At 40.9% G+C, this 1,121,140-nt stretch overlaps 34 protein-coding genes, 2 long non-coding RNA genes and 2 other non-coding genes across 74 annotated transcripts; 18 read left to right on the top strand and 20 right to left on the bottom strand.

Annotated features, from left to right (window-relative positions):
• Nucleotides 1–14,087: 14,087 nt before the first annotated feature.
• Nucleotides 14,088–23,189, bottom strand: LOC117756038. Its single transcript, XR_004612724.1, has 3 exons — nt 23,179–23,189; nt 20,658–20,663; nt 14,088–14,235 (listed from the first exon to the last, which is right to left on the bottom strand). It is a non-coding gene; the product is annotated as an uncharacterized LOC117756038 (long non-coding RNA).
• A 54,629-nt stretch (nt 23,190–77,818) lies between these two features.
• Nucleotides 77,819–78,736, bottom strand: LOC117756574. Its single transcript, XR_004612819.1, has 2 exons — nt 78,262–78,736; nt 77,819–77,871 (listed from the first exon to the last, which is right to left on the bottom strand). It is a non-coding gene; the product is annotated as an uncharacterized LOC117756574 (long non-coding RNA).
• Nucleotides 78,737–127,376: 48,640 nt separating this feature from the next.
• pcare1 (photoreceptor cilium actin regulator 1) lies at nt 127,377–132,653 on the bottom strand. The gene is made up of 2 exons (XM_034576506.1): nt 128,790–132,653; nt 127,377–128,073 (listed from the first exon to the last, which is right to left on the bottom strand). The coding sequence occupies exons 1-2, from the start codon at nt 132,158–132,160 to the stop codon at nt 127,950–127,952; spliced, it is 3,495 nt and encodes a 1,164-aa protein (XP_034432397.1). The 5' UTR covers nt 132,161–132,653; the 3' UTR covers nt 127,377–127,949.
• A 2,431-nt stretch (nt 132,654–135,084) lies between these two features.
• On the top strand, nt 135,085–140,980 carry spdya (speedy/RINGO cell cycle regulator family member A). Of its 2 annotated transcripts, XM_034576509.1 has the most exons (8): nt 135,085–135,293; nt 136,114–136,411; nt 136,502–136,560; nt 136,653–136,738; nt 136,841–137,012; nt 137,230–137,587; nt 140,406–140,520; nt 140,666–140,980. In XM_034576509.1, the coding sequence occupies exons 2-7, from the start codon at nt 136,162–136,164 to the stop codon at nt 140,465–140,467; spliced, it is 987 nt and encodes a 328-aa protein (XP_034432400.1). In that variant the 5' UTR covers nt 135,085–135,293; nt 136,114–136,161; the 3' UTR covers nt 140,468–140,520; nt 140,666–140,980. The 2 variants fall into 2 exon arrangements, with proteins under 2 accessions (XP_034432400.1, XP_034432399.1); XM_034576508.1 differs by lacking the exon at nt 135,085–135,293 and having other exon boundaries at nt 137,230–137,591.
• Nucleotides 140,797–144,856, bottom strand: trmt61b (tRNA methyltransferase 61B). The gene is made up of 8 exons (XM_034576507.1): nt 144,674–144,856; nt 143,739–144,572; nt 143,517–143,619; nt 142,768–142,958; nt 142,569–142,660; nt 141,407–141,615; nt 141,227–141,310; nt 140,797–141,132 (listed from the first exon to the last, which is right to left on the bottom strand). The coding sequence occupies exons 2-8, from the start codon at nt 144,501–144,503 to the stop codon at nt 141,098–141,100; spliced, it is 1,479 nt and encodes a 492-aa protein (XP_034432398.1). The 5' UTR covers nt 144,504–144,572; nt 144,674–144,856; the 3' UTR covers nt 140,797–141,097.
• A 1,777-nt stretch (nt 144,857–146,633) lies between these two features.
• wdr43 (WD repeat domain 43) lies at nt 146,634–165,001 on the top strand. The gene is made up of 18 exons (XM_034576443.1): nt 146,634–146,980; nt 147,808–147,942; nt 150,243–150,364; nt 154,191–154,311; nt 154,535–154,653; nt 154,776–154,878; nt 155,143–155,207; nt 155,674–155,833; nt 156,890–156,976; nt 157,123–157,248; nt 157,538–157,687; nt 158,008–158,094; nt 158,222–158,253; nt 159,659–159,722; nt 160,783–160,896; nt 162,247–162,316; nt 163,622–163,680; nt 163,960–165,001. Exons 1-18 carry the CDS (start codon nt 146,774–146,776, stop codon nt 164,107–164,109), a joined length of 1,971 nt encoding a protein of 656 aa, XP_034432334.1. The 5' UTR covers nt 146,634–146,773; the 3' UTR covers nt 164,110–165,001.
• A 33,523-nt stretch (nt 165,002–198,524) lies between these two features.
• Nucleotides 198,525–198,598, bottom strand: trnai-aau. Its single transcript has one exon. It is a non-coding gene; the product is annotated as a tRNA-Ile (tRNA).
• Nucleotides 198,599–261,068: 62,470 nt separating this feature from the next.
• Nucleotides 261,069–610,223, top strand: alk (ALK receptor tyrosine kinase). Its single transcript, XM_034576116.1, is given in 30 exon segments — nt 261,069–262,696; nt 412,563–412,673; nt 422,494–422,594; nt 422,596–422,659; nt 475,236–475,440; nt 530,323–530,456; nt 552,216–552,347; nt 558,257–558,391; nt 559,165–559,268; nt 561,701–561,873; nt 564,575–564,669; nt 571,865–571,969; nt 578,857–579,022; nt 580,420–580,567; nt 584,469–584,579; nt 585,422–585,557; nt 586,594–586,761; nt 587,988–588,086; nt 591,248–591,403; nt 592,468–592,581; nt 595,170–595,356; nt 596,011–596,101; nt 596,395–596,459; nt 596,541–596,670; nt 598,257–598,354; nt 601,906–601,998; nt 606,002–606,103; nt 606,384–606,518; nt 607,473–607,563; nt 608,438–610,223. Coding segments are annotated over 30 exon segments (5,373 nt in total). The 5' UTR covers nt 261,069–261,915; the 3' UTR covers nt 609,581–610,223.
• Nucleotides 393,678–393,749, bottom strand: trnag-ucc. The gene has a single exon. It is a non-coding gene; the product is annotated as a tRNA-Gly (tRNA).
• Nucleotides 610,224–632,516: 22,293 nt separating the features above from the next.
• Nucleotides 632,517–665,797, bottom strand: LOC117756106 (CAP-Gly domain-containing linker protein 4-like). 2 transcript variants are annotated; one of them, XR_004612734.1, is made up of 16 exons: nt 665,706–665,797; nt 660,936–661,082; nt 660,209–660,348; nt 659,628–659,721; nt 659,227–659,388; nt 655,253–655,371; nt 650,923–651,171; nt 647,319–647,454; nt 646,968–647,099; nt 641,343–641,531; nt 640,821–640,955; nt 638,712–638,835; nt 635,076–635,140; nt 634,891–634,969; nt 633,337–634,566; nt 632,517–633,296 (listed from the first exon to the last, which is right to left on the bottom strand). XR_004612734.1 is itself a non-coding variant. In XM_034576444.1 (15 exons), the coding sequence occupies exons 2-15, from the start codon at nt 661,060–661,062 to the stop codon at nt 634,194–634,196; spliced, it is 2,124 nt and encodes a 707-aa protein (XP_034432335.1). In that variant the 5' UTR covers nt 661,063–661,082; nt 665,706–665,797; the 3' UTR covers nt 632,517–634,193. The 2 variants fall into 2 exon arrangements, 1 of the variants encoding a protein (XP_034432335.1); XM_034576444.1 differs by having other exon boundaries at nt 632,517–634,566.
• Nucleotides 665,798–668,020: 2,223 nt separating this feature from the next.
• c22h2orf50 (chromosome 22 C2orf50 homolog) lies at nt 668,021–669,823 on the top strand. Its single transcript, XM_034575955.1, has 3 exons — nt 668,021–668,386; nt 668,821–668,860; nt 669,554–669,823. Exons 1-3 carry the CDS (start codon nt 668,160–668,162, stop codon nt 669,749–669,751), a joined length of 465 nt encoding a protein of 154 aa, XP_034431846.1. The 5' UTR covers nt 668,021–668,159; the 3' UTR covers nt 669,752–669,823.
• Nucleotides 669,824–672,370: 2,547 nt separating this feature from the next.
• On the top strand, nt 672,371–681,216 carry slc66a3 (solute carrier family 66 member 3). 2 transcript variants are annotated; one of them, XM_034575952.1, is made up of 7 exons: nt 672,371–672,622; nt 674,517–674,599; nt 675,685–675,754; nt 675,875–675,932; nt 676,456–676,576; nt 677,690–677,731; nt 679,211–681,216. In XM_034575952.1, exons 1-7 carry the CDS (start codon nt 672,477–672,479, stop codon nt 679,309–679,311), a joined length of 621 nt encoding a protein of 206 aa, XP_034431843.1. In that variant the 5' UTR covers nt 672,371–672,476; the 3' UTR covers nt 679,312–681,216. The 2 variants fall into 2 exon arrangements, with proteins under 2 accessions (XP_034431843.1, XP_034431844.1); XM_034575953.1 differs by lacking the exons at nt 677,690–677,731; nt 679,211–681,216 and having other exon boundaries at nt 672,390–672,622; nt 675,875–676,146; nt 676,456–676,572.
• Nucleotides 679,747–716,934, bottom strand: rock2a (rho-associated, coiled-coil containing protein kinase 2a). 4 transcript variants are annotated; one of them, XM_034575950.1, is made up of 33 exons: nt 715,960–716,840; nt 701,981–702,062; nt 701,765–701,865; nt 700,802–700,939; nt 700,269–700,529; nt 699,295–699,439; nt 699,051–699,189; nt 698,784–698,875; nt 698,414–698,573; nt 698,231–698,285; nt 696,945–697,033; nt 696,808–696,856; nt 696,246–696,381; nt 695,546–695,637; nt 694,844–695,090; nt 692,857–692,963; nt 691,752–691,911; nt 690,339–690,499; nt 689,954–690,138; nt 689,778–689,847; nt 688,652–688,755; nt 688,306–688,492; nt 688,054–688,147; nt 687,870–687,964; nt 687,227–687,418; nt 686,929–687,097; nt 685,804–685,874; nt 685,623–685,711; nt 685,412–685,490; nt 685,008–685,275; nt 684,245–684,458; nt 682,604–682,622; nt 682,002–682,506 (listed from the first exon to the last, which is right to left on the bottom strand). In XM_034575950.1, exons 1-33 carry the CDS (start codon nt 716,056–716,058, stop codon nt 682,498–682,500), a joined length of 4,158 nt encoding a protein of 1,385 aa, XP_034431841.1. In that variant the 5' UTR covers nt 716,059–716,840; the 3' UTR covers nt 682,002–682,497. The 4 variants fall into 4 exon arrangements, with proteins under 4 accessions (XP_034431842.1, XP_034431841.1, XP_034431839.1 ...); XM_034575951.1 differs by lacking the exons at nt 682,002–682,506; nt 682,604–682,622 and adding an exon at nt 679,747–681,395 and having other exon boundaries at nt 715,960–716,934; XM_034575948.1 differs by lacking the exon at nt 682,604–682,622 and having other exon boundaries at nt 682,002–682,491; nt 715,960–716,873.
• Nucleotides 716,935–725,233: 8,299 nt separating this feature from the next.
• Nucleotides 725,234–766,258, bottom strand: sobpa (sine oculis binding protein homolog (Drosophila) a). 4 transcript variants are annotated; one of them, XM_034576371.1, is made up of 8 exons: nt 765,812–766,258; nt 753,513–753,633; nt 752,182–752,388; nt 748,518–748,669; nt 746,059–746,082; nt 735,152–735,247; nt 727,549–729,589; nt 725,234–726,175 (listed from the first exon to the last, which is right to left on the bottom strand). In XM_034576371.1, exons 1-7 carry the CDS (start codon nt 765,905–765,907, stop codon nt 727,550–727,552), a joined length of 2,736 nt encoding a protein of 911 aa, XP_034432262.1. In that variant the 5' UTR covers nt 765,908–766,258; the 3' UTR covers nt 725,234–726,175; nt 727,549. The 4 variants fall into 4 exon arrangements, with proteins under 4 accessions (XP_034432262.1, XP_034432264.1, XP_034432263.1 ...); XM_034576373.1 differs by lacking the exon at nt 735,152–735,247; XM_034576372.1 differs by lacking the exon at nt 746,059–746,082.
• Nucleotides 766,259–770,669: 4,411 nt separating this feature from the next.
• On the top strand, nt 770,670–800,894 carry pdss2 (prenyl (decaprenyl) diphosphate synthase, subunit 2). The gene is made up of 8 exons (XM_034576937.1): nt 770,670–771,165; nt 778,378–778,512; nt 784,762–784,960; nt 793,152–793,226; nt 795,294–795,467; nt 797,340–797,471; nt 798,563–798,598; nt 800,519–800,894. Exons 1-8 carry the CDS (start codon nt 770,918–770,920, stop codon nt 800,672–800,674), a joined length of 1,155 nt encoding a protein of 384 aa, XP_034432828.1. The 5' UTR covers nt 770,670–770,917; the 3' UTR covers nt 800,675–800,894.
• An 8,063-nt stretch (nt 800,895–808,957) lies between these two features.
• On the top strand, nt 808,958–814,975 carry bend3 (BEN domain containing 3). 2 transcript variants are annotated; one of them, XM_034576365.1, is made up of 4 exons: nt 808,958–809,151; nt 810,474–810,528; nt 810,803–810,981; nt 811,092–814,975. In XM_034576365.1, the coding sequence occupies exons 2-4, from the start codon at nt 810,477–810,479 to the stop codon at nt 813,318–813,320; spliced, it is 2,460 nt and encodes an 819-aa protein (XP_034432256.1). In that variant the 5' UTR covers nt 808,958–809,151; nt 810,474–810,476; the 3' UTR covers nt 813,321–814,975. The 2 variants fall into 2 exon arrangements, with proteins under 2 accessions (XP_034432256.1, XP_034432257.1); XM_034576366.1 differs by lacking the exon at nt 808,958–809,151 and adding an exon at nt 809,268–809,410.
• Nucleotides 814,976–816,319: 1,344 nt separating this feature from the next.
• On the bottom strand, nt 816,320–818,338 carry mtres1 (mitochondrial transcription rescue factor 1). Of its 2 annotated transcripts, none has more exons than XM_034576367.1 (4): nt 818,262–818,338; nt 817,051–817,501; nt 816,824–816,896; nt 816,320–816,740 (listed from the first exon to the last, which is right to left on the bottom strand). In XM_034576367.1, exons 2-4 carry the CDS (start codon nt 817,479–817,481, stop codon nt 816,558–816,560), a joined length of 687 nt encoding a protein of 228 aa, XP_034432258.1. In that variant the 5' UTR covers nt 817,482–817,501; nt 818,262–818,338; the 3' UTR covers nt 816,320–816,557. The 2 variants fall into 2 exon arrangements, with proteins under 2 accessions (XP_034432258.1, XP_034432259.1); XM_034576368.1 differs by having other exon boundaries at nt 818,266–818,298.
• A 10,942-nt stretch (nt 818,339–829,280) lies between these two features.
• LOC117756457 (transmembrane protein 151B-like) lies at nt 829,281–834,109 on the bottom strand. Its single transcript, XM_034576984.1, has 2 exons — nt 833,483–834,109; nt 829,281–833,039 (listed from the first exon to the last, which is right to left on the bottom strand). The coding sequence occupies exons 1-2, from the start codon at nt 833,558–833,560 to the stop codon at nt 831,630–831,632; spliced, it is 1,488 nt and encodes a 495-aa protein (XP_034432875.1). The 5' UTR covers nt 833,561–834,109; the 3' UTR covers nt 829,281–831,629.
• A 1,766-nt stretch (nt 834,110–835,875) lies between these two features.
• On the bottom strand, nt 835,876–836,979 carry grxcr1b (glutaredoxin and cysteine rich domain containing 1 b). The gene is made up of 2 exons (XM_034576313.1): nt 836,417–836,979; nt 835,876–836,235 (listed from the first exon to the last, which is right to left on the bottom strand). The coding sequence occupies exons 1-2, from the start codon at nt 836,870–836,872 to the stop codon at nt 836,191–836,193; spliced, it is 501 nt and encodes a 166-aa protein (XP_034432204.1). The 5' UTR covers nt 836,873–836,979; the 3' UTR covers nt 835,876–836,190.
• Nucleotides 836,980–838,342: 1,363 nt separating this feature from the next.
• utp25 (UTP25 small subunit processor component) lies at nt 838,343–846,116 on the top strand. The gene is made up of 12 exons (XM_034576791.1): nt 838,343–838,520; nt 839,153–839,192; nt 839,333–839,516; nt 839,603–839,839; nt 840,104–840,192; nt 840,291–840,701; nt 840,863–841,079; nt 841,168–841,370; nt 842,180–842,362; nt 842,599–842,708; nt 843,111–843,356; nt 844,444–846,116. Exons 1-12 carry the CDS (start codon nt 838,420–838,422, stop codon nt 844,697–844,699), a joined length of 2,277 nt encoding a protein of 758 aa, XP_034432682.1. The 5' UTR covers nt 838,343–838,419; the 3' UTR covers nt 844,700–846,116.
• A 130-nt stretch (nt 846,117–846,246) lies between these two features.
• Nucleotides 846,247–855,115, top strand: zmp:0000001267 (b(0,+)-type amino acid transporter 1). 3 transcript variants are annotated; one of them, XM_034576793.1, is made up of 6 exons: nt 846,247–847,052; nt 853,845–853,978; nt 854,199–854,328; nt 854,411–854,535; nt 854,630–854,717; nt 854,853–855,115. In XM_034576793.1, the coding sequence occupies exons 1-6, from the start codon at nt 846,354–846,356 to the stop codon at nt 855,081–855,083; spliced, it is 1,407 nt and encodes a 468-aa protein (XP_034432684.1). In that variant the 5' UTR covers nt 846,247–846,353; the 3' UTR covers nt 855,084–855,115. The 3 variants fall into 3 exon arrangements, with proteins under 3 accessions (XP_034432684.1, XP_034432685.1, XP_034432683.1); XM_034576794.1 differs by lacking the exon at nt 846,247–847,052 and adding an exon at nt 849,131–849,861; XM_034576792.1 differs by lacking the exon at nt 846,247–847,052 and adding an exon at nt 850,319–851,101.
• An 810-nt stretch (nt 855,116–855,925) lies between these two features.
• adprs (ADP-ribosylserine hydrolase) lies at nt 855,926–861,569 on the bottom strand. The gene is made up of 7 exons (XM_034577556.1): nt 861,281–861,569; nt 859,420–859,792; nt 858,188–858,284; nt 857,857–858,064; nt 856,977–857,164; nt 856,754–856,854; nt 855,926–856,585 (listed from the first exon to the last, which is right to left on the bottom strand). The coding sequence occupies exons 2-7, from the start codon at nt 859,607–859,609 to the stop codon at nt 856,194–856,196; spliced, it is 1,176 nt and encodes a 391-aa protein (XP_034433447.1). The 5' UTR covers nt 859,610–859,792; nt 861,281–861,569; the 3' UTR covers nt 855,926–856,193.
• LOC117756776 (zinc finger MYM-type protein 4-like) lies at nt 861,339–886,679 on the top strand. Of its 2 annotated transcripts, none has more exons than XM_034577547.1 (30): nt 861,339–861,455; nt 863,287–863,328; nt 863,424–864,042; nt 865,516–865,568; nt 865,663–865,812; nt 866,049–866,112; nt 866,725–866,921; nt 867,152–867,276; nt 868,872–869,094; nt 869,222–869,434; nt 869,664–869,814; nt 870,238–870,353; nt 870,442–870,804; nt 870,951–871,101; nt 871,555–871,730; nt 871,881–872,058; nt 872,355–872,468; nt 872,730–872,770; nt 873,972–874,110; nt 879,914–880,059; nt 880,184–880,301; nt 880,430–880,681; nt 880,862–880,938; nt 881,328–881,454; nt 882,316–882,467; nt 882,594–882,708; nt 883,072–883,329; nt 883,426–883,537; nt 883,637–883,705; nt 884,724–886,679. In XM_034577547.1, exons 1-30 carry the CDS (start codon nt 861,417–861,419, stop codon nt 884,869–884,871), a joined length of 4,728 nt encoding a protein of 1,575 aa, XP_034433438.1. In that variant the 5' UTR covers nt 861,339–861,416; the 3' UTR covers nt 884,872–886,679. The 2 variants fall into 2 exon arrangements, with proteins under 2 accessions (XP_034433438.1, XP_034433439.1); XM_034577548.1 differs by having other exon boundaries at nt 880,184–880,303; nt 880,429–880,681; nt 882,594–882,705.
• On the bottom strand, nt 879,411–892,288 carry LOC117756778 (tubulin beta-4B chain). Of its 2 annotated transcripts, XM_034577554.1 has the most exons (7): nt 892,132–892,288; nt 891,841–891,949; nt 891,171–891,281; nt 890,672–890,916; nt 890,243–890,565; nt 889,813–890,157; nt 889,122–889,695 (listed from the first exon to the last, which is right to left on the bottom strand). In XM_034577554.1, exons 1-7 carry the CDS (start codon nt 892,186–892,188, stop codon nt 889,548–889,550), a joined length of 1,338 nt encoding a protein of 445 aa, XP_034433445.1. In that variant the 5' UTR covers nt 892,189–892,288; the 3' UTR covers nt 889,122–889,547. The 2 variants fall into 2 exon arrangements, with proteins under 2 accessions (XP_034433446.1, XP_034433445.1); XM_034577555.1 differs by lacking the exons at nt 889,122–889,695; nt 889,813–890,157; nt 890,243–890,565 and adding an exon at nt 879,411–879,422 and having other exon boundaries at nt 890,619–890,916.
• A 2,071-nt stretch (nt 892,289–894,359) lies between these two features.
• Nucleotides 894,360–905,700, top strand: nrde2 (NRDE-2, necessary for RNA interference, domain containing). 4 transcript variants are annotated; one of them, XM_034577552.1, is made up of 20 exons: nt 894,372–894,450; nt 895,786–895,867; nt 896,182–896,385; nt 896,493–896,633; nt 897,396–897,664; nt 897,789–898,015; nt 898,666–898,890; nt 899,525–899,714; nt 900,047–900,180; nt 900,331–900,451; nt 900,571–900,743; nt 900,880–901,051; nt 901,169–901,389; nt 901,502–902,000; nt 903,633–904,003; nt 904,176–904,315; nt 904,523–904,667; nt 905,166–905,237; nt 905,402–905,527; nt 905,570–905,699. In XM_034577552.1, exons 1-19 carry the CDS (start codon nt 894,390–894,392, stop codon nt 905,525–905,527), a joined length of 3,573 nt encoding a protein of 1,190 aa, XP_034433443.1. In that variant the 5' UTR covers nt 894,372–894,389; the 3' UTR covers nt 905,570–905,699. The 4 variants fall into 4 exon arrangements, with proteins under 4 accessions (XP_034433440.1, XP_034433443.1, XP_034433444.1 ...); XM_034577553.1 differs by having other exon boundaries at nt 905,564–905,699; XM_034577550.1 differs by having other exon boundaries at nt 905,402–905,565; nt 905,602–905,699.
• A 3,392-nt stretch (nt 905,701–909,092) lies between these two features.
• On the top strand, nt 909,093–917,221 carry calm1a (calmodulin 1a). Its single transcript, XM_034576055.1, has 6 exons — nt 909,093–909,357; nt 914,950–914,980; nt 915,136–915,279; nt 915,382–915,488; nt 915,681–915,816; nt 916,038–917,221. The coding sequence occupies exons 1-6, from the start codon at nt 909,355–909,357 to the stop codon at nt 916,064–916,066; spliced, it is 450 nt and encodes a 149-aa protein (XP_034431946.1). The 5' UTR covers nt 909,093–909,354; the 3' UTR covers nt 916,067–917,221.
• Nucleotides 917,222–922,813: 5,592 nt separating this feature from the next.
• On the bottom strand, nt 922,814–944,046 carry ttc7b (tetratricopeptide repeat domain 7B). 2 transcript variants are annotated; one of them, XM_034576106.1, is made up of 21 exons: nt 943,764–944,046; nt 941,824–941,978; nt 940,806–940,881; nt 939,982–940,074; nt 939,181–939,344; nt 937,763–937,884; nt 936,797–936,875; nt 936,431–936,606; nt 935,614–935,677; nt 935,344–935,481; nt 934,448–934,636; nt 934,110–934,227; nt 933,877–933,934; nt 933,302–933,374; nt 932,962–933,122; nt 932,727–932,843; nt 931,998–932,095; nt 926,420–926,560; nt 924,869–925,071; nt 923,537–923,610; nt 922,814–923,276 (listed from the first exon to the last, which is right to left on the bottom strand). In XM_034576106.1, exons 1-21 carry the CDS (start codon nt 943,882–943,884, stop codon nt 923,129–923,131), a joined length of 2,568 nt encoding a protein of 855 aa, XP_034431997.1. In that variant the 5' UTR covers nt 943,885–944,046; the 3' UTR covers nt 922,814–923,128. The 2 variants fall into 2 exon arrangements, with proteins under 2 accessions (XP_034431997.1, XP_034431998.1); XM_034576107.1 differs by lacking the exons at nt 922,814–923,276; nt 923,537–923,610; nt 924,869–925,071; nt 926,420–926,560 and adding exons at nt 927,437–929,065; nt 931,182–931,472.
• Nucleotides 944,047–946,509: 2,463 nt separating this feature from the next.
• On the top strand, nt 946,510–949,703 carry fam177a1 (family with sequence similarity 177 member A1). Of its 2 annotated transcripts, none has more exons than XM_034576108.1 (5): nt 946,510–946,642; nt 947,738–947,917; nt 948,414–948,480; nt 948,731–948,828; nt 949,019–949,703. In XM_034576108.1, the coding sequence occupies exons 1-5, from the start codon at nt 946,574–946,576 to the stop codon at nt 949,232–949,234; spliced, it is 630 nt and encodes a 209-aa protein (XP_034431999.1). In that variant the 5' UTR covers nt 946,510–946,573; the 3' UTR covers nt 949,235–949,703. The 2 variants fall into 2 exon arrangements, with proteins under 2 accessions (XP_034431999.1, XP_034432000.1); XM_034576109.1 differs by having other exon boundaries at nt 946,541–946,650.
• A 1,711-nt stretch (nt 949,704–951,414) lies between these two features.
• Nucleotides 951,415–957,587, bottom strand: ppp2r3c (protein phosphatase 2, regulatory subunit B'', gamma). Of its 4 annotated transcripts, XM_034575624.1 has the most exons (15): nt 957,386–957,586; nt 957,107–957,231; nt 956,689–956,793; nt 956,168–956,280; nt 955,183–955,280; nt 955,001–955,071; nt 954,723–954,855; nt 954,353–954,408; nt 953,682–953,757; nt 953,171–953,307; nt 952,487–952,624; nt 952,267–952,326; nt 951,679–951,876; nt 951,565–951,599; nt 951,449–951,489 (listed from the first exon to the last, which is right to left on the bottom strand). In XM_034575624.1, exons 1-13 carry the CDS (start codon nt 957,450–957,452, stop codon nt 951,682–951,684), a joined length of 1,374 nt encoding a protein of 457 aa, XP_034431515.1. In that variant the 5' UTR covers nt 957,453–957,586; the 3' UTR covers nt 951,449–951,489; nt 951,565–951,599; nt 951,679–951,681. The 4 variants fall into 4 exon arrangements, with proteins under 4 accessions (XP_034431514.1, XP_034431515.1, XP_034431516.1 ...); XM_034575623.1 differs by having other exon boundaries at nt 951,415–951,599; XM_034575625.1 differs by lacking the exons at nt 951,449–951,489; nt 951,565–951,599; nt 951,679–951,876 and having other exon boundaries at nt 952,286–952,386; nt 952,460–952,624; nt 957,386–957,587.
• Nucleotides 957,588–957,974: 387 nt separating this feature from the next.
• prorp (protein only RNase P catalytic subunit) lies at nt 957,975–969,159 on the top strand. Of its 2 annotated transcripts, XM_034575618.1 has the most exons (10): nt 957,975–958,734; nt 959,411–959,552; nt 959,776–960,010; nt 960,104–960,399; nt 960,930–960,977; nt 961,090–961,222; nt 967,237–967,347; nt 968,176–968,324; nt 968,559–968,757; nt 968,939–969,159. In XM_034575618.1, exons 1-10 carry the CDS (start codon nt 958,350–958,352, stop codon nt 969,065–969,067), a joined length of 1,827 nt encoding a protein of 608 aa, XP_034431509.1. In that variant the 5' UTR covers nt 957,975–958,349; the 3' UTR covers nt 969,068–969,159. The 2 variants fall into 2 exon arrangements, with proteins under 2 accessions (XP_034431509.1, XP_034431511.1); XM_034575620.1 differs by lacking the exon at nt 957,975–958,734 and having other exon boundaries at nt 959,526–959,627; nt 959,740–960,010.
• A 1,551-nt stretch (nt 969,160–970,710) lies between these two features.
• psma6a (proteasome 20S subunit alpha 6a) lies at nt 970,711–976,518 on the top strand. Its single transcript, XM_034575622.1, has 7 exons — nt 970,711–970,888; nt 971,797–971,891; nt 972,390–972,471; nt 972,946–973,101; nt 973,580–973,758; nt 974,523–974,617; nt 975,096–976,518. The coding sequence occupies exons 1-7, from the start codon at nt 970,813–970,815 to the stop codon at nt 975,151–975,153; spliced, it is 741 nt and encodes a 246-aa protein (XP_034431513.1). The 5' UTR covers nt 970,711–970,812; the 3' UTR covers nt 975,154–976,518.
• Nucleotides 976,519–977,457: 939 nt separating this feature from the next.
• nfkbiab (nuclear factor of kappa light polypeptide gene enhancer in B-cells inhibitor, alpha b) lies at nt 977,458–981,856 on the bottom strand. The gene is made up of 6 exons (XM_034575621.1): nt 981,352–981,856; nt 979,742–979,847; nt 979,374–979,584; nt 978,485–978,573; nt 978,110–978,370; nt 977,458–978,008 (listed from the first exon to the last, which is right to left on the bottom strand). Exons 1-6 carry the CDS (start codon nt 981,606–981,608, stop codon nt 977,973–977,975), a joined length of 960 nt encoding a protein of 319 aa, XP_034431512.1. The 5' UTR covers nt 981,609–981,856; the 3' UTR covers nt 977,458–977,972.
• An 11,122-nt stretch (nt 981,857–992,978) lies between these two features.
• On the top strand, nt 992,979–996,371 carry LOC117756346 (insulinoma-associated protein 2). Its single transcript, XM_034576787.1, has one exon. It carries the CDS (start codon nt 993,055–993,057, stop codon nt 995,011–995,013), a length of 1,959 nt encoding a protein of 652 aa, XP_034432678.1. The 5' UTR covers nt 992,979–993,054; the 3' UTR covers nt 995,014–996,371.
• ralgapa1 (Ral GTPase activating protein catalytic subunit alpha 1) lies at nt 996,371–1,074,038 on the bottom strand. 9 transcript variants are annotated; one of them, XM_034576773.1, is made up of 47 exons: nt 1,073,632–1,074,038; nt 1,070,167–1,070,277; nt 1,069,373–1,069,422; nt 1,067,994–1,068,051; nt 1,067,515–1,067,558; nt 1,066,704–1,066,881; nt 1,066,386–1,066,501; nt 1,065,878–1,066,016; nt 1,065,562–1,065,770; nt 1,064,949–1,065,272; nt 1,064,394–1,064,573; nt 1,063,463–1,063,534; nt 1,063,177–1,063,325; nt 1,062,943–1,063,066; nt 1,062,107–1,062,253; nt 1,060,902–1,060,992; nt 1,059,969–1,060,133; nt 1,058,241–1,058,384; nt 1,054,443–1,056,308; nt 1,051,246–1,051,370; nt 1,050,923–1,051,157; nt 1,050,244–1,050,429; nt 1,048,440–1,048,610; nt 1,048,142–1,048,335; nt 1,047,962–1,048,060; nt 1,047,574–1,047,729; nt 1,046,311–1,046,439; nt 1,046,005–1,046,130; nt 1,045,062–1,045,120; nt 1,044,196–1,044,304; nt 1,042,340–1,042,450; nt 1,042,053–1,042,121; nt 1,041,813–1,041,950; nt 1,039,032–1,039,215; nt 1,038,021–1,038,139; nt 1,037,389–1,037,508; nt 1,035,878–1,036,064; nt 1,035,437–1,035,844; nt 1,035,142–1,035,257; nt 1,033,786–1,033,910; nt 1,030,891–1,030,962; nt 1,030,301–1,030,424; nt 1,029,659–1,029,814; nt 1,026,602–1,026,760; nt 1,023,554–1,023,681; nt 1,007,200–1,007,324; nt 996,371–1,000,055 (listed from the first exon to the last, which is right to left on the bottom strand). In XM_034576773.1, the coding sequence occupies exons 1-47, from the start codon at nt 1,073,735–1,073,737 to the stop codon at nt 999,910–999,912; spliced, it is 8,349 nt and encodes a 2,782-aa protein (XP_034432664.1). In that variant the 5' UTR covers nt 1,073,738–1,074,038; the 3' UTR covers nt 996,371–999,909. The 9 variants fall into 9 exon arrangements, with proteins under 9 accessions (XP_034432664.1, XP_034432662.1, XP_034432663.1 ...); XM_034576775.1 differs by adding an exon at nt 1,004,079–1,004,110 and having other exon boundaries at nt 999,920–1,000,055; nt 1,035,437–1,036,064; XM_034576771.1 differs by having other exon boundaries at nt 1,035,437–1,036,064.
• Nucleotides 1,074,039–1,074,367: 329 nt separating this feature from the next.
• On the top strand, nt 1,074,368–1,080,195 carry brms1la (BRMS1 like transcriptional repressor a). Its single transcript, XM_034576790.1, has 9 exons — nt 1,074,368–1,074,537; nt 1,075,431–1,075,588; nt 1,076,294–1,076,384; nt 1,076,479–1,076,606; nt 1,076,688–1,076,767; nt 1,077,396–1,077,492; nt 1,077,650–1,077,739; nt 1,077,899–1,077,963; nt 1,078,169–1,080,195. The coding sequence occupies exons 2-9, from the start codon at nt 1,075,450–1,075,452 to the stop codon at nt 1,078,265–1,078,267; spliced, it is 789 nt and encodes a 262-aa protein (XP_034432681.1). The 5' UTR covers nt 1,074,368–1,074,537; nt 1,075,431–1,075,449; the 3' UTR covers nt 1,078,268–1,080,195.
• Nucleotides 1,080,196–1,082,495: 2,300 nt separating this feature from the next.
• ctage5 (CTAGE family, member 5) lies at nt 1,082,496–1,103,101 on the bottom strand. Of its 4 annotated transcripts, XM_034576782.1 has the most exons (28): nt 1,102,852–1,103,101; nt 1,102,465–1,102,598; nt 1,101,307–1,101,393; nt 1,100,813–1,101,107; nt 1,096,078–1,096,320; nt 1,095,694–1,095,791; nt 1,092,165–1,092,296; nt 1,091,467–1,091,488; nt 1,091,238–1,091,326; nt 1,090,905–1,090,976; nt 1,090,154–1,090,264; nt 1,089,995–1,090,066; nt 1,089,765–1,089,869; nt 1,089,468–1,089,590; nt 1,088,735–1,088,914; nt 1,088,461–1,088,551; nt 1,088,177–1,088,244; nt 1,088,010–1,088,080; nt 1,087,823–1,087,924; nt 1,087,601–1,087,697; nt 1,087,048–1,087,115; nt 1,086,799–1,086,884; nt 1,086,600–1,086,713; nt 1,085,862–1,086,029; nt 1,084,709–1,084,834; nt 1,084,485–1,084,537; nt 1,083,841–1,084,018; nt 1,082,496–1,083,757 (listed from the first exon to the last, which is right to left on the bottom strand). In XM_034576782.1, the coding sequence occupies exons 1-28, from the start codon at nt 1,102,970–1,102,972 to the stop codon at nt 1,083,543–1,083,545; spliced, it is 3,321 nt and encodes a 1,106-aa protein (XP_034432673.1). In that variant the 5' UTR covers nt 1,102,973–1,103,101; the 3' UTR covers nt 1,082,496–1,083,542. The 4 variants fall into 4 exon arrangements, with proteins under 4 accessions (XP_034432673.1, XP_034432674.1, XP_034432672.1 ...); XM_034576783.1 differs by lacking the exon at nt 1,096,078–1,096,320 and having other exon boundaries at nt 1,102,852–1,103,096; XM_034576781.1 differs by lacking the exons at nt 1,100,813–1,101,107; nt 1,101,307–1,101,393; nt 1,102,465–1,102,598; nt 1,102,852–1,103,101 and adding an exon at nt 1,096,454–1,098,292.
• A 303-nt stretch (nt 1,103,102–1,103,404) lies between these two features.
• On the top strand, nt 1,103,405–1,107,447 carry gemin2 (gem (nuclear organelle) associated protein 2). Its single transcript, XM_034576789.1, has 10 exons — nt 1,103,405–1,103,711; nt 1,104,236–1,104,320; nt 1,104,770–1,104,859; nt 1,105,091–1,105,150; nt 1,105,368–1,105,478; nt 1,105,766–1,105,810; nt 1,105,924–1,105,992; nt 1,106,183–1,106,293; nt 1,106,602–1,106,660; nt 1,107,052–1,107,447. Exons 1-10 carry the CDS (start codon nt 1,103,590–1,103,592, stop codon nt 1,107,089–1,107,091), a joined length of 792 nt encoding a protein of 263 aa, XP_034432680.1. The 5' UTR covers nt 1,103,405–1,103,589; the 3' UTR covers nt 1,107,092–1,107,447.
• Nucleotides 1,107,448–1,110,355: 2,908 nt separating this feature from the next.
• pnn (pinin, desmosome associated protein) lies at nt 1,110,356–1,117,470 on the bottom strand. Of its 2 annotated transcripts, XM_034576786.1 has the most exons (10): nt 1,117,314–1,117,470; nt 1,116,777–1,116,857; nt 1,115,987–1,116,058; nt 1,114,465–1,114,540; nt 1,113,716–1,113,810; nt 1,113,458–1,113,533; nt 1,112,827–1,112,982; nt 1,112,394–1,112,532; nt 1,112,088–1,112,284; nt 1,110,356–1,111,922 (listed from the first exon to the last, which is right to left on the bottom strand). In XM_034576786.1, exons 1-10 carry the CDS (start codon nt 1,117,424–1,117,426, stop codon nt 1,111,038–1,111,040), a joined length of 1,890 nt encoding a protein of 629 aa, XP_034432677.1. In that variant the 5' UTR covers nt 1,117,427–1,117,470; the 3' UTR covers nt 1,110,356–1,111,037. The 2 variants fall into 2 exon arrangements, with proteins under 2 accessions (XP_034432677.1, XP_034432676.1); XM_034576785.1 differs by having other exon boundaries at nt 1,110,356–1,112,284.
• Between the last annotated feature and the right edge of the window lie 3,670 nt (nt 1,117,471–1,121,140).

Here is a 1,121,140-nt window from a genome sequence, read left to right as displayed (position 1 = left end):
AAATACGCAAAAGTGTTGAAGCTGGTGAGAGTTGAAGTTGGTGCCTCTCTGTCTGGCTCATCTGAGTTAGATATGAAAGTCGCTAAGCGTAGACACTACAATGTACTGTCGGTTGGCCCTTTATCTACAACCTGACCTTTGGTACTGCTTAGAGAGAGAAGGGAGTGTGTGGAATTAGACAGGCACTATTCTCCTGGACAGATATGATGTGTAATATACAATATACATAACATATAGTGGCATATACAGTAATGTTGGAGGATGGTCAAAAATTCCATAGTCATGAAGAAACATGACCTGCTTAAATTAGTTACTCTATTTCTTCCTTTTTTCCACCTCACACATGTTCCGCCTTTGGCCTCGTTTTAGCTGGGCGCTCACATCTAGGAAGAGTAGATGGAACTAAAACAGTTTTTCAAACTGTGGACTGACAGGCTGTATAAACTTTTTCACATCACTTTGCAACCCTAAGCAAATCAGCATCTCTTAGTCATACGTCTTCTGAGATCCATTTGTCTGTGAGGCATCTTTCGCATCAGCAAATGCTCGTTGTAAACTGCAAACTCAGAATGTTTGAGTTGTTTTGTGAGTCAAAGTAGCTCCTACCCACAAATGTATTCAGAGCTCAGCTCATCCACCGCAGGTTTGCTAACTCCTGACTCCAGGTTCACCGAAGTTGCTAGAATTTAAAATCAGTACCTAAAAGTCAGCAACGTTGGAAAACTAACTGAGCTTGACCCGAATCTGACAGGCATTGTTTTTTGTATCAGAACCCAAACAGAGCCTGATGCATTTAATGTAACCGATACCGTGTCCCTCACACGCAAGGTTATTGCTAATTTTCCACCATTACAGACGTGCAGTGGAAAAATACAGTGCAGCCAAGTGACCAACTCGAACTGAACCCAAATACAGTGGAAACCGGATATAGTGATAAACTGTTTATATGGATCAAAAACCTTGGGACAGAATATTTCCTTTACAATCACTATATCCAATTCTGGTGTCTATCATTCGCGCTGTGCACTGCCAAACTCCTATTAACGCACTGCCATCTCCTCTTGCTCTCCATACATTGTCTGAGGTTAAAGATTCTGTTGTTTTGAGTTTACAGATGTGTGAGATGAAACTGTCTGTGTGTGTGTGTGTGTGTGTGTGTGTGTGTGTGTTTGGGAGAGGAAGAGAGCGAGCAGAGCTGAATTAATGAATGACTGTGCGCTGCTACTCATTTTACAAAGGTATGGATCATTTATGTGTTGATCAGTGTTGGCGTCATTTCAAACAAATGAACTGTACCTGTGTATCTGTGTAACCTGAACATTCTGGAGATGTCTGTGTTGCTGTGAACGGGTCAGAGCAGAGAATCTCCTGCTGTTTTGTTCACGTGTGAAAGGCAAACTCTGGTGAAAACTCCCGATCCAATGGTGTGGACATCCTGCGGAGTTCATGTCTATTTTGCTCCTGCTCCTCTCAGACCTTATTGTTTTGTGTACTCTGAGAACTGTAGCAAAACAAATTTGGCAGAGCACTCACCCTTTTTAGGTTCTGTGAAGCACTTTTTTTTCTTCCACAGAAGCTTTTGCACAGTAGCAGCCGTGCAGTGCATCTATTCATCATCTAAATGCCTGATCAAGGCCTGCATGCAGCAGTCTATTCTGTCTTTTTAGAGAGGCAAAACTGATGATATTGGAGGGCATGACAAAAAAAAGTTTGCTCAGGAGTAAATGACTCTCATATCCCCCATAAGAGTGTGTGTCCATCACAGAGAGCTTTGTGAAAGCAAACCTTATCTATTCTCTGCTTCTGCAGCTCATCCCCACTTTCATGGGGATTCTTGAGTCCCAGAGTCACATATTATTAACCTCATTATTAGTAATGCCTGAGGGAAAGGCTGACTAAATGTGTGGGCTTTTGTTTATTTCTCGCACAAAGTTGTCCGGGCAGAGATAAGTTCCACGGCAGGATTGGAGGAGTGAAATTTGATCCTGCCACAGTTTATTCTGTCTCGTCTGGAGAGCTGGTATCCTCCTCTCACTCAGTCTTAATAAGTATCTCATCTGCTGTCACTCTTCCTCTCTCACTAATGAGCAATTAGGTGATAGCTGCTGGATAGTGTAATAATGTGAATGCAATGAAATGCTCCTCTGGATGTCTACAAAATGCAATCACATCACCGCATTATTACATCAACTGTCATTTGGGGTATTTTTTCATGGAGCTGTCGCATATTTTCAGCTTGGAATATCCAGATGAACACATGTCTGGCATTAAGAATGTGTGACATTGACTATACTGACTATAATGTGGGGAAAATGTGTGTGAGTTATGCAAAGATTAACCCCCTTGTCTTTTGGATTTGTGAATAGGCACCTGTTTGCTTATGACGACATGAGGTCCAGTATATGTTCTGATCCAGAGAGTGGAAACCTGACTCGAGCCGATGCGACAGTTCGGGCCATGTTCGGAGCAAAAATGTTCGGTTTGGGTTGGGTTCTTTGGCTCTGTCGGGTAAGGACAGAAAATTGTTGCCACATTCTGATTTGTTCTGCTGAAGAATTCATTAAAAACAGCCTTTTGTAAATAGTCTGCATTTATACAGTGCATCTATGTGCAGCCCTTTTCTATTTCCCTAGGACAATTCGACATGGGGAAGACTGGGATTGAACCGCCGACCTTTTGGTTAGAGCTCCAGCCACCCAGAACTCAAGTATTATGAGGGTGACAAAAAACGTAAATAGCAATCTCACAGATTTCAGTCTTGGTGGACTTGGTGACACCATAGTTACTGGGGATAACACCAAATGTGGTTTAATACTACGTGTCACAGAATTCAGCAAAACAAAGAAGTCAGTCAATCATTTTCTTTTTACAATCATTCTGATCTAATTTAATAAAACACATGACATGAGTCTGCAGGACACAGTGAGTTGATTACCTCACTGAGACGGAGGTGTGCAACACATGTTATATAATGATGGACCACAGGACAGCTCCTTAAAAGTGAAGCCATAGCATCCTGATCGCCCCCTGGTGGCTGAAGGCAGTGCAGGGCCCTTTGCAGATGGGACCTGGACCAAACTAAAAAGTCAAAGTGTTCATTTTTTCTGGTAAGTTTGTTTTTACTTAGTTATTTGGTGCTATGAAGACAGTTTGAAACGCCGTGATTAACAGCTGAGACTGATTCTCAATTGGTCGAGCATGTGTATAATTAAGACCTTGATACCGTAGCTCCATTCCCCCATTGCTACTGTGCAGACTTCAAATGACGTCTTTGGTGCAAGATGGCAGCGTTCTTCTCTGGGATATTTTGGCTTCATTTTTGGATAGTGGGAGCAAGTGGAAACACATCGTCCTACTTTATCTTCAGTCTGTGGTGCAGAGCTGACGTCTTCTGCTCTTCATCTTACAACTAAGTGGCTGTTTCCATCACTCACTGCTACATTTCAAACAGACCTGCCATCGTCTTGTTTTGAAGACACATTTTTGACAAAGTCCAACAACAATACGCACAAAACTCTTACAAGCACATTGCATTTCTTATACTCCTTCATAAAAGTCAATTACTATTTCACCTGTTAGATGCTTTAAATGTGAAGCTGCAGCAGAGGGAAATATTTGTTTTTCATTAGCAGCAACCTATTGCAGTACCCATCAGCTATAATTGGCTATTGTCGGAAAGCATAGATATCATAAAATGTGTTTTAAAAGGTAAACTTTAAATCTCCATAACAAAGCAACTCTAGCAATACTCACTTGATATCTCCAACTATATTTAAACTATTTGCAGGGACATTTTTAAAGATTTTTTTATCTTTTTATCCCGTTTGTTTTGCCCCTCAATGATTGATATCTTGTTCAATTTTGTAAAATCTCCGCCTCGTGACTTTTCAGAATCCGAGCTCCCCTAAACTTTCCACACTGGGTATACATTCAGTTTTCAAATCAATAGTCATTGTGAGCCTTGTGTTGCATCAACAGCTCTCCACCTCAAGTAATTCATTTTTCACAACCTCCCGCTTCTCATCTCTTCTCTTGAAAGTGCGTCCAAGTTGAAGGACTCCTGCAATGTTTTGATTTGGACCCTTTGTTCTCATACGGGACAAGAGATTTAGCCCTTAAATCCCCTCTGTCTGCTGTCGATAACCGAGCATGTCAGTTACTCACAAAACTTCACAAAACTGAAACATCTCCTGTCAAATGGACTTATCAGCATACACATGCTGCAATAAGTTAAAAGCCTGGCTGTGCACAAGGTTTTAAACTTTATCTTTTCCGTGTCGCAGTCATGCACATGCCAACACAACCTCTAACCTGATACATCATTCACTTGACAGCTGATCACAGCAGTCTGACTTAAAGGGTTGATTGAAGAATGTAGCCGAGAGAGGGAGCTTATGTTTCTGGGCCCAAAAATATAAGAAGTAACCACCATAGAAGGGTCCAGAAAGTTCTAGAAACTCATATTAGGTCATTTGGACATCCCCTAACTTCCCCAATGTAATGTTACACCATAAAAAAAATTGTCAATTTGATCAATCCTAAGAAAAGGATTGGAGGAGACTCGCATGAGAATCTCACCCCATGAAAGATGATGTTTTTGCACGGCCTTATTTTTCTGATAGAACCTAATAAACTCTATTGCAACGTACTTCGGACGACTCCAGGGGCTTTTCTTTCAGTACTTTTTCGAACCTCTGAAACAGCCGTACTTGGACACGGTGTTGGAGGAGGACTTCCACTGGCCCAGCCCTGCACCTGTGACCCAACAAGACTCTTGGCCGACTCCCTTGCTTTGTTCCTGTCTGAGTCGTGCCTGTATTTACCTGTCCCTCTCTGTGCTCAGGATCCAGTTGCCTGCCTGCTCGCTCCTCCAACTCACCTTGTGCCACTCCGCCTTCACGCCAGCCAACCACACACAAGCCACGTAACCCCACGCCATCTCCCTGCATTCAGCTAAGCCATCCCCAGTCAAATGCCTGCTCCTGCTTACCACCATTCACCTGTTTCAATAAAAGCCTTTATTTATTCACCACACCAGTGTCCTTGTCTGTGTTCTAGGTTCGACCCTAAAATGAGCCAAAACAAGTTTGACAGTTTCTAAAGTATAATGCCAGCAGTTTTAATCAACCCTATTATATTAACTACGGATCAGGTGACAATATACATAATGGCTCTCTCACAGTGATGAACCCACAGAGAATTGTCTCCCAGTTTAGCCCATTGTCTTTTTTAATGAATCTAGAAAGACGTAACTAAACAATGAAGTGTTCAAAGAAAGTCCAATCATTTGCACAGTTCCCTGTGTGACCAGGGAAGACTATCCATCACATTAGCAGGGGATTATACTAACAGCTTATTACTGACTTTCAGCGGTGTGATGTAGAGGTGAACACTTCTCGCTAGAGCAGCCGATGACAGGGACACATCGCCTGCCAAACATGGAGAATAAATATTATCCGAGGCTTTAAAAAGGTAATGTTATGTACTGATTCATGTCGGCGCTGTACCTCAACCGACAAGCACAGTATAATGTCGCTCGGTGTGACGTCCGGAGCGCGGCATGATGTATCCCAGCAGCTCACCTCAGCTCACCTCTTCCTAGAACACTGTGTAAATGTCGCTCAGTAAATGGAGCAGAGGAAGTGTGTGTTTGTGTTTGTGTCTGTGTGGGTAACCTTGAACCGCTCCCGTCTGCGGTCCCCGTCCCCGACGCAACGCCATCCACCTCCGTGTCATCCAGCTGCTCGGGATGATGAATGGGACTAAATTATTACATCCGACTGTAGCAGGTATATGTGGTAAAAGTGTTTGCAAATCTCATGCATAAAAATTGCCTCAGTAATTGAGGGTAGATTTCCTTTTTCAAAAACAAGCATTATGAATAATTTATGTCACACTTTCAGCTGTAAACGGTGCAGGAAATAAGCTGCATCCACAACTCCTATTAACAGAAATGGTATTTTTCTCAGAACTATCTGCCAGGTGAGCACTTATCTTCTGGTTATATCTATTTTGTTTGCCTTTACTAATGGTTCACATATTTCACCAGAGAGGAGACTGAATTTGAACCAGTGCGCTTGATGTACTCAGGTGAGATGAGGCACATTTATACTGAGCTAGAATCTGATATGACATGGAGTCAGTCCACATGCAGGCCTCCGCTGCAGATTCGCTTCTGGTGCGGGCTCTGATCTAAAGTCAGCATAAAGCCAGGACAGGAAATAAACTCAGATAATACAAAATAAAATCATGTTGCGGAAGCAATTGTTGAATTGTAACATGGAAACTACTATTTCCCTAAAGTGTAACTTCACACCAAAATCTTGGCTGAAGGGCCACTCCCTGAAAGCCCTAATCGCAAACACACACACACGCACAACATATCAATCAGCTTGCTAAAGCTTATCCAGGTTGTCAAGCTATGAGCGACGGCTCCAATAGCAGCACACACACTTTATTACAGAGATGCCGTATCATCTCTGGACATTCCCATAGGTCAAGACCATGGTCGTCCCGAACTGTTTGAACCACTGGCACAAGCGTCGGGTGCTGTGGTTCTGGTTCTGAGCCATTCACTGGAGCACGTGGCTGTGTCAGCCAGCAGGTCAAACAGTGCGTGTGTGTGTTGTGGCATCACGAGAGGACGTGTGGTAGAGGGGCTACCATGCCACAAGATGGCTGCCGGGAAAACTACATCTCCCAGAATGCACTACTCAGACAGGTGCCAATGCCTCAGCCCTCTGATTAAAGCTGGAGCTCAGGTGTGGGAGAGGGAGAGAACAAAGGAGTGGACACACACCAAGCAGGCGGCATCGTACGTGGCACAAACTTAGCTCGGCGTCTGGGGAACTTTGATTTGGCAACTACAGTTAGTAGGATACAAGTGAGGAGCAACTTTATGGAGGATATGCTTTGCCTTTGAAGAACACTTGTGTTTTGCTTCCTGAAAGACTTTGTGTTGGTGAATAAACCGGATTCTTCGTTTTGAAAGCACTTTTGCCTGCTCTGTCCTGTTGTGACGCATTGCCCTACATCCTGCTTATTGGTAAAACCTCTCATGATGCCACAGTGTGTTTGTGGCAGAGACAGCCGAGGGGCAGAAGCGGATGCTGGACATCTCTGAATGCTGCGTGATGGTTTAGGGGTTTCGCTTCAGCATAGATTTGAAAATGAGGCAACTTTCCAGATTCGCACTCACAAGCTGTTGCAGGTGGTGGGGAGCGGTCCACCTTTGATTAGAGGGTGTTAACCTTTTCAAACGTATATAAATGTCACGACGTAGACACATCCCGAACGGTTGACTCTACGTGAGCATTGGCTCTGAAAGGTCAAAGACGGTTTGAAACACTAGGTATACTATATATATATAGTTATATATTGTTATCACTATATATATATATAGCCTGATTTGTCTTCATAGCACATAAAGTGGGTATCTATGTCAGTGTAGGAGAATGTAATGATTCAATTATTCTTTAAGGTCCAGTATCTCCCCACTTTTGCTTTTTGATTTATCTGTCAAAACAGGATCTAGGCTTCGTCCATGTATCCTAGCAACATCAATAAAACAACATCAAGCTTGCTGATTGAACAATTTGAGCGAAAGGCGCAGTTCCTATCTTCCTCAGTACACGCAAACACACTTCTCATGGAGTTTCCCTTTGAAGAATCATATACTTTGACATATTACTGCAATCAGCTGAAATGAATGTGAAGCTTGTCAGGCAAAATAAATGGGAGAAAAAAATCCATACACACATAAAACACAGTAATTAGTGACATTTGACAAAGAAAAGACGAAAGGCAGACTTTGCAACGGTACTTTTTCTATATTCCCATTTTTGTGGGGTTTGGTTACTTTTAAATCAACTATCACAATATAGTAAGTTGTACACTAATTTTGCTTCGATTGTAATGCAATATTAATAATTGATAGCTAATACTCTTTTCAAATTATACAAATTTATAGTCATTCAAAGTAAAAGCTTGAACATATCAGAGATCCATTGTTCAGGCGAGCAGCAATAAGGGAAAACAATGGAGAAACAACCAATAACTAATTATCCATTTGTACATGAAGGAACAGGAGTACTAAGGCAACAGTACACTTTGTCTCAGTGTGGCAAAGAAATCAAGACATAAGGATATTAACACACATAATGCAGCTCCATATGGCTGTTGTTTAGTGCTGTTGTCCGCCTCATTAACCTGCAGCAGTTAGCTACAGCAGGCATTTATACCGTACATATGTGTTGGCAATTAGTGCTTTGATGTTTTCCTCTTCCAACTCACATGGTGAATCTGGCTGTATTTCAACTTTACAGGGTGAGTGGATGTACAGCTGCATTTACGGGGAGTATTTTTGGAAACGCACATCAGAGACATCACCCCCACCTCTCTCTCTCAGCTGAGGAGGTCTCGGTGATGCAGTAATAAATGTATCAGTGGGGCGTACATGAGCAATCAATCGCAAAATAGAGCACTGAGCAAAAGAAAAATGGTGCGATTATTTTTGTTCCACAACAATCACGGGGCGAGTTTCTAAAAATTGTCTCCTGCAATAACGGTGGAATTTTGCATATCAACTTAAAAAAAAAAAAGGGAGAAATAAAGTATGTAACTGGCCAGGGAGTGTGTATCTAGTATCAATCCACCAGCAGCAGTCAGATAAACCAGGCTCTGGGAGAGTGAGAGAGTCTCCCAGACAGATATGCAGCTCAGTTCAGAGTAAAGCTGCCTGTGCGTCCCGTGTCCTGGAAGCTATACCCTCTGGCCGTGTCTCAAATCCCTCTGGACGACCTGTGGAACCTGCTGACAAACACACAGGCTCAGTCAGACAATCAGCACAGAACTTGGAAGGGAGAAAGTGGGAATAAACAGCAGGGACTCGCTGTGGAAAGCTCGCTGCTTATCAGTTAGGTCCCTTGTGACGTCAAGGGATTTTAAAGAAATTAAATGCTTATTCCTTTCTTTTTCTACACCTGCCAACTGGAGCTTAGGGTCATCTGAGGCTGGAGTGGATTCAAACAGGACAGAGCAAGCAAATTATCGTAAAAAACAGTTCTTTGCTTAGGTTGATACATGTGTTAAGTAGTCTTAACAAACCTACTGATAATTGGATGGAATAAACTGATGTGAAAAAGGTGCTTGCAGTAGCATTCTTAGATGTTGTATATTGAATATGTATTGTGATGGAAATTCATCTTGAGATTTGAAATAATGAAATTCTCAGACTGGAGTTGCCTTTGAGTCTTTATAATAGTAAACTCTGCAGAGGTTACACAACAAGCACGGGTGCTCAAAATGGAACTGGCCGCAAGTTCACAAAAGCCAGAACTTATACAAAGAGGCGTTTCATAAAACATAATATGAAAGACATGAGATCATCTGTGTCTGTCCGTCCGCTGTAGCAGTTGGAAGAAAAACATCACCAAATAAGGGCATGCACCCTGTTGATCAAGGTCATAGCAGTGAGACACCACCAAGTAAGGGTTCCATCCTGTCAGGTAGACAGTATCACAGCAGTGAGACACCTGGTCAGGGGGATTTCCAATACCTTAGACACTGGTCAGTTGAATTTTCCACTACACTTCCCCCTTTGATCATCAATAAAAATATGATCACAAACAAAAAACAATCAAGAAACATCATAATCAACATCATAATCATAGAAGAATATCGACGAGTCTTCAACCCTGGCACTTTGCGCACATACAGGGTCACATCCACCATGGAGAGGTTCTAGAACATACGATGCATGGTGGGGAGGTGCAATAGGTAGCCGCTGCTGTTTTTGTGGAAAGAAAAAAAAGTTATTTTCCTGTGATTGAGCAAGCATTTGAAATGAAAAATGGAAGGAAATCAGGTCAAACAACATCATCATCTCATTAACCATTATCAAAAGTTAACATACTGTATTGATTGGCAAAAGTAACTCATATTAAAATGTAATAAAACGTTAAATGTCAACATACAGTATATTTAAGGTTGAAAATATGCAGTAAAAACTTTTTTAATTCTTGCTAGGAAGTAAAAATTTATTAAGTATGTACAAACTTCATAAAGTAACTCACATCAACCTTAAAAATTCACAGAGCTTCAAATTAAAGCATCATAAAATATGAAGTTGAAAGGATAATTGCAGTAGCTGTTTTTGTCTAGTGAAATCATTAAGAAACACATAAGCAAGCTGGGGGGAGAAAATAACATAAAAAACCTAAAATTGAGTATCGTCATCAGAATCAGTGTCCAGGCAGGGAGGGATGGGGAATAAGTTACGGATCAAGGGGACCTGAATCACTTCTCTTGTGTCTAGTCAAATTTGCATGTGCTGGATGGTTCTGAGAGGACACTGTAGGAAAAGACAGTTCGTTAGATCATCAGAGACTTTTACAGGAGTGCATCTAGACAGAATAATGTGCAAAACAATAATAGAGGAGATCATGAGTAACACGTATAGTGAGCCTCTCAGGCCACACAACCCTGGATGTCGAAATGGATGCCATGGCCTGTCCATGGTCTCAGTTGTCAGGCAGATTTCTTCTGTGTTGTGGCAGAACGCTCGTGTGGTTAATCATACAACACTCTCGGTGCTTCTCAACCTGTGGAAGTATCAGTGTGTGTGCTTTGAGTTGAAGGCGTCAGCTGGTCAGATGGAGCTGGTACTCATTTGCAGTGGCTGGCGTGGATCCAGGTGGCTCTTTCAGCAACTTTCACTGCTGTGTGGGTTGTGAGCAGTACCTGGTAGGGCCCTTGCCACCTGTTTCCTGATGTCTGAAAGAGAAGAAGTCAGAGCAATAGGACAACATATCATGATCACACAAGTCTGTGGATGGAAGCGGAGAAGACGGAGGATCCACACCAATGTGGGGTTCGTTTTCTCATCCTCATGTACATCAGCACCAGAGGCAGGACTTTTGTCGATGCAAGACCTGTGCCTTCACAGCACTTTGCAAGTTTAGTTTTGAGTGTGCCGTTCTCTCGTTCCACAGTTCCACCACTGGCTGGATGATATGCACAGTGTGTTCGCACATCCATAGTTAGATGAGAACCGAGTTGTTTGACAGCTTCGTTTACGAAGTGTCTGCCGTTGTCACTGGAAATTCTGCTAGGAATTCCCCATCGTGGAATAATGTCTCTTAACAATGCAAAATGGCAGACAGAAGATCTGTGATGAGACCGTGGTGTGCTATCTTTTTACCAGAAGATGTGAGGAAGTTTCTGTGTTGCCAAAGGGCGCCAAAATCATGAGTTACACCGAACGCATATCTGGAGTCAGTGTAGACTGTGAGTGTTTTACCAGTAGCCAATTTGCATGCTTCCGTGAGTGCGATGAGCTCTGCTGCCTGTGCTGAGAGGTGATGAGGAAGAGAACTCGAGAGGAGAACTTCGTTATCTGAACAAACAGAAAAACCAACACAGTTAGTACCAGAGACAGGGTCACGTGAGGCGGACCCATCGACATACAGAATCAAGTCAGAGTTAGAAAGGGGTTCGTCAGAGAGGTCAGGTCGTGGGGAACACTGGACTTGAAGTTCAGCCACACAGTTGTGTTCTTCCCCGTCATCCGGAAGCAGAAGAAGCGTGGCTGGGTTCAAAGTTGAACTGCGTTTCACTGTGATGTTGGGCATGTCAAGAAGAACAGTGTGATACCTCAACCAGCGAGCAGCAGAGAGATGTGAGGTCTTCTGTTCTGTAAGAATGAGAGACACAGCATGAGGAACAAGGAGTGTCAAGTCAGAGTAACCTACTATGTCTCGTGAGGCAAGGACAGCTTTTTCACAGGCGGCCACTGCACGCAAACAACGTGGAAGGCCAGCTGCCACCGGATCAAGTTTGGCGGAGAAGTAGGCGACAGGGCGATATTTGTCACCATGAGACTGAAGGAGGACAGAAGTCATGCAGCGGTCTCTCTCATCCACAGCCTGAACAAAAGGTTTGTCAGGGTTAGGGAGAGCAAGAGTGGGAGTTTGCTGCAGCGTTTTCTTCAGTGTGACAAATGCCTCGTCTGCCTCGTGAGTCCAAACGACACGTTCGTGAGGAGTGAGTGATTTGCCATGGTACAGAGCACCTAAGGGGGCTTCAAGAAGAGCAAAGTCAGGAATGAACGTTCTACAGAAAGAACATGTGCCGATGAATGACATGAGTTGTTTCTTCGTCAAGGGTTTAGGCATGTTAACAATAGCTTCTACTCTCTTATCAGACAGGGATTTGCCATCTTTGGTGACGACATGACCCAGAAATGTGACAGTTTGTTGTACAAACTGTAGTTTGCTGAGGCTGACTTTATGGCCCTCATGAACCAGATGTCTCAGCAAAGTGATCGTATCTGTTTCACATTGCTCCTGTGTGGGACTGGCAACTAGTAGATCATCAACATACTGCAAGAGAACTGAACCCGGAGTGAGGATGAGGGGTTCAAGACTGTTCCTGAGAGCCTGATTGTATAATGATGGAGATTCACAGTAGCCTTGACATAGGCGTGTGAACGTGTAGGCCTTGTTTTCAAAATTAAAAGCTAACCAGTACTGGCTGTCCCTGTGGACAGGAACACAAAAAAAAAAGCATTGGATAAGTCTACAACCGAAAACCACACTGCATTAGACGGAATTTGGGAAAGCAGCGTGTATGGGTCAGGAACAATATGCTATCGAGCAATTACAGCATCATTCACAGCCTTCAGATCCTGCACAAACCGCCACTCAGTAGGTTGACCTTTGTCTCTGATCTTCTTAACTGGGAACAGTGGAGTGCAGACCGGTGAATCAGGGCAGGGGACAATTACACCAGCCTGCAAAAAGGATTCAAAAACAGGACGTATCCCCTCCACTGCATTCTGTCTGAGTGGATATTGTTGTTTACATGGCCTATAATCAGATTTTGGAGTGATTTTGACTGGATCACAGTTTCTGATGAGGCCCACATCCTATTTGTCCTTTGCCCACAGTGTTTAAGGCAGATCTGAAAGTAAAGGAGAAACATCAGAGGGGCTGGACAACATTGCATAAGAATGAAGGTGATTTTCAGTCACAACAAATGAGCGTGTGGCTGGAGAACAGAAGGTTGGAGACATTTTTAGATCAAATGCACTCAGACTTGGTGAATACATTACGTCAGGCGTCGTTGTGGGTTGCCAATCAACGGCAGCCTGGCATGATCTGACAAATGGGCCTAAGTCTTGCCACTTGTCATCATGAGACTTGGAGAGCGAGATGTGAGGGCTGGAATTCGAGACGCGAAACAGTGCCATCTGTTGGTCAGTGAGTGAGACGGAAGCTGCACTTCTGGAAACAGACCAAAAAATATTGGACACTTTCAGAGAATCATCAGGAAAAGGCAAAAACAGAGATTCATAAACGTGATCTGCTGTGTCTGTCACATGTGAAGTGCAGTGTAATGAATCAATGTGCATAAAATCTGAAAAAGGAGTGGCGAGAGAGTGAGACGTGGCGAGCAGATCAGTGGAGGCATTTTTAGGAAGTTGCCACTGATATACAAACAGCTGCTCATGTGTGGTCTGTGACATTGTGAAGGGGGGTGAAGAAGAATTGTGCGTAACCGTCACTCCATCAGGGGAGGATACTAAATTGAGGCCCAACACCATCATCAAATCTCTTTCTAATAGATTAATTGGGCAACAGGGAGACAACAGAAAATCATGTTCAAACCTTATGGGATGTTTGTCAAACTGAGCGGCACATTTTAGAGGTTTTGTGAAATTTTCTTTTACAGTGGCACCGCTGGCACCTTGAGAGAATATAAAGCGACCACTCATTTCAGGAGATGTGGGCAAATCTGACATCCTAACCACAGAATAACCTGCACCAGAGTCGACCATGAAATTAAGTTTCTGACCGTTAACACACAGTTCGAGTTGAGGCATTTTCTTAAAAGCATCACTTTTGTACTTAACATAAGAACCACAAAGTTGTGTTTGCTCTGGTGTGTGTTTGTGTGCGGTTAGTTTAGCAAGCGATTTCTTCATTGCTGGAGCTTTTGTGTGTATGTGCGGTTAGAATTGCAAGCGATTTCTTCATTGCTTTGGCATGTATGTATCTGTGTTTCACTTCCCTTTCTCTGATCCTCGGCGGGTATATTGGTCGTCTCCCCCCCGTCTGCCCCTCCTTACTTTCTGTAGTTCAGTCGGCAGTGAAAGTTCTTGTCTCCCCGTCCTCTCGCCGTTGGGGGCAGTTCTTTGCCCAGTGTCCTTTTTGTCTGCAGATTAAACACTCATCTCTGGCAAGTGGGGGTCGTCGAGAGAAACCTCTCCCACAGCCACGTCCGCGACCGCGCCCCTCTCTTCTTGGTTCAGTGAAGTTGGCTCTGCTATCAGCGTTATCTTGTCTGCGTGGCCTTGACAGGGCAGACACAGCCTGCATCATGGTTAGCTGTGCTTTCTGGAGTTGTTGATTCTTTTTCTGCTGAGTTTTGTCTTTGGTTTCTTTGTGTTGACGTTCAGCATGTTCAGAATGACATCTGACCTCTGTCAAGCGAGCATCCTCAAGCCCGATGCAGGTGTGGCCTACGTCTGCCCGTAGTGGGGGGAGCAGACCATTCAGGAAGGCCTGTTTCAGATGTGTTTCATAAGCCCCTGGCTCGTTGCCAAGGGTGTCAGGTATGGGGATGCCTCTGTGTTGATTAAACAGGACGGTCAGACGTGTGAGGAAATCTCCCACGGTTTCGCCTGGTTGTTGTTTGCACCCCGTTATTTTGGACATGTCAATTTTATTGGGGAAGGCGGTCCTCAGGGCGTTGAGGAGTGTGTTGAGAGCGTTGACGTATGCTGCATTAACCGCATCATCCCAGTCTGGTGAAGTCAGACGGAGGTCTCCCCCACAGTGCGGACATATCTTTGCAAAGTCAGTGGGGCCTAAAGATGAGGAAGAGGTGGCGTCATCATTCAGTCCTCCCGCTGCCCCGTCTCCATAGACTGGGAGAGTGGTGGGTGGAGTCTGAGATGGGCCTGATCGTTGATTGGTGGAGTCTGGTCTCTGCACATCATCATGGAGGAGGGTTTTGTCGTAGGTGAGGAGGAAGGCAGGCGTTGAGGTGAGGACTGCCACACCCTGTAATGGAGAATACAGAGATCTATATGATTTCTTTTCAACTTTCTCAGTTTCCTTCTTATCAACCTTAGCCATCTGTTTAAATGTTTGTTTTCTGTCCCTACACTCTGCCTCTTTTTTCCCACATTTCAAGACACTTTCTTATTATCTTCTGTCTTTCCACATTGCGACCTTGATTTATTTATTTTTTCTCTTTTTTTTTTTTTTTTTTTTGTTGCTTTTTAATTCTTCCTCTTTCTCGAGGAGTTTCTCTCTTAAAAGTTTAATTTTTTTCGACAATAAATGACCCGTTATGAGGAAAAGCAAAGTCTCTGGACCATATTGGAAGAAAAATGTCACACTTTCCCGTCCTCACTCTTGCAACCATAAAGCCCACCATTTGGACTTTCTGGGTTCTGAAGTCCCTGACTTCCCCTGTTACCCATCCTTATCAATTAAGTGTATGAAATCGTGCACATCTACAATTTCCCTTGAACACTCAATTTAAGACGTGGACGTCTCCACGAATCCTTGTTTCTTTCTCCGGCAAAACAGGAAAAAAGCCTTCAACAAGGATGATTGCCACAAGGACGAGTCAGATTAACATCATTAATCCACAATAATCCAGAGAGAATGACTAATACACCCATTCCAAATAAAACCCTTTAAATGTATTATTTCTTATGTTTGATTTTGTATTTGAGAAATCATCTAAACAGTCATGAAAATCAGAATGTCAACATCTCACCAGATATAAGATGACCAAAGAGAGGTCTTTGGATCCCTGTGAAGAAGGTCCGGAACCCAAGTTATTTCGGCCCTCTCTTCTCTTAACTGTTGGAGGTAGAGGCAGAAGATTTTCTCTCCTGGGTGATCAGCCACCGAAGACTTCTCGGGTCCAGACGATCTTTCAAGGGATCCTGTTCGTGACGCCAAGTTTGTGATGGAAATTCATCTTGAGATTTGAAATAATGAAATTCTCAGACTGGAGTTGCCTTTGAGTCTTTATAATAGTAAACTCTGCAGAGGTTACACAACAAGCACGGGTGCTCAAAATGGAACTGGCCGCAAGTTCACAAAAGCCAGAACTTATACAAAGAGGCGTTTCATAAAACATAATATGAAAGACATGAGATCATCTGTGTCTGTCCGTCCGCTGTAGCAGTTGGAAGAAAAATATCACCAAATAAGGGCATGCACCCTGTTGATCAAGGTCATAGCAGTGAGACACCACCAAGTAAGGGTTCCATCCTGTCAGGTAGACAGTATCACAGCAGTGAGACACCTAGTCAGGGGGATTTCCAATACCTTAGACACTGGTCAGTTGAATTTTCCACTACAGTATATTGCTAATAAACTGTTATAAAGGGAAAAAGTTGAATTGATGTGTGGTTTTAACAATCTTGGATGAGCAGTAATAGTAAGTTACTAATAATAATAATTCTCAAATGCACTTTACATAAGTTGAAAATAGCAAATACAAGCAAATAACGAGATAAATATAAAATCAACATCATAATCATAATCACAGATATATGATTGATAATAGTGGTTATTCGTTGGTGAGTGCAGTTAGTGTGGTCGAGTTTTAGCAAACTGTTTCATTAAGTTTGAATAGTTTTAGCTCTGCAGAGTGATGATACCTAAATAAACACATGAACTGCCACGTCTGGTGACCTGAAAACCCTTGAATGAGGAGCTCAAGTTCGCAAAAGATAGAAAAAGAAATAGTTCAAACATAGAACCAACCTGAATGTAGCAGAGGGAGACACAAGAATATAAATATCAGACGATTCGGGACTATTCTCATTTGATTGCATTTTCAAAGGTCACTTTATACAGATGTTCACTATCTGTCATATTAGCAGCTTCTGTAAGGTTTAGGTTAGGGAATAATTATGGTGTGAACTTTATTTAATGATTAATTAGGCTTATAATCAAAGTCAAATAAAAGTCATTGTCCATGTATGGTGACACTATGGTTGATGCTAAGAACACTACATTACTGACCCATTTAACATATCAAGATCTCACAAGTTCACGTTTTTTAGTTTGATTGGATGGAAATCAATGTAATCTGACCAAAATCCACGTATATATATGATATTGATTTAACAAGGGTCCCAAGTGATAACATGAGTTATGATTCTGCAACATGTGGGGGAAAAGGGCAGAACAAGTATTATGATGTTCAAGGTGAAGTGTTCTAGGTGGCCCAAGTATGTCAAAAGGTCTTCTCTCCGGTGATGAGGTGTCTCTTTAGATTGATATATTTACAAATGTTATTTGTATTTTTGGTCTGTAGAGTATAGTTGATAGTTGACATGTATAAAAGTTGTTGCTGCACAATTATTATTACTGACGTTTAGTAGTAGAATTAGCTGAACGGAAACGGGTTATTTCATTGAATATTATCAGTCTGACAACAGCGAGATCGCGTTAGCAGGAAACATATTTTTTACCGTTTACAGAATGAAACAGCTGAGAGATTCACAGAGGTAAAAGGAAGAGGAGGAGGGAGAGGTGGAGGTGGGAGAGGCAGGGGCAGAGGAGCTATGAGGGACAGACGAGGGAGAACTCCTGGAGCAGCCACTGCAAGGGAGGAGGAGGAGGAGGAGGAAATACTCCAAAGAAACCGAACTGAAGCTACGCAGGTCTGTATTTTTAGAAAGTGATTTTGTATATTCCCACAAGGTCTGTGGGAAATCAACAAGACCAATTTAACAAAAACTGTTTTTTTTTAAATTTATACCGCAGCTCTGTTTACATCTTACCGAGTAATGTTACTGTAACTTTAGCTGTGCAGTGCATGTCAGTTATTGACTGTAAAATGTCAGAGACACCACTGAATGATTTCTAGTGATAGTATGTTACAGGAATATGTTGACATGTAAACCTGTTATTGTTCTCAATATGTGCGATGAAAACGTTAGAGGCGACAACTATTCACTGACATTACAATTTAGCCAAAAATAATATGACAAATACAGCAAATAATGAACCCTTATCTGTGCTACTCCTTCTTTTATGCCTTCAGAGACTTATTTAGGAAATGACCCTATAGGAGGCAGCGGGGGTTACTCTTTGATGCCTTGACAATGCTTCAGCACAGGCATGGTGACCCACCTTTGGCCATAGGGGTACTTGTGGTAACTGTAGGGACATGCCTACGGACAGGGAGAAGAAATACTGTGGCCAGGATCATGAAAACTGTGTGAGTCGACTACCACACCTCTCCCAGTACTGCCTAGATGAAAGTTTTTTTATCAATTCACAGGCATTACCTGGGAGGATGTTACGGTACTAGGCTATATTAGAGAACCCTGGGGATGACAACAGGGAATATCTTCATGCTGCCTATCGCCACTTTATCTATTAGAAAAATGGCTCTTTAGGTCAGGAGAACCGTTTTGTCGTCCCCAGCTGGTGTGATTGTAGAGTCAGAGACGAGTACCCTGATCCACGAGGACACAACACAGGTTTCCGTCCTGGCCTCTGAGTTTTCTTTCAGGCCCTCTGGAATCTTCATATTCAGTAAATACAACATTCTCCCACCTGCATAAGCATCATCAAAGCATCAAACATACAGTATGTGGATATGATTATTATTTCTCGTTTTTATTGTCCTACTTCAATTTGAAATCTGTTCTAATTTCCTATTTTTTTGTAAATTAATACTGTGCATTTTTTATATAATTTATATATGATTAACTTAGTTTTTTCACTAAATGTTTCAATTGAGTCTACACAACGATATATAGAACTATATTGTTAATGATTTCTATTTGTTGAATTGAGTTTATACTAGAATGTCAAGTGCAATAGATTCCTCCTCACCCGCTCCATGGAGCAGTGGTCCTGTTGAAAACAGTGGCACAAATTATTCATATGTTGTGCACAGGAAGGAGCAGATTTGATTGTCGGTTAATTATTAATAATCATCAAATGTGATTATTAATATTAATGATAGTACTAATCAAACTTAATGATGGGGCACCACCCTGGTATCAGGGACCAATAATCAAACTGTAAATCAGTCTCAATTTAGCAAGTTCACTTAACAATATCAACATGCATTAATATTTATAAAATGAAGAGTGAAGGGTTGAATCCGAGCACTGACTGTCACAATCCAGCTGTATTCACACACACATGCACAAATAATCACAAATCACTGGCTCTGTAATTACAAATATAATTTATCAAAAAAAGGAATAAATAACACTGAGCTCAACAAATACCTCCTGTACTAAGGACACTACCAACACAAGCAACTATACTAATGGCAACACACATGTAGTACCTATGGTGAGAGAGAGAGAGGAGGGGGAATATAGATGGCGCACCAGGTCAAGCTGGTAATGTAGTATCGCCAAATTCAATATGGTGGCTGAACCGCTTGATTTGAAAAAAGGGAGGTAGAGAACAAAAGACTACAATGTGACCTAGCACGTGGCTCTAGTCGCAGAATGGCGATGGGGGAACGAAGTGGTATGGTCACACAGTCTGGTGTTGTCCCCAGAATGTATATAGATGTGATTGTGTGTGTAGGTGCGTCTGAGAGGAGATCTAAATCACCACAAAAGATCATATTTTATTTTACCACACGCTACAAGGCGAGCGAACTGAGGTTCGTCCAGGTGGGTACTGATCTTCCAACATGTTAAATACCCGCTATTGCTCTAATGGTGGCGAGTCGAACAGTGTGCCGGACTCTACAACATGGCACAACAACACGGTAATACACAGCAACAACAGAGGACACAGCAGTCAGGCACAATACTGTATTCAAACAAAATGAACTAATTAGTAGTCCCATCTGGTCTTCGTCTGTGCGTTATCAGTGCGGTCCGTGGCTGAACGCAGGCAGGGGGCCAGTGTATTGTCCTTGAACGGCAGAAATGAGCTGGTTTCCTCAGTGGCAGCGGTGGGGAAACAGTGAAGTTGACAAAATGAGGGAACTCTGTCCATTCTCCTTGAAGAAATCTTTCGTCCTTCAGCAGGCAAAACAGCTGACTGTGCACAGCTGACTGTGGATGCATTAGTTGTCTGTTAACTCGACCAGCGAGTGAAAGTCGTGTGGCCTAGTTCTTTAAAAAATGAAAGGGTAAGGAAAAACAAAAGGAAAGGTAAAAACAGAACTGAAAGTAAAACTGGTTGCTCCCTTTGGCCACCGGGTCACACGGAACGACTTGGAGAGGTCCTTGTAGTTACAGCAGCACACGGGAAAAAGCACAGAGCTGCGGAGCAGGTCATCTTTTATCACCTGCGTGGTGTCACAGGCAGCAGCCCTTGGGGGTCATGGGGAGTCTGTTGGCTCTCAGCGGCCAGAGAGAGAGGCCAGAGTTCAAATTCAAACAGAGGTTCAGACCTCCGTGGGCAACAAAGGAATTTTGGCGCAATTTAACCAACTGCTGCTGAAACGCTGGCTCAGGCTTCTGGGGTTACATGTAGGCCCCACTATTGTTCTCGTTACCTGGCTTTAGATCCCAACACGTATATTTCACAATTTTATTCAGATTTGTTAAAGCAATGACATCTCGCTCAGAGTATGTATCACAGGGTCTGTAGAGCAGAAGAAAGGCAAGACAATTAACCTGAACCTCTCCTGACCTGGGACTGCAGCAATTCTGATAATGATGGTGCAGGAATGGGGGGGGTACCAGGCCGAGCCTTGTGGGGTCAACTGGACGAAGGCTTCTTCTACGAGACATCCAAACTCCACTTCAAATTCTGCGATTAGGAATTCTGGTCTGTAGCTCCTGGATGTAGGCATAAGATTTGTGTGTTTTCAGGGCATAGACGCTGTAACTTCTGGCATTCTCTAGCCTTCTGAAGCTGAAATGACAGTTTTTAACCATTCACTATATGATATACTTCAACTATTTTGTGAATGTGAATTACAACTTGCATCTCTTTGCCCTCTGCAGTTTTCATGGTTGGTAAAGCAATCAGCACTCTTGACTCAAACCAGGGGACTGAAATCGTAGCGCTTGCTTGCGTACATCAGACGGCATACAGGTCTGCAGTTGATCTCATTGAGACATAAATCTACCAAAAATTGACAATACCCTTTAAAGAGCCTTAGACAACTAACACATTGCCTCTTTAAACGCTTTTGTAGATGAGGATCACTGCATCACTTTGACACAGGACAACTTCCTACATCGGTTTCTTTTACCACAGCCTGAACTGAAGAAGCCTTTTAGTTGAGAGATGAGTGAAACGTCTTTAAGAACAGCAAGCAAGTCCAGTAGTCTATGTACACATGTACAGCTCCTGAGGATACCATGACCTGGACGACTGAGAACCTTCACAGATACATGGCCTTTATCTTTTCCTCATCTTGAACACATGTTTTGTGCCTCAACGAAATCAAACCGTTACAAACAGTGATGACGGATCCATAAACAGCCTGGATTCATCATGTTTTGTGGAGGGATCAGACTAACCAGTGTCTTCATGGAGAATTAGCAGTGTAGAACTTGGTTTAGTGGGTGTACTTATGGTGTCTTTTTGCTCTACAAAGCAACTTTTTCCTTCCACCACTTTTCAGCGATGCGTGAAACAGCGAGGTCCCTCATAACTGAGTCGACTTCTCTCTGCGCTGAACAGAGCGGGTCACAGTCTGCGTTTGCAGGCTTTAGTGAAAGTTCAGCATCTCCTGACAGAACTGGGACAAACAGAGAGGGAGGTATTACTTTGGTGTACTGTAAGCAAAACAGGGAAGCTATATTATTGCCAAAGTGAGTGTGCACTATTCACAGACACCCCACTAAGAAAAATGACAAAGCTCCTGGATGGATTAGCTCAGATCTACACCCTAAATGATGCTACTGAGCTCTGCCAGCTAAGTCGTTAATCAAAAGGTCAATCCAGACATTCATCTGAGGGCTGTTTAAGAACATCAATGGTAAATTAGCATATATTTGTGGTTGTCTAGGAAAACAATCGATTCTTCAATAAAGCAGCCGGAGTGTGGCAAATAGGACAAACTAATGACCAACTAGTATTAAAGTCACGAAGCAGTGATGGGCTCAGTCTGTCTGTGTGTGTTCACTTAATTAACCTGTAAGTAAACATCACTGTGGGATTGGTGGGATTTGCAACATGGAGAATAATCCACAGAATATTGATCATCATTTATTCAAACAAATCTGGATTAATTTTATCTCTGTAATATTTACTGGGCTAATTCCTGATATAAATCATAAAAAAAAGCTAACTGACTGCTCGCTAATCCCACCTCCCCAACAATAGCACGTTCGAGATGGACTTGGTCTGACTGAGGCTGACTTGATCTGCCTACGTGATCTTCCGGCAGCTGCAAGGGTGGAGTTAACAAAAGGCAGCCGTCAAGTCACACTTTCTTGTAGTGTCGGTAGTGCCAATCTCGCAGCGTTTGCTTTTTTCGTTGCAGATGAAACAGATGCTTTGGAATTCCCCTGTGATTTTGCACAAAGAATAGAATGAACAACAGAGATGACTGAGATTGTTCTTTTAAAGACGCAGAGATAACTTTATTTTGCCTTTATTAATCGACACACAGAAATACAAAATTAGGAACGCATGAAGTCACATAACAGAAACACATATACACTGCCAGTGGTTATACTTCACAAAATAAAAACATAAGACACAACATAAGCAGTCAGTGAAGCCATTAGCCAATCAGAGCAGAGTTGTGTCTTCACAGAGGCGGCGCCAAGGTGCTGTAGCTGGAGGCGCACATCTGCACGGCCTGACTTTGCCGCTTTGGATAATGTCAGACACAATCTCCAACCAGGATGCATTGTGTTAGGACCAGCATGCATCACATTAAGGCCCAATCCCATTTCACCCCTTGGCCCCACCCCTACCCCTTGTTTTCGAGGGTTATCATGCCCCTTGAAACAGAGTGGAAATCTTCCCCTACGAAATTGGGACAGCACTTCAAGAGGCCGTAACATCATCAGTAGAGTAGTCGTTGATGTAAACAGACGAGACCAAAGTTTTGCCAGGAATGTCAAAATTGATTACAATGTCATGGTAATAACATTGTTGAGTTCTTAAATAAACCAATGCTATTGCTAGCAGTTACTAAAGTGACAAACCAACAATATCCTAATAACATCTATGCAGGTGAATCAATGACATTTGAAATTGAAAAGCTTACATGTTCTGCATTATTTCACGTTTGAATCAAAAGCACACAGCTTCCGTTTGCTAGCAGTGGTGTGTAGGCCACTATGCCAGGATGCTTTGTTATTAGAGGAGCAGTTAAGTTCAGTAACATCGCTGCTATACGCTAGTTAAATCAAATGCATTGTGTATCTTCAAAGGGGGGGTGTGACATGAAATTATGTGAAAATACGGGATTCTCATGCAATAACAATGTAACGTTAGTTAATCATGCTAGTTATTTTTTATAAGGTTGTTGTTAAAAAAAATGACCACAATACATTGAAACAATATTAAACTAAGATATTATAAATCCTTATCATAATTTTTAAATCCTTATTAATGGAGAAAATACTACATTTGTGGGTGTCTCTCCCAGCTTGCCAGTGATTCGCAAGGCATTCTGGGAAATTCTCATAGCCCTCGATTTGAAGTGTGGGTTTGAAACGGCTCTAACACTTGGCCCTCCCCCTCCATCCCAGCAAGGATCGGGACACACTACGCCGACATGGGAATAAGCAAAACGGAGGGGAAGAGCTAAGGGGTAGGGAGAAGGGGTTAATTAGGATAGGGCCTAAGCGTGAGAGCATTTTATCAAGTAATATTTATAACAATTCATCAGAATTAGTGGGCAATAGTTTTACTATTTAAAAAAAGGCAGTTAAAAGTTAAATTAGGAAAGTCTGTGTCTTAAGAGGGGACTTGAGAAATGACCTGATTTCCTCACACAGATTGTTCCAGAGCCTCTGGGCTGCCACAATAAATCCTCTGTCCCGTTTAGTTTTCAGACAGATCTCTGAGTCAGATAACAGGATGATCCTCTTTTATCATCATTTTCCTCTAATTCTAACTTAAGCCTCATTTTAGATCAAGTTTGCTTTAGAAATGAAGGAAATGAACACTTCTCTCTTCTAGGTAGAGGAAATGTCCAACTTTGTAAAAGCTTTATGTACAGAAATAGCATAAACAACAGATACATATGGGTATTCACAATGAATTGAAGGGACCATTGACTCTAAGATGGATGACATGACGATCACCCCCTAGTGGCTGGCTGCAGTAGAGGACATAAACCTTGACTCCTCCATGTTAGTGCTTGGAATACGCACTAAAGTAAAGAGGAGAAAGCACACGTTAAATATCTTTTTTCCGAAGATGGTTTCTGTGATTTTAGGCAGTTATTATCACACTGATGTTTGACCAAGTAGTTTGACTTTTCTAGTAATTTTGGCTTCAATTAGTTATTTGATGCTGTAAAAACTGGGTGAAACGTCATGATAGCTTAGACTGACTCATGATTGGTCGAGCTTGTTTGTCAACAGGACCTCAACACTCCAGCAGCACAGAGACGCAAGATGGCGGCACTCGTTCCTCGAGTATTTTGCAGCATTTATGTACATCAGAAGGAAGTGGAGACACATAAATCACCTTCACACACAGTCTATGGATTTACAGCCAATGAGAAGGAGTGAGTGGGGTTGGAGGTGGGGGCTGGTTCCCCACTGGTACTTTTCAGCCAGAGACTTTCCAAACAACCCATGGAGCAGCTGTTACTTTAATCAGCCACCTCCAGCTGATCAAATCTGCCAGCCACAGTTTTACCTGTGTCTGAACTCAAGGAGCCACTGTTTCAGAGGTTTGTGTTATATCGGCCAGAATGAATGCACAGAAACCTTGAGCAGGATTTGAGTGAGATGAACTATTGTTTGTGAATGTGCGGTAAACAAGGTTCAATGTTTATTGAGTTCCATCGACTGCACCACTCGCTGTTGAATTGGTAGAGGCACAGTGCATGAAACAAAAGCAGAGGGAAACCTTCCCTCCCGCATGTCACGGCTTCTCTGTTTGTGATCCCACAGCGCTGAACCCTCAGATCAAGCAGCGTGAGTGTTTTTTCCATCCTCTAAGGCGCTCCCCCACCGCTGCTCTCTATGAAATAAGAATAAATTGAACTGCAGGCTAAAGCCCTCTCTAAGCCGTGGCTAGTAATGGTGCAGTAGTGGTGGCGGGGGGTGGATATTGCTTTTTCCATACGCTCAAAACTCCCGGGTGTATTACTTAACTTGTTATGGAAAGGTCAGGTCCCGCAGGAGCTGCGGATGCAAGGACAGCAAAGATTGAAGGTTTTCAATGAATGTCAGCAAGATAATGCTTACCAGTGCAGATGTAGGAAAGATCCTGTGGTGCGAGATGGAGACGGTTTAATTGCATATTCCACATCTGACTGGAAAATAACTACATTTTCCCTTCAGCCTCAGGTTCTGTTTTATAAGGACAAATACATCTGAGAACTTTGAAAATCTGCATCACAGCAGGTAGCTGAGATTTGGTTGAGGATAACGAGTCGATAGCATAACCACTGATCACACTGTTTCTCTACCTGTGGTTCCTGCTGCAGTGTGAAATTCTAATGACTATGTTTCTACACTCAAACACCTCCCAACACCAAATTCATATTAGGGGTGAGCGGGGGAATGACAAAAGTTACTTGGACCCACATGAAGCAACTGTCCTGGTTTTATTTTATCACCTATTTATCTTAGACATATCTTAAAAATTGAACTTTTACAGCTGTATTATTTCATGCTTATTCCATTAAAGCAAATGTTGACCAGGTTTTATTCCACACTGAAAACGGCACAAAGATATACGTTTTAAATCAGTTGAATCCAGCCTGTTTAGAGATAAACACTGGTTGATCATATAGTTCAGTGCTGTGTCTCAAAACACACACAGCAATCTCACCTTGTCGTCCATTTAGTGGCTAATCTGGAAGAATTTGGTCACATCACATGATCTTAATCAGCAGATTAAATCAGTTAATTGTCGCTGAAAGTTTTCTTTTCAAATGTTTGCTCTCTAAGCACTTTTTGGGCCATATCGTGGGAAATGGCAGAAATCGATTATTTTTTTAAATCTATATTTCTTGCAACTGCTTTTCCTGTATTTTGAGAATGTGCTTTTAAACTCATCTTAATACAAGTTTTTATATTTTTGGTGTCTTGCTAAAATCATTAGGCGTTTTTCCAATTTTCATCATAATAAATAAAAGCAATAAATAACCCCTGTAAACAAGGGAAGAGACAAACTATATGACCTGCCATATAGTAATGATGACAGGACCAAAACTAACTGGATCAAATTTAAACCTTGGTTCAGACTTTCAGGTGTGAAAACACCCTACGAAAAGTATATTTAATTTGAATGGAGACAATTACCACGACACGCAAAAAACATATTGCTTGGTCCTTGAATGCATCACTAAAGTCCACATTCTGTTTCCACCTGAACTGCTTGGTTGATTGTTTTTCAGCGTGAGACGTCTCACTTTTATTAAGTCACGCAGAGACAAGTGAGCTCCATGAATTTCAGCCGAGCGCTGCAGATCAATCACTGCGGGCCGGGGGAGGGGGGAACCCTCTCCCACCCCCCTTTCCCCCTCTATCATCCAATTTCACATCAGCCCACCTTCCTGATCTCACCTGACTCTTATTTCACACCTTGCGGGCAGTTGAAGCTCTTTTTTCCTCCTGATCTGCAGGGATGAGAGAAGTCCCTTTTTTTCCTTTATCAGATCCTTAAGACTCTTGGTGGATTGGATCCGTGGTGCAGCTGCCACATCACTGGAGTTATGGTATCAGGGGCTGACCTCTCTGAAGCAGCCACTCTGACTGTGAGATACTGTCACAGTGGAGAGACAATGAGCTCAGCCGGACATCTGGAGTTGTGTAACAACCACCTGTACGCTGAGCTTGTATCTCACTGAGATGATGAGAGTGTCTCCAGCTTTAACGAGTAATGAGAATCCCATCCCATAGCCATTTTCTTCTGGCTATGTCAACTTTATGTCGCCACCCCAATCAGTGCATGTTGTTTCATTCGTTACATCAAGGAAATCATTTGAATGTCTAATGGTGATCCTGAACAAGAAGCCATGGTTGTGCCGTAAATTGAGTGGGACAATTTCCTCACACTTCCATTTCTTCCTGTTGTGCGAAATAAATCTTGGTTTTTTTGGTGGTATTTTGCAATTTAACAACAGTGACTGCTGTATGGTCTACACTGCTGCAGATATTTATTTGAACAGATAGTTTCCCCTTCGTTTAAAAAAAATCTTGTTTTGTAAAATATTGACGGGCCAGGCCAGCAGGTGGCGATAAAGTCTACAACAGCGATCCTTCAAATAGCATAGAAGAATGCTGTCTTTGGGTCTAAGTAATTTTGCTAAAGGCAGATGCATGTGACTGCAGGTGATGTGGTGCAGTGATGCTAAATTTAGATGCAAACTAAATTAGACCTTATAAGATGATGAAGTGCTAACCAAACATAGAGAAACAGGTATATAGCCACCACTGTTGTTGTTGTTTTGTTGTTTCTCATTACACAAAGCATGAATTAAGCTGTGACGCCATAGTTTCCCAAAGGTTCTGTCTTAAATGTACACACGGAAGCACAGAAACTAAAGTTTTTAAATATCTGCACTTTGGAAGGGTTTTCTAAAAAAGCTGAGGCCCAACCTTATTCTGAAAAAAAAAAATCCATTATATGAATTGTAAATTGCTAATAGAATATTCTATACATTTTCTTTTTCACCTGTTAAACAGCAAAGTCAACATTATGTCCAGCTACATTTTACACTTTATTTACAGAAAAAGCTAAATGATGTGAAAACTCCAATAGGACGTTACAATGCGATTAACACATATACATGTCAAGTCAGATTCATATAGGATTTAATTATATAAATAGTTAAAAACAACTGGATTTGAGCCAAAGTGCTTTACAAACATGTGGAAGGAAAAGGTTTGGAAAGAGAAAGCTAAAGAAAAGTGCAATAAACAACACACAAGACAGAAATAAATTAGACAAAAAACAGACTCAAGAATCAAGCAGAATCAAGATAAAAAAAAAGGTAGGTTTTTAAATTTGATGTAAAATTATCGATAACGCAAAAACTAGTATGAACATTATGCTTACATACAATGACACAGGTCAAAATTCCTCACATCTTAATTTTGCTATTGCTTATTTTGAGAATTAAGGTTCAGGTAATCTGAAAATAGTGTTTACATGCATATTTTCTTAATCAGGTTAATATTAGAATGTTGTTGTCCATGTAAATGTTTCTAGTGAACAAACTGCTGATAGGTTCCCTTGTTTGTAGTTTTTTACAGTTCAATCTGATTTTCTTTTGGATTTTGTTTCCATACTTTCACCCCCTAACCCTTTTTTATTTATTTATACCAAGGCAGTGCTGAACACCATGGTTCACAGTAAATATATAGAAAATGTGTGGGAAATAGTCAGCGAGCTGCTGACTTTGAACCAGAGCAGACTTTTTCTTAACTTTAGAATGAACTATGAGTACGTTTAATGTTTGTTTTTTGTTTTTTTTAAATAGCTTCTGTTTATTGAGGAATATAAGTCTGAGCCTCATTTTCTCCACATACTGACTGTGTCTATGTGGAAAGGAATCAGGGAGGTGACTATACACATTTTATATTTGTCAGAGCTCCGAGTTTGATTTCCAGAGAAATGCGTGTGACGTAGATCTGCATGTGGCTGACGGCTACAGTGGTGAGAACTCTTTCCATCACGTGCTGAAAATCCGTGAGATCACCTGTCAATCAAAGCGATAGCCTCACTCGTCATTTTAAATGTGGTAAACAAACGTGTTTCTCTCTCTCTCTCTCGGCTGTGTGAATCCTGACTGTAGCCTGACTCTTTAATGCAGGGGGGAGGCTGGGGCGATGGACCGAGGTGCATTCTGTGCGATTTGGAAGAAAATGTGCCTCTGAATTTTTCATGTGCAGGGTCATTCTAGGATCACTGGCAAATATATAGTTGTCCCGCTGATGTGGTGGAGGGAGGTTCACCAGAGAACGCTCACGAGTGTTGCTTTGTGATGACGCTGATATTAACAGATTCATTATCTGAATCCCATTGTAACATCCTATTAGAATTTCACAGCATTAGGAGTGTTTGAATTTATGCAGCTCTGTGCAGCGCTGAATTAACAGAATGTTTGCTGGTGAGAAATTTTGTCAGACTTTTTCCTGTACTGCAAAACGTCACGTGACCTTTAAACTTTGTGGGAGCGAGTTGGCTGCAGTCAGACGACACACCTCGGCTCTGATTGGCTGAAGGCTAAGATGTTAAAAGCCAAACTCTCTTTTTGTACCTAAATATGTCCTATATAGTAACATTATCTAACTCTTACCTTATTTAATAAAAACAATTCTATCTCTGTTCATTAACAACCAGCTTTGCTCCTGGTAAAAACTACATTTACCAAAATTCTTATGGACTGAACTTTAACACTTTAAGTCTCAACTGTGCAATATTCCCTGTGCTATATTCATCTGTTTGTGCAATATCAACCGTTCATCTGCAATCCATTCACTGTAAATATCCTCACACTGCTTATATTTCTTCCTGTCTTTACACTGTATATACTAGTTTAATTACATTCATATGTTTCTTAAGTTCTATTTATTTTTTATATTCCTTACACTTAACTACTGCATGTTACTTATTACTTGCTGGTGTCTTTTTGACTCTTGCTGCAGTAATTCTGCAAATGTCCCCATTGTGGGACTAATGCATTACTTCTTACTTTATCTTATCTTATTTCCCTCTAAAGAGGATTTAATGAATTTCATTCCCTGACACTCAGGCTATGTATTTACACATGGTCACTATACAATTTAAATGTTTTATGCTGAAAGAAAGTTCTCAGTCAACTTCGTTGTTCATTGATCTATGTGCAAAGCAAACCCCACGAGTTGATCTCGTCTCGCTGACGCTACGAGAAGTAGAAAGTGTCCGACTTGACGGCTGTGTTTTTACCTCCACCCCTGCAGCTGCCGGCAGGTCACGTTTGTAGATCACATTGTCACGTCAGGTGCAGATGGACAGGCGACCTATTATTGGACATCTGTGCGACAGATACCATCTGCTTGATGACACATGACCTGTGTTCAAGTGTAAACAAGTGTCAGGATGCAATGTTTATGTGATTAGTCATTATGAGGCTATGCTATGTTAACAGGAATATGAATTGAATGTGCTGTTAGCGACTCATGTAAACATCGTACTCAAAACAATGTTCAGAACAGGGTTAATACATGTAAACATAGTCAATGACATAATCAGCCTTTTCAAGAAACAGTCATACAAACATCTTTTCTTGAGTGGCTTGTACAACTGATTAGTGGAACATGCCACTGTAGGTACAGCATATATGGGCCTGCACAATTCACGAGTGGTACAGCATATACACAATTTATGAGTGAGGCAGCTGTGGCTCAGGAGGTACAGAAGTGTGTCCTCTAACTAGAGTGTCAGTGCTTCCATCCCCAGTTCCTCCAGTCCGCATACTGATACTGAACCACAAATTGCCCCTGATGGATGTGCTGGCAGTGTATAAAAGCGAAAGAGAAAATGGCTGCGTATGGAAGCACTGTATGAATGTGAGTGTGAATGGGTGAATGTGGCTTGTACTGTGGGGCACTTTGAACAGTTGATGAAAAGTCTGCATTGATTTAGGGCAAAGGACATTTAGACAGGAGCTGGAATTCAAATTTGGATTTTAAACACGAAGCAAAAATAAAGTTAAACGAAATATACAACTACGACTTAATGCAGCGTTAATATTCTGTTCATCATATCACCATCATCATGACCTTGCCAACTTACTGACAAGTTTTTTTTGTATTTTCTATACTTTGTGATTTTTAATGACATATTTCAGCGCAGCAGCTTAACAGTTGAGGGAGGATCGTTCCACTCCGACAGCTGCCTCAGAGTCTTTTTGCAGCCATTTGTCCAGTATTATCCTCAGCTGCACTGACAACATCACCTGCTGAGGGCTGTAATAATCTATCATCTTATCTCATTGCATCATATAAGGCTGTTTCAGGGGAGTGGAATATAATCTAATGATAAAATCTGATAGGAGTCGTGGCTCCTCTTGAACTGGTGACATCCATCAGGCCGAAACAAGCATTTTATGACAAGATGGTGTCTGAAACATTGATGTGAGAAAACCTCACGGAAAAGAGTTCAGAGTATAAAAAAATGTTCTTGCAGGATGCTCACTGCCATATACGTCTGGTGGCCAGTTAGTTGGCGTTAGTGTTTCACTCCCCCCTATATGATACATGGATATGATGGGAGTGATGAGCAAATACTTGTAACCCCCCCCCCCCCCCCCCCCCCCCCCCCGTCAGAGCCTACAGGTGGATGCTGGGGTGGTGGAGGGGCTGAAGCAACTGGTAGCAATACTGACGTTTCACAGTGGCTTCAGCATTCTGCTAACTGCCACAGTGGCTATTATTGATCAGGCTCACTACTCAGCCGTCCGTCGCCATTTATTCCAAATTACACGCCACTTCCTGTTTGCCAGAGAAAGCAAATAAAAAAACTTTAATTTCATGTTGACGCATTGCTACGATAGGTAAGACAGAAATAAGATATATGTGAACATGTCATTTTTTCATGATGATCACTCAGAGTACAGTTTTACCATTCACCTAATCATACATTGCACGTTCATACAGTGCGTCGGTAGGCAGACCTTTCTCAGGGGCAATGTGGGGTGGAGTATCATGCCCGAGGACTCTTTGGCGCATGGAATCGGGGAGACAGGAATGGAACCCTGTGTGGTTAGTGGCCAACCGACTGCCCCTCCTGAGCCACAGCCGCCCACAGCAGACAGATACAGGGGTGCGGTGCATGCTATCACATTGTTTTTAGAATGCTGACTCTCTCTCTCCCCCCCCCCCCTCTGGTTCGTGGCAGCCCGCCTCCTTTCTGCTTCTCCCTGGGTCTTGACTGAAAGCAGCAGCGTGCCCCCCCCCCCATCCAGCACCTGCATCTCATTGATGTCTGCGAAATCCAAAAGCATCAAAGACCCCCTCCCTCTATCACTCTGTTGGCTCCTTCCTCTCTCTCAGTCTCTCTGTTCATATCCCCGACCGTGCCTCAATCTCAGCCCCCACCACCCCCAGCCCGCCCCTCCCCCCAAGACTCATAGTCAGGGACAGATAATCAATATCCGAGGCGCGGATATTGGTCGAAGTCTTATTGACTCCATAAAGAGACGTCGGGGAGATTCTGTCACTGCCTGTTCCGTCCCCTGGCATTAGAACTCGCTCCTTCCTCCTCCACGACCACTGGAATGCCAAGTAACAGTGGATGGAGACAGCAGTGCCACTTTCCTCCTGCGAGAGAGACAAGGTTCAACGCCATGTGACGAGAATACAAACAACGCAGCGAGCCCATCGCAGGCCAGGGAAACTCTCCTGTGGATTTTGGATGCGTGTCTGCAGGATATTTAGATGCTCTCATGTGATAAGCTGCTTGGGTGGATTGAAGGGGACATAATTGCAGCTTCTCCTGCTCTGTAGCAGAAAAGGAGGATGAAATGTCTGCAGGTGTTGATGGTGCGGCTGATCAATACCAGTGACACAGCAGATTAAAGCTGCTGAGGTTTCTGTCTTGCATCTGGAGGTGTCAGATGTGCCAGGTTTGAGTTTCAGAATGTCCAGTGGAGTTTTGTTTCAGTTCTTTCCGGCAGGAGACAAGTCACTAAAGGTTCAAATCCATCTTCTTTTTTTGAAGACGTGATATGTCGTAGGTGCATACCGTTTTTTTCATTTTGATCTTCCTCTATGAGCCGCAGTGCTACAGTGGGTGACATGTGTCTCCATTACCATTAACACACAGACTGTACTTTGAATGATTCAATCCCACATGCATCATCCTGCTATCAGAAATACAACACAACATGTCAGTTGATCTGTGGAAAGTATCCATGTCATGAGCTGCCCTTATTAAAGTTCTCTTTAAAATCTAAAAATGTTAAACTCATAATTACCTGTTTTATTTTTGAAATCACTCACCGTGTGTGTTTACTGGTTGTTTTGATTCCTGTCCAGTTTTCCCACTTTGCAGCCCCACCCGCATGTGTTTCACCTGCATCCAGTTATCCTCTGTGTATTTCTCCTCTACGTCGGACTGTGATCCTCTTTGTCAGTTTGTCTGTTACCGTGTTCTCATCTTTGACAGTCTCCTGTCCCCCACCCAGAGCTACTGTGAGCCTGTTTACTCATATTAAATATCTTTACTGCAACAACCTGCCTTTTGTGGTGCAAGTTTCCATTTAGGTTCAATAATCATCAAACTAACACGCCCGTCCTTATAAACAGGGCATATTATGTATTTTCTGTGACTGCACGGGCTGTTCTGACCCAATCCTTCCCCTATTCTCTCCCCACTTCATGTTTGCACCGTCCTCTCAATGAAGGCAAAAGGCCCCAAAAATATGTAAATAAACAAAGGTCTGCAAGGCCAAAGTCTGCAGTAAAGGGAACTCCTCTGCCCCACAAAAAAAAACACTGTCTCTGAAAGCCTCGTCAGTTGTCCATCCGATGATTGGGATGACCCAACAAATACACAAGGTTGTTTCAGACTTTTTGGCCCCACCGAATCTTGCAAATAGTTTCACAAAGTGTGATTTTTTTTTTGCGAGCAAATGTTTGTCATTATTAAATCAATATAGACCTACTATAAGATCACAAATTGTAAATCCAATATAGAGTGCTTCATCAATCAAACTTTAATTTTCTTTGCTGCTACCTATTCATTTCAGCCCGACAGCTCGTACCTGATATTTATGCAGACAGAATGCTGTTCTCCTGTGAGATCTTGTGCTGAACTATAATTGTAATGAAACAGGCAGCATGAGGAAATTATGCCTCTAAAAATGAGACAGTTTCAAGTCAAGGCCTGATTCTCTCTGCAACACATGAATTCACAAGAGGTGGGTTACTTCATCCCTGTCACACTAATGCCTGACAGGAATGGTGATATTGAATAATTATAAATTATAATCAGCGACAAAATCCTTTTAGGGACCAATTCCACTGATTAAAAAAAAATACAGCGTCTGCCATATAGATACGTTTAACGACTGGTAAATAAATGGTTATGGAACACTTAGTAAAATATGAGCAATTACAGCACTTATCAAGGTTCAGGAATGATCACAGTTGTGGTTGGTAAAAAGTTGATGGGACGTGAGGTCTGAAGAGTAGACGGCTGGCTGCATCGTGAACATTATTGTTCACATACTCGCTTAGATACTATTAGAGGACTCCAGTAGAGGGCACACAACCAAAGATCTCCGACTAACGATGGTAGAGCGCTCCGCTCTGTAAGCTTTGACTCTGACCGATCTTTCTCTGCCACTTCCAGATTTGTGTTTCGGTAAACATAAACAAAGATGGCGACACTCACGTCAACATTTGGCTAATGTTAAGTTCAAGACAGAAAAAGCGATTACACACTGTACAAATGTGCGTTATTATGGATCTGGTTACACAAAACTCTCCGCCACTTCTGTCGCTAATGACGTGCACACTGTCAAGGACTCGCCACTGCCCCCGACCTTTATATGGGTACTGCATCTTGCATGTGTCGCATTCATTTTTGAGGACGTACACAACCTACGCACCAAACAGGCGTAAGCTATAGGAAGCATCCAACTTGCGTACGCGTCATAAACAGCAAGTATATGCTGACCCTTACATGTCCATCCACCACCGTGTGATAATGACGGCATTTTTCTTTTTCTTTGAACTATCCCTTTAATGTTGTGGCTGCTCTGTTTTGCTCTCCCCTCAGCACAGTACCTTCTCCCTGTATAGACACTTGATATATATCGTGCGGTGCAGAATAGTCCAATACAGACACCATTCCTTTGGATTCTGGGCCTCTTATGTAGGAAGACACTCTCTTTTTACTGCTGCTCGTCAGCAGAAAGAGCCCTGTGCAGACAGACAAGAGCATTCCCAGCAGCCTACACATTCCTCCTATAGTGAAACATGTAGGATAATCCCATTAACAGGAGGCCACGGCTGATAGCTGTCATAATAAGGGGGAATGGACCAGGTGACAAAGCTTTGAGGATAAGAGAGGATCAAGTTAATTTGCTATAAGCACAAGATGCGATGGATGTATGGAAGTCTTTGAAGGATGCTCACAGGAAAGACAGAACATGCTTCGTTAGCAGGACGTGTAGGTGTGTGTGCGCTCACAGGAGTGGTGCATGTGTGGTGTCGGCTGCATATGATGTCTTCATCTTGGGTACTAATGAAGGCCCGTACTGTCAGGGAAACAGCTGGTGGAACTCGGCGTGGTGACGCGCACCTCGGGAGATGAGTTTTGACTACATCTATTAATCATCAATCAACTTTATTTTCCTGTGCTTCTATCTCTTAATTTCAGCCAGGGAGCTCATGCATTTTATTTATGCAGACAGAAAGCAGATCTCCTGTGAGAACTTGTGCTTTGGTATAGATGTGCACGTGCATGTGCACGTGCATGTGGCACGTTGTGTTATTAGATCTGTGTCACAAGGCTCTTCAGCACTGGCAAATTAAAGCCGTATAGACTGAAAATAAGTAGCAGGTAGAAGTTTTGAGCATTTTTATATTCATACTCTTTGTCACATTATTGGAATGACCTTGTTTCAGCTCGCCTGCCTCCACAGAATCAATATACCTTTTTCACATTTCAGTGTGCGAGGACTAGTGAGAATTAGCTTATTGCATTTGAAAAAATATGACTCTATATTGCTGGAAACCTATGAGGCTCTCCAGTCCAGTTATGAGCTTCCATAAACCCTGATTGCATTAGATTTTTACCCCTGTTGGGAAGCAGGAGAATAAACTATATGTCGGGCAATATATACAACAATATACAGCATATTGTAATGCTTTGAATTTATTGTATGAACTGTAGGATTTATGAGAAAATCCTTATTTATTTGCCAGAAATGCAAGGCGTGACAGTGATCCATAAAGTAATAACTTTTTATTAATGCCTGTAACAGAATTCCATTAATGCAAAAATTGTGTCTGGCTCATAGTGAAATAAAATCAGCCCAATATCAGAAGTTTTAGTCAAACTTCACCATGTTTTCAGCACCGAGACTTTTCTGAGCCCGGAACAGATCTATCAACAACTCGCTCTTGCCGGAATAGATCAGTAGTTAATCATTTCGCCCCGGGAGAAATAGACTCGGAAGGGACAAAACACAATCCTCCTACCATCACATTCTATTAAACAGGGCAAGATGATGTCGCATTATCTCAAGATTACAGAGAAAATGTTCCTGTCAAAAATGCATTCGTATGAGGTGTTTATACGAGCATCAGACACCAGGAATTTTGTCATTTACAGTTTGTTGTGAACTAAACAGACACCACTCTGCTGCTTTAGTTTTCTTTTACCTTACCTCAGTCACGAGAGGCTGAAATCCTACTCCTAAAGAAAATGTCTGCTTGTGATAGGATCAGTTACTTTACCGTGTGCACACTGCCAGCTGCTCCAGAGGCCTAAAGCCGTTTTAAGAATGAACTCTGGAGAATGTCCGCACAATGGGATCCGGACTTTGTCCTAAGTTTGCCTTTCGCATGTGAAGAACGCAGCAGGAGATTCTCCCATCAGATGCCTTTACAACACAGAAATATAAGGAGTTTTCAGGTGAGGGGTGACACAGCATGCAGGAAGTAATATCTCAATTCCACTGCAGGGATCACCTGTATTGGTTTACAGCACATCAACACCAGCATTGGCCCTTATCACCAAAAGCTCTCGAATCTTGTCGTCTTTCCTAGTTGACATCTTCGTCAGAGTCTTCAACATGAATGGCTCTTCTTTTTCATATTTGTATATTTGGGATATTTGTATTCTTTTTGTGTTTTTCAGTTTCGGTCATGTGTTAGAAAAGTCATCGACCTGCACACTTGCTCACGGTACAGCCACCGGACACAGACGATTGTGTTCTCACATAGGCCTCCTCTGGATCTTTTCGGTTCACTGCATGTCTGAAAACAGCTTCACAGAAGCACAATCACCTTCAAGAAAGACATCTGTAGACATGGATCAGCTGAAGAACAACTCCTGTCTCCTGTCCAGCTTCATTGAAACAGCTGTAACTCTCCTGCTCAACTACCAGTCACACGGTTACCTGGACCGTGGTGGTATTTACAGGCTGCAAGAAGAGGAATCATCAGGCAGCCTTCACCAACTCCCGTCAGAGGAAGCACCGCTGTGTCCAACTGATTGGTCAATGAATGGAGCCACCAAGCTTTGCTCTACTTTTGGCCCAAAGTGTAGGAGTGTTTCATCTGTTGGTGCTTATGTCCACTGCAATGTCAACACCATCCCAGGTTCCTTTTCTGGTGCAAGGGGCCTCTTCCATCCTGCCACCACTGATCCCTCAATAAAACACCTCAACAGGCTCCTTTTCAACCCAGCGGCCTTGGCAAACGTGTCCTAACCTGCCTGTGGACAAAATACTTGGACCATCTTCCACCACCACCACCACAATCTCCCTTTATGCCTCATACCTCAGCACTAATTCAATTCAATTGTATTTTTATTGCACCAACAAACATTATCTCAAGGCACTTTCACAGTAAGGTCAGGACCAACTGATCGAATGTCATAGGCCAACAGTCTGAAATCCTCCATGCAGCTTACATCTGCCCTAAAGAACAATGGGAAGGGCTTCGTGATATCAATAAAACAAATTTTTATTAGCATAGCCGATATTCATAAATCACAATTTGCCTCATAGGGCTTAACAAGGTGTTACATCCTCTTTCCTGAAAACTATCCCAAAAAAAACTTAGCAAGGAAAAAATACATGAAAACCTCAGGGAGAGTCTCGTGATGGATCCCTCTCCCTGGACGGACAGAAGTACAACAGATGTTGCATGTAACAGAGCACAACAACAAAATAACAATATTTACAACACTGGTGAGAAAAGACAGTGTCTAACATAAATGGAGAGGTGTGTAAATCTTTAAAGTATTTATACAAAAGAATGTCTGACAGAGATAGAAATGACAATTGTAGTGATAGAGATATTGTCAGTAATGGAAGAATATGTGAGAAGGGATATTCTATATGAGGTAATCAAGTTTTAATCATAATCCATAATCCGCTGCCACCATGATCTATGATCTACGATCCACGATAATGACAACACCCGAGCCTAAAACCTGAATCTGCAACGATAAAGCCCAAGGACTCCCAGGAAAAAGTCAAGTCAGTGACATGTACTGAAGAGACCTTAATGTGATGAATACAGAGGAGGAAAGAGAAGCTCCATGTGTCATACGCCCCCAGCCAATCCAGGCCCATGGCAGCAGCATACCTGGTACAGTCCCAACCAATGAGCGGCACCATGGCCGTTTCTCCTGATTACTGTTGCTGCACACTTTGCTGAAGAGAGAACACAGAGCAGAACAGATGAGCCTGGTCTTTAATGACTATTATGACCTTTTCTAGAAGCATAGTCATCTGTACAGACCTAATGTGCATCATCCAAACCCGGAGAAGCTGCTCTCTGCAAACATTGACTACAACAAACATTCAGCTGCTCCACCAGTAAGTCAGGCCCATCTCACACCCAGATATTATCATTATTATAGGAAAGTATCTTGTTCAGTATACTTTCATTACCGTTAAACTCACTGTATTTCGACTTCTCCCTCACCCTCCAAATTTAATCTGCTTGATGTGACATGACTGTCAAATAAATCATTCAAAAACCAGACTGTTAGCGTTTCACCAAGTCAGACACCTCTCCCCTCTCAATGAAGCCACAATGACAGCCCACTCTCACTTTCATCAACCCAGGTAAATTATTTCTGTCGGCCTGTTTTCATCTTGTGAATTATATGACTTAGGTAATAAATGGCACCGCTCTGGTCCTATGCCTACACTTATAGAGAACTAAGCCTTAAAGCCCTGGGATTGGTTTTATTGGTGAATCTCAGTAATCACAAAATTCTCATTCTCAGAGATTCGTTGAACCTTCAAACCTCCCTTACCCATGGGTCTATAAATTCACTTCCAACATTGTGTAAAAAGGCTCAACCCATGTTAGAGAACATACACTAGATTTTCATTTTCAGGTCTCTACATCTCTGACCCTGTGACAGAAGATTATCACCTTTCTGACTGCACAACAATCAATTTTGATCTGGATTTGCCGCACGCTTCCCCTGTCCGCCCTGCTTTTCCTCCCGCATTACAAATTCCCCCACAGCTACTGGGTTTGCAGCTGCTTATAGACTCACAGGCTCTGATCGTTACCAGTATCAAGGCTGATCCTCTTATCAGCAGGACTGTTTTCAGCCACCCTGCTTTGTGCTGCACCATTCACCATGGCTTAATAACAGTCATATCAGAGAAATGAAGAGAGCATGTAGAAGGACAGAAAAGAGGTGGATAAATTGCAGGTCTCACATCAAATCCTGAAGGATCTCTTGGGTGAAATAACAGTTAGCTGTCAGAAATGCCAGAATACAATACTTCTTTGAACATATTGGGGGGGGGGGAAATCACAATTCTAGGTTTCCTCTTAGTCTGTTAAACTCTTGTCACCTCCTTCACTTCCACCTCACACTTGGCAGCGTCTGTCTCCAAATGTCAGGATTTCCTGAATTTCTTTAAGTGCTTGACATCAAAACTTGAATTATTCCACCCCATACTACAGTACTTTAACCATCTCCTCTGAGAACTAAATTCCCTGAACAGCATCACTCTTTCTGAGCGACTTTATGTTATCCTGTCTATGAAAACTTTCATCTGTTTCTCGATATTCTTCCAACCAAAGTTTTTAAATAAGTTAAGTGGTACCATTGGCCCCAGCATTCTTTCAATCATCAATATGTCCCTAGAAACCATGCGGTTGAGTAGTTGTTTAAAAAACAAAAACAAACAGTGCCTCGTCCTTCTCCTCCTTCAGTACTTAATAATTACACACCAGTCTCCAAGCTCCTATTTCTCGCTAAACCAAATGTTGTTCCATCTGGCTCAAAATGGCATTTTTGAAAAATATCAGTCTGGTTTCAGAGCCACTCACAGAACTGAACCCGCATTACCGACGATAACAAACCTTCTTCTAGCTTCACGCTCAGGTAACTACTCCATCCTCCTGCAACTAGATCCAACTCCTTCCTCAGACACAATATCCTCGAATCATTCAATTTTCATTCACATTTCCAACAAAGGGGTCAGTGCCTCTGGTTCTGCCTTAAAGCAACACTAGGTGGATTTTGTTCCTTAAAATCTGATTAAAAAGGAATTTAATAGTGCCCAAACTTATTATAGGCAGAATTTTATGTTTTTATGTGAACACATTTCGATTGAGGTGTAGCTAAAGTCTGACTATCGCTGAGAGTAAATTTTGCATTGAGTCACTTTAAACTGAAGTTGCAATGTTTCTATCCTCTTCCTCAGCCTCAATGTCATGTGGTGTCCGCCATTGTTCAATACTTGGTCCGATCTATCAATTTGCATCCGCTGGGCCACATTATTCAAAAACACAACGTGACTTTTCACTGCTTTGTGAATGATACACAGATCTACGTCCCCCTAGAGCCTAATAACTAAAACTAACTCTGTGACCTCAGTGACCTTGGATGGCAGCAAACTCTCTTTAGCCCATTGAGAACAAACTACATAAACAAAATTATTCCTCCTCATCTTGGCTCATTCACCCTCTCTGTTAAATCATATGCAAAAAAAATCTTGGAGTCACATTCAATTCAGTATTGAAGTTTGATAAACTATTCAGGAGCTCAAATTAATATTCATGCATCTGTGCATCATCTGCAACCTGAGATCAGTTCTCTCCACTTCTGACCTTGAGAAAGTTATTCCTGCTTTCATATCCTGCTCCCACCTCCGTTATTGTAACTGTTGTTTATCTCGTCAGCAACTGTTACAAAAAATGCAGCAGCAAGACTTTGAACAAGCACAAAAGAGAGGGAGCACATTATTCCAATTCCTGCTTCCCCAAACCAGCTGCCTGTTAGAAACAGAGCTCATTTTAAAATCCTTTGTGTGCAGGGTATTAAACGGTCTCTCCCCTTCTTACGTTACAGAACTCCTCTTCCTATATCACTCCATCTCAGACCAGAGATCATCTGATCAAATCTTGAGCAAGTGATAAAATATGTAATCGGTGTTTACACGTGTACATAAAATCTAGTGGGTCATAAAGAGCAAGTAGGTTTACAGTTTTTTTTTTTCAATAATTTTTTTTAAAGAAATGTGTTCAGAAGTCATCAAGACATGTTGAGACTAAGTTCTCTCTCAACCTTGGAAATTGTTTCACGAGAAATGTCTAATTGAAGAGCCACTTGTTTTTCTTCTGGAGATTTCAGCCTGATTTCAGCACGGTCTTTGCACATGGAGTTTGCTCATTAATCAACAGAATAGAATAGAAAGCCTTTTATTGTCACTGCATTGTACAAAATACAGCAAGATTACGAGTGCTTCTCCTGATTGGTGCATGAATAAACAAAGAACAAAAGAATAAAAAAGTATGGTATTTTACACAATGTATCATAGACAAAACAATACAATACAAAACAATAGACACAAAACACAAATAGATCACAGTTTATATTGTAAATTGTAAATACACTGAACATAATTTAAAGGGCCTATATTGTGTAAGATTTATTTTCTGGGCTTTTACTATCCGTAATGACTTGAAGGGTGTCAGTAGGGACCCTCAAAGTATGAAAACAGTCACTCCGCAGACTTTTTCACTCAGTCCATTCTAGAAATATGTTATCGAAACATCTCGTTTCGTACTTCCTCTCCGTATGATGTCATTCGGGATCGCACTCGTCACTCAGCCCCACCCAGCCGGTACCAGTCCAGCCTCCGAACCCACCACCCCCGCTCCCCACCACCACCCCTCCACACCAAACTCGACACTAAGCAGACATGTTGCTGAGCTAGCAGCTTCTTAGCTACCACAGGCTAACCACAACAAACAACACTGAAGAAACAATGCAGCGTGGAGTGATGCAAGGAAGAGAATGTGTCCGTACACATTCCTCCTAAGAACGTTACTGTTCGAGACCAGCGGCTACGCTTTATTTCTTCTGATGTGCCGTGTAGCTGTGCTCAGTACAGAGTAACGCAGATGTTACTTCGTACTGAAACTCCGTATTGAAACTCTGTTGTGAAACTCCGTACCGTAACTCGGGACGTTACTCCTTCATTGGCCGACTTTCCTGTTAAAACTTGAACAAACATGAGGACGGTGTAACTTACCGTTCAGAAACAACCTGTTGTAACCTACTGTAAATATGTGGCTGTTCTTCTATAGCTGTATCCAAACATAACGTGTCTTTCAGCTGTGTTTACCAGAGTGAATGCGCCAGAATGAGACCGGTGATAGGCCTGGTCGCGTTTCACTCAAAGAGCAGTCAGCCAATCAGAGGAGGGGCTCAAGAGTCAGTCGAAAACAGCCTGTTCTGTCTGTAGCTCCAGAGAGAGGCAGAAGAGAGGACATGGAAATACACATTGCAGCACTTCCGACCAGTTTCGACTTTAACCCACTGATATATCATCTTAGGGGTACCAATACCTCAAATTAAATCCCAGAAAGGTGTAAAATATGGGCCCTTTAAAATGTAAATGTCATATATAAATGCCAAACAAATCAACTGTCCAAATAGAAAAACATTGATAGGTATAAATATATATGCCATATTTTATGTTAACTTAAAATACACAAACTTAACATGACAACTATGTTATGTTACATTGTATTTGATTCATCACATGTTAGTTACAGTTTCACAGTAGGAGACAAATACATCCATACACTACAAAAAGGTCCCAATACCTGCTTAAAACTACATTGAATTCAAAGAATTGACTTATGAATAATTTACAAGTTATTCATGTACTGCCTATGAATGCTAAGCAGAAGGGGTTGAAGTGTGACCCATATTCTCATCAATATTTGGAAGAGAATGATAATGGAAATATAATTTTATAAAAGGGTCACATTTTCATTATTGCATACTGACTGGAGGTGAACTGATTCCAGGGATCCTGCATATTTATAGCAATTTCTTCTTTATGTGATTTTTTATTTTTTTCAACATAAGTCATCGAAAGAGCTTCCATTGGTTGTTTCCAGGAGAACACAAACTTCAATTTGTCAAGTGTTGGACCGTTCAGTGTCGCACAGGCTGAGCCAGAGTGGAGCGGCCTCATCAGACCTGCTTTAATAAATCTTCTGTGACTGCTCCCGAGTCACTGGCCAAGGCCAAAGTCTCCGCAGTCTTTCACAGACGGAGGATAATCTGAGCGACCACCAGGCCGGAGTGCTGACTCAAACCCTGTGGCCAGGACGCTGCAGTCAAGCACAAAGCTGTGACCTTCCCTTCAGACACGTGTCGGAGTGAAGAGACGATTCAACAATGTGGAGGAGAATCAAGTTGGACAAGGCCATAACTTTGTCTGCTGTCGTCAAGGAACACACGGACAGAATTACAGTTTATTTCAAGGTTTGTGAAAGACTTTCTGTGTAAACGTGTTTTTGTTTCATTTTTATACTCTACCTTTCTTTATGTGAAAATCCACAGTCACTGTACACTCTTGCTATACAATATATTTTCACTATGTGCACTCTCAGGGGACCAACCCTTCACCTATGTGGCTCCCCAGGGATGAGGCACATCAGATTGTTTACAAATTCACACATCTGTCTGCAGATGTGAGCATATTACTGCAGTTAGCTTTATTTTGCTCTATTTGATCCAATTCAAGAAGTTTTCTGCTCCTATGTTAATGTGATATTGATTCTCTGTTGTAGTTTGTTCGATGTGACATGGGTAGGCGTGGCTCAGGAGGGAGAGTGGGCCATCCACCAACCAGGGTATGGTGGTTCGGTCCCTGACTCCTCCAATGCGCCTGCCAAAGTGTCCTTGGGCAAGATTCAGAACCCTGAATTACCCCTGATGGCTGTATGTGAATAGTGCAGTAAACTCTGAAATGAGTGTGTGAATGGGTGACTGTATCTTTTAGGCTGAAGCACTTGGAGTGGTTGATAAAACTAGAAAGCACTATTTCCCATTAACATAACTTTGGCTATGGAATAGTTAAATATGAATGGGCTGAACTAGATGGCATTTGGAGAAGTGGAAGTAGTGTTTTTATAGGACCATGTGAAAGGTCAAATACTGTCAATGTGTCGTGTGCTCAGGGTTGTCAGGTCTGTGTCACAAAAACGCACAAGGGACGTCATTAGAAGTCTCTGAAAAGCCTTGTAGACTTCTCTTAAAGTCCAACAGCATTGCCATCACTGCCAAATGCATTGTAACACTATAAATGTTTAGTGTTGCAGCAATAAAGGCAGTTTTCCCTGAGCAGCTCTTCCAGCTCGGTCCTAAAATGGCCTTGTGTAAAGACATACAGTGTATTATCATAAATAAACTATAGCTCTATACTGTGGTTCTCAACGTTTTTGTAGTGTCAGGAATCAGATTTAGTTACTACACAACTGTCTATACCGCAGAGAGGTGGATGCAGGAGAACTTTATAGCGTGTGTGTGTGTGTGTGTGTGTGTGTGTGTGTGTGTATAAATATTTGTATGAATTTGTTATAGGGAAGCCTGCTAGCTTACCTAGAGTGCATACCATGAGGCTGAGTCCTCACCACAGTGGCCAAGGTTTGGAAGTGGCTTGGGGCCATTTCCTGCTTGTCATCTCCCCTCTCTCTCCTGCCTTACCTGTCTCCCCTCAATATAGCAGAAATGCAAAAACATCATAAATAAATATGGATTTTTAGTTGCAGATATTATTTGTGGAATTTGAATAAAAATAGGTCTGCACAACCTGTGAACAAAACAATTCAACCTGCTGCAACATACAAATGTGCCCAATCTCACCACAGACCGTGTCAACCCTGTGTGCTTTTGTTTAGTTATTACATTTTACTGATGACTCTTGAGTTTTTGTGATCAATATAATATTGCATTACACATCAAGCTAGTCTTCATATTAACTGTTAGGCTAAATGTTGGCATTTCTTGGAAAGTGGTCATTTGTCAAACCTCGGTAAAGCCAAAATTCTAACAGTGTTCACAAAAGTCCTCATCAAAGACTAATGATAAAGTAATGTTTGTCCAGTAGGACTCAAACATTCCTCTTTATGTGTGACTTTCTTACAGACTGAACATTAATTCACTTAGCATCTTTGTAGTTGGCACCTGACACAACACAACATGACTGGAAAGGCTGCAGGAGCTTATTACAACATCCACTATCAGGTTGCTCGAGGAGCCATCCACGGACATCTATGCACCAGACCATAAAAGAAACAAATCCCGAACTGCAGAACGCTGCTGCCAGTTGCTCTGGATCAGAAGGAGAGACCCTGACTGCATGGGCCCCAAGATGTTAGGGATACACACATCCAGGTCTGACCAGCCTGTGGTTGGCCTGCCATAGCAGAGGGTGTCTTGTGAATAGAAGGCTGAAATACCCAATGCGATTATAGGGAGCCAATTGATGTCATGTCCCACATCCATGGTGGTCGCAAACATCTCCTGACATCTGGTGGTGTTTGGAAACTTATCATGAAACTAGTGTGGAAGACCCACACACGTACAAGGGACACTCACTATCTTGTCCTATGTTATAAGACGATTCTAGCCTCCACCACTCTGGTCCAAACAGAACATTTTGCATGAATTTCAGTCAAAGTGTGTCGGGTCACAACTGGTTTCCAGATGCCGTATCCCCCTTCTTGATTTTAGAGGATTTTAAGAGAAGTGATGCACTTTAATCATGGGGACTTCTGCTAGGATGCAAATGTGGTGATTAATTTGGATCAGATGAGCTCATTTTATTTTGTCTGCATTGCTCATCTCACCAACAATCATCTCCACGAAACTCTTCGGAGAGGTTGTGTTTTTTGCTTGAGCCTGCATTCTCCGACAAAGCCAAGCAAAGGTCAACTAAATCCTGCGGAGCCTTCTCATTGTCTAAGACCCGCCCTCCGACAGGGCCAGCAGCCCTCCCCAGGCTCCATTATTTCCCCCCTCTGATATAATGGATCAAGCCACTCCTGTAGAGGGAACAGATGTTCAGAGCTCAGCGTGACCCAAGGCCCATCTACCCACGGCTACTTTTCTTTTCTTCTTTTGAAATTATGCCTTAAGGGGAACAGTCCAAAGTGGCTTTCCAGCTGCAGGTATTGGCCGGACCCTCAGCATTAGCTCCCAACTCTATGAAAGAGAAGGACGTGGCACAGGCTGTGGGGCCAGTGTGACACACAGACAACTTTAGCTTAGCTGTGAGGCTTGAGTTGATTAAATCCCTGAGATGGCTGGGAAAAAAAGGAAAATACACTGAAATTGGACGAACATTTACTGAAAGTATGTGTTAATATATATATATATAATGTTATTATTAAGCACTCAGACGCTGCCTCATCATATATTGTTAATATAATGGCACTCAGAAGGGCACATACCTCCACCAAGGAGTAACGAAACAACATTTAAATTCACTAGATCTGGATTTTTATTTTTAAATCTGCACCAAATAGTACACACTCAAAAATATCAGTCCCCAAACATACTTGATTTTATCATCAAGACCCATGAAATATTCTTTGAGAAATCAATGAAATTGTTGAAAAACCTCCAATTATACAACGTTAAAAAAAGTGGGGGAATAAAATCCTGGATCTACACCAAATTTATTGGGATCTTCTGTGGGTCATGCCCCACCCTCCTCAAAACTTCGAGGGCATCGGTTGAGTAGTTTGTGTCTAATCCCTCAAACAAACAACAAACAAATGCAGTTGAAAATAAAACTTCCATGGTGGATTTAAATAGCATAACACTTATTAAAGAGCATTGAGCAAGATACACATTGGTGGTCTTTTTTGGGTGTTAGAATTAAGGAACTTAGAATTGAAGGTGTGTTGTAAAGTTCTTAAAGCAAGACAGGCCTGTATGATATGCCAGTTACATTGTTTTCTTGGTTGCATCAATTTGAAAGTTGGACCAAAGCATTTCATGTAATTCAAATACAACTAGGGCTACGTAAGCCTGTTGCGGTTAGTGGAGAGAGCGATCAATGACCAAGCGCACGTCTCCGCGTTGCATGCGTTTTGCGCACTGCGGCAAGGAGTAACGCTTCACTTCCTGCGTCCGTCACGCGATGGATAGAGCAGAGTAGATTTACAAAGTACTTCCTGTTTCATGGCGAATCAGTAGGTGGCGCTATGACACTGAGGAAATATTGACACATAGGGCTGTTCAGGCTTGGTCTCTGATCATGAGACAGAAGTTTGGCGGTGATAGGACAATGCACAGTGGAGTTATGACAACATATGATCCTTAGCTGCACCTCAATGTTTACACGGTTTGAGGAAATGTCACAATTCTGACCATGATCCAATGACTTGACTGAGGTCTTTTGAGCTGTTTATTGTAAAGCAGCCAGGAGCAGTTCATCAAAGTATAAAACATGTCACTTCCCCTAACCCTAACCCCTTTTGTTTGTCTGGTCATGATACACCTGGGCTACCATTTTTGTGAAGATCGGTGAAAGCTAACTGAGGGGCTTTTCCTTAGATGGCGCTGTTGAGCCATTTTTCCACGCCCATTTCAAATTACTCCAGAATACAATTACTTTTTGGGGTTTTGAATTCCCAGCAAACTTTGGTAACAATTTGAGCATGTCTAGGCCCTGAAAAAGCCCCAAAAGGGAAATACAAATACTTCGAAATACAATAGGGCCTCCCACCGGAGGTGCTCGGGCCCTAATAGTAAAAATCCTTTCTTTCTCAGTGCTTCAATAGGTAGATCTTGCCTTTCACCAAGACCAAGGTCAGGGATCTTGAGTTTAAAAAGGTTGGTTCCCACTGATTTTGGGGATCTGATCAAAACCTGATGGAGATTTGTCTATAACAAAACGATTACTGAAATCATAATAACTCATGAAAGAAGAAGAATAGCATTATGTTTTTGAAGCCCAACCTAGTAATCACAACAGCAGAGCTCACACACAAGTCAAATGTTGCCAATTGTATTTCTGGATAAATTGTGAGGCACCAAACAAAGAGATGTTATTCGTCCAGGAGAAAGAAAGTAATGCAATAAGTAACTGCAGGGCCAGAGCTTCAGGACAGCCAGAATTGGAAAATGCAATTCTTCCAGGGCAAACATTTCCTTCCGCACAGCAATGCTCACAATGTAAGGGTGTGGCCGGGAACTGGTTTGCTATGAAATCTTGCAGTGTTGTAAAGTGTCATTTCTTAATTTTCCAATCTCTCCTCAGTTCCACATCACTGCTATGGGAAATGTAATTAGCTCTTTTTCATCTGCCAGACTCAGTCCCTTTCAGGAGATCATTAACAGTCCAATCTCATCCCTCGCTGCTGCCCGTCCTATTCTGGGCTGTTTACCTAATCTCATACAACAATACAGCACAAGGGAACAGAGAGGGCTTTACATTTACAATTACTTTTCTAACTTGCTTCATTACTGTGCTGAAAAAAGTATTAGAAATAATGTGACAGAACTGGAATGACCCTTGTTCATACGGTACTGGATTCTTCATAATGTTGAATTAAAAGTTTTAATTAAATGCACTTTAATGGACTGACATAGATCATGCTGCTGTAAATGAACACTGCTAAACATGTTTTATTACAATGTTCACATAACCCACACACAGTGATATGTTAAATATTGTCTCATGAGAACAAATTCACGCTTTCTATTTAAAAACTTACTCTATTCTTTATGATTGCTATCATAAATCCTTATGTTACAAGAGTGTTAACAGTGCTGTAGAAATCAAAAGAAAATGTCAATACCCATAAATACTTTTTACAAGGAGGTGACAACGCCTAGAATCCTAAATATGACATATATTAATACAGTTTCATTAATATTATAATCCTTCCATACTGGTGCAATAACTATAAAGCCCAATGAAAGACGATATAATGTGACTTTGTTGGTAATTGTTTTTTAATCACGACAACACAACTGAAAAAAAATAATAGCCAGAATTCAGTCACCTTGATAGTATCTAAACATGTATCTGATTCCACAAGGCAGGCAGGAACTAGACAGATGTGGTCAGGTCAACAAACCGCCAGTTCAGTTAGACAGAGATCAAAAGTCAGATAAATGGTGGTAAATTCAAAGCAGGTGGGAATAAGGAAATAGTAGACCCTGAGATGACCAGGTGAAAATTAAACTCTGGCTCAGGCCTGTGTATTCAAGACCTATTACTGTGATGGGAAGTAGATGCACAACTGCAACATCTGGCACATAGGTGCAGAAAATCAGGTTTAAAATGCAGAGACATGAGTAAAAAGGTCAAGCAGCTAAATTGAAAGTAGATGAAGACGGAAGTGATAAACTAGATGTCACACTGATAAATAACCTCTCAGCAAGAGATGGTATGCCCTGGGGTTCCTCAGGGCTCAAATTAAGATCCAATGTTTTTCCTTTTAAAGCAAAAACATGATACATGTTTGTTTTCTTATGTTGAATGGGAAACACATCCAAATGCATAACCTGCAAGAAGAATTAATTAATCAATAAGACAGCAGTGGTATTAAATCATATAATTATCATTACTGTACGGTACTTATAAGGTTTTAAAGATGTGAAACTGACATATCTTTCATTTAAAATGTCATCTAACGTTTTAAAACAGAAGCCTAATTAAATGATTAAAGCAATGTGATAGCAGCATTACAGTTAGACAGATAATTAGTAAAGAAGAGTAACAGGTACAGCAGTTTGAGGTGAACAAATGATAATGTTTGGAGAGGGACTGTGAGTTATACATCCTGCAGTGTTTAGCAGCAGTTTGGAAAACATGACAATCTGTAGACTGTGATATTGCAAATATTGACATTTTAAATGACAATAACCGAAATTCAAGCCGACAGAATTTTCCCAGCCAAATTAAAAGTACATATTCTCCAACGTATTTCTCATTCAGACATTGCATGTCAGGACAGCGGTGAGTGATGAAGGCTACCAGTGATACAATGACCCGGATCATGTCAGCCTATCAGCTCACTGTCGCCTCCAATTAGTTCCCATCACTGCGTTGGACTCCCTGTCTGCTCCTCTGCTCACACACTGTGGGACCCTATCCTCATGTTACTTTATTTATTAGTTTGTGGACACAGGCAGGAGCAGCTGGTACGTTGTCCTCTCTCCAGTAGGAAAAAAGGGTGTGTAGTGAGTGGCAGGACGGCGGAAAACACGCTTTCTGTTAAATGTCAGCACACCTACAGTCAATCAATAATTGGTCCGTTTGATAATTGTATCAGGAATGAAAATTTAATTAGGGAATTAAGAGATATGTGCGTCCGTCGAACTCTTGAAAGCTAATTAACCGCTGGTGTCTGAACCTTCCAATCAGTAAAATAATCCACTAGCATATGGTCTATTATGGGCTAGATTAATTGGTTCACTGTCCTGGGGCATGAAAGCTCCTGGTGAAACACACACATGCACAGGCACACACACACACACACACCCACACAACCACACACACAGCCTACAGTAATTGGAATCAAGGTTTTCAATTTCAACCCTACTCAAGCAGTCAGAGGAGAAATGACTCGTGCTCTCCTGTCACTTATAATTTGGTTTGCGTTTGTTTGATTCATATGCTCCTCACAGCTCCCTATGTACACTGACCTACTGTATATGGACAAGTTAAAGGAGAAACCAACATATTGTGTTTTCTCATCTAAGTGCAACACATGTTGCACTTAGATGTTTGGCTGACCAGACCACTTGCATATATAGTACTACAGTAGTATGATACCCATGTATTTTATCAATTTTTTTAAAGAATAATCCCAGCTTTCCTCATACTAAGGCTTAAATTTTATCCAAAGTTTTGTGTAAAGTGATATTAGATTTTAGTAATTCTTTATGTATATATATATATATATATATATATGTATATAAAATTTTCATCACACAGACCAAAAACAAACATCACACACTTACAGACATACAGTACAGACCAAACATACAAAAGTATAAAAGACAACAACCACGTTTTTAGTAATTCTTCACATCTTTTGTGAAAATACACCTTTACTCATAAACTAGATACTAGATATATTTCAAATACTAGATAAATGTCAAAAGTTAAATTTTGTAAAAACACTTTAAATAGAGGTGTCGTCTGTCACTCTACATTCTCCAAATTACTTTTACGTACAATGAAATGAGCATTACTACAATGACTTCATGGTTACTCATCCTAACAGCTGCAGCAACTTCGGCAGTAGGCAAATTGTCACCTTCTGTCTGATGTCTGCCTTGTGAAAACAGAATGCTTCCAACAGACCAATTTCTTTTACTCTACGAGGGTAGCAACAGATAAATTGAAAGATCCAGAAATAGTGATTTAGATGCACAGATGTGTCTTTAGTCCCCAGCGATGAACTGCATTGAGACACCGGGTTGCTGCACAGTTTTCACTTTAATTTGTCTGTATGTACAATTATCATAATAACCATCACACATGTTTTAAATTTATTACATAAAAATATCAGTGACATTAAATTGACAGATAGTCATGGTACCCAAACAGTGTGTCGTAATGACGCAGCACCACATGTTCACAAATCTATCACTATGTGTCCCTTTAAATTCTTAATAAATACAAGCCAGTCATTTGGTTGCTTGGAAACATAATTAGTCCAATCAGAACCAATTAGCAATGTGAACAAGAAGCCACTACAGTATCACAAGTTTGGGAGTCAAACTGATAAACTGATTATACAGTATTTGATCAAATTATAGTTGTTTTCATTCACATATACACAAGGAAAAATGTATTTCAGAACTAGTACCAGTAATTCATGCAGTTAGGATTGTCAATGTATTATTGTTTGATCAATTATACAAAATGTTACTGGGATAATGTCTTGTAATGTGGTGTATATTTTATGATATAGTATTTGTAAATCTATTTAGTTCCAAATTAAATATTTTCTCTGGATATTTACTGCCATGAAGTTTGGAACAGCCATTCATGTTTCCAACAGGATGAGCTCTGATAACTTTATTAATCTTATATAATAATTCTTAATCTACAGCCATCAAAAAGTCAAAATTTGAATTTATCAGCCCCATAGTGGTTTCTGACTGTAAGTCCTGTGGTTGCTTTTATTTTTTAACTGTGGCTGCTTAACTTCTCGACATAGAAAGACATTTTGGAGGAAGTTGCTGTCTCATTATAGGTTAAACTACAAAAGTAACACACACAAACCTAGTTAGTGTTATTGTGTCTCATACTTGGTGGGAGGCAGAAAAAGATAAAGATTCTTTAATTTATTCAAGCACCTGGTTTCTCCATCAGAGTGAGCAACATTTATATCATATAGAAATTATGTTAACCTTAAAGACAAATTTATCACCGTGCAATATGGAAGCAAATTCAGATGCAGTGAATGGCTGGATACGTGTATATTAGAATAAATACATGAATAGCCACTTATTCTTTCAGCGTGGCCCAGATAAGGGGGTTATTAGTTTTTCCCCTCATCCTACGACACATCTGTCTCAATCAGCTAGCAAACTATGCTCCAATGAACTGCGTGGCAGAAATATATATGTGCAAACTTTCACAAAGCAAGTTAGAAAACAGTGCGAGAGGAAGACATCACTGAGCGTGTGTACAGTGATTAACATGCCTGGGTCGGAGGTAGAGAACAGATTGATGCTGCACTCACCACTGTTCATTAGAAGTTTCTGAACCTTCTGCTATTCGTTCTTATTTGGAATAAAACGGAATGGCATCAATCATTTTCAGACTGTGGAATTTGACCTGTGTTGTGTGATTACTCTTCCTACTACGTGTCTCAATTGCTTGCTTGATCAGTTGGAAAACCTTTTAGCTCGGCCACTAAAGGATTTATGGAGAGGATTTACATTTGTCTACGTTAAAGGAGCTGAAAAGTGTACCATGACAGCACGGCGGACCATGGCATATTTCCCCATTCATCACAGCTAATTCAATCCAAATCAAGTCGCTAGAGAAAATAACTCCTTTAGGTAGAAGTGAAGGGAGAAATGTGCCAATTGTGAGACATCACAAATAAATGCTTCCGACCTCGAAATCAGGCGTCTATTGTCCTGCACAGCCACTCAGACTGGCTACTGATGACTTGTGGTGACTGTGTATACGTACGTATGTCTCATTCAACCAGAGCCTGACTCAGGGGAGCTAATTAAAGAGCAATCAGGTGAAGTCTTGTGATTTATAATTGTCTCCCAGGGGTCTAAGGGCCATGAACTAAAAGAGGAGAGAGGAAATTATGAGGATTTTTATACTTTGTAGGGGTGGAGAGAGAAAGGTTGACTTTAAAGCAAATACTGTGAGGAACATTGGCAGTTTGTAGGAAAAAAAGCCTGAATATATGGATGTATGAGTTTGATAGTGATATTGAAGCAACAGAATGGAGGATTTGCTCACAACTACACTCAGACTCCCCCTACAGGTTGAAGGCATAATTCACTGTTGTGGTTTAAAATTCTCTATGCACTATGGTACACACATTTGTTTACAAGCAGACGGAAAAGGAACCAGCAACTTCAGAAGCAGATGCCTGCATGTTGTAGGCTGCTATAAATACATTAAATATGCTTGCCTTTGTGTAAAGGTAAAAAAAAAAAAAATTGTAAAATTGCAATACGTTACATCACAGCAACTTTAGGTTGCACTTGTTTAAAAAAAGCAAAAAACTATAGTTGGTACAAAATAGGAATCCTCAGCTCTGGCAGCACAACAAATGAAAACGGTTTGCACTAAACTATGTCAGCATATATAGCAAAGATTTTAAATTGGATATGCATTATTTAAATAACACATTTTCATCTACAACAAAATGTTTAATGTCAATAGTTTTTACCGTCGCTAATTCAACTCAGGGCAACTAGATATGGTTAAAGGATTATTTTGGGAAATATGATCTTTTGTGTGTATGAGATATGTAGATTAAATATTAAGCATGAGCCAGCAGCCAGTTATAGTTTATGTGCTTATGTGATCTGTGTTACGATATAGCAAAAGGCTGGACTCAAACGCAGACACCTCAGTTTTTAGTAAAAAAAAACTAACGAAATTGCTCCTTGCTGAGGAGTGAAGATTAGAGAGCTGGCAGGCAGGTGAGCAGGCTGCAGCAAGTGGATGTGAACTGGAGAGCAGACGAGGGAAACCACAGGTTACAGCGAAAACAAATTCTCCAACTGAGCCAGAGAGCAAAACTGTACCACTAAGTGGACAAAACAATCCAGCGAAGAGTGACGGCAAGGTCTGGGGGTTTGAGTGCTGGCGTTGATGAGGTAGATGAGATGCAGGAGAGTCCACTTGAGTGCAGCTCAGCGGAGAGAGAGAGAGAGAGAGAGAGAGAGAGAGAGAGAGAGAGAGAAGCCATGTCCACCAAAAACATACAAACACAAGGGAGGTAAAAAAACAAAGGAAAAAACACTAAGATCATGACGGACCATGACATTCTGTCTCTGTCTGAAAAGAAAATACCAACAACTGTAAATCTCACAAAGGAAACACATTTTATCTCATGTGTTCAATCTGCACAAGCTGACTGGATCGTACAGAATGACATCAGAGCATTTCTCCTGAGGGAACATTGGCCCAGGATGTTTGACTCAGTATTTTGGAATTCATGTCAAACAGGAACCCATTAACACTGTAGCTTTCTGAAAGTGTTGCTGAGTTGTTTCTTGTATAGCCTAAACTATTCTGCCTAGGAGCTTAAAGTTTTAAGTGCTTGAATTTGGCATTTAAGTTTGGGTTTCCGTAGGTGGGAATCTTTCTCTCTTTAATTCCATGCTGGCCTCTTACCCAGCTCTCGGCTTGGAGTAAAATGCAGAGCAGAGAGGAGGATTTTTTTTGGACAATATGGTGAGAGAAGTTTAACAATGTTTTGCCTCAGTGAGTGTGATTTCAGTGAACGCACTGTCTGTCCTCAGAAGTAAAGTGCCTTGACTAACTTATTGTTGGGGAGATTCTGACTCACTGCCATTTGTATTTGGCTGTGAAAAAAGGAAATGTGCACTGTGCTGCTTATAAGTGTTGAGAGCAGAGTCGACTACGGTTGAAAATCCATGTGACACAATGTAAGTGGAACTAGTTCAGGCCTCAATCATCCTGTCTTTCTCATTTTTTAAGCTGGCAAACATTGGGAGGCCTCCATTGTATGGCAACCATTTTTTCCTGCTGCGTTAAGTACAGCTAATATTAATAGTTCACATTGAATTCAATTTCAAACACTTTACATCAACATGTCAAGAGTAGGACCTGAATCAATCAGCAACACTACAAATCACCTGTTTACATGGTTTTTAGCTGGTTATGGGGGGGGGGTAGCTATTCTGAGTGGCAGAGTGGCTACCTCTGAGTGAAAAGGATTATGTGAGTTGAGTTAAGTTCAGAGTGGGCTTTAAATCAAACCCTCCAGCAGTGATTGAATCACTCAACAGTCGGCATGATGCAGTAAGGAAATGTGGAGAGAGAGATAAAGAGCTGTAGAGGACTGTTGCCTTCACCCACACTGTTCAGTTTAGGTTTCAAATCCAAACACACACCTCTGTCCTGGGTTATGTTGTCAAATACCTGAAAGAGAAACACGAAAGATAGTTTTATACTTCCAAAGAAATTAAACTGACATTTTGCTGTAAGTGTCTGGCTGGCAAGTCAAAATTATACAGCCTATAACACTGGTTTCAGTTGGCAGAGTGTAGCATTAGTTTGTCTTTTATATGCCTTTGATTTTATTTCTAGTATATTGCCGCTTTAAACAACCCATGAAAAGTGAATGGTAGCATGTGTGTGTTTGTATTTGTTGCCTTGTATGCATAATAGCAGGCCGGTGTAATTTGATGAAACCTCTTCTCACTCGTAAAAAATGAATGTAAGCACTACAGAATATTATCGGGAGGGCATTCATTATTAGCTCTGCAATAATCTGGGCTTTGAGTAGTGAGCAGTTGCTCAGCTGTTCTTTTTTCCCCAGCCGATGCCTCTCAGCCATGAACCCTCTACACACGTCCCTTATCTCCACCTGCTCTTGTGGACCCAATGCCGCTGTCAATGATGTGGTCTCATTTGTTTTCCTCTATCAGATATTGTTCACCGAGGAGCCAAAGGCGATGCTGATGGTCTGGTCTGTCTATGTCTTCGTCTCTTCTCGAGCTTTAAGCAGTGACAATGGTAGCATTAGCATAATGCATTTGTACACTGCAGCAGTGATGGTTTTTTTCCTTATCACCTGTTACGGCAGAGAGAGAATCTTTGAGTTATTTCCTTTCAGTGCAGTATTCCAGCTTAGCAGCTCACACTTTGACCCCAACACATCTGTCAGAGGAAAGATGTATCATTACAAACACAAGAGGGATTCAGTGGTGGATCAAGGATTTTTGTTAATTGGGGGCATAACAGGGTCACAATTTACACAGAAGGGCCAATTATATATATATATAACATCTGTGGACAATTCCTGATTCGATAAAATACACATTCCTTGATTACTTTTAGCTATAGCTTTGAGCAAAGCCACACATTATTGAATATTGTTATTCCCCGGGCCCGACCTAGGGGAAACCTGAGCACAAAATAAAAATGGCGTCTCCCTTTCCCCACTCCCAAGAATGTCAAGTGCCACGACAATTGTACAGCCAAAACAACAACCAAAACAATCTGTAACCTATCCCAACTAACTTACCTAGAAGAAATACGCAAAGACAATACAGGTGATCTTTCCTGCCTGAACTCGAGGAAGAAGATGTTTACAAAAGAAATGGCTGCTCACCCCTACAGATATCAGGTCTGATTACTAGAACTATTTACACTATTTACAATTATTTAAAGAAGCAGAACAGGACAGTTAGATTCATTAAAAAAGGTTCAAACTAAATCCACCAAAGTCCTTCCGCAACAATAAAGCAGGGTTGAGTTGGAAGTTCGGTGAGAAGAGAAGCAAGAAACAGAAAGATGCCATTGATAGGTGTCATTTTTAAAGACTACTGACAGGACTGGGGCATTTCGGGGGCCCATCAGATTTCAGCTTGGGCCAGTGCCCCCTTTGCCCTGCCCCTTGATCCGCCCCTGTGTGTAAGCATTAAACAGGCTTCAGATTCTACACCACCTTTCTGTTGCTCCTTTGAGGCTTTACTGCAGCACATATACACAGACAGTAATAGAAATCTGCCATAGAAATTTGCAGTAATGTTTGGCATAACAAGAGCTCGATTTCACAAAGAAGCAGATGAAAGCAGGCTGCTGAAATTCCAGCCAGTGACTGTCGACATTTTTTTCTGTCGTGACAGTTGTCTCTAGCAAATTTGATCACGAGTTGGCTAAAAAAGCTTGTCCAGCTGGCTTTTCAAGGTTTCCAGATGACGCATTTTAAAAACCATTTCCAATGGTTCCCTGCAAATGGATTTTAATGATGCACTTGATGGCCACATATGCACATGATATTGTGTTGACAGCCTGGAAGTGAAAGTTGCAATCCTCAGCAGTCGATTGTCAGTTTGGAAGACACTGGAACTCAGACAGTAGAGTTATTTTGTCTGCAGTATGAGCTAGTTATTATTATAAGCAGAACAAAAATTGTTAGATTTTCATATTGTCAAGTTATTTATTTTCGCTCAAACATATCTGTCTGTTTGGCAGCTTAGATGTCGAACAGCACATTTTCAAAATGTAGCATTGGCCTGAGTCACTGAGTTGTAACCTTTCCCAAATCCAATAGGGAGCATGAAAGACCTGCTCACCTATAACCTTAAGTCAAATTGCTTCAGGACTGTCTTCCACACAGCGGGGACATAGTGTGTGAACGTGCGAGACATAAACAGGGACATATAACCTGCGACCCCAGAAAATAACCTAGTTGGCTTTGGACCACTCTAGGTATTAAGCTAGTTACCTGGACATGCCAATGATTACACCATAGACTGTTTCTCCTGCTTTAATTTGTTACATAATGCTTTAAAAACAGGGTGAAATGTTTTGATTGACAGCTGTGACTGGCAGCACTCCTATCCAGGATATTTTGGCTTAATCTTGATAGTGGGAGGAAGTGGAGGTGCACCGTCCACCTTTATAAACAGTGTAAGGATTATACAAATTCCAGAGCAGATAAATAGATACATGTGAAATCCATTCCATACACTCCAAACATAGCACCCTCCACACTTTAGTGTTCAGATATTAAATACTAAATCTCCATGACATGCTTTGGTATAAGGAGGGATCTGTAGCATGACAGCTTGTTGGGGAAGGGGTTGAGCAGACAAATGTATAACTCTATAATAACATAAAATGTGATATAATACTGTAATATGATTCAATGTGGTGTGGCAATATAATATTATTATAGTACCATACAAATCAATACACAATATAATACAGTACAAAGAAATGAATGACATTATTTGTTATGCATGTGAGCGTGTCTCCGCAGTCTGATTATTCTTTATTAGTCCCACTATAGGGACATTTGCAGTGTGGCAGCAGCGAAGGGGAAAGTGAAAATGTACACATCAGTAAAAATAATATACAAGTAAAAATACGATGTAAACACAAGGAACTATAAAAAAATGTGAATAATATATACAATGTAAACAGAATATATACAGTGTTAGAGGACTGCACATGTAGGATATTGAAATTGCAGCCACAGAGTATTGCACAATTAAATCAAGTCGAACCTGAGCGAGATGCATCAGGTGCACGTGCCGCGAGCAGAGCTGTGATACCTCTCCTTTCAGCTCTTTGACAGGACGACAGACTGCAGTGGCAGCTTGAGCTAAAGATGAACCCACGCCGCTCCCTATCACTACCTTCCAAAGAGCGACGCCACTGGGGAGGCTGCTCAGCTCGCCTCACCCTCACCACATATGCCGCCCCCCCCCCCCCCCCTCTCCCCTCCCCTCCTGCTCCGATCCTCCCAGCACAAGCAGAGCCCTCCATCACCAGCCCAGCAAGACCTTTTCCCTTCACGCTTTATGATTTCATAAATGACCCCGCCAAGGGTTCGGTGTGTTTAGCAAACAATTTTTTTTTACTGGTGTGACCCCGCCCTAGAGCAATACAAGGCGGCACTGTCTGTGATATGCTGTTCTATATGATACCAGTATATAGCACTGATATCTGATGATTTCAGGCTGATACAAACCGTGATGTGGCAAAATACATACACAATACAACATGTAATACTACTGAACACGATAAGCACTGATTCATTATTATTGATTTCTGATATACTGAGGGCCAGACTAATTTAAATAGCATGGCCCCACTGCAGCATGAGAGCCTGGCCACACCTCTGTACTTTTCGTTGTTGCGAACAGATAAGAGCTGCCACATCGGCCGCGGCTCAGCCACGCTGCTCTTCTAGAGATTCGAGGTCTCGCCGATTTCTTCCACATTCTGCACAGTTCACAGCAGAATATATATATATAGTTAAAATGAATATTTGTTACAATACAGTAAAGAAATAAAGATCACCCTCTTTAAAATACTTTTTGATTCACAAGTCCAGATATTTGTCGTGATCAAATCTCGTTGCCTTTCCAGTTGACATCATAAATTGGCATCTTCTACATATATGGCATCTCTTCTTCTTTTTTTGAGTTCATCACATGTTATGACCAGTATCAACACGCTCACTCACTCACTGTTAATTTTTCCACATATTTTACTCGAGATCTGCACCAACTTTCTCACTCTACAGATGTCTGGTTTGTTTTTGTGGGTATCTGCATTGTTTCTTGAGAAATTCATATAAATGAAATTTAACAGGTTTCAACAGGCATTACAACAGATGTAAAACTCTATGATTAAATAATGTGTTTGACAATACAATGAAGACATGAGACAAAGATTTCAGTGTTCTCCCAATATCCACCGGTCCTGGTCTGCAAGTCGCCTACTGACAGGAAGCATTTCTAACTGCAACGCCGGCACCACTGCAGCAGCAACCCTCCTCTGTCATAGTTAGAGCTGATGTGCAATAAAGTGGATTAAATATACTGGGTCATTTGTCTTTATATAGGCCTAGTGCCTGTTCTGGTACTTGTGATCTGACTGAAACAAATTTGACTTCACTCCTGTTGTCCTCATGTAAGTTGTGTGGCAGAAGTTAATGTCATTTCATAAATTCATAAAGGCTATAACAGTGTTTTTCTGAAGGGATGTTTCACTGTTCCACATGAAAGAACAGACTTTGTAGCAAACCTGGCAACTCACTAAAAACGGCATACATTTAATGGAATAAAGTACGGGTACATGCAGATGGTATATTGAAACTATATTCTGTACAAAGAAAGATTCGAAAAATATATGAATTAATGATCACAGTCAGAGATGTGTCAGAGTAAAGTCCAAACATATGTACAGTGTACCTGAATAGCAAAGAGAGAGGGAACAGGAACAAATACATTTTCCTCCCTGACCATCTGGACCCCAAAATGAAAAAGAAAGAAACAAAACCAGATTTGTGTCACATTTTAATCAAATGCATGTCATCTCTTTGAGGCAGTCTGAAGTAACTTATTTCAGACATGAAATCTGGAAGAGCAGAGGGAGATCGTTCTGGTCAGGTGCATTCACAACAGGAAAATGTCTGCAACATTCAGGCGAGAACATGAAGCATAATTTCCACTGCAGAAAACACATGTTTTCATTATCCGTCATCGGTCGGTATCACCGAAAGCTCTCGAATCTCATTGTCTTTCCAAGTTGACATCATAATTTATATCTTCTACATGTATGGCACCTCTTTTTCCTCTAGAGATATTTGTATTATTTGTTAGCTAGCTTTGAAAATGGTTGCTTGTTTAAGTATATTGTGAAACTCCAAAAAGCTTGAAAATAAAAATTATTAACAATCATATTTTTTTTGTTAGTAACTGGCTAGTTTATAAAAAAAAATCATAACAATAATAGGACCGGGCTTTTCTGGGACCACTTAGATTTCAGCTGGGACCAGTGCCCTAATGGATCCGTCCCAGCAGTCCCTCTGAAAAATGTCCAGAGTTCAGTGCACGTTTGAAAGCAGGTTTAGATTATTCTTGAACTACACTTGATTCACCTCTATTCATACTATGAATGGAGAACGGTACCTGATTTAACCAAACCTGACTTCATTTATTTTAAAGAAGTTGTCCCTGAGTGTTGATATCCTTTTTTTGGATCCAGTCCCTTAAAGCTTCAAGCACAAAGGATCAAGCAGCTCAGAGTGGAAGGTTATTAGCAAAATGTCTAAACCTAATAGGCATGAAGATGTAATCATTACAATGGCTCTTCATGTATGTGAAGCTATTACTATAACCACAGGCCACTGACTATTAACCTGTCTCCTTTGATTAAAAGCAGCTTTGCTAGAGATACACAGACATGGAGGAGAAGAAGAGGAAGAGAGCCGAGGATGAATGGTTGGGGGCAGGACAAGCATTAGAGAATTGTGGAATATGCCACTCAGAGTTATTGTATCTACTCTATTCTGGCTCTCTGAAAATAATTTAAGACAAGATTTAACACTGGTGCTTGTAAAGCTGTTGTGATGTTTCACTGCTCCAATTGTGCTAACAGAGCAGATGGAAAATTCAGAGTGTTAAATCTAATGAAATAAAAACCTTACGTTTATCACTGGTCTCAGCAATTCTCCGTTGGCCACGCCAGTAAACTTTTGACTTTTAATCTAAATGTCATGGGGCTAAATGAAAGCTGGATTTATCAGCGTATTTGAAAGTTGCAATCAGAGGTTTTACTGAAAGGTGCCTTTTCTTATCCTGAACACAAAATGCACAGAATCTGTATCGGTAACAACCCTTTCACCTTTTGAAGAGGCCCGAACTCTGTGCCTTTCATTGAGGGAATGCAGGAGATTCTTAAAACAGTAGAACAGAGATGTGTGCTCGTACTTCGGGTTTCTTAGCCTTCATTTTCCATCACTATTGTCCCATCCATCCTGGAAAGAGACAGTGACTATGACTACTGATACAGGGGGATTAGAGTCTCCAATTACCTCAGCTACATGGACTGTCGGAGGAATCTGGAGTAACCAGAGGACGCGGGAAATTTGACGTCAGGTTCTAGATGTGCTGACCAGTGTGCACTCAATCTCTACCCCTATATCGCTCACTGTACTGACTGCTTGCCAGTGCCCGCTCTGAGCCTGCTTTAATGGAATAGGATGTTTGGTCTGTGGAAATGCTGGTTGCAGCTTTCCTTCAGAAACTGTAAAAGTGACCCGCAGTAAATCAGCCACCGCTGCTGCACACAGAGCTGTTAACCTGTTTATTTAAAGATTGGTGAAGCTCCAAACTGGAGAATCAGTCAGACCCGCTGTGAACGCGCTGTTGTCACTAACAAAAACGTCACTGTGCTGCCACAGAGCGCTGGTCGCCACTACATTCAAAATTTATAGATATTGAATGAAGTCTCAGAAATGCACCAAATTCAACACTGCCCTTCCTTGGGTCCTTAAACATACACATTTCAAGTGTGAAGCAAGTAAGAGGAACAGTTCTCGAGATTCCCCATACAGAATTTACAACAAAAAAGGAATGACAAATGTGCACATGCTTCAACACATTATCTTTGACCATATGGTCAAACAAAAAAGCAGGACAACAGGGAGGATCCACACACTAGAAGAGCAAGAAGCTTGAAGCAGAGCTAGAGGCTTTAAGTGATCAATCTACATATAACACAAAGGTGAGTAATGTACAGAAACCTCCTATACATCATATTACCGCCCTCCATCACTCCTTCAGTACTATAAATTCCTTCTGCGCCTTTCACCTGTACAATCCTCCTGTGTTTTTGTAATCGTAATCCATCCTTTAATATTATAAAAACAATATGATGTCTGTCTTTACCTGTCAATACAGGTGATGAATGTGTCACGCAGCACAAATATTCTTGCCCACTGCCGCAGAAGCCCGGATTCAATCCCCGGCAAAGATTTGTCTGGTGCACGGGCATAGCTCAAGCATCACTGGAACCCACTTCTAGCCCACTACTGTGTAATCTCATTCAATTCAATTCACACTGAGGATGACAGATTCATTGTCCAAGCTGACGTCTTTCTTAGGAATCAAAAATGCTTGTCACTCTCAAGTCCCAGGCAGTGATGCCTCTGTTGCAAAGCTTGTGCGTAAGTCGTGCACAAGCCGCCCACCGCCACACACTCCCACACCCAACCTGTTACTGAGATACTTCTCTAGCACGGGTGCATTCAAATGGAACATACGTCTCCCTTGCTATCTATGAGTTCAAAAGCAGCACCTCTTGCAAGAGCAAGTTCACACCCATCTCTGCAGAAATCCGTGTTCAATTGCCAACACACCTTTGCTGCACAGGCTACACATCGGCTCTACTTAAAGGCTGTGTAAAGCAAAGTCAGTCGTTCCTTGGTTCCTGAATTTTTCAGTTTTCCGTTTTTCCTGAGTCTGAGAAGGGGACTGCACGTCGTTAATTTCCTTGGTCCACATGCGTGACGAAGTGTGGTTCTCATTAGCAAACCCCCCTCCCCAAACTGTATAACAGCTAGAGCACAGTAGGATCAATGGTTCTGTCGCCGAGAGCTCCTTTCGTGAGGGGTGCCGAAATGAAAACCAAGCTTTGCTCCGCCGATCGAAGGTGGCAGAGCTTGATAACACATTGATCGAAAATATATGTTTAATTGCTTTACACGGTCTTTAAAGATGTCTGAGTCTACATCCATACCACTATGCTTTCATTGCAAACAGTGTTTTCAACCCTAAACAATCTTTCTCCACACAAGCGTTTTGGATCTGTATAAGTTTTAAGCAGCAAAGTTTTGAAGCAGTAATAGCGAAAAGTAAAATGTAGAATTACAATAGCTGTTGGCAAAGACTACAGGGTCGGGAACAGTTGCGATTGATTATCCATGTTGCAAATATCTCAATTTTAGTGGCTTGAGTACTGTGGACGTCAGGTCAAACAAAAATCTAACAGTATGGATGTGGCCTGCAGAATGGGTCACACCAGACATTTAACAGTCACACCCACTGTGGAAGAGTCTTTTGATAGCTTAATGCACAGGTGTTGTAGACATGCTACAGGGACAACACTCCTACACCTCATCCAGGGTTCTCTTGCAGGATTTTGCATTGTTTGAGAAAACGTGAGCTACAAACCAAACAACCTTTTGGCCAAACTTTGACTAATTGTACTGATGTGAGTGGGGCTCTTTTGGACTGACCATGTTTAACAGGGATGTTTTCTTGTTGGTGGTGGAATTTACAGACTGCTGAGCTGCGTACATGAGAATGCAGCACAGGCTCGGCTGTGTCTGCATCTGTGTTGGTCTGTAAGTAAAATATTAAAATGTCATTATTAAGTTTCAGAGTCTACTTTTTAATCTATGGTTTTATTTCCTTCAAAACATCCTCTCTCTTCCAGCATTTTATTACTTTATCTTTATCTTTTCCTCATCTCTTTTAATATATTTCTCATCTCTTTTGGTATTTTATCTTCATCTTTGTTTACCTGCCTTTGGTGCTTCCTCATTGCAAATGTATGAGATTTATGATAGTGTTTCCTCAGTTCCTGTTATTATTGTTTGGCTTTGTGCTATGCAGGGATGAGGGAGGGGGGTATTGTTTTTATTGCTTTCATTCTGTAAAACAGTTTGTGTTACATTGTTTGTATGAAAAGTGCGATACAAATTCAGATTGATAAGGATAGATAATAGAAAGGCTAGAAAATGGCTACGATGCCTCAATTCCATGCCTTTTTTTTTGATTAATTCCGTTGTCTGATGAGGCTTGTTTTAAATGTTAGAGCTTCAAAGTCTCAATTTCATCCTCTGGTACTCAGGGGTTGGCATTTTGGATGATCATTTTATCTAGTAGTTCTGCTCGCTGAATCGGAAAACAGTTGGGGTCATCTATAAATGAAACAGGTCAGCGTCAGTTTCAGAAAACCCAGAGGCCACGGTGTCACGGAAATATGACACACTAAAGAGCAGACTAAACTGCCGTTAATTTGAAATCCATCTGTGGCCTCAGATGCATTAATTTAGAGTGCAACTCCTGCCTTCACGGCCACAGTTAAAAAGATGTGATGGAAAAGACTCAGGGAGACGGTTTTAGTCCCTCTAACAGAAAACCCTCTTTGACAATATCCTCTCATTTCTACTCCTTTGTACCTCCATTGGATCTGACAGGAACATTTGCCAGTAAACATCATTGAAGTGATGCAGAGAAGTAAGGCCCTAAAAAAAGTTCAAGGGTAACTTCAAAGGAATGTCTCTCACTGATCAAACATGACATTACTGCAATTTTTTTGCGCTTGTCACAATTTCCTTCTGAATCTGTTTTGTTGCTCTCGTGCCACTTTTGCTTTACAGGTGATTGGGCAGTGAGACTTTCTTTTTATCTGGGTTGTACTACTACTACTACTACTACTACTACTACTACTACTGAATACTGTGGTAAGATATAAATAAATAAAAAGATGAAATGTGCTGCTTTTAACTCCTAATTATTGGGTCTTGCAGACGAAAAAAAAGAGGCAAATCTAGTTATCTGAGGAAGACTAATGGAGAATGTCAACACACTTAATGTTTTTTTGAGATGCAACCATGATAACAAATGATTCTCTCAAGCCTGTGAGGGGCTGTAAAAATGCTGACCTGAGACCAGCCCTACTGCATGAAAGATGTAATCACCTGATATGCCGAGCAATATCTCTTGATTTACTGAAGTATTGATTTTGTTATTCAATTTGAAAATGGGGTCTTGGTCACATATTGGGCGGCTGATGAGAGATAAATGTTATAAAAACAGACATAACAGCAGAAGCCAAGATTTACTCAGTGCATCAATGTTGTCCATCCATCCATTATTTATACTGCTTATCCATTGAGGGTCGCTGGGGGAGCTGGAGCCAATCCCAGCAGAGGCGGTCACACCACGGACAAGTCGCTAGCATATTGCAGGGCCAACATATAGAGACATTCACACTCACACCTACAGTCTATAGGTTACATCCATACAACTATATTCTTGTATGGATACTGCGTTTTCAAATTAAAACAATCTCTGTCCAAATAAGTGTTTTAGCTATGCATCAGTTTTAATCCCTGTCCAAACTAACACGCCTGAAAAACGTGTATCACGTGACCAGTCCTCTACACATAGCGTGCGCGACCCCGCTGGACAATGGAATGGCCGAAGATTGCTCAAATGATAGCTCCTCTACTACCTCTACAACTGCTTACGTGCCTACACATGTAAGCAGTTGTAACATTGTAAAATGCATAATTTAACTGCACAACAGCTGTTAGCAAAGTAAACAGAGTCACCAATGCTTATACATGAGTATTCATGTTGTGTTCTACACTGGTAGCGGAGGCTTGTTTTCTTCAGGAAGAAGGTCCAAGCCAAAGCTTTGTCGTGACCGAAAAGACCCAATCAGCAAGTGGTTGTCCACGTCATTGCTTCCAAATGACTCCGCTACTGCCAGTCTGTACTAAAACACAGCCCCAGAGTTCTCAAACTGAAATAGGACCCATGGCGTTTCCTTACTTTTAAATTTGAGTGGCTCTAAGACTCCGGAGTAGTGTGGACGCCATGTGCATCCTTAGCAGAGTTGATGCGTTTTCAAAAACAAAAACCTAGTAATGTTGATGTAGCCTTAGAGTCTCCAATCAACCCAAACCTTAGTCTGCATGGCTTTGGAAGGAAGTCGGAGTAGCCAGAGCAAACCTACGCAAACACAGGGAAAACATGCAATCTCCACACAGTGAGACCCCTTCTTGCTGTGAGGCGACAGTGCTGCATCACTGTAAAGCAAATGTGAGGTAGGAGCGGGTGAGGCATGGAGGCGCAGCACATTCATCCTGCTTATTTCTCTGCAGTACCCAGATCAGGTCATGGCATCCCCGCAAAAATAAATAATAGATTTATAGAGTGGCTCATCAGACACACCAATGTAATGTTCTTCAAGTCCCACTTCAAAGAAGTCACTTAGGATTATTTACTTCAATGTACTGATGAATAATTGATGGAAAGGCATAACACAGTCTCCTCTGTCTGTCCTAAGTGTCCAGAGTGGAATAAAATAATATTTATGCTTGTTTATTCTGCATCTAAATCATGTAGACAGTGTCATATTTTTTTCATATTACTTTTTTCCAGTGCTGTTCCTGGCAGCGGGCAAATTCACTCTGTATTCACTGCAAATACAGCAGCAAACAAACACTACACTTAAAATAATTTTGATTGTGATTTACTCAGACCATTAAAATGTTCCATTAGTGTACTTCAAGCAAAAAGGAGCTTACACAGAGTAATGACTATATAAAGTAGCGAGGGCCTGTACTAACTGAAAAATAGATACACTTTCTGTGAATACAAAGCCTTTTCCATGCATATGGCGACCTAGCAGGAAATGTTTTGCTCAATAAACAATAAACTACCTGGCATTTTGTTATAATAAAGTGCACATTATTGGCTTTTACACTGGAAGCAATCATGTTGGATCTGCTCTAGGCTTCAGAGGTCCACACTGGACAATTATGACTCCCCAGGGGATGAGTCCAAGTCATCGACTGATGTTTTAAAAACTATTGCGATAAAGGCTTTGGTAATGGGCAGAGCTGAAGCTTTTTAAATTCTGTCAACTGTCTGCCTGGATCTCAGAAGAGAGATAAGGACTAGTAGTCGATATTGGAAAGGTTGCTGTGGTCAGCAAAGTTAACAACGTCTGCCTGAGTTTCTTGGCTAAAGCCCCTTTTCATGGATGGTCTGACGGCAGTTTGTCAGCCAATTAGTCGTGATGTTGCTAAATGATGCTTAATTTCACTGTGCGTAAACATGAGTGATTGTATTCAAGGTGCTGTGAAGATCAGTCTTCTTAAATTGAGATTCCATTTACGAGGGAATTGCATTTACGTCAACCTGACTTGTTAATTGGGACATCTGGGTATTTGTTATCAGCTCCTAGGCTTGTTGCATACACCTTCAGTGTTTGATCATTGGACTCTATGCCATGACTGTATATAATTATGGATGAGGCGTTTGGCTTGGCTAGGAAGCCATCATATTATTCATCTTCAGTTTATGCTGTGGAAACTATAGATACAGAAGGTACTGTTCCCCAAAGAATACCTAATGGACATGAAGTTACACAGCCCTCCTCTTGTCACTCAGCTCTGCCTTACTAATCACACTCAGAAACATTTAGGACAGCTGCTCTCATTCTGTTCCATGTGGTAATTACACACCTTACATACTTTGATTTGAGTTCTCCAGGTTGAGTATTAGTAGAATACTGACTTACTTGTACGACAAGGTTTGCTAACTGTCGGCTAGCAATTCTCTTAGCTATATTTTTCCAGTAAACAGTGATTTTACAACCTAATGCAGCAAGTGTTTCAACCAAATTTTACAAATAACATTGATGAAAGAAATTACGTATGAATGTAAACATATTTATATTGGGGTAGAACGGTGGGACAGTGGTTATCACTCACAGCAAGAATGTTTTGGGTTTGAACCTGACAGCCATCCAGCCTTTCTTTGACAACTTTATGGAGTTGAGTGTGAATGGTTGTTTGTCTTTAAATGTCATTCCTGTGATACGCTAGCAACCTGTCCTGGGATTGGCTCCAGCCCCCATGAGCCTGAAGGGGTAAATGAGATGGATGGATGGATAATTATTTGGTTCATTAAGATACACAGTTGAGACAGCAACTTCTCCAGTTGGTGCCATCGAAGTAGATGATGACTTTGATAAAAGAGTGCCAGTAAAAAATAAAGAAAAAACATGGGAAACATGATGGAAATATGTGTTAATTAGGGTAGTTTACAGTCATTGTTTTCCGTCTGCTGCATTTTTGTCTATTCAGTGGAGCAGCATCTTCAGCACTTGGCCACACATTAGTCTATTTTTAGGAAATAAAGGTTTAAGCTACAAAGTAAATCATTCACTTTAAAATAACAACATTGTCTAAATTCTGTGAGCATCTCCACAGAATAATAACTTTATTTGTATAGCACTTATCTCAACGAGGTTACAAAGTGCTTCACACAAAAAAAATCCATAGCAAAATGAGGAATAAATTATAATAAAACCTATTTAGTTCAGTTCAATTTTAATAGCCGGATCATAACATAAAAAGGTCAAGACAAATGTATTATATTATTTATTAAATTTATAGATAGACCCAACAGTTCCTACAAAGAGGGATTGTATTATAACCACAAACCTTTATTTTCTTTTGCCGGTCCTTCTGCTTTAAGCTCAGAAATCCATTTTACTTTTCAATCATCAGGTTTGTGCGTCTGGTCTCTCAGTGAACTTGGTTATTGGTATTGGACATAACCCATTTCCTGACTGTGCATCCTTCCCAGGTGAGATACCTGGTTGAAAGCTTTCTAATTTTACCGGCAGTCTCCCTTGATATCATCTCTAATTCAATTCATCTCTCTATCCTCAAACTATATATATATTGATTTTTAAGGATTTCTGACTACAAAAGTCAATTTACAAACTTTAAGGTGGCCTTTAAGGACCATAAAGCTCCACTCTGACATGAGAGGAGTCTTATAAAAATAGGCTCATATGGTATTGTCGGGGAGCGAGAGTCTGACCGATGCTGGAGCTTGATTAGGGGTTTAGTCTGGAGATTTCAATCAATAGAGAAGAACGCTGAGGTCAAGCCCAATTAAATGCCTGGGCCCAGTATATCAGAGCTGATTGCATCGACAGCACAGCTCCACACTCGACAAAGAGAGCAGTGATCAATAGACCACCTCATAAATGGACAGGCTTAAGATTGTAGATTTGTTCGGCAGAAGTAAGACTAAGACTGATTTTTTAAAATTAGCTTTGAGTTGGAGTTCTCAGTGTGGGACTGTGATTTACGGCTGTAGCCTAAAAGTAGATCAGGGGCAATATACAAAGAAATGTGAATCCCATGTTGGTTTAAGCATATGATTTGGACTGTGGCATTTGTAAATACGTCATAAATGGTTAATATTTCTTCATAGATGTGTGCCATTTACTTATAATACCATTTTAATGTATGAGCATTAATGTAACACCTGCATTTACAGGCTAATGTTTTTCAAGTGTCACAATTAATGTACCATTGATTACCCTTCAATGAAATGGGGTAGATGTTGTCATTTCGACAACAGACTTTTTTAATTTAGCCATGTGTATAACTGCAATTTCATGCACTGCTGCTTTGTCCTCTATGGCCCTCTGTTCCGAGCTGATGGATCTTACCCTACTGCAACGTTTTGGCTTTTCTGAAATGCTTTGACAAGATATTCTGGCAAATGGGAGCGATGTTGACATAATGAGCAACAATATGTCGCTGAAATATAGGGTCCTCAATGTAGCCTCATCTAAATGCCTTGCTGTGCAATGTATGAATCGCATGCAGCTAATTACGTACCTGAAATAAACTGTTTGCCAATTCAACCAGTCTAATTGGTTTTGAGTCAGTTGAAAGTGGTTCTTTGAAACCCTTGTAAATATGTCATTTGTTTGTATGCAATCTGTTGTCGAGCGTGTGTAATTATAATCATGTAAAGATATGTATTAGAAGCATCAGTTTACAAATTCATCTCACTATGTGTAAATTAGACATTAATACACAAGCAGCCAGTGCGTCTCTCTTAAGGTTATAATGTTGTATTGTAGACCCTGAATTAGACATTAAGTTGTTTTGCATAATGACATTAATACCATGCTAAGAATGTTACGGTGCGATTGGTGTTGATTTAGTAAGCAGACAGTATAACAGACGCATACCTATTAAACCAGTGTTTGTATACCGTCCTAAATCATCTGCAGGTCTTCAAATTTTTTACAATGCACTGAGTTCACGTCCTTAAAAAGGCATTTTAAGAAGTCTTTAATTTAATTATCAGAAGTCATACATTTTATGTCTCGCCTGCTGTTGCCAGTTTGTCAGGTATTGTTCTACACCTTATTGTGACAGAGCAGGAGGTCGTTCAGTCCTTGTTGTGGCATTTCAGTCACAGCAGTGACAGTCGCTGTAGCCACAGTGAGGGAAGGTCCTCTTCTCAGAATTAATTATTTGGATTATTCTTCCACTTAATGCCACATTTGGATCCAGGTTGCATTAATTTATAAAATGATGTTATTATTGTGGATTAGGTGTTTAAACTAGTTAGTATATCAAATGTCCATTAAAAATGTTACCATCAGAACCGGGCATTATGACAAAAAACATAGCCGAATGTGATAATGGCCAATCAGCATTCTAAATAAATTGGGTTTATCAGATGGGTGGTTGTGAGGAAAATTGAAGGACAGACAGAAAGACCACTTGATTGACTAAGTAGGGTTTCTTTGTATATATTAAAAGTTAACATCAATTATATGATAATTTTATATTCATAATCTGTGACCCGATTAAACACACATGCTACATACAATCACTCACATCAAATTGGTTATGGCGTCTTTGTCCTTTTGTTTTTGTGATCGAGTTGTGTTGTTGGAAACACCTGAGCTCCTACAGCTGTCACTGTGTTTCCATAGTGACGTGGTGCAGTATCTATGCTATGCCACATGGCTAATATAGCAGCTAGCTAATTTAGCTAAATGTTACAGCTAATTGTAGCTAATTGTATTGTTGTGCCTTATGCTAGCTAACTTCCACAATTTCGCAACATTTTAAAAAACCTGTTGGCCAAAGTATATGAGAGATTTATTGTATCAGTAACATATAAGTATCAGAGGCCATGGATTATCTGATCTGAACAGATTTTATACAACATAAAATGCCTTCCCTAATATAGTCTGTGAATAAACTTGCAATGACCGTATTGTTATGTTCATTAGAAGAATCAAGGGACATGTCACTCAAACATGTTTGTGGGAAACTGAGAGTAAATATGAGCAGTGTTGAGTCCTGATTATTACTTTCAGCTAAACTAAATAACACTGGTTTAAAAAGCCTGTTCTCTCAATTGTCTGGTGAAAAGGGATCAGGCAACTACTCTTGTGCATTGAGACGTTTCGTCGTCAGATTTATATTTAGAATAATCATTTAAGTGTGTTCCACTCTTTCTTGCTTCAATCACTGCTGCGGTACAGTATAATGCTTAGAACATAGCGTGGCCCTTTCAGTGGGACTCTTTAATCAGCACTGGATGATAGGACTGGGAGGGAAGATATGAAGAGATCCAGCGTCTGCTCTGTAATCCCAGGCTCTAATCCCAAAATATGTTTTCATAACTTTGTGGGTGAATGTGATGGAATATATAAGAGAAACAGCTTGTTTGTGATCAAAAGTAACCTAACAAGCATGCTTATTGTAATACATTAGCTAAATTTTGTTTAGTGAGGCGGTCGCTGTAATTTTTTTCTACATTCATTTCCAAAACTATCTCACTAATAGCAAATTACAATTGATTTTCTTTCTTGCCCTATTGTTTCATAACCTTTCACTATCCTGCAAGTCTGTGCCCTTTGTCAAATGAAAGCAACGGGTCAATAAATCCAACCTTTGCCACTACAGGCTTTCTGTCCTGTCTTCTATTCATACTCTCACCTAAAGGAGTGCACTTCCTTACTCTCTTATTTTTTCCATCCCTATTTGTCTTAACGATCAGACCGTCTTTTATAATTTTGTCAACGAGAACTGCTGTAGTGCAAAGACACAATATGCCCTGATTAGATTCGAGTTGATTCCTTGACCAGTTTATTTTTTCTTCTTGAATTTCACTCGCTGACAACACTGTCATCATCAGCATTATCACAAGGAAAAGAGGTGTTTTCTACTGTTATCATTATTTTAGGTGACCCTGTTACAGCACGAAGCAGCACCACTTGTGATGGAAACAGCACGTTTACTAGCACAGTCAACTGGAGAGGTTGTCACCGCTTGGACTTGAAAATTCACTGATTATCTTTTGTGTTTGAGTCCACAAAACACTTTTGGAGTCTCAGGGTTAAACATTGTTGCAGCCAAATCCGATACAATCTCAGTAACTGGTGACTCCTTCTTCAAACGCGATAAAACAATAGAAAAAAACACAACATGCCTCAATACTGCTCCATGTTTTAAGCTGTGGCTTCCTGTTTTATTGTGCATCACGCACACAAAAGACACAAGACGTGAAATTCATCGCAGGTATGTGCAGAAAATAAGAATTGACCATTAACCGATATTTACAAGGCCATTTTATCGGGGCTCGAAGCTCTAATATTATTTTAAATAAAACAAATAGTCCATTAAGCTATTTATTAAGTCAACAGAAATATCTTTAATGTAATGCATTTAATGTAAAAAAGTTTCAAGTCAAATTTGAATGATGGGGCTTACGGACACTAGGATGACACCAGAGGAACATTATGGAAGCATTTTATTTTTACGTTTGAAGAAGTGGTCACCACTTACTTCAATCCTATTGGATTTGACTGCAACGCTGTTTACCCCTGAACTTCCAAAAGTGTTTTGTGGACTGAAACACTTCACCCACCCCTCCATCATCATAGTGGTGAGTAGATAATGAGTGAATTTGAAACAATATTTATCATTCATGTAATTCATTTTTATGAATGACATTAGGTTTCGTAACATGAAAAAGGAAAGTATAGGCAGGTGATGCTCGAAGCTTCTGTCAGTATCTGACTAAGTGTTGTGACATGGCTATTTCCTGGAAGCAACACACACCAGCATAAACTCAATTTGTATCAAACTCAGAAATGTACGAGTTCAAATAATTTGTTTGTTCCTTTGCTGGCGAGCACAAGCAAAAATAACCCCACTTCCAAACAAGAAAGCGGCAAAAATGAACAAAACATCATCGGATTATCAGGCAGATCTCATACACTTATGTATATTTAGTCACAATTGCCTGTCGGGCAAATTTGTCACATCTCACATTTACCGGAAGCTTTTACGATCATTGTCTGCCATGTACAGCTGCAAAACATCTCAAAGGAGGTCATCAGTTTCCAGCTTTTCATAATAGATAAAAGAAGAACAAGGTCGTCAGAATGAATTGTGGGAATTACAGTCCATTTGTGCATCTTTTCATTTAAATTACAGGCTTTTTCTGTGCAACCGTATTGGGTTTTGTTTAAGTATCCATACGATTCTGATGCCCACAAGTCATTTATTACACTTTTGACCAGCTCAATTAGTTTAGAAAAATGTGGTGCTTTTACTCGAGGGCGTAATGACCACTGTGGGCAGACGGGGTTCACCGTATTATGTCAAGTCGCTCCGAGGGCTGGCATATTTGCAGATACTCATTAGTTCTGACATTTCATTCGGCGCAGTATTCTTTTGATGAATTTGACTGAACACTATGTGATAAAGACCTATGCTGCCAAGTGTTAGTTCAGGTTCGTGTCACAGTTTCATCTCTGAAACACCTGTTTTCTCGAGTCTCAACGTATTACTTATCTCATTGTGTTTGTACGTTAAGTACATTTCTTGTCTGTTTTCAGGGTTTTGCTGACTTGCCCCAATGGGAGTCTTGAGAGATGTTTTTCAGTCGGTGTCTGGAGGTACGTTTTCTCCTGGCATTTTTCTTCTTTAGGGAGACATTTATTTGACATTGCGGGTGTCACCGCACTGTTTTCCGTTATACTGGCAATAAGAGAGGAATATGTGTGTTTGTATGTGTGCACACATTTTTCTTAAGACAAAGGGAGGGAGAGGGGAAGAAGAAGAAGCACCACTCTTCCACCTCATCTCTCTCCCCCCTCCCACACACACACATTTTCTCTCCTCCCACGCCATCCGTTCCATTACAATGATAATAGGATTTGGAGGGCTGCATTATTGCTGCTGTCTGAGCCGGGCCTTGTGATATCCCTGTCCGCACCACTCCTCCTGACTTGCGTGTTAGTCTCCTGATTCATACTCCATTCACAGAGGCCTCCATTAAAGACTGAGGGGAGTTGTTTGGTTCAGGGTCGTTATAGCCGTCTGCTGTATGGACTGCTGAGTTTTATTCTTGGCAGACTGCACACGCAAAAAACTGGTCTTGGCTACAGGGGACTCTTTTTAACACTGTTTAATAGCTACGTAGCTGAAGCCCCCAGCAAGTCTTATTGTTCAGATGGAGGTCATGTTTATGACCATTTATATGGGCAGATTTGAGAAGTCCTAATTGTTTGTGCACAGTTCTGCCTTCGGAGTCTTGCACTCATCACCCATCAGCCAAAAAGTGGAGCAGAATTGCCAAAGACAGAACTGAAGCCAAATCCTCGCTGAAGTCAATGTACAGTATGGAAGCAAGTGATAACATAATAACAGCAGAGAGCAGCCTTAGCTCAGCGTTAAACGACACACAGAGGCTACAGTCCTGCTTGCAGCTTTGAGCCAAGTGCTGATGTCAGCATTCTATGTGCATGGTCATAATGATACTAACATGCAGATGTATAATTACAGTGATGTAAAGGTTAGCTTATTGGGCGTGCATGCCAACAATTGCTAACAATACACACACAAGTGTAGCATTTTGTCGATAGTTGGTCGTAAACCTAAGTAGTGGATGAATTAACATGTAAACCTAATGGTGGCAGTAGATGTAAAGTGATGATATCACCAGAGTTACTCTCATTCATTCAGAACCCAAAGTTCATCATCATTAATTTCTGGAAAATGTAACCACTAACATGTTCTTATGTTGGCACATGAGGAAAAGCAATAGGATCACTAAAGTCAGTGCTTCATCCCTTTGGGAACATTCAATTAAATTAATTGTTATTTGTATAGAGCCAAATCATAATATACATTATCTCAAGGCACTTTACATAGAAGGACCTTAAACATTTTAAGGAAACCCAACATTTCCCAAAATTAGCAAACACTTTGGGGAATGTGGTGAAAAAAACTCCCTCAGTAACTGAAAGAAACCTCGAACCACACTCAATGTGGGCGGCCATCTGCCTTGACCGGTTGGGGTGAGCAGGGGAAAATGGGGAGGAGAGGAGAGATTGGTGGAAAAGGGGGAGGAGGAGAGATGGATGCTAAAGAGGGGAGAGAAGAGACAGAGATAGGGGAGGGGGAGAGAGAGGGGGAGAGAGAGGAGAGAGAGACCAGGAACAGCATCAGGTTTCAGCTCCGACTTGTTATAATACAAACAATAAGAGTTAAAAGATGGTATTAATGATAGCAGCAACAATTCATAATAATAATAATAATAGTAAAAAACACAAAGTCAGTGAGATGTAATCAAATAAATAAATGAATGTGGGGGCAGAGAGACAGAAAGAAGGGGAGAAGTGCACAGTGCATGATGGGAGTTCCACCAGCAGTCTAGACCTATAGCAGCATAATGTTCAGGACTAAATATGGTAATATATATATATATGTATATATACCAATTCAGCCCTAATTAAAGGCTTTATCAAAAAGGAAGGTTTTAAGTTTAACCTTAAATGTAGAGATGGTGTCTGCCCCCGGAACCCAGAGTGGGAGCTGGTTCCACAGGAGAGGAGCCCGGTAGCTGAAGGCTCTACCTCCCATTCTGCTCTTACAGATTCTTGGAACAACAAGAGAGCCATGTGTTTTAGGAGCGAAGTGATCTATCGGGACAATACAGCCTCAACCTTGACACACAGATGTCACAGTGAACCCCCCCCCCCCCCGCCCAACACCAGGCTGGGAAGGCTTTAAACATAAACTTCCACTATGGCAGGGATTGAGGCAGCAAAGCCCCACAAACAGTTCAGAGGTAAGTCACCTCCGCACACAGCAAATATCTTTGCTCCTCAGGCCCTGTGTGATGGCATTTGGCAGCTGGTAGCTCTACACACCAGGCTAATTCCTTTCCGTGCCATTGCTAAGTCAGGCCTCGAGTTGTGTGCGTCAATCAGAGAAAACACCACATGCAAAGGTCACAAGTGATATTTTTATCAAAATTAACTTCATATTGAGATATTTGGGCATTCATATCATCCTCGCAGTGTTTCTTTCTCCTGCTCCTTGGTGTATTTATGGTAGTTGTCACTGTACTGTACTCCACAGTGTGTCAGGTCTAATATATTGCAGCAGCATTGTACATCTTCTCTCCCGAAAATGTCTCCTCCGTCTCATGCTTTACTGAGCAGGCCACAGCAGAACAGCCCAGCTACAAGCATTTTGCATAGCAGGTATGAAAGTGACATGGAAGTGCGACTTGTCACTTTGGATTTTGCAAAAGCTTGTGACACCTTTTGGAGCTTCTCTAGTCCAGTGGTTCTCAACCTTTTTTCAGTGATGTACCCCCTTTTGAAAAAAAAAATTCAGCCGAGTACCCCCTAACCAGCGCAAAGCATTTTTGGTTGAAAGAAAGATGTAATACACAGTGCTGTGCCATTAGTGTCTGATTTATTAAACTTTGTAACTAGACACTTTCAAATTTAAAACTCCATCAATGTCCATAACATTGCTCATTTGTAGTGGTCTCTCTTGAACTATTTGGAAATAAAAAGATAACTGAAGACTTATTAAAAAAGAAATAATTATCTCCATTATAAATAAAGATTTGTGCACATAAAAATAATCATCAACTTAAAGTGACCTCTTTTGGGATCATAATAAAGATATGTTCTCAAACTGAACTCATGAACTTAATTATAGATAAACACTTCTTCACAAAACATAAATCATTAACTTAATTTTAAATAAAAGATTAGCTCAAAATAAAAAATAAAAATATTTATCATCTTAAAATATCTTCTTTAAGGATCGAAAAGAATACTGATCTTAAATTTACAAACTGTCAACACTGAAGATTACATTGTTGCATTGAACTGAGTGAGTGCTTTTGCCTTTACATTTTAGTGAGAAACTTGTGCTTGTGCTTCACTGAGGATCTTTGTCAGTCTTGGTGGCAGGGAAGCAACTGCTGTGATCAAGCTCTTCTCCAGGCACAGTCTGTTTCTTTGCTTTGTTTTGATCACAGTCATTGCAGAGAAGGAGGCCTCACATAAATATGTGGAGGCAAAGGGTAGTAGCTGCTCCAAAGCTTTCTGTCCCAGGTGAGGGTGCTCCTGCTTCACACACACCCAAAACTGTGTGAGTGTGGATGTGGCCAACTTCATCTGGAGGCCACGGTCAGACGACACTTCCAGGAGCTTTTCCTGATAAGTGACAGGTAGCTTGTTTCCGTTTGCTTCGGGGAGGCTTTACGCATCGTGTCTTGAGATGACCTGAATTCAGAAAGTTTCCTCTTAAAAAAACTCAGGTGGCTTACCAACATGACTTTCATGTTTTGTCTGGAGATGCCGCTGAACATGTGCTGGCTTCATGCCACTGTTGGCTAATCTCTCCCCACAGAAAAAAGTGTAAATAACCCAATCTATGTTATTGTTAATATTGTTGAAGTGTCTTTCTGTGATTTTATTGTGAAATATTTGCTCGCTTTAAGGTCAGACATTTTCATTTCCGTTTTTGTATTGCATGCTTTTATTTTTGAAAGTGTTCCGGTAGAGACGCGGACTTCCTGTTATGAATCTGTGACTTCACAACGGAAAGGTTTGATGTTTTAGTGACCCTCCGAAGAGGCACGAGCTCTTACGGTGTTGTTTAGGGAAGGCTCAAATAAACCTGAAAACATCAGTTGAAGTCTCGACCATCTTTCGGGGGATATGCTACACAAGGCCTTGGGTGGGTGGCAACTCGTGGACGTAAATCCCATTAAAACATATTCTTGTGAATACTGACGGAATTTTGCCGGCTCTGGTTTCGCCTTCTCTGGCACTTGTCCCTCCGTGTTTTCAGCGGCATCGCTGCTACGCTTCAACCGCGACTCCATTGTTTGAGTTCTCAAGGCGGCAGTGATGACAGGTGATGACATGTGGCGTGTGCCAGGTTGGGTCAAACCATCCTGGTATGGGGGAGACACGGGTTTTTTAGGATAATGAAATTGAATAGCCTACTGAATATAAAATTCAGTTCATGAACTTACACTTATATTTTATTGAATATTTATTAAATAACTATTTTTAAAGGATCTTTGAATGGATGCTAATTTTAAATATATTTTTTAAAAATCTCACGTACCCCCTGGAGTGCCTTCACGTACCCCCAGGGGTACGCGTACCCCCATTTGAGAACCACTGCTCTAGTCTATGCCAACAAGCATCTAGCCATCAAACAGTAAAAAAGTAGAAGTTCCACTTGCCTTCACCTACTAATTGAGGGAATGTCCTTTTAGGAATGGCATTGGCGAGGATCCATAAATTGACAGCAACCCTTTTGACCTTGACGTTGTACCTCTCGTTCTCACAACTTAGTCCTGACCCAGGACCATTTCTAACTACTCTGCAAAGGTAAACAGATTTACACAGCAGCTTTTTATATAATAGTATATAATAGAGTATAATAGAGTATTGCTTGAATGAAAGTTGTCACTTTTCATTCATCCTTCTGCTGTCATAAGACCTCCCTGCTCACACAGGCATGTGGGGATTGGATATTATTGGTAGCTTTGGTTTCTAGCTTGTGCAGATGTGTACTCGAGGCGAACACTACAGCTCATTGGTCACATGAGGTGGTCTGGGGTTCAAATCAATCCCTGTAGCCTCCTAGTTGTATCAGTACACAGTCCGAACCAGCAGGCTGTTGAGGTCCCTCAGCTGCTTCATGCACTTACTGCAGAAACTAAAATGTTCGGCCTATTTCAATAAACTGAGAAAAATCTATAAACTTGACCTAAAAATGAATTTTCACTCAACATGTTCAATACGTTCCTGCTAAGTGCAGTAGTAGGTGCTTTTGTACCATTTAGCAGTGCCTGCACTATTCATGCATGTTCCATGTTATATGATTGATTTGCGTGTTGTGGTAAAAAAGCCAATGTTAAAAGCAAAGCATGGTGTGTTGGGCAAATCAATTGACGAGGTAAGAACAGTATTGAATAAAATATACGAGCCACCTATTTCATTTTGGTAACTCGAGGACAAAATAGTTCTTGACTTTTTAATCTGCATATTGTGCATTTAGAAAGTTATGTCTGTCTTTGGCCCTGGCATTTAAATATTTAAAGCTTCATAATCCAAAGTTGTCTGAGTCAATGGATAAATATCCGTAGAGGTAGAGGGCCTAAAGACAGAAAAGAAGGAAATTACTATATAGCTGATATTGTGGCAATGTTACCGACCTCTGAATCACAAAAGAGCTGAATGCATGAATTTCTACTTCTACCACCTCCTTGGCCAAATGAATTATTCCTCTACACACAATCTGTTACCAACACTATGTATACATGTTTTAAACTCATTTGAGTTTAAAACATGACATTAAATAATGACATTAAATAATAATAAAATCGGCGACATAATACAATCACTATAAAACATGTATGAAATTTAAAATGCAGTGGAAATTAAAACACCAAGAAAATCAAATACAATATCAAAGTTTTAAATCATGGAATCGACAAAAGTGCGTTTACAAGAAGACACTGATTTAGGAAGTCTGAGCTCCTCAGGCAGGTCGTTCCAGAGTCGAGGAGCCCTGACAGCAAACACACGTTCACCCCTTGTCCTGATCCTTGACTCAGGACCGACCAGCAGGTTCCTGCCTGAGGACCTCAGGCTGCGCACAGGCTCGTGAGTGGTTAATAATTGTAAAACGTAGTTGGGGGCCAGGCCATGAAGTGCCTTAAAAGTAAATAAATCAATAAAATCTTAAAATCAATCCTAAAACAGAGAGGCAACCACTGTAGGGAAGCTCAAATAGGAGTGATATGCTCTGTTCTCCTTGATTTAGTTAAAAGCCTAGCAGCAGCGTTCTGTACAATTTTGAGGCAATTGAGTGTTTTTTTGCAAAAGACATGTTAAAACACCATTACAATAATCAAACCGTGAAGAAAAAAAAGCATGTAGAGTATGATTTCAGTGTCTTTAAAACTCAAGATTAATCTGATGCTGGATATATTCCTGAGATGGTAAAAACATGTCTGAACAGGTTTGTTTACATGGCTCTCAGAGTGTAGGCTGGGATCAAATATGACACCAAGGTTTTTTGGCGACAGACCTGACCTTGTTGGAAAGAGGAACCAGAGACGACTGCATTTGGGAATGCAAGTGATCTGGGCCAATAATGAGAATTTCAGATTTGTTCAATTGAAGGAAATAATTTGACATCCAGTCTTTAATATCTGTTTGAAATTGCTGAATGTGCACTGACACGTTGTAAAATGTCAGTTGTGTCATATAGAAACGGCCAAAGGATTAACACAGGCCAAGCAAACAGCCCATTCCAAACAGGCAGGCTCAGAACTGGCACTGCACTTGTAATAATAAATAAAATAATAAATTCTCATTATTACATTTTAATCTGTTGGACCTTGATGTCAGCAGGTTTAGCATGATGGCAAAGTCAGCGGAACTTTAGCGGCTAAACAGCTTCACATTTTGACTGTCAACTGTCAAATTAACTTATAAAGGGGGACAGGTGTCCAATATTAGTACAGACACGTCCCCCCCCCCCCCCCCCCCCCATGTATAAATATGGTCAAATTGTCCCCCCCAATAAGCTGAATTGTAAACTGGCCGATGAATAATAATAATAAAATTGTTATAATAAGGAACGGTGTAGTGCAGCTCATATACCGTATACTACTCATGTTCACTGTGGTGAGTTCAGAGTAAAGAGAGAGAGAGAGGGAAAGGGTGAGGATGGTGTCAGGGCAGGGAGAGCAGGTGACATGAAGGTGAGTGAGAAAAGGTTCATGTTGATGATTATAACCAAATGAGGACATCATACCAGTCTAATCCAAATGTACAGAATTGGCCAACATGTATTTGTATCTCACTATTTTTTGTAGTCAGTAGTTTGCTAATAACAGACAATACACAGTTATATCTTCCAGTGAAGCCCAACAACCCTCCAAATCACTTAAATTCCCAAAGACAGTCGTCTCTGGTTCCTCTTTCCAACAAGGTCAGGTCTGTCGCCAAAAAACCTTGGTGTCATATTTGATCCCAGCCTACACTCTGAGAGCCATGTTAACAAACCTGTTCAGACATGTTTTTACCATCTCAGGAATATATCCAGGATCAGATCGATGTTGAGTTTTAATGACACTGAAATCATACTGTACATGCTTTTACAACGTGTCAGTGCACATTCAACAATTTCTACCAATTTCACAAACTGGGAGTGCCGACAAAAATATCACACTGCTTGATGTGGAGCTTATTATACTGTTTATTTGATTCCTAACTCTTTTAACGCACAATTTATTATTATCTGGATTATTAATCCGCTGTTTGTTAGACAAATATGAAATTAGAAAATAGAAAAAAAAAAATAATAATAACTTGTGAATTCAGATCCGATACAGTCCTGTCCAGTAGCCATGCTATACCCGCCCCCTGTTTCTGCGAGCTTCGTTTTGAAAGGTCAGTGAAGATGAGACGATCCCTCGCCTCGTTGCCGGTGCAGCAGCTGCATGTGAGAGATGTGTTTAACTGAAACTCCAGTCTGCAGCCTCGCCTTCTCCACCCGACCAATACCCCATCCACAACAAGCCGGCAGATGTGCTTCTCCAGTGCAACCTCTGGCTCATTAAGCTGGCTTTATTGATGGACTTGAGGAGTCCACTCTGGGCTCTCCTCGGCCTAATTAGCCAAGTCTCCCTAAGGATGAGATAATTGTAACTACCAGCTTTTTTCCCCACTTCTAGATTGAAAATGGCTTTGATGAGGCAACTTGTTGTCCTTAAAGGAAATAATGATCTCATTGGCCTTTCGTTGTGCACACGAGTGCTGCTTATCATCTCTGGTCTCCACTCGCTGCTTCTGCCGTGATGCTCATTGTGTTTCTGCTGTTTAGTAAAGGTCAGGGGAGTTGTTTCAGAATAAATAATTGTGTCGAATGGCACTTTGCCTCTAGCACAGGAGGCAATCACCTGGACCACATCAGAGGAAATTACAGTGTATACATTAGCATGCTGTCCATTGTATGTATGTATATATATATATATAGCAGTGGTCTCTTACTGAGAGGCAGCCTAATTTTCCCTGAGACAGGGTTTTCTCTGGTCTTGTAAGATCCTACTACTCCTTCAGCAGATTGTACCTGCAGCCACGACCCAATGTAACAAAGCACTTGTATCTGATGCAGCATTTTGATAATTGATTGAACGTTTTTCAAAGGTGAAAGTTTGGACTTACATTCTCCTCAGTCCACAGTTATACCTGGTAGTGAGTTCCCTGGCTTGGCACAGCATGAGAATGAGGGACTCCTTCATCACTATAGCAACCTGTAGACTGTAATTCACACCGCTTGTATTGATGATACCTTCACCAATGATTCCCAGGACAGCAAAATGTGTTACGGCAGAGAGTTCAGCGAGAATTGGTTTCCTTACTGTGTAATTCTTTTCTATGCCCTTGTGTATCTGTATTTTTGCAGTGTGACCATCATGTTTTCTTATATGGAGTAGTTCCTCATTCCGTGAATGTTTCAAGAGATTAAACAACAATCCTCCACCTAATAGTTTAGTTTGAATGCAGTAATTCTACATTTTCTGTGATCACTCCAGGTCTGGGCCTCTCGAACTATCGCCTCGCTCGTGACCACATGGTTCATTAGTATTAATCTCAAAGTCAAGCCTTGATAATCTATTTGGAATCATTAATGATACAGGAGGGAGCACAACTCAGGGCAGAGGAAAGTTGTTGAAATTACATTTCCTCTGTGCTTCCCTGACATATTTCCCCTGCACTGAAATTGCTTCTAATTTGATCAAAACCTCAACACAGGACCTGCTGAGGTCAAAGCATCTAATTACAGACTTTTCTTTTAGAAATTCTGCCTGAACAGTGCAGCTCAGTTTAGATCACATAAGAGCAGTGTGGTACTTTGGTTGTAAAAAAAGATTTTAGATAAATATGCACATTTGGTTGGTTCTTGGATGTGATTTATTAAATGGTGCATTAATATATTTTCACATATTACCACTACATATGAAATTGTTTAATACCACCTCATTTGTTTCCAGATTAACCCCTGACCAGATCCCCAACTGTCGCCAAAATGCAAGATGAATGAATAATATCCACAAAAGTGGCTTGATATTTATATCCAAAGTAATGCATATCTTTAAAAGTATGTGTATTATAGTGTGAGGGATTACAATTTGAATTTTTGAGTGTTAGTGAGTCCACTAATACACTGTCACTTTCCACTGTTTGGGGTTGGGACTGCTCACTGCCTCACCTGGAGTTTGATGGTGTTGAAATCGTTTCAGTTCACACGGTTCTGGAGTATGTCAGCTTGTGTAGGGGCTGGAGACGTGAACCCTTCTTCCAACCATAAGAAGACTGTGTTCTATTTTGTTATTCAAACGCTGAAACATGACTTTTTTATTAGTATTGTTACTACTGGGCCCCAGTTCAGGACTTTCCATTTATCTGTTTGGCTCTTTTGTTGGACTCTTTGTTTATAGTTTTTGTTGTTGTTTTGCCTGTTTGCTTTTTTCTCTATTTGTGTCTCTGTATTTTGCCTCTTTTAGTTGAGTTACCTCTTACCATCCGTCATGTTTGTTTCATTTCCTAAAATCACTCACTAATCACTATGGACTCTGTCATTTTGTAGTGCTGTCTGAATGTTTTGTGGCATTTTGTATACTATATAGTGGACTCATTGTTTCCCACAAGGCATTGTGAAGAGTAGTTTACAACCAAGGGTCATTAATTGAGCAAACACCATCGCGCATTGCACTCGAGAGACGAGAGAAGAGAGGAGAGAGGGCAGCAGGAATAGCCTGACCTGTCGTACAAATGTAAATAAGAGCAGAGCAGCACAAACTGAGGAAAACAAGATTATTCCTACATTTAAACATGATCATTCAACATTCCTTTTACCTTAAAGTATTAATACTAAGTGTAAAATAAAAGTTTCACATTTATTGCGAGATTTTCCACTTGCCGACGTTGATGTTGTAGGATATAATCCGGCCACAGTGATGTAAATAGTCCCTCGACACAGAAGTCACTATAGAGTGAAGTATGGGTTAGTGAATAAGTGTGTGATTTCGGACACAGCCATATTGTGTCTTTTTGATCATCACTTCACTCCCTTCTCTTTGTCTGTCTTCCCTCCTTCATCTGTTACATACCCCAACCTATTATCTGTCATCTGTTTAACTTCTTAATTTATATCCTTTAAATTCAGTTACTACTACTTATGTTCTTGGCCATTTATAACAATCAGTATCGTGCCGATCACTGAAAATTGTATTGGATCAATAATGTCTGCTAAAATACAACCGATTAAATTCTTTTCAGTCTTTTCTTTACTGTATTTTGTCCTCCGTGTTGCAGCACTGCTCTCCTTTGCGATCCTCACTTCAGGTCCGCCGTGCCAGAATTGCTGGTATATGGACAAGTTATTTGTGCATCCTGTCAAAAGTGATTTTGAATTCTAACATCCAGGTTGTCAGAATACTCAGATTCACTAAGCTGCAACAACAACTCTGTCGTATTCGCAAAGCTCAGTGTACAAAACACTCAGCTAACAGCTTTTTTATTTGTAACCAATGGTGTCCATAAATTCCGGTGTACGACAGGTCAAAATAAAACTGGCTTTGCGTGCTAAAACTGCAGCTGATGCTTGTGCTCAGCCAAAGATAACTTTTAAGGGAAGCATCTCTGTATCTAAACCTGTAACACCACTTTTCAGTTTTGAGTGTTTCTGTAGTTCCACTCCTTCAAAGTCACAGGCCCACGTCTTCTCTACAGCAGATCACGTTAGTTTCCGGAATCAGTCAAGAGTCAGGTCCTTAAACTTCCCCTCATATTGGTGATTAACCATGATGGACTTGTTTTGAATGGAGACCTTTGGTGTTTGGAGCAACATGCTTGCAATACTTACGTTCTGCCAAAATGCGTCATCTGCAGATGTTATTTCAGTCTTCTAGTTAGTCAGAGATTTTAAACATTACATGTCCTCTGCTCCTATGTCAACATTAGTATCAGATCCCAGTCAGTATCGGTGAAATGTCAATTCAATATTTAAAGGACTGTTGGACATCCATTTCAGTCAATTACAATGTTTAATCGTTATATTAGCTTTTACAAATTTGGGGCAATATTTGTGTTCTTAGCAGGTTCCGCGAATTTTATCCCCACTAAACTTGCAATTGGCAATCGTCTCTCTTACAATATTCACACATTAGCTTCGTTACTCTTCTAGTGTTGCTGTGGATAATTGGCTGAAGTATGAGCTGCTGTCAAACTGTCTTCTCCATCACTCCTGTCACTTTTCTGCATAATTTACACAGCTCTAATCCATCACACTTGGTGACACAAGTTTGGGTAAACAAAACTAATGAAGCTGTGGTTTCTTCCCAGACTCTGGTACCTGTGCATCCATGCATTTCTGCAGCCCCCCCCCCCTGTGAAACACCTGCAGGTGCTTCACCACAGTTCAGTTCAACTAGCCTTAGGTACTGTATTTATTTTACCTTTGTTTCAACAAAGCAATACCAACAGTGCACTGACTGGGGACACTGGGCGAAAGAAGAGTGACAGCTTCAAATGTGACCGAGTGCACATTTGTCAAGCTCATGTGAGAAAGAAAAAATGAGGTAGGGAATGGGAGAGACAGATTTCTCCTCCCGTGCTTTCTCCGAGACCGTCCTCAGTTATCGACTCGACAGACGGCATGTGGCAGCTGCTGGAAAAGGTAGCTGAGTAAATTGGGGGACTGAGCCTGTGGTTTTTCTCCAGGGACTTCTTTAGGTTATAAACCCCCGGGGCAGAGGAAGTGTTAGTCAGAGTGTGTGTGTGTGTGTGTGTGTGTGTGGCTAGGGGATGTAGAGAGTACAACTATAGTCTGTGTCATAGGCTATGGGAACAACTTTCAGAGTAAAGACCAGCTTGTCCAATTGGGGACAAAAGTAGGAACAATAGGACTGTGTCTTCCTTTGGAAATGCAACAGAGAACAAGGGTATGGATAGGTTAAGGGTACAAGATTAGGATTAGCAAGTGGTGGTTTTTGTAAAGGCTCATGTATGCTCAACATATGAAAGGGATGTGATCGTACTCTGTGTTCATTTCATCCGTATTTGTGCACATCAGTGTAGCCAATAGTTAAAATGAGACGACTGTAGGACGTGAGGAAGAAATTTCAATAATGACCATTTTTTGAGGAGAGATGACGAGTAGGTAGATTGGACAACAGCTGTTTACAATGTGGCCGCTTTTTCCTCTTTCTTTGGTAAATTATCACAACCCCATCCACCACCACTATGTCCTCTTGTGGATGTATTGCTTAGTAACCATGCCTACATAAGGGACACATGGAACAATGTGGACAGTGATGGTTAAATCATTTTGTAACAATGACTCTGCGTTACCGTGAGTTCCTCGTCATGAACACAAGGGGAATCAGGTAGGTGTCTTTCAATGTCTTTCTTTATTGCTCCACACACGTCAACAAACATAAACTTAAATCACACATCAAGCAACTAGCTTGGTTACTCTGAGTTTATAAGTCCGGGAGTGATCTCCTGGTTCCCGGGCCCCCCCCCTCCGCGCCCCAGCGCGCTACTGCTAATAAAGAGAGTTGAACTGGAACACCTGTGTACAATCAGACTCTCTCCCTGGCACCGGTCCCAGAACCCCATCCCCACTCCCTCCCTCCTGCAGCCGACGCTGACCACGCCCCACTACCACACATTTGAACATTCGGACATGTCTCTTTTCGTACGTAAAGGCAGCACAAAGGAGCTGGAAGTCTGCAGGAAATGATGCGAGTCCCCTAAATCTGTGTGTTTGTGTGTGAATGTGTGTGTGGAGTCTGAGGTAGATGGAATAATGATAACTTCCATTTGCATGCCATGATGCCACAATAAATTCGTCCCAAAGGACACACGTAGGCAATAAAGACCTCATCCATATACATGTTATACAAACACACACAAATCCACACTTACAGCACACAGACTCAGGCTATGAGCCAGTGTTTTAAGAAACTGTATCCCCCCCAGGGCCGAGAGCAGCGTTTTGATATATCTTTCCTCTACTTCACCCAGCTGGGAGAAGAGCAGATCCATCTGAGGCAAGGGGTTAAACACCTTCACATCCCCTCACACATCATCACATGTCACCGGCAAACCCTCGGCCCGACTCAGCAGTCTATCAGCTCACTAATAGTTGGTGTAACACGGGTACATCCCCCCGCTGGCGGTCCATCAAGCTCCCTCCTGTCCTTCCCTCCCCAGCCCTCACCCAAAGGGCCTGCTGCATCGCAAGGGAATCTGAGAATGTACATAATTCAGTGGTAGTGGGTTTTCTTAATCTTGTCATGGTGGTGATTCAGCCTTAAAGCATTGTAGTCTCCCCAATGCTTTCATTAAAGCTTTAGGTCATAAAAATGCTTCATTGGAAAACAAGATAACCTTGGGTGAAAACATCACATTCTATACACATGTATCCCTTACCTCAATACATTTTGCTTGATATCAGTTTTCAGCTCCACAGCCAAAATGTATTGGATTTAGACTGTGGGTGTAAGCCATAGACTGTGTAAAGATGGACAACAAGTCTCCACTTCCTCCCATTGCACAAAAATGAAGCCAAATTATCCTGGATAGAGTTGCCACCATCTCACACTTTTGCTGTCATTTGGCCAGAGTCTGCGCACTAGCAGTTGGGAGGTGGAGCGACGGTATTGAGGTGGGGTTTTTAACATATACTGTAGCCAAACAGCGGGGACCAATCAGGACAATGTGGCTTTACTTCCGGGGAGGTTTCATGTCCTCCATCTTTATATACGGCCTATTCTATTTGCCTGCAATTGGCCACATGTGTCAGGTATCAATCGACACCCCTTCCGCTTCTGGCCTCTTATCAAAATTCCCTTCAACATGGGAAACAACATCTTCTAAGTTGTAATCTACATGGATAAAATGACTTTGAGGAAGATTTGGATCATGCAACAACAAACTGTCTTAATATTTTTTTCCTTATATAATTGAAATATCACAGTGCTTGTCTTCCCATGAGCAAATGTTCCACCAGAACAAGTTCACCCTTTTGCAGGGACACTGTCACTGCATCCTCAGCTTAGCGCCGCCCAAGAAAACTGTGATTGGTTTTAAAGAAACACAAACAAGCCCGAGTGTTTTATTCCCCCCTGCAGCAGAATGATAATGGCTGCAGCCAGACCATTCTCAAGCACTGACTCAGGGCTGTAGAAATTGGATCAGAGTATGTCTGACCACAATGTATTGTCAGAAAGATTTAAGCAATCAAACTCATAAAAGTTGTCAAATTCAGTGGTATACTTCAATTTTGTAGTGTAAAGTTGGATTTGGCTTGTATTTATCTTAAGCTTTTACGTCTTCTGGCAAAAAAAAGAACCTGAGCTCTTTTGACTTTGTGTTAATATATGACACATATATTCTCTTTGCAGACAAATGACAGATCTAGAGAGTGTAAGTGGGTTTTCTGACCAGGGGGGAAAAGGGGGTTAATTGAAAGGTGAGTTGGACGGTGGAAGAAAAGCTGAATTCAATGCTATCAAAGTGGTGCCCACAAATATTCTAAGCCTTTACTCATGACGTTTTTGCATGTATGATACACTATCTATCAATCAATCAATCAATCAATCAATAAAACTTTATTTGTATAGCCCATATTCACAAATCTAAATTTGTCTCATAGGGCTTTAACAAAGTGTGACATCTTCTGCCCTTAACCCTCAACAAGAGTAAGGAAAAACTACCAAAAAAACCTCTTCACAGGGGAAAAAGAACGTAGAAGCCTCAGAGAGAGCCACATGTGAGGGATCCTTCTCCCAGGACGGACAGAAGTGCAATAGATGCCACATGTAATGGAGAACATCAGACACACTACACTACTGACACACAAAGCCACCATACAAATTGTTGCCTTTTTCTGCCTTTGAGATTATACCACTTTTGTATCCTAAAACAATCATTTTCCCTAAAGTACAAGGGTAGAAATCTGAATAAATAGCTTTTTGTCCTACTTTAACTTTCAGCATGATTTATAGGAGTTAGTTTGTGAGGCTTAATTAATACAAGCCCAGATTTGTATTAGCGCTGAAGACATTATCCTAATGCATCATGTTATTTTATTACTTAATCTACACTGTCAGAAGGAAAAGTCAAGAAAAGAGAAAACCGCAAAACAAGCAATCAAAAATAAATAAGAACATTGTTTGTTGCGGACAAAACTCAATTGGTGTCTTATCTGTGTGAAAACACAGCTCTTATAAAAATAAACTCAATAATGAATGTGGGGGTCTCAGGGGGACGTGCAGGGGATAGATGGCCCCGGTCCCTCCGCACTGGGCCTGCGTTAATCTCCCCTGACAGAATCTGTCTGAGTGGGAGAATGTGTCTTGGAGTAACTGTCTGAATTAGTGGTGTTACTTCTTGGTCCTCTCTACAGCTGTTTACCTTCCACTCTCCAGCTATCTGCAGTGCCCTCACTAATAACCCTTCCCGACTGTCTACCTTCATGACATCACCGCAGGGCATAACATTTAGTCTCCCTCGCCTCTTTCTCTCATCCCTTAACACCTTTCCTTCTGTCCTCACCTGCCCTGGGAGTCTGTCGCCTTGTGAACTCAACTTACGGAGCTGAAAACAGTTGAGAGAGAGAGAGGGGCAGAGGTCCGGGCTCGCCGGCTGGTAGAGGATGGAATACAATCCACAAGTTCTAAATTTACACTGGGTTATATTAGTTTTAGGGTTTTCGTAGCCAAAACACTGCAAATCAATCAATGATTGTGTTCTACTTTGGAAAGTTCCACATTTTATTAATTTGTCTTCCAACACATCTACAAAGAAAGTAAGAAAAGAGCAGAAACATGGTGGAATGTGCAGAGATGTTATAAGAGAGAGAGAAACCTCCAGACAATGACTTATATGCCATGTCATGAACCTGTCCATCCTTGTGTGAATTCTTTTCATTGGACTTCCTGTTTTCCTACTGGTCTATCCTCATCTACAAATTAATTTTGTTTTTAGATTTTTTAATTATCTCCTGCTCCTTGCCTGTTTGTTTGATTTGGACTGATTTCTGTGTTATATACTATGGACTTTTTACTGGACTCTGATCTGTTGCCTGCTTCTTGTGGATTTGTTTATTTAATTGGACTGACCTTTCTTATGGACATTTGCCTGCATCACTTTCAAGTAACTTTGTACATCTGCATCAGGGTCCTATCTGTGTATCGTCTCTGTATGTATCGTCTATGTCATTTGCTGCCCCTCCGTTCAATAAGCCCAATCATTTGCCTCATAACAGACAACAGGAGACATGTCAAACGAGGCGCGTGACCCAGATATAACATGTGGAAAACTGTAGATGGACTCCAAGTTTGCTAACCCCTGCAGTTTGCTCTAGTTATTCACATACTGTGTTCACCTACTGTGAATGAGTGATATGTTCAATACGTTGAAAAATACGAACTTTGTATCCTAACATCAACTTAGGGTAAAGAAAAAATTGTAAAAGCGGACAATTCCACCACACACATTGGCAGATCTGAAGAAGTGTTAATGTCAAAATGACAATACACTTACAATTACAATTACAGATCTTATTACACGTTTTCTGATCTGATTACTCACACACAGTTTCTGAATACACATCTGCAGATTCCTGTACCCATTTACAAATCTCAGCGCGCATTTGCTGATTCTTTACACGTTTACAAATCAAATTTACAAAACAAATGATTACAAACACACAGATTGGGATACAGTTACAACACACACAAATAATATTGCCGCAATAAAGGCCCCATAAAAAAGATAATTGCAAAGGGTTCACATATTTTTTCTTCTTTTTACTTTATACCAATGTTGTGTTTACAATGTACTTTGCAACCCCTACGTGACAGAAATAAAAAAAATTATATTTCCTTAAATCAGCAGCTGCATACTCAGCCCACTCCCCCAGACCATTGCTGTTGGTCTGCGCATCCTTCAGACTCCCATCATCAACTACATCATCACGTCAACCACTGTGAAGGAATCTGAAGGAATCAATGTCCAATCGGTTTACAGCCATGTCTATACCTCCACATTATGTCACTTTTTTCCTTTCTCTTTAAAACAAGCTCCCTCCAATCAGTTCTGTCACATCGGGTTTGGCTCCAAACTGCTCCACTGTGTTTTATTCTGTGCTGTCACTGTCTGTCTTGGGTGCCAGAAATCACTGCGGAGCCAATAGTGGAGGTGTCACAGGTCTAATGCGGTAAAATATCTGTGAGATGAAACTGTTGCATGGAATCCTGCTGCAATGTCTCCTCATGTGTTTCACCAAAAGCTTCTCCAGTCTGAAACCCCCTGCTTGTTTTTGTTCAATTCAATCCTGCATCCACAACATTTATCACCATCTGGTCATTCCCCTCTTTCATGGCAACAATGCTCAACGCTGCTTCCTCTCCATGATGTGACTCAGGCCCCCGTACAGGACTTCTAGTGCAGCCAAAATCTAATCATCAGACATTTCACCCTGCGCCTCAAGCTTTAGCCATCTTCAATCTGAAGTGCAGCTTCCTCCTGAAACACTCATCTACAGCTCGCCGAGACCTTTGCAAGACACCTTCCCTTCTTCCCCCAGAGATTATCTTATCTCACTCTGCTCTTCAGAGCCCCTCCTGTGATGGCCTGTGGATGCTCAGTTCTAAACCCTGATGTACACGACTGTTGAACCCGCTGAGTTTTATTAGAAGTTTGTGTAAGTTGCCACTGTTGTAACACAACTTTCACACAGAAAGTGTGACTTGGATCAGTTGCACTATGCCTGTGAATCATTACAAGTAAGGCCCTGTTCAGACCTGGTATTAACATCTGTCCTGAGAGATGCACAGCTCTAAGTTCATCTGCTCACACGTGGGGTTACAATGTGTCCTGAATGTGTCTCCTGAGACCACTTGTGATTGATCTCACTTTTCTGCTCTATATGCAATAAATATGTTGTGATTTCTGATCGCAAAGACCAAATGTCGTTTTCGCCCAGTCTGAGTGTACAGATGTGTCCGTTGTCATGTGCGTCTGTGTTGGTGCAAGCTATGGGTGAAGAGAAAGTTGAGTCAAGAGGGGTTGAGTGAATCAATGCTCTGCTATCAAGTAAGATTTTACCCATTTGAAAAAAATCTCAATTATTATGTGGCGGTCAGTGTTGATATAGCGGCGGTGGCTGAAGACAAATCAACGTATTGACACTGAGAAGACTAAAAATACTTTTAATTCACTGTGAAACTGTAGCGGCTCCCAATGACGTCTGAGACCCTGTTCAGACCTAGTTTTAACATTCGTCTTGAGTGATCTGATCACAAGTGAGCGCTAAGTACATGTCTGAACCCAAATGCTTCCTGAGAGCTGATCACAAAAACCACATCCTAGAGGTGGTAAGCCCAGCTGTGAGATACCTGTTGAAAACACACATTTTACCAACCAAAGCGTCTCACGACGGAAGCACCAACCCGCAAATGGGATGTGGCGGATCCATTTACCAGTCTGCACGGCAGCTAGCAGCTCAGTCTGACCGGGAAGGCAAACTCATCTACTGGCAATGTGAAAGGAGTCTGTCATCTTTTCAAAGGGTTTTTACGGTCTTAAAAAAAGCAGCACATTCGGTCAATTTGGTGTTTAAAAGTGTATTTGTTTCTTCCCCGTGACATAATGGCTCACCAAGGGTGGATTGATCTTTCCTCTTCAGTCAGAACAGTAGTGTCGGCGCCCCTTTCCCATCGTAGGTTAAGAATTATTTTCTTTCACGGGTACTTGACATCAGTCTGACTGAGTCACCTCTGCTCACCTCTGCTCACTCTCCTCCTGCTCTCCTCCTGCTCTCCTCCTGCTCTCCTTGTTGCTCTTATTTCTTCCCCTGCTACTTTTCACTTGTACAGAATTTCACAGAAAATGTTAAGGTCACTCTGACTTTGAGTTTTGCAGTTCTTTGCAGTTTTGTGTGTGTGTGTGTGTGTGTGTGTGTGTGTGTGTGTGTGTGTGTGTGTGTGTGTGTGTGTGTGTAATGGCTTCCTGTTGTAGTTGTCACACAGAGGATGATTGAACATTGAGGACACTGGTGGAGCAGTTGCTGTTACGGCTCATTTTCCCTCAGGAAGTACAAGGTTTAAATCTCATTCAGATTTGCAATATTAATAATCACATATGTGTTGTGGAGTAATTGGCTCACCTGATAGATGGAGCCAGTTAACAAGTATAACTGGGGGGTCAGAGGGTTTATAGTCACAATACCAGCTGCAGTGGAAGGGCAGAATTGTCGCTAAAATTGGATGGAGCAGCAAGACCTACATGTTTGTCAAGTGTGAAATTATTCTTTCTGTGGTACAGTGATTAGCTCTGTTGCCTCACAGCAAGATGGTTCTTGGTTTGAATCCCAGAGGGCCTTTATGTGGAAATCCCATGTTCTCCCCATTCTTTGCTCTGGCTTCCTCCCACTACAGTACCTGTCCAGGGTTTACCACACATCTCACCCACTGTCAGCTGGGATTGGCTCCAGCCCCATTAAAGGATAAGCGGTACAGATAACAAATGGACAGATGTTCCTATTCCAAGTTGCGTTGAGTTTTTTTTTAATATTCTTAAATATATTGTTTGAGTTAAACAACAATCAAGTGTTTTAAAACTAAATGGTAGCTTAAAAGTGGGTAATGCCACTTACAATTGTAACCACTGAGGTTTCTAGGTTCCACAAAGTCATCCAAAGAGTGTCAGAAAATGATCAGTCAATGATCATAGAGTAGTAGAAAGCCATCCACTCCACACTGCTCATGGTTTACAGTGGCAGCTCTACAAATAGGCAAAAAGGTTGGTGACGCTTCCCGGTCAGCTCGCTGTTATTGGTTATTGAGGGTTTCTGTTGGGGCAGATTATTTTGGAAAACCCTCATACTTCAGGATTATTTGGGCAGATAATCTGCACCGACTGGCCTCTAAACGGGAATGCCCCTGCGATTGTCGGATGAAGTGAATCAGGTCTAAAATCGGCCTGATTATCACCTAGTGTGCAGCAGCCCTGAGTTACTTGTAGAATAAAAAGGTTGGATTTTTTTAGTATTAATCATTGCTTTATAATTTATTACTGTTCCATCTAAGACAAGAGTTTTGAAACAATGTTTTGCCTAAAATGACTTTTCCTCATTTCACCACCTCAACATGTGGAAATCCTTCATGAATAAATGGCCTCAAAAAAGAAGATATTAGTAAAACACAGAATTAATGTACGATACAAGTGAGTCTTATCCGTGGCCTCTCAGATAATACTGGAAGCTAAGGTCATTCCTTCAACTTCTCCTATAAATAATCCTTACCTGCCTGTTTATTTCATTGCATGTTTTCGCCCAAGGTAAATCCCTCTCACTGCACTGAGGATGAATACAAAAAGCTAAAGGTTGCCTAAATTGTTGTCTGCTAAGTGATAAATAGCAGCCATCAATATTTCACTCTGGCTGACCAAACGCGCCCAGCAGACTTCATAAAGGCTGCATACATACTCTTTTATGTGGCTGCTACAAAGCTGGGGGCTTGTGTCAACACAGCAATAAGCTGAACTCCCTGCTGAGATGGCAGAGATCCCAGCGCTCTGCATTTACAGGCATCAGTGTTTTTAAGTTGTAAAATTCAGCTGACGTGCTGATGCTCTGTGTTACTGAGCAGCAAAGAGTGAAAAGGAGAATTTAAATAAGGACCTTCTGAAAAATCATTGAGAAACCCTCAAGTTTCTGTGTTTTTCAGGGGAGGAAGGAGATGATGTGAAGTCCAGCTGACTTCCACCATGTGCTGATGGATTTTGACATCCGTTGATGGCAGAAACTACAGAGAGAATGATGCAAGAGGGCTTTGTTATTACCTGCTCAGCTACGAGGGTTTAAAGTGGCATTTTGGGCCGCTAAAGTGACTTTCCACTATATGTGCTTGGAGGATACTATGAATTATTTTGTGGTTTATGACCTGTTATCAGAGTCCAAGGAAATTTTTATGGGCCACATTGCGCTGAGGAAAAGCAACAAAGTGAGGCAGATGCACAGCTTGGCCTGGAAGCAGCTCAGCGACAGCCAGATGGCACAGAGCTTTATAGCGTGGACTGTTGTGGGTTCTGCAGCTCAGTGTCAGTGACACTGGGAGGCTTGGGAAGTGAATCCGACTCAACAGAAACAGTCGACGCCAGCAGAGTGACTTCCGTTAAGTGGTGTTTATATGCAAATGTGTTGCATGATCCAGCTGAAAGTTTACCGACAATATTTTGCAATCAGTTATTTTATTTATTTCCCCACATTACGGTAGCGGAAATCTTGTTGGACAAGATATGTGCATTCTGCTAACAGCAAAGCCGTTTTCAGACACGAACTCAGGAGAATATCAAATTTGCCTTTCACAGATTCTCTTCCCACACGAATTCCCAACAAAGTCTCTGGAGCGTCCAGTCGAGGGGTGATGCAGCAAGCAGAGGCATTCCGCTGTGGAGATCCCATGTTTTTGTTTCTAGCACATTAACAGTCTTCATCTGTGTCTCATCCTGAGTGTGTTAGAAAATGCATCAATATACCCACTCGCTTTGGCCAATTTGTACATTCTACAGAGTTTTTACGAGGGATCTGGCTGGAGAAACTCCGTAGAGAGTGCAGAGACTCTCACTCGGACACTTCCGTCACACATGCAGCTTCTCCAGGGAATATCCGGAGTTCAGTGCATGTCTGACAGCAGCTTTTGTCTCTGTATGTTGGGCCTGTGATATTCTAGCGTATGGGATGTACCCAACCTTTTGCCCGATGTCAGCTGGGATTGGCTTCAATCCCCCCCAACCACCACGACCCTGAAAGGACAAGAGGCATCGATGATGGATGGATGCATAGATGCATATGGATTTTTGTGTTTTAAGTCTTTCTTCTGATACCAAATACAATCAGACTATTGTTTTAATAATTAGATATTGAATAAAGAACTCCTACATTATAATTAAAGCAATTTGATTATATTTACCAGCTGGGTAGTGCTGCATAAGAAACAGTAGCCTACTCTACTTTAGTGTTTTTTGTGAATAGTGTCCACTGTATATTTAACTAAGATGTTTCATTTGCTATTTTGGTTTATTTTACGAGTATTATTATGAGTATTGTAATTATTTTGGAAAGCAGCTCTGCTCACTGATGCCCATTTAATGTGACTTTAACTGAGACTAATTTACTAAAACTGCTGGCTGCTATTTATTTGCTCACTTGAACACAATCTGTTCGGAAAAGTCCTGAGCTCTGGTTTGCACTAATTGACACAGATCATTTTATTAGCATGCATTTATCAGGAGAACAGAATCAGTTGCTCGTAATGAGTGAGCATGATACCCAGGTTCTACAAACCTGAACGTACTCACTCTATGAGCTGGACTGGTCCAAGTGTTCACTGGTGGCAAACACCAGAGCCTGCCCAGAACGTGATGCAGCCGTTAGCAGAATTAGATTATTGACTATTGTCAATGCTTGATCGTTCACCTGACGCCTACAGTACATTTTAAGCACTGATTATGAATGTTATTAGCTGCTGCTTTGTTGCTAAAACAGTGTCAGCAGTAGTCATATTAGCTAAGCATGCCAATAATATAATATTGCATTTTGGTATGATTTAAAAATGACTTTATACAGTTTAGGTGCTTTTGGGGGTCCTCTCGTGGTCTCATTGTGCCCAACCAGGCATTTAGTTCTGTTAAGTGAAGGGCCAGGTAAATATACACCAAGTGCACACATGTACCATAAAAGGACATAAAGTCTGGGTCCAGACAATTAAGCCAATAAAGAAGTGCTTGAAACCTGTACTGTCTCAAATGACCATGCAGCAGAAAGCAACTCCACTCAATGAGTAAATGACCGTACTTCACATTCGATTCATAACATCAGTAAACAGAAGTTTTTGGTCTCAATCCCTGGTCTCAAATCATCCTCAAAACAGCATGGGGTTCATTTTGTAAATTATGGTCCTACTTGGTGTAAAATAGACAAATAGCATTACAGCATAGTATGCATCGAAGAATGGACAATGTGTGATTGACAGCTACTACCATCCAATAGGTGCACGTCGCAGGTGCAGGTGGGCGTGGTGTGTCCACCAGCTCACAGTCAGGGTCCACCCACCACTCCCCCCAAATATGTTTTCATCTGGTTTCAAAAAACCAAGATAGCACTGGACAAAAAATGCCAAATTCAAGGCTTCACAATGTCTGTTCACAAACCAACGGGTGACATCAGTGAATCAGTGTCTCTGTTAATGAAAACCACTGGTGCAGTTATGGTTGTTGTGGATTTTATGTATTAGCGACAAAACGTAGCACATGTAACAGCCCACGTTCACATCAAAAATAATGAATTTGAGCCCCCTTGTAGTCCCAGATGGTATCTGTACAAAATCTCTGGAGTGTTATCCACTCATCCAAACTCCACATTATCTATCCAATCATTTACTTGCAGACAGGTTCTGTGTCGAACATTATTTGAGGATACAAAACAACAACAAACAAAACCAACAAGCAACATTTTGAAAATCTGTGAAGTGGGAGTCTTCTCCTCCCACAGAACAGCATACAGACAAAGTGAGTAGGATGAGTCAGGAGCTTCACAGCACTTAAAGCTTTTTCAGATAAAACAACTGTTTTTCAACCTTCTTTTGCACCAAGATCTGATTTGTTTTTTTCTTTGCAGGAGCAAGTCTTTCTGTGTGGCAGAGCAGCGAGTGTGAGGAGGGAGCTGTGTTTTGATGGCACGGGAATACAAGAGGGTGGTGCGACATCAATCAATGTTTCCGTCGTCCTTTCCTGAAATACCTCGGAAAAAGGTAAAATGACTTTTAGAAACTAGAAGAGAGACAAAGTAGGTCCGTCTCTCTGGCTCATTATGTATTTGTGTTCAGGTCAGGACCTGAGCCACTGGCAAAGGAAAGTAGGATAAAAGTATAGGTTTTGTTATTACTAAAAATAGTCCAAGATAATAAGTGGTAGGTGAGTCATAGAGGTCCCTGCCTGTTCTTGAAAGCTGTATCCAATTCAAACACTTTCTTAAGGTTTTGCCAAGACATTAGGTTTCATTTGAAGCAAATTGCCTCCAACGACGACATTAATTTTCTATCCACTTTTTATGACAACTCATTCAACGACTTGCAAGATTAGCCCCTAATAAATAGAGCTGTCAGGATTATCTGTAATTTTTGGAGGGTAAAACAAGCAAACACAAATATACAAATATATATATATATATATGTTGCAAGCTCTCACAACGTGCCCAGTTAAAACTCTGCCACCGGCTTCTGAGATTTGTGACTCATTCTTGTTACGATATTTGCCTCTGTGTTCTGAAATGGCCGACAGTTTTAGCACCTCTAAGATGTGTCCCAAAGTCTACTCCTTGGACTTTCTGGTCTCATCGCCTGGCACCAGTGTCTCTATAAAGACCATTTTGTCACCAGCACTCAATGAATCCTGCAGAGGTTGGCCCGAGAGGATCCACTTGTTGTAGCCTTTGTTGCCTTTTGTCGTGATGGATGGACGTTTTTGTCTGCTGCGTTCGAAGGAGCCTTCCAGATGATCAGACTAGTCACGCCGTTGTGATTCAATCAGCCTTCCCCTGAATTGGGAAACAGCTATAGTATTGGTTGTATTGCATCCTCCTAGCTGTGTAAGCATGCTAATATTTGCTTCTTTTGGCTGGGGGGAATTGTTGATAAGTGACAGGACGGTAATAGCTGACAAAATGTCAAAGTAATTCAGATTAATCCTCTGAGAACCTTGAATATTTGTGCAAATATAGTGATTATCTTCAGCACCATGAATGTTGGTACCAACACTGACAATCAATCTGATCATCGTCGAGACTCTAAGAAGACAAAAAAAAAAGTTAAGTGGTGCTGCTGAAAAGTCAAGGAATCGCCATTAACCAGTTTCTTCTGGAGACTGAGTGTCCACTATTTCCTGGCAATCCATCCAACAGTTATTGGGATAGAATGGACAAAACTGTCTGACTGTCATTCCTAGAGTCACACCACAGAGGGCAAAACCCAAGAAAATTCATGCATATGCTGTCAGAAGAGAAACACTTTTATTACCCTCCAAATTGTCTTTTTCATTCTCCACTTTTCTCTGGGTTTTGAAAAGGTTTCAAAACCGCAGGAGATCAGAGAATGTTCACAAATTACATAGAATCTGTGCTATGACTTCAACTTTCATGAAAATGAAAATAGTCAAAGAGCAAGGTTACATGTTTCATACGTAACAACAAAGCTCGAACGTCCTGCGGCAAAGCGAATTTCTCTGCTACTGTCAGATGAGCTGTGTCTGTGTACATGTTATTTAGTGGTGCTTCGCAGCCTTTTTCTTACAATCCTCCACTCAAGACCTCACATGACAGGCTGAATACGCCCACGAGTGGTGAGCAATGATTCACCCTCTTAAGTATGTTTCATTTAATTAATTATCACAGACCTGGAGGCTTCAAATGATTCAGTGGAAAAAGCAAAATATTACATTTTTGATAATTTATCTTAGCAGAAATATGATCTGCCTTAAGTCTTCCATTGCTAATTGCGACACTGTCAGAGGTCTTAACCCCCAGCGTTTACACCACTGAGTTAGATTCTACCAGCTTTCTTCAGAGGTCCACGCTGAGTGACGGGCCTCAAGATCCAGGTGCCAATTAAGTTTCCACTTGGCTGAAAGTCAGTTCTCACCCTCTGACTGTGATTTTCTGTGTGATGGTAGAAGAGAAGCGTCCTCTATTTTACGTACACACACACACACACACACACACACACACACACACACACACACCCTTCCATCAGACACTTAGTTGATGTAAAGTCAATACACCCATCATTCATGTCTGCCATGGTCATTGTGTCTTTAACATTCACCCCAATCTCTCACTTACTCTCTCTGTCTCTCTCTCTCACACACACACACACACACACACACACACACACACACACACACACACACACACACACAGACACACACACTCTTCTTCGTAGCGAGAACACTCATTGGCATAATGCATTCTCGAGCTCCTTACTCTAACTAACCCCCAAACAGCCCTTTGAAAGAGGATCAGCCAAAATGTCTTTACTTTCCTAAATTCCTCACTCCCTAAGCTCTTGGCTCAAACTGGTCCTCAAAGATTCCTTTCCAATTACACCAACACATATATTTGGTTTAACTGCTTTTACAATTAGCATTAGACAAGACTTTAATGTTACTGCATATAACTTCAAACTTAATTTGCCTACATGTAGTCCACTGAATTCTGAGTGATGAAATATAAAATGATTAGTCCTCCATAATGTGTGCTGTTTACTGTTCTAACCTTTAATGTTTAGTGGTCATCAGTATATAGACACAGATTAACATTGTGTATATAACTAAATTGGCATTCTGTGTGTCCTCCTAATAGTAATACAAACTGACACTCAACATGTCAGTGACCCTGGCGCTCAGGGACAGAATGAACGATCCCACGTGCGTATAACCCCACTTTGCATGATGTTACAGTAATTCAAACAATATCTGAGATCACTTTTTGTTGTTGACTCATGGGAAGTGAGTCCAAGTGGTAAAACACTGCAACGTCACCCACAGGTTTGTGAACGGCTGTTTTGAAGTTTGGCATTTTTTCTGGCACCATCTTTTTTTTTTTTTTTTTTAAACCTGAGGTAACTTTATTTGAGGAGCAGGGGTGGAGCCTGATTGAGAGCTTGAAGACAGTTCACGCCCACCTACACCTGCGACCTGCATCCATTAAAAAGTACTAGCTGTCAATCACATGATATCCAAGCCCCAATTCAAACTGTGCTTTATCATTTGATTTAGTCTAAATGGGATCATAATTTACAAAATGAACATCATTCTGTCTTGAAGATCATAAACTCCTTTTGAAAATGGTTACTGACGTTATAAATCAAGTAAGAAGTAGAACCCTTTTTTCGTTGACTTCGATAGAAAATGACTTTTTTCAGACACTTCCACGTTGTCTTCACTTTCGTCTATGCAGAGTTACTCAGTGTTATTTATTGGTTCTGAGGCTTTGGTGACCCTTGACCCCAAAGAGGGCAGACAGGTTAGTGATATGGTTTCATCGGAGTAAATCTGCCCTTTAACATTTTTTTTTTATTACATAATTATTATTACTTAGTTATGAAGATGTTGCGAGATCATAGTCAGTCTCCGATTACACTGGTTAGCTGTGCCACTGTTCCGTTATGAGTTGTAATGTTTTATTTGATACTGATAAAGAGAAACTAGCTTCAAATAACCAATTTCATTGGAGGTATATTGTGTAGTCATCTTTTGTCCATATAGATACATATCGGTGATTATTTTCTGTTGTTGACATTTGCACCATTTAATCCACTCTGTTTACCAATGTGCTGACTAACAATCCCAAAAATAGGCTAGTTTACGTCACTCGGCGCTTTCCAATATCTAGCTGCCCACTGCTCCGTGTGGTCACTGCCCTTTCGTGTTTTGTGTTCCGTGTGCTGTGTCCACCTACGGATGGGTTAAAGGCAGAGGTTGAATTTCCCAATTGCATGTAGCATGATTGTGTGAGCATGATTGATGCGAGACGAATAAAGGAAATCTAATCTCAAACGTACTCGGATTAATTTTGCTTCCCTCACAATTTACCTTTGGTTTATTTGTTTTATTATTTTGCTCCGTCAACAATATCTGCACATGGCAACTAGCTTTGTGTTATGGGAAGAGAAGAACAAAATATTCTGGCTATATAGTTCAAGTTTGAGTAATGTTAGTAAAACCATCGTACTTGGAATAGCTTTGGGTATAATTGGAGTAAGGCAACCAAAAAAGTTTAGCTCAAGCTGTGAAAAATACGAGAAGAGAGCATGAAGTTCAGGTCAGTATTGTGGGTATCGCATGTGGATTTAAATGCTCTGATGAATTTAACCTTTATTCAAACACAAGCACTTCTCCCATGAGCCTCACTGATGGTGCTAGACATGGGAACTTGTCATGCAGTTGTGAAGTTGCCCCTACTTGTCAGACGGGTAAAAACAATTGGGCTCCTGTTCTGCGTCCTGTTCATTAGTCTGCTGCCGGCCGCGGCTGCGTAGATGCAGAAGGAACAGACACCGTCTTGACAGCTGAGACTGCTCTGACAGCCGCGTGGAGAAAAAGTCGACTGTAGCTCCACTATCATATCTGCATCCTCATCATCTAGTGCACTGCATACAAACTCACTGCTGCTGGTGGTAGTTGACTCTACTGCGCGAGTTTGTCAGCGAAGAGAAGCCACCGCTCGTCTTACTCCTCGGGCTATAGTATGTACCAGTGTGTGTGTGTGTGTGTGGGAATAGATGTCTCTCTATACTGAGCTGCAGGAGAGAAAACACTTTAGTAGGAGAGATGTTTACTGCAGATACTCACAGCTGATGGACAGAAAAAAAAACTTTTTGAAATGAGAACATGATAATTAGAGTTAATAAGTGTTTATCTTAAACACAGATCCTCTTCTAAATTACTTTGTGTTATCCATAATTATTAAGAGGTTAGGGTACAATGAGCTTTTGGACACACCGACGACATTTACGTGGACAGCAATATTTCAACTATGGACATTATTCTGAATAAGACATTATTCCCATTAGGATCTTTGCAAGAGTTGCTAGTAAAATATACCATTCATATTCCCGTTCACATGCAAGCAGTTGTCAATCTCAGAGCCCACCGCCTATCAGCTGACAATGGATTAGCCTCTGGGGGCAACAGCCAATATTTTGGGGCCTCCGGTGTAGACAGTGGATGTTTAGGCCCAGACTCCATCCTTCTTTCGCTGTACACTGTTTACAGTCTAAACTAGATTATTTTATCCCACAAGACGAATGTTTCTTCACAGAAAAACAAACTGATACTTTTAAGTGTGTTTTAGTTCCAGATGACATTTTGACTAATCTCTATTAAACAGTTATCCACATATGAATGCAGATGAATTAAAAAGCTGTTGGCCGATGTGTTTCTCCTCTTTTGCTCTCCACGCTGACTGTTTACCTGCTCAAACGTGATTGGTCAAACTAGAAACCCAAAACGTGTCCACTCTGCTGATATTCCCCCCGCTTTGGTAACTTCTGAGGAATCTTGTTTGTGTTCTTGTCGGCCTTGAAGAACCAGTGTTTTCAGACTCTTCCTCCCACCTTTACAGGAGATCTCACATGCAGAATATCAGACTAAACAGTTAGTAACTGCCACGTATCAATGTCGCAGAATGCTGCAAAAACTCCAATAGGACGTTGTAGATTCAGACGGATATATGTTAAAATGATGCAACTAATATCACAATACTTCAGTTGTCTAAATTTCATTTTTGCTTATTCAGAGTATGACTTTACTCAGGCTAATGTAATCAGAAAATGCTGTTGACATGACAGTGTCTAATTTAGACTGTTGAAATATTGGTGTCCATGTAAACAGTCATTGATAACAATAAAATATCGCATTTGTAAAAGGAGGTTGTAATATTGTATGTTTTTTACGTATGGTCATGTATGAGGAGAGCAGAAACATGATGAAGTCAGAAATGTTTGGATTATAAAGCCTGGTGTAAGAAACAAAGGGTTATGAAGTGTGTTAAACCAGTCAGCTCCAGGCTGGAAGGGAAACGTTTAAAAATAAGTATTACACTGGATTTAATGTTTTTAGACTGATGGTTTGCTTATAAGAAAATGTCTGATGCAAAATGAATTTATTAAAAACCTGAAAGATGAACTGTGTGTTAAACCTTTATCCAAACTAATTGTCAAACCATACTGACCTTCACTTCAAAGGGTTGGACAGAAATGTGTGAATAGCAAAACAAGCATCTTAACAAAACAAGAAATAATCCAGTTAACTTCTTTTTCTTTTCTTTTCTTCTTTAAAAGTGTTGTTGGAAAAGTTTTGTTTGGACCAAAATGTCACAGCAATTTTTTTTGTATTGTGATATTTAACAAACGATGGTCTGGGTGCTCATGGGAATAAAAAGTATGACGTGAATCACACAGTGTCCTGTTTGAAGAAGGCTCTGTTCCAAGACTGCTCATTTAGTTCTGTAGTTTAAAATGTCAGGAATCTGAATGAAGTCTTCTTACTTCTAGAACCGAAGCTGCAGGTTTTGGTTTCACTTTTGCTCTCTATTGGCTCAAGATGAACCTCACTTCTAGGTTTAAGTTAAAAGATTGTTACTAATTTGAAGTCCAGCTTCAGTTTCAGATTGATTGTGTTGTGCACATTACGTGTCCATCCTAAAAGTCGCTTTCAAGACACCATTATTCAGAAAAAGAAAAAAAAGAAACCAGATACGCAGCAGCAGTAACAAAAGTAGATAAATAAACCATCCTTGTGTTTTTTCCAGGATTTAGAAGCAACGGCAGCAATTTATCAGCATTCAAATTAAACAACCATTCTATTCTGTCATCATCAGGTGCACAGGAATATTTCTGGATTTTGAACAGACATTTCATACAGATTATTCTTAACTCTCTATAATATATGATAAGGGAAATACAGAAGAATATTACACAACCTGTTGTCCTCAGGATGTCCTCAGGCCAGAGGATTGATTCCTGTTCTCAGCTTTGCAACTAAAGATCTTTGAGTCATATTTGCTGTAGCATAAGATTCAGGTGCTTGATTTATCTTCAACATTTTTATTCAAATGTAGCAAGTAACTACATTCCGTCCATTTGACATGCTCACAGGGAAACTAAATGTGTTTCTCTGAGCATCACAGAGCAGACATACAAGTGCGTTGAGCCCTATGACATCACTTTCTCTCATTTTAAAGCAAACTGTCTTTAAATGGTCATGATTTCTATCTTTTTGCATTAAAATTGCAGATTGTCAGTCATCAGAAATGTTTGTGAGAAATATCTGATATTTGTCTCAACCTGCTGATATCCCTCCCCCCCCCCCCCCCCCCCCCCCCTCTCATCTGTGTGAGGACCCCACCTCTGCGTTTGGCAGCAGTCGTCTGTCTGACATGGTGCTGTCACATGGGGAGTCATTTTGGCAGCTCCTGCCCTCAGAGCTTGCCAGTCCTTTTCGCAGCCACTGGCACACAGTGCCAAAATGAAGCATGTTATCTGTAACTAATACAGTCCCATCTCTGCAGTGGGATTATCTGAGCTCTGAGTGGGCTCTCTGCTGCCCTGCGTCCACTGTGTGAAGTGTTGCTGAGCGACTTGGAAGGTCTGTCGTGATCGGCATGAATCTGAAGCCAGAGAGCAGCTGTAAACCTGTTTGATACTTCCATCAACAGATTAAGGCATGGCATCGCGAGTCAGTAAGCTCCTTGGTGAAAAACCAGGAGATGTGTAACCACCTGCGCTCTCAGCTGAAGATCCCAGTGAAAATTCAGTTTTGCTTTAGAATTATCTAAATATTATCATAATCTAATGAGAAAAAGTTGTAATATGTGGGCAATAAAGGCTCTCAATTCCTAATTCAAAAAATGTAATTTGTGATTTATTGTGGAAAATATTATGAGAATTTTAAGTTGTAATTCAACAGTTCAAGTTTAATTAGAAAAATCATAATATTACAAGGCAAAAATCTTTGAGTAAATAACCACCTCTGCGAGGGTTCCACTCTCTGGATCCAAAATCTTGAACCAATGTCATTGTTTCTTGAGAAAGTACAAAACTATATTGAAAATCATGCAGATGTTAAAAAGGTTATATACAGTCGACCACTGCCAAACATTTCCTCCTCCACAAAAGACACAACCTCCTCCAAGTGGGTGAAAGGATGATCTTCTGGTATTCCCCTTCTAATATTACTCATATCCTAAAATGATGTATATTTATTCTTGAGATCTCAAATCTTTTTCTTCAACATGGCCCTAATACTCCTTGTAAAAAATTGTGATCTGTGCCATATACTCATCTAGACTCAAATATAGGTAGAATGAAGTGTTGGTCACATTTTGTCCTCGTTTACCCTTTGGTTTCATGCAGAATTCTCCAAGGGCTCACTCGTGCATTTATTCATCTTTTCAAATCAGAACTGAAACGTTCTCTTGTCCACGCAGCACTACTCTCTAAGTCGACTCCATCAACAGAAGTAATATCTCCACAGACAGAAAACAAACTGCGAACACTCGTATCTTGCGGGCATGCGGTTGACAAAACTCCAGATCAGTGGGTGTCAATTTATTTACAAAACACATCTAAGTTAAAGCTCGGAGTCAAACGGAGGTTCAAAACTTATGGTTTGTTTGTGTGTGTGTGTTTTACAGAGCGGTGCCCCGGGGAAGGCTACGCCATCCTCTGTTACTCGTGTTTGTGTGGCTGCTGTTTACCAGAGCTGAGGACACACAAGTGAAAACTCACATTTAGTCTTAAAACACAGACATTTTCTCATTCTATTTTAACCACGTATGTGTTAATTAAACACATGGGTAGGCCCAAGTTTATATCAAAATGCAACAAGAAGCCCTTTTGGCAAGTTTGTTCTCTATTTGTTGTTTTCAAGACAGAGGTCTGATATCTAGTAACTCATAGAGCCCGTACTCCAGACAGAGAGATGTCAAAGTTAGTGGCTGTTTTCTCTAAAAGTGAATTATCACTTTACTTGCTTACTTGCTTACTTGCTGTACAATAAAACAAGTTTTATGGCTGAAGTGTGCTGCCATCATACAAATGTTACTTTCAGTAGCGTTTTTGTGTCACAGCAGATCTGATGACGTTCAAGATAAAAAATTCATTTCGAAACGAAAATCCTGTTATCGCATGTTAAAAATGTTTGTGTTCAAGAAAGTAAATTGTACAAATATATAGATTTATATTTACATGTTTTATTGTGCTAATGCTAATTCAGGCTTTAATTACGTGATTCGTTCAATATTCTGCACTGATGTGCAAACATAGAAGTAGAAACACCTTTGATCTCTAATAAACCTGCTCAATTTGCACGTTTTCTGAGCATATTTAATTTTCTTGTCAGTTCCAGAATTGCGGTGTTGCACTTTGTTCAATATGTTATAGGAAACATTTCCCGAACATATCTATACTTTTGTATTCATGTACATATGCATGTACATTTTTTGTACTGAACTATTTTGTTGTCTTTGATCTTGTTCACCTGACGACAAGCCACGTTTTCTACCTGGAATTATGAACAACTGAATAACTGAATGCATGACAAATACAATCTTCATGGTGTTGTCTCAATAGAATCCCTACAAAGGTGTGCTTGTTATTGTATTTGTAACTGTGTAATTTCACAAAGCAAGTAAAACTAAGTCAAGACAACAGATTGTCCTTTAATATGAGGGAATATACGTATGTGTGCATGAATCTGGACCCTGTCATTCTGGTGCTATCTCTGAGAGTCTTTTTTTCTCATATCTTGTGCCCTTATTTTGTACGAGCAAAGAGAAAAAGAGAGAGAAAAATAGGATTTCAGTGTTCATGGTCATTATAAAAATACCTTACGCTTCAATGTTGGCACATTTCCAGGTGATTGCCAATTAGGATGTGTCTTCGAAACTTAAAATGTTGAGTCAGAATACCTGGCTAAATGCTCAATAAAAACAGAACATCTGTTCATTCTCCATGTCATTAGCACTATTTTTTTTTTTTTTAAACAAACAATATTACTATAGGTGTATTAAAAAAAAAAAAAGTTTGGACCTGTTTGAAAAGTTTGGAAGCTGGGAACTTCAGTGGAGACAACACAAAGGCTTCATAAGCCAAACCCGACAGAGAAACCAAAACAGAAGCACTCATTCATTTTCAGTTTTTAACTACACATTAGGATAATTCTAAAATTGTTACTAAACAGATCATCAGTTAGAGTGAGCGTGTTCCAGGAGTTTAGAGGTGAAGGGGAAGAGGACGAACAGAGTTTTATTCTTTGCTCCTCTGAAAGGCTGACGGCAAAACACCAGAGCAGAGAGAAGTATTAATGAGCGTGAACAGTGGGAGACCTACTGTTGAAAGGGAGCTCCATAATGAGCTTGGCATTGAGAGTGTAGAATAGCCAGCGTGTTGGTTTAGTGGAGAGTGCTAATTTGCTGAAGGTATCTTGAGATGCTATCTTGGGAGGCTGTCTCGATCTGAGCAATTACAGGTGGATCACAGGACACAGGAAGTGCGTGTAAAATAAGGAGCCACAACTCTGAGTGTGTGAAATGTTACCGGACTACCACAGTGCTGTTAAACCAGAAAAACCATGGATACACCTTAGTTTAATAAGGGCTACATACAGTAATACTATGCGAAGGATGCCAGCCATGCTAACTAACTGCTCGTCACCATACAAGCCCTCTGAGGCTACATTCATACTACTACGTTATAGTATGTAAAAAGGTGTGGTTGTGTGTTTAGGGGTTGCCTTCACGGGAGTGCATCTCGATTTTTGAGTCGTGATGTGTGTTCTGGAACAAGCTATGGCATTTTCAAGATGCCACAGTGTCGTGTCCCTTGCTGTAATTGTGAATGTGAGATGGTGGAATAGATTAAATATGACGCAAAACAACGTTTGCAGCCCAGCAGCTATAACTGTGTGAAGACCGAAATTAAGTCGGTTTAATGAGTCGAGTCAGGTGCTCCTGCTGGGCTGAAAAAAAGACGTGATGGTTAATAAATTCACAGCTTCTGCCATTCAACACAAGGGAGGGGAGAGGTGTGGCCAATGAAGCATTTGTTTTGATGCAAGATGTTGGTGCTAGTGTGACATCTAGTGGCAGTGAATATCACACATACATAACCTTCTTAAAGACAAATGACTATTATTCTTTTTATGATAATTATTCTAACAATTATAATCGATTATAAACAGGTCACTTCCCCATTCTTTCACTTGATCTAATTCACTTATATTCGACACTTACTTCTACGGTATTACTTTACTTTGACAGAAAGCACCACAGGCTGGCCTCTTGTTTAGCCTTCTAAGAATAAAAGAGCATATCCTCATTCCTCGATATCTCTCAAATAGCTGTTTTACTACCATATTTCCATTATGCTGTAGATCCCCAGGGGGTCAGTTGCATATGTAGAATCAAAAAATGGCTACTCTATGTGTCACACTGCGGAGAAATGGAAGCACCAGTGCTACAAATTACAGAAGTTCAATTCTAAGTTTTTTCAACGACAGTGGATGTATCTGAAGTTAACAGTTGGAGATATTGTCACTAGCCCTGGGTTAATCGACACTAACACTGGTGTTAGCTTTCATCAAACAAATCTGATTCAGACAACTGAAAATAAAAGAGTACATGATTTAAACTACTCTGTTAAATGTGAAAGGGGCCACTCAGAGACAAACCCACCGAGAAATGTCACCCAAGTGAGCTTTTAAGTGTTGTTTGGGTATTTACTGTTTCATATACTCTCACTGCTCTCATTAATCCTGGTACCAGCCACATCAGGGAGACGTTTTCAGCTAAAAAGCTCTGAAGAAGTCACTTGGTACCCATGGCAGAGCACTTGTGCAGCCATATACCAAGATACTTTTCTCAGAAGCTGGTGGAGAACAAAATAGAGCTAAATGGTGAGTGAATATTGAGCGTAACAAACAGTACATTAACCAAAGGGGTAACTACTCCACTCCGAATGAATGTCAAAGTTACTTTGTGTCTGCTGGACGTGTGAACAGGCCACTGTTTGTTAACTGCATGTTTACAGTCGAAACTGCTGCCCCACAAGTCCAGAAATTCAGTGATTATAAGAACAACACTTTTTGCCATGACACATCTGGCAGCTGTTCAGCCAAAATAAAAGCTCTGACCGGCTCACTTGTTTGCTTCCCGGCACCAGCACATCAGAAAAATGTAATGTTTTTCTCAGGAGATGGTGGAGAATAAAAAAGAGCTATAAGGTGAATGACTATTCAGCTTAACATAAAGTACATTCACCAGGTGGCTAGAGACTCGTCTCCAGTTTAATGCTTAAGTTACTGTGTGTCTGCTGAATTTGTAATCCGGTCACATCAGTGTTTTACAGTCTGCCCCTAAAGTCCAGCAGTGATCATAAGAATACAACGTCTAATATTTTAATGTGATGACATGAGTAAGGTGTTGTTAACAAATACAGGAAACAATGGCCACTTGTGACATGTATGTTAGGTGCTATACAAATAAAGTTTATTATTATTATAAACAGACTCACAACGACCATCAGGATTTGTAGGACAATGTCACACAACCTGAAAGCCATGGGTGCCTTGCAGTTATCCTCATTAATACCACACAGAGCGGACACATGACAGTAAATTGCTCTATACTTCCCAACAGCTTTGCATTAATGAAATTCCCAGAGGGTAGAGGAGAGCCGTGCAGCTAAAGCTTGGATATATACATCACAATCCAAGCTCCAAAGACTGCTGCTTTCACACCAGCAACCTTTTGTTTCTGCCAAATTGCCTGTTTTCTCTGTTATTTCTCTTACTTACTCATCAGGTATTCAGTCGTGATTCAGACATGATTCAAATGCAAACTGATTTATGTGGAGAGATTGCACAGGGCAGAGGGAAGAGAAGTCACACATGCTGGAACATTGTTTTAATAGTGACACCACAGGTGAGAGGAAACAGATGTAACGCAAACGGTCGACAGCTACTGCATGGTTGAAGAGATGAGCTGGAGGTGGAGGAGGAGGAGGAGAAGGAGGAGGAGGAGGAGGAGAGGGAGGACATGCTGGTGATCCAGCTCCACATGAGTCATTTTGTTACTGGGTTCAGTCAAGGACTTTGAAGGCCAGCGCCTGTGCTGTTAATCTTGTTTTGCAAGCATTAAGAATTTTAGAATTATGGCAATTTCGTCACACAAAGACTTTCCCCCAGTTCCAGCGGCTCCCCTGGAACTGCACACTGTCTTGGAATGAAAATTCTTCGACCAGAGAACATTCAAACTCCCCATTCAAACTCATCCTAGTGAAGTTCTTGTAGCAGCAGTACCTTTAGGACTTCCTGAAACTCCTTGAATTACACAGCTTTAAATATAAACTTAGTGTCTGAATAAAATCAAATTTTATTTCAGCTTTTACACAGTTTCCGCAAACTTTAACCGGTGTAAGACTTTTTAAGATCACATTTGAATGAAGTAAAATCCCATGAATTGAAGAGTAAACGAATTTACATGCATTGAACATGAACATTGAACATGAACATAACGTAAAAATCGTAAAAAAGTACGATATCTAACAATGGTGTACTCGTCCATGTGTACACTTGTACTCATCCATATTAGATGATTGTAACATCCACATAAACTATTTTAATTTATCACTTTTAGATGTGGCAGAGGCGGATCCACAGGCAGGGCCAGGGGGCACTGACCCCAGCTGAAATCAGTTGGCCCCCCCTTAAATTGTTAAATCGAAGTGACAATTTTCGAAATATATTTAATGATGTGTGACTTTGCTCAAAGCTATAGAGCTAACAGCAGACAAGGAATGACTGAAATGTGTACATTCCTAAATCAGGAATTGCACATAGATGTTGGACATATAATTGGCCCCTCCATGTAAATTATGGCCCCTTTATGACCCCTGATTTAAATAAATCTTTGATCCACCACTGAGAAGTAGCCATTTCTTAAAAGAGAGATCCACGTTAGCTCACACGCCACTAGCTCAGTGTGCTTGCATCTATTCGGACTGTACAGTTTATACTGTATTGGTGGTTATTGGTTTCATGTTGGTTTCTTAAACACAATGTTTAAAAGCAGGACTGAAGTTTTTGCAACTTTACATTTGACTGTAATTCTAAAAGGGCTATTTTTTGAGTCGATAAGACTTTAGACAAGATATAGAAACTCTGTTTTAGAGTTTGTTTCTGTATCGCTGCGAAGATTAATATTAATGCATAACTTGTTTGGTGAAAACTGCCAGGCAGATTCTTTTCTGTTGCCACTAGGGATGGCAATGTTGTTCTGGGTGTTGGCTGAAATATCTTTTTGATGGATTGCCATTAGATTTGTTTTCGCGAGCTCTCTCTTCTGGATAAATTCTAACAACTTTTGGAAAACCTTCATTTTTACCCAGCCACCAGCAACGGGTGAAACATGTTGCCCGTCCAGTTCACTGTTACAAAATGACATAACCATCAATGTCAGCTGCACTTTGTGTTTCTTCATAACGTCCTACAAAAAGGTTAAGTTTTCACCCCCATCTGTTTGTTTGTCAGCGGGATTTCGAAGTTGTAAAGAAACAGCTACTGATGTAGCGAGGGCACATTGTCAGTCGGGTGTTTCGTGTCTCTCGAACATCAGACACTCAGACAAGCCTCAACTTGTGCCCTTGCTGCCCTCTCCCAGGGATCCGCTCTCGTAATCCAGAGCCACCTGGAGGCCTTCTCTGCAGCCTCCGTGTTGTAATGGATGGCAAAAACTACTGAACGGATTTACATGGAACTTCCACGGTGGGACATGGGTCAAGACAATTTAATGTGCGTCCCTAAATTTTGGCATCGACCTGGACAAAGAATACGATCCTGGAACTTTTTTTCCACTTTTATTAGAAACATTTTCACAAATTCATTAGAGAATAATACGTTGATCTTAATTAATACAATTTTTAGGGGACTGATATCTACGACTTATATTTTAAGGGCACTGTTGGGCCTTTATGCACTCCACTGAATGCCATTCAAAAATGTTAAAAAACAGTAAATATACTTGCTCTACATTAGCATATTAGCTTTGCACTGCTAACATGCAGATGTTAATGTTATTTCCTTTGTGATGTGTGGATTTTGGTACCATGATGTACAGTATTGGCACTTTAATGTCTATGTTGATATCCCCTCAATGCCGATGGCCCCACGGACAGTTATGCATTTGGGAGGTTGCTTCTCTTCATTTCTCAACCACTGAAGTTGATAATGAATATTTTATCAATGCAGTCTCTCTGTCAATCAGCCGGTACCATGGGACACAACCACTTAGGGGCTTGAAGACACTGTTTCCCCCAAAATATCCACAAAAAGTTGTGTCCTCTTTTATCCTGATAATTCTAGTTTCTGCCATATTTTCTGACAGAAAAAGGGATGAGAATTCAAATTTTAGTTGACTTCAATAAAAAAAAGTTGAACAAATTCATTGGCAAGTCAAACAAAAACTGATTTGATAATACTGCTTTGTAAACCTATGGGCCATAGTTGGTCCTCACCACTCTAGCACCTATTATCTCCCCCTGCACCTCCAGCGACCCTTGCACGGCCCTCCACCAGTAGTGGCGTTATCCCGGCAGATAAGGTCCCCTGTCAGTCACGTCGACCCCTGGGACATCATGACATTTGGTGAGTAGAGCGACGTCACAGCTGCTTACCTGACCTTCAAAGGCTCCTGCAACACTGTGATGGAGGAGCCGCGGAGTTACTCTCAGCTGCGCTCGTGGACGAGGCGATCTCTTCATAACAAGAATTCGATTTGTTCTTTTGAACTCACAGGTGTAATGACGTTGTACGTGCAAGTTTCTTTTTATTACCCCCTGCTGACTGTCTTGCACATTTTCACCAACACAAAAAATATGCGACAGATGGATGGGTGACGATATTATATATATAAAGATTGACTGTTTAATGGGAACATCTTATGTCACACCTGCACACACTTCGCTCTGGTTTTGTACGTCCTCATAAAGGGCAGTGTGGTATATGCTGTAAAACATGAGTAAGCAGAAGAAACGGCAAATGAGACTTTCCTGGTTAAAAATCAGCAGCACTAAATTAAGGGCAAGGTACCATGCCGAGAATCCTTTTGCTAACACTGCCACCCGGTGCACGGGAAATCTGTTGCACCCATTTTCCAAGGTAATGCCAGTTTTCAGTACCACAGTGAGAAAAAAAAGATAATGCAGCTCCTACATAATGACACACTTAAATGAGTTCGGTATGTGAGTAAGTACAGATATTATCCAAAGCAAGAAAATGCAAGTATACGTTGTTTCTTTCACTGCATTTATCTGATCACACCCACTCTTAGTTTGCCGGTATTTTCAGTCTTCACAGACCATGAATGCTAATGGCATTATTGAGATGCAGAGCATGCCGGCACTGTGCTGGGACCCCAGCCTTCATGCAGTGAGTTAGTGCAAAGTCCAGAGATGTATGCGCACGCTCTGAACTAATAGCTTAGCCTATACAATATAAACACACTATTTGTCTCCGCTGGTGCCGGGGCATCTTTAAGCTGGGAGATCTATTCCTCATATGCTGATTTCTTTCTCCCCGCCGCTCTGAATAATAACGCTGACCTGCTCGCCCTTCCCTCCTCCCTTTCTCTGCTCTTTCTTTTCATTATTGCCCATTATCATACAGGAAACTGATTGAACCGGTTCCTGTTAATCATCCTATCATCAATTTCACAATTAAGCAGCCTAAAAATTCTCATTCTCAAAAGTCTCATGTCATGGCAGATTTTTCTGCTATCTAAATGCAAATGACCCATGAAATTCAACTGAGGCTCCGTGTATGGTGAATTCTTGTTGGGAACATTGTGCCAACAAACCTGAACATCAACTATTAAAAACTAGGTCACATATCCAGTGTAAAGAAGCTTTCCAGGGGTTATATTGTTATTTATTCGCAGCATCCGCGCATAACTGTAATAAAAATGTTCAGCCCCAATCTTATCAACATAGTGTTTGTGTGCGTCTGTGTATGTACAGCCTAGCTGCTGAATATGCACTCTTGCCTTTTGCCTTTTGAAAACCCTATGATTTGCAGGGTCATCCGAGTGCACTTACACTACATTAACAGCGCATAGCAACAGAAAAATGTCCTTTCCTAACCTCTTTTCTCCACGACCTCGACGGAACACGTCACGTAGACTCAGGGAAAAAAGCTGTGAAGGAAAATTCATGAGGACTTGGGACAAGACAACAAGCGAATCCGGCTGCGCTCGGGCCGGGTGTTTCTTCTTCTCTCAACTTTATTTATTATACATGCAAGATAAGAACGGTGACAAACTCAATGCTGTGGGGCTACAGTTCAAGTAAGGGTTCCATCAATTACTCACAGTAGCTGACAACACGAGAGATATTGTTAAAAACACAAACAGGACTGAAATGTGGAATTAATAAGAATAACATGAAAGGAAAGTACAAGTGGAGAGAATTGAGTGGTTATTGTAATAATTAAATAAAAATAAAAAATTCAGCAGGGGGCCAAAGTCAATTATCTTCAACCATGAATATATAGTTTCCTGGTATATGTGCTTTCGACCTTTTTCATTGAGTGTGTGTGTGTGTGTGTGTGTGTGTGTGTGTGTGTGTGTGTGTGTGTGTGTGTGTGTGTGTGTGTGTGTTTATTTGTGCGTGTGTGTGTTTTTCAGTAACTGATATATGTATTTTGTTATGATGATTGATATTGATCTATTGATATATTGCTAACTAAAAATTGGGCAGATTTGAAAGGGTCAGTCTACATTGATGATTTGGATTTTAGCCAATCACGCGTTCATGTCTGGAAATGGCCACAGATACTTGTGGGTCCTCTCAGTTAGGAACCTTATGATTATTCAAAATAACATTCACATTAATGTTGTTTGTAACTGATGCGCTTGGAGAAGAACCTTCACTGTGCAGTTCTATCTGCTGCTAATTACGCAATCTCAAAGCCTAGCTGTATGGGTGATTGTGCTTTTCCTTCCCTGTAGCTGTTCAGCCCAGGTAGAGGAAACAGCAGCGGATGGTCGATTGTGGAAACTCTAGCCTGCAAAAGAGAAAGAGCTCTGCTGATGGAGGAGGCACAGAAAGCGATAGATGTAAAACGAGATTGAACCTTGAATGAGCATTCCCTGGATGGAGAGAGCTCCGAGGCTTGAGAGGGTTCAAAATCAACATTCACTTGGATTTTTTCTACAAGATCAATACATAACAAATCTTACTTATCAATGCAGCTGGGTGTTTTACTCTGCCTTTAGCCATAAAAAATGGAAATCGATCTCATCTTTGCGACAACGGTACCAATAGTAATACCATTCGAAAACACTTTATAAGAAAAGTTGAACAGGTATGTAGAGACAAATGTCTCGATCGCCACCTGGTGGCTGGCTGTAGGATAGGTCATACATTCTGCCTTGTCTACGTTAATGGATGCCAAACGAGCCAAACGAGTATGTTCAAGTGTTTATTTTACCAGTAAGTTTGGTTTTAATTAGTTATTTGATGCCATCATGATTGAAAGCTTAAACTGACTCACGATTGGTCGGGCACGTACATTGATGGGTCCTCGATACAGCGGCTCCATCCTCCATTCGCTACTGTGCAGACTCTTGGCAGACTACTGGCAGCATTTATCCAGGGTATATTTTGGCTTCATTTCGGGATAGTGGAAGGAAATGGAGGTGCGTCGTCCATCTTTATATAAAGTCAATGGAAGGTTGAATTTATAGATAAAAAACAAATTTGATAACGAAATTTGTTATATATAAGAGCATTCTCAGTCTCCCTGTGAGACAACTCCCCCTTCATTGAAAAAAAACAAAACTCCACCCACTATTTTGTTTCTTTCGCTTTCCCTCGACCCCTAACAATTTATCTACAGTCCCTAACAACAACATGCCTGTCTCCAATACCTGACACTAGCAGGAAAATAAACAAATGTAAAGTCATTTACATAAATATGAACACGTTGAGAAACCAGTTCGATCGCTCCCAAGGAAGTGAGTAAAAAATTACCATCACGAGACAAGAGAGTGTGAGCCACAGTGTAAGGAGATGAAAAGAGTGTAAGCGCCTGAGGGTGCCCGGATAACAAAACAAGAAACAGCTGATCTGACTAGATGAAAGAGAGTGGTATATGCAAGCAGTACAAAGATGCTGCTGGTAAATACATTAGTGAAAGATCCATTAGTATAAAATCTGGACACTAACATACTTTATACAGTATGCATTGTGATTTTCTACAGCCTCCTTTATTGTCCGCTTTTTTTTAGAGGACATAATAGTAGCAATATTTTAACTGCGCTTCTTCTATGTTCCGCTCCATTCACTGTGAATGGAAAAAACCTCCCTGTTACCTCGGGCCAAATATTGCTGCCTCACTTGAGCTACTGTTTCTGCACCGATGAAATAAACACTGTCAATATTATTTATCCTGCATGATTAATATACATTGGGTTGTATTCATAACTGGTTACTCTTATGTCTCACGTCGCTGCACTCTTTATCAAACCACTTCTCTGCATAAGAACAGTTTTTGCTCATGTTTATTTATGAGGGTCTTCTAACTACCCTCATTTCTCAGAGTCAAACAGGTTCTGCAGGCCGGCTTCAGGTGCACGGTTCAACAGTGAGTTTCTGCTTTCACTCTGGATAGAGTATGTGCCACATCTTTACGGAATAGCTTACAATAGAAAGTCAATGCTCTCTGGTGCCCCTGGTTAGTTTAAGAGATGCCATTAAGAGCATAAAAGAGGGCTCCTGTTCCTCATTGTGTTCTTCAGGAGGTTAATTGGGGAAACATCCAGTGTGGGCAACTTTGCACTATGTGTGTGTTACAGTCACAATCCTAAAACTTCTTTGCGATGACTGGATTCTTGTTTTTCATCATTTAAACCTCTCACAAGAAACCTGAAGCTGCTTTCAGACATGCACTGAACTCTGCTGTCCCTCCTGGTTTCTCCGAAGGAGGTACATGTGTTAACGCATTTGTCCGAACGAGATGCTCCACAGTTTGAGTGGACTTTCTCCACCTGGCCACCTGGTATAATGTCCCGAGAAATCCAGGAGAAGTCGGCGTGTGAACACAGCCGGCGGATCCCTGCTGGATTCAGCTCCACAACTGAGCATGGAAATAACCACGTAATATAGTATGTTTTGTAACGATGTAGTAATAACCAGTTCCTGAAATCTTGAGAAATAGTAATATGCTAATAAATAAACAACTGTCTGCATTTACAATCTGATTTTGGAGACATGACAACCATCATGCCATCGTGATTTAATCACTTCTCCCATGAGACAACAAATGTTTTAATGTTTTCTCAGATTTGTCAGTGACTCAGGCAGATGAGATGTTTCAGCCATGTCCTCTCGCCCGAAATTTCTGCATGCTTGTCACGTCCAACCCTCCCATTAGGCCGTGTTTTCTGCAGCTCTGCATCTGCATCAGAGCTCACCTTCAGGCTAGGGCCATTTGACACAAACAGTTATCAGATAGTATTATCCAGGAGCTGCCATGTCCGGACCAACACTGAGCACACACAGGGCCTGATAAGAGGCATCCATGGCAGCTGGTGGGTCATGTTTTTTCTCGGCCCCACTGGAACACAGAGTTCTGTATCTGCCAGCAAGCCAGAGGAGTGGGTCTGTGTACATGGGAGGAAAAAAGAGATAATGTGGACTTGTGTGTTTGCTTTGGTCTTACTCTGTGTGTAATGAATGGAGTCTGGGCCAGCTCAAGATGAGGAGAGTTTAAGATAACGATAGTTCAGTTTACTCCCGTGGCAGAGATCTCCTGCAATGACAGCTGGCGCCATCTTGGAGGAGACACTGGAGCATATGGTTGCAGATTAGATTTTCATTTTTTAAATCCTACATTATATCCGCATTACAAATAAAAAGACAAATCAGAAACCAATTCTGTGGGTGAATATTCGGGTAAATTGTCTGGAAATTTTAATTTGTCTCCTTGATGAAGCAAAGCTCTTCACTTTCTGGCCTTATAATGGATCTGCTAATATGATCTAAGAGAGAACATGGAACCACACTGCTTGATACTGTATCTTTTAAGGCGCTTTCACATCTATCTTGTTTTGTCCGAATCTTTGGATTTTTCAGTTTGGTCCAAGCCAAAATAAGAGGTGTTAAAGATGCCTCGGACCACAAAAGATAGGCCGACCTAAATCAAACAAACCATTTGTAGACTGAAAACACTTTGGATAGTTTGGACTTGCGGACCAATCACAGGAAGTTGAGTCAGCATTGTCAGTGTCTCGCAGGATTGCTTTTAGTCTTTGCCTTCAATGATATAATGTTTGAAATACAAGGACGTTCATTTCACACATTCATACTCGTGCTGAGTTCTGCACCTGATGTTGGGGATGCTGATACTAAAACCATAATCATAGTATAATTATACAGTTGCAACAAAAGTAACTGAATTCATTCATTTTCTCCATTCGGACTGAAAGATTACTATCTGCTGAATTGACTACACTCACCCATGAAGGTGATGACAACCTAGTTGTCAGTCCGCTCGTTAAATATCTGCATGAAACCAAAACTAACCAGATCAAATGTTAACAAAGTACCAAAGACATGAACCTTGGTCCAGACTTCTAGGGGAGAATACACTCGGTGTATTTTTTATTTAATTAATTCAGTTTTTTAATATTGTTTTTTGGGGGGATTTTATATTGATTTATGTAGATTTGATTAATAGCTGCATATATTATTGTCACAATCAGCTCCTTTCAGTGACTTTCAGCCTGGGCTCAGGTTGTGTTTACTGTTTTATTTTGAAAACACGTCCTTTGCATTTGAGACCTTTCCTTGTGTTTGCTTGACCATTTACATTCACGGATCATCCTCCAGTGTAGTAGCTGGAGGACGTGTGATCCCCCTGGCAGCTTGTCTACTCTACATTACCTCCAATTTGAGAAAGATAAGAATCAATATTCATCTATAAGTCAGTATTTATGTGATTTTTTTATGTGTCCAGTTACTGTCTGCGTGTCTACTGTGTTGTTTGGGTGCATTCATAGGTGAACTGATGCGACGGCGTCAGATCCAGACAACAGAGTGCAATTGCTGGAGCCCTGACATCCATTTCAGAGCTTGGAGAGCAAAGCAAATGTTGATTTCACCTCCTGACAGGCTGCGCAAACACGCAATAACAATGTGGAGTCGACAATTATGAGGGGAACTCACTCAGTAAACATCACGTTAGCTCCATCTCATTAACAGGGAAACAAACCAAAAATAATGAACAACATTACTACATCATTTAACTCGCCATTTACCTCCGATGAAAAAACGTGGCGCATTCCACGTTTTGATTAAGAAGTGTTTGAATATGATGGGAACGGCACTGGGCTGAACTTTGCATACACCAGCCCCAGCGGCCTGGTTTTTTTCCTCAACTGGGAGAAGCTGCCCACGCGTTTGTTTTTCAGATCGATAAAAACCCAAGGTGCCTGTGAGTGTTTTTTACGTCAACTACCTGTCAACACCCCCACAAAGCCACACATTTTTAAGTTGCTCATTTTAGCCTTTCAGTTGTGCTGAATATGGTGATAAATTCTAAATACAAATTTAATAAAAACATCATATTGGCATGTCTATCTTTTTTATCCTGGGTTTTTCTAATTAGCCTTCATTGCATGTGTCTCCGAATTAACATATTCATAACTATGACATTGAGACGTCAAGCAAAGTTTTGTCTTTTGAATATTCCATTCTTTGCTAATGTTACTACTTTGGCATTTTCCACACACTGTGTTGGTCTGAGTGCTTCTCTCCTTCAATTGTTATAATGCTCAACCCAGTACACAGTGATGCCACGCTGAGGTCAGAGATGTCCACTGATTGCTGCGTTCAGGACGAGCACTGGTTCTGTTTAGCTGGAATGTGGAGAACATGACCAATATTACATTTCCCAGGAGGGGACAGAAGTTGTTGTTTCCAAACTGTGACGCTCTCACAGCATGTTTGGTCCCCTCTTCTGAAGCTGTTGACAAGCACTGTACCCTGAAAAATATCAATCACGCTGTGCTGGTCCATTTCAAAGCAACAACACTTAACCCTAACCCCCCTGTAACATTCCAACGATAAATTATATGACTAACACAAACTACCTCTGTCATTGATATATTGATGATATCTGTCATTGGGACTTGACAAAGTCAAGGAATACTTTCAAGAACAGACTACTTGCAACAGCTCTTACTTGAAGGAATTGTTATGGTGCAAACCCAAGGCCTATTTTTTAATGCAATAAGATTGCATACAAAGTCAATGCAATGACACAAAGAGAGGCAGACATTTTCAAGTCACACAGGCAACGCGATAGACACGAAATTTGCGGCATTGCACCCTCTCGAGTTGAAAAATTTGTGTGACACGATGTTGTGAAAGCCAATCAGTCCTGACACTGACCCGAGCTAACGGTTCATCAAACCGACCTCTGATCCGCCACAGATGGTGCTTGAAACAGCAGTCATCAGACGCAGCTCGTGGAGAAGACGGTGTGTGAACCTGTGGATGGTCTTGTGGACCCACACACGATGGCAGATGATAATTGATGGGCAAAAATTATCCTGTGGCCAAACTTGCTCGAGTAACGTGAGGCAAAATTTCCCTTTGCTTTGGGTGTGAACGCAGCATAAGAATGATCTTGACAGCAACAAGTTAATTTCCCTTGCCAATTTTAAGTTGGAACAACTTGACAAAATTAAGTAAATACAATTAAGTGAGGAGTACAACTTAATAAAGTAAACATACCTTAAGACTAACCTACTTACATGTTTACATTAAGTAAGATTAATTCATCAAATTGTACCAGTTGCCACTTGTGGCCCCAGGGACTGCTGTTTGGCTAAAGCCTTGTATTGTCTTATGCATTGCTCAAAAATTACACTCATATTGATTAGCCTTTTCAATATGTGTAATGAAATTAAGCCACAACTTTAGGATTACTGTTCAACTGGTTTGAGCTCATATAGTAACAAATCTTGTTAGTAATGTATTATCATCAAACTTCATTCTTTTCCAAGACAAATCTCCAGCAGTGAAAATCTACCCCAGCTTCACTCTTGTTCAGCTTGTATTTCACTTATTGAATTGTACACCTGCGATCCACCCCAACCTCCTCCAGGTGACATGAATAAATGTAGCACTTCATTTATTTAAAAATTACCTCGCCTCCAAGCAAAATCCAGCCAGAGATTAAGTTTCCTACAAAATAGATTCGCTGTTGTAGTTTAGGCCGAAATGCAATTTCCAGGGCACAGGGTTGTAAAATGGGACCTGATTAAGAACCTGATTGTAAGGCCCAAAGTCTAAAAGACACAGAACACCAAATCTGGGACCAGGCAGAACTCCTTCATGGTTCAAATGAATACACTTCCCATAGAAGCCGTGGCTCTAGAGACGGCAGCGTTGGCTGTCAGATCGGTCGACCTCAGTCAGTCAGTCACCTGTCAGACAGATGCCAGAGAGTCAGGTGGATGGAAGGTAGAAAGAAAAACAGGCCATTCATTAATGAAAATAAATCAGTTTACAGTCTTTGCTTTGCCTGTCATAGGAATAAGATTTGGTTTAAGTTCAGTTCAGTGGCTTTAATATGTCGTCATACATGTACCCATGGCAACACTGAAACCAGTGCCCCCATTCATAAAAAATCCCAGTTTTATCCCTGTTCACAACCCAATAATCTATCCATGTAAACTGGACCAGAGATCACTGGCAGACCAGACTTACATAATCATAAGTAAATGATATAAAGAATGGTTCCAATTCATATTTAATGTTCATGTTAAGCTTATGGAATGTTTAACTACGTTTTTTCTCAGTATCTGCAAATATGTCATATTGACCGCGAATGGAATATTTTAATCTCATAATCTAACGATAACAAAGTGAGATCACATTTGCATTCCACCTGCGTCTGAGCATCCTAACCAGATTTCATGTGGCCACAGAGGGATGATAGAGGTGGATTGTGGGGCGAGACACTCCTCTGGTGGAGAACAGACGTCATTGCAAGCCTGACTGCATGCAGCCTGCTCTTGTTACTAAATGAGTTAACCCGAGGATGGATAATTAATAATCCACAGCCAGATTATTGAAACTCATTTACTGTGGTTGGCTTGATTTATTTCAGGGGAAGAAAACAATTTTCACACTTATGTTCATTTATTATTTAGAGGACAATATATAAAGTAGTAAAAAAAAGTATCTATTATTAATATTCATAAGGATTTTATTGTTGTGTCCCCTCTGCTGTAGTGACCAATCTGTTCTGTTTTTCAAATCGTTTTATTGTGTATTAAATGTTATTATAATTTATATAAATAATACAATAATTATTATAGATATACTCATAGTTTAGTGAGAGTGTTTTAGCCCTTAGATTAATAGGTCGGTTACAATTTTTTATAGATTCGTATGATCTTTATGGAAGAAAACAAGAAAATTATTCAGAAAGGTAAAACTGTCATTAAATGACTTAACATGAAATCCAGTAAAATCATGAGGAAAAGAAAATTGAAGAATGTACATTATGGTCCAGTGCCCCAGGTACAGTATATCTTGATAAATAAATGTTTACTTTTGGCATGAAACACAGTGTATTTGACTCATATACATATTTAAACACAGAGGGTGTTCGTATGTTAAATCACGGAGGGACCTTAAAGAACATTCACTGTATTTTCCAATGAGTTAAAGTGGAGTACATCCTCTACTGTAAGGAGAACAGTTCTACTGACAGTTGTGTGTGTCATACTCAAGTGAGAACACATTTGAGAGCTTTAGTTCCCATGATGGAAACAGTCAATCATCTTTGACCTCAATTATATACAACGGTGACTCTAAAAATTAATATTCATATTCTTTGTTTTCAAATAAAAGTATTTGCATTGGTGCAGAAATCTTGACCCCTGATATTTGAGTTATTAAACAAAATATTTTGTATTTGTTAGTATTAGAAATCTATAACTGGTAGTTCAGTCCGACAACTCACGTTCAAACATTTATTGCAGCAGTAGAACAGGTTTAGTGTTTGGCGTCTAGGCTCCAACTTAATCACTCCCCCATGTGATTACACAGGAATGATGGGAGTGATGAGCCAATACTTGTAACCCCCCCGTCGGAGCCTACAGGTGGATGCTGGGGTGGTGGAGGGGCTGAGGTAACTGGTAGCCATACTGAAGCAGCAGTGCGAGCAAAGGTGATGATGGGAAATTTCTCTCTGGTTAAATAGACCACCTGATAAGGTGGTTGTGTATTATAGATGGTTGTGGAGAGTGAGGTATGTCACATGATGTATGTCACATGATTGGAGCAACGCAGCTCGAGTTGACTGCCTGAATTAGCTCGCCGGCGTCGCTCCATTTGTGGCACATTTGAATTGAATATATATATACAGCACAGTAGGCCACAAGTAAACACATAATGTTACAGCAATATTCAGCGAGAAACCTTCGGCCCTGGTGGTAAACAAGTATTAGCTTATCATGAATTCTTTCAGTCCCTTTGATCCTCACATCAAAGAGTTACCTAGTCATGTTTAGTTTTTGGTGCCAACTTCATTCTATTGATGCATCATTTCATTACTGACTTAAATTGTTTGAAGGAGGCTGATGTTTTATTCAATAAAGGAAAAACACAATCTTTAGTGCAGCTTCATTTCAATGCATGACAGGAAATAACAGGAAATAATTCCACTGTCAGGTTCTTCACAAGGCAAGGTGCACATTATTGTAATCCACTTTCAATTATGTGGTAATAAGCAATGTGTAAAGTGTTGTGAAATGAGTGTCTGCGTTGGGACTGCAGGTTTAAAAGTGTTGATGATATTGTTGATGTGGCAAATCTGTCTCTAGAGAACTCAAGAACTCTGATCTCGACTCCCCTTGACATTTTATAACAACCTATTTTCAGCTCTACAGAGTCATTCATGCCTCAACCACGCACTTGATATTTGAGATGATGATGTTGTCTGTGCAATAAAGGTCTGCACCACAATTACCACTGCCCACTGTAGACTTTTACATCACAGTTATTGCTTTTAGTGCATGCTATTAGATGACACACATACTCGCCTTTTCTCCCTAACAGTGGTGGTGATTTCAATGGCTGCTGTTAAAGGGCACTGCCTTTTGTTTCTTCATGGATTTGTTCTGTTCTGCTCAAGGGCCTTGGCCACAATAAGCTTTCGCTGAACACAGTTGTTATTCGTTGAATTTGCAAATTGGACCAAAGAAACAGGAGTAAATGTTAAGATAAGTTTGAACCCAAAGTTGGCATATATTGCAACATGAGGAATCACATGTAAAAATTTGTTTGTCTGGACAGTACAGCACCACTTTTATTTTTGTTTTCTGTGATATTAGGTCTTTATGTGCATGTGGCTCCATTTGTTTGGGCTCTTGGCGAAAGCATAATTTCCCCAGCACTTAGCTTGTGTGAGTTCTTAGCCTTTTGGATTCCAACAAGTTTTGTTCAAATTTTGATAGAGATCTATAAAACCATCTGTTTCTTATTAGCAAATTAATGTCAGTGGAATTGAACAGAGACATGAGCATATTTCTGATTCTGGACATTTTTAGAATCCAGCAGCTCTGTGATTAATTTCAATATGGATTAAATTGGTAATTGTTTTAGTAGTAGATTTCTCTGACCAGTAGTCGCACTTCAAAATGGCTCAGTTTCCTTGAGATAAGGAAGTGCAGCCAATCGTGACTTTATAGAAGCTGGTACCATAAAATGTTAGATTACTTTTTAATAAAAAGTGGTTTCAATGATTAATTAGATATTAATATTGTTTTTATTTCCTACAGATTGGTTGAAATTACTCCCTTATATTTAGCTTTCATGTTATATGTTGTCTGGTGATTCAATCTATAACACGGCATCATATTTTATACGTTCTTCATGTGTTTAGTTGTTGCTCTTAACTGTAATGGAGTAAAGTTATAAAGCAGCATGAAATGAAAATATTCAAGTACCTCAAATTTTTACTTAAAGGTTCAGCGTGTAGAATTTAGTGGTGACGTTTCATGTTGCAGCTGAACACCCCTCACCTCACCCTCCCCTTGCAAACATGAAAGAGAACCTGTGGTCACCTTCAGTTGTCATAAAAACTCAGAAGGTGTTTAGTTTGTCCAGTTTGGGCTACTGTAAAAAACATGGCGGCCTCTGTAGAGAGGACCTGCTCCCGATGTAAATATTAAGTATTTAAATATAAAGGGCCCATCCTAGGGTAACGAAACAAACATTTTTACAATTTAGATGAAACACAATAATGAAAACATCACTAGGATTATTTTATATTTCATTTCTGCTAATAGATCCTTTTACCTAAATCTTACACACTGAACCTTTTAGTACTAAAGTAAATATACTTTTTACCATTTCACGACTGTGTAAGATAGTAGTTCCAACCACATAGAGTTTGGCTCAATTGCTATTAACAAAACACACAAATTGGTCATGTGAACTAATTGTTAGTGTCTTTTATTAATAAACAAATAGCAAAAAGTAAACGTGAAAAACAGAAAAATAAGAATTGGTTACTTTTACTTTTCTTTAAATTAATGGCAGACAGATATTGTTTTAGATTGCAGCAAATGACAATAGAGAAAATGGCATCTCATTGAAAATAAATAAAAACAATATATTAAAAATCACATGGTATTACATTATTGACAATGACATTATTGCATGAACCATTCACTTCCAAAAAATCCACGAGACAAATCTTGGAAATGGTTTCTGCAAAGGCTGTGTATGTATGAGATGTATTTTACTGGTTTTCCTGAGGCTGGAACCTTTTGACCACTGTGCCACCAAGACTCTAAATAGTATCTGCATTTTGATGATGTAAACACTGATCTGAATGAACTGAAAGCATGAGTGAATGTATTTCTGAAATACATGCTATGCAAAAATAGAATCAAAAGCATATATATGTACCGATACAGTGAAGTTTAAATTAATAAATAAATAACATTGAAACACAATTTAATTATATGTGAAGTGGAGGTGTGCGACCACAACAAGTGGATAGAATTATCTCTCGGTCTATTCTCAGTGGAGTAAACACCATCACCATCACCTTAAATCCTTTGTAAAGCCTGCTAATCCATAATCCCACTGGCCCTTCATTGGCCTCCTTTAGTCTCTGTGAAAGGCCTGACCAACAACACACAGATCCGGGTGTGATGCAGAGCGTGGTGTAGCTCCGAGGTCTGATTGGCTGCCCCATAAGTCAGCGTACCTGATTGGTTCATCGTCCAGCCTATAAGAATGAATACAGAATGTTGTCAACAGCAATTAAGGAAGTAAACCAGGTGGAGTTGTGCCATATATAATCATGAGTGGTACATCACTGTGATTAGCAACGTGAATTCACTCAGTTACTTTATAAAACGGCCACATCAGTGCAAAATCCTGTAAAACTTTCATTCAATGTTGTACTTTATACTGGGAAAAATACTACATTAATGTTGCATTCAAAATTAATGCAGCCTTAAATACAGCAGTGACAAGATAAAGTAGTGGAGTAGTGGCATTCACTACAACTTGAAAACAGGTCATCTTGAATTCCAGCTTGGCCTATGGCAAAAAAAATCATTGATAGATGATGTACTAAAGTAATGTAAAAAGTATTGTCAAATCAGTTAAACTCTTTGAATAAGTTTATTTGGCAACTGCATTTGCTTATTTCACACAGTCATGTCAAAGTTTAATACTTATTAACTTATTGTATTGGGTTCGTACAGTATTTTCGTACTTCTTCCTGAAAACCCCAACATTAATGAGTGAGTAATTGAAAGCTGGACTAAAGTGATTCGCCATTTTTCCTCACAATTAGTACAATATTGTGCATAATAGAGAAAAATCAACAAGAATAGTTTCCACTCGATCTATAATTTTTCAGAAACTTTGTATAAAACTAAGGGACATGGACAAGGATGCTATATTGAAGGATTAATATGAAAACAAAACACTCACCCCTGTGTGCATATTGCTGGCTCACTCCCACAAGTCTCAGCCACAGAGACACCTGGTGATCTTGGTGGTAAACTTAGACTTGGCCTTTGGTCTGAATGACTACGTCTGATGAATGGTCGAGGTCCTTGAACACATACAGGAAACCTTCCACGATTTCCCGAAGGACGTGAGACAAAAGACACCCCGGTAGAGATCCATGCTTGAGGGGGTCGGGGAATGGAGGCTTCAAACAGGGATGGGGACACAGGGCAGAAGACTGAACGAGCATTACTGATCATCCGAGCACTAGATGAGTCTTCACTGCTGTTCTCTCTTGACCATCTTTTTAATTTTGGTGAGGCAGGTGGAGATGGTGCTTTGAAAGGGTACGAGGAGGTTGAGTTTGAGTTTAAGATGTTCTTCCTTGTAACAGGTGGGCTGGGGAGCCTCCTCTGAACTGCTGGCGATGTGGAGAGTTCCCTATTAACTGGGGGGCTAGTTGAAGTTGGTGGAGTAGGTTGCCTTTTACAGTTATGGGGACTAGGAAACCTTCGATATAAGCTGTTTGGCGTAGAAGGTGTGGATGGTAACATTCGACTCCTAGACTTAGTTGGGGTGGAAGGTGGTTGGCTATTGACTACTGAAGAGGGAGGCAATGTGGACACTGTAGTGTTGGGTCCAGGCACGGATAGGTTGCCAGCATCTTGAAAGTCTACTAATCCTTCTTGACTGGAAGGTGGATTGTTTTCTAGATAACTTGTTGATGATCTCTCTATCTGAGAGTTTGAAGAGTGTCTTAGGGGTATAATCTTTCTTGCTTGATGGTGAAAAGCATCATTTTCTTTTCCTGGGTCTGCCTCCAGTTGGGCAACTTGTTTGCTAAAGTTTGATGGAGTAGACGTGTCCTGTTGGTCTGCTCTAGCATGAGAAACAACCTTTGAAGCTTGTGGCAAGCCTCCTTTGCTTGGCAGCACTGTCACTGACTGAACTGAGGCCCTTAATTTTTGTGATACAACAGTCCTTTTTAACAGAGGCGACTTGCCAACTTTTGTTGCCCCATCATCTGCTTTACCAGTTGTAAGATTCTTGGCACCCTCAAAGGAATTGTCCATTAATACTTCCAGTGGAGGCGGGGGAAGACTATCCAGATCTAAATCATCAGTTTTCTCAGATGAGATGTATTCATGCCTACATCTAGCTAACCCAGCACTTAGCACGGCTTCCATATTTCCTAAACCAGGTAACACAGGAACACCACACTTTCGTACTCCTACGAGAGGCCCTAGAACTTTAGGACTATCAAGTTCCTCTATTCCTTGAGTAAAGGTATCAATCAGTTTTTTGACTGAATTCCTGCCTCTGTGAAGTCCTGATGATGGCCGTGGTGATGAAGGAGGGCTAGGGGGTGGGGTGGCTTTTATGGGACCCTTGTGTAGTTTTTTGTTCTTTTGTATATTGTCTTCCACAACACTGGTTCCTGACGTTTTTTTATTGTTGCTCCTTATTAAGTCCACTTTGCCTTTAAGTGGTTGGGTATTGCTGTTCTTTTCTAAGGATTGCAGTTTGCGATTTATTGCTGGCGACTGTGCTGGTGAGCTTCCTTGATTTTGCTTAGATGGAGCTGTCCTTGCGTTTACTCCTGTTTTGCTTTTACTCATCCTCTGCAACCTCTGGTTTAAATCCTTCTGAGTCCTTTCTAGTTCGAGCAGAGTAGGATCTTCACCTTTGCTCCGTAGGGATTCTGCTGACCGGGAACGTTGCTGTCTAGGCACTGTGGTCTTTTTTACTAATGCCTTCCGAACAGGTGCTGCTGATTGAGGCCTCCTTGGAGATCGTTCCTCCTCATCTGTCCAATGGCGTCTACTGGTTTTGGGACTGCCTGCTACCTTTGATTTGGCACCAGCATTCTGTGATGGGACAAACTGTATCCTACCACTTATAGCATTTTTCATTTTGAGAGTCATTTCTACATTTTGAGGATTCTCTATGCGCTTTGGGAGTAGGCGACGGGGGTGCTGTTCTGGTTCTACCGGTGAAGAATTTGATCGCGTTCTAAACCTTACATGAACTACTCCCATGCCTTTCTCCACTTCCTCGTCATCATCATTTTCATCTTCCTCCCCATCATCTAAAGAGACTGATCCTAGTAATGAATCTCTTCGGTCATTAGCCATTATGGTGCATGTAGAATCGAGTGAGTTGAGTGAGGTGAGGGAAACACTTGGACTTATTTGACTTAGACACTTTTGCCTTGACACTCCTTGTGTAATGTTAATGTAGGTGTGTCCGATAAGACTAACAGGTGTAGTTCTATTTGTTCCAGTGGACTCACAACTCTCTCGTCTATGGCGTCGATCAGATCCAGCAAGCGATTCACTCTCAGCCCCAATGCCACTGTCCTCACTCAGCAGAGCAGAGTCCTCTGGCCCAGGCTTGCGCAGAGAGGCCATTTCAATACGAGATAAGAGTTGCATTAGCCTAGTCTCTACTGTACGTTTGACTTTCAGTTTCTCCTCTAAAAGCTCTGAAACTGAGGCAAAGTACTCCACTGCCTCCTCCAAAGCAGAATCCCCGATTCCACCAACAGTCTGGCTCACATTTCGCATTCTCTGTGTGGTGTACTGAAGCAGCTGCTGCAACAAATCCGGTGGGGGCTCACTATTAGCAGAGCCAGACTTCAGAGGTGGAGAAGATGAAAGATTTTTCATTTGACTTGTCCAAGCAAGATGTTGTCCATTTTCTTTTAAAACTTTTTCTCCCTCATCTGCTACCTCTTCCAGGCCCTGAATTATTTCCTCGTAGCGTAGGGCCATAAAAGCAACCATAGGCTGCACAGAAACCTGAGTTTGGGTTGCTTGTTCCAAAAGTCCAAGCAGAACATCATACTTGTTTATACTTGGATTTAAAAAGGCATAAGCAGCTTGGTGAGCTTTTACCAGAGGTTCTGGGAAGTCCACTTTATTCTCTGCAGGTAGCTTGTCTTTGTCTTTCTTTTTAAGAACTTTCCCACCCCTGTTTTTCTTTGGTTTTCTGCCAGTCTTTTTCTCGATTACATCCTGCGTGTCATTGTTTTTCTCTTTTCTGTGGGACACAGTGTTGTTGTCCATTCCTTGACTCCCCAGTTTATCCATGTTTACTGCCTCTGGTGCAAAGTCAGTAACAGATCTCTTTTTTTGTGGTGTCATATGTGCCTCCTTCTGAAATACCTGGGTCTGTCCAGTTGTCTTCCACTCCTTTGTATCCACATCTGTAGGTATAGCTGAATTTCGAAGATTTCCGTCTTCAAGCAGGGACTGTCTGGGGCTTTCTTGAGGTGCAGCCAGCAGCATTCTGCTCCTCCTCAGGGAACCCAGAGTCCCAAAATTGTTACCTTTGGATGGTGAGCAGCCCATTTTAAAAGTTTTTTAATAGAAGCAGATTTGTACGTCCTCTTGGAGACTCCAGCACTGCACAGCCGACAGTGTGGTAAATGATGGAAAGAATAGTCACAGTCCTTAGCCACCTGCTGTATCTGTCAGTTTCAGGTGACTGAGGTTGTTGAATCTGACAAGAGCCCTTTCCAGGAGAAAGCTGACAAAACAAAATGTTGATAAATCCATTTTACAAATCCCTTCCAGCAGTCGTAGATAGGCAAAATATATTCCCATATAAGTGGTTATGTTTATAAAAACAAATCCTTGTTGCGTGCTCTGAACCATCCCTCTGTATCTTGCAAAGAACAAGCAGCTGAGAGGATTAGTGGGGCTTTCAGTGAACTCCTCAGTGTGCACACATGTCATGTTAAAGCATACAGAACTCACCTACTTGTAAGTCTGTAAGCTCATTTGTGTAATGAGGGCTGGCCTGAGGTGGCTTTTTATAGCCGACAAAACAATATCCTCCCATGTAGAACTTGTATCAACCCCATGATAATAAATGTGAAAGTCTATCAATTGTGCTACAAAACATGCATTTATAGTTGTGTTCTATCATCATCTTTATGATATGGAAACAACATTATGTAACTATAAATTTGTTAATGGACACAGGTGGTTACATTGGCCATATTACCCAAAATGCCTAAATTGCTGTCATTCAGTTATATTTGGAGATTACGTGATTGTCTTTTCAATTCTAAATATAGCATCAGATCATTGGAGCAGTGAGGCTTTTAAAATAACACAAACTACTGCCTCTGGGTGTGCGGACAACAACTGAAATAGAAAACGAAAAAAGACGATAGTAATCTTTGTTGTTGGGACTTTCTTTTTAATTCTCTAAAGAAAATGACAAAAGATGAAATCAAATGACCAGGATCAAATCAAACTGTATTGGGATTGACTTATTTACATTTTATATATTAATTTGTGACACTGTCACATCACTAGCCTACATCCAGGGCCATCTCTCTAATTTTGTGCTTCAGACAAAATTTCTGCTGGCATCCTGAGGGGGCTGACTTTTTTTTTTCATTCTAAACTTTTACAACATTTACAATAATTTAACAGTATGTATTTCAAATATTACTTGAATCACCATCTGCTCTGTGTCCTGCTATCAACACAATATGTCACTTGTACATGCACAATATTCCTTATTATGTATTATCTTAGGTATGACGTAGAATAGAACCTGATTATTCATACCAGGTTTTTCATTTGTGTACTGGGGAGCAGGTGTTACTTTCGACTTTCTACAACTTTGCATACACATTTTAGGCTTCCACCAAGAGAAGGGAGGTTGTGTGAATCTTTTGTAGCAGGAGGGTCAGGACAGGCTTCATAGAGACTCATTAACCTCAGCATTAATAAAATGTCATAGTCACAGCAACACTGTAGAGGTTTGTTCAGCCTCTAAATATCAAGGAAACCAATGCAAAACAATCCTTCTTCGTTCGCTGATGCTGGTGAGCAACTGAAACTGAAACTAACCCCTGTTTTCAGACATTTTGTGGCTCAGCAGTTCACTCCCTCTCAGAGGTTTCAGGGTTTTAATGCACAGTGGGTACATTTAAACAGTTGTCATTCCAGGAGCAAACATCTGGTTGAGAGACTACCTAAGACAAGGTAGGAAGCCATCAGTGACCTTACTTTTAGGGTAGCCTATAATTGTTTATCATTATGCGCTTTCTTTTATAAACCTCCCAAGTCATCGAGTGCATGACTTCAATTGTTAAGTATCTTGATAACTTATATGTACATTAAATGTGGTGTCAGAAAGTGGAAAAGCAGCAGGTCAGTGTGTCCCAGCAGTGTGTTCTTCTACAGCAGGGGTCAATCCAAATTCAGTCAACAACTGCAAGAATATTGCAATAATAGTTTAACTATATTTATTGTGAGTGTTCACATTGAATGAGTATTCTCATAAAGAATAAATGTCTAATGCCAAGTAAAAAATAAAAAATACATGACAAAAAGACTTTTAAATAAATGTTCTTTAATGTATTTTATACGTGTAAATTAAGCTTACCTTTTGGTTTTCACTCACAATCTCAACAAACTGTTAATTGCTAATATCTCTGTAGCCTGCTCTCAGTATCAGGTGTAAAGTGCAGTGTGAGCTGTAGTTTTTCAACAATGTCGCACAATGGAAGTCAGTGATAGACTTTTAAAAGTAGATCAGAGGCAATTAAAAAACCTCCCTTTTCATTTAGGCCCCTCCAGCTAGTGGTGCCCCTAGATGGCCTATTTTAAACTAAGTTTTGATTGTATTCTCATAGATTATGACCTTTCGCATCAAATTATTACTTTATTCTCATAATATTATTACTTTTTCCCCAATAAATTACAACTCTTCTCCAATAATTATATTATCACTCTATTCTCGACACGAGAATAAAATTATATTACAAGAAAAAAGTTAGCATTAAATATTAATTTTAAAATAATGAAGTCATCATATTATGAGAAAAAACTCATAATTTTTAACTCATTTTAGAGGGGGTATATTCATATTCTAACTGTACTCTTGTAATATACGACTTTATTTTCAAATCCCCTTTAAGTGGCTCTGATACTTTGTCTATAATACTCTCTATATAATACTGTCTATAATACTCTTTATACAATACTGTCTATAATACTCAATATTCAATCCTCCGTATATAACACTATCCATATAATACTCTACATATAAACTCTGTCTATAATACTCTATAGTAGATGAACCATTAAACTGTTAACACAGAGAGAAACTCAATGCACGAGAGGGGCGCAAGAAGCGTGCGCGTCCCCGCGTGCAGGTGTGCGAATGGCGCGCGAATGGCGCGGATCCAGGAGCGCGTCCTCGAGGCAGCGTCTCCTCCTGTGGTCTGAGGTGCGAGTCCGAGTCCGTGGAGCTCATCGGTCCGTGGAGGTGATGGATGGTTTCTTTACTCTCGTTAACACATGTGAACGATGGTGTTTCTGCTCGCTGTTGTCCCGGACATGTTTTCCTCAGCTTCTTCTAACAGTGTCTGCTGTTAGTTAACTCTCCAGTCACTCAGGTTTAGTTGCTGGTTTCTTTCTCTGCTTCGTTCCACTGGAGTTTGAAACGAGCCCCGCGGAGGTGAGGACGTGTTTGAGGTCTGTCTCGAAGTAAACCTTCGCTTCTCCCGCAGCTAATGTCCTCACTTTACTTTATATTACACTTAACTTCCTGGTTGAGTATTGAGTCCTAGATCGCACACAGCGTTCGCACTGCGATGAGGTAAAGTCCGAGTTAGCGTCTTCGAGCTGGGCAGCAGCTAGCTGTTTAGCCTGCTAGCTTAGTGTCTGCTCGTCATGGTGAGCTCAGGCTAAACAGACTGAAGTCGAACGACAGAACAGCTCGTATCTCCACCAAGGTCCCACAGTCCCCCTGAATCCAAACAAGCTGCTCCACATCTCACACGATCAGAGATGTCAGTCCACTCAGTGTGTCCTCATCAAGATCCATGAATTACTCCCTGGGGAAACTGCCATAATCCAACATCTATGAAAACCTGTATGTTTTTTTTCCTATATCTTTATTCTAGTGCGTGGTCTTTCAGTTTCACCTCGGGATTGTGTAATGCTTTCACTCAAATATAACCTGCTTGTGCTCCAGCTTCAGCAATTTCATTTGTCATCACCGTCACCTTCACGTCCCCCAAGATGCAATGGGTCCATTTCCTGACCCATACTGTATCCCTCCACCAAGTTTCCTGGAAATCAGTTGTTTTTGTGTTGTCTTGCTTAAAAACTAACGAGCACACAAACAGACGGGGACGAAAACATAACCTTGATGGACGTAACTGTACTTTGTGTTATGCTACACAACTAATATGAGGGACCTGTGGGGTTTTTCATCTAAGCCCTTCATGTTGTTTGCTCATTTGTCATCGACCTCTCCTCTCATCCCCTCTCAGAACAGACCTCACCCCTCCTCTTCCTCCGCTGCTCTACACTGCAGTGCAATGAAGCACACACACAGGTGTTGCCAGACCCCTCCCTCAGTAACCGTCCGGGTCAAACCCAACAGCGCTCACACTCTCCAAATCAGGAGAGGTCTTCGGTTGAAAAGAGCCAACGGCCAAGACGCCCAGGGCCCCTCCGGGAAGAGCACGCCGAGCCGGCTGCAGGATGGGACGCGTAAGGCCAGAGTCAACTTGGCTCCAGCTATTGTCGTCCAGCGTCAGGAAATGGCGTCATACTTCAGACTTTTTGGTAAATAGTGATTAGATAAATGACATCTTTAAAGTCCAAGTGATTAATCGTACTTTAAAAAGCTGATTTTAAAAATGAATCTGTTTACAGACGATGACCTCATTCAAGACTTCCTGTGGACGGACTGCTGCCGCAAACTGACAGACAAGGCAGGAGCAGTTATTTGGCTTCAAATTCTTTCCGAAGCTATACGTTGCTCACTGTGTACTGACTCCCAATCTGTCTCTCTCCAATTCATCAGTACCTTCTAGCCATGACCTTTGTGTACTTCAAAAGGGCCCGCTTCACTATTGCCGAGTACACCAGGAAGAACTTTTTCATCGCACTGTAAGTTTTGGAGGATAAGCAAACGCTTTGCGCCGCTTATTTTGACCCCTCATGGCTGATTTGCTGGCAGGAATGAAACCAGCTCATTTGCTCCATCTCTAGGTATCTTGCCAACACCATGGAGGAGGACGAGGAAGAGGGCAAGTACGAGATTTTTCCATGGGCGCTGGGCAAGAGCTGGAGGATGCAGTTTCCCCGCTTCCTCAAGCAGCGAGACAAGCTGTGGGTTCGCATCGAGTACAGAGCGGCTGTCAGCAGGCGCTGCTGCGAAGAGGTGCACACAAGTGAAATTGCCCGAGGAGACTGATAAATGGTGTTTCCCGGTGAATTCTTTTTAAGGGTCTTGTTTTTGCTGGACAGGGCAATATTTATTTCTTTGGGTTAATGCCAGATATTTGATCTATGTTGTGTTTTTTGCAGGGGTATTTTTGTTTCTGAATTCATATATTTCTTTGTCTGCGTCTCTCTCTCTCTCTCTCTTACCTTGTTAGGTGATGGCCATTGTGCCCGCTCACTTTGTGTGGCAGCGGGAGCGATCAGAGCACCACAGCGGAGCCCAGCGACAGTACAGTGACAGAGTCAACATCAGTATCCCCCGTGGACCCTTCGCCTCCCCAGTCACCTGTGTCCTCTGTCACCACAGCACCAGGTTAGACCAGGACCTGGGCTCCTCCCATCCCAACGGAGGATCTCCTGCACAGAGCCCCGACGCCACCTATCCAGACCCGTTCACGGCCTTGCTGACTTTGGAGACCACCCCGCTCAGGGCTGCAGCCTCTGGCAGGAAGGCGGCAGAGACTAAAAGCCACGTCCAGCCTTCCTCCTGCTGCTGTGCTGAGGGGGTTCCTAGTAGGTATCACTAATCCAGATGTGCTTCTCCTCCAACCTCTAAAATCAGGACATAGTCGCACACTGACGAAGCCCTGATTGTGACCTCAGTACTATGTAGGTTATTCCATTATTCAGTCACATAGCAAACCCTATATCCTGGAAAAGCTAGGAAGAGCAGGCTATGTAACTGATACATCCTACCATGATTAGTCAAACAATTTTAATTCAATAAAAGTATTTATACAGTATTTGTACATTATGTATGAGATATTGAAATAGGCATATACATAATACGATAAATAAATTACCAACATTAAACCTTTTAAGGTAAAAGGCCTAAGATTATTTTCTTTTCCTGTTACTTGGCAGAGGCTGACCCAGTCTGAAACATCGTATTCAAATATTGTTTTTTCACCAGGCAAACAGATATATTTCATACAGTTCGATAAAAGTTGGATCTCTGGGATCACAAAAATACCTTTTAAAGATAGAGCCCACTGCTGGTCAATGGGACAAAAATACCATTTAGATTCAGGAAGCTCTTTGGAAGTACCTTAAAGTGGAAATAATGATTAAAAAGTATCTCCCCCCAGCTCAAACTGTGGAAAGTTAAAAGGCTCCAGAACCTGCAGGAGCCATAAACTACACCTTTCTCTTACGTTTTAATGGAGCAGCTGAATGTTGTTTGCCACACACTTTCACAGAGTAGACGAGGTTGAATAACTAAAGCAAAATAATAAAATGACAGAATGACACTCAGAGTTGATGATGCACATCTTCATGAAATCGTCACCACTGGCTTTCAGGTTTTAATATGAGTTTAAGGGAGCATCTGTCTCCAGCAGCCTTATTATCAATCAGGCTTTACTGTCTGAAACTTACTTGCCCCCAGTAACTTTAGACTATTAACTGCACATTAAGCTTTGTTTTTTTCACAACATGCAATTCCAACCATTACACAGTTTTTGTTCTTTAAACTTGTAGCTGCTGCTAAAGAGACATTTCTATGGAAATCATTTTTTTTTTTTATTTGGAAATGGAGCCCTGGACGAGAACGAGTGGAAACATTTCCACCTCCTATTTCAGGGAGTCTGTGTGTGTCGATGTGATTCAGGTGGATTACACCTGTGACGAATTTCACAGAGCAGGATTAGGAATTCAAACTGAAAAGATTGTGCTATATCCCGGCGAGACAGACTTCCAATTCGCAGAGCATCAGTGTTATGTTTGGGGATAGGATTTATTCCAGCATATTAATGACCCCCTATAATTCGGATTTGGAGCATTTTCCATGTTTCTTTTCAAAGGTATCTTGTTACCAGTGTCTGCTTAGGGAGACTCCTCACTGGAATACATTTGTGTGCCCAGTATAAACCCTGAAATGGAGTCTCTTTGCCAGGCTGCTGCTGCTGCTGCTCTCTTCTTCTGGTAATATTTGGACATTTAACAATTTCTTTTAGTGTTTTTTTAGACTGGCACCATACATTTACTAAGGACCACCTGTACACCCGCCTATTCATGCAATTATCCAGTCAGACAATCATATGGCAACAGTGTAGTGCATGAAATCATACAGATACAGTTCAGGAGTTTAGTTAATGTCCACATTTAACATCAGAATGGACCCAAACTGCCTCGTGTCAATAGTTCAGACTGGTGGTGGTTGGGTAATGGTGTGCGATGTGGATGTGGCCCCTTTAATACCAATCAATCATGGTGTAAATGCCGTGGTTCATCTGAGTGTTGCTGCTGATCATGTGCATCCCTTTATGGCCAGTTTACCATCTTCTAATGGCTAATTCCACCATGATAATCCATCATGTCTGAAACTGGTTTCATCACCATGTCAATGGGCTCAGCAGCACCCAACACAAAGTGGCATCAGGCACCAAGCAGATTTTGCTAGTTCTTTGCTAGTTTTAGATGAACGCACTTCAACACAGTGTGTGTCGTTCTTAAACTGAGGTGTGGTCAGGTGCATAGTTATCTTGAGGGAGTGCAAAGCGATTGCATCATTAGCCTGATCTGAAGTCAGTGGTGCAGTGTTTCACTGTTATTTTAAGGGCACCTTATTGTGATGATAAAATGCACCTACATAGACCGATGCACAATGCATTTACACACACTCAACACACTGATGTCACACACACACTGATGGTTCTGCTCGTGTGCTTTCACTTTGCACATGAACAGATCTGTTTACTCTGCAGAGAAGTGTGTGTCTGTCTTACTACCTTTCTAATCCACCATTATTATATCAGTTAGCCAAGGTGCAAGCATGTTTGGGGCTCTGATTTGGTTTATTGCCCTTTTCACCCTAAACACACCCATGGGTAACTTAACTTACACCCTAAATGTGTTTACACCATGCACTTAAGACCAAAGGCTTGACAGCATGGATACTTGACCCAAGCAAGACATGTCCCAACGGGCTGAGCTGGGTTCGGAACAAAACTTTGAAATTATATTTGGGTTCGGGTCTGTCATTTTGGCTGCCCTGTTTGTTTACACTGCACACGTCTGTAATCAGGATAACGGGCAATAACCAGTCAGGGACGATGTGTTACAGAGGCGTTGGTATTAAATAAAATGGATCCCTCTAGGTTCAGTGAAATTCAGTATTGTCACCAGATGTGAATCCAGTGACTCAAACACATTTAGGGTGTCGCTGAACAGGAGATTTGTAGCATAAATGTGAAGCTGACAACTGCAGCAGTGACGTGATAGTCATGTCAACATGGAGCTGAATCTCAAACGACTTGTTGAGTCCATGCCACAAAGAACTGAGGCTGCGTGGTGTTCCTAACTACATGCGTCTGTCTTCCCTCTCCGTCAGGGGATGAGTCTTCCTGTGGATCTACTCTCGACACCTCTATGAACTGGATCAGTGAGGAGTAGAGCGTCGCCCCCGCCGCAGTTTTACTACGTCCCTCTTTATACCAACAAAGAAGTTGGGTGAATTATCTTCACTCCTCTTTAAGACTTAAGTAAAGGCCTGAATCACAAGTGTAACTTACCAGTTTGTGCTGAGTTCATCACAACTGCTCAGTACAAAGTTGACAGTTCAAGTAATAATAAGAGCCAGTGTAATTCCAGTCGTCATATTCTGCATAACTTGCAGTCAGATTAATGTAATACGCCAAAGAGTATTATTGTAAAGGTTTGTTTAACCTGCACTGAGTTTCTGCTATTTATTTATATTTATATACATATATATTTATTTGTTATTTATTTACCAAAGCACTTTTTTGGACAACCAGATGGAGGGGGGCTTTTGAATGAATTTAAGTTTCGCCACACAATGTCGCTCACTGTACTGGAATTCTGTTGGGTGTGTGTTTGTGATGTTTGTGTTTCGCTTAAATGATACAACACTGTCTGTTGAGTTTTCAATAAAAGGTTGAACTGGAATGAGTCTTTTTGAGATTTGTTACTAACACATACACTGATGTCGCAACATTTGTTTTATTTTACAGATTATTTACAGTAGGGATAGAATATTAAATCATTCTCATCCAGGACTCCCAGCTACTGACCACACTTCCTCAGTTTCACCAGGAACGCTGAAAATAGAAAAGTAGACAATGACCATTTATGTGTGTCATCATCATTTATAACTCTTTACATTGGGACTGTGGAAGTGTAATAACATCTGACCTGTGTGGCTTAATTGTACAGGGTGAGGTCTGGCGATGTAAGGAACACTCCCGAAGGCTGGACGTCCACCTGTGGTCAACTCTTCTGTAACATCAGTTAAATGTCCAATTTAGGAAATGTTAAAAAACATCAGGGTCCACATCAAACAACTACACGTCTGCTGTGTTTTCTTAAAGTCACCTTTGTCAGTTTCATCTGTCGTCTCCTCGTCCTCCTCCTCACTGGGCTCTTCATCCAGGGGAGGAGGTTTCCTGGTGCAGAACTGGCCGTTTTTCTGCAGGGCCGGGGCCACCAGCCAGTGTCGCACTGGAACCTCCATGATGTGTTCACACAGCAAAGGGAGGTGCATACAGCGGAGGCCCTCCAGCAGGTCAATAACCTGTGTTATACTGGGTTATAGGTGGAGAGTCAGGAAACAGGTAAATGTTCTTCTGTTCCTGCAGATGTGAGACAATTAGCAACAAAAATGAACAACTATAATGTGTTGATTTGGCTTTAATTTTAAACAGGAAGCAAAGAAATGTATATTAATAATAAAACACACTTACACCTGTGCTACTAGACACTTGTAGAAAGTTATACTGTTTAAATCTGTTTCAAACTAAACTATGTTTATATCTGTACGGACTGAATATGTATTAAGATTATATGGGAATGGTTTGAAGAGGACATTCAACTTAAATTGAAAAGTGGGAGACTCCTTTGGTTATTTCTTTTAAAAAGAAATCAATGCGATCACTCTTATGAACCTGGGCCTAGATTCCACATTCTTTAAAAGAGCAAAGCACAGAGGACATATAATATTGGATCAATAGAATCGCATAATGTGACGTCCATGTACTTTACTTTCTTGTTCATGTTTCTACTCTGACAGCTACAGTTCAAATCTACCTATAAAATAAGGTGGATTTTTACTGTTCATTTTCCAAAAGTAGAGCAGATAAAATTAGCTTCACAATGTACATTAGGATTTTTTTGTTTGCCTTTTTAAAAGTCTGTACTTTCACATGTCATGGAGTATGATGAGTGTGGCACTGCTACTTTTAACCCAATCATATTAAAACTTCTTCAATCACTGGTAACTAGAGAAAATAATATAAACAACAGTTAACCATAAAAACACACTGAAGAATCACTCTGTACACAAGTACATGATGTGTGGTATCAATCTACTCTGCTAACTCACAGGAGGAAAGATATTAAGTGTATTTCTTAAGATATTAAACGGTTTCTTAAAGGAACTTTGTATAAACTACATCGCGCAAGACGTGACTGCCTCGTGCCTTCCACCTTTTTTAGGCTCTATTCTTAGACCTGAAGAAAGACATGATGAGATACACACTTGGCGAGGTAGATGGCACATACAGCTCCAGGGTACAGATGTGGAATCACAGTGGGTAAAACCAGGTGAGGGTTCATCAGGTCCAGAGCCACCTGCAACAGACATAATCCATCAGCTGAGTGAGCCGGTGTCATTTAATGTAAATCCCACAGTTCATGCAATGCTCTATAGTTGATTACAATACTGTAAACATTCTGACCCCATGGAATGCCTGACCAGCGAGCAGCGAGGAGGCCGTGCAGAGGTCAGCGGTGTGAAACCGGACGTTGTCGGGCCACTCCTCCCCCCGACGCAGGCTCCATGACGTCCTCCAGCGTTTGTAGTTTGTTACGGCTCTCTTATGGTGGTCCTCCCTGACCTCCACACTCAGCACGCTGCCCTTAGACCCAACTGGGGAAAACGGGAGCAAACTGTGATCAAATCCATTCTGCACACTCCACACAGACATAGAATATGCTCCACATCCAGCAGCTTGACTGACAGAACTATGATAACCTTTTACTGGATGTTAGTCAGCAGGAAACCAGAACTAGAGATAATGGGACATTTCACCTCAACCACTTGCCTTCATCACATATACTAAGTGATAAATTGTAATAAAAAAAAACCTGCTTTTGAATAGAGCACGAAAATGATTTTAATAGTTTGTACTGAGGATTCTTTCTTCAATACAGGCACCTTGAAAAGCCTGAGAATAAGAACAATATTTTGACATTTATCGTGATAATCACCGATATAATATCAGTACACTATTTTTGGCCGCATCTCCCAGCCCTAACGTTACTTGTTTTTTAAAAATAATTCCTTTAATCCAACACAAGTTTCTCTTTCAGGAAACAGCAAAAACATCCTGGAAACATGAAACTTTCACTGTCATGCGTCAACCTCTTAAGGCGCTTCCACTTTAATGGTGGACAGACAAAAACAGATGGTTTAGCGAACACAGACCTGCTCTGGACAGAAACAGAGACATGGCCCCGGATCCAGAGCCTGACTCCAGCACACTGTCTCCCTCTGTGACGTCCATCATCAGCAGCATGGTGGATGCGTCCTGGTGGAAACAAGAAAGTTCAAATATTCCAGTGTCTTTGAGAGGAGCATTTTATTCGTGCAAACCCTGAAAACACAGAGAAAATGGGACGTGCATTTTGAGAAAGACGACAAAAATACCTTTGGGTAGGCGATGGCAGGCCCCCTCCTCATATACAGCACATAATCCTCCAGGCTGGCACGCCGAATGAGGAAGGGAACGCCCAGGCTCGACTTCAGGAACAGACCCGCAGGCTGCCCGACCATGTCATCGTGCGGGATAAACCCCCAGCTGCTGTGCAGGCGAGTCCCAGTCTGAAGAGTGAACATCTTCCTGAACTCCACCCACCCTTTCTTGTAATACTCAGCGACGAGCAGCTCCCCAGACACAAGCATCTTCTCCCCTGGGAGAGAGGCTGGCGTGCACCTCTCTGAAGGGTTTGGTTCTGCAGCGGCACCAGATGCATGATGGTCATCTGATCCATCCTCTCTAGGTGCCGTCTCAGGATGTCCACTCTGCTCTTGTGGGCGGTGTGTGAGTGACGCCGGTGTGTTGGGGTTGTCCTCAGCTCCCTCCTGGTTCTGCTCTCTGAGCTGCGTCACCTCCGGGCTCAGAGCATCCTGAGGCAGCAGGCTGCTGATCCTCTCCAGAGGGGACAGGGGTCTCCTCCTGCCCAGCAGCGCTTGTCTGGGTGTCGGCTTGGTGCTCGGGCCTGAAGGGTCTGAGTCCTCGCTCCCCTTATCGTTATGTTTCACAGAACCAGTTAAAAAAGTTCTAATCCCACTTCTACTTTTAGTGAGTTTAACCAGTGAGTCCCTGTGTGTGACAAGTCTCTGACTGCCTGTGCAAACTCTCACCAGTCTGTGCACAAACAGAAATCCAGCACTGGGCATGTGTAGAGTCATAACTCCGGATTATAACAGAATGTATAACAGTAAAGGAAATGTCCTGAGATCCCGTTCAGAGAAATAAACCTAGAAAGCAGCTGTCGTTATAATAATCGAGATATATTCCACATTAATAATGATTCTGATTCTGATTCTGATAAACAGCTCCACTAAATACAAGAGCTTACCATGAAGAAAGTTCACCGACTCCTCTCACAGTGTGGTCGTGCACCTCTCATGGGTCTGCAGCTCAGCTGAACCCGGCAGCTTGCACAGACCACAGACTGTGTGGTACAGGCAGAAGGTCACCATGCTGGAAAACACACGCGATCCACGTCATCACTGAGCGACAGCTGTAGTGCATTGAGTCTACCAGCAGAGGGAGGTATTACAACTATGTTATACACAATGGATTAAATAGATTATATCGCCTGTATAAAATATCAATATATATATGTGTTTGCATGCAGAATATATCAATATAATTCTATATAGGCTATGTAATAATAATAATAATTTTCACAGCACGTTTTAAACCAGCAACAGGAAAAACAACTTTAAACTAAAATTAAATTAAATATCAAAATTTAAATTTATATATATAATGTTGAAACATTGTATATATATATATATATAATGTTGAAAAATTGTATATATATATATATATATATATATAATGTTGAAAAATTGTATTTGTCTACAGGTGTTTGGTTGACTCTTTTAAGATGTTATTTTTGAGGTATAAAACAACCTCAAATATCTCAATGAAAACATTTCTTCCGCTAGAAGAAATTTGACTTACTCCATAATTTGCATTTTACAATAATCATTCAGCTTCTGGTGTGTAAAATAAAAATATAAAGTTATTTTGACACCCAACGAGACTTAGCCAAGCCAAGTCTCAAAGGCAGAGAACAAAGTGAAATAGCAGGGTCACATCATCAGGGATGATATACATGATGATAATGTGTCAGTGCTGTAAACTGTATACACAAGCCAACATGCTGTCGCACAAGTTTTCTATGTGTACCTATGATGTTGAAATAGCCCTTTTTAGACCTACTGAACTCCCCTTTACACAGCACACTTTAGTCGTGCTAAACTAAAAAACCTTCAGGTGGCACATGATGTCATGATGCATTCATTTATTTTGCCCAACCTTCCAACATGGCCAAGTGCAAGCCACATGTCCCCACCGTACACGCTCTGCTGAGGAATGTTAGGCATCATTTTATGGTTACATTAACTGACTCTAAAAATGTGATTATAAGGGTCTTAACTGAGACAACACTGAATGACACACATACTCTTTGGAAGCACTGGAATGAGAGTCTGTATGTGTTTAATCCCTAAGTAGGCAACTTGTTAAGTGTGATGTTGGTAATTGTGTGCTATACTTTAAAATGTATTTATTTTATTTTATTTTTGTACTCATAGCACTGGACCAAAGTATGTGTTTAATCCCTGTGCACAGATAAAGAGTTACGATTGTACTCAATATTTTATTTTTACACTGATATGGACCTAAGAGTCTGAAATGAAGCATGACTAACTAACTGACTGACTAACCCACTCACTGACTAACTAACTAATCAACTAACTAAGTCACGACCTAACTCACTCACTAACTAACTATCCCACTCACTAATTAACTAACTAATGCACCCACTCATTAACTCAATAACCAGCTCACTAACTAACGAATTCACCCACTAATTAACTAACTAACTCACTCACTCACTCACTCACCCACCCACTCACTAACAAACAAACTAATTCCCCCACTTACTAACACATCCCCTCACTCACCCACCCACTCAGTAACCAACAAACTAACTCACTCACTCACTAACTTAACCCATATAAAACAGGTTTGAAGCTATGGTTTGAAGTTGTTGTTGCTGCTGCGTTCACTTGCTGTCAAAAGTCGAGTGTACATTCAATGTGCACCTTTACAATCCATTGAGAAGTGATTTAGATGTAAATACGCTGGAGTCGTGACGCCTATTCAAAGAATTAATGAATGATTGAGTCCTGTCTGTGGTTATTGTGTAATGTCTCATATTACTTTTGTACATATCGTTTTCACCCGTTTTTAAGTGTAATATTTACCCATATTTACCGCCAGATCCGGTTGTTACGAGGGACAATGAAGCGGCTCGTTGTGCTGCAGCAGCCAATGGGAGCGGGCCTGCGCTGACGCGCTGATGCGCTAGTGCGCATGTGCACACGGAGCCGCACGTGGTTCGGTGTAAACGCGACACGCAGACGCACGCAGCGCTTCAGAAATGGCGGCCGACGCTGGCATTTCTCCGCTGCAGCTACCTTGTGCTTTTTCGCCCAAATCGCGGCAGTATCTAGCTCTGTGTGCCCAAGATGGCAGACTGCGCATCTGGAGCACGGACAGTAAAACGCTCCACCAAGAATACGTGCCTTCAGCCCACCTGAGTGCCACTTGTACCTGCATAGCCTGGGGACCATGCCGGACAGCCAAGGTATGTGAGGCGGAGGGCTGCCCCGCTGTTAGCATCAGGGGCTAGTGAGGCCTCTGGATCTGTGTGAGCGGTTTCTGGTTAAAACGTTCGCATGTTGAAGCCACAAAGATGTCGCTGTTTTTAGAGAACGTGCACACGAGGTCTGAACCCCCGTGCTGTGTGTCGGTACGGGCGCATCCATGTGTCTGACACACTCGGAGATAGCGGCGGAGCCACGTTAGCCGCTAGCTAGCTCAAACCAGCTGCGCAGGACGCACATGTTGCTCCCACATGGTAAACCGAGAAATCACGGACAACGTCCCACCTTTAGTTTTCTGGATGATCTAACTGTACTGACTGTTTAGTACAATCGCGTTAATCGGAAAATGTGTTTCCTATTGTCTCAAGGCCGTAAGTACTAAGAATAAAGAAGTTCTTTAAGTTAGCATTAGCTCGCTAGGGGTTCAGCAGCGTGTGCCTCCATGACACCCGAGGAAAGAAAGGCTCAGAAAGTTTCACCTCGGTTTATCTCCTGTCAGATTGTAAACATCAGTCAGGGGGTTTAGCTTGTAAGTCAAATGAAAATATAACCTTGCGTGTAGTACTGTTTGCGATCTGTTAATCTTTTATATTAATAGTCCGCACGATTATCTAATCATTTGACTCTGACTTTGATTCAAAGACAGTTTTTGCCTTTATCTGCTGCCAATGTGTTTGATTAGAATTCAAACCAGTTCCTCTTAATATGATCAGAATTGTAATTAAGCCTCCAATTGTACAAACCTGTGAATACAGATGTCATAATTATTCATTTTAAGAGGGTGTCATCACTATGTGTCTTGTTTCAGGAGGGCCCAACGAGGAAGAAGAGGAAATCGGAGGCTGGGCATGTGGAGGAGAAGGCAGACTTGTTGGCGATGGGCACAGCAGCCGGTACAGTGCTTATCTACAGTGCAACGAAGGGAGCACTGCACTGTACCCTGGTGAGTTACACTGATTTGTGTGATATCTTATACCATGTCCCACAGAGGTGAAATAAAAGGAAGATAATACACGGCAAAGTAATTTTTTTCTGAGTGTAATGTGTTCATAGTTATCAGAGAACCTGTAAATTACAAATGTATTTGTATGTTGGACAAAGAATCCTGAAGCTGAAATTCATCCACACTATTTTCACTGAGCTGAAGATACAACATGCATCCTAACTTTAAGTAGCTTAAAACATTTGACTGTTGTAGAAACTGCCATACATGATCATTTTTGAGGCTGTAGTTACTGTTCGGGCTGTAACTAATATTAATTGGGGTTTCCAGCGGGTGAGGATTCAATATTGGGGGCTGCAAAGATGTTAACTGCAGTTTCCTGGTGATCTCCCAAACGTTTCTAGTTTTCTCAACTTTTAGAAGTCATGCACGGATAAGGTTTTTCAAACGTGTGACTTTTTTTGACATGTTGCCACTGATGTCACTGTCCCACTGTCAATTATGGTAATATTAGGTGACAGCTGGCTCGTTTTAGCTTATACACCAGCCTGTATTTTTTATTGAACTTTATTTAATAGATATTACTGAATCATCCACACATCTAACCCATCTTCAAAACAAATGGACCAGGAAATTGAAACTGGTAAAAAAAAATATACTGAATAAAGCAGTTTCACGTTATAAATCATTTTCTTTGATGCTGTTCGATGGACACGGGGCATCAAGAGGAGCTGCCGGCAGTTAGCGGAGCTGCTCAGCTTATTCTCGTTGCTTTGCCTGATTTTTGGTTCTGATTCCTTTAGTTTTCTATACTCGGAAAGTTTTTATTTTGATCCAAATTATCCACAGAGGTCTCCTCCGCTTCAAAACAAACAGACCAGGTAATTAAAAGTCAAAAAATGATGATAAAAGCACTTTCAGGTTTTGGAAAAGTCAGGAAGGGCTGCGAGATGAGCTGTTGGTTTGTTTCTTTATGATCCAGACGTACGTTGACTAAAATCCTTTATCCGAGTAAAAGTTGTCAGACAGTGACGTGACTTGAAACTGTTGCAAAGTAGTCTGATGGAGACATTTGAATGTTCAGCCGACAGCACGGGCATATCAAAAAACTGATGGTAGGTCTGGGCGATAATACGATTAAGATAATTATCTCAATATAACTTTTCCTCAATAGAAATATAAGACATGGTCAATACAACATCGATAGAACTCATCCATCCATGAGAATATTGCGGCTCCGAACCAATCATGTGGCTGGATTAGAGATACATCCACATCAGCTTAGGTTGACACACACAGCACAGTGTGTAGGACTAGCAGACGCACACGTGTTAATGTTTGGGCTACTGCATAGAGGTGAACGACTCTGTATCGATGCAGAGACAGAATATTATCGATTTATGTTTTCCGCTACGTTCATTCAGGACAGGCGCACATTAAAGGTCCACTCGTCATTTCTCAGAGTCTCTGTTGGAGTCTGCTTCCTCCTCGCTGACCTGTGCTCACTTTACACTACAACAATAAACACTGTACAGTACTGGTGTTTACTTTGTGCTTTGTTTTATTCGCTCTAGAGTTAATGAGACACGTGTTTAAACCTACTGCCCAACACGAGACATAACGTGACGCAAACAGACAGGACATCAGGGTAAACGATCCAGAGTCCTGATCCGAACACCGATAACTAAGTACACGTGATTATCAGTTTGTGTGTGACGAGGGACAGAGACGTGCACACACACACACTTCTGCAGACAGAAGACGTTCCTCCCGCAGATTATGACGCAACACTGTTTTAACTTCACGTTGCAGAAGAAGCGACGCCCCGAACATAAATATGAATTCAGCCATTTTTTTAAAGATAATTTGTACGTCTTGACTGATTAGAAAACATCAGAGGAGCAGAGTTACTTGTTGAACTGCACAGAGTAATGCGCCTCAGTGCAGTGGCGCTGATTTGATTTATATCGCATTATCTATTGATGTCGACTATGAAAAAAATGATAGGGATATATTTTTTCCCGTACTGCCCAGCCCTATCTGAAAGTATTAAAAGTAGGTAAACACTGTAATATAATAAATTCAAAAGTCAGCAGCAGGACAAACTACAGCCTCTAAAATGTCCATAAATTGCCGTCAACACCTCAGACACGCAGTAACTTACATTAACAAATTTCCTGGGCCAAACCGTGGACTGTCCTGCAATAACTAGGTGATACATTACCAATACTTGAAGCCTTTACTGTTGAATAATGGGACAATTTGTTTTACCACTGCTAACTCTGATCTGTCTCTGCCAGGATGGAGGCCATAGTGGAGGGGTGAATTGTGTCCATTGGCACCCTGAAGACAACTTATTATACAGCGGCTCAGATGATTCAAACATTATCGAGTGGGATCTGCAGACGGGCAAGATGCGAAGGTCAGTATCAACCTGATTGTTTTTTTTAATCGGCATGGAAGAGAATAGGGGTGTCTCCTGATTATATCTGGATTGTTTTTAATAACTGACCAAATAACACATCAATCTTGAGTCACATTGTTTTGCTTAAAATCTAAATGGGGAATGTTGTTTCATTTGTTTTCATAGTTTTAAAGAGTAACATCTGGTCTCTAGAGAGAGCTTAGACTGTACTATAGAGCCAGAGGACATTACAAGAAAAAGAATCATCAGTTTTTTTTGTGTAAAGTCTTCAGTCCAGTCTGCCACAGACTGTGAAGACATTTTGTATGGCATTCTTCAAGTGAATACTGTTTCCAGAAACAGGCATCATCTCTCACAACATTTCATTGTCTCCAGCAGCATCTCAACAGCATCTTAGGAATTGCCAAAGACATGAGGCTTGATAGTTTACAGATTAACCATACATTTTATTACAAATAGCTATAAATGCATAAAAAAAGCAAATGAAACCAAATCTATGGAACTTGAATTAAATATTAACATTTTCTTGCATAAAAGTTTCCATGTCTGCAAAAATAGACATTGAAACCTATGTCTGTGAAAGGCTCATATCTACAGACTTTTATTAGCCAACCGATAAATCAGTCATGCTCTAGATAACAGCCAAGCTTCGTTTTAGTTTTCATAGAATTACCTATCAGTTGGTAACTTTCAGTTTTTTACCACTCTACAAATCCTTTTGTTAGTTGAGCTCAATAGACTGTTTGGTGGCTGCAGTGAATGTTTGCTCTCCCACCTGATTTTGGCTGAGCCGTTTGCTTTAAGTTTTCCACTCAATTTCAGCTTAGCAAATGTACGTGTTAGAAACTGCCGGCTGTTTTGTATGCGTTTCTGCTGCCCTGCAGTTCACTCATTCATAACACAGCTGTAGGTTGAACGTTGTGAAAATAAACCTGTTCGACATCAATGAATATCAGACATTCTGAAGTCATTGATAATTTGTCTCGTGAAAAGTGTGAGCTCATCAAGTTCAACAAACGTGTCCTTTCTGAAAAGAGAAATCTCAAGCTGCCTTTTCTCACCAGTAAAAAATAACGTTCTCTTCAACTATTGGAAATTTCAGTTCTTTTGTCGGGGGCCATCAAGATTTTAGATGATCACAAGATATTTGATTCACATTTCAGCTGCTATTTTCCTACAGATATACATGTTAAACAACTTTTAAACATGTATATGTACCTTTTCATGTCAGACTGTTAGGTTTACAAAGGTGAAGGGTCACATATTCTTAAAGTGACTAAGTGTTCTCTTCTCCCTTAAGTCTTTAGGAGGTGAAATGTTGATCTGTGTTCAGTAGGGTATGGTATTGTTAAAATTTGTATCGATTACGATTCTTCTTATTGATTCCCCATTTCGATTCCAAAATGGTAATAAAGAGGTCAAATGTTTAGAAAACAAATATCTTTATTGGACTGGACCGATGCACGGTAGCTGTGCTTCATGTTACACCGGGGCAGCAGCAGTAACACCTTGTGGTAGAAAGGCAACATTACAAAAGAAAACCCACGCAACTCATCTCAGAGCCTTATCAGACATGCTCAGTGTCTTTAATCCAACTTTGTAAATTAGTGGTAACTGAGATAAAAGGCAATGTTGAAACTTTTTGCCTTAAATACTGGTGTTTAAATTAACCAAACAACACATAGTCGTATTTGTGGATAATTATTAGAAGAAAATGTTGTCATTGTCCCTGTAAACAATGTTTTATCAATAATTGTCAACTTAAAGATCTGTTAAGAATATTAATCTCTCATATATTCTATAACAGAGTGGAAATCAGTAGCAGTTGAACCATTTGTGGATAATAACGTTTTGAGCTGCTTTTTGTACATCTTATTTATAGGAAACCTACTGACCTAATTCATACAAGTCATGTTAGTCAGCTTTCCCTTGAATGCCAGCGAGAACTGTGCGTCACTGCCGTCGCGCAAGGTGCTAGCGAGGTGCTACTAGCGCGAGCTGAATATCACACGCTTGGGCTCGGAGACTGAAGGACATTAAACGCTGTACAGTCTTTCAGAACGACGCCGTGGTGCCTTAAATGTTTGCTGAGCTTCCCACGTGCATTGCACTTTGCCTTGTCATCGTTGTCTTTTTTTAAAGTGAAACCACACTTCTGACCATTTATCGTGGCTTATCTTAGCCTCGTTAGCCATATGCTAGGTTGAGTCTAAACAAATGGACAGGCTGTTGCGTAGTGCGTACATGGTAAAGTAGGCAGGTCCTGGCAGATACATACGGCGTCCATGCAGTTTAGGAACCGATAAGCACAACTGAAATTCTTATTTTTTTACGATCACCCGGTACTTTTGGATTCGGTTCTAATTTGGAACAGAGTTTCAGGTCCCAACCCTAGTGTTCAGGTCCAGTGAGTGACTTGACTTGTGACTTAATGCATAAGGAAGCTCCTCCTGATTAGTTTCCATGCATTTCTTAGTAAAGAGGCAGACAAAATGATTGTGTGGACTTATGGAGAATCTCCGGACCCAATTCTCTGGAGTTGCTCTAGAGGAAATGTCTGAAAACGGCTTAGGTCAGTTTCAGGGTTTGCACATCTCTGAGAACAGCATGTCCCAAGAATAAAGTCCCACAAGTCATTGATTGAGTTCACTTATTCTTTCACTCTGAAATATGTAGTTTAATCAGAAAAAAGCAATACCTCCACTAGAGGGCAGCGCAGAGTTGAATTTCTGATGACGACAAACATGGTAACAGTGGAGGAGATTTTGATAATGAACCTCTTCAAGAAAAGTGTCTATTTGTCCCTTTGCCCTGGAAAATGTAGATAGAAAAAACCATCAAATTTCCGCCATTGTTGAAATTTCTTCCCCGTGTCCTTTGATCATCTCACTTGAACTATTGGCTACACTGCCCCCCACTATTATTATTATGATTATTAGATGGAACTGCTGTTTTGTCTCTCTGTATTGGTAAGCTGTCTGAAGTTGTGCACAAATACAGACGAAATGAATGCAGATTACAAACTGAAGGATCCGTCTGTTTCGGCCTTTATTCACAAGTATGAATAGCTTCCAGTAAATAATAACATCTTGCATCTTTATATAGCGCCTTTCATGTGACCCAAGGACGTGTTACATATGTCCCTGAGGATAATTGGTACTCTATAGTTTTGTTCTCATTGCTGCAAATTTTCTGCTGCTTTCAGGTGTGCTATGTGTTGTAAGAATGGTTATCTCAAAAGTAGTTAGAAGTCTCAGCTTTTTGTAATAATGGTCTTATGTAAGTAGACAGCTCTAACACTGGTCTTAGCACTTAAAACAATGTGCAAGGTGTGAACAGCACCAACAAGCCATATCATAAAAAGCTGTACCATCATGCATTAAGTATCGCTCTACTTCATCATGTAGACTACTCCTCTGGTGGCTGATACAGTATCTGCACAGCCAGTTGGTACAGTCATGACCTCTCATGCCACCATAAATCCTCACTTGATGCTCTGTAAAGCCCATTCCTTGTCCACAAAATGCTTTTGGGGAGCGCTGAGTGCCCTGTATATCTCCTGCTGCTGTCAGGTGGAGTGCAACAGTAAACTGCTGAATGTAGCTGTAAAATCTCAGGTAAAAATACAGTGATGGGAAACACAATAGAGGAAGTGCAATTTAGAGGTTGGCGGTAATGGAGAATAAAGCAGGCTCCTGGTCGTGTAGAATGTGAAATATAAAGGTTTATAGTCTCAGTTTTTGTTTGATCTTTTATTTTTCATTTATATAAAATGGATAAACATCTGTACCAACTACTGTCCGTCTCTTCATTGTTGACACAGCAAGTGGAAGGCAGACCGCGCAGCAGTGACCAGTCTGTGTGTGAGCCACGATGGGAAGCTGCTGCTTTCAGCTGGACAGACGATCAAGATGTGGGACCTGGACACCAAGGAGGTTTACAGGGTTAGTGAAGTTGCTTTAACATTTACTTTTGTTCATTTACATCAATTTCAGCTTCTGTTTTCATACAAATAGGAATGATGGACGCTGCTAAGGCAAAGTTTCCAATGCAGTTTTGTGTAACTACAGAGAGCTGATGAGCAATATAAACCAAGTGGGGCTCTGACCCTTTTTAAAGCAGGATTGACTCACCTGTCCATCTGTCTCTATTCTTGTTTCTGTGCAGAAATTCACAGGCCACTCCACAGCTGTGACGACCCTGCGCTTTGCCACCACACGACCCCCCGACAGCAATGGCCTCTATTTTCTGTCTGGTGCTGCACACGATCGGCTGCTCAGTGTATGGTGAGTACTCATCTGGAGTTGATGATGAGGCAAAGCCTTGACCACAGGCGTTATTGTTTGGCCACTTTCAGTTGATGACACTTAGATTATTGTTGAAATAATACGTGGTTCTCGCACTGCAGGCAAGTACGAGAAGACGGAAAGGACAAGAACTCAGTGGTGTCCTTCACGCTGACGGACGAGCCACAGCACATCGATCTTGTCACATCTAACAGCAAGGAAGAGGTCAGAGGGGAGACATCTCTAACTGTGGATATTAGGAGTGTAACTTTGCCTGTAGTTGTACTGACATGTTAAGCCATGCGAATCGACTTACTGCAGTCTGTCTTGGCATGTGCAAATGTTTTTGCACCGTGTGTGTAGTGTAGTGATATTTTGTTAAAAATTAAAGACGTGTTAAACTGTAAAAAACTAAAATTCTCATGGTCTGTTTTAATCACCTGTGGACTATGTGCAGATGTTAATGTGTGTGGTGTTTTGTTTGCACAGGCGGTGAGGCTGGCGGTGGTGTGCAAGGATGGACAGTTGCATCTCTTTGAGCACTTTTTAAATGGGTAAGTCCACAAAACACTGAATGCTGCCTGTGGAAGGTAACAAGACAAAAGCAATTGCATTCTGTCCTGTTGGAGAGTGTCTGTTTACTCTTTACGTTTAGATTTTTGTTCTCTCGTGTGTGTCTGTACCTAAAACCTCTGAAAGCCTCCAGCTATACCTCATCTCCTGAACAGCACAGTTTACAGATACACAGCTCCTCCATCGAGTCTTAAAGTCATTTTCATATTTGTTCACACTCGATGCTGGTGTGTTTGCTCCGTAATGGCTGCTAGGGGACATTGCACCACCAGCAAATGACACTCAATCTGATGAGAAATATTCCCTCCACCACCAAAGCAGTGATTCTAAATTGTGTTTTGCTTCATGTGAAATTCTCTTGTTGCATATTCATTTACAACAAGGACATTTTAATCAGCATTGTACACTTCCTGTGGTCATGGCTCATATCAACATCTGTCCCCACAGACCCTGCAAGAAGCCCTTGTCACCCATATGTACGGTGCAGATGTCAGACACAAAGGACTCACCGGTGCCCATCCCCCTGCTGGCAGCAGCCCTCGGAGCTGATAGCCGGACTGTGCTGCTGGCCTATGGCAACCACCTACAGCCTGTGATGGAGAGAGCAGTGAGTACACAGGAGGCTGTGAAAGTACACATGTGCAGTCTGTTTATGCAGTCACCCACCTGTGTTTACACATGTCAGTGAAATGATAACTTCAAGTTAAAGTTTAAAGTTTTACTTGTCATATGCAAGGTAACACAGGCTCAACAGTACAATGAAAAGTGTTGGCTGAGAAGAACAGATAAGCTCAGCAATGCAATTAGAGCAATGATTCAATTTAGATAAGATAAAAAAGAGCTCCATATAAAAGTCAAATGATATACTATAATCATAGGAGGATGCAAGTGTAAAACCAAAGTGACAAGTATATACTGTAGGAATCTGTATGTTTAAGAAGTTTTTGCAGAGATGAGTAAGCAAAATGGGCAAGTAGTAGACATGTAGAGGTAATGAATTGAACAGGGTCCTTAGAGGCCTGTTGATTAAGTCTTGTGATGTGTGCAGTCCTGCTCCTGTACCGTCTGCCACACCTGCTGGTATCTTAAAACAAATATTTGAATCATCATGTTATAACTAATGTAAATGTATTTGTTTTTTGAGAACCTAGTAACTTTAACTTGTCTCATACCTTATATGTTGCTTATAAGCCTTCGCTATGTTAGATTATGACTGTTTGCCGCCTTTTATGCAAGGCAACAGACAATCTCGTCTGATCAACAATTAGCCTCTGGGGTCAATGACCAGTATTTTGGAGCTCCTGGTGTAGACAGCTGATATCCAGTTCTTTTATCACATATAGTGATACTTTTTGTAGGTGTTTTTGGTTCAGGTGACATTTTTTGTTGATTTCTGTAAAAGGGTCAATGTGTTTCACCTCTTTTGATCTTCACATGGATGGTTTACCTGCGGGCTACCAAAGCCGGCTCAAACTAGAACCAGCATTTTAGGTGTTGGATTATGTTTTGACATTCTTTAGTACCTACCCTGAAAAAAAAGACTTGTCCACTTTGCTGATTATCTCCACCTTTAGTAACTTCAGAGGACTCATGTTGTCAGCCTTGAAGTATCTGTGTTGTTCAGACTCTGGATTTACCTCTTTCCACTTTTCCACCTTTACAGGAGATTAACACATCAGAGAGACATGTGTGTTTGACCCGGGATGTTCTGACCACCCTGTCCCTTTCCATGGAAAGCATCGTTTCCAAGGTAACCAGGTGGTTTCTTATATACTGTAGAAGTCAAGACTAACATCGTCTCAGCTTGTTCTTCAGACATTATATGATGATCCATGATCACTTCTGAAAAATTCAAACTGTACCTTAAGTTAAAATAGGAAATGTTGTCCCTTTCAGGTTAAAACCCCGATTGTCAATGCCAAGAGCAAAGTGTTGGTCCCAGGGCTTCCTGGTCACCAAGCCCCAGTAAAGGGAACCACACAGGGATCAGAGAAGAGGAAAAAGGACTCGGACACCAAAGAGGTAAGACCAGTGTCAATGATGAAAGCACCAGTCTGTAGCTCATGGCATCTTTCTCTTTCATTCTTTGACTCCAAAACACTTTTTTGGTAATCTCCTGCTGCATTGTTCATATTTGAAAGGCCAACTCTAGAGAAAGTCTTTCTTCAGAGTTCTTGTCTTAACACAACCGATGTCGTCACTGTACAAATTCCATTAAAAACTTTAAAATATTGAACCGTAGAACCTGAGTAAAATTGATAAATCTAGCACTTAAATTGAGCTAATTCCTGTTGACTTTTCTTTCTTTTAGATGTCAATAGCAGAGCGACTTGGTGAAATCGATCTGTCTACAGTCTCCACTGAGAAGGGAGCTCCTAAAGGGACGGCCTCTCTACTGACGGACAATTTTGCAGTGCTGCTGGTGCAGGGCCTGGAGAGCAACGACGCCAACATCCTAAATGTGAGTTCTCCTCTCACAGCCCAGCATCTGAAATAAAACATTCAGTCTAGTTTGGTTTTTCATCTAAGTTTGTTTTGCCAGAAGACTCGGCTCATAATCTATTCAAAGAGTTACAAGCTAAATGTTTGATTTTTGTTATTAAAATTTAAACTCAACCCCCAACAAATTTTTCAGAGGAAGTCTAAATGTTAAGGCGCAAACTTTTCTACAGTCAAACAAGTTGGCATGAAACATCCTGAATATTCATGTGTACTAGGTGTAAACCTCTGCAGTAAATTAGTCACATCTTAATAACTTTTTTCTCTTTTGGTCCTGTGCAGAAAGTATTCCAAACTCGCAAAGACATGGTAATAAAGAAAACGGTTGCTCGGTTACCCCTCCCTGCTGTTTTACCATTGGTGGAAGAGGTGAGTGTTTGTCTCTGAGACATCAGTCTGCTCAGGTCTTTTGTCACACCATTAGGATTTCTAAGTAAAGTTGTGCTGCCTCTTGTTATTGTGGTTTAATTCAGCCTTTTTATTTCCTTCTCTATAGATCACAAAGAGGCTCCAGGGGCATCCATTTATGTAAGTGAAAACTTAACAATCAGCTTTATAATTGGTCTACGCTCAGCGTTTCTTAACATTAAAGACTGCAGACAATACAGATAATGATGTTTGTTCTGCTCTTACTTTCCACCTGATTTTCATTTAGGTTGTCTATAGCTAAAATGGTTTAAGTGATCAAATCATTTGATTTTTATTCAACAAAAACTAGAAACGTTTTAGTCGAGTTCTTGTTGACATGTTTGTCTCAATTTCACCATTAAATCTGTAATTTTATTTTTCTGCTACTTTACACTTGTAGCCATATTTGTGTGCAATTTCCATGGTTACAGGTGTCTTTCGCAAGGTGTCAATATCACTCTGCTCTATATAATTGATCGACTGATGTGGCTTTCATGAAAAAACCATGGGAGATGTAGATGGACCACTGAGACCACGGACCACTATGTCTTGTAACAGTCGATATGGTGCCTGTGTGTCTTGATGGTGTGTCAAAGCTGATTTGTTTGATTCAGTTTGTGGTGGTAGCATGGGATCACCTAAACACAGACTAGAGAGGCTACGGTCTTGCACTAATGGGGCTGGCTGTCTCCGTGGACAGTTAAAACTTTATGGACAATAGCACGAGAGCACACAACTGCTGCAGACAGCTCTACAAGGAATCTCATGAGAAGTGAAACTTTTATTTGGTTCATTATGAAACTGGCAGGACAAATTTGAGGGTTATTCATTACCAGGTTGAGTTTTATTTGAAGAGTGTCATTCAAGCTGCTTTCAGAAATGCACTGACCTCCGCAGATACTCTGTATTTTTTTATTGGGGGGGGGGGGCGCATGTGTGAGCGCAAATGTCTGAGTGAGAGGCTCCGCAGTTTTTGCGGACTGTCTCTGACTGCCCTCCCAGTATAAAGTCAGTAGAAATTCATGAGAATTCGATGTGTGAACCCAGCAACGTGTGGGGTGGTTCACAACTTTTCTAACTCGCGACAGAAATAGAAAAATACACCAGTGAAAAAGTGGTGTCATACACGTTGGGGCTGCACAACGGCTTAAACTGTCATAAATAGTATGTGCCATGCATTCACGCTCTGCATGCCGGTATCAGTTAGAGCCCTTCTGCCCTAGGTAATAAATTAAAGATATCTCCTGAATTATGCGGAGGATTTGCTGCTGGTGTGAGTGCCTCTGTGCAGATCACCTCCTGCTGTGTTGTCCATATGTAGAGGCTAAATTCTGGGTAAACTCAGTAGCCAATTCTCCGGATTTTACCCGCTGGTCATGTCTGAATACAGGTTAAGTAATTTAGCCGTTTTCCATGACTGAATTATTACCATTGTTGCTGTATAAAAACAGAGTGCCTTGTGAGTAAATGCAATCAAGAAGCAAGTTTCCCTCTTGACAGCATATGCATTTTTTCCCTCCAACAGGGCGGCTCTAATGGTACGGTGGCTCAAGGCTGTAATCATGCACCACACATCATACCTGGCATCGGTAAGTCTGTTTCTTTGTGCCTGTACTGTTCATGAAGCCACCAGGCTCCAGTTGGTTGCTGTTGACTTGTGATCTACTGAAGCTTTCTTCTCTTTTATGGTGCAAATTCAAAATGGAAGTGATTGAGATGAGAACACACATTATACAGTAATACACATTACCTTATTCAAATGGTCGACACATCTCCATTTCTTTCCACTAATCAGAAATGAAGCCAAAATATCTGTTTCTAACGCTGCCATCTTGTGCATTTGGAGCCACGATAACTCCACCAATAGACCCTTGATGAATCACAAGTCGGTTTCAGTTGTCAATCATGACGTCTCACCCTGATTTTATTCATCAATCAGTGTGGTAACCACTACCTAAAATGAAAATTTGAGAAATATATTTTAACCTTTTTTGCTCGGTCCACGTCCCATCCACTAACATAAGGAGGTAGAATTTATAAACAATATTGGAGCAGCGACGGACACGCTTTGGCTTCACTTTTGGCAGTTATGGTGTCCATCTTTATGTACAGTGTGTGATCCAAACTTTTTATGTTGTGATTCGCCCAAAGCATTACGCAAAGCTATTTAAATAAAACACAGGCACACACCCTGTGCATCTTATTTACATCTACAGTCGTTGCCTCCACCACACAGCAGAGATAAAAGGACTTTGACGGTCTGTACGATGGTGTGACTGCAACCAAGATATCTCCATAACCAGTATTTACTAAACACGTTAATGATATTCATTTGAGGATAACCCTGTGACCTGTAGCATAGCACCATCAGCCAACTAACATTTTGATGATTTCAAATGACATATCCCCTGACCTGTGAAGAGGTAAATACAGACCGAACATTTACAGTTATCGGTCTTAACAAGACAAACCCTTTTAGTGGCCGCGGCATTTACCCTTAACCCTCGCATCAAGTGGTGACTTGAATGTGTTTACTATATGAAAGCAGTGGTGAGCTGGAGAAATGAGTCCTTGACCAAGGTCTCATCGATTGCGTTCTTGTTTGTGTTTCCTGCTTCTGAAATGTTTTTACTTTTCTGTAATCCACAGCTGCCAGACCTGGTTACCCAGCTGGGAGTGCTCTATCACATGATCGAGAGCAGAGTGAAGATGTTCCACAAGCTAACGAAGCTGCACGGGAAACTGTATCTCGTCATGACGCAGGTGAGTGTCGTCATCTCCAGAAATCTTGAAGAGTTAAAAAAACAGATGGACTCTGCTGTGTTTGAGGCAGGAGTTGGATGTTAGGAATCACACTCTGCCCCGGATACGCCTGGTGTCCATGCTACTCTAGAGCACTGTTGTGCAGTTAAATTCAGCTTTTTACAATTATACAACTGCTTACATGTGTAGAAGCCATTATCCACTTGTATACTTGTTTTTGACTCGCTCTTTCTGCAACTAACAGCCAAATGCTTTCTTCATACACTGGCATGCGCATTCCCAGTGTACGAGAATGCTCATGTAAGGTGCGTTAGTATGGGCAGGGAGTAAAACTGATGCTAAGCCTAAACCTAATTGTTTTAGTTTGAAAACGCTGTAGTATGGATGTAGCCTTGGATGCCCTTTACTGATGAGGGTGTAGAGTCAGTCACCTGTTGCCTGGTCATCTCATTGTGACTGTGATGGTACGGAGAATCAATACGCGTCTTTGAAAGCTCTTTGTAAGCTTGGATATATTTCTAAAGTTGCATTTAAACTCCCTCCTCTAGACCACATCCTCATGCGCACATCCCTCCCACATGGACTATCAGTTCAAAAAAAATGCCACGTAGACATTTGTGACCTTGTGGAGAAAGCGCTGGAGCGATCTGCTCATGAAAGTGAACAGCGCTTCTTTCTCCCACGTTTCTGCTATGTTCCTCACATGAGCGTCACAATAAATTCCGATGACGATGCATTTTACAAGAAGGATTGGGTCTCAGAAATGGAAAGTTTATGCTCCTGACCTTGATGAGGGGGTAGTGAGTGGGCACTCTGCTTGTGAACACACTGCTTCACTTGAAGGGTCAGATCACTGTGTTTGTGTGCGACATTAACATTATTATTTCAGTCTCATATTTAAATAGTCCTATTGCAATAATTTCAAACGGCTGTAAAACACCACAGAGCATCATGTGATGGATTTTTGCTCCAATGAAGTCAGTGTTTGAGGAACGTCTGTTTGGGATGTTTTTGCTCCACGGGTGCTCTTACAAACCTAATCCAATAACGTTGTCATGTAAACATGCAGCCACTAAGTGGATCAGGTGTGAAGTGAGGACACTGAGGGGGGGGGGGGTCCCCTGTGGGTCTTGACAGGGCTGATGAAATATGAACTACATGGAGGTCCCTGCTCTGTTTTGCCAACTGTTCCAATAGTACAAGATTCAGTGTATGTTAAGAAAATTTAAGATAATATGCTCTTGTAAAACTAATCATGGCTTCATATGTCTTTAATATGTGGGAAAAATAATAATGTGCACAAATCCAAATCATTGGAACACTAATGCCTGTCTCCCTTTTGACCACTAGGTGGCGACAAATGACAGCAGTAAGACAGTTACAGATGTTGACCGCACAGCTAAGCTGGTGTATGAAGAGGGTAAGTGCTGTACTTATAGAGTCTTCTTTTGTGTTCTGTGCCACTGAATAAAATTCAAATGTAAGTAAACATGGTGTGGTGTATATGTCAGTGTTCGCTTCCTGACTGGTCTCCTTGTTCCTTAAATCCTTCCTCCTTGGTGACGTCACAGTTCCCAAAGCCCTTCAAATCGCATGTGTAGTATATTAACCTGGATGTGTCTGCGATGAGTCAGTGTGGTGAGCGGCAGCTGACGGGAGTAGAAATATTATCTTGTTTTAACCCTGTAACCGCTCAGTTGCACGTTTCAGAAGCATGGCGGCCAGCAGTGATGCCCTAAACATGCTGTCGTGCAACAGGTCACTCTGTTGCTCTGCTGGAACGTATCGTTTCTCTTTTTTTTCAAACTCACTTAGTTTCATGTCGGTTCACCCTCACTCGTGCAGGACTTTCGATGATAACCACGTTGAATCAGCAGTTTTTTTATTTTTTTTTATGAAGGCAATGTTGCCCATCACTCAGCCATTCTTGGCGATGCACTGCACGCAAACATGACTCCTGTTGCCTGGCAACCTGTCGGGCAGTGTTCAGATCCTCCCTCTTTGAGCAGGAACAACAAGGCCCGATTCTGTTTATTCTCATTTCTCATTACCACACTGTAGAAACCGCTTTATTGAGCCACATAGAAAATTGGCTTTCATGAAATAATTAAGCGGCGTCTTGAGTTGCAGCACCTCTGTCAGTGGTCCAGGATGTGAAGGCAAACAAAACGCTGTTAAAGGGGAGCTGATGAGCAGGAGGTTGTTGCAGTCCTGTGCGGATGCTGCTGCGCTCGGGGCTTATTATGGCTCCAACATTGGAATCCGACAGAAAGCCTCAGACTTGTCGCACTAGTTAGTGAGTCCTAGTTTGTTCAGGTTGTGTTGACAGGGTTAGAATCATTTCCCTGTTCTGCAGCATCTTAACTTATTTACTGTGGATCTGTATCAGTTTCTACTGGTCAGTGTGTCTGCAGCAGATGGCGACCAGCTGAACTAATGGTGCAGATATTCTTAGCAAATCATATTGACATTTCTCCTGCTGCAACACACTAAGTATTGTTGTCATAACCAAATAACCCTGCTCTGGCATTGAGATGCAAATACCTGCAATCCCTCCGCAGGAAATTTATAAACAAGTGAAAGCACCTCTTTCTCTATGTTGCTTCATTTTCTCTCTCTCTCTGTCTTTGTGTGTGTGTGGTGGGATTGTGCAGGTATTTATGTAATCTAAACAGTTTTGCAGCTTCAGCTGATGGATTTGTTTTTCTTTACTTGCCCCTCACAGAATCATCAGATGAAGATGAGGCCTCTGGTGATGAGGGTCTTCCTGATGACGACTCTGATGTAAGTATGATACAGTCAGAAAAAGGTTGTGTATCGTTTGGGTTTTTGTCCCTCATACCTGGGGAGGGGGGGATCACAATGTTGGGTCAACGTGGTGATGGCTTACAGTAATTTTTGATGGAAGATGGCTTCATCTATTAGCCCCACCCTAACAATACAAAAATGGAGAGAATTGTCACCCAAGTGTCCAGGTCAGCAACAATAGTACTAGAAGAGGAAGAACTGGCTCACCTAGTATTGTTACTACTGAGATGCTCATTTTTTGCTTCCTTGTGTCAGAACTGGGAGGAGGAGGAGGCAAAGGAGGAGACGATGGAAGAAGACAAGGAAGAACAAGCAGCAGATGAGGAAGATGAGAATCCGGACAGCAGAACAGAATCCAAAGCTAACGGAGAGGAAGACATGGAGAACGAGAGCGAAGAAGAATGAACACCAATCACAAAAAATGGACCTGAAAGAGTTATATAAACTTTCATTTTATTTTCCTGCTTTTGATTTTATTATCAGAAAAGAGTCTGGTTTTACAAAATCATGGGGCCCCTTGTTGAAACGCGGGCAGGTCAGTGACGTCCTGCTCCCGGTCTGTCTTTCTCCCCATCTGATGAACAGATGCTACATTTCAGGGAGGAGAGCCAAACTGATGCATGTTCTCCTCCTGCTCTGTCAGATCAAGTCTGTATACCAACTCTGCAGCCTGAGTTTTTTTGGTGGCGTTCCAGTTTGTCTTCACTGCAGGCTGCATTCCAAATGCAATGTTATATAATAAATAGTATTAGAACATTGTATATCCCCGCATAGTGGTAGACGAGACAGCGCTCTGTCTCTAATTGGTTTATTCTAACCCGTCTCTGTGAGTGATCTAGAACGCTGCTAGTTGTTGAGCTCAGGTGTGGAGTCGGTATGCAGGACCACCGGATCTTTGTTGGACAGAAAACTGCTTGAACCGGAGGTGGGTTCACCAGCCGAGACCATATAACATGTCCCCCCATAATGTAAATCTTATGTACAGTGAAGTGTTTGTATGAGCTCTTCCCTCTACAGTTATCCCCCAGAAATCCTTGGGATTAAATGGACTCATGTAAAGTCTCCTGGATGCTGTATTTTTCTTTTCTTTTGAAATTGTTTCCAGATTTTTTTGCTTGTTTTAATTGTTCTTTTTGTGCGTTTAGTTTCGGTGCATGTCCTCATGTCCACCACCTTTAACCCATAGTCGCAAGGGAGCGACTGAGAAGAAAATGTGAACTTTTCCAAAAATAGGTGAATAAATGGGTTTACAAAATGGCTTAATGTGTGTGGTCAGGGGTGAGACGTGCTGCTTTTTCAGAATGTGCCTCATTTAGGCACAGAAATAATCTTTAAATGAAATCATTTGTATTGTCATGGATGTTTGTAATTGTTCCCATGCAGCCGAAGAAAAACTAAAGGTGGGAGGGGTTCTGGTCAGGTAGGCAAAGTGGATGAAATGTTAGTTCCTATCGAGATGTTAATACACTTGTACACAGTGACATTTATTGATGACTAAATAACAGAACATTCAAGTAACCCAATAAAGGCTGGGTTCAAAATCGCACTGAAAATCAAAAGGGAAATTTTGATATCACAGGCTGATCAAACTTGTGTGAATTTCATCACTCATAATGTTCGGCAGAGCGTATGGCCGCCACAGGTCTGTATGTTTGGGCGTCACGTTCCTCATGAGACGGAAGATGGTGTCCTGGGGGGGGGGGGACCCTCCCCAGACCTGGTTCAGGGCATCAGTGAGCTCGTGGGCCGCCTGTGAGGCTACGTTTTGGTGTTGGATGCACAGATACATCATGTTCCAGACACTCGGACTGGCCACATAAGGCTGGGCATAAGGCTTGACCTGCACCAGGAGGGGTCCAGCAGTTCTAGTGACTAGGAAACAGCAAATCTTGCTGCTGGCTGAGGTCCCGCCTCATGCCACCAGTAGTGAGAAGGGTCAGTCAGGAAAGATGAGGACCACCAACCAATCTCTTTGGGCGTCTTGCTTTTGCCTCTTCTGTCAATTGGTTAACAATCACTTATATTTCCTAAAGCTCCTATAGTCACAGTATATTGAGATGTAGCACATCTTCCCAAAAATCTATTGAGAAACCGTACTAATGACCAGAGAACAGCCAAATGTCTGGTAAAGTGCAGTTACATCAAAATGTAGAAATAGCTGTGACTCCGAAAGGCAAGCAGGTCATCTAATCAGAAGGTTGGTGGTTCAATACCCTGCTCATCTAGTCTGCATGTTGAAGTGTCCTTGGGCAGGACACTGAACCTAGTTGAACACTGAATAGGACGTGATGCAGAAGCACTGTACGAGTGTGTGAATGTATTGTAAAGCACGTTGATTGGTCGTTAGGACTTGAAAGAGTGCCAAATAAATACAGTCCATTTACCAAAGAGAAAGCAGTTCTGCTCAAGGGCTTTGAGTCATCGCCCGCTCTGGGTGCAAATTACAGGATAAATGGTCTGGCAAAATCTCTTTGATGGTTGACGGCCTTCATATTGTCTCAGAACGCATTGTCATCACTCGACCCTCTGACTTCATTTGAGTTCATCCACGTTCACAAAGTCTCGATACTAAATACTAAAAAATATAATTAAAATACTGAAAACAGTAAATATGCTTCAAGTAGATACAAACTGGGCACTCCTGAAAGCAGCCACTTACTGCTCATGCTTTTCAAATGTGAAGCAAAAAATATAGTTTGAAATCACCACTCCCACTGGAGAGAAAATCCAGGAGGAAATCTTTGAAAGTGTGAATTGGAGAAGAAAAATCAATCACAAATGTCTCATTGAAGGTGCTCGAATGTACATATTTTCACTAATGTTGCTCCTCAGCTCTGCAACTTTGTAGAAGTCTGTCGCTCAGCGTACACCACACATTGTGCTGTGCCACATCAGTCTGCATCACTGTTCCACAGCACAAGTGAGCAGTGTTCAAACAATCGAGCCCCTCTCTCTCTTTAAATGGGAGCTTCTGTAAAGCTGCCGGCTCGTATAAAAGGTCTTGAGTGTTGAATCAGTAATTAGTGTGGATGATTTCCTGGTCTTTTATTTTTCATCTTTCAGGATATTTAACTTAAGATTGTCAGTTTCCAGCTACCACATATGTTTACATACTGTAATAGGTCAAACAGCTACCACAATAGCTTTTAAATACGAGTTCATTTAATTTGCTTGATTTTCATCCTTGCCCAGGAGGTTTCGTTTCCTCCTGTTCGATTACACAACTAACTTCCTGAGAGATTATCATGAAACCTTGTTCGGATTAGGGAGGAACTCATTCAATTTTGGTGCGGATCACGTTCTTTAATATTGTGTTTTTCTGCATATTCAGTGTTTTCTCAGAGTAATTCATGGATCGTGTGTTTGTGTGAGAGAGAGCGCAATGTGGTGCAGCCTGATTGGATTTAAGGAGACACTTTCTACTGAGTGATTTTCTTTCTGAAAATGTGTTTGTTTTCCATGTTTTGTTGCTTGTTTTGTAGCAGGGTGCATGCTTCTTGAAGAATTGTTCTATTGTTTGGAAATGTGTTGCTTTTCTAATTGCGGCAATACTAAGCCCGAGTCTAGGCACAGGGAGGTACTAGACCGTTATCATCATCACACCTTCATCACCAAGTAGAACACCAATAAACTGAAAAAGACAAACATAAAAAAATCTTTATACATAGACTTCATGATAGACACTAGTTCTAATTATTAGTGTTTTAATGCTGACCGCAATCGCACAGTATTTCAAATTTTTTGGGGATTATATGATGGGTGTCTGTGGGAGGCTTCAAGAGCAGGGACAGGACATGGTGACGTGTCCAAAATCACCCACTCATTCACAAACCCCTTCTTTACTATATACTGTAGTGACGTCTATATAGAAGACTATATAATGAGCTCATCGGCAGAAGGAAAAAAAGCTTTCGGACATGGCTCTCGCATTTTCTCTGCGCTGTTAATTACGTCATTATCGCAGGATTAATTGTTTATTTTACACTTAGCTTTTAACCTAAAAGTTTTAGTACTAATTGAATGACCATGTTTATATGTAGAAATAAACTCATTTGACTTTTACATTATTATGACAGGTTGAGCTGTTCCTGCTGCCCTCTGTCCTCTCCTCTCTCCCTTTCCTGATGCATTGTGGGAAACAATGAGTCCGCTGTACAGGGTATAAATATTTCACTTAACATTCGGACACTACTACAAAATGTTGAGCTCACCACAAAGTGATTAGTGATTGATTTTGGATTCAGCCGCTCCTATCTCGGCCTCCACATTTGACCACCATCCATTCTCAGCTTGACTCACAGCAAAGCAGCTCAGCATTCACATCGCATCTTCAGCAGGAAATGCACATTCTAGTTAACCTTGATGTGTGTGTGTGTGAGAGTTGGGTCCTTTAATTTGAGGGAATTGGGCTCAGAGAGTCCTTGAATTCGATCTTTAGAAACCCTTTTTTCCTATCATTTTTATAACCCTCCTTTGGGGGGCCATACTAAATGATTGAACATACAGTATATATCACACTAACCTCTAATGTGATGGCTCGACCTGCTGCTGTTTGGTGAGGCGTCCGCTGTCAGATGATGACGATGATCATCCTTCCACCTGGTTTCAGCCAAAACAACTTGTTCCAACAAATCCTCCCCTTTTTGGTAGTTTCGTGAACGGCTTGTGAAGACAGTAATTCCTCCCTCATTTCAAACTCAGCAGTGATCCCATGTACAGAAACAGCTAGTGCTATCTGTTGTCTCATCGCAGCCCCGAGAGAAAAACTAGACACCGACATTCTGAAGCCCAGTGACAGAAGGATGAAATAAGGCCTTTTAAAATAAACAGAGTAAAAGTAGAAACTTTGAAAAATAAAAATACAGCATTAATCCTGATATGATAATAAATACTGTGATTTATGTCCAGACAGTGTAATAAAGAGCAATTTCAATGTTCAGAATGTGCAAACTGTGAGTTGTGCAAATGAGCTTATCGTGGCAGAATCCAGTGGAGTGTGAAAGTAGCAGCTTTGATTGTTCATCACTCGCTCTTCATTGCCCTGATAGCTTGTGGCAGAAGCAAAAAAAAAAGATGTCTCTCAAACTGGTGGTGCGGGCGGAGCGTGCTGCTGCAGTGTTTACCCACGAGGAGGAGTAGGGCACGAGCTGGGGAGTTTCATGCCCTCGTCAGGCAGGGTGGAGAGGAAATGTGAGGGGAGCGCTGCACTAATGGTCTTTGTGGTGTCACAGAGAGTCATTTGCACCAGATTGTAGTCAGTGGCAATCCGGTCACACTGATGCTTCCTGTAATAAAGCGCTCTCTGTTGTGCAGCGGTAGAGGCTGACCAGACAGAGTTCCCAGTCCAAAGCCCTTGTGCCTCCCCAGAGAGAGAGGTCTTTGCTGAGCCTTTTGGAGGATGCAGCCGGAGTTGAGGGGACCCGGAGGTTTGGGTTGGGTACCGAACTCTGTACTTTTAATGGTACAGAGCAATTACGTTGGTACAACCAAGCATCGATTCACATTTATTCAACCAGTGAGAGAGGGAGTAGAATCTGTGGAAAGTCTACGCAAGTGGCCTAAGCATTTATACTCGTGCACTTCAGCGTAGCAAGTGATGTTACATTTCTTTCGAAGGTGGTCATCAGCCTACGGTGTCGAGCTGAAAGCATGGAGCTCAAGTGTGGTCGCACTTTTAAAAAGTTGACAAAGACGACACTGTCTGCAGCATTTGTATTTCGAAATGCAAAGCTGGCTGTGACAACACATCTTACCTGATCAGACACATGGTCAAACATAAAAGCTGAGCAGCGTACCTTTGCCGCGTTAGCTGCGCGCCTGCAGCCAGCATTGAAGACGTCGAACCCTCAATAGACGACAAAACTTAATGTGAAGCATCAACGGCTTAATTAAATCACCAGCTCATTAAATGACCAGTTGGAGAAGTTGGAGAAAGCGCTCTTGTTCACTGTTGGTTAACATTTTCTCTCTCTCGGTTTACTTGCGGATCCTAAACAATTTCCCGGTGCATTCCACCACCTACTGTTTGTTCAGCATGTGTTTCCCTCTTGCCCCGTGAAATTACATTTTCTAGTATAACAGAGAGCTGAGTACTGACAAAAAGTACCAGTGGTCATCAAAAATTAATTGTTGGTACCGGAACTGGAGAAGGTGTTGGATACCCAGGAACCTGGTGGCGTCAGGTCAAGTGAGCTGGAATGTGCAGCAGGAAGTGAGAGCCTTTGTTCTCTTAGACGTTGACATTGATGTCCTTTGTCCTATCGATGCTGAGAGAAAGGTTGTCGGCCTGGCCCCATGTGGCGAGGTCAGCCACCGCTCTCCTGTATGATGACACATCGCCGTACCTGATGAGAATGCGATCGCGGTTGTGTTGCCCCCGAACGTCCCCGCACGCCATCATGTAGGTATTCAGGCTGTGTGCAGCAAGGGGACTGAGGCGGCAGCTCTGCGGGGAGGAGGCGCTGATGAGGTCAGTGAGGATGATGTTCAGCTGCTGATCCTCAATGTCTGGGGGCCTGTCGGAGAGGAAGTCAAACACCAGGCCACAGATGTAGCTGCAAGGGCGGATGGCACAGTGCTGGAAGCTGAGCTGTGTCCTGGCATAGGTGTCCCAGGACCATGTGGAGGTCAGGGTTAGGGCATCATCGACAGAGCCAGGCCTGAGCGGGGAGGGAGAAACTGATGTGGTCCAATGTTAGTTTTTCCTGGCACTTCATTACAACTGATGTTAAAGCTATATATAGGACCGCAGTCACTGAGGCAGCTGGCAGTGTTTCTGGCACAGTGGATGCTGGGTGGGTTCACACTAATGTGCCCTATTACAGAGGGTCCTTAGTAATCAGATATTTGATTTTCCGTTAAAAATCTGCTGAGAATTGAACTTAATTATATCCTAGAACTCGTTTTTTTTTTTTAATGGACTAATTTTATGTTCAGATTGGATGAGGACACTCGGCTGTCCAGGCCTTAATAACATTAACTGCTGCATTCCACTGTACTGTGCATTTTGTGTGGAGCCATCATTAGTGTTTCTATACTTCCACCAGTGCTTTTCCTGCTTTCACAAGTCAAAACGTCTGCTTTGAAAAAACAACTGCTCCACAAAGAGGAAACACAAGGATGTAGTTTGAAGATTTATGTTTAAAAATGTTACTCATTGTTAAACTAATGTATATTAGGACATTAAATTAATCAAAAGTGAGGAGTTTCAAGGTGACTCGAAGAAAGACAAATATGAATAAGTGTTAAAACGTGTACCTAGAAATCAGGTTTATTTCTCTTTTTTTTTTCTTAACTCCTAAATTTTACCGAAGTGTCGTAAGCTGTCAGTGATCATATAAACAATATCAGACATTAATTTGGAAAATGGAGGGGATTTATGACGTCTGAATCAGAGGGGAGGAGGACACGCTCCACTTTGTGATTTAGGCTGACAGGACAGGTGGGAGGCTCTGAATGTCCTGCAAAGTGCCTCTTTTGTCTTGGTCCTTTTCTACAGCGGAGGACAAGTATCCATCCTGCCTTCACCCGCTGTTCTTCTTTTGTTCCTCTCCCAGGGAGCCTGGGCTGCATACCAACCACCTCATGTCAGGCGGGCACTTGTCAAACAGAGAATATGGGGAAGTGCAGTCATGTGTCGCCTTGGATATAGGTTGGTATCTTCCTTTTAGTGGAGCAGCACTTGATTTAGCAGGAATCCACATTATATTATTTATATAAGGAATTTTAAGTGTAACTTTACCCCAGGATTTTGGCTTAATTGTCTTTCATTGGAAATTCCAAAAAAATGCCTTTAGAGCGCAGCATGGAGCTAAGACACGCCTAACTTTCCTGAAGGTCAAGACTACGGTCGTCCCAAGCAGTTTACTTCCGGTGCTGAGACAGCCGGCGGCTAAACCGCGTCTGGGAAGCGTGGTGGTCCAGAGCCATTCCAAACACCGGCACAGGTTCTGGACCGCCACGCTCCTCAGATGCATACTACAAACTGTGTGTGTGAGTGAGACTCCTGAGGGGCTTGAGAGGATGGGGGACGTCTCTGAACGGTGGACAATTTAATGGATTAAGGGGTTTAGTTTCAGCATAGATTTGAAAATGAGGGCAGCTTTCCAGATTCCCACTAATGAAGGGTCCCTGGTGGAAGGATCCCGTCCACCTTTGGTTAAAAACCACAGCCATGACACACGACACACACAAACACACACACTTTTCAGAGTCTCACTTTCATATCAGCAAAATCCTGTTGTGAGACGCTGTACGTGGATCAGTGTATTTAAAATGCTCGTCTGGTCACAGCAGCAGGTTTTTAGGCAGCATCAAGTCATTTTCAGCAAAATGTTGTTTCATAAAAGAGAACTGTGGAAGTCTGACCCAAGTTGCCATGGTAACCCATCCCTCCAGACTGGACTGCTCCTGGTCTGACTCGACTTCAGGATCAGTGTCACCTCAGGCTGAACCTGTGCTTACGATCACATCCTCCCTGTGGGTTCCTCTGTACCGTGGGCACGAATCACCGGTTCACTGCAGGTCAAACTGATGCGCTTCCTGTGAACTGGGAAATTATTTCCACTCAACATAAACAGCATGTGCTGCATTTACAATGAAACAAATTATCAATTTCAAGTCGTGGCTGTAACTTCAGTCTAAGAAGTGTATTGATTAGTGTCACCAAGAACAAACAAAACAAATCAAAATATTCATACTTAAACATTATTGAGCGAGCCAAGTATTAAAATCCAATTGACTTCCTAGGAAAAAAAAAAAATTACTATAATAACAATAATAATAATAATATATCAACGATGGAGAAGAGGCCCGACACATATGTCCATGATGTTGACTATGTCAACGACAGATTAGAACAACAAAACATTACCCATCCCTGGCCTCCTCTAAATTAAGATACTTAATTCAAAACATTGTACACATTTCCTCCTGTACAAGTATCTGCATGGTAAATATCTTGTGCATTAACTTTCAGCAGGTAAAACTTGTGACTTGGCTTGTTTTTGTTTGTCTCTAAATGTTTATTTTGGACTGGTAGCATCGGTTTTATCTGTTCTTACGCCCTGAGTCTGGTTTGCTCTGACAGCCTCACTTCACTGAGCCTTTATGAAACAACTTTCCCTGGTCAGCAACAACAGGTTTTCACTGGCTTTGTTTAAACCTGCAGCGCCACACTTTTGGATCAAACTGCAGTAACTTCACTTCGATGGAAACAACCACGCCACTTGTCTGTTGCCCGATTTCCAGGCCTAAATGTCACATTTGCTTTGTCCTTGGATTTGCCCTCCGGGTCTGAGATGACGGAGCGCTGCCCAAAGCGCTCATTAAAGCCCCGAAGGGAGACGTCCTCCTGTCATGCTATCGACACCACTTCCTGCTCCATGGCTGTGGAAGAGAGACGATGTTAGCTCATTAACAGCTCGTGCCTGAACCTCAATCAGACGTGTTCAGCCGAGGGAAGAGAAAACTGTGTCGTTTTCCAAATGATTGGTGGTGACTGGTTACCCGGAGACACCAGTATTGATGGTTAACCGTTCATGAACTGTTATATAAAATGTCAGTGTTCCACTAAAGCTATAATTGTGTGAATGAACATCAGAGTTTTTGCACATTGAATAATGCATTTATGAGTGTGCATGAATAATGAATGTCATGCATAATTCAATGCTCAGCTATGATAGTTCAAACTTTTTAACATTGCAACATTTTGTACTTTTAAATCCCGAAAAAACCACAGAGTTTGTCCTGGCACTCTCTCCCTGCCATGGCAGACAGGTGGATGGAGAAGAGCTACTGAAGCTCACTGGAAAAATAAAACCTGAAACTTTGAGAAGCAAAGTGTGATGTGACCTGGGGACCTGGCTGGACACGGTGCTGGTGTTATGCAGGAGGTCGGTGTAATCAAAGAGGGAGAGGATCAGTCTGTGGTGCATGAGGATGAGTTACATACACCAGCCTCATAACAAGGCAACAGCTGAGGGGCTGGTCGTACACTGCAGCTCACACACTGCATGCAGATACGGAGGGAAAGTCTGAGACCTCTGAATAACCCTGAGGAACAGGAAAGAAATATGAAATATAAAATGAAATATGTGCTGTGAACTGGCTTTTAAACATATATTGTTGTTGTACTTTAAAAGTAAAACATTGCTGTTGTAAAACAAGAGAAACTAGAGGGTCGGTCTAAGTGTACTGTATACTTCAGCCAAGGCTAATACCCTATCTAGCCATGTTAAAGGTTCAGTGTGTAGGATTTAGCGACATCTTGTGGTGAAGTTGCATGTTGCAGATGATTACCCCTCACCCAGTTTGGGCTACTCTAACAAACATGGCGGCCTCTGTAGAGAGGACCCAATGTAAATATAAAGTATTTAGATATAAAGGGCCCATTCTAGGATAATGAAAACAAAAAAATTGTACAATTTAGATGAAACACACCAGTGAAATCCTGAATATGATTATTTTATATTCAGTTTCTGCCAATAGATCCCTTTCACCTACATCTTACACACTGAACCTTTAAAGCAGAGTTTACATAGACGGTTGCGACCTGACATATTTGTCCTGCCACTGTTTCATAATGAACTCAAAACATTTTCTACACTTCTCATGAATACATAAGAGATCTCTAACTTGGTGTTATAGCTGTGTGCAGCACTACTTGTCGTTTGCTCGTGCAGCGCAGTTCTCTCTCTCTCATGCGGTAACTTGTCTTTCACTACTTAGTCTGTGTACCTGTCACTCGGAATCTGTTGCACGTGAGAGCGTTCGTGCTCATGCACCCCGCCACTGCCATAGATTGAATTAATTCTGGAAAAGCTGTTGTAGAGAATAAAAAATATCCCTGCATCTTCCCACTTTTTTTATTTAGTTTACTTCTCTAACCCATACAGCATCTTTCCACCAAGTTGTGTCGTAATCCATCGAGTCGTTTTATTGTTATCCAACTAACTAACAAAACGAAAAGATAACCTCCAGGGCGGAGCTAATTATCCCCAAGCCCCAACCAGATGCCTGGTTAATGACTTTATCTGCTGAGCAACTTTCATACAGGGAATGAAGCTCTACGTGATTCAATTAGTTAATTCTCCCATGAGGGGGAAATTCACTCAGCGTAACATCACTGTACGTTCACATTCCCCCCGACAAACCACGTCCCAAGAGATTAGTGAAAATATTTTCATTGTTGAGTTATTTTTCACACACACACACACACACACACACACACACACACACACACACACACACACACACACACACACAGGAGTGAAAACAGGTATTAGTTACACCGGCGCACAGTATAGTAATTTAAATAAAATGTCAAATATACAAACCTGAGGAAATAACAACCCTAGATTTGTCCACTTGAGAGCTTGTAGCTCAGCTATGTTCAGCTGCTAATGGCAGGAAGAAGGTAAAGAGGACTCAGTTGAGAAGCTGCTTTAACAAGCTGCAGCTACAACCAATTCACACTTTGCATGAATTTGACACGGTTTGTCCCGACTGCAGCAACAAAGCTTTCATGAGTTCTGTACTGCTGTGAGTCCTGCCTCTGAATGGCTTCTTCTCCATAGCAACCAGGCTCATTCATGTTGTTGTAATCAGTCCCAATTCAGCACGCCATGAATATATCACAGAAACAAATTGTTGTTATTAAAGCATTATTCAGCCTCCCATGTTATTATGTTAAATATTAAAGATAATGAAATAAAATACTAGAACAGTGAGAAGGTTCTGGTTCTGGTGCAGCCGGGGCCTTTCCTAACCCCCCCCCCCCCCCCCCCCCCCCCCCCCCCCCCCGTCAACTGTCACCAGGAGGACCTGTGTGGCAGCACATTACATATTTGAGATAAACCAACTAGAATAGTAATTAGTGGAGCGCCAACCTCTGCCTGTAGGGCCACTACAGTCCCCATATAAAAACACATTTAAATTCACTAGAACTGGACTTTCATTTAGATCAGCACCAAATCCCAGCACACACAATCTTAGAAGTCTCTGTCTGTCTCTATGTGGAACGGGCATTTCAGAACTGGTCCATGTTCCGCTTCACGCTTGGCTTGTGTATTGTTAAGAGCACGAGGAGGTGCAGTGTTGATTATGATGGGATATTGACATGTGATACGTTCAATATTAAAAAGAGGTGACCACCAGCGGCGGCGGCTCGGACTCATCAGTGTAAGTGAGGTTGTTGATCTCAACAACATGTAAAGGTCTGCACGTTGGCTGCCCCTCCCTCCTCTTTGTATTTGTGAATGTGTGAATGTGTGTGTGTGTGTGTTTGTGTGTGTGTGTGTGAGTGATTGATTGACATGGCAGGTTTTAGGCAGGGGCGTGGTTTTCAATCTGCATGACTCTGCAGCTTAGTCCCACTAATCACCCGCTGCAGTATAAGAACCCAGGTCTTCCTTCCACTCGTCGGCAGATAATGCAGTTTAATACCCAGTAGTATTGCCCAGTACAGGCTCCAGTATTTTCTTCTTTTTTTGCTTTTTGCCTCTTGTTCATATCCTGTGTTTTTGCCTGCGTCAGGTATCTAGCTGCCAGCCTGTTAGTTATCCTGCCTGTCCGTCCTGCCAGTATCCTGTCTGCCTGTCTGCCTGTCTCCTGTCTGATCGTTCGCCCTGCCGATCTGTCCATCGGTGGACCTGCCCTGCCTGAGAACTACAGCTACTCGTTCTCTGCCAGTCACGGGCTGATCCTTCAGCGAGAGGTCACCAAACATCACCTTGTCACTCGGGAATCTGTTTTGCACATGAGAGGGACGTTTATCCTTGTGCACCCATACAACTGTCATAGATTGAATGACTTCCGTGGGAAACAGAGAAAGCCAAACAAAAACTTGGATCCGCCCCCTAATCTGCATCCACACTCAAATGAAGTGGATTCTTCCTGACCCGTACTACTTCATTCTGCTAGGTTTCTTGGTAATCTGTCCAGTAGTTGCAGTTTCCAGTGCGTAAGTATGTATAAAAACAAACCAAACAACCAAAAAAGAAGGACAGGATGAAAACGGAGGTAATGGGACCAGTGTTGGGTCATTATCTGGTTCAAGTCATTGTCTTTCATTCAGTTGTTTTCAGATTTGTAGTCTGTATTGTCAGACATATTCTCTCCATATATACAAGTCAAGGGTCCAAAGCCAATTTAATGATGCTTTATATCCTCAATGTCACCCCCACACTTTATAAATACATTATTTTGTGACAGCGGGCAATGCAGTTATTTTGATGAAATCTATACAGTTGGAATCGGTTGTGTTATCCCTGCAGCTGTGAACATCAGAGTCTCACTGTGCAGGTAAACTGCAGCCCTGCAGGCAGTGGGAAAGGTGAACACAGTAAAACCAGTGCTAATAAGAGAAAATAGATCCTGTTATTGGAAAACATTCATCCTGATCAATAATAAAGAGCAGGAAAGCATAGATCCATACGATCCTCAGCGAGCACCGCCGGCTACAGCTTTTGATTTTCTCACCTCCCGCCGTGCGCGCTACAGAGGCGTGGAGACGTTTTAACTCGCCTGCCGGCTTCACGCAACATTATCTTCATGCTTCCACTTCCTGTGTAAATGTATGTAACAAGGTGATCTGCCGGTCCCACAATACCACGGCACATCTGTCAGAAAAGGCGCCGCACAGGGGTCCCCTGTGAATATCTATAAGCCCCCGCAAGCTTTGTCCCATTTCAGCTGAGCAAACCACAGGAGATGAAGGGGGCAGAGGGCACCGCTAGATGTGCTTCAACTGCCAATAGGAAATGTCAGCCCCCTCTCGCAGACGAAGAATAACAAATAGCCCCTTGAGTGTCTTGACAAGCGTTGGTGGCTGCAGCAAACTTCCCTCACCCCCCCGTCCGCAGAGAATTACGCATGACAAGAGAAATAACCCCCCCCCCCCCCCCCCCCCGCTGCCTGGGAAATGTATCTCATCTGCTGCTTGAAGACATTTTGACGGGAGTATCGTACATATTTCATCACTTGTCTCAGGTAATGCTCGTCAGTACCGTCATCAAGAGTCGTAAACAGGAAGGGTTTGATATTATTTACCTTCGGTGTGAAAGCTGAACCCGGGATTATTATTAATGTCGAAGCGCATCAGCAGAAAGAAGAATCATTTCTTCTCATTTAATTCCACATTTCACATTGTCGTCAGAAATCCCGTCCCTTTTTTTGGGAAACTGTTCAAAAACCGGGCTCAATTTATTTGATTTTTCTACAGCTGCTTGAATGATGCCAACAGTCATTTCCTGCAACTGCACTATCAGAAGCTTTCAGACACACACACACACACACACAGACAGACACACACATACACACACAGCGGGTTGGTCCGTTTGACACTTTAAAGTTGGAGCATCTTGGTGACACAGAAGTGACATTGATTTTACAGGACAGCCAACTCTGCGACCGCTCTCCTGCTCTCCGTGTTTGTCAGCGCCCCGTCTGCCTGGAAGCTGCCAAAGAGAATATCTGATCATTTTCATTTAGAAACACAGCATTCAAAATGGAACCTGACGGCCATTGATCACTGCTAAAGTAGATGTACCCCAGCACCTAAATTTGACCTCTTCACTTATATATACCATCTATCATCCTGTGAGAAGAGACGGGTCGTATTGTGTATGTGTTCTTTTATTGAAACTTCTTATTGATATACAATATATGTCCCTCACACTGCGTCCTGGGCTCAGACGTATCAGTTCGTCCAATTTATTTCATCCAGGTTTTAGCTCAGTGTCAGACTGCACACAGTGTCTGTTCATCGGATGTGGTGGTCTGACATACAAACTGTTTCATTTAGCTCAAAGCACTTAACATAGGTGTAGACTTTTATGTGTGGTTATTATATCTACCTACTAATTCCAGAAACATCTGTCTGTAAGTACAACGCATCTACTTGTCGACTCTTTATCGACTCTTAATTTTAAACTGCATTTTCAGTTAAAAAAACTAAGGGGCGGGGCTTTACTGTCAGTCTGGGGACTGAGGTGAACATGTCTTCTTCTACGTCCTTGAATAAACGACATCAGTGCTCATCATCTGGCCCGTCAAATAATTTTGATGGTTGGATTACTTTTATTTCACCATGTCGGACTGACATAGACCAGACGGATTCATACCTGAGGACTTGTGGTTGATCCACAGGTTGCATGGGGTCGTAAGAATGTACATTTCTGATTATAATGGATCAATTTAGGTGCCTGAAATAGGCCAATTGGACCAGTCATCAGGAGACAATTTGTCTCTATTTGGGTGAAACTAAATTCCAAATGCTGCAGCACATTGCAAAGAGAATCTTGTGCATTCCTGCAACGACCGCTGTGAGCGCTCATTCTGCACCGCAGGGTGCAGCATTGAGGGGAGGCGCAGTCGCCTAAATCCTGGCACAGTGGATGCTATTATATTTTTGGAATGCTCATACGGGTGCGGGTCCCTAAATTGCAGAAAGTTATTCTTTCAGGAAGGTGAGTCAAGCATAAGTGTGAATTAGAATGAAATCAGAGCCGATCCGTGTATCTCTAACATGGAAGTAATTGCAATTCTCTTTTAGTATTATTTGTGATTTATGTCTCCATGGAATTGAAAGAGTTTTTGCATTGCATTACATTAAACAATAAACAATTTGGTTTTAAATGTGAACAATTTCCCTGGAACTCAGCAGAGTAAATCAAGGGAAATGCTGTTTTATAAGGAATTTGAGATCTGTGGAACATTATGTGACAGTCACACCGCAAATACCTAAGGCCACTGTCTGCAAATAAAAACCAGCTGCCACGACGCAGAAGGTCAAGTAACACAGTGACCAGAATGAAAAGATTCTGTGCAGGAGCTGCTCGAGGAGCAACGTGTCACTCTTTTGATGTGTGTGTGTGTGTGTGTGTGCATGGTCATCACTTAGAGACAAGGACAATGGTTTTCAGTGTGTGCTGATGTGATTCTGAGCATCAGTGTCTTACAGTAATGCTGATGGCGACCACTTTTCCCAACCACTGAAGCCACTAAAGCGTCGGTTACACGCTAAGCAGGAGGGCGCTGGATGGAATGTAAACCTCTGCGATGTCCTCAGCTGACCAGACCACAGGCGACATTGTGCTGAGTCAGGGTCAGGGAAGATACAGTTTGGCCTGGTGGTGGCGCTGAAGGAGACGTCACAGGGACCAGAATCAAGTTTCTTCTTCACGGCACTGCGACTGTGCACACACAATATTTTAGTCATTTCAAATGGGAGATAACTATTTATGAATATTATAGTAGCCTACTGTGTGTATCTGTGTGTGTGTGTGTGGTCAAGGAATTACTTTTAAAGGTGTAGTACGATGTTAGATTTATTAAAAAAGAAAATAAATTATAGCTACTTTCCATTTTATTTCTAATTAGTCATTCATTTAAAAACAATCTTCAACTTGTTACAAAAACATGATACATTTTTTTCAAAATGTTTAGTTGAGAATTATTTTTAATTGGGCTGACTTCTTTTATTCATCCATGGTGAAATGCGATTATCGCTCCATGAGATCATTTGGCAGCCAACAGTGGACTCCCACAGTTTCAAACAGTACTTTTTTTGGGGAATAAAAAAACAAATGATTCTCTGATAAGTGTAAACTGAGCCCACAAGTATAGTCAAAAAATTAAATACTTATAGCATGTTGTATCCCCGATGGCTGCTATCTGGGTCACATAATGATTTAAATGTATTGGTGACAAACCACTCCACAGTCTCTTAGTCAGTGGCTCTCAGATTGGTCTCCAACCTCCTCTGTACGAGTCTTCCAGTGTCCCCAGTCTTCACCTGGCTGGCCAAGTCCTTTCTGGCCATTGACAAACTTGACTGCACCATGAGAGCAGCATTTTGTGGAGCCAGCTCCACGTTCTCCCCCTCTGACTCCTGAAGTCCTCAGTGGAGGGCACAGTCGGGGCACAGTGGGCAGTACAGTTAGACGAGGTGGGCAGTTGTGTGTTTGTTTTAACATGTCAGTGCCAGCTGCATCTAAATTCCCACATGGAGGTATGAAAATCAGGTTTACCTCATAAATGGGCACGGTGGAGCTTTGGTCTGGACTCTTTTTGACAGAAGCTGCTTGTCATATCTGAGGATGACGAGCTGTGAGTGGGGGGCCATGGTCATCAGGGAGTGTGTGTGTGTGTGTGTGTGTGTGTGTGTGTGTGTGTGTGTGTGTGTGTGTGTGTGTGTGTGTGTGTGTGTGTGTGTTTAACCGAGTGTGTGTGTGTGTGGCTAAATCTCCAGATGGAGGTGTAAACCTGTGCTAGCCACCTTTTGGGGAAAATAACAGATTTCAGAGCCATCACTTTGTCAGACTAATGGAAAAATAATTGTGAGTGTTAAATGAGCAGACAATGCTGAAGTGACTCAACATCTGCACTAATGATTTAAAAAAAAACTTTTTCTTGTTGTTGTTGTGTAGTAACAGATTAGTTCCACGCTGAAATAAACCCCTTCCCCTCCCCCAGAGCCCAGACTCAGTATTTCATTTTCATATTCCAAAGTCATAATGTCACATCTTTGTCTCGCCCCTGTTCCAGTAGCTTCTCTAATTCAATGTGAGCTCTTACTCAGAGTGGAATTTCCCTGCAAGCTACAGGTGCTTGGAGCAGCTCAAAACAAAGAATGTATCATACTTTTTCCTCTTTGGATGCTCCAAGCACGTGTATCATAACACCTCAGATAGACAAGCATCAACATTTAAGCAGTGGCCTGACTGGGTTTCCTCAAACGATGGCTCACTTGACCACAGACACTACGATTGTGGTTCTTCTTCCGTTGTTTGGCTTTTGGTAGTTAAGTTGTATCTTTAGCATTTGTGTTTTCTGTTAATGCGCCTGTGTGAGACAGCTCAGCCAATGTTGGGCTATTAGTGATTTTAGTTTGGTAAAACATTAACAACTTTATACACAGCCAAAGTCATAATGTCACATTCTCGCCTCTGCTCCAGAAGCTTCTCTAATTCAATGTGATCTCTCATTCAGTGCTTCTTTCATCAGTTTCTGGAGTTTCATTTTCATATTCTTTGATGAAGAATCAGCCTCCTCCTTGAGGCCTTCGTGGTTTTAAGAAAGTTTCATAATGATTACCTTGCATGACAAGAATAGTGAATAGATTCATATCATTTTTCAAAATGCTTCCATCCGCATCTACACATGTGAAGGAGGCCAAAGAACTCACTGTAGAAAAACACTGTGTTCCAAAACTGCATTTAAGTTACTAGTGTTGGTAAAAATATCAGTGGGTTTCAGAGATTTTCTTACATCTGAAGTAAAACTTTTAAGTTCATTGCGGCAGTCTAAGGCTACATCCACATCGTCATGTGAAAATGTATCAACTCTGGCGTCCACACTACTCTGCAGATTTAGAGCCGCTAAAACGGAGAGTAGTGTTTTTAGTTTGAAAACTCCGGTGCTACATTTTTGTCTAGACGAGCAGAAACTGAGATGTTAGGAAATGATGTCGCAGACACTCACAACCACTTGCTGTTTGGGTCGTTGCGGTTAGGACAGTGGTTCTCAAACTTTTTCTGTCATGCCCCACTTTGGAGCTAGGATATTTTTCATGCCCCACCCGCTCCCCTGCCCCAACAAAATTATGACAAAATGGGCCAAGTTTAACATGTGTATTTACCTAAAATACACATGAACATTAAATTCACATTACTTTCAGGAATTTCTGATGTGCAAATAAAAAACCTTTTTCAAACAACTTTTTGTGACATTTGCCACTTTTTTCAAAGAACAGTGCAATAACTTTGCTTAAATCCAACTTAATTGAAGTACTTTTGGTGACATTTATCACTACATTCCTCCATCAGTCTGTACTTTTTCAAAAATAGAGAAAAAATAAATTAAATTATAATCACTTTGTTACAACGATGATAAAGCTCAACCAAAAAGAACACATGCATGTGACTGGGGTGTAATGTTTCTAAGTGTCTTCTTAATTTGTTGGGTCTCTGTCAGCTGCCAGAGTTTTCAGACCTAAAAGACACACTGGTCTCTCCTCGTGTCCTCCTTCATTCACTGGGAACCCAAGAGCAAGATCGGCTTCATCGTACTTTCCTTTCAACTTGGTTTGTGAACACTGTGTCTTGTTTGTCACTGACCGGCTGCTTCACGTGAACGAGCTCTGACCTCACTGTGTGTGTCTGAGCGAGTGAGTGGGGGCGGGGGGCGGAGCCCCGGGGCCTGTGTGTGTGTGTGTGTGTGTGTGTGCGCTGTCTGGGGGCACACACACACACACACACACACACACACACACACACACACATTCGCCCGCTCCTGGTATTTCATGCTGGCCTGATACGATGATGATTTAACAAATAAACGTGAACGTGAGTTCACTGTTCGCGAAAAATATGCGCGACATGCACAACACTGTACAGGAGCCGCTGCAGAGCCGCGGGTTGCGACCCCTGGTTCCGGCGAAAGAAGGATTTGTTTACTGTTCCACCGTTAGAGAGATGCGGACGTTAAGCATTAGTTCCGCCTCACATTTCCCCCTCCCGGTCGCGCGCCCCACCTGTTATGCCTCTGCGCCACACAGTTTGAGAATCACTGGGTTAGGACAAAGCCTTCGTTGATTTGTCGGGCTCCGATCACATCACACCTTCTCAGAAGAAAACCACTTGAAATATCCTCAACTAATAGTGTAAAATACAACATGGATAATTAATTAAAAGTGTTGCTGACCTTGTTTTATTGTTTTATTATACAACCGCTTACATGCGTAGGAGACAAGTTGCCTTGGTCTTTCTGCAATTAACAACCGAATGCTTCCTGTCTACACCAGCATTTTCAGGCGTGTTAGTATGGACGGAGATTAAAATCGATTCAGAGCCAAAACGCTCATATGGACAAGATCCAACTTTTAATCAAACAAAAACGCAGCTTATATGTAGTTTCATGAACTTGGGGAAGTAAACATATGGAAGGTGGTTCAGCAGAAGGTTATGTCCAAATTAAGTCATATTACTTAATATAAGGACTAATTAGCTCTACACCACAATGCTAGAATAATGCTGATTCTTTATCTGCTCTTCGTCTGCAGGGAGTAGACAGTTAGGTTGCTGACTTTATTACCTGACATGTGCTGCTTTAAACGTTTAAAGTCTTAAAGCGTGATATCATGTACAGTATGTGGCCATCAAGTGCATATTTAACCTTTAAAATGTTCTTGTTTTGAAATGAGTCACCTCGAAGCATTCAAGTCAGTGTTTTACTGTTCTGGCACTCACAGTAGTTTAATGATGTAGCTTCAGTGTAGCTGCAGCAGTCACAGTTTCCTTGACGAGCTTGACGAGCCTAGCAACAGTAACTCAGAGGGATGGGGCTTCGGCTGGAACCCAACAAGCGAATATCATAGAGGAAGAAAAAGAAAATGAATAGAACTCTCAGTGACAGCAGCTTGTCAGTGAGCAGCCAGCTCTGTGTCAAATGCATGAGTACAAACCACACCTTAACAAGAACTTAGTCAGATCATTTATTAAAGAATAAAGATGCAGATGGGGGGGGGGGGCGGGCTGGTAGAAAAACTCTGTGATCCTCCGAGATCTGGCATCTTACAATCGGGTCTGCTTGAAGTTCTCGTCCCCGTTCCCACAGGAGAGAGGAGACATCAGGGAAGGAGTTGAGTGACGAGGCGAGGGTGGAGCGAGTGTAAATAAATCACACAGAGAGACTTATTGAATTGCATTAGTGAATATACATGTTTGTAGATGTAGATTATTTACATGGTACCAGTGTGGTTCTTCTGCTGAACTCGCGTTATGAAAATACCATTTGAAGCTGTCATCTGAGTTCTCTCACAGACAGACAGGGCGGGCAGATGTTGTCTTCCGGGGAAACAGGAATCTGGTATTTCTCAGAGGCAGAGCTGTCGGGAGTCAGAAATTGGTTCAGGTGAAAGCTCAGTGGGCAGGGAAACCAGTTTTCAAGTCGGCCACAGGATGATGAATTGATAAGTGTCTGGTTCACTGAAACAAAAAACAAAAAAAAGATTTGTGATTTTATTACGCATTGCTTTCATTCATCCGGAGCGTTCCACAGTCTTGGTCAGTGGCTTTTTGGTCCACAGCCCTGTCAGGTGATACTCCTTCACTACCTGGCTCTGACTTTAAACTAATTTCTATAAACAGATTCTTCATGGGAATATGTAGAATCCGTAGATGAGGGACAAGATTCTGGGGCGGGTCTTTTTATATTTTCCGCATTCATATTCAGATAGCTGTTAAGATTATAGCCAAAATATTGTAGGGACCTAAAACACGTACAAAAAGTATCACTGTTCGACTCTTCTGACTCGGATTGTAAATAGTGGACTGCAAACGGAACACAGAGTAAACAGGGAATGGCTACTGGACGTATGGGACTGCAGTGTTCGCCTGATAGCTAGCTCTATTTTTCAGCGGCTGTCCTTTTTGCAGAAAGATCTCACATCTCGTGATGGTTAAGTTGACATTTTGGTCGGCATTTATAGGACATCTCTTTTTTCAGAAGTTGTATTCTTTTAGTTCATTCGCCCTTTGTGTGTGCTGCCTGTTAGAAACGTCATTGACTCGCTCTCTGTACATTTTCCTGCTGTATTCTCACATTTTCCAGTCAAGAAAGGTTCCGGAAAACGTCAGGAGCAACTGATTTTGACAGTTGCATTCTCACATTCAGCACCTTGGAAAATTGACCAGTCATCAGTGCACATCTGACAGAAACACAACATACACATACTGTAACCAGGCCTAAAATGAACCATGCAAACATACAAACTTAACTGATTATTTGAAATAGGTATAATGTACCTTTATTCTGGCTGGTTGCTTATGAAGAAGACCAATGCCTGAAATTGCACAACATCGTTGCAATAATATTTACAGAGGAAGACAACTGAGAAGTTAGATTCATATGAAATAAAGGGCTTGGTGTGTCGCCCCTTTTTCAGAAAAAAAAGTCATATGCAATTATTCACATCACATCTAAACTTTATTAGATCTTCAATATTCATTTTCAAACACAATCTATCATCCCTAAATGAAGGATATGTGCAGTAAAGTTGCTTATTTTACCAGCTGCCATTTGAGCATGAACATTATTATCAGACACCTGTAGCGGTAAGTAGCATTTAGTATTTTTCAAGGTATTTCACTCTCTACCAATTTACGTGATGGACCAACTGACAGAATGACAGAGCCATCTCTATTGTGACACGGCACAACAACATCGACCAAGGTTATTGGATCCACATGATAGAATAAGAGAGAAAATGTTTGTCTCGTTGGTTGGATGACTCAGTCGAACACGAGTTTGTCTAATTGGATAACAGAGGAAAACAGGAAGAAGAAAAAGAGCTTGAGGCATGAGTGACAAATGAAAAAAGAGAATGTAAATGTAATCACCTTCCGATTAACTTTAGGCTCCATTAACTTAACATGGCTACATTCTCTGTTTCTGTAATGAGACAGATGCATGTTTTATATACAGGAGAGAAAGAATAAGGTTTCCCAGCCAGTGTCTGCTTTGTACTTGTTGAGTGTTCGGGCCTCAATTAGCGTAGCAACAATTTTCTTTTTGACATTGGAAACAATCCATCCAAAAAGAAAATGGCAAAATAATTTCCCACTGTTGGAAACAGATTGGAAACGCAGAACTTTTAGAAAATGGCAATAGCCCGACTGGAAATAAAGCCTCAACACTGTTTTACCACTTTAAAAAATCGTTTGGGATGCTGGGTTGACTTTAAAGCAACAGCAGCGCATCTTCACACTTTAACACCAATGTGTAATTTTAGCCCAAACTTCCTTTCCCTCCGATGGTCATGTTCACACCTCAACACTCGTCACTCGTCTTGATGAGCTGTCTGCTGTGGAATGGCATTGTGCCCGAGGCTGAGAGATAACCAGGAACCATAAAGTCCAAACAGAGAGGACGCAGATGGTGAACACAGCCAATGTGCAATAAAAAAAAAACGATATTTGCAGTGTTTTGGTTGGATGTCATTTTCCGCATTGTTTAGTCTCTCCCTTCTTTTTGGTTCCACCCGTTTTTTATAAATACTTAATGTTACGACGATCTTATACAACCCAACAAGTCCAGGTCAAATGGTTAACAGCCGAAAACGTGATAACTATGAACACACATAAGTACATACTTAAAATTCATATCCAACTTTTGTCTATCACCCCGATTCATACTGATTCATGCATAACGACTAAGACTGTTTGGCTCTTCCTTGCTTCCTCTTACAGTTTGACTCAACCATTGACATTTTCCCCCCATACTGCCAAACACGTCTGGAAATGGATGTGTTCACTCAGCAGTGGGTGATACTTTAAGACCTTTAATAAAAAAGGAAGGTTTGTTTGTGTAAAACCAAAAATAAGAATGGTCCTGAACTTAAACTTCGTATGAGTCAAAACATCTTGAAGGACTCTCAATTTGACAGAATAGAGAAGATGCTCCACTGCTGACTGCAATGTCAAATGTTATAAAATATGATGTCTAAATAATGCGCTCTCCAAAGATCAGTGACACCCTCCACAGGAGACGTATCAGGCGGGAATCACATCACTCCACAGTTTCATACACTGCTTTGCTGTGACTGTAATCCCTTGGTCTCTCACTCACTGCTTCCTAGTAAACACTCTGTAGATAGATAGTAGTAGCTTCGAAACTGAGAGTCACAGAGGTGTAAATTGTATATCTACAAAGTGCAATGGATTGTGGGATTGTAGTAATTTTGCACCATTGTTGAGGGCCTACATTTACACATTTAGATTGGATGGCCTAAAATAGTGGCAGGTAAATAAAGTGCACTACATACTAATTACATACATCATGCAAACAGGCATTAGTGATGTGTAGGTCAAGGATTATTAAAGGAGACATATTTTTGCCTTGTGTGTTACATAAATATTTTTTTGAGAATGTAAAAGTAATGCAAAGCTAAAAAGCCCAAAGTCCTTGGTAACATGCACTGGAAGAAGTTGACCAATCTCAACAGAGTGGACCAGCTGACCAATGAAAGCAGGGGGTGGGACTAAAAGGAGAAGCTGCAGCTATGGACAGGTTGAGCAAAGTGATGCGTTTCCTGAACATTAGAGCATTTAAACCTTTTCAAGTAATAACACAAATTAGAATGATGAACCTGAATATTAGCATAATATATCTCCTTCAAGAGCCACACACACCCGGCCAGTCAATGCGCACCATGTGACCCAAACACATATGAATCAGTCGAGTATGGAGGAGCACAAGTGCAAGAAAATAGCAATAAAGAAGTTGATTACTTAATCTTTAAACCTTTTTAAACCGCATTTAAAAATAGATGACCATTATGTATTTATGGATTCATTACTTTATTTCAAATGTATGTATACACAATTTTATGTTGTTTTTGTAAACCCATTTTTAATTTGAACTATGTATTAAATGAATTTGTATTTCACTGGTAAATCCCTTTATAATGCCTGTTTTATTAGGAGGGGGGGGGGGGGGTGTTTGCTGCAGAACTACATCTATGTGTGATATTACTTTGCTGGCACTTCACTGATTTAATCAACAACAGCAAAATAAACAATGGAAACAACACAATAATGCTTAGAATATACTTAAGCATATTCAATCACTCCAGATGCATTTCAAATTGCATAAAAATTCAAATCTGAATGGGGTTGAAGCGGTAAATTAGTCTGCTTTGATTTGTAATATAATATGATTGATTGTGACTAAATCTGTTGTCCACAGCTGAAGCTCCTCCTTCGGGTCATCACTTCCCTGCAGCCATATGACGGCAGCAGGACACATATTGTGTGTTAGTCTGCAGCCCCGGGCCTACACTTCTTGTGCATCGTCAATCCTCTTTCCAACTTTGTCTGCAGTTTCTCAGCTGTGCTTTATTCTCGAAATGCCCCCACACTGCCGACACTGTTGCATAACAGTCTGTGATCTGATGTGACAACATGAGAGGGTAGAATCAAGGCTGGAAAAAAAAAAATGATTGATGCGATCATGTAAATAGCTTCATCAAAGAACTTTTTCATTATTTATTTGCCTATTTAATTAATAGAAACATGTCGTGTTTTCATTGTTCTGCTCTTTAACACCCAGACAACCAAACAAGAATAAACACTGGTGTTGTTTTCCGGCTGGAGACGGCGAGAAAAGAATTAAGTTTGATGCTGAAATCTTATGCCTCAACTCTTCTGCTTGACTGGTAAGCAAACAACTGCTTGATGCTTATGGTGGCTATGTCCCAACGCACCAACATTTTACACTGAGTTGTTGTGTTTTCTTTATTGTCTATCTACTAATTCCAGAAATCTCTTGTTTGTCTCTCTTTATGTGGAACGCATATAAGAACCATTCGTCTTATCGGCTTCACACTTGGCTTGTGTATTATGAAGGGCCTAAAGAAGTGCAGTGTCGAATTTGAAAGCTTGTACTTTAAAAGGTTGTGAACTTTATATGAAAGATATAACTGGTTAAGTAAATCATTCAAACTTGCACATAAACCACATATGTGAACAGTAATAAAGCAAATACAGTTTCATTTTATGATGAAATCGCTCAAAAAAACCAAATCCAGTTGATCATGGAGGCACGACGGCCTCAGTGCAGATAAACCAGGTAGGATGAACACAAAGTTATCTAACTTCACTCTGCACCACAGCGTTTATAAAAAAAGCTCTGCACACAACATCTGGCTCAAAAACAATGAAAAGTGACAGTTTATTGTGGAACTTTGAGGAGGACTCACTTATGACAAGGACTAATTCTGTAGCAGCAGCAGCAGCATTACCACAGATGAAGCAAATAGTCAGGTTTAGAATGGACACTGCACTATTATTTATTAATACACAAAACCCTGAATATTACATTTAGCCACTTAATCATACAAGCATCTTTTCAGGCTTACGGAATCAAATATTCTTTTTCATTGTTCCCCAAATGTTCCTTTCACTACGGCCCAGAACATGTGTTCAAATCAAATGCAATTAGAACAGGAGTAGCTTTCAAAATAAATCCCAGTCGTCAAAGTTAGACTCCAGCTTTGGTGCCTGTCTTTCATATCACATTAAAAGTAATGCGGCACGGTGACGCGACGGCATAACTGCTGATTAGAACGGTGTCTCTCCAGACAAGCGCGGCAGGAAGCGCACGCTGGCAGTTTTCAGTCCGTCGCGTGGGATTGCAGGAATGAACTACTTGCTGCGGATGAAAATTGAGGTAAATCAATTTTCCATTTTCTTGTAGGACTTCGCTTCTATCTGGTGTCAAGCTAATGACAGTGTGAGCCGCTGGGACAGGAGTCATTCATCAGAGGCATTTATAAGCAAATGCCGAGTCGGCTCCTCGCTCACTGCTCATTAGTTTAAACAAAATTACCTCAGAGGGGAGCTGCTTGCCGCTATCATGCTCCGCTTGTTCGGGGAAGAGAAGAATGAATGAATGAATTGCATGAAAACGGCCGCCTCCTGGTTTGACGTAATGATTTTTTTATCAATAATTATCCCAATGCTAACAGAAGTCAACATTCAGGAGCGATATTTAAGTAGGGGTCAGGGTGTAATAGTTACCCAAGGCAGTGTGTGTGTGCATGTCACTCTTTTCAATGCATACATAAAATCATCTGCACACTTGATAGTGGCAAGTGAATGGTTTGGTGGAATATGATAAATTGTGAATAATGCAATAATGTATATTATTCATATTTCAGCCTTATTATTATCTTCACAGTCACTAGATTTCAGCCCAGCAGGTAAAATGTCAGGGTGTATCCTACCTCTCTTCCAATGTCAGCTGGGATGGGACTCTCCCATGACATCAAAGAACGATAAGACATGATGGATGGATGGACATTGGATATTTTGACTTGACATGTTTGACAGAGACATTTCCACTGACAGACTGTTAATGAGCACTGAAGCTTCCTAACTAAGACATAGGGTTGAGCCGAATACTCGGATGAAACGAGTATCCGGTACGGGTATTGTACTTCTACGAGCACGAGGACCATCCGAGTAAAATGTGTCAATATCAGTACTCGTGCTGAATGAAAATCCTCATTGGACAGCTGTGTCCACATCCTATCTTGATAGGCCAGCCACACACAGAGCTCTTCCACTACACAGAGCCTAAGGAAGTTCACTGCTGCTGTGCAAGCAGCGCCACACAACACAGTCTTGCCATCGTCACAGCCACTCTGTCCACAGGGATAATAATGTGTAACATCGTTATCTATGATCATATATTCTCAGCGTCCACTGGCTGAGCCGCGGTGGGAAAAGGCCGCCTGGACGCAGACGGAGCGAGCGCTCTTCTCCACCAGCCGAGTGAGTGAGCGCTCCTCTCTCTCACTCACTCACGCACACACCAACACCACATAATTTACATTGTGTTTTACTTTGTGTAGAAATACAAAATACAGAACCCCCCCCCAAAAAAAAAAAACTACGACAAGAAGTGAAAAACGCGCTGTGATCAGTCACACACACAAACATCACACTGTTTTAAAAAGTAAAAAAATAATAATAATCAATAAAAATGTTGAGTATGTTTATGAAAACCTGCATTTGACTTAAGACTTCTTAATACTGCATGTGTTGTGTTCATTGATTCACTGAAGTTTATAAAAAAAACTTGCTCTGAATAGTTCTCTTACTATTGTGATCAAAAACATTGATCTGAAGCTCAATTCTAAGGCTGTTCTGTAAATAGTTTTCTAATAAACTATAAATATAGCAACTTCTGAACAACCCATATCCATGTCAGGCTTAAAATACAAACTTCCGGTTTAAGTCCCGCCCACTTCCGGGTTCAGTCCGAGTACGGATACGAATAATTTAGTTAGCTGAACAGATACAGATAATGATTTACTCGCTCATCCCTACTAAGACATCTGCATCTCTGAATTCCGATGTCTAGTTATAACAATTTTAGATAAAAAATGGTGGGCCATAGACTGTATACAAAGTGTCTCCACTTCCTCCCACTATTCACTAATGAAGCTAAAATATCCCGGTTACCACTGCCACCATCTTGAGCATTTGGAGCCGGGGTCAGTTAGTGCAGTAGTAGGAAGGAGCTTTGTCCGCACGGTAACATTGATACACCGGGAGGGTTCTGTGTACTTTGCCTTATCCCAGAATGCAAAGCAAACCAGGCTACAGGAGTGTTTAGCTCATTCCCACCACAAACAAACTGTTCACATCCACTCAAAGGAACTGCACCATGGGAAAACTCACCATGCAGAGTCTGTAGTAACTCCATTTAAAAGTGCCTGAGAGGTTTTTTTTCTTGAAGACCTGACAAAAGACAGCCACAGTCCGTTCATACATAAACAGTCTGATTACAGCAATGTTTTTAAGATTGTAAAATACAAACCTTGGTATTGACTGGATCCATCTCAGTTGTGTCCTCAAACCCCGATAGTGCACACACCTCTCAAGCAACACAACCCCAGGTTATAAGTGTTTGTTTTATAGATTTTCAGTAAGGCTTCAACTGAGGCTTATTTCCATAATCAATGAATCTGATAATTATGTGCGTGTATAACTGCTCAATCGTTTTGCATATAAAATGACATACATTAGATTTAGAAGTGCAGAGCCCCTTCTTAGAGCTCAAGCTGATATCGTCGTATTCTTTTTTTATTCAAGCAACAGTCCAAAACCCCCAAATAGTTTGTATAATGTTGTATAAGACAAAGAAAAGCTACAACTCCTCTTTGTGAAGCTGGATAATGTTAGACTCAAATTAATTATGAAAATAATAATTCTCAATCTGAATTAACACTCATCACATAAAGGACATTAAACTGTTTTCTCCTCATGATGAGTAAACTGATTTCTTTTGTCTAAAAGTGGTGGATTCGCCCTTTAAAGCAAGGGTGGAGGGTCAAGCTTTTAAAAAGAAGAGCGAGTATAGTTTCCATAAAGACGAGTCTCCATCATATTAAACATCAGGTCCAGGATAAAAGGTCACAGTCTGGCTGAGGTAACTTAAAGCTGAGCCATCAAATCATTTAATGAGAGGCTAATGTATATGAGATCTGTGTGTGATGGAGTATATGAGGACAGTCTGAGAGCAGGAAGAGGACTGTCAGGGACATGTTGGAAATACATCATGTTTCTACATAATGGCATCGCCTCCTGGGTCAAAACGAGGTCATATCTGACTGACAGTGAACAGCATGGTACTGCCATGTTCAATTTAGGTTCAGGCCTCTCTGTGCAGCACTTAACAAGCGAGGCTATTAAATAAAAGCCCCATTGAACAATGGTAGAAGCTCTCATTTAAACAAACAAGTAGATGGGTTTAGGCCAGGGGTGTCCAAACTTTTTTTCCTGAGGGCCACATACAGAAAAATATATGAAGGACTGGGCCACCCACTAGACGTGAGGTATACTGCCTCACTTCTCATGCACTAATATTGGCAAAATCAATCAAATGCAGGTAAATTACATTTGATAATTGAACATGTTTGAAGAAAAAAAAGCCTCCATCAAAGCTCTCCATTAGTAGATTTTCATTTTATTTTTTACAAAAAGGTTGGTAGGTCATTCTCTCAGTGACAGCCTCAGATTGGTTCTTAGGGTGCTGATCCCCCTTCATTGTCCTGTATGAAGGGAGAGACAAGAAGAGAAATAGGGGGTGTGGGTATTTCAAGCTTATTACACAAATAAATGATTGGGCTTGTTAACACATCAACTAACGTTTGTTAAAAAATGGTCATCAACTTTAATTGACTGAATTTATTAAGTAATTGGGCTTATTAACAAATGAAAACTGTGTGTATATTTTTAACTCACCTGTAATGGGAAGAATGTTGCGCTCAGTGGGAGCAGTGATGCTGATTCTTCAGAGAATCAGCATCACTGAATTTCGATCAGTTCTAATTGCAGACTCTCCTCCACTTCTTCTGCATCCATTGAAAACGGAGCCGCAAACAGTGTGATTTCCTTCTCAATGACAGACAAATCTTGGAAGCGCTGACTGAATTCTGTCATGAGAGATGTGATCACAGACACATATTCTCCCATTTTTGCAGAGAGCTTGGCATTTGGAAATGCGCATTTGATTTCGGTCAGCGTGGGGAAGTGCGCTACATTGAAGTTGCGCAGTTGTGACTCGAAGAGACGGAGCTTCGCACGGATATACTTCAGAACTGGCTATTGTTGCATTTTCTTGAGCTTTGTTAGCACGGAAAAACTGTTGCTGCGTTAGCAGGTTAGCTGCCATTTGCTTTACCTTCTCTTTCCGCTCGGCGCCAGTGTAGGACGTGAAGGTCTGATGTTTCGTTTCATAATGCCGTCGTACATTGTACTCTTTCATCACGGCAACACTCTCATTGCAAATCAAACAAACACACTTCCCCTTGGTTTCTATGAAAAAATATTCATTTTTCCACCGAGTCTGAAATTGTCTGCACTCGCTTGCAATCTTGCGTCTCTTCGGTTCCGGCATTTCTGGTGACCCTGAGCAAATGTTTTCTTCGATTGCTTGCTTTGTGGAGACGCTGCCTTGTTCAAGACACTAGCGCCACCTAGTGTTTAAACTAGGAAGTGCAATACAGTGGGCCATAGTCCATTATATTTTTAGACTTTGATACGGGCCAATTAAAAATGGATGGCGGGCCGCAGTTGGCCCGCGGGCCGTAGTTTGGACACCCCTGGTTTAGGCAGTGGGAGTCAGGGGGTAAATTATACACATATATTCATCAAGGTTTTGTAGCTACTTTATTGTCTTTAGACCAGACTCCAGAACCAAGCCTGTAAACTAAATCTGACAAGGACCCGTGTAGAGCAGCAGGAGCGGGAGTAATCCTCTCACTGCTCATCCCTCCTTGAACTGCCGGGAACCTTCTGGATCACAACAACAGCAAGTACAACACGAAGGAGCTGATATGGAGATCAGCTCCCAGGGAGGTTAAACAGTGGGTAACCACATAACTCTCCGCAGCTGTGGGTGGGTAGTTTGAAAAGGAAAATTCATCTCGAAGTAGAACAAAGCACATATACACATATTTTTGTCTAGGTTTTGTCGGTCAGGACAGTGTGATACAGTCGTGACTGGGAGACAGACTGTTAGCTTCATTTAGTGATCATTGATTAGTAATCACGAAACTTGAATGGCTTCAAACGAGGCTGGTTCTCCTTCAAATGTTCCTCAGGACAAACAACATTTCTAAATACTTACCAAAACGAAAGATGACCGATCATAAACTCCCATAGAAATCAGGGTTTACAACCTATTGGCCAAATTATGCCTCATCATTAATGTGATCTGGCCAGGGGCCCACTTGTCAGAGAGTCCAGTTCCATTAATGCAACAACCGAGTCATGTCATACTCACCATTCTGCTTCTATGGGGTTTGTCTCTACAGCATACGTACTGGTTTCATCCATGAATTCTCTACATTTAGCTGTTGCCAATTTAACTCCACAATTCCTGTTCAGGTTGTTTCACCTTGAAAGCTTCCCTGCTTCTCTAAAGCTTTTGATTTGAAAATGTTCCAGGGTGTTTTGAGTTTCCCACAGGAAGGTGACTAGAGGCAGATTCAAAGACGCTGTCAAAGTCAATGATACAAGACTTGAAAAAACAACATCTGCAATGGTAGAACTGGGGAAAACTCAACTCAACTTGAGATATCCTGATGTTGGTGCTTTTGACCCTGTTCAGACCTGGAATTAACATTCGTCCTGACAGGTCCAATCAAAACAGTAAGTACAGATGTGAATGCATCTCAATACATCTTAAGAAACGATCACTCACTACATTTGGAGGTGGGACGCATGTGGCCACATTCTTTCCCATGTGCAAACGCAAATGCTTCCTGGACCAAACGTGAAGCGCTGCCTACTCAGCTGATGACCTATTTTAATGCCTCCCACTGTCCATTTGTTGATTTATATGTGGTCACAATAACGACTGATGCTTTTCTTAAATTGGTCAAATCTTTCTTCATAGCAGCTCATTTATTCACTCAGCCCCTCTTGACTCCTCCAATTCTCTCTCTCTTGCTTGTGGCGACACCGACACACACCGACACACACAAACACACACAAACACACGGAAATGTCTGTAAACTCTGATAGGATAAAACCAACATCATTTGGTCTTTGCATACAGAAGTGGCGTACTTGTTTATTTCATATAGAGCAAGGAAGCACAGGAGACACATTCCTGTTAATACCAGGTCTGAACAGGGCCTGTGTCTCGTTGAAGGTAACCTAACAGTACTTCCAAAAAGTAGAAGAGAGTGTAAATAAATAGTTTGAAGTTAGTTTGAGTCCTGCCACCCCTAGGGCCAACGCCAATATCATTTGAACCAACTTTTATTTGATATATTCAGTTTGTGCGAGTGTGTTCTGTTTTGATCTCCTGTTACGGTGATACTGGGGGCTTTAAAATGGTGTACACAGACAGAGCTTCGAGGCTTTTTGATTTCAAAGGTTTGTAAGGTTGACTGAGGATCCAACTGGATGCCTGTTTCAATGAGGTGAATTCTACCAAAAGCATGAAGCACACTCCACTTTCACAGCCTTCAATGGGAAAACTTTAACCACTGTGATAGGTGATTGTATTTTCTGTTTTGGCTTTTTGCTCTGGCATACAGGCCACCTTGCTCCCCTTTGTAATGTTGTGCACAACGCAAACAGGTGATCTTGAATATGGATGATGAAGTCAAATCATCCCAAACTAAACTGCCTCCCTCCCCATCTGACAAATCAGTCAGCGACAGGTGCAGTCACCACCACCGTTTCCCCCAAAGCAGAATGAGCCAGTGTATGTGCACAAACTGAACACTGAATTGGTTTTTGTGCAGCTTCACTGACCTTGAGGTTCCAAAATTTAGTATGAAATGATAATAAATCCATTTTTAGCAGTTGGTCGGGTCCATTTTTAAGGCGTTGGCAGTGGAAACTGTTGCAGCTGCTTCTTGAAAATGACTCCCTAGTATTGACATGCAAGTGCTTCTCAATTATTGAGGCTCTTCACATGTTTTTTCTCTGTACAAATTAGAAATTATGCACAGCAATTAAAGCATTAAAATAATTTTAAAAACAGAAGCACCCCGATCATTTATTTATTGCTGTTCCACTCTTGGGGAGACACATGCAGGATTCATTCATTCTTTGGAGGAGCTCCCTGAATGGGATACAGTATATGAAAGGCTGTGTATCTCACCACAGTCACTAAACCAGAAGTGCTCACTGTATTCAAGTGTGACGGCCCAAGAGCTATGGTGCTGTGCACTGTGTGTGTGTGTGTGTGTGTCTTGTCTTGCAGGTCCTTGATTGGCTGGAGCAGCATTACCATTAAGTTAACTGGAAGCACCTGGCCAGTGTTCCCAGTTGCTTGGGCCCGCCTACCCATACGCCAGTGGGCCGGTGCCAGTGCCTGAGCCCTGCACGCTGCACCCAGCCTGTGTGCTGCTTCTCTTTTGTGTTGGATTATTTTTTGTTCACACACAACATGCACGACACCATGACCATTTCAACCACACACCTGCACGCTCACTAATGATTCCCCAATACCACATCCTTAATTGATTTATGACAGTTTCTTTTTATAAATTTCAGTTTGTTTTTCAGATTTTCGAATACATCTCCCTCCTTTGTTGTGGCCCATGAGCCGGTCGAACAAATTGGGGGCTCATCAGACGTACCGAGATCTTTGGTTTGTTTTCACCTTTTCTCTTCTCTGAGTGAGTAAAATCTTTCTTACGTTGTATTCAGTGAATTTGCTTTACTTGAGCGCTTTGTGCAGAGCACTTGTCAGTCCAGTTTAATTGGCCGTGCGTTGGGATTCCCACCTGTCATTGATGATCACAATAATGGTTCCGTATTGCATCAAACAGTGACAAAGAGCGAGTCAGGGTGCAGCAGAGTCACGTTAGCTCATTTAGTCCCAGAAAGTATTCCACAGGTCCTATTTTCTGCTGAGCACATTCAGAAGTATCTGTCTGAGTGAATAAATTCTCTCCCTGATGAAGATCAACAAATCATCCCACAAGTCCAGGCAGGCAAACAAAGGCCTTCTCTTCGCAGTGAAAGTGGCCTCAGAGCTGGACCTAACTGCGAGGATTGATGAAGTCGTATAACAGGGAAGACAGAAGCTGTCCGGAGGGAAGCGGCTCTCCACACGACTGTGGCTAAATACCATGCAGCCAGCTGTGCATCATGCAGAAGCCTCCCAGACAGGCCATGTGTCATTCCTACATTGAGCCAGATCAGTGTGTTGTCATTTAGTAAGTTAATTAATCAGTCAGACACTGCCTCCACACGTCACATGGATTAGATGAATTTAAGCTTGCGAAGCAGGGTGTCCTGCTATTCTTATGACAAAATGGCTGAAAGAGTCATTTTACTCCACAGTAGATTATTCAGTTTGACTGATGATCCCTGTCTGATATATACAGGTACAATATAAAACCACATTTTGGAGCTTTGCCATTATTTTTCATCAGCTGTTATAACATTGCACTGGTTGAATATTAACTTAAATCTGGAGAGACAATGACCTTTACATTAGATTACATATCATTTAGTTGTTGCATTTATCCAAAGCAATTGACAATTAAAGCCCTCAAAAAGCCAATTCATTTGCCTGGAAAAAAAAAAATTATAATAATAATCCTTACAATTTCAATAGGGCCTCCCACTGTTTGGTGCTCGGGCCCTAATAAGTGAATTCAACAGAGTTTCTGTAGGATTCCATCATATTAGGAACAGCACTTAACAGTATAACCGTTACATACAGTTTAATTCTAATGTCCTCAATGACCTCAGTTCATGGTCTTTAATCAAAACCATTGGCCAGTACGGGGATCGAACCCGCGACCTTGGCGTTATTAGCACCACGCTCTAACCAGCTGAGCTAACCGGCCTTATTGACACAGGCTGCTGGGGCTGTTCATTCGGTTGGGATCACTTTCACATATTCATTAATTCACTTACTCTTCATTTTAACCTGGGAGCACAGTGAGGTAGAGACCTCATTTACAATAAAGCAGACTATATTAAAAAAACTAAAACGTTCCAAGTCACCAAGACAACACAAAAAAGTAAAATTTGCCAAATATGAAAAGTACAAACCTAAGGAATAGATGCAATACATCAAATTTAATTCAAACCAAATGAATCGATTAAAACAAATGAATCAACTAAAACAAGAATAGCTGGAGGTTAAAATAAGGAAAAAACTGAAACCGTGATAAAAATGTGTTGAGCTTTAGATTGTTGTGTATGTTATTCCATGTTGCAGGTGGACGATGAGAACAACTGTATTTGCCGAGCTCAGTAAACCTCACTGAACAGGGAAAATGTGTGTGTACCACAACAACAAGAAGAGCAGCCAATGGTGAAGCAGGAATCCATAAAACGTGACATATGTATACAGTGGACAGCTGGGTAATATCTGATATAATAATGAATAATAACTGTTCTGTTTAAGTTCAGATTCAGTGGCCAAAGTGATGTTGAGATGTGCCTGTGTCATCTGTATCCTAAACTTCACTCGTTTTGAGTTCAGTTTTTAATCCATGACATTTGTTACTACTGCAGCAAACTCTTAATTAAGTCCTTCCTAAATTGATGTCTATGTTGTTGTTGATTAACTTACTAAAAAAGCAGAGCAACATTGATAGTCAGTTGCAGTTGTGTTTTTGGTCACTTTACAATTGTAAGTGCAAGATTGTTCACTTTTAGCTCTGTTTTTGGTCTCCACCATCTCCTCGGTCTCTCTGGCTCTTTAGCTGCTAAACGGTGCTGCTGTTTGGTCATGGGCAGGCGGTACACAGTGATTTAATCAAAGGGTTTTTGCTGAAAACAGTCTTCAACTGTCTCCTGTCAGTCTGGGTGTTAACGGACCTCAAGCCATGAAGGCCCATTGTGTGAGGTCAGGGTTGGAGGAGGGTGGAGGAGTTTTGAAGGGGAGGTTATTAAAGGATGGGTGTAGCCAGACAAGTCTCTTTGTTTTAGACCATGCGGCCACCGGGAGCTTGTTTGATTTCATTGTGCCGATTGTTGTGAGAATTTATTTTCTATCCTTATTATGTCTATCTCACCTTTTTCTTGATTTTTACTGGTTCCTCCCAGCCCATTACATTTGGTGGTGATATATGAGAGAAATGTGTGTTCCTGATGAAGAATTCAGATGCTTTTGGTGATTTAGTGGCTCCATAATTTATGTAAGTAACTTCATGTTTATGTAAATGAGATGAGTTTATTATCCAGACAAATCATCCATCCAATAAAACTTCATCCATCCATTCATCCTTCTCTTCCGTCCATCAACCTAAATGGCTCTTGGATCAATGTGTTTAAATTTGCACACTACCTGAAGATCTCTGTCCCAGAGCTGAAGTTTATTCAGTTAATTCAGGAAGTTTACAAATTGATAGTCTTTTTCACTGGAGGTTGGGAGTGTATGCGTGGGCCGTAAAAACCAAAGCAATGATTTACAACATGCTGAAAAGCTCCACATCTCTGTGGGTTTGTCTCCACCACAAAGAGTTTGTTTCTCTCCACTGTTGCCAAGTACTAGCTCTCGGTTGGTCCTGTTGCATTTATCTCTAAATTGTGAGGTATTGACCTTGTTTTGTTTAGCGTTCAACTTGGTTTAGAGAGAACAGTGTAATCACAACCGTTTAAAAATGGCAAACCTTTGAAAATCAGATCTGAGCTGCAATAATTATCCTTTAAATACCACACTGTGGGTGTCACAATTACATGTGTAACTATTGTTATTCCATGACCTGTGATGAACATAATTAACTGTTTCATGCTTTAACAATTTTCAATAGAGATTTTAAGTATTATTTACGACCTATTCGTTAGTAGGTGACAGTTGCTGGAGTAAAAGGATAATTACTTTGCTTGGTTTAATATGAATGAAAAATGCAATTGCACTGTGATGTCATGACTTAGGTACATACATACACAAGTGTCATAAAGGACTAGAATAGATAACCCAACTATTTGTGGAACATCTACGCACATAATGCAAAAGTTTACTAGAGCCTAATGAAGCCCCTGGGTCATGAGTTATGCACAGTAGAAATAAACTGTGATGAATCATTGATCTCCTGATGGTCCTTGTTGGAAATTCTAATGTTTCCCTTGTAGTCTGCCACTGTGGTTGAGAGGAAGCCCATTTTCTTCAGTCAAGCTCCCATGTGGCTGAGAATAATGTCACAAAGCTTGTAGCACTGGTAGAGCAAAGCTCCCAGGAGCTCTGTGACCTACATAGCAAAACGGCTAATTTGGATCTTATAACTGTGTTGGAGGGTGGTCACAACAATCAAGTACATATGAGTATACAGGATGGTTACATACTGCACTGGTGTATGTTTGTGTGAAAAAAACACATCTAACAATTGCTGTTTGGAATCAGGATCAAAGGAAATGAAATGTCAAAGATGTTATTTTGGCAGCTGTCCCCCTTCTGGAAGCTTTTGCCAAAATGGACATAAGCCCTCCACTTTTCCACATTTCATCCGGTTCATTCCACTCTGTTGACATTTTATTTACATTTAACACCATGGCATCATCAGATATAATGTTCATAGGGGGGTGTGGGTGGATTTGAGAGTTTATTGACATGCATGAACTAAACTACTTGACATCCCATGTGGGAAGTATTGCAGGCTTATTAGTGAAATCTATGTTTTTACAGTGGTTTTTACCTGTTGAAATTCTACTCACCCGAGAGTGTAAATACAGTAAAACGTTAGGAATTGATGAAGCAGATAAGACGTGCAATAGTTTCCATTAGCATACTCAAGATATACATCATTATCTGTGTATATCTCGGGTAATAAATTATGAATGGAGCCGTCCCCCTCAATATCACTGCAAACATAACTACATGATTTTAAATAGTATAATAATATGCATTAAAGGTCCTTGTGCTAATTAGAGATGGAAAATAAACTGTTTTGAAGTATTGAACGATTCCACCCCCGGTCAGATGCATTACAGTCGGGTTGTACACAGAAGTATTTGTAATACATTTAGACTCTTAATTATGTGTTTTATGTTCTTGTAAAGTTCTCAAAGCAAAATAAGAGATGAGACCATGATATGTATTAAATGACTACATTAACGCACCAAAGAGTTTTGTATGGCTGCGTCTACCTATACTTGACATCGACTGGTTGGTCGATGGGCGTACGTCAGTGGGAGAAAATGAATAACCCAGATCATTTCAATGACACTGTAATATCGTCATGGCATTACCAGTAGCATCATCAAGTTCAGGCCAAGTACGCAACACTAGTTTGAATGTGCCAAATGAACCTCCCTGTCATTCAACGTTATATTGTTGGAGCCCCGGGGCCTGTGTGTGTGTGTGCGCTGTCTGGGGGCGCGCACACACACACACACACACACACACACACACACACACATTCGCCCGCTCCTGGTATTTCATGCTGGCATCTATACGATGATGATTTAACAAATAAACATGAACGTGAGTTCACTGTTCGCGAAAAATATGCGCGACATACACAACACTGTACAGGAGCCGCTGCAGAGCTGCGGGTTGCGACCCCTGGCTACGGCGAAAGAACGATTTGTTTACTGTTCCACCGTTAGAGAGATGCGGACGTCAAAACATTAGTTCCGCCTCACATTTCTCCCTCCCGGTCGCGCGCCACACAGTTTGAGAATCACTGCCATAAATCATTATACATAATGTTGAATCCCAAAAGATGTGTTTCCTTATATACAGTACGCTATGTGTGCAGCACAAGTTCCTGTCATTATGGTTTACGCATGAACACACTCAACTGATCATGTATGTGGTCCTTTATTATTAAATTAGCTTGGTGTGTTGGTGTTTCAGAGACAATGACAGTTGCAGTTTGACCACAAGGTTCTCTGTTTGGGAAATGCATAAACCTTTTGAGGGTTTTCATGAATATAGAAACATTTTAAAGGATCTACTCTTGAGTTTCAGTGCACATGTTTTCTATGTCCTCCATGAATTCATTCAGGATTGATATGAATGAATTCAAATGATTTATATACAGCCCCCTGAGTCTTTAAATTAAGTATATGGGTATACAATACATAGTGTCATCTATAAATATAATCTCCCCTACATCTTTTGCTCCGATGCAGCAATATGCAGTCACTCGTCCTGCCAAACAATATGCTTACACCATTTACAGGCCTCTTTCTATGTCCTTTGGCAAAGTTAATCTTTTAATTTGACCCTGTTTTATGAGCAGTGGGTCTTGGACACCCCCTTGTAGAGATTGACTTCATGCAATGTTGTTCATACTGTCTGATCAGTCACTGAATTACAGCTTATCTTTTTATCCATTCAAATGCACTAATACATTGGTTTTTCAATGCACGAATGTGTACATAATGAACTTTTTTCTCTACCGTAATACAACGGAGGCGAATAATTCATTTGTGCTGTTCAAACCAATTTAAAAAAGTTATTTAAAAAAAACATTTCAGGAACGGTATTGGCTAATAAAACGCAACTACCTACCAGACTAGTATACGTCTAAATGACGTGTGAATCAACTGTGCACATGTTTATGTATAGTGTGTTTATATGGGCCATTATCTTTTATTGATTTCACTTGTTATATCAATCTATATGGAGTTAATTAGATAGTTATTTAAAACGTTCAGCGAGTAGTAAGGATTTTAAGCTTTGAGACAATCGAAAGGATTATGCAAAATGCATAAATTCTGACGGCAGCTCAATACCAGGAACAATCCCTTTATATTCGAGTAATCACACTGATTATATGAATGCATAAAGCTTAAGGTAAACCACAGTGATTAAATAAGAGTGCAACTTGTTTTCCCACTGAACCTCTTACTTTTATTTATGTGTTAATTCAAAGCACAAGTTTAGCCACAGCCTGCTTCACTCGCTGGCAGTTTGTGTCGCTCGCATGAAAAGAGGTGCAGCGACAACAAAAAGGTTTCTCTGCCGACTAAAGCTAATCTTTCTGAAAAGCTGTGATTGCATGGCTCGAACACCAAGATGACTCCCTCTCATGGGAAATTTCAAAGATTCTCAGTGATGACTTGCCGAAAAGCAAAAACCGACCTAAACTCCAACAGCAGGCGTTTTGATCACATTTAATTCAAATGTCTTGAGTTCACCCCACACATGTACGTTCTGTCCAAGCATACTTCAACATGACTGAAAAACACTTCTTTAAAGGCAGATGGTCTTGAAAACAGAGGCCACGTGATGAAGACTTCACTCTGGTCTTCACACAAAGTTAGCTCCACGAAATGCACTCGATGCGCCTCTTCCTCCGTCTCCCGCACCATGACTCAGTTTTTATGTCCCTTATCTTGTTGTCTGAGGCACTCTCCTTGCCTTTAAATCAATTTCCTCCATAGGGATTAATAAAGTTGTATTGAATTGAACGGAATTGAACATGAGCTGAAGCAGATATGAAGATGCAAAGGCAGTGTGGCATCTCTTTTCACGTATTGAAATGAAATATAATGTGCTTATCCTAAATGCCTCTGACGGGATTAACCGCGTCGATTTAAGGTTTTTCCCCAAGGAGTTCAGCGCGAAACCACCCTGCCACACACACACACACACACACACACACACACACACACACACACACACACATATTCTCACACACCCCACGACTGTGGTGTAATTGCCTCGGTCGGGGCGGTGAAAGCTGAGGAGCACACAGCAGTAACTCACTGATTCACAAGTGTTATTTATGCACAACTGAGTCTGCTGCTAGCTCTCGGCAACAACGCTACTGTCTCTGTCAGCACTGTCTGTTGCTCCGAATGAAAATGTAATAACATGCTCTGAGCTGCTGTTGTTTTGCCAGACGACTAACACTATTTGGGACGAGGACGAATACCTGAGGTGGTGCTGTTACTGCTGCTGGTAAATATGTCTGTACCACGGTTTCCTATTGATAGCGTCAGCGGGGGGTTGTATCATGGCAAGAGGAGGATAATAGTTAAAAATAAAGACGTAATTCCCTTATGTAACAACATATAATAATCATATGGATAACCGGGCTCATATGCAAATTTCTCATTAAGCCCACTCACAGTAATGATACTGGCAGTGAAAGTCATAACCAGCCAACAGCATCATCACAGAGACAACATGCAGTGACACCGACAGTGACAGCCCTCATGGTGTAATTACAGCGATTGGACTCCCCCTTCCACAAACACCCCAAACAATACATCTGGAGCTAAATTTCCAGCCATACTCTTCTACAGAACAGGCATGTTTTTCCAGAGCAGCTGGTCTCTGTAGGTTGTATCCCCAAAGGGTCACAACTGACCCAACCACAACGTGCGGAGCTGCTGTAATAGACAGGCGCCCCGGCCTACATCAATGCGCTCGCCAGGCTGAGATTGAATCTCTCTCCACCCACTGTTTCTGTCCCGAGCTGACATTCTGAACGAGCGCTCGGGCTACAGCCATGTCTCGATCACAGAGATGTGGTACATATCTGTGTGACATGGCTAAACCGCTGTATTCCCGGCCAACGTGTTTCCTCCGGTGGCAAGGAATGGCGTTTTGTCACCGTTCATGCAAATTTCATCAACTGTAAAAAAAGGTATTATTCTCGGTTATGGAAATGGTTTTCCAAGGAAACAGTTGTTTTCACAATAGAGTATCAACGCCCCCCACACTACATTCTGTAGTGCAGCTCTAGAACTTGTCCTTAACATGAAAACTCATCTTTTATTCATTACCTACAGCAGCACCACCTTAGCTGTGATCCCAATTTACATTTTAAATGACAATCCTTACAAAAACGAATTATGCTACAGTAGAAGAGTGGGCAATCCCTTTGGTGCTGCACATAAAAAAAGCAAACATAGGGGAATTTCTCTCTTCTCATAAAGAGGAGAGAGTCACATTTTACACCTTAGGTCACACTGAGCCTAGTTAACAGATGAAATGTACAGAAACAAGTGCTTTAATCCAAATCATACTGTTTTCTTATCGCCATTTAAAATAATTTAAATGAGTACTTGTGATGATCAAAATGATATCGTGAGACATTAGCAGTTTTCAATGAGAGTTGTTAAAATAACCCGTAAACCTCAAGCTGGTGAGTGGCCTTTGTGGACAGCTGAATGGATCAAAATGGGAGAATCTGTCCTGTCGGATGTGTTACATAAAAAAACCACATGTTTGGATACTAGGCTAGTTATGTTAGTTATCACTGGGATGAGTCATTATGATCATGAACATTGACGTGAACTTTGTTTGACCTAGTGACGGCTGCATTTCTTCAAGGTGAAGACCCACAGGACAATGTGAAATACAGTTGACCATATATTTATCCTGTCATTGTTTTGTGTGTCCTAACACTCATACCTTCGGACACAATGGTGACATCTTTGCAGTCTTGTGTGGATCGGCACATTCTATTCTATTCAATTCCACTCTATTTATATTTGTATAGGAAACCAAAACATTCATTAAAACAAGGTACTTTACAGCATTGCGAGAGATAGAAACCAAGCAGTTCTTACAATGAGCAGGCACTTGACCACTCTGGAGAGGAAAGACTCCATTTTACACCACAGACAGAACCAGACTGGAGGTTGCCTCACTGTTGCCTCGACCAGTTGATGTTTGACAGCTGAACCTTAAGTTTCTCAGTGTGCCCTTTGAGTGCTTAGACTGGTCAGTGTGAGCTGCACTAAAGCCAAAACATGAGTTGCGCTGTTCGCAGTGTTTTTTTTCTTCGTGTTTTGACTCTTATTACACAGGGATTCACTGGTATTCTCAGTGAGGTAAAATTCATACCAAATAAAGAGCAATACAAATGAGTCATACCCACGTGTGTGTGTGTGATAATTCTAGCAGAAGATTTTCTTGGGGAAAAAGCACTCTAAAGTTTTGGGGTGGTTGAGAGACAACCAGGGGCAATGAACTTATCCGATACTTGAATGTGCCTTAATTGATTTTTGGGCCACTTTGAGAGCAGCCCAGCAGGCTGAAACACACTTAGCAGGCAGTTGCCTATTCGCAGATCCAGAGAGAGTATTCACTTTTATTTGCAATTTGGTTTGTGTCCACCTGACAAAAGTATGTTCAATATTCATTCTCCACCAAGCTCTGTTTTGTTTTCAACCAAGGTTGATCTGATGTCCATAGTCACTATCTATTTTGCTGTTTGGTGCAGGGAAGCACAGGTTCCTGCAACTGTGAATTAAATGAACCATGCTTTTCACCTTAAATGTAGCGGATTGGAGAAATGAATAGTTTGAAATATTGCCTGGTGTGGGAAGTTTAACATCTCAGGTCCTTTTTTCTTCTGTTGTTTGCCAATCAGTGTAATACAAAGATACGAATTGCTACCTACTGTGTCATTGCAGGAGCTGGAACAGGAAATAAGTATGATACATAACAGAAAAACATAATGAAACACTATGTAGAGAACCTTGGCATAGGTTTAAAGTGCACTGCAATCTGTTCAACTGCTTCAACTGTTTGTTAAAGTAAAAGCGAGGGTTTAATCACTGTCTACCCTGTTAAAGCAGGAGAGTGAACTAAAATCTACACTGGTCTGTTGCTATTGCCTTCAAGTAATAATAATAGTAATAATAATAATAATAATAATAATATAATAATAATAATAATACCTTTATTTGTATAGCACTTATCTAATCAAGGTTACAAAGTGCTTCACAGAAAAATCCATGGCAAAAAGATTAATGAATTAAAATAAAACGTATTCAATTCAGTTCAAGGCCAAATCAAAACAAACCTTTAAATTTGTATAGAAACTCCTCCGTTCGCACAAGAAAACAGAAAAAACTCCCTCATGAGCTGGAAGAAACCTCTAGCCAGACTCAGTGTGGGCGGTCATCTGCCTTGACCGGTTGGGATGAGCAGAGAAAAATGGGGAAGAGGGGAGAGGTGGGTGGCAAAGAGGGGAGAGAAGAGAGAGAGATAGGGGGGGAGACCAGGAACAGTCATCAGGCGTCATCAGTTGTTTCAGCCTTTTAATCGCACTAACGTTAAAAGCCGAACCTGAGGGTACGCTGGGGCTGGAGCTAAATCTGACTGGCTACTGGCTTGTATGGCAGTGCTATGAAAGCCATGTGCTCAGTAAATCAGACGTCATTACCTCTATTCCTTTTTTTAAACTAAACTCAATACCTACTCTCATAGGCAGCAGAGTACAAAATCTGTCCTATTTAAGAAACTACATAAAATGTGATTGCAATGAAAGTAAGGAATAAGGAATAAAGGAGTTAAACCACACAGTATTACCAGAATTACAAATCGCGTGTTAAAAATGCTTCCCTGTAAAAAATATGTTTTGAGTGGTGATTTAAAGATAGGTAGTGACTTGGCGAGCCTAATCTCGTCAGGCAGGAAGGACATGCTGGCCGATCTCAGGTTGTGACAGGGATTGTAGGGAGTCAAGAGCTGCAAAAGTTATTAAAATAATCTTAAAATCAATCCTGAATTTAACTGGCAACCAGTGATGGGGTTGCAAGGATTGGCGTGATATGAGACCTACTGCTTGTTTTAGTTAAAGGGGACATAGCATGCAAATTCCACTTTGTTAGTGCTTCTACAGGTTAATGTGGGTATCTGGCATGTCTACCAACCCAAAAACTCTGGGGAAAAAACACTTGCGCGTTTTGTTATAGTTCCTCTAAGTCAGAAACGTCATGCTTGAGCGACTCGATTGCGCTTCCTGGGTTTTGTGTCGTAACAAGGAACTGGAAGTCTCCCTACATGGTCTTGGCCCACCCCCCACCTCATCCCCCCCGTCCCCCCACACTCGTTACTTCCGGGTTTACACCGGAGGCTGCGAGGCAGCGCAGCGCCGTTCCCAAGCACGCAGCCGGGCTGTTCACACGGGACGAGCATTTCTCCGCTGGTCAGCCCGCGATTCACTCACATGTGCATTTGTCTGGATCGTTGGGACTGGGAGGCTGCAGCAGCTGCTCGGGAGCGCCCGCTCGCTCTCCCGTGCGTGAGCTGGAATTTGTGTCAGCGCCACATAGCCAGCAGTGTGGAGGACTTCCGCAGTGTTCAGCGCTACTGTAACCCCCGAACCCCGACATTCAACGGGTACAACAACAAGCGGAGAAAGCAGAATCGCGGGCTGACCTTATATATACAGTCTATGGGGCTGACCAGCGGAGAAATGCTCGTCCCGTGTGAACAGCCAGGCGGCTGCGCGCTTGAGAACGGCGCTGCGCTGCCTCGCAGCGGTCTTCCACACTGCCAGCTGTGTGGAAGACTTCCGCAGTGTTCAGCTCTACTGTACGCCGGGTTACAGTAGTTACGCCGGGGTACAGTAGTTACGCCGGGGTACACCGGACGCGGAAGCGCCGCTGCGAGGCAGCACAGCGCCGTTCTCCAGCGCGCAGCCGCCTGGCTGTTCACACGGGACGAGCATTTCTCCGCTGGTCAGCCCCATAGACTGTGTATATATAAGGTCAGCCCGCGATTCTGCTTTCTCCGCTTGTTGTTGTACCCGTTGAATGTCGGGGTTCGGGGGTAAATGATGGTCTTCATAGCCCCCCCCACCCCTCTCTTTCTCTCTCTGTCTGTCTGCTTGTGTGCTTGTAGTGGATGGGCAGAGGGGGACATTTAATTATGTGATTGGGAAAATTAAAACTCCAGGACAACAGAAGGGGAATACAAAGTATGGGATGCATATTTGATTATTTATATCATATAAAAAATGTAATTTATATCGTTTAAAATCATGGGGGGAGAGGGGGGAGGGGGGAGCTGGCTCATTAGCATTTAAAGGAACAGGCACTCAAAACAGGTCACTCTGTGGAGGGCTGTTTTATACAGGGTAAAAAGGGTGCTGTTTTATATGATCCTTGTGGTATTTTGACCAAAGTATGTTACAGACATTTCATTAAGACCCCAAGGAACCATATCAACTTGTGGTAAAATGGGCGTGCTATGTCCCCTTTAAAATACGAGCAAATACGAGCATTTTGAACGAGCTGCAAACGAGTTACTAAGGTTTGACTAAGGCTTGTGTAAAGGGCGTTGCAGTAGTCCAGACGGGAAAAGACAAAGGCATGGATTATCTTTTCTGTGTCGGGGAGCGACAGAACTGATTTTAATTTTGGAAATATTTCGTAAATGGAAGTAGAAGGATTTGATGATTTCATTAATGTGTGTTTTAAAATTCAGATGGGAATCGAATGTGACACCTAGATTTGTAGCTGTTGTTTTAATATTGGTTGCCAGGGGACCGAGAAATGATAAGAGTTTGCCTGCTAGCTGATTGGGACAGAAGATATCTTTTCTGTTTTGTTTGAGTTTGACTGAAGGAAGTTGAGGGACATCTATTCCTTAATGGCAGTTAGGCACTCTATTAGGACACTCACGCGGCTGACGTTGTCCGGTTTAAAAGAGAGGTAATTTTGGTGTCATCGGCATAGGAATGATAGGATAAAGAGATGTGAAGAGACGGTATCTGCTTTCAATAACATACTGAACTGATAATATCCTGAAATTATCCAGAGGAGGTTTACATGAAAAGATAAATGTCAGCTGCTGCGGACATTCTGCAGATTTTCTCCTGCAGCCCCCTAGCAGAAAGTCCAGACAATGTCCAAGTGAGACCATGTGAGAAAACAGCAGATGAGTCACTGCAGGTGAGTCGGCGCGTTTCTGACATGCGGTGGATGCAAGACGGAGAAAGAAAAGATACACACATCTCAGGATAAAAAAGAGGAGCCATACACGTAAAAGACAGTTACGATGATGTCAACTTGGAAAGACGATGAGATTCAAGAGTTTTTGGTGATACGGGCCAATGTATATGACTATAGAGAGCTGCCCTACTGCAAACTGTAACTGGTACATCTTAGTACTCTGTGCTGTTGTTGACAATGAAGGAATAGGCATTTCTTTCTGGTTTGTGGTTGTCAGCCATTACGTTTGTAAATCTCCTAAAGCCACTACCACTCTACTGTCAGATCATAGTGACAGTTTTAGCAAATATTCCAAAATTGTCATTCTAAATGTAGCCTGCTGCACATTTAATGATAGTACGTGTATTTGTTTGTGAATTTCTGGATAATGGTCTGTGGGACGCTACCACACATGCTGCTGCAGTAGAGGTGCTCAGGACTATTGCACACCGACAGAGCCTCAGGATGAGTTCCTCCATCCACATCTTCTCCATCTCATTGAGAAAAGCCAACTGAAGCTCTCAGAGTTCCCAAGGATAAGTGAGAACAGACAAAATGCTTTTCTTGAAGACTGAAATGAGCTCCAACATGCAGGTCAATGACATGACACCATAAACTTGATCTCATTTCATTGTGTGATCACATGGTTATGTCATAAATATTGGTAGGAATGAGAGTGATATGGTAACTGTAGGTGCTCAGTTGGTTAAGTATGAGGCAATCTAATAAGATAACAAGACCTCTTTACTCTGTAGTTAGTTATATGCAGAATGTATAACATATGAACATGTGGAGATGCTCTGACTAACACAATCGCTAGGCTAAGTGGGTGTTGTGTTGGCTTTAGCGAACATGAGAGGAAATCAATCTTCTCATCCGACTATTAGCAAGATATAAAGTCAATCTATTCCTGTAAACTTAACATAACTTTTGTCGGCCACTTTGGTTCAGCAGAAACAAGCTAGTGACATATGACTTGCTTATTTATACATCCAGCAGTAACGGTACTCAGTTTCTTTCTGAGACTGGAAAAGTGACCTGCAGTAACTGATCCGAGGCATGTAAAGACCAGACAGGGGACTCGGTGTGCAGGACCCTGAAGCTGCAGAAAGAGCTGTTCACCTGTTTATTCAAACAGAATCCAGTGCTGGAGAATCAGTTGTCGTGGCATATTACTTACATTGATGATTCCCAGTCACCACTACTACAGAGCGCTGATTGCCTGTTTAATCAAAGTTTATTAACTTAGCTGTGAAGCCAATTAGATTAACAGCTATTGAGATGTGTGAGCCACAGACAGACATAGATTTCAGGAATTATTTGACAGATTTCTCATGGTTGCTTTACTGAAATCTGAAAAACTGAATTTTTGTTGTGTCAAACATAGGATAAGAATAAAGTTTTAACATTTTAAATAATGTCCTGCATCTGGTATGTATTTGCATTGTATGCCACCTCCTCAAACAAGGAAAGGAGATTGAGAATATGAAAAAACTACCGCAAATGTATGGTTTCCCAGTAATATGTATTATTAGGAAAAGATCAATACTGTGGCTGTAACAGTGACTACAATGCGTATCTGTTGACCGTACTTCATTATCTTTTATCAGCCTGAGTAGAAACCCATGTTTTGGTCCTTTTTTCCCTGCACTTACGACAAAGAAGAACCAGACTGCCCAAAGCGACAAGAAGGCATTAAGACTTTCATTATGCAATTGATTGATGACAGGAAGCAGCATTTGTAGTATAAACTTCAGAACTAATGAGGAGAGTTGTGCAGATTTGTCGGCTTTGAAGTGAGGAGCTGAAACCCAAGTGGTCGGCTTTCACACCCACTGGCTGATTTAAGCGCATTATCTGCCATGATTGGTCCAACTTAGCTCCCCCATTTCTGCCTTTAGTGAGAGAGTGGCAGCTGAAAGCATACGCTGGATTAAAGAGCGGTGTCAGAACAAACGGCACCGCGGAGACACCGACTGGATGGAGGACTAATGCATAACATGCTGCTCTCCTCACGCACTGCTTGATGGACTCGTCTCTAGTCAAGGACGGCCCAGTTTGGACTGACAGTGCGTCAGATCCTGCCATGAGTGACAGGCCGGTGCTACGCGTAACAGAAGATCTCATTTCAAGCATTTCTTTGGTCAAAGCATGACAATTCCAGCTGATTATCATGGAGGCTTTGGATATAAAATTGGCCCTTGTCTTTCTTTTTCTCATACTTTCTTTATGCAAATGTGGTTTCATAGATTGACTCAACTTTTTTTTCTCAAATTTGAGTCATCGCCATGTTAATATCCTGTCATGATTGCCTCGAGTGTCGTGAAACAACACTGTAGCGGTGTTTGGAAAATAATTAAGGAAATGATGAACATGGCGTCGTAATCTTCGGTTAGATCAGTCACATCTCTCGTGGTTATGTGGAGACAGGAAGCATAAGAGAAATAAATGACGGTTAGAGCAACACAGAGGATGCAATTACAGAAACTAAAACGGCGAAGTATTTCCACGGGCTTAACTGTGCAGAAGATAATTAGATTGGTGCAGAACATCACAGGCTCCAACGCAACTGAGGAGGTTACTCTGTATTTCCACTGTTCCGGTGAGCACAGGCCTCAGTTATACTCCATTGCAGATGTGAACAGGGACAGCTACAGATGCTACAGACGTAGTCATTTGCATTATGACTGTTTGGAGAATGCATTCCATACATGCACAGTAGATCAGCATCTATAGATTCCAATGCGAAGGATCGGCTTCGTCTGCTCTAACACGCTCTTTGTATTCTTTTTAAGATGACACAACAAATTGGTGGGTACACATTTGAACAGAGGGGGCTTGAAGTTTACAATTTATTTTTTTGATAGCAAGGAGCACATGTCTTCCAAAGTTGAAAAGTTCAGGAGCTCAAAAAGAACATGAGTACAGCAGCTTTTGTAAGCAGGTCGTCTGGCTTGCTCTGGGCTCCTTGTGGGAGCGTGTTGCACTGCTTGCACAACTGCTCTCCTGCTCAGTTGTGGCAGTGAAGAGAGCTCTCCAACCTTCCCTGTACCCTTAAAAAACGTTGGAACATTTGCTCCCTTGTAGAGTTGAATTTTGAGACTTTGGAAGTGGGAACATCGTAACCTCTCATGAGCCGTTTCCAGACATGACCGGTGGAGACTTTCATTTCACACGTGAACAACACAGTGGGAGGTTCTCTGCTCAGACACGTTCACAACGCCAACAAATCCTCTGCATTATTCAGGTGAGGGGTGGAGCAGCAGGTAGAGACAGGAAGTGACGTAATCATTCCGCTGTGGAGATCACGTGATTTTGTTTACATCGACACCAGCGGCGGATCTTATCACCACAAACTATCTTGACATTTCCGTCGGTGGCTCCACTTTTTCGTCCGGAGATATTTGTTTCCCTTTTGATTTATTTGTCTGTCGCGTGTTAGAAGCATCATCAATATACATAGCTGGACTGACTGGAATAGAGTGTGGAACAACGGTTATACATGTTGGTGATTAAACCCAACAGCAAATCAAAGGTCATGGTCATTATTCCGAGTGGCCAATCACAAGAGCAGAGACGTTAGCCACTTTCTCTGTGTCTAAAGTCTCTGAAGTCAACTTGATGCTCTCTTTGAGGATGGTAGATAAAGTTCTCTTCACTTGGATCACACATTTGTGTGCGGTTTGTATGTGTGCATGTTTTGAGACCAATTAAATGCCATGTACGTAATTGCAGAGAGCCCAGGTGCCGGTTAAGTCAACAATATGAGAAGAGTTTTAATAGCTCACTTGGTAACGCGTGGTTAAGTGAGTCATCCTGTGACTCACCAAAGCATGGCACAGTGGAGCTCAAATTCTTAAATGTTGTTTTAATTTTTCCCAAAGTGAACTAATGGGTTGGATCAAACGCACAATGTTACAGACACGAACAGGGGTAAGCTGGCAAGAATAGTTGGCATTGAAACAAAATGGAAGGCCCACATGAATCAAAGGACAAGAGATAAAACTGTAACTATCCTTTTTAACAGTAATCATCCTTTCCTTTCTAAGTTTGAGACTCTGAACTCTGGCAGGAACTATATTGAGCCTTTTCACAGCCAAATTTATTTTTAAGTCTCTGTCTTTGCAAGTACAACTTAAGTTTTAAACCAAAAAATGACCCACAAGTCTTGCCCCACAGTATTTTTCATTATGTTTTATGCTTTGTTTTGGGGATTTGTATATTCTGCTTGTGCACTGTAGTACAGTTTATACTTAAGTATCTTTTATGCAAAATATTGCTCTGTATGGCATGTTTTATGGTTTTTTATCTTATTTATGTTTTAGTAATCAAAAGTCAATTCCATTCCACATAAAAAATATATAACATCATATTGTTTTGAATGGGGTCTGATTTCTCGCCCAGTACCTGCAAATATTTTATACTGCGAGACTGCATATCGCAAACTGAATAGACGTACAGAAACATGTGGTACGACACTGGGGACACAGGTTTAATACCTGAAACCTTTGGGCTGTGTTGCAGATGCCACGTCTCTGCTTTTTTGAAGACAGAAGCAACTAGAATGGCATTCAGTTGAGCACATACCTCCGCCAAGGCCAAACAGTCCTTCACACCTGTCTAGCTCTTACAATTGAAAAATTTGAGATAGTAGTTTCCAAATCTGCTGCAACATCTAGAAACTCATAGATTCCGACTCAACTGATATGTCTAATTTTTTAACATCAGCATCCAGATGTCATCATTGTCTGACAAATTGACAAAAAATGTGAAAAAGAGGATAATTGTGTAAGATTTAGGTGAAAGGGATCTATTGGCAGAAATTGTATTTAAATTAATATAAGTGATGTTTTCGCTAGTGTGTGATCATCTAAATCGTACGAACTGTTGTTGTTTTTTGACCCTCGAATGGGCCCTTTTATATTTAAATACTTTATATTTACATCGGTAGAGGGTCCTATCTACCGAGACCGCCATGTTTTTTACAGTAATCCAAACTGGACAAAGTAAACACCTTTTGAGTTTTAACAACAACTGAAGGCTACCACAGGTTCTCTTTCATGTTTGGAAGAGGAGGGTGAGGTGAGGGGTATTCAGCTGCAACATGCAACTTTACCACTAGATGTCACTAAATTCTACACACTGAACCTTTAAACCTCCACTTCAGTCAAAGCTGTGTGTGTGTCACCCATGGTCATCTACCTCAGTATTTCCAGTGCAGGTGTATAATGGTTGACATGTGTTTGTTTACAACGTGACTCACCTGCCGGATGAACAGTCTCACAATGAACAATGAACCTTTGAAGGAAGTACACTTCAAACTCCTGGGCCCACTCCTGTGGCTCAGTCCACAAGGTTGGTGTTTCGATCACTAGCTCATCAAGTCCATATTCCAAAATGTCCTTGGGCAAGGCACTGAACCCCAAATTACCCCAGATGGCTGTGCAATGTTGTGTGATAGAAAAAGCTCTGCATATATCACTGCTTTCAGACATGCACTGAATGTTGCATAATTTCTGAAAAGGGCTGCATGTGAGAACCAGTTTAGTTGCTGCGGACATTCTCATGAGTTCCTCCTGCCAGCCACATTGTAAAAACTCTGGATAATGTGAGCCCATGTGAGAATACAGTAAGAGATTATCTGGAAGATCCATAATTTATACTTTACTCCATCTTTACTGCATCTAAATTGTGTCTGATCTTCTCTTGCCCATGCCCCATCCCTCTAACAAGTTTGGTTCAGTACTTTTTGTGTAATCTTGCTGACAAAGAAGCAAACAGTTAGACATGGGAAAAACAACCCTCTTGGCAGAGTTAATGATATTGGATCTTCACTGAAAATAAACTGCGCTTCCAGTCAATATTAAAATGAATAGACGTCTCTTGAGGCTACACTTCAATACAACCCTGCTATAACACTTCCCTCTGCAATCGACACTAACTGTGACATAAAAAAAAATCTCTTTCTGTCGATATTAGTTTTGAGCATGACATCTGCCTTCGTTTTGTATGACAGTCCCACACGTTGATGCATTTCATGGCTGCGCTTATTGAACAAAATTGGTACCAGTGAAGAAACTAACCTTCTTATACTTCTATCTTAGTGAGGACACTCATTGGCATAATGCACTCCCTAGCACCTTACCCTGACCTTAACCATCACAACTAAATGCCTAACCCTGACCCTTCTTAACCCAAAACCTAACCTAAACCCAATTTAAGCCAGTCTTAACCCTATAAAACAGCCCTCTGTCCTCCGTATGGTCTATGCTCAAAATTGTCCTCACAAAGATATAGGTACAAGTACAAACACACACACGCTCTGAACACTCTGGGAAACTGTTGGATGTTTGATGTGCAATTGCGGAGAAAATGAAAACCCCAAGAAGCCTCTCATCAAACATTTACATTTCCAAAAGAGGATTAGCGATGGTGAGATTCCTGTGACGCTGATAGTCGTCTCATTGACACTGTAACAGGGCAACTTTAAGGGGACACACCAATTCCGTGTGCTCTTTGTCATCACAGGATTACAGCTTGAAGGAGCGTCTCTCCACACGATCGGGGCGCCACCCGATCGTGTGGTCTGATATTAGCATCTAACACGGTGACGAAGCTCGAAGAGAAAAGGATGTACTGGATGAAAATTGGTGCTGCGGCAGTGATGATTCAGCCCACAGGAACGGGGCCAACACTGTCAATAATAGAAAAGAGTATTGAATGCATGAAGGTCGGCATGCTCACCTCTGTGGAAAATGTTAGAACTGACCTTCAAAAAACATGCACACTGACACTGTGGGCACAATGAAAAAGATATACACCATTTGCATATAAATTACAGTGGGAAAGATGACACAGCTGTACGGCGTAATGTGATCGTCTATCTAATGCTTGATTCATCTGGAAATGTCTCTGATCTGGTGCCATGCCTGTTATTTACTAGACTCTGCAAATGTGTCTTGATCAACTCCACACGCCTGAGTATTATTTCTATTTTAACACCTCTCTGTCTCTCGCTTCCTAATTGTGGAATAATAGAGGTATTTGGGTCATGCTGTCAATAGAATAGCATCCCTCTGTCATGTAAGGACGTCCTGGGGAACAGTATTAGTATAAGTAAAGAGAGAGAGAGATCTTTATTGATCTGTCCATTGAGAGGAGTGCTCAGTGTGATGAATGAAGAAACATTACCTGAGTGACAGCTGCTTTGTGGAGGCATGATGCAACCATTCAGCTTTTTTTCCAAATTTAAACTAAACCATGTCATAAAAGAAAATCCCAGCAGTAACTGCTCGGTAAATCACCGAACACAAAGATGTATCCATCATCGTTCAAGCATTTATTTCAGCAGACAGCCAGAAGCGGTGTGGAAAACACAAAGTAGCATCTTCTGCCACGAAAGAGAGGGACGTGCATCGCAAGTCTCCAGGCCACTAGGGCATTCACGACTGCTGCAGTTTAGTAGTTGTCAGCAATTTTCAAAAAGTAGTCCATTAATTGCCATTTTTCCAACCCTATGTCTGTGTTTGAGAGAGAGAGAGAGAGAGAGAGAGAGAGAGAGAGAGAGACCGACCTGTTAACTGGGTCCACCCTGCCATTAGTGGTGTTTATTTCTATCCTGTCTTGTGCAAATTACTTTCTTTTCTTTTCTTTTCTTTTTTTGATCCAGTTTTATTTTATGAACTTTCTTTATAGCATACAGTTATAATGTTATATATGCCAGTAAGAAATAAATAAATGTGGAAATTCTTGAAATGAGTGGCTACAGTGCTCACAATCACAAAAACTAAACAAAAACCAAACAAGACAAAACCAACAAAACAAGAAAGAGATAAAGTAAAATAAAATAAAAATGTAAAACATCCCACGCCCTCACAGTCCAGGCCTCAGCTCTTCAAAAAAAATGTTCATGAGTACACAATATCTAAAAAGCTTTTCTTTTCTTTTCTCTTTTGTCCCCAAGGACACATGCAAAGGGTCTCTTCAAAAGCACTATATAAATTCAAGCTATTATTATTATAGCTATTAGTCAAGTTATTCTTCTTCTGTTACTTTAGCACCCACACTGCATTAGTAGGCCCACAGTATACTTGCTGTTTAACCATGTGCACGCATTGGCAACCGGCTGCATCGAGAGTGTTGTTGTTCACATACTTGCTTAGGTACTACACGTGTTACTGGAGGATTCCAGAGGGCACACCACACAACAGAGGACTAAGGAGTTCTCCGCTCTATAGTTTTTGAGTCAGAAAGATTTTCTGCAACCTCCAGGTTTGCATGCGATAAACAAAACCAAGGATGGCGACACTGGAGGAGACCAACATTTGGCTAATGTAAAGGGAACAGAGTTGCAGCCAAATCCAATACAATTGAAGTAACTTAAATGTCCTCTGATATCCTTCTCTGGAGTCGCGTTTGCACACACACACACTGCACACACTGCACACAAGCTCTCACCCAAGGGTGTGCGTGGGATGCGTGGTAGCATCGCTGGTTCCGGTGGCGGACATTTAGGCTCAAAACATGGTGAAAATTATTCTGTTTCAAGTCAAATTTGAACGTGTGGGCTTACGGACACTTGGATGCCACCACAGGAGCAGTATGGAGGCCTTTTATGATCTTTTCTGTAAAAGGGGTCCCCAGTTACTTCAATTGTATTGGATTTGGCGGCAACGCTGTTTGCCCCTCAAACTCCAAAAGGGTTTTGTGGACTGGAACACTTCACCCACCACTGACTCAGTATTGTTGGGTCAACTATCCCTTTAAGATCAAGACACTACACATAGTTAACAGCGAGAATATTGTGGGGCTTAAAGTCGCGCCTGCCTTTTCAAATGCTTGTCAACAACACCTGAGCCCCCTGCTGCATACATGCTGTAGATGCATTGCCACTGCTGTATCACTACACCATGCTTAAACCATAGATGAACGACTAGTCTTCAATGGTGCACAGTGTTGACAAGTGGTTTTGTTGTCTGTCAAACCCCTACTGGCCGTGTCTGTTAGTGTCATCGGGGACGTTCACTGGAACCCCCCCCCTCTAAACATATACCACCTGGGCCAAAGCAGGAGAGGAACCTGAATGAAGAATACACGGCTCCAGGCCCATTCAAGAAATGTGTTGTGAGCTGATGAGGTACAATGGTTTCCATTTGAAGTCGGAAAACACAGCAAAGTGTGTTATCTTAAGCCTCTCTGGTCCTTTTCTCCAAAGCACCATGAGCTGCAGTCATCTTAAGTGAAAGAACTGTGCCAGTAAAATTCTGCTTTATTTGTCTCTCCATTGTCCTTGAAGTCGAATCATTCCAACTGTGTTTTACTGCAGGTTTGCCTTCCCTCCCGTGAGCCTCCAGCTCCTATTCTCTTTTTCTTCCAGAAGCACACTAATCCAGCTCACAGGGACAAACTGCTGCCTCTAGTCAAACTTTGTTCACATCACAACCCCCGAGCTTTATTAGTGATTATCTCTCTGATGTGACAACGCTTTTATCATCTGGGATAAGTTTTAATAATGCAAAGGGCCGCTGCACAGAAATGCTTGAAAGGGAAAAGGGCAGAGCTGGAGTGAGAATCCCGTAGGTTCAGCACACCTTGTGCAGCTATTGTAGTCTACACAAAGAGTTGGAGTTAATAAATCTTTTTGCCAAAGGACGATAGGCGGTGTTCGCATATTTTATCAGCACTCATGGCTTGTGTGAAGTGTGCCACAACCCAAAGTAGTTCACTCTGGGTCTAGATTCTAGTTTGCCACATGCGGATGTGCTGCCCCGTTTCTGTTACATTACTTTAAATCCATCAGCGCTGAGAGATTACGAGAGAGCTTTTTTTTCCCCAATTCATTTTAACAGGGTTGAGGCTTCCACCACATGCTGAAATGTAGAGCACTGGTTAACGGAGTGCTTTTTTTACTGCATTAATCAGGACTCTCTCATTATCTGATGTCTAAACTGTCTCTACATCTGAAGGCCTCATTTGGCTTAATAAGAAATGATGCCCGAGTAAATTTCTGGTTTATCTTTCAAGAGCACGGTTCAGGAGCAGTGCATGGATCTACATTCTTATGTAGTGACATGTCATCATTTTAACTAGGTATTAATACAGAGACATAAATGCATTTAAAAACCTAACAGGCATAGCATTGGATCAGCATACATTTATATAATTTATGGGAATGTTAAAGTATATATTATTGATAGGTTTAGCGTTTCAGTCCGTCTGAACTGTACTGTACATTCTTCATACAGAACCTGTATGAAGAATGTCAGACAACAATTAGAGGCATTTATTTGAGCTTCTCTTTGCGCTGCAGACACAGTTCTGACTGAATTTACATCCTTGCATCTTCATGACTCAATCCGAACCAATTTATCGGTTATTCACTCACATATCGGTAACTGCGTTTTCAGAAATGAAAACTTTTATTTTATAGAATTAACAAAGCAGAGAAAATAATGCATATATGTTTATATTCTATGTTGAAAAAAAGCGTTTGTTTTCTTCATTCAAGTTCAGTATGTTTGGTTGTGTTTGTGTTTCCTTTTATTCATAGTTATTTACAATAAGGTTTATGGTTAAACTGTAAAATATCAAACCTCAATTGAATTTGTTAGTCATAAGGGTTTGGTAATCATTGCCAATATTTTTTAGAGCTATATCAGCTAATATATTGGTATCAGAAATGTTTAACTCCCTCATCAGTTTTGGCACAGCCCCCTAAAAATCTATATCAGGAGGGCTCTACCTCTCACCTATCATAACTTCAAAATATACACAATAAACTGTCTCAAAATTATAGTGAGTGATCAGTCATTTGAAGCCAGGACAAAATGTGACTGTGTGAATGTTTGATCAATATTTCAAAACCAATCCATTCAAATATTTTTTGAGCAGATTTCTCCTGAAAGCATCAAGGTGGTGCGAAAGACAAAGTCAGTAGAGCCCAGCGCTGAAATCCTCAAATGTTTGCCCAATATTTGAGAGTAGAATTAATATATGAAACAGTAATAAACTGTTTTATCTCTGTTTTGTCTGTCACACTCCTCATCCCCTCTGCTCCCTTCTCTTGTTCTCTTCTGCTTCCTCCTGTCTCGCTCATAAAAAAGGATGAAATCAGAATTTTCTTTACCAAATTATAAATGAATCATTTGGTTGAAGACTATAATATCTATCATGTATTTGTATTTGTACATGTGAAGAAACAGTTTTGTTCAATGTAGCACCCCCCCCCCAGGTCCCTTTGGCCTGGGGCCCTCAAAGTCCCTTGAAACGCTCCTGATAACAGATTACACAACCATTAATGCACAATTCCACACACAACACAGCAACGCACCTGGATGCCAGATACGGGCAGATATTTACACAGCTGTACATCAATCCGCATTGTTTTGCTATTTATGCCTCACTGCAGTGCAATCAGTGCATTCATTCTGATAACATCTGTCTTGCATAGCATTATTTAACCAGTCTCTCTCTTCCATCACCCACTGGAATCAGTCTTATTTATGATTAATTACACGCAGTTGCTTTAACCATATTTAAAAGGTGCTTGAGTTTGTTCTCAAGTCCTGATGATAGACCGGCAGACTGCAGAGACGCAGGCTCCAAAGGATGTCAAAAAACGCAAGATGGCGACACTGTGATATTTTAGTTTCATGATTGTGCAACAGGAGTCAGTGGACACATGGCATCCATCTTTATATACAGTCTGTGGTCCTGACTCTTGTGCTGCTTCACTAACAGGAGATCACTTTTCCTCCATCTCCCCTTTCTTCACCGGGAATGACAGATACATAGATCTGAGGCTAACATTTGGAGCTAGAGCCTCCAATTCCCACTGCCAACAACTCCGATGCTGCCGTCCCTTGGTTGAGAGCATGATGATCATGTGAGGTAATGATTGGTATGTAATGTTATACCATTTCCTCCTAATGATGGCTGAACTAAAGAATGAATCCATGCAATGACTCATTTCTGCCACCCTCCCCCCAGAGACCTTGTCAACGGCAGCTTGTGGCTGCTGTAGTTCAACCTGAACTGCAGTCATTCGTATGGTGAGAACAAGCAGCAGATTTCATGACGTCCTGACCCCCGCTCTTCTCAACGTGTCAGAATCTTTACCTGTCCCTGCAGTTTACGAGTCGAGAAAAATAATGGAAACACGAGCCACACTTGAGAGTATTATGGAAGTATTGTAGTGATGCACTTAGCAAGAGCAAGGGGAACAATGTGTGGAGTCGTGGTGCAGGAAATGTGTCATTAATTAATATTTTTATTAACTTCTTGGTTCTTTCTATGGGAGATGACTAATGTTTCTCCAGTCCTCTTCCTGTTGGAGGTGTAGCTGTGAGACATTCAAGTTAGAGCTCAAGTACTTCGTGGAAACAGAAAGAAGTCAGCATGAACTACAATGCAAAACATCAAATGACACAAAGCAAAGTTTAAAATACCTTCAAAAGGCTTTGTTTCTTTTACGTACAGAGCACAACAAAGACACAAATGTCCCTGACTTATAATTTTCATGCAGGACAGATGGGACGTTTGGTCAGTGCCAGCCTCTGTGTCAGGACAACACACACACATGTCAAACGTGAAGTAGGAGGCAGCACCCACATTCACAGGCGTGTAGGAGCTGCAGCGCCTCGAGTCCAGAAGAGACAGTCGCACATCTGTGCAACTCACAACTCTCGCTGACACAGATAGCAGATGTTGGATTAGTGTGATCTCACAGCAAACGACATTCTCCCAACTGCACATTTCTATATCAGTGCTGTATATGGTATATATATATATATCTTATCCTGTGCGCACAAGTTATTATCTTGTGGGAGGGTTAGGGTTAGGGTTATAAGATATAGTATCTCGTGGGAACAAGACAATTATCTTGTGCACACACGATGAATAAGTTCTACACACAGAGTTAACATCTGCGTAGTAAAGACATGACTGGCGGATGCTTTGAAGACAACACTAAGTTATGTTTAAAGATTTTAACAGTTTTATCATTTCTCGAGTATTATGGTTGAAACATAGTCCTTCTGTCAGCTGAGTCCTTCAGTATGCACAGCAAGTGATTCCTGACAATCCTGTGTCTCTGTGCAAGAGCAACAAGAATTTCATTGTGTGACATTCCCTGGTGAAAATAAAACTTGATTAGCCCCTGAAGTCCCAAAAGATGATATTTTTTTTTATCTTGTGTGCACAAGGTAAATATCTTGCTCCCACAAGATAAAAAATGATAATCTTATGGGGCTTCGGGGGCTCCGTAGTGCTGTCTGGGTCTGGGAAAAGAGACCAAAATGTCCCCAAGCTGGATGGTTGCTGATTTGAAGACTGTAATAGAGTTTGCATCCCTGATGGTGAGGGCAAGATGTGGACGTGAGTAAGAACAGGCTCTGCTACTGGAGGATTTCTTTCTGAGACTCAGGAAATCGATGTAACAATGATCTCAGTACATAAGGAGAAACGAATGAAGGGCAACGTCGGATAAACAATGTTCATCACATCGTCTATTCAGCTGAAGCATCACTGTTATTGAATCAACATAAGCATTAAGATTAGTTCAGACCTGGTATTAACATCTGTCTCAGGTGATCTGATCACAAGTGGATCTTAATACCAGATCTAAACAGGTTCTATGTAACTTTTTCTTGACTATAAAGTTTCCCTTAATTTCGTATGATTCTAAGTCGGTTTAAGGCTGCACTTATCCATATGTTTGTGTAAGCAATGGATCACAAGTACAATGTGTAGTGTCAATGAGGTCAGTCATAGTGACGAGTCCACAGAGTCCAACTAGTGTCTTTCAACAGTGTTATAGAGACGTTTTATGTTCAACCTAAAAGTAGCATTATAAGCAAAATATTCACTGACAGTATCTGTGTTTTTCATTTAGTATTTTAATGCCATATTTTTACTTTATTAGGTGGTAATACGAGACAAATTGTGATTTGTTACACAACTATAATTTGATGGATGATGTATTGATAATGCAGAAAATGCTGCACTCTTAGCACAAATGCAAACAGTCATAATTAGTATATTGTCTATCATGCCTGTGATAACATCTATTTTAAGATTGCTAACATCACCCGGCATTAGCCACTGCAAGTTCTTTGAAAAGAGCAAGATTGTGTTTTATTTCTTATGATTTGAAACTTTTTAATTGCCGACAGCATTGCTATTTCAGTTTTTTCCGAAGTTACCATGGTTTTGAAAGCTTCATATAAAGATGTGTCTTCTTTCTGCTGTTTTTGGCCCATTAGAATTTGCTGTTGAGAGACCTTGCATTATTCCATTCAAAGCGGATGAAATCAAATTTGGATTGGAGCAAACTGTTTCTATGGAGACACCCCTGACCCTCCGACACACTCCCACAGACAAAACGAGCCTTGTGTCCTGTATCATACCTACTGCATCATGGTAAAAAAAATACTCAGTAGATTTCATAACCTTGGATCAATATCCACAGTTATCACCTCAAGTGGTCGCTCCTCATGCTATTTGCTTCTCTGGAGATCACTTCATGTTTCACCAGAGGAAGAGCTCTTCAAAGGGCTGATTCATGTGCGTTGGTTCCAGTTATTATTTCAGTGCTCCACTTCTCATCCATTCATGCTATGGCACATTAAGCAACAGGTTGGATAAAGCCTCTCAGGAGCCATCAGCAGAGGCGGCTTTAATGACTGAAATGACTAAAAATCTGTCAAGTGATTTAAGGCAATAATAAACTGTAACTGAACACTGGTTATATTATTTATTTAGTGTACTACACAAAGGCCAAAGAAACACTATTAAACATTATAATATATAAAAATATACATCTTTGTTTCCTATATTGCAACTCTAATTAACCAGCAGCTATTTGCAGATGACGAGACAATGGGTCCCTGGGCAGAGGCTTGTAAAATGTGTCCCATATCTGCTCCTGCACATTGGAGTAATACACTCAGACTAAAAGACAACAACATTTTTGTGTCTCTTTGTGGTGATTTTGTGAGTCTTTGTGGACGTGATCTGTCTCTTAGTGGTCATTTTACTTCTCATTTTGGTCATCTATTGTCTCTTTGTGGTGATTTTGTGAGTCTTTTTGGACGTGATCTGTCTCTTTGTGGTCATTTTATGTTGTTTTGTGGTTGTTTGATTGAATTCCCAATCAAAGAAATGTTTTAAGTCAATTTAGCGCCCCTGATCCAGGGACCTTTGGGCCTGTATTTTATCAACTAGTTCAGTAATTGCTCTGCAGTTTCAATATCAAAGCAGTTAACACAATTAATATTCTGTTTACATTGTATATAATATTCCTATTTTTCACATTTCCTTGTGTTAGTATTGCATGTTTACTTATTATACTTTGTAACTGTTTCCCTTTTTTTACTTGCAATGTTGTTGCTGTTACATGTTAAAGTTCCTGTTAGAGGGACTAATACAGGATTCTCTTATCTTATTTTATTTTCTATTAATCCCTCCACCACACTAATAAGTCAGCTCATTGTCACCTTCCTTCTGACGGAGGAGCACATAGTGTGTCCAAACAGGTTCTGTGCCCCACCCGGCTACAAATAGCAACTCTTGTGGCCAGGCTATATTATTATTATATTAAGCCCCAATATGTATGCAAGGATGCTAAGACAGAGCTGTTAATGCATAGACACAGATTTAAGCATCACAACATGAGATGTGGCATGAACCAGAGGTATTAGTAAGACTCTAGTGTCAAAAGGCTAAATAAATATTTCACTTGGCACTTGACTCTAATTGTGCTCTGACTGATATCTTGTTGCCATGCCAACCGCGGTTTCATTTTGTGTAGAGCATGAACTGTCGTCATTTTGAAGGTAATTCATACTCTTGGGGAGTTCAGGCTAAATGAATAACCCCGCTTTTTATTGCGCCCCCTGGCAATTATTTGTTCCAGCTTAACAAAGACGGCATGTAACTTGTTGAAGAATAATGACTACAAGAGTCATTATCACTGTGATTATACTGTATATCCTCCTACGGTCTTGATATTACTCACAAATATGAACTTTTTTAATAGTTCAAATAACCTGCTGTCAGGAGGGGTTTGATGCCGTCACTGAGAAGTTTAACGACATGCTCTTCATTAATATCTCCATGGAGAGATCATGCAGTGGATGGAAGATGCTGTGCATACTGTGAATCTTTGACCGTTACTGGAACCACATGTTGTACCATGCTGTTATCAATGTTCTGCGCGACATATACTTAAGGGGATAGAGGTGAGGTCCTGCCAATACATGTGTTTGACCAATCCTGAGGACATTCTACCATGTTTCTATAACATCAGAGTTGAACTGCTGCTTCTTCACAACCAAAAAGGCACATTCAATGTGGTTCGGGCTTTAGGATGCCTCCTGAGCACCGTCTGTTTCGGCACACTTCACCGGGAAGGGACCCCGGGTTGACCCAGAACTTACTTGAGGGACTACATATCCCAACCGGCCTGGAAACGTCTTGGTGTCCCCCTGGAAGAGCTGGAAAGCGTGGCTGGGGAGAGAGACCTGTGGAATACCCTGTTGACCAGCTAAGTGGAAGAAGATGGATGCATGGACGGATAATTATTATTAATTTATTAATTATTAATGAATTTTTCGGATTAATTATATTATTCACTTTTTGGGATCTGTCCTTTTTATATGGTCTATGGTTCTTATATAGAATGATAGGTCACTTTAGCACATGTAACCACTCAACTCCCCGAAGTAACAGGCACCGTCTGCAATTTACAGTTCACTGCTCATTTCCAATATAAAGCTGCTATCATGTATTTTTGAATTAACAAATGATCAATAGCTCACTAATGTGAACGGAGCCACTCATCATGATAGAGATAGCAAATTATCACCTACTTCATAAGTCGCCCTCAGCTCTATTTGGTGTTTTAGTGTCTTTCAGTCGCTTCCGTTTTATCACCTGCAGATGTACTGTTTGGTTTCAGTCTCCCCACTCACCTCAGCATCATTTCCAGATGCTGCAGCCAGTCAGTGGACTCATGTAAGGGAGATAACCACAGGTGCATTGGAAAGAGTCACTTCAGTTTTGAGAAAAGGAGATCCAGCACACTGCTCATACTCAGCATCGATATTTTGATGAAGAGAGAGACTGGAATCAATAAATTGTGATGCTGAGCAAGAGCATTGTGCAGGATCTTTCTTACTCAGGAATGTTTTCAGTGGAAAAGCTCTTAGAACTCAGTGGACACTTAAAATGACAAATTCTAATGCTGTAGAGCATTTAACATTTAAATTTAACATTTTACATTTTCAGGAGTTGGTGGAGACTAAAAGGAGAGTGAGGGTTGGACTTACATTCTGTAAATAATGGATTCTAATAAACTGTTTAACAAGTTTGTGATGTAGGAATTTGAAAAGCTAATAATAAGTACCATTATCTATACATTTAGGTTATGAATTTTAATGTGAGAGTGTGATGTGAGAAAGTCAAAATACAAATCCATCATATACGGCAGAAGAGTACATCTTCTTGTTTCCTGTAGGGAAGATGGTATCAGCAATACAGCATCCGGATTTATACACTGATGTTTTGTGCTTCTCGTTCCTGTTGTTTTGTTGGTTTCTCCTGTGTGTTTGTTTTCAGCTGTCCATTCCAACAGAGGTAAATGGAATTTCATTTGTGCCGCTCTCAGTGCTGAAAAATGACGTCTGAAGATGTCAGCAATGTGTCTTCCAAGAAAACAATGTCCTTTTACAGTTTTCACTGGGTCTACTTTCTCTGGGAAAGAAATACTTCCCATGAAGACTGGTGACAGCTTGTTTTGTGGAGTAATGGGGCCACTGTTTCTGGTAAGACACATTGCTGCTAAATCTTTTAAATGTAATTTTTCTGTGCCACAAGTAAAATTATTTTTGGCAGCTGATATCAGAGAGATTAATTCCTCAAAACCCTGTACAAATAAAACGGTGACATGTTTGGTAAATGTTTGTTGTGATGTTCACTTTTTCAATTTCATTGTGCTTATGCTTCATTAAGTGTTCAAGCAGCCAAGGACAAATAGCTTGAAAAGCCATCCCCCCCCAGCTTTATACCAGTGTGATAACACCACATTTTACTTCATGAAGATGGACTTACATTTACATGAACTAAATATTGCTAAATTGTTTAATCTATAGTAATGCGTCTTATCGTATTTGTTGAGCATTTATATTTTGTTTTTAGAACTTGAATCTGCAAAGTAACCACTGATAATAATAAATCATAAAACTTTATTGATACACCACTTTTCAAAAACAAGTTTACAAAGTGCTTCACAAACCTTACCCTGGGAACCAAAAGCAACAGTTGATCTGCAGATCATGATAAACCGATGAATGGAGTTTACGTATATGCATATCCTGGATATCTTTAAAAAATCATTATTATTATTATAGTTATTAGAGTTTTTACACATTTCTTACACATTCAAAGTGAATACTTCACTCACAGTAAGGAAAACACAAGTTCTGCTTTGCACTTCTTGCACAACACTGCACACTGTTTCTTATATTAGACACTTCATTCAAAAATGAAGTCTCTTGAAATCGTTGAGAAAACGCTTTCAAACATTTCAAAATGAGAAGCCCTATCTGAAATTGTGTTGTGCCCTTTGTCGTTGTATTGTTGAGTCTAAAGTTGTTGCCGGGTCATATAAAAAAATATGTAGACGGAACACACCTGAGTAAAGAGAAGCGGAGCTGGAGTGGCGCACTGTGCTCTGAGCACCTGAAGGCAGCACGTGCCGGGGGCGGAAGTAATCCAAACTCTGCAGACAGACCACAGAGTGTAAACAAACAATAAACAGTGACAGACACACGCAGCTCACCACCGAGGACGTGAGAAGGGAATACATGTCTCGTCTTGCACTGAGGAGCTGCCGGTGAGATCCCAGTGTCCTGTGAACAGGTCAGTGAGACAGGTCAGTGAGACAGGTCAGTGAGACACGAGGGTCAGACACATGAGGGGAGTTGACAGGTTTGTTTCAATTCAATCACACGTTGGACTGTTGCCTGTTCACTTTGGTCATGATCTGTGTCAAACAGTAAAGTGTAAGTAAAAGCAAATGACTGTTAAAGTCTGCAAAACTATAACTCAATACTACTTTGAATGAATAGCAATATAAAATGCTTGGGAACTTTAATATCACGTATCTTCATGAAATACGACTGATATTAAATAGCATGTAATATTTATGATGTGCATATGTATATATTGACATATACGAGGGCATATACATAAATATTTATTCTGTATTTCTGCAATTTTATTGGTGATTCCATGTTTTTCATGTTCTGCCTCATATTTGAAGGTTTCTTGAAAACAAACAAAAACAAACTGACAAACTGAACTGCTGAATCTGTTCATTTAAAAAAATTAAAAAGGCAAATGAAAAGCATCTCATCACTGAGTGAAATCCAGGAGATTTATCGATCCCTTTTCAAGCAGGGAAATTACACTAAAAACGTTGGAAGCTTGACACTTGTGTTGCGGCTCTTTTAATCGTGCTGTCACTTTTGGATTTGTGTGTTTTCAGTTCACATGCTTGTGTGAGACGCCTTTCGCCACCAAAAGCCGATGATTAGTCACGACATTTATCTAAGTGATCTACTTCTATTTCTACACCACTTTCTCATTAGGACACATTGAATAAATCAACTGATAAAAAAACGAGCCATCATTATAGATTTACTAATTATAACATAAAACGAACAATAAAAGGTTATAGAAATAAAGATGTTTATTTCATATTACTGTGTCGCATTTAGGCCCTGAAATCTTCCAACATCTGGAACAGTGTGTTGCTGAACCTTTTCTTTTTTATTACTGCACTTTGTCCCCCCCCCCCCCCTCACTCTTCAAAACACTTTTCTATTTTTCATTAGCAGTCGTCACATCTTCCTCTTTCTCGCTCTGACTTGAAAACAGTTTTCTTTTTCACGTATCACAGTCTCTGTTGGTTTCCATGAGGATCAGGGGGAAGCGTGTTGTTGTTTCACCGTCATCCAACAAGTGAATCACACATATAAACTGTTAAACTGCATTTCAATCAATATAGCAAATGAAATATTCTGAAATAAAAAAGTGTATCAGTTTTATGGATTGTAAAGGCCCATCTAGGAACAGGCATTGCAAACTAACACACGAGATAAATGCTGTAGTATCTTGCAGTGGTTTCTTCTTGTACTACATATTATAATAAACATTAAATAAATGAATACATCTTTGAAGTTGACTCCTAGCATCTGTTTAGGAGAATATTAAATGAAACCTATCAAAAGGTCCTGTATACGTCAAGAGATAGAGAGGGGGCGAGAGGGGATGCACACAATTGACATGTTATTGATTTTTGTATAATGTTGATTCATGGCAAAATAAAATAAAACTTTTTTAAAAAGCAGCCTCATGACGAATTAAAAGGAAAAAAAAACATTTTCTATCCGAAAACACATTTGTGAGAAGCTGTGGTTTTTAAAGCCCTTCATTTCTCTGCAGGTTTTCATTTCTCGCTTCCGTCAAACAGGTGAAAACCTCTGAACTGACTCAGATGAACTGTGTCCACATTCTTAATCGCAGGGCATATATGAAGCAGAGGGGTTTTATATATTACATGTGTAGCTGTTGGGAGCCCCAGGCGGTTGCCCACCTTGCCTAAAGTTGAAGTTGTCCCGTGGGACCAGCTGACCCTCTGGATTCACAGCGTTAAACCAAATAAAACATAATAAAGTCAGGGTATGGCCGTATTGGATTTGATAGACTCGTTTTTTATGAAAGATTTTTTTCCTTGAGAAGCTCTGTACTGGTCCACTTTGCTGTGATTTATAGCTGCACACTCCATCCCAAGGCCCACCCTGTCTGCTTGTTATGAAAACAGGGAAAGTACAGTCCCTGTGGTCCTGTACGCTTCTCCGCTCGTGGCAGTCTCCAAGTGTGAGGTTCAACTCGTGTGGACTGGGAAACAAAATGATGAGACGGTTAACTATGAATTAATGTCTGTTTCACATCTCCCATGATCTGAGGTGCCGCGCTCTCATCTCTCACACCCACTCCTTTGCTTCTTTTTCTGTCTCTCTTGGTAACAACTTGCACTATATAGGCTCACCTTGCTGGTTGCCAGGCAGCTAATGAATTTTTCATAAGCAGGGTATGGTACTACAGAGGAGTGGTGAAATCCTGACAGTGGTGCTCGTGTGGGTGGGCATATCAGTCCGCGGAGATGGAAGGTATCGATTAATGGAAGTAGGAAGTGCAAACAATTACAGCTCGGGCAGCTGCAGTCCGGGCAGAGCTGAACTCCGAACACCTCGACTCGAGGAACAGTGAAGGATCGGGGTTTCCGGCTGCAATCCCAGCTTTCAGCCTGTGTGATATTACATTGTTGCCCCAGGTTGTTAGCCCCTCTCCACTCAATGAATACGTCTCGACTATGCTGCTGCAGCTCACATCTAATTGAAAGACATGCATAATGGAAGCTAGTGTTCAGGCATGTAATGCATAAACAGCAGCGAAGTCTGCAGACAGGCTTACCTGAGGCACTACACCGTACTCCTCTCTTCTTAAGACTCGACAAGGAAGACAACAAATTGACGTTTTCTGCATCACAGCAATTCCTGGATTATGGCTGTGTTCAATTAGGAAATGTTTTTTCTAACACAAACCTTTGCTTTGCTTGCTCTTACATCAGTCTGCGGTGTTAGAGGATATATTGTACGTACAGGGGCCTTGGCAGTCAGGCTGCTTTCCCCCCCACCTTTTCCTCTCGATAAGCAGAGAAGGTTGTATAGAAACCAGGGTTAAAGTGTGGAATTGAAAACCTTCAGACGCTCTGTTCAGCTGCTCCAATATCTCTTTCCTGCTTCTTATAGATGTTGTAAAGGGGGAAAGGGGACGAGCTGAGGTGGAGCAACAAACGGTGTAACGCTCAATCTAGCACTGCGTTACGGAGGGGTTGAAACGTATATGCAGGATTGGCTGTTACAACTGGAATGACTTGATCTTTTTGTGGTTTGAATGTAGAAGACGAGAACATTGTGTGACGGTAGTTGAATTGACATCCATGATATCACCATACCGACATCCTACTCGGACACAGCAGCAAAATCGAAAAAAAGTTTGCACACAATCTACTGTATCTTACACCCCCACTGGCCTCATCGAAGTAAACAACATAACCTACCATACGCTCTAAAATGGTCCAACCAATGACCTGGTCTGACCTCGAAGTCTCTTGGATGTTTCACTGCTGAAACTCAGTTAATGATCGTTTCCCAGCTAAAAAGTTACTAGTAAGACAAGACAGGTGTTCAGACCTGCTGGGTCTAACAGTCGCTAACACTTCTGTAAAACTTAGGCTGCGTTTGCTCCATTGTCCACTGAGGCCTGGCTTGGTTTTTTATAGATGTAAAGATGTTATGAATGATAGCAGCAACAATTTATATAATTATAATGATAAGAATGGTTGTTATCTGAATCCTGCAGCGAGCGAGAGAGAGAGAGAGAGACGACTGACTGACTGACTGTCAAAAGTCAAAACATTAAGTAATCTCAAGTCCTTGTTGGTCCCAGTCATCATTGTTCTCTGAAGGCAAGTTGCTATGGCAACAACACAGTATTAACCCAAACAGTTAAATATACAAGCTTCTCTTTTTTTAAAGTTATTTTTTCACAAGCAATTGTTGGAACAAATTTAATTAACAAATCAAACTGTTAATAAGTATTTGGACTTAAATTTTTAAACAAAAATAAAATCAATATATCCCATGAATACAGAGAAAGTGCCTAATGAAAGTGACCAGCCATTGGAAGGGCTTCTGAATTATTTTTATTTGTTAATTAATTGATTTATTTTTTTAAATACTTCCTTCGGCTGGCTACTTAGAATGGTAAATTACTGGCTCAACTTGAGTCTATGTGTTTATTCAGTATATATCTTCTAAGATTTTAAGAACACAATGTAATGTCTTGTCTCAACTCGTTCAGTTATAAAAAAGTTGGGCCAACAATACAAAATGTTTCGTCTCAATATTAATCAAGTTGTGGATTTTTACAGTGCAGGTACTCATGTCAGCCCTGCTATAGGTCAGCAACCTTACCATGGTGTAACCTGCCTCTTGCCTAATGTCCCAATGTCAGCTGCGATTGGCCCCAGCTCCCCTGTGACCCTCGAAGAATGAGCGGTTCAGATGATGGGTGGATAGATGTCCACTGAGGTGCAGCAGTGGGTTAACTCCAGGCTAAGACAGCAGCTAACAATCCTCGGTGGAACATTAAACTCTTGAAGCAAACGTGACCAATGGCGTTTCGCCTTCACTGTTCCTGTCCTCTTGTAAGTGCCGCATCTCAAGCTCCAATGAGACAGAGCTGTGATTGAGTTCATTTCTGTGTATACATTTTGTAACATCATTAACCCAGAAAAGTTCATGTCATTATAGATAAAAGTAAAAAAAAAAAAATCACCATTAATGAATGATTGAATAAATGAGTGAATAAATGCTGAAATATGGTCATCATAGAAACTGATGAGGTGAAACCAGCAGATCCAACATAACAGAGCGACACTCACTCAACATATGAGTCCAACTCTCTTTTATTTCTCTTCATGGTCTTTAACCAACTAAATTCTCCACTTTGTTCACCTGCGAATCCCTAACTGTGGTTTTTAGATCTTTTTCACTGAAACCAGTTGCTTTCTGTGGCCGAACATGATGCCAGGACAGTGCAGTTGTCAGTCGGACCATTAAACAAAGACAGAAACCCACTATACACAGTGAAGCGTGGGGAGGCTGTCGTTTGAATCATCATTATTAAAAAAAAAACCAGCAACCAGGAACTTTGTAAAGTCAAGTTAGAAGATGGAGCAAGAAATTTTGAACTAGAATTGTGAAATAACTTCAACCTAAAAGAAAAAAACCTACCTACAGCTATAAAGTTGTGGAAATAAAACTCCGACAACACTCTCAACCGCGACCATAAGGCAGTGAGCGAACTCCAGCAGCTGTGGCGCGGCTACAGAAGGAACAGAACGGAGCTAAATATCTGTCATCTAGCTTCTCTCGCGATAACCATCTGACGCAAATGCTAATCGGCGCTCTGCCTGTCACACAGGACAGAGCAGCTGTTGTTTTAGGGAGCGAGCACAGGACAGCAATGTTGATGAAGCTGCGTATTCTCAGGCCTCCCGCCACAGACACTACTACCCGTCTCACACTGAGACACTTGTGGGGATAATCAGCTGTTTTACAACAGACAACAGGCAGGTTAATTATTGCACAGCAGACCCAGATGGGACGCGTTAGTGGAAAACCCTGCACGGCTCCGCAGCAGATTCACAGCATCTCGCCACAGATTCTACAAGTACCTGGATCTCTAGTGGAGGGGTGAACACCAGTTCCACATGTGGTGAGATTGATGATGACGGTGGGGGTGTAATGGATGAGTGATTTTCATCCTGTGTTCTCAGCACTTTGTGGACTCAAGTGGGGAAATCAAATTCAGGAGACTGACCACACAAATTTGGGAATCCAAACTTTTTCCTCTGTGTTTTAGCCTCTTGTCCACATTCAAACACCACTTAAAGTCACTAAAACAGAGATGCAAAAATGCTAAATTAGAAAGAAGAAACAAAATGAATAATGATCAATAATGTGAGTGTTGGTGTCCATGTAGAGTCTGTGTGTACAAGTTAAATGGCGCATTTGGGAAACACTGACAGAACAGTAATTTGTTCATGCCTCCTGCTGCTTTATGTCATGAGCATACACCAGAAACAACAATGGCAGAGTTATACTGGTTTCTCTATGTTTAGTTAGCACAGTGAGGTGTAATTACAAGTTTGCAGCTAAATTTAGCTGTAGCGCATGACATTACCCACACTCACCAATATGTTTGTCTCTGGTTTTTGCCAGATCGCTGATGGAGACTTTTTCGCCACCCACTGGCCCGGCATGCATTGTTTGGGCGTTTGTGTTATTATACATTTTCATTCCATATTTAAATATCATTTTTTTTTATATAAGATCGCACACCATGGTGTTACCGAGAAAATACAAAATCCCAGGATTTTTAACATGTTTGTGCATGTGCATTTTTTTTTGTTCTGTTGAGTAAATCTATGCAAAGACAGCAAAGATTGTATATCAGCTTTTTGGTTTATTGTAAATAAACAAACAAGGGTTAAATCTTTGTAAACAAAAAATATGAAGACTGTTTTACAAGTAGCTTAATGTATGCAGATATGCAGACCTCCAGCTCAACAGGTGAAGCATCGAGAGCAAGAGATTGTCCTAATGTTACAACAAAATGTCCATAATAACAAAGCTCCAGGTACTAAAATGAAATTGCTTCGTGCAGTGGATATTTCCCTCCCTGGCTCTGCAGCAGTAATAACCTGGGATCAGCACTATAAAGGTGGTCAGACATAAAACTGATGATATACTGGGAAACAGAATAATATTTTTCTGTGTGGCTCGGCACTCACTTCAGAGTGTACTTTTGAGAAGTTTTATCAAAAACATTACAGACGTCTCCAACAAAAATATACAAAAAAGAAACCCCCAGAAAAAAAAGAAATGTAATTTCATGATTACCTGTCTGCAGTCCTGTTTTTACAATCCTGTATCATTCATGAAGAGAAAATGTCTAAAAAGCAACTACGCCTGCGTCCAATGTTGAAGAACCCAATTTTATTCGGTAGTGGGTCGTTTCACTCCAATCGGTTTTACCCGTGGCTTTGCCCGTCTCTGCTATAACTGCTGGGGCAAACAGTGTATGATGAAGAAAAAACACACAACTAGCTAGTTAGCCAGTTTCCCTGTTTGGTCCCTCCACTGTTTGCATCGGTCACTTGTAATAGATCTCTATTAGTTATTGCATTTTGCTGCGTAACAGGAATAAAACTTTGATACATCAATTCATCTGTCAACAACTCCCATAACCCCACGCCCAAAGTTACACATTCTACGTATATGTGTTTTATTTTGTTATTTTTATTGTGAAAAGATGACGTACAGTGGATTTCCGCATTAACCCAATGCAATGAAATGCCAACCCATTCACACTCCTCTTCTCAGCCTGCAAACATTTTTGCTCCAATATTTATATGATGATAAACTGTTAAATGATAAAAAAATAGCTCATTTGAAACCCTGACACCAAGAATTCAGAGTAAATAAAGAAAAGTAACCTAAAAGGTGTGAAAAAAATAGAAAGAAAAACAAGCTTTATTCTGGAGCAGCCTCTTCAGGGAACCGTAGCGCTTCGCTTTCTCGAGTGTCTCACCTTTTAAAAGATTTAGAGCGAGTCACAGGGAGAAAGTTAATGTTGCTCAGGCAGAGTGGACTGCTGTGATGGAGGTGAACGGCAGGAGTGGCTGTGTGAGTGACGCCGAGACTGAGATTTCATGGATCAAATCAAAAATCCCCCCACAAGTACAAGCACTCCATCATCATCTCTCGGCAGCTGAAAGCTGATGTTCCTGAGAGTTGAGAGTGTAAACTTTGGGTAAAAACCTGTTTTCGGGGGGGGGGGGGAGATTGGAAAGGATTCTGTTGCAGCCGCGGATTTTTCTACAGTGTATTTTTCTACTCATATCCTGCGAGAGTCGGACAGCCAGAACCTTTCAACACAGATTCCGGCAATAGAGAGAATGACATCAAAATCGGGTTTGTTCAATAAATTGGATCAAACAACGTTTCTGTTTTCTGTTGCATCTTCAAACCGCAAGAGGCAGGCCTTCAATGCCTCCGTGTAGATTCCATGTGTGTCAACCCTGTGCATGGAAACCCTCTTATCATCTGTGTACAAAGGCAGCTTCTGACGGGATGCTGCCTGTGTTGTACTTCTCGAGGTCTCCTCTGTTTTCCTTTCACCCCCAGCGGAGCACACCGTTTGTCTAACGGCTGTCGTCCTCTCTGCCAGGAAGCTCGCGTTGGGTGGAGTGATGCCGCGGGCTTGTTTACAGTCGCCCCGTGGGGGGGGAACACGACGTGAAATAAGAGGCGGCTGTGCTGTTAGACGGGGCTAAGGAAGGATCAGGCTCGAATTTGACTGCGCGGTGGTTTTAAGACCCTTAAATCCCGGGGGAGTTGTGCCGAGTCAGCGCCGCTGCCTTGTAAAGTCTGCAGGTCTTGCTCTCCCTATGCAAAATTGGCTTGTAGGAACACGGAGCTGTAATGCAACCCCTGGAGAAGAATAAGTGTGAACTCCTGAGGGGACGGCGATAGGTTTACAGCCAAGTGAGTTACTGTATCTAGTGAAAATGGCCCCGTCTGCTATTTGACTTTATCGTGCATTAATGACATTGACGCTTTCGACCTCCGTTGGCGTCCGACAGCATGAAAGGGCCTCCTTTCTGTCCAGCCATAAAACCTCTCTAGCCCTGGAGAGCTGCCACTGAGAGGGAGTCAGAGGACAGCGAGAAGGAGAAAGGGTCAAATCGAGTCTAGACACTCACTATTCCTCCATTGTCTCCCTGGAAACTGGACCTCCCACGGTGGACAAACTGTACAAACACAAGACATTTATGAAGACCACAAAGCTGTCCCGCTATCACCCTGCACATGAAGCATTTACAGCAGGCTACAAAAGAGATGGAGAGAGATTCGAACAGCAGCATGTTGTTATACTGTTTGTTTTTTTAAATCCATGTAAAAGCTGTTCACTGATGTAATATTGTGCAAAGATGTCAAAGCCTTTGTGTGGAGGTTTTTTAAAAGGAAGCGTGGTCCTGCATCTTAACAATAAATACAATCTCCTCGACAAAACAAGTATAATTGTTTCACTGCATGCATCGGGGACATGTCAGGAAATCGTATCAAATTAAATAAATATATTGCAGCAATTACACAGTCTACAAAACAGCTGAGGGTACATATGGAGCAGCTATGGAAAAAATGTGTTGCTTTCACATAAAAATATCCAATATGATTTTGAATGATTAGAACCATATTGTGTTTTTGTTGATATTTTGATGATATTTCACACTTAATAGTCTTAACTGTCTCATCTCCATAGTCTGCTAAGGTAACACAAGGACATCTCAATATTTTATATGCATGACAACCACTTTCAGGTGTAGGAAAATAAATAATATGTGGATTCATTAATGTGCTGTGTGCAGAAAGGCATTCAGGATGTGCAGCCTCTTTAATCAAAACAAAGATGGCAACAATGACAACTCCAATGACAGAAACATTGCTCTCTTTAATATTTGAGCCATTTACATTTGCTGGGCTTCTAGTTCCTTGCATACATGTTGCCACATTAGCCTGATCTTTGTGAACAGAATCATGGATTCTCAGAGGACAGCTGGGAAGTGCATGTGTTGCATCTGGATTTCCATTTATTGAAAGAACTCTTGAGAGGTCAAGAGAAAAGGTTCTCATTTCTTTTTAAATCTCTATATTTATCCTCACAGTATGCTCTCCTCAATGTGATGATAATAGTGTGGCTGTTGAAGTTGAAATGCAAAGTTCCAATCAGCCTATGAACTCCTCAATGAAAAGCAGTTAAACTAATGAGTGGATGGGTTTGTTTTAACCCTCAGAATGAAGAGCAGAGATGTTGGACACCGTGAAGGATTTCATGGTGCATGGAGTAATATTCTCACCGGTGTGTGTGTGCAGCAAAACAACAGCGTCGACAATATTGTGCTGCTTTGCAACTTTTAATGTTGTTGATACACCACCCTTTTCGCTGCTTTATTCAACTGAGGTTATTTGATTAATGTAACTTAATATCGCGATAGAAAGTCTATGGATAATGCAGTGGTGTCCATAAACTTTATTAGGTTGTATGCACAAGCATGGAGTTTATTGGATACTTTTGGTGCGGTTATTGGCTGAGGAAAGTGTTGTTAAAATGTTTTTTAAATTAATTGCATAATAAGCAACAAATACAATTTTTACCTCTTCATTTCCTCTTTACTAATGTTAACTCAGTTCATATTTATACCGACTGACATTCTGTAACATGTCATTTTACTTCTGAGTAAATCCTCTTTTAAGGAACAGTACTTCTACTTGAGTACACATTTCTAGTACTGTTTCCACCCCTGGACCATATACTGATGTGTGTGTGTGTGTGTGTGTGTGTGTGTGTGTGTGTGTGTGTGTGTGTGTGTGTGTGTGTGTGTGTGTGTGTGTGTGTGTGTGTGTGCGCGCGCGCGTGCGAGGAGTGTGCTCGCGCGAGATGCTGTGGCGCATACCTCAAGGAGGGAATTAGAGAGCAGTGTGTGAGAGCAAGCAGATAAAGGATTATGAGCACTAAGCAGGAGACTTAAGTTTCCAACTTGGCCTCAAAGCAAATTCTTCTACACCAACTACTAACACTAAGATCCCGATGTTGAAGTGGGATGTGCATGAAACATTGGCAGAGAAAGAGGTGATGCAAAATATAAGCATTACAACAACCTGACCCATTGTAGAGCGTTGGCAATGATAATCGGCGTCGAGCCCATTTGGGGCACCTCACGACGTCCCAACAAAAACTACAAATGTCACAAATAATTTTTGACCTCTCTCAACATCCCTCTTAACAACACTTTCTGTGATGTTGACCAACAGGAGCACAGATCATTCTACTGGGATACATGACAAAGCAAAAGACGATCAATGTTCTTGGCTCTTCTCTGTTCAACAGAGGAAAGGTTCATGCAGATATTGGTCATATTGGAGACACTGGTCATCCAGTCTCAGATATTATGTGTCATCATTCATGTTCAGACAAGTCAGACCCTCGCACCTCCTTCCAGTGGCATCACACTAGTCATGAAAGACAGTGAGCTAGGATTTGTTAGGTACTGATGTGTAATATCTCAGATGTGTGAGTGGTGCGTCGTGGAACGTCTTGCCATGTTATAAGGTTGGAGCAGCCACAATGCCTGTGTGAGCCAATGTCTATCTGTCAAATATGTCACAAATATGTGCAACACTTTTTGAAACTGTGTCAAAGTAAAAGCACTCTAGCGTTTCTGACTCAATCCATTAATTTGTTTCAACAAGGTTTGTATTGTTATTGCAGGACCGGAAGATGCATGGCTTCTAGTGATATGCAGATTGCAGTTATACTCGCAGGTTCTGTGGTTGTTCCGCAGGTCGGGTGGGTAGGGTCGTAAAAATGAACATTTCTGATTAATCGTTGATGGGTTTGGGTGGGTTCGATGGGCGAATTGGCCAAGTCATCAGAGGAAAGGTGCTTTCATTAAGGGAGAAACAAGGCCGCTCATTCCCTCTGCTGCAGCACCTTGCCCTAACCCTAACCCTAACCCCTAACCCAAGAGAAACTGATACATTAATGGAGTGACGCCTGCGAGCTAGTTCAGGCAGCCAACTCGAGCTGCGCTGCTCCAATCATGTGCCAGACATCATGTGACATACCTCACTCTCCACAACCATCTATAATACACACCCACCTTATCAGGTGGTCTATTTAAGCAGAGAGAAATTTCCCATCATCCCCTTTGCTCGCACTGCTGCTGCAGTATTGCTACCAGTTGCTTCAGCCCCTCCACCACCCCAGCATCCACCTGTAGGCTCCGACGGGGGGGTTACAAGTATTTGCTCATCACTCCCATCATTCCTGTGTAATCACATGGGGGGAGTGATTAAGTTGGAACCTAGACGCCAAACACTAAACCTGTTCTACTGCTGCAATATACGTTTGAACGTGAGTTGTCTGACTGAAGTGCAATGAGCGCTACGCTTCATTGAGGCAAGGTGGAGTCGCCTAAAACCGAGCACAGTAGATATATATTATAGCTTTGGAATGTTCATGCAGGTGTGGGTTTCAAAATTGGTGGAAATAATAAAGTTGAGTACATAGGCCTACTTTTTTTCGAGGAAATACGGTATTCATACCAGAAACCTCACGTAGCAGCTCCACAACAGACGCACGTGAGAAGGAGCAGATCAACGACGCAGCTGTCAACGGAATGCACACACACCTAATGTGAGTCTACAGCCATGCTAGCAGCACTGTGAGACTGTAGTCTACTTAGGCACAGTGCTACATTAAGCTAAATGCTAATGAAGCATTCGCTCACATACACCCTTTACGTCCATCTGCCCTCACTGAGCCCACGAGACACGCTACACTTTTTAAGGAAGAGGTGAAAATATTTATTAGCGAGCCATTCATAATTCACCAAAATTTGAAGTGCAGCCAAGGACACAGCCGAAGTCACTATTAGAGATTTAAGGCCCCAATAAATTTACAACACATGGCAGGAGGCACGCAACAGCCACCGCCCAGTCTTCTCCACTTTTATGTGTATGATTCATTCAGGGCCAATTATACGGCGAACAACGCGGCACCGCTGCAGACCACAGTCGAGCGCCACTCGCACTGGCAACTTTACACGTTTGCTATTTATCATGAATGACACGGGCGAGATGTCTGCCAACTTCTCTGCTGTCAATTTGCAGAGTAGCATGTAAATATAATTAAATGATGACATAATCACATTATGTAAGAGCCTCTAATGGAGTCTGCAACCTCTTTCAGTTCTCCACATGAACATTGTTGTGTCAGTCGGCGTCAGAAGATGTGGACCACAGCTGAACAGCAGAATTAATGGGGGGAGAGAGGAACAATAAATGCAACACCACAGGCGATGACCCTCCCTGACTTGGTCCGAGGGAGTGTTGAAAGAAATTTATAAAACTGAACGTATGAATGAGCTAATTTCCCATGCCAGGCTAGACAAAGCGAGGATGACGGTGGCGGAGAGAAACGCGCGTCAGAGGCAGAACCATGAGTGGAAGGAAGATGGGGTGCTGAGAAGGGGGGAACACAAGTAAACAGGATTATGAAACAGCCCCTCAGGCAAATGAAGCTCATTGAGAGGTATATCACTGCACACAAAGATGAGTCAGTGCCCTGTGGGTGAGAAACTTGTCCCGCAACTGCAGAAGAACAAGACACAAAAGCTTCTGACTTACTTTTACAAGTTTCTTTTGCTTTTCAGGAATAAACTCCAGCTTCTCATGACACAATTTGCTCATTCAGTGTATCTTTAAAACAGGCCTCCATTATAAATGAAGCCCAGCCTGGTGAAACACCGAGCCAAGTGCCCACCACAAGCTTTAATCATCGCTCCGCCGTTCTTAATAGAGTGATTATTAGCGTGGGGATTAATCGGCTCATTGAAATCTCATGCCGGCCCCCTTGTGATTTACTTCTGTAGGCGACACACAAGTGCACGGAGTGGAGGAGACAGAGCCCGGGGTGGTGGGGGGGAGTAGTCTCCCCCCCCCCACCCCCGTTCGCTCCCCTCCTGATGTGAGAGCGTCTGCTTCACAGAAGCTAACAAGGAGCTCAGGACACTTTAACCAGAACGCTTCATCAGGGTGACTGCGCGAGGCTAGGTGAGGACGAGGAGCGGCAGGGAAAAAAGGAATCGGAGGAGCAAGGGGAAGGAGAGGAGGGCAATTAGCAACCCAGCTAGGAGGCTTCTGAGTCAAAGCTCACAAACAACCCAGAGGATCCGTGGTGCGACATAGTCCCATGCTCTTCTGCTCACAGAAATTCCTGCTGTCGTGTTTGTGCAATAGTTTTGCCGAGGCGCGTAGTGTGGCAGTTTTATGAGGCAATTTTAGTGCGGCTGTGTGTGTGTGGATGGGAGGGAGGGAGGGAGGGGAGGGTTGTGGCCGGTGTAAGATAAATACACCATGTAAGCACAATGCCCTTGAATGTGGCCTTGGACCTCTGTTGCATTTCATCCCCTCCTGCTTCACCAACGATGAGAGATCAAATAACGGCAAAACTAATCACAGAAGTGGCTGTGGTCCACACTTGGTTCTCTCCTCACACAGGAGGGAGATGCAGTGCTATCACAGTCTCTGCTTCGAAATGGCTACAACGGATTTTGGTCGAATGAATTTTGAGAGTGCCTGAACTGAACTGAACAGAAATACTACAATCTGTACAACTGGAGAGCGGACACAGTATTGGTTTTCATTTTTAACAAAATATTTTTTCTGTAATTTGTCTTTTTATATTTACGGCTTAGACCATTGTGTGTTTGTTGATTACAACCATAGACTGTATATAAAGATGAATGATGTGTTTTCCCTCCCCCTGTACAAACATGAAGCTAAAATATCACGCATACAGACGCTGCTATCCTGCCTTTTTTATATTTTAAAGATATTTTTTGTTGGCATTCTGCTGTAATTGAACTAGGGGGTTCCCCGTATCCTAAGCTTTTCTTTTATCTCTTTTTATTAGGAAAAACTTTGATATTCCACATTTCACTCATTCTTTATACATTGTCCTTTTTCTTGCTTTAAGTTTATACATGAACATGAATTAAGTAAAAATGCTGAATAAAAAATGAATAAATATAACAAATTATCTCCATATCCATCCATGCACTTCTATTGATATACATACGTATTTACATACATACAGGAAAATAGACTGAATAATAATAATAATCCAAGTGGATAATCGAGATGTTACCTTGGAAACAATTTATAAAAACAGGACCCACAACATTTTAACATCTTTAGTTTTGAAACAAGGGGCTCTGTGGTCTGTTCTCTCCTTCATTAAGGTCTGATCTAATTGGTGGCATATATTTGATCCAGTTTTCCCAAGCTCCATCAAACTGATCCAGTTCCAGTCCGGAAGCTTTTGATGTAATTTGCACAATAGTCCTCATGGCATTAAGGTCCCGCCGATAGACTCACTCGACCAATCGTGAGTCAGTATTAGCTGTCAATCGTGACATTTCATCCTGTTTATATAGCATGAAGAAACTACTTACCACCAAGCTTATCAGAAACAGTGACACGTGAACATACCTAAGTGAGAAGAAATACCTAAATAAACATCTTTGGGATAAAATGATTTAACTTGCTCACTGACTTCTTGGTCCAGGATTGGTCCATGTCCCGTCCACTAACGTGGAGTTGGCAGATTTATGAACTAGACTTCAACCAGCCACCAGGGGGCGATCCAGATGATTTGGCCTCACTTTTTAGGAGCTGTTATGTTGTACATTCTTTACAGTCCATGATAACATAGACATAAGACATTTATTTTGAATGGAGAGAGTACCAGTATAACTGCAGTATTTTACAGTGTTGCATTATGGGTTATAAGTAGCATTAATATGTGCCTAGGCTTAGTGTTCTTATGTCCATCTATAGGGAATCTCTCAGTGTTAATAACCCTCTAAAGTGTTTGGTTGGTCCAGTTTATCCTGCAGGAGAGTTCGACCGCTGATGTAACATCAATAACTACATGACAAGTGAAAACAAGTGTCTCCCGATGGTTTTACTGCAGAATTCAACCAAGGAGAAAATCTGTGAAACAGACAAAAACTTTCTGTCTGTCACAGATGATGAGCTCAGAAATACTGGTTTATATTTGTGAAGGATGAGAACTGTTTGCAGAATGAGCTACAAGGACCAAGTTTGGGTCACAGTATGTGGACGTGTAATGAGAGATAATTAATGCAGTGTACAACGGTTGTACAACGGTTAGTTAGTTAACATGGATTTCTCCTGCCGAGCGTGCTGTGTGTGTCCTGGGACTTGGCTCACCGGCCTTTCACAGCCAAGTTTTTGCACATTAAAATTCTACAGCAATGCAAAAGTAGCACGCAGCAGTACAGTATGTAATCAACCCTTATAATATCATTATGTCATTATTATTGACGAATGTATACATATGTTGCGAATGTTGTAGTTGGTTGAGTTCATTTGAATTCCCTCCGTAGGCTATACAGTTGGGTACTTTCATCAATTTAAATGTATCTTATGTTAGACCCTGATTATATGTTTTGTGTATTAAATTGAATCCCAAAAAGTAAAAAATAATTATACCTTAAAGCAACACAAGGTTGTTTTTATACCTTAAAATGACATCTTGAAATTTTTGATGGTACACAAACTTGTCTGTCATCACCACAGCGCCCCCTGGAGGCCTAGGAGTGCACTCTGTGACTCTGGTGTCCCGTGCTGGAACGTTATGACCTGCTGTACAGCATGCGTCACACACCAGAGCCAAAGGTAGCAGCTATTAGAGACAACTAGCTCCTCACGTTCAGCAGAGCCTCCGAAAAAAAACAAAGAGGACATTGTCGCAGGAAATGAAGAAGGGGAAAAGTGATGGAGTAAGAAACAGAACAAGAGTGAATATCGGGGCATAAATGACTCACTGGGGAGAGCTAAAAGTTGCCAAATACGCAAGACAGATGCCGATGTTCTTGTTATTGGACTAATTAGTCATAGGTTTAGCTTCTTCGCTTTGTCTTGTGCTGTTCTGCTTCATGTTGGTTTGTGTAAGTGAAGTTGTTTAACATCAGAAGCAGGTAAACCCATTTCGATAGAGGTTTAGCGGCAAGTTAGCCAAATCATTCTTTGTGATTTGATAAATATCATGCTCAGACATCATTAACTGTGACGTCTGAGAACAGGTAGGCTACCTGTTGGCTGTGTTAGCTTGTTGTCTTGTATGCTACTGTCCTACTCTGAGTCGAGTTCAGTGAATGTGTAAGTGACTACTGCCAGAGCCCAAAAAGTCGACATGGTTCTTTGGCTTCTGATGTTGCTGGTTTCTTCCTCCGTCCGCTTGTCAACAAATGGACGTGTGTACATCTGTGTTCACGGGAAGGCTAAGGCCGCAACTCATATTTACGTCAGTGAATTACGCATCCCACCTGTAGGGGGAGTAGTCTGGCATTGAGGGGCTTTAATGAAGTGGAGTAGAAATACAATCTAGAAAAAAAAAAAGAACTGCAGGACTACCTCAGAAGTACTTTGGTACTTTGTTACTTTCCACCACTCCAGCTGTATTTGCAGATATAATCCTAATCAGAACAATGTTAACCTCGTGGGTTAATATACAGGAAGTAATCTATACAAGTCCATTTGACTTTATGTTGTTAAACTGATCAATACACAGGATACTTTATGGCGAAAAAAGATGAATGAATGGAAGGATTGACTAATGGATCAATACTACACAAATTTCTATAGGAAAACCTTGACCAACTACAGCTTTTATTACTCCTGCCCCAGTTATTTCAGAGCAGAGGTTTATGTGTTAAGATGTTTTAACTGCTGCTGGGCTGTTCCATTGTGACCACAGGCCCTCCAGCCTTAATAATAAAGCACACTGTCTGCCTAATTCATCACGGATACAATGCAGACTGTATCAGCAGCAAAAGCCTCCTTGCTGTTTTCGAGAACAGCCTTAATATGTTACCTCAAACACAGTGGGTACTTCTGTGGTTTCACATTATTCATTCAGAAAAATGAATCACCAGACAACAGGGTGCCAGAAAACATTGGAGCATAGGCATATTGAGATTTGTCTAAAAAGACAGAAAGAAAAATTACCATTTAGAAAAATAACTGATGGATATGTATATACAGTATATGCATACGGATGTGTATTTACATACGTATATTTATATGACAGACTGTAAAGATAGAGGACATGATAGCTCCACTAAAGAGAAGCCAAAGTGTCTTGATCGCCACCTGGTGACTGGCTGCAGTATGTGTCATAAATCATTGTCAAAATACACATCACACTTTTTTTCCCCTCAAAGATGGTCTCAATCACTTTAGGTAGTTCTGATTCCACTGAGACTGAGTGGTGCTTGTTATTGGTCAATTGCAATTTAATTGGCGGGACCTCAATGTCGCGACTCAATCCCCCGATCGCTGCTGTTCAGACTCTGGCTCCAAATTATGTTATTGGCACAAGATGGCAGCATTTGTATCCAGAATGTTTTGGCTCCATATTTTGGGATAGTGGGAAAATATGGAATCATGTCATCCATCTTTATATACAGTCTAGTATATAACCATCCACTGTATAGGCCCAGTAGCGCAGCTTTTATGTCATAACGAGGGTTTTGTAATGAGTTTCCTGCAAATAAATAATTGTTTGTCCTTGTTTTGCAGAATCAACCCCGGCCAGAACAACAGTGTTTGTCAGTGCATTCCAACCACAGATTAAACTACTTGGTTTATAGCTCTGAGATCAGCTGTTTCAGTCAAGAATGAACTTTGTAAACTGAACTCTTCAGACAATGAGGACAAGTATCTCTTAAACGTTCAAAAACGGATTAAAGGCCACATGGTGGAAGTACACACAAGCTGCGCGGGTGCAATCCCGACCATTCACCCTTAAGTAAATAGGCAAACAGTTGCTTATTTGCACATTTTGCAGTTAGGGAGCAACATTAGCATTCATGTGAAGTCAAGTTTGTCTTCGACTGATGAATGTTAGCAGTTTTTTTAAATGTTGCCCCTAAAGTTCTAAAAAGTGTTATATTTACCTCCACCAACCAAGTTAAGTTTCAATCCATTTTTGGCATGTTCCAGGATTTTAGTTTTTTTCACTTTCTTAAACATTCTCAGGGTGTAATGCATGGATCTTTGTAAAAAGAAATCAGGCATATTGAGGGGACCAATATCTATGAGTGTGTACAATTTGTAGTAGATCCAAATATAAATCTGGATCTTATAGATTTAAATATATTAATATTCATGGGGGGTAGGATTTATCAGTTTAGCTGAGATAACATAGATTCAGTAGGGAATCAACAGTTTATTTATATATATATATACATATATATATATATTAGAATAGTTTTAGAAGTAAGTCCTAACAAACAGGAGAGATCTGCTGTTATATTTAAGGGAACTATTGGGCCTTAGCAGAGGTGTGCACTCTACTGAGTGTCATTCTAGTTTTGTATTTCTTTTTTTTATTGCATTCACAAGTTATTTGTTCACATAAGATACTTAATTGCAGCACACAAAATTATCACCTTTCCATATTTTTTGCCTCCACCGACAAAATCTATTTCTGCTAAATGCTGCACTGTGTCCACCAGCTACTCACTAACAGATGCCTGCTGCGTGAGAAAGAACCAAGACGATATAGTTAAGAGCTGGAAAGTCGGGTGATAATAATACTAAATGGGTTCATCACTAAAGGCAAACCCTCTAACATTACACATACATTTGATCCATGGTTAGCATTAAAATATTGATTATAGCCCTTTGAAAGTGCAGAGCCTGGAGGTAAAGGAAGAGAAAGTTAATTTATGTGCACATTTTAATACATCCTGCTCTCATTTAGCTTAACCTAAGACTCAAACAGCATTAGTCTTTAGTGAGTCACTGGTGGCTCACTGCGGCTCACTTGGATTCAATATAGCTTTATTTTGATCTTGGTCTTAGATATGTAGTTTTCAGATATTTAAACATTGTGTTATCTTACAGCCCAAAACCTTTTTGTGAGCCTAACAGTGAGCGTCCACTTTTAGAACAGCTCTGGTTCTTGAAGTAAATTCCATTTTATGTATCTTTTGACGTTTTAAGACGTTTGAAAACTCATAAAAACAGTTTTAAGTCTGGATCCAGGCCGACTGTCTATGAGATGAATCGTGACCATAAAACATCGGAAAATAGGAAAACGGACAAAATGTACAGAACTAGAACTACGTATTCCATAGACCATTGTGAATGATCCAACGGCTTTCAGCGCTTCTTCCTAAATGCAAGCGTGTGTTGCCTTTACTCATTTCCTCATCTTTAAACAAACTGCAGAAAGTTAGAAAGCGAACTCATGGTCCTCTATGGTAAAGGTAATGTAACGCTGAACGATCCGATCGTAGCTGACATGATGAATTTATTACACCTAAGGATACAATATAATGAATGAATGAATGGGATTTTCAATTGTGGAACTCTATATAAACATAACAATCCAGAGGACTTCATGCATGTTTCCATTGTTTCCCTCTTTAAATGTCGACCTCTACAAACCTGAAGGAGTCAAAATCTAAGATATGATAAATGAAGAGCATAAACTGGTGATTTGTGCGCTCAAATTGTTAAATGAGAGGAACTTTTTTCCCCCCTGCACTACACCTCCAGAGCTTAAGGGCTCATAAAAATTTAAACATCTTCATTTCCACGGCAAACCCAATCTGCTGATGAAGATCATGTGATGTGACCGTAGGAACTAAAGGGAGCAATAAGGGGACAGGGAAATGAGATTGTTTTTAACAACGTGGTTAAGGTCATGATTAAATAAAATGACCTTCCTCCTGAGAGGCTTTTGCAGCACTATAATCAAGACGTCGCTGTACTCCTGCTCTTTTACATCTCCAAAGAAAATACCCACAATGTAACTGAGTCCTTATGATTTTAAAAGGCTGTGAATCTGAACAGAATGTTGACTGTAAGCAGCTTAAGGCAGCATCAGCTGAATTGTTACCCTCTTTGTTCATTGTTTCATTGCAGACGACCGAATCTCTGCTTCAATAAGGTATTCGGGAAGTATGGTAATGTCTCGCATATGTGGGATTTGCAGCGCATTAGCACAAAGTTTCATGGGATTTCTTTTTTTTTTGCAAGGGCGCACACACACACACACGCACACACACACGCACACACACACGCATTCATAAGTGAAAGGACTGACAAGTAATGCTAAATGCCAGCCAGGTGGTCAGCTTCAGGCAAAGCTGAGGAAAAGGTTTTCCCTGTCAGAACAATCCCTCGTCCAGACTTCAGGCAGCAGCACATTTAAATGGCTTTCAATTAGACTTCCTGCAGCTGTGCCTTCCTGCCTGCCTGCCACTGTTTATTCTCACATGATAATCTATGGAGCACTCGCTCACAACATGCCAATTGTTTTGCAGCCCTGATATTCACTTAGTCTACACATATCTGAGCAGGCAGTTTCATATTAAGACGCCGCGCAGACTCCTGGTGAGGAATAAAAGCGGGAAAATGAGCGATGGCTCCGACATTAGTCTGTGAAAATGGGGCATGAATGTCTTTATGAGATTTGCCTAAACGCCTCCAAATATATGCAAGGGAACGTAATATTGTTAAAATTGTGTGCTCATCTGGGCACGACCCCTAAATGTGGGTCAGATTTTGAACACTGAGCTAAATTTATTCTGCAGAGAGCAGGTTTAGGATGCGTATCCAAGAGCGCAGGTATAGCAAATAGGAAGGTTTGGGAAACAAGGGAGGCAGAGGGAATCACATGAGCCAAGACTAATACACAAACCTAAAAGAAATTGAAACATTGCAACACAAGGTCGGTTGATTTGAGGGCCACATCTGCTTTTACTAGTGGCAATTTGAAGAAAACAAGTTACTGAAACAAAGGCAATTTCTTTTATGCCGGCTCTGGAGGGCCAACACGCGCTGTAGCCCCCTACACCGGCCCGTCTGTCTCCTTTGTCTGCAGGAGAGTTCCTCTAACTGCATTTGGACAGTTGCTGCTTATTAGCCACATATTCCTGCATCTACATTTTTGCAGTTGTTTCTTGCGAGGAGGAGTAATGAGAACTCCCAGTTATGCATACTAAACAAAGCTGCCTGTAGACGAACAGGACGCATCACACACACACACACAGCGGCAGCTACACGTCCTGTTATCAGAAAATGGGAGAGACGGAAAGAGAGGAGGAAATAAACTGATGCCTCTCCCAAGAAGAGAAAGAGGAGTGTGCGTTGAAGATACACAGCAGAGTAGCGTTCCTGCAGTCTATTTTTGGCTCTCGCTTCCCCCCCGCGCTCCGCCCCAAATGCTACCCTGCTCTGAGATTTTCATTTTTTAACTGGAGTCATTGATATAAGGTTTGCTCTTTGCAAGGACTCAATAAATGTGCAGATGTTGTCTTGAGCTCACTTCCTCTTGTCGTCCTCCTCACTGTAACCATCCTCAACACTGTCCCTCCCACTGCTCCCCTGACACTGGATAATTCACTATTAATTCACCTCTAACCTCTCCCCCCCCTGTGATGTATGTCACAGAGTCAAATGCCAGGCGCACCTCATGCTCCCTTCAGCTCATACATCATTATCAACCTGACGTCCCGCAGCGCAGCGCAGGATCGTATTGACAAGTGGCCGGTGAAAAATCACCCGTGGGCCCCGATGGCGTCCTCTCCTCTCCCCTCCCCGCTCCATCCTTTTCCTGAGAGGCCTGATATGTGAAGAAGACTGAATCGCCGCTCCCCCTCCAACCATCCAAGCAGCCATGCATCTACCCAGCCGCACATGTGCCCAATCTCCTATTCCAGGGTGGGAATTCATCAGACGTGGCGCTGAAGTCGATCCGCCAATGGCCCATTAGGCTCCGGCAGGTCGATGGTTAACTAATTGAGGAGAGGTCCAACAGTGAATTCTTCCCCCCTTTCGCACGTTCCATAGCTGCAGCTGCATGATCAGTCAGAGATCCTATAGAGTCTGCCGCTGCTACCTGGATTGACCTGCATGACTGATGCATTGAATGAATAAGATATTTGATGTTATGAATCAAGAGGATCTGTCTCTTTTTCCGGCGTATTTGTTTATGCAAGGATAAGAGCGAGGGGAAGAAAACACTTGGTGGCTGCTGGTGGCTCAGAGGATCTCAGGTGAGCTGCAGGTGTGCACGGCCTCAGATCAGCGGTGTGTTCACAGCCGGGTGATGAATGATCCTTGAACTAAACGCATTCCCGTGCACAAAGGCAGGACTGTACTCATTGATAATGGCATATTATAAGAAAACGCCGGCGAGCCTGTGAAAAATGTGTTTTTATAGATGGAGGGATAAGCCTCAACATGAAGAAAGCTGCATGCGGAATCTTTAAGCATATTAAACCGTAGAGATCTAATCCCATGCCTGATGATAAGCACCCCAAGGTATTGTTTGTGCATGTGTGTGTGTGTGTGTGTGTGCTTGTGTGTGTCCTTTTGTCAGAACGTGCCTGAGCTGCTTCCCATTTGGACCTACATCCTTTTCATTATTTTTGGAGGCCTCTGGTTGTAAAAATTCATTTTCTGGGAAAGATGAATTTCTTTGGAAGTGGTCAGCTTGTCAATTTCAGCTTTTTTTTTTCTTTTTCCGATAAAACCCAAAAGTATAGCGGAACGAACATATGCAATGAATTCATTATGAGGTGCCCAGCCAACAGGATAAAGCGATAAGGCAAGCACAAACGTATTCGAGCTTCTTAGACTCGCTCTGAGCCTTAAGGGGGGGAGATGGTTTTTGTAAAGAAATGGGTTATGGAGCTCAAATGATAAAAAGCTCAAACGTATCATTTTCCAATCTATTTAGTCAAAATAATCAAGTCATTTGCGATGAAGAAGATTAATGAAATTGTGTTGCAGTAGAAGTACAGTATACTGCACCAAATGTTTGATTAAAAATGTCTGATGTTAAAATGAAATTATCCTTCCTCAGAAGAGTAATGCATTTATTTAAATGCATATCTGAGCATGGTTCACTCCCCACTCTACAAAATAAGGGTTCCAGAATTTAAATATTGGAATTCAATCAAGCTGCAGGACTTGTAATTGACTAAAAATGAAAGAACTTGTTTCAACAAGGGCTCAATTACTGAACTTTCTGTCCTTGGATTGGCTGAAGTCCTGAGAACAATGAATCCTAAACTCCCCATAATGAAACTTCGTAGACAGACTTATTAGACCATTAGATACTATGATAATCAGTCGTCTGAATTCACCCTGCATCAGCCTCACAAAGTTTCTAACAGAAACCAAAGTTCTGAATTTCATTTAAATGTCTCATATTTTATTAATTTCCATTTTAGTTTATGATATAGTTCGATGACAATTTCTCTAAATTTAATTTCCCGACATGAAAGTACTCTTGAACGGACTAAACTAAAATAAAATACAAGTTCTTTTGGCCAGCAACCTGACTGCTTTGGTTCAGTGTTGTGTACAACCAGCACATGGTGGCAACCTATAATCAACGTCATCAGTCAACCAATGGGCCAATCATCGCTATTCAGTGTCAGAAAATAAAAAAAGATTCAAGTGTAACTTCACCCCTGGAAATTCAAAAAATGCCTTCAGAACAAAGTGCTGAGAGGTGAAGCTGAGACAGGCTTACCACCCCCCCCACCCCCCCCACCCCCCCCACCCCACCCGCCACCCGAACCCACACACTCAGTTCTCAAGCTACGTTATCTAGGTTGTCTGAGCTATGAGCAACAACATCAGTAGCAGCACACACGACAGAAGCAGCGAATGAAGTAGAGGCTACTTGTCTCCGGAGTCCCTGGCGTTAAGACCACGGCCATTCTGAGCCGTTTGAACCATCAGCACAGGCGGCCAGCGCTGAGGCAGCCTGGGCCAAACCACTTCTGAGGAGCGCGGTGTTCCAGAGTCATTGAGGTTGATAGCTGGCTTTGAACAGCCACCTGTGTCAGTGGTTCGAATGGCGTGTGTGTGTGTGTGTGTGTCTGAGGACATGGAGGGACAGGAGAGGATGGGCGATGTCTCTGAATGGAGACAAACTGGTGGTTTAGTTCCACCGTAGACTTGGAAATAGTGCCTATTTCTGAATTCCCACTCACGAGCCGTCGTTAGTGATGGGTGCCACCCACCTTCGTCTAAAGCGTGAACTTTTTATTATATTTAAATGTCAATGACGCGGGGACGTCCCAAACAGTTGACTCTTAGTAAGCATTGGCCCTGAAAATGTTCAAACCATAAATGTAGATTCTTTTATTGATATGGTAATAAAAGTGATATTAAAATCATTGAAAACATTGTTTGTATTCCATCATGGAAAAGTCGTATAAATTAGTATATGAAAAAAACACATTTAAGTGTGCAGAATTAATACAACATTAGTTCATATACATTCAAGATTAACAGACTAATGACATTTATGTGTAAGTGAATCTAAAATTGGGGGCGTACGAGGACATGGACAACCAGGCCTTGCATTCATTTAGCTATTACAAGAAATGTTAATATTACTGTTATCAGGTCCATGCATGATCAATTCAATAATACAGAAGTAAAAGATAAAAAACAACAACTCTGTAAAGATGTCCACATCCAGAACTCAAAGTGAAAACATGACTCGACAAAGCTCCTCCACAGACACTGAAGACACGATACAACTGTTTGAACTTGTAGTGAACACAACTCCCACAGACTAGTGCAAATAAATGTGTCTTTAAATGCATGCCTTCATTCATGCTATTCAAGTTTGACCGGATTTACATCTTATAAGCTGTAATTAGAAATAACCAGGGGACAAGCAGGTGTACGTTGCCATATGTCCGGATGCAGACAGAGGCAGAGTCTGTCTTATGTCTGGTTTAGATGGAAGACGGTGTTTGGCAAACACGATGCACTGTCGGGGAACAGAGAGAATTTTCAAACAGCCGAGGCGGCGAGGAGCAGAATTTGTCCGGTCAAAGGAGTCAATGTGAAAACAGGACTTTGTAAACCTGCAGCCTTTTTATTATTTGTACGGATTAACCATTTATAACACTTATAACACTAATAATTCAGTTACCTTGCTGAGGGAAGGCTGACAACAGAACGCAGCCTTTACAAAGACTAATGTGTGTCATTACTGTAAGTGTGGCCACTTTTCACTTCTTTGTCTGAATTGAATTGTCTGTAATGCAGGGAATTGTTGAACATCTAATCTGACATTTGGCAGGTGGAAGTTTTCCCACCGACAGGGTGACGAGGCCGGACTGAGTCTCGTCCATTACTCCAATTATCACTGTCGTTCCAAAATGTTCTAGATTGTTTTTTCAGTTTTTCGTGTTTGTCAGGTAATTCACACAGAGTTATGCTTCTGGGACATGGGAAGAACTTCTATGAATCAGCATGGCTGGTGACACGCTAACTGCCTGCCTAGAGTCAGGCTCAACCCTTGCACTGCTTTGATTAATGTGAGTGTTGGTCATGCAGAGGGCTCAGTGGGCCGCAGCTAAAACGCTGACATTTTTCAAGTCCACTACCCGGGGAATTGCCACTTATCAAAAGTTCACCCCCCACTGCAAACACTGTAAGAGATGACCGCTCCAAACTCTTATTACACCTGTCAAGAGGAAACTCTCCAAATCTCCAACGCTCTCCGTGCAAAAGCTCCTTTATTTTCCCTCCTATTTTCTTCAAAAGCCTTATTTCTTTTCCTCAACTCGGCAGGTCCGGGGCTTGATTTATGGAACTAAGAGAAAAATGTGGTGTGAATGCTAAAGGGAGCGGGACTGTCACCTCCGCGTTGCAAAATGTATGGCCGTGGCTGAGCGAGACTCGGCAGCTCTTTCCTCAATCATCGCAGACGAGCGCTGTGCATTCGCGGCAAGCCAAAACAGACAGAAGATAAAAATGGCCACAGAGCTGTGAGAGAGGAGAGACTTGGACTGACAACTCTGGAGGAGTGGTTTGGAATTTTGTTTTTTTCATTTAATATCGGCGATAGACTGCAGAGCGTTGATGGCACATGGTGAGAGTGGATGGACCAGGCCATGAAGCACGATGATGCCTGGCTGAAAGGGGTCACTAGTTACAGGCATACTCCGTGTCTGATTTATGAGGTTTACCGCGCACCATGAGAAGTAGCGCTTGAGGGGGGAAGGGTCTTTGTAAGAACCTATCTGTCTGTAATTTATCACACTACCACTCCCCCCTCGCAAACCTTTTTTTCTCCGCACGCAGACCAGTGAGCTGGATACCAAACAGGGTTAAGATTAAATGGACACTACAGCTGGTCAGTGTTCTCAATGCAACAGCTGTGGTGGGGTTGATGGGTGTCCAGGCTTTGGTTCACTTTACACCAAAATGACGGAAAAGGGGGAATAAGTGATCGATCAGAAAGTAATTAAGTCGGTTGTCTGGTGGCCATGCCTCTGATCAGGATTACAGCCAGAGCTGTTTACACGGGGCAGTTCAACTCAGCCCACACATACTTCCTCCATCTCTCCCTCTTTAACCTGCAGTGCTGCACATTAATTCATCCGGATCACAATTACGACACATGAATATCATTTCATCGGAATCAATTTTGCGTGGAAAATGGAAATCAAGCTCTGACGCTCGACTTTGGGTTTTTGCTATTGCCTTGTTAGACAATAGTTAATGTGGCTCTGCACCCAAAATGATCAAACGATAACATTCAGCCACACACCAGCTGAAAAGCTCCTCTCCCTCACCTTGACTCACGCCTTTATACCTGGCGGAGTCTCTGGTATCGATGTACGACATCATGCATAGAAATGGAGCAGCCGTTTCAACATTAACATCGAACCAGCGGCTCGGGCCCCTGCGAGCACAGCCTTGCAGATTAGATATTAAATGGAGTTCAGTGTGTCTGTGTCACCGTTTCTCCCGAACGTGTTCCTCACCGGCGCCGCTCGGTCCCACCTACACCTTTTTATGATTCCTCACCTTCTCGGGAAAATGAATAAAACTAATTGTCCAGAGTAATGTGTTCAGAGTTTGGATAGAATACATGATGAATACCGACAAAAGGTTGTTCCATGATGTGATCCTGGTTTTGTTTTGTGTGTTGATCCAACACAGGTCAGAACAGTGGATGCAAACTTACTGAAGTCATGTATCATGATAATTTTTCATAGGCTTCACTTATGTTATTGCGCAACAGACATAAATAGAAGAAAACACTTCATTCAATTAATTCATTCTTTCATCCCTCGCTTACACATTCAATGACTGACAATGAGCAGGCTGGAGAAAAATCTTGGAACATAAATGAACAATAAAAAGAGATGCTCTGTCAATTACAACTACTACAACAGCCAGTATTTACAGCAACATGAGGAAAAAGAGCAATCAAGAACCAAACATAACATCAAGTCATTATGTTCATTATGCATTTACTTATATAAATCCACCCTAATCCACCCTGTGGAGAGATAAACAGTTTTACTTCAGACTTTGAAATACACATCTGCTCTGTGCATATGATGCTTTAAATGAAATTTCCATCTATGGTCCTCATCCTGTGATCAAAGAATGAACAACTTTTGGAAATACTCAAATTTGTCGGTATATACCTGTAACTAAATAGTCCTGACTTAATAATCAGTCTGTTGCTTTGCCTTGAATCCACTGTATTTACAATTCTCACTGCTCCTCTCTATAGTACATATATATAGCTTTATGTTACTAGTGTATATGTTGCCCCACATATGGCAGCAGGAAATGAACAGGGCAGAGTTCTCATTGGCTTGTGATGTAACACAGACTTAATTTCATACAGAAATATTGTCATGATCTGCTCCTTCCCTGGATGTATGCATGGGCCTTGTTGGAATAATTTGTTTTATTTTGAAAAAATTACATTCTTTCTGTGCCTGCCGTTGTTTTACTTCCTCCTCCAGTGTGTTTCCTGATTAACTGCTCCGCCCTAATGTGTTTCACCTTTGTCTCGTCAACTCCTTCGCCTCCCTGTTGCCTTGAGCTCTCTCTCAGTTCTCTCGTGTTACCTGAGTCTGATGAGTTTGGATTACTTACTTTGCATCTTGTTTTGACTGCCTGTCTTCCACCTGGAAGACTTATAAACCTGCATTTGGGTCCTAAAATCGTTCAAATTAAACAAATACTCCCAGACACTCTGTTGTTACACGTGCAAAATGAAAGGACGATGTCAGTTCTGTCATCTAACATTAAATGAGAAATTCTAATTTCAGACGATAAAATAAGACCATATAACATTTCGATCTCTAGACAATGGAACTTTTCTTCTTTTATTTTAAAATAACAAAGAACAGAAACTGAGTTCTGTTCAAGTTTAAATAGCCTTTACTTTATTTTCATCACAAACCATCTTAATCATTTTCATTCCTTTCTACTAAAGCTTTTAATTCGTCTCCTGAACCAAAAAAAAGTGTCATCTGCAAATAACACATCTGCAAAATCTATGACACACATGTCATGTGTTATTTTCAATTTCATTCACATCTCCAAAGAAATTATACTTCAATATCTTACCAGCCCCATTCCATCTATTAGCCCATCATCATGCTTTTAATAGAAATTTCATGGTTAGAGACACATTGACTAACTAAATTAATGCATCACGTCAAGTTTTTTTTTAACCCTTGTTTTTGTCATTTAAGAAATTGCAGAGTAGTGAAAATACAGGTTTATAAAAGAAATTCCAGTATTGATTTCATTTTTTATTTCTCTTCTTTCATAATTGCCTATTTATTGTTTTAAATCTTTTACAGCGTTTAATTTGAAAATTATTTTTCAAGTTTGTTTTTCTTTTTGTAAGCCCCTCTGTTATCCAAGACTTTTTATAACTACATGCAATGTTGGACAGTGATAAATGGCTGTTTACTGCTTCATTAATTCTGACCCTTACATGTCTGTTTCAGATCCCCCCCACCTTATTTTTTTTGACACAATTAATTGTGACTAAGCAAAAGTGGTGTCGTATATTATTAACTACAGCCTTTTTCTACAGTGTTCTGCATGACATTTATACAATTATTGTTGATTAATGTTGCACAAATCATGGTTATTCTACTGGGTTTGGTGATGAAGCAGGAGAGGGCGAACATGGAGAAAACAAGGTTTCAGCTCTGTTGAACACAAATACACTTGTGTGTGGATGTATACACATAACCCCATCCCAATAAAACCAATACCACCTTGTACAATCACTGCAATAAAGTGCAGGCTAACGAAGAACCAAAGCCTCTGTCAAGGACAATTCCATTATTGGGAAGTAATCATGCAGGCAATGATCAATCATTAATAAATATATGAATAATTCATTTACTACCAATGCATCTCAATTAACCCCTAACACACTGAATCGGTTGTTTCTCAATCAGGAAAGAAAGAAAGTAGTAATCGGTAATACATTTGTAACAAAACAGCAATTAATGGTTCTTTATTAGTGAGAAAGAATGGTGCAGAGCTACAACTATTGAATTGAGTCCTTAATGTTAATAATTAATCACAAGATCGCATCAAGTGTATATCCCTGCGATATAAAAGGTAGAGGGGCACCGCTGCAGTGCAGAGCAGTCAGCTGTGGCACGCTCCCCTGTTGATGGGAATGAACGCAGCAGGCATGTAATAATAGACATTTTCATACAAATGCAGAAACTATAACCAGTTCATGAGCCCTAATGCATTGGCTGCACACTCCTCAGCTCTGTTTGCTCTTTACTGGGAGGAATCCTTCGACGAACAGGTGGTGTCACGTCAGTGTTTCCACATTTCAAAGAGAAGCATCAGTTTTGTGTTTAGGAGAAAATGGTGGAAGAGGGAGCTGGTCTGAATGACCATCACAGCTGAACAGATCCTTCTTTTCTTTCTCTATTCGTCACAAATCCCATTGTATTTTCAGTTATTAATTTACACACACACACACACACACACACACACACACACACACACACACACCTCCAAATACAGCTCATTGGGGACCCCAAATGATTTCTTAAAAATTGGTTCTGTTTTCATCATTTCCATAACTTCATTCCTTTCCTGCCACTACTGTGGAAATCACTGAACAAGTACGCAGCATTACAAAAGAATAAAGACTCAGCAAATGTGGATTTTAAAACTCTTTCTCAATGAGAAGCCGTTCACCTTCAGCTGAACACAGAAGAAAAGCGTTTTACCGACACTTTCTCCGAGCAGGGCTCATGAATTTGATCATGCAGATGACTACCTATACACTACTGTGGTTATTAATCGTTTTAGACGTTCGTACAAAGGGACTGAGTGTCTGATCCTATTAGGAATAGCAAAAGGTGAAGGGGACACGTAGGTCTGCACTGATCAAACCTTTCCTCAACTCTGTGTATCTTACTATGGGAAAGTATGTCTAAATTTTTTCTTCTGCATTTCGGTTTATTAGCAAATTAAATGATTTACAAACAGTGTGAACCTCACAACATTTGGATTCCTTTTTATCGATGTTTGGCCTCAGGTCTGACAAACTGCCCCTCACTCTCCATCTGGTGAGACATTTGACACTGGGAAAAGTAGGTTATAGGTCAAACACATTCTTAAGATGTTTTGTTCTTTTGAATCTAATGACACGTTTCCGAAATACATGTCCTTTGTATTTCGGTTTGTTATCAAATTTGTGGTAATGGTTTTATCCACGTGGGGAAAAAAAAACATTCATTCAGCACACAAACTAATCAAGCATATTAACTAAACTTCAAAATAAAAGTTCACTTATTTACTCTGTAAGTTCCCTAAACTGCCTCAGTTTCAAGACTGTAGAATCTGATTTTTTTCTTCTTCTTCTTCTAAGAAAAATTACTTTAACTTTAGAGTACACAGACTTATCAAGATTCTGTGATTCCTTAACTCTGTGAAGTTCACACATGGCCCCAATCCTCCTCCTCTGTAGATAAGGCTCTAATGAGACACTGTAAAAAAAATCCACAGCAATTAGAGCATTAATGGATTTGTCAGTGAAACGAGGATTGTGAATTATACCACATGTGTATGTGTTGACGCCATCTAGCGGGTGTCTCAACTTCGTTTTGGCTCAGAGAGAGAGAGAGAGAGAGAGAGAGAGAGAGAGAGGTGGTTGCAGTATATATTAAGATTTGGAGGGGGGGGGGGGCATATTTTATGGCATATTTTCCAACCCTGACCCCTTGATTCCCAGTCTCAATAATAATGTAGTGCCGACTGTGGGACACATGAACTGACATGCTTCCTGGTATTATACACTGGCCTCTGCACATAAGGTGTAATACAACCAAATGGGCTCCAACCCAAACGGCCTCCCTCTGAAACTATTTGTTTTGCGCACAACCGGGAGAGTGCGACTAATCCAATCCAATTTCCGGACACACAAAGGCTCGGTGATTCATTGAAAGAAAAACAAAGAATGAATCAGTGTGGAGCTGTGCTGTTCTGTCCTCCTGGCAGCTCTAATCCCAATTCAGACACACGCACCGTTACGGCTGCGCTGAGGGCGCAATAGACGCGTCCACGCCAGCGGATGCTCCCGCTCTGGCTCGTTCTCAGGGGAGTCGTGTTTGCAAGAAAACGGCTCACGTTGACGTCAGATCGGTGAGTGACTTTACCGACAGGAGCTGCACCGGAGCTCACCGAGTCAGCACCGGAATCCACAGCAGACAATCAAGCCGAGAGGCGGCTGCCGGATGTGATTGTATTTTAAACTTTAATGGAGACTCGGCGTCTCCAAACTCGTTGTGGATTCAGTATTTGGCTGTGAGGAAGAGCGAGAGAGAGGGAGAAAGAGAAAGAGCGAGAGAGAGGGAACGACGCGGCATCTCGCCGCTGACAGAGAGACCACTTGTGCCGCCGTCACAACTGTGCCAAGAGACTGGGAGTCTTTGAAAAGCGACCGGAGCGCAGCCGAGCGGCATACCAAGCAGCGTCCCGGGGAGCGACGCGCCGGGCTGCGATACAACGCATCGTCTTCAAGGTGCCGTGCGTGAGTGTGCGTGTCCACCTGGGTGCGCGGCGAACAGAACGCAGCAATGGCACTTTTCCCGTGTGGAGACGAAGGGAGGAAGGCAACAGTCACCAGCAAACAAATGTAAGAAGAAAAAAGAAGATTCCCTTCGTCTTGCCACGGGTGCGCACTGGCGAAGAGGCGCAGGACCCGCAGCATCATCGATTTCGCACTTTGTGATTTTTGCACTTAACGTGTGTGACGCGGTGAACGGCTGGATTGAGAGAGGGGCTTCACCTGAACGCAAAGACTGACATTTGTTTTAACCATGAACGCCAGGATCTTGTTTTTGCTTGTTTGTTCTGCGGCATTTTTCGCTGGGCTGCAGTGCGCCTCGCCAAGGACCACAGCGGGGACGGATCCCACCACCGCCGGCTTCAGCAACATCAGCAGCGGCAGCAGCAGCGGCGGTGGTGGTGGTGGTGGTAACAGTGGGGAAACCGGGGGCAAAAGAGACTTGAACCAGACCATAAACTCCAGAATCAAAAGGAGAACCCTCTCTGTGGATTTTGCGGTCCCCTCTCTGTTGCGCAATTACCTTGCGGAGTTCATAAAGAGACCGCTGAACGGTGACTGCCAGACTTTTAGAGGATGTTACACAGTGCGCGCAAACTTGAAAATGCACTGCATACCTCTGCAGAAAACCGTATCCACTTTTGTGGAGCCCAGTTCTGCTGCTGCGGATTCAGCACCGAGGAACGTGTCTGCTGATGGACAGCTCCCCTTCTTCTACGAGCGGCCGCTGTCCAAAGTTCTGAAACTGGGCCTGACGAAAGACAGCAGGAATTCCAACCTCGTGGTGGTGGAGATCGGAGAGGATATAGTCAAGACGGGATGTGGGGGGCTGTCTGTGTACGAGGAGGCCCCGGAGTTCACCCTGGAAATGGACCTCACATCTGTTCTGGAGGGGTGGCTGGGCGCGGAGGGGGGCCGGCTCAGGGTCCGCCTCATGCCCGAGAAAAAGGCGCAGGTGCCCGGGATCGAGGATCGGTACACGGCGGCCATACGCGCTGCAGACCCCCGCCTCTTCTTACAGATATCTTCTCAGGGTGAGTTCCCCCCCCCCCCATGCCTTCCCATGGTGTTCCCGCACCCACACACACCCACCCACCCCCCCCCACCCACACACACACACACACACACACACACACAGAGCCTTGTCTTCATGACTTCAGGGGGCATTACATTGATTTCCTGGAGACACCATTAATGTGACTATGCAAACAGATTCCCGTCCCCACAACATGAGTAATACCTGGACCACACACACAGATATATATATTATCATTTCTAAAAGATTCTATTGCATTCTCTTAACCATCTCCACAAAGGGCTTGACTCCAACCCTGTCCCCTAATCTGAACCTCAAAAAGTCATTTGGACCAGCCATATGTCCTCATAACTATGGTTTTAAACCTTAATTTGTCCCCACTACCATACAAAACACACGAGCACACACGTGCATGCCTCAGCAGGCCTAATTCATGTTGTTCAGTCACGGTTGTGATTTAAGTTCTGCTGTGATTAATTTTTGATGTTGGATCCAGTGTGTGTGTAAAAATGCAGTGGTGGTTTTCATGGTGGCAATGAGCGAGTAAAGGAATTTAATGACCTGATGGGAAAATGACGACTGAGGGTTGTGTGTGTGTGTGTGTGTGTGCGTGCGCGTGCGCGTGCGTGTGCGTGTATGTGTGCATGTGCGTGTGTGAGAGGGAGAGAGAGGGAGAGAGAGGGACTCCTTGCATTTAGTTGCTGTGTCTGACTCTCCAGACTCATGTTTCATTATTGATGGCCACCACAGCACTGCTGAGAGACAAATGCATGTTGATTTAATTACCAAACTTTCATTATTTTCCAGTTGGGATCCACACTGAGTATATGCAACATCTTTAGAGGCTGCCATCGTTATCAGTTCTGAGATGGTAATTATTATTTCATTAGCAGGGGAAGAGAGGTGCAGTCGCCTGATAATAACATGCCTGCACATTGCATAAGACCCCAATGCAAAGCTATTTAAGTTAGAAACGGCCCCAGCAGGGCATACTGGGTTCCCCCTTAACGATACCTTCTCAATCCCCTGAGCCACCCACCGCTTGAAGGAAGGTTGGAGATGTAAGAGAACAGGTTTTTATTTTGATTAGGCACAAATTAAGCCGTTATCTCCAAGAAAGCTTTAGCACTCAATACTCGAGGGCCCTTCCCTCGTTCTTTTGAGCATCGGCACAATCAGTGTAATTGCTTAATCACTTTGATGAGGGAGGCTGGCCCAGAAAAAATCCAACGGAACCTATCGGACAAAGGCAGAGCGGAGGCTGGCTCGGCTGGGAGCTGATAGAGTAAGGAGGACGCCCCCCCCCCATCCACCACCATCCGCGACGACCACAAACCCCCTTCACCTGCAGGCATGTCTGCACCTAGGAACACATGCAGACATGCAAATGCACACATAGAAATGAACAGAATGTAGAAACGGCATGTTAGGTAACAAACTATTACATGTCGTGTTAGTTACTGCGCTGTGCATTGCATTGTGAATATGGCTGGATTTTCAAATGCAACATAATAACTTGCTGTGATGTTGTAATGGCAGTGTTGTTAACCCTTTGAGCTGTATATGCAATGATACACACACGGCGAACATGCTTTATACATATCAAACTGTGCTAGGGAAGCATCTGGGTGCAGCAGCACTGCCGCTCCAAGCAGGCAGTCCAACAACACAGCTGCTGGTGGGTTCAGGTGGGAAGCCAGCAGGGGATGTTTTCATGTTTTTGCAGTGAGGACATCATCTCCGGTGAGTGCCACTTTGTCGTTCCAGCCTCTGACTCATCAAACTGGTCCTGTGGATCGGTGTGGAATAGGAGGAATGTATGCGCTTTCTGTTATTAATCTGAGATTTTCCCAAGAGTCAGCCAATTCCTGACAATGACATGTGTTTGTGATCACGTGACAAAGCAGTTGCATCAGAGTGACCGAGGGGGGATGTGTGATGTTCTCAGAGGGAGAGGAGAGGCTGGTACAATGGATCAGCCAAAAAATGGGACTTTGACACAAGAGATTTCTCCTCGCACCAACATGACAGTGACGATCATCTCTGAACCTAAACTAAAACATATTAACACCCACTAACGTCTGGCTTTTGTCTGCAATGGGAAAGGATACAATCGGGATTCGACAAAGGTTTTTATTGGCTCTGAACCTGCTAATTTGGCAAGACAGCGAGGTGAGAGAGCACCTGGTTTGTCGGTGCATTTATGAAGTTGAACATGACGCTCTGGGGGGAAAAAACAAGCAAGATACTCTACCGGCAACGGGAGTCAATCGCCTTTAGTGTGTTTACCCAGGTTTACCTAACCATGATGACACAGTGGATTTCAACCCAGACCCTGATCTTTCCCATACCAAGCTATGCACGAAAAAAAAAGAGACAAAAAATACCGACACACAGACACACTCCTGTCTAGTTTCCAGTTTCCCCCTTTAATCTGCTTTGATTGAAAATGTCCACTGCAGCTCTCAACAGCCTTCAAATCCACACAGCTGGTGTCCTTGTGTCTGTGTACAGTAAGCCGACCTGAATGGTGGCTGGAACTTGTATGATCAGGACAGTTTTCAATGTTTGTATCGGTAATATTGTGTTGATTCTGTCCTGCTGTTAACGGCGGCAGATCAAAACGTGTGTTGTTGTTGTACAGGGCAGCAAACAGCGTATTTTGCTGCTTAATTGAAGGAACTTGTTTGTACCTGTCGTCCTCTGTAAACTGTCCTCGGTTCAGCAGGAAATTAGTTTGTGTTCTGACATGCACTGCATATCCATGGAGAATATTGTGTTGTGTAGTCATTCTGGTGAAGTGGTTACAGGCCAACTCATCACACAATGAGTTTGGGCCAAGAAGCCAAAGTCTGCTGCCGCAAAAGAAGAATGACTGATCCATTATCTACCTACTAATTCATCAAACGTCTATCTGTTTGTCTGTCTGTCTGCCTGACTGTTAATTCGCTGATTTCTATTCCACCCTGTCGGACTGAGACAGACACACGGCACAGGCACTGATCTCAGTCATGGCAACAACATTCAAAGGATCACTTCCATTTGGCAATTGTTTGAAAAAAGCCTTTAATTTGAAAAGTTGTGAACTTGTCCTGAGATTGTGTCGATTACTTAACAAACCTCTGAAATTTAAAAGTTAATAATTCAAATTACACACATTTGAACAGTAATTAAGCAAATTCGTTTTTTTTATTTTTTTTTATGAAAAACATTGACTATAAAATCTCACTGCAGATAAACCAGGTAGGATTAACACACAGTTTTCTCACTCTGCACCACAGACTGTTTATCAAAAGCTCGGCACACAACGTCCAGCACACAAACAATAAATAGTGACAGTGTATTGTAGAACAGTTTGAGGAGGACTCACTAATGATAAAGAATAATTGTGACGTAGCTCCAGAGCATTAACACAGGACAAGAGAACAGAACATTCCGAACAGGCAGGTTTACAAAGGACACAATTTAAAAAGAAACAAAGGTATAATTTCATCTCATCCATTAATGCAGACAAATGCCACTGTTAGTGCAAAGACAGCAGCTCCTCATTTAAATGAATAGGCTGCTGTCAGTTGTTTATTGCATCCATGATCATTTCTCTTATTTCACTTCTCCTCCATCCTTCATCCTCACATAACCCAGAAATTGATCAAGTCTTTAATCATTGAGGAAAGCTCAGAGGAGCAGAGTGACTTCCTGTGGGAAGCTTCAGCGTGGAGATATAGAAGCATTCACTCGCTCCAAATGTGGTACGATAATGAGCCGTATTGAAAACACATCACCTCAGCGATTCTCTTTTTTGTCAAGAACAGTGGGAAAAGGACAAATAACAGCATCAATAGAACAAAGCTCAAAACAAAGAAAGCAGCAGTTCCTATAGAGTCTGATTTGACAAAAGCAGCTTTGTCTCCAACTGCATGAATTACCAGCATCTGCCATGAATCTAATCCCAACTCCTGTGCATGGCAGGGTTTATGTTTATGAATGAAAATGTCAATGTGACCTACATGATTTTAGAACAAGACAAGCTGTTGAAACAAAACAAGCCTTTTCCTCCTTCTTTTTAATGCAGGAAGTATTTTATTATGAAAAACATTAATGGGGATTGGCCAACCACATCTGGTATTAAGACAAATAATCGGATAACAATAAAAACCACATTGTAATTGGCATCAATAAAAGACTGATATCACTGGTTTTGTGGTTAAGCTCATGAGGCTGCGCCTCCAGATCATGAAATTCCTGTGATCTTTAAGCACTAGGTTGTTTTTGTATGTATGTATGTATTATATGTATTTTATGCTAATGACGAACTATCATATGGCTAATCATGAAAAAGTTATGATCACAAAACAAGTTGTTTGTATTCCCATACATATACAAATTTGCTGTTATGTTCACATCTGTTGTGTTAAAGGCCAAAAATGCCTGCTGTACTTTCCCATGAAAACAGTGAGAGGGTTATATACAGTATATGTGCAGCATACAACTTCAACAGAGATGGATAACTTAAATGGTGTGTGTGTGTGTGTGTGTGTGTGTGTGTGTGTGTGTGTGTGTGTGTGTGTGTGTGTGTGTGTGTGTGTGTGTGTGTGTGTGTGTTTGTGTGTGTGTGTGGAGGGTCGGTTAGTGGGGATCATCTTTGCTGTGTTCCACTCTACAACTATATTAAAGTCAATATGCTTTCTTTGCCTGAAAGATAATTCTAATATTATTGCACAATATTTTTTTACTATTATTATAGGATTGTATTGCAGTTTAATGTTTTGTTGTAATTTTTTGTAATTTTGAATGGTTTGGCAACATGTACGATGTGTTTCCCAGCCAAATTTGACCCAAAACATCACAGGAAACTTTTATTTATAGACATTTTAAATAAAAAAATTTAAACAAGCACAATAAATAAATAAAATGTGTCTATATGTATTTTAGAATCCATTGGTTGAGCATGTACGCCTTGATTTGATCAGGAATAAACTTATAGGTGTGTTTCAAACATCTAATCTTGAAAATGGGTCAAATTTGACAGACACAGACGACAGGATGAGTAAATGAATGCGTCAGTGTCACTGAATGATTGTGTGTCAGTATTTTGTTAACCGGTGATGGATTGGTGACTTGTCCTGAGTGTACTGACTCATGCCCAATGTAAGTTGAGATTCAAAACCTAATTATACTTTATTGTATTTCAGTTTGATCATAATTTATTTGTTGTTCAAATTAATGATGCCAAGCAAGCTGTAATTGACATTGAAATAAACAGTCAATTGCTTTGAATATTAATTGCTTTGATTCAAATGGCTCTGTGTTTGACCTTGAAAGTAGTCACTGTGTTCAGGGGCTGCATCCTCCAGAGGCTGCATTTTAAAACCGATTGCATCACAGTGGCAAAACTAGACTGTTGAGAAGGCTCCTTCAAATGCAGCCAACAAAGGTGTCCTCCCGTGCGCCTCCTTTGTGGGCCGGGTAGACTCTATCCTTAGAAGGAGCCCCCCCCCCCCCTGAATTGGAACTCAACGAGCAATGACCCTAAAGGTTATATTTGGCCCTCTGAGCTGTGTTACCTCTTCGTGACAGACTAGACTACCTTGGCCGAAACCACACATGCACATTAAAATACACAGACATCAGACGACCCCAAAAGCCACAACACAACTACAAAAGTCACATCCATTGTGTTAAGGTGTGACTTGACCGCAGAAAGAAATCAGCTCATTTCATGGTCAACATCCGTTGTGGCTTTTGTAGTTGGGTTGTCAGTTTTGTATTCTTGGTATAGCGTTTGCATTTATATTTTCCATTAATGTGCTTGTGTGGGACCCCTTGCCCACCATATTTAGTGACTCGCCAAGTGACAAGACAGGCTGACCACGCTGGGGCTAGCTGGTTAGCATGTTAACTGCAGTAGAAGCCAAATTAAGTAAATTAAAAACAAGTTAATATTGGTGTGCTACCTACTGCGGGAGACAGCTCGTGGGAAATAAAGGGAGGGGAAGTTTGTGCTACTGCTGTTTGTGTAGCAATAGTGAAAACATGCATATAGCTCCTTTAACGCGAGGCCTAGCTCTTTAGCTGCAGAAAGAGTTTGCTCAGTTGACATTGGCTCAGCTCGCTGTTAAACTTTGGATTCATGATAACTGGTGGACGCACAGGGTCATTTACATTACTTTGTATTTGGCTCTGCATGCATTTGCCATATTATATTTTTATACAGAAGATATGGAAGAATAAAATCACTAATATAACGTTGATTACCTCTACGTAGTCCGACCAGAGCTCCAGCGTCTTTCACTTTGGAACGAATAAGCAGGCACAGAAAATGGACAGCTACAACAGAGAACTGTCAGCTGGTGTTATATGGAGGTGCACGCCGTTCCTTTTTTCAAATTGAATTTAGTTTCACTTTATTCTATTTTACGGTTCAGCCTTTAATATAGTGACAGTTGTCCTGAGTTGTCCTCCACACAGGTGGACTCCACAGCCGCCCTCTAGATTACTGTGCGACTGTTTGCAGAGTCACAGATTATCATGGGCAATTATTACATTATGAGATTCTACAAGGCCAAACTGTGTTTACACATTGTTGATGCACAGTCACAGACACACACACACACACACACCTGGACACACATATCTGTCCATTCTTTTCCCTTCTTGTAACCGCTTATAACACAAACTCCGACCTGCCAAGGCTCCCCTGTGTGTTGTCTCGCTCTGTCGGTTAATTTTACAACCCTGATTGGCCAGTTTCTGGCATTTATCTGTGTAATGTGCATGCAACACTTGTTGTTTTCAGCCTCCGGTAAGATGCCGGCTATTAGCATGAAATAAATACCCGCCATGGCACCGGGAATAATTTGACGATCAGGCGAACGTGCCTACGGGAGTCAAGGCATTAAACGCTGCATAGTACATTTATACTTACTCGCCCTATGGGCCCTATGGGGGAGATCATTAATGAGAAATGTTTCTATGAGCTACAGTATAGGAAAAGGGGAAAACAGCGCTGGGCAGGTGTGATAAAGACTTGACCTCTACTTTATTAACCTCTGTTATGTTCACCAAGCAGGGCCATAAATAGGCTGCAAGAGAATCATTAAATGATTTCAGCATTAGAAGCAGGAGGAAGTGGGGGACCCCTGCTTCATTAACCTGCACATACCTGCCACTGAGCTCTTTAAGATGTTCGTGTTCCTTCAGCACGCCATTAGCAAAGAGTGCATTCATAAAACTGCCTGGCATGGTGATTGAGGCCCCCGCAGTAAGAGAGTGCCACCATCATGCTTGAGAGGAGCGGCTGTGTACGCTAGGGCTTTTCTCCCCATGTTTGCCCCCTCAGCGCTGCCTCAAAAGCAAACACACACTGTCGTGAGTTTCGGTTGAGCGTCCCCAGCCCGCTGCTCCTTTGAGAGGCTTAAAACAGAATCTTAGTGTGTCTGCGTATGTGTGTGTGTGTGCGTGCGTGCGTGTCTTAACCGTCAGGCAAATATAGCGATTTCTTCTGAAACATAAAGAGAGTGAAAAGCAAATTTATAAAGATAGATTACACGCTTGGCACCTTGTTTACCCTGTGTTGCTCGTGGCCCTTTCGGAAGAGGTTACTTGTTGAAAGATGAATACATTTGAATTTTCCTCATCCTAAATGCATTTCTCTTGTCTCCTGACAAAGTGGTACACATATCAGCTTCAAGAGCAGTCATGGTAGTTTGACTGAGGGTGTGAGGGTACGCCACAGCAGAACATCTAGATGTTTGATTTCAGCTCATATCATATCTACCTTGTGGCTTTTTGACTGAGATGTTGCTTCTGCACTTACTGTATATATGTTCTGTTACTGATATGTTGTGTACTTATATGTCTACTTAAATGTTCACACCGGGGATCGGAGAGAAACAGCATTTCAATTCAATTCCAATTTATTTGTATAGCGCCAAATCATAATATGCATTATCTCAAGGCACTTTACATTTAAGGTCAAGACCTTACATTTTTTTTGTAGAGAAACCCAACAGTTCCCACAATGAGCAAGCACTTTGGGGACTGTGGCGAGAAAAAACTCCCTCAAAAACTGGAAGAAGCCTCTAGCTGAACCATACTCAATGTGGGGGCGGCCATCTGCACCGGTTGGGGTGAGCAGGGAAAAATGGGGAGGAGAGGAGAGATGGGTGGGAAAGAGAGGAGAGAAGTAAGAGAGAGATAGGGGGGGAGGGGGAGGAGAGGGAGGAGAGGGAGACCAGGGACACTTGTGCAGCATCAGATATCAGCTCTGAGTAGTTATAATGAAAACAATAACAGTGTAAAGATGCTATTGATTAATAATGATAGCAGCAACAGTTCATATACTGTATAAATTAAGTAATAATATGAATTATTGTTAATAATAATAATAATAATAATAATAATAATAATAATAATAATAGTTGTTATCTTGCAGCTCTGGAGTCGTATAGATAGCTGCAAAGAGAGAGAGTAAGAGAGAGGGAGAGACTATAGGAGGAAAAGAAAAGGAAAGAGGATGAGGCGTGTGGTTGTACAGGATCCTGCCCGACTTGTTTACACTGAATGCAACTTGGGCCCAAACTGTGAAAATCTCTAATGTCAATGCGTGGTTGGAACTAAAGAGTTTGTTATCCTTGTTAAATAATCTGTAGATTCATATTTCTACTAATGAAAATTAAAACAACAGTTCCCTGTTTTTGTCTGCACGAGTACTGCAAACATGGCAAGTAACATCTTCTAATAAGATCAAGTAATCCACTTTATTAATCTTTAGGGCTTTTAAATGTCAGTTAAGACTTTGGTTTGGTCTTCTTGTATTTTGGCACACCAACCCTTCTTTTTCAAATGGCCATATCCACCTCAGAATACCCATAATCCCTTGGAGTTTGAGCGTGTCTGCCTTGTATTTAGAAGGAAGAGTTCAGGCATTATTTGTGATGAAGATGGAGTGGCACCCCCATAGGCGGATTTCTCCAGAGAGTCACCCCCCTCAATATCAGTACAAACATAAGCAATGATTATCTTATATAGTAATACAATATACACTGAACGCTAATTATAGAGGCAAACTAAAGCATTCCTAAACTCTGACAGATTGTAACCCCCCTCCCACCCCTCCCGCCTCACAGTGGTTTGGTCAATGGCTCATCGCCCCCCCCTCCTCTCTCTCAGAGCGATGCAATCTCTCAGTCTCTCAAGTCTCAGCCCTGAGACAAAGGATGTGTCAGACACGTTGCTGTAATTCTATCACTCGATAGAAAAAAAACTAATTTACATTTAACCAGACTTCATCTTGTTTGTTTGACCACAGTTGAATGTTGAATCTAACTCCGGCCACCTTGGTACGTGCAGCTGCATCTTCTGATGCACACGAGAGGCAGGAAATCTATCTACAATTATAACGTTCATAACTCAGTGAATTCTCATCCGATTTTCAAGCCGTTTGCTTTGTCAGATGTGTGTTAATGTTACAGAATGTTTGGTTACATTGAACTGGTTGAATTGCCTACCCAAAACAATTAGGTGTTATTAAGTGCATTGAACTGAATTGAATACCTTGGCCATGGATTTTGTGAAGCACTCTGTAACCTTGTTTAGATAAGTGCTATAAAATTAAAGTTATTGTTATTTTTCTTTTTTCTTACTGCATGTAAAATGGCTGCCATGCTGCATTTTCTGTATCATTTGGGAAATAAATGAATTCTCAAATCGTTGAAAAAAGAACAAATTACAACAAACACTGTTATATTCAGCGTCTATAAGCTTCATAATGTTGTGGACGTTTACACAGTGACAGCAAAATATTAGAGATCAGGTTCTTCAGGAAAACCGAATCTAATATTATTCCCTTTAGATGGGATTTTGATGGGTGTTGCTTCTCTACTGCTACTGTAAATAAGTTCAAGGACCCCAGTGATACCAAATGCATGAGTATGGAAAACACCTTATTTCTATTATAGGACACAGACCGTTTCGGGTCATTGAGAGTGGTGGAAGGGTCAGATCCAGGGAGACAGCCAGGTGACAGGAGACATTTCTCTATTTATCCCTCCCCCAATAGTAAGATCCCCCCTGGGTGCCTCTCTCACAGGAGCTGAACTGGAGGAATAAAGCGCTCTTAAACACATTTGGTGGGAACATAGTTCGATGACACCGTGCACCTGCTGACCTTTAATTTAGTTTGTCCAGGTGGAAGGACGCAAAGCTGCTGGGGAAGTGACATTATATTACAAGTGAGTGCATGGACTCGTGTCAATCAATGAGGCTCCTGACATTTAAAGCTTGTATCAATCAGCCACTAATGGGAAAATCAATAGGAAGCCAGAATGACATGTCACTTTATTACTTATGCATTTCTATGATCAATTCAGTCAAGCTGTTGGTGGCGTGTTGTGACACCCCGGAAGACCCGTTAGGCCCCGCTCAGCTAATCGATACAGCGAGTTATCCCGAGCGTGGTCAAGTGCACGTGTTAGCTGCTCAGTGGACTTGATTTCATGACAGAGCAGTTGAGAAAAGGGCACCTGAGGGCGAAAAGCAGAATCTGTGATTGTCTAGCAGTAGTGTCAGAATTCTGGATTCATTGATTTTCTCATATTTACAAATGTGAATCGCAAAAATACACAAACACAGCATCTGCAATATAAACACCTCAGAGCGTTTTTTCTTTTCATTTTCAGAGCTAAAAAATCAGAATGCCTGACAGTGAAATAACAGGATTACCGCCCTGGAGTCACCACAGACACTTTTCCATGCTGTATTCACATGTTAAACCTCCATGAAATATTGCAAATGCAGCACGTTCTATTCCAATGGCCTCGAGTGAAGAAAACAGCTCCTCTCTGTGGCACCGTGCATGGCTGAAAATTAGGGCTTTTTAATGAGATGCCCCCTGAACCTGCAGAAAGAGCACATATGACAGTGGAATTCAACAGGACTGCCGTCGGCGTAATGAGACAGCTGATGCTTCACTTGTAGGAAGTGAAGAAACCATTTATTTGGCAGCCGGAGCTGGTGAGATGTTCGGCCTGTGCACTGGCCCTGACGTTACTTGGCTCCACCTCAAGAGCTCGGGGAGTGCAACTGTTGCCCAAAAAGACAAGCTGTTAGCATTCTGTAGCTGGCCACGCTTGAAATATGAAAACGTGTCGCTAGCCAAAGTGGAGATTACATGTAAACACACTGACAATGTAAACAGCAGTCAGTGTCTTTTTACGATATTAATCACCCTCAGTCTAGTTAATGCTCGTGTCACTGTTTTGTAAATTAGCCAGACTCAAGGTGACTTTGGCTGTGATTTTCATTTTCCATTCTTATTCAACGCTGTCTTTTTTTTTTCTTCTTCTCCTCCTCCCCCCTGATGTTTTAGTTATTTATGCCACTTGCTTGTTCTTTTTTTAAAAAGTGCGAGCTGCCGGTTTGATTAATGGCGATGCTTATAAGAGGCCTCGGCGCAGGAGTCGAGCTCGGAGCTAGGTGTGGAGAAGAATGCATACTGTACACTGAACTGTACGGAACGTGAAGTTCACACTTCCTCCCTGAGATGCTCCACTTTCATAATAAGAGAGGTAAATAATGTGCATATTTGACCGGTCATACGTTTCTGGAGGTTACACAGAGAATTGTTGCCAATTTGAATGCGATGATGCCATCATTGCCTCATTTCTTTCCCTTTGTTCTGTCTATGTAGGTTATAAGATAAGGAGGGATGAAGATTGAAGTTCCTCTCGATATTACTGCCCCATCCCTCAGTGATTTATATTCTCCTCCCACGTTCAGTTTCATACATCAATGACCACACACAGTCATAACCCTGTATGGCGAATAAAGAAATTAGACACACTCAATATCATGGAGAACAAATGATTGCTTCAAATGTCGCTAACATTTCATAAATGTGTTGCATTTTAGAGCTTAAAAACGAAATTACAAAGTTAAAAAAGTTAAAAAGTCTCTAGCTGTGCCTAAAGTTTAGGGACCAACTAAGACCCCCTTTTCCGTGGGCTGCGTAGACCACAGAGGCCAGAATGAGACAGTCTGGTCTACAGAGGATTTCTTTGATCAGCGTCACCAGCTTGCTTAGCCTTTACTGCTGTCGCCTAGTAACAGGGCTGCAGTTCAACTCAACGAGAAAGTTTAATGACCCTTAATCTCAAGAGGGATCCAGCCCCACATAAGCAAATTGCTTGTCTAGTGGCCAGTCTGGCGTCTTCCCCTCCCAACAAAGTCCGGTAAAGCAAGCGCAGAGGCCCACATTTCCTACACGGGCTGAAAGTTGTTTACCAATCACAACAGAGTGGACCGGCTGGCCAATCAGATCAGGCTGGGCTTTATCAGGGGGGGGCCTTAAAGAGACAGGAGTGTTTAGACAGAGGCTGAAAAGAGGAGCTGCAGTAATGGACAATATGAGAAAAGTGACTGTTTTCTAAACGATATGTAAATCAAATTTTATTAATAGCACAAATAAAAATGATGACCCAGAATATGAGCATGATATGTCTCCTTTAAAAGCTGGTTGCTGTCTTCGCTGCGGAATAAGAATAGAAGGGATAGAGTTACTTCAGGGCAGTATCATAATATTTGCAGGGCATGGGTAAGAACTGGGTGTTTGGGGAGCTCCTTGTCAGGCTCGGGAAACGACCATAATGTACATGATGTTCATTAAGTGTGTCTGCTGCTAAGTCAAAATGCAGTCAAGTTCATAGTTCCTACAATGGGAGACCAGCGTGTTCTGCTCATTGTAACCCAGACAAATAGCACTGTGGGTAATGTATATCAATGTTAAACTTATATTATTGCAGTTAAGTCAAAATTTCTGTCTGTGGGTATTCGTGGAGCAAATTTATTGGCTATATTGACCTGTGTATCACTTTGTGCTGGGTAGGTGGCATACAGTGGGTTTATGAGAGCTTCCTGCTGAAAACAGCTGCTGCAGTCTAAAACAAGCTTGATAAGAGCAGAGTTTGATGGCCAGAAAATGAAAACAATGATCTAAAACTACACTGCAAGGGTCGGCAGAGCTGATGGGAATCTGCAGATGTGGGTAATCACTTTTTTTCTGCATCTGCCACAGAAAATGACCCCTTTCACAAATTAATGGAGAGTTTCCAGCATCTCATTTCACTTTTTACAGTTTTTGGACAGCTGGCAGGATAGCAGCACAAAAATCTAAGGGAATGAGGAGGAAGCGGGAAGCATTTTGGGGGCAGCGCAACGCACCCGTAGTCTTTCCAGGCCAGCGAAGCACTACCACTAAGCTTTTCTCTGTTGTCAAGACTGTCCTTGGTTTTTCACACATCTTAAGCCAAACTTACATTTGAGCTGAATCAAACCAGTGCCTGTGACGCTAACCGCTGAGCATTAAGAATCAGGGGGGAACATGAAGAGAAGAAAAGCTCCCATCATTCACCTGGAGTTAAAAAGCCATTAACAGACGTGGCACAGGAACTCATACACACAAAGCCTGGCAGCCTTAGAGGAGCAGCCTGAGTGCTCTCAGGCCACATCCCCAGCTCCCTTTATGATCTGTAATGGGATTGTTGAGGAGCTCCAGCAGCATCCTCATCACAGGACAAAACCCCCTTAATGAGACATGATTCGCCATGAAAGGGCAAAGAAGAGCAGTTTCTCACTGAACCCGCTTATCCCTTGAAACCTGCCCAACCCCACATCCTCACCCCCGCCATTCACCTTTCTAAGGGGATACTGGGCATGTTCAATCCTCCCTGCACCACCCCTGCCACTGCTGTGGCACGGAGGAGTGTGTAGGTGTGTGTATGTGTGTTGGGATGGGGGGGTGGGGGGGGGGAAGAGGCAGAGCAGCAGTGCCATGAGAGGTGCTGTTTGTGGCTTATCGGAGCACCAGTCCCAGCATGCTCTGTGGCCTGGACTGGCTAAAGGGATGGAAGCATAACTTACTCAGTTTCTGAGATCGCTGGAGTTCAATATTGAGCTGTTTTGAACTCGCCAATGCCTCCAAACAGCTTATCTTCTCAGCTGAGTGCAATGAGAAAAGTTTGATGAAGTCCTAACTTCTGCTCAGTCTTTTTTTGCTAGTTTGAGTCTGGCTCTCTTAAGCAATAGTTGCCCCACCATCCAGCCATTTATTATCAGCTGGGACAAAATTGAAAAGTGATGGATAAAGCCAGGGTAATATCTACCTTGAGACAGGTGTTACATGTCAAAGTCAATATATTGGTCATGAGGATTGCCAGCCAGCCTGTGAGAACTGTTGGGCTGTCATGTTTTATGTGGCTCTGTAGAAACCTCAGGCCTTTCTCAATCTGCATTCACTTCTGTTCTTGTTGACTTGTGAAACATCATCAGTCACATTTCAAGTATTGTTCCTGTTTAAAAGTCTGCACCTTGCCAAGTAAAGTCCAGATGATTGGATGTGCTCTTGCTCTGCCCACATTACAGAGGATGCATCGCACGGTGAAATGTGTGGACAGTTTTACTATTTTACTATCACTGCTACTGCTGTTTCATGGCATGTAGCTTTAAGATTTTAAAAAGCAGGTAGTTGTTTAAACTTAAAGTCAATGGTTGATTCACAATAATAGTTGAAAATTTGCCTAGAATTTTTTCACAAGCCAACAAAAGCTATCAAGATGGTTGGTTGGTCAGTGCTCATGGAACCCAACAGGGAACAGCCTTATCTCCGTTAGTCCTTTTGAAATTTGCAACTGGCTCTGATGTATCTGCAGTGGATAAACATGACATGTTGTCTGTTTTGTACTTTGTACTTTATACTTAAATATTTTAGGTATTTATTTAATTATTATTATTTTTTAATGCAACTTTAATTTTGTACTAGAGTGTTGTCTTTATACTTTTGACCACATTGTTTGGGGTAAGGATTACTGTCCAATGCACAATATGGAATGTAATGATGCACAGGCTATTTTGCAATAAAGTTAACATTTAGGCAAAATTGTGATCAAGGGACAACTGAGGTTACCTGGGACCTCACTGACTCACCTGACTCATGGGCGGCCAATAAGAGCCTTTACACCAGCAGGCAAAATTAATCAACAAGAGGATGGGAGAGAGTATTGATTCGGAGTGCTTGTATCATTGCCTGTATGTCTGGGGAAGGGTTGGAGACAGATTTGGGCAGTGTCCATGCATAATGATTAACGTCTTATTGAAGTGACGGTGTGTCACTCTTTGTTTATATTTTTGCTTTGCCCAGAGACTGCTGCCACCTGGCAGTGGTACAGTGTAATGGATGCCGCACTCAAGGACCAGAACTTGATTAGTCCGCCCCTTGTCGTTGCAGCCAACGTGACTTAGTGCTGCTACAGGTGGTGTGGTCATTAGACCGGCCACTGCCCGTTATGCAGAAGAGACCAGGGCCAGCCACGCAGGAAGACGCCCGGGGACAAAATCAGGTTCCTCTGAAATTCATGAGAGCAGGGAAATCAAAGAGGGGGAGGGAGACAGTTTCTTTAGAAGAGGAGGGGAAAAGAGAAGCTACAATATGCAAAGCAATATATATCTGTTTGAGAAAAACATCAATAAATTATGTATGTATATGTGTTTTTACATGTATTTGTGAATGTGTGTGTGTGTGTGTGTCTTTAGGACATTTTCCAGCAACAGTATTAACCTTCTCAAGAACAGTAGAGCTCATGGGGACCAAACCTGATACTAATGTGGCAAAACATCATTTCTGAGGACCTGGTCTAGCTTAGGGACAAGGTTTGATTAAGCTGTCCCCAAAAAAACGATGCAGAGTCCCCATGAGGATAGCTGTCGAACAAGCACATCTTGCAGAGACCATGGATTGCCAATACACACATTAAGAAAGTTGTTTATAACATCACTGATACCCAGTAGAAGCACTGAAAGGGACAGTTTTTGTTTATGTAACTTTTCATCTGTGGATCTTCAGGAGGCAAGAATCCTGATGTGACATATCTCATATTATTTGATGTAATTGAAAAACAACATATGGTTCAAATTGATTTGAGTTGATAGGCAACGTACCAATCTTAAAGGATAATAATGACACTGTTACATTTTCTTCAAATACAGTAGGCTGTATAAAGATGGATGACATGTGTTGACCCAAAAGTGAAGCCAACGCGTCTTGATTGCCACCTGGTGGCTGGCCACAGTACAAAATCCTGCTTCCTCCATGTTAGTGGATGGGGCAAATACCAACCTAAAAACTCAAAGTACCCAACAAAGATTCTCACTGTTCTTAGCACTCTGATGTATGTTTAGTGTTATTTTCCTGGTTTAATTCGTTATTTGATGTTATAATAACGGTGTGAATGATTGACAGTGCATGTATTGGTGGGACCAAGCTACCACAGCTCCATGCCGTGATGGCTACTGCAGAGACACTGGCTACAAATGTATAAGATGGCAGCGCTCGAATATCCAGTACATTTTGACTTAATTTCTAGATAGTGGGAGGAATTTGAGGAAGCATCCATCTTTATATACAGTCTATGGTTTTCATGCAGTGTATTTGCAGCACAAGTGTTTGTTCATGGCAAAATATGCGGAGGAGGAACAGACTATCACTTAATAACTCTTTTCTTGATACCAAGTAAGTATGTTTGTGAATGGATTCAGTATATTCTGGTTTTATAATAGAAAGGTTTACATATTTCTTCTATATTCCCTGGAATGGGACAAATCTGTAGTCATCACATTGGGTCGTGTGTTTTGTACCATTCTTCTCTCCATCTGCTGTTTTCAGCCTCTGCGCCTCTGTGTTTACCTTCTGTAATGTAGCCTCCGGCTCGCTCGATTCAGTTGCACACTCAAGGACCTTTGACTGGCTTGTTTTAATTTACTTTCCCTCCCCATTTGCCTTGTACATATCATGGCTTGACCCTGACCTTCACTCAGAGCCTTGTATCCGGCCATTCTGCACAAGTGCAATGCATACTAACCTCATGATCTAACTGGTATTAGCAGATACAGTATCTCCATGAGAAGCACGTGCTGTGATTGTCATTTTCATGAATGGTGGACTTTTACAATTTAAGCTGCAAAACTAGTCACTGACACTGATGAATGTAATGAACAATGTAGTGGCCTGGCATGTTTCCCATCACTCTTGTCACAATTGCTATAAAATATCAACTGTGTTTGTATCTGTGGATGTTTACAAGCTTGCATGTGTCCACATACACACACACACACACACAAACCTCACTGCCCCTGTCGGCATTCCCATCCATGCTGGTGTGCACGTTTGTGTGTGTGTGTGCGTTCATTCATGTGTGCATGTCCACTAGGGAGCACTGAGGTGCTTTCAGGCAACACAAAGCCTCTTCCTCCTCTGTCTGATCTTGCAGGAACAGTGAGCTGGAGCCAGCAGTTAGCAGCCCCATCAGCAGTGTAAAATGGGGGGGGGGGTTGGAAAAAAAGATCAGCACCTCCGATTTTTTTGCTCAGTGCCAGCTGGACAACATGTTGACCTTGCTTTGATTGCACAGTTCATGAAATCAAGCTACGGCCCTGGCCTCTGGCCCCTTTAACTCCACACTCACTCTTTCCCCCAGGACACAGACACCTGCCTTTTCTCCATGTCCTACCGCAGACTGACCTTGGCGGTTGTTCTTGTGGCGCTAAGTAGAAAAAGAACGTACCACAGGTAAAAAGATCTTACCTGTGCCAGTGCTGCCGGCTGAGGGGAGTTGTTCACACGCCAGGTGATGCTGCTCTCGATTGCACTGCAGAGTTTTACTTATCATAAATGTAAAGATTTTTCTGACCTGCAATACCTTTACAGAAAAGACTTCTCTTACTTGCTGAAACGTTACAGCTGCACAGACTTTGCAGGAAGTCTCACAGTAAAGGGTGGCACAGTGAATTGTGAGCCAAGCTAGCACTGTCAGTCCAATTATGTCCAAAATGCCCCTTCTGTTGTCTGCCTCGTGGTTGTGTGCATCTCTGCATTACCCTGGCTGTGGTTATCCATCTGCAGAGATAGGCCAGATTGTTTTTTTATAGCTACTGTGGCCACATGGGCAGTCAAGTTAAGTAACATCTTGAAGAAGCAAATCCCATGATAAAGGGGTCATATGTTTCCAGTTAGCCTCCCTTATTGCCTTTGAATGCTAATGCCAAACGCATCATAAAATGATATCAGATACTTGTGGTGAGTGGGTGTCAGGGTTTGTGTATAGGCCAATATGTAATCTTGCAGTGGTGACACAAGCACTTTGAAAAAACATACGAATCAATCTTCCCGTCTGCCGTTCTAAAGAAAAGCCTGACTCAACTGTCATGTACTCTGGATTCACGCTTCAAGTTTCCATCGGGCAAAGTCGCTGACTGACAAGTATGAGAAGGGCCTTATCTGTCACCTTACAGGCATTTCATTATAAAAATGCTTGACTACTGCACTATCACAGGAAAGATGGTGAACGCAGCTGCCAGAAGGCGGGCTGGGTAAAAAAGAGACAGGCTACGGGACAGATTATGTAACGGTTACAAAGTGAACTTGGACACAGTCATTTTTGTTTCTCCTTCATCATCCTGACTTGCGGATCTTGTAACCCCTACGTGACATGGATCAAGCTCTGAAGTATCAGAGTTGAATAAAATGGGACTCAGGAGATTTGGCTTTGTACAGCGACGTCAGTACAGGTCACACAACTCTTCTACTTCTCTGCGCGCGAATACCACAGGGGTGCCGTATAATGAGGCGAGAGGCTGGGTCCATCTTCCCACAGCAATCACAAATCACGTAATGGACTAGCTGTGGTGACTCAGCCTTTCAAAGTGACGGCGTAGCTCCATGTAGTGTGACGGGGTCGAGGTGGTCCCAGAGCAGTGCTCATGTGGTCAGGACCCCGGCCTATTTAGAAAAGGTCATCACAGAGGGGAAACCAGCCAGTGTTTTTCCTCAGCAAGTACACGCTGACAGGTTCCTGACATGACGTATCTTAAAATGCAGCCTGACTCCTTTCTATTTTGCCCCAGACACTTTATTCACTGATGAGGAGCCGTCCTCATTTAGCTGTGCAATATTTACTGCAGAGAGCTCATTAATGACTGAAGGGGCAAACATATTTGCAACTAAAAAGAGTTGAAATGATGATGAAAAATTGTTCAGGTTTATCTGCAGGACCAGTGTGTGTATGTGTGTGTGTGTGTGTGTGTGTGTGTGTGTGTGTGTGTGTGTGTGTGTGTGTGTGTGTGTGTGTGTGTGTGTGTGTGTGTGTGTGTGTGTGTGTGTGCGTGCATATCTATGAGTGAGGGCATAGTTTTAGTTTCAGACATATTCAGGGTGAACAGTCTGGAGCCCTCGTCTGGGAACTCGTCATTATGTCGTTATTCATTTAGAATTATTCATGCATCTACAAGTATATTTTAAATTAATGTTACAATCAACACATCTTAATAATTTGGTCTCACATCTTCAATATCAACTCAAGCCAAATCTGAATAAAAAATGATAAGTAAGTAAAGCCGTTTTCAGACGTGAACTCCGGAGGATGTCCGAAGAATTGGGTCCCGACTTTCTCCGGAGGTTGCCTTTCACACATGAACAACACAAGGGGAGATTCTCCGCTCAGATTCATAACAATACAGAAATCTCCTGAGTGTTCAGGTGAGGGGTTGTGCAGCAAGCAGAGGACGTAACATATAAATATACATAAAGTCATCCTCAGTTATTTGTTGTGTTCAGACTGGAGGCTCTCAGTCAGAATTTGGAGAATGTGTGGAGGTTCTCCATAGTTCAGCATGTCTGATAGCAGCTAAAGTATGGAGCTTTAGGTAGGCAATTTGCCTAGCTTGGCATGAAGACTGAAAGCAGGGGGAAACAGCTCATTTAGCTTTGACCAAAGATTGCAAATCTTTCACCAGCTGTAATGGTCACAATTTAACTCAGTTCATGTTGTTAGTTAAATCTGGACATAAACAGAAGTGCAGAGACGACACTTCAGGTGTTTTCTGATCTAACCCAGCACTTCCGTAAAGCAGTTCCCTGACATTTTGTGGCAAGACTCAGGGGAGTCAGTGTTGTTTAGTAAGAAATACTGTAATGACAGCACATAGCCTACTATAAGTCCAATGAAGATGCAGGGTGGCTGTTTCCCTTCGTGCCTTTGTGCTAAGCTAAGCTAATCACATCTTAGTTCTAGCATCGTATTTAGCGTACAAACATTGGGTACTAATCTTCTCAGCTAGCCCTCGGAATGAAAAACAAAAAACATATTTGCCAAAATGTTTCCTTCGACAACTTCCAGCAAACAACAGATGCAGCTTTTCTTTTGAAAACAAACACAACCCAAATGATATAACATCTTCCAAACACCTCAAATGTGATTAGCTGCTTATCTGTTACAGACTCAACCCTTGTTTCCTCCCTCAGGTTCTTTTATTTTACAGCTGTCATCATATTCATCTGCACTGTAATGACAAAGCTGAGGCACATTTTTTAATTGGCCGCACCCTTCTGCATATACAGTAACTGTCCCTCAAATTCAGTTTTAGATCAGGAACACCATCGTTAAACCGTCAATAATTTCAGTTTCATCTTACCTAATCATTTCTGGCCTGGGTCACGCAAGATTGATCTCCCTCCTCCTGGTTCTGATTTGCAGTACAAGCAAATTTTCTTTACAGTGATTTATCGACTCTTGATGCACGTAAACGCGTTAAATCTGGATAATTCTCTGGCATCACTCACGGTAGGCTCCTACAGAACATGACCACGACAAATATGTGTACTCTAGGTAAAATAATGGACTTTTCAAATTATCCTGATGTGGTCTGTACATTAAAAATGTCCCAGGCTTGTCTGCCTGGTTGAAATGCATCTGCAGTAAATGGCCAGTGATGGCTTTAATGTGACGAGATGGACGATGCCGCTGTGAAAACAAATGAAGCCACCTATGGCGAGTCAAGTGAAAATAGTGATTGTGATTTAAAAATCAGTAGGAGAAAGAGAATAATCCTTGTGATGAATGGGTTTGAACAGAGATAGTGAACCCCACCTGTGTGTTCGGGTCAGTGAGACGAGACGTTGACCAGTTGTGACTTCGAGTCATTTGTCTGCTTTATCTGCTTCAGTATCGAGCAGGACTCAATCAGACGATGAATGCCAGCTGGCTGTTAGGACGAGGACGGGAAAAGAGGACAAAAAACCCCCCCAACAAACAAACAAATGAAAAACACAGGCCAAATTAATGGATGCCAGCAGAAGTGAGGCAAGAACTGGCTCTTACGCTGATTAAACATCAGAGTCATGGAGGGGGGAAGCCATTAGAGATAGATTGTATTGCCTTACTGGGGATCTGTGCTTTTATTTCAAGGATATATTTGGTCAATCCAAGCAAAGGGGGGGTTCAAGATATACAGTGCATTGAGTTTCCATTTATTCTGTACAAAGGGAGAACGGTTGTAGGTGAGGCTGCACACAAGTACCTCAAGGCTGTAAAAAGACAAACACTGCACAGCACAATTGTCCCTGAAGATCCTCTATTTGGAGACATTCTCTGTGAATGACTATCTAGCTGTTTAGAGGACTCCAAAACCAAAAGGCCACGTTAGTCAAAAGAATATTATTATCATTAGCATAATTGCAAACATTACCAACCGGTGCCACATAACGTAATTTATTCAGCATTAATGTGTGAGGCGGTTGGTGAGTTGTGACACTTTGAAAGATTTCACTGCTCGTGGTAAAGTGCGCGCCAGTTCGGTTGCGTGTTTGGTTTCAAAGCTCACCGCCCTGTACCATCTGGTTCATCCCCGTTTCTGCCAGCAAATCGCGAGCCAAGAGCAGGGGCGCTGGGGTTCCTGCCACCAGCCCAAATGCAATGATCAATTTTCACCATGCATCCCCACAGCCTTGGCAGGCCTGAAAAAAAGGAAAGACTCCTAAGCGCTGTTTAATCTCCCCACGACATGGTGTTTGACACACGTGCAGCTGAGGAGAGACTGTTGAGATTTGCACATTGATCTGCACACTGGCCCTCTACGCTGGCCTCGCTCGCTCATTTGCATAAAAAGGGGGGACCATTTTCGTAAAGCGGCGCGAGACCATCAAAATAGTCAATATGTCTCCATAAGGGCGGACTGGGGGGGTCATGATCCACAGGGGACATTTCGAGGAGACAGAGGTGTCGATGTGAATGACTAATGAAGGAAAGGGTGATGTGCTGAGGAGATGATTGGAAGGAAGGAAATTGAAGAGCTAACTGGAGAATTCTTTGAATGATATACTAATAGCCTCATTGTAGAAGACATGGGAGATGAATTGAGAAGCACATGACACACAGAGTATTGCAGTTCTTTATCATTAAGTTATTTAAAGCCTTTCCTCACATGCTTTTTTCAAGGGTCCTTATAAAGTTTCACCCCAGTTGGAACTATTCACCAACCTGGTTGTAGATATTTTTAGATCAGTATTTTTAGTTTTTTTTCAAGTCAGAATATTCTTAACATCAAGTGTTTATTCTAATCTCATGGGCTTAATTATTGCAAAAAGAAATGGGATCATAGTTCAAACGAGTCAAACGTGTTAATTAGCATAAACACACAAACTCTGCGATGCTTGTTGTGTCTTTATTGCGGAGATGAAGTGGATAAAGGAGCAGAGCCCAGGTAACACTAGAAAGCACTTTTTCCTTTCCTCTCATAAATTTGCTGGGCACTAAGACAAGCCTCTTATCACTAAAAGGTCATAAACTCACTCGAGGGGGCTTTTAAGTGCGTCCTCTGGCTCTCTCGCTGCGATCCAACTGCCCTGCCAGCACATGTAGCGCAGGAAAGCAGTTCAAATCATAGAAACGTTTGAGGAAAAAAGCCTTAAGTCCGAGTCTTGGTAATGAGGACAAAGACTTTAATCATGAAGCAGAATTCTTAGAACGCACAAACGGTCGAAGCAAGATTCTAACACTTCACAGCCTTGTTTAAATGAGTTATAGCCCCACATCCAGTTTCTTACTCCAACCTTTTTAAACGATATGTAGTAAAACGGCAAATCCTGACTTTTTTTCCCTTCTTTTTCTGACCCAACGGGAACACAGTGATTAATGCTTTGTCTTCCATCTGCCAGGGTTAGTTATCTCCCCAGGATGAATGACTGCTTAAACTGCTCCTGTTTTATCTCCAGTTGGCTCTTTTTGCCTCTAAAAGTGGTTGTAATTTGAGTGCAAATGAGCCATTTTCTGCAATAATTTAAATGATTTTCTTATTAACATGTGCATTAAGAGTACTTTTCATGATATCCATTATGACCACGGGGTATTCCTGAATCTGCGTCAAGACAAACTGCTTGGAGGTTCATACAGTAAAAAGTGGATTCAAAGTGGAGCTATGCTACTTTTGAAGGAAGAAATTAAAACCACAGAGCTCATTATATTTAAGGATTATACTGCTAGAGCCTGGTCTGGTAAGACCATAGATTGTAACCTATAGACGGACAACATGTCTCTACTTCCTTCCACTAAATGAAATGAAGCCAAACTATCCCAGACATGAATGAACCCTGCAAAAATCTGTGTGATAAGAACATCCTCAAATTACAGAAGCCATGTTTGGGAAAAATGTATCGGCTTTTTTTAGACTTTTTAGCTTGGCCCATGTCCCATCCACTAACGTGGACAAGATTTCTGACACTGCAGCCAGCACCCAGGTGGTGATAGAGATGCTTTGGCTTCACTTTTGGGGATCCGTCTTGATATGCAGTGTATGGGTAAGAACAGTAGCTCATGGCTGCTGTTAGCTAATTATTTATTAGCGAATCTGCATGTTTCCTACATGTTTTGTGGTTGTGATTAAATCATGATTCAATTTGAAAACCTGATCTTAAATATAACAGTAGTGTGACAATATATCATAAAATGTTATATATAAACACTATTCACAATATCTCCCAGTCGTTTACAGACCAAGTAAAGCAGCAGCACCAAAGCCTACGACAGTGTAGCAGTGTATTGTGTAACTGGTGCGATTGAGTGCTTCTAAATTCAGTTTCTTATTTAAAAAGGAGAGAATAAGTTTTTTACTTTTCACTTTAATACTAACAATAATGTTTTGGGACACTCAACCAAACTGCAAATGTCTATGTTCATGGTAAACTATGCCTATACCTCGTACAGCCTCCTATGTGACAACTGGCATTTTCATTTAACCACACGTTAGATGAAAACATGTCAGTCTGACACGCCTCGGTTTGGTGCTGCTTCAAAGTGTATACAGTACATATATACAACACGGATGTACATACATGCCCCCCTCTCAACTGATGAACAGCAAGAGAAGACAGTCTCTGGGGGCTATAGACAGTCAAATAAACAGGTGCTAAAGAAAAGAGAGATGAAAGGTAAGACAGGCGTGAGATTGGAGGATGGGGAGAAGAGGAGAGAGAGAGGGATATGTGATCCTTAGTTGAATGAACACCGTTGAGTTAGTCATGCGGTCTCAAAGAAGAACTTCAAAAAACTGTGGGAAATATTGTACATCTCTCATCTTTCCTTTCCTCTGTGTTTCCTGAGAGGAAAGCAGGAAGTAAAACTCAGGCCCATACACTGACGAGGTACTGCTCTAGTTGATTAAAGAATACACAAGTCGAAGACATTACATTTCTTTCTGTGCTTTTTGAGTTTTTGAGGGAAAATGTTTAAACCACAAAACTCTTTTTAAGGCTGATAAGCTTTTGAATTCTTTGAATTGTGATTGCTTGGTTTAAGATATGAAATCTTTACATCATATGAAAAAGTAGCGATATGATGCACATTCCCCTACCAAGGCTGCAAAATATTCGTCACTTATTTATTTTAGTGAGACTTTTGAAATGTTTTGTCTCTATATGTGATATAAGCCAGGGGCAAGGCTGGACTGGGATAATAATTCAGACTGGTAATGTAAGTGAAGCCAAGGACAAATAGAGAACAGAGAACAAAATCTGTTATGTACTTCAACACCAACAAAAATCTGAAGATGGAACATGACATATGAAGCCAGGAAGGAGTATTAGGGAGTTTTCACACCTTCCCTTGGTTGGCCCAGACCTTTAGACTTTTCAATTTAGTACAAAACAAAATAAGAGGTGTGAAATTTGCCAAAGCAGACCTAAATCTTGCCCGACCAAAAGAGGTGATCTTGATCCAGATCAAATGAACCATGGTACGATTCATTTGTTGTGAGAAAAACACATTTTGGATCGTTCAAACTTTCCGACAAATCCAATAAGTTGAGGAGTGTGCGCCTTTGCAAGATTGTTTGCAGCCTTTGCCTCAGACGAAGAAACTCAGAACTGTGCCTGAAGTTGATGATAGTGGTACAAAATGAATGAATAGAATTGATTCATTCATTTTCTTTATATTAACAGATTTGACAGCACACCTTAGTCGGATGCACGCTCGTCTATTAACCAACCAATGTTAAGTATAGTATGTAGCCCACGTAGGTGATGACAACAGGTTGTACATATGTCAAGTCTTTAGTGTTCTCCTTTATTTGCAATGGGAAACCCAAACAAACCAGACCAAATGTACATAATGTAACAAAGCACCTTAGTTTGGACCATGGACCAGACTTTTAGGTGTGTGAACACCATCGACAAGAGAATTGATGCCATACTGAGGTTTGTTCTGCTAGTGTGTCCTTTTTTGATTGTGTTTTTCTATAATTGTGCCGATTTTAGGTGTATTGTGCTTTAGGGTTTTTCTCCGTAAAAATCTCTCCCTTTCTGCTTTTCTGTATCTCTGTTTCTCTGTCTCTCTCTTTCACCTGCGCTGTCCATGTTTTTCACTCTGCTCGGCCATGTGCAGCACACACACTGACTGAACGCTGGTTTAATGCGTACGTGCGACCAATCATGCGTGATGATCATACCAACACATTAAAAGCAGTTGGGAGGCTGACAAGTCTGAGTGACTGTTGCCGTCTTGTGTTGCTTTGGCTTTGAGTCCCACATTTTCATTTACATTTTTAAAACCAACCAGACCACAAGGAATTCTGTTGGTGCTGAGGGTTAGTCCCAGCCTGGCGGCTATCCCAATGCATTCTGGATTGAAGACAGAGAGAGAATGGCAGAGTAATGGAGTTGGTGAAAAACTATGTAAAAAGCAGAAGAAAGGTGGTGACGGATGTTACCATGTGAACAAAAATAACAAATGCAAGAAGTCAGAATGCAAGAAGAGGATGTTCCTTTGTTCAATTGTAAATAGGCCACAGCACTACTTGTACTCATTTTCACTTGGAAAAAAATAAACCCAATGACAAACTTAGCCAGTAATTTTTGTAGTTTAATTAAACCTGTATCTTTGTAATGTTCTCTTCTCTTGTCCTGTGTTAATGCTCTGGAGCTACTTCAGAATTATTCCTTGATATTAGTGAGTCCTCCTCAAACTCTTCTACAATATACTGTCCCTTTTAATTGTTTGTGTGCTGGATGTTGTGTGCAGAACTTTTTGAAAACAGTCTGTGGTGCAGAGTTAAGTTAGAAAACTTTGTGTTCATCCTACCTGGTTCATCTGCAGTAAAGATTTGATAGTAAATGTTTTTTCATAAAATGAAATGAAAACGATTGGCCACAGCAGTCACATAAGTAATAATTTCCTATGAGGTTTAGGGGTTTATGAAAATAAATTTCAGAAACATTTCATTTTCAGTTGATTTGCCTTTCTCTACAGTGCTTTAAGCACACTGATGGACAGTCTTTTCATTCCAGTGTTGTAACTGCAAGCAGTGTTTGAGTGAAACTGAAATATGGAACCTTTCTCTTGACCATGGCCTCATGTTCCATCAAAATATCTCAAATGAAATCCATTTGAGGTATTTTGAGATAGTTTTATTGTACTGCTAATTAAAAAAAAAAAAAAACGGATAAACAAGAGGGACCACAAACTTCCTTGACAAAGACAGTGATGCAGCAGCTTTGGAAAAATACAACAATTTAAAGAACCTCACAAACATATTTTATTAGGAAATCAATAATGCACATGTAAACGTATAAAGACTCAGAGTTTATTGTTCTCACTCACCCAATATTACCCCTAGTTACGGTTATATCCGAGGAAAACCCAGAACTTACTTAGAAAAACATACTGGAGCCACAGTATCTGGGGACACGAGGCAAGAAAAGTGTCCGGGCTTTGATATAGCTTTTTGCCAACCTCAGTGTGTCTGTGAATATTGAATCAATGAGGCACCATAGCACATAAAAAACCAATATGTAATTTCCCCCCAGACACTCTCTGGGCCTTCGTCTGTTCGCACCCAGGAGAGAGCGGCGTTCATGTAATAGCCGTCATTCAACTGAAAACCACTAAAGTGTGGCAGCCATGCTGCTTTCTAAGAGAGACACTAAACACAGCTTCAAAGTGCCTTTTTTGTGGCAGAGAGATTTGGTAATTCTCAACATTAACCATCCAGAGCAAAGAAATGGTTGATGAAATAGCCCCACATGGTCACAAAGAACTTTACAAAGGTGAGTAACATCAGGTTGAGCGAATTAATTTGTCACATTTGTTGGGTCTAAGAACGCTGTGATTTTTCAAACAACGACAACTCAACGCAGCTTCTGGGAGGCTGGAGCACCTGTGTCCAAACCGCGGGTGAAACAGTCAAAAATAAAACTGCTGATGAACACAGACTAGCAGCACTGACGAAGAGGAACAGCAGGCTTGATTTAAAATGAAAAGGAATATGTAGGACACAAAAGGAACTGACAGTGATAACTATGAAACACCTGAAACCTCCTTTTCTTTCAAGTCCAAGTCATATGATATCATACTATATATTTATATATCCTTTCAGAATAAAGGTCCCTCGGGTAATTCATTTGTCAATGGGGGCCTTGAAAATGTATATTTGACCTTAGTTTTATTTTTATTATATTGTTGGTCAGTAAGGTCTGGTGCAGAAATCTGGTGCCAATCAGGAACCTGTTCCTGCACAGCCGGTACCTACTGGACCGAATCACAATGCAGATTTTGGTGCCTGAGCTCTGTACTGAAATAGCTGCCCTGCTTACAGGCAACATCACTGACCGTGTCTAATTAGCATTGCACTTAACTCTGGTGGCAACATACTCCACATGGCTCTGGCAGCACGTAACGTTAGTCTACAGTTAGCTAGTAACTACCTCAAACTTGAGTCGACACGACAAAAAAATGTCTAAAACTAAACGGTCGAAAATGTGGCTGTATTCCGCGCGAAAGGATTCTGACAACGGGCAAGTGCAGCAAATGTTTAAAAGCCATTCCTTGTAAAACGAGGAGCACAACAGACTTAATGGAGCCACTGTGACCCGCGGGCCACATTTGAAAGCAGAGGGATGCTCCGTGTTTGACTGTTTGCACTATCACATGTCAAGCACATCAGCCGGCTGCGTGGGCGTCCCTGGCCCCGATGGCGAGGAGACAGTTGATTACAGGTTTGGAGCCGGAGTATTTTGCTGTATTGAACAGTTGTTCAGTATTAAATGATTGTAGTTGGCGAAGGTTTTATTTAAAAAAATTTTTAACAAGAGTTCAGTACATTTTGTGGGGTTTTTTTCAAAATAATCATCGGTTCTGAGACAGTTTAGGCACCCGCAATGTTTTTAACGTATCACTTTAGAACTGGTATCAGAGAAAAACCCAAATGGTTTCCCAACACTATCAGTGATACACAGTGTGGGTCAATTCTTAATGTGTTTTCCATTCCCTGTGCTTCAATACTCTATTTCACCACTTTATGCTAAAAGAATGATTGTGTTTCTCTCTCATCGAGGTTTAATAAATTCTCTCTCATCCCAAATGTTCAGAACAAAATATATTCAACCAGTTAAATTTATCACCAGACATTTCAGGAGGAAATATGCAGATTTCTATTACCACTGAAAACGTGTTTACACAGTGAAATTTCATTGACTTTGAGGTTAGTGGATTATTATGTTACAGATTTGTTTTTGCCTTCTCTCAATGTGAAGATCAGACGCAGATAAAGCAAACGATACAACGTGCAGTGTTAATTAGCTCCCGACTGTAATTCATGCATGTTTAAAACATATGGCAATTAACAAGAGAGGTCACAGCCACCCACACAAACACACACACACACACACACACACACACACACACACACACACACACACACACAAAGTTCAGGTTAGGCTCAACAGTTAAACATGTGCGTTTTTAGATAGTTGAGATGTTATTGATTTTGTTATTTGTTGTAAACAAAGTGATGTATTTACTGTAGCACTAAGAAATACTGTAACTGTGAATATGTTTTTTTCTTTATTTGATCATTACAAAAAAAGCTGAGATTGCTTAAGTAGGTGGAAGTCCAGAGAGCGGGTTAACTTTACAACGTATTCCTAAAAATATCAAAACTCTTTATCCTTATAATATAATGGCTTTTTTGTCATTAAATACCGACTTTTTTCTTGTAATATTGTGAATTTAATTTCATTAAATTGAGAATTTGCTCTTGTAATATTACAACGTTTTTCTTGTTACATTAAAACTTTGTTCTCATTAAATTATGACTTTATTCTCACATACTACTTTATAATTTTATCCTCCTAATATTAAGATTTTATTCTTGGAATTTCAAGAACTTGATTTTCTTCAATATGATCGAAATACCCTGTCATATTACAGGGAACAGTGATGATACACAGATCATTTCATTTGTTGGCCAGGCAGTAAACCTTTTCATATTCAAGTATAAAATACATGGCCATTGCATTGTTGCTGGAACAAGACTTGAGTGAATTTATTGTAGAATAATGTGTGTTAATATCAACTATCTACAGCTTGCTATACTAATCTCACTGTGTTGTGATTTTTACTTCTTGCCAGTGGCCATATTTTAAAAGCCAGAACAAAAATGCAGAGACAATTCAGCGGCAGCCTGCAGAGAAATAACAGCGTATCAGAGGCAGCAGAGTCTCTATTCCCCATGCAAAACATGGGTGGATAATTTCATGTAATGGCATTGATATGCACTGTCATTAGCTGCACCCACTAGCTGGATCTCACATTTTATCCGGTGTCAGCCCGCTGACTCCAATGCACACACTCTGTGTCCACTTAACTCCGAGCTCGTCCCTCTGCCTGAGAAGGAGAACCAGATGATGAAAGATGACCTAGATTGCTTTTAGTGGAGTCGGGCTGTGTGCAGTCGCTTTGTGAGCGCGTGTGACAGAAAACACGGTGGCATATCTGGGAAGCTAAGCTATGCCCGACTCCCTCTGGCTCTCATAAACAAAAGGCACAAACACTGCAATTCTCCACAGACCGCTGGAATTAAAACTTTCGAACCACTTATGCATCCCTCGTCTTCATCTGTACGCTTTTAGATCTTTGCACAGTGAGGCTTGCCAGACACTCTTGGCAGCGTCTCAGCCTACCTTGTATCCAGCCACGATAATAAGGCGTCATTTTGCTAATTTTGCCTTACTCCTGGGAGATCCTCCATCCAAATAGGGCAGCTGTGAATCAGTAAACACTGACTCCAAAGTGAAAAGTGCATACCCAAGCAGAGCATCCTCGCGCCACCATTTCACATAAATTACCTAACGATTGACGTCATTATGACGCGAAGAATACTTTCCCAGAGTTCAAGCCATTTTTTTCTTCCGTTTTTAATGATCCCAAACAATTTAGTCTCTGAATCTTAATGTTCCTCTTTATTGTGACACACAAAATGGGGCAATTAGAATCGAGCTCTCTGCAACTGCTAATTAGCCATAAATAGAAGGTTTGATACATGGAGAGGCAAAAATTATAAATTAGTTTTTGGGGGAAAATTCCCAATCTGTGGTATTTGTAAATATGAAATGGGGACTAATGAGGAGTTAATGAGGACCATTATATCAATCAGAGCACTCAGTCAATACTAATGTTTAGTCATTATGATGCAGGCTTAATTCATGTCCGTCAAACTCTATCATCGCCAACGGGTTTGATTTTTGATTTCTAAAAGTGATGTAATCTATGGCCTGTCCTGCGTCACTGAGATGTTCCTGTTGATGTTGAATCGCTGCCACAGTTTCAGCTTCTCTCTCTCTCTCTCTCTCTGTCTCTGACGCTGCAGAGGCTAATGGCTGTGTCATGGGCAGAGTGAGTCCCCTTAAATACAGTGCGTGCCTCTGTGGCGTTCTCAGCAACTGACATCTGCAGGCGTAATTAAAATTTGCTGGCCAGAGCGCAGGTCTAATTGATCTCAGACAGAGGCGGGACATGCTTAGTCTCACACGCATTAATGCATGCACACAGACACACACACACACACACACACACACACACACACAGGTGCACAAACACACACCCTCTCCTGAGGATGAACACATTGAAGAGGGTAAGTGCAAATGCCTTCGGCAGAGGTTTACATTTACATATACAAGTGCATAATTTGAATTGCTACGGGTCAGACAATGTATACATGGTAAGCCTCCTTTGATTAGTAATTAATCAATCGATTAAAAGCAAAGCTTGGCAGAACAAACCATTTGCATATTTAGTGGTTTTCAACACTTACTTTATGTTGATTACATAGTGTTGCTCTTTGAAATCAGCCCACGCTCTCACATTCTCCGTGCACCCTCTAAAAAGGAAGGTATTTGTCAAAAAACAGCTTTTAATGCGAGAGAAAAATGACTCAGCTGGTGGAAACTAAGAAGAAACATTACGCTCCGGTTTAACGATTCTTTCTCAAACCTGAGAAATGTCTCTGCAGGTGCTCATACATTTTCGAGGGCACTGTGCTGCAGGAGTGTAGGAGACTGCAGACTACACCAAGTGTAGCAAAAGAAATGCTGTAATACTGAAATAATTTTAACTCTGAGAAGCATACAATTTTTGTGAAGAGCCGGAAGGAACTCCAAAGAAATGAAAATCCATCAAGAGGTCGATGCAGAACAGGAAGATGATAGAAATATCACTCCACTTCCCACTGTCCTCAGGAGTGAGTGATGTATTGTTGTTGTTATTGTAGTCTTCTTCCTCTACTTCCTGGTACCTATTCAATTAATTTACTGTAATTTGAGGAAATATTCCGTACAGTATAATATCAGTGTGAAAGTACAGTGACTATAACTGTTTCAGACAGGGACTCCGAAGAATAGCCGCACAAGTGGGTGGACAGCCCCCAGAGAAAGTCTCTCGGACTTTAGCGTTCTCACATAGAGCCCCTCTGGAGAATGTCAGGATATTATTGAAGTTCAGTGCATGTCTGAAAGCAACTTATGTGTACTTCACCACTAATATTCCAATATTAACCACATTAAGACAATAGTCTAATACCTCTTTTACACCGGTATCTGTGTGTTTTTTAAACGTTGGTAAACCCGCTTTAAAAGGAGATTATACCTTGTAACATGTTGGAATATGAATGGAATAATTAATAAAGAATCATATAAACATCACTAAAACAATTCTGAATAAGCTCAACAGTCTGAATATTTCTGTCTACGTAAACATTGCAACTGTTCTGCACAGTCCGCACATATGTTGCTCATCATAAAGCGAATTGTCACAGCATCCGTCAGTTCATTTACTCTCTGTGTGCAGGTTTATGTTGTGTTCTCATACTTCATTATCTCTCCTCCCAGCTGCTTTTGATGCATAACTGGGCAGTTAACCGTTTTATAGAGGAGATGTTTTATGGAGAATGGTGGTTAAGAATTCTCATACTGGACGACACGTGAAACACATCAGTTGGCCGTCATTTGCAGCGTCTGCTGTTGTTTTTTTCCCCGTTCTGTTATAAACTGTGTTGACAGAATAAAATCTACTCCTGAAAATGTTTTCACGTTAATATTTAATTGAAATCCAAAACGAACAAGTATTTTGACAGCATATAAAATCTGAGAGAGGTTGCAATGTGTTTTTTTCTTTCTCTTGGCTTTTCCACACGATGCCGCTCTATAGATTTCCTCTCTTTACATGCACAGCGTCTGTAACCCAACATGATTATATCGTCACCTTCCTCTTCTCCAGCTGAATAATCGTCTCCTTTCAGTGCATAAAAGCAAAGTGTCCCATGTTTTTATGACATGGGAGTGGGGAGGAGCACCTCTTTACGACACAAAACATATTGCCGGAAAGATTTAAGAAGCGGAGCATAACATGCAGTGGGAAAATATCATAATAAAGATGATGTCCCCTACACAGCCAAATTGTCTTTGGGTTACAGCTGCCATTATCGAACAAGCAAACTTCACAAAACCATTATGTTCTACAGCCTTGGTAAGCAGGGTGAGGGGAGAGCCTTTAAAACACCCAGGGTGTCTTGTTTGCGCTTCAAGTGCGGCTTTAAAACGCCACAATAACTAGAAAGTACTCATGGAGCACACACCTCCTCCAGCTGCACGCTCCTCTCAACAGCCTCTTGGAATAACAGGAGGTGTTGTTGTGAATGCTGAGTACAGTGGCACGTGTGCGTCACAGTGGTCGACCATTAGCTCGGCCTTCAGAACCATCGTACAGGGGAAGTGTTATTAAATGTGTCAGCACTGCTTATTGTAAACAAGGGGACCATGTCCAATTAAAGGTAAAAAAATATATATAAGAGACAATGTTTAGCGGTTATGTCTGAACCGGTGCTGCCTCTTTAGCCTACACTTTGAGATTATTCTTTTTTATTCTGCTTCACCTCTACACTACCGATTAGACCTGCAAACTATTAACCTTTGTAATTTGACCAGATAAGCCATATCGACAAGAATCTGGAAATCCCCCAAAATTTTCAATTTAAAGTCCATTCTTGGCCTCTCATACAAAAACCTTAAAAAATATTTTTCATGTACAATCAACTGGATCGTGAGAAACGAGTAAAGAACACCAACGTGACAAGTATAGGCAGAGGTATTACCTTTAACAGTGAATGTTTGTTCTGTTGAGTATACTGTTGGTGCTTAGTTTGGAGGAGGTACATGCCATGCTTACTGACCTACACACACACACACACACACACACACACACACACACACACACACACACACACACACACACACACACACACAGACACACACATATACACACACACACACACACACACACACACACACACACACACACACACACACACACACACACACACAAATCCCTTAAATCCCTACACCTGTACTTGTTGAAAAGTAAACACATTCCTAACTTCCAGACTGTTTAATTTGGAACTGTCTGGTAACGACGTTGGGGAAACAATTCAGGCCTTCTCGAATCAGAGGAAATAATAAGCTGGCTTTCATGAGTGTGTGCACATGTGCCTCTGGTGTTTTGTGTGTTTGCATCGTTTGTGTGTGTGTCCGAGCATTAAATAGGGAAGAGAAACGTTCTCCTCTCCAGAGAGCATCTGACTGGCATCAAAGCCACGCAAAAGGAGCCCAGCGAGGTGCGTTTGGTATCGATTTGGCCCCTCACTGAGAAAAAGATTTATGTCTCATGGTGTGTGTGTGTGGGGGCGTCACGTTTGTTAGCTGTGTATTTAAACTTCTCGGCAGTGCCTCCGGGAGAGTGTGTGTGTGTGTGTGTGTGTGTGTGTGTGTGTGTGTGTGTGTGTGTGTGAGTGCGTGCGTGCGTGCGTGCGTGCGTGCGTGCGTGCGTGCGTGCGTGCGTGTGGATGCTTGAGCCGCTCATCATTACAAATGCAGGTACAGCAGAGCCCAAGTTAATGTTAATGATGTTTAAAGGTCATGCAAGCTTTAGTAAGCACAGTGCAGACTCCAGAGAATGCACAAAGCCCACTGCTCACACACAAACACACACAAACACACACACACACGCAACACGCAGCGTGTTGTCCCTCGTCATGTCCCACCAAACTATCAGCTGCAATTCAGCAGTTTTTTAAGGTGAGCCGAGCAAAAGGAATAAAGTCGTGCTCACGGAAATGAGATTTCGGATCCTGTGGAAAAATAGAGCTCTATCATTGGCTGTTTACATTTCACTCTACCCAAATGTCCAACACAACCAAAAAGCAAGAGTGGATAGTATTGAAAGACATTGCTGTGCTGTTAAATGTCTCGAGTGAAAGCAACGGCAACATGGACAAACTCTCAGCTGATTTCTGGTCTCCTCCTGTTAGACAGGTTCAGTAGCTGCATATTTGATCAGCGCTCTCAGCAATGCGGTGATATTTATATTCAAATCAGGTGTACATTTTTGATATTGATTGCTGTGGGTGAAAACATGTTGTTCGTGCCAAAGAATATAAATGTAGAGTGTGTGAGAGAGAGAGAGCGTTTGGCGTCGCGTGGTGTGTTCAGAAAATGAGCGGGCGTTGATGATTTTTATTTCCTGACAGCCTCCCAACCATGTGGGCAGGAGCAGCTTAGGTGAGCGGGCTGATGTGGTTGCAGGAGGGGGTGAGCAGGGTGGAATAAGCTCAGTTGGATGAAAGCTCAGGAGACGTCAGCAGCTCGACTTCAGGGAATCTTATCTATTTTGGACACCAGTTCCTGCTGGGCTGCCCAGTGAAGTGAAGGAAAAGAAACCTGTTTCTGGTTCAGTCTCAGAGGTTTTATTTTCCTCTGCGTTTTGGATGTTGAATACAAAACTGGCCTTTGACAGTCAGTCTAAAGATAATTTCCCTTTATGATAATGAACCGAACCAGTAAATTCAAAAAAGGGAGGATAGCATTTTGCTGTAATTGTAACATAAAAACAACATTTATGCTAATGTCAATAGCCACCTGCACGGCACTGCCCTTGTACCGGGCTCCCGCAATGGCTCCGGACCCCTTTTGGTATTTTGATCATTTTGACCTTTCGGAGAATTCAAACACCATTTCAACACAAATTAGCAGCAAGGCGTGGCGGCTTAATGTGTTATCAGCGCTCACACAGGTTGAGCACAGTCAGCGAGATAGGAAATAATTATTCTTGATTTCCTCATTTCCTGCTCGGTCTGACTGGAGGGCAGTGAATAGGACCTGGCGTGCCGATAGATCCTGCCCAACACAGGGAAATTGAGATGACAAAAAGTGGCATCGGCGCACACCAACATACATGCCTGCTCATTCAATATATAGTCTTTATTTTTAAGGCTGACATTTCCTCTGTGTGCTCTTGGGGGCACATTAAGTGGTCATATGGGTAAGTATGGCGGCTGCAAACCCACAATGTTAAGAGGATGTGACATGGTATTTGAAGCAACGCAGTACAGGATCCCCGAAGCCAATGAAATGCAGACACAGGGCCCCAACAATGACTCATGGCTCTTCATAGCACCGTAGGGGATTGTCAGGTGTCCTCGTTTTTGGTGGTTACCCGTTGTTCCGCTCACCTGTTAAAGGGGCAGCTCAAGTCAAATCAAGTCAGATTTATTTATCTCCCCGGGAATCATAAATCAAACATATGGCTGAAGGGGCTTTTCAGCCTCTTTTGACAAATCTGTCCCTGAGTGTCCTGTTTCTACCACAACTCAACAGTTTGTTTTGTTTTTGGTTGTCAAGTCAGTTTTTTTTTTTATTCAGTCCAGAATCACAAATGCACCGCAGAAGGCTTTACAATCTGAGCAAACCACAACCTTGGTGTGGACGGGGGGAGCGAATCCCAAGAAATGAAAAATTTAACAGAGGAAAATAAAGGAAAGAAGCCTCAGGAAGAGCAACTGAGCAGTAATTCATCTTTCATTTGTTTCAATAAAAAGTGTTGAGTGGGAGATCTGATGGTGGCAGGTGAGGAAATGTGTTTCTTTAATGATTCATGCGAACTGCCCACCGAAGTAAATAAAATGTAGGGACATGAATCATTACCAGCCAGCAGCTTCACAGCATTATTACTACATGTGAAATCTGTCTCTTTTTGAGCGGTAAACTAAATGATGGGAATATTCTTTGATGAATGAATGCTGTTTTTTTATATCATAAAGCCACCTAGTGTTTATAACCGTCCAGGACCTTGCAGGGCCAATGCTTACTTAGAGTCAACCCTTTGGGACGACCATGCATCATGACATTTATTTATATTTGATGTAGGTTAACATCCTCTAACAAGAGGTGGACGGCCGCTCACCAGCAACCGCTCGTAAGTGGGGAGAAAGCTGCGCTCCTTTTCAAATCTAAGCTGAAACTAAACATCGTCTATTATTTAGGGACGTCCCCACATCCTCTCCTGTACCTGCGCTGTAACTTACTCACACACATACACACTCTTTGATAGGTGGGCACATCATCGCCTCCCAGCACTACGTTTTTAAGGCTTTTTTTTAATCACTTCGGCCAAAACTTAGGGGTGAAGTTACACTTTAACTGCCCCCATTGTTTTCCAACATTATTAAAATGAGTGAACATGCAGCTTGGGGCTCCACATGCAGCAGAGTCCAGATGTTCAATTTTTTGTTTTTTCTTTTGCCTGAATCCTTTTGAAAAAGAGAATTATCACCAAGATCTTCAGTCCGGCTTGGTTACGTATTTCCCTCAGAGACTTGTGTAATAAGAAGTACAGGTAGCTGTGGGGGGGAAACACAGAAGTGCCACTACCCCTTCATGAAGACCAGCCCAATTTAAGAACCGGCTCTGATTCTTCGATTTTATTGATTTTGTTTTTAAAGTATTTCAGGTCAGTGAAGATGCAGCAAGGATTTTTTAATCGTACACCTCCTCTGTTCTTCAGCCCTTTTACATTCTATGTAAAACTGATACAGTCCAATCATATTTCAAGTGAATTTTACCTCCTACGCAAAACTGTCAGGCTTGGCCTCAGGCTATATCATTTACGATGACTCACCATCCATCATTAGAACTGCTGCAAATTTCATTTTTCAGTTCTGAGATAATGCGGACGATCATTCAACACAGTGATTCGTATATACTTTTCAAGGTGTACCTCCGATGTCAAATAATATGAGGGACAGAATTTGGGTGGTCCATCCCACTAAAAAAACACACAGACGAAGCCCCCCCACACAGGCGCCATCGATGTGGACATTGTGCACGTCAAGTTTATGCTGCTTTAAAGTTGGCTGTGGGCAAAGTTTTTGCTATCGCGAGCCATTAGTGGTGACTGAATGTGCAATTTCAGATTCTTTATTGTACTTCTTTATTGAAGAACAAGTACCAATACAACTAAGTACTGTTTTACTACTCTAATGATGTAGGTGGACCAGGTGGTATAACTCCTTTGCACGCTGCACTGTTGGGAAATTGAATGAATTCATCATTTTTACGAGCCTATCACATCCTGTGTGTCTAAAGTCTTTATTTGAAACATAACTCCGGCAATCAGATAAAGTACATTGGGTTAAAAAAAAAAAATAATACACAATTATTCCGTCTGAAATCAATAATTGAGTATTGCAAAATCAAATTATTCATGCAATACCTTAAAATTTTATGAATGTACAGTACTATAGTAAATGTGCACACTGGGCCATCGGCAGCAGGGAAAGATGGTTATTACTTTCCCAATTGTGTTTTTATGGACAAAGTAAGAAGCCGTTCAAAGCTGTAGTTGATGTGCAAGATGTATTCCAAGGATTGACTTTTTAAAAAATGATATTGTTTTATATATATATATATATATTTTATATTCTCCAAATATTTTAGAGAACAGTGGCATAATTTCTCTGTAACAACAAAAGAGATGCCTGAAGTCAATTTATGTGTTTTTGGGGGGATAATGCTGCCTAATTAGTCTTTGTCAGACAGAAGCTGAGCTAAGTCACTGTTCTGAAGTACAAAAAGAATCTGCATTAGACCAGTGCAGACAAGCAAATGGGGCCACTCATCAGGTTGCTGGCAGGTTGAATGGCCTGTAAGTTGACCAGCAATCCCCCCCGGTCCGCTTTCTAATTGATCCAACTGTACAATTTCAAACTCCCACAGTCAGACGCAGCTTAAAACAGACACTTTCATCTTTATGTGAGAATGATGATATTCACATGATAAGTTCTGACTCAACTATATCATTAAAATGAAGATCCTGGTAAGTCCATTATCTTTGCCATTACGCCAGGCAGAGCAGGTCTGAGGACTCCACTCCCGATGCGTTGTGAGGGAGTGAGATAATAAGATAAGAGCGATCCAGCTGGGAGCAATATGATCGCCCATGGTGACGGGCGAGAAATGACTTGTGTTACACGTAGCTGGTGTCGAAGACAAATGGTGACAATGTAGCAGCTGTAGCAGCTGCAGCAAGGAGACTGAAATATTAACAGGACGTTCTGTAATGCATGTAAATGGTTTAATGAAAGTATTCTGATAATCACAATCAGTCTGAAAATGTGGTTGATGGGTTGACTGCTGCCTCTGTGAGGCTACTGAAAACAATACAGCCTCTATCAGATGAACACACACACACACTCGGTGCCTGTGAAATTCTTAGGACCGCCAGCAGGGGCCATACATCACTGGATCGCACATCTGTCCTCCGGTGCACCAGCAAATTGATGCTAATGCAATTAGCTCTGTTGCCTTCATCTCAGCTACACCCCGAATCTACTGCGAGCGGAGGTGTGTGTGTGTGTGTGTGGGCAGAGAAGAAATCTCGATGAGGGGGGGGAATATAGACCTCCGGATCTAATTAGGGAGAAAGGGAAATAGGCTCGGATCAGAACACAGTCAAAAATATTCCAGACGCGAGCTATGCGTTTTCTCAGACGTGGATATTGCAGCAGTCTAATGTGTCTGTGCATCAATAATAAAAGTCGCGAGCCGTGTAAATACCAGCAGGTGAATATATGGGGACACTAATACCACCTCACCTAATATTACATGGTGGATTAGCATGTGTGTGTATTTTAGGCTCTTTGGCAGCTACGTCATTATGAAAAGAAAATGGTAATGAGAAATACTTAATTTAAACAGATGTGAATGTAACAACATATTTGTATTCTCTTTCAAAGCACAGGGCTAAAGGTTGCATTCAGAATTCTGCCACATTCAAGAAGCAGAAATATAGCAGAATACAATTTTATGATAATTTGATCGAGTGTTGTGTGATAAAAAACAGGTCAGGGATGTGCTTGTGTTTGTTCTCTTCAGTCAGTGTTGTAGCTTGTTCTGTCCCTGCTGGCGCCACAGAAGTCCTCCATGATACGATCTGAAGTTAGGCTAATTCAATTAAATGTAGATTTATCGGGCAGTAATGCTCAACTAGGAAACGGCTCAGAAATTAAACGGCCTAATTCATCTCTTCTTTTCTACACACAAAATTTAATTTATCCAAAACATCCTCGACAGCGGGAGCCAAAACCACAGGACAGCACAGAGATGGCAGTGGGACAATCCAAAATATTAGGCTTCTTTCTTCTTTTTTTTTTAACACTCAGTAATTAAATATCTAACAACTTCTTCCCAAAACACACCCGTTTTGTTTATAGGCTTGAGCGCAAGGTGTCTCTCTTATCACTGTGCCACCTTCTCTCATTTGCCTCCTGTTCAGCCTAAAAACAAGAAGAAACTAATCCTTCTCACAAACACACCCAGAACTACCCTTCAACTTTATCTCACTGCCAAAAAACTGCGGAAACCCAACGGAAACATGAGAAAAATAACAAACACCTGTCATCTTCGCAGACTCTCTCCCTCTCCTACAGAAAGTGGGGCATCTGTTGAGTTGACGTCTTTATAGTCGCTTGTCTGATTAAAGCGGATGGCGCTCTGTCGAGGGCTCCCTGTGTCCTGAGCGAGTTCTTAATTAGTTTCCTATACCTTTCCCGTCATTTCCTCTGGTTTATTGAGCAAGAGATCACAGAGCGGCAACACAACGAGGCGAAGCACATTTGGGAGGACGCTCAAGTTTCTTGGAGAAGACTTGGAAAGGTGTTAGGAGATAAGAAGGAAACTGCAGCTATAGGCCGGGAAAAATCGACTGTGCTGCTGCTGCTGCTGCTGCTGCTGCTGTGAGCGATGATCGGTCGCAGGCAGGTTTCCGCGCTTCGTCTCCACCCGCACTAATCCTGACAGCAGATGTAGCGTCTCATTTACTCTCCACATTCATATGTGACATCAGGGGCAGCGAGCAAGCAGGATAAGCCCGCGGCTCTGTGGTACAGTGTAATAGTCTGGGTGTTTGTGCTTGTTTGGCGCATGGAGGCTACCAAAGCTGTGTGATCTCCACGGTGCGGTGATCCACAGACATGTGGAGTTCCGCATGCCGACCCACTGGGTGTCTGCAATACCAAATCTGTATGCATGTATGCAGGTGTATGTACAGTATCCCCATCTGTGTCCAGTTGATAACAGCGATCCTAGAGAATGCAAAGGCTGCAAAAGTAAAAGCAGCGCTCAGGAAGATCAACCCCCTGAACATCCTCGAGGGACATGATATTGATCAGTGTAATGTGAGAATTCATGGCTGTGACTACCACTATCTCCCTCTGCCAGAAACAGGAGGAGGAAGCTCACCAGAAACAGGAAGATTTATCTCAAGTTAGAAATAAAGCCAAATTAGACCTATGCACAGATTGTACTTTCTGTGTCTGATCATGGTGGTAAAAATGGATTATTTCAGTGCAAACTGACCCTTTGCTGAACCTGTGCAGCTTTTACTTGTTGGCAGCTTTACCCCACAAGCTTTCACATGTAGGACTGATTGTATTCAGTTATTAGTGATAATGGTGACAAATGTATCCCTTTTACTTTTTTTAATTTTTTCCAATTAACACATTTTAATTGATTTTGTTGAACACTATATTAACTTGACTTATCAATGTTTCCAGGTTTCAGTTCTGAATGGTGCTTTTTCTAATGTCACCAATAACTGTACATAAATAGCTAATAATATTCAGGTTGGCCTTGGCAGAATTACTTTTTAGCCAAGCACACTAATATTATTAATGTCCATTATCAAAGCAGGTAAAAGACACAGTAATCCATTGCTTTCACTGTTTCTCTTGTTAGTCTTGTCCTTTTTAGAAATGTTTTAAATTATTAGCTTTTTTTATGCTTCTGATCTGTACACGTGCTTCTTTTAGGTCTGTAAAAGCAGATTGAATTACCTCTGATAATGTGCTCTCTATCTAATGTTCTATAAATCTCTGTCTGTCTGTATGTGGAATGCATATCTCAAAAAATTGTTTGTCTTATCGGCTTCACACTTGGCACGTGTGTTGTTGGTGTCATGGTGCACTTTGGACATGCGATACATTGAATATAATTTTTTTTTTTTTATATATACTGGCGACCAGCGCAATGTAGTGACGGCTGCAGGAGAGTCGGAAAGGATAATGGCAACAGCTGATTCTCCAGTTCGGGGTTCTGCGAACTGAGTCGAGCTTCACCGAACATGTGAACAGCTCTTTGTGCAGCTCTGGTGGTGAGGCTTCAGGGTTCTGTGGACTGAGTCCTGCAGCAGCTCTTTACTCATCCGGCTGCGGTTCACTTTCACAGTTACAGAGAGAAAACTGCAATTAGTATAACCACCGGCCAAGCAAACAGAATATTACAAAGAGGCAGGTTTTGAGCTTTGCACTGTTTGTCTGGAAAGCTGAGGAATACAAATCACTCCGATCTGCTAAGAAACCAAGTTGCTGGCGGCCCATCCGCATCACTTTGGCATGCAGAGACAGACAGACCCGCTGTGCTCAGTTATGTTTGCTGTGACTGGACAATCACAGTTTGAAGGAGGGGTGCATTGAACAGTCAGCACGAAGCAACGAAACCATTCGCTGCATTTATATGGAGTTTTTATCCAAAGTGTTTAACAATTTGACTCTCATTCACCCATTCACAGACATCTTCACACACTGATGGGAGTGAGTTACCGTGCAAGGTGCTTGATTAACTATCTGGAGCAACTTGAGGCTATTTATCTTCCCCAAGGACACTTTGACATGTGAACCAGAGGAGCTGGGGACCAACCCTGTGATTAGTGGATAGCCTGCTCTACATCCTGAGTTTTTTGGCGTTCTGAGTTCAAACATCGCAGACAAAATAAGCCAGAACAGTAAGGGGCCTGTATCATGCAGTTTTTGAGCTTGATGCCTCAATATAATAATAATAATAGCTTGAATTTATATAGCGCCCTTCAAGAGACCCAAGGAGGCTTTACATGTGTCCGTGGGGACAAAAGAGAAAAGATGGATGGATTTATCAGTGAGAAGGAGGAGTTTGTACTTGATGCCGAACTTGATCGGGAGCCGGTGGAGGTGAATGAGGGTCGGGGTGATGTGCTGCGAGGGCTTAGTGTGGGTGAGAGCCCTGGCGGCAGAGCTCTGCACATCTGTTCAGGACATTGTCTGGTACACCGCACAGGACTCCATTACAATAATCCGTAGGCATGAATGAGGGTTTCTGCCAATAGAGCCAGGAGACTTTGCAAATTTCAGCTGTTCACTTTACAAGGCGTCGGATTTATAGTACACCTGCTCAGACACATGCAGCATGGAAAAAAGAACAATTGCCAGGTGTCAGGTCTTGCTTAACAAAGCCTGGGCCTAAAGACCACTTATTCAAACCCATGGTCCCTATAATCATAATAAAGTGTAAGTACATGAGGAGGAAAACAGGACTGACTTTAATGGATCACAGCAGCAGGCAAAGGAGAAAGAGGGCTAGACTGATGGACAGCTTAGGCAGGAGGTGGATTACATACCATTGTAATGAGCATATGTTAGGGTTTGTCTTTCAGCTGAATTGTAAATGAATGCCCAAAACTCCTCTCAGACTCCACTCTGTGTACGGCCAGATGTGGGAATAACAACAATTGGTTTATTTAAAGTTTAGTAGCCTCTCTCTAACAAGCATTCATGAATGTAAGGTGCTAAAATCTCTGTGACATATGAAGGGTTTTAAAATGCCTGGTCATGCATAGAAAACCGAGACTTGCTTAAAGTGCTTATAGACGCTGAAAATGAATCTATAGCACAAAGCAAATAATGTAATTTTTCAATATTTGCATGCTGCCAAAGTGAGGGTGGGTGTGTATCTGATGCATCTGGTTTTGGATTCCCCCTCTGCATGTCTTCAGTTAATTAAGAGACATAGGTAAATTGGCTTCTGGCAGGCTCACACGGCTCTGCAGCTCGGAACAGTCCATCACCCTGTGTCACAGGTAAGGAGATGCATTGGAAGGATTACCAGACAGGCACCCTGGGGAGACATACGGTGTTCACAGCAGCGAGCCAAAAGCTGTAAATACCCCCTCTCTGCCTGAAAGTTACAGTTGTCTCCTGCTCCACAGACAAATGGTTCCAACAAATGAACGCCTCATGCGACATTTCTCCTCCTCTTCCTTCTCAATTTTGACCCAGATCTAATGACTCATAAGCCTCGACTGTAAATCACAAATCATATCTTTTCTCCATGTGCTGTTAGAGGGCTCAGTCTGTAGTCAGTTTGTAATATGTAACCCTGCAGTGATCCCCCGGAGGGACCTGACGTATCACATCCCAGAAACAACTCTGTCAAGCTGTCAACCACATCTCATGGGCCTCATCTTGCTGAGTTATAATGCAGATGACTAAGGTGTCATGACCACAGAATCGAACTTTGGTTATATGATATCAGATGGAATGAAAACCAGTAGTTGTGGCTGAAAGCTTCAGGATAAGGTAGTTGAAGGACCATAGATTCAAATAAAAGGACAAGACGTCTGCACTTTCTTCCACTATCCAGAAATTAAGCCAAAAATATCCTGGATATGAATGCTGCCATCTTGCACATTTCCAGACTGAGTAATAGTGATTGGGGGATGGAGTTGTGGTAGCGACGTCCTGCTGATAAACGGGCTTGACCAGTCACGAGTAAATCTCAGCTGTCAGTCATGAGGTTTCAAACTGTTTTTATTGTATCAAATAACTCAATAAAACCAAACTTACCAGAAACAAGAACACTTAGACATACACATCAGTGTGATAACAACTACCTTTGGTGACAGAAACCATCTTTGAGAAACATTTATTTGACGTGCATGTATCTTTACCTTTGCATTCGGTTCATGTGCCATCCACTAACATAGCAGAGGCAAGGCATTTAGGGCTTTGCAGCCAGCCACCAGGTGGCGATGGAGACGCTTTGGCTTCAGTTTTGGACAGTGAAGCCGTCCATGTTTATGTACACTCTTTGATGTGGACTTTGATTTAAAAATATTTTTTCAAAGTATTATTTCTAAAGTCACCATTGAGGTTTACTGCTCAGTTGTGTAGTGGTCATAGAAACAAATATAAACAATCTGTGTTTTCAGAAAAGCATTCTCCCACACTAATATTGTCTTTGTTATCCTTTTAATGTATTAATCCATAATTACTACTTTCATAATCAATAACTTTTATGATTACTGGTGTGTTAAAGCAGCACTTAAAAATCTATACAACACAGTAACAACATTTTTTACATCTCTATCCTCGGGGCAAAAAAAGCACAGTTGACATTTACATCAGTGCACGGAGGTAAACTGTACTCTGCATAATACAATGTGGCTCTGAAGGAGATTTAGCTTGTTTACCTTTATCACAGCTTCGAGTTCAAATCCCATCACCCCGCTCGCCCCTTCCCTCTCTTTCATGACTGTATCGCTTCTCTCAAAAGGCGATAAAATGGCTGAGGAGGAGTTGACTGCCCATTCTCCTTAATGTTATTTCCCCCGGTCTCCTCGTCCTTGTATCACCGTTTTCAAAAGCCAATGATTTTCGTCGATTTCAAACCAAATGCACACTGTCTTTTATTGGCGTCTGGGGTGTGTGGTGATTGCAGCGTTAAATAGCTGTTAAACCAGCCATTGTGCCGGGGCCGTCTGGAGATCTCCAGATAGACAGGTGCTCATGGAATACCCTGCACATCAGCAGCCACTTGCTTATCTGTCTTCTAATTAGGTAAAGCAAATGCATTCTGAGTTTTCCAGGGGCTCTATTCAGGATGGGGAATTAGTTGTCACCGCTGCAAGCTAAAGACTAGGGAAACAATACATATCAATAAACCGTACTTGATCTGATTATCATTACAGATGCTATGATATGGATGGGCACTCTCCTGAAAGCTCCGTCTTACTTAGAGCCAGTGCAAAGATTAAAGGGAGTAGAGATTTCTAATGTACGACACCTCAAGCTGGATGTTGGTGATAAGTCAGTGCAGAGAGATAATTTCTTGTGCATAATAATTTAAAGTCTTTGGTATGTGGGTCATTATGTGTTGATAGCATTCATTATATCTGGGTGAACTGGATTACGAGGTATTTTTATGAACTAGTGTGAAATAAACACCAAAAGGAAGTAAAAGGAGAAGTCATTTTTTTTCCAAGTGCAGTTGATACGTGCATTCCAGCAGTGCTGCCGCTCAGCTGACCTGCTGAGCTGCTTCTCTCCAGAAACTCCTCCAGATGAACCCGTCTGTTTATCTCAACCTTTGTGCTGAGTCACTGGGGAACATGTCCGGATCATGCCGTGTGCCTTCCCACATGCACTGCTGTAAGCTTAAGAAACCATCCCCACAGGAACATGAAATCCCACCTTAAAATCCCAACACATCCCTCATCCCTTGAAGAAGCACTTTGAGTGTATTTGGCTCGGGGTCATCTGGAAAGTCAGGGCCAAAACAGACCTCAGTAATATTTGATGCTACCTGGACACCAGCAGCATCACTTGACGTGGTTTGGGAAAGACTGAGTATCAGGAGGCCCAGATGTGTGCGCCTCCTTTTCACACAGTTGGTAATAATCGTGAAACATTCAAATTCAACTCAAAGTCCCCCCAGGTAGAAGTTGAATAATTCTGACAGACATTTGTAATGATGGCTATCATGAAATATCTATTACTTCCCTCATGTTCCTATCTGAGGTTTTCAAAGTTAATGAAGCCCAGTGGGAATGCATCTGTGGGGCCACTGTGCATCAAATGCGGATCGCCACTGCAATAATTCTAATTTGATCCCTGGATGGTAATGAGGAAGTTCCACATTTTCAGCCTCATGCATGGACTGAAGCACTGGCTTTCAGTGGTTGTGCCACTAAGACTTGTTGCTCAATGAGCACGCTGGCCAAATGTCATGAGACAAACAATTGCATTTCCCAATAGGCTCATGTCTTCCCTGTGCTGTTGTAATAATGTCATGACATGTTATATTCCCTTTATCTGACCTTTAGTTTGCTGGGAGAGGCTCGGTTGTGTGTCCTCAGTGACAGCACACAGACGGAATTGAAGAAGAACGGAAATTTGTTCTTGTGCTTTTTATTTCCTGTCCTCCTGAGCAGGCTTCCCATCCTGCCACTTCTGTTGTTGGCTGAAAAATAAATGGTGCATCGAGAAAATGGCATCGTAGCTCTGAGCAGCACTCGCAGCAGTGAAAGACCATCAGGAATAAAGTGGCAAATTACCCCAAATGTTTAATGTGACACATGTCCAGGAGCATCGGCTGATAAAACCAGTGCATCCGTTGTGCATATTGGCTTCCCAGTGTGAGCACTTTGGTGTGAATGCAAAGTGCACCTATGTTTTTATCAACCTCTCTCAGCATTTCATACACACATTCATACAGTGCTTCTATGCACAACGCTTTTATTTTGTGGACATGGCCATCAGGGGTAATTTCGGGCTCAGTATCTCGCCCAAGAACACTTCACAATGCCGACTGGAGGAGCCAGGGATCGAACACCAGACCTTCTGGTTAGTGGGTGACCCTCTCTACCTCCTGAGCCTCAGACATCCCACACAGGGTCAGAGCCTGTACATTGGCAGTTTTAAGGCACTTGAGCGTAGTAGCCTACTTTACCTTACTTTAGGTAAATTTACCACTTAATAATATTAACTTTAATGCTTAAGAAAAACTTGAGTACTACGTCAAGTATGTCAGTACTACACATGAAGTGTAGTACTGACATAGTTTGTGGATGATCTGCAGTAGCCGAGCCAAAGACCTGACAAAGCAAGAAAAGTAGTATCACACTTTTTGTTTTCGGCTCCACGGTGACTTACCGAGCTCTCCTGTCACATGAAATGCATGCACATCAAGCTGTTGATCACAAATGCTATGTGGAAGCAGAGGCAAGCTCAAGGCAGAATGGCGGATCCTGTGTAATGGAGTGCACATCATCTCTCCAAACTTCAAATCTGACAGGAGAGGAGCTGTGCTTGATTGTCAAAGAGATGAGGTTGCCTTCATAAGGTGTAAGTGGAGGAGAGAGAAGGAATGAAATTCATTTTGGTAAATGGATGGTGCTCAAGTCGAGGGTTCCAGGTGATAGATTGACAATCCAAATGTATCCCCAGGCTCAGTTTCTCAGAGAGATAAATCTAGTGTGTGGGCGGTGGGTAAGTGACACGGGGACAGAGTTCTTGGCCATTGCTTCCTAAACCCTGCTTCACTTCCTCAAAGCTACACCTGTGGAAAACAGAGGAGGTAGAAGTGACAGGTTAAGGATGATCGATGTATAGCCTACTCAGAAGTAAACAAAAATTCAGAGGCCTGGGTTTAAATCCAGATAGCGACACCTCTGGATCATTATTACCCACTGCTGCAGAGTCTCAGCCTCAGTGTCTGAGGGGGGGGGGCATGGAAAAGCTGCAGGAACAACATTCTTACCCACCACGATATCTATCCTGAGGGCAATAACTCTGTGAGGTGGTATACAAGCAGCAGGTTAAGGATGATGGATCCCCTGCTTATTCTCATAGGAGGCTGCTTAATAAGAAACAAACACCACTGACAAATGTCACGGAAGATGCTGTGGAGAATTCCAAGCCTATTCAAACGTGCAACGCAGAGAGAAACCGAGACAGAGACTTGCGAGTCAATCACAGGACTCACATATTCAGTCTTCCTATAGAGGAGGTCTTTAAATCCCTCAAGCCGTTGACGTGCCAGGAAAACAAGTAGGATGTGCACACTCTTCACAGGAAGTGTCAGGGAATTTGTTACTTATACATCTTTTAGTACCTTTATGTTGTGCATGACTTATATTAGGCCTGACCAAGATTATATTTCACTAATGGTTGACCTGACAGGGCTGCAGGCCTCTGCAGGAATGCTTAAGATCACATGTTTTGCGTTGGGAGTTGCCATCCTGTCTGGTGTTGTGATGAGGTGAACAGGGAGTCTGCGTCCTCAAGAGAACAATGGACAACTCACTATGACTTATAATGACAGAGACCCCTCCCATTGGGTATAATACTGAAACGCGTTTGACTGTCCACATGTACCTCAGACCAAGAATCTTCTCGATTCTGCGATCCATGTTGTAATAAACTCGTAAGGACAACTGAGGGTCATCAAATTCTTTTATTAACCACTGTGAACACAGAATAGAAATCTTTAATCAGACATCTGTGCAGAAGAAAGGTCCTGAAATATACTACTACAAATCCTACCCCGGTCCACTTTACTGTGAAGCAGCAGCACTAACTATAATCAAACTGATGTAATGGTAAAATTACGCAGTCCAAATCGGATCTGCGTGAGTGCCTCAGACTTCCAAGTGCACGCACACATCAAAAATGAAAGTTAACAAAGATTTCTGCTCTAACTTTCACTCCCTCGGCCAATTTAACAGATTGCACAGACACGATAACACAGCAGCACATTCACCTTTGGGGAATGTCTTGGCAACAAGCAACCTCATTTTAACTTATCCGCTCCATCAAGTGTGAAAACAAGCACAGCAATACTAATAAACCCTGGTTTGTCTGATGGAATCCAAGGTGGTGATTTAATTAAATGGAATGTTACAGGTAAAACATGCCCTCGCTATGTCCCCCATACTAAACAATATTACTCTGCTGGCTCGGTGCCTGGGCAACCCTGTCATGTTCTGAGCAGGCTGGGAACCCTGCCACGACGTCCAATCCCCATTTAATAAGAGGGTGGATATATGATCTGTTACAAGGCTGCTAATCCTCTAAAATTCTGTTTTTATTCCGAGTGTAGGGAGAGACAATTAACACCCTAACATGCAGATTTTGATGCCTGGTCTAATTTTCTGTCCGGCAGTCAACAGACAATAGGAGTTCCTCCTTTGTCTCCAGTCACTGTGGCCACATTCCCACGAGCACAAAAGCCTCTGGAAGTCATTTTGAGTCTGACTTGGTTTCACTCTCAGCCATCGTGGCCTCAATTACAGCCGTTCTCAGTCACACATAATCTCATAACTGCGCTTTGTCTGAGTGAAATAACATAATGAGTGTAAAAGCCAAATTTTAATCTTCACGGAAAAAGCCATAAGGTTTGGTTCGGTGCTGAATATGTTTCCGTCAAAGGACTCCGGATTTAGCTACAGCCTTTGAGGGGAATTTATTACTTTCTCATGTTTTCTCAGGATCAATCTCTTAGTATTGGATGGGTGTTGTTGACAACAGGATATTATTAAATTAGCCCATTTTTGATTCTCACTGAAATGCAACTGTCAGATTTAATTCTATTGAGGTGTTGAGTTCGACACTCTGAATGTCATCCAAACACGCTTTCATCAGTTTCAGTGAGAGAGCGGGGTGAGGTGCTGTCTGCCAATCAATGTCCAATACTGTTATCACATCCAGTTCATCTCGCTGTTTTAATTTCATTAAAGAGGGACTGCTGTATTTTTAATGTATCACTTACAAAGGCAAGAGACGTACTGATGCATATCTGTCGAGATGCAGCGAAGATAAAAACAAACCGAGAGAAAAAAGGCATCACAGAGCGTGTCAACAGTATTTTGGGTTCTTGTTTATGGAGTTTAGATGAAATGTCACAAAGTCAAACAGGTAGATGCTTCATCAGAGGAGATCTTGACAGATGGCAGTACAAACAAATTCAGGCGGTTTTGATTAGAGGCGCTCATGAGAAAAAACAGCTGATCTTCTTCAGTTCAAGTTCATAATTCTAAAAGGAGCCTCGCACTGAGGAGAATCAGTGAGATTATAATGATCCTGCAGATGTCCTCCACTTATTCACAGTAAACAAATCGGTCTCAAAAGTCCTTTCATGGGAGCTGGGACGTGAGAATAAAAACACAGTGATTGGCTTGGATGAGAGAAACAATCATGGAGTGACAAAGCGTTTGTACTCTTTCAACATAAAAAGCCACTCTGCTGTGGGTGAGAGCTAAAGCCAGATACTGAGGGGCCCGTTGTTTGATGCCGCCTGAAAGACGATTCTGCCGACGGTCTGATTGCAATTACGAGATGTTAAGAGATCCTTTTGAAGGACACACTTTGACCCTGGGTTGAAGATATCATTTCTTATTACCATACGCAGTCTGTGCCGCTTGCATTCAGCTCCCAAATGAGCCGCAACAAGCGGAGAAATTGCCGGCGTTAATTCCCATGAGGAATCAGATTCGACCTCTTCTCTTCATGTTGTTTTCTGTCTACAAAAGACAAGGAGAGGGGAAGAAATACTGATTTACTGCGGCAACGGTTCAAGGTGCGACAAATAATGGATTATTTTTTTCAGGGAATATATTACAATGCACAATTACAAAGTGCATTTCATTATAACCAAGTATATGCAACAGTACCCACTGAATCTAATTCCATTACACTTCCATTTTTCATTTTCTATAAAAACTCAGGAACTGATTTGTATCAGATTTGCTAATTTCCCACGTCTGCCGCTTGGGCATTAACAACAAACCTGTGAAGCTAACGATGCGTGATCTCCCTGCAAACCATAAAACCTCGAGATTTTCCGAGCGAGAAATAAAGTGACATCACATTACCTCTATGAATGCCATGTTTTATGGAAGGGGGGATGTGCCGGCGTTGGAATATATGGTTGCAGCAAATGTGACAGCAGTGTTTAAACATATTACTCAGACGCCTTGTGTCTGGAGACGGTCTCACTGGCACATTCAACGGCTGAACACTCATGAAGAGCTAGATGTTATTATCGCAGCATTGTGGTCCGGCTGTGTGGAAAATCTCTCTTTCCAATTGCATTATGGGAGAAGGTCAGTGGATCAATGAGGGGTTTTTATGCAGAGAAAAGGTGAACTTGTGGCTGGAAATGACTGCTGTGGGTTCAAGAGGAAGAGACAACTGTTCTCATAACACCGAGCCACTGATTTGATCACACAATTAGGCTTTTTTCTTTTTTTTTCCTTTTTGCCGCAAGCTCCTCTGACTTAACGGCTGCATGAAATTTAGCAGCAAACGTCTGCTGGTTTGAAACAACTTCTCTTGACCCGCGCCAGTGGTGCAGCCCTTTGTTTACACTGTGTGGTTCAATTACAAACAACATTACTTTTTAGATTCCATAAAAATAACAATTCATCTCCCATTAAATGGGATGATGTTTAAATGTATGCGGTCTTGCCCACACACCCATTACCTCCTTCCATTTGTTCTCGATGAGCTCATTATAGTTCTTTGCTCGAGACTGCTTGGTTGACCTGTAAACTGTGCCAACAGGAATGGATAACAAGCTTTCACAAATGTGGGAATATCACTGTGAAGGAGAGCAATGTTACCCAGACAGGCTCAAAGACTGTGCCATTCAGCACTGGGATCAGCGCCTGAGCACACACTGTGCACGGACAGCAGCTTGGAGGCTGACATGGGAATAAAAAGGTCAAGGTGTAAATCCCCTCCAGGGGTCCGATCTTGTAGAGACACTCAAAGCATTTTTTTTGCTCAGTAAATTTATGATTGCTTCGAAGACGTCCATAAATTTCATTGTTCGTACACTAACTGTTTATCTGTTTTTCTGATCATGGACGGACGTTATTTCGAGGAATCACGCATCAGTCATGCGGCTGCACATGAAATGGAGTCCGACCTTCCATTTGCAGTTAATGTGCACAGCGAGGATGAAGGGGAAGCGTGTGAAAAAATGCTTGTGTGACATGCGTGTCATAATGGTCATATCTTGCCTGGTTACATGGCCCAGTGGACTTTCACTGGGTTTGTTCTCTCAGTTGTTCGTCTGATAATTAGACGTGATCCTGCTGTACACAGCTCTAATCACACATGCATGATGGATGTCACTGCTGCAATTTCCAAAAATAACTAAACGAGTGTCACCTGCAGAGTCACAGACACAGCTGATTAGATTGTGGCAAAGGGGACATTGATGACTCACTTAGATTGTGAAAATTAGGCTGAATATGTTAATTGCCACATCTACATGTGGGTGCATGCAGGCTAAGATTTCATTTACACTTTGCGTCTGTTAGGTATGGAATGGTATGACGGAGTAGCAGGGCCACTTACAGGGAAAATAATTCTGAGATTTCAGAATAAAGTCATAGATTAGAGTCGTACATTTAAGGGGGAATATCAGAAGATGTGCCTGCTTGATCTTTTGGCACAACAGTACCATATTATCATGTTATCAAGTATCAGGACTTTGAAAAGAAGAAAGAACCACACAGACTTAGAGAGATGAACTGCCTCTTTAGTCGAGGAGGAATTTTTTGAGAGTGGTATATTGTACTGTTGTTGTTGTTGTTGTTGATAACATCTGTCTACTGTTTAAAGGGGTTTTGAAGTTTCTCGAGAAACGACAAAAACAAAATTGAGATAGGTTATCAAGATTCAGGATGAGAAGGAGTGGAGCTCTGGCTTGCATGAGTTCTCTGCTGGTTATTTCCTGAAAAAATATTATTGTTTTTTTTTAACATTCTCTCTTTTCTCTAATTAAATTCAGAATTTAGAAACCTTTAAGTCTTTTTTTCTCAATAAATTACAACTATGGTTTTGTAATGTCACCACTTTATTTTCATAAAGACTTTATTCAGATAAAATTATGAATTTATTGTTGTAAAATTACAACTTTATTCTCATTAAATTACAACTTTATTTCTGTCATATTATGAATTCTTCCTTATTAAAGGTTCAGTGTGTAGAATGTAGTGACATCTAGTGGTGGAGTTGCATGTTGCTGCTGAATATCACTCACCTCACCCTCCCCTTCCAAACATGAAAGAGAACCTGCGGTAGTCTTCAGTTGTGATAAAAACTCAAAAGGTGTTTATTTTGTCCAGGTTGGGCTACTGTAAAAAAAACATGGCGGCCTCCGTAGAGAGGACCCGCTCCCGATGTAAATATAAAGTATTTAAATATAAAGGGCCCATTCTAGGGTAATGAAAACAACAATTTGTAGAATTTAGATGAAACCCACTAGTGACAACATCACAAGGATTATTTTATAATTCAATTTCTGCCAGTAGATCCCTTTCACCTAAATCTTACACCCTTGACCTTTAAATTACAAATGTATTCTTTATTCTTCACTTCACTTCGCCCTAATACTCTGTTTATATTTAAGAGCTTTTCTCCCACTAAACCCTTATGGCATTCAACACAGGTGTGATTATGGGTATTCTGTACGTATTAAACTTAAAAGGCTTGTACCGTATTGCTGACTTTGCCTTGTCTGTAGATAGAGATCTGTCACATCCCTTGGTGTTGTGATATCATTAGAGCGGTAGTGTCTTTGTCTGAATGCTTTCGGTGGATACAGACTGAGCTGCAGCCTGGAGGCTCAAGGCAGTGTGCTCTATAATCGTTTTAGCAGCTATAAAGCCTTTGACACACAAGATACTGGGCCAAGAATCAACAGTACAGGAGGTGCAGCACAGAAGACGCTTTTGTCCACAGTGCCGCATTACGTGATACAGGCAGGGCATTCATAAATATAAAGATAGAAGAAATCGATCCCCTTCCTTCCCTCACTTTGACTTTTTTATCAATCGAACAGTTTAGTGCTATTATTTAAAAGATGAAACCAACGCTGGATGGAATGATTAATACATGCTGGCTGGTTTACCAATCAATGGAAAGCTGTTGAGATGCATTAAGCTGACATAATTGGAAACTGTGGTAAAAGAAAAAAAATGAAAATGCAAGAAATGTACTGTACATTTAGACAAGGGAGCCAATTCCTTTGGAGATTTCATGAATCATTAGATATCACATGACATATATGTAGTATATATGAACTATTGAATAAATACCATCTATGAGAAACAAACGCAGCATGATGAAAATACAGGATGCAAAAAGCAGTCGTCTAAAGAGTCTGATGTCAGAATCATATGTGCTACAGTACAAACCAGCTTCCATTCATGTGAATACTGAACAATGACTTCAGCTTATTAATATGTCCGCCCTAATCGAATGCTAATTATGAGGAGAAGAGTCTGGCTGATTATCACGTGTATCACTGCACGCTGCTCTATGACCTGCTGCAGAACCACATTCTCTCTCTAGATTTCATGTCGCTCCAGCTGCGACTGTTGGGTACCATGCCAAAACATGTTTGCAGTAATTGCTGCCTTCTTGTGGTTCATGTTAATACAATTGGCTTCAGACGTGAACCTGCGGATGCTGTTGTTACAGGTGTTCAGCTGCACCCGGTGAGAAAACAATGAGGAAAAAAACACTGCAGGTGTGCATCTCAACAGTGTTTGGTTTCTGAAGAAAAAACACGGCCCAGATGCAGTGGGCTTTGTAGGGGTGGCAGGAAGCAGCGTGTGAAATGAAAAATCATTCAGCAGCCACAGTTTTAACAAGGTAAGGCAGGGAATTATGGCCCTTTAGTGATAATTAGTTAAACTGTACATTGAAAGCATAGACTGTATATTAAGATAGACGACTCCACCTCCTCCAACTAGAAATAATATCCCAGATACAAATCCAGTGCTTATTTGGAGCCGGAGTCTGCGCAGTCGTGATCAGCAGATGGAGGCGGGGTCCCGTCGATACACACACTCGACCAATCACGAGTCAGTCTCTTTATATCTGAACAAACGCCAGTTACTAAGAAAACCTTAAAATGACGTCTTTGACCAAATTTATTTGACATGTACGTTGCGGCGGGATTTATGACCCATACTGCACCCAGCCACCAGATGGTAACCAAGACAGTCTTGGCTTTACTTGTGGGGAGCTGTTATGTCGTCAGTATTTATTTACAGTCGGTGGTTGGAGGTAACTGAAGGTCACAGAGGCTGTGGAGGAGCTGATGTGCATGACTACAAAACCCCACCTGTCATGGCGACCCATCAATCCTATTTGTTGTTGGCATGCCAAAGTAGTAAACCATAGACTATGAGATGGACGACATGACTTGGTGGGAGAACGGAGAGACGCGTCATCTATCTTCATACGCAGTCTATGTGGTAAACTATAAAACATCATAACATGCTCTACATTAGCATATGAGCTATGTCATTATGGGAATCTTAGCATGGTGATGGACTGGCTGATATGGCAGAACACTGGAAAAACACCAAACCCTGAAATTTAAAACAAACCTGACATCAACAATACCAGCATCGGCGCAAGATGAAATGTTCACTTGGTGTCATGTTCTGTGGCTGCGTATTTCACTTTAACAATTGGATTTTATCTTCCATGGTGTAGTTTAGTGTTTCTAATTTTCTAAAACCAATGATGTAAAAAAAAAAAAAAGTGATGTGAAAAGATGTGACTTAAATCATTTGAATCTATTTGAATGTTTAATTTGTAATGGTCCAACTTTCCCGTGTCCCTCTTGCATGCTCAGTATCTGTCACTCATTCAAACTCTCATTAACAGTGTCCCGAACCCGACCGTCTCGCCACTAACTGATCCAGCCCACAGCATTCAATTTCCTAAGTTATACAGTCTCCATATGCACACAGCTGAACTTTGAAATATGTAAAAAATAATCATGTTTTCATAAATGGGGCGGATGTTACCCGTAGCTCTAAAATCCAGTTGCTGTGGAAGCGGCAGGGGGTCTCCACTGAGGAACTTCAAATATTTAAATGAAAAATGAATACTAAGCAAACCACCTAGACCCGAGCCAACGCCTTCTAAAATAATAATTGCTCTTTTAAGATACTAGGAATTCACTATAGTAGACAATATTAGACCTAAATTATTAAACCCATTTCGAATGTTCATGAATTTATACTGTTATTATTATATATCATTATTGTTTATATTATTTAGATACATTCCATTATAGTCTATCTGTTGTTCACTGTAAAATTCAAAGATGAGATTATTGGCAGTAATATGTCGAGATGTATTTTGAGACTGACTGATGGCCATTGACCACATTGACAGGAAGAGTAAATGAGAAGCACCATGAAATATAAATGTAATTATAACATTTTCTCTCTCGATAAAGAGCCCCTGTATTAGCTCGGCAGGTATCCACACACCAGTACCGCCTGAGGAAGGAGATGAGCAGTGCCTGATGAAATTAAATTTAAGGGTCTGTGGGAATTTCTTTCATAAAATAATAATAATAATTATTATTGTTGCTATTATTATGATTATAATTATTATCAAAACACTGTATCACTTAGCCCCTATGATCATTTAACAACACAAATACAACCTACTGTCTGTATTGGATGTGGGACAATTTGAAGCAATGAGTCACTCAGTCAATGTAAAATATTACCTTGATGTCATAATGTAAGTTTGCCTACTTTGAATTGAAGAGCCAAATGTATATTTTGAATTAGATTTATTTCAAGTTGTTTGTTAATTTAAAGAGAATTAAAGCATTACACTCACATTTAAATAGATAGATTCTTTATTTGTCCTATGTAGGGAAATCATTGGGAATTTTCCAGACCCGAAACATCAACAGACAGATAACCTACACTTCACCTAAACAGCTCTGGATTGGCAGAGGTGGGCATTTAGTCCAGACCAGTTAACTTTTGTGCAGGTTTAAAAACAGCTTATGGAATAAAGGACATTTTTTGGATCCTTTTTTATGGGTATAGAGGGGGAGATAACATCATCCAGATGGGAGCCTTTTATATAAGGAGACAGCGGGATGCCTCTCATCACAAAAGATGAACTCTGACAAATTTGTTATACAATCTTGACACAAATAAGGAATTATAGTGTCTGCATGTGTGCGTAGTGTTCTATTTTCAGCGTTGACCTGTGATGGCGGGGTCGGTGTTGGCTCAAAGTTCCTGCATTAAGCCCCGCTCCTCTACTGTATCATTGGTTTCGAGGTGTTAAACTTAAGTAAACAATCTCTACACCAATTAAGTCCTTGTCCATGCATTGCATATTGATCTCACAGGACACGGAGGATCACTGTATAATCTGCCGCTTGAACAAGTCCCTCAGCATCATTGGTAAATAAACCCTACATTTAAGGAGCAGGCACAGATGCCCTGCAGACACCTGATGGACTGACATCCAGCTTGACATCCAGAGAAAAGGTTCTCTCTCAAAGTATACAGGGTTAAAAGGTGGGAGAAGGTTTATCAACAGCAGCCTTGCATGTGTCTCTGGACTCTGGGTTTGTTTGTAGTGCAGCTTCAGAAGCATTAAAATGCCGTCCTCCACCCTCCGTCTGGACCTGCACTCAAATAGCAAGGAAACCAAGGTGTTTTCAGTCTTCCACTGAATAGCTTTTTAAATTGTTTTCTCAAATACTTTCATTACTGATGGTGTTAAGGCCACTGTGTTGTTGTCATTCAACACCCAGCGCTCCTGGAGCAACTACTCCTGGCAACTCGAATAACTGAAGCTCCTCTTTTCTTATTGTGAAGCTGTCGTGGAAAATGAAGCCGTGGATCTCACTATATCTTCTCTGATATTGTCTGGCCTCAGCCTTTTTTTTTTTTTCTCCTAAAGATTGATCTGCTTAAAGGAGGAAGAGGCTTTTTTGAGATGATTCAGCATTAACACTGGAGCCATGGCGCAGCATCTTCTACACTGAACAAGATTAAATTGTTTGTATGAGGTTAGAGCTCAGCTGTTTCAGAATTACATTAAAACTTTCCCTGTTTTTTCATTGAAAAAATGTGGTATCTCAGTATTTTCTTTTTAAAAGGATTATCATGCTGGCAAAATACTTAAGTCATGGATCAGTGACTCCGAATGTAAATGTTTAGTTTTCCATTTATCAAAGGAAATAGGAAAATCAATGCAGCGACTTCTAATTATATTTTCAAAAAGCCAAAATGCTGCACACATTCTATAAAAGTCAATTTGACAGTGAGATGATTATTTTTATTAAGAGGTAACTAAATGCATTTACTTGATACATTTTCCAAAATAAAATACATTTTTGTTCCTAAACTGCGTCTTCAACAGCCTTGATCACAATTAATATTATTAATATTAATATCACTTTGATGATCAGATGTCCAAACTTATTATCTGATGGTAATGACTCCTCCAGCCATATTCAGAGGGGAACTATTTATTATTATTAATTCATCATCATGTTTCTTATTATTTTTATATGTTTTGTATTTCTACATGCACATACACACCACAGCAACTTCCTTGTATGTGTAAACCTACTTGGCAATATCTCCCGATTCTGACTCTGATTTGCTGTCTGTGACTTGTGTTAAATTTCGTATCCAATCAATGCCCCAGAGTCCACACTAAGGTCTCTTTCTTCTCATCCACAGCCGTTTTGTATGCAAAGGCCCTCGACGCTCAGCATGGCTAATCCTGTGAGAAAAGGGGGCGAGAGCGCAGCCTTGAAACGCTGCAAACAGAAAGATAAAGAGGGAGAACTGAGCGTCTCCCTGACAAAATAGGAAACGGGCCAGCTTTTTCAATCTCGTCAGCATCAGAGATACGGGGGGGGCAAAGTTCAGAACATGCGAGTGATGCGGACAGACAGAACACAGTGAAGAGCAAAAGCAGCCGCTCGTTTCCCTCATCCATATGCACAGTGGATGCTGAACTATGAATCTGAAATCAAATTATGAACACGAGGGAGATTTTGCTGGAGGGGGTTCTGGAAGACGAGGGTAGTGTGTGTGTGTGTGTGTGTGTGTGTGTGTGTGTGTGTGTGTGTGTCTATATCCTGTATGTATGTGGAGCACAGTGTTTCATAGACACACCAATGCCCCTCGGCTAATAGAGGTACTGTACTTTTGATCCTCCTTCTCTCCTTCCCTTCATACCTACCCCTGTGTCTATCTGTCTGTCTGTCTGTCCACCTCTCTGTCTCTCACTACATGTTCATCCCTAAACTGTCAGCCCCAGAGCGGCGAGCTTAGAATCCACGGCGCAAGCCAGCACTTTGAAAAAGTGCAAAGCCACAGACCAAAGCGGCTTAGAGAGTGAGTGTGCACAGAGGCCTCAATGTGAGCCCCTTTTTTTTGAAACCACAATCACCCTGGCTCACTCTGCTCTCATGCTCCCAGCAGGCTGTGGTACAAGATACCAGTGTGTGATCACACCTAATGGAGAGCAGGACAGTACGCAGGTGCCCTGGAGCTCTCTGGGAGTGCAACACGCTCCATGTTGATCTCAGGCTGCACTCAACGGAATGACTGACATGTCTGAGTATTCAAGGCTGCACCAAAGGCTGGTGCCTCTGTGAAGTTTTAGTCGACAAATTGCCCGGACAACTTTATTTCTATTATTTCACTTTTTATGCTTCTTTCTTTGTTGGAACAGTTTGATGTTTGTCAAGATTTATTGCCAGAATAGTGATTAGTTGTGGACAGGTGGTGAATCCTCTCTGGATTTTTATATGGTGCCTAACTGATGCAAAGTTCATAATAGTTTTGATGGAGCTCAATAAAACATATTAATGGCCAAAGTGAAATCATGCTCTAAATGTCAGAAGTATTGTATTTATTGAATCAAAGTATTAAAAAAATTATTAAGAGTGTTAAATGTCTTATTGTTGTACTGTCAGATTCCCAAGGATAGTCAACAAACCCCAACTGAAAAACAATGTCTAACTTTATTTCATTAAAACTAGTGCAGTGTCAATTCCAAACCGTCTGTTTAGAATGTTCCGTTCTACAATATACAGTACTACCACCTTTTCATTGTTTGTGTGCAGAGCTATTAATAAACAGTCTTTGGTGCAGAGTGCAGTTAGAAAACTTTGTGCTCATCCTACCTGGTTTGTCTGAAGTTAAGGTTTTTTAGTCAATGTTTTTTAAAAATGAAACTGAATCTATTACTAATACTTTACTACTACTCACGTGTGGGACTTACAAATTGGTTGGAATGATTAACCCAACTGCTGCGACAATACAAAGATAATTCAAAGTGAAATGTAATTAAGACGTGCTTTTGTCTGGTATCTCAAAGTGTGTGGCCAATTTTTTTTCTTTCTTACATATCATATTCACACCCGTGCCGCCTCGGGCAACAGCAATCAAACTTTTGTGAGACAGGCAGACTTACAGTATAAACTTGGAGCTAAAGCGAGACTCCTGCCTGAAGTGAAGCCCAGTTCATACAGAGGTAGTTACGCTGGAAATACGAGGCACCAGCGGCCTGCTGCTGCGACGCGTGGGAAGGGGAAATTCAGGTAAAGTTGCCCCGAGGAGAAGCCTTTTTATGCTGTGGCCAAGTGGGAGCATGCAAAATTAACTCTATTATTCGTTCTTCCTCAAGGCCCTTCTGTTGGACGACGTGAGGAACAGCTGTTACCTCATCAAAGCCTAGCTTTCTGAATTACAGGCGCGATTCTAGGTTCATGTGTATGTGATCTCAGTTTGTCTCGGTGGTGGGTGTATAGCAACACCCTCCTACGTTGCTAGTGATTTACTGCATTCGCTGAAATTCTTTGTTTATTGGCAAAATGCGGTATTTCTTGATGCCCACTATCTCCAAGCTGACAGGCTGCTGATATTTTTTTTGTTTTTGACTGTGCCCTTGCAGTACTTTTGTTTAGAAGGCACAATGGGTCAAGTGTTACAGAGTTAAATCAGAAAGTCTTTGCGAGTGAACCTGTAGACCGCGCGGCATTGAGTTTGAGGGCATCTGAAGGTGCACATGCATGTAGGGAGATGTGTGGGAGGATATCTGTCAATGTTGTCTTAACTCTGGGTCTCTCTTTGTTTCTTAACAGCGTAAGTAAGAAGTATTACTTCAAGTTAAAGATGCCCTAAGGTCCTCAGAGAGTAGAAGCAGACCTTTTGTTGAAGATCCTCCACAAGTCAGAAACAAATTTGAATGGAGGAGAAAATGTGATATATTATCAAGTGTATGCCTTTAACCAAAACACAGGATTTATGTTTTTAATCATATCAAATCAAAAGATATTATGTTTCCTGTATAAACAGATGGCGTTCCTGCACTGCATCCGAAAACATGATTCAGGCTTTTATTGGTATTTAAATAGCAACGGCATAAATCTTCTGTAATAAGGCTGCACTGGATATTGCAGGCATGAGTGTGCAAATCATCAGCTCCACATTGAGAGGCAGGAACAGGGACGTGTCACTTACAGCGGCGTATCTCCAATTCTGATTAATCCAAGGTCAGGTTAGCCAAACATTTGCATCAACGCTGCAAAACCTCATCAATAATTCCATAGCATGGCTGCTCTGTGTGGGTTTTCAATTTTGCGAGTCGTCAGATGTCTTAAGTAGCATGTAGTCTCCTTTTAGCTCATTACAGAATTAAATAAATGCAAATGATGGTAGTTAAGGCATCAAAGTGTTTTTAAATTCCGAACTACATTCTTATTCCACAAACATCTTTCTATGTATATGTTGAATGCAGATCACGTGAGCCGTTGCAAAGCTTTTGTTTTGAAAAGTTGTGAACTTGGGTCTGAAGATTGAGTCGATGGTTTAGCACAACTCTAAAATAGCAGCAGTTCAGTAAATTATTCAAACTTTTATATAAACCACACGCTTGAACAGTAATAAAGCAAATTCTGTTTCATTTGATGAAAAACATTGACTGTGGGAGCTTCACTGCAGATAAACCACAGACTGTTTCTAAAAAGCTCTGCACACAACGTCCAGCACACAAACAATAAAAGGTGACAGTATTTTGTAGAGCAGTTTGAGGAGGACTCACTAATGATAAGGGATCATTCTGAAGTAGCTCCAGAGCTTTAACACAGGACAAGAGAACAGAACATTACAAACAGGCAGGTTTACAACAGGCACTGCACTTGTTCTTCTAAAACAAACACCACTGAGTCTTGACGCCACGCTTCTCTAAACGTGTGTTGCATGTTTTCTCACTTTGATTGACAACAGCCATGACTCTAATAGCTACTGTTCAGGTCTGCGTGGGCGTCACTGTCGCTGCAACAGGTGAGCTGTCAATCATCTCCAATGATTCGGGCTGACCTTGGAAGCGCAGAAAATAAAAGTTCCAGAGCAAATCCAGCAGAGCATGAAAAATGCCACGCCACGATGGGGGGAGAAAAAAAGAATACGATTCATTGCATGTCACTTTCTCCCAGGCAGTCTTGCTACTTTGCAGCTACGCAGAAAGATCAAACTCATAAATATTGTCTCTTCTGGCACTGATGAAAAACAAATAGCCAATTAAAATCCAGCTTGCCTCTGCTGGTTCTTCTCCTTCCTCACCCTCACATGTCCCCTCTTCTTGTTCTGTCATTCTGCGCTAGGTGCAGCCTCGTTTGCAGAACTAGGTTGCAACAGCACATATACTGTATATTTTTTAATGACGAGCAGCCAGGAAGCACTGTCTGCCACAGTCTTTCCTTTATGCAGAGCAACCCAGTTCCTTTCAAGGCATCTCCCTCCTCTCGTGTGAGCTTTTTGTAAAGAAACACCGAGCTGACATGCCCTGAGCTATCAGTTTTCGTTCATATAATTTTTGATTTTATAATTGCATAGGCTGACATGTGTTTAGTCTCCTCTGTTGAGCTCCGCTTCGTGGAAACACTGATGATGGCAGAATAGGACACGGAGCACAAGGAACCTGCCATCCCCGCTGTTGTACCCTCACTTTGAAAGGTGTGCAGGCAGAGTGGAAGCTGACATGTCGCTGTCAGTGACACAAAGTCTTTGCAGATCAACCCCGCAGTCACGCTTGTGTTGTGACCGCTTAGGTTTGAATGCTCATACACCGGGAATCGCTGACAAAAAGGCTATTTGAACATTGGCTCAACATAAGTCAGAGTTAAAAAAGGCACTGTGGCATCGGGGCTACAGACGGCGAGAAAAGGAGGCTAAACCAAATCCTGTGCATGGCCATAACCTTCTTTTTCATCCTTTGTGGGGAATGTCTCTTTCCTGTGCCCATGCAGATTAACTGGACTGGTTTTGGCTACAAAGACATCCTAAATGTGATGCATGATTTTAACCCCCCCCCCAAAAAAAACTTGAAAGTCCAAGTGCTTCTAAAATTGGGCTGTAACACCTGAGTTCACCTTGGTTTGACAGTTTTGTCTTCCCTTTGAGGAATAAATATCTGTGGAGAAATATGTCTTCAAATTATCTTCTGGTATTCGAGCAACACAGAAAAACCATAATTTCCTGTTCTGACCTTTGCACTTCCTGCGTGTGTGAATTGGAGGTAATTGTTAGAGCCTCCCGAAATGAGCAAAATGTATTCTCTCTTTCACACACGCCCATCACAAAAGGAGTTCAGTCACAATCTGTTCACCATGTTGCTGGTATTACTCTCGACTCAACACAGCCATTCCATTAAAAATGAGCCCAAATCAAATGTTCAGTTCAGTGTTGCCTACGTTCCTTGAACAAATGAAGCTGTGAGACAGCCGCATGTATAACACATTAACTCACTTCATTCACATTTAAATGAGGTAATCAAATGACAGAGTTGATTTGGAGGGTTAAGCTTTTGGCAAGTTTGAGAAATACCCTGGTTAGAGTTTCGAAACGTTTCAATCAAGGTCAAAACCCTAATAAAAAAACAAACGTATTCATGTCTTCTTCACACGCTGGGACACCATGGTGTAATTGCATATTTGCCTTTTCAAAAATGAAATCATGTTCTAATTCATGAAATTTAAGAAACAGCTTCTCAGAATTTGTCTCCACACTTCCCACAGTAACATTTGTGTGAGGGAGGTGAAAATACCTCGCCAGTCCTCAGCAATTATCCATTATGTTGCAGAAATAAATTTGCCTTCAGCTAAAGCCATTACACCAGGGGAGAGGAATTGTTTTCCTATCAAGCACCATTAAAATTTTTATAACAGCCTTTGTGGGCCATACTTAATTATTAAACATAAATATCACACTAATGACTCTAATGCGACGACTGGAACTGCTTGTATTTGACAACGTATCTGATGTCTGATGGTGGTGATGATGATGCTAGTCACAGTAAGTTTTCCAGGTTTGGGTCAATCAGACCTGCTCATAGCAGTGGTGCCAATCTTACAATTTCTGTCCCTTCGGAATGAGAAAATCTTCAGGATGTGAGCTTTTGGAGAATTCGAGCAGAGACATTGTTGCACCAAGCTTTGAGCTAATCATTTTCACCTAGCAGGCATACATTAGCTCCTCCAAAATGTAGCAGTTAAAAACATATTTAAGTTCCTTTTTATGTTCTGAAATATTTCGCCAAATGCGGGTAAAGGCTTTTGTTCTCACAAAGTAGGGAAATGCACATTGTGACCCCCTTTGCAGCTGTAGTCACCACAACATGCTCGGTAAAGACAGTGATTAATCCCGCCTATCAAACTGGGCACAAATACCAGTCTTAAAAACTGTTACTCCATTGATATCTGTATGTCTTTTGTTTCATAGCACACTGGGGAACTTTTGTGTTCTTCTGTATCCAGTTCCGCTCTGTGAATGTTTGTCAAGACAAATTGACACTTAGCAACAATTTCACTTTGTCTGGTGCCGCCAGTTTAATGCCAAAAAAAGATACTCTTTGACCGACTCCTTCTAGAAGAGATTTTCGCTTCTTAGCTATTAGCTTGATCAAAGCTCGTCTGTCAGAGTGTGGAAGCCTCTTGTTGGGCACAAAGCTCCTCTGGAGAGCGTTATCTATACCCAGGGGCATTTGTTGCTTTGTTGTATGGACTGGATCAAAGTGCCTCGCAAAACTGTATGTGGCCTTGAGTATGAACGATCCCGTCTCCTGCAGTGGGCACCACCAAGCAGCCGATCTGCATTGCAGTTTATGTTCACTTTTTAAAGTTACTGTCCTTTTCACTTCTAAGTCTCTTTGATAACCGCGTTAAACTTTTTAAAATTCATGGCCTGCCAGGCTTTGTCTCTTAAGTGAAGCTGAAGAATCAAATCTCATTATCTTATTGATATTAAGATCTACTGATACGATTATCTTTTATATCATCTATTTATCTTGCATCAGATAGAAATATTGCCCCAAGATACAAAGTACTGTACAGGGGTTTTAACAAAATTCTCAATATAATCACCAAATGCACGGTAACACATGCAGCTCTTCAAATTTGTCTTTTGATTACAGTTAATCCATGTGTGGAGGACTAACGAGCTTTTGAGTGGAGAGAGCAGAATATCTAGGGCAGAACCATTTGATCTCCAAGCCTCATCTATTATTTTATCTAATTGAAGTAAATAAGTACGCTCATCAATAAAGTAGATTGCAGTGATTGTATGATAGAGACAGAACGGCTCTGTGTTCATTTGACTGCTGCTCGTGTCAATGGAAGCGAGTGAAACCTCTTGGCCTCTGAATGCCATCTCATCCTCAGTCAGTCGTAATGCTAAATTATTCCGAAGCGTTTGCTGTCTGCTTCAAGGCGAGAGCCCTGATTGCCTCATCACTGCCAACCAACACTCCATTCCAAGTGCAGCCCTTATCTGAAATACTTGCCAATCAATCATAGGCACAAACTTTCCCATCTGATGGGTCCTGGAAACCCACAGAGCAAATCCAGAGGGTTCCATATTTCAAAGCAGCTTCCTTCATCTTCTTTTTAGTCTGCACTTGTTCTGTGGATGTTTTCTCTATTCTTCCCCGTCATCACACTTATACTGTCTCTCTGTCCTGTCATCCAACCTAATGACCATCTCCATGTGTCCTGCTCCTTTCAGGTGGCACTGCTCTTTTGCTGTTTTGTCCTGTGCACGCTGGGAAAGCAATAACACAGTCCTACTCATTTTCGTGCAGTTTGAATTATCGAAACAAATACAACGCAAATTGATCAGGGCTGCAATTGGATTGTTAACAAAGCCGGCGCCACTAGATGCAACTGTTATCCTGATACGCTGCTCTTGTTTGTGGAGGCATCCGCAATCTGCAGCACACGCCAGTCTTGTTAGAGCCTCTCGTTTATGAGCTACTGCTTTTGCAGTGCGCCCAAGGGCCTCGGGGCAGAAAGGGAGCTACAGCACGCACCTAAGCTTGGAATACACAAATACAACCAAGCACATTTGCTCCAACCTTTGTATTTTTTATTCCAAAAAACAGGTCTCTCTCTCCCTCACCCTTTAATCAGTTTTTTTTAGGCATTCTCAACTATCTCCCCCATCAACCTTTCCATCTCCTTTTGGAAAGCTTGTCACCTCTTGTTAAGCAGCGTGTCAGGAATGAATAGACAGAGGCCGATTAGTTTGCCTTCCCTCTCCCTCCCTGCTGCATGCAATCATCTCCTTGCCATCTTTAACATCTCCAATGACAGTTATATTGCTCACAGCATTTCCTGTCCTTGGTGGATTCCCTTTACCCCCTCTCTCACCCTTTCCCTCATTCCTTCTTTGGCAGTCAGATGCAATGCGTGTTCACCGTCCGAAAAGTTCTGTCAATGAAGTTAGGGGTGTAAGAAACACTCCCCCACGGGTAGTGGAAGGATTCCTCTGCCCTTTTCCCCAGTGAGCTCATTTAAGGTGAGAGTTTGAGGAGTTGAATGAGTTATGAACAACACTGGCTCACTTCACCAGCCTTCACTCTTCTACTTCTTTTTGCTGTCTTTCATTCTTAATACTCCCATCTCTTCAGCACTGCAGTTATCACTGACAGCGCTCTTCATGTACCTGAAATCACTCGGATTTTTAGTAATAAGGTAGAATGTGAGAAAAATGTGAGATGTGTAAGTGCAGGGCATCTTTAGATGGACTGGAACTTTCTGTCTGACTGGGAGATAGAAGATATGGGCTCGCCAATGTTTTGAAGCTTATTTCTATAGGTACATAATAGACACATTGAAAAGTTCTGATCAACACTTGGCCAGTCACTGATGAAGTGAGTGTGAATGTCAGGTTGTTCTGCGCTGCCCACCACCAACGAAACCACCCGAACCCCGTTCTGATATTAGAAAGGTGTGCGTGTTACACTATCTGACAGTGGGAGTGTTTGGATCTGTTCATTTAGGATGATGTGAAAGTCCAAATCAGTTTCCCAGATAAAAAGACAGTACCACCTGATTCTACCTCTCCTGAAGTAATAATGCCTGTAATCAGTTATTTCTTACCCACACTGTTCCTGACACCAGCGAACATAAATACACACTGTCAATCCTGACTGTTGGCATCACAGTGAGTTCCGCACATAACAGTGAGAAGTCAGAAAACTGGAAAGCAGAGGGATATGCCCAGCAGTCAGTCCAGTGACCGAGAAAGACCTGTTTGCATTAGCATGACCACTCTCCCTTTTACACATCATTTCTCATCCGGCAAGGCTAAAGCTCCCATTAACTGTGTTACTGAAGCGTGGGAGCGCAGGTAGCCTCATGCTGCTCAGATATGCGCCAGCCCTTTGAGACCGGTTCTGAAATCCCTGTCAAAATGAATCTGGGGCCCCGTGTTGAGTGAGTCCAGCAGGACCGCCCCGGCCAAGATAATGAGCAGCGGGGTCTGTGTTTTCTCCTGCTACCACTGTTAACAGTTTAATTTACCCACCGATAAGCCACTCAATTACCCATGAATCACTATCTGCTCATGTGTGCACATCAAACACTGCACGGGTTGTGTCCGTCCCATCACAAACACGAGGGTCACTTTAATCAAACAGACTCTGCCACAGCTCCCTGCCTCCCCCCTGTTCCTCGACACCTCTCTACATCTAAGTCTGCTTTGCCCTCATTACAGCGACGCTCGCCTCCATATCAATGTGCAAATTGGCTCCATCTGGATCATCTCTCTCTTGTTGTGTTCCTTACCCACTGCTCATTAAATTGCAGTGCACTCAACTCAACTCAACAATCTATTAGGGCTCTGATAGGCTCCTAATGTTTCCTCATCAAGTGTCATTAATCACACTTTGAGAGCGCTAAGCGACAAAGTTCAGCAGCGCCAGTGGGTCAAAGGAGCGGCGACGATAACGCCTGGCAGGTTGGTTTTAGGCTGATGGCTGAACCTTCAGATGCTTAACTGTCAACCTCCTACAGTACATACTAATTTTCTATGCACCAGGGACTGAAGGCTTTGCTGCACATGGAATACAATAGCGTGTTGCGTCGTACACAATGTCTCCATGTAGCCGCAATCACACATCCATAAATATACGGCAGAGGTTTGTAAGTCAGCAGAAAGCAGATATCTAGCAGTATTAAAACCCCATCACCCTTATTGCTTCATGAACGTTATTTCGCGTGAAGCTGCAGGCATAAGGGATTCTTTCGCCCGCTATCTTTTAATAGCACCACTGTACGCTCTCTGTCTGAGCTTTTGCCGCTCACCTTGTTGAGGTTATTTAGTTTCATCAGCTCTGCACAATAAGCAACATTCTGAAGATTTACATACAATCTCTAATTATTTCTCCCTGGAGGGATATTACCTGCAACTTGTTTCATGTGATTATGTGTCGTTACTAACGTGTGTGTGTGTGTGTGCGTGTGTGTGTGTGTGTGTGTGTGTGTGTGTGTGTGTGTGTGTGTGTGTGTGTGTGTGTGTGTGTGTGTGTGTGTGTGTGTGCAGAACAGTCCTTGCCGTCCTGAAAGAAGTCCATCATTGATTTTATCATTTTCTTTAGAGCTGTTCCGGAGGTAGAATGGGTCAGGCACATCGACCCCAGCAACCGTATCTCCCACAACGCTTGAATGTCATTGTCTTACGAAGTTGAAGTTGCTGTCTGCGTGTATAACACCTTTATTTCATCCTGAGATTTTTATATTCATTTAGTTTTTTCAGTTTTGCATCCGTTGCATGTTCTAAAAGTCACCAACACGCCCACTGGCTCAGTGTGAATCCAAAGAATAATCTTCTGCTCGGTTTTTGCTTGGGGGCTGGCAGGAGAAACTCAGGAGAATGTCAGCTGCATCTCACTCAGACATTTACGTCCTCACACACAGCCCTTCCGGTTGATTTGAGAAGGTTCACGTTTGAAAGCAGCTTTCGCGTAAAGTACTTTGAGTGGTCGATAAGATGCTATGTCAAATGTAGAACATTTACCATTTCAAACATCCGCTCCCCTTAAAATACAACACAGCAAACACGCTGCAGATCTGATTATGCAAATGATACAAAGATCCCATTAATAATATTCATGAGATTATGATGATCTCTACATATATTAATTTCTTTATCGACTATAGATGGTAAATTAGGTTGACCTTTGAATGGGTTCAATATTCGAGAGGCATAACAGCACTGCTTAATGGAAGCCAAGCACAATGGCTCTTTTTAATCATTTATTTATTGACATGGCATTTTGATTATATTCATTGCACCGTTGTTACTTTGTGGTGCACAGGACAGTAGCCAACACAATTCCTTCTATGCTAGAGGGGTTGGCTGTATCCTGAAGGTTAGAATAGCAGACGTGTGGCTTAAATGTCACTGGTTTGAATTCCTTATCAGGTCTGTTGATAAATATCTATCATTCTTATTGTACAGCCGTGACAGTCAGAGGCTGCTCTTTTGCTGCAGTTACCCAAAAAGTGCGGTTTCTTGTCGAGGAAGTTCAGGGCTTTGATTGCACTTTAGATTCATCCATTTCAATATCGTTCTGAACAATGTTGCAGCGCCTTTATTCTTTATTTAAAGGTCTAATGTTTCCCAGAGTTCCTCTTTCTGTCAAATAGATGAAGCGCAGTGTGCTGTCTGGGAAATGTGCTGCAGAAGAGTTTCATTAGACGGAGCTTCGCTGGAGTTGTCCTGCCCTCTAAATGCTGTTTGGGAGACTTTTTCTTGACTAGAAACAAACCCGGGAGAAATACTGGATACTTTTTCTGGCATGAAGCACACATCAGTCACATTTCAAACCCCGGACCAGATGGGGGATTTAGTATAACTGAATCATTAAAGCCTGGCAGTGGCCGGGTGCTTAGCAGTGTTGGCTTCGAATATGAAAATTCACGGAGCTGAACCTTCTCGTGTAGACCTTTTCTAGACCTGCAAGTTATATATCCTCCTATGAGAGGGAGGACAAGCACCAGGTGAGACTTAGGCACACTCAGGAAACTGCCCATTGGTGCCTTATATCTGGGCTTAATAAATACAAACTCCTAAAACATTTTCTATGTAACACTAAAATGTGTCTGTAATGGAGCGGAACGGTCCCCTATTTATATTCTCCTTTGCCATTTCAAGAAATCCTAAAAATAGTTTTAACCATGACCATAAAACATTTGATTTGGAGCAACAACAAAAAAAGGCAAAGGTAAAGACGGTCCATAATTTTTTTTAAGAGTGAAGGAATTACGCATCCCATAAACCATTATGAATTATCCCTTTCCAACAACTTCAAGCACACATATTGTAGTCTGCGTTTTTAAGTTTATAGTGTTTCGTACTGCTGAATGATCCGATCGTAGCCAACATGGTATTTGTTGTGGTTAAACATTTCCATGGTAACACCGAGCGCCATAAATCAGAGAGGTTGCTGTTACACTTGAGGATTGTGGGTAGAGTAGTACTTAAAGTAAATCACATTGCTTTTCAAAGGCAGTTGAAATTAACTGGTGGCTTCTACAGGAGCATATAACATCACAATCTTATAGTTTGAGCTAAGTCTACGCTAAAAGGTTTACAATAGCTCTATTCAGAAGAGCACCCCCTCCCCCTCCCCCCCCCTTCCTCGCTCACGTGTAAATCCAATCATAAATCTTTTAAAACCAACTAAACGAAGCCTTGTAATGTTAAATGTTAATTATGCATTAAGATCAGCAAGGGAGCTTCATTTATATTTCTATCCGTGTGTCAGCTGGTCCTGTATGAAGATTCATGACTCTGCAGGCCGCTGCTAATTGCTGCTGCACCAGACACTTATCAGTTTTTCCTCTGTCTCTCTCTGGTTTCCTTCCAGATGTCTGTAGTATTTTCTATTGTGTCAAATCACTCCTGCACTGGCCTCTTTCTATTTCCTGTGCAGAACAGAACCTGAGGTGCAGCAATAATTTTGACACAGCCTCCTCTGAATCATCCCCCCTGTCTGATTTGCCCTGCACAGTTTCTACCGTTAAATATTGCTCTGACCTCTTTAATAAACATAAACCACGTGTGGAGGAACTCTCAGGGGAAGTGGCATTTTGTTCTTATGAAGCATTTTTGCAAAATACACAAAGGTTTTTGAGTTGAATCTTAATTTTTTTTTTTCAACTGCAACATCAAATAATTCATACGTAACATTTGGATTTACAAGCACTGACATGTTACACTGTGGACACTAGATTTATTCAGCAACCCACACGGATGATTGAATGTTGACTGTTGAATGCTCAATATAACAAACATGAAAAGTGACTGAATAATAGACTACACAAGTCTTTTTTTCTTTTTTAAATAAAGACCAAATTCAAAAGCTTAAGAGATCTCCATGGTTAAATTACACCAAACTATTGTTTTTCAAAAAGACCTTTCACGTCCAGTTGGAATATTTGATTTTATGCTAATTCTCTGAAGGGCTGCAGTCAGACCTAGCTGACAGAGGAGGGGTACATCCTCACCAGTCTATTACAGGGCTGACATTCACAATTTAGGGTCACCAATCCTGAGCAGCAGTGGCAACCACTGCACCAGGCGTGCCATTATTGTCCTCTTGGGTCAGGGGAGAGGAGGTGGGAAGCTTAACCAATCCCAGCATGCATTTGGGCATAAGACAGGGCAACCTTGAGAACCAGTTCATTAAAGTGTAAAAATATCAGGCCTCATCCAGTCTGTGTTCCCAGATTAATAGATTTTTAACACTTTGCCTCTTAACCTGATAATAACCTTGGTTTTACTGAAACATTCATTTGGTGCAGTGACATATAATGAATTATTATTATTATTAAAAGCTACATCAGTTACAACAGATACTGTTCCAGTTGGTAGTGTGCAACTAGCAAATGGACCTATCAGTGATACAAGTGATTCCAGTACATTCAGTCTCATTGCTGATATCATTTTGTTTGACCACTTTTGTGTGACCAAATTAAGTCATATGATTTTAATCAGGTGAGGAATCAAACTATAAAAAATGTAAACGTGGTCAGTTCCAACTGAGCTGAGCAGCTCCTAAGACAATGATCCCAGAGAGAAGATTATCTAAGTGAGCCCTTTGGCAATGTACTAATGGCACTAATTGGATTTTAATTTTGAACATAATGAGATGTAATTCCTTATGGAAGAAATGTTGGTTATATGGTAATATGTGTTGCTGCGGGGTCGACTTCAAGGCTCATTTTTTTTGTTGGACAGTTCACATTGTACAGATCTCACTGCACGACATTAAAAACGAATAAATCCACTTACATGAAATGAGAAGTTGGTTTCATTGAAAATGTATTTCACACTAGAGCAGCATTGATTAGTCTTTCAATCGATCAGTCAACAGAAGATGAATTGGCGACCATTTCCTGCAATCTGTCAAAATGTCAAATTATTGGTTTCAGCTTCTGAGATGTGAGAAATTGCTGCTTTATTTTATCACGTGTGACAATTTAGGTATTTTAATTATTTTTTTCCATTTTATACAGAGACAAATTATTTCATTTGTAGAAAAAAGTGAAATGTTTGACAATATTCCCTTTGAGTTGGTTTTCTCCTTCAGCTGAAGGCTACACATTTTTAGTAAGAAAGTTATAGTTCAGCTCCTCTAATGTTTTTGAAGTAGCCATTGGTCCTAAAAATCTTATTCGCAAATAATAATTTTCTCCAATCATGACATTAGCAATAAAGGTGCATGAAACCAAACGCTGCTGGCACACTGAATGTCACCCACTTCCATCAATACACATTAAATCCTCCCTAAAAGCTATCAGGTCGAAAATAGGACAATCTCTGCGAGGATCTATCTGCAGTGGAGGGACTTAATTTTTACGCAGTTCGAAATCTGCCCTTCAAAATGGAGCACGAGAGTCGCTGAGAAAATGAGACGGGCTGGATGAAAGCAGCAAACTGCCGGTGTGATAATGAAAAATATGGGGGGGGGGGGGGGGGGGGGGAATGGAATGCAGAGGAGAAGGAGTCTCTGTTAAAGCATGAAAGCAGGAATAAGGCGCTGAAAATAGGGACTTGTGTTCTCTGTCATTATTTATCCCAGTGCACTCCAAGCTAAATAAGTTTTGCCTCATCCCGCCATCTGCTGTAATGTGTTTTCCTGCCTCGTCTTCTTGCTCTGCTCCTCAAATAACGACTCCTTCTGATAAACGCGCACACGGAAAAATGGTGTGTGGTAATAGTGACAAAACCAGGCTGCCTTCATCCTGAAGAAGAGGGCTTTGTCAGGCACCGTGCTCGGGCTGCCATGTGATAATGTTGGAGTTGCACAGCCTTCTTCCTTCACGTCATCTTCCACGACTTGATGAGTGTGATAAACACGTTCCCAGGCTGCTGCCATGATCGTCCTGAGCATGGCAGCAGACGTCCTGTCTGCCGCGCCCCGGGTGCACACGGGGCCACTACCGCCAGGAGGAGAATCCCGTAAACAAGTATTTTCCAGTGCTTTTACCAACTTACTGCTTCACTGGGCTCCCAACGAAGCCAAGCATGAGGCTCACAATTACATGCGTTCCATGCATGAGCAACACGGAGCAATGAGGGGGAAACCTAACTGTACATCACAGGAAGGTGCAACTTCGTTATCTTCACATTTGTCATCCATGAGAGCATTGGTGTAAAAATGCTTTTTCACGGAGCTGAGGACTACACCGCGTAGCTTTCTGTTTGCTGAGCATCCGACACCAGTGTGAAACGAGCTCAATATTTAAAACAGTAAGGAAACTGTGAGGTGACAAGATTCCACTGCAAGATTCCATGTTCAGTCCAAATGGAACGAGAGCAACAATCCACCTTTCTCTGCCGCACTACAGAAGACAGTTTGTATTTTACTCTTGAAGGGTAATTCCAGTTTTTCTCAATCGAGGCCTTTTTTTTCTCTTCTGCTTTATGCCACCTTCGCAATTGATTCCAAAAAAAAAAAATCGATTCAATAGATGACTATAAAGGCTGATGCAGCTTTACTCTACCTCTTCAGCAGTTGGAGCCCAAAAGGGATTAAAACATGTACTTCTAACAAAATAACAATCATGCTGGATTCAAGCGATTTTCAATTATCCCTTGCCTGAAGCCGGAGCACAATGCAGTATTGGATATGTTATTTCAACAAACACGAGCTGAACCACTCAAATCCTCGAATGCTGCATTCTCCACATGGTGTGCATTCCACAAATACAGGCAGCTGACTGGGGAGACTGTCAAGAAGTAAAGGACGCTTTGGTCTAACTCGGATATCTGCCACCTGAATAACGATTCAGCAGGCGTGACAATACAAGCAATAAACAAAGCGGCTAATCCTCATGGTATTTAGTTATTTTAATTGGTGAATAATTAATTGGGTTGATAAGTTATAGTCATGCTAATAGAACATTACACTGTTCTAACTGTTACACTGATTATTCTCACATAGCCAGGCCTATCTCTGTGTCAGCCCTGGAGAATGGCCATTATCTTTCTGCCACAACGGGAGAAAAAGCCCTCCGGCTTCTTTGTATTGCTTTAAACCAGCCACAAACATCTGGGATGGTGCTGGGCCCACAATGCAAATACATAACGTAGTGTGCATGTATGAGGGTCAGGTGGTTAATGCGATTACATTCAAACATAAAGACCACAATGGAAATGTGTTCCAGTTTGGGTCATCACTCGGTTTATAGTCTGTAATGTTCAGAAAACACATCACGTTCCTCATCCTCTCCACTGCTGCAGCTCCTCCTCTCAGCCTCTGACTGGAGGGCTTGGTTTTAGCTCCCGTCTCCCCCCCTGATTAAGCCCGGTCTGCTCTGATTGGCCAGCCGTCACACTCTGTTCTGATTGGCCAACCACTTCCAGCGTGTGTAGAAAACGTTGGCCTCCACTCTTGTGTCACAATAGTGAGGAAGTACCAGTCTGGCAGCTGATGAGGTGTTTTTCAGGAGCAGTTTTTTGTGTGGTGGAGATGAGCTCCCTTCACTGTGGCTTTCAGGCTTTGTAACATTGCAGACCTTATATACACCTATAACCAACACAACACACTGGAGGAAATAACATCTTTAAAAGCATAAATGTTCCCTTTGTAATACTTACAGTGTACAAACCGTATAATGGAGATACCTAACACATTGTACTTAGTGTGCATTATAGAAGGGTCAGATGGTTAACTTGATTGTGTTTAAACGACCACACTGGGAACATGTTGCATTTTGGTGTCGGTCAACAGAATGTCTGTCTTGTTTGTGTCTCCTCTCTTCAGACAAAACTACTCCAGAAGTCAAAACACTCATTTCACCCCCATTATATTCTGGTCAGCTGCTGGCTCCTAACTGCACGCACACGCACACACACACACACACACACACACACACACACACACACACACACACACACACACACACAATCACACACACCTCGGAGAATTGTAAGCTTTCTTTAAAGAAGAGCTTAACTACGATCAAATGGATTTCTCCACTGATTCGTAATTACTCTATGTATTCCTCTACTTCTTGCTGTCGAGGCTCTCTCCTTGTAACAATGCAAACAAACTAGTGGACAGAAATGACTCCTCAGCGGAGCATGGGCACGACTGTACTGTAGCATGAACTCCCAGAAGCTCATTAATTCTGTGCGGGGTCATCGGTATGGGAGTACAGACAGCAGAACAAATGCAAGAGCATAGCGCTGCAGACACTTAACACTCTGTTTAATCACTCCACCACTTCTTGATTCTCCTCCATGTGTTTAACCCAGCAGGTCAAATGGCTCCTTGTTAATTGGTTGTGTGCCTCCGCAGCCCCTCTCCTCGCATCCATCCGTTACTGCGCCATGGGAACATCAGGTCATTAGACGGAAGGGGTGGCTCCTTGCGACAAGCACAACTTTTATTTCAGGCCTTCCACATAGATAGTGGCAGATAATCAGTTCCCTATTGTCACTGGCTGCAGAGCAAATGACTGGCGCGAGCGGCAACATCTCAACGATAATCTCTTTGTCAGTGTGTCATGGATACACTGTGTCTGTTAGCATACACACTTCAACTGGAGCGTGACACCTGACAAGTCGATCATCAGGTGTTTCAAATCGAACCAGGCGCCGCGGCATCTCCAGGTTTTTCCCAGGATTTGCCGTGCGCTGACATTTTTTTCCCCCCGGCCTGCTGCAGTGTGTGGATTTGTCAGTAATAATGTTGGAATTAAGCTCATAATAGATCATCTTAATTGCGACATATTTTTAATGAATGACCAAATAGAGAAAGCTATCTTTGGCTTGACAATGTTGAAAGCTTAATTAGTTTCAACATGCTGCAAATTGACGTGCTGCCGAGCATCACACGCTTCAACAGGATAGGCTTATTATTTCCATCCTCCAGGAAAATATCATATTGCACATACTCTGCCCACAGCAATAATGGCTTGTGATAGGTATAACTGGGACTGGGAGAGAAATGACTGAAGAACGGAGAAGTGACGCCATGTGAAAGTCCTACATCAAAACCACAGCCTGTTGCTATTTCTTCAAAGGCAACCATTAAACCCCAGTCAGTAAAACTGTGTGATTACACCCCTGCTTCTCTATTTCTTTCATGATATTATTCTCCTTCAATCTTTTTTTTTTCTTCTTTCCCTCTGAGTTAATCATCGTATGGCTGATGGGGTTTTGAAGCGGGACGTGGGGACGGTGCAGGACAGGACGCAGGCACAGGATGACCCCTTTATCAGTAGAGAGCAGGCTGTGACTGGGCCTAAGTTCTCGACTAAATGATTTCCCTGGAGAGTTGTGGTTCTGGCACAGAAGTCAGACTCTGCCTGCTGTCACACACAGATGTATGGAGGTTACCCGACCCTTTCTACTGGCAGACTTGGCCGTGGGAAGATGATGCATATTTTATAACTCAGGGCTCCATGCCGTCTCTGAAGAGGGCTGAATTACATTGTGCTGTAATTGGTGACTGGCCATTGCTAGTGTCTGAGCGCTTTCAAAAAGGTCCGACCAACTGCTCCTCTATTTCGTTGGTCCTCTTCTCCTTCTCTTTTTTGTTTTTGCTGCAGACAGTGACTGTGTGACTTCTTAGTGCGCTGGGACTTTTGGACTCTTCTCTGCTGAGGATGAGGGACAGCCTGCTCGCAGTGTAAACTACGGCTTTTCACAAATATTTTGGAAAGAAAACAAAGCAAAAGAAAAGCTCCAATGAAATGTAAAAAGCCAACTGGGTGGCGGCTATTACAATTTATTTTGGCAGCTCTGGTTGGAATCCAAAATGTTTGTGCAACCAATAAATGTTTTTTTGTTGTGCTCCACTGCTGCAACATAACGGTGGATCGCTTTGTACCCATGCAGTTACAGAAGGTTTTACATTTGTTGCTCCAAATGCTGCGGCAAATGTCCTTCAGAGGACTCATTCTCTGATGCAGTTTGTCCTCGCAAATTTGCTCCAGTAGCAGCATGAACACGAGCACATTTAAAAGCCTGTAAGGACACTGGGTATGAAAGAGTGTTGCAAAGCCTAGAGTTGTCATTTAAAGTCTTACTGGCGTGTACAAAGCTCACGTCCGGTCTGACTTTGTGTGGCTCTTTGCACAGAGCACAGGATCTATTCCTCAGGCACACGTGAGCCCAGAGAAGAGCTGATAAGATATCTGAGGTGTTAAAGTTGTTCACTCCGCTGCTCATTACAAGACAGAGAATACCTCCAGCGTTCTAACTGGGAGATTTCCATACATTAAGCAGAGACCGGCTACCCTTTCAGCCCAATGGCGGGCTTCATTAATTTATCAATTTCGATGTGAGAGTCTGCATTTTAATCCAAATCTTGGGCGGCGAAGTTATACACTCTATTTATTTATACTGCTGCATTCGTTTAAGCCCGGAAATAATGGCCAATTAGAAAATTTACAGAAAACAGCAGGATGTTTTTTTGGTGGGAATTTGAGCCTTTAACAGGAAAACATTTCAAAGCACTGCTTACATTAGAACAATAAGCCTGCTGCAGATTTTAATTCTGAGGTTGGGGGCAGTGACTGTTTATCAGATAATATTGTGTTTTTCTTGTATTTAAAGTAGGAGCAAGGAAACAGTGGCTTCCTCAGAATGGCATTTTTGCGTTGAGGATCATTAAGAAGGTTTTAGTAAACGGATCCAAGCTGGATGATCATTCTGATCATGGAAGATTAGCAGTTAGTGATTGTTGATTGGCAGTAGTTGGTGTTCCTGTCAATCAGGAAAACATAGCTATTTATGGGAGAAGTATCAAGGGGATAAACATGGCTACTTCTGCCTCTGGCATTTTGGGCCTTCTGGTATAGACGGTGAATATCTGGGCAAAGTATACGTCTTCTGCTCGCTGCACTCTGTTTACAGTCTGACTAGTTTCTTTTGTCTCACAAGTCGACAGTTCTACACACAAAACACAAACAGGGATACTTTTTGTGCAATATATTGGCTAATCTCTCACCGGCTCCCTGCATATGAATACAGACAAATCACAAAGCTGATGCATTTCAGTCAATGTGTTCTGTCTCTTTTGCTCTCCACATGGACTGTTTACCTGCTCCAATGTGATTGGTCAAAATAGAAAAACCGAAACCAGAAGTGTTATGGCCCCATTATCTTGTCCCTCCTCCACAGGTTCACATGGAGATTACTGAAAAATGTCAAATTAGCCAACTAGCAAATTTTCAGCCAATGTGTTTCTCCTGCTTTGCTCATTTCTGTGTGTGCTACACAGAGATAATGTCATGATACTGCCCTTGTGTTGCTTTGAGGAGATTCATTGTGTTTATGGACTTTGACCTTGTTGGTTTCCTTGTGTTCGGTTTTTGGATTTATATCTCAGTTTGCACTTTGAGTTTATTATATCCTGTTTTAACATGAAGCTTCTTTTCTTTCACCGGCATCTTGTTCCCTTTTGTGTATTTAGCCTCTGTGTTTTCCTCACCATTGCCAGATCCTCCCATCACTTCTTCTGTGAGTTTTCCAATACTTTGGAAGTTTCCCAATACTATTCCATTGTGATTATTCCTTGTGTGTATGCCAGAGTGAAGTTTTTCAACCTTGCTTTTTTGCCTCTGTTTTTATGTCTCCCTGATTTGACTGCTAACCTGTTCACCAAACAAATCAAAGACTGTTTAATTGGATTTTTCCTGGGGTTATAATTCTGATCTGCACGAACATGTATCACTTTACCAACACCATATCAAAGAGTTCTTTTTTTAAGCATTCCACACCACAACACTAAAAGAGGTTATGCACTTCAACATGTTTTGTTGGAAATCCAGCTACTGTTTTGAATCTCCCTGAAACTTGCTAGTCCCATGCTCACACTGTCTGCTCCAGCCTTTTTTAATTCGTGCAATTTATGTTTAAAAAAAGATGTTAATGAGCTCTTATCAGAGATGGACCACCCACCTCCCCCAGCAGCCATCCTTGAGTAGGAGTCGGTGAAAGTCAATTTCAAATATGTGATGATTAAGACTCATCCTTCACTTAGTGTATTTATATTCCAGACTTCTGCTTCAGACAGCCGTGAACACACCGCTGGATGATGATGATTTTTCCTCAATACCTTGGAGGGTTGGAGGTCAGTGGTTGCAGATGAGGGTTGCAACAATAGAAACACGTTGCTACATATATATTCTGTATACATTTCTCAAGAGTGGTGTGGTGGTTAGCACTGTCGCCTCGCAGCAAGAAGGTCTCTGGTTTGAATCCCGGTTGGGTTCTTTCTGTGTGGAGTTTGCATGTTCTCCATGTGCCTGTGTGGGTTTTCTCTTGGTATTTGGTCTTCCTCCCAAAGTCAAAGCACATGCAGATTGGGCTGAGGTTGATTGGAGACTCTATAGTGACAATAGGTGTGAATGGTTGTATGTCTCTGTATCCTGGCCCTGTGATGTACCCTGCCTCTCACCTAGTGTCAGCTGGGATTGGCTTCAGTCCCTCTGCAACTGTCAAAGGATAAGTGATATATATATATATATATATATATATATAACGTATGGATGGACAGCTCTATTGGTCATGCACAGGTTAGGGTTTTGTTAATATAAAAAGTTCTACAATCCTGCATTTAATTAATAAAAAATGCATCAACATGCCATCATCTCAAGTCCAGTGCTAAAATATTCTGTTTAAGACATTTTTACTTTATGAAATTCATGTTTTAAAAAATATGAATGCGCTCTAATCAGAGATTGGCCACCCACCTCCTCCAGCAGCCAAGTTTGAATCTGTTAGTCATTTTCAAATAATTGCTGATTGAGATTCATCATCACAGGAGTTTATTTCTGGCCAACGAACTACTTAGTATATTTTATGTTCCAGACTTTTGACGGCTGTGAAAATACCACTGGAGTGTTGTCTTTCCTCAGACACTCTTAGGCCTCATCAGTGGTTGTAGATGACAGCAGGTCCATCCATAGCAACACACTGCTGTCTTTACTTGTATCCACATTTTTCATAGCAGTGCTATTCCAGCTGCATCAGGCGTTAGAGAGAGTGGGGAGAGAGTTACACTTTAACAAGCCTTAAACTCCCAAATCATTGCTGTGAAGATATGCAATGTTCTTGCAACTGTCGGCATCTCTTCACACGGGCCGTCACACAATATCAGTCTAAGTGCTCCACTTAGTAATCACCCCACTCTTTTGTCCTGTCCAAAAGGGCATGTATTAATATAATGCCTGAATTAAAAACAGGAACTTTGCAGTGGAGAGAATTTGACAGCTGGGACAAAACTCATTGTGTGATTGAAGAAATGACTTTTTCTGCTTCAAAGAAGAGAGTCAGCAAGAGCTTTACGTTTGCGGAGCTGGAGATGTGGGGTATCTGGAGGCTTTGTAAAAAACAACAACAATGTGCAGTTTTACAAACGAGAGAAATATCTATATTGTTTCCTTTTATGCCACGTATCCCATCCTTACACACAGCGCTCCTCCTGGCATTCACAGTTAGCGCTTATGCAGGTCTCTTATTTACTTGTTTGGAGATATGCAGCCTGTATGTGTTGATATTCAAATATTTGTTTTCACTTTTAGATGACCAGCTTTAATATAGTGACTATATATTTGATGTGATAGTTGGTGGTGGCTTTGGCTCATGAGCTGGAGTGTTGTCTAACTAACCTGAAAGTCGGTGGTTCGATCACCAACTCCTCCAGTCTGCATTCTGTAGTGTGGTGTGTCGCTCTTGCACTTAGTAGAGTGCGTACCTCTACAAGCCCCAACAACCACCTTAAATTCCTTGGGCGGATGTTGCTTAGGAGGTAAAGAGGGTCGTTGGTTCTCCTCCAGTCTGTGGAGTTGCTCCTGGTGACGGCTGTGCAGACAGTGTAAAGGATATGTGGTGGAAAAAACTCTGCATATAAAAGCTCTTTATTAATTTGTATGTGAATGGGTGAAGGCAACTTGTAATGTGAAGTGCTTGGAGTGTTTGAAAGACTTGAAAAGTGCTAGATAGTGTAAATACAGTCCATTTGCCATTAAGCCTCTTCTTTCCCTCAAAGCAGGCAAGTGTTTGAATGTAAACGTTTATAAGTGATGGTTACAGCTACACAGTTGTTTCCAAAGTCAATCATATTCAAGCAGACTGAAATTTCATCTCACTCCAAAGTCACGATCAAGACGTGTGGGGCTGGCTTGGTCTGGTTTTGCTATGCTGAGGTTAATGTTAGGGGCAGTTACATCCCCAGGCAAGCCATTTATATTCATTAATGGCTAATTGTTGTGTAAGAGTCGAGGGCAGAACCAGATTTTCTTGGCAAGGAGCAGGGGGTTTTGAGCAAGTTTCTCAGAGATTCATCTTTCCTTCACCCTGGATCCTTGACTCTGCGAGCTCTGAGCTATCGCACCATTGACTTGCTTGGATTAGGAAAGGTTTGGTTACTCAAAGGTCTCAAAGGCTCTGCTGGAGTGAAACATCAAGCAATTTATAAGTTGTATTGTGTGAGGGAAAAAAATTCAAGGACTCACAAGAATCACACATTTTGTCGGTGTTTGCAAATTACTCGCTGGATTTTGATCATTTCAGTGCGGGTTCTTACTTTTTTCTTATCACATTCACAAAGCAGTTATATTCAGAATGGACCAAATTAACTCCGCGGGCCTTTAAATAACAACTACTTGATGACATCAGGAGTCAGTTTCCTCCTCTGCAGTTGAGGGAGGCGTTTGTGTTTGGAGTGTAGGAGTAGGTGCTGCTGTTAGATCACTTTCCACAGTCCCACTGAGGTGTTGCCAAAAGTCAGTCAGGTGGATGAGATGTGCACTCAGAGATGTGAGATTACCCACCATAGGCAGGCAGCAGCACCATAAGGGAAGACTGTCATCCAATTCTAAATGACAAGACGGCACAACTTCATTACGTGACAAGGTCAGAAACAGGGCGACGGAGGAGCCGGGGCGGGGGGGGGGGACAGGGCCACGCAGCAAATGGATTCACTGCATTGTAGATAAGACTGTGAGTGCTGTGCAACCGCCTACATGATTGCATTATTTTTATATCCCAACAGACTGAACTGTAGCTTAATATATTGTGGCTGAAGTGGGTCGTCCCAGTCTGTAGCTATTGAGCACAGCCCACAGAATACGAGTTAGGCTGGATGTCAGGTTTGATTGTACTAAAAAACGGGATTGACAGTCTATTGTGAGAGGTGGCAGATGTAAAACACGACAATCATAAAGATGGAGTCACTCACTGCCACGGTTCTCCGTGTATCCTTAAGGCTGACCTGAAATTAAATTTCATTCATCATTATGTCAAGACACAACTGACGTTCTGTAGGGACAGCAGTGCAGTTTACATTACTGCTGTACTGCTGCCCAGCCAGGACAAACACACCAGCAGCCTATCAGATTGTAACCTGAACAGTCTATTGATGTAACATGATGTTAAAATTCACATAATAACAAGATCATTTTATTTTTAAAGATATAGTCATGTTACAACAGGCTATTAAGTGTTTTTACAAGATCCTTTCACATGCATCTAAACATATCATGGTATAACAGGATATTTACATGGTTTTACAAGATATTTTCATGTTATAACAGATATATGCATGTGTTTTTTAAAAATATTGTAAAGGTGGCAGAACAATAAATGTGTGACGTTTTGCAGTGGTGGAGGAAGTACTCAATTACACATTATAATAATAAATAAATAGATAAAAATGTACTCAAGTCAAAGTAAAAGTGCCACATTAACTTTTCTACTTCAGTAAAAGTAGGTAAGTACTTGCTTTTAAATACATTTAAAGTATTAAAAGTAAAAGTACGTGCTAACTAATGCAACAATCTGTACTAATAAAGAATGCTGCAGATGATGTTGCCAAAAACATTGGCTGAGGCTCAGTGGTGAACATGTAACGCAATGGATTGTAGAAATGTGAAGTAAAGAGTACAGATATCTGATTACACTTTAAGTAAAACAGTAAAGTAAAAGTACATGAAAAATCTACTTAAGTACTGTAATAAAGTACTAAATTCACCACTGGAGTTTGTAGACATTTTCTGTAAAATGGACCCATGAAAGACATTAAACTAACACTAGAACCATCCTTTCTGAGGTGTGTTTGTGTTGGAAATACCTGAATGAAACATGTAGTATTCAGTGCTTTTACAAATGAGCAAACTATGCAAACTCCCTCTTCTTGTGACGACCATACAAAATATAATGTCCTGTTTTATCTCAAGTCCTCTCTTCATGCATTTCAGTTAGTTGTACTTCCCACCACTGTTCAGTTTCCTATCATGTTATCCTATCAGACATCTTTGTATTTATTCCACCTGTAGTTGTAGTTCTTCTTGAAACTTTGAATTTACTATTGTTTTGTGTGATCCTTGCTGTTGAATCAAACTTACATCGCAGACATCTAAATGTACATAAGCAGTAGGTAGGTAGGTTTACATGGAGCCTAATGCTTCTTATTGAAATTGTTTAAAAGGCCAAGTGGAATGAAAATGCTCAGTTGCAGAAGGACTGTGTAAACCTTTTCATCCTACAATCAAAAGAAAAGAAAACAAATCCATCCATCCACCTTCAATACTGCTTAACCTTGAGAGTTGCGGGGGGGAGCTGTAGCCAATCAAAAGGAAAAAAATGCACAATGTAAATGATTTAACCGGATTACTTTCTGACCGCGTTCTTCAAGCACATGCCCTCCATCTTGACACAAATGCACAGGCACATAAGTTCACTTCTTGTGTAGGTCACACAGCTGCGGAACTGCACAAGCAAATGAAAAAACTGATTCTATTTAATTACAACCATGCACAAAGTTGACCAAACATATTCTATTTGGATTGATTTCAATGAAGGAAAAAGCCTTGGGCACGAAATAGCGGCAAATGTTGTGGATATATTTGCACAATAGCTGTAATGTGAGGGAGGAGGGTTCAACTTTCAATTCAACGTCTCCTCTTTGTACTCCGACAGTTCACCTTCCACTCACGAGAGAAGTCGAGATGAAATCAATAAGGGTTCATCATCCTGACAGATTCTCAAGTTTAGTGAAAGAACAGGCAATTTACTATTTTGCTCATGAGGTGTAAAAGCTGAACACACAGCTCACATCAAAATTGTGTCACTCCAAAAAAAAAATATATAATAAACTTTCTCCAAAATTAAAGGTTACGGTCACAAATTGACAGAGCTCATTCATGTCCCTGAAACTCACAAATGAACTCTCATTTCAATCAGGATGGAATTTCTGAGCGCAATTTCAACTCGGCTGCCGATCAGTGTTTTCACCCAAGCGACAGGCAAAGATTACTAATCCAGAAATAATGAGAGCCTTTTGCTTTCTGTCTGACAAGAGATGTCCAGGGAGAAAGGGAACATTCACCATTCATTGCCTCTCATCGTTGGACGCCGCCTGTCACCGAGCATTCAGACTTAATGTGGTGTGTCACCTCAGGCTGTCTCTTACTCAAATCTATCCAGACTTGTGCTTTTATTCTTCCACCTGCAGCCAGAGGAACCTATGGAAACCAAATTATTTCCTGCACATGACTGACAGATGCTCGTTAGGGCTTCCCACAGATGCTGATAGGACTTGTGACACGGAAGGGTGAGATGGTAGATGGCTGAGGTCTCCGGCCTCTGATGCTCAGAGGAATCAGTCACCGTGAGTCATCCTGGTTTCTTATTGTTGGCAATATGCAGCAGTGCGTGGCCAGAGACAGGCGGGATAAATCCTCAAGTATCCCACAATGCCAGCTCCAGAGCCGCTCGCCAGACCTCCCACTGAGAACCTCAATGTGCACTTCCACATCATTTTTATTTAGACCCAAACCATGGAACTAAAGTTTGCTTCCATGGGTTGGAGTGAAAGCCAATTTGGCAATGTGCAGTGTGAACTTAAAAGTGTGTATATATATATATATATGTAAATATATATAAAGTCATGGTTAGCTGTAACAGCTGTTTACCAGTCTCAGAGAAAGGTCACAAGTTCAGACTTCATTCCTGTAGTCGACATGAGTTTGTTTTACTTTCACTTCTCTTCTCTCCCGATGTTAGCATGGTAACCAGATAGCCCTGATAGTAACTGTCCAGTCTGTCCAAACCTGTAACGACCAATATGTTGCTGAGATGATTTGATATCTTCAGTATTTTGAGACTATGTCCAAATGAACATGACGGATTTGGTCTAGTTTTTGAATAGGCTGTATTTATTTAGTGATTGTCCAGTCTTATTAAAGGAATAGTTCTCCCAAAAATGTAAATTCACTCATTATCTTCTCCCCACTATGCCGATGTAGTAGTGGGTGAAGTGTTTGAGTCCACACTTTTGGAGTTTCAGGGGTTATCAGCTTTGCAGCCAAATCCGATACAATTGAAGTAACTGGTGACTTATTCTTCAGATGTAACAAAAACAACAGAAAAAAACACGACATGCCTCCATCCAAGTGTCTGTAAGCCCCGACATTCAAATTGGCCTCAAAATGGTGTAATTTACACCATGTGTTTAGCCTAAATGGCCGCTGTGATCCACGAGAGAACGTGGCTCCATGGGATATCAGCTCTTATACAGTACAAGTCCCATTCACGCACATATTTATACAGCCCTTATACACATTTTTTCAATCACACACCATTCACTCACGACCATCAGGGGCAATTTGGGGTTCAGTATCTTGTCCAAGGAGAGTTAACAAGGGCAGACTGGAGGAGCCACAACCCTCTCTACCTCCTGGGCCACAGCTGCCCACACAATTGGACTGTTGGGTCTTGGCAGAGGTATAAGTTCTGCAGGAATGTGGTCAGCGGCAGAGAAAAGCACAGTTTAATGAATCAGAGTAGGGTTGACAAACCACCTAGTGAAGCCTGAATAGAGGTGTCTAAGCGGTGGCAGTAATGCATCTATAAATGGTTTCCCACCCACCATTAAAACTGAAAGAAATCATTGACATTGAGTTTCTCTGACATCGGATCAAAGCCTGCCACGGATTCTAGAGATTCTTTGATTTGTGATTTGTAACATAGCATGTGTGCAGCTGTAATGGAGGATTTGAGATGGTAAATGCTCTGTATTTATATAGTGCTTTTCTGTAGTGCTATGTGAAGCACTCTCTCTATGAGAACTGTTATGTTGTTTATGCGAGAGGAAAATAATAATTTTCAATAAAGCATTTTCTTCTATGATTTTAGATTCACTGAAACACGTGTGACTATTTTCTTCATCGACAAATTCCTCTCTACGATTACAAATCCCATTGTCACAGGTGCTCAGTTGTTTTGCACCAAAAACACCTTCATACCAATACAGTGTGTGTGTAGCTATTCTGTTTCAGTTGGTCACTCTGGTGTGACATTTTTTGCAATGTCATGCAAAACAGAGAGAGAGAGAGAGAGAGAGAGAGAGAGAGAGAGAGAGAGGGGCACAGTAGCAGGCAACAACTGGAGCCGCAGCGCTCAATTAGACTGACATCTGTCAGAGGACCACTGTACTCATCTCAATGCGAGACGATCCTCCACGAGATGTGGGCAGGTGAGACGCTCACAGAACACACTGCAGCGGTGCTCAGCCCTGTTACAGCTGCTGGGGTAATTGGATTGTTTGATGTGTAACCAGTATCCAAATCCACTGTGTCAAAGGTGAGGAAGTTGCTCTGGCTCATTACTGGCAACACATTTCATTTACACAGAATATTTTGTCTTTCAATCCACACAGTGTTTCACAGTGCATTTCCTTCAAAAGAATACAAAATAATTTGATAATACAAGCATATGAACCCTTGCTCCAGTGTTTATTGGTAATTCAAAGAGTTTTATTATATTATTATTATTATTATTATTTAAAAAAAGTGGGAATGGAAATGAAATTGAAATGTGAAAGAATATGAACAATGAAAAGCATGTCTGCCTCTCCGTCTGCAATGATCAATATTTCCTCTTAGCTGCCGCTGTTTATTGTTTGCCACATAAGTTATGTTTCTATTACGGTATTATCACTGCACAGGAAAAGCTAACAAATCACGGCTTGTCTCTTGGGGATTTATTGGAGCAAGCAATTACGTGAACAGAATGCTAAATGCGAACAGGTGCTTTCTGCAAAGGCAGCGGTGTGAAACGTGTCATGACGCGGCTGTGTTTTGGTTGTGCCAAAACACAGCCGCGTAACAGAAGACTCCTGATATATCTCCTGATTTGAGATTATTGGAAACATTGTAACAGTCTTCTCCTCTAACTCAACTCCAACCATTTGTTGAACCCCCTTGAAATGGAGGCCCTGCTGCCTGGTAACCACATCCAGTGGGCTTCGTTCTGCAGACCTTTGCCAGATATTTTAGTTCCCCCGTCAGGAGAAACACACTTGCCAGCAGAGACAGACAGCACCAACCCCATGAGCCAGCCTCCTGCGTGTGCTTTCTCTCTCTCTGTCTCTCTCCGTTACCTTCAGACTCTCTTTTTTTCTCCGTCCATCACCCTCTCCGTCCTCCTCCATCTGTCCGTGCTGGCAAATGTAGACGTTGCCCGCACAGAAGATCTAGCGGCGGGTGAAGAGGGGCTGCCCAGGATCTCTCTCGGATGCCACCGTCTTTTCCGCCTCCATTACTTACATCACTTGTAAGTGATGCTTATTGTTGTTTGCTCCAAACTCTATTTGTTCATAGGCGCCATAATCAACATAGCCACGAGCTACCTCAGGGAGCCTTTTCCTCCCAGCATGCATTTCCTTAGGCTGGCTTCTCCTTCAGAATACAGGAAGGAGATGGGTTTAACAGGCATGCCTCTACCTCTTCTCTGTAGTTCTTTTAGCACACGATAATATTGGCACGTTTGACACGGTTACAGCAGATTCCGACAGGGGGAGGGCTACGCAAATTTCTTTTTTTTTTTCAAAGTGTCTGATGTGTGAACCTTTTGTCTGACCCAGTTTTACAAACGGTAATTGAAAGTTTGCAGAGGAAGCCGGGGTGGCGTTTGAAACAGAGCTGACTGAGTTGTTAAGCAGGACTCACACATTCTCATGGTGGTTGGGAAAATGTATGACCCACATGTTTTATTTTTTCTCCTTTGTTGTGCTTCGTGTGAATTTCAGATTGAGCTCTTGCCAAGAGAAAAATACAGAGCGTGTGTGCAGTTGATTTCATTTTCCACAGGGCTTTATGGAGCAGTGGTGCCCCAGAGACAAATCATTCTGGATGTTTCTAGAGTGGGCAGTTAAAAATTGTATAATTGATATTCAAATGAAAACAAGGCAGAGGCTGTGTCCCAAAAGCCTCCCTCACTTATTCATTACTCTACATGATAGTCCAAAGTTTACTCTATGAGCAGTAAATCAAGGCTCACCGAGCTTCCGACTCATCGTCTCGTTTGCCTCAAATTCTTTTAAGATATTTAACAAAAATTCGTACCTCTTTTTTCCTAATTAATGAAAATGTCTTTGAATTTAAATTATGTTGCTCGTTATGTTATCCTCGTTTGTGAAGAACTTTGAAACAGCCGTTTTGAAAGGTGCTGTCTATCCATACATTATCTAAACTAGCTTATCCTTTGAGGGTCGCAGGGAGGCCTGGAGCCAATCCCAGCTGATACTGGGTAGAAACTGGTCAGGTCGCAGAGCCAAAAAGATATAATGTGTAAATATAGTTTTTACCAATTGAATCAGTGGGTACTGACGTATTCACACGATAGCTAAAGGCCTGATTATGGTCCAAACCAGGGTTCATGTCTTTGTTACATTGTTTACATTTGAACCTGTTGGTTTAACCTTGTAATTTAGACTTTTATATGACATGTACGTCCTGCTACCATCACCTATGTGGGCTGCTTCTACCTATTTTGCTATTACTACCAGGAAAATGAACGTCCTTGTCGTTCAATCATTGTATCGTTGGAGGAGGAGGACTGCGAGCTGCCTTGCTTCTTTTTCTTGTTCTATCACTCAATGCTGTCTCAACTTCCTGGACTTGGTCCGAAAGTCAGAACAATCCCCCAAAAATAAGTTTTTTACACTGCAAACAACTCAGGTTTGTTTGATCCAGTCAGAGACCAGCTCTTTTGGTCAAACTATATTTTGGTCCGTTGGTCTGGACCATTGTCTGAGGCAACTTTTACATCCGTTATTTTGGTTCAGACTTAACGGAAAAGTCTGAAGGTTCGGACCAAACAAAGCAGGGGGGGAAACCCCCCAAGTGGCATCTCAACCTGCTGGTGATGCTACATGATAAGTCAGATCCCTAAAGCCAGTAGGATTCATCCTCAGGGTACCATCAATACTTGGACCTTCCACAGTGCTGTGATGCTAGCATGGCTAAGATTTGTAATATAGGACATGTACAGTCATCACATTTTTTCATCCTATTTCTGTATGCCTGCTAAACTCTTCTCCTTCTTTCCTTGTTCCTTACCACACACTTCTCCTCTAACATCCACTCAGGGTAAACATATCAGAGCAACTCTCATAACCCTGACTCATTCTGCATTTGTTTCCCTTTCATCAGTGCGCCAGCGAGCTGGGGGGGGGGGTTCGCAGTTCCCTTCTGAGGAAACCAGAAATTCGAGGCAAAAACACAGCGACCTGCATATTTACCTCAGTCAGGATGCGAATGAGAACCTTTAGTGCTCCAAGCTGGAGGCTGGCTCTGAAAATGGGATGAAAAGCCAAACGTTCGCTCTGAGCCTCCCATCGAGCGCTTAGAGGCGCCAAAGCAGTGGAGAGAGTCGAAAGGAAAACTTAATCGATCCTTGAGAATGAAATCTGAGGGCCTGGAAATCTAGCCAGCAGGGCAGCCTTTCTCTCTGGCGGCTCCCCCCCTCATATAAATATCCTGCAGATTCAAAAGAGTACATATATCAAAGTGGGTCAAACCAAGCAAGGAATCTTAGTGCAGAGGAAATTAACAGATCAATCAAAGAGACGCTCAGTGCCCGGTTGGCTGCTGCCTCGTCAGTCCTTCAGACAGGTCTGATTAGGCCTCAATATATGGATGCTTCCTCAGTGACATATTTCAGCGATGTAAATAAATCAGTGGAGCTCACTGGGAAATTAACGACCCACTTTGGGTACCTTTAATTTCCATATGTCCCCTTTCCTCATGTTAAGCACATGCTATCAAGAAGATCCATTTGTGGGGGAAGGAAGAGCGATGAGAAGTGAACCCAAGTGGAGCAGCTTATGAGGCTGCATAATGTCAAACTCAAGGATATGTGAACCTCTGGGAGAAGACGGGACAGAGAAATAAGAAAAGATGGCAGCAGTAACAGTATTGCGAGAGAAAAAAGGTTAAGACAGGAGCTATTAATCCCAGTGAGTGTCAGTCCTGAAATAATGACAAATATTAGAGTTTCAAGCACGTCGAAGAGGCAGTCTCACCTTTTCAATTCTTGCACCAGCATGCAAAGGTATAGTATCTTCTTAAATTTCCACCTTTCAACATTTTTACTGTATTCGTGTGAATTGTTTTTCAAATTTGAACATTTACTTCACTTCTGTCCTGGGAGAGGGAACCTTTCTACATTTGTTTGGTAGTATTTCCACACTCTATTCGAGGGCTAAGGGCAGAGGATGTCGCACTTTCTACAGATTCTTAAGCCACATCAGGCAAATTGTGATTTGTGAATACGGCCTTTACAAAAAAAATCACCTTTATTTATTTGTATATTTATGAAATTAAGATATATTCAGTAAGTAACTACATGTTTTCTTTATACTATATTGAAAGCAGGACTTTTATGTTAAATTATGAAATCCGTCATTCAAGATTATATATGCCCTATTAGTGTTATCCAGACATGTGGCAGCAGAGACTGTGGGAGCTTTACAGAGGAGCCATTGTAGTAATACGCTGTATTTATGGATTAAGTTTCTTTCTTGATTTAATCTCCTGTATCTGAAAGACCGGGAAAGGTCCTTTCCTGATATATGTTATTTTTGCACTGTCTAATTAAATGTCACAAGGACTCCATTCTCAAAAGGCAAATCTATAAAGAATTATCCTTTGAGGCCCCATGTTTGAAAGTAAGCTATTACACATTCTTCAGTGCATTGTATGTAGGTTTAAACAAACTATTTCCACTAGTTTTAATTCTGAGTGTTTATCTCTGATCCTACATGGATAATGAAAATTACTAGTATGCACTACAACATTCTTAATTGCTATATCAGTTCTTTAGTATCTCAGACTGTCACAACGTTTGAGAGAAGCAGCTCAGCTCTTTGTTACCATGGCACGACGCAGCATTAGGGCCGTGTTGAAGAAGAACAATTCTCACATTTCGAGATAAAAGTCATAATTTTTACGAGAATGTAGTTTTAGGCTCCTTGTCATTTCACAAGGGGAATATCAAGATCAGTCTGTCGCCAAGAGTAACTTTCACAAATAATGAAAGATTTCATATTTTGGCTCATCAGCACCACAAGTATCAGGACTTTGAAAAGATTGTGTAAGAAACTGAGTCTGTTCCAAAGAAAGAACCACACCGACTCAGAGGAAACTGCCTCTTTTGTGGAGGAGGACATGTTTAGTTGTGGTCAACAGTATTACGTTGGTCACATCTGCGTAATTTAAAAGATTTTAATAGTTTCACAATGAGATTGGTTCAATCTCTCCTCTGAGGACTCAAGTGAAGCCATCCTGAGGAGCACTTTTGAAATAAAGTCAGAGGTTATTTTGTCTTTGTTGCTCATATTGTTCACTAACACCGGGCCACATTTGACACGTGCTGCGTGTAAGATGTAGGGCAGCGCAGCATGATCACAGGAAGAAATCTGTTCTCAAATCAATAATTAATGCTCATCATTATTATTAGAAAACATTGCATAGGAGCTCACGCTGCTGACAGAACAATCTGTGATGTTTAAATCTGTTCACGCAGTTTCCAGTGTGAGAAGAAAACCTACCCCAGGTGTAAAGGCTACATTCTTGTTCTCTGTCAGGGGCGGAGACCATTGACTGAGAGAACAGAATCAATGAAGATGATTCGATTTCTCGAGGAAGAACACTTTCATATTTTTTCTTTACTTTGTTCTACATTTTGTTGCTCATTGACTCACCTGTTTTCATGTCATGTCCTTTCCTTTCTATTTCCACTTGATCTGACAACATATAACAACGTAGAGGAACCTTTGCAACCTTTTCTACACGTTCGACAGAAAACAAATCTTTCTGTGCATCTTAATGACGCCTCATGATTTCGCCTTTGCTAGACCTTGCCAATGCTTTGAATGTGTGTATGTGAGAAAGAGCGTCAATCTATTTTCCCATTTTCACCTTCACCCTGTTTACATGCATGTTGTGTGTCGCCGCTCACACTGAAATGAGATTTCAGTTTCATGGACCACTGGAATGTGTGATACATTGTGTGATCTGCTTACGCATGCTCGAAAGTTTCATTTCCCCCACCACACCCATTTTAAACCACACACACATACAAAGAGAGAGAGAGAGAGAGAGAGAGAGAGAGTAATCGTCCTAGTCCTGCTCCTGCTTCCTGAATCTCCACTCATTCCCTTTCGGTGGAGCAGCATGTATGCACAGCTACATCTCGCCCCGAGCCCCACCTCTTTGTTTCTCCCCGCCGGCTCTTAGCATGTCCCTCACGTTTTTGGAAGTGCCGCCTCAGAAGTTCAATCAATAGTGCAGCCAGGTCTTGCCGACCTGTGCTGCTTTGTGGACAGAATTCAGACCTGTACGCTGCCCTCCAAAATACTGCAGCCCAAGCATTCCACGGATCAGAGAGCAGCCTGGTTAAAAAGAAGCGGCAGCTCCACAGACATATTCCTCTTTCCTTTTCAGCAAAAAACTTCCAAATACAGATGACAACTAACACACACTTATTTGCATGCATGCATGTAACTCAGTGATAACAGGTGCACATACTCTTTGTAATATCCTGCACAGACACACATCCCTGCACACATTCTTTTGACAAACAGTGTAATATAACGAAGCTGATCTGAAATCTATTATACCCCCAGATGTATTGTCTGCCTCTAATGGTGGTTCTTTGTAAAAGACTATAATAGGGCACAGGTAAATGGTCCATTAGGGCCCCAAAGTGCTGAAAAACACTATTTAGCTTTGTCTTGAAGCCAATTTGCACAATGGACCGTCTTCATCACTGCAGCAACTCACCTGATTGAACTGTCTTATCCTTCTAAACCATATCCTCAGAAAAGCAGCAGGCTCGCAACGCAGCGGTAAAAAGGTAGAAACGTTGGCTTTCTATCTGAAAATGTGGCAAAAGTAAACTATTTGTCTGGCGTGTCTGGTGCTGGGTTAGAAGAAGAAATAGCCAAATAGTGAAAGATTTTGTTTCTGTCCGCGATGCAGGAATTGATTCTAAATTGAATGCTGACTGGTTCTGGTAATGAGCCAGGAAGCAGTAGGATAGCTGTGTTGTGTTGGTGTGTGTGTGTGCACCAAAAAGGCTGCTTCCTCAAGGCAATTCAGAGCAGTGTAGCTATCCGTGGTGCTGAAACAGCGGTCGACCCAGCTAACGAACTGTCCAGGGTCCTTGTGTTCCTGCACTTTCTCCAAAAGTTTGCTGCCAGTTCTCTTTTGTGCATTCCTTCTTCCAGGTTTCATAATTAGTTACAGGTATGGAGTCTGCATTGTTTCCCTTGGTTAGCATTTGTCTGCTGCTCCCATAATGAGGCTTGTCACATAATGTTTAACTAATTGGAAGCACACAATTTGGAAGACTTCAATGATGTAAAAAGCTAATGATTGGCTGTTTATTCCAGTTTTGCCCAATGATGGGCTGTAAATCAGCATCTGGCTCATGCACAGTGCATGCTGGGATTGTTCCTAGCTTACACAGTGTCTGAATACATATTATATAGATACCACACATCACTGTCTCCTGTATGAAAAGTTGTGCTGGCTCCCTCAGAACAACACATTTACACAGTCATACTTTAAGTTTACAGTTCATAAGTTTACTACATATGGTTACATATATAGGTGATTACAGAATTGTTTTAAATGAAACAGCAGTTTTTTTTTTGTCGGGGTTTGTTCTTGTTATTTGCATCGATTCTTAGTTGATATATATTGATCAATAGTATATTGACAACATGCACTTTGGCATTTTTTGTTTCCCGTCAGATTGAGCGAGGGGCCTTGTCAAAATCAAACAGTGAGAACAACAACTTAAAGACAATTGTCTGACAAATATGAAAGAAAACTGTATTGAAAGTGTATTAAATGAGTGTGTAAGGAGGCGGAAGAGGCTGCGACTGCCGAGAGTGAAGCGACACCAGGCTGTAAGGATAGCGTTGCAGAGCTGCCTCGTACCAGGGACAACTTGTGGTGCCAATGGAAAGAGGAGTGGATCCAATAGGAGGGAGGTCTGGGTGCCCAGTGCATTCTGGGCGTTGTAGTGTTTCTACCTTCTGGGGAAGAGGGAATACCACAGTTCTTTTAGGCAGAGATTTCTTGTACGCACACAAAGAGGACAACTTTTGCTGTGTTATTATCCACACTGATGGACCAATGTGTTGGTGATAGGCTAATGTTGGCCAACACCCCTGGGGCTCAGGAGGGTTGTTCACCAGCCAAAAGGTCAGCGGTTTGATCCCCATCTCTTCCAGTCGCCATGTTGAAGTGTCCTTGGGCAAGATACTGAACCCCAAATTGCCTCTGACGGCTGTGCTGACAGTGTGATGTGTGGTAGAAAAGGAGCTGCATATAGAAGTGCTGTATGAATGTGTGTGAATGTGACTTGTTGTGTAAAATGTTTTGAGTGGTCAATAAGACATGTTGACTGATATGAAGGGGTCATTTAGAATTAGTTTCAACAAACAGCTCAGTTTTTTGGCACAAACAAACATAAGATCTGTATCAACATTAGCCCCATAAATGCAGGCTCTATGTATCTTCTGCCAAACCTTCCTGAACCCTCGCAGCTCGTCTGCTATTTGCCTCCTCTTTGCAACTCGGGCACGTCTTTCACTAATGGATTATTAATCACATTTTGCTCCATCTGAAACAACATTTCAGACAAAACTCCCATTGTGCTCCGAGGGTCACTCGATGAACGCCAGGGGACAGCCTCTCCTGACCATCTCCAGGTGCACATCACACGCACAGAGGGACACTGCATTAAAGTATTTAGCACAAACACTTAAAAGCACAAACACAATGTGTTTTCTCCATCTTGCACCTGTGCCTAAACATCTCCTGTGTTAACAGCGTGAAAAACCATTTGCATATCTTCACAAAAATATACGGTATACAGCACAGTGCCGGTCTCACAGTCTGCATAATTTTGCAATTAGACACACAGGCTGCATACACACATTAACACACACTTGTGCGTCTGCACTCGTGTCAACCCTTTTATGATCTCTTTAAAGTAAAGTGGACTGAATCCTGAACCTAAAAACCTGAACTATGTGATGAGTTGCAGTGTAATTGGGCCCTGATGAGAATTAGTACAGAGCATCACAGCAAGCTTGCATACAGTGACACATACTTACTGACTCATACATACCTGAGATTAGAAGAGAGGCTCGCTCTTTGATTACCACGCTCTCGCTCGATGAGCTGTGTATGTAAAGGTGCAGCATGTGCAGGACACTCTGTAAAGTAACTAAAAATGTAGGCCACATGCTGCCACATACCCTGAGGGACTGTAGGAGTGTCTCCTTAACTACCAGGGCGGGCAAAGTCAGCACACTGTTAGCAGATGGTGATTGGCTGTCTCCATTCTTCCCCATCATCCCAATCCGGTGCTGACCTGAGGCGTTGTTTTAATCACTCTTGGTATGGCACTGAGGCGCATTGTGCCACTCCACATCCACGGCTCGCCGTCCCCTCAACCTCTCCCCCCGTCGTGCTCGTTATCTACCACGCCCCACACTCCTCTCTTCCAGAGGCACGCTTGCAGTTGATTTACAATATGTGCACACATACATTTACAAGTGTTTTGTTAAAGTGTGAGGCATCCCTACGGGCGTGTACAATAAATATCAGGCAGGAGTATTCCACCGCAAACTCCCCACTGGACCAAATTAATAATTGAAAGAAGGGCAAGTCAGAATGACTCAAACAGCTGAGGACAATGATGTGTGTCCTGTATGTGTGTGTGTGTGTGTGTGTGTGTGTGTGTGTGTGTGTGTGTGTGTGTGTGTTTCCTCTGTGAAGCAGAAAGAACAGTGTACATGTAGCTACAAGGACAGAAATATCTAACAACTATAATGCCACAAATGTCTCTCTGAATGTGGAACAGACAGTTCCCAAACCATTCATTATAATCAGCTTCACTCTTGGCAATGTTTAGGTAAACTGCCCAAGAAAGTGATTTGGAGTGCCTTGTGCCTTTACGCCAAGTTCCTCCTCTACATCCTCAGGTTAACTACTGCAGCCACCACCACCAGATCATTTTGATAATATGATTTTTATTTCACTACATTGGATGAACACAGATATTTGCAGGTGCTGATTTCCGTCATGGCAACAGCATTCATGGAATCAAGTTGTCTTCACAGTAAAAGCACAACCTTTGCTGTAATGCTTTATACCAAGCTTGTATTTTGAAAAGTTATGAAATTGGGTCAGAAGATTTTGCCAATTGCAAGACAAGGTCTGTTAAGGAATTGCCAACATGCAATATATGAAAAAAATAACCAGTTAAGTAAATAATTCAAAGTTATATAAAAGCCACATACATGAACCGTTACAAAGCAAACTCAGTTTCATTTTATGAAAAACATTGACTATAAAATCGTCACTGCGGATAAACCAGGAAGGATGAGCACAAAGGTCATTTTCCTTGGGCAGGGTGTGGAGTCCACAGCTGTGATGCTGACGTCTGCTGAACCACCTTGCTGTGGCCCTTTCCTCATCCCCGACACTGTCGAGGGTTAATGATGACACGTCCACGCTGTCGTCACAGCAGCACCAAGTGTCTTTTAGACAGAACAATGCAGCCTTTTATTTTATCCAATCCTCTATTGGCAATTTCTGCCTCAGAAAAAAAAATACTTTGTTGTCGTCTCTTGCGGAAACAGTCTCAACCCATTGCCCTTTCACAATGCACAAGAGTAGATAAAACACACTCTCACAGAAAGCTGTATAGCTGCAGTGTAATTTCATTTTTTTTCTTCTCATTAAGACACATGAACAGTGACTAATCTGAGCAGCACTAATTTAATTTCCCCAAAACTCCATGTTCTGAAATCACTTTTCAACTTTTAATTCCCTAAACACATTTCATAATTGATCAGGCAAATTACTCTCGCCTCGATTCTTTTGAAACCAGTATTTTACAACTTTTTAATTTGGTTGCATTTTGCCACATGGCCACGCTGTAAAAACACAATCACTGTCTATTGACGTTTGATTATATTTAATTTCATACTTTCACATTCCATCTCTCTGTAGAAATGAGCTGGCATGTTGTGTCCTCCCGTATTGACTACAGCAGACAGTAATTAAGTGCCCAAGTACTGAAGTCAAGGCCAATTTTACAGTACTTTTTTACATACTTATTTAATACTCTATAGTAGCTATTAGTACTGATGAATATACATAAAGTAATATTGTACTTGTACAGTACAACGTATATTTTACAACTACAGTAACTAGTTACTTTTCAGGTTTTACTTAAATCTATTTAAAAGCCTATTGTTATTAATTCCTGTCATATAATGACTTTATTTTAGTGGAATTACAACTTTATTATTGAAATCTCAAATTGTCTTTCTATTTAAGTGGCTATAATATTCCATTGTACCAATTGAATATAGCACAATTCACTGTTTTGGGGGAATTTGTCGAAAGTCTATCTTTGTGATCCATTCGTTCACAATTCTCTCTCTCACTCTACCGTTTGTACTCAAATCCCAGTGGGTGTTTTCAGTAATCCAGTCAGATTTTTCCTCAATCTCAATCTCTTCGTCTCTGTGAAACGTTCACCCTGTTCTCTGCTCTCTCGCCGTCAGCGGTCGTTTCAGTGCCCTTGTTTCATCAACTCATTCACATCCTCTCCATCCCTCCATCACATCAACCACCACCAGTGTCCAGACTCCAGGGGGGTTTCCTATACTCTGCACAGCCTCACCCTCTTTCAACAGTGATGGCAACATGAAATATACCGACATCTACATCCCATCATTGTCCCCCTTGTTGTGCACGGCAGTAATTTCAATTACTTAGTGAAGTCTTTCCTGATTTAAATATTATTCCTTCCTGCCTCATTAATCATCTGAAAATCCCCTCAGGAGCTCATCCATCCCCCAGGGTGGGAACTACAACAGATTATACAACATTATACTGTAAATTGAATACAGAGCAGACTGTATAGCTGCTTTCAGACTTGCACTAAACTCCACAGTTCAGTGCATGTGTGTCCTAGTGAGACGCTCGACAGTTTCTACGGACCAAATCCGCCTGACCTGCTAGTATAATTTCTGTAGAAATCCAGGAGGATCCGATGTGAGAACACAGCAGGGGATCCCCCACTAGATTCACCGCAAGCAGGGGGGGGGGGGGGGGTTGATGACGCTTCCATCACCCGACAGATGCAAATATGAAATAAACAAAATTAAATCAAATCACGTGATCTCTGCAGCGGAGTTAATACGTCTCTTCCTGTCTCTGTCTGCTGCACTCGGCGGCTCCACTTTCGCCTGAATAACGCAGAGGATTTGTTGCTGTTGAGAAGGCGTCTGTGCAGAAAACCGCCCACTGGGTTGTGCATGTGTGAAATGCAAACTTCGATTTTACCCGCAGGTCGTGTCTGAAAACAGCTTATGAGTGTAGAGTAGTTAAAACTACAACTCAACAGTATTAAATAATGACCCAATGCCATACACAACATTTTGCTGCTTGTCGGTACTTAAATAGGATTTTTAATGTCTCACAACAAAGTATTTATACTCTAAAATGAAGTAGTAGATGTACAGCATGTGAGTACTTCTCTTTTGTGCCCTTAAGCTCTATTACAGATTCTTTATTACCTTATACGGTAGAATACAGTGTAAAATACACTAGTGTATTTCGCCAAGAGCTCCTGTTAAAAAGAGATCCTCTGTAAAATAATAATGCCTTACAAATAATGCAGTGAGTAGCAGCTTTAAATGGGGGATTCAGATTGGAAAGACTACTATTACTACTACTACTACTTCTACTACTACCACTACTGCTACTAGCTAGAAAGAGAAAATCTGTACATATTATGAATATTCTGCATCATTATATAACCTCAAAATGTCATAATTTCCATCATCATCGTCATCGCCTAGAAACTACCACCGCCTAATCCCCCATGTAAATCCATAATGTGTCGGCTGGCCAGCCATGAAGATGTGGGTGTAAATGATAGCTGGATTAAGCAGATAATACTCCAGCTGCTGGATGATGGTCTTGCATTGACGGCGATGAGAGCTTTTCATCTCATTTCCTCCCACTCTGTGTCTCCTCTGTTACTCTCTCAGTCTTCCTACTGTATTTCCTCCCTCCCTCCCTGAGCTTGGCCTGTACACAACACACTGTATGCGCACAATGGAGGATACAACACGTCACAATCCTGTCTTGTCTCTTTATGACAGTTTTTTATGCTGTCTCTCTTTTTTCATACTGCAAGTGTGTTGAAGGTGTCAGTCCTGAAAGAAAGGATTTCAGCGTCATATCAGTGAGACTCTTGTGATGCCCACAAGTCTATTATGGCTACCAGCCTCTAATTACCATTTAGACCAGCGGAGCTTTTCTTCCCGGTTCAAATGAAAAGCCCTGAAAAATCCTGTTTGAGAGCAAATCTGAACTGAAACTGAGGAACCGTGGAAAGGTCACTGTGGAATTAGAATTGATATACATCCAGTGGGGGTGTATATCAGATGATATCTGTGGCCTGTTTAAATAGTCCCCATATACATGTATATAGAGTATATGGCAAAGAGAGGGTGTCTACATATATAGCATACTGTATAAATCCTGTTATATATGGTTGTTTATTGTTGGTTACAGTCTGAGTTAAGCATGTTATTGGTAGTTATTGAGAGACTGCCGTCACTTCCCCTTCAGCCAAGTTTCCTGGTCCTCTTTTCTTCTGCATACTTTAAATACTTCCTTCCTGCCCTGAACACTGAAGTGTGATGTTTGAGTGCCAATAATGTCATTGATGAAGTGGAAGTGGGCCATTAACCAACATGACACATTTAATGGCAAACAAACACCCCGTCCATCCATATTTATACTGCTTATCCCTTTTAAGGGCCTCTGAGGGGCTGGAGCCAATCCCAGCTGACATTTACATAACACAACAGTGCCCACTGAGACATTGCCCATCACTGGGCCAACATACAGACAACATTCAGACCTTACCATATTACCATCCGTCCTGAATGATCACGAGTAGTCAGGTGTGAATGCACTCAAATACGTCCCCTATGTGTCCTGAGATCATGAAAACCACATCTGGAGGTGCTCTGGGACACATGTGGCCACATTCTTTTTTTGCAAGGAAGGCCAACCTATGAAGGACCCCTTACTCAGCTGACATCTTCTACAGGTTCACAATAAATCACACATCATTTTACGTGTCTCAGCGTCCATGTGCTGATTTGTTTGTGGACACAATTTCAACTGACCACCACAAACTGATTTGACGGGTTAAATCTTAATTGAGCGTGCAGCTCATCGATTCATTCGGCCCCTCCAGACCTGTCTCACTCTTTCTATCTCTGGCTAGCACTAACACACACACACACACACAGACGCACACGCACGCACAGAGGTTTGAGTCTCCAATTAACCACAATGCACTGCATGGCATTCATTTCATGACATTGCTGTAAGAACTTGGCTATAGCTCACCCAACAGCCACATATATCTATATTTGCACATGCTTATACTGACATATCTGCACTGTATCTATGTGGACAACAAACAGTAGCTATGCAACGATCACATCCCACACAAAGGCCCGCTGACAGGATGCTGATGTTGGACCGCCCACGGCGATGGAAACCAGAATCACTTCCTTGGTCACTGATAGCAGTTACCTTCAAACCGCCTTTTTTTCCAAGGTGTGATTCATGTCACCCTGCCCCTGAGCTTCTGTTGCAGTTGGATAACATTACTCTCCACTGTCTTACATCCGAGAGCGGGGGGGGATTCATGCTCCAGTGGATCCCTCCAGGACTTCCTATTGTTTGATGATGTGTAAGGTTCAGAGCTTTAAAAGACAATGAGAGCGTTTGTAAGTATGTGTAATGTGCGTGCTCAGCGCTCGGGCTGAACCAGTGGGCCTGATGGTTTTCCATCTTCATATCGGAGAACGTGAAGCTGCATTTAGGAAAAGCAGTTGTGAGATTTATTTTCTGCGGTGAGAGCTTGCTGGAATGGTGGACAATGGTATTTACTCCCCCAACACACACACACACACACACACACACACACCCTCAGCCACCCATCCAAGTAACCTGAGCTGGTGAAAGGTCCTGGAGAACACAGTGTGGCTGGAGATAAGGGGACACTGACAAATGAGCAGGAGCTTGTTTTTCAGAGTTAAAACAGAGAGTGTTGTGAGACAAAATCTCTGCTGACAAAAAAAAAAACATGGTTTGGAGGAAGCTGGGAGAGCCTTGACAAAGACAAGCAAACCTTTTCTGGATGATTCAGCAGATTCAGCAGAGAGGATGAGGAGGGATTCGAATGAGACGATTTCCCGATGGTCAGTGTTTGTCCGGTATGTGAAAGTGTGAACAGGATGCAGCAGGCTGAAGGAGAGATAAAGTGTAAAGGGGACTTAACAGTTTACAAGAACAGCCCTGTAGGTGACAGTGGGGGAAATGGTGCAATGCTTTACCAACAGTGTTGTCATAACACAGAGGCAGGGCTCATTAAGGGCTTTGCTGACTGGCACCAATGAGTGGATTTATTACCCCGTCCTCGAGGTCATAGTGATGCACGTTATGCACCATGATAAATACAGACAATAAAGCAACAGCTACATTCGACTGCTAGCATTAACTCTTTCACCTTTTGTGTGAACGTTGTATTGTGTTGAATAATTTGTTGTGTTAGTAAATTAAGTGAAATTAACAAGTCATATATGGGATATGTGTGTAGTTGTGAAAGGGTGAGCAGCTTCAGAAAAGATGAAAACCCAACAGTGATTACATGAACAAGTATTTGTGTGTAAATCCAATTTTTCTTTGTCGGGAGTATTTGACCGGTTTTAAGACATGAACTCCGTTAACGGTCTGTGAAAATTTGATCCGGACATTTTGCCTTTCACACAAGGAGACCAGCATGCAGGGGGCAGGACATGATGTAAAAATTCCACTTCGGAAATCCCATTTTTGTTTACAGCCCATCGACGCTGTCATTGGTGACTTCTGCCGGAAGCTTTCGAATGTGGTTGTCTTTCCAAGTTGACCTTTTGGTCTGCGTCTGCTACATGTATCTTTTTTTATCCTGAGTACTCTCTGTGTTCTTTTTTAGTTTTGTGTCGATCTCGTGTTCAAAATATCCTTCGCACGATCACTTTCTTTGAATTTTTCGGACATTTTCCTGCTATATTGTCGCTTGGGTTTATTTGGACATTTTATAGACATTTTACTGGTAAAGATGCCAGAGCAACTGACTTGAACATTTGCATCCTCATATTTATCCTCCAGGAAATGCAGAGTTCAGCGCATTTCTGTCCGAAAGAATCCTGCACCAATCAGCCACAGTGCTGCACCGGGGGACATGTTCCCTTGTTACCATGAACTTGGTCAGTGTAGTTTTGCCTCACTCCCACGCAACAGATCCTGCTTCAGCAAAGTTTGTAAGAAACAGCAGCTGCCTGTTTTAGGAAATCTTACTGAGCCTTTTTAAAGCCCTGTGCACACATTGTGAAGCCACTAAGGTAGTTTTGAAACATTTTGCCTGATTAGGTCAGGCGGCCAAAAATACTCACAGTGGCACCAAATGTGTATTTTAATCCTTGAGTGAAAATAGCCCCTAACAAATAAACCACTTACTCCTGTTTGAGTGTGTTTTGCTATAAACTGCAGTGCCCAGCTGTTTCCTGAAATTACTTGGCTTTTAATAAAACTGAGCTGCCGCAGAGAGATTAGAGAGAAGCTGGGAAATTAAGAAACCATCGAACAAGGTTGGTAATGGTCTTCTGATTAAATGTATTGATTTAGTACAGAACAATATCAGCCTCGTTCTTAAACCTTTTCAACTAATTGAATCAGTATAAATATCTGCCTGACCTGACATAGGAGACCTAGTCTATAAAAGTGCAGTTGGTCTTCATGTCACTATCTGCACACCTTGGATAATTCTAGCTTCAGTGTCCTCACAGTTTATCCGGGCAACACACAGAACGCATTCATTTCCCTTCGGAGTTGTCTCATTTATCTGCAACAAAAGCAGAATGCCATCAGAGTCATCTAGAGGCCCCCGAAATCCAATTTTCTCTGCCAGCTTTTTACTACGAGCTGTGGATTCCTACATGAACACAGAATGGTGTGTCGAACGCACAACAATTATACTTTTACTTCAGAGATTTTTGTCTCTGTTGTGCTGTCTGTGCTCTGTTTTAAGTGGGCAAGGGTTGGCTGGAAAACATTTAGATGAGAACAGGATTACACTTAATATCTGATAAAACCACGTCCAACTTGTACAACAGAAGCAGATTAGGTGAGTTTCTTAACATTAAACACATTATGAACATCAGTTGATCAGTATTGTGTGATAAGAGTCGGTTGACAATACAAGCAGACATTGGGCGAGAGGCGTGCTCACCCAGGACAGATCACCAGTCCGTCACAGGGCACGTGAAACCCACAATTGAAGAATCATTTTAAAATGCTGTGATCACGTAAAACAAAAACTAGAGCGCATATGTCCGTCAAGGTCAGTTCACTAATGAAACCACATTTAAATTCACTAGATCTGGGTTTTTATTTAGATCCGCACCTAGTTGCACATAGATCTTGATTTTTTCTAAAATCAAGATCTATGAATTATTCTCTGAGAGATCAAGGAAAATGTAAAAATACATAATAATCTGGCAATGTTAAAGAAGGTGAAAAGAAATCCTGGATCCCCCCCTTGATCTTATCCGCACCAACATTTAGTGGATTTTCCGTGGGTCTTGCTCCACCCTTCCACAACCTTTCATGTAAATTGGTTGAGTAATTTTTTGCATAATCAAAACATAGCCTCCTCAGTGTAGTTAATTATAAACAGCTTTAATGAGAGCACAGTGCTAGTGCTAAACACTACACTGGGAGCAACTGGGAGCAACCCTGACCAACGTTAGAAAAGGACTTTAGACACAGATTCCATCCCAGCCACCTTGCAGCGAATGAATCCTTCCCAAAGCACAGATTTGTCAAAAGATGGGGGGGAGAGAGAATCCATCAGCAGATTGTCTTCCACTCCCGTATAACCCTTAGCCACATATGGTCGATAAAATCTACTTTTGATTGACTCCTGCATTATGCAGAGTAATTATGTTCTTGCGTAAAACCTCTGGAACATGACAACATCCTGTGCTGCTGTAAAAGATTTATAGAGATAACACCTGCCGTCCTCTCACTTAGCCTGCGCCCGTCACCATGATGGCAGATTTAGCCTCGTTGCTTCAGAAATTTGAGGAGACCTTAAGATCAATATAGTTAATCAAACAGCCTTGGCCCAGCAATGAGACACTGATGAATAAAGTGACTGCAGAGGATCTAAAATACCCACGATGGCAGATGTGAGTTTTAATAACCGCCTGCTCCGCATCATGACATTTGTCTTAAAAAGAGAAACTAACTAAACAAGAGAATGACAATTGTTCTCGTGTTGGTGTGAGCTATATGCAGGAGATTCTGTTATAATACATCATTACAGTATGAAAACCAGCATTCACAGATGTGATGACAGTAATCACCTGTGACAGGCAGCCTTATTATCGGTCCCTGAAACCCGCGCAAGACATTTTCTGGCACTACAGTTTCGTTTCCCATTAACCCCCGTCGCCCTCCTCGACAGCCATGGAAGGTGGTCGTGGTCAGACGTCATCCGGTTTGCACCGGGCACTTTACATGCTGCGTATGCTGGAGGTGGGTGGGCGGTGGAAGGTTGAAGGAGATAGCTGTTTTTTTCTTTTTCGAGTTATAGGTCACACTCCATATATTGTATTGAATCGTTCGGGTGTTTAATGGTAAAGACTGTGCTCGTTATTATAGCTGTGTATGTGTGTATAGTCTGTGTGTGTTTCTGTTTATGTGCCTATATTCATTTATATACATATATACCACAGACTGGATACAAACTTGGCCATCTTGCACATTTGGAGTCGGTGTGTGCCGTAGCGATCAGGAGATGGAGACACGGTTGTAAAGTCCCGCCTTTACACATGCTCCACCAATCGGGAATCAGTCTTAACCATCAATCATGATGTTTCACCTTTTAGTTATGGCATCAAATAATGAATTAAAGGTAAACTAACCAGAATAATAAGAACTATCTAAAATGTCCATGTCTTATATGCTAATATGGAGGAGGTGCGATTTGTGGCCTATACTACAACCAGCCACCAGCTGGCGATCAAAATGATTTGGCCTCACTTTTGGGAGGCTGCCATGTCATCCATCTTTATATATGGTCTATGATATAGGCTACATATACACTACAAATACAAAAAACCCCAAACACACATATTTCTATAAAAAATTAAGGAAAGCAGTAGATTACTAGCATACTCCATAAAACTGGTAATTTCTTGGTATCTGTCAGACACGTTTTCACCTTGCAGTGATGCTGCGACGACTTGTGTGGCGATCAAACGATATTTAGCTTGAAGCTGCACAAAAACAGATGCTGCAACATGACAGAGCATGAGACAACAATCCTCGCCTTGTAGTTTTGTGTTTCTACCTACGGGGAGCACTTCATGAGAGTTGGGACAAAAAAATACCATCATGAAAACTTTTTAAAATTCACACCATTAAACATTGCACGAGTGACTTTGGTCTTGGTGATCATTTTGAATTACGACACATGATTTCCCAGAGAGGTCTCCTCCTTACGACCAGTCGACACACTGGCCTCTACATAACCACCGACGCTATTATTCGGAATTATATTAAATCTCAGAATCACAATTTCTCCGGTTTTACTATCACTGCTCGTGCTCCCTCATCACTCATTTGGAACAGAAGCAGTCTATATAAAGCCATCAGCAGGTGGCACTTTACAGCTCTCCTCAAATGTCGCAGTTTAACAGTTATAATAAAAAAGACGGTGCATCCTTCTTGGACATAAAGGATACCCAAAAGTCCCCAGTTCTTATCTACCCAACTACCAAGAGGAAAATCTTTTCTGTGAGAAAAAGAAAAAGAATTAAAATAGATTCCTTATTGGATTTGAACACCTCGCAGGGAATAAAAACCTGTAGAAACAAATCCCTCTTTTAATAGATTACACACCTACAGCATGTTCAACTGAGCACGATCCTCATCAGCTCCCCCTGTAACAGTGTTGAACTGGGGAACAAGCACACGCACCTTCCACTCTCCACTCACCAATCACACTATCTGCTGCATTTCATCATGTCCAGTGACAAAGCAGCAGCACCAGATGGTTTCCCGCTGACTTCTATAAACTCCTCCGGACCGCTGCAGCACCGGCGCTCAACAAACGACTCAAGTGAAACAGCTGAAATAAAACAGAATTTTCTCTTGGAACCAGACAATTTCTATTTTACACTCAGGAGTAAATTGGCACAGAAGAGTCCTATTTTAACTGATTGAAATTCTTCATACCTCGCCTGTGGTAGTTTCTACTAATGGACTAAAATCAAGTTTCACTTTGCACAGTGGTGTGAGGCAGGGATGCCCACTCTCCCTCCCCGATTCTCCATTTCATATGAGCCTTTAGAAGCAGCCATTTGCTTAAACAATTGAAGATATGTGCAAAGAAGGAAGGACATCTATGAAATTGAAACACAACCAGGATTTGAATTACAGGGGAGCTAAGAGGAGCTCAGTTTCCCTGGTGAGGACATGAGCTCATCTGAACGCCTACTTTGAGATATTCAGGGGGAGCTCTGACACAATGTCCATTTTTTGTTACAGATTACAGACTTTTTGAGATCCCTGAAATTAATAATTATCACAAAAACAAGACGCTTTTTTTTTTTTCGCTCCTTAGAATACCACGTGTGTCTCCACCATGTAAAGCTAGGGTTGGTAATCCTGGGAAATGATAGCAAGAGCAGGCTACACGTGGAAAAATGCAATCGACACATCCCACCCCCTCCCTTCTGCCCTCTCGTCAAAGCTACGCCCCCAAAACACGGGCACTGCTACTAGGCAGCTTTTGTGTGACTTGCTCGCTAACTTTGGGCTATTTTCTCTGCTTCAGTGGTGAATGATTCTGCGGCTGACGAGGCCACAGACACCTGGTATTTTTCAGTTTTTTTGTCAGGCAACTTTAATTATTGATGGTTATTGGAATGTGAAGAGGATTTTAACAAATAAGATAAAAGGTGAAACAACACAATGCTGCGCTGCCTTCAATTTGGTCAATGTTGTTTCTCCTCTTTTTCTAATTTTTTAATATTAGCACTTTACCTGTCCTTGGTTTAAAATTGACAAAAACTAGATTTTTCTTTGTTTTTGTATCAATAGTAGCCTAATATGCAGCAAAGTTTATTAAAAGACATTTTTGAATGAAGTATCGATCTTTATTGTCTTTATTGTCAGTCATCACATCGCAAACAACCTCAAGCTAAATTTAAAAGCTGATGGCTAAATAAGATCAATTGAGAATTTGTGTGATTCATAATCCGATTAGTCGATTAATCGTTTCAATAATCGATAGATTAATCGACTATCAGAATAGTCGTTAGTTGCAGCCCTACTTGCAGGCAACCTAATGCTTGGGCAGCGCTAGATGTGTGTGTGCATCACGTGACGGTTGCATTGCTAATCTGTTGCATCTCATAGGCATCTGTTGTTCACACGGGTAGTGTCTGCTGCGTGCCTTCAGAGGAGCTGCTCCTTGGGTATTCTGCTATGAATACTGTATTTCCTCAAATTAAAGTACAACTATATTCGCAACTAAATGCCAGGACTCTACGGTTTGAAACCCTGTTTCTTCAGACAATAAAAACCTTGTTGAAACAAATGAATGGATTCAGTCAACACAAACATATTGAACAGCTATACTGTCTATTTTGCTTTAAACTGCATATGGTACACGTAAAAAATGGGCGAGACTCTATCGAGGAGATGTCGGCTCACATGCAGGAGATGGGCGTCTCAGGCAGTGTGGCCGCTCAAACCAGATAACCTTGGTGCCGAAATGAAAAGAAAGACATTCACTCATCCCGTGTGGTGTGGGAAAAGGCCTTCTCAAACATGGTTCGTCAAACTAGAAACAGAAACCAGAAGACTTCAGTTACCAAACTCTTGTCCCTCGACTATAGATTCTATATATTCTGCATTCTCTGTTTATAGAAATAATCGTCTATATAACATGTTCCTTAGATGCACCGGAAAACAGGGCTCCCCTGAAAGGCCCTGTGTCATTCGAACACTGAACACAACAGTAAGAAAAGCTTTCATTCACAAATAACAAATAAAACATCTGCAGCATTATTCACTGTCTGGATCCAAGGTTGTAATTTCCATCTGGGATTTCTTCCTGTTAGCAAGTCTGTGGAACCTTGAATGACAGTGGCAGCTACTTATACAAACACTGACACATCACACACCCACCTCTCGAATCCATCATTTTCACGTACATCTTACAATCCTCGACTCGTTGAGGCAGCTTTAAACAAATGGAGGTAAAAGGCGTGTTGTTTGTGTTGGGGCAGATTTAAGTCTGGATCAATTCAGTTCAGTCCCACAGTGGTTTGTCGGAGTCTTGTTTGAACTCGCCCTGCCAGTCTTTAATCTAATCTGTCTCCCTTTGGCCCAGTTTGTGGTTGTCAGTCCCAATTTGAAATGGAAGATAGAGGATGGCTGAAATGTGGTAGATAGTGGTTAAAAAGAAACAGCAGATAATAAATAGTTGACTGGTAGGTGTGACAAGCATGAAGAGAGAAATGATGAGAAACATAATGACCCAGCCAAATGCTTTTTTCCTGAAGGCCATGCTTTGAGACAGCGCCCCACGATAGTGACGGCTGGAAACAGCTGACACAAACTGAACTGTGTGGAAATAGGAAGGAAACTAATGACAGGCTGGGACAGTGTTCAGCCCTGTGTCTAAAATGAAATGATGGAAGAAGCTCCTTTTCCAAAGCAGGACAACAGCATTTTCAAGTAAATAGGTTCTGACTGGTGTCGTGTTTAATATTTCACAACAGCAGCAACGTGGTATCGTTGAACTTGACAAGAAGATTTCTCCCTCTAACAGCTGCGTAAAGATCTTTTACATTGTCGGACTCGGGACAATGATTTGATCTTTTGCACCATTTAATAAGGTAGAACTTTGAAGGCTGTAAACTGCTCATACCGAAGAAGATCTGATCTTATCTGGGGGATTCAGGACAAATCACACCACAGTTCCTGATCCATAAATGGTATCTGGATTATCTACCTACTAATTCCACAAAGGTCTGTCTGTCTGTCTTTGGAAAGCATAGGTGGCAGGGTAGCATGTCTTATCATGCAACCTGCAGTGGTGAACATTGTCAGCAACTGACAATCCGCCTCACCTGATCATTTTGATAAATTGATCAAATTATGTCGCTGGCGCTGATCTCCGTCATTAGCAGCAACATTCGTTGAATTACATCCTCTCAAGCAATTTCTCTACAAAATAAAATCTAAATATTTCTTTTGATGCTCTATTGTCTATTGCTTTTTATTGAGCAGAATTACAAAGCTGAAAAGTTGTGAACTCAGATCTGAAGATTGTTCTGATTGATTGACAGATCTCTGAAATAGCCGACATATAATGTATGAAAAATATCATCAGTTGAATAAATCATTCAAACTTTTATATAAACCACTATGAGAACAGAAATAAACAAATTAAGTATTTTTCTAGGAAACTTATTTTAGGAAACTTATTTCCTTTTTTTGAATTGGTGCAAAAAACGAGGGCAGTTCATTTAATAATTCAATGACTGCAGGTCACTTTTAGTTTCAGGAGAGCTGCAACCTGCATCACGGCAGACGTGATGCCTCTCCAAATAGAAAGGTTTAATGGGCACTGAAATAGTAGCATTAAAACCATGTAATTGGGCATGAGGATAATTTCTCAAAGAGTGATGCCTGAGGATCAGGCCAAATTCTGCAATTAAGTAGAGTCTATAGGCTCCACAGAAATTACCATAGAACATGTATCTATGTTTTGACATTGTTTGAATGATATCAGGTCAGTTTTGTGTTTGAGTTCAACAGTAAAGGGACATAATGTTAATCCTACCCCGCCTGCTCTTTCTCTCTCTTTCTCCATCCCCTGCTCTTTTGCTTCCTTTCACGAAGCTGAACTTTGATTTCTGCTGCCTTTTCAATTTCCATTTTTGTCAGTGAGGGAAGTGACCACGGGGTCTATTGATATTTATATGCAAATGTTTCTGGCCTCCACTAGGATAACCTTGCAATGAAAGTAAAAATGTATAGGGGCCCCTCATTTAAACATGCGTTTCAACCCTTTGCATAAAGTAAATAGAAAGTGTATCATTCTGACCCTGCATGAATGGAATTAATGTTAGCTAGCTAATTAGCTAATGTGCACAAGTGAAACTAACTTTGAATGGACAGCCACTGTTTAACGCAGCACGGCCGCACAGGAGCTGATTGTTATATGAGGCCTGGGGATGAAAGACATTAAAAATAAAAGCAATGCGTAATGCCTCTAGTTACCATATCACACTTCAGTGAATTCAGCTGCCTGTCCAATTTATTCACATAATCCAAAAAAACACTGTGCTAAACTAAGGTTTTTTAGGAAAGACAAAATCCTTCACTCCACCCACACATGCGCTGTAAAGCTGTGATCAGATGGGAAAGTCTGTCCTTTTGGCGTTGTACATCTTTGTACCACCGGGGTATAGATTTATTTTAGACAATTATTTCACCTCTGTCATTATGGTCACCTCGGATAGAGTGGTGGGGTCTGAACCTGGTTGACCTTGATGGTGGCCACTGCCATGCCCCTGATGTGCTGAGACATAATTAACGCTCTGGCTGTTTGTGGGCTCTCTGTGTCCATTATTGAAAATGGACAAATGGCTTCCAATGAAGTCTTACGTAAAATGTTTTTTGATAAGTCTATTTTTCGTATTTTCAAGGTAAAAATTACCTGTGCTCATTCGAGAGCATTAGAGTGGGGGCAAGTGAACAACATCATTATAGATACCAGGAACAGCCAGTAAATGCCGCAAAGTATGGTGGTTGAAAGTGGTCTGTCTATGCTTTCTCTGATGCAGAGCCTTTTCTTCCTCCCCAGATTCATCATCTTCATTCATCATTTTTGTTGTATAACTAAAAATATGTAAAAAGTGAAAATCACCTCAAGGCTTGCTGACCCATGTCACGGACATGTGGGCCCAAGCTTAATATAGCACGAAGAAGCAAACTGTGCTTACCCGCTTGACATAGAGCACTGAGGTTGCTTAAAGTTTGTAAAACTTTTTTACTTGGTTACACAAGAAGCTTCTGCTGAAAATCGACCCACCAATAACTGCCTCTGCCCCTGATACATTGTATATCAGGCCTCGGGGAGCAGCAACAACTGAACTTCGAATGGATTTTTCTCAATAGTTTGATACGTATTTACGGTTGGTCGAGATGTCTCACACAACCGCATTGACAGAAAACATGAGCGCAAAAGCCGGGAGACAACCGGAAAAGCGACACTATGGAAACACAAGCACAACGGAAGTGAGTGACAATGAATGTTGCCAATGTGACAAGCAGAGTTAATTTCTGCAGTCAAGTGAGCCGTTGTTAGTGAAAACCCAGTCAAGCCAGTCATATCTTAAAATGTGAAGCTCTTCTATGTGAGGTGTTGTGGTGCAGGTGCTTGGAGTTAAATGGGCCTGTATGGTAACACATCAAATAGATAAGCATCAAGTAAGTAACTCTGCTTGTTTCATTGTCAACATGCATTGTCGCTCATTTTTGTTGTGTCAGGTTTTTAGTTGTGTTGTGGCTTTTTTGCGGTTATGTTTTCTGTTATTGCGCTTGTTTGAAACTTCTCTGCAATAAGTCTGAAATGATTTGCCCGACTTGCTTTTGATGATTTGATACTAAATCAAAAATCACAAGCAATGAGCTCAGGGCTAATTCAGTGGGAGCTAATAGAGACATAGCTAAACAATATTTAAAACTAGCCAATAAAGATTTTCTATTAGTAATGTCAAACTACTACATGTAACATGAAAGAGGTACTTGCGGCACCAAACCCGCAGTTCCTTCTTACTTAACTTCACATTTTAGTGTCTTTAAACTCTTGTTAGGGTTAGTTGTAGTTATGTGACCGACAAATTTACTGGATTCACAGCAAAGCAGTCCGAGCAGGCACCTGTTACGAAACAGCAGATACACAAAGTTAGCCATTAGTTTTCGGACATAGCAGAACAATAAGCAGACCAAGAGTACATCACATTCTTTTCTTTTGAGGCCTGTCAGCTAAATTTAAATTCGAAGATTATTTTTTGTCAGAAAAAAAAAAAGTTTTAACACTTGTACCTTTTATACTCATTATTCTGTCTGGGAGTTATTAAGCTGTCCATTTGTGTAAGTGGCCTTAGCTGTTCAGTGGTCTCCTTTTACCACTAGAATTTCCATTTTCTTTATGTAGGCCATTTCAAGGAAAGCTGTTTCCTTACTCTATTTTTTACCAACCTACCATATACAGTGCTAGATGACTGGACGTGTGGTTGTTATTAAGCCCAATGGGACTTGTGAATGCTGGTGCACCTTGCTAATGCATCATATTCATCTACCTACTAATTCAACAAATGTCTGTTCATCTGTCTGTGTGTGGAATGCATATCTCACAAACCATAAGTACCAAGTTTGGTGCAGATGTGATAAGTTCAATATTTTATAAAAATTAAATAAACTTGTGAGAAACACTCTGTAGCACTTAGTGGGGGCGGGGCACCGTGCCTTCAGTCTGTGTACTTCTTCTTCTACATTCTCGGATAAATTACAGGAACGGTCGGCAACTGTGTCAAACCGTGTATCGACTTGTAAGGATAATGAACAATTGCATGGCAACTTAAAGCACTTCAGTAAACATTATTAAAAGGGACACTGCTTGGTTGATCCTCTTGCCAGACACTCTTTAGTGCATCATCACTCAGTCTTAGCTAAGGCTCATTAAATCAACTAGGTGGTATCGCCCCTCTGGCCACAGCCTGCCATGTGAGACACTACTGAGCATTAAAACCCTGTTTAGCCCAGTCTAAACCAAAAGCCATTGCAGTTAAGACCAAAGTAGTTCAACCATCGCCTTCTTGGTGAAAGTCTGCCAGGCTGGTAACAACTGAGAGGATTAGGGATGAGGGGAAGATAAGACAGATAGGGGAATGGGAAAAGACAAGCGCGGACAATAGAGATGTGTTCCACACAAGGGACAAATGCCCTGTTCCTCAAGAGAGGGAAGGTGGCAACAGCCGGAGGAGGCTGTTACCAAGGTGGCTCAGACAGCACACGTGGAGTTTCCTGGGGATGACATTACCATCTCCCCACTGGTGCCAGACACCGACTTCCCCTGGGAACTGAATCACAATATAAACAGGGGGATCGTTTCAAAGTGTGCAGCACTAAAAAGGGTCAACATTACCCATCACCCCACTCTGACATTACAGCACATGTTTGACCACGTCCACCTGGACTGGAACCAAGTATTGATGTTTGCTGAGGATCTGACTGACAGCCTCCAGTCCCACACAGGAGTCTGGCCAAGGAATAGGAGACAGCCCACAAGAGCCCAGCGAACTGGAGTACCACCTGGCAGAGCCCCACCTACTATAAATCACACAGGCAGTGGTGCAGGGCCTGCAGTGCATGCATCTGGAACAGCATACATACACATCCTGGCAAGCTTCAAGCCTGCCACCCCTGGGATGATGCCTACCAATGCACAGGAAGGGGCCAAACACTCAGAGATATGGAGCAAAGCTAAAACCACTCAAGAATGTAATTTTGCTCGAGAGGGCATCTCTGGAGAGGTCAACAAAAATGTGGTCCAAAAAAACATGTTCCAAGATATTTCTGAAAAAAACAGGCCTAAAGAATCAAAGTTTATATTAAGTCACAGATAAGTCAGAAAATTACATCATGTGTATTAAAAATTGCATTTTCCCTAGACGTGACCTCAATCTTATATAGATGAAAAGCTATAAAGATGATGTCATGTAGTGCAATAATGCAATAATGTTTGAAACCAATAGCATTAGAGAAATGACTGTTTATTTAGACTAATCATTCATCATTATATGTTATAAATGACATTGTCACATCATTGTGAAAATGCATTTTCACTGGCTGACTGGGGTAGATACAGTATGCACAGGGTGTATGCACCGACCCTCCAGCATCTATTGATTCATTGACCATTCTGGGGTTGTACTGTATGGCTTTTAGAGAGCACAGACCCGCAATCCATCTCTTGCATTATAAACCAAGATACTGTTGTTTTATTGTCACAAACATGGCGACAAGACGACACAAACACACACTGTCGCTCAAAAATTAGAGAGATATTACTACCATCCATTTTCCACAGTCCTCCTGCAGGTCACCCCACCATTAGCCACAGGCATAAAATGCAGGAAGCATCTGTGCATCATTGTTACTCCTTACATCTGTGTATGCCCAGTGACAGAAAGAAAACAAACTCTTTGGGTATATTCACATATTATTCAGTTCTTTGTACCAGTATAGTCAACTACACCAACAATGACATGGACCCCTCCCTCATTAGAGCATACACTGTCAGTCCACAGACCCTACAATCAGATCCATGTACACTTAAAATTTACTGTTTATAAGATAATAACACAGCATAAGCCCTGCAAACTACATTCAATATATAATCCATATAAATGACAGTGAAATTAGAGACTGGAAGAGGGAGCATGCACCAAGGAATAAACAAACCAATGAGAAAGTCAATACAGACAACCTGGCGTTACACAATAGTAACATCTAAAAAGATTATATTTTTGAGAAACCATACGAGCAAATGTCACTGACCAATCTCGATCATGTAGAGGAAAAATCACGAGAAATTGACGATCCTTGAATCAATCAGCAAAAAAAAAAAACAGCATTGAGAAGAATTTCAATCGGACAAAGCATTTGGAGCAGATACGCTGAAACACTGCAGCCCTGAGCGGGGACTGGCCCTGCTTCAGTTGTTTAAGCTCATTCTTTAGTCAGGCTGCCTCCCTGAGATCTGGAGCCGGGGGCTTATTTCCACAATACATGAGAGCAGAGATAAATTAGACCCTAACAACTGCAGAGGCATTTGTGTGAGCAGTAATCTGGGGAAGATTTTTGCTGCCTTGTCAATGCCTGGACGTTTGCCTTCCTCCTGGAACACAATGCCCCAGGCCAATGGCAAATTGGTCTCACTGCACGACTGTACTACCCACACACCTAAAAAAAAAAAACTAAGGATACATTTTTACTGATTTAAAAAAAGCCTTTTGGGTGTTATTTGGTAAGAGGGATAAATTGGTTGAGGTGGTAAAGGTTATATCAGTACCAGTAGTTTGACCGGAGGAGTGATATTTATTTGCCACAATGCAACTTTGTCAAAATGCAAAAAGAAATCTTCCTTCCCTTCCATTCCATTCTTCTTCTGATTTAGTTTGACTTCATTCTCAACATTTTTAGAATAATGTCGAAAGCAGTTCGTTAAAATGCTTTAACGAACAAAAGCACATGGTGAAAACAGCCTCCTTGGCAGAGATACAAACATCACTGAGTGTGACAAATATCTACATATACATGATAAACTCACACACACAGAACATGCAATTACTACCATGCTTTTTAACTGTTGATTCATTTATCATACTTATTTTAATGAAATAGTTATTGTCTCATTATTGAGCTGCATTATTCTTCAAGCTTTGGCAATATTGCTCACCAGTAAAGCACACTGAATGGAAATAACCGGATAATATGGAGGATGGGCTGTTGCTTAGGAGATATTGATATAGTACATGGAGGTGGAGGAAGAGAAGGGACCCTGAGGAAGAAGAGGCCAGTGAGGAAGGAGAGCTTTAAAGATCAGGTGGGTTAATACACAGAAGAGAATAAAATGGAATACGGCTGGGAAATATGGCACCAGAGGAAATGTGCAGTTCAAGAAGTAGATTTCCTTTCGGAGCTTAGAGTGGTAAAATGAAATGTGATCTATCTATAGTGAGTTTCAGCGACCATACATTAGATTCAGAACGCCAGGACAGAATGAGAAGTAGCAGCTGCTGTACTCTCATTGTTTCTACCGGATGTATGTAGAGGAGGACAGAAACGTAGTGTTGTTGGCAGCGTGGAGCTACACAACTCCTTTGACTTGCTTGACTAAATATTGCTTCTCCAGCTTGTCCATTGCTGTGACCCTGTTTAAGCATTTTGATGGTGAAGCAGCTGTATATATAATATAATTTGTGTTTTAACTCCAATTTTCTGTGTTGTTCATCACTTCGGTAGAATACACAGATTTAGCCCCAGAAACAACCCTTCATTTTCCGTAAAGGAAACAAAGGCGTGTGAGTGAGAATGTTTTCTGCAGCAGCTGAAGTGCGTCATTCTCTGACATGAATTACAGGACAGAGTATCTGAGAGATACTTGTGCTCAGATCATGTCACATTGCAACCCACTGGAAACTACAGTAGAGGTCCTCTGCGGCAAACATGGTGAATCTGTGTCTGGGTGACTCACCGCGGACGGGTGCTACACGTATGGCCATCCATATGGCGTCTGAGAAGAAACCCAGCAGTGGGGGTGAAGCGGAGAAAGAACACAACTCTCAGCTCAGCAGGCAGATTGAGGGAACTGCTGTTGGGAGCGATTTGTTTGACAAGTGGGATTGCTGAGGCTGGCGAGAAGGGCAACAGGACCACTCTGCCCACCGACTCTCACAAAGGTCTCGGCAGCGCAGCCGGCGGATTCTGCACTCGCCTCACATCAAAAGGCTTGTCAGACGGTGGCAGTTAGCCCTGGTGAGAGGCTCGGGGGCTGTGGATGTGGCGCAGCAGCATCCTGAGTCCTGGACTGTGTGTTCACTTCCCGCCAAGGGATACCCACTGTTCGTGCCAAGGGCAGGGGGAAGTCAGTTGGGCATGCTTCAGTAAACAGCGAGCCTGATTTAAATGCACAAAGAGACGAGTGTGGTGTGTTGTCCTGGAGGATCTTCCTTCAAACAGAATCTGTGATTGTTTTAATGTGTCACTGGTGGGATGAACCTGTTACACTCCGTCGCCATACTGTTCCATGCACATGTCAGTGTGTAGTATGTTGTGCGGTAGATAGATGGTTTGTGTCCTGACGCTAATGTGTCAACGATCAGTTTAGCAAATGTCTGGAGCCTTACATGTGCATGGTGTTTACTCTCAGATTCTTGCTGATGGCACAGTAAGTGAAGAGCTTTGAAAACATGCAGATCAAGTTGTACAAGTTGGGCTTGTTTCTCCCTCAACACATTACGAATATAAATTTTGCACCCGAGCACATTTTGGACAAATTTGTGGGATTAAGTATTTTCATTTTGCGAGTTTCCAACACGCAGAACATGTATTGCTTTGCCTTATAGTGAACTGCTGAGATCACCCTCAGTTCCACAATTTAAATCACTCTTTCACCAATATCAAAAATTCATATGCATTTTCCTGTCCGTGCCTCCAGTGGCTTGTGTGAGAATATAGATGGATGACTTAAGCCTGAAACAAAATACTCTAATATTAATGAGTTAAAGTAATTTAACCACCTCAGTGGGATAACAAAGTCTGAGTATCTGAGTAGCTACGGCTGGATTTACCTGCTAGTTTATGGTGAAAGGAGCTCGAACGTCCTGTATCAAAAGAGCTGATTTGAAAATGTCCTTCTCATTTCACTCCTCAGACAAAAATCCCAGTTGCTACTGTTGTAGGGCGAGGCAAAAAAAACGAATATTTTTTGAGGATGAATTGAAAAAGTTGAGAAAAGCCAAAATGTTGAGAATGAAGCCAAAAATGTTATAAAATAAAGTCCAAATCATAAAGAAGATTCGATTTATTTAGCATTTGGAGAATGAAGTTGAAATGTTAAGAGTAAAGTCAACTCCTCTGATCCATCAAATCCAGATTGAGGAGCGACTGACAGCTGCGAGCTGCAAATGTTCCATCTTTTCAAGCCTTTCTCATCCTGACAGACAGTTTTCAGCACAAAATCCTCACACTGATTACCACACTGCGCTCACAGAGATGTTCCTTGTTACTAAAACCGATTCTAAAGACCAATTTCACCAATTCAGCTACACAAGGCATTTCAGCATTATAAATGATAATACATTGTATTAATGTAGTGCTTTTATATAGGTTAAAAACAGGGAAATATAAGCAGGGAATATAAAATACACATCATTATGGGCTAACATTATTAGTTTGATCAATTCTAAAAAGTTCAACTTACATTTTTTAAATTTAAGCATTAAAATTCAAGTTTATTATTTCTCTTCATGAGCACAGTTAAAAAAAATACCCTCTAAATGAAAGAATCCTCTTTATTCTAAATGAAACAATGATCCCCCTCTTCTCATTTTGTTCATGCTTTGCCCGAATACTCTTCCACAGTCACATGCCTCAGTTTGATTCTCTGCCAATCCACACACTGATTTGCTGACTTTGCAGAGAACGCTTGACATTCACACATTTTGGATGATGAGGATGATGGAGGGAGCAAAGGGAGTCAAATAAACACAGCATCACAGAGGCACATCTGCATGTTTGATTACGCCTCACATAATATGATTGAGCGGTGCTTCTGCACGGGAAGTTTGTGTGGATAACAGTGTTGAAGAGTTAAATGGTAAATTGTTGAGTGAATGAGTGAAGTGGGAGGCAGAAGACCAAGGGCATTTTATATTTTGATCATTTAGCATAATGTGTTTTGAGCAACTGATGTTGATGTTAGACTTACGTGTACAGTATGGTGTGATAAAAGTGGATGCTTCCCCTTGCCATAATGTCATTTATTTCCATAATATAATCTCTTTGCAGGGCACTCACAGGGAGAGACAATCTAATAGTACCTCATCAACTATTTTGAAGAATGCCTTCTTCAGCCTCAGAGACCACTCATGATGAATTATGAAAATAGATCACAGGGTAAAGTCTCTGTTGACATTCAGCTTTGTTTACCAGGGTTTAAAGATGGATTTTTATTGAGTGAAGCCTGTGTAAAGAGACACTAATTTGCATGAGTTAGCTGGGATATATATATATATATATATATTACATATTCATCCATCCATTATCTATGTATAAAACCCAATAAGCAAGTGAAGGAATACAGAATGATAAATAATATGGTTGAGTTGCTTGGTTTAATATAAATGTACAGCCATTACAGGGTCATTTTTTACCTTCTCTTTTTTTCATTTTAACAATAAAATGGACATGCAGTAAAATTGAAAAAGAAAATGTCCATTTTTAAAACCCAAATGAAAACAAAATAAAAATAATGTATCACCATTAATTATATGTGTATAATATGTAATATATAAATATATTAATACACACACATTTATACAGTTTGCAGCTTTCTGGCTAAAACTCATGCCTATAGATTCACACGATCATTTAAGGGAATATTGATTTTGATCGGCTTCAAAAATGGTCTCGTGAGTGTGAGAGGATCCCAGGGGACACTGAGATCAGGCCCAACTCTTTACCCTTTCTCATTCAGGGTATTAGGAGGTTCAATGTTCCCACTGCAGTAATAGGTTCAGCGTTTATCCTCTCTCAGCCTGCTTACTGAAGCAGTTTGAAGGAAAGCTCTTTGCTCTGCAGCCTTGTTGTGACAGACGAGTGTTCACACTTTGATGGTATGCACACGTGTTTGTGTAATGGCTTCAGATCTACCAACATGAATGTGTAGTAGGGAATTCAGTGAGCGTGTTCCAGGTGCTGATATCCTGTTTACGAGCATGTTTCCGCGGCCCCACACTCACCTCTGCACCATCCCAGTCCTTGAAATGGCAGCTTACCTCAAACGTGACGTTTCCCCCGTCACTTCTCCCTCTTGACTCCTCCCCTGCTCTTGGGCAGCGCTGGCAGCTGTCAGACACAGAGTGGCATGCGACAGGGCATCAGACGTCCTGGCTTTTTGCCCCCTCTCAGTGACAGCGGCTGACTGACAATGGCTGCCAGCCTGACACTCTTTTACCCCGCTTCCCTATGTCCTGGGTTCCAAATGTTATCATTACTGCGAGGAGAGATGTCATAATTTTCCTCCCTTGGAACATGGAAACACTCACAGCAAAAAAAGTGCCAGCAGTGCAGTGGCATTCACCGTTGTGTGAATGACAAGATATTATAGCAGCTGTGGCGACAAGGGCTCATGCACATTGAAGTGATTCATACTCTGTCTCCCTCCGTTTCTAAGACAAATGTAGAATTATATGACTCAACCTTCGATGCCCTTAGGTTTGGGGAAATGAGCTCACACTTGGAGACAGATTTTGCCCCTACAAAAAATAAATAAAGGGAAATAAAGCTGGAATTCATAGGTGAGAAAGAAGAAACGGGGAAATAATGGGCTGGAAAATCTTTTGAGGGGAATTGCTTTCTCTCTGAGAGGCAGGGCAACTGAGACCAACCCTTCCGGAAAGCCAATCAGGAATTAATTCCTTTGTCAATGTGGGCCTTAATCACTGCGCTCTGGCCTACGGCGCTTTTCTCTTCCCAAAACAATCACGAATGAACCGCGGGAACTTTTTATCATATCATTTCACAGAGTGAGACAGAGAGAGTACATTTAGAAGCCACTGAAGGTTATATTTGATCTTATGGTCAACACTGACAGAGCAATGTGGACAGATGGAGGATGAATGCTGAATGCTGGGGGAAAAGCTCAGGCGCTCAAAGTGATTACTGTTTGAATAGAGGATGGCGACCACCGCCACGAATAAAGCAGTTCAGCCGATAGTCTCCACTCTGGGACAGGCCCATATCAGATTAATGGCAAAAGGAGAGACAACAAGTCTGATTATTATTTCCCCTGCCCTCCACTCCATCTGACGACTTTGCTCTCTTGAGTGCAAGGCACAGAATAGACTACCAATGTCTGTGATTACCTGCATTCAATTTGCTCTCCTTTCCTTTGTACCGTGGCTGCACTAGCCCATCAGTCAAACACACACATGGGATTGTCGAGCACCTTTTTGGTTGTTGACTGAAAAAGAAGAAGAGCCACCTGAGGAGAGGAGCTAAAGATGTGGACCTCGATGAAGAGTACTTACGCTGGTGTGGAGGGGACCTGCTGCAATGTTGTTTTTATTCTAAGATAACGCTGGACACTTTATATGTACTGTCATGGTGCAGTGTGTCCCCCTCAAAGAAAACTCAGCAGGGAAACCAGGGAAGGACACTTGTCACTTGTTGGGACAGTTTACACTGGGTGAAATATCGCCCTGTTACCTTTTGTAGATAAATGCACAGCTCCGGACCCACACACACCCAGACACTTAAACCCTAGCTGACATTGACTGACATTCACACAAGCACGCTTACACACAAAAAGTCCTCCTGCGTTTTTACTCCTGCTCATTCTCTCAAATATCCGCACACACACACACACACACACACACGCGCACACACTTGAGCTCCGTCTGTTTTTGCTTTGAGCAGCGAGAGAGAGCGAAAAATATGAAAAATGGGCCAAATAATGTCAGACCGACGGCAGCACCTATCAAGTGTATCAATGGGGCGAAGGTGTGCAAGGGCGGCGTGGAGTTTTTATGACTGCTGCCGAACATAAATATTCGCTATATGTCTCTGCACTAAAAAAAAAAAAAAGATGCACATTTTGCAGAAAATAATTGTAAATGTTCTGAAGCCAAATTCAGGCTGAGCTCTGGCAGTTTTTTATTTGACTCTATAAGACTCTTGTTATTTGAGTTTTTACTGTACACAATCTAAACATTACAGCCGCCTTATTTGGTTGGAGGGAGCTGCAGGGCCTCTCTGCGGCAAAAACAAACTTCAGCGACCTCGTTAACCCCCTCCACTCATCCCACTCACTCTATGCAATGTGCAAAGTTGTTTCTGTGCTGGAAAACTACCTGTGGCCATTCATCAAACTAATTTCAGGCTTGTGCAAAGTCGAGAAAAAAACGGAAATGATGAATGTCTTAAAACTATATATTTTCACATAGGAACTAAAGGTCTTCACGGGTCATGCGCATAAATTAATTTCCTAAAGATCCTGAGGGGGCACAAGCACATTCAGACCTGATTCAGACCCATGGCTAATTAAACCCAATCCACTATGTGGTCAACCTGAACAGACCCTAACGGAGGAAGAAGAGCAGCGACTGCAGCAGCATGTTAATCTATCAATTAAAAACTAGTCTTTGCATAAAAGTACATACGGAGCCATTAAAAATAAATGTAAAAGAGACCTTGCCTTTTTGAAATATAATTGAATATCCTTTATTCATCTCTTTCACCAATATGGTTGATATGTGATGCTCTAAAGCGACACATTGCAAGATTCACTCTGGGCTGTAGTCATGTGTTATTTACTGTCATGAATATGATTTGCAGCATAAGCCTTCCCATGCACACAGCTGTTCCTACGAAAAGTAACCATCAACTGGCATTCCTTTAGAACACCATGGGGACTGACAAGCTTTTTAAACATGTCCATATTCACTGCACTCAGCTCAGAGTAGAACTGTGGCTAACAAGCTAACACAGCAAGCAAGAAGCCGTCGCAGTTGAAGATGTCCGAGTACGATGTGTACAACAACGCGATTATGTAATAACGCAGGACCTGTCATACCATCCTTATCGTGTCAGTTGAGAGTAGTGGTGGAAATTAACTAAGTTATACTCAAGCACAATTTTAAGGTTTATTTATAATTTGCATCATTTTACTTAAAATTTGTGCACCACTGCATTTCAAGGGGAAAGATTGTACTCCGCTACATTGTTTATGGGCCACAAATTACTGCTTGCAGATACGCACTGAACTCTCCTGAAAGCTTTCGTAAGGGCTGTGTGTGAGAAAGAAAATGTCCTCGTCAATTGCGCCACACATTATCCGTAAATATTATCCGAACAATGTCCGACTGAGCCCAAGGTGAGAATACAGGAGGAAAATGTCCAGAGAATTCACAGTGACTGAGATGACTTTTCTTAGAGGCGACAGATGCAAAGCTGAAAAATGAAAAATCTCCTGCTGCGTTCTTCATATGTCCGGAGAAGGTCCGTAACCAATTTTCCGGACATTTTCCAACTGCTTTGGTAAATTGTTGGGCCACCTTTTGACAGCCAAAAGCTTCAGTGCTCTTTACTCCACAAGTCTCTGGACTCACCTGCACGGATGACACATTCTTACAAACCATATTTTCCTCACTGCTGTTTGTGACGATGCTGTAGGAGAGAGCTTTCTGACACACTGGTACAATATCTCTCATGCAGCCCGGCTCTAACGCTAAGTTCAGACTGTCTGTAAAGTAGTTGTCCACAGTGGTAGTAACTAAAATAGTTTTCTTGACAAGTGAGACAGTCTTCACTTTCTTGGCGAGGTAATGGGAGATGGAAAGACAGGCAGGAGAACTTTGATGTCAAGCGACATGGTCACATGACATGAAAACCTCTGACAGAAATATTACTTTTATTTAATCTATGGGGAGCTTCTAGGTAAACTGAAAAAAAAACTGGTTTAAAAAGGAAACCATGATTTTCAATTTGTGTAATATAAAAACGCACTTTCAATAATGACTTTTTTCAGTGTAGGTTTTCTCCTGGGTTGAGATCCAGTGACTGTGAAAGCAATAGAATATGATTCACAACATTTTCATACTCATCAAACCATCCAGTGATGAGGGCACTGTCACCCCGGAAGACAAAGATCCCATCAGGGCAGAAGGGTTTCATTCACGCTCAACAACTTTGTATTGATTTGTAGTGACACCTCTGTCTGTAGGGAAATGTTGACCCATTCTTCACCCTACAAACAAAACGCTGCCCTAAAGCAAAACAGAGCCAATGTACACCCCCCCCCACACACACACACACACACTGTAGGGGTCACAGGTTCAGTCTCGTACCGTTTTATTAGCGACACCACACATGCACTTGCCTATACTTGTATAGTGAACGATACCTCATCTGACAATATCACCTTTTTCCACATCTCTGGCGACCAGTGCCTGTGGTCTTTGCACCACTTAACTCAGATGTGCATTTATCTTTCTGTGACAAGGGGTTTATGCACTACAGCAACACTATAACAATCCTCTGTGTGTAAGTGAAGTTAGTACATGAGGGAACTGATTCTCTTTTTAACTGACACAGTCTGATCACGTCCTGCTCAGTCACCTGACGTAGAGTTACTCTTCTGTTTTTCTTCACATATCGAGCTAATGCACGAGCATGAAATGTGCACCGTCGACCACCATGTCCAACCCTGTTTGCCGATCATAGAATCGAAAGCATGTGTCACTGTTCCTGTGCCATTTGAGCATCTTTCTGACTGAAGCTCCTGCCGACCGTGGCCCAACGATGAACCGTCTTTCAAAGACACTTAGATCTTTCCCTCCTCAGTCAACCTGCTCAGCATTTTCATTCAAGCCACAGAGAGTGATGGGATGTTTACTGCTCGATTCTACCATGCTGTGCTCCTGTGGGAAGCATCTGGATTCATTATGCCTCTCCACTCAATTATTTGGGGTCCTCCATTATTTTTCTGTATATCTGACACCTTATATAACTGCTTGAATCCTTTTCACACAAAAGAAACTTCCAAAACTAAATGATTTATTCTAAAATGATTTATTTTAAGTTTTATCTTCATTTAAAAAGGACACTTAAATCTGCCAGTGCTAAAATAATGTTAATCTTCCGCCTGCTTTGAGTGCAGTCATGGATTCTGTTCACAAACTGACATTCGGCTTTCACTGTTATGGTGACCCCATTGTCAAAGTCACTTACATTGTCATAGCACCCCACCATCAGAGTCACATGACAGCCGGTGCAGTATCAAATCAACCGGCATTTCCACTGGAGTTGGTGTTGCTATCCTCCACTTCCGCAGAGCTTTCTATCCAACAGGGGGAGCTGCTGTTCACCCATCAGCCTGTCTGTCTGTTTAGGGCCACCGCACTCACACACACCTTACATGTACCTATTTGCCAGTGTTTGGCATCAATCCTCACAGATATTGATCTGTGCAGGCCGTACCCTTGGGCAAGGTGATTTTACACTTATCCCACCACCACCTCCTCTCCAGCTCCCCAATCTCTGTCTAGTGTTGCACGCACTGCGCTTTGGGGATGAGGAGGAATCCCACTGGATTTGTCTCTGACTGCTTGTCAGTATTGCTATTGTCAGTGTGTGATTGATGTATTAGGTTACTTGTGCATAAGCCAAAGACACACGTATACCGGTCTAATCTCATGGTCACACACACAAACACACAGACCTGCACATTCAATCACAGGCAATTTTCCTTGGAAAATAACCACAATCGTGGCTCATGTGAAGATATCGATCACAGGATCACTGCAATGCCTCCTCATCTGTTTCATTCACCGAAGCCTTGTTTATGGAAACATCGGGGGTCGTGGTTCAGGCTACAGAGTGGGCGGAAGAGTTGTATGAAAAGGTAATTTAACCCTTTGCAATATCGGCGGCTCAATGGCAACACTCAAAGCGCTTTACAGTACATTTTATTGCCGTTCACCTATTCACACACACATTCATACAGTGCATATGGGCAGCACTTTTTCTATGAGGGGTAATTCGGGGTTCAAGGACCCAAGGACATGCAGATAGGGAAGACTGGGATCGCACTGCCGACTTTCTGGTTAGAGGAGGACCGCTCTAAATAGCTGACATGCATTGTAGGGAAAAACATTATGCTAATTAAGTGTCATTCAGCAAATTCAGTTTCATTTTATGAAAAACATTGAACACCAACAAGTTTTCTAACTTCACTCTGAACCAAAGACTGTTTATAAAATGCTTTGCACGAAACATCAACACATGATTAACAAACAGCACACATTCACATTGTGAAAAGAAGGATTCTGCAGCACAGTAACGTGCAGCTGCATCATACAGCACTTTCACGTTGATAAAGAAGTACATGAGTTTTACCAGCACTGGCAGGATCAGGACATGTGAAGTCATTAATAAAGATGTAGGAAGCTAATATGCGGATTCATTTGACAAGCCATGCTCTTCTTAGTGCAACATATAAATAATGGAACAACAGCTCAGGGAAATTACTTAAAGGGATAGTTCACCGAACGATAAAAATCCACTCATTATCTACTCACCACTGTGCAGATGGAGCGGTGGGTGAAGGGTTTGAGTCCAAAAAAAACATCTGGAGTTTCAGAAGTAAACTTTGTAGCAGCCGAATCCGATTCCGACTTCAGAGGTAATAAACAGAAAAAACACAACATGTTGCACAAAACTCCTTCATCTATACTGGTGGGTAGATGAGTGAAGTTTCATCTCTCAGTCAACTATCCCTTTAAAGTTCGGTTGTCAGAGGCTTTATTCCCTGCTTTCTGCTCCCTTTTCATTTGTAGTAAAACAATTACGTACTGCGCATTGAAGGCATCTTTTAATGACCTGTGAAATGAGGACGGGTAGCAGCAAATAAAGGAGGAGGAGACAGTTTGATTACAGTAGTGCACATGCACTGAAATTAAGTGGTGTCAAAGACAAAATCTGTTTTTTAAGGATGTGTCTGAATCTCTCAGCGTTCTCTATGAAACTAAAAAGACTTTAAACATTCTGTTAGTTTGCCTAAATCAAATAAGCTTCTCATTGAGTAAAGCGTTATTGCTCTGAATGTGCGACTGTCTCATGGACTCCAGGCTAAAAGCAAGAACTTTCTAGCCTGCCTAATGGTGTGATAACTGCTGCAAGCATAACCATGGAAACCATTTCTGATGCAAGGCAGTTTTTTTTGGGACACAGTGGTAACAGAGCATGGTCGTCATTTTGCTTTTTACCATTTCTAACAACTGCAGGAAATTGGCAACGAATCGTTCAAGATGTTTAAGAATCCAAAGAGGAAGTAAGGGGAAGTCATGTGTGTGTCACTGCTAACATCCCACATGTTAGTCAGGCACACCTCTTCAGCTGAGTGCCCTGCTCTAAACTGGGTTATGGAAACATGTTTGGCCCTTTCGTAATTCATGGATCACAGCCTCAGCCTGCACACTACAAACAGCCAGGTGCAGTGATTTGTGCAATGATGATGATGATGATGGGATTGTTGAGAGAGACATGAGAGTTGTGTGTATCGCTTGAGTGGGGTCAGCGGGATGGTAATGACAACGGGATGTCCTGGATCCGCTGGGCGACAAAGAGGAGAAGAGAAAAGAGGGAAAGGAACAATGTTTGTGGCTCCTGCACGGGTGATAATGATGCATTTGTGCGTGTTTGTGTCTTTCGCTGAGCTGAGCGGCTGACTGCAAATAGAGAGGGAGAGTACCCACATGCAGACAGATGGGGGCAAGGTAATTGTGTTTCACCCTGCCTAGACTCCCCCTCTGATGAGTCGCTGCGCATAGCGTCTGACCAGCAGGTGGGTGGAGGGAACCACAGGAATTACAGAAGTAGCAGGAAACCATTTAAACATCACAGTGGTGTCTGGAAAGGGCTGTTGTTTGTGTCGCCTGCAAGCCCTGATTTAGCCATTTTCTGGGTGCACCATGAGGTGTTCCTTTGTGCACATATAAGTGCATGTTTGTCATCAGGAATAATTGCTATGTATGAACAGGGGGGCACAGGCTCATTCCGGTTTAACGTCGTTCTTTGGCTTTATCTAACAAGTGTTTTTGACTGAATCATTGCCTTTACTATGCAATGACAATATAACCCCCCAAATCTTCAGTTCCCACAAGAGGCATGGTACATGTTAGTAAAAAAACACCAATCATTTAAATATGATTGCATATAATTCTCTTATTTTTGACAGGGACAGATCCAGGGGTGGGGCCAGGGGGGCACTGGCCCCAGAAGAAATCTGATAGGCCACTGACGTACCCCTGACCAGTTGATAAACTAGTCACTTAGAAATAATACTATTAAAAGATATAACAATATGTGAAGAACTTTATTTTCTAAGCTTTTTTAAAGTACACAATGTAACCGAACAATGAACAAATTAAAAATATATTTTCAGTGACATGTGGATTTGCTATAGAGCTAACAGTAAACAAGGAATGACTTCAAAGTGCACCTTACTGAATCAGGAATTGTGCATGGTCATTGGACGTATAATTGGCCCCTCCGTATAAATTTTGGTCCCTTTATGGGACATATATATATATATATATTAGCATCCGGCCATAGCAGACACATTATCTTAGATCATATTCAGTCAGGTTAGGCATGGTGCAGTTGGCCACCGGACTGATCAATAACAGGGAGGATGCCAGGAGAGATTGACACACAAGCTCCAGCACAAACACACACACAAACACACACATTTGACATTTGAAAAATCCCACTTGTACCACACCCTCCACTCTTCAAGCGTTCTGGGCAAAGGTAATGAGATCATAGATTAGCATTATATGTTTTTAGTCGTATTTCACACTGATCCGACAAAGGGAGCATTGTCTATCAAGCGGCCATATTAAGATATCTTTTGACTTTAGTACTCTTAAGTGTGCTATAATAACTTTTTAATTATACGGCACATTTATAGTGGTATAAACGTGCAATATTTATAAATAAATATTGCTGAGATTTTTACAGAGACAGATAGAAATACACCTAGATTATAAACATGGAAATACATATATGAATAAAAACTGATCATTATGTCACAGCACATAAAGTGAATAAGTTGTAAATTATGGTAATTCTACCTTTGCAAAGGTAACTTGACTGAAACATTTTTATTTTAATACACACAAACAGAATACAATATGTAGCAGATCATCCATGACCAGACAATACAATCCAATTTTACAGTCCAAAAATCAATCAAATTAAATATCAGTCAAATAACAAAAACAGACAAGTTGAATTTAGTGAAGTATTTTGTTAGATAATAACAGAACAGTAACTTTAATCCTGGGTCACAGAAAAATAATTCTTCGAAATAAAACAGTGTGCGCTCACGTTTTCATTTTATGTACAAGGTCAATGTCATTATGTACAAAAATTAAATTAAATCATAAAATTAATAAAGTCTGAGGATCTTCAACCACGTTACTTTAACTTTGTTCATGACTCAGTTAACCAAGGTGACGCTGCCTGAACATGTGACCTGAACAGACCCATCAGAATCAGAATCAGAAGTATTTATGGCCAAGTAGGTTTACACCTACCTGGAATTTGCCTTGGTATATAATGGTGCATACAATGGACATAAAACATAAAAACACAATAAGTACTACACATAAGAAAAAAACAATATATAAAATAAAAAGATATAAAAGATATAAAAACTAAAGTAAAAAGTAAAATGCAAAATGCAAAACAGGAGTGCAATGGGAATGTGCAATATGCAATGTGTGTTAATGTAACACAGACTTGAGGCGTGGGGGCGGGATAAGAGTCCAAAAACATATTTTGCGATGGCCGGGAATTGAAACCGAGTCAACTGCTTGGAAGGCAGCTATGCTCACCACTATACCACCATCGCTTAGTTTGCAATTGTGTCCGAGAGGACAGCCACCTTAAGCTAACTGCTAATGTCAGTCAGTTTGTTTGTCCACTATACCACATTTAAACCGTCTATAGGTAATAATATAGCGATGAAAAGAAGACAAGAAGTTGAAATCTTCACTTGGAAGTTTTTAAACTCTCCAAACTGTGGACTGTTTTTATCCGGAGGGCGTCTTCAGTGAGGGAGGCAGCCATGAGCGCTAACGAGGAGCATCCATCCACCTGCTAACTGCTGCGGTAAACTTGACAACTCATGCTCATGTTTAAATGAGTCCCGAATTTCTTTAAGTTATTTGATAATATCTTGAAGCAGTGTCTGCTGGGGTGTCTGTAGCAGTATGAGGTTAGCAAGGGTCCAGTGGTGTGGTGCACTTGATATTAAGCTAACATTAGGGTTGGCTAAAGGGCTAGCTCCAGATGTTTCCTGCATCCACTTCATGGTTTAAGCAGATTTAGTATTAAATATAAGGAATGAAGTATATCTAATTTCATAAAAACATCTTCAAGTGATTCAGGAGTGCCCCCCCCCCCCCTCTCTTCTTCTTCTTCTTCTTCTTCTTCTTCTTCTTCTTCTTCTTCTTCTTCTCTGCCCAGTCTTTCCTAACTTGTCATGGCCGTGTTACTGTCGTGCTTCAGTGCAGACACAAAATACAGTGATGGCGGGATACTTTTTGTTTTTTGTTTTAAATCATTATGTCAGCTCAATGCACTGACATAATTACAATTCATTATAAAGCACATAGGGGCGTAATGGTGCCCATTGTAGATGTGTATTATCTTAAATTTGAATTATTAACCCCACCATATAGGTTATGTTTTCACCCCTGTCGAATTGTCTATTTGTTTGTAGCAAGATGGGGCAGGAGAGAACACTTTAATCTTTGATCAGATCAGTGTTTTTTTGGACAATTTTACTGTTATCCTGGAGAATTATTAATGGATCTTGATGAAAAAGAATAAATCAGGCACACTGACTGCTGTCTTGTCTAAATTGTCATGGCAGTGTTACTTTCATGCTTCAGGCCAGACAAGGAGATAGAGGTCGGGGAACCATAATTCATTTCATTATTTCAAGCAATTATGTCTATTATCTTATATTACCTATAATGGCCGAATGTGGCCTTAGTTGTGCTCCAGCCAGTTTGTCAGGGTGAAGCATTGAATATGTAACAATGTATCATATTTTATGTGATCAGTAGTAGTTAGTGTAATAATGAGTAGAATAAATTAAGATTATTACTGCTTTAATAGTCGTCTGGTTTCTTTTTTAAGGATTATTTATGCACCAGGGAAGAACAAATCCGGATCAGGTGGCAATTACTCTCTGTAACATTGTTGTTGATTTCTCAGAGAACAATTGTATTGATCTTGATGGAAAAAATCTGGCATGTTAAGTGGACTGATAATCATGAGTATATGGAAATTGGATCAGATCCAATTCAAAATCTGAATCTAGTGAATTTAAATGTGGTTTGATAAGGGGACTGATGGATGAAGGTATGCACTGTCTGATTGCCCGTCACATGAGAGGGATTCAAATCTCCTGCATTGGCCAGTTCAACCTGGCATTGCCATTCGTCTCAGGTGATCCGCTCACAACTCTTAAGTGCAGGTGTAAATGTAAATGTTTATTTATCTGTGGCCACATTTACACTATTTCAACAATGACTGTGGCATATTGCTTTCAAATGTCGTATGGGTTTATTTGCATATAGAGAGGGTAGGTGAGATCTGATGAAAAGACACATGTGCAGACATTCTAATGCCAGACGTAAACTCGTGACTTGTGATTGGTTCACCCAGGACACACATTAACTTCAGGTCTAAACCAGTCCATTGTTAACCAACATTTTGTCAGTCTTTATGGTATTTTTCTAGGGATGCCTCTCCCTCTAACTTATTTCATTTTAAAACAAAAACAGGTTGTTACACCAGTGCTGCCTTCAAGAATAACTGTTGTATTGAATGAACACGTACTTTTTTTTTATTTTTCATCAAAGATTCCTCCTATATTAGGGTAAGTACTGTATGTTCTCTCTCCAGAGCAGTAGCAGTTTAGTTTTTCCAATTAATTTGGCTTAGGTGCTAGACAAAAATGGTAATAAAAACCTTGCTCTTGCAGACTCTCTCAATCTCTTTCCCTCTTTTTCCCTTCCTCCCACCCAAATCCCTGAGCTGCTCTAGCAGAACCACAGTTCCCCTGGCACACATCACAGACATACCCGCACTCAGATCAGCCAGAACGTAGCACAAACTAGTCCTAATGATAGACTCGGACTGTGAGCAAATTCAACTTTCGTGTTTCCATGGGAAAAGGATGTTTGCATGAATGTTTAATAGAGAGTGGAGGCACCCTGCAAGCGAAACCAGGTGCAGCAGGGGGGTCGCCACATTGTGGAGGGAACTTTTTTTTTTACTCTCTATACTTTTTTTGTGGAGACTGGTCTGCAGGTCAGCATACCTGCTAAATGATGAAAGCACTGAAAAAAACCCATTAATCATCACGTTATGTTACAATAGCCTCATTATCTTGGAAACATGTAACTGTGAGACATTTTTTTTGTTTTGTTAAATATGAAAAAATGATGTGAATGAAATATGACTCATTGCTTCCTTTCAGCAACAAGCTGAGACTGTGGCAGAAAGGAATTAAATTGCTGCACAGCTCATGAATACATAATTCATCTGAGCTGTAGTCAGAAAAAGGAAACCTGCCTAAACCAGTTGTATTGAGCCAAGAGTAACTCCTCTGTTTTAACCACCTCATTATTACCTAACCACCATCACACATGTATTTACATTTCACCATTTAAAAAGTCGTTTTTCTTTCTTAGCACTGACAGTATGGTGAATAATCATCTGGGAATGATTAAATGTCCTGTTTAAATTTATATTTATTGAGAAGTAGGACAGATTGATATGTGGGGCTGTATTCTAATAGTCATTACATTAACATTGAAACTTTGTTACGGTATTACAGTACAATATTCCTGCTTCGTGCAATTCAACATCCAAATATTGAGAGTTTTCTAAGAAAAAAACTGCATCTGGTGGATACAGTAATGTTTTAAAATCAGAAAATAAAAACAACACAGCGTTAGATATGTGTAAAAATTGTCAGTGGTCCAGGTCCTGGTATTTCTATACTTATATAAATTGGCAACTTTATTTACTCGAGGCTCTTGAAGACGTCTAACATCTCATTTAAAAGGCAGAGTCCCAGGCATTTAACCTCTTGTGCGGTTGTTAACACCTTAAGAGTCGGTGGGGTCTCATGTGAATCATTCACCTGAACATCATGTGAGTCATTTGGATCACATGAGTCATGGGCCAAGTGCAGATCTGTTATTAACATCTGTCAGGAGAGATACGATAACAAGTGGACAGTTCTAAGTTCATCTGTTCTCACCTGATATTCAAATGTGTCCTGAATGTGTCTCCTGAGACCTCTTGTGATCAGATCTCCAGTCCCTGCTCTATATGCAAATGTTCTGCATGTCTGTTTGACATCCATAGGATGCTGTTTTTACCCAGTCTAAATATGCACATGTGTCCATTATAAATGTGTGTGGACATTGTGGTACAATGTGTGTCCCTTGACCTTTAGATGTAGGTGGACTGCTGAAACCTTTCCTGATGAATTGTCTCTTCTGTGTTGTGCCATGTGTTTGTGAAGCAGGTGCTTTGTTCCCCTATGTACAGGTCTGTGCATTCCTCAGTGATTTGAACGAGGTACACTACATAGCTATGCTTGTCGTGGTGCTTTGTCCTTATGTTGGACAAGTTTTAGCCTCGGGCTGTCACTGGGCCTGAAGTGCACAGGGATGTGCTGTATAGCAAAGATTCTCCGGAGTGTATGATGCTCCAACAATGTAAGGAATGACAATGTTCAGTGTATGGTTGTTCTCCACTCTGTATAGTGACAAAGGACCAGTTACAAGTAAACAACATTTGATGCAGTTCCCTGATGTGTTCTTGTTCTTTCTCCTTCCTCTCTGTCCTTGTGGACACGTTCTGAGACGGGTGGTGTAGGGTTCTGATAACCCCAAGCTTGTGCACCAGTGGGTGGGGAGAATTAAAGAGTAAATATTGATCTGTGTTTGTGGTTCAGGTGGTAGTCAGACAGAGGTTGAGCAGTTCGACTTCTGCCTGACTACCACCATTTCCAATATAATTAAGTTTTCGACGGAGAGAAGCATGGCTGTCCAGGGTCTCCACTAGTGGTCAATCACTAAGAAGTAGAGCCCCCTGATCTCCTTCACAGTAACAGCTCCCAGTTCAGTTTAGGTACGTGAATGATACCTGGGTCAGAATCAAAACAGAAGAATCGGTCACAAACCATATCAGTACAGTGACAGACGGCAACACGTGGGAGGATGTGAGAGTAAAATAGTCAGGACTTCTTCGACTGTGCGGTGCACCTTGAAGATGACAGAAGCCATAACATTGAATTATACTGAAAAACTCAAGCAAGTCCAGATATCTTCATGTTTCCCTTAGAAACACAGGTGAGCCTTCAAAGTGGCCAAAGGAACGTGTAGGACACCCACTTAGACATAGCTCCACTGAAGAGATGTCAAGAGACAAACTGTTGAGAGGCAACAGAGATGATTTACTGGACGTGGCTGTCCTGCTGGGGTGGAGGGGATTCACACAGAATAAGGAGCAGGTAAGAGTCAGATTTCATGGAGAGGGTCAGAAAAGGCAGCTGGAAGGATTGACTGCCACAAAAAGAGATTGTGTGTGTTTGTGTCTTTTGAGAGTGTGTGTGTGTGTGGGTGGGTGGGAAAGAGAGAGGACAAACAAGAAAAGAAGGATAAATGTCAGGTCCAGAGATGGACAAGATTTATAGAGTACCATTTTAGATTTGAAAAGCCTGCCAGCATTACAGTAACTTTAGTGATTATAGGGGCAGGCATTGTGGTAAATAACATCCACTTTGATACAGCCGCAGCTCCTTCTTGATGGATTGTGTTTGTTAGTGCGGCCTTGTGCTGAATGCCTGTGACACGGCCAAGATGTTGCAAAGTTTCAATGGGCAGAGGAAGAGACAGTGCATGTCTGTGGATATTGTGTGACAGCATTAGATTTGTGCTGACGTTCAGAGAGACCGTCAGTGTCAGGCCAGTCAGCTCAGGGAATGTTTGAGTCTCCTGTTGAATAATGTTTTCTTGCTTGATCTGTGACTTGCAGCAAAGACATCAAAATTGTCATAGCATGTTAGAGTTTGTACTGTTAGTAGCTTAGCAGTTGTGTGGTATAATGTACATTTACCAATATGCATTCAAATGACAGAAATATTTGGACAGTTACAGTTTTTTCTGTAGACTCAGGGATATAGGACATTTAACATGAAATAAAATAATACACACTAGCACACAAGCATTAGTGTGAATATTGGTGGCTGTGGCTAAGGAGATAGAGCGTGTCATCCACTAACCACAGGGTCGGTAGTTCAATCTCAGTCACCCACAAAAGTGTCCTTGGGCAAGATACTGAACCCCAAATTGATCCTGACGGCTGTGCTGGCAGTGTATGAGTTATGTAGGGGGACACACACACACACATAGATGTCCTGTATAATATGTGTGTGAATGGTTGAATGGCAAAACTACTGTAAAGCACTATAGTCAAGACTAGAAAAGCGCAGACCATTTACTACATTAAGGTGCCATGTCTCAGTTTTACATCAGTATAGAAAGAACTGTGTGGGAGATATTGCCTTTCAAAAGTAACAGTGTTGACTGTATGTGAACATATGTTTGTGCATTAACCCGCCGTAAGGGTTTCAACGTGTCAACATAGCAGCCTGATGGTTTTTGCTTCAGACGTTACCTTTGTGTTGATTGGGTTTGGTTCATTGTAGAAACATGTTGGTCATGTTTTCCAGTGTCCTTTACTGATTCATATTTGTCCAGGATGTTAGTAGAATGAGCTTTACGGTCCAAACATGACTGGTAGAGAGTGAACTTGTAAGAGGGACAACTGATGGAAACAAATGCAGTCCACTGCAGTGACTATACGTAATACTAGTAATGTAAACCCCCCTTTTCCATCAGATTTGTTTTTCCTTAATACTTGTATAAGCACTATTTTTTATCAGGGAAATATCTCTGGGGTGCTAGTACATGACCCTGCACACACGTTCATCAGCATTAAAATTATATATATATCAGATTATGTTTCCTCCTGCATTTACCTCTGTCAGCGGTGAAACTAACACCAAGAAATGATCAACTCATTTGAATTCCTGAAAGATGGCTCTGATCCCTCTGACACATTCTGTCATGTAAGACACATGTAGCTGCCACTCTAGCTAGTGGGCTCCTTAAGTGATATGAAGGAGAAAGTTTGATGAAACGGTTGATCATCAGAAATGATTCACTGAGCCCAAAGGAAAGAGGAGGAGAAGTAGACTAGGTGATTCCTCATTCTTTATATATAATAATCTTTTTTTTATGTGTAATCACTGAATTGGCAGAAATCAGGTGCAAGATTATGCCAACAGGGTGGCACAATATGGCACCGACCTGTTATTCCTCATGTGACCCCCATACATACAACAGAGAAGCATTAGATGCTATTTTAACCACAGCTTGCTTGGGTGTGACAGAATATCTGTCTGTAATGTTGTTGCCAGGTTACAGAGCAGGAAGCAGGAGGATGCCGGAAATCAAAGTAAGATAAAAAAAATTACCTTTTACTCATCTCTGAAGCCCCCCTATAGAAATGAAACAGATTGTAAAAATTGTGTGTTAAACTGATTATTCACACTCTGAAAGTATTGGAGACAGTTAATATAAAGGGTACTGCAAAAGTCAATATCCAAAGGTTCTCAAGACCTTATTAGTGTTTTAAAAAACAGGCCTTGTCCTTATTATATCCACTTGAGTTATACTTTTTGTGGTTACATATTTATGAGCAAGCAGGATTTCAGATGTCTGTCATTTTGAAAATCATATCATTGCAGTAGTAGTACACACCGGTTGTGCAGCTCTCTCCCTTCAATGTGTGTGTTCACCCTGACATGACGTCAGTCCCTAGGAATTGGGACACAGCTCTCTTCGTCATCAGCAGCCAACCAACGTTATTACAGTGACAAACACTTTCAACTAACAACCGTTATCAACCAACATTGTAACAGTGACACATCTGACAACTGCAAGACTAGAAAAGCCCTTTATCAGACCATGTTATGTGTTTGAGGCCTTGGAATTATCAGTGATAAGATTTTTCTTTAGAGGTATTCCCTCCCATACATAATAAGATTTTGTTTATCCCTGATTTCATTATATTGCATTAGATATGTTGGAGCTACCAGATAATCAGCTGACCTGTTAATATAGCTTTTATCATGTAATTTACAGTGACAGATCCTTTAAAGAGAAACAAAGGGAATTGTCTCCACGTCTTTTGTTGAAGATGAAAGAACGCATATAGAACAGTATATACGTTTGTCAGTCATTATGTGTGTGTGTTTGGCACATAATTCATCCTTACATCTGTTCGCTAGGAGATTTGTAAAAAGTCCCTTTGCTACTGGCAGTAGCTTTGTTACAGCCAAGAGCAGAGCAGTAGAAATGTTTTTTCTGCAGTCCTGTTATATTTACTTACACATCAGCATGTATAAAACATAAGATGAAAATAAATTACTCTATTGCCTGCCTGTTTGATTTGAACTGAATGTAAATTTTTCACTCTAAAAAGTGTGTGGGATCCTGTGCCCCTGAAACTGATTTTAGGTCAGTCGGTACAAGAAAACTACAGTAATTTTACCTGCTATATTCTCAGCCCTTATTCATAGAGGAGGTTTTGAAACTTGCTCTCTCATGAATGTTTAATTTGTGGATGAAATATCAAACCAGCCAGCTCATTATACGCTCGCTCTCTCTCTCACGCACACACCATGTTTTCCTTGGGGTTGTCATAGTAGTCTGTTACAATGGTAAGATACACAGGTAACATAACGTTCCCACTGGTCTCACCTTCTCTTTTTTCTAGACATAAAACCCATTTATCTTATTTTCATGTATCGGCTGTGGCGTCCACGTTCAATACTCTATTTGGTGATACAATCATAAACAGAAAATGGCTGCTCCATGCAGAGCCAGTAGCTAAGTCTGTCTATGTGACGAGAGCAGATTAAACTGTCCAGGCGGACGATTTGGTGTCAAAGCGAAGAACAAAACGCCTACTATGCAAGATTTCAGATTTTATTCCAAATGCAGGAGAGCGGGAGAAAGAGCACATTGCACACAGCTCTACGATGACACATGAAAAGTAAATTAAAATCTTGCCTGGGTGCTTTCATGATGAATGGAAACAAACCTCTCAGTGTTTAACGGCAACCATTATCTCATTCCATCCTCATGATTCTTGGCCACATGTTGGGCCTCTCACAATGCTTTAGCCTGAGGTTTGATTTTGAGCACTTTAATCTTTTGTGGCTTTCTTCCGTAAAGTCACCGTGATGTTTTTCTATGATTATTGCGTAGGTGGTAGAAGAGGTTAGTGGTGTTTTGAGTCTGTTGTGAGGACAGCTCTGTGGCATGATTTGTAAGTTTAGTTTTCTGGTAGGCCTTGTTACAGATCCGGTACCATTTTTCAGTACTTTACTTTCTCTATAGGAGGAGCACTTGCATTTTTGGTTATGTTGTTGTTCGTAATTATGCAGTACTTGCATAGTGCATAACATTATTTTTTCCCGTACATATTTGTAATTCATATACTACTTGTTTCAGACGCACCAAAAATCGGACAAAAAAACACATTGGAAATTAGTTTTAAATGCACCCTGAGGCTGAGTCATGGCGACAAAAGGCTAATGACAAACATGACAGTGAAAAAAGCCTCGCTATCTTTAACAACTTAATCCAACCAGCTAATAAATTCATAACCTAAAGATGGTGATGAAGTTGTCAATATGTCCATTAATGTTGCATTGACCATGAAATTCTGCATCTTTGGCCTTGGCTGAAGGCCTGCTAATGTGAGCTGTATTAGCACTCCTGCAGTCATAATTATGAAAATGATGAGTTCCATGGCTGTAGGAGTTTGTTACCTCCGCACAGGAGGCCATGTTTTTATTGGCGTTTGTTCCTCAACAATGACTACTTGTAATTGATCTTGATAAAAGGGCAGGATTCTTTTTTTGTCACTTAAACATGGCAAGATAGGTCTTTAGCCTTGGTGGAAGTATGCGCTCTGAGTTTCCTTCAAGTTCAAAATATTTGTCATGGTATTTGAATACTTATTCAAGGAAATGTAAAAATGTAAAAAAAAGAATAAAAATGAAAATTGTTCATTGGGAACAACACAAGGCAGGAGTTTTCTCAGTCTTACACTGTGGATTCCTCTCCAGACATTATACATGAATTTAGTCTTTGCAGTCCTTGTTTGAAGTGTAACCATGGATGTACACAACTATCACTGGGTTACTTTGACTCTGTAGAAAACAAAATAATGTGATTCTCTTGGCAAGTTCTGGAGGAAAAAGAACTAGATTTGTAGAAGTTGATTTGTAACGGACCTTGGAGATCATCAGAGATAAGTCACACTAAATTAAAATATGTGTATCATGCCTCTGTGTTCAGATCTGTCTCACTTTGATCCATGACTCTGAGAAGTAGCTTAGTACCTTAATTGACTCCATGAGCTGTGTCACAGCCTCTGCTGCTGCTGCTGCTGCTGCTGCTGCCGCTGCTGTTGACTGTTTATGAGCGGCCAAATTAGTTGGATGAACACAACTGCTTTCCGTTGTTTTCAGAGCTCCAGCATTCACCTGTCTCTTTGATTTCTCTTGGTATCTTTGGCTCACATCTGTCTCTCAGTGGAAACCTCTGCTCCAAGGCTTTGTCGAAGCTGTAGTCCCACATTAACATACCACAGATGAAGGCTCATGCAGAAGCCACCATCATTATGTGATGGATGGAAAAGAGTATAATCCATGACTCTTTGGTGCTGCTAGAACCTAGATTCATATGAGGAGAACAGTTTTTCTGCTAAATCTTTGTTTTTCTGCAATAGTAAATGCATAAGTTCATTTTGGGCCATGCACAACAGACATATGCATGAAGAGGTAGGTTACATAATTTATCATATTAGCTTCCATCAATAAATCAGACCCCCTGTGCCACAAACTATTTTGCAGGGCCTTGCAAATGAGAACCCCCAGTGAATGATTCATAATAATACATTATTTGTGAATACCGGGCTGTCTCCTATGTTAACAGGTGTTGCTGTGCGTTTCAGAGCTCAACTGTGTAGAAGATCTTCAAAGAAAAAAAATGGCATCAGTGTACAACAGTAAAGTCATTTTCTCTAATGAGCATCAGTGAGGCCCAGTTGACATCTTCATTGTCACAATGCAGCCCTTTCTTCTCCTGGATAATGGTTTGCGACTGCAGCCTTATGATCCATCTCTTTGATAAAATCATTTGGCTTTTGCCTTGAGAGACAAAACAGTGCTTGATCTCATTCTGAATTCCGGGTACACATGTCAAATGGAAATACATTACCTACGGGAGCCTCTCAAGTGCTGTCAGAGGGCATTCTTGTGGTGGTATTTCAGGGGCTGGTGTTTGGCATCGCTGGTATTTCATCATATGTTGCGAGACTCTCAGTTCATTGCAGTGTTTTCTGAATTAGTATTTAATTTACAAAGGCTACATCAAAAGCAAAAATACAATATATATGTGAAACTACTGTACTTAATACTCTGTTAGACTCAATCAAATGTTTTAGCTTTAAAATGTATTGCTGATTATATTTTATATAATTGTATGGCTGATTATTATTACTAGTTAAGTTTTGTAAACACACTTTTTATTGTGTGTGTGCTGGACATTGTGTGCAGAGCCTTTTATAAAAAGTCTTTATAAACACAAAACGCAATACAAATTTGATTGTCAATGTTTTTCAGAAAATGAAACCGAATTTGCTTCATTATCGTTCACGTGTTTGGTTTATATATAAGTTTGAATGATTTACTTAACGGATGTTATTTTTTCATACATTGCATGTCGGCTATTTCAGAGTTCTGTCAAGCAATCGACACAATCTTCAGACACAAGCTCACAACTTTTCAAAGGAAAAGCTCTGTATTTCAGATCAATATAAAGCATTAAAGCAACAAAACAAATGGGCTTTTAATTTGATGACAAATTGCTAAAGAGGAGGTGATTCTATGAATGTTGCGTCACGATGGAGCTCAGCAGTCTGTTTCCATCTGATATGGTGGAATAAAAAACGAAATAATCAAAATGATATGGCAGAGATTTTTGACCTGCGGTTTGACCTAGTTTCCAACCACTGCTTTATTTTATCCGAGGATGTAGAGGAAGACATGTTCAACTCGCTCCACAGACTGGAAAAAACTGCCCCCCCCCCCGACTGCTAGAGAGCTCTGCTTGGCTGTTTATTAAATTTCTATTAATATTAACACTTATCACTTTTGTCCAATCACATCAAACCTGGTACGGCACTTTCTCTGGCAATTTACAATAGACATGCTAAGTGTGAAGCCGATTACAGGAATCTTCACGAGATACAGTATCCGTTCCACATACAGATAGAAAAACTAAAAGACAGACGGACATTTGTGGAATTAGTAGGTAGATATGCAGGTGGTAACATCCTGTTTTCTTTCTTTTTAAAAATGTTTTATTCCATGGCAGCTCTCCAAGAGCGTGAAGTGAGTTTGATGAGACGTTGTTCATTATTATTGTCCTTTATTCTGCTTTTTCTTGGTTTTTTTGGTGGGGCTGCGCTCTGAGTTTATAAGCTGCATCCTACAGTTGAAGTAAAATCCCTGCTTGTTTTCAGGACAAGATTTATGCCACAAAAAAAATGTAGCAACATCTTATGACAAACGTGGAAAGCCTCTTATACACAATCCCCACTTAAAGCTAGAACAAGTGTTGTGGGTGGCATATTAGCATGAACGCTTTAAATCTGACTACTGTGTTTAACCCTGTCTAACGTTGGTTGCTAGTCATTAAAATGACACTAGGGGAATTTTAACACCTCTATCAATGTAGATGAGACCTTTATGAATTATTTAGTGTCACCACAGTCACAACTGTATGATTGTAAAAGTGGTATCACCTCTGGTTCTTTTGGTAGATCAGGTGAAAAGTGTGTGTGTGTGTGTGTGTGTGTGTGTGTGTGTGTGTGTGTGTGTCTGTGTGTGTGTGTGTCTGTGCTTGCTTTCTTTTGGGAGGGGTTGGGAGTGGCGTGTTTGCAATTCTGTGAAGGTCTTAATGAAAGTCGGAGTGCTTAGTGGACATGAGGGTTCCTCTGATGGAAATCAATGCCGTCTTTTGTAGCGGAGAGAGAGCAGCCGATTCCAAGGCCTCAGCTGCCTGATGTGGGGCTGGCAGACTCTGACGAGCATTTAATGACGCGTCACTAGGCCAGACAGGTAATCAATTTATTTAGGCAGTAATGTATGTATCCCAAGGTAAATCTTTAATTAATTGCCAAAAAGAAGAGGACCATTGTGACGCAGGAGGCCAAGAAGGATGAAAGTCCAGCTGTGTAAACACTGCGTTTCCTCATTTCCCTGCTAATTAGCTGTAAGTGCTCGATACTTTGTATGTGACCAACATATTAGAAATGTCTCCTCAGCTGGCAAGCGTTTGAGTATCCTTCTGATTTCAGTTAAGACCACCGGTTTCCAGGCTTAACAGCTACAGATCCTCGACCTATACACTTGCTCTGCTTCGTCTCTTCATGGGTAATTGCCTACATTTCTGGATCATTGCGCTGTCATGAAACAAACCCCACAAGCACCACATACATCATGTATAGTATTGTCACTGACAAAAGTGTAGCTCTTCTACTTTGAGCTTGCTCTGTGTGTCTCTACTTTCTGCTTTAGTATATTTTTAAGGATCATGCCCCTCTTTGAAATTATCCTTTTGAATCCAAAAAGAGCGGGGTGTAGAGGACTCAGGGAGATGTAGAGTATGTTCATGCATAGCCATGTTAAAGTGACAGGTTGAGTCAAGCATCATTGATTAATCCACTTGACATTTGAAGGATTTCAGAGAGTGGGTGGGACAGAATTAGACTGTTCGCTTAACTGAGTTAACTTTCCTCTGCTGTGGTGAATCGTACATGAATTACTGACTTCGTGGACAAGGGGGTACTGTATGTGTGTGTGATGCACATATGTTTGTGGGGTTGAAACATGTTTTCCTTGAGTAGATTTTGAAAAAGCTTATTACAGCTAGGATTTTCAGTGGGACACAAATGAAATAAAATGCTAAATTATTGAAAGCTGCAGGAAACTAACATATTTATTCAGGGTTGTGTGGACATGTTAACGGTTGGATTTAAAAGTTTAAAGAGATTTAATGTGTTTTTTTAGCTGTAAACTAAATGGTCTGACTGTTCTTTGGTGATTTACATCAATGCAGGTTTGAATATTATATTTAAGACATTTATACAAAAATCTCCATTTATGGGTTGAACATGGCTCATAACTACACCCAGTGATTCAAATCGTTTTGTACCTTGCAGATGGAAGTAAGTCAACCATTTATGATGTCTCTACATCATGACATATTTTATACAGGTCGAAAGGTTAACACTTTTTAATCAAAGTTGGGCAGCCCCCACCAGCAGCCACTCCTCGTGAGTGGGAATCTGAGAAGCCGTGCTCATTCTCCCCAGTGCGTAAATGTGTGTCTACAATGTCTGTGTACTGTGTAGTATGTGTGTGTGTGTGTGTGTCCAGGGAGACACCTCAGCTGAAAGATAGAGGTGAAGTCACACTGTAAATATAATAATAATAATAATAATAATAATAATAATAAAAGCTTGAATTTATATAGCGTCTTTCAAGAGACCCAAGGAGGCTTTACATGTGTCCGTTGGGACAAAAGAGAAAAGAACAGAAAGTAATTTGCACAAAACGGGATAGAAATGAACAGCACTAATGGCAGGGTGGAGCATTAACTGAGGCCAAAGGCCAGGAGAGAGTTCCTTGCTTTGCTCAACATATGTAAACAATATCCTGATAAGGCTTTTGGTGGGAAAACTTTCAAAGAATCTTGAATCAGCTTGTGAAAACAAATTTTAATTAGCTTTTCTTTTACGTCACATTCATTACCACAGTCAGACATGACTACAGGGCTGCATCAAATTATGACTTTCATTAATGATTATCCTTGCCATTAATTTCTCTATCAAAAAACGTATTGTTTTGTCTGTAAAATATAAGAACATTGAAAAATAAATGTTCATTGTAATTTAACACAACACTAGATCATCTATTTAGTTCAGTAGTTTTAATTGACGAGCAGTTTCAGGTTCAGAGATCCTCATACTGTAAACGACAAAGACAAAATGTAGCATCCTTGCATTGAGAAGCCTGCTGTAAGGGTGGTGTATGGGCTGAGGAAGAATCCATTAACTTTTGAAGGAGGAATTTTTTATCACTTTGTTTATCATTGTGAGATAGGGAGTTTTGTTTGACATTTTCACAGATTCCTCAGGGAATAATTCATGGATCTAGATGAAAAGGATTATGCATATGGGTGTGTGTGATTTGATTGAATTGAAAGGGGACCGTTGGGCTTTAGGGGAGATATGTGCTCTTCTGAGTGACAAACTAGTCTTCTATTACTAGTCTTGGACACAGAATTTGGTACCATCACGGATACAATTCTGCTAAAATATGAGGACTTCTTATGGTGGACTGATTTATATATCACTATTCCTTTACAAATATGAATATTGCTATTTTTCTAGCACAATAAAAAAACTGTAATTTAATGGTGTAGCTGTAACTCATCATTATATGCTTAGATGTAAGGGTGTGTCAGCTATATTTTACATCTGCTTTCTCCATGACCTTTAGTTCTTCAAATGAGAGCTGAGGACTGCAAACAAAGCTAACTCAGCAGTGTGATAAAGAAGCCTAGTTGTTTTCCTTCTCAGCCGCTTCCTCGAACTCTTGTGGGTCCCTCTGATGTGTTTCCAGGCCAGCCACAGAGGATAGTTAATCACCCGAACATGTTTTGTATCTTACCCTGGTGTCTCCTTTCAGTTGGACCTATCCAACATAGCATGTCTGGATGACAACAAGTAAACCACCTTAGCTGGCTCCTTTTTTAATGCAGAGATGGTTCTGCTGCGAGCTCAATGCCGCTGTGATCTCCTCATCCTGTCCTATAAGACTGAGCTAATACAATTATTAGAGACACAGCTATTTGATTTGAGAGTTTTGTTTTCATACATGATGTTTGGAATATAGATCATAGTGTTGTATTCAGAGTCAGTGCCCTGTTTATTGCAATAGTACAGTGTCTGCACAACTACTGGCACAATACCAGTTATTGACATATGAAAAAACAAAACAGAGGAAAAGAGAAAAGCATTTTGGTAACTGCTAGCCGTGCTACTACAATCCCTGCCTCAGGCATTCTTTACCTATTCATAGAGTACAGGGAAAAGTCACCTTATATGAGGACATATTGCCAACCTGCCCCATAAACAGCAACACATACCACTCCTCTGAAAGTGACTCAGGCAGCCAACTTCTCCATCCTCAGTTGTCAGTCAGTCAGAAAGCTAGCCACATCTTCCAATAGTCAGCCAGACAGCTCCAGCTAGGCCATCATTTATGGGGAGGTGCAGGAGTTGTAACCACCCTAATAATAAATACTGGCCAGTAAAAACCCCACCTCAATAATCATACTGTCACTCTGAATAAAAACAAATTGGCTGTTAAAAAACATAATTAAGTGTTTGGTATTCTCGATTCAATTTAATTTATAGCACCAACAAATAATAACTTTTTTCACCCTGATTTTATTGTTGCTATTCTTGTCACAAGCGAGTTTTTATTCTTTGGTGAGTATGACATATAAATAGAGATCATTTCTTAGGTTTATCAAGGGATTATTGATTGGTAAGAAATAATAATTTAGGAAATATCCAGAGTATTTGACCAGGCCATTTGAACTCAACCCCTCCAGTGTTCAACCCAAATATTCTCTTGAGCTCTCACATCAGCCTGCCAGCTTAAACAGCATCCAACAAGCTCCTTTGTATGGACTACACTCTTCATACATGGTCATAATTTGGAAAATGAAGGGGAATTAGCATGCACTGGTGTCCACATTTAAAACAACTGAGGCTCACCCAAGTCTTGATCAATGTTTTCCACTCAAACTTCTGATAAGGACCCCAAGGGCATTTTCCTGATTTCATTGGCTCTGTCCTTCCAAAAATCGAATTAAACACAGCTCACTTTTAGGCCGGAGCAAGAACTAATTAGTAGTTTAACATACATTTCTTATGTTTCAGTTTTACAGGTTATGTTTATTTTTCATTCCTGGGTACTTGTGTCTCTGCTCTGTGATAAATCTTTTGTCTTATCCTCAGCTATTTTTGAACAAGTCCTTCTTTTTCATTTTACCTGGGACGTGGGGATTTGATGTCACGATATTCACCCACTTCATAATAAAACACACTGACATTGTGCTTGACCCTTTCTCCATTCTGTTCTGAGCCTTACTGTAAAGGCTTTCAATGACTCAAGCTGTCAGTGTTATTTTTGTGATTTCTCCTCACAGATTTCTTTAATACTTGAAGCAGACAGACATCCTTTTGTAAAGGTTACAGGTTAAATGATTTTATATTGAACATTTAAACAATTCAGTGAAATGCTGGCGGGTTGCTCCCTCTGGCGTCTGGTTGGTTGGTACATGTAGAAGGACAACAGCATTGTAAGTAGTGCTGGGCGATATGGCCTAAAACAAATATCGCGATAAGTTTAGGCTATATCTCGATACACGATATATATCTCGATATTTTGGAGTGAGCAGTCTGCTGTGAGAGGTGCATGAGAAGAGAGAACCGATACAGTAATCGTATACATCGATCGTATACACACACAGCAGACAGCAGGGCTGAGAAGCGACATGACACTGCGTGACAGGGCTTGGCGCTTACTCTTTCCCAGGGAGCACATGTGCTACAAAATCGAAAAATTAAGCAGCACATTAGAGACTTCATGGGCGCAATGAAGATTTATTAAATAAAATGTTTCTTACTTTTTAAAGGGATACAGGGAGACAGTTACAAGCACAATGATTTGATTTGAAATGCAAAAAGCTCACCATTTATGATTTAAACTTTATTTATTTGTGACGTCCCAATCATGTTGGGTATCTGCTGATATCCAGGACATTTTGAATAATGTGATTAAACAGCCTTTGTATCTGCCACATTGAAATAGTCCATGCTAACCCATAATGATCACCCATGCCCCTAAAAATATACAGTGGACACTGTATGTAAATGTAGTGCCTTGCATAAGAGACCCAGAAGTCAGTTAGTAGCAGAGGATTTAGCATGTTGAATAACTACTAAAATATATTCATCTATAATATGCTAATACTTGGTGTTTAAAATAAGCATTTGTCGTACATAATTCAGATATGGATAAGGGCCCTTGAAAATAATAGAAAAAAATCATGTGCCGTTCATCTGCTGTATATGTTAGGGGAAGTCATGCGGAGGAAGAATAAACCTGAAATACCATGTGTGTCTTCTTTGGCAGAAACTACAACGTGTTCTGTTCAGTAACGAAAGGCAGCGTTTACGATCAATCACTCTTTAAGGCTCATTTGAAATGACTGTAGGATTTATGCAGGAGTCTCCTTCCTAGGCAGTGGTGTATTAGTCTGTGACTTTGTACTAATTATCCATAGACTAAGGACAAAGTGAGAGAGATACTGTGTGGGTGTGTGTGTGTGGAAAGGTGGGAAAGTTTGGGATACAAGAAAGTATAAGAGAAAGTTGTTGCATCTATTTTACATCAGACCTGTGTTCGATCTTGTGATAATTGGTCTCTGAGTTCAGAAGGTGAGTTAAGAGTCAATACCCAATAACCAATTCATGTGGCCTTTTGGACTTTTTAAACTATGACTCATTCTGTCACCGTTCAAGGTCTAGGCATCAATCTACTGTTGCTGGAGATACTTCATTGACTTAAACTTGCTGAGCCATTAAAAGTTTATCCTTCTTTGTCTTAAACCTCACAGTTTTCCCATATTATTATATCACAGATGGACGACCACTCTTCATTAAGATTCAAAGCCAAGCTTTTCAAAGGGTTTCTGTTAAGCCAGTTTCACACTGATCAAAAAGCAAAACACCCACTAATATCTGGCTTTTGGACACAATCAGCAATCAATCCTGGGTCAAATGACTCCACAGAAGACACAGGTTTTTATCCACAGTGATGGGAACATGACACCCTGGTGAAAGTGCTAATTTCTTCTTCCTCTTAATTCTGGCACTGTAGAAGCAGATAAATATGCATTGCTGCATAAATAGCCATGGATGGTGTACTTCTTGGGGACAACGCGCAACAGCATTTCTTTTCTTCTTTGTATTGTAAAACATGCCAGGGGGGTAGAAGTACTCCACGGCCAATGGGAAAACAGTCAGTCACCTTCTTTTAGCCGATTTACCTGCATTCAAAAGACCTGCATAAACCTGCAGATTTTTGTGTGAAAGAGGTTTTGGTGCAAAACCTGCAGTGGGCTGGGCTTTGCAATGTAATGAGTGATGAGTGGTTTCAAGCTGTCAGATGAGACAACAGTAACATGGCAATAAGAGCAGCTACAGTTGAAGTGATTTGGACTAACAAATAAATGGGACCTCAGCTCGGAGGCTGACGCAGCAGCAACCAGTCAACCCCAACAAACACAGCAAAGAGTAACCTTTATTTAATTGAATCCCTAAACATTTTAATAATGTTTTGTTACAGGTGAACCTTTGGCAGGCAGGACTGCTGCTGGGATTCCTAGAGGGTACTGGAACTTCTCCTGGGTGGCAGAAGATGACCTGAGCTTCCCAAACAACGCCCCGCTGCTGTCAGGTGAGTTGGACATTGTCAGCCCAGCTCAGACAAATGGACAGGCCCTGACACCTCTCTCCTCCAAAATCCTTTGCTTCCAAATGACCATGGCACCTGGCATCAGCTCTCCATCAGCACACATGAATGTCTCTTTCTCACTTGTCCTCTACCATCAACCATGCAACCGTCACACAAAACTGGGTTTCTGTTCATCTAACAAATTTCTAAACATGTATTTGAAAAAAATGATAAATTAATCTCTTTACAGCATATTCAATATTTAAATGATTCAGAATAAAATAAAATAAAAACTGGACGAGAACATTTCTACAATGTATGGGTGTGGTCTCAGACCAACCCCACTGTACTTCAGTGTCATGTTGTTAAATACATTGATATTATTTTAAAACTGTGATGTTAGAAATAGAAGGACAGAAGTCATAAGTATTTGAAGAGGACTGGATCCTGATTAGTTTACCTATAGTTAGTGTGGATAATTAATTAAATTAAATTATTAATTAATTATTTCCAAAATTGTGGCTGTAGTTTCACAAAGCAATGGCAAATTATTAAAAAAAAATGTTTTTCTTTAAAACCTTCCAAATGATTCAAGCATAAAAAAAAACAAATTACGTTTACTGTATTTTAAAATGATAATAATTTAAGTATTCAGTCCTCAATATCTTAAATCAACTTTAAATAGTACCTTGGATTCACTGTTATTTAAGATGACTGTACAGTTACTACCCTGTCACCATGGATCATGACTAATAAAATCCTTGACATAATCATTTATCTGATTTGTAAAAGCCATATTCATGCTAAGACATGGCATTATTGAGTCACAGTTCAATAATCTGAACCTGTTTGTGAGGTTTGCCCTTTATTCACATGGATACATTTCTGGTTCAGTCTTAGTTCAGCCATATTTTGCAAACAGACATCAAGCTGCTATGTTTTGGCATTATCTTCCATGAGCTTAAAATGTCTAAATCATACATACAAAAACAGGCTCTTAGGGGACCCATGCATTTTTCATTAGGAAGAAAACATGATTTTAGTCTTCAGTCCAAGTCCATTTCTGCTCCACATCAACAACAAACAACACCAGCTTCAAAGTCCAAAATAGACCAGTAGCTGTGCACAAATCTTTCTAAGTGTAAAAATATCATTGAAGGATGGACACAACTTCAGCTTCAGATTGTGATTCATCAATGAATAGAAGATACAAGTTATGTATGTTGTACAGTGGAGGGAAAAGGCCAATGGGGTCTCAAGCTGGCACGGCTGACTCGTTAAAAGAAGTGAAATCTGACGACCTGAGCCCTCGGTATGAGCATCTGCATGTGCATCTGTGTCACGTCACTGGGAGGCAGCAGCTCCAGCATAATTCTTTCCTTTCTTCTGCTTTCGAACCTCTTGGAGGGTGGCAGGTCATTCTGTAAATGATGATTCAAAGTCCCGCATGCACCAAACTGTCACCCAACTGTTTATGAAAGACATTTGTGTCTGTGAATGCCTGGGACCGTGCTCCAGCTGCCTGCTGTGGCTGTGACAGCCTGCCGTGGACCAGGCCGTGATTGGTGTCAATTAGACAACTGATCACTCGACTGTTTTTGAGTTAATCAATCTGTCATGCACACACCCGACTACATTTTTCTATTATTTCATTCGATGAGAGCTCTGACCTCTCGCATGTTTGCCAACCAGAGGATGAGTTTGCTCTCTAGTGAACCGAGCGTGACGTAGCTGGAGCAGGAAGGATCACATCTGGTTAGTAAAAGCCAGATGTATACAAATGCTCCAAAGGACTAATAGCACAGTGATTACCACAATCTTGTAGACTGGTAGACCAAATGTTGAGAACTAAGGTTGTTCTTATTCTTTCTCGTTCTTATTATTGTAGGTGTGTGTATATTTATAAGAAGCTTTTTAATGTGTTTTTTAATCTAATGTTGCAATGGACAACTGTAGATACACAGACAGAAACTTAAGCAATACAATAAGAAAAAAAAACAAGTACAAAATCATCATATATATTATATATATATATAAAAAATCAGGATAATGGTGACATTTTTTTATTATTAAGATAATTATTTAAAATGTATTTAATCATTATATTTTAAATATAATAATAATAAAATAGAAATGACAATGTCAGTGAAAGTGTTTAAAAGCCATAGTAGTATTTATTACAAATACTGGTTAATTGTATATACAATGGCTTTGACCTGATAGAGAGAGCTACTCATGCCATTTCAATCTACATCCATCCACCTTATTATTAATCCTAAAAGACTGTTTCTCATCCAGCACAACTACTCAAAGTTGAGAGAGCCATACATATGCTGGATGTAAATCAACAGATTTCCATATTGCAGGGGCTTTAAGAGTTTGGATGGTGCGACATTATGTTCCAGAGGAGAACTTCAGAGGACACAAAGAAAAAGATTTGGAAGAGGACGGGTCACAACAACCTAGCGCGGTGAACATGGCTTTAGGCTGCAGTGATAGATCTCAGCTGTCCCAACAGCATCTGCTGTCCGCTGGCATTTATTACCTACCATAAAAGCCAAAACAGACTGACTGGACACTTGCCACCAGCTGCCCCCACACTCTCCCTCCCTCCTGCTTCTCCTCTTCCCTCAGCAGTCTTTAGCTGCTGGGGCTACAGGGTGTGATAACGTCCTTTTTTGCATTTCAGTGCAGGTAACCAGACTTCATTGCCACTTTTTGTCAGTAATGTCAGAGCCTCCTGACCCGAAATCTCTTCGACCTAAAGCTACACCATTTTCTTCCCTTAGGGGGTAGCAGCTGGGCAGTTTAGTGAAACCTTTCCTCTGCGCCATCTTCACCTCATCTCAGTCCAGACCTTTTTACTCAACTAGATGGATTGTCCTGGTTCAGCTGTGGCTGCCAGCTGTAGCACAGGCATTCAGATGGATGCTAGCCACTTGAGGAGTTGCCGTGCTGTACAATAGAACATCTGCCTCACTCAGCTGGTAGTGCTGTTTTTGTGTAATGAGACACAGCGGTGGAATAAAACATATTTGCAATGGCAGGAGATATAAAAGATAGAGCAGCGGTGCAGGTGCTTAAATATGGAATCCTCCTAGAGTCGCATCATTCAGCCCTTCCAACCCCACCAGTGTGCACATTTTTCCATTCGCACAGCTTTTTAATGTTGTGGAGGAGGTTTAAATCAAGGTCCAATTAGCACATGTATGCTTGAGTGACTAATTTCAACAAAAAATGCACATTCAAATAGTTTTTAAATATCTTTCATTATTCATACACTGGATGTTAAAGATATTTCAGATTCCAGAATAAAGCAAACGCCTAATGTTATCACAACTAAGAGTCACCAAAAATCCAAGTACCACCACAGAAGAGATCTTTTCACCATTTCTCAATGTCTTACTTACATTCTTCAAACACCGAGGTGCCATTAATGTCACAGTTTTAGTTTCACACATTGGGTTTTCCATTCAAGAGTAAGTATATCATAATATCATACTAGATATTGATACTTTACATATATCAGGAATAAAAAAGATGAAAGATACAAAACAATGAAATTATTTGGAGAAACATCTGCTCATTCTTGCTTGAATCTAAGCTGCATAGTTGTTAATGTGATAAAAAACAAACAAACAAACTCAAAGATGGAAATATTTTTATAAGCTCTTTTCCAGGTGGCAGTCAATTGCTGCGTATACTGCTGAATTCACTAAATCCCAGATGCCTTTGTAGTATTTAATTTGTTTATAAACGCTCTGGATTGAGGCACCAATTTAAAAAAATAATGCATTTCAGACAATGACATCTGTTTTGGATGGAAATTCAATTCAACCATTAATGGAATATGCAGACATTTTTTTCTATTGCTACTAAGAGAGACTCTAAGTTGTTATTAACTGAAATAGTCAGGAAGCCTCCAACTGTTTTAATGATTTTGAACCTTTTTGAACATACTGTAAGTCAAAGGGCATTTTATGGTTTTGGCTTTTTCAGCAGTTCCGTCAATATTTTGAAGGCCTTAGAGGGTCTGTTATGAAGAATTTATCTTGACCCCCTGCCAGCATGCCGCCTTTATAGTATTGATAGAGTGCAGGCTAAGGATAAAGTGAAGGAACAAGTTTGCATGGAATGATGAGTCGGACATTTGACTTTAATCCCTTAATCTAGAATCAGAAAATGGTGCAGTTGACCTTAAAAATGCTGATTAGCCAACAATTCACTCCATAATATTTATGGACATCTCTGTAATTTTTGCTGTCAATAAACCAATCACTTTTAATGATGTTCAAAACCACCCTTTATCTCAAGCCCAGGGAAAACAGTACAAATATAATTGCTTAGCAGGATGGAAACACAATATCAACTCATATTGGGTATAGGGCAATTCAATCTGAGTTTTATGTTTTAGATGATTTCTTTACAACACCTCTCATACCTGCTGCTGGCAGTTTGCTGGCATCTCAAGGACCTTGGGCTGTGTAACACGACACATCGCTCAATCTCTGCTCTGTTTGATGAATGAGGTCAGGGTCGAAGTGTGGCGATAGGCTCATTAACCAATCACATGTCATTAGTAACACAGTCCGAACCACTGGCAACGGTCTCCAATGCTCAAGGGGCTAAGACTGACCAGTGTTTTTAGAATGAATTAATTCCCTTTAATGCACCCAAGCACATTCATTGAACGGGCCACATCATTTACAGGCCTTGTTTGCAGTGATCTATTGTCTTCTATTTAAATGTTATATGTACATACAATTGTGAGGAATATGCAGACCCCATGATGTTTTACGGCTTTATTGCATCGTATCTGAAGCAACACCGCAACCAATGTCCACCATCTCTGGGATATTTAACAGATCGCAGTGATGTGCCGTTTAACGTGCAGGAAACCTGAGCTGCAGAACTCAGACATACAGATATATGTTTAAAATAATCACTTCTATTATAATCTTACCGACAATAGCACACCCCGAATGTTTATTTTCCTTAACTTTATTTGCCATCACAATCTTCTCACAATTACTGCAGATCTTGCACAAAGAACCCTACGCCTTGAATTAGCATGTATATTGTATTATTAGATTAATATGAGACATCAAGTCAGTGTAATTTGGAATAGAGAGAATACCAGGTTTTCTATAATTTTGAAGTTGACCAGGGCAATGGATATAGTTGACCATTGCATCTGTTTGGTCATAACCATATCATTAAACAAGCTGCACTTGATTATTTATATATATATATATATATATATATATATATATATATATATATATATATATATATATTGAATATTCTACACAGGGATGATAAATCTGTGTAATCTGCTTATTTAGCTGCCTCTTAATGCTGAGGAGGAGTTTACAACCTGCATGTGTATAATAAGGTGTCCGGGTATGTCCATGTCAGAGCATTTGCATCCCTCCCTTTGAAACAGTTTTCCTTCCCCACATTAAATAATACATATGGCACCAGCTTTGATTAGCAGTGATTAAAAGCATCATTTACCACATTTTTATGTCTCACACAGAGGCTCAGACACTGACAGGATCACAGCCTGCAGCTGAGACACACTAGATCCAGCATTGCAGCGAGCTGGAATGTTTTTCTGTTGTATATCCTATAAACATAGTAACTATATTCAATTACACTTCTGTTTGTGTATTTAGGGTCCACTTACACTGAGCAATTTAACACCCATAGACTGTATCGGCAACATCTTGCTGAGAGCACACAGGAAGGGTTGAGTTGTCGCTGATGGATTATTTGTTTTCCTTCAAGATTCTGTGAGACATCTTAATTTTCTGTGAGTATAATATATAACATTTCAATAAGGCTGTGAGCCTGTTGAACTAGATCATTTGAGTTATTGAGCAATAGATTTAAACAGTGATGATTACAATCAATATTGGGTTACATCACTGATACATTCAGGTGAGATTACAAACAATTAATAGTGTTGATTTGAGAAGAAAGAAATTGAAGCTTGAAATAGTATCTGACTGCTAATGGAAACTACTTACCTGACCTGTAGAAAATTCAGTTTTTAGTATTTATGTGGTTACAAAAATGTGACTCGGTGTCCAATGCAATTTTAGCATTTCTTGAGATCTGGAGTGTTGTAAAGTATTTTATGATTTATGCTGCTGGAACCAGCTGAAATAACCCTGCCCCTAATAAATTATTGTATTGTTATTCAACTAAATAGAAAATATAATCACCACTTTTTATGAATGAAACACTACATTTCATTTTCTAAAGCTGTCTCTGACGGAATCATGAAACACATCACATAACACAACTCATTAAAGCTGCATAACTGATTATACATGTTTTTCACCCAATTGTGAGTCATATCCTATTATGGCCCTATTATATATACATACTATTACTATGCGTATTGAAGGTTGCCTGATGCCAAAAGTAAGTTTTCTGAAAAAGAAACCTAAAATAGGCACAAATTTTTCATTCTGAGATGTTGCAGTTTCACAGTGAGCGTCTGATTTAATTTCAAACAGTGTTTCCAGTCATTATTCTGTGCTTGGGGACAAATCAAATATTAAAACAAACGTTTTACCAGAGAGCGTGTTTGCCATGACCTGCTCCTCATTAACGGCTCTCTGTCACAACATTAGGGGGCAAACCAAGGATACCTTTTGACACACACAGACAAGGAGGAAATGCAAACTGTGCGGGAAATAGTTTCATGGTGTCTGCTATTGATAGCTCTCCTAGTACCTTTGATTAAATTGTGCAATGGTGTAATCAAAAGCTAAATGGACCCATACTCACCCATTTCAAAAGAGGATATCAATATATATATTCAGGATATTATTGCCTTGAAAAAACTCAAAATGTGAATGAATGGGCTGTAAAAGCCATGTCCCTGGTCATTTGGTGAGTCATCAGTTCTTAGTCACTTTGCACATGCAGGAGGTGGGTGAAATTGGATGACAGATCCAGATCTTGCGCCTCGCCGTTGAATCACAGGCTATCTCTCATCCACATTTGGCAGCACTCATAAGTGCTTAGCTCGTCAGTGGGCCAAGTGTATTTCTGCGAGCATGAATATTGCCATAATATCCGATGGTGGGAAAATGTGAGGAGACAGCTCTGAAACTTGTGGCTATGTGAGTTTCTGTCAGTTTGTAAAGTAAGCAAATGCATGTCATCTGTTTTTGAAAATATTGCCAAACATACCCATATGCAGGCCTCACCACTGACACATTTGGTTTCGAGCAGAGTTCTTTCACATATTTTGGGCACAGAATTTGTTACAGATTATGAAACAGCCAAGAAGATACACGTTGTTTTTTTGATCGCATCTGTTGCCCATACGTCAGTTCACAGTGTACGATGTGTAGATTGACATTAAGTAAATAGTTGTTTAAAACCGCAAGGATATCAGCAGTCACTGGTGATCATTTTGTCATATCTGGTGAATGGTGTAATCCTTGCAAATTTGAACTGAAAGTCAATGTGTTTGTTTGCATTTATGTATATGAGTTGGAACAAGTGTGCTGATGTCAGCTCAGTGCAACTATAAAGCCGCTTGCAGCCGAACAAACTGAATCATTCCACTCCAACTTCAAAGACATTTATTGAAGGAAAGGGAAATTAGCTTTCACCACAACCTTGAATTTATCAATTCCTCCACATCTCATCAGCCCTCAGGGTTCCCAGTGGCAATGAGCTACAAGAATCAATGTTTTTTACCAAATGACAAGTTTTAGGCATGGAAACCATTATGCTTACTGGCACTAAGTGGTTGGGAGCGACTCCTGCCTGGATTCTGCTAAAGGCAGCTGCCTCTTCAAGCGGACAGCCTTCTAATTTAAATACAGCCTAATGCAAAGTTGATGCCACCCCATTAGATAAAACTCATTTTAAGCATTTAATAAGTTCAGCAACTTCTAAGTTATAATATAATATATGTTAAATATTGTAGCTTGAACTACTCTCAGTTAATGGAAAGAGATATTCGATAATGGGCGGCATGCCGTGCATGGGTTTGTGCTCTCACCTCACAGAATTCCAGTTTGGCCATTTGCATGTGTACTGAAAATGGATCTGAATTCTGAACCACTCAATAAATACAGACACAAATTGGCACACAATACTGAAGGGTTCAGTAAAATATGGAGATGAAAGAGCAAGCAAAAACAAATGATAAAGTCAGTTGGTTACAAGTAGTAAAATCCGCTTCTCCTCAAGCTGCTTCCTCAAGCGGACAGCCTTGTAATTTACATACAGCCTAATGCAATGTTGACATCTTCTCAGTTCTGCCCTACCTACAATATCTCAGACATTGCTTACCCAATCAATAGACATAACATTACTATATATATATATATATATATATGTGATCATAGCAGGCTATTAACTACCAAAATATTAGTTACACTTACTGATTACTGTAGTCTTAGTGGCTATAATAAAAAAAAAATAGTGTTGTATACTCATCTTTCTACACAACAACTCTAGTTCTTCTCCTCCATCGGAGCCAAGTGTGAAAAGTCATTTGAAAGTAACCATGCCCTCCTAACAGTGATTTTACGTGGCCACAGGGATGTGTCTTCGTGAAGTCTTTCCACAGGGAGGGAAGGACAGATGGAGCTAAAGATGGAGACAGAGAGAGGATGAGTGGGAGGAGAGCTGACCCTTAATTTACCCTCTGAGCAAATTCTTAGGGAGGATTTTTTTTAGTATTGCAGCAGTAATACCAACTATAACACTTATCCCTGTGCTTCTCAGCAGCAATTTTTACATTCATTGTGTATCTGTATAACCCTCTTCACTCTAGTCTGTAAGAAAATGTGCACTCTGCACCAACACTTACTTTGTGGTCTGACCTAACATGATGTGTTGCAACCAAAAGCCACTCCATGTTAAAAATACAAAATAACCCACTCACAACGTTATTCCTCTATTTGTTAGCTTCTCTATCTGGCCGTTAAAGCTGTGGTAATTCTAGACTGAAACTGTACTGTACATGAGGCAATATTAGACTTTGGCCCTGTCCCAATCCCTCTCCCTCGGCCCTACCCCCCCCATATGAAGTGCCCTTCGCTGGAAGTGTCCTCCTCCAAACAGAGCCACAAGGGAGAGAGCTAAAAAATCTTCCCCTAGGAATTGGGACACGACTCGTAACATCATCAGCCGCATGCCAACGTGACAAACAGCCAACAGTGACAAACAATATCAACTAACATTATTGCATTAACAACCGTTATCAACCAACATTATAACAGTGAGACGTCTGACAACTGCGGACAGAGGGGACAGAATGATCTATTGATCAATACACAGTCAGTCAGTACATTTACATCGGTTATTTCAATATAACATTAGTCCTGTCCATAGAAGCTTCTGCCCCGCACTGAAAACGTTTTAACTTGAGTGGAAGGTTTTCTTTCAAACTTTATATACGGGACACAGGAGTAAACACACTCGGACTGTGTACACGCTTGTTTTGGCGGCGTGAATAGTGGTTTTCCTGAAACGCTTGACACAGCAACTCAATAAGGTTTTAATTTGCTACTGGATTAGACAAATATATTCCGCTGGGTTCAAATTTATACTTCTAATAGATAAAGGTGAATACAATTTTAATTAAATGGCCTTTAAGTTTGAGTGTTGTTCGGTAATTGCAGTATGATAGCCCCTGTCGAAGTACATGTCCTTTCTCTTTGATAATTGAATAATTTAACTTTATCTCTTTGATACTCATTCATCCTCATCATGGACTTTCTGTAAATATTAAGGCAAAATAGTCATAAATCCATGTAATTTCAAATGGCTCCTTTTTCAACAGATCACAGATGCCCTGGCAATAGCAGAACATGTGACCAGCAGCTGGACGGCATCCCAGAGTTCACGTGGAGCATAGTGGCTGCCGGGGACCTGCGGGAGGAAAAGGAATGAGAAAGCAGAAAAGAAGACAGGAAGTCCCCAGGGTTGGGAGGAAGGTAAGAACGAAGGTATCACTTTCCCCCATCGCAGGGGACTTCTCATTTTTCAACAAACCTTCTCAATCTACTGCTTTTCATTCTGTGCTCATGTTGAACTGATGCATCATCCATGATATTTTGAAAGTTGTTTTTTGAAGTCATTGATATTTTTGTCGTGTCGGTTCATTATGGGCTATCTGGCTGCTATTTGCTTTAAGCTTCTTATTAATTATGTCTAAGCAGAAAGCTACTGGCACCAGCCCAATAAAGCAGAGTGGCATGTTTTCTGAAGTGCTATCAAGATATTTCTCTCCAAATAGTTTTCTGAGGTAAAGTGCTGAATATAATTTACAGAGCCAGCCTCTGCTTGCAAATCTTCCATATTCTCAAGCATCGTTCATTTTCATACCTTGAAAGATGAGAAAACTGTTTCTGTCGTCTTATCTCCTGAGGTGATGGTGAAATGGAGGGAGACAGAAGGGTCTATTTATTTCCTTAAATGTGTTTTTCCTATCATGAGCCACAAGTCTGAGACCAGATGGGTGGAGCGCTGGCTGAAATTGGAAAAGGGAAATATATTGACTTGTAAGAGAAAAGAGTTAGTGTGAGTGGAATGTAGAAATGATGGATGTCTGTCTTGTATATCTAGTTAACGCTGTAAATGACAGCGAGAGTGTGTGTGTGTGTGTGTGTGTGTGCATTGGCTCAGCTCAGTGGTTTAAGCTTCAGTAGTAGGGTTACCCTGACCCTAGTTCAAGAAACCAAGGTGCAGGCTGCAGTACAACCTGTTAATAAATATAGTCTGTGCACATTATTTACACCGACTGATACAATTATATAATATGAGATTATTCCGACAATTTCTGAAAAAAAAAATTATATAGTATGATCAAGACAAAATATTGACTTACTTAGTATGTCTTGGGGTCCGGTAGAAGCACATAAACTTTTGCGACAAAAATGTAATTTGAATTTATTTGCATCCAGAGTTTACTGAAGGACAAGACCACGGTGGTCCTGAGCTGTTTGAACCTCCAGTCCAGGAAGCCAATGTCCTGAGCAAAACGGTGTGTGTGTGTGTGTGTGTGTGTGAGAGAGAGAGAGACAGCGAAGGGGCAGGAGAAGAAGGGGCACATCTCTGAATGGTATTTGATGTGGTGCCTTTGGGTTCAGTTTCAGCATAGATTTAAAAATGAGTGCAGCTTTCTCGATGCCCACTCATGAGCGGTCGCTGGTGGTGGATGGGCCATCCACCATTGAACCACTAGAAGGTTATGAGCCATGTTCAAACCATAAATGATTTTTAAAATTATATATTTGGTAATACATGTGATATTAAAACCAGCAATAATGTATTTTATCAAAGAACAGTCATGAAATTTAGTTTGCAGAATAGGGTTTGTTGCCCTCCTAAAATAATTATTAATGGGTTGATTTAATGGATGCTACATAAAATCCCAAAGGAATTCAATTAAAAATGTATATGATAAGCTCACATGTAAAAGAGATGATCTATAGTGCCTTGGAATTAAATTGGCCATTGGTTTTTAGCAGCCTTCCCCCTCATCCGGTGACACATTAATGTTAATGTCATGCTTGTACAGTATATGCACAAAAAGAGCTGATCATGATTGAAGGTAGGCAACACATAGTACAAAGGAAATTTATGTGCATAATCACATTCAAGTTCTCAGTTAGCCACAATGCAGTTGGCATGTTTTGAATTGAGCAGGGCGAGCTGCTGTCTCCACACATTTCACTGGGGCTTGCAATTTAAAAGGAATGGAAATAAGAGATGAATACTTAATGGCTGTGATCTGCAGAATCGCTCAGGCTGTTTTCTACAGTACCAAACCCATCCGCTGTAAGATGTTCAACTTTGAAGCTTGTAAACGGACAGTGTTGCTTTTATCCAGAGATGCTGGTTTATTAGCTTTGAGTTGAACAGACGCAAGCTGACGAATCACCAAGGTTGCATAGATCAAGCACAAGTCTCGCTGCCCATTAATGAATAATTAATGCCTTTTATACTATGAAGAATACATTTTGGCAATAGCACTGATGGAGCTAAGGTTCATTCCCTCAGTGGTTGTGCGCAATTTTGAATGTTGCCTTATCCTGTAAGTTCTAATAGGCTTTCACTGTGTTTAATTAAAACTGTTTCCAGTTATTTTTGAGGTTTTTGCTTGGCTTTCATGCACACATTGTCATCATGTTGTCCCTGGCCTTACAAGCGTGTGACTGCCTCACAGTCAACTCTGCTCCTCCCCTAGGCAAATATGTGGGGGCACTTGGTCACATTAGTGCTCTGGGTAAAGTAAGTAATGAGAAGAGCATGAGGCAATAGTGCCCTTGGCAAGGTAATTAGCATAAACGCAATACTTAACATTTAGATCAAGACAAATCATAGCGGTGATCAGGGATTTGTTTGATACGTAAGTCGTTTGTGTTGAGAGAGAGCAGTGAGTGGCTAACCGGTAGTGACATGCAGCAGATGCAACTGTGGAGGGAGGTAGAGCTCAAAGAATATACCTCTACTCAATCAAACCATCCAAAAAAAACGATCTCAGTACAAAATATCTGTGACACTAATCAAGTTGATTGAAACAGAGTCACCTCTGTCAAGTACAATCTGGGCAGATTTTGAATCAGGCCACTGTGGAAGAGGTGAAACACAGACAGATATCATTTGAATGTGTTTGGCCTCCTGTGGCCTCACTGTGCCGAGCGGGTCGTCTCAATCCCATGTCTGCCCCCAGTGTCTCCTGCCAAAGAAAATGTGAATATGATTACATATTGATTTCTCGCTCGCACACTCAGAATAGAGAAGCATGGGTTGCAGCTTGGAGCTGACTGGCAGGAGGAGATATCCAGTTGGACGCAGTTAGCTGGAGCCGCTGATTTGTTTGTTTGTAATAGAGTGGCCCTGAGGCTGTCTGTCATCTGCCAACTCAGGGAGTCATCTGGATTACTTTAGCTGGCCTGAGCTTTATAGAATTCAAGATAAAAAAGCCAAATATAGAGGGAACAGCAGCATGTTGAAGCTAACATTCTCATCCTACAGTGGTTTTAATGGCGCTAACAGATCTCATTCTCTGCATTTGTCTAATAACACTGCTCATACACTTAAGTTTCAGATTTAGTCTGATTTATTAACAAATTACTCATAGTAGTAATAGTAGTATTAAATTGATGTATAATACTTTACATAAATATAAATAATATTTTTGCCCCACTTTATTTTACATACAGTATTTACTGTATTGAGTCAGGATTGTCAAAAGTATCAAAACTTTTTTTGATGTTTTTGAAGTGTTTAAAACTCCTGTGAATTTCATTTTCAATAGTATCGGAAAGTAATGAGGGAGGGAAAAGTATTAATGTACACACTGTAAAAATGTTTTCCACAAGTAAAAGTTAATGCAAACCTGCAAGCATAGGAAAATGTATTTTATTTGTTTAATGTAAAAGTACTCAGTTACGCAAATTCCCCCGCACAGTTATACTATTATATCATCAGATTAGTATTATATGTCATGCACTTTGATGACACCACACGAGCAGTATGGGGACATTTTAAATATTTTTCTGTTGTTTTTTAATGTTGGAAGAAGGAGTAACCAGTTACTTCAACTGTATTGGATTTGGCTACAACACTGTGGCTGTAACCCTAAAAGTCCGAAAGTGTTTTGTGGACTCAAACACTTCACCCACCCCTCAATCGGCATAGTGTTGAGTAGATAATGAGTGAATTTTCATTTTTTGGCGAACCCTATCCCTTTAAGTGGTATCGAGTCACACATGCACACACACCGACCAAACAATTCAGACTGTTACTAATGCTTTAAACCCTAATGCTTTTACCCTAATCCATAGACAGATTGTTTTGTTTCTTAGCCTTCTTGCTTTTTCTTGGTTGTAAAGAGAAAGAGAGAGGGTATGGGAGGGATGGAGAGAGGGCAAAAGCCATGCAATCTATAACAACTGTTTCTACACACCTCCTCCAGCTCCCAGACAGAGCAACAGAGATTTAAGTACTGAAGAGAGAAGATTGTGAAGATTGTCCAACAGGAGTGCAGAGCACCATTTAATTAGACCTCATTTCAAAGAAATTGCTCACAACTGATGATCAGACTACAACTAAGAAGCGTGGTTCAAAGTGAAGGCTTCAGTTGGTAGGCACTTGAACGTAGCTGTCCACAAACTTTTAAGTGCCTATTGCAGTGCCTCAATGAGTCCCTGTGGGGATACCCTCCTGATCCTTTCATAAGGATGGAAATGCCAGGGTTGACCCTGTCCTTGCACTGTCCAGTAGATATAAACTGGTGAATAACAATGAAGGTGACCCTTATTTATCAGAAGCTTCACACAAAGTTTCACAGAGATGGATTTAAAATGATCCCATAGAAAATGTGTGAATGTGTGTTTGCCCTCACCTCTGACCAGTGAGATTGCATTCGGACGGATTAATGTTCTACTTACCAGACAGACAGGAAAGCCATCCAATGCTTTTGTTCTGCACCCACAACTTTTCTTATCTGAGTAAATAATTATGAACTATTACATTGGATGAGAGGCAATTTGTTCAACTCATCTGTTTCTCGGCTGTAAAATAGTAGACATTTGAAGCAAGACTGTGCTTTGGGTTTGGCCCCGCCATCTGAAACCGCACCTGTTAAATAAAAGGTAAATGGCTCCCTCAATGGCAGCACACATGTGTCAGACCTGGGTGGGACAAAAAAAAGGGTGGTTATGTATTATAAATTGAACAGTTCTCGTCCAAATAAAAACAAACTTGGCTCACCTGGCAGGCTCACCCAGACCATAGATTGAACCACTGTTTGTTAAACACTGATACAATCGACCTATGACCTTTTGTCCACGACAAATCTTCTTTTCATGTACACATTCTTCATCCTGCAAGTAAAGTACATGCAGGGCAAGACTGCCATTGCTTTGTGCAACATCAATATAAAATTATAAAATACGGTGTGGTCAAAAAGAATAGCATCTCCTCTGGCCTCCTATATAATGGAAGAGCCTAGGCAGTCTATATGAATATTGAGAAATTTCAAAGTACTTTGAAACAAAGGTAGTGATATATACACAAACTGCTATTGGTTGCCATGTATGTTAACCTAATTAAAACTGTGGCCATGTTTTACATAAACTTCTGACTTGTATAAATATATGGATAAGTACATATGTAAATACATACGTGTATACATGTATATTTTTATATGATATAATCACATGTACTTGTCTACTACTCAAATCTAAGACGTCTTCCACTTTTTCAGAAATAAATATCCTCATATAGACAAGCCAGTACAAAATGATTTTTCTCTAGAGCAAAAGAGAACTCTCAGCATAGTTTTTTCATAGTCACAGTTCAAAACTGTTGCAGTTGTCAAATGGTAGAGAAAAGCCTGATAGTAAGGAGTCAGTAAGTCATTATAAGAAGATTAGAAGCAGATAATGGACTGTAACATTCAGCACACTGTAGCAGGTTGATGTCAAGAAGGGCAGAGTACCTTATTCAGATAAAGAGTTAATAAGATAAATGCACTTTATACTGAAAAGCCATTTCTCCCTTCAGAGTATTTCTTTGGGAAATGTGGTTTCTACAGAGGACGTTTTTGTAAGAGTTGATGTTCTGATTACCATGGTAACAAGATAACATCTCAGCTAGTGTTGACGGTTAAGGACCATGTGACCTGGTGCGTCAGTGCATTAAAAAGCACGCTACACCAAGTCTTGTACAGGGTAAAAGCACTGCTGTTCTGACCTTTTGTGTTAGATGCACTTCACAGCAATATTACACTTGTTCAGGTGTAGTCAGCCAAACTCATCTATGCTGCAAGCATTCCACCTTTATACATTGTGAAGTTACTTACTGAACAGACAAGTGTGGAGACAGAATGCAACAACCTTTGGATACCAGTGTAATTGAACCTTAAAATAGACTGCACGGTTCTATCATCAGGGTTTGGAGTCCAACCCTTGACCATCTCTTGACCAGCTCTCTCATCTCTGGTCAATAATTTTGTTCAAGTGGTGAGTGAATGGGTTAGATGGTGATTCATTTAATTTATATATATTTAGAGCCTTTTCCAATTTTACCCAGTACCCAAACCCGCTGCTAATGCTGCTAATTGCAACCTGTTAAGCAGTCATTACTTAACCAGTCAAATTTTCTTTTAAACGTCATTAACCATATAACACATGTTATTCACTGAGTACTTATTCTATTCAAAAGTACTGCAAGCTTTATTTATTATAAAGTATAATTGTTTTATTCTATTCTGACTTCATGTGTTCTGTGACTTTTTTAGTCCAATCATGACTGAATGGTAATGCCTGAATTAAAAGTTAAGCTTAATGAACCTTTGATCAAAAGGTTTATTCTGAACCAACACAATGAGGCAGTTCACGTGCTGTGGTTAACATATTGTCTCATTTCTGGTTGTTGGCGTTTTTTATCAAATATTGTTACTTGTCGTGTGTTTTGCAGCTTTATGTGAACCCAGTGAAATTAGCAGTTACACTAGTTTCATTCAAGCTCCTCCTTCTCTCTGACTTTTCACACTAGTCCCAGCATTGCTCTTTTTATGCCTCCACGTCTGCCATGGCCAGTGTCTGGAGGCATTATGTTCTTGGGTTATCCGTCCGTCCCATTCTTCTGAATTTCTTTGAATTTGGTACAAACACTCACTTGGAATGTGATATATCAGGACCGCCTTTACCGAATTTCATTACATCTGCCACATTTCACTTGGACTGATTAGTACTTGAAGGTCAGAGGTAAAGGTCAGTTTGACCTTTTAAAACACAGATTTTTTCTTGAGAATTCTTTTTATATTAGTAATTATTAGTAATCTGGTACATATTATAACTTTGACTCATGGATTAACTGATTAGATTTTGTTGTTCAAACATGTTTTTGGCCTCTTGAATTTAATATCTCAAGACCACCTGGAGGCCGAAGTTGTCACTTGAACGAACTGAAGTTCATATTGACCTTATATGAATCTGTAAAATCTCACACAAACTGCACTGGTTGGCAGAGGCAAACAACTGCAGTATGGCATTTCTAGTTTTCTTTTTTGCCCAGATCTCAATCTAGTATTTTATGATTGAGTATCTGCTGATAAGGAGTCGAATCGCATGCCTAAATTTCATTTCATAACTGCAATAGCCTCTGTATCTGACACATTAAAGCATAGAATCATAATCCTGCAAGTACACCCTTTCAGAGAGCAATGAATTTCAATTTTTTTTAACATTCAGTCTGATATTTGAATTAGAATTTTTAATATTATAATAATCTCAATAAATATAACATAAATAAAATAAACCACACACACAACCAAAACAATAAATAAAAAACAGACTCTCTGGCTCTGTTAACAAAAATTGCTCTTGAATAAATATTAAACTTTTGGCACATGGTATATGTAACCAGCTCAGTAAACAGGAAATCGATTGAGCGCCCACAAAATGTTGACAACTCATTTTTCACTATGTTTAAATAAAGCTTCATAAACTCTCGATCAAACAAACACGAAGTAAATTTCATATACTGATCAACTTGTAAAGAGTTTTTGTGTTTTATAGTTAAAGTGAGTGCAGGTTAGCAGGAGAGAGGACACAGGAAACTCCAGCATGGTACAAACCAACCACTTCTTCTGCCCTGATCATGAAGCTGCAGCACTGATCATTGTGCAGCGGCGGACCGTAGTGGAAACCCTGTATTTTCACTTGTTGTTGGCACTGTTATTCACCAGCCGGAAATTCTTTCCGGTCTCTTCACGTTAAGAGGCTCTGCTCCTCCTATCTCTGCCTCACTGCGTGTGTTTGAGGAGTCTGAGGAGTCTGAGGAGTGTGGAATCCAACACACACACATATTTTTGCTTGCTCCTGGTATTTCACGTAATGGCGTATATGATGAGAATTATTTTTTTAAACCTGCAAGTCCAGTTATAAAATTTAGTCGCACTTTCTCCAAAAACAATAAATGGTCGTAGTCTGGAGCCCTGAAATACTGAAGTTCATACATGACAAAAGAAATGGCAGGCTCTGTATCAGAAGTTGGACCTCAGGACATAAATTTTCCTGTCAGCCCTCATTCTTCACAATCACAAAATCACTTGATCACTCACTGCTAATGATCTGCTCTGGGTGAGCTAAGGCTGATTTTGTCTCGTCATCAATGAGTTAACCTACAGGGCTTTTCAGAGCCTAGAGGTTACTGCATCATGGAGACCCAAGAGATGCTGAATATCAATGAAACCTCTAACCCTTAAGTCCTGGAGCCAATGACACCCGCTCCATCCCTTCAGTCTTTGTTGTCAAGTATGTGGTCAGAGGACCCAACAGTCGTTCCACTGTCAATAATTCAGCAAATGACCCACCTTCGTCCCTTCTTCTTAAATGAACTGACCTGCACTAAAAAGCAAGGTCAACCGAGTATATCAGGCACTGGATTCAGCTAATCACTTTTTATTTGCTGTGTTGTTTCAATAATGTATTACTACTTTTCTGAAGTTGAATCGTTATTTCTGAAGCCCCCCATAACATCACGACCCCCAGATCACCTCTCAGTTTCTGTGAGGAGACAAAGAGCAGATCAGTTTTTTACCTGCTTTGTGGAAAGTTTTGACTTTGACTTTCGTAATAAATGGAGTAGTAGACTAGTGATTTAGTTTGGTGCTGGTGCAGAACACGGAAAGAGAATGAAAAAACTCTCTCTGGTAGTAATCACCTGTGTAAGCCACGAAGACTCTGTCATTCTCTTTTCTCTCCTTGTCTCTTGTGTTTAATGAACTACAGCTAAAAGACAAATAAAACAGAGGCAAGCAATTATAAGTAAAGCATACCTTTCAAAGACAGACAAAATCTCATTATGTCAATATCATTCTGATGTAATTAGGATACAGTCTGTAGAATATCCAATTAGTATTCTTGTGCTTGGTTGGTGACATCTCCCAACGTGTGTATGTTCTGTATGTGTGTGTATGTTAGTATTTATGAATTAATGTACGTATGTGTCTATTATTTAGTAGGTCTAATGCCTGTGGTGATAATTGTCATACATGCTAAACGGGGGAAGGCACCTACAATTACATAGCTAATTGGTTTTGGTTGTCCCTTGTGAAATGCTTTATCGGAACAATAAAATTACAGTTTTTTCGGAACAGTGCTTTGCAGATTTGGACAGTTTCCAATTTTAAACCCTTGCCCAAAATGTCATTATATCATTTATATATATCTGCTATATCATTTTTGGCCACATGGTGACTGCAGTGCACATCAACTGTGATTTTTCATGTCATGTTTATGTTCATTTTTTAAAATTTTATGTGAATTTCATTACATTGAATTTCTTTTTTTCTAACTTCAATTCTTATTTGAAAATAGAATAAAGTTGATTATTTTTACATGACAAAACTTTGATAGATGCTCCAATTTTATTCTCTGAAAAACACCAGAACTAGAAATAACAAATGTTAAGCGACAACACTAACATCTATGATATCCAGCAGGATTTTTTAAACCACAGTAATAAATCTGACACCATTGCTATTTTCAAATATCCCAGGATACCATGTTACCTTGTCACCGCACAACCCTGATGCAATTGTGTTGACTTCTAAACCTTACACAACACTTGAATTCATGACAGGATGTTGAATGAGCTGAACGGAATAATTCACACATTTTAAAATGTGGCACCTGTTCAGTCACTTCCTCCTGTATTCAATTGCCATGAAGTCATAGCGATGTATTTCTTACTCTGATATTAGGGAGACTACTATACTATTTTAACTTCCAGACGCTTCTCACTTAGTCTTGAGTGGACCATCGATCGGTAGACGTCAGATCGATTGGTTTCTTGAGGGCCAGTGTCTTTCATACTCATTCCCATACCCATATCCTGCCTGCTGCCAAGATTTCTGTCCTTACTCAATCAATCAGCCTATTGATCCTGACCTGAGCATGAGGGTAATGAGGATATGTATTTGTGTGTGTGTGTAATGTTGAATTAAGTGGGCACAGACCCGCATTCATCCCTGGAATTACCTGGGCTTGGCTAAATTGTGCACCGGAGCTCAACCCATATGTACAACTGAAGTAAACTCATGCAGTTTCAGAGAAGGGATTTCCTGGAGGTCTGGGTTTGCGTTGCTGGGATGAGATGGTGGCATGTTTGGCATCTTCAGGGGCGTATGTGGCTCTTCTCAGAATCCCTCTTTTGTGTTCCACCTGCACCGCAGCTGTGTTACTTTGATTAATTAGGCCCTTTTGATGGTATCTCCCTAAGGGCTTCTCTTTTGGTTGAGAAAGCAGCTACAAGATCACACACACACACACTGTGACATTGTGTGTGGTAGTGCAGGGCTCCCCATGGCTGTGATCAGACACTTTTCTGCTTTCATTGGGGACCTGCAGAGGTGAGTGTAGGGTCTGATTCATCCTCCATCCTGGACATGGCTCTACCTTTGCTGTAGTTCCCCGGGGGGTCTTTGAAGCAGCTCACATCAGAGACCCTCTGTGTTTCTCAGCTTGCTTGTAGCTCTTGCACTTTGTACCCCTTTCCCTTCCCCCAGTTTCTCACATCAGTCATCCAAATCAACGGTTAGGACCTTAGCAACAAATGTTAAGCCTCAGCCCAGCTCATTCGTTTTTCTGGTTTAGTTTCTTTTTCATCCCTTTAACAGAGGATACCCAGATAAATATAAATCTCTACATTTTCTTTTTAAACCTTTCTCCTCTTTTGAAGGGATATTTGTGCACTATGCATCTACAATATTACACCGAGTCCCTCCAGTGAATTCTCAACTCAACAGAATGCAAACTAATATTGAGATGGTTTTGGAGATGAAAATTATGGTGCAGTTTCTCAAGCTGTATGGAAGTGTGGGTTGAGACTATTTAGAAAACACTGGCTTCCCTTCTGGTCTCCTTGGTGCACAAAGCAGTGTAATAACACCACTGATAAGAAATATGGAGGGAGGGAGATAACAGCACAACAGACAAATGTCACAAGAAACAAGAGTAGATTTCATATGTGATGAAGCTTGTAAAAAAGGTACATGAAGTGCAAAGAGTGGAGGAATGTAAAAAAAGATTTGACTGCTGAGGTGCTTAGGGTTTATCGCAACCCTGCCAACAAGAAAATATGGTTGAGAGGTGACCCACATATAGATTGATTATTTTAGCACCACAACTATCACTATCAGAGCAGCTGTCACAGGTCTGGTTTGAGTTTAAAGTATTTGAGACGGTGAGGGATTGCTACTGCTGCCTCCAATATCTTTAATGTAAGCGTTGTAATAAACAACATTGTATATACTAGTGTTGGTTAACTAATCTTGCTTTATTAAATGTGTCATACTGATACCCATTCTATTTAGCTGTGTTGTGAGATTGTACCGGTGGATTGTGGATGGCAGCAGTTTGTGGTGTACAGGCTTGTCGGATGTAGCTGTAAGTCACAGTGATATAGCATTATAGCAATGCTTACTCTAGCATGCCAAAATGCACACAACAACATTGCTAACACGCTGATGTTTGACAGGGCAGAGTTTTATGCCGTGTGCTTGCTCACGCTACTGTGCATTCGGGCCATAGTTTTTAGCATCCATGCAGTTTATAGTGCCGTAGTTTGCGAACTTGCAAGTCGCATGTAATTCAGTTCTCTCCCGAGCATGCGAGAACTCATCTTTAACTCTTTATTCTTTGTAACTGTCACTTGGAATCTGTTGCCTTCGTGCCCGTTACAGCCATAGATTGAATTCATTCTGTGGAAAACGCTGGACTGATTCACCATAGTTGTTACAATTTGTCATCTGGTGGACATGAAGGAGTCAACCAGATAAAGAACAATCCATCTGATAGTTGTGATGTTTCAAACACAACCTTCATCAAGGGACCACCAACATCATCAGGAAACATTATTTGAGGAACCCAACTGACATCCACAGACACACACAGCTAGCATGGATCAAATTGTTTTTATCATGAAAGTGTTTTTGTGGTTCAGATTAGCTTGTTTATCTGAGGGTGATTTGTAAAATAACAGAGTAGTTAAATTATAATTTAAAGTAAAATTTACTGTAATCTGATGGATTACAATTAAATTATGCAATAATACATTTATCAGAAGCCTTCATTTATATTTAGGGAGGCTCTTTTGTTTTGGAACATATAACTTAAAGACCGATAAGAAATCAAGTATTTAAAAAAATAACTATTCTGAAATCCAGAGATGATTTAAACTGCACAATGACTTATTGATTTACTAATTAAAAGATGTAGTATTGATCCCTAATATTGATTGCTGGCAATATGTTTACATATGTTTTTTACTTAAGAATTAAATCATGTTGAATTGCTTTGTAAGGTATCTGTTGTCTTGCTCATTAGTAAAAATTAATGTGAGTAATGGAAGAATACTGATTATGATTAAAATGTTTTTGTGGGGCTCAGTAAGAACGGATTAACCTTAGTTAACAGGAAAAAGAACTCTTTAAAAATGCATTAACAGTTGCTTCCTTCTACTGTTGAATTACGTGGTCATGGCTGAGTTAATTAAAAACTTGAGTTTGTGTGCATGAGCCTTTGTTTGACTCTGGTTACAGGCTGACAAGTCATTCGTCATACTTGACTTGTTTCCTTTTCATTGTCGTCAACTTCTCTAAACAAAAAAAAAAGAAGAAAAAAAATGCTGCTTGGAGACAGTTTTTCTCCCTGAACTTCTCTGCAGATTATTTGTTAAATATCTAAATTGAAACAATACTTTTCTCTATGAAGCATTTATTTTTTCTTCTCAAACCTGCTTACATCTGCTGGGATTTATAGCCCACTGTGTAACAGGACGCAGCTTGTCTGTATGGAGTTACATGGGATCTTAGAGGCTTTACTGAGAGCTTTCTGTTTGGTATGTTTGATGAAGCAGCAAACTCTGAAACATTTGAAAAAGCTCATAAGCTCTGTTGTATCAAGACAATATTGGATTTAAAGTACATCATATTTTTCTAGAAAGTCAATTTCTGGCCTGTATAGTGTTTAAACTAGAAAGGAGAAAACACTGCCCTCTATGATGGAAATCTGATGAGCGTTCTGATGAGTGTTCAGATTGCTGGATGTATGAAACAAAAACAAACAAAAGCTTAATGTGTCAAAGAGAAAAGGGATCAGCGATGCAAATGTTTCTTCGCCCACATACATGTGTGCTGGATAACATAGCTACATCCAGAGGTATAGTGGTGCCTATAGAACTGGGTATAATCTTATTTTATGCCACAGATCTTTCCAGCAAAGAACAAACATTGTGTTTCATAAACAGTGGCATGTAAGAATACTCTTGCATATTTAGTTTATCCAAAAATGGGCCATTACTATTTGGACATTGTCACTTAAAGGTATAGTTCAACCAGAAAGTAAAAAATTCACTTATTATCTACTCACCCCTATGCCGATGGAGGGGTGGGTGAAGTGTTTGAGTCCATAAAACACTTTTGGAGTTTCAGGGGTAAACTGCATTGCAGCCAAATCCAATATAATTGAAGACATTACTGACCTATCTTCAGACGTAATAAAACAACAGAAAAACATAACATGCCTCCATACTGCTCGTGTGGTGTCATTCAAGTGCCCTTAAGCCCCGGCATTCAAATTCGACTCGAAACGATGTCATTTCCATCATGTTTTAAGCCTAAAAGTCCACCAGAAGTGGCTAAGCTAGCGGACTTTACTATTACCGACGGTCCCTGAATGCACCGTGTTGGAAGATATCAGCGGACATTTAGGCTTAAAACACAGTGTAAATGACACCTTTTCGAGTTCGCATTAGGGATGCACTGATTTATGGGCAGTAAATTGTTATTTTAAGAACTCTACTTGTTATTCCCCAAGGTATTCGATGAGGCAACAGACAACTGCGTACCTTTTTTTCACAATGCTGCAGGACTGTAAGGAGATGCATTTTAGTGGCAAGACTTACAGTTAAAGTCAGAAGTTCACTTAAGTTGAAGTCATTAAAACTAATAATTTTTTCCACTCCACAGATTTCATGTTAAACTATAATTTGGCAAGTCAGTTAGGACCTCCACATTGTATATTACACAAGAAATCTTTCCAACAATTGTTTACAGACAGATTATTTAACCTTGAATTCACCTTATCACAATTCCATTCAACCTGTCAATTGGCCTATCAGAAGATTCAAAAGCCATGACATCATTCTCTGGAATTTTCTTTTTATGATCCACTCCCATGATATTACTCAGGTTTCGGTCAACTAGGTGTTTTCTTTTCCTCTGAATAATCCCGAGAGCTGCAAACAGACGTGTCCAATACCTGCAGGTAGTCGATGGCCAGGCAGGATAGACAGGCGAAGATCTGGTAGTGCTGGAACTGTCTGTAACAACAGACGATGTAGGAACTGGTGAATGAGTTCATTTTAGCTCGAAGAAAACGGAGGAGAGGGCCTGAGGGGAGGGGGGAGAAAAGAGAGAGGGTCAACATACTGAGAGTGAATCTACTGCAAATTATATACCATATTACATGAGGAAATAATCAGGCATGTGACTGGCCAACAGGACAGGACAACGAAATGTAGGAAAATAGAGCGCAGAGCACAACACAGCCCTTATTTAAAGTAATTTTTATTTAGATTAGATATTTAGGCAAAACTAAATCATAATTTAAATAAGGGAGGAGATAAGGACATCATTTACATATATGGTGCCCTAGATTTCAACACTTCTATATTTAACTTGCCATTCTTAACCCAGAATCATTTTAAACTCTTGCACCTCTAGTATATTGCCAGAATTTCGAATTAAACTAGAATGAGGTTAATTATTTAACTTTTACATCTAGATTGGGTGAACAATGTAGTATTTGTAGTATTTTATACCCTTTCAATTCTTACACTTCATCAAACATGGTGGGTATAATTTTTTACATCAACTATTGAGTCAAATGTTATATTATGTATTATAGAGCTGTCCTGCACTATATATTCTGTGTATAGTTGCAAAACTAAATACCATGATAAAGTACCATCATGGGTACTTTAATTTGTCAACGTACGTACAGAGAGAAGAGGGGGGAAAAGAGGAGAGACTAGAGGGAAATAACAGAAAAACACAGAGACTGTTGCGGGTGCTGCTGAGACGCTGCACCGAACGTGATGCCAGTAAATAATCAGCATGGATTTTATTTACCACCCTACAAAATCCCTTTTTACAATACAATCGGAGGTGATTTCGAAGTTGGTTTACGCATTGCACTACAGCACTGGTTACATCACACTTTACATAACTCTCATTGTTTACTTTTTTATACAAAGAAAGAACTTGTTTAGCCATGAGACTGAGGGCTGTGCGTTATGGCTGTCTAATCCTCAACTGGTCAGCCTGTCTTATCTTCTGAGGACCCTCACTACAACCTTGGTTGCTATGGCCACTGCCGATTGTCAGATGCTGGCTCGCTGCAGCATGAGTGAGTTATCTTTGCCTCCATTGAGATTTACCAACAAGAGCACATCACTGATGTCTTAAAAGCATGCCAACCCCATTACAGAGTTAAGGGAAGGGGGTCCACATTGAATCTTGGTCTTATAGCTTGGTCAAAAATATAAGCAAGTTCAACTGAATTAAAACCCAACATTAGAAGTTGTATGTTGTTCAATTCTGCAGGTATATTATTTAACACACAAAGGCTCCTGTAACCTGGTGTGAAGGGCAGCCTCTGCATAACATCATCTTCATCAGTGATGAGCAACCTGAAACACTATGATACAAAGCAGGTTGATGTTTCTGGTCATTGGAGGTTAGTAATTTGTATCCAAAACACTTTTTTATCTTATTTGTTGAAATCCTATTCATGTCTTTATAGGGTCTGGAAAAAAGACTGGAGGGGGATGCGATGTATAGCCTGCTCTTGCTAGCTTTTCCAGGATTACCAACCCAATCTTTAAATACATAGACCTTTTTATGATTAATATACAGGATATGTAGGGAGATCATTGGAGTCATGGTTTGTATTTGTCCTCAAGCAGATTTGAACACAGGCTCAGAAATCAGCAAGTAAATGTGGAATTTGTTTAAAGATGTTTGAACATGTTCTTTTGATATAATGATTGAACTGCAAAAAGGCTTTGTGAGTGAACAATGAAAGCTAAACATATATTTACACATCTCACGACAGACTCACAGTGTTTGTGAGATGAACCAGCAAACACAGAGATTAAGACACCCAATATAGAAGAAAAATGGAAACTAAGTGTAGAAGACAACTCAGAACTCAGAACTACTGGTAGAATAAAGCAGTTGTCCATGACAAGGTTATATGTAAATATGTTCCTACAACTTCTATCTGTGTGCAGTAAATGATGTGTATCATGGCTAATAACAAAACCAAACAGTTGACTTTATTTGGACAGTGTTACAGTAAAATATAATGACTGAAATGCAAATACACAGTAAATACAACATGTGGAGTTGTAACGACTTTGGGTTTTTGCCTGTTGACAATTGCGGTATCTGTCTCTTAAATGCATGGCTATGTAGTCACTACTTATTCAGTTCCGTCAATTGTAACTATGTGTTTCCAGCTCAATTTTTTACTGGAAAGGACTTGTTGACCAGCTCCCAGTATTTGTTTCCACCACCTGTCACACCAAATGTGCAGCCTTTCCATGAATTATGTCTCCCTAAATGATGTATTATGGTTTTATCATGGATTCAAGGACAAAAGTGGGCTTACACCCTAAAGTCAAATTGAACAGATCCTCCAGGAAACAAAACCATAGATGATGTTTATGGCATATATGCATTGTATGTTGCATTATTTATGAGAGAGCCTGCAAACTGCAGTGTAGCTTAGACCTGGTGTTAAAAAGGAGATAGGAGCATGTTTAGAGCAGTGTGCTGCATGGATCAGACGGATGTGTTAAGATCATAGCTAATCTGACTGGATCAGAAAAGCAAGCTAACCATGGTGCATAGTGATGGAGAACTCTGATAGGAGGTGGTAGGCATACCCTGATGCTTGTGCGCGTGCACATACTGACTCAGACACAAATACCATAATGCTTACTTGTGATTTGGGATTTGAAGGCTAACAAAAGAAAACCAATAAGTATTCATTGTTTCTTTCTCAATTGTAGTTATGTCATTTAAGAAGACTATTACAGTGTCAGTTCTAAACCTACCGAGTGTGGGATGGGGGGTTTTCTTGGTCTGTGGAAGTGCTGGTTGTGGCTTTCTTTCTGAAGCTATAAAAGTGACCTGCAATAATTCAGCTGCAGTCCACAGAACCCTGAAGCTGCACCACTGCTGCTGCACAAAGAGCTGTTCACCTGTTCATTCAAAGTTCAGGGAAACTCCAATCAGTTTGCAGAACCCAGGTGAAATCACATCAAAGTTATTCCTGAGCAGTAATGTTAAACTATATAGTTTCATACCTGCAAGAGGCTCTAGCTTCAAATGAACACACCTTGATAAGGCGCAGGTGCTACTACTTAGCAAGGGGTGGGCGCTCTCTCACTCCCACAATAATCAACCAAATTAACATAAGCACACGTTCCCTCACAACAATTCATATGAATTAAAAAACAGAACCTAAATATCAACAAAATAATTAATATGAATCATTTGGCTCAAACACACAAACTAGAAGATCAGTTGTCGTTGCTGTGAATGAGCTGTGGTTGTGTCCCTTATGTTGATGAGTCCTTGCTGCCACTGCTACAAACTGCTGGTTGCCTGTTAATTCAAAGTTCATAAATATTGATATCTCGAGATATACGAGTCATTCTTGAATCACTAGATCGATATATAAAATGTGCCGAGACAACATGAAACATGACTTTCAATCAAAATGCCTCCACAAGTACAGGAAATTAGTCACACTGTGCTAAACAAATGCACTGCTTTATCCAGATATACAGTACACAAATTTCAAATTGAAATACTGTATGTACACACACAATATAGAGATGTAAATCTAAGATGTCTAACTTTGCACGTCCAGGCAGCGAAATTAGGATGATTTACGTCTCAGTGTATTTCTATCTTTACACCCGAGTGATATCCTTCTTTCTGTGTTGTAGCAAATGTACATTCACGTCCCTCCAAGACTCTAAACTCACCCAGAGGAAATGCCATCAGTGCTGTCTGCACTGACTCAGCTCAAAAACTTTTCTTTCTTTTGTTTCGTTTCAATAATATGTTTTCTTTCCTTCTTTTTTTTTTTTCCCATTGGTGATATCACTGGCACCATAGCGATAGAAAATGATGGATCAAAAAAGGACAGTGGAAAGGAGATGGAGGAGCTAGAGTGCTAAAAAAATTGATGATAAAATAATATTTAAATAAGAGACACTGTCAAAGACTGAGTGAGATAAGTCTGGATGAAGGATCATGTGGAATGGGGAGTGGGGAGAGGGGGGTAGTATTTAAAGACGAGCATAGAGATACGATAGGCCTGAGTCTGCTTCAGAGAACCAGCCAGAGCAGATGCGGAAGCAGAGGAGAAAACAGAGATGAAAGAGATTCTCTCTGATACTGATAGACAGAGGAGATGACAGAAAATTGTGCCTGGCATTTGATAAGCCCCGTTTATATCCCCAGTAATTCAGTTCTACTTTCTGCTCTTCCACCAGTCACAAGGAGTCGATGTGTCGCAGGCTTATCGACCAGTGCGACACCTGTCTCACAGGTCTATACCCAGTTAAATGTTCAGAAGTGTTCTCCACCGTAAACTGAAACTAAGCAAGAGCCCAATTTGTAATTCCTTTTTACTGCAGTCAATCTGTATGTGTTCAACATGTTCCTTCAGTCCTGAGAATGAGGAAGGATACATTTCTCTTGCTCAGAGTCATTAGCAGCAGTCAGGCAGTGCGGAAGGGCTTCATTCAGTTACCCTCCTTGGTCTGTCACCCTTTTATTAAGATGGCATACACATATGAAGAAGATGAGTAAATATAGAAAGGAAATGTAGATAATGACGTTTTGTCAGTGGCGAGGAACACGAAGATACATGGATAATGGTGCCCCTGTTCCTCCCTTGGAGACCTTAATGACGGCCCTCTGCCCTTCCTCGCTTTAAACTAGTATGACTTACTACCTCATGTTCTTTGGATGGAATTTCCAGGTCCAGGAAGTCAATGTCACACACTGAGTGGAATTTATGAGGCAGCAAACAAATGGATTTCAGACAGAACTGACAAACTGCATGTACCGGCTCCCGCAGTCAACTACAATTTAGAGTGGTTTAGAGTAATGTTGAAAATAAATGAGTTTGCAGTTATCCTAAGGAAGCAGAAGTGGATCTATTTTGTTAGTATGTTTACCAAAACAAACAGACATCAATGACAGAGACAAAAAGAGACGGTGGCACATAATTTGTGGAGTTCAGGAAAGTCTTCAAAGGGGCTGAAAGAACAAATGCTGTGCATCATCTATATTGAAGGTTACTGCGATAATGAGACCTTTGTGAAAGAACCTTTTTGCACCTACATCTCACAACTGAACACAACAAACAATTGAGTCAATATGCGCCTGTCAAAGTTTCCCTCTCTTCTTGAATCTAACAAACTATTTTAGCACTTAATTCAGACATTTCAAACACAACAAATCTTCTTTAGTCAGGCGTTGTTCTTTTTCACTTGATGTCCTTTGATTACATGTTCAGCTGCTGGCCACAATCATATCATTTTGTCAACAGGGTGAAGTCAGAGATTTGTCTCATTGTTTTCAGACATGAACTCCAGAAAATGTCTGCACAATGGGGTCCAGACTTTGTCCACACTTTGTCCAGACTTTGTCCAGAGTTTGCCTTTCGCATATCAAGAACACAACAGGAGATTCTCCGGTCAGGCAAAACAAAGAAATCTGCAGAGCGTTCAGACGAGGGGTGGTGCAGCATGCAGGAGGCAGGATAATTACGTATAAATTCCTCTGTGGATATCACATCGACACCAGTTTCAAGAAAAGTTCTTGAATCCTGGTGTCTTTTCTACGTGTATTATTATTTAATTTTTTCCAGTTTTGCATCTGTTGCATGTTTAAACCGTCATTAACATGCCCTATAGCTTGTGGTAAATCCTCTGGAGAATGTCCTACTGTTTTCTCAGGCTCACTCTAACATTATCCAGAGTTTTTACTTGGGGGGGCTGCGATGAAAACTGACTCGGAAATTTGTTTGCATGTCTGGAGGAAGCTTCTTTTTAAGCTTTTTTTCACTTCTATTGAGCTTGATTTATATAAGGCCCATTTGGTATATTCATGGTTAGCATGACTGTGCAAACACATCTGACCTGTCCTGTGTCCAGTAAGCATTGATAACTGGGGTTATTAATGTGCTCAGAGTTAAAATATACCCTCCTCTCTGTTATTTCTCTTGGTTCTGGAGGTGGTCCAAATCTAAGGGGAGTTTTGTCGAGGAATACAAATGTTCATGCTGCTGTTTTCAACTTCAACAGCAATCCAATTGACATTTCTAGGATTTACACAGTGACCATCTTTGGCAAATTCTCTTAAGGGGAATGGAAATTTCCCTATATCCAGCTACAACCTTTCAAGTTTTGTTTTCCAGGCGAGATATTTATGTGCACAAGTCACAGTCTGTGAACTGGTTATTGAAATCACAAACACCTGTTTTTAATTCTGTTCTGATTTTTCAGTTTCTACATCTTGATTTTCATGCACTTGTACAGTAAGTTGTACTAGTACACACTCATCATTAGTGCACAACACGTAAAGTGCAGTACATAATCCTATGCTTATCTTCTGATTGCATGTCATAGACTGCATGTGGCCTCATTAGCTTCATTAGTTAGGAAGGAAAGGATGGATGAGATGCTTTTGTGGTGGGAGCTCCTATGAACCTTTATTAAATTTGGTTGTGATTGGGATTCGTAGACAATGCCAGGATCTTTGTTTTGGTGAGAAACACGTTGCCCTCAATTTGACATGATACGCAATTATTTAAACAAGCTAATTCAGATGGTCTGGCGCTTCTAGAGTGTATAATTTGAATTCGTACAGGTCATTACAGTTTGTTGAATTAATGTTTGAATTTTAAATAAAAGCCCTGCCAGGTAGCAGTGACGCTCTTCTCTGACCTTAGCCATAGCAGCAGCTCTTTTCTTGTCAACGACTAATGAGCTTTGCTTGTACAAGGTCACATTGTTCCAGAATGACAGAAATGGCCCAAACACAGAACTCAATCCAAACGTCTGCTCTCCTCAGAAAACGTTCCAATGCCTGTCTGCCCTAATCAGTGTTCGAGGCAGGTTGTCCGTTTGTTTCGGGAACCAGCAACACTCAATTTGACCTATCAGCATCGCCATCAGTTACATGAATCTGCGAGTGTATTTGGCTCAGCTCTTAATGGCATTGGCATCGGGGCCTGTGGAACATCTGGCCTTCCCAGGCAGAGGCTGGGTCATGTTGATTGAAAACACACACCCTGCTTGACCGTGCTTACCATCAGTCACTCTGTCCCTCTCTCTCTCTTTCTCACTCACACACACACACACACACACACACACACAAACACCCCCCTCCTTACTGTAAACCCTGTCAGGGTGGTATGGTTTTTCTCACAGTGGGCCCATCGCGCCGCTCCTGATGTGAACTGATGAGACCTGTCAGTCCTTGTGCACCACGCTAATCTCATCACACTGCATGTGGATTGGAGTGTCTGTGCTAGCTCAGCTGCTGGCCCCAGCCCAAACTTTATGAACTCACATAGCTATGCATCTCACCTAATGGCATTAGTGTCAAATGGTTTGATAAAGACCACTGGCCTCCTACTTGATTAGTTCTAACTGTTACTCCCTATACCGCTACCACACAGACACACATCCAGCCACCCGCTGAGGTCTAATGAATGTAATGATGCTGGTATGAAAGCACAGGAAGACTGAAATGACCTGGTACAGAGGAAGAGGAAAGGATGGATAGAACGAGAGGCTGCTATAGTCAAATGTCACAGTAAAATGCCATATTTTACTGCTCTGACCTTCATAGTTGTTGGCTTTTCCAGCAATAAAGTTGTTACTAAGCTATAACGACATTCTCACTGCGCATTGATAGTTTACAACATTAAAATTGAATACTGCTACTTTTAGTTTTGAATATTTAATTCTGTCTCTAGCTCTCCTTATGCATGTTCTCTTTTAAGTTTGCATTAATTTAGCCAATTCAACCAAGCACACTTATTCCACTCTGAGTGACTGTGTAGCACCTGTCTTGTCAGTCAGCTCCATTTCAAGGTCTGCAGAATTCATCAGTATCCTTTTCTTTGTGCTGAATGTTCAAATTGGGCCAAACATACATATACATGTATTTTGAAATTGGAGATTTTGCAGTGAAACATTGTTGAACAAGAATAATGCTCTGTGCAGAGAAGCCTGTACTATGTCAGCTTTGTCCTTTTCTGTTGTAGAAGGTTGTTTCTGTGGACTACGTTTTTTAGATTACCTTTTCACTATTTCTTCTTCTGCAAACAACATAAAATGTCTCTCTTCTTCCACCTTTTGTCTTGTATGTAGCACATAAACTATTATGACCATGGTTTAACATTCAACTTGAACTTTAGTCTGTTTCATCTTTCAAAACTTTTACATAATTCATATTATTCCAAACTATTTGATTTCTTGACACATTGCACTGCATTGACAACAGGCAAATATAAAATAATGCCATTAATCACACAAGACATTAAAACAAAACCTAGTGTAAAATTGTGTGGTGAACATACATATGTTGCAGCAGTTTTGGACTGTGGCTGTCCATCTTATTTGTCGAGCTGCAGTTCCATAATGAACCAACAAAACTCCTATACTTCTCATTGATTCATTGTAGTGTGCACACACGCACACAGACACATACACACACACACAGACTCATTGACAAAAGAGCGGACTGTCCTCGTAAGACTGGTCATCAGGCACATCGGGAGAAATCCTGCCGCATTGGTGCACTGTCAAAAGTCCACAGCTTTTACCCTCATCTAATTTCCTGTGTGATGTTTTACAGCGTTTATGTTAAAAGCACATTTTCATGGCATTTCTATGATGTTTATTCATTTTTATGAATTCCCGATTTCATCAATCAAGTGCTGTTTTCATTCCCTGGGGCATTTGCATGAATATTTCTACAGAAGAGCATCTCATTTTCTCTTCAGACAACATAGAAACAAAGACTATACAGTCTGCAGCAGCTCCTCTGAAGTCTGAAATTGTGGATTCAGCATGTTTGTTTTAGCTTTTATGTCCAAATCACTGTCACAAGGTGATAGCCAATGTGAGTCTGAAAATGTATCCATTTTCCCTGAAAATCCCCCTGGGTAATCTCACAGTCATTGTTCTCGTCAGTTTTATTCTCTGCCGAGCTGAGTGCTGACGTGATACAGCAGATTGAGGAGAGGGATAAACCCACTCATTTCTGGCTATAGTGTACAGTAGCAAACGTTGAGTTTAAATGGAATTGTCCTGAGGCAAAAGAAGAACACACTGTATCTGAATGAACATCAGTGACGTTTCTTTTGTGCAATCTTGATTTTGTTCTACTTGTCAGTATAACTAGTCGTGCATTCAAAAAAACAATGAACTTATTTTTCCATGTCAAATCCCTATAAATGTATATAAAAGCAAAATAATGGTTTAATGACTTTACAAAGACCTTTCTATCAGAGGATTTTGTTCATTAGTGCTGAGAAAGACAGATCTGCTGTTAAAAGCATAATCATCGCTGTGACGCATGCTTGATAGGAAAGGGTGTATGTGCTCACCTGTTACTGAACGATTTAAGCTAATTAGTGTCTCATAATCAAATCTGCAGTACACATACTATTATCCGCCTAGCTGCTCCAAAACATCATAAATAAACAACTATTATGGATATGTTTCTGTCTGCACAGTGTATTTACAAAGAAGCACTTGATTGTTGTTAAATGCTGCAACAAGAGGTTATTTGCAACCTTTTGGCATAAAGTCGAGCCTTCTGCACCATGGCTATTTACTGTGTCAGTAGGTCCTGCTTCGATAGCAAGCCTGCCTCTCCTGAGGATTCGTTTTATGGATCACTAACCATGCCTCAGATTCAGACACTCCAAAGAGTTCCTGTGCTTGTTTTTCATAAATTGGCAGTACTCTCCGTTTAGCAGTCCTGCTGCGAGTCATGTGTTTGTAGGACCAGGACATTTTTCATCCCATGTGAGCAATTTTATTCATCTCCAGAAGAAGTAGAAAGCATGAAACAATATATTAAAACTTATTAGAAGATTTGAAGGTTTCTCCGCGGCACAGACCCTTGTGTAACTTTATTTACACTGTAGCCTCCCTCATTACACAGCTTAGCTGAGACTGCTTCTTTTTTTTTTCCTCTACAATTCACCCAACCTGGTTCTCTTAAATAACTTCCTGTCTCTCACTTAAGCCATTTTCAGACATGAAAATACAGGTAAAATCGTTGGCTACGGAGTTTACCTAGAGTTTGTCTTTTACACAGCTGGAGGATCTCACTCGGACATTTGTGTTCACACATTCTCCTCTTCTGGAGAAAAAGCGTAGGAACTGCAGAGTTAAGTGGATGTCTGAAAGCAGCTTTATTGTAGTAGGGTCATTGACTTTCATTAATTCCACCATAATAACACTCAGCAGCAGTCAGTAGCATACAGAGGGTTATATGTAACACATGCTGCTATAATCCAGCAAACTTCATGTGTAAACTTCAATTTACACATTTATGGGAAACGTGTGTCTACCATCAAAGCCTGAGAGAGTCACACAATAGATTGTGCACTCACACAAACACGCAACACTCTGTCCATTAATCCTGATTAGTGTCTTCATGCAGCCCGCTGTCCTTCTCCCTCCTGCAATAATCATGTGGGTTTGCCACAGCAGCATTGCAATTAAAAAGACGCACACATTCACACAGTGAATCGCCATTGGTACAGTGATGAACCACATATTATCTCTCAGCTTGAATATTACCCCAACAGTATGTCAGTTCATTGTGTACATTGATGCAGTACCCTAGTAGTGTGTATGTGTTCTGTCTTGCCCTTCACCCCTTGTTTCTCTCCTCTGTCACTTCCCTGCTCGATTTCTTTCTGTTACTTTCACCAGAGTCGTGATCCACTCTGGCTATGTATTGCATTTTACATGACTTCATAACGGGATTTTCTCACTTCTCCAGTCTGTGACATAAATTGTTGTTTGATTTTAAAATGGCTTTACTTATTTCATCTTCACCACCCTCACACAGAGACACGAAGAGAGATGAAGGTATTATTCCAGATGGCTTGTAAATTTTGAGCCAATTCCTGTGTAGTTTGTACCTTCTCTGCATGTTGTGTCTGTCCAGAACATGGACAAAGAATTGAATAGGAGTCTGTGATTTAAGAAAGAGCAGTGAAAAGTGCTTTCAGTGAGTGTATATACTGTCCCCTGGTACTGACTGTAGTCATTGTCGCCGCTTATCTACATCTACACACAATGCTTCAAATTGCCATAACAACCTAGAATCAATTTCTGCCCTCTGCACTGTTTCTGCCTGACTTCCATTCAAGTCTCTGTTGAAGAATAAAACATCAGGATAAATGCTGTAAGATTGTAGTAGAGTACATGTTCCCTTATTCACCAGAAGTGCTGCGAACCTGACAAATCTCCCACACGGGGGTTACCTGCCCCATCTCGCTTTGCACTTCAAAGCTGGCACGTCTGCCTTTTATTTTTTTCCCCTTTCCTCTTTCCTCCTCGCCTCGCTTTAACACACTTAATTGAGCTGAGGGCTTTGATGGTGGGTGGGAAGAGAGTGAGTGCTGAGGAGAAGAGGAATTGAACATTGACACTAATTAGATGGAGAGCAAGTGGGGAAAAAAAGTAGGCTTCTCAACACTACAGGCAGTATTGTCAAAGTGAAGAGGGGATGAGGTTGGAAAGTCAAAGGCACAAGCACTGGGCAAGTTCAAAGTTGTAGGCTACGTGAAAAATGCGCCAGGTGGGAATTACATCTCAGGGGTTTATTTGTTAGATGCAGTGCAAAGAGCATACAAAGGGCGGAGAGGTCCCTGTCTGCTAGCCCATGGCACAAGGATGATAAAGTACGAACAATTGTTGCCCGTCCTCAGGGTACGAGCTTTGAGTCAGCAGCTCAGCAGAATTTCAACGGGTACGTACCTGACATTGAAAAAAATGGAAACTATGTAAAACAGAGATCTGTCCTGCAAAAAAGCAAGAAAGCAACAGACATGTAAGACAACCATGTCATGCAAACCAACACCTGCACAGAAATCTAATGCTAATCTTATCTAAATCAATCGAATGTGCAGCGATGCCTTAAAGACCAACAATTTCGGTCAATGAGCACCTTTTTCTCTCTTGCATCAATGTGCACATGTGTCAGGCTGTGTTGCTTTCCTATGCAGCTTATGATTGTGTTGCCTCAGTCTTTGAAATTATATAAAGTGCCACCAGTAAGTAGTGCCAGGCTTGATATAAAATAGAAATCTCTCTGATACCAGCGAGGGTACTTTTTCCCCCCATTTTCTTCAAAGGTAGAGACACAGCAAGGGATGTCCGTAGAGCTGGGCTGGTTAACAGTAGGGAAGGGAAAGAAATGGAAGAGAGAGGGTAAGAAGAGAGGGGGAGATCAACAAGATTGCCAGCGGTGACAGAAACATCAGTTGCAGGGGACAGGGGGAGAGAAAGTGGGAGCGAGGGAGAGAGCGAAAAGCGATGCTGGTAATGACACAGAAAGAGGTTGGACACAAACAGAGATCGGAGGCACTGGGAAATGAAGCCAAATATCTGGCATTGAAATAAGAGGGACCAAGAGACAATGAGAAACAGACTGAAGATGAGAAAAGAGGGCAGGAAAAATGGTCACAGACACTGATGGAGTAAAAACGTATTAGCAGGAGAGAGATTTAAAAGAAAAAATGTGGCAAGGAGAAAGATGAATGCCAGAAATATGAGGGGAATACTGCATATATGACAGTGATAGATTATGAAGATACCTTAAGATAACAGTCAGTGGCCTATACTTATAGCTGACAAGAGTGACAAAATTGTTTTGTGGACTCAAACACTTCAGTAGATATTAATGAATATTCATTTCTGGGTGAACTATTAATTTAACCTTACCGTTAGTCACCATGGTGATCAGGTAGGCTACACACATTCACTACGAGGAGAGATTTTCATTGATGTCCCTGAGATGAACAAAATAGAATTTTCTTTTATCAGAAAATAGTTTTTACCATAAATAAATCAAATTTTGGGCACTGATTTGTTTTTCACTGACTCAGATGATGCACAAACTTCTCACAAGCCGGCCCTTCCTATAAGCCAACCAAGCGGCTGCTCAGGGCCCCACAGCCAACAGGTTGCCCCAAAGACATACGTCATTCGCTGAATTAGTGTTGCTAATGTAATGCTTGTAACTGAGACTCTTGTATGATTGGCCACAAGCGGGAATCATCGATTGTTTGATCCTGTCAGTAAGCCCTTTTCACAGTGAAAAAATTAATTGGGATAATGAAGAAAATTATTTAAACTAATTGGCTTCAAATGAAAAAGGGTTATAAGTGTATAGAAAAGCTGGGCTATCTACTGCGAGGCTGGTCCCCCACACACCTATCTGCTTAGGGCCCCCAGATGTCTGTACAGGGCCGGCCCTGACAGACTCATGAATTTCATGCGGAGATTCATGCTAATTCTTAGTTATTAAAAAGAAACCAACAATGGATCTATAATATTTCAGCATCATGTTCATTAGTCATGATCTGTTTTCAGAGAGTGGGCATGACTAAAATAATGAATTTGTCTCCACCTGTAAGGAAACCTAAAAGGATGTTGCTGAATGGGGGGGGGGGGGGGATTTCACAGTAGAAGAGAACTTACTGTGTTCTCAGTTGAGATGCTCCACAGCACTCTGAGGATTTGCTACAACATCATTGTGCGTGCTGTACTGCATAATATGTCAAGATGCAGTACTGCTATTCGAAAAGATATGAGGCTGCAGATGAGTTAAGTAAGCTACTATTTTAAACTGTAAACATGAATATTTTAAGCGATGCGAGTAGCTTGCCAGTGTTTACTTACAGTTGACAATGCCAATCATTTGCATTTTTAATCATGAGATTAAAGCTGTTGTTGGAATCACATTTTCACATTCATTAGCTTAATAACTTAATTATATTTAAGATTTTACATAAAACCTCCACACGGTGTGTTTTCTGTGTTTTTTAGATAATTTATAATATATATTGATTCAATTATACCCTTGTCTCATAGCAACTGTCCTGACTACAACACATCACTATAATCAATGCTTTGTAGCTGAGGGTGTTTTAAAACAGCAATGACATTGTTTACAATAATCTGACTATTGACCTTATTCTAAATGAGACATTATTTTAATGTTTAAATAAGTTGCTAAATGACTATTCCATTCATATTCCTGTTTACATGTCACAGTATATAGTCTGATAATATAATATATTTTCTTTCAAATTTTTGCAAAACTTCAACTACTCATTATTTTTCCATCTGGTTTACACTTGAACCCAGGGCATGTGTCATCAAACAGTTGGTAACTGCAATATGGACGTTATAGTACGTATACACATATATTTGTCTACATAATGCGACTAAGGTTGGAATACTCCACATGTCTTAATTTGATTATTGCTTATTCTGAGTATGACCTTATTCAAGTTAAGGTCATGAGAAAATGCTTTGCAGATGGCAGTGTCTTAGTCAGACTATTGGTTTCCATGTAAGTGTTTGAGTGTCACATTCTCCTGTATGAATCGTCGTTCTCGTGCTGAAATTCATTGTAAGACATGCCATTGCAAGTCCTTGTCTGAAGAAGGGTCGCTCATTAATACGACAAAAGTATTTAAATATTAATATTTGGATTCTCATGAAGTGTCATATTTATAGTGTGCTTGTATGTTCATGTATCTTATGCATTCTTATACATTATACAGTATTGTTTGTGTAAATATGCAGGACTTTCTTTGAGAAAATGTCACAAAGTGCTTCCTAGTAATAGATATTCACAATATCAGATAAAAATAAAGAGCGACAGAGCGAGTCCAAAAGTCAGAATAAATGGAAATTCAAAGTTTAGGAGCCATAACCTCAAATAACCAATCTACTGTTATTTCAAGCCTGGAGTTGGCAAACTGCTAAGATGACCTGATCAAAAGACATCAGAGATCCCACAGATTTAAAATTTTGAATTTGAGGGGGAGCCAGTGTAAAGACATCAAGATTTGTTTCATATGAGACCTTTTATAGGACCTGTTGAAACCGTCGGACTTGGAAATGAATCAAGACTCAGGGTGGCTTTCTTGCCACACATCTCAGCAAATGGCCAAGTAATCAGTGAGTCACTGGTATTAATCAGCTACTGTATCAGCCTCCTGCAGATGCATTACGGCCATTTCACACAATGATGCAGCTCCCATCACTGTGAGCAATGATGAAAATTGGAAGTTGCTGAAGTCACTGAACAATCTGGAGCTTACTTACCTTACTGGAGCTGAGAATGTGTGAGTTTATACATTTTAAGTTGCAGCCAGAAGCTACTGCAAATTAATCTGTCAGTTTGCCCTAACAACTTAAGAAAGTTGTCAGAACACTACGGGTGTTATTGCCGAGCATCATTGAAGTTTGTATGAACTTGATTACTGCAACACTTTTCAGTTCAACAAAAGTGTTCTTTACCACAAACCTAGAATATCTGAGTCGAAACTTCCATTTGAACGTGGGATTCATCTCCTACTATTGTACACAGTTTTGTCATTACTTTCATGTATCATCATCACATGAAGAGGGTCAATAGTGCTGGAGCTGGAGTTAACAATTCCACATGAAAATAATAGGGAAACAATCTTTGCATAAATCCATACTGAGTGTGGCCAAAAGATTATGCTTATGGTGATGATAGTTGTGCTTATTTTAGAGTTTGAAATAATGTTGCAAACCTTAACCTTGGCCTTCCAGTATAGGATGATACTCATGTCTCACAAATCTGCCTTGAGTCCTCTTTGATCAATCAGGCATGTAGTTAGACACCCATGATCAGGGAACAGATCACATACTTGCTGACAAGAGTTCTCTTTAGGGTAATAGTGGAGCAGCCAAGCCCCTATTAGTGTCCATCAACCACTAAATGCCAGACTGACAGTGTAACTATTTGGAATTATCACATGCTTGATTGCCAAAGGGAGAGTAGAGATCTATGCTCTGCTAGTTACATCTCCTCTGCCAGTCTGCATGTGAAGCCAAGCTGGGTCGCTGCCCCAAGCCAAAAGTGTGATAGTGCCTGCAATCAAGAGTACAGTACCATTCCAAAACCAGCAGGCATGAGAGCCAGTAAAGATCTGATACAAAATCAAGTTTGCTCAGTGAAATCATGAAGCCCCTGCAAATTTAAAGAATTAATTCTTGAGTGAGTGAGGCTGAGTGACCATCAACATCTAGAACCTCGATATAGTGCAGAATTACAGCTAGTTCAAGATGACCCTTATTAGAGGTGTTGATGGGTCCAACATGATTGACCAGATCCAAAACAGAGCAATGGAAGAAAGAAATCCGAGAGTAAATTCTGAAAGGGACCCATGCACAGTCCCACTCAACCTGAGCAGATCCAAACGCTATTAAACTGGACACAAAAGGAAGTTGACCCTCAGAGACCCTTGAAAAGAAAGAACGGCAACACCTCCAGCCTTTTTGATATGCAGCTTGTACCCATCAACATGTAGAGAACTCCACAAATAGAGAATCAAGTTTGAACATTTCACACTATAGCAGCTCTCCTACTTCAGGGGGTTGTATTTTTCGTGGACAGGCTATCAACAGGCAGTGAAATCCCTCCTGCTGTGACTCCTCCTGGGCTGAGGTAATTCAAATAAATTAACATCTAATTCTATTTGCCAGAAATTACTCACTTGAAGGATTGTTCCATATGGCTGGCAAACACAGTATAGAAAGAAGTGCCCTGCAATCAAATGCAGCACTTGAAGCTCTGGAAAAAATAATAATTTGCATTTTCTGATAGCTATAAACACCTGTATTGTTCCCAGTTGTTACACAGCTACACAACTTCATTCGTGCTGTTTTGTATCAGGACTTGGTGAAAGAACACTTATAGAATTGAAATCACAAAGGGACACCATATAGCTCGGATTCAGGAGGGCTTTCCACTGCTTCCATGCAATCGGGCCCCTGACCCTCAAAACACACTGTGATGTGTTGAATTGTTCTTGATGGTTGCAACCCAACAGTGTCCATATGAGAGGAAGTAGGCTTGGTTACCATGGCGACCACATTCCCTCTTTCCCAGGAACAGACCGAACAGAAGTAAAGATGCAGGGAGAGAGGGAGCGAGGGATGAGTGGCTCTCAGAGGAGCACATTAAAACAGAGAGCAATACAGATGGATTTAGGCCTCCAGGGTTAGGCTTGGCTCACTGCGAGTCTATAAAGAAATATAAAGCCTCCTGTAAAGACAGAATATATTCCAAAAAAGGACAGTGCTTTGTTTCTGAAGCCACTCTTTGAAGCTCTCTGGGCAGTGCTTCTCCACTCCTGTCCTATATTGTAGATGCATGCCATTTTCATTATGGGCTTCATATGTACTCATCTATTCTCACTAATGATGTTTACATTGATAATTACCATGTTATTCTGATGACGATACCAGCATCAGAAATGCCTCCGTCGTGCATTGTTGATAACGGGAATCCTTGTGCCGATCTGATACCACATCTTTAAAGTTAGTTTTGTCTGGTTTCAGAACGATAAAACCACAAATGTTTCTCCCAGTAAGGCAAAGAAGTGATTTGTGGTAGTGCAGAGTCAGCCAGAGCTAGCTAACATGTCAGCAAAATAAAAATATGGCAGCTATGGCAATCATTCTCTGTATGTACTTTTTAAAGTACATTTCTGAGATCTTACATTTTAAACTAATGCAGGGCTATACAGTGTATATTCTTGTGCAAACGATAAAAAAGGATTTGGACACACCAGTGTGAGTGATTTGTATTTTTGAGGGATTTGCAGCCGCTTAACAATTAAAAACTGAGTGAGATCCGCAGATCAAAAATATGGTCCTGATCTTTATAGTGCATACAGCTTATTGTCTCTTATTTTTCCTCTGCCCCGTTTTTGTATTTGACTGAAGTCTGAATTTGACTGAGGTTTTAGTTCATACACACAAACACACACACACACGTGTTAAACATCTTGAACCAGGACAGAACAATCAAACACGGATAACTCCTTGAAAGTCTTAACATCAGGAGGTATGACGACAGCCGGCCAGCAGAGAGAAAATGATGTCAGATGAAGTGAAACTTGTTCTGCCTTTAAACGGGGTCAGGTCACGAGAAGGGTCCATCCTCCTCTTGTGGTAGTCTTGTGGACTTTGGAATTTAATGAAAGCCCAGACTTCAAGAATCGTGATGCATTTTCAAACATGGCAAAGGCAAATACGTTTTTTCTTTGTGTTTTGGATGATGAGTGAATATACCGTAAATGTTTCTCCTCGTGGTTTTAAAAAACATCTCTGAAAAAGCTGATATTCTCAAACGCCTCATCATGTCATCTGTAATTATGCTGTGTGCATTTTCCGACATTATTTTTCCCACCTGCTAGCTGGCTAAATTGTTGCAATGTTGCTGTGGCCTATGGACATCAACTGTAGTGTGAATGTTACTGTTGCCTAGCAGTGATAATTATAAGAAAAAAAAAACTCAATTAAATCAAATAGAAATCAAACAGGTGGTGTCATAGTCATAGTCGAAGTGGTTGAATTTTAATGCCATGACTACGTTGATGCTGGATTAGACTCAAAGTAATGCTATGAAACCCCATTCTTATTATTTAAAACATGAAATTGATTGGTTACCTCTATAAAGTGTTCACTACCTGACCGTGCATGCAGCCAGTTACTTCGCTCTTGCTCATTTTTGTATATTTCCTGACTCTTAAGCTTTTTTTTCCTTTTCGTTATTGTATTTTTACATATGTTCTTATTTAGATTCTTTTCAAATATTTTATTACAATGTTTTCGACAAACTTTTTCATTTTGTACTCTTACATATATTTTGCATTTCCCTTTATTGTTATTGTCTTAGTCTCTATACATTTCTATTCTTGGCTGAAGCAACTGTAACAAAACCTTATTTCCCCCCATGGAATCAATAATGTATTTCTGATTCTTATGCCATTTGAAAATGGAAACATATGAAAAATGTAATACATCCTGGTTCATTGTTATGTCAGAAGTCCGAACATTTTGGTAATCCCTGTGGCAAGGCAGTTCTTCTCTGTGACTCATGCATAATGTATATTATATATTGAAAAAAAAGGTGGAACTCTGTGCTGTTGTTCTATTCTCAGCAGTTCTCCAAACAGCACATATACAGTGATCTGTGAATGATTTATTACTGTGCAACATGCATTAAGTACTGGATGCATTGCATTCAACAGCTTCTTCACTCTACAGAGTTGCTTTTGCATGTGTGTGTGTGTGTGTGTGTGTGTGTGCAGGCTGCAGCCACTCAGTCACACTGAGTGCAGTAGTGAACTGCCTTGACAAGGAAAAGGGGCGATCAATACACTCCAGCAGAATAATCGTCATTGCGGGCACTCGAACTGTAATCATTGTTCGCTCTGGCATATCATGTGGAACCTGTTTGTGTCTGTAATTGGGCGGGCTTGTGTTACAAGGCTTTCTGACAAAATTTATCGTTTTTTTTATTTCTGCTCGCCTCGACCCTGCTGGTTTATTTTTCATATCTGCAAATGAGCACAAACATTAACTCACTAAATGCCCCGTCCTCCACAGCAAAGTCTGTTTTTTAACTGGACTTCATTTAGAGTGATTTGCGTGCTGCTTTTGACTGAAGTTATTCTTCAACAGCGTCCCATTATATTCAACATTTATTCCACAGTCATTAGTTAAGGAAATCCATGGTGAGTTTCTTATTCTGCAAACTCTGAGAGACTTTGCTGTGTGCAGCCATAAGTAATTAAAAGAAGCGCCGGTTTGGCAGAATAGCTAATTAAATTAGCCTTTGCTGTGTGTGAGAGAGTTTGTGAGGATTCTTTGAGCTGCATGCAAGGACAACTGGGTGGGTGAGCGCTTTGAAATGTGTGTGTTTGTGTGTGTGTGTGTTTGAAGAGGCTTTTATTTAAGTTTAATTTTAAAAGCAGGCTCACTGAACCAGCACGATCAATGATGTGTGTGAGTTTGTTTGCCTGTTCGTATTTGTGCCACAGTCAAGTCCTTAAGTAATCCAGTCACTACAGTAGAGGACATCACAATGACCACTCTATGTTCAAACACAAGTGCAGATGTGTTACCTCTCGACCACTCTGTCCCCCTCTGAAGACTGTGTTCACGGTTTGCTCCCACTGAAAATCTCAATGTATATTTTTGTGTAAAAGCATGTAAACCGAGGGAAGAAGAGGTGATTTGCTCGAGTGTGTGTTTATACGAGCATGTTCATGCGTGCTACAAACTCCCACGCCTCTCTACCACCACACGTTTGTACCACATATATGTGGCAGTGATGGCTGCCATCTGATAACAAACAGAGGGACTTGTTGAGCATGACTGAGCGCCCTTGCACTTCATTTCATTCTGTGACGAAGGCTAGCACTAAATGACCACAGTCTGCTCACGGTCTTTGTCAGCATCAAGTGTCGTCAGGACTCTGCTTGGTATCAGCAGTCTCACACCTCCTGGAATGCTGTTGCTGGGTTTATCTGAAACTGTGAACAGTGCAACTGAAGTAGTGACAGCCTTTCAAGCCAGGCTTGCTTGTTTATACCCAGGTACCGGCCAAGACAAGCAAAGCAAATAATAGTAATAATTAGAATAAAATACAACCCAGACAGCTTTATCACTTTTTTTGTGCCTCGGCACCGGCAACAGCCAGTGGTTGGAGGCATTATGTTTTTGTGTTGTCTGTCCACGTTGTCCCTTCCAATCTTGTGAACTTGATATCTCAAGAACACCTCGAGGCAATCTCTTCAAACTTGATAAAAACATTGACTTGGACTCTGAGGTTAACTGATTAGAATTTGGTGGTCAAAGGTCAAAGTCACGTCTTGAGAGGATTCTTTGACATTTTGCACAAATGTTCACCTACTCACAGATTAACTGAGGTTGTTGGGCCTTGGTAAATGTATTTGCTCTGCTGAGTGACATTGCAGTTTTGTCATAATATTCAGTTCTTCTCCAGGCCCAGAGCACCCCTGCTGTTACAGAAACCCTGCCCCTTCACTAAACCCTACACCAGTGGCATTTTTATTACATCTGACTTTAAACACATTCAAAAAGCAAACTGTAGAATAATGGTCTTGTGACAAATTACATACGCTGTCAATGTTTCTTCTATTTTTCAACAGAGAAAATGAGACAATAAACAGATCATAGCTTATTTATTTAAAGTGTAATTCATTCTTTTAGGACAATTTACATGATCATTTGATTCTTTTTTTTTTTTTTTAATTCCTGTCTCAACACACTACATAACTCCCCCTAAGTACACAGGTAAGAGACACACATTACATCATCTTTACAGAGCCCTAAAGCCTGCTACACACAGCAATGTGAGCTCACAGATACTCTCCCTGCTTTGCCCAGTCTGGTTCTTGGCTGCAGCTACAGCTTCCAGGCCTCTTGTTGAGAGCAGCTCTGGGATTCTCCTCTGCAAGCAGGCGAGGTAGGAGGTGGCGGGTGAAGGAAGTGTTGACTTTCCCCTGTGGATTGTGATCCATCAAACTTACCTTTGCTGAGAGGCTGCTGGCTGGCCCTCGATTTTGGTCCCTTGTCAGGCATCCTAGACCATAACACACAGTCACAAACTAACACTGAGGAGTGGAACTGTGGCACACTCATGTACTTGAGCACATACAAATGCATTAGTTCTAATCTGGGTAAATTAATTAAACATGCACACAAAATGCAGCCTGCACACTTTTCCCACTTTTTTTCACATTATCACGCACTAGGGCACATAAGAGACTTTTTTCACATTCTCCCGCCCATGAGGATGGTGGAAGGAAGGATAAGTGAAACAAGGGCAGAAGAAAAATTACAAAAGTGCTCAACGGAGTTTACTACAGCCATCTCCCTTTTTAATGTTCCACAATCAGATATTATCCTAGCCTAAAGGAATTCACTCCAGGAGATACTATCGGCCTGCTGAGTAATCAACAAACTATCTTATCTACCTTCCCACAGACTTCATGATTACTAGTTTTAACTGGGTGGGTATTTGTTGCCAAGAGGGTTTTTTGTTTTTTTCATGAACACTCTGGTGCTTTTTCTGCTCAGAGGATCTACTAATTTATGTATTCATTCCTTTTTGTCTTGACTACAAAGGCAGTATGTGTCCCAGTTTTTTTTCTCCATATATTTCCCTCAGCTGCTGGATCTTGAGCCTATTTCCCAAGCAAGACCATGCAACTTGCACAAGCCCATCCCGCCCATACTCTCAACATGCCCCGGAAGTTTTTGTCTTCCTGTTGTTAGTGTCCAGTCAGTGTTTGAGGCTGAAAGTTAATCCTTTTAATTAGTTTTGACCACACTGTTTGCAGTGTGTGGACTGTAACATGGCTTTTTGGGAGCTCCCTTGTTTTCCTTTCTTAAAAAAATTGTTTTAAATACCATGATTTAACTTGAATGTATCATTATAATATTCCAAATGATAAATATGTGAATAGTAAGACTAAGAAAATAGATGAAAAGAAGCTAAAACATCTGTGTGTCTCTCAGGGCCACATAGGTGTTGAGAGTGACAAGAAGTGACACAGAGAAGCTGTTTATTTCACTAGTAACAGTGGTATACACTTTGTTGCTGAGAGAGAGGGAGAGAACAATTCTCCAATCCATCCTCCTGTGTGGAATAAGTACACTGTTGTTTCTTGGGTGCTATGGTGTTGCTTGCAGGTATCTAAAAGTGAGGACTGGCTGTCATTCGTGTTGCAAAGAAAGATTCATGGCTGTGAGCATGAAGTTCCCGGTCAGCATATCTAAAATAATAATCTGCACAGGTATCAGTTTTCTGCATCATAAATACATGGCAAAAATGGCGTATTTCAAAAAACATGTTTTGAACTGTGTATTGAACAAAGACAATGCAGACCCAAAGTGTAATAATCGAGTAAATTGGGCATTTGAAATGTAAAAAGGTGCTCGACATTTCTCACATACCAGCTTCACACCATCAAAACAATAATGGGACAGACACTGGTGTTTGAAAGTTTAAGATTATCTGAGGTTAATTTCTGGGAGTTGTATTTTTATATTGTACGCGATTTGTACATTATATACTTTTATTTTCATATATTTAATTTAATGACATTTCCCCCTTCTGATAAAGATTCCAAATACCTGGACTTTGCATACTTGCCAATACTGAGCACTAATTCAATACTAGTGTATTTAAAGTAATTGCTGATGAACAAATTCTTGTTCAAGGCTTGTTGGTGTGGGATCTATAGATACTGTTGTCACTGTGTTACTGCATTCCTGTTTCCAGTAGGCAGACACACCTGCCTTCACTGTGCATGTGAACATGTTAGTGTACAGCATGTGTGTTCACAGAGTCTTTTCAAAACGGACAGGTGATTTATGTAATGAGCTACTTACTGTTGACACCAAAAGCTTATTGTTACTATAATGTACTTAATATACTTTTATATTTACATTTCATTCTCTGCACCCCCTCAATCAATATCAGCTTCCATCAGGTTTGTGTGAGTGTGTGTATTTGTGTCGTCCACCAAGCTGCTTTCAGGCATGAACTAAACTCCCAGACAGATGATCTCCTGAAATTCTAAATGTCAGATGTGGAGGCTCTGGACTTTATTCAGAGTTTCTCCTCCAGCCCCGTGATCAAATCTCTCAATGATGTCCGAATGAGCCAATGTTAGGACACAGCAGAAGATCCTCCGCAGGATTAACTGTGAGCGAGCAGGCGTGTTGATGACATTTCTAACACGACAGCACAAAAGTGAAAAAAAAAAAAAAATGTCTTGATGAAAAAGTGTTGCCATACACGTAGAAGACACAGACGAAAATGTCAAGGGCTTTTGGTTGTAAGAGCCAACGGCAGTGTCGATGTGCTGTAAACCAAAACACAGCGGTAATTATACCATACACCCTGACTATAGAGATTCAAAACAGCATGTTTTAAGCCTAAAAGTCTTGTTACCAGAGGTAGCGATGCTAGGAGAAGTAGCGATGCTAGCACCCTGCGTGTGCCCTTGGGCAAGAGCTTGTGTGCAGTGTGTGTGGTGTGTGAATGCGAACGTGAACGCAGCTCGAGAGGAGGATACCAGAGGACATTTAGGCTAAAAACTTTGTAAATGACGCCGTTTTGAGTAGAACTTGAATGTCGGGGCTTATTGACACTTGGATGACACCACTGGAGCAGTGTGGAGGCATTTTATGGTTTTTTTGTTGTTGTTTTTTTTACATTTGAAGAAGGAGTCATCATTTAGTTCAATTGTATCAGATTTGGCTGCAATGCAGTTTACTCCTGAAACTCCAAAAGTGTCTTGTGGGCTCAAAAGCTTCACCCGCCCCTCCATCGGCATAGTGGTGAGTACATAATGAATGAACTATCCCTTCGATGTCTGAAAGGCAAACTCCGGAAAAAGTCTGGACCAATTGATCAGACATTCTGTTCATGTCTGAAAATGACTTAAGAAGAAATGGAATGAAGTGAAATGGTAATTAGATCGAAGATGAAAAACAATGGTGAGCTAAGTTATGCTTTTTGCACTTCCTTTTGCTTTCTGGCAGACAATATAACTTTTCTCAATTTTTACACTTGACTGATAACATGGCTCGATTGTTGGTGTGTGAAACCAAATGTTTATGAATCATAAAGCAGTGAAGAAAATTAGGACATACTGCTGATAGCATGGAAGCTAGAGGAGTGGGGCTATTAAATGGATGGTTGTTGAGATCATATAGGAAAGTATAAATGGTAAAAATAAAAAATAAAGTGTGGCCAACCACTGGAACTGCTCAGTGCACAACAGCAGAAATGAATAGGTGGAAGGCCCTTGTGTCTTCTTCATGGCTCAGAGGTACACTTACGCCTGTACTGTGATCTTTATACACATACACGTGTGTTGGCAGCCATTTTTATTGCTATGCTGTGGGGAGTATTCTGCTCTTAACCCTTTGGCAGAATTTGTAACTTTACTATATCACAAGTAGTGCTGTTGCAATTGATCTGTATCAATAATTCAGTTCTGTGAGAATAGAATATGAAGAAACTGCCTAGTGATGATATAGAAAATGAAAATAGTTCCAATGGAAGTGCATTATTGGTTAATATATATGTGTATATATATATGTGTGTGTGTGTGTGTGCTATTTATGGATTTTGATTATATAGTGCTGAGCTATTGTAAGAATTCACCTTATTTAGAATTTAAGGGAAAACAATCACATGTGCTAATTTTAAGGAGAACAGGAGGATTTGACACGCTGTGTACGGATGCCACCAGCTGACCTTCTTACAACAAACGAATGACATGAAATTAGATCCGAAATCTCACTCTTATATAAAATATATATACAAAAACGAAATTGACTCAGACAGGTTGCAATATCAGTTTGTAATGCCCAAAAAAATTACTATACGGTCGACCCACCTGGACGTCACCCTGCAAACAAAGACCGGATCCAAAGATCCAAATATATCAACCTCAAACAATTCACATCCAAAAATATGTTTTCCCGAATTCATATAATTCCCCCCAGTTCATCAAATTAAATAGACTGTTCAATTTAGTCCCAAAATTAAAAAAATTCCCAAAACAAAGTTTAAGCAGGTGTGGTGTCCTGAGAGGTCGCAAACAGAAATATAAAGATATCCAGGTTGTTGTCACCACCTCTGACCGCCCTGAGGAAGAGTCCTGGTCTCAGTAATCCCAGAAAGTTCCACCAAGGTAATAAACATTTTTTGGGAAATAATCCTTTGTAGCGATTCACTCAGATCTGCCACTTGACAAAACTTTGCTGGTCACTGGTCCATCTCCAACATGCTGGCACCCCTGGGAAGTCACTTCCCCACATTTATAACATTCGCATAATAAACAATAAAACAAAGATGGAGATCCATTCCCTTATCAATATAAATTCAGGCTTCTGACGGACAAACCATGTACAGACTGTATAATGTGCAGGCAAAAAAGAACAGATTACTTGCCCCCCCCCCCATCACATATTCTGTTCCATAAAGCGAACTAAAGTGACCCTTACACTATGACTCAAGGTAAAACAACTAAAGAAAGCAGCTTCTGACTGTGGCGCCTGTACAGAATGTGCAGATTAGGGTTCGACAAAAACTAAAATACATTAAATTACAGCCACTTACAATTATCCACTTAGAGCTCCGAAATGACTCTTTGCATCAGTGAAATTGTTGATGTTGTGTTGACACCAATCGACTGATAATGTTGGAAAGTGCTCATTCATGTTTACTTCTGCCGTGCACCTGTTGCAAATGAGCAGCAGTGAAACGCCTGTGGCATTATTCACTCATTTGAGGGAGGCCCGTTGGTAATGTTGGAATCAGCTCTCTCGATAAACAAGGCCTCCTAATCAGACAGCTTTCTGGGCACAGACACTTTTCTCCCCCTCAGGCTGAAGTCAACACTCACCCTCTTTAAATCACTACTAGGCCTCTTGTTTACTTTGCTGGGCACTGGTGACATGAGACTGTTAACTAGAGATGATTATATCAGCTGATTGACCTACGAGAGATTAATCAGTTATCAGTGTATAGGCAGAACATAATGCAGAGAAGGATGCCATGGGTATTCTATAGAAATGATGAAAATGCATAAATAGATTGATCTCAAACAAATAGAAAAGATGATTAGTGCCATATTCAGCTACAAGCTAAATTCCATTTCTAGTCACAACACATCTCGAACTAAATTTAAGACATCAAACCATCCTCACTACAAATTAACCAACAACCTGTTTTCTGAAATCAATATATAACTAATATACTTTTTAAAATCATAAGAAAATATATGGTTTATTGTAATGCACTTATATAACACCATCTTATATTTGCAAAAGAGTTGCTACCTCTTCGCTTTGGACTACTGGAAACCAGGAAGAAACATTTCACATTTTTTTGGGGTTGACAAAACACTTTCTTCAGACTTTGCATGATTGTATAAACTTAACCTTTCAGAAAATTAATTTAAAACTTAAATTCAATTAATTTAAGTTCCATTCAAATCTATATAAATGACATTAAATTAAAGACTGTCAGGGTACAGTATATGAGAAATTGAGAGCATATTATCACAAAATTACACAAATTACGTATTACTGCACATTTTTAAAGTAGGATGATAAAATCTGTAAAAATTAGGGGGGTAAATGTACTACAATTAAAATACACAATATACTCCAGAACAGTTTGGAGTTGACAAAAATATCTTAAAACACACAACAGTGGAATCCATGACTAATGTGTGATTGATCCCACAGACTAATTGTTAAATCATCTGACAGCGAGAAGACATTGTTAAGATAACTGGCATTAAAAGGATAAAACCACGGTTCAACAGTTCTTTTGATCTGTTAATTTGTTTTCAGTATATTTCAGGGGCAGTGATTAACACATTTTTCGCAGAAACCCGCTCGAGGCATCTTACACGGAGGAATTGATGCAGCAACTGTGAAACAAATTTGCGTGGTTGTGGGCAGGAACATTTTTATCTATTGAAGTAGTATTTAACTGTCTTCTGGTGGTGAGAGTCATATCATTTGCATTTCTAACAGAAATTCCTCTGTCATCAATGATTGTGCAATGTTTTTAAGAAGACTGACAAATCAGAGACAGTATCTTGCTTGTACAATGAAATACAATGAGATTATAAGCTTTCTTTTCACGTTTAGTATGTTTGGATAAGGCTAATCCTTATATTGAATATGACACCTGCATTTCTCAAATTGTTTTTCTTTAAATGTATATTACAAATTAAGATTTAGAATGTTTACAGCAGTGAATATGCAATCAAGTAATAGAATTATCAAAATAAAAGCCTTTTGAAACAGTCAAAACTCAAACTGTGAAGTAAGATTCCCTACAGCCATACTAGTGTTATGTTTTAAACTGATGTTTGAGCTTTATCCTTGAACATTCCCAAACAATATCATTAAGGATTGCATTAGCAAAACAATTTTCCACATAATGACAAGACAACGGGCCGTTTTATTGCTCCTTATAGAGGTTTTTATCTAAATTGATGAGGCATTTCATTGGCTATCAAAATTGGTTTCAGACAGCTGTGGCTTTCGAAGAGCGGTTCTATTTCACAATTACATGTTTATCTCGCACCCAGTTGACAAGTTTGTTTCCTGCTGTAAAATAACAGCTTCATTGGATGTAATTACTAGTTCCATGAAAAGAGATTTCTATCACGTCCTTTGAGCTTTTCCCCCCAAAACTACAAACTTCTTAGAATTATTTATATACAGCTTGTTGTATTTAAACACTTGTTTGACAAGTGAATATAAGAATATGTACTTTACATTTTACATTACCAGTTGCCTATTTTAAACCAACAATGGTTCATGAAAGTGACAGAAGGAACAATGAGAACATGTGAGGGAGCTGAAAATATAAAGTCAATTATAAAGAGCATAATTAGCAGGGGATAGTTGCCTGTCTGAACTGAGAAGAGGTGGAGATTAACATTGTTTCATTATTACCCAGAACAAGGACGTTATTTGTTTCATTACTGTTTGTCTTTCTGTTAGCAGGATTACGCAAAAACGACTGGAATTATTTTGTTGAAAATTGGGGGAAGGGTTGAATATGGGCCAAGAAAGATGTCATAACATTTTCACATGGATCCAGACAAAGGGCCAGACCATACATTTTTATCACTGTATAACATTGCAAGTTTTCTTTTCTTTCATGGCATTTTCTCTGATTTCCGGAGAATAACTCATGGATCAACATGAAGCAATCGGGTTTATTTAGCGACCTGATAAAAATCAGTGTGATATCTATGAGTTCTATCAGCCTTGTTGAAGGAATGAGCTCCACTGTGTGCTATTTTAGTTTTCCTATTGAATTGTGACTCTGAAAATTAGGTCTTGTTTATTTAAATAATAGCTTCATTTTTTACTGACAACTTTATCTTGGAATTAAGTAATTGAAGTACCACAGCCAACTCTGGGTTCATTATTTAATTTTCAACATAAATTTTGCTAGGATTCTGCTACACTACTGATAAGAATTAAAACAACTTTTTGAAAGAAAAAAATATGTCATTTTGACAACTGCCCTTGTTCGCAGAGCAACACGTTTACTTTGAAGCTGTGAACATGTTGCAACATTATCGCCATTTTAAGCTTTGGAGTGATGACACTTCATTATTATACATGGCTTAGTAGATTTGAGTGGTGGACAAGCAGCCTCATTATACAGACGTCATGCACAGCCACTTCTTCTGTTTCTAGTTTGTTGTGGTGTATTTCTTTATGTTTTTATTGGGTATTTGTCCGTCCAATTCTTTTGAACAAAAAACTGCAACTTGACTGCCCTGACGGAGGTGCAAAACTACAAGTTAGTAATTCTAGTTTGAGTGAGCACCCTGCTGAACTTTGTTGCTTTGTGACCTCCACACTCGATCTCTGCTGTAATTGTGTTAATATTGACATCAAGGTCTTTTTGTCAGTGCTCAGTTTGGCCACAACAATATCAGATCTTCCAGCTGTTCAGCTGCTGACAACAAAGAGAACAGAATAAATCTGTCCAACAGGTCATCCTGATATGGCTCAGTGCCTCTGAATAAAAAAGAGCTGGAATTAAAAGTAAATCAATAAAGTAAATTAATAAACTTAACATGAGTGGCATAGTTGGCAGATATTGTGGGACTAAACACTGCTCAACAAACAAGCATAGGAGCCTAACAACTCTATTTTAAGTAATACATCATGATGGATGGCTATGGAAATTCCCACATAAATCAGATTATTGTGTGATTATTATTGTGGCATGTTGAGCTTCAAAGAGTGAACACAGCTCTCTTACAGAAAAATACTGTATGAAGTATTTGTACTATACACCCCAGCATCTCATCTGCACTGTAGTAAATATGGAATACACAGAAAAAAAGAGGCAATATTGTTTTCCTCCCTCAGAAACACATCAGAGGAATTTCTTCAAGTTTGTCACAAACAGACTTAATAATGAACTGTTATGATTCACTGTTACATCACAAAACACATGTTGCGTCATATCTCGAGAATTAATGCAATAATTGTCACATTTAATAAAAGGTCTACTTTTATTATTTCCCAAAGTTTACAGATCAGCATCATTTTGATACAATGTTCTGCAAAAAACTTTTCGGGCCATTATCAAACACCATAAGATTGTGACCTTGTGACACAACCGACAGTCATTTTTTGTTTAATTGTATTTATATATTAACTCCAGTGCTTCCCAAATCTTTCCTTTGGTTTCTTATGATGCTGCATTACAATTAAATGTGTTTGATGTCTGAAATGCATAATTTACCGTCCACAATAAAAATATGCATCAGTGGTTCATGTATTCTTAGACAGTGTCTTCCATGTATTTGAGTTGGTGAGAAAATATTAAAATATATATATATTTTGGTTGGATAAAGACTGTAAATTAAGGCAAATAATCATTACTTCACATGGAATGTAGTCTCATTTAAAATGGACAGAACAGAGGCCATATTTACAAATTCATGCAATTGTTAATCAAACAATACTCTTGGCACACATTATACACCTCTCCCTCTGTCTGTATTCAAATATATTCTCACAATAATATATTACATTTTCTTAAACAAACCATGACATGGAACAATGCAAAAAAACATCTGGGGAGGGTACTGCGCATTTTCTCACCTTGGATTAATATAAGTAACAAGCAAGTCATTTCATAATACATGAAATGACTTGCTTGTTACTTATATTAATCCAAGGTGAGAAAATGCGCAGTACCCTCCCCAGATGTTTTTTTGCATTGTTCCATGTCATGGTTTCTAAGCTACAAAGTTATATAATGGGTGTACCTGTGCATTCCAATAAAAGGAATGATAATAGAGGTAAAGATTCCATGCATTTCTGACAGTTGGATTCCAGAGAGCCCATGTATGAGATCAATGTAGACAGAAATATGACTTTATCTTGAGAGCACAAAAGCCAGAACTGGCTTCCTATTATGTGATCCATCTCTTTGTCATGATTTGTTACTCAGGTCGTTCCTTGTACGTCATGTTATGCCCTTATAATGTCAGTAGATGGTGGTAATTAGCTATTCACTAGTGATGGATGTTAGTAAATATGGAACCGTTAAAAAACCGATAAAGCTGCTAATTGTTGGGTTCAGTTTGTTAGACCATGTTAAAAGGAAATGTAATGGTAAGTTGTTTACAAGCAGTTTAATGGGGCTGTCTATGTACTTGATCTTGGCTAGTTAGCCAATGGGCCACTGACATGATGGTGTTTTCAGTGTTTATGTATCTAAATCAAGTTATTCTTCTGTAAATTTAGTAAGGGTCAATTTGTGTTTTTTGATACATAAGTTACATTAACCCACTAGTGTAAGTTTATCAGGATTTGTTCTTGTGGATCATGTGGACTGCATGAGAGTATGCTGAGTAGTATGCTAAAACTCCAGTTGCTGTATATTTGTGTGTGCATGTAAAATAGACCCTTTGGGAGGCGATGATGTCACAGTTTATTTCGATTGAACACAGCGTTCTTCTCTGGCAATTGATTGTTTCAGTTGTCTTAATTGTCACAGACTGGTCCGGCACACTTCTCTTCATCTGTAGTCATGTAGTGTTCATGTCTGCACGGAGGCATATCACACTAATCTCTGGAAATTGATGGTTAGAACTGCCTCTCTTTGGCATCTAGTATCAGATTAAGATGATGATGATTCATCCAGCTGGTTTTAGCGAAAACAACGTCCTAACGCAAACCTTTCGGCAATGGTATGAATGGCTTGTAAAGACAATAATCCCTTCTAGTTTTACTCAGCAGTGATCCCTACACCCACAAAAATAGTTATTATACAAGACAACAGTTATTTCTGTTGTCTTGTCACAGGTCAGAGAAAAAAACTGGCTATTTTTTCTTGTGTCCTTCATTTTTTTTTATATATATATATATATATATATATATATTGTGCCATATTAGTAATCCACTTTCAGACAGTTCTTTGAGACAAAGTGACTTTTTGGTGGAATTTTACTTCATCTAGTTCTCAGCGTTTTACATTGGTTCTTCACAAGTGCTCTGGGGAACCTTTTCTTGCCATTTCACATTGAGTGTTAACTTTATTCAAGAGCATTTGTTCTGTCCCTGCAAACTTGGTGCACTGAGTTGTCTTTAACTTAAACAAAAACGTTGTATTTCTCTTAGAAAGGGCAACTTTCTGAGTCTACTTTCGTTTTTCTGTCAGTCAACATGATGCTTGTCAGCAATGACATGTAACAACTACGTGTTTTGTTCACCCTTACCATGAAGAAAATAAGTCACTCTACTATCCTGGTATTTTATTTTATTGTATTAATGAATATATTGCTATAGCAAGAATATTTTTTTCCAGCTACTTATTTTGTCTTCATTATTTGTCTTCATTGTTCATTTGCATGCAGGCCAGAGGATCCCTATCACTGCTGTATGGAGAACATTTTGAATTTAAACTTTTAAAAACACATACATTGTATTATCTATTCATGACTTGGTAAAGGAGCTTGTCTTATAACTGTTTCAGTTGCTCAGTTAACTATGTATCACTGAGGGTAGCTTTAACAGAACTTGTTATACAAAACTGACAATGAATTTCTGCTCAAAGTATGAAATTGGATCCATTACTCTTCTCTTGACAGTGCTACTACCATTCTTCTTTACCCAAAGCCCTTGAAAGGTATAAGCATTGTTAAGTGTTATGTGTTGTCTTCAAGTTGACAAGTTCCTTTATATTTTACCATAAAAGCTGAACTGAATTATGGTGACACCCCCCTAAAGCTCTGATTCTAAAGACCAGATCATTAGGGCTGAAAATAAATAATTCTAAAACAGAAAGTAATAACAAAGATAGACAAAAGAATAGCCTTTATTATCATGCAGAATATTATGTTACACAATCTCTCTACAGTGAAAGCTGTCACTGTGTTGCACCGATGAAAGGTTTGTAAATTAAAATGTGTGGCAGCTAAAATTGTTAGGACCCTGAAAAGCTTGTCCTGGCCCTATAAATGCATTATACTATCAGAGGATTTGGCAAAGAAAACAATTTGAATGGATTGTTTTCCTCTCTCTCGCAGGCCTTTAGCTGCCTTTTTATTATCTGCGGAAATTCCACTCTCCCCAACCATTGGCCTTATTTGGTATTCTATGTCAACAAGAGCCTCAATTGATTGAATCTGTAACTGCGTCGAGAGCGAGAAAACTGTTTACCGGCTTGATTCAGTGATGTGGAATACAACTATCACTTTGAATTGAAATCTTTCTGCCTTTTTGGGTTTGTCTTCCCCTCTGAGGGCCAGTAATCAAATATGGTTTAACTCTGTTGACTCCACTAATTCGGAACTATATAGATAAATGATAAATTAACAGCAGAAAAACTAGTGCAGGTAACGTTTAAAGGGAAAAGAAAACTACTACTAAAAAATTACTACTACGATACTACATCATTAAAATATGTTAATTTAACCCAGATAAAACTGCAATTTTCTTTTCCTGGAAATCATTTCTTCCTCACTGCTCCGAAACAGCAGTTGCGCTGTAATGCGACTGGCAGGTATACTGTTTTTAGAGCGGGGAAGAAGAAGAGATTTCTGGTAATGTAGCATTAGTCAGAGCTAGCAAACATGTCAGCAATAATTCAAATTCCCACAAGTAAAAACTGGGACATGTACCATATGTTTCCATGGATGGTGCTAGTGTTGCCAATTATTTGTATCAGTACTTGGTATCGGCTGATACACAATGTTAATGGTGGCATCAAGCAGTATTCACAGGTGAAGCAGGGGCTAAGGCCATAAATGGAATTGCAGTACTACTTTTAGAGTTTGCAGTTATAATTTGTATCCTGCCACTAAATTGCTAGTTTCTTTAAATTATTTGTGCAGGGAAACAAGAGTTAATAGTTTTTCTGCCTTCAGGCCCAAAGCCCTTCCTGGCTGAGCTTAAAAACCTTTACATCCAAATGCTGCTGGCTGTGTAGAAAATGTGTCTAGTTCACATTGCCTGCAAACATTATATAAGTACTTGGCCTATTCTTGCCAAATTGCCTGGACCCTCTGTGTAAGGAGCATGCAAATGTCTAAACTGGAGTACTCCAATTTGAAGGCCTCCAAATCCACCAGTTTTTAAGCAACTTGGGGATAAGGGGAAAACACTGGATATCAGGGAAGGAAAATAGAAGTGAGTAACACGTTTAGAAAAAGGTGTGATTACAATCCAAAACACAATCTAATGGATTCAGGTATATGTATATATATTGAAGGGCTTCATGTTTACCCTAACAGCTATTTAAACATTTTAGACCCACAAGACAATTAAGAATCATACTCTAAGTCATTAATTCAAATCAAATTGGACATTATGCAAACAACACATTGATGTAGGTGTAATTAGTTGTATTATAGAGCATATCCATTCATCCATTGTCTACTGCTTATCTGGGCTCGGGTTGCTGATGTAGCATTAGCAGAAATACAGACGTTCCTCTGGATTTCCAGCTCCTCCTGGGGGATCCTGAGGTGATGTAGTTTGCCCCAGTGAGTTCTGGGTCTACCCCAGGGTCTTTTCCTGTTGCAAGTGCCCTATAAACCTCCAACAGAATGTGCCTAGGAGGCATCCTGAATACAATAATACTGTACAACCTCAACTGTCCCCTTTCAACATGAAGGAGCAGCAGTTCTTCTCCCAGCCCCCTGTGGATGTCTGAACTCTTCACCCTATCTCAAAAAGTGAGCCCAGCCTCCCAATGGAGAAATCACTTTTTGGTTATTGTATTTGTAATCTTTTTCTTTTGAGAATTCAGAGAGTTGGAACCCAGATCAACCAGATTAAAGAGCATAGAGATATTTATATCAATCAATCAAATATTATTTGTATAGCCCATATTCACAAATCACAATTTGTCACATACAGCTTTAACAAGGTGTGACATCCTCTGCCCTTAACTCTCAACAAGAGTAAAGAAAAACTCCCCCAAAAAACCCTTTTAACAGGGTAAAAAGAACGTGGAAACCTCAGAGAGAGCCACATGTGAGGGATCCCTCTCCCAGCACGGACAGAAGTACAATAGATGCCACGTGTAATGACATATTGTATATCAAGCAGTCTTGTTGTAATCATATTCCACGGTCAGCAGCCACCACGATCAGATGCCACTATAGTCCACAATCATGATCCACTGCCACCATCAGGATCCACCATCAGCTGCCACCTCGATTGTGGTCCACCATCACTATCAGATGCCAGCACGATACAGGATCCGCCATTACGATCACGATCTCTGATTCGCGATCCACCATCATAATCCACGATGTGGCCGTAGCTGCGGCCCTGGATCTGTGGACGATAAGGCAAAGGGACTCCAGGGAAGAAGTGAAGTCAGTAACATGTATTGATGAGACATTAATTTCTTTGATGTGATAAGGAGGGAGAAGAGGAAGGAGAAGCTGGGAAGAGAAGCTCCATGTGTCATGTGTCCCCCGACATTCTAGACCTATAGCAGCATAACTAAGAGCAGGTCCAAGACCAGCCTGGACCGGCTCTAATTATAAGCTTTATCATAAAGGAAGGTTTTAATCCTACTCTTAAATGTACAGAGGTTGTCTGCCTCCCGAACTGAAAGTGGGAGATGATTCCCCAGGAGAGGAGCTTGATAGCTGAAAGCTCTAGTGGGGTTATATGGTAGTGTCAGCTCTATAAGGTATGATGGTGCCATATTATTGAGGGCCTTGTAGGTAAGGAGGAGAATTTTAAATTCTATTCTAGATTTAACCGGAAGCCCGGTTCTTGTCAGGACACGTGCTGCAGTATTTTGGACAAGCTGCAGAGTCTTTAACGACTTACTGCTGGAGCCTGATGATAAGGAATTACAAAAATTAAGTCTGGATGTAACAAAGCCACAGTCCTAGAAATTTGTTTTAAGTGAGAATTAAAGGACAAATCAGGATTGAAGATCACTGCCAAGTTTCATTGGAAGCAAGGGAAATGTCATCTAGCGCAGCTATATCATTAGATAATGTATCTCTAGGTGTTTAGGGCCAAGTTATAGAACCTTTGTTTTATCTGAGTATATAAATTGTATTCATATTAACACTGATTGGTGTCCATTCAAAAATTAATAAGAACTAAATGTAACAAATATCAGGAGTTTTTGCAAACAAAGATTGCCTATAGACAACTAATGGAAAAATACTGTTTGAGTGCAACACTTGACAAACACAAGGAGTAAAGTGTGTCCCAGTTAGAAAGCACATTTTACTGCAATCTGACCTACAGGAAGCTGATAGTAGCATTGTGCTGAGGAAAGAGTGCAGCCTGGAGATGGAAACAAACCAAAATTCATAGAAAACAAATCCATCAGCCCTGAGGGCTTCTACACAAATATGCAGTAGCCATTCAGTGAGAAAAATTATTCATGTTGGGTTAAAGTGTTTCCAGATTTTTCCCAAACTATGATTATCAATTAAGACTAGAGACATTTTAGTTTTGTCAATTTGCTATTAGCCAAACCAGTGTACTATGGTGGAATGCTGAAAGGATGTGGCGAAAGACAGTGGGAAATATGAGACAGACTCAAGGTAAAGGTGGTTGTGTGGATGCATGTGCGTGTATATGTGTGTGCGTGCGTGCACGTGTATGTGTGTGGGTTTGTGTGTGTGTGTGTGTGTGTGTGTGTGTGTCACAAGAGTCACTTTTGTAGAAGGTGCAGATGATGGGTAAATTAAATATAATATAAATTTAGTAGAGTTTCTGCTACTTATGAGCAGTAATGACTCAATCAATAACACTACAATATTTTGTGGTGAATGATGTAATTAGGTAAAAGATAAAGTTTGAAATTATTCCTTTTTTCAATATAAAATATGTCAGATTTCATTTTCTGTGTGCTTTTGTCTTCCAGGGAAAGGCAAAGCAGAAAATAATGATTGAATGATTGAAATAGTCAGTTCCAGCTTTACTTACAAAAACTAAATCCTAAAAGAGGCTTTGCTGTTTCATTCAGAACAAATGACTTCAGATCTTGTTTTGTGCTTTGCTGGATTATCCACATGAGGTCTTTGGTTTAACTGGTTTAACATCCATGTGAGTGGCTTCCTGTATTCTATCTAAGTGTCGATTGTTAAATAAAGCACTTGACACACTTCCTCTGAGTTGTGGTTACCAGCTTTAATAAGAACCTTTTCCTGACTGCTGTAAAGTGCCTTTTCCGCTACATTATGAGAATAAGTCTCAGCTTCCCTCCCTTTCTTTTTACATCCTGATGGAGAAACCATCACAGACTCTTCAGTTTTGTCAAATTTATATCTTTCAAAATGACTTTGAGCCAAACCTTCTGTCAGACATCACATCTCCGGCTGAACAGATTCACACTCATGTTATTTCAGCTGACCTGAATATAGCGCTGAACAAATCTCTTGGGTTGTGTTTAAGAACACCACTGGCATTTCACGTTGTCTGCTGTAAAACAGGAACTTACAATGCTTTGACAATCAACAAGGGGGTGGCTCCCACAATGCTGGGGTCGATATCGTAATGACCCTCAGCATTCAACTTATACTCTGCATTCAAAAATCTCTCCAAATTGATTCCAATTACTATAACAGCAAGCGCTCCTCATGTTCCCTATACTAACAAACGAAATAACAGAGGCATCACAGTGAGTTTCTGAGAATGATAGAAAATATGTGATACTATGAGACTTTAAGCTTTTATCCATTATTCACACCACTTTTCTTAACTGAACACATTCAAAATAGATTTTCTTCCTTTCAAGTTGAGATTCATTGTGCTTACACACACACGTCCACACACACACAAGTCAGCTTTTGATGAACTTCCTGCTTGAATGAGTGCAATAGGTTTGGAAGTGAAATGGGACTTCATATAAAAATGATGAAAAAAACTGTGCTTTGATTTTTTACCCTCTATCCCTCCTCCCTTTTTTACATGTGAGGGATGTCACTGACAGCTCTTTCCCAAAGCAGCTTCATTTCATGCATTTTCATCAAGTGTTACTTTCAGCCATTGCCTCAAAACGATTTGAAACCACAGCCCATCACTCATCTTGTCTCCGTACTGTGCTGTGCGTGTACGTCTTGTTCATGAGATTAGATTTTCTCATAACTTTTAAAGATTTCCTCCCACTTCTGATCTGCGTATTAGCAAGATCGATACGTCCCTGAGAAGTAATTGTACATTTGTTTATGCTGCTGTTTTGTGTTCTACAATTCTTTGTTTTTCTCTCTCCTTCAGGTCAGTTCCTCTGGGTGAACAATTCAGCCTTTGGGGGTCCCTGGGTGCTGAGTCCGTGGCTGTGGGGAGGGCAAGCTCCCTGTAGCCTGGACATGGCCATGTTCCTCCACCCCAAACAAAGTGGCCAATACACCATATGGCTCATAGAGCGGGACAAACTGCCACGGGCCCGCTTCTCCACTGACACCCTCCCACGCATCACAGGGTAAGCACTTGTCTTATACATTAAATTAGTGTTCAAATTAAATTCTCCTTGACGAGCATGGTTAAATACAAGTCAATGAGAATGAACATGAGCTCAGCTGAGTTGGTATTGTGTGTACATGCATTCTTGCACACCAGCCAAAAGCTTCATGGTGGTCGCCCTGTTCCCAAACCTGTGTGAATGTGTTCTATTAGAGGCAGAGACACAAAACGTTTAGCAGAATCAAATGATGACACCCTCACCCTTTTTATGTGGAGATTGCCTAACACGCAGAGGGAAATGGCGGCGTGAGAAGCGAAGATAACTTGTTCAAAACGCCTGCATTTTGATTTTGCAGCAGCTTGGCACCAATCAGCAATTACTGCATTCATGTCACCTTCCTGTGTCTAATCCTTAATTAACACCAGGTACGTGCTGCTCTTACTGTGGCTCCTCGGTGGAAGCCACACTCTCTCACACTGAGTGCAACAGGGTGACAGAGGCCAGTACAACAGTCAGGTCTAAAGCTTCTCCTCTAAACCCATACATGTGGTCATAGCTATCGATGGCTGTACCTCCCCCTTTATTAGCATAGCTCTATTTATGGTTCTGGCTCATAGGAAGTCAGAATACAAAGAGAAACTCTCAATGCGTTGCTATGGACATATTTCATGTTGCATGTGTGTGTATATATAATCTCCTCAGAGCATTGGAATCCCATGAATGTATGCTTTATGCATCTCTGCTGTCTTTGTAACTGTCTGTATGTGGGAGTTAATGTGCCTTAACATTTGTATGCCTGTGTGTGTCTGTCTTAGGTTACCTTTGGGAACAGAATTCAGACTTATCACCCGTTATTTTGGAATGGCTGTGTCCCAACTGCTCTTTGGCCGGTAGCTGTGGTCTTGGTTGGGTTAGGGTTAGGCAAGTAGTGGTTATGGATAGTGTTTTGTAAGTCCTGATGAAATTTAAATGAAAGTTTATCTTAAATCTCCCAAAAGTGACTTGTGTTTCTGATCCAGCTGTTGCTCATGCTGTTGGGACACTAATCTGTTTTCACAGGACTTTCTTTGGGGACAAAAAGTCCCCATGAAGTAAATCATTGAATTTCAATGTGAAGACAAGGTTTAAGGTTAGGTTAGGTTTAGGTTAGAGTTAGGTTTATGTTAAGGTTAAGGTTAAGTTTAGGTTTAGGTTCAGGTAAAGGGTAGGGTTGGTCAAGTAGCAGCTACGAAGGTTAGAGGAAGTAGGGTTAGTGTCCAGGAATTCATGTAAGTCAATGGTATGTCCTCTGAAGTCATGGAGACACGACCATGTGCATGTGTGTGTTTATGCGACGCTCACACTGGTGTGTCTTCTGAAGGGAGCATAACAGGAACCTGCTCATTACACGTGTGACAGATTAGACTGTGCGTTTGTGTGTGCTCTCATTTATATTCAGAGGCTGCCATCCGCCCACACCATCTCTGCCATTCTGAGACTCGCTCAGCCAAACTCCCCACATTCCCGCTCTGGAGGGAGAGCGCTCATGTCATAAAAACGAGAGAGCAAAAACAAAAGCAAGAAGAGCCACCCGCGGACATTGGAAGAGTCAGTCAGCTTACTAATTGCCAACCTGTGCCCTTGCCTTTGAATTTTAATGCTGTGTTTTGATGCCTCTGCCTGATTCAATAGTCCGGCCATTACGTTCAGGGTTAGCCAAGGGGGAAATAAACCATCCTTTTACACATTCCTCATTTAACTAGGTCCCCCTAACATGGAGGTAGATTAAACTTATTAGGATTTGTTTAAAACAAGCAACAGGTAATTGTTGCAAAATAAAAAAATGTGGGTCTGTGTGTATTTCTTAATTTAAGGCTTAACTTTGTATGAAGATAATCAGTAGGAGGGAGCTCAGACAGCATCTCTAAACAAACCTAAAACAGCACATAGTGCAAGTTTGTTCCCTGAAGTAGGAATAGTTCAGCACTATTTGCAAAAATGTGCTACACAATGTTGCACTAGTTAAACATTTGTTCTCCTTATTGATTCCTACACTGAAGTTATCAATAGAATTGTTTCTTCTCATAATTCTAAATGAAGAATTGTCTTATTAACTAAACAAGTGCCAATGCTCTGCTACAAATATCAGCGGTGGAGTGCATATGGGTTTGCTTTGAAACCCCCATGAAAATTCCTCCAGCAACCTGTGTTGCAATAATGTTACATCACATCTGAAGGGACTGTCCGAGCACAACACATCTTTGAGAGTCAATTCTCAATGGCTAATGCTTCATCCTCTACAAGTGCTTTGAAATAACAGTCAAGAAATGTAATACTTTCTGCAGCGTATTGAAAAACAATGACATTGGGTGAAATAAAAGTTAATAGACCCAGACAGATTTCAAAATAAAAAACAGCAACCACTATTGCTTTCAAGACCAATACACAGAACTTTGACAAGTCGTCTGTGGAAGAACATCACTACGCCTGAATGCCACTGGTGATGCAGCATGCAGCTCAAGTTTGTTCCATCAAACATGTTAATCATTCATTCATTTTGACCTCAAGTTAAGTGAATTAAGTAAATCACATCACAAATGGAGCTGATTAAAGCTCCACCGGATTTGGGAGAATTGCTTCCCCCACCACTGTCCAAGCCGACTTTTTGGGTGAGCTTTTTATCATGCCTTCCCTCGAGCACCTGCATTCATACTGTGTCTAACAATACCTGAGGGAAGCACATTTAGGACCTCTGAACGCAGCCTGCGAAGGACTTGAGTCATCAAACAGTGTCAGTTCTCACAGTGAATGTCAGCGTCCCCAGTGTGGCATTCAGCACCGAGAGAGAGGCAGGAGGGGGGCGGGGGTGCAAGATTATGATCGTGTGAGTGTGCCTGTATGTATTCATAGTGTGATGTCCTCACATAAATTGTGTGTGTGTGTACAGTCTCTTTGTGCGGGCACTTATTTATTGGGTCATTGTGTGGAGCCGAACACAAAAATTACGGTCCGTACGTATATATCTACATTTTGAGGTCACAGTTTGGAATGTTGTACAATGAAAACAAGAAATACAAAACATTAAACTGCTTCTTTTTTCAATTAAACCCCAGATTACTTAACAGGCAGCTGCAATTCTTAAAGTCTGTAATACAGCTGCAACTGGCTGCAACTTACTAATAAAGTACATTTAAGAAAGTAAATCAAAAAACAATATTGTATGGCTACTTATCCACTGCCATAAAAACACATATGGCATTGGTTCTTAGAGAGTAGATACCCGGGCTGGGTTCAGAGAAAATGTATAATTAATATTTGGGTTTGCGGTCGGCTTGGTTAGTTTTCTCTCTGGCTCAGTCAGGTTGGGACAGAAAATTGCGGCCCTGCTTTGGCCCGGTCTAGATTGTAAACCAGAGGTTGCTCAAATGCCACAGGGAGTTGCGTTTGCATCAAACTCATGGAAAAACGAATTTCGCACATGTTAAGAGATTAGAGCTGCCACACCGGCTGCTGTTTGCCACTGTTCAGCCGCGCTGCTCTTCTGGACATTGGAGGTCTCGCCGATTTTATTTCCCCGCTGAGTACCTAGGACTACTTTTATACAAGGAAATACAGTAGTTATACCAGCAACCTCTGAAAGGCTGTAGTTGTATTAACATTTAATATAAAGAGCTTCAGGTGATGGGCAGTATTCTCTCCCTCTCTCCCTCTCTCTCACACACTATGTAAAAACACAGTGCTGGCAGTAGCAGCTCTGCTGCACAACCACAGCCGGAATGGCCCGGGCGTAAGAGTTCCCCACATGCAGTGGCTCCCAATCGAAAGGACAATACCAAAGATCTTTGGTATAAATACATGTACCATTACACCCCTAATGTTTACCATAACACTATCTTGCAGTGGTAAGATATCAGAGCTTTCCTGTCTTGTGGGTCACAGGTAAGACCTTTCACCTCGCTGAGTGTGAGGTTATAGTATAAAACACGGTTAGTCACACACTGTGGAATTTGCCTTATACACAAAGGGATTGATATTACAGTATATACCACACATTAGCATCCAAACTATATATAGCATGAATTTGTTTCCTTAACATTAATACCATGAACCAAATGGCCTTGATTACCAGGCGCTTTGACATGATGCCTGGCACAGCAATTAAAGGTATCAGTAATGTGACAAAATGCAATGCATTAGTGTGGAATGTGTTACATTTTGCAGAGTGAAAAATTATAGAAATATTAGCTGCACTGCACAGTCTCTTCTAAATCAAGCTTGCATATTAAGCAAGTAAAGCCAAAATGTATGAAAGAAAAAAAATTACCTAAGCAATGAGAAAATGAGCTGTTATAAAAAAGGATCCACTTAAACTAAAATAAGGCTTAAACGTCTGGTTGCACATAGACAATTAAAATATTTCATTGTAACTGTCACGGTCATGATGAAAGTTGTCCCACACAAATGGAAAGAGTTGGCTGGAGAAAAAAACATTTCCCCCCCCTATTGAAACAGCTGTAATCCCTGCAAATTAAAAAGGATTATTCTCGCCACTAACTTAATTATTCAATTTACAGTCTCATAAATGGAATAAAAAGCAGCCTCAACACTGACATATTCGTCTGTGTTTTCACAGTAGATCCTTTGCAAGTTGAATAATTGCCAAAAGCTACATTACTCAGCTTCTAAAGAAATCAATATGGACTATGCACAAGGATCTTTGAAATGAAGCAAGCTGGCTCTAAGGCTTGTGTTGCATGTTCAAGACCTATGTATTACAATATAATAATATCATAAAAACCTGGTGATGACTACAGTTAAAAAATGGTGATATCTACCCTGGTATTTTGATGATTGTAGACCAAGAGAGGGTCACCTTTGAGTTAGTCAATTACAAATTTTCCTTTAAATCCCAAACTGCCTTTCAATGTCGTGAAAACAGCTGTTTCTCTGACATTGTGGGCTGTGGTTTCATCTGCACAATCTGATTGCATTAATAGAACGAATACATTTAGTTCCATTTGAAGCAGACTTTCTTCTTATGCTATTAAAACTTTATCTTGGCTCCATTATAACCTGTAACTTAAAAAGAAATCTTTAATGAGATAATCACACACCATATGATTATCTCATGTAGGTGTATTTTATGCATTGATATTATGACATGCTATTAATATTTCTCAGTGCCACTTTTTTTTCTGTTGGCACAAAGCAGTGTGATGATTGTAATGATAACTACAGAGCAGAACATAAATGGGTTGGCAAATTAATGGCTTGGGTCTTGTAAAATCAAAAGATATGAATCATCAAGGTGTTGTAATTAAGTCTAGACATACCAGGTTATCTTATAAGAGAAGACCAGGGCAGAGTTATTGACAGCAGATCGTCACAGATGGGGGGGGGGCGGGGAAGACCATGTGTGTGACAGTAGTGCTAATTAGTCTTTTCATCCGATGGGATAAAAGGTAGCCATAGTGAGTGAATAAGTGAATTACACAGTAATTTATCATCCTGTTGTCATACCTTTATTTGACAGCAGTTGTTGATGGTGGAGCAGAATATATAAGAGCAGTTGTGCTATAGCCCTGGCATATAAGAGTGGTGTTGCAGACCAGGGCATATGACAGCAGTGAGAGTATAGGAACGTGGCTTGGGTCTTGAAGAGTTGTCGCATTAATTTACTGACTAACAGTCTAAACTGCACATTTGACTGCTAGTTCACAGCTAAACTGATGCTTCCAACTCTCTGGAAGTCACCAGCCTCAACATCTCACACAAACGTATACACACACACACACACACACACACACACACACACACACACACTCTCTCTCTCTCTCTCTCTCTCTCTCTCTCTCTCTCTCTCTCTCTCTCTCTCTCATTTTTTCACTTATTCACTCACTCATTCACTGACTCACTCATTCTCTAACTTTCTCACCTGCTCACTATGCACACAACTTACGTACTGAACTATCCATTAAAGGAGCTGCACTGCTAGATGGATGGATGGATGGATGGATGGATGGATGAATGGATAGATAGATAGATAGATAGATAGATAGATAGATAAATAGATAGATAAGTGTAATTTGCCACCAAGTTTGGTAATGCTTAAGAACACTTTCCATACACATCTGTGCATGTGTATAATAATGAATGTAATATCATATCTGATCTCAGAATGGTAGAAGCTGAGTCAAGGGCAGCTTGACAAGCGCATTTGTCTGTAGCTAAGTGTAGCTTGTCACCAATCCAAAACCTGCTGCTCTCCTCTCCGCTTGACAAAGCGTAGCCTCTGTCATGCCCTTTGTTGAGGTGACACAGAAATGATGGATGCAACAGCTTGTAGCAGCTTCCAGAGACACTAGTCCACTGCAGCCACAAATGGGCAGTAAATTAGAAAATGAATGCGAACGATCGTTCATACGACATCACATTGATGTAGTTTTTTAACTTTTAATTGGTCAATCACTGCTTACCTTGCTCGCCCTGATGGTACCAGTGCCACACACTGAAACTTCTCTTTGAAACTGGAGTAATGATACACCCCCCTCACAGAGAGTCTCTGAAAGCCATGTTTTGTGGGTTCTTCAATGAGCGGAGCTAGACTACAGTGAAAGCGATGGGTCACCTCAAGGCCCTCTCGTTGGCAAAGGCTCATCCATCCCTGGCAGGCCTTTACATCACCTCATCTCTTCCACTTGGTGTTTGCGAGGGGTGACCCCCAGCTCTTAGACAGTGGTCTCTGGGGCTGATGGGATCCTCTTAGCTCTGGTTCCGGGAGAGCTGCCAGTAGGAAAGCTGCAATTGCCATAGATCATTTGGAGAAGAGACAAAGGCAGTCTTCAAAATATGGTTTTCTTGTTTTGGGGCCAGGAGTGTAGTACATAACATCTCAAGGACAGGAAATGAGCAGTACTGTGCCATATGGTGTGTGATATGCAGGTAGATCAGTTCCATTGTGACCCAAAGCTTCAAAAATATACCACCCAAACACAAACCTCAAGTTCTTTTACAGAGGAACCTCCTCTCTGGTTTAGTACCTCAAACATTTTTGAGGTAATAAACGATTTGTAGACAGTTAATCACATATGTGCTTGATTCACTCGCTCAGACCTAACATAGGTACCCACACATTAGCTGTATGAAGGCTGCATTCGAAGACAGATCACAACCAAACAGCTAACGGTACACATGATAACAAACCAAGAGGGTATTTAAACTAGCTTGCTGTGTCCAACTGCAGTTAATTGCTAGACGACAGTGGTAAGGGAGACAAGCGTGGGATACAAATCACAAAATCACAAGATCCCATTCTCCAAACAAGGCCGCCCCTGAATAGGGACACAGATATTCGCTGAAAGACACTGAAATGTTTTTACAGTTGGACTCCTTTTCAGTCTGACCTGCTATGACATATAAAAATACAGTGAGTTTTGGTCAGCCATTGTCCCCTCACCCATGCACTGCCACTAGGCCATGGCTCACATGGATCTCAACTTTGTTCTTTGTTGTATTTTTTAAAGTTTACTGCAAGGGATGGTCCCAGCAGAATTTGAGAGTGGACTTGTTCTTTAGGAATAGACTTCTGTATAGACTTTACTTTATCAGACAGCATATATGTAGCTGGTCCCCTGCCACTGTGGGTTATCAAACACAAACCAAGAGAGACGCTCACCAATAATGCTCTTTATTTGCCAAATACTCAAACAAATATCAAGAAACTTAGATTCCCCTATGCTGACCCGGCCCTGCTTTTGTGGCTCACAGGTTCAGTCACTCCAAACATATATCAGATGGCATGGCGTGTCCACCTATATCGATAAGAACCTACTAAAGCTACTGTATTTACTGCATTAAAGAGGAGCAGCGATTCTATGAGCTCCTGCAGCTAGATGTCACCATGTCAACCCTCACAGAAATCTAGTCTGCCTATATTTCTTTCTGCTCTCGAGTAAGACGCACACACACACACGAAACACATGACAGACACACTCACTTTCTTTTCTGTATCTGAAGAAAATATTAGTACGTTGTCTCTGTAGAGTTTCAGTGATATCTCGGGGCTTCATAAAAAGCGCCTCATATAGAATATCTACAGATGAATTATATCTTCTCATCCTCAGCTTGCAGACTCCACCATCCTCTCCTCACATGCACATTCTCTCTTTGTTTTGTCTTCTCCACAGACAAGCACTATGGTTTTTATTCCCACACTTCCAACTGTGTTCATAGGCCATATGTGTCATCTAAGAATCTTTAATCACATTCCCACAAAGTTGTATCGTACATTCCTGACAGCTGAAGTTTTACACAAGTGAAGAGGAAGATGGAATTTGAGAAAAGCATCCGTGGCCTAGTTTTTATGACAAGAGTGTATTTCAGTTTTAACCTATGGCAAAAGCATAAGCAGATTTTCCTCCCAGACATTTAAAGCTGAGCACCTAAATCACAATGCTGTAATGCACGTTTTGTATCAAAGCAAACGAGATACAGAGAGACAGATAGTGCTTCTCTTCTCTGTTCCTCTCCCTTGTGTCCCTGAAGGTTTGTGTTATGAGGAGCACGTATCTCAGGTGTATGGTGCGGCTGCAGCGTTATCTCACTATAAAAAATATATATATATATATATCACCGTTACTCAGTCAGGAAAAAAAAAAGTTTAACCTATAAAATGTAGAAAATTAATACATTTTATTTCATTTATTTGAGTTGTTGCTGTAATGGCTGTAACCAAATCTTGTGGCTGATGACTTGTGAGCTCAGACTTTCACATTGGGTCCCTTTTACTGCAGGGTTATTGTATTGCTTTAAATCACAAAGGTCACAATGATTGTCAGTATACGACAGGAAGAGGTCATTGTTCTTCCAGTGCAAACAGAACCAACATCGTCATGATAGTTTGGTTTGTATGTAAATCAAACTTCTGCCATGTTTCTTTGTTAAGTGTCCTAAAAGGTTAAGCATGTATAGTGCCAGTGGTTGTCTATCATTTAAAGTGTCTAATGTAAAAAAAAACAAAAAAACAAGAGCTTTGAACCAGTAACAATTAAGTTTTTACTTCCAATTCAATATTTAGATTGATGTTCTTGATTCCAAAAACATCTTTATGTTTTCCCATCCCACAGCAGGATAGTTTTTAGCTATTTATAGGTTTGTGACCTGTAGCTTGGCTAAAATGTAACACCCTCTGTAAAACCCAGTATAGCCCAGGGATCAGCAGCTGTGATAGAGTACTGAGAATGCAGAAATCTCTTGTTTGACTTGTTTGAAATAAATACTTTTATTTTGTATTTTGAATAACATGTCTTACATTTCTATAGTATGGAAACATATTCACAGCTTTTGCCGACTTAGTCCCCGACTTAGTGTTTTCAACAGTGCACATCTCTGTTCTTCTTACTTTGTTGTACAAGATAAAAATAAATAAAAAACTATACGACAATAGTGAACATATTTTCGTAGTGCAGCTATTCTCTGTATATTTTTTAATGACCACCTCAAGTCATTTACGTTGATCTAATGTTTAGCAGCCTTGAAAAACTGAATCTGACTGTAATTCTATATTTCATCTGCTACCTGACAATTTGCACTTTAGCCTGTGGACTGGAGACATAAAGGGACTAATGTCAATATTCTGAATAGTATGCTAATTTAACAGTTTGACAGCCTTTTGAACGTTTAAAGAATTATGCATCAGAAATATTGAATAGTTTATCTGTAGCCTTGAGGCATCCAACCAGGGATCCATTAGTCAAGTGTTCAACTGAAGTGGCTTTTTTAATGGGAATACAAAGCGTGACACAAGTGTTGTAGTTCGGTCTCAAATCGTCTGCAGCCATTTGGGTATCATTACACATGTCAGATGAAACTGAGGATTCATTCAAACAGAAAATGTCCAAATGTAAAGAAAAGAATATAAAATCTGAATGGTTGAATATATTTCCAATGTTAGGTTGCGTGGAGTATTTAATCGTATGTGTACTTTAAGTCATTTACCCCCTGGAAGCTTTTACTGGATACATTTATCAGTGATGGTTATCCAGAAAGTACTAACTGAAAACCAAGTGTAAATGTGTGAAAATACAAATGTTGGAATGTATCTGGTGCTAACTGTCTTTACTTTTCTAAAGGTCACCTGCCTGTTCTTGTGCTATAACTTTATCTCCAGTGTCAGTGTCCCAGATGAGATCTGAAGCCAAATGTACAGTTCAATAAGTTTGACCTGGTTAAGGAGGCAGTGTGACCCAGACTTTGAGTCATTTCAGACACTCAGACATTTTACAAGGTCTTTGAAAGTGTCATCACACAATCTGCAGCAAGATCCATTTTAGGAACTGGAGCTCCAATATTTGTCAGATGATAAAAAACAGTGTGTCCGTATGGACGTTTGTTGTTTGGACTTTATAATTTGGCAATTAACCTGATGATCTCTGCAGAATACTCGCTTTTCTGATTCGTGGTCAGGGGCTGCATAAATATATTTATATGCAAACAAAAATATCTCCTCATGCTGCTTTTCTTTCTGAAGCTCCTGTCACCATATAATAGTTTTTTTTAATAAGTGATATATTTTGATATTGATCCAAATTCTATGAAGAGAGTTTTTATGTGGCTTTACCTGTCTGTGCCACATTCGGTGTGCACACCACAACTCTGTCATGGTAAAACAATTAGCAGAATGGTTAGTTTAATGTTAGCTGGCAATCTTAGTTTTCTAACAACCAGAAGCACTTGTCAGACATGCACTGAACTCCAGAAAATGAAATTATCCGCAGGGGCTGTATGTGAGAACGAACATTTCTGAGTAAGTTGCTGTGGACATTCTCCCGAGTTTCTCCTGCCAGCCCCAGTTGAGTAAAGACTCCAGAGAATGTCCAAGTGGGCCCATGTCAGAACACAGCAGGAGATTGCAGCGGATTCACAGCGAGCAAGTTGGCGTGTTGATGATGTTTCTAACACATGGTGGATGCAAAACTGAAACACAAATGACTTAAAATAAACACATCAAAGTTGAATATACGTTAAGCGGAATTTAAACGTTATGTCTCCTGCCTGATCTACCCAGACACCACCCTTGGCCTGAATGTTCGGGCAAACTCTGGAGAAGGTCAAGACTCCATTGTCCAGACATTTTCGGAAGTTCATGTTTGAGAATGGCTGAAGTGCACTGAATTGACTTGATTATGATCCATAGTGCAGTTAACTAGTGCACTGAGTTCCTGTATGTGCTGTATATAACCTGTGAAATCATGCAGGTTAAGATCTCAGGCTCCTAAATCTTCTACTTTCTCACTGTGTTGTGCTGGGAGAAAAGAGACAAATGTATCACAGCAATATTCATGAATAATCTGACCTTTAGATTTTTTACATGACTGCATTCATCTGTGCAGCGACTACTGAAGAAACAAGAAAGTGTTTCTTTACATTAACAGATCCGTTAGTTGAAGAATGATGAACTCATAAATAATACTTGACAGCAATTATTCAATTATTTATTTGTTTGCTGAGGGTGTGCATTTATTCATTCAGTCACTTTTCGTTGCATACACAACATGTAGTGCATACAAAGTAAAGCTGGGATATCAGATGAGATAAATCTACATGCACTGAAGTTCAGCAGTGAAAACCAGCCTTTACTCACACATGCACCAAACTGAAACAGCAGAGAACCGATGTCCTGTGCCAAAGCCCTAACACCAGCAAGCCACCTTTAACCTTGTACTTCATTTGGGACTGTTGGGTTTTTGTTTTGCAATTCAGAGAAATGCCCTTCCTGCACCTGTCCATTGGGAATCAGTTCCTCAGGTTTGTGGGCTCATTCCAGCTGTATAATCACCTCTAATCAGGCCACCTACCAGTCAGCATTACCATCTGGTAGAATGGCACTTCGGTTGTTAAGGTGCCTCAGCGGTGATGAATGTCCAAAACCTTGAAAATCTAAATGTACAAGATGGACTACATTGTTTCCCTTCAATTTTATTCAGGCCAGGTGGTACTCGCCAAAAAAACAACAGCAAAAAAACAATCAGGGACGATCAAGGCGCGTAGAGCAGAAAAAATCGTTCTAGGGAGGGCACACTCACTTACTGCCATAATTCCCAATAGAGTCAAGAGCACATACAGCTACAGCTGAAACTCTCTGTCTGCCTGCCATTACCGTAACAACTTTTCTGGATGTTTTGAAAGCCCAACAATGCATCAGGGATTTCTCCCAGTGCTGCCAGTGAAGAGGAAGAGGTGGAGAGGGATAGAGCGAGCCAGACAGTCAAATGTCCCTGCGCAAAGTTCTATTCTGAAGCTATTCACAAAATATTTAAATTAGAGCCCAAACTCTAAATTATTATTGATTCCAAAAATAATAGATATTTGGGTTATTTTGTTGGTCTTCATTTTTCATTTTGTTTATAAAAAAATATTTGTATTATTTATTATTTGTGGCCTGCCTTGGTTCTCATTTGCCTGGAGGCGTGCATTAAAGAGGAAATACTGAGCTGGGGTCCTAAAAGACAGAGGCGTTGCAGATCATCCATAAAATGTTTCTACAGTAATGTAATAAGAAACTTTTCTTGTATATGGCTTATTAATTTAGTAGTTATTTGTGATTCTTTGTAAAATTTGAAAGGATGTGCTCGCATCATGCACTCTTATGTCTGTTCTCTCAACCAGACATGGAGCAACATTCATTCACTTCAATTTAAAGTGGAAACTGCTCATAGTGATCATGTCTCTCTGGTTCAAATTGATCAGAACAACCTCAAGATTACTATAAACATGTTTTTCTTCCTTTCTCATACAGATTACGATCTCTTTGACATTTGTATATTCATTAAATGAATATTAAACTATTTAAATTGACATCTAACCGATGTAGAGATATAACTACACCTTGGCCCTCACCTGCTCCAAGCCTCAGTGGTCAAGATGAACACTCACCTAACCAACCTGATGCTGTGAGAGAGTACGGACAATAGTAACACACTGTAGGAGTCCCTTCAACACCACAAGAGAAGGAACATGAGGGCAAAATAACTAGCTGAGCCACAGGACCTGAGGAGAGGAAGATATCACATGGTGCATGAGTGCTCACATCAAGCGCACACACACACACACACACACACACACACACTGTGAACTAATGTTAGGAGAGCAGGACAGGACAGTCGTTACACACTGGCAGTTCTAAAACCTTGTACAAACAAGTTAGAGGGAAGTCTAAGCGACTGTTTGCAATAGCCGCTGCAACAGTTTACATTTTTTTCCATATGCTGTAATGCATGAAAAGAGCCAAATTGAACACAAACCGACGAGTTGATTTAATTGAACTACAATTTTAATAATTTAGACAGTATTTGTATAGGATTGGTTCTGCCAAACGATTGTTGGTCCATATTAGTGGTTGATCACTATAACTGGTTTCCACTGTATTAGTTTTATTTTTGTTTTATACTGTAACATTCATCTGAATAAGCAAAACAATGTCTTTGTGGAGTTTCCAAATGGTTAAGTTTGTTTTGCAAATTAAAGCTTGAGAATGGGGGGGATGTCGGGACTTCCGGACACTTGGATGACACCACACGAGCACTATGGAGGCATGTTATGTTGTTTCTGTTTTATTACGTCTGAAGAAGAGGACATTAATGTCTTCAACTGTTTACCCCTGAAACTCCAAAAGTGTTTTGTGGAATCAAACACTTTACCCACCCACCCATCGGCGTAGGGTGATTAGATAATGAGTGAATTTTTATTTCTGGTTGAACGATCCCTTTAACCTCTGAACCCAACCTGAGCCTGAAGCTCTTAATGTAAGCTGCATTGAGTTTGTGTTACCTTGTCCCTTACATACATGGTTATGGGTCTATTTCCCTGATGTGCAGTGTGAAAAATCAGGGGGCACCTCACCGCTATATGGGGGCAACCTTCAACACCTTCACCTCACCCTGCTTGGCGGGAGTTGTCTGGAGACATCGCCGTCCCTGACTAGATTTCTAGCAGGTTGGAAATAAGTCTGTGATGTGTCAGATTCCTGTCGTTGAGCCTCTTTGAATTTAATAGTTTTGGGTTAAATTTGATCTATTTATTTATTTCCCATGACCAAACTCAATGCACAGTTGAGGGATGTTTGCATAGATAGTCTCACATTGACTCGGATCTGTTCGAGAAACAGATGGTTGTTAAGGCCCTCTCATCCTGGGGGTAACTTCCCTATAAGCAGTTACTACTTGAGCTTCACTCCCACATATGTTCATTATCTTCTCGCTCTCAACTGCTTCTCCACCACATGGCCTCCAGCATCCACTTCTGCCCACTTCTCTCCTTCTCTCCAACTGCAAAAGTGGTTTCCAATTTTAGACTCTCATATTCACCCCCCCAAAAAGAATCTATGTACCTGAGTTAGGCTGAATTATCGCCTGGAAATTGGCTGTACATTTTTGTTCATTGAAAAAGAAAACCGCCTTGGTGGTATTGCAACAACGAAGGTCCGTGACTGATCATGTTACTGATCGCACATTGAAAAGCCAAATACCATATAACTGTGTGGTGAAGTTACACGATTGGCAATTCTATTGCATGGGGTGTTTATAGCATTGTTGCCGATGTAGCACCTTTGGCACAATATTTATGGACTGTTGAGACTCCTTTAGTGATTTATTTTTTCAAATCTAGCAACTTTTAGAACAAACTTTAACTGCTTCCTGTAGAAGATCCCCCAGTTGTGCCCTGTGAGTGCAAAGTCTCACAGTCACACCTCTCATTCAGCCAGCTTGGAAGTGACTTCTGGTGCGGAGGGGATTTCTTTTAAATAAAGAGCAAAGTCAATGGTGGTTTTCTGCAAGTTTAAATCAGCACCTGCAGTTGGTCTCAGCGCATTCAAATGCCTGAGATGCACTAATGAGCACAGGGGTAAGGAAACATCAGTGTTTTATACCTGCTGCTTGAAGCTCTTTCATTTTCTAATGCTAAAACCTATGCTGAGTCTCATACTGTCTTCATCTGGGCATCTGCATATTTTACTTCTCACATATGAAGTAAAAATTAGGTTTGATCACAGGAATTCATCAGAATATACATATATCATGAAATGTCCATTGCACTTGTTTGATATAGTTGCAATGGGCTGTACTTCATTTGCTTTTTTACCTCAGCTAAGGTGCATTTGTTGGTTTGAGTATAAGTAAGATAAAGCAATAACAACTGAATGGGTTTCCATGAAACTTGGTGGAAATAAGAACAGTATAATGATCAGGGCAGAGCACCTTAAGTCTTGATGCAGATCCAGATTAGGAGTTTGAAAATGTGTTAATTGTGTTACTTGTTCCATTGTTACACAAAAGAAAAAATAAACAGTTTTGTTTAGAATTCTGCTAAATTAAAATACTTTATAGTAGCGAACAGATTAAAGGGCAACAACTGGCTGAGATAATGGCCAATGTCAGAAATAATTTCACCTAGCGACTTTTTGCAACTTTCAAGCAGACTTTATCTTCTTTTCATTGAGGGAAAGTCACTATTTTTCCACAAAGCACCCACAGTAATCTTCATCTATACATCCTCAATACCTCACATTGGCCACACATGGCCCAGCCTTTTACATTATTAGGCTAAGTCTTTTTGAGTGCCAATATGTTCAAGCATACACAAGGCAAGGTCTATGATAAACAGGGCTGCATTGTGTTGATGTGAATGCTGTGAAGCATCCATTTCAAATGAAAAAGTTCAAAAATCGTTTTGTTGTTTTCTACTCCTACAGCATATGAAAACAATGAAAGATGATATTACACTCCATGTAATGCTTTCAGCTATGACGATGGAAACAATGCAGGCAGGAATCACCATACAGATTTGACAAAGGAATTAAAGAAATGACAGGATCAGATCCACTGCACTGTTTGTCTTTTTTCCATCGTGATTGTTTGAGAAAGTGCACGACAAATTCTAATTTATGAAAAAACACATACAGATTCCTGTCTTAGCATTATAATTTTTTCTCCTGCAAGGCACTCTTGTGTCTGTTGGATGTACAAGTATGGGTTTTTACACAGCTGCAACTCAGTCTTCTCCTATAAAATGATATTTTTGGTGGGGCTGATTGGGATTTTCACCGCGAGCTTCAACCTGAAACTAATTCTGTAGTTCTGAAAATGTGTGCGCATTTGCTCAGTTTCCCTCCAACTTACTTTGAACAAATTGAAGGGATCAAAGAGTGTTCCAATCTGATCTTCCAGTATCTGAGGTTATTGTAGTAGATACAAGAGAGATAGACAGCAGCCATCCTTGTACAAGGATGTCACTCATTTCTGTGCAGGATTAGATCTGTACAAATGGATCAAAGTGATAAGCGTCAACTAATTATTCTTTGAGCGTGAAGTAGTTCTTCTTTCAGCGTGCTGATGACATGTCCCAGTTAAATGGAATGACACGGAGTCTAACTGAAAGGGAATAGATAACATTTGGATAAAACATTCACTGTCAAACTCATTCATTATGGATGACATTAAGGGAAGATATGCGGTAGAAAGCATTTGGGGTGGTCCCGTAAATGTGATATCTCCTTATTCTCAGCTCATGTTTCTGTTGTATGTATAGTTCTGATATGAACTGGAAAAAAATAAAACGATATAATGGTTAGAAAATACTTATATGGTTATGGCAGTTTTAATTTGCAAATTTACCTGCAAAGTCTGCCTAAATATTTCACAGAAACAAAATCTGAAAAGGGACTTGCGATTTTGGAATATGGTTTTGAGCATCTAGATTTCACAAAATCAAAGCAAAGTTCTGACGACTCAACCTCACAGAAGTTTGTGACTTTAATGAGCTCTCTAAAGCCCAAATAAACCAGCAGTCTTCTTTATTAGCTCTTTTTGTCCCTTATGCACAGTGTGGATATTTAAAGTTCATGCTGTAGGTTGTGCTATATAAAAATGTAGAGAAGGAACTAAAAGACAGTTTTTTTTGTCTTTGTGTTTCCACAAAGTTACGCACTTCAATATTGATCTGCCGTATCCGACTTAAATTTATTTTTGACCCGTCTAAAAGTAATTAGTAATCATTGCCCTGATGAGCTGCGCTATCTTTTTACAGCATTTGCTGGCAATTACTGTCAAACGGGTTTGTAGAACGTGGCTAATATTAGTGGTGCTAGCACCAGCAACCTTCTGGCTTTGCAGGATATCATCCAGATGCCTATGCTGATTTACCAGTTTATTCTGACACAGCGCACATACAACTGTACATCATCTGGTGCACAACATCTGGGCATTAACGCAGGGAATGCTCCATGAAGCGTGGGGGTTAAGTTAGGGTTAAGCGCCTTGTTCAGTGGTGCCTGTCTGGGGATTGAATCAATGACCTACCTAAGCTTGCTTCTTTTACCTTAAGGCCACTACTGCCAGCAGTTATAAGTTGTGTAAAGTGAGTGAACAGCATCTCTTTTTGATATAACAGTATTAATATCTCTCAGTGGTTTATCACTTAAAATTGTTTTATGTATCCTACCACCAGAGTCGGGGGTTTAAACAAGGCAATGCAATTACTGCCAGCCTCTAATTTCCAATAAATAATTCCCTTAACAGTAGATAATGTATCCATATTTAATTAGAAATGGTAATTGATACAAACCATAGAGACGTTTGTTGCAGTTCACACAACCGGCTTTCTTTTCTTTTCTTTTTTTTCTAACTTTAAGCAAGAATGAGGTTGTTGGTTTCTGTTTCAATGTGCCCTGAGGCTTTTGACGTTGTTTATTATACAACATACTGTAGAGGTTTGGCTCAGGGAATCAGGGCGTATAGTCTTGTAGTTTTTGGCTTTGCAGTTGAAGAATTGGCCGGCTGTTTGTTTACTTCCAAACTCTCACATGGCCGCCCTATTTCTATAAGACAGAGATGACCTCGCATAAATATCAAATGTAGATATTCATGCAGAAGTAACAGGTACAGTTTTCATAATAATACACTAACATGATCATAAGATTACATTTTATATTAGACTAATCAGATGTACAGTATTCATAGAGCTGTGGAATCACTTTCCAAAGTATTACCATGGGCTCTTTCCTCCAAATTATTTACTTTAGTTTGGGGCTTTTTAAATAGCAGCTATTTTAAGTACTTAAAATCAGCAGGTGCAGACAAAGACCCTGATACAAAATAGCTGTTCTGTAATTAATAGTGCATGAAAATATCCAGCTGCTCATCAGCGCTCCGTTACAAGAATTAGCCTCAATCAGCGCTGAGCACTCTGTAACTCCTCTCTGACACGATAGGAAATGGCATGGTTTGATTACCTGAAAGCAGCAGAAACAGCATTTTGTTTTGAAGCATCACACGCTGTGCCGCTGTGGCACATCTTCAGGCTCAAGGCTGATAAAGGAGCGCAGGCATGATGAGAGGAGACCGGATTTAGTTTCAGAGAGAAACCTCTGAGTGGAGGAAGCACAGAACGAAGTGATGCAATTGGATGACATGCTGAAGAGCTTTGATGATTACACTTCTCATTGTGGCTAAACATCATGATGGACCTTGTGGTTTATTATGATGTACATAGAGTGCATATATCAGTGGCATGCTGTCAAGGCAAGCAATTCAAGCTGGGCTTGACCTGGTATAGCTGAGGTTTGACATAAATTAGATGCTACAGAAGAAGAGAAACATTTTCTTGCTTTTGCGTATGTGCATTTAGGGAAAGTAAAAGGAGAAATAAATGGAGAAAAATGCACTCAAGAAAAATGAAAAGCACCACATTAACTTTTCTACTTGAGTAAAAATGTAAGTAAGTAAGTAATTTATGTGAAAGTGCTTTCTGGGAGGCAACAGTCAACTAGATCATTATGGCTGAGACTTGGCCTCTTCTGAATCCATTTCACATGATTCTTCATCAGTGATGCTGCTGCTGCTGCTGCTGCAGACTTGCTTTGCAGTCTTTGAAAGATGTCTAATGTTACCTGCTGGATCTCATCCCCTCTCAATTCATTTTTAGAATATAAAAAAATTATGTGAATATGTAACCGTTGCAGTGTAAAAATGTAATGGAGTAGAAAGTTGCTGATATGTGCAATGGGGTAAAACTGAAAAGTATGCGAAAATACATCTACTTCAGTAAAGTACAGATACTTGAAAAGGTACATGTACTATGTTATATGCCACCACTGCTGAAAGGAGACAGTGAGAGACAGGACACACTCATTTGGAGGGCCAGCTCAGTCATGGGGTACCCCCTCTACCCAGTGGCAGTGGTAGGACAGAGGAAAATCATACCAAAGCTTTGAAGAACCAGTCCCACATTCTGCAGGACACCATCACACCACTGGGTAGAGGTATTGTAGGTCTTTTCTTTCTGCTGCTGTAAGACTGGACAATCAGCTCCCATCAGACTAAATGCACCAATTATCAATTTTCAACAATCAGGTATCAATCCTAATTGTATTCGTGAAACTTAAATTTCATATATGTGTAATACAGATGTACTGTATATATTCTATTTAAGGTGAATTCAGGTGATCTGGGGCATCTGGTAAAGAGGGGAACCTGAGCTTCAGTCTGTTTATTTCCTGTTCGAACAGAATTGAGTCAATAGGACTTTTACTATCGTTTAGCATGTGAATGAAATCACATGACTTCATGGGGCTGATGTCACAGAAAGGGGTGGGGCAAATGTAAATCAGACCAGAAGTTAAAATTGCAAAAAGGGTCCCAGATATCTGTTTTTCACTTTCCCCTTTGCTGCTGTAACACAATTTTCCCATAGCGGGACTAATAAAGGATTGTTTTATCTTTTCTTATCTTGCACATTAAGAAATTACTTCAATAGTATTTTCTTCCAAAGCGATTAGAGGAAGCAGAAGCAGATAAACAAGCAAATAACACTGTAGATCTATGTGTAAGATCTACAGTAAGTCTGAGAACTTTGAGACACAATGTTGTCTATTGTCTATAGTTCATTGACTATATTGTGCAGCTAGCGAGTGGGTGAGAGAGAGAGAGAGAGAGAGAGAGAGAGAGAGAGAGAGAGAGAGCCAGAGAGCCAGAGAGCCAGAGAGCCTGGGTGTGTGATGGTTAAGGTTGGTGACGGGGGCATTAGTTCAAAGTTAGCAGTATCTCTGAGCTAGCAGTGAAATGTATGTGCAGATTAGAATAATTACCAGTGAATACACAGTAAAGCTCCTCAAGACTCAAGACAAGTTCCCTACTCTCACTGCTGTCAGATGTCATGGACTGCCGCACTGCTGTACATTTCCTCAGCTGCTATCAGATGTCAAGGTCATCTTTTTTCATGGCTCTTGATAACCTGGTACGTCAAACCACAATTGTTAAAACTTTCATTTTACTCATATTATATGTCCACATTGAAAAAGATGAAAATACTGGTCTATAATAGACTATATGTCGTTTTTCTGCCATCTAGGTATTCTTAAGCTACAGCCTTGGACATTACTGTTGTAACTTGTTGTAGCATCATCTGGCACAGGCAGGAAATTGAAGTCAAAGTATATCATGCTGCTGGACGATGGATCTTTGTAGCAGAAAGTAAGGATTATTCTTTATGTAGTTCCTGCTGTTTTCTGAGCATCTCTAAAGTTATTAAGGTAAAGTAATTATTAAATGAATTGAATGGAGCATACACAGGAGCATGATATGTATTTCAGACAAAAAAACCCATCTGTAATTGCCTGCCCTCTGTGTGTCACTCGGTTTAAGTGTTTCTCAACACTCTGAGAAGACCCTTAACTTCACATTAGTTCAGTACTTTTTTCTTTGACATTGACAAAAAAGAACTTTGTCCGTCAGTGTAATTTCCCAGTAATTGAAGCACATTTCCAGTGTCACCCTTCAGCTTGGTTTCACAGAAACGATTAGAGTTTCCGAGTGAGGACAGATCATTCCACTTTTTTTGCGTTTCTTTGATGTCCATTGTGCAATAAACCAGTGTCACATGAATGATTCTCCCGACAGATGACAAAAAGCCAGACTTCAGGGCAATGTAATGTCTGAACTTAGAGTTAGCCGTGAATACAACCCAGAGAGTCTGCTGATAGCTGGCTGCAGTGAAGAAGAGTCCCGTTGGTTTCTCTGGTGAAATCGTTTGTTTTTCATTTGACACCATTGTATTTGATGATTGCATTTGAATCACAGAACATTAAGTCACTGTTGACATCACCTGACCAACTAAGCAGCTCTGTTTTGTTTGTGTCAAGAAATTTAAAAAAAACTCTTGTGAAATGGATTTGCTTTCCTATTTACTGTCCAGCAGACAGAACAATTTTGTACGAGCAAGAAATATGATTATTCGAGGATTATGGATCAAGAGGTCTGTTAAAACGACCTGTCGAGTTTTTCAGATTTTCTGTCTATTTTCTTCTCCTGAAACCAGCGGATCACCACTTGCTTCGCAATATGATCATCAAAATAAAAGTCTGTAAAAGCAGTGATAACATGAGGTTCACGCTGGTTCTGAGAAAAAACAAAAACATTCTGCTACCTTTTCCCAAGTGACTCTTAAATACTTCCTCCCTCCTTCCCTGCTGTTCTGTCTCCTCAGTATCCTTTTGCCCTCTTCACCACAATTATGTGCCCCACTATGTACATCCCCAGACCTCCCTCTATATTTGTGTTAACCCTCCATCACCTATCAGCCCCAGGGGCCTATTTTTGTGAAGATGAAAGCATTGCAACTCCTTTGATAGAACAATTTATTACATGAAGTTCCCCCTTGATAACTACAGCAAGAGGTGCGTAGGGAATACAAGAATACATTCGCCTTGTTAAATCATGAACATATCAGCCCCTGCCAATGCTGAACTCAATTTTCTTTGTGTTTGTGCACCGACCCGCTGTTAGCTGATAACTCCTCCTAGGAAACAGCTGGTTTTACTTGCTCTGTCATATGTCAGATGAAATATAATAACAAAGTAGGTATGGAAAATAATTTATGAAGACATGACGTGAGCAGACAGGCTCAGATGAAATCAAATTAATCCCTAAACTGTGTTTTATGTTTGTGAAAGAGGATTTAGTCTTTGTACTTCATACTGTGTTGCTTATTTAACTGGATTTGAGAACAGCATGTTAACAACCCAGAAGTTATTGTTGTGGTTTGTGTGAAAAGCAGGTTGTTATTCCAGGTCACGTCACTGGGCTTTTTTGTTTAGTAGCATTATAGCACATAACAAGTCAAATTTAATTAGATTATTGTAAATTCAATAAATATTACAGTAGAAATTTGTTTTCGGACTAATTTATTTCCAGAAAACCAATGCAGCAAGTTTAGATGGCCAAGAGGAAGAATAGCTGTGAGAGAAAAACTAGATTTCATCATCAACTCACCTGCCCTGAAAAAACCTTAGTCACACTGGTGTTCATCTTAGGTTACTGGTGCATACTACATTTAAAAGGAATGGTTTCCAAATGCAGTTTGCCCGGAGCTAGCAGGATGAATCCTTAATAAGGAGCCAGAACCATAGCAAATACACTTAATGTATTGTTAACATTATCCCAGGATCAGCAGTGGAACTTCACAGCAAGCTACTCCTTCATTTCATCTGGTAGATGTGAATAAAGAAAGTGTAACAACCAGCTTTGTCTGCAATTACAGGATCAGAAACAAGATTAAGTTGATGTGAAGCAGTAGGAGTCTAAATATCAGTGCAAGTTGCTGCCTTGCACAAGATAAATCGACCCTCCCGCAGCGTCCGACACATAATGACTAGTGCAGTAAATACAGTTTTTTGTCAAAGCTGTTTTTGTGGCCACCTCAATTAGATTACAGGGATGTGAAATCCCTCTCACAGAGACATTTCAAGAGACGGGAACCTCATCATGTGCAATTTGTGCACGCACACACACGATACGCACACACACACCTGCCACCTTTTTCATAATTAGGAGACGCCAGGTCTGGTCAGACTGGAGAATCTTCTTCTCTGCATTCATTACCGAATGGAGGGATTTGCTGATCTCTTTCAAAGCATCGATGCACCCTTCGTTTTTGACCGTGCTCACTTGTCAAGGTGTCCAGCCTTGTGTGAAATGTCCAGGGACCAGTCTCCCCAACTGTTAAAACCTTAGAAGCAGCTGCACCTCAATGAACATACATGTTTCCCTCCCTAGTGATCCTTTCATTCCACAGAGCAGCAGGATGTCACACAGCCACGCCGTTCCTCAAACCGCTATTTCTACCCACTGTGTTGATTCCTGGTGTTCCCGCCTTCTGCCTTTGCCATTGCTTTGTAGAGTTACACACTGCCTCAGCAGAGCAGATGCACCTGTCCTTCGAGCAAAATTTGGCGTCTGGATCTCTCCTTTGGCGGTCGCCATTGTAACTCATCAAGTGCTCTTCTGAAGCTTGCTCAGTATTCGGGCAGCGAGGCATGCCTGGGATCATCAGAGGTGAAAGTGTTTCAAGCATCCGTCTGATTCAAAAGGCCAAGCTGCCACGAGCACTTCTGTTTGTCAGCTATCTCTAAACACAGTGGAGCAGTCCATCCTGCACGGTCTGTGCATCATCAGCCGGCAGATGGAAGTCTCTCTACTGCTCCATTTCATGTTTGATGTAAGAATATGACATGTCCAACTGCACTGAGATCTTTGCTATCGCTCTCCCATTCATTTCTAAATACAAGGACAATAGCCTCATCTAAAAAAAAAAAATCAATTTACATAGTGTCACAGCTAGTGTAAACAATTCCTCACTTTACCCCTCTCTCTCTCTTCTCTCCCCTCTTTTACAACCACCAAAGTCACAAGTCGAGTTGTGTGAAAACTAAAGAAAACCTGAGAATAAAACTAAATGTACAACACAAAAATATAAAATTACTGTGATGTCCCCGACACAGGTAAATATGTAAGTGTATTAGAAAGATGGAATATATTTCCATAAACTATCGTGGAATTGTAGCAAGTTCCACAAAATAAAATAACCAAACACCGAATATACTAAAATACTGATATAAGACACAAAACTGTAAAATATAATTTTATTTCTTTTGCATGAATGAGTTAATAAAAACTCAAAATGATTTCTTCACCTGAAGTCCATCCTCCTGTAGTGTTTGGTTCTTTCTCTATTTCTCTATTTATAGGGAATATTTGAGGGGATTCAACTACAATACAGCAGACAGCAGTAAAGCTCAAGCAGCCTCCGACCATATATGTAAAAGCCTAGAGGGCAGAATAACTCAATAAATCCTAGATAAGAAATGTTTGATTTTTTTCTGCAATTTTTTCATCTGTGTGGTATTATTAACTGTACAGCACTGTGTATAATTCTGAATAAATGTTATTGAATATTTCATATTTAATGCAATATTCAGCATAGCAATTAGAATAATACTGATTTAAGTCTTAACTATTTAAGGAAAAGACTGATGTGACTGTAGCAGTAACATATCATTGTCCAACATCCCATCAGTGAACTGCTGGAGTTTTTGATGCCTAATGTTTGAAATCTTAATCTGATAGATATTTGCAGATTGTACCTTCCCCACATCAGTGTTGACTTCCTATTCCTCCTGATAGATGTAATCATGTTGAATGATTGGCACGAGAAGTGACAGGGATTACTCTAAATGTTATTCTGATTCTGGGATTGTCCCTATGAGGCAATACTGTCAGAACTGCCGAATTTATTTCTGTATTTAAAGCCAGCCGTGCCACATGAGTGTTAAGTCTCACCTGATCAGGTTTGCACAAAGTAAATTACATCAATTTCTCTAAGCTGGTAGCAAACAAAGTGAAAAGCTATTCTGAAGGAGCAAATGTTGAAGAAAAATGCTCAGAAATTGAACAGAAAATGAATATTGTGCATATGGAAAAGTGTACTTGAGCGTAAACTATTTGGTTATCTAACACTAAGAATATAAAAGGAGGCAAAGAGTTAGAGAAGAAAAGGGGGAATGCAACTTGTGATGAAGTAGCTGTAACACAGGCCAATTCTCTATCGACAGAGTCAAGTGTTTCTTGTCAGGGTACACACACACAGTGTGTAAGTAATCTCGGAGAATAGACATGTCTTTTTCATTTGTTATGAACTGATACTTTTTCTTCAGTGGGTCAGCCATAGGTCAGCCAGATCATTATAATGGATATGTTCAATAACAGCGCAGAGCGACTAGAAACATGACCTCTGGTAACCTGCAGTGCGTATGCTAAAATTATTCTCAGACGTCTGACTGTGACTCACAATTATCACTGGATATTGTAAATGGTGTATGAGGATGAATGGGCCTTTGACATCTACTGTTATTAACATCTTCCAACTGGATTCCCTCAGCAGAGATTCTAAGCTCACACGAACCGGTTTGTGTGCTTGTGAATTGTATGTGTGTGTGTGTGTGTGTCTGTACGTGACTGGGTTACTTTCTTGTCAAGATGAGTGTGTAACAGCAGTGTCTCTGGCTGTTGTCTTGCTCACACAAAAAAGTAAGAGGTTGCTCAGGTTTGTCTCATCCCTGTTGAGATGTTCTGTATGCAGCGAGTGGATCTGCTCTATGTTCAGTGGTTATGAGGGCGAGGTTGTCATGAGGAATTCAGAAGAACTACACTGTACAAGATTCACCAGCATCAAATATTTGGGATTTCTTTTGTTTTTAATATTAATCAAATGACTCTGTATTCTGGACCCTGGCTTTAGCTGGGCCCTCCTGGAAACTCAACTTCGGAATAAACCCAAAAAGATTTCTGTTCAGTGAAATTTGAATTCCAGTCCGCTCCAAAGGAGTGCTTGACTTGATCTTCATTCTGAGATATGTGAAAATGCATATTGTACCTATTCACCACAGGCTCTCACTATGACAGACTTAATTTCAACAATATTCAGGACAAAACACGCCGTCTGTTTCCTAGTTTACTTTAAAACTATTAGACCCTGCACTTTATAAAGAAGCACTTCCATTTTAGTGCTCATACAAAAAGACATAATTGTAAAGGAACAGATTCCCATTGTACTTTTATTACGTGGTTGCTATTATTGGAGCATAGAGTAATTAAAAATGAGCTACTAATGGAACATTTGTGATTCAATCCAATTTTATATGTGTGGACGATCCCAATTACTGAAAGAAACATTTAGAACCATTCTCAGTGTGGGCAGCCATCTGTGGTTGGGGCGAGAGGAGAGAAGCAGCAGTCTAGGCCTACAGCAGCGTAACTAAGAGCTCACCTGAGCCAGCCCTAAACATAAGCTTTGTTCAAAAGGGGACATTCTGATCTTGACGACTTTTAACCAAGCTAACGAAAGACACTTTGACAGAAATCAGCATGTCATTACAAACCATAATCATTTCTACAAACAAAAATGTATTTCATCCCAAAACAAAGTAAGCTGCTTTTATCACATGAACTCACATGAATTGTCAACACAAGCTTCAATAACATCGCTATGTTGAGTGGGTGGAACACAAAATACTCCAAAATTAAATTATAAACTGACTCAAAATAAAAATCGAATTAATAACATCAAATTATGACGATAGATTTGCTGTCTAGAAACATTTTTAGCCATAGTGATGGAAAATCAAAAGGATACTCAGTGTTTTTAACTACAGTGTTCTAGATGTGTGCTTTCTGATTTTGAAGTATTTTGGTGTGAGAAAAATAATAATTAACAACCTCCCTGAAAGAAATCTGTCCACCGCTTTAGAAAATATCTGTTATCTTTACCATCCGTTATCCATATGATGCACTGCGGGCCATCTACTCTCTGTAAACAAGCTTTGAGGAGCAGAGTACCCCAAAGAATTGAGGGACAGATATTGGTCCTGATTGCTGAATCATTATGCATGAGCCTCTGTGTCAGATCTCAACCACAACTCTGTGTTTAGCAGTCGGTAGATCAGTAGACTTGGAATGTATAGGAAGCATGATGACAAAATCTGTGCTTTTCCCTTGTTCTGTCTGCTCTCTACCATAGTGTTTAGATTCATGTTATGCTCTTGTATAAAAGATGAGGAATGCTTGAGTAAGTGGCAAGTCCATTAGTCATAGTTTGGGGCAATCATAGCAATAAACCCATTGCTACTGCCATTTCTTTAATGTGAACTGTTGCTGAATGTGCCAGCTTGTCCTCAAGTAAACGACTAAGCCTACTTAAATTTGTGAGGGGAACCTTTGCTGCCACAATTAACAGATTTAGATGTTCAAGTATGTGGGAACCACAAAATGTCATGAGGCAGTTTTATAACAACTCTAATAATGAGACAGCTACCGCAGCAGTGATGGTTGTCAAACACGGTAATGCACAAAAACTTAATGGCAGTTGAGCTACCACTGGCCATCATGTTGTCTTTCTTAGCTGATTGCAAATTGCATTTAACATCATGGTGGCAATTTGTATAGTTTATATAATTCCTGAGTTTGTACTAAACATTCCCATCTGCCTAATTCCACAAATGTCTTTCTTTCTGTCTGTATGTGGAAGACATATTAACTTATCACACACACACAGACCAACTGACCCGTGACAAATGCTGATTTCCAGCATGGCAACAACATTCATAGAATCACTTCCTGTTTAGCAATTTGTTTGTTGCTGTAATGTTTTATACTTTCTTACTTCACTCTGCACCATAGACTATTTATAAAAAACTCTGCACACAGCAATAAAAAGTGCCAATATATAGTAGAACTGTTTGAGGAGGACTCACTAATGACAACACAGGCAAAGAGAACAGGGGTCTCATTTATAAAACAGTGCGTAGGATTCATACTAAAAGTGTACGTACGCACAAAAGCCGGAAATGGCGTACGCCAAAGAAAATTCCGATTTATAAAACCGTGCGTACACACACCTGAACGCAATGTTCGCTTTAGAAATCACAGTCCACCTGGAAACGTTCGTACGTGGATCTGCCTCCAAATCCGCCCTCCACACGCCCACTTTCAACCATAAATGTTCAATGCAAAGCACGTCATGAATATTAAATTATCCTGCTGACCAATGGGTTTCCACCGTGAGTCCTGACGGAGTCACGGCATCAAGCGATGAGAAGAGGAAGCGAAACTTTCTGAAACTGACATCGAGGTGTTTGTTAGTCAGGTGGAGGTGAAGAGCGATTTTATGGGACAGCAGTGATGTCACTAATAAAGAAAATACACTGATACTCTGCTGCTGCTGTTAACACTGTGTGTGAGAGTGAAGACGATAGAAAGAACCGAGCCTGAAATAAAAAAGATCCAATTCAAAGGTGTAGGCAAAAAAAATAAAAAAAACTCTCAGAATTTGAGGGAACTTGTTGTATTGTCTGTTCATATTTTAATCATCCAAAACTGCAGGATTATTAAATTCAGAGACAGCTGTGATGTCCCCTCTCTATAGAATTTAACAGAATTATTATTATATGCTCGTGTTTGTACTGGGATGGTTCGGTTCCGTCACGTTCACTGCAGTGATTTGATGATACACGCACAGTGTTAGAAGATATTTAAAAAACCTATTAATGACTCGGCTCTGTAACTCCGCTGTTTAATGGAATCTGAACGTAATTTGCTGTGAGTTGTTTTATATATTTTTAAATTAAAAGGTTTGTGTGGAACAGATATGTCGCGCGAGCACAACTAAAGCTGTTGGTTTAAATGTAAATGATGAAGTGGATCAATAATCTTCAGTTCACCACCTCACGTCTGCGTTGCCACTTTCCCATCTCCAAAACGTTCGTACGCATGGGTCAGAGTTTGCGTGGAAATTTTGTGCGTACGCAACGGTTATAAATGAGACCCCAGAACATTACAAACAGGCATTGCTACAGCTCTGTGAAGTGGGCTGCGCAAGGAGTTTTGCAGAGAATTGCAGCTTACAGGAAATAAAAAATCTAATAAAATCAGGTCAAGTCACTTTTGTCTGCATGTGTATTTAGTGCAGCAAATACAAACCACCAAGGCCACAGAACCAATTCATTAATGAGCACTACTATGAAAATCATCAAGTGTGATTTTACATTGATACTCACACACAATCAGTTCTGCTCAAAAACAAGCCTTCAGGGTGTAATAATGTTCCCAGTCAGACTTAGTAAAGCTTTTTGTCTTTGATTCTTCAATTAATGATGCATCAGGAAAACAGAACATTGGCTTATGCAACACCTTGATAACTGGTATTCACAGCGTTATTATGTGGCTTTGCTGGTGGAAACTCACTGCAGAGACTAACAACATAATTGAAGGCATTAGACACTGTAATAATAAATACATTTGTGCTTTTCATAAATTTCTAAATTAATTTCATAATGTTTTTATCAATATTTACAAGGGCTGGATTAAAAATGATAATTTTGAATGATCCCGTACTGATGAATAAAATCCTAAGATTGATCCTCCCAAATATATATGCAGAAGCATCACATACACCTTTAGTTGTTTTTCTTCTGATACTGTATTTATTCTGTATCCAAACTATTGTAATGGATGACACCAAAGCCTTGTAAGATAATCACAGCAAAGTAATTTTTTCCCCCAATGTCTTATTTACATTGGCTTCCTGGTGATAATGTCGTTGTTTATAATGCACTAAAGATATCCAGACATAATATTTGCTTTGTTAACCTATTCAGGATTGTTGACTTGACACAGAGTGCACGTACTTGTGGGTCATGTTAAAGAAAAAGTAAATTATCATGTAAACATACATTTGTCATTGATTATTAACTTGTACAGTTTACAGCAATAATTATCTGACAATCTCGTTCATTTTCAAGCAAAATTGGCATTGTAACTGAAATATCTTATTCCAAAAATCTGGATCTTGAGAATCTTAATTGAATCGTTTCAGGAAATCAGAAGCAATACCCAGCCCCTATTATTTGTATTTAAAAGTCTGTCTAAGAACAGTTCTATTACCTAATATTTTAATGGCTGATGAGGAAAGAAAATTGCATTAACCTTCTGTGTTTCTCAGGAAAACATAATAAATTGTTCCCAGCTGCCTTCCGACCTCTACATTTGAGTAAGTGGGTTAAGATGAGGGTCACATGTCCTTCACTCTTCATGTGAGTGAATATCAGCAAGACAGGCTGCGTGATTGATTGTAGTGCTGATGTAACTCAGACTGGATTACACCACTTCAGCTGTACAGCAGTACAGAATTGTGGGAGTGGTATTTAATGGAGAGACAGACATTGAAGAGCTCTGGGGTAGTGGTGCAAGAGAGAGGTGAAAACAGACGGAGAGATGTATGGAATGATAGTGAGCGATGGAAAGAATGAGGAGAGAAGGTGATGGTCAGTGATGGATCTGGGGGAATCACTCAGCCGTGAAGGGCTCTGTGCCGGGCTCGGCATCAGTGAGAAACCTGTGCGGGGACACAGGCCAGCAAATGTCAGTGTTTCAAGAATGAGGCAGGAGGGTAAATGTTGATGGCAGAGAGAATAACAAGAAACCTGAAGTCCAATAGGTTTGTATGACTTATAACAGAAGTTAAAACAGCAAGTTTCAGGATGCCTTTGAGGAAAAAACAACAGCTTAGCTTTGCTACAGTGGAAATGTGATGCGTGCTCTGTGTTGGAATCCACCTCAGTACAATGTGAACTATTAACAGCTCATTTTAAAAAGCTCATGAAACCACCCGTTCACCTCTGACAATATGTTTTGATTAAATTTACAATATTATCTGGGAAAATGGCTTTTATAGATCTTCAGTGAAATCTCAAGGTGGCAACTAAATCAAATCTATTCTAGAGATCTGCATCAAAATTAGAGTGACAAGAAACACAGATTTTAATATGCACACTTTCACATAATATTGAGCAAGAGACAGTTGGTTGAAAGCCACACAATGGTGATAAAAACACAGGAAGAGTCATGTTCCGATCGATCCCTGCTGTCACAGATAAACTGATATCAAGGAGCTGTTGTCATATGTTTGAAAAAAGCATGGTAACTTGTTTTTTCCTCTTGAAATCATTGCTTTAGTTAAGAATAACCACATGTAGTCACACTGTATATGATATTAATGATTCTGAAAGACAAGTGGGCTCCTCGACATAAATGAGATGAGGGATTTATGGTGGGTAGACCCCTCTGGATGACATTGGGGCCTGGTACTCTGCCAGAGACAACAAACTGGCTTCATTAGCAGTCTGAGAGACGACTTATGCTGAAACGCATTAGTCTGACAAGTCCATAAATATAGGCTATAAATGTGATTGATTATTGCCTTCTTTTTTCAGGTCATTTGAAGTTGTTGTAGTGTTTTTAACAGAGTGTTTGAAAGATCCTACATATCACATATTTATAATTATAACATGATATTGTTAATGCTGAATGAATCATGTAAAATAGAGCTGAAGTCTGAAATGTATGATCCTCAAGATATTGGCACTGTCTTATAATTAGAGCCAACATTTTGCTGCTAATAGTCTAATAAATGCTTTATTGAATTAAATGAGATTTTTGGTATTCTATACTATTACAATCTAGGAATTAAAATATAAAAGTACTAGTATGTATTTGCCTCTTCAGGAAAAACATACTTTACATATGGATACGTCCATTTCAAACAGCCATCACTGCTCACATACTCCCACGTGTCTTTTACGTTGGAATGGTTGTACATCCAGTCACTAGAGGGCAGCGCAAAGTCGACAGTTTCTGACAACAACACACATAGCGATGTTGGAGAATGTTGTGATAATGTATCTCTCAAGAAAGAGGAAACATTTGCTGTTTGACTCTGTGTCCAGGTGAAGTAACTTGATATAGATGTTTGTAGTTTCTTACTGACTCGCAAAATCGGTTCTCAACATGGCACACCATTGTTGAAATTCCATCCTCATGTTCTATTTTTGTCTGGCTTGAACTATTGGCTACACAGCCCCCTGACATTATTGTAAGCTTACAGAAGACAAATATGGGTAAATGAACTCAGAATACGTATCTAATGTTGAGCATAAAAGAGCTTTTAGACGTCACTGATGATGCTACAGATTTGCATATAGTTTAAAATGGACACTGCACTCACTCAGCAACACCCCTGTTGAATCCGAGGTCACATGATCGTGATTAGTATAAGTTCTGATGGTTTCAGTAATAATCTGTAAATAAGAACAGCATTCACAGTACAATAATACCTCAACGTCGGCAGATAGTTTTATCCATATTGGAGGGGAAGGGGGGGGTGGCAATGTTATGTCACAGATACACACACTGATAATGCAGCATCAGGAGCAGTTAGGTGTGTCGGCGTCTTGCTCAAGGACACACTCTAGAGGACCTGGGGAATCGAACCAGGATCCTTCTGATCAGTTAATGACTGCTCCACCTCTAACAACACCATCTATCAAACACTAATACAGTATGACTTTGAGCTCTTGGTTATTCCAAAAATCAAGTTTGAACGAACCACACGCCACTTCTCAGATGCTCTGGTGTCCTGATTGTCTGAATAGCTAGCCTCCTCCATTTTTGTAGCAAAACAACGTAACATTACTGACTTACTTCAAGAGGGTGTGCAATAGGTTGAGGCTGTCAGTGATCGCTCTCTGATGGATCATGAGACAAACTACTTCAGACGTTTTGATGCGCTTCCAGACTATATTTTTAATTGGAACAGGTCATAATAGGTCAAACACAAACTGTCACCCACATTTGAATTTCAAACAAAAAGTGTGCACTCTCAGGTATCATTAGTGAAAAAGTTCTTGATTTGAATGAATGGACTTCATTAAGTTCCGCATTCAGATTGAAAGGACCCAAATATATTCTGGTAACAAATCCTAAAAGCTTCCCTCTGTAACATGTTTTCCTGACAGCTTACATCGAACAAAGAACCAGTACAAAGACTGTGAGTTAAAATGCAGCAGTCACAATGGAGAGTTAAGAATGCCAATGGCACACGGGATAAAAGAGTTTATAAAAGTGTTTTTTGTCACTAGAGGGACTCTGTAGTGCCTACCTGAGTTGCGGAGCTCGAACTGGCTGCTGAGAGGATGGGAGTTGTCGGCGAGGATGCTCCTGACTTCTCTAATGGTGTTTCTGTGTTCAACAACTGTTGGCGTTAGCTGACAGAATGTTTTACCAGTGTGTACTTCCCCTCGTGGGGCTGAGAGGATGTCTACTGATTTTTGTCTCCTTTTTTTTTTTTACCAGAACAAATATACCAGAACTATTACTGCTTTTGTAGTTTGAATGACATTGAGCAGCTGTTCATCACGTAGAATCATTTACCTTTCTTCTTTTTGCTGTTTGAAAAGTGCTTAATATATCGCTGCAGCATATTATCAGAATTTCACTGCAGACGGTGTTTTTGTCACCCAGTGGCAGATGATGAATTTATTATACTGACCCCTGCTGCTTAACGGCAAATGCACGTCCAAAACAGGCCACCTGTTGAGCTGCTCCTTCCAAAACATCTTGAAGGCACTGGCTACAGATACAGAGGAGTCAGCGGTGGTTGATAAAGATCATGTGGCTGTGGGTCCCACCTCCTGTAATGTAAAGTGACAGGCTGGAGATACCCCAGTGAGTAGATGAAATACTGTAACTGCAGCCTTGTCGCTATACATCAAATGCATGAGTCAGCACTGGTTCTCAAAGATCATTTGTGAAAGAAGCCCTTTTCCCTTTTGATGGTAAGTGACAAGCCAAAGGATTTCTAAAGCAGAGCAGGATAAACAAGTGCAGCATTATCACTGCTCCCAAAGAAGAGCTACCTGAAACAAGGTAGACTGCGTTGGGATGCAAAACTGATAAAATACCCAAAGAATTCAAATATGTCAGGATGAAAAAGAGGTGCCATACACGTGGAATCTTCAGAAGTTGTAAAGGTGTACACAGGCAACTGGACTTGCTTGTGACTTCTGAAGATATCATGACCTGGATTACTACATACACGTAGAAGACACCAACAAAGATGTTACCTTGGAAGACTATGAGATTCAAGAGCTTTCTGTGATAAGGGCCAACACCAATGTTGATGTGCTATAAAATAAAACATGTGATCTCTGCAGTGGAATTAATATACGTTACGTCCTGCCTCAAGATGCTGTGCCACTGCTCACCTGAATGCTCTGGATATTGTCCAGTTGTTGTCTGTATGGAGAATCTCCTACTGTGTTCTTCATATGTGAAAGTCATACTCCACCCAAAGTACGCACCTTATCGTCTGGACATTTTCTGGAGTCTAAATACGACACATGTAACACCAATTATCTCGTTAACCAGCTTTTACTTACTTCTACTCACAAAAGTATAGAACGTAGGCTACTCTAAAATAAACGAGAAAACCCATCCTACTCTTGGTATATTTTAGCCTCTGGGATCTTATTTTGAATCCACTGTATAATGATGTGTTCTATATAAATAATATAATTTTTCAGTGAGAATAATAAATATGTTCACTGCTCTTGCCTGAATGTTTCATGAAACTGGCCAAACTCTGTTTGAAGTTGATGACATATGCAACGATATATATAATATAACATCTGAAGAAAGTAAAGGAGGGGTACATTTTTTGAATTAGGACCTTAATTATAATGACTATTTGGCAGCATTGCACATGATGAAGTGGAGATATTTGTGTTTATTTATTATTAAAGATGGCATGGCTGACAGTCACGTTTTATCCAGGGCAAAGGGTTTAGCTGCAGTCATGATATGGTTCAGTGCTTTTACATATTCTGTCTTTGAGGAAATACATTTTTCAGTTTCAATATTTTTTTCTTTTAATGCTGTTTTCTGCAATCTGAATACTTACAGTGAAAAATGTCTTCCATGATTGGTTTGACATTCAGTTTTTTGCCATTTGCTCATTACCACTGTGTAACTGTACAACAAGATTAAAACCATCTCTGCAGTTATGTGCTGAGTCTATGAGGAGATTCTACTCTGAGTATTTGATCCCTCAGGCCTCTAATCTGTTTTGCCTCCCCTGTTGCTACATTTCACCGCGGTGATGTCAGGCAGGTTTACGGTCAGCCATCACTCTTAAGAACAATGGTGTCAAGGGTCAGTCTGAGCCCCTCTCTCAGCGAGACCATGCAATATCGCTCCGGAGACAAGCCCCCGCACTTTCCTCCGCCCTTATTTATTGGCTGAAATATCTGCTCGCTGTGCCACTTTTGACATGTAATCTACTACTGGCAGCGGCAGAGAGTGAGCCAGATGATAAATCTCTCCCGGGACGGAGCATGTTTTATGGGCTTGACGTCCTTACTGTTAAACTATGCTTGAGTGTTCCCTCAGCACTGCGGCTGAATGTAAAACAGCCCGGTATGGAGGGTAGTCTCTGAGGAGACTCGTGTGTTTTCTGGTGCCTACCAGCTGACTGAACCATGAACTCTAGTGAGCCCAGCAGGGAAAAGCGGGCTGCAGCTTGTGCCAGGACATCAGCTAGTCAGGGAAGTAAATCCAATTACAGGACAGACACGGTAGTTATTATAGCATACTATTGACATATCTGAAAAGACCATCTGTTCTACAAAAGTATGGTTCATCCTTTGAAGACGTGTCTTGGAGTCGCTGTGTGTCATTAAATGGACGACTGAGCAATTGCAATTTAGTAACAGCAACTTCTCAGTTTTGGTGTGGCTCCAAAAACCCTGGATTCTAAACTTCAACCATCTAGTATCGTCTTTATGTTGTATCCTCCATGTTTCCATCACTGCCAATTGGTACCGGAACCGATTAAAACCTGTGTCTACTGCAGAGTCATTTGACCTCAGAGTGAAGGTCGATTCTATCCATTCACATTGCAGACAAAAGGCTGATGTTGGTTTTTGATGTACATTTTTTCACAGGCTGAGTATTATTAAACTGGACCGGTAACTGACTTTGTGTAAAATTGGTGGAGATTCCCTTTAATAGCATTGAACAACAAATCAAATGTTTAAAATAATATAAATGTGAATCCTACCTGCTCCTATTAATTCTGGAGTGATTTCAGCTTTTAGTTAAAGCACAATTTTGACCCCCATGAAGAAGAGTATTAGAATTGGTTTTGAACATCCGGGAAGATTGTTCTCTCTCCTGATAACAGAAACATTTCAGCATCCCCCTCCAAATCTATTCCTTTCTTGCATGAAACATATACAAACATTCACCTCCTCGGTATACACAAGTGTTTCTCCACCATGGGAAGGGGATGAATTCTCTTTCTTTTCTGAGTTTCATGTTTCAATTCATGCATTTTCACAGGCACGCTTTCACACAGAATGCTCTCACACACACACACACACACACACACACACACACACACACACACACACACACACACACACACACACACACACACACACACACACACACATCCTTCCTGAGATGCAGTTAAAGGGTTCAAATTTGATTCTACTCTTCCACCAACACTCAAATTAGAGAGACAGGCAACTGTCAAACAGTTGTTTGTTATGACAAAGGATATAGCAAAATAGAGTTGGTATTCTTTTCATTCCCTCCCTAGTTACATAAAGTTTTCATGGCGGTGTTCTCTCTGCCTATTCTCAACGAGGTTTTTTTTTTTACTTTGCTTACATGTCAGTCACCCTGGCCCAGTTTTATTGCATTTGAATGACAGAGGTTTTTATTTTGCTGGAATGAAAGAGTGCAGACACACGGGCTGATTTGTGGGAACACAGCTGAGGTGACATTCATGATTGCTGTTTACAGGACTGTTTATGTCAGACATGCAAAAATGATCCAGCATGATTTAAAGTAAGACTTTATAACCTTTGATGAGCAGAAACAGCAGCGCCCTCTGCAGACACAATTGTCCATTTGATTCTGTTGGTCTCCATTAAAGTAGGTTAATGGAGTTTACCCCAATCTGCTAACAGCTTATGTAGAGAATAATAATCATCATCATGATCATAAACCGAGTAAACTATGAACAAATGACAGCCTGTTGTTGAAATGACACAAAAATGACTTCACTGGTCAGTGGGGTCTCTGCATGTACGTGGGAAGCTCTGTTCACGCCTTGTTGCTTGGGGACTCATATAATGGTTTCTCTCAGCTGCCACTTCAAGTGTCACTCAACCATTTTAGCCATAAAAGATAGGATTTACTTGTTGAAAGCATAGTGGCGTTAGGTTTGGTACATTGGTTTTATAGATTGGATATATAACATTTGTTTTTATTGTTATATTTATTGTATGTTTCAGGGAAGAAGTTCGGACTTTAAATGCCAACTATATTGCCTGTAATTTCATAAAGATCAGGTCGTTGTAAGTCCGCAGGTCTGGACTGTTTTTCAAAGAGGTAATGGCGGCAAACAGCAAGACAAAAACGGGAGGAGAATTTATTTTAAAATGGAAGGTACACATGTCAAAAAATTATGTTTTCAACATTTCAACCGAAGAACATTTTCGTCCGTAGCTTTGTTGCTAGGCGACGACTGTCACAGCAGGACAAGCTAGAGACTCAATAGGAAGACCAGACCGTCTCATTTCTGTTCAGTCGACCACGAAGACTGGTCCTCTGCAGGATGCGGCCGCTGAATCTAGAAACAGCTAACGTATGGGCACTGAGAGGAGTGACAATACTTTTGATTCGTTATGAAACTGCAGTTGGTCAATGAAAGACAATGGAAGCAGTGTCTTACCTCAGTAGGATGAGTGCAGTAAACGTTGTTGTTGTTGAACATACCAATTCATTTCTATGGAACTGAACAATCCCACTGAAGTCAGTAATTACATATGTTTTATCACGTAGAATTTACAGGTTTATGGTATTGAAATAAAAACCAATACACAGTCTATTTTATTCCACCGTCTGGGGTGGAAACAGTGCTTGCCTCTCCCTTGTCAGCTCCAATGAGGTGCCCTTGAGCAAGGCTCTTAACCCCAGCTGCTCCAGTGGAGCTGCTCAGTGGCCAGCAGGTCAGAAGGTGGTCATACTGGACATATTCCAGGTGTGAATGTGTGTGACTGTTTGAATGTGATCAGGGTGTTGCTGTGAAAGAGAGGTCGCCTCTCAGTGATACTCCCCAGGGGCAAAGCCTATATATATATATATATATATATATATATATATGAAGCTCCTGGGTAGGGAGTGTATTAGAAAACTTGTCATTTTACCTATTTGGTATGTTGCGAATACATTAATGCTGAATGTACAGTACAATAACTATAGATAATGTATGAGTTTTCTGCCAAAATATCAGATTTTTTCCACTTGAAGTGATTACAGCACATCTGATGGTTAGTTGAGACACTCACAATTAATGGTTAAGATTTGGAAGAGATTGTATTTTAATTCGGAATGTTTCCCTAACCATAACCTAAGTGCTTTTGTTGCGTAAACCCAACCACAGACAGGCCTTTGGATGGGAACCCTGGTGTGTGATGGCATGACAGTCACTCTACCATCTACTCCCAATTACCTCCTGGGGACTTTACTGCTGTTAATATAGCACTTTACATTAAAAAGATGCAATTTACTTTTATAGAGACTCATTTCTAGAGGACTAGTTTGTTTTACTGCAGTCTGCTCAGCAAATGTCATGTCAACATGTCCTGTATGTTTTGAGATAATGTATCTCACAGTTAATGATCTGACCGGATAATGGCACTAGAGGCAATGTCCTTAAAATCGTTAAGAATCACTGTGAATAATTATGGTCCTCAAGCATGATTATCTTCTAAAAAAAATGTTTCTCAATATCTTAAAAAATTCCAAGTGTTTGACATTTTTACCTTGTACCAGCACTAAAGAAAATCTGTAGACATCTTTATTTTTGTAAAATGAATTACCATGGTTACCATGGAGTCCTCAATGTGCTCCAACACTTGCCTTTATTAAGGACAAGGCTGTTTGAATCCATTGTTTTCTACTCTATAGTGTAGAGGTTTTTTTTGTTTTGTTAATGCCTTTTTAGTGAGAAGAAACTACTTAAAAATTGCCATTTCTCCAAATAAAAATATCGATAAATAAATCGATTTAGAAATTGTACAACAAAGATTTTCCCTTTGTCATTCCACTTCCATCCCAGAATCTAACCATAAACTCTGATCCATGTTGCTCTACGAAATCATTTGATAATACGCTGTGATCACAATGCAGAACTTTATTGTATGATGCAGGGAAGTAGTTTGGAGTTTAAACACCAACTACATTGCCTGAGATTTCATAAATACCAGGTCCATGTAAGTCCGCAGGTTTGCCACATGAAGAGTTAAACAACAGCCACAGGTCTGTTGCAAGATATAGCACTTGTTGATACTTCTGCCGTATGCGTCATCAAGGAGCAGCCCCTAGTTGCACCAAATTTAATCATGGTACCCACATGAGGTGAGTTTAATTGGGCACTGTTTTGGTAATTTGCTGCACAGTCTCCAAATTAGAGGCTGTAATTGGAACAAACATACTGCTCCTGCTGTCTTTAGATTAGCTGCGCAGATTTAATCAGCTAAAAGATTGGGCCGTATCCATTCTTCAAGACATTTTGGATGACAAGACGAGAAATAACAGAAAAATATAATCTTTTATAGACTGTATTTTACCATTGGCAAACTTTCAAATGGTTGAAGATATTTGAAACAGACATTTCATACATTAAATGGATATATCCATTTTTTGGGGCAGGGAATATATATTCATCTGGAGTTATTGAAATAGAATAGACCTCACATCTAAGATGTAATCTTTGTAGGCAGTGGTGCAAGCATCTTTTTGGACACTCAAATTGTACTGTGCTGTCCAGATTAAATGGGCAATCCCTGCTATGGAAAGCTTTAATGCTTGCATGCAGATTGGTTACAGGGATAAACGAGTCATGTGTCATTTTACTGGCAATTTCAATATTTGTTTTAAAGTTTTATTGACGCAGCACCACTAAATTGTGCAACTTTAAGTTATCTATTTATCAATAGCTGCATTTCAGCCAATAATTAGAGGGAGTATAACAAGACAGTTGAGTAACTGGAGTTAACCCTTACTTACTGGGATTATTTCATGGTGTGCATTAAATGATCTTGATGGATCCATTCATTTTCTTGTGGGAAATGTAAACATTATTGGGGATTTGTCTTTCTTAAATATGGTTTGCACTTTGGATGGTTTTTGGTCTCTGTCAACTCACCCCCCCAAAAAATGTTTTATATGGAATAAAAAGACCCTTAATACCTTCTATGAAATTCTGTGAAAGTCTTCTGTACTGTATATATTTGTCTGAATAGACATGGATGTAAACTGTAACTTTACAACCATGAGTTGGTCTTTCTAGTTTACATTTTATTGTATTTATTAATCTTTATCTGCGATGTACACAACATGAACATGTGATACATTATTTATCATTTGAAATAACAAGTTAGACAATAAAATCCATTAATCAACATAATGTCAACACAGATCAGAAATGTACATGGAAAATGAATGTTTTTCATGCGATGTCACAGGTGGAAAAGCAAAATCAAAGTTCACCGTAATCTAAGGTCACAGCCTCGTTGAAGAACATTGGGCTGCACCATTTGATCAGCTAGTTATTTAACTCTTTTTATGCCTTTCAGTTGAGGCATGAGGTCTTAGTACTTTAGTTAAGGATTACATTAAAAGTCAACCCAGGCTGTACCATGTTGTATGAAAAGAAAAACGTCCTTTTCAACTGTAGAGAATGCACTCAACTTGAAGTCCCTACTAGGAACTGTATCATAACTTAGTTTTACCAACAGTCCTCACTAAAACCATGACCATATCCCCTTCACATTGATTTCTGATTTCCAAGCTTCTTTAGCCAATCATACATTTCCTTGTGCTTCCTATTTAAACATGTAAATCATTCGTTTTACATAACCTCAGGCCCAAGGATTTCACATGAATACCACTTACATATTCGCTTTTAAGGCACAGTTCAACATTTGAACAGAACAGAATAAATTTGGGCCTCAGTTTAAAGCAAATTATCAAACATCATATAGCTGAAAGCATTTAGCCTACTTTATATCCATTATTCTGGTGTCTTCTTTTCTAATGAAGTTGAATTGCTGGTAAACGGACCTTTTCACCGCTGGCATCTGGTCAAAAGGTAAATGTATCTCAGTTCATCAATAATATATAATAAAACATACGTTTTTTTAATAACTGAAACACCAGGATTGAATATTCCTACTATATGAACATATACATGTGGATGTTCTTCCATAGGCCGACTTCTACATAAAGCTATAGTGTGCACCCAACTCCACTGTAAGCTACTGTATGTCCTGACACAAGACATGACAAGGTACATGTTTTTTTACTTCAGAATTCAATGATATTTTCAACCTCACCAGGCCTCTAAAAATTAAATGTTTTGGTTTCATAGGAAAATACTGCTTTATCTTAAAAGACCAAAAGGTCGAGTACCACTGAGCAATGTTATATTGAAGTGAAAGTTTTGAAGGGTCTCATTCTTAATCTCATTATTTTAGTCTTAGTGTTGTCTTGGTTTGTGTTGTGGTCTCATGCCTTGGCCTTATGTCATACAGGCCTTTGTTTTCAGTTGTTGTCAGCTGCAACCCCTCTAGATTACACCACTGACATATCAACAGTGCAGGCCCTGAGGGCTGCCAGCATCTTAGCATTCATCTCCTCATATAATGATTAGTGGTTTGTTGTGCCTCCAAGGCTGGTCTACATCAAGAATAAAAATGGATTCAAACCCTGCTGAAGTGACTACTTTCCTGACTTTTCTGACTTTCCTGACTTTCCTTACCTATTACATATTTTTCAAAAGTCATCAAGTTGCCAGTAGAATCATTCAAACTTGTGTGTGTTTACTTTACACCAAGCAGTGCAAACATGTTACTTAGAATATAGATTAGCAATTGTAGGCCAACAACTTTCTGTTATTAAATTGTCTGCAGTGCATTGTCCAGCAGTCTGTAGATAATTCCCATGTTCTTGTTACAGGGAAAGTACCAGTCATATTTTTTTTACATGTAAATCACACATGTAACATGTGATGTGGTCTTGTGACACATGATAAATTTGTCAGTTAGAAGAGGGTAACTATTTCCTGTTGTATTGGGCCATCATCCATTTCCTTTAACAGCAGAATTTTGATGTTACACAGCGAACATGTTTTAATCACAAGTGCTGTCACTCGATTGGAGCAATTTCCCGTGGCTCTGTAAAGTATGAGGTAGCAAAGTAATTGAATTTAGGTCATAATTAAAAAGGGCAAGGAGCCATGTGATCTCTCCCCCCATGTCTTTCATCTTTGTAATAGCATAGCAGTTTGTCTGAGAAGCAAAGATTTCATCACTGAAATAAGTCATTTATAGAGGTCCTCCACACTTTTTCGCCTTGTAAGGTACAGCAGAAGCCTTACTAAATTGGATATGCAGTTTAATTTGACATTGACAAGTAGAAAACACAAATGAGTTGAGGATCAGTCATGGAGAGAGCGGGGTGATTAATGACAAGATTAATATCAGTCTTACTGTAGTTTGCAAGCCAGTTTGGAAAGTACCAATTTTGTACTTTCCATATTTGTGTGAAGAGAATTTGGAGATGGTAGTTTTCATTCCTCTACACAGGCATGGTTAATGTGTTTCCACATCTCTTTGATGCTCCCAGCCCTGACATTTGCCAACTCAAATTTGCAGTGATATTTCAATCAGCACAAAAGCATTACACAGTATCTGAGCCCTGTGGTTAAGTTTGATGTTTGCTCTGTTGTTTGAATGTGCAATTTGGTTGTGAAGAGGCTATTTCTGCAGTCAGTGTAGGTACAGTAACAATGAATAGAATCAGCAGATGTAAAGTCAACGTGGCTGCTGTTTTTAACTAAGTAAAATGTGTTTTATTGTGTGTGTCACCTTCATCCATGTGGTTTGTTACCTTAACTGCTGTATTATCCAAAACAACCACAATAGTTCTGGCACACTCATGTTTTCCCAGTTTGAAAACTGTGCAGGATCTTGTGTCAGAATTGTGAATACGCCCTTGTCATGCTGGAGTCATAAGTCATTCTTTAGTGTTTGATTTTGCATCAAACATCATTGAACAACTTCTTCATGCAAATCTTCTATTTTAAGTTTTACCTTTACTCCTGATTTCTGTGTATTGATAAATAATCCCTGATCCCATAGTTGCCATCTTGTACTGGTGATGTTATTAGGACTAGCTCCAAATGGGCTGTGTCCTTAAAATACACCCACCTGAAAAATCATAAGTCAATCTCAGCTGTATTTAATTTAGATATTGCTCTTTATTCAAGAGCAAGGTCTTTCAGGTTTAATTTTTTGACTTTCACATTCTGATTGTGTAGTGATTTCACTCAAAACATTGTGCTCGCACTCCAGTAGCTCAAATAGTCCCTGCTTGTGTCTGCTTTGCTCTAGACTCCTGCTCCATGATGGTGACGTTAATTTTTATTCAAGCACAATGAAGCCAGTGTAATAATACAGCCATGAAGAGAGGGGAGTGCATGAACTTGGTTAAAGTAACTGCCTGTACGGGACTCTCAATTGTCAACACTACACTTGGCATTCTGTTTTTTTGTGGACAAACTTCTTGCACAAAAAAAAAAAAAAATTCAAAAGCAGAGTCGGAATCCGAGAGCAGAAGTTTCACAACCGCACAGACGCAGTGAGCTCAAGGAGTAGGGTTGTGTACCAAACATGGTACTTTTAAAGGTACCGACCAAATTACGTCGGTACTACCGGGGGAGAGTATGTATACATGTCTAAGAGTGAAAGAGAGAGTATACGTTAGATAAAGAAAGAGAGAGCAAGACCATGTGACTCACCTCTGGAATGTGATCAAGTCAAGCTCATTTCTGATCAGTTCAGACAGTCAGAACAATTGGGAGTCAATGGCGCAGACATGGAGCCATGCACAGCTCCACTATGTTCGCTTTCATTGTTCATTTGTCTTTTCATACATGTTTGGATCGTAAAAAAGTACTTTTTTACAGTTGTTACCGGCTCTGTCAGTAATTTACTGCTCCTCTCTGTGTCTCTATCATTCGCCCTACGCACAACCAACCGAATCGAGCCAAACCGAGCGCACCGCCACCTCCTCCAGCTCTCCATAAATTGACCAAGTTTACAAATTCAGTTGTTTTTACCCAGTCTGAGTTTACACATGTATCCAATCACACTGTTTATATGTGAAAGTGTGGGTTAGCGTGAGAGACGAGCTGAATTATGAATGACTGTGCAGCTCTGAAGAAAGATTTGACTCGTTGAAGAAAAGCATCGATCATTATGTGATGATCAGTGGTGATATTGTAGCGCCATTTTAAACAAATCAATATTTAAACTGTAGCGAGTCAGAGATGTCAGCTGAGTCTGTGAGAGAGAAAGACAGAGAGAGAGAGACAGAGAGAGAGTGTGAGAAAGCGAGTAAGAGAGAGAGAGAGAGAAGTGAGCAGCGGAGTTTGTGTGTGTGGCGCCGTTACCTTTCCCTCAAATTCCGGGACTATCGTATAGAAGCTACACAATGAATTTCGCCCTGTGACAAACGTGATCACTATAAGCGGTTTCCACTGTACTAGAATTTTGTCGAGGGTGGAGGTGGCTCCCTATTCTCTGAGCCACAGGTGGCCAGACTAGCATGCTTAGGTAAACAGTAACGTTATGTGAGATTGTTTAAGTAACGTTATGGCAGAAACTTTAATATGAAACCAACACAGTGGAAACATTTTAGAGTGATCACACCTCCTCCTGGTGAAGGTCAGACATTTTATTTGTTATAGATAGAGAGTAAAGTATCATGAAATAGTACCGTTGCGTACCGGTACCAAATTCCAGGGACTACTGGTATCGGTGTGATATGAACTACTATGAATTTGAATTTTTTGTGTTGCCCATCTCTTATCTACTAACATTGACTGGGTTTATGACTAGGGGGCCATCGAGAAATGTTTGCCTCTGGGGATCTCTCATGTCATGCATCTGTAAATAAAGTCATTGGTATTGACATGAAGACTTGAGGAGGTCTTCTCAGTTGTTTAGTGTCATGGATTAAGCTACAAACTAACTAAGCACATCAGTTAATCTCTCCCACTGAATTGTGTTCGTAATTAATATGGCCTAAAAAGAACTACAGCCTCCAGCTGGGCTGGGTAAATATGAGCCCAAAAAAAAGACAACATACCGGGCCCAGTTTCGGGATGTGACTCCAGAAAAAAACCAATACTGCAGTGAGCTGTGTTTCAAACAATTTTTTTGGCAGTGTCCTCTCCCGGTGCACCGTCCTGAATGTGGACTCAACCAGTCACTCAGATAAGATCCTCTAGCAATAGAGGAGTCAGTATAGCCCCATAGAGAGACTATGAAACTACTGTTTTAGAGAGGTCAAAGTCAGTTATCCTGTAACCCCTGTTCTCTGATATTATGAGTCGGGTTTCTCACCAGCTGTATCCACCTTTTATATGCTGACAGAGAGGTGGACTTATCTGGAAGGATGAGTGACGCCACATCAATCCCTTTTTGGGGGGAGGCAGGTTGGCTTGATAATGATACAGAGGCTTCTGAGGATACTGCTGAGAGAGCATTACCCACAGAGAGACACCACACTCATCCTGTACAAGAGATCAGAGGTTACAGGATAAATAACTTCATGTTATCTGTTAGTGGTTTTAGCAGCAGCTGCCTGAGAAAGGAAAAAAAAAGTAGAGGCAGACTGGCCAGTCACGAGAAGCTGCAGATCCCTCTATCCCAGTAGAGACACATGTAAAACAATGCATTATGTAAACTAAGCTTTCATCACAAATGGGCCTAAGTTAAATTAGTGGGATAAGATGTGAGGAAATTATATCCACACCGCACAAACACACTTACATGGCACCGGCTGGTCAGTCTCATTAAAAGAATCAAAACAGAGTGCGACATTTGTTTATTTATTGTATAATGTATTGTGTTGCCCACCCACACTGAAGCTCAAACTACATTAAGACTCCCACTCATCCAGATGGCTTGCCTGCCCTGGTTATTCAGGTTTTTCTATCATACTGGTGGGATGAACTACTGCATTCTTTCTCAATTTTAAGGTTTGTTTTGTATTTTATTCAAGAGCATGGTCTTTCATTTTTAGAGCAGGACTTGTTCATTTCATGTTCAGATGTTGTAATGCACTCAAAACCCTGCGCTCGCTCGCAAATAGCCCCTTTTTGTGTTAAGATTTGCTCTACTTGTGCTCAGATAGGTAAGGTGAGGTAAGGTAAGGTAAGGTAATGTACACTTCATTGTCCCATAGGGAAACTTGTCTTAGGCTCCAGGCCACTGCATCACAAAAGATATATTGTTGCTTGGACAGATTTCCTGCGCTGAAGCTTCAGCTCTTTTCCTCACGCTCACGCTACAAATGTTTAATCTCCCCTAGGAGTCTTTCTCTTAGCTATAATTATTTTGTGCAACAAGTCTGTCAACATTTTCCACCCAACAGAGTGCCAGATGTAGTGTTAACAAATTAAATTGTTCCGCCCCCATTGTGGGTTGTTAAGCTTTTTTTAGGGTCCCGCATAGGGGCTGTTTGAGTGCAAGCGAAGAGCTTTTACTGAAATGCTAAATGCTGTCGGAGCACAGATGAGAGGTCAACTGCCGATCAGCATCGAGAACTCAGGATCCTTCTTCTTTAGCCATTTCAGACTTTTCTTCCCCTGCTCATCAAAACACTGAAATCATTATCAATATAGTTTTGTTTAGTTTTCTGGGACCCAGTGAGCATTAGCATGTCTCTGTATTCGTTGATAAACATTGCTTTTTTGTAATCCTTATTGATATACAAAATATAATATGTATTTTGTCAGGCAAAGAAAAATGTGTTAATAGCTTCTTCTTCTCAATTTTTTAATTCACTCATATACTATCTACTCACCACTATGCTGATGGAGGGTGGGTGAAGTGTTTGAGTCCACAAAACACTTTTGGAGTTTCAGGGGTAAACAGTTTTGCAGCCAAATCCAATACAACTAAAGAAAATGGTGACCATGTCTTCAAACATAAATATAGGGGGAATTCAAGATGATTTGGCCTCACTTTAGGGGAGCAGTAATGTCGTCCATCTTTATATACAGTCAATAGTTCACATAATTCAGTTGAAGTCATCAAATGAGTCAACATTTAAAGAGAAGTTGTGAAAGTGAGTGAAATCCAGATCATAATAGAGTCCTGCTGTTCTAACCACCAGTCCATGTTGTTAACGGCCTCCATTACCAAACAAAGGCTCCACTGAACACTTAAGAAAGAAAAGAACACAAAGCTTTATCTTAAACAAAATAATGAACCATACACAAAATGCAAATGAAACAAATGGGGCTGGATGTACCAGCAAAAAAACAACAGATGGGGAAGCCACTGAGCCAACCACCCATTGGGCTGTTACACTCTGCTAATCCCTCCCTAAACTGCCTAAAAACTGAACTAAACTCCACCAAAACAAAGTCCCATAACTGGACTACTGGATATCCCCAAACCAAGCTGAAATAACAAAACCCTACATTGTAAGAGATCCCTTTGGAGAAATAAATGGGATAAAAAGGGTTAGGGTTAACTACCCACAAACAGGACAGAGAGCACCAGGAAAACAAAACTAACTTAGAGGTGTATATGAATTTGGGGTCTGATCCTGAAAATATATATCCCAAAACTTGTTTGCCATTAAAATGTTTCCTAGATTTACTTTCTTTCAAGCTTCAACAAACTTGTTTCAATACTTATCTGTTTGTATGAGCCTTACCATTGCCCACATGTTTGATTTGAGATCTCATGTATATGTAGTCGAACCCATTCTACCTGCTCTTGAATTTAACTCTTTGATACATCATGTAGTTAATGTTGTATCATTTTTAAATGTGTCAATCAAATCCCAAAAACTTTTAAGGGACAAAAACTTTAAAGATAACGCCATGTCTATTTACAAAACTATTTCCTGTGTTTTTCAGAATAAGTTTGCTCCTATTACAGCTGTTCAGGGTGATATGAGCTGAATTCGTGCACATCAATAATGCAAGAGTGAAATTATAAGACTGTGGAACCATTTGCTGAAAATATCAGAAAATAAGGCAACAGCAGCCGATGCAGCAATCACACGTACTCTCTTCAGGAAATGCAGCTATTCTCGTTTCATCTGGGGTTGTTTATTTGGTTGGGTTTGCTTTCATCCTCTGTAATTTGCTCTTGGCAAATTGTTCATTTCTCAGTCTCAGAATAATTTGCTGAGCACAGAATTGTAAGATAGCTGTATTCAGGTGTGACTCAACTGAATATACAATAGCCGATGCTCACTGTGAGTGCATTTCCAAGTTTCCGGCTGTAAAAAAAGTCATGTAAAAGTCTCAAGATTATTGTCAACTCAACCAACCTTTCACAGCTGTATGTTTACTGCCACGAGGACTATTTTTTGTTTGTGTGATGAGACCAATCTTTGTAATTTTCAGAGAATATGGTGTATGTAGTGCTTTTCACAATAACATATATTTGAAACATGAAATTTGGAGTAGTATGTAAAAAAAACTTTAAAGCCTTAAAGTTTGCTAATCTATAGCCTTTAGATTAGCAAACAGTGAATTCTTTCAAAAACCCTAAAATGCATCAAGCCTGTATCCAGTTTACCTCATCTACCCTCTGATTCCAGCTGCATGACGGTAAAACAGCTTTTTCTCTCAACACATAGCCTTCAGATGTGTCGTGTTTAGTTTGGAGAAGTGACATTCATTCAGCTTGGCCATGTCAGCCTGTTCAATCTAATCTGCACTTCTATTGACATGTTGGCTTATGCCTGTCGGTGCACCAGTTTCTTTCCGTCAGAATCTGTGCGGCTTAGGTAGAGATCCTGATCTAACAGCAATCACATCAGCACCCCACCCACCTCGTAACTCCTTAACCTCTGCTGCCTTTCTACATACCAAGTCACACGCAGCATCGTTTTCAATCAATTTCATCTTTCCTCCACGAAAAAATTACTTCAATTTGAAACAGCCAACATGATTGATACCTATGGCAACGTCTCTTTGAGGGTAAAAATCCCATTACCATGTAAAGCGGTTTCCATTTCTGTCCTCCCCTTCCTTTGGTTTTACTGCACTTACATTCAACAGGGTGCATGGACTTTCGGCAGGATGTGAGATAAATGGCTTTGTAAAAACTATACAATGTTTTTTTTGACACCCACATTATCAGTAAAATGTTTTGTCATATATCAGTTTTTTTTATAGAGGGCCATTTGGATGAGACAAGGACACATTTAGAATTTTTTTAATATTTTTTGGTGGCATTTGTTTACTCAAATTTGCACATGAAAGTAAGAGAGATGTGACGGGTAAAAAGTCATGTCTTTCTGTCAAGAAAGGAAATACATTCACTCTCTTCCCTATCCGATGTGTAAAAGCCTCCACACACTTTTTTTCAAGGCAGGCATTAAGTTTAATAATGTGGGTGCGCAAATGAATGGTACTTACATCAACATTTTGGAATCGGTTAAGTAGTAGGAAGAAGAATACCAGAATTCCCCTTTAAGTTGTATTCAGGATGTATTGTGTATTGCAACTCATGCGATCAGTAAAACTTTCATAAAACAATCAATACTTGGCATCATCTTTAGTTTCCGGAAAACCAGGCTTTCATAAGTCAAATGAAACTTAATCAAATTACACTGAGATGAATATATCGTTGTTAACACAAACAAAGAGCAATTTCAGCAAATCATGACCCAAAACTCTGTAACTATTGTCCAACAGTTTCCGGCTTTGCCTGCCTGCAGGACTGACTTCATTCCACAATGTGCTTTCTGTCCTGCAACACCCCCTGGCTTAATTCAACTCATATCTTCTCTTTCTTTTTCATTTTCTTCATATTAGTTTTCTAATTAGCTTTCAGATTCAATTTGCAGTCTGTAAATTGAATCAGGACAGTGACGAAAAAGTATCCAACCCAAACAACATGTGATGAAAGTCGCTGAAGCAGGGCCAATGAATACACAAGGGAAATACTTATGGGATGCCCTCAGTATCCTCTTTCCATTTCATGTCCAATTGTTCACACACAACTTACATTTATTTTGTAGGGAACTAATTTTCTTAACTATAATTGATATTCACTCTACAACTAAAATACATATTCAGCTTAGTTGTATTTTAGGACATTGTGAATACCCAAGCATTAGACATACACAATAAGTTCGCAAGGCAACCAATGCTGGTCTATTATGATTAATGTTTTTTTGTTTTGTTTTGTGATTCTGTCCTCAAAACAAGACTGAAGCCTAAGATTACACATTTAAAACCCAGACTGGACTCTACATAGGGATGGACGACATAGCTGCCTGCTGATGCCTGGCTGTTCTTCATGTCATAATTCGGGAGAAAAAACACATTAAATAGATATTTCTGAAAGATTGTTTCTGTAATTTTAGATAGTTCTTATCACACTGATGTTTGTTCAAGTGTTCAATCTTCATGTAAATTTGGAATTAAATTGTTATTTGACCTCGCAATAGTGGCTCCGTCCCCCCGATCTTAACTGTGCACACTCTGGCTTCATTTCCATATAGTTGTAAGAAGTGGAGACGTGTTGTCCATCTTTTTATATAGTCTCTGGTTTAAACCTGTCTGTGTGAGTCGAGCAGAGTCTCACAGCTTCAGGGAAATATTACCACTGTGCAACACACTACTCTATTGTTTGTCCGTGTTCATGTTTTTGTATTGTTTGATGAATGAGACTCACAGCTAATGCAAACCAGAAGCCACAAGACAAACAAACCTTAATGTGGTTATGAAATAAGCATCATACATCCTCACTAACACACACGTATGCTGCACATACAGTAAATGACAATTAAAAGAGCTACATTAGCTCGAGCAGGGCACTAAGGGAGCATAAATGAATAGCATTATGAAAAGAGAATTGTCAATTGACAACGAGGATTAGTTGGCATGAGCTGTTTTGTTTTTCTGTGGTGCACAAAACATTGTCATCATGGGGGAGGCTTTCACTAAACTGAAGTCTGAACAAAGGTCAGGTGTTGTTGTTTTGTATATAACCAACAGACCATTCGGACACTAAGGACCATAATGAGAATTATCAGCATCCGCATTCAGATAAGTCATGTATATCTAATTCCTACATGTGGAGTCTTCATCGTTCATTTTCATTTTATTTATCTATACTTAGGACGGTGCCTTGCGTGGTATTCTACTAATTAGGTTTAAATGTTCGAGTGATGTGCACTGGCGGCTCCGCTCTGATCCACTGCTCAGTTAATCAGTGCTGTGAGCGCAGGCACAGACGTAGCCTGATAAGATATAAAAATAATTCACTAGTCCAGGAGACTTATGGACAATTTTACACTGTGAGCAGATGGAGCTCAGGTATATCACTCTAAATTGCACTACAGCTCTGTTCATTTATTATAAGTACATTGAGGATTTTCAATTCCAAGCACAATCTCCTTCGTTGTACCCTTTTTTACAGATTTTGCTGTTTATTTTATTTAAATATGAATTTCAGTTTCATCCATGGCTATCTAGATTTAAGAACACACTTGTTTGCTGTGGACATGTTTGCATTTATCTTATGCAAAAGAAGATGAACAAAATTACAATCCCATCATCGTCATGCTGAGTATTCATTCAAACAGAGAGGACGTCTCTGAATTTGGCCCTGAGCCCAGCTGGTGGCTCCTCTGCCTCACCATATGTATATTACAGTTGGCAAATCATTTCAAGGTTATCAAGGAGACAGTGGCAGCCCTTATCTTGGACTTCATTTCCTTTCTATTATAGGATATGGCAGGGAGCATGTCCCACACTGCAAAGCTGTTCTGTAGCGAAGTGCTGTGGTGCTGTAACATCACTTCCAATCTGGTCAACACTTCCCCTCTACTCTGAGCAAAATCTGATTGGAGGGACAGGGACAGAGACGGAGCGAGGAGTGTTTGGTGAAAAGGGACTGGAGAGAGGTGACAGCAGCGAAAGAGGAAAGGCAATACACCATCTAAAAAAGCAAAAACATAAGAGGGGGAGCTGGCAAAGGTAGTAATACAAAGCCTTTGGAGTCAGAGCATAGACATTGGGGAAATCAGAAAAACTCAGAGCCTGTTTGTGTAGTGGGCTTGTGTGTGCATTTGTGCATTTATGTTTGCTGTACTCTTACGAGCACAGTTCTCTCCAAACAAAACACGAAATAAACCCTAAAATAAACACAGACTGTTTCCTATTTCCCAGCGCACTTGTCATAATCGAAAGGTAGAGACCTGCTGGGATCTGTGTTCATAACGTCGCCATCAGTGGGCTGTGGCTGCTTAGAACCTTGCTGATCTTAATATTAAATCGTATCTTATTAGAGAAGGCAACTCTCTTGAATGTTGAATACAAATACAATATACAACAATATTGTGCAATATAGCTAAAATGTGAAAAACTTCAAAACTTTTATTGTATTGAAGTGGAACAGTTTTTTTTTTACATCCTATAAAAACAACTCAAAGCAAACAGACTAAAATGAAAAACCAAATCACAGTTGCAGCATTGGTCAGGATGTACAGGAAGAGCCAAACGACCAATAACACAAGGTACAGTGGTCATCCTCAAAAGATAATGGCACGCACAGTTGGATTATTATGCAGCAGGTTAATGCTTCTGACTTAGCCAAAGGCCCGATGAATATTGGCAGCACATTCTTTGGTCAGATTAACCCAAAGTAAATTAGTTTGGATCAGACGGGGCACAGCATGTTTGTTGTGGACCAGACCAGGACGACAACAGTGAGTGTCCTGATATGACAGGGAGATACTGAGTGAGGACATGACTCGAGAAGCTTGGTAGGAGAGGAAAACAATGACCACGATCGCAAAAACACTGCATAAGAAAAGGTTACAAATAAGACCTGTGTCAAGTTTGCATCTTTTGGATCATTTTCAAGCAGAAGGTAGGGCCACAAAACCTCTCCAGCAAAGAGCAGCTGGCAGAACATCTCTCCACAGATTTTAGACCGGTAGCATCCAGGTCCAGGAAGAAGTAAAGCCAGACTTACAGAATCCATCCATCATCTATACTGCTTATCCTTTTGAGGGTCGTGCTGACATTGGGCAAGAAGCAGGGTCAAATATAAAAAAATTGAAATAGTGGAATCTCACTCATCTCACTGACTTGTTGCAGCTGTTGCTTTAATATGGACCTTTCATCATAGTTTAATTAGTAAAAACATTTCTGTTCATCAAATTAAAAGAAAGACGAAATGATTTTGTCTTAACCCTGAACAAGGTTGTTCTCTCTTGCTCCTGTACTCTCTAGGTCTGGAATGTATCCAGTTATATCCTGATACTGCATGTGAGCTTTTCAGTACATCTGAAACCCAATTCTCTACTGCACCTACAACAGTAGCCCTGTGATAGACAGGTGACATGTCAGGCCTCCCACCCGATGTCAGCTGGGATTGGCACCAGCCACCCCGTGACCCTCACACGATAAATAGAGCTGATGGATGGATGGTTCTACTACAGCCGTGGCACTTTAAAACAATTGTGTTTGTGTCCTTATAATCACTGAAAGAGTCATCTCTTATCTTATTGTCATTGATAAGCCAAATGTAGGACTATTTTATTTATTATTGTATTCTAAATTTGTTATAGCACAGTTGTTTACTTAGACACAAAAAAACTAAACCATTTTACCTCCACTTACGTCTCTGCCAAATCCTGAAAAACCTAATCTGAAATATAATTAATTCTGTTATTGTATTGGTTTTTGTACACAGTCGATATGGTGCAGTGCATTTTTCTACGCGTTTATGATTTTTATGATTTAGTGTGAACTTTTTTGTCCCTTTTGTTGATTTTATTTCAGATTACTTCAAAGACAAAGTACGTCTAAAAAGACATGAAACTAATCAGGATTTGCCAACGAAAACTTAGCCAAGCTGGAATCAGCACTCAGCAGTTTGACTATTGGACGTCTCAGTGCCTGTGTGCCTCTGTCAATTCAGTTTTAATGTTTTATAATGCAGAAATTATTTATTTACAATGAAATACATTTATAGTTATTTAAGTACAGATGGGAAGGAGGGCCGCCCCTGTTTAATGTACTGTACAGTACATGGCAATCTGGGATTTTAAAGCCCGAGTGGAAACATTGTAATATTCAAACATCAACATTTGTTTTATAGAGGTGTTGGTGTGAAATGTCTGCAAACTGGACACTTACTGTAAAACAGTGCTGCAACAGCACAATAGTGTGGATATCAGCAACCAAAAAATAGCTAATCTAAAATAACAGCACACATTTTGTTGCAGTTTTTAATGATGCATTCCAAACTTCAGTATATTGTGTGTTAGTGTGTGTATGGTTAGCAGCAGCTCTTGTTGCCATTTGTTGGTAGTGTAAGTTAGTGTGTAAGGTTTGGCATATTAACTCTGTGGTCAGGGAGGCAGGTATTCACCGTATTTTCATATGTGTCATGACTTATATGTAAAAGTAAAGGGATGGACAAGAGACAGGGGAAGGGTAGAGAGAGGGGGGAGGGTAGAGAGAGGGAGGGAGGGAGGGGGAGAGAGAGTGAGCGATTGTTGATGAGCTCGGAGCCAAAGAGAAATCAGTACAATTTGCTTAATAAAATTAGGGACAGTTGAACTGCACAAAGCCAGGCGCTGGGTGAGGGAGGACAGCATTCACCGCAGGACGGCAGCTTGCCTCAACACAACGACTTGACCTGTGTGTGTGGTTGTCTCTCGACCCTCAACACACCTGCTGCCTTTAAAGTCTTGACATAGAGCCTCTTCTCCGCACGCTCAATTGAGGCACCACTTCGCACCTGACAATCTGGGGTGGGCTCAAAGGGTGGGCCATGCATCACCAGGCTAAAGAAGAAAGCGATCCTCCCAAAATGGAAGACAGCGAGGAAGCCGAGATGACGGCTTCTGCTGAAGCTCTGGACAGTCCCCCCTCTGAAACTTTAGGAGCTCAGTCAGAGCAGGCCTGCGCCACCCTAACCCCTGACCCCCGCCACAAATGTGGTTTTATCTGTCAGCCGTGGTGTCTGCTCCTTGCATTGATCCTGCTCCTGCTTTCTCTCTTTGGCAGCTGGGCAGTGGTCCACCTCACCCTGGGCACACATGGTGGATCTCCCTTTCGGCTCTCAGCCAGCTACGATCAGCGGATCCCGCAGGACGACACGGCCACTATCGAGCCCCACTTCACCACCAACTGCACCATGGGTAAGCCGACACATGTCATATCTGTCAGAAATGATTGTAAGGTTTGTTTGTTTGGGTGCACTTTTGTGTGAATGTGGTTAATTTTGTGAAATATACGATTTTGTAGGAAAGTGTGAAAATTAGATGTTTAAAGTTGTTTGCTGAAGTTAAGCAAGTCTATGAATTATTTATCCATAGATGTGTGCAAATATTCTCTGATTACACCTGTTGCCTGGGTTTATATTTGTCATATATTTATAAACTGACATTTATAAACTAACAAAGCTTTTCTCAGCTTGATGACCCCTCAAAGTGCTTTACAGTACAATTTTGCACCCATTCATACACATATTCATGCAGTGCATCTATGTACAGCACTGTCTCTATCACACATGGACTGGGGTAGACAGGGATAAAAATGCTGACCCTAGTGGACGACCTGCTCCCCCTCCTGAGCCAAATCTGCCCCTGTCAGTGTGAGAGAGAAAACATGCTCATAATTAATATAATTTCCACATTCATGTGGTCCATTGTTAGCAGCTGTTTTTTTAGGACATCTGTCATGACACAGGCAATCGTCAGAAGCCGAAATTCTGCTCACTCACTGATTTACATTTGTAAAAAAATATATTTTTATCATATTTGAGTTAAACAATACCAAAAAAAATGATTTATCCAGTGGTGTGTGCATATATTCTTTGATTGCACCTCCAAAAATACAAACTGTTGCATCGGTTTATATTTTTCTGATATTTATAAACTGAACATTGCACCACAGCCAGCATTGACATTTCAGTCAAATTTGACTATAATTGTATGTGACGTGGGGCTCTGGATTATCTGGTTTATCTAATTTATCATTCGATCTTACATAAAGTGGTGTAAACAAGTACAAACTAAGATATTATGTGATAACTCCTTTGTAAGTTTTTAGTGTTTTTGGGTGTGTGTGAGTTTCCTGTCACAGTCTCTGTATATAATGTGTGCAGACTAAATGTGTCTCACATGTCTGCAGAGCGCCCGGGTTGCCAAAGCAGTTTAAACATGTCGAACTGGAAGTGGCTTGGCTACACTCAGTGATTTTTTAACTTCATTACACCATGTTGCGGAGTGAATGAATGAAATGCGTAGACTGCTCCAGACTGAAATAATATCCTTCTCTGTCAACCTGGAAAGCTGCAGAAATTGGATTAAAATAACTGATTCAATTTCCTCCTGCGCAACATGCAGAAGCACAGCACCCTTTGCTTACACATTTCAAGTGTGTGTTTCCAAGGAAATGTGGACAAAAGCTTTGTTTCCTCTCAGACAGATGTGTGGTGGGCAGAGGGGTACAAAATGTCACACCAAGCAGATGATGTTTAAATGGGACAGATTCCAGTTCTGTACATGTATGAAATCATACGGATGTATTTAATATACAAAATCATCTTCGTCTTTGCCAATAACGCTGCATGATGAAAGAGGGATGATCTTGTGAGTGAGTGAGTTAATTTAATGCCTTATCTACTGGAAAAGTTACCCAACTTGTTTACCAGACTGCGTTCAAGTCTGCTGAACATAAAAAGGAATAATCAAGTAAAGGATGACCAAGAGAAATGCTCCACCAGTAGCTGCTTATTATGGACTAAATTAAATCTTAAAACTGGCAGCATCGTTCAAAGGAGATCCCTACATTGATATAATGTGATATAATGTTGCTTACACAACATTGTCCTACAAACCTACCTTCTTTTACTTGGTTTTGCAGTTATGTATTTATATTTGCATTCAGACTTCCTCAGTAAATACGCTAATTAGATAGAGTCAAATGTTAAAGAATGCTCTGTAGAGGCTCATGGGAAACTGCACTGAGGTTTTTTTTTTACATCTGCACCACAGAGAAGAACTTACAGAATGAACTATAAAACCAATCTCCTTGAAAAACAACCCTCAGTCCCATGGCAGCTGTTAGCATTTACACTTTCAAGCAAAAGCCAGGGATACCAGAAATATAGATATATTTCAAAAATACACTGATTAGAACATAGATTATTACGTAAAACACGTGGCCGTATTTTGGAGCTTATTAACGTTTCAAGTAATTTTACACACAGAATATGAAAGGTTTAGAAAAGTTTGTTTTAGTTTGTTTTTCCTGTTTTGAAGAAAGTGGCAAAACTTCTGCCCCTGGATATAGTGGACGCCTGGGAATATTATTGGCTTGTTACGTGAACAATTGTTCCTCTTCCTGTCAACTATTGTCATCCTCAGTTGCCCTGATTTCTGGCCAGAGATTTGGGGCGGATCACTCGGACAAAGGACTGGCAGATGGACCAGTGTTGTGCAATGCTTCTTTAAAGTCCACTCCATCCCACTGCTTGTTATGCTACATATACTGGAAAGCATTCAAGTGGGCTTTTGATTGCATTTTCCTATAAAACCATACAGAGCTTCTTGAAAATAGGTGATCGTTCCCCAAGGCCTCTTTTTGAATTCAGAGCGATGCCCACAGTGCAGCAAATTTAATCTCCTCACCTTTATAGAGGGTGAGTCTCTTTGAGCTCTGCAACAGTGAAATAGCTTTTATGCTCTGTCAATATTTATTTTCAAATGAAAGAGGAAAAATCGTTTCAATAAATTTCCTAGCACTAATTCTTTAAATTTAATTCAAATGGGTCATACTGGAGGTCGGGTCAGAGCAGTTAGTTACAGGGAACAATTCATCATTTGATGCAGACGAGTTTCTCACAGCTGGCCGACCCTGGCAACCTGAGAGCTAATCGGCAACAACCGACTTCCCCATTACATGATTTGGTTTTGTTTGTCAAATATGTAAATGAATGTGGGTGAGTGTGGAAAACGGAGAAAGATAGGGTAGGTTATTAAAAGGACAGGGATAGGGACATTTAAATGCACTTAAATGCACCATGCTCCACGGCGCTTTCCTGCACATACATTTTGTATTTCTTTCTCTAACCCTCAATTATGAACTTTTAACATAAGCTTTGTCCCAATCTTGAAACCAAAATCTATATTCTGATCCAAAAATCATTCATAAAGTGAGGTTTGAGGGAACAGTCACTTCCCCAAACAATCACCAGAATCATTTTGCACGAAGAGAAAAGCTTCTAACAAAAGTACAAAAAAAAGAAAAACACACAAAAACAAAACTGCATCAGTTCCACCACAGCCTTAATGATTCTCCAGTGATTGTTTGTGTAACTGTCTCATCCGTCACTGCAAGGACGGAGCCGAGCAGCCGTTATTGCTCATGCAAATCCAGCCTCCGTTGAACAGTTTATAATTGTTCTCTGAGTTCACTATGTTCCTCTTTACCAGGCGGCACATAAGCTGTGGCTAGCAGAGAGAAAAAAAACATGCAGACGTGCCGTACTCTCCTTAGGCACCACCTGAGTCCCCAGCACAACACCCACCGCACACATCCCACGCCCAAACTAAGCCTTAATCCGTCTCGGCACACTCACCGTGCAGCCTCACCACATTTCGCGGTGTTCTAAACCTCCCCCACTTTCCCCTCTAGCACCTGTCACAAGGCTGGGCTCAAATTACCTCTCTTCCTACCTTGCACAGAACACGAAGCCAGGCTGTTCGATTAAGACTCTCAGACTCAATCGCTGGCAAAGACAGTTGTTTGCTTTATTTGTCCCAGTCCCTGTACTCAAAATTAGCTAATTGGTGCCATTAATGTTGGTGATATAATTTGTTTTAATTTAGGCAAGTATAATTCTGTGGACATATAATGTTATGTTTTTCCAATTGAGGAGGTTGCGTAACGGATTTTTGTGAGTGAAGCATAATTTGGATTCCCAAGTGGTAATGATCTGTTTTTATACAAAGCTTTTCTCAGCTTGATGACTACTCACAGTGCTTTACAGTTCAATTTTGCACCCATTCATACACATATTCATGCAGTGCATCTAAGTGCAGCACTGTCTCTATCACACATTACTCACACACTGCTCTCACAGCCATGCAGGCAGAAATTTAGTGCTTCAGTGTCAGCATGCGGAATGGGGTAGATAGGGATCAAAATGCTGACCCTTGTGGACCAGCCGCTCTCCCTCCGGAGCCAAATCAGTGTGAGAGAGAAAACATGCTCATAATTAATATAATTTGCACAGCTGTCTTTTGAAGATGTCTGTCATGGCATATGTAATCGTCAGAAGTCAAACATTTTCCACACTCACTGATTCACAATTGTCTTTACCTAGATTAATTCAGTTTGATCAAATTTGACAATGACAATGTCCATTTCCTCCCTCTTAGTTGTTTGCTTGAGCAGAGAGGTGGCGATTACTCAACCCAGTGAAGTGCGCGGAGATATAGTCAATACAGGAAAAATAAATGGAGGAGTGTCTAACTCCTTCCTCCATACCCCTCCACTTTAATTAACTCATCAGTCACAGGGCCAACAAGCAATCCAATTTGTTGCCCCTAAAGTGACTTGTGTGGCTGCTTCTGTGGTGCTCATCCTTCCCGACAGGATGTTAGAATCCCGCCTTCTACCAGTATTTCTCTGATGGTTGTTGCATAGCTGTACAGAGACCTAATTATTCAAGAGCAGCAACTCTGTCGCTGGCACTTTTCAAATCCTACTGTCTCACTCCTGGAAGTAAACAGAGACTAATGTGTTGACTGACAAGCTCATTACCAGATTGTGTCAATAGCAGTTTTGACTTTGCCTCTCTCATTGTACTGTGGCAAGGCAGAAGGTCACATTCGCCTTTGCAGTTATAAAAATGTTTGTCCACTGAAGAGGATTTTCGGTACTTGTGCTCATGCATTACCCTGCAAAGTGTCGCAATTCATTTTTCCAATTGGCGACAAGGCGGCGGCAGTGAACCCCCGTGGGAATTTGAACCAGTGACCTTCCCTTCCCTACCCCATTTCCCTAACCATTACACGATGCTGCTGCGGGCCCCTAATGGAGCGTTACAGCTAGTCTATACTTTGCGATTAGGTACACAGCAGAGTGAGGGTGTCCCCAGGCCCATCAATCACACACAGCCCTGTAGAGGCAATGAGGGAAATGGGTTCAGAGAAAGCCGGTGGAGTGGACAGATTGTTGGACATGTGGATGGATGGCTGATGGTGATTTGGGGAAAAAAGCCGCTCAGTGTCATAGCCTGGTGCCGGGGCTCTGCTTTAAATAGGCAGAACATCTCCAGCATGAGCCTTTAATTTAATTTCACTTGACTGCATGAATAAAATAAATTCATCCCTGGAGTTTGTGTTATTGGATAAAAAGCCCAAGGTGATAAAAAAATGTATATTTTTGACAGAGATAAACCCCCCACACTGTCACAACAGAGTGAGGGTGTCTATAAGATGAAAATAATGTCAGAACTCAAGCAAAAGGTTTTACGGATGTCGTACAGTGACGCAGTAGCCTGTAAGACCGAGCAATAATAGGATAACTGATTTCATTGTTTCCACATTAGTCCTGTGAAGAAACATCAGCTCTGCCAGTGCTCATCAATCTATAGATGTGCACGTGGGCGGACTGAAAAATGTTAATCCAGTGTAGAAAATATTTATATTAAATGTATTCTACTTGGAAAACTTTCAGTTACAGGATCAAACTTTTGCCTTACTATTGATATTCATTAATATGAACATTTACTGGATAGAAGCCTCTGGGTTCACACACAAAAAGCTTTCATCTGAAGTGAAGATATGTTTCAGAAACAGATATGTTTCAGTTTTACCTCCATTCAATACCATCATTGTGAGGACATTTTGATGTTCTGAGGACATTTTGGCTGGTCCTCAAAAATTCACTGGGCTGTTTGAGGGTTAAGAGTTGGTTTTAGGGTTAGGGTTAGGTATTTAGTGTGATGGTTAAGGTTAGGGTAAGGGGCTAGGGAATGCATTATGTCAATGAGTGTCCTCACAACTATAGAGAGACGGGTTAGGGTTAGGGATTAGTGTGTGCACATACTGTGCTGTGCTTCCTCCTTTATGTGAGAAGTATTTAATTTTGTACTGAAACTTAAAATACCAGGATTCACCCCAAACCTCTTGTGACAGGTGAGGCTCTGGAGATGTAGATGTCTGTTAACCAGATTGCAGGTGGTTCGATCCCCGGCACCTCCAGTCTGCATTCTGAAGTGTCCTTGGGCAAGATACTAAACCCCTACTTGTCGGCTGTGCTGACAGAGCATGAATGGTGTGTGATAGAAAAAGGGCTGCATTGAAGCACTGAATGAGCATGAATAGGTGAATGTGATTTGTACTGTGAAGAGCTTTGAGTGTTCAATTAGACTTAAGTGTTATATAAACACCCATAAACACTATGTATATAGTGCAACACATATTATTGCTTTGTGGACAAAATGCTTAGCAGACACTGCTGTATGCTGATAGTAAACCGGTAAAGGATCAGTCAGGAAATGTGGTATGATTTGCAGGAACATGCAATTCAGTGTATTCCGAGTAAGGTCTGTGGTGGCAGTTTCTGTTTAATAATGATACTCTATTGTATAATAATACACACATAACATTGTCTCTCGGAAAGTTCAATTCTAACACCTGCAGGTGGGCTCACCCCACACAGCCACCTAGTGTAACGTGTATAGAATGAGCACAGAGCACAGGAGAATCACTTCACTTATACAATCAGAAGCCCCTCCCTGCGAGGAGCCAAAAGGTATTCTTCAGCCTCTTGATGTCTGACCAGGTTGGGCAGAGTTCCTGTCTCAGATCTCCGTCCCAGACCCCTGGTGTGACCTCTGGTGTGAGACAAACTGTCTCCGAGATCCCCTATCTAGATTTACAACATCAAAAGACCCCAGTCCTGTAAACAATGCAGAGTTCCCCTCACCCATCTCTATCAGACACACTAAGTAACACCCCTGCAGTGAAGCATTTGCTAAGACACACATGTGGGGGCCATAACCACTTATAGTCCCCTCTGCAACTCTTGTAGTCATAGAAACACATTTGTTATCCACTTCTTCTAAATACATATCTGTTCTTCTATTAAACATTACACAAATGCAAAATCTGCCATTACAGGTCCTGATAAAGAGAAGTTTAAAAACAGAGCAGTGCTGCCCTCCACCTCTCTATCTGCCCCCTCCCCAACCTGTGAGTTAACTCTTCTTCACTGACAACATTAAATGTATTCTCAACATATGAAAATAAAATATTATATCTACAAGTGAAATGTGTTTTCACCTTTGCCAAATGAATTGTACAGTAGGTCATGCTGACATTTGAATTCCCCGTTGTAGCAGAAGTTAAATTAAAATAGGGCCAAGGTGCAGGCCCCTTAGGAAATAAAATCCAACAGTGTTTCTGCAGAGCAAGTGATAAAACGTCTATTTCTCTCAATAAAAAAACATAAATGCAGTTAAATATAATGTTTAATTAAATTTAGGGCATGAGCAGCAGATGTGAAGTCAATTTCATGTGTAAACTAAAAAAGAAAACAAACTAATGCTTTATACAATAACTAAGCACCTTTTTATCATAGAAGGTGTAATTATACCATTTGTGAAATTGTAAAGTTTAACTTTTATAATGATACACTATGTTTAACAAGCTGTTTATGGGAGCTGATACACTTCCAAAGTATCAGAAAAGAACATCATTACTTTCACTGCACGTTGAATTTGCAATTATAAAACAACCCGATCAAGAACTTGAATAGCACGCAGTAGAGCACATATCTCAGTCAAGGTCCAACAGTCCCCTTAAATTCAATCAAGCCACACCAAGTGCACACATTCATAGATATCAGTCCTCTTAGTGTACCTGCTTTTTCTCTTCAAAATCTCTGCATTATTTCTTGTTATTTCTCTGCAGAAATTCACAAAATGTCAAAAAGCGCAAACCTATCTCCCAATGTTAAAGAAAATGAAAAATAAATCCTGGATCCACCCCCTTAATTGAATCTGCTCTAAAAGTGAATGTGTTCTTTCTTTTCCCGCACCTTTCCACCAAGTTTTAATAAAAAGTAGTTTTTGCGTAATCCTGTAAACAGCAATGAAAACATAACGTCCTATTCGGAGGTAAAAATCGATGTTTGTGTTATTTTGAAGTTTGGCCCAAAAGCCCAAAACATCTAGCTTTTGTCGATCTGCATTCACTCCTGGGTCAAATGAGTCTGCAGAAGACACAGGTTTTTACTGTCTATGGCTCTGATCGACAGTTTTGGAAACGTGACACCTTGATGAACATGCTAATTTGGCAAGACAGGGAGGTGAGAGAGCACCTAAGTTTTGAGTGCGTTTGTGATGTCGAACACGAAAGGCAAGCTTCTCCACTGGCAATGGGAAAGGAGTCCTTTTTTCCAGCATTTAAAAATCTGCATATTTCTACAAATTTGGTGTAAAAGAGGTATTTATTATTTCCATACACAGGTAATTTTTTTCCCATTCATTCATTCTTTTTTCATCAGTGTTTTACTTACTAGGCCGGGATTAAAAGAACAGAACTAAAAAGTAATTTGATCAGATACTTTGTTTCATAAGTACATTAAGGTAAGTTTGTTAAAAGGAGGCCCCCTTTAATTTTTGGCCACAGCCTTTAGTAGCCTTGAGGGAAATCAGCGGTTTTCACCTACCTGCCAAATTTACTTGAAGGTAATTCGATTGGGTAATTTTTTGTCTTTTTATTGCAAAGATCTGTGGATCTTCTGATGTCACTGGATACTTTTAGGTCCCTTGGAAACATGTTGGAGGTCACATTGTTATCCCAAAGAGAATGTCCAATTACAAAAAAAGTTGAAGTGAAAAACACAACTCATCAATTAACAGATAATACAACCTGCCAGGAAAAAGCCCTATGCGGGCTAAACCGCATCACATTCTACCTCTAATCTCTTGCCTTAGGCCTTTCCCCGAGCAGCGTCCCCTCAACACAAACTAGGTTCCTGTTGCCGGCACTTTTCCAAGGCAATCTGGCAGTTTCATTTTAAGATATTGAGCAAGTGTTAAATGGCCCAGGGCACCGAGTGGAGTGTTCCCAGCATACACATGCCAAATGGAACAGATGTCTAAATCCACCCTGACCTGGCAGGGAGGAGAGAATTTCTGGATGTTACGCACTTAAAGCATCATTGAATGGAAATCAGTCATAAACACACAGTAACCTTAAATCTCATTAGATTCTGAAGGGGACACATTTCCTGCATTAAATGTTTAGATAAAATAATGTTATATATAATATGATCTGGTCATTAAGTCACTTTTGTCTATTTGATTGAAATGACAGGCTTTACAATGTTGTATTATACTTACTACGTAGCTACAGGATGTTTGCTGTATAATTCTTCCATTGGTTCTATCTAAATCAGTTTACAGAGATATATAGGGGCTATTATAGAAAGACTATCTATTCTATGAACTTTTCTTCCCTCAGTCTTTATTTGCTATTGTGCACCTGCATATTCATTCAATTATCCTATCAGCCAATCATGTGGCAACAGTTTAACGTATAACAGCTCAGGAGCTTCAATTGAAGATCGTACATGAGAATGAGGAACAATGTGATCTCTGTTACTTTTGAAGATGGCATGATCGTTGTTTGACACGCTGGTAAATGGTCCATATAGATAAATGGTCTGTATTCTACATAGCCTTTTCTAGTCTTAACGACCACTTAAAGCACTTTACAGTACAGTTTCTACCATTCACCCATTCATACACACATTCATGCAGTGCATCTATGGGCAGCTATTTCTCTATGAGAAGGGGCAATTTCTGGGGTTCAGTGAGTTACCCAAGGACACTTGGGTATGCAGAATGGGGCCCAGATCAACGGTGACAGGTTAGAGGACAGCTCTACCCCCTCAGCCACAGTCGGCCTGTTAACCCATGACAACCTTTTGTTATGACAGTTCCACCTCCTGACAGGATGATATCATGTGGTGCTGTCCGATATGGTGTGACTGCTTCTGAAATTGCTGATCTGATGGGATTTTCACACCCAGCAGTGTCTGGAGTTTTTGCTCAGAATAGTATGAAAAACAAGAAACATCCATTGAGCATCAGTTCTGTGGATGGAAATACCTTGTTGAGTATAGATTTCAGAGGAGAATTGCCAAACTGTTTTGAGGTGACGGACACAGTTACTCAGATAACCTCTCTTTACAACTGTGATGAGTAAAAAAGAAAAAAAAGTGGACAGTGGAAGATTGGAAAAATTTTGCCTGGTGATGATGTTGGATTTGTGCTGAGGCTGCAGATGATAGAGAGTCAGAATTTGGCATCAATGGCATGAATCCATGAACCCGACCTGCCTTGTGTAAACAGTCCAGACTGGTGGTGTGACAGTGTTTTTCGTGACACACTTTGAGCCCTTTACCAATCAACTGTGGTTTGAAGCCACAGCATCTAAGTATTGTTGCTAATCATTAACACAACTTACCGTCTTTTCCAGTAGAACAATTCATCATGTCCCAAAGCAAAAGTTGTCTCAAACTGGTTTCATAAACATGATAGTGAGTTTAGTGAACTTCAGTGTCCTCCCCAGTCACCAGAACTGAATTTACTGTAACACGTCTGGGATGTGGTAGAACTGGAGATAGGCAGCATGGATGAGCAACTGACAAATCTGCAGAAATCTATGCTGCAGTCATGTCATGATGGAGCAGTTTTCCAACATCTTCAGGCTGATTTGAGAGTTATGGGATCCCCCTACCAAATATTACTATGGTGCAAGATTACTATTAGTTCACTAATAACGCTTAATATTTGCTCAAGTAATCATGAAGTCAGAGATGTTAACAAATCTATAATTCCTAATATTTTGTAGCAAAGGAAGAGGAACCTAGATAGTCTATTACTCTGTTATTCGTTATGTTTTGAACCCACTGATGCCAAGCCTGCTCCACTGTCATCAAACCAAAACAAAACTATGAAACATCAAGGATACATTTTCACTGAGGAATCAAAGCTCTCTGCTATAATGCTAATGGTGTTAAACAAAACAAAGGCTACACTCTCACCACAACCAAGCTGCCTATGGGGCAGATGCTTTGATGTCAAGGCCACTCTGTATTACACTTCAGTCACAATTTTTACTTAGTTTCAATGACAAGAAGTTTGTGTCACGTAAGAAGCCTCAAGGGTGAGAAAAGACACCGTGTAATACTTTGATTCATGAGCAAGATAATGCACAAAAATGTCTTTTGGATATTGCACACAAAGTGCAGACAAAAGCAACACTAGCTTAAAGGGTAAGATCACTAGTTTCAATCTTCGTCTTCCTTAAAACGTTTCATACATACAAAATAGTTATACAAATGTTTTTCAAAATCACACAGTGAGCCAACAAAGTAAAAATGACTTGTATAAGCAAGATTTATCAAGCGCACTATACTCTGTGGTGGTTGCTACAGGTGGTGTGCTCTCAGGGCAAGCAACTCAAGCAGTGATTGACTTGTCAAAGGTAAAAATAGATACTAGACGATGTCTAAGTGGAAGCAATAGCTCTACTTACATATGATCTCAGAACAGTGGGACTTGCAATCATTTTTGCACTTCAAGCGGCAAGTGGCTGCTGTCTCTGGAAGCTCATAACTACCAACTCATTGTTTCTGTCATTTTCGTGGGTGTTACTGTTTCCCAGTGACAAAATCTGGGACTTATGCCAGTGGCAACCCATTGTGACGTTTGTGAACTGCCATTATGAAGCCCCAGATTTGACATTGATTCGCCGTCGCCATCTTGATTATTGAAAACAAAAGCAACCATGTTTGGATGAGAGGGAGGAGCTGGGATGGAGCAAAGGGTGGAGCTGACTGGGAGCTCAAGGACCCTGCACGTCCACCTACACCAGCGACAGGACAATGACTAACATTGTTAGCTTCCATACATTGAGGTAAACTTTATTGCTAAATGCTCATTTCATTGTACCTGAAGCTACTGTGTGGAGTTTAACATTACATTAACTAACTTAGTGAGTTTTATCAATGTAACTGTTGACATTAGGGGGCTAATGTGTGGCTGTTAACCATAGACTTTATATAAAAAGGCTGTAACAGTTTCCTGTAGATTACAATTTAACCTTAATGGATTGGTAGCAGTATTACAGATTACTTTAAAATATTCACTCTCAGATACGTGAATAAAGAACAGCTCAGTTTGAGTAATTGTTTTTAGGTCCTCTTTATTTCATTAGTGATGACCGGCATCAAACATCTTTTGGTATTATTCTTTCTCTCTGTTTCAGACCAACACTATTGACTTCTAGGAATCATCATGGCATGTTCAGCCACACAATGCTATCAAACTGAGTCATTTTTTTCTATTCCTATTTAATGTAAAACAGACAGTTAAACTAACAGCTAAACTAATGTAATGATGTTTTTTCAGATAGCTGTGGAGCTCATCTACTTAGAATGCTGTATTTTGTTTTCTCCATAGCTTTATTATGACACGTTTAAACACATGTAAACATATAAGTAGACAGAACATATAAGTACGCAAAAACAGAACATATAAGTATGCAACATAATATGTACTCAAAACATAGTACACAGTATGACATAGTATGCAGGCATCAGGCACACAGAGGACAGGATGATGGTAGTACAAACCAGAATAGTGCAGAAATGGATTAAGAGTGTTCATTTATTTGCTGTGAAGTGCTAATGGTTATCAGTATTATCAGTGTTATCTTTGATAATATAGTGTATCTCAAGTTGAACACATATAACCATAGCACTGTTCAGTCCTATTAGCTGTGCTCTTCCTTGTTCCCTACACCTTCACCCATTCATACCTTATTCCTTAGTGTCTTCAATTTTTAAGACCAATCTTACCACTGCGACTCCGTGGTCTTTAACATTCTCTACCCCCACATCGGCCATAACTGTAAAAAACATCAGAGTCCATGTTATGTTCCACATTATTTCATTAATTTATGAGATTATTTTTTCCATCTCTTGTTTATGGATAAAAATGTTCTTCTTTCTGTTTTCAATGTGCATCAAAGGTATTTATGACACTCGCTTCACGTTTGCTGGTGGCTTCTTTAGTTCATATTTCATATGAATTTATCAATAGCAATGTGCAAAGTATGGTAATCAAATAGCATACAGTGAGTAATGCTATTCATATGAGTGAATTTGGTATTTATCTGACTTTTCCTCCAACTCCATCATTAGATTTAAAAAAAAATGATGATTCAGTCTCAGCTGATGGTTTGTTTCCAAACCGCAAATTGCTGTAAATAAATAAGCAAAATGTAAGCATGCTAACACAGGTACCATCTTAACAGCTTGTGAACATTGTTGTGAGCATGTTAGCAATGCTAATGTCAGCATTTAGCTCAATGCAAATGTGCAGACTCTTAGTCTAAGGCTACATGGAGCATCATAGCAAGTCACTTATAAAAAATAGAAATATGTTGAATGTGGAATTAAGTACAATACTTAATTCAACACAAAATCATCTACTTTAGGTTAATGAAAAAATCATCCATTGGTTTGTAGAATAGACATTAAAAGGTATTTTCTGCTTCTGCTTCTGCCCATCTGCTCTTGTGTGTGCCTATTTCTCTGCAGCAGTGAGTATGACTGATAGCAGTAGTGATTGGGCAGAGCTCCGACCAATCGAGCGTGGCTGTGTGCAGTTAATTGAATTTATGAGCGAATACCTCTTGTCCTGTCCACTGTCCATTGGGAAACTCGGCTGCATTCGTCTTTAGCATCGGAGCCGCTGTAATTCTCCATGAATATCCCTGGATTCTGCCTACAGTATGCCGGCAGGGTAGAGGCGCAGCCCTCGCTTGGGCCTCTTGATATTTTTACCCCACGACAGAGGACAGCACCTCATTATAGCATGTACGATTAATTAATACAAAGCAATTAATGTAAACAAATCAACATATTACTTTTAACTACTTTTAAATTAAATGCTAGACTAAGTCAGGTCTGTAAGGGTCTTTTTTTTCATTTGTATTTTCTGCGTAGTTTCCTCACCGTTTCTGGCTCTCTTTCCTCCCACAAAGCACAAGCAGATCTCCAACCAGGCAAATCTTCAGAGGTTTCTTTGTGTTTTTCCTGAGAAAAAACAGGGATTGAAGGTTATCATTGACACCCTTGCTCATCTGTAGCCATTTTAATTTCACTACCCTTTACATGACTCCAGCTCAACTTGAAAAAGTCTGTGTTGAAATCTCCACCAAACCATAGCGAAAGATCATATTCAAATGATGAGACAAACTACTTTGCATGATCTGTTGATATGAAACACAGTGTGGCAACTCTATCAGTGGAATTTTAAAACATGATATTGATGATGCAGTTAAGCAAATATACTTAAATGTTAACTTGATTTCAACTAGTGCACGATGTGAAAAGGGGAACAATTTCTTTGTTCTTCTGCATACATGAAAACATTTGAAATTTGCTTTAGTGACCACACAGTAAAACCTATATTTTACCACTGGCCCTCCTTCCTTGATTTAAATGATTGACAACCTCAACAGTTGTTAACCTCCTTAAATGTTTTATTCATGGCTTTCATCACTTCTAAAGTTTGCCTGATTGAACTTTTCTTTTCTTGGTTAATACAATCTTAAGAGTGCTAAAGACACTCCACTCTTTGGACACCTGCCTATTTTTTTAAGCATAGACTTTTGGCTGTCGTTTTATTTCTATTTGGTGACATTTTTTCCCTGTTGATCTTGTGGGTAAAGTGTAAAGTGTTTTCTTCACACAAACAGATGGCTTGAATAAAAGTAGAAAAATGAGGGCAGCTTGGCTTGTAATCTGGAAGACAATTGGACTTTCTGAAGAGGAAAAACAAAACTTGAGTGAAAGCGCATCTTGAAAACATCCTCGGCTATAATTAGAAGATGAGATAAGAAAGCATTTTACTTCAGGCATTAAATTTAAATTGTTAATTTGAATTGTTACAAGTAACAAATGGCTTTAATTTACTTTTGTATATAAAGTGATAATACGGCCTTCTTGTGCAATGAATTATACTGATGTCTTGATAAAACAGCACATGAAGTATTTGTAAGACATTAGGGACATAACATTGTGTCTCCTGTATCTGTTCATGTGACAAAATTGTATTTGTACACAGAAAACATGTCTTTGCAAACCTAACTCCAACATGTACCAGAAATGTACACTCTAACCCTAACCCTATTTTAGGAGTTGTGGGCGGCTGTGGCTCAGCAGGTAGAGTTAAGCAAAAGGGTGGTGGTTTGATCCGCGACTTTTCTAGTCCGGATGCCAAAGTGTCCTCAGGCAAGATGAGCCGTTTTTTGACTGAATGTCCACAGAATAGGGTCAGGACATTCGCCTTTCACACATGACCTACACAGCAGCTCAGATGGGTTCACAACAACACAGAAATCACGCGTTGAGGTTAGGGGTAGCACAGCAGGCAGAGGCAGGACATACTGTAACGCCGGCTTTTCACCAGATGCTCTCTTGAAATCTGTGTCTGTGTCTTCTACGTGTAAGGCGCTGCTTCTTCATCCCAAGATATTTGTATTGTTTTTGTTTATTTCACATTTTGCGTCCGTCATCAACCTCATCAGACACCCACTGACATCTGCTTATTTGGAAAATCCTTTGAGTTTTTACTATAGGGCCGGCACAAGAAACTACAAAGAAATTCGGGGGCATCTCACACAGACATTACGTTCTTACCTACAGCCACTCCAGAGAATGTCAGGAGATTATCTATAGGTCATTGCATGTCTGAAAACAGATACACTAATCCCCCAATTGCCCCTAATGGCTGTGCTGGTAGCTTTCGAATTTGTGATAAAAAAAAAAAAACAGCTGCATATAGCAGTGCTGTATAAATGTGTTTGTGAATGAGTGAATGTAGCTTTGAGTGGTCGATAAGATTAGAAAAGTACAACACCGTCAATTTACCATTTACCTTACCATGTATCGTATAAGCGATTACTCTGGACTCTCCATTAGGAAGGGTTGTATGCGTTGGAAGCAGCCATTAACATCTACCTTTAACGCCGGGTTCACACAGGACGCGGAAGCGCAGCGCCATTCTCAAGCGCGCAGCCGCCTGGCGGTTCACACAGGACGCGCATTTCTCCGCGCCGGTCAGCCCGCGATTCTGCTTTCTCCGCTTGTTGTTGTACCCGTTGAATGTCGGGGTTCGGGGGTAAATGATGATGGTCTTCATAGCCCCCCCCACCCTTCTCTTTCTCTCTCTGTCTGTCTGCTTGTGTGCTTGTAGTGGATGGGCAGAGGGGGACATTTAATTATGTGATTGTGAAAATTGTGAAAATTAAAACTCCAGGACAACAGAAGGGGAATACAAAGTATGGGAATGCATATTTGATAATTTATGTCATATAAAATATGTCATTTATATCGTTTAAAATCATTTTTCAGTGTGTTTCCTGGCGCGATATGCTCGCGGCAAGCGGAAAAAATAGACTCGACGCCGAAACCATCGGTGCAGGGCGCAAGGCGCCCTTGGCGCTGCGCGGCGCATCGCAGCCTATGTGAACGGCACAATTGAGTAACAGGGGGGCGGAAAGGAGGCGCCTGGCTTTCCTTGGCGCGGCGCGCCGTGGCGCTGCGCTTCCGCGTCCTGTGTGAACCCGGCGTAAGAATGATAGACGGATGAAATCTTTTCTCTCTACCTACTGAATGTCACTAGTGTTAATAGCCCTTATATTGCATGTTCTAAGTGACTCTTGTTCAGCTATGTGTTCATATTTTACCAATTATTCACTGATAGTTGTCAATCCTACTGAGCAGAACATTATACAGTAATGGGACTGGTGGCTGTTGAGAAGTAGAGTGAACAGAAGGATTTCTGTCTCAGAAGATCAAAAATGTCACTGAACTGCAACCCTGGCTTTAAAAACCCAATGGAAAGATATCATTTTAAAGTGACACGTATTTGCCATGAACCCTACAGAGCTTCTAGGCAGTAATGAGAAACTGAGTCAGTTAAATGGTTTGGTATATGGTTTTGTATTTATATAGCGCTTTTCTAGTCTTGATGACCACTCAAAGCTCTTTACAGTACAGTTTTACATTCACCCATTCACACACTGCATCTATTAGCAGCACTTTGTTGTTCTATGAGGGGCAATTCAGGGTTCAGCATCTTGCCCAAGGACACTTCGGCATTCAGATGGGGAAGACCGGGGATCAAACTGCCGAGCTTCAGGTTGGAGAACGACTGCTCTACCCCTCAGCCGCTTCAATTTTTTATAGAGAATTTTATCAGAAAGAACAACACAAACATAAAGGAGGCTGTACTGACACTCAAGACTGTTATTGCTTGAGAGACTGTATGCTCCAATTTAAAGTTTTTTGTCCTACAGCATTTCTTTTAATCCAGTGTCTCTGCTGATCTATGAATAGGTTTGCTTGGTTGCTGCATGAAAGGTTTCTTTAGTTCCTTGTCTGCTGGGATGGTTTTCTCTTCTACCACTTCTGAACATTTGTCATTTATACCTTTAAAAAATAACATTTTTAAAGCTTTCAAAGGTTTATCAGGTGCAATAGTTTACAGTTGATCTAATTGAGCTCAAATACGTGAATGCTGTACTTTCCGTTTAAGCTGTTGTTTATTATGTAGGTGAATGAAACAAAAGTGTCTCAACAGTTGCATGACAAATTCTCAATTCATATCACTGCAAGTTAGGGCCTGAAAATAAAACATTATCAATATTTATCACAATATAATTGTCAATAGCAATATAACAAAAATCGAGTATACTGTATCGATTTATTACTTTGTGTAAGCTCAGTGAGGATGTTATAATACATAGTTTATCTACCTGAGATTTGTAAAATGTTCATCAAGTGTTTGTCATTCTCTGCTCAGACAGTTAAAAACCACAACATTTACTCAGGAGCAAAAATCTGTCTTTAAACTTGTTCAGTGTTGTAATTGGCACAGATTCGACCAGAATATCAATCAGTCGAGCGCATACCTTTGCCAAGGTCCCTTAAATTCAATTAAGCCGCACCAACATGCACACACTCATAGATATCAGTCCCCAAATATATCTCTATATCTCATATCTCTTTTCATCCATGCGTTACTCCCTGGAAAATTGGTGAAAACATAAAAAAAGGACCTATAAGACAATTCATGGGTGCAACTTGATCCAGATCCGCACCAAAAAGAATGGGTTCTTCCCTGACTTTTATTGCATTCTTCCACCAAGTTTCGTGATAATCTGTTCTGCAGTTTTTGCGTAATGCTGCAAACTAACAGACAGACAAACGCAAATGAAAACATGTTATTTTTTAACTGTATCCAACAAGCACCTGTGTTTATCTATTTTGTAATTTATCAACGACTGCTGATGCTTCTTCAGTCAGCTTTCCCGCTCCTCACCACTCATACATCTTTCCCTTCACAAAGACAAACCAACCCTCTGAGCACACCGATAACAAAACTCACTCGCTCCTACAGGCAATCCATTCTACACTGACCCACTTGTTTTTACGATCCGACAAATGGGATTTAAGAACTGCGGTAGGCCAGGAGGGCAGCGGCCATGTGTGGCTGCACTTCCTGTAAGATTAAAGTTCAATAAAAAAGCCACTTTGATGCATTTTACTCCACTGTCATCAGACAAAGATGAATCGATACATTTACATACCTTGCCCAAAGGTTTCGGTACTTTAGATAACTTTTCTTTTCTTTTTTGATAAATCGTGGCGCTTGCGGTGTCAACATTATACAAGAGGAAGCCACTGAGCACAGAGAATGCATAATGCATGTGTTGAGCATGACAACCTACACATAGCAATAGCACATCTTTATCCACACAGTTAATCATAAACAAACAAGCCTCTGTCTCACTCTCATTTGAATAAAATGGTATAATCTGCTTTCTTGTGTAAATGTTGTCTGTGAGACTGTTCGTTCATGTGTGTGAGCATATTCACTGTTCACTCCTTACTTTGTAAAGCGTCCTGAAAGATGAATCATAATGTGAAGCAAAGCACTGACGAAAAGGGGCATTCATTAACAAAGTCATCAACTCGGTCTAATATGTTTTCAAAGAATTTTAACTGGATTACTCACTGATATGTTAATGTGGCTCTCTGCAGCCATTAAGACCCTGCTTCAATAGTGCACTGTGGGAGCCCCAGACTAATGTGTTTTTGTCCACAAAAAAAAAAATGCCACCCCCTTCTTTTAATCCATAGAGTTTGGCTGCTAGTTTTACAACTGGGCCTTAAGGTTTATCAACCACAGTGAGAAAAAAGGAGTGACATGTGCTGCAAATCAGGCATAACTATGAACATGTATCTCTCTAGTACATGCTAATAAGACAATCATTTATGTACAACTACCATGCGTCAGAGGCAGTTACTACTGTAGTGTGATCACTGAAACCTAGTGCTTTATTTTGTAAACGTAATATATTGAATATTTTCAGAGCAGGTAATGAATTAGACTTTTGCTTTAGTTCCAGCTGACAACATATATTTAATTGCATCTATTACACCCATGCATGTTTTTCTGTGAAATGGATTATATAGGGGCTGATCTCGATTTGTATTTGCTTTCAACTTGCATGAATGAACACCTTAATTTATCTATAATAGGAGCTTAATTGGGATTAGACATTAGTACATTCATTTACTTGTTTTGGTTTCTTCCATCCTGGTGTTTGTCTGGAGCCTAATAGCCAAGTCCCATAACAAAAAATGTCAAGATACAGTGGTAATCCACCTACTAATTCCACAAACGTCTGTCTATTTGTCCGTATGTGGAATGCATATCTCGCAAACATTCAACCTATCGGCTTCACACTTGGTCTGTGCACTGTGCAATATGTTCAATATTAATAAAGAATTGAATGAACAGGCGACCAGAGCTCTTTAGCAGTCAGTGAGAGCGGGGCAGCGTGCTAACAGTCATACTGCAGACAGAGTTAAACATGTCTTCTTTATTGAATATAAAATCTTCATTGCAGATGCACCAGGTAGGATGAACACAAAGAATTTAACTCTGCACCACAGACTGTTTATAAAAAGCTCTGCACACAACATCCAGCACACAAACAATCAAAAGTGACAGTATATTGTAGGAGGACGCACTAATGATAAGGAATAATTCTGAAGTAGCTCCGGAGCATTAACACAGGACAAGAGAACAGAACATTACAAACAGGCAGGTTTAGAACAAGCATTGCACTAGTATTACTAATCAATAGTGTTTGACATTTTGAGTATTTGATAATTTGTTTGTTTCCTTCTGCTACATAAAACTACAAGAGTTTTTTTGTGTTGATTTATGTACTGCTGTGAGCCTGTCACCCTAATGCAGTGTAAGTCTGATGCTAAGAAAACAGAAAAACGGTTCCAAAGTTGTACCATCATGTCACACGGAAAATTATGCAAACTGAAACACAGGAGATAGATTCATCGCAAACATGTTAGGATTAGTGTAGCACTTCAGCTCAGCTAACAACATTTGCTTGTCGCTGCATCTCCTGTCATGGACTCCAACGCTATCAGACTTCCGACTCCCGAGTTCATTTGAATGGGGGAACAAATCTACATAATACAGATCAAGGACAAACTACAGTAAGCAGAGCCAGTCACTAATGATAAGAATCTTTTTTGTTCTCTATGGGTGAGGGGATAAACGAGATCCCCATCAGCTTTTGAGAAGAAACTTCAGTTTTTTCCCTCTTTTTTGTTCTCTTTGCTGTGATCAGCCTCTGATGGTTAGGGTGAAGGTGTGCAGTCAGTTTTCTCAACCTGGAGATATCATCTCTCTGATTTGCATAGGTATGCAAATGTTCCAGGTTCCAATTGAGTTGTTGATGGATCAGAAATATAAGTTGTGTATGTGTGTGTCTGTGCATGTATATGTGTTCCCTCCCGTTCTGCTGTCTACTACAGTATGTAGGTCATTGTTTTGCCGCCTGTGTTCCTTGTCTGATTGATATGTACTGTATTCAAAGCCAGATGCTTATGCAGTCGGGGGCCAAGTTATTTATGATGCTACAGGGAGTCTGCTGATGCCGTACCAGGTTTACAGGCAGGGGTTATATTAGCCTTTTGTCACTGACTGATGTACTTTTATGTAGTAACTGTATATTTTCTACTGTTCTGTGTCCAACATATAAAAGTAGTTGTGGTATTCAATTGACAAACTTGTAACGTAACCGGGATTTTTTTTTCCTCAGCTTCAAATGTATTTTGTTGTTGAGTTATATTTTCAGATTTTGCATGTGGCATGTGTATCGATAATGGGCCAGGGAAGTTTTTTAGGAAGATCTTAGTGCTATTTGGACACATACAATATTAATTGGGATTGAATAAACATGTGACCAGCACTCTGTAGCAGTCAGTGTGTGTGTGTGTGTGTGTGTGTGTGTGTGTGTGTGTGTGTGTGTGTGTGTGTGTGTGTGTGTGTGTGTGTGTGTGAGAGAGTGGGGGGGGGGGCAGCCTCTGGACCGTGTTTAGCAAAACTCACTTCACTCTGCACCATTGACTGTTTATTCAAACCTTTGAATACAATGTCCAGCACACAAACAATAACAAGTGACAGTATATTGTAGAGCTGTTTGAGGAGGAATCACTAATGACAAGAGATAATTCGGAAGTAGCTTCAGAGCATCAACAAAGGACAAGAGAATCGAACATTACAAACAGGCAGGTTTACAACGGGCAATGTTCATGTATTTTAAATTCTGACAGCATGGTGAAAACATTTTGGGTTTTTAGTGCAGTGTGCTTTGATGTCTGTGTGAAGAAACATTGAAGATGAATTTTCTTCTTCCTCTTTCTTTCTTCTTTTTCTTCTTTCTCTCCATCTGTTCTCCCTTTCATCTGTCCAGCATCCTCAGCTGGCCCGAACATCACTCTGGAGGGTCAGTACAACTGTCACCAGGGACCTGGGATCCCATTGGACAAACTGTGTGACTTCAATACAGATTGTCCACTCGGCGATGACGAAGGCGACCTATGCCGTGAGTACACAATGATACCAGAACACAGCTAACTGTTGATAATAATGTGCGAGAGGAAAGCTCATGTGTCTGCCGTCCTTCCTGCATTCATTAATGGATCAAAATAGATGTGAACACGTTCAGTCGTTGTGAGTCATCTTTAATGAAGCTGTTATATCATGCCCAACAGAGCAACAACTGAGCATCTGCGTGAGCTGAGAGAAAAAAGTAGCGCAGCTACCCTATGCTTGGCTAGCATTTTTTACCCTTGACATATTCCATGGTTGTTATTTCTACCTCTTTGCACATTTGTTTTCTGCTTTCCTGGAAGCCTTGGAGGAACATTAGCCAAGTATGCTGACATCTCATTCACAAGTGAGGTCCCTGTAGGCCCTGCTGTTCGTGTGTGTGTGTGTGTGTGTGTGTGTGTGTGTGTGTGTGTGTGTGTGTGTGTGTGTGTGTGTGTGTGTGTGTGTGTGTGTGATCGCGATCATCAAATTTTACTCCTACCTGCATGCATGTATTTTTACATTGTTTTCACACTCACAGTTTAGAGTCCTAACCCCCTACAACTGCCTTAGTTTGATTTGAGTTTTTTATCCCACATCAAACTGACCAGAATTGATTTGCTCTTGCAGACGGTGCAGGGCAGCCTCCCATGTGGCTCTTATTAAAATGATGGCTGCTCCCTTGTGCTCATAGGTTTGCTAACTATGGGAGCTGAGAGATAAGAGGGTAACGAGAGGGTGAAAATCCCCAACAGGCACTGTTTCTCTTTCTACTACAGAAGGACTGATCAGTGCTAATTGGCCTAAGAGGCCAACCCAAGGGTATAATCTCAATTTGAATGTAGTAAGTGTGTGTGTGTGTGTGTGTGTGTGTGTGTGTGTGTGTGTGTGTGTGTGTGTGTGTGTGTGTGTGTGTGTGTGTGTGTGTGTGTGTGTGTGTGTGTGTGAGAATTGACTTATAAGTCAATTCTGTTCAATTATGAAACTAGTGTTTACACCACTAACAAATAGCATGGAAAGTGTAGTCTAAGGCTACATTTATACTATTATGTTTTCGTTTGAAATAGCATCAACTCTGATTTGGATATGCCTGGCGTCCATACTACTCTGGAGTTTTAGAACTGCTAAAATGGTAGTTTGGCAACACTAATGGCCATTTTTTTATTTGAAAACTCCTGGGTTGATTTTTTTAGTCTGGACGGGCAGAAAGATGTTTTGAAATGATGACGTAGACACTCACAAAGGATTCATCAGCCTCCCATCACGACCCCCCTCTTGAAGAAAACAATCTGCAATAGCCTCTGCTACCAGTGTAGAACACGTTATGGATAATCAATTGCGTGTTACTGACCCTGCTGTCTATCTTTAACAGCTGTTATGCAGTTAAGTTCTGTTAATATGTGTAGGAGAGTGGTGATAAGTTTGCAGGTGTGGTAATATGGACATGGGTTAAAACTGATGCATGGACAGACATGGTTTTAATTTTAAAACACAGTTTTTAAATGAAAACGTAATAGTATGGATGTAGCCTATTACTTGACACAGACTGATAGGTCTTGTAAGGACCGGCTCACTGCTGTGGAAAATCTTTAAGGTCTGACACTCTTTTCCTCTGCATCTCCACACACGTTTTCTACTGTCTGCCCTCATAATCCTCAAAGTGAACAGATGCATGAAGGCCAGATGTCATTTTCTTTGAATCAAGTTCTCAATTTCATCTATAAATAGTAATAACCTTTATCTTTCTTCTAAGACAAGGACTGACCACCCATAGTTCGTTCATCAGACCACAATGAGACATTCATGTGTTTTTCGTTCCCTCACACAAAACACTCCCATGCTCTGTGCTTTGTATTTATTCCATTTTCATCTGCATCATTCGCCACAATTACCCCCCGCTACCCTAATCACATAGTGTTCCCTCTCTGATACCATATTCTCTATGATCTATCCACAAGTTATCCTCATCCGATTTGATCTATTTAAATCCTTCATAAGCTGTGCCAAGGCTCATTAACAGGGAAAAGTAGAGAGAGGCAGGAGGAACAAACTTAGCTTGTGTCAATCACAAAGATTCCTGACATATAAGGGAAATCGAGTCCCTGTGGATCTCCCTCGCCATCCTTTCCCCAGCATCGTTATGCATAAACACATCCTCTGCTCTTTGAGTCACAATTTCCTGTGGTTGATCTTAGCTGGTCTAAATTCTGCAGACACCCCACTGCTTTCCAACACTACAGTTTCCCTGCTACTACAGAGAAATGCTGCTTCGCATCAAACGTGGATGCAAGTAGGAATTTCAAGTGATTTTTCTTGGAATATCATCTATGACGGAAAAAAATATCACTTATTATTACACTGTGAGGCCAGTGCTACTATATTTCTCTATACTGGTTATTTAAATTAAATTCTGCTACTGTAACTACCCAGTCTACACCACATCTCTTCCTGTGCCCCTGGGAATTCTTCTCCGGACAAACCAATAATGGCAACCATAATAATTTCAGCATTACAACACTGATATTGAATTTGACAGGATAATAGTACTTTATTATATCTTTATGAATTCCCTGAACACTTTACATTGGTAAAGAGGTAAAGAAAATTGCTTCTGGCACATGATAATTTAACGATGTTATCACATTAAACCAACAGTCATGCTTTTATAGACTGTGTACCCTTCTGAATATATCAGGTGACCAACACTCTACTCAACATTCATAAAGAGTAAGTAAAGTTCTTGTCACTTTTCATTAAATAGTAAGAGATACTGTTATGTCGGCCTTATTCACTCCTAATAAAATAGAGTGTTACCAGTTGAATCAATTTTGGTGAATTTTGGCATTTATCTAATATATGACACTGAGTCTCTGTGTATGTAGAGCATCTAAGTGACGCCAACTGGTTTGTGTAATGATGAGAGTGCCTCATAACATCACAAGACACAGTAACAACAAAAGTAACAACAAAAAGGCATAAAACATAACCGCAGCTCATATTTACAAACTTTGGCAATTTCTAATTTGGCCTGTTTTGGTCTTTTGTAAGACTCTGGACCCTCCACTGTGTGTGTGTGTTTTTTTAAATCAGCTTCACGCTGAAGTAGGTGTCAGTAAAAACTTAATTCTCATCTTGACAACACTGTGTAAGAGTGTAAGATAAGGCCTCACTGTGGTCTTTGAAATACAAAAAAAATACATACCTAAAATACTACATTCAAAAGTCTCTTGTAATGGTGCTACAATATAAACTAGATCTATTTGCCTAATACAAAAAGGTACATATGAACTTGAATTAATAACTCTAAAAACAAAATCTAATCCAACAAAAAAAAAAATACATTCCCTTGTCAGGACCCTTTAAGATCTTACTGCAGCCATTTGACAATAATAACTACACAGTAGCGTCACAAAATTCACTTATTACCCAAAATGTCCACAGAGGCCTTAATCTGGTGAGAAAAAACATTGCATGAAAAACATGTTTTTCTTCATATTATATAAAGATAAAAAATGATTTTGATGTTTTTATTCCAGTTACTTTTGTGATCTTTATCTTTGATATCTGTTAAAAGCCGTTTGAATAATAAAAAAAATACTTCTAAAACTTGTGCCATTGATGACAACAGCTTTTACTTTCTTTTGTTCAGGAGGAATACCTGCTTTATGATCTCTCCCCAGGCCAGATTCTTCCCATTATCTGGATGATGCAATTTCCAAAAAGCACACTGTTATCAGGGCACTTACACATTCTTATTGGTAATGTGCGCTCACAGACACTAGATAAGAGGAACATAAAGCAAAAATAAGGTGAAATCTTTCAAACACTGCGAAATGGAACTCAAAACGCAGAACTCCTCAATGGTTTCATAAACTGCGTTCCAGTTCTAAAACTTAAATGAAGTTCAAACACTCAGAAAATCATAAAAAGAGGAATACTTTCACAATACGGCTATTGTCAATTGACCTATTTGTGCAAGGGGAAAAATATGCCTGTTTTAAATCCATAAAAATGAACCATAGAGAACACACATCTCTGACTCAGCACTGCAATAACTGAGTGGCACTTCTAAATAATCCATGTTATTTCATTTATTTATGTGGCAGGTATTTTCACTCCAGTCCTTTCTGCTACGTTGAAGTATTCAAGGACAATAGTTTAAACCTTTAAACTGACATGGGGCCTTTTACTTGCAATATATACACAACTCTTTTATCTGTAAGTGGCGATAAACTGTAAAAGCTTTGAAAGTGGAAAACTCGATCGAAAACTGTGCCTTTGGCAAAAGGATGGCTGTTAAAATATTTGTACCACTTGAGCTGTATCTGATTTCTTCTGTGAGCTACTTAAACATTAAACAAAGGAAACTTAAGGAGATTTAAGGAGGATTTTTTTACACACATTTTTCTTTCCATAGTTGTGAGGGCATTCATTAACAAAACGCACCCCAAAGCCCCTGACCATAACCTTAACTATCACAACTAAATGCCCTGACCCTTTTTTAAGCTGCCTCAAAATAAGAAAAAAGACACGTCAGTTTCAAATGATGCAACCATCACTGCTCACTTCCATGCATCCTTTCCGTTGGAACGGTTGTTAGGCATTACAGCCCCGAGGCGGCAGCACAGAGGCGAGAGTCTCTGACAGCAACAAACATCCCAATGGTGGATGAGGTTGTGATAATGTAACTCTTAAGAAGTAGTCAAAAGTGGCTACATCGTAAATGCACATTTCTGAGCGATTTAAATTACCTTGATACATCCCAGTGAGCGAAGTATTCAAAAGATTCACCCCATCAGCAGCATCCCACTCCGCTTACTCATGGACTTATTCTGGGTTTGAACAAAGCATTGTCGCACAGTCCTCCATTTTGCTCTACTGTCTCTACTGTCCAACTCACATTGAATTCCTGTCCAATCTCCTCCCAGCTGTTCTGCAGTAACTGTTTGTTCCTTTGCCCAGGCAAAGTAACATCATGAGATCAGCAGAATAGTTCAATGCACAGCGAACAGAAGATGGAGTCTTGGCACGGATATCTGCTGTCTACACCAAAAGCCTCTAGATATTAGCCGTTGCCCTCAGTGGCTTATTCTGTGCCAATGGGCTCCGAGATTGGCAATCATATAGATCCCTGACTCTAGTGTCTTACGAACTTGCAAAGTTTCTTCTCAAATTTATTTTTGAAATGTGTCCCATAGTCATCTTGCTTGAGCTATTGGCATCATTGTAGCCCACCTTTGCAGGTAGCATTGTTCCATTTCGTCTGATTCATACGTTTATAAGCTTTCAGAAGACTGCACAAATACAGAAGAAATTCATGCAGATTCGGGACGAAAAGCTCTGTTTGTTCACAAACACACATCCATCACACAGCTTCACAAAAGCAGGATTTGTTCCCGCTACACAATCCAATAACACTTTTTCACTTCATTATTGCTGTACACACACACACTAACTTAACTAACTGTAACCCTAACGCTAAGTCAGTGGCTGAAATACTTCCCCAGCTCATACCATTCTTCTGGTGTTGATTGGTTTCACATTATTCACACTCAGACCCTCTTCCACTATTTCCATCCACCCCCTCCTGACACGACTCTTTTTATATTTTCTGCTCCTGTTTTTATAGGCCAATCTCCCACTACATCACAACTCTAGTTTTAACCTCTGAGCCATTAGTGTTCACCCCCTGCAAGCTCTCTCCTCTCAACCTTTTCGCCTTCACTGTCACTCAACTCCTTGAAGCCCACTCCCCAACCCACCCCTGTCCTTTTAGTATTTGGCAGTTTGACTGTCAGTGTTCACTCCATTCTCTTCTCTTCCAACCCACCCCCTGAAGAGCCTCGCTCATTATATGCCCTCCTTGCCCTATCATCTCCTCCTGTCCTCCCTTGATATATTCTCTCTCCTGTCTCTCTCCAGGCCACTTTCTCAATGGCAGCTACTGCTCTTTTGAAGACGGCGAGTGCAGCTGGCAGCCAGTAATGGGCCGTGGTATCTCCTGGAGAAGAGTCCAGACTCCAGCCAAGGCTACCAGACAGAGCTGCCCATCATCAGGTGGCTCATGCACGTCTCCTACAATTATAAACATTGTACTGATCAAACGGAGAAATGGCCTATTCGCAGTGTCTCAGTGTTGATGCCTTGTTAAAAGTGACTTAAAAGCTTATTTTATACAGTAAAGCAAGACAAATGCATGTTAAACCAATAATCTTGCACATTTTTTAATGTGGGAAGATATACACCACCTCTGATGTGTCAGACATGTTCTTGTTCAGAGCTGCTACAAACAGAATTCCACTGGGTAAAAGCTCCAGCACATAAAGTCTGAGTCCTACATCTTCAGTTCATCTTCAGTGCAGTGACTTGAATTTGTCTCTTGATGAGATTGTAAATTTTGCTTTGCTGGGGCTTGTTTTTGTTCTCAGCTATTTACATAAATATCAGAGGTGGTGCGGGGAAACTACAAATTGTAATTTCATACCATATTTAGTGATTTTGTATATGTTTGTTTTTTATCACTATAGTTCTATAAAAGTCCTCTAAAAGGACCAAAATTGGACATTAACTGTATTGCCTGAAACTGTCACTCTGTTAAACTGTGCTTTTAGTTCAGTCTTAGTATGCTTGATTAATTTGTGAATCAAATAAGAGCCCAGGAAGAAATGGAAGAATATGCCAAACAGTCACACTCACTAATGGACCATGTCACAAACCAAAACTTCAACATGTATTGTAACACTTCATTTATTCCTTCATTCCATCTTTCATGCACAGATTGAGGGTGTTTTTATAATAGTGTTTTATTTCTGTGTATTTGTGTGTTAAAGGTGCTACATTCATTGTGGAGGGAGGCCAGTCCAAAGGCCAACGTGGCTCAGCAGTACTGAGGAGCCCTCTCTTCCCACCTCCTCTCAGAAACTCCCCGTGCACGGTGAGCAGAGTAGAGTGTGTTCCTGTATTCTTCATTCTCAGACATGCCAATACAAACCGCAAAAACTCCAGCTCTGGGTACACAACTCACAGCTGGAGTTCGGTCAAATAACTTTGGAATGTAGTCAGAGTTACAAGTTACAATTAAATATTGTAAATTTTGCACGCTATCCCAAAAAAAGGAAATTCTCCACAATTTTGGAGTTCAAGAAATATTATTTTGCCTCTTTTAACATTTTAACGTTAAAGTGTGTTGTACTGTGTGTAATCTAAAAGAAAAATGTCAGAAGTCCAATAATTTATCTCAAATCACAACACACATTTTTTCAAATGTTATTTAGGCTGATTATAGTGATTTATATTGTAATCTGATTATGTTATCCAGATCAAATGTAATCCATTACTAACCAGCACGTCTATATTTTCACACAGAAGTAAAAAAGCTGGTTTTTCATTTTGAGCTGATGACTAGACAAAAATAACAGTCAGCAACATCAGCTTCAGTCAACTCTTGGATGTCTTAAAAACATGTCATACCTACAGTATCCATTTAAAGCTCCACTCAGCAGTTTATTACACCCCCTACAACTACTTAAAAGTAAATGCTAAAAAGTTTTGTAGAAAGAAAACATTTTGGGGTTGAGGAATAACAATAGAATATAATAATTCTGGAAAATGCTGGTGTTATAGCTCTACAATAGCTGGACTTGCTGAAGTGTGAAGTCCTCCAAACTAAATAAGGAGCAGGACATTTATAGTACAGTAATATATCATGATAACCAACACAGTGTGCTCCGATAATCACCAGAAGAGAAACAATCTCTCACACTCTTTTCAGTTATTGTTATCGTTGTAGAAGTAGAAAGCAATTCGAAATTTGATATGTTAATTATCTTCAGTAAGAGATCAAAATGTACCAAGACATAGATAGATAGATAGATAGATAGATAGATAGATAGATAGATAGATAGATAGATAGACAGACAGATAGATTTATTCATCTCAGGGGAAATTTAGGATGGGTTAGTAGGTTAACAGTATGCCATCTGCACGTCTGGAGATATCCTAACAGACACTGGAGTTGACCTTGTCAATCACGGCTCACATCTTCTCATCTATTTGCAATAATATAAAAATTCATACATTATTCAGATCATGATACTGTCAGAGCAGATCTCTAGGTGAAGAGGTTGTGTCCGTGATTGATGCAGTTGCATCTAGCATTTAGAGTAACATTTGTGATTTGAATATTGCTCAGTACAGCGACCTTTGGCCCTCTGCTTGTTTACTTTGCAACTTTAAAAATGAGGCAAGGAGCAATGTAGATTTAGTGTAGTGAGACAGACATGAGGGATGGAGATAGGAGGATACTGGGAAGGTCAAGAGGTCAGAAAACAAGATAATAAGACAGACCTAGGGGATGCCTGCAAGGAAACTTTCCACAAGGTAGAAAAAGGAGAACTCGAAAAATAAAAGAATACAAATGAAAAGGTGTATGTTGCTGCCTCTCAGGTGTGAATTACAGGCGACGTTTGTGGATTCCCAGCACCGTGGCACGCAGCCAAAGATTAGCCGTGATTCCAGATTACCACTCTAAATCCTTCTCTCTACACTGAACTGATGCTGTTCAATCTAGCCTGGCTGCTCTTGGAAAACTACATTGAGGATATTAGTTTTGGGTATTAGCTACAGACCACATTCACTTTCATGCCGTGCCCAGTGCTGTACACTGCCTGTAATCTCGATATTTAAACGGTCACCATGTGGTTTCGCAGTTTGACGATAAGCACGACAACCTGCTTTTGACAAGCACAGAGGAAGCACTCAGCATAAATGTGGTGAATTCAGCTGTCTGGATGGTGTCGTTGCCACGTGCACTTCTATCAGGCTTAAGCCAGAATCTGTTCCGCTTAAATGGTGAAGCCAGAATTATGTTCTTGGCTCCAATAAAATGCTGTAGAGGGACATGGTCAAACTCCATGCTTGTTAGCAAGCTTTAGATTCACATTTCCTTTTACTGTTTAATTCTAGCTATGGTCTGTGTTGTTTAATTATAAGCATGTTTACACCCACCATATCCCTCCTGGAAAGAAGGAAATGTGATTTGTTCAAAGCTGTGCATTAGCATACAGAGAAAAACAGCCCCAAATCACGATCCCAGTTGAATTCTGTTGATCTTAGAATAATGAGATCTGACCAAATGCTGTCACGGATTTATTTCATGCAGTTTTAAGTGCTTTTCTTGACTGATAAAAGCCTTGGCTGTTTTGTTTTTTTAATCTAAAATATTAAAAGTTCAAGTTGTCGTGGAATTTTATATTCAGACATTAGGCGCCTCAAAAATCTGCACTACAACTTTGCGATTACCTATTCTGATTTCTAAATCTTATTTAACTTGTGTTGTTAATTTGTAATTCCAACTCACTTCAACAGGTGCGGTTCTGGCTATGTTCCGGAGGCTTACAGAAGGGGTCGCTGTCTCTGTGGATCATGGAGAACAGTACAGGTCCTGAGGAACAGCACAGACTGTGGCATTCAGCAAGTGAACCCAAATCTGAAAGGGGCTGGAAACTCATCATACTTCCTCTTTATGGGCTGACGGACTGGTACGATTAACGTGCACCTGTTTCACCATATAAGAGACAGTTTTGATAATATCAAGGCTTTGTGTTCAGACCATCTGAAGACATCAAGCTGGTTCTAGTCTCATCCTAAGTAGAGGGACACTAGGGTAATGCCCTATCTCGCCATTAAACAAAATTCCTGGATCTGCCTATTTATCCAGATTTGCTCCAAAATGTAATAAGTTTTTACTTGGGCCATTCCCGACCCCTCCAGAAAGTTTCCGTGAAATCGGTTCAGTAGTTTTTGAGTTATTCTGCTGAGGGACAAACAAACATGTAGCAATGAAAATATAACATCCTTAGCGGAGGTATAACAAACCTCAGATGCACTCCCACTAATGGTTAAGTGCTCCCACAGCAAAGAAGCCTTAAGAAACAGAAACAAGGCGTCTTCTTCCTTTTTTTTTTTTTTCACCTCTCATAAATGCTGATTTTCAACATTTACATTCCATTTCCTGGGAAACATTTCCTCTCAACTCAACAAAATTAATGAATCCCATCGGGACTAGTCCCCTAGTCTTAGCATGGACCTGCCATGTGTACGGCTGTACAAAATATTCTCCTTTATTTTTATTCCACCAAGAGTAGAAATCAATACACACGGCTCTACCCACCCTACTTGCCTTCCAATTAGGTTTGGCCCTGCTTTCCACTCAAAAAAGAGAGAAATTAAAACAAAATAGCGGTAGCAAGAAAAAAGAGAAACATCAGACAAGGCATTTCATCTCTGTTTGCCTGACTGGGGGTTTCTTTGCCATTCAAGCTTGGATAATCCTGCTCCCCTGAGAGTGATTAATTTTTGATTCCTGGGTTATGTAGTCAGCTGTGCTTGTGCTCTTAATTAGAATGTCATGTCCGTAACCACTAGGTGAACCTGCCAGTCTTTGCTCAGTGACCTTTGTAGAGCTTACATGGAATCAGAAACATAGCTTTAAATACAGGACAGGTAGTGTGTGTTGACTCTGCCTGAGTGTTTCTGGTTTGAGACCCTCTGAGGTGACGGCAAGAATTAAGAAACAACGTGACCCATCACGTTTAGGCAACAATTGTCTTAAAATTCATCATAGGTTACTGTCTGTTACAGCCGCATTCACTTATTGTGAGCCACACTGTCTTAAAGCTAGACATATATAAACAGAATCATGAGATAGTGAGACAACTCTGCAACTACAAAACCATTCACACTGTAGTGAAAATGTCTTAACTCCAGAGTGTGATATCCTGGGAGATGCACTTATTCCCTTTCTTGACTGAGAGTTAGATGAGATGATTGATACCACTTTTGTGTCTGTGCCCTAAATATAAAGCTGGAGCAAGCAGCTGGTTTGGTTAGCTTGGCATGGCACAAAGATGGAGAAGAGGGTAAACTGCTAAACAGGTTGAAAATCGGCCTACTGTAGGACACACAAATTAAGAGTTTATATTTTGTTCACTATTGAGGGGAAGATGGAAGGCTGCAGGTACAGGCGTGTCTGTGCGGCGTGAGCAGTATTGCGGGCGTTGTACCGGACCGCTGTGGTAAGGAAGTATCTGAGCAACAAGGCAGAGCTTCTGAGTCGATCTATGTTTCAACCCACACCTATGATCACGAGCATTGGGAAGTGACAGAGAGAACAACATCACCGAGGAGCTCAGACATCTGGAGGGAGCTCGTAGTAGAACTGCTGCTCCATGTCGAAAGACAGTTGAGTTGGCATCTCTTCAGGATGCCTCCTGGGCTCCTTCCCTTTGAGGCTTACTGGGCACAACCGACCAGGGGGAGGCCCTGGGGTAGATCCAGACCTCGCAGAAGGGACGACATATCTCATCTTGCCTGTGAACGCCTCAGGATCCACCAGGAAAAGCTAGAAAATGTGGCCTGTGAGAGGGACATTTGGGATACCTCCATGGCCAGCTACCTGGACGTCAATGGATGGATTTTGTTGAAGTCATTAACTGGCCTTCAATACAGAATAGTCCAACAAAGAAAATCTTTAAACTGAGCTAAGTTACCATACGCTGGCTTGTCATTAATATTTAATATAGATATTTATTAGACAGGTATCAGTCTTTTCATCTCCAATAAATCCAGGCCAAAAAGCAAAGAAGCATGTCTTCGAAAACATCAAACTATTACTTTTAAGACTTTTGGAAGTAAAACTCATTGTAAATTATCAAATTTATATTATATGGAGCTTTTCTAATATTGACAACCACTCAGAGCTTTGTACATTACAAGGCGCATTCACCCATTCACAAACACATTCCATATTTAGCTCTTCTATATCTGCTGCTCAGCCATCAGGGGCAATTTGGGGTTCAGTGTCTTGCCAAAGGACACTTTAACATTCAGTCTGCAGCTTCTGAAGATTAAACCGCTGATCTGATTAGTAGACCCGCCTTACCTCCAGAGACTCAACCCCACCTCATACTGTGGTTGTTTGCCTAAATTATTGTGTCTAAAAGTATCTAACATGGAACCAGAAATTGTTTTCATCCCTATCTCAAACTGCACTTTTTTGTATCCCCATAAAGCTCTTGACACTCCAGACAAAGCTGTGACTCCACCCACGGCCTCCAAAGTCACACCTCAGTGCCATTTTTCTTAAAGCACGATTAAGTCTTCCTCACATCATTTTAGTCAGAGGCTATCAAAACCTTTCACAGGTTGTAAGGTAGTTACGGCATCTCTGTCCCTTGGCAGGTTCTGGCTGCAGTTCAGCACAGAGGATGGACCTGGACCCGGCTCAGCTATCTCTCTTGACAACATCTCTTTCAGTATGGACTGCTTCCTGGCATGTGAGTATCATTATATTCTTCTTTCACTTTTACTTCATCAGACCTATAGGTTGAATTAATGGAACTGACTGATTGCTGGATAGATTGGCCATGACCAGCACAAATTGGAAGAAAATTGCTATACTAAATAAATTAAAAAGTGTAAGCATTTCTATGGACCTCTGAGAAACACTCAAAGTGGCCCACAGCAATTAAATTAGTAATCAGTACAGGTCTGACTCACGCTTCATGTTTTACAGACATAATATGAGATTCAGAGGTAGTTTACAGAGACCACTTTTGATAATTCATCAAGTACTTTTCCAAGATATCGTCATGGTATATTTATAGGCTGATTTACATTGTCCAACTTAATCAACTCATCTTTGTCAAAACTATTGAAATACATTTAGAAAATCTTGTTGTAACTTATATACCTCTACGTCCCCATTTACAACTGGCATTTGGATGTGTTTTGTATTCAAAGTGTATCTAGATTTGTTGATCATTTTTCCTGTGTCTATACTGAGATCTAGTCTCGCTCATGTTTCATCCCTGTTTATTTACACCTGTACTGTCATGAGGTCATGAGGTTTATCTGACTGAAATTGAATCCCCAATAACGCATTTTAATGTCAGGTGTAATTCAAATCATCAAATGATTGAAAATAAATTGACCAAACTTAGTGGAAATGTATCATAATGTTTTTTTGCTGTGGCCTCATTTAGAATGTTTGTGACCTGAAATGTCAGAACAGTTCAAATAGGATTGATAAGGTTTTATGTTCTCATATTGCTCTGCAGGCTCATAAATGTCAGACATCGCGCCACCTTTCCAGATATTTTTGTGTTTCCATTGAAATGCTTTATCAGTATAAAAACAAGTGTAAGCTGCAAACCAAGTCTGCAATCGGAAATGAAAGGTTAGGAGTTCAATGCCTCCCCAATCTCTGCATACGTGGAAGAACCTGTTTGAACACTGACAGCAATAACAATGTCTATACCTGAATATAGCTCATTCAAATATCTCATGCTTTGTGATTCTGGATTATAAAAGAGCCTGTGAAGTTTGCATGCCTTCACGCAGGCATCAGCTGGGGCCGGAGGCATAATATTTTTGAGTTGTCTGTCCGTCTACATATATACATTCATAATCTAAGTATGCCTGTCCATCCCTTTTCCATGAACACAATACTTCAGGAACTTCTTCATAGTTGGTGCAAACGCCCAATCGTGTTCAATGATGACCTGATTCGATTTTGGTGGTCAAAGGTTATTCTTATTATTCATTATAATTTTCTGCTAAAACACACCCTGACCATTATTTAACACTTTAACAAAGAACAGAGTACAAACACAAGGTGGTACTTGTTTGATCTAGTTTTTATCTCAAGTGAGAATGTTTTTGTTTTGTATTGGTGACTTTCACCAATACTAACTTTAATTTCAAAGTTCAAAGTGTGAATCTGAATCATCCTCTTCTGTGACATCCTACTCACGAATTGATACATCAAGCTGGAAGAGAAGTGTAACGAAAGTATTTATCTTGAGAAAAATAACTTGACGATTACTGTACACTATAATGTACACTTTTTTTACTTTGAGTGGCTCAAACTTAGCCTAGCCCTACTACTCAATTCATTTATTTAGTATTTTGCATTAAAAGCAATATGCAAAAGTCAAAAGAGTGCACCTCATCAGTACATGTACCTTCCCCACCTTCACCCCGAGTTTTGGCAATTCACCTAGAACTCTTGTGAGTTGTCTTGTGCTGGTGAGCCTCTCTAATCACATCTTGGAACAGTTAACACAACCGATCTAGGGCTTTAGTTGGCGAGTAGAAAGTGGGGCTAAAAATCGTGTTGCGTGAATTAGTTCTAACTGATAACAGCTTTTAAAGCACATTGTTAACTGTTAGTTAAAGTAAAATGCAGTCAGGTAGCACAGGTTCTTTAGCTGAATCAATGAAATGATTTGATAATTTGATGTTGGTCTTGACAACCTGTATCAAAAGTGGCTGATTGGGTGAGGGATTCTTTATTTAAAGAGACAACATTTCCCAGCACTAAAACTGTGTTTCATGTCCTCTGGAGCAGGAGCACTGGTACGGCAGCTCTGAAGGATCATCTCTCCGTGCTTCTCTCACTTTCCAGCAAGTTGTTAATCTAGCCCGTGTATCCATTTCCTCCAACCACACTCGACAGCATTTTATCGCCCATCAATCAGACCAGGTGATGGGAGTTTCTGAAGCTCAGCAAAATACGTCGTTTCCAGGAGTGATTACTGTGAGTGATTAGTGTGATGGATCCCTGATCATTATGACACAGCCCTGTTATATGTTTTGGTAGGAAAACATACTGCAAACACATTATGCAGAGGTTCAGCCATCCGTGGCCTTTCCCTCTCTTTTTTAGACTTTAGTGTGAATTATAGTTTGGCAAGCATGCTGATGCATCCATTGCCCTTCAGGTCTGAGACCTGGCTGTCAGATTTATCGTTTTATCTTCACCAGCATCATTAAATTGCTTGATTGGATTAGACAGCACAGGAAGTTCATCCTTTTCTCTCTGCCACGTACCATCACTTCTTCCATGTATGTCTGCTGCAGGGAACACAGTAGAGAACATCCTGAAATGCAGCTCACCTGATGAGAATAGAGTTTGCAGCAACTACTGTCCATGAAAAAATTGCTGCTATGCAGGCTCCTTACTGTGATGCATTTAAAAAAAGGATTCATATGACTAGCATCTTATGGCTTTCATTGATAGCCTACTTAAAAATAAAGCCAAATGTAAGGCATCTTGGACTGAAGATGCAAAGAGGCATTTTTTCATGGACAATAGTTGTTGCATTTATGTCAACAGAAAATATCAGAGCCCTACTCCAGTATTTGTCTATAACCCACCAAACAAATTGAACAGGTAAAAAAGAAAAGAGAAACCACACCCTTACCCAGATGTTATAATAGAATAAATATCTGCAGCCTGAATAAAGAATTCCAAACACTGGCTAAATGTTAACTTTGGCTCCTAGAGGTCATACATTGATGCTCTGTTTGCACTAGTGTATTGTTATGTTACTTATTTTCAGTGTTTTATTTATTTACTTTGTTTGGTTAGGTTTAGGTCATTAAGTCACTTGCTCAGGGTTTAAACTACAATTTTAAATTTAGTACATATGTACATACAAAATACATAAATGGGAGAAGATCTTGGAGGTGAATGGACAAAACCCAGGGAGGCTGGGGTTTCACTCCTGTAACTTCTTATTTTTACCTTCTCCTTTATTATCATTTTCTCTTTTCATATGTTCTTTGGTCCATTTAGGCAACATAATTATAGAGATAGTTTGCAGGGATAGAAATCTTATTTAGAGTTTAGCAAAACAAACTATTAAGGCACCAGAAATACTTGGTTAGACTGTTGAAAGCCAACAGGATCGATCTTTCAATTGTCAGAGAAAATGGAAAATACATATTTAATGCATATTAATTAGATTGACTCAATGTGTCCTCCGCCTGCATCACAGCCACGGCCATCGTTCACTTCTTCACACACTCTACGATAACAGCTGTACCAGCTGTTCTGGGTCCTCGACATCACTGCACTTCTAAAACCAATAATCATGGCAAAAACAGAGATTTGAATGGAAAAAATTGGATGTGTATTACTGAAGGCAAATGAAAACAGCCTCTTCAAACTGTGTTATCCAAAACAACCATTCACAAAGCTCCTGTCAGTTTTTATATTACAGTTTTGTGCTGTGAGTGTCTTGGCTTGGCTGTGTTTTTGTTAGCTGTCATGGAAGCTTGTGTAATACAAGTAAGAAATAGTGAAATATATTAATTTCATTAATTGTGATTTGAGCGTGTGGGTGTTGTAGTAAGTACAGATGCTCTACAAATCCTCAGTGTATTCTCCATGATGACATTTTAGGCTCCTTTTTATTCAAATGGAGTTTATCCCAGGTTTATCAGCCCCCTTGTTCTCTTATATCTTCAGCATCAACTGGAAGGAAAATCAAAGCTTCAAATATGTTCAAGTTCAGATATTATGTACTAAGAAGTACAGCCTGTTTTCTTGGATCTTAGACAACAGATTGGGTACATTATGTTTCCATCATCGAAGTCAAAGTCAACTTTAATGTCAATCCTGCCATACAATACATCCTCTAGAGGGCAGTGCAGAGATGAGAGTGTTTTGAAATCAACAAACATGTCAACAGTGGAGGAGGTTGTGATAATGTACCTCTTAAGACAGAGGCAAAGGCTCCGTTGTAAACAGTGGTCGTCTTGCTCGAACTATTGGTTACACTGCCCACCCACAATCTTCAGTGGTACTGCTCCATTCCATCTGCCTGTATGCATAGGATTTCAGCTGAAGTACATAAATACGTACGAAATGAAAGCAGATTACAGATAGAAAGCTCCGTCCATTTCCGTGTATAACGATGAGCATAAATGAGCCTTAAGACTTACTGTCAACATGAAACCTCTGCAGTGTGGACATTTCTCAGAGCTATTACAACGTCGAGATATTTTGGGCTCGTGGCTGGGTGGTAACGAGGTGCCCCCACTGTGGCTGGCCTCTGATGGGCTTCAGGTAGCTTATGGCGCCCTGCTAATGAACAGTGACAGCCACGCCGGCTGTTGCCCTGCCCTCTGGTTCACGCTGCTCTGTGGTGGACCTGCTGAGTTCTCCTCTTGCTGCAGCAGCATACCAATGCTGTCTGCTCCAGCTCTGTCTGTTCCATTGCCCTGCTGTAGCATGTTCCACCATGCTCTGAATAACAATGCAGTGAGCCATATTAGTGACTTTGTTGAAGATATGTGAAAAGTTGCTGACTTGTCTACACATACCACAATGTGGTGCAGAGTACTTCTACAGGCCAAGACATACTGCAGTCACTCACAATCTCTACCTATATCAAAGCTCCCAAGCAGCGGAGACTTAGATGATCATATTAATTTGAGGATTATAGGGCTGTGGAATGAGCTATTGATTTTTGGGGTGCAGATTTTACATAAGCATTGCAAAGTTCTTTTTAGGCTTTGAAACCAAAAAGTTTTTGTCAAGAAAACCGGTGAGAGTTATCAGACTCCATGTACGCCTTAGGTGACAAAATGCTGAATTTTGTTCAAGCACCCGTTTACTGATATAGAAACTATTACCCAGAGGACCATCATGGCTGAATTTTCAACATAAACACCAAAAACTAAGTTGTTTGCTCTCAATCAAAGTGAGGAGTTTTTTTCTGACCAAATAGAGCACTGCCAAATTGTAGCTTTGCAACCTTTCAGCTGCTGAGGGAGCCCCCTGCCAAATTGTCATAAATGGTGAGGTTTCAGCCCGAGGTGACAGCGGAGCCTGCATGGAGGCAGTTTTTGTTGTAGTAAATTGATTATAGAGATCAAGATGAAAAGTCTTGTTTTTATCCCCTGATACTGCCAGTGTGACGAGAAGGCAGACAGCATTTGTTTTCACCAAGGAGGAAGAAGACTCAATGTGGGCAACTCATCAACGTCAATGTCACAATTAGAGAACTTGTAGTTAAATTTCTGCTTGAAATTCAGCTCAACTCTTTGCAAGGTCATGGAAACAGAAGTTGTTCATCAATGGGTTGTTAGTGATTGCAACTTTTTACTCCAGGAACAGTTTAGACTTAGAAGAGCAAAGCAAGTGAATGGAAATATACTCATGGAACCTTTAAATTATACTTTGCTGCTGTTTGCCATCCAGGGCTGCCCTATGGAGAATATTAGGAGGCTACAGTTTAAACAAAGTTTAAAGGGCCAGTCTGCAACTTATCTTGCTTGAACTATGTAATAGTTCATATTCCATATACAGGACAAAAAAGGTGTCTAAAATGCACACATCATTTACAATTCATTGTTTTATTGCCTCACGTATCTACACCGAGCACATTAAACGTTTTTAATGAATAGACGGTGAGGACTTTATTGGTTTTGATAGACCGAAGCATTGTGGCAGTCTGATTGAAACAGCACAATCATCTTTATTGTTCTGAAGCTGGCTATGCAGTCCTGGCTCTTGTGTGGAATGTACTGTATCCACCTTTGTAGTAAAAATAATAAATCAGAGACAGAACTGGTAGAAAAGCAGAAGGTCAAGATCTGAAACCATGCCCTTCTTTTGTGTCGTACCAATACATGATGGCAGCATTATTAGCTCTGCAAACCCCAGTAAACCATATCTGACGCCTCAGTTACACTAGTCTTCCATTTCCACAGCATCCAACAAGGATAGCAGCGGAGCCACTGGGGGCTTCTTCCTGCAGAACATAGCATCAAAGAAATGAGATGCTGAACAGAACTCTTTAAAGAAACAAGACCTTTCCTTGGAACATAAAGTCATAGATGCATTTATAGCAGCCAACCATAACATTTTTGGGCATCCTATCTCTTGGCATTATGGCATTTCAGCACTTTCTCAGGTAAATACAGGAATAGTATTTTGTTATGTTCAGTTGGCACGTCATTTTGCCTGTACCCTCTGCAGTCCCTGATCAGATGTGGCAGCAGATTTGTGTAACACCACTCAGGTCAGCCTTTTACAGCAGTGATTGCACATCGAGGATCTAATCAAACGAAGTCATTCTGCTCAGTGATTCAGTCGAAGGGACCATGGGGACTCCTGTTTCTTCACCTGTACTAAAAATAGAGAATGGGGACAGGTGACTGTTTTATTACAGGTCAGCATTCAACCAAGATAGTAGTTTAAATGAGTCTCCCCTGCTTTACAATCTTTTTGGGGAAAAAAAGGTTTCTCTGTCCTGAGCCATCACAGCCAGTCAGCCAGCCTTTTTCCTGGACTTAATTCTGAACTTGAGGGGAAGGGATCACGGTACCAGCAAGCTTATGATCTCAGTCCTGGGAAAGCGGTGAGGCTGCAGGCTTTATGGATTGCTCAAAAAACCCCAGACTGAATGGGCTTACACATCTACAGTAGGGACGGAAAGAGAAAGGGAGAGATACAGAGGAGCTACATGTTATGCATCCTACTCTCTCTGTACAGCCATTGGTGATACAAATGAAAGAATGACCCCTGCTGGTGGTTCTGCATTTTTCTGTGCCAGTGAGGAGTCTGCAGCTGCTGTGCTTAAGCAGCTCCTCAGTGTAACAGCAACATGATTTCATTGCTTCACACAAAGGAGAGAAAGCAGTCTTTTCACTGAATGCATTATTTTCCATTTTCAGCCAATGGCGAATTTCCTCCGGTGGTCACCAGCACAACCCTGCTGCCATTTACTACAGCCACGTCCATTGGAGGTCCAGTGATGAAATTCCCCACCCCAGATTACTGTAAGTGTGAGCTTTACTGCCACAGTCAAACTGAAAATGTGAGTTATGCTCAGATGTGAATACCTTCCCTCCTGAAGGAGAATATTCTCCTCTATATATCTGTTTCTCCTTCTGTCTCTCTTTGTCTTTCCTGTTCTCTCTTTCGCTCTCAAGTCAAACTCACTCACACCACCGCCTGCATGCTTTAATGACTCACAATAACTGTACAGGTTCTGAACATGGCACAATGCATGGGCTGCAACAAAGTACGTGTGCCCCCTGCTGGTCTGTACCATGACACCTCTGCGTGCCGCAGAGACATCCTTTGAGACATCCTTTGACATTAAATGGAGCAGGACAGATAGTTTTCAAGAGTACAATCCTCTCCTTTTGTTTCCTGAGAATTTCAGTGAAGCCAGTTACACAGACTTGACATTTTCAACCTCATACTCTCTCACCTGCACTGCTTCAAAAAGGTGAGGATAGCAGAGGATCAATTTCTAAATTTAAAGTCTTAAGTTAGAGTTATGTTCACATCAAACCTGCTGTAAAACACATTTCTTCAGCTAGTAGCTTTTAAGTTGTCACGGTACACTGGAATTTTTGAAGCTTCTCTGCTGTAAGATATAAGGTATTTCCATTTTAGAGTTACATTGGAAATAATCCTTATTTCTCAGAGATAATTGCTACGTCTGTAGACATAACACTTTTTATATGAAGGCTGAACAGATGTGAGTTTATTCTCACTCTGTAACTTTTACACCCGTTCTCGAGTCCAGAGAGATGATTGGTCTGGACTGTTTCACACTCTAGCATCATAATTGCCTCCATCTTTATCTTGTTTTGCAACCCTGCAAAGTGGCGTATAATACTTGGAACGCCCAGCAAATCAATTCTGTAGGGGTATTAAGGCAGGCCTTCTATTTCAAACTGGTTAGAAGAATCACTCTCACTCAAGCCATTTTCAGACATGAACTCTGGAGGATGTCCGCACAATGGGGTCCGGATTTATTAATCTACACAAGGAAAAAATGAGTAGTCAGTAGATTAGATTAGATTTCGTTATCCAATTAACATAATGCACAAAACAAACTATTTGACCACTTTCAGGCAAGCGTTAGTCTTACATTTTACTGTCTGAATTAAGCCTGAGCAGTCAGAGCGGTCAGATGGTTCTCTCACTGTCCGCCCGCACTGCAGATTTAACATAGAGCATTCAATCTGCTCAACAGCCGCTAGAAAGTGCCGACGAGAGCACTCGAGCAAATGGTGCCTGACAAACCACAAAAAGTCGGGTGATGGAGGGACACAATAGGCAAAGCTTAACAGCAGCCCAGAGTGGAACTATGCTGACTGTTGACTTGGTGTGTCCTGGACCTGATGCTAATGTGTGGCTCTTTTTGAGCAGCAACTTGTCTGATTGAATGTCTGTGATGTGGGTCACACTTAAACCTTGAACACAGGGCAGCATGTTCATCTCTTCAGGGTTAAAAAAGGGATAGTCAGAGATCATGTTTGCCCAGCTAACAAGATGTGATAATGTTACAGGATGATGCACTGAACTGGAACCACAGGCGTTGGTCAACCGGCAAACAAAGGCTACTCAGTCAATCAAGACGATTTTGCGCCGAAAAAATTTGAGGATATTCAATATTATACAAAGAATATTTCATATTGGAGATATTCGGGGAAAGCTATTTTAAAGTACTTACACAGGTAAGACCCAGTATGGTTACAATAAAAAGCCGGCAGACTTAAATCTCCTCTGAGAAACACGGCACTTTGAGATCACACTGCTCTCGCCCTTGTAATTATCATAGATATTAACTTGGGGGGGAAAAAGTCGAACTTGTACTTATTCGTTGGCCAATTCAAAGAAAGCCTTGAGCGGTTAACATTCACCATGCGTCTCCCTTCTCCCCTTCTGGGGTTGATGCTTTGACGTCTGTAGAGCAGGGCGGCAAGTCTGATGAGAGTTTTAGCTCAGCAGACCTGTCACTCCAACAAGGCTGTCTTCTTCCCCCGACACGCTCAATGATTAACCCCACCAGGCGTCAACATCTCTTGTCTCCTCTCACTCTCTCCTTCATCTTTCCATTCTTTCTGCCAGCATCTGGACCTGGCACCTCTAGTTTTCCTTTTTTCCTCCATTTGTTTACCATTTCATTATTCAAAGCTGTTATTGACAGTCTGTTAGTTTCCATTACTGCTCTTTCATCCCCCTGACTTTACCGTCAGTCAGCATTCGCCTAAATCTCATTCTATTGTCTCACTTCTTGCTCCTGCGCTTTATTTCATCCCCTTCACCGTAACTTCACCTTCATTCTTCTCTTTCTTCTTGTCCTTTGCCCTCATCTCCATTGATTCCCCACTATTCTGGCAACAGACACTTTCATTTCTCACCACTGCTCTGCTGTGTGGCACCCAGCGCTCACTGCTGACTCATCAGTTGCTTTGGGGGGAAGTGAAAAAGTCAAACTAGATGAGGCTGCTTCCCTTTCTTTCTGTGATTACCTCTCCTGATGGGAAAGGAACGCGTCACTAACCCCAAAATCAGCTCTGGGCTTATTTTTCTCTGGCCATTAGTTGTATGAGAGTGTGTGAGTCTGTGTGTGTGGACAATGCACACAATGCACCGTCACAAAGCAACCAAATCTTACTGCAGCTACACCTCATCTGCATGTGGATTTAAAAGCATTAGCTTCTTTAAACAGACAGCACATTTTCACATCACGGTTTTTCACTTCTGCTCATATAACAACAACAAACACCCAAGTTGTGCAGAGTAAACTGGCATCAAATCAAAGACAGAAGGCACAGTGACTGAAGCAATCTGATTGGCCCTTGAAAGTAAATGACAGCAGATGTCGCTCCCTGAATGCTGCATGCAGAAAAGGCGTTTTTGCCATTACACGCTCGCTAATTAGCTACACAAAGAAGACGCGAGTCTGTGCCCCATTGTTTACTTGTGCATAAACACTGGCATGCGGCAATCAGTTAGCTAGTTGCTGTTACTTTGGGTTTTGGAGGACATTAGTCACTAAGACAGATATTAGACTGATAACGAGCAGTGTCACGCAAAAGACTTTGTAATTAATTGGACTCGGCTGCTACATAAGCTTTGTGTTTAGCATTCACATCCATTCATGGCGTGCCAGCCTTGATCCATCTTTCTAATGGCCAGCCCAAGGAGGACAACTGTCACTGGATAAGGAGGATACATGCTAACAGAGAAAAGCACTGTAGAATGAAAAATCTATGTGAACTTTAGTATGTTTGCGGTACATGAAGTTGTCTTTTAAAAGTATAATTTAGTAGACGTATAATACTAGACTTGTAATGGCATTAAAGGAAAAGTTATCAAATGCATTTACTGTGGTTTTATTGCATTCATTTAAAATACTGGTGAAAACAAAACTAAAATAAAAAAAACAAGAATCATATCTATCTACTAATTCCACAATTTGGACGTTACGTTAGATTTTAATGAACTTTGACTAAACAAGCAAACGGCGCTCTGCAGCAGCGACAGAAGGGGCGTATGTGATGTTGTCGATCCTGAAAACAACGACAACTGATTGTCCAGTTTGAGGTTCTGCGTACTGAGTCGAGCTTCACTAAATTTTGAATAAACAAGTAAACAGCTCTTTGTGCAGGAGCAGTGTAGCAGCTTCAGAGATCTGTCTGTCACCACAGGCCAAACAAACAGTCCATTTCTAAACATGCAGTTTTAGAACGGACACATTTGTCATTTGTCTTTATTTCTTTATTCTTAAGCATAAAGCAGGCTATCTCGATCATGGCTAAAGTCAAACAAAACATTAGAATTAGAGGACATATTACTATAAACTCAATCAAATAGAAGGTTAATAAAACACGCCTTCTTTTACTGAGTTATGAATTACTGAGCACTGACCATCTGTCCGTCTGAATGTCAATCTGTCTCTTGCAGCACCCAACATCTTTGACATTGCTCATTATTCGGTCACAAAACTGAAAGAATCTAAATGGCTTCATTCTGGCAAGTTAGAAACCCATACTGCAGCATTTCTCCCTGCTCGTTTGCTTGTTACAGATTGGCCTTTGTCATTCACAGAGATTGGGATGTTTACTGTTATTGTTTTAATAGTGTGCAGAGGAGATAAAGACGGCTAGAACATTTCTATCAGTGGTGCAATACATTCAGACGTGTTCTAAGCTGTGACTCTCTCCCTTTGACGCTTTCTCTCTTTCTCCTTCTTATTCGGCTCATGTGGAACAATTCGTCACTGATGACAGTGTGTACAGCGTTGGCCCTCTCTCTGATGGAGGCCAGTGTTTGTTATGATGATGGCGTTGCACCTGTGGCAAAGTTCACTGAAAAGCAGATTCATATAATAGTCAGGCAGAGTCAGAGTCTCCCCAGGGATGTGTGTGTGTGTGGGTGTGTATCATTGTGTGTATACGAATGTGTGTGTTGTGGGTTGGAGGGTCTGACGGGTGTGCACACCACTTATTAGAGAAGACAATCATCTGTGAGAGCGGCACATCTTGTTTTTGTTTGTTGTGCCAAGTGCCTATCACAGGCTCATTACACCATTGGTGTGTGTGTGTGTGTGTGTGTGTGTGTGTGTGTGTGTGTGTGTGTGTGTGTGTGTGTGTGTGTGTGTGTGTGTGTGTGTGTGTGTGTGTGAACTCGCTCATATCGATGGCCCACCAAGATCAATCAGTCGGGGTGAAGTGTGAAACCAAGCGCACCCTGGGGAGACGGGAGAGAGAAATCGAACGAAAGTCTTGGTTACTTTCAACAGCAGCAGTGCTAATGTCAGGAAGTCAAGCTCACTCTACATAACAACGACCTCATTCATATCAAATCACTAAGAATTCACTACAAATAAGAACTAAATTGACTATATAACAGACTATATATTCTACCTTAGGTTCTTTCTCTTTAGCATGTTCTACCGTAACTGATTGCCATCGCCGAGTAACCAATGAAGTACAGTAAGATTTACGTCTAAAGCATTGTTTGGCTTCAGAGACTTTTCTGCTCCAGTGATGGATTTATTCCCAGCAGTCCTAACTCTTTTTACTTTGTAGGGTGTAGAAAATACTGACTAGAGGGCTCAATTTACTGCTGCTGACTGGGAGCCAGACAGAGCTCTCGTCCCTCCACAACAGTGTTTTTTTAACAGTAGGAGTGTATTTGGTAAGACTAGGCTAAACTCCAAATCGTTCTGTTTTCCTTAGCGGTGATTCATGGTGTTTTTTTGAAAGTATCCGCCTGCTTGAAATGCTTTCTGCTGGCAACACTTCACCAAACTCAGAAAGGGTTGTTATGTGGAGTGGAGTGGAGGTCTGTATGAATTACGAATGTTGCATCACTTAGCGGGCGCCCTTGGACCAAACCAATCACGAAGCTCTGACTGACAAATGTGATAACATGCAGTCCATCCAGGTTTCAGCAGTGATACTAGTCATCATTTGGAGTGGTGGTGGCAACAACAACTGGCACTCAGGATTGCTGTTTTTCATGGCTTTGAATTGATTACATCCCAAAATATGTTTCCTGTGAGAGATCATTTCTATCCTTCCATCCACTGTCCATACCACTTCTCCTTTGAGGGTTGCCAGGAGAGCTGAGGCCAATCCCACCTGGCATTGGGCGAGAGGCGGGGTTCACCCCGGACAGGTCGCCAGTGTATCACAGGGCCAACATTTACATAATGTCGCCAATTAACCCAACCCCAATTTGCATGTGATTGGACCGTTGATGAAGCCAAAGTACCAGTACCACAGAAACATGGGGAGAACACACAAACTCAACACAGAAAGACCAAAGACATGAAAGTGAGATAATTGATAAGACAATGGTGTATATTCTCGTTGTGTTATTTCTAGGAAAACCACATATGCTAAAAAAATGCCACCTTCCTGTCATTTTTTCCTCATAATAAGTAGATTTTTGCAGCAGATTTTTGTGAATACTGGCATCTCTCTTGCAAGGTTTCAACTTTAATAGGCATTACACAACAGGCAACTTTAACAGCAAAAGGTGTTCAGATGAGTTTAAGTAACACTTGAGATTTCTCTCATGCTATCTCCTTTCTTTCCTGAGTATCCTGTCATCCATTTAAAATAAAATGTTCAAACTATGTCTGCATTTAATCACAAACAGTATTACAGTCTGAGGTCAGAAAAACCACCCTGTAAATTGCTCTGTCGCAGATACGACTTTGACTTTAGCTCCTCTGCAGATATGCAACGATCAACCCTGCTCTGAAATGAATGATAAGTAGTCTCTGAGCGACCACAGCCCGTCTGAGGGAGGAAGGCAGAAGGGGGGGATGTGCTTCAGTCCCCTGGTGTCTCCCTCACTGCTCTGTGTTCACAAGCCTTAAATCAGGATTTAGCACTGCAGTGTTAAGTCCTTCCACGTTCATCTGACAAGATTAATCTAGTGCTAATTACAGAGAAAAAGAACTCCAATTAGCATCAACACATGGGATTACACAGAAAATGAGGAGAAATGTTTGTCACCTGTGATCCTGTCTCTGTGTGTGCCCTGCTGCAGTGAAGATGATGATAGCAGCCTCTCATATGAGTGGCTTCCAGTTTAAAGATTGCCTCCCCAATATGTAATCATTTGCCTCATGTCTGTATATTTGTGTTTTATTGACGTGAAAGTGGAGCAGTGGGGAATGTGAAGGGGAATGAATGTGAGACAAATAGAACTGTAATGAGTCTCTCTTCAGTCTCTCTATCATCTTTAAGTTCGCTAAAATGCATGCGAGATGGAATACTGTGTGTGTGTGTGTGTGTGTGTGTGTGTGTGTGTGTGTGTGTGTGTGTGTGTGTGTGTGTGTGTGTGTGTGTCTCGCCCTCTATGATGTTCTAAATGTTTTTTTTCCCCTTTTCTTCATTTGCAGCCATGAAATGGATTTTTCATACCTGTGGGGCTGTGGGCCCCGAAGGCCCGACGCCCTCTCAGTGCCTCAACTCCTACAGGAACAGTAATGTCAACATGACAGTCAGCACCCGAGGGCCCTTCAAAGGCATTCAAATGTGGCGGGTCCCAGAAACTGGCACCTACAGGTAAGACTGATTCCAGAGTATAAAGTGCCTGAGCACACAAATATCTGCCTAACTGTTATTTTTACAACACATGTTTCACTCAGCACCCACTCTGTAACAATGCTATCACTTTCCTAAGGGTCACTGTGTTGCAAGGTCAATCATTAAATTCACTTGGCTTGTGAGCATTTAGTAAACGGTACACACCTCTCATTTTTAGGTATCAGCACACACTGTGCAACTGGCAACAATACAGACTCTTCCTCACACCCACCTCCACTCCTCTGTGCATCAGCAGCACATCAATCTTCCACAAGCAAACAGAGAAATATCACTATCAGATTCTTGCAGGAGGTTGGAGTTACGGCAGCTAAATAGCATGATTCACTCAGCACCTGAAAATCCAAAATCCACCCACCTCCACGTCTATGTTGGTGGCCTTAAAGGCTTCAAAATACCTCAAAAATCGGCCGCAGTGCATTGACCTCCAACTGTGCGCTGCTACAGGATTAATCCTGTAATATCCACTGCCTTGTGCAAGATCAATATTCCTCCTGTGGGCATTCATGACAACCTGAGGTGTTTAACTTGGATTTGACTTGAAAGCTTCTAGCCTCCCACATCAACACAGAAACAAACACACACACACACACACACACACACACACACACACACACACACACACACACACACACACACACACACACACACACACACACAAACACCACTAAGCCCAACTAAAACCCTTTACTCTTAAAATACCTAACGAACAAAATAGTGGACATCAACGTCATAACACCTGTCCCAGAGTTTTAGAAAAACACCTGCCTCTGCCTACCTTCTGCCTCCACGCTAACTTCGTAATCGTGGTCTTGATGCGTGATCCCGGTTTAGCTGGCAGAGCTTGTAAATGAAGCTGACAGACGGCCACAGGGATGAATGTGCGCTCTGCATCTCCCCGAAGTCATTAGGCAAACAGCTGAGGTAGCTACTGGGCACCGGGCAACGTTCTCTCTCGCCCCACCAAGCTCGACCACCAGGGAAGAGAAATATCGAAGCTCTCCCAAAAACCAATCAAGCTGTTGTTTTTTTCCTGGCAAGAAAACTGGAGCGTTTGAAATGGGTGTTGTTTGCTACTAAGGTGTGCGTTTGAAGGACAGATTGTGTATCCATGCAGTTCAGTTTTGTTTGCATGTTTTCTGTGCCATGCTTGGTCAAATATTTGGGTATTTTAATCATATTTGAACATGGAAGACTAAATATATGCATTGTCATTGTTAAGTTACAGAGTTTTGTTGTCATACATGTTTATACCCATTGAAATGAAGCTGCCTTCCATTCCCTGTATCATTACAATAATTATCCCACTACTGAGATTTTTTGATTTGTGTTGTTGTTTTTGTTTGTGTCTCTGCCAGGATCACAGCGTACGGTGCAGCTGGCGGTCGCAGCGTATTGGCCATGAGCAGGTCACATGGTGTATACATCACTGGAGACTTTCTGCTTAGGAGAGGAGATCTGATCTATATCCTAGTGGGACAAAAAGGAGAAGACGCATGCCCTAATGTGAGCCTTTTTTTAATTTATGAGTCAACTATCATGCTTTACATCATTACATGTTTAGTAGCATATGACAAGCTATAGTCTACATTTATATACTAATATAGTTAAATATAAAGCAGCGATGTTCCCTCTAAAATATTCGCTCACTACTGAAAAAATACTGATTCAATTTGTGCATCTACTGTGAATTAGCTTCAACCATTTTTCTTTTATATGGAGTCACAAATTAGTATATTAATCATTTACCGTAAGAAACTGCTTATAGTGATCACGTTTGTCATGGGCCAAATTGATCACTATAAGCAGTTGTACAAAATAACTTTTTAATGGTCCAAGACCCAAAATGAACACTCTAAGCGGACTACTTAATCACTATAACCAAATTATTTCAACAGAATTTTTATAGGAATGATTCTTACTACAACATAATTTGCTAATGAATTGGACTGAAATATGTAATTTACCACACTGTTAAACCTGATAGTGGTGGAATGGAAACTATGAGACTCAACATTCTATAACATTGTCCAAAGTGCAAGACTTTCATGGACCCTGGCAATTTACCCCCGTGGACCCTGAGCGGCCCCTAGACCTAACTTTGGATACCTATGCTCTAAGTGGTTACATTTTATGGGCACCACTGATCTTTAAGTATGCGATCAGCGCTTTCAGTGATCTCTCCATTGTCTCTCTCAAGCTTACTCGGGTTCTTTTGCCAGCAGTGGCTGTCATCCATTATGCTCAGGAGTTTATTCACTGGCAGCAGCGCAGCTTGCTTCCCCTCTCAGTTCACAACACTGAGACTAAAACCCCCACAATCCCTCCGGGTTGCCAGCGAAACCATTCATCATTTGCTCTTCAAACATTCCACATTCCAGGCCTGTCCCTCAATGAGTTAGTTATTGGTCAAACAACAATCATTGAGGAAAATTACCCACAGAAGCTGAAAAGTGTGCCAAATGGAAGAATCCATCTTTCTCAGTCTCTCTGTAACTCAACACATTTCTATGTTAAAGAGAAATTTCATAAGTGTTCTACCTTTCCATCAATCAATCACACTTTAGTGCTTTACTTAACTTGGACATGAGGCAAAACATCTCCAAGAAACACAAGCAAGGCCAGCTTCCCCGAAGATACCAAGGAGGAAACACTAATGGCAAAATAAAAAAAAGACAAAAATTCTGAATAGCATATTCAGAAATAGAACAAAAGAGAACTAAATAGAAAGAGAATAAAATCATAAAATCGTAGAGAATATATGTGTTAAAGTGAGTGAAATCGAAATAAAATATAAATAAAATATAGTGTTTTAAAATACAATACACTATCATAATAATCATAATAATAGTAATAATAATAATGATAAATATAATTTGTGTATTAATATAGTGTATTCAAAAGGGGGAAAAAGTGACTGTTAAAGCGCTGGAATGAGGGGTAAATATTTACATGAAAATATCTATTCATAAAATGTGATTTACAAGATGATGCTAATTTAACAGCCTTTCTTTTTTTGTGGTATAGCGGGATATCAGGCGGTTCGAGGGCCTTTTGTGTTCAAGAGGCAGAATGTGGAGCTTTGCAGTCAGGGGTCCTCGCCGCTGTCATGGAGTTATTAGGTTGTGACGCAGTGTGTCTTGAAGTGCTTAGTAAAGCAGAGGGGGACTGGAGTCGTTTAAGGTTCTTCTTATTTCCCCCCCAGTTGAGACGACGACAGGCAGCAACTCTCTCCAAAGAGTCGCTCTGAACATGAGCTGTGCTGTCCAACAGTGTTTTCTCAACTAACTTTCCCTCCGGTGAGGGAAATGATACCTCCCTTGTCCGGACAAATACTCTTCTGTGCATCTCAGGCACGTTGGCACATAGACTCCTTTCTGTCGTTCACTTCGTCTCCCAGACACAATCTCAACTTTAAAGTGAGGAGCTGCAATGACAGAACAGGCTGAGAGGCAGAGAGAGTGAAGAAGACTCTCCCATAACAATTGAGTGCGTTGCATTTTACCCCCTCCAACCGTCAATCACAGTCAATAAAGTCCCGCCCCTACTCCAGTCCTCCCGGCCCCTCAGACTTTGGGTTCAGACAGACGAGGGAGCGGAGGGAGCGATGAGCGACTGAGTGGGAACTTGTGAGGTTCAAACATAGTGAGGGGAGGAAACTGATGCCCTCCCTCTCTCTCTCTCTCTCTCTCTCTCTCTCTCTCTCCCTCTCAAAGTAGGACTGGCTCCAGGCAGTTCAGCACGATCGCACAAACAAGGCCGACACATCAATTCAAAAGACCTCAGCTATGCCAATGTCCCTGCATCTAACATAATTTGCCAACAATACGTCCAGTTCCATTTTAATAAAGAGGCTGTATTTCTGGGAAACAGACTGGAACGACGACAAACTGACTGACAGACTGTCTTTTAGGTTAAAATGACCATTCATCTTAAAACTCTTAAATCATAATGCCAGTACACCATCATTTTGTTTTGTTGTACTGTTATATTCCCTTTTAAGATTAAATGCACTAGTGCTGTGCTCGTTCTAAACCTGCCTGTTTGGAATGGGCTGTTTTTTTGCCCTGTGTTAATGCTCTGGAGCTACTTCAGAATTATTCCATGTCATTAGTGAGTCCTCCTCGAACAGCTCTACAATATACTGTCACTTTTTATTGTTTGAGTGCTCGACGTTGTGTGCAGAGCTTTTTGTAAACAGTCTATGGTGCAAAGTGAAGTTAAAAAACTTTGTTCTCATTCTACCTGGATTATCTGCAATGAAGACTTTTTAGTCAATGTTTTTCATAAAAGGAAGCTGAATTAGTTTAAAACTTTTCAAAATAGCTCTTGTAGTTCAGGTTGATATAAAGCATTACAGAAGTGACACGGACATTGTGCTTTTACTTTGAAGACAAATTACTGAAGAGGAAGAGATTCCATGAATGTTGCTGCCATGACAGAGATCAGCACCTGTGAAAGCCTGTGTCAGTCTGATACGGTGAACTAAAACACGAAATTATCTAAATGACCTTCCTTCAACTTTGATTTGAGGTTTGACTCAGTTGCCAATCACTGCAGTAGTTAATCACAATACATGTGAAACTCGATCCACAGACTGAAGGCACACTGCCCCTCCCCCACAGACCGCTACAGAGCGCTGGTCGCCTGTTTATAAATATTTTATGAATATAGAATGTATCTTGTCTCCAAATCAAACCAAACTATGCACTGCACTTTCTCTGACAATTTATTATATGCGTCCCAAGTGAGAAGCCGATTAGAAGAAGGGGTCATGAGATATGCGTATCACATACAGACGTTTGTGGAATTAGTAGGTAGATAATTTTCCACTGGTTTAACCTGCAGCATTCATAACAAAATGATAAGAAATGATCAATCATCGAGTTAACCATGAACATGAATCTATTATGAAATACAGTTATATCATTTAACGTCTGTTTTTCCACATCTCATAAAACATAAGAAACATTACGTTTTTGAACAACACATCAACTCTCTATTTACACATCTGCAAGATAAGCAACTCTACAGCAGATACAATATGGATTATTTTTGAAACGGCATTGAAACTCCTGAGATGTCTTATTGAGTCAGGAACATGAATCCAACACATGAAACATATTTGCAGTCATGTAAAACACCGAAGGTAAAAACAGGAAATCAGTAAACATCCTAACCTCACTAGAACTGTCTCATAAAGAGAACGACGGCTTGTGCTTTTCACTTCCTTTTTAAATCTGGATGTCTCCGCTTGGTATTCGCTCCCCACTGAAATGCTAAAATCTCACATTCGCAGGAGCCGGGGTTTGGCAACTGCTCTGCCTTCTCATACACGACTGACATCCATGAAAGCAATTCTTCTGCGAACTGACGTCTCTCTCTCTCTCTCTCCCTTCTCTCGCAGTCCAATGGCATACTGAATAAGATCTGCCTGGAACAGAGCAGCCCAATGGTGAACAAGACTCAAGTGAAAGGGGGCGGAGGAGGGGGCGGAGGTGCTACGTATGTATTCAAGGTAAGAAGGTGCTGAGGAGAGGAAACACCTGGGGAGTCAGGGAGATACTGGTTATAGACAATTTTATGTAACGTCTATGTTGTTTATTAGTTTTATTCTTTGTCACTTAGTCTGCATTGTCTTATTTCTGAGCCTCTCTACCCCAGGATCCCAGTGCATAAAGTCAAGTCAGAGGAATATTGTTTAAATCCCCCAAATATATTGAGTCCCCTTTTCTTTATTGCAGTATGTGTAGGACCCAAGGTTGAGTTGAGTTAGGAGGCCGGACAGATAACAACTGGAGCAAGGTGCATAAAATCTCTGTGAGAAGAAGACACAACGATGATTTGGCAACATGAGCCAACGTTTAGATACATTTGTCCAATATCGTAGCTTCACATGAAGACCACTGTGGCCTTTGTGACTTGGTGAGATTAAAATACTCCTTTTTACAAGGACAGCCCTGACTTGGTGAAGGCAACACAACCTTTACGTTTAGTCATGTTACTTCAGCCATATCTGTAAACGTACATTGGAATGAAATTGTCTCTTACCTCAAGTAGAAAACATATTCTGTTACATATTAGATACAAGAGAAAAGATAATATCATATGAAGCTCTAGATCCCGGCCACCAGGGAGACTTGAGTTATGTTGGTTATATCTACTCTGATAAGTGAGCAGATAAACTGACCTACAGTCTTTAATAAACCTATATATTTCTCTAAAGGACTGATCTTCTCCCTTTTGCTTCATATATCGTGTATAAATATGAGTCATATCATCTCATATGATTCCCAATGTTTTTTCCTCTAAAGAACAGAATCCTCTAAATAACTATAACTCTAAACAATAATGACCCAGGTGGACAAAGATGTGCACATCCCCCTCATCATTGCTGCTGGGGGAGGAGGCCGGGGATACAGCAGCCAATCAAAAACCCAGCTGGAGCAGATGGACTATGACCCCAGCCAGCCGGGACGCAATGGGAAGTCGAGCGGCAGGCAGGTACATACCACAGCTTTGATGTGTGTTGGTTCCCTGTATATGTACGTGTGCAGCTGATTGTGTAGTGATTATGTTCACATGTAACTCAGTACACTCAGTGCATTGTAGTAAGTGTATGAGATATTGAGACCATGAAAGATAAGAGTAGAAAACTAATACTCCATTACTGTGCTGTGCTGTAATGTATATGGTTTATCTTTCCCAGCCTAAAGATGAGAAGATGAGTGTTATATGTTCTCTTCTGCATGGTTCCACAATCCAAAACCATGTTTTCAGGAGGCCTGAGGTGGGGGTGTGCATGTCTAACTGTGCTGGCTTATCCAGAAGGTGTTTACTTCTGTCTTAATGTAGAAGTGCCAAAGACGTTCCACCTCTGTGTCCTAGTGTTCGTGTTTTGGCAAAAAATAACCTACTCATTATAATTCATATTGAGGACTTTGTCCTCTGTTGCTGCTGGACAGAACTGTGGAACATTGCATCTGTGCACGCTGCAGGCTCAATTATTCATGTGCTCGGAGTTGACGATCGGCCCAGAAAACATAAGATATTGATTCTTAGATCTTCACAAAGCCCAAGGTTTACTTTTGAGGAAACTTGTGAATGAAAAATTAAATATTCAGCACGTCCGTCCGTCTTTTCAATTGTTTGTCTGGCTCAGACTTCAAACAAGAAGGAGGAACACAGGAGGGGGGGAATGAAATTGGCTGGTGTTCAGGAATATGGGAGGGATTAGTTTGAACTTCATTAGCTGTAACTTTAATCTTGAGTTAGCAGATCTCTTTAGGTTTGTATAATCTCTGCTCTAACCTGTGTTGTTATCCCTAATATGGGATATTGGGATGTTGTGTAATGCGTGTGTCTGCCTGTATACATGCCACATGCATTTCTGTAGCTCAGCATCTTTTGACCCACTTAAGAACTCTCTCCCTCGCTCGCTGTCTCTGTCTTTTCCCTTTATCACACACACACTGCGATTCACAACCAAAGCCTATTACTTCACATTGTTTCAAATGTGTGTCTGCTGACAGGTGGAGGCGGAGGCTGGAATGATAGCACTCCTGTCACTCAGGGTGGCCGACCACTGGTGCTGGGGGGCCAGGGAGGGCAGGCCTGTCAAAAGTACTGGCAGACCCGTGGGGGCTTCGGTGGCGGCGGTGGCGGCTGCATGTCCGGTGGGGGCGGTGGAGGCTTCCGAGGTTAGTCCAAGAGATTTCCAAGGTTTCTCTGAAATGTCCAGAAAAAAGGTTTAATGAATAAATCATCTTGGGCTGTCAAGTATGGCATGAATGTTCATCTAATAGTGTCAATACTGAATGTGACAGGGTGACAAGGGTCAGGTCCTCTCTCAATAACTGCTCAATCCACTGTCGACCTCTCTGGATGTGGCCCTAAAACGTTTAAACACTACATTTAAACCTGATGCCAATAGGGCTGGGCAGTAAAACAATATCAATAATTATTGCAATATTATTTTTATTAATACCTATGTAAATGTGTTTGTCATTGTCTGCCCATAAAGAAGAGTTTCAAACCACAACCTTCCCTCAGGAGCAAAAAATCTGTCTTTAAATTAAAAAAAACCCCAATAAAATGACATTTATTAGGATAATTATCAATGTCAACTGACAGGAACATTTTATCTTGGTGTAATTGTTGGCCATAACAATGAGAGCTCACCGAACGGCTCTGGTTTTAGAAATAAATTTCCCAATCATTTTCTCCATTGACGTTTCAGTTAAAAAAAAAGCGTTTCAAGCCTGGAACCATGCCGACCAGCTACGATATGAATTTTGAACATAAAACATTTGATTTAGAGCAACAAAGTGAGTTAGGGAACTATGCATCCCATAAACCATTGCAAATGACCCCTTTCCAATGATTTGCTGTGCTTCTTCTAAAGCACATAACATTGTTTCACAATCTCCTTGTACTTAACATACCCAATTAAGCTCTGTGATCGTTGTGTGAAATATACTTTGATGGTCCTCAGGAGAGAAGTGGGTCATTACAGTAATACACAATAGTACACACAAGGCATGAATAGAAACACATCTAAATTAGAAGAAACATAAATCACACCAAAAAAAAAATGGTGGTAGGCATAATGCAAATTACTGTTACTACTGTTATAGAAAAAAGGGGTTTATATGTAAATAAAACAATAAATATGTTAAAAAAAATACAAAATACAAAAATGATTGTGATGGATGAGAGCTGTAGACGTCGTGTGTGAACAGTATCATCCTCTGTCTGGATGATGTGTTGAATGAGCTCTTAAAGGGTTTTGGCTTGATGCATTCGCCCAGTGGCTGCTAGGACTGGCTCCAGCCACTCTGCGAACTTTGGAAGAATAAGCAGTACTTCTAATGGATTTTTTGGTGTAAGTATGACACTGAGCTTTTGTGTTTGTCCCTGTTTTTAGGTGGTAACACGTCCATAGGTAACAACCCCAAACATGATGGTGATGATGGTACTTCTTTTCTGGGTCCAGAAGGAGAGTCCTTCCTCGATCCTCTGAAAGGTAATGTGAAGGATTCCTGGCTAAAAAAATACAACCACTCAGCAGTCAGCACTTGCAGTCAGTACATTTGTATTCAGCATTTGATCCTTTTGTAGTGTTTGCAGGTGAGACTTAATGTGTTTGTACTTGGAAAATTATGGGAAAACCCGTTTTTCAATTGACATGTTGAATTAGTTTTTGTGGTGGAGCATCAGGTTTGCCTTCGACAGTAAATAAATAGATTGGTATGATGAGAATAGGTTTCTTACTCTGTGACATCAAAACAGGACGTAGACTGGAGTTTTACCTTCCAGCCAAAGGCTATAGAACAGATTATTTGTATTGATTATCATGCCTCCGTACAGAGAGCAGGAAGTGAAAAGTGAAATCGTCGCGTGTAAACCTGCTGACCCACCTCTGCTATTCTTCCTGTACATTTAAACTTGACGGGTACTCAAAATACGGACTGAAATTTCAGCTGTAGTGATAACACATGCATCACGGTTACCTCTTCACCGAGCTCCATTGAAAAATAAGAAAAGGGGGAAATGGCAAATAGACACTGAAGTGCTTTTTAAAATTGTCTTTTATTGGACTCTAGTAAAGAACAGAGCCATTTCTTTCTACCATTGAGCTTTAGAAGGACGATGCTGTTGAGAAACGCAGCGGTTCTTTCAATAGCCACAGTCCTCGCATTTATCATCAATCGCACTTCATTTTCTCTGGGGGAGAAAAGGTGTCAGAATGAAGTCCAGCAAAATAAGCAAAATAAGAGAATTTTGTTTTTTTCAAAGGTTACAAAATTATTCATTTAGTAAATTACACATTTTCCCAATTCCTCTCTATTAATAAATTATACAGCGCCTTTCGAAGCAATTTAGATACAAATAATCAGAATCATCCAATAAAGGTTTTATATTCCTTGTTTCATTTTCCAAAGAAACAGGAGAAAAAAGGAGAAATCTAACAGAGTGGTATTCATGAAAAAAAGAGAGAGAAAAGAACAGGATGATTTATAACCGGTGAATCGCCAAGCACCCTGAATCACTCTCATAACACACAGGATGGTATATTGGGTTGTAATATCTGTAATTTGATAACTTAAAAGAATATCATTAGTGTAAAGGTCAGGTTATTTCCCTCTCAGCTTGAACTGCACAGACAGGAACACAAGCTTGAGAAAAAGAAAAAAGCTGCAGGTCCGGCTGGACAACCCTGCTGTGTTCTTTGAAAGAGCTGACAAAAAAGATACGACCATTCCATTGATGTTGAGAGGGGCAACCGGTTCGAAATACAGTGGCCTAATCCACTGAATACAGACCGAAGGAAGACGAACACAGTGTTCCAATCATACAGCCATCACTAGATGCTGGTAGGAACAGGAGGAAACATGCATGTTATTACAGGCCAGGATGTCTTCAATGGCTCTCACTTGATCCTTTGTATCAAAGAGAAAACGCAGCATAGGGGAAGAAAATGTTCTCACCTGTACAGATATTCTTGTTAAGCTTTGGCAGTTGAACATTTGTACATTTGTATCATACATTTATATCATTAAACAAAGGCAACAAGTGAAGAAATATTAGTCAAATTGGTTGGAGAAGCCATGCTGCATGTTAAGATCCATGATACAGAGCATGGCCATAACATCAGTATGCAGTCACCGTCTGCACTCGACACATTTGTATTCCTCCTTCGAAACCTTTCAAGTGTTTCGAGGTTAGATTTATGTATTTGCACTTATAAAGCTGATAACAGAATGATGAGAGAAAATAGATTCTGCAGATGAGTGCATTTGCTTTGCTTACTAAACAGTACAAGCATTCACAGCCGGCCCATAACTAATTCATGTTAGACTGATTTGTCCCTGCTTGCTGTAGTTTACAATTAAGGGGTTTGCTTTCTTTAAAAATCGAAATAAAGGATAGGATGTTGTAAAAATCAGTTTCAGATACTTTATGGCAGTCTCAGCAGCTGTGCCGTGGAGAACAGAGAGGCTGCCGGTTTTGTTCCAGCCAAAGAAATTGACAGATAGTTCGACTGATTAACGCACCTCCAGTCACAATCTGTGAATTTATCTTGTACAAGGCTCATATGAAAATGTGCAGGTTTCACTACCCTCCGTACAACATGATAAACCAGCTATGACTCATTTCATCTCATATAGTTTGGACTTGCCGGGGTAAAGCTGTTCATGAAATTAAATCGCGCTGCTGATGAAACAGAACGCACAGACGAAGACAAGTGAGCTGTGAACACTTACACTGCGGCAATAAACCCGTTGAGCATGAATAGAATTCTAATGTTAAACCCAGACACTTTCAGACCAAAGCATCACCAAACACCTGAATAAATTGTTTGAGCGGCATTACCCTTTTAATCAGATTTAAGAAAAACAGATTTAAGAAAAACACTGAAGTCCAGTGATTTACAGTAATGACTGTATTTTCTATGAACTAGTGCAGTGCCTGCTTTAACCTGCCTGTTTGGAATGGGCTGTTTTACTTGGCCTGTGGTAGTGTTGGTTGCGGCTTTCTTTCTGAAACTGTAAAAGGGACCTGCCGTAATTTAGCCGCAGCAAGTAAAGGTCAGCTGCTGGACTCAATCCACAGAATCCTGAAGCTGCACCACTGCTGCTGCACAAAGAGCTGTCCACTTGTTTATTCAAAGTTCGACGAAGCTTGACTCAGTTCGCAGAACCCTGAACTGGAGAAACAGTTGTTGTGAAGGTGCTGTTGTTGTGATCGACAACTGTTGATGAGCGCTGGTTTATTCAAGGTTTATTAATATTGAACATATCGCGTGTCCAAATTCGAAACTGCATTTGCTTGGGACAACAATACACATACCAAGTATGGAGACGACAAGATGAGCAGTTCTCGTATACGCCCACTTATGTGGCAGCAAAGCTCTATTTGATGGCATGAATCCAAGGTGCAGACAGAAGTATTTCCAGTTATCCGGCACATTTTGTAACTTTGTCCACTGTTGCTGGGTGATAACAGTGAAAACCTCCTCATACATTCTTTAATTGGCATCTTTTGTAGAAAATGTTATTGTTTTTTACTGAACTTTAGCTCATTTTACTGGGACACATCCTGTTTAATCAAACCCTGTTTATTTTGGAAACTACTCGTGTGACCCCTGTGTGTGTTTGCATGTGTGTGTGCATGTTCCTAAAGCTATGGAGGGTGACGGTGAGGTGATCATCAGTCCGGTGGAGAACTGCAGCCACTGTGAAAGCGGTGAATGCCATAAGACCAAGGACAACATTGAGTGCTACTGTGACGATGACCTCATCTTGGCACCAGACGGAGTCTCCTGCATCAACGCTACAGGTAGGACATACTTTTATATTGTATGAGTAATGTCTACCTCTCTCTGTTCCACACAAATATGTGAAATGAATTAAAAACGAAGGGATGAGTCAAGCTGCATGCAATTGTACCTGTAATAGACTATGACTCAGTGAATAGATAAAGAATTAATCTACAAAAGTAATTAAGCCTGGGAGGTTCTGTACTTTATTGAATCTTTATCTGAGGAAACGTTTTTCATTAGTGCCTTAATCACTCATAATAATTATCCATGTGCAGGATGAGCTAACCTGTTGAAAATGGAAATGGATAAACCTAGAGGAGTGTTAGCTGGTGTTTTCTGTGATTTGTAAGCATCTATATCTGAGCTGCTGTCAGATAAAAGCTTTTTATCTCAGGTCAAGGATTTAGGACAAAAAGTTTCACCTGGATATTCATAGTGACACTGTAGCACAGATGTAGAATTCATCTCATTATGGATTTAATGAAAGTTCATGTCGTTATGACTTTGGCCATCAGACCATGTCAACCTTGACTAAAACTCATCTTCCACACAAGTGTCATGTCGTCTTCTGTGAAGATTGTGGACAAACCCCCGGTGGATGTGGAATTGCCTCCTCAAATTCGTTATCTCAGATGAGTAATGAATATATAAATGTAGATCTGAAGTGAATTCATACGACGTAATGTCACTTTATAATGTGAAGCAAATAACGGGGCTATTACCATCTCAATATTATCTTAATGACCTAGAGTGTCTCCTTGCCCTATGAGTTACAAATCTGGGCTCAGTGATGACAAGCAGTAGATAATTCTGTGCTGCCGGGTCATAAAAGGTCACAGTCTCAATATGGTCTGTGTCTGTGAGCAGATCTGCTCCTCAGCCTCGACAAGTGGAATGAGATCACCTCTCCTCACTGAGAAAAAGGAATTGTCATGCACCAGCCGTCGCTGTTCCTGAGCTCTGTTGTGTCATCGCTTTCACATCATTAATTAAGTCGGGGATCACAGTGGAGAAGTGAATGTTAATGCTCCTCCGGGGGAGATAACAACTGTGCGACGCTGTTGTTTCCCTTGTCTTGCAGTGGTGTCCCTGCTGCCTCCCCAGCCGTCTCTCTCCCACCTGGCACTGGGTCTGTCTGTTGGCACCTCGGCCCTCATCGCCGCACTGCTGCTGGCCGTGTCTGGAGTCATGATAAGTAAGTACTGTCACACGTCAGTCACTTACTCTATGGAATTAGGACATAATATGGTCATTAGTCATGGTATGAATGAGAAAAGGTTGTCTGCTGCAATTGTTTTTCTGGTATGACGGAGTATTAGGGTCATACTGAAGAAAAATGAAGAAAGTCGTACTTGAGAAGAAAGTCATATTATTATGAGAATGAAATCTTAATTTAATGATTTTTAAAAAGTCATAATATTATGAGTAAAAAATTAAAAACGTTTTCTTAATAACCAGCAAGGAGAATCCCATGGTCACCAGAGTTCCACTTCCTCTGGATCCAAAATTTTGAACCATTCTCATTTTAGTTTTTTCATTTCTTGAGAAAACTACGAACCCACTGAATATCATGCAGATGCATCCAACAATAGCCTCGCAATCGACCACTACCAAACATTTCCTCCTCCACAAAACAGCCCATTTCCTCCAGGTCTCTGTGGATCTTTCTTTACACCAGACAAAGTTTCTTCCACAATCCTTCCTGATACTTGTGGTGCTGATGAGACAAAAGATAAAATACTTTAATAGTGAAACCAAACCCTAATTAAGTATATCTTAACGAGATGATCCACACTATAAACACAATAAACAAAACATAGTGTGGGAACCAGGGGCAGAAGTCCACGCTGTCACTGTGACAAACTATTAAATGAATGTGAATGGGATTACCAGAGCTGCTTCAGTAATGTCACATTTTAATGTTTATATTACGTTTAGGTATAAAATAAAACACAAACCATTAACAGTCTTTGTTGAGATTGCATTCAATAGAGTAGAACCCTATAGGGGAACCAGTAGGTAGACCTACATCATGCCTGTACTTATTTTCATTTAACAGCTGTCAAAAGCATGTGTGGAAGAACCTGCTCTGAATAAATACGGTTTTGTTAAATTGAATTTGGTTGTGAAGGTAAAACTAATAGATAATAAATAGAAATCACTAATGAATGAATGCAGCCACGCAGAGTGAAAGAAACCACCATACTGGTGTCAGTGAGGAAGATGCGGACATGAGTGTTGATAAGTGGGTGGCAGTGGAAATGCTGAAAGAAATTTGTGTTTCTCCTGCCTTCAGTGGCAGTGGTTTAGTTGTATATTTTTTAGATAAGTGTTGTTTGCCCAACATCTTTCTCACTAAAAGACACCAGAACACCAATCACTTCCACATGATGAATTCGCGTTTCTTTTTACAACCATATGAATTTCACTCTCTTCCTCCCTATACAAAAACACACATATATTTCATATTTCACACACACAAACACACACACACACACGCCCAGGAATATTGTCTGGATGGGCGAGTTAGTGTCTGTGATGTGTGTATGTAAGTTTTTTTTCTTTTTGTGTCAAGTACATTAATTTATACTCAAGGTCACATGGGATACAGTCATGTATCCCATTGCAGGTAGAAAGAGCCACAAAACACTGAGTGTATTCCTGATGAGGAGAAAAAGGATCACAACCACAATGAACCAGGAGAAATTTGAAAAGTTGAAGTTGATCTCGCTGATCGTCAAGAGCTGGACTGTGCTACTAAATACTAAATGTTTGAGAGGTTCACAATAGATGAGTGCTTTTATTTTCCTCTTCTGTCTTACACACACACACACACACACACAGAGTTCTTCACTTTCTGACCTGGTCTCGCTCAGAGGACTCTTAACAGGTTGTTGCCAGAATGGGGAAGTCTTCCATCTGTCCGCCTGCTTTTAGGCTATTACATCCAGACATATGCACTCATTGAGCCATCATCGACTCCACACACACCCACGCTCACTCTGACACTCGCAGCAGACAGACGCGCACATCCATGCTTCCACCTACACTCTGTGCAAGCGTATCAGTAGATGAGGCGTGAGCAGAGGAGGCGTGGGACTCCCTCTGTGATGAATGAAACGTGCTAAAGACGAATGGCTAGAGAGCCAGTGGCTGACAGCACTCGTACGTTAGACAGCACTTGGTAAATAAATAACTCCCCTGCACACACATAAATATACACAAACAATTCTCCTGGTGCATGTGTTCACGCCCAGGTTGAGGCTTAGAGCACAATAAAGTGTATGTGTATGTGTGCCTGTGAGAGGGAAAATGAAAAATGGTTTGTTTTCATCCTGTGTTATGCTACATAAATGGGTTTGTTTGTGATATGAAGGAGGAAAGTAATATTTTTCCTCCTGTGCTTTGTTAACATGTTTGCTAATTGTACATGTGATTGTGTTTTTATCAATCACACACACTATGATTGTATAAGACCGATTCACATGTTAAGGTTAGATTCTGAAATATCTGAATAGTTTGAAAAGACAAATCTGCTATCAGATAGAGAGCTTATTATTTCACAGACACAAAAGAATTCATTTTCATAGAAATTGCTGTTGTGCAAGCAAAAGGTCTTTAGAGAAATAATAACTGTAAAAGCTTTACACTTTGTGTACTTTGGCTGCTATAGCAATCATTCTTCCACAAGAAGACGAGTTCAAGGTTTTTTTATTTTAATTTTTTTAATTGTGGATATCTCAGTTGAGGAATGAAACTGCTCTTTTATTTTCCTCTCACCAGTGTACAGGCGTAAACATACAGAGCTGCAGTCCATTCAGCTGGAGCTGCAAAGTCCAGACTGCAAGCTCAGTAAACTCCGCGCCTCCACCATCATGACCGACTACAACCCCAACTACTGCTTCGCTGGTAAAACGGCATCCGTCAGTGACCTGAAGGAAGTGCCACGACGCAACATCTCCCTCACCAGGTAAGAGGTTCAAGATGCTACAAGCTGTAGCAGAGCTGAGTTAAATACACTCATCTACATCTGTGATGAAATGAGTTATTGATTCACGGACACTGCTACATTTTTTAAAAATAGGATGGACTCATAGATGGAGCATAGTGGGAGAAATATCAGTTTGAATAAAGCCTGAGATATTAATGTACTCAGTGTAAAGCCTCAGAGTGTATGGGTGTACTGCAGTGATCCGAGCAGCTGAGAAATGATCTTTACAGGGTTCTTTTCAATTTTTAATGGATCTTTCATGTGTTTATAGCTCACCAGTTTATCATTCTGCCTCTTCATCTTTGTGATACATTCTTTCTCTTATGGAGCCATGAATATTTCCCAGCATCTAGAGCTGTAATAGTCATGATTCAAATGACACAGCTGGTGTCAAAGTTTCACTGGATGCCAGACAGTAACAGTTTTCTGTCTATGTGGACTGAAAATGTGGTGAACACTGAGCAGCATCTCTGCCAAACTCCTTTCATCAATGATTTTAATTTCTTCAACCTGTATTTAGCTCCATACGTCGTTACTCTTTGGAGACAGATACAGTGAGGACATCTCTGATTGCCATTTACTTCTAATATCATATATCCTATGTACTGCTAAATAAATGATGTGTTTCACCAGGGGCCTGGGTCACGGTGCCTTTGGTGAAGTGTACGAGGGGCTGGTAGTGGGGATACCAGGTGAACCAAGTCCACTGCAAGTGGCAGTTAAGGTGAGTTCTAACCTGCTCTCTGAAGAAAACTTTTTTTCTGTTCTTCAAAGGTCAAACCTTGATGAAATCAAATCAGATCCTGAGGGCCCTCTAACCGAATTACACACCATCTACTTTTATACTAAGAATACTCAGGAGATGAGATTAGGAACATAAGCAGTCAGTTACAATTTGAATGGCTCTTATGCAGCTAAAGGCTCAAAGGCACCAATTTTGAATCGCCTCTTTTCAATAAGCACCACATACAAAGTGAAATAACTACTGTATACACAACTTGTCTTTTTATACAATAGACCCTCCCTGAGGTTTGCTCTGAGCAGGATGAATTGGATTTTCTCATGGAGGCTCTGATCATCAGGTAAAAGCCACTTAGACAGTAAACAAAAAGCCTGTCTCTCACCTCAAAGCCGTCTCTGACACACAGTCTCTGTCTCTGCAGTAAATTCAGCCACCAGAACATCGTGCGTTGTGTAGGAGTGAGTCTGCAGACCATGCCCAGGTTCATACTGCTGGAGCTGATGACAGGGGGAGACCTCAAGACTTTCCTGAGGGAGACGAGACCCAGACTGGTGAGTCCCTCAAGTGCATGTTGTCATTACCTCCGCCAAGGATGTTGTTTTTGTGTTGTTTATCTGTCCGTTAGCAGGATTACACAAAAACTACAGGACAGATTACCATGAAACTGAAGTGCTGAAGAATGAGGTTTGGGTCAGAAAAGAACCCATCCAATGTTGGTGCAGACCTCAATAAATGGACAGATCTGGGAATTTAGCTTCACTTTCTCTGTAGCATTTCCCACAGAATTCATTCAGTAGTGCACACACACATGCGCGTAGCTCTCACATGCAACAAATTTGAAGTGACAGGTAAACAGACTGAAGAGTGAAAGACAAGTTTTTACTTCAAAGAGACGACTGCATTGAATGCCTGATGTATGATGTCTCACTATCTGAGTGGACAGTAAAAACCTTAGGACAATAGTTCAAGCGTGCGAGTGAGCACACAGCAAACAGCTCTGCACACAGCTTTACAATGCAGCAACAGACACACCCCAACTTTGAGATCTCTTATGTTATTATGAGAAGTTTTTTTCAATATGAAACTGTGGTGGGACAAATTAAAATATGTCTCGATAATTAATGAGAGACACTGCTTTGACATGGTGAGATAGGGCATCAACCTTGGTGGGGGTACAATTGTGCATTTTTTTTATTTTATCCATCTTAAGCTAACACATCTGTTCTTCTCCTTAACTTGCAGAACTAAGCAAACTATAATTCATGTTAAATCAATCCGATTTTATTTCTGTTTTTTCAATCTTCCTCTGATATATTTACTAAAGTAGAATTCCTTACAAGCAAGTCTCGCCCCTTGGCAGCCATCTTGGCAATGTTCCCAGGCAGTTGTTTCAGGCTAATGACACCAGGCACCTGTCGAAATGAATCTGCAGGGAGCAAGGACAGAACTTTCAATGGTCACTGGAACACAAAACTGCATCTTTAGAATCACCAATCAAAAATAATTAAAAGTTTGACTTTGCAAGTGCGTCAGTGCAACAACAAGATGGGCTTTATGTGTTTGCTGGTTCCATTGTTACAAAGGAGATGATTGTGGGTGGTTGTGGCTCAGGAGCTAGAGAAGGTCATTAATTAATTGGGAAGTCGGTCAGTGATAGAGAAGCGCTATGTATGAGTACTGTTTGAATGTGTGAGAGAGTGGGCACTTGTGACTTACACTGTACAGCTCATTGAGGGGTCACTATAACAAGAAAAGTGCTATCTATCTAATAATAGGTGTGGAACAACGCACTGAAATTGAGTCAAACAGAAAGAGGTGGTCTATGTCGAACTGAACCATGGTTTGGATCATTTGCAGTGTTAAAACATTTTTTGAATGATTCAGAACTGCAGGGAGTTCAGACAGCATTAAACGGCTCGCAGGAACGGTTCTGATGATACAATGTTTGAATGACAAGGACATTACCATGTGAAACCAAAACTAACCGGATCAAACGTTTACAATGAAACAAAGGGATGATATTTAGGTGTGAAAACTCCCTAAATGCTCTTTGTTTACCATTTTGTGGGGAATGGGTTCGACGTGTGTTTTCATTTCAGGGTTATTGAAGTCAGTTTTGTGTCTGTGTCTGTCTCAGGAGCACCCGTCCAGTTTGACCATGGTGGACCTCCTCAACGTGGCCAGAGACATCGCTAAAGGCTGCCACTATCTGGAGGAGAACCAGTTTATACACAGGTAATTCACCAGATGACTACACATGTTGCATATGCATGTTTGCAAACATAAATACAGCCCAGTTATGAAATGATATGTTATATTCTGTGGCTCTCTGGTCCTCCTACCTCAACCGATCAGAGAGACAGAGAGAAAAATAGTGTGTGCCCACATTGCTCTGCTGACTTCTACTCAGAATTACGTGCTGACTGCATCCACCCAAGCGTAACATATGGACTCTCCAGGCCTTTTGCCTCTCGTATGATAGCAGAAAGGACAAGTGATGAGTTTAGCATCAGAGCAGCCAGATGGGGTAGCCGGCTTGCCTCTTTACGCTCTGTATCCAAGGCACAAGTCAACAGGAGTGCTCGACTCCAAATCCACATCCACAGCAGCTGCTGTGACTTAAGAAATGTCTTTTCCTTCCTCGTCTTTTAAAGAACTTTAACATGAACATCCACGAGGGAAGTCGTAAAATGTCATAATTGCTCCGATCAATACATCAAGACGAGAGAAGTGCATCCTGGCTCCTGCATGTTTGGACTCCAAGAAATTGCCCAATGAAAAACAAGGCCTGTTAAAGCTTATTTGGCCCCATGTGTCACAGCCCCATCAATCCAGCTAATGACTGACCTGTCTCCAGAGGCTGGTGAGCTCCTGTCTCCTCTTTCTTCCTCTTTCTGCCTTCAAGCCTGCATTGAAATTCACACTGATACTGTCCGTGAGGATAATTACATTTTTTATGGAGGTGTGTTTACTCTGCGGTTGAGTAAAGGTGAAGGAGGTACAAGGCTTTTCAGAAAATGCAGCTTTTTCTGAGGGACCAATGGCTTGGAGGATGAGCTGCAGTGATGTTCTGGAACAGGTTATATCACAGGGTTAATCCTGTCTCAAAACTACTTCCTCTGGCTTTTGTTGTGTTTCTCTCTTTCTTTCTGTGGTGGTATTGATCAGTGTTTTGGTCAGGGCATCCTTAGATGTTCCTCCTTATTTACAACAGGCCTGGTGCTCAGGATGGAAGTCTGAAAAGAAACACTGTGCTGAGGAGAGCCTGGTAGTTTAATGCGACTGCAGGTGTTAAAATAGACTATTAACACAGATTGTTCTCTAAGTGCTGCTGTGAAATGGATCTTTAAGCTGCAGTTGAAATTGACTGTAATTAAGGTTTACCGTATGAGGCCAGTGAACTCTGTTTTTTTAATAATATCTTGCTTTCACATCACTGTGCCGCACGTACACGTTTACAACAATCCCTCCCATTAATCCCTCAGATCGCAGGCCGTCTCCAGGCTCGTCCTTGCTTACAAGCAAAAAGCAAATCATCTGAATGATTTCACCCAAGCCATTGAGCAAGTAATACTTGTATTTAGCTGCAGCACTCATGGGAAAAGATCTTGTGAAAGTGTATGTCTGGGTGAGTGCAGCACACGCCCACATGCTGGTCGTAGTTGTGCTATGATAGAAATTATTTTGTTTTGCTGAAGCAGCTCAACTGCCCCTATATGGATCGATTGTTTCACTGCTTCTGCTTTATAAAGGGACGTGAGTGACAACGGATCTTGGCGAGGAAAGTTACTGACTGCAGTCAAGATTTATTTCTTTCTGCAGTCAAGTAAACCATCTTTTGCCTGGAGCTGCCTGCTCCAAGCACCTGTACCGTAACACCTCAAATAGACAAGCATCTCATTTTGGCGAAAGCTCACTTGACCCATACATCCATGAGTTGACCACAGGAAGTTCCTCTGCTCTCCTCTCAGCCACCAACACACACAGTTGTTTTTTTCATACTGAATAGTTTCATATCCAATTTGAAGTAGTACTTTAATGTTATAAGTTGACTAGCTCCAAACACGTCTGGCACATTGAAGCGAAGGCATCCATGCATAGTGTAGTTTCAGTTTGAAAAACCCTCAGTTTAAATCAGTCTGAACCACCACTTTATTCTCCATGTGTCATTTCTCATCCCAGTTCATCAGTGTGGAGTCGAGGCCAAACATCAAAACAATGTTTTGCTGCCCACTCACTGGCAAAACTTACTGTTGTTTGTATCTCTGCTAGTTTTTTCATCTCATGATCTACTCTGAGCAGTGTCACTTGATGTTATTTAGATATTCAATCCTGGGTATTTATTGGCGAGCACACAACGTCACTTCTTCACATGTTAAAGAGTGTGAGACGTCTGTGTGTGTGGGCTTTATTTCCTCTTCCCCAGACAGGAGAAGAACATGCTGTGTCAACTATCGTATTATCTCAAAGAATAACCAACCCAGTACAGTGTAAATATGAATTTTAGGATTTTTCTCTTTCAACCCACTCTCCCTGTGTAGAGTGTGGAACATTTCAATCTTTTTTCCCTGGATACTCCATGTGGGCAGAGTCATAAAGGCACTGTAGGAAATTATACACTCTGCCAGCTTGCCCTGGGCTACATGGTAGTTACAGTGAGCCTCAGATCCAGCAGGGGGAGTTCTGAAGGTTATTAAACTTGGAGCCTCTTATAGATGCAAATATATGAACAACTTTATTAAACTTGTGAAGAGACAATGTGTGAGCCAAGCTGTCACATGTCAGAGCTCAGTACATCAGTCTCTTATATACACTATACTACCTATATATAAAGCCCACCTTCACCTGCGACTTGCACTGGACTGTACTAGCTGTCAATCACACAGTTTCCAAACCCCAATGCATACCAGGCTCTGGGTTTCCACGGTCTTAAAAAGTCTAAAAGAGTCTTTGATTTAAAAACTAAAAATATCATGTACTAGGTTTCACATACGTTCAGTTAATTATGTTGATGTGCTTTTACTTCCCATTCCGTCCCGCTTAAAAATTGTAATTGTAATGTATTACAGTTCCTTCCCAACTATATTAAATATTAACATGCTACAACTAAAAACCAGATCCACGTAGAACCGAGCCTACAAACACCCTGATCCTACAAACACCCTGGTCAGAATGTATCTCAGTGCACCAAAACTCTGTAACAGTAAATAAACTCTGTGTGAAAATGTTTACTGGCGTTATTAATCTGACCATGTTCTCATAGACGTCTACAGAAACGGATTTCTTTTTGCAACCAGCAGAGTCGCCCCCTGCTGGTCATTCAAGAGAATACAGGTGTCAGACAATTCTGATTGGTTTCATTTTCCTGGACCCGTAGTCTACATCATTTAGATTTACAGTCTATGCATAATACGGATTTACAGTGCTAGTGGTGTGAGAGAATTTTTGACCGTCCTCATACAGTAAATCTGTTCACCATGAGAACAGCCCGACTCATTCCACAGATACTCCCTTCTCTCGCAAGGTGAGGGAGATAAATTGTGATGCTGTGGGAGACATCTTCAGACTTGGGGGTGACAATTTCATCTCGGGTCTCTGATGTACATCAAGCTTGCAATAAACCCTTCTGTGTAAGACATCAGCTGCTGCCTGAGTTCTCCTTTCACCATCTTTCAAAAAACTTCCATCACAAGTGGGTTATTGTGTTCTAATACAGTGCCCAAGCTCCATCAGAACAAGCAGTATGTTCATGCATTGACCTGAGATCCTGTTTCCTCTTCTTTCAGGGACATTGCAGCACGGAACTGCCTCCTGACCTGCAAAGGAAGCGGCCGCGCGGCTAAGATTGGAGACTTTGGGATGGCTCGAGACATTTACAGGTACAGTCCAACAGAGATCACTGACAGGAGGCAAAACAACCAAGTCATAGCTGAGTGTTTAGTTACCCTTTTTGAAATTCTAGGCACAGATACGTTTTCAACCACAGGATGTGACAAATTAAAATGCGACAACAGCATTTTACCAAACAGCAGTGAATGAACACAGCCAATAGAAAGTTGTGCCCACTAACAGAGACCGTATTAGATGCTCTCATATATTTTGTGTAAGGACGACTGACTCTGTATTATCCATACCCTTCACAAATATATTCAGTATCTCATGACTTGAAAACACAATTACAATCAAAGAAAACTAATCAAGTTAAAAGTATCTCGGTGAAGCACCAGCTCTGAACATGAAGGTTTTTCCCTCCCATGTGAATACGGAGCCTGTGGCACTGAACACGGAGACTTTCAAACTGGTAAATGTTGAAGCGGAGCAGAGAAAGTGTTTTTATTCTCTGTCTCACTGGTGTAATGCTGCCTTCTTTTAATCTACATCAGCTCATCTGAAGCCACAGCAGCATCTCATTATTCTTAGCTCAAACTTTTTAATATAGCTACCAGAATTTCACGTGACATCGTTTAAATGAATGCACCAATCCAGCAGGGAAATCTCCAAAGTCTTTCATCTGGTGAGAAATTAGAGCGAGGGAAATGTGTCACAACAGTCAACTATATCAACGCAGCACTTTTGAATCATCCGATGGAAAGTCACACGAGAGCAAAGTCACTCTCCGAGCATCCGGGAAAGGCTGTTGCACAATACCCCTGGGGAGTCGCATTAGGAGCGCTTGATTTAATTGCTGATGTCAGTTTTTCAGGTGCCTCGCTGTGGTTTTGTTTTTATCTCTCAGCCCGGAGCCGTGGTTCTAGGACTGGGATTTTTTTAATTTTTTTATTATCATTGTTATTACAGTATGTTTAGAGGGGGGAGTGATTGTTTTGTGCACGACGCTGTCAGTAAGTGTTAGTTCTGCTGCTTCATGATGTGGCCCTCCTGCTATGTGGCGAGGGACACAGGAGTCGTTTTGGGGGCCGTCACGGGGGACGGGTGTCGCAGCGAGGGACCAGGACGAGGCTTAATGTCATCTTTTTATATTCTGGGAAGGAAGCCGCGGGTGCAATCGGACGTGATATTCCACAGGCTTCCTCTCTCACATGGTCTCACACTAATGCTTGCATACCGGTGATGTGGCGGTAAATAAAAAGCTGGGTAAACAATAGCTGCCAGTCAGTAAGCATCCTGAGGTAAACAGCTGCCACTGTGAGTGGAAATTCACTGAGCTTCCATGAAAGATTGAGTATTTTACCCTAAACAACCATATTCTCACAGTATGTATAAACAGTGATGTATAGCCTGACTTAAGGTTGTATTTATTAATGTCAGCGGGGTGCACTCACCTGCAGAAACACAATGTAAACAAAGACGTTCAACACACAATGAACAGACACAAGCATTCAGCTCTACACTGTGGCCTCAGGTGAATGTTCTTCTCTCTCTATCTGCTCTGTGTCTTTGTCTCTCTAATACTTCTTTCACTGCAGTGCTCACAGAACACATGCGTATGAATTTGTGCTACAGATTTCCTGGGACTGTATTTAAGCCTCGATAATCTGCAGCTCAGCTTTTAGTCCGTGTTGATGCTGTTACCTCGAGTAATAAATAACACCACCTAAGAAAGGGATCAATTCACTGATAGGGGGGATATCATCTTATGTTCTACATTTTGCCATCGCTCCAACTTTTCAATTGTAAGCAGAGAAAACAAACTGAATAGAAATGTGGACAGGTCACATTTGTTCCCATTTTCACTCAGAGGTCAGAGAAGGTCGTTCTGAATATATTACAACAAAAAATGTGTAGGCTTTACAGAGCAACATGCGTAGTATCCACTACCAGAGCTGTTAGATCTAACTGCATCTTTAGATGTAGGCCGATCCACCTCCAGTGCCATCTTCTTTATTGAGAGGGACAGGACATTTAGAGGGGTGCGTACTGAGGGTGGGGGGCAGCAGAGACGACAGTGGCAGGATTCAATTTTCAGATTCTAGGCCCTAAAACGAGGGAGGTAACTGACTCCCTCCCCTGAGTTGATTGTGTTACTGTTAGTGATAGATTAAGGCGGTGGATATGGAACTACCCTGCAGAGGTTGCACACTCAACTAGTAATTGTTTTTTTCTGCTACATTGATTAACTGTAATTTTCCTCAAGACTAAGTTCTTATGTCGATAGTTTTCTAAGTATATGTTTCCCTGTCAGCCATTTTATCTGACAGCAGATAATCTATATTCATCTGTTACCATTGATCCCCTGAAGACACACAGCTCACACTGAAACGTAATGACTGCTGCCACTTAATATCTGTGTCGAATTTAGACAGTGAGAACATATTTCTAATGTTCTCACCTGAGTTTGGGACCAAAGATGAAGTTGATGCGCGCGCGCACACACACACACACGCACGCACACACACACACACACACACACACACACACACACACACACACACACACACACACACACACACACACACACACACACACACACACACACACACACACACACACACACACACACACACACAAACACACACACACACACACAGATGCTGCACATTGTGCAAATCGCGTCCTTCCTGCCGCTAGTTATATATGATTTTGACTTTTAAGACATTCCCAGCTGTAGCTTTTGTGAGTTCTGACACTTCAGCCCCCGGTGAAGAACAGCACCAGTTGAAATGAGCTTGAAATCCTCCTTACACTGAGACACAATGTGATGGGTCACGCCGTCTAAGACTGGAGGCTTTGGGCGCTGTTTGTGAGAGGCTCAGGCCGCCACGATTAATTTTTTTTACCCATCTTTTCTTCCCAGGCTGCAATTGTGTGTTTAATCCTTTGCCGCTGTGTTCCTGATATGGTTGCCACTCCTTTTTTCTCTGGGTTTTATTTGACATGGGAATATCCTCTGAGCACAGTGCTCTTTCCTCATGCTGCATGTCCCACCTGGGAGCTGCCCACTGTAATTACAGTGTGTTCCTGTGCAGCCATGTGCAGCTCCAGCAGTCGGTGCTTCATTTACTAGTTTTCGAAGGCAAACACAAAGAGAGTGTTACCGCAGCTCCTTCAATAAAAAAGGTCCAGGGAGTTAAACTGGCAACCTTCCACTCACAATCAGTATCTACAGGCTGTTAAAGCCCTGTTTAATATAACGCTCTTGCCATGTTTACAGTCAAGTGCTATGTGGATGATATCATGCAACAGCAAACAGTACTAAACAACGTTTATTGCCAAATACAACTGTCACTGCTTAGCTGGGATCTAGCTGTGTCTCTTTTCTGTGCGGACGCCATGATGACGGACGTTGCACCCAGTCCATGTCTGTCCACGTCTGTCCTCGCTGTGAGCAGGGCGAGAAGAACCAGGCAGTGACCTCTACCAGCAGCCACAATCAGATAGAGCGCACAACGGATCATTTCTTCACCAACGCAAAAATGGCTGAGACGGGGCTCGGCCTGGCAGGAAATCTCTCTCTCCCTCCTCTCGGGGAGATAAGGACTTCAGCGAGTATTTCTCACACCAGCGTGTTCGGAAGCTGAGAATGCCACTGGATCACAGCGCTGATACAGACACTGACAAACACTGAATTAATTGCTGGATGATTTCCCCCCTCATCTGCTTTTGTGGGCAGTAGTGTTGCCATGGTGACGGCACTGCCAAATATAAATGCTGGTCATCCTTTAACATTTCCTCACTTTTATTTTCAGCAGGCATACATACCCAGTGTTGGTTTATTGACTACATGGTTGATTAAAACAGATTTAAATATTCAAAATATCTTTGTGTGTGTGTGTGTGTGTGTGTGTGTGTGTGTGTGTGTGTGTGTGTGTGTGTGTGTGTGTGTGTGTGTGTGTGTGTGTGTGTGGGCGCATTTTTGTGTTTGCTTGTGGATGTATGTTTGTCTCTATGTGTGTATGTGTGCGTTCATGCATGTGTGTGTAGGGCGAGCTACTACAGGAAGGGTGGGCGTGCCATGCTGCCAGTGAAGTGGATGCCACCTGAAGCCTTCATGGAGGGCATCTTCACATCTAAAACAGACACGTGGTGAGTATCCCTCACTCTGGCGTCGATGTGATCTCACCTCCTGTCCCCACCTGTCCGCTCGCTCCTTCTTTCTCCTCTCACCGTCCCCCGTCCTCCTTTGATGTATAACCAGCGTCTTGTCTCGTTGTTTTTCTCCTTGTCTCGTCTCTATCTCTTGTCCTCTGCTTTCATCCTTCACCCCCTCAGCTCTCATGATGCTTATAATTTCTGACACGATTGTCCTTAATCTCTCTTTCTTTCCCTCTAACTAATCTCTCCTTTCATCGCCGGCCTCTCTCAGGTCATTCGGGGTTCTTCTGTGGGAGATCTTCTCGTTGGGCTACATGCCATATCCAAGTCGCAGCAACCAGGAAGTTCTGGAGTTTGTAACCAACGGTGGAAGAATGGACCCTCCTAAAAACTGCCCTGGGCCAGTGTAAGTGCAGATACACAATCATACACAATCTCACACACATACACACACACGCTGAATTAATTCATGTGTTGCACATGACCACGAGGAAAATCTGATCCCATGAGATCTCATTAAGCTCCTCCATAACACAAACAAATAGGAAGGATGCTCAGTTGTATATGATGCAGTGGTATACGCATAAAAGAAGAGCTAATGCAGAGGCAGACATGAAAGGCTCTGATGATTCGCTGATATCGACATGTAAACAAGTTGTGACCTAGAAGGCGACAGAAACATTAACAGGAGAATCGTCAAACACTGACTCTCTTTCATGTTTGCCTCCCGATTTGAAGAAGTCATGATAGGATCTAAAAGCACATTTTCTAATCACACGGTATTTTCCCTCTGTTTTTAAGATACAGCCTCCCATGTGAACTATGAAAACATATACAAACACACATTTTTTATCCCACTCTCTCATTTACACATTAAAGCCTTCGTTTAAAGGTGTGTGTAAGATTTAGGTGAAAAAGATCTATTGAAAATCTATTGAATATAAAACAACCCTAGTGATATTTTGTTGTGTTTCATCTAAATTGTATGAATTATTGTTTTCTTTACCCTAGAATTGGCCCTTTATATTTAAATACTATATATTTGCATCAGGAGGCCGCCATGTTTTTTCCAGTATAGTCCAAACGGGACAAACTAAACACCTTCTGAGTTTTTAAGACAACTGAAGGCTACCACAGGTTGTCTCTCATGTTTGGATGGGACGGTGAAGTGAGGGGTATTCAGCTGCAACACGCAACTTCACCACTAGATGCACTACATTCTACACACTGAACCTTTAACCGTCACACTCGTTCTCATGACCTTTTTGCAGCTTGTCCTGCATGACCCTGCAAATGTGTATTTGTTTTTTTAAAATAGTGTTTTGTGTTTGTGTGTTTACACATACATGTGCATGTTTAGGTACCGTATTATGACACAGAGTTGGCAGCACCAGCCTGAAGACAGGCCCAACTTCTCAACTATCCTGGAGAGAATCGACTACTGCTTACAGGTAACAGTGTGGGACACTGACGACCATGCAAAACATTACATCAGAGACGTTTTGAGCGCTAAGGCTCTTCCTCAGACCTCTGAGAGTCGGTTAATGACCCACAATCAATTTTGAAACAAATCAGGTGATGTATCAGCAATACAAAATATTTACATAAATCACTGTAGATATCATAATAAATATACATAGATAAATAGTGTGCAAAATACACAATGTAAACTCATTTATGGAGTTCATGTTACATCAATAGTTTGTATTCCATAAAAGGTTCAGGTCGAATAGCCGTCATAACTACTATGACGGCTGCCTGGTTATATGATAGAATAGGGAGAGTAACACCATAGACCAACATTCAGGCAGATGTATAGAGAAAGATCTAGAGAAACATACAGAGAGGACATATAGGGCTCATGATGGAGGAAGATAAATCCCAGGAATGGTCTAATATCAAAGTCTTCATTTCAACCTTTGGGGCTTGACTACACATTGTGTCAATCCAACAGTTGACCTTTTAAGAGCAGAGCTAATACTTCCCCCTCGGTGTGGTTATGTCTCAGAGTCTCGATGTTCACGAGATGTTAGAAAAGGGTTGAGCCACTTGGAAGAACAAGTGTGTGTTAAAGTTACTCCTGTGTGAAAGAATCAGATAAAATAATAATAATTTTTATCCAACGTTGTTTATCTCAACCACAGAAAAGTTCTAGTTTTTCTACGTATCTACTTCTTCAGTGACAGTTTTCATTAGAGCCAAAGAAACATGATTTTCACCACAGAAGAAATCTTTTCAAATCCTAATTTTAAATGAATTGCTTACATTAATATCAACATTAACATTGAAAAATACAGTTCTGATACCTTGTTTATCCTCTTTCAGGACCCTGATGTGGTGACCATGCCACTGCCTGTAGAGTATGGACCCATCCCTGAGGAGGAGGAGCGCGTACCCATGCGCCCTGATGACCCCTCAGCTCCAACTGTGCTGGTAAATGCCCAGGTGCCTGATGGGGAGGCTCTACACCCGCCGCCACCATCTTATCCTACAGAGGAGAGCCGCAGAGGTGGGGAACATGCTGTTGTGACAAGCGCAGCACCGGAGGCCAAAGCACAGACGTCAGCCCAGCCCCAGCCGTACATCCACCAGCACCAGCAGCCTCACACACAGGCCTGCATGACCATGACGACCACTAACGCCGTCACCTCCACAGCTGCTGCTACACTCACAGCTAAAGGACCTCATGTCACTACCCAGCCAAGTCCAGCTGAGGGGGGCCACATCAACCTGGCGTTTACCCAAGGCCACCCGGTAGAGAAGGACGGCCACAACGGGAAGAGCACCAGTCTGTGGAACCCCACGTATGGGTCGTGGTTCCTGCAGCAGCAGCAGAGGAAGCAGCAGCAGCAGCAACAGCAACAGCAGCAGCAACTGCAGCAGCAGCAGCAGAGGCAGGGAGGGGTGGGCGGAGCCGGAGGCAGCGGAGGAAGGGTTCCTGGCGAGGGACAGGAGCACATGGGCCGGACGGTGGCTGAGGTGGCAGGGGCCCTGGGTCTCCAGCACCAGCACAAGCAGTTCCAGCACCAGCTCCAGCAGCAGCACCAACTCCAGCTACTGCACCATCAGCAGCAGCAGCAGCAGGGTCTCTGTAGACCCTTGTTACCACCACCACCTCATGCTGCACAGTCACCTCTGCTGTTAGATTCCGCCGCTCTTCCCCCGGTACCCCTCTACAGACTGAGACGATTCCCCTGCGGTAACATCGGCTACGGTTACCAGGAGCAAGGCCTGCCGCCGGAGGTCGCCCACGGCAACCCTAACCCTCCTCCTCCGCCACCTCCCTCCCAACAGGGCACCTCCATGTCGTCCTCGGCAGCTCACCAGAGGGGAGCCTCTGTTCCCACTTCGATGACGTTGGGTCGGCCAGGTATGTCCGAGGACAGCCGCCCGCTGCTCGTCACCATGGGGACGGTGCAGGACCCCAGGCTGCCCAGGATGGAGGGCCACAACGCCACAGTGCTTTAGCCCAAATGCCTGAACTGCTGGTCTTTTATCAGACGGAGACAAACAAACACTGTGTCCGGACAGATTTCGTTTTACAACACCCCTTCAATGCCGCCATTTTGGTTTCCTCCTCCAGTTCAGAAAGAACCCGTCCAGCTGAGACACAGCTGGATGAGTCCATCAGGCTTTTCCTATGAGAACCCTGGAGCCGTGTTCAAATCCCCAATGGATGCTAAAGCACATCAGACAACTCAAAACCTTTGAGAGGCAGAATTTAGAGCAAAGACTAGTTTTAAGAGTTTAAAAAAGTGTATTTTTTCATTGCTGGAGGGATCATGACTGAGTGAGAATCTAATGAGGAGTTTACAGCACAGGACGACGAGGGGACGGGTCGTGGACGTGGCGTGGCGTGTTGATTAACAGCTGAGGATGTCTCTTGTGTGTGAGAATGGACCATGAGGTGGATTGAAATCTCTATATTTTGCCAGACTTCCGTGTTTGGTGACTGTGGCTGTGTCTGCAGCCGTCAGCCACATGTGTCAGTTCTACCGCTCCTGCTCCACATGCTTTTGGAAAACAACCGTGTGGTGAATAACCAGACCTGACTGTTTTTAATGAATATCACTGAACAGGACATTGGATTACCAGACACATTTATACTTTTTAAAAAAATTCTGGGAAAAATGTGTTTGTTGATGTTTGCTTGCCTGCTTGTTTATTTATTCATTCGTTTATTTATTATTTGGAAGCGGCTCTATAACTTATTAACATGCTTCTTCAAACCCAAATTCATCTCTCGTCCACTGGTTTCCACCTAAGTTTTTTGTTTTTTTATAGCTGCAGGAATTAAGTTTTGAACGATCCATAAAAGAAAAGTCTAAATATCCTGAAGGGATGAGGTAGAAGTCGTACAGGAAATCAGTGGAGTGATGAATAGAGCTAAGATGCAGGTATGAAAGATAGTTTGACAGAAGAATAAGATGTAAGATCGCAGCTTTTTGTTGTGGCTGAATATTTGTGGTATCTCGTTGCTCCTGGTTCTATTGAAAGCTCCGCTCCTTTTTTTTTTACGGCTCCATTCTGCTGAGTGCTCAGAGACAGTTGAGTTGAGGCTTTTCTTTACTTATGGCTTCTTCAGTAACCCTTTATTGATTCATTTCTGTTTGTCTGGATGTAGAAACACAATGGATATTGCTGAATCAATCTTAACCTTCAAATTTCTATCTGGAAGCCCTCGACAGAGCGAGAATGAGTGTTGGGGAATACGAATGAGTGTGAGTGCTCCACATGAGAATGAAACCTGGGACCATCCCGCTGCTCCTCTTCACACACACGGTGTTTAAAGTCTGCTTCTTTCAGTTTAATGACACTAAATCTATCAGATGAAGCCGTGTGTTGATATTTCGGTGAATGACGACAACGTGCGTCACTGTTTGGATGCTTTTGCTCGACTGTACTGATCCTGTGTGTCTGCTGTGGCCATGATGAGTCGTCATGACACGGTCATGACGCTCAGGGGCCGGTCACAAGAGAGCAGGTGAAACGTTGGCGAATTGAAAAGTCTTTTTGCTTCAGTCTCCAGTACCTGTGTTCAGTGCATTAACTCTGTGTTCCCTTCTCAGCTCATCTCCAACGTTTGATGTAAAAAGACTAAATGAACTGCACCTGTAAATGTTGTAATTATAAAGTATTGTACGATGGCTCTGGTAAATGCTGTAAATTGCCCTTCAGAAGACATTCGCCAAAATTAATAAATTACTATATAATAATTGTTTTTGCATTTGTCCGTCTGCTGTCCTCTTTGGTGTCGAGGGAATTTGATTAACATTGACTTTATAATTTGCTGATTAAAATCATCAATCACAGACTTATTTAGGGTAGCGTCCTTTAACTGTTAACATTATAACTGTTAATACGATTCTTTATCTTCCAACCTAATGTAGTAATGTGTACTGAAACAATTGTGGTGTTGGTAAAACAGGCAATAATGGAGATGGAGCAAATGAATTACTAGAAACCCTCAGTGGAGCCCACACCTCCACCAACAGTCCCCTCATGAAACTGCATTTTATTTGGATCTGCACCACATTACACACACTCATAAATATCAGTCCCCTAATGTGCCTGATGTTTTTCATCAAGATCCATGAATTATTTTCTGAGAAAGTGTTGAAAAACTTCTTATCTCACAATATTAAAGTAAGTGAAGGAATAATCCTGGAAGCACATTTTATTTAGTTCTTCCTTTCACCAAGTTTCCTGTTAATCCCTCCTGTAGTTTTCAGGCAAAACGGTGTCTGACAGACAAACGCAGATGAAAACACAACCTCCCTGGTGGAGGTGACAATGAGTCACCTGTGCACCAGCAGTAAACTTGTTGTCTCCATTCTGAATCATATGTCCTCTGAGTTTCACATCTTCACAGACGTCACCTTGTACACAGGAGGGTTTTCTTCCTCCTGATCGGACTCACTAACACTGGCGACCCACCGTGATGTCACCTGTTGATCTGTGAACTGGCCTCATGCCTCAGTGTTATTATTTCTCACTCTGTGAAATGAATAGACATGACCCACTCCACTGTCCTCTGGTCGTCCAGAATCAAGACCATACATTTTATTTTTGGTTTCCATTGCTGCATTTCATGTCTTCCCTTCATGTTTCATGCTCTAAGTGATAGATTAAAATGTTTCTCAGCTTTTCTACCACGTTCCACTGCATGTGTATTTTTAGTTTATTAATAAGGGGCCATAGATTTATTTATAATAGTATGATTTACTGCCCTTCACTAGTTTGTATTCCCCACAGAAAGTGGAAAGTAACTGATTAAGAAGAAAACAGATTAAATGTGTGTTGTGTGGTGATGTATTCACTTTTGTTGGGACCTGGTATTTGTGAACTCCAGTTCGGCCTACACATCCCGGCCAAATCCGGAGCACATGTTCTTTGTTCTGGAGACAAACCAGAGCCTCCAGAACTCAGTCTCCCAGGGTGTTTGAAACGTCACACAGAGGTGTGAAAACCGACCGGAGACACAAGTTTTAACCACTATTGGTCACTCTGGGCCCCATGACCCATGAGGTCACCAGGCCAATATAAGCCCAGTTCCCCCCCCCCCCTTCTTCCTGTTTCTACGCAACCCTCCGAGAGGAGAAGGGTGGTTGTCCAACTCAGCATCTCTTCTACTCAACTCTCCGAGAGGAGGTCACCTCTCTTTCTGCTCAACTTGAATGGAGGAGAGGTGCAGCTTTCCACTCACCGAGCGAGGGAAACCTCCAAATCCAAGCTCTACCAACCTTCAAGCAGGCCTGACTGGAGCAGACTGCTAAAACCTTCCAAAAGGCAGCGACGCAAGATCCTGCCTAACAACTCAGCACAAGAGCTGCATCGCACAGCAGAACCACAACCAGCAAGACGACTTCACTGGACATCGAACAGCACAGCAACCTTTTTTCCCTTCCCATGGACTGGTAACACAACTGGGCTTAATAATTATACTAGGCTAAGCAAAGACTGTTTTTTCGATTCCGTCTGTTGTTTATAAGTTTGATTTGTGTTGCTGTGATATTTTGGTTACAAGTTATTTGAAAGTTAATGTTAGTTATGTACGCTCTTCACTCTACGCTCTTTCTCTAACTTGGCACCAACGCACGCACACACACGCATATCTCAGCACCCATCTCTCTGACTCCCGCTACATGTCGTAAACATACTAGGGGGGATGGTTTATTGCCCTCATAGGGGCCAGCCACCATTTTGAAAGCACACTCACTCACACAGACACACACACGCATACTCACACACACATATGTATAGTAAGTACGTCTTTAGTAATTTGTGTTTTTATACTTTATTATCTTCATAATAAATGTTTTTCATTCACAATTGAATGAATGTTGCATAAGTGTGAATTTTGCTAACCTCTACACTGTCAAGAACTCCATATCCTTCAACTTAGCTAACTATCTATATGGTAATTTTGGTTATAGTTATTAATTTCATCGTTAATCAGAGTTCCAAATTTGTAGTTAGTACTTTTATGAGACTTGATCAATAAATTGGCTATCTTTTCCCTTCCTTTGAAGGGTGGTGCCCCGAGGTAACTTTAATCAATTAAAGTTATTATTTAATATTAATATTTTTAATATTAATGTTGGGCCATGGTTTTGTGTGAAACCACACTTCGGCCTACATGTGCCATCAAACCCTGAAGCCGCATGTTCCCCCAGGACTCCGTCTCCCAGGGGCCATTAAAAACCAGAGCAAGGAACTCAGTCTCCCAGCAGGCAACAACTTCACACAGAGGGGTGGAAAACCCCCCCAGGGACACAGGTTTCAACTCCCATTGGTCACTCTGGACCCCATGACCTGTGAGGTCACCGGGCCAATATAAGCCAGGTTCTCCAGCTTCTTGTCTCGATCTCTCTCTCTCTAAACTCCCTCCAAGGAGAGAAGGCTGTTGAGCCAGGAGCTCTCTCTTTCTAAACTCCCTCCAAGGAGAGAAGGCTGTCGAGCCTCTCCTGCCTCTTCCTACGATCCTTCCACAGGAGGGAAGGCTGTGGAGCCTCTTCTCCAGCTCACATCTTCTCTTCCCATCCAACTCTTCGAGAGGAGCACAAAGGTGCAGCTTCCAGCTCATCTCAGCAAGGAAACCTCCTCGCCCTCCAAGCTCTACCAACGTCCTAGCAGCGATGCGATGTCCTGCAGGAAAACTTCAGCCAGCAACTGAGCTATACCGCTCAACCGAAACCAGCAAGACGACACAAAACTGCGAACTGCACAGCAACTTCCTTTTTCCCCTTTCCACGGACTGGTAACACAACTGGGCTTAATAATTATACTAGGCTAAGCAAGACTGTTTATTCGATTCTGTGTGAGGTTTATAAGTTGGATTTGTGGTGTTGTGATATTTTGGGTACAAGTTATTGAGAAAGTAATGTTAGTCTGTTATGCTCTTCACAGTCTTTCGTTGCATCCAATCTAGTAACTTCCTCTAATTTGGCACACACACAGACACACGCATAACTCTTCACCTCATTAGCTCTACAGGTCGTAAACATTCCAATAGGTGGGGGACGGGTGTTATCTCTTTGGCCAGCCACCATCTTGAAAGCACGCTGACTCACACAGACACACACACGTATACTCATATACCTATCTTTGTTTAGCAATTAGACCGTTAGTAATTTGTGTTTTTATACTTTATTATATTCATAATAAATGTTTTTCTTTCACAAATGTTTTTATTAATGTTGCATAAGTGAATTTCGCCAACCTCTACACTGTCAAGAACCCCATATCTTTCAACTTAGCTAACTATCTATATGGTAATTTTGGTTATAGTTATTAATTTAATTGTTAATCAGAGTTCCAAAATTTGTAGTTAGAACCTTAATCTATGAGACTTAATCAATAAATTGGCTATCTTTTCCCTTCCTTTGAAGGGTGGTGCCCCGAGGTAACTTTAATCAATTAAAGCTATTATTTAATATTAATAATAAAATATTAATATCTAATATTTTATTTTGATAACCAAATTTATTGAATGCCGAAAGGCACACCATTTTATGGTATCACGTTTGATTCATTATGGCACAACATTAATGGCGTCCCTGGGTGGACAGAGTACAGTTGGCAAAAATTCATAATTATGTAACATTAATTAGTAATTTTTATTTTTAATAATTTTTTCCAACATTAATGGCGTCCCTGGGTGGGCAGAGTACAGTTGGCAAAAATTAATAATTATGTAACATTAATTAATTTTTTCCTCTTCCATTTTTGGTTAACATAAATGGTGCCCCCGCGTGAGGCAGAGTACAGTTGAAAAAATTAATAATTATGCAATATTAATTTGTTTTCATTTTCGGCAAACGCCAGAAACAAGTGGAATTTTGAATTTTCAGTCAAGCCAAAGGTTTGAATTCAATTCCACTAGTCTGCCACCGGAGTAGACATTCAACCGTATTTACAAACAAGTGCATTGTGGTGAAATTTAATTTATTCATAAATTAAATGTTTATTAATAATTAATTATTCATAACTACCACTTTAAGTCCTCATAGTGTTACGCTAAAAGATTGCTATCGTTGCTAATAACTCCAGTTGAATATTCGTTATTGAAATTTTAAGAATTTCTTTTAACATTTGAATACCACATATTCAATGTTAACTGGTCAAGCTGTGAAATTTCCTGGAACTGTTAAGTGCTTTAGAATGAAGACATAGCGCGCCACCGGCCCTATGTAACAGAGCTTGTACCTGGCTGTTACTGCCAAGCATAACAGCCCAAGTTGGATAAGAGAACCTGAGAAAGAGCCACAGCGTGCTTCCAGCCCTGTGAATTTATAGAACCCCTAACTGTTACTGCCCTGCATATCAGTTAGTGATTAAAAGTTTGGTGAACTCTTTTACCCACCATAGGTTTGGTTAGGCTAGTGTACGACCAAATCCACACTACAAGGTGTCTGCCAGTGCAACACCAAAGCCAACCACACTGCTTTTTGATTTATAAACTTGTAAATCTAATTTTCAATTTCAGAACCAACAATGGAGAACCCCTGTGTAGAACAATTTGTTTCTTCCATAGCACAGAGCCTGACCCCTGGCTATCCCGAATTCGTCAGCAAGTTGAACTTCAGTGAGTGTAATAAAGAAATAGATTCTCTACTTAACGACAGGTGTGATGCACAAACAGCATCAAAGGGTCCATGGTTGAGATGCATGATTCTAAATTTCCACAGGCAAATCAACCTTGCCTGTCAGAGCAAAGCAGCCATGGAACAGGAGGTAAATGCCCTAAGAGCGCAAAATGCTTTTCTTTTCCAGGAGGTTCAAACTGCTAGTAAGAAAGCCCTGCACTACTTAGAGGACCTGCACTCAGCAGAGTCAGATCTCATTTCACACAAGGAGGAACTGTTAAAACTTAGATTAGAAGGCCCGGCCTCACATCAGTTTTTGAACCAATGCGATTCTGGTTATTCCGATTCACACTCCTCCGATAGTGTACGGTTAACTCCCTCTTCACTCCCAAGATGGGACAGAATCCCATCCGACCCTAAGTCTTCGGGAAGTAAGTCACCTCCTGATCCTCCAGTGACAGGAAGAGGTAACAGCTTCCTAACTTCCCATCTCCCTGACTCTGACACTGACATTGACGACACATGTAGTTTATCTTCAAGAACACATTGTGCCTCATATGCTTCTCATCCACGGATGCATGACACATTTTTCCGTGCACAACTCTCCAAAGGGGGGACTTCAACCTTTCAAGATGTTTTAGCACCTCCCCCTCAACCAGAGAGACCTGCAGCAGGTGATGCACGTGCCCGGACCTCACAGTGTCCGCGCTTTGATTTGCTTGAGTTTCTAGCTAAAGATATTGAACAATTTGATCCAGACAACTGTGATAACAACATTGATAATTACTTTAGAGAACTAGATCTCAGCTTAAGTGATGTGCCAAATGCAACAGAAAGAGAGAAGGTTAGACTCGTGTTAAAAACCAGCTCTACAGCTGTTCACAAGTTAATTCAGTCACTTCCTTCCAGTGTCACAAGTAACTACACAGAGCTCCGTCAAGCACTAGTCGAGGAATTCTCTTCTACTGCTGACGAGATCACATCCATTGTTACAGCATCCCAAATTAAACAGTCACGTCGCGAAAATCCCAAAGATTATTTTCGACGTTTGAGGCATGTTTATTTTCAGGGAAAGAACGCACCAGGCCTAGAAGAAAATCCCACCTTCAAGTCCATGTTCTTACGTAACTTACATCCATGTATACGCACACATGTTGTACTGATGACACAGCAAGGAAAACCTTCAATGCAGCAGATCAGGAAGATGACACAGGTGGCTTGGGAAACTGTTATCACTTTCAAGGCTACAGTAGGTGCAACCGAGCCCGTCAAAACAAACAGCACGGTGTCAAATTCATCCGCTGCCTCAAAACTTCACCCTCAAAACAAAACGAAGGGGGGTGACAACAGGCAGCGTAGGGACACAGAGCGTACCCGCCATGTCCACCAGCTTCCCAGAGATAGGCATTCCCACAGTAGAAGCTGTAGGAAACCATACTCTGAAATTCTGGCCCAGACAACTTACCACTGCTCAGAAGATGACGACAGCATCTCTGAGTACAGTTTAAGATATGGTTATGACCGAGCACACAGTGACAGCGCCTCTGAAGTCCTCCTGGACTCTGGCTCCCCAGAGCGTTACGGCCCTGAGCCACGACACAGGCGATCCAGAGCTCGCTCCTCAAGGCCATAACCAACACAGTGAACCCCTGTACTGACAGTCAGTATTAAGTTTCTTGCAGTTAATAGGAAACCTGTTTTGTTAGCAACAGCAGCAAACTTCAAAACCTAAATTCTGATTAAACTTATATACCACTGCCAACTTTGTAAATATGTTTGGATCGACTACTTTCCATTTCATAATAATGAAGTCCATACAACACATGTTAGGACATTAGCATATTATTACAGAAACAATGATACAGTCATTTGGATTTGGAGACTTTGAAAAATTATGACAACCTTCCGCAGGAAAACCTGCTGAAGATTAAAATTGTTAAGTCTAACAGATCAGACTGAGTACTACATTGTGTAGGATCCAAGGAGTGAACAAAACTCTTGGACATTCCAAAAATGACCTTATCATTGTACGTACCACTCTCTCTGCATCTTATCTTACAATTTACAATGTCTTATTTCTTCCTTTTTCTCCCTAACCTAGTGAAGAGCACAGGTTATTCATATTGTACTGTCATTGTAATCTGAATTATTTGTCTAATTTGAATCTTGCTTAGCCAAACTAGATAGTATACACAAATGCCCAGATGTTACAATCCAAATGAACTGACAATTGACTTTTCCAGCTTTGGACTAAACATGTTCAAGTTCGCCCTCAGGAACCCACGTCAGGTGCGATCCTGAGAGCTAAGGGGGGATGTTGGGCCATGGTTTTGTGTGAAACCACACTTCGGCCTACATGTGCCATCAAACCCTGAAGCCGCATGTTCCCCCAGGACTTGTTAAGACTAAAATCTATGTATTCCTTTGAATATTTGTTAAGACTAAAATCTATGTTTTCCTTTGAATATTGTTAAGACTAAAATCTATGTTCTTCTTTGAATATGTGTCTGTGAAGATGGCAATGAAACTGAACTCTAAACAAGTGCAGTAGGTTGGACAGGGGTGGGGGATGGGGCCGTTTGGGCTGAATCTGAATAGGTGGGAAAATGTGCGGCCTTCACATAGTGACTGATAGTAGCTGTTGCTGGCGGGTTTTAATCTTGAAGTTGATTGTTGTGTGTGGGTGTGTGTGTCACATCGCAGTTCAGTCTTGCACCTGTCTGATAATGCCTGTTTGAGAAGACTGTACATCTGTGGCAGACAATAAACTGTACTTTAACTTGTTCTAATACCTAACTTACAATATTACAGCATAAACTCCATTAGCTTTATTCCAAAAATCACACATAGATGAATGCACTGTTTTCTTAAAAAATACTGACATACCCTTAGAAAGAATTCAAGCAGCGGCCACTAGGGTCTGAAGGACAGATAGGAACATGTGCATGCCATACTGAAAGCTCACAAGCTGTCAGCCGATTCAAGGCTTGTTTTAAAACACCAAACCAAACACTGTCAGAATGTGAAGATTGGTCCCAGCGACTGTCAAAGGAGGGACGAAACTGGAGCGGCTTCTCATCATTGGCGAATTCCAGTGCCTTGAGGCTGGGACCAGCCTGTGCACTAGCCACGTGACTCCCCCTCCTGCTGAAGTTCTACCTATTATTATAAATATTGCACCCACCATCCGCTCGGGGCGACTCTTGACTTCCCTGGCGGTATTAGGCGGCTTGCGGGTTGTACGTTGAGTGCCCATAGCTATGTAGTAGCTGTTCATTGCTTCTAAATAAATACTTTCTTGAACCAGACCGACTCTACCATCTCTACCTAAGGAAAAAAGAACACGACAAATATGGTGACCCCGACGTGATCCTGTAGGGAACTTTTGACCAGAAAGGCTGGAACCCAAAGTCGAGGCCGCTCCGATCGATTCTCTACATACTCACAAGGCGCCAACCTAAAAGGTAAGCAGAAACCTGTTAAAACAAATTCTGCATTAGTTATATAGGCATTGATATAGATTGTGAGTGTGCGGAGAGGAGAAAAGGAGGTAAACTATACCGTTCTGTGTTTTATGGAAGCAATGAGGGGCTATGTAAAATAAACAGAGGTCTGGGACCCTGTGAAAGGTCAGGGACCTTGTGTGGGGTCCGGGACCCTGTCTTGGCTCAGAAGAAACAAGATCAAAGCGAGGTCAAGGACCTGCGCGGGACGGGCGCCACACCCTGTGACGCACGAACCCTTAAAACTAATTCAGATTGGAGAAAAGACAGACGATTCAAGCAATAGATTGCATCCGTGCAACCTAATCTGGGATTAGGGTGTGAACTGGAGGAAGGGGCTACCGGCACTGACGAGTGAGGAGCTTAACTAGCCAGACACACCGTTGCTTGAATCGGGCACAAATTAAAAGATGCTGGGACCATAACGTGTTACGAGGACTGACAGATGAAGTAACTGACTAGAATAAAAAGACTGACAGAGACCAAAAAACTGACAACATAAAAAATATAAGATTTAAGAGGTCTGAATGTGTGGGTATTTATTAAATACTAAACAATAGCGATTTGGAGATTGATTAAAGAACTTAAGGTAACTAATATGTGTGGGTAATGGAACTGATCCGAGTAGTCCTAATATGAACTTCATGTAAAGGAACTATGGTGACACAGCACTAAGTTTGATACAAATGTGAATGAAAGTGTGTGTGTGGAAAACGAGTGAGAACCAAATTAGGAGGAGATAACAAGAGGAAGGTCACCCGGCTGACAGAGACAGAATAAATAACGAAATAAGAAAAATAGAGCGAGGTCGCCATCTGGTGAAGGATAAAAGAACGTACAACTAGCGGTGTACGCCTGCCACCTGGGGGAGACCAAGGGACATTACAGCTCGGGTTACAACTGGTTTGACAGCATTGGATTGGCTTGTGTTTTTATTTTTAATTTTTTAATTTGAATTTTTTATTTTTTCCACTAAGAGACAAATGACGACGGGAACTTTTTACAGTTAGAGATACACACCCCTGACATACCAACACGACCAACCCCGACCCACACAGATACACACACATTACAGCAACATGTCACAGCACTAGCATGTCACAACACCTCACTCGTCGTGGGTTGAAGCACTGCCCTTGGCGCTCATGTCAATAAGAAGTTCATCCAATGGTGTCACCCATCTATCCCCACATGAGCTTCTCACAGGACGGCCCATGCCAGGGCCTCCTCGAGACACTGGTTATGGACCCGGGTTGGATGTATGTCAGGAGAAATTGACTGACTATATGAAAGCTTTAACTAATCTTACTGAAGTTTTGTCTGCAAAGGTCTAGGCGGCTGCTGGATGTTCTGACAAGACCCCCACGGAGACTCCTGTTCCAGTAAGACCGGGTGATTGGGTAAGGGTCAAAGTTCACAAGAGAAAGTGGCCTGACCCTAGGTGGACAGGACCTTGGGAGGTAACAGAGTGTACCTCACATGCGATCCGATTAAAAGGAAAAAACAGGAGCAATTTGGCACCACCTCACACATTGTGCACCCACTGACCCACCTTCTCGGTCTTTACGAGAAGTAGCCACTGATTTGGCCGACTCCTCCTCAAAATCTTAAAGTAATATGTTGACCACAAAAGGAGGGTCTATCTGTATGTCTTGTCTTGATTATTTCCAAATATAAGCTTGTATACTCTACTTTAAACTCAGCTACGCACCTCTGAGTTCCATATGAGCAAAGAGAAACACGCAGATAATGTAAATGACGATGGAGACAGCAGGACTTCACCCCTGTGGGTGAGGCCATCAATGTTTTGTTTTTTTCCTACCTGAGACAAATCCCTACTGCTTTCCATGATTTCGGTTACAAGTGTGATTTCTAGTAATCAGGCAGTGAATTCTTATAATTCTAATAAATGTGTTTCTGTTGCTCTAACTCCATAGATAATTAAGACAGGACTGTTGACTTTTTTGTGACAAATTCTATATAATACTTTGTAATGAATTCAGGTATTTAATTCCCAGTTTAACTTTATGTTTGAGCACATCTTTTGTTTAATCAATTTTAGTGCTCCTATTTGATAAGATTATTAAACTGTTCTTATCCCAAGGTTGTGAAGGTAAAAAGTTCGGTTAGTAATTGTCCCAACAATTTGTAATTGTACAATATGAATGTTTTGTATTTTAACAATTCAATTAGAGAAGCAGTTTACTGAGCTGGTAACATATATCCTGTGTCAAATCTTTTTATGTATTCAAGAGCAATTTTCGTTAATGGGACTAGAGAGTCCATCTTATCTGGTATTTTAGTTGGAGTTGTTTATTTTCTTTATGTTTTTTATTGTTTTATTAGATGTTTGTTTTATTTATTTTCTTTATGTTTTTTTATGTCTTTATTAGATGTTTGTTTTATTTGTTTTCTTTATGTTTTATTCAAACAAGGATATTTTAATATTTCAAAATTCAAATGTCAGACTGAATAATGTTCATTGCTCTTTGAAAAGGTGAACTTGCATGATTATGTTATAATATAATTTTTCCTAAAATGGTTTTAGAGTTATGACAATATATAATCCAACTAAATTTGCTATCGAGACCGCCAACCAAAATATTTTTTATAGTGCACAAAATTAGAGGGTTCCTTGCACTGTTACACAGATCCAAGCAAAATTGGTACTGTGAAATGATATATCCTTAACCGAATAGAGATCGAATTTGGAGTGAAGAAGCAATTTCCACACAGAAATTCTTTATTTATTTAATTTTCTTTGTTTTTAGAATTGGAAGATAAAGACTACTTAAGAATTTTACTTGAGATTTTCACCCTTAGATATAATATGTGCTGACATTTTGCAAGTAAATTTTGTATCTGATGTTGTGATCATTTTATGATCAAAAGGGAGGAATGTAAGGGAAAAATGTTACCATTATACCACACTAAATATTATCTCTGCTTATGCATACTATTTCTGCTTGTGTAAACTGCCAAATTGACATCAGAGCCACAAATCTGAGACTGTGCTCGTCTCCCCAACAAGACCTCGAAGAGGCCTTCAGCATGTGTCTGTGTCTTATCTCCTGGGATTTTAATATTCCCTCAGTCCACACACGTAGTTCTCACAACACATAGTTCACACACACACACTCACACAGTTCAACTCTTCACACACACACACACATCTCTTCATTGCATCTACATAAAAAGCATACACCTGCAACTGTTTCTTTGTCATTACAAATGCAGTGTGCTACCCAAGGGAATGAATGTGATAAAATGGCCAATGAATGTGAACGAACAGATAAATCTGCACAGAAAAAGTTTTCTTTGTATCCTACAGTGCCTCAGTGTGTCAGAGTGGACCACGATCTCGACTGTGCCCCTCTTCAGAGACCTGAAGTGGCTTCAGCCCCAGCCGTTCACCTCCGCCCTGTATTCCTCCACGAACAGAACAGCGGACACCTGCTACAGGTGTGGAAAGAGGGGACATTGGGCGAGGGAGTGTCCGGAGGAACGAGGTGCAGCTGCTCAGGCAGATTTGATGAGGGGGGGGCCAGGAGAGAGCGGTGGAAACTCTGATTCATTCGACGCCTGAGATACATGGTATCGCACCCACACCACACACACATGAAAGTGACACACCAAATGTCACTGACACACACACATTGATATTAGAAGCAATCACATGCTTAGAAATGAAAAATTACTTTTCGGCATTGTACATCACATGTTCATATGGTTCCTGATATCATATATAAAAAACAATGGTTTAGAGATGAATGCAAAAATGATAAACCTTTGATAACACGTTTTGTGGAACACAGGCCCCAAGGGTTACACCCACAGATACAATGCACAAAACCCCTTAGGACAGCTCCAAAGAAACATCACCCTCACCTGGAGGATCACGCCTGCCGGTTCCCCCGACAATAGTCTCTTAATGACTCTTAAACATCTCCACTATAGCAAATTGACTAAAAGAGCCGCACCAACAAGTCCTTATTATTTTGTTTTAGGAGTAGACATGACAGGAGCTGACCCAATGGGCATCGTTAGGATAAACGTCCGTTCCTCCTCCCCTAGAACTCAGCCTTCCCCTTCCCTGTCTGATGACTCCACGAGCTCTCCCCCTGAATCCACCTCACCACTACCATCCCCACCCAGCTCCCCTGCGGTACAATATTACGACGCCAGTACCGTTGAAGATGTAGTAGAAATAGAGACTGGATACACTGATGAAAACATATGGCTAAAATGGGTCCACTTTACCGCCCGTTCCCAAAACCTCACTAATTGTATAGTCTGCAGTCAGCCCCGGCCCACCTTAAACCACCACCCCCGGCCCCCTACTGATAGACTCGGATCGACCCGGTTTTGATTGCATGTATGGCTTACACATGGAAGCCAGTCCCGCCAACTGTTCTACTCTCAGTCATCTCTTTCCCCCGGCGCCAAACAACACGCTGCCCCCTATATTTACTCCAGTAAAGGGAAATTACACGTGTCTGACTAAAAAAGGTAACTCATCTCACAGAGAGATGGGTTCGATACCGTCCTCCTGGTGTTCTAGAAACATCAATGTTACCAACTGGCACAACGCCACACAGCTGGAGTGGGCCCGCAGTGACCTCTTCTGGTACTGTGGAGGAAAACGCTTGAGGAACCGCCTTCCTTCAAACTGGAAGGTTTCCTGCACACTTGTTCAATTGGCCATGCCCCTGACTACCCTCTCTCCCCGCCCAGAAACACCCACTAGCACCCGTCGACGAAGAACAACGCATTTTGACTTAAAGAGGGACTCACCCACATACATAGACACCATAGGGTTTCCTCGGGGTGTTCCAGACCAATATAAATTAGTGGATCAAATTGCAGCGGGATTTGAGTCTATCTGGATATGGGTAACTCCCAACAAAAACGTGGATCGCATTAACTACATCCATTTCAATTTCCAACGCCTCACCAACCTTACTCGCGACGCCATAACAGGCCTATCCGAACAGCTCGCCCCTACGTCCCTTATGGTCACACAGAACCGAATGGCCCTAGACCTCCTACTGGCAGAAAAGGGTGGTGTGTTCACTATGATAGGAAGTTCTTGTTGTACATTTATCCCCAGCAATACCGCCCCTGATGGCTCAGTGACCAGGGCTCTCTCCGCCTTACGCACCATGGCACAGGACATGGCCGCAGACTCTGGAATTAACAACCCCCTACATAGCTGGATGAACACTGCATTCGGCAAATGGAAAGGGCGAATTGCATCCTGCCTCCTCTCCCTAGCTATCTTTTCAGCTATCCTAGTCACCTGTGGCTGCTGCTGCATCCCTTGCTTTAGGACCTTGCTCAGCCGACTCATCACCACGGCTCTGACCAAGGAAACCAAGCCCCCTCCCCCACCCTATCAGTTGCTTTTGTTGAGTGGTGATGATGATAGTGATGAGTTTGCATTGGATGTGATGGAGGTTGGGGAGTTCGTGGATAATCCCCAGTAAGTTGTTCACACCATGAAATGGTGTGAAAGGAGGGATTTGTTAAGACTAAAATCTATGTATTCCTTTGAATATTTGTTAAGACTAAAATCTATGTTTTCCTTTGAATATTGTTAAGACTAAAATCTATGTTCTTCTTTGAATATGTGTCTGTGAAGATGGCAATGAAACTGAACTCTAAACAAGTGCAGTAGGTTGGACAGGGGTGGGGGATGGGGCCGTTTGGGCTGAATCTGAATAGGTGGGAAAATGTGCGGCCTTCACATAGTGACTGATAGTAGCTGTTGCTGGCGGGTTTTAATCTTGAAGTTGATTGTTGTGTGTGGGTGTGTGTGTCACATCGCAGTTCAGTCTTGCACCTGTCTGATAATGCCTGTTTGAGAAGACTGTACATCTGTGGCAGACAATAAACTGTACTTTAACTTGTTCTAATACCTAACTTACAATATTACAGCATAAACTCCATTAGCTTTATTCCAAAAATCACACATAGATGAATGCACTGTTTTCTTAAAAAATACTGACATACCCTTAGAAAGAATTCAAGCAGCGGCCACTAGGGTCTGAAGGACAGATAGGAACATGTGCATGCCATACTGAAAGCTCACAAGCTGTCAGCCGATTCAAGGCTTGTTTTAAAACACCAAACCAAACACTGTCAGAATGTGAAGATTGGTCCCAGCGACTGTCAAAGGAGGGACGAAACTGGAGCGGCTTCTCATCATTGGCGAATTCCAGTGCCTTGAGGCTGGGACCAGCCTGTGCACTAGCCACGTGACTCCCCCTCCTGCTGAAGTTCTACCTATTATTATAAATATTGCACCCACCATCCGCTCGGGGCGACTCTTGACTTCCCTGGCGGTATTAGGCGGCTTGCGGGTTGTACGTTGAGTGCCCATAGCTATGTAGTAGCTGTTCATTGCTTCTAAATAAATACTTTCTTGAACCAGACCGACTCTACCATCTCTACCTAAGGAAAAAAGAACACGACAGACTCCGTCTCCCAGGGGCCATTAAAAACCAGAGCAAGGAACTCAGTCTCCCAGCAGGCAACAACTTCACACAGAGGGGTGGAAAACCCCCCCAGGGACACAGGTTTCAACTCCCATTGGTCACTCTGGACCCCATGACCTGTGAGGTCACCGGGCCAATATAAGCCAGGTTCTCCAGCTTCTTGTCTCGATCTCTCTCTCTCTAAACTCCCTCCAAGGAGAGAAGGCTGTTGAGCCAGGAGCTCTCTCTTTCTAAACTCCCTCAACGGAGAGAAGGCTGTCGAGCCTCTCCTGCCTCTTCCTACGATCCTTCTACAGGAGGGAAGGCTGTGGAGCCTCTTCTCCAGCTCACATCTTCTCTTCCCATCCAACTCTTCGAGAGGAGCACAAAGGTGCAGCTTCCAGCTCATCTCAGCAAGGAAACCTCCTCGCCCTCCAAGCTCTACCAACGTCCTAGCAGCGATGCGATGTCCTGCAGGAAAACTTCAGCCAGCAACTGAGCTATACCGCTCAACCGAAACCAGCAAGACGACACAAAACTGCGAACTGCACAGCAACTTCCTTTTTCCCCTTTCCACGGACTGGTAACACAACTGGGCTTAATAATTATACTAGGCTAAGCAAGACTGTTTATTCGATTCTGTGTGAGGTTTATAAGTTGGATTTGTGGTGTTGTGATATTTTGGGTACAAGTTATTGAGAAAGTAATGTTAGTCTGTTATGCTCTTCACAGTCTTTCGTTGCATCCAATCTAGTAACTTCCTCTAATTTGGCACACACACAGACACACGCATAACTCTTCACCTCATTAGCTCTACAGGTCGTAAACATTCCAATAGGTGGGGGACGGGTGTTATCTCTTTGGCCAGCCACCATCTTGAAAGCACGCTGACTCACACAGACACACACACGTATACTCATATACCTATCTTTGTTTAGCAATTAGACCGTTAGTAATTTGTGTTTTTATACTTTATTATATTCATAATAAATGTTTTTCTTTCACAAATGTTTTTTATTAATGTTGCATAAGTGAATTTCGCCAACCTCTACACTGTCAAGAACCCCATATCTTTCAACTTAGCTAACTATCTATATGGTAATTTTGGTTATAGTTATTAATTTAATTGTTAATCAGAGTTCCAAAATTTGTAGTTAGAACCTTAATCTATGAGACTTAATCAATAAATTGGCTATCTTTTCCCTTCCTTTGAAGGGTGGTGCCCCGAGGTAACTTTAATCAATTAAAGCTATTATTTAATATTAATAATAAAATATTAATATCTAATATTTTATTTTGATAACCAAATTTATTGAATGCCGAAAGGCACACCATTTTATGGTATCACGTTTAAAGCATTATTGCACACTTTATAGATACATCAGCAGTACCATGGCTCCATGAGAACTCTGACTTCTTTATAAGAGTATAGAAGAATTGAAATAAAGGAGCAAAAGGCAAAGCTCTATAGATATTCATGAGGAAATCAAAGGGTGCTTAGAAAGAGGCCAGTCTGCTTTCCACTGGCCTTCAGTCTGACCTCAGCTCCGAGACAGGTTGTTATTATGTTACAGGACAACACACTGTGTGTTTTCACTAAAAGCTTTTACAGGAGTCATAACACCGACAACTGGTTGACATCTGTGACAAACGTCCCTCTGGTCTGTGGACATTCTGTTGGTTTTACGTCATTGTTGTTTGATGTTTGTTTAAGCAGTAACGAGAAAGTCATCACAGACACAGAATGCAGAAAAGAACTGAATATTTACAACCTTGTACTTCTGTCTTCTGACACTCACTGGTATAATGTATCCATAGCCCCTTACCCTAATCATAAGTCTGACCCTGACCCTAAAGCAAGTTGGAACTCTCCAACAGCACAGTGAGGGTCAGAAAGTGAAGACCAGCTAAAATGTCCTCACCTTTCCAAAATGTCCTCAGACATTCTAGGCTCCAAACGGTCCTCACAAAGAAACCTGTACAAGTGCAGCATGTCCTGCATCTCCCCACGTTTCTGTTGCATCCTCACTCATGACACCAACATTTTATAGCATCACTTTTTCAAAATATGATGAATAGACCACAGACCACTCACAGTAGGAATATTATCCAACAGCCCTCTTTTAATGTATTCTTTCAGCTCAAATGTGTTATTATGAGATGAGGGCAGGGGGCTCAAACTAGCAGCCTGAGGGCCAGATCCAGCCCACAAGACAATTAGTCCCCTCCCACACACACACGCACACATTTATAAATCACTGTGACGAGCCATTAATGCATATTCTATTCAAATTTGTATTTTATTTTAAAATAATAATTACATTTTCTAGTAAGAATGCCAAATCCGAGTAAAACTGTACATTTAGAGGGAGATTGCTGCATTTTTCAACCTGAATCTTTTTAGAATTGACTATGGTTCCTAACTTTGTGTTTGCAGTCTGTGTTCTAGAGATTTGAGAGATGTAGACTCTGGCAAAACAGTGTCAACGTAAGAATATTTTCAAAATATTGAATTATAATAATACAAGCTGTGCCAAACTGTGCAACTGAGCACATCTGACAGCAAAATGCCTTTTGACAAGGCCTGGCCTGAAGGACACAGTAGATCTGTCTGCAAAGGAGAGGCTGCTGTTGTCCAGTTGTAAAGTCTGCGCTACTTGAATAGAGACATTTTTTCTTCCTGGCCCATAGTTAAACTCAGTTGTTTTTATACCTCAAAATAACAGCTTTCATTTTCATGCAACACAAAATTATAATGGGGAGAATGACATGTCTGTCTTTGCCACAGCGCCCCCTGGAGGCCTGTAAGTACACTTCTTAACTGGTGTACCGCGCTGGAACATTACAACCTGCTTTACTTCATACGTCACACACAAACAACCAGAGCCAGAACGAGCAGCTATAAGAGACAACTAGCTCAGCATTGTCAGTGTGGACATCATGTCAGAGACACGGAAGAAACCAAAGAGGACATTAACGCAGGAAACAAAGAAGAAGAAAAGAGGAAGTGACGAGTAAGAAATGGAACGAGAGTGAATATTGGAGCATATTTCACGTGTTGGAGAGAGCTGAAGGAGGCCAAACGTGCAGGACAGGTGCAAACATGGTGTAAAGTAAGTCAAAGCCAGACAAACACATCTCCTTCGAGGTTTAGCAGGACATTGTGCCAAACAAGTTTGGTCATATTTGTGTAAATCTCTGTCAGTCGACATGTTTCTTTGGCCTGATGTTGCCGGTTTCTTCTCCGTCAACTACAGGTGGGGTGAATTATGCACCCCACCTGTAGGGGGAGTCAGAGTATAGTGAGCGATATAGATTTGTTTGTTTAGATTTGACCACATTAAAGGTCCAGCGTGTAAGATTTAGGTGAAAGGACTCTATAGGATAACATTTTACAGAAAATAATCCTGGTGATGTTTTCTCTCGTGTGTTTCATCTAAGTTGGATGAATTGTTGTTCTCTTTACCCTAGAATGGGCTCTTTATATTTAAATACTTTATATTTACATCAGGAGCCGGTCATGTCTGCCGAGGCCACCATGTTTCTTGTAGTAGCCCAGACTGGGCAAACTAAACACCTTTAGGCTACGACAGGTTCTCTGGGGGGGGGGGGGGGGGTTCAGCTGCAACATGCAACTTCACCCCTAGATGTCACTAAATTTTACACACTGAACTTTTAATGTCTGGACTCTTCCTGAGAAGAAATAATTATTAGGTAGTTTGCTTAACGATTATTTTAAATCAACAGCAGCTCACTTTGGTAAAGTAGTTGAGCAATAAGCAGGATTATGTTCAGTGAGCTGGTCATTATTGCACATAAGCCCTGGCAGGGTGAATGCCGACCCCAGCAGGATTATCCTTTTATTATAAACATGTGTACAAATGTAGGGGCTTGTACAGCTGCCAGCACGAATCTGCTAGCGATAGCAAACTGTCTTCCTTTGGTGCCGGCTGTGCCAGCGCTGCTCTTCATCATGTTAAAAAGCAGACTGGAGTCTTACTTCATGGTCTTACAAAGATCATTTGTCTCCCATCAGGGATCCGCTCTGCAAAGTGCTGATGGTGCAACTGAGCACACACCACACTGTGATCCAGTGTGTGTGAGCGCTGTTTCAGGTTCTACACAGCAGATAACAAACCATTTCAATACAACACGCAGGGCAGTGGGAGTCAGAAGGATGTGTCACACAGATCTCTATCCATTATTACCAAAGCCAAATCAAAGTTTTTTATAAGAAAACATTTGCCCTGCCATGATTTTCTGACAATAAAGTCATCAGACAGATGCTGGATCCACTGTTTCAGATGAAGCTCTGCTCTCAGTGTCTCTATCTATTTAAAACCAAGTGATCACACTATTCACATCATTACACAGTGTGTTGTTTCTCACAGAGTCAAATAAACATGGTTCACAATGTAACAATCACTATTTGAACTAATGAAGCAGCTTCGTCCACTGTAAGTAAAGTTCAGGTATTTTGACACTTTCCCAGAGATGTTAATGCTGTGGTCATAATTTCATTATTTTCATTTATTACAAAAGGTGCTTCTAATATTCTGCCAACTATATTTACATAAGAGACACCTGCTCCACCCTCATCCACTCAGGGGACCAGTGACCACATCACCCAGCAGATCCAAAGTCCATCTCCTCACTCACAAATCCCTGCACAACCAGGCCCCCTCCTCCCTCCCTGACATGCTCCATCACCACACTCCCTCCCACCGCCTCCTCATCTCTGAGGACAACCTCCTCATCTCTGAGGACCACCTCCTCTCACCTCCACTCAGGACCAAGCACCGGTCCTGGGGTGACGGTGCATTTTCCATCCCTCCCTCCAGAGCCGAGACTGCACTGAACCGTCCACCTTTAAAACTCGACTGAAAACCCACCTTTTTAAAACTGCTTTTAATGTTAGATAATGACATGTATCTTATATTTCAGTGTGTAATTATAATTCACTTTTACCTGCCTTGTTTTTTTGTAATCTGTAGGGTCTAGAGTGTCTGTAGAAATGAAGAAAAAGTATTATTATAAAAATAAGACACGTTTCTATATATAATCCAGTACAACATCACCTTTAAATGTGACCTCAGTGATGAACATCTATGACTTTAACTCAAACTGAACAGAATTTATAACAGTGCTGTTGTGTTAAATGGCAAAAGATAAATACCATTTCTAACTTTCTAATTCTATAACTGATTAAACACAGACGTTCCCACTCTTTATAAGAAATCCTTTTCCTGGACATTTTCCAGGAGTATTTCCTGACACATCAGGACAGCTGATGTGTCAGCTGATTTTTAATCCCAAATGTACCATACGGTCGTCTGACCTGTTTTCGTTGAGTATAAACATGTTTTTATTACAATCCTCCAAAGAATATCTTATAATATACACCATTAGTAGCCTAGTTACCAGTCACACTGCCCAGCTTCTCACCAACAGTGAGATAAATTACAAACAAAATAAGCACTGAAGTTTACCTAGACAATCTATGTAAGGGGCTAAAACATGAGAAACCAATTCAGAAGAGATGTTTTACAGGATATTTATTTCCATAGCTGGAAAAGTCCTCTCTATATCTCCAGATTCTCCAGGATGCATGGGAACCCTGAGGTTTCGTAAGAATCTCGTTCTCAGACTTTACAAAGACTTGTATACTGCATTTTTTTAATATGTTCTAACAATAATTTGAAATCCACCATAGTTACCTGGACTGTAGCCTGCAGAAGATCTGGTTCTCACTCCCTGCCTCCTCCGGCTGGTTGCTTGGTTGAGATGAGCTCAGCAGTTTTCTGATCAAACCTAAGCTGCAGTCATGTCATATATTGTTGAGACAGTAGAAATGGAAAAGGCTTTTAACGATTGGTTTGCCACAGTAAATGATCTGTGTGAATCTAAAGTTATTTGTTTGTAGATGTAAAACAGTTTAGGAAAAAGAGGCTGTGGTCAGTGAGATGCTGATCGGTTTGCTCAGCATCATAAACGGTCCGGTGCTGCTCCAACTTGATTGTTTTCTTTGTCAGATATTACAGCTGGAGCTGTTTGTTTGTGTGTGTTACACACACTGAGTCCTTGAAGCCTGCTCTGCTGGAGCACCACTGTGGCAAACATTTCCACTCCAGCAGCAGCAGCAGGCGCGCTCAGCTTTGACTGAGATGAGCCCCACTGGAATCCGATGGTGTGAACAGACGTGTAACCATTTCAAAGTACTTGAGCTACTTCATTTTCAGTTCCTGAAGACAACACCGCACTTCATGAACAGTCCAGGAAATTTAAGCAAACCTCCACACTTCATAAGGCACAGAGCTAAAGGAGGAATACAGTCGGATCAAATTAGAATAGAATCTTTATTTCAATTCTTTACAAATGCTCTTATTTCCCACAACATATAAATGCATCAGACCAAATTCCCCCCCTCACATTTCAAATGTACAGGAAGTTCATGAAAACTGTTCCCCACACGAACACAACGCAGAGAGACTTTCACACCCATCAGTGGAATTTGAAATCCTAGTGATTTGTAATACAGTGGGGGTTGCAGATGCAAAGAACGCAAGTCTATCTATAGATGAGATCTTCAAAGTGGAACGCTAACAAATGCCACAGGATTCATCACAGATATACCCTTAATGGAATTAAGAATTTTTCATTTCAAGCGTTATCTCTGTGGCAGATGTTTCAGACAACCAGCGGTTCTGACCACCACTGCTTTTCAATCACGGGGGCCTGACCAGACAGATCAATGAGAGGAGGCCATTGGAGACTCTTCAGCGACTGGAGTGGCCTCCACGCCCTAATTGGATGGTACATGAATGTTTTACTAAATAGCGGGCCTGTTTTCCCCATGCACAATCGATGCCTTGTTCTCTGCTGAGTTGCCCAGACGGCTCTAATCAAATAGCAAAGTCTGTCCTTCAAACTTCCGGATGATAGCACATTTCCTGTGTAGAGCTGCTCCTGTTTGTCTAATACAGAGACACACTAGAGGACATTTGAATTGAACAATGTTCGTGTGTTACACCAAGCACAGGATCACTTCCACATTCAGGTTGTGAAATGTTTCAGTAGTGATCGCTGTGGTGGGAGTTTAACAAATCAGGTTTAGAATCTGACTGTGTTCCACACTCTGGTCAACATATTTATAAAACCAACATTCAATGTGTTATTTAACAGACCGTCACTCAATGACATCACCGCAGCAGCATCAGTCTGATTAAGAATCACAGCCAAAGGGATTTTTGCAGCCCACAGCACAATATACCCATCATGCATCTGTGTTAGTTAATGGACAGTCTGTTGTATGTAGGAGGTAATAACTCCAGTTGATGCGGTTGTGTTGTGATGGAGGTGGATGGAGGTCCAGGGTTAATTAAATCCTCTTTAATTCACATTGATTCATATACTGAAAATCCACTTTTGACTCAACTCCCATCAATAATATGCAAGTTATATGATGACCTGAAAAAAAAAAATCAATCTCTCTTCTGTCAAAATGCTTCTCAATTAATACACACATGCACATCCACACGCAATCACCAAGACATGGACACTTTTGCTTAGAGTTACATTACCAACTAAATTATGTGATAAAATTCTCTACTCGATGCAATCATTAATCTTTAGAGATAGTTTTTCATGTGTACACATCCATTCCGTTTCTTTTATCATATTCAGATCAATCATGTCGATGTCGTCAGTGCAATCAGATTAAAAATAGTGCAGCGGTTTTTGTCTTATTAAGACTTTCCCTCCAACATCCTGCCGAGACAAATTCTAAGAGGATTTGAAAGTTAATTTTCTAAAGTGCTTTTTTTTTTGCTTCATACAATTTGCCAAAAACTAATCTAGTAGTTTAAATTTGAACTATTAATAACTGGTTTGATTACTGTAATTCACACCAGCTCTGACTGTACAGAGGAAAATCAATGATGGTTGATTCAAAAGAAAAAATGTTGGCAGTGGAACATGAACAGAAAATGTTCTCCATTCCCACCCACTCCATTCACTACAGTCCTCTGCTGTTCTCATTCACCAAGCGCGACCCGTTGATGCCCCGGTATGTGACGCGGCTGGGACGGACCAGCACACCGTGGCCAGCTCGACAGGTGAAGTAGCAGCGGCCTCCCACAGACCCGTCATTCTTGCCCTTGGGGCTTCGGAGCTCCAGACCCAGCCAAAGGCCCGGGGCAAAATCTGCTGTGCCCAGGTAACGGATGAAGGCCATCTCATTGGCGCTGTTCAGCAGCACCTGCATGCCCACGTGGAGGTGGACCTGTCCATCGGGGCTGGCTGAGGGACTGGAGCCTGCATGTCCAGGAACACCACCGCTACTACCACTGAGAGTGCTCCAGCGCCGTCGGTGAGGGTTGGAACGACTCCTTTTTTTTTTTTTTTAGATGAATTGTTGAAGCACAGGGAAAACACAGCAAGAAAGATTAATGAGAGAAGGTATGCAGTGTGAAAGGACATATTATAATAAGTAGGGGATTCATGGGGGCTCAGCGTTTGAGGGATTGATCTTCAATTCCATGTTCTCTTTCATTATAACCACAATCATGTACTGGCTAATTAAAAATGGGAACCTTTTGCTGACTAATGCCACTACCTCTCTTATTATTGATTTCACCACTGCTGCAGGGGATTAGGAAGCTAAAAGGCTTTGGAAGGGAGACATGTGAGGGATGTGCAGAAAAGAGACAAACCTGCTAACAGGACTTCTTCTGCTCGTCTCCTTTGGGGTGGCGATGGCCAATGATGTGCTCAGACTGCGACGGATTGTCCCTGCACAGCGATCACAAGAGTCAAGCACTCCCATACAGATTCATGCATAAGCACTGACAGAATAATAAACGCAAAGACACACTTGAAATGAAGGCAGACCCCTCACCGCTGAATGGATGACTGAGGCGTGAGGACGAGAGCTCCGAGAGGCAATCGACGGATCCATGGATCCTGTGAGAAAAACAGTGAAGGCACTTCATTCTCACGATATTAATATTCACTCAGTTTTCTTTTCAACAAACTATTGTGCAAAACCCACTCTGTAACATTGAGGGGGAAAAGTCTGCACAAAAACACCTGTACTTCTTACTGATGTGTCTGTAAGCTGCTATGTGACTAAATTCAGATTCAAACTCTAGAAGCCACTAAGAGGTTGTTGTGGTGTGTGTGTGTTCGGTTTGTTTTCATAATGGCTTGTGACCGCTGCTGACAGGTGAAGTAGTTTGAAGGAGAATCAAGACGCTGCGCTGGGGGGAAAGAATGTGAGATTCTCCCTGTCACAGGAAATCTATGTGCTCACTTGAGCCAGAGGGTCAATCATGAAACAAAACAAAAAAAGGAAAAGAGGACATAAATAAGGGATGAAAAGGAAACATTTCAAAAAGCAGCTTTCATTTCATGGAAGACCTCAACAGTGGTGTAACAGATGCAACAAATGGTGGAAAATGGTGACAGCAAGGTAGAGATGGTTTAACTTTCTATTGAGATGAAGCACATGTGGTAAAGGGAGGTGAGGAGAATGATCACATTGGGTAAAAGGTGTTAATTTTACCAGCAGTCACTCAGACCTGGAGAATCTCCCTCTAAGTACCAATAAAATAATTATGTATTGTAGATCACAACTGCTTTGTTAGCATCAACCTTGTGTGAGTCAACTCAAATATTTTACAGTTTGACCTCATTGAACAAGAGGATCAAACTGTCAAGTCAGAATTTGTTTAAATCGCAACTTGAGCTGATCTTCATGTGAAAGATTTGGAAAATTGTACAGACAGCTGAATTAAAAGACAAACCTAAAATAGTGAGAGAACGAGGGTCACTGAGTTGTTTGATGAGTCAAACACTGGGGGCAGCACTCTTTGCCTCGCTCTCTCTCTTTCCTCCACACAAACACACTGAGCGTCTGTCACTGACCGACCATCATCAGCATCAGGCCATCCATAAAGATTTTACTGTCCTTGGCAGGCAGACTGGATTCAACATAAATTGTTAGACTCCACTTTTGCTGTTCTTTAATGAACCTGTCAGCTGCCGATATCATCCCAAGTAATTCTTCAAAATTCAAAAATCTGTTAAATTCTTCTTCGAACTTGCACCAGTCATCTGTATTTGACCACCAACCAGTCAATTTCATGATGGGCCACATCTCTGCCAGTGTCTTAATAACAAAGGGAAGCATTAAAAAGGAAATGGGGTAAAAGAACCAAATACAGATTTATTTAATTGGCTGTTTTACATTTCCATAATAATCCTGTAATATTACCTACTGCAACGACTGCAACACTGGTTTTCATACATCAACAACACAGCATTTACATACCCTGCAGCAATACACTGAATTAATTTAGAAACAAAAAGAATTGTTGTTTTTTGAATATTGATTCATTCACAGACAACTGATGTTTTCTGTTTCAACTGTGCTCATCTACTGTTACAAATAAATTAATATTTTCAGATCATAAGCTGTGACATTTTTCTCAAACTCAAGTCACAGAGGAGACAGACTATCATTTACTGACATACATTATTATTTCCAGGAATCGGGACTGAAAAAAACATCCAAGCAAAATGTGCGCAGCTCATTTTCTGCTTTTTGACTCGGCGTACTGTAACTATATGTCTAGTTAGGAAACAGGAGCTTGAATACATGACCACAGCAGATTACACACATCAGAGAGCTTTCTGAGAGGCTGATTAGGCGTCTCAAGGCACACGAGTACTTTGGTTGAGAGCATCTTGTGAATGGAGCACTCACCAGTCTAATTTGGACCAGTCTCCATATTTTTTCTCAAGTATTCAGAATTTTGCAAACACAAAACACTGCTCCAGTATCACTTTCTCACAGGGAAGATTATTAATCAGGTATTCAGAGGCTTGAACTTAAGTTCAAGTTACACCAGAGAAAATATTCACTGGTACTAGTACGAGAGTCTAGTGACATACATGTAAACACTTAGAGAACCATAGAAACAGCATTTTCTACTGTAACTGCAGTTACTAACATTACCTCTGCCAAGGAGGTTGTTTTTCTCCCTGTGTACTTGTTAGTCAGTTAGTTAGTTAGTTAGTATAACACAAAAACTACTGAACAAATGTCCACAAAGCTTGGTGGAAGGATGCTGTAAGGGTCAGGGAAGAACCCATATTAGTGTGGATCTGGATCAGACTGTGAACCAAAATTATTTTTTTTAAATTTTCTTTAACATTTTGAGATTTGAAATGAAATGAAAATCTGGCAAATTTAGAAAATGTGGGGATCCTGATAAACTATTCATTGCAAGGACATAAGGTCAATCTTTTACTTTGTTCCAGACTTAATAACCTGAAGAGTGATATATGCACGAGCAGATCTCAAGAAGCTATTAACATGAGACAATAACAAATCGCCACTAAACCATTGACTTTTAGGTGAAAACAAAATATATTTATATTTCTGATTAATGTCAAATTAGTTTGTCTAAAAATGGAAAGGGTGTTAAGTATTTGTCTTGGCTGAAAATTGTGCAACAGACACTCAACATACTTTAGAACATTCTCAGAATATTTGGGCTAAATGAAACATTCTGACAATTTACATCAGATCTATGGTCTGGAACTTTGAACGATGCTGCTGTGGGTTTACACCAACTTTAACATGCCTACACCTCAGGTGTACATCAACAGCACTTTGTGCATCTGAATCACTTCATGTTCAGCAGCCTGATTATTCTATGGATAAACCGGAGCTCATTCATACTGTTACCACATATTTTCTTGATGACAGTAACAGAACACAGACATTGAGAGAAGTAGCTGCTTATTTATCACAGTATTCGTTGCAAACATGACCAACAGGCAAATTACCTCACCATCTTCACTTTATATCCTAGATCTTATTCGTAATCACAACAGTATAATATTAAATAAACCACAAGCTATACAGTGAGACATATCAATATATCTGTATCAATTTAAAACATTTTGAGCAACATTGAAGGTATTTTGTCACATTCTCTACCCGATGGTGAGAATATAACCTCTTTCAACCTCTCTAACATAAAGAAATGACATTCACACACTTATTATGCATAAACCATATTTAAAAGCAGAAATGAAGGCGGCCAGATCATTACTAGGTGCCACATTAAATTGAGAAGTTGCGGTGGGCGACGTCCCCAGGCTTTACGTTTGACAAGTCTGACTCCTGTTAATCACCAGTACAGAGGAGGGCTGTTTGTTGCACAGTAGGCAAAATCAAATATGTCAACACTTGCACAAATGATGCTGGCACAAATGATGCTGTCAAAGGAGATCATTAGTGCCATCAGATGTATTAATGAGGGCAATGAATTACAACCTCTGGGTTTTTAGGGTACGTGTCGAATTCTTCAAAAATCTGCTCTGAAATGTAATAGAATTTCTTAAACATACTTGTTTGACTAATTTGTTTTTGCTTCTGAGGTAAACCACTGGCAAAAAAAACGTAAGGTGCCATTAATCATCAGTGGAAAATATAAGCTATTTTAAAAGGGCCTAAACTCACCTTTGAACACGAGATGGAGGAGCAAAGACGCCATGTTTTGGGGGGCAGCTGAAGTACCTCACTCCGCCCACTGCTCCATCATTCTTACCACTTGGCTTGTCCAGTTCAATGCCCAACCAGAGGCCTGGGCAGAGAAACAGACACAGTCCAGAATCAGAGTCAAGGGAAAACTGAGGGGAAATCCCATGTCAAATAAAATAACATAAACTTGTGACAATAATTCCACGCAGGGGAAATTCACTCCTTACAGCAGCAGATAGTCAGAATGAGACAAGAGAACATATGGAAGTATAAAAATACAATAAAATAGGCAATAAAATGGAAAATGAAAAATAAAAGTACATTTGACTACAGATGGAAATATTATATGCACAGAAATGTGCTTGAGTAAAGTGCAGTAGCACAGGATGATTGCACAAGGAAGTATAATGTATATGTGCAATATGTACATATATGAGATATTGAAATAGATGTGTACATACATATGCATATATAGACAGTTTTAAGTATACAGGCATGATTTAAGATTCACTTAAAATGAGAGGTGCCCCTAAAAAAATAGATTTTTTAGTATAGAAACTATAGTAGTCATTCCGCAACGATATATAATCAGATCGTAGACAATTATATCTGCTGGATAGATGAGACAAACTGGACAGAGAAACAGAAACAAGCTACTGACTAAACAAATGGCTGGTTATGTTTCCAGCAACCTCTCTACATGGAAAGTTCTTAGTCTTGTAAATGGTGGAATTAGACTTAAAGTTCTGATTTCACTATGTTCAGATAAAGTAACCCTACACTTAGTGTTTCTGTACAGTTCTCCATGTCAGTTGGTTTTGGGTCTGTACAACACGTCCTATTAGGGGGATACTATTAAAACAATTGTGTAGCTCTTTAACTTCCTGTCTCTGCCCTGTTAAATGATGTGACTCTTCTATATGAGGCAGAACGTGAGTTCAGGGAGTCCTCTCTGCTGGCATGGCTCAAACTAAATGTTATAAAGAAGTAATTAACTGCAGAGTGCTCAGCGAGAAGAGCTTTTTCTGCTACACAGTCCTCAATGCACTGAGGCTGAGATAGTACTGATTAAAGAGTATCAAAGGAACTTAAAAGTGAAATCCCACGTAGTCAGTGGTGTGTTATATATTAATACTCATTCATAGATGACTGATGTCTGAGCAGAAGTACTTGCTGATTAATACTGTGAACTGTTTTCTGATTGGATTCTGCTCAGCAAGAGTTTCTCATATTTTCACACACTAGTACCAAGATATATATTAATACATTTGATGATTAACAAATTTGATGATTCTTGCAACAAGAACAGAGAGGAATTTTTGAATTAGGTGTATCAAGTACAAACAAGTTTTACATTTAGAGCCTAAACTGCCTTCATTCATCCATTTCCCTTCTTACGATTAATATTTCCACAAAAGTCTATTAACGTTGAAGGTCGATACATGTTAACATTCTTTTTCTTATTGGACAGAATTGACTCAGTTGTTTTATGTTCATGTATTAAAAGCATCAGAAAACTTTAATCCTGTAATGACAATGTTACATAAACTGTGTAGTCCTCAATCATCCATGTATTTGGCCAGAAAGCAACAGATCAACAGTTTGCTGCCCAATAACAATACCAGGATACATTTAGGGACACATTTAGGAAAACTGCAGTAATTATAATTCTTTGTGTGGGTCCTGGAAACAGCTAAGTTAGGACAAACATGATTAATTAAGAGGATAATGAATATTTTAAGTTTCTTTCTAATCTCAAGATGTTACACACTGACATGGCTGAATCTTATTTCCAGAGAGAACAGTTTGATCAACTCACATGAAAAACATGAACTGCAGTAAGTATGGACGTGGGGAATCTGTGTCAGTGCTTGTTTTTAAATTTAAAATAATACTTTAAATTTTACATCTAAACAATAGCTACAATGAAACAATGACAGGCATTCATTTGCCTTGATTAAATCGCTGTAGTTAAAATCCCATCAACTCTTAACTTTGCATTGTTATTGTTAATCTGCTCAGTTTGGATATAATAAAGTTAAATAAAATGTTGTCCACTCTTCACAAGGAAATATATTATCTACTGACCTGGAGCAAAGCTGGTCTTTCCACAAAACTGGACAACACCAGTTCTCTGACCCACCACCAGCACCCTCTCCCCCAGACGCACCTCAGGGCCCTCATACACAGAGCTACCTGCTGAGGGGGTTCGGCTTCGGACACCTGGGAGAGATGAACAAGGTCTTCTTCACTACTGGGATAATAGTTTCCCTGATTCAATTAGATCTGTATAATAATGTAAAATTCCTGACTCATGGATTTAAAATACACAGGAACATCTCTTTGGAACAATCTACCTAGATCACTACTATCAACATCATTAACACAGAGACCATTTGAATGCATTACAACTTGGAAACATTGTTATTTACTTAGGGGAGGCATCTTCATTTCTCCATTCCTTTTTGGGCTTCTCACTTCCCCTGCACAATGTTTAAACTTCTGTATTACTCTATTATCTTTTACAGTATATATATAATGAGCCATTTAAAATAAACAGAAACTAAATGATAGCAATCTTCATTAAATAATGGTAAAGATAATACAGACCTGTGGCAGTCAGCACAGTGGTGCCAGAATATGAACGCAGCGCCGGTGAGGGCGAGGTCCTGGGACTAACACGCTCCCTTCTCTGCCTGGCAGGAAGGCGTTGCCTTGGCAGTGGACGAGGTCGGGCACCTGGCCCATGCCGAGAGTCCAGTGAAGAGGATGAAGAGGACAGAGAGCGGGAGAGGACACCTGTGGGGAAAATGACAGAGAATGAAGAGATGGAAAACACGGGGAAGAGGTAACTTAAGGAAACAACCTCTCTAAACAACAAGTGACTGAACAAGAAAACATATGAAAAAGTTTAAAATCAATAAAATCTAGTAATGTGAAGACGCCCACACCACCAGCTATATCATTCAATAAGGTGACATAACTGCTGCATCTAGGCTTCACACTGGTTGTGAAGGTTTTCTAATGTCACAAACTGTGTCCCTCAACGCTTAATACTGAGACCAACACACTTCCATTCAGACTTACATCCGGGACTTTTAATTGAAATAATGGACTTCAGTCTATTTTCATTTTTCCATTTAATCCTTCTGAATGGGACAGTGCCAATAACACTCAGATCCAAACCACTGTACTTTTTCAGAAGTCCAAGCTGCTGCGTCACATCATTCTAAGGCCCATCACTAATGAAGAGAGCTGGATCTGGCCGAGGTCCAACGTCGGGCCAACATGCTGATCTCCACCCAACATGAGGGATGAGATGAGGAGGGGTATGCCCAATTTCACTCTTTAAAAGCCATTTGGATGCAGGACCTCATTAAGCTTTTAACTTTCACAGGCCTTCACAGACCATAAGTTCATTAAGTGCCCAACTCTTAGAGGTAATTGATTAAATCTGTTCCAAAGCGCTTTAAGAAGAGAAGATTCAGCAACAAACTAATTAGGACACAGGCAGTGATGGACAGAAAACTTATCAACCTTTGCCAAAAATGGTCTTCAAATGTTAGTATTAGCTAATGGGCCTCTAGGAGGGGACAGCAATGCACAGAAATAATAGATGGAGCTCCTGATTCTGTCGTTTCCTTTTGAGCTATTCATTCCCTCATTGCCTTGATTGATTACTGGAGTGCTGTGGGTTTGGCCTCATGCACAATGAATATACAGTAAATTACAAATAGAGTATTTTCAGTTTGAGGACAAGATCTGGAATTCTGATTTAGCTCACTTGTTGCTGAAACATATCTGTATCTAAATGCAGATGGAGATGGAAATTCTAATTTATCATCTGAATGATCCTTTAATTACAGATGCATTTCTGCAGGGTACAGAATTTGGCATATGAAAATATGATACAGAAGTACTTTTTAATGCAAAAAAAGGCTCTGATGTTTCTGTTTAGCTACACACAGATGGATTATGATGCTGGATTCAACCATTAAGGTGCGTAATCATCATAGACAGATGGCGATTAGGAGTGTGTGGAACGAGGATCTGAACAATTTCCACAGTTTTAACCGAGGAGAGATTCTATTAAAAATTGCAAAGCCACTTCCACACTACAGGCTCTTCTTTATGTTCAGCTCAGATGTAACTGCAGTACCCGTCTCTGTCACTGAGCGGGACCACGGCGAGAGGGGGGGTTTCACACACAAATCAATACTCATCTTAGCCAGATCAGATGGTTGCATAAATAATGCATCTTCACAGTTCTGTGTTGTTTGAAGTAGGAAAGACAAAGTCTGCTTGAGCACTTACACTGGATAATCCAAGTGGAAATTTTGTAAAGATAGGTGGAGTGTTTGCATTTTGAGTAGCCATGATCCAACGCTTATCTAGTATGAGTTGAAATAAAGTTTAGAGAAAATAAAGACAATTCAAAACGAGGGGAACTAAGAAGTAGTAGAAGTGCAGCATTCCCAAGAGTGGCAGATTTAACAGCAGAGACAAAAAAAGCTACATTGAAAAGATAACACACAAAAGCAGGGAAGTGTAGAATAGCGAATAAAGGATGGCAGGGTATTGTTGAGTAGCAATGAAACAAGAGGTACTGAGAGGAATTCTCTCCTGATTGTACCAAGACCGTCTTCCTTTACTCCAACACACAATGAGACAAAAATGCTGAGACAAGCAGTTACACCAACACAAGGGCCCCAATGAGAGGAAATTCAAAAGGAATTCTTTTTTTTTTTAAGAATCGTGGTGCTGACGCAAATGAAAAATAACACAAAATAACTTGCAGAAGTGAACATACCTACGTTATTTTACAGCAACAAACAAGTTCAAGTTCAATGTATTTTTTATGGACCTGAATCAAATCTACAACTAACAAACAAAAGCCTTTTAGAGTCAATACAAATCCAGATCCATGTATCTAAGCAATCAAAAAAAATAATAATTTCAAAATAGGATTGAATTCATAGGATTCTGCCACATAAACTGTCTCCTATTAGGCTCAACTCATTATTACATCACCTAAGTTCAAAGTTCTTATTGTGCTTTTAACAGGCGTTTGGAAATTCTCAAATCAGCTTAGTATTTATTGATTTCCATTTCAGTTCACATTTCGAGGCAGCTGGGAGACATTCCCCTCAGAGGCAAAGTTGTGGCTTTCCTTTCAACTCAAATAAGGAGACTCCATTCCGACTCAGAATACCAAACATTCTTGTCACTTGACCTTTCGCTCGCAGGGACTTCCTGACTCTATCTATCCCTTCCACATAGTGACGTTCCCATCCACTGACAGACTGAATCAAGCAGTGGTGCTTTGTGAGCATTGTCTATGTTCCTGCTGCCCTTTGAGGCCTGAGCTACAGTTGACACTCTCTGCTGTGTCTGTCTTTCGTGGTGAGCAAGAAGAGACAGTCCCATAATGACCCATCAGATCTATAGATTTACACGAGCCGGCCGTCTACACTGCTGATTTGAATGGACCCTGCAACACAGGTGGCTCGTGGAGTTTGAGCTGTTAATGGTTGACAAAGACCCTGAAAAGTGTCTAGGCATAAATAAGTTTAGTACCTGGGTTGTATGGCTGTGCCAACACACACACACGCCATCACATGTAATGCGTGCCACACACTTGCACTGACACACACATACACACACACGCAGTGATGAATGGCTGCCAGGTTATTCAGCCGTCTATGCCCTAGTTATTAAACCCTGCTTAATTGGACTATCAATCACTGAATTCCATAGGCCACAATGGGGTCTGCTATTCCACTCACGTCCAGAACAATTGGCCTCCAAAACCTTTGAATATTGCATCACCACAACACAGCTATAAACCCCTAGAGGGCGCAAGAACCAGGAAAAGCTCTCAAGGCAGGGTTTCTACAATGTTCAAAAGGTGACTGGACTATATGATGAGACAACACTAGTCGAGAGTTCAGGATATGGGCATCCAAGGACTGTCAGAGCAAGGTCTTGTCAGCAAGCTAATTTATGCTTTGTCCTTTGGCATCAGTTCAGAGCCCACCCTTCAAAGCCTTCCAAGAAGATTAATACGAAAGCCTGGATGCAATAAGTCCTGCCATGCAGAGTCATGTGGCTCATGCAGACTAGGAAGGATGAGACGGTCTATTTTTGGTACAAAATAGCCATCAGTAGGAGTCATGACTTCACTGATGAACTCACCTATGGATTGACTCAGTCCCTCCATAGTGTGCTAAAAGCTCACTGTCAACACATGCCTCCATTTTGTCATCTAGCATATTCTCATATCAACTTGTGATATATCAAATAAATGTCAACAGATGCAACAGACATGATACCGTTTATTATTTTCAAAAACTAATTAGCAGATGCAGATGATAAACATATTGCTGATGCTTCCCTGCATATTAGATTATTACCGTTATCACTGTATTTTCCCTTATCTAACTTGTTTAGTCAACATGAGAAGACAATTACATCTCTCTCAACTGTCTTTCAAAACAAAAGCCCCCCCCCTTTTAGATAGTTTTAGCAAACACAAAGTAGAGTACAAATTCAAATAGGAAACATTTAGAGCTTTGGATAGCTATTATTTTAGTACAAATGCATAAAGTGCATGTGGATACATGCTTTTGCTATTAATATATTTACCTTCGCCAAGGAGCTTGTGTTTTGCGTTTGTTTACCGTTTAGCAGGATAACGCAAAAACTGCTAAACCGATTTCCATGAGACTTGGTGGAAGGATGCGGTATGAGTTGGGAAATAACCTATTACATTTTGGTGAGGATCTGGATCAGGGAGTTTCCAACATTTCGGTTAATCTAAAATGTTCCTCTATAAGGGGACTGAACTAAATGACATTCTAATTTGATGTTTAAGATGATATTCATTTTATAGTAGAGGGACAAAGCGGAGAAAGATCACCAGAATATCTCACAGGATGTGGACACTGTTATCAAGTTGGTGGAGAGGGCTATTACCAGCAGCTTCTCTCATTTTCAACACAACATCCCTAGAGTAAGGAAGATATGAAAAAAAAATTATTCACGGTTTCTATTGCTAAGCTCATGTCCCAAACCCCACAAGTGAGTGCGCTTGAATTATTTCTTTAACCAACAGGTTTTATTAGGAAGCCATCTCTGGGAATATTATTGTTGATCAAAAATGTCTGGTTTGTCAGAGTCACAGTTCTTTTGTTTCTTATACAATGTGCGGTCTCCAATAATATAAGTTGGTTCTCCTTCAAGGGGCTGTACCTGTGATATGAGGAAACTCTTGCCAGTGTAACATCTTTTTCACCTGTGCTCACAAAAGTTCAAACACTTCTTTGGCCCCAAGGACCCACAGACTATTCAGTCTCACTGCCTTTGTAGTTTGAGGTATGACTTGATCACTTTAAGTCATTTTTTATTTTAGGAAAGTTGTGCCAGTGCTCGCAGGCAAACCCATTCTTTAGCCTCATGCTGACCTGCAATGTTTAGTGAACCTGATACAACCAGAATCATAGGGGATAGAGTCAGGTGGAGCAGTGATCAATCAGCAGCAGCCCAGTCTCAACAGCAGTTGTGTGATGTATCAGATGTTCCTTTTTACAGCTTGTTACCAAACACGTCAAAGGCAGATATTGATTACACAGCAATATTAAAGGGATAGTTCACCCAGAGATGAAAATTCACTCATTATCTACTCACCACTATGCCGATGGAGGAGTGGGTGAAGTGTTTGAGTCCACAAAACACTTCTGGAGTCTCAGGGGTAAACTTTGTTATAGTAGAATCCAATACAATTGAGGTCAATGGTGAGTCCTTCCTTAGACGTAATAAAACAAAAGAAAAACCATAACATGCCTCCATACTGCTCCTGTGGTGTCATTAACATGTCTGGAAGCCCCGACATTCATATTCAGCTCGAAACGAAGTCATTTACACCAAGTTGTTAGTGTAAATGTCTGCTGATATCTTCCAACGAGGTGCATTCAGGGGCTGTCGGAAATGCCAATATGCGCTAGCACGGAAATGACCTCGTTTCAAGTCGAATTTCGAACGTCGGGTTTCTGTTGTTTTATTACTTCTAGGATAAGTCACTAATGTCTTCAACTGTTTACCCTTGCAACTCCAAAATTGTTTTGTGGACTCAAACACCCCCCCATCGGCAAAGGGGTGAGTAGATAATGAGTGAATTTTCATTTCTGGGTGAACGCCTCCTTTAAGTGTTATGACCCGTTTGCCATTGTTCTTCACCTGTGTTTATCTTTGAGTTGATACGGGACAGGTCAATGCGACGAGGGGGCCGTATGGGTGTAGACATCTTTGTGGTGCTGCTTTTATGTCTTTCCAAAGGTTTGCTTATCTTGGAAAGGGGAGCAAAGATTCCTGTCAAAAAAAGCATACGAAAACAATTTAAAAGAAAAAAAAATAGAATACAGTAAAAAGAAAAAATCTGATTTCATGGAGTTAGATGAAATGCCACTGAAAATCTGACTGGACCAATTAAGTCTCGTAAAGTCAATAATTGTAGACGACATTAATGGAGCTGGTGGGTGAATCAATGCGTTTGATCATTAGGTGCTTCTGGGGTGTGGTATGACCTACCATGTTTGATTAGACAGGTGAAATACTGAACCCCTGCTACCGAGCCGTCGTTCTTCCCTTCTGGTTTGTCGAGCTCCACTCCAGCCCAGAGGCCTCCTGAGAACTCAGTGCTGCCACAGAATCGTAGGGTTCCAACCTGTTTACACACAAATATGCACAAAATATATATAAACAAAGTACAAAAGGTATCAGCGCATGCAGCAAAATAACTGCAGTGCTTTGAGCAGTGTGTAAAGTTAAATATTTAGTTGAGAAGTTAAGCATCATGTCAAGGGCAGAACCACCAACTAGATGTCTTGTTAATGTGTCTATGTTCACTTAAGCAGCAGAAGAGAAACAATTAAGGAAATCAGAGTTTAAACCATTAAACTGTGCCAGAAAATGCAGAAAAGATAAGAGTTTTGATTAGCAGATCTCTACAACGGCATACTGCAATTCTGTTCTCGACTTAACACAATAATCTATTCATGGCTCATTCTTTCACAGTAAATATCTGACTCTGGTAGAATTTGAATTTTCTCATCATCTGCATGTCACCAACTCGACATCCATTTCTTTCAAGATGTGTGCAGTGGAATGCTGTGCAAGCTTAAGCAATGTGGCTAATGCAAAACTAATAACAGGCACCCCCTACCACTATGCTTTAACACCAGTAGTGTCATTTATGTATAAACAGTTCTTTCCAATCATTGACTACCATTGAAACTACACACACATATCCTTACATTGTAAATTTAAAAGCTGTAAAGCCAGTGTTTAGAGACAGTTGGAGCTAATTCAGATAAGCATCATGATTTGTTTTCAGGTTCTTTAAATACTTACACTTCCTTAAAAGCATATAAAGGTTAATAAACCAATTTTACTATGTTAGGTCCTTATGACCCAAAATTCAATTAAGTTGTACATCTTTGGGGCCCCATTCAAATTGAATAAACCCCTCACCCCTAAGAGTTTGAAAAGGCACTTCCTGATCTAATAAGAGTCATTAGTCAGGATCTCTGTCATAAAAACTGTGTCCAGCTCATCCCAAACAAATTCCACTGACTGTGCTGCTCTGCCATCATTTCCATCATTTTTGAGATGGTGTGGATCGCCCAAAGGCAAATGATGTGGATGTGGATAACCCACATTAAACTAACTTCTAAAATTTTCACCAGACATTTAGGAGGATCACAATTGGAGTTGGATGAACTTGAACATGTTCTGATAAATGCTGATGATATGCCAGAATGAACTGTTAGAAATAACCCTGAATGCTGGAAGGTTGCCAAAACGGTGTTGCCTAGTAACTGGTAGCTATTCTTTTTTAGTTGAGGGCTGAAATAATTGTAGAATATTTTTTAAAAGCTTCTGTATTAGTTAAGGATAACGCAGCACATAGCTATTGATACAGGCATGAGGCTCAAAGTGGAACACTCCCATTTGCACATTATTCTCTGCTGTGGTAAAATATAGTATATTGATTAATTTAAATAATTGTATTCTCTTAGAATGATAAAAAAGCTGAATCAAGTTCAATAAAAAAACAGAACAACTAAACATTTAAAGCACCTTTAAGCAAATAAAAAGCTGTTAAAATGCCAAGTTACTGTTTGTATACTGTGTGTACACCTCTATATATAGTCTATGGTGTACACCTGTGAGTGTGACCTCCCCCATTTATTGTCTTTGTAGGGATAACCAGAGAAAGTGTAAACATTTGGATGTTTAGCTTCAGCCCCCAGCTAACGTGCCTCCAGCTTGTCCAGGTGCTCCATCAAATACATCTGACTTGGTTTGTGCGATGGGAAACTGCTGAGGGATCATATCCTTTGTTACTGAACTAGTGAATCCTACTGGGTGATTTGGCTCGTGAACAGAACTGTCGACTGGAAAAGAAGAAGAATCCCAACACAACCTCCTTTCGGTCAAATTTCCGGTGGTAATCAAGCAAACAAACAACAAAAGAAAGAAAACAACAACATGGGAGATTGAGTCTGAGCGGGTCAGATCTGGAACTTTCTACTTGATTTTCGATGGTATGTGTTCACTGGTTGTGATTAACAGGGAACCGTTCCAAACAGGAAATATCAATAATTAACAGAAAGAGTTACTCCAGGGAAGAGAACACTGAAAACATATCCACGATGAACTGGATACATCTCTTCTTGTTTATCAGATGTGTTTTTTCCAGGTTTTCCTGCCGAAAACACTTTTAAAATACCCAGTTTACAAGTGAGTTGGGTCATTATTCAAACTTTAAACAGTGCGGAGCATAGGATTTACTGACTAGCATAAAAGGCTACAATTTGATTTGAAATTTTAAACAATTTTTAATTCTGAAGTTATGGCAATATTGTTTATTAATCTTAAATAAATAATTTATAATTCTCTATTTCTATACATATATGATAAACAAATATATCTTAAAACTTGTATCCCCTTATTCACTGACAGATAATTAGATATTTATTGTCCTGTTTGCCTGTGTACTTCACAGGTATTGAGTATTTGTTTTGAAAACTTTGACATCATTTTGAAAATAAAGTTAGAGACAAAACAAACTGATGGAAAATATGAAGCAAAAAAAAATGTCAGACAATAATCTAACAACAGAAACAGTCAAAATATATACATGTATTGACTGGTTCGTGAGCTGATTGTTTTATTAATGACATGGTGAGGTTCACGATATAAGAAAAGCTAAGAGACATCAGATGTGGTCTCATTCAGTCTGACCCATTTGAGTCTGAGTTAGTTTGAACAAAGACCCTGATCCACGGTTAGTTTTGTATCCCTAAAACGCTGACTTCCTGTCTATCAAAGAACTGACTTGAAAATACTGCTGTTGGTTTATAAAGCACTGAAAGGTTTTAGGCCAAAATACATTGTTGATCTACTGCTACATTATGAACCATCCACACGCCTCAGGTCTGGGACAGGCCTGCTTTCTGTCACCACAGTCAAAACTAAACACGGAAAAGCAGCATTCAGTCTTTTTCTGCTCCATGTTGCTGGAATAGAAAACTGCAGGTCTGCTACAAGTCTCTGTTCTTAACGTTCCTGTTTGCCACTGCCATTGATTAAATCAAACAATTACAAATTTCCTAAACCTTTTTTACTTTACTATTATTTTTTAATTTATTTGTATATTTTTTAATTCTCTATCAACTCTTTAATTCTTTCCGAATGCATCTTTTTAGTTTTTTCTTATGTTGTGTTTAGAATTTATCATGATTTCCTTTATAATTTATGTGCAGCACTTTAAATAGCCTTGCTGCTGAAATGTACTGTACGAATACATTTTCCTTGTCTATTTTACATAATGCAGCCACATGCTATTGACTACAGCTCAAGTTAAAAGCACCTCTCAATCACTGCTGTGAGTGAGAGGTGAGTTTCTCCATCTAAATGGAGAAATGTTCACTCATTTGAATTCAACTAATCATTAGGTCAAAATTATAGTGCTGAGAAATGTCCCTCTATTGTACCACTATGAGATACAGCTGAAGAAAAGAGGGGCTATTTCAGGAAAATTTTCAATGAGACAGAAAATACTGTAAATGAAGGAATAATGAAGATACTTTTAAATGCTCCTGCCCTTTGACAGTGACCTATCACACACCTTCTGTCCAGCTATCACCACACGGTCTCCTAGACGGATTCCCATGGTGGCGAGCTGTATCCTGGCCTTATCGGAGAGGGCAGGAGGGGTCTGGGTATGCAGAGTGAGGGGCAGCGGAGAGCTGGGTCTGGGTAAAGCCCTGCTCAGCAAAGATCGGAGCTCTTTGGCCACAGCGGCTGCATCTGCCATCTCCACGGGCATGTCAAGAGGGTCAGGCACCACGTCTGCAGGGCACTGTCCTTTTTCATTCTGTGGGAGGAACCGAGGAAAGATCACAAAAAACTATGACAAACTGTTGAAACAAAGTGAATTTCATTCAGTATGCCAAATAAATGTAAAATAAATTAAACTTGGACTTTTGTCATTTCTGAACCAAGGATGTTTGGCCTAATGGAATCTTTAATGTTATCTGAGGCAAACAACATGAAAGTTATTCGAGCAGCTCAAAGAAACTGTAGACAAGTACGAGTTGAGATGATCTGCAAAGGTGGGAGGAGATAGCTGCAGGAGTCTGACTGACAAGGGAGCTCATTTGGCACTATTGTGCTGGAGTAATTGGGGCACACTCTTTTTCCCCATCCCCTCCAGCAACGATATGAGTGGTCCTTGAAAAAACATAAAGAAGGAGCTACCTTTCATTGCCAAGACGTGTTGTTCACATGTTGTATCTTAAATATGTCAGCCAACAGTGGCCTGAATGAATCGTATTTGCTCTGATGAGCAGTCTTTTTAGATGCTGTTTGTCATGGCAGTAAGATGACTCAGACAAACAGCCGTCCGACAGTTGAAACTGGTTTTATGCATCGGTGTAGTATTAGTGTCAAGCGAATGTGTACAAAAGGGACAAAAAGGTGAGAGGTTTATTCGAATGAAGGGGCACATGATGAGCTCATGGTGTCTTGGACCTTGTGCTGAGAATAGACATCTCAGAACCTCTCTGCTGTCACGGTTTTTATCAACAAGCGCAACCAACTATCAATGGAAATAGAACATTCCACAGTTAAGGCAGGATGGTCTGTAAATTGTTTATCAGTCTGCGTTTATCTCTAGATGAGCCTGAGTGATTGTATCTGTTGTCTACAGTTCAGTTCATTAAATCCCTGCAACCTTATGAAGGAAGTGTGGAGAGTAGTGTCATTATAGGAGATAATCACCTTTACCTTTATTAAATCCCACACAAATGACAAGGCCACAAAGAAGAAGAAGAAGAAGAATACTTCAGGCATCAGACCGGTTCATTACGACTCTGTATTGTTTTGTTTAAGTGGGAGATGCCAGGTTACAGCAGCTCATCAATCCTGTATGTTACAACCTCTTTTCCAATTTTCTTTTAAGCAAAGGTAGCATGTCAGGTTTTATTACTGGAATGCATTGCAGTGTGAATGCTGGTGTCACATTTTACTATATCATATAAGAATTTATGACATGACAGAGTTGGAATAAAAGTGAAACAGCAACAGATTTATGGAGTCATAAATGGCCTTATCAACATTTCTCATTATTTATTTTTATCCTCACTGCACAAGTGAAAAGAAAAACCCACAGCCCCTGCCTGCAGATTCTAGGTGCTGTGTCTTCAGGTCATGCTGATCTGCAGCATCCAGACAACAATGTGATTTCCTGAAACGGTCTTTATTTGTGGAGCAGCTGACATACGTCACTGTGAGTGGCTCTGCTGTTCAAGAGCGATGATAGCAGCGATGTGACTGGGTGAGAGGGAATTCACTTATCACCACGCGCAGATTTATATTCAACCTCAGTCGTTGCCATTTCGTGGTTAAAATAAAGCCCAGTGTTAAACACAATTCAAGTCAACAGCACTTCAAACTGCAGGCTCCAAAATGACAATAAAATTGAATCAACAGCTCTCAAATAGTTTCAACACAAACTGAACATTATGAAGCCGTCATGGAGGCAGAATTTATTGTAGCGCTGCTGTATTAGACTGCATTAATTTGAGCTTAGGTGTTCCTAATAAACTGCCACCTTAGTGTATAACCACCAGTTAAATGTCCCGGGGATGTTTTCACTTTCCTGCACATTCTGGACCAATCTGAAACTGGAACAATCGAGTCAGCAACCTGCGACTGTTGGAAAGTATGACATTGTCACAGCTATTAATCAGTAAGATACGTGGTCAGGGAGGCATGAAAGGTCACTTTTATTTTTCAGTCCTCTTTACACTTTCCACTGCTCATATCCAAGGTTTGCTGTGATGTTAAAATGAATTTGTTGACTCTGGTATCATAATGTCTATTCCACTGCCGGCCACCATCGCAATTCTTTATTGCAAATGACCCAGTTGAGCACATCAAAACTCAGTAATGTATACAAGTAGTACGTGTGTATATACTTTTGACAAAGGTGGCCAACAGTGATGCAATATGCGCTATTTTTCACTTCAAGGCAAATCACTCTGCAGAAACATGTTACAGACAACAAACTAAGTTCTGTGCTTTTTGAAGTGAACTGCCTTGAAGTAAACTCAATGTTATGAGCTTCATACACTTTGTTCACCTCATCTAAAAAAGAGGATTACTGAGAGGAAAAACATCAGCAACAGCAGAAGTTGTAAAAGCAGATGCAACACACAGCATCTCTGGAGCTAGTTGACATTAGCATAGACTTGATCAACCTTAAATAATAAAGCAGACAGAAAATAATCTCGGCTCAAAGGGAGATTATTTCCGATTGGCAAACTAAGGAACAACCATTATCTCTATCCCAGAAAATATCTAAATATAGGGTTACAAAATTCAAGCTTCTTCATATCAACAGAATGATTACACGCTCTCCAAGCCCTTTAATTTAGGTAATGAAAAATAAAGAGCCACTGTACGCAACTGTGAGAGAGGGAATTATTAGATTATGGTGCGCAGTGCTTTGGTGACCTCCAGTGGAAGCACCATTTCTTTTTACAGCATTAATGAAAAAAAACTGTTAAATGCAATCAACAATACATTGTAGTACATAATAGATCAGTGCTTTCAGCAAACCTCCCAAAAAAGGCTTCAAACTGAGAGGCAGAGACGAGGCAGAGGATTGAGAAATACTCAAATGGTACATGCAGTGTATTCAAAAACATGTTTGGAAAATCTGTATTCAACCAACTGCCATTGTTGATGTTATTTACCAGCAGAGTCAGAAAATGCCACAGGCCAGGTTATGTGCAGGCCCAAAACACTGCATATCTGAAATAAAATAAAAATGAGGCCTGAGAGAGCAATTGAAAGATAGCAGTATTATGTTTTTATCCCTGAATTAGGACTTCATCCCCATCAAATTGCCGTATTTCTGTAAAGCACTAAATAATGGATTTAGGAGACGGTGGGAAATTTGTGGGAGTGAATTTTCTATTTTCAATAAAGTTCTGACTGATGACCTCTGTGAGAAAACACAGGGGGCGGAAGTAGTATCAACAACTCCTACAGATGAAATCCAATACAAAAGCTGTGAAACAAACAACTTTTGTGAAGTTTAAAATGTTTAGTTTAGAAGGGGTAAGAAAGACGCATATTCAATAACATGATTTTTCATCATGTTGTGGTGGTGTTGTATTTGACTGCATTATAAAAATGTGAGATCAGAATGCTGAAATGATTACTCAAAGCAAGTTATTGATTTAACAAAACCATTCACTGTTTGCAGTTTACTGTTGATTTGCTGTTTGAAATTGATATCATCACAAATTCGGTAATTTCAAGTAATTTAATGACGGCTACTTGTTCTCGAGGAAATTGAGTTTTTCTAACTGTTAATATTATAATCTAAACAATTAAATTTATAACTGAATGAGAATAATCAATCATTTAAAAAATAGCAGCCTTAGATTTTACTGCAGTACTTTGTTATGATAAAGTAGAAATAGTGATAAATGAACCTGCATATATTTTACTGAACTGAAATGCAGGTGAAGAAAAATATATCATTTTTAGATTTGAGAAAGGTCGTCAGGCAGGATGGTGTGTCATCTCCGATTTTTTGCTATACTGTCTTTTTTAAGAGCCCGCTCATGTGTGGCAAATATAGCAGAACCTTTCAACCAAGTGAAATGAGCCAGCAGCACTGCAGGCGAGTAATGTGAGGAAATTTCAGCAGAAAGGTTCTCATCTCGTGAAGCCTCAGAAGAGATTGTTATGACGATGGGAAAAAATATTTAGGACTGTCTGTATATCTGTCAATTGCACCAACTGTGGTCTTCAAATGTGTGAGAGCATGCAATTAAACTTTTTGTGGCTTGTTTAATAAAAGGATTACATTTGTCAACATCACATGAGAATGACTACGCCTGCTGGTGTGTGACTGTATGTAGGAGAACAATGCCACTTACTCTGAAAGCCGGGTTGGCTCCGAGCTCCAGGAGACATTTGACAGCTGATGTGCACAGGTTGGATGCAGCAATGTGCAGGGCGGTGCCAAAATCAAAGTCACTGCAGGTGGCATCTACCTCTACAAAAAAGTGAGGAGAGACTGGCATCATACATTTAGAGATGTTGTCTTCTATTATTCTTTTACAACTACCTCTGAGGCCCTGTTCAGACCTGGTAATAACATCCTTCTCCAGAGATCCGATCACAAGTGGACAGAGAAGCACAAGTTTGTCGCTCCATATCTAGCATTAGAATGCCTCCCCACATATTTCTCCACTGGCCTCTCATTTCCCTGCTCTCTATGCAAATAAGCATGCATGTCATTGATGTTTGCAGAGCACATGATGTTGTTTTCAGCCAGTCTGCCTGTACACATGAGTCAGTTGTCCATTTGGGTGACAGGGAGAGAGAGAGTGAAGCCAGGAGGGGCTAAGAGAATCAGCTCTATAATTAAATAAGTTAAAGCAATTTGAATAAAAAAAGTTATCCTATGTGGTGGTCAGTGTTAATCATGTTATAGTGGTCCCAAATAGAACAATGTGGCAACAAGTGTAAAAAGCACACCCGTACAGAGAGCTGTCCACTTGTGATAGGATCACCTGAGACACATGCTAATACAAGGTCTGAACAGGGCTTAACCATTACAGACCATTACTTATACTCTGTTACCAGAAAAGTGGGATCGCTGCTCCTGCAGAGAACAGACCTGACTCTTTGTATTGCTACATTACCAGGTGCATGCATCACTACCTCCATTACACTTTGTGTTTGAACAGATTGCTGGGAACAGACTTGATCATAGCTACTTGGAAGCTTAAGCACCACCAGAATTACTTGGCTTGTCAAAGAGCAAAATCTTAAAAAGGTACATAATGGACAAAACAGAACCCGAGAGACTTTGCAAAATTAACGGGAAAGACGTTGAGACAATAAAACAGGCTCATTCAAGAGTCGGTTTTATGTAGTTTGCAGAGTTATCTCAAATTTTAAAACCTGGACCGGCCCTCCAAACTGGAACATGGACTGATGTAAGGAGAACTTTGGTGCGTGTTTATATGTTTGGGGACAGATTTTGTCAACACAACAGCATCAGTGTGTAAGATACAGACACAAAGACAGGTGTCAAGTTGAGGTCAGCATGAAGGCTGAACTCAAAGATGGGCAAGGTCGGACCTATGACTACTCATGTAACACTTCATTAATGTGTAGTATTTACTACTTAGCATCTAGAAACAGGCCCCAGGTCCACTGATGAGTCACTGCCCCAGCCTCTGGCAGATGTTATCAAGGTGGTCCACAATATAAGTTTACAATATTCATTCACAACTTATTTATATCCTGAATTTATAGCACAGTCGCCCTGCTGCACATTAACGATGTCAAGAGAAATGATACTTCAGTACCAAGTGGATGCCAAAATTCTGACTTTACTTGCTTTTCTACAGAACCGTATAGGTATCCTACATGTCATAGTTACTGGAGATGTGATTCTTCCGGGACTGATGATGGCAGAATAATAACTAAAAGCATTCTAGTCTGATGCTAAAATTGAGAAGAAGAAGGCTTATAAAGTGCAGCAACAGGTCCACCACTTTTTTTTTTTTCATAATTTTGCATTTGATGAAGATCAGGGAAAAGTTAGACAACCAAAAACACAGTATGCAAACAGGGCCACAGAGTATTTCACATAATAGGAGGAAGCATGCCAAGCTTAACTGAGCACCTCAGAGACAGGCATCAAGATCCCGACACAGAATTAATGGTGAATGAGTTTCAGTTGTCTAATTTTTATAAACGTGGTTTTGTAACAGAGGATGGTGAGTATCCCTTGTATGTTGGAGGGTCTTCTCCACTAGCTTGATGTTAAGTTACCAACCACAAGCAGATATCATGGATCACCAGCAGATGTGTGATACAGTTGCGTACCTTGGCATCATCGGGTGTTTCGGCCTTTTTAATCACAAGATACCCTCTGATAAGACAGGCCCACCACAGGCTGATCAGAACCTGAGTGTGTGTCCCTCACATTCTGGGGCCCAGCTGGGGTGTTTCCTCCTGATCCAGAGTGAACGTAACACAGAACACACTGAACCCAATGACTTTTACCAGCCAATACAAAATTAGGACAGTGTAACTTAGAGAGAAAACTACTTCTGTTGCAGGGACTTGTTTGGGGTAGGAAAAGGCTGACACAGACCAGAACTGTACTGAGTACATTATGCTGCAGACTAGCCCAGACAACAACTGATGCAAGAATAAGAAAAAGACAGACTTGTTGAGAGGCACACCATTAGGGATCACAAGAATTACAAAGGTGGATGAGATAAAGGCTGCCATTGCAACATCTGCAAATGTACATGGTAAAATATGTATTAAGTTTATGGAAAATGTGCTGCTATATGGTGGTATCATTATCTAAATAGGAAATGACCTGTGTCAGGATATGTGTTTGTTACATTGTTATATAAATGCAGGATTCTGATATACAATGTGGAAAATTGTTAAAATATATAGTTCTGAAATCATTATTTACACTTATACTGTAAATGGTACTGTTAATTAGAACTGTGTATACTATTTAAATTAAACTGCCTTAAATGTAAACTCATTGCATCACATCTAAAATATAATCTGTAACAAAAATGTACCTGACCCCCCAAAATATATCATCAAAATATATATCAGAATATGGGAAACTGGCTTGATGTTAAACATCAGGGCTGTGCTTTAACAAATACACCTGAAAAGCTTTGTATCCTGTGCAGTACTTTGCCCACACTTGTGTATAAAGATAGGAAGCATCCACACTAGAGATGTGCGGATCGGCTCTGACGACATCCGAATCCGCACGTATGCTTGACTCATCCGCCCATCACCCACCCGAAATAATTATTTTCTCCAAATAAGAGACTCGCACCCGCATGAACATTTCACTGCACCTCTACTGTTGATAATATGGTCAAATATTACACTTAAGAAGGGTGGCTGTTCTGAATCTGAGCACCATCGACAAGGCTTCATCTGCTGACTAGTGACTTTTATAAACTGGACACAATACAGGTGTGAAATGAGAGACTAAAGTTATAAACCTGCAGAAAGTATCGGCTCAAGTTCAAAAACATTTGATCTTATGGTGTTAATTCCATAGTGAGTCTTTGTATCAATTGTACAAAAGTGTTTTCTTGAACATGTGTGTACAGACACAAAGGAGAAGACTGGGTGTAAAATGCTCTCTGTGTGCCCACACCATGTGTGACCCTGAAGTTACACACAAATCTCCTTCACATCTATCCTTGACCTTGTGGTGTTTTCCATCGGGTAAAGGAATAGTGGTTAGGAAAGGAGATTATTTTCACTTTCCGAAAATAGACCAGGTCATGAGATGTGTAATAGATTTTCAAGATAAGTTTGCATTCATACCAAGTGGCACCCGGACACATACACAACAGAACCTCCTGCCCTCTGGTTTGACTCTGCTTTGTGATTGGATCAGCATTGTCCAATCAGTATATCACAGGTTTACAAAGGCTGATTTACTACTACACATTTTAGAATTATTTGTGAACATTACAAGCTCCGAATCTTTTTAACCCCAATTTGAGCCCATAATTTAACTACTCCCGCCACTGTGTGTCTATCCACACTGCAGAATAAGAACCCAGAGCCCTCCACCATGTTAAAAAAAACATGGAAAGGACAATTGAGAAAAACCACAACAAAAACTGAATATGATAAGCAACATAAAGCCAGGCTGCACTGCAGGGGTTAAATGTAGCTGCTGTGAGTTCAACTTATAAACTTACAACACAATAAGTTCACTACAGGAAAAAGATAAATTCCTAATGCCCTTAATCCTTTGAGCAGTTGGTTTTGAAAACAAAAATGTCTGCCCTATACTGACTGATGGGTTGACCTTTCCCCCCCCGTCTCTCACCTCCAAGCTGGGAGGCCTGCAACACGACCCGGATAAGCTGGGGAACATCGAAGTAAGCAGCGTAGTGCAGGGCCCTCATGTTAGTCCAACGTGAGCGAAGGTTAGGATCAGCGCCCAGGCCGAGGAGCTGGCGGGCAAAGCTGGCTGCTGTGTCTGCATCACCTGGCGAACAGAGGAGGGATGCAATTATGTGTGTTTGGGGAAAAGAGGGATGGTGTAAAAAGACAGTATTTGAGCTCTAGAGACTGTGTTTAACAAGTAAGTCTGATAACAGTGCTTACTGAGTCATGAAGGATTATGTTCAGTTGTGAGGTCGGTGAGAGAAAACTAACACACAACAATGTGTGCACACTTCACAGTGTACCTGACTGTATCTATTCAGCACTCATGTCAATACTAACCGATGCCCGGGGCCCCAGCCTTGCAGCAGTAGTGCAGAAGGCTCATATCTGTCAGTCCGTCTCGATCATTCACACCACAGCCTCTCTTTAAGATCTGAGCAAACACAAGATATACAGTGTCATCATGTTATCCTCTAATCTCATGGACACTGATCTGATGAATGAAGTGAGCAGCACCTCTCATAACTCTAAATCATCTTTAAATCTGGAGCACAATTGTTACATTAACCAACATTGAAACAAGGCATTTGTTTCTTAAGGTAGAAGTTATTACGTGAGAAAAAAAGTTTTGGACAAGTGCTTCCTGCAAAACAGAACTGCATTGCAGATACTCTTGCTGGGGGGAGGTGGTTTGGGAACAGTTGGCAGAGCTTCCACAAACAACCATAACATTTATTTCTTTTTGCTCAAAACTATTTTTGTGTTTTTAGATATAGAATGGCTGTGAAAACAAATTAAACAATCATTTCCTATTTTATTTTTAAACTGAATTGTAAATGACTCAATTGGCTTTTTAAAAGCATCACAGTACAGATAGAGATGTAATTCACCAGTATGTGTAAAATAAAAATAAGAATCACCTCATTGCCAATGAGGTCAATATTCTTCTGAACCTGGGGCACCCACTGCCTGAGGACAGCGAACAGCTCTGGTATTGTGGTGCTGGGATCCAGAAGAACCTCCCTGCACTGCAGCTCACTGGGGTCAAAGAAGGAGAACTCTGGAGGTGGTAGGAGGGAGAAAAACAACAGACAGCGTGTATAAAACCCTGCTGCACAGACATACAGTAACTTTCTGCAGCAGACAGTTCAATCTGTTCAGTCACATTACTGATATTGGGAAATGCCCTTGCTGTGCTTGCTGAGGCTAATGAAATCCGATGCGACAGTGGATAAAGCAAAAGAAGCATTAGAGACCGTGGTTGAAAACAAATAAGCTTGGCCTATAACCTACAACCGAGTGTGGGTTCCTCTCAGGATCATCATTATTTCAGAGTCGAATACTAGTGCTTGAATATTGATTAGTCACCTAATGCTGCACTAATCGATTGATCAACAATCAGAACTCACAGATGAAGTGTTCAATTCGTTATCAGCTGTTGGTTATTTCAACTACATGTGAAAAAATGCTTTGGAAACATTTTTCAAATGCCAGTCAAATCATGTGAGAGCAATTCTGCATCAAGTGTATTTATTAGCCTGAAATGTCACACACCTCCCTGGGTGTAAGCACAAAATGAGTGAATTTGTCTGTGTGTGTCTGTGTCTCTGTGAGTGTGTGTGTGTGTGTGTGTGTGTTGATCCTCACCATAGTCACTGGGCATGGGTGCGGAGGCCACCAGGTGGATAACCGGCCGCTGATGGGAAGACAGTCTGGCGTTGCAGCCCAGGACGGTCTCTCCATCCACAGGCTCTGAAACATCCTCCTTTGTCATCTCCCCCTCAGGGCCGGTGGCTGCAACGATATTAGAAATCCTATTCTGAGCATACAAGTGGGTCTAATTTCAATGAAACAATGAGAACGCCACTTCTTTTGTGAGGAGACGTTTTTAGGTGACCTGACACCACCCTGCTGAAACAGTGAGCTCCTGAGTACTTAAAGATGGTTATGTATGCTACTCAGAAAACTGCATCGGATTAAACCTCAAAGTGACTTAAATAAAATGTATTCATTAAGTTAAATATCACAACACATATCCTTAATATTGTTTACATAAGAGTATTCTTATTCGCTGTTCATTTATTTAATCAAAGACGTGAAGTGAAAGAGTGACACAGACAATCTTGTTCTCTTACAAGTACAGTGATTTCACGATTTGATGTTAGAGTATCGCAGATGTTGATTCTGCAGGATAAATTTAATATTGAAAATTGCAACTCCTTCGCAGGATCAACATTCAGAGTTGCATTACTAAATTTTATGTGCTGTAGTATTTTGACGTCTTGAGCAATTCAGCAAAAAGGAGGGTGCACACTGGGGCCGTGTGCAGTCCAGTACAGAACTAAATACTAAAGACATCTAAGCTGTCAAACCAACAAGATAATCTGATATACAGGCCTAAGGATTACAGACTTACTGAAGTAGTAAAAAATACAACGGCCATAAAACAAAGCTTAAGTGAGTCTTTAGTTTTCCTACTGAAGATCTTAAAAGAAAAGATAGGATTATGGTGAACATTTGTTTAACTTCTGGAAAAACTGACATGGTAAAAGAAAAACAGGAAGCAGAACACTGAGACTTACCCTAAGCACTGACCCACACAACAGCATTTTCACAAATAGGGGAAACAGCTTTTGTCCCCAGTTGGACAAAAAGGCCCCAGATGACTGATATTTAGTCAGAGATTTGTCCCCAAAGATAGCCTATGAAAGAAACTGCTTACACACACCCAAGCCTGAAAATGCAATACTGAACATAACGTCTTCCCAACCAACACTGTCATCCTCTTCTTCATTGTCTTTCTTGATGATCTCCATGAGAGCCTCACAGATCCGCTAAGTTAAAGTCTACAGACACAGACATGGCTCCACTCAAGCTGCTTCACACATCAACTTCTAAGCACAAAGAACATCCCCTCCTCAACCTCCAACAACACCCCCCTGTCTCTTGTTAGACCCTGTTGATCCTACTTGATTTTTTCCCACCCTAGATGGAAGCAGACCTGCCACTAACCTGTCTTTTACTGGAGTAGGTTTAGACATGAAGATTGACGATTTGATGGGGTCAGGTGAGAATATCGGTGTAAGCCAATCAGAGGCAGAGAAGTGGCAGGTCTTCTTCCACCAGGGGTGGAAAAAAATAAAATAATGCGTTGATCCTTGACTCCCAGGTCAGAAGCTATTTACAGCCTGCACACTTTCAAGGGACAGTGTTGTCACTTCTGACTCTCCCCAGCTGAAATGTCACTCACTTTCCTGCCAGGTGCATGACTGACCCCCCCCCCACCACCACCACCACCTCTTCTGACTAGTCAACCATTAAGACCCACAGTGCAGAGAATGTGGCTATGGGGTGACAGTGCAAACACACACAGCATTAAAGTGCATCAAAGTGGTGGTTGTGACTTTGACAAGTGTGCTTCACTTTAAAGGCCATTGTCCATTAGGCATTCAACCTGCTGAAGCACCAATAAGAGATACTGGCTGTGGTGGCCTACTCTTTACAGCTCAGAAGGTTTCTAACTAAGTAAGAAGATCTGGAGGTATTTTAGTGGAAGCAATAGTAAGTACTGATAGAATTATCTAAATGCTAAGGAAAGGTGCTCCTTTCTTATGTTACTTTACATAGGATACAGGGGGGTCATCCTTTTACGAAAGGAAAGGAGATCATGCCGCCACAATGGTTAGAGAAAGCATAGTCAAATTATCTTGTTGTCCTAAGCCCCCATGAATTCTCCTTCACATCTCTCCATAACTGCATTTTTCATTGAGGTCACGGAAAAGAGGTTCGTTGTTTTTGTCTGATTTTGACTGAAGTCAGCAATTCCCTGCTAGCTGCAGCATGAGAGGCTCTATACAAGTGTCCCGGTAAACCATGACAGTGCAACAGTGAGCCAGCATCATGCCTCTGCTTTTTACTGCTGCGACATGTTCAAATGTCTCCAGAGAAAAGGGCTTGTTGTAATTCTAACTCCATATCTGATTATCTGGCTGTATGCTTCTTTGAAGTTCAAACAAAACATTAATCTTATGCTGTTTTTGTTGGGGTCCAAGTTCAGTTTGATGGGCTTTGGGACAAGAGTGAGACTTTATTATCTATTTCTAAGTAGAAGTGCAATGTAAACCTGAGTTTTACATAATAACAGTAGACCTTCTCATCAATTCCAAATAAGCCAATACAAACTATGCAAAGACGAATTTCTCCCACAATTCAGGTTTTACACATTAATTCAAAATGTCTGCAAGGCTAAACAAGCACTAAAAGCAGATATCATAACTATGGTGTAAAATGAGTCTCACGTGGAAAGCATTCATCAACATCATACAGCATTAAATATACAAAACTCTTTCCAGTTACGCTTACTGAACGGAAGACAGCTGCAGGATATCAGACAAAAAACAAGCTCTGACTAGATAATCTACGTTACATCTAATACCTGAAATACCTAAACAGAGACTAATTTATCATTGCAGCAGCAGCCTCTATGCTGTTTACCCTGCTGAGAAAAGTGTGACGATAAGCTCCCTGTGCTTCTCTGAGGTCAGTGACTGGCTATCCAGAGATTAGGACTTTGCGATGTGACATGGGACAATGCCCTAGTTTAGCAATAAGCCTTTTGTTTGTCTGACCAATGACATCATCCTGCTCCCATCCTCACCGCTAATGCAGAGACAATACCACGACATATTTCAATCTGACCTCCATGAACATTTTGGGATCCACTGCTTGGAGCAAAGCAGCCGGTTGGACTACTTGTGTAGTACGTCTACGTGTACTACGTCTGTGAACTCAACATTCATTTCAGCAACAAGGTTTGTTCATTGTCATTGCACAATAAAAACAGGTTTTGCACCGTACAATGAACTTCCTACTTTGCTAGTCCCCAATGGCACAGAAATAAAGTTTGAACATGAAAAGTGATTGACCACAAAAGATAAAGGTCAAGCATAAGACTACGTACTATAATACAGACTAGCTTACTAATAAAATATAATAAAACATGATTCATGATAGATATTCTAATCTTCAACAAAACCTCAAATTACAAGGATTTGGGCAGAAAGCAAGTTGCATGGGGGCTTCATCAGGGGGTTTCCGACTACCCTGTCATTGCAGTCTCCAGTACAGAGCCGATCATAGAATTTAAAGGGGTTCTCACAAAATTGTTGATGCTGTGGATCAGCCGATTTCAGGGTCCCCCTCTCAGCTTGGGGGCCACAGCCAACTTCCTCCTTTGCCTTGCCTCTAGCAATGTCCCTGGTTGTAGAATTGTGGCAGTGCATACAACCATTCATTCATTCATTCATTCATTCATTCATTCATTGTGTGAACAATAGATACAGAGTGGGAAATAATTATAAATCAAACTCATTGCTTGATTCCTAATCTTAGCTGATTGCAACGTTTATGTAGGGTTCTGGGTTTGTTGGTCCAGCTCGACTCTCCTGAATCTGTTGACCATCTACTTCAATTGGATTGGATTTGGCTACAACGCTGCTTACCCCTGAAACTCCAGAAGGGTTTTGTGGCTCAGACACTTCAACCCCCCCCCCCCCTCCTTCACATAGTGGTTATTAGATAATGAGTGAATTTGCATTTTTGGGTGAACTATCCCTTTAATGGATGACACCTATGTTAACCTTATATTTCATGCCAAAATGTCTGCTGCGAAAAGGGTGTGTTAGCCTTAGTAGATGATAATTTGTACATGCACTCACCCTCAACACAGGTCTCCTTCATTCGTCTGAATAACTTAGAACACCTGTGTGCATCCCACTCATTTACAGGCATCAACTCAGACAGGTTTTTCACAAATAGCCTCATGAATATAAACAGATCTGTACACAGTGCAGCAGCAGACACAGTGTTGATGGATATATCATCCTCACACTGGGCTGGTTGATGCTCACTTTCTGAAGGTTTAGCCTGGACGTCTGCTGTAGCATTTAGCTAGCTGAGGGGGCAGACCACTCCCTCATCTCACACGTCTGGAGCCCTGTGATGCTCTCTCGCCACAGGTCTCGCCACAGGTCGCATCCCGGATTTCAATGATTCCTGGTTAACTTCCGCTGTTAACACAACTCAGCCCAGGGAGCAGACAGGGAACTGTTAGCATGTTTAAAAGCCTCTGGTACACACACACACAGACACACAGACCACACGTGTGTTTCTACTGACGCCTGCTGTTAATGAGTTAGCAGCCATGAGGTTTGATGCTCGTAAATTGTGGATAAACTTATCCGGTGAGATGCTGAAGCGCCTCCTCACATTAGCTGCGATGTGAATGATAACCAGCACAAATATTAGCCCGAACCCCCAAAACTGCTTCAAACCACACGTAGCGACAGGAGAGAGGGATGAATCAAACATTGTGACGCTCGGTCTTTAGCACAGTGCCGCAGAAACCCTCCATGTTACCTTGACCTTGCTGCTCGTCTCAATTCGCTCATGAGGAAAATGCCCGGGGATCCACAGGAATTAATTTCCGTCAGCTGTGTTTAACTTGTGTGACAATTCTACATCCGGCTTCAGCATTCAGGCTTCAGAATAACGGCCTTGGCTGTGCACTTCCTGTCTTCACAATAAGTGTGATGCAATTCTAATCGTCTGTCAGGTAAAACACAGGCTATGGATAAAATAGAGACAGTTTGAATAGCTTGGTATAGTTATCATGCAAAGAGTACTTACTGAATTACTCACTTACTTGTGTGACCTATTTTATTTCATTTTCTATTGTGATTTATTAGGCACTGGTTCTGCATTTACCCCATACACACTTCATATTTTCATTTTCACTTATCAAACAACTTATATTTTTTTTACATCTAGTAATCTATTGTGTTATTCTCTGTACTCTTGTATATTGTGTTTCTGTAATCTTGAATCAGGCTGGCACAAGAATTTCCTTCAGCATTAACAAAGTCTATCCTATGTTAAATAGCATTTCCAGATTAGATGTTATTTTAAATATGTTAAAGGCTCAGTGTGTAAGATGTAGGTAAAAGGGATCTATTGGCAGAAGTTGAATATAAGATAATCCTAGTGATGTTTTCATGAGTGTTTGATCTAATTTGTGGTAATTGTTGTTCTCTTTACCCTTTATATTTAAATACTTAATATTAAAAAATATAAAATATAAAACATGGCGGCCTCTCTACAAACTGGACAAACTAAACACCTTTTGAGTTTTTATGACAACTGAAGGCTACCACAGGTTCTCTTTCATGTTTGGAAGGGGAGGGTGAGGTGAGGGGTGTTCAGCTGCAACATGAAACTTCACCACTAAATTCTACACACTGAACCTTTAAGCATTTGTTTTCAGGTAATATATATGCACATCATTTGTATAAAACTATATATGGTTGTTTTTTTTATGGGTACATTTTGTTTTATTATTCTTGGAATTCACAGATTTAGACTGTGGATGCAGATATATTTAAGCCCAACAACCGCCATAGTCTCTCCATCCAGCAGATGGTAATATCCCAGGGGCAGAGTGGGGACATATGGGATCCACTTCCCATGGATGACCATTCTGAGAGGCCACATTCAGGGAGAGCAGCACCACTGATAGATACCGGTGTTCATTCAACCTGAAGAGCCTGCAGCACATGTGGCGGCCTCTGTCGCGTCCTCTCTGGTTGACATTAATCTCACTGGTGCAAGCAGTCAGAGCATATTCATTCTTTCCTTCAGCACCTGTCACTGCTTTTCTGGCTATCCTGGGCAGAAGTGCCTATATGTCAACAGTCAACAGAGCAATGGATATGATGATGCTGATGAAAAGTCTTCTCAAGTTATGCAATGATGACTGAGAACTCTGGACATGAGACCAAAAATAAACACAATATGTAACCAACAGTTCAATGATAGCACTGGTGGCAGGTTGATTCATTTGAATTTTGTTTTACTTAAATGTGAAGTGCAGATACAAAAGATGTATTAGATTTTGAAATTGTCTTGATTTTGCCTTTACCTGGGCTTAAGATCAAAAATCAGTTGCTACAACAACACCACTGTTCTGAAAGAAAGCACACCACAGACTTTTTATTTGAGACAGTTGAAAAAATGTGGTGTTTCCAGCAAAGGCTTGATGCACTTTCCCCTGCAGCAGTGGAGAGCATCCTTACCTTTGCAATAACTGTCTGGTTTGGAAATATGTCAGCAGGAGGAGAGGCAACTGAAAAAAGGTGGTGCGTGCTGCATCAGAAATCACTGGGTGTGTTCAACCACCATTATAAACCTAGAAGGTCAGACTACAAAATGCCTCCCTGCCTTTTTTCATTTTCCCACTTATCATGAAATGTATGAAGAGAAGAACAAACAATTTCCTGAAGAGTAGCTACTTATCCCAGAGAAGTCCGCCTGCTGAAGACTGTGGTGCTGCAGGACACTCACTTTGAAGATCTATTTTTTCACTGTGCACTTATGCACTCCTGTGAGTTCCTACAGCTGGTAATCGCTGCTGATTATTGCCCTACTGATTTTATACATGAATGTAGAGATAAATACCAAATTATAGAAATGTATGTATACACTTATGAATACATTTATAAATACATCCATTATAAATAAATGTTGGCATGTATAAATAAATGAATACACATTATTGTGTAAACCTTCGTATAAATAAATAACTAAATGGATGTATGTATAATGCAGGTTTCAAATGTAACCTGTGTGGTCTGTTTTATTGTGAAAGTGTCTATGGTTCGAACACCGTCTCCATGGAAACGTGCAACAAAACTCCTGCAGTGATTGTGTCTCTGATCACTGACGCATGAAAACCCCGGTTTGCTTTAACTCCTTTATGCGCAATAACTAACTCTTAGTCTATCTGACTTATCGATCAGAGGCATTTAGTTATCGACCATGGACCTGAACAACGTGAGACGTGCCTCCTCTGCAGGATACCGCTTACCGGAGCGATCCAACGGAGACAGGCCGACAGTAACGCAGCCTCCAGCGGACAGGACGCGGCGCGCCAAAGGAGGAGACCCGGTGTGTGTGGAGCAGAGTCCGGGCAGAAGAGATCCTGCGACCCGGGACCAGCTGTGGAGGGAGCTGGTGTGGAGTGAGAGGAGAGGCCTGAGGGAATGGTCAGTGCAGACTCTGTTTTTAACACGTGTTGTTGGTAAGAATCTAAAGTCAAGTTTATTTTAAGCAGATCTCAAATAGGACTGGGCAATAAAATAACATCAATATGCAAAAGTTCAATATATATTGATATACTGCATGTCTTAGCTTTGTGCGGGCACAGAGAGGAGGTATATACATTACTGTTTTAATGATCTACCTTGGTTGTGTAAAATGTTTTGCTGTTTATCAACCGTTTGTCATTCTCTGCTCATAAAGACGAGTTTAAAACCACAACCCTCACTCAGCAGCAGAAATCAGTCTTTAAACTTGAAAAACAATAATAATATCACATTTATCCAATAACTATCGACATCAACTGATGTGAATATTTTCATCTTGATGACCAGCCCAAAGATTAGTGGACTCATCCTAACAAATACATTGTGGTCCACAGGGAGAAGAACTGGAGCTTCCTCAGGAACTATGATCAGCTGGTAAGAAAAATGTTAATTACATGTGTTGCTCAAATGTTGTTGAGATATTTCAAGCTAAAATTAACAACACTAAAAAATAAAAAATGGACTGAAAACAGAAAAATATATCTGACAATTCATGTTGTTATTCTGGTCTCTGATTCATTCATGTTACACAGGAAATAAACAACCAGCACAAAAAGCACAGAGAAAAAAAAGAAGCACCAACAAGCAAAGATGTACTCATATTGGGTTTTAATCTGTACACCAATCAGCACCAAACTGATTAAATATCTGCAATATGTCACAGTAACCTACAGAAACATGTACGATACATATCCCCACATATCTATGTGATGATATTTGAAGCATCTACTGTTTACACATTTTAGTCCTTTCTCGACAGATAAGACCAAAAAGTTTGCCACGTTATGTCAAAGGTTGTAAAGCTTAGAGAAACCGATCCTCTCCATATGAAAAATTAGAGATTGCTACCAACCAGGTATTGACAGAGGAACGTCCTTTTTACAAATACCATGCTGTGTTGTATTGTCTTTAGAGAAGCAAAGTGAATATATTTAATATCTGCAGATAGGGTGATGCTGCACGCTGAATCTAAATCAATCAATGCTCCCACCTGGAGTAAACACGTGTAAATAAGATTAATTTGTCTGGTGAATTCTTTCTACAGCTTTGACCCCTGTGTCTCTGCAGGGACAGCTGAAGTCAGAGGAGCCTTTACCCAGCTACGTGTCGCTCTTCTCCGATCGCGTCCCCAACACCACCACCCAGATGTTCAGCAGCAAACTGTCCACTCCACTGGGGAGAGAACTGGTCAGACTGGACCGGCTGCTGCTCTGGTCTGGGAGCTATCGCAAGAGCAAGCAGGATTCAGAGATGCTGCCCAGCTAGACTGCTCTGGAGACAAGTCAGTTCACTTTACATCAGGATCTCTGAACATCAGGTTTTATCTTAGCCAGGACTTAGCCAGTATAGACATGTTGTTAGAAGCCATATTTGCTGTCCTACATCAGCTAATTTTCCAGATAAGTCAATCATTCATTGGTCATATTTTAGTTTATGCACAGAAACTGTGTAATGTATTGTGTTAAAGATTTTCACTCACCAAATAAAGACAGATGAGAAGCGAAGACGTCGGCAGATCAAATTCGTGTCATCTGAGCTCCATCAACTATTTAACCAGATACTTGATAATTCAACAAGAGACCTGATGAAACTTGGATGAGTTTAAGGTTGTATCGCCTCCACATTTCTCTGTTGTGTTTACTCAAAAGGGCAGGGACCCCGCAACAAGCGAAACAAAGAACACAATAGAGAACATAAAGCTTAAAAGGGTGCAAGTGGATGTAGAGCTGTAGAACATAGCATATAGTTTAACAACAGCGCCATAAATCAATTTAACATTTGAATAATTTGTTTACTGATGCTGTTGGAATATATTTTATTTTGGTAATAAAAACAGCAGTTATGTGTTTTTCAGGACCTAAGCCATTGTTCCATGGAACTTCACTGATTTTATGTTTGGGATTTTCAAAGAATGTAGTGCATCCACCTGTACTTTACAGGTCAGGCAGCATACCTCATGAGTTTGCACTGTTGTAGCTGCCTGAAAAAACACCATGCTGATGTAATGTTGTTGTGAATCATTGCCCCTTTGTCTAAATTTGAATGATAATGTTGTTGCCCGGTGAATTAGAAAAAGTGATCTTCAAATGATCAAAGTCAACATCTCATTGGAATAAAGATTTTGCTATGTTAAGTAAACTGGTTGTACTGGATGGATTTTATTCATGGTAATAGTGGATATAAGCTCTAAAAAAACAGGTTTAATGAGTGCAGCAGATTGGTTAGTATGGGACTGGATGTTACAGCTCCCACATTCTGATGAAGGGCAACAGGTTGGCCACCAGATGATGTCAGGCTGTTTGGGACACATCTACAGTTGTGTTGTGTTCCTCAGTGTCTCTGGGTGTTTCGGCCTTTTACTCACAAGACACCCTCTCCTGAGGCAGACCCACCGAAGGGTGATCAAACCCGAGAGCAGGGGTGCTGCTGGATGAATGATTGATGACACAAAACTTATTGTGGAGACTGAAAAACACCCAGAGCCCTATGACCCACGCTGCCAGTGTGAACAGCAGACAAACAGAGTGTGACAGTTCACCTTCTGCTTGTAGCACCTGCTGGAAAGCAAGCAAGACTGAGCCATGCAGTGAACAGAGAGAGGGGGGGGATATAAAGGCTATCCTGATCATTTTGCCAAAAATGGAGAAACAAACCAAAAGCATATTTCATTTATAACTTGTTAATAGATACAAAATATTACTTTAATTACATTAACTAACTAATAATAACAACAATAATAGTGTTCTCTGAGGGCCCCTGTCTGTGCTGGGTCCTTGTAATCGTCCTAACCCCCACTCCCTTACCGCGCCCCTGGCCGAGGGTGGTTACTCGTTCATACAGGAGATCCGCTTGTGCTATTTTCTTATGGTGATCAGTAATTGTACCAGGTGAAGTCCACCCTTCTCAGCCATAGCTAATGCTTGCGTCACCCTGCAGCTCTGTCCTCCTGAAGGCCTGCCCTCTGACTCCTCGTTCCCTCACTTGTGTTGGTCACAAATCCCCCGCATTCCCAGCTCAACTGGGCCCACCCTGACATTCCAGCCTCCATTCTCTGCCTCTGCTGTGAGGTTGGCATATCGCAGCTTCCCCTCTCACGTGCCTCATCCAGAGCATCCTCCCTCGAGACTGTTCGCTCAAGACACAACACAACCCCTGATGAGAGAAAGGGTTAGATAATACAATATGAGGCAATGTTAGTCAGGCTTAGTTCGCTTTTTTTTTTTTTAACATGTTTAAAATGAAAAAGAAAATGTACAAGCAAATAAGAAAAAAGGCAGAAAAAAACAAGTGAACTTTAACAACACAAATATAATGACTGAAAATAAGTTAATACTTATTGATTCCTGACCCCATTTGTCATAGTTTATTTAAACTTCAATCTAAAGGCTGAATGTGGAATGATTTTAGGTTGAGAGTTGATAATGTGACAGATTTCGTGTCACTTTGTTCTCATGGTGTAGTTTCCACAACATTGAAGGACAGGAAGAGAGGAACAGAACACCACGGTTTCAAACTGTGCACAACGAGCCAATCAGATGCGTGCATCGGCTTTCAGCGGCTGTATGCGGAAGTGAGAGAGGATACCAGCTGGCAGGAAATAGAACAAAGGGAAGCAAAGAAGACTGCCTTCAAAATAAAAGACTCTAAACTTTTTTATGATTTTTTCTTCTATCTCATTTGTGATTTTTTCTTTCTATCCGCAGTTGCCTCCAACCCCATTTTGATTTTTTGTTTCATTTTTTTCAACCTTTGCACTTTCACCAAACACATTTATCGCAACTGTGGCACGATATCCCATTTCAGGGTTACCTGCTTTTATTTTGAAAGTGTAAAAGGAAAGTTGTTTGTGAATGATGTTAATAATCATTATTACCGTGCATCATCAGCAGCAGCAGTAGCAGTGATAGTAGCAGCACATCTGGCTGTAGGTCGAGGTAAAGTCCTCAGAGATCAGCCTGTAAACAGAAGTTGTGCGTGAACAGAGCAGAAGATGCAGCCGGACACGCTGTTGCACGTCGCTAACGTCAGCACGTTGTTTATGTGCATGGTGCTGAAGTTCCCGCAGATCTTCGTGCTGATCAGAGTCAAGTCATCCAGCGGAGTGAGTCTCCCCAGTCTGCTGCTGGAGCTCACCGGGTAGGACAGTGTGTGTGAGCGTGTGCGTGTAAGCGTGTAAGCGTGTGTGGCTGTGTGTGTTAGGGTTGGTCATCACAACCCTGGGTTCAGTGGGATCCCTGTGCAGATGATTAAATAATGTTGTTACGTTGTCTTCCTGTTCACCAGAGTGTGTATCCCATGTGCAGAAAACCACACATCCAGACTCCTTTTAAAATCTACCAAATTGATCGTTTCTTTTTTGTTTTTAAGGACGTACATCCTCCTAAGTGTGATTTATAACTAAACACTGAATCCCTAGTACATGGAGGAAAATTCGGCATAGATATGATCCACCACCTGCCTGTTAACATTCTAATAAAACGTTAGAACTATATTAAAGCCCCACCATCCTCCCTGCCCCTCTGTTTGCGTCATACAAATCCCTCCAGCTCGTTCATTTTTTTCGTAGATTAAGTGTTAAATAGGACACGAGCAGATTGTCTCCTGTTTGCTCACTGACTGAGACTTAAGGCACACAACTCAAAAGCTGCCTTTTAGTAATGAATAAGAATCCCACTGTGAAGGCCTCACATTAAATAATTGTTGTTTTTATGATCTGAAAACTGTCTTCTTGTTGGTCTGTTAGTCCCAACATCTGGATGAACCAGCTGTGTTGCGCGATGTTAAATCAGTGTTTTTCTCCAATGTATATGCGTCCACTTGTTCACCAGGATTACTTGTAGTTTAGAACTAAGCATCTTTGTGTCTGCCCGCCTGTGTAATTTCTCAGTGTCCTCTCTCTCCTCTGTGCCTGGCAGCAGCTGCTCTGACCTCAACGTCTCCACTATGTGGGTGAGCGATAGCCTTTCGTCATCGTGCATGCTACAGCGAAAGAGCCAAGCCTTATCAAAGCTGCACTGGGCGAGACGTTTATGCAGCAATGCTTTTATTTTCTTAATATAAATTACAAAGCAAGGCTGTAGTCCAGAGGGAAAAAAAACATCCCTGGTTAAACATACATTCACCCTTGTCATCTCTAATGGGTCTCTGGTATTAGGCATCGTCACTTTGTGGGAAGAATCTGGATTTACAGCGTATGACCACAGAGTAAAGTTGCAGTAAATCATGGGTTCTTGCTCCGTGCAAAATAACAGCCCAGATTAAATCAGCGGGCTGTCCGCTCTTATCGGTCAACACGTCTGACTGTGAAATGATTCCACTGGTTGCTTGAGATTCCCAGCGTTCAGATTCAGACCTCTTCATTATCCAGCCTGTCTGAGAGTAAAAAGCTGAATCTGAATATGGCAAAGTGCCACCATCGACCTTGCTTCTGGTAATGTTACGAGTCTTTGTTCAGATAAAACCCCCGATCAAATTCATAGCTGCCTTAATGATCCATGTCAGTGTAAAACTCAAATCTGTCTCCTGAGCTGCAGTCGGTGAGAGAGATCTACTTTTTTAAAACATTTTTTCCAGGATGTTAAGGCTATTGTCAAAAAGCGACTTCTACTTCTAACATGTGAAATATCCTTGTTCAGCTTTCTCTCAAATTTCACGTTTTGATTGTTTAGCATCATGGCAACTTCACCTTGCATCCGTTTCCAAGCCTTCACCATGCCTGCTCATAGAGACCTACACACACGCATCCAGCTGTACGTTAGCTTGGTAAACAGGATCTTCAACTGTGGAGTCTCTGAAACTGTTTCGCTCAAGACGAGAAAAGATCTGGCTGAAGAAAACTCCTTCCTCAGTTTGTTTGTGTTTGGTTCCCAAGCAGTCTATCAGTTGTATGACACCTGAGCTTCAGCAGTGAAAATCCTCCCCACTGCATTACTCATTGTGTATGTGTTGTGTTTGCTTTTGAACGTGGCTCCAGTGTTTCATTTAAATCAGTGCTGAACGATAACCTGACAGCATGTTCTCTTCATCGCAGGTACATTGTATTTGTAACGTACCAGATGTACTATGACTACCCACCTCCAACATACCTGGAGTATCCCATCCTCATCGCTCAGGGTGAGTCGTCCGACGTTATGTGATGTCCTTCAAAAGTGTTCGGCTGGGAAATAGGTTTTAGATTTTATGGCAATTTTTCAGAATCAGATTTATTGTCACTTTTATGAAATACAGGCAACTTACTTACATGCAAAATATCATTCTCGGCAGATCTTGTTTTAATCTAGACTCCTTGATTGTGTTGAATGTCATAAACTTCTCTCTACAGCACTTGTCTATTAGACACGTTTACATGAACACCAGTATTCTGATATCAACCCGATTAAGTCAATAGTCTGAGACTCTATCATGTAAACAGCATTTTCTGATTATCTTAAACTGAATAAGGTCATAGTCAGAATAAGAAATAATTAAATTAAGACATCTTAAACACACACGTCCTATTTTTTTTCCACAGTATTGTGCGACATCAACATGCACGACAAACACCAACTGCCTGACGACACATAACCACAAACATGGAAATGTATTTTGTTAACCCTCCTGTTCTCAAATTTACTAACATTTTTTATCCTTTGGCCGGCAAAGAAAATTGATAACCAAGTTACTTAAATAGCTCTTTAAGTAAAACATAAGCCTCCGCCCACCCCCTTATACATCCAGAACACCTATTAAACCAGACACAAAGCATCAAAGTGCCAGTTTTATGCCAATCGTTCATTTTAATATACAGGTGACAATAAATCAGTAGATAATGTGCATGGTTGATATGATCAATAACTGATATGATGTGAGAACGCCATAGTCATATGTATAGAAACTATGCATAGAAGGAGGTATTGAACTAAGTGAGAACCACAGTAACAGAATATCTTCCTGAACATCAGAGCTCAGTTTATATCAACCCCACATCTCTGACATCTCAACTCTGGTGGAGTCACATGTCACTCCTTCAAAAGCAGATTTGAGTTGTGTAAACTACAAAAAAATGTCTTCTGAACTGTTTAATGAGGCAGTGAAAACATATAACAGTTTATCAGTGATCCGTGAATGAGAAAATCAAAGCCAGCCCTGTGAAACATGCAGTCCGTCGTCATTAGCCCTGAAGAGCTCGGGGCGTGTGCTAACCTGTCCTGTGTCCTCAGATGCTATCCTCCTGCTCCTTATTCTTCACTACAGCGGCAGTCTGCCGCAGAGCCTCATCTACACTCTGGTGTATCCTTCCACCGCACTGTTGCACTTCCTAATAAGTGATCATTGAAGAAAATCAATGACCCCTCGGCCTTTGCTGATTTTGCTACGTCACGTGTTATTGCCTTAACATAATGTTTGCAGGTTTGTCGGAGGCTGGAGGCTCCTCACCGTGGAGAAGTGGATCATCGATCTGGCTATGGTAATAAATCTGTGCAACATCAATCATAAGTCAGCATGTCCGAGAGTAAGCAGAGGGACGGTGTGTCATCAGTCAGGAGTAATGAGGTGGAGGCTTGAACAGAAAGTTACCCAGACATCATTGCACCTGCTGTATCCCAGGGAGACGCCCAGACCTTATAAATGCCAAGTAGTCCTGTTGTTCGATGACAGGAAGTCTGGAGGCATTTCTACATATCAGTGGGAGCAGTGATCCCACAACACTCAATTCTCTTCCAAGTTTTTAGAAGCTCCAGAAAGTTTTAGAGATTACGCTCAACTAAAGGCCTGCGGGTCGCATTTTACTGACACACCAAACACTGGCTCCAAAGAGGTACTTTCACATTTTTGTTACCTGAAGGCCACCGTTCTCAAGACTGTATATAAAGATGGACATGTATCCACTTTCTCCCACTAGCCGGAAGTGAAGCCAAATGTTGTTTGCAGCCTCTTTAATCTCTCTCTCTCTCTCTCTCTCTCTCTCTCTCTCTCTCTCTCTCTCTCAGAGCCTGTGCACATTCATCAGTGCAGCCAGTAAATTTGCACAACTGCAGTGTCTGTGGAGATCCAAGGATGCGGGGCAGGTTAGCGCCCTCTCCTGGAGTATGGCCACTTACACGTGTGCGGGTGAGTGAAAAAAAACCAGTAGTCCCCAGTGTGTTTATCTTTTTCTGCACATTCCCTCCCTGTCCAGACTCTGGACTGTAGACTTTTTATCATCATGATAAAGCTGTTTTCAAAAAGCATTTCTCAAGTTAATGCTGCTGTAACATTTTTTATCCTGTGGGGGTGTTGACCTTGCCCTACCGTAATCCTGTGGAATCTCATATTTTTGGACACTAGGTGGAAACAGAAATGAGCTGTCCATATATCTGAATGTCTAATATCCAACATAATGTTATTAATTAAGATGCTTTAATTCGCTCTGGTTCACAGCTCCTGAAGGAAGCATCAGTCTCATTAGCTGCTAGATGCTCCACTATGATCAGCAGCTAGTTGTAGACTTTGGCTGCTGACAGACAGGTGGCATACATTAGCTATTTTCTAAAGCTTAAAAGCAACACTGTGCAACTTTTAAACTTAAAACTTTGTAAATAAAAGTGGGAGTGTCTGGGCGCAGAGCTGCATCCTGTGGGAAATCTGTGACAACCAATTAAAGAGCAGCACATTCACTTGGCTGGGTGCCCCACACCAGGAAGTATTATGTATTTAGACAGAAATTAACCAAATACAAAAACAACTTGAATTCTCACAAGTGCTTACAGTCTACGAGTAAAATATTATTATATAATTTAACTTTGTTGAACAATTTTTATACAGGCTTTTCTCAGGATGGTGGAGGAGCCGTAGTGCCCCAGCGCCCAGTATTAACCAGCCGCCACTGCTAGTAGGCCAGGCAGAGAAAGGCTGCAGAAATATTCTTACAGCAGCTTTAGATTTTGATTTAATGTCATGGAACTTAATTATTTGGCAAGTCTGGAAAGTTTAAGATGACTGAAACCTGCGAAGATAATAAAAATGTCATGGAATGCTTTACACAGGCGCTTTCTCAATATACGAGACGTTTTCCCCTTCTCCCTAAAGTACTGTTGCTGTAATGTTTAAGTTCATGAATATGTATTAAACTATTTACTCAGCTCCTAATTTAATAAATTAGCAATTCAACACTTCATTAATAAAATATCAGACGCTCTCTTGGATAATTAGGAAGTCATTAACTCGGCTGCCTCTTTGTTTCAGCACGGATCTACACCACCATGGTGACAACTGGAGACATGCAGGGTAAGAGACTGAATTACAAACGACTGTGGGATCTGACGCATCTCACATAAGGATCCTAAATATTCTCTTGAAAAAGATTAGTTCTCTAAATATCGATGATCATTATTTTACATGAGTTAAAGTTTTTTTTACGTATCACGTCGCCCTGGGGTTTTGCTTTGAAGAAACAGAGCAGGAGTGAAGTTTTATAAGAAGGCAGCTTCTGAGCACTCGGCCTGTACTATCGACCATGTTCAGTCAGAATTCATGCCTTTGCTACCCTGAGGTAAATTTTTGTTATGAATGATTGTTTTTGTTTTTTTTAATCTTATTTGTGATGAAGTTTGTAGCTTTTACATATTTTCAGGGGAGAAAATGCAGTAGTCTGCAGTGTCAAATATTAAGTAGGATTTTATTCATGGTAGGTGTTTGTGTTCAGGAAAAAGTGCTGCTGAATGGGAACCTTGATATTCTTTGCATGCCCAGTTCAGTGCAGTACTTCCTCTGGGAACACACAGGAAGTAGAGTAAAAGATGGACAACCAGGTCAAGAATGTGAGCGGCGGTTCTAACAGCCACTTCTCAAAACAGTACGAGACGTAAAAACTTTGGCTTCTTCAATTTGTGGAGGCTGTATTTTCCTCGTAGGACAATCTCATGATTTAATGGTGTGACTGAAACTAATAATATCTACCTACTAGTCCCACAAACCTCTGTCTGTATGTGATAATATCGCAAACCCTTCATCTTATCAGCTTCACACCTGCCATGTGTATTGTTAAGGGCCCAAGAAAGTGAAGTGCAAGTTTGGTACGATTAGGAAATGCGATACTTTGGATATTAATACAGATAGAATACACAGGCGATCTGTAGCGGTCAGTGAGGGCGAGGCAGTGTACCTTCAGACTGCTGATCGAGTTGAACAGGTTTTAGATAAACTACAGCAGCAGTCAGCAACTGGGTCAGACCGCAGGTCAAAATTGACACCTGGGTGTTGATCTGTCATGGGAGCAACATTCCTCTTTAGCAATATGTTTTGTTTCTGCAATGCTTTATATCAAGCTTTTATTTTGAAAAGTTGTGAACTCGGGTCTGAATCTTGTTGATTCATTATGTGAAAAAATAACAGCATTTAAGAACAATAATTCAAACTTGTATACAAACCACTCATGTGAACAGTAATGACGCAAATTCAGTTTCATTGTATGAAAAGCATTGACTATAAAATCTTCACTGCAGATAAACCAGGGAGGATGAACACAAAGTTTTCTAACTTCACTCTGCACCACAGATTGTTTATAAAAACCACTGCACACAACATTCTTTAAATGAAACCCAGTGACAATGTTAAGCTTTTATCAGAGGCAGGAACATTCACATCAGCAGCTTTTAACTCACAGATCCTTCATTTATCAGTACAGTTCAGAAACTCCACATCGATGGTTCACTGTGAACAGTTCCCATCGTCTTATTTCTGATTAACTCTCTGCCTTTGTCACAGTTCTGGTGCGGTTCATCGTCATGACGCTGCTGAACCTGTGGGTGCTGCTCACCGTGCTCTACTACCAGAGGCACAGCCGCAGCTCCAAGAAAGACGACTGAGATTCAAGAGCTGGATCCAGAGTTGATTCAGGGTTACTTTGGAATGAGGCCTGCATCGACAAGCATGACACTGACAGGTCACATCAGTCGTGCCACATTGTTCTGGAATTCTTTCCCATACATGTGCTTTTTGAACTGTTTTTTTATCCAAGTGTTGAACCTGCCCAGTTACTTCATAACATTACAGTGACTAGTTATCTTCTACACCTGTAGTGAGAACAGAGACCAATGATTCTTGCTGCAAGTGTTAATTACTAGATCAGCAAGAGCAAAGAATATCAGAGATCTTCCTACTCGGGACAAGAAATACTGTATTTTAAATAGTTTTTACAAATGTGAAGTTCATTTCTGAACTATTTTAATAAATCAAACATTTCAACATCTTACACTGTGGTCGTACTTGAAAATCCTGGAGAAATAATCTGAAACCAAAAGGCACATCCATGTCTTTATTGTTGAAGTGGTTATTATTAAAAAGAGCTGTTTGGTAGCAAACATGCAATCTGGATGTAGAGCCCTTAAATACAAAGTGGACAAGGCTGTATAAATAATATGTGCACTGTATGGCATGTAAAATATATACTGTGTATATTTATAGGTATAAAACATGCTTCTTGGTTAAAGGAGAGCACTCAGCACACACACACAGACACACACACAGACATACTCACACACACACTCACAGTTTACTCTCCAGCTGCTATATAACCCACATACACACAACAATGTGCCCAAACTCAGAGTTTGGTTATTTTTAATACAAAAATATCAGGACAAACACTTAAAAAAAACTTTCAATGGAATAGTGCTGCTCAGTATTTGGACTGATGGGACATGTTTGCATACCTTCAATGTTTCTGCTTCTCTTTGATAAATTCCCCTTGTTTCTCACTGTGAGGAATGACTTAAAAACTAGGTGTAACAGGTGGAGGCCTGTGGGTGACAGCTCTCAAGTGTGAGGCCTGAAAAGGCAAAACACATGCAGGTTCACTCAGAGCAGTTGGTGATGAAAGGAGGCTTCAGTCAAGTATATTTGGAAGTAATACAATGCCTGTGTGTCATCTCTGGTAAAAGCCCAGATGTACATTCAAAAAAACAACGGAGCCGAGCTCGGATCAGAGAAGCATGAACGGTGCACCCCCCCAGAATTCAGTAAACAACAACCCTCAAACCCCACAGTGCAGGTTTGATTATGGGATTGTGAGGATCTCCATCTAATGCCATTCAGAGCAGGATTGTGTTCACTTGTAACCGTTACTGGAGTCACGACAAACGGCAGCAATCCAGTGATTCAGAGCGCGCCACAATCAGAAATCTGAATGAGAGGCACTCCAGGAGTTGTCTGCTCGAATCCGCGAGGAATCTCACACTCCTTCCCCCGCCTCACTGACTTTCCCAGAAGTCACAGCTTGTTCGCTTTAAGTACCTCATTCAAGTTTCTGCGACCCAGTGTGGACACGCCCCTGAAAGCAGAATGGTGAGAAGCAGGAAGCTACAATCAATGTTAAAGAGTTTGAATAAGTACAGATACTGTATCTAGGATCAAGTTCAACTGTGGGTCAACTAAATACAGAATTTACTATCTTCTGAGTGTAGTGTTCCCCCATTAAAACCTTAATCATTTAACACACAAAAATGTCCTTTTTCTTATTTGGCCACGAGATTTCCAAAAAGGTGGAGTCGAGACTTTTCCTGTTGGGTCCTTAACTCAGGCAGCGTGTCTTGGTGAGAAGTGTTGAGGTAAGAATATCCCCTTCTTGTCAGCCCTAGTCGAGTTTATAAGAGCTCTCTCGTGTTGTGTGGGCTCCTCCAGCCCCGTCCCCTTAGAGACACTGATTTGTCCTCGTCTCAGGCCTGGGAGAAGACTTCAGCTCATAATTCAACAGCTGAAGTTCGACGAAATGGGAAAACAGACTTTGTGACTGTCACAGGCTGAAGCAGGACAGGGGGGTGGGGGTTGTGGAGAAGTGATGTGGAGTTCAGTGTGCTGATCTGCAAACAGAGCTTTGTATACACAGTCTTTGATTTAGGAGGAAACACATCCCACCACCTCGAAGATGCACCACACTCCCAAGCAAGGTTAACTAGAAGAGGAGAGACAAACAGATGCAGGGTTAGTACGAGCAAATCTTGAATGAGAAGACAAGAAGATTGAAGATTTAAATGACATCAACTGAAGAATCCTGCATCAGTCGTTCTCACTTTCATCTGTCTTCAGACCTTCTACAGTTAAATCTATGCAGGATTCCCTGGTTCATTCACAGACCTTACACATACACGCCTGTCAATAAGAAACCACAAAGGCCTCTTTTTTTCATAGATACCAACTCAATACCAACAGTGAATTATGTGAGAGATCCTGTTTCTGGCCATGATAAAATTACACGCTTCTGACACTTTAAGATATCAAGTACAGCCCAACCAATTCTGGGTTTCTTTAGGCCATTACTCATATTTGAGACTTGTAATATAAATAAAATATGAGAAAAATATCAATATATTGGCTGAAATAGGTTGTTTTAACATTTTTGTTGGTAGATATCCTTTAAATTTTTTAAGAGAACAATAATCTAGATAGATTCTGATTTGGACATTTTACAGTAGAAAACTAAAGTTTTTTACAAACATATCAGCCAACAAATTTGTAACAAGCTAAAACCACAGGTATATCAGGCTCTGGCGTAATAGGGCAAGTTATAGAATATTTTATTTCAATCAATTTTATTGTAAACAATTATAAAGTAACAACATTTAAAAGTCCTGAGAATATGTAATAAGTTGCATAAGTGCATGTGCAAAAAATACAAAATAGAATTGATAAATTAACCTATAAAACAGTACAACAGTGGATACAAATCTCACCCAGAGGAAAATGCTTCCCTTTCAAACAACCAGTAGTGAAGTGACCCCTGTTATCAGGTGAGCAGCCAAATGTTTCCTTCACATGTAAGTAACATGCACTGGGTCAAACGTACAGTGTGTGCGAAAACACCACCACCACAAACAGACAACCAGGACTGTGTCCCCACATTCACAGAAAAACACCTCTTCTCAGGAAACAAGTTGTTTACAGGAAAACGTGTGGCTAAGGAAGCATAAGTAAGGGGAAGTCATCATTTGTACCAGTGTCCAGTGTTGGATTCTCCACGGCTCATTTTGAAGCCGTTTGACCTGCGAGGGCTGAGGTCAGAGAACGCAAGGTCACATCGGAGAGGCATTTTTAAGCAAGTCAACAGGACAATGTGACCAGAGAAGAGCCCATTGGTCCCAAGCAGCTTTAGAAAAGTCTAAAATGTATGTTTCTGTAGCTGCTGTGGACAGACATCACCCCGAAGACAACATCACTTTTATGGGTCTCATGTAAGGAAACAAGGCTACGTCAATATTAGGTTTTCATTTGAAAATGGCGTTTCCAAACTAAAACGATCTTCGTCAACGCAAGGTTTTGGGCTCTGTATCAGTTTTAATCCCTGCCCATACTAATACACCTGAAAAGTCATCACCAGACCACTCACGAACACTTGGCATGCGAGTGCCAGTGTAAACAGGTTGGTCCAATAGCTCATCTCCTCACATGTAAACAGTGTTCACAAAGACAACAGGGTCAGCAACGCTTGTAATTGATCATCCATGTTGCGTTCTTCACTTGTAGCCGAGGATAATGCCAATTGTTTTCTTCTAGAAGGGGGTCATGTGATGGAAGCCTGACAAATCAGCGAAAGGTTCCGTTGTGACTCAAAAGACCCAATCAGCAAGTGGTTATGATTGTATATGTCATTGTTTCCAAACATCTCAGTTTCCGTCAGTCCAGACTCAAGTGCTGACCCAGAGTTTTCAAACTAAAAAGGGACAAGCACCGTTTCCAAACTTCTTCATTTTAGCGTCTCTAAAAGTCTGAATTAGTGAGTGTGGACTCCAGGCGTATCTGTAGCAGAGTTGATGCATTTTCAAATGAAAAAGTAATAGTGTGAATGTAGCCTAAGCAGCAGGGGGTCTTTAAACACTGAACTCCACTGCCACTGAAATCACTGCACTGCACACAGTGTTACCACATGTGGTCATCAGAAATGAATTGAGGAACAGTCATCATCGATATCATCCAACGCCCAGTGCCAGTCCTGGAGACCAAAGTCGTCCAATCTGAAAGGGGAGATGAGTTCTGATGGCCCGGTAACAATCACTGCATTATCTGTAAACGCACTCGGTTCGGGCAGCCGTTCTCATGTCACGTAAAGGATGGTCCTGAGGGACACAACAACCCTGGTCCGGGGACGTGTGAAGAAAACATCATGGACACGCAGAAAAGAAAAAAACAACTCATCGTATTCATGACTTTAAAAAATCATGGCGACACGAACACTGCTTTAGGGAACGTTTGAACTTTCTGGTAAGTGGATGCACTGAAGATGGGATGTTATTAGGGATCGGCCATCAGGCCGGGAGGCATGTTTGAAATGGCCGAAGGCTAACAGTGGCCTGTTTTTTAGGGTATTTAAAAAAGGACAATTTGATCCAGAGAAGTCAGAGTAGAATTAACCTTGACCAGAGGATATAACTCCAGAGAAATTAACAACAATAGATGAAATAATGGCACATTACATCAACATGTCTCTCAAAGCCAACAAATGCAACACTGATCATTTACATAATATATATGTCTTTAACTAAGAAGCAAATACGTGACCCCTACAACATTATACCCTAATAGATGATTCCATTTTGTAGTATTTTCTAACTAGTGTATTAGATGAGAAAACATATTCTTGGCTCACTACTGACCCCATGTGTAATCTGACATAAATGCATAAAGGACCAATATCAATCTGGTGAATGTCACTAAGAATTAATAAAATTTTTAATTTTATTAATTTATGTCACAGTCTGTCTAAAAGAAAAAAAACTTCCAGTCCCACTCTCCCCTCTGCACGTCTACCTGCTCTTGCTGGTGGGGAGCTGTCGACTGGGCCTCCTCATGGACTGGCTGGGCTGCACCTTCATGGAGGCGCGTGGCGAGGAGCGTGCAAACTGCTCTGGCGGCGGAGGCTTCTTGGGAATCTTCTTGACCAGCCGGCTCACCCACTTCTGCTGCTCCTCCTGGGACACGGCGAGCAGCAGCAGGTTTTTGGCCGTTGACACATCGTAGTTTACTAAGGAGAGGAATTTTCTGTTACCTTTAGTATCAGATTAATCTCTATAAACAGATTCTGCATGTGTATATAAAGACTTTAAGGCTGGAAGCCTTCTGGTTTCCGTTTCTAGTTTGCCCAATCACAATTGAGTAGGCTTTGGTTGCCCACCAGTAAACAATCTGTGTGGAGAGCAAAAGAGGCCGAACACATTGACCAAACTGCATCGGCTACCGGCTTTTTAGTTCATCTGCATTCATATGAAGATAGTCGTTAATAGAAATTATCTTAAATTTTGCCTGGACCTATACCAGCAACAAAAAAATTAATTTGTGTACTGAAATGTTCAAAATGTGTGATAAAAGATACTACACAGACCCGGATATCCGCTGTCTACACAGGAAGCCCCAAAAATACTTGTTTGCTTGATTGTTGCCCCCGAAGGTAAATTTGTCATCAGACGACAGCCGATAAAGATTGTCATGAGATAAATCTTAAAGCTGCACTACCAATCTTACTTCAAAGATTAATCTTTTGGTGGGAACAGGTTTATTTCTGTGCAAATCCTACCTTTGCAGGGAGCAATGATCTCCTCCTTCCTGTCCATGTGGTCTTTGTGGCACTTGATGTGGCAGCGCCGGCACTCCAGAGCAGGAGGCGGCTTGAACATGTTCCACAGCGGCTTGGTGCACGCCTCGCAGTTGGTGGGGAAGTGGTAGAGCGTGGGGATGAACTCGTGGCCCTTGTGGCAGATGTAGCTGGACTTCTCTCCGATGGGCAGTGCCTCCACAGGAAACTCGGGCTCCTTCTTGCACTCCCCTTCATTGGCATAAAGAATCTGGAGAATATAGAAGAGGATGGAAGGGTTTGACACTCAAAAATCAAATCAAACATCAATTATTGCTCAGAAGTTTGGTAAATAATACATAATATTTATTAAAAGGTGACTACACTAAAGCAGAGCTGTGACTGACCTGGAATATCCTGGGGATCTCTTTGGCATCTGCACGGTACACATCTGTTTGAGTGACAGGCCTCACATGGAAGAGTTTGCTGTGTGATGGAAAATAGTCTCGTTATATCTTCTTATCAGAACATCACACAACAAACTGCAGCATCTTAATACAACACTCAACATCACTACAATGCATAAAGTGAAAGTGGTGAGTCAGGTGTCACACTCACTCTATATCCAGCACCATGTAGGGGATGGACTGCTCTCGGTCCTGCTCATTGTTGTAGAAGAGAATCTTCTTGCTGCTCACTACAACGTACTAGAGACAGAACAGATATTGTAAGAAAACATGTGTCTCAAGGACAAGCACTGTTGTACACCGACAAGCTGCTCGCTAATCTTCAAGCGTACCTTTTTCACCCATCCAAACTTCTTGGTGTTGTTTCTCACAGGGAGAGAGAGCCAACCTTCAAGTCTTGATTCTTAGTGACAGAAAGAAAGAGTGTGAGATTTGAAATATTGTATTTAAGCACATTGATCTGCCAGTTTCACTGTAAAAAACAAAAAAAACAGGTTGGCTGCCTTTTTGATGTTTTGTAATTGAATGGGAGTGGCCAGCGCTAAGTAGGTCTGTTCACACCTGACATTAAAAAGCATCCTGAATGCATCTCCTGCTACTACTTGTTATCTGATTTCACTTCCCCGCTCTATATGCAAATGCTCACAAATGTCATTTGTTTACAAAGACCAAATTATGCGGTTTTACCCAGTCTGAGTTTACAGATGTTTCCGATATCACTGTGTTTTCGAGTCAGAGGAAGACAGCAGAGTAGGCGCATTTGCGTTCACAAAGAGAAAAGAATGTGGCCACATGCGTCTGAGACCACCTCCCAATGTGGTTTGAGTGATCCGATCTTAACGCATTGATGCTTTTGGGTACGTTCTCACCTGTAAAAACAGGCCTAAACGGGTCTTAGCTTATTTTTTAATCAGTCAGCATACAGTGTGGAGCAGTGTACCTCAGGGGACATTTCAGTGTCTGCAGAGTGAGTGGGGCTTTCACGCTGCTCTCTGGGGTAAAATCATTACACTAAGATGTCTGCAACAGGTACAGGCAACTGTAGAGCCTGGACCCAGAGTGAGTCTGAGAGAGCAAATTCAATACAGTCTGTAACTAAGGTTTGATATTTATAGTCGGCAGAAATGTGTTGCACATTTCCAATGTGTTGTTAGAGATAACTTGGCTTGTTTACTATATCACATCAACCCCTGCCGAAGAAATTAGCAGTTTACAACACTGCTGCTTGATATTCCGCTAATTCTTAGCTGAAGGTCAGTAAACTAGCTGCAGTAAAATAATCATAAACACAAAAACTATTTTTTGTTTCTTCACAAGCCCAGGGCTCTTGGAACTTAAAACATATTTTATATAGATTTCTGTAACAGTTTTATGTTAGCATAAAGGACAGCAAATCTATTCAGTGTACACGGTATGAAGCTGGGTTTATGGATTGACATCTTTGGGAAAGCTCTTACCTGCATATGCATCATCCGTATCAAACTCTGGTCCACTGCTGACACTGGCTGAGTCCATTGATTGAACACTGAGTGACTGCAGGAGGTTCCGCAGCTGCTCGATATCGCTGTCCTTACTGTCCAGGGCCATCTGCAGCTCGATACGCATCTGGCTCTCATCGGCCAGTTGCTGCAAAATCAAAAACAGCATCAGAGACAAGGTCCAGTCAAAGACACAGGAGAGGACAGGAGACACTGTGCTGCACATGCTCAAAGTTTGTGGGAAGGCAGGACACTAGACTGTGGCTGTGCTACCTACCGCTTGCATCTCATTGATCTCTCTCTGGTATTTGATGATGGTGCTGTTGAGCTTCTCCTTCTCCGACCTCAGCTCCAGCTGCAGCTTCCTGTTCTCCTTCTCCTTTCGCCGCATGTCTGTGTCATTACCCCGGCGACTGCCTCCACCACGGACCTCCTTCCTATTCATGATCTCTGCCAGCTTATTGACGGCCTGTAGATGGACATGAGTATGACATTTCAGCTTGTTTTGACAGTTAAGTAGTTTTAAGAGCTTCAGGACCTGGTGATGGTGTTTCCCAGAGAATTAACCTGCATCCAAAACCCTAAAGTTAGCTTTTTATTTCTCAATTAAGTTGTTGTGTATGTAAGACACTGAAAGTAAATCACATGCATTGTATAATGAAGCTGCTGATTACCTGTCACTCTCGGGTGTTTTTTCAAAATGCTTTTGAATTAGCCTTTTTGTACCCCACAAAAAATATTCCCCGTGTCATTGTTTGGTAACTTTCTGTCAACATTGCCGATATGACCAGACAATTGTTTTTTATACTTTGATATATTGGACCCAAAAATGCACAAATACGCTCTCAGCTCAGTCCCCCCTCCCCCTGATTAAATCACACTGGCGTCATCAGCGACTCCTGGGGTTAAAACAGACTTACCTGAGTTTTCAGCGTCCTCTCAGACTGCAGCTGCTTCTCAAACATATTCTTACTCTGGCAGATCAGCTGCTCCCAGTCCTTTGACTTATCTGATTCTGAAGAAACCAAGATACAAAAATGGATGTCAACCTTGACAAAAAATAATTAGATTGTGTAATGTACAAAGTTGAAACATTGTAAACACCTTCTATTGCCTCCTTCAGTTTGTTGTTCATCTCCTCTTTCTCGTTAGCGAGGTTGGCGACGTCACTGGTCAGGGTGCGATTGGCCTCCTCCAACTGCAGCAGCAGACAGGAAATTAATTATGAGCCACATATACACTGTCTGCCACTGCTATCTGTCCAAGCCCAACACTAAAACTTATTTGTTTCCACTGTGTCTTTATAAAGCTTGAGCGTGCGTCTACCTACGTGAGTCAGAGGTTAATGTGACTCACCGAACTGATGGTGATGTCCTTCTCGCCGAGCTCTTGACGATGCCGGGCCATCATTTCCTTCAGTTCCAGCTCCTTCATTATTTTCTCCTTCTCCAGGTCGGAGTACTGCTCCTCGGCGATGGAGCGCGCCAGTTGCTCTGAGTCCGCTTTTGTCAGAGTGATCTCAAGCTGAGCCGCCAAAGAGTCCCTGGAAGAAATCGAAAATAATTTAACAAAATCAACAACTGGACAATTACTAATCACTAACAGAGAACATAAACTTCTCATTCAGAGCTGTAAATTAACTATTGAAGTAAATTGGATTGTCTTATTTGTTTAAAATGGATTAAACAGACAGTAAGAGCACCTCTCCTCTTGAAACTCCTGCACAGACTGCTGGACATCTTTGTGGAGTTTGTTCCTCTCTTCACACTCTTCCTTCAGTTCACGCACCTGGGTCTTATACAATGTCTGAGAAACACAGGAAACAGATCAAATACACCTCAAACTCTCAGATATTACAGTAACATATTATTACATACGTCTGCACTGGCAGTCTACCACTGAACATTCACCACAGCAAGAGAAGGTCGAGTTTCTTAAATGCATTTATGTTGTTCCTGAATATTAACGAATAAATACAGTGTGTACAGGTAAGTTGATAAACTAAAAAATCTGAAGAAAAAGGGAAACATTTGATCCAAGTTCCTTTAAGCATTAGCAAAATTAATTAACACAGATTAATAATTTTTATATTAAGCTTTATTTCCACCGCAAGAACCAGGAACGTTTGCAGGAACGCAGTGTTTCCACATCCGGGACCGGGGTCTAAGGCTACATTCTTACGACAATATTTTTATTTGAAAACGGTGACAACAGGGTCAGCAACGCTCGTGATGGATTATCCATGTTGTGTTGTACACTGGTAGCCGGGCAAAATGCTGGTTGTTTTCTTCCAGAAGTTATGGGAGCCTGATGAATTTGCAAAGGCTACGTCATGGCTGAAAAGACCCAATCAGCAAATTCCTCTAAATTCCAAACAAATGTTTTAGAATGTGTAGAATGGAAATTTGTCATATCCGAAGAAGAGTTGATGCATTTTTAAAACATAGTAGTGTGGACTTAGCCTAAAAAGTACCAGGGAATTGATTTACCCCCCCAAAAAGTATGTGGTCAGGAGGTGGTACTTGAAAGTAGAGGAATCTTTGGGGTGGGTCTTTTATCGTGAAGATCTCTGATGCAGTGTATTCCAGTATTTAGTCTCAGATTAAAATTTCCGAGTATTTTCGGGTGAAACGTGGCTTTATTCCAAAAATATTTGACAAATTGAACTCTGGTTCAATTCACATGACAACGTGCATTAGCTACTGAAGTAAAAGGAGCATCATTCTGATGGCACATTACAGCACACACACTTAACGTTAGATGCAGAACCATGATGGGCCGCTCTTTTCATTTGACATTGGGAATTAAAGAGTAGAATAAAGACTCACAGAAAAATACTGTTCGGCTTCTAACTGGTCCTGTAACTCCTTCATTTGCCCGTCTGTGTCCTGTCGTTCTCTGTAAACCAAAACCAAATCATTATTCACCATCTTCGCTCGGGCAGCATATGATGGCTTGAGTAGAGAGAAGTGCGAACAAAGAGAAAAGTAGAATGTAAACTGACTTGCGCAGCTCCTGGTTCTGTTTCTCCAAGCTGCGTTTAATGTCCAGCAGGTGGTTGGTTTCCTGTTTGAGCTGTTTCTCTGAGGTTTTCAGAGCATTGAGCTGCTGGTTCTGAGACTTCAAGTCGTTCTGAGTCAGGGTTCTCTTCTGGGTCTCCTGCTCGATCTTCAGGGTCAAGTTCTTTACCTGAGGGAATTTTTTTGTTTATAATACTGAATATGCTTTTTTTATAATTACATTTTAACCTACAAATGAATGGCAGTTATTCCTCTCCACCTCAGAATTGACAAGCTGTTACATAAGGTGTCAGTTTTGTTTTCTGTAGGTGGCATTTAATATCTAAACATACACTTCGCTGGTCTGCAGCACAGAATATAAACGCTCACCTCCTCAGTGAGGCGGTCCTTATGTCTTCGCAGCTCATCTAGTTTCTGTAAAGCCTGTTTATAGTCACAGTCCATCATGCTGCTGTGTTTCTCCAGCTCCAGGATTCTGTTCTCCAGACGCAGTTTGGCTGATCGCTCCTCCGCCAGCTTCTGCTCCATCTCTGCATCAGAGTTAAAGACAAGAGGAGATGGTGAGGATGAGAGGAAGACACAGAGTTTCATTTAAGGTTTTTACACTGTGACTAATGGACAGCATTGCAGACATGCTGGGAAAATAATGTATTTTTAAGTCAAAAACTGTTTTTATAAAGCAAGTAAAGAAAGAAAATAGGAGCTGGTATTTTACAACAAAAAGGCCACTGAATACAAGTCTTCACTTAGATGATAAGGCAACACAACCTAAAACAGGTATTGGTGATATGACCTCTGAGGAAAAAAAATATTTAACCATATAATGATGTACTGATATGACCCTTACAACAAAAACTGTATCATATATCTGTAATGCAGCCTTTAAGACCAGCAAAAGATAATATATATATATATATATATATATATATATATATATATATATATATATATATATATATATATATATATATATATATATATATATATATATATATATATACACACACCTGTCGGTGTTTTTATTTGTAAGCAAACATCACACAAAAACAACTGAACATATTACCACGAAACTTAGTGAAAGGATAAATTGTTGGTCAGAGAAGAACGCATTTGCTTTTGGTGTGGAGACAGAAATTCTTTTTTCACTTTCTTTAACATTGCAAGATATGGCATTTGCAACATCTTCTTCTTTTTATTGATCATAAATGTATTTTCTTGTATTGATGGGATTTTGCATCGACAGGTCCCACAAAAGGTTCATTATATGTATATGTCAACAATAAAGTCATACTAAGTGCACAGACAAGTATGTTATAACTATTCACACTAATACAAATATTATGTTTTATTATTGTCTGTCAACATTTTCCCAGGAAATAATTCATGGATCTTCAAAAAAATCGGGCATATTTAGGGAACTGATATTTCTGAGGGTGTGAAATTTGGTGCAGCTTAATTGAATTAAAGGAGACTATTGGGCCTTGTTGGAAGTATGCGCTCTACTGAGTGCCTAGTTGAATATATATTAATATCACAATTTTAATAACCAAATGCCCAGTGGTTGACCAGCCTCATAGCAATACTAAATTATATCAAAGTACAGAATTAAGAGACAAGTATTTAAAACTTTCCTTTTTTGCACAAAGTCAGGGATCATTTCAGGGAAGTTTGATTGATTACTAAATCTGTCTCCTTCACAAGATATATTGCCTGTTGCCATCAACACACTGTTGAAGTAAAGAAGAGAACATAATCCTGGAAACAAAAGGTCAGCGCCCTCACCCTTCATGGACTCTGACTTGGCTCCTTCGATGGTAACTTTGATCTTGCTCTTGTCTGCCAGCATTGCCCTGGTGGCCTTATGAGACGTCTCCTCCTGCTCCAGCTCCTGCTGCAGCACCTTCAGCTTGTAGGTCAAATCAATCTCTTTGTTGCTCTTCTCCTGGACAGAGACATAACAAGGAGAGACATGATGTGATGAACTCAATGACACTCCAGAAGCAATTTATCTGGGCATCACAAAAACACTAACACACACAGAAGCGTTCAGAAGCTCGGGAATTCCTGACATCACGCTGTTATCATATTTTATTATTATAGTATATTGTAAATATTTGAATGGCCCTATCTTATCTATAATGTTAGTGAACAATGTTATAATGCGATAAAAAGGCAGCTTGAATTGTTCAGCGAAAGAAACTACCAGTAGCTGTGGAACAACTCAGTCTTTAAAAACTTCTAAATACACACGTTTGTTTGTTGCTTTATTTTGCCCTTCGTCTTAAATTAATCTCTTTAAATTTGTAATTGCACTGCATGTATTTTTTGTCTGTGGAGCACTTTGTTAACATGTTTTTTGAAAAGTGCAATGCGAATAAAGCTTATTATTATTAATGTGCGTTTCCTAAAGTAACAATAGAATAAAAAGTAGGGCAACAATTATTTTGCAAGTTATTATAGTAATTATGTCAAGTCGCTTTCTATAATATCTAAAGCATGAGGTTTCAATCATTGAATCATTGTGTAGATAAAAGTCTGTAGTGAACTTTGTAGTAAAACACATCATAAGGACAAACCACACTGGCCAGAATGCTTCAATAAAATAGTTTTTCATTGATGCTAAATAACTTACATGGTTTGGTGAATAAAAACCAATTGGAATGTAATGTAATGTAAAATAGGGCTTGTGTTATCTTAGCAGTTTATCTCGATACATTTTAAAATAAGATGGGAAAAATCGCGAAAACAACATACTATCACGTAGGAAACTCACGTAGATTAGGCCTTCCTTAAAATGCTAAATAATAAAGACTAATAAATTCACAAATCAATAAAGAAAGAATGTGTTGAATCGTGTTGTCATTTCAACTCAGGTTGTTTTATTTACCTTCTCCAGATCAGTGAGTTTCTCCTGAAGTTGCCTCTTCTCAGACTCAGTTTTGGACTGAGTCTGTCTCTGCTGACGAGCCTCCTCCTCCAGACCAGAGATTCGTCCTGAAAAATGAATCCAAGAGAATAATCCTCAGAAACACATTTCCAAAAAAAGAAAATGCATCCAACACGAGTCTATTAAACTAAACTAACAAAATGGCTTGCAAAACAAGTTTCCACCCAATCAAATCCCCAGACAGCTGTCTTTATTATTTGTTTATATACAAACACAATACCCTAATTACGCAACCAAATCAGCTTAAAGCAATATTTTGATTCTGAATATTTACGTTGTTAAAATGAAATGTTTTCTTCTCCAAAATCCTGGTTCATTGGACCGAGCTGTTCATTGCAGATTATATTACAACAGCAGACCGAAGCTAAACGAAAGCTGACTGCCGCAGTTTCACGCTCCAACAAACACAGAGTGCGCCGAGACCTGGGTGTGATAACTGAGATCTGTTTGACCTCACTTAAATTCACACAATCTGATAAAAGGTTTCATATGACAGTTTAAATGGCCTGAGAGCTGCTGTAATCAGATTATGGTTGAATTATTAGCCCTGACGTAAACAAACTCCCTGAAATGGTTACACAAATGCATCCTGGGAGCTGACTGGTACAACCACAGTCTGCTACTGTCTCACATTGTCCCACTGCAACGGAGCCACTGGTCATTATGTCATTCGACAGCTTTGGAGAGTGGCTTAAGTCTTGTATCTGTAAATATTAGATGCATTTGTTCTTGTTTACATCTTGACTCATTGTCTGTGGCTCTGTGCAGAACCCAGACAAACAGCTTGTAATAAAGGCTCTAACAAATACATTCCAATCTCTCTCACACTCACACACACACACACACACACACACACACACACACACACACACACACACACTCTGTTTGTTTGTGTTTGTTTGACAGCTGCTCTGCAGTGCAAACTCTTACTTAAGGCCTGGAAAGCCTCTTTTGTGCCCTCAGTGTTTGTGTGGCACGTTGCTTTCACTCACCTAGCTGCCCTCATAAATTTGCAACATAAGCTGCAAGGCAGGCAGAAGGAAAATGACTTGAAAATGAAAGTGGCAGAGATTTCTGCGCGAGGCGTGTAATAGAATTTCCACCTCATAAAAATACAAGTAACCAAATCAGCAACTCCTCAAAATAGTATTTAATACACTGAGGTGCTGAGGTTTCTGTGCAATTTTCAGTCTGCAAGGCTGCAATCATAGGCTTATTCCAAATATTCATTACCATGTTGTTCTGATCATTTCACATTCTTATATTAGATTTAGATGGTTCCTACTGTTGTTGGTTTATTGTTTTTAGGTGCTTGGGAAGCGCAAATGTGTAACACCCTGGTCAAAATAAGGTAATAAAAAATAATATATTTAGTCTTTGAATATCCTATACTATCATATAAGCCAATAACAGATGTTGACTTTTTTTTGTAATTGATCTTTTTTTTTTGTTGTTTGCCTTTAACATAATGAAGAATGAAGAATGCAGCAGGAGACTGTTAAGGACGGACAACAACAGGGAAATGTCCAGAGAGGGTAGAACATGCAGGAAGCAGGATATAAGGTATAAATTCCACTGTGGTGATCACGCTTTTGTTTCCAGCACATCATCACCGGCATCTGTTCTTATCACCAAAAGCTTTTGAATATTGTTGTTTCTCCAAGTGGACATCTTTGTCAATTGTTTCTATGTGTATGACAGCTCTTTTTCCTCCTAAAATATATGTATTATTTTTGTCCAGTGCGTTTTATGGGCATTTTCCTGCTATATTCTCACATTTTACTGGCTGGTAGGAAAAGTTTTCTGGAAAAATGTCAGTAGCAACTGACACAGACATTTGCATTCTTACATACAGCCCCTCTGGAAAATTTCTGGAAAATGCTCAGTGCATGTCTTAGAGCAGCTAGAAAATGTGTGTTTAACCCACCCATGAGGTCACTGATGGTCTCTGAGCCCTGGCTGTGCTCCCTCCTCTCCGTCTCCAGAGCCGCCTGCAGGCTGATGCATTCCTTCTCCAGACTCAGCTTGCTGCGCTCCAGCAGGCAGCATTTGTCCTGCAGCTCGCGTACGTTGGCCTCCAGCTGCTGCAGCTGCTTGCTGTTCTCCGTCTGGGCTTTACGGAGCCTCATCGCCGCCTCGGACTCGGCCCGCAGCAGCGTGTTGGCCTCTTCCAGCTGATAGAAGAAGAACGAAAGGAAAATGTTAGAAGATCAATTAAGTGTTTCATTTAGTTACTCTTTTTTTTTTTAAATGTCTCTGTTAACCTTTATGGTATGTTGTGACACTTGCACATACTTTCAGATATAATAGTTTAATTTGGGGGGGGACATGGCTCAGTGCCATACATAAAACACAGTCTAGAAGCCCCTGTTCAGATGCATTTTCTTCTTTACCTTTGATATCTGTTTATATCAAGGCTTTATTCCATACTATCTCCATTTTGTAGCAGTGAAACAACATAAAATCTCCTCTTCCTCTATATAGTAACCTTTAAATTGAAATATTTGTGAAGAAAAAAAACTTCGAAATAGTTTATTTGACAATAATATAAAATAGATAGACACAAAAGAACACAGATTTCTTGACATTTAACTTCCCTGTTGAGTCCCCAACACTGAGCAGCACTGACCTGTTTCTGTAGGTGAATGTTCTTCTCATTGGAAATGTGTGAATTCTGGTTTCTTCTCTTCATGTCGTCCAGCTGATCTCGTAGGCTGTTGACTGTGTGACACAGAAGAACACAGACCAACACATGAACTCTGCTTTCATTAAGTCTCTAGGTAAAGCTCAAGCATGCACCAAGTTTCTTATTTAAGACTTCAGTTGAGAAGTTTAAAATGTGCATACCTAATCACCAACAGTTGAAAAGAGCATGGATGCACAATTTTAGCAAAGTCAATTCTCATATAATTACTTATGAATAGTATTAATCCTTCATTATTGGACTGGTGTGTAAGTTTAAGTGGGATCTATCAGCAACCTCACTGCTAAATGCTACTAAATCACACAGGTCCTTTAATCGGTGAAGAGTCGGAGTATCATGGAACAGGACAACAGTCAAATAAAAATGTGATAAATCATCACTGCAGAATATCAGCAAAGAAAAGTAAACTGATGGACAAAACAGAGTTTCCCCTTGAACCATTTTCCTCTGGTTCCAGTGTTTCCCCAAGTCCTTCTGACCAGGTGATGGCAGTGTTATCCACAGTATCTCAGTCAGAAAAGTATTGTACAGTGTCTCATATTAGGAACTAAAAAATGAAAGTTAATTAAAAACTAAATACCATTGGATTGATACATCATCTAGTTTCATTATCTGGTTGTCTCACCTTCATTCTCCAGGCAGCGTTTCCTGTCCGCCTCGCTCTCGGCCTTTCGGTGACTCTCCAGGCTCTTGTGCTGCAGCAGGGCCTTTTCTCTCTCCAGCTGCCTCAGATTCGACTCCAGGTTCTTTCTCCCGCTCACCTAAAATCGTTCAATAAACCCTGTTCAACGTGTCCTGTAGGGCTGGTTTTCACGCTGCTGTGATTTCACAACTTTATGAGCAACTGTTCCTGAGAATCCAACTGGGGTTTAACACTAATCCCAAACCAGACAGACATTTTAATGTGGCTATTAGAATTCTGCAAACGCTCCAACTGATCCTCACTGGATATGACACATTGGTATTTAACCGAAACATGTTAAAGTGTGGATAATTATAAATCATCATTCTGACTTAAAGACTGGTTTTTAGGAAATGCCATAAGAAAGGATGAAGAAGATGTAAACTATATATGATCCCACTGTAGAATCTGGGTTGTTGCACAAGGATATATTAGTAGAACAAAGCCAAAAAATATTCAAGTGGCAGGTGTCTGCTCTTAAGATTTTCTTTCATCATTAATTTACCTCGTCCTCAAGTTCTTTAGAGATTTTGTCCAGACGACTGGTGGCAACTCTGCAGGAAGTAAACAGGACATTTAGAAGACGTTTGACTATAGAGACACTGTGCTCGGACTGTGTTGTTAGTTCAGCAGCTACTGCACCTGAATTTGTGCTCCAGTTCGTCTTTGACCTGCTTCTCATTATTCAGCTGAACCTCTAGGTGGCGAAGTTTCTTCTGCAATGCTACCGACTAAAAAGAAAGAAAAATCAAATCAATTACACACAGACACAACACGTTTTCAAACCCAACAATCACATTTATTCAGTTACTAATTGATGGTGTCGGATCATTAATCCATTTTGTTTAGGTCCACTTTATCCCTCATATTCTGGCTGTGCCTCCCTTGTTGTGTGTGGCAGGTGAACTGCATTTCCACAAAATGCTGGACTTTTTTTAGTGGGTTTACCGGAGACACACTTCGTATATATTCCAGAGCGAATCAAACAAACACAAAGTTGGACAGGTCCTGATAACAGTGTTGGTGTTTATTATGAAGGTGTAGAGTGAGCGCGGGCCAGTGGGGAAGTGGGGGGGGGGGGGGGGGAGGACACACTGACAGGATACTACTGCACGGTCGAAGGTGACTGGGCCAAATGTGCTTCTGCCCTGATTCCTGAAGCAGGGGTGGTGGACATTTTGCAGCGGTAACACATAGACATAGCGAAACGATGGGATTTAAAACAGTCAACAGAGTTTCCTCTCCTGTGGCCGCCTCAGTGTCCCTGCCTGGTTCTGTCACTCCAGTCATCTCTTAGATGCTTCTTTTGACGTTTTTAACTGATCATTTGGGCTGCCTACGTATGCAGCAAGCAGACACTGAGCCATCATTAGCATTCTTTTGGAGTTGTGATTCTGACTTGAAAAATATGCGACTTCTGGAGACGAGACAAGAAAACCATTAAACCTCAAAATAAGTACAATACTGTTTGGGACACACATGTTGCCAATTTCTGCTGAGCTTAACTTTTTAAAAAGGAAATTGAATTCTTGATTCCATAGACCACATTAACAACAAAGCCAGTTTTGCAATGACAGTGGATCAAGAGTGAATATATAATAAAACCTGGGTCTCTAACTGTGGTGGGTGGCCGTCTATTACGACTCAAATCAGTACGTAAAACAGTAAGTTCCCCAGATTAGCTTTCAGCTCAGCCACTTACACTGACTACTGCTCAAGTCTTTGTATGCAGCTAAGAACAGAAGAAATTCTACAAAAGTACTAATAAATCATGGGATCAGGGAAAGAAATCCTCTTCTGAGTCATTTCCATCATAATCCTTAATGCCTCTCAGTGCGACGAAGTAAACTGATGCCTGCCTTATTTCCTAAGAAGCTCGGGCCGGCCTGTATTACTGCTGCAGCTGCTTAGGAAGTGAAAGTACCTACCTCTCCTTTCGAATTCTCGTGGGCCACTGAGGAATTGTTGGAGGCATTTAGTAATCTGAAGAAGGAAATGAACAAAATCAACACAGCTGAGTATAAAAAAATCTATAATCTATCTTTTGATGTATGTGGAAGTGTTGCGGTGCCAAAGATGACTGGGGACGGCTGGAAAAACTGATGACTCACTGATCTTCTTTGAAGTAAGTGAAGCCAACAAAGGGTAACTGATTTCCAACAAAGGCTTTAGGTGTGGGAAAAGTTTCTACATCGCCTTTGTCATCTTCAATCTCATCAAAGTTGCTGGTGTCTATGTCACTGCTCAGCTCTGGGACCACAGGAGCAACCGCTGGAGAGAGAGAGCGAGACAGAGAAAGAAAAAGAAAAAAGGGTAAGGGGGGAAATGCTGGAAAAAGGAAGTGCTGTGTAATAAAACTCTGAGAGGACTAATAAATTATCTTTTTTTCTTTTTCTTATGCAGCTTCTTTTCATGTGGAGTTTGTATCCGAGTCATGCAAAAGGATAATTTTAAGGGCACGGGTGAATTGTATTTTCATACTGTCTCTGATGGTGTCAAAGGTCCACTGGTCGTTCTTAAAGAAAGGGTGTCGCTTGATTTCCTCCACGCCGTTCCTGCCCAATCGCACCTCCCTCAAGACAAAGACAGTAAATGAGTTGTTGAACAGTGAGTAACACGTCCTTTTGTTCTGGTGTCAGGAAAACATGAACAACGGTCTTTTCTGAAAGTGACCAAATAAAAACTCAAACATCACAAACCAAGCCCGCAGTAAACATTAAAGTGTGCTGACCCTGTAACTCTTCATACCTGTCAGTCAAGAAGGCGCAGATGATATTCTTGGCGTCTTTTGAGATCTCCACATCATCAGGGAAGTTTAAAGAGTTCTTATGGTCCATGATCTTACTGTAAGTTCCCACCAGAGAGTCAGCGTAGAATGGTGTGTCACCTAAAAGCAGTTACAGAAAGTGAGCAGAAGAAACTACTCAATAAAAAACTATTTTTGCATTCTTGTTTGGTCCAGTCAATATGACTTCATGAGATGTTTACTGACCAACCAGCATCTCGAAGATGAAGACCCCGACAGACCACCAGTCACATTCTCTCCCATAATAACCATCTCCACCCTGGGACTTGAGCACCTCAGGAGAGATGTAGTCTGGAGTACCGACTGCTGTGTCACAGTGCACCATGCCGGTCTGCAGAGAAAAGCCAGGAATCAGTATAAATCAGAAACTCCCAATGTGATATTATAGTCTCACATCAGGCTGGAAAGAAGCTAAATCATGATCCAAAACTCGCTAAATGGCGTAATATGCTGATTAGGATACCAGTTATGTCATTACATCGCATTTGCAATCTTAATATGAGTCAGGTTTCAGCACTTTATCTGCTTCTCTCCTACTCAGTCAACAGAATTTCTGATAAAACTGATCTCATTTACATTTTGATCTGCAAATGAAAATCATGCAGCTGCTACAGTACAAGTAGGAAACACAACCTATTAAAGGCTTGTTTATGCTCAACTTTAGATATGTATATAGGATATATAATGGATGGAGCATTCTGGACACGGCTGAAACAGACAAAACAGAGCAGTACCAACAGAAATCATAGGGGGCAGTGTAGGTAGTAGTTCAAGTGAGAAGACCTTAAGACACAAGGATGACATTTCAACAGAAGTGGAACTTTTGAGCTATATTTACTTGTATAAAAGGTGAGAGAATTATAAGCAACAGAACATGTTTCTTATTTTGTCTCTCACATACTGCACAGTCTCAGTCTGGGTAGCAACCTGCTACCTGCTTCTCGGTCACAGGTCAGTGCTTTGAAAAAGTAATTAAACAGGTCTAAAAAGTTTGTAAATCTAGTAACAAAGGTGCTAAGTATTCAAATCTGTCCGTAAACGCCCCATATGATGATGTTATTGAGACTCTTCAGTGGGGAAAATGTTCTGATTCAGCCCCGAAACAGGCGGCAGTAGAAATCAACGTATTTTCAGAAGCATGACATGCTGCTTTAACTCACAGCGTCCATCTTCATGCACGTCCCGAAGTCGGCCAGCTTGAGGTGTCCGTATCCATCTAGCAGCATGTTGTCCGGCTTGACGTCACGGTGGATGAAGCCCATTGAGTGAATGGCATCCAGGGCCATCACCACCTCCGCTGTGTAGAACTTGGCCCATTTCTCTGGCACGTCGTAGGTGCTGGTGAGGTTGACCAAGTCACCCCCTGGCATGTACTCCATCACCATGTAGAGGTAGTGCTCATCTTGGAAGGCACAGCACAACTGTACAGGGCAAGCACAAGCTCTCATTACATGAGACACATCATGTTTGAATACATTAACAAGACAATGACGATTAATATCATCTAATCATTATTTCTGTCAGACTGCAACATAACACGTAATAAAAATGTACATTCAAGATATAAATGTAGCAGTCTGCACAGAACTAATATCCTCTATTTAATTTGAAGGATCAAAGAAAAGGTAAAAAGACATACATTCATCACAATCTGAAAACATAGAGCTGAGTAGTGAATTATTAAATATCATACCTGCACAACCCATGGACTGTTTGCGAATGCCATTATGTCCCTCTCCTCCCAAAAAAAGGCGGAGTCTGAGCGCTTGATCATCTCAAACTTGCTCAGCAGCTTCATGGCATAAACCTTCTGAGAGGCTTTATGTCTGACCTGCATTGTGGCAATAATAATAATTATAAATTAGGATTCACATAAAAACACTTTGAAAAACATTTTGATGAGGTTACAGGGGGACAATAGTCAGTGGCTGCCATTACTGTTAGGTTATTTCTTCCTAATACACAATGACACATCCAATCACTGTTGTTCACTAAATGAACATTTTGAGCTCAGAATCGGCAGTTTTAGATTAATTTGACTAATTAGTGGCAGTGCATTGTATGTACAAAGTCACACTTACAAGGATTGACATGTAGTTTTCCTGAAAACCCAGGCAGAGAAATGTTCACTCACATTGTTACCGTTATACTGTTAGTGGGAGCTGAAAATAAAAACCAAAATTTGGAATATCCAGGTCTTAATGAAGAGATTGAATTATCCTTCAAATAACTTTTTGCGGATTTGTGAGGATGTGTTACTATATTTTTTTGTTTTTTGTTTAGTATGATATGTCTCTACATTGTGGTGTGTATATATATATATATATGTTTTTTTTTGCACTGCTTATTTTCCTCCAATTTGATTCATGTGAGTTGTCTATTATGATTATCAGCTACAATCTAATTTTCTGATATCTTCCAGGCTTAAATATATCTGGTTAATTCTTCACTTCTGGTTAGTCCCCCTGATGAAGGCACGTGTGTCCCCATTTGGGTGGATTTATTTATTTTTTAATCATTTTGATCATTGCTATGGATTAGCGACACCAGTAAAGGGTTTTACATTTTTTCCATTGCAACAGGGCCTTGGTTTATTTTCTCTTTTTTATATAAAAAAAACTAAATAATATTGACATCACAGGTGATTAATACTCACCAGATGGACTTCACCAAACGCCCCTCGACCGATGACTTTAACTCTGTCAAAGTCTTCAGACTTCATCTGGAGGTCTCGAATTTGTCCTATTTCTTTCTCATCTGAAGATCAATGAACAATCCATTAATAATGTTGTCAATAATAAATACAAGACAGAAGGTTTATATATCATCGGCCCCTCTGTCTGAATCTCAGTGGCACAGAACAACTACTTACATCTGTTTAAGAAGGTCTCAATGTTTTTGTTCTTGCGTAGTGCTGGATAGTCCAAGTCTAAGACCAGGGCGTTCATGGAGTCCTACATGGAGAGAACGAAAAACACCATCAGTCATGACATCATGTCATTAACATCCTCTTCTACCATCTCAGCAGCATCTCAGGTTTCTGGTTCTCATTAAAACCATGAATGGTAGTGACCATCTCCTTGATCCAAATTAACGTTTCAACATCGGAAAACAAATACACATGACAAAGGCAGTAATGTATTAGGAAGTAGTTGCAACCAGTTACATCACAACAAAGACAACTAACAGTGGGAACCAATCGCCTGTCGTCACTATATCTTCATCCTCGGCAAAGACATCAGATGCAGCATAAAACTATGTAGTGCTGAAAGATAACTCATAAACCAGAGCAGATTGTGTGCAGTCACACAGCATTTTAAACACCCACTGACTCATCAGCTGCTCTTATCACTTCTTTCCAGTAAACAGCAGTAAAAGTAAGTAATTAAGACAAGTTATAATGTTTTTTACTTGGAAAGGTGTGTGTTGATCATAAAAGTTTAAAACATCACACTGCAAGTCACTGTGCAAAAAATACACAGTGACACAACCAAGTCTTGTCTTCTCCTCCCATACACGCACATGCACAAAAGGTTAAGTGACGTATGATGAAGTATGATTTTCAATTTCCATAAAGTTTTCGATGCTTAATCTAACCCAATACTGGACAAAGTATTCATGATTTTGCAGAGTTTGAACGTCTGATGCTGCCAAGCTATACAGGACAGCTAGTCATCAGTGGTATTGAAAAATGAACTATTTTTTGCATCTATTTGCATGTGTTTTCTTCTGTTGCAGTGTATTTAAACTCTCAGAGTAACATTATGATGAGGGTCCATACTCTAAATTACACAAAACTGGCAAACATTAAACCTTGCCATTAAAGGCAGTGGAGAGCAGCATGAGAGTTGAACACCACTGACTGCCTGTCTAAAAAGTTTATTTTCTGTATATTTTCTCATCACTGTGCAGAACAAAAACTGTTCCACACCACCGCACACAGCAAAGTCTGAATTTAAACAAACACCTTCATTCAACTTGACTGACTGATTACATAAACAACTATATGCAAAGAAAAGAAAATGGTTTTAACTGACAGATTTTTTCCCCTGAGAGAGTGAAGTGAAGCACGATGAATAATTTTTCCATCTGCAGTTGCCGTCTTGATTCTGCCTGTGATGATATTCATCTGCTGACAAATGATGAACACATTGTTTGTGTGACCTTTATGAGGCAGTGGGTGAGAGAGATGAGCCCACCTCCATATGAGGTGGGGAGTCTCTAGTTAGAAGCTGCATTTACCACACCACTTGCATCTGGCACCTTCTACACATACTGTTGCTGATATAAAAAGACATTGGTTTGCTCCGGGTATTGCAATGATTTGTGAGCAAGTCTGTCAAAGGTGCGTAAGATGTTAACAGTTTTCTACTCCACAGACAGAATGTGTGTCATAAGCACCCCCACCAGGTGCAGCGGTTGGGATCTGGTCCACAGTACTGCAGCAGTGTGTTAACTTAACACAAGCTGATTATTTGGGGCATTAAATCATCTTATAATGGACCTGGGGTGATGTAGGGAAACAATTAAATAAGCAAAAGACAGACAGACGCAAAGCCCTAATTGTTACAGTCTGTAACCGTGAGGAAGTCATCTATCAACATCTGGCAGCTGTGCATTCCTCAACCATCAATGAGGAACTTTCTGAACATTAGAACAGGCCAAATGTTACCACAGAGAAGACAATAACCCAAGTCTGACCCAGCTCTGTAAACTGGTGTCTTTCAAACGTGTCTTTCTCCTATTGTTGCAGTGACAGATAGGATGACACAACTTGTTTCATGTTTCCTTTCTTTGTCTCTTTTGCCTATTTCTGCAACTCTCCCTCCGTCTTATCTGCCTCTCCTCCTGCTCTCTCCATCATTCTCCGCTTGGCTGCAGTCGGTCTGCAGCAGAGCTGCACCCTCTGTTTCATCATCTCAACTTCACTTCCCCATTAAAGGACTGACCTCATACAAAACTACTATTTAAGGAAAAAAAAACACACGCCGGGGGGTGGAGAGGGGTTGCAGAGTGCGTGTGCACGTACGCAAAAAAACGCACACACGCACAAGGATCTCCCTCCGAGCACGACGGGACAGGAAATGATCCACCCCACCCTGGGGCTGGCAGATAATTTTGGTGTGTCATGAAGCTGGTCCCTGTGTGCAAGTCATTTCCTCTGAGCCAGCATTCTCTGCTACGGCCACTTCATTTGTCTGCAGCCAAATAAATATGGACATGCATGGCAGCTGCAGATATGACTATGTATGCAATGCATCTGTTACCTGCAAGTTCTTCAAAGCAACCTCAGAGACATAGCCATATACTGCATATGCAAACTCCAGGGCCATGATGTCTGTAAAGCTGCTTTCAGACATGCACTGAACTCCAGATATTATCCTGAAATTATTTGGAGGGCTGAGAATGCAAATGTCTGTCAGTTGCTGCAGACGTTCTGTAGAGCCCCCTAGTAAAAACATTCACCGAGACACTGACCAAGATGTCAACTTGGAAAGACATTGAGATGTGAGAGCTTGTGGTGAAAGTTTCCATTTTCTGGAGTTTGTGTGTGAAAATGGCTGAGGTCTCACTGAGGTCAGGGATGCTGCTGAAGTAGCCACTTACATTACTGTAAGACTTGTGTGAAGCTACATGAGAGAAACAAAAACAAACACCCGCACTCAGCACAAGTTATATAAATAAACTATTTACACCTTTAAACTTTTAGCATTCATTATAATGGTAATATGGGTTTTGTAAACTCGAATAATAATTGATCTACAAAAACATCAGTATATCCTTTTAAAAATGAATGTTATGTCATCTCAAAGTAAGGACTCTATTTTACTTGTTCTTGAATATTGATTGGTTTTTGACAGTTGTTGTGTTGAACCTATAACTTTGTACCTGTGTATCTAAATAACTCACCTTTAAACTGTAAATATACTTTTTATGTAGGTCTATGCTTTTATGAGAAATTAATATTGTTTGTTTATTAATAAATGGACTTTTTGTTATTATCATTTCAATAAAAGGTTTCATAACAATTTATGGTCCAAACCTCAGCAGCCTGTGGGTCCATGCTAAAGTCTATTAGATGCTGTGGTGCATTCGCTTTTCTGTCCAGTGCATTGGCAGGAAAACATGAATGACGCACTTTCAAAGCAAACAGAGATCCAGTGTCGCTAAACTGTTCAGAAGTGTTGTGTGTATTGAGAGGAAAGGGTCATGTGAGCATGTGAAGAACAACAGCAATCCAACATCACCAACATATAGTTACAGTCTACGGTTGTAGGTGTTACAATCCCAACAACAAAGCAACATGGCAGGCACTCGCTTCAGAAGCACAAATTTCCAACTTTGGACATGAAAACTAAATGGCAAAAGTAGTTTGTTGACAGTTGCCATCTACATAGTAAACACTGTGTTGCTACACTAGGATTTGCTACATTAGCAAAACATTCCCCAGTCTGCAAACTGGCCCTCATGGCGACACTTTATCCCTCTGTCTGTCATTTCTATATCTCCACATTAAACAAGATTAATCAAGCATGGAGGAAGGACAAATAAATACATGTTACCCTGGTGACTGGTGGCTCTATACATCTCTGCAGAGGAGACAGAATGATGTTAGTTCATGTTTGTGACAGCTTTGTTTGCTCTGCAAATCAGCTGAACTTTAATATCTGGATTATATGGATCGAGACAGAAAAGGGGGGCAGTCTGAGTTGTGTTTATGAGGGTGTAAGTCAACAGAAACCTTTAGCCTGTGCTGACAGTACTATTCAAAGTGTGCAGGACATTTTGTTTTTGAAAATAGGAGATATTTAATAAACCAGATTAGCACATTTTTAATATCAGGTTTGCAGGGATTCTGCAGGTCATGCACAATCAGCTGTTCAGTGCATTGGGGTTACACGAGAGAGATAGCGGGACGCAGCTGCTCTAATCTACTTCCATTAGCATTACTGTTAAAAAAAATGCCAACAAGGCTCTGGAGGACATTTCTCAGCTATTTATAAATATTAAATAACAGACAAGTGTCTGGGGAAGTGTAAAGCTCGATCCATAATTTAAACTTTAATGCATCTGATATTTCTGGACCTACTCCAGACAGCCATTGATCCACCCTTCCTTGTGCACGCTCATGTTAGTTTCACTTAAAACAACAGGAGCGTTTTTGTAACAATCGATCTAGATAATTACAATCCCTGATGTCAGTTTCCATAGAACACTTTGACACACAACACATTTTTCCTATGCAGCTACTTCCTGGGCTGATAGGAGTATTTGTCCATTTAGGCTTATCAGTATAAATTGTTATGTATCTATTAGATTGCACTCCAGCATGTTATCTCTGCTATACTGCAATCCAGCCAATGGGTTATGGCTGGTTGCTAAGCAACTCCTGCAAAATACAAAGAGTTGAACAGAGTTGAAGCTACAGAGAAGCAGCAGGCAGGAGTTTTATAAGCACATTCTATCCTTTTCAATTTTATTTACACAACCTGCTGTTGACATTACAGAGCTGTCGTTCACCCTTTGCCTGCTTCCACTTTTTAATCACCTTATAAAAAGCCACGTGGATGCACCACTCAGGAATGAGATGATGTTAACCTGAAAGGATCTAAACACAATAAAGAATCACCCAGCTATTCACAGCCTCTCCTGCTCCATCTGCAGTCTTTCCCAAAAGGACTAGGCCAATGCCCCTCTCATCACTAGGCATGTGGAACAGAAACAAGCAGCACTGCTCTGGGCTTTAAAAGGATTGAGCAGAAAGTTAATGTTTTGATTGAATTCCAGCCGTTTTAAAAATAGTTGTGGGGATAAATTGTGGGCCAGGCAGAGCGAGGGGGCCGTGCCAGGCTGAGCCCGTAAACTCCTCGAGAACGACACAACAGCAGGAATCCTGCAGCGGCCCCACAAATAGCACTGCTAATGTCTCCACAGGGAATGACAAGATTATGTCTTACTCTTGTGTTTGACAGATTTCTGTCCCATGTTCTGTGCCATACGCTTTTTTGGCATCTGTGCTTTATTATTAAGTACAGTGAGGAATGTGCCATGGACTGAATGAGACAGTAAAGTCCTGCTGCATGTTGAACTTAAAATCAGCTCTTTAAAAGTTAATAAATGTTCCATTGAGGGAAATAAAAAAGTGATAAAAGAAGAAAAAAAGAATTATGGCAGTGATCAATACCGGTTCTAACTGCCATCCAACCATGCACTTCTATGTCCTGGGTGTATTGTCCATATTTTACCAAATAAACACATACACAACCTAAAACTTACACAACCCTTTCACTAAGGTCCCAAAACAAATCTGAATGGTTGAAAAGGTGATTGGATGTATGTAATAAAACTATATTGTATATTATCAGTTTAAGAAATTGGTGTTTATTTCTTTTATTTCATTCTCTCAAATTGTGTCCATTTCTCTGAAAATCTAAGATACTCTTGACTCGTCAGGCCTCTGAAAAAACTTTGATTTATATACCGCCTTTCAAGGAATCCAAGGCCGCTTTACAAAGTTAAGAAAACAAATTTTAAATTAAACTAACAAAGGAGACTATATAGTACAAATGCTGGGGAGGGTTTGTGAGGATGTGGGTTTTAAGGAGCTTTTTTAAGTGTCCTGATATTGGGTGTTGGGAAAAAAAAATTCAGTAAAACCCACTCCTTAATTATGGTCATAATTCCAGTCAATGGTCAAATTCTGTGCCGAAGGGTCACATTTGGATAAAAGCCTTATTTCGAGGGAGCCATGAGCCCTAAAGGCTGGTTACTACTAGATTAACCTACTGATTATTTACTCAATGAAGCAATTGATCATAAAGTTTAATGATGTCATAAAATTGCAGAAAATGCCCGTCAGAAGTTACCAAAGCCCATAAATGCATATTAAAATGTCATGTTTTGTCTGACCAACAGACCTTGCCATCACAGAAGAGCAGGAAAGACAAACCATATTCACGTTTGTGACGCTGGACTTAGTAAAATGTGCTTGTAAATAAATGTACTATCAAAATAGTTATAGAAAAGGTTTCTAGGGTGACTAATTACCTAAATTGACATTACCACAGGCTTTATTCACCTGGGGTAATAAAGAACCTACAACAGAATAGTCATAGTGAGCCAAGTGAAAAATAACCCAGGGTTGATGTCATTAAGCTTGTTTTCATTTTCAATCCTTTGGTAAGAACATGATTAAATCTCTGTATAAAAATGTTCAGCACGGGCACAAACTATTTGAATTAAAGCTGCCAGCTTCAAGTCCAAAACACTGCTCATCTAAACTCTGCCACACGTACACTGTACAAATGTTCTTGTTTGGGTTTGTTGAAGGAAATGAAAGCTGTATGAACACAGAGACAATCATAACTGTTTGTTAATGTGCTCTATTGTTCTGTCGTTGCTCCTGGATGCAGCTTGTGTGTTGCTAAGATCAATTGAATAATGTGTTTGCTTGTGAAAATGAATACCAATGCGTGTCCATGTGTACCTAGAACTGTGCATATGTGGGTGAGAGAAAGTGTGTGTGTGTGCATGTGTGTGTGTGGAGGAGGTTGTTTCACCAGCAGGTTGTGATGGAATGATAATTCGCTGAGGCCAGATGGATGAGTTATGCATTATGTGTGGGAGACTTCTCTTCTCTGCTGTGCTCACTCACGCAATCATTTTAAAACTAAAAATACACTAAGATGCAGGTATCAAACTCTTAGACACAAACACACACACAACCAAGTGAAAACTTTGCACAAGACCACAACTGATTTGAGGATTCAGGATTTTGCACATGCAGCCACTGTCCACCGCAGTGGACTTTGCATAATACAGTTCACGTCCCCGTTACTTTGATCAATGTGGGAAGTGAAAGTTCTTCAAAAGTCAAACCATCTAAAAAAAAAAAAACTATTCACAAAGATTCCACACTTGGTCCTGTTTTATTGCCCAATGCTATATTCACACTCTTAACATAAATGGTTTAACTAAAATCACACAGCATTGTTCTTGAATGTACTGTTGTGTGCACGGCCACAGTTTCTCAGCCACGGTCCTCATGTCTAGACATGGAGATCCACCAGATTAAGACAGATCTCAGGATGTATCCATATGCTTTCACACGACAACCACAAACCACTGTAAACACATCCTATTCCAGCTTTGCTTGTACAGTGGATGTCACATGTTGTGTATTTAAGGTTTTATCATACAACTGAAACAGATGGGCAACTCAACTGAAGCATAGCGTTAGTAATAATAATTTGAGCTTAAGCAATGTTTTTGTTTTTTCTGGACACGCACCATATCCATTAATTTCTAGAGCTGAAGTTCATCCTCATTTTTTACATTCCATCTCACATCCCTGAGAGGTGGATCTTGGACCTGCTCATGCCCTGTGCTGTTTGTCCAAGGTCTTATGTAATGTGTAATCAAGGTGCTGTAAAGGATGGGTATATTTATTTTGTGTGTGTGTACTTAGATTTTTGTTTGTCATGAAGCTTTTGTTTGCAGGCTGGGGAAATCCTTTTGCCATTTATGCAAAAATTACAAGGGTCCAGATTTTTCACTGAAGACATTACTTTGTAAATATTGTAGACATAATGTGCGAGCCAGTACAATAGTTGACAGCAGTGTGTTGTACTGTCTAATGACAGCAGTAGATCAACTACAATCTCACCAACGAATTGAGTGCCATGTGTAAAATAAACCAACAAAGAGACACACGTAAAAATATCAACTGCTTGACAAAGGTAATAACGTTGGATTACTATTACTTCACAACTACATTGTTTGGTCCCAACCTTCTGACTTTTCAGTTTAGTCCAAACCAAAATAACAGGTGTGAAAGGTCCACACCAAAGAACCAAACTTTAGGCCGACCAAAAGAGGTTGTCTCGGTCAAGATCAAATAACCATGGTTCTTTTTATTTGCAGTGTGAACATTTTTTTGCATAGTTTGGCCTATTCCAGGAAGCTGAGACATCATTAAGCAACAGAAGAAGAAAAAGAAGTGGAAGCAGCTAACAGGATTGGCTGTGGTCTTCAGCTCTGACGATATAATGTTTGAACACTGACGACATTCATTTTGCTGGTAGAAATAAAATATATATTACAGCAGCAACAAAATTAACTAAGTGAACTGGTTCCTGTATTTACAACACACCGACGTCAGACACATGCCGGTCAACAAACAAATTAATGTCAAGTACAGGTAGAAGCAGCTCGCGTAGGTGATGACAGTGCATGCAGGCAAAAGTCTTTAGTACACTCCCTAAATTGCAATGTGAAAACAAAACTAAACGGAGCAAATGTACACTATGGGCCTGATCTAAGATCCCAAATAAAGAGCGCTTAATTGCATGTGCATTGTAAAAGATTGCACGTTTGGATTGTGGGCGTTTTGTGGGTGATCTACTAAAAATAATTGCGCAAATGATAACAGCTGCAAACATGGTAGAGGCAGTAGTATTAAAATGAGTGATTTGCATGCGTTACTGGTTTCCGCCATGGAGCATTCATGAGAGCAGAGTGACCGCAAGCGCAAAGTGAAATTGAATGCCATGGAATTGGAGGTGTTAGTGGAAGAGGCAAACAAACATGTTGTTGAGCTACAGCAAAGAAATTAATATAACTCAAAGAAACGCGAGATGGGAGAGTATCTGCGAGAAAGTAAATGCTGTGGGTAAAACAAGAAACGATGAAATTAAGAGGAGATGGCAGGACATAAGAGGAAGAACAAGAATTGACAGCGCGTCTTATTCTGCACGCAATCCTCAGTGCGCACCGATAGTAGATCAGCTTGCATGATTTTTTGCGGGTGAAATCAAGTTTGCACACATTTTACACGCGCAAATCTTTAGTAGATCAGGCCCAATGTAAACAACCCTCAGATAGAGCCAGGTTAACTGTTTCCAAACTTTGTCCGAGCTATCTAAACCAACACCCTGCAGTCGGTATCAACATGGACATTTAAGTTTTCTAAATTTTCTCATCTAACCCTATAATAAGAATAAACGGTAATAGAAGGTAAAACTCCTGCAGAAGTGAAACACACTTACAAAGTATTTGCTGCTCACTAAAGCACTGACACAAATATTTGTATTTTAGAAAAACCTCTGATGGGCTTTAATACATTTCCTGGTTCTGACCAATAAACATGGCCAGACAATATATAACTTTAGAGTCGAGTGGGACATTTTCATTTTCAGACTCCAGGAGGGCTTCCACACCAAGAAGACACCGGGTCTTCTTCACTGGAGTGGAGCAAAAACCACAAAAAAAACAAAAAACTAGCCCGTCTCACCAGAGGAGGTGTGGAGCAGAGAGACTGGCTTGTTTTGCAGAAAAAAAATTGGCTGGGGCCACCGTCCCCAGTGCCTTATAAGGCAGTGTTTCTGTCCAGCTAGCACGCTGAAGCTGGGACTGCTGTTGCTTGCCTGAGAGCAACTCAACTGCACTCCAGAGACAGATCGGACACTCAGGTTGACTATCAGGGTAAGGACACAGAGGGGGTATCCCCACCTCCCTAAAGAGCTGCACGTGGAAGGATGGTCGGGTGGGGGAGAGGCAATAAGATAAGAAGAATGGAAAGGAACAAAGAGGATTGAGAAAAAGTCAGTCAGGAGATGCTGGGTAAGATGAGTGATGGTGGGAGTAAGGGTGGGCGAACTTCTCAAAAAAAAATCACAACCTTTATGAACACACAATCCATGATCTGAACTGTGGTTTCATCTTTATCCGTCCAGAACATCCAGACACAAACCAGCCTACAGAGTTATTTACAACACAATATTACATTGTTTTCAAAATACTGATTAAAACCAGATTTGAACTTATTTCAAGTATTAAGGAAAGATGTAATAAGCAGTCAATTAAAAACAACAAATACAACTCAGAACTCAAGTAGAAAATGATTGCAATAGTAGTAGATGCTGCTTTTTTATTGTATTGTTTTTCAGTCAGAACAATGCCAAGCCACTGACATTGAGTCCTGATCCACGAATGATGCTCCTCGTCATGCATGTGATACAATTTCTAATTTAGCACAGCCATTTAGTAAGCAACCATTCTGTTGGTCTGTGAGCATAGTGTGGGTGCACATTGTTTTGTTGTTAGTATTAGTAGGACATTAGATTGGGGATTTTTTCAAAATCGATCAGGGTATAAAATCGTCAGATCGTTCACCCCGTTGTAGGAGATGGGTGGACAAATATGGGAGAAAGAAAAAGAGAAAGCAGGAAGTGGGGGGAATGAAATAAAATAACTAACACTAAGCAAAACAATATAAGTGTATTACATGACTAAATGGCTTTGTTCCCCAATTCTGAATATGGAGAGCATTACACTGAATGAACATAAGAGTCTGACGGGGACTGCCCCCGACTGAGGATCTGGAAGACATCACAGCAACTCTTAGCTATCCATAATCCGTCACCCTTAAGTGCTGTGCATGAAGTTATCTGGCTGTACCCAGGCTGCAGCTGAATCAAAAGGCCCTGGACTGGAGCTACAGTTAAAATACCTGCAGTGTGTTTAACAAGCTGGAGAGGAGGGGCTGGCCTGTAGACTGAGGGAGAGCCAGAGCCAGAGAATAAGAGATAAGACTGAAAAGTGAAAGGGGAAAGTGCAGTCATTCGCAGGGACTTTGAGCCCCATATATAGCTGCCAACTATTTACTCAGTGAGGTCATTTCCTTTAGGACGGCAGAAAGGCAACTTAGGCGACTTGCAATCAAGTGTCCGTATTTTTTTTTATCTCGAAAAATGCCCTTTCTTTTGCTTGCCCTCAACAATCACTCCTTATGCTTGGAGCTGCCAAGTAACTTCAGTCAGCAGTGCTGTGTTGCCAAAAACAGATCACCACAGTTTGCACAAGGGGGAAGAATGCTGAGACTTCAGGTTACATCCAATCGAATGCTGATCGAGGCAATATAGTGATTTGTCGCTTTTTTGACTGCAGTGTAAGGAGGCATTAAAGCACCATTTATGTGACTTTTTTCCTGGCTATTCTGGAAAGCAGGACTGAATTAGAGGTTCATTAAATATGACATTGTTTACAGAGAAACCTCTGCTCCCTGAACCAAATTATCTTAGAAGTACTATGCTTTATTTACCAGCTGATAAATGGTCAGCTTTTTTCAAAGGATGGTCACTGAGTTTACTTGATAGATGCTGCAGATTCCTCCTAGACAGCTTTTCTTATCCTCAGATTAGTCAGCCCACTGCTCCGGAAATTAATTACCGACTTTGTCTTAATAAGTTGTTATATAGGAGACGACACAAAAACAAAACAAGCACCTTCTTCCAGTTCTATTTCAGTTTTTTCGCTGTTGCTATGCCACAATAGCAGGGTCTTTGTGTGTGTACTGAATATGAGCCTGTTTGCAATTATTGTGGTTCTTGAAATATGCATGTTTTTATTCCACCTGCAAAAAAGGACATTTCTGAGCTCTCTGTGTCTGTGTGTGCGTAAATGTGTTTGAATCACACCGAGAGAAGCAAAACTTCTTGATCCCAGTGACAGCGCTGAGGCTGCTAAAAATGGAAAACTGCAGCCTGTTCTCTCCTACGCATGCTTCCCACTCAACTTTTGTCTCAAACACTCAACACCTCTATCTCTCTGTGGCCTGCATGCAGGAAGTAAACACCACTGATCTTCTAGCAAATATTCTGCTCAATGTTGGAAGAGGGAATAGACCAGGGGAGCCTCAAGTAGCATAGAGGGGGAACAGGGGAGGAGACGGACAGGGGGGCCCCAAGCTAGATGGGGCCCATTAAAAGGGGTGAGGTGATGCTTTTTAAGATAGACCTGACAGTGTGTTTGCCCTCTGTCAGATCCAGTTAGGGGGCCCAGAAATTCAAACACCACCACTCTAACAGATGTAAGTTTACAGCTAAATAAGGCACTGTGACACTGTGCTGGCTACAACAGTGCACAAAGTACAAAGTGTTCAGTGTAGGAACCAGCTCAAATGTTAGTGATTCCAGCTTGCTCTGGAAAGCACTGCATCTTAAATTCAAATTTGTTAGTTCCTGTGGAGAAAATATCCAGAACCAACGCCAGAATTTAGTTTTTGGCAAAGAAGTGTTAATCTGAAGTGTCAGAAGATCATCTTTCCAACTTCAACCCAATGTCAAAGAGATACACTGGTATAGCTGAAGAATGTTTCCACTGCCTTATTCAGCTTTATGTCATCACTAAACTTACCAAAAAACATCTGTCAAAGGGCACATTCCTTAAACTTCCTTAGTACACAGTTCAGAGTATTGCACTAAGTCTTGTTTCCACTGCATTGAGACAAATTGTCCAAAACAAAGCACCAACTTCTACCATTTGCACAAATGGACAATGGTTTCCTTTCTCCTCAGATAGATTGAATCAGTACAGTATAATTTAAAACATCAATACTAAATTCTGTTGTGCCCGTGTATGATTCTCAAACATCCATTGCACAGTACTGGTTCACCCATAGTCTGATTATCAGAGAGAACTGCTATTTCATTTCAAGTCATTCATAGAAGTCGTCAACAAACATCCAGGCTAGTCTATCATTTGATGCAAATGATGTTTAAATAAAGTTACTTCCACCTTACAGTGTGACATCAAGAAAAAAAATCTGTTTTAAAATCTCAGTTTACGACCTCTACACCTCAGAGGGAAACTGTGTCAGAAATACACCAGTTCACTTCCCTTAAGTTCAGCTAAGTACACAGCTCATAAGGAAAAGGTTTTCAATGGAACCAGTATGATTCACATGCTACAAATATCAGTCAGGACTGGATAATACTTGGGTCTTTAAAATGACATTTAGAGTTGGAAGATTAGGACAATTCATTGGGCTCAGCAGACATTTTAAGCATGTAAGCAAGCAACTGTTCATTGGCTGGTCGCAAGCTATAGGAAGGTCATGTAAACACATATTTTAGGGATACGGAAATAAGCAAATGTCTGAAAATTGGGGTCAGATGTGTATCAATTCATTTTTTGTAATCGTGTTAAGGGATAGCATGCTCTGTTGCATTGTTTTCCTGTGATTTTGCTGTTTTAAATGTAAAAATTATATCATATGTGCTTCCAAAGAGACCACAACGCAGCCCAGATAATACACATTTTAGGATTATATGATTAAGTTATTTTTTTTCCTTCTTTAAAATCAGATGTGAGTTTGTTGTGTTACTCAAATACACAAACAACTGTTTAACAGTGGGTGGACACCCCTAATCATCCATCAGTGCAGGGAGACCAGAGTGGGTGTGAGGATCTCATGGGCCGTGGGAGTACCCAGGTCTGGTGGGCCCAACTGTTACCAACGCAGGAGTTGAATTAGTTAGTAATCCTAATATATATTAGAAATATACGTCTCCATAGACACTGTGAGTGGGGGGGAATTCTCCCTGCTAGTTAATCCTAATCTGTGGACTCGCTTCACAGAGCTGCACCGTCTGCACTGTCCATCAGGCCTGTCCTGTCTGCAGACTGTCTGTCCACCATGAGGACCTCACTTTGACTGATCCTTCAAATCAATGCATCATTACAGCAAAGCATGCAAATACACATACGTGTGTGTGTGTGTGTGTGGGAGGGAGGGGGGGGGGGGGGGAGAGAGGGGGGGTGTAGTTTTATAATTTGCAGAAATCGGATGAAAAAAGCAAAATGCTACTTTGCATGTCTCAGTCTGCCTGAGGAAAACAACCAAGCTAGCAGCTCGCAGCAGGTCACAACTGGGGAATAACAAGAGGGGGAAGTGGATGTAAATACCAATAGTATAACGTTACTGAAGTGTGTGCATACGTGTCTAGCGTTTCAGCGACTACACAACATGGCATCATCAATAATCGATGAGGTGTCTCCCACTTGACTTACCAGCAAACTTTCCAGGTTGACGGAGCACCGGGGGTCTCGGATCATGCCCTCCAGCTTCTTCAGCCGGGTTTCCATCCTCCTCTCGGCGCCCAGCGACATGACTGCGCTCGTTTCGACAAACCTCGTCGAGATAGGAGTAGTTTATTTAAGTTTTTACATGTGAACCCTCTTTGTTCCTGGCTAATGGCCGTGGGCCTAGCGGAGCAGCCCCGGGCTCGCAGCCCACCCAACTCGCCTCCGACAGGAATACAGTGCACAATGAAAATATTCCCAACGCGAGGGAAACACTCCGCACACGATAAAAGTGGCAAAGTGAGCGGCTCCTCTGTCTGCCAGCGGTTTAGCTAATAAAGTTTACATTTGAATTCCGCCTTCACTTCAATGGAGGAGGCATTTTTTTCCCCCAAACTCGGCGATAAAGTTTGAATTTGGACACCGCAGCAACAGGCAGCGGCAGCAGGGCGTTTTCTTCGCCCCCTCTCCTCCCCTTCCCTTTGGGTCTCCGCTTAAAAAAAAAAAAAAACCCACTTCGGACTCGCTTCTTCCACAAAAGCCCGCTTCGGTTCAGCCCATTCGCTGGCGCCCGGAGCCCGGAGAGTCGTGAGTTTATTCCCGGTGCTGCCGCAGCTCTGGACGGGCGATAACGTCTGTTCTCCCGCGCTGAATCTTTAATAAGCTGCCCTCGCTCTCTTCCTGGATTTCTTCTCGCATTTTCGCATCTGTCCTCCTCCTCCTCCTCCCTCCCTCCTTCTTCTTCTTCTTCTTCTTCTCCGTCCTCGCCTCAGGCTCCAGGCGAGAAAACATTCACGAGTTTAGCTCGAAGAGAAAAAAGTCCTCCAGCGGCTGGATTCCTGCTCGTTCACTCACATCTACACAAACACTGAGTCTCAAGTCTTTTCCCTCCCCCTTACAGCAACACGCCGAGGACTCAGTTACCCATAAGCCACCTGTCCTGTCCTCCTGCACCTCTCTCGCTCTGTACCTGTATTTGACTTGTTTATACCTTCATGCTAACACCATATAAAAACACCATATAATCATTCACTATAATTGGATTGACGTCAAGAAGGCACTTCTCTGATTTTACAAATTTCAGTTACAGTTTCAAAATAAAGTTCATTTCTGCATTGGTATCATTCCCAGCTAGTTTACAGATGTGGGCCACTTCAGGCAATGATGCTGCACTTCTTGTAGCCTGGGTTAAATGGTTGTGATCCTAAAGTGGTCCATTTGTGAACCAGCAAACATGGCCCAAATATCCCAAAACCAGTGTGGGCCTTTTTGGGGGAAACATGCGCTGCTCTCTGCAAGGTGCTATCTGGATGTGAACCTAATGTGGCCGATATGCTAAATGGTGACTAAGGCCCAAATACCACAAAACAAATTGAGGCCACCTTCACCTCAGGAGTGGACCACCCAAGTGCCATCCTTCCATTCTTCTGTGGTATGTGGGCCGGATGTGGTTTATATGGGATGTGGACCAAATTTGGCTTTGGATGAAATGTTCCAGCTCTGGTAGTTTTGTAATCATGGCTTTAAAATGTATCATACTATTAAGGAATTCCAAATTAACACTTGTCCTGGCCTGTTCTTTTTATCTCTGCCACATTAATGAGGCTCCACTTCTTGACTTAGCTGGTCGCTGGTTCTGTTGCCTTCATTTATTTTAACTTCAAACAAACTAACAGAACATAGTCTAAGGTGAGGTCAAAGACTGTGCCGATGGCCCACCTCCCGTATACGTTCCTATGTTTGCTGGCCCTCCATCACAGCCCATCTGATTAATCACAATAGATAATAAATCAAATAATAAAACCAGAATAATTACTCAGAAAGTTCATTCAAATCATAAGTTAGAAGAATTTACATCACTAAAGCTCACTAACTTATCAAATTTATGATAATAGAATTAGCAAAAATGGTTCTAACAGCAGTAAAATACAAAATAATTACTGGGAGCGTTTCAAGGGACTTTCTGGGCCAAAGGCATCAAACCAAAAAAAAGTTAGTGGCATGTTGCCTTGTTGGAGCCTTTCTGGCCCGGGCCGCAATTTTCTGTCTGAACCCGACCGAGCCTGAGAGAAAATTAGACCCCGACAGGCATTCTGTTTATTGTGCCTGAACCTGACCCAAGCACGATGTTTTCCCTGATTCCAGGCACGTGCATCTTAAAAAATCCAGTAGAAAGCCTAGTGCCAAACCTGTATATCATCTCAAACTTTTTGTCTAAACTCAGCCCAACTCGTCGTGTCCCATCAGGTTCCTTCAGGCTCAGCTCATATATCCACACTCTAGTTTCCAACCATGGTGCTGTTCATAGTACATAGCTGATCATAAGGGGTTCCCACACGATTGTTGTTGCTGTGGACTAATGTGGCTGTTCTCAGGGGGCCCCCTCAGCTCGGGGCCCCAGGCAGTTGCTGCTTTTCCTACGCTGTTGCAACACCACTGATAATTTTCCACTCCCAATGCCAGTTTTCCAATTCAGTTTCATGTGAATCTATGTATTTCTGCAAAATTCTGCATAGTGATCAACTATCCAACATAAAATAATCATGGTTTGATAATAATATTAAAGATAATTTGAATAGTTCACCAGGATCATTCAGGAGATCATTTTAATTAACTTAATTATGATTTACAGAAATAATGAAATTGATCAATCTGATAAACTCTGTGAGTGTTTGTCTGTCAAATATGTGTCTATGTATGAGTCTGTGTAGTCAAAGATGTAATGTATTCTGTTTCACACAACAGAGGGAGCAGTTGGACCACAGATGAATCCCCTCAGCTTCATTATCATGAACTTTATTAATTTTACAGACATAGCTGTTTTACTGATGTCACTTTTATTGATGTAATGCAAGATTCATTCAACTTGTAGCCATTTACTGTAAATGTGTTATTTAATATACAGTTGGTCAGTATAGGAAAAATGTGGTTTCCTAACAGGAAGTGATGCATTTACATGTTCTCTCTTTGGAACAGTTAGTTTGCATGTGGAGAAAATGCCACAGTAATGGAGCAGTCATACACACAAGCTCAAGCAAACCCTGGTACAGCAGCAGATGCACTGTTTGCATTACTTCACAGATCAGACAACCACCATTTTCACCCCATGTTACCACTTGGTGGGCGTCACTGAATCTTCACTCATCATTTAAACTCAGTTTTAAATTTATTGTCTAACACTGTTACTTTTTATTTAATACACATTTATTTATTGTAGATTTTATTATAATTTTTTTAAAATTATTTTCTGTCAAAAAGACTGCTGCATAATTATCATGTCTTTTGAATTAAATGGAAAACGATTTATATTTGGGTTTCCTCTTGAAAAATTAATGCAATAAGGACAAATAGTAGTAAAGTTTTCAGGAACTACTGGTTCTATTTCACATGTGTCTGCCCTCTAACAGACTTTGCATTTGGATTCAACAGTCAACCCTATTAGGGACTGATATACTCTTCGCTAGACCCCAACCCTGACCTCTCATGGCAAGCAACTGACTGAGCAACAGAAAAAAACAAACACAACCCTAATTCCACAGTTCTGGCAACACCCACTTAAGGGTCCCTAAACCCACATATACCCACCACACCAGCTCTGTGGAGTCCATCCCCCTCAGACGGCACCTCATGCACTGAATTAAACACCACTCTGGTGGTCATGTCTCTGAGGGACGACTGCCCAAAGGTGGAAGGGGACAATCAGGACAGAACCAAGCAGATGTCATTCACTGATACACCCCTAAACAGAGCAGTAGAGGTCTGCGACCCCCCTAGTTTAATGAGCCCTTAGGCGCATTAAAGGCCCCGGCTCTATACCTCCCAGTGGGGGGGCTCATACCCCCCACTGTGGATTGCATAAATGAGGAAGATGCTGAGCTGACAGTGGAGCCCCTAAGCTTACATGCCATAGCAGATAAACAGCTGGCTGGATGTCCACAGGTCCACAGTGCAGTCCATGTAGCAGCAGAACACACACATGAGGCACAGAGTAGTGGGCCTATAAGACCATCTAACACTGTCTGTAAGTCCCACTGGGGAACAAGATGAGCAGTGGCTGAGAAGTGGATGCAGCATGGCATTACACCAGTCAGCAAATACATGCCAATGAGTCACATATGTCCAGGATGTGGTCACAGTCACTGGCAGGACAGATTGTCTGCATTTCTCTCCCTCTGTTGGGGTCGCCGCCGCCGCCTTCCTCACCTATCACCTCCTCCCTGTGGAAAGGTGGGACAAGAGGTGGTGCCAGCCAAAGCAACAGAAACCTGTGGTTGTCGAAGGCAGCCCACAGTTAGGATGGATGACAAATATCTTCTGGGATGATGTCCTACAACACCAGAGGATAGTGCGTATACAACTCCATACTGAGCAGTGGGCTAATACTTTAAGAAGCCAGAAGATGGTGCTATAAACCATTAAATTCACATGCCTTATCCGCAGACAGTCAGAATTCATTCAAATTAAACACATTAACAAATGAGGTCAAAACAGCTGGAGTGGTTGAATAACATCTGTCGTGTCATTTACAATTAGTATATTTCTATTTATTGTCACCACATTAAGTCTTCTGGTGATTTATCGATAATTCCATTAGAAATAGCATCGTATTGTTACATTTTATCAGTGCACGTAATATCAATTGTAAATTATTACTTAATCACTTGCATCACTGGTGGGATAATTCTCAGTAAGGAGTCATTACTTCTGGTGCAGTTTCTTTTTTTTTTCAATTCACTCAGTCTTGGTCATCAATATTTAAGTATAACCAAAGCTTAACTAGTATGAATGATTCAGTGTTTCGAAAATGTGTTTAAACACTTAATTGCTTGTGTTTTAATTATTAACAACATTTTAGCATGGTTACATTTGACTGGTGGGTTTTCTGTCATCCTTGTTTTAGGAGCTTTTTTGAATGTTTTTCTTTTCTGAATTTCACAAGTCTGTATAAAATAAACAAATATGGAACACTGTAAAAAGCATTATATACTGTTTCAAAGTGTGCAATTTGCCCAATTGTGTCAGCTTTTACAGAATAATGTCTTTTGTACTCTACACATTTGTTTCTGTTTTTTGTATTGAGGATTTTTATTGTGGAAGTGTGACGCCTTTGAAACTCACAGGCAACTTATTGATCAGGATTTTCACAGGTTTCGGCTGACTCTGACAGGTTGTTAATGATGTGGTAAAGAATGTGTTGAAATCTCCCATTAACCAGTGCAAAAAGACTATTTTTAGTTTTACATGATCTCTTATCATAATGTTCTGTCTGATCTGTACATGCGTAGGTTTCTTGTACACTTACAGTGAAATGTATTTGCACAGATATGACCCATGTGAAACAGAGCTGTGTGTTCCTCTTATTTATTTGTCTTCATGAGCAATTCACTGGATAAAACAAATACTGTTACAACACAAAAAAAGATCATTTTCCAAAGCAATTTTGGCCACCTGTTATGTACATGTTACAATGTCATAATAAAAAGACAGAAGATCATCGCCTCCAGAAGATCACGTTTTCTCCATTTCAATAATAAAAAAAAATCATTTCACTGATCACCAGGCCTTTACAATGAAACATAATGCTCAGGTCAAACCGTCTTCATGTTATCATTTGCGAATGCAAAAATCTTGTCAACAATAAATAATATTATAAAATGTACACAAAAAGATTGACAGTCCACCACAAGTTAAAACGTCGAACAGATCGGATGTTTAGGAACGAGAAAGTTCTGAGGAAGGATTCGTCTTAGCAAAAATGTGACAGTCCATACAAGTTACAGAAAAAGCTGATCATCTATACATTGACACAAGCAAGATAACAAAGTTGTTTGTTTCTGGTATATTTCGTTTTGTACAAAGAAGGGAGAGTCTTCTTTACAAGCAAGCATCATTGTCTTAACTGTGGAGATTATACAAGCAAGAGTTAAGGCAACTTCTCTGTTGTTTTTGAAAAGTAACATGAAGTCCAGTCATGTTTTATTTTGTCTGTGGACCACTCGCCTCTATTAGGTTTGGAGTTAGTTGTCATTGCATAATTCAGGCTGCTGACCGGGGCCTGTAGTCTATCATCAAAAAAGGAATGCTGGAGGTTTGTCACGAGTCAGTTCATCATCTCAAAAGACTGATTCACTGGTCCAGGATTTCCACGCGAGAGTTATGGTTTCCTATCTTCAGTATCTTTCTCCGACATGGACATCATGCCTTTTGTAACGCTACACAACATGATGCAGATTAGGACCAGACATATTAGGCATGTAGTTTTATCTGTGTGTGTCTGTATGTGTGTGTAAAGGTGTAGAGCGAGGGAGGAAAACAGATACAATGGATTTCTGATAGTTCCTGTTTAAATCAAGCCCCTAAACCTTTTCTAACCCACTTAGAGAAAGACTGGGAGATCAGCCAGTAGTATAAAATAGACTAAAATTGCAAATTTGGCCTGATGATGGAAGCAGAAGAAAGGTCAGGAAAAGGTCAACATATCAACTTGCATTTGTCCTGGAAGCAAATTTAAAGGAATACTGTACTTTCACATTTTGGGAATTACATTTATGAAACTACAGCCATTAGCCAGTTAGCTTAGCTTAACATGAGGACTTTTAGAGATGCTGGTATTTATTTTCAAGCTTTGGAAAGAGCCAGGCTATAGCTTTTTCCACCAGTCTTTATGCTAAACTCAGCGAACAAATGGCCGGCTCTAGCTTCATATTCAACATACAGATATAAGAGTAGTATCAAGCTTTTCATCTAATTCTCTGCATAAAGCAAATGTGTGCGTGTCCGAAAATGTTGAACTTTTCCTTAAAGTGAAATCTAAACAATTACTTTGGGATATTGGATCTGTACAGTTGACATTTTGTCCTGAGGGTGGTGCTAGAGAAAAGCTAATGGAGTGGCCGAGGTGGAAAGGGTTCATGCTCTAATTAACATCAGCGTGCTCAGTACATTTTATGGCAATCTACCCGCAAGACCATCATTCATCTCTCCCACCGAACAGGACCAAAATGTTTCATAACACTTTTGTTACAGTCAGTCTTCTGTCTTTTTTGAAAATGCCCGCAGGCCGTCGGCTCTGAGCTACAAAGTAACGAGCGAGCAGGACACAGATTATTTTGTGAAAACTTCTCACCGAAACAGATGGGACGACCAACATGATAGTTTTCCACCTTTCTTTTTTAACTGCATGGCACAGAGTAATGGGCAGGCCCGAACACTAACACACAGGAAACTGTAATCTTTCTAACCATCAGAGAAACGACACATCTGTACCAGTGGTGCTGTTGTGTATTGGGATGTAGCTACTATTCTTTTTTGCAACCTGGAGGGACTAATCATCTTTTAAAAAGTTACACACGTTTTTTTTTAAGAAATTAAATTTACAAAAAGGATATAAATAATAAATACAATATGACAAATGTTAGTCGTTAAAAAAATGAGAGACCTTTTTTGGTTTCTGGTTAGAATAGTGTGGGGTGTGTTGGGCGGCTAATGGTCTCCAAAGTCGTGGCGGTGGCGTTTGGTTTAGTATTGTTACAGTATGTATTTGTTCTGCAGCACAGCCACTTGAGGCTACAGTGTCAGCTTTCTAAGTTACATCATCCCTGGTTTTTGTGCTTTCACTTGCAAGATCACAGATGAGGTTTGATAGAGAAATTGCCATTTTGCAACAGGGGTGCATTCGCTCAATTTCTATTCTTTAGAAATTAGGTGCATATGGAAATCCGTGAAAGAACTATAAAAAGGATTGTTTCTACTTATGACCAGGAAAACATAAAGAAGACAAAAGACGTCTGTTTAAAAAAAAGAACATTTTCACTGCTTTTGCTTTGTGCGATGGCGTGAAAATGCTTAAAGTGACACCAAAGCTAGGCCTTGGCAAGTGGCGAGCTAAGCCTAAATGCCTGACTAACAGGCAACAGATAGAGTTGCACACTGCTTATTCTGAGTCAACACTTTGTAATCTCAACTGGGCTCTCTGCTTGCACCTGCCACACACACACATACACACAAAGCCTAATTTACTATGTGCATTGTGTGCGTGTATTCTTATTACGTGCATGTGTGTGAGTAAAGGTTGGGCCTCATTCGGACAAAGAATGGCTCATCAGTGTCTCATCATGACAGGTTGCAGGTGAGAAAGGACAAGGTTGTACCAATGTAACACATGATTTTGAATCTTTCAACTCTTACATTATCTTTTTTAGTCCAAAACCTTACTTGCAGAGAAACAACAAGGGTAATACTGCTTCTGACATTCACTTCTGTTCTCCTCGATATTCCTTTTTTGTTTTTTTTTAAATAAGTGCTTGTTAAATTGGCAACCATAAATTATCTGGTCAAATTTTTCGGTTGAAATCTTGATGAAAACTAGGCGAGATGTTTTGTTTCAACACACCAGGCCTTTGGCTTATGATAACACCAAGTATCGCATTGGTAAAATGCACCTCCTCCATAGGAGTGTCAATTAAATGGCTGGCTTTGTGTGATGGTGTCTCGGCTCACAGGCTTAAGCCACAGTGTAACTGGATCACATCAATCTGGTTTAATGACAGTTACAGTTTGTGATGTTTTTACCTAAACTGCCCCTCAAGCTGAACATAGAGCACAGCGCTGAATCAAGGACAACACCGCCTTTAGATTTGGCTCAAAACAAATAAGCCCTGGCAAGAGAAGAAGTTTAATTTGGCAGGGTCGGTTCAGTGGACAAGCAAGCGTCAATGTGTATAGATTTCCCAAATTATTTAAAAATAAATGAATCTGTCTTCAGTGTGTTTACTGTGGAAATATTTTCTCTAGTGTTATTTCAGCTTTTTTTTTTTTTACAGATCCCAAAGGAATTATTCATGAAAGAGCAGGCTTTCCGTTGCCCCCTCTAAATTCAGTGCAGTCAGTCTCAAACTAACCCATGACAGGAACATCACTGGTAATGTATTATAGAAAAGATTAAGTGTTAGCCTGCGGTAGCAAGTACCTATTGCAGGTTGGCAGAGTTTCCACATTGCCATGCCATCCCACTTCTTATGGGTGAGCAGTAAGCACTGAAATGTTCTCAGACAGCAGGGGCCCACATTACTGTTACTCACTCACGTTCAAGTACACAAGCTGTGTTCCAGAGGATGTGAAAATGTAAATAGTACGAATGATTATCATGACAACTCTGTCTCATTCTTGTATAATAATATATATTTAAATTTGGTGATTTCTATGAGCAAACAAGTAGATGCCACAGGAACATGGCAGAGATCGCATGATTCCACTCACACGCCATCATTTGCTGGTGAAGGTTAATATTCTATCCTCCAGTTTGCTGATTCAGTTGGAATAACGCTTAACACAATTGATGATTTAATGTCCAAGGACATTTTTCTAGCCTCAGAAAGCTCTTCATATTGTCCATCAGTTACATTGCATTAACTGATATGTGTCTTTTTCCCACCCATCAGAATTTCCCCCAAACACTCGGTGTCCAGTGGGCAAATACGTTTCTTTAATGGTTGTGGACAAGTCCAGGCTGAGAAGATTATTAGATAGATATCTTTCAACTCTGTGGCTCTACAGTCTAGACTTTGTGAAATTTGACTTACCCTTAGTGACAAGTTGTGTGAGGTAAATAAACAACACTTGCTGGAGTTGAGATATTAACTGTGGTGTGGCATCAGGTCAGAGCTAAATGGGAGCCTATCAGAGAAGGATGGACATCTCTCTCTAGGCTCCCTCACTAGCTTCCCAACAGTGGCTCTGAATATCGTACACTACAGTGGGTAACAGAGTGGGTACTTTGACAGGGGAGGGTGTATAAGGTATAAGGGACAGTGTGGGCTGAGAGAATCCAAATGAGGACAGAAGCAGCAGGGTGAAGTCCTCCTGTTGCAAGGGACACACAGTCTGCAGTTCAGAAGTTGAAACGATTCCTGCTGGCCACGACATCAAATCTGTACGTTCAGTCCATTAGAGTCTTTGTCACACAGACAAAAGAAGTCCTGTTCGCTCTGCTATGATACACATCAACATGTTTGGTTGGACTCTCATCAGTCGTTGAAGGCGATTTGTGGTGCTGGTAGACTGGACGATGGGTGAGGACGAGAACAAAGTGTGTGTGAGTGTGTGTTTCTGTGTGTGCAGTGGTGTAGTGGGGAGGGGTGGGATTTGGAGGTGGGGTTGGACAAGTGAGTGTCACTGATGGCACTGCATCCCTCAGAGCATCCATCTGTGAAACAGAGTGGGAGGAGATTTAGACTGAGTCAGTGGGTGAGCAAATTTCCCCCCCAACACACACACACATACACACACACACACACACACACACACACACACACACACACACACACGCACACACACAACCCCAACCCAAAAGTCGATGCATGAATTGAAGCAGGCAGCCCCAGCTTTAAATTTAAAGACAGGATAGAAGGTGTTCACTTCAGACCAACAGGGGTTTAAACCATTAAACTGAAGAAAAGGCGATTTTCAGAGGTGCTTTATAATCCTTCCTTTATTTTCTTTGGTACAAGCATCAGTATCGGCTTGACGACACTTTTGGGTAAATAAAGAATGAAATATTCAGCGTCTGCTTCTCTGGTGGCATACATTTTACATAATGTTTTAGATATTTCATAATGAATGTCTTGTTATATTGTAGGCAAGTAGCAAAGGTGAAATAGAGAAAATAGATTTTGCCTTCTCAGGTATCAGGGATCAGGAATTGTGCGTCTGAAGGTTATAGCACATTCATCCATTCATCTCAGCCGCAAGGATGCTTTTAACAGTACTCACAATTTAATTACTCTAATTCAGAGTCCTCGCCTCATGTTACCACAATTTGAATTGGTCTTCAATTGCTCTTTAATACAATTTTATTTAATTAACAACTTCAGTGCATCATTAAATGTGTCATTAATGTGTTGAATAAATCCTCTTACATGAAAATGTGCCATTTCTGAAGCTCACAGAAGGATTCCGCCAGTTAAAGTAACACACAGCTAAAGTAACAGCTGTATAAGCCATATATTTATATAAAAAATCTCTTTTCAGTCTTAAATTTCAATTTCAATTTAAATACGTTCAATTGTTCTTGCATAAGACATCTGGGGAAATCCTAGAAATCCCCTGTATCATCTGAATGTATTAACACCTCTTTTTTCTGTATTCTTTCATTTTTCATTTCACAAATGGGCTTCATATCATGTTCCCTCCTGGTTTTTTAACCCTTTAAGAGGCTGTTCAGCATCGGTCCATATGAGTGCAGGGCACCTCATCGGTACACCTGTCCCTGTGGAGTTAAAGCTTGAGGGGAATGCATTATTATTTATTGAATAATAATTAAGCTGATACTACAAAACTGGGAACACTGTGTTTGCCCATGAATCAAGCATCATGTTGGGAAATTGGGAAATGATCATGATATACTGGTCTTAACAGAAAATGACAATAACATCAAAACTAAGCAATTTTATGGTTATCTCAATAGGAATTAAAACATATTACTGAATAAATCTGTGTGACTTTATATTTGTACAGTGTGCAAATACAAAATGTACACAAGTGCGTGCAAGTGTGGGAGCACACTGGGGCTGAACCCACCTCATTTGTTTTGATTGCGGATTCGCAGGCACCTCCTCTTCAGTGGCGGTTCCAGGTCGGGGCTCCCGGCTGCTGTTAAAGGTGCACTGATGGAACAGGACAGGATGGCTGTCTTGTCAGCGCCGGGCTTTGGCACAGGCTGGATGACCACACAGCCTCCGGCAGACAGCAGTGGCAGGGCATATGCATGCTCGCCCTCCTCCAAGTTGGAGTCAGGGTCTGGCTTTCCCTCTACTGAGTTTACCATCTCGTCTTGTGCTGAGCGCCGCTTCCCTGGCTCCCAGTCTCCAACAGAGCAATTGTTCTCTTTCAGTGCCTCACGCTCCAGCTCTCCATTGGCTGGCTGATCCTCTTCCTCTCCTTCTCCTGCAACCCCGTCTCTTTTTCGGTCAGGGTAAGACTCAAAGGTAGGGGTGAGAAGTGGATGCCATCCTGTACCATTGACTATGACATTACATGGGGTACCAGGGTTAGTTTGGAGTTGGGTCAGTGGTTGGGGCTGGGTCCGTGCTGTGCTGGGTAAGGGTGGTGGGGTGAGGCTGGAGATGGAGATGGAGGGATTTAGCTGGCTCGCTGGAGGATCACCATTGCAAGAAAGGCTGTTGTTGTGGGATGGTGGCTCTGATGATTCCAGTGTGTTTGTGTGTGTGGCTCCTTCCAGCAGTGGAGCACTGAGGAGACCCTGTGAGAGACCCCCTTCCCCACCATCACGACTGCCCTTCCCTTCCCTCCCCAACCCAGCAGCGGGTGGAGATTGTGATTCAGCCTCTGCTTCTATTTTGACCCGGACCTCAGGTAGCATCCTCTGAATTACCTGCTGTTGGCATGACCTCTGGCCCACAGTTAGATCAATAACACCATCCATAAGTCTGGGACTGCTGGTTAGACACTGGTTGCCTGAATTTTCCTCTGCCTTCACAGTCAAGTCCACTAATGCCATTCTGCTTCTCTCTGAACGTACAGGAGAAAGATGTTCTGCACTGGCTGGCTCTATTTTGTGCTCCCCTGGGTCACTGCCAGAGGAACTTGGAGAGTGCGGCCCAGAAACTGAAGCTTCTGACGACTCTGGAGCACTGTGCACAGAGACATTGCTCTCTGGTGGGTCCCTGTACATTTTGGGGTTCATGGGAATTGGGATTGGAATAGGTATTGGGACTGGGAGGGGTACAATAACAGGATAAGGGACTAAGAGAGTTGGTGGGGGAACCAATGGGGCCAATGATGGCATGCCAAAATTCATCATTTGGGGCAGGGGCATATGTCCATTGGGCATCATGTTGAAATGGGGCAGGCCTGGCATTTGGAGACCAGGATAGGGAGGCATCATGCCATGGTTAGGATTGGCTGAGGGATGGACATGTGGAGATAGCATGGGCCTGTGCATGGGGCTTGAACCAAAGGTCCTTGGAGGAAGTGGAGGACCAATACCAGGGATCATAGGGTTTGAAAGTGGGCTGTGGGGCCCTGCTGGGTGGGCAGAGGGGCGAAGAAACGAAGGACGTATCTGGTGCATCATTTGATGCTCCATGAACAGAGGCAGGGGCATAGGCCCCCGGGGTGTCATTACCATTGGAGGGCTACCAGAGGGAACTCCAACTGGTGGGTGCAAAGTGGGAACAGGTGGATGGGGGAGTGTGGGGCTCTCATGGGGTCTGGGTGTGGGGATCTTGGCTGAGGAGGAGGAGGACGGTGAGTAGAGAGCAGCAGTGTCTGAGGGGGAGGTGGCAGAAGAAGTAGAAGGGGCAAAGCCAGAATTCGTGGTTGGTGAGGGAGCTCTACGTCGTAGGTCCGTTAATGGTGTTCCCCAGGATTCTGGAGTGAGCAGCTGTACCCCTCCACCGCACTCAGGCTTACCCTCCCCACCAGGCCCATGTCCTGGGTTACACAGTGCACCAGGCAGTGCCGCCTGTGTCTCCTTGTAGAAAATGTCCATCTTATATTGGTTCAGGCATTTGGCACTGCAGAACTGCAGCCTCCGCTCACCAGCACCAAAGTCCAGGTACTCCTTAGTGTGGCGAATATGTTTGCACCAGTCACACACCTGCAACAAAAACACACACAATACACACACTGTATCAGCACCTGTTACCCTGCATACAAAAGACATCTAATTTGCTCTTGATGAAATACAAGACAACTCTCCTCTGAAGTACCCTGGTAAAGCAGAAGCTCAGCCTCCATGCCATCTGGAGATATACATGTTTTAAAAAGATTATTTTTAAAGAAAGTGTTGCTCTTCCTGAATAGGCTATTTGTACAGAGCTGTCAAGAGCAAACACTTAACTTTGAAGTCAGTATAAATGTACATGCCTGTATGTCTTCTATTTATGTAATGTAGCGTGTGTGTGTTTGTGTTTGTGCAAGCATCTACAATTCTCTCCTGACTTCTCTGAGTGGTGAATGTGCACATGAGTGCTAAGTGCTATTGAAGTGACTTTGTCTTTAACTTCCTGTCCTAACAAGGAATGCCCATTTACACCTTCTGTTGGCAATAAAGACTCTCAGTCTCATTTAACCACACATCACTGGGAGACCAATGCCTGAAGCATAACAAGCCAAAATGATGATTTCCCTAAAATGCCAGTCCACACTTGGTCCTTCAGTATTTGCCAACTAGTTGACAAACATTATAGTTAAGTCAAATTTAAATGCTAGATAGATAGATAGTTTAATGTTTATCCTCAATGAGCGGTCAATACTGAATTACATCAGGTGATTGTGGTAATAGTGTAATGCAGAACATTCTTATTTTCTCTTTTAGGTTTTTAGGTTTACAATCGAATGATGAATACTTTGAATACTGTTTTAAAATATATTTATCATGTTTGGCTGAACACACATCATGTTAAAAGATTAATTGTCATTTGGAAGTTAAAACCAGAGATCAGTAGTTTTAAATATAAAAGTCATTTAGATACTATATATGGTTTAATTTCCCAACACAAAATGACAAGTATTGCCATTTATGTACGTTGTGAAAGGAAAGTCACAAAAAAGTATAGCCTGAGGGTGTCTGACACCTACAGATTCAACAAAGTGATTCATAAGGCTGGCTCAGTCCAGGGGCAGAGCTGGACCCTCTGCATGTAGTACTCCACATCTCCATCAGTATACTGATGTTAAACTACTGCTAATTTACTGTTAGCCCACATTACAATTTACATTCAGTTTACTTGAACAAAATTATGGTAGTTTTGCTAATCTGTTTTGCATACTGGAATCCTGCACTTTTTGCACATTTGCATTCTGCAAATGTTTCTATTCACTTATCTTTTATTTATTATTATTACTATTTTATACTAGTTTTTACTCATTTACTGTACATCCTCTTTCAAATAAAGCAATACCTAATGCGGACATCAACAAGGTTTTTCTGATTCTGACTCTGAAAGATGAGGACATTCCAATGAAAAGTTGTCTGTCTTATTCACTGCAGTGGCAAAGCTCCCACAACACCTTGCTGCACTGTCTCATCACTGTTAAACACCTTTTCAGCACAAAAACGGCAAGTTTTTCTTTGGGAAGAAAATGAATGTGACCCTGGTAGAGCAGATAGCAGTGGGCGAGCCCCGAACACGGCGTTACTCGTCAGGCCACACACAGCTCACTCTGTCAGCTCTGGGAGGAGTGGCAGGTCCTCGCTGGAGATAATTAAGGCATTAATCAGTTGTCAGACCCCTCAACGACATCCATCCATCACATAGACCTTTAAGCCCCCCTGCTGAATGTTAATAAGTTGAAGGATGCAACCGGAAGGTGGATAAACTCCTCTTTGTACACTGCATAGCAACATTGGTGTATTTGGCAGGATGCTGCCTGGCAGCCGCTGAAAGACAGCAGACTCACATGGGCTGATTGGGCAGATGCACTGTAGCACTGGCCAGGATTTGCAGAGACTACATAGCATGCTTTTTCTGCAGCTGCTACACAGATAAAATATTATAGGTTCTTTATATAGATGAAGCGCTTAACAGCAGATTGTCCTGTACAATGTGGACTGATTCAAGGACAGCAGATTTGAAAGATCTGTATTTGTATTAAGTTAAGTATGCAGTGTCATTCAGGTAGAATAACTGGCATGAACGCAATTCAGGAGGAATTATTTGAAACTTTCAAATGAATAGAGCTCAGGAAAAACAGAAAACTGCAGCAAAAACCAGAGACTTGACTTTACAGCATCTGCTCGGTTTAAACACTACAGTGGGATTACAGAGCTCGGATGTCAGTCCCTTGAATTCCACACGTTTTAACTGCCCATATAGTCCGAGCTATTTCAATGAGCCGTGACTGAGTAAAAGTCCGAAAGGTGCTCTCGCAAGTTGAGTTTGATAATGGTAGGCCCAGGATATTTTAAATAATAAATGTACTGAAATTTTCCTCGACTCAGAAAGACAGATGGAGAGCACTTAACGACTTTCTGCACTGTGAGTGAAATTTCACTGCACATTACGCTAATGGAGTTGTGCTTTCTCCCCCTCTCTCTCTCTCTCTCCCGCTCTCTCCCCTCTCCTGCACACAGATGTTTGCAGTTGAGTGTAATTATGGTCATTTATTTTCATCGTGGCCAACGAACCAGCATCGGCGGTGTAGTTTAACCATTTGCTTTACAACAATTATCGTGCCTCCAAACAAGTGCGATCGCCTCGGCAGTCATTGTTTTTATCCTCCTCTCACCCTCTGACCCGGAGAAGAACCCAGGGAAATCTAACAGTCCCAAGATCAAGGACAGGCTAGTTTAGTGTGTAATTAGTTTGATTTAACAAGTTAAGTGAGGTGAGACTTGAAATGGTGATCGGAGGCCGCTCTCCAGGGGTTAAGGGATGGGAAAAAGAGGACTTAATTGCAGCAGCCACAGAGAAGAAAGAGGTTTCACGAGACACATACTGCAGGTTGTGAATCAACAGGTTGCAGAGGAGGAAGAGGAAGTTTCAGGCAGTGAGGAAGAGGTTGCAGATGTTAAAGAGATTGCAGAGGATGTGAAGGATTTAGATAATGAGGAGGAAGAAGAGAGGAGGATGCACAGGGTTGAGAGGCAGAGGTTGTACAGTTTCATACGATGCCTGAAGTGGTTTAATATGTAGCATGAAGAGGTTTCTGAGCATGAAGCAGGAAAAGTGCCTGTGTAACGTTGATGTGTGATTCTTTTGACACTTGCTGGCGTAATCACATCGAGCAGAACACAAGGATTAAACCCATGAAAATGAACCAGGTGCTTGAAGGGAGCCGGTCGCTTGCTTTTTGGTCCCATCGAAACACTGTGTCTGTTGCACTGTGGATTCTGTCCAGAATGTAGATTATGTACATAGCAAGAGGTCGCCATCTTAAAGCACCTGGTCCACTGGAAAAAGAAAACAGAGTAAAGCTCTACTACAAGAAAATCTAACTTCTGCAACATGTGGGCTTATTACTGTGGTTTTCGATCAGCTAACAGAGGCTTTGTTTGTTAAAATATCTTCATCAACAGTTCAAATGACCTGGCTTATAGGAAACATGAATCCTCACTGTTCCTGACTTATTCATGAAAAGTTTAAACTGTAGATAAAAGCCAGAGAGGAGCAGAGCTACAATCACTACAGCACCGCTCTTATCATGCCAGCCATCACCATCAGTCAGAGTGAATGTGACACACAAAGGCCATTCTCACTTAGCCAGGTGATACTCAATTGCTCTATATTTCACAGCACACACTCCAGATAAAATAACTCCAGATGTAAGAGTGATGACTCAGACCTGCTGGGTTGTACTGTCTGATGGTCTCAAAACAGATGTTCGGGGAAATTCTGCTTTTTGCTGAGAGATGAGACATAAGATCGATTTCACTGTCATCTAAATATGAAGCTAAAGCCTGATCACCTTATCTTAAAGCCTGGAAGCTTTATGTTTTATTTGTCTAATCCGTGGGAAATTAAAAGTGCAAAACAACATCTCCTGTTTTTTAGGGGAATTATATTGGACAGTTTTGGTTTTTACATGGATTGATTTAGGCTACATCCATACTAATACGTTTTTGTTTCAAAACAGCATTTTAAAATGAAAAATATCTGCGTTTTAGCTCCGCACCAGCAATAATCCTCTGTCTATGCTAACACACCTGAAAACTGGGCATGTGTGTGTGGTTCTGAAAAGGAAGCAGGTTGTCAAATCTGCAGTTAGTTGTTTAGTTACAGAAAATACTACAAACAAGAAAAAACAATGGTGAAAAGAAAGTTGAGGTATTCATGTTCTCTGAGTGACGATGAGGTGGAACTGTTAACGGCAGTAAATGTCTTTGCACACCAATAAACAGACTTGGGCTGCAAAGACCTTTAGTGTTGGAAGCGAATGTGGGTGAGGAAGCGAATGCGGCTGACAAGGTTTCTAAGCTGCGGAGAATTCAAACTGAAACAGGGCCACTCAGAAACTTCACAGTTGTGTGGACGGCAGGGATGCGTTTTAAAACCAAAACTTTTCAAACTAAAACGTAGTGGTGTGGATGCAGTAGTGATGTTCAGAAAGAACCAGGTGAAGTGTCGAGAGTCGAGTGTGAAGGAAACTGTCTGCTTGCTGCTGTAGCTTCATGTTCAGTTTACAGAGTAATATTGATCTCTCTCTATCTCTCAGAAAAAAGGCAAATAAGCACAATTCCTTCTTTAAAGAGAACAAAAAGGTCCCTTTTTTAATTGTTTTCCCACATGTAGTAACTGCTGGGATCTGGAAACATCAATGTCACTAATATGAAATCCAATGGGCCAAGACACAGTCAGACAATCAGCCAGGTCATAAATAACATAAGTTTAAGCTGCTGACCAAACCACTACATTTAGAGGCAGAAATGAATGTGGGAGCCCCAGAAGTGCCAATAATAAATGGTAGTGCACACTCACAACTATGAGGAGTTTGGCAGGTGCACAAAATCTGTCTATAGGCTGTGATGGATGATTGAAACATGTCGTTTTGGTTCTAATTGTAAAGTTTCATTCAGTTTTTCTGCTTGTTGGTTTGATCCAAAAATGTTTGGCTAACCCAGGGTCGTGTTCAAAACCTTCTTTTCATTGCCTCATCTGAGTTCTTCTCCAGCTCCATTATGTGACAAATCCCATAAATGCAATAGAAGCGATAATGAAAACTACTTTCATTAAATTATGAATAGTATGTGAATCACATGTATAAATTAAAATGCTAAGAAATACAAAAAAATAATTAGCAATTATATCCACACATTTCATACTATCAATATACATTTCTTATCATTACAATATATATAGAGTTCTTATTTGTCTGAAAATTCCTTCAAATCCCCAACACAAGTCACTGAATATGATGCACAATGAAAATGAGCAAAGCAAATGATTAGGCGTGCAAACAGTTATGAAAAGCTTAAACTGAAATGTATGTAAACTTAATGTAAAACAGAAGAGCCACTCGTGTGCTGTGTCTAATGTTTTGAGCTGAGCTGAGTCTGATGTGTGATGTGTGCTTTTACAGTAATGGCCGACTATGAACCAGTCCAGTGACACGTCAGGAGGAAATTACACATTTTTTAACAAAGAACAACATCACAACATATTTGTGCAGTAGCCATCAAGCTTAAACTCTGTCTGGTGTTAAGTGGATATGTCCTTACAAGCACATCGCTGTTTGTCTTGAAGACAAGCCTGGGCGTGTCCTGAGTAAAGCTGTTCTGGGGTAATTTCCCACCGAGGCCATCGTCGTCTCTCGCCTGGGGGGGAGAAATAATGGCTTCTTTTTACGAATGGACAAAAATAAACAGGAAGATATGAAGCAACAAGGAAACTCAGAAAAGAAAAAAACAACATTGAAAAAGATGAACAGAAATGGTGACTGTAAAATGGGTGAACAATCATTGGTTTGTGAACAAACCAATCAACAGGATCCTCTGAAACAAAACTGTGTGTGAGTTTGTATGCATGCACGAGTGTGGTTGAGTGTTGAGATACTACCACACACTGTGTTCATTCAGACACCTGTTTATTTAAGGGGAAATTAAACATATTTAAAATGAAAAACAAATGTACAAATTTACGAAGCTAAAGCTGTTGATATGAGATAAGTTTTCCTCCTATTCTTGTTGATCTGATGCTCTGGAGCTTTGCTGAGAATTACATGATTTCAACTCTTGTATGATAATACATATATACTGTATGTGCACCTGTGCTTTACTGTGACATGTCAAAATGTCTCTCAAAAAAGACCTACAACATGGAAACAAAAGGAAAACCTCAGACTCATTCAATCCTGGGTCTTTACACACTATTCCAAGATGGTTTCCCCTGTCGCTAGCACTTTTCACACCATATTAGTAGCCTAAATTAAATATTTGTATTGTGTTCCATGTGCAGTAGGTACATAATTGTTAATGTCACACAAAATTGTCTCATGTTTTTAAAATGAATTTTTCATAACTGAACTGAATGAAGTAAAGCTATGGAGTCTCAAAGCCCTTTAAATTTCTTTTTAATTTAAATTTAATTTAGGCTACTAAACCAAAATATTTTGGTTTCACAATTAAACCAAAATATATAAAAAATAATCAGATTAATTATAAATGCACAGCATCTTTTAAACAGACCAAATCGACTGATATGATGTGATATTTAGATCATGGTTGGACTTTGGCTTGTTGTATCTGCCGACCAACCATGTGGAGTGGCACGGTGGTACAGTGGTTATTACTGACCTCATAGAAAGAATGTAGACATGAAGCTTAGGTTAATTAGAGACTCTAAATTGACCATAGGTGCGAATGTGAGCATGAATAGTTTGTCACTGTAATATGCAGACCACCTGTCCAGGGTGGACCCCAACTCTCAGCCAATGTCAGCTGGGATTGGCTCCAGCTCCCCATGATGACCCTTACAGGATAAGTGGTATAGATAATGAATGGATGGATGGATACCAACATGTTGGCAGCCATTTTGGTTTGCTGACACCTCTGTGGTTAGAAGTTGCTGATATCTTCCACTCGGAAAAACAAATAAGAGGCTGAAGGGAACGTATTCCCTCAGCCTAGAAACCAGAGCAATCAACAAGCTCATGTTTATGCGCTCCCCTCCGATCAGTTCACATTGTCAAAGTCTCAGTCAGCTGATGAGTCTGAACGGGAAGTGAACCGAGCGTGATTACAGTTGTTGGAGGCCATCCCACCCTAGTCTCATATAACCAGACGTATCTCCACAGTGCTGTTGTCAGTGCTGGAGAATTGTCTGTGTGCACCCTTTTTGTCTCGGGTGGTGCCGAGCCCAGGATGCATCAGTGGTGCCCCTGGAAAATAATGTCATGGCGGAACTTGTTTGGGTGGAACATTTGTACGTGGCAAAGTGAGAAGTGTCATTAAAATGGCTTTTCCACCCAATCCCTGCAGAGAAATTGCTACAGTAAGCCGTATCTTGACATATGACAACCTGATCTGCTACTAAGCCCTCGTGTTAGCTAATGTTAGCTCGAGGTCCCTCTGTGCAGTTAAAGCTGAAGAACATATGCTTTGTTTCTGACTTGTTGTCAAAGCTTTGAGCAACATAACAAGTTAGCATCATGTTTTACTCATTTAGTCATAATTATCCTGGATTAAGTAAAGGAAGCTCATCATTATTGCAGAGTAAAACCCTGGCATGATACATAAATCTCCTCACAAGGAACAGAATTATAACTTGAATACTTTCTGATTGGGCAATGAACCCATTTTGAAAACTAGTTTTACTCAAGCCATTTTCAGACATGAACTACGGAAAATGTCTGTATAATTAGGTCCAGACTTTCTCCGGAGTTTGACTCTCACATGTGAAAAATGCAGCAGGATTCTCCATTTTCAGCACATTGGCATCGGTGTCGGCCCTTATCACCAAAAGCTCTTCGTCGGTGTCTTCTACATATATGGCTCTTCTTTTTCATCCTGAGTTATTTGTATTCTTTATGCTATCTTTATATCACTGTTGAACATCTAACAACACCTCAAACGCTGCCAGAAATTGTGGCCATAATTGAAATTTTAATACAATTAGTTAAAATTTGTATTTTGTATTAGATGGTTAAAGTCAATTGCAGGTTGTTGATTGATAAGCAACAAATAAAACCATGCTGCTGACTGACATTGCCAGTCTGTGCCCTGACTTATTTAATTTTCAAAATAAAATACTTGGTTGGTTTGTATATACACATATATAACAATGAGGTAGGAGGTAGAGCAGGTCATCCACCAACCAGAAGGTCAGCAGTTTGATCCAATCTCCCCCATTTTGTCTGGCAAAGTGTTCTTGGGAAAGATACTGAACACCTAACGGCTGTGCTGGAAGTGTGATTGACGTGCGAAAGAGAAAGTGCTGCACATTACTGTAAAGAGCTTAGAGTGATCGGGACAGGAAAAAAAACGATATAAACACAGAGCTTTTACCATTTACCATTTACCATGGGAACTCTGTTGTTCTGCTATTATTAACTAAAGCCTCTTTTCCACTGGTCACAAAAACCCACTCACACCCACTAACATCTGGCTTTTGTCTGGAATGGGAATGGACACAATCGGCAATCACTCCCAGGTCAAATGACTCTGCAGTCGGCACATGGGTTTTAATCAGCTCCAGGACACCAGGGTGAACATGTTAATTTGGCCAAACGGCGAGGGAAGCGAGCCACTCAATTTCCGTCGAACATGATGCATGTTTACCCGCATTTATAAAACCTGCATATACCTGTTTATTTAGCCGTAAAAGAGGTATAACACTATTCAGCAGTTTTGGCAATGTGTTTGGTAATTCTGTACTTAGCGACCCATGCTGAAAATGTATTGTTGTAGAAATAACAATGACATTAGATGACTTGAGATAATATGAATGATTCTCTCAGACAGCGCTGCTAATATAACAATAGGAAACTCCTTTACACATTTACACCAGCTGGAAGTGGAGCCGCCCGGTGCTGCTCTCTGATGTGTCTCACTCCTTATGCGCAGTGTGAAAACTGAGGCAGTCGCTGCTGTTGTGCCAGTTTTTAGGCATTTTTGTTCCAAAGAAGTTAGTGGAGAAGCTTTGCCCGGCTCAATGCCAAATTGCCTCATTGTGTTTCAATGAATGAAATGCACCTTTATATAACATCGACCTCTGTGTGATATAATTAGTTGATACTTTACAGCCATGGGGCACGGAGCCGCCGTTATCAGAAATGAAGATTTAACCTCAATTATACATGTTCATCACAGCGTTCGCAGCCCTCAAGCTGACACACACATTGAGCCTAAGCCACTGACAGGTGAACTGCTGGCCCGAGCAGCTTCCTTTCAGATCATGTTCCCTTCAAATTGCTCAGTGCAACCTTTGATTTGTCATGGGTAATTTGGCCCCCAGCTCTGTTCGTCTCTCGGTGATACCAAAGGGTAATTCTGGCGTATACTTTGCATTTCTTATCCAAATACTGATTGAGTCTGCCTCTGCTTCCATCTGCTTCCCTCACCTACAGGTAGGGTTTCCCTTTCCAACCATCACCTAAATCAAATATTGCCGTCTTGTGTCTCAGATACAGTACAAGTAACTGATAGAAAACTTTGTTCAGCACTAACATTTTCGGAGGATTTTTTAACTTTGGGATGCAAGGTTGTAGAAAACAAAATCAGAGGTAGCGGGGTCATGGTTATTTAGAATAATGGATGTAAGTTGACCCTTCAGCTATTTTCTGTCCCTTTCATTCAAATTGACAAATCCCATGGACACATTTAGCGTCAGGTAAACGCACTCACACATTAATCTAAGCAGAAATCTGGATACACACACACACACACACACACACACACACACACACACACACACACACACACACACACACACACACACACACACACACACACACACACACACACACACACACAAAGATACATCATTGTGCTATTATTCTGTCTCCAGTTTGTGCTCTGACCCTCTGGCCCTGCGCCAGTTCATTTGCACATTGCACTAATGAGGTGTTGGCACTGTGAACGAGGCGTGAGGCTCACACTGGGAGCCACACACAGATAAAGAGGATGGAATTAAGATAGATAGATAGATGGATGGATGGATGGATGGATGGATGGATGGATGGATGGATAGAAAGATAGACAGACAGACAGACAGACAGACAGATAGATAGATAGATAGATAGATAGATAGATAGATAGATAGATAGATAGATAGATAGATAGATAGATAGATAGATAGATAGATAGATAGATTTATAGATAGATAGATAGATAGATAGATAGATAGAAACAAAGAAAGAAAGACAGAAGGACAAAGGTATAGAAAGAAAGAAAGACAGACAGAAAAGAAAGAAAGAAAGAAAGAAAGAAAGAAAGAAAGAAAGATAGATAGATAGATAGATAGATAGATAGATAGATAGATAGATAGATAGATAGATAGATAGATAGATAGAAGGAACAATAGATTGATAGATTGATAGACAGATGTCATGCCAGTAAAGTGCAGCTGCCACCCAGCTAAACTTCCTTATAAGAAGGACAGAGCAGGACGTCGGCCACCTAGCTCCCCTCTGGCGTCTCAGCCATCCTGAGAGGACGTCTCACCAGCTGCCACCGTGCTCGCTTCCATCTGGGCACAGATATATGTCCAGGTGTGTGCGACCGTCACCTGCCAAAAGTACTGCATTTCTCAAAGAAGAGACGGTCATATAGACAGGCTCCCCAAAAAATCAAAGGACGAGCACGGCCGAGCGCAGCGGAGCTCATCCCAAATGTCCCTGATACACAGCTGCAGCACTGCGCATGTGACATGCAGGAAAACACAAAAAAGGGATGCTTGCGTCTTCTTTTCATAGTTTGACAAGCCATCCCATAACCAGTTGAATTCTACAACAATACATGGCACTACAGTCATTTAAAGAATAATTTCATTTCATTGTTAAGACTGACAAAGATGCTGCCATTTTTAAATATACTGCTGGTTTGGAGCATTTAAAAGTTTTATGTACCGATACCTGCAGATCTTAAAGGAATTACATGGATCTGGCAAATTACCGAGCTCAGTCCGAAGCTCTGTTTAAATTGCAGGAGGGATGTCGCAGAGTAATTTAATTTTTTTAATGTGCAGCAAATGTGAATCTCAGTAATAGTCACTCTGGAAACTGCATACTCTGAATTGTGAATTGGCAAATTATACTTAGAACTTCACAAGGTTGTAGAAGAGAGTATTCCCTCGCTCAAGGTCATCATCACAACACACCTAAAAAATGGTGGTGTGAGGTGTGTCGGCGAATGAAGTACATTCTTTGCCGTACTTTTTGAGCGACTAAGTTTAAGGAACGACACAAAGGCGTGTGAGCTCATGTGCGTGGCTCTACTTTTACAATCTCGAAGCCTAGTTAGTCTGAGTTACTTTTGTCTTTATTTGAGCTGGATGGCTAGCAGCTATGAGATAATCACCTTCCTCTCTGTGCCCTGAAGCTGTGTCAGGCAGGCCTCAAGGCTTCCTAACCACCAGTGAGCCTGAGCTGCAATATGCACACACATTACACACTTCACCACGCAGACAAAATTTCCACTAGCAGCTACAGTCATACAAACAGACACACACACACACACCCTCTCTCTTATTCATTTTGCGTGCGTGTCCTCCCTGGCAGGAGATGGAGATGCAAAGTAAATTGTGAAGTGTTCGGGAGCGGCGGGGCGACCGCGGGGCTGTGGGTACGGCACCAGACATGTCTGTGTGTGTGCGTCTGAGGTGATGTGACATTTCTGGGCTGACATGAAGCGGCATTCTGCCCCCACCCGCCTGGAGGGAGCTCCCGGGGAAAGACACTGATGGAGGTCTGGGGTCTCTGGGGGGGAATTTCATGGTGTGAACAAAAAGCCCCTGCGCTGTGGCAGAAACGACCTGTAAAAACACGAGCTGGAGTCTCCTCGCTACCTGCTTCATGCTTTTTTCAATATTGTCAAAGAGGAAGAAGGAGTTCATATGAACATATTTGTGTTTATTTGTAAGACGTACAAATATAAAAAGTATATATAAAGTAAAAATGTATAAAGTATAAATAAAGTATTTGGCTTCTGCTACCCCTGCAACCCTCAAAGCATATGCTGTATGGATAATGGATGGATAAGGAATAAAGACATAGAGATAATGATAGCGTACTGTATGTGAATATAAAATAATTGTAATTCTTACATATTTGGGGTTATTTCAAATTTTTACGAACAAATATGATAAATCCCCTTCTGACGCCACATGATAAATCAAACTTAACCTCTTAGGTTATCAGGTTTTTGAATGAGTTCTCCTCCCAGCTGCTTCTCAACCACAACATACTAGTGTCAAACTCCAGCCATGCTGCAGAGGAAAGCAGATTGTTGGGGCTATTGCAACAGCAACAGCCAAAATTTCATCACAGTTGACATCGCAGCAGCAATGCATTCGTTACAGACTCCTGCATGCAGCGTTTAAAATCCAGCCCTAACAGATACACTCACCATATATTTTTCTGTGTGAAAAGTGAGGCTGATCGACTGAATGAGAAAGACATGCACCTTTTTGCTGGCATGCACACACACACACACACACACACACACACACACACACACACACACACACACACGGAGGGTAATTCATCACCACTAATTGCCTAACTTAATCTCTGCACTGTGTCCAATGAGCAAGCATGTTTATCAGTATATGAGTGGGTGTGAGATAGAGGGGGAAACTGTGCGGCTGCATGTGAAAGTGTGACAGTCCAAGCTGTTGCACACCAACATTTCAGTAAACTACCCTCAGTTGCGTCTCTTCGCACAAAAAGTTGAAAACCAGCGATAAGGCAGGCACTGGTGGAGAGGAAGAGATTAGTTGCAGTGAATTATAAAACAAGAAAAAAGAGCCGAGTTGTTCCTCTGAATCAATAGTGGACAGTCAAACAGAGAATGAAAGAGAGCAGGCAGAGTGAGGTGACAGAATAATTGAGTAGCGCGAGCGGCGAGGAAGCAGCAGCTCCCATACAAACTAATCCAGCTGCTTAAGGCATATACAGTAAACAGGCAAATAAGTGATCAGCCAGAGTTAAACTATCAATCATCCTTCCCCACACACACACACTATGTAATGTGGAGTTGTGCAGGGATGTGAGAAAGTAGCAGCCATAGTCACCCTAGGAGGCGATTGGGTTTCATGGATGAGGCAGCTGAAGATATTTCATGCAACATAATGCCAGCGCCGCTGCCCACCCCCTGCACCCCCCATCACCGCCCCCTCGTCTCCTCTCCCCTACCCAGAGTGCACGCAGACACAAGATACTTTTTTTTTTCAACCATGACAATATTTTTTTTTCCTCTTCTGGTGGAAAAAAAAAGAAAAGCCTGCAGGCCGTGTTGTTGTGGCCAACCTTGTGGGTGCATGAGAAAAAGAAACGTGGGTATCGCTTACACAAATGGCCTGCATGCATGTGTGAGAGCCAGACAAAATATAGAATCTGAGCCGCTGTGGAGGAGCAGGCCTTTCCTGTGTTTGTGATGATTGAACATGTGCATTCTGCTGATGGATGAGGCCAACATGGCTGACTGGTTAGTAACAGGGTGTGTGTAAATGATCTTTCTGTGAACTATGTGCCATGTGATCCTGACATGACATTGGTTGATTGTATCTGTACCTTTTTGCTCTGCTGATGCATTAATCCAGTAATGGTGATTTATTTTTAGAAGTCAAACCTTAAAGCTGCCATTTAAATGAATTATGTCAACTTTATTATTAGATGTTACAATAATTGGAATGAACAAAAAAATATCACCAGAGAAGAGTGGCAGCATCTGTGGCTAAATATTGTCTTTTACAATATTTGCTTTTGATCAATTTCCGATGAAATCTCCTTTTTTTAGAATTGGAAAATTTTAATCTCAACTGAATGAGCGGTTTAGCTCTGTGCTCAAATTGCAAATAAATGATAGATTTAGTCATGTAAAATGTCCGCCTTTTAGTTAAAACATAAATTCATGTTAGCTATAACGGAAGATAGCAAATCAGAGCTAATATAAACATTTTACCTTAAGTAGCCAATTACCAATCTATTGGTTTTCAATGAGGATTGGTCGAGATAGATTTTTTGGAAATCATGAAACCTTCCTGCGCCTTTAAATCCTCTGCCTGTTCCATGCAATGATGTAAACATGCGTGTGATGTCTCAAAAAGCATTTAGAATAAACCCTCTCTGCAAAAACAAAAGCAGGAAATGAAGAATGGATGATGAGAAATAGAAACTACAGTATTTTGGAGACTAAATCAGGACTGTGATAAGAACGTGTGCTGGTAGAAGGGTTGTATATTTGCCTAAAAAACTAAAGGCGTGGTTCAATCCCCAGTTTATACTTAATGCTTGAAAAATCAGTTTTCTTTTATGTTTATGATATATTTTTCAAATTGTTATTATGACTTATATGACTTATATAAGAATAAAAACAATACAAAAGTTCTAAATTGGTTTCCGTAAAAAAACAATAGCCTTATATATTTACAGAAAGTATCACATTCAATTTTGATGTATTTTTTAACAGAGACTGTGAACTTTTCTCTATTTTTAGCTGCCTGTTAAACTCAATGGCATGTGAGGGGTTTTGTGGATAAAATGACACGTGAGACAGAACATGAAGTGGAAATCTCAAATATTTCAGTTCTGGTTGATTTGATGACACCAGTTGGTAAAGGCGGTAACAGGGAATGTGGTCTGATATGACAAGTCAGATAATTCTAGAGGCAGAGGAACATTATTGTTGTTTTAATAAAGAAGTCCAACAGTAATTTGTCTTTTTCCATTATTCTGATCTGATTTATGCTGCTCACAAACTGTAGGGTACAGTGAAAGGTGGTGAGAGCAGCTCTTCATCTAACAGCTCGCTGTGGCTGCTCCTGACTCTTTCATTACTCACTGTAACATTTTAATCGGATCGACTGTCAAAAACTGAACAAAATGGCTGTTGACTTGTTTTATAGACACATTTTTGATGAATGAAATAGCAGTAAGTACTACGAACTGACATTGCATTTCCTGTGGCTGCTTTGTCGTAAAAGCTTGTTTTGCCACTTCAATTCTTTCAAAGGGAATCTGCAGCAGTAGTGTGATCGTGCCTCGTTGACACAGTCTGATCTGCAGCTCTGCTTTCCTATTTGCTGAAGATACGGCCTGATACTCCTGCGAAAATATGACAATACTTTTACGAGGGAGCCATGTTGCCTCATTCAGCAAAAGATGATAGAGGTGTAACAGACATTTATGTTAAAATATTGGAGACTGCATCAAGCAAGTGACTTCTTGAATGAAGTGGCTCTGAAGTAGCAAGCTAATAGCTAATTTTAAGTTGTTGCATTAATGAATCATATTTAATTAAACAATATAAATGTGCATGTTTTTTGCAGGTGATTTCATGAATTGCACTTAAATTTGATGAACCTTATGTTACAGCACCAGTAAAACAGAATCTGACAGGAAATCTGTGTGTCACAGCTCATGAGGCTAAAGACTTAATCTACTGATGTGATCTCTACTTTCACTTTAAAATTCAGAATATTTTACACCTACAATTTGTTGGCGATGTCACAGCAGTGAGAGGACATGCTTTGATATTTCTGTCAAACGTCTGAGGCAGATTAATGTGGAGAGCAGAGAGAATATTGAAACATTTTATAGAAGGCAATTTTTTCAACACACTTTTCTCCCCACACCTCTGTGTACCTTAAATATCGTCAAAATATATTCTAGCTCCACTAACATAAAATGTCGTTCAGGGTCACACAGTTAATGAGACTTAAAAGAGATGTCAGGTCCAGGAGACAATTCCAATGTTATAGACTTCGTAAAATCAAGGTGTGAGTGTCAAAGTGTGAACACATAAATCTGTTCAACGACTCTGAGTTTCTTTATATATAAACTTTCTATAAAACTTTTAAAAGCAGCTTTTTATTTCTGTTTAATTGCAGAGAAGGATTCAGAGATTGACAGCAGCTTCACTTTAGATATCATGTTTACAGCCTCCCTCACTGATCTTTCATTTCTACGGAGCTGCCTTGTCAACTCTGCTGCACGTCAAATTTTACAGACCTGCAACTGTTTCTTTTGGCCTCCTCTGGAGCTCAGAGATCAAAATAAAACCAGTTCAAACGCTGCGTTTTGATCTGATATGAAGCTCTACAGCTCCGTCACACAATGGTTTCATGTGTCAGACTCTCCTCGTCATCTCCGAGAACAGACAGATCATCATTTCAACATTTAGAACGATGAAAACTATAAACTTGCTATTGGGTTAAATGAGCTAAAATGAAAAACATATACTATGAGCAACAGTACAGTAGACACAAGTTCAGCTTGCTTCTCATGCTTTGGGGAAAAAGTGTCAGAAAACAAAAGAAATAGGATATCGTTGACTGAAATGAACAGACACTCTATGTGCACACCCCTCTCTGCTCCCTGCTCCAGTGCAGTGCTTGGGAAGTGATTATGTTTGGATGAATAACTGACTTCAGGACAGACAAGCAGGAGAGGAAAACACATCATACTCACAGCGTAATTCCTTACATATCCCAGCTTTGGTACAAGAGAGAAAGGAGATTGTTTAACTACAGTCACTTGGGGGGGGGGGAAACAAGAACACAATAACAACTTTGATATTTTCCGTCTTGCCTCTATTGCATCACGCTGACCATGACATTTCGGAGTTGATTGCCTGAGGGTGTTTTTACAGTAAAATCCATGATTTCTTCTAAATGGATTCTGGATGGATGTATTATGTATTATGCATTTTATATCTGAGTCAAACCTGAAAAAGTAATGAGAGGGTTTTTTAAGTTGACATTTTTAAACAGACCTTTAGATGTCTTGAGTCAGAATTGAGGATAATTATATTATAATAATTGCTGAATAATTACTAAGACTAAGAAGATAAAGCTCCTGCTTACAGTGTGAAAATGATTAAAAAGTCATGAATACTTCATTTAGCTGTGTCAGAAGCACAATATAGTGCACGTTGATAAAGGGGATACCAGATGATGTGACATTGTCTGGCAGCAAAGTTGCAGGATTTCTGCTCTCGACAATAAAACAGATACAGAACTTCTAAACTTTACTATCTCCACAGAACTGATATACTTCATTACTCTTTTTATATGCAATTGTTGAATACTGCAAACTGAAACGACCATTTTTTTAGTGTAAATAATGTAAGCATCTTAGCTAACAGGCCATAGTATCAAAGTTAGCTAAGGTTTGTCTTGTTTGTATCAAGGTTTGTCCAGTTTGCAACCATTGTAGGTAGCTAACAGCTGTTATCATAGACCGTAAATAAAGATGGACGACTACACTTCCTTCCACTATCCAGAAATGAAGCCTAAATATCTTGAATATGAACGCTGCCATCTTGTGGAAACGACGTAATTTGGAACCAGGGTCTGTAATCTTGCCAATACATGTGCTCAACCAATCGGGAGTTAGTCTCAGCTGTCAATCATGATGTTTCACACGGTTTTCATAGCATCAAATACTTCAAAAACAAGAACACTTGAGGAACTACCTAAAATGACACAAACCATCTTTGAGATACATTAATTTATACTTTGACTTTTCATTTGGTCCACGTCTCATCCACAAACATGGAGGAGGTAGAGATTATGACCTATACTGCAGCCAGCCACCATTGGGTGATAAAGATAATTTGGCTTCACTTTTGGGCAGCTGACAAGTCGTTCTTCTTTATATACAGTCTGTGGTTGTATGGTATGGTTTTACTGTGTAAGCTAGATTTGTAAAACTTGTACCCTTCTTTGACTTTTATACAGTAGATGGTACGACTCAAAATTATAAATCTGATGCTCTTTGAAGCAAAGTAAACAAAAGGTTTTGTTTCCGGAGGTAGAAGGAATGTTTCAAATAAACTGGGTTCCATCCCCAAATCATGAAGGTAATTAATGTGTGTTAGGTTCATGTTCTTAACAAGCATTTTCCTCATTTACCAAACTTTCAAATACAACAACTGTTTTAGTTGGCTCAAACTTCAGAAAGTCCCAAACCAAAGTTGTCTGAGCTAACTTGACTATAACTTTCGAATATTTTTTTAGTTGCCTAAATTTAAAATAGCTACAATTTTGCGAAGTATGCTCATTTTAATCAGGAAAAAGTTTAGCTCCTGCCACTTTTTCACATTAATGTTTGTGTTGTGAAAAATGAAATAATGAGAGTTTTGGAGATTGTGGCAAGATGTTTCCCCAACACCATTGATTATGCTTCCTCCTGAACACACACATAAGTGCAGTGTCATTTTCTTTAACTTGGTTTAAGTGAAGGATACAATTTTGTGAGCATTTACTTTTTGTCTGTGTCAATGTAATGACACCAGTAGGTTTTTATTCCACTGTGTGTGAACTTCAAACGATGGCAAATTGAAAAGAAACTGAGTGGATCATGTTGGAGTTTGAGCTAATAAATGTTAAAAAGTTACTTTTTACAAAACTACTGCTATGTAGAAAAGATAGGACATGTCAGAGGACGATGTGTACAATCACTGAGCTGAGGAAAAAGGATAGAGTTTTGTGTGGCTGTTTGGCGTCTGAGAGACCGAGATGCAGTGTGCATTGCTGCGATATGTGGTTACATTTCTAAGGAGGTGCACGTCAAGGTTAAGTGGAGGGTACGCAGCTATTTAGTGTCTAAAACAATTTAATGGAGAAGTATAATTTATTTCCTGAAATGTTGGAACCTTTTCTGTGGATAAACACTACGACAATAGCCTCTTGTCAAATTCATGCAATTCTCAAGGATCGTTCACCTCATGGTAACTTACATGTGCATATCATGATACATTTGAATTAATTTGCTTGTTTTATGAAATGTCAATTTTATATTCTCCGCTCAGCCTCTCTGAATATGAACACAGGTGGTTGCCATAGACATGTGACATGGTGGAAATGCAAAGTCTCTACAAGGTGTTATAACACAGCGCCCAGCTGATGATGAGGAAGGAATTTTACCTTATTTCTCTTAAAATAGGCTCTGCGGCAGGCGGCGAAGCACTTCTCACTGCAGAAACTCTTCAGCTCACTCCCCATGCTCAGAGAGTAGCGTTTGACACCGACTTTCTGGCACCAGGCGCACAGGATCTGCATGTTGGATGCATCCTCATCTGGAGAGAAACAACCAACAGTGAAAGTGAGTTTGGATGGAGATCAAGTTGAGAGTGTAATTATGTGGGACAAACCACTATTATTCCCCACATTGTCATTTTAAACCTATATTGACCTTGTGGTACATGTGTTGGTACGACAATTTAGAATACAATATATACTTTAGCAAGGATTAGTTAGGTCTATTATATTTCAAGTGTAAGTCCATAGTGGACAACAAGCATACAGCAACTAATGACCTAAATGACCTCCAATGATTCAACCTATAGCTACTGGGTGGTTAAATCCGCTCAACATACAAGCCACAAATCGCTGTAGCAGTGAGCATTAGGAATTCAATAAATCAATTAATCAATCAATCAATTTCTGAATCAATCAATCAAATTGTATTTGTATAGCCCGTATTTACAAATCACGATATATCTTATAGGGCTCAATAAGGTGTGACATCCTCTGCCTTCAACCCTCAACAAGAGTAAGGAAAAACTCCCACATAAAAACTTTACAATGTAAAGTGCCTTGAGATAATGTATGTTATGATTTGGTGCTAAACAAATAAAACTGAATTGAATTAAATTGAGAGATTCATAAGTGAGGGATTCCTCTTCCTGGACGGGACAAACAGTTCATTTTGTTACTTGGTTCTTCTCTTTCTTATTCCCAAATTATTCATGATGGGGGCACTCCGAGGGCAAAAAGATGGAAGGGAGAAAGGAAAATCAAAAAAACATGAGGGAAGAGAACCAGAAATAAGTAAATACATAAACAATTTGACCCAGAAGGCCACAAGGACAGTAACTGAGAAAAACCAACATTCACATCAAAGACAATACAACAGTGGAGTTTGCATAAAGTAGAGTCACATTGTAAAGATTAGAGCTATTAATGATATTATTAGTGTTGTACACGATACAGTGAATTCTATGATGGTTTTAAACTGTTAAAGTGTTAAATGGTCAAGCTTAGACAGGAAGTAAATAATAAATGGGAAACAAGTAAAATACTGTAAAATAAAATTATATTATGCAGTTTTACACAGTGTAACAACAATACAGAGCTTGATGTGAGTAATAAACTGCAGCTGTTGGTTATTTTCAACTCTTGTCCCTATTCTGGCTTTTACACACAATATATTTAAATATACAGCTTTCGTTCTCATAAATCCACAACACAATCTGCTGCAAAATTGTAAACCACCGTTGGGTAAAATGGCTGCAGCTCTGGTTTGCTTTTATTCAGCCTTTAATCTTTGTTGTGAGGAATTTTATATCTTCATTTGATTTCAGTTGATGATGTGTCAAGGTTCTTTTCTGTTTGCATGGTGCAGTCAGTATTATTTGGTATTTATGTTTGTGGGTGTGTATTTGTAAAGACATTTTGCAGCAGACCTCTGGCAGTCAAGGTGGAATGCACTAGGTTGTCAATAAAGTCATGTCATCCATCTCTTGGATTTGTATCCATATACCTTCAGTTGATATGCATTTGATTTTCACAGTTAATACGGCTTTGTAAAATGTAAGAACTTTGAGGGAGAAACCCCGACCCAATTTCTAAGTAAATCTACAGCTGATCTCAACACGTAGCTACTTTAACTGAAATTATTTTCATTGTAATATATATATATACATACAGAATGTGTGTGTGTGTGTGTGTGTGTGTGTGTGTGTGTGTGTGTGTGTGTGTGTGTGTGTGTGTGTGTGTGTGTGTGTGTGTGTGTGTGTGTGTGTGTGTTTTTGAGAACCTTGTTTTTGAGAATATATATATGGGTTTGAACACTGCTTGAAACATTTTGGATAATGTAAGTACATAAGTCAATGAAATATATATAACATAGGTCTCTTCTGTTTTAGACATTTTATTGAAGAGTAGTCATATTATATCTTTACCTTTAGATTTGGGGGGGATGTAGCTGCAGTGGTGCTGTGTGGTCAGTGTGGCCAACAGACCCTCAGCGGCAGTGAGATGCCTCTTTTGTGGTAAACTGTGACTGCTGGCTTTTAGTGCCGCCGCTGTTGCAATGAGAGAGATTCACGGAGATTCCCTCCTGTATCTCCCAATTATCACATTATGACTGTGCGGGTGTGAGGGTGAAAGAAAAACAGAGGCCCATTAGTCTTTCACCCCCGCTCGCGTCCTTATCGCACATGGGCTGTGCTTTTCACCTCTTAGTGAGCTTAATGGATCAACAGGGCCATCAGATTTTAAGTAAAGACTAACGCACAATTAAGGGAATAACTCCCTGGAGGCCTAAAGACAGCACAGTGGACCCAACATGCATATTTTATGTCTCTCTTCTCCTTTTCTCTCTATCTCATTCCTATAGTCTCTCCAGCTTTGTGTGTGTCTGGACCTGCTGCCCACTGCAGTGATAACAGAAAAAAACAGAAAATAGTTTCACTCTGAGCTGACTGAGGAGGTGGATCAGAGTTTGTGCATTGCTTGGAATAACATATGTACCACAGTGTAATAAACAGGATCCGAGGCTAACATGAAATCACAACATCTTTCTTGATATCTCAACGTTTTTTACACAAAGACACATCTTGAGGTGGAAATTGTTTCCGCCCCCTCCCACATCCTGGCTCCCCGTAACAAGCCCATCTCAAAACACTCACATCTGCATGAGGGGCAAAAACCCCCCAACCTGGTAATTATGCAGCCTCCATACTAAATACCACCATCGTGCACCGTACCTGCACCTCAAAAGGTCCTTTGTCGGATTTTGCGGGGCACATGAATAATTCAGCGTATGTGTGGGGGTAGGGGTTGCGGCGGCGAGTTAAAGGGGGTGTTGGCCGGGTGGCGGGTTGGTGCTGCGCTCTAAGCAGGACCACACCATCTGTTTCCCCGCCTAGGCAGGGCCAGCGGGGACTCCTCTTGGGCGATGCCAAGGCGGCGTGCTCCCTCCGCCTGGGCGTACCAACCTCCTGTGCCACAGCAGACGCAGGGGATAATGAAGCCTCTGTCTGGCCGAGGAACGCGGACATCTCCTTGGAGAGTTGATGGGGGTAATATTGACACTTGGGCAGGTGGAGGAGAACAAGGTGTACAGCAGGTAGCTCTAGCTCATTAGTCGCCTGTCCCTGGCTGATATGGAGGCTTTCAGGCTTTTGCAAAGACAGACACAATTCACATCGCATAAACATTCCGTTTTCTTGCTAAGTGCTGGAGAATTAGTGAGTAAGTTTATACTTTTGGTGCAGTCCGTCAGGAGAACAGCTTCTGGTTGGGGGTTTAAACTGAGGATGTGGCTGTGTTGTGTTTGGGGTTGGACATTTGACTGAATATATCAGGCAAAAAATTACCTTGATCGTTTTGGAAATTTAAAATTTAGCCTTGTTCAAAACACACAAATGCCTAAAACAAACTGGATGTGCCGCCTGTAGAGGGGGGCTGGTTTGTATATTTTAATACATTTTGATACTGTTTCTTCTCTGGCAGTCATTAGGTGTGTTTTCGGTCCTATTTTATTTACTTGTGTCACTTCAAAAAATGTGTCGGCGCTCCCTACCTGCAGGGGGCTTGATCATCGGAGGGATCATGGGGACTATGATGGGCAGGTTGCCATGTTCCTTGTTGCTGGGCGTGGAGGTGTACGGTGTGTTGGAGGGATCTGTGACTCCGTTCCTGTGGGCTGGCAAAGACTGGGAGCTGTTGGCTCGATCCGGGGAGCCCTCGCTGCTCTCTGCTGAAACTGGGATTTTTGGCAACAAGTTTTCTAGACGGGAGAAATTGAGCAAAAGTAAAGCTTTGCTGAACGACTGATGAGATGCTGCAGCACTCACTCACTGCAACTCGCATTGGATTCACATTTCACACTCGAAGCACAAGTTTATTTAAAATATAGAACATTTTAAAGCTCTTGAAAACAGTTTTATATCTGTCTCTATCCTCTATGATATTGAATATTGAACAAATAAAATGAAAACATCAGCTAATCAATAATTGTGTGTTAATAATGGACCAAAATACGTGCAATGTAAAAGATTTGCTCATATTGAAAAAGCAACAATGAATCTCTGCATTCTGTTCCCTTTATAGTGTGGATACCTGACCTGAGTGTCCTGACAGGTCGAGCTGGGTCCATTTTGAAATGATATACTGGTTCGGGTCAGGTGAGGTCACACTGGCTGAGCTATCTAGTTGATTTTTACACTGCATGTGCCAATAATCAGGGAAAACATGGGGCTCGGGTCGGGTTTGGAAACAAAAAACAAATCGGGTTTGGATCAGCCTGGGTTCGTTTTCTCATGGGCTCAGTCGGGCTAGGACAGAAAAACGTGGCCAGTTCCCTTCAGGTCAACAGAGCGTTTTAGCATCTTTCAGCTCATTGTTTTGCTCATGAGGTATCAACTTTCATGTTATAGTTTAATCTCCAAGAACCCCACATTGTTGTTCTGGCTGTTGTTTTCAGTGAAAAAGCTCTAATAAACCTTACTGTATACGACCTGCAGTAGCAATAAACTTAAACCTATACGTACAAAAATGTATATCTAGAAATCCCTCATGTTAAACAACCAAAATGTTTGAATAATATAGTTTTCTCATGTTGGACCCCATTAGACTCTATGGACTGATTATTAAGAAATTGTGTTTCCATGGGCTTTAACACAATCACAGATAGGTCTCACAGTCATGTGTCAACATACTCAAAAAATGCATGAGCCATGTTTAATGATATTCACAAGCACTTCTCTTTAACTTACTTTCATTTTTCACATTTTATGCAGCGTAAGAACAGATGATGAACAGTGAAACATGCCAACCAAAATACATGCACTTGATTTAATGTATGGTGCTTTAAATAAAAAGGAAAAAAAACTGTAAGCTGGAGTTGCATACCTCTGAGGACAGAGATGTGTTGGGGGGTGTCCCCTATGTCCAGGTTGTCAGAGTCTCTCAGCTCCACCTTGTCGTAGCCGTACCAGCCCAGCAGCTCATTCATGGTGTTCTCTGCAAAACTCTGCAACACAAACAGTTGACTGGTGAGGTTCTGAAATGCAGACTGAAACAAATAAAAAATACTTTGATATGCTGCTAACACTGTATATATTGTGCTCACACTGTATATTTCTATTCTATTCTTACATATTTTTATATTTAATTGCATTTATATTACATGTTCACCCCATCTCACTTTACAGATTTTGTGTCTGTCCTCTTTGCTACTGTAACACAGCAAATGTCCCCATTGTGGGAATAATAAAGGATTATCTTATCTTATCTTATCTTATCTTATGAAGGAAGGAAGGGACATCATCATCATTATTTTTGGTGCATGCATTGTGCTTTTCCTGACACTTAAACTTCACACACCACCCCTGAGACCTTGACTTTATTTTCTTTCTTCAACTAATTAGGCAGAGATTTTGTGACTCACACTCAAAACATAAAACTTTGCCTGGAGAAAATCACAATGTCTTTGTTTAAACTGCAGGTCGTCTTCACATACAGTTCAACCTAATTGGGGCTAACTCCCATTCAAATGCTGCAGTGTGCATCCAGCCGAACTAATGGCCCCTATCATTTCACAATAAGAGAGGATGATCTTATGTAATAAAGAGAATGGGGAACCCTATCACAGCACACTAACTACAGCAAACTGACTAGAATGGAAAAGCTATCACAGTATGAGGACACAAAAAAACCACAGCTTGGTAAAACCAGAGTAACAGCAGAGATGAGGGTTTGAGTCATTTGTGTTTCCGGTGCTGTTACTGATCATTTAAAGCTTCCTTCTTTTCTCACAACTCCTCTGGTTGAAAATGTTGCCAGTGCATCAACAACATGGCCCATGGGTTAAATGGACCATGGGGATTCACTCATTCATTGGTTCATTTCATCTGAAGCTGAGGAACCCAACAACCACATGCCACAGATTGTATTATATAGATATATATATTTATTATTTTTTTAGCTATATTGCACAATTCAGAGATATTGAATTTATTTATAATGATTTATTTGTTGTATAGTTTTATGGTATAGTTCATTTCCCATTGGCTCTAGCCAACTTAAACATAACAATATGTTTAAACCCCTATGTATGGTTTGTGTAGGTTTAAGGTTGTCAGGCCAAACCTAAGAATTCATGTATTTCATGCACTATTACATTAAATGGACTATTTTAAATACATTCCATTAAGTTCAGACTGACATATTTGGAAACTCTAGGATCTCTGATTGAATTTGAAGTTTCTGTGGATTTGAACTATATAGCACGACTGACCCACGGATGGGCCACTGATTATTACCTCTGCCAATTAAGTTATGTTTTCTTCTGCTTGTGTTTGTTTGTTTGCAGGATCAGCAAAAACTACAGGACGTAACGTAACGTGGTGGAGGGATGCAGTAGGGGTCAGAGAAGAGCTCTTAAAATGTTAGTGTGTATCCAAATCAGAGGATAGATCCAGGAATTATTTTTGCCACTTTCTACAACATTGTGAGGTAGGACCATAGGACATTTTTCAACATTTTCCTTGATTTCTCTGAGAATAATTCATGAATCTTAAAAAAGAAATTTCATATGTTTAGGAGACTGATATTTATGAGTGTGTGCAAATTGGTGCAGATCCAAATGAAAAAATCTGGATCTAGTGAATTTAAATTGGTTGCATAAGTGGACAGTTGGGCCTTGGTGGAGTAATACAACAGACAGAGTTTGACATTTTGAGAAATAGGCTTAATCACTTTCTTCCCAAATGGAGTATATGATCAATACCACTGTTATATCTATTTTGTCATTATATAAACCTGGATCCAGGAGCTGGATAGCCCAGCTTAGCACGTAGACAGAAAACCCAGCCTGGTGTTGTCTGAACTACCCACACCTCAGAAAAGTTTACTAATAAACACAAGTTTGAGTTTGTTTAATCTCTAGAAAGAATAAGTATAAACACAACAAGCTTTGGTTTTTATGGAAGGTTATTTTTCTTAGCTGCGCATCCTACTTCGATTTTTTTAAAAATAAAAAATAAACAGATGTAAAAATTAAAAAACAGATACAGTACATCTATACTAAGCTCTGCCTCCTGGCTTTAGATTTATATATAGAATAAAACACAAGTGTGAACCAATCAAAACACAGTAGAAACACTACTGAGGTCTGTAAGTTTTACAGCTTCCACTGAGCAATGAATAACACTTCACAGTCAAGCAAATATCATAATTCACCAAACAGTCCTCCACCCGCACTGACCTTTGCAGCAGCAGCACAAGTAATGCACAATGCTCTGCAGATAGTTAATGCTAAATTAATATAACTCTATGCAGGTGAAACATTAAGGTATTTCCTCCATAACACAGTCAATAAACTCTGAACTTGAAACAAAACCAAACTGTAAATGCATGCAGCTCATCATCACCACACACTCCTTAGAACAGTCCCAGAGGCATCTACTCACGGAACCCTAATTTTTTTGCTATATATTTGTCTGTGACATACAGATGATAGTAATAGCTCAGTGAGGTGATTTTTTCCAGATTGATGGCTAAGATGTTTTTTGAATTTCTCCCAAAACAACAAACCCTTCAAGATTAAATTTGGAATGATAACTTAAGGCCCTTAGATCTGAGACGTGCCTGTCAATTAGCATATGACAACAGCTTGTAGAATCATATCAATGTTTGAAAGGACAGACACAATGTACCGTACAGTCCCCAGCCATGGAGGTGGCCCAGCTTGTCCTCACATTGGTGGGTTTTGTTCCAAATCAAAACGCAAGTCATTTCACAGCCAGTTCCACTTTACTCTGTACATCAGTCAGTTTCAACGTCAATTACACACAGCTCCTGTCGATACGTTAGAGCCAGAGTGATCATGTTGGAGTGGTTCAGTGCCACCCAGCACATCTGACTCATGGCTGATGAAAATTAAACAGCACACACACAAACAGACACATGCGCGTGTATATAGATCTCAGTCATCAATTTTGCATGACATTCCAGTGGGGGATCTAGGATTTTTCTAAATCAGGGGCCACAATTTACACAGAGGGGGCAATTATATGTCCAACATCCGAGCACAATTCCGAATTCAGTACGATGTAAATTTAAGTCATTCCTTATTTACTATTAGCTCTTTGAGCCGAGCCAAACAACATTGAATAGATTTTGATAATTTTTCCTTATTTAAGCACATTGCGTACTTCAAAAAAGCTTAGAACATTTTTATTTGACAAAATGTCACATTAACTGTTAGTATTGTTAGTAAGTGACTAGTTTATTAAAAAATGAAAAACTACTGACGGGACAGGGGCACCTCAGGGACTAATCAGATTTCAGCTGGAGCAAGTGCCCCCCTGGATCTGCCCCTGCTACATTCAGAAATAAAAATCCAGAAGCTGAACGATGTCATTGCCTCTTAAACAACCCGCCCTGCCTCCACTGTAGATTATACGTAAAGCAAAGGTGCTGGGGAGTCTAGTGTAACTATTGCCTGTTCACCCGTGATGAAGCAAGGGCCCTCAGCCAGTAATCATGTTGGATGATGTTGCATCAGCACGCCACACGCAGCAGATTCATGTTTACTAACAAGGCTGTCTGTCAGACTGGTCTGTGGAGTTTTACACCGAGATGATGGGACAGGAAAATTAAGTTGTAACTTGAGTGAGTTAAGTTTTCTCTGAAAGCTGCTCATTCACTGCTGGAGGCAGGTCTGAGGTATTGATTGATGATGCACTGTGGAGGAAAGTGAACTTATCTGACACCATGATTTCATTTCAGGCTAGGTGTATTTTCACAATAAAATACAGTTATCTATAAAAGGAAATAATTAAATGGCTTGAATGGCTCATCACACACACACACACACAGGTCACACTGAACGTGGAGCCTGTGTGTGTGTGTGTGTGTGTGTGTGTGTGTGTGTGTGTGTGTGTGTGTGTGTGTGTGTGTGTGTGTGTGTGTGTGGGCACCTCCTGCAGACAACAGGTCAGTCCATTCAACTGCTTGATACAAATTTAATTAACAGAGGACCAACACAAAGTGCAGCTTGCATATTGCTTACAGTGGTAACACACACACACACACACACACACACACACACACACACACACACATTGACACACAGAGGCAGAAGTATCTCTTTGCATATGTGAGACACTGTGGCCCAGTATAGGAGTGACAGAGGCAGATTTTCTCCTGCATCATCAGCACATTTCTAAGCATTTCAGACAGAAATTCATGATGTGCTGTATTTGTATCTCACAGTAGTAGCGCTGCTCTTGGATCAGTTTTGTCTCACTTTTGCTTTACACATACAGAGTACGCAGTTTCTGCCATTCTGTACAGAAGTGAATGTGCCATAGGTTAAGGAAGGACTTGGCTACATGTTAGGAAGACGTCATTAATGAAGAATGACAGGAGTTATTGATCCGTCTGTTATAAAATACCACTGTGGTGGGGTTGGTCAATGGGTTGACACAGTGCAGGGTTCAAATAAGTCAAAGCACTCTGTTGTGATCAGAAAGTCACGCATGCACGTACATCACCTGCAGGAGCGTTTCAGTGTGTGCACACTTTAAGGTTATTTAGTGTCAGCATCCAACTATTCACTGGATTTGGAGCAGTAACCAACGGCAATTTAAGTCTAATCCAAACAATTACGTTCTCAGCTTTTTTTTGTCACAGAGGTCTTTAAACATGGCAGTTAAAGCAGTGACGGCTGCTAATCAGGACAGCTCGTGTTTGCAGATGTAACCACACTTCTGCTTCAACGGCGATGAGTGACAGCAGAGCTTGCGCTGCCTCGAGGTTCCTGGAAGTCAGATTTAGTACCACTTCCTGAGAGGAGCTAAAGTTGGGCTCTGACAGCTATATACAACCTTGGAGACACAACATGAGCACTTTTTTGTGGCATGTTGCATCAGCCTGAGTTGTAACTGAAATAGCCAACAAATTTATTCATGTGCTGTAAATGGGGCAGTTAAATTCATGTCCTTTCCTTATGGAATGTGCATGTTCGCACCAGGGTTATTCTCCCAACATTTCACAGAAATTATGCAGATGAATTGAATCCATTCAAGTGTCCCTTGGTTTGAGAATGTTTTTGGAGGCATTTTGCCTTTATTTCATCAATGTTTTCTGCCTCTTTTGTTCTCCACATGCATCCAACCAAAGCCTGCTTATGATTGGTCAAAATAGAAAAAGGAAACCAGAAGGATTCTGGAGCCAAAGTCTTGTCCCTCATCTACAGATTCTGTATATTGAATACATGAAGAATCTGTTTATTCATATCTATAGATACTGTGAAAGAGAACCAGGAAATTGGCTGAGCATAGAGGAGAGGAGGTCACCCCGATGTTTCTATTAAACTGTTAAGTCTCAATCCTGGGAGAGGTTCCTCTTTTACATGGTTTCGAAAATAGAAAGAAAAATCTGATAATATTAACGAGAACGTATGACATTTTATCAAAGTAGGTGAGATTTATTTGTAGTTTTTCAAACACACTTGCTGTGCGTCCCATTTAAGTGCAATAGTGTCAATACGTGGCAAACCAGCCAAAAAGAGCCCTGACACTCAAATTTCACCCACTGGCAAGCTCAACTGCAGCAATTAGTCCAACTGCAAGGATGAAACCTTGAGAAGAAAAAATCACCGCGGAGAAAATCCTCCCTTTGAACGAATGAGTTGGAGCATAACCCATCCTGAGTAAAACGGATGTAGCTGTAAAATAACCAGATCATGGAGACAAAAACACAGCATCTCTCTGTGTCTCCATTTTCCTTCCTACCGTGCTGTCCTCTGTGTCACCCTACTACTTTGAGAAAGTGGGAGTATTATTAAGAGGGGAATCTAATCCTGGCTGGCGGCTCATCAAAGCAGCGGCACCAACTTTGGATTCGGCTGAGCTGGGGAGGAAGACACGGAGACACAGAGGCAACTACAGATGTCTATACTTTACACTGGATGTAAAGGTTTTTAATCAAGATCTCTGTTTATAAGATTTATTCATTTCAGCCGCTTTTAAGAGTCTCCTACAGAATAAAGCTGAAAGAAGAGTTCAAGCCAAACTAAGATGTTTTATATATTTAGATAGAAAACAGGAAACCTTTGCTAAACTGCACGGCCCTGGGATGGTGGGATCACTAATTGCATCTGTTTTTACTTTCTGTACGAGACATTGGTCCAAAGCACAATATGGGAACAATTACTCATGAATAATCATGGTCCCCAGAGGATGATTCAGAATGATTTGGTTGCCCCTTCCTGATCTTTTGCTAAACAGGACCACTGAGTCACAAATTCCCCTTTGACCAATACCTCAGCCCACGAACAGGTTATTTTAACTACTAGCTGCATTTCCATAAAACTGGCAGTGGATAATCATGGTCCCCAGAGAATGAATCCTAAAAAATCATGACATTTATTGAGCTCATTTATTTGGACAAAAAGACAAGACAAGACTAATATATAAATCTAATGAAATTCATTGAGAACATATTTTTGCCTAAATGTCACTCAGAGGTTTTTCCTCTTACATCAACTTTAGAATAAACCGGTCTGAAACTCAATAACGCTCCAATCACAGGAAACACCACCACCACCACATTATTTGCCCCAACCAATATCACTGTGGGACAACAAAGAAGAAGCAAATTAAATTAACTTGAAACTGACTACTTGCTAATCAATGGGTTAAAAGTTAAGATTTGGAAATCAATATTAAATGCTGCTTTAAAAGCATTTTACCATTTAAATTAAAAAAATAAAAGCACCCTTGCTTAATTCAGCAAAGTGAATGGTTTTGTCGTTAGAGCATCCCTATCCTGTGACACAGGATAAATGATGGATGTTTTTAAATATATGTCCGCTATCATTGTTCTCCTAATGCTGTTGTTACTGCTGGTATTCCCATGTAATGTGGAACCTCACTTGTTTTGTGTGAACAATTGGTAAATTGTTAAGCAGACATATTATGCTTTTTCAGTTTTTCTTTCTTCTAGTTTAGTGTGTTCTAGGTCTTCTGTGATGTAAAACTTCTGCAAAATTATAAAACCCAAAGTCTGCAGAAAGGGAAGCTCCTCAACCCCCCCTAAAAAACATCATAAAAATCGTCAGTAGTCCAGCCGACACTTCCGGGTTAGCATGGTGCCACAATAACTTACATTTGCATAATGGTCACTTAGCCGATAGTCTGACACGCCCCCTAACAAAGTAAAGCGAGAGTGGAGGCTGACATTTCATACATGCACTGGAAGCAGTTACCAATAACAAGAGAGTGGACCAGCTGGCCAATCAGAGCAGACTTGGCTTAATCAGGAGGAGGGCCTTAAAGAGACAGGAGCTAAAAACCAAGCGTTTCAGACAGAGACTGAAAAGAGGAGCTGCAGCAATGGACAGTAAGAGGAGCGTGATGTGTTTTCTGAACATTAGCGCATGTAAATCTTTTCAAGTGATAACCTTAATGACAATTATTAACGTGAATAAGAGAATAATATGTCTCTTTTAAACAGCACATAGATTTAAAAAAAAAAACTTTTAACCTTTCTGCCCAAATCACATCTCAGCTTTGTTCTACATTTACACAACTCTGTACCGTAGTAAAAAAAAATCTGATTACTCTGGCTCCACCTAATAGAAGTTTAATTATCATAAGGGTTTAAAGCAGATGCTGATCCGCCTACTTTCCACCTTGAGCAGCAGACATGGTTTTACCACTTCTAACACAGAATGGCCACTTTATTACTGTTAATGCACCTTCATCCAGTACAATCTAATGCATCAACACAGTAAAAAACCACCTACATTAATGACACTGTCAGAGTGGTGGTGAGTCAGCCTCATGGTCACTTTAGATGCTGCACTGGAGAACAGGATCGCAGTTTGCTGAAAGGTGTTTCCTATATTTTGACCGGCCCTTGTGTCACTGGTATAAATAATTCATTTAAGCCTTTTGGGCCCGCGTTTCACTTGCAGTTTGACCAAACATGTGCGTAGGCAACTGGCTGCGTCATGAACGTTATTGTTCACATACTTGCTTCGGTACTACGTTGTTACTGGAGGATTCCAGTAGAGGGCACTCCACAGAACGCCCTCTGTGGAGTTCGTGTGCGGTAAACAAAACAAAGATGGCGACATTTAAGGAGATAAACATTTGGCTGATGTTAAGATCAAGACAGAACACGCAGTGACACTTCATACAAATGTGGGTAATTCCACACGTGGTCACACAGCCTGTCCACCAGTTCTGTCACTGAAGCCCCCGATGACGTGTCCACTGACCCTGTCAAGGACTCGCTACTGCCCCGACCTTTTTTTGTTGGTATTGCATCTTGCAGACGTGTCACGTTAAGTACTGAGGACGAGCACAACCTACGCACCAAACGGACGCAGGATACGCAAAGTCGCCATCTTGCCACTGCGTAGTTAACAACCAATACATTCAGACCTTTAAAGTTATTAGGTCTTAATTCTGCCTATGTTGAACACTGTGGATCAGACCTCGGATATAATGATGACAAGAAGAAAACATCAGCCCCCCTTTAGTCAGAACCCACTTATAGACAATCTGGTGGTTTTACAGAGGCTTGGGTCCTCCAGCGAGTTTACGTTTAAATTTGGAGGATAATTAGTGGTTAAGTGGACTGTAATCATAATGTACTGCTCTTCACTGCCAGGAGATAATGATAAAAATACATTGAAAATCCTGTTTGTCCACAGTCTCCCTCTTGTTTCCCTCCACTAAGACCCAGACACGGCCGGTAGGATTTGTGGTAATGACGATGGTGGGAACTGGATACCTTGTGGATAGAAACCAGAGCAGGTCACAGAACACTGTGATAAAATTCCCGAATCCACACGCCAAGTTTCCCTTTGCCTCCTCCTACTCCACTTTTCCACTCCCTCGCTCCCTCTCTCCCTCTCTCCTCCTCTGCCTCTCCCTCTCCTCTGCTTTCATTTCCCTCTACTTTCCTTGATATCTGATCCAGCAGAGACACTCAGGTTACAGTTTTTACAGCTTAGCCAGCCCAGCGCTGTATACATTCCTTTCTCCCCTGTTTCTTACCCCACTCTCTCCAGCAGCGTCTCCTATCCCCTCCGTATACCCGCTCCTCCTTCTTCTCCTTGATTACTCACCGGGGCTTATTTTACCGTGGCACACATTAAGCAGCCAGATGAAGGAAACACTGTCAGGCTGCGGGTTTTTCAGACCATGATCCCTCACAACAAGGGCACATTGTGGCTCTATGTTACTGTTTTTTCCTCTGGCCTTGGATTGAAATATTGAGGCTGAAAGAATCTAAAGAAAAGAACAGAGTCTTTGTTCTGAACACTTAGAAAAGATTAGTGTGAGAACTTTATAAATAAATGTTTTGACATTAAAATTAACTTACAGCATACAACAAATGGCATATAGGGACTCTGACGGCCATAACTCTGGCTCCAGATTTACACTTGGCTTTGTATCTAAGTGTATTACTTGGCACAGCCTCGCTTGTTCAATTAAATACATCCATACTTTATAAAACTAGATTTTACATTTTAACCATAGTGTTAATGTATGGGCAACATATATTCTCTGGGTTGGATAAACTTGTTTTAAATCACAGGTGTACATTAACTTTGTAGACAAACAGCTAGTGTGTGTGTGTGTGTGTGTGTGTGTGTGTGTGTGTGTGTGTGTGTGTGTGTGTGTGTGTGTGTGTGTGTGTGTGTGTGTGTGTGTGTGTGTTTGTGTGTTTGTGCTAGATGAGCTACAAACAAACTTAATGTTTTTTTTAGCCTTGGAAAGTGTTTTGACACCATAACCACATCTGCTGCTCCATTCAGTAGCATTCCTAACTTTTTCTACACACCATCAATACAACATTATCGGGGCTGTGGCTCGGGAGGTGGAGCAGGTCGTTCACAAACCAGGAGGTCAGTCGTTCAATTCCCAGTTCAGTCAGGTGAATCAGCTCTGAACAAATTATTTTGTACACTCTGTATTGGTACATCTAAAAATGCACATGCTGCTGACATTTTCACTTGGTTGGGTGTATAGTGCCTCCTCTACCATTTGACAGATTGTCGTTACAGTTATAAGCCTGTAGCTAAAAAAAATAAAATTGATGACAGTTTAAGCTGTTTCCCTCAAATGAGATGTTTAGCTGACATGTCGGCTCTCCGCAACATATTATAAGTGACGTCAATTCACTGAATCCTGAATAATGACCAGTGTCACACAATCTACCATCAAAAAGCAAAACACACAGAGCTGCAAATAAAACACCATTTCTGACTGACATCTGACATTGTGTAATTATTTTTTAAGTGTGATGAATTGCAATACAGGACATCTCATTTGTTTTTTTAAACAGCATGAGTCAAACTAGATTTATTTAAAATTTTACCTAATTTCTGTTACAATATTTAAAATGATTAAATTAAATCTGGACGTTTAAATATGTCAAGACGGCCCTTCACTGTGCCGTAAGGATGCTCATAAATATTTGTGCCATTTTTAACGCTCCGCTGAGACAACCTCTAGTGCTCCCCTGATAAGAAATGAGGAAATTTCTCCATGGTGAGACCCTGCCTGACACCCCCCTCACTACAAACACACACACACACACACACACACACACACACACACACACACACACACACACACACACACACACACACACACACACATTCTGCATCCTGTCATCAGGACCAGGCAGCAGCACAAAGCAGGGTTAACTGGGTTCCTTCACAAACTGAAGAGCATGAAACATATTTTTAATCCTTATCAAGGTTTTTTTTTCCAGTTTAACAACCAGTTAAAATTCCATTATTAAATGAACTCACCTCCAGTTAATTTTTTTAATAAATAGCAAGGACATCATAAGAATTCAGGATTTTGCTTCTATTCAATGCTGCAACAATGAAAATAAAATAAAATAAAAAGGCTACTCCGTTAATTAAAATGTAACATTATCTTGTCATATTATTCTAGTTAACTGCCTGTTTCTTATTTCTCTGTGATGATAATAAATGCATGTTGGCAGCTGAGTTGCCCCCACCCACCCACCCTCCTAAAAGAATCATCTAATCATCAATAATATTCACATTTACCCCCTTTTATTTTGCAGTCACAGAAAAGAAGCGGTGACAAATGGTATTTTGGAGAGGTCTGGATACAAAAAGCCTTTATGCCAGGGTTGTTTCAGGACTCTCTCACAGCCAGCACCATCTCTTTCCCCTCTGACAGCCTAAAAATCACAATTTCCACAATTATCCTCGGAGTGATCGCCTGCACATCCATCCACAACAACAAAAAACCTCTGGGTGCTCGTGTGCCTCCAGCCAAATGTGTACAAACAATGAAGAGATGGAGACAAAGCGGACACACAGCTTGCCTCACACACGCACACACTCACACATGCCAGGGACACTTTCTCCACAATGAACCGCGCGGAGCACGGGGCTCAGATATCACAATGTGCGCCGAGGAAAACACACACACACGCGAATAGAAACAACGTGTGGCTGAATATTGGGATGGATAATCGCGCAGGCCGAACACTGGAGACATTGTGCTCCTGTCGAATGCGTAAAAGCTCGCGCGCACACACATACGCACATCTGGATCACACGCCTCTGGGCAGCTGGGAAGCACACACGCACATAAACACAAACACACACGCTCAGAGGCAGACCCACACGGACGCACAAACACATCTTGGCTGCGTGAGTGTTCCCCCATTGATTTATACTAAGGATGAGCCGCGGCTGCCCTGCGCTGCGCCGGAGTGGAACAGTATTAATAGCAGTAGTAGAGGCTCTGTTGACGCCTTCACTGACGCACTGGGTTTTCCATTGACTCTGAGTGAGCCGTGGAAGGCAGCGCACACAAACAGCGGAATAATGACAAGAAGCGACAGGAGCGCGCACTGATTCTCCACTGCTCCAAAACTTACTACAGTACAGGAGCGGCGGATTGGTGCCGCATCCATTGTGCACGGCGGTCTTGGCTGAGTGCGCAGCTGAGGCTGGAATGTGGATGTGACAAAAGAACTTGTGCAAAGAGAAAACCACAAATCAGAGTTTGGCCATCCTGCAGCCACCTGCACTTGACTGTATTGTGCAGATTTGTGTGAACGCACACGCACGCACAACCCACTCCGCTTCCACGCGTAATCGCATGCAGCCGGACGGACCCTCCTTTCTTTACCTTCATCTCTTCATTTATCTCCCTCTTCACTGGGTGCGCAGGCTTTCGGCTCCTTTTATTTTCCGGGGGTCTGCCCTCTTTCTCCATCTCTGCCATGTTTTCTCTGCGGTGCTTCTGTCAATATTTGCGGTGAGCGGAGGAGGGAGGGAGGCCGGTTCACAGTCGCCAGACGGCGAGCGTCTCGCAGCTTCGCAGCGGCCCGTGTGACGCTGGGGATGCCGCCGAGGGCTCTTGGCGCCCGGCTAAGTCAGCCATCTTCTGGCCGTGTCCTCCTCCGCGGGTCCGTGCGCCAGTGGTGAGCCGCCTCTGTGAGTCAAAGGAGAGGTTGAGTGAGGGGAAAAAACGAGACAGGGGGAGGGGCGTCCGCTGAAACATTATATGACGCGCTGATGATCAGAGGTGGGCTATTTCTTCTCGCTTTCCCGTGGAGCGCAATCAGAGCGCTCACATCCACTTAGCGCTGCTGCCTCATGGTGACAGCGTGTACGGCGGCTAACAGGTGCCCGCACACCCCCCCCCCCCCCCCCCAGTCCAGACCCACATTGTTCTGCACTGAGTCTCTATCAGTTACACTCTCCACCGCTTCAGTCATTTAACACCACAAAGTCAAAAACTCTGGAGGTGCCAGTGTGTTGAGTGACTTTCAGCCTGACGTGACCACGCAGAGACGCTTTACAAGTGTAGTGAGAGCAGTGCCTTGCTCAAGGACATTTTGAAACTTAGTCGCTATTGCTTGGATGGCTTCATATGTTTTTTTTTAAACTGTGCATTGAGGATTTTTCTCAATCAGGGGCCATAAGGTACATAAACTGTACGCCAATGTCCCAGTGAGAGGCTCTGGACATTCTCCGGAGTTTCTCCTGCCAGCCCCCTATAAAGACTCCGCAGGAGATCCTCTGCAGGATCCACCATGGGCAATCGGGCGTGTTGATGTTTTTACAGATGCAAAAATGAAAAAAGAAATGAAAAAAGAAAACAAATATCTCAGGATGAAAAAGCGGAGCCATACACGTGAAAGACACAGACAAAGAGCTGAGCTGTAAACAAAAACACATGATCTCTGTAGCAGAATGTAACCTTACAACCTGCCTCTGCTTGCTGCCCCTCCCCCTCACCTGAATGTTCATGAGTGAAAGGCAAACTCCAGAGAAAGTCCTGACCCTATTTCAATAAGACATTTCTTATGTACTGTTAGTTCCATAGCTTTGAGCAAAGTCACATATAATTGTATATATTTTGAAAATTGTTCCATGTTCAAGCGTATTTTTTTTTTTCAAAAAAGTTTTGAAAAGAAAAATTCTTAATTGTTAACTAAGTTTGTATTTAATGTTTGCATTGTTTGTAAGTGACTGGTTTATTTATTAATTAAAAAAGACTATACTGACAGGACAGGGGCACTTGATCTGACCCTGCATTGGAGCATGGTCGCAGTTACGTGAATCCAAGACAGATGTCACAGATCAAAGTTCACCAAAGTTGAACCACATGTGAAGCCATTCTGCAATTTACTTCGCCACAGGAAACAAATGGTTTATTTGCCTCTTCCCTCTCAGACATTGGAAGTAAACGGGAGGCGAAGGTTGCGTAGTGAGAAGATCAGTGGAGCAGGTGTTCCATGAGTCTTCTCAACTGAGGAAATGAAAGTGTGTGAGTTTGTAATAAGAAGAGAAATGTTGCTTCATCCTAAGGAGGGAAAAGGTGCAACACACTCTCTGAAGGCCAAAGGAAACTTCTGAGGTGTGCTACTTCTGTAATGTCTGAATCATCGTGCTGAAAATAGTTTCCATTTGGCCTTTAGAGTGCTGCTTCTTCTCCCCCAGGTTGTTCCATGAGCTAACAATGTGCATGGTGAAAATAAACATCCACAGGTGTCTGTTGTCCCAAGACTTATATATTAACATCTATTCTAATTAAAGAGGTTTGCAGAGATCCCGGAGTTTGGTTTAATCAGTGGGCACAAGGCCACATGTGAACCCAAGAAATCATCAAAGTTTCAAAAAGAAAATTTAAATTTAAATAATGTTTTTTTCCCACATTATTTGACTGATCAATAATAATGAATATCTCACATTTAGTGTTTAAGACAATAACTGGAGCAGAATTGTTCACTTTTTAAAAAACATTTATTTCAACTAGAATGGCATTCATGAGTTGATAGCTCTGCCAAGGCCAAACAGTCCCCTGATGAAACCACATCTAAATTCACCGGATACAAACTTTTTTATGGATCTGCACCAAATTGCACACACTCACACTATTTTTTTAAATCAAGGTCCATGAATTATTATCTGGGAAATAAAGGGGATTGTTGAAAAACGCCTCCTCTCACAATTTTAAAGAAAGAGGGAAAGAAATCCCTCATCCAGATCTGCACCAATATTTTATGGATTCTTCCCTGACCCACATCCATTACCAAGTTTCCTGGTAATCCGCACAGTAGTTTTTGCGTAATCTTAGTTACAATCAAACAAGCCAACAAACAAACAGCCCGGGGTGAAAACATGACCTTTAGAAAGACAGACAGATTTATCCAGGGGGAAAAAATGTCCTGCATTTATTAAATTCTGTTATGATTACATATGCACATACAGTAAACATTCATGCCCTCTGTATAGTATCCCTACATGTGTTAACTTACACATGTAAACACATATTGGAATATATACTGTATATTTATATAAAGCTGTTTTATATGCCTATCTTGCAGTGATACCTGTTGACAGCATGTTGTTTGAAGAGGGAATTCCAGAACCGCTAAGTTAATGCAAAACAGTTCTGTTATTGGCACATGAGGCAGACTCAGGGGCCCTTTAATAAATGATTTTAGCGTCAGGCATTGATTTATCCGTCACAGCTGCATGCTACATGCTGCCCTCTGACTTTAAGTGGAATTACAATGAGTTCACAGGTGGGGAGCCACAGAGAGGGCCGGGTGATGCTGCTCGTGGCGCGGTGACACCCATTTCAGCCAGGAAACCAGCAGGAACGGGAGCTGTGAACCGTGACACGGGGTCAGGGTGAGATGACTTGAGTGCTACAGCGCAGCTCTCGCCTCAAGAAACCCAGCAGCACACGGTTCCTGTATTTCTCTGGCTATAGCAGAGGTTTAGTGGAGTATAACTGGAATGCTTCTGATGATATATTATGCATGAAGAGTTGGAGATATGAATATGTGAAGAAACTGAAGAAAGTGTTGAAATTACAATAAAACATGCATAAGCTAAATGAAACAGTGGTATTTGGTATGATTTTTGTTATGATAAAATACCGTGACATTTCTAAATACGCTAAAATTGCCTGCAGCTATTTTAATCTGGACAATATGATGCTGAGGGTGAACAGATCATTTGTTTCATAAGTCTATTCAGCAGCTCTGTGTTGTTTAAGCTGTCCTTAACAGACTTTGTCTCCAGTCCAGTAATAAGCATATGAAGTAGGATTCAATGAAAGCATTGTTATAACTCTGCTGGGTCTTTTTCCTCTAAACTGTGGAGCTGTTATATCATCACAAGGATTTTGTATGACAGCTTGTTTTTCAACAGTTTGGTTTACATGACTACGCTCAAGTTTTTTTTTTTTTTTACCTTGGTTTCAAATAAATGTTTTACTCATTGTAGTCTTGGACACAAATAAACATTTAAATGTGAAGGTCTTTATCTGCCGTAATACAAACAAACAACGAGTTAGGACGAAACTAAAGACAGATTTGATCCAAAGTGTTTCCACATTGAGGTCAAATCTCTGTACACATGTTGATTCATAGTAATCTGACTAAATGTGAAACTTGCAGCTGTAACTATAATATCCAATGATTTGACAAAAGCAGTTACAATATGTTTGGGATGTTTCAGAATGATCCAATGAAAAATTATGTTCTCCAATGATCAAACATTACTAACACATCAGATTGGAGATCACATTGGACAACACAGGGGTCCTTATATTAGCTAACCATAGATACTGTGTAAGACTGCAGCTGCTATTTCTGTTTGATAAAAACAAATCTGCTAAAGATTAGTTTATATTTTGTCTGTTTACATTTGTCAATTTACATTTTGTTGACTTTATAAGGCTTTCATCTAAATGTATTATGTGTACTTACAATGCAGTAGTAATCTTTATGCCGAGCATAAAGTCAATTTATTGTTAATTTGTGCTGTTAATCATTACAATGTTATATTAACTTTCCTTTTAAGCAAAAGCAACACATCATAATAGATCATTTTGAGTTTCAATATATTTAATTATTGCCATTTACTACCTTTTTAAATTAAGATATCTAGTGGTTTAATCCAATAAAAAACAATTTGAACATGATTGGTTTATACTCTGTAGCATAGAAGATCTAGAAAATCTAGGTAAAATTCCTGGAAAAGAAATATCCATCTCACTGAGCTTAGTAATAGAATATTTGAGGTACCAGCTTTGAACAATGGGAATATATAAAATACAAATTAGTTTACCTAATAACAATAATGATAAAATATCTGTTTATGTATACTATGTATTTATTAAAGTATAAAAGTGATTTATGTGATGTATATAAATTGATATGTATTATAAAAGTGATGTATTTGCATCGCATTTAAAACATATGATTTAAATATACAAAATATTCACAGATATATATTAATGTCGAATAATTTTTTATATAAAATATATGTAAGTTGTCTCATGTTGTGTGGAAATTTGACAAAATAGCAGGACACAATTCTTATATTATTTATTTAATGATATTAAATCAATGCATGATAACATACAGATTATATCACTGACTCTGTGCTCTCAGAAAGTGGGCGTGTCGGAATCTGGCAGCAGCCGTCGTTACGTTTCGCGACGTAACGTATTACGTAAACAAAGATGGCAGCTCCCTGTGTCAGGTCGTGTGTTGTGAAACAGCTTCTTATTCTCCCAGTGACAGTTTGTTAGATGTGTCAGGATATTAAATCATAGTTATTTATTAATACTACAGATGTGGCACTGTTTAACAACATGTCACAGCGTTAGCCTCAGTTAAATCTGGTCACACCGTTTGAAGATGGCAGCAAGAACCTGAATGACACTTCAGTCAACTGTCTCCAAATAGAAACAGAGTATTCAGAGAAAATGCTTTTCAATACGTGGTCGCGTCTGTGCTGCAGGACGTTGTCGAGCCGAGGACAGAGGACGCTGAGTCTGTTCTCCAGCTCCGGAGCGTCCAACTGGAGCAAAGTGGTGTCCGACGCAGAGAAGATCGTCGGCTATCCCACCTCCTTCATGAGCCTCCGCTGCCTGCTCAGCGACGAACTCAGTAATGTGGCCATGCACGTGAGGAAGCTGGTGGGGACCCGGCACCCGTTACTCAGCACCGCCAGGTAACACATGCTGCACGTCTCAACCAGGGCTCTGCCAACTCCTGGGCTAACACACAGAGTTGTGTTATGATTTTTGAATGGAGCAGACTCCATTCAAAAATCTGGCTAAATAACATAACTCTGTGTGCAAAGGTTCAAATATAGATTAACTTTTTAACAAATGTTCAGGTTAATGTCTAAAATCTTCCAGCTTCAGCATGAATTTAATCCACTAACTGGGTTTAGGTGGAATTTCACTTTCGCAAAAGAAACAAACGTCAACATATTACTGACATAAGTTAATGATTGCAAAGCTGCATTACTATTAAAGCTGGCTGTAGTTTGTTTCTCTCATGATTTCATCACTTTATTACGCTCTTAATACTTAAAATTGAAACCCCACTGGTAATTGAGCAACACCCACCTCCAGAGAAACACACAAACACTCCTTCATAGGATTCCCTTTCATCACTCTGTAGACATGCAGGTATACAAAGGTTGTCTGTAATCAAAACAATCTTCTTGACAGTGTCTCTTGGGCTAGCTACAGTCTATACCATATGTGTGTATTATTTTGTAATAACATATCAACATTGGTAATCAGAAATACTTTATTGATCCCAGGGGAAAGTGGTTTTCTTGCAGGTGCTCCAGCCAAAAATTGAAATATATACTGACCAAGACAATAACAATGAATAGAAATACAAAATATAGGTATGAGTAAAATAAAAAGTAAAAATATGTGCGTTAAAATACAGTATATGAAAAGAAGCTGAATAAGAACATGCAAAAATGCAGTACATTTACAACAGAAGTTAAGTTATTATAAATGAAGGTGTAATGTGCTGAAAGGGTGAAAAAAGTCCAGGGCCGGTCTATTGACCTAGAGTGTCTAAAACTCTGAGGGAGGACTTCCTGTGGTGCTCTGTGGTGCATCCTGGTGGAATAAGTGAAGTCTGCTGAGGAGAGGTTTGCACAGATGTGTGATTTCTGTCATTTCTGCACCATCGGACTGAAATGCTAAAAAGTTTGGGTCTTCGTCCTTCTAACAGGAGCAATGATATTTTACCTTTACCATCATGTTTTATTATTACATAACACAACTCTTACATGGCTGCGACAGTATCATGGAGTTGAGGCAGTAGTGAAAGACTGCTCGTATCTTCTTTCATTCCTTCAGTGCTGAGTCAGAGGGTTTGGAAGCTTTTGGTGTTTTTCCTTTAAGGGGCATATGTAAAGTACACAAATACTAGGAAAAAAAACTGTTTTGATTCTTAACTAGGTGCACTGGCTGTGTGTGCAAATCTTGATTGTTCTTAATTTTCATGTTATTTTATAGATTGATGTGCAGTAATCCAGAAACATTTGTATCATGTAAACACACTGTGTGACCTGTTACGACGACAATTAGCAACACATCCTATAATACCAACTGTAGCCACTTCAGTAAGCAACACACCTGCAAGATACAAGTGTGGCAGAAAAATCAGTGTTGATCATGGAAGTAAATTGAAACTCCATCTGGACAGAACAAAGTAAATCTGACAGTAATTCCACAGACAAAGAAATCTATATACATGGTAACAAGGTGAGTGGGGCCACTTCTAGGAACTCACTAGTATATTCTTGCACTGAATTTGGAATATGTGGGCATATGGTCTGATTAAAGCTAGGGTCGGGACCCCCAGGCACTGGAAATCAAATAAAATGTATAAGCAATTAGAAAAAGCTTATTTTAGCCATAATTGTTAGAAAGGAATAAGAAAAAGTAGTTAAACCTCTAAAATGATGATAAAAGATAAGTGACAGCATTAGTTGCAGCAGGACCATTTTCAGCACCACAGGAAACACAGAGAGATGTGCATGTAGGTGCTTTTTATTTTTTTTTGCAAACTAAGTTAAATAAATACAATTTCTATGCTTCAACAAACTCCAGGGATAATGGGGGTTGCATGTCTCTGGCATCTTTAGTCAGTGGCTGAAAAGTTTGAGAACCCCTGATCTAAAGGAGCTGTATGTTGTCGTTTTTTCCTGCCGAGCCAACGTTAGCATTAACAGCTGTTTACTTACAGATCTGACAGAAACGTTGTGAGCTCAGCATCAAACTTAAGTCATCAGCTTCTACTGTAGTTAGCATTCTAACCAGCTAGCTCTGGTGCAGCTGGCCTATCTTCACTTTCCTACAGCATCACTGTAGTGTCCAGTCTGCCCTGAACAACTGCTGAGGGTGACTTATAACCTCTTGTTTTGGAAACACAATGAGGATTCAAGCCCTGTACATGACATCATCACTACCACCCTTTCCTGGCCTGAAAAAACACATCAGGGCCCAGTCACACATGCAAATATTTCCGTTGTGACCCTTTGCCACCTGTTCATTTCCAATCAGTACGAGCGAGGAGGCAAATAAAACATTTGCTTCCTGTGACAAAGCAGATCACAGCGTGGCTTCGCGTGGAGTACAACTTTGGTGAACTTTGACCTGTGAAATTTGCTTTGCATTCACACACATGTGGCCGTGCCCTTTGGCTGCAGAGACAACTTACTTATAACACCTTTTGTATAGGAAGCAAAAATGTCATGAATTGATTTTTTCTTGATTTACTTTTAGAGAATAGTTTTTAATCAAAAGACGTGACAGGCTGTTCAAACCTGTGTTTCTTCTTAGACGAGGCAGAATAAGCACTTAATACTTAATAGACCCATTACCATTGTGGTGGATGCATCCTATTTCTTCTAAGTAAATATTGTGATTTAAGGAACACAGTGTATTGATTCTTCTCGCAGGGCAAAGGCCTCACCTCCCACACTCACAGTCACAGTCACCTCTGTGTGGGTACGAATCAACTTTATTAGAGTCTATCCCCTACCAGAAATATTTTGTTTATGTTTGCAAAAAGCCAGAGCTGTTGTGTGATGCAACTGCAAAGACACAATTGTGCATTGAAAAAGGATGAGCAGGTCAGATCTTCCAGATATTATCCCATAACTTTATCATAGTTTTCTGTTTTATCAAACAAAAATCAGGAACCAAAGAGAACGAGAAGAGAGAGTCCTCAAACTCAATCCCGCCATGCAGACGGGCATTTGGAAACAGGAGCCCAAGGGTGTAATAACCTATACACCTAAATCTGATATGACAATCCATTTGGGTGTTGTAGCAGGGGGCGGGGGTGGTGAGGGGGGAAGCAGACCTCTTGACAGTCTGACTCCTCACTGTCAGCTTGGGTTGGCTGGTTCGTATTTCCCACTGTGTCTCCGCCTTAGACGAGCGGCAGATAAAAATATCCACAACAGCAGACAGGCAGACCCTCGTGGAGTTGGGTTTCGGTTTTTCCTTTCCTTTCATTCTCAAAAACTGCAGCTCAGCTAACTTTGGCCCAAAGTCTGGAGTTACAGCGAGGGGACTGCGGCCCAGGAGAGGAAACTTAACTTGCTTTAAAGACAGTCCTTGAGAGTTGGACTCAGACTGGAATTCAGTTCTACTGATGCCTTCTACCTTTCTCACCTTTTTTTTGCAGTCTTACCTGTGATCATCATTACCCTGATCAATGCAGTGGCCATTAATATGACGTCAACTGATGCACAATACCTCTGTCTGCTGCAGCTACAGTGTTGACTAGAGTGAATATTGAAATCAGTGTGGAGACTAGAGCAAGAACTATTTGCAAAAAGTCAAAAACAGCTTCCAGTCTGCAGCCTTGACGTATCTTCTCAAAACATTGTGTCATTTTCCTTCAGTTTTGACCTTTTGGATTAAAGCCCATGAAAACGTGAGGCCAAAGCTGAAGTTGGTCATGACTAAGAATTAAGAATTGAACAAATTCAAAGTATGGAGAGAAAAAAGTTTTAGTGGTTTAGTGTTTTTCAATAAAAAATGGAGTTGATCTGCCCAATCAGAGCTCTGTCTGTCTTAATTGAGAGTGGCGTGGTAATTCAAACAGGCAACAGACACATTTATATATATGTGTATATATATATACATATATATATATATATATACATATATATATGGAAACTAATTTACAACAATCAGATATCACAGCTTGAAAAGGGAAGATTACAAATCAGTTTTTAAAAATACCAAAACATGACAATGTTGAGACTGCTGTAAAGATAAAATAAAGCTGATAAAAAGAAAAATCACTCTGTTGATAAATTGGATGGTACAGAAACTGTGTGATTTTTAGAAAATGTTTCATTTTTCATGTGCACTGTAATGCAGATATTAAAACAAAAAGATTCATAAAACTCAGTATAACCAAAATATATATATCTTTTGGGATCAAAGAATTACAACCAAAGTACGCAGCAATATCTATATTTCTATATAGCGTATTAAATATTCCTCCAAAACTATATAAAATAACTATTTATGATACTTCTAGTATTGATGAACTAGTAGAACTATTTGATTATTATCAATGTCAGTAGATCTTACTACTGTGTGTGAGACATATTTACCAATGAAATGTATTGACTTTATTGTTTAATATAGAATTTAAATGGTGTATTTGGATTTTGTAACCGACAATATGGTCTCTTTAATTTTTGTACGCACACTTACAATCTATAAAAGGATTGCCCCCAATCAGGAGGCTATGTTTCTGTCTGCATTTGTTTGTAAGAAGGATCACGTAAAAACAACTGACCAGATGACCTCAGAACTTGGTGGAAGAATGTGGTGGATGTCTGGAAAGAACCCATCGTGATCAGGCATATATTCAGGATTTTGTTTTCACTTTCTTTAATCAATCTTTTCAACAGTGTCCTTGATTTCGCAGAGAATAATTCATGGATATTGATGAACAAAATAGACTGATATTTATTAGTGTTAACAATTTCTTATTTGGCTTTTTTAACCAGCAATATGATCTCATTGATTTTGCATGTACACTAAGGATTTAATAAACAAATGCCCTTAAATGTCAAAATAGTTATTATATAATTTGATTAATAATTATTTTCATTTAATATTTTCTGGTAATACATTTATCAATTTGTCTTTAAAATGATAGAGGATAGTAAAACAATGAGTTCATGGTGTCTTCAGGGGTTTTGTCAGAGCAACTGTCCAAAGCCCAAAATATTTAGTTCAAAGTTATGTATGACAAAGGACCTGGAAATGGTGTTTTGATCAAAAAATTACTAAAAACTAAATTTGATTATCAAAATTATTCATTTCATTTTTGAAAATGTGTAAATTAAATCCTGGAAAATTGAACAAACTGTTCGAATCATGATTTCATGAAGACATATGCTCTGCACATACGGTGAATGTGTTGCATAAATTCTCACCATGTGAAAAGGGCAGCCACATTGGGCACATTCATTCATTCATTCATTACTAAGGGAAAAAAGGACAGAGGATCAATATGGCACCACACATGTGAGGTCATATATTTGCATATATTAATGCCAGCCCCTGCGTATGCTGGTTGAAGTTCCTGAATTCCTGCGGTGCATTTGCAGAGCAGAAGGCGTGGTGACCTGTTCACAACCCTTTAAAATGACAGCGGCCCATTTCTCTCTTTCTGCTCCCTCTCTCCCTCTCTCCCTCTCTGTAGTCCTCACTATCCCTCTTTTTCCACATCATCCTCGCCCCACCCCTTTGCAGGAGGGCGGTTGTGATTGATTGATGTATGCTGGTGTGGATTGTGACATAAATATTAATCATCTGCCACCCTCAGGCCACTGGCTTACCTGGACTCCTCCAGAGGAGAGCAGCTTCATCATTTTTGCTCTGTAGCAGTTTTGTGTTCAGCAGGCCATGCTGCTGCGTTCGTCAGTGCACCAGGTTAGCCACTATTTTCCAACTGAGTAAAAATTTAGAGGGACCATAAATAAATCTCACGAGCTGCATAATGTCAGCTGTATCGTAAATTTTAGGTAACATAGCGTGAGCTGTTTTATGTGGTAGATTTTTTTTTTGAGGGGGGGAGGAACAAAGCTTCTGGGCATGTGCGCTTTTTTCCCCTATTTGCTACCAGAGTCACTCACATCTTTCTTTTGTCATCTTTTCTTACATTTCTCTCTGGCCGCTTTTTCCTCCATCTCTCTCTGTCCCCTCTCTGTGTTCATGCTCTATGTTTTACATCCACTCTGTCGCAGGTTCCTCTTTACCTCCCCCTGTGGTGCAGGGGTGGGTCAGAGAGGTGGGGTGTGGAGGTGGGGGCTCTGGGTTGGTGAGGCTGGTGTCTGGGCATCGAGCGGATGGGGGCGTGGCCGCTTGTCTGCCTCCGAGCCCCTAACGAGAGCGTGATTCATGGCACGAGGGGCTCCCATAGGAACAGGATTAGAGGTGCTCTGTCTAACTGCTCCCCAGAGAGAGTAAAAAGATATTTAATCTGCCCACCACGCCGGCAGTTACCACTGTGCACTGTGTGTGTCTTTGTGTGTGTGTGTGAATGTGTCAGAGGGTTGTTGGCTAGGGGGCGGGAGACTAACAGCCAAAAGAGAAAATACATTTCTGCAGCAAAACTGATCAAATATATAATACTGCTACTTTATCTGTTTAAATCTAGCACTGTGAATTCTTAGTTTAGAAATTTATTCTGATTTTATACAACAACTTTTTTATCTTGTCCCTTCATTATTGGTCAGGATTTTCATTGAGCAGAGTGTAGCTGGTCTGTAACAAATTGCAATGATCTGAAATCAATTTGGGAAAGATCAAATAGCACTAAACCACTGTGCAAGACTTAGCTACTATTATATAGCAAATATTATACAGGCCAGAAATGTGCTTTAAATGACCCGGTGCTTTGAAATTGGATTTTTCATATTCCTGTCCAAATAAATAATGAAAACAGAAGAAATACAAATATGTGTAAAGCTATAATACATATATATTATAATTTGTATTTTAACAATAGCTCAAATCAATATGAATAATGTTAAAAGGGATCATTTACAGCGATGAACCTACAGAGAATTCTCACCCAAATCTACAGTATCTCTCAGCTCTGCAGTGTTTCAGCGTCTATCAGCTCGTTGTTTTTGTTTTGTTTAAATGCTACATGTTTCTCCAGCATAAAAATCCTTTGCTGCTCAGCAAAATCATACTGTGTACTGTGTATTGTAACAAACAGCATTCATGCATTGGCTGGTCTAGTGTGATTATTTTTCAGTGTCTACAAAAAGTGCATTAAAACTCAGTGTCTACGTTTGAGAAAATCAAATGGTTCTGATGAATGTCTAATAGTATTTTTGCCTGCTCTTGTTGCTTTGCAGAGGTTTTGTCTACGACAACAAGAACAACCTTCAGATGAGGGGCGTTATTGTCCTGCTCATTTCCAAAGCAGCAGGGCCAAGCCATGCAGCGTCCGATCTCCTGGCTCAGGACATGGTCAGCGGCATTTATCCCAGGTAAATCCCCTGTTAAAGGGTTGGGGGGTTCAGGCAAACTGTATGCATTACAATTACTAGTATGGTCGTCATTAAAGGTCCATCAAAGTATCATCAGCTAGATGCACTAATGAATCTTCCGTTAAGCATTGCTAACTGTGCAAATGTAATTGCTTTTGTGGTAACTTGGGAGCAAATTGGCAAAACATTGTGTAAAAGTCACGATACCGTTGAGGATTTTCTTAAATGTTAAATGGCGTCTTGCAGCTTTAATCACATCATAGTGAGAGACTGTCGTCTCAAAGGCCTTATCATACCACAGCTGGTTTACACCAAGAAGCTGCTTTTGTTCAGTTAAACCAAGCTGATGATTCAAATCCTCAGATAACAGTTCATATCTAATCACACACTCTCTGCCTTCCCCAGATTTCTGTTCTCAAGTATGTGCTGCTTTGGAGAAAACAGTGGGCAGTAAAACATGTGTAACTTTGCATTGTAGAGCCATAAATATGCATGGCAAGCAGACCAAGAAAGGTGATACCACTTTTTTCCCTGTTACATGGCTGCTGAAGGATGAATAGTGAAATAAAATCCTTGAGTCTGGTAATTCTATCTTGTCCTTTGTGGTTATCGTCCATATCAATTCCTGTAAATGAGGTACTACATCATCCTGTGATGTTTGATGGAATATATGGGCCACCATTAGAATGTGGGGATTTCAAGTTTTTTGTTTATATTAAGATTGTAGCTAATTGAAAGACCCCTTCAAAAAGTCCTCTCAGCACCTTTGTGACCACCCTCAAGTTGCTGGTGTGTATTCAAACTGCCAAACAGATACATAATGAGATGTATTTGACTGGAAATGTCCAAACAACTGTTTTAATGCAAACTTAACAGTCTTTTAAATTAATAATAGACAATTAATGAATGTTTCCATGTAAAAGTCTATACTCTCAATAGCAACAGAAGCTAATAAATCATCCTGAAAATATTATCTTTATTTGGACTTAATGAATATGGTTCATACATGTATTTCGATTATTTACTTACGACAGGAAAACAAAGGATTGGCGGACTTGCAATGTCTGTCAGATAATCTCAACAGCGATTGGATTGGTTGCCATGAAATTTAGTTCAGATGTTCATAGTCCTCAGAAGATAAACCTTAATTACTTCATGACTTCATCTAGTATCACCAACAATTTACAATGTACTTGTTTACAAAAAGTAGACTTATTTACAACAAGTATGTTTTTTGTACAGAAAATCGTCCCCCTGACTTTTATGATTTTCTGACTTTGTATTTAGTGCCATCAGGCTCAGTTGTACGTTGTGTTCAGTGCTAATCAAAAATGTTGAACCGATACTGAATATAGTGTGAAAGAGCAAATAAACTTAACTTAAAACTCAAGGATCCAAGGATTTACTGTTGAGAACCAAAGACTGAATTTTGAAATCTATTTAGAAGTTATGTTTATTCAACAGTAGAAGCACAAGTCCTGAAGAATGATTTGTGTTTGATAGATTTTTCAGTCTGACACCATGCTCTGATCAATCCTCTTCACCTATGAAATTTCTGGAATATGTCATTAACTACAGTGTTTATTGATTTTTCTACACATTTTAAGGGTGAAGTGGTGGTACTAATGTACAGTTGGTAAAATGCTTCAGGTAGCAACCTCGGGTCCATCCTGGCTTTCTCACACACTTCAACTCCCTACGTGCAGCTCAGAACAGGGACGTGGGCGTGTGCCAAGTGGTTTCCAGAAGTGACTGCTGTGCTTGGCGTGGTTGTACGCTAGGCGCCTGAAAGGCTTCTTTCTTACTGCGAGCTGGCACAAGGCACGTGTGTGTAGTGGAGCCGTGTCCGTGCAGACACATCCTAATATTATAACTAATTGGAATAAACCAGGCATCATGGAAGCGCTTGGAAGAGTCCGGTCGAGTTCAGGCTCCGAGGCCGATCCATGTCGACGGGTTGTGTCTCAAACCAGGATGAGTCACTACACACTAACCTCATGTCACGACCTGCCGCTCACATCACTGACACCGCATTACTGAGTCCAACATGCAGTAACATTCCCTCACTCATGTGTGATGGATAGCCCAAACCCAAACACACACACACACGCAGCATGACTTGATCACCTCATTTGCACTATCTTGCTCTCCCTCTCTCCCCTCCCTCGGTACTCCCCCCACCTCTCCTGGGCTCATTAGCACCTCTGCTGATGGCGAGATGGAAGGATGGAGGGAGACGGGGTGGGGCGGGTTTGGGGGGTGATTGAAACCTCCGGGGGATGGTCTCCTCCCTCCTGACAGGCAGCATTTGTAAAACATTTCCCACTCTGCTGCCTGACACTGATGATTCACCAAAGCACCACCATGCCAGATAGATAGATAGATAGATAGATAGATAGATAGATAGATAGATAGATTGGTGGATAGATTGGTGGATAGGTGGATACATAGATAGGTGGATAGGTGGATACATAGATAGGTGGATAGATAGGTGGATACATAGATACATAGATAGACGGACACAATCCCAGATAGTCCCACTTGTGGCCACCACACCTCTTAATTTCTTGTGACAAATAGAAGTGATGCCCCTGAATGCATCACGCAGGCCGTTTGATGGACAGGCCACCTCTTTAAAGCACTTACATTTGTTAGGCTGCATTTGATGGCGAGGCAGACTGCAGAGCGAGGGAAAATGGAACAGAACAGTCAGGACAAGGGGCGTGGTAGGGGGCGTTACACCTCAGCAAGATGGCATCGGTTGCTATGCAACTGGGCACCAAAGCTATTTATACATCAGCCCCCTTGTCCCCCTTTTTTCCTCCCCAAGCTCCTCTGCTTCTGATCAGGACTACCAGATGTGGAGGCACAGCTTTGAGGGAGAGGTTCGACTGATTTGGATTTTTGGACACTGGTGCTTGGTGCATTTGTTTAATAATATTAATTCCTACATTTAAAAGTAGACCAGTGTTGTGTGTTTCCTTGATTGAGTTCATTCCAGTCAGGGTGGGTTTCTTGCACATGTTGACCCTTATGGGAAAATCATCTACTTAAGCCGAACAACAAGAAATCAAACCCTTTATTCAAGTTAATACCTCTAGATGTGTAAGGCCATTTGGGGTTTTGTGGCAAATCAATTACCAGGAATGAGTTATGGAGTTATTTGGTTTTTTCATTGGTGTCATGGAGGCTCATTTTTTATTTAATTTGGTGGATACTATTGGTATCCATTAGGGCTGGGTAATTAACCAATATCAATAATTATCTCACTATAATTTTCATCAATAACAATGTAACAAAAGTCCAATGTATGTCTATAAGTGAGGAGGTACAACACATATTGATCTACATCACATTTGTGAAATGTTTTGCTGTTTAGCAAGTGTGGAGATTCAAGAGATCTTTATTGTCACTCTACAAGTACAAAGGGATTTTGTAAGTAGCAAACCTGTAGAGACCTAATTGGTACCATGCACGAATAAAGACTACAAGGTAAAAAATGTACATGGTATAACAGTTAAAGCTTAGACTAAGAAAACACAGTGAAATAGGATTATAGATAGATAGATAGATAGATAGATAGATAGATAAGTGTTATAGTGTAATAGTGTTTGTCATTCGCTGCCCAAAATGAAGAGTCTATAACCTTCGGTCAGAGAAGAAATGAAAGAAAATTAAAAGAAGGATAATTCTCGATATCAACTAATATGAAAATGATTATCTTGATATCATTTTTGGCAATTATAGCCCAGCTCTAGTATCCATTCTGCCAACCCATATAATGAAATAAATAAAAAAACCTGATTTGTAAGCTGTACTCAGTGAAGAATCTCTATCAAACCACAGTTAAATGTCTTAGACTTACAGCCATTATCTGCAATTATATATCAATGTGCTTAAACATGCAACTTAGTTCATTTAGTCATCAGTTCATCTGCAAATTAGTTTTTTTAATTGATTGGTTGTTTTGTCTCTCAAAAGTCAGAAAAGAGTGAGTTCCCACGCTCCAATATGACAGTATAGAGTAGAAAACCCAAATATATTCAACCACAATGATATTAAACCTGGTACAGCCACAGATTGAACCAGTTATGTTATTCACTTACTTTTTGAATACCTTAAATGATTCATTATAAAATTTGTTGATATTTATTTTCTGTACTTTGATTAATTGACTTCTTGACCGATCATTTCATCTCGACATATGTGCTAATATTAGATTTTTGCATCACTGTGATTAAATATCTTGATTTATCAGGTTTAAATCACTCATGTCACAAAACAGGGGTTTTCAGTCTCGTTACTTTATCCATATAGTTTCTCAAATGATATTCCAGGGTATAACAATATATTGTTATATAGCAATATTAAATGACTCTCACTTCTACTCTAAAAAAATAATTAAAAGGTGGCATTTATAATCCCTGGTCATTGAAGAAAGTCTTAGCTTTAGATCTTAGCCTAAAGGTCATGATTGACAAATATATGTAAATAGCTAACTATGTTTCTCTATTCTGATATGATCTCAGTCATGTTTGTCTTGCTGTTGTTTTTGCCCCTAGTAAAGCAACCAAAGCTGCTTTCAGACATGCACTGAAGAGAGTCTCCAAACATTCTCCAGAGTAGAAGCTGAGTATGAGGGGCTCTATGAACGCACGTGTCAGAGTGACACCTATGGACTCTCTCTGGTTTCTCCTGCCAGCCATTTGGTGAAAAGACTGTCCGAATGAGCCCATGTGAAAACACATCATCAGGATTCAGCCCGAACGTGTGTTGATGAGGTTTCTAACATGGGACAGATGCAAAAGTGAAAATAGCAAAAATAATACAGTACAAATATCTCCGGATGTCAAAGCAGTGCCACACACGTAGAAGACACCGACAAATATGTCAAGAGAGTTTTTGGTGATAGGGGCTTCCCCGTCACCTGAACGCTCCGGAGATCTCTGTGTTGTTGTGAACGGGTCTGAGCAGAGAATCTCCTGCTGTGTTGTTTATGTGTGAAAGGCAAATTCCGGAGAAAGTCCAGTTCTCCGGAGTTCATTTTTGAAAACGACCCAATTCACCAGTCACTGCAAGGCTGCCCTTGGACCTTCGAGTACATTTTAAACATTTTTTCCCGACCTTAAATCATGCTCAGCTTTGTATCATGTTCCTCTGCTGTAACAACGAGTTCCCGTCTTGAAACCCGTCGAGCGCAGCCATCCCTCTGACACACCTTGAGAACACGCCACTGTCAACCTGTTCATTGCCTCTTATTTAAATCCCAAACTTATTAACTCTCATCCGTGGCGACTCTGTTGTTGCTCTGTGTCACCAAGCAGAGAAACCAACCAGACAATGGATGTGATTGAGAGGCGACATAGATGACATTATTGAATTTTAATCACATCTTTTCCACACAGCAATTACCTGGCTACAAGATCTGCATGTGTGTGAATGTGTGTGAGTGTGTGATTAGCCAGGGGTTGGAGCACAAGGCAGACAACCGGCTCATCAGGTTCTCATAGCGGCTGAAAGAAGGTCGTAAGTGGCTATCAGCGCACCCAGCCCTGTCTGGATGGATCCCTCCTGTCGCAGCGTGCCGAGCTCCCTCCATATGGAGAGTGGCCTAATTATCCCCCACCAATGACTGAATCAACATTTGATTATATCCTCCCTAAGGCTGCTCTGAAAGGCTCTATTCAAAGACCACTTTTATTTCTTTTCTCTCATAATCAAGAATGGCTGTTATTTTCTAATGATAAGTTTAATTTCTTTTTTTAACCCTGACACGCTGCGTGGCAAGATGCTTGACATATCTGGAGGTTTCTGCCCCTGAGCACGCCGATTTTGAATTGGAAGTAAAATTGTAGCTGTGGAGAAGTCTCTTCTTTAAGTTGGTCAGTAAATGTTTCAGATAGCGTTTGGATTAACAGTGATGATCCTGACTGTCTTTGTTTGGGAGCAGCATTGTATATTTTAGTCAAATTACAAACTGGAGCCCTTTTGTTCGCAACATAGATGTTTTTCCCTGTTGTTTGACAGATGAAATAAAAACCCATGAATCGTCTGTTCGGATTCTTTGTGGTCAGCACACCTGTAAATGATGCTGTGAATGTGTTTTCCAACTTGCCAGACCTACAAATCTCACCAGGATAAAGACAATGAAAAGGTTTCTGTCAAAAAGCTCTCTAACTGTCAAGCCTCGGCAACGCCTCTCTTACAAGCTAAAATGTGTCCTTCCTTTTTTTATTTTCTGTTTCACAGCCAGAGGAACCTGGCGGAAATCACAGAGTTGATCCACACAGCATTCCTGGTGCATCGTGGGATAGTAAACCTGAGGGAGTGGACGGTTTCAGACGGCCCGCTGAAGGACATGCAGTTTGGGAATAAGATGGCCGTCCTGAGCGGCGACTTCCTGCTGGCGAATGCTTGTACCGGACTGGCCCAGCTGAATAACACCAAGGTACACAGTCTGTCATTAACAAACTGAAGTCCTGACAAAAGCTTACAGCAGTGATATTAATGAGAAACACCGCTGTCTTAAAACAGGCTCCCAGAAGCCCCTACAGCCAAACATATCAGTGTCAGTCTTCATCACTTCATCTTTTCTCCCTATCACACCACATCCAAACTCTCACCGCAGCTATGATTAGTCATTACTGCAGAGTGTAATTTATGGAATATTGTATTGATTTTGAAGTCTCTTTCATTTCTATACATATCTGCAGTACAAACATCCTTTTCATTATTTTAGCAAGACAACTCTGAAGTCATAGGCTGTTTCCGAAATCACTCACTAATCCCTTTATAGTCCACTACATAGTGAGTTCGCCATTTTGTTGTGCTGTCCGAATGTTTAGTGAACATTTTTATACACTATATAGTGGACTCATTGTTTCCTACAATGCACTGCACTTGCGGTCGAGAGACGAGAGGCGAGAGCAAATAAGAGCAGAGCAGAGTATCACAGCACAAACCAAGGCAAAAGGTTTATTTCTACATTTAAATATGGTAATTCAATGTGTGTTTTACCTAAAAGTATTAATACTATATAAAGTGTAAAATAAACATTCATGATTTATTGTGAGATTTTCCCCAGGCCGACGTTGTTGTAAATCATAATCCTGCAATAATGACGTAATTGCCGGTGCAGAGAAAATGCACAGAGTAGTGTCTGAAAGCGAGTTTTTCTTTTGCCGAAGAGCTCAATAAAGTGGGATTTGGACTATGTTCTTCATGTCATGACGTCAGATCCGGGTTAGCTATCACACCATCCTCCGCAAGTACTTAAATCACTTACTTACTTTATCGTAACTTGGTCACAAGAATGTTCCGTTTTAGGACTGGGTGTTTCTATCCCTTTGTAGAGTGCATATACCTGAGATGACATGAGTTTGAATGAATGTAAAGGTTTACAGGAGGGGGTCATGATGGTACTTGTTTTACTTTAGAGCATAGGATGAGGAGGAGTACATCCCTCGTATGTTTGAAGGTCTGCCACACTATTTAAAATGCTAACCAACAGTTGATGTTAACAGAAGTTAGCGACCACCAGCGGATATAACTACAGTTGTGTATGTCATCGGGTGTTTTGGCCTTTTAATCGCAATAACGTTACAAGACTAACCTGGGGGTACGCTGAGGCTGAACACCTACTGTTACAGGCAACAGGTTCAAAAGCTGTCCCACTTACCTGTGGTGTCCCTCAAGGTTCTGTTCCGGGCCCTATCCTATTATTTTTATATATGTTGCCCCTGGGGTAAAGTTTTGAGCAGTATGATGTCTCTTTCTACTGTTTTGCGCATGATGTACAAATCTACTTGCCCTTGAATTTTAAAAACTAAGGATTCACTGCATCGCCTGCTTGATCGTCTAAATGACATCAAATGATGGATAAACTTAAACTTCCTCAACCTAAATGAAAACAAGATTGAGGTTATTGTGTTTGGACATCCTGAACTGCTGGATGTGGGCAACCTTGGCCCTCTAGCCCCTAATATTCATTGCTCTGTGATGAGTCTTGGTGTTTATTTTGACAGTGTTTTCAAATTAGACAAGCAGATTTCCTACATTGTTAGGTCCTACTTCTTTCAGTTGAGACTTATAGCTAAGGCCTATCCCCCACTTCAAGATCTAGAGAGGCTGATCCATGTCTTCATAACCTCTCGACTTGATTACTGTAATTCTTTGTATGTGGCCTTATACCAGTCATCCATTCAACGCATGCAGCTCGTCCAAAATGCTGCTGCTCGCCTCCTGACAGGAAAGAATAAAAAGGGACCATATTACACCAGTGTTGCGATCCCTCCCCTGGCTTCCTGTTCATTACAGGATTGATTTAAAAATGTTGTTAACTTTTAAATCACTTAATGGACTGGCACCACCTTACCTAGCTGAACTTCTCCATACTCACACTCCAGCTAGAGAGATGAGGTCAGCCACTCAGCTGCTCCCGGACTTACATAAAACGAGGCTCATAACCAGAGGCGATCGAGCCTTTGCAGTAGGTGCCCCAAACTTGTGGAAAGGTTTACCACTCCATATTAGATCTGCCCCCTCTCTTGCATGCTTGTGTAAAGCACTTTGGTCAACCAAGTTGTTTTAAATGTGCTATATAAATAAAGTTGACATTGACATTTTAGAACAAAGGGAGAATATCCCTTGTATGTTCTACCACACTATGCCAACCACCAGTTGATGTTAGCAGGATTATGTCAGATTCGCTCAGTTATTTTTCTGACAGAAAATTGCAGCCCAAGCCTAACTCTAATCTGAATGAGGCCTTTTTATTTTTGGAGCAGAATTACTGCTCCCACTTAAGCTTTCTTTATATGAATGTAGCAAGCTATGTAGCAACATTGAACAACCACAAGAGATGGTTCCGGTAAAATGGCAACGTAGCTGTACAGATTGACTTACACTGATCCAATTTCTACTACAGCTACTGTGCAAAAAATAACCCCACTTTGAATAAGAAATCAGATAAACACAACACAACATCAGCCTGAATGAATTAAGCGAAAAATAGGATGGGATTCAGTAGAACTCATACCTCTGCCTAAGCCCAAAGGTCCCCTTAAATTCAATCAAGCTGATTCAAATCACATACACTCATAGGTATCAGTTTTACTAAATATCTAAGATTTTTTTTCCCATCAGGATCCAATAATTATTTCCTGCGAAATTGATGAAAATGTTAAAAAAAAACACCCAATCTCACAATATTAAAGAAAGAAAAATAATCCTGGATCTGCGTTGATTTTGGAAATAGAAACCCTGCGTACAAACAATCAAACATAAAAAAAAAAAATGGGCAGGGTAAAAACATATCGGAGATAGAAAGGCAATTTGGGCTGATGACCATGCTATTGTAAGACTGAATAGGTAAAAGGAAAGAAGAACAGTTTTTCTACACAGACTGTTTTTCATTTCCATCAATAACCATTGTGTTACGCATCCTGAGGTCTAAAAACGAACACAGTCTGAGGAGGAAACCTTAGTGTAGTCTTCTTGTAAGCCTGCCACAACTCATCGATGGCTGCAACCTGTGGTGAGGCAACAAGAGTAGACGTTGCTTGTTGGGACGGTGGTGTAGGTGACACTGAGGCCTTTTCTCTGGATCTCATGTTGTGGTTCCTGGAGTTTCTAAACTTGGCGTACTTTGCTTTAACTGTTCAGCCCATCGACTGTGTGTAAAGATAGATGATGTGTGAGCGATATGACAGCTCCCTAAAAGTGAAGCCAAAGTGTCTCGATCACCACCTGGTGGCTGGCTACAGTATAGATCATAAATCCTACCTGGGACATGGACCAAACTAAAAAGTCAAAGTGCGCAGACTCAGACTCCAAATATACAAGATGACAGCGTTTGTGTCCGGGATTTTTTGACTTCATATCTGTTTAGTGTATAAATAGAGAAGCAGCGGCCATTTTTATATACAGTCTATGGTTCAGTCATTGTGAAAATGAAATTCATAGTTAAAAATGCCCCATCACTCCTCCTGTGACAGAGCTTTTTTGTACTAAAGAACCTGTCAGACATCAAGTGTTTACAGCAGCATACGTTAGAGTGAAAGTCACGGATTCTTATATCAGGTCCCTCAGTCAGTTCCACACAGGCTGCTCCGCTTGATGTTGCACACAATCTGTTTGGATGCAGGAGGATGTCGTCAGGAGACAACATTGACATGTGAACCATGGGATTCCTTCTTATTGAGTTTTCCGTTTTGGACATGTGTGCGGCGGTGGTCTTGTAAGTGCACCACAGATCATATCTACTACGTGGCCCGGTAACCCCGCTCTGACAGATGCTGTCACCACGCTGCTCTGTCAGAATGCGGTTGCCTAGCTGGATCAAAATAACTGTCCCCTGTCCCCCACCCCCCACTCCTGTGTGCCATCAGCCAGACCAGCCCTTATCGCATTCCCTGCTGCTTCTTATTCAGCACACAGTCTGGCTTTATGTCTGCTCTGTGATGTAAGTGGTATCCAAGGTGCGTCGTGTGTAGGAAACATGGCAGGAGTTATAAGATCGGACATTTCCATTATGAGTGAAAGATAATTCTAAAGGTGTGGCATTTCCTTTACAGTGTTATACGGCTTTCATTGGGATGTGTCCCTCCAACAGCACTATGACAGAAAATACTCACCGTTGCTCAGATACAGATGATGTTTCACTGTAAAATGGAGACAAACCACATTGAAAATGAAATGATAACAGATCTGCTGATGACGTGACGTAAGTTTTGGACCATCTGTTACTTTAGTTTATCTCATTTTCAAGTTAGACACAATGGCATTTTATGTCAGGTCAGCAACAACCATTGAAAATCCCACTGTTGTTTTTTCGTTTTTTTCCCCACACAAATCTGCAATCTGCCGTTTAATAAGACTATGAGCGTAACCTGAAGCAACAACAGGAAATGTCCCCGCAGTAGAAGTTTTTAAGGGTAATAAGGAGATAGACATCTGATATTCAGCAGTTACTCATGTTTGAAAAGGTTAGCAAAACAAACTGAAGCGAGGGCAAACCACAGCCTGCGCTGACGCTCATATTCAGCTGTGTTTTTTAAAGCGCTCCCCACTGGTATGAGCAGGAGGTAAGTTAGACGATTGTTAACAGCCCTTATAAGTCCATCATACTCAGCTAAGGTTACGGGAATGAAATTAGTTTTGACCGAAGTCTCTGAACTGGTGGTTTGAGGTTAAGAAAACCTTCATCACTTAACCTCTTGTTTGTTAGTTCTTGTTGAGTTTGGCCCTGATTTGAAATTCAACCTAATTTAAATATACTTGTGCAGTGCAGTTTCTCTATGTGTGCAGAGCTTTTTATTACCAGTCTATGGTGCATAGTGAAGTTAGCAAACTTTGTGTTCACACTACCTTATCTGCAATATTGACTTTAAAATCAATGTTGCCAAGTGTGAAGATGATTTGATCACGAGATATGCTTTACACAGACAGACTTACTGATTATTATGTGGAAGTATTAGATAGATTGCAGTTTTTTTAGTTGGTGTGCATGACAGAAAACATTGTGTGGATGTGATTTTACCTGAAAAACATTAAAATCACAGAAATATAATTGTATTATTTTCTTTTCTTATGGTGTAATTAAAACCATTAACCTCAAGAAAACGTAAAATTTCTTGGTAAATATTTTTTGCTTAACCTTGGCCACAGCAGTTGACAGAACATCCTCAACTTAAAGTCAATTTAGTCACCTGTTCTGGAGCTGTCAATTGCAAACTATGTGCAAATTATGATCCGTGATCTGTGAACTCTTTCTACTTCTCGTGAGCTGACAACAACCAATCTCAAGTCTTTTCACATCTCCACTAAATCAAAGTATATTTTCATGAAAACTATTTTGATTTATACCTCTTTAGTCCTTACTCCAATAAAAAAATCTGGTATATATATGTGTATGTACATATCATCCTCTTTGGAGAGAAATTAACAGCAGGTAATGGATCTGAAGTTCTCAGAATAAAAACATAAGTGTGTGTCAGTGAAGCCTCCAGCCAATCAGGGCAGAGTTGTGTCGTCACAGAGGTGGTTCCCAGGTGCTGCAGCTGCTTGGTCTGACCGCAGCCGGCTCGCTCCTGCGTTGTCTTAATGTCACGTGACAGGATCATGTGTTGCAGACAAATATTCCCAGCAGCATGCATTGTGTAAAGTGCAACATGCATCACGTTAAGTCAGCGCTGTGCACCTATTGTTTCTCAGGCCTATTAGTCCTCCCTGTGATGTGTACACTGAACTCGATGTGTAAAATCAATTAAGGGCCTTTAAAAAACTGTATCTAACCTGCTTCGTCTTCTCTGCATAAAAAAAAGGAATACAGTCTATTGTTATTGCAATTAAAGGCTGTAAAAGATTCCATTTTCACTCACATATTTACTGTATAGTCCTGTAACTCACTTGCGCCTGATGCAGATTGACTCTGATGTTGCTAACTGACAGTTTGCTAAACAGTGGATTGTCTCTGTTTTCCTTCTTGTCGCCTGTGTGGTCACTTTACCACCTCACCTTAATACACAGGGTGACAAATGAGAAGTTCTTCAGCTTTTAAAGTTTTTCTCACAAACCAGCCTTTTTTTCTTTCTTTCTACTAAGACAGTGAGAGCGATGGAGATTGTGTGTCGTGGCCTTGAGAGGAAAACCTATGCTGCTACTTGTATAAACTGTAAAGTAATCTCACCGAGCAGCTCCGGTTTCTCCCCCCTCACAGACCTGTCGGCAAAACACGATCTGGCTGGATTTGGGAATGGAGTACGGGGGAGGCAGGGGGGAAGCTTATCTGATACTTTCCAAAAAAAGACCCCCCCACTGGCCCCCACTTCCCAAGGCTGGCCAGGCAGAGACACCACATCTGGTAATACTGTAGGCACATTGTCCTTCCAGGTCTGTGGGCGCAGCTCGGGTTTCCTCAATATTTTCCCCCGGCGGATTCGGTTACCCAGAGGGCACTGCGAGGCTGACGGCGCAGCCAGCGTCCACCAGACTTTTCTGATGAACCAAGGATGTCTGGGATGAGCTGAAGGGGCTCTAAAATTAACCTCATTCAAATGTACTGTACGGGCGCGGCCTCGACTCCGGTGTGTGAATGAAAGATGGAGGCATCAACTTCAGATTTGAACTCATTCAGTGAAAAGCAGCCTTTAAGCAGTGTTTGGACAAGATGCAGCCTCTCATCTGGTGGTCGATGAGGCCGCTGGTGTTTCTGTTTGCAGAAATGTAGTCATGCATGCCCCCTGTAAGAGGAAATAGGCAACTGCAGTCTGAAACAAGACTCAGGCCTCCACAACAGTTTTCAGCTTGTTGGCTATTTTAAAGGTTGAAAGTTAATTATTCTCTAAGGTCAGTTTCCAAAACAGAACTTTTTTTCTCCATTTACAGCGTCTTTATTAACTGACCAAACAGGGTCTATGACTTAATCACAGAATAATGAATTCCTTATCTCCCCTAAGGATTCACAGCGAGCCAGTGAATGTGTTGATGATGTCTCTAAAACGTGTCAGACGGAAAAACAAACAAAATTGAAAAAAGCGGTGCCATACACGTAGAAGACACCGACAAAGATGTCAAGAGAGATTCTGGTGATAACGGGGGTGTGATGTGCTATAAACAAAAACGCGTGATCTCTGCAGTGGAATTAATATGTTACGTCCTTGCCTCCTCATGCTGCAGCAAGCCTCACCTGAATGTCCCGAGTGGAGAATCTCCTGCTGTGTTGAAACTCGGGAAGAAGGTCCGGACATAATTCTGCAAAGTTCCTCCAGAGTTCATTTCTGAAAACAGCTTTACTGTGGCACTTCTGCAGAAATCCTACTTTGTATAAATGTTGTGATGTTATTATACTAATTTTCCACATCTGATGTTCCATAGTGAAATAAGTCTTTAAATAATTCATCAATTAAAAGAAAGGGAGAGGAAAGTAGACCCTGAAGTCAGATCATCACCCCTCTGCTCTGTGGACGGTGTATTTCATCTCACCATCTCAGCCCCTCAGACCACAGACACCTCAGCTAACCCACTCCTCTGGACTTCTCTGTGAATACAAAGTGTAATGAATGAAATCGAGCGTGGACCTCATGTCATGAAATCAACAGAATCTGCAGTAGTTCACCTGGTCTCCAGTCCTCCTCTCACCTCAGATTTATTCGCCGAACCAGCTGATCCAACGCGAGTGCTGTTTACTCGAGCTTCAGACCCGGGGAAATTGTGGCTTTTTTTTAATTACGAATGTCACGGATGATACGAGTAGCGTGTCAGGTTTTGATCGACCTCATTTGCATATTAGGAGTTTAATCAATGCCGTTAGCCAGAGTGATATATAATGAGGGAACAGGTTAGCGGTTCACTGCCAGAGCCCAGGGAAGCTCCAACACGAGGTCACGTGATGTACATGTTGTGTAGATCTTGAAGTTTTGGGTTCAACACGTGACCTATATGCTCACAAGGCAGAACTCCGTGTCCTACTTTATAGAAATGAGGCACGTGGCATTACTTGACGTATTCATGTTTTCTTAGTTCAAGAGAAGACAGAAGATGTTGTGTAAATCTGTTAATATGATAGTAAATCTGTTACTTCTTCTTGTGCATTTTAGCCCAAATGTCTGAAGCTTTTTTCTCTTTTCTGTATTTAACAGGTTGTGGAATTGATCTCAAGTGCCATCGGTGATTTAGTCCAAGGAATCTACAATGAGAATTCCAATAATACTGAGGTAAAGTACCTGTTCTCCTCTTATAGATCTACAGTGATGCAGTGCAGCAAACCCAAGACACTTTAATGAAGAAAGGACCTACAATTTGTTGGAGGAAATTTGAACCCAATAATAGAATGATGATTGTTTGAACATTTATTACTTAAAGTCAGTTTTGAGAGCTCTACATGATAGACAAACTTGAAAAAGATAAATTCAAAATTTAGAAATGTATAAATTTAGAAACACATGTAGATATACAGTATAATACATGTAGAAATTTGAATGAGGATAAAAAAGAAAAGGACTGGTAATATTCAATATTTTTGCTAAAACAGGTACTGTTCTTGTAGTTTATTACTGTGCCTTATAAGAGCTTAATTTTTACATATAAAACTGTTAACCTGTTACTGGTCACGCCCCATTTTTATGCACAAGCCCAAACATAATGTACCCAAAATAAAAAGGTTACTGTTCTTCGGCCTTTTTTATTACAGTCATAACCCTGGTCTCCTTTGAAAGGAAACTATTTAAATTTTACAACCCAAAAGTCAGAGTGACTATAAGAGACAGTAAACTGAAGTGGCATTAAAAAGTGGACTGTAAGAGCTTTACTTGGACCTTTGTGTGGAAAACACTTCACAGTTCACAAGTTTCATCAGCTGCTGAGTATTTTGCACAGATACAAACAGGAGACTTGTGTGACGATCTGGTGCAGACACACATAGCACTGCCAAGTATTTTTTTTAAAGGTTAAATTCACATCATGAGCCACACTGTTGCCATGGGTGACATGGTCCTTCATTACAATTACACACTGCAGTTCAATTGGACACTTTTCTGCTCATGATCACACTCACTAAGAATCCAAATGTAGATTAATCCGCCTCTGGAAAGAGTCCACAATTAAAGTATACAGTGGTCAGTTTTTAAAGGTTTACATCTTCATTAAGAACGAATGGATTTTGGAGGTAAAAGCCACAGGCTACATTCATGCACAAACGCATAAACTCTGCTATGGATACAACAAGTTTTAAAACGGCTAAAACTGAGAAGATTGAAAACGCTGCTCACCCCGTTTTAGTTTGAAAACTCCAGGGCTGTGTTTGAGTATGGATGGGCGGAAACTGAGGTGTTTGGAAACCATCATGTAGACACTCACAAACGCTTGCTAATTAAGTCTTTGCGGTCAAGATGTAGCCTTCGTTGATTCGTCAGGTTCCTATCACAAGACCCCCTTCTTGCAGATGGCATCCAGCATTAGCCTCCTCGGCTACTGGTGTAGAACGCTACATGGATAATCAGTTACAAGTGTTTCTGACCCTGTTGCCTTAACCAACAGCTGTTGTACAGTAAAATTCTGCATTTTACGATGATTCAACTGTTTGCATGTAGTAGGAGACCAGCTGTTTCCAATTCATGTTTCCACCAGCACGCGCATGCACTTTGCACTTTCGTGGTCAAATGATGTGCATGCAGAGATTCTAGTTTGACAGAGCAGTTTTCAAACTAAAGCGTAGTATAGATGAAGCCACAGACACTTTGTTGACTTTGTTGTAGCTCTGTTGACCTTTTTTCTGGGAGACTTAAGAGGATTAGTTGACCTCTTTCGATGGTGATTTTAGATTAACTTCTTACCATGAAGTGTTTTCTCTATTATTCCAGTATTCTCTATTATTATTCTTATTCAGTATATCTTACCAAATACATGCACTTGTTGGGAGATGGTCTATTGAACCTTGTTATACCTGTGGTGTTTATAATGTTTTTAATGTTTGACATTATATCTGATATAAAACAACATATTGAATTGTTTGTAGAGCTAAAAGAGTGTTTTCCGGTTCGGGCTCAGCGTCCCCCCTCCCAGTTTCCCTCGGTTCCAAACTGAAGAACTTGTGGGAAATACTGTGTCAAATTGCTGTTACTCTCTGGTGCACATCCAATTACATACTGAAAAATTAAATCACAGAGGAGGAGGGGTTGTTTTGATTGAGAGGCTGTGAGGTGCTCTGTGGGAACTTTGAAGTCGTACAGAAGAGGCAGTCAAAGCTCGGGCCGGCCGTGTCTCTGACTCTGTTTGCTCTGCAGGAGAACGGTCTCACCGACGGCGTCGACGTGGCGACTTGGGAGGAGCAGACGTTCCTGTCCCACGGGGCGCTGCTCGCCAAGAGCTGTCAAGCAGCGATGGAGCTCGCCAAACACGACAAGGAGTCCCAAAGGCTGGCCTACAAGTACGGCAGGCACTTATCACTAGGCCACAAGGTGAGTCTGATCTCAAATCAATAAGGGTCAAATGAGATAATCACAGTCGTCTGTCTTGATTCAAAGATCATCAATTCAAAGACCTCTTTTTTTTTCTCAATTGGCTTCAAGTTATGAGCAATGGGGTCAATCAACAACACTGTTTTCTTCTCTATCAAAGTTTGAAACTTTTACATTTTGATTATTTCACATGAGAAATTTCTGTATTTCTGTTTTTATCCTTTCTTTCCTCCCTGGTTTGAAGAATCACATACATATGGTGTATTTCTCTACACCAATGAGCGTTCAGCTAGATTTACATCATCATTTTATAGCAGGTGTAAGGATGTTTGATTGAACCAACCCCCACCCAGTTCTGATGATACAAACAAGCTGAGTGTGTTAGTGTTAAATAAATGAAATAATAATAATTCATTCATACAGCGCAGGTTTTCAGACTCTCCAGGGAGAAATCGATAGTATTTCACTCAGTCAAAAAAAGCTAGAAAGAGAAATTCAAACCCCATCTCCGCAGCTCTGCACAGCCAGACAAGACCAATCACGGCGTGACGTGCAACCTCAGTTTTCGGGAAAGTTGTAGTCAGAGCGTTTCTGTAACGTACAGGATGTTAGCTGTGTCTGTCTGTTGTTTGGTGCTGAGCAGGTCATGTACAGTTGGGTTTTTAGAGCCTTTTTTCTCTGAAACCAGCTCCCTGCTGCAGCTATAACAGATGATATCAGAGCAGTGAGAGTGAACTATAGCAGTAAAGTTGCAGCTGGACATTTAAACAAAACCAAAAGTCACTATAAAGCTGTGTTAAGCTGCAGATTGAGGTGAGTATTCTCTGTAGGTCTGTCACTATGAGCCTTACATTTCACATTTTCATGATTATTTAATAATCATGATAATGGAATGAAATGTTCTTAGTTGATACTTTGTTGTTATAAAAATATAAATTATTAACTTTAGTTTCATGATTACATCATGAATATTTATCCAACGATTGTAAAACAGGTTTTTAGGTTTTTCTTAATGTACTAGATGTTTGTCCCTCCTGACCACTGTGCTGTTTCTGTTTATTTTGTTACTGTGATCGATTTAAATAAAATAAAAAAGAATAAATCTTTATTGGCTGCTGATTGGCTGAATGTTCCACTGATCTACAGGAAACAGCAGTGTCCAAACTTCTGTTCCTCTTCTAACTCTGTAATCAACTGGCCTTATTTTAGTTTAACAACATTAGTATGAATTTTTATCGCTATACCTGATTTGATACATAAAAAAAATCCTGAAACAGGACATGGTGACCTATTTGTCCAAATCATGTAGATTAAATAACCTGTAAAATCAGACGGTTTCTTTTATATTTCATTAATCCTTTGTAGATGAAGCAAGGTTTTTTAAATTAGATTTAAGTGTCTTATTATTGTTACATTAGTGACAAACATATTCTGTAAGGACGGTGGATTTGTGCAAAGCTAAAATGCCATTCATGTTAATAAAGATGTTTAAATATTTCTCGAGGTTCAGTGGTTTACAGCAGTAGTTTAGCGCTGCTAGACTAAAAGTTGTTCATAATGATCCCACTCACAGTGGTGTATTCGTACGTCCCCTCCTGCTGCGGCTCCCTGTAGCGGCCTGTCTGCAGGCCTCAGTGGCTACTGGGAATCTCCGCATGGGAGGAAGCAGAAATGAGGTCTTTGAAGGAGAACCATCAGGTTAGCAGTCTCTCAGCACACTGTTCATCAGGCTGCTCATTAACACGCTCGCTCGGAGTGGAGGCTGGCACCTCGTTTTTAACCACCGGCTCCGTTTAATTGGTGGCTGCAGGTTAAGACATAGAATCTCACCGATTTGTCGTCTCACCGTCAACTGTGCTCTCCCTTCTGCAGCTGAACTCTGACCTGCAGCCGTTTGTGAAGAGCAGTGTGGGAGAGCTGCTGTCGTTCAGCTTGAGTGCCGCCCCGGTGGTTTTCCACCGTCAGATCGTCGGCCAGGAGAGGTGGCATCAGCAGCTGCAGCAGGTACAGGAGGGATGGGCACCACTGCACAAGCTCGATGTAGTTAGTACTTGGACCGTCAGTGACTAGTAATTCTGAAGAAAACAAACAGGCTGCTCATAGGTGAAGTAGAAAAAGTGTACTTTTTTAACATTAGAAAACAAATACATACATTTCTTTTACAACTCAATATAGTGCACAGATTGTTTCAGCATATTCCTTCCTCCCTTCTTAACAGGCTGCAACATATTTAAAATGTAAAAACATGAAAAACAAACCTTTGGAAATCTCCCACCAACCAAAGAAATAGGTTAGAATTCTCTCCCTATTTGTACCTCCGCCCAGGAGGTTATATGTGTTTGTTTGTTTTTAAACAAGTATAAACAAAAACTACTGGACGGTTTTCCAGGAAACTCTATGGAAGTATGCGGTACAGGTCGGGATGAACCCATTCAATTTTGGTGTGGATTCAAGAATTTATTGTTTACTTTCTTATAACATTGCAAGATGGGATGTTTTTTTGACATATCCACTATTAACCCAGGGAATAATTCATGGATCTTGATGAAAAAAAATCAGCCTATTTAGAAAACGGATATCTTAGAATGTGTTAGATTTGGAACAGCTTGATTGAATTTAAGGCAACTGTTGGGCCTTGATGGAGATATGAGCTCTACTGAGTGACATTCTAGTTGTAAAGTTATCACATCAATTAGATTTTCTCTTGAATGAAACGGGAAATCCATTAAACCATCCAGTTTTAATATAGAGGTTTCAGATTTTGTCAGTTAATCCAGCCTAGACGACACGGTAACAGATGAAGATAAGAGCTCAGTAAACATTTGTGACAGTGTCTTTACACTGAAAATGGTCATTTAACATGTAAGTATGTAAGGATCAAAGTAGGTGGAGAAGATTTGCATTTTCACAGTTGGGAAAATTGGATGTAAATTTGAGTCCAAACAAAAGATGATTTACAGATGTTTTTAAGGTTCGTGCTGATCTAAGAAAAACATATTTCATTTAAGTACACTTTTTTAAAAGTCAGTAAAGATGTGTTGAGGATGATGTTAAAGTGATCTTGTAAACACTTTCTTTTCTGTCTTCTTACAAAGGCTAAAACACTGAGAAACCAGCTGGATTACTCAAAGGTAAGAACACTGCTTGATGTATTTGTCATTACAGAAAACTCAGCTCTTACACTATAATATTACACAACTACTGCTCTGTTATTCCCTGCTGCAGCCTCTGTTGCTTGTTATGTTTCAAAAGATTCTGATACAACTTTGTAAGATAGTTAAATGTTTCTTTGTTGTTTTTCACCTGTTTACTTGGTGGCCCTGTATCCGACAGAGCCACCACAGAGAAACAATATGTCTTTTCCCTGTAACCTATATCAAAGTTGAGAACCGAGCTTTCCAAAGTCAACGTGTGAGGGAAGAAGGGGAGGGACAGGGGTACAAGGAGAGGGTGAAGCTACAGAGGAGGGGTCTGACGGTATTAGGGGGGTTATCTGGTCCCGTCTGAAACCAGAGCAGGAGGGATTAGTTACCGAGGCCTATTTGTGGAGGAGACACCGAGGCTCTGAGACAGTGGCATTGTGAGAGAATCTCCTTCAGCAGACCTGCTGAAAAGGGGACGTGAGGAGAAGTTGGAAGGAGAGAAGAGAGCTGAGAAGGAAAACTGAGAGCAGGACACAAGAGAGGGATGACATTTTGGGGAAGAAGGAGAAAGACCTTGGGCCCTCAAGCGTAATAACTTTGCTTTGATTCAGTACAAAGACAAAAATGCATAATAACCAGTGAAACTTTGTGTTTATTTCTGACAGCTACAAAACTAACTATTATAAATCACCGTGATGAAATAACCAAAATGTTTACAGGAATTCCTCCTCTCTATTAAATTATTCAAGTCTTTCATCCCCACTTTTTAAAATATTAACCCAGATGACGCTTTAATTTATTAAAACTTAGTATTTGGGGAATTTTATGTTAGAAAATGATTACACATTACATGAAAGAAGTCACCAGATGCAGCCTGTGGGTATAAGCCTGCCATTTTAGGAGTCAGTCTCCTCGCCTTCCATTTCCGTCACCACAACAATCTCAGTGTTACAACCTACGTGGTCAAATACTGGCGAGTTTTAAAGAAGTTTTGAATCGTACAATCACTCGGTCGACATATGTCTTTTACTGTGAAGGTAATGATGGCGAAAAGACATTTTAATGACAGTACTCGCTCACTACTCCGTGTCCAAAAAATATCCCCCAAACGACACTATGGACATGGACACCATCGCTGCATCCTGGGCAGAGTGTCGCCCCCTGGACGACTGTGATTGGCATAAAGAAAACAAAGAGAGCCAGAGCATTTTCCCCCGCAGCAGATGTATTGTATAAAAAATGTATTGGGAAAAAAAGTTATTATTATTGTTATAATGAAAATACAGTGAGTTGAGTTTCAGATGTGTATTTAACTTTTTTACAGTAACTCATTCATGCATTTCACTAATTACTAATAATTTTGGACTCTTTTGTGCCCCATAAAATTCAGGAAAGCACATGGGGTCAAATTCACACTCAAACTGAAAACTTAATCTACTGGATGGAGCTTATTTGACTTAATTTTGTTTTACCAATCCTCATACACAAACACACAAGCCATATTTTTTATGTTCAGTTTTCTTTTAAATAAGATATGATAATAGTTAAAAATCATATTGTAGTTTTTACAACACGTGAGTAGAACCTGCAGAGAAATAAAGTTCCAGACTTTTCTGCTCTCACTGATAAGAGAGAAACTGTCTGTGTTTTAACTAAATCTCACAGTGATCAGTCTCAGTGTTTCTCCCAGTAGTTAGATGTGATAATCTGCCTCCAGTGGTACCAGGGGCAGTGTGCACATGCACACATTGTGTTATACACTGTGTTTCCTGTCATTAAAAGTGGTGCTGTACCTCTGTACGATCCACTTTCAGAGTGAGATAACTTTGTCTGGCTCTGGCTGTGTTGTAGTTGTAACTGGAGTGACACAAACATGACAAACTAATGTGTGTTTTCATCCCTCGACAGCTTTTGGCAGCAGTTAAGTCGGGGAAAGGCATGAGCTCGGCGGTGGACTTATGCCGTTACCATGGCAACAAGGCTCTGGAGGCCATCCAGGCTTTCCCCTCCTCCGAGGCTAGATCCGCCTTGGAAAACATTGCCTCCACCGTCAGCAAATTTTGACCTGGACACTGTCTCACACACACATGCCCACACACACACACAGCTGTTTCTACATGTGCAGCCTGAGGTGTTTGTCTGCAGAGGCAACAGGACACTGAAGAGACATGAGAACTTCCTTTGAGCCAGGTGCTGGCTCATGTCTGGACGAACCGCTCTGCTCTGTTGTGGATGATATAATGGTCATGGTTTCAAAAAAAGAAATAAACACACATGACGTCAGCATCAGGTCTTGTATTCTGCTGTCTGTGGTACGTACCCGTCATCTCCTGCGTGGAGAAAATGTCACGCCGAGCTGCATTTTAAAACCTGGCAGTTAATTGTTACCTTGCTTATCAGCGAAGCCACATACCAGGCAGAACGCAGTTGAAGATGTTCTGAGGAATTGTTATTGTCCTCTGGAAAATGTACCATGAACGGCAAATAATGCACCAGGCAGCACTTATCCTAACAAATTTTATTTATTTTTTGAACTGGTTCCCTGTGCTTGTAGCTGCACATCTCAGATGATGCTGAAATCATAGCTGCTGGTTCTACTTGTGTTTGCCAAATCAAAAAGTGGCTGTAGTTGAAATGTCTCAAAGTCATGTTCTACCTAGTATGTGCCTCTGCTGATAAGCACAGCTGCACATAAAATACTTTTAATGGAGTTTGGCATGATTCTGTCTCTACGGAGGGAATCAGGAGTAATGTCATCTATGTTGCCTTCTTATGTCTGTCCCCATGTCTGTGTGTGTGTGATCCAAGTCGACCCAGGGGTGGGGAAAGGTCACACAGCCTCTCCCCTTGGCCCCGGCCAGCGAGCGCATTGAAGCTCCGCCGAGCAGTAATTATTAATGAAGAGACCTGAGCAAATGGACAGGAAATGCAGAGGTATTGATTGGACCGGCTGCCCTGCTCTAAGCCGTACAGGCTGGCGCCAGCCTGGTGGCCTGTGGTTTCCCAGGCTGCTGTCTGCGGAGGCGGGGGACAGCCAAGGTGTGAAACCAGGCCACCACTGGCAGCTGTCTGTCACATCATGGCCACACCTGAAGGACAGAGCACAGGAGACAAGGGAGAAAGGACTGATGGTTCTTTGTAGCTGCAGAGAACAGCAGCACATGTTGGTATACCACATTAAAGCATCATCTCTTTAAAGACTTTCGTTTGCAAGAAGAAAGGTGTTGCTAGAAATGGTTAAATATTTAACTTAGAAAAAGAGCCAAGCCTCAAAACGATGTCAGTAATGTCATAAAAAAAAGAATTATGAGTCTTTTTATAACCATTATATCCATTAATAAGAGTTATGTGAAGTGGTTCCTTTGGCAATAACAGTCTTTAGGGTCCATCTTTTAAACAAGCAGTTGTAGGTTTTAGATGGAATTTGTAATGACACTGGACTGCTCATACAAAGTCCAAGGCAATGTCTGTGTGTGTCCGTTTGTCCATCCGTCTGAAACACAGTATCAAAGACTATTTGATGGATCACTGTGACCGTGAGGCTGACATCTGTGGTTTTGAGTGAAAAGCAATGTTAATTAGACAGGCATAAAATTGATGCAGACATCCATGACTTCCTCGTGGTGTAACTGTTGTGATCACTGACTTTAATACTTAAGAAACAACAGCAAAACCTATGACATTCCCACCAACCATTAGAAAATCCCTAAGTAGAGCGCATACCTCCACCAAGGCCCAACAGTCCCCTTGAAAAAAGATCCCTAAATAAGCCTGATTCTTTTCATCAAGATCCATGAATTATTTCCTGAGAAAACTGTGAATCTAAAAATAAAAAAAACTCCTGTCTCACAATGTTAAAGAAAGTGAAAAAGAATTGTTGGATCCGCCCCCTGATCCGGATCCAGACCAAAATGTGATGGGTTCTTTCCTCACCCAAACCACATCCTGTTTTTTGTATATTTTGCCAACAAACAAAAATACAAACCAACCCACAAATGTACAGGGCTGAAAACATAACCTTCTTGGCAGCGGTAGTAAGCAAATGAGACGTGAGATGTGTGCCACACTGAGCCTGTAGCCTTGTAGAAAAAAACAGTGCTGTCCAATGTAAGGCAAGTTGAAGTCATTTCTGTAAAACAATGATTCACAGCTTGAAAAATAGGAGAAAAACAGGATTCAAAGATAACAAGCTGCTGCTCTTTGTGAGTAACAGTTTTCTTTCCCCTCGTTTACATGTAGGTGGTAAATATACTTCAAGTTTCATGTTTTTTTTGTCATATGTAAGTTAACACATGCTCAAACGTACAATGAAAAGTGTTGGACGAGAAGGACAGGTCAGATCAGCATTTAAATAAATGAATGTTAAAAGACCTCAATATAAGAAAAAGTCAAATACATTACTAAAAACTATAAGAGAATAAAAGTGTAAAGGAATACGCATGTATACGTTATTGCACAATTTCCAGAGGTGAGTAAGCAGAACAGGTCAGTAAACAGATATGTGGAGGATTATTGACTGATATGCAGATAATTAGTATAGTATAAAATACTATGGTATACTATAGTATACATTATTTGGACGTAGGAGTGTTGAAGAAGAGGACTCAGAGGGTGAAAGTGGGCAGACGATAGGATGAAAAGAAGCAAGTGGGGTTGAAATGAAAGAGGATGTGAAGTATTTGAACAACCAGCTCCCGTCTGTTGCCGGGTTGTATGTCCACTTTCTCTGCTGTCTGGTTTCCGCTGCTCGGGCTTCCCGGGAACAGAGAGGTACAGCATGTGCCGGGGAAAGCCTCAGGCTCTTCATGAAATATTTAGCCTCGCTGTGAGGAGACATGGGGAAAGTTACATGGAAAGTTAAAAGGACCAAACAAAGACAGAGGCTGGGGCACTGCCAGAATGACAAATATAGTTACTAAACAAAACTTTTTTTTTTAATGAGGTCTGCTTTTAAGCAATGAAACTGTTGCATGGAAGCTCCCAATAGAAATCAGCGGGGCACGGCAGAAGAGGATTTGATGGGATGTGTTTTTATTGAGGAAAACAGTTTTTTTCCAGTGGTAAAAACTAAATGTTTAATGTTGAACAGAAATCTTTTTTTCTTTTTCTTCTCGACCACATCACGACTGCCAGCGTCAGTCTTTTTGATATCTCAAGCGAAGCCCACATAAAGAGCAGGATGACGACGGTATGAGCTTCGACACTTTTATATCCTGCAGAGCAGAAACCCGACTCTCTGTTTGCTTACATTTTCCAGTTTGGGAGTCTTGGGTGTCATTAAAGCGAGAGCTGGCAGGACTATAAGCTTACATGCACAACATGAAGTGGGCAACAGCGGCCTTAGTGTGCCCAGGCCGGACGATGGGTGGTGTAATTACAGCTGGGTCGAGTGGGTAGGGTTGGACAGCACAGCCTAACAGATTCCATTACACACACACATCCCTGTGGATGTTGTAGAGGGAGCAGCTGCTGTTTGTGAATTTGACAGAAAAGAGCAAAGGAGCAGCACCTCTCCCCTCTTACAGAAACTCATACATCAGATAACAGAGAAAGTGTGTGTATGAAGATTCACAGTCGCTCATGTACATTCCTGTGTGTTTGTTGGCATTATGTGTGTGTTACTTATATTTCAACCGGAGGCAGGTCTAACTCCAGGCCTTAAAAGCAGCCTCACCACTGGTACGTTGTTATACTGGAGACAAAAAAGGGACTTTCCTTGAAGATTCTCCCTGAACTTTATTCAGACCCTGGTCCCTGCTGTGGGAATGCAAGGAATTCCTAAAAGGTTCCAAGACATGGCTGAACACAAACTAAACTGGTGATGAGAGAAGCTGCATCCTCCGAGTCATCTGCCCACAAGGTGTCAGTGTCCCCTCTCTTCGAGGTTTAGTCACTGCTCGAAGGAGCTGCTGTGGAGTAACGACACATCTGGAGAGTCTGTGACGCACTGGTAACACAGCAGTGGGTTTGAGCACAGGGTCCCAGAGGTCAGGAGTATGGATTCATGTGAGCCTTATTTAAAAAAAGGTATGTATTTATATAGCGCTCCTCCAGTCCTGATGACCACATAAAACATTCATACTCACATTATACAGTGAATGTATGTGCATGTTCTCCATCATCCATCACACACACACATACACACACACACACACACTTACAGTTTCACATCTCGTCCCACCACTTTGGTCACCATTTGTTGGTTTAATGAACAAATTAATTCAATTCAAATACAAACACCTGACACCACACACACGTCTCTTCAATGTGCTATTTTTTATACTGGGGTTTTGAACTGTAATACGTTTAAATCAAGCCCTGATTGATATAACAGTAATGCTGCTGAACCTGCACATCTGCCACCAAAGATTCTGTATGTGTGAGGTTAAGGGTCTTAGGGTCTATCCGGAAATTAAGACAAAATATCCCAAATACAAACGCTGTCATATTGTGCATTTGGAGCCAGGGTCTGCAGCGATTGAAGAATGGAGCCATGGTAACCCTGATACACTCTGATGCGCTCAACCAATCGCGAGACAGTCTCAGCTGTCAATCACGACATTCCACTTCATTTTATAGCATCAAATAACAATGAACTTACTTAAATTAACACTTGAATAAACATCAATGTGAAAAGAACTATGAATTATCTTTAAGAAAAAATGTTTGGGACATTTAGCTTTTTAGCTTGGCCCTTGTCCCATCCAATAACATGGAGGTGGCAGGATTTATGACCTACTGCAGCCAGCCACCAGGTGGCGATTGAAACGCTTTGGCTTCACTTTAGGGGAGCAGTCATGTCATTCATGTCTATGGTTTATACACTGCGAGGCCTTGGCCATGATGGTACCCTGCCTCCCCTTCCAGTGCATGCTGGGATAGATTTGATGTGGCCCTATTAGGAATAAGCATGTATGTAAAATGACTGCACGACTTTGAGTGTGGGGTGATTTTAGGATCTCCATTTGTCTTCCTCTCAATGGTCTATCAGTAAACACCTGCTAATATCATCATATAGCTGACGGTGATGGATGAAAGTCATTCTCCTGAGATGGGAACAGTATGGCTGATTGGCCTCCTTGACACAGACGAGCATATTGGCCAAAAATGACACTTTAACGAGCTCTTCACGGTGGTAAGTGCCGCACGCCGGCCCCTCGTCGCAAGCCGGCGCCTGGCTGACCCTGAGCCACGCTTCCCCTCCGCACAGGGGCCTGCTCGCTTCATTGGCTGACAGATCAGACTGCCATGGAGACAGCTCATTAGTCGGATAATGAGAACCACACCAGCCGCACGGCGTCTTGTTGTATCATCTCTGTATCGTAACATCCGTGGCTGGGAACAGAACAGTGGTGCTGCGTGGTGATTAAGACAGAGTAATGGTAGTGTGAGTTTCCTCTGTTCATCTGTTACTGACTAAAATCTCTGCTCCTCAGCTGACACCAGTTTACCTGCTCTGGGAACCAGCTGTTTTTAATGGTGCCCCCTACAAATCAAAATGTCTCTGATTCATCTGAACAATATGTCTTCACTCTGTTTGATCGTCTTCTCTTATTTATCATCTCACAGGTTTGCTTTCTGCTGCCACTGGCTCCATTTCGGAATAATCCACAGAAATCTTTTTTGGGAGGTTTTGACTCTGCAATCTTTGAACTTGAGATGTAATAAGTTACTGTGATTATTGCTTTACATAAATTTCCTTCAGGATCAATAGAGTACCTTCTTTCCTTGTGCAAAACGCTGCTGCTCACATTTTAACCAACACCAGGCAGAGGTCCACATCCCCCCGATCCTTCCCTCCCTTCATTGGCTGCCAGTTAGATTTGGGATATTTGATTTTAAGACTATTTTTTAAATTATTTATAAAGCGCAGCACAGTCCGGCCCTCAGTTATGTTGCAGAGCTACTAACTCCCTTCACTCCAAGTTGTAATCTTAGATCTTACAACCAACACTTGACACTTGTTCCTAAGTCAAGGCTGATAAGGGCGACCAGGCTTTTGACATCAGGGCCCCAGGGCTCTGGAACTCTTTACCTGAGGAGAATAGACTTGCAATCACTTTACCTGGTTTTAAATGATTGCTTAAAACATAATTTTAGTGTTGCTTGTTTCTAATATTTTCTTTTATGTTATTTTTCTTATATTTGTTTTGCCTTGTACTGTTTTATTCCAATTTATTTTGTAGTGCACTTTGTAACCTTGTTTAGATAAGTGCTGTATAAATAAATCTTTATTATTATTATCATTATCATTACTGTAATTGTTGTTGTTATTATGGTTTATCAGATAACACATCTCCAACCTGATGCGTTTTTTCCTCTTTTTGTTTAAAGAATTAAACACAAAGCTTTTGGAAGCAGAAGTAGTGTTTTACTGTGGCACTGGTACATGTCAATCTGCAGTAGGCTACAACAAAATGAAATATTAATTGTCCTTGTGATGTAGTATTTAAAAATCACTCCCTCACTAAGAAATAGTTGCGTGGAGGATAAGGGACACTTGTAAAATTAGTCACCAGGTTGATGTGGTGCATATTTAAGGCAAAAATATTAAAATACTAAAAGTAATTCACCCGCACAAAAAATGTATACGTTATATTGAAATTCAGGATTGTTTGACATTGTTGTAGTTACTCATGTAATCTTCAGCCATTACCCATAAAAGAGTCGTTCTAATCTGTTCTCTATGGTCCAATATGTGCCATTTAAACTGTTGCTTTAAACTGCTCCTGGTTTACACGCAGCCTGAAGCTCAGGGTTGATACAGTGCATCAGAGTTAGAGAAGTGTGATCTCTTTCCACTTGAGGGCGATGTTGCCCACATTATGTTGGCTAAATGTTGGACAGAGATTGTCTCTACAAACGGGAGGTATCTCTCCTACTGGCTTTCGCTGTGTTGGAGAGAGGAGAATACCTACTTATTGAATATTACAGAATTACACAGATACATAGGAAATGTTTTAAAGAAAATATTTAAAGAAATATAAATATTAGTTTTTTTAATATTTTGTATCCAGCTCTTCCTCGACCTTCAAAGAATAAGCAGTATAGATGGAATGAATGAGTAAGACATCATAAAACACGTCAACAAGGCAATTCAAAGTGCAATACATAAAATATAACAGGCATCACCACAAATGGTTTATATAGAGTAGTAAAGTATGTTGTTAGTATATGATAATATAACAACAATAACAACATAACCTGGTTTATTTACAGAAGTAGTGCATGTTGTTAGTATATGATAATATAACTATAACAATAATATAACTGGTTTATATACAGAAGTAGTGTATGTTGTTAGTATATGATAATATAACAATAATATGACTTGTTTATAGAGTAGTAGTGTATGTTGTTAGTATATGATAATATAATAATAATAATATAAATGGTTTATATACAGTATTAGTGTTTGTTGTTAGTATATGATAATATAATAATAATAATGTAAATGTTTATATACAGTAGTAGTGTATGTTGTTAGTATATGATAATATAACTATAACAATAATATAACTGGTTTATATACAGCAGTAGTGTATGTTGTTAGTATATGATAATATAACAATAATATAACTGGTTTATATAGAGTAGTAGTGTATGTTGTTAGTATATGAGAATATAACTATAACAATAATATAACTGGTTTATATAGACTAGTTGTGTATGTTGTTAGTATATGATAATTTAACAATAATATAAATAGTTTATATACAGTAGTAGTGTATGTTGTTAGTATATGATAATATAATAATAATAAAACTAGTTTATATACAGCAGTAGTGTATGTTGTTAGTATATGATAATATAACAATAATATAACTTGTTTATATAGAGTAGTAGTGTTTGTTGTTAGTATATGAGAATATAACTATAACAATAATATAACTGGTTTGTATAGACTAGTAGTGTATGTTGTTAGTATATGATAATATAACAATAATATAACTTGTTTATATAGAGTAGTAGTGTTTGTTGTTAGTATATGAGAATATAACTATAACAATAATATAACTGGTTTGTATAGACTAGTAGTGTATGTTGTTAGTATATGATAATATAATAATAATATAACTAGTTTATATACAGTAGTAGTATATGTTGTTAGTTTACGATAATACAATAATAATATAACTAGTTTATATACAGCAGTAGTGTATGTTGTTAGTATACGATAATATAATAACAATAATATAACTAGTTTATATACAGCAGTAGTGTATGTTGTTAGTATATGATAATATAACAATAATATAACTAGTTTATATACAGTAGTAGTGTCAGTGTGTTTGTCTTTATTTCTATTCACAGCTGTGCGGAAGTGACACAGCAGGCGCGCGCCGCGTCACGTCACGCGAGACAGCACAGGAGCCGAGCGAGAGAAAAAAAACATGAACAAGAAGAAGAGTTTCCTGTGAATTAAACCTCGTGACAAACCTTCGACATGTCCAACACGTCCACACCGGTACAGGGGACTCGCTCGGAACCGTAAAGATGAGCTCGAACCGCAGGTCACGCGCCTTTTCCGTGAATTTACGGTAAGAGTCAGAGCAGGAGAGAGTGGGGGGGGGTGAAAGCTCGTCCACGCAAACATTGCCGCGTCATTAAAATTCACAAACAAAATGTTTTGCCGCCAGAGGAACGGACCTGCACAGAGACACAGACTCACGAACACTCAGGTTCGCTCGCTGCGCTGGCGGCGGGGCTTCGTCTGCAGCTGCACGCGCACAGGTCGCTAGCATTGTTTTGGTTGAGGGGCGGAAGAATGAGGAAGTAGCTGCTCAGTGAAGCTAGGAGGTAACTCGGCGCCGCGCACAGCACCAAAACAACGTGTCTCCTTTGTGACAGCAAGTGTGTTCCCGTCTCGTCTCGGGATGTTTCACTCTCTCTCTCGTTGTGTCAGCACTGAGCCACTGCAGCGGGTCACATGCCGACTGTCTGCGCTGCACCGCACAGACAAGTAGCACGTTGGAAATGTTGCTCTGTGTGTTTATGGACGTTTATATTGGTCCATACAAGTTATATACACTTAATAGTAAACGTACACTCTGTATCTGTTCGTTGTTAACACGATCAATCAATCATATTTTAATAAATCCAATGTTACAGCATCAACTTCCGTTTTCTTTTCCTGGCAGAATTGATTCAAGTCCTGAAAAACGTCTGTCACCTTATAGGCTGTTTTCATTGTTGATTAATGTAGTGATTATTTTTCTTCAAATTAATTGATAAATTGTTGTTTACTCTATAAAATGTCAGCAAAATAGTAAAGAATGCACAGGAGCTCCCGTGTCTGACTGGCATGACAGTCCATGGATGATCAGTCAGCTGTCAGTCATAACTAGGGCTGTGCAAAATTGCCCAAAATATGGTCAAGGTAAAGAAAGAAATCATATCAGTCGATATCAATAATTATCATGATAAATGTCAAATTAATATTAGTTTAAAGACTGATTTTTGCTCCTGAGTGAAGGTTGTGGTTTTAAACTCTTCAAACACTTAATAAACAGCAAATCATTTACTATTGTACAAACAATACATCGATATATATTTAACTTTTGTTGTGTTGTTATTGATGAAATTATATTACAATAATTATTGTTATTGTTTTGCCTCCCAGTCCTAACACTTAAAAAAAACACTTATTGAGAAATTGTTTATTTTCTACCGATTTTGCTTTCAAACATTATTTTAATGATTAGTCAATGATCAACATTTTTCAATACTTCAAAGTCAATTGACTAATCATTTGTCACATTGTTTCAGGTCTACTGTCACTATCATGTATATGTTCACTTATGCTGATGTGTATCGTGATGTTTTTCTTCTGTGACTTTATGCTTGTGATTTATTTTTCTAGGCTATGAATTTCTCCAAGCATGGGGAAGTTTCAGATGAAGCAATGCTTGACAAAGGCAAGTTTTATCTTTACATCTGCCACAGCCCCAGTAATTGACGTAATAAGTAAGATAAAAAGAGCTGGTGTATAAGAGCTAGACTCCTTTAATCTAATCCAAGTCTGATTTTAAATATTTGTGTTAAAGTTTTAAAACCAACATTTTAGGATTTTTTTTCCTGAATAATATATGTGGCTCAACTGCATCTTTGAAAGAGACATGAAAGAAAGTCTGATCACATGAGGATCTGACATGGTTTAACAAAGAAAGTCTTAATCTCCCATTATAGCAGAACACAAGCATGTCCAGGACATTAAAGAGGAAGCGGAGGACTATGCTGTTTGTGAGCTACCTGAAGGACGTGGAGGAGGAACTCATGCGACCTCTGAGGCTGGTAAACGGACATCAGCAGAGATGGGTCCTGATACAGACCAGTCCTCCAGCAGCAAGAGAGCCAGAGTCTCTGCAGAGGTAAGCTAATGTCTAACTATTTCATCTAGGAATTATCTGCATATCATTTTTTTATTGTGCAGGTTGAGTTGTCATATTTCTGTGCTTTGAATGTTGTTTCCTCTGTCTAGATGAGGAGGCACTTGATTGATGTGAGCAGCAGACATGAGCCTCTTTGCCTCACCACAACTGGAGAGAACAGGGACTGCGTCCAGGAGAAGTCCAGGGCGTCCTACAGAAAGCCTCTCTTCAGCATCTCCCACAGGATCTCAGAGAAGAGGAATACACCGAGTCTGGAGCAGCAGGCCAGTCCTGATGCTGGAATTCCGCTCAACTACAGCAGCGTCCTCTCGTCCAAGCTCCAAAATCCAGAGGAAAAAGACAAATTGGAGACCCTCCCCACCACAGACAGTTTAGACCAAGCTTCAACAACAAACTCCAGCCTTTATCCACTGATTGAGAAAATGTTTTTTATTCTCAATACCCTCAATTCGAGCATGACACAACTTCACAGCAAAGTGGACTTGTTAACCCTCGAAGTCATGCGCATAAAAAAGCAGATCAAACCCGCCGAGATGGTGACGGAGTTCCAGCCTCCTCCTGAATATCTACTAACAAGTGACGAATTGAATCAGCTCATGGAGCAGACATCCGGCGCCGGGGAGCTCGGGTGTCGGCTGCTGGTGCATCTCTTCCCAGAGCTGTTCAAAGTAAGGGAGTGCTCTCATGAATGCATGGCGAGCAAAAGAATGCTGGAGTCTCTCCATCTGCAGCTGATCCGTAACTACGTCGAAGTATGCTACCCGTCAATCAAGAACAATAGTGTCTGGCAGGAAGAATGTCTCCTCCAGATTAATGACTTCTTTAATCGCTTTTGGGCGCAGAGGGACATGGAGAGCGCTCAGCTGCTCAGGAAGCAGACACTCACAGGTGCTGGGATAAAAGCTGAGCAGCCTCAAACCTACCATTTCATCAATGAGCAGGGTCAGGAGGAACATGTCGCTCTAGATAACCAGCAAAACAGCCTGGCTGAGTCAGACCCTGCTTTCAATACACAAGCCACAGAGGACATCGATGAGTTCTCGTCCCATGAGGACTTAATTTTTTTTCTTATGCACCGTCTTTTCCCTGAGGTGTTTGAAGGAGGAAAAATGCCTGAGGGCTCCAGTAGCTTCAGTAGAGTGGGGCAGCTCATTCTAGACTCTGACAAGATGGAAATTATAAGAAAGTACATGGAGGCAAATTTTCCTGATGTGCCTGAGGACAGCTGGCTCCAGGTCTGCATTCAGCATATGGAGGATGCTCTCGAGGGTCCTCGCAGTAATGGTAATGGGAGTGAACCTGACAATATCAACGATGAGGGCTATGATGTAGTCAGCCTTTCAGAAAATGTTTCTATAATTAATGTTCCAGACGTGGCTGATTATGAAAGGCCCATTCGCAAAGCCAAAAAGTCACTGCTCTCCCCCGTGGATTTTGATAATCTGGAGATTCCTGTACCCGACTTCACTGTCCCCCAGGGGTTCCTCTTGTCCTTGGAGCAGCTGAAATTCAACTATGAATGTAGCTTGTCCATTGGGAACTTTGCCTCTCGGCTGCTGGTGCTTATGTTCCCTGAGCTCTTCACCCAAGAGAACGTACGGAAGCAGTACAACTGCAGTGGTTCTCTTGGGAAAAAGCAGCTCGACCCTGTTCGTGTAAACCTGATTCGTCACTATGTGCAGTTAGTCTACCCTCGGGCCAAGAACGACAGAGTGTGGATGTTAGAATTTGTGGGGAAACTTGATGAGAGGTGTAGGAGACGTGACACAGAGCAGAGGAGATCCTACCTGCAGCAACGCAAAGTGTATGGGCAAGAGTCTGAGCAGGACTTTCTTTGCCAGCTGAACCAGCTCAATCCAGATATTAGAGATGATTCAGATATTCCCTCTTTACCTCCTGAGAAAAGCAGCAAAGATTTTTGCAAAATTCCTCTGGATGAACTGAATGTATCCAAACCTGACTTCCCCGTACCAGCAGCCTACCTGCTCTCAGATACCGAGGTACGGGAAATCGTCCAGCAGAGTCTCTCTGTTGGGAACTTCGCTGCCCGTCTGCTCGTGCGCCTCTTCCCTGAACTCTTTACACAGGAGAACCTGCGGTTGCAGTACAACCATTCAGGGGCCTGCAACAAGAAGCAGCTCGACCCTGTGCGCCTCAGATTGATCCGTCACTATGTGGAAGCAGTGTATCCTGTGGATAAGATGGAGGAGGTGTGGCACTATGAATGTGTGCCAAGCATTGACGAACGCTGCCGGCGCCCTAATCGCAAGAAGTGTGACATTCTCAAGAAGGCCAAGAGGTCAAGCATTGTGTCCTAGTTACAGTACTCTCCAGTTAGGCAACACTTTTTGTCATGAAAAATAATTGCACATTATATAAGCTGAAACCGCATTGTTGAACTTTTACATAACTGTCCTATGTAGGATGAAGCCAAGCTGGTATGAGTTTCTTCAGTACTATTCTTTGTCATATTTTATATTTGGACTACAGCAATAGATGTTGTAGTGTATGCAGTCTTATTAATGTTGGCTCAAGAGTTAAAACTGCTTCTATTTATAAGCCAAAACTGTCATAGCTTATCTAACATTCTTTGTTGATAAATGTTGTAGCCTTAACAACAATAACAATTATAGTAGCTGATAGCATCAATCACACATTTGCTCTATGGATAGCAATGATTCACAACTATGTGATGTAGAGACAGGTGACAAACTAAAGGAAAAACCTGACTAAATGAGTAGAGAACTATATATCTCCAGAGGGGCTGTATGTGAGAACGTTAATATCGGGGTCAGAGGCTCCAAACATTCCCCAGTTTCTCCTGCCAGAACCTGAGTAAATACTCTGCAGGATGCCTGAATCAGCCGATGCGAGAAAACGGCAAGAGATCCTCCGCAGGATTCACCGCGAACGAGTGGGTGTGTTGATGACGTTTCTAAAATGAAAGAAAACAATTATCTCAGGGTGAAAAGGCGATGCCACACACATAGAAGACACTGACAAAAGTGTCCAGGGGCCTCATTTATAATCATTGTGTACGCACAAAACAGGGCCTGAAACTTGCGTACGCCACTTCTCACGCAAACGTTGGGATTTATAAAAACAAACTTGAATGTGCGCACTTCCACGCTAACTCTGACCCATGCGTACGAACATTGTGGAGACGGGAAATGACGATGCAGATGTGGGGTGGTGAAATGAAGCAGATTATTGATCCACTTCATCATTACCATTAAAACCAACAGCTTTAGTTGTGCTTTTGCACGACAAAACTGTTCCATAAGAACCTTCAATTGAAAAAGATATAAAACAGCTGACATTAAATTACATTCAGATACCATTAAACAGCTGAGTCATTAATAGTTTTGTATAATATCTTCTAAGACTGTGCATGTATCATCAAGGACAAGTGTGTGTAAAATCGCAGCAGTGAACGTGACTGTTCCATCTGGCGCACAGAGCTCACTGGAGATCACTCACAAACAATATAGACAAACTATTCACTTTCAAACTTCTATTTCCAAATAAGATCCCAGAGTGGAGGTTAGGATCACACTGATTCATGAGGTAATCGGTCCGATTGCTCTAAATATATAAATAATGCTATAAGTGATACTCGGGCGTAATGCTGCGTGATGGATGCTCGCAAATGAGGAAATGAGTGTTCAGTGATCACAAAGAGTTTTTGTCCCATGATGATGACTGATCAGCTGATATATATTCCATAGATCTGTGATCTTGGATCTTTGTGCTGAACTGAGTCCAGTATTACACAGATCGACCGATGGAACTGATCCATCCCAGTACAAAAAAAGTATATAATAATAATTATTTTAAATTGTATAGATTGTGGACATCACAACTGTCTCTACATTTGATAACAAAGATTAAAACTCGGACAGGTCCCTCACATTCTGACAGTTTGGAACGATTCTTTTTTTGCCTCCAATTGGATATTTTTTTTATTTCAGGCTCCGTTCTTTCTATCGTCTTCGCTCTAATTCACTGTTTTATCAGCAGCAGCAACAGTCTATCAGTGTATTTTCATTATTAATCACATCACTGCTGTCCCATAAAATCGCTCTCCACCTCACTAACAAGCACCTCGATGTCAGGGTCAGAAAGTTTTGCTTCCTCTTCTCATCGCTTGGTGCCGTGACTCTGTCATGATTCACTGTGAAAACCTGTTGGTCAGCAGGATAATTTAATGTTCATTAGTTGCTTTGCATTGAACATTTATGGCTGAAAGTGGGCGTGTAGAGGGCGGACTTGGAGGCAGATCCACGTACGAACGTTTCCAGGTGGACTGTGATTTATAAAGTGAACATTGCGTTCAGGTGTGTGTACGCACGGTTTTATAAATCAAAAAAGAAAATCGGCTTTTGTGCGCACGTACACTTTTAGTATGAATCCTACGCACTGTTTTACAAATGAGGCCCCTGAGCTTTTGGTGAGAAAGATGCATGTGTCCATGTGCTGTAAACAAAATTGCGTCCTGCCTCTGCCTGTTGCACCACACCTCACCTGAACACTGGAGATTTCTGTGTTGTTGTGAATCTCAAACACCAGACCCAATCCTGCGGACATCCACTGGAGTTCAAGTCTGAAAACCTCTATTATGGCCTTTACCGTTGTTAGATCTCAGTATATCTCCAATAGAGGAAAACCTACAGGACATTTCTGACAGATGTGACATCTCTCTCTCTCTCATCATCATCATCATCAAAATACCAGTATACCTTAGAAAAACAGTGTTTCATCCCTTTAGTCGAGTTCAGACACTTGTGGATTGAATGCAAAGTACCACTGAAGCTGTTGACACATGTTGGCCCAACTCTTAACTCACCGTATGTCGTTTTTTCCTGTAATTTGTCACCTGTCTGTATTTCCGTTACAGTTACTGATGTAGCATTGTGCCACCACTGTTTTAACAACAACGTGCTTATGTTAAGCCTTCTTATAGAAGTTTATACTATAAAGACAATTTAACATGACAATGGATCATGATAACCTTTCTAATAAAATCCTAGTTATAAATATGACATTATCAGACTGTTTTACATAATAACACTAAACTGTTGAGGTACTTAGTCATGCATACATTTCTTTAGCAGGAAGTGAGAGGTGTGCGTGTCCTGAATCCTGACCATTTCCCAATTTTGTTGTGCCAGTACATGAGAAAACTAAATAACATGAATATTGGTCCTTCGTACCATTTTGTACCATTTAGAAAATGATTAAATGAAGATTTACAGGGAAAAGCACAACAAACCCAGGCAACCGAGTCCGAGGAAACTCGTCAACTTCAAACATTTTCCAAACTTCAAAGTGCACATTTATTGGAGTCGTAGAGTATATGGTGGGGAAAGGTAAACAATCCAAATCTTTCTCACAGCCAACTGCTGAATGTCTACAACCACTGAGAAACCACTTTACATTATACAACTGTTATCGATTCTCGATCCAACTTCTTGGAGACCATTCAAACTGCCAGTCATACCATTTCTGTGTTGTTGCCTTGTTGGCAATACAGTCTCTTCCCGTCCCATTCAAGTTCATGGCTTAAAGGCCTCGTCCTTGGAAAGCTCTATAGATTTCCAGCGCCTGATGGCAACTTTGTACTTTTCTGTTCTACTGGTTTCAGCAAAAACACTTCTGACGATGACTCTCATCAAGGTAACAGTGTTTCCTTCTTGGTTCTCTGACAGGACCATGTCTAACGTGTCCCCAACTTTCACCTGAATACAGAAAGAAATATGAGTTAATGTATATTTGAGGATTAAGTGCAGGACTACATAATTTGTCATCATACATCACTCACCGTTTTACTTTTTTTGATGAGTTTCTGCCCGTTTAGCCGGAGTTTATTGCTGTAGAAGGCATCTTCAATCTTTCTGTAACAAAACGAAAGAAAAGCTTTATTCAGGGATTAAAAGGCTTCGACCTTTTTACTGTTTACAAGTCACATTTGATTATGGTTATCCAATATACATCAGCTATACAGGAAATGTCTTCACAGTTGGAACTAGTAAATGTTGACTGACTCACTTATTTGCCATGTCCAGGCCAGCCTTCATGATGCCATCGTACCGGAAAGACTGAACATACTTTTCCATATCTTTATATTCCTTCGGTTGATTTGGGTCCATATCCACCTCATCATCATTATCGTTGTCCTCTGGGTGTTTCTCATCCTCATCTTCCTCCTCCACCTGTGCTGTCGGAGCAGTTTCTTTCTTCTTGATGCTTTTGGATCTCAGATGATGAACGGACCAACTCCTGAGAGAGTCTCTGCCGTGGGAGGTCAGCCTGTGACAGCCAAGCGTGGGGAATGACGAGCAGCCCCACAGCTGGCGTGTGTGTATGCTCCTGGGACACCATTTAGTCTGCCTCAGTCCATATCCAGCAGCCAGCAGGTGGCGGGGGTTCAGCCTCCCGAGCTGCCTCATGGCAAGTGACTGCACCACCAAATTCTGCATGTTTGTGTTCCACCCTGTCACTACAAAAACACCACAGGTTAAGAGGCATCGCACTGCAACACCAGCCTCCATGTGACAAATGTAGTTTTAGTCTATATGTGTAAGATAACGAATCATCAATTAGTATTAACACTAACCCTGATTATCAGTAATGATTATTAGAGATTTACCTTTACATAATATCCTATTTCACTAAATAATTTCACCCCTATGTATTGTGTTGTTAAATTTAATACATTCTATGTCCAATTGTTTTTCAATTGCTAAAATACCTTTGTAAATAGAAAGGTAAGATGATTAGGTTCTGCAGCACTATTCAACAAATACAACCTTCAAGATAAAAGCATCACTCTATAACAATCTAGAACAATCAAGGATACATTCAAGACTTCAGCACAAATTACTTTAAAAACACTGATAACGAGAAGAGCACAAACTGGAGCATCATTATTTACATATTTTTGTTTTCTGCTTGCAGCCAAACAACAACAAACATTTGGATGAGAGTCAGCGCTGTTGCAGATTCTGTTTAGTCTCGTCGCTGCCTGCTGCGTCACTAAATATAAAACCTAATCTAACATCAAGCCCGTCTGACTGAGTGAAGTTGAAACCGAGCTAGCTGCAGCTAACTAGCTTCACTTTTCTCCAGTGAGTGCAGGGACTCGCTACGAGCTAACAGACACACACACACAGTGGGCTGTGGCCAGATGGACTCCGCTGCGACACACTGAAGTGGAATCTCTTCACATGATTATTATTATTATTTATTAGACCACTCACCTACGAGATAACCTTTCACTGCTTATTACTGTGCGTTGCTTATTTGCCTCCGCTGATTGGTTACGCGTCAATGTGCTGCCACCTGCCGCACAGGAGGGGAACAACACACGTTGTGGCTCAGTATGACTGAACAACAGAGGACATATTAGGGCTTGTAAATAAATATCAATTATTATCGCAATATAATTATCATCAATAGCAATATAACACAAGTTCACTTTATGTTGAGTTACTGTTTATCCATTGTGTAAGCACAGTGAGGACATACACATAATTGATCTACCCCAGGTTTGTACAATGTTTTGCTGTTTATCAAGTGTTTGTCATTCGCTGCTCATAAATAAGAGTTTAAAACCACAACCTTCAGTCTTAAAAAAACTTTACACTTAACACATGAAACAATATTGTCCCATTTATTTGTAACATTATCGACCGATATAAAAATGTTTATCTTGTCTTCATTTTTGGCCTTATCGCCCTGTTCCACTTTATATTATAAACAGTTGTGCAACAGATATACGTACCCACTGTTTTCCACCGATGGCACGGTATACACAATATATATATATATTTTAACTGGACCCAGAAGCAGACACAGGAGTGAAAAGATAAATGGGTTCAATAATTCTTACCAGGGGGGTAATGGTGATGGTTGAGGCAGGGGGCAGGCAGTCTCTTCCAATCATGGAAAGCAATTATAGTCCTGTTGTTGAAGATTTTTTGCACTGGATTGATCAGAAAGTTCTGAAATTCAATGTGGCAAAGACAAAACAACATAAATTTCAACGCCAATGTAGAGATGATGAAAACAGAAGGCCAGCAACCAACGTAAACTGTCAAAGTTTAATGTAGATAAGACTCTTGTGACTCTTTTCTATAAATCCTTATTAAACCTGCTTTAACTTGTTCTGCAATCTGTTGGTTGGGAGTGTCAAATACAAAATGGCACTTTCATAAATGGTGAACATCAGCAGTAAACTGGAGGCGGTCCAGCAAGCTAAGCCAATCGACTGGGACAACAAACAAGTTGTGAGAAAAGCCAAATATGTTATTGGTCAGTTCTCACCCCATTTACTCTGAGTTCCGGTTCTTACCCTTCTGAACTCAGGCCAGGGGGGTCCGATGGGGGTGCTGGGGTTCTTGCTGTTCTTTTATGATATCTTCAAATCTCATATCATATGCATTATTCTAGTTTTTTATATATTTATTGGACAATATTGTACTTATTCAGCAATTGCCAGGTCAACCTGGGACCACTGTTGTTCTCCCAAATCTGCAACATTCTGTGTCTGCCTCCCCATATTATGTGCCTAGTTTTTATTTTTCATGTCTTACTGTCTAACTTGCCATTCCGGGACATAAGATTTTAGGGGAGTTGGGATCTGGAGGCAGATCCAGGATATTTTTTTCTCTTTCATTTACATTGCGAAAACGTTTTTCAACGTTTTTGTTAATTTCTCAGAAAAAAGTTCATGGATCTTGATGGAAAAAATGAGGCATGCTAGATATTTATGAGTGAGGGCAACTAGGTGTAGATCCGAATAGAGATCTGGAAAAGAGTGAATTTAAATGTGGTTTAATAAGAGGACTGTTAAATGCTAAATGATCTGTATTTATATAGCTCTTTTCTAGTCTTGGTCACTCAAAGTTCTTTACAGTAAAGCTTTGCCAATCACCTATTCTCACACACCTCCATACAGAGCATGTGCAACACGTTCTCTATCACACATCAATCACACACAGCTGTCAGTATCTTGCCCAAGGACAAGGGCGCCAAGGACGATCTACCTCCTGAGCCACTGTTGGGTCATGGCGGAGAGTTTTGATGATATGTCAGATATAAGACTCATATTTTTCATGTTTATTACCTCTGCCAAGAAGGTTAAGTTTTCTTCTGCCTTTGTTTGTTTGTCTGTTAGTTGGAAGGATTACTTAAAATCCTGTCAAGTCAGGCATATTTAGGAGACTGATATGTATGAGTGTTCTCAATTTGGTGCAGGTAACCCCTAACCCCAGAAATCATTGTTCGATCTATATGAACTTCTATACAAAGGTCCTTTCATTTGTCCTATAGAATGCAGAGACACATTCAAATTGTGTTTGTGAGTGTGTTGGAGGGGGTGGGGGATTGCAATATGTAACTTCACCACAAAAGGAATACTTCTTCTTTCTTCTTTGGTTAGTTTATTGCTGGGTGGCCATCAATAACATGGTGCATTACCACCACCTACTATATTTGTATATTCTGATTCCTGTTGTCTCCTAATCATGCCTCAACACTGGAAAATTTAAATGTTCACTCTTCGTCCAAAAATGTTATACTTCTTCTTTGCTCAGTTTATTGGCGGTTGGCAACCAACGTCAAGGTGCATTACCGCCATCTATAACAGTAAACTGTTTGGGGTCAGCAACAAAGCCACAAAAAAATGATTGATTGCCTTTCATCCTTCAGTTGCATTTGAAGTGGAACAGATTAAAGACATTGAAAGCAATGCATGACCTATGAAATTATTTGAAGACGATTCAGCACAAGCAATATTATTATTCTTTGCTCAGTCCACTGGCGGGTGGACCCCTGCTGTACTTCTCTTTCCTTTGCTCTGTTCATTGCCGGGTGGCAACCTACATCAATGTGCATTACCTGTGTACCTGTCCGTCACAACATTCGCTCCCTCTCTCCCTCCTCTCTGGCCTCATCTGTTTTGTCAGCCCTCTCTTTATCTGACTCTTTTTCACTCATGCATCCTAACTCTGCCACAGACACTCTCTTCTCTACTCTGTCCTCCTCTCTTGACTCTCTCTGTCCTCTTACTTCATGACAGGTGCACAAGTCCTCCCCAGCTTCATGGTTGTCTGACTTGGTGCACGCCTACAGAGCCACTATGCGAGCATCAGAAAGGAAATGGTGGCAATCAAAACACCGTGAAGACCTGCTCACTTATCAATCTCTTCTCTCCTCCTTCTCTACCTCTATTTTTGCAGCCAAAATCTCTTTTTATCAGACAAAAATACAATCCTGATTTTCCAACCCCAAAAACTCTTCTGCATCTTTTCTAACCTCCTTGACCCCCCCCAGTCCCCCTCCTCCTTCCTCCCTTCTACCAAGCCACTTTGTCAACTGCTTTACAAATAGATGACATACGCTCCTTATTCTCCAACCCACCTTCTGAAATTACCTTTTCTATCAACCACATCTTGATCTTCATCCCCTACTCTATCCTCAAATCCCCCTGTCTCCCAATCAAGTTCTTACCCTGGTAACTTCCACCCGCCCAACCACCTGCCCCCTTGACCCCATTCCTTCTCACACTCTCCAGTATATTGCTCCCGACCTTCTTTCTTTTCTTACCCATCTTATTAACACTTCCCTAACTCTCTTAAAGAGGCCAGAGTAAACACTCTCCTCAAGAAACCCACCCTCAACCCATCTAAAGTGAACAACTACAGACATGTCTCTCTCTTTCCTTTTCTCTCCAAAGCACTCGAGCGTGATATCTTTAACCAGCTCTCCTCCAATCTTCACAAGAACAACCTTCTTGACCCTCACCAGTCTGGTTCAAGGCAGGCCACTCAACTGAGACTGCCCTCCTTGCTGTCTCTGAGCAACTTCACACTGCTAGAGTAGCCTCTCTCTCCTCTATGGTCATCCTTCTGGACCTTTCTGCTGCATTTGAAACGGCGAACCAGAAGATCCTTGTTTCCTCACTTCAGGATCTACCTCAAAGACCCTACCTACCGGGTAACTTGGAGAGGATCTGTGTCAGAACCTTGTCCACTCACTACTGGGGTCCCTCAAGGTTCTGCCTCAATAACATCAATAATCATAATGCAAAACAATATTGGACTAATGAGGAGTACCATTTTTCCACCATATACCTTCCTGATCCAAGCATATGACCGGGTCCATGTTCCCTCTTCCCCTCCTAAATCCACTCTAATGGCAAGATAAGATTCCTCTGCTTTCCATATAAAATGGCAATATTTACCAAATCATTTTTTCCATTACCACTACCATATAATGATGTGCTATTGGCTTATAGTTCATTGGATTTGATGGATCCTTCCCTGGTGATGCTACCATACGTAACTACTTTAGGATTGCATAACTGATTTCATCCTTCCCTGGAGATGTTAGCCCAGATCTTTCTATTGCTCTCCTCATTTCTTCCAAAGTGAATGGAGCATCCATTGTTCTGTTAGTATCGTCCCTTCTCTCAAGAATTCCAGGATGAGTTGATCTCCTTGCACTTCCACTCTTGCCATCCTTCATCAAGTTAACAGAACTATTGATTTGAATAAGTGCTTTCATAATCATCTCTGCCTTCTCTTCATCAGACACTACTGCATCCTCCCCCATCTTCAGTACTGGATACTGCCATTTCCTTCGGATTCCCGTTGTCTCCTAATCATGCCTCAAACTTCTCCCACAGGTGTTGATCTCCAAATTGTATTACAAAAAGATTGCCAACTTTGCCTTTTTGCTTTTTGTACTATTTTCCCAACCCTTGCTTGCGCTTATTACTTGATTAAATCCTACAGTATGAGTTCTTCTTAAGATCCTGAAAGCTTCCACCAAGGAACTGCCTTTCTCTTCATTCTTCCTTTACTTCCAGAAATTGACTGCTTCGCAGCATCTAGAATTACTGTTTTAAAACTTTTTCAATCTCTTCAATATCTTCATTATTTTATCCATCTCTTTCTAACAAATATACCTGAATACTTCAGACTCTGTAGTGCAACATTACACTGCACTGTAAAATGAAGATGTTCTTTCTTCTTCCAAAAAAGACTTCTTCTTCTTTGTTCAGTTTATTGACGGGATGGCAACCAACATCAAGGTGTATTACCGCCATCTATAACAGTAAACTGTTTGGGGTCAGTAACAAAGCCACAACAAAATCATTGATTGCCTTTCATCTTTCATTTGCATTTGAAGTGGAATAGATTAAAGACATTGAAAGCAATGCAGGACCTGTGAATAAGTTATTTGAAGGCTGTTCAAGCACAAGCATGTGTGGGGGAAAATACATTTTTAGGCAAGATATCATCAAATTTAAGATCCACCGACTGCATGATGATTATTAAACCAAGTACTGTACTTTCAATGTTATAGCTAGATAAAATTATCATGTAAATTAAAATACTTACATGCTGCTTAATCAGCAAAAGAAATGCTATAACATAATATATCACTGACATCCTGTCACCACAATGACTACTTTGACAATGTACATACTAACTACAATTTTAAATGCAAGAATTGTTGTCATTATGCTCTATATTCAGTATTTAACACGTTACTCATCTTCATGTGGTCATAGAACAGAAACGAAACATGTAAATACATGAAGGCTTCAGCTGCATGTTTGCACTGTATCATGTTGTTTTCACTGAATGAGCCCCACCAACTCCATGTTGTGACCTTTACACGTTCTCCTCCTTTCTCACAGAAGAGAGTATGTCAAAGGACTTCGACGTACAATATGGCGAAATCCTGTACAGCGAAACAAGTACCTACCTCATCCAGTGTTTCATTGGTGAAGGATACTTTGGAAAAGTTGCCAAGTGCGTAGATTTGATCACGAAACAGGTTGTGGCCCTCAAGATTTCCAAAGCTGAGAAATGCAAAGACACAGAAAGAGAAGTGAGTCATGCCACTTACACAATAATCAATTTCTTTAATAGAATTTCTGTCAATAAATGAATTTCTGATTTCATGCTTTCTCTTATCTATGTTACCTCTCACAGATCAAAATGCTAAAGGCCCTGAGCGTTCTCGACCCGGGGAAGACGAACCTGGTGGAGTTCTTTGAAAATTTTGAGCACAAAGGACATGAGTGTCTAGCTTTTGAAATGCTAGACCAGAATATCCAGCAGCTTATCAAAAACAGATTTTATAAGCCACTGTCTGTCAGCGAGATACGCCCAATAGCACATCAGGTAATCCTTGTGTGGTGATGCACAAGTATAATATACAAGAAATATATAAATAATGTCAGTATACTTAGGATATAGATATTAGAGAGTCATAAATCATGTTTCTGATGTCATGTGTTTGATCTATATTTTGTCCTTTGTCCCTGCAGTTGCTGACAGCCTTGGATGCCCTGAGGGGACTTGGAATCATCCATTGTGACCTGAAGCCAGATAACATCATGCTGGTTAACCACAGGAAACAGCCCTACAAAATCAAACTTATTGACTTTGGCATGTCACGTAAGACCTCTCAAGTAAAACGTGGGATAAAGATCATGCCCGTAGGATACAGGTTGGTTCAATTTGCAAAGCTATTCTTTGAACATGTTTGCTGTTCAGCTGTAAATGATGCTGGAGAGGCCGGGTCAGTTTTCAGTACACATTTTGAAATTGATAATGTACTTAATAGCTCTTGTGGATCTTGTACTCAACAAACAGGGCACCTGAAGTCTCCCTGGGCCTCCCCATCACCACGGCAATAGACATTTGGGGTCTTGGGTGTGTTCTTTCATTCCTGTACCTCAGTAGACACCTGTTTGATGTACACTCCGAGTACCAGATGGTAAGTAACCTAATATGTCTAGATTTGACTGCACAGCTTCTCACATACTGCTCCAGAAAAATGTCCAAACCCAATCAGTATGTTGGCTGATGTGATTCTATATTCTCCTCCCAGATGAGGTCCATAGTTCGTGTGGTGGGCATACCAGCTGACAAACTCCTCAAAGCTGGAAAATTCACTAAAAGGTTCTTCAAGGTGAAATGGAACAAGGCATGGACACTGAAGGTACTTACATGTAAATGTTGCATTGCCTTTTCCTGAGCTGTTAACGTTATTTGATCGTCTAATCAGAAAACAGTATATAATGATTAACAGATTCAGGAAGAAGTGTATAATATAAGTTCTGTTCTTGTAGACCCCAAAAAAGGAATTGAAGAAGGTAACTGGAATAGTGCCAAAAAAGAAGTGGCCTATTGTCCAGTCCCTGGATCAGCTAGAAACAGTAAGTAGTATATTTCATAAGAATTTATTCTGTCACTGAGAGACAGGAAGCAGATAAACTGAAGACTCTGAACTCAATCTTCTTTGTTTCAAATCTAGATTTACCTAGAGTTTCAGGATTACATTGAGTTTTTGGATCGCAGAGAATTTGTGAGCCTCCTGAAATGTCTTCTGCACACAAACCCTAAGCAGAGGATCACTCCTGCTGAAGCTCTTCAGCACCCATTTATCACCATGACACACATAATGGGGGACAAAGACACCAGCTTGTAGTAAGTGGCTGTGATTTGGTATCAAAAGAGTTGAATAGATGCATGATTTGATTAATTGATAGTAATTGATAGTTTTATTTAATTGAGTCATGATTTTTTTTAGTGTGAAGGGTTCAATTAAAAAAATGGACTGCCTGAAGGAGGTCTTGAAGGATGGTTTCTCCGATGACGGCATCACATACCTGGCTGCCTCATTTGGGAAAATATTGGTTTTAAGGACTGATGACCCTCGGGGGAAAATATCTGACAAGAAGTCTGAAGGGAAACCCAAAGCTGTGGGTTGTCAAGGCATCCTCTCTTCAGACTCAGCCAGTCCTCTATTATTTGAAGGCAGCACAAACCTGCCTGAAGAAACAGCAGCTGCTGGAGCAGAAAGTGGTCCAGCTAAAGAGGAAGCTGCTGTTGATCAAGATGTCAGGCATGATCCAGCTGAGGAGACGTTGGCCCCCAATGGTTCACCTGATAAAGGTGCATCTGTCAAAAAGAGGAAGTACCTATTTAAAAGGTTCCCCAAGCTCCCCAGGAGGACCATTAGAGCTATGTTCAGATTTAAAAGGACTAAATGATGAACAAAAAGTGTGTAATTCATTGTAGAATAGTGCTGTAAAGTACATCAAATAATATGTAAATATTACTGAGAAACATATTAAGTAAATACAAGGTAGTTAATTTCAATATTTTCAAATTAGATGCAAAGGTAGTCAAAGTAAAATTTACTAGCAAAATGTGAGTGTATTTTATATCAAAGGGTGAAAATCGCCAGTAAAATTTACTTAGGTAGTCTTTATCTACTAATTCTTACTAGTAAGTCAACTTTACTTGAGGATTTCCCTCTTAAAATTACAAAGAACGAAGAAGTGTGTAAATTGTAACCTAGCTTTTTAAAGTAAATGTCAGTGTTTTCTCAAGTGTTTGTTGAAGTGTTTGTCTATTATTAATCAATTCCAATTCACAAGGTCCCAATTTGATTTGATTCAATATCTATTCAGTGAAGGATATATCATTGTACAGTACCAATTTTGCTTGGACATGTGTAACTGTGCAAGGAAACCTCTAAATTGGTGCATTAGGAATAATGCCTGTCACAATAGCAAATTTTGTTGGACGACATATTGTTCCAGAAATTATTGCGTTATATTATATTATTGTCATAACTCTCAAACCATTTCAAACCACTGATAAAATAACAATATTATGGCATAATCATACAAGTTCACCTTTTCAAGTGATCTTGTGTGTGTGTGTGTGTGTGTGTGTGTGTGTGTGTGTGTGTGTGTGTGTGTGTGTGTGTGTGTGTGTGTGTGTGTGTTTTTTCTATTTATGAATTGCATAAAATTGAATAGGGTTGAATTGAATAAAGCAACCGAAACTCAGTTATTAGAATTATATGAATTCATTGTCTGATTATTAGAAATCTTGTAAGACTTGTAACAGAAATCATGGAAAGCATTAGGGATTTGTCTCAGGTAGAAACAAACATGGATGGCCCCACCCACAGGGGTGAAGTCCTGCTATCTCCATCGTCTTCTCAGAAAGATACGTTTAATTTACCTTTACCTTTAACTATGAAACGTCCAATCAGTGTCAGGCTTTGGGTCGGGTATCTCATCAGCCACAGGTCTGTAATCAGCTTTATTGAAAGAATGGGATTTAACATTGGAGAATGCATCAAACTCAGCATTTTTTAACAGATCCAGTCAAATGTCATTATCTGCGTGTTTCTCTTTGCTCATAGGAACTCAGAGGTTCATGGTTTTAGTCAAGTCTGCTTTGTTCCATCCCCTCTGAACCAAGTCAGTGTGATTGTCATCAGTTATTCTGCTTAGCAGTTCATTTAGCTCTTTGTATTATATTTGTGTGCACTTCGAATAGTGTTTCTTGTGTGTGGAACATTTAAGTTACTGGAACAAACTCCTCCTCTTAGGACTACTCATTAGGAGGAGGATGAAGAACCACCCCCTGTTTCCTTCTACGTCACCTCTTCATGGGCGTCTGGGGGAACATGAACCACATAATCATGATCCAAAACAATTTATTTTTTTTCAATCTTGAGAGCGACAGCGGCTACAGCCCTGAGACAGACGATGGTGCCAACAACAGGATACAAGCATGATGAGTAGTTTGCAACAGGGCGGTAATGAGACTTGTGTTTCTGCACCATGATGTTTCTGTGGCATAACCTTTCACGTCACAATCCTACAGTCAAAATGGCTGCCTCTAGTCAGGGAATCCAAGGCAGGGGGCGCTGGGGAGAGCACTTTTGAGGTCATTTAAAGCCTTGTCCATCTCCTCTGTCCGTTGTGCTGTGGTCGGCACAGCCTGCAGCGTGGCAGTGCACACGGTGGAGTCCATGGCAGCTTACTCCTAGATCCAGTGTCTAGAATAGTTCGCCATTCCCACGAAAGAGAGCATTTCCTTTTTTTTCTTAGGTGGAGGCACGTTGTTCAAGACTTATACTCTCTCAGGCAAAAAAAGTTTGGTTTTGCAATCGGCAAGATGGGAGTATTGAAAGGACTGGTGGTTTCTACCAACACACCTCAGTCCATCAGAGATTGAATCACGCCTTCAACGCCTGTAATCGCTCTGGGAGGCAAGGGATATTATCTAATTGCAGGTAGCTTAGCATTAGCTTTTACTTTCACTATGTGAGGCGAGAAATTTCAACATTAAGATGCACTATGTTGAGATCTTGGCTAAAAGACTTGTTATTAGTTGGGTGTGAATGCAGAAGCTGCAAACAGCTTCTCTCTTTGGCTGGCACGTAGCCATCATCTCTTCAATGTGTTCTGACACATGTCACAACCACAGCAACATGTGGATGTGTGTCACTTACTCTGTACAATTTAATATGTGTTCATATTTCATCAAGTGTTTTGTATCCAAACACGCATTAGCTTATTGATTGTATTTATCTGTAGAAATAAATGCTCCTGTGCAGTAACACTGTAAGACAGGTCTCATTGCAAACATCAATGCCACTCAAGCAATGTTTGTATTAGGGTGATGGATAAAACAGTAAACAAAACTTTAAAGGCCAAAACAATGATTTTAATTGAGTGTAAAGAAAGATTAGGTCAAATTTGTAATTTCCAATTTAAAATAATATTGATACTCAATTAAGAAAGTTATGTAAGATCAATTTAGAATTAGTATCTATTTTTTAGAAAGCACAGTGAAACTACAAGATTTAAAAGGATTATATATAAATTGTTTTACTTTAATTGATGAGTGTAAACCAAACTTTATGATTAGTTGTTGATAACCTAAGTGATTGAGTCATACAAATTCAATTTTGGGATTGGTTTGAAGACCAAACAAAGAAGTTTGAAGAGACTGTCTGTCTCTCCCTGCTGTTAATTATCTGAGTGATAAAGTAGTTGAATACAGTTGCTCTACAGTATTTCCATTTTCAGTATTTTACTTTCATTCTACTACATTTATTTTATTTTATTTTTCATCTCCTCTGACTTTAATCAGTCATAACTTTTTTTCTGGGGCAAATGACCCAGCAACTGGCAATTCACCATCAATCACCTCACACATGAGTTAAAGACACAACTCCAGCTGGCATTCTGGAGCAGAACATTGCTTCGAAAATGTATATATATATATATATATATATATATATTTTTATATTTATACCTCCTCTTTTTCTGCTATGAAATGTTAAAATGTCTTCCTGCTGGTGTCCATGAGGCTATTCCAAACTATATCAGCCAGTTTGAGGATCCAAGCCAGCAACATTATTTAAATAACCATGGGTTTATTATTTTAACATTTTTATTGCAACTTTTATTTATCCAGCATAAGATATATTTGAATACATATTTTAAAACTGATTAGTTATTTATACAGCCCATTTGATTATAATGACAACAAGAAAAAATGTAACATTTTACAAGAAGCTTTAAGTGATTGTGTATTGTTTCATGTCTGAGCTGTTATTTACTTGTTACAGATTGAATACTTTATTACTTTAAGGGGATTTACACCAACATTCAGCTTCACTACAATTCATAATGTCCATGAGTGTCATTTCAAGTGCATAATACTTGTGTCACCACATAATTGAAAGCAAACAACAAAGTAACAAAACAATATCTTATTTGCTAGGATGCATTCAATATGATCCTGTGAGGTGTTGTACAAAAAGTCAGTATTACAAAGGTCGTAAGATGTCCACGTGTAAACGTAAGTGCATTTACATCCTTGCATATACAGCCTGTAAACTCGATTCAAAAAGAGTCAGTGATCCTATTTATAAGTTAGATGTCAACATCCAAAGTCTCTGTAGAAAACATGGTGATATGTCGGTGTGCTCTGTGTTTTTGCCTCTCTGAGCACATTCAGTACACGCCAGACAGTGAAATCCTCATTTTACATCTTAAAAATGGAGCATTATCCTTTACTAGACATATATGGGACATATACCACAGTATATCATATATGCTGGTGGTTTACATTCAGGTATGTTTCATAGTTTTAAACACATTATCTTAGCAGAGGGAAATCATGCAACTTTGATAATGTCTTTAATAAGCTCTTGGTCTTTATGCACCTTAATCCACAACATCTTTAGTTGTTTGTCAGATGATAATGGTCGTGACTCATATTCAAATGTATAGCAGATGCAGTGTAAACCTGTCCTTATCTTGTCTGGTTGTAAGGAAATGACATATTGACACATTTATGCGCTTGTCACAGAGTTGCCCGGCAAGGTTGTATCGTGGCAGTGGGCAGCAAAAAAGTCCAATTTAAGACAAACTGTAAGAAACACTAAAGTACTTGTTTAGGTTATCATGGATGGTGGACGTTTATGCTATGTCTTAGTTGGTCAAGGAAAAGGCTCATGACCCAGTTGTGTGCTCCAGTTTCTGGGTCAGTCAAGACAAATGAATCAAATATGAAAGCAGAAATCCTGCCTGAAACACCTTCACAACATTAAAAGCTTCTCTGATTAAGTTTTGCTGTTTCATATTTCCTTGCAGATTAAGTTTGACATCCACAGTGGAGATTTGTGGTTGAACATGTTTATCAACTGTAAACATCATGTTCAAGATGTTAGTCCATCAACATCCAACAGTCAGGGATGTTTCTTTTTGCAGCTGCCATAAAGCACCAACAGTCGACAGTCAGACAGGGAGAAATCCACTGTAGAGGAAGCGCATCACCCACAATGCAATGCAGCAACACGACAGGTGTATGCTGAGTAAAGGGCACAAGTCCTAGATTTTTCTTAAATACAACACATGCTCTTTTTTGTATCTTTATATTGCTTTCCACCAACAGTTCAAATTAAACCTGAACCTGTTGTCTGCAGTTGTCAAAGGGCATTGTGGGAAATGTAGGAAGTCACTAACTCAAGTGACTAAGCAAATAGATCTTATTTTGTTTTTTTAAGGAGGTACACCAAAAAGTAATTTACAACACTTTGCCACAACATAAGTGAAATAGAATTTCATTTCACAAGAGTGAAATAATATTTTTTTGGTTTTGTTTCAATCTCATATCAGTATAACAGTGAGTGAACGTATCCAGGACTTCAATCGAAGGTTTCCAACAATGAATGTCTGTGATGTGCCTAAGTGCAACATACAGCAGTTAACTTGATACTCAGATATTGCTGTAATTAGCAGTAGTACTTGTGAAAACATAAAAATCAGCTTTATCTGATGTGTCCTTCTCTTTCATTTCTGATGTGTTTCTGTTTGTGAGATCTCACTGAATGAAGGAGCTGTTTAAACCTGTCCGTCTCTTCCGTGGCCTCTGAAAAGGTCTTATGAGGTAACTGCAGAGTCAGTGTCAGTTTCATATGGACTGCACATATGAGATCTTACACTCTATGGCAATGATAGACACAGTAACAGTCTTTTCTTGAGTTTCATAGGAAGCCAAGCAAATACACTATAACAATGTGGTTCACAATCCATTGTCACTTTGTTCTCAACCCTCTAATCACTGTTATTGCTTTAGTGATCTACACATTCAGGATTCAGGCATCTGTTTCAGATAGTATAGCAATATAACATAAATCGGTGTTCCTCACATTAAGAAAAGTGTTTATAAAGTGTTTGAATGCTACAGAAATGCCACTGTGCTCCGTTAGTGACTGCATAGTTATAAAGACGTCTCCACACAGGAGCCATGTCTGTGAAACGACCTGTGGTGGTGGCAGTTCTCGCTGCAGTGGACAATGAGCACTGGGTAGCAGAGTGCATCGTTATAGTCTGGGGGTTCCTCGTCGTCTGTGGCGAGACGCTCAGATAGACAGCGGGTATTTTCACTGGGGCTCTCCTGGTCATCCAGACTGCCGCTCCTCCAGAAGCAGCTGCGTTGGGAGCCGTAGCGACGGGCCAGGGAGAATCGGCTGCTGCTGAAGGGGATGCGGGAGCTGGCACCGGTGCAGATGCTGAGGGCGCTCCTGGAGAACACAGAGGAGCAGCTCATGGTTCGATGGCAGCGCTCGCAATTCTGACGGATCCCACTGAAGCTGGACGGGCCCTGGGCCAGGTCCATCAGACCAGCCTCTGAGTAACTGGGCACAAGTTGCTGGTTGGACCGAATGTGCCATTCTAATTCAGTACTGTCAATTGTGTTAACACGAGGGATGCGACGCCAATATGGCCGGTCGTCACATGGGGTCACCGGGAGGTAATCGTGCCCAAAGAGCTTCTCCACACGATAGTGGACGTATGCGGTACGATACTCTGTGAAGACTCTGAGAGGCCAGGAGAAAGTGAGGAATGAGACGAACCAGAAGACGTAGTGGGACAGATACCAGGGGTGGTGCTCTGGGTCAGACATCACCAGGACGTACTCCTTCAGGTCAATGTTTTTCAGGTGCATGCCCTCCCTGGCTTCCATGTAGTCATCAAGGCCCTCGTTGTCGGTGAAGAATCTTGCACGTTGTGTAAGGTAGGAATTCTCTGACTCTACGTTGGCAAAACTGAAGCACTTGGTGAACCGCATCTTTGTGAGAGCAGACTTCTCCAAGCCCAGCAGCTGTTTTGAAACATCTTTCACACCACAGTGACTGTAGTCATATTCCGCTTCAGCCACATGGGTGTTGACTCGTTCATGGTAAACCTGGGTACTCGTGTATGCGTCCCCATTTCGGTAGCGTGTGACTTGTCGAGTTCGGCGAACATAGTGGTAGCTGATGGCCTTCCACCAGATACAGGGTTTGGCTTGTTGCATCCTCTGGACACGCTCGTAGATGCCTTCCACGTCCACCTTGTGCTGCAGCTCACTCTTCACATGACAGTGCCAGCACTCCACAAGGTAGACTAAATAGAGCATGCCCAGTAGGGCCAGAGGGATGTAGATGTAGCCATCAGAGCAGGGGGTGTCATGGTACATCATGGATTTCCCTTTGAAGGCACTGTCAAAGGTGAGGCGGGTGACCTTGGTGACATGACACCAAACCATCGCCCCCATGCAGCCGTACATGAGAATAGAGAGAAGCAGGCATTTCCAGAAACTCTCCCGACACAGAGACTTTCTCAGGGACTGCTTCAGGGGCCTTTGCTATTGAACAAAGAAACAAAACAACAAAAGAGAGCATGATATAGATGGATTTCAGATCATTTATGAAATCTTAAATGTAATGTTGCACCCTGCAACATTGTTAGCACAGTCAAGCTTCTTAACACACTTACTAAAATCAATGACTGGGTCACGCACATAAAGTTATTTTTACTCTGAGCATATTTTCATGCAATTTTTATTGCAGTTCTGAATAGGTTGACAGGTTTAAAAAAAATGTAAGAGTAAATACTAAGACTCAAATGAGACGTGAAAAACAGGAGATGCTGGTTTTAACATATTGTACAATTCTTACTGCAGGCTATAAGATAATGTGAATTTTCAATGCACTTGCGGTGTGTTACAGCCTGCACATCATGCATGGATCCATTAAAGCTCAAAACAAAAAGGCATCTATTGCTCATATAGTGGATGTGAGAAAATACCTCCTCTCTAGTGTCCTCCTCGAAAACGGTGGTGGTGCTGCTTTCAGTCGCCGTGGCAGCCGATGCTGGAGGGGACATGGTGCTGGGCAGCTGTTGATGGTGATAATGACAGGGCGTGGAGAAGGACGAGACCTCACCACCTTGCTCTGCAGCGTCCCTTCCGCCGAGACCCGTCAGACTGCGATCATCCAGAGGTTCGGCACCCGAAGAAGAAAAGCCCGAGGCAGGCGGACAGTGGGCATGATGATCGGTGGGGGAATAAACAACAGCCCTGTAATAAGTGGATCTGTCCGGCGGCTGGAAGATGAAGAAAAGGCGGGGGGGTGTCTAGAGGAAAGCCCGCATCCTGGCCGTCAGTGCCGCAGTAACATGATCGCAGGTTGTGCTGGGTGAGCGGCTCGTCTTTACAAAATGAAGGTGCCCTGCCCCTCGGAGACCACCGACTCTCTGTCTGTCCGTCACAGTGAGGAGGGGGACAGAGGGTCGCTGTCCCTGCTGCTGACTGAGGCAGGTGCACGGTGGGATGTTGCTGCACAAATCTGCCACTTAAAGGGAAAGTCCAGCAAAAAACACCTTGTACTAATCTGGAGATTAGAGCAGTGGCGGGCATTTCAGTCCATAAGCACCAGTACCATTTTATTATTATTATTGTTGTTGTTATTATTATTGTTATTATTATTATTATTATTAGTGGTAGTAGTAGTAGTAGTAGTAGTAGTAGTAGTAGTAGTTGCAGTAGTAGTAGTAGTAGTAGTAGTAGTAGTGTTATTGTTCTTCTTCTTATTATTATTATTATCATTATTATTATTATTATTATTATTATTATTACTTACACAATAGTAGAGAGGCAACACCCAACCAGTGAACTACAGATTACTGATTAGATTCAGTTTATCGAAGAAGGAGATATTTTGCTGTCGATGTATAAATGTCCAGAACATTATGAAGCCTACCAGACACTGAATATATAAACACAGTGTTTGCTGTAGTTATTTCTATTTTCTGAATTAAAGGTTCAGTGTGTAGAATTTAGTGACATCTAGTGGTGAAGTTGCATGTTGCAGCTGATTACCCCTCACCTCATCCTCCTCTTACAAATATGAAAGAGAACCTGTGGAAGCCTTCAGTTGTCATAAAAACTCTAAAGATGTTTAGTTTGTCCAGTTTAGGTTACTGTAAAAAAACATGGTATTTAAAGTATTTTCAATATAAAGGGCTCATTCTGGGGTAAAGAAAACAACAATTTGGACAATTAAGATGATCACACACTAGTAAAAACATCACTAGAATTATTTTTTATTCAATTTCTGCCAATAGATCCCTTTCACCTAAATCTTACACACTGAAGTTTTTTATTTATTTCCATAATAATACTGGAAATTACACCATGGCAGGCATTTAGATGTAGTATTAAAAGACTGTACTTAGAACCTTACTTACTTACTTACTTAATCTTGAATATTTTTGAAATTGTTCTATATTATCATCTAGAAAAGATCAAATAGTTTTGTATGAAAACCCTCATTTAAGTGTAACCAATTCCATTCTATATCACACATACACATCAGACATTTGTAACAAAACAAAGAGTTTGCAAATCAGTTGAAAATTCACTGAGTTATGCACATTTTACTTGGACAGACCTCCGACCTTACATGTGCATCCCCCATCCCTCACGTATATATACATTTTATTGTATTTTCAAGTATTATGTTTTAAAGCATTCATTAGTCTCATATTTATTGGTTGTTTATTTATGACCAATAAATAATGTCTTATAAAGGAGTTTGTTAGTTCTTGGAGGGTCACATATTTAAGGAGGCATCAAAGAGAAAATGTAAAAACTAAACAATTTCCATTACTGATGTATAGCTGTTGGAATAATGTTTTATAACCAGCAGTTACATAGGTACTGTTAGATTACTTTATGTGTAATATACTTCATAAATGTAACTGTTGCCTGGAACTATTGCACCAAACATGTAATACAACAATGTGAAATAATCTACCTGTTAAACCAAAGGAAGGTTGATGCAGCTACCATTTATATATGGAAATATGGATTAAATATAATATGAAGCATACCCATTCAGTATGATCATCATTTAAAAATGCTTACAAAAAACATATATGTTTACATAATTCAATGAAACACCGTGACAGACACTAAATCATTTTAAATTCAGGTTTAAAATTATACTTACAACGTCTTGAAAAAGTACAAAAATCGTTTTGGAAAGGTTTGAAAAGTCTGAGAGGGTGGAGTGAAATTGAAATAGTTTGTTAAGCTTTAAGTTACAATTTACCTTCTGTCTGTGAAAGGGGGGGTCTATGCATGGTTAAAGGTTAAGTAGCACATGAAAAAACTGTTGCACATATTTCAAAGTTTTCATTTGTTTTGCACATATATAAATCATATAAGAGGTTACACATCTTACGCAAATTTAAAAAATGCATCCATGTGCTCACAACTGCATTACAGCAGGTTATCTATAACTTCATTTTGAATCTGAATCAATAACGTGTGCAGACTTGAGCATTGTTGATCTGAAAAGCTATAGTTATATGGGGGTCATAACATTAGACCATGAGGAATTTCTTTTTGTAAATTAGTATAGTTAGTATAAGAGAGGAGTCTTTGTTTAAAACAAGAACATTTCAGATGCAGGGATGTTTCTTCCATTTGATCACATTGTGTTCCAATCTCTTTACTCTTTCTCCCAGGGTCTCCTTTTCTGATGACGAAGGGAACTCTTAAAAGGAAAGAGAATATAGAATATAGAATCATCAATACTTCCCATTAGACCATTACCTCCAACTCTGAGAGAGATACATTTTGCACATTGTCTGATTATAGTAGAATTAATTGGCAATAAATTGAATTTCAAATAGAAATTCTGAAACACCTATGTCACCAGTGGCAGAGCTACTTACAGGGTAGATGTTGGAGAGGTTGTTGAAAAGCACTTGGCCTGCGCTCACTTTGTTCCTCACTCCCCGTATGGTCCCATTCTTGCTGCAGATGTTGATGCGTTTGTTGCTGAAGAGCATCTCCCTCTTGGCACTGGCGTACAAAAGCAGGTCATCGGGTTCGCAGCCGCTCTCGTCCACAGCGGTCTCCACCACCAGTCCATTCAGGTGGCTGTTGGCCTCACTGGCGGGAGGCGAGCTCCCCTGTTCTGCCTCCGGGGTGCTGGTGCAGTCCGAGTCCACAGAATCCGACACTGAGCCGCACCAGGCTGTTTCATCCTTGAACACCTCCGTAAGGACCCGGCCGCTGTTGGCCGATGCCACTCTAAACCTGACTGTTTTCACAGCCTTCTCTTTCTCCTGTTTCACCTTTGGCCGCTCCATTAAAATACAAGATAGTCTTACATGTTCACATCCCATTCAGAAAAACCAGCTCTTTCAGCCTAAGCCATAGTGAGATGCAATTATCGAACAATAAACTCCTAATTGACGTGTGAGAAGGAGCTGAAAATACCACGGGTACATAACTAGACACCCATATGTTTAACAATAGATGAGCTTCTGCCATGGTAACAGCTAAAACAGGCAAACAGTAAACTGATCTTACGATGTTCAATAATTAATCAAGGTTAGTTTTCAAGCAGCAGATAGGCTACAGGCTCCACAGGATATTGTCTGCTCAGCTGTTTCGACTGAACATTTACAGATAACCTTCCACTGCCCTCATCTGACCCTGAAGTCATCCTGAGAGCACCAATTTATCCAATATTTACCAGCTTGATTCAGGTATCAGAGTATGTAGAAAGGTGGTTGTCGTACAAATCCACAGATTTCTTTTCACTTTAAAAATAATAATAATACACTTGAATTAGATAGCCCTTTTCTTTACAAGACAAAATGAGAAAAAGACATCAATAACCTGTTTAAATGCCTAGTAACCTACTAATCTTCCTAATAATTTTATAAACGTTAGTCTGTCTGTATGTGGAGCACATTTCTTGCGAAGCATTCATCTTATTGGCTTCACAATTGGTACATGTATTGTTAATTGGTCAGGGAAGTGCAGTGTTGAATTTGGTGCAATCTTCTACGTCCTCTGATAAACTGCAGCAGTGGTCGGTACCTGGGTAAAACCTTGGGTCAAAAATTTGATTTTCTGATTTCACCATATCGGACTGACACAGACGGATTGACAGGTGTTGATCTCCTTCATGGCAACAATGTTCACAGAATCTCTTGCAATTTGTCCTCAAAGTAAAAGCACAATGTTTGTTTGTTGCTGCAATTTTTTATATCCAGCTGAATAACAAGGTTATTATTTAGAAAAGTTGTGAACTTGGGTCTGAGGATTGTGATGGTTGTTTAACAGAGCTGAAAAAAGCTGACATGCAGTGTATGAAAATTTAACACCAGTTTATTATCATTAGACAATGACATGATATAAAATCTTCATCGCGGATAAACCAGGTAGGATGAACACAAAGTTTTCTAACTTCGTTCTGCACCATAGACTGTTTATAAAAAGATCTGCACATGACATCCAGCACACAGACAATAAAGAGTGACAATATAATGTAGAACTGTTTGAGGAGGAATCACTAATGATAAGGAATAATTCTGAAGTAGCACTGGAGCATTAACACAGGACAAGAGAACAGAACATTACAAACAGGCAGGTTTACAACGGGCACTTCACTAGTATTTTACAATACTCACTTTTACATAAATTGGTATCTCAGGCCTTGACAGTTATATTATCTGAGGAGCAGTAATGATATTTTTCTCCTGGACTGCATGTACTGCAAAATTAAGTGGATCACTTCCCTCTCCTCATGTCCCAACCCGCAATTAGAAACAAACCTGCAAGTGTAATTCTCCTCCGCTCCCATAGGTGGCACCAAGACAGTTTTACTGAATCACAACAGCCACCACCGAAGCAGGAGACACACGTGTAGCACAGTGTCAACATGGGGAAGAGGAGCCAGAACAAGCAACTTTTCACTAGTTTATCCAAGAAACAGAAGAAACACTTGAAGGAGTTTGGAGAGGAGCATCCGTTCCATGATGTGTGAGTAGCACAGCAAACTCCAGCCTGTGTGACTGCTGCTATTCAGCTGCGGTGTTAGCAAACCTGCTAAATTACTCACACCGCTGTGGCACAGTTTAGCCGCATGATGCTAGCTACAGTTGTGTGTAGTTAGCAGAAACAAAGCTAATAAAGTCCGCGACCTTAACAACGACGTGTTCTCGCTGAAATGCATTATTTTGTGGTTTGAAGATACTTCCGCTTATTAAAAGCAGGTTATAATGTGCCCTAATACCCCACACGAGGAGACCAACAACACAGGATCAATGTAAAATAAATTAGTTGTTAATGTGGTTCTTTACTGTGGCTGTTTAGCAAAATGGCTAGCAACAAAGAAAAAAGTTCAATTACACATGGTAGAAACATCTCTCTCTCACTCACTCACTCACTCACACATACACACACACACACACTTTCTCTCACATGTTCTCGATGTGGCTTCTGTCAGAACTTTCAAGGACGAGCTTTCCTCTCTTGCATTGTAATCTTCTTTGCATCCTAAGTAATTCAGGGGTGGATCCTCAAGCAGCCCAAACAAAGGTTATTAATTTGTTGTCTTCAAATATGTTTGTTTTCTAAGTTGATTCATTTCCTTTTGTGTGTCTTTTTCAAAGCGTCAACGAAAAACCTGAACGAACTGAAATAGTGGAACTGGTGAGTAGAACTGCACAGAAATCCCACTTTATGCAATGTATGATTGTTGTGCCGTTTTAATTCTGCTGCAGAGATCATATCATATGCAAGCTCTTCCAATATTATAATAATAATGTGTTGTGTCCTCACCACTGTTATAGCCCGCAAGCCCTTTGGGATCTGATGCTGAGCCTGATGAGCTAGAAGAGGAGGAGGAGGAACCAGAGCATAAAACAGCCTACCAGAAACTTCTGTCAACTCTCAGCCAACAAGATGATAATGACCAGAGTGAAGAGGAGGAAAGCTCTGATCATGAGGAGGGGGAAGAAGAGCTTCTTGGTGAAGGTGAGTTGTTTATATCCAGTAAACTTGAACGTCTTATTGTGACTATATTTGCATTTGTCTAAAAACCATTGTGCTTTTCATAACAGAGGACAGTGATGGAGTTGGAGACGAGAGTGAGGATGGTGGTGAAGAAGAGGGAGAGGAGGAAGTTGCAGATGCAGAAGAAGTTCAGACTGAAGCGGTTGTCGGGGAGGAGAAGGATCAAGGAGACAAAGAATTCATAGATAATGAGCATGAGTCCCAGTTCTGTCTGGAGAACAACTTCATGGGTGAAGGAGGACAAGAGCACACTGCAGAGCAGGAAGACAACAAGGATGAGAAAGGTGGGAACAATTTCTCTTCAAAGTAAAAGCTATCTGTTGGTTTTTCAAGTACAATACATTGAATTATTACTCAGAAAGTATGCATTTTGAGTGGTTTTATTATGCCTCAGCACTAGGGGTGGGACATTTATAATTTTTCGATGTATCGCTATTCGGACGTGAACGACTCTGCTTGGAAGCAATAATCTCAACTTTTCACTGAATTAGAAAACTTATAACAATGTGACTACAACTTGTTTTACTTTGTTTATTTTCTCTGTGCAGACATGTTTTTACAGCATTTACACACAGAGCTCAGTGAAGAAGATGTGCAGAGGATAACATCTGGCAGTAAAACAAAGACTCAGATCACGGTATTAACAACATCATTTGTTCAAATCTACCAGTGAACATTTTTTTCATTGAAATAAACCCTAACTATATATTCTGTCTTTGCGTTTCTCTTACTCAGTGGCCAAAATTAGGCTCTCTGCTCTGTACCAGTCCCCTGGAGAAGTTTGGACCCCCTGGCCCTCAGAAAGTCACAAACCTCCCAGATTTCCACAAACTCTTGGAGTCTTCCTGGAAAGATCTAAACCAGACGTCCAATTCTAAGAATGTGGCTGAAGAGATCAGCCCTTTCCAGCTAGAACTGCTGGCCCTCATGGGTTCCTACAAGGATCTATACTACCCAGAGACCTGTCATCTGAATAAGCACCCTCAGGTGCGCAGTGCATACTGTCTACATGTGCTCAACCATGTACTGAAGGCCAACTCCCAGGTCCTTGCTAACAATGCTCAGTTAAGAGAGCCAAAAACTAAGGCTAAACCCGGAGCTGAGCCACAGGACGAACCCAGAGACCAAGGTCTGACCCGGCCCAAGGTAAACAATTGTGTACATTTAATTTGGTGTCTTTACAGAGCTTCATTTGTTATTTCTAAACATCACAAATAATGAATTGCTTTATGATTATGGCTGGGCAATAAAACATCTTCTTGAAATAAAATGAAGCGCAATATTTAACTTTCTTATGAATGTGTCAGGTGCTGATTCTGGTGCCATTCCGAAGCGGAGCTCTGCAAGTCGTTCAGACGTTCATCAGCCTGCTGGAAACCAAAGGCAAGAAGATCGTGGTCAGCAATAAGAAGAGGTTCAAAGAGGAGTTTGGGGAGGATGCGGATGAAGAGCCACCCAAAATGCAGAGACCGGATGACTACCGCGCCATCTTCTCAGGCAATGTTGACGATCACTTCAGGATAGGTACAGTTTGGAAATAAAATGTGACCCACGTTAAGAAAACCTGAGTTCTTGAGCCTGAGACCCTGCTGCTGTCCTCTCTCTTCACCAGGTGTCTCCATTGTAAGGAGCAGTGTGCGACTATACGCCCCCTTCTACTCGTCAGACATCATCATTACGTCACCCCTGGGCCTGCGAACAGTCTTGGGAGCAGAGGGAGAAAGTCAGAGAGACTTCGACTTCCTCTCCTCCATTGAGCTGCTGGTGATGGACCAGGCAGATGTCTTCCTCATGCAGAACTGGGAGCACATCCTGGTAAGTTTGCAAACAGATTCAGGAAGGTGCTGTCACCAGTGTTTCCTCTTGGAAATAGTCATTTATTTATTTTGATTCTCTCCACATTGATTTGACATCCATTCAGTTTAGACTCATGTGCACTTAGGCCTAAATTGGTAGGAAAAACAGATAATAGTAAAAATGAACATCGTAACTTATTATTTGAAAATAAAACATTCATTCGAATGTGGGAGGAGAGTTCATATTCAAACTGTAATGTGCCTGTTCAAATTCAAATTCAAAATATACAGCCCTAGAACCTCATCAGGCCATCTGGAGTAGTTTGCCTCGTGATCCAGCAGAGGGTGCTCAGTATCAGCTTGGCCCTTACCCTCTTGATCTACTGTATCAGTAAAGTATTCCAATAATTTTACGTTGTTTTGCTACGAAAATGGAGGACACTTGCAAGCAAAGCGGCCTTGGGCAGACAATCACGACACCAAAATATCTGAGCAGTAGTGTGTGTATTTTGGGCCCAGTAACAAAGATATGAGGAGGAGGCACCACAGACAAGCGGCTTAGCTTAACATCATGTTCAACTAAAAGATTCGGACAAATTGTGTGCCTGGTCAAATTCCTTGGACCTTGATTTTTGGAAAAAGTGAAAGGGCAGAAAATGGCATATTACTGCGTGGTTGCCTCTCTCTATCAGAGCATCTACTGAAGTTCCACACTGCCGGGGAAATGTAGTGCCATCGGGTGACCAACAACTGTAATAAATCAGTAAAAACACTATTGAGGGTGACATTTGATTTATTATAAAACATGACATTATCCACTCCCATCAGCATGTGATGAAGCACATGAACCTGCAGCCGCTGGACTCCCATGGCGTGGACTTCTCCAGGGTGCGAATGTGGAGCCTGAACAACTGGTCCAAACACTACAGGCAGACGCTGGTGTTCAGCTCCATTCACGAGCCGCAGATCAACAACATCCTGACCAAACACTGCGCAAACTACCGGGGACAGGTACTCGCTTTAGTTCAACTCATTATTAGGCAACCCTCAGTTGTTGCAGCAGTACAGATACTGAGGTTGTTGACTGCAGTCTGCAAGATGTTCCAAGATAAACCTGTCCGGCTATTTTACTGACCTTCTGAGGTAGAGAGTTAAAACACAAAGCCACTGGCAGTAGTAGACAGTTTATTCATTTTCATTTGAACTTGTAAGTAATTAAGAAAGTCCTTTTGTTTTTCCTGTTTCAGATTGTCACTAAGAACATGCCCAAAACAGGTTCCATCTGTCAGGTGATGGTTCAGCTGCCACACGTGTTTCAAATGTTCCCCTCCGACAGCTTCATGGACCATGATGCTCGGTAAGATCCTCCCACAGGTGAACCATCACAGCCTGACTATTGACCATGTCATCTCTGTAAGATGGAGTCTCTATGACGGACATTCAGTTAAAGTGCTCTGTGGAGTGTTCTTGCAGCAGTCACCTTTTTTCTTAAGTCAAAAAATAGAATATCCTCAGTAATCCCTTGAGTACTGTATCTCTCATGGCATTTAATGTCTTTATTTGATTTGTTTTTATGATAACTTTTTAGTAGTCATACTAATCTTTTGTATATTATATAGACATTGTCGACATTTGAGATTTCTTTGTTTATATCTGATTCATCATTTAAATTAATTAGTTCAGGAGGTCTTAACATATGATTGTATCTTCCCAACAATATTTTCAATGAGTCTTCTTTCCACTCTTTCCCATCCCACAGATTTCAGTTCTTTTTAGATAAAGTGCTGCCTCAGTACAGGGACTCAGTTATGTCCCACACTCTGATCTACATCCCCTCTTACTTCGACTATGTCCGACTGCGCAACTACATGAAGAAAGAGGAGATCAACTTTGCCAGCATCTGCGAGTACACCACCAAATCAGAGATGTCCCGAGCCAGGCACTTCTTCCAGAACGGGGAGAGACAGTTTGTGCTCTTTACTGAACGCTTCCACTTCTACAAGAGGTCAGTTGTTTTTAATGCTCCATCAGGCAGTTTCACATGTGTTGGGTTCTGTGATGGATTTGAGGAGGCATTTGTGTTTTCATCAGATATCAGTGAGGGTCAATCTGCTGGTAAATCTCCCCCTTATCATGTAGCAGTGTTTATTACCTTTCCTAGACATCGCCATCTGTGATTACATCATCTCTTTTACAGAGTTCAAAAGTTGGACCTGGTGCTTCACTTATGTATATGTGAAGAACTAAGGGGTTCAGCGTAGACCTCCACCAAGGCCAAACAGTCTCCTAAAGTTCTACATCGTCATGATCATTTGGAAATTCTTCTAAAACTATTGACGATAATGAAAATGGTTGATTCCCTCCTGAATCCACATAGTTACTGCTACACATCTGAGGTAGTTGACTGAAAAAAGCCTTCCTCACTGCGGTTACATCATACTTCTTTTTATTCAAAAAAAGGCAGATAACCTGTGCAACGGCTGTTAACAAAGACAACCGTGTCAGCAACGATTGTAAATAATTATTTATGTCGCGTTCAACACTGGTAGCCGACGCTAATGGCATTTTTTTTCAGCTGGAAATTATGTGATAGGAGCCTGATGAATCAGCTAAGGCTACATCGTAACTGAAAAGACTATCAGAGTGAGATGAGTGTCTAAGTCATCGTTTCAAACATCTCTGCTTCTGCCCCGTCCAGACTGAAATGAAGCACCGGAGCTTTCGAACCAAAATGGGGCCAGCAGTGTTTCCAGACTTAGACAAGAGGCATATCCACAGCAGAGTTGATGCGTTTTCAAATGAAAAAGTTGTAGTATGGATATAGCCTATGGAACCACATTTAGATCTGTTCAATACAGATTTTTGTTTAGAGCAACATCAACTTGCACACCCTCAGAGATAGTCCCTTAAATTTTTCACCAAGATTTATGAATTATTATTCTTATGAAAATTGGTGAAAATGTTAGAAATCTTAAACTTTCATACAAATGGACAGTGGTGAAAACATAACCTCTTAAAACATCTTTAAAATGTCTTAATTGAAAAGTTATAAATCCTGCAGAAACCCTGACCTCTGATTTCTTTTTTTTCAGGTACACTATCAAAGGGATCCGCAACCTCATATTTTATGGATTGCCCTCCTTCCCCCATTTCTACAGCGAGGTGTGTAACATGCTGGCATCGGATGTTCAGGGAGAAGCGAGCAGCTGGACCTGCACTGCCCTCTACTCGCGTTACGATGCCCACAAACTGGCTGCCATCAGCGGGGCGCAGCGAGCCGGACAGATGCTGCACTCCAACAAGACTGTTCACCTCTTCGTTACAGGAGGTGAAGATAAGGCCTGCTGATGGAGCCGGACAGATAAAAGAGGGACCACCAGGCTAAAACCATAGTACATATCGACGGGACATGTTAAATCTTATCAGGTTGATACCATTACACCAGGGCTCTGTTCATACCTGGTATCAAAATGTGTCTTGGGTGATCTGAAGTGGACAGCTCTAAGTACACATCAGTTCACAGCTGGTTTTACAATGTGTCCCCACATGTATCTCCAGTGATCACTTAAGCTCCTTTCAGACATGCACTGAACTGTGGAGAACTTCTGGACCCAATTCTCCGTTGTTCCTAAAAAAAAGTTGATAATTTCTGTTTACAAAGACCAACTCTTGTTTTGAACTGGTCAGAGGCAGCAATGCACCTCCTCTGCTGACTCTGCTGGAATGGAAGAGAAGAAGAAGACATCAAAAACACTACACAGTGGGTCTCTTCCATGGCGTTTTCCAGTGAAACCAAATCGCTCCAAATTCTTGTGTTCGTGTGTGCCCTCGTAATTTATCTCTATGGGCTTCCACAATTTTCAGATGACACGGAGTAAGCCAGTTTGCACCATTTGTGCAACTTGTGTTGTGACCACATGTGGCTCAGACCACCTCAGAATGTGGTCCGAGTGATTGGATGTCCACACGTCCTCGATGCATCGTGGGTGGATTCACACTTGTAATTAGAGCTCCCCCATGTTATTAAATGCCCAGGTATGAACACGGCCTGCGACGACCGTAGATCAGGTGTTGACGTCAGGTCTGTGTCAGAGGTTTGCTGTGTGAGGCATAACTGGATCAGTCCCTGAGAAGATTTCCTCTTGTGACATGAACTCTAACACACATAAGGAAAAAAAAACACGCTGAACACCTTGTAGCTGGAATCTGTCATTAAGTTACAAAGTGACAAGATCATAAAACACCGGTGGTTTGTAAATCAGGTTGAAGGTGAACGCTGTGATAAGTTGTGATAAACACCGTTAGCTAGTTGGATGTGTGTTTTCAGATTCAACCTATAGAATAAATATTTTACTACGTTCATATATAATGTAAAATATGTAATTTCTTTTATTACATAAGTGTTCTTATTTGTAACAATACCTGTCCCTGCTGAAATAATGATCTGTCTGTTTTCATGGTCGTTACTATGAAGGCAAACCCAATATAAAACTGCTTGAAATGACTCACTGTGTTGCTTTTCTGGCCTGGAAAAGGATTTCAGGAATTTTAAGCCAGAGGAATTTAAAGTAGTAATTCAAATGCCAATACTGAAAGTGGAAAGAAGAGGAGAAAGAAATGAAACGTCACGTAATCTTTAGCTTAATGCGAAATGTTTGAGTGGAATTTGTGGGGCGGGGAGTGAAGCAAGTGGGCGGTGTATGTAAATGATTTAAAGATTTACTAGAGCCCACTTTACTCAGGGTCACTGCATGTTTGATAGGGTTTCATCTCTCGACCCTGAAACCAATGAAGGGAGCGCAGTCGAACGAAGACACAAGGCCATCACAGCACACACTGATCTCTTCAAAATACAAAAGGTGCACAGTAGGAAATAAGTACTCAGTTGTATGACCCACCCACGTAATAATTAACTTTCTGGGTTGGTGCAAGAGTGACTTTGGCCAGAGAATTACAGAGTTTTCTCCACTGGACAAGGTGTCAGACAACAGATGGTGTGATTATGGACAAGAAGACAGAGAAGCTTAGCCTGAAGCGAGAAGTGGGGCTGGCAGGAGCCGTGTCCCTCATCGGAGGCACGATGATTGGATCTGGGATCTTCATGTCCCCACAGACGGTTCTCTCCACCATCGGCAGCCCCGGAGCCAGCCTGGTGGTGTGGGCGTGCTGTGGTGTCCTGGTGATTATGGCCTCCTTCTGCTACGCTGAGCTGGGCACCGTCATCAAGGAGTCCGGGGGAGAGTACATCTACATCCTCCGGACTGCAGGGCCGGTGGTCGCCTTCATGCTGATCTTCAGCTCTGTGTTGTTTGTGAGGCCTGCTGGCGTCGCTGGCATCGCTCTGAGTTTTGCTCAGTATGTGGTGGCTCCTTTCTACCAAGACTGCCCTCCTCCAGCGCTGCTGGTGAAGTGCATGGCTGCAGTGGCGATCGTCGCCCTCGCCACCGTGAACTGCCTCAATGTGCGCTTTGCAATGTCATTGCAAGTGTTCTTTATGGTGGTCAAGGTCCTGGCCCTGGCAGTCATCATTATAGGAGGAGTGGTGATGCTTATCAGAGGCAACAATGAAAGCTTTAAAGATTCTTTTGAGAACACAAATGTGGGCATCAACCCAATTGGCATTGCTTTCTACCAGGGACTGTGGTCCTACGATGGCTGGAACAATCTCAATTATGTGACGGAGGAGTTGAAACGTCCAGAGGTAAGTGAAAGGAGATGCGTGGAATGTGTTATTTCACTGAAGAAATTAAGTGGGAACAACAAACAGTCAATGTCGAGGTGACCCTTTCCTCCCATCATCCCCATAAAAGATCACAAAGGTGGAGAAAAGCAGTAGAATTGTATTGCTGCGGACGTTTAAACCATAACATCACTCAAGATACAGTAGATTATACTGGGGATAAATCAGTTTAGTCAATGTTTGATCTTGTATATCCACTGCCCACAGGACTTGATACAGTACATTTTGTCATTTGTCATTTGCAAGTACTGTAAAATAATCTTTCAGTTTAAAATACAATTCAAATGCTTATCAGTATCAGGAAAAGATGAATGAATGAAACGTTTATAAGAGCATTTTAGACAAGAAAAAAACAAAGAGATTAAAGTGCACATTTTCAGTCCGAAAGAAGTAGGAATGTGAAGTGTGAACTTGTCCAGTTCTTTCCCTTCTTTATATTTTGTCTTCAAACTTGATGTTAAACACACACCTTCGAGCTTTCTGCTTCGGGTACCACAAACCAATCGAAACAAGGCAGTCCTCAGCTTGATGGCTGGCTTGTTTTGAAATAAATAGAAAAACTAATAGAGAATTCAGAGCAAAAATAAAAAACAAATATAGAAAACCTGATCATCAGAATGAGACACACTTCAGCAACAGGACAAGCTGCACATCCTGTTCCATCACATATCCATTCAGAATGTTATTTTAATACATTTGTTTGAACATTCATTTCAGTTTTGGTACAACTATTCCATAATTTACTTTTTCTGTGATACAGTGATATTTCATTATGTTTCTCAACTAAATGTATCTCCACATTCAGCTTTAAATATCAAACTTTACTGAAAAAATTACTTTATCTAGAAGACATCGTCATGATCCTTCATCCCTGACTTCACAACAAAAACCTGAAAACTAAAAAGCCATTGAAGGGAAATTATAGCTGCAAAAGTGTCATCACATCAACTGCAGCTATAATCACACTAATGCTTATGAATGACACACTGTAACATGACAAACATGTCAAGTTGCCCATGTGTGTTTGTGCTGTGGAGACATTCCTGCATCCTGCATATGAAAGTGATGATGTACAAACTGTTGTTGTGACGAAGTGAAAGCCTCAATTTACCGATTAGATTTAAACAGCAGGTGTGTCAGCGTCAATTACGATGATGTCAGAGTCTTTAGTGGTGTTTCACGATAGAATTATGTGTTAGTCATGGAAAGCAGGTATTGCTGAATGCATTGTCATATGCATAACACACACGAGATGAGAGCCCATTTCTTCTCAGCTAGCACATTTGAATCTGGAGTATCTATTCCAGCTGAAATTCAGAAAATGAATGAATATCAAAATAGGGAGATGCAACATATATTTTAGTTATTATTTAGCAAAAACTACTACTTTATTTACATACTTCTTTTTGACAGATTAGTCCAAATAGTAGGACTGAGAAGTTATATTAACTCAAGTAAATGTTCTATTTGTCTTTGCCCTGTGAAAGTAATGCAGAGTAATAACCTTAGAATAAGAAAGTACAATCTACAGTTTCTTTGATTAGTTTATTTTTTTAATAAGTGTAAAACTCATCCCACTTATCAATCAATATCAGATGCATGATAGGAAATGGTGATTGACTAATAAGAGAATGCCACTGGAAGTAATATTTTAGAACATAGGACAAGATAGATAATAATGATAACAATAATAATAACAACAGTAATAAGAAGAAGAATAAGAATAAGAATTCGTATTGTTATTATAATATCATTTATATTGTTAATAATTGTTATTAAAAAACATAATTCATAGAGAAGTTTTCAGAAACACATTTACAAAGTGCTTTATAGACAGAAAATACATGCAGTGCAATTGCAATTTTTTTTTGAAAGACAACAGACAGTAAAGCAATAAAAGAAACACCTGGTTAAAAGCAATGAGAAATATGTAAATGATTTGGCTGCACCTTGTTTGATTGGCTGTTGGACATTGTTTTGACCTCCTAATCTGGACTCGGCTCCAACGTCAGCAGTGATAATCAATAACTAGATCTGTGCAGGACTGTGAGGAAGCAGCAGATCTCAAACAATGGAGAAAGGAGCACAGGGGCTCAACCTGAAGAGGGAAGTGGGGATAGTAGGAGCAGTGTCCTTCATCGCTGGAACCATGATGGGATCTGGGATTTTCATATCTCCCCAGTATGTGCTGGCTACTATTGGCAGCCCTGGGGCCAGCATGATTATATGGGCCTGCTCTGGGTTGCTGGCCATGCTGGGGGGCCTCTGCTATGCTGAACTGGGCACAGTGATATCAGAGTCTGGAGGAGAGTACATCTACATGCTGCGGACAGTGGGGAAAGGGGTGGCGTTCATGTTTGTCTTCAGCTTCGTCATGGTCATGAGGCCCGCCAGTGCCACAGGAATCGCCCTGAGTTGTGCTGAATATGTCGTGGCCGTGTTTTATGATGGCTGCACCCCTCCACAGGTGCTGGTGAAGTGCGTGGCTGCAGTGACCATCATAGTGCTTGCCATTGTTAACTGTCTGAGCGTGCGCCTGGCCACCGCCATCCAGGTGGGTTCCATGGTCGTGAAAGTGCTGGCACTGGCAGTGATCGTGCTCGGAGGCGTTGTGATGCTTTTCCAGGGAAACACACAGAACTTTGACGGGTCATTTGAGGGAACAAATGTTGGCGTCAACTCCATTGGTGTTGCTTTCTATCAGTGCTTGTGGTCCTATGATGGCTGGAACACTTTGAATTATTTAACTGAGGAGCTGAAACATCCAGAAGTAAGTTTAGTTCAGAAGTAAGTTCACTTTTGAAAGTGTGCTGTTGGCAAATATTTGATGTTATGATGATGAAGATGTTATATACTTATGTAAGTGTCAAACACATTAAGATTATACTAGATCTACAATCAAGTTTATAAATCATTAATCATTCATAGTGCATTGATACCTCCCACAAAGAAGACTTTTTTAAGATCATACTTTTTTCGTACGTATTTAGCCACACAAATAAACAAGGCTCGACAGTAAATTATAACATACATTTCATAATACATATATAATGCTCATATCCACATCAGTGACTGCATAGTGAACTCAATGAGAACTTTCTGGGTTAAGAGCGGCACAAACCACAGAGGAGTTAATAAACCTACAATAACCCTACAATAAACAGTTTTTACAGTCCCATAACAAGTTACTGGTTTGCCAGTGACAGTATCAGTGTGTTATCTCAGCGTTCGCTCCACAAGGCTGCATAACAGCTACAGTGAACTTGAACTTGTGCTCTCCGGTCGGCGCAGCCATGGCGGACAAAGGACCCGAAAGCGTGAAAATGAAACGGGAAATTGGGTTGATTGGAGGCGTGGCACTGATTTCGGGAACAATGATCGGATCCGGTATATTCATGTCCCCACAGTTTGTCCTGGCCTACGTGGGAAGTCCTGGAGCAAGTTTGTTGATCTGGGCTGTTTCAGGAGTCGTAGCTATGTTGGCAGCGCTCTCCTACACTGAGCTCGGCACAATCATCCCTGAATCTGGTGGGGAATTCATCTACATACTGAGGATCTATGGGTCATGTCCTGCTTTCTTTGCGGCAGTCACTTTTCTCTTGGTCGTGAAGCCGTTCAGCATCGCGGCCATATCGATTAGCATTGCAGAATATGCCACAGCACCTTTCTACGTGGGCTGCCCTCCTCCACAGCTGGTAGTGAAGTGTATTGCTGCTGTGGCCATTTTGGTTGTTGCCACAGTAAATATCCTGAACGTGCGCATTGCTCTAAGAATCCAGGTGGTCTTCTTGGTGGCCAAATTGGTGGCACTGACATGCATAGTAATAGGAGGGATAGTGGCGCTCACACAGAGCAGCACTGTCATTGAAGAAAATCTGAAAGTAGAGAATGCATTCAAAGGGACTCAGTATTCTTTGAGCACTCTAGGAATGGCTTTTTATCAAGGACTCTGGTCTTATGCTGGCTGGTACAACTTGAACTATGTCACTGAGGAGCTGAAAAGACCAGAGGTGAGACTAACACGCTGGAATGTGCATCTGTGCTTAAGTGAGTAAATAATTCTTCATATACAGTATATAACTGTATAAATAACTGCAGCAGTCCCTCAAGTTACTTGAAATGTGATATCTTCTTTAATACGATTATTATGCATCAATTCCTTATTTTAAAATCAATCTTTTGTTAATTCAATCAATCAAACCAATTTTATTTGAATAGCCTATATTCACAAAGTGAGGAAAGACTACCATAAATACATTTTAGCAGGAAAAAAAACGTATAGCCTCAGAGCGTCTCATGTGAGGGATCCCTTTAAGACATCCATGAGAAAAGACAGTGTCTTAACATAAATAGAGAGGTGTATCAATGTATAAAGTATTTATGCAAAAGAGATGAAGGGAGGAGCAATGACAATTGTAATGATAGAGGTATGGCCAATGCTGTCCTGATGTCATTGGGGAGCTCGTTCCACCATTTAGGAGCCAGGACAGCAAACAGTTGTGATTTCAGAGTGTTTAGCTCGCAGTGAGGGAGCAACAAGCCGATTGGCAGATGCAGAGCGGAGTGGACGAGCTGGGGTGTAAGGTTTGACCATGTCCTGGATGTAGACTGTACCCGATCCATTCGCAGCACGGTACGCAAGTACTAATGTTTTGAAACGGATGTGGACAGCCACTGGTAACCAGTGAAGGGAGCGGAGGAGCAGTGTAGTGTGAGTGAACTTAGGTTGGTTAAAGACCAGTCGAGCTGCTGCATTCTGGATGAGCTGCAGAGGTCAGATGGCGCTAACAGGTAGACCTGCCAGGAGCGAGTTACAATAGTCTAGGCGTGAGATGACGAGGGCCCGGACCAGAACCTGCGCCACCTTCTGAGTGAGAGGGGGGCGTATTCTCCTGATGTTGTGCAGCATGAATCTACAGGAACGTGTTGTTACAGTAATGTTGGCAGTAAGGGAGAGATGAGTGTCGAGTGTCACACCCAGGTTCCTAGCAGTCTAGGTGGGGGCTCACACGGCGTTGTCAAAGGTAATAGTCAGGTCGTGGGAGGGAGAGGCTTTCCCTGGAAGGAAAAGAGGTTCAGTTTTGTCAAGGTTAATTTTCAGGTGGTGTGCGGACATCCACTGAGAGATGTCAGTCAGACAGGCAGAGAATCGTGCTGCTACCTGTGTTTCAGATTGGGGAAAAGAGAGGATTAGTTGGGTGTCATCAGCATAGCTATGGTAGGAAAAGTCATGTGAGTGAATGACAGAGCCGAGAGAGTTGGTGTACAGAGAGAAGAGATGGGGACCCAGGACAGAACCTTGAGGGACCCCAGTAGTGAGAGGACAAGGTTCAGACACAGATCCTCTCCAAGTTACCCGGTAAGTGTGGTCGTTGAGGTAGGATGAGAGCAGGAAGAGAGCAGAGCCTGAGACCCCGAGATCCTGAAGGGAGGAAATAAGGATCTGGTGGTTCACTGTGTCAAATGCAGCAAAAAGGTCTAGAAGGATATGGACAGAGGAGAGAGAGGCTGCTCTAGCAGTGTGAAGTTGCTCAGAGACAGCAAGGAGGGCAGTCTCAGTTGAGTGGCCTGCCTTGAAACCAGACTGGTGAGGGTCAAGAAGGTTGTTATGGTGGAGAAAGGAGGAGAGTTGATTAAAGATAGCTCGCTCGAGAGTTTTGGAAAGAAAGGGAAGAAGAGAGACAGGTCTGTAGTTGTTTACTTCAGACAGGTTGAGGGTGGGTTTCTTCAGGAGAGGGTTAACTCTCGACAGGGAAGTGTTGATAAGATGGGTGAGAAAAGGAAGAAGATTTGGAGCAATAGTATTTATGTAGATCTCTGTACTTTATGTGACTGACATTTTAAATGTGATATATATATATATATATATTTATACTGACATATAACAGTGACAGAGGTTCAAGGCCAAACCATTTTTCTGCAGTAATAAGATACAGTTTGTTGTCATTTGAACCTTGTTCTGGGAATCTGGGTCTTCATAAAAAAAGTTATAGATAATGGTTTATCTTAATCTTCAGATCATTTCAAAAAGAACCCACAACCACCAGCTTGAGCTGAGTGTATAAGGAAACAAGGACAGAAACATTTGTGGTCCTGCAGGCTATTACTTTCAAAAATGAATCTCTTGTACATTATTCAATAATTAACCATAGTGTTAGCAGGACACAAAGTCAAGCTCAGCCACGTCTGTAAACTTACTGCAGCAGATCTCTGTGCTCATCTCCTCCTATGCATTCAATTGGCAAAGCTCATTGAAGCAGCTTTTACTCTTCCTCTTTCCATTGCAGGCCACTTCACAACCCACCTCCACCCCTGCACCTCCTTTTCAAACTGAATCTGACTTAATCAATGTCATGTGTAGACATTGATGGCTGGGCTGTTCTGTGCCAGGGTCAATGTAAATAGATGCTTGTTTTAATGCTGCAATGCTTCATATCAAGCTGAATAACAGAGCTTTTATATTGAAAGGTTGTGAACTTGGATCTACAGATTGTGTCGGTTGTCTAACAGACCAAATATATCAATTATATATAAACCACAGACATGAACAATAATAAAGCAAACTCTGTTTTATTTTATGAAAAAAAATTACGATCAAATTTTCACTGCAGATAAACCAGGTAGGATGAACACAAAGTTTTCTAACGTCACTATGCAACAAAGACTCTAAAGCTCTGCCCACAATGTCTGCTTTACTAACAATAAACAAAACAAAATAAATACATAATAAGTGACAGTATATTTTTGTCTCAGGTCAACCTTCCCCGGGCAGTTGTGATAGCCATTTCTCTGGTGACTGGCTTGTATCTGCTAGTGAATGTGAGCTACCTGACAGTGATGACCCCCAAAGAGCTCATGTCCTCCAGCGCAGTAGCAGTTACCTGGGGGTAAGGCAACACCAAATCACACATCACACATTGTGGTAGAGTGGGTTAGTTCTCATGTTAAAATATCTGATAAACAAAGGAGCTTTGATGTTATGAAACATTTCATTTCCTAACATTTTAAACTGTGAAAAAAAAAAAAAAGAATGATGCACCAAACCTCTTGTTATTCTTTCTACTTGTAGCAGGTGTCTTTTGAAAGAACTCCCTCCTTCCTCCACAGGAATAAGGTGTTAGGGAGCTGGGGCTGGATCATGTCTGTGGCTGCTGCGTTGTCAGCCTTTGGCTCACTGAATGGTACCTTCTTCAGTGGCGGCCGCGTGTGCTTTGTCGCTGCCAGGGAAGGACACATGGTGATCATTTCTTTTAGTAATAGAGGATATGTTAAATCGTTTGGAGTAAGATTGTTGTCACAGGGTTGTGTTTGTTTTGTAGCCAGATATTCTGTCCATGGCTCACGTCCACAGACTGACTCCATCCCCGGCTCTGATCTTCACCACCATCGTCTCTCTGGTGGTGCTGATCCCAGGAGACTTCCAGAGCATCGTCAACTTCTTCAGGTGAAGGCTGGGTCTGCATTTCATCTTCATTTCTTCAGAAAATAAATGTACCTGTTTGTGTTCATCTGACATTTATTGTTTTTACTGTTGTCAGTTTCACTGCCTGGTTTTTTTACGCCATCACCCTGTCTGGACTCCTCTATCTCAAGATCAAGAAGCCAGAACTCCCCAGGCCGTACAGCGTCAGTGTCACACATACTTTTATTTACAACAATGATAATCACAGCTTGTTAAGATAAGATAAGATATAGAGAGAGGGATCAAGGTTGTGTTATTGTGTAATTTGTTGTAACATTTATTTCTTCCTCTCTCCACAGGTTCCCATTATACTCCCCATCCTGGTCCTCATTGCAGCAGTATTCCTTGTGCTGGCACCCATCATAGACAGTCCTCAGATTGAATACCTCTATGTGACTTTATTTATCTTCAGTGGAATCTTAGTCTACATTCCCATCATCCATTACAAGCTCTGCCCAGGCCTGTTAACAAGGTTAACAGTGCTGCTGCAACTGTTTTTAGAGGTCGCCCCTGTGGAGAAAAACCTGTGATTTCCTCTTGTTATTAAACTTCTTTTTAACTACACACTTGTTTTTTACTGACACTCAGACCTTGTGGGTTGTATTCTATCCTCAGCTGTGCACACAGAAAAGACATGCTGCTGGAAACTGCAATCTGATGTCAAATTTACTTCTAAAACTTTAACCAAAGTAAACCAAAGTTTACCTGTGCAACACGTCATGCTAAGTGGCATGCAGTGTGTTCTTAAACAGAAGATAATTTAAGTTTTTACCTCCACCATGAGGTTATGTTGTCGTTCATGTCCATTTGGTTCTTGGTTCGTTTGTTTTGTACGTTTAACAGCAGGATTTTGCAATAACTACTGAACAGATTTCTATTAAACTATTAAAATGTGACATAAGCCAAGACAGAATCCAATCAAAAAGAAAACCTGGCATATTTAAGGGACAGATACTGTATCTTTGAGTGTGTGGACTTTGGTGCAAACCCCCCAAAAAAGTGGATCTAGCAGATGTAAATGGGGTTTCATGGGGTGTAGGCTTTAATTTGGTTTGTCTTTTTAAAAACCAATCATTCTTCTGCAAAGGAGAGTAGGACAACTAACATTAGCATTTAGCTTGCATCACTGCTGTGTTAAGTAGAGCCTCACACAGCTGCTAGCATGGCTGCAGGTACTTTTTATTCTACTTCTCGCAGCCCATTTCAGGCTGTACTCAGTTTTGTGCACGACTCAGTTTATGTGCAGTGATTTTTTGAAAATGTCTTCATCCACTGTGAGTGGACACTGGGGTACAAGATAAGATCTCATTAGAAGAGACTTTCCTGAAACAAGTGAGTCTGAAATTCAAAGTACGCACCCATACAGATTGTGTGAATTAAAAAAAAAAGTTTATTAAATAGTTATTATCCACCATAAGGATAAAACAAGACATGGCCAATTCATAGTGCAACTTTCACATAACAAAAGATTGTTCATCACAAAACAGGAAGGAGCAGGTACGATTGTGTATAATTTATTGTGTATGCATATGCAGACCAAAAAAGTCGAACACTGAACAATTTGTGTGTCTCTTGTGTATGTTTTAATGTGTGTCTGTGTGTGAGAGTCCTTTTGTTAAAAAAAAAAAAAATTTGGAGCATTACTGTGTTTCACTTTTCTTCTCTGTACCGTTAGAAGTGTTTGACTTGTTTTCACGTCTGAATTCACGGCTCTGGCCCCCTGTCCCACTCCCGCCGCCCTGTGACGACTGGTGGTACAGCATGTGAAGCCGCTCTGCGTTAATGTCTGCATCCTGGGCTCCCTCACAGCACCTCATCCAGGACTGTGGAACGGCCTCAATGCCGTAGTGGGCCCCGGCGATGGCCCCAGCCATGCAGGCTATGGTGTCTGTGTCCCCTCCCAGGGCCAGGCTGTATGCTATTGTCCTCTCAAGGCCGCTGTAGTTCTCTGGAAGGCATTTGCGGGGCTGGAGGCAGTGGAGGACACAGAAGATGGCGGTAGGGACTGAGTGGAGCGCCGCAATACCATTACCTGGAAGGAAAGACGATTCATAGATTGGAAAGACTTGAAATACACATTGTTAATGCTCTAATCCGTTATGAACCTAAATCACAGGTAATGGAGGAATATGAGAAACGTGATTAAGATGGGATGGGTGAAAAGCTAGATGAAAAGAAATATACTGAAACAGATACTGACCCAGTTCAGAGATGACCTCCTCTATGCTGACCTTGCTCCTGTCCATCAGGTCTCGGATTCTGTGGAGGCGGTCACTGAACGGCATCTCTGCTTCCTTTAGGCTGCACAGACGCACCATAGAAAACCGTTGAACTGATCGATGCTGAATTTTCGACCCATGAGACATGACTGAATCAGATCTGTGCTAAAGCAGACCTAGAGGCTTTAAGTACATGATACTCACATTCTGGCATCATTGCGTGCTGCCTCATCTTCCTCAACTTCCTCCATCTCTGTGATTAGCCTGCTGATGAACTGCTGAGGTAAGTCTAGCGCCCCCTGCAGGGAGAGGTGCACAGCCAACGCCTGCAGCACTGCTCCGTTGTAACCAAGAGAGCAGGAGTGGGTCAGCATGGCGCCGAGACGGGCAAACTGGAGAGGAAAGAAAAAAAGAAAGAGAAATCAGACCAACCTGTCATTGATAAATAATGAGGATTTTTTCCTACAAGTTTTTGGTCTTTAACCTTTTATCAGATAGTGACGGTAGAGAGAAAGGGAACAAGGACAGGATTGACATGCAGTGATTTTCCACCAACAAGGAGTCAAACCAGAGACCTGCTGTTTGAGGGCATGTATGCTCAAGTGGGACGTGCCTTAACCATCCCCCTATCAGGTCACCCCCATTGAGAGGGAATTTTAAAGTAATATGTGAAAGCAAATATGTGGTTTATATCTAAATGCTTTGTTTTATGCAGGACTGATAATAGTAATAAATACATTATGAACTTGAGATGCTTTAGTTGTTCTGACCACAGAAGAATCACAATATAACACTTAACCCTGTGGTAAACTAACCGTGCCATATATCACAACCTCTGTGTTGGTATATATAGTGTTGCGAGTCAAGATTTTAGACCGAGCTGGTTGTTCTCAATCTAAAGCTCAGGACAAGGATTTCTGATGGAAACTGGGGGCAAAGTAAGGGAATTTATTAAAGCACCCATTACAATATCGCATGTTTTCCTAATGTCGTGCAGCCCTACACCTGTTTAAAAGCGGCTTTCTGTATTATTCATAATTCATTCATAAGATAACTTTAAGTCCACTAGACACCCTCTGCTCACCCTTTTAACGTCAGCCAGGTCAGGAAAAGCCAGAGCGAAGGGAGCCGCCCTCATGGCCCCTCCATTCCCAAAGGAGCCCCGACCATTAAACTGGTCCCTGGCTGGCTGATACACGTCACTGAGTTGTGGAGAGGACAGCTTCTTCAGCACCTGGATCACTCCGGAACCATAACCACGGCCAGGGGATGCACTGTACTCCTTAGCAAACCTGGAGGGGGGAGATACCTGAGGTTTAGTTGGTTTCTTTGTGAGCACAGTCCTCATATTACTTCATGAGCCTTCCTCAAAGTAATAACATAGTAGATACTAATAACAATGTGTGTTTGTTTACCTGCGAGCCATGTCCTGCTCATCGAAGCCTGCACGGGTGAGTAGAGACTGGACCACACAACGTGCCATTGCTGTGTCATCACTGTACTCAAGAATACCTAACACACACACACAAACACACACACACTTTTTGACAAGTGGTCGATGACTCAATGTGTAGGAACTGCCTCGTATATCTCAGGTGCTTGTTGGGAGTTGATAAGGTTCCATCTTGGTGAATCATATTCTTGATCACGATCGCTGCAGTTGCCACATGTCTGTTCTGTATTCCGCTTTCTGCTCGTTTGTTTTTAGTGTGTTTTACTTTTGTTTTGCTTACATGGTTGTTTCTTCTCCCATTTAACAATTACAAAAAAGTTAACTTCATACATGCAACTGTTTTTTTTATAATGTTAATAGTCTTTTCTTTTTATGTATTACTTGACGGCTACATAGCCATTGTTGTTTTTGCATGTTCAAGGAGTGTGTGTTGAAGTAAATGGGATTTATTGTTACATTTTTTTCTGTGGTATTGAATTGGGTATCCGGAAACATGGGAATTTCATGGTATCAGATACTAAAGGTTACATTGTATACCAATGTTTACCTGTCCAATAAAAACATTATTGATGTCTATTTCCCAATGATGATATGTTATGTTTTAAATTAAGAGTGATTTGATGACCCAGACTGTTGCCACAAGTGAAAATCATGTATCTGAATAATAGCAGGCTTGTGAAGTATTCAGAGTCGTGCTGTAGTTTTAAACATGTCAAACTCGTCTGCAGTCCTGGCTGAGGACCAGAGGTAACCAGGCCTTCTCTGCCAGGGTTCCCACTCATTGGAACAACTTCCCTGAGGAGATCCATCCAGCAAACTCCTCTTCTTCTTAAATCTCTCTTACATTTCATATTGTGCTTTCTCCTAGTTCTGATCTTGAAGTTATTTTAATCATATCATAATGTTTGAACTGTTTTCTTATTTGCAAAATTTTTTGTATTTCTCCATCTGTGCTCTATTGCTGTGTGATCTTCAAATTACTTTTAATTGTTTCTTATTTTGTAAAGCCGCTTGCAACTGTGATTTGAGAGGTGCCACAGTAGATACATTCCGCAGTTATTCTCTTCACATGGGTGCATGTGCAGTGGGCCTGGAGTCAGGGGACGATCATCTATTGCACGGTTATCGATGCCGCCTTGCCTTCCGGGGCTCTATCTCCTGCAGACTGATATGAAACATCATGCTTTCACTGACCTTCCCCTTTCGTCTCGTCGTCCAGGCCGTTCAGGTGCTGCAGCACGCTCTCCATGGGCACCTCCTCCGCTCCTTCAAACTCACCGCCGACACAGTCACCGAGCACAGCCGCGACCAGCGCTCCTCTGAACCGGGACAAAGACGCAGGGCCCCCCGCTGCTGCGGCCGCTCTCACCGCAGTCATCGCCATTCACCCGCCGGCGAAGAGACCTCAACCCTCACCGAGAAAACACCGAGCTAGTCCGCGGACCTGACTGTCAGGCGTGCAGGTGATAACAACAACAACAGATGTCGCTCGATCGGCCCCTTCCTGCTGCTTCCTGAAAACGTCCCGGTGCTCGTTTGACCCCAGGAAGGGTTGGGGTTATCCCACCTAGATGTACACACACATAGATTGGTCTGTCATTAGTAGACAGGCTGCAGTCTGTTCTACTTTGTTTATTTCTATGCAAAGAAATACGCTGGATACCGAAAGTGACATAATAAATGCGACCAACGTTTCTGGGGGAACATGTCATTTTCAGCCTCCAGTCGTTGAAGTTGTGAACTGAACTCATGAGACATGTTGTGTGTTCAGTCTGATGGTTCACCTGCTGTTTACTGGGTTTTGTATTCCTGCTTAACTCATTGTTTCCGCTGTTCGACATGTTGTGTGCGCAGATCCTCTCGGTTTTACGGTATAGCCGCACATTCGGTAACAGTGCCATCTACTGGACAGGAGCTCAGATCTCAGAGAGGAGAAACTATTAACTGTTAATTTCTAATAAAAACCATACGATGTTACATTCATAAATGTGCCCGATCTAAATCTACATGTTTGAAATGGACTATTCTCTTGGTCAGAGTTAGTGCTCCGGGGCTACTTCAGAATTATTCCACGCAAACACACCTTTATGAACAATATGTTTGCTTTTGTTTCAGTTTACAATTAAATTCTAATCAATAAATCATCAATCTATCAATCTATCTATCTATCTCTAACAATCAGCAATACACAATGTTCTTTGTATAAATATTCCCTTGAATAGCAATAGACTGCCATGACTAAATGAAACAAATCAATTTGTGCAAAGACTTTAAATAATTTAAATAAAGGAAAAAAACAGCTTCTTATACACTTAAATTTATATTTTAAATAAATGTGTTTGGTATTTCACAATTACACTACTATTACTCGTTTTTTCATGTGTAGTACTACTATTCATGTGCAATACCATTATTCATGAGAAGTATCACTGAGTTTTTTAAAAATCATGTTTAATACCATGCGCAATATTCCATTTTACTCCTTTTATCATTACTACCTACTGCCACTTCAGCTAAGTATTAGTTAGTCGAGTAACTTCTTTCCACTACTTCTACTCTTATTTCTAAGAGAAACTGGTTCGGAATTTACTCCGTATTCACTTTATATTTTAATTTTCACTTATAATGAACTCTATACTATTTGTATCTTCACTTGTTTTTGTGTGACTTCAAACTATTATTTTCTTCTCTGTGCGCTATTACATTATCTTTTGAAAGCAGCTAAGCAACTTGTGGTAAAAGAATGCGGAGGATGTGATAATATGACAATATGACCAAATCGTTTGCTTTCTCTAATAAAGTCTGCGTGTCGCGGTCCTGCATGGGGCACAGTGTGCACACAGTGTGCATTTAATCACGACAGCAGACAGCGCCTGTTCCACACACATCCTCTAACTGGGGCAGGCTGCCGTCAGTGAGCGCTGCCGTCGGTCAGGAGCAGCACGAAACACGGTAACGCTTCAACTTCTTCGTCGTCCTCTCTGTATTTTCCATGTGAAATTGTCTTGAAAGTGCACCCGAAACACACGCTTACATCTTTACACAGTTAACTTACCGCTGTTGGCCGTCTAGCTTGTTTCTCCGTTGGGCAGCAGTCTTGTTGATGCTAGCTTCTCGCATACAAAACCCAGAACCCTCCGTGGAGGTGGGTGGGAGCGCGAGAAGCGCGGCGTCTGCATCGTAATTAAAACATGGCGGATTCCGAGGAATTTAGACTTAAACGGTTAAAGGTAAGAAATGCACACATCGAATATAATCACAGCGATGCCCGGGCGACAAGCTGATCTTTTAGCCGATTCAACTGCACGACTCGCTGTGACTGTGTGCTGGCTTCCGGTCGAGATGTGCATATTTATGCTAACGTCAGCCAGCTAGCTTAAAACCCTGTAGCTCGCTGCTGTTCCGCTCTGATGCACGCCGCTACCGCCGAGCTCCATTTAAGAGCCCGTTAAATTGATCGTGAGCAAATTAGCATATTCAGCCCAGTATGACTCGGGATATTTGGATCACAAGAGTGTGAATGAAACCGGTGCTGCAACTTTGTGCTGCAGCTGACTGCTGGTTCCTCAGCAGATGCATCGCGCAGGGCTGCTGCGAACAATACAAAGTGGAGATTGTGTTGAAGTTGAATGTCGTCACACGAATCACTTAAACGTTATGTTTATTCGCAGTCTCCGGCAACTATTGCATGCTCTGAGTTGGTTGTTTGGTTTGCATTAAATTATGAATTTACCTAAATGCTAGAAATTACCCAAATGTTAATGGGTTGGTGTCAGTCCTCCTCCATTCAACTGGATGGACTGCATGCGGCCTGTAGCCATTATTATCGTTAATAGCCAGATATTGACAACACCAGGATTCATGTTTTAGTTCCCTCAAACATGAAGAACTTTGTATTCATTGAAGATATGAGTTGTGTTTTTCACGTTAACCCAAACATTAAGATAAAAGCTTGAAATTATAAACACCTAAAGAGCTAAACATATGTTTTTCCTTGTCAATACAGACACAAGACTTTGCTGATTGTTGTGTTTGGTTTAATTATTCTGTTATGTTATTGTGCCAAGGTGATGGGGAACGTTGCCCTTTTAGACCAATGTGTTGAAATGGGTTTGTTGCTGCAGGCAGACTGTACAGCAGGGGCACCTGCTGGTCAGATGCATTTACAGCAGTAAAGCAAAGAAAAATGAAAGTTATAAGATTAATGAGGGTGACACACCTAAGACATATGCAGCCATCACTGATGTATAAAGTGCCACTCTATGAAAGGGTTAATATAAAGGTATGAATTTAACTGCTGGCATTACACTATAACACACGTGCTTTAGTATGTAACTGCCAGAGCCTATGTGAACACACAATTTGTACAAACGACCCTCCCTGTGTGCAAGGTTAGTGAGAAAGTTTCAACATTTTTAATTTCTCTGGGAATAATTCATGGATCTTGATGGGGAAAAAAGCAGACTGATATTTATACGTTTGGTTTCATAAGGGGACTGTTGGGCATTGATGGAGGTATGCACACTCTCAGTGCCCTTCTAGGTGACACTATAAACTTTCAAAAGAAACATAGTTGAATTGTGACATACAGCATCAACATCTCTGCCAGTGAGGCTGAATGTAGTTTATCTTTATGGAAAAAAGATTAATAAAGTTTACAGTTTTGTATCTGGGACCAACCTCTCAGGATTTGTGCCTCATGTACTTACTGTGCAAACATTGAATATTGAAAATCAAAATGTTTTCATCTGTTTACACACAACTCAAACTGGATTCTAACTGGTATAAATGTAAATCCAAAACACTGAAGAGTGACTTGGTATGTAGCCATGAGTGATCAGGCATTACCTCATACATCCAAGAACAAGTGCAGTCCATAAGTCGGAGACCTTTTGTCATTTGTGATAATTTATGTTAGCAAATCACGGTAGTTCACTCTGTATATTTAGAAATTAATTTGGAATTTCAAGTTTTGTAAATGTTTTCTTTTAAAAGTGTACTTTAGGTTATATCAACTTGTGCAAGTTTTACAGTTATGAACTTTTTTGTCATTCTTGATAGATATTCTGTGGAAAAAGATCTATTGAAAATGAAACTGGTTTGGTAAGTTCGGTAATCAATTGTAGACGAGTAAAGAAAGCTGACATGAGTTGGCTTCTTGAAAGACCTTATTTTACAAGCCTCTCTCTCCCTTATAGCACGAGGAGCAGCTGTCCAGAGTGTTTGATGAAGTGATGGGGCTGGGAGACTTCGCTGAATCCTCTAGGGGCTCTGCCACTTCTTCTAAGAGTGGAGGTCAGGAGGAAACGAACGCAGTAGATGAAACATCAGGACAAGAGGAACAGCAACCGGTTGAAGAAGAGGATAGCAATGGCAGTAGACAAGAAGAAAAGATGGATGAGGGGGTGGTAGAATCCCCCTTTCCTCGCATTTCCTCCCCTCCCTCTGGCCAACCCTCCTCATTTACCTTGAGAACCAATGAAGGAGGAGGAGGGAAAGGAGGAGGAGGGAAAGGAGGAAGTGGAGGAAGTGGAGGGGCAGCATTTGATGATGCACTGGATGGCCTTCCTCTGTATGGGCCAGAAGAAGAGGATGAAGATTGGCACTTTGCCCTGCCAATGGGCTCCTTGGAGGACGTTGATGTGGATAAGGCAAACAGAAAAAAAAGCAAAGCGGACAAGGGGAACAATTCAAGTCGAGGCGATCCCTTTACTAATGAGCCCAAAGGAGGGGATCAGGAGAGAGAGAAGGACGAGAGCACAGAGTCTGCCAACACTTCCCACTCCTCCCAGGACAACACACCTGACAACAGCCGAGGTAAGAGATCCCACAAGGTAGACGGGTTTAAAGAACAAGTTCAATTAATTTATTGCTGATAGTTGTATTTAGCCTGTGAAAACAGTTGCATAATGTCTTCTGTGGCAGTGAGGGGAGATTGTGGAAGTCTTGAGAAAATAACGTAGATGTTGTCATAAGGGTTATTTAGGTTTGGAGACTGTGTTTTTAACAGAAAGACTGTATGACAAACTGGGTGTGTAAAGGTTTCAATGACAAAAGGCTGTACCAAAATCTATAATTGAGTTACATTATGCCGATGATCCAGTAGAGAGTTCGACCCAGACTAAAAGTCATCTATTGTTTTGACCATTCTTTTAAATTTGTTTCTTGTGAGTCTATCAGCTGTATGGAAATATAATTTTGAATAGCTGGATTGGCACTGAAAGCAACTTTGGCCTGTCATCATCTGTAGTTGTGCAGTGTGGCTCCATTTCCTGTGGCTGGGCTTGAAGCCCCTTTTCCACTGGCCAAAAAACCCTCAAACACCCACTAACATCTGGCTTTTGTCTCCAATGGGATTGGATGCAACACCTTGAGGAGCAAATTTTTCCTTCATATCACGCAAGATGCAACATTAGAAAGACAGATGTGAGAGAGCTTCTTGGTTTCCAACGCACTGATGGTGTCGTTCATGACTCACCAGGGGGAAAAACAGAAAGGCAAACACCTCTACTAGCAATGGGGAAAGGAGCCAATCACCTTTTTTTGGTGGGTTTACCCGTGTTTAAAAACCTGCGTATAGCCTGTAATTTTGATATGAAATCAAATGATAAGAGTTGGCTAAATCGGCAGCAATGAGGGTTATTGAGAGAGAGAAATGTTCTACATAAAGAATCAGTGATTTTATTTAATTAAATGTTATTTTTCTTAAAATTATATTTATCTTTATCATTTTTTACCCTCATTGTTTTTTTACCTTTTCACAAGGAAATGACCATGGACAACTCCAAGGCAAAACTAAACTCTACAGAACCAACTTTTTATACGACACATATTGAATTAGTTTTTCGATCTCTGAATTGAGATCAAGAGTGGTGTCATCTGAAAATAGTAGACTTAGTCTCTTTCCCTTTTTTCTTTTATGTAACTGGTGTTTATGTGACTCATTCAAATACAACTCTTCACAGAAGACTTAAGGTAACACAGTTGCTGTCAAACGTCAGCGGAGTGGGTCAGGGTGAGCTGCTCCTTTTATGGGCTGAATGGCACATCTACCAGGAAGCCGAATAGCTTTCAAACACGGTGTGAGCTTAACATGGTGCATCTGTTTTTCCTAAGAAAAGCAGCATACATTTTTTGAAAAAGGTGTTCTCTGTAATTGTATGCAATGCAATTGTACAAGTGTTCATCATTCAATATTTCTTGGGAGTTACGGTAGGTTAAAGAATGTGCAGTTGAAATGTAGGTGTAACTGTTTTCTTTTATCTAAACATGTTTTTCCCTCCCTGTCAGATGGTGGTGCCCTGAACGAGGGAGAGGAGACAGAAGACAGTCAGCAGGGAGAGGTGGGGATTTGGCGAGATAATCAAGATAGGGCTTTTTAAGTAATTAAAAAAAAAAATCTTAAGTCATTCATCATGACTATTCTTAATATTTCAGAGGTCAGAAGCAGCTCCGGTGGAGGACAGTAATCCCCCGATGTCTCCGACGATCAATATTAAAGATGAGCCTATTGATGAAGGCTACGACGCTGCTTTACTGCCTCAGAGCTCCATCAGGCAAATCAAAGAGGAGCTGGAGCATCAGGAGGTAGGTGTGATGAAAGGATGTTAAAAGTGTGCATCTGCTGTTTACTTTTTGCTATTCTCTTATTATTCAATATTGGATTAAAACAACAAAGTACTTAAGGTGCTAACAGCTTCCACTGTATGCTGATTGTGAATGAAAAATAAGGCACATTAAATCAGTTGTTTTTATCTTTTGAACATGAGGAGGAAGGCACCATGAAGCACATAAAGAAAATTTCTTATGTTTAATCATTTCAGGAAGAGCTGAGAATCAGTTCTGTCTACTCCGTAGGAGGAGCAAACACCTTTGTGTCTCCTACTGGTGAGTTGATAAGTTCTTTTGCTTTTTTCACTATACATTTTTTTGCTCTCTTTTAAAACTACAGCTGTTGTTTTGCAGTGGTTATATTGACCATGTTCCGACCTGGTAACGTTCCGTCCTGAGTGATCCGATCACAACTGGACAGCTCTATGCAAATGTGTCTTGAGATCTCTCAGACCACACAGAGGTGGAGGGACGCACAAGGCCACATTCTTTTCACTATGTGAACGCAAATGCATCTGGGGCCACATATGAAGGACAGACTACTCAGCTGATGTCTCTGACCCGCTACAGTTTCACTATGAATCAAACATATTTTTCCTCCTCTCAGAGCCTATACTTTGAACTGACATGCATGTTTAGTTGCATATAGAGCAGATCGGCCCTGACCATGGAGCTGTCCACTTGTGATCAGAGCTCTTAGGATGGATGTTAATACCAGATCTGAACAAGGCCATTGTGTCACTGGGATGAAACACCCCTTTTCATTTTAGGGGGAGCACTGATATTCATTTTATATATTATCATCAAATGTTACTTCACCAGTCCATGACTTAATGTCGCAATGAAAGATGAAGCTTTTCTTTACCAACCTTTCTCCTCTTACCCAAGTGCCAGCGGCAATCCCTGCCCCACCCCCAGCAGCCATTTTTATCCCAGGTAGAGGTACAGTCCTACAAGCTATGACTCAGCTTCCTGTGAGACCAACAATTTCAATCCCGGGTCCAATACCAGCTTTGGCAGTAGCGCCCCAACGCCCACCTCAGCCTCCTGTTCCTGGTAGTGTTCGCTGCAGTGGCTGCTCTAAGGTACCTTTGTAACTCTGCTGCTTTGTGCAAAATGTAAGAATGTGCCACATACATGTTTTTAATATTGAACAAATCCATTATTAATGTCAAAAATGGTATGCCATTGACTGGGAAACAGTTGATCTATATATTGGTCAGCTACAGTATATTAATGACAAGAATGTTAAATTTGTTTGTTGTAATTTATTTGTTGTAATTTTTATTTTTCATGGGTCTGCAAATGGTTCTAGGTTCTTCTAAAAGGCCAAACAGCATTCCAAAGAAAAGGTTCGACGCAGCTCTTCTGCTCCACAGTATGTCTCACTGGACATCTGCCTCCAACCCCCAAGAACAGATTGTGTTTCCAGTGCAACAGGTACATGTTTGTTTTAGGGCTGTAAATTCCAACATTCATTCAAACATGGTAGGAAAAGTTCGTATTTGACCTGTAATGACCCATTCAGATTCAAAATACACATTCTGGAAGTGCATCAGACCGTCTGGTGCCCTCTTGACCTGTCAGTAAAGTAAGCCAGTAATGTTACGTTGTGTTGTAATGAAAATTGAGGAATCTAGCAAGCAAAGCCGTCCTGAACATCATAGAAGCTGCGTGTGGAAGTATTTTGAGTTCTACACCATAGACGGCAAAGTAACGATCAAAGATGCTGTCTTTCATCTTTGCACCATGCAACTGCCTTATAACAAATCTGCAGGCTCACGTGTTAGCAGCAGCTGAGGAGGCACCACAGGCAAGGTCGATGTTCAACCATGTTAGACTGCAGGCGCATGTGGGTTGAATGTATTTGAACGAATTGTGTCATGTCAAATACGTTCAAACTTGACTTTTGGAAATACTGACCGCCCTAGTTTGTTTCCACTTGACATCAGTATGAACGTCAAATCGGGTTTTCATTTAGGTATGGGTTTTATAAAGGTACCATATACTATAAAAAGTGCGTTAATGTAACACCTACAAATATTCATATTGACCCTTTTCTCTTGCACCACAGGGCTGCCTATCTCTTGGCAGACAATAACAATTGCAGTAAAACTATGTTTGTTTAAAGGGTGATTTATTGTTGTAGACTATAAAGTTAGGTAGACAAATACATCAACTGTTTGTTTAATAGCTACTTAATATGGAATTATGAAGGATGTTTCAAGGCAGCAAGACATTTTGGAGATTTGTTTAATTGTTGATTATATATTTAATAAAATCCCATGACCATTTAATTTTATTTTAGCCAAATTAAAAATAAATATTCAGTGAATTGCATATCAGGATCTTAACATATGTTTCCATTTTTAATGGTTTTTTGTTCTCCAAAACAATAAGATCTATGTTTATGGGTTGTGTTTTCGTTTTTTTTGTTTTTGTTAAAATTACGCTCTTAATAGGTCATGTGAGAGTTAATTTAAAGTTCAACTTTGACACTTAATTACACAATACACAATAATTAACACATTATTGACACAATAATTCTTGTACTGTTTGATTTATGTGAAACATACAATTCACAGTAATGATCTCGTATTCTCTCATAAATATTAGTCCGCTAAACATGACAGTTTTTTTTTTTTAAATCAAGAGCCATTATTCTCATATCAACAAAAATGCAGAAAATGTCCCATCTCACAATGTTAAAGACAGTGGGGAAAAAATCTTGAATCCGCCCCATGATCTGGATTTGCACCAATATTTCATGCGTTCTTCTCTGACCGATACCACATCCTTCAACCATGGTGACCTTGATGATAATCTCTCCAGTAGTGTTTATGTAATCCTGCTAACAGACAAACAAACTAACACAAACAAAAACATAACTTCCTTGGCTTAGGTAATAACATCTGTCATATAAATATATTATTTAACTTTTTCCCTCTTTTCCAGTTTGCTCCAACCCTCTATTCTGCCATCACCCTGTATCGTTTCATCCACTGTATTTATTCCCTGTGCTTTTCTCTTTGCAGGGAGATCATTCAGCCCAGGGACATGATCACAATTCCAGCAGACGAGAACACGTACATGCACTTCTGTGGCCAGTTCTGTCTGTCTGTCTTTAGACACAAGAAGAAATATAGTGAGAAGCCTCTTGACAAACGAGTGGAGAAGAAGCCAGAGAAGCCGCCTGAGAAACCAGTGGAGCGACAGCCTGAAAAACCCTTCTGCAGTGTCTGCAAAGTTACCAATAAGGTGAGAGGCTTGTAACTTTTACTGTAAGAATAGATTTGGTCAGTGTGTCTAATGAGCCAAATCAGGTTCTCTTCCTCATCTTCTTCTCTCTCTTGTCCTTATGTTTGCCTGGGGTCATCTGCTGCAGATTGAGCATGAGGTCACCCATCAAGGTCGTCTGCACAGACTCTGTGGTGATGCTTGTTTTGTAACATGGCGCAAGATGCGTCACTTAGCCATGAACTGCTGTGAAGGCTGCGGACTTTACTGTAATAGCAACTCAGGCTCCTGTCAGACTCTCACGGTTGAAAGATCTCAGCTCAACTTCTGTAGTCCTACTTGCATTGGCACCTACAAACAGGTATGTGTCTGGAAAAACATATTATTTCTTCTGAAATTAGGATGTTTCAGTATTTATGGCATGATTATGTAGATTTAGCATGAAGAAAAAACACACGTTTTTTGCTTTGCTAACCAGAAATCACCTAATATTGTAGATAAATAAAATGGCACGCTTTATCAAGCATGTACTATTGATGTTACACATGTACAAAATGTAAACCCCTAAACCTGTAATTGTTTTTGTGAAGACCTGCAGAAAGACAGTGGACTGTGTCTCCTGTCACAAGATGGCGGTAGTGTCCGCCACCATCATGGAACGAGACCAAAAGGGCAAAGTTCAACTTTACTGTTCACCTCTTTGTGTGGAACAGAGCCGACCACCCCGACATATGCTCAGCGGTAGGACACACAAAGCAGGGACACACACTCACATGCCAGTTTGGCTGGGATAGGCATTCGTTAAAGCTAGGGTTGGTAATCCTGGAAAAGCAAGCAAGAGCCGGCTTTGAAAATAAGCAACAGATACGTCCCACCCCCTCCCAGCTTGTTAAAACTATGCACATATTAACACTTACGGCCTGACAGCTGCTTGAATCCAACTTTTACTCCTTTTTTTTTTCAGAAGAACAAATTTATTGATGGCTATTTGGACGCAAAGAGGATTTTCAACAAATACGATATAAAGTGTTTCAGAAACAAATTACCAACCTACCTTTTCAACGCAGAAGACCTGAAAATCATGCTTAATAGTTTTCAAAACAAATGCTCACATACTAGCAACATTTAACAGCTAATCAAATGTTTTTTTAAATTTTACCGCAGGTACTCCATTCCCATGCAGCCTGTGCAAGGTGACAGCTGTTCCTCAGTATCATCTGGCCATGGTGGACGGCACCATTCGTAACTTCTGCTCCTATGACTGTGTTTCCATTTACAGGGTAAAGGCACCAGTAGCAATAGCCTTATTTAAACCTTGTCTCCATCATAATTTGACATTGTTGTTATTTTTCCTCCATGTCTCTTTAGAAAACTGGGCACCCCTCTCAGCCAGACCTGACCAATGGAACCTTCTCTCTCAGGGACCCCTCCATCAGAGATGCAATCAAACCAGGGCCTTCTGCTGGTGCCAGCTCAGTTCCTCCCATTCCTCAGGACTACCCATCTTCAGTCCCCTACCAAGGCCATCATCCCAGTCATACCTCAGTGCCCCCAGTCGTGCCTCCCTACATGGGCATGTCCTCCCCCTCTGTCCCAGGGCAAGCACTGACCAGAGTGCCCCCTGGTCAGTCCTCCAAAACAACAGAAGGTGGACACATTGACACCTCCAGACTGACCTGCCATCAGTGCAGCAAACACTTCAGCAGCAAGCCGACGCTATTCAGTCACCAAGTAAGGAGCACAGGTCAAAAGCATGTGTATATGTAGACACTCAACAAATACACACTTGACCCTAACTTACTTATAGTTAAGGGTTTGACCTTAGTGTAACGCTAACCATAGACATGATAACACTAATGATATTTTTTTTCTTGCAGGGTCGTATTTCTATGTTTTGCAGTACAACATGCTGTGAACAATATAAAACCCAGAAAAATATCCTGGCAGTGTGCGAGTGCTGTAAACGGGAGAAGGTCCCCTTTGAAATCATCAGCAACAACCAACAGGAACTCGTCTTCTGCAGTGAAAGTGAGTTCACGCAGAAAAGGCCTTTTCACATTTTATTCACCTCTGTTATTTCCTTTTAATTAAGTGGATAATTGAAGCCTAAAGTTGGTTTGAGTGTAATTAATGCTACTTGACTTGGTCACCTCAGTCACAGTCTTCATAAAGCTTTATTTAAAAATGAATATAGTTCTAAATCCTGACTTAAGGGCTGTGTCTGAAATCACCAACTCATTCACCACCCCCTAGACACTATATAGGGACTCCTGTGTAGAGGACAATGTAGTGAGCTCATTGGCATAAAGAAAAAAATGCTTTAAAGCGCTTATTGGCGCCGGTAACTATATAGTGGACTGTATAGGGATTAGTGATTGCTTTCAGACACAGCTGAAGTGTCTTTGAACTTTTGGGGCAGAAATACATGTTTATGGCACTGTAATATAAAAAATACAATAGCCCATATGTCATGTGTTTCAGACTGTAAGATTCTCTACAAACATGAGCTGACCTCTCGTAACAAGGATCATACCTGGCGTCCCTGCTCCTACTGCTCTAGCATCAGCCAGAAGATGCTGCACAGTCATTATGGCGGCAAGATTGAGGAGTTCTGTAAACCCCACTGCATGTCCCAGTACACTGTGATCTACTATGGGGTAAGGAGTTGGATTTCACAGTGCAATCTACAGTGTATTACACTAAAAGAAGCGTCTTAGTATTTGTCAGTTTTGGTTGTGTTTCTTTGCTTATCTATATTTCCTTTGTCCATCCTCTCCACCTGTTTCTTTCCGTCATCTTCTGTCCAGATGGGGAGATGTGACAGTTGTAGGAAACAGGGCTACATGACGGAAAAGCTGCAGTGTTTGGGTTCAGTCCGTAACTTCTGTCACCTGCCCTGCCTTCTACATTACTGCCACCATCATTTTGAGACGAGCCAAAACAGCAACAGTAACGGTACTGGAACGGCCCCACAGACACCATATGGTAACTTGTGTCAAATTTGTGTTGATGTGGTGTTGAGCAGAGTTTGTGCAAGCTCATCCAAGATAAATATGAGTGGGAATGTGATGTGGCAATGTTCTCACCTCACCTCACTGCACAGTGGGAGATATGTTTAAGTAGCTTTTTAGTTTTAACTTAAGTAAAAACTTAACTTTTTACTTTAACTACAAATATTTATTTTATTGAAAATCTTGAGAAATAAGGGCAGGTTCAAACAATCTTAAATATAATATAACATCTGGGCCTGGATTTTAAAGTCCCTTCTTTCTTTCTTCTAGCGCCTACGCAGCCACACCACTCCTCAAAGATGAATCCTGTCATAGCTGATGTCGTGTCATTGGCCAGTGGCTCTGCCACTCAGCCTAGTGTGTCAGCAGATACTGCTCAGACTGGTTAGTTTATACACATATCTCTGGGCGGCTGTTTTCAAAGTACATATCCGATTCTCTTCTGTTTGAGACAAATTTCCTTACAACCATCCAACATAGGAATTACTCATCCAAATGTTGTTTCTAGGGAAAATGTTCTATATTGAATTCAATCAACGAATATAAAATTATTTAGTTATGGTAGTAACTCATGGTTGTCATGGTTTTTTGTATTTATGATATGTATTTCTACAGTGCTTTTATAGTTTTCTCCCTCTTTTGCAGGAGCACTTCCAACCTCCATTGACGGCAAGAACCATGACCATGTATGTACCTTGTGTTTTTGTCACAGGTTAGAACAGGGGTGGGGCGCATCCGGTCTCCGGGCCGTATGTGGCCCGCGAGGCAATTCATAAATGCAAAAAATGTAATAAAAAGCACATGCGACTTTAAATCTGTGAAGTGCCACGAAAAATTCCTTTGTTGCACCAGTGCGCCTGCATTTAGCTGCTCTGTCTCTCGTCTCCTCTCTGTAAGTCTGGGAGCGAGGCAGAGTTTACACTCGCACACACGGGCCCCGGGCCCCGTCCCTGCTCTCTCACACATGGACAGTGAAGGAGAGATAAATGGCGAACGGTAGCACCATAAGTGTGAATCCAGGGTTAACACGACGTACCGCCAATGATAAATTATTATCGCCGCTGTTTCAGGATCAGAGCCGAAGTAGAGCAGTGGTTGGTTTGTACCGTGTCTGAGCCTCTGTCTGAGAGCCCTCCCTCCACACCCCTGCTGACCTGCACTTACTTTACACTTAAACAATAAACACCAACTCTAATAACAAGTTACTAGCACCTGAACAGTACGGAAGTTAACTTTGTGTTTGTGTTGATTCGCTCCAGAGTTCGTGAGACTCACACACACACAAACACAATAGATGAAACGCTGAAATATTAGCCTAATACAATACAAAGCTAAAAGCTCATGTCAATCATAACCACCCCATCCTGTTTACTGGGCTGGTAACATATCCTGTGCCAGATGTTAAATATTTATTCAAGAGCAATTTTTGTTAACAGAGCCAGAGAGTCCATTTTATTAATTGTTGTGGTTGTGTGTGGTTTATTTTATCAGTTTTATTCATCAAGGATATTTTATTTTTTAACTGAAATGTCAGACTGAATATTCTTAAGAATTGTATTCATTGCTCTTTGAAGGGGTGAACTTGCATGATTATGCTATAACATTGTCATATCAGTGGTATGAAATGGTTTCAAAATAATGACAATAATATCATTTATCACAATCATTTCTGGGACAATATATCGTCAAAAAAATGTTTTTATTGTGACAGGCCTACTTTAAGTTAGAGGTTTCCTTGCACAGTTAAACATGTCCAAGCAAAATTGGTATTGTACAATGAAATATCCTTAACTGAATAGATATTGAATCTATTTAAATCCCTAAATTTAAGATTTAAGATCTGGTTAAAAAATAAACTGTCATTTATTTTGTGTTGTCTGTGTCCAGGCGAGTACACAGACTGATGCCATGCGTGTGCCTGTGTCCCGTCGGCGTCAAATGAAGAACAAGTCGGTTCTGTGTCGCCCGTTCACTATGGACCAAGAGACTATGTGCCAGCTGCCCACATCTTCCACTGAATCAGAAGGTAACTAGAAAAGCATGTGATCATGTTCTGGTAGTTAAGTTCACAGAACATCAGCTCAGCAGTTTTGGGAGTGCGTGCTGAGTTTCACACTGTCTAGTAGCATCCCGACAGTAACGTGCCACAGAACCTATTTTGAGTGGCTTCAGAAAGTATTTAGACCCCTTCACCTTTTGCACACGTTTACCACATGAAATTGCCAATTTTCTTTGAAAACATGTTTTAGAAAGGGGGAAAAAAGCCCTGACATCTCTCATACACACAAGTTTTCATACCCTTAACTAGGTATATTGTAAAAGACCCTTTAGCCACAATGACGGCTCAGATTCTTCTTCGAAGGTCCACGATATACTTGCTGTTTAATCACGTGTACGCGTAGGCAACCGACTGCATCGTGAATGACCTAATCATGGACCTTAGTCTCTAAAAGCACTGCACACCTGGATTTGGGCAGTTTATCCCCGTGTCTCTCTTTGTCAGACTGCATTAATTCGTCCCTCAGCTCTGACTAGTCTCACATCTACAACACTATAGAATGCAAAAGGTGATGGAGTCTGACTGATTCTTGAAGCTACTGTACACCAGGTCACCTTTCTGTACATAGTTCAGTCATTTGATACCTATTTGAAATATTAAGTATTTAAATCTGTCTTCATAGAGAAATGTTGACATTTTTATAAAATGTTCTACTTTTTACACCACATGATGTGTTGAAAAATCGCTCATGATCTCTTAATGGTCATTAATTAATGGCTTTCATTGGTTTTACTTTGAAGCTGTTATGTTTTGATGTTGTCTAATGATAAAAATCACATGATCAACTTTGAATTATAAAGTTGACTTATCAGTAAAACTAAATCAAATATTAACTAAATTTATTGTGGAATATAATATTGAGTTTGCTTGAACTTATATATATTGAATATTAGATATCTTGAGCTAATATTAATCTTCTATTTAGCATAAAGTAATGCCGAATAATTGGCAGGAGTTATAGTCAATGTTAGGCATTGACAATAATAATAGGCGACTGTAGCCATGCTCCTCCAGGCCGAGGAAGGTGTGTCCTTTTTATAAGGCCAGGCTGATTTATTTTGTGTAGCACCTTTCAACAACAACACAAAGTGCTTGTTAACGGCAGGACGACAATATGAAAGACATATTCTTAGGATTAATGTGTCGATTGTTGTTTGTGACAACCCAATGCAGCAACATTTTTATGGAGGGTTTTTTCCCCATCTTTATTCAGGAGAATTGTCTTTCAACTTTAGAGCAGGACATTGATTTCAAGTTTAGATTTTGTGATGATCTCACTCAAAACCCTGCGCCCACACTCAAATATACCCTACTTCTGCTTAGATTTCCTGCTCTCCAGCTTCAGCTCCTCTTACACTGCTTCTCTCCTCTAGTCTTAGATTTTTGTGCAAACAAGTCTGTCGAAATTCTCCAACCAATAGAATGCCAGGTGGAGTGATGCTCTCAGTTGAACTCTGATAGCATCACACCTGCACAAAAGCATGGGTGTGAGCACGAGGAGAAAGGCTGTAGCTGAAGTGCTGGAAATCTCAGCACAAGCAGGATACATTTAAGTTTTGAGAGAGAGAATTACAAAATCTGAATGTGAAATCAATAAATCCTGCTCTCTAACTGAAAGACCACTCTGGGATTAAGATTAGAAAAAATCCCATTCAATTTCATTCATTAATGTTTTTTTGTTTGGTTCAGTTTTTTGGTTGTTCACAATTAGCTGTTTCAATAATTACACCAGCTCTGCTAGATAGCTGCTTGCAACCATCCACTGAAGCATCCACATCTCCAGCACCGTCACCTAAACCTCAGGGAGAAAGTCAACCATGTAATGGCGTGCCGGCGCGCCTAACCGGACGGCATTTCCTGAGCATGCGAGAGAGTGTCTCTGACTGCAAGGTCTGCTCACGACACAAGAGGAAGAGGGTGGAGGAAGACGAGGAGCAGAGGAAGAAGCCGAAGCCGAAGGTGGAGGGGCCAGAGAAGAGAACTGAAGAAGAGGTACGCGATGAGAAGGATGGGGAGAGAAAACAGGAGAACTCTGAAATGAAGAGTGGGACAGCGAGAACACAAACATCATATTACTGTAAGACATGTTCAGGAGAGCCCAGCCTCTGCCCTGTGCCCTGTTTTGAACTCTACCACACCAGACTGATCTACAAAACAGCCCTTGAACTGGAAACACAAGGTGAGCCTTCTGCATAACCGCAAACCTCAGTTGTGCTCTAAAATTTCTGATTTAAATATTTGTTTTTTGTTTTTTGAATTTAATCACTAGCTGTTTTCAGACATGAACTCCAGAGAATGTCTGAATAACTGGGTCTGGACTTTCTCCAGAATTTACCTTTCACTCATGAACTACACAGCAGGAGATTCTCCGCTCAGACCCGTTCACAACAACACAGAAATCTCCCGAGTGTTCAGGGGAGGGGTGGCGCAACAGGCAGAGGCAGGACCTTACATATTAACGTTGCTTTTCATGTTTTTGACACCGGCGTCTGCCCTTATCACCAAAAACGTATCAACTGTTGTCATCTTCGTTGCTGTCTTCTACGTGTGTGACTCAGTTTTTTTCGTCCATAAATATTTGTATTCCTTTTATTAAATTGTTCATATTTGCATCTGTCACGTTAGAAACCTCATCAGCACACCCACTCGCTCGCGGAGGATCTCCTGCTGTGTTCGCACATCGAATCATTTATTTTGACTAGTGAGCTGGCCAGAGGAACTCCACAGAATGTCCAGGTGCTCTCACACAGACATTTGTGTTCTCACATAAAGCCCCTCCGGAGTTCAGTGCATGTCTGAAAGCAGTTTTTGTTTGAATCGTGATAACTACAACTATGTTTATATTACAATAACAGTTATCTACTTTGTGCTTTTTTCAAGTAAACTTAACTGATTTCTGAAGAGGGTCGAGTGTCACCCGAGTTTTTCTCTCCACAGCCTCCTGATTTGCAGACACAAGAGGTCACCTTCTCCCCTCCCCCTGGACAAAGACTAACAAGCTGATTATGTTCAGATCTACACTTCATTTGTTACCTCGACTTTCTTTTTTAAGATTGTTTTTTTAAGTTCAACTCAAAATTTACTGACGGCAAAGGCAGAATACCCATTTGTTACATGAATGTGCTTTTGCAAACTGGTAGTGCAGTGGAAGTTAGCACTAAAAAGAGTGTTTCTGTGTTTTTTAACAAACAAAAGATAGCAGTATTTATGATTCCATTTACCATATACTCATGACTGCCTGTCTCAATCCTCCCTTCATTGAGGGTATTCATTTTGTGCGGGGATATTCCAAGTAGTGTTTAAGTGATTGACAAACTGGAGGTTTCACTGAGTAGACTGAAAAACTGTACTGTTTCAATGGCCTACAGAGCATACTGTAATATATAAGGAAAAATAGGTTTTACCTCATTGATTACATGTGTCAAAAACATGAAAATGTCATTAAAGCTGATTCCAATCATGTTGCATTTATCAAGTGCCCTAAAATCCACAAATATGTTGTCCCAGTGATATGTTCATGTTGTGTAAATTGCCTCAGGAAACTAACTGTAGGGGCAAACAAGGTGTGTTTTGAAATATCTCCTGCCCACTGTGTTTCACTACATAACATCTCCGGAATCTGGTTTTCATATTTGTGAAGGTCCTTATTAGCCTCGTTGCTATTAAGGTCCAGAATAGATTAAAACACTGTTCCACATATTACAAACCAAATTTGATTATGTTTAGGAAATTAAAAGAGCAACAAAGTCGTGTATGATCATGCGGCTGCATCCAAGCAACTATGCTATGGAGATAAATGTGGCTGAATAAGTTAAAGACCAGAGTCATAGCAGTCATAACAAGGCGAGGGAAAGCATTATAATTATTATTATTACTACTACTACTGCTAAGTAAATTAGGGTGATATTGTTGTGCCAATACAGTGTTAGTCGGTGAAGGTTGCATGGCAAAAGAAACTAAACAGCAGAACAAAGTGAATGTTTGTGGCAGTGTTAGTTTATTTTAACATTACTCAGTTTGATTTGATTATATCGAACTGAAATGGCAAAATCTAGAAAAGCAATTTGGAACAAATGGCGATGTCTCTAGGAACAACATCTGTCCAGTTGTCCTGTTTCTTTTATGATGGAAGTCCCAGTTGTGATTCAGTATTACTGCCATAATGAATTGATAAGTAAGGAGAAAGAAAATTCTTGGCCTAGTGTCCCACTAAAATCTGAATGTTTTTTTGTGTTTTGTGGCCGCATTGAACAGCTTTCGTTTTGATGTTTAGTTCACTGATATGTCCTGTTACACTACACTTCAAGTTTAATGTAAATCTGATGTATGAAAGTTTAAGTTTAAATTCCCTGCTGCACCTCAATAAACCAAGACTAACCTCTGTTCATCCATCTGCTGTCGTAGTTGAACTTGAGCTGTATCACATATTTGATGTTTACATTCAACCTTTTTTATCAACCTACTGTCTGTTGTATTTTTCTTTACCATAAGTGCATGTTTCTTTTTTTGCAGTTTTTCTCAGATATGGTTAAGGTGACAAGGGTCAGACCGTTGTTGCTTTTGTTTGTTTGTTAATATGTTGTCTGCACCTGAAAAAGGCTGTTTTTGTTTTGTTAAATGCAAAAAATATGTCAATAAATTAAGTTTGAGAAAGAATATATATAGACAAATAATTTCTCAAGTTTGACTTAATTCACCACATTTCACTTACAAATGGTCTCCCACATAACGATGATAAACATGCACAATAATGTTACTATAAAATGAGAATAGACTCAGTAGATGGTAAGGAGTACGAGATATACTGAATAAGTGAGTGATCATTTCTGATGCAAAACTACTAACATGCACCCCCACATCATGCATACAGATGAGTCTATTATGGTGCATTTCTCAAAACTGTCCAGGATCAGGCAGAACGGTGAGACTAGTGATGGAGAAGCAACTCGTTCTGATACATTGAAGAATTGGTTTGTTCACTGTTTAAAAGCATTTGATTGCGCCGTAAAAACACAAACCGGGTGGTAATAAACTTTACTTTCTCGTGAGTCTATACCCAAGCCTTGGTAACAACAGCATGTGATTCATAAACTGTACATTTAAATAGACCTATCCATGTCTGACATTTAGAAAGTCAGCAGCAGATGATCAGTTGGATACTGGTGACACAAAAAAATAGATGTGATGTAAAAGAAACATTAAGATGCAGTTGAGTACTGATGACTAGTGCATAGCTGCATTCCTTTATGAGTTATGTGTATAAATACAGAAAACTACAGCTGGTTGATAAGGTTTCTTCTCAATCAACGTCAGATGTCTGGTGTCAGTGGATGATGATGTTGAGGTTTGTTTCCTTAAGGTGTCGTGTAAACAAAACCTCAATAAATCAACACTTTGTTCATTCATCAGTAGTTAGTAGAAATAACATTAAGTGTTATCATTTTGTGAAACACATTAACATCACCATTGGAGAGGTAATGTAGCATTTATTTGAAAACAATCTGGTCTTTTTTTATTTGTATCATAACTTTTACAGAATTTCAGTGATAAGTATAAAATGCCGATATTTAAATCAAATACATAAAAATACAATAAAATGTTGCGCAGGAACTAGAAATAATTGAATGTTTTTTTTAATAAGAATTAAAAGTAGCATCAGTTTTAATGTCAAATTAAACTTTTTGGTATTTTTCTAAATTATGGCTTCAATCGAAACCTAAATAACTCGTGATGATCTTCTCATGTCCTCCCACCTTCCTCCCTCCTCCAGCTCAGTCTTCACCCTCAGTGACCACATCAGCCAGAGAGGAGAATGTGAGGGTGATAATGGTACCAGTCCCAGTTCCGGTCTTCATTCCAGTGCCTATGAATATGTACTCCCAGTACACACCTGTACCGATGGCAATGCCCATGCCTGTATGTAACCCTCACCCTTTACCTTACTTTCACGTTCTGTAACACTTAAAAGTATTCAAAGACCTCATATTGAATCTTAACAGCAGCAAATGAAATGTAGAGTCTTGTCTCCCATTGCTTCCAGGTTCCAGTACCCATCGTCGTACCACCACAGAACAAGGACATGAAAGATGCAGCTGTCCAATCAGAGCCTTGGGATTTGAAGAAGGAAAAACACAGTGATCAGCCAGTTTCTAGTGCAGGTGTGTTTTTTTTTTACATATTTGAGTTCGATGATGTTTTAGATCTTTTTGACAAAGCAAGGAGGCAAAGGTCAGAAACCCCCTCAGGTTGACTTTGTGTGTGCTTTATCTCTGTGTATCTGCTACAGACCAGAGCAGTTCCAGCGCAGACGTGGAGTCACAAGTGGTCGATCCCATAATCCATGAAAAGGAGGACACTCTAAAAGCAGTTCAAGCCGATCTGCCTCTAACTGTAAGTTCAGAAAGGAGCACAGGGTCTGGTGAACCCCAGCTTGATGTCAAGCCAGAGAGCACGACCACAAGTGACCCACCGACCACCAGTGGCGAGCATCAACCTCCCTCCTCTCCAGTGATGGACTTGGAGACGGACTTCCCTTCTGGTGAGATACCATGACCTGTCAAGTGATTGCCCACCTCGAATCTGTTGATGAAAATGTAGATGCTAACTTGAAAGCTCTAATCAATGTAGTTCGTAATGCCCAAGAAATAATTCAAGTTTTAAAATGAAGAAACATCCTCAACACCTGTCACTCAGAGGGGATCTGTTTGTGTTTCTGCAGTATCAGTTGGTCAGAAGTCGACTGCTCCACAGCGAGGAGTGAAGAGACCCAGAGAAGGTTTCCCTGGCCGGAAACGGGTATGTGTCTCCACATAGGTCGACAGCGTTTGGGTAATGTCGGATTCATTTAATTAGCATTTGATATTGACCCTATAGTCGCTGATTATTAGGCAGCAGTTCTCTTGCTGGCTGCTCTGTGATTCTCTGGCGGACAACTTTTTTGTTGTGATCTGCTGCATTCAAGTGCTTTAGGCACTGGAGGCTGCTGGCAGACACTGCTTTAACAAATATCATCACCTGGTCCTCAGCTGTTATGACAGTCTTTAATGTTGTGTGTATTAAGTTGACAAAAAGTCTTACCAATATGTTCAATGTTTCCCCCCAAAAAGTCAAATTTTCACAGTCAACCTTTCAGTCATTTCAACAATATTCTACCCAGTTTTCATTGCATAGTTTTGTTTATGTAGGGACGAAGGCGGACTGTTTTGGACCGCAGTGCACTGGAACCGCCCGTCGCCTCCAAACTGAACCACCTGTATGGGGTTAAAGCCTGGAAGTGCTGGGTCCAACTGCGCAACAAACAGCCACAACAGTGTAAGCCTCAGTTCTCTTTACTGTTTTAGTTTTAGTTTCTGTTTTCTTTATCTCTAACTCGTACAGTTCTGTTCTCTTGTCCTGTGTTAATGCTCCGGTTTCTTCAGAATTATTACTTGTCATTAATGAGTCCTGCTCAAACAGTTCTGAGAATATACTGTCACTGTGACTTTTTATTGTTTGTGTGCTGAACGTTGTGTGCAGAGCTTTTTATAAACAGTCTGTGGTGCAGATTTTAGAAAAAACCTTGTGCTCATTCGACGAAGATTTTATAACTTTCATATTTAATATGAACTGAATTGTCTTTATTATTGTTCACATGGGTTGCTTATATATATATATATATGTACGAATTATTTATTTTTCATACATGTTGGCTATTACAGAGGTTTGTTAAGCAATTGAAACAATCTTCAGAAGTTTAAGTTTTTTAAAAGTTTAAGTAACTTTTAAAAATAGAAGTTCTATGATTCAGCTCAATATAAAGCATTGCATCAACAAAATTAACAATGCTTTTACTTAAATGCCAAACAAGAAGTAATTATATGAATGTTGCTGCCATAACAGAGGGCAGCACCTGCTGCACTCATGACTGTTTGTGTCTGCCACAGTCCGATATGGTGAGATAAACAAAACTAATTTTCAATATGATCTGGGGCGAATTTGACCCACGGTTTGAAGCAGTACTTCTTATGACGACTGAGAATACAAAGGCCAAGTGTGAAGTCGTTTAAATGAGCGGTTCGCGAGATATGCGTTCCACGTACAGACAGACAGAGGTTTGTGGAATTAGTGGATAGATGTGTTTAATGGCTCTATGTTAACTATAATCATTGTATTTGATGTTCTCTCCACCTGTAGCCACTCTAGTGGATATAAAAGAAGACATCCTTCAATGTGACTCTGCTGAGCTGAGCTTTGCTCTGTCTCGCTTCATCAGAGAAGTGAGACGGCCCAATGGAGAGCCCTACAGCCCAGACAGCATCTTCTACCTCTGTTTGGGGATACAACAGGTCAACACACACACACACACACACACACACACACACACACACAAACGTATCACCGGTTTCAATTGAGATTCTTTCACTCTGTTCATCACTTTTTGACTCTTTATGTTTTGCCTCCTCTCTGAACAGTATCTGTTCATGAAGGGCCGCATAGAGAACATCTTCACTGACGAGCTCTACAGTCATTTTGCCACTGAGATCACTGGGATGCTGCAGTTCTGGAAGCCTAAACTACTACCTAGTGGTATGATCACTGATACAAAGTCACACCCAATTATCATTGATACTATTTGTGGTTGGCTTTTTTTCTTAAATAGCAATTCAATATATTTTCCTTTCGCAAATACCAATCTGTATACAAGTTTGAATTAGTAGAGGTCGAGTGTCTGAATTCCTGCACTTGTTTCTGACCATGTGCATCTTAAAAGGTGCACCAATCAATATCATTGACAGTGGGTTGATTGAATACATGTGATATAATAGGTGTTGTCATAGTGACGAATTCACAGAGAATTGTCACTGAACTCCCCTCAGCTGGGGGAAGTCAGTGGCTGAAGAGCCAGATCATTTCCTCAGTGTTTCCCCTGCTTCCTCTTTCCTCCTACAGGTGGTATTGTTTCCTCCCGTGTTGAAGAGTCCTACCTGTGGGAGTGTAAGCAGCTGGGCGCTTACTCACCCATAGTGCTGCTCAACACGCTGCTCTTCTTCTGCACCAAAACCTTCCACTTAACTACGCTGGCTCAGCACCAAAGTCTCTCCTTTGTCAACTTCACTCGACGCTCCAAACCCTGCAGCCGAGCCGGGAAGGTCCACTACCTCCAGTACCAGAGAAGCAGCTCTGCCACGCCCAGCCAGGAAGACACAGGTAGCTGGTGTACAATGAAACTACTCCACCCTATTTCATGTCATTAGTATTTCAAATACTGACAGGCTGAGTTTTGGTTTGTCCTGTTGTTTCTAGAGCGGCACAGAAGAAGGCAGACGGACAATGATGGAAGCATGGAAATGCTGGAAAATGTCACCAACCCTCTCCACTGTCCCGTCAGACTCTACGAGTTCTACCTCTCTAGATGGTGAGACACTGATTTCTGCTGATAACTCACACTCCCTGGTTTACTCCCCGGTTAAGAAAAGTGAACAAACATCTTCTCTGTCCTCTTGCTCTTCAACAGCCCAGAGTCGGTGAAGAAGAGATCGGATGTGTTTTACCTCCAGCCTGAACAGATTGTCCACACAAACAGGTCAGAGTCTGTCAAACAAACCAAGTGATGTCTGATTTCTCCTTCAAGAGTGTGTCACTTATTTACCGGACTTTATTTAAAAAATCTTTAAAGAACAAGTGAGAGGCCTCATGAGAGAACATGTTTGCATTTCTCTTACATTTGTTCGTGAGATGAGTTTGTACGAACATGACCTGATTTCAAATATATAAATATATACATAAAAATATAAAAATATATCTAGACTTTTTAGCAGTGTCAGAATTGGAATTCAGAGACTGACTAAAGCAGCGTTAATGCTGTGACACGTGTGGGTCGCACTGTCACTGAAATAAAGACAACATTGTTCGATATGGAAATGGCTCAAAAAACATATAGCTTATTTTAGGACTAAGATTAGAAACTGGCTCTTAGAAAAGGTAACAGGAACTTGTTTACAAAAACCTCTGACAATGTTAAACCTCAACAGTTTCAACATTTGGGTTTTTTGCACAGATTAAAGCTGTGCAAAAAAAAAAGATATAATGTGTTATTTTTATTACAGGTATAAAACAAAACTGAGCAGACCCCTGGTCAGCATTGACCAAAGTTACTACAAACCCTGTCTAATCAATACAATTGTATTTGTTTTGACCATCAAAACCTACACTTCAAATACCTGTCAATTCAATGTAATACAATTGTTATAATATGATACAACATCAAATACTACAATTATTGTAAGATGATAAAACGTCACAGTAATATGATTATTGTAACAATTATTGTTCAATGACACACTTTTAAAGTAACTTTATTATTTTTGATTATGATCAGTTATTGAAGATTGATGATTCAATACTTGATACCTCAAAGTAATACAATTATTGTAAGATGATACATTTTTGGGGATATTTAAACACCAGCAAGCCAGAAAGAAAGATTTACTACTATGGAAATGTAAACTGTTCTGTGTAACTTTGGTTGCACAAATGCAAAATGTCTTAATGTTGACACCATAAAGCTTTGTCTGACTTTCTCTTTCCCCTGACCTCAACAGTTCACACTGGTACACTACTCAGCCATTAGAGGGCGCCACTCTACAGAGCATGCTCACACGCATCTTGGCCGTCAGGGAGGTGAACCAGGCGCAGGGAGCAGCCCAGCATCAGTCCTCCGCCACCACTGAAGACAGCAGCTTACAGTGAGATTAAACCTGTCTGAGTCCACATGAGCCCACGCCCATCAGTCACTTCAGACTGTGAAATGGTGGTGTTCATGAACGGAACCCCACCACCAGGCTTAGAAAGATCGAACAAACTTTGATTAAAAAAAAGACTCTTTCATAAAGAGACATTTTAAGAACTGGGATAATTGTATTTAGTAACCTCAGTGGCCATCTCCTCCTCATATAAATACATGAGTTTACACACTGATATCGTCAGTGATACTGTTGAACATGGAAAATGGAAAGTTTAGGAGTGCATTGTTATTGCACATGTGGTGGGAATTGACCTACTACCTGTAATGGTGAAGGCCGAACATGTCAGATGTACCGTTTATCACAAGATCAGACCAGTGAAAACAGTCAGAGCTGCTGTGAACAATGAGAGGGCTCTTTTATTGTCCCTCTGTATTTGTTCAAGTTTTGACCAGAGCTTTTAAGGCTGTTACTAGTTTTTTGAGATGAATCAAAACCTGAAAGAAAGACATTTTGAGCAGGTTTGATTTTTCGGTCGTGTGTGGCTACACAAAACTTCACGTCACTGGTTTAGGTGAAGCCCCTCCGACAGAAATCCATTGGAGATTTGACAAATTAAAGATTTAATATGTAATTAAATCTGCATCAAATTCATCTCATTAGAGGTGGAAGATATCTGGCATTTGAATAAAAGCCAATATGTTATATGTTGGTAAATCAATATATATACCAGTGTAACCCTTTTTGTAATGAGACTCACAGTGCCTCTCATTTTTTGTTCTTTCATTTTTAACAATTTATCACTTATTATTTTCTTCCTCTTTTATATTCTTCATCCTTTGTGGCCTTATTTCTCTTCTTCTGTCTTTCACTTTCAATCTTGACATGAGTTTGTCACCCTGTTTTGCCTCCAGGGTTTCCTCCGATCCTCTTATTCCCTCCAGCAGTGGTGTATGTATAGCTGTATGTACGTCTTCTCTCATTCCCTTTATGTCTCTGTCTAACTAATAGTGCCATTGTTTTCTCCTCTGGGACGTTATACCCTCTCTTTGTTTTACTTTTTTCCAATTTGTGTTTGTTCTTTAATTGGAGGAAATTGGTTACGGAGATTTGAAAAAAACAGCACACAACTCAAATAACCCAAACGCCTGAGGTTTCACATAATATAACATGGTCTATATGATTTATGGTGTAGTATGGTTCTCATTGACTATTGATTTGTTGTATATTGGATTAAAAATCATAAAATCTCAAAAGAAATGTCTCGTCAGAATTCTGCCGGTTGACCAGAACATCCATGATCTAAAACATATATTACTATGTTGAGATTTCCCCAAATAAATAACCATTTGTTCTTTTTTTGTGATGAGAAATACTCCTTTGTTGTTTTTGTATGTTTTGTCATGGAGGTCAATGTGCCTTTACTTTTGCCTCATGCTCACATTTGATATAAAATCCATGTTACAGTCTAGAGGAGATAAGAGCACTACACCTCACTCCAGTGCTCCACTGTCACTGATGGTGAGCCATCGGCTGGATTCAGACACAACATACTGGACCACCCTGTCGCTGCTGCTCTCTGAAACGCCCTCAGTAGATTGTTCAGTAAGACAAAGACAGTGGGATGCTTTATTGTCCTGCACAAAATGCTGAGTCTCCATCAAGTATTACATTTCATCTTATTCCTTCTTTAACTCGGTTGCAAGGTGGAGGATTACTATTGAAAGCACGATGGAAATGAAATGTGATGTTGAAAGTGTCATTGAACTTTGTGCATTTTTGAAACATCGATTTATAAAATGTGTAAAGTTTGAATTTGTGTGTGTGCGTTTGTTTTAGATCAGTTTAAGTGTGAAAAAGTGAACATCGCTCATTTTCACTTCTCTTCTTCTCCTTGTCTTTTCTCACTGATTGTGGAACTAATATAAAGTCAATGGCTTCAAGTGGTTGCAGAGGATCATACCTGTAGCTAGAGTCCAAATAGATTATTAATAGATAATTTAGGAGCTAAACACTACTGATTATAAATTATCACCTGCTAATTCCACATACATCTGTCTGTTGGTCTGTATGTGGAATGTATATCTTGCGAACCATTCAACCTATCAGCTTCAAACTGGGCATGTATATTGTTAGTGGTCCAGGGAAGTGCAGTGTCAAATTTGCAAGTGGATACACAAAACGTTCAATATTAATAAAGATTAAGTTGAACGTGTCTTCTACAGCAATGGTCGGTAACTGGCCATAATGGCAATAATAGCTGTCCCACCTGATCATTTTGATCAATTGATTATTTTTAAGATACTGCAGATCTCCATCATGGCAACAACATTCACTCGGGAAAAATTGACTATAAAATCTTCACTGTAAATAAACCAGGTAGGATGAACACAAATTGCTCTAACTTCAATCTGCACCATAGACTGTTTATAAAAAAGCTCTGCACACAACGTCCAGCACACAAACAATAAAAAGTGAGAGTATGTTGAAGAACTGTTGGAGGAAGACTCACTAATAAAAAAAAGAAATAATTCTGACGTAGCTCCGGAGCATTAACACAGGACAAGAGAACAGAACATTACAAACAGGCAGGTTTGTAATGTACTGTATAGAAACTGTTGAGAAAAACGTCTAAGCTAAAGGTCCACTTATTAACCTGCTCTGTATCTTTCAAGCACATCATCAGCAGGTGGACTTGTTCTTGCTCTTTCACAACTTATCGTCCATGGATTCAAACTTGTCGGTTAATTCTTGACTTTGGAAGCAGCAGCTGATCGAAGCATCTCAGCTCAAGGTTGTGTTAGCTCTTACCCACTATAGAAAACGAGACAGTATAGAAACTGCAAAAACATTCACTGTAAAACTAAAACACATCTAGAACAACACTTTTTTAACACTGTCATGTTCTTTATTAACATTTTTTTGTGATATTGAGTGTTGATTTAACTTTTTAGAACAGTGAACTTTCTAAAATGAACTAAATAGGAACACTTTAATGGCTTCCATTAAAGTGTAGAATTGCTTTTAAGATGTCATTGCTGACTTTTAAGGCCCTTTTCTGGACTTGCACCTAAGTACATGTTGGATCTTTTGACACAACAAATCAAATTGAATAGATGAAGTGAAAGGACGAGGATCAGGATGTTGGACGTTATCAGATTTGCTGCCTGTCAGATAATGACCACTTCACATAACAGGCCTCCATCACTGATTTGAATAAAAAGATATGACATGGATATTATCACCATATGCATATCTATACACAGTTTTTGATAAGAATAGAGACCACACCTTGGGGTTATCTGGGCTCTTAGACCAGTTTCCTATGTGTGTGTCACAACAATGTTCACCCTGTGACTAAGTGAGTCAAATAACAGCAGTAATTCTGCCAACGGAAGTCAAATCCTGTAAACTAAGTGACGCGTAGGATTCAATCATCAACCTCAAATGAATAAAAAAGAAAATTACACCTGGTCTGGGATCAGATCCTCATGTTATTGCTCTGGTGGGCAGATAGAAACAGCCGGATTCAGACATTTAGGTTTGTCATAGTAGGAAAATCTCAGGTGTTACTAACGTGTGACAGTGAGCCGGCACACATCTGTCGATTTCCTCTATTAAAATGTCTTTTAAAGTCCCTGCACATCCACAGAGGTTTCTTTACTTCAGTAAACTGCTGCACATTAACACCCAGACACACACAACTAAGCAGGTTTAGTTTATTGCATAAACACTTTCTGAAATACTGTTGAAAGAAATTCTTGAGAGGCAGACTTAACATACCGTGTTCAAGAAGCCAAAAACATTTGAGGTCACCATGACCTTTGACCTCCTAAATCGAATGAGTTAATCCTTGAGTCAAGGTGAACATTGAATGATTGTGAGATAAATAATTCCCTCGCCTGTAATTTGAAAGCTAAAGTAAGTCGTCTTAACAAAATGGATAAAAAGTAGACAAAAGTAGCAGTTTGTCACAAACTCATAAGCAGTTTTTTCTTTCAAAAAAAGAATTTATTTAATTCTGCTTTCAAGTGTTTCAAGTGATCAGTGTTACATTCTCTTTCATCAAACATATTTTAAACCTGGAAGTTGAAAAAGCCAAAGAACAAACAGAGGGTGATCATTCCCACTAATGCACAACACCACCACCGAGTGGACAGAGCAGTCAGCAGGTGTCTGCAATGAATGGACTGAGCTGTTATACATCGACTCAAACTGATACAGGACATGGTGAACAGGTAAGAGTCTGTGGATTTTAACATAAGACAAGGACTGGATTTTCCTGAGACTTGTGTATAACAGAGAGGTAACGTTAACCATTTTAATTTCAACAATATGTCCAAAGTTTTATGATTGCTCACACATGCCAGATCTGTTTGATGGTTGCCATTGCCACTCGGGGGTGTGACAGTTAGGTGACACACTTAGACAAAACAAAAGTTGAAAACATCCAAAACAGGAAGGAAGAAACACAAGACATGAAGGAAACGGCAAAAGAGTTGGACATTTAAAAACCAACACCATTTTTAAACCAATTTCTTTGCACTCCCATTAAGGCTGAACAATATTTTAATGTTATCGTTTGACAACTTTCAATGCAGATGTTGTTTAATTTTGAGGTTATTGTTTTATTATTGTCAGCACTTAACTCTTGCATAGTAAGAAACAGGTCATGGCTGTTGTTTAGGCCAATTCCTCTTCGCCTTCCTCCTCAAACTCGCCCTCCTCCTCAGCAGTGGCGTCCTGGTACTGCTGGTACTCGGACACCAGGTCGTTCATGTTGCTCTCAGCCTCTGTGAACTCCATCTCGTCCATGCCTTCGCCCGTGTACCTGAAACAATGGACGTAAAGTAAATACTTACTGATGGGCATTAAGTCAGTTTATGAATTCTGGGTAAGAACAGGCGAGCACAAGAACATAAACTTCAGTCAGTCTTATTTCTCTCACCAGTGGAGGAAGGCCTTGCGGCGGAACATGGCGGTGAACTGCTCTGAGATGCGTTTGAACAGCTCCTGAATGGCTGTGCTGTTGCCAATGAAAGTGGAGGACATCTTGAGGCCGCGGGGAGGGATGTCGCAGACGGCCGTCTTGACGTTGTTGGGGATCCACTCCACAAAGTAGCTGCTGTTCTTGTTTTGCACGTTCAACATCTGCTCGTCCACCTCCTTCATGGACATGCGGCCCCGGAAGATGGCGGCGACAGTAAGGTAGCGCCCGTGGCGTGGGTCACAAGCCGCCATCATGTTTTTGGCATCAAACATCTGCTGGGTGAGTTCAGGAACTGTCAGTGCCCTAGAAAAAGACAGACAATTCAAGTAAGATTCAAAATACATTAAAATACTACTTGCTGGTCTGATGCGGACTCCTGCCTCTCTACCTGTACTGCTGGCTGCCCCGACTGGTCAGGGGGGCAAAGCCTGGCATGAAGAAGTGCAGCCTGGGGAAGGGCACCATGTTGACAGCCAGTTTCCTCAGATCAGCATTGAGCTGGCCGGGAAAGCGCAGGCAGGTGGTCACCCCGCTCATGGTGGCTGAGACAAGGTGGTTGAGGTCACCATAGGTGGGTGTAGTGAGTTTCAGTGTACGGAAGCAGATGTCATACAGGGCCTCATTATCAATGCAGTAGGTCTCATCTGTGTTCTCCACCAGCTGGTGGACTGACAGGGTGGCATTGTACGGCTCCACCACCGTGTCTGACACCTGGAGAGGGAGGGTGAAGGGGAAGAGGACACAAAGGGGGGAAGCACGGACACCATTAGCGCACAGAGGAAACAGGTAGAGCAAAATTGTAATGAGTGAAGTGTACCTTGGGTGAGGGCACTACGCTGAAAGTGTTCATGATGCGATCAGGATACTCCTCTCGAATTTTGCTGATAAGCAGCGTGCCCATGCCAGAACCGGTTCCTCCACCCAGGGAGTGTGTGAGCTGGAAGCCCTGGAGGCAGTCGCAGCCCTCTGCCTCCTTCCTCACCACATCCAGGACAGAGTCTACCAGCTCGGCTCCCTCAGTGTAGTGGCCTTTGGCCCAGTTATTACCTGCTCCGCTCTGGCCTGTGGTACATGCAAATACATGCCTGTCTCACAGCTGTGTAGTCAAAACCTTCCTCATCTATTTATAAAATGACTTCATAGTATTTGTGAACACCTTTTACTTGCAATGAGCACTGCATATATGGAATATGATTGGCTTCTTTACTCTTGCAGAATTGTGGAAAGCAACTAATTTTCAGTATTAAAGATCTAATCAAGCCAATTTTGTCAGGCCGTGTTTAAATACAAATTAATTTATAAATAAAAATCCTCACCAAACACAAAGTTGTCTGGTCTAAAGATCTGGCCAAAAGGACCCGACCTCACAGAGTCCATCGTTCCTGGCTCCAAGTCCACCAGCACTGCACGAGGGACGTACTTCCCACCTGGAGATGACGGGTACAAGAAAATACACAAGTAAAGATCGCTGCCTTTTGTCCATCACTACTATTTAATACATAGTTTGTTTTCAATACTGTCCATTTCTAGTGATTGAAAGTCATCCCACTATCCAAGTGAAATGAGAACTTCAAGTTTTTAGGGTTTAAGGCGTTTTACAAGTTTAATTCCCTGATTTAAAATGTTGGCAGCAAAGTGACAGAGTGACAAACTAAAAATGTTTGCAGCAGTGGTTTGTAAGTAAACTTGAATCCCTCATGTTTTGCAGCCTCCATAGCACGACACGTCTTGATTTTGAACACTCCCTTACGTGCGGTCTAATACATGTTATATAAAGTTAGACTTAACATCGTTAGCTGGCGTGGGGGGGGTGGGGGGGTTGTTGATTTGTTGTGTCCTAGAAACAGTAACAGTAACTAGGAGGGCGAGTCAGGACCGGCCCGTGGGATTAGGACCCCCTGCTGGACGGTCGCGGTATTGGATTACATGGGCTCCGGTGGAAAGGAGGTGATCTGACTCTGGCTGGAGAAGCAAAGTGGCACCAACCTGTCGCCTCGTTGTAGTAGACGTTGATCCGCTCCAGCTGCAGGTCGCTGTCGCCATGGTACGTCCCGGACGGGTCGATGCCGTGCTCGTCGCTGATCACCTCCCAGAACTAGAGGAGGACAAACGTTAGGGGTTAAAGTAGCCGGCTGACTAGCACGACCTGTCCTTGCGAGTCAAACTTAACCCGGGCTAACATTAGCTGTATCGCCAGGTAAACTCGTTGAGCAGCCCGCCCGATCCCAATTTAACGTTCGCGCTCTTTCACACTTCTTTTAACCCGGGTTTCCGAACCTTGGCTCCGATCTGGTTGCCGCACTGGCCGGCCTGCAGGTGCACGATCTCCCTCATTGTGGTCGGATGGAAAAACGTGCGGACTGACGGACAGAGAGCTCAAAGCTGTGACAACTCCAGCAACAGACTGACCGCGGCAGGCGGGAGCGCTGACAACTGACAGCGGCCGATCAACGCGACAAGACAAACCGGGAATGTGATTGGTCAATGGAACTTAGTGTGGAGTTCTGATTGGATGGCGCGCTGGGGGGGCTCCGTTGTCCCGGTAACATAAAGTGGATTATAAACACAACGCTCTCGCGGCAGAGACCCTGCAAACGGTCCGCTTTCTCTCCCTCTCTCTCTCTCAGTTTAAGTTACAATTGAAAACCAGCAACTTAAAAATCTAACTTATCTCCATAAATCCTAGAGGACATAAGTCATGGAAAAAGAAAACGATGAGACTGAGATTTCACAAAAATGAGAATAACTCTATCACTGGGGTAGTTCTCAATGACAGGGGCCCATTTTACCAACGATACATCTCCTTTAATTAGGTTTTCAAACAGCTACACGTTCTTTATTTCCTCCTGCCATTGCTGTATAGTGAGTAGCAGCGGTTCGAGCCCAGTTGTCTCCTTATCTTACAATTATTATTTTGCCTCGATCTGTAATAATATGAACCTCCCTAAACATGGCAACAGCAATGTCGCCAGATATGCTTCTCATATTAAACATATATTAATATATGTTATAAGGGCAGTTCACTTGGAATCAATGATAAGGAGGCTATCCAACTAATCATACACTGCAGATTTTGGAAGGTTGAAGAAATAATTGTTGTAGCTTCCATCGCCACAAAAGTTTAGTGGAGAGCGTTATAAAATATTTATCTCACCTGATGCCCATGTGTGTTTCTTCATATCGTCAATGGATGTATTAGTAGTTTTCATTTAATTCTTTGTGTACTTTTATTGCCGCCTAAAACTGTTACCGAATACATTCAAATTATGTAGCTTGTTCCGCTTGTTTCTCCAGCTTCACCTGCCACTCCCTGGGTGCAACCTTTGGATTGATGCCAACAATGAAAAGTTTCACACAACACACACATATAATTACAACTGAACTCTGTTATGCAACGTTTCATTAGATGGACAAATGTCATCCAGGATTTTGAAATAAGCTTTTTGTCTTCTGGGAGTTGGATGAAACAATTGTCAATTTCTTACTGTCCTCAATATTATTATATTCTCATAAAAACTTATTTTCTCATTAGTGGATTAAGATAACAGTCATGTTACTTTTATAAATTTATGAGGGAACTTCTTAGTACTTAACATTTAAAATTCTGCCATTATAATAAGTATTTGAAGCCACCCATCAAATTATTCATTCCATTCAGGCCCCCATAACTATTTTTGGTAAATGAGTCTTTACCAACCAGATATGAGCAATAAATAAATACAAAAATAAAAGAATATATCTTTCACAATGTTATCTTTGAGGATTATAGTAAACATGTATATCATAGCTCATAACATTTAAAATAAATTAACTTTTGGGATTTACAATATAAAATGCATCTTGACATCTGTTACTGATAAGTTTAAATTGCAGTTACTGCTCTTTTTCATTTTATTGCAAAAAACTAATTCAAAAGGCATCAAATCCATTGACAACATCAACAACAAAATAAGACTGAGGAAATCCTATCCAAATATAAATAGATAAGTACAAACACAAAATCATAGGTGAGCAAATTCGAAAGTAAATTTTTTGTGATATAAGTTTGATAGTTGAATATAGTCTTTAAATTAATTCACATAAACCTGTGAAGTTTTGATTAAGATTGGTTACCCTGCATTTATGTTATGTCAAATTTACCAAATAGAAGCAGCAAGTTTACGCTGAATTCACTGTTATGTTTATCATGTTCAAAATATGTAATTACATTTTTGCAATCAATTTCAATATTATGATGAGTTTTTACGCAATATATAATTCAATCCAGTCCAAAAGGTAACTGAATGTATAGCATGGTGAAATAGATGCGTTAAGGATTCTGGAGCATCATTGCAAAAGTTACAAATGTTTTCAATATGTAAACATTTGGGAAGGTATAGATTTGTTGGGTATATATATTGTGTAAAATGTTAATGAATATTTCTTAATCTTATTGCTGATACAGAATTTATATGGTAATATTTGACACATTTTATCTCCAGTGAACCGGCTGCTGCCGAGTGACGTCATATCCCTGCGACTGTTTACGTTCCGTCATGGCTCTGTTTCCAGCGTTTGCAGAAACTTCGAGTGATAAAGTTGAAGATTCGTCCAAAGGTGAACACACCGTCGTGTAGCCCGCGTTTTAATGACAGTTGTTTATCGCATTGATGCCTCGTTGTCATTATACAGAGTGGATTAAACAGATTAGCCACAAGATAGCTTGTATTAGCTTCGTGTGGTTGGAGCTGAACGACAACTGATGAACTAACATGGGAAACCGACCCAGATGAAATACTCTCAGAGAATTTACTCATCCTCGATAGGACACACAGGTTCAGTGTGAAGTAGTGCACCGTCTTCATCGGAAGAAAGACGATCTAGGATAAAGCCAGACTTTGACCCGACATGAGATCGACACCAGCAGGCTCCTGCACACTGCTACGTGTGTTTTGGTCATGTCCCAAGCTGCAGCTATCTGTGAGACACTCTGTAGAATATGTGGAGAAACAGTAGACCCATCTCAATTCATTGCATTGTTTGGATGCTTTTTTTACGAGCTACCATTTGAATATAATGGTATTTTGCTCCCTGCTGGCCAGAAAGCTTATTTTGTTCTTATGGAAGGATGCTCTCCCTCCAATAGATGGTCACTGGATCAGAGAGCTGACTTAGACAGAATTAGATTCACCATAAGGGGGTCCACCAGCAAATCTGACGTCTCTCGCCAACCATTTATTTCTTTGGAGAATGCATGGCAGCTACCAAAATAACTCACCCTTTTTTCTTTCCTTCAGCTATTTATCATTTTTATTATTATTTATATCTGCTTTTTCACCTGTGTTTTCACTTCAATGTATTTACAAATGTATTTATATAAGTTTTGTTTCATGGATGTCTGGCTGTACAAATGTTTTATCATCGACCAGTAATTTGGAGAGGGGGGCATTCTGAGGGGATGGACAGGAACTTGACTGTCCTATGTTCAAGTTGTATTTCTTTTGGTACATATTTGAAAACTAAAAAAAAGACTGGCGTTAATAACTATAACAATAACTTTACATTCCTGCTACATTGTGTCTTTTAAAACCAACACCATAAGACTATTTATCAACCACATACAAAATGTTAGTGCCACATTAATCTGGGTTTAATTATGTTTCGGTCATGCACCTTTACATGCAACATTGTGAAGTCTTGCTTGTCTGCTCCAAGAAGACATGAAGGCGTATTAACCCCGGTTTGGTTTCAGGCCCATTTAGGCCAATTTAACTACGTTGTAAGAGAATAGAAATGTATCCCATAGAGCAGTTTGTTTCCACTCAATTTAAACAGCCTGTCACAACCATGATACTACACTGCATATAACAACATAAATCAGTGGTTGATAATAACATCATGATCCAACAGTCCTCCTGAGTCTCTCTCTTCTTGGTCACTCTCTCCCTTTAGAATTAGGCTGGCTGAGCAATACAAGTTTTCAGACCAGAGATGCCTTCTCTCTTCACGGTCGTTTTTTAAAGAAGGAGACAAGGTAATAATAAAAAAGACACATCACTGGAAATTCTACTTTGTGTGGTCAAATACACAAAGTTGTAGTTTGTTGCATCTTTCCATTTCCAATATCGTCATGCATATTTCTGTTTGCCTTTTCTTGATTTTGTGAACTTATTCCTCTTATCTTTTCCTCTTTTTTACCTCTGTACCATAAGAAACTTATTAAATAAAGTTAATTAGTCTATCATTTTTCTAGTTACGAGTATTCAAGATACTATATTGGAAATGTGTAAATCTTGTGCTTCTGCTTGAAATTTAAAAGTGTTGTAACCTCGTGAATGAACCTTTCAGTCTAAGCAGAGAGGTGAGTTCTGCTGAGGAGCAGAAAGAAAAAGAGGATAATGTGCCATCCAAAAAGAAGAGGAAGAAGAGTGAAAAGAAGAAGAAAAAGAAGAAAAAACACAAAAAGAAGAGTGGGAGGTATTCCGACAGCAGCGGCTCAGACTCTGAAACCACCTACCCCAGTGATCTCAAAAGGGAGCAAGAGGCAGATAGGTATAGACAACACACATTTACATTACACTCTTACATTTATACACAATGACACTGGCTGACTTTTGTTTAGTCCTTTTTTGATGGTGTGTGTGTATCCACTGTTACAGATCACAGGTTGCTGCATTAGCAAATACTTTCTCCTGGTTAGATGACCTCCAGTCGCCCGCAGAGCAGCCGTTCTGTATGGACCGTAAGCCAGACCAAGCCAACTGGACGTATAAGTCCCTGTACAGAGGAGATGTAGCGAGGTAACATGTACACACAAACTTACACTTTGCACCCAATGCATAGTGTTGTGACATTTGTCTCTCTTAGGCTACATCCATGCTACTACATTTTCATTTTAAAACGGCCTTTTCAAACTAAAACATTCTCTGACCAACCAAGTGTTTTGGCTCCGTATCAGTTTTAGTCCCTGTCCCTACAAACATGCCTAAAAACGCATCTCACATGACCACTTGCGTACACTGGGCATGCACATGTTGGTGTAAACAGTTAGGTGCATGTGCTGTAGTACAAAGATTGCTCAAATAATGGCTGGTCTTCTACACATGGAAGCCGTTGAATCATTGTAAAATGATGAATATAACTGTACAACAGCTGTTAGCAAAGACAACAGGGTCAGCAACTCTTGTAATTGATTATCCTTGTTGTGTTCTACACTGGTAGCCAAGGCTAATGTCGGTTATTTTTCTTCTGGAAGGGGGTCATGTTATAGGAACAGCAAAGACCCAGACTAAAACGAGGCCAGAAGCATTTCTAAACTTCTCCTTTTTAGCGGCTCTAAAAGCAGAGTTGATGCGTTTTCAAATGAAAACATAGAAGTGTCGACGTAACCTTAGTGACTATCCCTGCTCATGCCAATTACAGTATTTGCCTATGCAGAGTATATTTAAAACCACTCACTCTTCAGAGTGGGAAGGGCTCTCTTGATCTTCAGGTCTTCAGAAGAGAAAACATTTAATCTGGCATGAACTGGAATTGCAGCTTTGAAATTGTGTGTGTTCCAGGTATAAGAGGAAAGGCATCTCATCGTTGGGTCTGGACCTTCGCAGACAGGGAGTCAGCTGGGAGGAGTCGGAGTCGAATAAGAAACAGAAAGGCAGGGACAAGAGGAAAGCAGCAGACAGATACTTCTCTGCAGTCAGTCGCCAGCTGCTGAGGTCCCAATTAGCTCTTCCTACGTTACCAAAGAGTCCTGATTGTCGTGATGTCATCAGTGCCATCACTTTCCTCCCTCTGGGTGATCACGAAGGAGAGAACAATGGAGGACAGACGGGTACAAGATTTACTCACAACTGAGCTAACATTTTCTGTGTCAGACCTACCTTGCACATACCTTACAATGACCATGTCATTTTAACCCATACAATTAACTTCAACCCCATAATGTTTCAATGCAGTTGGCAGAGTGCAGACATCATCAGTTAATCCTCTTGGTGTGTACGACTCCTCCACGGCCCTCTGGCTGCAGGGGAAGGGACAGCCGGAGCAGACAGAGCAGCAGAAACAGGACGTACAAACAGGGGAGAGCTCTGTGCTAATGGCCCGGAGGACTGAGGAGTTCAACCGGAAGCTCAGAGAACAGCCATCAGACACACAGCTATGGATAAAATTCATACATTACCAGGTATGATGGCCCTACTTTTCACGTGTATTTTAATCAGCTATTTACGGAGAGGATTTAAGATTCAAGACTTTATTGTCATTGTACAATATAGTATGTTTATTTTTGTACGAATGTATATAATTTCAATACTTTTGTGTGGTTTCAACAATTGTCCATTGCAACATTATTATTATTATTTGTTTTCCAGATGTAACAGTGGTGTGTATGAAGATTTTTTTTTACTTAAAAGTACTGTTTACCTCAGTGTGTAGTTTGAGGTAGTGCCAGCTACATCAGGGTTCAGAGTGTTCCGACAAATCTTTCAAACTTTCAGAATTTGCCCATGACGATAATACAAAAAATAGGCTTATTATATTATATATTATATTTTTCAAATTGTCAAAAACTCCCAGGTAAAGACCAAAACTAGGAATGAGTCAGTGTGTCTCTATCTGTGACATCTACTATGTGTGTAACAACTTGTGTACACTTATAGTTTTCAATCCCCTGAATATGATTTATTTTTTTAAAAACTCCTAAATCGCATTTAATAATGAAAGTGATTTAAAAAAGTATAGGTGGGACTAAGCGTTCAACAACACAGTTATCTGTCAGATTATTCCTGTGCATCATCACCTCTGATCTTCCTCATCTCCTGTCTGGCTCTCTAGGATGAGCTGAGTTCAGCAGAGTTTGGAGGCGAGGAGGAGCAACAGGGCAGCCATTCGACTGAGCACCGCAAGTCTTCCTACCGAGCAGTCCTGGACAAAAAGCTGTGCATCGCGGAGCGCGCTGTGGAAACCAACCCCACCTCCATAGCTCTGCAGCTGGAGAGGCTCCGGCTCTGCCAGGAGCTCTGGGAGCCCTCGGTTCTGGCTAAAGAGTGGAAGAAACTGGTCAGTCTTCAGTCATGTGTTTCCCTCAAACTCGCTCAGTGCTGTTGTATATAAACTACATGCAATGCAGCACACTCTAGGTGTGGTTTGTTTACCTTGGTCCAAAACATAGACTTTATATAAAGATAGGTGATGCGTCTCAACCTCCTCCTGTTCTACCAAAATGAAGCTAAACTATCCGGGATATGCGTGTTGCCATCTTCCTCTTTCAACGTAATTTGGAGCCAGAGTGTGTGCAGTAGTGATCGTGGTGTGGAGCTGCGCCATCGAGGTCCTGCTGATACACACGCTTGATCAATTTAGAGTCGGTCTCAGCTGTCAATCATGATGCTTCACCCATTTTCAATGCATCAAATAACTAATTAAAACGACAGAAACCATCTTTGAGAAATGTTTATTTACATGTCACATCAACTAACATGGAGGAGGCAGGGTTTGACTTATACTGCAAGCAGCCACCAGGGGGGCGATCAAGAGGATTAGGATTCACCTTTTGAATCTGTCATGTCGCCCATCTTTATATACAGTCTATGTCCAAACCAGAGCTGAAAGAATTGACCAATGCCTAAATGTGTGACCAAAACCTTCTGTCATTCTAACGAAGTTAACTTGTGTTTTATCTGTTGCACACCAGGTGTTCCTCCATCCAAACAGTGCCCCCTTGTGGAGGGAGTATCTGCTCTTCTCCCAGAGCTACTTTAGCAACTTCACTGTGCCAAAGGTCCACTCTGCCTACGGGAAGTGTCTGAGCACGCTCAGTGCCGTGCAGGATGGCAGCATGGTCTCTCACCCAGCCCTGCCAGGGATTGAGGAGGATATGTTGGGTAACAGAGATTTGTTTTGCTCTTTTTAGGTTTTCACACTCTGAAAGACTGAGTGCAAAACAGTGGCATTCTCACATACTCTTAAGGATGTCTGGAGATTCAAGTGCATGTCTGAAAGCAGCTATACTTAGTCAGCCCAGTTTTATCCTCTGCTTCTGTCATAACAAGGAAACCCTCAACTCACACATAAATGTATAATTGTACACACTTGACATTGGAACTTTTATTACATCATACTCTCATTTGTTTTAGTAGAATAAAACATTTGTCTGAATGCTCAATGCTTTATACAATGTGTTTTTCATTTTGCCTATTTCTATCTTTCTGTCCAGATATCTTCACCCAGCAGTGTCATTTCCTGCGTCAGTCTGGTCACTCGGAGAAGGCGATTTCTCTGTTTCAGGCCATGATCGACTTTACTTTTTACAAACCTGACAGCGTACGAGAACTGTCCACCAAACAGCAGGTTGGTTTGTTTGATTGTCTGCACCAAAGTTTAAACAGTCAAATAAGAGTTATATTCATAGACATACAAAGGGTAATATACCGGTGCTCCAATAAGGAGGAAATGGGGTCTTGTAGTTTGATGTGTCTTTATGTGTGTCTGCATGCGCAGGTGGAGTTCTTCGAGCCGTTCTGGGACAGCGGGGAGGCAAGGGTTGGGGAATTGGGGGCCAGAGGCTGGAAAGCCTGGATGCTCCAACAAGAGCGTGGGGGATGGCTACAGCCCAGTGCAGGTAAACCACACACACACACGCACACTTATACTGAGCCTTGATGTGAATCCTGGAATTGATTTTTGTGCTAGAACTATGAAAACAACAGTAAACTAAGCATCGCGTTTGTGTGTTCACAGATGAGGATGAGGAGGAGGAGGAAGATGAGGAGGAGGTGAAGGATCGGAGCCGGCCCAGAGGGACAGTGTGGCTCGATGTGGAGTGTTCTCGTGAAGCAGCTCAGTGGTTGCCCTGGCGGCCGGACAAAGCCAAGGGCCAATCAGAAGAGGACTGTGAGGACCCTGACAGACAGGTACATACAGCTCGACACACATACATAGCAAGATAGATGTAAATCCTTATAAGTCCATCTGTTCTTAAGTTACACTTACATGATATGTAATTTAAGTGTATCTAAAGTCTCTCTCTTGCTGTCTCTCCAATTCTAGGTTTTATTTGATGACATTGGTCCATCCCTAATTTGTCTGCCGTCACCAGAGCTGCAGATACGTTTTCTTCTCCATTTCCTGTCATTCCTGGGGCTGCCTGTAGATTCTGTTCTCTCTCCTGCCCCCTGTCAGCCTGGCCTGCTGCTGGAGAACCTCTCTTTGCTCACTCAGGGTAAAAATGACACAATCATTAAAAAAATGGCAACTTATTTTTTTTTTAATATAACGATCGGTGTGAGTCATAGTGAGATGAAGGCAATGACAAATCTGGCTTCATGTTACATCCTAGGTATTGAGCTCCAGCGTCCTATGACCTCCTACAACCTACCTGAACTCGGGGTTAACTCTGTAGGTCACATGACCACCCTTCAGGGAACCAAGAAATGGGTGGGGCTTGGAAAGCAGGGCGAGAGGTTTGTCACCAACGTGTTCAATATGGTCCAACCCGTCCTTCCTCTTCATCACCGAGCTGTTCTGTCACTCAGTTGGATGCAGTACGAGAAACTCAAGGTAAGAATTGGTTTATTTATAAAGAAAAAGAAAGAATTTCGCTCAACTTATTTTCAGGTCCGAAATGTGCTGAACCTCGGCACTAACATATTTGTATTTTTGCATGCATCAGGTTGTGCGCTGCTTATGCAGTGGCAACAAAAAACGTCTCCGTCCTCAAGGCAAGAGCAGCAAGCGGGTTGCCAAGCGACTGCTTAAAGAACCCGACAACCGCTCCTCGTTGGTGCTGTGGCGGGAGTATGCTCACCTGGAATGGATGCTGGGAAACCTGGAAGAAGCTCGCAAAGTCTTCTCCACGGCCACAGAGATTGGGGGAAGCAAAGGGTTAAGTAGCCCAACCCTCTGTGAGCTGTGTCTGCTGTGGTCCCAGCTGGAGGTGGAGGACCAGGCAGGGGGGCAAGGAGGGGGACAAACTGATGTAACTATGTCACCAGCTGTGCTGGTCCTAACCAGGCTAGCAGAAGGAACCTCCTCTTCCTCCTCTTCCTCCTCTTCATCCTCCCTCTCCCCAGTAGCTGTCCTGAAAGCCAGGAGGTCTTACGAGCAGGCTCTGACGGCCAGCTTGTCAGCCCTGGACCAAGTTCACAACAACCCTCAGACCAACGCAAAAGGTACATTCACATTAATATCTGAGGCCCTGCTCAGACCTGGTATTAACATCTGTCTTGAGCCAGTCACAAGAGGACAGCTCTCAGGACGTCACCTGGCATTACAATGTGTCCTGAATGTGTCTCCTGTGACCACTTGTAATCAGATCTCACTTTCCTGCTCTATATGCAAATATACATTTACATCACCTCTGTTCTCTGAGACCAAACAAGGTTGTTTTTGTGTGTATGTGAGCATGCATGTGTCCGTGCCGTGTCGGAGATAGAAAGTGAGCAGAGCCAGGAGGTGCTGAGATTACCTCCTGGCTCTGAGATTATTTTGTTTGAAAACACATCAACTCTGGTACGGATACGCCTGCCATCCACGCTTGTTCAGAGTTTTAGAGAAACAGATATGTTTGGAAACTATGACGTAAACACTCATAACCACTTGCTGATTGGGTCTTTTCCGTCACAACGTAGCCTTAGCTGATTTGTCAGGATTCTATCACATGACCCCTTCTGGAAGAAAACAACCAGCATTAGCCTTGGCGACCAGTGTAGCACGCAACATGGATAATTAATTACATGCATTGCTGACCCTGTTGTCTTTACTAACAGCTTCAATTCTGCATTTTTCAATGATACAACTACTAACATGTGTAGGAGATGAGCTATTCTTCCAATTCTCTGAGCAATTCCTTTTTATACCAGCACAGACATGCCCAGTGTATGTGAGTAGTCACAACATATGCATTTTCAGGTGTGTCAGCACTGATGGGGATTAAAATTGACTGGACAGAGATTGTTTTAGTTTGAAAATGCCATAAAAAAAAAAAACATAAAAGAATGTGACCAAATGGATCCCAGACCAACTCCCAGTATGGTCTGAATGATCAGATCTCCAATGCTCACTTAGGATGGAAGTTGACACCAAGTCTGAAGGTGGTCTGTGTGTTTTGTCACACAGGACAGTTTTCACATATTTTTAGTCCATGTTCAACACATCCTGTATATTCAGTATTCAATATACCGCTGACCACAATCAAACATACAATGCCATAGTTTTGAATTCATAAATTGAATTCCTCCCATGCAAGTAGTGTTTTATCAACTTTGCAGGCCATGGAAACCCGCTTGTAGAGATTTAAAACCACATTAATTCAAATATAAATATGTTTAATATTTAACCCATAACATAAAGTACTGTTATTGTCAATCACCCAAAACACTGGTAGGCTGTAATGTGGCATTGTAAGTGGTCTGAATCATGGAGAAAGTCTGGGATTGTGCTTCAACAATACATGCTCTACACACATATTATAGATTAGTTAATCATTATTAAACTGATTGGTAGCCAATGACCTCTGCATTTAATTTCATATTGTGTACCACTAAGTTTGATGGATTTCTGTACAGCTAACAATTGTTCTTCTAAACTGAGCTGAAGCTTTCAGTTTGCTGCAGGTCATTGACAGGTGGAGGACTAATAGCAAATGGAAAAAGTTACCTCAAACTAGTTTATTTTTATGATGCTTAATTAATTTTAAACAAATTAAAAAAGCAATTTCTCCTCCCAATTCATTTAAATACAGGACCCAGTTGAATCAGTTATTAATTTGATTCATTCCCTAATCACATTATTTCCACAACTAGGTCAAGAGGACCTGCTTGGAGAGAAGCTGAGGCTGAGTGGTCTGGTAGGCTGCTACGCTCTGTTCCAGTACCTCACCGTGGGCATCCAAGCTGCTAACACTGTCTACGGCCAGGCCCGAGAAAAGATGGAGGCACTGCATCGCACACTCGACGAGCAATTAAAGAGTGATGATGAAACCACCCCTGCAGCTGATTCCAGCCATGTTCGCAAGCTAGCTTCTGAGTGTCAGGTATTGGCAGTACAGCAGGCAGCCTTGCTCAGATACCACAACAGCACCAGTGTGTTTCCACTGGCAACACTGAGACAAATGCTGACCTCTGCCCTCTCAACCTGGCCTGGCAGCGCCCCTCTCTGGTGCATATATGCACAGGTAAGTTGTGGTCTGCTCATAAGATACCAAAGTAAATCAATTCATAAAACATCCAACCATGCGGGTGTTTGGCATGAGCTACTTGTTTCTTCTCTGGCTCTTTCCACCTATTCTGCACAGAATCTTTAAATGTGTATCGCAGCATAATGACCCTCAGGCGATCTGTTTTCAGGTGGAGAACCGTTACCATAGCGCTGGCAGGGCACGCCGCTTTTTCCAATCGGTAACCAGGGAAAGCAGCAGTGTGGTTCCACGCCTCTTTGCCATTGTTACTGAACAACAAAGGAAGCAGCTGGTGGACGCTGCTCAGAGGTAACATAATGCATGATGGGTAGTTGTGGGGTTTTGTCTGGACTCATGTTATATTGGAATTAACTAAAAAAATGCTGTCAAGTTCTTATGGTCATGGTTTGATCTTTCTTTCTCGTGTGATAAGCCAAGAGGGTTTTCACAAATATTCTTTCAGAATTCACACAACCTATTATTAATTAGAGAAAAACAATAATATTGTCTCTATAGGTCCTGTTGCAGTGACGCTACCTTACCTGCCTTCCTGCCAGAGAATGGCCTCAGCAACCGTATCCGTGGACTGTTTGAAAGCGCCATAGCAACAGAAATGGGTGCTCGCTGTCCTTTACTTTGGAGGATGTATATGTACTTCCTGGTGAGAGGGCAAACAACACACACACACACACACACACACACACACACACACACACACACACACACACACACACACACACACACATATGTTTACTGCTCTTGTGGGGATGCTCCACTGACTTGAACTCATTTCCTATTCTACACTATGTATACGAGCATTTCCACAGGCCTGATCATCTCTGTCAATTATCTCAAATATATATTTTATATCACGTATATACACTGTATATATATCATAACAAGAACAAATGTGTGCTCTTTCAAACACCTGCTGTTTGTTTACGATCCCAAAGGATCCCATGTCATTCAACTTTTTGATCTCTGCCCTTAGGGAACTATTTGTATCTCATAACTATAAGAACTAACATACACAGACCAGCCTACACAGACTTACTTTGTTTAGTGTGAACGTTTCGTTGCACAAATATTGAACGTCAGTAAAGTCCTGTCTTTGTTGTGTGTATGTAATGTGTTTGTATGTGTGTGTGTGTATTTATAGGTGTCAGAAGGGAAGGTGGATAAAGCCACTGGGATCTTCTATAAAGCCTTACAGAATATTCCCTGGGCCAAGGTGAGACACAGACATTAGAGTGGTATTTTCTAACAGCAGCTGATCCCTGTCCACAAATTGTACATTCAAAAAATAATTGTCTTCCTCTTTGTTTGTGTGGGTGTGTATGAATGTAAATTTGGATTTATGCAAATGTCTGTGTTTGTGTGTGTGTGTGATATCAGGGTTTGTACATGGATGCGGTACAGCTGTTCCCCAAGCAACTGCAGGAGTTTGTAGATCTGATGACAGAGAAAGAGCTTCGACTCAGACTGCCTTTGGAAGAACTGGATATACTACTGGAAGACTAAACACACACACACACACACACACACACACACACACACACACACACACACACACACACACACACACACACACACACTGGTCAAGTACTCACTTTGAGTTTGCTTTTCTGGTAACATGCCAACCCACATACTGGCACACTTGTTAAGAATAGCAGACATACGCAAAGTCAGATGCTCTCACACACGCACACACACACACACACACACACACACACACACACACACACACACACACACACACACACACACACACACACACACACACACACACACACACACACACACACACACACACACACACACACACACACACACACACACACACACAGTTGTTGTATTGAGCAGTGAAGTTTCAACAATTTTATCCAAAGATGGACAAAGAGCCATCCTGTGTACATAATATCTGAAGATGCTTTATTTTCACAACAAATAAAACAATGTCAATAAATATGATTCTCATCCATGCTGGGTATGATGTACATCTGTTAATGTTTAAGTGCAGAATACACACACAAACGTCTGCCTGCCTGTCTGTATGTGGAACGCATATCTTGCAAACCATTCATCTTATCGGCTTCACACTTGCCCTGTGTGTAGTTGATGGCCTGGGGAAGTGCAGTGTCCAATTTCGTGCCATTTGGATGTTGAGCAAACAGGCGACCAGCGCTCTGTAGCTGTCAGTGGGGGAGTTGGGTTTGCTGACAGAGTTGAACGTGTCATCCTCTACGTCCCCAGATAAACTACAGCAGTGGTCGGTCACTGGGTCAAATAGCTGATCAAAATTTGATAATTTAATAATTTTTTATTTCACCATATCAGACTGACACAGACATTCACAGGTCTTGCTGCGCTGATCTCCATGATGGCAGCAACATTCATAGAATCACCTCCTGTCTGGCAATTTGTATTGAAAGTAAAAGAAAAAGGTTGGTTTTTTTTTTGCTGCAATGCTGAATTACAGATCTTTTATTTTGAAAAGTTGTGAACTTGGGTCTGAAGATTGTTGGTTGTTTAAAAGACAACATGTAATTTATGAAACAATAACAGCAGTTCAGTAAATCATAAATGATAAACATTTACTTTCAAATCTTCACTGCATATGAACCAGGTAGGATGAGTACAAAGTTTTCTTCACTCTGCACCACAGACTGTTTATAAAAAAGCTCTGCACACAACGTTCAGCACACAAACAATAAAAAGTGACTGTATATTGTACAACTGTTTGAGGAGGACTCACTAATGACAAGGAATAATTCTGAAGTAGCTCCGGAGCAACAAAGGAAAAAGAAAAAGAGAACATTACAAACAGGCAGGTTTACAACATGCAGTTGTTTAAAGTTAGGGTGCTACTTTATGCCAGTTATAGCTTTATAACATTTTAATTTTAATTTCATAACGTTAAAGTGCCTTTGTAAAGCATGTCGACATGCTTGAACATTTGAGTATGTTCAACTTAAGTTCTTTAGAATAAGTACTTTTTAAACTTTATTTGGCATGTGTACCCGCAGTGTCTTGATGTTTACACAGAAACACTCCCTCTGTATTTGCAAACAGCTGAGAATAACCAGGACGTTTCCCCCTGCCTCCATCATGCCTCCTCCTCCTCCATCCTGTCTCCTCTTCCTCAATCCTGTCTCCTCTTCCTCCATCATGTGTTCTCCTCCTCCTCCATCATGTGTCCTCTTCCTCTCCACTCAGCGCGGAGACTCTCCCTCCTACCTCCGCTGCCGCGCCGTGGTTTGACGCATTGCAGATCCGACCTGGCCAATCAGCGGCGTCTGTACAGCGTGTAGAATATTGCGGGTTCGCTCTGTCCAATCAGAGTCCGCCTCTCAAAAACTCCACCGCAACCTCCCCGTTGCCGCCTGACGAGACGTGTAGAACGTATCCTTCCGCTTGGATAAAACTTAGCGTAAGGCAAAATAGTCCGCCAGTGTCCGTGTTGCTGTGCGCGCTGATACATGCGATTGGTCTCACGATCAGTGCCACTTTTTCTTTAGAGTTGAACATTCACTGTACTTTACAACCTAATTATCTGAGTAAAACTTGTGAATATGTTTTTCCATTGATAAAGGATTCATAATCTAATACTACCTCTCACTGGGCTATATTTAGCTAGACAGATAGATAACTTTATTGACCCCCGAAGGGAAATAAATGACTTTAATACCACATGTTATTGCAGGCAATTGGCCAAGAGACATCAGCAGACTCTATGATCTGTGCTGTGAGGCCGGGACATGTGGCCACACAGAAGATAATGCAATAAGAGTCTCAGAGTAGAAAGACACTGGACGGTATACTTAAGTCTGTTTGACAAGGAACAGCACGGAATCATACACTAAATTCTATTCAAGATACTTCCCAGAGAAAGTCTCCCGAAGACAAAGTCATACAATTAACTCAATTAAAATGTGTCTGGTTTCAAAATAATGTTCCGATAATTGACCAGAAATAGGACTTGTCTTAGTTATCCTTAATACTTGTAGACATTTATTGATAGTGGTACTGCCATGTGAACGTTTCCAGCCATAGTTCCTGGATAGGCCATGTAGGCTTTCAGCCCAATGGACCAGTTGCCTGACTGATGCTGTAAGTTTTAATGCATTAACATCCTAATGCTATCAGGTGAAACATGTGTGTGACTGATGAGAGGTGCTTGTCTATTTGTTTTTTAATTGACCTCAAGACATAACCTTGACATCACTTTCTGTATCTCATTTATGGCTTTATATGCACTTCTACCTTAAAGTCTTAGGCAACAGTAATCAGCGTGGTAGCTAAATTGTATTTGTATTCTGCCAAATCACAACATACATTATCTCAAGGCACTTGACATAGTAAGGTCAGGACCTCAAACCAACAGCTCCCACAACAAGCAAACACTGGTGACAGTGGAGAGAAAAAAGTCCCTGATTAACTGGTGGAAAGCTCTGGAATCAGAGTGTATGTGGGCGGACATCTGCCTGGACCGGTTGGGATGAGAGGAGAGGCAGGTGGAACAGAGGGGAGAGAAGACAGAGACCAGGAACAGTGTAACTGTCAACCAAGCTCTGTAAGACTGGTTGTCATAATGAAAACAGTAAGAGTGATATTTATAGATGTAATGATATTATTATTAAATGCAACACCAGTTAATAATGATAATAATAATAATCGTTGTTCATGTTATTGAGTTGTGTCAGATCCTGCAGCTCTGGAGTAAGAGATACTGGCAGAATGAGGGAAAGAGAGAAAGAAAGAAAGAAAGAGAGAGAGCGATAGAGAGAGATAGTAAGAAAGAGATAGAGAGAAAGAGAAAGAGGAGACAGGGACCAGGGACAGTTGTGTAACCATCATATTTAAGCTGTGTCAGACTTGTTGATACAATGAACATAATAAGAGTGATATTGTTTTAATGTAATGATGTTATTAATGACGGCAGCACCAGTAAGGAATAATAATAACAATAATAATAATAATTTGTTGTTGTCGTTGTCTTCCATTAAAACGTGTGGGTCTGATGTTGAGGAACTTAACTCAACAGTAACTACTTTTTCATTTTTATAAAAGAGAATAAGACCAGAGTAACTTCACTGAGTGACACGTCCAGGCACAGGTACGCGCGCAGGAGCAAGGTTCCTAGGCTCGTGTGCGCGCGTGAGTGGAAGAGACGGACAAAGCGCGCGCACGCCTCCCTGCCCGAGCGCCTCTCCGCGGTGCGGAGGAATACCGTGAGCCTCGCAGCGGTGCTTCGTCTCGCCTGCCCTCCTCCAGCCAGGCTCATTCAGAGGCAGCCGTCCATTTCCTCCTGTAGCATTAGCGCACCGACGTCTCCAGCTCTCACAGACATGGTGAGTATCCACTGCGGTTGGGGTGTGTGTGTGTGTCATGTGAAACAGTGCGGGGTTGTGTGAGTGTCAGTCGGTGTGTGTTTCCGCTAAGTCTCTTCCGGTTGTTGTGTGGGAATTAATAAACCGCCACTGCAGAGCGCGCGAGCTGAACTGACACCTCAGAGTTAGCTAGCTAGCTAACTAGCTGCTAACACTGGCGGCCACACACAGCGGCTCGTGGCTGCGAGCGAGGAGCTTATCACTGAAATTATAACAGTAGCTGGTGTTAGCAGACGTGTGCTACTTACCACGGGTGGTCATGTGTTGGCAGGAGCTGCAGATGCTCGGCTGGTTGCCGGTGTTAGCATTACAGCTAACGTGATATCCTCAAATATGTCCGTCCGTCCCCCCCCCCGTCCCCCCCGGCTTCCCACATCGATAACATCAGTCATCTGTGCATTTTAGTATAGATACGTGCGGCTGGAGCGATGCTGGAAAGGCAGCTGTAGTCTGGACGCAGATTCGTTGATGCCGGTGTTGCAGCGACATTTGTAACCAGTGAGATTCATGTTAGACATTCAGCGGCGTATGAGACTGATGGGTGAGGTGGTGGTGGGGCACAGTCAGAGCTACTGCACTGCTCTCCACTATCTGCTTCTACAGCCATCTAATCTAACACCCGCCTAGTATCTAGACAGGCTCACATGTACTAAGATGTTATCTTAACAATCTGTATACTACTCATCAAAGTACAATAGGAAAACACTGTAAAAGACACGTCCAAACAACTGACAGTTCATGATGTCATACATTATGGTGTAAGGCCACCTAACTACACAATAAACGAGATGTTTGCTAACATGCTTAGGGTAATTGACTTGTTTCCGCTCACATTTATTGTTGCTGTGGAAAGTGATGTCTTGATTAAGTCCGCTGTGTCCTATCATCTGAACAAACAAGAAGAAAGTAGCTTTTTGTCTGCACTGAAACGAAATTATTTTTTTTGTCCGTTCATGCAATGTCGTCTTATCTTATTATTTATGGAATAGATATGGTATCATCACTCATCCGCTGCGCTTCATAGTGTCTAGCTTGTGGAGGGATCTGTTTACATCTGTCATGTGGAGAATACTGGTCCTATAGTGGACCTTTTCTTTAGGCTAGTCGACACAAACCATGTTTGACAGATGCAAAAGGAGCATATCACCGGGCCCTGGCTCAGCCATCATGCAGGCAAAGCCCTCTACTTGAGTAAACCTCATCAGCTATGTAAACACCTCTTTAACAGCAACAAGTCACCTAAGTTTATGTCTTTCCTTTTTTCTTTTTGATCACAACCCTAGGATTGTTAAGCAAAATAGGAAACCGTCAGTATTTGTATTGGTTGACACGTCCTTCTTGCACGCATGCTTTGACTATCACAGTTTGTCTTAGTGTGCCTCCTGGTTATCTGCCCCAGCAGCTCATTATAATCTGTATCCCACATAAATATTTGTATTGCTATAAAATTGTATTATTATAATGAAAAACAGCAGGCTCTTGTTTTTATAAGTCTTGGGTCTATAACCAGTGGACTGATTTGACCAAGTCTCTTTCTTCTTTTTTTGTACCACTGCAGAGAGGCTTGAGTAGAGGCTTGTTTGAGTTTTATGGTAGTTTTGCTCAGCAGCTTGAAAATCCAATTTTAGTTACACATCACATGTATTGAACATTCCCTGTAAACACAGGGATTTTCACCATGGCAGCTGATATTTGTATTAAATCACATCTGAATCTTAAGTCACAGGGTTTGAGCAATTTGGTTGCACATACGTCCAAATACAAACATTTTCATTAGTGGCACCGTCTTTTTCTGACATTTAGCAGGTCTCTCTGTAGGATAATTTTTTCCCCCACCTACATCCTTCAAAGACCATACCCCTGATTAGCTCTGACCTTGATATTAAAGAAAGGTGTGCATGTATTACATACTTCAGTATTGCAATAGTATGTGTTGCACTTCTGTATCCATTTTCAAAAACCCTATTGAGTTGAAGTGATTGTTTACATGCAAAGAATCATTGCAGACAGTGGTTCACATTGCGTTGTTTGTAATTCCCTACCCTCCAATAGCAGTGTGGCTTCATCCTTTTGACTTCACCATTCCAAATAAAGTAGGACGGTAAATGGCACATGGGCACACCACTAGCAATAGCATGAAAACTGATTTAGCAATGAAAAATACAGTGTTTTCCATTACGCTTGTCCCCGGCCCTGAGAAGGCTGAAACCCTGTCTGCGGGGTTAGATGCTTAATCCTGATAAACATATTCTGATACGATGGCCTCATCTGACTCCAGAAAAATATGCCTCAGTACTTTCTCTTTGCAAACAATGGCTTGCATATTTGAATGTTTGTTGATCATGAAATTATATCAAAATTTATATTCTGGATGCTCACAGGCCTCTGTAGTGTCAATTTGTGTTTGCTTGCTTTAGCTACAGGGTTGGTAAAGTAAGTAGGAAGTAGTATGTAGGTTTGAGACTTCACTGTTGTAGTTGTCGGTTCTTTTATATTTGTCTGATTTGTTTAACAACTTGTCTTGTGACTCAGTTTATGGCTATTGACACATGAATCAAATAGGTTTATCATCAACCTACTTGAAGTGAGAATGTATAGGTAACAAATGACACCGCTACTGAAATGTCAAAAGGAAGTGCAACTCTTTTTATTCTATTTGCCACCCGATACTCTAATGATTTAACACTGTTGAACGATGCCGTCAACGGCCCGACATGAGTCACCACACAGTGCAGTAAGATTTCAATGCATAGCTATGACCAAGACAACGTCTTTATGTCTAGAATGAAAGGCAAATCTTCAATTATGCTCTCTAATACAGCTATATGCTTGGTTTCTATAGTCTTTTACTTGGTCTTGTTAATAAAACATTGTCATTTTCACCTTAAATTCCTTAATACTGTCATGGATGCTTTTTAAGTACATCATGGGGCAGTCATGCTACACTGTAACTATCTAATAGTAATGTGCTCTGTATTTCTAGGCACTGTAGCGCCTTGGGATGAATTTGGCCTGGATATTCGAGGGGTTAGCAGCTTGTTAACCATAGCTAAAGCCCACAGGCACGTGCATGGACACAGACACATAAATCCGTACTGTCAGTATCATCAGGCATATTCTGAAAACCTTATTATTCTAATATACTTAAACCATGTAGTTCAAACATTTCCCCTTTATCCATAACACATACCTGTATTCTCTTTCTCTCTGTCCTTAAGGTGACAAATACACCCAAGACATTTTCTATATATCATGCTATATTTCTCAAAAACTGAAATATCACAACCCATTACATTCAAATCCATGTGTTTTATGTTGTCCAATCAGGTCTTACTGACATTATTATAATAATAATATTTGCAATAACTTGTAGAAGACACGCCTCTATAAACATGATTCTTGCTTGTTATATGTATGTCATTTTATATGCAATATTGTCAGTGATTGTATGGATTGAGTTTTGTAAGAAATGTAATTTTCTATTTTGGGACATTACGGTCAAACTAACCGTGACTCAGAGTGAACCTCTGTTGAGAGGGGGGCTGCCCAAGGTGGGGGGGCATTTGGTGTGACCAGTGACTGTCTGTCTAAGAGTCATATATCCAGCCAACTGATCCTCCCTAGGAGCTGCAACAGTAGCAGTGAGGTGACAGGCCACAGATTGACACATGCATCTAAACATACACACAACCCCTGTGACCTCCCCCAGTCTGGACACAGTTACTCTCAAACCTTAAACCAATTTTCCTGACACACTTGAATGACCTCCTCTGACTCGGCCTCCTGGCAACTAGACACACACACGTTCCCCTTTTCTGTCAATCTGTTGAAGGCTCTTCAAGTGTTGAACTACTGCAGGAGGTGGACTCTTCAGCTTTCTGTACATCTGCTGGAGCGATGGACAGATGGCTTAGTCTTTGACTGTCATGCTTTGGCTCACATGCACACATACACGCACACACACAGTTTGAAATGGAGGCACAGGGAGTTGGGTTCAGCAGAGTCTCACCCAATTGGTGTCAGATGGAGCCAGGGAGGGACAGCGTCTGGCCACGTAATTCACATTGCTGGAAGACACGAGGACAGAAAGAAAGATGGACAGGTAGGCAGACAGATTTATTGAGACAGAGACAGACGAACAGACACATAACTAGGCAAACATCAACAGAAGGACCAACTTACATCAGTTCCTCATCCAGCTACACCGAGGAGGGACGCATCGCCAAGTCAGTGCCAATCTGTTGATCTCTTCCACTCCAGAAGAATCGTGTAAAAAGTCCACCATCAATGAAGGACTGAAAGACACGTCCTGCAGTTATCAAGTCATCTGATCATCATGTGTTCCTCTAACAAACTACCCTTCCAGGACTAAAAAAAATACATCAATTTTTTTTACTCAAATCAAGACTTGGATTTTTTCCCTTCATCCCTAAATTATGCAACTACTCAGATAAATGGCAAAGTCTACCGTTCATCTTTACCTTCTTCAATCACTTGTACCGATCAGGAACGACTTCTAGATGTATGGCCAACATTTTTTTCATCCAGCTATTCCCTCCCTGCTGAGACATCAACCCTCTTGCCATCCTTCCCTCGTCATGCTGCCGAAGAAAGTTGCTCTGTACCCCGCAGAGGATGAGCTGGTGAGCCTGTCTACCGTCTATGACCTCTTGGATGAACAACAGCACTACTACAAGGAGCTCATCCAGCAGCAGGAGAGGAACTACAGAGCCTTCCTGCAGTTGCTAATGGACACGTCATCCAGCCGCATGGACACCGTGGTCAGAGAGATGCAGGACCTGAGGAACTCCCTGCAGAGAACCAAGACAGAGCTGGCCGAGGTCAAAAAACAGGGCAACCAGATCAGCAAGAGGGCAGAGTGTCTAGCTGAAGGCTTGGTGATGGTGCGAGGGGCACTGGACGGCCTCGACATGAAAACAGGAGTACCTGGAGGAGGTGCCGGTGGAAGAAGTTTAGATCTGAAACAGCGCAGGGGAGGTGGTGTGTTGAGGCTGGATGGAGGAGGAAGAGGAGGTGGAGGCAGAGGTGGAGATATGAAAAAAGCACAACCGAAGGCAATGAAGCTAGTGGCAGACCTCACAGATATCCACTTTGAAGATATAAAGGTTGTACACAGAGAATGAATGGCCTCACCAGACCTTTTGAAATAACTTGATAGTTTAGTGGTGTTTGTTTTATGGCCTGAGCAAAAACAAACTTCTAGAATCCGTGTGTTTTTTAATTGTATTTGGTTGTGGTTCACAGTAGAAATGATGATGATGATGATGTGCTCGGGCAGTCTCAAAGTTTAAAAATAAGCATGTCTGACTGTTATGTCGCCCTAAATTTATTTGATACCAGGATCTCACATCATATGCCTCTTGCTGGATACTTAGTACACCTAACAACAGCTTGTTTTAATGGAGTCTTGCTGCAGCCTGCCTCCTTTGTATTGTACTATTCTATGCTTCCATCTGACTTGTAATTGTTGCTCTAATATGATGCTGTTCTAACAAACATTACCCTCTTCCTTCTGTTCTTTTTTTTTTTTAGGCTGACCAACTAACAGAGGAGCAGATTGCAGGTAAGGTGACAATATAAAAACACATTTTTACCATTTTAGGCATAAAAGACACCTTTTCTTACATCTGCTCACATGTGCTGTTGCTAATGTTTTCCTCTGTCATCCTTTTCTCTGCCCTCTGTTGTTTTTCTTGTCCTCTCCTCGTGGCTGTCCAGAGTTCAAGGAGGCCTTCTCCCTGTTTGACAAGGACGGAGATGGTACCATCACCACTAAGGAGCTAGGCACAGTCATGAGGTCACTGGGTCAAAACCCAACTGAGGCTGAACTCCAGGACATGATCAATGAGGTGGACGCAGATGGTACGCTAGTTCCCCCTCAACACGGGGAAGGATTTATATTTTAAACTTGCCTCAGTATATAAAAATGTTATGTATAACTTAAATCTGACCTCTCTTCTATAGGTAACGGGACCATTGATTTCCCTGAGTTCCTGACGATGATGGCGAGGAAGATGAAGGACACTGACAGTGAGGAGGAGATCAGGGAGGCATTCAGGGTCTTCGATAAGGTGTGTGTTTTATTATTTGAAGGCAAGGCAATACAAATAATTGAGTAAATTAAGTGTTTTGCTCATTAGCTGTCAACTGCACAAAACTAATCTGAATTTAAGAACATTCCTAAATCTGTAGCTGACACTTCTTTAGAGTGTTCTACAATTTGTAGAACTTGTGTGACTAACTGTAATGTTTATGTGTTTCAGGATGGCAATGGTTACATTAGTGCGGCAGAGCTGCGTCACGTGATGACCAACCTGGGAGAGAAGCTGACAGATGAGGAAGTAGACGAGATGATCAGAGAAGCCGACATTGATGGAGACGGACAGGTCAACTATGAAGGTACATGAGATTAAACACTTCAAAAAGACGTTAAACACATAAGTGCAGTTTACGTGCAAAACAGCAGCTATATGGACACACATGCTTTCTACCACCATAGTGTCATGATTTATTCCTGGATGTTTGTTGTAATCTCATCAATCATGTTCTTACATTGTTTTACAGCCCACAGGTTAAACACTGTTTCTGATGAATTTGTATTGTTTTTTTTCCCTCTACAGAATTTGTTCAGATGATGACCGCCAAATGAACTGGGCTCTCACATCAAAGATTCAGAATCAGTCAAATGTTTCACTTACCTCTTACTGCAAAAATCTACATTTATTCATACTGTTCTGTATAGACAACTTAAACTGGATGTTGGAAAACTGAAAATTTGTCCATATAAACAAGCTCAAATAAGTTAAAAGACGAAAAGAAAAAACCCTAAATGAATCTGCATGTACTGGCTTGTATTCCCCCTCCCCCCTCCCCCAGCACTGAGCTGCCCAATCAGATCTCAACCAAGCAGCCCCTCCACAGCCGGCTGGTTTGGCCTCCGCTCTCCTGCTTCCTGGTTCCATCTGCCTGACGTCATGATAATTATTTGGGCTGGCCAATCGCCTTTCTTCTACGACTTTCTGTTTTCTTTCTTTCTGTTCTTCATGCATGCAGCTTTAGATGGGTTTACTGTCAAGAGCCCAAACGCAGAGGGCTGTTGTCGGGCCTCAGGTCGACCTGGGACCCACTGAGAGGAGGAAGGGGAGGGGTCAGGTAACAGATGGATGGGAGTGAGTGAACCAGCGGAACCTGCAGTTTGCTTACCTAAATGAAGTCCGTGACGACAGAGATATTTTTAAGAAAAATATTAAAATGGAATAAATAAGAACTAATTTTAGATTCTGTGTTTCTGGCATGTCAGGATACTCGCTTTATCCTTTGTGTGTTTACCTTTTTTGAGGGTGAGGCCTTGGTGGGGCATAGATTTTAACTCCTCGGGTGGTGGGTGTGTCCTAGACTTTTGGAGGGGTTGGGTGGGCTTTAAAAGTGATGCACAATAGCAATGTTTGGGGCAATTACATTCCCATGAGTGTACTTTTTTCAAAGGTGGAGATTTAAAAAAACGATTAAGAAGTTTGAAGTCAGTAGTGAACTAAAATCAGGTTATTCCTTCCTGAAGCGTGCTCAGGTAGAGTATATTGCCTCCAACATTGCGTGCATGTCATTCAACGGGGGGGTTAATTTCAGTTTAGTGGGGGCAGGGTCGGTGCTTAGCAGCATTTCTATCTCGTGTTTGTGTATGAGTTGGCGTGCGTGAGTGTCTGTGTGTGTGAGAGAGAGAGTGGGTGCGGCGAGGCCCGGCCCAGTCCGACTGTTCTGTTCAGTTCAGTTGATCTGCATTCCAAGTTGTACATGCTAGTCTTTACATTTTGTTTTTCCAATAAAAAACCATGAACTAAGATCTCGTTGAGTCTTCAAGTCTGTTTCTTGTGTGAATGTTGTGAGTCGACTTGTGTCCTCTCCAAGTGAAGGAGGATTCTTTGGGGGAATCTCCACCTGTTTAAACATGTCACCATGGTTACCTTAATTTTATTTCCTTGATACAGATTTTAATAAAGAACATGTCCGGCAGAACAACAGATTATCGTGTAAAGTTGTTAGTTTAAAAGGCACATGTTCACAAGTTGATTTTAATTTGACTTAAGTTTTTTTTACTAGTGTGTGTGTGTGTGTGTGTGTGTGTGTTGGGGGGGTAGTCAGAGAGACTACCCCAGATTGCCAAGATCGTCTGTGCAGATGAGGTGTTGCTTGGCAACAGAGCCAGGCATGGGATGGGTGGAAGTGAAAAGAGAGGGAGAAAACCGTGGGAGTTTGTGGAGAGAGCAAGAGAAGGAGACAATCAGGGGAAGAGATGGAGAGGTTGAAAGACAATAATTGAATCCAAGGACTTGAGGAAGAGAGCGAGGGATAAAAAGAGAGAAGAGATTGACATCCTGATGAAACACCTCCCTCTGTCTTCTGAGTGAAAAGCTGATATACTGGCTTTAACAACCAGTTTTCACGCAAACACCATACTTGGTGTGTATTGGAGAGCAGTACCACTTTATATCTGTACTATTGATAGAACCTAGAAAAGGCAGGATCTGCTCGTGATGAGAAGCAGTCAGGCAGAGATGGGGGAGAGAGGAAAGACACAGGGATGGAGAAGTGTGGGAGGTGTTAGTAATCCATGTAACACACAGAGCAGCTGGAGTTATGTAACCGTCTGAAGTGTATTAATATCTTGCTGCTCTGTTAATAGTGAGCTGCCTCTCCAGCATTATTAACATTAACAGGGCTTCCAGTTGAGAAGGTTCTCTCTGTGTCTCCTATGATGGCCACAAATGTGCAAAATATGTATATTGGCACACACGCACACACTCTTACACAAACAGACTCACAAATCCCTTCTCCTGGCGCCGGCGTTCACGCACATAAATATTTCAGTTTTTCATCCAGAAGAATGATGTGGGGAGAGAGGGGGCCGGACAGAACCGATTTTCAGTATGTAACTTCATCCAACAAGCTTAAATTATGATCATAATTTATATTTATGAGAATGTGCTCATGTGAGTAATTAGTGATAACCAATATAAACATCAGAAAATCCTACTGTTCTGGTCGAGATGTAGCACAGAGGCTGTTTTCTGGGGGAAACACTATGATGTAGGAAACCACTGGTATAAAATAAAAGCTGCTGAAACACAGCATCACTTCAGCATCAGCGTTGTAAACATGGTGTGTGTCTGTGGGGCTGTTCAAAGGGAAAAGACAGAGGCGATTCCCTCTTCACGTTTTGATCACTGGACACACAATGTTATAAGTGGCGTCTAATGGGGTGTTTGGCCTCAGGAGAAATCAACCAATGAGACCTCAGCATGTGTCTATTTGTACCTTACAGCCAAGGTTGTTGTTTTCATGTGCATTTGTTTGTCTGTTATTTAGCAGCATTATGCAAAACCTACTGGACAGATTACTATGATACTTGTTGGAGCAATGTGGTGTGGGTCAGGGAAGAGCCCTTTACAATTTGACTTTCTTTAACATTGAGTTTGAGTTTTTTGGACATTTTCACCAATTTCCCTGGGAATAATTCATGGATCTTGCTGACGAAAAATCTGCCACATTTGAGGGGATTGACATTCATGACGGTGCGTAATTTGGTGCAGCTGGATTGAATTCAAGAAGACTGTTGGGCCCTGAGGTTTATGAGCTCTCCTTAGTGCCATTCTTCTTTGATATGATGTGAGGTGAGTTCAACAAGCTCTAAGAATATTGTTCTGTTTGCACACCTATAAAAAGCTTCAACTGTCTGGGATGTTAGAGGGTAAAGATATGTGGAAAAGAACTGGAATCTAAAAACAACCAATGTCACAATTGAAGAATATTCATTGCATCATTGTTAAAATATCAGAATTGAGTAAAAGTAAAATTCCTCAAAGTAAGACAGAAAAGTATCGGCAATAAATGTACTAAAAGAAAAAGAAAAACTTTGGAGTCTGGCCACTGCTTTACTGCCGAGGAGGTAAGAAAATGCACCTCCAAATTTGGTGATATTTAATAATTCGGAAAATTTACTTTTCCTTCAAAAACAGAGGGTAAATTCACAAGCAGGAAATATAATAGAGTACCTCTGATATTTATAATGATATATGGAATAGAGGAGAATTATGTTCTGCATTATACTGATCAGTTATCCAATCAATATGCTATAAAAAAACTAGTTAAATGTCTGATTTCAGGTACAACCACATTAAAATTCATTAGATCCAGATTCTTATTTGGATCTTATTTGGATCTTATTTGGATCCCATTGCCTTTAAATAAACTATTTCACAAGCTCATACCATCATTGTATTTTACTTTATTTTAATTGTATTATTTTAGACTGTTGCATCTTCTTAATTTGTTTTCTTTCTCTCGTTTATTGGCGAGTGGCAACCAGCGTCAAGGTGCATTACCACCACTGTGAGTTTACCCTTGATATTTTATAGCTTCTCCTTCTTCTTCGTTCTAGTGGCGGATGGCAACCTACTGCATTATCTAGGCCATATTCAATTCTTTTGTCCATTCCTGTCTCCCTCAGATAATGGAGCATACTCCCTATTCCAATGGTAAATACTACTTCCAAGCTCAGTTCTTCCACTCCATGCTTTGCAATTTCCTTCTTTAGCTTTTCTCGTTCTCCAACATACTTATTGCAGTGAAGCATTACATGCTCCACTCACTCTATTTGGCAGTAATCACATAATCCTGTTAGATGTCTGGTTATTAAGTGCAGTGTATTACTGAGTCTAGTATGTCCTATCCTCAGCCTCGACAAGATGTTCTCCTCTTCGCTGCTCCTTCTTGCCGTCCTCACTGTGCTCACCTCTTTTCATTTTGTCTGCATGACTCTACCTCTGTTTATAAATTGTGCTTTATAAATTAAACTGTCTCGCCTGATCCAGACCCGTACAGAAATGTAAAATCTTTTCCCCTGACTCATACCATATCCTTCATGATTATTCGTCTATAGTTTTTGTGTAATCTTGCTTACATTCAACGTAATAAAAAAACAAAACAATCGGGCATTGGGGTTAAAACACATTGGCGGAGAATCTCAAGAATTCATTTAAAAAAATGTAAATGCTGTAAAGACAAATTCTAATGTAAAATCTAGACGTCTAATGTACTTTCACTACACAATCCCCAAGTGATGTCTTACTGACATTTCTTTTACATGTATGCACATATTTGTATACATGTACGTGCATAGGTGTACGATTTTTTGTTGAGAACACATTTTAAAATAAAATTAATAGTAAAAGTTATTTATATATCACCTTTCAAAACAGTTAGAAGGTGCTTTGCAAGTTAAGAACCAAAAATTGAAAGGAAACAACAGAAAACAGTGAAAACAAGAAACTATTTTAAAGCAATTTGAAAATCACAGAGCACAGACGTGGGACCTAGGAAGCACACCTATAAAAAGGTGGTTTTAATGAGAGTTTTAAAAGAGGAGGAATTTGTCAGGCGGATCTCCTCAGAGAGATTGTTCCAAATGTAAAGTTGCTTTTCAACACCACATTAAAATGTCCTTACCACCAAGTGAAATTCAAAAAGGCTGAAAAGCAACAGAGCCACCGCTGCTGGACGAACTGTTAAGTGATACCTGAGATACCTGCGGCAGGGACCTCAGGTGGCAGCGGTGGAAAAGGGTGAGAGTGCAGAGGAGGAGGGGCAGTCGGACACAGCTTTAGCTTCCTGACACTCGAGAACAAAGCCTGTCAGTGTTGTAATCCTCTGATTAAAGACACACAAAGGAGGACACACCTGGCCACTGACAGACACACACCTGAGATAGTAACACACACTGTTGACCCCCTCAGGTCACAGCCAGAGGGAATACCACACACACACACACATATATAGATATAGATACAACAAATAATTTTAAGCCTGACAGTAAATATTTTTTTAACCAGTTTAAATTGAGTTGATGAAAGGGAGAGAGCACAGAGGTCGTCAATATTCACTATATCGAATAACAGAAAAAAGACAAATAATCCACGGTTGTTTTTAACCAATTTTATTCTCTGATTCATTGATATCATTCTTATATCAGTCATTCATTTACAGCACTAAGGACTCACTGACAGGGCTCATATGAACAAACTGAATCAGCTCATCCTTCCTCTCCTCCCACAGCACCTCAGTAACATCGCTCTCCAGAAAATAGAATTATAATTTACTCTCTGAAATAATAACAGTAATATTACACTTGGAACAATCAAATGTACAATGATAACTCTGTGTATTTATCATCAAACAATTAAAAATTAAAAAAGCTATATTCCTCTGGTTGTATTTAGCGTGATTGTGCGACAGGGCAAAGACACAACACAGTCACTGGGGCTGCGTTTACGCACAACACAAAATCAGACTCATGATTTTGTGCTGTGAGTGGAGTAGATTTCCTCGAGTAAAAATAGAAATGTTTGACAGGAGCTGCAGTTTATATGAAACTGACTGGTGTCTGCTCTTATGTGTGTGACACTCAGCTTTTCCAAACAATCATTAAAAATCCTTATTAATGTGGAAATGGAATCACTCTACAGCAATAGATGATTTTAAAACAATAGACATTTTTGAGAAATCGATCTCGTTGCTCTTGATGAGACGAACACTCGCATGTCTGTTGACTAAATATAACGCTAGGAGCTTATTGGTTTAGCTTTGATTACCCTAGATGAGCAACATCCACCTACCATCATCTTTACAGTTCATTAATGAGCATGTTTTCCACTGTTACTCAGTGAAGAGGCAGACAGAGAAAATGCAGCGAAAGACAAAAGGTAGGAGAGGTCGCACAATCTGTATGTTGTTGTTTAAACATGATTCTGTTCAGATTACACAACACAGAACATGTTAATTAGTGAGCTGTAGAGATACTGGTGAGTGCATTTTATTACAGAAAGTGGAGAAAGCCTTTATGCTAACATAGGCTAATGGCAGCTGGCTTTCTATTTACTGCAGTCACATATTTTTGTGTTATCATCTTACACTCAGTCAGAAAGTGAAAACTTTACGTGCACGTCTCCTCCTTCAATGTCAGTGATTCCCCACAGTAACAATTCTCTGCAGCAAGAGGTGAATGTGTGTGTGTGTGTGTGTGTGTGTGTGTGTGTGTGTGTGTGTGTGTGTGTGTGTGTGTGTGTTTTCAGAGTCAACGAGATTACCAGTTGCATTTGGCCTATAAAGGAAACATTAATAGAACTATTTAACTGCCCATAAGCAATTTTTGTAAAATTTTCTAGATCGTCCCTCAGTGTGTGAAAGGACCATGAAATTGTGTGTGTGTGTTTGTTTTGGTACTTAATAACATGTAAACAAAATGTAAACTTTAAGGTTTGCGAATGCTAACAATGTCACAGTAATGAATTGAATTGAAACATATTTACATCTGTGAACAGGACAAAAAACAAACACACACACAGAATATGCACAGACGTCATGTTGCCGCACATACACAAACATGGGTGGACGTGCACGGACACAAACAGGCACACCAAAAGTGCAGACTGACATAAACGAGCAATGTATCGGCACAGACTTACTCCCACACACAAGAGTCACAGCCACAGCAAGGCATTATGGGAAGGGTGGGTAGGGAGAAGCGTGTATGAATGTTCATATGTATTATTTGCATTTCTATGGTGTGTGTCAGTGTGTGTATCTCTGAGGGTATGGCAGTAACACCTTATGCAAGTGTGTGTAAGTTGCATCCAGGCATGCTGTGTGTGTGTGTGTCTCATAGAGCTCTGGGTATGATGGTGAAGGGCAGAATGGGGCTGCTGGCCTCCAGCTCCAAGGCGGTGAGGAAACACTCAGTGGCAGCAGCAGCGTTTCCCTGAGCCTGCAACACCTCACCCAGACTGTTCCACACATCATGAGCCGTACTGAGGAGGGGAGGGGAGAGGAGAGGAGAGGAGAGGAGAGGAGAGGAGAGGAGAGGAGAGGAGAGGAGAGGAGAGATGGATCAAGGAGAGAGGGGAAATGAGAAAGTGGAAGTAGGAAGAAGGGATGAAAGTAGAGGAAAGGCGAAGAGAAGAAAAGAGCAAATGAAATAATGTTATTGCCACCAAATATTACAATGAAGTACAGTACATTATACTGGCGTGCACACACACACGCATGCACACACAACAAACACACATACCTGTTGACCTGCACAGCGTCCCTCAGGACTTTCTCAGACAGACTGTAGCGCTGCAGCTGTTGGAGAATCAGACCCTGTGGAGAGGTAGAGACACAAAGACAGTGAATAACAAAAGAGAGGGAGAGGAAAATAAAGAGAGGGAGAGAGAATATTTAAAGGAAAATAGGCTGTTGCGGTTCATTCTAAATGCTACGTGGTGGCTGTTTGCACCATGAAGACTGGACATTAGTTGTGCGCACGAAAATATTATTATTCAATCACTTCATTTAGGGTCAGTGGAGCTCAGTACTGATGCAGACTGGCTTTCTTATAACCTACTGGACGGCCTATGATGTGGTGCATCCTCTAAGTGAATGTGTTAAAGGGATAGTTCACAGAAAAATGAAAATTCCCTCTAACTACTCACCACTATGCCGATGGAGGGGTGGGTGAAGTGTTTGAGTCTCAGGGGTAAACAGTGTTGCAGCCAAATCCAATACAATTCTCCTCCTCTGGAGCCGCGTTCACGTTCGCACTCACACACTGCACACAAGCTCTCGCCCAAGGGCACACGCATGGCTACATCCGGTTGCTGACTTTTAGGCTTAAAACACAGTGTAAATGAATGTCGGGGCTTCCAGACACTTGGATGACACCACAGGAGCAGTAGAACAACTACACTTTGTGGGGTTTTTCTGTTGTTTTCTTACGCCTGAAGAAGAGGTCACCTTGGCTGAAACACTGTTTACCTCTGAGACTCCAGAAGTGTTTTGTAGACTCAAACACTTCACCCACCCCTCCATCGGCATAGGGGTGGGTGGATAATGAGTGAATTTTCATTTTGAACTATCCCTTTAAGTTCTGCATTTGACATTGATACAACTGCTTACAAAAAACAAGTTTACTTGGTAAAGCCAAGCTATTATTCGAGCATTCTGCGGCATTCAGCAACTAACGCCCCAAATGCTTCCTGTTTACATCGGCACGCACATTCCCAGCGGTCACGTGATAAGCATTTTCAGCGTTAGTATGGACAGGGATTAAAACTGATAAAGGGCCAAAACCCTTGTATGGACATTTTAGACGCGGTTTTCCAAATAAAACCTGGTGGTATGGATGTGGCCAGAGAGAGGTCAAAAGAAGGAGGCAGTGTTTTCTCTCTTCACAGAAGGTCGGCAGGACTCTCCCACGAGACTGTGGCTAATTACATAAAACACACAAACCCTTGGGCTGCCCGACACAGCAGACAGACACGACAGAATTTGTTATGTTCCCAAGAGACCAAACACAGGACAGAGCCGAAGGGAGAACATCAGAGTCTGAGTGTGTGCGTGTGTGCGTGTTGTGTATTACCAGTCTCTGCATGGTCTTGACATGTGTCGGGTTGATGGACAGGGCCTCCTCATACCAGCGTTTTGCCTCGTCTATGTTGCCCCTCAGCTCGGCTATCTGCCCCCTCGTGTACAGCACATTATGGGATGTGGGGAAGAGGTTGGAGGCTTCCTGGGTGCACGCTGATGCCTCGGCAGGCTTCGACATGCTGATGTACACCTCGGCTATCAGATAGAAACAAAGACAGTGAGGGAGACATTCGAGTGTTTAACTCTTTAGATAAACAAACTAAAGCAATGCAGCAAGTCTCATTTAGTGTTTTTAAATGTGTTTCAAATGTTTCTGTTTAGCTAAAAGTTTGATATAACTGTCATTAAGAATATAAAACAAAAATTTGAAATATAACTGGAGGTGTCCATTTTATAAAATTTAGACTGCAATTCCTTTATACTGATGTGACACAGTACAAAGAGGACGCTGCCACAAAACAAGTAACATTTCTAAACCTGTCAAACTGAGCTGCAGGAAACTGATTAACATTTTCAGTATCAAGGTAATTCAATGCATGAGCCTTGTATTGCTGTGGCGAACACACAACGACACGAGCAGTGAGTGAGAGAGACAGAGGAAATGAGTTTGATCTGTGCCTGTTCCGTGCTGCGATTGGAAGATTACATTAGCTGTGTCGCCAGGCTGGAAATGACCACCTCTGCCAGGAAGCAGCTAGAGAGATAACCAGGAGCAACAACACAACCTCTGTCTACATGTGTGTGCACGTTTCCTGCATCTGTTTACGTGCACTCTGTGTGTCTGTAAGCATCTGCTGCTGCTGCTGAAAACATTATTTGTTGTGATTGCAGATAGTCCATCGAAATACTGTTAGATACAATCCTTCAGGCTGATGCCAGAATACTCACTACAACTTCAAGTTTACCGGTTTACAGCAAGCCCAGCTAAATGCTCTTTGTCAATGTGTAATGAAAAGATATTTATATACTTTCTTCTGCTTAAATGGAGGGAAATATTTTAATAAACTTTGTCTGTTGACTGACTTGTCCACACAGAGACGGCAGAGACAAATGCTACATGAGCCTTCCCAGGTGAGTTTCTATGGGTTTGACTTTGTAACCTAACATACCTAGGTATAGGTCAACGGATTAGAGACAGTGGATCGTTAAAACTCACAGAAACTATTAGGGCGCATTAACCAAGTCACCTACTGAATATTAAGGTAACACATATTTTTAGGTTATGTTTTAACCCCCGTCCGTGGGAGCGATGGGAAATGGGAAAATACATTTTCACAGATTTCCCAGAGAAGGATTAAATGATCTCGATGAAAAAGGGACATTTAGACGACTAATATTTTTGAGTGCGTGTAATTTGATGCAGAGACAAATAAAGTTCAGGGCCTAATGAATACAAATGCACTCTTTGGGTGCCATTCTAGTTCTCTTACATTAACTTTTCACAATAGCTACTTTAAATGTTTAAATGTGGTTTCATGAGGGGACTGTAAATCCTGTTTAAATAAGTGCTAATATAATTTTTTTTAAATGTTTATGTGCATACCTGCATGCAGCCAGATCTGAGCCAGGGTCATCCAGGGGTGGAGCGGCCCATGTTTGGGGGCGCTGCTCTGCAGGGAGGAGGCCACCTCAGACAGAGCCTGCTCTACACGACTGGCTGCTATGGAAGTAGCGTGCACCGAACCTGGAGGGAAAGAATCCATTACCAACCAACATACACGCCATCTCCTGCAAGTACAGACTCACTGCTATGGCAGTGTTAGGATAGCCATGTGCCACTATGCAGGGTTTAAAATCAACTAATCCAAACAGCAGATTTCAATGATTTCCACAATTTCGGGAAAAAAATGGTTTTATAGGTGAAATCTGGAGGGTTTGTTTGCAGCCAAAAGCTCAAGACTCCACACTGGCACACAGTTTCCTGTGCCTGCACTACAGTCTTCTTCAGTCACTTCAGTCCACACCATTCCACACGTTACAACACACAGTGTTATGGCCCTGGATCAACCAGGTTAGAGTGAATTAATATCCGCACCACCATGCATAAACACTGCATCACTCTGCTGATTAGTAGTCGAAGGAAGAGACTGTGATATTTTTGCTTCTACGTTCAAGTTGCATCAGATTGTTACAGGGATGCAAAATGGCCTCCGCATTGGACTGCAGATGTACACTGCAGATCTGTGAAAGCAAAACAGGATTTATGGGTTGTAAACTCCTATAATGTGTCCCACATATTCATATATTGTCAAAAGTTACATATTGCATATACCTGAATATCATTGTATTCATAGGAACCATCCCTGCAGCACAGTTCACTTTGGTGCATCAACAGCACAGATCATTATTTCACCTAAACAATGTATAGCTACATATGGTGCTTCCATGAGACTTTAGTGTCAGTGTAGTTATTGTCAGTGTTTTGAACATCCATCCCGAGTGATCTGATCACAAATGGTCAGCGCTAACTTCAGGTCTGAACGCACACAAATGCGTCCTAAATATGTCCAGAGTTTCACTCACTCAGATCAGAGTCAAAGGTGGCTACATTGTTTTCGTCCTCTGACCTGCTAGTTTCATTATGAATAAAATGTATTTTTAATATTCTCAGTGCCCACGATATAAACACTGATCCCCACATAATGATTGCATTCATTCGAGCCAACACACGGACGCACACACACAAACACTGACATCGGACACATCTGTAAAGTCAGACTGGCTAAAAACAACATCATTTGGTCGTCTCGGACACAAATGACGTACGTGATTATTTGCAGAGCGGGAAAGTGAGATCTGATCCCAAGTGGTCACAGGAGACACATTCAGGGTGCATTTTGAAACCAGATGTGAGACCACTTGAAATTGCTGAACACTTAAAAGATAGATTTGCAGTGGATTATCTCTTTAAAGTCGTTAGTTAGCTTTCCATGTTTTCATGGAACTAAAACACTGATTTATGAGCTCGATGTTTTTTTTACTTTAGTTTGCAGATTTCAGATATCAAGACCGAATTCTGAATTGAACTGTTTTGTCATTTCCAGCCTAGAGGGAATAGATAATATAAAGATATGCCTTTCTAGCCTGAAACATGGACTAAATGAAAGGTGACTGGTGGTCACAGAGGGCTGGAATAAAAGCTTTAAATCTGATTAAGGAAAGATTTCCTGTCCCCTTCTCTTATTCTGGTTTCACATTGTCTGTCCTGTTTCTCCATTCACTGCATCAATATGGACGGAGCGTCCGTGTGTTCAGGGAGACAAACTACCAACGTGTAAAAGATGAAGGAGATTTGAACATTTAAGCTCTGTGCGTGTGAGTGTGGGTGTGTCTCAAAAGAGGACAAGTGTTTTGCTGATAAGAGGATTTAGGAAAACGACAATACAATCTCTCTCTCTCACACACAACACAAACACATTTGCAGCTGAGTATCCTGAGTTTGAAGGATAGACTACAAGAAACAACGTATAAGATGGCAGCAGCCAACTTAATACATCCCATTTAAAGACTTGCAGACAAACATTGACATAAGACATTAATTGTTCCCTAAATCATATTGATAGATATCAAAATATTTTTTGCAAAGGGAAATTTTCAGCCAGTTTACCCAAAGGCTAATAAAAACTCTAATCTAATAATACGAGGGTTTTCAATGGATACACTGTTCTTGTCGTGCTTAGTGATACCTGTATCTCATACAGACAGTAAGATGCAAACCTGACAGTGAAAGCATGAAGCGTTGTTCAGTCAGTGATTAGTCTCCTGAACAGCTGGAGAAAGTGGTAGATGTGGTACAATAGGAATTGTTATGGATTGCTTTCACTGATGCCATTTCTGTGACCCTAACGTTTAGGTTTATTCATCAGCTGCATATTCAAACCAAAAAAAAAAAAAGGTGAAAATAACAAAATACAGCTGACATACTGTACCATCAACATGACTAAAAGCTCATCACATCCCCTGTAATGTGCTCGCAGACATCAAGTTAAAGCAGAGGATATATGTACACATTGTCTTTGAACACATATCGTACATACATCTGAACCCCATCGGGAAAATGGAAAGTCAACAGGGCGGATGGACAGATGGGAAACGGATGGGAAAGGGAAGGCCGGATGGACGTTTGATGGCTACTTACAAACAGAAAACATGGAGGAAAAACCAAGAATGTTAGCGTCGTGAAGGCCGTCTTGAAAAGAAGGAGGGATTGGGGGAAAAAACAGAAAGATGACTGTTAATGATTGAATGAGAGGAAGAGTCAGAGATGAAATATCATTATGAGAGGAAAGAAGATGCTCAGTCCACAGAGGATGATTGTGCAGAAGAGAGAGGAGATTGTTGTTCTTCAGAGTCGCCTTTGAAACCACATCAGAAGACACAGGCTGTTTCTACTTCTTTTTTTTGTTTCTTTTAAATAAATGTGTTAAAGCACATGCTCTCCAGAGGGACACTGACATTTAACAAGTTACTGTTTTACAGAACACTGTGTGGATTTCAGTCATGTAATCTATTAATTAATAGATTTATATTGATCATTTTAAATAATGCACCTTTTTCCTTATTTTGCAATGGGATCAATAAATGATCTATTTATCCAGCTTCCTGTGCATCCATTTAGTTATTTATCGACCTACCTAACTAACAACCTATCCAGCTATATGTCCATCCATTTAGCCATCTACCTATCAATCAATCAATCAATCAATCAGTCAATCAATCAATCAATCAATCCATCCATCCAGCTTTTTCTCAGGCTCAGTGATGAAAATCTGTTCTGGAGGAAGATCTTGATTTGATTTTATAGATTTATCTATATATAACCATTATTGTTTTCCGGTATAAACATCACTAGAAGAGATGGTATCAAGGAGAGACAACATAAAACAGGAATGAAACAAAGTGGAAAATGAAGTGGGAAACGAGACAAATGAATGTTAACTGAAAAATCCTCACAGAAGAAAAAAGAAAGATAAGGAGGATGAACAATTTTAACAAAAAGACAAACAGCTGGGAAGAGCAGATAGATGTGAAGAGTTCGTAAGGGTGTGATCTGTGAACAAATATTTTCCGTACTGTCAAAAAACAACATAACTGATGTATAAATCCTGTATGAATCAACCATGGCCGTGTTATGTTTGAAGCTGTGTGTGTCAAGTGACAGAGTTCACCTGAGTTAAGTCACAAAAACATCAAGCAACTGCGGCAGCTCCATCAACCTTCAGCTGCACTCAGATCCACACCCAAAGCAACATGCACAGGTTCACAGCAGGTGAGACAACTACAGTATGTGCGACTATAAAGCACATCCAGTACTTTGGGTTAGGCTGTTTCATTCTTGTGAGGTTTACAAGACCACAACTTCAAGATTCACCTTGTCTAAGATCTCAGAGAGCTCTACAGTGATCCTTTTAAGAATGTGTTGAGCTTTTGGGTCATCAGCTTGTTGGTCATCTCTAGAGTTTAGTGATGAGTGATCTCAAAATGTTCAACATATCCCAGCAGATTGGTCATGTTAGAGCTCTATGATAATACTGTGGCAACACCACGAATGTTGTCTTTGAGTTAGAAAATAAGAAATGGAAATTGTGACTCAAGTTTCTTTTTACAACAACAGGTTTGATGCTCTATACTTCTATATTTGTCTTGATGTCAACCAAGGTGAATAAAAGACCACAAACAAGTTTTCACTTCCACTTACCCACACTGTCAGGTCTCTCTATGACAATTCCGACATCACATCACCATATCTGACCAAAACTCTTTCTGCCCACGTTCCTCGAGCCAATCAATCATCTGTCACACCACAACCTCAAGGATGTCTGGGGCCACACGTCCATCATCCACTAGTTTATTTAAATATTGTTGTATTGTTTTAAATCGTATTATTATTGCTTTGCTACACACGACATCTATTGCACTTTTAAAGTCTCCAATAGTAGAAAAGGAGCCAGAGCCTTGAGCTATTAAGCTCCTCTCCTGTGAAATCATCTCTCTATGTTTAAGAGGTGACTTAAGACCTCCTTTTTCGATAAAGCTACTGTTAGAGCTGGATCAGGTCTGTCTTGTACCAGCTCTTAGTTATGCTATCTATAGGTCTAGATTGTCCGGGGACACATGACACAAGGAACCTCTCGTTCCTCCTCTCCCTCTTCATCACATTAATGTATCATCAATACATATTACTGGGAATGCACTCATTACTAAATGTGAAAATTGACCAACGAGCCAATTTCCCAAAAGCTGCATATTTTTTAGGTCACTCTCCACACCATGCTACAGGGCAAGTGGACACAAGGGCAGATTACAGTTGGAGGAAAGATGGCGAAGTGTCGCGTGGTTGCAAAACGAGTGAGTCCTGGTCTTGGTGGATGTGGGAAGAGGTGGAGGAGGGGGGGGATGAGGTGGAAGAGGCGGGAGGAAGCGTGGGTTTTTGGGTGGTGGAGGAGGCTGGAGGATGAACACAGGGGAGGAAGGGGAGGAAGGGGAGGAAGGGGAGGAAGGAAAGAAAGGGGAGGGTAGCGGAGATGAGAAGGTGGAAATGGTGGATGGGGAAGTGGGGGATACTGCTTCAGAACCAGAGTGAGAAGAGGAAGAAGCTGAGAGTAAAACAAAGGAAATAAAACCGCAATGATTGAAATCAAACAAGGGACAGAGAAAAAACAACAACATACAAACAGATTGTATTCTAAAATTATCTAAAACTTTTTTGACAAATAGTATAATTAAGTTAAATAATAAGAATGATGAGGAATAAAAAGAAATAGGAAGAAAACAAAAAGGCACGGTAAAGAAGAGTGGACACAGACATAGTATGCCATGTGTAGCTATGCATTGGAATTTATTAAATTAAAAAAGAAAGAAGAGGCCATGTCTCAATCTTGATTTCCTTTGCACAATTACATTGAAATTAGCTGATATTCCAAATACAAAAATAAGTCAGGGTCACAATTATAGATACAAAGTTATGTCTGTGTTTGAATCTTTGTTTACTGAGAAAAGTTGCACAACTGGATGTATTTCACTGGGGAGATGTTGAGGTGTGTGTGTGTGTGTGTGTGTGTGTGTGTGTGTGTGTGTGTGTGTGTGTGTGTGTGTGTGTGTGTGTGTGTGTGTGTGCCTACCAGTCTCAGGGTCACTGAAGTCAGGAAGAGTCATGGCGTTGAGCTGTCGTCTGTCTGCCATGGCTCTATCCAGCAAACTGCTGCCGCGCCCTGAATCACTGCCATAAAACATGCATTTATGTCAACAGGGGCACAAATACACACAGAGACAGACAAATGTGACAAATGAGCCTTTGCTCATTTTTAATTTAGCTAATTAGAGTTGCTAAGCAAACATGGTCTCCAGTACCAATAAATCCTTTGCTTTATTAGCCTCCTCTTGTCCTCTTACTTATACTTATAAAGTTTATAATTTATCATTTGACTCTAGCAAACTATTATGTAGGAGCAAGTGTTGATGACCTTTCTAATGCACTACAGACGCAAAAATTAAAAAACTAAACAAAAATGATCAAAAATATCTCAAGATGGAAAGGCTGTGTAGAACACATAGAAGACGCTGATGTCAAGAGAGCTTTGGTTCTAAGGTCGGATGCAGTAAACAAAAACACCTGCCTCTTCTTTCTGCACCACCCCTCACCTAAATGCTCGGGAGATGTCGGTGTTGTTGTGAATGCGTCTGACCGGAGGATTTCCTGCTACGTTGTTCATGTGTGAAAATGGCTTAGTATGAAACTAGGATCTAAGAACAACTACCTAAGAACTTAAAAAAAATAAAAAACACTAAAAAAATGAGGAATGAGGAATGACATCAAAACACATTTCTGCATTTTGAGAGTGTGTGTGTACCTGGGGTTGGTAAGGTTGTAAAAGCTCTTCCAGATTTGCAGCATGTGTTTACAGGTGAGCAGAGCTTCCTCTGGTCCTCTGCACATTGACTCAAGTTTCACCTTGGTATACAGTAGACTGAAGGATAAAGCACACACTTAAATACACAGTAATCTGAAGCTAGGTCTAATGAAACGGAAGTAAATACACGTGTGTGTGCTGTCAATGAAGCGCAGCACTTGTGTGTGGATCTTACTTGAAGTTCTCCGGATACTCGGACAGGGCCATCTCTATAATATTGAGACCGTCGTGGTAGTGTTTCTGAGCAGAGAGCAGCAGGGCCAGCAGATGAAGGGAGTGGACATCATCCCCTTGAAGCTGCAACGCCTGGCGAACATACCCCAGTGCCTCAGGGATCTACACACACACACACACACATACAGACCACAGGTTTTTACTACAGTTGAGATAAAAAGCATCATGTAAAGTGACCGACCTTAAATTCCCTGATGCTCCCAACCTTTTGCTTATTCACCTCTAAAATGTCCACATTCATAACAAATTTATCCAGTTTTTACCACGACACAGTGTCTTACCTGTCTGGACACAGCAAGCTGCAGTGCCAAGTAGAAGGCTGCGAGGTGGTCAGTTGGAGACAGACTCTGAGCTCTACACAGAGAGAGAGAGAGTTTGTGTTCAGACATGCTGAATAAGAAATTAAATAAGATTATATGAAACTTTAAAGATCCCTGGGGGAAATTGGGTCGTTGCAGCAGCAAAATGGTAAAAGGCTAGCAAAGACTGCAAAGTAATATAATATGGAAGAAATCAAACCAGAGCACATTGAAATATTTAGACACAGTTAACAACTACAACACTGACATTTAAACATTTAGACACAATTAACAACACTATCAGAACATTTTTATGGAAGGATGTAGTCTAAGGACAGAAGTGAGTGCCAAGCAACGTTCTTAATGCGCAGATTGCACGGATACAAGCATATTTAGTGTCAAAAGATACAGGGCAGTTCTGATAGGGTCGTGTCTTTATACCAGTCCTAATTTTGTTCCATTGGAAAAAAGCAAAAGCTCCAGTCAAAAATAATTGTGTGGAAAATGTGGGAGTAAAACAGAAAACAGAAAGGAGAGCAACATGGCTCAGTCCCAACCTCTGGAAGGCACCCAAAGCTTTCCTCTGGTAGTCCTCCTGCATGCTTCGTAAGGAGGCTAAAGAGACGCAGACACAGAGACAGACAAGCAATCAAAACATCCACAATCCACAAAACAGGAAACACATTTCTGTCGTAACTCTTTTGAAAAAATAAACAACAAGTTGCTTAATTTAAGTAAGATTGTAATCAATGTACAATAACACGTAAACCCAAATAAAATTCAGACTTACCATCAGTGGCTTTAAGGCTGTAAACCAGCCCAATGGCCAAGAAGCCTTTGGCTCTGAACTCAGCCGCTTTCTCCCCCATGTCAATCACCATCTTAGCAAAGCACTCACCGTCATCCAGCTGAATTGTTTGAGTAGAAATATAATAAAGAGAGAAAAAAGGAAGGGGGGTTGGCGATAAAAATTAAATGATTTTAGAACAACAACATAGAGGGTTGAACAAAGAAAAGTGACATACACAGAAATATAGCATAAGAAAACTTTACCACAAGTCTCTAAAATAACTGAGATGCTTTATAAATGAGCCCTGTTTGAGTTCATGTCTTTAGAATGGCCATTACCCAGTGCAGGGCTCCGATACACAGTTTGACAGCCAGCAGAGGGATGGTGGGGTCGTCAGGCTTTAGACGAATACACTCCTTAAGGACCTTAACAGCACGAGCAGATTTGCCAGCTGCCATTAGTGACAAGGCGAGCTGGTACCACAAATGGAACTCTTCAAAGGCAAACTTCATGGCCCTCTCCAAACACTGGACAGATTGGACAGAGGACACATTTCATTAGAATCATTAGGGTACATCAATTTTAGTTACCTACTAATTCTACAATCTTCTTCTGAGTTTTTTTATTTTAATTTTAACATATTGGACACTTCATAGGATCACTTCCGGTTTGGCAATTTGTCTTCAAAGTAAAACCACAACGTTTTGTTGCTGCAAAGCATTATGTTGAGCTGAGTTACAGAGCTTTTATTTTGAAAAGTTGTGAACTCGGGTCTGAAGATTATGTTGATTGCTTTACAGACATCTGAAATAGCTAACATGCAATGTAAAAAAAAACAACATTGTTGATAAAATCTTCACTGCATATAAACTGGGTAGGATGAACAAAAAAAAAATCCAACTTCACTCTACACCACAGACTGTTAATAAAAAGCTCTGCACACAACGTCCAGCACACAAACAATAAAAAGTGACAGTATATTGTAAAACTGTTTGAGGAGGACTCACTAATGACAAGGAATCATTCTGAAGCAGCTCTGGAACATTAACACAAGCCAAGAGAACAGACAGGTTTAGAACGGCACTGACCTAGTCATGCTAAATTCAACCATCACCAGCACTTTAAAGCCTATTAGATTTTAGTAAGACATTGATGTGAAAATCAATATAGGTGTATAATGGGTGTTTGGGCCTTCAACACTTTTAATTATCACTGTGATGGTAATATTACTCACCTCTGACAGCATCTCGTACTGCCCCCTCCTCCCCAGAGCTATAGTCAGCAGGTCGTACACCACAGACGCAGACTGTAGGCTGATGATACGATCATTGTTGTGTTCAGGAATTCTGCTCAAGACGGCATCACGGTTAGCCTGAAACACAAACACACACAAGGATAGATATTAGTTTATAGTTGTTAAAACAGCACTGTGTGAATGTTCCCTAACCCAGTAGAGGATTGTTTTAAGACTAGTGTGATTTTCCACTGGGTATTTGTGTCTCACCATGGACTCACTGATGAGCAGCAGCAGCAATGCTTCTTCTGTATTCTCCTGAGGGCAAAACAAACTGAGAGAGAGAAAGATGGAGTTATACATGGTAAGAGCCACTAAGCAACCTGCATTTTTATTTTCCTAAATATTAGTTGGTTTGAAAAGGTTCTAAAGTTATTCAAGTTTATACAACAGTTAAAGTATATTTTGTAGTGTATTTGCTAATATTTAGTTATATTCTGCTTTAGGTGCTAATTTACAGCTTATTGTTTACGAAAGATGCCGTAGTGTTAGTGCACATGCGTAGCTAGATATTTTTTGTGTGAAGTCTGTGGAGCAGAGTCTTTGACCGTGACACGCATGAAACGTGCGACCTGCAACTGGCAGTGTGAATCGAACAATAGACATGTAACAGATATTCGGGCTATATGTATCAACAAGCCGGTGATGGACCGAGCTAAGGTGTGTGGATAACCATTTTGCTGGAACCGTTCAAATAAACCCTCTCAGGTTTTTCCCTGCTTCTGGTTGAAGTGTGTTTACATTAGGTTTTCACAACAAGGCCAGAAGTATTTCAGTTGGACACGAGTCTTAGTAACTAGTAATCACTCTGCAGGCTAACATTAAGTGGCCTATTGGAACGTGGAACAAGGTAAAACGGCCACTACAGACATTAAGAGAAAGTGGGAGAATGAAGTGAAAAGTGATGGAGAAGATGCAGAGAGTTACCGGGGAAAAATTACACTGGCAACAGATTTAATTTTAGAACCATGTTGGCGATTCTTCTCCATTCTCCAAGTTTAGCATCAAGAAAAACATTATCACTTACTTCTCTCCTGAGTACACTCGTGGGCGTCGGCTTAGGTTGTAGTTCTTGCTGTGAGTGTGTCCTTGCCGCGTTGGATCGTCCAATGGTGACACCGTGGGCGGGTCTTCCAGAGGGGACCAGTAACTCTGTTCACACATTCCTCTGAGCAAGATCTCTGCAAGCTGTCTGGCTATGGTCTGCATGCACACATATTCATACACATTAGTAAAAAGATACTTTGGCACCTACACAGCAGCAATCTGTTAACTTGGCGCTAACTTTACTTCGTTTTACCACTGTGATCTGCAGTCTTCTGTTATCATGTGATACAAAAATCAAATAGATTCTAAGTGAAATAAATAGATAACCTCCCCACACATCACTCACCATGCGCAGGTTCTGTGTGGTTCTGGTCTCAACAGCCCGAAGAATCTCTCGAAACCGGCCAACACCTTTTGTGAGGTTACTATGGCAATATAGACAGGAAACAGGGAAAAAAACACTTATTTCAAGATATTTCAAGTTGTACAACACACTATGTCCAAAACATTTTCAAGTTTTTGTGTGAGTCACTGACTGGGAATATTTAGTAGCATCAATAGCAGACGTTTCTAGTTACTAGTTTTCACTATGATGTCTAAAGTTGATGTTGTAAAGCTAAACAAAGTACATCCTGAATATTGCCTTCCACGTCTCAGGACTTGGATTCTTGAAGTTTGTTCATATATTGTAAAAATGTCATGCTGGTGGCTTCAAACAAGAACACATTTTATAGATAAAACTCAGAAATGGAGTAAGACGATGTCAGTAAAGAAAATCATCTACTTTTTCTAAATTTGAAGCCATAACTTGAGGCTTCAATAAGGAAGATTCTATATCTTATCCCAGAATTTAATTTGGATGATCAGTGTCTTTCTTTTTGGTTCCTTCTTTTTTCCTCGGAGATGGGAGTGAATCCATTGCAAAAAATATACAAGACATATGCAGATTTCCCCCAGCCCAATCTTTTTTCTAGTAAAGACATTAGCAGTTGCAACAGTCATGCTGTACTTAAAACAACAAAAGCGTGGGAACTACTTTCAGCTGCACTGAGAATGTTATTTAACTGTCTTCACGCTTTTATGCTTTTAACCACCTGCCAGCAGCTTTGTAACACCCATCTTTGCAAAGTGGGTGGAAAGTGCCCACAAGGGTTTTTCTTAGTGTCTGTTTGGGCAACTGACGTCCTTTCTAAATAAGAAAACAGGTCAACATTTAAGAGCAGAGTAAATAAAGGTAAAAAATCTTTGTTATGCTTTCTCTCATTTATCTGCCTCTTATATTTATCTACCACCATCTGTTTCCCTTGCTCACCCATTCTTGAAGTGGATGACGTGGGCCCTCTGCAGGCCCGTCTCCAGGAAGTAGCCCAGCTCCTGGTCCTGGGCCGTCGGCCCGGGTTTTGGGCTGCGATTCTGAATCCCTGCTGACAAGGCCTGCAGAAAAACACACACAGGGGTAAGGACAGAAATTAGAAAAAGTTAAAACAAAATATAGAGAAAGTTCTGCCTGAAACCCACTAATCTATGTCTAAGTTTTTAGATTATTTTTAGATTTTAATATTGTGTAGAGGAGTCAAACATCTATGTCAATGTGGAAGCAGCGCTAAAGGTGGTTATCTAATATTTGATTCACAGCTGCCAGTGACAGGATGAAAAAAAGGGTTAAGTTAAAATAATGAGCTGTGCTGAATTTCACAACTTGACACAGCTGCATTACAAACTGTCAGCGTTTGGATAAACCTCTGTCTAGTTAGCAATCCTCTCTCAGGGGAAACACTGGTTTTGATGTTCTTTACCGATAGATGTTTAAATTTTCAAATTACTCACTTCTATGATTTCATTTACACATTTCATTTATTCATTCACAAATTTAATTCAAACGATCACATTTCTATCGTTTTATAATAATGACCTCATAATACGAACATAGTAATTAGGCTGTAGTTGATGAATAAAATGGCTAGTTTTGTTTCAGTATAGGGGCAATTATACAGGAGGCTGAGCTTAAAGTATCAACTCAAAAATTTGTGAATCGATAGAAACTTATTTGGCAATTATTTGACATTAGATTCATCATTGAAGTAATTTTTTGGGCAAAAATGCCCAAAATTATCTGGTCACAGCCTCTGAAATGTTACCATTTGTTTGTTTTCTATGAAAGTTAACTGTGCGTCATTGGCTTGGAAAGGTTGCCAGACAAAACAGAATAATTTAATTAATAATTTGTCATATTTCATTTCATTTCATTGACTAATTATACAACTTTAAAAACCCTGGTTTTACCATATTTAAGATTCTTTTAACTATCCCTTTACTGACATTATTTATAATTTTAGTTTATGTTTAAATATTCCTCCAGTTCACAATGTTTCTCTGTAGTTTTTGAATTTGACCAGATATGCATTGCATTTTTCTAATTATACCTTATATCACATCCCTACTATTACACCTTCTGCTAGATGAGTTTATGGGATATATCTCACATGACTTTTAGTATAATGTTGATGTTGGGAGTCTTTGATTTGTATCCTCCCATCTTTTATTATATTGTACTCTTGCTTGCCAGCTTAGTCTGTGTCCCAAGAGACGGTCTCCAAATAAAGACAAAGAGATTTGTTTGCCAGTTGGTTGTCATGGGTGGTAATGCATTAGTCAAACTTGCACGCTGTTGGTGGTGCAGTATTCATCACACACCCACAGGGAAACACAGACACAGACACACACACACACCTTTTCAGCCTCCTGCAGGTACAGAAGAGCGATGTCTCCAGACTTTTCATAGCATGTGATGATTTCTTGGTCTCTGTCTGTTGTGCTCCTGTTAGAAGATGGAGAGCCAGTGTTCCTGTTGGACAGAGATGGAGAAGCAGCTGGGACCTTCTCTAGACACAGTCCTAAGGGGAGAAGATGAGTGAGTGATCAAGGTGACAGGGAAAGACACAAACTGTGACAAAGGCTATGAGTCAATTATCAGTGTGTGGTATAAATCTTTAGCCTGTCAAAGTGATTTTTAATGGACTGGTTTGGTGTAGTTTTTGACACTGGGACGATCATCTTGCCTTACTGATGTTTTCAAAACAGTCTGCCTTAAACCTCAAAACATTATATACATTTATAGTCAGAACATTGATATACCAATCATGAATGTAAATATATATTGTGTTCTGTTTCACAGGCAAATTAAAGAATGACAATAAAACAGGTAAATACAGGTATATTAACAGAATAAATATTATTAAGGGATGCTGGTTGCGTGTTTGTGCGCATTTACTTATATAATTACTCCTTATGTTAAACTCCAGCTGTTGATCAGCAGTGAGACTATGACATCATGTGGACAGAAGTGGTACTGCAGAGATTAAGGCAGATTAGACTGGGGTGACGTTAAGGACATGAGAAACAGATAACTGGCTGTAGCTGTGTGTGTGTGTGTGTGTGTGTGTGTGTGTGTGTGTGTGTGTGTGTGTGTGTGTGTGTGTGTGTGTGTGTGTGTGTGTGTGTGTGTGCGCGCGCGCGCGCGCACGTACAGACCTTTAGTAGCATAAGCCTCTGCTATCATGGAAAGTCTATACACAGGAGCTCCCGGCAGCTGCATGTCGTCCATATATACTCTGCTGTAGTGACCTGTCAAAACAAATGTATTGTATTACAAAATTAATTTATTGATTCGATATGGCGATATTTCATATATACAATTAATTAGTTTTTCAATGAATAAAATAAAAGGAATCAAAACATAAAGAAATAGTGTGTAATAGTCTTTTGCACATTTGTGTTATCTGCACATCACAATATGTCCTTATACTAATGTACAAACGTTTTTTCTACTTGCTTGTGCAATCCTCCTGTGCGATTGCACTTCACTTTATAACATTTCTATTCAAACCACTTCTACAGTGAAAGGTGTATGTTATGTACATGTCTGCATTTTGTTATGTACATGTCTGCATGTCTTAATTTGTTTATCTTTATTCTATTGCCTTATATATATTTGGATTCTCTTGTCTACCTCATTCTGACTTGCCTGCTGCTGTAACTACTGAATTTCCCCCGGTGTGTGGATCAATAAAGTTTTATCTTATCTTATCTTATATATATATATATATGTTTTAATGGTTAGTGGTCATTTTTGTATGTATGAATATTACACATTGATACATGTGGCTCTCGCTGAGGCTTCTGTGTTTCTTCCCCCATGTTAATAGGTTTTTTTGGTAGTTTTTCCTCACTCTTGCTGAGAGTTAAGGGCAGAGGCTGTCACACCTTGTTAAGCTCTATGAGACAAACTGTGATTTGTGAATATGGGTTATACAAATAAAATAGATCGATTGATTGATTGTAATAGTGTGTATTACCTAAAGCGTCTCTGTATTCTCCCTCAACATAGCAGAGTTTAGCCATCAGCAGGCTAGCCTCCTGGAGGTAGTCGGCCTGTAGAACAAAGAAAGTGTTTTTAATCAAATTAGAGGAAAGCCCATACAGTCACTCAAGAGCATGCTCCATACATCCATGTGGAAACCCCTCCACCCACCACACATCAAAGGAAGTTAACAGTTCTAAGTTATTCTGTGCACACCTGGTATTAAAATATGTCCTAAATGTGTCTCCTGTGATTATTTTTGATTGAATCTCACTTCTCCCTTTTATATGCCATAGACCAAACTATGTATGGGTATGTAACAGATGTGACCGATGCGTCAATGTGTGAGTGCGTGTCAGGACGGGCTGAGAGAATCAATGCAGCTTTCTCATGGAATTACATTTTACCCATTTGAAAAGAAAATTATTATGTGGTGGTCAGTGTTGATATTGTGGCAGTAACCTCAAACAAATCAATGTATGGACACTGAGAAGAGTAAAAATAAGTTTTGTTCATCTTCTGAGCAGACAGTCCTTAATATGAGGCCCAGGACACATTTGTGATCACACAGCGAAAAGAATTTGGCCACATGCATCCCAGAACACTTTTGAATGTGCTCTGAGTGACCAGATCTAAGGACACATTTGGGTGCGTTCACACATGCACTTGCGCTGACCACTTGTGATTGGATCACTCAGGATGGATGTGAATACCAGGTCTGAACTAGGTTAATGTTCCACTCAATGCTAAGGATTTTCCAGAGAAAACATAATGAACTGGGTTTCCATCTTTAACTTAGAGACAGGAATATATAATGTCATCTTTGCATGAATCCCACCAAAAACATTCGATTTAACTGCACAATATTTCAAACATAGAATTGGAGATACCATACAAAATCAGAAAATAAATAAATGAGCAACAAGAACTAAGAAAACTAATTTGCTATGTGACTACACAAACCAAACTTATTCATTCAGCTGTCAGCCATCAATCGGTCGATCATTGGTTACCTTGAGGTTCCCTCTGTCCAGAGCAGCAGTGAGGTGTTTCCTGACCTCCACCAGTTTTGGTCGTGGGCCCCGGGGACTGGATCCCTGTTTGATGGGATTCTCCTTCAAGTACGTCTGAAGCTTGCATTCTCCCAGCAGCAGCTCCCCAAGGTCATCTACGAATAAACATCAAGAAATACCCCACAAGTGTAAAGACCATTAATGCTCCACCATTGTTACAGACTTGACATAAATAAAGTAGGGTTTAGTCTGGAGAAAATATACAGTCAGTCATCTAAGGACAATATATGGCTAAACAAGGATTACTGTATAAGGTTTTAAGGTCAGTCTACTGCCAAACTAGGATCAATCTAAAATTAATTGATATGCTTGATTGAGACTGTAGGAAACACATCAACAAACACTGCTTTACTGGCACACACACAGGCCAGAATTATGAATAGTCACAAGCTCCAAAATCGTGTGTGTTTAGCAGATCAAATGGTGAACTGACCACTAATCGTCTTATTCAACACTTAAAACTGATCCCAGTCAGTGAGCAGAGCTAATAGCTCTCATATGCCAAAGTACAGTCATGCTGACATTCCACAATGGCCGCATTTTCCACAACAGTCAGGAATCTACTGTGATTTTCACATCTACTAAAATAGAAAAGTAGCAGGTGGTTGTGTTTGCTATTACAAAACATTAAATTAATCAGTTTTAGTGTATGTTATAATCACATTTATTCAGCGCAACAATCTTGTTTCTTAAATCAGGAGACTTGCAACTTTCACATACAAAAGCTTTTGGAATATTTTTCAGTTTAAAACTACATTAATCTCACCATTTATATTGACTATAATGTCTTCTTATAAAGTTTTATAAGAATAAAGTTTTCTTCATCCTCTAAACAGGGGCCTGGCCTTGGGCCAGATACTGTGGAGCCCAATGTGCCTCTGACGGCTGTGTATGAGTGATTGCACTGTGTGTGTGTGTGTGTGTGTGTGTGTGTGTGTGTGTGTGTGTGTGTGTGTGTGTGTGTGTGTGCGTGTGTGTGTGTGAATGGGTGGATGGCAAAACTCTACAGTAAAGAGCTTTGAGGTGTCAATATTAGACTTTTACAGCAATTGGCGTTTCGCTCTTGATGCTGATTAGTAATAACTATATTACACTGATATACATGGATCTTGCCAGGAACCTAATAGGAAATATGAATCACACTTAAAGTGATTATGTTAGTGAAATTCATTAACTACCAAGAGCAGGCTGTATATAAGACAGTTTACAGTATATAAGAGGAGTAAAGTATCTCCTGTGTGGCAGGTTCGTGATATTTGAAAGTCTATTGATCAAGAAGTATATTTAAATATAAAAGTGATGAGAATATATTAGAAGTACAAACGCCAGATCAGTCCAAGTAGGATGTTATATGGAAAATATAAATGTGAACAAAGCACAGTGTGGCGTATTAATAATAGTTTACTGTACTGTCAGTGGTACAGTTTAGCATCATTAGCCTGCAGTTTGACAGCTAGCATGTAGCCATCACGAAGCTTAGCCACATAGCAAGGCTAGCTGTGATCCATTACATTACATCACATGTCATTTAGCTGACGCTTTTATTCCAAAGCGACTACCAATGTGTGCATTCAACATCTATTAGCTTGTACACTCAGCTAGTGCCAGTGGACCTCCTCCTGGTGGGAGAGCTGGACCACTGACCTGAGCTGTCTGTCAGACCACTGGAGCTCAGACAGCTGAATCCAGTCCTTTTTAAAAATCAAACTAGCATTATGTCAGTGTGTACAGAGCTAAAACCTCCAGTGTAAATAAACCAATAGTGACCTTTGCTAGCTAACTGGCTGTGAGCAGTGCTGGAGAAACTCCCATCACCTGTCCGGAAGTAGAGGACATGAGCGCAGGGACAAGGCCCAGTCCACGAACCAGCAGTAACTCACCGTTTGATATGAGCTTGGCCGAGAGCTGCCGCACTAGCTCCGGTATCTTGTCCCATTGTCCCTCTGAGCGGCACCGCTCGATCTCCGTCTCCAGGCGGGAGCCGGACTTCCTCGCTGTCATTGTCGTGAGCTCGGTGGACTGGACCAAAACACCGGAGAGGATCCTGCCCCACTGCTGTAAAGCTAACCTTTATCTTCCGGTTAGTACTTTCGAAATAAAGCCGAGGTTACCAGTGGCTAAAAACACAATGACAGAAGCAGCTGTGGTCATACAATGGCTGATTTAACTGTTTTATCCCAGTGAGACAGAGAGAGAGACAGAAAACAAGCAAAAACATTCTGGACAATGATTCTAAAGCAAAGCAGTGACATCTAGTGGTTAAACAGATAATCCACGTAGAGTCCAGACTATTTGGACAGTTGCACGTTTTCGTCCATCAGACTCTGAGCTTCATTACTTACAATTTGATTTAAAATAATGGACACCACATTATCCATTTTGGTTTGAGCATCTTTGCACTCTGCACCAGTGCATTATTGTCCTCTGGTTATAATTAGTAGTTAAATGTTTCTTATCCACTCTTGCACATTTTGTTTCCCGTTGCACTACTGTATTGTACAGTTTATCTGTATTGCACATAGTGGTCACATTTATTTTGCTAGTTTCTGGTAGGCTGGTGTTAACTGTATGTCTATTTGTGTAAGGACACTGAGCGCAACTACACCGGAGTCAAATTCCTAGTATTTGTACTCATACATAAAGCTGATTCTGATTCTAATTAAAGACCCAGGTCTCAGCTTCTATTGAGAGCAGGTTTATATTATAGGCTGTTGCTGTGTATCAATTCAGGTAGACATGTTCAGGGAGACACTGCGTAGAATGCGAAGGCCGAAACTGAAATTAGATACAGAGGATTTCCGTAATTGATGTCACCAGCTCGCCCTGCCCTTAATGTACGTTTTTATGGCACCTTACAGTACCTGCTATTGCCTCATTCATCAATGGGCAGCACTTTTTCTATGAGGAGCAATTTGGGGTTCAGTATCTTGCCCAAACTTCAGCATGCAGATGAGGAAGACTGGGATCCAGAACCCCTGAAAGACCAGCGGCCAAAGTTTAGGAGCTCAAACCTAACTTGACAGATACAATGTCAAACAAAATCATCATATTTAATAGTTTGTAGGAAGTCCTTTGCTTGAAGTCCTCAATTCACAGATATCCCCTGATGCCACATCTTCCCTACCAAAAACTTATGGTATTGATTCGATAACATCACAAAAACACAGCCTGATAAACAAGCATTTGTGTAAGAAGACACAATGTCAGACTCAGCACATTTAAGATTCTGTAGTAGGAAAACAATTTTGTAAATAACATATAAATAATAATAAAATCATGACAAAATTCCGTTTTGCTGCATAATTTTTCCATGCATGTTGGTTTAATTTTATTTATGCTCAGTTATTCGATCATATCTCTTATATTTTCTGCTCATGTTCCTTTGTTTTATTTTCATTTTGTCTGCCTATCCTGCTTTAATCACTTTTTCAAAGAGAACTTTTGGTAAATGTATTTAGTGCTATATAAGTACTAAACATAAATATAGTTTATTAAAATATATTTATATATTGATTGTTACTTCCTCCAACATTGGGGAATTTATACTGTGTAGAGCAGTTTCATAATAATAATAATAAGAAGAAGAACAAGAAGAACTAGGGCTGCGAAGCAGCACTGTGCAGGCCCAAGCAATGTTGAATAGCCCATTAATCACGCATTACGGTCCACGCCATCAAGTGAAGACCACGCGGTGAAAATTTTATGTAAATCGAATTAAAGTTGTAAAAAAGGCTTACTTCTTTTTGGCAGTAGGTGGTGCTATCAGGACAAACAGACTGATAGATCTGTTCAGGTCAAAAACACTGTCTTGTTTCTCTTCAGATCGTATAAATCTTTCACATTTGCAACAGTCTAAGACATCAAAGGAATCTATGACCTTTTTTATTATTATTTGATTAATGACTCCTTTGAAGTGAATAGCAGATCACACAGTGAAAATTATATGTGAATCGAATTATAGTTGTAAAACAAAGCTTACTTCCTGTTGCCAGTAGGTGGCGCCATCACTATTATTACATACAGACTAATAGATCTGTTCAAGTAGGGGCTCTGATGTAGCTCTAGCAATTTTGTGTCAATTGGACAATGTTACCACAACTTAATTTTCACACTGATCAGTAGGTGACACAACCTCGTGTTTTGATGGCGTGTAATCAAACTTTGACGCCACGCCACGGTCACACCGTGTGACGAAAACGTGAAATTCAAGGTAGTTTATATCTCCATCTTGTTGAGATGACATTCATCTCAATATGAAGTTGATCTGATGAAAGCCCTGGGACAAGTTCGTCAAAGTAAAAATGTGGAAAATGGCCAAAATGATTTTTGTGAAGATCGGTGAAAGCTAACTGAGGGGCTTTTCCTTAGATGGCGCTGTTGAGCCATTTTGCCACGCCCATTTCAAATTACTCCAGAATTCAAATACTTTTTAGGCTTTTGAATTTCCTGCAAACTTTGGTGAGAATTTGAGCATGTCTAGGCCCTGAAAAAGCCCCAAAAGGGAAATAAAAATCCTTCGAAATACAATAGGGCCTCCCACCGTAGGTGCTCGGGCCCTAACAAGAAGAACAAGAAGAAGAAGAATGAAGAATGTCAAATTATTTTTTAAATAATGTTATTGTGAAGAGGTCAGACCGGAAGTGTTGCTAGCAGACAGCCGGATCGTGGTGAGGTGGAGGTCTTGACAGAGATGGCAGAGTTGCCGCTGTATTTAACAAGCGTCAACGTTTCCCTGACCCAAACTATGGAGACTGAAAAGGTTTGTACGTGCGATACAACTTTCCGTGTTTGTAAATAAGGAAACAAAGATTTGTTTGAGTTAAAGCTAATTACTTCCTCATCCTATAAGCTAGCTAACACAAAGTAACGTTAGCTAAACTAAGCTAACTAACCAGCTCTAGTTTTGCTGTGGTAACAGTGGTTTGTAAAAGAGTTTAGGATGATTTAATTGTCTTACCTCTGTGTGTAGCTGCTCTACATTTGAAGGTGATTCATATAACTACATACAACGTCTATAAAAAGATGATTTTAGGAAAGTTTGTCATGTTTTCTTTGTTGTTGACTTTCTGCCCAGTATGTCAGCAGAGTGCAGGAGAGTACGTCAAACCTGCTCTGCATGTGCTGTCATATGGGAACTCAAACAAAAGCAAATCATTCAAAACCCAGCGAACATTCAGCAACAATCCATTCAACCTCAAGCCGAGTACAGAGAATAAACACACCAAGGAAACTCAAATAAGAAACGGGAAATTTTGAAAAATAGCAAAAGTAAAAACCATGTGAATAAATACAGTGCATGATTTTTAATTTAAAGCAAATGAATCAACACATCTTAAAGCTTAGTGAATAAACTGTGTCCAGCGGTTTAGTGTTGCAGCTGAAGCATGCAACACTAAACCGAAAATGTCACCATAATCTTAAACAGACATTAAAGTTGCCTCATCTGCAGTGCAGAGGGAAACATGTTTTGTTTCTGTAGAAGAAGCTGATTTTCTTCTTGAATGTGGTCACAAGTTTTGAGATGTGATATCTAGAAGTTATCTCATCATACCAGATTCCAAGATACTCTGTGACTCTTTCAGTGTTTCTACTATTCATGGTAGAGATAATACAATTATTATAATCAACATTTTTAGCTCTTGTGTAGAACATAAATTCAGTTTTGTCTGCGTTGAGAACTAGTTTACGATTATTGAGTGTAACTTGTAAATCAAAGTGTTGAAGGGATTTAACAGCAGAATGTGCAGTGTCCGCAGTACGGTACGAAATCGTGTTCTCACCATTAAGATGAATGTTACACTGAGTACTGGTGATGAGATCACATTCTTGTACTCTCTTATTGATCTACTTCCAGAGTCTAGGAGGAGTGACAGACTTTGAGAGTGTGGAGATGGAAGACTCTGCGGGGAGTCCGGGAAGAGTAAAGGTTCCCCGAAGGACCATCTATTTTGCCAGTGGAGAGACCATGGAGGAATACAGCACCGACGAAGAGGAGGAGGATCCTGTGAAGAAAGATGTCATCACTGTAGATCCAGTAAGCAGAGATCAAGAAGTTTTACAGTTGTTTTAATTTTGTAGACTCTGAAACAGCCTCACATATCAGGATAATCCTGTGGGTGGTGTTTGCATGGTACCCCAGAGAAAACCGGGGGGACACCATGGAAACTCCCCATTTACCCTTGGCCTAACCAGGATTCAAACTGGGCACCTTCTTGCTGTGATGATTATAAATAAATAATAATGAATAAATATAAATGGCTAATAACTTCCAAATCTGTTTCAGTCAATTGAGAATATAGGACAATATGTTGAATATCCCTTGTACGTTTGAAGGTCTTCTGCACAATTTAGGTTACCAATTACCAGTAGATGTTAGCAGGTGTTAGTGGCCAACTTGCCACCAGCGGATGTTAGGGACATAACTTGACAGTTGTGCACCTTAGCGTCATCAAGTGTTTTGGGCTTGTGTATTTGTGTTTGACCGGCAGATATGTGATCTAATTGTCAAGTTTTGTGTTGTCTTATTTTAGGCTAAATTAACCTGGGTTCCATATTTCTGGTTCCAAACGTGGAGAATGGCCACCTCCACCATCTCAGGTAAAGTAGTTCACTGTTAGATTGAGAATTTGTGCTATCAAGACCATACGTCATAGCTTTTTCATTAGTCATGGAAATCTTGTGTTTTGAAATGTGTTTTTTGAGTAATAGGGAAAGTGTGTAAATGCCCCTCCAAAATCTTACAGATTTGAATGTACTGAATTTTGCAGTTTGTTTCACACTTTTCTGTATTTGGTTGGTTTTGGTACTTAAGTTATTATCTTGACTCGCGTGTGCATGTTTACCGCAGTGTGTGACTACATGGGAGAGAGACTGGCCTCTCTTTTTGGCATCACCAGTCCGAAGTACCAGTATGCAATTGATGAATACCACCGTATAAAGAAAGAGGTAAGATAATTGTGCATGTGTGGTCTCATACACACACAAACACAAACTTGAGGCTCATATGTCAGTCTCATATGTAAATATGAGAAAAAGTCACACCTTTGTAAATCTGTATACACAGAGCAAGAAGAAAGAACACACATTAACTCTCAGATAAACAGTATTAAATGTTACACACACTGTTTTCCTATAGGAGGAAGAAGAAGAGGAGGAGAACCGTCTGGCTGAGGATGCGGAGCGTCATTTTGTCGCGCAGAAAAGAGGCGAGCTAGATGCTCCTCCCTCTGCTACTGTGGAACAGCCAGAGGCGTCCGGAGCATCCTTTGTCAACATTAGCTTTGAGCTCAAACCTGAGCCTCCTCTCAGCTCTCCAGACACCAACAGAGTCCCTTCCCCTCTCCCCTCCTGAAAACTGTCACTCACAATCCTCTCACATTCACACATTTCGTCAGGCTAAATCTTATTTAACCTAGCTGTATAATTTAATAATGTTGTTACTTTTCTATGCTTTTTTTATAAGAAGAGATATTAATACATAGTGCAGGGAAACATTAAAAGGGCTGTGGAAGTGGCGGCAATAGCCTTATCTGTGAATGTAACTTTTCTGTACAGCCTGACATGCAATTGAACCATTTCTAGAGCAGATTGGGACTGTACCCAACTCACTTTAAAAACATAGAGACAGTGAAATACATGTTGGATTATAATCTTATTGAAGAATTTAAATTAAATGTAGTTCTTTCTCTAGAGTTTATAGAGCTGGATAGCTTTTGCTTTCCAAGCTAAACCGTGAGTGAGAACAGGTAGAGATTAAATCATTTATATACACAGGGAATATATTGTCCTCCTCATATCATGTTACTGCTATATTGTTGTCTGGAATGAAGAAATACAAACTATTATACTAGAAGTTATAAAGAGGAAGGTTATATAGAAGTGGCATCAAACAAACCAGTAGTTGAGTTCTAACGTGATGTTCAGATACACAAGACAACCCTTCCACCTCTGCCCTCTGTTAACGAGTCAATGAAAACTACTGTAACTTCCTGCTGCTTAAACCAGACACATGTTATATCGGGATTTCTTTACTTTGAAGGAATTGTCCAATACACACAGAAACATTTTCCATAATTCACTTTGTCGCGGCCAAACATACTCTGGTTAACATAAGAGCTCAATGTGAAGTTACCATGAAGCTGCAGTCTGTGGTCCAAATTTGACTACAGTACTAACCTTAAAGAATTGGCTTCATGTTTCTTTTTTATTTGTTTCAGTGTAAACCTGCCTCTGTGATGATACTTGAAACAGTTTATTTACAGCAACAACTCCTATAAAGTACAAAATGTTTTTTTCAAAAAAAAAACAGGCAGTGCAGCTAATATCGATTCACTTTTAATATTACTTTAGTTTAAATCTTTGATAATCAAATAGAATTCCAATTTACTGGTGATTGTTGAAATACATGGGGAAGTTGAGTTGCTCACAAACACTGACGGTACCTTCATGTCTGCTCAGAGTTCATTCTTTAAGTGTCCTTGCCTGAGCTGCCAGAAGCTTATTAATTATTATTATCCACTGAAGGGACGTTGTGGTGTGGAGGCTCAGAGCAGAGCAGTGTTTATTCAGGAGGAAACCAGAGGCCCACACACTGGGACCTTTATGTTTTCTCATTACAACTCAGAACACATGTTACTCTGCTCTTTTCAAACGGATCCATTTCTAGGAGAAATTCTGTAAATGGAATCTGTAACTGGAATACCAACCTATTTAATTCAGTTTGGGTAAATTTCTTACATTACTTAACACGGGACATTATTTATGCTTTTTTATGTATTTAGAAACATGCAAAAGTTATTTTTAACAAACTCAATGAATCTGTATATACATATTTATATTTTCTGTGTTAATAAAACCTTTAAACAATCCAAAATACTTTCCCCCACAGTTATTCCACTGTTATAAACTTGTATCCCTCTTGTCTAATTCAATAATACAATCCTTCTCTTGACTTCTGTTTGTTTACAGTTTTGATCCCTTTGAGCTGCCCAGCTGTGAATCTAGTTTCAGCATGGAGAATGAAAATAGTTTTTCTTTAAGTCACATTTAACACCAGAAATATAAATAAAAAAGTAATAAGGATTGTTTGAGGAACTTTCATTTTCAGTTTATTACCTGCAGTAGATAAGTACCATGTAGAACTTCACTTTAAATAATCCTAACTAACCCGTTAGTGAACCTGTGAAAGTTCTTTTTTTAGTCTTCCTGTTTTCTAGCTTCCCTTTGTCTCTGCTCGTTGGTGCAGAGAAGGTTCTGTAAACTGGGTTTCTCTGGTTTTAAAAACAGCTAAAAGATGTTTAAAAACCTCATTGGGCTGAAGAGAAATGCAAAGTCAGATGCTAGTTCTCTATTGGTTCATCGGTGAGTGTCGTTCTTTCATTATCATTGGAGCCACTAATAATGTAGAAGTGACTACAGCAGCTTAAGTTAAATTTAAATTTGAGTGTTAAAGATGGGGCACTTTCATGATACAAAGATATAAGATGTCAGTAAGAGAACAAAAGGGAAACATTTATTTTAAATACATGTATATTTGTTTTTACAGGAAAACAACATAGAGGGAAATGGAACAAAAAAAAGCACATCTCAAAAACATCTCATTCATTTCTCTTCTCTTCCTCCTACCATTCATTTCAAGGGTTTTACAGTTTAGTTCTTTTGGTTCAACTTCACCAGAGGGACCTGAGTCAGAAGGTAAAGGTTCTATGTCCTGCTGACCCGTCACCAGGACACTTGGTTCAATGGACTGTAGGTTTTTATTATTGATGGGAGTGAAAACTGTGAAGATCATAATCATCCTCAGGAGTCATCGAGGTCAGCCGTGTTACTGCTGTCATTGTCATTAGCAACCAACACTTCTCTGTTCTCATAGGTCCAGAAGCCGTTGAGGTCGATCAGGATGCTGGTGACTGTGTCACCCTGGCAACTGTTTACTAAATCCTGGAGAGTGATTTTGTAGGGGTCTTTGGGCTTCACCATGTCAAATATCTCATCCTGAGGAGAAACAGATCACATGTCACCTTTTTTTCTTACACCACAAACATGTCTCAACAGATCATGTCAAATCCACAGTGCAGCTAGGAACATTTGTGTGTGTGTGTGTGTGTGTTTGTTTGTTTGTTTGTTTGTGTGTGTGTGTGTGTGCTTGTACAGATATCTTTGTGAGGATCATTTTGAGTCAAGACCTTACAGAGTGAGAACACACTGACAGGTCCCCACTTTCTGACCCACTTACAATGGGCTGTTTGAGGGTTAAGACTTCCTTCTAGGATTCGAATTAGGATCAGGCATTTAGCTGTGAGGATTAAGGGTAAGGGGCTAGCCCATGCATTTTTCCAATGAGTGTCCCCACCAAGTGTCTGCATGTGTCTGTGTACAATATACCTTGACATCCTGGAAGGAGACCGGCTCTTGACTATGCACCTTCATCTGCTCCTGAATGGCCTATAGAACACAACACACAAGTGTCATGGAACAATGACACATCACGCTTTGTGTGAATGTGTGTTTGTGTGAACAGACACACGTTTCTTGCATTTCTTGTAACAAGGATGCAAACGTGCTGAATGAATGTGTTTCTATACGGGCTGTGTGCAGCTGATACCCTGAAGAAGAAGTTGAGGGAGAAAACATTGAGATATCCACGATTCTCCATATCCAGAAGTTTAAAGATGTACTGCAGCGCTGCTGGCTCCTTCCTGTTTTCCAAGGCCAATACAAAGTCCAGATACGTCTTATAGTCCTGAGATTAAAGACAAAAACACATCATGTACATTATATATCCAAGTTAGACCCATCACAGAGTTATCTGCAAAACTATTACTTAAAATATGCATTGAAAAGAGATTAAGGCCAATTTAGGCCAATGCCCTATACAACAATAAAGAGTAATTTAATATATGTGTCAGCTGCCCAGAGGACAAACTTGTTTTCATGAGCTTCATGATTAACTTGAGCAGCTCAAGTTTAACTTTATGAGTTTCTTTGAGTTGAACATTAACATACAGACACGGGAGAAAACCCAGAACAAACTAGGATAAACAACAAATGCAGGCACTGATTAAAAGGCTTCCTGTATAGATCTGATGATTAATTAAAGAAAAAAAAAAAAATTAAACGTTTCAGTCACAAGAGCTGAACCCAGTTGAACCACGGGAGATTTTGGAATGATGAGTTTGAGAATCTATACCAAAGAGCACCATAGATATTCCTGGCTGTCATGTAAGATTCTTTTTGTTTTTCACTCTCTGTATGTTACTACAGCTGTAAGTGCAGTCACTGATTGTACCATTTCTCCATCATATGTGAGATACTCCTGAAACACTCTATCCAGGAAGACCGGGGTGAGAGTCGCTGTGCCGTAGCGCGATAGTTCCTCTTTGCTCAACATGCCGTTGTGGTCTTTATCCAGGTTGAGGTACTGGCCTTTATGGACAGAGACACACATACAAATTCAGGAATGCACAAGACAGACCGGCTGTAGTCTCTGAGCTACTCACACAAACATCATTGTAAATATTACATTTAATTTCTATTAATAGATCCTCCTAAATCCTACATGTTGGACTTTTACACTATTGATGCTTTGGCCAAGTGCAAACAAATATTATTTATATTTTTAAAATACAGAAGATTGTGTGTTTTGTGATAAACGATACAGAATCTGAAGTCTTGTGTTACATTTTATCATGTCCACATTGCTGAACATGAGTTGCAATCTGAGGCCCCCCCAAACTATCCTTATGCACCTGAGGGTTATTTAATACCACAACCGTTTGATTTGAGAATGGAAACCTCACCATAGACCCGCAGAGCCGATGGGGCAGAGAACCAGTTGGATTCCTGACTCTCCTTCGATAACTCCTCATCTCTCAACTGGGAGCACAGTGGGAGAGGTCAGGGGTGGGGGTGGGAGAGTGGGAAAGAGTAAGAGAGGTGAATTTTTGGGACTATTGCTTCACAATGGAAGCCATGGAAGAAAAACTGCAAAACTCCTTATAATAACACAATAAAAGATAATTCAGGTGGACTATTACAGGTTAAGAATATACCCACATTTTCCTGTAGTCCTGTAAGTGTAAACCTACTGACTGACCTAGAATGATACTTAGTAGAGAACTACCTCCACCAAAGGCCCAACAGTCTCTCAAATTCAATCAAGCTGCACCAAATTGTACACACCCATAGAAATCAGTCCCCTGAATGCCTGATTTTTTTCATCTGGATTCATTCAAAATTTCATGGGTTCTTCCTTGGGTTATGTTCCACCCCTCTACAAAATATCATGGAAATCGGTTGTGGAGTTTTCCTGTAATCCTGCTAACTATCTAACAAGTGCTGATGAAAACATAACATCTTTGGGCGGAGGTAATTGAGTGTAATTGAAGACAGAAGAGCTTGTGGAAAAAAGGATGAATGTGGATTTAAAAAGATAAGGACGAGTGGATATATTACAAAAAATGTATCCTACCTCCAATAAGTCGTCCAGGAAACTGCAAGCCAATATATCCTGGATTTTAATCTTTCCTGTAAAAACAAAAAACCCAGACAGATCCAACATAAATTTTGATGTTGACGATAAAGTCTGTTCCTGTTACATGTCGCAGGGTAACACATGTTAAGGTGATCATTACCTTTTCTTATTTGCTAAATAATTTTAAAAATATTGGTGGTTGTTGTGGATAGTTCTTAAAGCTTCTGATCTAATGATACAAGTCAGCAGATTTTGCAGCACATCATTTGTCCTGGTTCATACATGATGTGTCAAAGACAAACACTATGCTCCAGTATGTGTTCCTGCACTTTTTACTGTTGAGGCTCGCAGTGGGGTTCAGGCTGACCTGTTCGGAGTGGGTCGAGGAAGAAAAAGAACTTGCGAACAGCAGTGCAGACGTAGAAAGAGTAGAAGGACTTCTCCAGTCCGTCCAGCTGAGGCAGAGTGGGGATGAGCTCCAGGATGTAGTTCTCCAGATCCTACATAGAATGAAGAGTCACTTTTCCTGAGTATGACTACATACCATAATTCTGCCTCTAGCTACTAATGACTTCATCCAGTAAAAACTATATGTAGTATGTATATATACTACTAACTGTAATTTGTGTTTCCTGAAATGCTTACCGACTCTCTGAGGTAGCCCTGCCCTGCCACATCGTACAGACTCAGACCTATCCGTGTCTGGTGCAGCCACACTAGATGAACAGAGAGAACAGACAGGAGTCAAGTAAATGGGGCTAGGAGATGAAGTTCGTTCCACCCACTCAGCATACATAAAACGAGAAAGAAAAAATGAAGGTCCAGACCTTTCCTCATGACATAGTTAAAGAACTGCATGATGGAGATTCGGCCGTAAGGGTCGTTGTGGAGCAGCTTGGCGTACACTCTGGCTGTGAAGAATTTTCTGAAGGAAAGAAGATAAGAGTAGAAAAGCTGTAATTTATCATGAGGTTTCTTCCCTCGATCTGAGAGCCAGATTTTCCCCCTCTTTGAATCTACTGACTAGACTCAGTAGAACACAAACCTCAGCCAAGGCCCAACAGTCCCCTTATAAAACCACATTTAGATTCTCTAGATCTGTTCTCTAGATATTCATTATTATCTGCACCAAATTGCAAACACTCAGAAATATCAGTCCTCTGAACATGTCAGTTTTCTTTTATTTAGATCCATTAATTATTCTCTGAGAAATCAATGAAAATGAAAATTAAATCTAAAATGTCACAGAGGTAAAGAAAGTGGAAAATAAATTCATAGAGCAGCACCAAAATTGAATGGGGTTTATGTCCCACCCTTCCACAAAAATCCATGGACATTGGTTGAGTAGTTTTTGCATAATCCTTTTAAATTATAAAAGAAATGCAGATGAACACATAGTCTTTATAGCAGAGATAATAAAATGTTCTACCTCCGCATACAGAATTATCGTAGCTGGTCTTTTTCAAGATTAGAAATTTGTCTCTGCTAAACTCATTTAAGTCAGATGAAAACACCACTTCCTTTAAAAATTAACAGTGGAAACATATTGACATATTAACGATCTTCTTAAAAATCTGTCTACTTCCTGTTTCAAACGTTAATATTTATTGCCACAGAGTGCATATGGAGCTGCACGTTGTTGAATGTGGCGCCACCAGAGGTTTGTGACCTGGCACATTCATTCCAGGTGGATATAAAGTCAACATGACAGGGGGGGAATTTCCAGTCACAAACTTGTGACTGGAAATTCATGGTGTAGAACAAAAACAGAACATTGCTGTTGCCAGTAAACATCTACTTCCTGGTACTTACTTGCACTTGGGCCCCGCCCTCTCCCCCACCTGCAGGTAGGCTTCATAGCTGATCATGGCCTCGTCTCCACTCACTGGAGGAACCTGGTGCTTATCAAGCAAGAACCACAGGTTCTAGAAAATTAAAGTTTAGTAGATGTAAAATAACAAACATACAGTGTTGTCATTTATGCAGAAGTATTGTAGTGTGTGTGTGTGTGTGTGTGTATGGTCCAGGCATTACTCATGTTGTGGGGACCTAAATCTGTTTACAGTCACATTATGGGGACACGGCTTCCTCATGGGGACAAAAAGCAAGGCCCCATAATGTAAATCATTACATTTTAAGGTGAAGAAATATTATAAGATTTGGGTTTTAGGTTAGATTTAGGTTATGGTTAAAGTTATCTTAAGATTAGGGTAAGGCAAGTAGTCACTATGGTTAAGGTTAGATTGAGTCTCCAGGAAATCCCTGAAAGTTAATGTAATGTCCTCTAAAGTCATGGAGACACGACTGTGTATGTGTGTGTGTGTGTGTTCTACCTGTAGTTCCTCATTATCCAGCAGTTCTCTGCTCTTCCTCTGGAGGAAGACAGCTCTGGATTCTTCTCTTAGCTTCTGAAGTAATACTTCATCCTCTCCTGGGAGCTGCACAACAACATCATCATCATCATCATCATCTGTTTTCATTTCTACACATCATCATTTAACATGACACGTCAAAGTGTCATTAGTCACCTTTGCTGAATAAAAGTGGACTGGTTTAATTATCAGTTACTTGCTATAATCTGGTGTCATATTAATAAAATGCTGGGATCCTGATACCCTCATTGTTTCTTCTTTAAAAAGAAATATAGTGTATTTACTATTATACATACAGTTAGGGGAGTTAGTCTTGTTTCAAAGCATAACACAATCCAAACTATGCCCCAGCGGGTTGACACGTGTATGTGAAAGATACCCTGTAGTAGAAGCGTGGGATGTTCCTATAGGACTTGTCTTGCTCTTTTCCTCCCCTCCACTCTGTGTAATATTTAGTGAACAGCTCAGTTTCTTCTGCTTTCTTCTCCTCTTCACTTCTCTCATCTGTACACAATCAGAAACATGAACAATCAAATCACGATCAGACCCAGTTACATGAAACGCAAATGTCAACATAGATTCAGCTGAGTGACTTAAACTCGATACATGTAGATAAGTTGGCTAGCTAACGTTAGCGGAAGTCCAAAGTCTCTCTTGCCTGTTTTGGAGTTTACTATCCTCCTTTTCAAGATACCAGACCAGTGAGGCTCTGGTTCTTCAGCCATGTCTACCCCGGAAATAAGCTTATACTTTATAAGTAAACACTTTCTGAGCTACAAGTTGAAAACAGTGTGAAATTCACTTGTGTACAAATGTAGCTAACCTACAACAACGTCAAGTTGACGACAGAACACGACTATAGCTTCCGGTGAAAATTAAAAACAAAAGCCTTACCCAATAAGAAACAGTAGGTGGCAAAGTAAATATCATAATCATACTGAAGGTAATGACATTTACTATGAATTCAAAAATATACAATGATAAACACATCAGAGTAATAATTAACTTAGGGGAGTGAAGCAGGCGCTCAAGAGACAGTTAAAAGTAACATAGCATATGTAAAGCACAACATGTCCATAGATGTGCAAATTCTGATCAAATTAAACATTAAACAAGAAAACAACAACAAATCTTTTTCATCTTCCTCAGTATTTTCCAGGAAATACACTTTCCTCCATTACTTTGTAAACACCTTTTCCGGTCTCTATCTTTAGTTATAATAAAAACTTGATGCAGCTCACAAACGGAGCTGTCGAGCGTTGATGACGTCAAGGTGTGCGACTGCAGTCATGCCTACTGTTGTCTTCAGGTTGTATTTACCCATGAAGCGATTATAGAAAGAACGAGGCTGAGCTCATGTTCACTTCGTCCATGTCCCGGAAGTGTGAGTCAGTTTTAAATGATTCTAACTCTATAGTTGTATGTGACCTATGGTGTTTGGAAGCAGCAAGGTCAGCTGATCAGTCTCATTTCCAGGTTAAAGATTTGTGTCATACTTCCAGCTCATGTCAGCTTAGTGCTGAGTTACTTTGGGAAATCTTTGCCTCTGCAGTTAGTAGGACAGATGCAGGATAATATGAATCATTCAAGTTTGAATAAGTCCAGAGGTTGAAATTCACAATATGGGCTCTAACTTAATATCTAAAGCCAGAATATGCTTGAAACCCCTGAAGCCTTTCCTCACAATAAAGCCACCACAGCTGCCTCCCTCTGCACGCGTCCTGTGCACCAGACACACTGGCTCCAACTCAGGTGGCAGAGGGAACAGCGGACAGACTGATGGACATGGTGGAGTAAAGAATAGGACCGTCAGACACAGACAAAGGGAATTGTGGGAAGACTCCGTGGATGGAGGAGGTAACAGCTCCACTGTGAGGCAGAAGCCGTTCTTCCCCAAATCTGTATTTTCTGCTGGGACGTCGAAGAGGACGACAGAGATGCTGAAGAGAAGGGCAGCGCTGGCCTCGGAGGAGCCTGAGGAGGAGCCTGAAGGGAGGGCACCTCGAGGAGCAGGTAGGACGAACTGGAGCCGTATGATTCTACATGTGTGGATTCATGAAGTTAGGATTATCTTCCTTCCAGCTGAGGCCGAATGGGGATGAGTTCCAGGATGTAGTTGTCCAGATTCTACACAGAATAAAGGGTGACTTCATACCATAACTTTGCCACTAGCTGCTAATGATTTCATACAATAAGATTATGATTCCAGACATGTTGCATTACTCCACTATCTCATGGCTTTCCACAATCGTATGGAGTAGCCAGCAATTGGGGAACAGTAGCCAGCCAGGGGGCTAGAAAGAATTTTGCCATAAAAGCCCAATGTGCCTCTGGTACATTCTAATATCACTGTTCGTTCATACACACTGATCTTAATTATTGCATATTTTAATGTTTTTCGACATGATTTTTAACATGTAGTGCACTATTTAAAATGATTATCAGGAATTCGAAAAGTAAGAGTGAATATTCACTCTGTTTCACATAAATCAGAATATGACAAGTCAAGCTAAAACTTTTCGTGGGGACTCTAACTTGTCATGTCTTCTTTTATAAAGTTCACAGAGAAATTGTTCTTTTGTCATTTTAAAGCTCTTTTCCAGCGTTATGACATCTGACCCAATCCTTAAATGTGTATGGGAATAATTGTTTCAGTTTTTTGCATTAAATCCTGAATGTTTCACAGGAAAGGTGCAACCTCCTGACCGCCCACTCTCTGCTGCCGAGTGGAAGAAGCTCAAGGAGTCTCTGGGAAATTGGCCACGCTTTGACATTAAAATGATTCGTGTGCTGTTCAACTCCGGGGCAGAGCTGGGTATCGCCAAGTGAGGAGGGGGGACACTGTGTTTGTGTGCCTGTGATTTTTCCAATGTCCTTGCTTTATCTGAAACCTTAGCTGATGAGTTAGCATTTGGCATGTAGTCAGCGCCTACAGTTTTTTACATTACATTTCATTTAGCTGACGCTTTTATCCAAAGCGACTTGCAATAAGTGCATTCAAGTTTTGTGTGGTGCAACTGAAGTGTGATGTCAAATCTTCTGCCACAGGTCGCTGCTCACTTTTGAAGCCATGGAAACAGGGACGCTGTCCTATGAGCTGCTACTACAGTACCTCTCACTGTGTGTGAAAGGTGGCCATGACGACGAGGTGTTTGATGTCTATGACATCATGCGGGGAAGTTTCCCTTCTCTGGAAACAGGAGCCACCAGCCTCTTTATCAAGTCTTTCAGCCACACAGCGAGGTGGAGGGAGGCTCTCAGCATCCTGCATGATGTTAAGAAGGTTAAGAGATTGTTATGAAGTCATAGTGGAGCTGGAGGACCTGCCATACTGTGCACTGTATGTCATCACCCTATTTTACTGTCATCCCAACAGGTGTTTACTCCATCACCACGCAACTATGGTGATGTCATCGCAGCAGCAATGTTGCACGGTGACATGACCACTGCCTGGGCTCTGTATGACGAGTTGATTGAAAAGGGACTGAGCCCACACCAGGAGACCTGGGAGGCTCTGTTTAAGGGGGTGGGGAACAATAAGGAGGTGGAAGCAGAAGTGATGCCTCAGTCTGAACACCAGGAGAGGCTGCTGGGAGTTCTTCTGTGCATGAGGAACGACCAGATCTACCCCCAGAGCAGCCTCGCCAGCAGCATCAAGACCTGGTTTCAGAGGTACGACACAGTGGGTGCTAGGAAGGTTGGAACCTGAGGCTGGATGCATAAAACTATATCAATTTTTTGAATGTAGAATAATTCACCTTAAAAACCTTTATAAATACAACAGATTGGATGATGACAAGATGTGATCTTTCTAATCGTTGATGGATTAAAACATTCTGCTTTTAAAAGCACAGTTTTGTCCAAGAAAATCTGAGTGAGCATTGAAAGTTGTATTCAAATATTTCTGAATGTAGTTGATACAATCTATTATGGGCTCAACTGCACAATATTTCCTCATAATTTCAAAGAAGTAGGAGCTTGGAGCTTTTTATAGCGATATTGTTCCGAACTTTTTTCTGTTTTCTCTATTTTATACTGATTTATAAAAGAAGATAAATTTGTAAATTGATATTCATACACTAAGTAAATCCCCCCTATCTGTATGGACACAATCTCCTTCCTTGACACTTTTATTCAACTCGTCTAATTTTCTTTTTGCTCTTGTTACTCTATTCTCTATCTCTTGTCCGCCCTGGCCTCAGTCTCACAGGACAGAAATGGACAGGAAGTTGGACCAGCGCCAACCCAAAGTAATTACACTATTTCCTACTTCAAAGTAAAAAATCTTCATAGCACCTTATTTCATGTATATGCATATGCACTGTGTATATGTACTGTGTATGTGTGTGTATGTGTGTTTAGGGGTCTGTGTAGGTGCTGTGGGTCAGAGTTGGAGTCCATCCAGCTGACCACTGAGGAGTACCATCAGCTGAAAGACAGAGTGATGACTGACATCATTCAGGGACGAGATGTTTTTAACAAGACTACACCAGAGGTACACATGAACACAAACACACGTGCGCACACACACACACACACACACACACACACACACACAAAACTATATATGCCTACTAAGCAGTTTTTCAAGCCTTAATTGTGAATAAATCTCCAATGATACAAATCTGAGGTCATAAAGATTCCAACATCTGAATAATAAACTAGGATTATAGGCATAGTTTCTAGAATATTTAGTATCAAATGTATTAAATGTAGTTTAATTGGATGCAGTTTGAAAGTACAAATGGGTATTAGCAGATTTTTTTCTATATATTTGATGATATTAACTTCTATTCATTAATTTGTGCTAGTAATCTGGCCATTAAATATAATCTATATTCATATAAAGTAATACGGAACATGATCAATAATAGCAATTTGTGGTTCATCAGTTTCAGAACTTTTAAGTAATGTTTTAAGTAAGTGTTTAAAGTAAAATTTTTCCAGCTTTAAAAATAGGAAATAATTGATACTAATTAATAATTCTATGTTGTTCTAAACTACTTGTTCTAAAGCTAGGTGGTACCATAGACTGTATATGGGTGGTACAGTAGCTTTCTAGTGCCTTTTCTGTAATTCGTACTAGGTGGCGCCATCGGATCACACGCAGCACCAGGTTAGCTGAAGCAACTTATCAGACTCTGACTTGTTCTTAAAGCTTTTTCAGTATCTACATGACTGAGCTGGAAACAGATCTCCTCTGACGCACTGTAAGGAGACACTGTCCAGCTTCCAGCACTGTACTGTCCGTCCTCATGTTTCTAAGATCACAGATCTTTGTTAATGTCTTTGGACTTTGATATTCAGTAAAGAATCCAAGACATAGACGAGGATATGCCCCATCCATTTCCACCATGCTGCCCTTTAGGCATATTAACATATTTTACACATTAGTGTTGGTATGGACAACAGATATAAAATATTAGAGGAGCTGTTTGGTGGATTTTGTTACATTAAAACAGACTCAGGCCTCAGTTTCCTCTGTTTCAGCCTGCATGCTTTGAAACGCCCAGAGTTTACCAGAGTGCTGTACAATGAATACAAACATACAATGGTAAAACAATAAAATACAATAATATAAAATAAAAGGCTTAAAAAACATGTGGTTCTTCAGTTTAACCTTAAATATGTCTATGGAGGAAGAGCGGTATCGATCTTTTTATCTAATGCTCTGCAAGGGGGGGCGAATCAGGGGATTTCCCAAAATGGCAGACTCTTCCTTGAAGTTAAACATTCTTAAATGGAAATGGCATAATTTGCATGTTTGAAGGAGGGTAGGACCATTCGCTCTTCCAGGTACAGGAAGCAGAGTACTAATGTCACTCATCCACTCATTTAAAGTGCTTTCAAAGTCATTAGAGTCAAGGCACGTGTTTAATAGACAGCCTGAGCATGGTAGAACCCACATGCACACAAACTTAAACACAAAACCAGGGCTGTAGTTTCAATCTGTGTGACTCTCTTGTAGTTAAAAGAAGACAGTCATCACTTTATATCTTTGTCATTGTCAACCTCTTTACTGGATTTGAATGTACTGGCTGTTTTTTTTAATACCAGTGACAATATACTTTGTAACGTCAGTGATAGGTAGGTAATAATATGTCATATGTACACAAGAAGTTTGCATGTGTTCCTTTGAGTTCTTCAGTGAAGAGGGGGAGTTTGTTGGTGGAATATTTAGTTAAATGGAGGGGATTTCCAACATGAGCAGCACCATGTGAATCTGGATCCCAGCTCCCTCCCGTGGGAGCAGACAGACAGAGGAAGTGCAGACAGACGTGAGGTTTAACTCGACTTTATTCATTCTCAATTAAGGGCAATTCATTTTAAGGGCTAACAGAGGGCTACGGACAACAATGAAGCAACAGATGAATTGAGGGGGGGCAGAGACAGGTCATCGATTCAAAGTGTCTTTCTGTCTTTCTTTAAAGCTATATAAATGTATGGATAGATTTTCAGTTGAATAACACAGAAGATAGAGAAAAGTTGCACTTCAATAGCAAAAATCACAATCAGAGGAAATCAAAAATAATAAAATGCTTACTAATAAGGTCAGCTTCTACATAGTTGTATGTTATTTCTGCTGCTGCTCTTACCAGTCATTTATCTCAATAACTGTGGGGTTAAGATAATATAAGATCAACGTTGTTGATCCCACAACAGAGAAATTCACTTGTTACAGCAGCAGATAGTCAGTGAAAGGGAAAGTACAAAATAGAATAAAAATAAAAGATAAAAACTAGAATGTCACTCAGTAGAGCGCATACATCCGCCAAGGCCAGAGCTGCACCAAATTTCACACGCCTTCATTTTTTCATCAAGATCCATGAATTATTCTCCAGGAAATTGTGAAAAAGTTATAAAAAAATACCTTTTCTCGCAATGTTGAAGAAATATAGAGATAGTGTATTTACATATTATATACGTCTCACTTTCTCTCTTTCCGTTATTGCAGTTTGCATCAAATATTGGCTCAAAAATCTGGAGCCAATTATTTGAATGACATAAATATGTGAAAATGACAGACTAATAATCTCTAATATAAGTATAAGTAGTTCATTGGCTCTACATGCATGTGCAGGGTGGATTTATTCCCTAAGTGCAGCACTTTAAACTCAGTTATTACAGTAAGTATTATAACTGAATTAAACTCAACAGGAAGTTAGGAAGTGTTAAACTGATGGATGAGTGTTGTGATTTTGTACATTATATAGGTCAGCGATAATGGGAATGCTATTAGCATAGTGTCATCTTTGTGTGATAGTGATAATGCGTACTGTAAGCGTATGTATGCAAGTGAAACTTTGTGGGTCTGTGTGTGTGCGTGTGTGTACGTGTGTGTGTATTCACAGCAGCACAATGAGCTGGTTTCACATATCAGCTCTGGAAAGTCCCAGGATAATTATACTTTCAGTCCGTCTTTCTCTTCCTCCTTCTCCCTCTCTCAATCACTCTTTAATTTTCTTTTCCAAATTAATATTTATCTTTCTTTTACATTTTTGCACATTTTCTCCATCAAAACCAATTACCTGTATCTTCTCCAGTCTGTCGTCTATCATCACTGTTATTCTAAGGATTCTTTTGCCTCCCACCTAAACCACACATCTCCCCCATTTCAACCTAAACCTGCTCCAGCTGCACGTTGTTGTTGCAGAATAAATATTGAAACGTACTGTACGTGCGTGTGTGTGTATTTAGATCAGATCAGAGGAGGAATGTTACTGTCCTTTTGTTACACCATTTAAACACATGGTGCGTGATAGTGTGCACGCAGTCAAGTTTCAAGTCCAGGGGAATTCACAGTGGCCTATTTCCATACCGCTGCTATCTAAAAGTGAAATTGCTGTTCTCATGCTGGCCCTACTCTAATATCAACACAAAGCTGTAACACATTATGTTACACATTGAGTAGAATGGGACTCACAGGTGGGTTAGAATGATAGAACAGGGTCCGGGACTGTGTGCTACATTTTAAGGTCAGTGTCAAAATTAAATATCTGCAGATGCCTTTCCATACATATACTGTACAATACAACACACGCTGAGGAGGATACTCTGAGTATTTGACATCCAAATAAAGCATGATCAAATGTTTCAATATATACATTTATGATACATGCATAATTCTGAGAGCCAGCTGACAGTAGCCCACTTAAGATAAGATAAGAAGTCCTTTATTAGTCCCCTAATGGAGAAATTTGCAATGTTACAGCAGCAGAAGACAACACATAAGTAGCATGCAGTACTTGGGTGAAGGAGTATAAAGAAATATAAATATACAACAATATATAGAAAAAATATATAAATGTGATTAAACGGTATATGCAGTGTACAGAAATATATTATGTTTCAGAATATGTACAGTAAATGGATTGCACATAACAGTTTATATTGCAGATAATTTTTTACAAATGAGTATAGTATAGGGAATATTGCACAGTTGAGAATATTAAAGTGACAGTCCATAGTGGTAGTGCATGTAGTTTTACTTGGAGCAGAGCTGGTTGTAAAGTCTTACTGCTGCAGGAAGGAACGACCTGCGATACCTCTCCTTCAGACACTTAGGGTGGATCAGTCTGTTGCTGAAGGAGCTGCCCAGTGCTGTGATGGTGTCGTGCAGGGGGTGGGACTGGTTGTCCATGAGAGAAGACAGCTTCGCCATCATCCTCCTCTGTCCCACCACTGGGTCAAGCGGGTATCCCAGGACCGAGCTGGCCCTCCTAATCAGTCGGTCCAGTCTCTTCCTGTCAGCAGTTGAAATGATGCTGCCCCAGCAAACTATTCCAAAGAAGATGGCAGAGGCCAACAGAGTCATAAAAAGTCTTCAGGAGCTTTCTGTTATTATGTCATGTTCTAATCTTAAATAAGTGTAGTCCCAGAAACAAACTAAAATGGCACTCAGTCCAACGGGGGTCCTCAAAGCGGGGTCTGGGGACCCCCAAGGGTCCCTGAGGGGTTGCAGGAGGTCCCTGGCAAAATGGGGAATCATTTATTTTTACAATATTTTCATCCATATGTAACACACTGAATGTTTTGCTATTTTGGTCCCGAATTTTCATACACGTCCTGTAACAAAAAACACCCTTTTCGTGATGTTAAAAAAAGATTTCTGCATCTGCCCATTGACCGGATCCACGCCCAAATTGAATGAGTTATTCCCTGACCAATATCACGTCCTGCCACCAGGTGTTGTGGAAATCCGTCCAGTAGTTTTTGTGTAATTGTGGTTACAAACAAACATACAAACAAACCGACAGGGAAGGAAACATAACCTCCTTGACAGAGGTAAAGGGTGTTTTTACCCAGGTCCACAGTGTGAGAACTTTATAATCCAGGAAACTTTATCATAACACACAGAACTCTATTGCCGTTTACGCTGCCACATGGCACTCTGCCACATGGCACTCTGCCACCTGAGTGCTGAGTAGGAAAGGCCAGGTAGATTTATTACTGGCAGGCCTGTGATCAGTCAGTGAGAAAACTCCGCCATACCATTACCTCAGTGAGCTCACAGAAGGAGCGTTTTCTGTACATTTCCAGTATCATACATGAAGTCAGACCAAGTAATCAGCCTGTGACATTGTCAGCTTAATTACCTTTACTGAAAATGAGCAGGGCTGAAATTATACCTGTAGTATTAAGGCCTCAAAACATTTATGATTTTGTGCACTATAGTCATGAATGAGAAATACATTTAAGTTACTTTGAGATAATACACTGTCAGAGCACAGAGACAGTTAAAAAACACCCATGCTGAGAAAGAAAAAACACAAACTGTGTTGTGTGTGTGTAAGTGCACGAAACTGTTCATTTTCATTCGAGTGGTTACCTCACTTACTTGTTGAGTAACAGACTGTTGCTCCTGACTAGAAATGACTTGGAAGAGTTTTTTTGTTTTGCTTAAATAATAAGATGCATTAAATCATGTCCATGTTCTGCATTTCATATTTAGATTTTTAACCATCTACTATTTACATGTTTCTCAATATGGTAACATCAGTCTGTCAGTTGGTTGGTGGGATGGGACTTTTGGCTCAGACTGAAATATCTCAATCACTTTTGGATGGATTGAATATGAAATTAATTTGTTGCAGATATTTGTGGTCCACAGAAGATTATTTTTATAGAATCCCCTGACTTTCTCTATCGCGCCAACATGAAATCAAAATCTTAATTTGCCCAGTACTTTGGTTTATTTGAGCCAAATACCTGCAAAGGTCAGCCTCAACTGTATATTGGTGCTAAATAGAATTTTGAAAAGAATAAAAATCATATATTATTCATTACTGCCTTGTTGCATTTTCATCCCTCTCAAAGAAACTTATGCTAACACTTACACACTATTATAAAACAATATGAGACTCTATGGTTAAATAGCAAAAAGCAGTAGATAATGTCATGGTTTATAAATTTGAGTGTGTTGAGTAAGGCTCAACATCCAGGTTTCCATCTATATCTGTCAGTTAACTCCTGTCTATCAAACTCTGTCTATTCACGGGTCTGTTGCAGGAGCTGGAGAGTTTCAAAGCGTTTGTGAAGAGGAAGCCAGCTTTTGATGTGGTCGTGGATGGGCTGAACATAGCAAATGTCAACAAGGACAAAAGCAAGCAGTCGGCGACGGTGGGTAAAAGCACACACACACACACACACACACACACACGTGCACACACACACGCGCGCAAACACACACGCGCGCAAACAGTTTAACAGTCTAGATTTTAGTGGTTTCTATATGTCTGTCCAACCTTGGGGCTTTTGTGTCGTTTGCACAATGACTAACCCTGCAGTGTTATGTCTGTGTATGAATGATGGTTGTATGTAGGAGGTGCTTTCATAAATGGCTAAATACTTGATTTTAACGACATTTAGCCCACTTGTCTGGCTGCCCACATCTGTCTTGTCTGTGTGTCCAAAATATGTCACATCTTTCTCTAATGTAATGCAGCTGCAAGACAGAGGAAAGTCCAAACTGATCAACCTATTACCTTGTCTACTCATCTAGTTTGTTCAAAAGCGTAATAAGGTTCTTTAAATTAATGCAAAGGTCATCAAAATCTACATCAGAGCCACTGACAAGCGCTTTTATGTTCATATCTCTCAATGTTAAAGAAGGTGACAAAAATCCTGGATCAATGCAATTTACATATTGTATGTCTGTAGAATTGAAATGTTTTTGTTAGTCACAAAGATAATTCTTATTCACTTGTCTTTTTCACATGCAAGAGTGTTTTTTTTACGTCACTCACACATATACATACATCATTCTAACGGGTACTATTATAGTAGCAGAGGCAAACTACGATAAAACCGGTCTTAAAACCTCTATCTGTCATAAGGCCCTAACCCTAAGGCGTGGTTGTATGTCGGCATCCACACAGACATTTGTGCCATTAAATACTCATGTTCTTTGTATTATAAGTATAAAGTGTTGAGGTGTGTGTGTTTCAGTTGTTGGCGGTGGTCTCAGAGCTGGAGCGCCAGGGCCTGAGCATCCTCGTGCTGGGGAGGAAACACATGCTGCAGCCCTCCAGATCCTGGGATAAACACAACATGAGTCTCATCCAGCAAAAAGCACATTGCTTTTTCACTGACAACATGTGAGCACCTGATAATGAAGTAGAATAGTATGGAACACACTAAACACATTTACACAGCTGGCTATTTACTGAGAATGTGTATGGAGTTTTAGGAGCAGCAACAAAAATGATTAATTGTGCATAAATTGAAAGCTGCTCTAAAACATTTAGCTTTCAGCGCACTGTTGTGGTTTGTTTTCAAGAGGCTTGATTTGGGATTGTTTTACCCCACTCCTGCTTGTCTGTGTCTATCAGTTCGGAGGACGACCCCTTCTTGCTGTACGCTGCCTTGCATTCTGGGAATCACTGTCGGTTTGTGAGCAGGGACCTGATGAGGGACCACAAGGCCTGCCTGCCCGACGGAGCCACCAGACGGCTCTTCTTCAAGTGGCAGAGAGGTCACCAGATGGTGGTGGATGGATACGTTCCAGAAGGCAAGAGGGTCCGATTTCAGGTGAAGAGGAGGAGGAGGAGAAGATTGTGAGAGAAGAGGGTGGATAGTTAAGCACAAAAAAGAATGCCAATTAACACTCGTGTGTGTGTGTGTGTGTGTGTGTGTGTGTGTGTGTGTGTGTGTGTGTGTGTGTGTGTGTGTGTGTGTGTGTGTGTGTGTGTGTGTGTGTGTGTGTGTTTAGAGTATTCCCAGCTATGACACCATCGTGCAGACTCTAGGAGACTCGTGGCACATTCCCTATGACAACACAGAGGACAGGACCACCTATGAAGTACCACAACGATGGCTTTGCCTCACACAAAAACACTGATAACTTACATTGATTTCACAGCACAACATCGTGGTGGTAAATGCTCTGAATATGACAGTGGACCTTTCAATAAAACATTTACCACAAATAAAGTGTATGTGCATTTTTGTTTAACTTTCATCAGACAGAATATATATTCTTGCTTATTTTTTACTAATAAATGTTGTAGTGGCATCACATTACACCTAAGCAGTGAAGCAGCATGTCACTGTCAGGGGAGACTTAAAAGAGCTTGACCCGGACATAGAAGCCACCAGTCGTACGGATCGTATCCAGCTGCAGCTAGAAAATGTATGATATTCAAAGTGTCACGGTACAGGTGCTTGGATCGGAAAACAGGCCGAATAAAAACTTTGAAAGGTTAATGTCACTTATTGTGGACGTTGGATAAGATGAGTAAAAACATACCATTCTTTACATTTATTATACTATATATTATCTCTGTTCATGTATACCATTTCTGCTTGTGTAACAGCCAGGATGACCTTTGATGACCTGCCTCACAGCAGATGCATCCGGGAAGTCAGAGCCACAAATCTGAACTCACTGTGCTCGCCTCAACCACAAGGACCTCGAATAGGCCCTTGTCCTGTGTCTTATCTCCTCGGATTTTACCTCTCACGCTATTCTCACACACACACACACACACACACACACACACACACACACACACACACACACACACACGTACGTACGTCACCTCTTCACCAAATCTGCATAAAAGAGCACGCCTGCGAATGTTTGCATGCTGTAAGATCTGTTTGACCTTCTTTGCCATAAAACTGCAGAAAGTTTTTAAATATTAAAGGGAAGGTCTGCAACTTATAATATATAATTAATGCCACTGATAACTTGCTGTTATTGAATAGCTATCTTTTTTTTTTTAAATCCTTTCGAGGTGACAAAGAATTTTCACCTCACTCTTGTTCATTGACATCCTGACTATATACATATCAAGTGTGAGAAGATTTTACTGCAGTTTTTCAGAAAATAAAAGGGAAAGTCTGCTATTTTTTCAATATTTCACTCATAACTTTGTGTAATTAAATTTGTTATTAAGAAATGACAAATAATTGTCACCTCACTCTTGTTCAGGGTGACTCCCACTGTCTGCATGACAAGGTTCAGAAAATGTTACTGCTGAATGTTTGAGAAAATCAGAGGGAAAGTCTGCTACCTTTTCAATATTTCACTCATAACCTTGTGTAATAAAAACATATATTTTTTAAACATTCGTAAGAGGTGACAAAGACTTTTCACCTCACACTTGTTCAGGATGACCCCACTGTCTGCATGTCAAGTTTTTCTAAATTGCTCATATTAAATAATAATTTCAAAAGAATCCTTCGGATTTGATTTGATAATATTTAATAGGAGTTATGAGTGCCATAATGAAAGTGGAGCCGATTTTACCTTAAATTTTCTTTAAAAAACATACACAATATATGTCATTCCATTTCATTATTAAAAAAAATCGTTTTAACTGATTTTATCAAACGTCCATAATAAGTGACATTAAAGTTTCAACGTTTGTTTTCGACCCTTATTTCTGTGACAAGCACTTTTACCGTAACACATAGAATAGACTCGCATCAACTTTCACGCTGACGGGACCGGACGTACACAAACGACGGACCACGTGACCGAGGTTTATATCCGGAGCAGACGTTTGCCTTCCGTTGCTGCCGCTCATCGTAGATTCAGTCTCAGTCTATTGCTGTTTGCTTGTGTTTATTCTCGCCGTCATGTCTCGGGGGTCGAGTGCAGGCTTTGACCGCCACATCACCATCTTCTCCCCGGAGGGAAGACTCTACCAAGTCGGTCAGTGGCGGAGGAAAAGAACCAGACTCAAGCTGCTCTGTCATCACTGCTAGCTAACAGGCTAACACTAGCTAGCAGCGTCTAGCTTACTCATTCTTAGTCAGTGTCATAGACAGACAACATTGACATTGTGGGGTCATTTTAATAACTGCAGATGTTTTATTTTAACATTAATTAAATATAGTAGCATTTTAATAATAATACTCACCAACTGGGTTCGTTTAATTGCAGTTTGATAGTTAACAGATCCCACAGCTATGCAGATATACACATGGCTAACGTTAGCTAACTTTAGCTAGCAGAACTTGTATACAGTTCACAAATGTGTACTTGATGATAATTAGTTGAAATTACTTTTGCTAACTTATATAGCTACCGGTTATGTAGCACATTAATTAGTTAGTATCTAAGTATTCAGTAGTGTCAAATCTAATTTGCTAACCCGCCAGTTTTTACTTATTTGCAGTTTGATATCAAACAGATGCTATTGTCAGCTAGATTTAGCTAATTTTAGCTATCACAAGTTAGCTTGTGTGTGTTTTTGCTAATTATTGGTTTAATTCATTATTTTGTTGACTCCTATAGCTTCCAGTTAAGTAGCACATTATTTAAGACATATTGTCACAGTTGTTTTCAGTGGTCATTCTTTTGAACGAGTCATTTTAACTGAGCTGAGGTACATGTTAGCTGAAGACCTTGGACAAATCTAGTCAAAGCAAAACCTGTGAGAGTGTAATACCACTATGCTGCAAATATACTTGTATAATGTTATGTAAATGCTTACCCACATCCATAACAGCCCACCGCTAGCTGACTTTGTTCCAAATTAAATAATAATATTGTAAAGTTGCATATCATCAGCAGTCTGTTACTGAAGTTGTTTTGTTTACGCTTCTATCTGTCTTCAGAGTATGCCTTCAAAGCCATCAACCAGGGAGGACTGACATCTGTAGCGGTCAGAGGGAAGGACTGTGTTGTGATCGTCACACAGAAGAAAGTCCCGGTCAGTATCCACAGGCGCACAACAAATACACACTTAAGTTTGTGTTCCTATGTCTTCAGAATAACATATGATCATATGTTATTAAATCTAGAAAAAAATCTAGAAATGAGTACATAAAGCTTGAAGTACTCAAAAGGCACTTCTGGCAAGAATGAGTGTTATAATATGGGAAATATATTTAAGTGTATTTACAGATGTCAGTATTCATGATTGAAAATCAACAATGACTATTTATTATATCACCTCAATATTAACAGCTATTTACCACTTCAGATTGTCCAAAACATTTCCTTGTTCTTTCATTCTCATATTCATACAGACGACATTAGTCCTCAAATATATTACAGGCTATCTACATTTAATTTTAAAATACAATATTATAAAGTTAGGGGGAAAGCAGCATTGAAGTCAGCAAGCGTTTTTTTTTTAGTTTTTTTTGGTAGTTATCGATCTGTTACGATCTGTTACGAATGTCTATATCTTGTGTCTCTCTCTCAGGACAAGCTGTTGGATGCCTTAACAGTCACACACCTGTACAAAATCACAGACAACATTGGCTGTGTGATGACCGGCATGACTGGTAAGCTATACTTCATCTTGCTGCCCAGAAATGTACAAGTATTACGGGAATTTAGATAAGTAAAGATCCTCCATGCCATGTGTCGCCTTATTCCCAATGTAATCATGTTCTTATTTGGAGGTGAAAATGCGTCCACTTGATCAATAGAATTTACTAATTGCACTGCATTGTAGAGCTCGCAAAGTAGAAAAACTAGCAAAACTTGTAGCTTGTATCTCCAGATGAACCCAGAATCTACATATTTTATCTGTAAATTACAGTCATGTTATTGGGTCATTGAGTGTCTATCTCTACAACCATGTTGGTTGGTCCAATTTCTAGTACTTCTGTCATCGAAAAGAGTCATTTGCACATAGAAGTTTATCATGTTCTTTCTCCATGAAATAAAAATAAATGATAAATTGAAGGAACTTGAAAGTGTTAATCTATGTATTTGATTCTTATATCCATTTATCTGTCTCCTTTTCCCCACAGCTGACAGCAGGTCTCAGGTACAGAGGGCCCGGTATGAAGCAGCTAACTGGATGTATAAGTACGGCTACGAGATCCCTGTGGACATGCTGTGTAAACGCATGGCTGACATCTCCCAAGTCTACACACAGAATGCTGAGATGAGACCGCTAGGATGCTGTTAGTAACGTCCTTGTGTTTGTCTATTCCTGAAACATGTCTTAAATGAATGTATAGGATTTAATTGTGTTTTAACCATAAGAAGTTGAAGTAGTTTTCAAACTAGGGTTTGAGATGTCCCGGGGGGTGGGGGGGTCGCAACATATTGAGGAGGAGAAGCGAGATAATTTCAATAAATAAATTAAAAGTTTAAAGCAATTAGAAATATTTTTTAGATAAGAACTAGTAGTTAAATTTAAAATAAAGAATAAAGGATGTCATCCTTCTGTTTTGCAAAGTGATTATGACAGATCTTCAATAGCATCAGTTGTCTGAGGTCAGAGGCTGAAAAGATGTGGAACCCCTGCATTATTTTATAAATAAAATGTATTTGTCTTTTGCTAAAAGTAGAACGATTTCGATGTGCTGGTCAGAGCATTAACCTTGTTCCTACTCTCCTATTTTTTAAATTTCACTCTGGTTTTCATCCTTCCCTCAGGTATGATAGTAGTTGGACTGGATGATGAGTTGGGTCCACAGCTGTATAAATGTGATCCTGCTGGTTACTACTGTGGCTTTAAGGCCACAGCAACTGGAGTCAAGCAGACAGAAGCCACCAGCTTCCTGGAGAAGAAGGTCAAGAAGAAGCTGGATTGGACCTATGAGCAAACTATAGAGGTTTGAGACACACTATATACACTGTGTATACAAAAAGACTGTACTCCTGTTTATCATAGAGGTCAAGTATAGTCATTTATAATGCCACGTCAGAACTTTGTCCTAAAACAACCCCACTGATGAGGAAGTTACATTTCACAGTTTTCACACTATGGAATTTCTTGAATCTGATTGAATTATGCCTGACATTTTCTAGACGGGTTATTAAATTATTTTTTTCAGATCATGAAACTTCTGGAAATTTTACAACTGCGTCATTCTACTGGATTATCACCAAATTACTTGGTGGTTATCTGGCCAACTGGAGTGGAAACTAAACTGTTAAAATATATCGTAATACTTGAGTTACACAAAGGGAGAATATTAATATTGATACAATAAAACCATTAAATTTGATGTATTGTCAAAGCAAAGAAGTGAGATATATCTAAATGTATTTAAATTTGATGTTGCATACATTTACCCTTTTCAATGTCCCTTCCCTCCACAATTTAATGTTAATAGGTTTTAGTGATATTTATTTTTCCCAATTCTTCTGTTAAAAAGTCAACAGATGGTGAATTCTTAAGTTGACTTGGAAACGATGAACATTGAGTATATAGAGTTGCATTATCTCATTTTTATCAATAATTGCAAGTGTCCCTCGTGTATTTATACATAATGTTTAATACATCTAGAGGATTTGACACAATGAGCCCCATACTGTTTCTTAATGCATCCATCTCTGTTTATTTCTTCTCTCACTTCTCGCCTTCTCCAAACAGACGGCCATCTCATGTATGGCGACCGTCCTCGCCATCGACTTCAAGCCCTCAGAGCTGGAGGTGGGAGTTGTCACTACAAAGGAACAGAAATTCAAGTGAGTATGTTTATGAGACAGGGGGATAAACACTGTCCCAGAGGCCATTAATGAGAAATATGATATTTGCCACAGATAGGAATGAGGTTCCACTGGCCAGAGGCCCCTTTATGGGTATTACAGAGAAAAAGTAAAGTGGGTTATTGCTGGAAAAAAGGTGCCTGGTTTGAGCCAAACGTCCTGGATGAATTTAAGAGTAAATGAAAAGGAAATTAATCTTTGTTGCTCAACAGAAAATTTAAACCCAGCCTTCTGCCTTTTTAAGTTTTGTATTATTGCACTGAAACTTAAACATGCTAATTTGTCTGCTCTGTTCAGAACGCATCAGAGTTATGTTTAAAAAAGGAGAAAAATAGACATAGACAGGGATAAGATCAAATTAAGCCTTTACATAGTTGGTGTGTGCGTGCGCGTGTACATCCCACAAAACTGACAGAACAAGAAGATTTGACCGTTAACGTGTGTGTTTGCATTCCAGGATTCTGTCAGAGTCTGAGATTGATGTTCACCTGGTGGCTTTGTCTGAGAGAGAGTGAGGAAAGTCAGCAGCCATTTTGCAGCCGTCATCATCATCCTCCTCTGAAAAGGACGATGGATGGTAAAACCAGAAAAACTCATTCAAAGGTCTCGTCTATAAAGAAGATGAAGGACCAGCAGGTATCATCTTGTTCAGAGGAGCTGCACAACAGTGACATTGACAAAACTATACACAACAATCATTTTATAACAGTTGGGTAGAACATGTTACCCGGCTTCGCCATGACACGTCCCCTCCTCCATCCTCCCTGGTCATTGTCAGAATCTGATTGGACACAATATTATCCACACATCGACCTCTCCCCGTTTTCCTTCTAACCACACCGAGACATCATCACTGCAGCCGGCTGCCAACTGTCAAAGAGCCTGGAGAGATGCTGACCATTGACATTATTCCACCAGATATGACACACCAGCCTGATATGCTCCCTGTTAACTATGTGTCACACAGACATTGACCACAGTGCCCTCTCTGGATGCAGTTGATAGCTGTGAGCAGATCTGAAGATGAAGGTGTCGTAACAACAACTACGGCACAACACCTCTTGAGCTGCTGCATTTGAAGCAGTGTTTCCTCACCATCTTTACTCAGGGCTGCTACAACGCGTACTTTCTGAAACTCTTGTTTTATTCATCTGCTTCAAAGTCACTCCTCTCTGTCTTTAGCTCCAGGAGGATGTTTATTATCTGATAGACTTTGTGAAAATCCAGGGATCAGCCGTGGTCAACTCAGGTCAATGTCAATGGGAAGTCATTAGTTATTTCTCTCAATCCTCCTCTCTGCTGTACAACACTGCCCTTCTATTAAACACAGTGTTTTTATTGAACACATAAGTTTGCCTGTTCTCTTTTCTGTGCATATTTCACCATGTGCTGTTGTAGACGTCACGTTTATCTGATGGCGCTCACTCAGACATGAGATTGACATGCTTTATTAAGTCATTCGGAAGTTGGGAATTAAGGCTACTTTGTGAATAGGAAATTTGCAAATCGAATGAAGTGGTTGTGAGGTCAGTTGAGGCTGTTGGTGTTAAACAGCATTTAACTTCTAATGTTTTACCCTCATTAACTCTCCATCAAATCATTAGGAACATAATCCTCTGAAAGCATCACTGCACACAGCTCTGTGCTTCATGAGAGATCCAGCGCTAAGATCACTGATTTGGTGATATTCAAATTTTGTAAAAAAAACGTAACCTGTAATTCGCTCTTCAACTTTGACCTCAGTGGTAAAACGTGTAATTTAACCAACACCTGTGTTCAACAAAAAACCTGAATATTCTCCTTCAAAGTCAATGCCAGAACATTTTGTATTCGATGACATTTGACTGTACATGTGTTCCTAATAAAGTGGCTACTGAGTATATTTCCTGCAGTTTGGTTTGAACTTTATCACTTGCAGTGTTGCTGGTAAAATAGACCTCTGTAAAAGTTCAGTAGATTTATATGGAATATTGGCAATATGAATTTATTATTCATACATGTGCAGTGTATAGGATGAGCTGTTTTAAAAAGCTCTCTATATTGACATAATACCACTGCTGGTGTATGAATCAAATGGTGAAGCATCACACTGGGTGAACTGCTGTTATAATAATTCTAATAAACATAACTTTTAGTTTGTAATGGCAACCCACTGAGCTGATAGACCAAATTCATTCTAAGCCCAAATCTACAATGTGACAATAGAATAGTGAAAACCCTTTAAGGATATTTATTTAATTAGATTTAAACTCCCTTCCTCCCCCGAGCTCGACTGAGTATCCTGTTGCTCCGTGGACTCCCTTCTTTGGAGGACGTGGAGCAGGAATGTCGCCAACAGCTGAGTGTTCAGCTCCTGGGAATTTCCTGTCCATTTCCCCTTGGCCCCACCCTCCCAAATAAAAAACAACTTCCTGATTTAGATGACAGAACTATCAGCCTCATTGCCCGCACATGAAATTTCCCAAAGCCTTTTTATCTCTCTGGGTGCTCACCAAGCAGGAAGGAGTGCATGGCACAATCTGCAAACAGTTCCTCATTCAGCAGAAGCAAGTTATCAACTTTTTCCCGCATGACATCCATTATTTGAAAATAAAGGGCGGTGGGTTAGATGTTAAATTATGTAAGACTTTAAACAGAGACTCTGACGGCAGTAGAGGCATGTGGTTAAAATAATTCCGTTATAATTCAAGCCTTGTGATATTGTTAGATCGACTATATGCTTGATTTCGTAGGATCTTTATATTGTAATTAATGTCTATTGAATTGTATACATGCAAGTATCTCGGCTGCAACCCACCCACAGATATACACACACACTGTTTTCACTGTTAAATATGAGTCTTTTAATTTAACTGGAGTGTGCTGGACTGTTTGCTATCTGACATATACAACCTACTCAACTGTACACATTCACAGCTTCCATAAAAAATACATCTTAGTATACACAGCATTTACAATATCATACAACAGAGCTGTTGCAGGTACATCTGTGTGGGTGGATGTGTTTTTGTGACAATCATGTCCACAGAATGCAAGCGATTCTCTTATAATGCAGCGGTGCCATCCCACCATAATGTGTTGTGTGTTCACATCATGTGTTCGCTCTCCGGCGGAGCAGGCTCGCTGGTTCATTCGGCTACCAGTCTCTTGTTGTCTTTGCCTTCGCAGCCGCCTGTCCGATCCGTTTTGTCAGTGGTCACGTCTGCACCGTGTCAGCCACACATTCCTGTGACGTCGCTCCAGGAAGCAGCAGACGAGCCGTCTCTCCCGTCTTTTACCGTCGTCATCAAAGCCACACACCTCTGTAATTTCCCCTCTCTTGTCCCATTTCCTGCTACTGTCCATTCCAGTGAATGTCGTCATAACCCACCTGCAGACAAAGACAAAAAATTAAGCACAAAGCGGGGAATTTTCTGTCATTTCATAATACCAAACAATGTACAGTGGAAGTTCTGCCGTTTCAACACGCACCTCCTCGTCAGACTTGTCGTCCTCCTCTTCCTCGCTGTCATCCGATTCGCTGTCAGGCAGCTCCCTCAGGTCTGGATTGGTCAGCGAGTACAGCTCTTCCCTGATGTCGCAACTGCCGTAACCGTAGGTGAGGTGGTAGGGGGTGTGGCCTCCAGAGGTCAGGAGGTTGGGGTCTGCTCCTTTTTTCAGCAGCAATTTGACCAGTGAGAGATTCTGCTGATCCACTGCCAGATGGAGTGCACCACGACCGTTATGCTGCTCCTACAGGACAGGGAGAGACGGTATTAGCACAGGGACAGAGGCAAAGCAAAAATACAACAAGAGGGCCGAGTGTGGGTCCTCAAAATGTCAGTAATTCCATATGGTGTTGTTTACCTTTGCATTAATATCAGCTCCTAGTTCCACCATGTTCTCCACCAGTGAGAGGAAACCATGGACTGAAGCAAGGTGGAGGCAGTTCTGACCTGCACAATAGATCAGGGCAACAGTTAAACAGCTGACTACGGACCAGTACATGTCGTTTTATCACAGCAGCTCTGCAGGAGAGTCCAGCTTCCAAAGATGGGTCACAAGATATTTCAAATGGATATCAACTGGACAAATTATTAGCTTAGATATGCACTCAATGCAAATATGAAAAACTATGGCAACAAATATGAAAACAATTTAAAAAAAAAGTAATATCCTGAAAGTTTGGTTCCCAAAATAAACTGTAAATAACCCACCAACAATTTAAGAATGTCTGTGTATGATTAAAAAAGTAGACCCTTCCACAGATCCAACTGGAGCCTTACGATCTAACATTATATTCCATGGAATAGGAGGGTCAGGATGTAGTGCTATGAAAAGCTACCGGTTTCCCCTTACTCGCCTACGGGTTTCCTTCCTCTGAACCACAGTGTTCAGGGATATTGGACAGAAGCAGAAATAATTGCTTTTGCCCTCCATTCCTCCTTATAACTAGCAGCCAAGACAAGCTGCAGACTATTCAGTGTCACATCTGTTTCTATGCAGTGTGGGTGGGCCACACCACAGAGTTGAAATAGCCATCACCGCAAAGTTTTTTATTTTGATCAAACATTGTAATTGAGCCTTCTCAAATTCAAACATTTTTGTTACCCAATGTGCAAACTAATTTAGTTTTAATGTTGACAATTAAGTGTTATTTAGACCACTGTGTCCAAAGTGGGAAAATAACAGAAACATAGTCCAATATCCCATCACTTAACCAGACAAAACACTTGTTCCTACAAGAAAATCTTACCATTATAGTTGCAGGCAGCCATCACTGTGTGTAGGTGGTCTTTCTGACTGTACTGGGTGAGGACACTGAAGCACAGCAGGTTGCCATGGCGACAGGCAATGTGAAGGGCAGTGTCCCCTCTGTTGTCCACCAGCGTGGGGTCACAGCCAGACGCCACGAGCTGCTGACACACGTCGGCCTGGTTTGTTATGACCGCTAAGTGGAGAGGAGTCTGGAGGAGGAAGATTATGATAAGAGAAGTGAGTTTCTGAGCCGGCAGATATAAAGCATGAACTTGTTTTGTTGCTACAGTACAGTCTGGTGGAACAGATAGTCTTTATGAGTAAGTAAACAGAAGCAGGTTCTCTTTAGTGATGTCCACCACGTACCTGTCTCAGGTCGTTCTGTGTGTTCAGGAAGTCTGTGTTCTTGGACACATTGATCATGGTTTTGATGTAGTCCTTGGCCTCGTGGATGATGGCCAGGTGAAGTAGCCTATAGAGACAGAGGAGGAGGGTAGAAGGCCAGTTAAAATACACGTACACAACAAAAACTAATGTAAAAGACAACAGGAATATGTTCCACATGGAAACCAGTGGCACACAGCCACTTCACATTTTCTAAGTACGTAAAGAGCCTGATCGAGTTATCGGTTGGCTGATACATATCGATACCAGTGTTTATTTTCGCGACATCTTAGGAAACACTGCCAATTATACATATAATGTAAATGTAATCATATAATCATTTACCATACAATTTATATATATATATATATATATATATATGATTGCCTTTTTTAAATCTATATATCACTGTTGCTTTTGAACAATGACGAGCTGCTTTAATACTTAAACTTCAATGTCCGATGGATGCAAACAAATTATTTTATATAAGACGAATTAATAATGAAGAAATTAACCCTCAAAATACTGACGTATACTAATGTCCTCTGGAGGAAACTTTAAGGAAACTTGTTCTGACATAAATCCGAGTTAAAGTACATCAGTGGATTTTATAATACAGCAGTTTCTGTCACAGTATTTCATTTTTTAAAAATTTTGTATTGCATTGTATAATATTAAACAGAATACACTCCATTCAGTCTGGTGGTTTTGTGAGCAGTTCGTTTCCTGCATTACTCCCTAAGACAGTAGTTTCAGTAAATAAATAAATAACTAAAAGCTCCAGTAGATGTTGACCTTTGACCCCCGCACTGAGACCCCCCCCTGCAGTGCCTTTAGACATGGAAACACGTGCTTTGGTCAGATCGGCGCAACGTTACTCCATGTTTGTTTACCGTTAATTAAACTGCTCTTTAGTTGATTACACAAGTTCAACTTTGACCTGATGTCAGATCACAAATCACGCACGAGCTTTGTCAGCTGTTTAAAGACAGCGCGAAGTTTTCCCCGCGGAGGAATCAGAATGTTGTAAAATATTCGGGGACTATTTTTTATCGTGATTCTCTTTGGTTCTTATTGCAGCAGTAATCCGCAGCCGTCTCTTCCAGGGTCGTGTTTCGGCCTCAGACTTTTCACTGTTTTTTTTTCTATTTTTTTCTCCTCCGTCTTCTTCGCTTCACATGCGCGCGTCCGTCGGATTCCTTGGCGGCGCGCCTGGGACTTTCCCAGCCTGACCCGCGGCCATAGTAGATTCCCCCCTGATAATGGCCCTTTGTTTACGGCCCCTTCCAGCGGCGCTGACCGCAGCTCCAGCCATGAACCGAGCGGACAGCACCTCTGTGTGTTGTTAGCACCATAAGCACCAATACAGTGGTGTGTGTGTGTGAGGCCTGTGTGTTGTAATGACAGGCCGGAGCGACTCACTCCCACAGGGAAGGATCCTATTTCCTCCGAGAGCCGAGCTAGGGCCTGCTCCGCTGCTGCAGCTACACCTCCGGCAGCTCTCTCTCTCTCTCTCTCTCTCTCTCTCTCACTCACACACACACACACACCGCTATGTTACACTCCACAGCCGTATCCCTGTTCAAACTTACGTGTCTCCGTCCTCCGTGACCTGTGTCCTCCACTCCGGCTGCTCTTCTCCTGCAGCGGGACTCTGTCGGTGCTGCGGCGGATCACAGCTCACCTGGAGCCCCCGGATCTCGGCCGCCACCGCCTGGTACTCCTCCTCCTTCAGGGAGTCCAGGCCGCTGTCGAGCCGCTCCTCCGTCGCCTGAACCGGCGGCTTCCCCTCTTTAGACTCCCGGCTGTAATCCATCTGGTTCAATATACTGGTCCGGTGCAGGTCCATGGCTGCTGCTGCGTCTGTTGATCGCGGAAACGACGTGCGCTTGGTTGTGTACCCTGGCGGAGTTGTGCAGCAGTCTGTAAATTCCCTGTCTGTGTGTGTGTGTGTGTGTGTGTGTGTGTGGGGCTGCGGCGGCGGGGGGCGGAGCTAACAGCTAGGTGGGGGATTTCCAGAAAACTGTCACTTAGAATAACACAGCGCGCAGATCTCTGGCTCCAACAGGGGGTTTCTATACAGACACATATAAACACACGACTCAGTCTGGAAGCTACAGAGCACAGTCACTCTGCAGGCTGCATCTGCTGCACCTCAAATATACACATTTACATTCGCAGTGCAGACTCTGCGACTCAAAACAAACGTGCACTGTCTTTGTATAAGCTCCATTCACAACCAGAAGTTATTTATAGAAGTAATAATCCAATACAATTGTATATAATAACAACAATAACAATACTAATGATAGTAATAATGGTATTTTTTTGGCAAAGTACATTTGTAAATGCATGGTTACACAGTTTAACACATTTCTGCATACACACAAGGCACGCATAGAAACCTGCATAACTACGTGCAATCGAGCACACACAGGGGGGGGGGGGGGGGGAATTCCATTTTCTTTGATCTCTCCTAACCCAAACTGCATCCTTCCACCAAGTTTCATGGAAATTGTTTGTGTAAGTTGTCCAGGTTGCACACACTCAGATATCTGTCCCTTAAACATGACTGACTTTTCCATCAAGAACCATGAATCTTTCTCCGTGAAATCCATGGAGAGGTTGCAAAACGTTAATAAGTTAAATAAGCCTCCTGGATCCACCCCCTGATTTGGATCTACAATTTCCTTGTTGGAGGTAATTGGCCATGCAACCAAACCAGACAACAACTAGCCAGTAGCCTTTAAAAACAAACCACAGATTGATGGAAAGAAAAAGTTCCAAATCTTCAACAACCCTAAAACATCCCAATTATGTTAGAATTAATATTCAGTATTCTATCTGGATTTGCAGTTTACAAGTCAAAAAGTCGGGAATATCTTGAAGCTTATATGTTTTATATAACAGCCCTGTGTGTCGGTTAATGACTCATCACTCATTGATGACTTTTTGTTTTGATATGAGCGAGGTATGGACGCCTGGAAAGTCCTTAAAGTCTCTACCTTTGCCAGCATCTCCCTGCTGATCACTCTAGCAAGCTTTTATTATTTTATTAGGATGACATGCTTACATTTCTGTCACATGCTTAGGGTTTTTATTCTTTTATTCATTCTTTCGTAACTTACTTTTCATTTGGTTTTATATATTTAGTGGTTTTTATGTTGTTTTTATTTGTGAAGCTCAGCTACTATGTTTAGAAAATAAAGATATAATATTGTTATATTACTACAAGATATGAAGGCATTTTAAAATGCTTTAAGGCTGAATTTTTTACATTTTATTTTAGCTCTAACTTAATTAAAATACACAGAAGGATCTTATTTAGTCAACGGTTGACTGATATGTCCCTTGGCAAACTCGTGACTCACCTCAGTCTTTCTGAAGTAAAAACAAGAAAGTAGAAGTTGTTCTGTTCTGCAGCCCCTCAGTGTCAGAGGGGGTGCGTCGACCTGCAGGGTGGGTGTGGGGGTTGTGCAGAACTCCTGTCTGCACAGGAGTTTCCTCCAAAACCTGAAGAGTGATTTCAGTCAATAATATGAGGAACACAGGGACACACAGTTCTTGTTCATATCTGATCTTATGTCTGTTCTGAGAAATCATGATTCTCATGCACACACAGATTATATCACTGCCTGCTGTCTATGGGTACATTCACTACTTGTGCTGAACATCCTGCCATGCAGTTATTTCTACACAGAGTGAAAAACACTCCTGCAGATGTTTGTACTGACAAGTGGCTTAAACGCCCACTGGTTCTTTCATGGTGCCTTTAATAACCCAGTATCAAATCACTCATTCATGTCCTTTGCAGATAAAATGGAAGAAGTCCAAGTTCTCAACAAGGCTGTGCTCTTTCCCTTTAAAAACAAACAGCGGGTTGAACGTGATGTTCTGGAGGCCTGGGGGAAACTCCAGGCTTGTTTTACATCCTATTGTTCAGTCCGTGTGACCAGTTCAACTGGGAAGTTCAGGCTTCGCTCTCAGCACATTTTTACTGTCACGATAGCAACTGTTGAGCAACATATCAGGATTCCTCTCAGGAAAATGCATATTCACACACAAACACACATATGCAAATACATTGTGTTTCAACTATTAAAGTTTCGGTGCAGAACATTTTGTATCCTCAGGGGCCAATCAGATTTCAGCTGGGACCAGTGCCATCTGTAGTCCCGCCCCTGGTTGTATGTGATTGTACAGTGGAAATTCAATATTTCAAGTATATTAGAAGTATGTAGCAAATCTCTACAGCCAGCGAACACCATTTACCTTTATTACTGCAACAAACAGCCTTTGATAAATATCCCAAAGAGGGATCAAACCACCATAACATCTGTAACATCTGTGTGCATTGACGGTGATAGACACTGACATAAAGCACTAGGCTGCATATACAGATATGTTTAAATGAGGCAAATACGATTGGAAGCAGTCAGACTAAATAATTCTGACTGGAAGCATGTGCAGCTTGACTAACAGGGACATTTGTCCATTATGCATTCTGAAACAACCAATGCTTAAAACAGTAGGTTACAGAAAAACTATTACTAAAATGCTGAAAATCCTCTAAACGTTTTAGCAGCAGCCTAAGACGAGGAAAGAAGTAAATATAGTTGCAAAAGCGAATAAATGTTCTTATGCAATCACTACTTTTAGAGACTTTTACAGGCTTCTCTAAATGTAAGGGTGAGTCATTAACATTTCCCCACATTACCTATTACATTGGAATGTGCTTCAACTGGAAAACCAGGGGACAGGTACTGCTTCAACTGAAAAAACACCGGAGAGGTACCAGTATTAAGTCTGATGAGTTGTGTTCATGAAAGTTCTGTCATTGGGGTTTTGCACAAGAAGGATTTACCTCTATGCAGATTGATTAGCTATAATATAGTTCATCTCAGTATTTCAGCAACCTACAGAGCTGTGTAAAAGTCTAGTTGTGCATGTGAAAAATAAATATATAATATATATTTAGATTTGTATCATATGTACAGTGTGTGTAGGCATGCATTTATGAACTGTGTATTGTGTAAGATGTGTAGTGATCTGCTATATGATGGCCATTTCTTAAGGCTTTATTTCTTAATGCCTAACAGTGGGATTTGACATTTCAAATGTGTTTATATCAGCTTTTACTTGAATAAATATAGACCTAAGTAACTCAGATAAATGAATGCCAGATAATTTCCTTGGCAGCTGCATGCCTCTTTCTCCTGATGACAATAAAAATAATGTAAAGTCAGATTACACCAGAGAAAAACATGAAAGGTGAGTGTAAACTCTGTTATCCAGGTTTGCCTGATTGCAGCAGTTTTTTCCACAAACCACAACAAACACAATGGAGAGATTATATATCAAATTTACCAGTTAATTTAATTATTAACCACATAAATAATAGTGGGTTTAATGAAACAGTTTGATGTATTTAGGATATAATGGATAAACCGCATTATAAGATGAAGGTATTTGCTTTTTAACTCAAAAGATGTAAACTAGAGCATGTGACAATGATTTCTCTTGAAAATGCTCACTAGAAGAATAGTCATTGTTACAGTAATGTGTGACTGTATTTACACCTGCATGTACAATGTCTGTGCATGTCTGTCGGTGGGAATCCCTGGGCATTCTGGACATGAGCAGTCATGTAACTATGAATGACTCATGATGAATCACTTACAATCACCTGCAACACACACACACACAGTAACATATTGGGGTAAAGGGTCAAAATGAAGGATGACTCATTAAATCACATGTGGGACATGAAACCTCAAGATGATGTGGAGTTTCACCATGTTCACCTGCGTTTTCACCTGCTTCCCCTTTTCTGCACTTCCTGCTTCCTGCTTCGAGCTGCCGCCTGACTTCTCGTCTGGCAAACTTCCCGTTGTATTTACTGGAGACGTTCACAGTCAAGTGGTGTTATGTCTGTTGTTGTTTCACTTCAATTATGAGATGGCTGCTTTGATTGCTGCCCTCCAGAGACTTGTTGAATCTATAAAAAGGAGCACTGACGCTGTTCTGGTGACACAAGGGGGCTCAACATGTCACTGAGACACCTTCTGTTGGGTTGTATTTGAATTAGTCATCTGTCTGGTACATTGCTTGTCCAGGAGGGATTCAAATCTATTGGAGCCACAACTAAATGAAAAACAATCAAATAAATAAATATAATAATAAACTTTATTTTTATGGCCCCTTTCAAAACACAGTAACAAGGTACTTTACAGGTTGAACATAGAAAGCAAACAGTGTAAGAAACAATTAAAAGCTATTTGATGACAACATAGTATTAGAATGCAAATACAGAAATAAAAAAGGTTACAGATGAAAAAAGAGTGAGCTTTTACTGTTATATTATCACATTTATTGGAAAGTTCCAATTTCAAGTTACTTTTATGTAAAAAAGCAAATGATCAATTTGTAAAATATGATGTATTTTCACATATTAAGGCGCGGTGGTACAGTGGGTAGAGAAAGTATTGAGAGAGTTATGTCTTTCTCGCTGGAGTTTACATGTTCTCCTTATGTCTGTGTGGATTTTCTCTGGGTACTCCGGCTTCCTCCCACAGTCCAAAGATGTGCAGTCTATATAAGACTTGACTGTAGGTGTGAATGTGAGCATGAATGGTTGTTTAACTCTGTGATGAGTGGACATACCCCACCTCTCATGCAGTGTCCGCTGGGCTTGGCTCCAGCTCCCCCATGACCATCAAAGGATACGTGATATAGATAATGAATGGATAGATGTTACAGATCAAACTTCCCAACATTTTCAAAAGAGTATCTTAATATTCTTGAGTAGCCTACTTAAGTCATACTTATGTTAAATATCTTAATACTCCCTCAATTGCTTATAACATATCATAAAGACACACAAGTAAGATTTTATTATTTTATTTCACATTTACAACAGATTTACCAGAATAAAGGTTGTGGTAGTTTGAGACTGAACAGGTTGAATTTAACATTTTGAAACATTGTGGGGAAATACAGTATGTACGTGCTCTTAAGAGAAAGAAGAAATAGATTTAAAACATAATGTGTCATTCATTCAGTTAACTCCTAATATGTTATTGAATATAAAAAAAACTCATGTTTTCCACCCTGTGAAGAAATATCAGAGGCTAACTCAAACAGTTGTAGCTTCTAATTCACAAACAGCACAGTTAACATTTGTGTCAGCTTTTCATAGGGACTATAGCTGGGCTCAGATCTGATTAGTTTGCAGGAGTGTTGTTAGCTAATGTGTTGATGTTCCTGAATTTTGCTGAGTCTGCTGTCGTGAGCTATGGGGCTTTATGCAGTCAGCAGTGTGGACTTCCCTTTGCTGATTGACGTTTTATTTCATAGAACCTGAAGTTTACTGGATTTACGAAACAGACTGAGAAAACAGTGATGACCCTGCAGAGATCCAGCGCTCTAGTTTCCTGTCGTTTAGCACAAGTGGGCAACAGAAAACCTGAGTCAAGTTTTTCTTTCCTTGGAACTCAGAGGAGGTTGACCTCATCTGAGCTGGTCCCTGGATGCACAGACATCTAATGAGGCCACCCACTCTCTGGGTCACACTGTCTGGGAGAATGACTCAACACCGGGGACCAGTGCATTGTGGGTCACTGAGAGGAATCAATCCAAGGAGGCAACAGATAAGATAAGATAAGATAAGATAAGATAAGATAAGATGATCCTTTATTAGTCCCACAATGGGGAAATTTGCAGCATTACAGCAGCAAGAGTCAAAAAGACACCAGCAAGTAATAAGTAACATGCAATACTTAAGTGTAAGGAATATATCAAATATATAGAAATATAGAAACATATGAATGTAATCAAACCAGTATATACAGTGTAAAGACAGGAAGAAATATAAGCAGTGTGAGGATATTTACAGTGAATGGATTGCACATGAACCGTTGATATTGCACAGACAGATGAATATAGCAGAGGGAATATTGCACAGTAGAGACTTAAAGTGTTAAAGTGCAGTCCATAATACTTGTGGTGAATGTAGTTTTTACTAGGAGCAGAGCCGGTTGTATAGTCTTACTGTCCGTCCCATTCTTCTTCGACAGGGCTGAACATACAGAGAGCAGATCTGTGTCAGCAGGGGGAGTAAGAGGACCACAGTCGGTTTACAAAGCTCTTTCTGTTCAAAATACAGGCCTGTTTTAATACAGATCACCAGTGTGATAGTTCAGATAGCGAAAGGAGCAGGGTGCATTTGAGTGTCATGATAATAACAATGGTCTTTAGTCTCTCCTGCGCAGGGAGGTCAGAGGTCAGTCACAGGGCAGCAGCCTGCGAGATGGTAAGATCTGAGGGGATCTTTTTCATTCATTTCTTTTGATCGTCACTTCTGTATTGTAGCGGTTGGCTCACATTGAAATTGAAACCTAAATCATTCAATGGTCAAGAATGAACTTTAGATGTGAAGCTTTATACACACGTAGACAAGAAGTTCTCAAAGTGATCGGAAAAAAAACATGTTAAGTATCATTTATATCTGCTGCATCTCGTCTCAACTGTTGGTTTGGTTAAAACAATAACATTTAATCTGGTTAGAGTTTCTGTTTTGGATTTCATTACTGGCATCATCTGTGTTATTGTAAGGCAATTTTGAACTTTGTTTTGAAAGGTGCTAAATGAATAACGTAATCGTCATCATTATTATTATTATCATCATCGTTATTATTTGTCTTAGTTCAGTCCAATATTAAGTATAAAGTAGACCTTGAGGTGGATTTCTTTTTGTCGACTAGATGGTGTCAGACAACAGCCTCTAACTTCTGAAGCTAAAACTTTAACTGAATCATCCAGTGAAGATGTTGTTCCTCTGATTCACAGTTTGGGTTGAGACGCCAACAAAGCAGCCCCAGCTGTTTGGCTCTGGGGTATTTTCACCACTAGAGGGCGACACGTGATTACTTTAGTGAAACGTGATGGTGACTGTAACCAAATAAACTGAAGTATGAGGATGGAGCAAAGCAGCAGTAAACTGACAGGGATTCATGAAATCTTCTGTATGACAACAGCATCAAGCAAATGAAAACTCCGGGTTCACTCACCTGCTGAGTTCATTATAACATTTACTTTGTAAAGTTTTCTCATGAAACTATGTGAAGTATCACAGACGAACCGTTTTGTCCTGCAGAAAATCAGCCTATTTCTCTGTCAAAACGTTTAGATGGATAGATGATCCCATCAGTGACCGAAAATTATTTTTCAACGGTGCTCAACACACAGAAATCACATTTAAAACACATTTAAATCCCATAAAAACCACATGGTACTGAGACGTGAGGAGGACTGTTAAAGAACAAATATAAAAGATATATGAAAAACAGGTCAGCGTGCTGTGTCTGTATGTTTGAAAGAATGATTTCTTGTAGCGCTTCATGTTTGTGAGGCTGTCTCCTCTGGTTGGATAAGATCATGATTTATTTGTCTCAACTCAACATGTTGCCATCAGTAAAGCAGTAAAGCAGTAAAGCAGTAAAGCTGTAAAGCACTACCTACGTTCTGTTCTTCTAACAGAAACAGCACCAACCGACAGAACTTGTTAAAGTGAAAGGACTCATGAGGCCAACAACTAAAGCCATCTCAGGGTGAACACACCAAATCAAATAGGGCTACGTTATGCCTCCATTTGCTACGTTCACACCCATAATCATTAATCCTATATTAAACCTATATTCTCACTGTAGCCTTAAAAATAGGCTCTTAATTAACAAGTGAAGTGTGATAAGTCTGAGAGTTTTATTATCAGACATTTCACACACACACACACACACACACACTGACACACGTACAAAGAGGATTCCCATCAGTAAAGATGTAAACTCTATGTAAACAGACAGACAGCTCAGCTGTATAATGCTGCAGTACTTAAAGGCTTGTGACAGAGGAGCACAGATCAATAGAGTCATTTTCAGCAGTCTGCAGGATTATCCACCTCACTGCCCACTGATGTGATGCAAAAGACACACACACACACACACACACACACACACACACACACACACACACACACACACACACACACACACACACATCTCGCTGGAAGCCTCTCCAGACTGTCTGTGGATCCATATTTCTTCCAGGAGACTGAGAACATTTCCCCTGTTTTTACTCAAAGCTGCTCTGCCCAGTACACCCCCACATCAGCCTGCTGAGCTTTTTGAGAAGACGAAGTTTCATTATTTTAACCTCAAGGTAGAACACTGCCACAGCCCTGCTCTGTTGTTATTATGAATTTGCAATTTATGAATCGCTTTCTCTGAATATTTCTGTAATATTTAACACAGAAATTTATGAAAAATATCATTTTGTAAATAACAAAATAAACATCTTAAACTGTGGCTGCTAGTTGAACTAAGGCTAGTTTTACTATGGACTCAAACTGTAATTTCGGACAGCACAAGGGATGTATCAACTATTTATTGAAGTGTAAATCTGCTGTGTAGTGGTAAAATAAAAGAAGGGTATCTCAAAATATTGTAATGTCACGTTTTAAATCATTACAGTAATTATTAACTGTCTAAATGTATATGTATATGTCTTTTGCCCATAGCCAATATTCATGGTTTTGTAACATGTGACTTAACTGTGATTTATTGTGACATGTGATTCTAACTATTTTGCTACTTTGTAAATTTGAGTTGACACCAAGACTAAGAATTTCAGTACGAGCAATGATGTCTGGACTGATCAAGTAGAAAATCTTGAATCTTGAATCTAGATACACAGCGAGGGGGGGGGGGGGGGGGGGGGGGGGGGAAATGTAAACTTGCTGAAAGGTTAATAACAATATAGAAAAAAAAAGAAAGACTACTCATGTAGGTCAAAAATGTGAGAATTTAAATCATAATAATATAATATAATAGTCTACATTCGGTCTTTTTGTCAAATGATAAAAAAAATCTTTATTTTTCGCTCATATAAGTAGTTTTAGATTTATTTATTTTTTTATTTTATATATGTTCATGAGATTTCATGACTTTGATCTGATGAAAGTGAGCAGAAGCTTCAGTCACTCACTTGTTTACTGTTCCAGTCACTGGGCTCAATAAAAGCTGAACCAGGACCAGTACGGAGAGAAACAAGCAAACTAAAGATTCAGGAGCCTAATTAGTTTTTATTCTGTGACCCTCCACCACTCATCCCGTTCCGCTCTCTATTCCCCAGGCGGCCCTCGTCCAGCCAGCAGCCCGACCCTCAAGCTCGTTCTCACGCTCACACGCCTTGATTGATTTCCAGGGAGCGACGCCGCCTGGCCTGAGCCGACTGGCCGAGCTATAGAGCGCCTGGCCCGCAGAGGGGCCGGCCGAGCCCCCGGGGGGAGAGGGTGGATGGATGGATGGAGGGATGGAGGGATAGATGAATCTCTCTCCGATCTCTTATCAGCCAGAGCAGCTTCTGGTGGGGGAGGACGGGTGTGAATAGGCCCTACACGCATAAACACACACACACACGCGCGCGCGCGCGCGCACACACACACACACACACACACACACACACACACACACGCCCCCCCACACACACACAAGCAGTGCCCCTGGTCTTCCCACCAACAGCAAGAAAAGACTGATAATCAGATGTTGAGCAGGACGATCATTAGTGTTTCGAAATGATCTGTATCTGAGGGAACACACCGATCTGATCAGGTGTCAGAGACATGTGCATGTTCCTCTATGTGCTACAGGGACAGAGGCTCATACGGCAGCAGGTTACTTTGCAAAATAACTGATGAAATTACATGACTGCACCACCATGATTTTGTAATTTATGAATCACTGTCTCTGAATACAAATGTAATATTCATGTCAACACAACAGTACATTTAAAAAAACTCCCTTTGTTAATAAAGGGCAACTGTTGCTGCTTGGTGCATAAAGTCTGACTATCGTCTCAAACTGTCATAAACTGCATTGCACAAGTGATGTACCAACTATTCATTGAATAGTAAATCTGCAGTGGTAGAGGGCACCTTAAAATACAGGAGTAAAACTTTCAACTCTGATCTACCCACTGGGATGAAATTCAGTGGATACATTACATTTTAAATCATATACGGTAATAAAAAAATGCCACAATGCATTGATCCCTTTAGGAAATTAAAGCCACTGTTCACATTCAGGTGTTAGAGACGTTTGCATGTATGATGCTCAGGTGTCAGAACAATAAGTGATTATCATTATTTTGCATAAAATGATAATGATTCATTGATTGGTTGTTTTCTTAGTTTCCCTGCCACACACACAGAGACGTGCCTCCCTCGTGAGTTTGTAGGACACCAAATGTAAAGTGGCAGCCATCGCATCAATTCATTCACAGCTTGGTCTTGAACAAAAAATTCTGTCTCCTGTCTTGAGCAAACTTCCTGAAGCACAAATTAAGTCGTTCATAAAGGAAATCAGGACGAATGCAAGATATAAACTTCAAAGATTCCTTGCGCCTCACCCTATTCTCAATTAGATTGATATATTATTACACTTGAACTAATACAACCATATGTTAATATTTGTTCTCATGCATGTGTGAGACTCAGGAGACCTCATAATTCCAGACTTATTATTTAACACGAGTGTCACTTTAGTATTTCAGTGCCTCGGGAAATACGGAGATGACATTTTTTTGGAGTTGAACTGGACAAAATACAGAATTTAATCACAGTGATTAAATTAGTTGTTTTAGTCATTGGTGGTTGTGTGGAATGATCTTTGGTCTGATATTTCATTCAAGAAGTGAGAAGACTTTTCTGGGTGTTACTTTGTGGGTGCGCTGGTGTGTGTTACTGTGTATGTGTTTGTTACTCTGTGTGTGTGTGTGTGTGTGTGTGTGTGTGTACCACAGACCCTATATAAAAAGGGTTACACATGAGTTTTTCGCGGTTATGTTCTACAATAAATGGAAGTCAATGCGAAGTCCTAATACGGATAACGGCACAAACCATCTAGTCTCTCTCTCTCTCTCTCTCTCTCTCTCTCACAAACACACTCCATCTACTATCTCTCTCCCTGCCTCTACTCTCCCCCTCTCTTTCTACTCTCCCTCTATCTCGCCCTCTACCCCCCAATTTCTCTCTCTCTCTCTCCGTCACTCTCCCCCTCTCCATCCCTCTCTCTCTCCGTCACTCTCCCCCTCTCCATCTCTCTCTCTCTCTCTCTCTCTTTCCCTCTCCCTCCCTCCCTCCCTCCCTCTCTCCACTTCAAAGCTTCAGACACTTGACAGTGAGCTGAGACAACAGTTGTTGTCCTTGGTGCCACGCGCTGAGCTCCTCTGTGCCCATCATCATGCCTCGAGGATTTCTGGTGAAGAGGACCCGGCGGTGCTCAGCCTCCTACCGGCCCCGAAACAACAACACATCTGTACCGTACGACGGCGACGGGAGCAGCAGCAACAGCAACAACACAGAAGCGACCAGAGTTCCGGTGAAGGAGAACTACGTGTTGAGTGTCTCCCCGTTTGACCGGACAGATGGACTGCTCCCGGTGTTCCGCGAGGCCCCCGCCGGTGTCAGAGAGGCGTGGAGCCCGCACGTGGAGTCCGCGCTGGAGGCTGAGGCGGACCGGCGCGCGCAGTTACCGGAGACCGAGGAGCAGGTGAGCGAGGTGGACGTTTTAACTCCGGACGGTCCCGACTTCTCCTGCTTCTTCCCGCCTCCTCCGCCTCCACGCGACCTGTCGTTACCGGTGTCCTGCAGCCCCGTGAAACCGGTCGGCACGAGGATGCTGGAGCGGCACGAGGACCCCGAGAAGCTGCCGGTGCTCCCGGGCAGGTGCCTGACGTCCTCATCCTCCTGCCCGGAGTTACCGGAGCTGCCGTTCCTGGTGAGCTCCACACCGGCTTCTATAGAGCGGCTCCTCGCGGGAGGCAGCAGCCGCCACCACGCGCCTTCCTACGGTAACTCTGACCCGAGCATGACCCACGTGCACCTGTTCCCGCCGATGACGTTGATGAGCCCGGAGCAGCAGCACGCGGAGAGGAAACGCTCGTTCCTCGAACCGGATCAGCGCGTGAGACACAGCAAACAGTCCGCCGGTAACCAATCAAAGAAACCCAAAGTGAACCGGAAGCTGAACTTCGAGGATGAGGTCACGACCTCTCCGGTGCTGGGTCTGCGGATCAAGAAGGAGAGTCCGGAGATGAGGAGGCAGCGGGAGAAGTGCGTGTCCACCGGGAACCAGCCGCTCCGGGAGTTCATCTGCCAGCTGTGTAAGGAGGAGTACTCGGACCCGTTCTCCCTCGCGCAGCACAAGTGCTCCCGCATCGTGCGCGTGGAGTACCGGTGTCCCGAGTGCGACAAGGTCTTCAGCTGTCCCGCCAACCTGGCCTCTCACCGCCGGTGGCACAAACCGCGTCCGGTGAACAACCAGGGAGCAGAGACCCCCACCAACAACAAGAGCCAGCCGTTGAAGGAGGCGCGCGGGCTCCTCCAGCACGAGCGGCCGCCGGTAGAGATGGAAGGCAAAGAGAACGAGCTGCTGCGCGTCCACGCCAATCAGCACCACCGGGCACCGGACAGCTCCCGAATCAGGCGAGAACAGTCCCTGCTCCTGCTGCGCGCTCGCTCCCGGGACAGCCCCGACACCGACAGCCTCCCGCCGCCTCCCCACTACGACTCCTCCCCGCCCCGGTACCGGCTCCCGGGGGAGAGCCGCCTGGAGCTGCAGCAGCAGGTGAGAGCGGCGGACAGTCCACCGCCCAGCCTGCTGCTGCTGAACGGAAACCCGGAGGAGCAGCAGCAGCAGCCGCCGCCGCCGTCTCTCTCACATCCGCACTTACCGTTCGTCCAGTCGTTACCGGAGGAGGAGGTGTACGAGTGCCGGTACTGCGGGAAGAAGTTCCGGCGGCAGGCTTACCTCAAGAAACACCTGGCCGCGCACGAGGCGACAGCGCGAGCGTCCCCGCCCCCGTCCGCGTACGGTCAGGCGCGCGACAGCAGCCAGGTGTTCCTGTGTCACCTGTGCGGCGCGCGCTTCCCGTCGGTAGAAATCCGGGACAAGCATCATCTGTGGCACGCGATGAGGGACGAGTTACTGGCGGGAGGAGGAGGAGGAGGAGGGGTGTTCCACGCGCACCGGGAGGAGAGCGGCACCGGGGAGTGTGATCAGCAGCAGCAGCAGATCTTCACGTGCAAACACTGTCCGTCCACGTTCTTCAGCTCACCGGGGCTCACGAGACACATCAACAAGTCTCACCCCACCGAGAACCGGCAGGTGATGCTGCTGCAGATGACCGTGAGACCGTAGGGACTCACACCGAAGTCAACACGACTGTTCGGGAAAATGACGAATAGCCGCGGTTAGTAGTGATATATTTAACTCTGGTTCTGTAGAGGCCTGTTTGCTTCAGTTGTGTTTGTAAGACAACAAGTGTATCAGGTGTGTAACAGGATGAGGACCGCGATCGCCGATTATTGAGCAACATGACGTGTAAGCTGTTTAACTACGGTCTGTGATGATGTCACACATTGTCCACGGTCGTGACGCCACATAATTAAATGTAACTGTCCAAGGTTCTGAAACTGACCCCAAACCTCTGTCCGTGGTGCTGAAACCACGTCCGCAAACACACGTCAACAAGCAGGATTGTATTACTATTATCATATATGAAAGGATCTTGTTTTTAATTTCATTGACTAGACATCTGAGCATAATCCTTAATCAATTAAATAAAATAAAAGCAGGGTTATTATAATGGCATTTCAAGAAAGTATCCTTTATCATTAAATCTTTTAGGAAAGAATTCAGGATTTAATTTGTTATAGGGGTTAAAATCAATCACACAATCATGACGGACATTGTTTTTATTTCTAATCTGTACACTAGATGATGGACTCTCTTTTCAGCTTCTTATTAGACCTGCACTCTATGAAGAATGTTATACGTATATACGGTTCTCTCCACTCTCCACGTTTAAGCTCATGTTCAGCGTATCTCTGATCTGTACTCACAAAGAGTATGAGCTCTCTTTTCAGCATCTCTTGCATCTACTTATGAGATGTTTAAACTCACGTTCAGCATATTTCTGTGGCAAAGTAATCAGATTACACCGATGTTCTGCAGCAGCGCAGTGGGTTACGTTACTGACCGGTATTGTGTGTCTCACAGAGCCAGACCATAATACCTGTAATCACATTTAAAAAGTGACCTTCCTTCACCTGCAATCAATGTCCTGACTCTAGTTTGAGGACAATTTCATGTACAGTAAAAGAACAGTAACATAAAAAGAGAAAATAGTCGATCATCCGACCATAATATGCCTTTTATAGTAAATGTGTCAGTTTACTTCTCAGCTATAAAATATTTTCATACAGAAATGGAACATGTAATGTTAGTACTGCTCGTTAAAATGTCCTCTGTGTTTAATGATGATAAGTTACTGTTCAGATATCTGCTAAATGCCTTCATGATGCTAAAAATGTTATTGTAATGCTGAAGAGCCTATACAGGACTATTTTGATATGTGGGAAGTTGAATGTGAAATCTATTCTTAGCTATTGTCAATAAATGGTAACACATGATCAATGTCCGACTGTTTTGAAGTTGAATACACACACACACACACAATATATATATATAAATAAATATGACTGTGCAGCAGTTGGGTGGTGCAAATCTTTTATTGTTAAATTCCATCACTGCACATCCACGCTCTCCGTGCGTCTGGACACAGACATCACCCGTTTACATACTACAGGTTTGACAGTAACACATGGAGGAGTATGTATGTGCAAGCGTGCATGTGTGCTGTGGTACAGCTGTAACATGGTCAACACAGGCAGTTAGTACTGAACTGGTGTCATGCAGTATGTATAAGTCAGTAGTCACATACAACAGCCTCGTCCCCAAACTGACGTGCGGACAACACCTGAACCCGTATCAATCACAGCCTTCACCTTTTTATCTACATCAGGCACACGCGTTCCAAACTGTTATTAATGGACAGAAATGTTATGGCAAAACAAGACATTTTGATCCTCTTCAATGAAGACATCAGATTTGGGCCAGAGAGAATATTTCTACCGTAACAACTTGAGTCACAGGGTCTCAGGAGAGCTGATATGAGCTTTTTGATTATGCTGCCAGGCTTTGGCTAACTTACGTTTTCTTTTTTGTTTGGTTGCAGCTAATCAGGTTTATTTTTTAAACAAAAAAAAAAAAACATGCACATCCGAGTTTAGTACAGTTGCAGATATTTTCAGATTCATGCCAAACATGAGATCCTCAGGAGTATTTACAATGTGAAAAGCCGATTTGAAGTCTGATATTTCCCCGTTGTTCTCAGAGGACGTTTAAGCAGCATCAGGACTCTCTGTATTTTACAATAAAGGAGTGTAAGTAACCAGGGCGTTGTGCTGCTATGTGGTTTAGGTGGAGGGGGCAGAGCCTGGGATATGATCACGTGAACAGGTTCAGGTTGTTTACAGGATGTGACCTAACTGGGACACGTACACGACATGTACGTTATACGACATGTACAGATCAGTCCCAGCGTGCCACTGTTCGATCCCTCAACAGACCAACACAACGGGGCTTCAACCTCAGCAATATTAACTGTAACATACAATAATTTAAAAGGGACGACTTTTAAACTATTCTATCTCAGCTGACTTTCAATATCCACACACAAAGTAACACAACATAAATTTGACCTCAAATTTTTTTTCTTTTAAAGTTAACAGTTTCAACCCCCATAGAGGGGTCACAACAACTTTTTACAATCCCTTTCTTCTCTACAGAGACACTATGGCTGAAATAATAATAATAATAAAAACGAAAACAGTAACAGAAAATACAGCTGTGGATACACTTTCTTCAAGCAGTGAAATAAAATGCAAAAGCTTACATCTATATTTCCATATACAGAACTTCATGTACATGGTTCCTTTTGTCAGGGATCAGGATATGGAAAAAGAAAACAAGCCCTCATGTTAAATGAATGGAGGAACATTCAGTCCTGATAAACCCAGTAAAACCTCATTTATACAGGGAACGCTTCAACACTTCACCCAATTCTGCTAATATAACTTGTCAGTTTTTTAAAGTTGAGCTAAATTGAGGGAGTGCTTAAACAAGAAAGTTAAATACATGAAAATATATATGTAGTGTTAGTTTAAATTTCTGGATTGCGATAACACGCTGATCCCTGAACTGGACCTGGGGACGAGTCTAAATATAAGAGACGACAGAAAGATTCTCCGTGAGGACACGTCGACAGGCTCTCTCTCTCTCTGCTTCCCCTCTTTGGCTGTCTATCTACAGTATCGCTTTTTTGCAGATTTCGATTTTCCTCCTTTTCCGTCCTTAAAATGCCTCAAACAGAAAAACACTGGGCCGCAGTAACTCAAGTGTGAAAGAAGCATAAATACGAATGAAATCTTCTCTCACTGGTATTTATCAGGTGAGACGTGGCCTTAAATGCCCCAGTTTATCATAATAAGTACATGTTAGATAAAGCGATGTTAAAGTAACTCATTTTGGAGAAAAAAATGCATCCATTCATTCAAATTAATTGAATTGTTCCTCAGTCTGGCTGTGGTGTCGAGGTCAGACATATCAACTGTGAAGTATTTGAGCGACAACGAGATTAACTTTTAGTTTCCAAAAGGAGTGCAAACTGGCTTTTAACTACTGACGCATATAATCTAGTGTAGTGTCAACTCATTTTTAGCAGATATGTGGTCTGAGGTTAAACCAGGTTTCGACAGCTATTCTCCCAGAACAGTATAGAGTATACACAAAAAGCCTCCTCACTCTGTACATATAGATAATCATATATCTACTATGTATATATATATATATATGTATATACACACACACACATATTATACAAACACACTCACACAGGCACACAAATATATATATGTACTCGAACAAGGAAAGAGAAGCTGTGATTCCATTGCATCAGACAACAGAGTGACTAAAAATACAGCAAAATTCTGGTTTGGAGCAAAACACAGTTTACAGTCAATTAAAAAAAATTAAAATTAAATAAATGTAATGAAACGTCAGTGCTTGTCCACATTTTACAGCATGAGACAGAAATAAGTAGCAGGTGTTTGTTGTTTGATGAGCTTTCCCTAGAAAATGCTTTTGTCTCCTTTACGAAGAACAAATCATCACTCCATCACGACTACTCTTCACACAGTAACTCTGTTCTTTACGTCACTCCAGTCAGAGAAAGGTTTGTGCCACTTTCAGTCTCTAAGTTCAGAGGAGCTCTGTTGCTGAATGCAAACAGAAAACAGTTTTGGCCAGAGAGTGCTACGTCCAAAAGATGTATTTTTTTTTGTGTTAACAAATGAACAAGGTTCTATTTACATTTTGCGAGGACTGAATAGAAAGCTACCGCTGCCTTTTTATCTTTAAAGGCCTGATGATGCACCGAGAACAAAAATAGACTTTTATCTGGCTTTCTCCATGCAACTCTTCACCGTCATCACTCGTTTCTGTTTTCATATATCAAAACTCATAGTTCTGTCGGTATAGTACAAATATACAAGTTCCCCGCAGCAACTACAAAACACAGAGACTGAGGAGACTCTGCTCTTTGTTCAGGGGTCAGTACATGTGCTCTCCAAAGACCGTGTATAATGTGGCACAAATTAGACTTTTGCAATCTTTAACATGGCACAGATTATGAAGTAATACTGCAGTGTACAGGCAGCTTGCTGCAGCCCTCGTTCAACTGTTGGCGGTTTTTGCGCGAGCGAAGCTGAGAATAAATACAGCAGCTGTGAGCAATTTCAAAATAAGGTTACAGTATAGTGAAGTCCATGAAATATCAAAATCTACATTGTGTTTTTTTCAGAGTACAACTGTGCGACAAGAGCGTTTTGTTCATTCAGGGTCAGTGGCTGATCAGAACAGCGTCATACTGGAGGTGAGAGGATGAGTCCAAATCTTTTGACACGCATGGTGTTTCTGTTGTTTTCTGCCTCAACACTGCCCAACATTTTTCCTGTTGAAAATAATATGTATGTGTATTTAGCCAAGAGAAGAACATTTTACATTTGTGACAGTCTTAACTACTTTAAGTGCAATGATTGGCCAAATATTCCTCTTGAATAAACCTTGTAAGGGTAGGAGGTGGAAAAAACCTAGTATTTGTTGTCCAGCATTATACAAAGTAACCTGGATACATCAAGTCTTATTGGCCGATCCAGAGGAGCGTCGCAGCTTCATGGACATGCGGCTCTTGCTAGTCCGAGGAGACATGGGGGACGCTGAGTCGCTCCCGGCCTCCCCAAGAGCCGGACTTTCTCCCCGAAGAATCTCGAGGCAGGAGCCTGGTGAGGAGGAGGAGGAGGAAGGGTGATGAGAGGTGAAGAGGATGGATTGACGGGGGAATGGAGGGAGAAAGGAGAGGAGGGAGGAGGTAAATAACAGGAGAAAAGGACAATGGGACAAACTGAAAATCACATTATGCCCCATGATGTTCTACTGTGCCAGGCAGCAAAGACTCAAAGACACCTACAGTGACAAACACAGTGAAAACAGACAGACAGACAGACAGACAGACAGACACTAAGTTTTCTCTAAATTCTATATTGGGTTTTTTCTACTACGACATGTTTTGAAATATTTAAAATACTCTGAGAATCAAGATTTGTTTATTTGACACCTAAAGATCATCTACTGTATAAATACAACACTATGAAGTTAAAATGATGATGCAGAATTTTTCTTTTCATTGCAAGACCCCTGAGACTGAATGTAAAATTAAGAACTACATGAATAAACCTGCCATCAATTATTATATTATATTATATTTGAACACCCTACTTTTGCTAAATATATCTGCAGTGGAGGCAACACATGTTTGAAAATTATTAGGACTTAATGAAAGCTTAAACGATTCAAATAAACTCACTGTTGATACAACAGTGTTACCGATGACATAATGACTGAGATCTTGAGAATAGAGTCATAAAAACTAAAAATAATATTACAAAAAAATCTGTAAATTTATGAGAATATAGTAAATAATTTAAGCCTATGTGTTGGAATTGCTAATGAGTTTTACTTTAGTACAGCTTTCATAAATAAAGAAATACTTCATATTTTGGAACTTCAGCCCTTAAGTATTAGGACTCAGAACAGATTGTGTAAGAGTCTATTCTGAAGAAAGAACCACACAGACTCGGAAGACGTTGCCTGTTATACGGAGGACATTTTTGGTAGTGGTCAAATGCGATTTGCGTGATATTCAAAGGGGTCTTTAGTTTCTCAAGAAACAATGAGATTCTCAATCAAGATTTTGAGACCAGGCAGACAGAGTGGACGGGTTCTCCTTGCTACGCATTTCCTTTTTTCCCCTCACACTATTCTGAGTTTATTTTCTTTTATGACTTTGTTCTAGTAATATTAAGACTTAAGTCTCATAATATTATGCCTTTCTTCTCATTTATGACTTTATTCTCGTAATCTTACTACATTATTCTAACAATCTTATTATTTATTTGTCTTCAGTATGGCCCTAATACTCCATTGCAGTTACACCATCAGGTTAAATGGTTTATAGTCACATACTTATCCTACATCCCATTAAATTTTAAAGGCAGCACCTACATGACCTTACAGCTCCTATTAACCAGATGTTAGTCAGGTCTTTTTAACTAATAGAAATTCAGCTAGTAAGCATGTTTTATATGGAAATTATGTAGTACTTTAAAGATGAACTGTCGGGTAACTAGACCAGAAAACTAGACTAGGGCCAAGTAGTTTTCTATCTATGAATCATACCATTCACAGCTAGCATGAAGGACCTTCTGTGTGAGCCCTTTCCCCTTCACCTTGAGCAGGTTAAAGCTGTCTAGTGGTTTAGGGACCATTAGACACATTACACTATGTTCCTCTGGAGAGAGGAGGAAAGGGAGGGAAATATAGAGGAAAGGAAAGCAAGGCAAAAGAAGAGAAGATGAAATAATAGGAAAAGAAAGGAGAGGACAGACAGGAACAAAAAGAGATGAGAAGAAAGCAAGGGAGGTACAGAAAAGAATGAAATGCCAGAAAGGAGGAGATATATAAAAATAGGGAAAGGGAGAAAAAGAGCAGGAAATAAACAGGAAGGAGAGAGATAATGGAGAAAACAGAGGGTGTAAAAGAGCGACAGGAAGAAGGAGCAGTTCAGGAGAGCGAAGGAGGGACCGGTCAGAGACAAAAAAGAAAATGGAAAAAAATTAATCAGAAAAAATTATAAGTTGCCACAAACAAACGAAAACAATTGACAGAGTGGAAATACAGAAAAGACACACTGACCGACAAAGACACAGCATGCTTCACAGCACAAACATATGATGACACAGAGAACATTTTAAATACATTATTTCTATCTTTCATTTAGTTTATTCTCACCATTACACGACTGATTTCAAGAGCAATGATACAAAACAAAACAAGACAATTCTGTGTCTGCTTGTGTGTATCTGAGGATTTACATTGCTTACCCATCTTTTAGTGTGTGTGTGTGTGTGTGTGTGTGTGTGTGTGTGTGTGTGTGTGTGTGTGTGTGTGTGTGTGTGTGTGTGTGTGTGTGTGTGTGCGTGCGTGCGTGCGTGAGAGAGCAAGTGTTACAATGCTAGATCACCAAAACCAGGAAGAGAGGAGCACACAGAAGGTTAGAGGTCAATGTGACATTGCAGGTAAACAGAACAAACAGAAGAATTATTGTGCGAGTCATGTTGTTATAAAAAAGGATTTCTCACTCTCACCAGGCCTCTGAGCGTAGTTTGGTATCTGCTTTTGTCACAATTTGTCTATTTCTTTCTAAAACTGAAGCTTGGAAAAATGGTTTCAAAACCAAGAAATACAGAAGCTTGACGAAGAATTTAAACATTTCGAATGTCTGACTCATGAAGCTTTTTAAGCTGTAATGTATTTCAGTCTTTTTTAATAATTTATAGTAAGACTGTGTCCATGGGCCTGTTTGTTGATGCCTAAATCCGTTTCTTTGAGCCTCAATGTTTTTGGCCCCTGTATATACTCTTCAGCTGTGTGCATCATGTAGCTGTTTGTGGCCACTGAGCTTAATGTGAACAGAGTACCTCATTGTGATTAACCCACAAAGAATTATCACCCAATTCTGCAGTTCCCCTCAGCTCTGTAAAGCGTTTTACTGTCTTTTAGCTAATTGTGTTGGTTTTATAGCCAGAAACTCTGCAGTTGGTTGCGTGCTGGAATCATTCTGGTAGAAATGGAGTTAGTGGAAAAATGCACCTTGTTGTTTGCAATCTGCCGCCAATAAACAGAGTGAGGGTGTCACCTGGTGACGCATGGGAGTATTTTGCTGTATTAATCACTGAAACTGTTATTTTGTGTTAAATGATTGAATTAGGTCTTATTTATTATATGATTTTTTAAGGTAAGTTATTTAGAGTTTAGCACATATTACTACTTAATATTTGTATAGGTTTCTTAAGTATAATTTAAACTCAACTTCCAATTTACCTCAGCAATAAAAACTGCATTCTTATTGTCGAAACTCGTTTAGTGCTTTTTTTCTTGAAAGAAAAAACATCAGCTCTGGCACCGTTTAGGCACCGGCACCATTTCGAAAGTATTGATTGAGCCACGGTATTGGAAAAAATCCAGACGATACCCAACCCTAAGCAGGCAGCTGTTTTCAGAGTAAAAGCTCTAACGACACACTGTATATGACCAACCTGTCGTCAAACAGCAGACATATAAAGTCAGAGACGACCAGGTGAATATACTGGAGCACTAAGAAGCTAAAGCGTCAGACACTTGGGAGTTAATAAGAGTCCAAAACAGAGCTAAAGGAAGAGTTGGATTACTCAGGTGAACACAAACAAGAGTCCAAATAAATGAAGATCTGTTCAATAGACTTTTTGTCAATATGCTTTGTTCTCAGTGGGCTGTGATTGGCTGCGTTCACTGCCAGCTCTTTAACATCCCTTGTGGGCCCATGCAGTTACATCAATTGAAACGACAATTGAAAACAACAGCCACAACATTACCTTAATTAACTAAGCAGGAGGAAAGGAGCACAGGAAAAAGATTATATTTTCTTTTTGAAGTTCCATCAAGAGATAGAGCTAAAGTTTAAGCTACAATTTCATCCTACCAAACTACACTCACAGAGGAGCTGGAAATGACAAGTCCTTTTAAATAGTAAGCGAAGACTGCTATAAACATGCAGACCAGCTTAAAGTGTGGAGGACACAGAGGAAGAAACGTAGAGAGATAAACACAACGTGGTGGAAGAATCAGAGGACAGCGTAGGTTAGGCTGAAATGTCAGTAGGCAGAGCCAATCAAAACAGGGCACGTCAATCATATGACAAGGCTTACCTTTTAACTATTGGCAAGTGAGACAATACGATCTAAAGGAGGGGGGGAACAAAAGGAAAAAAAAGAAAAAAAAAGAAACAACCAAAAAAAAAGTAAAATGAAAAACACAAAAAAGGAAACAAATGAAAAAAATAAATAAATGAAAAAAATAAAAATAAAAACAGAAAGAGAGAAGAATGGTTGATCATTGTGCTGTTAAGGGAGGGGAACCTGTCAGTTAATATAGAGGGAGAGAGAGAGAGAGAGAGAGAGAGAGAGAGAGAGAGAGAGAGAGAGGAAGAGGGGGTTGCAGTAATTTGAGCGGGCTTCATTTCAGAGCACAGGATTATTATCATTTTAATTATTACTGTATTATTAAAAAACATCTGAATTCTGAACATGATTTGCACATTAGGACAAATAGAAATATATCGAAATATCATACGACTAAGAAAATAACTGGTTGGTCCTGTGTTCTGAAAAGGTGTTTGGGGCTGAACAACACATCACCACCACCACACAGATCTGACACGAGCTTCTACATTAACATTTAGGGAATTCAAAAACTGTATCAGGTTGTGTTGGATGTCATTCAGCCTCAAAGAAGGATGATTATTCCCGCAAAATTATTAATATTATTTTGTAACACAACAGTTGGTGTATGAGCAAGTATGAGTTGGCAAAGAAAAACAACAGTGATCAATAATAGATATAGACAAACACACACAGTCTCTGAACATTAGCTAGGTTTACACCCAGGGTCTTCTCTACCAGAGAAAGACTGAGGTGCTGTGTCTCAGCGTTTTGAGCTGAATGAGCAATTCAAGGCATTTAGCTGACATGTCAGAACGAATGTAGAAACATAGTAAAATACAGCGAGGTGGGCCGACAACAGGCAGGACTTGGCAATCAACAGTCAGAGTTTGGATCAACATTTGTCATGGCCGAGCTTATCACACAGCTGAAGCAGCTGATTGGATACTTCACTGCACCATGTGCCAGCTGAGCTTAATACATGTAGAAATAATACACACATACAGTATATTTCTACCAGGGAGTAATTCATGTAAGAATATATGACTAATGTTGCCTATTCTACAACCAACTACTGAACTAATAGTAGTTTTTAACATGGCTCAGAGCTGAACAAAAAGGGGCTATTTTCACACATAACGTGTGTTTCTGATGAAAACTGGTGGCCAAAGCATTTTTTTATATAAAAAAAAACACTGTTCCAAAATGTAGTAGAGAGCTTCCTTTGTTACCATAACTTAACTAACTTAGAGTTAACTGACTGAAGTTAACCAGAAACTTGTTGGACTTGTCCACTTTGTCATATAGGTAGCTACATTCAAAAATAATATCACACTTATGTCAATGTTAAATCTTATGTGGACAATTTCAGTTAATCCACATATATTTTCATTAAATGTAAAGAATGTTGACTATAAGTTAGGGTCAGGTGATATGACTTTAAATCAATATCATGATTATTTCCAACTTCACCTCGATTTTGATTTATTAAGGATTATTTTAGGTTTTAAACATTGCCCCATAGTTCTCTGACAAGATCTGTATTGGAAATATACTGAAATATGAAAGCTGGGATATTATTTAACGCTCTGGTCACTTTAACCCTGATGTCCTGGCTGTGTGCGTCACGTTAAGTCTCATATTGTGTGTGGCAGGTGAACTGTGTGCGCGCAAAATGTAGGACTTTTTTTCAATGTGTTTAAATACATGTTGAGTTCACTCTAGAGCGAAAAAAACAAACACAAAGTAAAGTTCAAGTTTCCTAGTAACTTCTGATTAGTGTTGGTGTTTATTGTTAACGTGTAAAGTGAGCAAAGGTCAGCAAGCGAGTGCGGACGGCGGGAAAGTATTAACCGAATTAACCAACATGAGCAAGATTAAGTCGGTGAGAGGTTATAAATGTTGGTTTCGATACATTTTTGGTTAATTGCCCAACCCTACTGTAAGCAAAATAAAGCCAAGAATTGGCCACAGAGTTTACCCGCAGTTTGACTTTCATACATGCACAACACGGGGTGAGATTCTCTGCACAGACAAGTTCACATTTTTGTGTCTGTCGCGTGTTCGAAGCGCCATCGACCCTCCACCTGCTAGCGGTGAATCGAGCGGGGGATCCCCTGCTGTGCTCACACATTTACTTCGCCTGGATTTCTACGGACATTATACTCTGAGGCCGGCAGAGAAAGTCCGCTGAAAGTGCAGAGCGTCTAACTCAGACATTTGCGTTCACACATGCACAGTTCAGTGCACGTCTGAAAGCAGCTGAAAGTTTTGCCAATTTCTATATATATTTTTCAAATATGGTTAAGTTAATGATTGAAATCAATGTGGAAAAAAAATTACTTTAAATAACTTCAATTTTATTCCAAGTTAATTTAGCAATTTCAAATGACCAAACCCTGGAATTGAGACAGCACCTAAACCTTCAACCTATAGGAGAAACCCTGCTGAACACAGGCTCCATGTTTTATTCCTTGGTGCTGTATGAGTATGACCTACGAAGGAAATGTGTGGCTTGTATGTGGAAATGTAATTACTGTAAATTACTGCCATATTAATTAACTGGATTAGAAGTGAGTCCATTAAACCATCGTAAATCACACCTAACCAGAAACAAAAACGATCAGTATGCATCCATGAAACTTGACAGGTTACATGAGAGAGTCATTCGTCCGAATTTAACTGTGTCTGCCTGCATCTCTACAGCTGATCAGATGTCAGACAATTCCTCAGAGATGCTCTGGAGACAGAGCTCCGCATCAGACTGCGAGTGGCCAGTGTGTGTCCATGGGGGAGTGTGTGTCTGTGTGTGGGGTCTCTCTGTAGTTAAAATATGCTAGAGGGCAGTTCAATATCGAGAAGGCAGATTGCTCACAATACACGTTAAAGTGAAAGAAAGTCAGCATAGTTAAGTGTCACTTAACTTACTTTTGTGTTTTTTTTAAAGTTATAACGCATGCAAGTAAACAGACCACCCCCCTCGTAAGCAGCTTCAGAGTTGCTTAATCCACCCGCTCTCTGAACGCGTGCCACAGAGGCTTTGACTGACAAGTGTATGCGTTGGTGTTGTTGTTGTAAATGTGTCTGGTTGTGAAGGATCAGGTGTTACCTGTGTCAGATGGTAGGTGATTGCAGGGAGCAGGACTGTACACTCGAGCTGCATAATCCTCAAACGTGGTCGGCTCCTGGTGGTGCTGCACGATGGTTTCTAGGTACCGAGCTCGCTCCTCATAGCTGGGGTCAAAGGTCAAGGTCAAACAGTGATAAAGACACAAATACCAACAGGATATAAGAAGCGAGGAGTATGATAGAATTGGGTTCAAGACGGTGATGAAAATCCTGCCAATATGCAGTGTTATAATCCGTCAATAAAGAAATGAGTTTGAAATTATAGCCATGTTCTCTCCTATGAACGTCCACTGTGGCTGCCCAAGAAAATCTTGATAATAATCTAACCTCAAACAACAAAATAATGCAAATTTGCAAACATTGTTATTGTCATATTTAGTGCTACACACATGAAAGCCATGTGTTTAATTTCAGTGTTTAAATTACAGTGTGGAGTTTGTTCTGATGAAACACCATCAGCTGCATCATGGTAATTGTAGGATCAAATGTTTTTGAAACTTGATCTGTAATCGTGACTGAAAAACAGGACTTATTGACATCAGCTGCACAGATTTGTACCGTTATAAAAATGTGTATGTTGAGTTCTCCGGCTTAATGGAGACTAAATCACTGAAGTGAACAATGACTTTTTTAAGGTTTAAGAAGGTCCTCTAACATCTTATCTTTTGCACTGTTTAAATATTACAAAGGAACCACATTTTTCATTAAATATTGGTTAGAATTAGCAGGTTTCAATGTTTCTATTCATGATCTTGCTGTTAATTAATCCATGCATGACTTTTCTTTAATTGAAACTTAATGCTTTTTTCATATATTTTACTGTTTCAATATCTTTTCCTGTCTTAAAAGCTGCATTTTATGCGATGAAAAGTGCTATATACATTATCATTATAATTGGTACTTAAAGCAGGACATTAATTAAGAGTTTAACGTCAAGCAGTGACATAGCTGATCTGCAATAACAGGGCTGTAGGGAAACAATCCAGAATATTTTGAATCAAATGTTGCACTAAATAAATTACTGGAGTACCTTTTTAAAGTGTTCGGGCATGGTTACACATACGTAAAGGAGAAGCAAATAATGTGGGTCAAAGTTCACCACGCTGCAATATGCCACAGGAAGCGAATGTTTCATTCACCTTCTCACTCGCACGGGTTGGGAGTGAATGGGAGGTGAAGGTTCGCCACTAAAGCATTGGTTTGGGTGCTGCTGGTCTGGCCCTTAGACTAGAATATCACATAAATAACACAGTAACATTGAACAGAACCAAAAATAAAGAAAACAAAACTATGTCAAAACTGAATTCGACAAAGTAAAGTAAAGCTACAAGAGGAAAAGAAAAAACTATAAAAGAATGAATCGTAAAACACACGATTTTTCAGATAAAAACACTGTTGGCAACAGAGGCCAGTGAACTCTTCATGGCCTCATTTCCACTCGAATCTACTGAGAATGCTGGAGACAGGAAAACTGAAATGTAAAGCAAAGGCCTTTTATCACTTGCCATTATGGCCTTTAGCGATGGATTTGAAGAGAGGTACAGGGATTCAGCAGAGAGCAGAGTAAATGGAAACCAGGACTTCAACTGTCCATCTATTAGAGATAACCTCATTGATGAAATGACATTTACCCTCTCGTCCTGAGCCCCCCACTCATACATCCAACCGTAATGACATATGTAGCTGTTTCAGTCTCACACACACACACACACACACACACACACACACACACACACACACACACACACACACACACACACACACACACACACACGCTCCCAATAGCACTAACATTTGCTCAGTTAGCTCCAATAATAGGGGATTTTCAATGAGAGTGTTTATGTGTGTGTGTCTATATTTGATAAGGTTGGTTATGAACAGGCACGTGTGTATATAAGTGCATGTGTCCCTGTTTGAGTGTGATGGGATTAGGTCGATGAATCTTCAGAATGAAATCTGTGTTTCTGTACTCCTGTGTGTGTGTATGTGTGTGTATGTACATGTTGAGAATGGGCGAGCCATCTGTAAGAGTGCCCATGGGATTTCTATTGGGTTAGAGAGCTGGTCTATGGGCCTCAGAAGGAGAAAGATTCAGGTCTAATGGTAACTGATCCAGTTAGAGACAATGATAATAACAACAATATGGCTCCTTTAAAGTGGAGGGACAGACTGCGCTGGCAGAAAAGAGAGAGAGAGGAGGAGGAGGTGGGGGATGAGTGGAAAGAGCTGGCAAAGCAGAGAGGAGGAAACTTCAATAAACTTGGGACAGATGATGTAGTTAAAGCGAAATTAACAAAACTTGATTTCACATCTAAAAAAAACAAAACAGCTATTGTTTTGAAAACCCTCATGGAACCTCTCGTACTGACGAAGGTGAGGAAAGGAGGGGGGACGAAGGTGGGAAAGAGGCAGGGATGGAGGCTGGAGGTGCAAAGAAAGCGAGATGCTGAGGGAGCAAGAGAACTTGTAAAAAAAATTGTGTGGAGAATGTGAGGGTGAAGAGGAAGAAGGGGTGAGTATACCGCAGAGAGTCACGAAGGAGGTGAGAGGGGAGGACAGCGGGTGAGACAGGGAGGAGGATATTTAAGTAACGGTGTGTGTGTGTGTGTGCAGCTTTCTCTTGGTGAGAACTGAGCAGCAGTAGCACACACCCAGAGCGTCAGAGTCAGTGTCTCTCACACCGAGTCTCGATGTGATTCTCGCCGTTTGCCTTTTCCTGCTTCCCGCTCCCCTGCGTCGCACTTCCCCCTTTGGTGAATGAGCGCGTGTGAGGGGGGCAGATGTGTGGAGGTGACGCGATTGGAAACAAAAAGTATGATTCTCCTCCAAACAACAGATACTTTTCTTTATATTGTGTTTTAATAATGTTTCCCGGGTGAAGCTGCAGCAAGAAAAACAATGTGAAAAGAATCTGAGTGTCGGCAGACATATAAGAGACCACTGATTTGTCATTTCAAGGAGGTGAAAGGGTTTAAAAGACACCCGCAGGAAAGAAAGACATCTATAGAGACAGGGACACAGAGAGAGAGAGAATGAGGAGAAATAAATACAGAGACATGGTACCTCTGCTGAGATAAATGACAGGAGCATCACTTGACTGTTCTCCACTCTTTCTATCTGCCACCGTTATCTGTCTGTACCCTTCTTTCTTCCTCTCAGCAAGGGTTTCTGCCTGTGGGCTTATGTCACTGTGTCACAAACACCAGCTCCCTACTGACTAGCGGCAACATCAGCACAGAGACGGCAGGACTATAATGTAAAGCTTTTACAGGTGTAGGTCTGTTTCCATTGTGTTTTTTTAATTGATACACATTTTTCCATCCTGGCCAAGCATTAAAACCTTTTTGCATAATCATTTTTTTTTGGATTTCCAGTATAACTGATCAGGTGTTTTTGTGCAAAAAGCAAAACATGCTAAAAAAAGAATCAATGGAATTACTTTAGCTGCTCCGTATGCTACTTAGACATGCACTGAACTCCAGATAATCTCCTGAAAGATCCATAGGCGCCGTATGTGAGAACACAAATGTGTTCATCCCGAGGATTGATCACAAGCGAGTGTGCGTTTTTATGATGCATAGAAATCTGAAAAGAAGTGCAGCACACAAACAAGAGGCAGACGAGGATGTCAAATTTGAAAGACAATGAGATTTGAGAAATTGTGATGATAAGAGCAGATGCCAGTATTGATGTTGTGTGAAAAAACAACAAAAAAATAAACAAATGATCTCAGCAGCAGAATTTATAAGTTACATCCTACCTCTGCACCCCCCCCCCCCAGCAAAGTCTGAAGAAAGTCTGGACCTAAATGTGCGGACGTTCTCCTGAGGGTAATGTCTGAAATGGGTTTTTAGATAACAGTGTAAACTGCTCCACCCCAACAGATGCAAAAAAAACTAGGGTGTAAAAGAGATAGAGGTAGCTGTCAATCAAGCACAGTCTAGATACACAGAAATAACTTGTTATCGATAAATGCTCTGTACTTTATTCTATAGCAAAGTGAGATTTTCAACACTTATGAATCATCATCATTTTGTATCATCACTGATACAGCGATAAAAATGTGAAGCATTGTGTGGAATTGTGGGATTTTTTGTGGAAAGTAGACGTATTGTGTCTATGAATCATTTATAGTGTATTATATAGAGCATTAATTTCACACACATAAGTGAGGTAAAATGGTGGAGGTGAATGCATTGTGGATGTAGTGCACATTGCTGCAGTCAGGTTGTGACTTTGGACACAGCCACAGTCTTGAGAAGAGGCGACATCAGTAAAAACACTAGAATGTGTGTTGAGGCTTTAACAGCAACATTATGAGCTGATATAGTTCTTATTATTCCTCAGAATACTGACTCATGTAAACATGGTGCATGTTTAAATTACTATCCAAAGATTTTTTATACATCCAACTTAAGAGATCATCTGACTTCATACTATACCAGTCATTGCTGTTGCTTTTTTTGCATTTCACCAAACAGTACATATGATATGTAATATATACTATTTCCTCTTTGGACGTTCTGTTAATTTAATCTGTGATAGAGGGAGTGTGCCGGTGCCAGTAGATATCACTGCCTACATTTATATGGACAGGGATATTCTGACTATTGACCTTGTTCAGAATAAGACTTTATTTCAATAATCGTGGTTATATGAGTTGTTGATATTATATTCCAATCATGTTCCATGAACATAGCCTGATTATGACCACTACAGCATTATGACAGATTTTATTCAGCTTGTTATAAAACCCAATCCTGAAATATTTAATGTACGATGCTACCATATATACCATTTTGGGTGTTTTCTTTCTAATTTTGCAAATGCTACAACTCCTTTATTTTTCCATCTTCTTTACACCCAGTGCATGTGTCGTCCAGCAGTTAGTATAACATCCATATGTTGCTGTCGCAAAATGCTGTGAAAACTCATTAGATCTAGAGCTTTCAATCAAGTTGCATTTTTGCATTTTTTCAATTGTTATTATTTACCTGTGTTAAGGTTAGGGTCTGCTTGTGTAGTATTTAGTCTGGCATGTCTCCATGAATCAAGCTAAACAAATTAAGCTAGTATTATTGGTATTAAAAAAGCAGAAACTAGTGTGAGGTCAAAGAAAATAGACCTGCGCCGTGCTCACACATCTTTGCCTTCATCCAAATGTCACTATGAAATCTACTGTAATTGAATTTCAGATGGCTCCTCTTATTAAGTCATTAGCAGCAAAACATCTCTCTTTTGGAGACAAAGGCAAAGAGAGAGTGAAAATTATGAGGAGAGAAAGAGGGGAGAGGCCTGGTGAGGGAGAATAGGGAGAAAGGCATACGGGAGAGAGATAGAAGACAGAGGGGGAGGATAAAAAAGGCTCCTTTGTGTTGAGTCAGAAACTCATTTTCTTGTGCGTGGCTGAAAAGAGTACTTTCTCCAGCTCTCTCCCATCTCTTTCTCTCCCTCTCTCCATTTCAGACCTTTTCTCTCCCTCTCTCTCCCGCAGTGCAGTTCATTGTGGTGGGGTTCGACTACAGCGATCACTTGTGACTGAGGGAGGCCAGAGGAGAGGAGGCGAAAGGGGGGAAAGGGAGCTTGTTAGCGCATTAGGAGCCAGACCCACTGCTGGGATGTGTGTGTGACTGTGTGTGTGTGTGAGAAAATGTTTGTAAGTAAAAGTGTGTGAGTCTATTCATAGATTTTGGTCTGAATATACAGTGTATATGTACGTGTGAAAGTACTTTGCCAACTGGGTTAATTGAATTCTCATTTACATAATGATCTAAGAGATAAATATGTATGGTTTAGATTTACGGTTTAACAATTAACTGAGGAATTTAAATTAATTTAACCGTCAAAATTGAGATTAAAAAACAAGGTTACGTAAGTAGTGTGGCTCTGAACAGTCTCAAAGAACAGTTAAGTATAAACTTTGTTGGCCAATGCCCTGCACTTCTGGATGTAATACAGCAAATCTATTCAAGCTAAAAGGAGACGTCCCGAGAGCGTTACACTCAGGACGGATCGTGGATTGTGATTCTTTATGAGAAAAAGATAGTGATATTATTTTTTGGGAAGATCATCCACTACTGATTTACAGAGAGAATGAATCAGACAGAGGGACGTATAACCTGAAAATATATTATGATAGGTAAAACATCCTGTGAAGATAATAAGTAAGGAAAACCACAAGCTAATGCAATTAATGATGGAGCTATTTGGAAAGACGCAGATGATTCCTTAAGGCCTGGTTTTTATATTCAAGATCCATATTCTCTATGCCTGGAAAATATCTATCTAATAATTCCAGAAATCTCTGTGTGTAAGTGGAACACATATCTCGAGTACAGTTTATCGCATCAGTCTCACACTTCACGTGTAACGTTATTGGCTCAAGGAAGAGCAGTGTTTTGGACATAAGATAAGTTCAATATTGATCAACTTTGAATAAACAGGCGACCAGCAGTGGTGGTGCAGCTTCAGGGTTCTGTGGCCTGAGTCCTGCAGCAGGTCTTTACTTGCTGCGGTTCAATTACTGAAGGTCACTTTTACAGTTTCAGAAAGAAAAGCTCCAACCAGCATCCCCACAGGCCAAGCAAACAGCTTATTTCACACAGGCAGGTTTAGATCCAGAACTGCACTAAGTATCTCATAATTGCCGAACAACATACGGAGCATACAGTCACCTATATGTCATTGTCAGTGACATACTGTATATGGACATTGTACAGACAGTGAAGAAAGAGCTTCATCGGCAGCTACAGTGGTGGTGGTGAGAGCGCAGATCAATAGCCTTTGAGTGAGAGTCCTCTCTACTGTTCAAGTGGAGCCGCTGGTGAAGCAGCAGAGCAGATAATGTCTAACATTAGTCTCAGTATCATCAGCCCTGCAGTCAACAATCATTAAAATAACATACGTGAAGCTTGGAATAACTACTACTAACGTGTAGCGCAGGTAACATCAATTTGACTGTTGAGTAATTTTACAAAGGTTTTAGTGGGAAGGATGTGATGTCTTTAACCTTTTAGGAGAAACTGAAAGAAAAGTAGAACCATGTTAACTTGAATTAAGAATGAGGAACATTAGCAACTATGGGAAAGAGAGAGAACTAAAAAATCAAAGTGATTAATCAAATCAATTCTGATATACCCTATGCTAACATCATGATATTCTTTATGTAGACATCAATATTTAAAACTATATCTCAAGATTTTTTTTGATAAAGCCCATCACTATGCGCACAGATATTTTCAATGCAACTCTGACGGCTTGTCTGAATTGTCCACTTAAATATATAAATGCAGTAAAAATCAGTAATGTCATTTTTACAAGCCTGACCGGTCTGTGCTGCTTTTATATTGACAAAAAGCTAAAATGATAAGTGGGTTAGAGGAGCCACCACTGATGGGTCCAGCTTTCTCTGGACAGTGTTCACTCAGAGCAATTCTGATTTTTTCTTCAAGTTTTTACGAGTCGCTTCCCTTCAATAGAAAAGTGAACGAACCACAGCATCATTCAACATCTCTGTGACTGTGGGGCAGCATAGTCTAACCGTCTTTCCTACGTGAACAAAGCAGAGATGTTTTATATACATGTTTTATGGCAAACGCCTACTTTTAAAAGGTGAACAATTACATTAAAACGCCAACAACACTTCTGCCCATTTCCTAGGGCTTGTCTCAGAAACACAAGTGCACAGACACACACACACACGCAAACGCACGCACTAACACTCCAAACCTATCTGTCCTCTCCACCCTAGGCATTGGAACAGACAACAGAGAGAAGGACATCAGAGGGATAATACAATTGGAAAAGCTTTGCAGCGTGTAATGATAAACCTGAGCATGTATGCGTGTGTGTCCATGCCCAAAGGAACACGCTAATGGGTTTATATCTTTCTGTGATAGCAATGATATGGAGGCTTTGTGATTTCATTATGAGTGTGTGTGTGTCCACGTAGGCCAAAGATGAGGGCAGAGATAGGTTGGTCTAATGCACTACTTATTGTGGGGGCTCGATGTGCACGGACATCACAAACGCACACGTACACACACTCTTGCAAAATCGTATTTGCCCCTATTCATCTGCTCTTTAACCCAATTCAAGTACAAAGACGGAGGAGAAAAACAGATGTGATACATTAATTGGCCCCTTGTCACCCAACTACTTCACCCTTTGACACATGTGTGTGTGTGAGTGTATACACAAACCCACTCACACCCTCCTCCCTGTCACCACTGGGGAGCCCTAAAGCTGCCAGCGCAATTACAAGCGTTATTCAGCGGACACATACACACACACACACAGCATGGGTGTTGGTGATTATCACTGAAGCCATAATAATAATTCTCTGATTAGGAAGATGGATCCTGCTCTTGTCTTCAGGCTCTAACAACAGTTACACAATATTCACCACATGCACACATGTATCCATATGTTAAATTCAAAGATATGGACACTGTTCACAATAAGCCACAGTTAGACAGTTTCACAGCACAAGTTAGGAAATATAAAGATAAAATGACCAATCAAGTATTTCATGTTTTCATATCTCGTGTTTTTGTAGACTGAATATTTTCGGGGTTTACATTATTAGTTAGACAAAACTAGCACTATGAAGAACATTTTGTTAAATCATCAGCAGATTAATTGAAAATAATTATCAGTTGCAGCCCTAATATACTGTACGTCAAAGTAATAATGTGAATAAAATGTTTGAAGACTTTTTTGGTCACACTGAAAACATTTGGGACGCTGGGATCAAACTATTGTCTATGAGTTGTGGTTCACTGATATATTTGTTTTTTACAACCAATGAGCAGAGATCTTTGTTTTTATTTGATGTATCTGTTAAAAACAACAATTAAATTATAATAAAAATGTGACAAAAAAATGTAAATAAACTAAATAAGAAATTTATCACAGCCTGGTAGACCTGTACTTCTTACTGTATTTAAGATATGAAAATATATCCATGATTGATCATGGCCATTTCTTTTTTTTTGCGCCGATTACCTCAAATTGCCAGATATTGGCCAATTGATTGGCCAGCAGATTAATTACTGTCTTACTTGGCACTTGGCAATATGAAACATTTTCATGGCATGTATTGTTTAAATGCTTTTTTTCCAACAGTGATTAATCATAAATTAATTATTCCCTTATACCCCCACTCTCTGCCTTGGTTCTCTCTGTTGAAGGCAGCTCTCAGAGCTCATGATCCAACGTTTACTCTGTGCTGAACTTAAACCGTCTTCTTGTTCATCTGTGACATCCCAGTCTGAATCTTAAACACCTTGTCACATAAAAAAATACTTACATTTGCACGCCCTGGCACAAAGTGCATTCACACACTCACTCACACACTGCAGATTATCTTGTTTACCAGTCGGAGGGGGGTCTGCTCCAACATGGTGTGATCAAGCCGCTGATGGCTACAACTCATGTGCCTGCACAGCTCTCTGTGAAAAGGTGTGTAAGTGTGCACACAAAAAAAAAAACCACACTTTCAGACTTTTTAGACACACACCGACTTGGTCATTACATGAATCATGCATTTTAAAAATAAGAGTAAATACCCATGATAGAACATGAGTAATATCTAAAGTACTGAATCAGTAATTTGCCCGGTTCTTTTAGATAATGTCCATGTGACATGTGCATCGGATGGCTACCTGTGGGTGCTAGTGTTTACTGTTAACCTTAAATAGACATGTATCAGGAGTTTACTGCATTACTGGTCATTTGGCGGACGCTTTTATCTAAAGCGACTTAGTTCATTCAACATCTATGAGGGGCCATTTAGGGGTTCAGTATCTCGCCCAAGGACACATTTCGGCATGCAGATGGGGAAGACTGAAGATCGAACCGCCGACCCTCTGGTTGGAGTACGACCACTCTACCCCTCAGCCACAGCCGCCCCTACTGCAACACTGAAAGGATGCATTTGAAGCATTCTGTACCCCCCCTTCTGCCTGTGACTGTTTTTGAGTCAACGTCTTTGTCTAAAGATTTGCTGTAAAAAGAAAATGTATATTTGACATAATACACAATACATCTGTAAACAAAGCAGGGAAGTGTTTTGGTAGTTTTACTCTTTAGTTAATGCAATTAACGGGCTGCAGAACATATAGATAAAAGAAGCCGTTCGAAACTGTTTTACTGTAACCGGCAGGGGCTTAAATTCAGTTTCATGAGGTAAGATGAAGATGCTGAGCACAATTTATGCAGGAAAATTAAAAAAAATATTTTTGTTAACAGCCATGCTTATTTACTTAAAAAAGTAATGATGAGTGATCTATAATTCACACATGAAAAAGTAGGCTAACTGTGTAATATCATTATACACCAAAGTGTCAATGTTCAAAGTGCTAATAATGTGTGTGCTGGTCAAACAGAGGGACATCCTGAGAGCATCTCTCACACACACACACACAGTTCTCACAAAGATACACACACACACACACACCCACACACTTTTCCCCAAGGAAAATTGGAAGAGATTAGCCATGACCCCTCCTCCTCACCCCTTTTCTTTTCATTTCCTCCATCTACCCGACGGGAAACAATTAACCACAATCACCTACCCCCCTGCATGTGTTCTCACACACACACACACACACACACACACACACACACACACACACACACACACACACACACACACACACACACACACACACTTTACCCTTAACTCTCTCTAATACACAGACCTTTAACCCTAATTGTATCTTTAAGCGTCAAATGCCGCCCAATGTGTGGTGCTGATTTTCCAGAATAGCTTCTCACAGCATGCTGCATTTTCATTGAGGAACAAATGGTTGAAACATATTTATATTCATCCACGTCTGATAATATGCAGAAGCAGTATTTCTCACTGCAGCTCTAGTCTTAGAGGAAGGTCTCCTTCCATGTCTGACGGAAGTGATGGCGCTCTGGGGAGGTGAAGGATAACATGACCCTATTTCAGCATCAGCAATTACAAAATGTCTTCAATTTGTAAGGTTTTGCCCTCACCTTTATATCACGGGAAAGAACACACGCACGCGCACGCACACATGCACCCACGCACCCACGCACACTGTAGCCTTACTGGGACAATAGACTCTATTGTGGGAGCTGGCAAAAAGAAGCCAGGCAGGCCGCTGGCGTTTGGCTGTTCTCAGTGTGTGTGTTTGTGTGTGAGTGTGTGTGTATGGTGGATAATAGCGCTACATGCCCAGAGCTGCCATCATTTTACTGGGAACACAGTCTGAAAGAGAGGGAAAGGCAGTGACACACACACACACACAATCACAAAAAACACACACACAAACACAGCATCGCTATCACACTGAGCCATATGCTGACCCCAGCCTCAGTGCAGCTATCTCTGCCAATCAACTACTGGAGGGGATGTCCCCCCCCCACACACACACCTCTAATCCTTAAAGTGAAATGCATACAAACGTACACATGAAACATAAACACCATGAAATGTGTGTACGTGTAAATGGATAGATGATATACATTCGAAAATTCATCCACACACAAACACTTGCTGGCAGTATGTGTGTGTGTAGCAGCTTAGTAACTCTCCAACATTGTTCCCCAGAACCACAATCACCCAGGAGCAGATGGAGGACAGCAACACACACTCATACACAACACCCCAAGTAATGTACACGAACACAAACACAGACACACGAACACAGACACACACACACACACACACACACACCTATCATATACAAACAGGACAGGATATTGGTACTGATCTCCCCATTTGATTCACAAAGTCCTGAAATAATCTCCAATCTTCAATCTTGATGACTTGTTGTTGGATAAAGCTTTTCTCAAAATGAATCCTTAGAATTTACATTTCTTGTTTCCTTGAATATAAAATTGTGCACATTATATGATCAGTTTTAAACACTGCTCCCTAAGGATTTATTTTCTTGGCAAATGAAAAACAGCAAAAGATCTGTATGCTTTAGGTCTACATGTGTAAATCAGTGAAGCAAGAATGATAAAAAATAACTGCATATGTTTCAAGTGCTTCATCATACTTTAAAAAGTAAAGTCCCATAGAGCTACACATGGACTATTAGTAGCAGATTCATAAAAGACATTCAATTTCATGATCACTGTGAGCACAGACAGTGCAGTGACCTAAAGTCTGTTCATTAATTCATCTGCACCGTTTGTGTTGATGACACATCTGCCTTAAACCTCTGGAAAGCTGCCAGCAAGCTAACGTCAGCTCCCCAGCAGGGACAGACTGCATCAAGTAGAATCCACAAACTGTTCATTCATATTACGCAGCTATAGAACTTTATGCAGGGGGGCTGTATGTGTGTGTGTGTGTGTGTGTGTGTGTGTGTGTGTGTGTGTGTGTGTGTGTGTGTGTGTGTGTGTGTGTGTGTGTGTGTGTGTGTGTATGTTTGCTGGAGAGTCTTGGATTGCTTTTCTTCCTGCAATGAGCTGATATGTGAGATAGAGCTGTGCTTACACACAGCTGCCCCAGCAGCCTGGCACTGTGTGTGTGTGTCTGTGTGTGCGTGCACGTGCACACTTTTGGATGGCTCTAGTCATGGTGAATGAAAGATCAGAGAAAGAGAGAAGGCAGATGGACCGCCCTGAGGGCCAGGAGACAGAGAGAGAGAGAGAGAGAGAGATAGAGTGGGAGAGCGAGAGAGAGAGAGACACTGACACACATAGTCCTGCCAACCATCTTCCATCCGTCTTTTTCCTTGTATGTGTGTGTGTCCGGCTTTCTGTGAGGACACTTGATGTCACAATGCAGCACTCAGAAACACAGACAACCAGTGACACAACCCGATGCTGCTCTTGAGGGGCCTCACTCACAAGGACATCTAATGCTCATGAGCTGTTTGGGCCCTGATCTCTAGGAATGTCTGGTCTTAATTCAGAACAAGATAAAAAGCTTTGCATATTATGAACCAAAACACTGCGACCACTCCTGATGATGTTGGTGCCTTGCATACCACCAAAACAGCTCTGGCCTGTCAGACTCAAAAAACCCCTGAAAGACCCCTGAAAGACCCCTGAAGGTTCCCTGTGGTCTCTGGCACTAAGACAGTAGCAGCAAATCCTGTTGTAAGGTGGAGTCACTGCGGATCAGACTTGTTCCAGTCGCTCGGGTCTTCACATCTGCCCATTTCTCACAAATCCAACATGTTAACCATGAGAACTGACCATCTGATACATCCAAGACCTTGACATGTGCAATTGCTATGAGATAATTATTTACTTAATCTGTGAGTGGTCATCCTGTTTTGGCTCCACCTCTGCTGCTGCTCCTGTCCTTCACATCTGGATTATTTTACAGTCATTTCAACCCAGTAGTTTGGGCTTTCTACCTGAACCTGATCAGGCCCAAGAGTAAATTAGCAAAGCACTACCTGAACCTGACAATTATTCTGTTTTTTATGTTTGAACTGTTGTTTTCCCTGATTACAGGTACGTGTGGTATAAAAAAAAGTAGATAACCCAATCAAAACGACTGAAGTTGACACAAACCTGTATATCGTTTAAAAAGTTTTGTCCGAACCTGGTCCGACTTGTCAGGTCCTGGTCAGGCTGGGAATCCACACTCTAGTTTGGGCATCAGCTCATGACTGTGACAAAGTCAGTCTCAGGTGCAACAGTTTAAAAAAGGAGAACAATGCACTACCATTGTTTAGCTTCCCTGTTCTTGACATAAAATGTATGGGTTTTTACTGGGTAACAACTTGTGTTGCATTCTATTGTATCATCTAATGTTTAGTTGTCTTAAACATTTACAAACTTAAAGTTCACCAGATACGGATGCAGTTTTTATTACATCATGATATCCGAGTTCAGGATGAAGAGGATGAGTAAAGAAAAAGTCTGAACAACTAAATGAAAAAAGAAAAGTAAAGAAATCTGAGAAAGAAGAAAAACAGACAATAAGACAGAGACAGAAGGAGAAACAGAGATGGTCTGAGATAAAGGAGTTAGAGAGACAGAAGAGCAAATACAGGGACAGAATTAGAGAGACAGATAAATGATGATGAGCAGCAGAGAGTGACACAAGACGGGAGAAGAAAAAATTAGTGCACAACAAGACACAGAGGGACACTATGGTGGAGATTCAGAGGCAGAGAGATGGAGAGAGAAAGGGAAAGAAAAAAGGTGTCACAGAAGTAGAGGGCAGAGTAGGAAAGGAGAGGAGGGGAGGCAGAGAATGGGAGGAGAGAGGTGTGTGTAGCAGAGAGATGGGGAGTCAATAATGACTGATTACTGTAATTCAGCCTGTCAGAGACATCGAATTGCTGCTACCACCAATCAATACACACCAGGACACTCGCAGACACACTCAAACACCTCCGAACGAGGATGCGTGGTGCTTGTGTGTCATCAGGCTCGTGTACAAGGCCACACAGACACACACAGATGTGCACAAAAGATGTAGCAAGACGCACAAACACAACTGTAGAGCTGTCTACATGTCTGCACACTCACTCATGATGGCTGGAATCACAAAATGCACACATGCGCACGCACACACACACAAGGTGAAACATGTATATGTGCAAGAAAGTGTACACGCACACGCACACTCTAACACAATGGGGTCGGGGAGGTATTAGATACGAGCTCGAGCCCCACACTGAGCAATAGCTCTCTCCGTCTCGCTGGGTGGACGAGGCAGAGCAAAATGGCTTCTTCAACCTCCCCCTTCCCCCCACTTTATCCACCTTCTTGGCGAGCATCACCTCCAACACTCATTGTCTTTCTGAACAGAGGGAAGGTAGGGGAGGAGAAGAGAAGAGAATGAGGAGAGGGAGGAGAAAGAGAAGGGAGCAAGACAAAAGTTGGGCACGAGGGCAGACAGAGAAATAAGAGATGAGGGCCAAGAGGCAACATGAAGGTGACGAGACAAACGGTGGTGAAGGAGAGATGAGGGATGTGGTAAAGGAGGTCAAAGAGAACAGAGGAAGAAGGGAGGACACCTAGAGGAGAATTAAAATGAGATATAGGAGACGTATTGACAGAAAAAGAATGGAGTCAAGAAGAGAGGATCTTAGGTAAGAAAAACAAAAATGTAACATTTTTTATTCTAGTTGTGTTTTATTTGAGGGATAACCTATAAAAAGTGTGGTTCGTAATAAACAAGTGGATTAGACATTTACATCTTTGAGTCAGCAGCCACTCTCTGAATAGAGTGACTGCAAATTTAGGGAGATTAGGACAGTGTGACTTAATTATTATTGCAGAATAGCAAGTGACCACCGTGAGCTTTCTAGAGCTAGTATACGATATTTTAGTTGTCAGTGTTTGACCACTTGTTGCTGCCGTCTGATCCTTGACTGGACAGACTGAACCAGGCCTGTTCACCCTGTTCACATGCTTAATGATAAAGAAATAACGTGAATGTACACGTGTTATTATACTTCAGCGGTGTCCATTTGGGTGTAAACATAAAGACAGTGGATAAAGACAGTGTGTATTTGTGTGTGCATGAGTAACTGTGTGTAAGAGCAGAGAGCAAAACCCCTCATTTAGAAACAGCGATAGAAAGTAGTCATCGATAAATATTGACTGCTGGGCTTGTTCCAACCAAACTACGATTGCATGGGATCAAGCAGAAAGACTGTATACACACCTGTCTGTCTGTTTCTCTTCAGCGCACACACACACACACGCACACAACTTTAGATGTGTAGCAGCGCACCACAAACACACACATCCTTGATATATAGCACTCCAAAGCCAACTAAACAGAGTCACACTATCACACTAGCACTTATATTATGAAAGCCGGAAAAAGCCGCTGGACATTGATTTGCTATTCTTCACACTTGAGCTCAATGATCAACATTCTCGCTCACACATACATTAGCTTCCACAGCAGCACAGATATATTCCAACAACATAAAGTTGGCAGGCAAATAAGAAAAAAGAAAAAACTTGTATGTATTTAAAAAAAACAATAAGTAAGGACTAATGCAAAAAAATATCTTTCCTTAAAAATCAAAGGAGGTAAAATGTGGAACAGCTGCAGTGAAGAGATGTAAATATTTGACCCACAAATTAAATTTAAAAGACTCTAAAAAGAATTCATTGAATGGGTATGGGATGAACTGGAGGTGTGATGTGTTCTTGGATTGTTCAAATGTAGGAAACGCTACTTTCTTATTATGTATTGTTTTAACATCATTGAATGGACAAATAAATGAGTTTACTTTTTGATGTTAACATGGAGACAGAAACGAAGACAATAACACAAAAAATGGTGAATAAAGGCTCATATTTACATACCTTTAGCTTCTGATCCTGATTTAGTATATTCTGAGTTTAGGATTTTCAAAGGATACAAGTTCTGGTAGAGAGGAATGAGGGACTTGAGAGCTCGACTGGCATTGATTGCCGTGGCTCTGACCATGGTGGGCAAAATCTTCATGTCCACAATGGCCCCGTCAAACAGTGGACCAAAGAACGGCACCTACAGACAAAAATAAAGAGTCAAACAAATCAGTCAGTGTTTGAGTTATAGTAAATAATGAACCTCCTGCAAACATAAAACCTTTCAAAGACACAAAATTCAAGATATTTATATGAATTAAAACAATCTCTGGCCTGACAAGTAATGACTGACATGGCAGTTTTCTGTTAATGACATACTGTTTGAGGCAATGGTTTTCTTTAATTCACCGCTTCGCTTTTGGAATCCACCAAAGAGAATAAGGTCAGACTTTTTATTGAATTTATTTGCAGACCAGGTCTCCGAGCCATGCACTCTGTGACTGAATACAGCGCTTTCAGGACGACAACACAGAGAATATCTTATCTAACTTGTTTTTGGATTCATGATAATTCAATATTTTTGCTTGTAGAATGAATGAAACTGAATAAGGTTATGTTATTAGTGCTGTGGTATCTATGTCATAGAGAAAAAAGTAGCATTTTATTGTATTAGCTATTGTTTGAAATAGAGTTATGATATCAGTGCTGTAGTATTAATGTCTGTGTGTTTTAGACTGATACATTAAACAGAGCATCAAGACTCTGGGCAAGACTCTCTCTAGGATTGTTAGTCAATCTGGATGCATATCTGTGTGCATCTGGGTAGTCTGGTAGGAAACATAAAATTATGAACCAAAACACTGTCTGCATGTTGCAAGTTAAATTGCTATTCAACTCTCCAAATACATGTATAAATAACACAGACATATTATCTAGAGTTGAATCAACCAATTTAGTGAGAAGAATTGATTGAGTCATTTATATAAAAAAAATTTAAAAAAGCATTTTCTGTGATTCCACATTTCCAGAGTGAGGATTTCCATAAATTAATTAATTAACCTTGATAAATCTTTGGGTTTAAGACTGTTCAGCCTCTTTGGTCCCCAATTTTTTTTGGAAAGCTGTAACTGGATCTTTCAATCACATGATATAGTCTCCCCAACTTGAGGAAAGGAGTTTCTTTTTACCGTTTTCTGATATTTTATAAACTACACAATTCATTGATTAAAAGAAATTTCCATGATTTGTAGAATTAATTAAAGTTAAATAATCATGCCCTAAAACTAAAGTCACTGTAACTCATCAAGTATGAAAGTGTGACATGATACCATCTCCTGTGGGATTGTAAACCTTTTCATTTGGACAACTGAACGGTCTCTGTGCATTTGTGCCTCTGCACATCACACGTTGTAACTGATTTTTTCCCAGATTCACAGTAAGTTTAGACATTTAGTTGGACACAAATATTCTGATACTACAGATTGATAAAATAGTAGAGTATAGAGTTAAATACTGCCATGTAAACGAAATTTGTTTCTGATTACCTTAACCTAAATACAGTCACGCTCAGAATAAGCACAAAGTTTAACATTAATTATCTAGCGGCGCACCATATTCTAATTTGTCTCGCCACAGTTTCATAATGAAACAAACTTTTTTACCCTTTTCATAATAATTAGCATAATATCCAACTTGGTGTGTGTGCAGAGCTACTGCACCTGCATCCACACAGACAGTCAGACCTCATAGTTTTAGCTGCAGTTGTGTCATGTAATACAGTTCTTTCTTTCACACAAGAACTTCTTTTTTCAAATCGTTTTCGTGACAGTGACCTTCGTGCAAGTGCACGTATACCACTGTTACCACCATAGATTGAATTCATTCTCTGGGAAAGGCTGAAGCAATTAACTAATTAAAACAGGTGGAGTATTCTGATCTCTTAACTATAATGTCGTATTTGAGTTTTCAAAGCATTTTGCAACATTGACATATAATAGTTACCAACGATGATGAATGCCCTGTGTTTGAGTGAAAACAAGTAGTAGGAGATAATGCTGACATGAGTCATACACATACTATGTTCTGTAACATGTAAACAGGAATATGAATGGAATTTTAAACATTTAAGAAAAGTATCAATCATTATGTGTTGATATTGTGGTGGTTGTTACAAACAAATTGACGTTTAAACTGTAGCAGGTCAGAAATGTCAGCTGAGTCGGTGTCTGTCAGCATATCAGCGCAAGAGAGAGAGAGCAAGAGAGAGAAGTGAACAAGTCAGGATGGACTGAATGAAGGAATATTAATTTAACATAATATAATATATAATAAGTGTCAGTGTTTTCAGGTTAAACATTTATACAGTTTAATGAAATATTGAGGAGGCAGATCATATTTTAGCAAAATAAAATGTCAAATCACCCAAACAACTGCCCAGAAAAAACAACTGTTGATGGACTCAGCCAATCAATGATTAATGATATATTTGTCCAATTGCCCAACCCTAGCTTGTACAAGTGTTGCCGGGAAATCAGAGACAGCGACGCATATGGTGACGTAATGACGTGGCTCTAAGGGGGCTCTAGCAAATGGAAAAGCAAACTGGTTCTGAAAAGGTTTGCAAGGTGAACCAGCTCCGGCCAGAACAAGCACTTGCTAGAGGAAACACCAAGGGACCATCAAACTAAGTATCATTAAACCAAACAAAACCTATTGAATGTTTACCATACAAGTCTGGTTGACATGAGAGGACCGGCCAAGCAAGCAACCAACCAACCAACCAACCAACCAACCAACCAACCAACCAACCAACCAACCAACCAACATCCATAGAGCCGAGTCACTAGCATGGCTAAAAATACACTGATTGGCCAACGATTCATACTACAATTACTCTTCCACAATGTGTTACATGTATAGATATGAGCGATTAGACCAGAGGGGGTCTGAATTATCATCCTGGGATTTAATGAGTGTCCTGCTGTTTCAGAGGCCTTTTCGCTCAATAATAAGGATTCTGAGGAAACACTGAAATGTGTTCATAGCTGCTGAGTAATTGCACAAAATATGGACAACTGGCAGTTTGAGTCCAGTATCAAAATGTTGCACGTTCTTCTTACCTCAGGTTTTTTGAGAATATGGATGGAGTACATGTGGTTCTTCATGGGGTAGATGATGATTAGTACATCTCCAAACTCAGTGGGGATGATTCCTCGCCGGTAGTCTCTGGAATGTTCTGACCAGACGATGTGGACCTCGTCATTACCCAGGTGTCTCAGCTGGAGTTGAGAGGCAAGTGGAAAGAGCAGAAAAGAAATGTTAAAACTTAAATCAAAAACGGATAAACACCTCACATTTTTCTTTGCACAGCATAAACAACGCAAACTAAGTCAATACCAAAAATAGGCTGTATCTATCATAAACTTAAGGCTTTTGATTTTGTGCAGGAACATGATGTAGGTGGCCCCGAGGGTGATTGAGTGAGTGTGTGAAGATGGAGAGTGGACACGAAGACAGAGTGAAGCTCAGGAAAGATGGAGTGCGGGCTGAAAGACAGATGGGATCAACTCTGACGCTGTGTAATGGGTGCGTGTGTGTGTGTGGGATTCACATTCACTCAGTGGATGACAGTCAAGGCTGGTGACAGCTCTGTCATTAACCTTGATGTCTGGTGAAAAACACACACACACACAAACACGCTTGTCTGGTGTGTCACACGGTCAGATGGCTGTCGCCCTTGGCCTTGGTCCTGAGACAAACACAAGAGATTTCCTTTTAAATGTGTCTTTAACTGGAATCACTTGTCCTCTGTCAAGGTTTTTAAAGATGTAACATTTATCTGCATAATATGAACGACTCCATTAACCCAAAAAACTGAACCACATTGTACATCAGGACACCAATTCATAAAATGTTATTTAGTTTGTACACACTTGTCTCAATCGACTTTCATTAGCTGTTTATCGTCCAGGGAATGTTCGCACAATTGGGTCTGGACATTCTCCGAAGGTTGCCTTTCACAAATGAACAATGCAGCAGGAGATTCTTCACTCAGACGCGTTGAAAACAACACATCAATGTCAGGAGCGTTCAGGTGAGGGGTGGTGCAGCAGGCAGAGACAGGATGCAACATATTAATTCCGCTACATTCCGCTGTGCTTTTGTTTACAGCACATCGACACTGGTATCAGCCCTTATCACCAAAACCTCTCGTGACATCTTCATCTGTGTCTTCTACATGTGTGGCACCTCATTTCCATTTCCTGATATATTTTTCTATGCTTCTTCTTTTTATTTTTGTGTCTGTCGCGTGTTAGAAATGTCATCAACATGCCCACTTGCACGTGATGAATCCTACGGAGAATCTCCTGCTGTTTTCTACCATGGACTCATTCGGATATTATCCAGAGTTAATACTAGGGGTCTGGCCGGAGAAACTCTGAAGAAAGTCCGGAGCCTCTCATTTGCACAAAACATCTCCTCCAGAGAATTTCAGGAGAATATCTGGAGTTAAGTGCGTGTCTGAAAGCAGCTATATAAACCTGAGGTTGAATAAAGGGAGAATTATGGATGTCTGGAGAACTTGTTACCTTATTCATCATATTTGGAAAGTCGCTCACCCACTGACGACATGAATTTACTTGACTGCACTGAGTTATAGGCCAAATTAATCTTGATATATTGAGCAGAATTTGGAAAATGTGTGAGGAATGGATGTGTAATTATCAAGTTCTACTTAAAATAAATCTTTTAGAAGCACTTTCCCCTGACGGTGCTTGCAACTCAAAGTGTCAGCAAGATGCCCAACCCACAGCGATACTGAGAAGTGAGGGGCTCTGCCACTGTTGCATTTACTAAATGAGAATTATGGGTTTTCAAGCAGTAATTTTGGGCATCACAGCAACTACATGACACAGTCTGATGAGACGAAGTGGAGTCTTAATGTCTGATGTGCTTCTCTGTGAAATTCCCTTTTTTAATGTAGCTTTAATGCTGTTAATCATGTTTCCTGCAGATGTGATAAGAGAAGAACCAGAACACACTGCAACGAGTGAGAATTGGACAAATGCCCTGCAATGGACTAAATTCACACTGCAGTGTGTATGTGCAGGTGTGTGTGGCAGGACAATGGATGATAAACGCCTGCCAGTATGAACATGTGTACATTTGTCAGTTTAACCTCTTTGGGGACACATTTGTCAAACTGTGAGTGTGTGTGTTTGGAAGCCTGTGTGCGTTTCTGTGTCCAACAACAGCACAAATTTCCAGTTGTGTGGTTGTTTGTGCAGACTGATGTGAATAATGCCCATAGTGGATGTGTGTTTGTGTAAAGTTAAACAGGTTTAAAGTGTGTGTGTTTGTGTGTATGTGAGTATGCGTGTTTGATGGGGCCATCAGCTGATCACGGAGACGGATGGTGTCAGACCAGGCGCTGATAATCCAATCATGAGCCTGCAGCAACGTGATAGGCCGAGAAGCAGGAAGTATGATCTGATTAAAGGGACATTATGGCCATGTGCAGAGTGCCCAGTGCCTGGGGGTTGACAGGTGCGCGTATACGCACACACAGACGCAGACACGGACACAGACACACACACACAATAAACCTGCCTGCCTAGACACTGATACAAGCCCGCACCATGCACAAACACAGATGTGATTGCTACTAAGAATTATTGAAAACATTGGTGTGCTGCAGAAACATTGACATCAACAGACTTGTGTGTGTGTGTGTGTGTGTGTGTGTGTGTGTGTGTGTGTGTGTGTGTGTCTGTGTCTGTGTGTGTGTTTTGGTTTGCATATACCACCCAATGCTCATTTACAATATCAGTGGGAAGCAGAAAAAAGACTGGGACAGAGAGAAGAGGAGTAGAGATGCTTTTTTCAACTCCTTTCATTTCACATATTTATTTGGATATTTGGATATGCGAGCAAGAAAAGGGCCTATTCATTATTAGTAGTCACATCACAGACACACACACACATTACCATTTGAAAATTCTAAAAGGTCACAGTGTTTGTGTGCTCTAGAAATAAATCACCCTGCAACACACAGCTGATCAGTGGCCCTTCAATAACGGGACAAGCGAAAGTGAACACTGGGAAGCCATATACTTCCATTAACACCCCTGAATGTCAAAGCACCAGTTAGATGTGTGTGTGTGTGTGTGTGTTACCTTCTTGGTGAGGTTGTGGTCTTGGTCATGGGGCATGCGGGTGGAGACATGGAAGATAACCTCTGTGGTAGAAGTGGCATAATAAGGAGTGGTCTGGCCTGTACTGCGATTCCTTTGGAGACCTCCCATGAATCCACAATGAGTGGTGAGGTCCACCTAAGTGTAAAACACACACACACACACATTTACTGCCTTGAAGCCTAGAATAAAAAAAACAGATTAGCTTCCTCTGGACTCTTTAATCAGCAAATTAAGATAAAACGTTGACATATTAAAAAAGTTTCTCCAGTCACTTCAAACTTCTTATAAGGGACATTTTGCATTTCTTTTCTCAGTTCTTAGATTTTTTTGCCTGCTTCTTGTGTCAGCAGTGCTGCTTCACACAAAACACTTCACGTCAAAACACACAAAGCATTTTCAAATGGTTGTGGAGATTTGCTGAAAATTCTGACACACAGGAGAAGACTATTTTAACCACTTGACCAACAATTTTTCTTTTAAGCGCAACAATCTTTAAACCACCTTTGACACGATGATAAAAATATTATTTGCAGAGCAAATAATCGGATGCAGTAATACGTTCAATATAGACGATTATTATTATAGATATTATTACGATTATTTGAATAAATAGATTCATACCTCCCAGCCCAGTCCAGAGACAAAGTCTTCATAGTCCTGGCTGCCTGTTGTGTTGGTGAGGATGGAGTGTTTGTCCTCTTGGCCTTCAGCCACGTAAAATACTGCGATTTTATGGGTCTCACGGCTGAATGAGAAGGAAGGAAAAGGAAAAATGATATTAACCATCGCCAGAAAAGAAATTGTTAAGATTGAAACAGATATTTCACTAAGTTCTATTTGTTTGAACCAAAGTTTTACCCAAGTACTCCCCCTTTAACCCCAGTAGAATGGGATGCCAGTTAAGTCTTGTGCACGTTAACACAATCAGACTGGATTAGAAATCATGACGTAAATGTCCCTATAACTTTGGAAATTAATTTATATTTGATGATCCATGTATATTATTAGGACAATATATTTCATTTCCACAAATCAGACTGGGATTAGGCACAGGTAAAGAGGGAGGGCATTCTGTGGGTCCCACTTAGAGCAGAAAGAGGGAGAATAAATGAAAAAAACTGTCAAACAATAAATGAAAGTATCTAAAAGTGGAGACAGAGGGAGGACTGCAGTAACAGACAAAAAGTGCTTGACGTTCTAGTTTCTCTTACCATTGCCGAGAATCCAGGTTCTTCAGTTCTCTCAGTAACTTCTCATTCTTCCTCAACAAATGAAAGTTACTCCTGCAAGACAGAGATACATTCACGGGTTAGGAATCATTAACCAAAGTTATGCCTACTCCTTCCCCTCCAACATTATCTGGCTACTTCTCTTTCCTTAGTAGCTGTTTGCCTGTTTTGGATTTTCTATTCTTAAAAAAAAAAGCTCATTGGTTGTGACATAGACCTGGCAGGACCAAAAAATCAAAAGAAAATCAAAAGAAAAAGACAGAACAACATCAACAAAAAAGGATAAAATATTTTATTTACAGCTGGGTAAAAAAATAATGTTTGACATTCGGCAAATTCTCACAAGATTAGTTCCCAAAACCTTTGGGAAAGTAAAAAAGATGCTGTGAAGTGGTTTAATACACCAGCTTCACCACGGTCAGGCTGCAGAGCATTGCCTCCATCAGCACAAGAAGGATTAACAATAAAGTATCCTTATCCCAAATTTTTCATCAAAATTTTAAATATATCTTTGATTAGGAAGATTTTACTCTGCAGCAAAATTATTTTAAACGATATAAATGATCAAATATGCATCCCATACTTTGTATGCAGCTTGTTGCATGACTTTTGTAAAACACATTTTAATTTGAATAATTAACAGAATTGTCTGGTAAACTCCTTTAAAGTAAGGACAACAAGATGTTCTGAAACCTAAAATAATTTTTTTACAAAGTCCAAGATATGTCAGATGTAATTTTCACATTTGAAAAAAAATTTAAAAGGTGGAATATGGAGGGTATAGAAATCAAAAGAGATAAGACATTAATCGGAGAGTTGCTTAATAAGGAACAAGGTCAATACAAAAAAACATTTTCCTTTGTTACCCTGTCTTCCTCACAAACTCTAAAGAACTGTTGAATCTTATTCCCGACAATTGTTACTACAGGTTAGTTTAAGTTTGAATGATGACAGACTCTGAAGAATGATGTACCCCAAGTTGATCATGATACAGAGGAGATAATCTTTTAATTATGGGGGGGGGTATTTTCAGACTGAATGTATTCACAGCGTTGAGCTCATTTGTTCAGAAAAAACGCCAGAATTACTAAAGAATGAAAAAGAAAGCTTAAGGGGACGGACAAACCCTGCTTACTCTTAACTCAGCAGAGCTGTGCAATCACTACACACAAATGTTGGATGTCTGCTTCTTAAAATTTGTAGTTCCAACAATGAAAATGTAAATGGAGAGAGGGTTTCAAATGTAACTCTTCTATAAAAGGTGCCCAGACTGCCCCCTTTCAAATACACATCACTGTGAATTATTATTGTATTTAAATCAGCAAACATGTCATGCTGTCCGTGGCTCGTGTCATCAACCTGTTCGGGGTTCAAACTAAAAAAGATAATAATGAAAATAAAAGCCTTCATTACAGATCAACTTGTCCAGGGAAGTTTAAAATGTCCCAGGGACCAGCCACCAAACCTTGGCACGGCTGATATAAAAACCACAATTCGAGCTGCGAAGCTTGGAGTGGACTGATAATGACATATCATTTTTTTCACACTTAGATAGAGGAAAAAGAGAGAAGGAGCGGGAGATAAAGAGATGGAGAGCGAGACAGCTATTTGCTCTTTATTAAACTGATACTTGGTAATGGCCTCATTCACTGCTCTCAAAGACTCCATTTACATCCTGGATTATAGGGAAAAAGCATAAAAGGACAAGGACACACACACACACACACACACACAGGTGACTGTCAGTATCTCAGTGTCTGTTATGTCCCATATGAATACCTGGAGAGACATAAGGGGACAATAACAGATGATTAGCCAATCTCTATCTTTGTTTTTCTGTTTCTTTAGGCTCGTTTTCCCCCATATTCACTCATTTATTTAGGGTTCTATTTCTTTTTTTGCTTTATATTCTATTTCTACATCTACATGCGCCTTAGTCATCCCATTCTCTGTCTTGCCATCCATCTTTTCTCCTTCAACTACTGCCTTTTATCCTAACTACAAATGGGTTGAGTTTGATCAATAGGGTACTATTACTCATTATCACACACACACAAGCACACGGTGTTAAAAAGTCTATTGTGCAGGCTGAATGCAGGCGGTGTAATTCCCTGGATAAAGCATAAGGAGAGATGAGTGTCCATTAGCTGGCCAGACACATTTAAAGTGATGCCTTGACATGGTGTATATTAACCCAGAGTCATTGAGAAGATGAAATGTGCCATGTGAATAGTGTCTAATTAGTAAAAAATGCTGTGAGTTTTTGTCTAATTTCCATTCAACAAGCATTTGATTTGTTCGAGAGGAGACAAAAAAAAATGAATAAAGGACTCCCCACATGTCTGACAGCAACCATTAGGCTATGGATTACAGCAACGACTTTGTAGAAAACCATATTAATTAAGTCCAAGTTTTGTTAATTTAATGTTTTTTATTCTGATAAAGTTTGAAGCAAACTGAAGACTGAAACACATCGGGGGATCGATGCATATCCGCACGAGCTGTCTCAAGCGCTCTTTGTCCGACCATCTCACTCACTCACTCACTCACTCGTTTGTACAGCTATCTTAGTGAGGATACTCATGGGCAAAATGCATTCCCTAGCCCCTTACCCTAACCATCGAAACTAAATGCCTAACCCAAACCTAATTCTAACCCTAAAACCAAGTCTTAACCCCCAAACAGTCCATTAAAGGGGGGGGGGGGGGGTCACAAAGTGAGGACTGGATAAAAGGTCCACACTTTCCCAAAATGTCCTAGGTTGTAGACTCAAACTGGTCCTCACAAAGATAGCTGTACAAGAGCGTGCACACACACCCCATTGTATATTGTTATTGATTTTAATTTGGGCTCTTGTGTGTCTGTGTCTGGTCTCACCTCTTCTCCCAGGAGTTGAGTCCCAGTATGTTGATGAGTAGTCTGCAGTAGTAGAAGGCTGACTGTGGTGTCTGGGTCTCTGGTTCAGTCTGCTGCACCGCTCTCATGTTCATCTCCTCACCTCTCTGAAACATCCAACGTTTCACTTTAATACGATACAAAAATTGGACAGAAAAAGATAATGCAAACTGAACAGAAAATGTTATAAAAGTGTAAAGGCAAAGAATAAAGACCTGGGTGATTGTTTCAAATTAAATGTTGTTACTTAAAATATCAACACATAATAAAGTACGATCAGATTAAAGAATTTAACATGAAAGCAGAAATATCGAAACATTGTGACATTTGTCTGTACAATATTTTTCTGCCAACTACTCGTACAAACTGGTCAACACAGCAGCTAGCTGATATACAGGCGCCTTATTTGATGTATTACAACTTCATACAGTGCAGCTCTTTGCTCTGATCACAGCAGATATTTGTCTCGTCATTGTAGGAAAATGACTCGTCTTGTTAGTGCTATGTAAGATAACGTTTTCTGTGACAGTGAGCCAGCATGAGCAATACCAGCATCCTGAAACTGAAGCAGCTAAATGGAATCCATCATCATTGACTGCTGTTACATGTGCATTAGTATCCTGGTTATTAATGGGTTTTTGAAGTATGCCACTTTTGTGTTTAATCACGTAAACATCATATCCCGATTTCAGTGTCCTGGTTGTCAGGAACACGATTTTACAAGCTAAAATACTCCCTAACCAGGACACTGCTACATGTATTTTATCCCGGTCTCTGACCACTGCCGACTACCTGCACAGATGTGGCTTTGATGCCGGCCAAAGTGGAGGACATGTTTATGATTTGCTGTTGTTCTCATCTCCCATTGCTGGCAATAAGGTGGATAAGCCAAATCTGTAACATGGTGTTGGCACTTTAAAATGGGCCACCTCATTTTCTATACAGCCACCATACAGGAATCAAAACTGTAACTTGTAACAATGGTAATATTAAACATCAAATAACACACAGTTGTGAGTAACTGGGATACTTGGGTAGATCATGTATACAGGGATATGAATAATGACATTTCTCAATGTTCCATGTAAACACCATATCCCCAATATGATTAAACCCAGGATAAGCCTCATAACCAGGATACTAGTACACTTTCCCTACTGGAAATGGAAGAAATCCTCACTATTGTTCACAGCAAGTGGTCTTGAAACCTCATGTTACTGCTGAGTAGTACGAGCTGAGACACTATGCACTGATTATACACTTGCTGGTTCTGCATAGAAAATACAGGAATTAACTGGTTTAATACATTCTACTCAAATGAATATGAACACCACACACGTGAAAGACGAACTCTCTCTCAGCAGCACACTGCTTTAGGATGGCATTGATCACATCGTTCTCCTGCTTTTCCGAAACACAAGCTGGAGGAGGGGCGGGGATGTTGAGCGGCATGCCTGTGGGGACCAATCAGAAGACAAAATGAGCAGTTTATCAGATTTGGTGTTTTGTTTCCTTAAGAGCTTCAGGTTGCTGTGTAATGTCATTATGGATGGATGTTCCTCTGTTATAAACCGAATGAGGGACAACTCAGATTAGAATTTTTTTTAATCTGTGTGTGCGTGTGTGTGTGTACCTGCTCTCTGTAGACACTCAGGACTTGAGTATCCCAGATACTGCAGCATTTCATCCAGAGCATCATCACCTTCTCTCAGTGAATCCCATCCTGGCACCGCCTCCCGACACACACGTTTAGCCAATGGCGGAGCTAGAAATTGTTCCAAGGCAGAGTCCCCAGGATCCTCCTCCCCCTCCATGCTATGCTCATTCTCCTCCTCCTCCTGCTCCCCGTCCTCCCCATCTCTCCCTTCTTCCTTTTCCTCCTCACTTACTTTCCTCTCCTCTCCTTCCTCCTCCCCCTCTGCCTGAAACTCTTGCCCTTCACCTTCCATCGCACTTTCTCCCTCCTCTGCCTCTCTTTCCTCTTGCTCCTCCTCTACGCTGTCTTCTCTCTTTACCTCCATCTTTTTCGGCAGACCTCCCGGTGAGTTGCATGTATGAACATTTGAACTGTGAGATGACTGTGTGTGTGTTAAAATTGTATGCGGTGGGCTGGCTGGGGAACACAACGGAGGGCCGTAGAGAACAGCAGAGTCCCAGGAGTGTTTTCCGGCTACATCGCGGATGATCACACGAACACAAGCAGGAGCAGAGGACAGACCTGCTGTCATTCCTCCCCCTGGTACACCAGACTCCGACCGGATCTAAGAACCAGAGGAAGTCAACAATAGATTCTCCAGTTATTTAAGAAATCACCCCAACACATTACACACAATTTGCCTCAAACCTTCTTAAAAACTGTTTCACTCTTTGGTTTTTTCCTTTTGAAACTGGTATTGTCAATCTGAAATATACTTAATAACTAGAATTACTGCACTTTGGTTGTATGCCTCGGCCAACCAGTAGTTTCCATGTACATATTTCTACAATTTTTTTTTACAGATTCATATAAGGTCACTGTGACCTTTGACCAATGTAATGTAATCACTTAATCTTTGAGTCCAAGTGAACATGTGTGCCAAACTTTAAAGAATTCCCTTAAGATTCCTTGGATATTACATTCACAAAGCAGAACATGTGCTTTGTGAGGTCACAGTGACCTTGACCTTCAACCACCAAAATCTAATCAGTTCATCCTTGAGTCCAAATAAATATTTGAACCAAATTTGAAGAAACTCCCTCAATGTATTCTTAAGCTATTGTGTTCACAAGTATAAGATGGACGGAGGGACAACCTGAAAACAAAATGCCTCTCATAAAAAACATTACAGATTTAACAGGTCATATTCATGGTAAGTAAGAAAGTAAATGTATTTTTCATTGTACCTAGTATTCCTATGCCAAATCATAGGATATCAAAGACTTGAATCCTTAATAAAGTTTGGTTTGGGTGGCTTAGTGCACGATGAAAAGTTAAAATATCCGAAATAGTGGAGCCAGAAAAAAGGGGGCTTAAAAATAATACACAGACAGATATTTACGTTTGGAACATATTCAACGGATAGACATTGAAACTGTGGTGAAAGATGTCAACCACGCACGGTACACAGAGAAAATAGGCAAGAACTCTGAAGAGCAGCGCAGCTCATGTGCAAGAGAGCGGCTGACACACACTGCTCACACAGGCAGTGTGGCTGCTCTTACTCGATAACATGGTTGCCGAGAGGAAAGCATGACTCTACGGGACACACGTAAGCCGCTCAGGCAGCCAGTGTGGCCTGGGCGTTTGAATATTTTAGTGTTGTCTTCTAGAAAAGTTACCGCTACATTCTGTAGTAATAATAATAGTAATAATAGTAATTACTGGGTTATTGAAACAGAAAATATTTTTATAATGAATTGCTATGTAAGCATTAAGAATCAAGTAAAGCGAATCCTTGCCAACATTTAATAAAGGAGTAATCTTCACTATCACCGGGTGCCTTTTAGGTTTGATCTGAGGTATGTCTTGCAAACAAAAAGTTGTATAAACTTGAAAACACAAAGCTTGACATTTTCTCAGGGCAACTTTCTTTGGGTTGAGTTTACCTGAAGCACAGAGAGCAGTGTGGACCCATTCAGAACCAGGAACTGCAGGTTTGGTGAATGGAAAAGTTCTGGTCCCAGGTCAGCACTCTCACAGAACGGGTTGTCTTGGTTTTCACACACCTAAGAAAAAATAGCCCACAATGTAGGTCCAGCAAAATGCCAAGATTTGATGTACTCAAAAGTTTTTGGGTTTTTAGAACCCTCAGTCAAGTCAATATCTCCATATACGAAGCCCTTTTACACCAAATGAGGCATTGCACAATGCACAGCATAAGTAAACAGTAGTAGCAAGAGGGTGGATCACATTGATTAACTGTAATTGTGTAAGGTCTAATTATTATGTAGAGTGCCTTGAGATATATGGAAGTATTATTTTAGAATATAGGACAAGATGGTGAATGTCCCTGGTGTCCCCTATTATGTAACATATGTTATGATTGGGTGCTATACAAATAAAATTGAATTGAATTAAACCTGTAAGTGTTTGTATTCTGTATTTGTTGGCAGACTACTGACAAATTCTCTCATGTCTTCTTCATCCTCTATTCCCAACCTGACCCGTCCACTAATGTCCTCAGGGAATGCTCTTAAAAACCTACTGCTTTCAAACTCAATTTATTGTCAAAAGGTACCTGACTGGACAGTGTAGCCGGCCCTCCGGACATGGGATAATGCCCGAGGTGGTTGACCAGGTGGGTGATAACTGTTCTGGCTGCGATGGAAACCAGGCCCTGCTGAATACGGCTACGAACTGCAGAGAGAACAGGAAAGAGGACATATAGTATGACAAGGATACAGTTGTGAAAAATACTTTCCAGCTTCTAGATATGAAAAGTTTACAGTTCATTCCTATGTTTTCAGATTTTTAGGCTTTTTAGGTTAAGGCTAAAAGTTATAATTGTTTCTAAGACTTGATAGTTCGACTCTAAGTTACAAAAACTTCAGGATTTAACCTAAAACACCAGGTAAAGATACAAACACACAAGCAGCTTGTACATAGTTTGCCCCATGCTGAGGAGAAGCCAATGCCATCACACACTGTGCTGCCAGCAGATCCTGGCTAATCAACATCATTACACACACACTGTGACACACACTTTCCAACAGCTCCTTATTGACAAGCCTATGTGTAGAGTACAGATATGTATTGACCAGACACTTTCAATGACTCCTAAACCTCAGGAGACCTCAAAAGGAGAAACAAAAAGAAAAAGGAATAACGTGAACATGAAAGGAGTAAAAAAGAAGGAGAAGAGACAAGATGTAAGGAGACAAGAGGAGAAGATGAGAGAAGAGAAGAGAAGCATGGTCTATGAGGGTGCTCCAGTCATTAGACACTGTGTCCTGGTCGACCACAGCAGGGGACAATACACAGTCTCACACGGATGAAGACTGTTGCGCTTGCATACATATACCGCTACCGTCTTATATCTTCAGTGATTGGCAGTGGCTGGTGGAGAACTCTGGGTCATTTTGTCCAGAGTTTGTCTCTGCGTGTGTGTGCATGCTGATATGGACTGTATATAAGCAGCAAATGAATGAATAACAAATGTATATATTTACATGCTTGCTTCTTGGAAATCAGTGATGAACACCAAATGATGGTCACAGCATGTTCTTAAGTTGTGTGTCATGTAAATTACCTTCAGTGACAGGCTGTAGTTTGCTGGATCGCTCTGAGTCTGGGCTGTGCAGGGGCTCTGGTTCTCTGAGACTCTCTAGCGGCAGGAAGGGGTCGTAGTCTGCACTCAACAGGTCTGACAGCTGCAGTGGGTAATACTTAGGACTGTTGAAAGACTGTGCTCCATACACACAACCGTGCAATACCTAGACACAGATTAAAAGAAAAGGTTTTACTGGTTGCTGATGTAGGGGCGCTTTCACACCTACCGTGTTGAGTCTGTACCCCCTGACGTCACAGTTTAGTCTCGGACCAGATTAAACTGAACCATGGTTCAGTTCACTTGCAATGTGAAAAACATTAGTTTTTTAAAGTTCAGACTTTCAGTCCAACCAAGCTGAGACAGCATTAAACATTTGAAGAAGACAAAGAAGCAGAAGCGGCGAGCAGGATGACGATGTTATGTTTAACTGACAAGGATGTCGTACATTCAAACTAGTTTCGAGCACTGCGCCTGAAGTTGATGATGCTGCTAGTAATACCATAATGATATCACGTTGGCAATTAACAAAACAAACCAGTTCATTAATATTCTTGATTAAAACGGAAAGACTACTACCTGCCGCATTGGCAACACGCTGATGTCAGATGTGCGCACATCGTCAAACAAATCAATGTCAAGTATAGGAAGCCCACATAAATGATGGCAACAGGGTGTACATCTGTCATAGAAAAGTATTTAGTCTGCTCCCTAATTTTTAAACATGAAACCAAAATTATCTGGATCAAATGTAAATAACGTAACAAAGACATGAACCATGGTCTGATCTGTGAAAGCACCCTTTGACTTGAATCCATTTTGCCTCATTTTCAGTTTATACTGTATTTTGTACATAAATGAAATGGTAAAATCCATGTTGGCTGCGCTAGAAACAAATATATAATGCCTTATATGAAAAACACACCCAAATATAACAAAAAGTAACATACAGTATATAGTGAAAACTAATGCAATGACACTTACACTACCGTTCAAAAGTTTGGGGTCACCCAGACAATTTCGTGTTTTCCATGAAAACTCACACTTTTATTTATCACATGAGTTGCAAAATGAATAGAAAATATAGTCAAGACATTGACAAGGTTAGAAATAATGATTTTTATTTGAAATATTAATTTTGTTCTTCAAACTTTGCTTTCGTCAAAGAATGCTCCATTTGCAGCAATTACAGCATTGCAGACCTTTGGCATTCTAGCTGTTAATTTGTTGAGGTAATCTGTAGAAATTTCACCCCACGCTTCCTGAAGCACCTCCCACAAGTTGGATTGGCTTGATGGGCACTTCTTGCGTACCATACAGTCAAGCTGCTCCCACACCAGCTCAATGGGGTTGAGATCTGGTGACTGCGCTGGCTGCTCTATTACAGACAGCATACCAGCTGCCTGCTTCTTCCCTAAATAGTTCTTGCATAATGTGGAGGTGTGCTTTGGGTCATTGTCCTGTTGTAGGAGGAAATTGGCTCCAATCAAGCGCTGTCCACAGGGTATGGCATGGCGTTGCAAAATGGAGTGATAGCCTTCCTTATTTAAAATCCCTTTTACCTTGTACAAATCTCCCACTTTACCAGCACCAAAGCAGCCCCAGACCATCACATTACCTCCACCATGCTTGACAGATGGCGTCAGGCACTCTTCCAGCATCTTTTCACCTGTTCTGCGTCTCACAAATGTTCTTCTGTGTGATCCAAACACCTCAAACTTTGATTCGTCTGTCCATAACACTTTTTTCCAATCTTCCTCTGTCCAATGTCTGTGTTCTTTTGCCCATATCAATCTTTTCTTTTTATTGGCCAGTCTCAGATATGGCTTTTTCTTTGCCACTCTGCCTAGAAGGCCAGCATCCCGGAGTCGCCTCTTCACTGTAGACGTTGACACTGGCGTTTTGCAGGTACCATTTAAAGAAGCTGCCAGTTGAGGACCTGTGAGGCGTCTATTTCTCAAACTAGAGACTCTAATATACTTGTCTTCTTGCTGAGTTGTGCACCGGGGCCTCCCACTTCTCTTTCTACTCTGGTTAGAGCCCATTTGTGCTGTTCTCTGACGGGAGTAGTACACACTGTTGTAGGAAATTTTCAGTTTCTTCGCAATTTCTCGCATGGAATAGCCTTCATTTCTAAGAACAAGAATAGACTGGCGAGTTTCACATGAAAGTTCTCTTTTTCTGGCCATTTTGAGAGTATAATCGAACCCACAAATGTGATGCTCCAGATACTCAACTAGCTCAAAGGAAGGCCAGTTTAATAGCTTCTCTCACCAGCAAAACAGTTTTCAGCTGTGCTAACATAATTGCACAAGGGTTTTCAAGGGTTTTCTAATCATCCATTAGTCTTCTAAGGCGATTAGCAAACACAATGTACCATTAGAACACTGGAGTGATAGTTGCTGGAAATGGGCCTCTATACACCTATGGAGATATTTCATTAAAAACCAGACGTTTCCACCTAGAATAGTCATTTACCACATTAACAATGTATAGAGTGTATTTCTGATTAATTTAATGTTATCTTCATTGAAAAAAACAGTGCTTTTCTTTGAAAAATAAGGAAATTTCTAAGTGACCCCAAACTTTTGAACGGTAGTGTACATCATGTTGTTTTGTTAAAATCACTTATTTTCAACGTGTCATGTTTTAGTGAAAGTGATGTTGAACTTTCTGTGATGACCAGCTTCTAAAGAACGCATGAACATTATTAGGGATAATAATGTTAGGAGCCATGTTACCTTCACACACACTCACACACACCTTATAAATACAGCTGAGCAGAGTCTTGACGGGCTGGTCCCTTTCCGGAGGACTTCGAGTTTGAACGGGCTGAAGGAGAATCTTTGGAGACAGAGCCATCACCCAGTCCAACAGACACAACAGCAGGGAAACTACCAGCTGCAACAAACAAGCATTGTGATATGACAATGTGATACCAGGTTACTTTCTAAGCAAAGTGAGTAATATTTTGAGAAATACATTTTTGTATGTGTGTCTTACCCTCTTGTCAAGTTCATGAGGAGAAGACTCGGTAGTAGGCAGCAAGCACGTGATGGTTGCAATCAAAATCTGAGAAAAATGTAATCAAGTTTGTTAAAACTGTCACGACTGCTACAACAACATGGTGTATTTAAACATATTCTTGATTTTCTAAGATCGCAGCTTTACAAAGTACAGTTTAATTCATCAGGAAGTGTGGACATTCTGAGGGTAACTTGATAAAAATGAAATCAAATAATTCGAAATATTCCATAATTTGTTCAGAGGTAAAGTCGTTCATGTCTCACCTCTACGATCTTCTTTGGAGTGTCAGGGGGGAATTTCTGAAGATGATCCACGTAACTGATCAGAAGGTGAAGGATGTCCGACGCCACCAGTGCTACACTCTTGTTGGGGTACTGGGAGATAAAACACACATAATTCAGGTTAACTCAGTATCTTTGGATAATTTCATATTTATATGTGGTGAAAGAATGTACTTTTTTAAGTACAGGGTATAAGCATGTTATTAAAATGTGGGTAAACCACCATTGCTAGTAGTTTGCCTTTCTGTTTTTTGTTCGACATCACAAACGCAAAGTTCTCTCACCTCGCTGTCTTGTTTGGCTTTAGTGTTTTTTTTTGCCATTTCTAATATGCTACACATTACCTTGGATGCTTTATCATTACTTTTTTAATTATCAATTGTAGTGTGTCTAATAGTTCCTTTCTTTCCTTGTTTTTTTTTACATCTACTACTGTAAAAGGTGTATGTTGTGTTAGGAAATGTACATATTAGTCTAATAAGGATCAGCCTCTACAAAAAGAATGCTTCCAGATGAAAGGGAAGGAGGACAAGGAGGACAACAGAAAGAAGTGGCTCTGCATTAAAATATGATAATCCCTCCATCTTACTGCATGTGTCTGTAATCGAGTGTGCATGCCACAGCGCCCATGGCTGATGCTAGTGGTGGCTGGTATGAAGGCAACAGATTCAAAAGTGGACAAGATGTGTTTGTGTGTATACAGTGTGTGTATACAGTGTGTGTGTACAGTGTGTGTGTGTGTGTGTGTGTGTGTGTGTGTGTGTGTGTGTGTGTGTGTGTGTGTGTGTGTGTGTGTGTGTGTGTGTGTGTGTGTCACAGCTTGCAGCATTCCCCCTGGATTAGTCTCCTATCTGAAGGAGGACCAAACATATTGACAGTCCAGGGTTTGCTCCCAGGAGTGAGTGAATGTAAGTGTGTGAGTGTGTGTGTGTGTGTGTGTGTGTGTGTGTGTGTGTGTGTGTGTGTGTGTGTGTGTGTGTGTGTGTGTGTGTGTGTGTGTGTGTGTGTCTTAGCAGGCCATTGGCTGCCGATACACAAGCTGGGGATTCCAAGGTGGAAAAGGTATGCATGTTTGTTTGTGTCCGTCTAGAGCCACTTGGACATGGATGAGACAGTAAATGTTGGACAGTATCATTCTGATCCACAGGCCTCCCAGTCTATTGGCCTGAAACAGACAATACCAACTGAGGCAATTTTACCAACACTAACAATCATCTCCAGCAATGTTTTCCATCATACTTTTGGCCGCTCGCTGCCCGCCATGTTTAACACATCCACAACCTGACTGTCCAGTATTCATTCAGTGTGTTGTTGCAATCAAAATTACCATCATTATGGTTTTAACCAGTAATGTCACCACTCAATTCAGTTTTAATCCTTGTGTCTGTGCTTTCCAATTAAAGTAAAAAAAACTACAGATATTGAATTAACCCTGCAGATCTGGTTTTAACAAATCATTTGCAGGGGTAATACAGAGCTGAGTAGGATTTTTTGAATGTAGATTTAGACACTAAACTTGCTTTATATCTTGGATGAATTGCCCAATGAATGATGATAATGTTTTTAAATTATACAAAGCCTAATTATGCATCCAGCCAGAAGAAGAACAGATGTTCAGACACTGTGTTGTGCAGATCAGTGTGAAAACAGCCTGTTTGATTCAGAGTAATTGCTTTGGTCTTATTTCACTGGATCACAGTCATGGACAGAGACAGTACCATGGTCGGTAGGGGGGGGATTAACAACTGTTAGTTTGTGTTTGGAGCTCAGCTGGGCTTTAGAGGCTGGGTGTGATATGTAACCACAGCTTTTTAAAGTAGTACAGAGTTGTGACAGACCTTCAGAGTGACACAGAGGACGTTGAGAGCATCTTTAATCTGTGGATGTTGAGTCCCGTGAGCCAGCTCTTCACAAAGCCAGACACCCAGACTGCACAAAGCCACACACCTGACAAGACAAACAGAGTGAGAGCAACCGATGAACACATGCTGCTGCTATACACATTGTAACGGTTCTTACAAATTCTGTAAGTTTAGCCATTTTGGACATCATGTAAACACTGCTTGGGTAGTAAATATATGCACAAAGACACAACAAATTACTGACCTGTGGTTGTATGCCTCCGCCGACCAGTACAGTTTCAGTCTACATACCTTTTTTCCAGACTCATAAGGTCAACGTGAACTTTGACCTTTAACCTTTAACCACTGAATTCTATTCAATTAATATTTGAGTCCAACTACGGTCGCAGTGACCTTGATCTTTGACCTCCAAATTCTAATCAGGTCATCCTTGAGTCTTAGTAAATATTTCATCCAAATGTAATGAAATTCCCTATAGGTGTTCCTGATATATCATGTTTGCAAGAACATGAGGTCACCATGACCATGACCTTTGACTGGCAAAATCTAATCAGCTCATCTTTGGATCCAAGTGCAAGAAATTCCCACAATGTTCTTAAGATGTCTTGTTCACAAGATGACAGCAAGCAGTAAAATAAATACTATGTTGTGCTGTAACATTATTACATTATATCATCAATGAGTGATCAACCTATTTGTATTTTCGTCACTTGATTTAAGATAAAAATGTGCACTAAAATACAAAAGTGAAATTATATAAACTATAATTTTAATTATATTTTTATTAAAAGAGGTTTTCTCTCTCTCTCACACACTCTCAAACACACACACACACAATTTACCTAGCAGGAGCAGAAGGTTCGTCCCTGGCAGACGTCAGAATGGTTTTGATAATGTGCTCCTAAAAAACAAAGAATACACAAAACATACGACTGGTTACGTGTATATTTATATCTGCGTGTTATTTGTTCCTCCAGGTATAATGAAAAGACTCACTGTGTGCTTTAACACTAATTGTTTTTCAGGTAATAAGAAAAACGATTCTTGAGAACAGATGTAATGTTAATATACATAATACACACATGCCACACTTAATGTGGACATGTAATCACTGTACAGGTGTGTCTCCACACCCCCCCACACACGTTCACACACTCATCTGGTCCCATCCGTCCAGTCAGTGCTAATGACCGCTTAGTGATTCAAAACAAGTTGATGCTTTGTAAAAAAAACAGTGGGCAGGCCTCAGGTGCTGCCGTGCATGGCATTAACTGTTTACACAGCAACAACAACAATGATAACAACATTACTCCCATAGCTCTGGACTCTAACAAGAATGACTGATGAGAAATTAAGCTATTAGTTTGCCTCTGAGACCCCCCATGGACGCTCAGCAGATATGTGTGACAAGGTTTGGACTTACCTGGATTTTACACAAAGTAGGTAAGTGTCTGAGCCTGTGTTTTGGTGGTAAACTGACATGTTTTGATTTACTGCAGCAGAAGCTCCTGCTTATTGGCACAAACTTTTTAACATTAACATGGACATTAAAGTCAGTCTGTGATTATTCTGAGGAAGGATGAACTAATTTAAGTGGGAGCTAATTAGATACGTTCTATTTTTCCTCTCTTTTACCACTTCCACTGTAATTTATGACAAAGTTTAGAAAGATGATACCTTGTCCCAGATCAAACTAACTTGTCTTCTTAGAATGTCAAAAACATATGGTTAATGCTAAGCCTACCAACTACCCGTCATGCCCGAGCTACTACTTCCTCCACTGACCTTGACATCAGGGAACTTGGTAAGAACCACATCAGCTGTGGTGGGATGGAGGGCTGGAAGCTCCCCATAAAAGTTGGGAAAACACACAAGAGATCCGAGGAGGATCTGAGCCTCTACTCTTGGAGCCTGGAGAGGAGGAAGAAGGGAGGACAAAAAGAAAAGAGGAGAAAAAGATAGAAAAGCTAATTAAATAAGAAAAAGGGAGAAACACATATGTGTATCATCGTGTGTGGTATACAGGTGTGCAACACTTTGTTTGGACTGAATAATTACATGGAATTTAATTACATTTAATTAGTGTCTTACATTGAGTGAGGAGCAGGCTGTAACTCTAGAAGCTGCAATGATGAAGTCCAGAATCAGCATGGTGGCTCCTGGCAGACCGATACTAAAGAACCTGGGACTGCAGTGCTTGATAATGGTGTTCACAATATCCTGGAAAATAAAGTTTTTTAACGACACACTCTTATAATTATAGCAACTAAAGCTAAAGTACATATAATCAGGGAGTGTTAAGGACAGAGGATGTCGCACCTTGTTAAGCCCTATGAGACAAATTGTAATTTGTGAATATGGGCTATACAAATAAAATTAGATTGATTGAGGTGCACTCACTGATGCAGTATTGCAGTTGTATATCATTGTTGGTTTCACGATGGACAAGTATTTTCAAATAAAGTTGATCGGGTTTTGTATTCCATACTTTGTTGTTCCTTGTCAAATCCTTGTGCCTACATTACCCACAATGCAAATCCCCAACCAACAGATTCAGGTGTGTTCTTCAAGTGGCAGCTAATGTAGTATAGAACTGCAAACTTAAGCTGTTTTCAGACATGAACTTTGTAAAATGTCCAGAAAATTGGGTCTAGGCATATTCTGCAGTTTGCCTTTCACATATGCAGCAGATTATCTGGGTCAGACACGTCCACAACAACAGGAACATTTCCCAAAGATTCAGGTGAGGGGTGGGGTCTAGGTAGAGCAGACAGGAGCAAGGAGATTATGTATAAATTCCACTGTGGAAATCACATGTTCATGTTTACAGCACATCATCAGCTTCTTCTACATGTATGACACCACTTTTTCATCCTGAGATATTTGTATTCTTCCAGTTTTACATCGATCACATGATAGAAACGTCATCAACGCGCACTCTTTCACTGTGAGTATTTTCAGGAAATGTCCTGTTGTATTATCACTTGGCATCATTCGGATATTTTCGAGACATTTTACTAGGGGACTGGCAGGAAAAGTTATGGAAAATGTCCAGAGCAACTGACATTCCCACATAAAGCCCGTCTGGGAAATTTCAGGAAAATGTCCGGGCTTCTGTACATGTCTTAAAGTAACTAGAGGTGAGGAGCAAATGACAAAGGTTTACTAAGTTAACTTTTTTTTAACACTACACCCTGAGATTTTTTTCATTTTTGAATTTGTAGTCTTTAACCCCAACTGACTTGAGTGACATCACATGTCAGTACAAGAGTGATTAATGCCATATTGTTGATGTATTGTTGCTCACGGTAAAGTAAACCAGCTTCAGGGTAATCATTTTAACCCTAACCCTACCTGGTCTTGGTGCAGCAGCCCTTGGTGCATGATGTTGTAAAAGTGTGTAAGAAAGTCTGTGTTTGGGGAAACATCTTGTCGTCTCTTCATGATCCTGCAGATCAGCTTATAGGCGTGAAGCTTCCCCTGCTTGTAACGCTCTGTCAGCATGGTGGCCTGCGGGAAAAACACACAAACACAGAGAGAAAGAAATGTAGACATGAACAGACAAAACATACATATGCAAGAAAGTTAAGATGTTAACTGGCTTGATCGTGCAGGTCTTCCTGTCTGTGTGCACTGAATTGTTGTTAAGTAAATATCTATCTATCAAGGTAACTAAATAAAAATAGGACAATACAATCTTACTGTAATGGATAACAGAGGACCTATGGGGATTAGTCAGTACCTTAAAGAGCCATGGGGTGAGAATTCTCAGAGGAGGGATCAGACCAGGAGGAGGTGGAGATGATTGGTTGTCCAGAGAAATGCCCAAATTATCTCTTATCTGTAAAGAGAAATGTCTATTTTAACCACAACAATCTTTATTGTGAGTGTTAAGTTGTGGTTGTGTATCGTCAGTGGTTACCTTGGCCAAGTTTTGCCACAGTTCACACAGGTAGTCAAAGACCTGAGCGTGAATCTCTGGGTCTTTGATGCTATTGACGTCCCCCAGGATACCCAGCATCCTCCGCCACATTACAGTGGCGACATCTTCGTGCCAACCAGTCAGAGAACCCCCCGCCATCACACTGCAGTCCTCGCTGGGAAACTCACTGGTTTCTAAAATCAATTGATGAATCAGTTAGTGACTCTGTCTTGCTCATTCACAGCTGTATCTTTAGCAGAAAAAAATGTGTAGAAATAACTTTGGGTGTGTGTGTTACCCAGGTCATCAGGGGTCTGCAGGACAGAGTTGTGGAGCTTCTGGTCCAGCTGCAGGTGTGTGTGAGAGTGGGAGTGTGTGTGATCAGCATGCTCTGCTGTCAACGTAGCGGGGGAGGGCGTCTGGGACCGAGAGCCTCCAAGAGAATGCATTGGAGAGGCACTCTCAGAACCTAAATAACACGGCACACACATGACGAGTAGAAAAGAAGGATGAACACGAGAAGGAGCCAGAGAACAACAGCCTGTTTCATGAAGCAGTGAAAACTCTGGGTTTTGGTTTTGGGGACTGAGGTACTGTGTGAACCTAAAGTGCTCAATGGCAAGTTTTCTTCAACAAACTTAGTCTCCATCAGGTTACAGCTAAATAAATTGAATATAGCAAATGGTATGGCAGCACTTGAGCATCTATCTATTATAGAAATGAAACGCTGCTACATAATAGTGTAGTGGACTACGCTCAATATCATGGTGTTAACTTAGTGACTCTTTTCTCCCACTAAAGCTCTTTCACTGCTGCTGCGTTGTGTTTTTGTCACATATTATCTCTCTAGCTCCGCTGAATTAAAATGGAGGTTCTGTTCTTTATTTACTAGTTGCCATGGTGAATCACAGTATGGGAGCTCCATAAATGATTTTTTCCCACCATGTACACCATTAATTCAGAGCTGAGCTGATCAGCTGTCCTGGAAATGTAAAGTTTTCCATCTCAAATTTCATCAACTCAAGAGTTCAGAGTTAAAAGGATAGTTCACCGAAAAATTTAAACTCACTCATTATCTACTTACCACTATGCACTACTTTTGTTTCTCTGAGATGGTTTTATAAGTGAGTAATTTACAGAGGAGGTTGAGGAAAGGAAAAGTAAACAATAAAGTTTCAGCTCTACAGGCTTGAATTCAATATAGAGAAAGTTACAGCTCATGTACAGTGTTCATAGAAGTTTAAAGAAATGTATCACAGTGCATACAAACATTTAAGTGTTGTGAATAACTATTTATAAATGTCCATATGATTATAATCAGCAGCGGGCATATTTATTTTTACCAGGGAGGAAGGTCGCTTCAAATTCATTACCAAAAAATGAAAATATAAAGAGAACAGAACCTTAAATAGTCACTTAAAACTGCATGCTTGTTGTGTGAAAAGCCCAAAGCAAAAGTGGTATTTACTGAGCTCATGCTGAATCCTGCCTGCCTTCTGAGGACCGTAACATCTTAATGGATGTTTTAATGGCCACCAACGCAGCTAGGATTTCTCACGGTGCTGATGATGTTCAAATCTGGCAGTGACAGCGAGTCAAAGAGCCTTCCTATTGTTTTTGCTGCCATTCTGGCCGTTGTTTACTATGTGCCTCTGACTACACCATCGTTCTTGGGTCTCTAGAAAGGAGCTATATAAATGCAAGCTATTATTATTATTATTATTATGATGATGTCTTTGCTCCGGCCTCCTTCTGTTTTGTTTCCAAGGAGAAGGCAATTTTGACTGTTAAATATAAACTTTGGGTTCAGTTAGCAGCATTAACTATTTCTATCCGCACAAGTAGTGCTGGGGGGGTGGCTGAGAGGGAATAGCAGCGTTTGCAGTTATCGAGGGGGAATTTGGGGTTATTTTTGTTTAAAGGGGAGGGCATTACCCTTCAAATCGCTGTATGATTACAATTATATTCTAATTGCATAATAAGTGGCAATTATACTATCTAAATGATATAAAAACACTAATGTGAAGGTGCTACTCTTTGCATATATAACAAAGCAACAGAAATATAGTTGGAGGAGTCTTTATGTTACAGATTGGACATACCGGTAACAGTGACAGTATGGCTGAGGCTGCTGGTCTCTGAGTCGATGTGAAGCGTTGTCAAACTAGCTACTTCATGTTCTTCGCTGGCTGCGCCCCCGCCCAGACTGTCCTGGTCCAGTGAGCTGCCCCGACCTCCACCCCCAGTTCCAACTCCTCCTCCACAAGATTCTGAGCTGAAAGTAAAATCTTTAGGAAAGAGATTGAATTAGTAGGAAGGTAAAGTTTCATTGACTTGCTAAAGTTACTCAGCTGTCACACTAACCACTGAGGCAGTGTACTGCCACACAGATTGTGGGTACAGCAATCTTAGAAATGATCAATAGTTTCAGGACTGAAGTGGTAAAGTACACTACTAAGAGCTTACACATCAAGAAAATCTGAGTTACAAAAGGCTTCATTTTTAAAGAAAGAACAGCTACATAATTGATACTTTTAAACTGTCAAGTGAAAAAGATGTGTTTTGCTTCAATAGCCTTGATTCAATTTAACTGATATATACATATTTTTTACTATTAACACTGTCTGCTTTTCTATTAATGTATCATCTATTTTATATCCTATGAAAGATAAATATTCTACACATTTTGTAAAACAAGACAAAAATCAACAGAAAACGTTTGGCAAACTGATCATGGTAATAAATACAAAATGTATCCAGAATCCTTCCTTTGTCCCTTACTATCAAACTTGCAGGTTGAGTACTGAAAGGCATTGAAGGAGTCTGACTGGCTGTCCGAGCTGATGACATCAGAACCGCTGGCACTTGCAGGTGACGTCCACTCAGAGGGAACACCCGAAACATCGATGGGCCGAGGATCATCCGAGGGTCGTGATCCGGGACTCTGACCAGCCTCCAGGAGCTCGGGCAGGTCCCTGGGGACCTCCAAACTTCCTGGGCTGCTGCCACGGCGGCCCTGTGTGTCAAATAAGAAGCAGTGGTATTTAGTTTCTATGATTTGTGTCAATCAAACTCTAATCTGCGTCTAAGTGTGTTGCACTGACTGCTGTTCCTTTGCTCCTCAGTCTCTCCTGGATGAACTCGTCCATGAGGTCAGGGAAATTTGGGTTGCTGCTTCCAACATCACTGGAGACTGGGCGGGCTTTCTGGATCACCTCCTCTTTATTGGCTACACACACACACACACACACACACACATACATAAACACACACCAAGACATTAAGGCAGATTGATTATGATAGCCAAAAAGAAAAGTACACCCTCGCGTCTCACCAACGCCTAAACACACACGCACAAGAATGACGGTAATATGGTAACACACATATAGGCAAGATGAGGACAAATACAGAGGGATAGAATGTGATAACACACATGATAGAGACAGTTACAGGTTCATGTCCACTCAAACTGCTCAAATTACAAAAATAATTTTGTAAACTGGTATGACTTGCTAATAAATTCTACCTAAGTTTGTAGTTATTTTATTTAGGGATATAGTGACATTTGTAAGAGGTCAGAAAGTAATATTCCAACACCATCCATGTAGCATTAGCAGGATTATTGCTATTATTACTGCTGCTGATGCTTGATATGATAATATTTTAAAATGTCACATTATCCAGAAACAAATTAATAGATGAAGAGTTTCTCTGGATTGTAAGAGCAGTCCTGCTGTGTTTGCACTGTCGGCCTTGAGGTTATCAAAAGATTGATGTTTAAAAAAAAGCCACAAGACAGCAGGCACATCGACAGCCACCAGAAAAGCAAGGCAGGAGTTAATTCACACAATCATGCACATAGAGCAAGAGAGAATATCACCTTGTTAGGTCAGGACAAGCAGCAGGTTTGTTACTATGAGTTATGGTGCTGTTAGCTCGGAGGCAGTGAAAGTGCTCGCAGGATTAACAAACTAATCTTTAATTCCGAAGCCTGTGGCTGATGGAGTTGACAGAGCCTGGTTCAATATAATACTTTGATCAATAAAGCTTAGTTATTTCCTTCAGTAAAAATACGGATTCTACTGCCTTTTTAGCAGATGGAAATTTCACCTTGCTGCACATTTTTCCTTGAAGATTTTAGACTTAAACACTTACCAAACAACAAGACAGGCTGCGTGCAAACTGCACTGCAGGCGCAGTGTTACATCAGTTTGTGTCCTGATTGTATGTGCAACAAAGCCCCTGAAGGTCAGAGCAAAGACAGCTTTCCATCATTTAAATTTAAACTGCTTATTAGAGGATCAGCATCTTGCTGCAGTGATCACAAGAAAGAAATTAAGTTAGGAGCAAACACAGTTAACAACTTAAAGCAACGAAGCCTAAATGCCAATTTTGCTCAGGTTAACTTAGCTGAATCTTCTCCTGCATTTCTTCTTAACAGTTCTGCATGTTGACACGTATAATTAGTTTGTTACACAGTTAGCTCTTCTGGCCCAGATGTTAAATACCATGAATTTAGCTGTGACTGCTGGTAGACTATTTGACTGTCATGATTATTTGCCATGTCATCACCAACAGCAACAGGAATGAGACATCTGTATAGTACCATATGCTGAGGTAAAAAATCAGATCCTAACGGGTAACTGATAAGCAGCTACTAAGCTAATTACACTGTTGTATGAAAAAAAGTCTTATATATACACTTATTGACGTCCCAGCATGTAGGTATAATGCATTTCAAACTGGGACTACAGCTTGAAAGTGTTGGTGCTATGGTTAAGTACAAAGTAGCACAATAGACATGATTAACTGTGATGTTAGCTGACACTACACTTACATTTCACACAGCCTTTATCCTCCATCACAGCTTCATAGGCTTTTCTTTGTAGATCTGTTTACTAACATATGCACGTACTGGACATGATCATTTTGTAACTGATGCTTTCAGCCTGTGTAGTTTGACGATGACTGCTCAAAACTCTACTAATACTTCCCAGCAATGATCTAGCTGCTGAGAAACCAGCCAAGAGACAAACATGTAACAAACACCAACAGAAACCCTGCAGTGGACTACGCTACAGTTCTGACAGCACTGTACAGCAGAGCAGATAAGAGGACTCTTCACTCTAAAACCTACAGAAAGCTGGCGTCTTGTGAAAGATCAAGTCAGTAATGTCAGCTGAACACAGCTTGGGGTGGAGAGACCCCCATACTTTAAAACAAGCGGACATCATGAAGATGCAAATACACAATATCTGGCACAAAAGCCAAACCAATTAAATACACAAATGTCTGGTGGGCACCGTTTGGCACAAGTTGGGAAGTAAGTAAGTAATAAAAGATCAAATGCGGCTGCACAACAGTGACTTCCACATCGAGACAGATTCACCTGATGTGATGCTCACTGTGCTCATATCAAAACAAAATGATTTCACCCCAGTTCTGCTGCCTTCCAGCCAAAGAATTAGAATGAATAGAAAGAGGTTATTTGAACTGCTGAATCTAATGTGCATCATTCTGTGGTAGTGTACATGGCAAATAACCATTATAAGCCTTTTCTTATTCATTCAAATTCTATGTGTTATTATAAAGAATTTCACATATGGTCTTATGCTGCATTCTAGTGGTCTGAGGATGAACTACAACAATATCTTTAAGTGTTTTCTCATCTAAAATAATACTTTATAATAATAATACCTTTATAAACTCAACTGTCATATCTACACATTTATTCTAAATGTCACAAGGCAAAGGCTCTCAAGATGTAAAATGCCATAAACCATTTGAGGGGTATCTGCAGGATATTATGTATAACCATGTCTTTTCTATAGGCGCACTTCCTTCTGTACAGCTGAAGAGGGGCCAGAGTCCGGGGAGGAGGCGAACGAGGTACGAGGAGGCGGCATGCAAAATTGAGGAGAGGGAGGTGGAGAAGGGGAGAAATGGGCAGAAGAGGTTAAATTCCCAAAACCCTTAGGAAAAAAAGAAGACAGGAAAAGGGGGGGAGGGGCTCCTCAGGTAGAGGAACAGGTGGGAGGGTATGGGAGGACGAGGGGGTCCTTGACAAGAGGCAGGCTGGAGGAGGGGCTACGTTCAAGGTGAAACACATCAACAGGGAGTTGAATTTCAGTCCAGTAGCAAGATGATGAGTGTCAGCCCAAAAAAAATATCATTCCATCATAACAAACCAGTTAAAAACAGCCAAAAAGGAAGAGAGTTGTTGATGTTTGTGTTTTGTGAGTATACGTCACTCCACAGTTGTCGTGTCCTTTATGAGCCCTTCGTTCGTTGCAATCCTCACCTGGCGTGGTCGTCTTTCGTCCAAAGTAGCCCAGGACGTGGGAGTAGAGGTCTCTTAGCGATGCGTCACCCATGGCAGCGCGGCCCTGCCGCTGTGGCGACGAGCCTTGGGATGACCCCTGACCTCGGGGCCGGGGTTTGGAGGACAGAGCGTGAACCACAGTCTTATAGACGCCACCGAGAAGGGCTCCCTGGTGGTGACGTGATGAAGTGCTGCCTGGCTCCTGGGAGCGGGAGCGGGAAGCTCGAGATCGCAAGGCTGAACGTCCCAAGCGCCCACGCACCCCTGACGACACGCCTGAGGAACCTGAAACGCCTGATAGCGCTTCTGAATGAACCTCAGAGCTCAGACTGGATCCCACATAGGATCCAGAATGTTGTTTGTCCCCTCCACTCCCGGCTCTGTTTTCCAGACCTCCAGCTCCTGCTGTGCCCCCTACCCCGCTGCCATCCGTAACTGTCCCAGAGGCTGATTTCTCATGTGCTCCTGCTCTGTGGCTGATCCCAGCCACAGAGCCAAACTTACCTGCTCCGCCTGCTCCCAGCTTGCCCCCTGACCCTGTCCCAGCTGCGGCCCCTGGCCTCTCCCCAGCTGAGTGACTGTGTGTGTGAAAATGACTGAGGCGACGCAGTCGGGCTTTCCAGTGAGCCTCTTTACTCTCGAGGGGGTTGTGGAACTGGACCGACTCAGTTGAGGGCCTGAAGCTCACATGAACACCCCCAGAATGTTGCCTCTTGGTGATACTACGAGGCACCTTGACCTTAGCTGGATCTGCAGTTTGGGTGGTTTGGTTTGATTCAAGGCTAGGTTCTATTGTGTTAGTTTCTTGTTGAATTAAAACTGGCCTCTCATTTCCTGCTGCTTCTTTTACAATCTGTTTATTTTCTCCCGTTTCCCTCCCCACGTCACATGTATCTTCCCATCCTGCTGCCTTCCCTGTATTTCCTCCTCCCTTTTTCTCCACAGTGGTTCTTTCTAAGCTCGCACTTCCCCTGGTATTGGGTGTCGGCCACTGACACTGCTGCTCCAGGCATTCATAGATGCTCCGCTGCTCTGCCTCACTCTCCTCTGTTGAATCCACACTGCTGTGTCTCACTGACTTACTTCCTTGCCTGTCGTCTCTTACCACCTGTCTCACCTCTCCTACCTGTGCTGTGGATTCTATTTGTGCTCTAGCTACACCGGTTTGCACTGGCGCAGGTAAAGTAACACTGTTCTCTAATGTGTGACCAGGACTTTCTCTCTCTCCAGCCTCCTCCTTTCTCTCACCTCCTTTGTGAGTGAGGTAGTCCCTAATAGAGGAGAATAAATCATCCTCATCTGCCCCGGCTCTCATTTCACCATCTTCTGCATAAGTTTCCTTTTCAGATGAAATGGCAAAGGCAGAATCCCAATCGCTTACCCAATCAGAGCTAGAACCTCGGCTTCCAGAGCCAATCTGTTGCCAGAACTGGTCGTAAACACTACCATCATCTTGTCCCTCTGAGGTCGAGGAAACAACACCATTGGAGAAGGTAAGAGGGGTGGGAGAGGGGGAGGTGGGAGAGTGTGGAAGTAGCTGAGCTGTGTGGCTGTTGGCTGCGAGTGTAGAAGGAGTGGTTGAGTGGTGTTGGTGCTGGTGGGGGTTTGGGATTGAAGTGGGATCCCTCTGAGGGCCTTCACCTTTGACCCGTTCTGCAATGAAAGGCTCCATGATGTCAGAGGCACTGCTGCTCCTTGCGAGGGATGAAAGGGCCGGGGAGTCCAGGTCACAAGTCCCGCCCTGGAACACCTCAGAACAGGAAGTGGGAGGGGCCTCGTCGCTCTGGGAGGAGTGACGCATTCGAGAGGCGCGGGATGTCAGCGTGATTGGTGGGTCCTCGAGGTCTGGTAATTGGGGTAAGACAAAGGAAGGGGAGTGAGGTTAGTAGAGGGTAAGTGGGGATCAACACATTTAAATACACATATACGGAACCGACACAAGTTCAAATAAATAAAGTGCCAAACTAGATACCTGCACAGAAACCTGCAATAGCAAAGAGAAAAACAAAGAATTCTCAAAGGTGTGTAAATGATCTATTTTGATGATCATGAGCATGACAACACCTTTCTGAAGTGGTGAGGAGATTACAAGATGGGGAAAAGAGATGTGTAACATAGATTGATCCACACAATTTTACTTTACGTTCGATTAAAGTCAAGTTGAGTCATCTCTGACATCACAAGGTGATATATTTACCTGAGATGGAGATCTAGGAATTTCATCTGTCTGTTGTCAAGTTGAATTTAACAACTAGGAGAAACCCCTAGTTACGTTTTAGATTTAGCTGACACAGAATAGCATCCATGGCTAAGGAGACAGTTTTTTACAACTTAATCAACTTCAACCAGCTAGCACTGTCTGCTTGTACTGTCACAGACGTCTTAATGTAAAACCCCAAAATAGAAACTACCTTTAAATGTCTTCTTTAATGACATGCGTATATTGGAAATTGATATTTGGCAGTTGAAGACTTAAGAAGCTGTCATCATGAAATAGATTTCCACAATACACACACACACACACACACACACACACACACACACACACACACACACACACACACACACACACACACACACACACACACACACACACACACACACACACACACACACACACACACACACACACACACACACACACACACAAATGAATAAACACAAAAGTTAAGTAAAATCATGCTCGCAGAAACCATTATAAATTGCAATCGTCGCCATTGGCAAGTTGATTTCAATTACACCTCAACAATAAATGTCATCAAATTAAATATCACACAAGACATTGGTGGAATCGAAATCAATAAGAAGGGAACAGAAACAAAGAGTGAACAACTGTTTGGCAGAAAAGGGTGCATGCATGTGTAGTTGATAAAATGACAGAAAGAGGAACGTGCATTTGTGCAGGCGGGCAAACACGAGTAGGTTCCTAGTTTCATGCAGACAACGGAAACAGAGAGACACGCTCCGTCTCCATCGAACTGTTAAAATTTGCAATTTACATCAAAATGAAATTGCGTTTAATATTTGTGTAAAATCAAAACGTCAGGAGATGATGACCCCTTGCTAGAAGCGTGGCTATATTTCATACAGTACTCTCTATGCAAAATTCAATTGTGCCAATTAGTGTTAAAACCACAACAGTAACTAACTTATACATGGAAAGCACAGTGTTAGCTGTGGAGGACATACATGAGAGTATTTAATTAACAGTTGCATAATAAGACAGCATCACTTTATGCAACTCATAACAAACCAATGTGATTATTTCTTACTCCTTCTCAATATCACCTATGAAGTGTCAATTAAGCTTTCTCCAGAAACAGAATATTCCCCCGTATAACTTAAGCAGGTGAACCTTCATTTTCATTCACATGGCAAAGACCAACGCTTTACACCTTACATCTGATGAGACAACTTGGATAAGTAACTCATCTCTTCACTAAAACATCACTATTTAAAAAAAAAAAAGGAAAATAAATAAAAACTTAAGCTTAAGTTGCAACACAATATGGTATCATCATCCATTTGTCACATGCAAAATTTCAGCCAATGCCGATGAGATGATTGCAGAGATTTTAAAGGGAATGATCATTAACAGTTACAGATTGATGATTCCTAGTGGACCCCGTGCAAATCGTTCCCTAAGGAATGATAATTACACAGCCAGAAAAATGGGGAGACAGAGGCGAGGTGACAGACATTAAGTTTCACTTTCAGACAGACGTGCTGATGATGCCTAAAGTTTCCAGGCAGACAGGTAGTGCAAAGAGTGTGTACCTGCCAGCTGGTCGGCAAGGGGGGGTAGTAAAGGGTTGCGGTGGTGGAGGACAGGAAGAGGCGGAGCCAGAGTAGGAGCACTCTTAGCACTGCGGATAAAGGCTGAGGACAGCAGAGAGTCCCCCGTAGAACAGCTACGCAGGGCTAACAAGTTGGGAAGAAGAGATAGAAGAGAAATAGAAGAAAATGGGGAAGGGTGTGAAACAGAAGGAAGGATGAGTGCAGAGGGAAAGGGAGGGCAAAGTGTGGAAGGGAAAGAAAATGCATATATATGGGAAGGATGTAAAAGTGAGAGGAATGAAAAAAATGACATATTCAAATATTATGTCAAGAAAAAATTAAGATAGATAGATGAAGAAAATGGAGCAAAGACAGCGAAGAAGAGGAAAGTTTAAGGGCCGATGGAGGGAAGGAGTTGAGGGAGGAGTGAGACAGGGTTAGCTCTGGAAGAAGATGTTGAGACGCGGGTGGCAGCTCAAATCTCCTCTCATGACCACGGTACACAGGAGCACTACATTTGTCTGAATGCTGGTCAGAGACAGTTAAATCAGAAAAGGAGGTTGTCTGCAAGTTTGACCAAATTTATGACTTTTAAATACATTTGCTGTTAAACAGGGAATTGTTCTTTAGCTTGAGTCACAGTGAAAACACACCAACGCCCAGGATGGACTGCCTGTGTTGCATGTGTCTGAACTGCTGCGGCTCACAGGGGTGAGTCCCCCACACCGCCAGCGTGTCTGCTGCAGAGAGGTTAATACCAGCCCTCTTTTTACATAAAGATAATGGCCATCAATAATAATAATCATCTACAGTTGATGAGCGGTCAGGGGAGTGAAGAGTTGTAACCAGAAAGCATTCACATAATTCAAACATTGGTCAGAAAAAGAGAGAACGAGAGAGTGCACACTAGAAAACCCCTGTCCTTCACCAGGGCAATTGAAAAGGTGTCAGTTTTATCTAACGTTGCTGGTGTGATGTCAATACGACTATCAGCAGATCTCTTCTCTTTCTGTTGATGCTGAGAGCCGCGTGCTGAACAAATAAAAGAAAGGCAAGGCATCAAAACCGTAGATGATGCACTGTAGCAGTGAGGCTCGAGCTGCACGCAACATCTGTGTCTCACGCAGGAAATGATAACTGGTTCTGTTAACATGGACATAGAAAATAAAACTGGGACGTACTGCACATCATGCAACACAGGCAGTGTGTCCCAGAGCTAGGGGATTTTAGAAGTGGTACATAACATGTTAAAGAGAGACGAAGCTTATCAGCAATGGCCCAGTTTATTAAGGGTTAATAAATACACTACCTGGCTATTTTAAGCCATTTTAGGCCCCATAGACACACTTCTAACAGTATTTATGTATTTAATTTATCTTTACATTCCACAATCCGACACCCAATACCAGCATGAATAATTACCCATGTATCATCACTGAGAACTGAAAGAGAACCTCATAAATTTAAAGTAGTTTTTTAAGCGTTTCAAAAAAGTAAATGTTTATGTTATATGGAGCATTGGAAGGTAACAAGTACAAAACCCCTTCCAAAATGTATCCTCTGATTTGTTCTCATCATAACTCGTCTTGCTGTAAGCTAAAAACGTTTTTTCAGTCTAATGGTTTTGTGACCATTTCTCTCCCATCAATGGCCACAGCTGAAGGTTTCACATAAGTCTGTTCCTCACAAACACCAGGAGGATGGACGTCTAAGAAGGGAAATACTGACCCACAGTCTTCTGGCGGACGATACTCCTGGCCTTTTCGATGCCTGGTGAACCAGCAGTGGTGGCACTTCGCTGCCTCATTGCTGCGGCCTGACCTGGTGGATCTCTGCTCCAGCCTTTAGAGAAGGAACTATCCACAATCTGTCGCTGGCCCTCTGAACCGATACCTTGAGTATAAATGGAGGGGAAGCAGAGAAGGAATTATATATTGTGAGTGTCAATTCCCTGGTACTTAAGGATATGTTCTGTCTCTCTCTGTAACTACTGCAGATTTTGATAGAAAAGTTGTCACGTGATGCAATGCATATTTTGTGTCATGTTTTTATAATCATGGAAATCTCTTCAGACCGTTGACTCAGTACTTTGTAGAAGTCCATCTAGCCGCAATAACAGCTTTAAATCTGCTTGTGTAAGAGCAGCACACTTGGATTTGGGCAGTTTTTTTCATTCTTACTGGCAGATCCTCTCAGATTTGATCAGATAAATCTGTTAACTGTCATCTTCAGCTCTCCACACATATATGAGGCATAAGTAAGGCCTTTGGTCAGTGATGAGTCTTTGGGTCTGAATATTCTTGTAAATGGCACATTTCACTTTTTGATTATGGGATATAAATTTGAAAAAAATTCTAAAAACATTGAAGTGTGCAAAATGTGAAAGAGTCTGAATAATTTCTGAGGCCTCAGTAGATCTCCTTATGGTCATGGCTGAGAAATTGTGTGACATTGTTGACACTAAGCTGGGGTGCCTGCATTGTACACTTTACTTTTTCCACTTTAGATATTACACTAAGGATTATGATTGTAATTGTTTTTAAGTGTTGCTGTTGGCTTTGGTTAATGTGATGCTAGGATCAGCTGGCTGAGTTTCAGACCTGCTCTTAGGAAGTTGTGTGTCTACACAGGATCTGTCAGAGTCTCTGGCGACGGACCAACCTTTTCCTTTATGTTTCTTCTGTTTTTGTTCACTGAGTTTGTCCAGAGGCAGCTCGTTGAGATCCACAGTATACAGGTTCCTGGCCAGCACCTACAAAACAGAGACATACACAGGATAGTACATGACGAATGACAAAAAGAAATGCACAAAAGATGATATTTTTAAAAGACAAGCCAGAATAGTTTGGTTTTTCGAGGATTGTTACAGCCGGAAACATGCAGCTAAACTGGATGAAAACAACCTTTAATGTCTAAAGTTCTCACTCTTCTGAGGAGTTTGGATGTTTTATAACTAGCTTTAACAACACCACATTCTGACAGAGACAATGTTGTGCAGGGAACTTCTGTGGTGAGCGATCTGATAGTTAAGAAACTGAAACCTGATTCAGAAGGAGAATTAGTAAAGGAGCATTGTTGCTACTGTGGAGCTGCTATCGTCACACTAACAAAAAATTGTGCATTGTTGGCAAACATTGTGCATTTTCCAGTAAGAACAAAAGACTGCTGTGACATCCGAATATGCTGTTGAGTTTGGTGAGAGGTTTCAGAACATGAAAAGTAAAGAAAAAGAAACAGAAGTAGCTAAATATATTTACCTAGCTGTTTAATAAGGAACCAGCTAATTCCCCTGACAACCTACAGCATAAAATCATTGAGCTGCAAAGTGCAAACGACAAGCTCAGAGCTAAACAACTCCCTCTGCTCTGTATGTACGTCCTTTTCTGAGGAGACGTGTACTGAAGTTTGTATCTCTGGTTGGGATGACGTACTGCTGTGAGCAGTTCTTTCCAAAACTGACTGATGTAAAGACCGACTGACCCAAACCTGGAAAACCAGCCGTGAGTATCATTATAATCACAAGCAGTTCCAGCCCCGCACATTTGACACAGTAGTGTGATATACTAGCTCAATTCTTTAGTATGGCCCCTCAAAGGATGTTATACATTATAACGCAAAGGATCATGAGGATGGAAGGAGAAGAACGGCCGTCATTGCAACTTACATCTGCACAGTTATACAGTTGAGAAAAGATATGAGTAACAAGCAAGGAGTGAGGATGTGTATAGTTATCTGGATATGAAATAAATGACCATATATTGGGATATGAGATTTTGGTCTTATTGCACAGCCATAAACACAAGTTATTCATATACACAACGCAGAATGCTTGATATAATGTTTGGCAGTAGATGAAAACATGGTACCTTGGTGAGGGTTTCCATGGTGAGAGACCACTCTGTGACCAGTTCCTCCCAGCATGTCAGGGAGGACAGGACAGAGAGCAAGTCATCCCACAGTTCCCTGCTGATGTAGACGTTTAAGTTCCCCTTAATCCAGGCTACTATTAGAGTCTGTGCAGAAAGGGGGGGGGGGGGGAAGGAGAGAAATGATATAACGTTATATAAGAAAAGCTTTCTACGAATAAAATATAAATAATAATTGGGACTGAATATTACATTACATTACATTTCATTTAGCTGACGCTTTTATCCAAGGCGACTTACAATAAGTGCATTCAACCATGAGGGTACAAACCCAGAATCAAGAAAGTACAATTACTTCAAGAAAGCCAAACTACAAAGTTCTATAAGTAAGTGCCATTTAAGTGCGACTAAATTGTTAGTTTAAACTTGTATTTAATACTGACTGGATCATACTTGGGCACAATTAAACTTCATTAAAGTGTTCATAAAATAAGTTTACTAAATAATACAACTTCGTCCATGCGTAAGCAAGACTTCAATTAATTGTTTTTACAAATACTTCTGTATTCTGACTAAATTAAGCCCAAAATCATATTCAAGCAAACTACTCTTATATTAGATGATTAGAAAGTTGCCATGAGTGCGTCAAGTACTTTTACACAATCAACAAGTATATACCCTACATATAGTTTAGTAGACAATTATATATTAAGCATCTAGAATACCACAAGCCCATCTGTCTTCCAGAGACTGTGCAGAGAAAAATCCTGTGTCCTTCCGTGTGTTCAGTACTTTTGAAAGTATTTACCTTATTTGATGTAGTGATAGTGATGTACCTGAAAGATAGGTCCAGCCAGTCTGCCCGACAGTGTGTTGTTCTTCTTGCCCTGAGGCATGATGGACGGCGGTCTTTTCATCACTGACTCGGTCACCCTCAGCAGCACCAATAAGATCTGCTCCCTATGAAACAAACACATGCACCCAAGTTAAAGTTTGAGGTGTGTTGAATAATCCCAGTCTGCACTAACAAGTAACATTGATTGTGTTTGTCCAGCATATTTTTTTTTTACCATGTTTTATTGTCCATGGTCTCGTGCATGACGAGGCTGCGGTAGATGTTCAGGACTCGCTTGCACATGTCGACATGCTCCTCTAAAAGGATCTTGATGTCGTTGGCAGGCTCGATTAGAAAAACATTCGAGGAGTGGGTGATAAACACCTGCAGACAAGCAGACAAGTGGTTAGGATGGTAAATGGGTCGAAACCTACTTTTTCAAAAAGTGGGAAAAAAAACAATATGCTGCAACGATGAGACTGAATGTTTGAGTGAGACATGAAGACAGATTGAAACCATACCTGTAGTGTTGTCTGAACTCCGGCATGAACACTGTACTCCAGCAATTCACTGTCAATCTCTTTGTTCATTCCCTGACAAGGAAAGCAAACACACAGACAACTCTGTTTACTCAACACATGGAGTGTCACCCAGCCTGTGAAAATCATCCAGTTCCAAAAAATGTTTAAATATCATGTTATCGCGGCCTGGGCTTCAGATCAAAATATAAAACTGAAATTCTGGGTGAAAAACTTGAAGCAGGAAGTTTAAAGCAAGTGGGCATTTACGAGGAATGTGTATGTGTGCATAAAGATCTGTTCCCATGGGCCATCATTTATTACCTCAGACAAGAAAGTTAAGTTTTCACTTTGTTTGTCAGTCTGTCTGTTAGAAGGATTACGCAAATACTACTGGACAGATTAACATTAAACTTTGTGGAAAGAGGCAGTATTGGTCAGGAAAGAACTTGTAAAATTTTGGTGCGGATCTGAATAAAAGGGCGGATTAAGGAATTTTCTTTCACTTTCTCTGCAGCGTTTCTCACTGAATTCATTCAACCTTTTAAGGTAGCAGGAGTGCACGTGTGCAAACATCACTCCAACGTGCAACAGATTCCAAGTGACAGGAACACAGCGTAAAGAGTGAAATTCAAGAGTTGCATTGAATGGCATTAAGCTCTCGACAGCAGCAGAAACAAAGATCTTGCTGTGTGCATGGACAGTAACAATTTTATGGACAATGGCGTGAGAATGTGTGCAAGTACACTGCATGCTGCACAGAACAGAAGTTGGAGATTTTTTATGCTATTATGACGAGTGTAAAAAGTCTAGATAATTAATAGGAAACACTGCTTTGACAAGGCGAGATGGGGCATAGCCTTGGCGGAGGTAGGTGCTCTCAGGGCACCCTTCTAGATGAATATTGCAATGGTTTCCAAAACTTGTTCCTCACCTCGTCTTCCTTGTCCCCGTGCTGAGAGCCTGAATCCAAACTGCCGCCTGTGGCAATGGGATAATGTCCCTCGTCTGGCTCCTTCATAAACACTGGTTTGTCCTCCATGGCGATCCATTCCTGATAAACACGGACCACTTTTCGCATCGCTGCCGCCTCACACATAGGAAGAAGAAATGCCTATATTGGCAAAGACAAATAAATAATAATTAGAAGATGAAATTTCACAAAAAATACTGATTATTACTTCATTTAAAGTATCCTTCAATGAAAAAAATGTTAGAAGACCAAGTGGCCTGTACAGGGACACTGCACATACAAAAACATTTTGGGAATCTACCTAGATCTACTCAAAATGCAGCCATAGCATTGTATTACATTGCAAGTCAAAGGTGTGACATACTAAAATAATTATACAATTTTTATAGCGCCTTTCAAGGGACCTAAAGATGCTTTACACATTAAGGGCAAAAGGACAAATTTAAGGTGACAAGGTATTGCACAGAAGTGGGAGTGACACCTACATAATGTCAAAAACAGTTATTTCTCCTTCACCTGTCTAAAGATCTCTGTGATGAAGTTAACGTTGGTTCTGGAGCAGGTCAGCACTCTTCTCACAACCTCCATGTCCGTCAGCTGCTCCTCATCCATGGAGCAGAGCGAGGAGGAGCTGGGTTCCCTCTCAGTCAGGGTAGATGTGTTGGAGTGGCTCTGCTCGGGCTCACCCCCCAGCCCCGATCCCCCAGATAGCCCCATGCTGCCTCCTCCTGGCCCAGAGGAACCCCCGCTACTTTCCAGGTGGCTGTCTGACCGACTTACGCCTCCGCTGCTGTCGTCTGAGCTGCCGCCAGAGCGAGCTGCAAGGCCGGCTGCTGCTCGCTGGAGGTCAAGAATAACGCAGGTTATACAGTGAGAAAATAAAGAGACACTGGATGAACAAAGGACAGTTATTTTGACATTTTATATTCCATCGACTTATCTATCATCAGCTTTTTCATATGCCGCTCTAAGCCCTCCCCCTCTGAACATCAGGAAGTAATGTCCTTTACATTTCTAATGTGTTTAATATGAATCGGAGAATATCTGGGTAGTTAGCATGAACTCATTTATTAAATCACACAGTATTGCCATTCAAACAGTTTCCAACATCACAATTTTGGTGCATTACCTGTATGGTCTTAGGGATGCTCTCTCCCTCTGTTCCTGGGATGTGTGTTTGTGTGTTGGGTCGTGGCTCCAGCCAAAAGGAAACCAGCCAGCGTATGAAGATGACTCTGGCCTGAAGGAAACTCTCCTTGGTGCAGTAAAGGGTCTCACCACCGTCTTGCTCCCTGCGAACCACACTGTAGTAAGGCTTAGGACGCATCGGAGGCACGTCTACAGGGAAAGAGGAAAATCTTTATTAATGATTTGCAGAAATACAACATTACTGCTGAGCCTGTGTGTCCCAGTGAGTTTCCAGATTTTCTGTATCTTGTACTCACCCATAATGGGGTTGTAGAGGCTGGTTTCCATGGCAAAGTTGGGAAAGATGTGAGGAAGGTAGAACTTCCTGAAGTGACCAAAGAGGAAGCTGAAGCCACGTTCATGGTTCTCTTTACAACGCCACTCTAGAGACTTGGCCTAGTGGACACACACAGACAGACACACAGACACACACTTGTGTTATACATGCACAAAATAGGGTCAAGTGGAGAAGAGCACCATTGTTTCAGGGGAGAATGATATCAGTGTGTTGATGACTGCATGCATTTGTGTGTGACAGCAGCAGGAGGAAATAGCAGAACAAAATCAGTTTGTGTCAATAAGGGATGGAACTATTTGAGGAATTTAGTGACCAGCCATTGATTAGATGATATCTTTATCAACCAGGATAAATTACAGTAACTGGTTACATCCTCTATGTTTAGCATTAGTGGCATTAGTAAGGCACCAGAACATTTTCAGGAGTGTACTTGTGTTAGATGTGTTAGTAAGAAATAATGATAATACCTGGTTTACCATGTATTTCAATAGGGCTTCTAGGAAGTAGGCAGTGAGGTCTTCCTGGTTCTTGTCGCCTGACTGGGGAGGAACCAATGGAGTGATCTCTTCTGGGGTCACTTGAGCTGGAGGGGGAGAAGCAGAAGACTTATTATTATCGTATATTACAATGTTGCTGCTGTGTTGTCATCTCTGTATAAACAGTAGAAAAATAAAAGGGGTTCCACGTGTTATCCAACATGTATATCTTGTAACTAGTCATCATCATTATCAGTTAAACTCCACTGTGTGAATGTGTATGTGTGTGTGTTTGTGTATTGCACTAACTCTCTGTCAAACTCAGTGGGGGGTTGATCAGAGTGTCCAGGGTACGTGGTGTCCCGTGGCAGAGTGGAGCTGGGAAGCCAGGAATCAAACAGGCAAACATGCAGAGCTGCTCCCGCTCTGCATTACTCTGTAACGCCTGCATCCACAACAGGAACAGACGCACTCCTTCACGGCGGATCTACAATGTAGAGAAGAAGAGAGAAGAGACATGAGGAAAAACCAAATTAATATGCATTATTTGCAGCATTTACTATCATTTTCTTTCAAATTTAAGACTTGAAGTAATTTATTTTCAAAGTGTGCAGCAAAATGTGCCCACACAACAAGTTCAGTAGGTCAGTCACAGCAAAAAAAAAAGATTTGCCTTCATACATATCAAGCCGACACAACCACCAAATTAGTGCAAATTCCTTCTCCTTATACATAAAACATATTACATTATATTGCATTACATTTCATTTAGCTGACGCTTTCATTTAGCTGATGCTTTTATCCAAAGCGACTTATAATGAGTGAATTCAACCATGCATACATATGAAACATCACTTTAGCAATGACTATGCCTTAAGCACATCAAATGTAAAGCGCATTCCAACATGTTGGTCTGCATTTAATATCAGCAAAGTCAAACACAGTGGTGGCACAAGCCTACATTTGTCAACCCTGTGCAGACAGTTTACAGACAAGACTTGTCTAAGCTTATGATAACTTTAAGAAAAGATTAAGAAGTAGAGGGTGGACATGTTGGAAGCTAGAGGATTAACATGGACTATGACTGAAAGATAATACAGTCAACAAAATAGAGCTGTACCTTTAAAGAGTTCCCTGTGTGTAACAGCTTCTTGAGAATCAGCCCTGTGAGAGAAAGAGATTTCAGTCTGGTCATTAAAAACCACAGTGCATAGTGACTGTAGCTGAAGTTAGCCAGTATGGAATACATCAGCAGCTTACTTCACATTTGTCTTTACTTATATATACTTTGCTTATAAATATTAATATTTCAAATTGTGGTAAAGACATGTTGAAGGAAAATGGAAGCCTGCGTTGAAATTCTACTCCAACTGCAGAGCAACATCAAGTAATGCATTTTCACTTTGCTATGTTCTGGTGCTTGTTTATCTCTACAAATTACATGAAACAAACTGACAAGTAAGTGGCTGTTTAAGACTGGTTCAACCTGATTCAACAACGCATTGTATTCTGCTGCACTCTGATCTGCTGTATAAAGGTACAAGATAAACGGTAGTATGCTACATGAAAAGGGGTGGAGTGTGTTTTCGTGCGAGATACCGATGCTGTGGAACTGCCATCGGCTCTGGATTCTCTCTGGAAGGAGTTGGAGAATTTTCTGAAAAAAAAAAAAAAGATTAACATAATGAGAAAATAATAAAAAAATTAGTTACACAACATTGTAGGATCATGTGCTTTACATATTTTGTCTTTCAAGTAGGAATGGACGTCATAAACAAAAATTGGCTGTATATCACGGTAAACTAGCCAATATATCTTGATAACAACTTCTGAAACTGGTTTGTTATTCACTGGGACAAACTATTATATAATAACATTTATAACCAGACCTAGAATGACACTCACACCGCCGCCAAGGCCCAACAGTCTCCTTATAAATCCACATAGATCCAGCTTATTTATTTGGATCTGCACCTAATTGCAAACACTCATAAATATAAGTCACCTAAATATGCCTGATTATTTCATCAAGATTCCTGAATTATTCTCTGAGAATCGTTCTCGCAACGTTTAAATGTAAATGTAATGGGTTCTTCCTTCGGTCAACCCCCACGCCTCTTCAAAATTTCATAGATATTGGTTAAGTCGTTTTTGCATAATGCTGCTAAAAATCAAACCAATAAACAGAGAAGAAAACCTCCTTGGCAGAGTTGAAGGGATTCTTAAGTCATAAGTAATTCTATTAAAAACTTTTATTGCTGTAAGTTTAGCTACACCTTTCAAGTGCATTCTTTTATCCAAGTATTCTCTAGTCCTGTGCTATGCCCAGGCCTGTCCTGAATTTAAAGAGGAGTTTGTTTGGAGTTTGCAGGGGCAACTGGATGTCAGTAACACCCAGGCACTCACGCTGATATATCCTGGCTACTCTAAGCACCACCACTCAGTTTAAAGTGTTGCAAAATGCCAGTGGTCTGAAGAGGCTGAGGTCAAATTCAGCTGGTGTTGTGGAACTGAGCGAGACCACCTACAGACATCACAAACACCTCAGTGATTCATGTCAGAGCTCTGTTCTATAGCCCCTCTGAATCTAGCATCTAGTTAAAAGAGAAGTAAAGCTTCCATCCCTACTGATGAATAAAATCCGCTCAAATCCTCAGTACTCAATAATCTACATTAATCCACAGTTTTGAAGGATGTGAGAAAAAAGAATTAATAATTGTAACGTAACACGTCTTGTACAACTTATCGATCGGAAAAGTCCTTAAAAGAAATGACTCATATTACAGTGAGTGACTGGTGTTTGGTGCAATATCACATGTTTTTTAAATAGAAACATACTAATAGTAAAACAATAAATATTTTGTTCATCATACACTGTCATAGATGGACACCACTGTGGCAGCTCCACAATTATTAGGGTTATCCAGCAGGTTTTTCAAGACTTCCCTTTTGGGTAGAAAGGTATGAGATTGCATTACCTCAAAGATGAAGAGGATTGAGTCCAGCTCCTCCCTCTGAGACTTATGACCTGAAACAAGTTCAAGTTCTTTACTGTTATTTCGGCAGTGCACACTTGACTTACAAGGAAATGGTAGCAAAAAATTGTTCTACAAGAGGCAAAATATACGACAGAGGAGACACAAGTAAACGTCTAAAAATAAATTACTAAAAGCAGATATAAACTGGTCAAGTACCGTTACAGACTTATTTTGCTGAATATGTAATAGTGCAATAAAAAAAACTTTTTGTTCATTGTATTATACATTCTGTGGTGTTTCCAATAAATACGGTATATTTACATTTGTACAGTGTAGAATATAACTTTTTATTATTACCACTGTTTTTTTCATTTTGAGGATATTGTTAAATTTATGAGCACAATCACAGCAACAGATAGTACTGTTAAATATAGAGCTGAAGAAGAGCTTTAAAATGACATGAGAACGTGAGATATGACCGGTCAAAGTCACAGAGTCTCCACTAAAAATGTAGTCTCCATTAATTGGGATCCAGGACACATCAAATTTGGGTTCTTTTGGTTTCTCATGTGATCAAATCAACCAAATTTCATTAAGATCTGTGATGGTGCAATCATCACAAAAGTGTGATGATTTGACATGCAATAACCTCTATGTAAAGTACATAATATATATATATAAGCTAGATGAACGCATAGTAATTTAGCTCTATTAGCAATGATTTGTTGGTATATGTTCACCCAGCCCACCCTGTTAGGCTTTGTTTGGGTTATTTGACCATCAGTGACACTTACCTTTTTGCTTGAGGCTGACCTCGATGGTAACAAAGTTTTCAAAGAAGACATAGTAGATATGGGAGTAGTTCAGGTCAAAGAACTGTTTCAGCTCTGCAGGCTCTGCGTTTTCTGAAAATTGAGAGTGAAAATAAAGAATTAATAAGCACACACACACACACTGGAGAAGAACACCATGGTTAAAACTGTCCAGAAGTTTTCATAGCAGAAAAAGACCTGATTCCAAGGCTGTCCTCAGTTTTATCCTTCACCTCAATTGCTGATACAATTTAGACATCTCCCTAAATAGCCACACCACTAAACACACATCAAATGTGCTCAGCCTGACACCTAAGTGTCCCTTTCCTCCACTCACATATCTGTATGCAGTTAGACAGACAAAAATGTGAATACAATATCACAAAGAAAAGGGGGGTACGTTCAAAATTGTCATCTCTTCTCTATCCATTTGTAGTCAAAACGTTTTAATTAAAGACTAAATTTCAAATGTTGTGTTGTTGTGAAGACCACATTTGAGTAATGTCACCTCACAGCAGCATCTGGGTTCTCTAAATACGCATGTGACACGTCGAGCCAGAGCAGACAAGACTTAGTCCACTCTGTGTCCCAGTCACAGATTTATTCTCTTCTGAAGGATCGGAAGTTTACCTTCTACCTTCCTGTGTGTTCTGGACTGAATCTCTGCCTCAACACCACTGGCTGTCCTTAGGAAGGAGACACACTGACTCACACACTGAGATAAAACACATATTTAAACCACCGCAATAGTTCAGGGTCAAAACTGAAGGAAAAAACAATACCCAAGCATGGAGGACATTAGGCTACACACTTAAAAACACACACAAGCCTCTGTTGATAGTCTCTGGCTTTGTTTATGTTAAGTCTGAACACACACACACACACACACACACACACACACACACACACACACACACACACACACACACACACACACACACACACACACACACACACACACACACACACACACACACTTGTAAGGGCAACCTTGTCTGGGGGACATTTTAACACAACATTTGTCAACATTTTTCATCTCTTGGACAAACGTTATTTTTGTACAAATCCCATGACAAATTAATTCCTCACTCCTTACATGCCTGACAAAACATTGTGACGTACCAGGAACTAACACCAAGTTAAAACCTCCTATGTTTAAGTTCATGATGATCAAAGATACAATATTGTGCAGATGTTTTAGTCACTTTGGTTGTGTGACCTATTGGTGTAGAATTATCTGAAGAAACAGATGTAACTGTCACAACCTAAATCCACAGAGGAAGTGTGAAAGTTCTCCAAGACGTCTGGAGCTACCTTCCTGCCAAGGGCATTGATAAAGTGGGCATGAGTGCAGGAAAAAGAAGTGCTGCTGTTTTAAAGGTAGGGGGAGGTACTTTGTAATTAGTTAATTGATAAATAAAAAATATGTGTGCCACTGTTTCATTTCTTTTGCACAGGATTGCATATTTACCTACTGCTATATGTTACAGCCAATAATTGTGAACCAGTAATCAATAAAATAACCACCTTTGCTCCTAGGTCTCCGTAATGGTTTGTTTTTTGTTTTTTAAACAGACTACAAATAGATTCTGTATAAGAAAAGGTATTTCAAACATTTAAAGAAAAACATGTTCCTCAAAGAATTAGTTCGTTTTTTGGTCAAAGACGGGACAGAAACATTGCCTGGGAGCAGTAACTTATCAACCTGATTGGATCAAGTGGATTACAGAACAGTGAAGTAGCGTCTTTTTGAATCATTCTTGATCATTCATGAAAATTAAGACCTATGACAAGTACGACAGATATGAAACACTATCACAGACCCACAATTACTTACTCTTCCCCATAATTGAAGATAAGAGGAAGTTGACTAGTATTGAATAACCCTCGACATACCAAGTTATCTCTCAAACTACAGACAGCGAAAGTAGATATCTATAGCCTTTACCACAGCCAAGCCGATTGTACTGAGATCAATTCTGACCATGGTATTTATAGATTACCAGTTATCAGTTCTATGGTGATCTTGTTTGTAGTTTTATTACAGTGTGCTAACATATAAACACACTTAAACGTTACAAACAGTGCATAGAGCCAAAACATTTCTCTTTTAAGTTTTAAGTGTTACAGAAGTAGCATTAACTAAGACCTGGCCAAATGTATTTAAGACCTAACATGTAATATTTTAACAAATTTAAGGGCCAAATTTCTGATTATTAAATTACAGACTTTCAAAAAACCATAGAAACACTGAAAAGTGCTCAATCTGTTTCCCTTGATGGCAAAGGTAAACATTTTTCTGTGGAGGAACCTGTTTAAGAGCAAAGAAAACTGAGCAACTGGAAATGATGGCTTCCTTAACAACGCCAACAACATAGACAAGTAGGTTCTGCTTTTAGTCCTCTTGATCTCTAAAATTGGCCTTTCTCCAGTTATACGCTCACATCAGTGCTACATTAACAGATGATCATTAAAACATTTGAGGTTCAGCTGTCCGAGTATTCATTTCCAAACAATGTTTCTGCTTGCAGGACTGGGATTGTTATCAAGGTCCTATGTTCCCCATGGAGTACAAAGAGGGGGCACACCCCTTTTCTCACACACACACACACACACACACACACACACACACACACACACACACACACACACACACACACTAGAAACAGGAAGCTACTGTACTGGACAGAGAGAGGAAATCATTGAGCTCGTTTCCCTCTCAGGTCAGTGTGTGTTTATGGGTGTTTACATGTGTGACAGTTGTCAGTGAAAGAGACACACACACACACACTCAAACATCAATCACTTATTCATACGCATTACCGTGTCATCTCCCCTGTTCTTTCCACACTGTGTTGTGTTGTAACACAACTAAAAAAAACACTCAGCGGGTATTTGTCCAGGTCTTCTTGCGGCAGCACTCAGGCCCTGCTGCAGTCACACCCCTGAAGAGATCACAACGGCCCGACTACAACAGTGTGTTGCATCCATCACTGTGTCTAAATATAATGCTGTCAGCCACATACACACATGTTCTCACCAGGCAGCAAGAACTTCACCACAGATTATTCATTATGCAGAGATGCCAAGTCTCTGCGTAAGTCAGTCCAACACAAGACTCATAACTGCCCATCATGGTCATTCTGTGTGTGTGTGTGGGGGGGGGGGGGGGGTGCAACCAACGTAAACATTAACAAATGTCTGCAAGGTACAGGAGATACAATGATTTGTCACTGACCACAGGTTGAAACCCGATTGATAAGCGGGTGGTAGAATACACGAGAATTGTCTGTGAGTTTGTCATTAACAACCTGCGCGTTTGTTTACATGCAAGGCAACTTCAACCGTGGATCATGTTCTGTTGGGAGTTTGGTGTGGCATGCCCTGCCCGCCCAGGCTGGCACGTACAGTGGAGGTGCACCCGCATGCCGGGGGGATTTAACTCACCTATGACAATCCTCAGATGCTTGAGCCTCGTCAACACGTCCTTCTTTGGGTCCAACACTTTCTGTGTTGATTTTTTAACGTCGCCATGAGGCTTTTTGGAGAACATTCCTGAGGCAGCAGACACACGAATGCGATGGTAGACAGCGAGGAGGAGCTAGCTGTGCGTGTAGCCGCGTCCACAGCCCCAGCTAGCGTTAATCTTCAAACTATAGCCAGACGCCGACACTCCCGGGTCATGTATTAACACGGCGCTGAGAGTTAGCAGCCCCCCGCAACACCGCGGAGTTCAACGAGAAATACACAGATAACCCGGACAGGACGCATTCTGTTCAAACTACGACAAATACGTGAAACGTAGCGGGGCGAAGCATCCATCCATTGCACCTCCCTTCTTCCACCACAGCCTGAAGGCTAACCTGGCTAGTTAGCTAGCTCCGCTGTTCACTTAGAAAACATCATGGCGGGGGAGGGAAAACAAAGTAATGGATAGCAGAGACATTCACCGTGGATGTAGTTCAACAATATTCAAACTTTGGTTGTACAGTTTGAAATAGTTAACGGTCGTGTGTTCTAATAATGAACTAAACCTCTGAAACAAACAGCGTTTACTGTTTTACTGCCGTTGGAGTTTTTAACACCCCTCGATAACTCTGTCTCGAGCCACAGCGGTGGATTGTGGGTAGTGTGGTCAACGGCTGGGACGTTAGACCGTTGCTGTTGTGATTATCAGCGACACAGAAAACTACACTTCCCTTTACAAATAAGAGCGCCGCACTGTGATTTGTTTTTAGCTTAGCTCGGTAACACGAGTGGAACAGTAACCGAGGGAAAACACGATCAAGCCATCTGTTCGTAGACTAGTTTGTATCTGAATACTCCCACACACGCCCAGCTCTTCCGTACACTGTGAGTTACGATGTTCTTCTCTGGCTTCATTGTTTATGTGTTTGTTTTTTAATCAAATCGTTTCTGTCTCGTTTGCTACCCAACTACTGTGAGTAGTAAACATGCTAACGTGATGCTAACTTGACGTGTTGACGTTTGTTAATGTTTACGTCCACTGTACTTATGTATAAATAACTGATAAGCTAAACGGCTACGACCTCTAATGAGTTTAAATCGCTATGCGGGAGTAACTGCTAATGAAATAAATATCTTCAAGCCATAATATAGGTTACCTTTCTACCAATAGGGCTCCGTTGTTTTCAGGGAGGCTTATTGACGTAACAGTATTTATCACTGTATTTCAGAAGAATTTCATAATTGATCTACCATGAAAATAACTAAATAAAGAGAAAACGTGCTTAAAATATGTTTTCAGTAGATTTCATCTCCCTGCCTACATTTGGTTTACACCAATAGGTAGGTCACAATCAGATGGTAGAAATAACATCTTATAAAATCTGTGTGTTTTTCTAAAATCTGTTTTTGCAGATTTTTTTGGTTGTTTATATGATTTTTCAGAAATGGTCTCATTACATCAAATGAAAGAATCTAATCTACTATCACGTATCTCATTACTTCATGTCTCTCCAGTGTAAAATGACTATCCTGTCTCGTAACTTTGCAACCATTACACTCCGTATGATAATGCCTCATGCCGATAAGAAAACATCAGTAATAATAAGCTGATAAGTTACACAGTGACTAGCCCCTCGGATGTAGAATCAGAACTGCTTTGACATCTATTAGCTTTTTATCATCTGTAAGCCTAAATTGGAATCAAGAAACCAGTATAAACCTATATCTGTTGTAAGTACAGCTGTCAAAGGAGACTGTCGTTGTCTTAACACCACCAGGCTGAAGTGCTTAGCTGCCATGCCGGTGCACCGTGACCGGGAGAAGAAGGAGAGTACAGCAGAAGAGATGGAGGTGGAGGAGCACGAGCAGGATGCTTCCAGCTCAGAGGAGGAGGATTCCGACACCACCTCTGTCTCTGAGGATGGAGACAGCTCAGGTGAGAAATTTAGCGGAACATTACTATTGGAATTATAGTGTTATATTATGGATGCTTTCAAGAATGATATTGTTTCGCTGGAAATGGTTTGACAATGCAATGATTTTTATGCTGTCTACCATCATAACACTTTTCATGATTTGCAAACTTTTGCAAACCTAATGGGGTGATTAGAAAATGATTTTTTAAAAACCCAGTTAAGAACTGCTTTGAAGCAACGGCAATATTTTACAGTTTTCAAAATCAAAAGAAATAGGCAGAGAAAAAATATGAAAGTTTTGAAAAGTGTCAAAAGGCATAAACCAAGAATTATATTTACTACAACTGAAGGGTGAAAACAATGAAAACAGAGCTTTGCATTGATTTAAAGGTGAAATAGACCAGACAACAGTTCCTCTGTCAGGCTATTTCAGATATTTAGTATTTTCAGGGCATGATTATCTGTGGATGTTTTTAAAAAAGAGGAGCGATTGAACTGTTGTGTGAAATGTGCGGAGCAACTGTATTTCATGGGAACTATGTTTTCTATTGGAGAGGAAACATTAAGGCTTGCACAGCTGAGTGGACAAAATGATTACTAATGTGATTGATGCACAGTGTGTGCAAATGGACAACAGTTTATAGGCAGAAATACTATATGTGTACCTGTGCCAGGTTTCACAATTGTGTGTGTGTGTGTGTGTTGGATACTTGATTCTCTTCCAGAAATGGATGAGGAGGACTGTGAGCGGAGGAGGGTGGAGTGCCTGGATGAAATGTCCACCCTGGAGAAACAGTTCACTGATCTCAAAGACCAGTAAGACCAACAATGAGTTTTCACAAGTTTGTCAAAAATGTAAATAAATAAATTAGTTGTACTGTTATTTATTTGTATCTGTGTTTGTGTGCAGGCTGTATCGTGAGCGGCTTAGTCAAGTGAACAGTAAGCTGACAGAGGTGGAAGCTGGTCGGGCAGCAGAATATCTGGAGCCTCTGGCTGTACTGCTGGAGAACATGCAGGTCCGCACTAAAGTGGCAGGTAACTTCAACACACACATACACAAGCTCATGAAGCCATACACACTCTGGTGTCCTTATTCACTCTCACTTTGTGCGTCAGGTATCTACAGAGAGCTGTGTCAGGAATCTGTGAAGAACAAGTATCAGTGTGAGATCCAGGCAGCATGCCAGCACTGGGAGGTTGGACACACACACACACACACACACACACACACACACACGCACACGCACACGCGCGCATACACACTTTATTTACCTCATTACCTGATGTCTTACAAAAAAGAATGCTGATGCAGTATCTCTTGAGTCTTTGGCTCTAGGAGATAGGGCTGAAAAAATATTAGTAATTATTGCATTATAATTTTCATCAATAGCAATATAACATATATTGATCATATGCTTATGCATTGTGAAAGCAAAGTGAGGAGATATAACACAGTTTCAGTGATCTACCACAGGTTTGTAAAATTGTTTGAGTTTTTTTATTCTCTGCTCATTAAGAAGAGTTTAAAACTACAACCTTCACGCAGGAGCAAAAATCTATCTTTAAACTTGAAATAAATATGAATGTGAATTTTCTTATGAATATTGACTGATAGGAACAATTTATCTTGATATAATTTTTGGCCATATCGTCCAGCCCTGCTGGGAGACATTTACAATATAACATTTAATTTAATTGTAATTTATTTATGTATTATTCTATCTATGAAACTGCCAATAGTGAATGTTTGTAATGTATGTGGATGCATGCATTTGTGTTCGATCTGTGTTTTACATGATGGTGTGTGTGTGTGTGTGTTTGCAGAGTGAGAAGCTGCTGCTGTTTGATACGGTGCAGAGTGAACTGGAGGAGAAAATCAGAAGACTGGAGGAGGACAGACACAGCATAGACATTACATCAGGTAACACACACAGAACACAGTCATTACATTTTGCTATGTCATATATGTGCTACTAAACACAACACATTTTGATTATGGTAATAAGCAGAGTGTATTCCATTCAGTGCACATACAAAGTACTGTAATCTGCCTGTCTTTGTCTGAATCTGTCTTTCAGAGCTGTGGAATGACGAGTTGTCAGGGAGGAAGAAGAGGAGAGATGCTTTAAGTCCAGATAAGAAGAAAAGAAGACCTTCAGTGGTGTCTGATATCCATTTACTGCTAATACCTCTGTCACTGATCACATTGATAGTATTTCTACTTTTAATTCTTCTAAAAAAATCGAAAATCCTTGTATCTAAACGTCTTTGTGCTCAAATTTTAATTAGTTCCTACTCCCTATGTAACTGTCCTTAACCCTGTCCACGCCCATATATAGTCTATATGCTTCCTGACTTGGACATCCTGGAGGACTGGACAGCCATCAGAAAGGTGTGTAGACTTATAAGTGGAGGTGTGTGTTTGTTCACAGGTTGCATTTGTCTGTGCATCTTCTAACAACGTGTGTGTGTGTGTGTGTGTGTGTGTGTGTGTGTGTGTGTGTGTGTGTGTGTGTGTGTGTGTGTGTGTGTGTGTGTGTGTGTGTGTGTGTGTGTGTGTGTGTGTGTGTGTGTGTGTGTGTGTTGTTTTCTTCCAGGCTGTGGCTACGCTCGGTCCCCACAGAGGGAAGTCTGACTCTGAAAGCCCCGTGTTCCCATTCAGACCCGACAGAAACAGACCCATACTGAACTGCTGAGGCGCACACACCCAAACACACACCTTCCATTCACTCATTTAGAATCGCATAAATCTACACACTGTGGAACATTTGTCTGAATCTTCCCACAATCCACTGCACTGCTCATCTAACAGCCACACCAGTCGGTAAGCTGCCTCTCGAGCCAGGAGGCAAACACAACCCAGACGTGCAGGTTTTAATCTGGAATAGAAACAGACCAGTTTCTGTTTCCCTGAGTGGATAAGAGAGGAGTTCTCTGTTAAAAGACCATTAAAAGTAAACGAAGGGCTTAATTCCAAAATTATAATCCAAAATAAAAAATGTGATAAAGTGGTCATTGGGTTTAAAAACTGCTGACATGATATATCATCACTGGAAACTAAAACGAACAAAATCAGGGTTTTATTTGTTAATTGGATTTGAATAGACAACGAATACTCCTATTGAGACACAAATTAGCTCCTGGTAAGAAATGAGAACATAAGTTAATTAGTCCTTGAACCATGTTTACATGTCTATGACACAATTTCAGACAGTGTTTTTACAAAGTTTGACTGCTGAGCATGAGATCACAACCATTTTTCCTCAAAGTAGGAGCCACATTTTGGATTTGGATCTTTGAAACGATCGGTGCCTAAGGTTTTTCCGTTCTTGTTTACGTGTTGAACGGATCCATCCACTTGGATCACACACAGTAAAGTATTTTTAACCTCTTCAAACATGATTTTTTTGTGAGGGTGTTAATGTCTGTACACATTAACACAAACAGGCATGTTTTTTTACAACCCAGTTAACACTCTTGAATACACGGTGGCCAACAAGTGATCAACTGTGTCATGTGACAGTTTTTCTCTTTATCATGTTTTACAACCACCAAGATCCATCATCTGCTATTTAACAGGTACACTTCAAGTCTTATGGTTTTCCCACTTGTCTGGACATTGCTATTACCTACAGAAAAAGAGAAGAAAAAGCAGACGTCTAAAGTTCAGTTTGGTTTTTCTGTGCTCGAGCATTCAGATGATTTTTCTTTCTTTCAGTATTTAAACCAGAAAGTCACATTCATGACGAGGTCCCGGGCTCCACATCATTGTGCGTATTTGTAAACACTGAGACATTTAATCTCAAATAAAGCAGGTTATTGACAACGTTTCCAATGACAAAGGAGGAAATACTGCTTTATACATGAACCTTGTCCATTGTGCCATGAATTTTTTTTATTTTGTATGTGGACCAGTTTAAATATTTTGTATGAGATTAATAATTATTCTTTATGATGGTGTTTTGAATAGTTAGGTGAACACAGTTTGTACAGTGTTTAGTTTTTCTCAGAGAGGGCACAGCAGTGCCCACATTGGAAATATCACCATCGTGTGTTTTTGTTTTAGTGGTGCATCTTGCATTTGTAGGAATTGCTGTGACTTGGATCCCACATAGACAGCAGTGTAATTAAAATGCAAGATAAGTGCATAAATATTCTAATGTATTAAACAGAGTTTAGAGTTAAACCATCACAAAGGAATAGTATTCTAATCAGGTTTAACTCGCCCTTTTCCAACCACCAGTGAACATTTGTGCACCACCTTCTCTGTTGTCGATATTGTGAGTCGAGCATGAGGCACAAACAGATTTCAACAGATCCTTAGGCAAGACCATAAATACTGTCAATGGGATACCTGGCTTTTTTTTTTTAAACATCTGTTCTGCCATCACTGAGCTCTTTCAGTACAAGAAGGACGCTCGATGAGTGCACCCTTCGGCTTTTGGACCTCACTGTCGTTTCTTTCCTTTTATTTTGCTCAAGGCCAAATGTTACACAACCAACATATGAAGCGTTAGGCGTCAAATACAGAGGTATCCCTTAAAGTATATTAACAAGGTGTTATTCTTGTATCATTCTCTGCTTATTGTATCTACCTCTTCTCTCTTTCTCTCGGACTTGTAAAAAAAACTCATTCATTACTCATAAACATGTAAGTGCTTCCATCGTTATGCCCATATTGATTTTTATTTCATTGTATTGCTGTATTTTTACGGCTGTGATTTGTGCAGATTTGTCAGGATGTTTTCTTAAAAGCCTGCAACGATAACGGCTAATTGTATAAAAGCAGAAGGAACCCAACCATGTTCCTCCAACCTCACCCCTCCACTGAATCTTCACAGTTGTAATCCACTCCGTTTATACAGGCTGACGAACAAACTGCCATTTCATTGTACAGATTCTTTTATATGTAAACCGATTTTTGAAGATGAAGGTGGTGCGGATGTGAAATATTCAAATTGATATTTTTCGACAGTTTATGTTCAGTAATGCAGCGGGTACATTTGTCTTTTTCGTTAATGACGTGGATGGGTTTTACAATTAAACATTTTACTATTACTTTGTGGCCTCTGTAGTATTTATAGCAGTCAATACACAGCAAGGATTATATTGATGTTTCTACTCATGGTAACTGTATGAGAGAAATAATTAGGAGATTTCCATGTCAAGAGATTGCAGATTGCTTAGTAGGACCTAAAGACAACATACAGGACCTAATAAGGAGGCTTAACCATTCCTGGATCAGAGAGGACTTGACAATACACAGTATGAATCCCCTTAATTGTATTACTATTGATCTCCCTCAGTATTTCCTCCTTTAGAACAACACCTGTGTAAATCATCGACCTCTTTCTAACACAGCATTGACTTCATAGTGCATGGAGAGCACCTAAAGGCCTGTGTCATGTCTTACTTCTTCAACAATGTATATGTTTACATTTAAACAACTTAGTAGAGAACATTAATAATGTGATGTAAGAAACTTGGAACATCTGAACTGTCATAGTTTTTGTTTTAAATGCAAGTAGATAAGCTGACAGTCACTTGTCAGTCAGTTAGATGGCAAGGAGTTAGGTGGATGGAAGGTAAAGACAAAAACAGGTCATTAGTTAATGTAAAGGAAATGTTATTTTGCTTTACAATACAGCTTTAAAGTTGTATTATCTTACAATAACTTCCACAGTAATCGAATTAAGTTCAATTCAATTCAAAACTTTATTTGGAGGGCAATTCGAAGGCACATAGAGCATGTCAAGACAACAACTAAAGACAAAAAATATAAAGTGAGAGTAGTGTATATGACTGTAGAAGGACGGCTGTGAAAACTGAATGTTAGAACGTAGATAAATACTAAATGATTAAAGTGATCAAAGTGCATTGAGGTAAGTAATGCAGGTGTAAATTATGTACAGTTAAGGTGAATGAAAAATATATGTACAGGACAGAAATACTGTAGCGCATGAATAAATATATACGCTAGTAATTGAATTACGTTGCAGTTGTATCATCTTCATCATACAATTACTGTAAGTTATACAACAGCCTGTTTCTCATGTTTGTAATTCAGGGCAGAGTAATGAGTGTAAATACTATGCATGACAAAACAGAAATTGGAAATAGCACCCTGGTAAAAATCTTTTTCATGGCCGATATTTTCTTTCAGTGGGAAAAGCAAAGGTGTAATTACATTAACAGTGACTTGGTTCTGTTAAAAAATACCAGTAATTCAATGAAGTGATTCAGAATTCACAATATCGTGGACACTGGCCCCAAATGTAACAATTTCAATTCCATTCCCAGAGGGACAATTCAAGGCAAGAGGGAGAGCAAACAATGCAGAGACAATTCATCCAAGCACATAAGAGACTAAATACTGGCAAATATATATATATGGTGATGTTTTCTATGTAATATAGAAACCGGATAGAATGGGGAAAAAATGCTTAATTACCTGAAAGAAGCACCAGCTGAATTTTCCTTTGAGATCTTAGCCACTAGTAGAGCTCCAAACCATTCTATGTTAATAATATCTGAATTAATTCACAATCATCCCCAGCAATATGTTGTGGATGATTGTTGCTGTTGTGACACCAACTGATGACTGATGGGGATAAATGAAATTAAGTATTTTAGTAGTTTCAAGCAAAACATAGGTGCTGTACAATTTAGATTAGAATGATTTTACTTAATCATTTATTTGAAAGGATATATACATTATATATTTGAAAGGATTCTTAAAAGATATTAATAATTTATGGTTTAATAAAATGTGATTATAAACATTGTATGTATACACATTATATAAAACACTGATCAATGACAACCTGATTTCCATTTACATTCCAATGTTTTGTTTGCTCTAGTAGTGGTTTCTCAGTTCCATGGAAAGTAAACTGAACATATAATACATTACAGAAACATTGAGACATTGACAATTTGACAGTCTTTATTCATCTATTAATAATCACTTTTTTACAAAATTCACATGGGTGTTTGCTTTCTCTTCCGATCACTCCATTTTATTTACCAATATGTTACACGATGAATCTCAACCTCGACAAAACACACAAGTCTCTTCTTAAAGCCACATTTGTTTTCAAGCATGGGTCACATGCAAGTCATTGTAACAAGAATCAAAAGCACTGTTCATCTGCTGCTCAGAATCCACCAAGTCCTGCAGGAAACTCGGGGAAATTAAGTTACTCGCTTTAATTATATTTTAAGAAAACTCTCATTGGACCTCTGGGGGGAAATTGAAGAGAGTTTTAGATCAACTCAGTCCAGTCACAGAGAAAAGAAGACCTGGTGGGATCTGAATTTTGTGTAGTTCAATCCAGGTCAACAACGCAGACGCTAAATGACTAATAAAAAAAATCATGGTGACAATTGCAAGAGTGTTGTCCTAAGAAATAAAGGGTATTAGGCGGTGAAATTACATTTCGTTCCTGACAGCTCGGGATCATTTCGATTTCTGTGCCATCAGGATGAAATGTTGACTGGTTCCAATACGTAAAACTTTTTTTTCTCCGCCACATTCAGCATCTCTACATGCACACATTTCAAGTGACATTAAAAACCTTTCCGCCATCATCAAGCTCAATTTGTTTCTAGTTCATGTGGCAACATTCTCCCACACACAGACATACAGATTAGGCATATATTGCTTTCTCCACAATGAGAGGAAGACCACAATGAGAAAGTATCTGGATGACGATGAAACAGAGAGCGGTAAAAACAAAATGAAAGAAGGCAGAAGAAAGAGAGAAAAGGATGAAAAAAAGGAGTCGATGTAGACAGACAACAACCAAACAGGCTGACGAAGGCTGATGTTTCCTGTCTGTTAACACTATTTATTCCATATGTTAAATATGCAACAGTGGTAAACTGCAATCTGCCCACCATACATACCACTGAATTTGATTTGAACCTGAAATACATCATCTCACAGCTTGAGTAGAAACCTGCTCAGGATCAAATGGCATCTTCAGGTGAGGGTCTGTGCTCTTCTGGTGACTGGCTGTGTGGTGGCGAGGGGAGGGGCTGCTGAGGAGGAGGAGGACCCACGGAGGAAGGATGGAAGCCGTCGGGTGGAAGGGGCCGCATGGGGGGAGCATAGTGAGGATGAGGAGCTGGACCATGAGGAAAACGAGGAGGGAACATCATCCCCTGAGGTGGAGGTGCCCACCCTGGAGGCAAATCAGAGTGATGAGTCAAGATTACACCAATGACATCTGGAGATAAGATGGAGCATGATGTGAGGATAGCTTACTAGGCATCATGGAAGGGCCACCCGGTCCCCTGGGAGGGTAGAAATCAGGAGGTGGGGGTCCATAGGGAGCTCTACGAGGAAAGGGACCATCCATGGGGCCCATTGGGGCTCCAGGTGGGGGAGGGCCCCCCATCCTTGGATCTCCTTCAGGGGGAGTCCTTCGATCACCAGGACCAGACTGATAATGAGACAGATTCAAACAGGTACATGTTACAGAGGCTTATTGTGGGAGAAGTTCTCAAAAAAAAAATCGAACAATGGAAGCATTGGAAGAGTTCAGGCTCCAGATTTAAAATATTGGGCAAATGCAATGGTAAAAAAGCAGCATATGATTTTAATATTAACAGGAGGTTGGATGATGGAACTTCATCATGGGAGGTTTTTTTGGTCCTAAATAAAAACTTACAAAGTGCATTTTCAGCTTTTTTTTGTCATTTCATTATCATTATTGACTGGGTTTCTCACATCTGTATTTTCTACTTATTCTCATTTGTTGTCTGGAAAGATCTACAATTTGCTTAAAATTAAATGAAAAAGAAAAAAGAAAAATAATAATGCCACGGAATATTTCATGAGCAGGACAGTAACACTTGCACTCCTTACACCAACAGTATATTCCGTACAGACTAATATGTATGTCTTACCTCTCTGTATTCCTGTTCACCAGGTCCAAGGCTGTTGTCTCTATAAAAGCCATCTGCATTGACAAACACATTCAGTAGTAGTTCAGACTCTGCATCTGCATTCATATACATGTACAGATTTTCACTAGCTTCCATTCAGCTTCTACATTTCATCTTGTCCTAAAGTTAAAAATGGGAAAACAATGAAGTAATTATAATCCCCTGTACAGATTCCAGTGACTCACCTGGCATGTCTGTGGGGCGTGGAGGTCCTGGTGGACCAGCAGGAGGGAACCCCCTAAGATGGGGAGGAGGAGGGCCAGGGGGAGGTCTCCTGTACATGGGACCTCCTGGTTCTGGGAACATATAGCCTGAAAACATTAAGAAATGCAAGGAACAATGTTATATGTCCATCTCTTCCCAAAGCTTTAAATAAGTTAAACTTAAGTTAAAAATGTACATTGATATTTGTTTAGGTTACTCCATTAAATAATAACAGGAGAGTGACATCGTGGACACTGGGAGTGAAGTGTGAGTGTCTCTAGTTGGATGTGTAAGAGCTTAAAAAAGGTTGGTTTTACCTTTAAATGTAAACATGACAGTAAGTTGTTCAAATTGTGTTTTCAGGTGGATATGATTATGATATGATATCTGTAGCTTCCAAAATAAAACCTCAAAATGCACTAAACATAGTCCACATGCACTGTTAACATGCATTTAGCAGCCACATGCACATCATATGACTTTGAATGTTGGATCACCGAATGTAGGTGCAACTAATAACCTTAGTAATAGCTGTTACTAGTTACACCTGTTCATGGACTGTGGACAAATCCAAAAGCTAGCAGACACAACAGCACGATGCCTTTAGAACATATGCAACATATTGGGCCTCAATAAAATCACAGTGCAAATAATGCAATTATACACATATGAATAATGTAATAAACAGAAATCCAGTGGTGCCACATTGAAATATCTCCCCCTGAAAGGAAAACTTAGATAAATGAATATCAAAATGCTCACATTAACATACAGCAGTAAACATCATCAAGATAATGGAGCCATTTTATTTTCATCTCTGCAGTCACGACTCACTGCATTTTTGATTAAGCTCACTTTGAACTTTCCCCCAACAGAGGAACATGGTAAAACAAAGAAATATACTGAAAAATACCATAATCAACGCAACAAAGTAGCTTCTCTTAGATTGATATGATACACAAGGAAAAATACTGATATGAGTTCAAAGTCTTGATCACTTTCGGATCAAACTGAAAATACGCTGTTAAAAATAATCGAAATCATAATTCTCCTGAGGCAGGTCAGGGCTGCTCTGGCTTTGTAGACATTTGTAGAGATTCTCTCTGTCTTTCTATCTCTTACATATACACACACCTGGAGGTCCTAGGTGCCCAGGGGGCCCTGGGGGCCCTGGGGGTCCTGGCGGGGGTCCCCTGCGATCTCTGTCCCATGTGGGAGAGATTGAGCCACTGTCTGAGTGAGGCCCTCCACTCCGCTCCATGTCCCCATGGCCACCTGATGGCTCCATGGGACCACGGCCGACTGTGGACGGAAGGACCAGAGGGAAAAAAAGACAGTAGGAAGGGACAGATGGAGGATATTGATGACACAAAGAGAGAGGGAGAAGAGGTAAGAGGGGGACAAAGAGGGAAGGGAAGAACCGAAACCAAACCCATAATATCAGAGAGAGATGATTAGGCCAGAATAAGTGAGAGCAAGAGAAAAGAAGAGAAAGAATGAGAACATTATGTCAATTAAAGTGAACTAAGAAGTTTGAAGACATATCAGTGTTGTATACACCCTGAACATTTTCCCCATGGACTCTGAAAAGTGCACAAACAGCATTCCAGCATACACACCATGCTACTGAAGACATTTCAGCATCTACACTTGATCATGCTGTAGCCAGCTGTTATCTTTGACATGCTACATGTGATTGTATTTAAATGATTTTTTGGGGGTACTGAATTGGCAAATGTATGGCAGAAAATTCTGAAACCAATATTTAAGCCTACAGTGGCTGTTTATGCAGATCAACGTCACTGTTTTTTGGTTTTGTGCATAGCTGTAGCCTAGTTGTAGGTATATTTCTGTGTGTGCGTAAGTGTATACCTCTAGGAGACAATCGAGGAGATGGTCCATCCATTAATGTAGGAGGAGAAAGAAAAGCTCTGGTTTCAGATGCTGGTCGACCCAGAGGAGAAGGACCATATGGTGACCTTTCAGCTGGAGGTGGAGAAGAGTTTCGTGAAAAGTCAAGGAGTAAGGTATGATGGTGTGTGTGTGTGTGTGAGTGTGCGCGTGTGCTCACCTCTGAAAGGCATTGGTCTGGCCAGACTGTCCAAAGCATATGGATCTTTGTCAAAGGCGTCTAGTTTGAACTGTGTGTCGGTCAGCCTGTAAACAAACGCACCTTCAGTTAATATATGGCATGACATTTTAGGACACTGACCCCCATAATGTACAATATATATGACTACATTAAAGACAGAAGATCTCAGAATGCAGAATTATTCTGCAGTTTAGCCACAAACATAAATAAGTTATTCAATTTGCTTACTTCTGTCTCATGAGGGCATTTTCTCTCCTGATGTCTGTTAGATCTCTGTCTGCCCCTCGCGCTGCAAGCTAGAAAATCAAGCCAACATAAATACCTTGACATGACATATGTGCATAGATACGGACACATTCTATATATGGGTGCTTGAATATACAGTATATTTCCGTAGGCAGTTTGAATACATAGAAAACTATATATCAAGAGATAGGGAGTAATGCAAATTGTGTCCCCAGGTCAATCTCCTGCTGTTTTCTCACATTGGCTCATTTGGACATTATGCAGAGTTTTTACAAGGGGGCTGGTGGAGTAAGGCTCTCACTCATTTTCTCTCATTTGCGTTTTCACATGCAGCCCCTACGAAGAATGTTTGGAGATTATACATAGTTCACTACATGTCTGAAAACAACTTGTCTTAATGTGCTGTAGTGAAAGACAGGAAATGTGGAAATATATATTTGACACCAATATTGACTGACCTGACTGATGTGATGATACAATCCCTGACTGTTTGTTCCACATTTGTAAAAACGGTTTATGGTGGAGTTTTACTAACCCAGTTGTTGTGAGCCTTCTTCTCATGTGCTGATATCTGGGTCTGGTAAGACTGTTTGGATTTATCCAGCTCTTCCTCCATCTCTTCTGCTCGTTGTCTGAAGAAACACAATGATGTAGAAGGAAGTGAGACTGTGTGTGTGTGTGTAGGGGAGCCTCACACATGACTTGAAGATATTAGATACTGTTAATGTGCTTGGTAATAATTGCCAGAGGCAGCTACCTGTAGTTGTTGAGTTCTTCCATGGCCAATGCAATGTTTTTGTCAGCTCTATTTAACTTCTCTTCTTTTTGCAGGCGCTCCTTCTCCTCTACTGTCAGCAGTCTGCAAACACACATTAATCAGTTAAGTTTCAAATCAGTAAAGTTAAGAAATACCTTCACATGGGTCTTTATCTGTGCCTCTATACCTGTGCAGCTTCAGCTCATTCTCCTGGTACATTTCTGTCATAATATGGAGTTTCTGTTGTAATCGTTGGACCTGAGCACATGAGAAAAAAGAATAATTAAAATGCTAATTAATGTAGGACACCATTATGATACATTATCACACTAATACACATATAAAGTCAGCTACCTGATCCGAGTAGTTTTCTGCATCTGAGTGCAGAGATAGTTTCTCATTCTCCAGCTCTTTAATGCTCACTGAAGGGAAAAACAAATACACACAAGTGGCAGTGGTAAACAAAGAGACCATCTGTTATGATGTTAAGTCTTTACACTCATATAACTGTTTTATGATAAAGAATGGTTGTTTAGGTGTAGGAAATTACATAACCCATCACACATCTTATTGTGGCCACAATATCAGCTCACTCTGACAGGATTAAAAAGACAGACGTCAGTGTTATGTTGACTCACCTTGAAGGTCTTCTTTAGCTTTTACTTCGTCATTCAGTTTGGCAAATACTCTGTCCTTGTCTTCATCTACTGATTTGAGGTCGGCGTTAAGCTGCAAACAAGTAAAAACACAAAATCTTAGCAGCCGCATAGTAAATTATATTGTTTAATGTCAGTGTGTCTGGCTTGGAGGTCTCTGTAAAGCTTCCCAACATTTAAAAAAAAATGTCTTGTATAAACCATTCTTATCAACTAGCACAGAATCTAATGCAATGTGTCCATTTCATTCACATACCTTAGCAGCATAAATTAGCTTTTGGACTTTCTGGAAATGACCTTGTGGGTCCGTTATGCCCCCTTTTCCATTCTCCTTTTCTTTTCCTGGTGCGCCATTGGACGTCTCCTTCTCTGCTCCTTCCTCTTCCTCAAGATCCGAATCCCAAGCCTTCATCTTCAGCAGGCAGTCTGTCAACGACTGGCAGCACAAAAACATTTGATCTCAACAAACCAAGTCTTTTCTCCAAAGTTAGCATCTTTTACATCAGTTTATTGTCTTCTTCTGTTGTAGTTCTTGAGTTATGTCCACTATATGAAAGAAAATTAATTCAAGGACAATATTCACTGACTGACTAAAGCTGCTTTCAGACATGCACTGAACTCTGCAGTTCGTCTGTATTGTGAACGCAAATGTGACACAAAAAGGTGACACACATGTAGAAGACACCAATGAAGATGTCTAGAGAGTTTGTGGTGATAAGAGCTGACACTGGTGTCTGTGTGATGTCAGGAAAATTACGTGAACTCCGCAGTGGAGTTAATACATCACTTCCTGCCTATGTCTGCTGCACGCGACTGCTCCACCTCTTGCCTGAATAATGCGGAAGATTTGTTGCTGTTGTGAACACGTCTGTGCAGAAAACCTCCCGCTGTATTGTGCATGTGTGAAAGACAAACTCTGGGTAAACTCTGTTGCCAATTCTCCTACCTAACTAACTGTATATGATAAGTAATGCTTGAACCAACCGTACCATTATACGCTCATCCTTATTGGCCACATCCTGCTGCATCCCGCTGAATGTGACCTCGCACCTCTGCATCTCTGCCTCCAACTCATTCACTCTTTCTGCCCATCCCTCCACCTGCTGCCTCAGCTGCAGAGAGAAAGAGATAGGAAGAGAGATGAAATGATGGTGCAAGGAATAAGGGTGATCAAAAAGGAGAGATAAATATACAAAATATGTCGAGAATATAGACTTGCAAAGCTCTTTCCATACATGGTTATATTTTGTGTGTGTGTGTGTGTGTGTGTGTACACAGCATCCTACCTGAGCATTGCTCTCTTGTAGTAGTGTGTTCTCCTCTCCCACTGTTTCCAGGTTCCTTTGTAATCGGTCACTGTTCATACTGTAAACTTTCAGAGTAGTTTGTGCCTAAAACAGACAAACAGTCAGACAGCTGTCAAACAGAGGAAAAGACAAAGCAGCAGATGGGAAACAACAGGAAAGGTACAGGGAGGACAGGCAAGGACAGAAAATACAAGTCATGGTGAATGCACCTGTTCTTCCTGTGACTGGAGGTCTTTGGATTCTTCTTCAAATGTTTCCATGCTCTCCTCAAGCACTGCTATCTGCAGAGATAAACAAATAATCAACTCATTTTGCAATAAATTATCAGTTAACGTAGTTTATTTGAATTTCAAAATTTGTGCTCCTACCCTTCTTTCTTGTTCTTTCCTATGTTGTTTCTGCTGGTCCAGTTGATCCTTTAGTTGGTCGAGATCCCTTTCAAGCTCCTTTTTAGCATTTTCCAACTGTCCAGCTTTCATCTGGATGTGTTCAAAAACAAATGTGTTCAGAAAACACCTTCAAATGACAACAAGATACAATTTCAGACCAGCAGTGAAGCAGTTTCAAGTTTTGAGATTGACCCTCTGTCTTCAGTGATGTGGCTTCATAATGGCACTATCAGCAAAAATACATGCACAATAATATCTATTTAAATACATTTGTAGTTGTGTTGGGAGGCCTGTTTAAACTATTCAAAGGATTGCAAAGATGACTGATTCACTTTTAGGGATAGTATTAGCAACTTTTTAGACACTGTGCAGAGTTCTGCAGCAATGCAATCGCAAACACAAGTAAAGAGGCAGAAGAAGAAGCACAGCACCTACGACCAGTTTGGACAACATTGCAAAACAAACTTAAACTTTGCATGTGTCCTGTTTGCTTACAGCTCTGTTTGTAAGGTGTGTATCTGTACACAATAGCAGGCATGACTTAGACACGGTGTTAAATTAGCGTCAGCCCTCCAGATCAGATATTGTTAGTTGAAGTTCCATAGAAGTTGTTAAATGGTTTGTTTACACTGTGCACAGATTCCCAGCTAATTTTGTTAGAAAGAGATTTGAAAAAAAGAGATTCCTACTGTTACATTTAAGTTTTCTGTATATTTTTTATTTGCCTTACCTCCAGATGTTCTGTCTTTTGAGTTTGGGCCAACACACCACTGTCCCTGAGTGAGTCCTCCAGTTCATCATACTACAAAAGGCATATAATTAAGAAACGGAACCAATTAAAGACTCATGATCACCACACCAAAATGCAAATTGCTTCAGAATTTGACTTAAAGTGCATGAGCTGTTTACTTTTAGTAGTGAGAAAGTTCCTGTCCTCACATCACACATAACAACATAAATTAGACACTGCATCTTCAGATAGTTTTATGACATGGAAATCAAAACACAGAGTGATAAGGCCTCTGTTAAAAAGAGTCATGCTGTGTGTAAGACAGGTACCAACCTCTTGTTGACATTTACTAAGAGTCTCAAGGACTTCACACTTCTCATCCAGCAACTGTGTAACCTGTGCTGCCATCCAATGCTCTTTACCTGAAAACGAGGGAATACAAAACAAAAAGATTCAAATGATGTTTTATGTATTTTCTCTTATTTCTGATTCACGAGTTAGTGTAATGTGATTGGAAAGAGTCATAAGAATGTGATATCAAGTAACAAGTAATGTAACTTACTTCGATACATTCTGCTTTTGACCTGTTGAAAGAAAAAAGAAGTAAATAAGGATGAACAAGAGGTCTTCAAGGTGAACGATTTGCCAATATGGGCCCGTACACACCTGCTATTAACGTGGTTTTTGTGATCCGATTACAAGTGGACAGCGCTAAGTACAGGTGTGAACGCACTCAGTTCGGATATACTGTAGATCGCAACACCACATTTGGAAGTGGTCTGGGCCACATGTGCCCACAATTTTTAGCAGTGTGAACACAACGCAAATGGGTCCTGGGCTACATATGAAGGACCTTCTACTCAACTGACGTCCTGCCGCTGGAGTTTCGCTATGAATCAAACATAATTTTTCTCTTCTCATTGATTTTTTGTAACCACATCCGACGGACGGACGGACAGAAATGATGTACAGTATGTGTTTCTTTGCATATCGAGCGGGGAAGTGAGATCCTCTCAGATCTGATCGCAAGATGCATGTGGGGCCACATTATAATACCAGGTGTGAAGGCACAACTCAGAGCTGTTCACTTGTGATCGAATCACAAAGACCACATGTTAATACCAGGTGTGTACAGGGTAAAGGAAGAACTGCCAACAACTAACCCTCAACCTTTTTGGTGATTAAACCAACAGTACTACTACAAAACAAATATCAACATGTAAACTCTGTTGGTGTGTATATAAACGGCTGTATACTCACAGAGCTATAAAATCTACAGGTGAACAGCAGCACTGTCACCAGTCCCACCAAACTGGAGACGATGACTGGTTCCCACGGTACGCCATACAGGTCTGGCCCGGGTCTGATGTCGTCAGGCAGTGACGACACAACCTGAACGAGGAGGAAAGAGCGGATTATTATAGAAGCTACTTTCAATCAACATCTTTAAATTGTATCTTTAAAATTGTGTGATTCTAGGACAGAAAGTTATAAGAAGTTAAAAAAAAATACAACCTGAGCTGATTTCGATAATTATCACGAAAAATATCACATTATTATCTTTGTAGAGTTTTAAGATTGATCTTTGGTCTGAGTTAAAGTTTTTGAAACTCTTCGTATGCCAAACTCTTAAAAAACAACAAAACATTTTACAAATATGAGGTAGATCAATGATGTGTATACCTCCTCAGCATGCTTGCACATTATATTGAGCATTATATTAATGCAAATTCAACCCTTTGTTGTATTGCGTGTCATGAAAATGAATTATTCACATTGTTTATTGCCAAGCCCTGTGATGCTCCTTAATATGGGAACAAAACCTGATTCATTTAGTCCACTCCTTTTTAACTAAGTGGAGTGTAAACAATGGTAAACTCGCTGTGGACATGAGGATCCGCCTTGCATGACAGCGTTTGTAAACAGTATTTCCACTCAGTGCATCAAAGCACTACACTATCATCAGAATGGGTTTCACATGTCAAACAGAGCAAATTTCAACACATTTAACAGCTGTTGCTTCATTAGGGAAGGGACATGCCTCTTCATTCTTTAAAAAGGACCAAAGCAATTCTCTTATCTGATCTACCAGTGGTTGTAGTGTCCTTTGACTGTCAACAGGAGATAAATACAGCCCATACACTTTACTACACAGGTGCTTTAAGGGCATAGCAGCGGATAAATGCCGGTGTTGTGTTTATCTGCTTCGGGGACGCTTTTAAAAACAGCTGCAATGTCCAAACGCAAAGATTTAGGAACAACAGAAACGTTACTCTCAGTTATCTAGTTTACTATAACCAGCTGACTCATAACTACCAGCGAGACATTGGAAGAAACAACCTGAAACAGTGCTGACAGCTGGTTAGCAGCCATGCTAGGACACATGTTTTCAGAGGGGAAGTGCATCGAAAATGAAAAGACGTAGCGACTAAACCATTCAGCTGTCCTCCTACGTGAGAGTCCGCTGCGTTGTTTCAGCTGTGAATGCTAGTTGTGAAATGCTAACGAAACCTGCCACATAACGTACATCCTTCACTTTCTCAACGGCGATAGTGTAGTAAGCCTCGGCCGCCGTCTGGAAGTCGGCCGCCTCGCTGGAGAACTGCTCGCTTGCCGGGTGTTCCGCCATGTCCGCTTCTATTCCATTTGGCCGGTTAGTTTAGTTCTAATTCGTATTTATTCCGACATTAGCGCGAACAACCACAGCCGTCATCACCCGGACTAGCGGCGGTATCACATCCTATTCACAACACCACCGATATGGACACGACCATGTTCCGCTGTGCGTGGTAGGGGGGGCCAGGAATATTAATTTAATTTCTACCCAACAAATTAAACAGATTTAAATTAGTGCAGATAATAATTGTTAAATATTTGTAGTAAAAAAAAAAAAAAATAGTGTACATAAAGGTTGTTATGTGCACTCTCTAGGGTTAGGTAGGTGCTATTACACCCCCGCGGGTGCAAATGGTTCATCTGCAACGTCACCAAGTGTAAAATGCCACACTGGCATGTCGGACCAATTTCAAAGTGACACCGGGGGAAACAGGTGTCATCAAAAATAACCACTGTTTACAAAAACTACAATATTCTCAATGTTGTTCTCCGTTCGTTTCCGGTTATTTAATGTGATTATATCAAATTTAACTCATAACTATGTCTTTACACACGTCTCTCTCGGGAAATCGTAATAGCACATGTCACCTGCTCCGAGCGATCGCCACAAGCTACGAGCTGTGGAAGTAGGACACAGGTGAGGACGTGACATGAGAGGTAACCCCCGGCGATCGTCGCTCTCTGAGGGGTTTAATACTCACCGGGCCGGCTTCGTTTTCCTCCATTTCAGACTAGAGGATCCCTGTTAAACTATTTGTGTTCGCAGCACGTTGGTAGCCAGCTGGCTCAACGTGAGTAATAAACAACCAGCAGCACTGGCACCAGTGACGGAGCCAGTTTGACAGCTGAGACTCAGGCAAAGCGTCTGAGAGGCGGAGGGAGAGTTAGATCCACATGTCACGAGTTCAGGATATTGGAGAGGCAGAGCTCACAGTGTGCACACTCTACAACCAGATGTTGACCCTGCTCTATGAACATATTCAAACCTTTTAGCCTGAATCCCTGAGACTCATGAATTGTGCTGTTGGCAAATACTCCTTCATTCCCTATTATGAGTTTTAAAGCAACACTATATCATTTTTACTGAGCAACAGCGCCCACTGTAGCCACATGAGGTGAATAATTCTGGCTCAGTGTCCCAGAGGTTTAAAGGGATAATTCACCAAAAAATGAAAATGCACTCATTATCCACTCACCACTATGCCGACAGAGGGGTGGGTGAAGTGTTTGAGTCCACAAAACACTTAAGGAGTCTCAGGGGTAAACAGTGTTGCAGCCAAGGTGACCTCTTCTTCAGACGTAATAAAACAACAGAAGAAACATAACATGCCTCCATGCTGCTCGTGTGGTGTCATCCAAGTTTCCTCAAGCCCTGACATTCATAAATAACTCAAGACGAGGTTATTTACACTGTGGTTAAAGCCGGGGCTTCCGGAAACTTGGATGACACCACACGAGCAGTATGGAGGCATGTTGTGTTTTTTTTCTGTTGTTTTATGTCTGTAGAAGGGGTTCCATTTACTTCAATTGGATTGGATTTGTCTGCAACGCTGTTTACCCCTGAGACTCCTAAAGTGTTTTGTGGACTCAAACACTTCACCCACCCCTCTGTCGGCATAGTGGTGAGTGGATCATGAGTGAATTTTCAGTTTTCAGTGAACTATCCCTTTAAGGCTGATTTATGCTTCTGCGTTGAAGCTACGTCGTAGGTACGCACAGGGCCGAGCATTCATAGTTGTACGTAGGTGTGTTAATTGCACTGCCAAAACGCTAGTGGCGGTAGAGTGTCTATGCTGGTGTTGAGTGTCTTCCCGTTTCTGGTCCGCTTATAAACAAATTCTCTGGCGTCTTTGTTTACTTCAGAACAATGACGAGTGTCACTAAGCAGATCGTGTTGGAGTTGGAGCTCCTCGATGTTGAAGAGCAATTACTTGCCGTGTTCGTTCCTTCAACTCAATTAAAAAAATGGCGGCAAAGTCTGCAGGAGTAACTACAAGGTAGTTGCATATGTACAACTATGTGTTTTCTGCTATTCCAGTATTTCACTGAAGGATCCTTGATCACTTATACTGCATTTCAGTTTGCTGTCATTGGTTTATGACAAATTATACATATGGCTTCAATTTAGTGACAATTTATATTTAGCTGTATGATGGCTGCTGATAACACCTACCTGTGCCATCCATGTGAGACGCTCCCTCACTGCATGAACATGAGCGGCTGATTCTTCACCGATCTGATGAACAAAGTCCAGAATTTGCTCCATTACTCCTGGAGGGACAAAGACAGATAGAAGTTTAGAATTCAAGCATTTCCACTCTGTCAAAAATGATATTGGTGATATAAAGTTATTAGAATTTAACCAAATTGTTTGTTTGATATATAAAACAAGTGGAAAATGTTGTAAACAAATGTTCTAGCCGTGCCACAACACTGCAGGTTGTGTTGTTGAATGATGGGGATGCAGCCGGTCAAGTGACTCGTGTGTGATTGTTGCTTATGATCTTTTAATCACTGTTTAACCCATCCTGATTAGGGGTTATCGACTTGTCCATACCTTCCTGTGACTGCGGTGATTCTGACTGATTCTGAGGACACTCTTCCCCACATCCATCATTATCCCCTCCTCTTTTCTCATCCCTTTCTTTTCCATCATTCCCCACATCCGTCATGTCATCACTCTGGATGTTGTTATCCGCGGCTACAGAAGTATCCTCTGTCTTCCTTGAGTCGTCCACAGGGCTCATTTCGTGATCTTTGCTGTGAGTTGAACAAGATGCACCGACACAGCTGGCCTCGGCTGTTTTTGGGAACACATGCATTCTGATTGAGACAAATGCAAGTCAAAACCCATCTGAAATCAAACGTTTGAATCAGCTTACAATATTGATGATCATTTACCTTGATCATTGAAGCAATATAGAAAAATATACCTCGAGGCGTTCCTTTGCTACTGTCTGATTTTCCTGTGCTGAAAGTCTCTCTCACTCTTGTGATCAGCATCTCTAGTTTCTGTAGAGCGATGAGCGTCCTGGTCTTTTCCTTGTCCTCCTGTGGAGCATCTGCGAGTCTCATGCTAGCAGACGTCAGGGTCTCCCTGTGATGATGCAGAAGTCTTTCTATGTCTGACAATATAGATTCATCAGGCTCCGCAGGCACGGTTTCTGAGCTCCCCAACATGTAGTCTAAAAACTGGAGCTTGTGTCGCCCAAAGAGCTCCGTCAAAACATTCACCTCCTCCACCGTCATATAGGCGGGGAGGTTTGTGTAGTGCTTGGAGAGGAAATGTGTGTGCAGAGAGGGAGTATGGGGATGAGAATGAGACATGGGTGATGTCTGGATGCTGGCAGAGGAAGGGGGAGGCTGTGGCTGCTCTGTGGCCATGGTGCCTGGAAGATCTTGTGTATAAATCTGATTCGAATCAGTGTTGGAGTTTACTTCCTGTTCATAGATCTGAGAGGCTTGTGGCTGAGACGTCTCACCTGTATTTGTCTCCAAACCAGAATCAACACCATCCTCTGTTTCAGTGTCACGTGTTTGGCTTAAATAGCTGAAGGCGTTTTTAAAAAGACCGAAAGCTCCTCCATTTCCAGTCTCTGCTGCTCTCGTGTTGAGATCATCAGGCGGAAGTGAAGATCCAGCAGGTTCTTCAGACAGAAGGGGCACAGTTTGTTCAGATATCTGACTTTCAACGGATTCATTCATCTGTGAATCAGAGCTCTCATTCCCTACATCATCTGTCTCATGATCTGTATTTGACTGTATTTGCTTTGGTTTCCTCTCAATGGAAATTCCATCGCTGCTAGTTTCAGCATCTTTGGACTCATTATCATTGCCTTGATAGAGATCTGTGTTTTTTGGATCACCAGGATATGATTGACCCTCTTCTCTGTTCTCTCCTGAATGTGGCAGATCAATGTCTTGTGTCTCATAAACGTCCAAACCATCTTCTTCCTGTCCTATTACGTCTCTCTTAGTTTCCTCAGAAGCTTTTGTCTGAATCTCTCCTATGTGACTGTTTTCACTTCCTCTCTGGATTTTACCTCCGTCTGCTGAGCTCACTCCATCCTCAGAGATATTCTCACCTCTGTCTGTCACAGATTCATCCTCAGTAGCTTGTGGACAACGCTCATGTAAACATTTAAGGCCCTCCTCTTCCTCTTTGTCCCTCCTGTCCCCCTCAACGTAATTCACCTGCTGCATTTCCTCAAACTCCCTTTTCTCTTCCTCCACCTCCTCTTTCACCTGCTTTCTTTCCTCATTGAACTCCTCTAATTCCACCTCACTCTTCTCTTCTTTTGCATCCTCCTTCTGTTTCTTCTCCTCTTTTTCTTCCTCTACCTCCTCTCTTGTCTCTTCCTCCTTTAGCTCCCCCACCTCCTCCTGCTTTGTCTCTCCCTTTAATTCTTCTCCTTCCTGTTGCTTTTCTTCCTCCTCCTCCTTTAACATCTCAACTTCCTCTTGTTTCTCCCTTTCTATAATCTCCTCTATTTCCTTCTTCTTTTCCTCTCCATTTATTTCCTCTGCTTCCTTTAACTCCTCCTGTTTCCCTTCTTCCTTGAGCTCACTCTCCCCTTTTACCTCCTCTGGCTCTTCTCTCTTCACCTCTTCCTGTATCTCCTCCACCATGTCTTGTTTCCTCTCCTCGTTTGCCTCCTCCACCTCAGGTTTTTTCTCTACCTCTTTCGGCCCCTCCACCTCCTCCTGCTTCTTCTCCCCCTTTAACTCAGCTTTCTCCTGATTTTCTTCCTCCTCCATTAACTTTACCTTATCTATTTCCTCCTGCTTTTCTTTTATTTCCTCCTTGAATTCCTCCTGTCTCTTCTCCACCGTTAACTCCTCCATTCCTTCCTTCTTCCCCTCTTCTTGTAGTTCCTCCACTTCCTGCTGATTCTTTTTTTCTATTAAGTCCCCCACCTCCTCCCCCTCTTTTATTTTCTCTTCTTTCTTGAACTCCCCCACCTCCTCCTCTCTCTTCTCTTCTGCCTTTAACTTCTCTGACTCCTCCTCTCTTTTCTCTTCTTCATTTAACTCCTCTGACTCCTCTCTTTTCTCTTCATCCTTCAACTCCTCCACCTCCTCTCTTTTCTCTTCTTCCTTTATCTCATCCACCTCCTCATCTCTTTTCTGTATGTCCTTTAGTTCCTCCATATCCACATCCTCATTTATTTTCTCGTTATCCTTTGACTCCTCTGCCTCCTCCTCTCTTTTCTCTTCATCCTTCAACTCCTCGACCTCCTCTCTCTTCTCTTCTTCCTTTATCTCATCCACCTCCTCTCTTTTCTCTTCCTTTAACTCCTCTGTCTCCTCCTCTCTTTTCTCTTCATCCTTCAACTCCTCCACCTCCTCTCTTTTCTCTTCTTCCTTTATCTCATCCACCTCCTCATCTCTTTTCTGTTTGTCCTTTAGTTCCTCCATATCCACATCCTCATCTATTTTCTCCTTATCCTTTAACTCCTCTGCCTCCTCCTCTCTTTTCTCTTCATCCTTTAACTCCTCTGACTCCTCCTCTCTTTTCTCTTCATCCTTCAACTCCTCGACCTCCTCTCTTTTTTCTTCTTCCTTTATCTCATCCACCTCCTCTCTTTTCTCTTCCTTTAACTCCTCTGTCTCCTCCTCTCTTTTCTCTTCATCCTTCAACTCCTCCACCTCATCTCTTTTCTGTTTGTCCTTTAGTTCCTCCATATCCACATCCTCATCTCTCTTCTCTTTATCCTTTGACTCCTCCACCTCTTCTCTTTTCTCTTCCTTTAACTCCTCTGTCTCCTCCTCCCTTTTCTCTTCATTCTTAAACTCCTCGACCTCCTCCTGTCTTCTCTCTTCTTCCTTTACTTCCTCCTCCTCCTCTCTTTTCTCCTCATCCTTTAACTCTTCCTCCTCCTTTAACCCCTCTACACCCTCCTGTTTCTTATCTTCCTTAGCCTCCTCCACCTCCTCTCTTTTGTTGTCATCCTTTAACTCCTCGATGCGCTGTTTGTCCTTTTCTTTCATCACCTCTATTAACTTCTGCCCTTCCTCTCCATTTATTTCTTCCACCTTGTTTAATTCCTCCATCTCTTCCTGTTTCCCCTCTTCTTGTATTTCCTTCACTCCCTGCTGCTTCTCTTTTCCTTTTAACTCCTCTGCCTCATCCAGCGTCTCCTCCTGTTGTTTTTCCTGCTGTAACTCCTCTTCCTGTATCTCTCCCACCTCTTTTAATCCATCCTGGTTCACACTTTGCTTTACCCCCATCTTCTCCTGCTTTTCCTCTTCCTTTGACTCATCACCCTCTTCCTCTTCCCCTCTATCTGTTGTCTCTCTTTGCTGCTTATCTTTTTCATCTTCCTCAGCCTTACCAACAGGTTGAGCAGTGGAGTCTGAATTTAAATCCACAGAACTGAGCTCAGGCCCTAGATTGATTTCAGATTTTTGACTCGCGTCTTCATCCAGCGCTGAGGTGGTAGACTCTGCTTCTGGCTCAGATTGAAGAACCGTGTCTTTGTTGTAACTGCTATTAACACTATTATCTCCCTCTTCTGTTATTGTTTCCGTCTCAAGCTTTTCCTCCAGTCGCTCTTCATCTGACTCTTTTTGCTCCTCCTCTCCTTGTGTTTCACTGGTGTCTACATTCTCTAAAAGTGTTTCTTCTTCTGTGGTTTTGTCCTCTTCTGTGTCATTAAAGCCACTGTCTTGACGCTCATCAACTTTATTCTTGTTTTTCCCGAATCCTAAAATGTTCCCGATCCCAAACCAAGAACCAGACAATGGCTGTTCTTCCTCTTCCTCACTTGCCTTCTCAGCTTCCTTTTCAGCATTTCTCTCATGCTCTGACTTCTGATTGGTCACGCCAAATCCCAGCGTGCGTGACAGTCCGTTCCCTAACCAATCCAATGTCTGCACCTCTTTCTCCTCTTCTTCGTGTAATTGGCTACCCTCGAGGTCCAGAGACATCCTCCTGCTCCTGAATGTTACTTTTGGCTCATTTTCTTCCTTCACTTCTCTTGTGCCATCCTGCTCCTTTTCCGCAGAATCTGTTTTTGCGTCTCCTCCGAAGCCGAGCCATCCAGTGAAGGCTGAAGTGTAAGAATCATCAGTTTCTTTAGTTTCGTCTTCTCCGCGTTTCACAGCATCATCAGTTGTTCCTTCTCCTCCAAATCCCAGCCATCCTGTCACTGATGAAGTTGAAGTTTTGGCTTGTGATTCTTTCCCTTCGTCTTCCTCTTCTTCAGGCAAATTGATAGATTCCTCCTCTTTTCCCAGACCCAACCATCCTGTCACTGAAGAACCAAGCCATGAAGAGGAGGGAGACCCACCTTGTTCATTCAGAGCTTCAGGATTGTCGTGTGCTTCCTTGTGAGTCCCTGCAGCAGCATCACCAGTGTTTTTGTTTTCATTTCCCTCTGTTGATGTGTCTTCAGATTGCTGAGTTGAAACTGGGAATTCTGTAGAGGGATCCGCCGACGTTGAAGGACTTTCAACGCTTGTGTTGTCGTTGTGTGATTCTGATTCGTGGATTTGGATTTTCTGGTTATCAGTTTCATCATCACTGTCCAGATCACTGGCGTCAATAGGATAACCAGACTCATCCATACAGAAGAAATCAGATCTCTGAATGGAGAGAGAAAAACAGGCTCTGAAGTAATGAAGCATCTGTATCATACAAAATCAAGTTAAATAACTGTTATCATTCAACAATATACCTGATTCTTTAAGAATGCACATCAATGTTACCTTTTACCTATTTGCTAAAAAGAGCAAATGCTATATATAATGCTATAAAGACCAAGTGAAATCAAATCTGCTTTACCTGTGTTTCCACAACTTTCTCATTAGCTGCATAAACTTGCTCCACCTGCACTGCATCCTTTGGGAAATAGCCAAACTGTTTGTCAATCTAAAAACAAAAGGAAACAAAAAGGTGTATGACCATTAGTCAAGAGAGTGGGAGAACAGAAAAGGAGAAGAAATGAGACACAGATAAAAAATAAAAAGACAAAAATGTGTCAGTATCATTTATAGATGAGTGATGCAGCCAAATAAGCACATGGTTATAAATAGACTTATCAGAAAACCGGTTTCTTGCAATATAAATGTCTAAATGTTGTTTGGACATAATCAAGGTAAGCCTTGATACAGCCTGGATTTTTTTTTATCATGGAGGTTATTTCTGTTTGTTTCCTTGAATTAATAACCTACATTTATTCCACTAATGCAAAAGGTATTTGTGACCTATATCACAAACAAGGTGATTGTGCCGGAACTCAGTTTTGTTTCCTGTTGTATTTTCTTAGCTAAGATATATTTCTAATAGGCTATTTGTTATTGATTATTTTTGATAAATGCATGTCCTTCACAGGACTATCCCAACAGTTTGTTCTTCTTCTTACTAATCAGAGTACTGATGTGTTAACATACTCTAAAGTGAAAGCTTCCATCTTATAGGAAATGCAATATATTCACACTGATTCAATCTCATTGATTTGCTATAAGCCACTCAAGGCAGTGTGACCAAGTGTCAAGTGAGGAACTACATTATGTAAGACATTATTTTATCTTAATCAATAATTAAACCCGGCTCTGAAAAGCTAAGCTAATTAAAGTGGTTGCTACAGTAAAACACACAAGTAGCAATGATGCACACCAATATAGCTTAATTTTCTTTATCTTGTTATAGATAATAATCTCATTACTATTAAATATAATTAAATCAGATCCTTTAATAGCCATTTGTGTTTATCAGGTGTTAAAGCTACAGTATCAACATGACCCAATCACTCAATGAAAACCTAAACTGATGAGATTCAAAGTCATCTCTTTAACCTAGAACCTGGAATAAGAGACTGGTTGAATTGAGAAGGTAATGCAATTCTTTAAATTCTGCTTTGAAGTGTGTGTATGAGAGAGAGAGAGAGAGAGAGAGAGAGAGAGAGAGAGACTGTTAGACAGATGGAGTCAGCAGACGTACACTCCCTGCCCACAGGTCTTCCCTCTGTCCACTCAGTTTGTGGTAAACAGAGATGGTGTCTCCTCGTCTGAAGCTCAGGAAACGACAGTCCTTGGCGCGGTGGTCCCTGATGGCCTGCACCCTGCTTATCGGGCCTACACACACACACGCGCACACACACACACACACACACACTAACATTTAATCGTCCTCGTCTAACCCGAATGTTGACCATTACAACTAAAACCAAAGGTGAGTCATCCTTTGAATGAGAAGCAACTTGTCCTCACAATACATAGACAAACACACACAAATCAATCATAAATGAAGCTTAGACATTTGAAAATCTCCAAATAAATCACATTATTCCACAAACTCAAATCCTAGGAGTCGCTGTACGGGACTTACTTTCACACTCGGAGTCCCCACAGATCTTGTAGTCAGACAACAATCCCAGACTCATGTGAAGAACACTCACAAGCGCGATGCCTGTAATCCACAGGGATGAGTAGAGCCGAGAAACAGCCATTGTTGGAGTTTTAACAGGAGTGTTTCAGGAGAAAATGTCCATAATGGGGTGGAAATCCCTTTGGCCAGTTGTGCTGGCAAGTGGACGTTGCCTCTAAGCTGTTGCTGTAATGAGGACTCAATACTAAATGAGAGAGCTGAGATAAGATACAGGCCAGCAGGAGGATAATCATTAACACCGAGGAGCTGCTCACAAAACAAAACCTTTTCTGATCACTGCTGAAAGTTCAATTTGTCTTTAGTGGTGAATATTAGAAGAAACGTATTTTATTAACGATTCACTGTGAGAGGAATAAACAAACTTGGCGACGGGTCAATGTTGTTAAAGGGCTTTAAAAAAAAAGTTGGATGTTTTCTGGACTTCGCCCTTTATCTATTAAACTAGCGGCACGTGCGGCGTTCATCACCATGACAACCAGCCCCGCGCACAAAAAAGACGTCACGCGTCGCTCCGCGGTTACAAGCAAGATGGCCGCATAGTGTGCGAACAGTTGTCTGCAGGAAGAAGTGGATTGTTTGGGTCACGACAGGCTCTTAAACCGTGATTGGACGCTTCAGCCGGAGCCGCTGACCTTCTCCCCCAGATCCTCTGGTAGATGCTCGCTGATCAGTGACGCGATGAAGTCCGACGCGGAGGAGCTGATGCCCAGGCTGCTGCCCGTGGAGTGCAGAGCCAGTGCAGAGGAGCTGGACCTGAAAGGACCTCCACGAAACCCACAGGAATATCTGCGACAAGTCCAGTGAGTTCACCCGCATCCCAACTCCTCCTGCTCCCCAGGGGAGGGGAGCCGCTCTCCTGCGGTGTGCTGCTGGGAGGCCGCCAAGTGCTTCTCAACTACAGTGACATGGATAGATGCATAACTTTATATCGAACAAGAGAACATCAATAAAAATGTGTATATAGGCCTTTATAGATGTTGATGTGTATACCTGCACACACACTCTGATAGATATAGAGCTTTACATAAAGAGCTTGATTGGAGTTAATAGAGGAATCCCAATATTTTGTCATGTGTAGTTGTTTTGTTTTCTGAATTCATGTTATATTAAATACCTCAAGTTATTTGTCCTTTCTATTAAGTATGCAATGGAGAAGAGTGAATGCCAGTTACTTTGGTTAATTTTCAGAGATTTAAGTAGAAACTTGTGGGGGTTTTTTTTAGTGGAGGGGTTTAAGCCACATAGTTACATAATTGATAACATTATTTATGAGCAGAACGTTGAACCAGGTTTGTGCTGTAATAATGTGTTTCCTGTTGGTCAGGTTGGAGGCGTCATTATGTCCAGAGGTGGTGGTTGCTCAGATTGACCCCAAGAAACTGAAGAAGAAACAAACCGTGAATGCTTCTGTGAGTAAATGAACACACTGACGAGAAAGGAATATGTGCAGAAAGGAACAGACTACTGGATACTGCAGTGTAATGACACTTTAAATGTACTGTTTATTTGTCTTCTGTGTACATTGTATTTGTTTTTGTATTGCTGTTTGTATCTTAGAATGGACTTTACAACTGCTATGTTAAGATGAAATATTCATGTTAAAAACAAATATCATATAAAGGTCATGGAAGAATGTGCAAATACGATATACAAATGAAACCAAGCAACAATTACTCAAGTTTATTTTTAAACATAAGTGAAACCCAATCACTACTCCACTAGTATTCCGCCTTCTTTCTTTAATTATTCACTGAGCTATTGGAAACACATGAATGATGTTTGCACGTATGAGATCAGGTGAGGAAATAAAAACATTCTTTCCCCTCACGTGTCTAAGATATATTCTCCTGTGCTTCAGGTGGCAGGTTGCCATGCTGCTCCCATGGGTTTCTGCCCCAGTCTCGGTTGGCAGCGGCAGCAAGTCGGTCACTTCTCGGATGTCAGACAGGTAAAACAAGAGACACCTCCCACGTCTTCCTTAAGATTAAATTAAAATCACTTGAGCTGTCCAAAACTTGAACATATTCAATGTATCCTCTTTTACTAATTCAGTCAGTGGCTTTTCTTAACACTGATCAGTTGATGGATTTTTAAAAATTGTAGATAAGTGTAATATAAGAAAAGTTACGTGGCTCAGTGTTTAGATAAAACATTTCTCTGTTCTGCATTTTGCTTTCAGAGCATCACAAGGAACAGGAATCACTGGAGCAGCCAGTCTCTGGATGACAACGTGCTGATGGTGAGGAGATGGCAGAGTTACAAATTTCACTCAGTCATTAAAACAGTATGAATTTGATAGCATCACATTGAATGCTTCACCTCAGGAGCTTCTGTTTGAGCAGAATCACTTGCTGATTGTTTGATATGCGTGTACAGTACACATGTGAAAAAAGTGGCAAACTGCAAAAGATACTTATCGTAAATGTAATATTGAAGTTTGTGTGTGTGTTTTACAGCCAAAGCTCACAGATGAGGAGGGCTGGAAGAGGTTTTGTTTAGGGGAGGTCGTCTATCTGGGAACGTCATCCTGTGACACGGGTGCAGAGCCAGCACTGGACTACAGCAAGGTTGTATGAATGTGTTTGTTTGAAGACAGTTATAGAAACTCCTTAACTGTAAAATATATATATATATATATATATATATATTTATCATTGACTGTGTTCTATTAAAGTAAAACCTGACATAAAAGATGTTGGTACAGTTGTATCTCAAATTTTGTTCAGCTAGCCTGAAGTGAAAATTAAAATGCTTCACTTCTCTTGCTTTTGTTTATTGATAAAGAGTTTAATTTATAATTAATTATATAAGACCTAAATGTGACTGATGTTGATAATTGTTTGTCTCTATTCAGGTCGGCTTCCCTCCCTTCCTGAGCATCGTCAGCAGACTCAACCAGGTAATTAATCTTCCCTTGTGAATAATCACATTATCAAACTGACACTCCCTCTCTTCACCAGTGTAACAGTCTGATTTGTATGTTTTCTCTATCATCTCTCTGTGTGTCGACAGTCCACAGTGTTGATGGTGTTAGAAACTCTCATCAGTTGGTTTGAGGAGAGAGAGTTTGGTCCACAGTTGGTGAGTTTGGTTTTGATTCTCCAGCTTCCTCAGTCGGTTGTTGCGTCCTGTCCAGTTCAATGCTATAGATACATGTCTTAGTTGTATTGCAGGTGGAAAACTATGCTCATTGGTTTCAGTAGAAGAATGTTAGTAAATTTGACATTTGGAAATAAAGCATCAGAACATGACGACCGTGTGTTTGTTCCAGGGTCGCTGGTTGTATGGTTTGTTGTCCTGCCTGGAGAAGCCTTTACTGCCTGAAGCCCACTCCTGCATCAGACAACTGGCCAGGAGATGTGCTCAGCTCCGCAGCACGCTGGTACGACTCTGTCTGTACGACTGTCCTCTAACCGGTGTTACTCCACCACTGCCCTCCTCTATGTAGCACTACCAGTGTGTGTGTTTCCTACTCACTGTGATGCTTTTATTTGTCAGTGAGGACATTTTTTGGCCAGAAATAACAACAATACTTACTCCAGATTGTTGCAGAATGTCTGTATAAAGAGAAGAAAGTATTTCTGTAGAAATTATTTTAATATACTCTTTATAGCAAGGCCTGTCAGAATCTGACTGTTGATGTGATACACTCGACCTGACAATGTGTGTCCTGCTCCCATGATTCCACAGGAGAGTCAGGACGATGAGAAACTACCTGCCCTCAACCTGCTCATCTGTCTTGTTGCCAGGTATCTACTACTGAGTTCAAATCATTCTGGTCACATCACATTTTATATACCAAGTGTATGTGTTTGGTAATATTAACTCCAACCCAAAGACCCCATACTAACCAATACTTACCGTACATACCAAACTCTAACTACCCATATCTGATTTATTTGAGTGACTATACCAACATTTAACTACTTAAATTATGAAATAAATTATTTACAATCTATGCAGCAAGCAGACGTACAAATTATACTTTTTATTTCTTGATTCACTTTTAATAATAAAACTTTGTATTTTGTATTTGTGTACTCCAGGGGTTATATTTACTTGAAAACTCTAATCAGGTCCTATTTGACTTTAGTGCTAAACTGAATGCAATTATATTAATTTCCTATTTGTAACCTGCAGATATTTTGAGCAGAATGACCTGGCAGATCAGCCGCAGTGAACACACGGTCGAGCTGTTTGATATCAACAGGACATTAAGAAGGAGATGTGAGCTAACTGATGCAGCAGATTCTACAGTCAAGCAACAAGACAAGAATAAACACATCCACATGGAACTGTTATGTTTCTACACAGTTTCAGATAAAGTTGAGGGTGAACCCATGGTCCCCAGTCATGAACACAAATGTTGTTTGTTGTTGAATTATGGTATTGACTCTGCTGGTACAACTTAAGCAGCAGCATCACTTTTGTTTTAATCAGGAAAAGTCTGTTTTTCTTAGTGAATTTATCCCTGATGTTTTTATGGTTTCTGTTTTAAAGTTTCCTAATAAATGTAAGATTTTTCTATTAAACTGATGACTTGTATAATTTTTGGGTTTGTGGACATTTTTGTTGGTCATCAATATTTCACACCCGTCCTTATAGCTGACACACTGGCATTTTGGCCATGCATATGAGATAACTCAAGGAACCTGTTCAGACCTGGTGTAAACATCCGTCCTGAGTCATCCAATCACATGTGGTCAACGTTAAGTACTGGTCTGAACGCAGCTCCACACTCAAAGGTGGTCTGTGACTCATGTGGCCACATTGTTTTAGCTGTGTGACTGAAAATGTGCTGTGCTGGGCAGCTAGCTGAGGTCTTGACTGACATATTCAACCTGTCACTGGCCCAAGCAGCTGTCCCCATGTGCTTTAAAACCACCTCCATCGTGCCGGTGCCAAAACACTCCACTGCTGCGAGCCTTAACGACTTCCGCCCTGTTGCACTCACCCCTACCATCATGAAGTGCTTCGAGAGGATGGTCCTGGCTCACCTTAAAACCTGTTTACCACCCACACTGGACCCCTTCCAATTCGCCTACTGTCAGAATAGGAGTACTGAGGATGCCATCTCCACGGCACTACACTCCGCACTTTCTCACCTGGACGACAACAACAGCTATGTGAGAATGCTGTTCATAGACTTCAGTTCAGCTTTCAACACCATCATCCCCTCCAAACTGATCACGAAACTCAGTGATCTAGGTATCAACACTTCCCTCTGCAACTGGATACTGGACTTCCTATCCAACAGACCCCAGTCTGTTAGGTTAGAGAACCACACCTCCTCAACCCTCATCCTGAACACCGGCGTGCCACAGGGCTGTGTGCTGAGCCCTCTCCTCTACTCCCTCTTCACCTACGACTGCACACCTGTACATGGTTCTAATACCATTGTTAAGTTCGCAGACGACACAACGGTGATTGGCCACATCAGCGACAATGATGAGTCCGCCTACAGAGAAGAGGTCCAGCACCTGGCTGAGTGGTGCGACGACAACAACCTGGCTCTCAACTCCAAGAAGACCAAAGAGCTCATTGTGGACTTCAGGAAGAAAGGTGGCACACACACCCCCATCCATATCAACGGGACTGAGGTTGAGCGTGTCGCCAGCTTCAAGTTCCTGGGTGTCCACATCTCTGAGGACCTCTCTTGGACCCTCAACACCTCAACCCTGGTCAAGAAGGCACACCAGCGTCTCTTCTTCCTGAGGAGACTGAAGAAGGCCCATCTGTCTCCTCAGATTCTGGTAAATTTCTACCGCTGCACCATCGAGAGCATCCTCACCAACTGCATCTCAGTGTGGTATGGCAGCTGCTCTGTTGCGGACCGGAAATCATTGCAGAGAGTGGTGAAAACTGCCCAACGCATCACCGGTTCCTCACTCCGCACCATTGAGGCTGTCCAGAGCAAGAGATGTCTGCGGAGGGCGCACAACATCGTCAAGGACAGCTCACACCCCAGCCACAGACTGTTTGCCCTCCTCCCCTCTGGGAGGCGCTACAGGGTCCTCCGTTCCCGGACCAGCAGGTTCAGGAACAGCTTCTTCCCTGCGGCTGTCACCCTGCTGAACTCTGCACCACGGTGATCCCCCCCCACACACACCTCCTCCAGTGACTGTACTTCCCCCCTTCACCCTGGCTTGGATTGCCACACACCCTCCTCCAGCCACTGAACATTTGCACTAGACTGTTATTTTTGTATACAATATTACTACTACCTCATTCACTTAATTTCTCATGTTTATCTCACTTACTAACACCACTTATACTTACACCTGCACTTTATATACACATCATATCTACACTACCTACCTCTATTGCTGCTAGTCTTGTATCTATACTGTTCATATTCCATATCTATTTCTTACTGTACATATCTTATTTATTTACATATTCCACTTTTCATATGCACATACTCTGCACTTTTTCTGCTTTTTTTTTGCACTTCTGGTTAGATGCTAAACTGCATTTCGTTGTCTAAGTATTTTGTACTCTGTGCAATGACAATAAAGTTGAATCTAATCTAAAAAAAAAAAAATGCATCCTGACCCACATTTGAAGGACCACCTACTCAGCTGACCTGCTAGTTTCCTTTTTGTTCATTATTTGTCCACAACATCAACACCACATGATTGATACTTTCCTTAAATTTGTAAAATAATAATTCTCAGCGGCTGCACACGATTCATTCAGCCCCTCATGCCAACACAGTACCATCGGACACATCTGCAAACTTAGACTGGGTAAAACGTAATTTGGTCTTAGCAAAAACAAATGGTTTGTGTTTATTTGCATATTGAGCAGGGAAGTGGAGAGCCGATCACAAATGGTCCCAGAGGAACATTCAGGACACAATACTTGGTGTGAACACGTACTTGGAGTGGACCACTTGTGGACGGATGGTAATACCAGGTCTGAACAGGTCCAACAATTAAGTCCAGAGTGAAATATCTTCACAGCTTAAACCATGACATTTGTGATCAACATGTTCTTATAGCCTGATGTTTCCATCTTCAGTCTGTCCTTCCCAATGCATCAGATTGCTTCCACTAGAGAAACATAAGCTGTGACAAAGCTCGTGAACCAATGGTGTTTAATACATTTGTGAAGTCAATGTTGCTTTCTTACCGAGGATTGTCACACTAATCAAACAATTTGTGCTGTATTTGCAATTGCAGACTCTTAATGATGCAGTGTATATCGAGCAGAAACTGACAAAATTGCTAACTTACTTGGATAAGTTATTTTTCAAACAAAAACATTCACTAGTTCTATCTTTTCAACCCTGAACTTTCTGCCTTTGTTTTAAAGCATTTTAAAACTAAGTGTGGATTCTAATTGTGATGTGAATTTTTTTTTCACCATTGTGAGGTTTTATAGACCCTATAGATGACTGTTAAATGAAAATAATTACTTTGATTTCAAATATAACACATTCCCACGAATATCTCAACTTTATTTAGAAGCGTTTCATCAGTTGGTACAAAAAAAACTAAACATGGAGAAACAGATTCAAAAACAGTATTTAAGCAGATCACACATGTACCCATGTGAGGAGGATACGACGGCCATGACATCGATCAAACAGTGGAGACAAATGGGGATTAACAGTGTTTTCACATTAACTTGAAAAACACAACTACTGATCACTGCTAGCATAACCACTGATACCCCGGCCTATGGCATGAGGATTAAGATGAACAAAAAAGGAACACGTTCAAAAAGCATCTGGTCACTGTGGCGCCAAAAAAGACCTCCGTAAAAAACCCAGTCAGACCAAGAGAACAAATCATCCGGATTTAAAATGACACGACTAAAACTGCGCCTGTCCTACCTCAAATCTATGTCGCCAGGAGCCCAATTAGAGACAGCGCGAGGAGCAGCCCTGCCAGATGCACCACCGTGACTAAAAAGGCGAATTTACGATTGGAAGAAAATAATAAGCAGTCATCCATGTTTCAGTTTGGTTTAAATCGACTTGCTTTAAAACTACCACTGGGCCTTTATGTGAAAAAAGTGAAATTATAATAAACAGTTTAAAACTTCCATCATCTCATGGCATGAAATCACTGGAGCTTTAATATCCTGTGTCACTGCACAGAGGCTGAATGAGTACTAGATTAGCGTCTCTTTTCCTTCCTGTCTCTATCTTTATGCTCCCTTTCACTCCGGGATGACCTGCCCCTCCCCTCATCACTCCTCCTCTTTCTCCTCTCTTTCGATGCCTTCGAGTCTCTTCCACCTCCGCTGCTCCCTCCTCGCTTACGGTGACTCCTGTCTTCTCCTTTTTTCCTGTCCCCGCCTCTGTCCGATGGCCGCCTCTTGCGCTTACCACCGTCTCGGCTGCGACTGCTGCTGTTGGACGAGGAGGACGAAGATGACGAGGAGGACGATGAAGAGCGGCTGGATCCAGAAGAAGATGAGGAGCTTCCACTCGAGGATGAGCCGGAGGAGGAAGAGGAGGAGCTTTTGCTGTGACCCTTCTTCGACTCCTTTTCCTTCTTCCTCCCTCTCCCGCTGCTGTCTTTCTCCTTGGGGGGTGCAGGGCTGGTGGTGCTTGGAGCCTCCTGGGAATCGAGCTGTGCTTGTGGGGCTTTCAGCTGTGATTTCCCTTCTGCAGCCTGGTTCTCAGCTGCTGAGTCCTGGACCTCTAAGCAAGGGGTGATCATTACTTGCCCAACTATGGCAGAGGCTGCTTGGGGTTTAGGGGCAGGCGAGGCCCCAGTGGTCTCAGAGGGCTGTTCTGCTGGCTCCTCTGCAGAGGGGCTGGGCTGGGGCTGCTGACTGGTGTCTGGTGCCTCCTGGCTGGCTTTAGTTGGTTCAAAGGACTGGGTGTCTAGGGTCTTTTCATTCTGGGAGTCAGTGGGCTCTTGTTTACTGTCTGTTTTTACCTTCTCTTCCTTCCTCCTGTCCCCCTGCTTCCCCTCAACCTCCATCTCCTCTGACCCTGGACTTTTCTCCTTGATTCCCATTTCCCTCTGCTCCCTGCTACCATTAACTCCCTCCTTCTCTGTCTCCCTGTTAACCACCTCACTTAACTCCATCCTCTCTCCCTCTTCAGCTGCCTTTTTCAACCCATCCATCTCCTCTTCCTCTCTCTCCTCCCCCTCATCCTTCTCCATCACCTTTCTATCCCTCTCCTTTCCCCTATCCTCCTCATCATCTTCCTCCTCCTCTTCCTCCATCTCTGCATCTCCCTTGTTACCTGTAACCTTGACTACCTGACCTGCTGGCTTACCCTCCGTTGGGTGGTCCATCCCTGTTGCCGCAGTGTTGCCGTCCTGGTCACGGTTTGGCTGTCGCCGGGGGCGCGATTCCATCTTAATGAGGTGTTCGGCAAAAGCCTCACGCCTCTCCTCAAACACAACTACAAAGAAACAAAGATTCAGAGGTTACAGAGTGACCAACATCTGCCAGTAGTAAAGACACAAACTGATCTGCACATACAAAACACAGATGCTTTCAGCCCTACTGACCATTTAGTTTCTTGGTGGAGTCATCAAGGAGTTTCTGTGTTGCGGAGCACATTTTCCCAGGGGAATAGAATATGTGAGGCTTTGTCTTAGTGCGAATGTATTTCACCAGACGATTGTTGTGGCTGGTCCACTCGTCTTGCTGTAGATGGAAGAATGAGATGGTTAAATCTTTCTTTGACACCCTGTATAACTGTCAGTGAATTTGCTTATGCAAATACAATTCTTTCCCACTAGCTGCTCTTTAGCATTACAATAGCTCTTAGATGCTCCCTGGACTGAAATGAATGAAAATTATAATGCACACGCAAAGCTGATGGCTGACGACATATTCCTGTGTCAGAAGAAAACGATCGGTCAATGGCACTCAGAATGAAACTGTAAAAGGCTCAGGAGAACTTCAGTAACCATTTTATTTACTGTACTTCTTTCTTACCAGCTGAGCTAGTTCGACCTTCTGCTCCAGTAGTCTCAGCTCAGTCTGTTTGGCTCTCCTCTCTTCAAACAGCTCCTTCTTTTCATTCTCCACCTTTTTTTTCTCAGTTTCAGCCTGAACCTCGAGCTTCTGCTCGATCTCTGTGCGCCTCTTTTGCTGCAGATAAGAGGGAAATTAATTAAAATGGATCAACAGCCGACGAGAACAATGATTGAAAGCCAACCAAACGTATTTACTAATAATTTGTGTAAAGTCAGTTTAAATACTTGTAGATAGTTTTGTGAAAATGGGTAGAAATCAGAAATGTATCTTTCTTAAATATTGATTTACAATGGGATTTACAAAATATAGAGACAATACAATTAACACTTTTAGCACAGGGATACCCACTATGGTCATGCTTACATCCATTACTTTTCATTTTCTAAAAATCAAAGCACACACCTTAACAACAAAAGAGTTCAGTGACTCTTAACTAAAAACAATCTGAAACAGTAACTGAGTGAAACCATCACACTGAATTATTCTCAGGGCATTTTATTGTCTTTGCCTTGTTGGATGACATTTGCTAACTCAAAGAATGATTCTTAATGCACACATAAAACTACATCAACTGGAAAGATCTCCTCACCTTCTCTGTAGAGACGTTTGACTCCTGTTTGAACTTTTGCAAGGTCCCCATCAAGAGGCCAAACATACGCCGATTCCTGACAAGGAAAACAAACTCACCATCACACACTTGAAATTCTCAGCTACAAAATGACAGTGTTGACCCTTTGATTTAAGGTGTTTTTCCCCCTTTCCACTATTTGCAGGGGCGACGAAACTAATCTCATCAAGTTAAAAATTGCATCTGTATGTACAGCCTGTTCAGGGCATGTTGACCTACCTCTGTTTGCCCCTCTCATCCATGGTCTGATCTTGAATGAGGTCTCGGCGTGTTCGCTCCTTGGAGGTAGCTACTACAGACGACTGCAACGCCGGCTGAAGTGAGGAGAAAACGGGACAAACTAAGTTGTTACCATTGTCGATATTTAAAAAAATAAACTGTAAAACATGAGACAATTCACAAAAATACTTGGTACATACAAAATGGGACAGTTTAAGCAGTCCTTTGAGAGGTCCTTTGATATTGAAAATGAGTGGACATTGTAAAGTCAAATAACCAGTCAAAACATAAAATAAAACAAAATCTAAAGAAACTCAATGTTGTCATAACTACGAATGGGAATCAAGAACCAATTCCTGATACTGGTTCCAAATTTTCTGAACCACTGGATTTTTGTCAAACTCAAGTCTACGCTACAGAAAACTTGCTACAAGGAGTCATAGCCTAAAGGAAAAAACTGATTGTAATGTCTCTAAAAGGTTCTCAAGTAAGGATGAAAACCAGCATAAGGCTAAATAATCTTTCTACACAACATGGGCTTGAATTCCATAAATACCATGTTTTTAAGACTACTTGTAAGTGCTGCTGCCTCCCAACCAAGCAGCACACAGAACATTTATCAGGATGCATTAAGGGAATCAATTAAAAAAAAAACTGGACAAATAATCTTAACAATTTCCATCCCCTGATTACACGGTCAAAACTTTATATCCACAGGCTGCACTTATGAACAGCAACATGATCCTTACCTTTTTGACATCATCGTCATCCTCGGCGTCGCTGTCGTGGCGCAAATCTCTCCTGGCCCTCTGGTCCCCCGCCAGCCTGCAGACAGACACCAACATGAGAGACTGATATTTAACTATCACCTAAACATAGCACCTTAATATCATCTGTCAGAAAGCCAAATATAGCCAGGGGTGTGATCTGCTCACAAGAAAACAAAAAATAGCCTTGAGGCAGCAGCATGACAAAATCAAAGAACAGGATTGTCATATTTTTTTCAATGCTTTCTGTCCAGAGGAAGTGTAAAAGCCACACGAACATAAACCAGTTTAAGATTCCCACATTCATCAACAAGAGGCATCTTTATTCATATCAGCATTACACTTAATTATATAGAACATACTTAGAACATATAAATCATATTATGCCAGCGTTTCTTTCACCAAATCTAATGTTATTCTCGTAGCAAAAGCTGACACCAAAATCCTTGACACTAACTCAAGATTCTTTTACGTCTTTAGTTCTAAGTTTATTTTCCCGATCTCTTTTTTATATGCAAATGTTTCACCATCATGACCTTGTATTAGGGTCGGGTTTAAGAAAACATTTAAATAAAATAAAAAAACATTTATTCTCCGATTTAAATCAATCTAAAGAAGCCGATATCGATTCATTAAAAGGAGGAATCGATCTTTTAATACATGCCTTTTCCAATGAGTGACCCCATTTTACTAAAAAGCGTCAACATTTTAGTGCGTCGATTCTCTCATCTCATATGTAAGGCTGAAGACGGAGTGAGATGGAGTTTACACACACACACAGTGGAGAAGAGATGGGCTGAGTCTGTTTACTTGAAAGTGTGTGCTTGTGTCTAATTTGTTGAAGAACAGTGGCAACATTAAGTCATAATATATGGTTTCCACTACGGCCCGCCGCTGCAAAATGAGCACTGCGGCTTCAGGATCAGAGCAGAAGCAGAGACTGGTTTGTACCGTGCTGCAGATTCCTGTGGCCTCGCTCCACAATCCCGCTGACCAGCGCACAATTTACCAATTAACACCAACACTAATCAAAAGTTATTAGGACCTGATCACTCAGTTCCCTTGCCACGCACAGCCAGGACATCAGGGTAAAATGACCACAACAATCCGGATTCATGACCCGACATCGATTAATAACTAAATAAATGTGATAATCAGTTTGTGTGTGAAGAGCAACAAGCAGACACAAGAATCAATGGTATAAAATGGTTTCAAAATTATGAGTATTAGAGAATTTATCATAATCACTGGATTTGTTATCAAGACAGGCCGACCATAATATTTTAAATAATGCAGCGAGGTTTGAAGTTTTCTTGCACCGTTTACAGCTTTAGTCCATTGAAAATCTATTTCATATCGAAGCAAAATTATTCAATTGTACACTGAATCGAATCAGAAATCGAAACCTTGGGAAATTCGAATTGATTTGGGAAATCAGTGGCGATACCCAGCTACACCTTGTATGTAAAGTTGATGTGTAATAAAAAAAAAATCAGGTGCTCACCTCAGCAGGGCTCCTTCGATGTCCCTCTGCTTGGCAGGAGGGCCGCCGCTTCCTATTTCTGAGAGACTGCGCCTGAAAAAGAACAGTAAGAGATTAAAGACCACATTTACAAGTGAGGCTGGAGGATTAATTTCAAATCCAGTGAGTCCAGACAAATTAAAGTGTGTCATCGTCCAATATGCAGTAAATGAAAATTCGGTGACATAAATGTATAAGACACCACCGAAGATGTCTACAGTTTCTGGTGAGAAGGGCCAGCGCTAGTGTCGATGTGATGAAACCAAATCATGTGATCTCCGTAGCAGAATTGATACGTTGCTGTTGTGAAGGTGTCTGCGCAAAGAATCTCCCGCTGCATTGTGCATGTGCGTTAGGCAAACTGCAGAGAAAGCCCTGACTTGGTGGAAGGATGTGGTATGGGTCAGGAAAGAACCTATTATATATTTGGTAATGATAAGGATCTGGGGGGGGGGGGGGGGGGGGGTAGTTTTTTTTCCCACAGTATTTTTAGGAGAATTTTAGGAGACTGAAGGTATAAACTTTACTGAGTGACATTCTAGTTGCCAGTTTATGAGGTACAGCCCTGAAAATCACAATTCTCCATTTTTGTTTGTGTACAGAGTTGATTCAAAATCACTTTTGACTCTATTTTGTGGTGATTGAGAGTCTATTTAAAATGCTGTCAATAATTAGTCTTATAACCAGAAAAGGCTATAATACAACTCTATACCACTGTCAGTTCCAGCTGTGTTTTTATTTTAGACACCGACCATCCAGAGCCAAGTTTTACCTGAGCAGGTTGACTCCTCTGCCTCTACCTCCTCCTCCGACGCCTGCCATGGGGCCGCCGAGCCGACGGATCTGGCCCGGCCTGAAAACACAACAGGGAACAAGATCAAGCAACAACAAACCCTGTTGATCTACTCACTAACAACAGATAATAAAAGTAAACAACGCCTTTTGAGTGTCGCCTCTTTGTTAAAGGCGGAAATACTTAACATTCCCAGACAGGCATCTTTTTGGAAACACTCAGACAACGCCTCCTACGAGGCCTAGCATTAGCTCAACCAACTTATTTGATTCACATTTTACTTCAGTGTTAAGAGTAATTTTTCATTCACAGTTTGTTTACTATGTTTGTTTGTGTAAGTATCCAGTGTGGACATACGTGTAGGTTCATCTGGGACAAAACAATTGTATGCGTGTGTGTGTGTGCTAGCTAGCGAGTTGACCGACTCATGCTAGCCGCGTCGTTTGGACGCTAGCAATATTCTTAGCTTATAGCAAGAAAGCAGCCACAGGCTAAATACGATCTCTGGAATTTTACCTCGATTCATTGGGATCACGTCCGGTTAATTTGCGAATATTATCGTCCACATTTTTCAAGCTTTCCTTGGCTTTTTCGAGCTGGTCTTGCAAGCTCCGCACTACCACCGCCATCTTGCTTCCAGTTTGCGCGTATCACATGTTCTTCCTTCTTCTACGTTTCAAACTTCTTCTCTTTATTAAATGAAGCTGACATGAAAAGCTGTGGCGCATTACCGCCACCTGCTGCTCAAGTCACATCTGTCACATACACATGGACTAGATGAGGCCGACTAAAGCTACTAATAGGTTCTAGAGGCTGTTGTGATGTGATGAGTGAAATATTCTATGTACATAATTTATAAATATATATATATATAATTCATATATTATATTAATTTTACTTACTGAAGTAAACCTTGCTAAAGGGAAATGAAGCTCCAAACATGGCAAATATGAATCTATCCTGAAGCTGGGAATCATAATACCATTACTTGTATTATAGCAGCCAGTCCACTCAAGATTTATGACTACTTATTACTAGTGCTACCTATAGACAAGCATTTAATCAACACTGAACAACAGCATTTAGAATCTTGGAATAAGTAATATATGTACATAAACTCACTGTCTTAAAACGAGAAACACGGGCATGTTTTCAGAGATATTAAAGATGGGTTCAGAGATCGTACTTAGAGCAGGAGAGGAGAAAGTATGTTGTTTTATTTTCCCTGCATCAGTGTATGAGCGTTTCATTTAGCCATTGACAGCCAGGTTCTATCCTTTTGAACTGTATCAGAAACTGCAAACCAACTCTGAATTATCAGCAGCATTAAATATGATTTTAAAACACAGGACAAGATGATGAGTATCCCTTGTACATCTGAAGCTCTTCCCGCTAGTTTGATGATAAGTTGCCATCCACAAGCAGATGTCTGGGATCACCAGCAGATGTTAGGGACACATCATCAGTTGTGTGCCTTAGGTATAAACACTGACCTTGTCAGGACCAGTCAACCTCATGGGGACAAGAGCCTGGTCCTAAAGAGGCAAATGTCATTTCTGAGGTCCTGGTTAAGGTTAGGGGTAAGATGTGTATTGTGGTTAGGTTAAGGTTAGAGTTCGGCGTGAATTAGACATGGTTAAAGTTATCGGTAATAAGTGGGTGGTGGTTAGATTAAGGTTAGGGATAAAGCTTTGGTTAGGATGTCCGTAACGAATGGAAGTCTGTGCAAAGTCCAAATAAGAAGAGCTGCACAAACCTGTGTGTGTGTGTGTTACATGAATGTGAGTGCCAAATGCAAGGTGACAGTGTGCATGAACACACAATATGTAATGTCATGTGTTCAAACACTGAGCTGCAGAGGAGCCTTTAAGTTGAAGTATATTGTCGATCACATTATGAGGCAGCTTTTAAGGGAAATTCACCATTAACCGTAATCCACACAGTAATTCTTTGCAACATTTAACAACACACATTCCCTTCTTTATCTGCCAAACACCTCATCGTCTCAAAGCTCTTGTCAAATGTTTAGTGTCATTTAAAATCATTAAAAATTCCTGTTAGGAATATCAGATCATGGGAATCTGGGCTATGTGTCCTTGTTTAGATCAGTTAAAAGCATGTATAACAGTTCATGGTAAAGCCTGTTCAGTAAATGATCTTTCATTATAAGTCCTCTCTTTCCATTTTCTATTTGCAAGGGGGAAAATGCCACCATTGTCAGCACTCTGTCAACAGAAGGCACGTGAAAAGGCTTGTTGCACTCAAAATGGCATCTATGTCTCCACTGTAGAGATTCAAAGACTAGCAAGAGTTACAATAGTATCAATATCATTGTTTTCTCCCACTCAACACACAGAAATGTCCGACACAGCTCGGTGACATTGTGTAAGTCTTTGGTCTTGATGAACAGGACACCTACAAACGTATTAAGGTCATTGCCCAGTTATATAACAGAAATCCTACTTCTCAAATCCCCCTCCTGCCATTTTTTCATGAATGAGTTGGGGATGACAGATTTCATTTTTTGTTTGTCACCTACTGGTAACCATGGCAGCCACACAAATCTGGGATTGCTTCACTTTAATTGGGTCACAGCGGCATGATAATCTTATAGTCGGATTCTCCAGACCTGAACGAGCTCTTTGTCTGAGCTAAAGCAGAAAACAAGCTACAAATGATTAGCCACTGGGTTCATCTGTTTCATCAGTGTGTGTGGGGACGTGTGTTTGGATGCAAACAAACCTGCCAAACATCCACTTGCATAATTCCTACTGAATTCAGCAGCCTGATCAGACCTCAGACCAGCTGTTGTACCTGCAGCTGGTCAGTTTAGCAGCATTTTACTTTTCACTGTAAGAGTCTTGTTAGATTTTCGTGACTCATCTAATTACACAGTAATGATCATGGAGTTGTTTACTGGCTGTGGGTAAATAAGGTGTGGTTGTTGCCTGCGTGTCTACCTCCATGTTGTTTCAAAGGAGGTTTATGAGCATAAATGATATGACTGTGATGCTCAAGACTAAACCCTCCATTTGAGAATGAAGACCAAGGAGGTTATGTTTTCATTGGCATTTGTTTGTTTGTTATTCAGCAGGATTACTCAAAAACAACAGGACAGATTACCACGAAGCTTGGTGGAAGGATCCAGTACGTTAACTCGTGGATCGTGATGAAAACAATTAGGCATGTTTAGGGAACTGATATTTATGAGTGTGTGCAAGTGGTGCAGATCCACATAAAAATCTCTGGTGAATTTAAATGTTGTTTCATAAGGGGACTGTTGACCGTTGGCATCCGCTAATTGTGTGCCATTATAGTGTATTAATAAAACTGGATGGGCTGGAAACTCCATGGGATGCTACAGTTTTGCCTCTACACTACATTAAACCTCTCGTATTTCTATGATAGTAAAAAAACAAGGTACTTAATAATCAGTGTGAACAAAGGGTAAACCAACAGACCTTGTTATCTGTTTTTGTCCGTCTCCATCTGTCTGTATCTTTCCATTCACCTCTTGTCCCTCGCTCGTCACCAACCAACCATTTTGCCTTTTAGTTTCCAGTTTTGTTGTCATGGCGACAGTGGTTGAATCTCATTTGCAAGTGTGTCCTGTGGCTTCCTCACGCGGGGGGGAAAGCCCTGCAGTGAACACTACAGCTTTCACTGCTGTTAATACATGCAGCGCCCATCTAGGACCTACAGAGTCGAAATTCCGACTTGAGCGGGCGTTCCTATTGCAACCTCCGACTCCGCGTTATAATGGAACGCGGCATTAGGGTTCACCCCTCGTCAGCTGTTCTTCTTATTGATGATGTGATTTTTTAATATAAATTTGTCAAGACTTTTTCACTCATTTCTATATGTTTAAATTAAGTATGCTTTTAACTGTTCACAGGTATTATACATTTCAACTTCCTATTTGCCATTAGCAATAAAAACGCTGCTCTTATCATCAACCGTTGTTTTGTGTTTCAGTTCTGGCATTTTGACATTTTTCTGTTTTAAAAGTATCGTTTTAGCACTGGTACTGGTTAAAAAAAAAAACAATACACAACCCTGCGTTGTGATGGAGTCTGTGAGGACAAATACATCGATCTCTGATTGAGTATAAAGCTGATAGCAGCTGGTCCCATGGTACAGTGGTTAGCAGCCTGTACATTTCCCAAACACTCTTACACAGTTATGATCATAAAAACTCAAACACTCCTTCATTAAAACCCGTCATCTTCAAAATGTATTTATTTGGACTTTTTAGTTTTATCCATGTCCCATCCACCAACAATGAGGAGTTGGGATTTATGACCTATACTGCAGCCTGACACCAGGTGGCGAATGAGATGCTT

Source organism: Hippoglossus hippoglossus, chromosome 22, assembly GCF_009819705.1.
Source record: "Hippoglossus hippoglossus isolate fHipHip1 chromosome 22, fHipHip1.pri, whole genome shotgun sequence".
Taxonomy (NCBI): Eukaryota; Metazoa; Chordata; class Actinopteri; order Pleuronectiformes; family Pleuronectidae; genus Hippoglossus; species Hippoglossus hippoglossus.
The sequence above is the reverse complement of the archived record's forward strand: the minus strand, read 5'-3'. Positions and strand labels throughout refer to the sequence as shown.

Coding starts and splice junctions, on each gene's coding strand:
- pcare1 (XM_034576506.1), bottom strand. CDS start 132,160: ATGGGCTGCTCACCATCCAAAGGTAACAATTTTGGGACTCTGGGTTCC. Junction 128,074..128,789: donor CCAGCAATATGCACACAGGG/GTGAGTGTTTTG, acceptor TCATTCTTATAG/GCTGGACGATGAACCAATCA.
- spdya (XM_034576509.1), top strand. CDS start 136,162: ATGAAGCACACACACAGGTGTTGCCAGACCCCTCCCTCAGTAACCGTC. Junction 136,412..136,501: donor GTCATACTTCAGACTTTTTG/GTAAATAGTGAT, acceptor ATCTGTTTACAG/ACGATGACCTCATTCAAGAC. Junction 136,561..136,652: donor GCCGCAAACTGACAGACAAG/GCAGGAGCAGTT, acceptor CCAATTCATCAG/TACCTTCTAGCCATGACCTT.
- trmt61b (XM_034576507.1), bottom strand. CDS start 144,503: ATGACTCTACACATGCCCAGTGCTGGATTTCTGTTTGTGCACAGACTG. Junction 143,620..143,738: donor CTGCCATCGCCTACCCAAAG/GTATTTTTGTCG, acceptor TGTTTCCACCAG/GACGCATCCACCATGCTGCT. Junction 141,311..141,406: donor GACAGATGAAACTGACAAAG/GTGACTTTAAGA, acceptor CTGATGTTACAG/AAGAGTTGACCACAGGTGGA.
- wdr43 (XM_034576443.1), top strand. CDS start 146,774: ATGGCGGCCGACGCTGGCATTTCTCCGCTGCAGCTACCTTGTGCTTTT. Junction 150,365..154,190: donor CAGACGGGCAAGATGCGAAG/GTCAGTATCAAC, acceptor TTGTTGACACAG/CAAGTGGAAGGCAGACCGCG. Junction 155,834..156,889: donor AGCCTGTGATGGAGAGAGCA/GTGAGTACACAG, acceptor CCACCTTTACAG/GAGATTAACACATCAGAGAG.
- LOC117756106 (XM_034576444.1), bottom strand. CDS start 661,062: ATGACAAAGGAGGATGTTTCAGAGCCTGTGGATGGAGAGACCGTCCTG. Junction 659,389..659,627: donor GGCTGGGGCCCCGGGCATCG/GTTAGTATTGAC, acceptor TCTGTTCGCCAG/GTGATGCAGACACAGCAGCC. Junction 655,372..659,226: donor GCAGGCCTCCCAGCTTGGAG/GTGAGAGACGGG, acceptor ACTTTTTTGTAG/AGGTAGATGCCACCTGCAGT.
- c22h2orf50 (XM_034575955.1), top strand. CDS start 668,160: ATGGACCTGAACAACGTGAGACGTGCCTCCTCTGCAGGATACCGCTTA. Junction 668,387..668,820: donor AGGAGAGGCCTGAGGGAATG/GTCAGTGCAGAC, acceptor TGTGGTCCACAG/GGAGAAGAACTGGAGCTTCC. Junction 668,861..669,553: donor TCAGGAACTATGATCAGCTG/GTAAGAAAAATG, acceptor GTGTCTCTGCAG/GGACAGCTGAAGTCAGAGGA.
- slc66a3 (XM_034575952.1), top strand. CDS start 672,477: ATGCAGCCGGACACGCTGTTGCACGTCGCTAACGTCAGCACGTTGTTT. Junction 675,755..675,874: donor AGCCTCATCTACACTCTGGT/GTATCCTTCCAC, acceptor TAATGTTTGCAG/GTTTGTCGGAGGCTGGAGGC. Junction 677,732..679,210: donor GACAACTGGAGACATGCAGG/GTAAGAGACTGA, acceptor CCTTTGTCACAG/TTCTGGTGCGGTTCATCGTC.
- rock2a (XM_034575948.1), bottom strand. CDS start 716,058: ATGTCGCTGGGCGCCGAGAGGAGGATGGAAACCCGGCTGAAGAAGCTG. Junction 685,875..686,928: donor TACGGATGATGCATATGCAG/GTAAGAGCTTTC, acceptor TCTGTCACTAAG/AATCAAGACTTGAAGGTTGG. Junction 684,459..685,007: donor GATCATTGCTCCCTGCAAAG/GTAGGATTTGCA, acceptor TCCTCTCCTTAG/TAAACTACGATGTGTCAACG.
- sobpa (XM_034576371.1), bottom strand. CDS start 765,907: ATGGCAGAGATGGAGAAAGAGGGCAGACCCCCGGAAAATAAAAGGAGC. Junction 753,634..765,811: donor AGATAAATGAAGAGATGAAG/GTAAAGAAAGGA, acceptor TTTGTGTTGCAG/AGTTTTGCAGAGAACACCAT. Junction 735,248..746,058: donor GATATGTAAGGAATTACGCT/GTGAGTATGATG, acceptor TCTCCCCCCCAG/GCGAGAGACGACGATGGCCT.
- pdss2 (XM_034576937.1), top strand. CDS start 770,918: ATGCTTTTCAATACGTGGTCGCGTCTGTGCTGCAGGACGTTGTCGAGC. Junction 784,961..793,151: donor CCCAGCTGAATAACACCAAG/GTACACAGTCTG, acceptor TGTATTTAACAG/GTTGTGGAATTGATCTCAAG. Junction 795,468..797,339: donor ACTTATCACTAGGCCACAAG/GTGAGTCTGATC, acceptor TCCCTTCTGCAG/CTGAACTCTGACCTGCAGCC.
- bend3 (XM_034576365.1), top strand. CDS start 810,477: ATGAATTTCTCCAAGCATGGGGAAGTTTCAGATGAAGCAATGCTTGAC. Junction 810,529..810,802: donor TGAAGCAATGCTTGACAAAG/GCAAGTTTTATC, acceptor CCATTATAGCAG/AACACAAGCATGTCCAGGAC. Junction 810,982..811,091: donor GAGCCAGAGTCTCTGCAGAG/GTAAGCTAATGT, acceptor TCCTCTGTCTAG/ATGAGGAGGCACTTGATTGA.
- mtres1 (XM_034576367.1), bottom strand. CDS start 817,481: ATGCAGAATTTGGTGGTGCAGTCACTTGCCATGAGGCAGCTCGGGAGG. Junction 816,897..817,050: donor GGCCTGGACATGGCAAATAA/GTGAGTCAGTCA, acceptor GTTTTGTTACAG/AAAGATTGAAGATGCCTTCT. Junction 816,741..816,823: donor TCATCAAAAAAAGTAAAACG/GTGAGTGATGTA, acceptor TTCTGTATTCAG/GTGAAAGTTGGGGACACGTT.
- LOC117756457 (XM_034576984.1), bottom strand. CDS start 833,560: ATGTCCCCTCCAGCATCGGCTGCCACGGCGACTGAAAGCAGCACCACC. Junction 833,040..833,482: donor AGGAGGACACTAGAGAGGAG/GTATTTTCTCAC, acceptor TTTGTTCAATAG/CAAAGGCCCCTGAAGCAGTC.
- grxcr1b (XM_034576313.1), bottom strand. CDS start 836,872: ATGGGATGTGAACATGTAAGACTATCTTGTATTTTAATGGAGCGGCCA. Junction 836,236..836,416: donor ACCTCTCCAACATCTACCCT/GTAAGTAGCTCT, acceptor TTTCCTTTTAAG/AGTTCCCTTCGTCATCAGAA.
- utp25 (XM_034576791.1), top strand. CDS start 838,420: ATGGGGAAGAGGAGCCAGAACAAGCAACTTTTCACTAGTTTATCCAAG. Junction 841,080..841,167: donor TGACGATCACTTCAGGATAG/GTACAGTTTGGA, acceptor TCTCTTCACCAG/GTGTCTCCATTGTAAGGAGC. Junction 842,709..843,110: donor TTCATGGACCATGATGCTCG/GTAAGATCCTCC, acceptor CCCATCCCACAG/ATTTCAGTTCTTTTTAGATA.
- zmp:0000001267 (XM_034576792.1), top strand. CDS start 850,385: ATGGCGGACAAAGGACCCGAAAGCGTGAAAATGAAACGGGAAATTGGG. Junction 851,102..853,844: donor AGGAGCTGAAAAGACCAGAG/GTGAGACTAACA, acceptor TTTTTGTCTCAG/GTCAACCTTCCCCGGGCAGT. Junction 854,718..854,852: donor AACTCCCCAGGCCGTACAGC/GTCAGTGTCACA, acceptor CTCTCTCCACAG/GTTCCCATTATACTCCCCAT.
- adprs (XM_034577556.1), bottom strand. CDS start 859,609: ATGGCGATGACTGCGGTGAGAGCGGCCGCAGCAGCGGGGGGCCCTGCG. Junction 858,285..859,419: donor CGACGAGACGAAAGGGGAAG/GTCAGTGAAAGC, acceptor TGTGTGTGTTAG/GTATTCTTGAGTACAGTGAT. Junction 858,065..858,187: donor GAGCAGGACATGGCTCGCAG/GTAAACAAACAC, acceptor TCCCCCCTCCAG/GTTTGCTAAGGAGTACAGTG.
- LOC117756776 (XM_034577547.1), top strand. CDS start 861,417: ATGGCGGATTCCGAGGAATTTAGACTTAAACGGTTAAAG. Junction 869,095..869,221: donor TCTGCAAAGTTACCAATAAG/GTGAGAGGCTTG, acceptor CATCTGCTGCAG/ATTGAGCATGAGGTCACCCA. Junction 880,682..880,861: donor GGAGACGGACTTCCCTTCTG/GTGAGATACCAT, acceptor GTGTTTCTGCAG/TATCAGTTGGTCAGAAGTCG.
- LOC117756778 (XM_034577554.1), bottom strand. CDS start 892,188: ATGAGGGAGATCGTGCACCTGCAGGCCGGCCAGTGCGGCAACCAGATC. Junction 891,282..891,840: donor CTACTACAACGAGGCGACAG/GTTGGTGCCACT, acceptor CGTCATCTCCAG/GTGGGAAGTACGTCCCTCGT. Junction 890,566..890,671: donor GCGTAGTGCCCTCACCCAAG/GTACACTTCACT, acceptor CTCCCTCTCCAG/GTGTCAGACACGGTGGTGGA.
- nrde2 (XM_034577549.1), top strand. CDS start 894,390: ATGGCTCTGTTTCCAGCGTTTGCAGAAACTTCGAGTGATAAAGTTGAA. Junction 898,016..898,665: donor TAAAATTCATACATTACCAG/GTATGATGGCCC, acceptor CTGGCTCTCTAG/GATGAGCTGAGTTCAGCAGA. Junction 904,316..904,522: donor CTGGTGGACGCTGCTCAGAG/GTAACATAATGC, acceptor TTGTCTCTATAG/GTCCTGTTGCAGTGACGCTA.
- calm1a (XM_034576055.1), top strand. Junction 915,280..915,381: donor CAATGAGGTGGACGCAGATG/GTACGCTAGTTC, acceptor TCTCTTCTATAG/GTAACGGGACCATTGATTTC. Junction 915,817..916,037: donor CGGACAGGTCAACTATGAAG/GTACATGAGATT, acceptor TTCCCTCTACAG/AATTTGTTCAGATGATGACC.
- ttc7b (XM_034576106.1), bottom strand. CDS start 943,884: ATGACAGCGAGGAAGTCCGGCTCCCGCCTGGAGACGGAGATCGAGCGG. Junction 934,228..934,447: donor GTATCGGAGCCCTGCACTGG/GTAATGGCCATT, acceptor CAAACAATTCAG/CTGGATGACGGTGAGTGCTT. Junction 923,277..923,536: donor GACGCTGTGCAGGTCAACAG/GTATGTGTGTTT, acceptor TCCCCTCCTCAG/TACGGCTCATGATGTGTGGA.
- fam177a1 (XM_034576108.1), top strand. CDS start 946,574: ATGGCAGAGTTGCCGCTGTATTTAACAAGCGTCAACGTTTCCCTGACC. Junction 946,643..947,737: donor AAACTATGGAGACTGAAAAG/GTTTGTACGTGC, acceptor ATCTACTTCCAG/AGTCTAGGAGGAGTGACAGA. Junction 947,918..948,413: donor ATGTCATCACTGTAGATCCA/GTAAGCAGAGAT, acceptor GTCTTATTTTAG/GCTAAATTAACCTGGGTTCC.
- ppp2r3c (XM_034575623.1), bottom strand. CDS start 957,452: ATGGCTGAAGAACCAGAGCCTCACTGGTCTGGTATCTTGAAAAGGAGG. Junction 954,409..954,722: donor CCTCGACCCACTCCGAACAG/GTCAGCCTGAAC, acceptor TTGTTTTTACAG/GAAAGATTAAAATCCAGGAT. Junction 951,877..952,266: donor TCTCCTTCCAGGATGTCAAG/GTATATTGTACA, acceptor GTTTCTCCTCAG/GATGAGATATTTGACATGGT.
- prorp (XM_034575618.1), top strand. CDS start 958,350: ATGGGCTCTAACTTAATATCTAAAGCCAGAATATGCTTGAAACCCCTG. Junction 959,553..959,775: donor GCAGAGCTGGGTATCGCCAA/GTGAGGAGGGGG, acceptor CTTCTGCCACAG/GTCGCTGCTCACTTTTGAAG. Junction 960,011..960,103: donor TCCTGCATGATGTTAAGAAG/GTTAAGAGATTG, acceptor TCATCCCAACAG/GTGTTTACTCCATCACCACG.
- psma6a (XM_034575622.1), top strand. CDS start 970,813: ATGTCTCGGGGGTCGAGTGCAGGCTTTGACCGCCACATCACCATCTTC. Junction 970,889..971,796: donor GGGAAGACTCTACCAAGTCG/GTCAGTGGCGGA, acceptor ATCTGTCTTCAG/AGTATGCCTTCAAAGCCATC. Junction 973,102..973,579: donor GATGAGACCGCTAGGATGCT/GTTAGTAACGTC, acceptor TCCTTCCCTCAG/GTATGATAGTAGTTGGACTG.
- nfkbiab (XM_034575621.1), bottom strand. CDS start 981,608: ATGGACCTGCACCGGACCAGTATATTGAACCAGATGGATTACAGCCGG. Junction 978,574..979,373: donor GGCTGCCTGCAACTATAATG/GTAAGATTTTCT, acceptor TCTATTGTGCAG/GTCAGAACTGCCTCCACCTT. Junction 978,009..978,109: donor ACGACAAGTCTGACGAGGAG/GTGCGTGTTGAA, acceptor CTTTGTCTGCAG/GTGGGTTATGACGACATTCA.
- LOC117756346 (XM_034576787.1), top strand. CDS start 993,055: ATGCCTCGAGGATTTCTGGTGAAGAGGACCCGGCGGTGCTCAGCCTCC.
- ralgapa1 (XM_034576771.1), bottom strand. CDS start 1,073,737: ATGTTCTCCAAAAAGCCTCATGGCGACGTTAAAAAATCAACACAGAAA. Junction 1,064,574..1,064,948: donor TCACAGAGATCTTTAGACAG/GTGAAGGAGAAA, acceptor TTGCCAATATAG/GCATTTCTTCTTCCTATGTG. Junction 1,051,371..1,054,442: donor ACGAAAGACGACCACGCCAG/GTGAGGATTGCA, acceptor GTGTGTGTGTAG/CCAATAAAGAGGAGGTGATC.
- brms1la (XM_034576790.1), top strand. CDS start 1,075,450: ATGCCGGTGCACCGTGACCGGGAGAAGAAGGAGAGTACAGCAGAAGAG. Junction 1,076,607..1,076,687: donor GGTCCGCACTAAAGTGGCAG/GTAACTTCAACA, acceptor TTTGTGCGTCAG/GTATCTACAGAGAGCTGTGT. Junction 1,077,964..1,078,168: donor ACTGGACAGCCATCAGAAAG/GTGTGTAGACTT, acceptor GTTTTCTTCCAG/GCTGTGGCTACGCTCGGTCC.
- ctage5 (XM_034576781.1), bottom strand. CDS start 1,098,278: ATGGAGGAGGAAGAAAATCAGGAGAAAGCTGAGTTAAAGGGGGAGAAG. Junction 1,095,792..1,096,077: donor ATCACCGCAGTCACAGGAAG/GTATGGACAAGT, acceptor TTGTCCCTCCAG/GAGTAATGGAGCAAATTCTG. Junction 1,090,977..1,091,237: donor TTAGTAAATGTCAACAAGAG/GTTGGTACCTGT, acceptor TGCCTTTTGTAG/TATGATGAACTGGAGGACTC.
- gemin2 (XM_034576789.1), top strand. CDS start 1,103,590: ATGAAGTCCGACGCGGAGGAGCTGATGCCCAGGCTGCTGCCCGTGGAG. Junction 1,103,712..1,104,235: donor GAATATCTGCGACAAGTCCA/GTGAGTTCACCC, acceptor CCTGTTGGTCAG/GTTGGAGGCGTCATTATGTC. Junction 1,106,661..1,107,051: donor CTCATCTGTCTTGTTGCCAG/GTATCTACTACT, acceptor TGTAACCTGCAG/ATATTTTGAGCAGAATGACC.
- pnn (XM_034576785.1), bottom strand. CDS start 1,117,426: ATGGCGGTGGTAGTGCGGAGCTTGCAAGACCAGCTCGAAAAAGCCAAG. Junction 1,116,858..1,117,313: donor CGTGATCCCAATGAATCGAG/GTAAAATTCCAG, acceptor TTGTGTTTTCAG/GCCGGGCCAGATCCGTCGGC. Junction 1,112,533..1,112,826: donor AGGTCGAACTAGCTCAGCTG/GTAAGAAAGAAG, acceptor TTCCATCTACAG/CAAGACGAGTGGACCAGCCA.